The following is a 1153433-nucleotide window of genomic DNA, read 5'->3' on the forward strand; positions in this document are numbered from 1 at the left end:
GTTGCCAAACCCTTTTGTTCTAGAGTCATGCTTTATCTCCCACACTGTGTGACTTATTTGACAGTTGTGGTTCTGCTGTTTCCATTTATTTTCATTCAGGAGTCTGCAACCTGCCCTTACCCCACCCTTCCATTTTCTGCTCCACCTGTCATTTTCCCATAGGACTTACAAACTCCCAGTATACTAGATAATTCACTTAATAATGATAATTGCTAGTATTATTTTATGATTTTGTTATGATTTCTCCTTTCCCCCCACATTCAAATGTAAGCCTCATGGAGCAGAGGTTTTGTTCCTTGGACTCTGGCAGCATCTGAAGGCAGGACTAAGAAAGTTGGGCTTGATTCTGGGGTCACGGTGTCAACTCAGTTGAGCAGCATGAAGGACTGTGGAGACGGTCAGTCTCCCTGCCATCCTGTTGTAGTTATTAATCACACCCATTTTCATTCATTAAAGTGTCCCAGCTTAGAGGGTCGGGTGATTGGAGGGGAGGAGGGGAGGCTGGGGAGTTAGAGCACAAGTACTCCAGGCCAGAGGGAATGGCCAGCTACAGGGGAGGCAGCCCCTCTACTTTCAGGAACTAGCTCAATGTCCGGTGCATGGCTGGGCTTCGATAAGTGATTCTGGGGACATGGGGCGACACTAGAATAACTGAGAGAAATTCCTATATACCTGTAAATGCCTGCAAGGTGGCTAAGCAGTGAGACTACCTGTGAGAGGGACGCAAGCAGAGGGAAGTCAGGGGTCATTTCTGGGTTCTGGGCCTAGACAGGTGACAGGGGAGAGGGAGGAGAGGGTTGGTGACGGGTGAACTAGTATCCTCTTTATTTCTGCAAACTAAAAACATGTTTCCAGTTTAGGCCAAAGGTAAAATGAACACATACTCTTCATACAAGAGTCAGACAACACAGAGGCATACCAAATGGTACAGAGGAGATGATCTTCAGTGGTCTCATCTTAAAGAGAGCCCAACCTCTGGCTCCTCGAAACCCCACCAGATGGAGAGAGGGCTGTGGGCCTCTATCTTGTAGGGGAAACACCTGGCTGAAGCAGTTAGACTGTCTCAACCTCTGGCCTGGCTGGAAGGGGCCCAGGAAGTGGGGGTGGAGACAAACCAGTTCAGAGGCTCCAGAAATGGGAGGGCTGGGGTCTACAAGGGAGGCACAGGCCTTGCCCAGCAATCGTTTCAGCCTTCAAGAAACTTCCCCCTCCATCCCTTCTCTGACCCTGACTCTTCCTCACCTGGTGGGGGAGAGGGTCAGGAAGACGCTTCAGTCGCGTGCCCCAGATGAACATGCTAGGAGAGTTAAGGACACCCGAGGAGATGTCTTAAGGAAAAGAGGTCCCCAAGGGATTTCCTGTATCACGAGGCCTCCAGGAAGACGCAGGAGCATCCTGGCCGGATGAGGCTTTGGCCAGCTGCTTCAGTCACGTTTCCCATGCAGCCAGACGCTGCCCCTCGCTGGTTCCCTGCCCCATCCCCTACCTGGGGCTACTCCCACATCTCCTGACCAAAGGTGGTCTTCAGGTGACCTGCACTCAAGGTTGATGATATAACTGGAACCCTAAAGACCACTTTTTTGGAAGAAACCACAATGATTACCCAAGGTGACACCTTTTTATTTTTCATTCAGTTCTCTAACAGCTCTACAGGAAAAAGGAACACGGCAAACATCACACTTATGATCGACATCCTTCTGCGGTCTCATCTCATCATGCACATGCATTTTAGCTGCTGTCCTCAGTGTGCACACACTATTTACCCTGTACAGCATTTCACGCGTCTGCAGCATCTGTGCACAGCCCATTTTCAGGGGGCTGTGGCCTCCCTCCGGGTCATGGTTTGGAGAGCTGCCTGAGCCACTCAGTCACCTCTGCGCAGGCATCTGGCTTGAAGTGAAATCAACCCCATTGCACACACCCTTCCTTTCCTCTTCAAGGTTCCTCTAGCAAAGCAGGATCTCCAAGCCAGCAGGTGTATAGAGCCTGGGGTTATTCTTGTTACACGTGTATCTACTGCTCTTCAGAAAAGCGGAACCAATCCCAATGCACAGGGTTGCCAATTTCCCTACAGCTCTGCAAGTGGTGGAGAGATGATATGGATATATATACATATGGTTTAATGGTTGGGTACTTAATCCCCTCATTGTATAGTTGAGAAAACTGAGAGGAGGCACTTTCCACAGGGTCAACCCCCTAGAGGACAGCAGAGAGATCCAGTGCTGGAGGTCGCATCCCCTGACCCCCTCTCGGTGCTCCGCCGGCCACACCACTCTACCTCTGACAGTTGCTTCTAACACAGACACAGCAGGCTCTTCTTCTCTTGTCCTTTGTCCTTGGAGGAAAGCCGAAGCACGGCCCTTCCCCTCGCCCTCCCGCGTCCTGCAGACCAGGTTTCTAGACTTCATCTGCTAGATCCAGGCCTTGAGGAACTCATCAGAAGACAGCCCGGCCGCCACACAGGCTTCTACCTCTTCCCTTCTGCAGCTGATTAGCTTCTGAGGTGAATTGGTTATTTTCTGAAAAACAATTTTCATTCATATTCATCAGGTGAATAGTCATAGTAATAGTAATCGTGGAGAATACCACCGAAAACCTCAACTGTCTGATTCATTAACTTTCCAGCAGCAGAAAAGCCCAAAGACAATTCTAACCCCTAGAGCAAGGGCTTCCCACCTTCACTGAGATCATCTCCCAGGTCACCGACCAGCAGATGTCTTGGGGTCCTGCCTCCTCGGCACTCCTCCCTCGGGCACCCTGCCCCACAGAAGTCCAGAATGTAGTTCTGGTCCAAAAAATCTAACCTTCTTCCACCAGAGAGCTCTGAAAACAGTGACCTGGTCTGAGGTGTTCCACGTACAGCACTAGCAGGGTGTCTGGTCCAGGGATGGTGCTCCATAAATAGGAGTCCCTTCCTACTCATACTTCACATTCCTGCTATCTTCTCCCAGCGACCCCAATACATCATCATAACTGGTTGTAAAAATGCAGGTATCAACCTTTCAGGCCGACTTTCCCCAGTGTCACCACTAGCCCACTCGCCTCCAACAAACTCACTTGGGTCTTGCACAGCTTCTCCCACAGCCCTTCCCATCATCACTTTTTTTTTTTTTCTTTTTCCTTTTTCTTTTTTGGCTGTGCCACAGGGCATGTGGTATCTTAGTTCCCCGACCAGGGATCAAACCCATGTCCCCTGTAGTGGAAGCGCAGAGTCTTAACCACTGGACCGCCAGGGAAGTCCCTCCCTGTCATCACTTTAAAGAGTGGCATGTGGGCACAGACAGGTGGGCACAATGGTTTCCTCCACCCCCATGCCCAGAGACATTAGCTTCATCTAGTCGGTTGCCCTTGATCTTGTTTGTAAAGAGATGGCTACAGGGCTCACTTCTGGTGTCCACAGGCAAATAATGGGAAAGCAAGGTTCACTGAATGGGATGTCAGTGTGGAGCCCACCACCAATTCCCTGATGCTGGTCTGGTCAGATTCTCAGGACGCTGGCTACCTACATCTGCAGTGCTTATACCTGATTGCTTTTTAAACTCTAGAGGAGTGCCGTGTAATGGAAATGTAATGTGAGCTACATATGCCATTAAAAATTCTCCAGTAGCACATTTTATAAAGTAAAAAGAAATAGGTAAAGTTAATTTTAATAATATATTTTATTTTTAAAATAAATATTATTTCAACATGTAATCAACATAAAAATATTAATAAACTATTTTACACTCTTCTTGTACTGTCTTCAAAATCTGTCATGTATTTCATAGTTACAGCACATCTCAATTTGGACTAGTCACATTTCAAGTGCTTAATCATCTCATATGGCTAGAGGCTACCATACTGGATGGTGTCATTCTAGAACATTAAAGTGAAACAGCATAATCTCAGAATTTCAGAAGGTACAAAACTGTTGTCCTATAGTTTAGAACAAACTTTCAAGCAAGGTTCAGCTGATTTTTTTTTAAGTTGAATTTGTTCTTAACATTTGAAAATCAGGAGATTTATTATAAAGTCTGGATTTCTGGTTTCTCATTTCAAATTTAGGAAGCACTGGCTCACATCCCCTCTTGGCAGCAATCGGCATGAACTGAGAAGAAGCTGCGTTCTTTAGCTGGGCCATGTTTGCCATGGTCCTCATATCTATCTCTCCCTATTAAATCACATTTATTGCACTGTACACTTTTCTTTTTTAATCTGTCTGGGCCCCAGAGGCATCTGGGCTCACAAACTCCACTTTCTAGGAAGCACACAAAGTCAGACTTGGGATGGTCCATTGGAGCACATCTCAATTTAGAGATGACTAACTTGAGGCCATCTTGATGTTTGCTACCCACATTACAGTGGAATGTGACAGCAAGAAGAGAAAGAATAAAGTGAGTCACAGAAAGGAAACAAAGAACCTTTAGCATCAAAGCCTCCATCCCCATGAAGCAATTATGGATAAAAGACAAGGAAAATACATTATATTTTAAAATAGGGAACACACACCGAGCAGTCTTAATATAATTTTCCTTGCATACATATTTTTGCCGTAGACTGTTACTTAGTGATAAAAACTTGAATGGAAAGACATTCTTAATGGAATATTTCAGAGTGCCACCATCACCAATTGTAAAATTATAGATGAAGACATGAAATGTTTAATCCAAACAGACAAATTAAACATTTACAAACTCAATAGGACTTTTTGAAGCCTTGTCGAGAATTTCCACTTGGTAATTTTCCATGGTTTAATTGGAAAGATGCATGGACTTTGCAAGGTTGGCTGGAAGTTGCCTTTTAATAGTTTGGAGGATTATCTATGACCAGTGCAAATGCTGAAGTGCAGCTAGGCTGTACTAAAGTAAAGGCTGAGAGGGGGTAGATGGTGGTGGTGATGTGCAGCTCCAGAACTTATTCGGGGTTTGATGGACACTAGCTATCTATTTCTCACACAGCACTGTGGGAAATGCATACACTCAGAGAAACTGTCCATGTTAAAATCTGGGGAGAAACAGAATAGGAATTAAAAGCCTTATGGAAAAGAATGCATGTAGGAACAGACACTAGAACAAAGTAGGAAGGATGGTAAGGGGAACAGAGAAGCAAAAAGTGGCCAAGGGTCGTGGCATTTATCTTCCATGGACAAAAGTGGTCACTCTCTCATAGAATCTCCTTGTCTCAGGACTTCCCTGGTGGTCCAGTGGGTAAGACTCTGTACTCCCAATGCAGGGGGACCAGGTTTGATCCCTGATCAGGGAACTAGATCCTGCATGCATGCCGCAGCTAAGAGTCCCATGCCACAACTAAGAAGCCCACATTCTGCAACGAAGATCCTGCATACCACAACTAAGACCCAGTGCAGCCTAAAAAAGTGAATAAATAAATAAATAAATAAATAATTTTTTAAAAAATAATTATTTTTTTAAATTAAATTATTTTTTTAAATTAAAAATAATTATTTTTTTAAAAATAATTCTTTTTTAAAAAGAATTCTTTTTTAAAAAAAGAACTTAGTAGGGAATCCAGATAATACTTTAAAAAAAAAAGAATTTCCTTGTCTCTGGTCTCATCTCAGTTGCTTGGTTTTCTCCAAAAGCTATTTTTAGGGTATGGCTCATAATGCATTAGGATTCCTAGGAGGTCTTGCCACTGAGGGCTTTCCTTGTGCACCCGAAATTCTATAGGGAACGGACCCTTTACATTGTTCTTTCCCTGGCCCTTTACTCTGTGGCTCCCTAACAACACACTGGGTCCTGGGAGGGAACTATGCTAGGTCACTGAACATAGGACCAGAAGAGGGAAATTGAAGGAGCGTATTAGGAATGGCGTGAGTAGTGGGTAAGCATGGGAACAGAGTTGAGAGGAAAGCCATAAAGGGTGACTTCTCAGTGGAGTCCAGCCGAGGAGGCTGAGCTTTTCACGTGTGTGGAAAAGAAGAGCTAATGACCTGCTGAGCCAGGAATGCTCCCCTCCCATCATCATTGTATTGGGTTCATTCAGGGGTTCTTCCTTTACTGCAGGGTTCCACTTCTACTAACGGGCAGAGGAGCCCCAATCAGACCAATCCTCCTGCAGATAGCAACTTCAAAAACGGATCAAAAAAAAAAAGGATCAAAATATGAAACCAACTTCCTTAAGTCACAGAAGAGCAACCAAAAGTTGACACTTGGAAGAAGGGAATGTCTCTGGGTGAATTTCCCATTTTTTTACAGTTCCCTGAGGAACTGAGGGCAGGTCTCTCTTGGTGCCATGAACAGAAGAACCAGAAAACAGATATGGGTGCAAACAGAAAAGTTAGGAAGTGAGAGGACTAGAGTTAAGTGTTAATGGATTAAACATTCCAATTAAATGGCAGAGATTGTTGGAACAGATTCACTTAAAAAACAAAACAAAACAAAAAACGTCTGTGCTGCTTCAAGAGACACCATTTAAATTTGAGAACACGCATAAGTTTAAAATTAAAATATGGAGGATGATACACCCTACAAACAGTAAACAAAAAAGGGCTATATTGATATCAGGATAAGAATACTGCCAGAAATAAAGAGGGACATTTCATGATGATAAAAGACTCAATTATTCAGGAAGGTGCATACATAAATATGTATGCACCTAAAACAGAGTTCAAAACACATGAAGGAAAAATTGACATGAAAGGAGAAACAGACACATCTACACTCATAGTTAGAGATTTTGTTGTCTCTCTCTCAATAACTAATAGAACTATACCAACAAAATCAGTGAGGACAAAGATGATCTGAACAGTATTAAACATTTCGGTCCAATTGATATTTATAAAACACCATGCAAGAACAGCAGAATACACATCCTTTTGTGCTTCAGGGAACTCTGAGCCCCTCAAGTTCTTGCTAAAGGGGATGCAGGCCAGCTCTGTCCCCTGTGTTTGATACATCCCACTGACGTTATGTTTAGCAGTAAACCCTTTAGTCACCCAGAGTGGCTGGAGGGGGAACCAATGTAAAGAACACTGGTTGGTAAGCATTATGAAAAGGGGCGAATGAGTAATTTGTAAATCGGTAAAGCCTTAGAACGGTGCCTGGTGCTTAATTCTGGACCAGTGTCCCCTGGAGTCATGACTCCCTAAACTCCTGGAAAGAAAGAGAGCTGACACTAGGATCATATGGTGGGGCGTGCGGGGTGTCCTGAGGACTGGACTGCAGGGAGGGTTAGTCCTACTGTGAAGGGGGAGCATGGCCTGTGCTCTCAGGGCCCTCTGATGTCACAAGAGGGACTCATTCCACGGTGACTCCTGGCTGATAAGGAACTACAGGAATGTATAGCTTGCAGGCAGTTCTGGCTCTAGTTGCTTCTGAGAAGCTGACCGCTAACCCCATCCTCCCAGGACAGAAGGGTGAGCTATCCCTGAGGGGACAGGGATGGGTTTGCTTTTGTTTGTTATTATTTTGTTGTGTTCTGTTGCACTGCTCGGTAGGTTGAGGTCTGGGGCGGAGGTGGGGGCTAGGGTGCCCAGGAAGCAGACAGATGCAACATGTGGGGAGCTCTGGAGGCCTGCTTTTGCTTTTCCCCGACCCTGGCACAGCACACAGGGCCTGTCCCCACTGGAGACACTCAGATCTATGGCCCAGTGACCTCAGGAGTAAGATAAGAACCCTGGCTTGTGAGGAGTTGGGATCCCTCACCTTGGGTAGTCACAGGTCCAGGTGACTGCCCTGCCCCCAGCCAAAGGCAAAGCAGACTTCACGCGCCCTGCTTTCACACACATGCGCTTCACCCTGAGGACCCATGAGGCTCTTGGCATATGAACTGACTATGTTGTGCCGGAACATATTTCTGGATGCAGCTGCTGTTACAATGATGGGAGGGAGGTAAGAAGGCTTGGCAGGCCAGTCCTCAGGGTAAGACTATGCATGACACCTGGAATGCAGCGCCTCCTGGGCTGGGCTATACACCTGCTGCCTTGGCAGTGCCAGGACCTGGGGGCAAGGAGCAGAGGCCTGATGGGAGCCTGGGGAAGGCCACCACCCCCTGGTGAAGGGAGGTCTCGCAGCCCTCTGACTAGTAGGGAAGTCCTATAAGTACTCTTCTCCCCTCTTTGTGCAAATGCTTGTAAACCCACGAAATGTGTGTCCCTGCCCCACTACGGCCCAGACTACATCGGGTCAGCGTCGTGCTGAAAGGAAAAAGAACAGTTACCAGGGTGTCGGGGAGCATCACCACGGGGCAACAGGAGTTCTGGAGCAGCCGGCCCGTTTTCCAGATGGACAGCGGCACAGCCACAAGGGTCAGCATGAAGCCCACAAATGAGAACAGAGCCAGTGCCAGCGGCAGGGTCTCTCCTGGAAACGGAAAGACAGGAATCAGTTTAGGAGACAGTCCTGGGCCTCCCTCACTTTCCTGGATCTGGCTCTGCACACTGGCCAAGAGAGCAGATGCCAACACCCTGACGTCTGACGTGTGCCCTAGTGACCAAAATGACCACCATTAAAACCATTTTTCTAGAATCCAGACTGGTTTCCAGAAAGCCAGGAAGATTACGATCTTTCTCTGGGGAAGGGAAAGGGAGGAGCATCATCTGTTAAGCCACTCGCTGTGTTTGCACGTACCTCTGAGCCACTGCCAGGAAGAAGGCAGAGGGCCAGGCCCCGGGCAGGACGAGGGGGAAGCACCGAAAGAGAACAGCCCAGAAGGGAGCTGGGCAGTAACTGAAAACAAAGTGTATTTCACAATTTACTCTTGGCATTCATTCGTATGATGGAGGAAAATGCTGAATTCAGAACATAGTCACATAATAACTCATGTATCAAGCCCCTGCAAGGGTTAAGTGACTTACCACAGGTCACACAGGTAGGGCTGGCTCCAAATTCTACTAAGTGATGTATCAGAAAGTGCCAAGTCTGAACGTCTGGAGATGCGGAAGGGGGGACAGGTTACTTTCCCATCTCTCTGTCCTATTCGTTTAGCCCCTCTGGGCTGGACTGCTCACCCAGGATGTGAAGGGTGCCACAGCCGACACAGCTGCAGAGAATCTGGTGGGCTCTTCCCCACAGTTTGTATCAATGATTTTGGAAAATATGGTGGCAGTACACATCAAGAGATACACAGACATTCATACTCTTTCATCCACTCCTGTGAGTGGATTCCAAAGAATAATTCCAAGGAAGGAAACATATGCAGAAAGCAGTTCACAGCAACATCTTTATTAGAGCAACAGCCTCGCATAACCAGCCCCCCTCTCTGCCCAAAGCAGCACCCCTGCACCTTCCGCCACCCCAGCACGCTCTGGTGTGCTTTCTCATAGCACGTACAACCAAGGGAAATCATCTCATTTGTTTACTGCCTTGTAGCCTGTCTCCCCAACTAGAAGGTAAGCTCGGTGAGGGCAGGGACTTCCCTGCTGTATCCCAGTGACGGGGCCAGCAGGTGGCACCTAGTCAGTGCTCAATAATTATTCACTGAAGGAATGAATGAATCAGTGAGTGAACATCATCGTCAAAAGCAGAAGGCAGTGATCTAAATACCCCAAATGGAGGATGATTTAATACATCATGGGATATCATCATGGCAGGTCAGGAGTTCAGCTATTAAAATGAGAATTAGGATATATACAAACTTGTTCGCTGCATCATGGGTTGTAGTGGCAAAAGACTGGAAAGCACAGAATACACCTATTTATGGGGGATGGTTACATATACTTTGGCACACCCATATATTGGCTTGTTATGCATGTTCTTTAACAATGAGGTAGATCCATATGTACTGACATGAACAGGTGTTCACAATAGCAATACCCAGTGAAGGTGAGCAAGGTACAAAGCAGTAAGCACAGTACAGTCCCGGTTATGCCTCTGTGTACTGGCATCACAAGATGACTGGAGGATGAAATGCCAGACTTGCCAAAGGAAACCTCCTGAGTGGTGTGGGGAGAATGGAGAACATGTACTTCTTACTTTATGTACTTCTGTGTTGTTCAAATTTTTTAACAAGCTTGACTTACATGGTTTTAAAAAGTAGTATAAAATGAGGGTCTGGGGGAGGGATAAATTAGGAGTTTGGGAGTAACATATACACACTACTATATATAAAACAGATAACCAACAAGGACCTGCTGTATAGCACAGGGAACTATATCCAGTATCTTGTAATAACCTATAATGGAAAAGAATCTGAAAAAGAATAGATTTATATACATATATATATATGTATAACTGAATCACTTTGCTGAACACCTGAAACTAACACAACATTGTAAAGCAACTATACTTCAATTAAAAAATAAATAAAGACCCCAAAAAAGTAGTATAAAATGGTAATCAGAAAATCTACATGGAAAATGTTATGGATGTGATATTTGTGAAAAAGCAGACTCAAAGTGTATATATAATTCAATGACAACATCTGTCTACACAAAGCCTAACAGCCCTTTAGAGGGCAATTTGGAAACAGCAGTCAAAATTCAAGTGTGTATGCCTTTGACCCAGCAACTCTACTTCCAGGAATTTATCCTTCAAATATACCAGCAAATGATCTATGCCCAAGGTAATTAATGGAAGCATTGCCTGTAATAGCAAAATATTGGGAGAAAAAACTAAATACCCATCAATAGGGAGCTCATTGAATTAGTTATATATACATACAGTGGAATACTATGTAGCTACAAAGAAGGATGAAAAAGTTCTTTTTAGATATGGAAAAATCTACAAGATATGTAAAGTGAAAAAGACAAGATCCGGAACAGTGCATGGAGTGTGCTAACATTTGTGCTAAAAGGAAGGGAAATATATAAAAGTATATTCCCATTTACTTGTAAATGTATTGAGAAGTCTTTAGAAGGATATACAAAAAGCTAATACCTCTGGGGGAAGGGTGGGAATTACATGGATGAGGAAGAGGAGGAGGAAGGCGGTTCCACATGTACCTTCTCATATTTTTTGAACTATATAAATGTACCAAATATTCAAAATGATAATTTTTTAAAAACTAAAAAGTTATACACAAATGTCACTCGTGGTGTTTGTGTGGCAGAATCATGGGATATGGGGTTTTGTTTTATTTCTTTTCACTGCAGGCTTTTAAACCATAAAAAATTCAAGGGAAAAAATTAAGTCAAACAAGAGGATTATCCAGACTTTCCATTAGGCCCCTCCCAGCTGAGAGCGGCCATGCTACACGGTGGGCTACGTCCACAAGAGGTCCGACGCTCAGTCCCCGGCTGCCTCATCTGCACCCCCCTTTGATACACAGGCAGTTGCCACTGGGTCAACCAGCCTTGCAACGTCTGGCCTCAGGCCTCGGGATCTTTCAGGGAAAAGTGTTCTAGTCAGCTGCCCAGTGACCCCTGCCCATCCCCAGGGTGGACTCTCCTTGGGGGGGATTAGAACGCAGAACAATTTCACCACAGGATCTACCCATCCTGGGCGAGCAGGTCAGGGAAACCGAGGGGATACTCAGAACCAGAGGAAGCAGCAAGCAACGAGCATCCCCCAGGAGGGGCAGACAGGCGGCCTTACCTTGCACCTTGACACATTCTGTCTGGCTGAAGGCACTGTGCCTCCTGATGGCCTTCACGAACGTCCGGACCTTCACGCAGTGCGCAGCCCCTGGCTCCATGGTTTCCAGGTGCACCGGAATGCCCCCGCGCCTCACCATCTTGACGTGTTCCTTTAGGAAAACAGAAAACAGTTACACTCTGGGGGGAGCAGGATGCAAAAGAGGGAGAAGGAGGGAAGGGAAGCTGTAAATATTTCCTTTCCAGGATGCATACAGAATGCTCCTCTCATTCATTCATTTATTCATTCATTCATTCTTAAATATTTATTTATTTAGCACCTACTGTGTGCCAGGCACTGGGGTAAGCACTGAACAAAACAGGGACACAGCATTGAACAAAACAAAGTTCCTGCTCTCGTGGAGCTTATGTGGCGTAAGACAGACCACATATAATACACATCAGGTGGGGATGAGGGTTATGAAGAAAAATGAAGCAGGGCAAAGAGGTAGAGAGTGATGAGGAGGCACCAGAATAGTGATTCGGGAAGAGCTCTCTGATAGGGTAATATCTGGACAGAGACCTGAAGGTCAGAAATCTGACTGGGAGCTTGGCCTGGCCACTGCTGCCAGGGGGATCAGTGCACAGCAACACTGGAGCCTGTGGGCAGTGCCTCCTCACACTTGCATCCGTGCACTGTCTGTCCATCCATCTGCACGCCCCTCCACCCCCACTCACCCCCTGAGGGCTGTGCTCCGCATCTGAACCTGTGGAGACTTGTCTGGGCCCAGGTGGCTCAGGGCACGTGCTCCTCTCCCAGCACCGGCTCTGCACCTCCCGAAGAATCCTAGGGATCTGCGTGCTCCTGGCCAGCCCAGGCCCTGATCAGTCCCCCACACGACTCCCTCCACCTGGCAATGCCACCTCCTGCCACTGGGCCCTGACCCAGCAGGAATAAATGCTGGAAACCATGGCTGTTGCCTGTTCCACCTACACATACCACCTTTCGGGGGAAGCTACCCAGCCCACGGTCCCCGTTGAGTGGGTGGTAGGGCACATGACCTGTCGTCCCTCAGACACTGGCATTAGGTCAGGGGTACGTACCCTTGGCCTGAAAAGGGTCTATCAGAGGCCAGCCAGCAACCGGTGACCCCTAAGCTTGGCCTGATAAGACAAGAAGTACCAGTCAGATTTCCTCTGCTAGGAACTGATCTTGGGGAACTGATATCTGCAGCTAGAAGCAGAGACCAAGGGGAGAGGACATGGCAAGGAGGAGTCAGGCCTGGTAAGGCACAGCCATAGGCATCTGCAAGAGGGAGTGGTGAGGGATCAGGGCCTGCGAGCAAGCTGGGGAGAGGGCTACAGAAAGAGCATAATAGAGAGGACCCACTGGAGGGGATCACAGATGGGGGCCCCAGGGCAAGTGAGACTGTGCTGCAGCCTGGCTCTGGGCCTGCTCTGATCATGGAGTCTGTGAGAGCCCCTTATAGCACCATATTAATCCCTGTGACAGAGCCTGTTTTTCCTTGTGCTGACTCGAGTGGGCCTTGTCACCATTTCAGCTTGGACAAGGTCTCCACAGGTCTGCCCAAGCTCCATTCTTTCTGCTGCTGTGGCTGCAGGATGCTTGGCCACGCCCTCTGGGAGAGCTGACCTCCCACTCAGCCTAGCCCGCAGCACCCATCCCACAGGGTAGGGCAGCGCCCCATCTAGGCATTCCGGGTGGCCCATCGGCTCAGAATTAGGGTTATCAGCCAGCTCCTGACTCTCTGCCCCGACTTCTGCACCCTGCCCAGATACACACCCTCGAGAGCCTTGTGCCAGCCTCATATGCTTTTGAAATCATCCAGTTGATCTGGAACACCCTGGTCTGCCGCCTGTAAACAGCAGGGAGAATGGCTAAGAAGACATGCTGATGAGGGAGAAGAAATGCATTGAAAAGGTATCATGGATCCAACTATAGCAGAGTTTAGGGCAAAGAGGCAGCCCTCATCAGCCACGGTCTGGGTTGGACCAAGGCAGTCCTTTGAGGAAGAGGCTGCCGGGATTGTCAACCTACGCCCATCTTTCCTTTCCCACACTTCACCTAGGCCCACTCATCCTCAGGCCACCCCAGACAGCAAGCACTGCAGGGGCTGGCTTTCCTCATCCAGTTCTCGGAGGTCTGTGACTGCTTCTCCAAAGTCTAACTCAAAGGCCAAGGGTGGAAGTCTCACCTTGGCACCAGGCTCTCTCTTCCAGTAGGCCACAAAGAACTCAAACTGTGGCCCCAGGTCTTCCAGCTTAATAATCAGGTGGAAGCCATCCTTGGTGATCTCCATCCCAGGTGGGGTAAGGACGGCTGTTGGCAAGACAAGGAGAGAATCAAAGCCAGCCCCAGACAGGACTGAGTTTTGTCCAGGGAGACCATGACCAAGCCATCAGTAGAAACATGTCAGGCTCATGGGAGGGGAGGGGTTTGGATATGGCTTCGCAGTGTGCAGAGGCGTGTACACTGATCCTCTCCTGTACTCAGCAGGTGCTCAGTAGACACTTTTTGAATGATGAGCGAATGAAGAAAAACAATCGACAACAACTTATTACAATTCGCATAGATCAGTTATATATACCGGCTGCTGCTAACTCTCAAACATCAGCAAATCAGCAGCCTGTGGATGGGTTGGCCTCTCTATTCTCAGTCCAAGGATTCTTCAATCTCATATCCTTAATGGGAGATGCTGGAAAATCAGAGGGTTTTACAAATTCCAATAATCAGCTCTAGAAATTTACAGCATAAGCACAAGCACCATCTTTCATATTACTGGACCCCAAACAGAGAAGGCAGCAGCCCCCATGGATACTTTCCTATCAGGAGACCAAGAACAGAAGGGCCCACACAGGCAGTCTTTAGTCCCTGGTTACTGATGATGGATCCAGACTTGTCTCTCAGATCCAGATGCTGCAGGACCAGAGGGGTCACCGCAATTGCTGGCCTTGGCTTGGCAAGTTTAGCAGAGTGTGTTCTGGGCTACATCCTCCTGCACTGGGGTCAGTGGACACTCAAAAGAAAGGCAGTTCCTGCAGGGAGTTTTCAGAGAACAAAGTATTTCCTGGCATTTGAAGAGCTGCCTGGAAAAGGAACATGAGGACTTGGAAAGTCAGGGACCAACTGTACAAAACATACCCAGTTCAGAGGCTTCATATGAGCACAAAGCACCACTAGAACCGCGCCTGAAACACCTCCAGTAGGGAAAGAGATGTTTGACTCCTCCAGTTTTAAGTCAAACATGATTAGATTTGGACCCCCTGATCTCCATCTATGTTGAGAAAAGAATTAGACAAAATGACCTAATGTCATTTCAGTTCAGAGAATTTTTTGACAAAGTTGGGACAGGAACTTCTGTCCTATGTTTTCTACAAACTTATCTCATTTAATCCATTCAGCAAGCTTAAGAAGGTAAATACTGTTCCTATCGTACAGATAATGTAACAGCCTCAGAGAGGTTGAGTGACTTTCCCCAGAATCACACAATTAATGGCCAGAATTTGAGTCCATGTCTTTCCACGTCTCTAGACTCTGCCGTGGGGTGTTTTTTAACTCCCAATGAACAGGATGCACATAGATCATTTAAATCAGACTCTAGGCTTGGGCCCTGGAGATAAGTGTTTCTAAAGCTCCCCTGTGACATGAATTCATATAATTGAGGTTAAGAACCTCTGCTCTCAACAGGCTTCCCTTTAAGAGTAGGAGATCCTTTTCAAGATAGCCTGAAAATAAGATTTTTCACATGTCTGGGGAGAAGTCAGCATGGCCTTTTTCAAAGGGCAAAGAACAGACGTAATGCCCTTGAGAGTCTCGATTCCATCCCACCTCTGCAGCTAACTTCACCTGCACAGGGACCACACAGGAGCAGCTTCTGGGGCAGATACAGAGACTCCCTTCCTCAGCTCCTCCTGCAGTGGCCCTTTTCCTGTTTATATTGGCCTTCTCAAGCACAAGCTGCTACTGCACACACCCGCCCTCATAGCAATCTCCGAATGCCCCATGCCTTCCTTTCCAACAGCTGCCAGCCCCCAGCAATGACCTTGGCTGGAGCCCGTGCTTCCAGGAGCAAAAGGGAGGTGGTGCTGGGTGCTGCCCAAGCACGGCAGGCAGAGGCAAAGCTGCACCACCCTCCGGCGCCCCTCAGGCTTCCCCAGGGCCTGCAATGGGATCCCACTGACTCCACCGTATCCTCCCAGTGCCTAGAGAAAGAGACTGGGAAGAGGAGCCCACATTTGGCACCAAAATTCCTATTGGTGTCCGTTCCAATGGTCCCACTACTGCCCCAGCTCTTCCCTCCTTCCTCTGCTCTCTGGATCTCAACTCTGGGCATCCCTAGGGTAATTAATATTAATATTAATATTAATATTAATATTTACTAATAGCTATGATAAGACAGCACCGCCCTGAGCCTTTGCACTTTTCGTCTTGTCCACAGCTACCCAGTGAGGCAAACTGTTGCCCTTCTTACAGACGGGGACTCAAGGGGCTGAGCTGGGATTTCAACCCCACCTGCCTGACTCTAGAGGGCCAACTCCCCCTTCCAATTCACCTTCCTCAGCCCTTTCTAGCGTGGGTTCCCTCACCTTCTAACCGTCCTAATTTCTACCCAATCTCATATACTCCTCAGTAACCTTTGACTCATTCCATTACTGTAGATGCTGTCCCAAACCTTCCTTTGTCCTCACTCCCAGCAGAGGGTCACCTGCCACACCAAGAAAACAGGTCACCGAAGGCCTTTCCCTTGCCTTTCCTGCATGTCCCAACAGGTCACGTTATCATCCACACCTGCCCTACCCTTTCCCGCCTCCATTCAACCCTCCAGCTGGCAGCCTGTCCGCCATCACCACGGCTCCATGAAGCCACTTTCTCAAGGACCCATTTAGGGGCCTCCTTCAGGCCCAGCAGCAGCTCATCTGCTCTCCCCTCCACGACCCTCTCCCCACCTAGCACCTACTAGTGCCTTTCCCTCCATTCTCTTTTTAAACCTAAGCTTTCCCAGGAGCCTATCCTGGGTTCTCTTTGTCCTCATGTCTTGTCCCTGGACATCTCACCTGCTCTCAAGCCACTAGCTATTAATTTTGTGTTGTGTGTCTGACCTTGACCTGTCTGAGACCCAGGGCCTGATTTCCAACTGCCAATCAGACATCTGTGGCATGACATCCTATAGGAATCTCAATCTCAAAGAGCCCAAAGCCAGCAGCAACTCTCACTCCTCAGACCCGTTGCTCCTCCTGGGTTCTCTTCCTTGGGTGACACTCCCACTAACCCCATCTGGAAGACGGACGCCATCATTATCTCCCCCTACTCTGTCTCCCAGTAACTGGCCCCCAAGCATTGCCCTTTCTAACTGAGCAATGTCTCTAGAATTTGTCCTCTTCTTCCCATCCCTTCCCCACTTCTGGGATCAGGACCCACCTTGGCTCAGCTGGAGTGTTACAACCCCGTCCTCACTGTTCACCTGCCCTGAAGGCTTGTCCTACTCCAGTTCACTTTTCACACCACAGCCAGACTGATTGTTCTGTAAGACAGACCTGCCCTGGACCCTCTCTTCTTCTGTGACCCTCCTCTACCGATTTGATCCAGATTTATGTCAAAGCCCTTCACCATGTGACCAGCTGCTTCCTCAGCCCCAGCATCCAGACCCCGCTCCTGCTGTTCCCCTCACACACCCTTCTACACACTGGTCATTATTTGCACTCTTCCATATTTGGCCACCAACCTGGATTCCTCCCTTACTTCTTTCTCAATTATTTGCCAGGTTCTATTGCTATAGAAAAGTTACTTATTTCCAAAGGACTGTTTCTAATCATGTATAGACCCGATTGCACAAAGAAGATGTTCACACAGCAACAAAGATGGGGTTAGTGGAGCCCCAGATGGGAGGCAGTGTAAGATTTATGAGGCACTACTAGGGTAGGGAGAGGCCGTCCTAGGCCCATCTCCCCACTTCCAGAGCAGTTTTCCTTCCAGAGACAGGACTGACTTCCAAAGTCTCTTTCAAAACGAGAGGGAGGGCCTGTGGGAAGCAGCTGGCTTTTTAAAGTGGACCAGTTAGGGTTATTAATGTTCACAGTACTCTGGCTTTGCAAGACTAATTTGATGCTGAAAAGAATCCTGACAGTCTCAGTGAGCATGGTTCCTGAAGGGGAGGCTGCTGGGGGCGGGGGAGTGAGGAGAGAAGAGCCTTACTTGAGTTTCGATTAAAGGGGTGCTTCAGGGTGCTCCAGGCTGAGGTCAGTGAGCCCAGGGTGGCCCTGACCCGGAGGCTGTACGGTACAGTGGCAGTGATGTCATCAGTGATGTCACACTCGGGTCCTTGGGTGGACGAGCACCAGCTGCTGGGGATCCAGATGTGGCTCATGTACAGGCTCTCGTACTCTCTGGCCAAAGAGAGGAGGGGACAGCGTCACACCAGCCCCTTCTACCCAGGCTCAATGATGGTTTCAAGTAACTGTCGCATCCACTGACTTTTTATGGGTCAGGAAAACAAGCATTTGCTCCATACTCCAGTTTCTCCCCTCTCCTCCCTCACCGACCATCCTTTCTTCCTTACTCCTTCTCACCAGACAAGGGAGACCCAAGCATAAACCCCACTCTGTCCCAGTCTCTCCATCTGCATGCTCACCACCCCAGTCTCAGCCACTGTCATCCCTTGCCTTGCTGTGTGTCTCCTGACTGATTTTCCTGCTTCCTTTCTTGCCAGTCTTCAAACCATTCATCACTCAGCAGAGCATAACATTTGTCTCCTTAGTGGCTTCCAAAGAGTCTAGAATGGAATCCAAACTCTCTCCCATGGCCTACAAGACTCTCTGGCCTTCTCACTACACCCCTAAACGTGATGCTCCCTCCACACAGGACTCCTCGCCCTCCCTCCGACAGGCTGTCACGTTCGCTGTGTCTCAAATGCTCTGCCCCTGCATTCCCATTGGCTGCCTGCTCCTGTCCTTCAGATATTGGCTTAAATATCACATCCTCAGACAGACCTTCCCCAACCAGCTGATAAAAAGCTGCCACAGGATCAACTTTCTATTGCATCTGCCTTTTAGCTTCCTCCTAGAGCTGATTTCTATCTGAACTTACCTACAGCAATGCTGCCTGATAGAACTTTTTCCTTGTTGGTGGAAATGTTCTGTATCCATGTTGTTCTATATGGTAGCTACTAGCCACATGTGGCTATTAAGAACTTGAAATGTGGCTCGTATGACTGGGAAACAGACATTTTAATTTAATTTAATTTAACTTTGATTAATTTAAATTTAAAAATCTGTCTGTGTCTAGTGGCTACCACACTGGACAGTGCAGACCTCGTGTACTTATTTCTTTACCTTTTTACTGTCTCCTCCTCTAAATGTAAGCCCCCTCTCTGTCCAGAAGCTTTGTCAACTGTACCAGTGAGCCTAAGAGAATGTCTGCACATGTAGTTGTTCAGTTTGTATAAATTGTTAATGAAATGTATTGAGCACCTTCTGTGTCCCTGTCACTCCTTGACAGCTCCGAGGGCCTGGACACCTGGAGAAGGGCAGCTGACCTATAGGATCACAATTTGTTTTGGCTTCTAGGGGCAAGCACACAGTCAGGAAAACTGAGGTCTCCCCCACCCCCAAAGGGTCTGAGTCCCCAGTGATTTCTCCATCTCAAGTCAGAGGCAAACTCGTTTCTTCTTAAAATTTTCTTCAGCATTAGACAATTGACTCACTGTTGGAAAGAAGCTTCACCAAAAAGTGTTTATACATGTTTGTGTTCCCAGGGAGTTCACTGTCAAAAGCATGGGACAATTTCCCTTGTTGCTTCAACTCTCTCAGTGCCCATGCAGACAGAGGATGCAGATCATGGGAAATAACCTCTCCCTGGGCTCACAAAGCCTCCTTGAGCTCTGGAATGAAGGTTGTGATTCCTGGAGAGGAATCAACTAATGTCGAAAAGAGAAAAACTAAAAAAAAAAAAAAAAAAATACCAAAAAAACAAAACTCACCCTTGGTACTCAACAGAATAGTGTATTATTTCTTCAGGCACAACCACTGGGCTCCATGTCAAGACATGCTTCATGTTGGTTGATTGTACAGAGAGGTTCTGAGGGGCAGGCAGAACAGCCACTCCATCTGGGACCAAGGCAGATAGACAGGCTGACAGGTGAGCTCAGGGGGCTGGCATCGGGGGAAATGCCACAGCTTCAAGTTAGTTTCTAATGAAAAGCAAAACATGCTTAGGAACTAGAAACAACTCTAATGTCACCATACTTGTGTTCATGCTAAATTTTTGCTATCATCATTGTAATTCTGCCTTTGGGGACTGAATGGCATGTTAATATTAATCATAATAATGGCTAATTTTATTGAGCACTTACCATGCTCTATGTAGGCTGTGTGCTAGGTTATCACATGTTTATCTCATTTAATCCTCATGACCATACTGGGAGGTAAGGACCTTAGTTTCTATGTTGTACAAATGAGAAAACTGAAGCACATTATGTACAACCCTTATGTCACGTTGATCTAGATGCAGGCCTTGACTCTGCCACTTACTATGTGACCTAAAGCAAGTTGCTTAAACCTGAGCCCCCCACCCCTACATGGCAAACCCATACCAGCTCCTGCCAGCTTCTCATCACCATCCTCTCCTGCTATTGCCATCCTCAGGTACCAAAGCAATTCGTTTGTGTCCCCATGAAGGCCAAACAGGGTGCAGCTGCCATCTGGGAAGTGCAGGCTCAGGTCTGCCATGGAAGGAGTCCAGTGCAGAAAGGCACCAAGCCAGCTCGGAGACTCTGCCCCAGGCAGCCTGCAGCCCTCTGAGCCAGCCGGGATTCAAGCACCTGCTCACATAGCTGTGTGCTCAGAGTGTGCACACAGTGGGTCTACAGTTTGCACACAGAATCAAAGAGGCCTGTGAAGCTGAACCTGCCCTCATAAGGACTTTGCAGCCCCAGGGCTCATCCTTGCGTGTAACCCAGGGTACAGTTTAGATCTTCCGCTATGGTCTTCCCCTCCAACTTTCACACACTCTTCTTTTAATGCCCAACACCTGCCTCCCTTTGCTGTTACAGTTGCAGTGATAATATCGACAGCATGGTGTGTATGAGGCTGGGACCCTCGCCTGGGACTTTTCATCTGTGTGCCTGTCGCCAGATTGGCACCTGCTGTTCATTATCCAGAGCTGTAACCACGAGAGGATGGGTGCTGCCAGGGACACCCCACCTGGTGCCGTTGCTTCTTCTCTAATGTAGGACCCTCGTGATGCATCCTGATCTCACTCTCAGCATCCACGGCCTGCCCTGTGAGGAAACACCTAGGGTACCCACATGAGAGGCTTCCTGCCCTCCCCACCTTTAAAGTTGTAATCACCCAAGGGATGAAAAGGAAAAGAGCCAGCTGCAGTGAGGTCACATGGGAGGGTGGAGCGTGGTCCTCTCTGACATCCTTCCTCTGGTAAAGTAGACAAAACATTTCCCTAGTCAGATATGTGAAGATTATAAAGCTAGGTAAATATAAAGCTCTAATTCATAATTCTAAAACTCTCAAAAATGAAATCTCCTGGCCCAGATGGTTACACTGGAGAACACTATGAAATAGTTAAAGAGAAATTAACACCAATTTTATACAATCTCTTCAAAAAAATAGAAAAGGGAAAGCACTTTCCAGCTAATTTATGAGGCCAGTATTACCCTGATATCAAAATCAGGTAAAGGTAGTATGTATTTAAAAAAAAAAGACTACAGATCAATATACCTCATGCACTTAAATGCCAAAATCTTCAACAAAATACTAGCAATCCAAATTCAATAATGTATAAAAAGGATTATGCGCCATGATCAAGTGGAATTTATTCCAGGTATGCAAGGCTGGTTCAATATTTGAAAATCAATTAATGTAATCCACTGCATCAACAAACTAAAGAAGAAAAATCATACAATCATATCAGTTGACACTGAAAAAGCATTTACAAAATTCAACATCCATTCATGATTTAAAAACAGAAAACAACAACAAAAAAACCTCTCTTCAAGTCAACAACATTAGGGAGTTATCTCAATTTGATAATGACCATCTATAAAAAAACCTACAGTTAACATCTTATTCAATGGTGAAAGACTGAATTCTTTCCCCCTAAAATCAAGAACAAGGCAAGGGTGCTCACCCTCATCACTTTTACTCGACATTGTACTAGAAGTTCTAGCAGCTGTAATAAGGCAAACAAAGGAAGTAAAAGGCATTACAGATTGCAAAAGAAGTAATTAATCTCCCCCTATTTGCACGCTATGTAGGAAATCCCACAAAATCTACAAAAAAGCCTCCTAAAACTAATAGTGAGTTCAGCAAGTTCATAGGATACAAGATAAACATTAAAAATTAGTTGTACTTTTAAATACTAGCAATGAACACTTATACACAGAAATTTAAAATATTATTTACAATCATTCCCTCCCCCAAAAGAAAAACCCAGGTGTAAATCTAACGAAACATATCTAGGATTTGTATGGGGAAAACTCCACAATGCTGGTGAAAGATTTCAAAGAAAATATAAATAGATGGAGAGATATACTGTGCTCATGAATCGAACAATTTGACATAGTTAAAATGGTAATTCTCCCCAAATCGATATACAGGTTTAATGTGATTCCTATCAAAATCCCAGCAAGGTTTTTTGTAGATATATACCAGCTTTCTCTAAAATTTATAAGCAAAGGCAAAGGAACGAGAATAACTGAAACAACTCTGAAAAAGAAAAAAGTGAGAGAAATCAATCTACCCAATTTTAAGACTTACAGTAATGAAGATTGTGTGGTATTGACAAAGAAATAGACATATAGATTGATGAAACAATATAGACACCACAGAAATAGACCCACACAAATATGCTCAACTGATTTTTGGCAAAGGTGCAAAAGCAATTCAATGAAGGAAGGATAGCGTTTTCAACAAATATTAGAGCAATTGGATATTTGCAGGTAAATAAAAAACCTCAACCTAAATCTCACACCTTATGCAAAAATTAACTCAAAGTGGACCATAGACTTAATGCAAAATATGAAACTCTAAACTTTTAGGAAAAAACATAGGAGAAAATCTTCAGACCTAGACAAAGTTTTCTTAGACTTGACACCAAAAGCAAGATCCATAAAAGGAAACATTTATAAATGGGCATCATCAAACTTAACATACCTTGCTCTGCAAAAGACCCTGTTAAGAGGATGAAAATACAAGATACAGACTGGGAGAAAGTATTTGCAAACGATATATTGCACAAAGGATTCATATCTAGAATATATATACAAAGAATACTCAAAACCCTACAGTAGAAAAGCAAACAATTCAATTAGAAAATGGGCAAAAGACATGAAGAGTCATTTCACCAAAAAAGCACATACAGATGGCAAATGAGCACATGAAAAGATGTTCAACATCATTAGCTATTAGGGAAATGCAAATTAAAACTTCCGTGAGATAGCACCACACAGCCATCAGAATGTCTAAAAATTTTTAAAGTAACAATACCAGACCCTGGTGAGGATGCAGGGAAAGTCACTCATACATTGCTGGTGGGAATATAAAGCGGTACAGCCACTCTGGAAGATAGTTCAGCAGTTTCTTGTGAAACTAAACTTGTAATTACTATACAATCCACCAATTACACTCTTGGGCATTTATCCCAAAGTGGTAAAAATTTATGTCACACAAGATCTGCACAACAATGTCTATAAACGAACTGGAATTAGCCCAGATGCCCACAGGTGAACGGTTAAACAAATTATGGTACATCCAATAAAAAGGAACAAACTACCACTACATAAAACAATCTGGATGAATCTCTAGGAAATTATACCAAGTGAAAAAACCCAACCCCTCAAAAGTTACATACTGTATGATTCCATTTTTATAACATTTTGAAATGGCAAAATTTTAGAAATGGAGAACAGATTAATGGTTGCCAGTGGTTAGGAACAGTGGGGAAAGGCACAGTAGGGGGAGGTTCTAAAAAGGCAACAGGAGCATCGTTGTGATACTGGAACTGTTCAGTATCTCGACTGTGGCGATAAATACACAAACCTATTACACACACACACTCGAACGAGTGCAAGTAAAGCTGGGGAAATCTGAATAAGACGGGTGGATTGTATCAATTATGTCAATATCCTGGTTGTTATATTATACTATTGTTTTGCAAAATACCATTGGGGAAACTGGGCTTTCTGTATTATTTCTTATAACTGCATATAAATCTAGAATTACCTCAACAAAATTTCAGTTAAAAAATACAAGCATAGTGTCATCACACCTAAAAAATTAGCATTAATTCTGATTATCTGCATGACAGGATACATTTTAAAAAACCATGATAGGGGTTTTCCCTGGTGGCGCAGTGGTTGAGAGTCCGCCTGCCGATTCAGGGGACACGGGTTCGTGCCCCGGTCCGGGAAGATCCCACATGCCACGGAGCGGCTGGGCCCGTGAGCCATGGCCGCTGCGGCTGCGCGTCTGGAGCCTGTGCTCTGCAACGGGAGAGGCCACAACAGTGAGAGGCCCGCGTACCGCAAAAAAAAAAAAAAAAAAAAAAAAAAGACCATGACAGGATAAATTCAAACAGGATGAAATGCACCTAGGAGAAAAATAAAGTTGTAGAATTAGGTGCAGTCAATTAAATCAGTGAGGGACACCTGTTTAGGGTGGGAGACCTAAAGATTAGGTGTCCTAATGACCAGGGCACTCATCAAGGCTTAAGCAACTACTCTGAGGTTGAGTTTCTGGGTATATCTTTCTTCATGAGGGGCACACAGGCAGGACAACAGCAAGAGATGTCCCAAAATTTAGGTGGCTCCATTATGTTATGCAGCAGTTTGTACTTGTGTAACTGTCTTCTCCTACCTGTGAAGTTCCAAATCTAACTCCACTATGGGCAAAATACTCAGTCTCATTCCTGTCTTAAAATGAAAACTACTGCTTCTTTCTGAGCCCTGTAGGCAACATCTTCAATAACTTTATGCCATTTGTACCGTATATTCCAAATTCCATGTTTGTTTTGCTGTTGTTTATGTAGTAGCATACATACATATCGGGAATGAGATGGAAAATCAGTAATGCCCATGAACTACTGATGCCAGGGGATGTTTAATTGGGTTACATAGAAAGCATGGTGGCCCCACATGAGGAAAGATCCATTTTATGCTAGGACACTAAATAGGGAAGTCTAATTTCAGCTCAGACTCCAAGCTGAAAGTGACTCCTTTCACCTATGAAGGGTTTCATGGGTGAATCCCCTCCAGTCGTTAGACAAGGCTCACTGTGGTCCTGAGAACACAATTCAGTGGAGAAAAAGAAAACTTTGTTATCCACCCACCATTCTCATTAACAAGAAATGTCATCTACCAGCCAGGAGTAATGTGTATTGAAGTCAAGTCTCTGAAGAAACCAGTTAATAGAGACTCTTCCTGATGTGAATGAGCAAATGCAAAAACAAAGAATGCACTCAAGGAGGAAGGGGAGAGTAAGCTTACAGTGTGAACAGGAAAGACATATTGGCCACAGCGAGAAGGGTGCAAAATTGGGAATAATTATTTCCTCAGCCACACTGGATGAGAATTCTCAACGGAGCTAGACCAAGATATTGGAATATCTTCTGTATAATCATTTGGTTCCTTGTGAATAGTTATGCTCCTGTTACTGTAGAGAATTGTTCTTGTTCTAGCAGTCTGACTCAGTATCTCAAGAAGGCCCACTGGGTGGAGCCTCTTGGGTGTTTCCAATAGAGACTTGAGCCAGGTGACTGTGACTATTTAAGATTCTGGTGCTCAGTGTGGCAGAAAGTAGCTACGCAACACTTTTTGCATAGAGCTGCATTCACAAAACTGATCCCTCTTTCTTGCGGCCTATTAGTATTCTATTGCTGCTGTAACAAATTCCCGCAAATGTAGTATCTTAAAACAACACAGATTTATTATTTTCCAGTTCCACAGATCAGAAATCTTACACAGGTCTAACTGGGCTAAAATCAAGGTGTTGGCAGGACTGCAAGCTCCAGGGGAGACTGTTTTCTTGCCATTCCCAGCTGCTGGTGGCCACCCACCTTCTTGCGCATGGCTCCTCCTTCCTCCATCTTTAAAGCCAACAATGGCTGTCTTTTCTCCACTGTGTTGCTGGGAAAACTGGACAGCTACCTGTAGAAGTATGAAATTAGAACACTCCCTAACACCATACACAAAAATAAACTCAAAATGGGTTAAAGACCTAAATGTAAGGCCAGACACTATCAAACTCTTAGAGGAAAACATAGGCAGAACACTCTATGACATAAATCACAGCAAGATCCTGTTTGACCCACCTCCTAGAGAAATGGAAATAAAAACAAAAATAAACAAATGGGATCTAATGAAACCTAAAAGCTTTTGCACAGCAAAGGATACCATAAACAAGACCAAAAGACAACCCTCAGAATGGGAGAAAATATTTGCAAATGAAGCAACTGACAAAGGATTAATATCCAAAATTTATAAGCAATTCAGGCAGCTCAATAACAAAAAAACAAACAACCCAATCCAAAAATGGGCAGAACTAAATAGACATTTCTCCAAAGAAGATATACAGATTGCCAACAAACACATGAAAGAATGCTCAACATCATTAATCATTAGAGAAATGCAAATCAAAACTACAATGAGATATCATCTCACACCGGTCAGATTGGCCATCATCAAAAACTCTAGAAACAATAAATGCTGGAGAGGGTGTGGAGAAAGGGGAACACTCTAGCACTGTTGGTGGGAATGTAAAATGATACAGCCACTATGGAGAACATTATGGAGGTTCCTTAAAAAACTACAAATAGAACTACCATATGACCCAGCAATCCCACTACTAGGCATATACCCTGAGAAAACCATAATTCAAAAAGAGTCATGTACCAAAATGTTCATTGCAGCTCTATTTACAATAGCCAGGACATGGAAGCAACCTAAGTGTCCATCAACAGATGAATGGATAAGGAAGATGTGGCACATATATACAATGGAATATTACTCAGCCATAAAAAGAAATGAAACTGAGTTATTTGTAATGAGGTGGATAGACCTGGAGTCTGTCATACAGAGTGAAGTAAGTCAGAAGGAGAAAAACGAATACCGTATGCTAACACATATATATGGAATCTAAAAAAAAAAAAAAATGTCATGAAGAGATTAGTGGTAGGATGGGAATAAAACACAGACCTACTAGAGCATGGACTTGAGGATATGGGGAGGGGGAAGGGTAAGTGGTGACGATGTGAGAGAGTGGCAGGGACATATACACACTACCAAATGTAAATTAGATAGCTAGTGGGAAGCTGCAGCATAGCACAGGGAGTTCATCTCTGTTCTTTGTGACCACCTAGAGGGGTGGGATAAAGAGGGTGGGAGGGAGGGTGACACAAGAGGGAAGAGTTATGGGAACATATGTATATGTATAACTGATTCACTTTGTTGTAAAGGAGAAACTAACACACTATTGTAAAACAGTTATACTCAAATAAAGATGTTAAAAAAAAAAAAAAAGCCAACAATGGCTGGTTGAGTCCCTTTCATTCTTCAAATTTCTCCTGCCTCTTCTTCTGTCCTCCCATCTCTCTCTCACTGCATCTAGGAAAGGTTCTCAGCTTTGAAGGACTCATGTGATTAGATTGGGCCCACCCTGATAATCCAGGATAATCTCCTAATCTCAAAATCCCATAACATTAATCACATCTTTAAAATCCATTTTTCCATAAGAGGTTACATATCCACAGGTTCCAGGAATTAGAACGTGGATGTCTTTGGCAGACCATCATTCTGACTACCCCATGGGGCTTGCACTTCAGGGGATATTGATACCATGAACTGACACAATACCCTAAAATGTCTCCCTCGAATACAGTAAATTATTTCAAGAGAATCCCCTTGTATGTGACCAGAAGAAGAAAAGAGCAAGGCTGAGCTAGGACATGGCTGCTAAGCAGGTTTCTGGCATCACTCACTGCTTAAGTAACTAGTGCCCACACCCCAGCTTCAAAAGGTATGCAAACCAATTCATGCCTCAGGAAAGTGATCTACTGCTTCAGGATCTTAAAGTATGATCTTTGGATCAGCAGCATCACAATACCCAGGAGCTTATTAGAAATGCAGACTCTCAGGCTGTAACCTGTGCCCTACAGAACCAGAACGTGCATTTTAACAAGATCCCCCAGGTAATTGATAAGCATATTAAAGTTTGAGAAGCACTGGTATATAGAGTTCTAATGGTTCTCAACCTTGGCTGCCCATGAGAAACACTGGGGAGGTGGCTTTTTGTGGGTTTTTTTTTTTTTAAGTTTTATTTTGAAATAATTTCAGAATACAGAAGAGTTGCAAAAATAGTACAGAGAGCTCCCATATACCCTTCATTCAGCCTTCCAGATGTACATGACCATAGTACAAATATGAAAAGGAAGATATTAACATTGGCTCAATATCAATAATGAAGCCTCAGTATTTATTCGAATTTCACCGATTTTTTCCCCTAAAGCCTTCCTTCCTTTCTGCCTGCCTTCCTTCCTTCTTTCCTTCCTTTTTTTCAGGAACCAATCCAGGATCCCACATTTAGTTTTCATATCTATACTTAGTCTTCTTCAATCTGTCCTCAATCTTTCCTTGACATTTTTGACGGGTACTGGTCAGTTGTCTTCTAGACTATTTCTCAGTTTGGGTTTGTCTGATGTTTTTTCATGATTTGATTAATGTTGTGCATTTTTGGCACATACTCACAGGGAATACATGATGTTACTATGTCTTATTACTGGTGGTGTTAACCTTGACCACTTGGTTAAGGTGGTGTCTTCACTATAAAATGACCATTTTCCCTTTTATAATTAATAAATAACTTAGGGGAGATACTGTGACACTATGCAAATATTCTTTCTCCCCCAACTTTCATCCATTAATTTTTGTGTTTATTGGTGGATATTACTTGCAACAATCATTGCTGTGATGTTTTAATTGTGATTTTTCTATGTGTTAACTGGAATTCTGTAAGAAATAGCTCTTCCTTCTCCACCATTCGTAATGGAAATTTAGTTTATTCTATCGTTATTTATTTTGTTACTCAAACTGTTTCAGCTTTGGCCATTGGGAGCTTTTTGGGGTTTTGTGTCCTTTTGACTTACTCCCATCTCTCACTCTCTTTTTTCATGTTATTTTTATTAATAGACTTTTAATTTTGAGAATAATTTTAGATTTATAGGGAAAAAATGCAGACAGTAAGTACACAGAGTTCATGTACACCCTTCACTCAGCTTCCCCTAATGCTAACATCTTATATAGTCACGATATATTTGTCAAAACTAAGAAACTAACATTGTACATTACTATAACTAAACTCCAAACTTTATTTGGATTTTGCCAAATTTTCCACTAATGTCCTTTTCTCATTCCAAGATCTTATCCAGGATACTTGTTGCATTTTGGCCCCCATCCTTTTTTGAGCACTTCCTTCCTTACCACAAGATGCTCCAAACTTCTATTTTCTCTTCCCAGTTATGGAATAAACCACTTCTCTAAGGAGCTCCACCCAGGAAGTTTTGAAAAATCCCAAAGACCAGGCAGCACCCTAGATTAGTTAAATCAGACCTCTGGCTGTGAAATCCTGGCGTTTGTACTTTTAAAAGCTCTCCAGTTAATTCCAATGTGCACTTGAGATTGAGAATCACTGATCTAGACCTTACTTCAGGTACCTGAAAGATAGTTAAAACTATGAACGATATATGATATCACTTATATGTGGAATCTAAAATACGACACAAATGAACCTATCTATGAAACAGAAATGGAATCATGCACATAGAGAACAGACTGATGGTTGCCAAGGGGGAGGGGGTTGGGAGAAGGGATGGAGTGGGAGGCTGGGGTTAGCAGATGTAAGCTTTTATATATAGAATGGATAAACAGGTCCTACTGTGTAGAACAGAGAACTACATTCAATATCCTGGGATAAACCAAAATGGAAAAGAAAAAAAAAAGAATATATATATATATATATATATATATAACTGAATCACTCTGCCATGCAGCAGTAATTAACACATTATAAATCAACTATACTTCAATTAAAAAAAATATGAGTGATAAATCCCTAAAGACTTAGGTGTATTTCCCAGCAGGTTCTTATGTTCCCTGAAGACAGGAAACACTGTTTTGTTCATATCTAACCACCTAGAACGCGGCACACAGCAGGCGCTCAGAAATACAGAACGAATGAAAACGAAACAGGTGAACCAAGTCTTGGCTCCTTAGTGAAATTAGCCTCAGCCTGATTTTTTCCCCCGAATTCCTATCTCACATTAGACCTTTGTGTCATTCTGAGGTTTATGCCCACCACAAAGCCCCTGGGCACATTTCCCAGGCAGAACCCCTTGTATCTCCTCCCTGGAATCACCATGCTGGCTTCCCGTCACTGGGTCTGCTGTCAGCTCCCCTCATTTGGGTTCTGTTCTGCCACCTTTACCTCCAATAGCCCTTATGGCAAATGTGTCAGAAAACATAGCAACATCTTCTTTATTCCTTTTGCTTTGTCCCTCCAAACTTTTTCTGGCCTGCTTCAACGTCTCAGCTTCTTCTGCAGAGAAGTACAAAGGGCACAGGCTCTGTAGCCAGCAGAACCAGAGTCAAATCCCAGTTCTCCCACTTATTAGATGTATACGCTTGGGCAAATAGCTGAACCTCTCTGAGACTCTCTTTCCTAGTGTATAAAATGGGGGTTATATCACCTACCTTGCAGGATTGATGTGAGATGTCAAGAGAATATTTTTGCTAATCCAGAGCACAGTGTGTGGTCATAAATGGCAGTTGCGATGGTCATTGTTGCTGTTATTATTGCTGTTATTATTATTACTATTATTGGTAGTGGGAATCAGTTTCCTGAATTACACACTATTATTTGAAAGGGACAGGGCAAGGCAAATAAATTCTGTAAAAGAGAGCAAGACCTCTACCCATCTGTCCTAAGGATCTAGAGTAAGTAGTAGAAGTTCATTTAGACATTGCAGAAATCATTGCAGGCTCCTACACAGTCCAGAGTAAATGGTCAAAATTGCATAAAGGCAACCTCAGCTCAAGCAAATAACTGCTGACACCACCATTGGTTTGCATAACCAACAGATGAAAAGTAACATCTTCAGAGTGCCTTTGTTTGCATAATCTCGTTTGACACCTCCCAACCGAAAGGTAGCTATTTTGACCATTTTGCAGATGAGGAAACTGAAGTGATAGAGATATATTCACTGAACGAGCAAGTGATAAAAGTCAAAACTCACACACAGGTCTTTCTCACTCTGACATCCTTGTGGCTTCTACCACTGGTGGGTGTTTTTGGTTGTTTTTTTTTGGGGGGGATGGGTTGTAGAGGGGGACAGGGATGGTGGTTGTAGTTTTTTGTTTGTTTTTGTTTTTATTTCTGTGTAAGTTTACAGGTGTCAGAAGAGTACTCACCTCCAGGTCTACTTGAAATAGGAGTTTTCAGGAAAAGGCTTAAAAGACTGGATTACCTCAATGAAGAAAATGTCAAATTAAAAAATGGGTGAAGGGGATCAAAAAGTGTAAATTTCCAGTTATAAAATAAATAAATCATGGGGATGTAATATATAGCATGGTGACTATAGTTACTATACTGCATATTTGAAAGTTGCTAAGAAAGTGGATCTTAAAAGTCTTCATCACAGAAGAAAAAATTTGTATGGTGACAGCTGTTAACTAGATTTATTACAGTGACCATTTCACAATACATACAAATATCAAATCATTATGTTGTACACCTGAAACTAATATAATGTCATATGTCAGTTATACCTCAATTTAAAAAAAAATCATGAAAAATATACTGGCCTTTCCCCTTCTCATTTGGCCACCCCGTCTTCTCCCTTTAGCTTAGTGGAGGAGTGTTTTCCTAGCAACTTGTTTGTGCCACCAACTAATCAATCCATCAAGTAACTACCCAATCAACTAACATGCTGAGCCTATGCTAGGGGCTGTGGGGACACCAGGAAAGATGCCTAGGCCCTGCCTTCAGGCCAGTGCAGGAAACCAGAAATAACCCACTGAAACAGAGTACATGGGGTCAAGGGTCAAAGGAGAGAGGTCTGGGAAGTGTCTGCAGGAGCAGGGACCCATCTGGAATGATGATGGAAGGACGGGTTTGGGATGGGGTAAGGACTGGAGAGGGAGCTTCCGAGGGAAAGAACAACAATAAAGACCAGGAGTACGAAATGAGGGGGTGATGTGCCAGCTGTGAAGACAGCAGCCGCCTGTGGCCCATACTTGTTTTCAAGGAGTCGTGAGAAGTAGGATTGGGGCCTAAATATGGTGTCATGAAACAAACAGCTAATTTGCTCATCATGTGCTGAGACATAGAGTTGTGAAGGGTTTTGAGCTACACAGGCATAAATTTGATGTTTAAATCAGCTCTAACATTTGCTAATCACCTCGGCACTGATTTGTTACCTGATTTAAACTAACTAGAATAATTAGTTCTCAGTGTTAAAAATAAAGAAAGTACTCAAGACACCCACAGACACTGCAAAGTGCCTAGTACCTTGGTGTATTCAAACACGAAATTTCTCTTAAATGTTATTTGACAGGAAGAAACATCAAAAGCGAAAGCTGCGATTTCAGAACAATAACATGTAGGTGCAAGCAGCCAGAAATGGAGCAGAGAAAATTATGTAATCTTACTGGCAGGCAAAATGCCCCAAACCAAATACTTTTAAACATGGTATGGAGTACCTGACTTCTACCTTTTCTGAAGTGACCAGGAGAGAATTCCAATTTTCATAAATCTTGTACCCAATATTAAGGTTGCATATTATGTCTTTTTATTCACGTGTATTTTGTTAGAGTCTTTACTTAAACCTGTCCTTACAGTGAACATCTCTGAGGCACACACAGAAAGACTGAGATAATAACTATGTTGTGGCTTTTAAAACTAAATAATAAGATAAATAACAAAATGCATTGCTTTATCTCCCTAGATTGTTCTGGGGACATTAAGAGATTTCTAAACAGAATGCAGGCCTTTTCTCTGTGGGGATGGAGGATTAGGAGGTGAGAAACCTTTTCAAAAACAGCCATAAGATGTTCTATGCATATATTGCAACCCCAAACCCTGGCAAAGTATTTTTCACCTGCTTAACCTATATTTGAGTCCCAGACTATAGGCGATATTCTGATTCATACTTACCAACGAGCAAACAAGGAATCAAGGCGTAGGAAAACCACATGATAAGACTTGTCTCGATTTCTTCTAGAACCATTGTGAGGGTCTCTGGCAGGCTCAGTTTGACCTGGAACATTGTTTCCTTCCAGAATGAAGCACTCTTTCCATATCAGCCATCCTTGCTTCGGAACGCAGAAGATGGAGCTGAGTCTGAGTCGCTGTAAAGCCTGAATTGTTCTGGAAAGAGGAGCCAGCCCAGACAGCTCAGAAGAGGCAGGCTGGGCAGCACCCTCCTTTCTGCCCAAACCCAGATGTTGCATCAGGGGGTGTGGCCTAGGAGAATTCCAGAGACAGGATAACTCTGGGAAGCTTAAGAATCTGCATGGGGGAGATACCTAGATCATAGCCTCTGCCCTGGGGGACCCTGGTGGTCTCCAGAGGCACCCCTGGCAGTAGCAGGCAAGATTATCTGAACTTCTCATCAAATAGCTGTTCTCTTCCAAGTGTCTCTCCTGTGAGTTCATGTAAGATAGGTACCGATTAGCTCTTTTTGTACATCTCCACTTCAAAAAAAGTAGAGAAGTTTAAAAAATTTTTTCTAAATATCTTTTATAGACTCAGGAGGTGAAGAATATATAGCTTCATATTTGCTTGCATCTGCAAAACGAAAACCTGCAAGGAGATAGAGAAACTACCAAGATTATCTACCTTGGGGCAAAGGGAGGGGGAATTGGGAAGACAGAGGAGAATAATGGGAACGAGACTCTTTTCACTACCTTTTGTTTGTTTGGGGATTTAAAAAAATTGTTTTTATTGTGGTAAAATACACATAACATAAATTTACCATCTTAACCATTTTTAAGCATACAGTTCCGTGGTATCAAATACATCCAAATTGTTGTACAACCATTACCACCATCTGTCCACGTAACTATTTTCATCTTGTAAAACTGAAACTCTATATCCATTAAACAATAACTCTGCCTTCTCCCCTCTCCTGGAAACCACCATTATACTTCTGTCTTTATGATTTTCACTATTCTAAGTACCCCATATAAGTGGAATCATGCAGTACTTGTCTTTCTGTGACTTATTTCACTTAGCATAATGTCCTCAAGTTTTGCCCATTTAGTAGTATATGGCAGAACTCCCTTTAAGGCTGAAAAATAGTCCATATACCACATTTTACTTATCCATTCATCCATTGATGGACACGATTTGCTTCTACGTTTTAGCTATTGTGAATATAATGCTGCTCTGAACACAGATGTACTAATATCTCAAGACCCTGCTTTCAATTCTTGTGGGTGCTATTATCTTTTTATATCATTTGATTACTGAGCCATGTGAATATAATTGAAAACTTTATTTAAATTTTTTTAATTGGAAGGAAAATCTTATGATAGGATTTGGCCCCTTAAAAGGTCAGTTTTTTAAAGACTCTAAACACTACACATGTGCAAACACTTCAGTGGAAAGAACATGAATTTTAGAATGCAACACATTTTGGTTCCAGTGTCAGAATTTATTTGCAACATAACCTTGGGAATGTTACTTATTTATTCATTCAACAGACATTCACTAAGGGCTTATTATGTACTAGATCCTGGGAATTTGATAGTTCCTGCCCTCAACCAAAACCTAGTGGAGAAAATGGACATGAGAATAATCACAAATCAATACTGAAAATGAAGTGACAGAAATATTCACAAGGGAATAAAGGAGCATTAAAGAGAAACACCTAACCCAGCCTGGGGGATCAGAGACTTCTTGGAGGTGACTTTGGGCTGAGTATTAAATGCTGAAAAAAATCAGCCAGCCACGGCGTGTTTAGGAAACCACGAGAAGTCTGATGCAACTGGAGAGCAAGTTTGGAGTGGCAAGAAACGGGGCTCAAAGGCAGACAAAAACAGGATTCAAGAGGGAGCTTTGAATGCCTTGTTGAGGAGCTCAGAGTTTATCCTGAGGCAATGAGGGTCAAAGGAAGGATTAAAAGCTCAAATCTAATGTCATCCCCTGTATTTGAGCTTTAAAAAATTTATGACTAGGATAGAGAAAATCGTGGAAGCGGCCAGACTGGAAGCAGGTGGGCCAGGAGGGAGGGATGTGGGTCAGCCTGTTGAGAGATGTTGGCTTCCACTAGGTTTTCCCATGTCTGTAGAGAGAAGTGACTAAATTCAAATGATGGAGGTAGAATTGACAGCTCCTAGTTGTTGAGTGGATTGGAGGAGGAGGAGGCAAACATGACTTTCAGGTTCTAGGTTTGAATAACTAGGTGGATGACAGCACCTCAACCTAAATAATGTTAAGGAGGGTGGGGTGGGAGCAGGGCAGGCAGGGTTGGGGATGGTACAGAAAAAGGCTGCATGTGTTCAGCTTGATACACTCGACTTTGAGGTGCTCATATGGGCAGGGGGAGTCTCCAATATTCAAATGATCTTTGTCTCAGTTTATGAGTGTCAGGGTATTGCACCACTTCCCCTACATTCAGCATTTCAGTGGTAGCTGAGACCAGGAAGTGGTTGAGAACATTCAGGAAGAGTATGTAGATTAAAGAGATGTGTGGATACGCTCCAGAAGACGGGCATTTAAAGGACCAGCACGAGCAAAATGACATAGGAAGATATACGGGGAATAAATAGGTCAGAGACGTGGTCCTGGAACAAACTATGGTCCTGGAAATGATGAGGGATGGAGTGATCACCAAGGCGGGTGCAGAAGAGAGTCACTGAGTAAATTATCAAAAAATGTCTCCTGGATTTACGTCACCTAGGTCATTTGTAATCTCAGTAAGAGGAGTTTCAGCGGAAAACTTGGATCAGAAGCTAGATAGTTGTAGGCTGAGGACTGGATGGGAAAAGTAGTGCTCTTTTGATGTGAAGGAGAAGAAAGCAACTCTATGATCATTGTTTTTATAAAACAATGGTGTCTTGTATAATATCTGTGGGAATTAAAGAACGTAGACAAAGCACATTAGCACAGTGCCAGGAACACAGTAGGTCTTCACAAATGCTGTATTAACCATTTGTTATATTAATAATATTAATAATAAATACATTAGGGTTTATTTGCTCTGACTGGCTGGCCCTTTGTGGGTTGCCCATCTTTCACTTTGATCCCTGGATCAGCAAATCTTCCAGTTGGTGACACCTATTAGAGGGTGGTCGTTAAAAGCATGGGCTCTGGAGCCAGACTGTCTGGGTTGGCATTGGGGCTCTGCCACTTACTGTGTTTTTTTCACCAAGTCTTTTAAACAATGTTTTAATGTCCTCCTCTGTAAATTGGAGACAATTATAATAGTACCTAATTCATAGGGCTGTTGTGAGGATTATGAGATGGTACACTTAGAACAGAATCTGGCAAAGTAAGTATACAATAAGTATTCGCTGTGTATCTTTTAACTACATCAAGGTCAAGGACACTTGCTGCATCCTCTCCTTGACCCCTGCACTCTATACACATTTCCATACATTATACAACAGACTTGCAAGGTATTGATAAAATGTGATTCCCAACTTTTCAGATGAGGACACACCTGAAGTTTATTTACTGTAGATCCCAGAGCCAGTCAGGGATGGAGACAGGAATTCCAACAGAGATCTGCCTAACTCCAAGTTCTTTTCACTCACCTTACTGCCACCCAATTAGTATCAAAGGAGGGCTCACACTGTGTCTGAGGGACGAAAAAGAGTTAGTGATCTAGGAGATTAGCAAAGGCTTTAGAGGACGGACAATCCTCAGTATGGAATTCCAAGGATGTACCCATTTAGATTTGGAAAGATGTGCTTGCAGTTAAGCATTCCAACTGGGAGAATGGCATGGGAAGGCCCAAGGATGGAAAAGTTGAGGGGAAAACAGACTGAGGATGAAAAGGAAAAGGAAAGTAAACAGAAAATGGGAGAAAGAACAAGACTCATTCAGTTATGCGATGGGGGAGGAAGGAGAGTTGTTCACCAAACCTTGAGTTCTTAAGATAGCTCAACCTGGGCATGGGTCCCTGTCAAGATGCCCCTGCCCAGCACTGCCATGTTGACAAGGCAGTACTGCCTGCCAGTCCTTCACAAGCCACTGCAAAGAGAGTGTCTGACCTGGGCTCAGCACACCTCTAGGGGCACTGAGGGGTAATGCTACCTGCCTGCCACAAGCTTTTGAATGGCAGTTCCTCTCAGGACTGATCCATGAATCAACAAGGAACTCAGACCATCCACCTCTGCATGGGCCATGCCACTGGGTGAGAACCTCTGGAGGGCTGTGCCTCACTTGCTAGCCCCTACCCTTGCCTGGATACCCGACTCTGGTCTTGCCTTTCTCTCTGGCTTTGAGGAACTTCTCTTTCTACACTTTCTCATCAGCTGGTTGTGATATTTTGTCAATGCAACATGCCCAAACCAAACTATCCTCTAACCTGTTGCTGCACTTCTCAGATTAATTTCCACTGCACTTCTCAGATTAATTTCCACGGCCTTCCAGAGTTGAAGATGATCAGTCACCTATGCCTAAAGATGAACCGCTGGAAGAACAAAGCTATTTCCTATCATAAGCAAGTACAGTCTAGAAATAGGAATTTTTTTTCCTATTACACTATTTGCCGCTTGAATATTTAATTACAGAAGGAAAAGTAAGGAGTTAAAAGGTTTTTGTGGAAAAGTAAAGAGTGGGGAAGGAAAAGGAGATTGATGGTCAAGGAAGAGAATCCTAAGCCCTCTGAGCCCTATAGGGCTGGGACTAGAATGAAGCAAGGGAGGCACCAGGGTGCAAAATTTCAGGCACTCACTCTTAGGGTTGTGCAAAGGCAGGGTAGGTCCTGGTGCCCTGGCACAGACCACGTGGTCAATTAATTGCAATAACCCTTCCGTGCTCTACTTAGCACAAAATAGTTCTCTTCCCTTTACTAACATTCCTAAATATCAATGTCCTGTGTTTTAGCACATCTGACGTTTAATTGTAACCCACCGTCTCAATTATTACTATTATTTTTTCTGGAAGTAACACAGTGTATTTAAACAGTGGAATTCTCCTTGTCATAGATCTTTCTAACTCCCGCTTCCACTGAGTCTGCTCCAGATGTAACTTTCACACACTTTCAAGCTCTGGTTTTCAGGGTTCTTACAGCCCTTTTTCAACCTCCTCTGAACATATTTTCTTCTTCAATTTCCTGCCTCATTTATTGTCTGGCACCAGTGCAAGTACATCAGGAATTTAACCTCCCTTAACCTCAATTCTTTCCTTAGGGGGTGATGAATTAAAACCCTTAAGTCTGTCAAACTGCCCTCCTTCCTGTAGTTATAACTGATTCTTTTCTATGTGACATTTCCCAACAACTCCTCTTAAGATGCAGAATCAGGCCTTATTCAGAATAGTCCTTTGTAGTTAAAAGGTCCATGTTTAAATAAAACAAATACCATTTTATTCAATTCTAAAATTTGAAAACCAGAAACAATGCTCTGTAATAGTGCTCTGTAATAGTAATAATAATTTTCAAATGATTTTGATTGCTGTATTTTCATTCACTGGTTTAATCCTAGTCATCAGTGATTCTACTGAGTGAAGCACACAATATGCTCAAAGTCCGTTTTATGAGGCCTCCTTTGACCATCCTATATAAATTAACACCTCACTCTCATTCTCCGACCTCCTCATCTTGCTCTGATTTTTCTTCATAGTACTTCTCCATTAGGCATTACATCACTAGAAATGAAAGTTTTAGGTCAGCTTTTGGACAAATTTGTCCATTTTCTTCACTATCATTTTGCTAGGTTAGAACAGTCTGGAACCTACGCAATCAAACATTTGACATGAGGTGGTTGGATGAAGGATAAGTATCTCCAAAAACAAAACAAAGACACAAAATCATACACATAGATATAACTGTTCAAAAAGTATTTTTCTCATCTTGACTCCAAGTGATTAGCATATGTGCTGATGAAATCAGTACTTGTTTTCTACAACATCCCCCTTATCTATAGTCTAGAAACCATATCAAAACAAGTAAATGTTTGGCATTACTTGTTCCAAAAGACATGCTTATTCAGGGATCACTAATTTCTTCTACAAATGCTCAAAAAACCCGTAAATTTAATAACCATTCCGGTATTTAACCTAAAACAGACAACACTTTAGTCTCATTCTGGACTCCACATGTCTCTATAATTTCCCGAAAGCTATCTGCAAATGTTCTACATAGTTTCTGAGCCTAGAGATTTAAAGCAACTAAATACCTTAACTACCTTAGATGTCTATTCTTAATTGTCTATTTATGCTTGTTTTCCTGTCCGGGAGTCATTATCATTCCATGAGGTACAAGAAAACATGGAAAGGAAATTGAGTACTCTTTGTCTTGTCTTCTTTGTAGTTATAACTACAAACAAAATTTGCAACATTATTTCAAAATACTGAGACCAGCTTTCCCTGGAGCTTTAAAAATAGCTTAAAAAAGTAATTTGAGGGGCTTCCCTAGTGGCGCAGTGGTTGGGAGTCCGCCTACCAATGCAAAGGACGCGGGTTCGTGCCCCGGCCCGGGAGGATCCCACATGCCGCGGAGAGGCTGGATCCGTGAGCCTTGGCCGCTGAGCCTGCGCGTCCAAAGCCTGTGCTCCGCAACGGGAGAGGCCACAGCAGTGAGAGGCCCGCATACCCCCCACCAAAAAAAAAAAGGTAACTTGAGTGGAAACATTTAGAAAATCAGCCAGTCCAATAGGTAAATTAAATGTTTGTGTGAATCCTTTGTAGGCATCAGGCCAATTCTGAAGTATTTGAGATAATGAAAGTGCTCCTGGCCAACAAACATACCCTCAAAAAGACACTGTGGTTTAAAACATTTACCTTCGTGAACACCGCCAATAATAACAAAAACTCCTCCTCCTGCTCTTCAAAACCTCACCAAGCCCAGTTTATGTTCTACTCATAAAACAAACAAGTCTCAGCAAACTGTATACTTTCAAATCAAAAGAACCCCTCATTAGTAAACAAGAAAAATATATTTCTTTGGTCATTTGGTTTTAGGTCAACAGCAAAAAACTAGGGTGTGCAGTATGCACAGTATGCTGGTAAAAGTTTAGAAGATGACAGAGTTGAGTCATAAAAACTTGCTAAACCAATAGAACCAGTTTATCAGAAGAGAGGAGTTTCCTACCTTGCCTTGCAATGGAATAAAATACAGGTTTTCCCCAGAAGCAGTAATATGGCATTTTCAAAAAGTTCATTGGATGCTGTTCAAAACATAAAACTAGGATGTAATCTATCCAAATCAGATGTACTTTAAGTTAGAAGCAACCTCAGTTGTGAAGCCATTCGAAAACAGTTAAAGGATGTATATAAATACAGGATTATAAACGATCTCCTTTTCTTCTCGCAAAATATTAAAGTGGAAAAGTTAAAGCATGCTGTAATGCTACATTCCTAATTTACTGATTTGGACATTGCACCTGGAGCATTTCTGCAAAATGGTAAGTTTCCAGATAACTCCAAGTTAAAGGAAAAACAGGGCTTAACAGTAACTGCATTTGGAGACTTGAACTAGGGGGATAAAGGCTGGGAAAGAGCCTTTTTTACAGTTTTGTTTTTAACTGTATGTATTGGTAAAAATAAGGGAAGCATCCATACCATCTAATGCCTTCTGGGAATTCAAATTTAGTATTATCAGCTTCTCATTTTTCAGGGGAAACCAGAACTCTGGATTTTATGTGAAATCCCCCAATTTTAAAATGTTAACAATTACTTTTTTAAGCATTGTGGGTTGAACTGTATTGGTTGTATCCTGAACAGGGCACCTTGCAAGATGGCAGAAGGGTAGTGGTGGTGAGTTTCAGACTTCTCAACAGCAGAAAAAGTGGCTGGGCTTGCCCAGAGAAGAGGTGCCCTTTTCCTAATTCTCACGATGTACCTACACAGACAGTAGTGGCCCCGCTTCTTGCAATCTCTGGATTACATGATAGAATTAAAGCATTAAAGCTGGAGATAACTTATGTGCCACTGATCTATCCACATATCTATGAAGCTAACATCATTCTAACAACCCAAGTTGCTCATCTGCTAGGCTTTTTATTCTTCCAGCAATGGCAGTTGATTGCACTTAGGCCTTCTGATTTTAAGTGATATGTCTGTGACACACCATCTTTAATAGTGCCAGGTGCCTGTGTTACTGTGTATAGTCAAAGATGTGTAATATATGTTTGTGAATATGTATTCAGCTGAACTTAAGGACTTACGACCAAATAACAGATACAGCAGCAATAGCTTTTTGTCATTGAGTTTATATAAAGTTCCAAAAAACCTTCTTCCAAGATTTTGGAGAAGTTATTTGTAGAAGTGGGTTGGGCAGGGTTATGCGTGTTATGAATATTTAAATTGATAGCTAAGCATCCCCTCACAGGTGGAAGAAAACTACTGTAATACTGCTCTTCCCAGGACTTTCCTCCTTGTCTAAAAACAAGCACACAGAAGCCAATGTGTCACAATATAGAGTGTATCAGGCTGGGAATAAAGAAACCTGGTTTCTAATACAAGTCCTGCTACTAGCTAGCTATGTATGTTTTTTAAGATGGTTCTAGTTCTTAAGAAAATTAATTCATACTTTTAAAAAAGAGCCATTGATGTAAAGATTGGTTTTAAGACTTTTTAAAAATTGATAAAATGTTGAAGTAGAAAATTAAGTAGCTCCCAGTGATGTTTCATCACATAATACGAGGAGCACACAATAGCTATTATTGGCACACATGGACTATCTAGGAATTCCCTAGTTACTATACATCTAATTATGGCATGCTTCCAGTGCTACTCCATTCCTAGCTACTTTCTCAAAATCCTTAACATCAGCTCTGCAGGGTTTGCTATAAATAGCTCATGTCTGTGATACAAAGTAGTAATTGAATTGCTCCCCTCTTTTTAAAACAAATATCCATTTTTTAAATAAGGAAGACTGGGGGTGGGGATCACAAAGAGGTGGAGAATAAAAAGAAAGCATTATCAAATGTTTGTTTAAAATTAAAAAGATGTTTGCTACCTAGTCATTTTACAACTACTTTAAAACTATTTTCCTCAATTTATATTCAAGTGATTTTACAGCAAAAAAGGTAAGAATACATGACATTTGTTTCCATTAAACTTGCCTACTAATAATCATCTTAATAAACAAAGAGGGGCTGAGGAAGACAATGAAATATGAACTAAAAGGCTTTAAAAGCAGATGTAATGAAGATAGAAAATTGTACAATGTCTATATTTGCTAACTCCTATTGCTTAGTGGGAGAAGTCAGGGCTGCCACCCAGTGGCAATGTAAGTCTTTGAATGATCTGAAGATTTAGAGAATTAAAAAAACATTTAAAATAAAACAAATTTTAAAAAACCAAAATCAAAAACCTCATGAATTAGACAACTTCAATTTTAGAATCAGTAATTCTGGTGTCTTAAATGTCTGTTCATAACATATTAAAGAATGGAAACATTCATTTGCTTAGGCAGCATTGGGGAAATTTTTAAAAATCTCATGACTTTCTACTATTTACTAAGTTATGTGGTTTTAGTAAGTATTTTCTATTAAAATATTGAAAGTACTTTGCTTAAATTAAATCTCCAGAATTTATAGTGGGGGAAAAAGCTGTGACCATAAAATATAACTGGTTTTCTTCTGTGATGTACAGAAATAGATTAAATATACTACAGTAGCCTCTCATCCATACACCCAAACTTCTGCTTGATAAACAAAAACTTAATAGAAGCATCTGCAAAAATAAGATTCTAAAAATAATTTTCCCTTACCATTAATTAGCACATCACATCTTTTCCTCAGGAATACATCAATTTTAGTGTCCCAGTCAATAAAATTCAAAGCTGAAAGAAGAAAATGAGAATAGTAGAAATACTATGCCTGATAATTACTGATTTTTTTTTTTTGGTGGGGTTGAGGAGAACCAAGTATCTCATTGCCTCTTACTTGTTCAAAATTTGGCCATAGCTTTTTTCACACTGACACAGATATAACATATTCAAAAATAAGATGCTTTGGTAAAATAACAATAGGGGAAAAAAATAACACTAGAGCATCCATTTACAGTTTGAAAAGCGAAATATCTCAGAGACTGTTTTGTTCTCTTGAATAACCAGATGAGAGAGAAGCACCAAAAAAAAAAAGAAAAAAAAAACTTAGGAATTTAGAGATTTTTGTTTCCAACAGTTGTAAATTTAAATTGTACAAGATGTTTTCTAACCTATGTCCCGTATGTTTTGCTTTACACTGAAGACAACAAATGAATTTTGAAAAATAATGACACACAACATACTTGATATTTACAATGGCTTGTGACAAATATAATACCTGAAAATAATTTCTAATTTTCCATTTATTATTGCTATTTAGTCACAGAAAAGATTAACAACTCTCCAAGAAATTTATTTTAGTATATGCCATATATTGATATAATTGATATAATAATTTTATATGAAGAGAACCATTGCAGAAGTAACTAAGGTGGTTGGTGCCCTTACAAGGAAATAAAGGACAGGCAATAAAGAAATTCTTCCATATAAAGACTTTCGACCTGCATCATTTTTTCAAAATATAAAACCTTAATATTAGAAGCGAAGAGAAAAAGAGCAAAAAAACCAATAAAACAGAAGACCAAGGATAAGGAATTGCTCTATGCAGATGTTTGGCATATGTAGTATATATGTATGGACTGAGTTATAATAAAAATACTTATGTATTATAGTCAATTTTCATATAGAGTTAGAAACAGCAATTTCCAATCAAGCATGACTGGACTGATTTTCTCAGTCTTCAATTACATGACGAATTACAACTGTATAGCAGTCACTTCTGGTCAGCAGTATCATGATAAATGCTTGATAAGATACAATTTTTCTCCTTGTTCACTTGTAAAAATTGGTGCCTTTTTGTAATGTTCTACAAGTTCTTCCATGGTGCTGAATTTACGCTGCCCAATGCAGTAGACAGTCTCTTTTAGTTGGACTTTAAAATGCTTGTTTTTGCCTTGTGCTTTTAGTGATACTGAAAAATCATTTGGCTAAAAGAGAAAAAAATTTTGAAAGACATCTATTAGCATTTTTATATTAAACTAGTAACAGCTAAAATGTGAGCACTTTAAGTACTAGGCACAATACTAAATTATTTACATGAATGATCTCCTTTATGCCTCAAAACAAACCCATTTCACAGATGAAAAAGATATCAAAGCTGAAGAGAAGCTAAGTTGCCTAAGATCATCCATCTAGTTAACAAAAGAGCCAGGATTCAAATCAAAGCAGCCAGACTCTGAAGTCTCTTAACTAATATGCTCTACCTAACACCGGGGCAAATCCTTTAGTTTAACAACTGAAGCATAAAAACTATCTTCTCTCCATTCAAACTACTGGAGAAACACAGGAGAAAATCCAAGACATCCACCCCTTTCCAATTAGTAGCTAACAGGAGCTGTCTTACAGAGTAGCTGATGTAATACTCTGAAATCTCAAAGATGAAGGACACAAAAATGAGAACTAATTTAAACTCTAATAAGAGGTCATAAACTCAAATGCCTATAAGGGGCAAAAAAGAAATGTAAACAATGGCCAGGGTGGCTATATAGGGGGAACAACAGTACATGGCCAATCTAAAGGAGGTGGCCACTTAACTGCAATTGCTGCCTTGTAGGAATATGGCTAAACACCGACAGGCCTTCCAATTTTAAAAGGGAAATCTGATGTCTAAATTCTTATACTATATCTCCCAATATTTAAAAACTGACAATGAATTCAAATGTTTAAAAACACTGTGCAGGTCAAATGAAATCTGCCTATTTGAGACCTCTACTTTAAAAATTCTACTACTAAAAGTAATGGTATATTTTGGATAATATCTATGCTCAATTACCCACAAGAAAATACACAGTATTTTGCAATCAAGCTACTTTTTTGGTTTTGTTTTTTTTTTTAACCTAACACTCTTTTGAATAGTCTATATCAACCTCTTATACAGTTACTGCCAAAGTTTCAAACAGTGGGTTTCTTGGAAACATCTTATGGTTATTTACCACCCACTCCAGGGTCACTCCCTTCTAATCCTTCTGCCCACTGCTTGTCCTAGAAAGTACGGCCAGGTCAGGCGTCTAACAGAAAACAAATCCCACCACTCTTGCTATCATCAATCACCTTCTCTTTCCGCGGGGTTACGTGCAGGTCCCCATTTCCTGAACTTCACATCAGGAAGTTCAATTATAATTTCAATCTCGCCCTCTCATCTTTCCCACCCCTCACCCCTTAAACACACACACACACACATACCCCACTCACACAGATAGGTTTTCTTTCTTTCTTTCAACCTTCTGTACAATCATACATTAACTTTTGTACAAATACATATACACAAAAAAAGCCAATACTAGTCATGGAAAAGTAGTGATATCCTTTATCAAGGAAAAATAAAGGCCATTTTTAAGGGAAATGAGTATTGTCAAATTCTAAAATCCTAGATAGTACCCAAAAGAGCCCACATAACTATTTTCTTACTCAACTTTTATGGTTTTACAGTTTTATTGTTTTACTAGTCTTGGAACAGAATTTATCTTTTATTGCAAATGCACTTCAAATACAGTGCATGTTCAAATGGGTTTCTGAGGTACATAAGACTGTATTCCAACTTCCAAACAAGCAATTTATAAAAGAAGCAAATATCAGTTTTTTAAATTCAGGGATTTCCTTTATTGTAAGGATGACAGTGTATCCATTATGCAATTTAAGAAATGTTTTCCCAGTTTAGTCTACTGTATTGTTCTACTCTCAGTGAAGTAACCAGTGTTCAATTTTCTCCATTTTTGTTTAATGCAAAAGAAAATATATCAGGAAGGCAAAACCAACAGAACTAGACAAGGCTAAATAATCCAGTGTAGGGCTATATATTACTAAAAATAAATACACTTGGAAAGAACACTGACTTTCACTAAGAAACTTTACATATTTTAACAAATATACTACCTGGTTAATTTTAGGGAAGCCACTTAACTTCTCTAATCTTCTATTTATTTTTTTAATACTCCGAGTTCTATTTCCATTTACCTTTGAAAACCAACTTACCGAAGATTCACTATCACGAATGAGGAAATCACCTTCATGCCCTCTTTCATTTAATGCCATTTCTGCTTGGTGCCTGGTGACTTTCCCATAATACCATGGATTGCCAGCAAACTTTCCAGTGAGTGAAGGCCTAATGTAATCACACTGTGGAGGCGATGGTTCCAAACCTGAGGTTAATGGATTATTCTGCATAATGGTAACATAGTTTTTCGGCACCAGACCAACCATTCCATTGATCTTCCTGCATTTCCACCACTCAGGGTCATTTTCAGGTTTTTCAATAACATCCATTACATCGCCTTTCTCAAAATTAAGTTCTTCATCATTGGACGAGCTGAATGGGTAAAGAGCCTGTACCACATGTAACACTTGCCCAGTATTTAGGTTACTGACGACTGCTGCTAATTTCTCTGACAAAGAACCCACATGGTCACCCAAAGGACTGTCGCCTTCCTCAGTCACATAGTTTGAAGGGAACCATCCAACATGTCCATTGTAGCTACCCCGCCACCACCCATCACTGCATTTCTCCATGACGATCACCTTTGTCCCTTTTATCAATGACAATTCATCCTCTCTCTCTGCCATGTAGTTAAATTTTACATAAGCAGGCATGTTGAGGTCATACAGACGTTCCCCTGGGTCAACAAAGCTATCATCAGCAGGAGATGCAGAATCTGGCACACTAGGTTTTCTTTTCACTTTTCCAATGCCTGTTTAAATAAAAAAGGGTAATGAGAATATAAAACAATGATAATCAAAAACACCAATTTATTCATTATAAAGAAAGGATCTTTAATTCTGTAATTCTTTCAAGCCTTTTAACTAAGGTAACAAATTCCGTCCTTCCTTCCTTCCTCCCTCCCTCTCACTCTTTCTCTTTCTTTCTTTACATCCTCACGACTTATACATAAAGGCTCCAGCCAACCCGTATTCTTCTTGTCTTACTTTATTAACTGAGATTCTATTAACTTGCTGTATAGAAATAAAACAGTAACTTAAATTACAATTTGATATGCAATATAAAATTGTAGTTATGTCTAGGTAATCCTCCCATTTGCTTTCTTAGTTCCCGAGACCAAGGTTGCTCTATTTAATGTATGCTAGAGCAACTTTAGTCAGGCATTTTCACCACTGTTCACTTCTTAGCACATGATTTTGTGTTCTACTTTTACTGAGAAAACGAAGGCATTTCCTAGGTAAAATTTCTCAAATACTTTCTCACTATCTCAAAATTATTTCTCATTACCCTTATTCTTTTTCTTCTCCCAAGTTCCCAACCTCTGATCCTTCTGGGTTCTTAATACCTACCATCTTTCCTGCCTCTTTTTGGGACTCTTGGCCATCCTCCAGCACTCCTCCTCCCCATCCTTGTTTCCCTCCCACTTATTCACTTCTATTGGCTAAAAACACATTTAGATTGCTTTTACTCCAAAATAAGTTACTTCAACTCTGCTATTGTTTTTTAACTACATCATTCTTTATAAAACTGTCTTCCCTTTTTCCTTCAACTTTTTCACCACTCACTCACTCCTAACACCTTATAATCTGGTTCTCTATTTCCACCAAAACTACTCAATTAAAACCGTAACCTTTTCATTGCCAAATTAGTCCCTTTTAGAGCCCTCGGTCTTTTCAAACTCTATATAGCAACCAAGATCACAGATAACTCTGTACAACATTTTCTCCTTCTTTCATTTCCCTGAGAGTCTCCTGTTTTCCCTACTGACCTGTTTAAATATTCTTGTGTTCCTCTGTCTGTGCTCCTCTAAACCTTGTTATAAAATTGCATTGTACTTGCTTACTTGTCCATCTAATAAAAGAGTGAGTTTCCTGGGGGCAGTAAACTGGATCTTATTACCTTGTATCTCCAGCACTTAGCAGTAACTATACTAGTAGCAGGAACAAAGTGAATGTTTGCTGAAAGAACAAGTGAATGATTCCTTTGTTGAAAGTGTTTCCCAAGATGCCATGCTTGGACTTAGCCTCTGCTTCAAGAAAATCATACACTTTCACTTTCTATAACTTCTGTATAGAAGGTTCCAAGGTCTCTTTGTAGCTCTAAGCTGGAATTCAAGCATTACAATTCCAACTGTCACTAGACATCTACAGAATGAATGTACCATCAACACCTCAAATACAACCTCCATGTCCAAATAAAAATAACCTCTCCAAGATCCATAAATTAACTAACTCCCTCCCTCCCTCCCAATTTCCTTCCTTCTGGTTAATGATGTATCATCATCATGAAAAATTCATACATCAGGGATTTCTGGCACAGCGGGGAACTCTAGGGTTCCATCCCTCCAAAAGAGTAATTAATGAGCTGGCAAATACTGTCAAAATCAACTTTTGCAGAACTCCAGAATCTAGTAAAAAACTTATAAAAACTAGCTAGGCTTAGTGAATAAAGAAGCTGCTGCTTTGTAATAAGAGAGCACTGTAGCATTTTAAGCTGCCTGCCTAATATCTCTTAAGTCCCAAATCAGTGGTGGCTGTGAAGACAGCAAACTGAACTCTTAATGCCAGACAGAACAATACAGATCTTATTCACAAAGAACTGTAATTGTGCGTTTCAACCTATCTGGAAGCTACCTCAAGGACCGGCACAATGGCTTGCCTCGGTTCCACCTGACTTGGAGCATTCCCAGGGCTGGGATGTTTTTTGCTGAAGTCATTTAATTGATGCAGCAGACTGGTATAAGAAACAACAACTAGGATAAGAAACAGATAAAAAATCCTAGGAAGGAAAAGTTTGAGTAAGGATACACAAGGGGTAATAAGGGCTTTGAAAAGCCCCTGTGTATACCAGAAAATCAAGAAAGCCACACATATAGCCAGAATCAGCACTTGTTCAGCAAAGGCCTGAGAAGACCCTGAGCTTTCACCTATTGCTGACCTTCAAGCTCTGAAGAAGCAGTAAGTAAAGGCTAAGGAAGGGTTGCAAATGGCCTGGCTACGTGTTGAAAGAGGTTTTTTTCTTTTTCTTTTGGTTTCACGTGTTTAAGAAAACTCTTTCAAAACACTGGCTGACAACTAAGCAAAGGAACACAGATTTCAGTGGTCACACAATAACACAGACTTTATAAAAATAGTTTAGAAAAGTCACTAAACAAGCAAACAAAACAACCACAATAAGAAGCAACAACAAACCCTAGAGACAAGGTAGAATCTGATGCTGAAAGAAAAAAGTATCAATAAAGAATTCCAAGTCCATATATACACTATCAAATGTAAAATAGATAACTAGTGGGAAGCAGCCACATAGCAGAGGGAGATTAGCTTGGTGTTTTGTGACCACCTAGAGGGGTGGGATAGGGAGGGTGGGAGGGAGGGAGGGAGATGCAAGAGGGAAGAGATATGGGGACATATGTGTATGTATAACTGATTCACTTTGTTATAAAGCAGAAACTAACACACCATTGTAAAGCAATTATACTCTAATAAAGTTTAAAAAATAAAAAAGAATTCCATGTCCAGCAAAAGTGTCCTTTGAAAGTGAAGAAGATACTCCCAAGGTAAACAAAAACTGAAGGAGTATGTCACACTACACGTGTGCTACAACAAACACTAAAAAGAGTCCTCCAGGCTGAGATGAAAGGACACTGAAGTCATATGAAGAACAGTGGTAAAGGTAGTTAAACTGTAAATATAAAAACCAGTTACCATTCTGAGGGTTGTCTTTTGGTCTTCATTATAGTATCCTTTGCTGCACAAAAGCTTTTAAGTTTCATTAGGTCCCATTTGTTTATTTTTGTTTTTATTTCCATGTCTCTAGGAGGTGGGTCAAAAAGGATCTTGCTGTGATTTATGTCATAGAGTGTTCTGCCTATGTTTTCCTCTAAGAGTTTGATAGTGTCTGGCCTTACATTTAGGTCTTTAACCCATTTTGAGTTTATTTTTATGTATGGTGTTAGGGAGTGTTCTAATTTCATACTTTTATATGTACATGTCCAGTTTTCCCAGCAACACTTATTGAAGAGGCTGTCTTTTCTCCACTGTATATTCCTGCCTCCTTTATCAAAGATAAGGTGACCATATGTGTGTGGGTTTATCTCTGGGCTTTCTATCCTGTTCTATTGATCTATATTTCTGTTCTTGTGTCAGTAGCATACTGTCTTGATTACTGTAGCTTTGTAGTAATCTCCAAAATTTATAAGCAACTCATGCAGCTCAATAACAAAAAAACAAACAAACCAATACAAAAATGGGCAGAAGACCTAAATAGACATTTCTCCAAAGAAGATACACAGATTGCCAACAAACACATGAAAGAATGCTCAACATCATTAATCATTAGAGAAATACAAATCAAAACTACAATGAGATACCATCTCACACCGATCAGAATGGCCATCATCAAAAAATCTAGAAACAATAAATGCTGGAGAGGGTATGGAGAAAAGGGAACACTCTTGCACTGTTGGTGGGAATGTAAATTGATACAGCCACTATGGAGAACAGTATAGAAGTTCCTTAAAAAACTACAGATAGAACTACCATACGACCCAGCAATCCAACTACTGGGCATATACCCTGAGAAAATGATAATTCAAGAGTCATGTACCAAAATGTTCATTGCAGCTCTATTTACAATAGCCAGGACATGGAAGCAACCCAAGTGTCCATTGACAGATGAATGGATAAAGATGATGTCGCTCATAGATACAATGGAATATTACTCAGCCACAAAAAGAAACGAAATTGAGTTATTTGTAGTGAGGTGGATGGATCTAGAGTCTGTCATACAGAATGAAGTAAGTCAGAAAGAGAAAAAAAATACCGTATGCTAACACATATATATGCAATCTAAAAAAAATGGTACTGATGAACCTAGTGGCAGGCAGGGCAGCAATAAAGATGCAGATGTAGAGAATGGACTTGAGGACACAGTAGGGGAAGGGGAAGCTGGGATAAAGTGAGAGTAGCACTGACATATATACACTACCAAATGTAAAATGGATGGTTAGTGGGAAGCTGCTGCATAGCAGAGGGAGATCAGCTTGATGCTTTGTGATGACCTAAGGGGTGGGATAGGGAGAGTGGGATAGGGAGGGTGGGAGGGAGGCTCAAGACGGAGGGGATATGAGGATATATGTATACATACAGCTGATTCACTTTGTTGTACAGCAGAAACTAACAAAACATTGTAAAGCAGTTATACTCCAATTAAGATATGAAAAAAATCAATTATAAAAGGCAGTAATAAAAGAATTGAGGGGAAAAAAGCTATAAGACATATAAAAGAACAAACAGCAAAGTATCAGAAGGCCTTCCCTACCAGTCTTTTTTTTTTTTTTTTTTTTTTTTGCAATACACGGGCCTCTCACTGTTGTGGCCTCTCCCGTTGCAGAGCACAGGCTCCAGACGTGCAGGCTCACTAGCCATGGCTCACGGGCCTAGCCGCTCCACGGCATGTGGGATCTTCCCGGACCAGGGCACGATCCCGTGTCCCCTGCATCAGCAGGCGGACTCTCAACGACTGCGCCAGAAGGGAAGCCCCCTACCAGTAATTTCTTGAAATGTTGGATTAAAAGGTAAAGATTGGCAGAATGGATTAAAAAAATATGATCCAACACTATGCTATCTATAAGACACTAACTTCAGATCCAAAGATGCAAACAGGCTTGAAAGTGAAAGGATGCAAAAAGACATTCCATGAAAATGGTAACAAAAGAGAGCACAGACTTTAAGACAAAAATTGTTACAGGAGACAAAGGACATTATATGTTGATAAGAAGTCAATCCATGAAGAAGATTTAACAATTATAGATATATACACACCTAACAACAGAGCCGCAAGACATATAATAAAGGAAAACTAACAGAATTAAAGGGAGAAATTGACATTTCTACAATATAGTTGGAGATTTCAATACCTCACCTTCAATAAGGATAGAACAAAAGACCACAAAACTGAAATCATATAAAATATCTTCTCTGACCACAGTGGAATGAAATTCAGAATCAATGACAGAAAGGAAAACTGGAAAATGTACAAATATATGGAAATTAATCAACACACCCAAACAACTAGTAGGTCAAAGGAAAAATTACAGGTGAGATTAGAAAATACATTGAGATAAATGAAAATGAAAACACAACATACTAAAACCTACAGGCTACAGCAAAAGCACTGCTCAGGGAAATTTATAACCCTACCAGCTTACATTAAAAAAGAAAATCAATCTCAAATCAATAACCTAACTTTACTCCTTAAAGAACTAAAAAAAGATCAAGCAGAAGCTAGCAGAAGGAAGGAAATAATAAAGATTAGAGCAGAGGTAAACACAAAGAGTACAGAAAAGCAACAAAGAAACAATGAAACCTTTGAAAATATCAAAACTGACAAATCTTTAGCAAGACTGACCAAGAAAAAAAAGAGAAAAGACTTAAATTACTAAAATCAGAACTGAAGTGGGGACATTACTAGAAACCTTACAGAAATAAAAGAATACTATAAACAACTATATGCCAATAAATCAGAAAACCTACATGAAAAGAAAAAATTGCTAGAAACACACAAACTACCAAAAATGACTCAAGAAGAAACAGAAAATGTGGATAGACTTATAAGAAGTAAAAGACTGAATCAGTAATCAACACTTCTGAACAAGAAAAAGCCCAGAACCAGATAACTTGACTTGTGAATTCTACCAAACATTTCTCTCTCAAACTTCTACCCAAAGAGAAGGAAACATTTCATAACTCACTCCATGAGTCCAGCATTACCTAGATACCAAAGACATAAAGATATCACAAGAAAACTACTGACCAATACCCTTTCCTTTATGAATACAGATATAAATATATTCAACTAACAGTCAATTTTTGTTATTCATGGTGGTTCTGTTCTATACAGTGACCATGAATACTTAATTAGCATACTGAACCACTGCTCCTAGGGGATACTCTGTTCACAACATTTTTGTTATGTGTGTTTCTCTTTAAAGACACTTTATTTAATATAAATTCTTGACTCACTGACACTGAACTCATGGCCAACAATGCTATAAACTCATGCCTGAATGAAGCTTACCTAGCACACATACTTTTTCCATAAAGCAAATCAAAGCTTTCTTACACTTAGGAACACTAAACAATACTTTAGCACTATGCTTGGGCACTATTTTAAACAGTAAAATCACACACACACACACACACACACACGTGGCATTAAACTGCAAAAAGGACAGTTACTTGCAGTATGAGAGCTGAAATGAGAGGTCACCTTGTTTGATCTCTGCTAGCAACTCAAATTTTTTGCCCTTGGCAAATGTTCTCAAAAGTACTGCAAGTACCAATTTGGGATTTTCATGATAAAAGTAATAAAACACCCCTTCATGATAAAAATGGTCAGCAAACTAGGAATAGAAGGGAATTTCCTCAACACAATAAAGGGTATTTATGAAAAAAACATGGTTACCATCACACTCAGTAGTGAAAGACAGAAAGCTTTTACTCTAAGATCAAAAACAAGACATAAATGCCCTCTTTCACCACTTCTATTCAACACTGTACCAGAGGTGCTTGCCAGAGCAATTAAGCAAGATAAAGAAATAAGACATAGCCAAACTGGAAAGGAAGAAGTAAAATAATCTTTATTCACAGATGACATGATCTTATATAGAAAATCCTAAAGAATTAATACACAAGAAATCTGGAACCAATAACTTAGCAAAGTTGAAAGATACAAAAACACACACACAAAAAAAAAAAACCACAAAAAATCAGTGAATTTCAATATACTAGCAATGAACAATCTGAATAGGAAATTTTTTTTCCTGTGCTCTTAAACCCCCCAAACCTTATTGGGCTCCTTCCTTTTTTTATATATATTTTATTATTATTATTTATTTTATTTTATTTTATTTTGGCAGGCTGCATTGGGTCTTCATTGCTGCACACAGGCTTTCTCTAGTTGTGGCGAGTGGGGCTACCCTTTGTTGTGCATGGGCTTCTCATTGCGGTGGCTCCTCTTTGTTGTGGGGCACAAGCTCTAGGCACACAGGCTTCAGTAGTCGTGGCACGCAAGCTCAGGAGTTGTGGTTCGCGGGCTCTAGAGCGTAGGCTCAGTAGCCATGACACACAGGCTTAGTTGCTCCACAGCATGTGGGATCTTAGTTGCTCCACAGCATGTGGGATCTTCCTGGACCAGGGCTCAAACCCGTGTCCCCCACATTAGCAGGCGGATTCTTAACCACTGTGCCACCAGGGAAGTCCCAGGAAATTTTTAAAATTCAATTTTTAATAGCATTAAGAATAAAATACACAGAAATAAATTTAATCAAGGAGGTACAAGACTTGTACACTAAACACTACAAAATATTGCTGAAAGAAATTAAAGAAGACCTAAATAAATGGAAAGACATTCTATGTTTATGCATTTGAAAACTTAGTAGATGACATTAGATGGACAATACAATTGGCCCTCGGTATCCATGGGTTCCGTATTTGTGGATTCGAACAACCTCAGATCAAAAATATTTGGGAAAAAAACTCCAGAAAGTTCCAAAAAGGAAAATGTAAATGTGCCATGCACCAGAAACTATTTACATAGAATTTACATTGGATTAGGTATTACAAGTAATTGAGAGATGATTTAAAGTACATAGGAGAATGTGTGTAGGTTAATGCAAATACTATGCCATTTTATACAAGAAACTTGAGCATCCTTGAGTTTTGGTTATCTGCAGGGGGTACTGGAACCACACCCCTGCAGATACCAAGGGACGACTATACTATCCAAAGTGATCCACAAATTCAATGTAATCCTTATCAAAGTATCAACACCCTTTTTTTGGCAGAAATGGAAAAAACTGATCCTAAAATTCATATGGAATCTTAAGTTATCCCAAATAGCCACAACAAACTTGAAAATGGAAAAAACAAAGTTAACGGACTCACACTTCCCAATTTCAAAACTTACTACAAAGCCACAGTACTCAAAACAGTGTAGTACTGGCATAAAAGGAATGATGAACAGACCAATGGAAAAGAATTGAGAGTTCTGAAATAACTCTCAATTCTATTCCAGTTGCTCCATATTTTTTGACTTTGACCTTGAGAAGGGTGCCAAGACCATTTAATGAAAGAAAGAATAGTCTCTTCAACAAATGATGCTGGGACACCTGCATATCCACAGGCAAAAGAACGAAGTTGTATTCCTACTTCATACCACATAAAAATATGAACTCAAAATGGATAGATGACCCAAATATAAGGGTTAAAACTTTAAAATGCTGGGTCTTCGCTGCTGTGTGAGGGCTTTCTCTAGTTGCGGCAAGCAGGGGCTACTCTTCATTGCGGTGCATAGGCTTCTCATGCTTTGGCTTCTCGTTGTGGAGCACGAGCTCTAGGCGCACGGGCTTCGGTAGTTGTGGCACACAGGCTCAGTAGTTGTGGCTCATGGGCTCTAGAGCACAGGCTTAGTAGTTGTGGCACACAGGCTTAGTTGCTCCATGGCATGTGGGATCTTCCCGGACCACAGCTCAAACCCATGTCCCCTGCATTGGCAGGCAGATTCTTAACCACTGTGGCACCAGGGAACTCCAACAATGAAATACTGATACCACTTCACATCCTACTAGGATGGCTATAATAAAACCAAATTAAACCGAACGAAAAAAAAAAGGAAAGTAAGTATTGATGAGGATATGGAGAAACTGGAACCCCTCCAGTCAAAATGTAAAATGGTGCTACTGCTGTGGGAAACAGCTGGGTTCCTCAAAATGTTGAACACAAAACTACCATAATTCCACCCCTAGGTATACACCCAAAAGAACTGAAAACAGGTATACAAATAAATACTTGTACACAAGTGTTCATAGCTTCACTATTCGCAATAACCAAAAGATGGAAATGACCCAAATGTCCATCCACAGATGAATGGATAAACAAAATGTGGTATATCCATATAATTCAATATTATTCAGCCATAAAAGGGATGAAGTAGTGATACATGCTACAACATGAATGAACCTCAAAAACAGTATGCTGAGTGAAAGAAACTAGACACAAAAGGTTACATATTGTATGATTCCATTTATATGACATAGCCAGAACAGGTAAATCCATATAGACAGAAAGTAGATTAGTGGTTGCCAGGAGCTAAAGGGAAGGGGTAATGGGAGCAACTGCTTAATGGGAATGGGGTTTCCTTTTGGGTGATGAAAATAGTTTGGAATTAGACAGATGTGATGGTTGCACAACATTGTTAATGTACTAAATACCACTGAACTGTACACTTTAAAACAGTTAACTTCATGAATTTTACATCATAAAAATTATTTTCTTAAAAGATTCACACATCAAATCCTTAAAGTCACCATATGTCCTTTCTGCCAACACTTTACATTTCCACTATTCATGTGCTAGTTCAGGCTTATGTTGTTGTGCTTGAGCCTTCACTACCCACTAACTAGTTTTTTGGGTTTTTTTTACTAACCCAATCTATCCCACTTCAACCCATCATACACATCATCCAGTCTAATCTTATATTACAGCTACCATCACATTACCCTATTGCTCAAAAGCCAACAATGGCTCTCCTGCCTAACAAATTAAGAGAAATACTCTGCCTGGAATCTACAGCCCTCTCTAGAATGTCCTCAAGCCTTCCTTTCCAGGATTATGGTATAGACCAGTGGCCCCCAACCTTTTTGGCACCAGGGACCAGTTTCGTGGAAGACAATTTTATTTTTCCAAGGACAGGGTGGGGCGTGGATGGGATGATGATGATTCAGGCAATGGGGAGCAGCAGATGAAGCTTTGCTCACTGGCTCGCCACTCATCTCCTGTTGTGCTGCCCGGTTCCTAACAGGCCGCGGACCGGTATCAGTCCGCAGCCCAAGGGTTGGGCCCCACAGTGTAGACCTTGAAACAGCCTTTGAGTTCAAATCCCAGGTATGCTTCTTACTAACTGTGGAAACTTGAGCAAGCTATTTCACTTTTCTGAGCTCATAAATGGAGGAAACAGCACTTAACATGAGTGCTGTGAGAACTGAATAAAATAATGTAAAGTAATAGTACAGTACACAGAGTAAATGTTAAACAAAAGCATCTTTCTATAACGCCTTGCACTAAAACTACGCTAAATTTTAAGAATGGGCCAACTTAAATCCCCTGAATTAAATGTTTCTACCTTCATGACTTAGTTTACCTTGCAGTTTCTGAGCAAAACCTTATTAAAACTTCTGCCTTTCAAAAATCTACCCATTCAAGAAGTATCATTTCAAATAACAACTTTATTATTTTATTTATCTTTCTGCTTCATGTTTTTCAACATCCTTCATTCCCCATCGTCACCCTCAATGATATGTAAGCTCTCCTTTTTCAAGTACCCCAGCACCTTGTACTTCTGAGGTACTTGTATGCTAGCATTTCCTGTGTTTGTCTTTTAAGCCCATCTACTAGAGCATAAGCTTCCAGAGAGGAGCATTTTTAATGTCTCACTGATCTTTTGCATTTCCTTTACTATTTAGAACTGTATATACAGCAGATGATCAATGTGTTTATTAGACTGATTAAACTGAATACTGATATAAGCAAATATAAAATTCTAAACCTGAAAATAAAGGCTAGTTCTAAAATATTTTTCTTTTGATTCTGAAAAAGATAATGTCTAAGACTAATTAACCTTGTCCAAAAAAACTGTGAAGAATTTTTGGACAGACCCAACAATTAAAGCCCTAAGTGGGAAAACACCAAAACAACCGATTTTAATCTTAGAGGCCAGAAATAGTTCAAAGAAAGAATATAAGAGCTTAGAATATTTGTTTTCTGTGCAATACAAAGTCCTGTTTATCATGTGAATGACTGACAAATGCATGCATAATCAATAGCTTGCTTTTTCCCCAGCTTACAAATCTTCCAGAAGGGCCTGTTTATTGCCCTTTGTTTCCACTGCTTAAAAATAGTCCTTCCAGGGCTTCCCTGGTGGCGCAGTGGTTGAGAATCCGCCTGCCGATGCAGGGGACACGGGTTCGTGCCCCGGTCTGGGAAGATCCCACATGCCGCGGAGCGGCTGGGCCCGTGAGCCATGGCCACTGAGCCTACGCGTCCGGAGCCTGTGCTCCGCAACGGGAGAGGCCATAACAGTGAGAGGCCCGCGTACCACAAAAAAAAAAAAATAGTCCTTCCAATCTCATGCTATCAATGAGAGAGTAGATACAAAAGTAACTTACAAAATTATACAAATGTAAAGTATCAGTATCTCTTAATTTCTCAAGTATATTATAATCAGCAACAATTAGATCATTCCACAACAAGCAGGCTCCCGCAGATCAATGTATTATCTTTTCTAAATTTTTTCCAGCTTCAGTTAGTTCACCACAATCCTCCGAATTTTAATCAGTCCCTTTTACATCAAATCTTTTCAATCCATTACTTATTTGACTCTAATCTTTTCTGTACTCTATAGTCATAATGTGTGCACTAGGGAAACTCTTAACATAAGAGACCCTAAGTTTAAACTTTAGTGCTGTTACTTACTGGTTAATCTGATCTTGGTCAAGTTATTTAATCTTCTTTAAACTCCAGTTTCCTTGTTTGTGAAATGGTGGTGTGTAGTAAGTACCTATCTCAGAAAATTTTTGTAAAGAATTTTTAAAAGTTTATATGTAAAGCACTCAGCACAGCACATAGCACCTAGCAGGCACTCAATCAATGGTGGTTATTACTTTCCTACCTCCTAGTGCTTCTGGCATTATACTTTTTCAGAGTTTGTAGGGAAATACTCAGGTACATGCACTGAGGATGTGCATAACTCTGAGGCAGTTATTTTTATCATTAGCTTTGTTTAAAAAACCAAGCATTTAGTATAGCTTTCAATCTTCCCCTCACTCCAATCCACTAGTCTTACTTCTTTCTTCCTACAGCACTGTTTCTTGACCAAAACAATGTACTATTAACTCCTCAAAAGTTTTTAAGAATCTGGTTAAGCACTGTAAATATTCCATCTTCACACAATAGTTGTCTTCTCCCTAAGGCAAGTCTTTGTACCCATAACTATTCTTTATGTAACCTGGTTTCCAAATCTTTTGATACACTTGATGCTAGTATTTGGAAGCATCTGAGTTTCTCAATATCACTGTTAAAGTATATTTATCCAAAGTGAACAGACGATGTCATGTTTTGTTTGGCCAGCACACACACAAGGGAACTACTGCATCCCTTCACCTGAGTGCCTCTAGATTTGAATCAATGCCATCATACAGTGTGTTGAGATTTTTTTTTTAGCACCTACATTATCACAGCAGCTCCTACTCAGTCTGCAATTTACTCATGTAAATTGCAGCCAGGACAGATTCTCAGCAACTTTTTCAATTCCTTTTAAAAACTTAATGTAGAATTTCACATTAATGTCTGTTTCTATTCATCTTATTTCTCAGTTTTTAGCTTCCAAATAAATTTCTGAACTCAATGTACTAGTTATACTTCCATCATTAGGTCTTTACCTTAAGCATGTCATTTCCCTTCCATCTAAATCACAAAGTAAACTAGTGATCAGTAGAATGAGGCCTAAGAAAGTATTACTGATTCTTGCTAATTCTTTAGGGAACTATAATTCTGTTATGTTCCTCCTTCTCAAAACCAGTTTCTCCCTTATGGACTTTCCCCTGATTTCTATACCACATGTAAGACTGATCAGTTTGTTTACCAGGACAAAATACTTTCAGAGTCAGAAGGGACTTTCCAAGATCATCTGGTCTTGCCCAACTCTTGCCTTTACAAATAAGGAACAGGAAATTAGGAAAGTTATATACCCTTGGCCACATGGCCAATAAGTGATATATCTGGGAGCAGAACAAAGGAATTCTAAATACATATAAATGATGTTCTTTCTAGTACAGGTTGTATTTAATTTTTTTGTATTTTTATCTGTTCACTTGATTTATATGAAGTAAGATAAACTACTGCTTTTTATTATTCTCTGCTTTCTCTAAAACAATGTGCCCTTTTTGTTCTCAAGGGTATTCTGAGTACCACACAAGGAGCACATATACTGTTTCCTCTTACTTTTCAAGGCCATACAGGGAAAAGGTGGGTGAACAGCTACAAAGCTAAATAAATATAAATTTTGGCTTACTGCAGACAGTGAGGAAAGGAATATTTTGGTTAGAAACCTCAAATCCTGACTCTCAGTCTACACATCTATTTAATAACTATCAACTTTCTAAGACTCTACAGAGAGAAAGATAATTTTATACTGTATTGATGATATATATTAAATCACTGTATCAATGATACAATATATTCTTTTTATACCACTTCTAGTTGATTTATGGTCAATATCACTTAGATATCAAACTCAGATATGAAATATTAATAATAAATAACAACCACCACCTACCTCCTCACCAGAATGTAAGTTCTGTGAGTTAGTGTTAGTTTTTCATTCTATAATTTTTTGTGGCTTGCAGTGTGTAGGCTCTCAAAAATGTTGATAAACGAATGAATAAATAAGCTCTTTAAAAGGAAAACTAACCCCCAAAAATGTATCTAAAATTTTAACAACTCCCCAAAAAGTAAACAAAAGAGATATATTCTAAAAGGATTTACTTGGCCACCAAAGTTAATTAAATAAATGAAAGAGCCTTAATATTACAATTACAACTTTTTTTTCAACAAAGTGCTTTTACTCCCTTTCCATTTTGCCCTTTGCCCCGAAATCTTGACAGGTTACTCTTTGTTTCCTTAGACTCCTTACACATAAGAGACTTCTACAACAATCCCTCTGTTCATTTTCCTAGAACCACCAAGCAATTGTTCAAAGAGACCAAATCAAGTTCACTATCATAAGAGTATAAAAAGGCTATCAGCAGATACACGGATGAGGTTCTTGTTAGTATTAGAATTACTTTATGATCTGAACTCAAAAACAATCTAAGAATTCACTATTTTCTGTCAGTGTTTTCATATTCTTTGTATGCAGCTGCTCTCACAATTCATTTCAAAATATCAAGTCTCACATTAACCAAAATAGCAATTTCTAGCAATCCGACATTAAGTCAAAACATTCTCTTTACTGATGCTTTTATTAAACATTATCTTCTACATCGGTCCTCTGAAATCTAAGTAAAAAGCACCAGAACAACATCATGTTACTTCAAATGTTGAGGATGAAGGAACTTGCTCACTTAAAGCCTTTTTCTCCTCCTGTTTTTAATGTTTACAACTTATTTAATTCACTGCAAATGTCTATGCTAAGTTCAAAGAACTGCATCAAATTCAAATCATTTATATCCTTTTCCTGTCTGTTATTTAAACATTGACATTAAAAAATTTTTAATTACTTATCGAGTCAAAGCTATTAATATTTGATGTATCGCCAATCACTTAGCTTATGTTTCATAAACAATACAAAGCACCAGCCTATATAAACCCACCATTTTCTCTCCATAGTTTTCCTTTAAATTCACAAAGTGAAAACTCTATTTCAAAAACTACAAGAAAACTACATTTAATAAACATATTAACTTACTGAAAAAATCTTTAAAGACCTTTAACCAATCCATTCTGAAAAAAAAAATCCCGTCTGCTCTTTCCTCAGTTTGTTAACACAGCTTAGGATAATTCTCCATGAACTTCCTGGTTCTGCAACATTGAAACTCCCCACACCCAATCCATGTGACTTGGCCCACACCCAGGCAATAGAAAGGTTTCCTGAGGCTTCTCTCTTTCCAAAACATTTTTCCCCTGAACTCTAACAGAACCTATAAAACAAGTATATCGTGATGGCCACAAATATGACCTTACCATTCACATTTATTTTGGAAGAAGCTTTAAAGCGTGTATTTTTTTTCAACAGTTGAAAATATATTCATGTATTCATTCTTTCCTTTGTTTTCTTTTCTTTTTTAACCTTCAAACAATGTCTCCATCAGCACAGTCAATCATTGTGAAAAAAACCCATTAGCTATATGGGACATTTAAGTTACCAAAAAGGGATTCAGAAATTCTGAGGAAGGAAAGAAGGCTGTCCCATGCAAAAGCTGGATTTACATCATTATACAGGCTAACTACAGATCACTAGTCCTCTGGAATATACAGCAATAACTGTAATATACTAATAAAATCAACAGCGATAGCCTAGAACTTAAATAGATACAGTCTTGCTAAAACTGTCTCAATAATATCAGAAAATAGTATGGAAGGTTTCCCAGGAGTATTAATAATAAAAACTGTATCTAATAAGGCTTTTAAAATTCTTATGCAGTCATATCTAAAACTGGGGGTGTTTTTCCTCTTTGCTCTATATTAGTTTTTTCACTATCTTTTGTTAATTACTGTCACATCTGCTATACTTCTCAGGATACCACTATCCTTTTTAAAAGGAACATAAAAGTTTATCTAGGTGTGGCCCTAGTCCTTTCTGTGCCTTCATCACTATGAGGCATACTTTCTTGATAAGAAGTTACCTTAATCTTCCCTAATACACCTAATCAACATGCTTTAAATAAATGTCCAGTATTTACAAAATCACAAGTATTCCTGGTTCTAACTTTGGTCTCTTCAGCTATTCAAGGACAATCTCTTTCCAACTGTCTTTCATTCATATGTGAATTGTCTTCTATTTAAAAACTACTATTAAAAACTAATAAAAATGGCCTTATTTGCAAAACCTTAAAATCTCAAAAAAAGGTAAATCTAGTTAAAGTAGTTAAGTATCATGGTGAAAATTCAGATTAGGTAACTCCATTTATTAAATGACCTTTAGAATAGAATAACAATAATGCTGAATACGAAATAAAAACTAATATAAAGCAGTTAGTCAATAATATTCCATATTCATCAATCATGCCACATTACTCTCAAACTACCTTTTTCAAGGAGAAATTTTACTTCTTCCCCTACATATATACCAAAAACTATTAAGTAACAACATGCTTGCCTGAATACCTGAGGGAAATTCTGTCCCTCCCAATTCCTTCCTGTCAGCCAAGGAGAATTCAAGAGAGAGAGAGAGAGAGAGAGACAGCCTAGGCCTCATTTGCACGTATTTCCTTCCTATCACAGCTTGGCCAAGCCCAATGTGAAGTAGGTTCCCCTATCTCTGGCCCTAATGGAAGGCCAGTAAAAACAAACAAACTTTACAGTTAGGGGAAGAAAGAAGAGGAAAAAAGAGAAACAAAATAAGAAAGAGATAAGCTTTCTAGAGGCTAATATACAGTAATGCACAATTTAGAACTCTTTTATCAAATATAAGAATAAAATGGTGTTTTTAAAAGCACAGTTCAAAATATAAGCCATTAGATGTAAAATGAAGCAATGAAGCAATCCTGTAAAATAAGTTGCCTTGATGACAAGGAGGATATTCTGCATCTCACTCATTTTATCCCTATCTCAATTAGATGTAGAATCTGTCTAAACTCCAACAGGCACTCATGGTTCAAGGAGCCCCTAACAGAAGATCAGAGTTAAGTTCTACTGTCAGCATCACTCTGGCTTGACTCTTGAAGTCTGGCCAGATCCACCAGCTAGATTTACAGAAACAGACCTTCACTGGTCTCCTTGAACACACCTGACTTGAATACCCCTGCTATGAGCCAAATTTACCTTGCCTAGATGAAATCCCAGCCCTGGGATGTTCTAGTCAATTCTGCCCACTGCTGCCAATATTCAGTACAAAGAACCAACCTTTAGCATTCATTTAAAAGAAAGTATTGTCATTCTTGTTTTAATACAAAAATAACTTACCTAACGTATCCTTTAGGTTTTTTACAATCGATGCTTTCCGAGCACTGTTTTTCCTTTCCACGTAGTTAGAAGGCACAAAACCTGTTTTATTCATGGAATTTCGAACTCGCCACCAGGACTTAGAATCATCCAGAAGCCACAATCTCTCATTCTTCTTGATGTCTAGCTCTTGTTCTTGTTGGGCCACATAATCAAATTTGGCTACTACCACCACTTCTTCTGCCATTTTTCAGCAGCTTCTGCACTGTAACCACACAAAATATTTTACATAAGGTTTAACTAGTAGTAGTCTACATGCTTTTCCAAAGAAGCACACCTAAGAACCAAAGAGCACTGAATGATTGAAAATAAAAATATGAAAAAAATTAAAATACCAGACATATACTAATCAATACAAAACTGGTGTAGCTACATTAATAACTTTAAGGCAAAACTATTACTAGTGATAAGGAAATTAACTACATCATGGTAAAAGGTTTTATTCAATATATATAACAGCTAAACTTATATGTACCTATTAATATAGCTCCAAAATAGAACCACAAGGAAAAATTGACAAATCCATTGTCATAGAGGACAACTTTTAACATGTTTATCTCAGTAATAAATTAAGGAGACAAAAAATTAGTAAGGCTAAACAAGAACTGACATCATAACCGCTAAGTCTGATGTAATAAACATATACAAATATAACTTCCAAACAGAAGAATATAAACAGAACATATATAAAAACTGATCAAATGCTAGGCCATAAAAAAGTCTCTACATTTTTCATGTACTTGGCACCCTACAACCATAATTCTCTTACAATTACAATAAAAAGATAGCTTTTCAAAAACCTTATATATTAATACTTAGAAACTTCTAAAAACTCATGAGTCAAAGAAGAAATCATAATAGAATTTGGAAAATACTTAGAAGTAAAATGAAAGAATATAGCTAACTTTGTGGGATGCAGCAAAAGGAATATATAAAAAAGAGATTCGTAGTTGTACATAGTTACAACAGAAAAACAAGTTAAAAAATAAATTAATGAACTGATCACCTGTCTTCAGTTAGAAAAGAACATAAAGAAAAGTAGATAAAAGGAAATAATACAAGTAAAAGCAGAATTTAATGAAACAGAATACAAAGATATAGAAGAAAGGCTCAACAAAACAAAAGGTAGTTCTTTGTCATTACTAAAAAATGGACAGAGTCTGGCAAGACTAATCAATGAAAAAAGGAAAAGAGAGCCCAGAAATAAACCCACATACCTATGGTCAATTAATCTTCAACAAAAGAGGCAAGAAAATACAATAGAGAAAAGACAGTCTCTTCAGCAAGTGGTGTTGGGAAAGTTGGACAGCCACATGTAAATCAATGAAGTTAGAAAACACCCTCACACCATACACAAAAATAAACTTAAAATGGCTAAAGACTTAAATATAAAACATGACACCATAAAACTGAGAAGAGAATATACGCAAGACATCTTCTGACATAAACTGTACCAAGGCAACAGAAATAAAACCAAATATAAACAAACAGGGCCTAAACAAACTTAAAAGCTTTTGTACAGCAAAGGAAACCACAAACAAAACGAAAAGACAAACTATGGACTAGGAGAAAATATTTGCAAATGATGTGACCGACAAGGGCTTAATTTTCAAAATATACAATCAGCTCATACAACTCAGTAACAAAAAAACAAACAACTCAATCAAAAAATGGGCAGAAGACCTAAATAGACATTTCTCCAAAGAAGACATATAGATGGCCAACATGCACATGAAAAGTTGCTCAACACTGCTAACTATTAAAGATATGCAAATCAAAGCTACAATGAGGTACCACCACCTCACACTGGTCAGAATGGCAATCATTAAAATGTCTACAAATAACAAATGCTAGAAAGAGTGTGGAGAAAAGGAAACCCTCTTATACTGTTGGTGGGGATGTAAACTGCTGCAGCCACTATGAAAACTAGTATGGAGGTCCCTCAAAAAAACTAAAAATAGAGTTGCCATATGATCCTGCAATTCCACTCCTGGGCATATATCCAGACAAAACTATAATTTGAAAAGATACATGTACCCCCACTGTTCATTGCAGCACTATTTACCATAGCCAAGACATGGAACAACCTAAATGTCCATCAACAGAGGAATGGATAAAGAAGATGTGGTATATATATATACAATGGAATACTACTCAGCCATAAAAAAGAATGAAATAATGCCATTTGCAGCAACATGGATGGACCTAGAGATTATCATAGGAAGTGAAGTAAGTCAGAAAGAGAAAGACAAATACAATATATATGACAAAAATGAACTTATCTATAAAACAGACTCACAGACATAGAGGACAGAATTTTGGTTGCCATGGGCAGGGGGTGTGGGAGGGATGGACTGGAGTTTGGGATTAGCAGGTGCAAACTATTATATATAGCATGGATAAACAAGGTCCTACTGTATAGCCCAGGGAACTGTATTCAATATCCTGTGATAAACCATAATGGACAAGAATATGAAAAAGAACATATATATATATGTATAACTGAATCACTTTGCTGTACAGTAGAAATTAACACATTGTAAGTCAACTATACTTCAATAAAATTTTTTTTAATGAAAAGGCACACCAAATTACCAGGAATAAAAAGGGAATCATAATTATAGATGCTACAGACATTCAAAAGACATGGCAATATTAAAAACTTTATCAATAAATCTGAGAAAAAGTTAAATGTACAAATTTATAGAAAAATTAAAATAACAAAAGTAATAAAATTGAATTAGTCATTAACAAGTCTTCCCATAATGAAAACACCAGGGCCAGAAGGTTTCACAGGCAAGTTCTATTAAAATTCAAATAACAAATAATTCCAATTTATGCAAACTCTTTTAGAACAAAGAAAGGAAATGTTACAAAACCTAAGTCACTCTTGAACCTAGAATAACTCTCTGCTTTCTTCAGAGAGACTATTTTACATAAAGAGCCATCCCAGTTTAGCAAGCAAATAAAATCAGCTTCTGATTTTGGATGTTGAATATCCAAAATACTGATTCTGTTTTCTCAAGGATGAAGCAAGTTCTTCAATGTACTCAGGGAAATGCATTTTAATATAGAATTCAACAAGCCCTAGCATTCAAGTGTAGATACTTTTACATCTACAAGGTAGATACTTTTGGGGGGGTTATTGCAAGGTCTCAAAACCTACCACACAGTCTTCTAAAATAATGACTCAAGTATATACAGCAGCAAAATTAAGAAGGTTAAAAAAAAGAGGATGATGTGGTATTCAAGAAATGACAAACACGGAGAAACCAGAAAAATTAATTTGTATTCTTTAATTTGTATTCTTGCAATTTTTCTGTTTGAAATTACTTGCAAATAAAAACTTACAACCGGGACTTCCCTGGTGCTCCAGTGGCTAAGACTCTGCACTCCCAATGCAGGGGGCCCAGGTTCCATCCCTGGTCAGGGAACTAGATTCCACATGCCTCAACTAAAAGTTCACATGCCACAACTAAAGATCACGCATGCCGCAACAAAAAACCTGCGTGCTACAACTAAGACCAGGCGCAGCCAAATTGAAAAAGAAAAACAACGTTACAACCAAGTCTAAATAATAACTGGTGCATGATGTAAAAAATCACAAGTGATAGACTTTTTGAGACACTGAAAAGCAGAGAGACTTTGTCAGGGATACTTGGGCACCAACTGTGATTCCTTCCTGTGGGAACCTGTCCCCCCACCCCCATATTAATCTATACATTTAATAAAATTTAATTCTAGGTCCCAGTGGAATTTATTCTGAAACTTGACAAACTGATTTTTAAATTTATCTAGAAAAGAAAACTTTATAAAACTGGCAAATATTTTGGTTAAAAAAAAAGGGTATAATGATAAGAGTTGGTTTAAAAAAAAAAACAACAGGAGTGGATATAATAGTTGGTAGGTTGTATATCCACCATTCATTTTCTCTTTTCCTAACAATATCCCAATTATCCTTATAGTTGCCACCTCATTATTATTATTTTAGCCATGCAACTTGGGGGAATGACTCTAGCTTCAAAGGTGTATTTGGGTTAATGAAACCTTCCCCTCCATATTAGAATCACCTTCGGAGCTTTTAAAAAACTACAGGAGCTTGGGCCCCTACTTCAGAGATTCTAATCAGTGTGGATTGTCACTCAGGCATTACTATTTTTAAAAGCCATCCAAGTGATTCTAATGTATATGCAGGACTGAGAACTAATCTAAGCCAATCATGACAATCTCTCCCTTGCTAGTTTTGTCCACATTAACCCACTTAAGGCCAATGGGATGCAAGGAAAACTACGCTAGCAGCTTCAGGGTAATGATGACTAGCTCTTGAGAAACATAGTAAAAGACTGTCTCTGTATTTTGTCATGGACAGACGTGAGGCCTGCAGCCATCTTGTCACCAGCTGGAGAATGAAACTGACAAACAAGTGAAAGGAGAGCTTCTGGGAAATAGAGCCAGAGCTGATAAAACAGGTACTAAAAACTGCCCCATAAACCTCCAGTTCCTTGAGCTAATGTATTTCTTTATTATGTTAAGACAGTTTTAGTTGGGTTTTGTTCTTTTCAGCTGAAATTCCCACTATAGGCAAACATAACCTATCAGATATCAAAATGCACTAAAATATTAAGGCAATTTAAAAGAATATGATATTGGTATAGAATACCAAATACATCAGTAGAATACAGATTAATGTCCAGAAACAGATACACCTACATACAGGTGGCTTTAGAAGCCCTTTTCTCTAATATACTAGCTATGAGTTCTTCTAATTTAGGTCTTTTTGAAATAGATGGAGTACTTCAAACCACTTAATACAAAATGAATTTTTATATATATTTTCCCCCTAAACATTTACAGTGGTCTCACCCAGGCTTAATTCACAAGCAAGTAATTTTTTAAAGTGACTTCTTTGATAAGTCTTTCCAAAGCAATCAACTTCGTTTTCACAAAAGCAATTTTCTTTCAGCACTATTTTTGTTAATTTATATAATATACAAGATTATAGTAAGAAGCACACCTGAAAGATACAACACCTCTAATTCTTGGTAAGCAGATTCAACTCAATTGGTGAGAGTAGAAATATGTCAAGGGTATCAGGTTATATGTTTCATAATGGAAATAAAGGGGTTTAGTCAGTTAATTAGGCAAGTCAGCTAACTTCTACTATGTGTCTTTAAATATGCAAATATATGAGAATTTCATATATAGCAGGGGTGACATTTCAAATCATTGGAGAAGAATGAGTTATTCAATAACTGATACTAGGACTACTAACTATCTATTTGGGAAAAAACAGTGTCCTACCTCACACTATATACAAAAGTAAATTAGACAGACGACCTTGACTTCCAGGAAGACAGAGTAGTTGTACTTTTCTCTATTTCTCCAGCTAAGTAGAACTAAAAACCCTGGATATTACATATGAAGCAAACAAAAGAAAACTCTGAAAGGTAAAGAGAAGGCAAATCAGCTAGGAAACTCAGGACTCAAGTAACAACGAGTGGTGAATCCCCTAGGTTTTCTTTTTGCCTGGTATATCCTAGACTTGAAGATGAAGATTGGCAAGCTAAACACATCAACAGGCACAGAAAAAACAACAAAACCCAGTGTTCTCCAGACAATTGATCAAAAAAGGGACAGCTTAGCAACAAAGAAAACTTTTAGAGGATAAAAACTCTACACCAGTCAAACACTGCAGAAAAAACGGGCCCCACCCATACCAGCGAAGACCAAGAAGGAAACCTAGATTTTCTACCCTTGAGAGGCTATAACAGGGCACCGAAACATCTCTGCCTGGTGGTGTAAGTAAAGACCAACTATGGAGTCAGGACTTTTATTACCCATCAGCCAGACAACTTTTATTACCCATCAGCCAGACAATCGGCAAATGTAAAAGAAACCAATAACACATTCAACCAACAGGATCTAACCAACATTTATATAATATTCCAATGAACTACAACAAAATATACATGCTTTTCAAGTGCCCCTAAACAAATACCAAGATAGACCATATCCTGGGCCATAAAATAAACCTCAACAAATTTTAAATAACTGAAATTATAAAGTGTATTCTCTGACTACAGCAGGATCAAACTAGAAATCAATAATAGAAAGATAACAGAAAAACCTCCAAATATTTGGAACATACTTCTAAATAATCCATGGGTCAAAGAAGTCTCAAGGAAAGTTCATTTACACTGAAGTGAAAATGAAAATAAAATCTATCCAAATTTGTGTGACACAAGATCAACCTGCAAAAAGCAACTGTATTTCTATATACTAGAAATGAACACATGGACACCAAAATTAAAAGCAATACCATTTATAATAAAAGGAAAAAAAATGAAAGAAGTGCTACTCTAACAAAACATCAAGAGGACTATATGTTGAAAACTACAAATGCAGATGAAAGAAATCAAAGATCTAAATAAAAGTGTTTATGGACTGGAAGATTCAACACAGTAAAGGTGTCAATTTTTTTCCAAACTGACATACAGGTGATGTAATTTGTATTAAAATCCCAGCAAAAACTTTTGCATATATAGATTATTCTATAACTTTTATGGAAAGGCAAAATAACTAGAATAGCAAAAACAATTTTTAAAAGTTAGAATAAAGTGGGGAAATACTTACTATGTAGCTACAGTAAGCCAAGACTTACTGTATTTGCAAAGTGATAGACACATATATCAATGGAACAGAACAGAAAACCCAGGGACAGAGCCACACAAATATGCCCAACTGAATTTTGACAAAGTTGTAAAACATAATTCAATGGAGGAAAAATAGCTTTCTCAACAAATGGTGCAAGAGTTAATGGACACCAAAACAGGCAAACAAAAAAAATATACACTAACCTAAACTCACACCTTATACAAACACTAACTCAAACTGGATGACAATCTTAAATATAAAACTTGAAACTTTTAGAAAAATATACAGAATAAAATCTTCAGACTACAGAGCTAGGCAAAGAGTTCTTAAACTTGACACTGAAAGTAAGATCCATAAAAGGAAAAACTCAACAGTAGAAAAACAACTCCAATTAGAAAACAAGCAAAAGACATAGAGACATTAACTGAAGATGTATAGATGGCAAACATGCACATGAAAAGATGCTCATCATCATTAGCTACTGAGAAAATGCAAATTAAAACCACACTCAGACATCACTACACACCTATCAGAATGGCTAAAACAGAAGAGTAACAATACCAAATATTGACAAGAATATGTCGAAACTGAATCACTTGTACTTTGCTGATGAGAATTTTAAATGGTACAGACCCCTAGAAAAGTTTGGCAGTTTCTTGTAAAACTTAACATGCAACCACCATACAAGTGAGCAGTTGTATTCCTGGGCTTTTATCCCAGAGACATGAAGATTTATATTCATGCAAAAACTTTTACATGAATGTTTATAGCAACTTTATTTGAGAAGTCAAAAAATGTAAACCACCAAGAAGTCCTTCAACAGGCAAATGGTTAAACAAACTGTGGTATATCCATACCATGGAATACTACTTAGCAATAAAAAGGAAAAAATGATCGATACATGCAATAACCTGAATGTATCTCCAGGGAATTATGCTGAATTGGGGGGCAGGGGGAGCCAATCCCAAAGGTTACACACTATATAAATCCATTTATCTGACATTCTTAAAATGACAAAATTATAGGGCTTCCCTGGTGGCGCAGTGGTTGAGAATCCGCCTGCCGATGCAGGAGACATGGGTTCGTGCCCTGGTCCGGGAGGATCCCACATGCCGCGGAGCAACTAAGCCCGTGAGCCATGGCCGCTGAGCCTGTGCGTCCGGAGCCTGTGCTCCGCAACGGGAGAGGCCACAACAGTGAGAGGCCCGCGTACCGCAAAAAAAAAAAAAAAAAAAATGACAAAATTATAGAAATGGTGAGCAGATTAATGGCTTCCTGGGGTTATGGACAGGGTGGGAGTGGGAAGGAAATGAGTAGTTATAAAAGGGCAGCAAGAGGGATTCTTGTGGTAATGGAAATGTTCTGTATCTTGACTATCAACATTAATACCCTGTTTGTTATACTGTACTATACTTCTGCCCTATGTTACCATAGTACTTCATCGTTATACAAGTATCACAGTTTCCTCAACTATACCTTACTGATGGACAATGGGTTGTTTCCTGTCTTCTGGTATTAAATAGTGCTGCAATGAACAGTCTCATATACATGTCACTTTTGTTTTCCTGTTTCCTGTGCCTCTGGGTTCGAGTCACACAGAAGAATGCTGAGATGAAGCTTAAGGCTTATACAATTTTGTGAATACTGCCAAATTTCCTATCTATTGGTTCTTTACCTTTTTGTATTCTCAACAATATATGAGAGTGATTATTTCCTCACAGCCTTGCCAAGAAACTATGTTGTCAATTTTTTGGATTTTTGCCAATAGTACAGATAAGAAATGCTACTTCAGAGCAGTTTTTGTGTTTCTCTATTACAGTGAGATTGAGTACCTTTCCCAAAATTTAAAGGACATTTGCATTTGTTTTTCTGTGTGGACTACTTGTTCCTATCTTTTGACCATTTTCCTATGGTGTGGCTTCTTTCAGTTTTTAGAAGCTCTTTGTATAGTAGGAATATATGCCCTTTGTCTTTGGTATAAATTTTTCCATTTTGTCATTATCTTTTTAACTTGGTTATCGTACTTTCTAAGAAAATTTCTGAAGAACAGCTCAAAATTGTAAATGCACATTTCTTTGAACCAGCAATCTACATACTATGGGCAAAAATGATTCAAGTACCCAAAGTCATTTATGTAAAAATGTTTGCTGCAGCACTGCTTATGTGAAAAATCAGGAGTGAAACGGACACCAAGAGTGCCTAAATTATAAATACTGATATGGTAAAATGTCCAAGAAATATTAAGCAAAAAATACAAATTCAAAACAATATGCTTATTATGATTGTATTTTGAAAACATCCTACTACATATGCTTGTATATGCATTAAAAAGTTCATGGAGGATACACAGCAAATTGCAGTGGTAGCCTCAGTGAGTGGTAAGACTGGTAAGACTTTCATTCCCTACTCCATAGATATGTGTGGTTTGAATATTTTTCAATAGGTACGTATTACTTGATTTTTAAAAATGTACTATAAAAAGAGAAAAACAACTGAAAGCTAGCTAATAGGAATTGGCATCCAGAACACAAAGTATGGGTGAGGAAACATGGGGTATGTAAGAGAAAAAAAGAAATGTAAGAGTAGTAAGTTGTCATAGAACTAAATCTGCTTTACAGTAGAATTACACAGAATTTAAACAATTGGAATCTAAAATGAAAACAAAAAAACAAACAAACAAAAAACCCCACTTATAATTCAGCTTTCCTTTGATGACCATTTCCTCAGTTAAGTACCAGATAAAAGAGCTAACCTTAGAGTTCAGATAGTAGGGAAAACTATGCATCTTTAAAAACAAGTAACCAAGTAAAATAACATGTTAACACTACAAGAGGGACAGCAATTGAGGCCAACTGAGAAAACAAAGTAAATGCTTCCCATTTCATGCTTACCCTGGAACAGATGCTCAGAGTAGAATTATGGATAGTAACATTTGCACTATTTTAATAGCCATTTCTCTCTTGCTCTCTTTTGGTTAGAGACTAAAAGCTTAGTTCAAAGAACAGAAATTAAATATGAAGTGACTCCATTCATTGCACTTTGATTCAGCCCAGAGGCCTGGCTGTAAAGGTTGTCAATTAATATTCCATACTCTCCTACAAAAGCTTCAGCTCCATGTTTCCAACTACACTAACAGTATTTGCACTGGGATGCTCTTAGCCCCACTCTTCTTCCAGGAATTAGATTCCTATCCTTTTGTCTCTCTGTCCTTGTACCTAGCACCTGAACCCAGGAGCCTCATCAACCAGTGTCGATTTCCTCCCTGACATCAAGTGTTGGATTTCCTTTATGAAATCTGAACTACCTATTTTGATCCTCACTGACTACCTGCCCTCCTCTGATACTATGAACATCATGGACCTGCTTGCCTTTTTCTCCTGGGCTTATTTCCTGATCTCAGTTTGTTTTTCAAATTCACTTCCAATCTCATTCCCAAACTGGACCTAACATACACTCGCTGATCATACTTCTGGCCTTTTCTGATCTGGTTACCACAAGAACAGAACCAAGTTGGAATTAAAGAACTCAATCATTTCAACATGTCACTAAAGACAGACAACATGAAATTTACTGTTCTAGGGATCTTCATAAATTACACCATTCTTTCTTATTGGAAAGGGATCAACAGACTAAGTTGGAGAATACCTACTGGCTTAAGATGAGAGGTTTTTACACCGTCACAAAGGCTGACAGTTGCTAAAAATATGTAACTCTATACCAAGGAACATTTACTAAATGTCTGTAATTCAGGTATATCCTAGCATTTCCCTCACAACAATCATTTAAAGTATTATCCTCACTTTATAAGTATAATACAGATACTAAGAAGTTAAATGGCTCTTCAACCTTGGAAAATAAGTGGTTGAAACTGGAAGTCAAATGCATGTTCTTTTCACTCCCCCCAGAGTTCATATTTTTGATTACTGCTGACTCTTAAGGAACAGAAGAGGAGTACACAAGTTATAAATACATGGAAACCAATTACCTAGTAAATCAGCAATTCTCAAACTATTTGGTTTCAAAACCCCTTTATATACTTAAAAACTGAAAAGCATTTTTGTTTATGTTGGGTCTATCTATCAATATTTACCACATTAGGAATTAAAAGTGAGAAAATGTTAGGATACTTTCAATTCAATTAAATGTAATTACATTTAATCCAATACATTTTAACACATTTTTATGAAAATTATATTTTCTAAAACAAAACATTAATGAAAACAATAGAACTATTTTACATTTTTGCAAATCTTTTAAACGTCTGACTTAATAGAAGACAGGTGGATTCGCATATCTGTTTTTGCATTTAATGTATTACAACATCATTTTGGCTGAAAAGAAAACCTGGTCTCATACAAATGTATGGTTGGAAAAGGGGAAGAGTATTTTAAGTCTTTTCAGATAACTGTGGATTCTTTTTTGGTACTACACCAAAACTTGACAAGCAGTACAGTTTCTTAAATACTAGTTTCTAATGTGGAATCTAAAACTTTATCAATGAACTTTTCCATACTGTTTTAAATATTAAAACTCATTGGCCTAAGTACTTTATTTTTTTTTATTTATCCACTCACCTTTTGTTTTTATTTATTTTTTTATAAATTTATTTATTTACTCATTTATTTTTGGCTGCGTTGGGTCTTCATTGCTGCATGCAGGCTTTCTCTAGTTGCAGTGTGCGGGCTCCTCATTGCGGTGGCCTCTCTTGTTGTGCGGCACAAGCTCTAGACATGCAGGCTTCAGTAGTTGTGGCACGCGGGCTCAGCAGCTGTGGCTTGTGGGCTCTAGAGCGCAGGCTCAGTAATTGTGGTGCACAGACTAAGTTGCTCCATTGCATGAGGGATCTTCCCAGACCAAGGCTCAAACCCGTGTCCCCTGCATTGGCAGGTGGATTCTTAACCACTGCACCACCAGGGAAGTCCTGGCCTAAGTATTTTAAATTCCAGAAATGATGAGTGTAAGCCTGCTGCAAACTTTCTTTCCAACTGATTACAACTAAAATCTCCAGAAAAAAAATGCAAAGCATCAGCTACCTAAGGACCCTGAAAAGTATACAATAGGTAGATTGGAGTGGGAAATCAGCTTGAAAACAGACCAATACATAAATATCCTGTTGAATACATAAATTTCCTTTGAAATTTGACCAAACAATAAATTTCCTTTTGGTCACCCCACCACACACACACTTTATTTCCTAGCTATGACCCAAAGCCAAGAAGAATGGGAAACTGTGCAGAAGGTGCAGTAAGGAAGAACCTCATTTGGAAGAGAAGTTCATTTGGCCAAAAGACAGGGGGGAAAGGCTCCAGAAAGCCAGAGTGGGTGGGTTAAGTCCCTGAGGTTTTTTCCTTCTTTTCCCCCTCTCCCAGCCCTGTCCCAAGGCCAGCCTCAGTGCAGATCTGCACTGCTACCACAATGATGGAGATAGCATATACATTAAGACCCCAACAGGGGACTTCCCTGATGGTCCAAGGGTTAAGACTCCATGCTTCCAATGCAGGGGACGCGGGTTTGACCCCTGGATGGGGAACTAGGATCTCACATGCCGTGCGGCACGGCCAAAAAATTAAAAAATAATAATTTTAAAAAAAAAGACCCCAAGAGGACACCTATGCTTTCTCTATAACCTCTTCACCCTGAAGTCAGGCACAGTCAAGCCCAGAACTGAGCAACAACATGGAAGACTGAAACTCTAATAAGAGAACCCAATTTTTCTGGCCAAAGGAAGCAAGGGGTCACTGGGAGCTGGAGAATATTGGAAAACTCCCATGAAAGAAGAGCAGAAGAACGTAATCTATGACAAAGACTCTCTCCTTGACCAAACTCCAGCCAGGCTCCTCTGAACCCTCTTCTTAACTAGGCCTCAATCCTGTCCTATAAAAACTGCAGACTCTCAGCATAAACGACTTGTCATAAATGAATACTCACACAAACAGACTTGAACAAACACCAGGATAGTTTCTAATCGCTTAAGGCTCTATCCCTAAGATGACCCCTCCAGCCCCCTTAAGTTCCTGCCTGAGAAAGCTCAATGCTGCCAGAATTTACTGTTTGTTCCAGCTAAATCTTGGTGATAGACAGATAGGCCCCTGAACTCCCTCTTAGAGCAGTTACTTTAGAAAGCTTGCAATTATAAATACTTCCTCTGCTCCCTTGAGATATAAACTGTCTACCACCTAAAACTGTCTTCTCAAGGACCCAAGAGCCATCTGTTTAAAATACAAACATTCAAGGAGATAACTCTCACTCTTGTTCCCAGACCCTGTAGGAAGATAAGGGCCCAACTTTGGTGGGCGCCTTGCTCTAACTTGCACCACTGCCTCTGTTATAAAGAGAAGTTTACTTCTCCTCTGGAAAAGTACCAATTACAAACCCTGTTGCCCTAGCCATATGGATCAATCCCCTTCTACACCGCTCTGTGCCTTTCCCTTAGCACATTCCAACTTCTTAAAAGTCTGCTGCCTTTTGTTTTGGCAAAGTTGAATTCAATTCACACTGGACTCTCTTCCTTAATCATAATATTTATTGAATAAAATCTATCTTTACCACTTCAATTAGTATCGAGCTTGTGAATCTTTTATATCTATAATTCTAGTTATGAACCAACTTAAGTACTAAACTCCCCTCCCCCAAGTTGGACATTCATGGAATTTCCAAAGAAGTATGACAAAGGCAATGAGAACTGAAATACAAAATAAACACTGCCCAAGCCCAGACTATCCCTGACTGGTCCATATAGCAAACAGACTCAAATAGTACAGCAAAGGTTTAGAAAATGAAACTGATATTAAACTGCTGCCCATAAAAACCAAGTAAAAACTGGTTTGAATCTAATCAGATTGATGCCTACTAAAACAACAGCAAATTCTCCAAAGGATTTTAACAGGATCCCAATTCTCACAACTTAATACTAGAAATGTCCAGTATATAACTCAAACTTACCCAACATACCAAGAAGTAGGAAAATGTGGGCAAGAATTGGAAGAAAAAAACAACCAACAGATAGATGCCAACCAATAAATAACCCAGATATTGGAATTATCAAAAATCTTAAAGCGGCTAATATGACCATGCTCCATGACGTAAAGGTGAACACTCTTAAACAAATGGAAAGATAAATCTCATCTGAGAAGGAGAAGCTATTAAATAGGATCAAATGGAAATTTTAAAGTTGAAAATCATAATATTTGAAATAAAAACTTCACTGGAGAGACTGAATAGCAGAATCAAGACGGCAGATGTATTAATTTTCTATGGCTGCTATAACAAATTACCACAAACTGGGTGGTTTAAAATAACAGAAATTTATTCTGTCAGAGATCTGAAGGTCTCAATCAAGGATACAATCAAGAAGTCTGAAATCAAGGTATTGACAGGGCTGTACTACCTCTGAAGGCTCTAGGGAACAACCTGTACTTTGCCCCTTCCAGCTTTTCGTGGCTGTCAGCATTCCTTGTGACTGCATCACTCTAACTCTGCCCCTGTGTTTACACTGCCTCCTCCTCTTCTGTCTAGCAAATCTCCCTCTGCCTCACTCTTATAAGGATACTTGCCATTGGAATTAGAGCTTACCAGATAATCTAAGAATTTATCCTCCTCTCAAAATCCTCAAACTAATTAATCACACCTTTTGTCACATAAGGTAATATTCACAAATTGCAGGGATTAGGAAATGGACATATCTTTTTAAAGTGTGCCATTCAACAAACTACAACAGAGGAAACACTGTGTAAACCTGAAGACAATCAATAAAAATTATCCAATCTGAAGAACAGAGAGAGGAAAATATTTTTGAAAAAGAACAGGGCTTCAGGGACCAGTGAGACAATATCAAAAGAGCTACTATTCATGTCTTTGGAATCCCTAAAGAAAAGATACCGGTGTAGAAAAAATACTTGGAAGAAACAGTGGTTGAAACTTTCCAAAAGTTTGCAAAAGGCATAAATTTACAGATTCAAGAAACTAAGCAAACCCCAAATAGGATAAATTCAAATCATGTCCAAGCACATCATAATCTAACTGCTAAAAAACATACGTAAAAGAAAAGTCTTGAAAGCAGCCAGAGAAAAACAACATGTTACATACAGGCCAGTGGTTCTCAACTGGGGGTTATTTCACATCCACGGGGATATGTGACAATGTCTGGAGTCATTTTTTATTGTCACTGCTAGGGAGGAGGGAGTTACTAATGGGGATACTGCTAAACATCCTATAATGAATAGGATAGCCCTCCACAACAAAAAATTATCCAGTCCAAAGTGCTAAGGTTGAGAAATCCTGATATAGGGGGCAATCTGAATGACAGAACTTTTCATCAGAAACCATGAACCATATCTTTAAAATGCTGGAAGAAAACAACTGACAACCTAGAGTTCTATATTCAGTGAAAATATCCTTCAGGAATGGAATGAAATGAAATAAAGACATTCTCAGATGAATCAAAACTAAGTCATTTTGTTACCAACAAGCTGGCTCTAATAGAAATGTAAAGAAGTTTTAAGGCTAAAAGAAAAATGGTATCAGAGGGAAACTTGAAACTTCAGGAATGAAGGAGGAGCAACAAAAATGGGAAATATCTGGGTAAACATTAAGATTAATTTTCATCTCTTAAGTTCTTTAAAATATACATAGCTCTTGAAACGGAATATTATAATATTTTCATGGGGGGGCTTTCAACCTATATGTATAATTCATATGGCAATTATCATATAAGTGGGGAGGGCAATGGGACCTATGTACAATTGTAATGCTTTATGTTCTATTTGAGGTGGTAAAATATAAACTCTAGATATACTAGGAAATTTAAGTATATATAGTATATAGTATATTGTAATCTTTAGAGCAATTACTAAAAAGAAAGAGATTCAGCCATGAAAACCAATATATACATTAAAATGGATACTAAAAAACACTCAATCGAAAAGAAGGAAAAGGGAAAACAGGGACAAAAACCAAAAGAAACAAACAGTAACAAATAATAAAACTCAAACATAACAATAATTACATAAAATAAATGACCTAAACATACTAATTAAAAGATATACTATCAGGGGACTTCCCCAGCAGTGCTATGGTTAAGAATCCGCCTGCCAATGCAGGGGACACAGGTTCGAGCCCTGGTCTGGGAAGATCCCACATGCCGCGGAGCAACTAAGCCTGTGCGCCACAACTACTGAGTCTGCGCTCTAGAGCCCACAAGCCACAACTACTGAGCCAGCATGCCGACTACTGAAGCCCGTGCCTAGAGCCCATGCTCCACAACAAGAGAAGCCACCACAATGAGAACCCGACACACCGCAATGAAGAATAGCCCCTGCTCACCACTAGAGAAAGCGCGCATGCAGTGAAGACCCAACACAGCCTAAAATAAATGAATAAATAATTTTTAAAAAGACTATCACATTAAATTAACAAATAAGACCCAATTGTTATCAAAAATCCATTTAAAATATAATGCTACATAGATTAAAAGTAAAAGGATCATGCACACACTAGTCAAAAGAAAGCAGGAGTGGCTATATTAATATGTGAGAAAGTATATTTCAGAACAAGGAAAATTACCAGGTATAAAGACCTGAGTTAATGAGAGAAAGGTAAATTCATCAAGACAACCCAACAATCCTAAATATGTATGTAATTAACAAGAGTTCCAAAATACATGAAGCAAAAACTACTAGAACTGAAAGAAGTAAAGAAATCCACAATTATTCTGAACTGTAACCACTCTCAGTAACACATAGAACAAGTAGACAGAAAAGCAGGAAAGATACAGAAGATCTAAACATCAGCCAACTGAATCTAATTGAACATTATACTCAACAACAGCAACATATGTACACATCTTTGCTAGTACACACAGAATATTCACCAAGATAGACCATATTCTGGACCATAAAACCAACCTTAATAAGTGTAAAAGAACCGAAATTACACAGCATATGTTCTCTGACCATGAAGAATTAAACTAGATGTCAATAGGAAAATCTCTAAATATTTGGAAATTAAACAACACACTTCTAAACAATTCATGTGCCAAAGAGTCTTCTCAAGGGAAATTTGAAAATATTTTGAACTGAATGAAAACACAACATATGAAAATTTGCTGGATGAAGCTAAAGCACTGCTTAGAAGGAAATATGTAGCATTAAAATGCTACTAACAAAATGTTAGAAAAGAAAAAAGATCTCAAATCAATAACGTAAGCATCCACCTTAAGAAACTAGAAAAGGGGGCCTCCCTGGTGGTGCAGTGGTTGAGAATCTGCCTGCTAATGCAGGGGACACGGGTTCGAGTCCTGGTCTGGGAGGATTCCACATGCCGTGGAGCAACTAGGCCCGTGAGCCACAACTACTGAGCCTGCGCATTTGGAGCCTGTGCTCCACAACAAGAGAGGCCGCGATAGTGAGAAGCCCGTGCACCGCAATGAAGAATGGTCCCCGCTTGCCAAAACCAGAGATAGCCCTCGCACAGAAACAAAGACCCAACACAGCAAAAGTAAATAAATTTAAAAAACAAAAAAAACTAGAAAAGGAAGAGCACACTAAACCCAAAGGAAACAGAAGGACTTAATAAAGATCAGAAATCAATGAGATTGACACAGAACATAAAAGAAAAATTACTGAAACCAAAAGGATGTCTTTTTTCCCTAAATATATATATTTTTAGTATTTATTTATTTATTGGGCTGTGCCAGGTCTTAGTTGCAGCACACCAGATCTTTTAGTTGTGGCATGCAGGAACTTTAGCTGCAGCATGCGAACTCTTAGTCGCAGCATGTGGGATCTAGTTCCCTGACCAGGGATTGAACCCAGGCCCCCCTGCATTGGGAGCATGGAGCCTTAGCCACTGGACCACCAGGGAAGTCCCCTAAAGGATGTTCTTTGAAAAGATCAAGAAAATTGATAACTCTCTAGTAAGAATGACCAAGAAGACAAATTGTTCATGTCTTAGTGTTCAGTGGAAGGTAAAACCTTTGAGGATGAAATTGGACTATCTGCTTGAAGCTATTTCTAAACAAAGTGCAGAAGGTGAAGTTTAGCTTCTCTTGAATGCTTATACTAAAACACAAGTAGAGAAATAAAGATGGAATTGTTAATCAAGAGGAAAGCAGAAATTTAAATATTAAGTTGGAAAATTCTCTGCCTACCCATATTTTTTAAAATGAGAAGAGTTTTAAGATGGCGGAAGAGTAAGACCCTCCCCACAAATACATAGGAAATACATCTACATGTGGAACAACTCCTACAGAACACCTATTGAATGCTGACAGAAGACCTCAGACCTCCCAAAAGGCAAGAAACTCCCAACGTACATGGGTAGGGTAAAAGAAAAAAACAAAAGACAAAGAATAGGGACGGGACCTGCACCAGTGTGAAGGAGCTGTGAAGGAGGAAAGGTCTCCACATGCTAGGAAGCCCCTTCGTGGGCAGAGACTGTGGGTGGCGGAGGGGGGAGCTTCGGAGCCACGGAGGAGAGCACAGCAACAGGGCAAAACGCAGAGATTCCTGCACAGAGAATCAGTGCCAACCAGCTCACCAGCCCAAGAGGTTTGTCTGCTCACACACTGCGACGGGTGGCGGCTGGGAGCTGAGGCTTGGGCTTCAGTCGGATCCCAGGCAGAGGACTGGGGCTGGCTGTGTGAACACAGCCTGAAGGGGCTAGTGCACCACAGCTAGCCGGGAGGGAGTCCAGGAAGAAGTCTGGAGCTGCCGAAGAGGCAAGAGACTTTTTCTTGCCTCTTTTGTTTCCTGGTGTGCGAGGAGAGGTGATTAAGAGCGCCACTTGAAGGAGCTCCAGAGGCAGCGTGAGCCGCAGCTATCAGCGTGGACCCCAGAGATGGGCATGAGACGCTAAGGCTCCTGCTGCTACCACCAAGAAGCCTGTGTGCAAGCACAAGTCACTCTCCACACATCCCCTCCTGGGAGCCGGTGCAGTCCGCCACTGCCAGGGTCCCGTGATCCAGGGACAACTTCCCCGGGAGAACACATGGCGTGCCTTAGGCTGATGCAACATCCCGACGGCCTCTGCCTCCCAGCCTCACCCCGCAATCATACTCCTCCCTACCCCCGACCTGAGCCAGAGCTTCCGAATCAGCTGCTCCTTTAACCCCATCCTGTCTGAGCAAAGAAGAGACGCCCTCAGGCGACCTACACACAGAGGCGGGTCCAAATCCAAAGCTGAACCCCAGGAGCTGTGCGAACAAAGAAGAGAAAGGTAAATCTCTACCAGCAGCCTCAGGAGCAGCGGATTTAATTTCCACAGTCAACTTGATGTACCCTGCATCTGTGGAATACCTGAAGAGATAATTAATCATCCCAAATTGAGGAGGTGGACTTTGGGAGCAACGATATATATTTTTTTCTTCCTTCTCTTTTTGTGAGTGTGTATGTGTATGCTTCTGTGTATGATTTTGTCTGTATAGCTTTGCTTTTACCATTTGTCATAGGGTTCTGTCTGTCCACTTCTTTTTTTATTACTTAAATTTTTTTCTTAATAATTATTTTTTATTTTAATAACTATTTCATTTTATTTTGCTTTATTTAATCTTCTTTCTTTTTTTCTTCCCTTTTATTCTGAGCCATGTGGAGGACAGGTTCTTATTGCTCCAGCCAGGCATCAGGGCTGTGCCACTGAGGTGGGAGAGCCAAGTTCAGGACACTGGTCCACAAGAGACCTCCCAGCTCCACGCAATATCAAACAGTGAAAATCTCCCAGAGATCTCCATCTCAATGCCAAGACCCAGCTCCACTCAATGACCAGCAAGCTACAGTGCAGGACACCCTATGCCAAACAACTAGCAAGATAGGAACACAACCCCACCCATTAGCACAGAGGCTGCCTAAAATCATAATAAGGCCACAGACACCCCAAAACACACCACCATACGTGGACCTGCCCACCAGAAAGACAAGATCCAGCCTCATCCACCAGAACACAGGCACTAGGTCCCCTCCACCAGGAAGCCTACATAACCCACTGAACCAACCTTAGCCACTGGGGACAGCCACCAAAAACAATGGGAACTAAGAACCTGCAGCCTGCAAAAAGGAGACCCCAAACACAGTAAGTTAAGCAAAATGAGAAGACAGAGAAACACACAGCTCATGTAGGAGCAAGGCAAAAACCCACCAGACCTAACAAATGAAGAGGAATAAGGCAGTCTACTGGAAAAAGAATTCAGAATAATGATAGTAAAGATGACCTAAAACCTTGGAAACAGAATGGAGAAAATACAAGAAACGTTTAACAAAGACCTAGAAGAACTAAACAGCAAAGAAACAGAGATGAACACAATAAATGAAATTTAAAATTCTCTAGAAGGGATCAACAGCAGAAAAATTGAGGCAGAAAACTGATAAGTGACCTGGAAGATAAAACAGTGTAGATAACTACTGCAGAGCAGAATAAAGAAAAAAGAATGAAAAGAACTGAGGACAGTATCAGAGACCTCTGGGACAATAGTAAATGCACCAACATTCGAATTATAGCGGTCCCAGAAGAAGAAGAGAAAAAGAAAGGGACTGAGAAAATATTTGAAGATTGTAGTTGAAAACTTCCCTAATATGGGAAAGGAAACAGTTAATCAACTCCAGGAAGCACAGAGAGTGCCATACAGGATAAATCCAAGGGGAAACACGCCAAGACACATATTAATCAAACTATCAAAAATTAAATACAAAGAAGAAATCTTACAAGCAGCAAGGGGAAAACACCAAAAAAAACACATAAGGGAATCCACATAAGGTTAACAGCTGATATTTAAGTAGAAACTCTGCAAGCCAGAAGCGAGTGCCGGGACATATTTAAAGTAATGAAAGAGAAAAACCTACAACCAAGATTACTCTATCAGCAAGGATCTCATTCAGATTTGATGGAGAAATTAAAAGCTTTACAGACAAGCAAAAGCTAAGAGAATTCAGCACCACCAAACCAGCTTTACAACAAATGCTAAAAGAACGTCTCTAGGCAGGAAACACAAGAGAAGGGAAAGACCTACAATAATAAACCCAAAACAATTAAGAAAATGGTAACAGGCACATACATATCGATAATTACCTTAAATGTAAATGGATTAAATGCTCCAACCAAAAGACACAGACTGGCTGAATGGATACAAAAACAAGACCTGTATATATGCTGTCTATAATACACCCACTTCAGACATAGGGACACATACAGACTGAAAGAAAGGGGATGGAAAAACATATTCCATGCAAATGGAAATCAAAAGAAAGCTGGAATAGCAAGCCTCATATCAGACAAAATAGACTTTAAAACAAAGACTATTACAAGAGACAAAGAAGGGCACTACATAATGATCAAGGGATAAATTCAAGAAGAAGATATAACAATTGTAAATATTTATGGACCCAACATAGGAGCACCTCAATACATAAGGCAAATACTAACAGCCATAAAAGGGGAAATCGACAGTAATACAGTCATAGTACGGGACTTTAACTCCCCACTTTCACCAATGGACAGATCATCCAAAATGAAAATAAATAAGGAAACACAAGCTTTAAATGACACATTAAACAAGATGGATTTAATTGATATTTATAGGACATTCCATGCAAAAACAACAGAATACACTTTCTTCTCAAGTGCTCATGGAACTTTCTCCAGGATAGATCATATCTTGGCTCACAAATCAAGCCTTGTTAAATTTAAGAAAATTGAAATCTCATCAAGTATCTTTTCTGACCACAACGCTATGAGGCTAGATATCAATTACAGGAAAAAATCTATAAGAAATACAAATACATGGAGGCTAAACAACACACTACTTAATAACCAAGAGATCACTGAAGAAATCAGAGAGGAAATCAAAAAATACCTAGAAACAAACGAGAATGAAAACACAATGACCCAAAACCTATGGAATGCAGCAAAAGCAGTTCAAAGAGGGAAGTTTATAGCTACACAGTCCTACCTTAAAAAACAAGGAACAAATAAACAACCTAACCTTACACCTAAAGCAATTAGAAAAAGAAGAACAAAAAAAACCCAAAAGTTAGCAGAAGGAAAGAAATCATAAAGGTCAGATCAAAAATAAATGAAAAAGAAATGAAGGAAGCGATAGCAAAGATCAATAAAAGTAAAAGCTGATTCTTTGAGAAGATAAGCAAAATTGATAAACCATTAGCCAGACTTATCAAGAGAAAAAGAGAGAAGACTCAAATCAATAGAATTAGAAATGAAAAAGGACAAGTAACAACTGACACTGCAGAAATACAAAGGATCATGAGAGATTACTACAAGCAACTATATGCAAATAAAATGGACAACCTGGAAGAAATGGACAAATTCTTAGAAATGCACAAGCTGCCGAGATTGAACCAGGAAGAAATAGAAAATATGAACAGACCAATCACAAGCACTGAAATTGAAATTGTGATTAAAAATCGTCCAACAAACAAAAGCCCAGGACCAGATGGATTCACAGGTGAATTCTATCAAACATTTAGGGAAGAGCTAACACCTATCCTTCTCAAACTCTTCCAAAATATAGCACAGGGAGAAACACTCCCAAACTCATTCTACGAGGTCACCATCACTCTGATACCAAAACCAGACAAAGATGTCACAAAGAAAGAAAACTACAGGCCAATATCACTGATGAACAGATACAAAAGTTCTCAACAAAATCTAGCAAACAGAATCCAACAGCATATTAAAAGGATCATACACTATGAATAAGTGCGGTTTATCCCAGGAATGCAAGGATTCTTCAATATACGCAAATCAATCTACGTGATACACCATATTAACAAATTGAAGGAGAAAAACCATATGATCATCTCAACAGATGCAGAGAAAGCTTTAGACAAAATTCAACACCCATTTATGGGTGATAAAAAAAAAGCCCTGCAGAAAGTAGGCAAGGAGGAAACTTTCCTCAACATAATAAAGGCCATATATGACAAACCCACAGCCAACATCGTCCTCAATGGTGAAAAACTGAAACCATTTCCACTAAGATCAGGAACAAAACAAAGTTGCCCACTCTCACCACTCTTATTCAACATAGTTTTGGAAGTTTCAGACACAGCAGAGAAGAAAAAGAAATAAAAGGAATTCAAATCAGAAAAGAAGAAGTAAAGCTGTCACTGTTTGCAGATGGCATGATACTATACATAGCGAATCCTAAAGAGGCTACCAGAAAACTAGTAGAGCTAATCAATGAATTTGGTAAAGTAGCAGGATACAAAATTAATGCACAGAAATCTCTGGCATTCCTATACAGTAATGATGAAAAATCTGTAAGTGAAATTAAGAAAACACTCCCGTTAACTATTGCAACCAAAAGAATAAAATATCTAGGAATAAACCTACCTAAGGAGACAAAAGACTTGTATGCAGGAAATTATAAGACACTGATGAAAGAAATTAAAGATGCTACAAATAGATGGAGAGATATACCATGTTCTTGGACTGGAAGAATCAACATTGTGAAAATGACTCTATTACACAAAGCAATCTACAGATTCAATGCAATCCCTATCAAACTACCACTGGCATTTTTCACAGAACTAGAACAAAAAATTTCACAATTTGTATGGAAACACAAAAGACCCCGAACAGCCAAAGCAATCTTGAGAAAGAAAATCGGAGCTGGAGGAATCAGGTTCCCTGACTTCAGACTCTACTGCAAAGCTACAGTTATCAAGACAGTATGGTACTGGCACAAAAACAGAAATACAGATCAATGGAAAAGGATAGAAAGCCCAGATAAACCCACGCACATATGGTCACCTTATCTTTTATAAAGGAGGCAAGAATATACAATGGAGAAAAGACAGCCTCGTCAATAAGTGGTGCTGAGAAAACTGGACAGCTACATGTAAAAGAATGAAATTAGAACACTCCCTAACACCATACACAAAAATGGATTCAAGACTTAAATGTAAGGCCAGACACTATAAAACTCTCAGAGGAAAACATAGGCAGAACACTATGACATAAATCAGAGCAAGATCCTTTTTGACTCACTGCTAGAGAAAGGGAAATAAAAACAAAGACAAACAAATGGGACCTAATGAAACTTAAAAGCTTTTGCACAGCAAAGGAAACCATAAACAAGATGAAAAGACAACCTACAGAATGGGGGAAAATATTTGCAAATGAAGCAACTGACAAAGGATTAATCTCCAAAACATATAAGCAACTCATACAGCTCAACATCAAAAAAACAAACAATCTAATCCAAAAATGGTCAGAAGACCTAAACAGACATCTCTCCAGAGAAGATATACAGATTGCCAACAAACACATGAAAGAATGCTCAACATCATTAATCATTAGAGAAATGCAAATCAAAACTACAATGAGATATCATCTCACACCCGTCAGAATGGCCAACATCAAAAAAATCTACAAACAATAAATGCTGTAGAGGGTATGGAGAAAAGGGAACCCTCTTGCACTGTTGTTGAGAATGTAAATTGATATAGCCACTATGGAGAACAGTGTGGAGGTTCCTTAGAAAACTAAAACTAGAACTACCATACAACCCAGCAATCCCACTACTGGGAATATACCCAGAGAAAACCAAAATTTAAAGTCATGTACCAACATGTTCATTGCAGCTGTATTTACAATAGCCAGGACATGGAAGCAACCTAAGTGTCCATCAACAGATGAATGGATAAAGGAGGTTTGGCAGATATATACAATGGAATATTACTCGGTCATAAAAAGGAATGAAACTGAGTTATTTGTAGTGAGGTGGGTGGACCTAGAGACTGTCATACAGAGTGAAGTAAGTCAGAAAACGAAAAATAAAATACCGTATGCTAACACATATATATGGAATGTAAAAAAAAAATAGAAAGAAAAAAAATGATCAGAAGAACCTAGGGGCAAGACAGGAATAAAGATGCAGACCTACTAGAGAATGGACTTGAGGATATGGGGAGGGGGAAGGGTAAGCTGGGACAAAGTGAGACAGTGGCATGGACATATATACACTACCAAACGTAAAATAGCTAGCTAGTGGGAAGCAGCTGCATAGCACAGGGAGATCAGCTTGGTGCTTTGTGACCACCTAGAGGGGTGGGACAGGGAGGGTGGGAGGGAGGGAGATGCAAGAGGGAAGAGATATGGGGATGTATGCATATGTACAGTTGATTCACTCTGTTATAAAGCAGAAACTAACAGCATTGTAAAGCAATTATACTCCAATAAAGATGTTAAAAAAAAAAAGAGAAAGCACTATGTTCAGAACAGAACACTAAGGTTGTGGCCAAGGACCCCTTGATAAAGAGATTAGTATGGGTGTGAACATCAGACTTTATCAGCCATCCCAGGAGGAAACAGCCAATCAGAACTGAAAGGAGACAGGAAGGAATGAAGGAAGATTGTCAGCCTTCTTAGGTTTTACAGGATGGGACCACAAAGTTATTCAGTTGGGAACTCGGGATATTCTTCACGACAAGAGAAGAAGGACCCCAAAGGCTATTCTGAAATCACGAAGGCTGCCTCCCCAGTGTCCAAAGAGGAGGCTATCACCTGTGTTTCAACAGGCCAAACAAAGACTCCCAGTCCAAAGCCATGGGGGTCAGGCCAGTAGAGCCACTACTATGTGAGATTCCACACACTAAATTATTATTTAATAATAAGTAATAATTTATTATTAATTAATAAATTGTTTAAATATTAAAATATTTAATATTTTTAAGTGAACAAAATATTGAACAGATACTTCACTAAAGAAGATATATGGATGGCATATAAGCATATGAAAAAGATCTTCAATATCCTTAGTCATTACAGAAATGCAAATTAAACCCACAAAATGTTATCACTACACAGCTATTAAATGGATTAAAAAGAGAAGGGAGGTGAAGAAAGAAAGGGGAGGGAGGGGTGAAGAAAGCAACAAGCGAGTGAGTGAAATAGGAAGAGAGAAAGAAGGAAACACATAAACAAACTGACAATATTAGGTGTGATTGAGGCTGCAGAGCAGCTGTAATCCATATACTACTTGTTGGAATGCAAAACAGTACAGCCACTAAGGAAAACAGTCTGGCAGCTTCTTATAAACATAACTTACCATGCGACCCAGCAATCTCACTGAGCCAGATTCAAAAGGCTACATATGACATTCTGGAAAAGGCAAAATTATAGGGAAAGAGAATAGATCAGTGGTTTTCACAGGTTAATGGTGGGAAGAGAGTCTGACTATAAAGCAAGAGGAAATTTTTTTTTGAGAGCAAGGTGAAGGAACTGTTCTGTACTTATATTGTGGTAGTGATTACATAACTCCAAGAATGTGTCAAATTCCATTCATACTCCAAAAAGTGTGAATCCTGTTGTATGTAAACTAAAATAAATATATAGCAGAAAACATTCATTGTTCGGCCTTAAATGTAACTAATTTTACTCATATATGGTTTTGTATCATCACGCAATACAGAGTCACTGAGTTTTTGCATATCTTCCGTATGTTGACATCTTTATGTCATTGTGTTTTATACAGTATCTGGAAACACCAGAGTAGAAATGAAAACTGAACATCCCTGTCTAATGAAAACAGTTTGGGTCTTATAAACTCCCTAAAAGGTCCACTTTAGGAACCTTTAGAGAATTACGAATCTAAATATGGGAATAACATCAGGCCAAACAGCTAAAAACATGTTCTTCCCAGTCTACTTTTACAAATTCATTTGGTGTATCCATATATTAATGACACTAAGTCACTTTATCAATCATCTTATCAAATCATTTTACCATATTGTGTATGATATGTAAACAATGAGGAAGGGCACTGTTCACTAGGTAAATATATAGATCATGATAAATATGACCATTCTGGGGAAGCCAGTTATTATATTCTGAGGAAAAAGTAAAGAACCAGCTAGTGATAGAAAATAATTCTAAAGGGAAATCTACCATGCTAATACAAATGCAATTTTAGAATCTGCTGTACTTTAACACATAACTTGACAACTTCCTGTTTCTGATAAAAATCAGCAGAGTGACAATACCCAAGTGAGAAGCTCCCGAAGTTTGGCTGGGCTACAGATCTCTCAGTAAACAATGAAGGGGTGAAAATCCCCAAATAACTAACTTCAATATGCTGTAATGCAAAAAGACAAGGCAATTCATAAGATTATTTTATTCTATCAGTGTTTTAAAACCTACTATCTCATCAAGTAATTTTAATTGCTAGACACTCTTACTAATAAAACAACATGGATAAGAATCCCACCACGAGGAAAACAAAAAATTACAGGCTAGTCTGAAATAAAGACTACTTTCCTGGTTTTTTTTTTTAAAGGACAGGTCAAATAAAATGCCATCTTATCCTATCCACTTTTGAAAATATCACTTTGAAAACATCCCCAATATGAGAAAGCACAAGATAATGACAAGAGCTAAAGTCCTGTGCATATCAAAATTCATTCACTTATTCATTCAACAAAAGTTTATAGAGTAGTTATTACAGAGTAGGAGGACACTAAGCTAAAGCCTGAGAGTAAAGGCATATCAAGCAAAAATCCTGCTCTCAAAAAATAGACTATAACTCTATCTCTTCAACAAATTGTTTAATTAATGCCTTTTATATACAAGGCATTATTCCCTATATGATTATTTTGTCAGATATCACAAAATTTTACTTATTACTCTCTGAATTACAATAAGCTGTACCAAGTTCACAATAAGAATGTATTGCCATTTTATAATCTGAATACTGCATTTTATATAAATCAAAGAAGTTATTACATGTTACTACTAAAGTAAAAGCAATATGATCATCTTGCTAAGATTGCTAAATGATGAGCAATTATGGTATAAACCACTATCTATAACAAAAGTGTAATATAACGAATAATTTAATGTCATAATTAATACAACAAATATAAACATATTAACTGATCTAATCCTTATTGTGCTTCACAACTAAACATAAATGGGTAAAAAACTGACTGTAATCATATTTTTATATGTATTTTTAAAGTTGTGGTAAAATACATGTTTTGGGTTGAACTCTCACCCCTCCTCCAAATTCAGATGCTGAAGTCCTAACCTCTAGTACCTCAGAATGTAACTACATTTGGAGATAGGGTCTTTAACAAAGTAATTAAGATAAAATGAGGTCATTAGGGTAGGCTCTAATCCAGTATGATCAGTGTCATTTTAAGAGCTGATTAGTACACAAACACACTCAGTGGGAAAACTATATGAAGACAGTGGGAGAAGACAACCATCAACCAAGCCAGAAACCAACCCTGCTGACAACTGATCTCATCAGATCAGACTCTACCTCCAGAATTTTTTTGAAACAGTAAATTTCTGTTTAAGTCACCCAGTTTGTGATACTTTGTATTGGCAGCCCTAGCAAACTAATACAACACACATAAAATTTATCATCTGAACCATTTTTAAGTCTACAGTTCCATGGCATTAAGTATTCAGTGTTAGGCAAGCAACACCACCATCCATCTCCAGAACAATTTTCATCTTGCAAAACTGAAACTCTATACCCATTAAATGATGACTCTCCTATATACAGCCAAACTACCAATTAAGTATGAGAGAAGAATAAAATAATTTTCAGACATGCATTCTCAAAATATTTAATTCCAATGTACCCTTATTCAGGAAAGCACTGGAAAACATGCTACAGCAAAACAAAGGAATAAAGCAAGAAAACAGAAGACACTGGACCTAGGAAACAGGGGGACCAATGAAGAAAGGCAAAGAGACTTCCAGAATGCCAACAAAAGCAAATTAAGCTCTGAAACAGGTTTAGAATAAATAGTCCAAATTGGAGTAGGATTACAGGAAAAAGAGAAAAAAAATGATAGATTATCTGACGGGTATGACTATTTGAAAAATTATGCAAGTATGAATTTTACAGAACTGTTGTAGGGTGTGGGAAGGTTTAGCTACAAATTCAAAGAAAACAAAGAAAACTTTAAATGAGAATCTTACAAATTTCAAGAAAAAAATATGAAGTTACACTTCATATTTTTATTATGAAGTTACAATATGAAGAAATTTAAACATAGGAGGTGGGTCAGCTGTAAGCAATACATACATGGTTTATGTGGTCACAATAATGAAAACACTGAATCTGATTATATTTTATCAAGACAATGGAGCCAAGAAAGACAGGTTAAGAAAATGAATATCCTCATTTATCTTAACAGAAAATGAGTAGATGTCTAAATTTAATGAATAAGAGATAATACAGGCATTATATAGTTTTTACTCATCAAAGAAATATATGAACATGGTTTAAAACGTTATATAGTGCTAAGACACCTATAGCAAAAGTAACAGCTGTTTGCTCTCCTGCTTTTTCCTCCCCCTTGCCTCAAGAGGTAATCACTTTCAACTTTTTTAGCTGTTTCTTCTTGCTTCATCTGGTATCATCAGAAACAGCTACGAAAGTTGGAAGTGATTACTTCTTGAGTAAAAGGGATGGGAAAAGTAAAGGGAGAGCAAAGGACTGCTATTTTTGTTACAGGCCTCTTAGCACTATTTGACATTTTAAACTATGTTCATATACTTTTTTTTCTAAATTTATTTTTGGCTGCACTGGGTCTTTGTTGCTGTGCACGGGCTTTCTCTAGCTGCGGCGAGCAGGGGCTACTCTTCATTGCAGTGTGTGGGCTTCTCATTGTGATGGCTTCTCGTCGTGGAGTACGGGCTCTAAGCACGCAGGAATCAGTAGTTGTGGCTCGTGGGCTCAGTAGTTGTGGCTCGTGGACTCTAGAGCACAGGCTCAGTAGTTGTGGCGCACAGGCTTAGTTGCTCCGTGGAATGCAGGATCTTCCCAGACCAGAGCTTGAACCCGTGTCCCCTGCATTGGCAGGCAGATTCTTAACCACTGTGCCACCAAGGAAGCCCTCATATACTATTCTGATGATTTAAAAATTTAGAAAACCTCTTTGATCCCTTAAAAATCAAAAATTAAGTCAATCAAAATATTGAGGGCTTCCCTGGTGGCACAGTGGTTGGGAGTCCACCTGCTGATGCAGGGGACACGGGTTCGTCCCCCAGTCTGGGAAGATCCCACATGCCGCGGAGCGGCTGGGACCGTGAGCCATGGCCGCTGAGCCTGTGTGTCCGGAGCCTGTGCTCCGCGACGGGAGAGGCCACAACAGTGAGAGGCCCACGTACTGCAAAAAAAAAAAAAAAAAAAAAAAATTTGAATAGCTAACTTTTAAGCTGTACCAGCATCCATTCCCTCTTCTTTTTGTGATAGTATCTCAACTTCTTTCTGAGAAACTACCCTCTCCATCCCCACCCCCACCCCCCAATTCTATTTCACCATTTTTTAGGTGGAGTTCCATCAACTGTGATGTAGTATTTACAATTCTTGCACGGCCAATCAGAATATTAAATTCCCTTAATTCTTGTGACTAGTTGGAGAATGGGCCTAAAACTCAAGTTGTTCATTCAGAAAGACTCCTGGGATATCTACAGGGGTTACTGGGATGACACCCTTTTCCCAACAGACTTAAACCTGAGAACATGTACACTCAGAGTAAACATCACCATGTAGAACCTGGCAATGAAGCTGAGAGGCAAATAAAGATTAGATTTCATTTTTTGAGCCCCTAAACCTAATCATTCCTCAATCTAGAACCTACCTCTGAATTTTTCATTTCAGAGATAGCAAAAAATTACCTTTCTGTTAAAAATAAACTAATAGGGCCAACGTGTGTACGATGGTAATAGGGAACCGAACTGACTGAAAAAAAGTATGAAATTTAAAGGAGAAAAGAACAGTCTAAGAAAGAAGACTTCAGACGGAAGAAAAATGAACAAAAACAAGAATATAAAAAGCTAGATGGGGATTAAGGAAACTCTAACACCAGCAAGTACAGATACTTCCAAATTTAATAACTCTGTGTGTGTGTGCATGTACATGTACACTTTGGAAAGGGTTTAATGAAAGCTAACACTGAACACTATGTGAGTCTTATAAAATCACTGATTTTACCAAGATTTCCCTTGTAAACATTTACCAGGTGTTTTTTGAGGTCCTTCTACGTTCCAGGCACAGTGTGAGTGAACCAGCTTACAAAGTTAATGCTGTCCTGGAAGAGCTTACAGGTTAGTGGGAAGAGTTCTATTTCTTGTTAATATTATTTTACCTGTAATGCTGACTTATTTTAAACATATTTTGCTCCCAATTAGCATCACAAACTATGCCAGCTGCATCTGTAAATTAGGTCCAGTGTGTTGCTGTTTATACATTTAGCTACCTCTGACTGGACCAATAAAACTACTTGTCTTTTCACTTTATAAACTCTTAGCTGCCAGAACACACCTATTTTAAAATGTAATATAAAAACATATGGCCTGCCTCGAATTCCAAAGGCCTAAAGAACAAAAAATATTAATGGTCCTAAGAAGGCAAGCTTGGTATCAGGTTAAAACAGCACAGATCCAGAGGAGCAGCATAACAAGTTTATACTCACTAGTTCTAAGACAGAGGCTGTACATTCTGGTTTCATTCTCCTCACAAAGGGTAATGCCAAAAAGGAAATTACTAATAGTTGGAGAAGAGCTTTTCTACTCAATGTGTCATCCATCCTGGAGTTTCTGGGAAATACAAATTATCTTCCTAAGACACGGAAGGAGCGATTTTATTCAGCCTAGACTGCCTCTAACCCCTAAGCACTGGGGAAAAGGACCCTCATAAAGAAAAATGTCCTTTTCCTAAGGAGAATGGAACTAAACTAGGTGACTCCACCCTCAAAAACAAAACAGGAGTCAGAAACTAGAAACCAGTTTTACTGGACTATGACAGTAAAACACCTGGGTTATCTCGTGTCTTTATTACTGTTATCTCTACATTGCCTCCATATTTGGGTATGTGGCCTGTTAAGGTAGAGGAAATGAGAGGACTGTCTACATTCTCTAACTTTTCAGCCAAGCTCGAGAGAACCCCCAGGTGGTTGTGTAGGTGAACACAGCTTTAAAAGCACAAAGGGGGGACTTCCCTGGTGGCACAGTGGTTAAGAATGCACCTGTCAATGCATGGGACACAGGCGCAGCAACAAAGACCCAATGCAGCCAAACATAAATAAATAAAATTTTTTTTTAAAAAGGCACAAAGGAAAATCTATATTCTCTGAAATCTGAGTCAAGGGAAAAAGGAGAATAGGAAACAGTCCAGGCCTGAAGACAATACACCCTACTTTGTTCTCACATAAAGTGAAGCAATGCTCCACAGGTGTTTGCATACTGTTAGAGAGCACACAGAGGGCTAGGTCTTAGGGGATAATTCTCTTCTACCATCACCCCATCTACCTTCCTCAGGCTATCCCTAATCTGTAGGGCTAGGAGGTATCTCTTACCCTATTTGACATTCAAAGCATGTTCATATATTACACTGATAAATAAGGATCTCACAAGTGCAGGATCTGCACCTAAGAGTGAGTACCTCCTTCAGTTCTGTACCCTAGGCAACTTAGATGCTTGTCTCACCCTAGTCCCAGCCCTGCTTCATTGCCCCTGTGAATAAAATATGCTTATGATACATTCAATTTCCTTTTTAACCACATCCCTGGGTTCTAGACACTGCTCTGTCATTTGCTATGACTCAGAGAACGTCATATCAACCTCCCTGAAACTCCATTTTCTTATAAGGGAACTGAATAAGATAATATCAAAAAATCTTTTTTTTGAGCACCAAAACTATGATCAAAGTTTCCCCTTAAATTTTCTGGGCTAAACAAGACCAGATTTGTATTGTGTTTTTTTGTTTATTGTTTAGAAATTTACTTATTTATTTTTTGGCTGCTTTGGGTCTTCGTTGATGCGTGCGGGCTTTCTCTAGTTGCGGCGAGTAGGGCTATTCTTCATTGCAGTGCACGGGCTTCTCACTGCAGTGGCTTCTCTTGTTGCGGAGCACAGGCTCTAGGCACACAGCTTCAGTAGTTGCAGCATGCAGGCTCAGTAGTTGTGGCTCAAGGGCTCTAGAGTGCAGGCTCAGTAGTTGTGGCACATGGGCTTAGTTGCTCCACGGCATGTGGGATCCTCCTGGACCAGGGCTCGAACCAATGTCCCCTGCACTGGCAGGCGGATTCCTAACCACTGAGCCACCAGGGAAGTCCCTGTATTGTGTTTTTAAATTTTTTCATTATATTAATTGCTCACTATTCCACTCCTTACTCTTTAGTACACTCTAATTACTGTATGCCCTAAAAGTGTCACTCCAAGTTGTACATATTTCCAAAAGAGTACACACAGCACAGCAGAGAGCAGAACTATCATTTCCCCATGATGTAGAGTATAAATAAGGTTTAGGTTGCATCATCACTTTTTACAAACCAAATTTTCCTGACATACACCAAACTTGTGGTCACCTGAAATCCCAGACTTATTTAACATGCAATTAATCATAACATTTGAGCATCTTTTCACATTAACTGCTGCACTTAATTCTACTTCTCCCACATGCCTCCTCCATGTGTAATTTTTATTCAAACATAGATTCAGGACTTTACTCAGAAATCACCTCACAGCTATCAGAATGGCTATTATCAAAAAGACAACAAGTAAGTATTGGTGAGGATGTGGAGAAAAGGGAACCTTCATGTACTGTTGGGATAAATGTAAATTGGTGCAGCCACTATGGAAAACAGTATGGAGGTTCCTCAAAAATCTACAAATAGAACTACTATATGACACATCATTTCGACTTCTGGGTATTTATCCGGAGAAGATCAAAACACTAATTCAAAAAGACATATGCACCGCTATGTTCACTGTAGCATTATTTATTTACAAGAGCCAAGATATGGAAGCAAACTAAGTGACCACCCACAGGTGAATGGATAAAGAAGATGTGGTATTTATAAATGTACACACACACACACAGGAATACTACTCAGCCATATAAAAAATAAAATCTTGCATTTGCAATAACATGGATGGACCTAGAGGGTACTATGCTAAGTGAAATAAGTCAGACAGAGAAAAAGAAATACTGTATGATTTCACTTATATGTGGAATCTAAGAAACAAATGAACAAACATAACTAAACAGAAACAGAGTCATAGATACAGAGAGCAAACAGGTGGTTGCCAGAGGGGAGGGGTGGGGGGAAGAGAAGTAGGTGAGGGAGATTAAGAGGTACAAACTCTCCGTGACAAAATAAATGAGTCACAGGTATGAAATATGCAGTGTGGGGTATATGTCAATAATTATGTAATATCTTTGTATGGTGACAGAGGACCAGACTTACCATGATCGTTTTGAAATGTATAGAAATATGAATCACTATGCTATATACCAGGAACATAGTGTTATAGGTCAATTATACTTCAAAAACAAACAACAAACAAACTCAGAAAAAAAGAGATCAGATTTGTAGCTACCAGAGGGGTCAGGGGAGGGGGAATTGGATAAAGGTAGTCAAAAGGTACAAACTTTCAGTTATAAGATAAGTAATAGGGTTGTAATGTACAACATGATAAATATTATTAGCACTGCTGTATGCTATATATGAATGTTGTTAAGAGAGTAAATCTAAGAATTCTCATCACAAGGAAAAACATTTTTTTTTCTATTTCTTTAATGTTGTACCCATATGAGATGATGGATGTTCACTAAACCTACTGGTGCTAATCATTTCACGATGTATGTAAGTCAAATCATTATCCTGTACGTATTAAACTTACATAGTGCTGGATGTCAATTATATCTCAATAAAATTGAGGGAACAGTTTAGGATGGTAAATTTTGTAATATATGTATTTTACCACAATTTTAAAAATCAGGGGGAAATGTTATATACATTTAAACTTTCTAGGTCTAATGTTTCCCTTTTTATCATTTTCTGTTTAATTATTAAATTCTAAACAACCTAGTCTCCACAGTACAGCCAGAGTAATCTGAGCTTTTAACTCCCCTATTCAAAATCCCTCAATGGTTCCTACTAGCCCTCAGGATAAAAACACCTTCATACAGTCATATCTTTCCATATTCTCCACCTGTGCTCTACCCATACATAAAGATCCATTTTCTGCTCCCTAAATTTGGCATCCTTTAAGGATGTTTACCTCTGTATTGCTCCTTCTTTGGAACCTAAATTCAAGAGTCATTTCTCTTATCATCAGATAAGGCCGACTTAGGTGCCTCTCCACTGTGCTCTTATACAACCTTTTATTTATTTTATTAAAGAACTCAGTGTCCTGTCACTGAAACAGGCTGCTTAAATAATGTCTCCCTACACAGCAAGTTCTTAGATGAACTAGACAAAGTCTCATTTCATTTTGTATCCTTGGCACCTTAATACATGCATGTGATAATTAAATTTACAGAATCAACATCATAACTTTCAGCTCCCTTCACATGGTGTTCCAGTCCTCAATATAGCATGCCCTTCCTCACTCAGCAAACTCCGGAATATCCTTTATGATCTCATTCATGTTTGTTATTTTTTTCATGTTTGTTTTCTTTGCATCACTTACCCAGACACCTCTGAGCAGAGTTAGTCAATCCCTTCTCTACACATCTACCTCTTGTACAGTTCTTATAATTATAATTTCCGTACCTCCATATGGCAGAATCCATTAGTTGTCTACCTATTTATTTGTCCTCTTCTTCCTAAGTAACAGAACTCCCCAACTGGGCTCACCACATGGCAACCAAAATAAAAAATTATATTTTAAGCCTCCTTTGGAGTTAGATGTGATCATTTAAGTCTTATTCTCAAGTAGTAGTCAGTTGCAGCTTGTCTCCTATAACAAGTAAGGCAACCCACCCCTACATCTGGTTTTTACCCAGTGTCCTTAACTCTGGTCTCCAGTATCACGTGTGAATCTGTCAGCCTCTATGATCTTAACAAGACATGAATTAAGGATCACCTCAACTATTTCCATACCTAAACCTGGCATAGCCAAGGCTTCAACCCCACTTTGCAAGCTGTACTCCTAGTCCACTACTTCCACAGATAAATTTATCTCATTTTTTAACAAGGCTTTCTTTTTTAAAAATTCTTTCTATTTTATCTTATCATTGCTTTTATACAGCAGGCACATATTACCCATTCTAATATTTTTTAAAATTAGTTAAAAAATTTGTTAATTCAACTAATTATTAAAATTATATGGGTCCCTGAAGATATTGGTAAAGAAAGGTTATTATGACAAAGCCAAAAGATTGTACAGGATATATATGCACTTATTTTGCTATGAAAAAGAAACATGCTTTTTCCCCCATGAAAATCGTACTTATCATCTCAACTTTTTTCTTTTCTTTTCCCTTCCTTCCTTCCTTCCTTTCTTCCTCCCTCCCTCTCTCTCCACCCCCCCTCCTTCCCTCCCTTCCTTTCATACTTTTGCAGTGTAAAAGTTTCCAAATCTACTTTCAGAATACCATCACTACTACTAAGATAGAAACAATATTTATCACTGTATCACCAGTTCCTAGCATATTAGACACACAAGGATCTAGTGACTGAGGCTGATGCCACATAAGTTACCTGTGGCAATGAGGTCAATAGGTAAGATTCTACATTCCCCCTTTGTTACAACCTGAGTTACAGGCAGTACTCTATTATCAATTCATCAAAAGACAGAAAGAGAAGTAAAAAAAAAAAAGTGGTAAACAAAACAAGGAAAAATAAGTCTACTTATAAACTAGATGTAAATGAGTTTAGTTCATTTTTAAGAGGTTATATCAGATTTGATATAAAAATAAAATACAAAATTCAACTAAAGCTGCTTATAGGAGAGAAAGGCTGAAAATAAATGAAAAAATATTTTGGCGAACACCAACACACAAAAAAGATGATGGAGCAATCTTAATATCAGACAAAACAATATTATGGCAACATTAATAGGTATGGAGAAGTATTTCAAGTACACATGGAACATTTTTAAAAACTAATCGTGGAGTCACAAAGAAAGACAAAAATTTCAAAGAACTTATATCCAAGACCACCTTCTCTGACCACAATATAATGTTGAAATCATCAATAAAACATCTTTTAAATGTTTGGAAACTTTAAAATGGACTCCTAGGCAAAAAATTTTAAAGAAAATCATAATAGAAATGATAAAATAAGAACCAAGCAACAATAAAAGTATTATGCTATCAAAATGTGGATCTCAGCTTATACTTTTAATGCATTTTTAACAAAAATATGGACGAAATATGCTTAACTAATATTTTTTCAATCAAAAACTGAAAAAAGATGAGAGTAAACATAAAGAAAGCATAAGTGTATTAATCATGTTTTTAAACTTTCTATATTTTGTAATGCTCTGATATGGCAGGGCCTTTCAGACCCAGGGAAGGACTGTCCCTCCCAGTATTACCTAATACCTAGAGAAAGCAAACAGTAAGCCCAAGAGCACATCTTTGATGTACAACCAATGAATCCAGCGCCCATATCCCCAACCATCTCCATCAAAAAAACTCACGGGCTTCCCTGGTAGCGCAGTGGTTGAGAATCCGCCTGCTGATGATGCAGGGGACACGGGTTCGTGCCCCAATCCGGGAAGATCCCACATGCCGCTGAGCGGCTGGGCCCGTGAGCCATGGCCGCTGAGCCTGCACGTCCGGAGCCTGTGCTCCACAACGGAAGAGCCCACAACAGTGAGAGGCCCGCGTACCACACACACACACACACAAAAAAAAAACCTCTCACATACCAAGCCAATATTCTCCCTGCCCTAAATCATGCCAGGGCCACTACCAGAAACAACTAAAGACCACCCCTATCACCCAGAGCTATAAATTATTCAAACTATCCAACCCCAGACTTGCTCAAGCTTGCCTACCCTGACTCATCCTTCTCACAGAAACCACAATAAAGGCTCCATACTTTCCCCTTGACGCCTTTTGCCTCCTTGGTGTGGCATGGCTTGTTTCTAAGGAACTGTGAGTAAAAACTTCTTTCATGACAGTCATTTCCATGTCTGTGTGCCTTATTCTACCTGATTAAATCAAATCCTGTGTACATTTCAAGACATTAAAGGAAATAAAGAGAAATTAAGAAAATGGAAAATCAGAAAAAATATCCCAGAGAAGGGAAGAGTTTCTCAAACTTAATCAAAAAGCATAATCCATAAAGGAAAAAAAATAAATAAATATGGAAAAGATTGACGAGTGAGTACATTAAATCCTCTGCTTTCCTTAAAATTAGTTGTGAGATAGAATTCACATACAAAATTCACTGATTTTAAGTGTAGAGTTTAATGAGTCTTGACATATGTATAAAATTGTGAAACCCGCACCACAATCAAGATCTAAAACATTTTCATCACCACTTTCTGGTTCCCTTGTGCCCCTCTACAGTCAATCCTCTCCCCTTTAGCAACTACTAATGCTCTGTCACTATAGTTTGCCTTTTCTTAAATTCCTCATAAATGAATCATACAGTTGATTACATAAAACTTAGAAGTTCTGTTCATCAGATTCCCTATTATAAAAAAATCATTAACATACTTTTAGAAAATGTTATAAAAAAGCCTTACTTATAAAAGACGAAATTCTAGCAAGATTAGGATCACTGCAGAATGCAAACAGCAACTTATCAGACATAGAGCTAAACAGGTGGCATAATGGGGTTGGGACCCTTGCATTCTGGGAGGGAGCAGAACTGACACTCTAGAAATGGAATTGCCTTCCCTGCCCAAAGTGTCCCTCAACATTTACAGTATAATATCTCTGCCCAGCACCACCATCCAATGGTTTCAAAATGTTTGCTTTACCAAAATGAGACCCATCTTAACCTCACCTCAAACCAAAGGACCCGTCTAATGGGGAAGGGGAAATAATAATAAGCATCGGACCATGGCATACTCTGGTCCTACCACATATCACATTACCAGGAAACTGTCAGACTAACAAAATAATGGAATGGCATATTAAAGGCTCAGCTGCACAGTCACCCTGCTGGTCTTCCAGGATGACCCAACAACTATGGTGTTATAATCCTATTATCTAGAGTGCACGAGTCCAGAAACCAAGAAGTAAAAGCTGGACTAACTAACTCTTTTCACCATCAATCCCAGTTAACTCACTTGTGGAATCTGGATTTCCCATACCCACAATTTAAAAGCTCTCCCGTATTAGAGGTCCTGAGGGTAACACTTCTACCAGAAGATACAATAAGGGTTCTACTAAAAGCTACAACCATGGAAGTTAATGGAAGAAAGGGTTCCAGAGGAGGAAGGCATCAAGCACCTCCTTGATGCAGAATGTGCTCTTTGCTGGAATGTTCTTCCCCACTTCTTTATCTGCTTAATTTCAACTCATCCATCCAGTCTCTAAGTAAGTAGAATTCCCTCAGAGAAACCTTTCTCAATATCTGAATGCTAGGCCTAGTCTAGTCTCTCTCCTACATTTTCTCATGGTCCAGAAAGTTTCCTACATAATGGTTATTACAAATGTGTTGGTTGAAATGTAACTAATGCAAACCTAATTGTACTAACTGAAATGTAATTAAATGAATGGGCACTAAAAAAAGCTACAACCACTACCTGGGCACTTTGGCCTCCTCATGCTGATAGACCAGCAGGCCAAGAATGAAAAAAATATACTAGGAATGATGACTGACTCTCATTATAATTAGGAGTTGTTGTACACAATGTTGGTAGGAAGCAGTCTGTCTCAGACTCAGGTTGTTTTCCAAGCTTGGTACTAATAAAGGAAACAGGAAATTGTAGCAACCATGCCCCAAAAAGGGCAAGACAACTAAGGGCTCAAGTCCCTCCCATTTGGAAGTCTAGAGGTCACAAGCAACCTAGAGCAGCTGAACTGCTGGCCCAGCATAAGAGAAATCTAGAATGGGTGGTGAAAGAGGAAAATGATTAATATGAATCCCTGCTTCAAGACCAGTTGCAGCAGCAGGTAGCACCAGCTTGTACCAACAATGCTTTTTAAATTTCTGTTGCGGCTGCAGTGACTCGGTGAAGGATTAGAATCAATGCAGGGTCCAAACAGATCTGAGCAGAGCAAGAGGTACATTTGTGGTAACTTGTTACAAAGCAAAAACCTAAAACAGCTAGAATCAAAGGAGAGGCTGGCAGCAAGACACAGATTCTATCAGAAGAATCTTCATCTTCATGCAGTCCAACTCTCCTTTGATTCTAGCTGTATTAGTTTCCTAATGCTATGTAACAAACTGCCATAAATTTACTGACTTAAAACAATACAAATTTGTTATCTTAAAGTTCTGGAGATTAGTTCAAAACGGGTTATACAGAGCTAAAATCAAAGCCTGCATTCCTTCAGGAGGCTCTAGAGGAAAATCCAGTCCAGCTTTTAAAAGCTGCCCACATTCCCTGGCTCCTAGCCAGGTCATCATGACCTCTACTTCCACTGTCACATCTCTTTCTTCCTTTCTTTTCTTAAATGAAACAGAGCAAATTTTACTCAAATTCTCCAAAATTTATACTCAACATACTGTTTCTAAAATGTTTCACCTTTATATAATAGTTTTATTATTTCACCTTTCTTTTATATTTTATAGTTTTTCCATTTTTTCTCTAAAACTGACACTCCTGCCCCTTCCTCTTATAAGGCTCCTTGTGATTACACTGGGCGCACCCAGATAATTCAGAAAAATCAACCTATCTCCAGAGTTCCTTCTGCTATGCAAGGTAACATAGTCACAGGTTTAGAAGATTAGGATGTATATATCTTTGGGAGACCATTATTCTGCCTACCGCACTAGTCATAAGCCAAGGCTAATAGTTAAAGGTAGGTTCTGACTTATTTCCTCCACAGTGTTCACTGTGATTCATTTTCTTTCTGCCCTAAGGCTTCTTTAAAGCCATGAAGTGAAAGCCATGAAGTGAGACACCACTTGGCAGGCTCTGGTGTGCAGCCCTAAAATGCGGGAGGGAAGGAGAAAAAATTTACCCTGCACTGAGGCAACCGTCAACTGATGAAGAACAACAAATGATACAGTTTACTCCTGTGCATCCCTGAACAGACACACTGAGAAGCATCTAGATCCTCAAAAGCTCCCACTGGGATTGAGCCCTGATTGCCACAGCACTGAATAACTCAATAACACACTCTTGTATTGGCTTTTCTTCTTTTATTTCATTCACACTGGCCCCTTGCTCTTGTTCCCTAGGATCATCTGCCAAATAAATTACCTGCACGCAACTCCTTGCTTTTAGATTGTTCTTTAGGGGAGAGGATGAGGAGGACACCTGGTTAAGACAGTCAAGTAAAGAGTTTTAGACACAGAAAAAGGAAACATGATTTAATAAAATGAAAGCTATGCACATAGGAGGTTGTCTAGTGTTGACACTATCACTGTATAACTTTGAGTCAAACCTCTTAATTCTGTTTTAGCAACTGCAAATGAATGGTGTGACTTCCATGATTCTCTATAGTTCCTTTCAGCTCTAAACTTTTATGATACAACAAACAGTGTTATGGATTGGTGAAAGGGGACAGCAGAAAGGCAGAGTTGTGAGATTATCACCAAAGAGGTCAGCCAAGGAAATTGTTGAAATCAGCCAGTCAGAAGGTAATAAATATAGTGTGGAGAAATTAGAACCAAAAGGCCATGGAGAAATTAGAACCCTCATACACTGCTGGTGGAAATGTAAAATGGTATAGCCACTTTGGAAAATAGTTTGGCAGTTCCTCAAAAGGCCAAACATAGTTACCATATAACCCAGGAATTCCACTCCTAGTTATACACCCAAAAGAAATATATATGTTCACATAAAAATTTATAAAATGAAGTTGAACCCTTACCTTACACCATATACTGAAATAACTCAAAATGGATCAAAGACATAAATGGAAGAACTAAAACCATAAAATCCCTAGAAGAAAACACGGCAAAAGTTTCACAACATTAGACTTGGCAATAATTTCTTAGTTCTAACACCAAAAGTACAGGCAACAAAAGAAAAAATAGATAAACTGGACTTCATCAAAATTAAACTCTTTCCTGCGTCTCTTTTGTGCGTCAAAGGATACTATCACAGAATGGGAGATAATATTTGCAAGTCACATATCTGATAAGGAATTGATATCCAGAATATACAAAGAACTCTTACAACTCAACAACAAAAAACCAACCGAATTAAAAAATGGGCAAAGAATTTGAATAGACATTTCTCCAAAGAAGATATACAAATGCCCAACAAGCACAAGATGCTCAACATCACTAATCATTAGGAAAATGCAAATCAAAGCCATAATGAAATACCACCTAAATCATTAGGATGGCTAATCCTATCAAAAAACAGAAAATAAGTATTGGTGAAGACATGGATAAATTAGAACCCTTGTGTATTACTGGTAGAAATATGAAATGGTACAGCCACTGTGGAAAAGTTTGGGGTTCCTCAAAAATGAAAAATATAATCAAGCAATTTGACTTCTGCGTATGTACCCAAAAGAAATGAAAGTAGAGTCTTCAATAGATATTTGCACACCCATATTCACTGCAGCATTATTCACAATAACCAAAAAGCAGAGGCAACCAGTGTCCATCAACAGATGAATGGGTAAATAAAATGATATATACAATCAATGGAATATTACCAGCCTTGAAAAGGACGTGCTACAATGTGAAGACATTATGCTAAGTGAAATAAGCCAATCACAAAAGGACAAATATTGTATGATTCTACTTAAATAAGGTTCCTCGAGAGGTCAACTACATAGAGACTGAAAGTATGGTGGTTACCAGGGGCAGAGGGATGGGAGAATGAGAATTTAGTATTTAATTGATACAGAGTTTCAGTTGAGGAAGATGAAAAAGTTCTGGAAATAGGTGGTGGTGATGGTTACACAACAATGTGAATACACTTAAAGCCACAGAACTATACACTTAAAAACAGTTAAGATGATACATTGTTATGTATATTTTACCAAAATAAAAAAATTTATACATGAATGTTCATAACAGTATTATTCATAATAGTCAAAAGGGATAAACAACCCAAATGTCCATCAACTGATGAAAGGATAAATTTGTTATGTCCATACAACGGAATATTATTCAGCAATAATAATAAAGTACTAATGAGTTATAAAGTACTAATACATGCAATAATAAGGTACTAATACATGCTATAACATGGATGAACCTTAAAAACATTACGCTAAGTGGAAGAAGCCAGCCACAAAGGACCACATATTATATGATTCCATTTATATGAAATGCCCAGAATGAACAAATCTAGAGACAGGAAGTAGATTAATGGTTGTCTAGAAGGACTAGGGGTAGGGGAGGTCAGAGGGTGACAACTAACAGGAGTGGGGTTTCTTTTGAGGGGTGGTGTAAATGTTGTATGTGGTGATGGTTGCAAAACTCTGCAAGTACTAAAAGCTACTGAATTGTATACTTTTATACTTTATTTCAAGGTATTTTTTAATTTCCTCTTTGATTTCATTGTTGACCCACTGGTTTTTTAGTAGCAGGTTAAGTCTCCATGTAATCCTTGTTTCCTCGTTTCTCTTTCTGTGGTTGATTTCAGAATTGTACACTTTAAATAGGTGAACTGTATGTGAATTATATCTCAATAAAGCTTTTTTTTTTTTTTTTTAAAGCCAACAGGACCCAGTGACTGAATGGAACTGTAAATGAAGCAAACGGATGAATAAAAGATTAACTACAAGAGAACAGAAACATCATAGTTTGAATTCTTGCTCTGACATTTATTATGTGTGTGACCTTGAGCAAGTTACTTAACCTCTCTGTGCTTTGGTAACATCTACTTACAGGGTTGTTGTGAAGATTAAACAAAGTCATACATAAAACACTTAGGACAGTACCTGCTACATAATCCTCTTTCCCTGCCCTATCCTCCCACCTAATGCTAAAAATTCCATGACCAATCGTAAGAAAGTATAAATTTAAAGATAGTTGTATCTGAATTTTAAGAAATTATGTCCTTCCAGGTAGCAAATAACCTTAAAGTCACCAATTATATGCTACTGGCAAAGCAATTTTCAACTGCTAATTCACTGCAAGCTGAAACCCCGAGGCAAAGGGAAAGATAAACTTTAAAAGCTCTATTCACCAATTATCTCTCAGCTTCTTTTTCCCTTCCCCTCCCTCATTTAAAAATACTTCTTTCCTTGCCTACCCGCCTTTTTACCTTACCCTTTATTCCAAACTACTACTCTTACTTATAGACTGCTATTGATCATGAAAAGGCAACAATAAGTTACTTTTTTCCATAATAAAACATGTTAAGATGGGAGGAAAAAAAAAAAAAAAAGGACTGGTCATGCAAGCTATGGAACAACCAAACTCTGCCCAGCTAACCTGTCAAAGTTCCCTAAACAAAAAGAAAATGAAAAGGAATGAAGGAAAGCTCCCACTTCCCCTTGTGTAAATGGCTCTCTTTTTTGATTATCTGGAGACAGAATCCTGTGGCAGCTGCAAAAAGGAACTGGAATTTCTCCACACTACCTATGACCAAGTTCCACTACCAAAAGTCAAATGCTCTAAGCAGTTAGTACAATTTGACATATAAAACTATATTTCCATTTTACATATACCTTCATTTCATTTCAATGTTAAATAAGAATTTAATCTCAACCCATTTTAAAGGACAATGCCTTTCAAAGGAGCACCTGCATTATAAATGCTTCCGGAATAAGATTCAGTAAAAGGATGTGGTTAAGAAGCATAAACAGATGCACCGCCATTGTACTGCTATGATTCTGTATATTTTCAGATCAGAAAATTCCTACTAAAAACTCTTCAAAATAAATTCATAAATGTTAACTCTATATAGGCTTTTAGTACAGTTCTAACTTACTGGAACATTTAAAAAGAATATATCTCTAAAGAAAAGATGCTACAGCAAGCCCAGAAGGCTTTTCTTCCTCTACAAACTCCTTAATGCCTTCTTGATGCTTAACGGTATTGTCTTGTTGTATTGTATTTCACTTCAAAACGTTTAATGGACACATACTAAAAAGAGCAACTACACTAACTGCTTTTAGTATAGTATGTTAATAATCCTCACAGCGACCTTATGAAGCAGATATTAATATCACCATTTTATGACCTTCAGGAAAGGTAACATTTCAGAAGCTTCAAGTGCATATCACAAAGAACAGCCACACTAGCAGCAGTCAAGCTAAAACCTTCTTCTTTCTGAAACTTCCTGGTTTCCTTAACCCTGTATTAAATTGGTTCTCCTCCCTCTCTACCTACTCCTGGTTTCCATATCTGGCTTCTTTTTTTTTTCCCCTTGCTCTTATCAATATATACCCTCTCTCTCAGTAAATCATCCATTTTTATGGCTTCATCTTATCACCTGGGCCAACTGATTCCCAAATCCCTAATTTCAATTGTGTGCTCTAACCCAAGCTACTGTTCCTCAATATTTCTACATGAAAGTCTTGCTATCGCCACAAACTCAACACACATCAATGCCAACTCATCATTATCTCCAAAACACCAACTCTTCTATCCTCTTTACTCATCTGTTAATTACAAACCACTATCATCCCATTCACCAAGACTCCCCACTTTAGTCACACAGCAATTTGTGTTGGCTTTTCCTTTGATTCCTGTTCATCTTTTTCTGTTCCATTGACACTGCCACCACTAAAACCCAAGCCCTCAGCAATTCACCTAAATTACCATTAGAAATCTTGGTTATAATTGACTCCAGTCTCTCCAGTTCAGTCTGTTCTGTATAACAGTCATTCATTCATGCAACACATTTACTGAATAACTAGAGTGTGCTAAGCATTGGCTGGGTGCTGCAGGGATACAACAGTGAGAAAGAAATATCTTTCTAGCAGAGGACACAAGTAAAGCAAACAAGTTGTTTTTCCAAATAAAATAGTTATACATTGTGATAAATGCTGTGGTAGATGTAAACACAGTGCTATCATAAAGGACAGAGAATAGGAGAGCTATTTTTGTTTGGGATTTTAGTTAGAGATGGATTTTAAGCTGATATTGAAGATGAAAAGGAGGGAGTCATCTAAATATTTAGAGTGCTCCAAGCAAAGGAAACTACAAAACACACAGGTTCTAGGAGGAAAAAATGTTTGGCATGTCATGGGAAATGACCTAGTCTAATGTAACTTGAGAATAATAAGGGGGAAATGGTACAAAATAAGGTTGGAACAGACATAGGCTAATTTTATTCTATGGGTAACAAGAAGTCATTAAAAGGTTTTAAGTAAGGGAGTTCTAATCTAATATACACTGTGACAGAGACTGCTAGTGCTCATTAATATCTGTGTTCTCTCTTTCATTAGCACACTGCTATACTACCTTTCCCAGCCGCCTCTGTAGTTAGGTGGAGTCATGGGACTCAATTCTGACCTATGGAATGTGGGTGAAAGTGATATATGCCACTTTTTAGTGGGCCCTAAAATCTTCTTCCATACTTGCTTCCCTTTTCAAGACAGCCTCAAAAGTCATATTGTGATGACAGTGATAATTTTAAAAGACAGAGTAGCCTGTGCCCCTGAATTACTGCATGGAGCAGAGGTATCCCCACTCCTACTCCATCACACATATACTAGACTGACATGAAAACGTAATTTAAACTTCCACTGTGTTAAGCCACTAAGATTTGTGCTTATTAAACCTGTTAGCATATCACGATTAATACAGAAATCTTAATCTTTCTTTGACTACCGTGTAAAGAATTAGTTAAAAGGAAAAAATCCAGTAGAAATACAAAGACTAGTTAAGACTCAAAAACAATAACAACAAAAAAAGTTTTAAATACAGGACTTCAATAGACATTTCTCTAAAGATATACAAGTGACCAACAAGCATATGAAAGGATAGCTACTATCAAGAAAGGAGGGAAGGAAGGAAGGAAGGAAGGAGGGAGGGAGGGAGGGATGGTAGTTCCTCGAAAGAAAGTATTGCAGTTCCTCAAAAAATTAGAGAATTACCGTATGGTCCAGCAATTTCTGCAAAGAGACTTGAACAGATATTTGTACATTCATGTTCACAGCAGCATTATTCGTAATAGCTGAAAGTGGAAGCAACCTAAATATCCATCAATAGATGAATGGATAAACAAAATGTGATATATATATTCGATGGAATATTACCAGCCTTAAAAAGGAAGGAAATTTTGCACACATGACAACATGGATGAACCTTGAAGACATGCTAAGTGAAATAAAGCAGTCATAAAAAGACAAATGCCAATGATTCCACTTAAATGAGATAACTAGAGCAAACAAACACATAGAAACAGAAAGTAGAATGGTGGTTGCCAGGGGTTGGGGGAATGGGAAGTTGTTTAATGAATGCAAAGTTTCGTTTTTGCAAGATGAAAACGTTCTGGAGACTGGTTGTACAACAAAGTGAATATACTTAACAATACTGAACTACATACAGTTAAAAATGGTTAGAACTGTAAATTTTATGTTATGTGGATTTTACCACAATTTTTTTAGAAGAGCAGTTAATACAAATGTGAATCATTACACTGTATACCAGAAACTAATAAAATGTCAATTATATCTGAAATAAATAACGACACGAGTCCAAGTAAAAAGATGATGGTAGCTTGGTAGCCTGGACTTGAGTGGTATGGTGACTATGTAGACAGAGAACAGAAGAATTCAAGATGTATTTGGAGTTTGAAGAGACAAGATGGATTAGAAGTGTGGGAAGTAAGGGAATCAGGTATGACACCCGGGTTTTAGCTACTGGGTGAGTGGCAATACCATTGAATGAAATGAGAAAGATTGAGGAATGAACTAATGGAGGCAGCAGGAAAAGGGTACAGTTTAAGAGTAAGGAAATCGGGCTTCCCTGGTGGCGCAGTGGTTGAGAGTCCGCCTGCTAATGCAGGGGACACGGGTTCGTGCCCCGGCCCGCGAAGATGCCACATGCCGCGGAGCGGCTGGGCCCGTGAGCCATGGCCGCTGAGCCTGCGCGTCCGGAGCCTGTGCCCCACAGTGGGAGAGGCCACAGCAGTGAGAGGCCCGTATACCGCAAAAAAAAAAAAAAGAAAATGTATAAGGAAATCAAGAATTTGTTTTGATTGTTTTAAGTTCAAAATACCTATGGGATATATATACAAGTGGCAAAACCAAGGAAACAGCTTGATATATTCGGCATATTGTATTTTCCAAAGATGGCTGAGACAATATCTTCAATGCTTCTCTTACTATGTAATTTAGATACCACCTCTTAATGCGGGGGACAACTTCCCTCCCCTTGAATATTGGTAGGCTTATTACTATGCAGAAGTGAAGCTATGCAACTTCCAAGGCTGTCATAAAAGTGTTACAGCTTCTACTGGATACCCTCAAGATGCTTGTTCTTGGAGCCTAGCCATCAAGCTATGATGAAGCCCAAGCAGCCTATGTAGAGATTTACATGGAGAGGAACCGAGGCCCCTAACCCAAGGGTCCCCAACCCCTGGGCCACGGACCAGTACCAGTCCACAGCCTGTTAGGAACCGGGCCACACAGCAGGAGGTGAGTGGCGAGCAAGCAAAGCTTCATCTGCTGCTCTCCATCACTCGCATTACCGCCTAAACCATCCCCGCCACCCCTACCCCAGTCCATGGAAAAATTGTCTTACACAAAACCACTCCTTGGTGCCAAAAAGGTTGGGGACAGCTGGCCTAGCCCATAGCCAGCCAAGGAGCTCACAGTCAACTGTTAACAACAATTTGTCAGCAGTATGAGCAAGCAACCCTAGATGATACCACTTGAAACAGAGACAAGCCATCTCCACCCAAGTCCTGCCTAAATGTAGATCTATGAGCAGAAGAAAAATGATTATTGTTTTAAACCACTCAGTTTTGGAGTGGTTTTTACACAGTGGTAGATAATGGATACAATAAATGACTCAAGCTCAGAGCAGAGGTCTCGCCTGAGCAAGAGGTCAGCCACACATATCAATACTATTTAAAATCATAGGCTTAAATGAGATCACCTAAGGGAGAGTACAAGAGAGAAGTAATTCCAGAATGAAGCTCTAAACTCCAATATAAACAGCTAAGCAAACAAAAGACATCACTATTCAACTTCAAACTCTCTGCCAATTGCCTAATTAAGAGATACAGACATAAGGCATTTTATTAGTTTCATTGTCCTAAAACTACCAGGGCCTTCTCACCTGTTCAAATCCAGACTATTGCTCTTCCATCTGATAATCAGTTAGCATTAAGGGAATTCTCTTTATCACTTTAGGAATCCCCTTTGTCCCTACAGAATTTGATTTCCTGTCTCCTATATTGCTCACCTTCCTCTTTCACTGAAGTTTACTCCTTCCTTTTGGTGGGTGGAGTAAATCACACAATAGCTTTCTGAGAAAGAAGTGAGGAAGAGAAATTTTTGGAGACCTTGCTCGTCTTAAAAGGCCTACATTCTATACCTGTACTTAATAATTTGGCTGGGTAAAGAAATCTAGCTTGGAATTCATTTTCCCTCAGAATTTGAGGGCCTTACTCACTGTCTTCTTGTGAGGTTTCAGTTGAGAATACTCAATCTCTGCAGTTGAGGGACCCATTTCTCCCCCTCCAGAAGCTTATAGATCTTTCTCCCCCTCCAGAAGCTTAGAGTCCCATGTATTCCAAAATTTCACAATGAAATACCTCAGTGTCTGTGTGTACTGGTTATTAAGCTATTGTCCTAGACTTCAAACCTACTCTTCTCTACTCTGCTTTGTAATGCTAAGGTGCTGGAACCCTGCAAATCACACTTCTTTGCTAGCTGGCTTCCTGTTAGACTCTGCCTAAAAGGGACACTAGAAAGACACTGGAAGATTGAAGGAAGGAACAGGGAGATACTCCTTCAGCTCCATATCAACTGTCAACCTTCAGTGTGCAAACAGCAATGGTTCCAGTATCAGCAATTGGTTTCAGTTAGCAACTTTTTGCTTTTGTGTTTTTCCTGCCACTCCCAGACCAGCCTTATCAAGTCTCCTAAAATACTTATACTTCCTGAGCAGGCAGCAACTCCTCAGAAGTTTGAGTTCCAGTTCCTCAGGGCCACTCTTCAAGCTTCTAAATTCCAATAATTCCAATCTCTTCTCTTTGTTCTCCAAACCCTAGGGGCTAATTACTTCCTACAGTTAATTATCTTTGTGATACCTGAGAGTTCCCTTATTGCCTTTTCAGTTCTCCAATTACCTAGTCTATTACAGTTTCTGAGGGCTGCTATAACAAAGTAACACAAACTGGGTTGGCTTAAAACAGAAATCTATCTCACAGTTCTAGAGGCCACAAGACCGAAATCAAAGTATTGGCCATGCTCTGTCTGAAGGTATTAGTTAGGATCTGTTCCAGGCCTCTCTCCTAGCTTCTGGTAGTCTCAGGCATTCCTTGGCTTGTAGATGGTCATCTTCCCTCTGTGCATGCCTGTGTCCAAATTTATGTCTAAATTTCCCCAGTTTTTAAAGAACACCAGTCACAATGGCTTAAGGGACACTCTTATGACCTTACTTTAACTTGACTACCTCTGAAAAGACTATTTCCAAACAAGGTCACATTCTGAGGTACCGCAAGTTAGGGCTTTAACATATCTTTTTGCAGGGACACAACTCAACCCATAACATCTGGCTAAACAATTCTTTATATTATACAATTCTGTTATAAGTAGTATGGTCTCCATTTTCCTGACTAGACCCTAACTCAAAGTACATTTATCTGTTTTCATCCATTTTCCCTGAGAACCCAGAAGGCTTCTCAATATGCAAAATGATATTCCTCAACTTTGGGTATTTTTCTTGAACATTTCACTGTTATTTCTTTTCCACTCTTTTCTCTGTTCTCTCTTACCAGCACTTCTGTTGCTTAGAAGTTGATCTCCTGGACTGACCTTTGAATTACATATTTTTTTAACCTGTTTTCCATCTTTTCCTCTACTTTATGCAAGGTCTCCTCTACTTTAACTTCCATTCTTTTATTTTCTTCTTACTATTACCCTCTAATTTTCAAGACCTCTTTTTTTAGCTTATTGCTCCAAATTCTTTTTTTCTATTTGTTTTGGTCTCATATTAAAAGCTTTCCTCATGAACCTGGTGATCCTTGATTGTCTTGTTCATATTTAAAACTAGGGCCCTAAAAACTGATTGTGAATAACTTCAGAGTTTTTCTCCTTGGTTCTACTAAGAGAATCATCCTCTAAGTTCCTACTTGATTGTCAGGATCCTGGGACCTCAAGAGGAGAAGGGACGCCAATAAGGGTTCTAACACTAAGCACATTCACTTAATCCAGGTGTTTACTGTAGGATAACTGGTCTTCACCCCTCTGTTAGAGACACTGTATTTTATCCACTGCAGAGGATAAATCTTCAGTCTTCTGCTGCCCCAGTAAAGAGGGCAGTCACTGAGCTATACAAATTGACAGAGATCTAGGCTCATGCTGCCTTTTTGTTGTTGTTGTTTTTATAATAGCTTACTGAGATATAACTCAAATTCTACACAAGTGATCAATTTAAAGCATACGAGTCAATGATTTTTAGTATATTCAGCCGTGCAACCATCATCACAATCAATTTTAGAACATTTTCATCACACCAAAAAAGAAACCCGTACCCTTGAACAGTCATTTCCCATTTCCCTCTAATCTCCCCTATTCCCAGCCCTAGGCAACCACTAATTTACTCCCTATCTCTATAGATTTGTATTTTCTGGACATTTCATACAAATAAAATCATACAACATGTGGTCTTTTGTGACTGGCTTCTTTCACATAAGCATATTGTCAAGGTTCATTCATGTTATAACACGTATGAGTATTTCATTGCTGTTTATTGCAATATGCATTTTATTTACCCATTATCAGTTGATGGACATCTGGGCCATTTCTACTTTTTGGCTATTATGATTAACTGAGCTGGCTTCTTAAACAGACTTTCAAACATTCCTTCTATTTTGAGCACCACTCTCAGCCCCTCTTCCACAAGAATACCTGATGCTGCCAATTCCTGAGCCTGAGGATCTTTTCCATTTTTCCTACTGCCAGTTTAGGATTGAACATTTTTAAATCTACTAAAGTGTTTCTATCAGGATGTTGCTTTCCAGTTTCCAAATTTCATCGCTTCTTCCATTCTCTTTACCTATGTAGTTCCAATCTTTAAAAAATATCCTATATGATCAATCGCCTTGGTAGGCTTTGGAGGGGAGTAAAAGTAAATTCATCTTTCACTCATCCATCTTTACACAATAACATTTTCAATTATTTTTAGCCTTTATTCTAACATATGCATTATAAGGCTATAAACGTTCCTTTAAGCATGGATTACCTGTATCCCTTAAGTTATGTCATATTTTCATCATTCAGTTCAGAAGAGTTTAATGTCATTTCTTCTTTAATCCCTGGGTTACTTAGGAGTATACTATTTAATTTCTGAACAGCTGGCATGTCATTTTCTAGTTATTTTTGTAATGATTTCTGGCTTAATTCCAGCATGTCAGAGCACATATTCTAGAACTGATTATTTCCATCTTTTTTATGGTCCAGCATATGTCAATTTGGGGGGAAATTTCCATAGGCACTAGAAAAAAATCTGTATTCTTCAGGTGCAGGGTGAAATGTTCTATGTATGTAATTAGGCTCATTTGTTAATTGTGTTGTTCAAATCTTTTGACTTTTTTCTTATTGTTGTTCTACTAATTACTCAGAATTATACTAAAATATTCCAAACTATACTTATGAATTTGTCTAATTCTCCTTTTAGTTCTGCCAGTTTTTTACCTACCAGGTTGTCAAAAATTAGAATAATTATGCAAAGTAAAGGAACACTATTTGTTGGTGAAGATATAAATTCGTATGTTTTTTCTGAATAGCAGTTTGGCAACAGTTACCAACATTTACAACATCTATACTTTTGAACCCTGTTATTTTACATCTAAAATTGATTCTAAAGCTCTTAATGTACACCAAACACTGCTTAGCAGTTAAGTGGAGACATGAATTCTCACGTAAATCTTATAATAATCCTTTGATTAAGTATCATCCCCATATTACAGATGAGAAGAATGAATCTTGTAGATGCCTAAGCCCAAACAGTGATGAAGCCTATACTGGAATTCAAGTTGTCTGACTCTAGAATCTTTAAACTTATATATACTGATTTGAAAGAATGTTTATAAAAGCCAAATTAGAAAACAAAATGTAGCATGTGATCCTATTTTAAAGTGAGCATGAGTTTGTATACTCATAGAAACAAGTCTGGAATATACATATTAAAAAATAACAGAGAGGACTTCCCTGGTGGTGCAATGGTTACGAATCCGCCTGCCAATGTAGGGGACACGGGTTCGAGCCCTGGTCCAGGAAGATCCCACATGCCACAGACGACTAAGCCTGTGGGCGACAACTACTGAGCCTGCGCTCTAGAGCCCGCGAGCCACAACTACTGAAGCCCATTTGCCTAGAGGCCGTGCTCCACAACAAGAGAAGCCCCCACTCACTGAACTAGAGAAAGCCCGCGCACAGCAACGAAGACCCAACGCAGCCAAAAATTAATTAATTAAATTTGTAAAAAAAAATAATAATAACAGAGATACAGAGATAGGGACTTCTCTGCTGGTCCAGTGGTTAAGAGTCTGCACTCTCAATGCAGGGGGCACAGGTTAGATCCCTGGTCAGGGAACTACGATCCCACATGCAGCCAAAAAAAAAACACCCGGAGATAAATACTAAAGACAAGACACCATTTAAAGGAAAGAAAGTATTATACAAGAAACCTGTGATGAGACTGCTCACACAATTAAGACTAAACATAACAGTTTTTCAGCATCTAGGACTTAAAAGGAAAAGACATTTTACTTTATTTCCTATAACAATGCAATTCCTGTTTCTCCCACCCTGCCACGTGGCTTACATTAATTCTCTCTCTCATTTCTGACTGATATCAGGTGGACAAATACAACCACACACACACATATACACACAAACTTACACATATATGTGTATATATATATTATTGCCTGGAACAGCTTCTTGTCTGGAGCCAATTTATTCTGCCAGTTATGATTTACCAACTACAGAGAGAACTGATGAAAACTGCTTATTTAAAACATGACTTGGGCCTGTTCTCAATGCCCCTTTCCCCATTCTTCAAAGTATATGCACTTATGTTCTGCACTTAGATGACAAGAAAAAGAACAATGCACAGGTACACTCATTATGCGTTGTGATTTACTTCTTCAGTATTTTGCTTTTCCTACATCTTGAGATTTTACATTAAAAAATCTCATATCTCTGATAATAGAGTATATCTTACCAATTCTTAGTCATAACTTCCATGATATGCACTAGACTAAATTAAAACAAATAGCTTCAGGAAGTTCCAAGATTGTAAACTGAAGCCTGAGTGGGAGTAAAAGTAGTAGTAGTCTAGAAGCTGTATTAAAGGAAATCAGAACCATTACAACCAGAAAAAGGTAGGCAAACCTTTTCTGTAAAGGGCCAGATAGTAAATGTTTTAGTCTTTACGGGCCACACAGTCTCTGCCACATATTATTTTTTTACAACCCTTTAAAAATGTAAAATCATTCTGATTGGTTGGTTACTCCACTCTGAACTAGGGCTCACCAGATGTAATTAAAGATCTGCATACCCTACCAAAAGTAGGGGAATGAGAAATCCAATCCCTCAAACCAAAAAAATTGGTGGCCAGACTTTCAGACCTCAAGCAGATTTGAGTTTTCCTTCATGAACCTGACCCAAGTGGAAAACACCTCCTGCACATCAATCAGGGTTTTCTCAAAAATAGGCTCACTTGGGCCACCATGCAATGAAGTTCAAAGTCTTCAAGTCCCCATCAATTCAGACTTTCACTCACTAGATAACATCCAAGGATTGATTACTGACACCTGAAGTAAGACTCCAACATAAAAGCTGAAGACCAATTTACAAGGAACAGAGGCTGCAAAAAAAAAAAAAATTTTTTTTAAAAAGCTCTTTATAGGGGTGGATAGGAGAAGATGGCGGAAGAGTAATACGCGGGGATCACCTCCTCACAGATACATCAGAAATACATCTACACGTGGAACTTCTCCTATAGAACACCCACCGAACGCTGGCAGAAGACCTCAGACCTCCCAAAAGGCAAGAAACTCCCCACGTACCTGGGTAGGGCAAAAGAAAAAAGAATAAACAGAGACAAAAGAATAGGGACGGGACCTGCACCAGTGGGAGGGAGCTGTGAAGGAGGAAAGGTTCCCACACACTAGAAACCCCTTCGCGGGCGGAGACTGTGGGTGGCGGAGGCGGGAAGCTTCGGAGCCGCGGAGGAAAGCACAGCAACAGGGCAGGGAGGGCAAAGGGTAGAGATTCCAGCAGAGGATCGGTGCGGACCAGCACTCACCAGCCCGAGAGGCTTCTCTGCTTACCAGAGAGGCTTGTCTGCTTACCCGCCGGGGCGGGCGGGGCTGGGAGCTGAGCCTCGGGCTTCAGTCGGATCCCAGGGAAAGGTCTGGAGTTGGCAGAGTGAAAACAGCCTGAAGGGGTTAATGCACCACGGCTAGCCGGGAGGGAGTCCAGTTGAAGTCTGGAGCTGCTGAAGAGGCAAGAGACCTTTTCTTCCCTCTTTGCCTCCTGGTGCACGAGGAGAGGGGTTTAAGCGCGACGCTTAAAGGAGCTCCAGAAACGGGCGCGGAGCTACCGAAGAGACAAGAGACTTTTTCTTGCCTCTTCGCTTCCTGAGGTGTGAGGAGAGGAGATTAAGGGTACCATGTAAAGGAGCTCCAGAAACGGGCGCGAGCCGCGGCTGTCAGAACGGACAACAGAGATGGGTGTGGGACGCTAGGGTTGCTACTGCCGCCACCAAGAGGCCTGTGTGCGAGCACAGGTCACTCTCCACACCGCCCCTCCCGGCAGCCTGTGCAGCCCGCCACTGCCGGGGTCCCGGGATCCAGGGACAGCTTCCCCGGGAAAACGCACGGTGCGCCTCGGGCCGGTGCAGCGTCACGCAGGTCTCTGACGTCACAGGCTCACCCCACATCCGTGCACCTCCCACCCACCACCCTGGCCTGTGCCAGAGCCCCCGAATCAGCTGCTCCTTTAAACCCGTCCTATCTGAGCGAAGGGCAGATGCCCTCGTACGACCTACGCGCAGAGGCGGGGCCAAGTCCAAAGCTGAACCCCAGGAGCTGTGCGAACAAAGAGGAGAGGGGGAGGTTTCTCCCAGCAACCCCAGAAGCAGCGGATTAAAGCTCCACAGTCAACTTGAAGTGCCCTGAATAGACAGCGAAATATCCCAAATTGAGGAGATGGACTTTGGGAGCAAGATATACTATTATTTTCCCCTTTTTTCTTTTTGTGAGTGTGTATGTGTGTGCTGCTGTGTGAGATTTTGTCTGTATAGCTTTGTTTTCACCATTTGTCCTAGAGTTAGACCGACCTGTTTTTATTTTTTTCTGGTTTTATTTTTTTAATAGAAATTTTTCTTAATAATTATTTTTTATTTTAATAACTATATTTTATCCTACTTTATTGTGTCTTCTCCCTTTCTTTCTTCCTTTCTTCCCTCCTTTCTTTCGTACTTCCCTCCTTGCTTCCTTCCTCCCCTCCTTCCTCCCTTCCTTCCTTCCTCCCTTCCTTTCTTCCTCCCTCTCTTCCTTTCTTCCTTCCTTCCTTCCCTCACTTCCTCCTTCTTTCCTTCCTTCCTTTCTTTCCTTTCTATTTTTTTCTCCCTTTTATCTTGAGCCGTGTGGATTAAAGGCTCCTGGCACTCCAGCCAGCTGTCAAGGCTGTGTCTCTGAGGTGGGAAAACCAACCTCAGGACACTGGTCCACAAGAGACCTCCCAGCTCCACATAATATCAAATGGCGAAAATCTCCCAGAGATCTCCATCTCAACACCAAGATCCAGCTTCACTCAAGGACCAGCAACGAACAGTGCTGGACACCCTATGCCCAACAAAGAGCAAGACAGGTCTACAGCCCCATCCATTAGCAGAGAGGCTGCCTAAAATCATAATAAGGCTACCAACATCCCCATACACACCACCAGACGTGGACCTGCCCACCAGAAAGACAAGATCCAGCCTCATCCACCAGAACAGAGGCACTAGTCCCCCCAAACAGGAAACCTGCTCAACTCACTGAACCAACCTCAGCCACTGGGGACAGCCACCAAAAACAGAGGGAACTACGAACCTGCAGCCTGCAAAAAGGAAACCCCAAACACAGTAAGATAAGCAAAATGAGAAGACAGAAAAACACAGCAGATGAAGGAGCAAGATAAACACACACCAGACCTAACAAATGAAGACTTACTAGCCAGTCTACCTGAAAAAGAATTCAGAATAATGATAGTAAAGATGATTCAAAATCTTGGAAATAGAATAGACAAATTGCAAGAAACAGTTAACGAGGACCTAGAAGAAATAAAGAGGAAGCAATAACGATGAGCAACACAATAAATGAAAAATACTCTAGATGGGATCAATAGCAGAAAAACTGAGGCAGAAGGACGGATAAGTGACCTGGAAGGTAAAATAGTGGAAATAACTACTGCAGAGCAGAAGAAAGAAAAAAGAATGAAAAGAACTGAGGACAGTCTCAGAGACCTCTGGGACAACATTAAACGCACCAACATTCGAATCATAGGGGTCGCAGAAGAAGAAGAGAAAAAGAAAGGGACTGAGAAAATATTTGAAGAGATTATAGTTGAAAACTTCCCTAATATAGGAAAGGAAATAGTCAATCAAGTCCAGGAAGCACAGAGAGTCCCATACAGGATAAACCCAAGGATAAACACGCCGAGACACATAATAATCAAACTGTCAAAAATTAAATACAAAGAAAACATATTAAAAGCAGCAAGGGAAAAACAACAAATAACACACAAGGGAATCCCCATAAGGTTAACATCTGATCTTTCAGCAGAAACTCTACAAGCCAGAAGGGAGTGGCAGGACATATTTAAAGTGATGAAGGAAAAAAACCTACAACCAAGATTACTCTACCCAGCAAGGATCTCATTCAGATTTGATGGAGAAATTAAAACCTTTACAGACAAGCAAAAGCTGAGAGAGTTCAGCACCACCAAACCAGCTTTACAACAAATGCTAAAGGAACTTCTCTAAGCAAGAAACACAAGAGAAGGAAAAGACCTACAAGAACAACCTGAAACAAGTAAGTAAATGGTAATAGGAACACACATATCAATAATTACCTTAAATGTAAATGGATTAAATGCTCCCACCAAAAGACACAGACTGGCTGAATGGATACAAAAACAGGACCCATATATATGCTGTCTACAAGAGACCCACTTCAGACCTAGGGACACTTACAGACTGAAAGTGAGGGGATGGAAAAAGATATTCCATACAAATGGAAATCAGAAGAAAGCTGGAGTAGCAATTCTCCTATCAGACAAAATAGGCTTTAAAATAAAAACTATTACAAGAGACAAAGAAGGACACTACATAATGATCAAGGGATCAATCCATGAAGAAGATATAACAATTGTAAATATTTATGCACCCAACATAGGGTGCATAATACATAAGGCAAATACTAACAGCCATAAAAGGGGAAATCGACAGTAACACAATCATAGTAGGGGACTTTAACACCCCACTGTCACCAATGGACAGATCGTCCAAAATGAAAATAAATAAGGAAACACAAGCTTTAAATGATACATTCATTACACAAGATGGATTTACTTGATATTTATAGGACATTCCATCCAAAAACAACAGAATACACATTTTTCTCAAGTGCTCATGGAACATTCTCCAGGATCGATCATATCTTGGGTCACAAATCTAGCCTTGGCAAATTTAAGAAAATTGAAATCATATCAAGTATCTTTTCTGACCACAACGCTATGAGATTAGATATCAATTACAGGAAAGGTCTGTAAAAAATACGAACACATGGAGGATAAACAATACACTAGTTAATAACGAAGTGATCACTGAAGAAATCAAAGAGGAATCAAAAAGTACTTAAAAACAAATGACAACCCAAAACCTATGGGATACAGCAAAAGCAGTTCTAAGAGGGAAGTTTATAGCAATACAATCATACCTTAAGAAACAGAAAACACCTCGAATAAACAACCTAACTTTGCACCTAAAGCAATTAGAGAAGGAAGAACAAAAAAACCCCAAATTTAGCAGAAGGAAAGAAATCATAAAGATCAGATCAGAAATAAATGAAAAAGAAATGAAGGAAACAATAGCAAAGATCAATAAAAGTAAAAGTGGGTTCTTTGAGAAGATAAGTAAAATTGATAAACCATTAGCCAGACTCATCAAGAAAAAAAGGGCGAAGACTCAAATCAATGGAAGTAGAAATGAAAAAGGACAAGTAACAACTGACACTGCAGAAATACAAAAGATTATTAGAGATTACTACAAACAACTCTATGCCAATAAAATGGACAACCTGGAAGAAATGGACAAATTCTTAGAAATGCACAAGCTGCCGAGACTGAGCCAGGAAGAAATAGAAAATATGAACAGCCCAATCACAAGCACTGAAATTGAAACTGTGATTAAAAATCTTCCAACAAACAAAAGCCCAGGACCCGATGGCTTCACAGGCGAATTCTATCAAACATTTAGAGAAGAGCTAACACCTATCCTTCTCAAACTCTTCCAAAAGATAGCAGAGAGAGGAACACTCCCAAACTCGTTCTATGAGGCCACCATCACCCTGATACCAAAACCAGACAAAGATGTCACAAAGAAAGAAAACTACAGGCCAATATCACTGATGAACATAGATGCAAAAATCCTCAACAAAATACTAGCAAACAGAATCCAACAGCACATTAAAAGGATCATACACCATGATCAAGTGGGGTTTATTCCAGGAATGCAAGGATTATTCAATATACGCAAATCAATCAACGTGATACACCATATCAACAAACTGAAGGAGGAAAACCATATGATCATCTCAATAGATGCAGAGAAAGCTTTTGACAAAATTCAACACCCATTTATGATAAAAAACCCTGCAGAAAGTAGGCATAGAGGGAACCTTCCTCAACATAATAAAGGCCATATATGACAAACCCACAGCCAGCATTGTTCTCAATGGTAAAAAACTGAAACCATTTCCACTAAGATCAGGAACAAGACAAGGTTGCCCACTCTCACCACTATTATTCAACTTAGTTTTGGAAGTTCTAGCCACAGCAATCAGACAAAAAAAAGAAATAAAAGGAATCCAAATAGGAAAAGAAGAAGTAAAGCTGTCACTGTTTGCAGATGACATGATACTATACATACAGAATACTAAGGATGCTACCAGAAAACTACTAGAACTAATCAATGAATTTGGTAAAGTAGCAGGATACAAAATGAATGCACAGAAATCTCTGGCATTCTTATACACTAATGATGAAAAATCTGAGAGTGAAATCAAGAAAACACTCCCATTTACCATTGCAACAAAAGGAATAAAATATCTAGGAATAAACCTACCTAAGGAGACAAAAGACTTGTATGCAGAAAACTATAAGACACTGATGAAAGAAATTAAAGATGATACAAATAGGTGCAGAAATATACCATGTTCTTGGATTGGAAGAATCAACATTGTGAAAATGACTCTACTACCCAAAGCAATCTACAGATTCAATGCAATCCCTATCAAACTACCACTGGCATTTTTTACAGAACTAGAACAAAAAATTTCACAATCTGTATGGAAACACAAAAGACCCCGAATAGCCAAAGCAATCTTGAGAACAAAAAATGGAGCTGGAGGAATCAGGCTCCCTGACTTCAGACTGTACTACAAGGCCACAGTAATCAAGACAGTATGGTACTGGCACAAAAACAGAAATACAGATCAATGGAACAGGATAGAAAGCCCAGAGATAAACCCACACACATATGGTCACCTTATCTTTGATAAAGGAGGGAAGGATATACAGTGGAGAAAAGACAGCCTCTTCAATAAGTGGTGCTCGGAAAACTGGACAGCTACGTGTAAAAGTATGAAATTAGAACACTCCCTAACACCACACACAAAAATAAACTCAAAATGGGTTAAAGACCTAAATGTAAGGCCAGACACTATCAAACTCTTAGAGGCAAACATAGGCAGAACACTTTATGACATAAATCACAGCAAGATCCTTTTTGACCCATCTCCTAGAGAAATGGAAATAAAAACAAAAATAAACAAATGGGATCTAATCAAACTTAAAAGCTTTTACACAGCAAAGGAAACCATAAACAAGACCAAAAGACAACCCTCAGAATGGGAGAAAATATTTGCAAATGAAGCAACTGACAAAGGATTAATATCCAAAATTTATAAGCAACTCAGGCAGCTCAATAACAAAAAAACGAACAACCCAATCCAAAAATGGGCAGAAGAACTAAATAGACATTTCTCCAAAGAAGATATACAGATTGCCAACAAACACATGAAAGAATGCTCAACCTCATTAATCATTAGAGAAATGCAAATCGAAACTACAATGAGATATCATCTCACACCGGTCAGATTGGCCATCATCAAAAACTCTAGAAACAATAAATGCTGGAGAGGGTGTGGAGAAAAGGGAACACTCTTGCACTGCTGGTGGGAATGTAAATTGATACAGCCACTATGGAGAACAGTATGGAGGTTCCTTAAAAAACTACAAATAGAACTACCATATGACCCCGCAATCCCACTACTAGGCATATACCCTGAGAAAACCATAATTCAAAAAGAGTCATGTACCAAAGTGTTTATTGCAGCTCTATTTATGATAGCCAGGACATGGAAGCAACCTAAGTGTCCATCAACAGATGAATGGATAAAGAAGATGTGGCACATATATACAATGGAATATTACTCAGCCATAAAAAGAAATGAAACTGAGTTATTTGTAATGAGGTGGATAGACCTGGAGTCTGTCATACAGAGTGAAGTCAGTCAGAAGGAGAAAAACAAATACCATATGCTAACACATATATATGGAATCTAAGAAAAAAAAATGTCATGAAGAGATTAGTGGTAGGACGGGAATAAAACACAGACCTACTAGAGCATGGACTTGAGGATATGGGGAGGGGGAAGGGTAAGCTGTGATGATGTGAGAGAGTGGCAGGGACATATACACACTACCAAATGTAAGTTAGATAGCTGGTGGGAAGCTGCCACATAGCACACGGAGTTCACCTCTGTGTTTTGTGACCACCTAGAGGGGTGGGATAGGGAGGGTGGGAGGGAGGGTGATGCAAGAGGGAAGAGATATGGGAACATATGTATATGTATAACTGATTCACTTTGTTGTAAAGGAGAAACTAACACACTATTGTAAAACAGTTATACTCAAAGATGTTAAAAATAAATAAATAAAATAAAATAAAAGTATAGGGATGAATGTAAAAAAAAAAAAAGCTCTTTATAGCCTCAGAAATTACAGAAAAGAATGCATCCATGACAGAAGCACAAGATGCTCTCTATAAAAGAGAATCCTTAAGAAAACAAAAAGAACTCTTGGGAAATCAAAATCTTCACAGCAAAACATGAAACATTTAACAGAAGGCTTAGGAAATAAAGTTAAGAAAGCCTCCCATATAAAATAGAGCCAAAAGACTAGGAGGTGAAAAGTAAGAGAAAAAGGGAGTATCAGAGGACTAGTCTAAAAGATCCGAACAAAGAACAGAAGTTTCACAGAGAGAGATACAAAAGGGAGGAGAGTAAACCACTGTAATGGACTGAACTGTGTCCCCTCAAAATTTATATGTTGAAGCCCTAGCCCCCAGTGTGACAGTATTTGGAGATAAGGCCTTCAGGAGGTAGTTATGGTTAAATGAGGTCATAAGGGTGGGGCCCTAATCCAACTGGATTGGTATCCTCAAAATAAGAGGAGGAATGATACAGTTCTCTCCATGGAAGGCCTTGTAAGGACACACTGAGAAGACAGCTGTCCAGAAGCCAAGAAGAGAACTCATCAGAAACCAACCCTGACGGTACCTTGATCTTGGACTTCTAGCCTCCAAAACTGTGAGAAAATTAGTATCTGTTCTTTAAACCACACAGTCTACAGTATTTTGTTAGGGCAGCCCTAGCAGATTAATCCAACCATCAATGAAAAAATTCAAGAAAATTTCCCAGAACTGATGAACATAATTTGGCAAATTTAGAGGGCACAACGAATAATATCTAAGGAAACACACTAAAGTAGATGTATGCCAAGTCACACCCTCATGAAATTTACAAAATTCCAGAAAGGCAAGAAACAGGATCAGGAATCAGAATGTCTTCAGAATTCTTAAATGGACCTCAAGCTAGAAAACAATGGAGAGATGCCTTCAGAATTCAGAAGGGAAATTATTTCCAACCTACAACTCCTTACCCAACCAACCAAATCAATGTGAAGACCAAAAATAAATAAATAAATAAATAAAGGTGGGGTTTTTTTTTTAACATCTTTATTGGAGTATAATTGCTTTACAGTGGTGTTAGTTTCTGCTTTATAACAAAGTGAATCAGTTATTCATATACACATGTTCCCATATCTCTTCCCTCTTGCGTCTCCCTCCCTCCCACCCTCCCTATCCCACACCTCTAGGTGGTCACAAAGCACGGAGCTGATCTCCCTGTGCTATGCGGCTGCTTCCCACTAGCTATCTATTCTACGTTTGGTAGTGTATATATGTCCATGCCACTCTCTCACTTTGTCACAGCTTACCCTTCCCCCTCCCCACATCCTCAAGTCCATTCTCTAGTAGGTCTAGGTCTACGTCTCCATTCCCATCTTACCCCTAGGTTCTTCATGACCTTTTTTTCCCCATTAGATTCCATATATATGTGTTAGCATACGGTATTTGTTTTTCTCTTTCTGACTTACTTCACTCTGCATGACAGACTCTAGGTCCATCCACCTCACTACAAATAACTCAATTTCATTTCTTTTTATGGCTGAGTAATATTCCATTGTATATATGAAGGGGGTTTTATTAACACAGATATCAACTTTTCTCAGTAATCTACTGTGGGATATACCCCATCAAAAGAAGGGGTCAAAATAATTTTTAAAAAAGAATTACATGATTCACAGGAAATAAGAGATTTAAGGCAATGGGAATCACTAGATTTTTGGTAAAGGGAGAAATCCCAGGAAACTACTATGGACCAGCCAGAGAACTAGTTCAATCAGGTTCAAAAACTGGTAGAAAGGGACTTCCCTGGTAGTACAGTGGTTAAGAATCCACCTGCCAATGCAGGGGACACGGGTTCGAGCCCTGGTCCAGGAAGATCCCACATGCCGCAGAGCAACTAAGCCCATGCACCACAACTACTGAGCCTGCACTCTAGAGCCCACATGCCACGACTACTGAGTCCACATGCTGCAACTACTGAAGCCCACGTACCTAGAGCCAGTGGTCTGCAAAAAGAGAAGCCACCACAATAAGCCCACGCACCACAATGGAGAGTAGCCTCCACTTGCTGCAACTAGAGAAAGCCAGCACGCAGCAATGAAGACCCAATACAGCCAAAAAATTGAAAAAATTTTTAAAAATTGGTAGACAAAAACAGAGCAATTCTACTCCCACGTATATATACTCAAAAGAAATGAGGGTGTATGTCCACTAAAAGACTTGTAAGTAAATGTTCATAGCTGCTTTATTCACAACAGCTAAAAAAAAACAAAGTATATCAAACATCCATTAACGGTGAATTTTTTTTTTTTTCTGCTACGCGAGCCTCTCACTGTTGTGGCCTCTCCCGTTGCGGAGCACAGGCTCCAGACATGCAGGCTCAGCGGCCATGGCTCACAGGCCTAGCCGCTCCGCAGCATGTGGGATCTTCCCGGACCAGGGCACGAACCCGTGTCCCCTGCATCAGCAGGCGGACTCTCAACCACTGAGCCACCAGGGAAGCCCGTGAATTTTTTTTTTTAATGTATATATTCATCCAAGAAAATACTGCCATCAGCGAAAAAGACCAACTACTGCTGTACCCAACCATCATGGGTGAGTCTCACAAACACAATGTTAAGTAAAAGCAGCCATTCACAAAAGTATATACTGTATGGTTCCATTTATATTAAGTTCAAGAACAGGCAAAAATAACCTATGGTGTATAGGTCAAAATGGTGATTACTTTGCGGGAGGCGGGGGGGGGGGGGGGAGGACCCATGAGAGAGCCTTCCGGAGCACTAGGAACGTTCCATACCTTGATCTGGGTAATGGGCCTATGTCTACAATTGGAAAAATTCATTAGGGATACACTGAAATTTGGGCACTTTGCAATTTTAAAAAACATAATGATACTTTCTCTAAACAAGTTTTTAAAGAAATTAATGGAACTTTCAATTGGATCTCACAACAGGAATTAATCAAAAGGAAAATTTTCTAAGGTCTTACGCACAAAGATCTTTATTTCAAAGTTATTTACAATAGGAAAAAACTGGAAATAACTTAATAAATGAATGTCATGTAAATTCTGGATTTCTCTGGTGTGGGACAGAAATTATTATTCTGTGTCTTTCTGCTACTAGCAGCCAAACTTAATACTCATTAACCCAAAGAAGCCACCTGCCAAAGGGAAGAGCATGTTCACAGGCTCCAAGGCAAAAAAGAGCTTGGCTGTTCAAAAGAGCAGCCTAAAGGAAAAAGATAATGGCAAGAAATGCAGCTTGAAGCTGGCAAAAGCCAAATCATGGAATACTTTCTAGGGCTTTCTAAGAATACGTAAAAGAAATGTAAAAAAACATAGAAAAACTAAAGTATTGGGGTTGGCCACAAAGTTCATTCGGTTTTTCCAAACTTTTTGGCCAACCCAAAATCTGACTTCCTAGGGTAGCAAAAATTCGGGGTTGGGGGGTGGGGGTGGGGAGGTTGTACAGGAAGTATTCTAAATGTTTCTAAAAATAAAAATGTTGCTTAAAAATATATAGTATCTGGAAGTGATCAAGCATTTCCAAAAACCTTTCCAGTGCCTTGTTTAATTAATAAAATGTTTCTACAACATAGCTGGAATACTCAAAAAATACAAGGAACATTAAATTCTTTGTTATATTTATTATTTGAATTGATCTAAATGCAACATGATTTTGAAGCATGCATGTACTGAAAGTTTGGGAATGCTGATTCATTAAAACAACTTTTTCAATGTACCCGTTTTTTAAAAGATCTCTCCAAGCCATACTCTCACTGCTTTATTCAACTGGTCTGTTTGAACAAAAGCAGAAATTATTCATACTTATCCAATTCAGCGCTCCTTAGGTACAATTTCAGGAAAAAAGAACAAGAGAATCAGTGTTTCCACAGTTTATTTTAGCAGATAATTTATTTAAACAAATAAGAATAAGTCATTATAAACAACCAAACAATAAAAGAAAAACAGCTTCTAATTTGTTTCAGGCCAAAAAAGTAAAGCATACCATCCAGTGATATCTCTCCTGACAGTTTTCTGTGCAGTCTTATACCATCCAACTCTTGCTACATCAATGTAACAAAAATACCAAGGAAACCCTATGCTGCTGGTATTAACAGAAACTTTAAAGTTAAGAGGGAAAAAAAAAACGTGAAGAACAAATATATAAAAGCTCTCTAACTCCCCAAATGGAACAAATGGTTTACAGAATGTTTTGCTCAATCAGCAGATTGCTCAATAATCTGGTTCTTGACAGATGAACAAAATGACAAAATAGCAAAATGTAAAAGTGTTACTGTTCTATCAAAAAGAGAAAAAGAACATTTAGTTAGGTCAATAAACTTAGTCACCTAATAAGTCATTGTTCACATCTACTTCCAAGGCTCCCAAAGATTCAGTCTCTTTTATCAAGAGAATCAAACAAACTAAAATCCAACAGTGAAACTTCTAAGAGATTCATTTTTAGTGAATCATGGGACTCAACAGTGGACAAGACAGTATTATTTTTGTTAAAGCTGTTAATACATCCAACAAGCTAGAAGTCTCTATGTAGACTTTAAATCACTGTTTCAATGATTCAAACAATGCAAGTCATGAAGGTTCCCCTGCCCTCATACAGAAGTTCTGAATCTATATGAGAAAGCATTAATACACAAAATGCAAAGTAATGTGAAGCAAACAATACAAAATGACATTGAAAGACATGAAAAGAAGTATCGTTTCATATAGAATACACAATATATATATATTTTTTAATATACACAACTTGAGTTAGGAAGTCAAGCAGGAAATCAAGGTTTGAGTCTCAGCTCTGCCACCATCACTAGGTGAATTTTAGTGCAGTTAGTCTGTATGGATTACGTTTTCCCTATCTATAAAACAGAAGGTTGGATTCCAACGTTCCCACAATTTGTTCCATTGTGTTATGATACAAGTCCACATAAGATTAAAAACGAAAGGAATGATAAAACAGTAAGGGCAGTGCGTTCAAAGGAAAGCAACAACACAGAGAACAGAAAGATCTGGAAGGTTGCACTAAAGGACCAAAAATGAAACTTCAACAAAATTTGCCTTCATTTGTCACTTAATTTAAGGAGGAAAATTCCTTTTAAAGAATGCAGGCTATACATAGGCAAAGTCTCAACAGATACCAGAAAAATACAAAGTCTAAATGAGAACAAGAGATTGGGTTGGTTAGGGTGGACAGCTCCTGTAGAGAATTAGTGCCATCATTAGAAAAAACAGGTTTTGAGCAGATTGTTAGAAGGCTGGCAATTCTGAACTATACTCTGTAAATAACAGGGAACTATTGCTGGTTTAACAGTGAGGGCGTTGGAAGCATTATTTTAAGAACAGGCAGAAGGCAAGACATACTGAGTAGGGAAAAAGACAGGCACAAAACCCAGTTAAAAGCTAGTGGGAAGGAACAGATATCTGAAAGAAATTTCGGAAAATGGTCGACAAAAATTGGTCAATGTTAAGTTATGTGGATAGAGGAAGTCAAAGTTGTCTGGGTAATCTAAGGCATGATAAAATCACCAAAACAAAGTCAGCAAATGGAATCAGTTTTGAAGGGAAGACTATAAATTCTATCTTTCAAATAAAGTGAGCATCCAAATAGAATTGCTGCCTTATTAAATAATCTTTAAATGTCATTTGTGGCCCTGTCAGCTGTCTTCCTAAAACAGCACAGCAAAGTATTCACGGAGAATTTGTTAAATGCTTAGTAATTTCAAGAGTGCCCTCCAATTCTACTTATTGACTAAATAACTAAACAATAATTTAGTCTCCTGGTGTAGGTAGACAACATTTGGTATTTTTCCATATTATAAAGGTGAGTAAATTGTAAAAACTATTAATTAAACTATAAGAGAAAAAAATGGACTGAAACTATTTATCAATTCTTCCTGACATGTGATTTATAACATTAATCACATCAAATCTACCTTGAGTTTTGGCAGGAAAGTTCTCAAAGGTTCAAAAGAAAAATGAACCCAGTGGCATAAAGCATCATTCAATATCTAACAAAATGTTCGAAGCTTTATTTACATGGACCTGAAAGCACTGGTAAAATCTGGACTAAAGATAATGCTTAGAAAAATAGAGCAAACAATTTAAAATTTAATACATGAACAAGCACAGCTGAGAAATCTTGACCATTCTGCAAACTGTTCACAGATCACAATTTTCCAAAGAAGAAAATCCCAAAGTTTGTGATCAATATGAAATAAAACTAATATTAATCAACCAATGCATAGTTCTTGAGTTTCTATCAAACTTTGAATGGGATGCCTGTTTAAGAGCCGAACCTTATTGACAAATACCAAACAAAACCTTCTTGGATTATTTCCCCATTGACTCTGTGAACTCGCTGAAGGTTGAGACTTTAGGCACAGTGCTTTCCAAGTGCTTAATAAGTTGTATAGTTGGTCTTCCATAAATCTACCAAAGTAAGATTTTTAACAATGAATACCTCTTGCAACACTTACCCGTTCGGACCGGACATTGAGTGAGCTGCTTTGCTCACCACCCAAGATGGGGTTAGAAATTTCTCTTATTCTTTCATAACTCCCATGGTTTCTCACCAAATCTAACGGGTAGAATTATTTTTAGGTGACTAGTTCATTCGTTCGACACTAATTGGGCGTCTATGATGTCAGAGTTCTCAGCTCCGAACAAAATCCAGCTTCCCGAGCTTCTTACGGAAAATTTAACTTTCATGGACACACATAAGAAAGGTTACAAAACAACTATCGAGATACATTTTCTTTTTTTTACCGGATATATTGCAACTCAAGTCAAAAGCTCACAGCCCACGCAACTCGCATACGAATCTACAGCAGGTCCATAAGATTAAAATAACCCAGCTTTCCCGAGGAGGAGGTAAACGGCTAGGGGTGGGAGGAGGGGCGGGAGGCGCATCCCGAGGACGTCCACCCTCCACACAGGGAACGGCTCCCTCCCCCTCCTCTCGGGCTGGAGGTGAGCGCGCCCCTTCCCTTCACTACCACATCCCTACCTTCGCGGCCTCGCATTGCGCCACAACAGCTGACAGGACTTTGGGGGAGGAAAAGAAACGGGGAAGGGCGCGCGCCTCACACTGGACCGCCCAGCCTCGCGGGGGCGGCCGGCCGCGGCGCTCACCCCGACCCGACGTTCCGGGGATGGACCGAGAGGCCGCGGGGCCGCGCCGCCCGCGGCAGTGGCCGGAGGGTCGCGCGGAGCTCCTAGGCAAACGCCCAGGCCCTACCGAGTGGCCTCCCCGCCCCCTCCGGCTCAGCTCCGGGCCGGCAGACGGCGCCCCGGGGGCTAACTTCGGGGAAGAGGAAGCACCGCGGAAAGTAACAGGCTGTGTGGATTCCCGGGGCAAGGAAAGACTGTTCTGTGCGTCTGCCTGCCGGCACGACCGTCTCACCTCCCTTCTGCCGAGCCCGGGTGGCCCCAGCTCACCTGAGGAGGGTACCGGGACGCCGCCGCGGCCGCCGCGATGGCCGTTACGGCACGAGGCCTCCGCTCAGCCGCCGCGTAGCTCTGAAGAGAGGGGCGGGGCGCGCGGGGCGGGAGGGCGGGGCTGCAGCGCCGACTGGTCGCGAGGCCGTGGGCGGATCCGCGCGGGCAGGAAACCCCCTCCCTGCCCAATCTGATAGGCTCAGTCTCCCTTTCCACAGCCGCGAAAGCCGTCTGCGCCGTGCTGGGGTTGGGCAGGCTCCCTTGTCAATCAAGCGCTGTGCTGGGTGTGGAGCGAGCTGAGGCGGCTCCGCGGAGAGGGAGTGAGAACGCAAGAAGCTCCCTGCTTGACCCTGAGTCTTGTTGCTTTTGTCTCCCCGGCTGTTCTGGCTTATTACTCTGGGCCTTCCTCCTCAGCGCCACAGGAGACTCTACAGCAGAAACGACTGCTTCCCGAGTTCAGCCCCGACTGCCCTGGGAGCTTCCTTATGGTTTCTGCACCAGAAGGTCTTGCCAGCGGAAGGTTCTTAGGGGCGGGGAGCGAAAGAAAACAAACAAAAAGGCCTGGAAATGGGGACCTGAGAGAAAAATGTAAGACATATGCTTAATTTGAGCCGCAAACCGAAATAAGCTGAGTCTGAGGGCCTTCAAAGTACCCTGGTGCGTGGGTAGCTTCCCGGCTTGGCTGCGGTAGCCTTGCTGTGAGGGGGGACAGTGACCTTGGGTGCCGGGTCTGCCCGTTCTTAGCAGCCCAGCCCCAGCCACCAGCCGTCAGTAAGTTTGTTCTCCTCAGACCCGCGCTGCGGCCCCCCATGACCTGCCTCGTTCCTTCCCAGACATCTCTGGGGCTCTGCTTAGGCGATGCCCTCTCAGGGAAGCCTGCTGGGGTACACAGGTATTTTCCCCATCCTGCTGTTTAAAGGGCCTGTCCATACCCCTACCTGATTGTAAACTCAATTAAGTCAGGATCCATATCAGTATTCAGTTTTTCCCCAGTGCCTAGCACATGGTAGATCGTCAGTAAATATTGTTTAAAGCATTAATACATCTTCCATTCCCATTTTAAATCCTGGTCCTGACGGTAAATTCCAAGAGTTTACTCTTTTCTGTATTTAACTTCAAAATTATTCGTTTGGGTCCTGATGAGAGGAATGTGTTTCTCTTGCCGTATATAGGATTACAAGGTCAAGCACAAATCACCCATGGTCCCTTCCTGGCCTCAAGTTGACTGGGGCAAATGGACCACAAAATTCTAGGCAGCTACTCTGTGTATATCTCATAATTAACATCCAAAGTCAATAATGTTAAGTGAATTTTGGATTTATTCTGAGGGTCTAAATACCTGTGTATGTTTTATCATGGCTGATGTGGACTGAATTGTGTTCCCTCTCAAAATTCATATGTTAAAGCCCTAACCACCCAATGTGATTGTACTTGGAGACAGGGCCTTTGAAATGTAATTAAGGTTAACTGAGGTGATTAGAGTGGGGCCCTAATCCTGTAGGATTAGTGTCTCTATAAGAAGAAACAGTAAGAAGAGACAGCAGAGAGATTGCTTTCTGTCTTCACAACTAGAAGACACAGTGAGAAGACAGCCATGTGCAAACAAGGAAGAGAGCTCTCACGAGAAACTAACCATACTGGCACCCAGATGTCGGACTTCTAGTCTCCAAAACCGTGAGAAATTAAATTGTTGTTTAAGCCACAGTCTGTGGCATTTTGTTATAGAGGCCCAAGCTGTCTAATACAATAGTTTTCTTTGTTGATACATTTTATAAAGTTTATGGATTGAGATATTATTACATTCACTTTTGAAGCTATATAAACCATTGTCCAGAGGTTGAAACTTTTTCTCCAAAATCACATGGCAAACTGTTAGCTACACCTGGCTCAATTCAATTCTAGTTACATGTGATGGGATTAGGGAGTGTGAATACAAATATAACAGGTAAAATAGTCCTTGCCATCACGTAGCTTATATCACTGCCTTAAGTGGGGAAATTAAACCCAGAAAAAATATGCTGAAGTCATAAGTTTAGATTTTATTTTGTATGGGAATATGTATTTTGAATGGGCCAATGATCTGAACAGACCCTTTGTGAGATTTTGATCCAGATCTGTTGACTACTGTGTGCCATCTATTTAAGCAATAGAAGTAAGGGAGAGAGCATTTTCACAAAAGGATTTTAGTTCTCTGTAAATATGTGTTTTTCTTTTAATCTTCCTTTAAAAAGTTCCCTCATCACCCATTCTTACCAGGAACTCTTAAAAAAAAAAAGAAAGAAAGAAAGAGAAACTAAAAAGATATAAGAAAAAGAGAAGGAATTGAAGAAGAAAAATAAGGAAACAGCAATGAGAGAGGAAAGCATTGGGTGGAAGGATAGACAGACAGAAAGTCATATATTGCAGTATGGTGTACTTAGAAGGAATGGAGTCCATGTTCCTAAGGGGTGGGAGTTGTCCCAGAGACCTCCTTTCACACAGTCTGTCTCCCCAACTTCCAAATATAAACACGCGCTTGGCTTCTTCTTCCTCTCTTTTAGCAGAACTCAAGCCAAAAATGGGAATCAACCCTGCTAATTAGTTATGAGTGGACTAGGAACTAGCCAGGATCAGGCAACAACATTTAGGTCAAAACTTATGACCTATGGACTAGAAATGGGGCCTCAGATACGGGCCTCAGATACGGGTAGCTAATCTGTCTAGGATAAAAACATGTAGACAGTTCACTTCATTCATCCCAAAGGAAAGAATTTGGGAAGACAAGGAAAGGAAAAATGAGCCTCCATGTATTAAGACCTTTTCCAGGAAACTATGGAGGGCTTATAGTTAGAAATGCTTAGAACTTCCCTGGTGGCGCAGTGGTTAAGAATCTGCCTGCCAATGCAGGGGACACAGGTTCAAGCCCTGGTCCAGGAAGATCCCACATGCTGCGGAGCAACTAAGCCCACGCACCACAACTACTGAGCCTGCGCTCTAGAGCCCGCAAGCCACAACTACTGAAGCCCACGTGTCTAGAGCCTGTGCTCCGCAACAGGAGAAGCCACCTCAACGAGAAGCCCACACACCGCAAGGAAGAGTAGCCCCCACTCGCGGCAACTAGAGAAAGCCTGTGCGCAGCAACGAAGGCCCAACGCAGCCAAAAATAAAATTTAAAAAAGAGAATGATCTGGTTTAGCATCACTGTAAGGACTATTTAGGACAAAAAAAAAAAAAAAAAAAAAACCAACCTATCTACTAATCAGTAAAAAGAAACTAATCACAGGCTTGACTGTGAAGCATAGAAATTAGTGGACCCTGGTAACTAAATTCAATTTCTATACTGAGTATTGTTAGTCTTTTATGGGAATTAATTCAACAAAAATTGAGTCCGCTCTGTGGTAAGCAGTACAATAGATACCAGATCTATCAAATCAGTCGTCAACTTAAAGGAGCTCCATTCAATGTCAGAGAATTAGATTTAAACATACTTATTTGTATAGTAAATACAGCAATAGATATGTACAGGGGGACATTAGGCCACAGGGGGAGGGGTGTGTGTGGTCGAGCTAGTCAGGCAAGTAAGTAGGCAAAGAAGAGAGGGTCTTTCCACATAGAGGGGCCTGTGTTAAAAAAAAAAAAGTATTACACAATAGTAGAATATTGCTAGAGCAGAAGATGACTAAAAGTGTAAACAAGAGTGGATTATGCAAGTTAAGGGCCTTAGACTTTATCCTATAGGCAATGAGAAGCCATCAAAGGGTTTTCTTACAGCACTTTAAACTGTCATTCTGTTGTTTTCTGGTCTCTACTCTTTCTGATGAGAAGCCAGCTGTAATTCTTATCATTGTTTTCCTGTGGGTCATATATCTTTTCCTCTGGCTGCTTTTAAGATTTTGTTTCCTTATCTTTGTTTATCAATAGTTACACTATGTTTCCAGGTGTGATTTTCTTTGTATTTATGATGCTGGGGGTTCACTTATTTCCCTGGATCTGCGGATTGCTGGTTGTTGTATATTTTTACCAAATTTGGAAGACTTTTGGCCAGTATTTCTTCAAATCTTTTTTTATGCCCCATTCTCTCTCTTCTTCTGTGACTACACTTACACTTAGACTTCTTACTCCTTAGTACAGGTCATTCCAGGCTCTGTTCATTTTTTTTTCAAATCTTTTTGTTTCTGTGCTTCAGTTTGGGTAATTTCTATTGAGAGCCAGTAATTCGTGAAAAATCTGAATGTTAACATTTTCCAAAAGCACAAACACCCTACAAATGACTTTGGGTTTCTTTGGGGTATGTTTGAAGGCATATTAGGAGAACAGAAATCACAAGATATTACAACAGAGAACATAGTATTGGGTGTTGATGGCCTGGAAAAGCAAAAAGGGAACACTGAAGAAGCCCAGATATAATAACTATAAAGAGCAGCTACCACCCCTAGGAGTAGTGAAAAAAGTGGAATCAAGGTTGGATCATCAGGTCTCAGGAGCTCAGAGGAATGACTTGCTGACCTGTAGCTTATACCCCTGGGAGGATGCTGTGCAACTGGTCCTGCTGCTACTGAGAGGGAGATGATGAGGCTGGGTAGGGGGTGGAGGAGTGACAAAAGAAGCTTAAGGCTGAGATCAGTTGCTGCTTCTGGACCAAAGGGCTCTTGCTTATTGTGAGGGTAAAAATGACAGAAACTGCAAGCAAACAGAAAGGAGGAAGTCCTTTATCCCCTCAGTTTTACAGTCTCCCTCTAATGCCCTTTCCTTTATTGGTGGAACCTAGTGAGACACCAGCTGGCATAGGAAAAATGTAGTTTGCAGGGTCTGAGCCATAGCATCACAGAGGAAAAATAGATGGGTGTATTTGAAGTTAAGATAGCTCAATAACAATAGCTTAATAAGCAGTACCATATCAACATTTGTTTGTGCTAAATTAGTAAAAATTTCCCAAATTAGACCCAAATTACTGTTACTCTGTGGTTTTACAGACTTTCAAGTTCTTCTGAAAAGAATCTCAGTACACAAAGTTTTCAGTTTTCTGCTGTACTATGATTACTGTTAGTGTCTTTTTCAGGGGTAAGGAGTACCTTTACTGCAGCTCACACATATACTTACTACATAAACAAGGGAAGGTTTGGAAGAGATCTGCATAACTGAGGATGAGTAGACCTTCCTCCAATATTCTATCTCCCACCATAAGTCACAAAATGGCATAGACTAAGTAGAGCTGGCAGAAATCCAATCTTTTCCCTACCTCCATTTACTTGCATTGCCTAATGTGGCCTTAGCAAGAGGAAGACCAATTTCTTCTTCTAAGGTAGGACAACCACCACTGCCAGTGAAAAACCAGCTCCTTTCCTTCGTTCCCTCTTTCTTGCCTCAACTCACTCAAGCTACTTTACCAAGCCCAATCACCTCTAGTTTTCTAATGCAAATAGATGACAAACAGGGCTTGGTATTCAGCATTTCACCTTATAGATTTTTGAATATTGAAGGATTTTTGTTGACCATTTATAGAACATTGGGCATGAACATTTTACTAATTTTTGAACTTCAGGACCACAGAATTTCCATCTGAAAGGAGTCATTTCTTCAAGTCCTTTGTTCTTTAGTGATAAAAGTTAACATTCTCTACCCTTTTATTATTTATAATAAATCATTATTTTTACAATAAAAATTGCCTGTTATTAACAGCAGAGACCAGCTTCATGATATTCCACATAATTTAGTATATGTTTTTAATATATTAGACTAGAATAAATTTTTCCACATCTGCATATATTAATTATATATTATATAGCACTGTCAGTTATACAACAACATTTACAGGTGAACATTAAAATGTCTGTACCTATTAATAACTGAACATTAACAAGATAATAATCAGGTATTCATTTAATGGGAGAGTCTAGTATTTCCTGATAATCTTGCCTTCTTAAATTCCTCCAGTAAAGTTTATAGCCAGCAAGGACAAAAACACTAATCATAATAATTACCCCTCCAAAGACATCATAGACACTAGGAAATATATGTAACACTAGAAGCTGCAACACCATGGCCACCACAATCTCCAGATGTTGCACGGTGCTGACCAAAGCTGGATGGAATTTGTCCAAGGCATAATAAACTCCTAAGAAGGCTGCAGTAGAACAAATGCATATAGCAATGAGATAACTCCAGGTTTCTCCATCTAATGGGATGATGGGTTCTTGAAGAACGAACATAGTAGATACTCCCCAGACTGTCCCAGTCCAACCAAAGGTAAACAGTGCAGTCCACATGCTGATCTTCTCCTTAATGGATCTGTATACTATCATGGAAAGAGCAGTGGTCAGTCCAGCCATCACGGTCATAGTGTACCCAAAGGCTTCTTTCCAGGCATTTAACAAAGAATTATCTTCATCAACAATGTTGGGGATCATGACAAGACAAACACCTAAGATGCTGCAAACAACAGTAGCCGTGTCAACATAAGCCATTTTCTCATCTACAAGTAAAAAAGCCAAAATGGCACTGAAGACTGTGGTTGTGGCTCTCCACATAGTGGTCCCATTGCTGGGAGGAACTATTGAAAATGATGTATAAGCACAGGTGATAGAGATGACATTGCATACACCATAAAAGAAGAGTCGCAGTCTGTATCCACTGGGTCCAAAGGGGGCTTCCTGGTAGTAACACACAACTAACACAGATAAGACCTGCAAAACAGAACGGATAAAAATCAGTTCTAGAGATGGAACTTTGGAACGATCAGAAACAAGCCTAGTGATAAGAGCTACACATCCATGAGCCAAAGCAGATCCAAACAGCACTATCCACATTTTTCTGGATTGAAAAATATTTTTTTCTGCAAAGCTTTGGAATTGTCCAGTCTCATTGGTCATTGGGTCTTCTGTTGGTGGATGTTGATTATCCATGGTTCCAAAGAAAGTTCTTCCTTTTCTTTTCATTTCACTCAGCAGGCCTTTCTTTGGATTTTCTTCCATAAAATTTCCATAGTCTTCATTGATTTCTTCATATCCATCATCCCCAGGCTGAGGATAATGAGAAGTATATTTCACCATCACCGTGTTTGGGTGTATTTTCACCCGTTTTTTAACTGGATATTTTTTGGAGGGAGAAGTATCCATTTCTTCAGGCAATCAACTCTATTTAAGAAGGGGAAAAAAAGACATGTACATATTCATCACTTGAAATATAGTTTTAATTTTTATTATAATCATACGTACCAATTCAATAATAGATAGTAGAGGTTGTAATAGGAGATTTTTTTTTTAAGTAATAGGAAGAGCTGATCTGGCAATATGCCTTATCTACCCTTTTTTCACTCTCATCTTAAGTCCGCCCCTGTCTCATTCTGATTTTTCTTTGTCTCGTTAAGCTCTATTTTCTTTACATCACAACTGATATTTTTCCATTTGTTCATTCCTCCCTCTCTACGCATCCAATAAGATAAACACAGAAAAATAAATGACAACATAGATCAAACTTTTCCTTCTCATTGTGTCCATTTGTCTGTTATAAATTATAATGATTAAGTCCAAATTCTTTTGTATAATCACTTCTGTATGATACCCAAACTAGTCTTATATTACAAATTATAGTGATTTTTTAAAATGTTTATTCTGGCTTCCCATACATTTTCAGATATATGGGATGCACTGAAATTAGAAAATAAATAAAATGGATTTCGTGACATTCATGCATTGTTGCTATATACAGCTTTTCTGATGAGCAACTGGGCAATATGTTTAAGATTTTAACTGAAACTACCCTTTAATTCAGCAATATCACATCTAAGATTTTACCCTAAAGAGATGATCACAAGATGCTTTTTACCTTATTTTTTTTAAAAAAAAGGAAAAAAAATAAGAGTACATATTTATATTTGTTTATATAATTAAAAAGTATAACAAAGGAATTATGGAAAGAGACGAAGGAAGCTAATAATCATTGGGGTGGGACAGGAAACAAGAATGGAAGGAAACATTTTTAATGTATATTTTTGTTTGTTTGGTTTTGGTTTTTTTGCGGCACACAGGCCTCTCACTGCTGTGGCCTCTCCCGTCGCGGAGCACAGGCACCGGACGCACAGGCTCAGCGGCCCTGGCTCACGGGCCCAGCCGCTCCGCGGCATGTGGGATCTTCCCGGACCCGGCGCACGAACCCGTATCCCCTGCATCGGCAGGCAGACTCTCAACCACTGCGCCACCAGGGAAGCCCTACTGTATACTTTTTAATATATTTTTAAAATCATGATAATTGTTTAAAATTAAATTACAAACTAAAAAGAAAAGTTAATCTGTTATTGAGAAAAAGAGAGCATACAAAAAGGTGGGGAAAATGTATAAATAAGAGAGTTCATTGTAGCTTACCAGAATGACCCTGGATACTATGCTATGCAGCCATTAAAAATGACAATGCGGATCTTTACTGACATAGAAAGATGTCCATGACATATAAAGGATTTGCCATAGTGCTGGCATATAGTAAACTCTCAATGAATATTAATAAATTCAGCTTCCTTTCACCTATAATTAACTCTTTTGAAACACTGGGTGTCTTTTACAATGTTATTCTTTCTTTGAGACCTGTATTTGTTCACTTAGTTCTCTTTAGTTCTTTCCCCTCTCCCCAAGAACAATTTCCTATTTCCTTCCCAATGATTTCCCCCCTCCCCTCTAAAACATAAAAATTTTAAAAAAGGAAACCTTTTTATTTTTTGTCTTCATGACGTATTCCCTGTTCCTTGCCCAAAACTCACCAGTTCTAGGATCTTAAACCATGGTCCAGAAATCAAATCCTATTTTGTTCTTTAACACCATCTGGGTAAACCAACTGTTCCTATTTACTCCTTTCTCTTCTAAATGACACCACCTTCAGTTGGAAGAGTCATTTTACAAAACACCACCTGTGCCTCCAAGCCCTTCAGTTCCTAGCATGGACCTCCCACTTGCAGTCCTTCATGCATATTGCTATCAGGCTAATCTGGATGTTCTCTTTTTTCAACTTTTATTAGGGTATTTCCACTTCAGATCATGACTTTAGTAGCTTCAATAATCACAAACTGAATTAACAGTCTTGGTCTCCCAAATAGATTTTCCTTCCCTAAATTCCTCACTTATGTTTGAAATATCACTATCTTTCTAGTTCCCCAAGCTAGAAACCAAGGAATACTCAATTATCCTTTCTGCCATCACACTCCATTTGGTCATCAATCTTATTGTTTTTGTCTTTGAAATATTTCTCAGATTTTTCCTTTCTCCTCCAATTCCATTTTACCTTTGTGATTCTGGATCAGGTTTTTATGAATTCCCATCTAGAATATTGCAACAGCATCCTGACTAGCCCTCTTGAATCCCAGTCCTTCTCCCCTAAAATCCAACTATATTACATCACTCTCACATTAATGCCTTTAACAGATTCAAAACAAAACAAAAAACTTCCCTCAAGCTTTCCATTCAAGAACCTACAAGCTTTCCTACCAACTATGTCATTGGTCTCAACTCCTCTGCCTAACTCTCAAGACCCTGCCTAGTCTAGCCCCTATCGATACTTAGCTCCTTAACAAACATACTTTGCTCTGATCAGTCCAGTGCTCTCTCTGTCCTGACTCCCCACATGTACATGTTTCTCTAAGCTTATATTCTCACTCGCTTCCCCTCTGTCCCACTTTCTAAATACTGCTCATCTTTTAAGGAGGCCCAGTCCAAATCCTGCCTTTTAGAAACAAGCCTTACCTGACCACTCTAGCCACTTATTTTTTTTTCTTTGTTTAACATCTGCAGTAGTTCTTCTAATTTTTGTAATCTCATCATTTTGTTATTTAGTTGTCTCAATCAGTGGAATTTTGTCTCCAGTCATTGTACCCAAATTTGCTGTTAAATCTCTTTTCCTTGCTAGTCAGCAAATATCTTAATGATACCTCAGTTAGATCCCATAAGTTCCCACTTGCTTAAAATTGTTAAAATTGTGTCTTATATCCTTTCAAAGCCTTCCCCTCCCCACTGCAGGCCAGATTTGTAGCCCCAGGAGCACAAATAGGGGAAGGACACATTCTGTTGTTTTACTCCTTCTCCCATTCCCTCCTTTTGGAGTCCTTGGGAGAGCAGAGTATGGTCTACCTATGAGACACCTCCTCCATCTCTCTAGGCTCCAGCTCCCCTGGTGTATTGGCACAGGGAGGAAGGAAAAGGAAAGGACACATATCTCATACACTGGCTGCTGTTGTACGATGGCTTTTTGATATATAAACTTGGCTAGGCTGAACTACATTCTCTAGTTATTTAATCAAACACTAACATAAGTGCTGCTATGAAGGTTTTTGCAGATGTGATAGAAGTCCCTAATCAGTTGACTTTAAGTTAATAAAAGAAAGACTATCCTGGGTGGGCCTGACCTAATCAAGTAAGCCCTTCCAAAAACGGATTAGGCTTTCCATGAGTTCAGAGATTCCAAACAATTCATGCCATTTGAGTTCTAGCCTGCTCATGACCTTCCTTTCCTTACTACCTGTGGACAAGAAGCTTTGGCCTTTGCTCATGGGTTCCAATATGCTCCTGATCTTTTCTTTCTGACTGCCTGCCCTACAGACTACAAACTTCCTTATCCAGCCACCACAGTTACATTAGCTGATTCCTTGTAATAAATCTCCTATTGGTTCTGTGTCTCAGGTTGAACCCTGACTCTAATACATGGTGAAATTCTCTCTTTGATTATTGTCTTTGTTTCTGTGCTAACTCTGATAGGCCATTGATACTCTCTAGGTTGCAGGCATCCAAATGCAGGCTATCTTACGTAAATTCTATAGAGCCTCCCCATTGCACAAATTCCTGATGTGGGAGAGTCTCCTGCCCTGGGGCTATGGCCCACAAGTTTTTTTGTTTTATTTTTAAATTTTTATTTATTTATTTATTTTTGGCTGTGTTGGGTCTTCGTTTCTGTGCATGGGCTTTCTCTAGTTGCACCAAGCAGGGGCCACTCTTCATTGCAGTGCGTGGGCCTCTCACTGTCGCGGCCTCTCGTTGCGGAGCACAAGCTCCAGACGCACAGGCTCAGTAGTTGTGGCTCACGGGCCTAGTTGCTCCGCGGCATGTGGGATCTTCCCAGACCAGGGCTCGAACCCATGTCCCCTGCATTGGCAGGCAGATTCTCAACCACTGCGCCACCAGGGAAGCCCGGCCCACAGGTTTTTGCTGTTTGGGTCCTCTTGCCAGGTGGGCAGTTCTCTTGGTTAGGCACCAAAAGTATTCACTTGACCCCAGGAAAGTCACATATCCTTACCACTCCAGTGATATATAGGCCACTCACCACTGCCCCCTTCTCTCCAATTTTATTTCTCTTTCCTCGAGCAAGCAAAGAGCAGATTAAAAATGTGCTGTCTAAGCAGACTTCCAATTGGAGAATGAGAAAGCACACCCAATCATTTAAAATAATGATCTGGTAACTTTCAACCTCAGTTGGCTTTAAGGAGGAACATCCCTCTCTCCTCCCCTTTAGGAAAAAGCACAACATTCTTCTTAGACCAAGGACCCACAATAGATAATATGATCCCTTTGACAGACTACATTTTCCAAAGTCACTAATCTAGTGTCTCCCATACTACATGTCTGGTTTTTTAAAATGTGAGTTTGACATTATTAAATAGAGAGGTAGGGTCTATATTCCTTCCCATTAAAAGTAGCCCTGCTTTTGTGACTGTTTCAACGAATAGAGTATGGTAAAAGTGACTTATTATGACTTCTGAAGCTAGGACATAAAAGGAAATATAGCTCTTCCTTCCTAGCTGCAATACTTGTGCTTGGAGCTCTGAGCCACCAAGTAAGCAGTCTGACTGCTCTGAAATCACCATGCTGTGAGGAAGCTCAAACTAGCCCATGTAGAGAAACCACATGGAGAGGTCCTGAGACCACCTGAAGAGAGAGAAATTCCTGGTAAGCCCCCAGCTGCTCCAGCCCCGTGCTGTTCGAACTCCAGCCACCCATCTGTCTTCAAGTATATAAGATACCCTGAGTCAGGATTCCCCTGCCAAGTCCTTTCCAAATTCCTGATCTATAAAAAACCATGACAGATAATAAAATGATTGTTTTAAATCGTTTTAAGCCACTAAGCTTTGGAGTGATTTGTTACCTGCAATAGATAACTGGAGCACCCTATTTCCCTCCCCAGTATTTTAAGGAATCGGAAGGAGGAGTGGTCTTAGTGATAGTTAAAGTAAAAGGCCTCTTATATTTGGACCAAAATGATTGGCTTTTGAAACTGGGATATTTTGTCCCCCATTGTGAGATCCTGGATTCTAATTCTGAGGTAAGAGGAAACTTTTTTTTTTTTCATTGAAGTATAGTTGATTTAGAATGTTCTGTTAGTTTCTGGTGTACAGCAAAGTGGTTCTGTTATATATATGTGTATACATATACATACACACACATATATATAACTGAATCACTTTGATTGTTATATATATGTGTGTGTGGTGGTGTGTATACATATATATATATATATATATATATACACATGAAGAGGAAAGTTTTAGTCAACATCCTGTTAGGTATAAATTAATGTATTTAATCCTAGTCCAACTGTATACTTTAAACTGTTATTTGAACTGTGTCATCTTTGTTCATTTCTCTCAGTGGATTAGTCTATAACAGATATATTCCAGGTATTTCTCAACACCATTAATATTATATTGTACAGGGATTCCCTGGCGGCACAGTGGTTAAGAGTCTGCCTGCCCATGTAGGGGACACAGGTTCGAGCCCTGGTCTGGGAAGATTCGACACGCCATGGGGCAACTAAGCCCATGCTCCACAACTGCTGAGCCTGTGCTCTAGAGCCTGCAGGCTGCAACTACTGAGCCCACGTGCCACATCTATTGAAGCCCACGCACCTAGAGCCCGTGCTCCGCAACAAGAGAGGCCACTGCAATGAGGAGCCCACGCACCGCAACAAAGAGTAGTCCCTGCTCACTGCAACTAGAAATAGCCCACGCGCAGCAACGAAGACCCAACACAGCCAAAAATAAAAATAAATAAATATATTTTAAAAAATATTATATTGTATCCCACTGATGCAAAAGCCATCTTATACTAAAGGGATACATAAAGATTTTTGGGGGGGGGCCACACCATGTGGCATGTGGGATCTTCCCATGCCCCCTGCATTGGGAGCATGGAGTCTTAACCGCTGGGCCCCAGGGAAGTCCCAAGATCTTATTCATTCTCCCTAGTTTTCATTTAATTTCAGCCTTTGAAATATAATTATTGAAGAGAATCTGTAATCCTGACTAGTAATTACATTTTTGCACATTTAAGTCTTTCAACCTGTGAACATTTCAATAAATACTAACTGAGGTACCATGTGTCCAGCACCATTCTAGGCTCTACAAATATGAAGATAAATAAAACAGGCATGGCCCCAGCACTCATAGAGCTTATAGACTAGTGGAAGAGACAACAAGTAATTCAAATTTAATATTTTAATAAGTTAATAATGCAAGTAACTACATGAAGTACAAGAAACTATTGGAGCACATACAAAGGGCATCTAACCCAAATATGGGGGATCTTCGCAGGTTTCCAGGTGGAAAGGATGCCTGAATTGGGACTTTAAACATATGTAACATATAGACAAGTAAAGAGGAGAAGGAGAAAAATAAAACTTTTTTTCTGGAGATAAAAAATTTGAGTCAGAAATGTTGGTTTTGAGTTCTAGCTCTGCCACCGACTAGAGCAATAATTACGTCTATTTTAAGAGAAAGAGTTTTAGATGATAATTGTTGGGGTCTTTTAACTCAACTCTTAGTTTGTTTAATGATTTCACACTTCTAGTGTTTTGATATCTCTCCCATGCGAGAACACCATGCAATTCAGTGATCACAAATTTCTACCACCTGCTCAAGTTGTTCTAACCAACGTGCCAACTCAGTTTCTCCCCCTTCCTTACAGAGAGGAGGAATCTGAAGTAATTTCATGGCTCCAGTTCCTCTGACATTTATGTGGGGCTGTCTCCTCCCAGGCAGAGGTGTCCATTTCAGCTGCATAGAGTAACTCAGCTGAGAAGAGGAAATGTCAAACAATAAGACCAGAAGACTAGCCTATCCAGCTACAAATGTATCAACCTGAAATGTTAGACAAATGGATTAAAAGGATACATAGTTTGGTGTCTGCTTGAACAATGGGTGCAATTCAGTATTGCAAGCCTGAAAAAGCAGTATTTGTATCTAAAAGAGGTACTGTTCCCTAAGCTACATCCCACAACCTAAGACCCAAGATCACCTCTCTCCTAAGGCTGAGAAAACTAACACAGCCATCCCTACTGTCTTGGTGGGAATCCTTAGAAAATCTCCTTATGGTGCCTATAGCAAATGCCACTTGGTAATCAGAGCTTCTTTCTTTAGTTACCAGGCTGATCCCTAAAATGGTAAACAGTCTTAGATATAAAGCTGGCTAGTACAACTTGATTATAATACAGTGGTTTAAATGTAGGCGTTGATGTGGTATTCGACACTCATGAATCAGACTGGCTTTGAACTAAATATTTATCATAAACTGATAGGTTACTACATTACACCTGAGCAGCCCAGTCCTGAGATACCTTATTCCCCCAGTGCGCTTGGACAGTCTTGCCCCTGAATGAAAATGAAAAGACCACACCTAACTGGTCACCTGAAAGGGAAGACCCAACAACCACCTTTCCAGGATATTGTGAGACATCAGGACATGCATAGGAACATATCTCCTGAGAACTATTGAGAGAAGCCATTCATCCCTCCAAACTGATGAAAAGGGGCCCATATTCTGAGGCCTCAAGGCTATAAGCATGAGTCTAACAATCCTTATGATGAACCCAGCTTAGCATAACCTTTAACACCCCTCTATGAATAGGGATTCACTCTTTTCCCCACTGCAACTCATGAGGATCAGGAAAACTAGAGGCAGCATTTAAGTCTGCTTGTACTTTATTAATACTCTTTGAGACTGTATCTTTGTGTAAAGGCCCACTGCTTTAGAAGGGAAAGAACCTCCTTCTAAGCTCCAACCTCTGGAACTAGAAAATCAGTTCTTAAATAAACTAATAAAGTAGAATTTGAAAGATAAGAATAATGATAATAAGTGAGAAATAGCAGAGTAGAAGGTAAAGAGCATGCCTTTCTCAAATCAGTTACACTCAGAAAGTGAGGGATTTATCATGAAGAAGTAGATGTTTGCCCTTCTTAGAAGGTGTAATAATATTCACATTGTGTGTTAAGTGGCAAATGATCAAAATGAAATAAGTCTATAATCAAATCATGAAATGGAACAGTTTTATGAAGATGTAAAAGAGGGGCTCCAAGAAAAGTTAATTGTATAATACCTCAAATACTCAGATTGTAAAGGAACTACCCTAAGCAAATTCAACCAAAGTGGGAAAAAAAGAGGAGACATACAATCTAGTAGTCTTCTATGGTAAACCAACTTAATGTCTGTAAAAATATAAAAGGAAATTTCAGAGCAACCTGGACAGAATCATTCTTACTCAGATGTATTACTTAGGACAGATATACCATATATAATGGCAGAAATTGCAATTAGAATAGCATTCATATTGCATCAGATTATTGCCTGACAAACAACAGTCCATCTACCTCTCTCTTAGAAAAGCAAAAAATAAGGGACATTATCAATTTCTCCTTTGTAACACTTAGATTAAAGCATCCTTGCAATAATAGCTCTCAGAAAATGACTAAGACAAGATCTTCTTGATTTAGCCAGAGATCATGAAAACATTTTCATCTCTAATGGAAACAATCAGAATTAGCATAAAAGCAAGAATGGGAAAACAAACAATAAAGAAAGGCACAACTCATCGCTCTAAAATCCAGTGAAGGCAGAAGGAAATATGGAAGAAGTAAATAATAACAATACTATCAATAGCCAGATGTATTGATATTTACATTTGTACAGATGACGTGCTAAACTCTAAACATGGGTTAACTCAGTTTTGAGAGGAAGTGAAATCTTAGGAGGTTTTGGAGCATTAGGGAAGGGTGGAAAACAAAAAATTTGGAGAAAACTAATGGCCTACCTCACTTTGAACTGCAATAACTTAAAAGGAAGTTAGGAAACTAACTTTAGGAAACTTTAGGAAACTAACTCGGTACATATTGAACACACTCTGTGTGAAGGGCACCAGGTAGGCCACGTGGAGGAGGTCAGTAGGTCTTATTGTTGAAGACAGTTTGTCCCAAAGTTTTGTCGAGAACTTTGTCACCTAGTGCCCCAAATTAGTCTCTCCTCCCTGCTCTTCTGTCACTCTTTCTTCTCCCCAACTCCCTCCCTCTTTCTCCATCTTACCTTCTCAACGTTACTCCTGTCTCTCCTGTGTCAGACACAGCCCTGTCTGACATCCTAGCCCAGAAGTAACTGCCACTTATTCATGCAAATGATTTCAGGAAAAATGATATTTATTTTATTCCCTTAAAGGACAAAGCATTATCACTGTCAGAGTCACATTCCACTTTCACAACAGAATAAACTATTTTCATCTTCCTGAAATCAAAATTTCTCTGACAGGAAGCAAGAGGGATGATGACAAAATATCTGTGCAGAAAGTAGGAGAAAAGCCTCAATCATGTGAGCACCCCTGCCACTGGACCCCACCCTAAGAACTAGCCTCCTGTCATCCAGACCAAAATGTATACATATCACTCCTCTGGGCCTTTTACCAGTGCCATCTTGTACTTAGCCCCTGCCTCCTTTTGTCATTTTAAAAAATTTTATTTTATTTAATCATTTTTTTTTTGGCTGTGTTGGGTCTTCGTTTGCTGTGCGTGGGCTTTCTCCAGTTGAGGCGAGTGGGAGCTACTCTTCATTGCGGTGCCCAAGCTTCTCACTGCAGTGGCTTCTCTTGTTGCGGAGCATGGGCTCTAGGCGCGTGGGCTTCAGTAGTTGTGGCACGTGGGCTCAGTAGTTGTGGCTCACAGGCTCTAGAGTGCAGGCTCAGTAGTTGTGGCACACGGGTTTAGTTGCTCCACGGCATGTGGGATCTCCCCAGACCAGGGCTTGAACCCGTGTCCCCTCCATTGGCAGGCAGATTCTTAATCACTGCGCCACCAGGGAAGCCCTCCTTCTGTCATTTTATTCTCTTTGTGTATGACGTTAAGTTTTAAAAAGCAATGGTTCCTCAGTGTGTGTTTGTGGAAAGAGGGACAACCTAGTGCCCCAACCGATGAATGGATAAAGAAAATATGGTATATCCATACAGTTGAATATTACTCATCCATAAAAAGGAATGAAGTTCCAATACGTGCTACAACATGGATGAACCTTGAAGACATTATGCTAACTGAAATACGCCAGACACAAAAGGACAAATACTGTATGATTCCACTTATATGTGGCATTTAGAATAGGCAAATTCATAAAAAGAGAAAATAGATTAGAGATTACCAGGGGCTGGGAGAAAAGGGAATGGGGAGTTACAGCTACAAGGTTTCTATTTGGGGTAATGAAAAAGTTTTGGAAATAGATAGTGGTGATGGTTGCACAATATTGTGAACGTAATTAATGCTATTGAATTGAACATTTAAAAAAATGTGTTAAGGGACTTCCCTGGTCTCCAGTGGTAAAGAATCACGTTCCAATGTAGGGGACGCAGATTCGATCCCTGGTCAGGGAGCTAAGATCCCACATGCTGCAGGGCAGCTAAGCCCGAGTGCCGCAAACTACAATGCCCATGCTCTCTGGAGCCCGCACGCCACAACTCCAGAGCCCATGTACTCTGGAGCCCGCGTGCCACAGCTAGAGGGAAGCACTAGCACCGCAAGGGAAGATCCCACATGCTACAACTAAGACTTGATGCAGCCAAAAATAAAAATAAATAAATATTTTTAAAATGTGTTAAAATGGTAAGTTTTGTATTATTTATATTTTGCCACAATTTTATTTAAATAGGAAAAAAAAGAAAAGAAAAGAAAAGAAAGGGGGAAAATATAGTGCTTCCTCCAGTGTGGGGCGGGGGAGAAAAGAAGGCATTGGTATTTTCAAAAACCTCCCCAGTAATCCTAGTGTATAATTTTCTTGTGGGAAAACCACTCAACTAGATTATCTAAGGACCTTCTGGCTTTAAGATTTAATGAATCTGTACAGGTATACATATAGCTGATTCACTTCATTGTACAACAGAAACAAACACAACATTGTAAAGCAGTTATACTCCAATTAAAAAAAAAGATTTAATGACTCTGTGGCTCCTACATGATTAAGGAAGACAGAGAGTGGCACAGGGATGGAAATTTTAAAAAGGGGGGGGGGGTGTACTGAAGCCAGACTGTCTGGATTTGAATCTTAGCTACAGAACTTATTAAATATGTGACCTTGGGTAACTTACTGAATGTCTTTACCTATTTCCTCTTCTGTAAAATTTTGATAATAATAGGGTTCTACTTTTAGGGTAGAATTAAAACATTAAATCAGTTAATACATACAAAACACTAAGTATCTGGCACCTAGCAAGTGTTCAATAACTTTTAAATCTTTTTTTACATGATTCTGTCTGCCTGGAATGACGTGGGCCTCCCCCTTTCTTCCCTTGTCTACCTGTAGAGCTCACATTTGTGCTTCAGTGATTTGCTCAAGTGTTACTTCCTCCTTTGCAAAGTCTTCCCTGTTCTCTCCAATTTTTGTGCCCCATTGCCCCTGCATTCAGTTGTTTATATCCTGTCTTTCTCACCAGACCATACACTTCTTGATAGCAGACTTTCTCACCATTATATCCTCAGCCCCTAGCACAGTGTCTGGCACATACTGGCACTCAATAAATGTTTGTTGGATGGAATGGAATGGATTTGAAAACCAAGAAGAGGAAGACATGGAAAAGAATGGGGAATGATGTTGACTACTGACATCTCTGTAGGACCTTATAGGCCCACATACCCACTTCTGGTGTCTTAGCATCACTGCTCAATCAATGGTAGGCAGCTGAAAACCTGCAGTTTCCTGTGATCATTCAAACTGCAGAACTGTTCAGAAGAACTCTCCCTATCCTCTGCCTTTACCCTCTTTACTAGTCAGAGTTCTCCAGAGAAACAAAATTATTAGGATGTGTATATATACACCTATATAGAGAGAATAATTTTAAGGAATTGGCTCACGCAATTATGCAGGCTGGCAAGTCTAAAACCTTCAGAGTATGCCATCAGGCTGTAGACCCAGGGAACAGTTGTAGTTCAAGTACAAAGGCAGTCTGCTGGCAGAATTCCTTTCTCCTTGGGGGATGTCAGGTTTTTTTCTTCAGACCTTCAGCTGATTAGATGAGGCCCACCCTCCATTATGGAGAGCAATCTGCTTTACTCAAATCCACTGATTTAAATGTAAATCTCATCCAAAAACACCTTCACAGAAACATCAGCATAATCTTTGACCAGCCAAGTTGACACATAAAATTAACTATCACAGCCTCATCCTTTACTTGTCCTCCATAAGCACAAAAGTTCTGGCTATTCCAAACTGCAGGAAATTCTCTGTCATGCTCTTTCATGGCTCTGGGTTTTTACATATGATGTTCCTTCTTTATGGAATTCTCTTTTCCTGCTTTTTCACCTGGTAAATTACTGCTCATTTTTCAAGGCCCAGATTAAATGTTATCATCTCTGGAAAACTTCCCTAGGCCCATTTCCCACCCCAGTCTGAGTTAGATGCCCACCTCAGTGCTTCAATCATAGAATGTATTGAATTCATTGAATTACAACTGTGTTTTTGTCTTTCTCTTATGCTAGATCTGTGAGGGTTTTAACCCCACAGGTATTAAAATTAGATATTATTAATTTTTATATTTGCAGCATCTAGCTCAGTGCTTGGCATGAGATAGGTGCTTAATAACTTTGTTGAATGAATGGACTATTTTTTAATGAAGCAAATTTTGTTAAGAACAAAATATAAGTAATATAAATAAATGGATTTAAATGGCTAGTAACCAAAATAGGGAGCTTTATCCATTAAAATACTTTAAAATCCTTAATAACATTTCAAGAATAATAAAACATTAGGGTGAGCAGTTTGGCTATTAAGAGAATGTGTGTATTTAGCTTCTCTGCCTCTGGCTCTATTTATGCTGCTAGGTCTCCCATATTTTCTTTAATATTAAATCCCTCAGGCATAACTGGAGCTGTTCTTTAAATAAAGTTTATCTACTTTTCTTAATTAAACTATTATCAACCAGTTAAGAAGGGTGTGGAGATACATGTCTTTTAGCATCACCAGGCTGAACTTCAGTTTCTATTTCCCTGCTTTCCAGAGCATGTCTCATAGCTCGGCCCAGTCAAGCGAGTCCCACCAACAAGACCACAGCAGTTCCTCATTAGGGTTCCCTGGGCTTGCTCAGGACAAGCTTGACTGAAGAAGCTGTTTACCACCATCAGCCCTTTAAAAAAAACACATTTTGTTTATTCCTATTACAAAAGCAATATATGTTTATTGTAGAAAATTGAGAAATGTGAGAAAGCAAAGAAAATAAAAACAACTCATAATCCTACCCAGAGATAACTACTGGCCCTTCCAGGTCTTTTTCTATTTGTGAACATTGTTTTCCCCAAAAACGGTATCAAACACTACATCCTATTTTATAACTTCCCCTTTACTTATCAATGCATTGTACACATTTTTCATGTCATTAAATATTCTACAACATCATTTTTAATGGCTAGTTAATATGGATCCAATATTGGGTTCTGAACACAAGTCAATCATTAACTTCAGCTTTCTGAGAGTTGAAAGGCAAATGGGATGACCAGCTGCCACTGATCCTTTACACAGGGGTAGATCTATAACCATCACAGGAAAAGTCACATATGTGAAAAGGTACAGATAACAATGTTGATGTTTTCCCTGAATGTAAATGAGGAAACTGTTTTTGATGGCCAGGGGAAGATTGTGAAAGAATAAATGAGATAAGTCAAGAGGATTCATGTTTCCTCTTTGCTCTCTGTTCAGATGTCATCTACAGAGAGAAACTAGCTGAGACCAATAGTGAGATAAAGTGTGTCTTCATTCATTTTTTTGTGTTTATTTTGGATCAATACACTGTTTGGTTTTGAAAGGATTTGAGGCAACCATTCAACTAGAGTTAAAGGAAAAATGAAACCACAGGAAATATCAAGCACAGATGCCTCAAAGCACCTGGGAAGTACTGTTTTGGATTGTTTTGTCCTGAATATGGCTCTAGATTCTCTAATTATAAGGATGGCGGCTATGATTATTTAGCCTCTATTCTGTGACAGGCACATATTAAGAACTTTATTTTATCATTTAAAGGTCAAAACAACTTTATGAAGTAGGTATTATAATCTCCATTTTAGATATGAGGAAATAGGTTCTGAGGTTAGGTAATTTGCCAGTTACTAGGTGACATAACTAATTACTGGTAGAGACAAGATTCAGGTCCTGGTCTGCCTTCCCAAGCCCTTTCTTCCATACTATTCTGCAAAGTAACCATCCATGGTAGGCAGAATAATGCCCCCCAAGCCCCACCAAGATGTCCACATCCTAATTCCCAGAACATTACCTTATATGACAAAGGGGAATTAATACTGCCGATGGAGTTAAGGCTGTTAATCAACTGACCTTAAAATACGGAGACCATCCTGGATTATCTGGTTGGGCCCAATGTAATCACAAGGACCCTTAAAAGTGGAAAACATGGGCTTCCCTGGTGGCGCAGTGGTTGAGAGTCCGCCTACCGACTCAGGGGATACAGGATCGTGCCCCGGTCCAGGAAGATCCCACATGCCGTGGAGCGGCTGGGCCCGTGAGCCATGGCCACTGAGCCTGCGCGTCCAGAGCCTGTGCTCTGCAACGGGAGAGGCCACAACAGTGAGAGGCCCGCGTACCGCAAAAAAAAAAGAAAATAGTGGGAGACAGAGAAGATGTGACAACAGAAGCAAAGCCACAGTGATGCAATGTAAGGACTCAGCCTGATGTTGCTGGCATTGAAGGTAGAAGGGAATCATGAGTCGAGGGATGTGGGCAGCCTCTAGAAGCTGGAAAAGGCAAGGAAGTGGATCTTTCCCTAGAATGTCCAGAAAGGAATACACCCTGCCGACACCTTGGTTTTAGCCCACTGATACCCTGAACTGGACCTCTGACTTACAGAACTGCAAGATAATAAATTCATGATGTTTTAAGCCACCAAGTTTGTGGTAATTTGTTACAGCAGCAAACAGAAAACTCAGACACCATCATTTTGAGAATGTCTAAAGATCAGATTTGTATTCTTAGAGAAAAGATCCAAACACTTAGTACTGGTGTGGAAAAGAACTGCCTGCATGTAATCCATGATTTTCCCCAGAAAAGAACTGTTGATCTTCTTAAGATCTAGAAAAGTGTTGGATGAGACTACAAAGTTCTGGGTCAAGTGACATGGACAAGATTATTTTAGCCAGACATAGAAAATATTTGCTGGCTGCTTACCCCTGTGATACTGTTTGAAACATCTGCTTTTTAAGAACCACATCCTCATGGATCATCTAGAAAAAAAGTGAATTATAAAACACCTCTCAAGGGCTGAGTAAACTGCCCTGTTGGATGTAGCCTTTAAATACTGAATCAGAACTTTGGTTGGATACCACCAGATAGGACTTTGGATTAATAACCAATGCTGGGGGACTTCCCTGGTGGCGCAGTGATTAAGAATCCACCTGCCGATGCAGGGGACTCGGGTTCGTGCCCCAGTCTGGGAAGATCCCACATGCCGCGGAGCGGCTAGGCCCGTGAGCCATGGCCGCTGAGCCTGCGTGTCTGGAGCCTGTGCTCTGCAACGGGAGAGACCACAACAGTGAGGCCCGCATACCACAAAAAAAAAAAAAAAAAAAAAAAAAGAATCCACCTGCCAACGCAGGGGACATGGGTTCAATCCCTAGTCTGGGAAGATCCCACAGGCCGCAGGACAACTAAGCCCACGTGCCACAACTACTGAGCCTGCGCTGTAGAGCCCGCGAGCCACAACTACTGAGCCTGTGTGCCACAACTACTGAATCCCATGTACCTAGCGCCCGTGCTCTGCAACAAGAGAAGCCCACGCACTGCAATGAAGAGTAGCCACCACTTGCCACAACTAGCAAAAGCCCATGCGCAGCAACGAAGACACAACACAGCCAAAAATAAAATAAATAAATAAATTTATATATTTAAAAAAATAACCAATGCTGGACAACAGGTCTAACCAATGCTGGACAACAGGTCTAACCAATGCTTGAGGCAGCAGATCTGAACTTGAATTCTACCTCTATCACTTTCTGCCTGTGCATATATCGTGTAACCTTTCTAAACATCAGTTTCTTCATTTGTAAGATGGGCTGATATTACTAACTTGGAAAGGTTATTACTAAGGACTTAATGAAACGATGGATCAAAAGCATCTAGAACAATACCTGGCACATAGCAGGTGCTCAGTAACTACTAGCTTGCTTCCTTCATGTTAGTCAAGTACTGTGAAGATTTTGTTACTAGTATAGAAGAAATGCTTATTTTCCTCTCTGATCTCTTTCTATAGCAAGAAGGCTTACTTATAGTTTATAAATTGCTAAATTTGGAACTTTTTTAAAGGATAAAACAATGCACTCTAAGAAATGTGCCTGGAGGCCCAGATTAAAATCTGCTTCTCCAGCCCTTCCAATGATTTGAGAGACTTCTGATTCCTTGTATTATCTCTTCCTGATTGAAAGAGCCAGAGTGATTTTTGTTATCTGTAACTAAACCTTGCCAGATACACAGATGCACTGTGTATTACACCATGTGGTATGTAAAATTGAATCCCACCAGTCAAGGAACCTCTCCTGCTTATTCTGCTTTTAACAATATTATTTTAATACAGATGCCAATAAAGCATTAATATTTTAAAATTTATGGAAGAGTATTCATTCACACATAATGCCAGTCTAATGAACCAAAGACTGAAGATATTGCTGGTGATCCCTTCCAATAGTCTTAAATTGCTATTAATTCTTTTCTTGATGATACAGGGTGGTGAACAACAGTAATTCACAGTAGACAATTTGCTTACATTTTGTTCCTCATGTGGTTATTGTTTCAGAAAAATAGCCTAAATTTATCAAGAATGTTAGAATAGATTTTTGAAAGAATCAACTAGGATTGGTTGGTAGGCTGGAGTAATAATAACATAAGATTTTCATAAAGATGGGTAGACAGCACTTTGAGCTCTTACTGAAGGAATACATGTCAATTGTAAATAACTTAGGACTGCTAATTAAGACAGAATCCGAATAATTCCTTCAAGCCATCTTCTACTAGAAACCTTTTAAATTTTATGTGATTACTTAGATAGTTCTCTGGAAATGCAACTATCAAGGCAAGTTTATTATAACTTCCTTACACATTCTGTCTACTCAAATCTTCATCTAGGCCCAGCTAGCAAACCAGGCCAAGGGACAAGTATTAAAAGTCACTCAGACCTCTGATTTTTTTAAGGTGCTATTTCTGAGAAAACTCAGAGCCACAGAGAAGTCAGGAGCCATCACAGTATGACTCCATCTCCTCCCATATCCATGCTGGGCAGGACTTTTCAGCACATCTCAAGTTTTCGGGGTTTTGCAACAGCCCAGGGTAGCTCCTTAAACGTGCCATGCCTACTCTCTCAACAGATCTAGGCACTACCTAAAGGGCGTTTGCCAAGTCACAATCTCCTTTGTGGTCTGTGAGTTCCACGAAGGCAAGAGGGTTCTCATTCATATTTGTATTCTTAGCACACAGAGGACACTTAACAAATACTGAACAAAAATAAAGACTCAGTCCTGAAGTGCATTCTACCACTGCTCCTTGAACTCTGCCCCATCTTGCTATCAGTTATCACAAGCTCTGCTGTTCATTCTCCCATTTCTGTCCTGGTTTCACCTTTGAGATTGTCCTCACACTGTAATCTTTGCTGCTTGGCTGCAATTCTAAGTCTCTGTGCTAGAGATATTGGTTCCAGAACCCTGAGGAAGCCTTCTCCTGGCTTGGCCTGCCACTGGACTCTACGCTGGCCCCATGCTGGCCCAAGATTGTCACAGCAGCCCAGCCAAGATATATCTGGGAGAGGGGTCAGCATCCCTGCAAACTTCTTGGATTGAGACAACTTTCATTTGAGCTACATTATTGAACAATTTTCAATCTAAAAATAGGAAAGCCCTTCACCCCCATTCCTCATGCCTCCTTGTCTTGTGAAAGAGATCCTGAACCACCCACCAAGAAAGAAAGAAGGAAATGGCAATGAAATCAGACTGAATGAACAAAGGGAGTCAGGGTATTCACTGAAAGGTTGGCATTGAGCACTTGGAATTTAAAAGACCAAAAAAAGTCTCGGTTTTACCTTTTTTTTTTTTCCATTTTCAAAATGTTTTGGTGGCTAAAATAAGTTATACTTTGAATTCACTTAAGAGCAATGAATGTTAATATATTAGAAGTTACTTCATGAAATAAGGACAATGTCTTTACTTCAAAATACTTCAAAGTAGTCATCTGAATATTTGACAGAAATATTATATTTTATTAATCCTGTGTTTAAATGATTGCTTAACTACTTAGTATTTTCATTTACACTGGCCAGAAGTGATTACTTTCCACATTTTAGATTTTTCAGAGTAAAAATGATGCAGTCTTAGACTGGACTTTAAATTGGCTATAAACTGGGTTTTTTCACACAAAATTTGTGAATATAACTGATGGTAGCTACTCTTAGGTATTTATTTATCCCAAAAATGTTCTTGGGGGTTGAATTGGGGGGTCCTTGGGGTCGAATTCTGATCTTTATATTCACATTGTTGGCCAGTAATAAACTGAAATTTGGCCTAAAAATTAGTAGGGTATGTAATCCTTCACTCTATCCATGCACTTCTTGCTCTTGAGAAAAAATAATTTACTCTGAGAGTCTGAGGGATAGCTAGCTTCCTGCATTGTGGCATTTGATTTTGGTGCTCTGACCCTGATAGTCCAGCTCTTCACTAGGGCTCACTTTTGTATTACTGTAGCAACAGCTAGCTTTTGTTTCCAGGTCAATGACTGCATCTCCTGACCCTGCCAACCGTCTCTCAAATTCATCTTCTTACTTAGAAGAAACAGGGGAGGAATGTGGATGAACCAGTCTAAATCCATCATCACTGCTGTATTTTGCTGGTGACAGGTCCGTGGTGACATCCTGTGTGAGGATCACTCCCTGTGCTAACAGATGCACAGCAACATCAGAACGGTATGACAGCTCACTCACTCCAGGTGAGAAGAGGTTCGGGGCACACTAGGCCGAATGATAAACTCCTCAGCATGCCGGCTAATATCGCTTAGAAGAGGGATACTTAGGTGAGAAAGAATCCTTATTCTGGGCTGAATAGCAGAAGCTGCCCAAGTGGATGTGGGTCAAGGCTCCTTAGATGGGGCTGAGATAGGCTGAAGTTGGGGTCCTAGCTGGCTGAGCTGGGGATAAAGGCTGCTTAGCTGAACTAAGAAGGGCAATGGATACCGGATTCCAGAGTAGGCCAGGCTGGGAGGAACAAGGTAGAATGCGGTCTAAGTGAGCTAAGAAGAATTGTGCTACGCTGGGCTATGGGAGAATGAGAGCAAGGCCTCAGGATGTTGCTGGGCTGTGTCAGTCTGGGTTATAGGAGAGGAGAGAATTACAGCTAAAGGACTTGGAGATGAGGTGAGGTAAGGAGAGAGATCAGATGGGATGGGTATGGGGTCGGGGAGAGGCAGGAAGGAGTAGCGGAGAGATGCACCAAACAGGAGGCCTAACGCAAGTTTGAGCTGGAGACTCAGCTGACAGTTCTAGGGCAGAAGGTTAGGAAAGGGATAGCCAGGGACTATCAGCTGTGCAGGAGCTGCTAGGAGTCAACAGCTGGCTCTGGGAAGGACAAAGAATGAGAAAAAAGAAATCATTAAATATGTAGGAGCAGAAGGTGGGAAAGGGGGGTAGGGATGAGAGTTATTCTGGTTAGAGCTGGCCTAAATATTCTATGTTACTCACCTTGGAAGTTCTGGACATGTTAGTTGCTGTGTAGGCAAAATTGGAGAAGGCTGTCTCCTCTGTACTCAATTGTGGCTAATGACTTTAGTAGACTCTAATGAACCGTGCATACCAGGAAAGGAAAAGGTTAACTGAGATTGAAAAAAAGTCTTATGTGGCAGTTTTCAGATAAGCAGGTTGACTTGGCTTGTGTGAAGGTGATGATGCCTGATTTGGAAAAGAGCAATTTATGTTGTACCATTTTAAAATCCATTCTGGCACACTGTGATGAATGTGTTGGCTGGCAGCTAAGAACTTGCTGAAATGCAAGAGTCTTTCACCGTTTATAATCGACACTTCCCCTTCCAGGAAAGAGCCTTTCTCATCTCTGAAGCAGTGGACTTATCAATTTGCATAAAATATGCCATTCTCAGTGAACATATACTTATCATCTACCACTTACTTTCCTACTGTCTTTTTCTAAAAAAAGCAGAATTAGTTTACAGTGAATCAGCATCTTTAAATTCATCTGTGCTGGGTGAATCTGTCAAGAGTGGCAGGAAGTCATCGCTAGAAGGGGGAGGGGAAGGAATAAAATGATCCTTTTCTGTTTCCATGAGCTTTTTAGTATGTATCTAAGTGGTTAAATCACCAATTAGGTTAGATGCTAATTAAATATAAAACAGATTACAGCGCTGTTCTGATATCTTGTTAAAGTTGTACTTATTGGTTGTTTATTCTTTACCTAATTCTCACTAGAGAGGATCAAATAGCCCAGCTAAGTTCAAAGAAGGCTGCCAACCCCCGCAGGTCTTACACCAGTCCCTGAACAAAATAGGAACACCCAGGATCAAGAGCCTACTCTCAAATCCCTCAAACACTTCATATACCACCTGCTCACATTTGCCCTGTTCTTGCTGCTGTTTATCCATGAAAAAGCCAAGCCTGAATTTTCTCGAGGCCAAGATTTACAAAAATGCCAAATGAATCAGTTCAAAATTTTACACATTTGGTTTCATTTAATCATAACTGATTCTTCACACTGTAGACACCACTCACATCTCAAATTTTATTAAACTCAAATAACGTAAATCAATTGAAAAATGGTAAACAGATGGCATCTTGCTTCAGACCAAACCATAAGTCAGATTTTGAATGAAACTTGACAACATCTGGTTGCTTAAGTGGCATACTTAGATTTATTAAAGTCGTTCCACTCCTTTAATGCCATTTAGAGAATACACACAAATATATAATGCTACTGCAAAGCTGAAAAGAGACTTTATAAAGTCCCATCACTGGCAGGGACATTGTATATGAAGGAAAAGCACAGTAAAATCCATCCCATCAAGAGTTAATTTTACCAGCAACACGTACCAAAATTTAAAATGTGTGAACTCTTTGACCCAGCAATGCCATTTCCAGGAATATATCCTAAGGAGATCACTAGTAAAGTACATAAAGATGGCAAGCAATGATATTCATCATGGCTTTCTTTACACAATGAAAAACTAGAAATAACCTAATTGTCCTTTAATGAGGGTCCTGTTAAATAAAAACATCAATGCAATATTATGCAGTCATCAAAAAAGATACTATATATGTATATATATTGACATTAAAAAACCTTCATGTCACATTGCTAAGAAAAAGAAGAGTATAAAAGAGTATTCATGGTATGACTTTATATAAAACAATTTATATCTATACTTACAGATGGTGAAATTTCAATTATTCAGCATTCTTCTTTTTACTTTTTTTTTTTTTTTTTTTTTTTTGCGGTACACGGGCCTCTCACTGTTGTGGCCTCTCCCATTGCGGACCACAGGCTCCGGACGCGCAGGCTCAGCAGCCATGGCTCACGGGCCCAGCCGCTCCGCGGCATGTGGGATCTTCCTGGACCGGGGCACGAACCTGTATCCCCTGCGTCGGCAGGCGGAGTCTCAACCACTGCGCCACCAGGGAAGCCCTGCTTTTTACTTTTTAGTTTAATTTTCCGCATAAGCATGCATTTACTTTAAAATCCAGGAAAAAATCAAGCTATTTTCATTAGAGGAAAAAAAGTCATTACTCGGTATTTCAGTTAGGCAAAAAGTCACCCAGGAAGCCAAATGTAGCTCTTACATTTCTGCGCCTTCTGTTACAAAGAAAATTGTGGATAAACAGACCATATTACAGAGAGAAACTGGATGGATGGTGTGAAATACTACATAAACTAAGGAGGATGCCTTTATTATACATAGTGTTTGAAAGAATTAATTCATTGCGCATGTGTGCGTGCATTACTATATTTTCAGGACTAACAAAAAAATAGTATGGATTCTAAATGACAGCAAAGAATATACTCATCATTGTTTTTTCTTACATAAGTTACCACTCTATAAATCTCTGTGTTAATGTGGAAGAATCTGACCTGAACAGATGGACCTCATGCTGTTTTCTAAAACATGAACAGATTTCTGATCTTCTGGACCAGGAAACGGAGTCAGCACTAAAACAGCGGACACCATCATCCATCTCCTAGAATTTCAATTTAAGGAGCTGCTAATAAAAGCAATATTCCCTCTTTAGAAATAATAGCACAGTGATATGTTTCTGTCCTAACGGAATGTGCTCTCGACATAGTAACAGAACATAGTGGAGATTTGTCGCAGTGGAGGTGCTGGCTGACTGATCACTGAACTGCACCAATTTTGGAGAATCCCCTCACTGTCGTTCTTGGCAGGTAGCATCATTTGGCAGCTTCCATCTTTCATTCTCCAAGTTTCTCATGGAAGGCACAGTCCTGAGGGCTGCCACTCTGCCTGGTTAAATCTGCATCTCCTTAGCCCAAAGGCCCCCTTTCCTTGAGCATCTTCACAGGAGCAGTTTCGTAATAGATACCCTTGGGCTTGAAGTCCCAATAAACGGCTCTCAGTCAAGTAATTAGCAACTTTGCATTCCCCCCCACTCCGCCCCGCCCCGGCTCCACCACTTTCTAGCTGTGTAACTTAAGGCTGTGAGGAGGCTGGTGGAAGCAGCAAGACTGGGTCTGAGGAGGAACTGGAGCCAAGGGGATGGCCCACGAGGTCAGGACATTGGTTATATAAAGGGAGAGTGAGGAAATAGTTAAATACCCTGAAGATAATGGGAACCAGATTTCTTACTCTCAGAGAAGGAAGATACAAACAGAAAAAGGGTGAAGACTACAATGAGCACTGTGGTGTTGGAGTGCAGTTGAAGATGTCAGAGTTAAACACATTTTAATATAAATAGATGAATAGATATAGAAATAAATATAGATGTGCTTAAGAGTTTCCCGGTTCTGTCTGCTAAGATGGCCCTAAAGTAACAATACTCCAGTAGCAATGACCATACCTAGCACCCAGATCTTGCATTCTCTACTAAAAGGAAGCTGGGATCTTTGGAAAAATAGCTTTTGAAATGACTGAAATGGTTGGGGCAGGAAAAGTACAAGATGAGCCTGGAACATCTTACACTAGAAAGTACTCTGATAATAGAGATGTCAAAACAACACAAGAAGCAGCTTGAATGGGATTCGAATGGCCAAACCTGTAACAATTTCAGCATCAAAGTCAATAATCATTAGTCATAGTAATGGGTTACAATCCACCTAATAGAATAGAAATCCACAATCCAAACTAATGTAAATAAATGAATAAACAAATAAATAAATAAAAGAGAAAACTCTCCCTTACAACAGAATACCAACTAGTAAAGGTCAAATGCATGTTGGAATTGGAAAAATTGCCATTTGGCAATCATCATAGTAATAATTTATCTGAGCAAGAGCCATCATAAAGTAAGTGACCGAAAGTTTGTTGAAGAATAGGATGTTTACATAGTCTCAGAGTGTCTCCACACAAAATGCTTATAATTACAAAGGGAAAAATAACAACTTTACAGTGGAGAAGTTATCACCTTAACCAAGTCATCAAAGTTAACATCACCAGCAAAAAGACAAATCAATATTGTATCCCTTAATAAGATCCACTGAAAAAAACACAGTATTGCTTCTATCATTTTCCTGACAAAAATGTATAACTATGCCAAAACTGCATAACATGCATCAGACAAACCTAAATGAGGCACATTCTACAAAATTAATGGCCTGAACTTTCAAAAATGTCAAGGTCACTAAAGACAAGGAAGAAATGAGGAACTGTCACAAATTAAAGATAAAAGAGACAGGACAACTAAATGCAATTCATAACCCTGGATTTAACGCTAGACGAGAAATAAGAAACATTTTTCCGAAGAGGAAATTATTGGGGGAAATGGCATATATTGAATGAGGTCTGTAGATTCAATGGCAGAATTATATCAATCTTAAGTTCCTCATGTTGGTGATAATTCTGCGGTTATGCAGAAGGGTGTCTTGTCTTTAAGGAAGACTACTTAAGTGTAGTCTTCTTCCTACTTAAGTACTTAGGGGTAATTAGGCATCACATCTACAGCTTATTATCAACTGGTTCAGAAAAAAAGAGAAAGTATATGAATGACAAAGCAAGCATTGTAAAATGTTTATAACTGGAGAACTTGGGATGAAGTATATATGAGAATTACCCTTCACCCCAAGAGTTCATTGGACTATGCGTGCAAGTTTTCTGTAAGTTTGAAATTATTTCTAAATAAAATATGAAAAAATATACTAGGGATAACAGAATCTACCTAGATTGTTTGGGAGAAGTACACGAGTTAGTATGTGTGAGGTGCTTAAAGCAGAGCTAGGTATACACAGTAAAAAAAAAAGTCATTACTCGGTATTTCAGTTAGGCAAAAAGTCACCCAGGAAGCCAAATGTAGCTCTTACATTTCTGCGCCTTCTGTTACAAAGAAAATTGTGGATAAACAGACCATATTACAGAGAGAAACTGGATGGATGGTGTGAAATACTACATAAACTAAGGAGGATGCCTTTATTATACATAGTGTTTGAAAGAATTAATTCATTGCGCATGTGTGCGTGCATTACTATATTTTCAGGACTAACAAAAAAATAGTATGGATTCTAAATGACAGCAAAGAATATAATCATCATTGTTTTTTCTTACATAAGTTACCACTCTATAAATCTCTGTGTTAATGTGGAATGTGGATGTTAGTGATGATGGTGAGAGTGGTAATGAAGTCCTGAACTTTACACCACAATTCATCTGAATCAGGACAAGTTGACTCTGGTTCACTTGTTTTCTCTTTTTAGATTCAATTTAGAAATTGAAAAAAATATTTATTTACATTTGAGATGCTAACAACATTATTAAACTTGTTTACTATAGTTTAAGCACACAGTGTTCATGTAGAACAATATTTTATAAACTGTTGTCCTCAAGAAAAAAGGATGTTAGTAGTATGTTTTAAATAATCAAGATCAAATTTTCAAAATTTTCATCCTTCATTAGTTTAGGCAATATGATAATAATCAGATTATGTGATAAGTACATACATATATATATATGTCTTTATCCAAATACAGTATATACATTAACATGTATATATTTACTATAGGGCAACTATATACAATATTATAATAATATGCATAGAATTAAAGACCATAAGAGTTGAAAAAGGCTGTGGAGTTCATCTACTCCAATTTCTTTGAAAGTAACTCTAGCCTCTACAGCAACCCCAACAAATAGTACAGTTTCCGTTTGAACCTACAGTCACAGAAAACTTATTCCTTCTCAAGGCAGCCACCTGGGAGTCATTCTGATTGTTAGAAAATTCTTTTTAAACATTGAGTCAAAAATCTCTCTATATGTAACCTCCAGAGTCTGTTCCTACATATTTGCTCTGGGGTCACTAATTAATTCCCTCTTCCACATGACATTTCAGTATCAGGAACTACTATTTCCTACCCTCCCCATCCCAGGTCTCCTATCATGAGTTTTTCTCTTCTCCAAACTGAAAATCTTCTCTTTCTCAATTATTCCACGTATAATCGTGGTTTTCATCTTACCACCTTAACCATTCTTCTCTGAACATATACCAGTTTCTATGATCTCTCCTAGTCAGGAGATCCTGTTTCTATGAGGGCAGCCTGAGATCACACCAGCTATTCTGGCAGCCTCATGAATTTATGCTTATTCCTTCATTTGGTCAATATTTACTAGGTGCCTATGATGTGGAAGGCACTGTGCTAAGAGAGTATGAGAGATAAAATTAAGAAAACAGGGACTTCCCTGGTGGCACAGTGGTTAAGAATCCGCCTGCCAATGCAGGGGACACGAGTTCCAGCCCTGGTCCCGGAAGATCCCACAAGCCGCAGAGCAACTAAGCCCTTGTGCCACAACTACTGAGCCTGAGCTCTAGAGACCATGAGCCACAAGTACTGAGCGCATGTGCCACAACTACTGAAGCCCGTGCTCCGCAACAAGAGAAGCCACCACAATGAGAAGCCCACACACTGCAGTGAAAAGTAGCCCCCGTTCACCACAACTAGAGAAAGCCCGTGCGCAGCAATGAAGACCCAATGCAGCCAAAAATAATTAATTAATTTTTAAATTTTTAAAAAAACAGACAATGATAATAAAAGATAACTTTATTATTATTTTCTTTTAAACATCTTTATTTGAGTATAACTGTTTTACAATAGTGTGTTAGTTTCTCCTTTGCAACAAAGTGAATCAGTTATACATATACATATGTTCCCATATCTCTTCCCTCTTGCGTCACCCTCCCTCCCACCCTCCCTATCCCACCCCTCTAGGTGGTCACAAAGCACAGAGGTGAACTCCCTGTGCTACGAGGCAGCTTCCCACTAGCTCTCTAATTTACTTTTGGTAGTGTGTATATGTCCCTGCCACTCTCTAACATCGTCACAGCTTACCCTTCCCCCTCCCCATAAAAAGATAACTTTAAAAAAAATTAAGAAAACATACGCTTTCTCTTAAAGAACTTACATGTTCATTTTGGAGAAAAGAAATATGCTAACAAGTACCACAAAACAGACACAACAAGTGCTATGCATGTTAAAGGAAGTTATACAATTAAATATGTATTTGCTTGAACATCAGAGTACTAGAGAACAAAAGAAAAAGTAATGACAATTTCAGACTAGACCTATTTTGGTTTGGGATAGCATGAGAACCAGTAAAAAGCAGCAGCTTGGGATTTAAGCAACATTAAGAGAGAAATTTCCAGATTAGGAGAATTATTCACAGATTCAGAAGACACAAAGGGTTCATAGTTTTACCCTTAAGAGTTCTGACAATGGGTTCAATAATCACTTGTCCAGAGTGATTTACATGCAACTTTATAGAAAAGCAAGAAAATAAATAGACTAGACTACTATGCACCAGGCTTATACCAAGGGCTCAATGTGTATTATTTTACTTAATCCCACAACAACCCCAACAAGGCAGGCACTAATATCAGTCCCTCTTTAAAAAGAAAAAAGGGCTTCCCTGGTGGCGCAGTGGTTGAGAGTCCACCTGCCGATTCAGGACACACGGGTTCGTGCCCCGGTCGGGAAGATCCCACATGCCGCAGAGCGGCTAGGCCCGTGAGCCATGGCCGCTGAGCCTGCGCGTCCAGAGCCTGTGCTCCGCAACGGGAGAGGCCACAACAGTGAGAGGCCCGCGTACCAAAACCAAAAAAAAAAAAAAAAAAAAAAAAATTTAAGTGAAGATGAGCAAGCTTCAGTAACATGCCCAAGCTTACAAGGAGCTTACTATGGCAGTCAGCCTTCAAATCCAGACTGTCAGCTTCCAGTGCAACTTGAGGCCATCAACTACTTACTACCCAACAAAGCAATATCTGGTAAATTCCCACCCATGTCCCCACAAACTTCCAGGTGAACTACTTGGAGAAGGCTCTCACTAAACAATCTGTTCCTCCTCTCGGCTCAAGAACAGTTTATACAGGACTCTTACAGTCCTTGATACAAGGTATCAATGTGAATTATGTATATAACACAAACCCCTGATAAAGTGTTACTGCTCCAAGAACAGAGATTGTGTCCTTATCTTCTTGCCAGACTCAACAAATGCTAGGAGAATGGCATAGCTGGCCCGCTTTGAAGAAAGTCACTCTTTTAACCAGAGACCTCTGATTCTGGGTCTAATTAGTTGTGGTGCAGAGCTTTGGTTGTCACAATGCTGCAACCTAACTCTATCTTCTATCTCTTAACTCTAACTAAATTAAGGGAATCTGGGAGTTCCCTGGCAGTCCAGTGGTTAGGACTCCCCGTTTCCACTGCAGTGGGCACGGGTTTGATCCCTGGTCAGGGAACTAAGATAATGCAAGCCTCATGGCGCAGCCAATAAAATCAAATGATTTTTTTTATAAAAGGGAAAGGGAAAGATATATTTGACTACATAAAAACTGAAATTTTCTATACAGCAGAAAATATCATAAAGTTTAAAAATAAAAAAATCAAGAAAAAATTGCAACATGTAACAGAGTCTTTAGTATACAAAGAGTTTTTACAAATAAGAAAAAGAATACAAGCACACCAACAGAAAAATAAGGATATGAGTTGGAAACTCACAAAACAAAAATAAGTGTGACCAATAAATATATAAAAAGATGCTCTTTACTGCCTATCCAATTGGAAGAAAACCCTGATTTTGGTGATAGTGTGGGGATACTGACACTAATTCTAATTCAGTGTTTATGTTGGTATACATTGGTACATCTTTTCTGTAGCACAATCTAGAAATAGTGTTCTTCCAACAAATATTTCTTGAATACACATATATCTGACACTGTGTAGATACTGAGAACATAGTAAAGAATAAAGCACACAAGGGTAGAGACAGGAAATAATTGAACAAATAAATAAAGAAATCAATGTATCAAAAAATAAAATGTACATATCCATTGAACCATCAATTTCACTTCTAGGATTATTTTTTCTAAGAAAATAAATAAGTACACAGATGTTTGTTCAAAGATATTATTTGCAGAACTGTCTAATAACAGCAAAAATTGGAAATAAATAAATGTTCATTATTATAAGATTGCTTAAACAAATTATGTACTGCCCACATAGTGCAATATTATACAACACTTAATGATGATGACCTAGTTTTATATGTGTTGGTTTGAAAGACATTAATGATAAATTATATAGTGAAAATGCAACCAACAGAAGATTGGTCCATTTAAAATGCATGTGTGTCCATCTAAGAGAAAATCTGTTAAAGTATGGAGGTTCCATAAAAAACTAAAAATAGAGTTACCATATGATCCAGCAATCCCACTCCTGGGCATATATCCAGAAAAAATGAAAGCTCTAATTCAAAAAGATACATGTACCTCAGTGTTCATAGAGGCACTATTTACAATAGGCAAGACATTGACGCAACCTAACTGTCCATCAACAAATGAATGGATAAAGAAGATGTGAGATATATAGATATAGGTATAGATATAGATAGATAGATAGATAGATAGATACACAAGGGAATATTACTCAGCCATAAAAAAGAATGAAACAATGTTATCTGTAGCACTATGGATGGACCTCGAGATTATCATACTAAGTGAAGTAAGTCAGACAAAGACAAATATTATATGATATCATTTACAAGTGGAATCTAAAAAAAGAATACAAATGAACTTAATTACAAAACAGAAACAGATGCACAGACCTAGAAAACAAACTTATGGTTACCAAAGGGGAAGGGGGGGATAAATTGGAGTACGGTATTAACAAATGCACACTACCATATATAAAATAGATAAATACCAAGGATTTACTGTAGAGCACAGGGAACTATATTCAATATCTTGTAATAAACTATAATGGAAAAGAATCAGAAAAAAAGAATATAATGCATATATGTATAACTGAATCACTCTGCTGCACTCCTGAAACTAACACAATATGGTAAATCAACTATGCTTCAATTTTTTTTTTTTTGCGGTACGCGGGCCTCTCACTACTGTGGCCCCTCCCGCTGCGGAGCACAGGCTCCGGACGTGCAGGCCCAGCGGCCATGGCTCACGGGCCCAGCCGCTCCGCGGCATGTGGGATCTTCCCAGACCGGGTCACGAACCCGCATCCCCCGCATCGGCAGGCGGACTCTCAACCACTGCGCCACCAGGGAAGCCCTGCTTCAATTTTTTAAAAATCTATTTACAACAGTTTTCTCTGGTTTTATGTATTTCTCTGTCACCTAAATTTCTTACAGTGAGCATACATTTTGTGAGAGAAAAACCACAGATATTCAATGTTTTGAAAAGTATATATGTAATCTTTACAGAGTTCACAAACCATATCCCACCAGTATATTTGAAATTGTCAGCATTATGATACATCTTAGTCATATTTTCTTCAGATTATAACTTTCCATAAGATCTTTAGCTAGCTATTGTTCCGTATTAAATTTTTCATTAATTCTTTTTGTTTAAACTTCCTTTAGCAACATCTTTTTTGTATCAATAGCAATTTTACATCTTTCTAGACGATCTTTGTTCTGGAATTTTAAAATGTGTAAATACTTCGTTGCTCACCAAAATACCAAACACTTTAATTCACCTGTTTCCAAGGTTCTGTGACTTGGGAACAGATGACTATGGAAGTTAATGGTTCTGTGGAGTTCAGAAACACTAAAGGTGTCAAAAAATAAAGATGGATTACACAAGAAGCTCTGGGGAAAATGTGTGACTTGTAGTGTGTGATGGCACTGAAAACCCATGAGTGTATTTACATGTGCGTAATGTTTGTACGCATATACACATACATGCATCCTGCCTATGCTATGCATATGCATACGTGAGAGTTCATGTTTATGCTCACCCTGTGTCCTCCCATGTAGGTAAATCAAACCTGTTATGCATATGCTTTATCTGCACCCCCGGGCGAGCCACATTTGCCTTCATGTTATCTGCGGGAAACCAGCATCAACCCACACGCAAAGGGTTTCAGTGTCGAGCCAGGGAGCAGGCGCCACTCTGGCCACCTGCCTTGGAGAGCGGCTACTCAAAGGTGCGGAGTAGACCCGCAAGGCAGGCCGCCGCCCGGGAAGTAAGCCTACGAAGGAGCTTGAAGCACTTCAGCACCACGGACACGGGCAACCCCAATCGAGTCCTTTCGAGCCGTAAAGCCGGCGGAGACCGCCCCTTCCTCAGGCGCCCCCAGCCCTCTCCGCCTAGTGCGTCACTGTCTCCGGCCCGCAATCGTCACTGAGACGCCAGCTTTCCATCCCGCTCCTCGCCAAGCCCGGCAAAAGCCTGGCGGGAGATGCAGGTCCGCGCAGCGCTCCCACTCGCCCTTCCAGCAGGCCCGCGCCACCCTGCCATTCTCTTCTCTCTATAAAGAGGCCAAAGGGCGCACGAGGCGTAGAAACTCTACAGCCCAGGGCCGGGTCAGGGAGGGGTCCTGTTTTCCTCCCCGGAGGTGGGGAAGGCTGAGCAGACTTGCTCTGCGCCTCTACCCGCTACATTCGGCCGCGGCTGGCCCTTCCTCCTTGCCCTTGCCTTTCGTTGGGGAAAGATTTCTCCAAACCGTTTAATCTCCGCGAAAATCTCAACCCATATAGACTGGCGTCCAAGAGTCAGAGACAGACAACAGAGTAAAGGCTAATACTCATTCTCGGCCCTATTTCTAAAACCATCCAGCATTCTTAAAAGTTTGTATTTGAAATTAATCCCATGGCGCCATAGGGACTCTCCCTTGTTTGGGTGGGCTCCTGGGTGAAAGGAAAGCAGTAGCTCCTGGCCTTTATCAGAGAGGCTGGGGAAGGACCCATACATGCGACGGTGGCAGGAAACGGGGGCGCACAGCTGATACTGACCCTACCGAACCCGTGTCCAGGTTTTCCAAGAGAGCAGTGCCGGGAAGTGGGGACCCCGCAGCCGCTCGGGCGTCGAGCAGAGCCTCCGCAAAGGCTTGTACAGGGGGCGGGGCGCTTCGCCCAGGGCCCGGCCCAACCCCAAAAGAGACACTCGGCCTCTTAGGTGCCTCGGCTAAAAGCGAGCGTGTGGGGTTCGGGGTACGCTCCCACTCCTTACGGGTGGGGCGGCCCGGCAGGCAGAGTCAAGGTCCCAGTCCGCTGCTGCCGACCGGCTGCCGGGGCCCGGTTACCTGTGTGTCGCGGCGAGAAAGGCGCGCCCAGTGCTCCGGCCGGGGCTGCCCGCTACCGCGCGCCTGGTCCAGGCTCTGAGCCCACTGAGGCCGCCGCGCGCTTCGCCAGGAAAACCGCGGCGGGGGCGGCTGAGGCCGCCTGGCTGGTCAGGGAGCGGCGCCGCAGGCACTAACCCTGCGCCTGCGCTCTCCGCTTTTCCCCCCTCGCTCCCCACCGGCAGATACCCAAGTGGGAGACCAAAGGGGAGCGCCGGGGATTTGTGCCCCTTACTCGCGCGGTGGGAGGGCCCAGGCGCCGCGAAAGTGCCTTCCGGGATCGCTTTAGCCTGTGCCCTTCAAGAGACCCGGTCTGCCGGAGTGACATCGTTTTCTGGAAGGGGGCAGGGAGGCAGCCTCAATACATTTCCACCTGTCCCTTTGCGTTTAAAAGTCGCAAGTCGATTCCTTGATATTTAAAATATGTCTAGCATCAGTAAATCGTGGTCCGGGAAGGTCTTAGGGCATCCCCGACTCCACCTTGCGTTTTACCGATGAGGTCTCTGGGGCAAGGGTCTTGACGCTGCAGATCTGGTTCCTGGACTGAGGTCTATATACCCCAGTCCCGTGCTGAATGAATACAGCTTCTTGGAAACAGGGTCACGAGGACAGGCAGGAAGGCCATCAGCATAGGCCAGGCAAGAAAGGGTGAGGCCTGAACCAATGTGCTAGATGTAGGAAAAGATAGGAAGTTACTGCTGGTTTTTCCTCTGTCCTTCCAGATCCACTCACCATCCTGTTCTGTGACTCAGGGCTGACTTTTATGGACGACATCAACTGTCCTCTGGCTTTTGCCTGGTTTTGGCTAATGGGAGGCATGTGCAGGAGGTCCATCACAGGGCAGAATGTTGATCACAGGGCAGGATGTTATTCAGGACCTCTCCCCTACATTCTCAGAGGGCCATTCTATTGGCAGTGGCTGCATTCTTTATCTGCACGCCATTACTCCAATCCTGTGGCCCTCTCCTACAGTTCATTCTTAGTTCTGTTTACCACTTGCTGCCCTTGCCCCTGCAGGCCTGGCTCCCAGATGTTTCCTTTAACCCTGCCCACACCTTTTTAAATAGTCTCTTCCTTAAATCCTCAACTATCCCCTGGATGTGCCATGCCATCTTTATCCTACCACATTTTTCCTACCGTTCCAGGACACTATAATACTTCACTGCGGTTGGGAAGATTCATGAGAAAAAAAATGTGTCAAAGAAAGATGGGACTTCCCTGGTGGTCCAGTGGTTAAGACTCCATGCTCCCAGTGCAGGGGCCCCTGGTCAGGGAACTAGATCCCGCATGCTGCAACTAAGAGTCCGCATGGCGCAATTAAAATATCCTGCATGCTGCAACTAAAGATCCCTCATGCCCCAACTAAAGATCCTGCATGCTGCTACAAAGATCCCACGTGCCACATCTAAGACCTGGTGCAGCCAAATCAATAAATAAATGTTGGAAGGAAGCAAGAAAGAAAGAAAGAAGGGATTTTTAAAAGATGAGATGTCTCCCAGAGTCATCTTGATAGCTCCCAGGCTCCAGGCAGCCATCATGCTAGGTGATCTCCCCACCAAGTCCCCCAGCCTGAGGGTATCAAAGACAGTTTGAATAGACCCAAGAATGCGATTCAGACTACTCAGAATCAATGTGTTCCGCAAAAGGGCTGGGGGTCATCTGAGTGTCCAGCACAATAGAACTTTGGGGTGCCTCTTGATGGGAAGAGACAATCTAGATCTTTATGGAGCAAGCGCTGGTGCTCTCCCAACTGCAGCTGTGCTGCTTTTGAATGAGTTGGTATCCTTAGGACACTTAAAAGAGTCTTGGGCACAGTGTCTGAAAAATGTGTTTATGAAGGAGCTGCTGAGTGATGCAGTTGTTGCTGAGAGTCTCCGGCTGTTTCAATAGAAAACCCAAAGAATGTTCCCAAAGAGGGAGGAAATAAAAGGCAGTAGAGTGAGTAACGCTTGCGCCTAGCACTCCATGTCAGCTGGGTCTGAATCCAAGGCCTGACCATCTCTCTGGCTTGTAAAAAACGATCAAACTGGTTTAACTAGTTTAATTCTTTCCCCATCCCACCCCTTCAAAAAGCACAAAGACAGAAACAAAACAAAACACAGAGGCACTATCTTAGCAAGACATACCCAAAGGTAACCCCAGGAGTAGCTGCTTGCAAACAGAATTAATATCTCCCCTATTTATACTGAATACAAATGAGACCAGAACAGAAAATTAATAAGTGTCTGGCCTTTCATCGTTTTGAAGAGGAAGGATCCTTTGTTGTTCAGAAAGCAACCTGGGCATTAATTGTGCTGATCTAGATAAGGAGTAGAGGAACAGAAGCAAAAGGAGCCTCAGAAGGCTAGACTCATCCACAAAGCTCAGCAAGATTTTATGTTTCTCCTGGAGGAAGTGGGGGAGGAAGAGAGCCAAAAAAGTTTTGAGGATGGGCATGAGAAAAATGAAGATGTAGAGTGATCTGAGTTTGAGAGGTTTGAGACTAGGAATTTAGCACAGCTGCCATTCTGAATGATACTGAGAGACACTGAGAAACAGGAAGAAGAATTTTTAGATGTTTTGTTATGTGTAATAAGTGGAATTCTTCTTTTGTGCTATAACATTGAGGACTTTTTCTGAAAATTGTCAAAAACGCAAACTGATTTAACTGAAAAAAAATCTATAAATAGATAGCTTCAGGAATGGCTGGATCCAGGGTGCAAACAATGTCATCAGGATATGGTCACTCCTTCTCTCTCTGTGGACTTCAAAGAGTTTATTCTCATGTAGTGATTTTTCGCCACCTCCGTACCTTTCCCCAGTGTTGAAACTATGTCATCCTTATAGCTAATCATTCCAGTAGAAACAAAGCACATATTTCCAAGTAGTTCCAATAAAATCTTATCATGTCTCATTAGCAAATTCTGGATCATATACCCAACTGTATGCTTTACGCTGGGGACCAAGAATGGGGGAGGAGTCATTCTCCAAAGAAAACTCAAAGTTCTATTATCAGAAAAAAACCCATAAAGTGATGGGCAAATTTGGGTGTCACAAACTGTGATAACAATATGAAACAATTTCTAAGAATATACTGTTAAGATAGGAAATACACAAACAAACAACAACAAAAAAAACCAAGTACAGACCAGTGTGGAATGTAAGTTGCTGTTTGTGTAAGAGGGGGACTAGAGAGTGAGAAATGGACAAACAGACAGACCAATAGGCAGGTAGAAACATAGAAATGTATAGGGACATACAAATATACATGTCTAGACAGAATATCTCCAAAAGGATACACAAGAAAAAAAAAAAGTGATGGGAAGATGAAAAAAGAACATGTCCATTATAGGTACCTCTCAACGACACTTCAGTTAAGATTTATACTGCTTTTCAATTGTTTAATACTAGACTAGTGTTTCTTTTGAAAATGACATCACGTTGACATGGAGAGAAAGGCAGCTGAAAATCTTTCAACCTAAAAAATAAAGTGAAATATTTTGCTGTTCCTACCGAAAGAGGTGCCAGAAAAGATTTTTTAAATATATTTTGTTTTGAGTTTCCATATACATACAGCCTTTATTTAAGAGGCCTGTTTTCTGATCCCCAAAAATGATTCAAATTCCTCAAAGCCTGAAGAAGTTACTAGAGTTCCTGATTACCATTGTGAAAATACGTGTTTCCCCCATCAGCACCACCACCACTTCACTCTTGCAGTTAGACACAAAGCTCAGTTCTTGTAGCACTCTGGGCCAAACAACTAAGAACTGGTTTGTATATCCACACAGCGAGGCACACAGTAACACCCCATTTTAGTAACATTCAGACTTTTATCAACCTCAAATACCTGGCACACCACAAATCTTGAAATGAGTGTGGCAACTTGCTGTCTCAAAATTCAAGCACTTGCCTTAGTCTTCAAATTGTGTACAAAACAAAGGGCACCAACAATAAGCACAGTTATCTATTTTCCCCTAGTCAATTCTTTCTTCATTATCATTTACTACTCTATTACCACATTTGCTCACTTCACCAATTACTAGTTCTGAGCTACAGATTCCTTATCAGAAAATAGGACAATAATAGCCTACCATACAGGGCTGTTATGAGGATTAAATTAACTAATACATGTAAAGGGCTTAGGACAGTGTTGGGCACCCAGTAAGCACTAAATTAATGTTTTCTATTATGATTACAGGGGTCCAAAAGTAAATCCCTCTAGATAAGTAAAACGAGTAAAAACTCTGTATGGAGATCATGTCTGAAGAGAATGCTGTATAAGGAGAGTAGCTATTCATTCAGCTTCAGAGACCATAAGGAAATGTGAATGCGGTGTTGAAAGATCTTCTATTTTTTAAATATTGGGTAGAAATCTTGATTTTTTAAAAAATTCTTTCTGGTATGGATTGATTGATTGATTGATTGATTGATTTTTGGCTGCACTGGGTCCTTGTTGCTGTGCAGGCTTTCTTTAGTTTCGGTGAGTCGGGGCTACTCTTCGTTGCGGTGTGCAGGCTTCTCATTGGGGTGACTTCTCTTGTTGTGGAGCACAGGCTCTAGGCACACGGGCTTCAGTAGTTGTGGCATGCAGGCTCAATAGTTGTGGCTCATGGACTCTAGAGCACAGCTCAGTAGCTGTGGCGCACGGGCTTAGTTGCTCCGCAGCACGTGGGATCTTCCCAGACCAGGGCTCAAACCCATGTCCCCTGATGGCAGGCAGATTCTTAATCACTGCACCACCAGGGAAACCCTGGCTTGTGGGATCTTAGTTCCTGGACCGAGGATCAAACCTGGGCCCACAGCACTGAAAGCACTGAGTTCTACCACTGGACTGCCAGGGAATTCCCAGAAATCTTGATTTTTAAATGAAATTTTCTGGTTATTAAAAATGCAAATGCATTCATGATTTTTAAAAACTCAACAAACTAAGAATAGAAGAAACTAACTCACCATAATAAAGGCTATATATAAAATACCCACAGTTAACATTACACGCAATGGTGAAAGACTAAAAGCTTTTCCTCAGGAATAAGACAAGGATGCCCACTCTCACCACTTCTATTCAACATAGTACTACAGGTTCTAGCCAGAGCAAATAGGCAAGAAAAAGAAATAAGTGACATTGAAATAGGAAAGGAAGAAGTAAAATGATTTCTGTTCACAGATGACATGAGTTTATATGTAGAAAACCCTGAATACTCAAAAAAGACTGTTAATAAATTAATTCAGCAAAATTGAAGGATACAAAACCAATGCTCAAAAATCAGTTGCATTTCTATACACTAACAACAAACACTCTTAAAAGAGAATTAAGAAAAAAAAAATCCATTTACAATAGCATCCAAAAAAATAAATTACTTAGGAATAAACTTAACCAAGCGGATGAAAGACTTGTACAATGAAAACTAAAAAACTTGGCTGAAAGAAATTAAGACAAAAATAAACGGAAAGATACCTTGTGTTCATGGACTGTATGACTTTAAATTACTAAGATGTCAGTACAGCCCAAAGTGATCTACAGATTCAATGTAATCCCTGTCAAACCTCCGATGAGGTTTTTTGCAGAAATGGAAAAATCCATCCCAAAACTCATACAGAACCTTAAAGCCCCAAAATCTTGAAAATAAAGAACAAGTTTGGAGGTCTCACACTTCCTGTTTTCAAAACTTACTGTAAAGCTACAGTAATCAAAATAGTGTGGTATTAGCACAAGGACAGCCATATAGACCTAAAGAATAGAACAGAGAGCCCAGAAACAAACACATATATGGTCAAATGATTTTTGACAAGGGTGCCAAGACCATGCAGTAGGTAAAGGACAGTCTTTTCAACATTTAATGTTGGGAAAACAGAATATCCACATGCAAAAGAATGAAGTTGGATTCTGCCCTTACACCATATACAAAAATTAACTCAAAATTGATCAAAGACATAAATGTAAGAGATAAAACTATAAAACTCTTAGAAGAAAACATATGGCAAAACTCCATGACAATGGATCTGGCAATAATTTCTTGGATGTAGCACCAGAGGAACAAGCAAAAAGAGAAAAGATAGCTAAGTTGGACTTTATCAAAATTAAGTGTCTTTTGTGTGTCAAAAGACACTATCAACTGAGTGAAAAGGCAACCCATAGAATGGGAGAAAATATTAGCAAATCATGTATCTGATAAGGGATTGATATCCAGAATATGTAAAGAATGCCTACAACTCAACAACAACAACAAAAGCAACCGATTTAAAAGTTATCAGGACTTCCCCAGCAGTCCAGTGATTAAGACTCCCCACTTCCACTGCAGGGGGTGTGAGTTCGAACCCTGGTCGGGGAACTAAGATCCCACATGTTGTGCAGTGTGGCCAAAAAAAAAAAGTTATCAAAAGCCTTGAATAGACATTTCTCCAAAGAAAACATACAAATGGCCAATAAGCACATGAAAAGATGTTCAGTATCACTAACCATTAAGGTAATGCTAATCAAAACCACAATGAGATACCACTTCACACCTATTAGGGAGATTATTATCAAAAACAAAAACAAAATAATAAATGTTGGTGAGGATGTGGAGAAACTGGAACACTTGTGCATTCCTAGTAGGAATGTAAAATGGAATACTCACTATGCAAAACAGTATGGCAATTCTTCAAAAAATTAAAAATAGAATTACCATATGATCTAGCAATTCTACTTCTGGGTATTAAATGTAGTGACAGCAGGGACTTGAACAAACATTTGTAAACTCATGTTTGTAGCAGCCTTATTCACAATAGCCAAAAGGCTATGATACAGCATGGATGAACCCTAAGGACATTAGGCTGAGAGAAGTAAGCCAGTAACAAAACAATTAATGTCGTATGACTTATATAAGGCACCTAGAGTAGTCAAATTCATAGAGACTTAAAGTAGAATAGTTGTACCTGGGACTGGGGGTGGGTGGGGGCTGAGGAAGAGAGGATGGGGACTTAGTGTTTAATAATAGGTACAGAGGGCTTCCCTGGTGGCGCAGTGGTTGAGAATCCGCCTGCCGATGCAGGGGACACGGGTTCGTGCCCTGGTCCGGGAAGATCCCACATGCCGCGGAGCAACTAAGCCCGTGAGCCATGGCCGCTGAGCCTGTGCGTCCGGAGCCTGTGCTCCGCAACGGGAGAGGCCACAACAGTGAGAGGCCCGCATACCGCAAAAAAAAAAAAAAAAAAAAAAAAAAAAAAAAAAATAGGTACAGAGTTTCAGTTGGAGAAGATGAAAAAATTCTGGAAATGGATGGTAGTGATGGTTGCACAACAATGTGAATATACTTTAGAACTGTATACTTTAAAATAGTTAAAATGGTAAAAGTATGCTATGTATATTTGCCATAATTTTTAAAAAGTTAACTTAAAAAATGCAAATACATAAACACTGTCAAGCACATCCACAACCACAAGTCATAGTACTCACAGAGGAAAATATGGGCTTACAAACAAAAAAATAAAAAAATCACATGAGGAGTCACCAATAGAGAAAGTCAAGGAGATGCAGCAGGGAAGATTAACTCTGGTCCTGGTTGCTTCTTACTGGCACTGTGGATCCCCCAATGTCTGGCTGTGACTCCCAGAGGATTCCCAGCCCAAGTAATTTGCAAGCGTCTTTTGGCTGCGAAGTCACTTTGCTGCCACCATGGTGACAGACCAACTAGCACCATCAGCTACTTTCTATATCCCTCACAGTGCAGGCAGGAGCCTCTGGATCCCTTCCATACTACACAAGAGTATGAGTAGAATGAGGAGAGTCACCTCGACTCCTCTTTGTCTATGCCACACTGCACCTTTCCTCTGGTTTAGTCATCCTGTGTTGGTGCAGAGGCACCTTGGCGGGCTTCCTCCTCCCACATTCCCGACAGGGAGTAAACAGAAGCCCCTTCTACTCTCAGCTTCCTCCACAGTCTATTCAATAGCCTTGGAATTTCTGCCTGGAAGGTTAAAGTCACATTACAAGGGTCCACCTCTTTACTCCCAATCTCTCTCACTTTCTTCTCCTTTCTGCACTCAAATAGCAAAATGAACTTTGACTCTTTTTATTCTCATTAAACTCCATTTTTAGGAGTCCTAGTCCTCCCCACCCTCATGGTTAGTAGGTACCTTTGCCTGACTAGAGAGAAAGTCATATACATGGAAATGCAAAAGAGATGAACATGTTGTATATTATTTTAAATTAAGTAAAATGGACAATGGCAATAAAGGGATATAATTGCTCGTATAACTGAACAGTCCAGAGTTTTAGGCCAGGCTTTAAGCAAATGCTGAAATGATGGGATTAGGACTCAGTTTCTCTCTGTTTCTCAAATCCACTTCTTCATTGTTGGCTCCATTCTTGGCAGGCTTCTCCCCTCATGGTTTCAAAATGACTCTCAGAGGCTCCAGGACCCACATGTTTTCTTGTTCACATAAAAGGAAGAAGAACACTTTCCCTCTTCCACTTTTTGAACCAAAATCCTGGCCTTAGCCTGGTTGGATTTGTCCTTCCCTGATCCAATCATTGTGGTGACTGAGATGATGCCTGTTAGCTTAAGTTAAACACCACATCCCATGTGACATATTCCATTCCTAAAGCAGAAGAGGGGTATCAAGTTCCCCTGAAGCCCATGGATCTTGAGAATAAACATTAGATACCATTACCAGGAAAAAGGCAAATGTGTGTTGGGTGACCAAAGACAGCAATGTCTTACCACCTCCAATGTCTACCAGATCTGATCTGACTTACTGCTCAACAAGATTTTATTAAACTAAACACTGAAAAATAAATGCAAAACAGAATCAAGTTAATCTTAGCAACTCTTCCCCACAGTACACATCCTTTCTGACTCCTGATTCCTGTTCTGGGAAATTTCTTTAAAAATAATATCCTACTGTCTGCACTTGACACACCAAAATTTGCCTATCTCCTGGGTGTCCTGGACCACTTCTCTCATCAGTGTCTGTCCTTGCCCTAGGACTTGGTTTGAACCCTAGGGGCTTTACGAGGAACAGGAGCCTGCCCATGTGGGCAGGCTGCCAGTCTATGTGTCCACACCTCCTTAAAGATCATTAAAGTGGTTCATGAACCACCTAACAGCCGAAGTAGAGTTTGCTCTAATTTTTATCACATTTATTATTATTATTATTTATTTATTTATTTAATAATATATGTAATATATGGATCTTTCTGCTTCAATCTGACTGTGAAAATACAAAGAAAAAGAAGGGGGTCTGCTGGGAGGTGGGGGGTCACCAGAACCAGGTCCAACAGAAGTACTAGGGGTAGAGGGAGGCTCATCCCGGCTTCCTACCTTTGCACCTCTGCCATTTCATTTTTTTCTCCCCTCTGCACCCTCTCTAAACATAGGTGAAGAACAATAACCAGTCTGCCACCAAATTTTCTATATGCAAAATATCCTTTCTCTTCTCGCTCCATTAATCCTCAAAGACTTTTCCACTTTAGAACTTGAGATGTGATTGCTCACACTGGGTATTTAATATAATTTGTAATAACCTGTGTGATAAAAATTAGAGCAAACTCTGCTTCCCTTGTGAGGTGGTTTATGAACCACTTTTGCTTTGGCTGTGAGGTAGTTTATGAACCACTTTAGTGATCTTTAAGGAGACATGGTTGTGCAGATGGGCAGCCTGCCCACGCGGCAGGTGGCGTTGGGCACGGGCTCCTGACTGCAGGGTGGGGGAGCGGAGGGGAGGTCTGAGGGTGGAGGCCTGAGCTCTATTGTTAGCTCTGCTGCTCTGCAACTGTGTGACCTTGAGCAAATCAATTAACCCCTCTGGACCTACCAGTTCCTCGGCTCTAAATAGCAGGATTAAACTTGATGTTCTCTAAGCTCTTTTCACCTGCAGTATTCTAAAATGTTCAAAGAAATTTATTTTGTTTTGTTTTGTCTTTGGCTGTGTTGGGTCTTCGTTGCTGCGTGTGGGCATTTTCTAGTTGCTCTGAGCGGGGGTTACTCTTCATTGCGGTGTGCAGGCTTCTCATTGCGGTGGCTTCTCTTGTTACAGAGCAGACTTATAGGTACACAGGCTTCAGTAGTTGTGGCACACAGGCTCAGTAGTTGTAGCTCACGGGCTCTATTGAGTGCAGGTTCAGTCGTTACGGCACACGGACTTAGCTGCTCCATGGCATGTGGGATCTTCCCGGACCAGGGCTCGAACCCGTGTCCCCTGTACTTGCAGGCGGATTCTTAGCCACTGTGCCACCAGGGAAGTCCCTGATTTTGTTTTTAACAGTTCACAAATGAGAAGTTACCAGTAAAGAGTTCTTATCTTTTCTAGAACTGGAAAGATTGCCAAGAGACACTCATTCAGGCTGAAAGGGGTTAAGGAGGAGGTAGAGTGTAAACAGTGAACTACGGGGTGATCAGATGGTGGAGGACAAGCTCCCGTGTGGGTCCTGACCCTCCTCTGAGTCTCCAGTGAGCCTCAGAGAGCACCGGCACAGGCTCAGAGGCTGTGTGCACTTAACCGCAAGAATCCCCATGCTCTTTGGCCTGGGGAGAGGTTGAATATTCTAGATTCATAGAATTCCCTTCTTCTGAAGCTCTTCCAAGGACCCAGTCCTCTCTCCCACTACCTATTTCCCAGAGGAGGGCCCTAACTAGGGGGAACATCCAAGGTATTGTCCCATGACACCTACATTAGGGTGACAATTGGAAAGCTTGAAGTAACCTCTGCTCTCGCTCAAAAATCTCACTAAAACAACTAAGAAGGGATTTTTTTAAAAGACATATATCTACAAGGACCAAGAGAAAAGGAGACAACAACAACAGAATTTTGGAATTTAGAAAACACTTGAACAAGCAGTAACTGGCTTAGCAGACTCCAGTAAATGGAATCCACAGTCAGTGATGATGGAAGGTAAGAAACAGCCCAACTTACACTGCAAAACCCAAAAGGTCATGAATTGGCAGTACCAGATTCCACCGGAAGTGAGGTTGAAGTAAGGGATAGAGATAAAAGGGATGGATTGAAGGTTCTTTTAAGAAGCTGTCAGTTCCCCAGATATCCCTCCCAATCCACACAGCAAGGAAACGACCTCACCCCCACTCTCGTGGGAGACTGGAGGCCTTCCCTCTGAGAGCAAAGAGGACTGCTCTCTCGAGAAGGAAAATCTGAGGGTCTCTGCACTGGCGGACATCAGGCCCAACTGGGGATAGGAAGATCCACATGGAAAACAGGAGAGTGTGAATGTTCACATACTGAATGTTAAAACCACTAGTTCTCTTCCACCTCTTACCTCCCAGAATAATGGCAGCCAGGCATGTACTCTCCAAGAGCCTGGAGGATCCTTCTCTGAGTAGCCTAACAAGCTCAAGAGAGAGACTTCAAAATTCTGACATAGGGATTCGCTAACCACTGGCTCTGCTAGACCAGTGTACAGTGAAATCCACAACTGACAACCCCCAACCCATGCTCTCAGAGCTCCCAATCAGCTTTTTATGCCCTATCTTTAAATATTAGCAGAAGCCAAAAATCACCACACATCTGAGGAAAGCCTCAGAGAGACCAAAACAAACAAAGATAATTTTGAGGAAACAGAGCCTAACCTGGGAGAAAAAAAATTTTTTGTAATAACCAAAATTCTCAGAGAGAGTGATATTACATCAGTGAAAGAGGAAAAATGTATATTTATAAAAAGAAATATTCAGAGAACACAAAGGGAGACTTGAAAATTTAAAACATGATAGTAGAAAGATTTTTAGTTAGCAAAAAGATGGAAAGGGACAGTTTCCCATGATGTGAAACAAAAGGACAAAAAGATGGAACACTGGACAGAGAAAGTAAGACAATTAGAATACCTACTCAGGAAATCCAAATAAAGAGTCCAGAAAGATAGAATAGAGAAAACAGAAGGGAGGAAATAATCATTGAAATAATTCAGGACAATAGCTTCAAGTTTGCAGATCGAAAGGGGCTATAACCCCACATGGTTCTCAAAAACAGGCCCACTTTAAGGTATATCTTAGTGAAATTTCAGAATACTAGGGACAAGCACAACATCTTCAAGCTTCTAGAAAGAAAATAAACAAAAACAACATTTTTTTTTTTTTTTTTTTTTTTTGTGGTACACGGGCCTCTCACTATTGTGGCCTCCCCCATTGCGTAGCACAGGCTCCGGATGCTCAGGCTCAGCGGCCATGGCTCACGGGCCTAGCCACTCCGCGGCATGTGGGATCCTCCCGGACCAGGGCACGAACCCGTGTCCCCTGCATCGGCAGGCGGACTCTCAACCACTGCGCCACCAGGGAAGCCCCTGTCATTAATTTTTTATATGTCCTACAGGGGACACGGGTTCGTGCCCCGGTCTGGGAAGATCCCACATGCCATGGAGTGGCTAGGCCTGTGAGCCATGGCCGCTGAGCCTGAGCATCCGGAGCCTGTGCTACGCAACGGGGGAGGCCACAACAGTGAGAGGCCCGCGTACCACAAAAAATAAAATAAAATAAAATAAAATAAAGACAGCACAAACAGATGGAAAAATACACCATGTTCTTGGACTGGAAGGATTAATATTGTTAAAATGACCATAGTACCCAAGGCAATCTACAGATTCAATGCAATCCCTATGAAAATATGAATGACATTTTTCACAAAAGTAGAACAAAAAATTTTTAAAATTTGTATGGAAACATGAAAGACCCCAAATAGCCAAAGCAATCTTGAGAAAGAAAAACAGAGCTGGAGGATCATGCTCCCTGACTTCAGACTATACTACAAAGCTACAGTAATCAAAACAGTATGGTACTGGTACAGAAACAGATCAATAGAACAGAATAGAGAGCACAGAAATAAACCCATACACTTATGGTCACCTAATCTATGGCAGAGGAGGCAAGAATATACAATAGAGAAAAGACAGTCTCTTTAATAAGTGGTGCTGGGAAAACTGGACAGCCACATGTAAAAGAATGAAATTAGAACACTAACACCACATACAAAAAGAAACTCAAAGTGGATTAAAGACCTAAATGTAAGACCAGAAACCATGTTTCCTAGAGGAAAACATAGGCAGAACACTTGTTGACATAAATCATAGCAACATTTTTTGGATCCATCTCCTAAAGCAAAGGAAATAAAAGCAAAAATAATTAAAGGGCACCTAATTAAACTTAAAAGCTTTTGCACAGCAAAGGAAACCATTAACAAAATGAAAAGACAACCTACTGAATGGGAGAAACTATTTGCCACTGATATGACCGGTAGGGGCTAATATCCAACATACATAAATAGCTCATACAATGCAACATCAGAAAAACAACCTGATTTTTAAAATAGGTAGAAGAACTGAATAGACATTTTTCCAAAGAGGAAATGCAGATGGCCAACAGGCACATGAAAAGATGCTCAAGATCACTAAGCATCAGCGAAATGCAAATCAAAACTACAATGAGATGTCACACCTGTCAGAATGGCTATCATCAAAAAGAACACAAATAACAAAGGCTGGTGAGGCTGTGGAGAAAAGGGAACACTATTGTACACTGTTTGTGGGAATGTAAATTGGTGCAGCCACTGTGAAGAACCTTCATACTGTTTTTCACAGTGGCTGCACCAATTTACATTCCCACCAATAGAACTACCACATGACTCAGCAATTCCACTCCCGGGTATATATCTGAAAAAACCAAAAACACTAATTTGAAAAGATACATGCACCCCAGTGTTCAGAGCAGAATTATTTACAATCGCCAATATATGGAAGAAACTCAAGTGTCATCAACAGATGAATGGATAAAGAAGATATCGTACACACACACACACACACACACACACACACACACACACACACACACACACTGGAATACTACTCAGCCATAAACAAGAATGAAAATTTGACATTTGCAGCAACGTGGATGGACTTGGAGGGAATTATGCTAAGTGAAATAAGTCAGATAGAGAAAGACAAATGTTGTATGATATCACTTATGTGTGAAATCTAAAAAATACAGCAAACTAGTGAAAAAAAAAAAGAAGCATGATCAAGTGGGGTTTATTCCAGGAATGCAAGGATTCTTCAATATATGCAAATCAATCAATGTGATACACCATATCAACAAACTGAAGGAGAAAAACCATATGATCATCTCAATAGATGCAGAGAAAGCTTTCAACAAAATTCAACACCCATTTATGATAAAAACCCTGCAGAAAGTAGGCATAGAAGGAACCTTCCTCAACATAATAAAGGACATATATGACAAACCCACAGCCAACATCGTCCTCAATGGTGAAAAACTGAAACCATTTCCACTAAGATCAGGAACAAGACAAGGTTGCCCACTCTCACCAATCTTATTCAACATAGTTTTGGAAGTTCTAGCCACAGCAATCAGAGAAGAAAAGGAAATAAAAGGAATCCAAATCGGAAAAGAAGAAGTAAAGCTGTCACTGTTTGCAGATGACATGATACTATACATAGAGAATCCTAAAGATGCTACCAGAAGACTACTAGAGCTAATCAATGAATTTGGTAAAGTAGCAGGATACAAAATTTATGCACAGAAATCTCTGGCATTCTTATACACGAATGATGAAAAATCTGAGAGTGAAATTAAGAAAACACTCCCATTTACCATTGCAACAAAAAGAGTAAAATATCTAGGAATAAACCTACCTAAGGAGACAAAAGACCTGTATGCAGAAAATTATAAGACACTGATGAAAGAAATTAAAGATGATACAAATAGATGGAGAGATATACCATGTTCTTGGATTGGAAGAATCAACATTGTGAAAATGACTCTACTGCCTAAAGCAATCTACAGATTCAATGCAATCCCTATCAAACTACCACAGGCATTTTTCACAGAACTAGAACAAAAAATTCCACAATTTGTATGGAAACACAAATGACCCCGAGGGCTTCCCTGGTGGCGCAGTGGTTGAGAATCCGCCTGCCAATGCAGGGGACACGGGTTCGTGCCCCGGTCTGGGAAGATCCCACATGCCGCAGAGCGGCTAGGCCCATGAGCCATGGCCATTGAGCCTGCACGTCCAGAGCCTGTGCTCCGCAACGGGAGAGGCCACAACAGTCAGAGGCCCGCGTACTGCAAAAAACAAAAAACAAAAACAAAACCAAAAGACCCCGAATAGCCAAAGCAATCTTGAGAATGAAAAATGGAGCTGGAGGAATAAGGCTCCCTGTCTTCAGGCTATACTACAAAGCTACAGTAATCAAGGCAGTATGGTACTGGCACAAAAACAGAAATATAGATCAAGGGAACAGGATAGAAAGCCCAGAGATAAACACACGCACATATGGTCACCTTATCTTTGATAAAGGAGGCAAGAATGTACAGTGGGGAAAAGACAGCCTATTCAATAAGTGGTGCTGGGATAACTGGACAGGTACATGTAAAAGTATGAAATTAGAGCACTCCCTAACACCACACACAAAAATAAACTCAAAATGGGTTAAAGACCTACATGTAAGGCCAGACACTATCAAACTCTTAGAGGAAAACATAGGCAGAACACTCTATGACATAAATCACAGCAAGATCCTTTTTGACCCATCTCCTAAAGAAATGGAAATAAAAACAAAAATAAACAAATGGGATCTAATGAAACTTAAAAGCTTTTGCACAGCAAAGGATACCATAAACAAGTGGAAAACACAACCCTCAGAATGGGAGAAAATATTTGCAAACAAAACAACTGACAAAGGATTAATCTCCAAACTTTACAAGCAGGTCATGCAGCTCAATATCAAAAAAACAACCCAATCCAAAAATGGGCAGAAGACCTAAACAGACATTTCTCCAAAGAAGATATACAGATTGCCAACAAACACATGAAAGAATGCTCAACATCATTAATCAGCATAGAAATGCAAATCAAAACAACAATGAGATATCATCTCACACCGGTCAGAATGGCCATCATCAAAAACTCTAGAAACAATAAATGCTGGAGAGGGTGTGGAGAAAAGGGAACACTCTTGCACTGTTGGTGGGAATGTAAATTGATACAGCCACTATGGAGAACAGTATGGAGGTTCCTTAAAAAACTACAGATAGAACTACCATACAACCCAGCAATCCCACTACTAGGCCTATACCCCGAGAAAACCATAATTCAAAAAGAGTCATGTACCAAAATGTTCCTTGCAGCTCTATTTACAATAGCCAGGACATGGAAGCAACCTAAGTGTCCATCAACAGTTGAATGGATAAAGAAGATGTGGCACATATATACGATGGAATATTACTCAGCCATAAAAAGAAAGGAAACTGAGTTATTTGTAGTGAGGTGGATAGACCTGTAGTCTGTCATACAGAGTGAAGTAAGTCAGAAGGAGAAAAGCAAATACCATATGCTAACACATATATATGGAATGTAAGGGGAAAAAAATGTCATGAAGAGCCTAGGGGTAGGATGGGAATAAAACACAGACCTACTAGAGCTTGGACTTGAGGATATGGGGAGGAGGAAGGGTAAGCTGTGACGAAGTGAGAGAGTGGCATGGACATATATACACTACCTAACATAAAATAGATAGCTAGTGGGAAGCAGCTGCATAGCACAGGGAGATCAGCTAGGTGGTTTGTGACCACCTTGAGGTGTGGTATAGGGAGGGTGGGAGGGAGGGAGACGCAAGAGGGAAAAAATATAGGAACATATGTATATGTATAACTGATTCACTTTGTTGTAAAGCAGAAACTAACACACCATTGTAAAGCAATTATACTCCAATAAAGGTGTTTAAAAAAAAAAGAAGCAGACTCACAGGTATAGAGAACAAATTAGTGGCTACCAGTGGGGAGAGGGAAGGGGGTGAGGGGAAATATAGGGGTAGGGGAGTAAGAGGTTCAAACTATTATGTATAAAATAGCTACAAGGATATACTGTACAACATGGGGAATATAAGCCAATATTTTATAATAACTATTAATGGAGTGTAACCTTTAAAAATTGTGAATCACTCTTTTGTACACCTGTAACTTATGTAATATTGCACATGCACTATACTTTAATAATCAATCAATCAGTCAGGAATTAGAATTCTTAAGGCTTCTTGACAAAGCCCCTGCCATGTGCTCCAGGCAAATTTTCATGGTTCTACTTGTCTCTCTCTCTCTCTTTTTCTTTCTTTTTTTTTTTTTCTGGCCATGCACAGCTTGTAGGATTTCAGTTCCCTGACCAGGGATTGAACTCACGCCATGGCAGTGAAAAGGCAGAATCCTAACCATTAGGCCACCAGGGAACTCCCTTCATTGCTCTACTCAAATATGAGTCAAAGACAGAGGCCAAAGGAAAATTATAAGTGATGGTGGTAGAAGACTAAGTCCTGTTTAAAAGTTTAAAACTCCCTTCTCTCTCCACTACTCCCTGAGCAGCCAGTGGGATGGATACAGCCAGAGCCAAGGACCTGCCTGCAAGCCATCTGTTTACTTTTCCCTCAGATTTCATCCAACCCTTCACTATTCACTGCCTCCACCTCTCTCTCTCTCTCTCTCTCTCTCTCTCTCTCTCTCTCTCTCTCTCTCTCTCTCACGCACACGCACACACACACACACGTGCACGCGTGCTGGCTTGATTTGAGAATATGCATCATGCTGCTTTTCTTGATAGCAAACATTGTTAATTATGGCTCTGCCTAGGGAATAGGCAAAGATCCCAAGAGCTCAGGCCTTGACAATAGGGAGCTGCACTTCTTTCTGGACAAAGAGTCAGACTAGATTTAGTGACAAATTCTAAATTGCTATGAGACTTTCCCATTTCCTTGAAGCATAATGCTCCATCGATTGATTGCAAGCTGAGTCATATACTGAGTCTGCTTCTCACACTGTCAGCGGGAAGTGTAATTCCTGAATGACTCCCGGCAGACATTTATAGATTTTTCAGTCTGTTGAGTTATAAAAGATACCCAAAGCCTTTTTTTTTTTTTCCTGAAGACCTTTAAATAAATCTTGATCTCAACAGCTAAGTCATTGAACATAATTACATTCAACACACTGGGAGTAATCTGCATAGAAGCAAGAGTTAAGTTAATGAGGATAGAAAAACAATTAAGTGAGTGTGTAAAGAAACAAAGAACAGAGGACTGAAGACTGGAGTTCTGCCTTGCAGTTTGCTCTTGTTTAAGAGGTAGAAGAAATAAAAATAACTATTTAAGGAGATAGGGCAAAGATGGGAATAAGGACTTGGTTAGGGTACCAGAAAAGAAATCAAAGAAAAAGAATACTTCAAGAAAGTGCTGGGGAATTAGTGCTTCCCCATCCTCATTACAATGCAACAGCCCTTAATCAATGACTAACTGAAGTTGGTGTATAAATATCCCGGATCCCACACTCCTTAGGATAACTCTGAGCCCATGTTCTACACTGACTCCAAGAGTTCCCCAGAAGCATTAAGTTCTAGTCACTCACATTGGTAATTGACTTCATAGGGTGCCATTTATTGGCTTTCTTCCTTTTTCTTTCTCACTCTCCTATACCCCTACTGTTGCTTCCTGGCATCATCTCCAAAAGACTGGGATGAGAAAAGGCCACTGATAAGGTAGCCTAAAGATTCTTGAGAGATCAAGATCTGTAGAATGGAAAAGGCAGAAGCCATAGTGCTGGATTCTAAGAGGAGAGTTGGAGATGAGGAATAAGAGACAGGAATGGAAAACTCTTTCCAGAAGTTTAGCATTTAGAGGAAGGAAAGAAATGCGGGGGTGGGGGGGATATTAATGAGGCAATGGAACTGGGCAAAATTTTTTTGTTTACATCTATCTAGGAGAGATCCAATGCACATTTTTAGACATTTGACTCTAGGACTGTTTATGTCTTTCTGGAAGCTCCCCTCCCTCTTTAGGTTCACCTTCTACCTCTCTCCTGTTTTTATCACCTTTTTGACTAGCTTTTCTTCTTTGCCCAGACTTGAGTGTTTGTTTTTCTGAGGATGCTGCACTTGGCCCTCTCCTCATCTTTTTCTATACCCTCTTTCTGGGTAATCTAACCTTCTCCCATGACTTGAACTTCCACCTATACACTACTGATTTCTAAATTTGTATCTTCAACTAAGACTCCTTTCCTGGACTCTACACCCAACTGCCTACTTTATCTTTCCAGCAAACAGCTCAAAATAATCATGCAAAAATTGCACTTCCCATCTCCTCAAATTCATTTTTTCTTTGTATTTGATTGGTGAATGGTACTAACATTCATCCAGTTACCCATATTGGAAAAGTGGAACTCATCCTGAACCCCACCCTCTCTTTCATCACCTTCATTCAGTCAGTAATTAAGTTGAATAAGTCCTTTCCTTTTCTTTAACATTTCCCAAGTCCACCCATTCCTTCCATCTCTACTGTTCCTGCCTGAGTTCAGGCCATTAGCATCTCTTCCATGAACCATAAAGTTCTCTTAAGTGGTCTCACTGCTTTTAGTCTTAACCCATTCAATATATTTTTCACACTCCTGTCAGATAGATTGCCTGCTGTTTAAAACATCTCCAGTCTTTGTCACATGCAAGTGTTGGGAGGATGCGGTGGGGCAGGGGGCATTGTATGAGAGAGAGAAAGACTCTACAAGAATGTTTATGGTCAGAGTTGGGGAAAATTGTGTCAAGGACCCCAGAATTCTGGGTCCATTCCCATCTCCCTTTCTGTAGGTTCAAAGCAAGATAACAACTCTGCCAAAGGTAATTACTCCATTGGAATCTTTTTCTGGGTTTAGCCCCTGTGAATCAGGATAAAGATAGGAAAGACATCCCCTGGTATTTTTTATCTATGGATGATAGTCATCAGTGGAGGACCCAAGGTTAAGAAGCAGAGCTGAAGGAAGGTCATGATACAGAGGCAGAAAGCTCAAGGTACAGGAGTCTTCCTAACACAAGCATCTTCAAGGCAAAGGCCAACATGTCAAGACACAAGAAGGGGATTTCTTTTTTCTTAAAAAACTCTTGTTTAGAAAGTTGGTTGTGGACTGGAGAGGGAGACAATCCCATCCTAGATCCCACATGGATCGGCAACAGCATCTCCTAAGACAGTGGTCTTCAACCTGAAGCCTGTGCAGCGCTAGAGGCACATGAAGACTTTATTTCTCTTTTTCTAAATGATTGACTTGGGTTTGTATCCTGCAGGTTCTCCTATCCTACCTACTATTTTACAGTTATCCTTCTCTCTCTTTACAAAAGAAAGTCAGACCTGAATCTTACTGTGGTGCACCAAACAAGGGTGTGCATGTATTGGGGGTAAAGGGGGTGCATGTTTGTGCTGAGAAAGTAAATCACTGGATAACAAAACTTTTTGTAAGCCAGGTATTTCCTATTCTTTCTTCAATAAAATTGAAGGAGGATCTAAGCAAGTTATCAGCTGACAGCTCAAAGAAAATAAATTTTTATAATATATCATTCTGTTATTTTGTGGTGCATAACTTAAGAGGAGTTTGAAGCACTGAATGCATTTGTTTATAACAAAATGCCTTCCATTTCCATCATCTTATTTATATAAATAAGATTGTCAGGGCTCACACATATATAAACAAATAAAAAAGGAATATGATTGATACTGGATGCTGTCTCATTCCAGCAATAAATAATTTTCATCTATGCATTCATGAACCAATTTTTAAAATAGCCCTCCACCTCATTAATAAACTTACTTCAATAAATTTTAATTTTGATATTTAGTATTACTTATCAAAGTTTGTGATATATTTATATTGTTTTAATCAAATATGTACTTATATTAATTGTAATGATAACTCAATCCAGAAGAAATATTTAAATAAAGTGTAATGGTCATCGCAAATGTTTTAAAATTCCATTTCAATTTATATACATAATTTTGTCACAAAGTAGTATGATAGTGTGATCAATAAAAGATTTTCAAGCATAAAAATATTATTTTGTGAAGGAAGTGCAATGGAAGGATAAGTTCAGGAAAGAAAAAAAGATGCAATGAAATTTTGCAGTGCAAAATTTTCTACTGAAAAAGAAGCTGCTCGTGTATGTTTTAAATGGATATTGGTTGGAGGATGGTATTGCATTGCTTGGATATTTAGATTCCACAGGATTCATTTAAAAGAATGATATAACAGTTTACTTTTTTTAAAAAATTAATTAATTTATTTATTTTTGGCTGCGTTGGGTCTTCGTTGCTGTGCCTGGGCTTCTCATTGCGGTGGCTTCTCTTGTTACAGAGCACAGGCTCTAGGCAGGCGGGCTTCAGTAGTTGTGGCTCACAGGCTCTAGAACGCAGGCGGCATGTGGGATCTTCCCGGAGCAGGGCTCGAACCCGTGTCCCCTGCATTGGCAGGCGGATTCTTAACCATCGTGCCACCAGGGAAGCCCATAACAATTTATTTTAAAATGCCAATATTTATAAAGTGCCAGAAATTATATCCTTTGCCATGATTAAACTTATGATAAACATGTTAAAGGTCAATTTAAAAATATGAAAAATATGCACAGTATATACAGTTTTCAAATAATTTTAGGGAATTTAAGAGCAAAACTGTTTGAAGCCCACTGAGTTAAGATTCTGTTTTGTTTTAAGTTAACCAAGACCAAAAAAGACCACCATCACCATAAAAGTGTTCCTGGTCCTGATAATGCTCCTTACCACTGGGGATAAACTTCTTGGCATTGAGCCAGGATCATAAAGTTCTGCCCATTTCAGATTCCATCAGCTTCCTATTTGGCTAGCCACCTCTCTTCGCCTCACTTTCCACTCGGCATCCCCTGCCAACTCCAGAGTAGAGCCACATGAGATCCTTACAGCTCCCCCACAGACCACCATCACATTCCATACCTCAGGCCTTTGCTCAAACTGCTCCTTCTGTCTGGGATGCCCCTCACCTCTCTCCTCAGTTCCCCTTCTCCATCCAACAGGGAATTTCTCCCTCAAATTGTCATTCATAACTGGCCCTTAATTTAGCATGACCAACCATGCCAGTTTTCCCAGGACTGAAAGGCTTCCTCGGGGGACTTCCCTGGAAGTCTAGTAGTTAAGACTTCGCCTTCCAGTACAGGGGGTGTGGGTTCGATGCCTATTTGGGGAGATAAGATCCCACATGCCTCTCGGCCAAAAAACCAAAATATACAACAGAAGCAATACTGTAACAAATGCAATAAAGACTTTAAAAATGGTCCACATCCAAAAAAAAAAAATCTTAAAAAAAAAGAGAAAGATTTCCCTGGGATGAGGGACTTGCAGTGCTAAAACCAAAATACTCCCAGGCCAGCCAGGATGGTCGGTCACCTCACTGTTCTACGTTCAAGGGACTCACAATTTGGCTTGGGAAAAGTGACCCCAACTTTAGGGTGTTAACTTCTGTCTTCTTCCTACTGACCACCTTTCACCTGTGGAAGACATTCAGTCTTCCATGCTCTGAGAGCACATTCTTAGGATAATACAATTCAAATGCTTTAGGCATTTAAGTCACTCTATTCCCAACTACCAGCTCACACTTCAAAGAGCAGTTACTCCCTGATGTTAAAAGAAACACTCTCTTCTAATTAATTAAAGTCATTAAGCTTGCATATTCAACTCCTGCCAGTGCATGCCTTAGATTGTCACTCCAAAGTAATTTATCTACAAAGATTGGGGCTCTTAATCTCCTAAAAATAATTTTGAGAGAGGCATTATAAATTTCCTGTGACTGTATGAATGTGTGTTTGGGGACGTGGAAGATGGAAGGTTGATTCTAAACCACTGAAGAGTTTCCAGAATTTCATAAGTTAGAATGTGGTCAGAAGGGAAGAAGGCATAGAGACATGTTACCTGACTGAACCTCAGTATCCAATAATCCAGTAAGACTAATAACACCTATTTTATTAAATTATTGGAAGGGCGAAAAGAGGCAGTGTAGCAACTTAGTTAGGAGCACAGATTCTGGAGTCAGGCAGCCTGGGTTTGAATGTTGTCTCTGTAGCTTACTAGCTGTGTGACCTTGGGCAAGTCACTTAACATTTCTGTACCTCAATTTCATCATCTGTAAAGTGGGTATAACAATAGAAGATGCCTCGTAAGCTTGTTATGAGAATTAAATGAATTAATATGTGCAAAGTGCTTAGAGCAGTGCGAGGCACATAGTAAGTGATATATGTGTTTGTCAACTAAGTGCACGGAAAGTGCCTGGAACATTAATAGGAGCCCAGGAAATGGAAGCTATTATTGTTTTTATAGACATTCTTTCTTAGTGGCATCTCTAAACTTTCAGAGAATAACTGGATTCAACAGAAGTTCAACAAATTACTGAACCGTGAGAATAGATTTTCTAACTCTGCACTGAGAGTGCTTTGTTCAAATTATTTAGGGCTCACTGAGAAAAGACTTTGAGAGAAGAGGTTTTTTTACATTGATAAGAAAGTCTGACAATTGACAACAGAATTATTTTAAATAAATTGTTTTATATTAGCAAGGGTATTGCTGAGGTTTTCATTCCAAGTATTTTATTTCCATCATTGTTCTGCCTGTCTGGGAAGGGAAGCCAGCATTTGCAGCATGGTTCAGAGTCCAGGTCAGCAGGCAGCCTTCCTCAGCAGGGCTCCCCTTGGTACACAGGACTGTGAAACCAATTTTGGGTTACCATGGTGACTAAGGGAGCTTCTGGAAATTTTTCCAAATGAAACATTCATTCAGGACATCAACAGTCATGGCCTGGAGGGAGGAACAAAAATGCGCTGTCCAGGACCCCACCAAGTTCACAAGTCTATTGGAGAGCAAGGGTATTTTTTCAAAAATCATGATCTTAAAAGATGATTTTAAAACATTTTAAAGCTCCTGAAATCAGATGTGTCAATGGATGAGTTCATTTAACGTTATGAGTTCCCCTGACCCAGATATCTATTGCTAAGTTAATAGGTTAAAAGATGTCATACAATCTGTAACTTTTTGGAACTGAAGAAATTTGGTATACTAGTGTGCCCTTTGCTATGACTGAAGCACATACAAAGGACAGAAGGGGCCAAGCATTAGAGGGAGGAAGAAGCAGCATGAGTGTAGTTGAGCTCCCCAGAAAGCTTTCTGCAAACTTCTACCTTGGTTCTTTTTTTTTTTAATAAATTTTTTAAATTTATTTTTGGCTGCCTTGGGTCTTCGTTGCATGGGCTTTTTCTAGTTGCAGCAAGCGGGGGCTACTCTTCATTGCAGTGCGCGGGCTTCTTATTGCAGTGGCTTCTCTTGTTGTGGAGCACGGGCTCTAGGCGCACGGGCTTCAGTAGTTGTGGCACACATGCTCAGTAGTTGTGGCTCCCGGGCTCTAGAGCACAGGCTCAGTACTTGTGGCTCACAGGCTTAGCTGCTCCGCAGCATGTGGGATCTCCCCGGACCAGGGCTCGAACCCGTGTCCCCTGCATTGGCAGGCGGAGTCTTAACCACTGTGCCACCAGGGAAGTCCTACTGCCTTGGTTCTGAATTATATGGATACAGAAAAAGATAAAAGACTCTACCAGCAGGACGCAAATCAAATTGCCATCTCTCTCTCTCCCTCTCTCTCTCTCAACATGGCATACCAGTCTTACCTTAGGACAGAAAGATGAGAGGAATAGGACTTGGTGGTGGCATGGCTTGTGCCCACAGATGTAGCCTGTGAGCACTCATCCCTGGCTCTTGCAGCCCAGGCAACAAGGAGCAGACCTCCTTGAGGAGACTCTGTAACATCAGCTTTTAGCATGCTGATCAGGGACACCTCCAATCACACTAATAAGGAGCTCTACAATTAAGGCCCTACATATACCACAAAGAGCCAGCGCTGTACTCTTTCTTGTGGACTGGAGGGATAGTACTGTCCAAAACCAAGAATAGCAAACACTTATATAGCCCTTCCTATGTAAAAACTGTGACACTATTCTAAGAGCCTTACATAGCTAATTCATCTAATCTACACAACAACTTTATAGGTAGATACTATTACTATCCCCATTTTACCGATGAGAAGATAAAGGCATAGAGGTGAAGTAACCTGCTGGCAGCCCCACATTCTACAAGGTGCTAAGATTTGAACTTGGTCTAACTTTAGAGTCCAAGTTCTCTACTTTCTGCTGCCTCTCAGCCTTGCTGTGAGTTAGACAAGCACACATGGGGAGTCCAGGACCACGCACAGACAACTCTTTACTTTGACTTTCATGGTATATTCCCACCCTTAGAGAGTAGAGAGCAGGGAGAAGGAGTAAAGGTGGGAAAGGCTTCTATTGAACTTCAATGTTTAGTAACTCCCACAGGTGTGGGATGCGGTGGGGTGAGGGTTCCTGACTCTCAGACCACCCCGTGTGACCAACTCCTCATAGCTGAAAAAGGAACTTCTCCCCTTTGCATCATTTCCAGCCCTCCATCCACAGCCCTTTCATTCATTTACCCAGAGGCCTTCAGGGGCCAGGAATGTTAACATAAATAGAGAACTAAAGAACAAATTCTCAAATTTAAAAACATTAAAACCTATGCCTGACAAAGAAAACACTTCTGGAGATAGAATGTAGACTGGGGAAGTTGCCACGTTGCAATTGCTGGTCTATTTCTTTGTTTCCTACTCATAGCCAGAGCCTCACCCCTTTCTGGTGCTCAGCCTCCAAGGAACTGTCACCTAGTCATCCTGCCCCATCCTAATCCCTTGCAGGATAGGCCAGATGAGGCTTCACTGATCTGGGTCTTAAAGGGTGGGTAGGAGTTTGCCAGGGAGGAGTCTGACAATGAATAAAAATGTAGAAAGAAATAGCAAGAGTGAAGGCTGAAAGGTAGAAAACTTAAGAGACTGCTTGAGGGTCTGTGGATATTTTATGTGACTGGAGAGAGTGGGCATCACATGTGGCTGGAGAGGGAGGCAGGGCCAGGTGTCAGCAGGATTCCAGCATCTACTGAAGAAACTTAGCTTTTACCCTGGAGTCGGTGAGAAGCCCTCAGAGAGGTTTAGTTGAAAAGTAAGATGCTCTGATTTCTGTTTAGAACCTTCAGCCTGACAGCTGGGAGCTGCAAGCAGGCCAGGCTGTTTGAACCAAAGCAGAGGCTCTCTGGATAGAGTGCAGAGGTGCCAGAGATATTTAGCTTGTAGGAATGATAGTGTTCAGTGATAGGGGAGGAGAAGGGGAGAGAAAATTGCAGTGTGAATAATGTTAGAGCTGGCTCAGGAAGACAATCTGGAACATGATACTTGAATGTCTTCATACAATCTGTACCATTTTGACTTACTCTTACCCTTGAATTGTCTTAACCTACTATGAGTAAATCCCTGTAGAACTGCTTAAAAAGCTCATGCTTTTTCAGTCCAGTTGTAATTGAGATGTCTAGTAGAGGAAATAAACACAGAACCAGTTCGTGAGGAAATGTGGAGGTAACACAGGCAGTAACATGGCAGCAGCAGGTGGGCATGTAGCCTGTGTGACCTCCATGATTCCTGGTGGCTCCCATGCTCTCTTGGTTTCTCTCTCTCTCTTTCAGAGCTTCCAACTGGCATTACCCCTCTTTAGTCCTCCAGGCTTTAATTAACTGGATCCTCAGTGGCAGGCACCTCTGGACTATTTAGTCAATGCCCTGAAAGGGCAGAACAACACCTAGTCAGGGGGACTCCAATATCTCCAGATTCAGTACCATCATCACAAGAGAGAAGGGCCAGATGGGTAACAGGGAAAACTGCTCTTTGAATCGAGGTCCCCCTGGGGAGATGAGCTGTGGGTGACTCAGGACTCAAAGGTTTTGTTCAAAATGAACCATAAGGATTGGGAGGCATGACGGTCAGCTTTAAGCCACTGCACAAGGGACAGTGCCTAGGCACCAGAGAGATGAAATTCAGCAAATAAGAAAAGGCTGTGGCCTTTTCTTATTTATGTGGGTAGCTGCAGGGGTAGCGAGTCCAACTGCCTACAAGGACCATGCAAGAGTGGAATGGGCTAGGGAAGACTGTGGCACCCTGCAGCAGGGGTGCTTCATCTAGAAGGGCCAACTCCTACTCAGATCCAGCCAAGACCATGTGGAAATGTGGGCCCAAGGAAGGGAGAGCTGCCAACTTCTCAAGAGGAGGGAGAACTTCAGAGATTTATGAGCCATCTCCTGATTTGGGGATGCTGGCAATTAATTCAAAGTTTAAAAACATTGAGCAGGCCAAACAAAGCTCACTTGTGGGACAGATTTGGCCCAGCAGCTACCAAGTTGCAACCTCTGCTCAAAAACTTGGACATTAAGCTCTGAATTCCAACAATCTGGAGCTAGAGCAGGAAAGACGGTGGAGCTATTAGGAAGTTGGAATGAGGCAAATGGTTCATCAGACCTTAGGAGTCATTAGACCAATTCCTAATCACATAGATGGGGAAACTGAGGCTTGAGAAGACAAGTACTGAAGGGCACACAGTTTCAGGCAACCTATGGCATTTGCAGTAAGAACAAGGAGACTGGGCTTCCCTGGTGGTACAGTGGTTGAGAGTCCGCCTGCCGATGAAGGGGACACGGGTTCGTGCCCCGGTCTGGGAAGATCCCACATGCTGACGAGCGGCTGGGCCCATGAGCCATAGCCGCTGAGCCTGCGCGTCCGGAGCCTGTGGTCCGCAATGGGAGAGGCCACAACAGTGAGAGGCCCGCGTACCGCAAAAAAAAAAAAAAAAAAAAAAAAAAAAAAAAAAAAAAAAAAAAAAGAACAAGGAGATTCAGATCAGATTCCAGAGAAGCAGCACTGAGCCAGCCTGATTGGCATTTGCTCCTCTCCCCTCAGTCTCCTGTTTGCTTATTTGTTTCTGTTGCCTACTTTGCAGCTGTGACTGATACATATGTCCTCTCCTGAACTCTGCATTCTCCCCCATTGGATTCCCGGAGACTGTCTTTTGAGCTTCATCTGGAGCCCTGCCCAGACCTCTCGGCCTGGAGCTGGTGCTATTTCTGAGTCTGTTGGCACCGTGGGTGCCGTCCTCCACTGTCCCTGGGCTCCCCCCTGGGCCTGCGTGAGCCCCACCTGTGCTGGCTGTGACACACAGCTAGAAAGGGGCAAAAATATGGCTTGATCTCAGTCTGCCTGAGTCCTATGTCCTGTCCACTCAGACACACTGCTTCCCAGGCTTACTATCTCCCTGCAGAATGGAAAGGCAGGTTTGACTATCACTTTTGTGTGTGAACTATAAAGTGAGTTTGAGTACATTTCAGTTTTGCTCTTTCTTGGCCATTTTGCCCTCTCATAGTCAGGGACAACTTACCCGTTAGGCACAGCAAGCACAGCATTGAGGGTCCATGGTACTCTAAAGGCACCACAAAATGTTTTCATCTTAATTTCTTTAAAACTCATAATAAAAATAAATACAATGAATATATAAAACCGAATCCAGTGTACTTAATGCCAGTGAACTGTACACTTCAAATGGTAAATTTTCTGTTATGTGTATTTTAACACAATAAAAAAAAGAAGTGAATGCAGCCTGGATTGTATTCATCTTTATACCAACACAGTCATAAAATACAATTTTTAATATTTTTTATGGAAAAAGTATCCACAAATTCAAAATTCCAGGGCCCATGAAAGTCATAATTCAGCCCTTGCTAATAATGAGTATTTGGCTAATTCATATCAAAGATAAGTTTCATACTTTTGGACCAAACCATATGGACTGACACTTGTCCATGGCCTTGAGAGCCTAAGGTTACATGTGTGAAGGTTACACACCATGATCCAGGCTCCTAGCACCTGTCACCTGGTGGCAACTACAGAGATTGTTCAGGTGAGATGCTGAGGACAGTGGCTATGAGAACTTTGTTAGTTCCAGTCTCCATAGTACAGGTTCCCCTTTCACACAGTGAAGCCAGATCCTTGGAGGTGATCAGTTTTATTCCAAAGGTGTTTTTTTTTTGTTTGTTTGTTTTTTGTTTTTTTTTTTGCAGCATGTGGGATCTTAGTTCCCAGACCAGGGATCGAGCCCGTGCCCCCTGCGGTGGAAGCACAGAGTCCTAACCACTGCACCACCAGGGAAGTCCCCCAAACTGCATTTTTGACGCTTTTTTAAAATTAGCAAATCTTTCTCTTGGTTTACCAAAACAGCCTTCTGGTGGCTCTCCCTGACTTGACTTTTGCTCCCATCCAACCCAGTATGACCTTTGTAAACTTTTATCTCCCTAAAATAAGATTATTCAGTGATTCCCAATATTTTCATTATTTCAAAAGCTTGATGGAAACCCCACTTTTACTCATGGCAAGTAAAATGAACTAACTCAAAGTTGCTTGAGTTTGAGCTAGAATTGTACCAGCACACTTGGTATAATTAATAAATGTTGAGAAAACAAATGGATTTTTTTCTTTCACACATGCACCCTTGGGGAAAAGTTCATGAATGGGTCCTGGGAAGTGCAAAGGCCTGGGGTTCCCTGGAAATGTCTAAACAGAGCTGGCCTGACCCTTCTGGGAGGCCAGCTGCTACTCCAGCCACAGAGAAATTACTGACTAGCTGACTACAGGAGCGGGGGAGGGGACGATGAGGAAACATTACATTAAAATTCAATGCAAAGTGAAAGCTTGTCTTGAGCAAGAGTGAATGACTCAGCAAGAAACCTTTTTCCAGGATTTGGTTACTGCTCTCTGCAAGTCCTATATTAAATAACAAGCACATATTTATTATTTACTTGAAGTAATTTCATTACTCACCAGATGGCAAATAAGCAACAAACACATTTCCTAGAATGTTTTTAAATCCTAAAGTGAAAGGACTGCTTAGAGTCACAAATAGTTGGTGCATCTGGTCATTGAGGGGAACTTGGCCTTTGGCACCGTGAAAGAGGGTTTGGTTTTTAAGTCTAGTTCTTCTTTTTTTTTTTTTTGTGGTACACGGGCCTCTCACTGTTGTGGCCCCTCCCATTGCGGACCACAGGCTCAGAGGCCACGGCTCACGGGCCCAGCCGCTCCGCGGTATGTTGTGGCACGTGGGCTCAGTAGTTGTGGCTCACGGGCTCTGGAGTGCAGGCTCAGTAGTTGTGTCACACGGGCTTAGTTGCTCCATGGCATGTGGGATCTTCCTGGACCGGGGCACGAACCCGCGTCCCCTGCGTCATCAGGCGGACTCTCAACCACTGCACCACCAGGGAAGCCCTTAAGTCTAGTTCTGCTTGTTTGTCTCTATAGTACATAGTTATCATCTCTCCCTCCCAATTTTGGGGGGAAATAATAAATACATACATACTCAGTTCATTCTTTTCTTTATTTAAGTAATACTTATTAGATATCTTCATTGTGCTATTCTGGACCTAGGGGCTGCAGCAATGAACAAAATCAAGGTCCTTGATGAAACAAATTCAGGAATTCAGGTTTATGCGGTATAGGTGGGCATATGACCTTGGTTATTCCTTAGCATAATCTCTCTCCTTAACCATCATTCAGTAACGGACTCAGAAATGTGCACGTGTCTCAGATGAGGGTCCCTAGAAGCAGAGCCTGAGGCAAGGATTCAGATGTAAGGAAGACAGGTGTGCTCTTAGGAGAAACATGTAAGGGAGTGAGGGAAGCAAGATAGAGAAGAGGAAGGAGACAAGAAGAAAGCCGGTGTCAGGTAAAATCCAGATTTGACCTGATTTTGTATCTGGAAGGAGAAGCTTGCCTCTGGAACACAAATTGTACTACAGAGTTGTTTCTGCCTGGAGGCAAGGGGCTGCCCTTTTGTACCTCCTTGTCTGTCAGTCACTGGTCTAGAGATAGAGACAGTGTAACCTCCCAGGCATCCTTGGGTTAGGAGGCTCTTATTAACCAAGGGCAACTCCCGTAAGTCAAGGTCACAGGTTTAAGCTGCTAGCCACAGCCTCAGAACAACTGTGGGTGGAGGGAAGAAGGATAAGGATGGGAAGGGTGTAACAGCTGATACAGGGGATCTGGATGGAGCCCCCAAAACGTCTACTACTGCGTGTGTCTCAACTAGGCTAATCTTAGACTGTGAGATTCACTTCTGGAACTTCTGTGGGAACCACTGGGAAAACAACCACTCCTTTTGCTCATTGTGCAATTAGTAGGATGCACGCTGGCAGCTGCTTAAGCCCAGGAAGAGTCAACTGAAAGGAAATAAGTATAGAGAAATGTAGAGAGACAGAGTCCTGATGATGCTGAGTCTCATGACCAGCTGTACAAACAGGCATGTGGCCTTGGCCATGAGCGATGTCCAGCCGGGCAGAATGTAAAAGCTGAGTCCCAGGGGCACAAATATTTAAAGAGAGAACCAAAGAAGAAGCACTCATGGAGGATACTAGGGTGTCGGAGAAATGGGAACCTAAACTGAAGAAGACGTTTTGAGCCTGTGTCAGTAAGGTTTTGCATAAATTCCTTTAGGGAATTAGTTTAGCAGAATATTTCTGGGTGGCACATTCCCCCTTTTTCTAGATCTCCTGCGACTGTGAAATGAACATGTTAATTTTTTCCTCAACACCCCCTCTTGGAAATGATCTCTTGCATAGCTCCTGCTCAGCCTGGGATCCTGCCTCCTCTGGCCACATTTTATTAGAACCTATGGAAACCAATCCAAAGGGAACCAAATTCCCTGATTAAGTTAAGCTGAAAAGCCCAGTGATTGTCTCTGATGGATATTTTAATTTAAAAAATATACAGTGTGAGCCTAAATCACCACAGGGACAAGCCAGCACCACAGCTAGTAGGAAGCTAAAATAATGAGAGAAGAGTCACCTTGGGAAGAAAAAAGAAACTGGTCCTCACAGAGAAACAGATTAATAAAGCAAATGCAAAAGAAGTGGAAACCAAGAGCCATGCAACTTTGTGAGAACTGGAGGGGTAGCATCACAAACTGACTTTCAATTTTGAGGTCATTTCCTGACCTCAGATGCTTAAGACACTGTCCATTGACCTCTTATAATAATGTACGCTTCACATAAGCTAACTCAAGTGACCTTCTGTTCTGTGACCAGTCCTCTCTGAATTATGAGACAAAATGCCTATCACATCTATGTGGCCCATTAAACAGACGTGTATTACATTTAGACAGTATGGTGGATGGATTTATTGGCACCAGTTCTTCACCTTTGTCTGCATCCACACCCTTTGCCATGTGATTTTACAGGTCCTCTCTTTAGAGGCAGGATATATTTCTCCTTACTGTGTGCAAAGTTTTGTGATTCTCTTTGGTCAAAAGGATATTATCGGACACTGTGCAAGGGAAAACTTGAAATCTGCTTGTGAAGTTGGGCTTGCCCTCTTGCATCTCTGCTATCACCATGAGAAGAACTGTCCCCAGGTAGCTACTGCCTGATCAGCCCGAGCTTTAGAATGAACACATATGGAACATATCTGAGCCATACTCTTAATCAAGACCCAAACACAGGTGAACCCACAGCTTGAAGCAGAGCCATCCAACCAAATCCAGTCTAGATCAGCCAACTCTCAGATACACAAGCAAGAATAAATGAGTTTGGGATTATTGTTACACAGAATTATTGCAACTATAGCTCACTGACACATACACTAACAATTCCTGGAATATTACAGCCAAGTAATGCTATTACCACCTTTCTACACTTACTGAAATTTCCTTGTCCTTACCCTCAGTTCATAAGGGGACGGTGTGGTGGGCTCAGCTTTGTGCATCAGGCCTCATAGTATCCCAGCTCTCATGAGGCTCCACTGGACACAAGAACTTTCATTCTTTTCAGGGTCCACACTAAAATCATCTTCTTCAAGCTCATGGCTCAATCCTAGCAAGGCTGGTGGATCTTACCTATAGCGGGTGCTGGGTTTTGGAGCCTAACAGCAAAGCAGTGCCGACTATCTTCTTTCTGCCACACCCAGACCACGAGATAGTTAAATAAGAAGGCCACCAGACACTGGTAGGTAATTTACATAAATTCTTTTGTTTAATCCTCATAGTAAATCTTGACTTTTTTTTTTTTGCGGTACGCGGGCCTCTCACCGTTGTGGCCTCTCCCGTTGCGGAGCACAGGCTCCGGACACGCAGGCCCAGCGGCCATGGCTCACGGGCCTAGCCGCTCCGCGGCATGTGGGATCTTCCCAGACCGGGGCACGAACCCGTATCCCCTGCATCGGCAGGCGGACTCTCAACCACTGCGCCACCAGGGAAGCCCCTGACGTATTATTATAAAATGTTATGTTATCTCCACTTTCCTTTGGAGATTGAGAGAGTTTGAGTGATGTGCCCAAGGTCACCAACTGGTTAATGGAAGAATGAATCAGGTCTCTGGTCTCCTAAATCCTAGTTGGTGTTTTTCCCTCTGCATACCAAGGTGTCCTCCACCCCGATGTGTCCAGTTCCCTTCAGCCCACATCAGCTTAACCCAGCTGGGAGGGGACTCAGTAGTCATGGAGTCAAATTCTCTTACTTCAGAGGAGAGATTAAGTTAGATTAAGATGGCAGAGATTGGGGATTAGAATTCAACCTCGTGACTGAAATTGAGGGCATGTTCAGGGCACTAAGCTGTCCCAGTTCTTGGAAGGGACTAAAATTCTTTTGCCAAGGAAAGAGTATTTACTTTACAAGGTCAAACTGTAAGAGAAACACAAGCACAAACTCTGCCTGGTGATTGTCCAGTGTATTCCAGTTTATGGAGCATTTTCACATCTAAGATATCCCTTGAGACTCCCACCAGCCCTGGAGGTCACCAAGTCCTATGCCCTCTGCCATGTCTCCCTAGAAACTCAGAGTGATCGAGTGTTCCACTCAAAACAGAACTGGGACAGGATGAGGGCCAGCTTCTGTCCTTCCTCCTGGCTACATGCAAGCTAAGAGAGGCCCTTCCTGGAAGCTGCAGCTGCACACTATGAATGCAGGCTGGCTGCACTCACCCTCAGCCTCTGTTGGCTCTGCATTTCTTGCATTGAAAGGTGCCAGCAGGCTCAGCGCCAGAAGAAGATCTCATTAAGGAGTATAAAACATATGCTTCACTGCTCCTTTGTTGCTGTCAGACAAGAAGACTGAAGAATTAAGCATGGATGAATTTCTGGAAGTGAACAACGATAGTGCCAGAATCAAGAGTACAAGAGAAAACACCAAGTTTTTAAAAATTACAAAATCCAAACTTGAAGAGACTGTAAGGTTTCAAGCTGCTGGCTAGTTGTCTACCTTGGAGCAATTCCTCTGCCCTTCTCCATACTCCAAAGCTATGTTATTTCTGAAAAATATCCTCCAAGGATTAGCAGTGCTTTTGTGGGACTAGTTAGTAATGCATCAGAAATTAGAATAGAACTTTTAAAACTTGAAGTTAGGATTCTCCAACTGTATTTGTACTTTTCTGAACTACAATGTCGAAGGCTACCTCCTTCCATCTGGACAGCTGGGCCATTCGGCTCTGGTGAGTTTCTCCTTGGTGAATGTTACGGACATGGTAATCTGCCACTCAGATCCCCTTAATTGCAGGATTGCTGCCCCAACTACTAGGAGTGCTGTTAGCAGACAACCTTTGGCCATCAGTTCCTTCAGGGGTTGTCTCATCTGCAGAGATTAGCTTAGCCTAAGGTTAGTCTTTCAGGTCTGGCCATTCACCCAAGGTCAGTCTCAGGACAGGCCATATCCAATGAAGAAAGATGCAGGAAATAAAGACCTAGCCACCTCAACCCAACTTGGGAAAACTTTGAAGGGCCAGTCTCACTCTGAAACTCCATTTGAGGGAGCCAAGCCTACCGTTGGGCTTGCATCACAGTTTGATTTCTTGCTCTGTCAACTCCTGCTTCCTTCCCCTTCATTCAGCAAGAGTCGATCCGGAGGGCACTTCCCCATAAATATCCAGCACACTAAACTTCATCTCAGATCTGCTTCCTGGAAAACATAATTTGAGATAAGTTGTTTCAATATTTTTTTCAACTTTTAGATGATTTTTAGAACAGGTTTCGGGTCACAGCAAAACTGAGCAGAAGGTACAGAGATTTCTCATGTAACTCCCTGCCCACCACACGCACAGCCTCCCACAGTATCAAAATCCCACGCCAGAGTGATTCATTTGTTACAATTGATAAACCTACTCTGACACATCATTATCACCCAAAGTTCATATTTTATATTAGGGTTTTATAGGTTTTGACAAATGCGTTATGATATATGTCAACTATTATGGTGTCATACAGAGTAGTGTCATTGCTGTAAAAACCCTCTGTGCTCTGCCTGTTCATCCCTCCCTCCTTCCTTTATTCCTGGCAACTGGTGATCTTTTACTGCTTCTATAGTTTTGCCTTTTCTAGACTGTCATATGGTTGGAATCATACAGTAGGTAGCCTTTTCAGACTGGCTTCTCTCATTTAGTAATATGCATTTAAGCCTCTTCCATGTCTTTTCATGGCTTGATGGCTCATTTCTTTACAGTGAATAATAATTCATTGTCCAGATGGACCACAGTTTATTTAACCATTCACCTACTGAGGGACATGTTGGTTGCTTCCAAGTTTTGGCAATTATGAATAAAGCTGCTGTAAACATTCCTATGCAGGTCTTTGTGTGGACATAAGTTTTCATCTCCTTTGGGTAAATACCAAGAAGTGTGATTGCTGGATTATATAGTAAAAGTATTTTTAGTTTTGTAAAACACTGCCAAATTGTCTTCCAAAGTGGCTGTACTCTTTTGCATTCCCACCAGCAATGTAAGAGAGTTCCTGTTGCTCCACATCCTCATCAGCATTTGGTGTTGTCAGTGTTCCAGATTCTGGCCATCCTAATAGGTATATAGTGGTATCTCATTGTCGTTTTAATTTGCACTTCTCTGATAGCTTGTGCAGTAGAGCATCTTTTCATATGCATATTTGCTATTGTATATCTTCTTTGGTGAGATGTCTGTTAAGGTCTTTGGTCCATTTATTTGGGTTGTTTATTTTCTTATGCTTCGGTTTTAAAAGTTCTTTGTATATTTTGGATAACTGCTCATTATCAGATGTTCCTTTTGCAAATATTTTCTCCCAGTCTGTGGCTTGTCTTCTAATTCTCTTGACATTGTCTTTTGCAGAGCAGAAGATTTTAATTTTACTGAAATCTGGCTTATCAATTATTTCTTTCATGGATTGTATCTTTGTTGTAGCTAAAAAGGTATCACCTTACCCAAGGGCATCTAGGTTTTCTCTTATATTATCACCTAGGAGTTTTTTTTTTTTTTTTTTTTTTTTTTTTTTGCGGTACGCGGGCCTCTCACTGTTGTGGCCTCTCCCGTTGCGGAGCACAGGCTCCGGACACGCAGGCCTAGCGGCCATGGCTCACGGGCCCAGCCGCTCCGCGGCATGTGGGATCTTCCCGGACCAGGGCACGAACCCGTGTCTCCTGCATCGGCAGGCGGATTCTCAACCACTGCGCCACCAGGGAAGCCCATCACCTAGGAGTTTTATAATAAGTTTTGCATTTTACATTTAGGTCTATGATCCATTTTGAGTTAATTTTTTTGTGAAGAATGTAAGATCTGTGTCTAGATTATTTTTTTTTTCTGCATGTGGATGTCCAGTTGTTCCAGCACCATTTGTTGAAAATATATTTTTTCCATTGTATCATCTTTGCTCCTTTGTCAAAGATTAGTTGATTATATTTATTAGGGTCTATTTCTGTGCTCTCAGTTCTGTGTCATTAATCTATTTGCCTATTCTTTTGCCAATATTGCACCATCTTGATTACTGTGGCTTTATAGTAAGTCTTGAATCTGAGTTATGTCAATCTTCTAACTTTGTTCTGCTCCTTCAAAATTATATTTATCACTCTGGATTTTTTGCCTTTCTACATAAACTTTGTTTATTGTTTAAAATTCTTAACTTTATTTTTTCCCAGCTTTATTGTGATATAATTGATATATAAGGTTGTGTAAGTGTAAGGTGTACAGTGACAATTTGATATATGTATATATTGTGAAATGTTTGCCACAATAAGGTTAGTTAACACATCCTTCACCTCATATAATTACCACTTTTGTTGTTCTTCTTCGTATGGTGAGAGCATTTAAGATCTACTCTCATAGCAGCTTTCAAGTATACAATAAGGTATTGTTATCAATAGTCACTAGGCTGTGCATTAGATTCCTGAAACTTATTCACATTATAATTGAAAGTTTGTAAACTTTGGTCAACATTTTCCCTTTTTCCCTACCCCTTATTCCCTGGTAACCATCAATCTGCTCTCTATTCCTATGACGTTAATGTTTTTAGATTCCACATATAAGTGAGATCATATGCTCTTAGTCTTTCTCTGTCTCATTTTACTTAGCATAATGTCCTCCAGATTCAGCCATGTTGTTGCAAACGGCAAGATTTTTTGTGACTGAATAATATACCATGCATATATATATATATATATATATATACAATCACATTTATATATAAACAATCACATTTTCTTTACCCATTCATCCATGGATGGACACTTTGTTTTCTTGTCTTGGCTACTGTGAATAATGCTGCAATGAACACAGAAGAGCAGATATCTCTTCAAAATAGTGATATCAGTTCCACTGGATATATACCCAGAAGTGGGAATGCTGCATCATATGTAGTTCTATTTTCAATTTTTTAAGGAACCTCCATACTGTTTTCCATAGTGGCTGCACCAATTTACATTCTCAACAACAGTGCACAGAGGGTTACTTTTTCTCCACATCCTTGCCAGCCTTTGTTATTCATCGCTTTTCTTTTTGATAATAGCCTTTCTAACAGGTGTGAGGTGATATCACGTTGTGGTTTTGATTTTCATTTCCTTGAAGGTTAGTGATTTTAATCACCTTTTCAAGTACTTGTTGACCATATGTATGTTTCCTTTGGGAAAATATGTATTCAGGTCCTTTACCCAAAACCAAATTAGATTATTTGGTTTTTTGCTATTGAGTTTGTATGAATTATTATATATTTTGGATGTTAACCCTTTATCAGATATATGGTTTGTAAATATTTTCTCCCATTCCTAGGTTACCTTTTCATTTTGTTTCGTTGATTGATTTTTTGGATGTGTCTTTTTGTTTAATGTAGTCCAATTTACTTACTTTTGCTTTTTTTTTTCTTTTCTTATCTCCTTTAACACCTTTATTGGAGTATAATTGCTTTACAATGCTGTGTTAGTTTCTGCTGTATAACAAAGTGAATCAGCTATATGCATACACATATCCCCATATCCCCTCCCTCTTGCATCTCCCTCCCACCCTCCTTATCTCACTGCTCTAGGTGGTCACAAAACACCGAGCTGATCTCCCTGTGCTATGCAGCTCCTTCCCACTAGCTATCTATTTTACATTTGGTAGTGTATATATGTCAATGTCACTCTCTCAATTCGTTCCAGCTTAACCTTCCCCCTCCCTGTGTCTTTAAGTCCATTCTCTGTGTCTACCTCTTTATTCCTGTCCTGCCCCTAAGTTCATCAGAACCATCTTTTTTAGATTCCATATATACGTGTTAGCATACGGTATTTGTTTTTCTCTTTCTGACTTACTTCACTCTGTATGACCCATGCTAGGTCCATCCACCTCACTACAAAGAACTCAATTTTGTTTCTTTTTACAGCAAAGTAATATTCCTTTGTATGTATGTGCCACATCTTCTTTATCCATTCACCTGTCGATGGACTCTTAGGTTGCTTCCATGTCCTGGCTGTTATAAATAGTGCTGCAATGAACATTGTGGTACATGACTCTTTCTGAATTATGGTTTTCTCAGGGTATATGCCCAGTAGTGGGATTGCTGGGTCATATGGTAGTTCTATCTGTAGGTTTTTAAGGAACCTCCATACTGTTCTCCATAGTGGCTGTATCAATTTACATTCCCACCAACAGTGCAAGAGTGTTCCCTTTTCTCCCCACACTCTCCAGCATTTATTGTTTGTAGATTTTTTGATCATGGCCATTCTGACCTCTGCATTACAGGTCTTTTGTTTTCTTAGGTAGGTTTATTCCTAGGTATTTTATTCTTTTTGTTGCAGTGGTAAATGGGAGTGTTTCCTTAATTTTTCTTTCACATTTTTCATCATTAATGTATAGGAATGCAATAGATTTCTGTGCATTAATTTTGTATCCTGCTACTCTACTAAATTCATTGATTAGCTCTAGTAGTTTTCTGGTAGCATCTTTAGGATTCTCCATGTATAGTATCATGTCATCTGCAACAGTGACACTTTTACTTCTTCTTTTCCGATTTGTATTCCTTTTATTTCTTTTCCTTCTCTGATTGCCATGGCTAAAACTTCCAAAACTGTTGAATAATACTGGTAAGAGTGGGCAACCTTGTCTTGTTCCTGATCTTAGAGGAAATGGTTTCAGTTTGTCACTATTGAGAATGATGTTGGCTGTGGGTTTGTCATATATGGCCTTTATTATGTTAAGATAAGTTCCCTCTATGCCTGATTTCTGGAGTTTTTATCATGAATGGGTGTCGAATTTTGTCAAAAGCTTTTTCTGCATCTATTGAGATTATCATTTGGTTTTTATCCTTCATTTTGTTAATATGGTGTATCACATTGATTGATTTGCATATATTGAAGAATCCTTGCATTCCTGGGTAAACCCCACTTGATCATGGTGTATGATCCTTTTAATGTGCTGTTGGATTCTGTTTGCTGGTATTTTGTTGAGGGTTTTTGCATCTATGTTCATCAGTGATTTTGCCTGTATTTTTCTTTTTTTGTGACATCTTTGTCTGGTTTTGGTATCAGGGTGATGGTGGCCTTGTAGAAAGAGTTTGGGAGTGTTCCTCCTTCTCCTATATTTTGGAAGAGTTTGAGAAGGATACATATCAGCTCTTCTCTAAAAGTTCGATAGAATTTGACCATGAAGACATCTGGTCCTGGGCTTTTGTTTGTTGGAAGATTTTTAATCACAGTTTCAATTTCAGTGCTTGTGATTGGTCTCTTTAAATTTTCTATTTCTTCCTGGTTCACTCACGGAAGGTTGTGCTTTTCTAAGACTGTGTTCATTTCTTCCAGGTTGTCCATTTTCTTGGCGTATACTTGCTTGTAGTAATCTCTCATGATCCTTTGTGTTTGTGCAGTGTCAGTTGTTACTTCTCCTTTTTCATTTCTAATTCTGCTGTTTTGAGTCTTCTCCCTTTTTTTATTGATGAGTCTGGCTAATGGTTTATCAATTTCGTTTATCTTCTCATAGAACCAGCTTTCAGTTTTATTGATCTTTGCTATTGTTTCCTTCATTTCTTTTTCATTTATTTCTGATCTGATCTTTATGATTTCTTTCCTTCTGCTAACTTTGGGGTTTTTTTGTTCTTCTTTTTCTAATTGCTTTAGGTGTAAGGTTAGGTTGTTTATTTGAGATGTTTCTTGTTTTGTGAGGTAGGATTTTATTACTATAAACTTCCCTCTTAGAACTGCTTTTGATGCATCCCATAGTTTTTGGTTTGTTATGTTTTCATTATCATTTGTTACTAGGTATATTTTTATTTCCATTTCCTCTTTGATTTTTTCAGTGATCTCTTGGTTATTTAGTAGTGTATTGTTTAGCCTCCATGTGTTTGTATTTTTTACAGTTTTTTTCCTGTAATTGATATCTAGTCTCATAGTGTTGTGGTCAGAAAGGATACTTGATATGATTTCAATTTTCTTAAATTTGCCAGGGCTTGATTTGTAACCCAAAATATGGTCTATCCTGGAGAACGTTCCATGAGCACTTGATAAGAAAGTGTTTTCTGTTGTTTTTGGATGGAATGTCCTATAAATATCAATTAAGTCCATCTTGTTTACTGTGTCATTTACAGCTTGTGTTTCCTTATTTATTTTCATTTTGGATGATCTGTCCATTGGTGACATTGGGGTGTTAAAGTCTCCTACTATTATTGTGTTACTGTCGATTTCCCCTTTTATGGCTGTTAGTATTTGCCTTATGTACTGAGGTGCTCCTATATTGGGTGCATAAATATTTACAATTATTATATCTTCTTCTTGGATTGATCCCTTGATCATTATGTAGTGTCCTTCTTTGTCTCTTGTAATAGTCTTTATTTTAAAGTCTGTTTTGTCTGATATGAGGATTGCTACTCCAGCTTTATTTGATTTCTATTTGCATGAAATATCTTTTTCCATCCCTTCACTTTCAGTCTGTATGTGTCCCTAGGTCTGAAGTGGGTCTCTTGTTTGCAGTATATGTATGGGTTTTGTGTTTGGGTTTTTTTGTGGGTTTTTTTTGCAGTACGCAGACCTCTCACTGCTGTGGCCTCTTCCATTGCAGAGCACAGGCTCCAGACATGCAGGCTTAGCGGCCATGGCTCACGGGCCCAGCCGCTCTGCGGCATGTAGGATCTTCCTGGACCGGGGCACAAACCTGTGTCCCCTGCATTGGCAGGTGGACTCTCAACCACTGCGCCACCAGGGAAGTCCTGGGTCTTGTTTTTGTATCCATTCAGCCAGTCTATGTCTTTTGGTGGGAGCATTTATTACATTTAAGGTAATTATCAATATGTATGTTCCTATTACCATTTTCTTAATTGTTTTGGGTTTGTTATTGTAGGTATTTTCTTTCTCTTGTGTTTGCTGCCTAGAGAAGTTCTTTTAGCATTTGTTGTAAAGCTGGTTTGATGATGCTGAATTCTCTTAACTTTTGCTTATCTGAAAAGGTTTTAATTTCTCCATCAAATCTGAATGAGATCCTTGCTGGGTAGAGTTATCTTGGTTGGAGGTGTTTCCCTTTCATCTCTTTAAATATACTGCCACTACCTTCTGGCTTGCAGATTTTCTGCTGAAAATCAGCTGTTCACCTTATGGCAATTCCCTTGTATGTTATTTGTTGCTTTTCCCTTGCTGCTTTTAATATTTTTTCTCTGTATTTACTTTTTGATAGTTTCATTAATATGTGTCTTGGAGTGCTTCTCTTTGGTTTTATCCTGTATGGGACTGTCCATGCTTCCTGGACTTGATTGACTATTTTCTTTCCCATGTTAGGGAAGTTTTTGACTACAATCTCTTCAAATATTTTCTCAGACTCTTTCTATTTCTCTTCTTCTTCTGAGACCCCTATAATTCAAATGTTGGTGTGTTTAATGTTGTCCCAGAGGTCTCTGAGACTGTCCTCAATTTTTTTCATTCTTTTTTCTTTATTCTGCTCCCTGGCAGTTACTTCCACCATTTTATCTTCCAGCTTGCTTATCTGTTCTTTTGCCTCAGTTATTCTGCTATTGATTCCTTCTAGAGTATTTTTAATTTCAGTTTTAGTGTTCATTTTCATTTGTTTGCTCTTTAGTTCTTCTAGATCCTTGTTAAATGTTTCTTGTATTTTCTCCATTCTGTTTCCGAGATTTTGGATCATCTTAACTATCATTATTCTTAATTCTTTTTCAGGTAGGTTGCCTATTTCATCTTCATTTATTAGGTCTTGTAGGTTTTTACTTTGTTCCCTCATCTGTAACATTTTTTTTGTCATTTCTTTTTTTTTTTTTTTTTCTTTTTGATGGGTGGTGCTGTATTCCTGTCTTACTGGTTGTTTGGCCTGAGACGTCCAGCACTGGAGTGTGCAGGCAGTTGGATAGAGTCGGGTCTTGGTGCTGAGATGAGGACCTCTGGGAGGCCTCACTCCGATTTGTATTCCCTGGCGTCTGAGGTTCTCTGTTAGTCCAGCAGTTTGGACTCAGAGGTCCCACCACAGGAGCTCGGGCCCAACCTCCAGCCTGGGATCCAAGATCTCGCAAGCTTAGTGGCATGGTAAGGAAAAGAAAGAAAAGAAAAAAAAGGAAAAAAATGAGCAGTAGAATATCAAAGCATAAAAAACAAAATAAAATTTAAAAGATACAAAATATATTAGGAAAACTAAAACTATAATTGAAACAACTGCAACAAGGTAAAATAAAACCACAACAAAAAATAGAAAAAAAAAAAAGAGGGGTGGGATGGGGAACAAGCCAAAAGGAAAGAACAATAACAAAGTACAAAGAATAAAATAAAATTAGAAAAATAAAAGATTTATTAGGAAAAATCAAAATATAAAAGTATCAACAACAATGAATCAACAAGGTAAAACAGAACCCCAGTCTAAAAGAGGAAAAAAAAAAAAAGCCTATGGGGGTGTGGCTATGGGGGTGGAGTTTAGGTGAGCATGGAACTTAGGCAGAGGTGGAGTTTAGGGTAAGGCAGGACCTAGGCTGGTGGAGGGGTGAAGTTTGAGCATGGGGCAGGACCTAAGCGGGTGATGTTCAAGCATGGGGCGAGGCCTTTGCTTGCTGCATGCTGAAGGAGAGAGGCAGCACATGGAAAGGAGGGCCTCTGGAGTGTGGAGTTCCGGAGTTTGGAGATAGGGCCCTGAGTGAGGTTGTGTGGGTGGGGTTTAGGCCCAGCTCTTTGGAGGGGGTCTCCAACTGTACAGGTAGGGCCCTGGGTGGAGTGTAGGGGCGGGACTTGGGTTCTTCGCGGCAGGAGGGAGGCTCTGAGGGCAGAGGATTAGACCCAGGATCCCAACAGACTCCCCAGTCTGTTGGACAGGGAAAGCACTGGCCACATTCCCTTCCATTCCTTCACGCCCCTCCCCCACCATCTCCCCCAGGGTCTCCCCCATGACCACTGGACCCCTAACTGTGGGTGGGACCCCTAACTGTGGGTGGGTCCCTCTGTGGGTTACCCTAACCATGGGTAAGAACTCCTCCCCTCCCCCAGCCATCCATCAGGGGTGCCGGTCCTGGAGGTCCAGTCTTTACTTCTGCACCCCCTTCCCTCCCTCCCACTCCCTCAGGACCCACGTGGCTCAAGGGGGCCTCTGTGGGCAAAGGATCAGGCCTGGGATCTCAGCAGGTTCCTGGGGGACCAAATGGTCAGGGGAAACCTGGCCATGCTCCCTTTTGATCCTCTGCCCTCCCAGTGGTTCCCCAATTTCCCCCTTCTGGCGTGGAATCCCATCCCCTTCCCCAGCCACCTCTCAGGGGTGCCAGCCCCGTCCTGTCTCCACATCTCCTCCCCCTTCACTCCCCCCACACCCCACATCCTACCCAGTTGCTGGGGGTTCCTCCCATCCTCTTAGGTGTCCGTGGTCCCCCCATCGGTGCTTGGTAGGTGCCCTAGTTGTGAGAAGATGCGAATTCCATGTCCTCCTAGTATGCCATCTTGACTCCACCCCCACTTTTGCTTTTGTTGCTTGTGCTTTTAGTGTCATATCTAAAAAATCTTTGCCAAGACACGGTAAGGTGTTTTTTCCCTGTTTTCTTCTAGAAATTTTATAGTTTTGGGTCTTAATGTTAAGTCTTTAATCCATTATAGGTTAGTTTTTGTGAATGGTGTAAGATAAGGGTCTAAATTCATTCTTTTTAATGTGAATATCCTGTTTTCCAACACTATTTTTTGAAGAGAGTATATTATCCCCATTACACATTAGTTGACCACATATGTGTGGGTTTATTTCTGTGATCTCAAGTCTCTTCCATTGGTCTATGTGTATGTTTCTGTGGCAATACCATGTTGTTTTGATTACTATAGCTTTGTAATAAAAGTGTAAAATCACGAAGCGTGATGCCTCAAGCTCTGTTCTTTCTCAGAATTGCTTTGGCTATTTAGGGTCTTTTGGGGTGATTGTAAATGAATTTTAGGATTGTGTTTTCTATTTCTGTGAAAAAATGATATTGGAATTTTAATAGGAACTGCTTTGAATCTATAGATGACTTTTTTTTTAACATCTTTATTTGAGTATAACTGTTTTACAATAGTGTGTTACTTTCTCCTTTACAACAAAGTGAATCAGTTATACATATACATATGTTCCCATATCTCTTCCCTCTTGAATCACCCTCCCTCCCACCCTCCCTATCCCACCCCTCAAGGTGGTCACAAAGCACAGAGGTGATCTCCCTGTGCTATGCGGCAGCTTCCCACTAGCTATCTAATTTACATATGGTAGTGTGTATATGTCCCTGCCACTCTCTCACTTCGTCACAGCTTACCCTTCCCCCTCTCTATATCCTCAAGTCCATGCTCTAGTAGGTCTGTGTTTTATTCCCATCCTACCACTAATCTCTTCATGACTTTTTTTTTTCTTAGATTCCATATATATGTGTTAGCATACGGTATTTGTTTTTCTCCTTCTGACTTACTTTACTCTGTATGACAGTCTCCAGGTCTATACACCTCATTACAAATAACTCAGTTTCATTTCTTTTTATGGCTGAGTAATATTCCATTGTATATATGTGCCACATCTTCTTTATCCATTCATCTGCTGATGGACACTTAGGTTGCTTCCATGTCCTGGCTATCGTAAATAGAGCTGCAATAAACATTTTGGTACATGACTCTTTTTGAATTATGGTTTTCTCAGGGTATATGCCTAGTAGTGGGATTGTCAGGTCGTATGGTAGTTCTATTTGTAATGTTTTAAGGAACCTCCATACTGTTCTGCATAGTGGCTGTATCAATTTACATTCCCACCAGCAGTGCAAGAGTGTTCCCTTTTCTCCACACCATCTCCAGCATTTATTGTTTCTAGAGTTTTTGATGATGGCCAATATGACCGGTGTGAGATGATATCTCATTGTAGTTTTGATTTGCATTTCTCTAATGATTAATGATGTTGAGCATTCTTTCATGTGTTTGTTGGCAATCTGTATATCTTCTTTGGAGAAATGTCTATTTAGTTCTTCTGCCCATTTTTGGATTGGGTTGTTTGTTTTTTTGATATTGAGCTGCCTGAGTTGCTTATAAATTTTGGATATTAATCCTTTGTCAGTTGCTTCATTTGCAACTATTTTCTCCCATTCTGAGGGTTGTCTTTTGGTCTTGTTTATGGTATCCTTTGCTGTGCAAAAGCTTTTAAGTTTCATTAGATCCCATTTGTTTATTTTTGTTTTTATTTCCATTTCTCTAGGAGATGGGTCAAGAAGGATCTTGCTGTGATTTATGTCATAGAGTGCTCTGCCTATGTTTTCCTCTAAGAGTTTGATAGTGTCTGGCCTTACATTTAAGTCTTTAACCCATTTTGAGTTTATTTTTGTGTATGGTGTTAGGGAGTGTTCTAATTTCATACTTTTACATGTAGCTGTCCAGTTATCCCAGCACCACTTATTGAAGAGGCTGTCTTTTCTCCACTGTATATCCTTCCCTCCTTTATCAAAGATAAGGTGACCATATGTGTGTGGGTTTATCTCTGGGCTTTTTATCCTGTTCCATTGATCTATATTTCTGTTTTTGTGCCAGTACCATACTGTCTTGATTACTGTAGCCTTGTAGTAGAGTCTGAAGTCAGGGAGCCTGATTCCTCCAGCTCCATTTTTCGTTCCCAATATTGCTTTGGCTATTCGGGGTCTTTTGTGTTTCCATACAAATTGTGAAATTTTTTGTTCTAGTTCTGTAAAAAAATGCCAGTGGTAATTTGATAGGGATTGCATTGAATCTGTAGATTGCTTTGGATAATAGAGTCATTTTCACAATGTTGATTCTTCCAATCCAAGAACATGGTATATTTCTCCACCTATTTGTATCATCTTTAATTTCTTTCATCAGTGTCTTATAGTTTTCTGCATACAAGTCTTTTGTCTCCTTAGGTAGGTTTATTCCTAGATATTTTATTCTTTTTTTTGCAATGGTAAATGGGAGTGTTTTCTTGATTTCACTCTCAGATTTTTCATCATTAGTGTATAAGAATGACAGAGATTTCTGTGCATTCATTTTGTATCCAGCTACTTTACCAAATTCATTGATTAGTTCTAGTAGTTTTCTGGTAGCATCCTTAGTATTCTGTATGTATAGTATCATGTCATCTGAAAACAGTGACAGCTTTACTTCTTCTTTTCCTATTTGGATTCATTTTATTTCTTTTTTTTCTCTGATTGCTGTGGCTAGAACTTCCAAAACTAAGTTGAATAATAGTGGTGAGAGTGGGCAACCTTGTCTTGTTCCTGATCTTAGTGGAAATGGTTTCAGTTTTTTACCATTGAGAACAATGCTGGCTGTGGGTTTGTCATATATGGCCTTTATTATGTTGAGGAAAGTTCCCTCTATGCCTACTTTCTGCAGGGTTTTTATCATAAATGGGTGTTGAATTTTGTCAAAAGCTTTCTCTGCATCTATTGAGATGATCATATGGTTTTTCTCCTTCAGTTTGTTGATATGGTGTATCACGTTGATTGATTTGCATATATTGAAGAATCCTTGCATTCCTGGAATAAACCCCACTTGATCATGGTGTATGATCATTTTAATGTGCTGTTGGATTCTGTTTGCTAGTATTTTGTTGAGGATTTTTGCATCTATGTTCATCAGTGATATTGGCCTGTAGTTTTCTTTCTTTGTGACGTCTTTCTCTGGTTTTGGTATCAGGGGGATGGTGGCCTCATAGAATGAGTTTGGAAGTGTTCCTCCCTCTGCTATCTTTTGGAAGAGTTTGAGAAGGATAGGTGTTAGCTCTTCTCTAAATGTTTGATAGAATTCGCCTGTGAAACCATCTGGTCCTGGGCTTTTGTTTGTTGGAAGATTTTTAATCACAGTTTCAATTTCAGTGCTTGTGATTGGTCTGTTCATATTTTCTATTTCTTCCTGGCTCAGTCTCGGCAGCTTGTGCATTTCTAAGAATTTGTCCATTTCTTCCAGGTTGTCCATTTTATTGGCATAGAGTTGTTTGTAGTAATCTCTAATAATCTTTTGTATTTCTGCAGTGTCAGTTGTTACTTGTCCTTTTTCATTTCTAATTCTATTGATTTGAGTCTTTTCCCTTTTTTTCTTGATGAGTCTGGCTAATGGTTTATCAATTTTATTTATCTTCTCAAAGAACCCGCTTTTACTTTTATTGATCTTCGCTATTGTTTCCTTCATTTCTTTTTCATTTATTTCTGATCTGATCTTTATGATTTCTTTCCTTCTGCTCAATTTGGGGTTTTTTTGTTCTTCCTTCTCTAATTGCTTTAGGTGCAAAGTTAGGTTGTTTATTCGAGATGTTTCCTGTTTCTTAAGGTGTGATTGTATTGCTATAAACTTCCCTCTTAGAACTGCTTTTGCTGTATCCCATAGGTTTTGGGTTGTCGTGTCTCCATTGTCATTTGTTTCTAAGTACTTTTTGATTTCCTCTTTGATTTCTTCAGTGATCACTTCGTTATTAACTAGTGTATTGTTTAGCCTCCAATGTGTTTGGATTTTTTACAGATCTTTTCCTGTAATTGATATCTAATCTCATAGCGTTGTGGTCAGAAAAGATACTTGATATGATTTCAATTTTCTTAAATTTGCCAAGGCTAGATTTGTGACCCAATATATGATCGATCCTGGAGAATGTTCCATGAGCACTTGAGAAAAATGTGTATTCTGTTTTTTTGGATGGAATGTCCTATAAATATCAAGTAAATCCATCTTGTGTAATGAATGTATCATTTAAAGCTTGTGTTTCCTTATTTATTTTCATTTTGGATGATCTGTCCATTGGTGACAGTGGGGTGTTAAAGTCCCCTACTATGATTGTGTTACTGTCGATTTCCCCTTTTATGGCTGTTACTATTTGCCTTATGTATTGAGGTGCTCCTATGTTGGGTGCATAAATATTTACAATTGTTATATCTTCTTCATGGATCGATCCCTTGATCATTATGTAGTGTCCTTCTTTGTCTCTTGTAATAGTTTTTATTTTAAAGCCTATTTTGTCTGATATGAGAATTGCTACTCCAGCTTTCTTCTGATTTCCATTTGTATGGAATATCTTTTTCCATCCCCTCACTTTCAGTCTGTAAATGTCCCTAGGTCTGAAGTGGGTCTCTTGTAGACAGCATATATATGGGTCCTGTTTTTGTATCCATTCAGCCAGTCTGTGTCTTTTGGTGGGAGCATTTAATCCATTTACATTTAAGGTAATTATTGATATGTGTGTTCCTATTACCATTTACTTACTTGTTTCGGGTTGTTCTTGTAGGTCTTTTCCTTCTCTTGTGTTTCTTGCTTAGAGAAGTTCCTTTAGCATTTGTTGTAAAGCTGGTTTGGTGGTGCTGAACTCTCTCAGCTTTTGCTTGTCTGTAAAGGTTTTAATTTCTCCATCAAATCTGAATGAGATCCTTGCTGGGTAGAGTAATCTTGGTTGTAGGTTTTTTTCCTTCATCACTTTAAATATGTCCTGCCACTCCCTTCTGGCTTGTAGAGTTTCTGCTGAAAGATCAGATGTTAACCTTATGGGGATTCCCTTGTGTGTTATTTGTTGTTTTTCCCTTGCTGCTTTTAATATGTTTACTTTGTATTTAATTTTTGACAGTTTGATTATTATACGTCTTGGCGTGTTTATCCTTGGGTTTATCCTGTATGGGACTCTCTGTGCTTCCTGGACTTGATTGACTATTTCCTTTCCTATATTAGGGAAGTTTTCAACTATAATCTCTTCAAATATTTTCTCAGTCCCTTTCTTTTTCTCTTCTTCTTCTGGGACCCCTATGATTCGAATGTTGGTGCGTTTGATGTTGTCCCAGAGGTCTCTGAGACTGTCCTCAGTTCTTTTCATTCTTTTTTCTTTCTTCTGCTCTGCAGTAGTTATTTCCAGTATTTTACCTTCCAGGTGACTTATCCGTCCTTCTGCCTCAGTTATTCTGCTATTGATCCCATCTAGAGTATTTTTCATTTCATTTATTGTGTTGCTCATCGTTACTTGCTTCCTCTTTATTTCTTCTAGGTCCTTGTTAACTGTTCCTTGCAATTTATCTATTCTATTTCCAAGGTTTTGAATCATCTTTACTATCATTATTCTGAATTCTTTTTCAGGTAGACTAGCTATTACGTCTTCATTTGTTAGGTCTAGTGTGTTTTTATCTTGCTCCTTCATCTGCTGTGTTTTTCTGTCTTCTCATTTTGCTTATCTTACTGTGTTTGGGGTCTCCTTTTTGCAGGCTGCAGGTTCATAGTTCCCTCTGTTTTTGGTGGCTGTCCCCAGTGGCTGAGGTTGGTTCAGTGAGTTGAGCAGGTTTCCTGGTTGGGGGGACTAGTGCCTCTGTTCTGGTGGATGAGGCTGCATCTTGTCTTTCTGGTGGGCAGGTCCACGTCTGGTGGTGTGTTTGGGGATGTTGGTAGCCTTATTATGATTTTAGGCAGCCTCTCTGCTAATGGATGGGGCTGTAGACCTGTCTTGCTCTTTGTTGGGCATAGGGTGCCCAGCACTGTTCGTTGCTGGTCCTTGAGTGAAGCTGGATCTTGGTGTTGAGATGGAGATCTCTGGGAGATTTTCGCCGTTTGATATTACGTGGAGGTGGGAGGTCTCTTGTGGACCAGTGTCCTGAGGTTGGTTTTCCCACCTCAGAGACACAGCCTTGACACCTGGCTGGAGTTCCAAGAGCCTTTAATCCACACGGCTCAAAATAAAAGGAGAAAAAAATAGAAAGGAAAGAAAGGAAGGAAGGAGGAAGGGAGGGAAGGAAGGAAGGAAGGGAGGGAGGAAGAAAGGAAGGAAGGAAGAAAGGAAGGAAGGGAGGGAGGAAGGAAGGGAAGTAGGAAAGAAAGGAGGGAAGAAAGGAAGAAAGAAACGGAGAAGACAAAATAAAGTAGGGTAAAATATTATTTAAATAAAAATTAATTATTAAGAAGAAAAATTTCTATTAAAGAAAAAAAAAACCAAAAAAAAAAAAAAAAAAAAAGGGTCGGTCTAACCCAGGACAAATGGTGGAAACAAAGCTATACAGACAAAATCTCACACAGCAGCACCCACATACACACTCACAAAAAGAAAAAAGGGGAAAATAATAGTATATCTTGCTCCCAAAGTCCAACTCCTCAACTTGGGATATTTCGCTGTCTATTCAGGTTTTCCATAGATGCAGGGCACTTCAAGTTGACTGTGGATCTTTAACCCGCTGCTTCTGAGGCTGCTGGGAGAGACCTCCCCCTCTCTTTGTTCGCACAGCTCCTGGGGTTCAGCTTTGGACTTGGCCCCGCCTCTGCACGTAGGTCGTCCGAGGATGTCTGCCCTTCGATCAGACAGGACGGGGTTAAAGGAGCAGCTGATTCGGGGGCTCTGGCTCACTCAGGCGGGGGCATGGATGCGGGGCGCGCCTGCGACGTCAGAGGCCGGCATCGGCGCACCGTGCGTTTTCCCGGGGAAGCTGTCCCTGGATCCCGGGACCCCGGCAGTGGTGGGCTGCACAGGCTCCCGGGAGGGGAGGTGTGGAGAGTGACCTGTGCTCGCACACAGGCCTCTTGGTGGCGGCAGTAGCAACCCTAGCGTCCCACACCCGTCTCTGTTGTCCGTGCCGACAGCCGCGGCTCGCGCCCGTTTCTGGAGCTCCTTTACGCGGTGCCCTTAATCCCCTCTCCTCGCGCCTCAGGAAGCGAAGAGGCAAGAAAAAGTCACTTGTCTCTTCGGTAGCTCCGCGCCCGTTTCTGGAGCTTCTCGAGCACCAGGAGTCAAAGAGGGAAGAAAAGGTCTCTTGCCTCTTTGGCAGCTCCAGACTTCAACTGGACTCCCTCCCGGCTAGCCGTGGTGCACTAACCCCTTCAGGCTGTCTTCACTCTGCCAACTCCAGACCTTTCCCTGGGATCCGACTGAAGCCCGAGGCTCAGCTCCCAGCCCTGCCCACCCCGGCGGGTGAGCAGACAAGCGTCTTTGGCTGGTGAGTGCGGGTCGGCACCGATCCTCTGAGGGAATCTTTCCACTTTGCCCTCCACACCCTGTTGCTGCGCTCTCCTCCACGGCTCCGAAGCTTCCCCCTCCACCACCCGCAGTCTCCGCCCGTGAAGGAGATCCTAGTATGCGGGAACCTTTCCTCCTTCACGGCTCCCTCCCGCTGGTGCAGGTCCCATCCCTGTTCTTTTGTCTCTGTTTATTCTTTTTTCTTTTGCCCTACCCAGGTACGTGGGGAGTTTCTTGCCTTTTGGGAGGTATGAGGTCTTCTGCCAGCATTTGGTGGGTGTTCTATAGGAGAAGTTCCACGTGTAGATGTATTTCTGATGTATCTGTGAGGAGGAAGGTGATCCCCGCGTCTTACTCTTCCGCCATCTTCTCGCTCCCCTCTATAGATGACTTTGAATAGTGTCGACACTTTAGCAATATTAACTCTTCCAGTCCATGAACATGAGAGATCTTTCCTTTTTTGTGTGTCTTCCTCAATTTCTTTCACCAATATCTAACATTTTTTGGTGTATAGACCTTTTACTTCCTTGGTTAAATTGATTCCTAAGTAGCTTATTGTTTTTGGTGTTATTCTAAGTAGAATTATTTTCTTTATTTCTTTTTCAGATAGTTCATTTTTCATGTAGTGCATCTATATTCATCGGGTATATTGGCTTGTAGTTTTCTTTTCTTGTAGTATCCTTATCTGGCTGCGGTAAAAAGGTAATGTTGGCCTTGTAAAATGAGTTTGAGAGTGTTCATTCCTCTTCAATTTTTTGGAAAAGTTTAAGAAGGAATGGCATTAGTTTTTGTGTTTTTTTTTTTTTTTTTTTCAGTATTCTGGCCTCTCACTATTGTGGCCTCTCCCGTTGAGGAGCACAGGCTCTGGACGCGCAGGCTCAGCAGCCATGGCTCACTGGCCCAGCCGCTCCATGGCATGTGGGATCTTCCCGGACCGGGGCACGAACCCGCGTTCCCTGAATCGGCAGGCGGGCTCTCAACCACTGCGCCACCAGGGAAGCCCTTGGCATTAGTTTTTAAGAAGTTTTGTTGTATTCACCCATGAAGCCACCTGGACTTTTCCTTTTAGGAGGATTTGATTACTGATCAATCTCCTTACTTGTTGTTGGTTTGATTTTTCTATTTCTTCATGATTCAGTCTTGGTAGGTCTTATCCATTTGTTCTAGGTTGTCCATTTTGTTGACATATAATTGTTCACAGTAGTCTCTCATGATCCTTTGTATTTCTGTGATATCAGTTATAACGTGTCCTCTTTCGTTTATAATTTTATTCATTTGAGTTATGTCTTTTTTTCTTGGTAAATCTAGCTAAGTTTTGTCTATTGGTTATCTTTCAAAGCAAACTTTTAGCTTCATTGATTCTTTCTATTGTTTTTCTATTCTTTATTTCATTTATTTTTGCTCTGATTTTTCTTATCTCCTTCTTTCTGCTAACTTTGCGATTAGTTTGTTTTTTCTTTTTCTAGTTCCTTGAGGTGTAAAATTAGGTTGTTTGTTTTATATATTTCTTTTTTTCTTAATGCAGATATTTATCACTCTACACTTTCCTCTTATTGCGGGTTTTGCTGCATACCATAAGTTTTGGTATGTTGTATTTCCAATTTTCATTTGTCTCAAGATATTTTGACTTCATCTTTGACTTATTAGTTGTTCAGGAGTGTGTTGTTTAATTTCCACATATTTGTGAATTTTCCAGTTTTCCTCCTGTTATTGATTTCTAGTTTCATAGCACTGTGGTCAGAAATGAGAGCTGGTATGATTTCAGTCATTTAAAACTCATTAAGATTTATTTTGTGACCTAACATATGACCTGTCCTGGAAAATGTCCCATGGGCTTTTGATAATAATATGTATTCTTCTGCTGTTGGATGGAACGTTCTCTTTATGTCTGTTAGCTCCATTTGGTCTAAAGTATAGTTCAAGTCCAATATTTTCTTTATTAATTTTCTGTCTGGAAGATCTTTCCATTGCTGAAAATGAGGTATTGAATTTTCTTACAACCATTGTGTTGCTACCTATTTCTGTCTTCAGATCTGTTAGCATTTACTTGATATATTTAGGTGCTCTGATGCTGGGTGCATATGTATTTATAATTGTTATATCCTCTTGGTTAATTGACCCCTTTCTTTGCCTCTTATAGCTTGTGACTTAAAGTCTATTTTTTCTTTTGGTATTCAATTAGCATGGAGTATTTTTATCTATTCCTCCACTTTGAGCCTACATATGACCTTGAACCTAAACTGGATTTCTTGCAGCAGCGTATAGTCTGGTTTTTAAAAAAATTTGTTCATCCATTTGATGGCTTTTTATTGTAGAATTTAATCTATTTAAATTTAAAGTAATTGTTGATAGATAAGGACTTACTGTTCCCATCTTGTTAATTGTTTTCTAGCTGTTTGGTACTTCCTTTGTGTTTTTTTTTTTTTTGCAGTACGCAGGCCTCTCACTGTTGTGGCCTCTCCCATTGTGGAGCACAAGCTCCGGAGGCGCAGGCTCAGTGGCCATGGCTCACGGGCCCAGCCGCTCCGCCGCATGTGGGATCTTCCTGGACCGGGACATGAACCCGTGTCCCCCGCATTGGCAGGCAGACTCTCAACCACTGCGCCACCAGGGAAGCCCTACTATAGGTTTTTGTTTTCTGGTTACCCTGTGGCTTACTTGAAACATCTATAATAATATGTTTTAAGCTAATAACAACTTAATTTCAGTCACATACCTACCCTTTTACTACTCCTCTCCTTCTTTTGTTTTCAATGTCTCTATATTGTGTATCCATTAAGAAATTATTGTAGCTATAGTAATTTTTAATACTTTTGTTCTTTCACCTTTATTCTAGGGTTAAGTGGTTTAATACACCTCCATATTACAGTATTAGAGTTTTGGTTTTTTTTTTCTGGATGTGCCACATGGCTTGTGGGGTCTTAGTTCCCTGACCAGGGATTGAACCTGGGTCCATGGCAGTGAAAGCACCGCCTCCTAAACACTGGACCCCAGGGAATTCCCTAGAGTGTTCTTTTCTTCTCTTTTTTAAAAAAAATTAATTTATTTTATTTATTTATTTTTGGCTGCGTTGGGTCTTCTTTGCTGCACAGAGGCTTTCTCTAGTTGCAGTGGGCTACTCTTCGTTGCGGAGCACAGGTTTATCATTGCGGTGGCTTCTCTTGTTGTGGAGCACGGCCTCTAGGCATGCAGGCCCAATAGTTGTGGTGCACAGGCTTAGTTGCTCCCAGACCAGGGCTTGAACCAGTGTCCACTGCATTGGCAGGTGGATTCTTAATCACTGTGCCATCAGGGAAGCCCATTAGAGTATTATTTTCTGATGTGTTGTATTTTCATATGTTTTCATGTTACTAATTAGCATTCTTTTGTTTCAGTTTGAAGAATTCCTTTCATCATTTCCTGTATGGCCGGACTAATGGTGATGAACTCTGAGTTTTTGTTTGTTTGGAACAGGCTTTATCTTGCTTTCATTTCTGCCAGGTCAAGTATTTTTGATGCAGTTTTTTTTCTTTCAGCACTTTGAATATGCCATGCCCCTTCTCCAGGCCTGCAAGATTTCTGTTGAAAAACTCACTGGTAGCAATATGGGGGTTCTCCTGTGTGAAATAAAGTTTTTTCTCTTGCTGCTTTAAAAATTCTCTTTGTCTTTGATTTTAGACTGTTTTATTATAATTTGTCTAGGGGAAGATCATTTTGGATTGAAAGATGAAATTAGCTTCATGAACTTGGATTTCCAAATTTCTCCCCAGGTTTGGGAAGTTTTCAGCCATTGTTTCTTTAAATAAGCTTTCTACTTATTTCTCCCTCTCTTCTCCTTCTGGGACTCCAATGATGCATAGATTGTTTATCTTAATGGAGTCCCATAGGTCCCACAGGCTTTCTTCTTTTCTTTTCATTCTTTCTGCTCCTCTAACTGAATATTTTCAAATGATCTGTCTTCAATCACATTCACTGATTCTTTCTTCTGCTTGGTCCAGTCTAGTGTGGAAGCTCTCTATTGAATTCTTCAGTTTAATTCTTTAATTTAATGCTTCAATTTAATTCTTCAACTCCAAAATTTCTGCTTGGTTCTTTATTGTTATATATCTCTTTGTTAAACTTCCCGTTTTGTTCTTATATTGTTTGCCTGATCTCATTAAATTGTTTGTCTCCTCTTATAGCTGTTGGGCATCTTTAGACCAATTATTTTGAAAATTCATGTATTTCCACTTCTTTGTGGTCAGTTACTAGAAGTTTACTGTGTTCCTTTAGTGGTGTCATGTTTCCCTGATTCTTTGTCATCTTTGTAGCCTTTCATAGGAGTCTACATATTTGAGAAAGTCACCTCTTCCAGAGTTTATGAACCAACTTTGGTAAGGAAAGACATTTACCTGTGAGTGGGGTACACAGGAGAATGCTCTGACCCGGGGTCTAGTGGTGTAGGTGTCATGTGCAGGGACATGTGGCAGCTCCAGGTCTATGGTGTGTGTGTTGACAATGGCTCAGGCTGATGGGGCCCACGACATTGACAAGTGTGTGGTCTTTTGTTTTTGGGAGTCTACAATGGTTGCAGTGGCTTTTGGGTCTAGCAGCTGGAGATCAGGGCAGGCACTGGTGGTGGCTGGAGCCAGTTGTGTGCACACACTTGGCTGTGGGAGCCAGCTGCAGGTGTCTGTTTAGTGGCAGGGGATGTTGCAGACACACTCACAGTGGTGTGTGGGAAAAGCTGCTGGGGTCCCCTGAAAATCTGGTCACTGGAAAATGCAGGGTCTCCCACCACATGGTTGATATTGCGAGCGCCTGTTCCTAGCTGTCTCTATATCTCTATATGTCTACATAGCTCTATATATCTCAGCTTTGCCAGTCTCCGGGTGGGGTAAAACTGAACTAGGTCCTTTGTGTATTGCCCCCAAAGGCTGGTTGTTCATCCTGCTCTCCCTTTACTGATGAGGAGAATTCTTTCTAGCTGGGGAATTCCCTCTTGGAGCTGAGCAGTGCTGACCTGGGGGATAGGATGATACAGGCAAAATGAAGCTGTTCTTTCTTCCCTTTTTGTGAGTTAGTCTCAGGTTGAAAAAAATTTTTTTTCCTACTGTGTTGCTGAAGTTTCTTAAGGGGAATCCTGAGGTTTCCCAGGCTGTTTTTATTTATGGATACCCATCTAATTGTTGATTTTTGTGGGAGGACAGAGACTGGGGTCTCCTACACTGCCATCTTGGTGACATCACCCCATATACAATTTAGAATCAGTTTGTAAATATCCACAAAATAACTTGCTGGAATTTTATTGGGATTGTGTTGAACGCATAGATGAAGTTGGGAAGAACTGACATCTTGACAATATTGAGTTTTTATCATGAATGGGTGTGGATTTTGTCGAATGCTTTTCCTCCATCTATAGCCATCTACAAACCAAGCTGAGAGGCTTCAGAAGAAAAAAACTTTGCTGACACCTTGATCTCAGACTCTTAGCCACCAGCACTGTGAGAAAATAAATTTCTGTTGTTTAAGCCACCCACTCTGTGGTACTTTGTTATGGCAATCTTAGTAAACTAACACAAGGACTAATTTTAAACATGTTTTGAACTGATGATGCTCACTCAGTGAGTGGTATGTTGTTAATGTTCCAGTTGTAGTGGCACATTTTGAGTTTTATATTTCTTTGTCCATATCAATATGTGGCATCAAATCAGCCAGAAATTTAAACACAGAAATCCTGACAAATTCTAGTTCATGGAAATCCCATCAAAAAAAGTTTAAGAATGTATTAAGTATTTATAGTTATAAATGTTTTGTCACTAAGTATATTCCCAAAGGCATGAATAAGAATAGAATTACCTGCTTATAATTGTTCATGTGTAATGATTGCTAAAATATTCCACAAATTAACATCTGAATCTGTATATTTCAAACCATATTTCCACTCCTCATATACTTCCATTGCCAGGTTCTATGGACAACTTCATAAGGCAATCCATCCTCTAACTTCGTACTTTCACGTCATGATCCCAAGTAAATCAGTATATTGGACAATAGGAGTTCTCCTGGAAGGCATTTCTAACCCAGGACAGCAAGAAATAAATTACTATATATAGAATTGACTGATGAGTACATAAATACCCTTCACTAAATCCAAACTAAATGTTTCTCCTACCTGAGTTCCCCTTAATCAGATTCCCAAAATGTTCATGGCCATTCCAATGCTACACAACTCAAGAGGTGTGACACAGGAGAATTATAAGTGGAAATCAATTTCTTATTTTTGCAAAGTTTACAAAAATATATCACTATTAGAAAATTCTTCTAGTGTCCTCCCTGAAGCTCTGGAAGAGATGTGTACATGTCAGATCCCTGAAGCTTAAGTTCTAATGATTTCACTCTAAATCTGCCTCTGCCACTGTGAGACCCTTCACCCTAATACCAATCGGGAACTACTACATGGTCCTCTGACCTGCCCACTCCTAGTGCTTAACTAATTTGCTGGTCTCATCCCTATCAGTGTAAAATTCTGCCATAACAATATCAAAGTCAATGGCTCCTTCAAGAATTTCTGCTCTATGTTCCTGTCCATAGCTCCATCCAGTTTAGGTTTATCATGGTCTTCTTCCTGAATCTCTCTATTTTGTATTCTAATTATCTCTCAGTATTGTCACAATAGAAAGTGACACCATTGCTTATCACCTCAGACACTTGAATAGACCCTGAAAGAGGGAGGATCAAGGAGGAGGCAGAGTATGGGTGAGCAGGGATGGGGAACCATCACCAGAAACACAATGGCTTAAGTCAGGAGGAAGAGCTGTTTATTTTATTTTTATATTAAACGTGTTCCTTGTGAAAAGTAAAAATAGCATGGACAAGTTTAACATGAAAAGTAAGAACCCCCCCACTGTTAAGCCCTAGTCCCTTACCCCATAGTTAATCAGTAACTGTGGTTAATGATTTCCTCTGGATATGTATCTGAAGGATTAATTCTAAGAGAGAGATGATAACTCTGGCTTGAGACACGTTAAGTTGAGGATTATGATGTTACATCTTGGTGGCAACGTTCCAAGAAACAGCTGGATATTTTAAATAGGCAGCTGGAGAAGTGAGAATTAATGAGGTAGATCTGGAAATTTTTTTTCCGCATTGTTAATGATATGAGAGTGAAGGAACTATGAAGGAGAAAAATGAGAGGTAGAGGAAAAAAGAGCACAATTCCCAACCCTAGGCAACATCCACATTTCAGAGGTAGCCAAGGAAAGCTAGCCCTTGAAGGAGACAAATGCAGTAGTCAGTGAGGTAAAAAAAAGTTGAGAAATGCTTCTGTATTTTAATGATATATAAACCCTGCTTCCCCGTGAAAAATGCAATATAAATATACCTGGCAGCCAATATTTCTACTGACAAGAAAACCTTTAGCAAACATAAATACATTTTGTGCTGTATTCAACTGCAGAACTTTCTGTTGCTTGCTCTTATTCACCAGTCTCCTACTCTGAGTTTCTGTATGCTGGAGTTTGGGCCTCAAGTCCAATATAGACATGTGGGGACCACAAGCTCTCCCCGTGCCTCAGCTTTCTTTTCAGTTCTGCCCTCTAGCCATTGTGGAAACCTTCTCCTGTTTCACTGTGGTAAGCAGACTTCTGAGGTGGCCCCTAATGATCCCCCAACTCCTAGTATTCATGCCCTTGCATAATTCCCTCTCCTTGAGTGTGGGCTAGACCTAGTGAGTTGATTCTATGGAATAGGTGATGGGACACCATTTCCATGATTAAGTTATAAAATATTGTAACTTCTACGTTGCTAGCAGATATTCTCTATTGCCTCTGGGTTTGAACATTTTAAGGAGGTAAGCAGTCATGTAGTAGAGGACCATGTGACAAAGAACCGAGGGCAGCTTCTAGCTCATAGCCAGCAAGGAACTAAAGCCCTCCATCTAACAGGCAATGAGTTGTTGCCTTGGAAGCCTATTCTTCTCCAGTTGAACCTTCAGATGAGATCACAGACCCTGGGCTAAAATCATGATTCCAGCCTTGTGAGAGACTGTAGAGGACCCAGCTCAGCTGTGCCCAGATCCGTGACCCACAGAAACTGTAACATGATATATGTGTATGGTTTAAAGACACTAAATTTTGGAGAAATTTTTACACAACAATAGGTAACTAATAAACATACCAAACCCCTAATGCTGGTTGTCTCAGAGTGTCCCAAATCTCAAGTGTTGGGCTCCAGACATGCAGAAGGGCCAATCCAGAAGAGTGATGCAGAAGCCTGAACCAGGACAGTGACAAGGGGAATAGAGAGGAGTAGTGCATAGGAAGAGTAGGAAGAAGGACCAGCTAGATTTTATCAACTGGATGGTGGGGGATTCAAAGGAGGAGGTGACCTGGGCTTACAGGGGGAGAATGGGGCTATTCACTAAGGAGTGGTATACAAAAGATGAAGTGATGGGGAGATGGTTTTGCATATTATGATCTGTTCTCAAACTACAAAAAAAAAGTTAGTTTGATCTGTTTTGATCAAACTAAAAAAAGTTTCTTTGATCTGCTTAAAAGCAAATCTGTTGGGAAAATTTGTAGGGGTATATACACTGTATTTTTGAAGCTGGGTCATGGATATATGAAGGTATACTCTTCATTTTACAGTTTCCTCAAAATTTGTACATGTTTGAAATTTTCCATAGTAAAAGAAATTTAATGAAAAAGGTTAATAGCTAGATGGATCACCTAAGTCTATCTAAAGGAAAAATGAAGAGAGAGAATGTATATTAAAGATAACAGGCAGAAGAAGAAAAATCAAATAAAAACAAGACAAGCAGCCTGGTGGGAATTCCCTGGTGGTTCAGTGGTTAGGACTCCCCACTTTCACTGCTGAGGGAACAGGTTCAATCCCTGATCAAGAAACTAAGATCCCGTAAGGTGCATGGCACAGCCAAATTTAAAAAAATAAAGCAGCCTGAGAAGTTCACTCAGCTGAAGAGGACAGTAGCTAGAGCCTTTAAGGGGACCTTATACCCTTGGCCACTGAAGGCCCTGAGTCAGCCTGACTCTGAGCTGCAAAAACAGTCCCACCCTTGGGCTTCCCTGGTGGTGCAGTGGTTACGAATCCGCCTGCCAATGCAGGGGACATGGATTTGAGCCCTGATCTGGGAAGATCCCACATGCCGTGGAGCAACTAAGCCCATGCACCACAACTACTGAGCCTGCGCTCTAGAGCCTACAAGCCACAACTACTGAAACCCGCGTGCCTAGAGCCCGTGCTCCGCAACAAGAGAAGCCACCACAATGAGGAGCCCATGTACCACAACGAAGAGTAGCCCCCACTTTCCGCAGCTAGAGAAAGCCCGCGGGCAGCTACAAAGACCCAAACATAGCCAAAAGTAAACAAAATTTTAAAAGTTTTTAAAACGTATATAAAAAATGAATGTTTAAACAGTAAATAACTAAAAATAACCTAAATGTCCACATGGTACATTGAAATGCTATTCAGCCATTAGAAAGAAAGTAGATGTATATAGATAAATAATCCCCAAACTCAGTTGTTAGAGAAAAAGGATGATGTAGGACAATGTTAATATTGATAGTATGCTCTCATCTGTGTAAAAAATTTAAAAATGTAAAAAGGGCAATATGGACATAAAATATTTCTTATGTCTGGATGCAGACATAAGAGATCTGTGTAAATGTTTCCTCTGGGGAGGGATCTGGGGGATCTGGAATGTGAAGAAAGTTTAGTTTCCCTTGCATATACCTTTTTGCAATGTAGTTTTCTATTTTAATAATCATGTGCATGTATATTACTTTTTTAATTAGAAAAGATAAAAGATTTTTAAAAGAACCAGCAATTCCAATATTCAGAAATATTTATTGTTAATATTTTGATATATTTTCTCCCAGTCTTTTCCTTTGTGAGAGCACATGTATGTGTGTGTAGATATATATACATTCATGTGTATATATGCTGATAAGAAACAATCCCCAAGATAATGTCAAAATGATCAAACTGTACATATAATCTTATATATTAATTTCTACCATTTATTAGCATTATTTTGCAATATTTTTCATGTCAATAAATATTCTTTGAAAATAAACAGCATTTTGAATGGCTATAAAATTTATACACACAAACATATAACATGTACATGTGTGAATGATTTATGCTGTTTATTTTTTTTAACATCTTTATTGGATATAATTGCCCTACAATGTTGTGTTAGTTTCTGTTGTATAACAAAGTGAATCAGCTGCATGTGTACATATATCCCCATATCCCCTCCCTCTTGTGCCTCTCTCCCACCCTCCCTATGCCTCCCCTCTAGGTGGTCACAAAGCACCGAGCTGATCTCCCTGTGCAATGCAGTTGCTTCCCACTAGCTACCTATTTTACATTTGGTAGTGTATATTTGTAAATGCTACTCTTTCACTTCATCCCACTTTACCCTTCCCCCTCCCCATGTCCTCAAGTCCATTCTCTACGTCTGCGTCTTTATTCCTGTCCTGCCCCTAGGTTCTTCAGAACCATTTTCTTTTTCTTTTATTAGATTCCATATATATGTGTTAGCATACGGTATTTGTTTTTCTCTTTCTGACTTACTTCACTCTGTATGACAGTCTCTAGATCCATCCACCTCACTACAAATAACTAAATTTCATTTCTTTTTATGTCTAATATTCCATTATATATATCTTCTTTATTCATTCTTCTGTTGAGGGACACTTAAGTTGCTTCCATGTCCTAGCTATTGTAAATAGAGCTGCAATGAACATTTTGGTACATGACTCTTTTTTTTTTTTTTTTTTTTTTTTTTTGCGGTACGTGGGCCTCTCACTGTTGTGCCCTCTCCAGTCGCAGAGCACAGGCTCCGGACGCGCAGGCTCAGCAGCCATATCTCATGGGCCCAGCCACTCTGCGGCATGTGGGATCTTCCCGGACCAGGGCACGAACCCGTGTCCCCTGCATCAGCAGGCGGATTCTCAACCACTGCACCACCAGGGAAGCCCCTACATGACTCTTTTTGAATTATGGTTTTTCTCAGGGTATATGCCCAGTAGTGAGATTGCTGGGTCATATGGTAGCTCTATTTTTATTTTTTTAAGGAACCTCCATACTGTTCTCCATAGTGGCTGTATGAATTAACATTCCCACAAACAGTGCAAGAGGGCTCCCTTTTCTCCACACCCTCTCCAGCATTTATTGTTTGTAGATTTTTTTGATGATGGCCATTCTGACAGGTGTGAGGTGATACCTCATTGTGGTTTGAGTTACATTTCTCTAATGATTAGTGATGCTGAGCATCCTTTCATCTGTTTGTTGGCAATCTGTATATCTTCTTTGGAGAATTGTCTATTTAGGTCTTCTGCCCATTTTTGGATTGTGTTGTTTGTTTTTTGGATATTGAGCTGCATGAGCTGCTTGTATATTTTGGAGATTAATCCTTTGTCAGTTGCTTTGTTTGCAAATATTTTCTCCCATTTTGAGGGTTGTCTTTTCGTCTTGTTTATGGTTTCCTTTGCTGTGAAAAATCTTTTAAGTTTCATTAGGTCCCATTTGTTTATTTTTGTTTTTACTTCCATTTCTCTAGGAGATGGGTCAAAAAGGATCTTGCTGTGATTTATGTCATAGAGTGTTCTGCCTATGTTTTCCTCTAAGAGTTTGATAGTGTCTGGCCTTACATTTAGGTCTTTAACCCATTTTGAGTTTATTTTTGTGTGTGGTGTTAGGGAGTGCTCTAATTTCATACTTTTACATGTACCTGTCCAGTTATCCCAGCACCACTTATTGAAGAGGCTGTCTTTTCCCCACTGTACATTCTTGCCTCCTTTATCAAAGATAAGGTGACCATATGCGCGTGTGTTTATCTCTGGGCTTTCTATCCTGTTCCATTGATCTATATTTCTGTTTTTGTGCCAGTACCATACTGCCTTGATTACTGTAGCTTTGTCAGGGAGACTGATTCCTCCAGCTCTGTTTTTTTCCTCAAGATTGTTTTGCCTATTTGGGCTCTTTTGTGTTTCCATACAAGTTGTGAAATTTTTTTGTTCTAGTTCTGTGAAGAATGCCATTGGTAGTTTGATAGGGATTGCTTTGAATCTGTAGATTGCTCTGAGTAGTATAGTCATTTTCACAATATTGATTCTTCCAATCCAGGAACATGGTATATCTTTCCATCTGTCTGTGTCATCTTTGATTTCTTTCAACAGCATCTTACAGTTTTCTGAGTACAGGTTTTTTACCTCTTTAGGGAGGTTTATTCCTAGGTATTTGATTCTTTTTGTTGCAGTGGTAAATGGGAGTGTTTCCTTAATTTTTCTTTCAGATTTTTCATCATTAGTGTATAGGAATGCAAGAGATTTCTGTGAATTAATTTTGTATCCTGTTACTTTACCAAATTCATTGATTAGCTCTAGTAGCTTTCTGGTAGCATCTTTAGGATTCTCCATGTATAGTATCATGCCATCTGCAAATAGTGAGTTTTACTTCTTCTTTTCCGATTTGGATTCCTTTTTCTTCTCTGATTGCCATGGCTAAAACTTCCAAAACTATGTTGAATAATAGTGGTGAGAATGGGCAACCTTGTCTTGTTCCTGATCTTAGAGGAAATTGTTTCACTTTTTCACCATTGAGAATGATGTTGGCTGTTGGTTTGTCATATATGGCCTTTATTATGTTGAGGTAGGTTACCTCTATGCCCACTTTCTGGAGAGTTTTTTTTTTTTTATCATAAATGGGTGTTGAATTTTGTCAAAAGCTTTTTCTGCATCTATTGAAATTATCATGGTTTTTATCCCTCAATTTGTTAATATGGTATATCACATTGATTGATCTGTGTATATTGAAGAATCCTTGGATTCCTGGGATAAACCTCACTTGATCATGGTGTATGATCTTTTAAAGTGTTGTTGGATTCTATTTGCTAGTATGTTGTTGAGGATTTTTTATCTATGTTCATCGCTGATTTTGCCTGTAGTTTTCTTTTTCTGTGACATCTTTGTCTGGTTTTGTTATCAGGGTGATGGTGGCCTTGTAGAATGAGTTTGGGAGTGTTCTTCCCTCTGCTACATTTTTGCAAGAGTTTGAGAAGGATAGGTATTAGCTCTTCTCTAAATGTTTGATAGAATTCACCTGTGAATCCATCTGGTCCTGGGCTTTTGTTTGTTGGAAGATTTTTAATCACAGTTTCAATTTCAGTGCTTGTGATTGGTCTGTTCATATTTTCTATTTCTTCCTGGTTCAGTCTTGGAAGTTTGTGCTTTTCTAAGAATTTGTCCATTTCTTCCAGGTTGTCCATTTTATTGGAATATAGTTGCTTGTAGTAGTCTCTCATGATCCTTTGAATTTCCTTTCCTTAAAAAATAAAATTATTTATTTATTTTTGGCTGTGTTGGGTCTTTGTTGTTGCACGTGAGCTTTCTCATGTTGTGGCAAGAGGGGGCTACTCTTTGTTGTGGTGCATGGGCTTCTTATTGCATTGGCTTCTCTTGTTGTGGAGCATGGGCTTTAGGTGCACAGGCTTCAGTAGTTGTGGCATGTGTGCTTAGTAGTTGTGGCTTGTGGGCTCTAGAGCACAGGCTCAGTAGTTGTGGCACACAGGCTTAGTTGCTCTGCAGCATGTGGGATCTTCCCAGACCAGGTATTGAATCCATATCCCCTGCATTGGCAGGCGGATTCTTAACCACTGCACCACCAGGGAAGTCCCCAATCCTTTGTATTTCTGCAGTGTCAGTTGTTATTTCTCCTTTTTCATTTCTCATTCTGTTGATTTGAGTCTTCTCCCTTTTTTCCTTGATGAGTCTGGCTAAAGGTTTATCAATTTTGTTTATCTTCTCAAAGAATCAACTTTTAGTTTTATTGATGTTTGCTACTGTGTCCTTCATTTCTTTTTCATTTATTTCTGATCTGATCTTTATGATTTCTTTCCTTCTGCTAATTTTAGGTTTATTTGTTCTTCTTTCTCTAATTGCTTTAGGTGTAAGGTTAGCTTGTTTACTAGAGATTTTTCTTGTTTCCTGAGTTAGGATTTTATTGCGATAAACTTCCATCTTAGAACTGCTTTTGCTGCATCCCATGGCTTTTGGGTCATCATGTTTTCATTGTCATTTGTTTCTAGGTATTTTTTGTTTCTTCTTTGATTTCTTCAGCGATCTCTTGGTTATTAAGTAGCGTATTGTTTAGCCTTCCTGTGTTTGTATTTTTTACATTTTTTTCCTGTAATTGATATCTAGTCTCATAGCACTGCGGTTGGAAAAGACACTTGGTACGATTTCTGTTTTCTTAAATTTACCAAGGCTTGGTTTGTGACCGAAGATATGATCTGTCCTGGAGAATGTTCCATGAGCACTTAAGAAGAAAGTGTATTCTGTTGTTTTTGCATGGAATGTCCTATAAATATCAATTAAGTCCATCTGCTCTATTGTGTCATTTAAAGCTTGTGTTTCCTTTTTAATTTTCATTTTGGATGATCTGTCCATTGGTGAACCTGGGGATGTTAAAGCCCCCTACTATTATTGTGTTACTGTCAATTTTCCCTCTTATGGCTGTCAACACTTGCCTTATGTATTGACATGCTCCTATGTTGGGTACATAAATATTTACAATTGTTATATCTTCTTGGATTGATCCCTTGATCATTATGTAGTGTCCTTCTTTGTTTCTTGTAATAGTCTTTACTTTAAAGTCTATTTTGTCTTATATGAGGATTGCTATTCCAGCTTTCTTTTGATTTCCATTTTCATGGAATATCTTTTTCCATCCCCTCACTTTCAGTCTGTATGTGTCCCTAGGACTGAAGTGGGTCTGTTTTAGACAGCATATATATGGGTTTTGTTTTTGTATCCATTCAACCAGTCTATGTCTTTTGATTGGAGCATTTAGTCCATTTACACTTAAGGTAATTATTGATATTCCTATTACCATTTTCTTAATTGTTTTGTGTTTGTTTTTGTAGGTCTTTTCCTTCTCTTGTGTTTCCTGCCTACAGAAGTTCCTTTAGCATTTGTTGTGAAGCTGGTTTGGTGATGCTGAATTCTCTTAACTTTTGCTCGTCTGTAAAGGTTTTAATTTCTCTGTCAAATCTGAATGAGATCCTTGCTGGGTAAAGTAATCTTGGTTGTAGTTTTTTCCCTTTCATCACTTTAAACATGTCCTGCCAATCCCCTCTGACTTGCAGAGTTTCTGCTGGAAGATCAGCTGTTAAACTTATGGGAATTCCCTTGTATGTTACTTGTTGCTTTTCCCTTGCTGCTTTTAATATTTTTTCTCTGTATTTACTTTTTGATAGTTTCATTAATATGTGTCTTGACATGTTTCTCCTTGAATTTATCCTGTATTGGACTCTCTGCACTTCCTGGACTTGATTGACTATTTCCTTTCCCATGTTAGGGAAGTTTTTGACTATAATCTCTTCAAATATTTTCTCACACCTTTTCTTTTTCTCTTCTTCTTCTGGGACCCCTATAATGTGAATGTTGGTGCATTTAATGTCCTAGCAGCCTCTGAGACTGTTCTCAATTCTTTTTTTTTTTTCTTTGTTCTGCTCCCTGGCAGTTATTTCCACTATTTTATCTTCCAGGTCACTTAGCCATTCTTCTGCCTCAGTTATTCTGCTATTGATTCCTTCTAGTGTATTTTTAACTTCAGTTATTGTGTTGTTCATCATTTTTTGCTTGCTCTTTAGTTCTTCTAGGTCCTTGTTAAACGTTTCTTGTATTTTCTCCATTCTATTTCTGATATTTTGTATCATCTTTACTATCATTACTTTTAATTCTTTTTCAGGTAGACTGCCTATTTAATCTTCATTTGTTTGGGTGTGGTGTGTTTTTTCCTTGCTCCTTCATCTGCTGCATATTTCTCTATCTTCTCATTTTGTTTAATTTTCTGTGTTTGGGGTCTCCTTTTCACAGGCTGAAGGTTCGCAGTTCCCATTATTTTTGTGTCTGCTCCCAGTGGGTGAAGTTTGTTCAGTGGCTTGTGCAGGCTTCCTCATGGAGGGGACTTGTGCCTGTGTTCTGGTGGGTGGAGCTGGATCTTGTCCTTCTCGTGGGCAGGGCCACATCCGGTGGTGTGTTTTGGGGTGTCTGTGAACTTAGTATGACTTTAAGCAGCCTCTCTGCTGTGTTCCTGTCTTGCTTGTTGTTTGGTATGGGGCGTCCAGCACTGGAGCTTGCTGGCCATTGGGCGGAGCTGGGTCTTAGTGTTGACACAGAGGTCTCTGGGAGATCTCTTGCCTATTGGTGTCACATGGGGCTGGGAGGCCTCTGGTGGTCCAATGTCCTGGACTTGGCTCTCCCACCTTGGAGGCTCAGGCCCGATGCCTGGCTGGAGCACCAAGACCCTGCCAGCCAGACAACTTGGAAGAAAAGCAAGGAAAAAAAAAAACACGAACAGATAAAACCACAAACCAAATGGTAAAAGCAAAACTAAACAGATAAAATCACACAAAGAAACATACACACACATTCATAAAAAGAAAACAAACAACAACAAACAAAAGAAAACAAAACAGGCAGACCAGTAGGACAAATGGTAAAAGCAAACTTAGACAAAATCACACAAAGAAACATACACATACATACTCACAAAAAGAGAAAAAAGGAAAAATATTTAAAAATTAAAATAAATAATAAAAAAATAAAAAATTTTAAAATAGAAGAGAGCAACCAAACCAATAAACAAATCCACCAGTTATAAAAAGCACTAAAAACTAAACTAAGATAAACATAAAACCAGAAACAAATCAGATGCAGAAAGCAAACCCCAAATCTACAGTTGCTCCCAAAGTCCACCACCTCAATTTTGGGAACATTCATTGTCTATTCAGGTATTCCACAGTTGCAGCATTTATCAAGTTGATTGTGGGGATTTAATCTGCTGCTCCTGAGGCAGCACAGAGAAATTTCCCTTTGTCTTCTTTGCTTACACAGCTTCTGGGGTTCAGATTTGGTTTTGGCCTCCTCTCTGTGTGTACACCACCCTCAGGAGTCTGTTCCCCACCCAGACAGGAGGGATTTCAGCAACAGCTAATTAGGGGCTCCCTTGCTCACTCAGTCCAGGGAGAGTGATTGGTATGGTAGTCATAATTGGAATGTGGGGTGAACCTGTGGTGGTAGAGGCCGGCTTGACATCGCCACAGCCTGATGTGTGCAGTGTGTTCTCTCAGGGAAGTTGTCCCTGGATCACGGGACCCTGGAGATGGTGGGCTGCTCAGGTTCCTGGTGACGGGTGGTGGTATGGGTAGTGACCCACGCTTGCACACAGGATTCTTGGTGGCAGCATCAGCAGCATTATCAGTTCATGCCCATCTCTGGAGTGCGAGAGGATAGCCACGGCTCACGCCAGTCTCTGGAGCTCGCTTAGGTGGTGCTCTGCCTTCTGTGGGTACACAGAGCAGTAATCCCCTCTCCTCGCATACCCCAGAACAATGGTCTCTTGCCTCTTAGGCAGGTCCAGACTTTTCCCCACACTCCCTCCTGGCCAGCTGTGGCACACTAGCCCATTTCAGGTTGTGTTCAGGCAGCCAACCCCAGTCCTCTCCCTGGGATCTGACCTCCAAAGCCCGAGCCTCAGCTCCCAGGCCCCACCCACCCCGGTGGGTAAGCAGGCAAGCCTCTCAGGTTGGTGAGTGCTGGTTGGCACTGATCCTCTGTGCGGCAATCTCTCTGCTTTGCCCTCTGCACCCCTATTGCTGCACTCTCCTCTGTGGTTCTGAAGTGTCCCCCCTGCCCACCCCATCCCACCCACTGAAGAGGCTTCCTAGTGTGTGGAAACTTTTCCTCCTTCACAGCTCCCTCCCAGAGGTGCAGGTCTCGTCCCTATTCTTTTCTCTCTGTTTTTTCTTTCTTCTTTTGCCCTACCCATGTATGTGGGGATTTTCTTGCCTTTTGGGAAGTCTGAGGTCTTCTGCCAGCATTCAGTAGGTGTTCTGTAGGAGCTGTTCCACATGTAGATGTATTTTTGGTATATTTGTGGGGAGGGAGGTGATCTCCATGTCTTACTCCTCTGCCATCTTGAAGGTCCCTCTCTATTTTTTTTTTTTGGACTAATATAAGTAAAGCTGTGATAAATATCTTTGTATACATTCAATTCCATTAATTTATTTAATTCTATTTTAAATTAGTTTCTAAGAATAAATTCCTCAAAGTAGAATTATTGGGTCTTAAGGGCCTTTATACATATGGTTAAATTAATTTCCAGAATGTTTACACCAGTTTACTGCCCCATCTGTGGAAGAGATTGTCTATTTACGACAAAGTTGATTTTCCAAAATGAAAATAGCTTTGTTGCACTTTCTGATTATAAAATCAACATATAATAAATAGAGAAATTCAGAAAATACAGGCAAGTAATAAAAAGGAAAATAAAAATCATTATCCAGAGATATTCACCATTATTAATACTAAGGCATACATCCAGATTTTTTCTTATTATATATTAACTTGATTTTGTTTAACTTAATGTTTCTTTCCAAGCTAATTGATCATATGGAGGTACAGTATCTTTTTAATAGGTACACAGTAATCTATTAGGAGGATATACTATAAATGGCTGTGTCAAATGTGTCCCCTGGGAAGCAGACTCTGAGATGAATTTTAATAGGCAGGATATTTATTACGGAGTGCCCTTGGTATCAAAATCTGTGGAAGGAAGGGGAAAGAAGCAGAATTGAACAGACGGAAAAGTTAAAATGGGATGCAAACCAATGAGAGCCTCAGCTGACCTCACAAGGAATTCTGGTGCAGAGCTATCCCAGATTAGACTGAGATGACCAGGACCCTGGCACTAACTAGTCATTGGATATGGGCCATCCTGGGAAGGGACATGCCTCTCCACAACATAGGCAATCCCCAAAGGAGCTAATAGAATTCCTGGATGTCAGGGTAACAAATCCTTCACTGAACATGGATCTGGGCAGCATATTACATTGCCCACTGCAGTTGAAACCAAGCAGGACCCTGCAGGGCCTTACTGGAGATGGGCCCCCATATCCCCCACCTCTTATTCATAGAAAAGCTTTAGCCTCCTAGGCCTTCCCCAAGTTCCAAAGAGCAAGTTTAATCAGAAAAGGAAGAAAATGCAGAAAGGAAGGAAAAAGTCAAGCAAGACAAAATAATAATAGTTTAGCCATAAAGCAAAGTTAAGGACGTTTAGTTCCTCCCCAAGGGCTATAGATATTATCCTGACCCATATCCTTGAGTTGTTTTGTTGATTGTGGGTATAAATTGGTACTTTTTTTTGAAGGCCAATTAAAATTAATGATACAATTTAAAATCCATATACCCATTGACCCAGCAATTCTGCTTATCTTCCAGATGGAAGAAGTTAACTGTATAGTGACTGCTAGTACATAGACCCTAGAGCAGTCAGAACCAAACCAGAAGGTTGATGATTGAGATTCCCAAAATACCACCCAGTCACCTCACCAGCAACAATCAGAAGAATGTCCCCTGGCTTATCAGGCACCATGGGACTCTCTCCCTCACCTTGCCTTTAAAAAACTTTCCCCCCAAACCACCAGAGAGTTCAAGTCTTTTGAGCATGAGCTACCCATTCTCCTTGCATGGTCCCATGTTGGACATCTTGCAATAAATGCTATACTTTCCCTCACTACAACTCAGTGTCAGTAGATTGGCTTTGCTGTGCATTGGGCAACTGAACCCGAGTTTGGTTAGGTAACACAGTCTACCCGTTGTTCTATTCAGATATACTTATTTATTTATGTTCTTGGAGCAGAAACACCATAATTAGGATGGGCCTCTTTTTCTGTGGGAAATACTAAAAACGAAGGTTAATGGCACAAACTAAAACCCCTAACTGAAGCCAGTTAGTCTCTGGCTTCAACTGATACTCATTGTCTCCTTTTTTCTCCATCCATCCTGGGTTCCCCTTACCCTAAACTATCATACCTGCTGGGCTGGTGGCATGACCTAGACCCTCAACCTTGAATGTTATGAACCCTGTCACTATGTCCTTCTTGCTCTGAGATTGCTACACTAGTCCACTTACGGTCAAAATTGGGCAAGAGTTCACCAAGAGAAGTGCAATTGGATCACCTGAATGCCAAATATGTTCCTCTCTACCTCCATAAGTAATCCTCTGATACCAGAATGGTGACTCTTCTTTTTACCCAATGATCCCTGGAGTCAAAGAACACAAAGAAGTTGGGTTAGCAGCCATAGCTTGTAGCTCACTGGGAGTCTTGCTGTGTTCCCTGTTGAAACTATGTTGCCTTTGGAGACCTATATCTCCAATTCTGCAGAAATGGGAGACAGTTTTCCATGGATCTCTTGTGTTTCTGCTCATCTTACATGCAGGCACCAACAGCTTTTGTTCTGAACTATTTTTTCAAGGATGTTTGTATAGGAACAACCTTATAAGATAGAGATAGTATCTCTCTTCAGAACAAAAGACAACTCTTTTTTTAAAAAAATTGAAATATAGCAGGGACTTCCATAGCAGTCCAGTGGTTAAGACTCCACACTTCCACTGCAGAGGGTGCAGGTTCGATTCCTAGTCAGGGAACTAAGATCCTGCATACTGCACAGCACAGTGGAAAAAATAATTAAAAATAAAATTAAGTAAAAAATCGAAATATAGTTGATTTACAATATTGTTTCTAGTGTACAGCAAACTGATTCAGTTACATATATTTTATTTCAGATTATTTTCCATTATAGGCTATTACAAGATATTGAATATAGTTCCCTGTGCTATACAGTAGATCCTTGTTGTTTATCACTTTTACATCTAGTAGTGTGTGTCTGTTAATCCCAAACTCCTAATTTATCCCTCCCCCACTCTCCCCCTTGGTAACCATAAGTTTATTTTCTATATTTGTGAGTCTGGTTTTATTTTGTAAATAAGTTCATTGGTGTCATTTTTCTGATTCCACTTATAAGTGATATCTTATGATTTTGCAAAAGACAGCTTTGTTTGGTGTTTGATATAATAAAGATAATACCTCCGTCTGGGGAAAAGTTTGGGCAGGTTGTTTGATAAAAGTTTCTCTAAACTCAGAGTATCTCAGCCATGAAGCAAACCCACTGCATGTACAGCTCTATCTAGACCACCCCACATCTTCCTCATGGTTCTTGGGGAACAAGGGAAACTAGTGCAAATGTAAGCTTCCTGCTGCTTGCTGTGCTGTGAACAATAAAATCTACTGACTGACCCAGGAGTCTCATGTCTTCTGCCAGCATCCACAATAGTGGCAGGTTAACTTGTCAGCTTGCAAGCTGGGTAAAATCCCAGACCCTTCACAGTTCTTGACAACTATGTTATTACTAAGGGTGGGAAAATTAACAGCCCTGGGGCAGAAATGTTATCCATTACATGTATATGAGAACTGTTTCTGATTCTCTTTTCTGAGATAGATGGAAAAGAACATACTTGTCAGTTTAATGGTCGCATACCATGTACCTGCATCTATGTTATTCTGCTTCAGCAAAGAATTGTATCTTGTATTTTTCTCCAGAATCAGTCTGGTTTTTGTAGGGACCAGACTGGTGAATAAAATGGAGGTATGGGGAATTCCTTGGCAGTCCAGTGGTTAGGACTCCATGCTGCCACCGTCGAGGCCCTGGTTTGATCCCTGGTCAGGGAATGGCAAGCCTTGTGGAGTGATCTAAATAAATAAGTAAATAAATAAAATTCATCTTAAAAAATAGAGGTATGATGGGGATCACCAACTTTGCATCCTGTAGATCTTTAGAAGTGGCAATAATTTCCATCATTCTCCCCAGCAATACTTTTTAAAATTTATGTCTACTAAGGGAGGGGGAAGTTTCAGAGGCTTCCAGTTGGCTTTCTCCATTATGATAGTTGTTACTTCATAGAGCAAGGACCCAATGTGGGAGTTGTGCCAACTGTGAAGTATATCTATTCTGCTTGTATATGTGACGACTGAAGAAATGATTAACATGTGAATCTATAGGCCATTTGGGCTCACTGTGACCTGGACCTTGGATAGGACTTCATTTTACCTGGTCCCCATGTGCACCTACTCTGAAAACGAGACCATGATGATTCTCTGGATCTCCAAGTATCAATGTCAATTCAGACTCTATGATCAACAGTCCTTGAAGTGTTTATGTATTCTCATTTTCCCAGTGCACAGTTATCTGAGTAAATGGCCTTAGGTCCAAGGGCTCTGGAACAACCTTTTTTTTTTTTTTTTTTGCGGTACGCGGGCTTCACTGTTGTGGCCTCTCCCGTTGCGGAGCACAGGCTCCGGACGCGCAGGCTCAGTGGCCATGGCTCACAGGCCCAGCCTCTCTGCGGCATGTGGGATCTTCCCGGACCGGGGCACGAACCTGTGTCCCCTGCATCGGCAGGCGGACTCTCAACCACTGCGCCACTAGGGAAGCCCTGGAACAACCTTTGGTGAAAAACTGAGGAAATCGTTACTGAGTACATTTACAATGGTGTTACAGGTTTCCTTCCTCCTGGGGACCTGATCTCCTCTTAAATTAATGAGCTCCAGGTCTAAACACAGATTCATGTTTGGAAACTTGGCAAGGAATCATGATTTTAACTGGGGCGATTACCTCAGTCTCCTGACTATGCAATTTTGAATTCAACTGATGATACAAACTGAGTGGTACCCTTACTGACTGTCCATTTATTTTTCCGCTAGGGACATCATATTCTATTAATTGTCTGCATAATTCTGTGTAGGTCACTTCCCACTGGCTGCTCCTCTGAATTTATATTACAATAATTGTCCAACTTGGCTTCTGACTATTAAACAACACAACCTGACCTCTATCATTTGGGGGTCCTATTATCCCTGTTGCTATCAATACACCTAGTTCCTTAATGGCTTCCTTTACCATCAGCTCTGGCTTATAGAAAGTCACCATGGAGCCTCTTAATGAGACTGGTGCCCCTCACAACAGTACATTTCTTATGTCCTTACATATAGTGTAGTCTCCTGGCCTTCAGTAATTTGATCATCTGGTGGGTTTTCTTTACATAGTGTGTGGTCTGTAGCATGACCAATTGTCTGATTCTTTGAATTCTTTCTTCCACTGTCTGTCATGGCAATTATGGCATTTTAACCCAACTTCCTATGAGCCATCACTTTTTCCATGCTTCTAGAAATCATCCTAGTAGCAAATTCACACTGCCTCCTGGGTTATTTATTTATTTATTTTGGTGGTACGCGGGCCTCTCACTGTTGTGGCCTCTCCCTTTGAGGAGCACAGGCTCCAGACGCGCAGGCTCAGCGACCATGGCTCACGGGCCCAGCCACTCCGCAGCATGTGGGATCTTCCTGGACCGGGGCACGAACCCGTGTCCCCTGCATCCACAGGAGGATTCTCAACCACTGCGCCACCAGGGAAGCCCTGCCTCCTGGGTTTTTTACAATATGTTTCTTATTCTTCAATTTGTTAATATGGTGCATCACACTGATTGATTTGCATATATTTAAGAGTCCTTGCATGCCTGGGATAAATCCCACTTGATCATGGTGTATGATCCTTTTAATGTGTTGTTGGATTCTGTTTGCTAGTATTTTGTTGAGGATTTTTGCATCTATATTCATCAGTGATATCAGTCTGTAATTTTCTTTTTTTGTAGTATCTTTGTCTGGTTTTGGCATCAGGGAGATGGTGGCCTTGTAGAATGAGTTTGGGAGTATTCCTTCCTCTGCAATTTTTTGGAAGAGTTTGAGAAGTATGGGTGTTAGCTCTTCTCTAAATGGTAGAATTCACCTGTGAAGCTATCTGGTCCTGGACTTTTGTCTGTTGGAAGATTTTTAATCACAGTTTCAATTTCATTACTTGTGATTTGTTTGTTCATATTTTCTATTTCTTCCTGGTTCAGTCTTGGAAGGTTATACCTTTCTAAGAATTTGTCCATTTCCTCCAGGTTGTCCATTTTATTGGCATAGAGTTGCTTATAGTAGTCTCTTATGATGTTTTGAATTTCTGTGGTGTCCATTGTAACTTCTCCTTTTTCATTTCTAATTTTATTGATTTGAGCCCTCTCCCTGTTTTTCTTGAAGAGTCTGGCTAAAGGTTTATCAATTTTACTTATCTTCTCAAAGAACGAGCTTTCAGTTTTATTGATCTTTGTTACTGTTTTCTTTGTATCTATTTCAAATTTTTCTGCTCTGATCTTTATGATTTGTTTCCTTTTACTAACTTTGGGTTTTGTTTGTTCTTCTTTCTCTAGTTCCTTTAGGTGTAAGTTTAGATTGTTTATTTGAGATTTTCTTGGTTACTTGAGGTAGGATTGTATTGCTATAAACGTCCCTCTTAGAACTGCTTTTGCTGCATCCCATAGGTTTTGGATCGTCATATTTTCATTGTAATTTGTCTCTAGGTATTTTTTTATTTCCTCTTTGATTTCTTTAGTTATTTCTTGGTTATGTAGTCATGTATTGTTTAGCCTCCATGTGTTTGTGTTTTTTACGTGTTTTTCCCTGTAATTGACTCCTAATATCATAGCTTTGTGGTTGGAAAAAATGCTTGATATGATGAATTTTCTTAAATTTACTGAGGCTTGATTTGTGACCCAAGATGTGATCTACCCTGGAGAATGTTCTGTGTGCCCTTGAGAAGAAAGTGTAATCTGCTGTTTTCAGATGGAATGTCCTATAAATAGCAATTAAATCTATCTGGTCTATTGTGCCATGTAAAGCTTGTGTTTCCCTATTAATTTTCTGTCTGGATGATCTATATGTCCATTGGTTTAAGTGAGGTGTTAAAGTCCCCCACTATTATTGTGTTACTGTTGATTTCTTCTTTATAGCTGTTAGCAGTTTCCTTATGTATTGAGGTGCTTGGGTGCATATATACTTATAATTGTTATATCTTCTTCTTGGATTGATCCCTTGATCATTATATAGTGTCCTTCCTTGTCTCTTGTAACATTCTTTATTTTAAAATCTATTTTATGTGATATGAGTATTGCTGCTCCAGCTTACTTTTTATTTCCATTTGTATGGAATATCTTCTTCCATCCCCTCACTTTCAGTCTGTATGTGTCTCTAGGTCTGAAGTGGGTCTCTTGTAGACAGCATATATATGGGTCTTGTTTTTGTATCCATTCAGCAAGCCTGTGTCTTTTGGTTGGAGCATTTAATCCATTCACATTTAAGGTAATTATCGATATGTATGTTTCTATGACCATTTTCTTAATTGTTTTGGGTTTGTTTTTGTAGGTCCTTTTCTTCTCTTGTGTTTCCCACTTAGAGAAGTTCCTTTAGCATTTGTTGTAGAGCTGGTTTGGTGGTGCTGAATTCTCTTAGCTTTGGCTTGTCTGTAAAACTTTTGATTCCTCTGCCAAATCTGAATGAGATCCTTGCCGGGTAGAGTAATCTTTGTTGTAGGTTCTTCCTTTTCATCACTTTAAATATATCATGCCACTCCCTTCTGGCTTGTAGAGTTTTTGCTGAGAAATCAGCTGTTAACCTTATGGGAGTTGCTTTTATGTTATTTGTCATTTTTCCCTTGTTGCTTTTAATAATTTGTCTTTAATTTTTGTCAATTTGATTACTATGTGTCTTAGTGTGTTTCTCCTTGGGTTTATCCTGCCTGGGACTCTCTGTGCTTCCTGGTCTTGGGTGGCTATTTCCTTCTCCATGTTAGGGAAATTTTTGACTATAATCTCTTCAAATATTTTCTCAGGTCATTCTCTCTCATCTCCTTCTGGGACCACTATGATGCGAATGTTGGTGAGTTTAATGTTGCCCCAGAGGTCTTTTAGGTTGTCTTCATTTCTTTTCATTCTTTTTTCTTTATTCTATTCCATGGCAGTGAATTCCACCATTCTGTCTTCCAGGTCACTTATCCGTTCTTCTGCCTCAGTCATTCTGCTACTGATTCCTTCTAGTGTATTTTTCATTTCAGTTATTGTATTGTTCACCTCTGTTTGTTTGTTCTTTAATTCTTCTAGGTCTTTGTTAAACATTTCTTGCATCTTCTTGATCTTTGCCTCCATTCTTTTTCCGAGGTCCTGGATTATCTTCACTCTCATTATTCTGAATTCCTTTTCTGGAAGGTTACCTATCTCCCTTCATTTAGTTGTTTTTCTGGGGTTTTATCTTGTTCCTCCAGCTGGTACATAGTCCTCTGCCTTTTCATTTTGTCTATCTTTCTGTGAATATGGTTTTCATTCCAGAAGCTGCAGGATTGTAGTTCTTCTTGCTCTGCTGTCTGCCCTTTTGTGGATGAGACTATCTAAGAGGCTAGTGCAAGCTTTCTGATGGGAGGGACTCTTGGGGTTTTTGTTAATGATGTTAAATCCTTAGTACTAGGAGAGTGCTCCCAAATCTAATTTCTCCCTTATGCAACTTTATATTCCCTTCCTGTTCATCAAGCACCCTCAAAATTCAATCTTACATATAGTCTCTCAATTTATGCTGACTGGGTATTAAATCTCCTTTCAGGTATAGTCCCTTTCTTATATTATTATATCCAGCACATTGAGGCCTATGGGACAGGAGGCAACCTGAAAACAAATCTTGAGAGGGAGAGCTCTTGTTGTCTTGATGTGAAGAGGTCTTTTCACCATCTCTGAACAATGGAGGGAAGTGATACATCTTAGTAGAGGAGGACAGGCTTCTTCTGGGAATATCCTCATATACTGTGTCAAGCCCCATTCTTTTCCAACCAGAGCCCTGATCTTGGTTTAGTATATCTGTCTTGGCTAAAAGTTTAATCTTTGGAGCTTAGCCACCCTGAGTTTATTCTGGTCTCCCACTGCAGGAGATGAGAGCCACTTTATACACTACCAAAGAGACCCTGTAGTCTTCATTTTAGCTTTCAATTGGTGGTTAATCACTCAGCTTTTCATTATCTTTTTACATTGCATTAATCTGGCTAAGGAATAGTCACCTGTTTTAGTCAGCTTTGACTGCCATAACAATATACCATAGATTGGGTGACTTAAACACCAGAAATCTATTTTTCAGATTTCTGGGAAGAGATCAAGGTGCCAGCCAATTCAGTTCCCAATAAAAACTCCCTTCCTGGTGTGCAGACAGCAGCCTTCTGGCTATATCTTCACAGGACCTTTCCTTCCCTGTGAGTGGTGGGGAGAGAGAAGAAGAGGAGGGGGAGAGGAGAGTAAAAGGAAGGAGAGAGGGAGGGGGAGAGAGAGAGAGAGAGAGAGAGAGAGAGAGAGAGAGAGAGAGGTGTTTTCCTCTTCTTATAGGACCACCAATCCTATCAAATCAGGATCCTACTCATAAGACTTCATTTAACCTTAATTACCTCCTAAAAGCCCTATCTTTTTTTTTTTTTTTTTTTTTTTTGCGGTACACGGGCCTCTCACTGCCATGGCCTCTCCCGTTGTGGAGCACAGGCTCTGGACACACAGGCTCAGCGGCCATGGTTCATGGGCCCAGCCACTCTGCAATATGTGGGATCTTCCCGGACTGGGACATGAACCCGTGTCCGCTGCATCGGCAGGCAGACTCTCAACCACTGCGCCACCAGGGAAGCCCAAGCCCCATCTTTACATGCAATCTTATAGGGGGTTAGGACTTCAACATATGAAGTTGAGGGGAGGGGGACACAATTCAGTCTACAGGACCAGTTAATTTCATTGTCCTTATAGTTACTATTTTCCCCATATGTCTCAAGTACCTGATACATCATATCAGTTAATACATAACCTTCCACTAATGTACCAACCTGCTTCACCATCCATGCAAGTTTTAACAATTGGACTGTAATCGTGTGATGGGGTCCTTATTGTCAGGTGGGCAGCTAATGATCAAACTCCAAGACCTCATCTTAGGGCCTACTTTCTCAGATCTCACTCCTGACACTAACCATCACAGGTTGGTTCCTGGGAAGCAGACTATGAGATAGAGTTTAACAGGCAGGATATTTATTAAGGAGTGCCCTGGGAACTAACACTTGTGAACCAGAGAAGAAGGAAGCAGGATTGGGCAGAGGGAGAACTGAGCTGTATGCAGGTCACATAGTGAGGTCAGGAGATTAGAATTGACCTTCAGTGTTGACCCAAGTTGGCTAAGATGGTCAGGCTCTTATACCTCAACTTTGTTCAGTAATTGAATGTGGGTCACCCTGGGAAGGGGCCTAACCTCGAGCGATGTAGCTTTCTGCAAATGTAGCAATCCTGAAGGTTCCAAAGACTCTGCCAACAGCACCCAGTACCTGGGACAAGTCCTTATAGTAGGGGGATCTGGGCAGTGCATCAAAATGCCCACCACAGGGGTGAAGCATTTAAATTTCTCACTCCTTTTGTTTTCATAGAGGGAAGAAATTTTCTACTCTCCAGGAGGAAAAAGAATGAGAAGAATTCAGCATCTTTCTCTTCCCAGAGAAGTAGGAATGACTTCTCTGATAGATGAGATTAGAAAGAATCAAGCTTAAAAGACTAAACCTTTTCTGGGCTTCCTCTGTTTCTGATTCTGTCTAACTACCTTTCGGTTTCTCTTTATCCCTGGCTTGTCAGTAGGATTCAGCAAATTCTCTGCTCCTCAATGTTATAAGCTTATGGGGAAGGCCTGAATCTCACGGGAAAGCCTGAGGTTATCCAGTTTTGCTTATGACTGGGTGATGAATGTATTCCGTTGCATGAGGGGACCATTAGCAAGCCCATTAGCCAACCCAAAGGTCTTTCTCTAATTAGCTTTATCCAAGCTAATTTTTATAAATTGTATTTATTATGAAAATTTCAAACATGAACAAAAAAGAGAGAATAATACAATGAATAATCATATATTCAGTATCCAATTGAATAAATAGCAGGATTTTTATTCAAGTCAATATTTTGATTCCCTTCTGTCTTGATTCCTGAATTTTATTTTTCATTTGTTTCCATACTTAAAAAAAAAAATTAAGAAACTTCACATACAATCTGGATTTGTGACTGCCCTTTGGGAAAAGAAAAAGAAAAAAGAAAGGAAACTCTGGCAACACTGGACAGCCTGGCAACAACCAGCTGATTTTGAGAAGCTACCTGCTTTAAACTGTTCAAGCCCTCCCGTTTGTCATAATCTCCACCCATCCCAACATGGATACCAAGTGTCAGTTTGCCACTCACCATAAAGCTTAAACTGTTGCTTTTATTATGTCAAAATTTCCCCCCCTCTCTACTTATTTATATTATCTGTCCGGCTCCTGTAGGCATTTGAATTTTTGGTCCTTGCTCTACAGATGGCCTTTTTAGTCTACCTACAAAATATCAAATCCAGTAAAACATAATCACAGTGTTTGAGTGTTCATAACACCTTTACTATAAGAAGAAAAAATTATGTACAAAATGTTCATCAGCATGTAAATGGACATATTGTAGTCTAATCATATGGTGGAATACTACAGCAGCACTAAAAAGGAATGAGTGATTGCTATACACAACCATATGGATGAATCTCAAAATAATTGTACTAAGTAAAGAAATAAAACAAAAAAGAAAGTATCATATATAATGTATTATTCCATTTATATAAAATTCTAGAAAATGCAGCTAACCTTTAGTGACATAAAGCAGATCAGTGGTTGCCTGAATGGATGAATAAAGGCAGGGAGGGATGGATTACAAAGGGTTATGAGGTGGCCTTCCCTGGTGGCGCAGTGGTTACGAATCTGCCTGCCAATGCAGGGGACACAGGTTCGAGCCCTGGTCTGGGAAGATCCCACATGCTGCGGAGCAACTAAGCCCGTGCGCCACAACTACTGAGCCTGCGTGCCACAACTACTGAAGCCTGTGCGCCTAGAACTCGTGCTCCACAATAAGAGAAGCCACTGCAATGAGAAGTCTGCGCACCGCAATGAAGAGTAGCCCCCGCTCACCACAACTAGAGAAAGCCCGTGCGCAGCAACGAAGACCCAACACAGTCAAAAATAAAATAAAATAATAAAATAAATTTTTTGAAAAAAGGGCTATGAGGCAACTTTTGGAGTTGATGGATATATTTATTATCTTGATTATGGTGATGGCTCCATAGGTTTATATAGGTTACAGACCATTAAATCATACACTTTAAATATGTGTAGTTTATTATATGTCTATCACACCTCAATACAACTGTAGTAAAATAAAACTAAACCCTCAAAACAAAACAAACAAACAAAACACCAAGTATCTGCCATATATACTAGTAAGTGCTCAATGCATGTCTCCCTAAATACCATTGACAGAAGATGCTTATATTCACTAATTGTTTACATGGGTTCACAAAAAAATTGCAGTTCTGGTCCTGGTAACTTGTTATTAAATTTTGATCCATAGAAGTGTCACAACACTAAGATTAAAGAGAAAGTCCAAAGGCTTCTGGAAATGGATAACAGTGGCTGCTTCTTGAGAGGAGAACTAAGAAGGTAGGGGAAAACGATAGGTAAGTAATTTTTTAAACTGGTCACATGCATGAAATATTTATATTTAAAAAGTTCTTTTTCTCAGTAATAACAAGGGTTCTTATAAGGGGCAAGTCAGAGAGGAGAGAGGATGTGACCACAGAAGCAGAAGCTGGAGTGATCTGAGGAAGCAGCCATGAGCCAAGGAATGCGAGCAGCCTCTAGAAGCTGAAAAAGGCAAGGAAGTGGATTCTCACATAGAGCCTCCAAAAGAACTCAGTCCTGTGGACACTATTTAGAGCTTCTGACCTCCAGAACTGTAAGATAATAAACTTGTGTTGCTGTAAAGCCACTAAGTTTGTGGCAGTGTGTTACAACAGCAATAGGAAACTAATATTAGACCCCAGTTCATCTCACAGTCCAGATATCACTTATGTAAGTCTGATTAAATTAGTATGAAACATGCAAAAAAGAAAGTTCTTTTTAAGAAATAATGATTTTCTTTAGGGCTTCCTTGGTGGTGCAGTGGTTAAGAATCCGCCTGCCAGTGCAGGGGACATGGGTTCGAGCCCTGGTCTGGGAAGATCCCACATGCTGCACAGCAGCTAAGCCTGAGTGCCACAACTACCAGAGCCCACACGCCTAGAGACCGTGTTCTGCAACGGCAATTTGAAACTCTACGAGAAACAAAGCCAAACAAAGCAGCTTACTGCCCAAGTGTGAAGCACAAATATTTGGGCAGGGGATAATAAGGGAAGATAATCCATTTGATCCTGATACTCTGCACATTTTCCTTTGAGTTGCTTTCTAGTAGATGTGACAGATGTCTTGAAGAGAAGAAAATGTAATGCTGTCACTCTCCATAGCCTGGAAGTTGGCTGTTAATTTTGAGTCAACTAATAGACAAAACACAAAAGATATTGACTGTGTTTAAGGAATGTGAGTAGAAGGTGGGAAGGAAGAATGGTGGTATTAATATTAGAGAGTTGAAATACTATCTACGGTTGAAATATTGTCTAGTTTCACAGTGTTCTACTAAAAGTTACAAAGATAACCAACAAAAGAGCTAAAATTAATGTAACTCTTAAATATCGGAAGACTGGATGTTAACATAATCCTATCTTTTGTACGAGGGAGTTGTTAGATATTGTCTAAAGCTGATATAAGCATATTTAGAAATACTGAAGTAATCACAAAACAAAAACGTGCAAAAGAGGTTGTCCCTGGGGACTGGTCCTAGAGGTAGAGAGGATTAGCATGAGATTTGTTGCTATTCATCATGAATTCTTTTGTGCTGATTTATTACAATTTAATTTGTTTCCTTTTATTTGTTGCCATATGTGCATTTCTTTGACTGAAAAAAGAAATTAGAGGCTGGTTGCTCTGTTTATATGGAAACAATATTTCAGACATCTACCTTTATCAAGGTTGACTCCCTAAAATATGTCAGGCATTATTCCAGATCTTTAAATATGAAATTCCAAGGACACCAAGACACTTGGACTAAGCAAATGGTTGTTCTACTGATATTTTATTCTCTACCCTAAATGATATTTAAGAGCTCTTAACTCTACCTTCACTAGTTCCAGCCCTCTGCTTATGAGATTCTTTTTTAAAGTCTCTGAGTAGTCCTGTTTCTCCATTTTTGGGGGATAGCATTTTGCCAGAACTCAGGTTACTGATTCTGAAAGGGGAGGTCTTTTGGCTCTGTCTTATTACCAATCTTGGGACAGAATTAACTGCTCATGTTTAGAAGGAATTGAAAAAAAATGGTATGGAAAAATCATGGTTTAATCTGATAGGTAGGACACTATGGCACATTACTGCCACCAGTTGGCAGCACACCTTAATTGCAAGAGTAGAAAAGAAGGGAAAACCATTTCTGATTTTTGCGAAAGTCTGGCTGATAAACAACAGTAAATATTCTGTAGCCAAGTGAAAAATGCAAAGGAAGAATACTTGATTTTGGAGAGTAAAATGGGACAGTGGTCATGATCCCCAAAATACTATGTTTTAGACATTCATGTGGTATGTGGAAGTAGTCAAAGTGAAGTGTGAGAAACCATAGTCAGAAGACTTTTCTGTAGTCTAAATATCCAGTAGCTGTGTCTAGAACTCTGTAAAAGGCATGGAAAAGGGAAGAATCATGAATCAAATGTTACTTTGAAAAGTTTTTCTTACAAGATCTATATGAGGAAAACTACAAAACTCTGATGAGTGCAAACAGAAAAGAACTAAATAAATGAGGAGATGGATAGGAAGACTCAATGTCATCAAGATGTCAGTTCTTCCTAACTTGATCAATAGATTCAATGCAACCCAAATCAAAATCCCAGCAAGTTATTTTATGGATATCAACAAACTGATTCTTAAGTTTATATAGAGAGGCAAATGACCCAGAATAGCCCTCATAATACTGATGGAGAAGAAAAAAGGTGGAGGACTAATCAAGACTTACTATTAAGCTACAGTAATCAAGACAGTTGTGATATTGGCAAAAGAATTGACAAATAGATCAATGGAAGAGAATAGAGAGCCCAGAAGTAGATGGCCATAAATATAATCAATTGATCTTTGACAAAGGAGCAAAGGCAATACAGTGGAAAAGATAGTATTTTCAATAAATGTTGCTGGAAGAACTGGACATCCACATCCAAAAAACAAAAAACAAAAAAGGAGAATCTAGACATAGATCTTACATCCTTCACAAAAATTAACTCAAAATGGATCATAGATCTAAATGTAAAGTGCAAAACTATGAAACTCCTAGATGATAACTTAGGAGAAAACCTAGATGACCTTGGGTAGGGTGATACCTTTTTAGGTATCACCCAACACCAAAGACATAATCCATGAAGGAAATAATTGATAAGCTGTACTTCAGTAAAATTAAAAACTTTGCTCAGCAAAAGACAATGTTAAGAGAATCAGAAGACAAGCCACAGACTGGGAGAAAATATTTGCAAAAGACACATCTGATAAAGGACTGTTATCCAAGATAGATAAAGAGCACTTAAAGCTCAATGGTAAGAAAACAAACAACCCAATTTAAAAATGGGCCAAAGACATTAACAGACATCTCACCAAAGAAGATATACAATGGCAAATATGCATATGTAAAGATGCTCTACAGCACAAGCCATCAGAGAAGTGCAGATTAAAACAACAATGAGATACCACTATACACCTATAAGAATGGCCAGAAACTGGAATACTTTCAACACCAAATGCTGATGAGATGTGGAGCAACAGAAACTCTCTTAATTGTCGGTGGGAATGCAAAATGGTACAGCCACTTTGGAAGACAATTTGGCAATGTCTTAGAAAACTAAAGATACTCTTATCATATGATCCAGCAATCACACTCTTTGGTATTTACTCAAAGGGGTTGAAAACTTATGTCTGCACAAAAACATGTATAGGAATGGTTATAGCATCTTTATTTCTAATTGCCAAAACTTGGAAGCAACCAACATGTCCCTCAGTAGGTGAATGGATAAATAAACGGTGGTACATCTGGACAATGCATTATTATTCACTATAAAGAAATGAGCCATCAAGCCATGAAAAGACATGAAAGAGGCTTAAATGCATATTACTAAATGAGAGAAGCCAGTCTGAAAAGCCTACCTACCATATGACAATTAAAAAAATCAGTGGTTGCCAGGGATGAGGGAGGAGGAGGGAAGAATACACAGAGCACGGAGGATTTTTAGGGCAATGAAAAAACTATTATGATATTATAATGATGGATGTATGTCATTATACATTTGTTCAAACCCATAGAATGTACAATATTAAGAGTGAACCCTAAGGAATCACCTATGGACTTTGGGTGATTATGATGCGTTAATATAGGTTCTTCCTCAGTAACAACTGTATCATTTTGGTGAGTGATGCTGATTACAGTGGAGGAGGCTATAATGTGTGTAGGTAGAGGGTATATGGGAAATCTCGGTTCCTTCCTCTCAATTTTGCTGTGAACCTAAAACTGCTCTAAAAAAATAAAGTCATTAAAAAAAAAAGGTTCTGTGAAAGGAATGTCATCATTATTGTCATGAAACAAGTTGGCTGATCGTCTTTTACTTTAAGCAGGACTCTAAGGTCAATGGAATAACTTTGAAATCTTCTTCATGCTAAAATTATCCAGAAAGGAAAAAGACATAAGTTCAGCCAAATTTTAAAAGTTCTGCCATCTAAATAGTCACAAACTAGCTTTTTATGTTATAAGGCAAAGATCTTCACGTTATTGGTTAATAAATGTTAGCCATTTAGTTGGTAAAGCATTTATATTATATTTACATTAATGTGTAATTCTGTAAATGCAATTTTAAGTTTATAATATTAAGTTTAATATTATATTTTTGGACCAGGTTGGCTAAAAGATTGAGTTGAAATAAAAGTTCAATGGGCATGTGATTTTTTAGACATCTGACCTATCAACCTGAATCTTCAAAGTGGGCCAGGTCTCATTTCAGATCATTTGAAACGAACAATGAGGTAGAAATTCCAAAGGGCACCAAGAAACTTGGACTAAGCAAATGTTTGTTCTATTGATACTTTATTCCCTATCCCAAATAATACTTAAGAACCCTTATCACCTACCTACACTAGTTCCAGATATTCTTTCTGACATTTTGTTCATACCCCTGGCTTGAAGCTGTTAATGAAAACTGTGGTGTTTGAAAATCTTTGCCAAGAACTTTGGAATCTTGATTAAGAATTTCATGAAAGCAGAGGCTCCTGGGAAATGTGTGATTCTGCAACAAAGTTAACTTGTTATAGGACCTATTACTTTATCTTACCAAATAGCTAAAGCTTGAATATATCTGAAATTACAATGCTATTAAGAGAAATCAGGAAACTTGAATAAGAAAGATACATTATTTTAAATGTTGAATTTTAGGCTGGAGCTGAATTTTGGGCAAGAAAGCTGAATATGAGGAATGTTAGTTAAGAGAAAATCAGGAACAGATAGTAATTTAAAGAGACTTTTGAAGAGAAAGGATAGTAGAGGAGAACAGAGAGCTAGGAGTTGAACTCTTTATTGGAAAAAAGAGGAGGCGCTAGCCAAGGAATCAGAAGACCAGGAAACCAGGTAGGTTGTAGGTCCCAGGAATTGTTTTAAAAAAGGAGGAAATAGGGTTTCAAGGAGGGTATAAGGATTGGGTGTGCCAAGAAAAAGAGGATGAGAAAATGGTTGTGACCTGAAAGTGTAAATTCAGTTTGTTGTTATCGGTTAGATTGATAAAAGCTAAGGAACAAGGTGGAAATGAAGGTGGGAGATTGCTTCTTTTGAGAAATGTTACAGTGAAAAGAAGGTTGATAGTATTGTAACTGGAGGGAGTAGTAGTACTGAAATTTTTAAAATGACCATGGACCGCTGAAAAACAGAAGCCAATGGCAAGATGTTGAGGATATAAGACCCTAGGAAAGTGGTGGAAAGAGGAAATGGGAAGGGACGGCACACGTAGTCCAGAAAGACTAGCTTTGGAGAGAAGGGGAGAATGGGTTAATTTGGTGAGAATTTGAGAGGTCATGAACAGGGTTCGGTTACAGATATTTTAATACGGAGAGAATATCAAACCGGAATTGGAATTCCATAGCTTTGATCCCTGGAAACTAGATGATTTTATCTATTAGTATGGATTGGGACTGGCACCTTAACAAGGAAAGCTTCAATAGTCCTTGGGGAGAATACGATAGAAAGTCAACCAAAGATGAGTGCAAAAACTTGTAAGTGGGAGTGCAGTCACAAATTCATACCAACCAGGTAGAATTGTGACTTCCTCCAGTGAAAACCCACACACCTGTGACCCTTGGGAAAGAAATCAGAAATAGGGGTAATCTACTGGAGACTGGCCGTTAAGACTATTAAAAAAGAGTTGAGCGATTCTAAGGCAAGACAGAAATAGAGCTGGGTATAGTAACAGATTTAGTCATAAATGGGGCTGATGACCTGAGAGACTAAGGATTCACTTTTGTATTGAAAGTTGTGAGTAGGTGAAAGGTAGAAGCCACGGCCACAGAGAGGCGGGTGGAGAGTAGGGAAAGGCGACATTCAGCGGCATATTTTGGTCATCATCTCACGTTAGTCAACTTTCCCTTTTGGCACCTAAAAGGCTAGGATTTTCACGTCCTTTTCACAGCTACAGACAGTAGTCCTAGGCTGTGGAAGGTGAAATCTGATTCCAAAGCAGAGGCTATATTTTCCCAGTCTACCTACATTCTTTATTCACTAACTAGCCAATGCTGCCGCCTTATGCAAAGCCGGCACCACGGAGAGGATCTGCTTTACAGAGGCAGGGACGACGCCAATCGGCCTGCGGCAAGCAGTGTGGGGTCTAGATTGGCGGCGAGGGAGGTCCCAAACAGTTCTCGAAACCTTTTCACCCGCGCCGGGGGAAGCGCCTCGTCAACAGTAAATCGATAGTACAATGCTAAACTCTGAGGCCCTCGTCAAACCCAAGAGAGGCGGGAGCACTGTTCTGTGCCGCCACCCCCTAGCGTTTCCGCAGAGCTCGTCGCGGGCGGGGGATGGGGGTAGCAGGAGCCGGGCGGGGCTGCGGGGAAGCGCCAGTCCCGCGACCCGGGGAGGGGCCTCGGTGAAGGGGCCGGGGGCGGGTTTCCCTCCCAGGTCTCGGAAAAGCTCCAAAAATGGCGGGCAGCAGCTCAGCTAGCGGGGCGCGCAAGCGCCGCCGCGGCCATCCTTCCGCCCGCCTCGGGCGGCCACGAACCGTCCACAGGGCCCTCACGGAGAGGTATCCGCCGCTCGCGATTGGCTGAGCTGGGCCAGCGCTCCGTGAGGGGGCCGGGCCGCCACGCAGCGGCCACGTTTCCCGCCCCGCTGGCGCGCGTGCGCGTAATCCCCACAGGAAAGCGTTTGCGCGCGTCCCCGCCGCGGGCGCCTGCTCGCGCCTCAGCTCCCTCCCCTTTCCGGGCAGGTCCGTCCTGTCAGCGAGGCAGTAAGCACGGCGGCCAGCAGAGGGCGGTCCGGACCCAAGTCTGCAGCGGCGCCATTGGCGTGTGGAAAATGCCACCAGATGGCGGGTTAGGATTGCAGCTCCGTTGAAGGCGCGGCCCCCGCTCCCGAACCCCCGGCGACCACCCCGTAACAACCCCCCCACATCGGGAATAACACACCGGAGACTTTTGGGGGGAAACTAGGTCGACGGCCGGCTGCGCCCGGATGGGCAGCTGAGGTGAGTGCGGGCGGCGGCGACGGCGGCGGGGGGCGGGAAAGAGGGGGAATGCGGCGGCAGCGGCGCGGGGGCTGGAAGCGCCGATCCAAGATGGAGGCCGGGAGAGAGCGAGAGAGCGCGAGCGGGGAGCGGGCGGGCCGGGCGCGGGCCCCGCGCGGGGGAGGGAGGCCGCGCGGGCCTGTGCGGGGCGCGGCGGTCGCCGGCCGTCCGGGAGCCGGGGGGAACGACTGTGGGCGCGGCGGGCGCCCCGGAGCCCTGGTCGCTTCGCACCCCTCTCGCGGGCCCCGAAAATTGTGCCCCCGCCCGTTCAGGCGCTACGGCGACGGGCGCGGAAGCCTTTGTGGCGCGCTTGGGCCCGCCGCCAAGCCCGCCCTCCGCCCCCCCGCCTGGACTCTCGGGACTCGCCCGCGCCCGGCGGGGCCGGGCCGAGGAGGGCTGGTGCGAACGCTGCCCGCCGCCTTGCGTTTCTGCGGTGTTTTAGCGGCGGTGGTGGCGTCACATGACAACGAGCTCGCCTCGGCTGAGGGGCCGGGGGGTCGCTCGGCGTGGCGGCCGGCCCAGGCCTCTTCCCGGTGGGGTGGAGCGGGAGGCTGGTGCTTGGGGCAGAGGGGACGTCGATGCCGGGCTTTCCCGCTATCTGCCCTCCCCGCTCCCGAGGGAGGCCTCCTTGTGAAACGTGTCCAGGCCGGAGCACTGCCCCGCTAGTTTGTCAGCCCCCCGGGAGACGAGGCCAATAAAAGTTGTTTTCCCTCCTTTCTCGGGGTGGGGTGGTGGTGGTGAAGAGCTGGGAAACTGGAGTACCTGGAGTTGGACCTGGGCCTCGATTGGAGAGTCCAGACTGGGTGCTTCTTGTGTGCTGTAGAGACTAAGAAATTTTCAGGTTTTAGGATTGTCACGTCATCCCTTCCACCAACATTTGAAATTTTATCGATTTTCTTCACATTGCAGAGAATCGTGCCCCGGGCGTATAAATCATGGGATGCTTATAGACTCAAAACGATGCTGTTTGTATGTGACGACAGCGAATTATTTGCTGTTAAAGTCAATGTTAAGATGATGAATATATCGTTTATTCCTTCTCGTGGTTGTGACTAGAAAGGACTTTATTTTGCATCTCTTAGCAAACATAGTGTTTATGAAAGTATTTGACTTGGCATAAAGAAAGTTGGGTGATTTGTAACTTATGTGGAATTTGACTACACCTTCTAGATTTTCCTGTATCTTTTTAAGAAAATTGCAAATTCTGTTGGTGAAGCACTTAGAAAAATACATATAACAGTGAAAATAAAAACAACCTGTGTATTGTATGATACATTGTACCACGTTCTCATATTTATAACGTATGAAATATTCAGGCTAAAAAATTTGCCCAAGGGGGTAATGGTGAAAGATTCGGAAAGGTTGTTTACTTGCTTTGGATTTTTGAGAATAGTTATAACACAGATTGTTTGCTATCTAAATAAAGTACTAGAAAACTGATAAGCGTTTTGCTAAAGTTTTTTCATTACATTTCAAAATGTACATTAAGTTTATTCATATGGTCTACCCATGGTCATTTTTACAACCAAACTACTTTTGATTGGAAATTTTTCAGTATCCACTTTAGTTTTGACATTCTGACAAAGCTAAGGGGTATTTAAATAGATGTGAAATACGGGAAATTGTTGTTACTAGGAATGCTTCCCTTGAAGACAGTATACAGGTACTGTTGATTTGAATGGCTCTTTTAAAGCCTTAAGGGGGCTGTGGTAGGGGAGAGAGAGCCCTGGACTGAAGTTACTTTAAACATACCCTAGGTTTGTGATCTTTGGGGTGTCACTCTTCCAGCCTTTCTTTCTTCATCACTAAAATGAAGGTAATAAGTTATATGGTAGTTGTATAGCAAGCTGTGTGTGGAAAAGCCCTTCTTAATTATTAAAACTGTAAAAATTTATGTAATTTTATAGTTTTAATCTTTTTCCTTGATTCTGCATCTGTATATCTTCATAATCAGTGCTGTGAGGAGATACAGTGCACTCTGGAGAAAAAGATGTCTCTTCCCCCTTTTTATCCTTTTCTGCTTTGTCCTATGTTGATGGAGTGTATTAGTTTTCTTTTTATGTATAGCTAAGTACCACAAATTTACTAGCTTAAACAGCACTCATTTATTAGCTCACAGTTTCTGTAGGTGAGAGTACTTTGGGCTCTCTTTTCAGCATCTCACCAGGCTAAAATCAAGGTGTTAGCTGTGGCTGCAGTTCTCATCTGAGGCTCATGACCTTCTTCAATGCTCACTACTTGTTGGCAGAATTTCCTTGTGGCTGTATGACTGATGTTTCCATCTTCTTTCTAGCTGTTGGCCAAGGACCTTTCTCAGTTCCTTACCACATGTTCACGTAGGCATTTCACATCATGGCTGTTTGCTTTCATCCAGGCAAGCAGAAGTCAGTTGCTCTGGCTTACTCTGTCTCTGTCATTTGGACTCCGTTTTAAGAAAGCTGATCTGATTTGGTCAGACCCAGTCAGGAAGATCTCCTTTTTGGTGAACTCAACTGATTAGGGAACTTAAATACATATGCAAAAATCTACTTGCCATGTAACAATCAGAGGAGTGATGTTATATTATATTTACAAGTCTTTCCCACACTCAAGGGGAGGGTTATATACTGGGGTGTGGGTCATTGTGGGTTGTTAGAATTTTGCTTGCCGTGGGGAAAGAAGTATCTTTACAGTTGCTTCTTTAGAATTCGGATGAACAAGAAGAGCACATAGGCAGAGCAGTATAACCCCACCTGGTAAGTTTACTCGTACTGGTTTTGTTTTCATGCTTTTTCCTTTTTGTATTTCATGGTACCTCAGTTGAAGTGCATCCCTCTGTAAAAGCATTTTATTGCATTTAGAGGAAATTAAAAATAAAAGTTAAAAAGTTAAGTAAAAAGAAAAAAGGCAATAGAGATTATCTAATTCTCATTACTGCTTCATACCTATTGTTTTACTCATTTTAGGGATGAGATTGAATCTCAGGGAAGTTAAGAAATTTAAATGCCTAGATCACACTCTTATTAAGTGACAGGTAGATTCATAAACTCATTACACCAGACATTTGCTGTGGTGTGATTGGTCCAGCAACTTTTGAAGAGGGAATTATGAAAAAGAATAGTTATTTAAAATAGAGTGGGGATATTATTGGTGGACAAAGAGGGTAGCAGAAATTGGTCATGGTGTGCAGGAGGTTTAACAGTTGAAGAAGCAAAATACCTTCAAGAGGAGGCAATTAGGACAGTTTTAGTTAAGAATAACAAGATTTAGAGACTATAACTAGGAGTTAAAATTGTTCAGGAGATACAGCTTAATTTCTTAATAGAGAGGTGATATAGTAAGTGTTTGGAAAATCTTTGTTAGCTGAATTAAAATATGAATCTCTAATTTAGATGATTCTTGGTACTGTGATGCTCTGTAGGGAAAAGTAGGAAGCAGAGACCTAAGAGGATGCTCTTGCATAAGCCCAAGAAAGAGATGATTCTTGAGGTGGGAATTAGGATGTGTCTACAGAGAAGGAGGGATCAGTTTTCTGTCATTATGGTAGTCAAGAGGATAGGATCCCGACTTCCTATGTTTTAGTGCTGAGGGAAACCTTGTCTTATTGACAAATGTGATTCTTTTTAAGTGAGCCTTAAGTAGGTCATAGACCAGTTCGTTTTATAGAATCCTTTTTCTGTTTCACTCCTATTTCTTCTTTCAGGTTTCTTCTCCCTCTTCTAATTCTTTAAGGCAGTTAGTGCTTAAAGGACATCTCAATCCCACCTTCTTTATAAGATACATCCTTAGTACTATGGGCCTAAATGATGTACCAGTTAGTTGCCCAAATATCTCTAAGGAGTTTTGTTGTAATTAAACAGCTCTAGAGATGGCTTTTAACTTGCTAGAAGCTCAAAGTTACAAAAACATTTTATGTTGTGACCCAGTACAGACACACACACCATGGAAATAATGTCTAACCTCTATGTGGTACATGCTGATTTTTTTAAGTTTTTCTTTTTTTAAAATTAAGAATGCTTGTTGCAACTCATGACTTACAGCAACACAGCTGAATTATAATCTCACTGGTAATTGGGAGAGTGCAAAGTAGAACCATAAGAAGAAATCATTTCACTTCTATCAGATTGGCAAACATTAAAAATTCTGATAATATCAAGTGTTAATGAGAATGTGGGGAAATTCGACTCCCACTTTTGCAGGGACATAGTCATTTTACAAAAGAAAATGACTTGTAGTAAGTTGAAGAATACATGTACCATAAACCCAGCACTTATACTTATGTCTTTATATTTCTGATGAGAGATATTCTTGTATGTTGGGGTAGGTGAACAAAAATATTTGCAGTAGCCAAATTTAGCAACAAAGTGCTCATCATTCTACCACAGGTTTTCAAACACCAGTGGTGGTTTTCAAATGTTAATCTTGATACCTAGGATAACCTCACCTGATCACAGTGTATTATCCTTTTTATGTTTAATATTTTGTTAGGGCTTGAGGATATTTCTTCATCAGGGATATTATTTTGTAGTTTTCTTTGGTTGTAATTTTTTTTTCAGTCTTCAGTATTAGGATTATGATGGCCTCATAAGATAAGCCAGGGAGGTGTTTCCTCTACTGACTGAAAGACTTTGTGCAATATTCCTTGACTGTTTGATAGAATTAATCAGTGATACCATTTGAACTTAAATGTGGGAAGACTTTTGGTAAATTCAAATTCAATTTTTTACTAGACATAGGGCTATTCAGATTTTGTTTCATCTTATGTTAGTTTTGTTGTATTTTTAAAGGAATTGGTTGACATTAGTTGTTTATATGATTCCCTTGTTATCCTTTGATTGCTTATAGGATTTGTAGTGATATCTCTTTAATTTCTGGTGTTAATGTGTTCTTTTTTTCCTTGACCAGTCTAATTCTTGGTTTATCTATTTGTATCTCTTTTCAAAAATAACATTGCTAATTTTCTCCATTTGTCTTTTCTCTCTCATTTGTTTCTGTTCTTTATAATTTTCTTTCCCCCATGTATTTTGCTTTTCTTTTTCTAGCTTCTTAAAGTGGTCATAGATTTCAGACATTTCTTATTTTCTAATGTAAGCATTCAAAGCTATAGATTTTCCTTCAAGCACTGCAATATCCCACAGATTTTGATATTTTTATTATCTTTTAGTTTGAAATAGCTTCTGATTTGCTTTGTGATTTCTTTGTTGACCCACGGATTATTTAAAAGTGTGTTGTTTAATTTTCATGTATTTGGGATTATTTTAGATATCTTACTATTGATTTCCAACTTAATTTTATTTTGAGGTCATGAGATATATTCTGTATGATTTTGATCTTTTTAAATGTACTGAACCTTGTTTTATGGTTCATCATATGGTTTATCTTGGTATATGTACCTTTCACACTAGAAAGAATATTCTGCAGTTGTTGGGTGTACTATTCTGTAAATATCAATTAGATTAAGGTGCTTTGGTAGCATTTTTCAAATCATTTAAGTCTTGGGTTTTGTTTTATTTGTTTTCTTTTTTTAGTCTAGTTCTATTCAGTTGCTGAGAGGGATGTTAAAATATCCAACTGTGACTGTGGAATTATCTGTTCCTCCCTTAATTCTGTTAATTTTTGCCTCATGTATTTTGAAGCTCTGTTATTAGGCGCATACAATTTATGATTATTAGGTCTTTCTGATGAATTGGGCTTTATGAAATGTCCCTCCTTATCCCTGGTAATAGTCTTTGTCTTAAAATCTGCTTTTTCTGATATTAATGTAGCCACTCCAACTTTCTTGAGCTTACTGTTTCTGTAGTGTATTTTCTTCCATCCATTTGCTTAAAACTCTTTTCCTTTATATTTACAGTGTGCCTCTTGAAGGCAGCATATAGTTGATTTTTGCATTTTTTATCCTTTCTAACAGTATGGAAGTGGAATCTATCAGTTATAATAAACATTGATTATGTGCTAATGCCTGTCAAGAATTGTGAAAGTTCTGAGATTTTACCCTACTTGCAGGCTAAGTTAACCTGTTACAGTTTAATGGAGTCATGAGACTCCTTGGTCAGAGATGAAGAACAGTGCATTACAGCAATAGCAGTAGCCACAGCTATTAGTGTCAGATCTTGGAGCCCCAGTTTGTACATGGTAGAGTGAAGATGTGACACTCACACATGCATTGGGTTGTGTTAGAGGAGGGGAATCCCAAGCTTAGAGAAACTGGAATCTTTATAATGGGTTGTAAACATAACCTGTCCTTTTCTCTGAGGGAGATGCTATTTCTTTTTTCCAAGATTCTACAAATATACTTGAAAAGATTGGATCAAAGGCAGTTGGTGCCTCTGTTTTCAAGACAGGCAGAAAAACAAGAGACCCATGGAGAATTGTCTTTCAAAACTGCGCAGTGAATTTTCTCAATTTCCTCTTTGTTATTAGCTTAGATTTTTCTTTTATTTCTTACACGGCCCCAACCTAGCTTTCCAGCTTTGTCTCTGCACTGTACTTCTCTGTAGGTTTTATGCTCTCACCAATTTGATTACATGCTTATAGTCCCCCCACCGCACCCCATGTCTTTGTTCTGGGGTATAATGTGTGTATAAGAAACACTCATTGAGTGTTTACTGTGTACCAGTAAATATTTTACAGTTACCATGTGAGGAACTTATTATTATGTTGCTGTTATCTGTTTTACAGGTGAGATTAAACTTATTTAATCTTTTTTTTTTTTTTTTTTTTTGCGGTACACGGGCCTCTCACTGTTGTGGCCTCTCCCGTTGCGGAGCACAGGCTCTGGACGCGCAGACTCAGTGGCCATGGCTCATGGGCCCAGCTCCTCCGTGGCATGTGGGATGTTCCTGGACCGGGGCATGAACCTGTGTCCCCTGCATCGGCAGGCGGACTCTCAACCACTGCGCCACCAGGGAAGCCCAACTTATTTAATCTTTTTTTTTTTTTTTTTTTTTTTTTTTGCGGTATGTGGGCCTCTCACTGCCGTGGCCTCTCCCATCGCGGAGCACAGGCCCCAGACGCGCAGGCTCAGCGGCCACGGGTCACAAGCCCAGCCGCTCCGCGGCATGTGGGATCCTCCCGGACCGGGGCACGAACCCGTGTCCCCTGCATCGGCAGGCGGACTCTCAACCATTGTGCCACCAGGGAAGACCTTTAATCTTAAATTAACTAAATTAAGTTTATTAGATTTGCTTAAACCTCTCAAGTTTGTGATGAGGGAGGGACACATTGTAGAGAAGTTTTTGGTGTACTGTATTTCTTGATGTTTGTAGTAGTTACATGGAGTGTTCACTTGATAATTCTTTAAACTGTTATCTAGATTTTATATATTATGCTGTATAATTGATACAGCTCACAAAGAAAGGAAAAACAGAATAAACAAACACTGAGCTGTAGAATCTGTAAAATCTTTCCTGATAACTTCAGCCAACAGTTATCACCGTCTTTGTATTTTCATTTACTGCAAATGCATTACTGCATTTATTGTTGGCACCATAAGATTTGGTAAGTGGTGGTGTTCATAAGGCACGTTATTTTGTAGACTAATTGTTGCAAGGCTAGACAACTAATAAATGAGAGAGCCAGGATTTAAACCCAGACTTAAACCCACACTCTAAATCTGTTAAAAGGGCATTTAAATCTCAGCCTTATTTATTCTTTTTGTAATCTTTTGAAGTTTATTTTACAGAGATTTGGTTTTCTTTCTTTTTCTATCATATAACAGTCATGCGGTCTTGAGTAGAACATTTAATTTCTAGAGGCCTCAGTTGTCTTTATCTCTGTGATGGGAATCCAGTTAAGATTCTTTCAGCAAATATTAATATGAGTGCTTGCTCCTTGACTAGTAGTGAGTATACAAAGTTGTTAAATACATAAACTTTGCTTTTAAACAGCTTCTGTTTTATGGGGGAGAGATTAAAAACCGAAACCAAACCCCAAAGCAACAAAACAAATAGGGATACTACCTGAAATGTTGTGAGGGCGTTAGGTTCAGGATACTTCAGAAGCGTAAAGTTCAGAGGTAAGAGGACAAGCCCTTCTCCTTGTCCGGTCCCCCCAAATGATAGATTATTTTTAATGGGTCAGGAAGAGTTGGAAGAGTTTTTCAGGGTAGTCCCTTTATTTTCTAATTGAGATAACAATACTTAAGCATTACCTGTATTGTTTTTAGGCTCTCTGACAAGATTTCTCTTCATAATTGTTGAGTTGGTTTAAAGGTTCAGGTAGAGGTTTGAGACACCACTGCTTGTCTCCTCAGGCAGAAAAAATGTTTTATACATAGTCGAGCATGAACATGACCTGATTGTCTCTTTTGGGGTACCTGATTCCCTCTGTTATTCTAAAGCTCTGTCGATTCTATTATGTCATGTTGTTATTTTTTCATATCTCATTTAGAGTACTGAGAGGTAGGCTTTCTCTGTTCTCTAGTAGAGATAGTACAAGGTAGCATATGTGCAGAAATTCTTATGACAGAATGCAAGATACAAAAGCTAAAGAATGTCTTACGCTGTGTTCTGCTTTATTTTTAAAGCCTGAATTAACTTTCAGGAAGAAAATGCCTTACTTATCTTGTACTGTTAGGGATAGTTAAAAAGTTTGTATGTTCACAGATGAAGGAAGCATTATCACATGATTAAGGGCTAAGAAAGCCATTATATATTGTCCAAGAGTGTTCCTGACACCTGAGTTACACAGCCAGTGTCAAATTCTAACTCATCTCCTTCCTAGGCATGTAAACTTGGGCAAATTCTTTAATCTCTCTAAATCTCAGTTTTCTTACTTGTATAATGGAAGTAATAAAAGCATGTCTCGTGGATTGCTGTGTCAGTTAAAAAGTTAACTCTTAACTATTAGACTATGTTGCATTGTATATAAGTCCAATAGACATTAATCTTAAATTTAAAAGGTGAATAAAATTGTAATCCAGATAAGTCACACGATTACTTTCCAGAAGCAAAGAATTTTAATTAATTGGTTCTTATTAGCACATAAAGCTAGTTTAATAAACTCTATTAATGAGAGAGGTCCGAGGATGAGGTACTCAGGTTAATAGAGAGGTGAGAGTTATAGCCAGAGTTTTCTGCTTATTAAACGTATTTAAAAAATCAGGATCTTTCTTTCTTTAGAAAGTACTGTATCTTGGAAAGCCATTGTAATGCTTCCTTGGTAATTGAGAAAATTTGAAGACTGTATCAGGATTTTTATTTATGAATATTAGCTTTGCATGTATAATTTTGCAAACAAAGAGACTTAGGAATGAATCTTTACCAAAAGCAAAACATAATCTTGAAAGTTACCTCTTTAAGTTCCTAGACAAAGTAAGATGGTTAGATGGCTGCTTTTCCTCTCATAAAAATGGGGTAGAGGGAACAAAACGTGGGTTAATCTGAGTTTTTAAAAAAAGTTTTGGATATTTAACATTTTATTTTATAAATGCAAAGGGAGTGTGATATAGGAGAGAGAAAACTAGTATAGGGCCAGTGACTGGAGTTTTAATTACAGCTTTACCACTAACTAGCTGTGTGTCTTTGACTCACTACTTCTCTGAGCCTCAATTTCTTCGTTGTAAAATTAGTTTCCAAGATTCCTGTAAATTTTTTAGTCTGTGTTGAAATAATCAGGAAATCAATTCTGAATCAGGTAATGCAAAGTTTTTGATTTTGAAGACTTAATTTTGAAAAACCTAAGTGTGTTATCAGTAGGCCCTTTTGTCTCATCTTCCAACAGGTTATTAGAATAATTCATGCTTTCCCCTAGCTGATTAGTGTACAGACCAAATACGTTAATATTTAGATAGTATTTATGGTTTTTGGTTCCAGCTATGGGTGTGTGTTTGCTTCTTTATTTGGTGAGAGATACATTAGCAAGTGTCTTCATATAATTTTAGTCATTGTGAGTCATTCAAACATTTATTGAACATCTACAGTGAGCCATACACTGTGGGTATAAAAACATTAAAGCACAGTTCTTGTCTTCCTGATGTACGGAGAAGGTGATTGAAGACTCAGAACTTAGGTGTGATATAACCTTCTCCAAAAATCCTTTCCAGACAGCCTTATTGCCCCTTCCTCCCATCGTCTCTCCGTTTCTCAAATCCAGGATTGATCTAAGGGCTCTTGCTTTGTGTTTTAGTGGTAGGCTGTGCTATGGCTGCCATTACTGGTTGGGAATTGGTGGTGCTCTGCATAAAGGTGCCACGGCCAAGGGGCTAGGTGGGGGCTGAAATCCAGGTTTCATTCTGCTTGACCAACTGTCCATTTGCTTTTTCAGCATTTTCTAATTTGCCTGTCCGAAGGCGGCTTTTCCCCCCAATTCTTGCAAAACAGCCTGTATATGGTAGCAAATAACTAACTTTTGCGTTAGTATACCATTAAGAATATTCTGTAATGTGCTTTTTTTGGCAGATAAGTTTTATAGTAGGTAATAAATGCCTTGAGGTGGTTTGTTGAAGTGAGCAAATGCTTCCTGAAGGCAAATTCTTATATAAGTTTTGAAAGAAAAGTGAAAGTTAGCCAAGCAAGAGTGGGATGATGGAGATGGGAATGGCATTCCAGGTGAATATACAGGGACAATGTAGTGATGTAGTCTAGAACCCAGTGGTTCTTAAATTGTGCTCCCTGCCTCAACAGTATTAACATTACCTGAGAACTTGTTAGAAATACAAGTTCTTGGTCCTCACCCCAGTCCAGTTGAATCAGAAATTCTTGAGATAGAGACCAGCAATTTGTGTTTTAACAGTGATTCTAATGCATGCTGAAGTTTGAGAGCCACTACTGTAGCCCACTTCTTGAGGAAGCATTATTTGAGTGTGTGTGAAGAGCTTGGGGTTACCTATAGAGGAGTGATTAAAATATAGAGCTGTAAGCAGTGACCAGAGTGCCTAGTGTGCCAAACTAGAGTTTGAACTTTGTCCTTAGGCCAGTGGCTGCACATTAGAATCACCTGAGAGCTTTAAAAATGTACTAAAGAATGGGTGGGATCTACCCCAGACCAACTGACATCAAATCTCTGATTTTCTGATGCACAGAGGGTTCTGAAGTACATAACTGTCAGAACTTGGTTACAGATTATAATAGTACACATGTTTATAGAGAATGTGGCAAATACTATGTCGAGTAGCATGATAATAAACACAGCTATCTTATATAGGTATTACATTTCACAGAGGAGGTAAAGTACCTTTTCCCAGTATTACCTAGCTAGGAAGCGGTGGGTTTGAGTCCAGGTTTTTATAACTCTGAAGTCTAACCTTTTTTTTTTTTTTTAAACGGTACGTGAGCCTCTCACTGTTGTGGCCTCTCCCGTCGCGGAGCACAGGCTCCGGATGCGCAGGCTAAGCGGCCATGGCTCATGGGCCCAGCCACTCCGTGGCATGTGGGATCTTCCCGGACCGGGGCACGAACCCAAGTCCCCTGCATTGGCAGGCGGACTCTCAACCACTGCGCCACCAGGGAAGCCCTGAAATCTAATTTCTTAAGCAACTTTTTTTTTTAAAACTTGGATTTCATAAACTTAGATGGGAAAATAACATTTTCATTTTCCCTAACCTCTAAGTGAGATTTAGCATTTTCTTCAACTTTGAATGTAGGCAACAAATCACAGTTGTATGAGCAATGCTGTAACTTTGTTACCAATAGAAATCAGAAATATTTTCATATTAAATTACAGATGTTGCAGACATCTCAAAATATCTTTTATCCTAATCAGTGCTTTAAAATTGGGCTGTTAGACCCACCTCTAGATCTTTTATTTACTGTGTTAAAGAAGCACATACAATACTGTATCACAGGTTTTTTTTGATATGTTGATAATTATATTTGAATATAATTAATAACAAGTTCCCTTTCTAAGTATGGTAGCCTTTCCAGAGAGTGTTTAGTAGGGTAAGGTTGACAGGAAATAAAAAATTCATTTGTTATCTTGTTGAATAGAGATCCTTAAAAAAGCCTCTCTTTCCTTCACCACTTCTCTTTTATTTGACTTGTTAAATAGACCAAAACCCAAGTTCTTTGTTACCTGTCAAAGTTATTAGATTAAAAACTACTTTGGGTTTAGAGTGCTTTTTTCCTAAGCACTTCTTAAAAAATTAGAGAAGATAAGCATTATCTCATCAGGCATTCTAACTATCCTGTAGTCTGTTACAGTGCTGTTTAATAGAACTTTCTGCAGTGATGGAAATGTTTTGTATATGTGCTATCCAGTATGGCAGCTGTTAACCATAATGATGCAAAGAAACAAAATAACAATAACATTAATAGTTAACATTAATAGTTAACAGTATTGGTAACATTAATAGTTAACAGTATTTCCTGTATACCAGGCACTGTTAAAGCATTTTACATACATTAACTTATGTGATCCGTACAACAACCCCATGAGGTGGGCAGTATTGTTAAGTCTTAGTTTACAGATGAGGAAACTGAGGCATGGAGAAGTTAAGTGATTTTCCAGAGTTCACATAGCTAGTAATTAGCAGAACTGGGATTCAGACCCTGGCAGTCTGGCTGCCTTTATGTTTCCTTTATAATATATTACTTTGCCACTTTCCTCAGACCCCCTCCCCCAAATGCATATACAGAATGCTGTCAGAAACAGTATATTAAAAAGGAATTTAAGGGCTTCCCTGGTGGCGCAGTGGTTGGGAGTCCGCCTGCCGATGCAGGGGACACGGGTTCGTGCCCCGGTCCGGGAAGATCCCACGTGCCGCGGAGCGGCTGGGCCCGTGAGCCATGGCTGCTGAGCCTGTGCATCCGGAGCCTGTGCTCCGCAGTGGGAGAGGCCACAACAGTGAGGGGCCCGCGTACCACAAAAAAAAAAAAAAAAAAAAAAAAAAAAGGAATTTAAGATAAATCATTTTGTACTAATTATTAGCTAAAAGTTGTGCAGTTTTCTATAAGTAGACTTGTATTAGATGTATTAAGTATTTTTAGTAACCAACACTGATATTGTTAAACAGTAGTTTATATTTTTCCTGAATTTAATTTAAAGCTGGGTTCAGAAATTGAATATTCATATGGTTATTTTGTTTACTGAAGCTAGTTGAAGTATAATTCTGAAGTCATTTTATGATAAATTGGCTTTGGTTAACGGATATTTTGCTTTCCTTAGTCAACATACATATATGAATGACTAACCTGTGTTATACCTAGTATGTATGGTATGTTATGTTCCTGGAGGCCTGGAAGGGGAGAGGTATCTCCTAGGTACAAAATTACATTCTTACTGTATTCAGGGCGAGCTGGTGGTAGAGTGATATTAAAAGGGGCAAGACGGGGCTTCCCTGGTGGCGCAGCGGTTGAGAGTCCGCCTGCCAATGCAGGGGACACGGGTTCGTGCCCCGGTCCAGGAAGATCCCACATGCCGCGGAGCGGCTGGGCCCGTGAGCCATGGCCACTGAGCCTGCGCGTCCGGAGCCTGTGCTCTGCGTTGGGAAAGGCCACAACAGTGAGAGGCCTGTGTACGGTAGAAAAAAAAGAGGGGGGCAAGAGAACTGTCATTTTTCAGTTATCTGTACAGCTGTTGTGCTTGGTGCTTTACATACAAAGCCATCAGTTATTGAATACAGGTTGTTTATCACACCCATCCAAGTGCTTTAGATTCATTACATATGTTGTTTAATATGCACCCAGTGCTTCAGAGAACATGATGATGACAAAGATACTTTATGGATCAGGGCTTTGTTAGTCTCTTCCTCTCCCCTCCACTCTCCTCCCTCCACTCTCCTCCCTTCACTTCAAGGGAATGATCATAAATATAGGTGGGGAATGAGAGAGGAGTGGAGTTGAAGTTATTGATACCAACTTATCTAGTACTTTAGGTTCTCGAGTTAATAAATTTGTTCATTTCATTTTGCCTAGATGCTGGGAATAAGGCAGACAAGGTATTTGTCCTCATGTGAGAGACAGTCAATAATCAGGTAAACAAAATAACTGTACACTGTGTTAAAATCTGTAAAGGGAATAAGTAAGGTACTCTGATGGGTAATAATGAGATGCATAAACAGAGTCAGGAAAGGCATCTTCGAGGATGTTAAATTTAAGCTGAGCTTACACATAACCTGGCAAGAATGGTTCAGGCACAAGGAAGAGCAAAGGGAAAATCTCTATAGCAGAAATGGCTGTGGTGTTTTAGGAACTGAAAGGTCGTTATGGAGGGAGCATAATGCAGGAAGAATATAGTGGCTTCACCTGAGGTTAGAGGGGTAGGCCAGAATCTGGATTACGTAAGATACATTTGGGTGAGCAAGGCTCTAAGGAGCACAGATTTTATTATAAGTAAAATGAGAAACCACTGGAGAGTTTTAAGCAGAGAAATGTTTGAAAAACATCCCTCTAGCTCGGTGATTCTCAACTGTGGGTTATATTTTGCTTCCAGGGGGACATTTGGCAATCTGCAGACATTTTCAGTTGCCACAGCTGGGGGTGATGCTGTATGCTACTGGCATTAGTGGGTAGAGACCAGGGATATGGCTAAATATTCTGCAATAGTACAGGACAAGCTCTCTCCAGCAAAGTATTGTTGGCCCAAAATGTCAACGGTGCCAAGGTTGAGACACCTCTAGCTGAGGTGTGAATGTTGGATTGTGCTGGGGGTGGAATGGAAGAGGGGAGGGTTAGGTTGTTGCAGTGTTCAGGTGATGGTGACTGGGCTATGGTTGCAATTGAGGTAATAATGAGGAGTGTTGTGATCCTTTATGTGTTTTGGAAATGACGAGTCAAGAATGATCTCCAGGTGTCTAACTTTAATAACTGAGTGAATGGTGGTGTCATCCTAAGATGGTAAAGAGCAAGAATGAAGGGTTCTAATTTTTAAAATCTTTTTTCATGGAACCTGAGTTGCCGTTAAGAGATGACACAGCACTATTTTATGTACAGTAAGAAGGAACATGCCGAATGCCTGTGCAGTCTATAATTGGTCATACCAGCCACTCATTGCTTTGAAATCTTCTATCCCCAGAGACTTGACAGTTTCTTCTGTCTTCATTTGCATTGCTTGGCATGTGATAGGCTGTCCTTTGGCATGTATCTCAGTAACAAAGCATAATACAGCTTCATCTACTTGTGGCTGTTCTCATTGCCCATAAATCACTTTATCGTTGCTTTGTGAGAAAACATGGAATTGGGATTATTACTAGCAATAATGAAATTTGATTTGCTAATCTCAATTTTTGTACCTTTGTACACAGTAGGTTTTCAATGTCAAGACATTTTAAAGGTAGTTAAACGCAACATGCATGAAACTAACAATGCAGATAACACAGTTTATGACAAGGTGAACAGCTGTGTCTGAGTTATGGATGAACAATGACAGCTAAGTTTAATTACTCTGTCCAGCACAATTATAAAATGCAATTGATTGTGAGATGCATCTTTACCTCAGAAATGTTAAAATAGGGGAAAATGTATATATCAGAATGGGTAAAATACAGTAGATGGTGAGAAGCATCCCATACCAGCCCATTAAACGTATGATATGGGTTGAAATGGATTGATAGCACTACTGATGGACCTAGTGTTAATAGTATAAATGGTTTCTGTGTGTGGAAGCTCACCTTTTAAAGATCACTGGCAGGTGAAAGTTTGCATTTGCAATGAGCTGTTTAGACAGTGGTAGAATTTGTTGAAAGAATGGATACAGAGGGTGACAAGTAAGAAATAGTTCTTAGGCAATATTGTAGAAGCTAAGTGATGAAATTAAAGCAGTGAAACTCCATGTGTATGTGTATTTTGAGGCTGTATGCCAGTACTAGCAGCACAGTTTTACAGAGTAGAGGTATAGGCAAATACGTCTTAATTTTGGCTAGAGAACCTAGCTGCCGTTTTTTCCACATTGCACTATAATTTCTAGTTTAATTTACATAGCTTTGAAAAACAGTTTGCTAACAGTTTTGCTGCATCATATTAAGAGGACAGTAACCATCACCTAAAACAGATACTGAAAGTTTATTAACCAAAACAAAGTTCCTGTCTGTATAAATGATGTGTGCATATGTATGTTAGTAATGTTTCTTTGACATGCAAAAACCAAATCTCTTACTACCACCACACTTCGCGAAAACAGCTGTGGCTCTTTAGTCCAAACCTTAGCCAGGCATCTCAGAAACATCAGGTATTCCTGTGAGGTCTGATAGTGATTCCCACCCCCCCCCCCCAACCATATTGGTTAAGTTGCAAATACCCTACTATGACTTTATCTTACTTGTTTGGCACTTAATTAAATACTGTTTGTATTGTGATAAACTGTGATAATTCACATGTGGGTTTCTTTTTTTATACTATGAACAGGGTAGGAACATGTTGCTTTTGTGTGCTCCATAGCAGCAGAGCAAGCACATTGCTGGGCAAAATAATAGACACTTAATAAATGGTACTTAAATTCAACCAAATTAAATAATTTAGATTCATATCATATACTAAGCTTGATTGTTATACTTTAAACCTTTTTATTAGAGATTATTTCATTACAGCTTCAGATGTGCTGAAAACATCATTCTTTGCTGAGATTAATGCCTTTACTATGCTGTTCGTTCCTAAATCTTTCCAGCCACCTTTTTCCTGACCAGTTTCACTTTAAGGTCAAGCTAGACAGAGCTTGGAAATAGAAAATAATTCTTTTGTCATATGACCTCACTTTAAACAGATACATACACACACACTATTAAAGGGTGGTATACTGATGTATGGGGTGAGCGATTTGCTTACAGTAAGATTTTTGGTAAAGGTTCATTGATTCACTAAGAAATTTGGAAACTTCGTTAGTTAAATCAAAATATCATTGGAGGGCTTCCCTGGTGGCGCAATGGTTGGGAGTCCGCCTGCTGATGCTGGGGACGCGGGTTCATGCCCCGGTCCAGGAAGATCCCACATGCCACAGGGCGGCTGGGCCCATGGGCCATGGCTGCTGGGCCTGCGCGTCTGGAGCCTGTGCTCCGCGATGGGAGAGGCCGCGGCAGTGAGAGGCCCGTGTACCACAAAAAAAAAAAAAAAAAAAAATCATTGGAAAAAAATCTTTGGATTTACATAGAAATGTTGAGGAACATATAAATTTGCAATTATAATACTTTAAGCATTTGACCTTTTCCATTTGGAACCTTTCTAGTTCCTCTAAAAAAGGAAATTTGAATTGTTAGTCAGGAGCATTCTGTTTTCTAAAATAATAAGAAAAAATGGTACTTTGTTTTAAAAGACCTATTCATGAATTTCTGCATATGTTGTTGAATTTTTTGAACATAGACATTGACAGTTTCTTTTCAGTCTTATAGAGCCTTCTAGTCCTTTGACACCTCTTGTCCTCTTCCTGCCTTAATTTTCTTAGGTAGCTTGGAACCTTATGTAACTTTTGGAGTATGCTGAGCTGCTTTGCACTTTTGTCTCTTCATTGCATCTGTCTAACCGATCCTCAGCCACAGATCAGTTAATCTTTTTCATTTCTATGTACCTGGCTCTGACCTGCTGGGCACATCTGGAGAAAACCTTAACTTTGCATACTGGAGCCATTAAATATTGATGCTCACCAATCTTAATTGGACCCTCAACATTACCCAGTAATTCTTCTTTTTTCCTAGTTAGTTCTTTTTCATTTCTCATAGCAGTTATTTAAAAATTTCTCCTCTCTTGTAGCTCCCTTACTTAACCACTTACCCTCTCTTTCTCAGTAGACGACCTTATCTATTCATTGATAAACTTGGATTTAATTACTATTTTATTTTTGGAAGATGTTGAAATGATTGAAATGAGCCTACGATAGAGATTACTCTGACATTTGGTATGCCCAACCCTTGAAGGCATACAGCAAACTAAGAAATTTTAGAACAAAATTTGAAATACGTATCTCTGTAATAATTTTGGTTGAATCTACTGTGGGCTAATTTTAGTATAAAATCACTTTTCCAGTTATACTTACATTCTTGGAGTAGTCTTATGCTTTGAAATTTAAGGTTAAAAGATGTTCTTCTGTGTTGTGTTAAAGGTTCCAAATAAATATGCCAGCTTTTAAAATTGCCATATAACATGTTAATACATAAAGTACACTGCTCATAAGTTTGATGAATTTTTACCATGTAACCACCTCCCAGATCAAGATCTAAAACATTTCTAGCACCCCAAAAAGGTTCTCTTCTCAGTTATTTCTCCCTCCCCTCCCCCAACCTATTCCAGCTTTTGTAGCCATCAGTTAATTGTACTTTGGCTTCTTTTGCTCAATGTGATGTTTGTGAGATTCATCCATATTGTGGCATGTACCCACAGTTCCTTTTTTATTGCTATGTAGTATTCCGGTCTATGAATATACCAAAACGTATATCCTTTTTTTTTTTTTTGGTGCATGGACAGTTGGGTTCTTTTCAGTTTTGGGCTGTTATGATAAAGCTACTATGAACAATCTTGTACAAGTCTCTTGGTGAATATAGGCCCTTATTTTTTTTGGATACATATACCTAGAGTGGAATTGCTGGGTCACAGTATACTTCTCAATACCTCTTTTGTAATGGAACCAAATCATTAACTTCACCCTCATCTATCTATAAGCGATTTCATTTCTTTTGGTAAAGAATACAAAAAGAGCATTAGGTTTTCTAACAAGATTCTAATAGAAGGTACTTCCTTGTTTTTATTTACATATAAAATTAAAATTCTTCATTTGGTTCCAAATGGAATTGTTTTTATTTCTGTTAGTACTTGCTTCAATATTGTTTATAAGTCTTTAATTTATTTAATTTATTTATTTTTGGCTTCATTGGGTCTTCATTGCTGCGCGTGGGCTTTCTCTAGTTGCAGCAAGCGGGGGCTACTCATTGCTCTGTGCGTGCTTCTCATTGCAGTGGCTTCTCTTTCTGCAGAGCATGGGCTCTTGGCACGCAGGCTTCTGTAGTTGTGGCACTTGGGCTCAGTAGTTGTGGCTCATGGGCTCTAGAGTGCAGGCTCAGTAGTTGTGGCACATGGGCTTAGTTGCTCCACGGCATGTGAGATCTTCCTGGATCAGGGCTCGAACCCATGTACCCTGCATTGGCAGGCAGATTCTTAACCAATGCACCACAAGGGAAGTCCCTGTTTATAAGCCTTTGTTTATAAATTTCCTTCCTTTATTCAAATTTGAGCATTTCTCTCTACTATAGTTTATCTTGATCTCTGTAAGATTATGTATCTTATTTATTAAAGGATTTCTGACTGCTTTTAAGACTGTAGAAAATAATCATTGATTTTTCTGGTAGAAGCACAGGCTTTCTTGGTTTTATTGGGTTGGCCTTTTAGACACTTGCAGTGTTTAAAGTGGAAGGAACAACTGGATTTGGAGACTGGAGACCTGGATTCTAATCCAGGTTAGTCTGTTTATTAGCAGCATGTCTTTTTGTGAATGACTTTTAAACTCATGGACTCATTAGTATTGGGAATAAGCATGTATGTCCTGGTCATCTCAGAGGATGCTGGATTAGTAAATGGGCTACTGTAACAGTGCTCTATAAACTATGAAATATGAATATAAGCAGTTGTCTTTTGGGGGGGACATTTTGTATGTTTGCAGATTTCTGAGCAGCATTCTAGTTTGTAAAACAAACAAAATACAAATTGCAGTTTTCAGAGGCATGCAGCAGGGCAGAAGAGTGTCTCTAGGGAAGGCTGACTGCCTGATGAGTCAGTTCTTAAGTGTGGCAGGAACTGATGAACTATGTAGCAGATTCTGTTCTCAGAATTGATATGGTTAGAAGTTCAATTTATTATTTAAATGTAGGGGTGATTTAGGTTTCAGGTGAAGTCTGAGGTATGAATCAGGGTGTCAGGTTATTGATACACATTGAGAAATGTAATTTTCAAATGAAATGGACTGTCCGTGCTCATCAGTCATTTTGTTTTCCTCCTGTCGGAAGACCTATATCAGACACAGATTATAATCTGAAGATTGACCAGTAAACCTGGAATTAACCCAAAGTGAGTTGGATCATCTTAGTTGTCAGTATTAATGAGCTGTGATAGCCTGATATATATGTCTGAACCACAGCAGATCTGGGTCAGAACACTATCCAGAGACAGTGTTGGAGACAAACTGCAAGATTTAATTTGTTTCAACACTCTTCACTATTCAGTTAATTTGGTTTCAGCTTTCATACAGTCATGGACAAGAGCTAGGTCCTGATTCCTATGCCACCTTGTTTGTATTTTATGTATTTACTTTTTCATCCTGCAGATGATTTATCTCTTGATGTTTGTTTCTCTAATTTAATTCTCACTGTGACTTTACCTCAGGTTTTTTTTTTTTTTTTTTTTTTTCGGTACGCGGGCCTCTCACTGCTGTGGCTTCTCCCGTTGTGGGGCATAGGCTCCGGACGCGCAGGCTCAGCGGCCATGGCTCACGGGCCCAGCCGCTCCGCGGCATGTGGGATCTTCCCGGACCGGGGCACGAACCCGTGTCCCCTGCATCGGCATGCGGACTCTCAACCACTGCACCACCAGGGAAGCCCTACCTCAGTTTTAAAGGAGTCTTTTCTGTGTCTCCCATATACTGCTTCACTAGTGGATTTAATCTATCCTTGCAAAGTTGAGTAAGACATACGTTGCTTCTAGTGCCCCCTTACTTCTGGATGTAGGAAGAATAAGGATTTTGTAGTCAAGCCTGGATTTCAGTATTGGCTCTGACATCTGTTTAGCTGAGATTTTGGTCAGGTTACTTCTTAAAGATCAATCTTTCCATTCATTCATCATCTCAGAGGCACTGTAGTCCCCCTGCTTCTCCTTCCCGTCTTTTCCCTTCTCCTTTACAGTTATATTGAGGTATAATTTACATAACATAAAATACTCTTGTTAAGTATATAATTCAGTGATTTTTAGTTAATTTCCAAAGCTGTGCAACCATCACCACAGTCTTAATTTTAGAATATTTCTTTTTTTTTAAACATCTTTATTGGAGTATAATTGCTTTACAATGATGTGTTAGTTTCTGCTTTATAACAAAGTGAATCAGCTATACATATACATTTATCCCCATATCTCCTCCCTCTTGCATCTCCCTCCCACCCTTCCTATCCCACGCCTCTAGGTGGTCACAAAGCACTGAGCTGATCTCCCTGTGCTATGTGGCTGCTATCAGTTTTACGTTTGGTAGTATATATAAGTCCATGCCACTCTCTCACTTAGTCCCAGCTTACGCTTCCCCCCCCATGTCCTCACGTCCATTCTCTACGCCTGCGTCCTTATTTCTGTCCTGCCCCTAGGTTCTTCAGAACCTTTTTTTTTTTTTTTTGTAGATTCCATGTATATGTGTTAGCATACGGTATTTGTTTTTCTCTTTCTTTCTTTCTTTTTTTTTTTTTTTTTGTGGTACGCGGGCCTCTCACTACTGTGGCCTTTCCCATTGCGGAGCACAGGCTCCGGACGCGCAGGCTCAGCGGCCATGGCTCACGGGCCCAGCCGCTCCGCGGCATGTGGGATCTTCCCAGATTGGGGCACGAACCTGTGTCCCCTGCATTGGCAGGCGGACTCACAACCACTGCGCCACCAGGGAAGCCTTGTTTTTCTCTTTCTGACTTACTTCTCTGTGTATGACAGACTCTAGGTCCATCCATCTCACTACAAATAACTCAATTTCGTTTCTTTTTGTGGCTGAGTAATATTCCATTGTATATATTGCCACATCTTTATCCATTCATCTGTCAATGGACACTTAGGTTAAATTAGAATATTTCTATAATCCCCAAAAGAAACTCCATAACCGTTTGTAGTCACTTTCCATTTTCATCCCTAAACCTAGGAAACTGCTAATCTATTTTCTGTATCTATAAATTTACCCTTTTTGGATAATTCATATAAGTGGAATCTTAAAATATGTGGTCTTCTGTGTTCGGCTTTTTACATTTAAGTGGTTTTGAAGGATGATCCATATTATAGCACATATCAGTACTTGCCTTTTTATTGTTGAAGAGTATTCTTTCCATTTCGTTTATCCATTCACCAATTGACGGTCATTTGGGTTGTTTCCACTTTTTGGCTGTTGTGACAAATGCTGTTGTGAAATTTGTGTACAAGTGTTGTGTACAAGTCTTGGTAGACATTTTCATTTCTCTTCCACTGATACCTTGGAGTAGAATTGTTGGGTCATATAGTAAATTTATATTTAACATTTAAAGAGATTGGCAAGCTGTTTACCAAAATGGCTATATCATTTTCCATTTCTGCTTATCAATGTATGAGGGTTTCTGAATATTTTGGATGTCTTTTTGATTAGATTTTAATGTCACATATGATATTAGCTGCCATCAACAAACAAGAATCAGAGCATCACAGATTTTACTACTCTAGCTAGAAAAAAAATATTAAAATTACACTTATGTTAAATGCAAAAATATAGTGCCGAATGTTTAAAAACCTAGACTTTTACTAGGTGAATGTAATTGCTTGAAAAATATGAACACAGCAAGACAAAGCATTCTGTAGAACTGTGGCCAAAATTTATCACTTTCTTAAAGTAACTTTTTTTTTTTTTTTTTTTGGCGGTACGTGGGCCTCTCGCTGTTGTGGCCTCTCCTGTTGCGGAGCACAGGCTCCGGATGCGCAGGCCCAGCGGCCATGGCTCACGGGCCCAGCTGCTCTGCGGCATGTGGGATCTTCCAGGACCGGGGCACGAACCCATGTTCCACCCATGTTCTGTGCATCGGCAGGCGGACTCTCAATCACTGTGCCACCAGGGAAGCCCCAAAATAACTTTTAATTATGGAAAAACCTAAAACATGCAGATGAAGACAGAGTGGTTCAGTGAATCCTCACATACTCATCACCCAGCTTCAAAATTGTTTTCTTGTCCAGTCTTTTTTCATCTATACCCATATCTGTTCCCCTCTCCCCCATATTATTTTGAAGAAAACCCTAGGCATCTTAAAGATAAAGCCATTGTCATATCTAAAACCATTAGTAATAACTCTTTACCACGAATTTATTGCTTTAAAGGAGTGAGATGCAGAAAGAAAAATTTAAATATGTCTACATTTAAAAATGGAAATACTTAAAAATAGATTTCCAACTCAGGAATTGGAGTGAGTGAGAGAGAGAGAGAGAGAGAGAGAGTGAGAGTGTGTGTGTGTGTGTGTGTGTGTGTGTTTTAAAGAAATCTCTCCCTTTTTAGGGATTTTTCGGTCCTATGTTTTCCTCTCCTCCCCCCTAGAAAAAAGTCATAACAAAGTTTTGAGAGTGTAGAGACTGGGGTTATGTTTTCATTTGGTCCATTTACATGAGGATAAGTATCTTTAGGACATAGGATTAGGTTAGAAGGAATTTGCCACTTCTCATTGGATTCAGTTTATTGCAGCTTTAGGGAAATTGCTGTTGTCATTTACATTCAAAATTGAATTCCTAAGTTTTAACTTTCTGTATTATGATTTCTGAGTAGGATTCTAGATCCAGGGTACTCCCAGATTCATAGTCTGTTTTTTGTTTTGTTTTCTGAAAAGACTAAAGTTTTTCTTTTCCTGGTACATAGAATTTTTTTCTTATTAGTACTGAAATACCTGTAACATCAAAGCCAGTGGTAACTTTATGATAAATGTGGGCTTTAAGATTTTCTAAGGGATAAAATGAGGTTAATAAGTAAGTGCATGTGGATTTTTTGGGGGGTGTGGGTGTTGGGTAGGGTTAACAAGACTGTGTGGCATTATACTCCAGGCATTTACAAAGGAGAGCAATGAGACAAGGGAAAAACAGAGGGCAACTATTTTATTAAGTGCCTGTTATATACAATTCATTGTGATAATCCATTTACATAAATTCCTGCTTAATCCTTACCACAATGCTGGAAGGCTTGTATGTATTATTATCTTCATTCCAAACCAAGGCTCAGAAATGTGAAATGTTTTGCAAAAGATACAGATTGTTATCCTTACTTTTAAGTGAGGCAACTAAGGCTTGCAGAAGTGTAGTAATTTGCAGAAAGTCTTACAACTAGTTAGTGTTAGAATTTGAGTCTAGGGCAGTCTTAATTTGAAAGTTTATGCTTCTTTCTACTATGGGCAGTTGTATACCAGGGAGAGAATGCACAGACGTTTTTACTCTTTCTTTGTCTTAAGCATTATAATGTTAAGAGATGCTTTGGCCAGTTAGTTAATTAGAATATTGTTGTAATATAGCCATGTTTGTGGGTTTGGTTAATAATTTATTTAGGCTTTACAAAAAAGTAGAACTTGAGTTTTTTTTTTTTTTTATCCGCATGGCTAAATTGGGTTTGTGGAATAAGCATCCCAGAAGCACATGGTCAAAGCAATTGGTCATCGAGGAGTTTTCAGAACTTCACTTATTCAGGTACAAATGTCAGCAGTTTTGCCATTTGCCAGGTTTAGATTAAAAACCTTTGCTTAGTGTTGCACCTGGAACTATTCCTTAGCCACTGGTGGTTTGCATATCACTCATTGGAAAACGCAGATTTGGAAGATAACCCTAAGGGTTTTATCTTTTTTCAAGATAAAATAAGCTGATAGAGAAAGATTGAGCTAAGGAAGGTGCAGGAATTCATACTAAGCAAGAGCAAGACCAGAGCAGAAACCATGAGACCAGGCCCAAAGTGACTTCTTTATGTAAGCGATACGATTCATATCAATTTATGTATACCTTTTATACCTTTTTAAGCTACAGTAATTGTCCATGATTTCTAGTAGATTTTTGCCATTTATTTGCCTTTTGAAAAGAGCTTTCAATTGTGAAATAAAACACATAAAGTGCATCAAACATAAATGTACTGCCTAGTTATTATAAAGCAAACATTGTGAAACTGATTTGGTCAAGACCCAGAACATTGTCCACACTGGAGAAGCTCCTCCACTGCATGCCCATTTGCATTACAGCTCCATCCCTTTATCCTAAATGAACAATTACCCTGATTTTTTTCTTATAATTTTCTTGTTTTTAAAAATATTTCTACCTCCTAAGTCTTTATCCTTAAATGTTATAGCTTGGCTTTGTCTGTTTTATAGAGGTTCACATGGACGGAATCACACTATTTTTGTGTGTCTTGCTTCTTTCAGTCGATGGTGCATTTGTGAAATTCCTCCAGGTCGTGCGGACCTATAGTTCATTAAAAAATATATATATATTTATTTAATTTTGGCTGCGTTGGGTTTCGTTGCTGCACGCAGTCTTTCTCTAGTTGCAGTGAGCGGGGGCTACTCTGCATTGCGGTGCGTAGGCTTCTCACTGCAGTGGCTTCTGTTGTTGTGGAGCACGGCTCTAGGCACGCAGGCTTCAGTAGTGTGGCACGCGGGCTCTAGAGTGCAAGCTCAGTAGTTGTGGCTCATGGGCTTAGTTGCTCTGTGGCATGTGGGACCTTCTCTGGACCAGGGATTGAACCCATGTCCCCTGCATTGGCAGGTGGATTCTTAACCACTGCGCCACCAGGGAAGCTCTGTAGTTCATTTTTATTCAGTATTCAGTTGTGTGATTATGCCACAATTTATCCATTCTGTTGATGTACATTAGATTATTTTCAGTTTGGGGCCATTACAAATAACCAATAACGCTTCTAAGAACACTCCTGTATATATTTTTAATGCACGCGTGTTACCATTTCTGTTGTATCTGTATCTAGGAGTGAAATCTCCTGGTCCTAATGTATGTCATCAGAAAATGTCAAGTTGTTTTCCAGAGTGGTTTTACCATACTTTATTTCTGCCAGCAGTATATGGGAATTCCCTTTCCTTTATTTTTCTCCCCAGCGCTTACTGCAGTCTTTTAAAGTTTTATCCATTTTTGAGGGTTTTAATTTGTATTTTCACTGGGTACTAATTCTGTTAAGCACCTCAGTTTTGGCTCTTTTTACAAGCTATTTTGTGAAGTGATTGTTCTTGTCACTTGTCCATTTTTCTATTGGATTGTCTCTGTTTTGATTCAGAGGGGCTCTTTATATATTCTCAATATTGAGTCCTTTGTCAGTTTAAATAGATCCCTAGTATCTTCCATTCTGTAGTTGCCTAAGGTGCCATTTAAAATGGTATCTTTTGGTGCCAAGAAGTTCTTATATAGTTACATTTATCAGTCTTTTCCTCTATGCTTAGTGCTTTTTGTGTCCTGTCTAGAAAAACCTTTCCTTGCTTGGAGGTTATGAAGTTACTTTTCTAAATCATCTAGAAGCTTTATTTACTTTTCTTATTTAGGCATATACTTTAACTGGAAATGATTTTTGTGTGTGTATTAGGTCAAGTTTTTTTTTTTTGTTTTTTTTTTTATGGGTACGCGGGCCTCTCTGTTGTGACCTCTCCCGTTGCGGAGTACAGGCTCCGGACGCGCAGGCTCAGTGGCCATGGCTCATGGGCCCAGCCGCTCCGCGGCACAAACCCGTGTCCCCTGCATCAGCAGGTGGACCCCCAACCACTGCGCCACCAGGGAAGCCCCCTAGGTCAAGTTTTAATGTTTTTTAATATGGATATTCAGTTGTCCTGTCACCACTTAGGAACAATCAAACAAAAAATCAGAAACCTTTCCTATTGCTCTGCAGTCATCTTTTTATAATTCATGTTCGTATATGCATGCTTTGTCTCTGGGCCTCCATCCTGAATCTGTTTGTCTGTCATTGCCCTAATATCATTGTCTTATTTATTGAGTTTAATGTTGATTCAGAATATTCTACAAAGCAAGTCTTCCCACGTTTCCCCCCCCCCCCCAAGACTTCTTAGTCTGTTTCTTTGCATTTCATGTGTATTTTGGAACGATCCTGTCAGTTTCTGGCCCCCCTCCCAAATAACAACAAAAATAAAACCCCCAGCCAAACCATAAAACCTGTTGGAATTTTGATTGGGATTGCATTGTTGCTTTAGATAAGTTTTGGGGTGGGGAGAAATGACATCCTTTATAACTTTCTGGACAGAAGTTATGCATATCTTTTGTTACATTTATTATTAGGTATTTGAATTTTTTAATGCTATTATAAGTATTGTCTGTAATTTTGTTTTCTTTTAGGTGGACTCACAGATATTGGGATACTTTAATCAGGAGTTTTTTTTTACAACTTTATTGGAGCATAATTGCTTTACAGTGGTATGTTAGTTTCTAATTTACAGCAAAGTTAATCAGTTATACATATACATATGTTCCCATATTTCTTCCCTCTTGCGTCTCCCTCCCTCCCACCTTCCCTATCCCACCCCTCTAGGTGGTCACAAAGCACTGAGCTGATCGCCCTGTGCTATGCGGCTGCTTCCCACTAGCTATCTATTTTACGTTTGGTAGTGTATATATGTCAACGTCACTCTCTCAATTCGTCCCAGCTTACCTTTCCCCCTCCCTGTGTCCTCAAGTACATTCTCTACGTCTGCATCTGTATTCCTGCCCTGCTCCTAGGTTCTTCAGAACCATTTTTTTTTAAATGTGCTAGCATATGGTATTTGTTTTTCTCTTTCTGACTTACTTCACTCTATAGGACAGACTCTAGGTCCATCCACCTCACTACAAATAACTCAATTTCGTTTCTTTTTATGGCTGAGTAATATTCCATTATATATATATATGCCACATCTTTATCCATTCATTTATTGATGGACACTTAGGTTGCTTCCATGTCCTGGCTATTGTAAATAGAGCTGCAATGAGCATTTTGGTACATGACTCTTTTTGAATTGTGGTGTTCTCAGGGTATATGCCCAGTAGTGGGATAGCTGGGTCGTATGTTAGTTCTAGTTTTCGTTTTTTAAAGAACCTCCGTACTGTTCTCCATAGTGGCTGTATCAGTTTACATTCCCACCAACAGTGCAAGAGGGTTCCCTTTTCTCCACACTGTGTCCAGCATTTATTGTTTGTAGATTTTTTGATGATGGCCATTCTAACCGGTGTGAGATGATATCTCATTGTAGTTTTGATTTGCCTTTCTCTGCTGATTAATGATGTTGAGCATTCTTTCATGTGTTTGTGGGCAATCTGTATATCTTCTTTGGAGAAATGCCTATTTAGGTCTTCTGCCCATTTTTGGATTGGGTTGTTTGTTTTTTTCTTATTGAGCTGCATGAGCTGCTTGTAAATTTTGGATATTAAACCTTTGTCAGTTGCTTCATTTGCAAATATTTTTTCCCATTCTGAGGGTTGTCTTCTCCTCTTGTTTATGGTTTCCTTTGCTGTTCAAAAGCTTTTAAGTTTCACTAGGTCCCATTTGTTTAGTTTTGTTTTTACTTCCATTTCTCTAGGAAGTGGGTCAAAAAGGATCTTGCTGGGCTTCCCTGGTGGCGCAGTGGTTGAGAGTCCGCCTGCCAATGCAGGGGACACGGGTTCGTGCCCGGGTCCGGGAAGATCCCACGTGCCGCGGAGTGGCTGGGCCCGTGAGCCATGGCCACTGAGCCTGCGCGTCCAGAGCCTGTGCTCCGCAACGGGAGAGGCCTCAACAGTGAGAGGCCCGCATACCACACACACACAAAACACACACACACACACACACAAAAAAAAAACACACAAAAAAAGGATCTTGCTGATTTATGTCATAGAGTGTTCTGCCTATGTTTTCCTCTAAGAGTTTGATAGTGTCTGGCCTTATATTTAGATCTTTAATCCATTTTGAGTTTATTTTTGTGTATGGTGTTAGGGAGTGTTCTCATTTATTTCTTTTACATGTACCTGTCCAGTTTTCCCAGCACCACTTACTGAAGAGGCTGTCTTCTCTCCATTGTATATTCTTGCCTCCTTTATCAAAGATAAGGTGACCATATGTGCGTGGGTTTACCTCTGGGCTTTCTATCCTGTTCCAATGATCTGTATTTCTGTTTTTGTGCCAGTACCATACTGTCTTGATTACTGTAGTTTTGTAGGATAGTCTGAAGTCAGGAGGCCTGATTCCTCCAGCTCCGTTTTTCATTCTCAAGATTGCTTTGGCTGTTCGGGGTCTTTTGTGTTTCCATACAAATTGTGAAACTTTTTGTTCTAGTTCTGTGAAAAATGCCATTGGTAGTTTGATAGGGATTGCATTGAATCTGTAGATTGCTTTGGGTAGCATAGTCATTTTCACAAAGTTGATTCTTCCAATCCAAGAACATCGTATGGCTTTCTATCTATTTGTGTCATCTTTAATTTCGTTCATCAGTGTCTTATAATTTTCTGCATACAGGATTTTTGTCTCCTTAGGTAGGTTTATTTCTAGATATCTTATTCTTTTTGTTGCAGTGGTAAATGGGAGTGTTTTCTTAATTCCACTTTCATATTTTTCATCATTACTGTATAGGAATGCAAGAGATTTCTGTGCATTAAGTTTGTATCCTGCTACTTTACCAGATTGATTGATTAGCTCTAGTAGTTTTCTGGTAGCATTTTTAGGATTCTCTATGTATAGTATCATGTCACCTGAAAACAGTGATAGCTTTACTTCTTCTCTTCCAATTTGTATTCTTTTTATTTCTTTTTCTTCTCTGTTGTGGCTAAAACTTCCAAAACTATGTTGAATAATAGTGGTGAGAGTCGGGAACTTTGTCTTGTTTCTGATCTTAGTGGAAATGGTTTCAGTTTTTCACCATTGAGGATGATGTTGACTGTGGGTTTGTCATATATGGCCTTTATTATGTTGAGAAAGATTTCCTCTGTGCCTCCTTTCTGGAGGGTTTTAATCATAAATGGATGTTGAATTTTGTCAGAAGCTCTCTCTGCTTCTATTAAAATGATCATATGGTTTTTCTCCTTCAGCTTGTTAATATGGTGTATCACATTGATTGATTTGCATATACTGAAGAATCCTTGCATTCCTGGGATAAACTCCACTTGATCATGGTGTATGATCGTTTTAATGTGCTGTTGGATTTTGTTTGCTATTATTTTGTTGAGGATTTTTGCATCTATGTTCATCAGTGATATTGGCCTGTAGTTTTCTTTCTTTGTAACATCTTTGTCTGGTTTTGGTATCAGGGTGATGGTGGCCTTGTAGAATGAGTTTGGGAGTGTTCCTCCCTCTGCTATCTTTTGGAAAGAGTTTGAGAAGGATAGGTGTTAGCTCTTCTCTAAATGTTTGATAGAATTTGCCTGTGAAGCCATCTGGTCTTGGGCTTTTGTTTGTTGGACGATTTTTAATCACAGTTTCAATTTCAGTGCTTGTGATTGGTCTGTTCATATTTTCTATTTCTTCTTGGTTCAGTCTCAGAAGGTATGCATTTCGAAGAATTTGTTCATTTTTTCCAGGTTGTCCAGTTTATTGGTGTAGAGTTGCTTGTAGTAATTTCTCATGATCCTTTGTATTTCTGCAGTGTCAGTTGTTACTTCTCCTTTTTCATTTCTAATTCTATTGAAAGGAGTCTTTTCCCTTTTTTTCTTGATGAGTCTGGCTAATGGTTTATCAATTTTGTTTATCTTCTCAAAGAACTAGCTTTTAGTTTTATTGATCTTTGCTATCGTTTCCTTCATTTCTTTTCCACTTATTTCTGATCTGATCTTTATGATTTTTTTTCCTCAGCTAACTTTGGGGTTTATTTATTTTTTTCTTTCTCTAATTGCTTTCGGTGTAAGGTTAGGTTGTTTATTTGAGATGTTTTTTGTTACTTAAGGTAGGATTGTATTGCTATAAACTTCCCTCTTGGAACTGCTTTTGCTGCACCCCGTAGGTTTTGGGTTGTAATCAGGAGTTTTATAGTAAATTTTTTTTTTTTTTTTTTTTTTTCAGTATGAGGGCCTCATTGTTGTGGCTTCTCCCATTGCGGAGCACAGGCTCTGGATGCGCAGGCTCAGCAGCCATGGCTCACGGGCCCAGCTGCTCTGCGGCATGTGGGATCTTCCCAGACCAGGGCACGAACCCATGTCCCCTGCATTGGCAGGCGGACTCTCAACCACTGCACCACCAGGGAAACCTGTAAAAATTTTTTTTTTTTTTAAGTGCACTTTTTAAAAAAAAGTTATTTTTTTAGTTTTGGCTGCATTGGGTCTTCATTGCTGTGTGTGAGCTTTCTCTAGTTGTGATGCGCAGGGGCTGCTGTTCGTGGCGGCTTCTCATTGCAGTGGCTTCTCGTTGTTGAGCACGGGCTCTAGGCATGGCATGAGGGCTTTAGTAGTTCTGGCTTATGGGTTTAGTTGCTCCATGTCATGTGGTATCTTCCCGGACCAGGGCTCGAACCTTTGTACCTGCATTGGCAGGTGGATTCTGAACCACTGCACCACCAGGGAATTCCCTAGTACAATTTTTTGTGAACAGAATTTAATTCTAGTTTTAAGTCAAAATTTCTAAAGAATCTCTAGCATTTTTAGAGCCTGAGAGAGTTCCAGATGCTACCCAGAATAATTGCTTCTGATAATGACATTTTTCCTTTTGTTTTCAAAGAAGCTGGACAAACTGATTATTGTGTGTTGTGATAAAAACCTACTTCACATGACCATTTCACTTAACTCAGTTTGGTTGAGTAGATTGTGTTCTTTTTTGTATTTGGCTTGTAGTTGAGTTTACACTTTTAAGCTACTCGTAGAAATAGTTGCTTAAATGAAATGGTTTATTTACTTAAAAAAAATACAATTATTTATTTATTTATTTATTTATTTATTTATTTATTTATTTATTTATGGCTGCGTTGGGTCTGTGTTATTGTTCGTGGGATTTTTCTAGTTGCGGTGTGCAGGGGCTACTCTTCATTGTGGTGCGCGGGCTTCTCATTGTGGTGGCTTCTCTTGTTGTGGAGCATGGGCTGTAGGCACGACGGCTTCAGTAGTTGTGGCTCGCAAGCTCTAGAGCACAGGCTTAGGTAGTTGTGGCACGTGGGCTTAGTTGCTTTGCGGCATGTGGGATCTCACCGGACCAGGGCTCAAACCCGTGTCCCCTGCATTGGCAGGCAGTTCTTAAGCACTGCACCACCAGGGAAGCCCTTTACCATTTTTTGTTTTAGGTTTGTCTTCTTGACAAACTTTACTTTGCATTAAATAGTTTCTTCTGGTCTCTGGTTATAATGGGGTAGGGGCTGTGACCTAAATAAACATTAAAGTGAAGTCATTATGCAAATAGCAACCTTGTTGCAATGAATATGAAGTATAGAAAGACTTTTTGAAATTTTTGTACTGTGGAAAGTAAACAAAACACAGTGTAGGTGTAATTTTGCATTGTGGTGTGTGTGTGTGAGAGAGAGAAAAAATTAGACAGGAACCCTGGAATTGGAGCACTGGAATAGAGTGTAAGAGAGAAAAGTATCTGAGAATAAAGGTGTAAAATAAAATATCTTGCAGAAGGGAATGGTAAAATAATATTTTTACAGTTTATGCGTTTTTGGAAAGCCATTATGAATTCAGACTTCAATAGTGTGGGAAAACTGATTTTCAGAAATAAACATTTTAATGAAAACTTATACTTTGGAATTTTGTGTGGGTGAACTTTCCTAAACCCAGCATATTTCTAGGGGTAAATAGGCCAAAAAATGTTGTATTACATTTTATGAATATATTCTGTGATACTGTGATACTTATATGGAATTCTCAAACTCTTCCTTAATTAGGGCAAAGTTCATTTAAGCTGGCAGAAATAACCATAGATGGTTTATGTAAATCATACTGTAATCTGACTTTCCCAGATCATAAATTCTCCATCAGGGTTGGTTATAAAGTAGGTTCTTGTAAACATACACATACCTAGAATAATTGTAAGAATTTAAAAGATTCTGTGACTCTTTACTACATATTATTTTTTGGGGGGTTGGAGGATTGAACTAGGCACCTAACAATAGTATAAATACCAATATAGTAAGCAGTGAAATTGTTTATTTCAAGTTATAAATTGAAGAGAAATTCATATAGTATACAATTAACTTTTTTTTTTTTTTTTTTTTTATGCCGTACGCGGGCCTCTCACTGTTGTGGCCTCTCCTGTTGTGGAGCACAGGCTCCAGACGCGCAGTCTCAGCGGCCATGGCTCATGGGCCCAGTCATTCTGCGGCATGTGGGATCTTCCTGGACCAGGGTACAAACCAGTGTCCCCTGCATCGGCAGGCGGATTCTCAACCACTGCGCCACCAGGGAAGCCCTACGATTATCTATTTTAAAGTGTGCAATCCAGTGACATTTAGTGCAGTCATACTGTTGTACAGCTACACCTCTCTAGTTTCAAAACAGTTTCATAACACCAGAACACTCCCCATATCCATTAAGTAATCACTCCCCACTCCCCCCGACACCTGTTAAAAATCAGTCCCCCTGGTAAGCCCTTATCTGCTTTCTTTCTCTATGGATTTGTTTATTCATGGTATTTCATACAAATGGAATCATTTAGTATATGTTTGGTTTTAACCTAGCATAATGTTTCCAAGTTCATTCATGTTGTAGCTTATCAGTACTTATTCCTTTTTGTGGTTGAATGATAATTCCATTTTATGTGTGCCATTTTATATAAGGGACTTTATCCTTGGATTTTGGTGTCCGTTGTGGGGTCCTGGAACCAATCCCCTGAGGATACCAAGGGACAGCTGTACTGCAATTTGTTCATCTGATGCACATTTTGGCTAATTTGTCAATAATGCTGCTATAAATATTTGTGTACAAATTTCTGTGTGAACCTATGTTTTCATTTCTCTTGGGTATATACCTAGGAGTGAAATTGCTGGATCATGTGGTTAATTCTCTGTTCAGCTTTCTGAGGAACTGCCAAACTGTTCTTGATTGTGGCTGCACCATTTTATATTTTGACCAGCAAGGTAGACTTCCTATTAGTCCACATACTTGTCAACACCTGTTTTTTTAATTCTTATTGTTTTGATTAAAAACAGTTTTGATTACTGTAGCTTTGTAGAAGTTTTGAAATTGAGGTTTGGGAGCCCTCCTACTTGTTTTTCCTTTTCAATATTGTTTGACTGTTTGGGGCCCCTGCAATTCCATATGAATCGGAGGACTGGCTTTTCCATTTCCATATCCTACTAGGTGCAAAGTAGTATCTCATTGTAGCTTTGGCTTGAATTTTCTGAATGACCAGTGAAGTTTTTTTGTTTTTTCCATTATGCTTGTTGGCCAGTTGTGTATTATCTTTGGACAAATGTCTTTTCAAGTCCATTGTTGATTTTACAAAATTAGGTTGTCTTTTTGTTGTTATAAGAACTTTTAATATATTCTGAATACTAGACCTTTATCAGATGTATGACTTGCACATATTTTCTTTCAGTCTGTGAACTGTCTTTTAACTCACTTGGTAGTGTCCAGTTTTTTGTTTTTTTGTTTTTTTTTTGTGGGAGGTGGTATGCGGGCCTCTCGCTGTTGTGGCCTCTCCCATTGCGGAGCACAGGCTCCGGACGCGCTGGCTCAGCAGCCATGGTTCACAGGCGCAGCCGCTCCATGGTGTATGGGATCTTCCCGGACCAGGGCATGAACCCGTGTCCCCTTTATTGGCAAGCGGACTCTCAACCACTGTGCCACCAGGGAAGCCCGTGTCCAGAGTTTTTAAGTTCGGTGAGGTACAGTTTATTTTTTCCTTGAAGTACTTGTGCTTTTGGTGTTACCTCTAAGAAACCATTGCCAACTGCAAGGTCATAGGTTACCTCTATGTTTTCCTCTGAGAGTTTTATAGTTTTAGCCTTTATATTTAGGTCTTTGAACCATTTTTAGTTAACTTTTGTATGGTGTTAGTTAAGAGTGCAACTTCATTCTGTTTCATGTGGCTATCAAATTATCCCAGTATCTTTTGTTGAAGAGACTGTTTCTCCTTTACTGAATTGTTTTGCATCCTTGTCAGAAATCATTTGACCATAGAAGAAGTTTATTTATTTCTAGATTCTCATTTTTTTTCTTAGTTTATATATCTATCCTGGTAGCAGTACCACACTGCTTTGATTACAGTAGCTTTGTGGGAAGTTTTGAAATTAGGAGGTGTGAGCTGTCCAACTTTGTTTTTCTTTTTCAGTATTGTTTTGACTATTCAGGGCCCCTTGCAATTTCATATTAATTTGGGGGTTGACTTTTCCATTTCTGCAAAAAAGGCTGTGGGAATTTTGAAAGGGATTACACTGAGTCTGTAGATCACTTTGGACAGTAGTGCCACTTCAGCAATTTTAAACAGTCTTTCATTCTATGAATATGGGATGCCTTTCCATTTAATTAGGTCTTCTTAATTTTTTTCAGCAGTGTTTAGTAGTTTTTAGTTTACAGGTCTTTAACCCCCTTGGTTAAATTTACTTTGGGATGTTTTATTTTTTGGATGTTATTGTAAATGGAATTGTTTCTTATTTTTCTTTTTGGATTGTTCTTTGTGAGTAGAAACATGGTTGATTTTTTTATGTTGATCTTGCACCCTGCCCTTGGCTCAGTTTGTTTATTAGCTTAGTAATTTTTTTGTGGATTCTTTGGTATAGTCTATCTATTTATATCTGTCTGATGATGTTATGTAGAACTAGAGGTGGTTATACTTCTTCCTTTCTAATATGGATGCCTTTCAATTCTTTTTCTTGCCTAATTGCTCTAGTTAAGACTTACAGTACAATGTTGAATAGTAGTGGGCTTCCTTGTCTTGTTTCTGATCTTAAGGGGAAAGCTTTGATGTTAACTTTGGGTTTTTCATAAATTTCTTTTATCATGTTAGGGAAGCTCCGTTCTATTCCTAGTTTTCTGAGTGTTGTTTTTAGCATGAAAGGGTGTTGAACTTTGTCAAATGCTTTTTGTGTGTGTCTGTTGAAATGATTGTGTGTCTTTTCCCTCCTAAGTTCTATTAATATGATTTATTACGTTGATGAAATTATGTGAGCCACCCTTGCGCATTCCTGGGATAATTCTCATGTGGTCATGATGTACAGTCCTTTTAATATGCTGTTGTATTTGGTTTGCTGATATCTTGTGATGGTTTTTGCATGTATATTCGTAAAGAATATTGGCGTGTAGTTTTTTTTCCTTGTGGTATCTTTGTCTAGCTTTGGTGTTAGGGTAATATTGCGCTTATAGAATGTGTTAGGAAGTATTACTTCTTGTAATTTTTGGAAGAGTTTGATAGTATTGGTGTTAACTTTTAAACAATGTTTGGTAGAATTCACCAGTGAAGCTATCTGGATTAGGCTTTTCTTTGGAGGTTTTTGGTGATGGATTCTCTTGTTATAAATATATTGATTTTCTTCTTGAGTTAGTTTTGGTTTGTTCCATTTACATTATCTGATTTGTTGGCCTACAATTGTTCATAGTGTTCTCTTATAGTCCTTTTATTTTCTGTGAGATTGGTAGTACTGTCATTTTAATTTCTGATTTTAGTTATTTGCATTTTGTTTCTTGTATTTAATCTAGGTAAAGATTTGTCAGGTTTGTTGATTTTAATTGTTTTTCTATTCTCTGTTTCATTTATCTCTGTTCTAATCTTCATTATTTCCTTTCTGCTGGCTTTGGGTTTTGTTTTGCTCTTCTTTTTCTAGTTCCTTAAGGTATAAAGTTAGGTTACTGATTTGAAATATTGCTTTTTAATGTAGGTGTTTCTAGGTGCTATAAATTACCTTCTGAGCATGGCTTTTGCTGTATACAAGGTTTTGGTAACTTGTATATTCATTTTCATTAGCCTCAAGTTATTTTCTAACTTTCCTTGTGACCTATTCTTTGACTTGTTTCTTGTTTAAGGGTGGGTTTTTATTGCTGATTTTCCAGTTTTCCTTCTGTTATGGATTTGTAGTTTCATTCCATTGTGGTCCAGGAAAATATGTTGTAGATTTCAGTCTGTTTAAATTTACTGAGGATTGTTTGGGTACCTAATGTGTGGCCTATCCCAGAGAATATTCCATGTGTATTTGAGAACAGTGTATGTTTTTCTGTTAAGTGGAGTGTTCTGTATATGTCTGTTACATCTAGTTGATTTATAGTGTTACTCAGATCTTCTATTTTCTTATTGATCTTCTGTCTAGATGTTCCCACCGTTGTTAAAGTAGGATTTTTAGAGTCTCCAACTATTATTATTCAACTGCCTGTTTCTCCTTTCAGTTCTCAGTGTTTGCATGTGTATTTGGGGGCTTTTTTGCTTGCTTATAATCATTTTCAATTTTTTGACCTAAAATCAGTAACAACCTGGAATAAATGAAGTGAATTATAAGTGAATTTGTAGTTGAATTTATGAGTTATACCTGCTGATTTAATTTAATAATTTAATTTAATGTTGGTCATTATTGGTTGTAAATAATTTTAACAATTAGTGATTTTCTTTTAAAAAGATGTAAAAGAGTAGTTAAATTAGGTTTGAATCACTAATTAAAATCTAATTAATTTGTATAGTGAAACTGGGGGCAAAGAAATAGCTCTTCATATTTTACGATGTTAATTAGCAGACTTCATTTGAAGTTTCAGTGGGTAGAAAGAATGGATTTGTTGAATGATTCTCACAAAAGTAATAGCTACCTTTTATTGAGTGATTGCTATATTCCTAGGACACTGAAAGATGCATTATATGATCTGTTTTAATTCTCAGAGCATCCCCACAAGATAGGTATTTTCTTTATCTTTTCAGTTGGGAAAATTGATGCTCAGAGAGGCTAGGTATATTTACACAGTGAGGTGGCTAGTACCAGTTATTAAGTGGCAGAGGTAGGAAGCAAGTTCAGGTCCTTCTGGGTCTGTTTCACTGAGCTGCTTTTGATTATGGGATACGGTGACTTCTAGGACTTCTCTGAAAAAGTAGAAAGGACACTACTTATTCTGGAGAGGTAATTTTCCTATAATGAGGTATTGGGTACTGATGTTTTCATTGAAGAAGAGGTTCTTTTTTAATAAGATTTTTTTATAATTCTATACACATGTAGATATTTGAGGATAGAATGGTGGTGGTGGTGTGTCAGCTAGGGGTTAAGTTTTAATCAGGAGCCAAAATATTCAAGGTTAAAAGTCAGGTTTTTTTTAAAGTCCATTTTAATATATTGTAGGTGAATTGGATATATTAAAAATAAAGTATATTTAAAGGTTTTTGAAGTTTCAGTAATTCAAGATAGGGATTGTTAAATCTACTTAAAATAGTTGAGAAAGCACATAAAATAAAATGTCCTTTTAAATTGTTCTTGAGAGACCTTGTGTTAATTTCTTTCTAGCAATCCTATTATAAGTAACAGAATCATTGAATCATACATCCTGTAACTGGAAGGGACTTTTGAAATAATCTACTTCTGTATGTCCATTTAGTAGATGAGAAAACTAAGTTGGAAAGTTTCTAAGGTTACAAACCCAGCTTAGTGATCCTTTTTCTTTAAGTCCCCTTGGTGCTTAGTTGCTCAGGATTAGGAATGAGACTAGCATGAGCATCCAGAAATCATTTTCTGCAATTACTAGTTCTAGGCAAAGCTTTCTAGACAGGGAGGAAGAAATAATTTGGGAGGTATGGCAAAAAGGAGAGAAGCTGGAAGGACATTGTCACATTTTAGGAGTGTAGAAGAACGTAGCACATCAAAGAAAGGGAAGAATAAACTTCCTTTTCAACAATTGGGCAGTTTTGAATATTCTAAAGTAAATTTATAGGCATTAGCAGGCAAAAGGAAAAATTGGGGGCATGTAACATGGTAACAAGCTTAGAATTTTGAAGGTGGTAATATGTAGACATGATGTGGCTACTTGGTAGGGCCCTCTTTATTTCTTAGGATTAATCAAATCTATTGGTACATTTGTTAATTAGCTATTAACTTTTTTTTTTTTTTGCGGTACGCGGGCCTCTCACTGTTGTGGCCTCTCCCGTTGCAGAGCACAGGCTCAGCGGCCATGACTCACGGGCCTAGCCGCTCCGCAGCATGTGGGATCTTCCCAGACCGGGGCATGAACCCGTGCCCCCTGCATCAGCAGGCGGACTCTCAACCACTGTGCCATCAGGGAAGCCCAACTATTAACTTCTTGTTCCTCTGAAAGTATTTTTCTTTTAGAGAAACATGGATGTGAAAACTTAAATATTATGAATCACAACCTGTAGTATTTATTTTTTATATTTTAATTCATTGGTTGTCAATATAGTGATTGGGGTTATATAACATCAGAAGTGTCTAGGGAGGTTTTTTGGAAAGCATATATCTATTTATGACTTCCCCTGATAAATCAGAATGTACAAATGTAGGGTCAGAGTAGAGAGGAAGATACTATTGATATTTTGGAAAAAACTACCCAAGTGATTATTCTGCATCAGCCTCCTACCTCCTCTCTCAAAAGAGGGTTTGAAAAGTCAAACTAGGGCTTCCCTGGTGGCACAGTGGTTAAGAATCTGCCTGCCAACGCAGGGGACACAGGTTTGTGCCCTGGTCCGGGAAGATCCCACATGCCGTGGAGCAACTAAGCCGGTGTGCCACAACTACTGAGCCTGTGCTCTAGAGCCCGTGAGCCACAACTACTGAGCCCGTGCGCTACAACTACTGAAGCCTGTGCACTTAGAGCCCGTGCTTGGCAACAAGAGAAGCCACTGCAATGAGAAGCCAGCGCACCACAACGAAGAGTAGCCCCCACTCACCGCAACTAGAGAAAGCTCACGTGTGGCAACAAAGACCCAATGCAACCAAAAATAAATTAAAAAAAAAAAAAGTCAAACTAAAATCTTGTGTCAAAGACAGGAATTTGGAGGAGTCTGAATTTGGAGTTGATCAAGAGAACTTTAAAATAAGGATGAGTTTTAAAATATGTTTATTTAACTGAGAATGTTAAAACTGAAACTGAATTGATGTTTTGGATAGGAGATATGACACAATGATTTGTCACAGAGGAGGACTTGTTCAGTTATCTTTAGAAATAAAACCAGAAGAGGTCAGAGGTAGATCATAGGTAGACAGAAGTGAAATTTCCTTAGCAAATGAACTACACATGTGAGTAGAACGAGGAATGGCTTTCTTATTTAAAAATTTTTTAAGTTAAAAAATCAGTGTAGCAAATATGTGAGTGTTCACCATGTGACAGGCTGTATTCTATATAAATCAGTGAACAAAGAAGGCAAAGATCCCTATCCTAATGGAAGTTACATTTCAATTTGAGGAGGAGGGAACAGTATAAACAATACCTAAACGTAAGTAAATAAAGTGGTAAGTACTCTTGTAAAAGAAAAAAGTAGAGCAAAGTAAGAGCATTGAGAGTGTTGAGAGGTAGAAGGTTGCAGTTTTTATTAGAATGGTAAGAATAAAGCTATTGAGAACCAAAGACCTGCAGAAGTAAATATCTGCTGTAGGTATTTGATGGTAGGGAAAGTTAGCTTCACAGATACCTGGTGGTGATGTCAGTGTAGGGAGTCGCATAATACAAACCAAGAGCTTGGGAAAGATTTTTAGACTAAAGATAAAAAAATTGAGATTATTAGTTTAGATGACCTTTAAAGCTGTAAGATTACATGTTGTCATCTGCAGGGACTGGGTATAGATAGAGAAGAGCCCATTTGGTTGTTTTGCACTGGGGTATGTACTCAAATCTTAAATGGTTGGGGAGGAGAGGAGGATCCAGTGAAGTTGTTATCAGCAAAAGAGGACAGGTAGAAGAGTAAGGTATTCTGGAAGACAACAAATGTTTTTAATTTTGATTGTGCTGCTGATGGGTCAAGTTGAGGACTGAGTATTGACCATTAGGTTTACCAAAAGGAGTTAATGGTGACCTTGACTAGCTGTTTTGGTGGCATAGTGGGGAAAAAGTCTTATAGGAGTGAGTTTAAGAAAGAATGGGATGAGAGATGTTGGAAATATCAAGTATAGACAGTTAAAATGGGTTCCAGAGAAGATTTTTAAAAGAAATTGAGGGGGACTTCCCTGGTGGCGCAGTGGTTAAGAATCCGCCTGCCAGTGCAGGGAACACGGGTTCAAGCCCTGGTCCGGAAAAGTCCCAGATGCTGCAGAGCAACTAAGCCTGGGAGCCACAGCTACTGAGTGTGCCACAACTGCTGAAGCCCACGTGCCTAGAGCCCATGCTCCACAACAAGAGAAGCCACTGCAGCGGGAAGCCTGTACATGGCAAGGAAGAGTAGCCCTCACTTGCGCAACTAGAGAAAGCCCGTGCGCAGCATCGACTATCCAACGCAGACAAAAATTAAATAAATAAATAAGTAAATACATTTATAATAAAAGTTATTTAAAAAATTGAAAATGTTTTTCTCTGCTGAGGTGAATGATCAGTTTGTGTGTGAAAAACTGATGTAGGAAAAAAATTGAGGAATTGTGGGAATATAACCTTGACAAGTTCACTGAAGGGAGGCAAAGTATGTGGGTGCAGGTGCTGATGAGTGGGTAAATGTAGGGTTTTTAGTTTGTGGAAGTTTTGTGACAGTTTGTCTTTTCAGTGAAGGGGGAAGCTGAGCAAAGATGGGAAAAGATTTGTTGTAGGATTGAAGAGAGACTTAATGTGGGTGTGTGTGAAATGGTTGTCTAGGGCAGTGGGAAAGTAAAGTGCTCATTATTTAATTTTTTTTCAGAACTATATAAGATAGAATATGAGAATTCCCAGTCACTTTATTATCTGCCTCCCCCCTTCCTGAGAGGTAATTACTGTTAATGGTTTTCTCTGTATCCTTTCATTACCCCTTTTTTTTCTAGCTACTTAAAAATGTATGCTCATACATGTATACAATTAACAAAATGTAAACTGGGCTGGATAACGTTGAATAGACCCCTGTAAATGTCCATGTCCTAACATCTGGAACCTGTGAATGTGACTTTTGGAGAAAGGGTCTTTGCAGATATAATTAAGGATCTTGAGGTAAGGTCATCTTGGATTAGGGTGGGATTTAAATCCAATAACAGATCTCCTTAGAAGAGAAGACAAGACACAGAGAAGCAGACCCTGTGAAGTCAACAGATATGGGGAGAAGGTGATGGTGGAAGCAGAGATTTGAATCCACAAGCCAAGAAACACTTGGAGCCAACAAAAACTGGAAGAGGCAAGGAAGAATTTTTCTCTAGAGCCTTTGTGGGGAGTAGGGCCCTGCCTATACCTTGAGGACTTCTGGCCTCTAGAACTGTGAAGAATAAATTTCTGTTGCTTTAAGCGATCAAATTTCTGATAATTTGTTATGGCAGCCCAAGGAAACAAATATAATTCATATTATACATTTTTTATAGCTTTTAACTTTTTATTGTGAGCATCTTTCATATTACTGCATAAGGATAGATTTTGTTCTTTTATAGCAACTGCATTGTATTTCCATAGGATGAATCTACTATGCGTAGCATGTCCATGCATGGTATAGTTTGGACATTTAGCTTATTTCTAATTTATAGTCCTTTAATAAACAAATTTGTTTTTAGATCTTTGTTGTTTAAGTATATTTCTGTCAAATTCCTACAAGATCTGCCAAATATGCCCTCCTAAAAGATTGTTTTAATTTATATTCCCATCTTCAGTTTGAGTATTGCTAACACTGACTATGATGAATCTTTAATTTCTCTTATTCGATGGGTAAAAAATAGTATATTATTGTTTTGTTTTGCTTTCCTCTAATTGCTAGTGAAATTAAATATTTTGTCATGCTTGACCATTTGTAAAGCTGCCTAAAAATGATACTCGTTTAAAAGAAAATATCAAAGTATAATAAACTTTAACTATTTTTAAGAGACAAATGTATAATTTTCTTTTCTTTGCAGTTGACAGTTATCTTCCTTTATTAGTTTTAATAAAATTTAAGAATAAGCCTACCCTAACATAAATTGTTAAAAAAGGAGGGGAGGGCAGGGGGGCTTTGTAACCTTTGAAACCAAAAGTAGAATCTTGTGAATGTAGTTTGACGTGTTGAACTTGTATAACATACAGGTAATCCTGCATAATATGAAATAGTCCAACTCACAGAAAACTAGTATTTTGTAACTATTAGAAAACTATTTTTGTTATGAACTTTAACTCTTACCACTTAAAATCATGAGTTCTAGGTATAACTTCTCACACCATTCTTCTTTAAACCCTATGCCTAGATTTTTTTTCTCTTCTCCCCTCCCCTCCCCTCTTCTTTTTTTTTCATGTAAACCATGACATAGACCTTTCATAGTAAAAAATTTTGGTTTCTTGTGAAAATCAAAGAAATCATCATAATCTTTTTTTTTTTTTTTTTTTTGCAGGCCTTTCACTGTTGTGGCCTCTCCCGTTGTGGAGCGCAGGCTCCAGATGCGTAGGCTAAGCGGCCATGGCTCACGGGCCCAGCCGCTCCACGGCATGTGGGATCTTCCTGGACCGGGTCTCGAATTCGTGTGCCCTGCATTGGCAGGCGGTCTCTCAACCACTGCACCACCAGGGAAGCCCATCATCATAATCTTAATTACTGAAATTAAATATATTCAGAGCATCTTAGGTTATTTTAAATGAGGATAAATAATCAAAGAAGAAAGATTTATTGCTCCTATTGTCATAAACAGAAAATATGGCTAGTGAATTAAATTGCAACTTGATCCCCAGTCTGAAGTTAAAAAATGAATTACTTAATCAAGAAACTCCTATATAAACTACCTCTTCCAACACTGAGGATTTGATTCATCCCTTGGCTCTTCCTTTAACTAAGTCTCCTAGTGTTTTGATAGACTGGTGTCTTTTGATTCATAGGTCTGGGAAAGATGGCCCAGATTCAGTATACTCTGTCTTAAGTTACTGTTCTAATATATTCATTTAATTCAGAATACTCTATAAATTTTGTGAATTTTGTTCAAATTTTGAAAAAATTTTAATCTTTTTCTTTACCTTTTGCATTTGGCCAGAGGAGATAGGGTGAAAAATGACAAATTGTCATAAAGTTGAGAAAGGCTAAACAATTTGGGAATGGTGCATGATGAGGCAAGTCAGCAGCATTTAGGAATGAAAGTGAATGAAAGAGTTCTTTTCTTTTTGCTGTGAACATAGTTATGAAGGACACTGAAAAACATTGAAGGCAGTGAGGAACACCAGGCCAGTGTGGTCAAGTGATGATGAGAAAAGGCAGTTGACTGATTCTCTAGTTTGGAAAAATTTTTGGTTATGTGGATGAGTAAGAAAAACACTCCTGTATTTCTCTTCTTTACTACAATACTGAACACTCTGACCAAATGTGTTGGTTATCTGCACGTCAAGCAATTCCATGTCATCAGCTGGGTATCCTAAAATTTTAATCAATTCTGACAGTGTTTACCTGGAGTTAGCATCAGATCACACAAGTAAAGACTTAATCCCACAAGACCAAAGCACCTGAATCCCCCCCGCCCCTCAGCTGATGGACACACATACACATATCTTCAGACACCAGTATCTAGCCCAGGTTGTTACTTAACCTTCTGACCAACTGGCTGTAAGTGGAGGTTCCAACAACTTCCTCCTTGGATTCAGTTAATTTGCTAGAGTGGCTCATGGAATTCAGGAAAACAGTTTATTTGCTAGACTATAGGTTTATTATAAAAAGGATAGAACTCGGGAACAGTCAGATGGAAAAGAGGCATAGAGCCAGGTGTGGGGGAAGGGTTATGGCACCCCCACCTCCACGAGTTCATCAACCCCGAAGGTCTCAGAACTTCTTCCTTTTGGGTTTTTATGGAGACTTCATTGCACAGGCATGATTGATTAAATCATTGATCATTGGTGATTAATTCAATCTTCATCCCTTCTCTCCCCTCCCTGGAGGTCAGGGGATGGGGGGTTGAAAGGTCTGATCCTCTAACTACGTGGTTGGTTCCCTGGCAACCAGCCCCCATCCTTAGAGGCTTTCTAAAAATCCTCTCATTAACATAAACTCAGGTGTGTGAAGGGGGCTTGTTACGAATAACAAAAGACATTATCGCTCTGATCCCATGGGAAATTACACAGGTTTTAGGAGCTCTGTGCCAGGAGGACCAAATATATACTTCTTATAAATTATAATACAACAATGGATAAATAGTCAAACACAGAATCCTTAAGTATATGAATAAAGCAGTTATCTCAGCAGAGGCATTGTCTCCCTATAAAATTAAGTAGGCTGGTGGGACCTTAAAGGGAGATATTTTTAGTAGGAGCAAAAAGATGGTTTGATCTCTCCAGTAAGACAGCTGGCTAGCAAATAGAACTCGTATCAAAGTATTTTCTAATGTGAGCAAAATAGGAAACTGTTTTGATTCTTGACTGTAAAGCAAGTGTGGTTGAACTGTTACATACAGAAACTCAGGAATGAAGATTTTTGCTTAAGACTCTATGGGAACAGCATTCTGCCCTCATTTATTATTCTCATACCTTCTAAAATGATTTCTCATCACAGGAGATTTTTAGAAAGAGGAACCCCAGTTTTATAGGAAATTCTACATTCCTGAAGCAGTGATTTCCTGTGCTTTTAAATATATAGATTAAAATAATAAGAAAACAAGAAAGTGTGTTCTCCACAAACTTGTTTACTATTTTATGATGTGAAATAGGATTCTAAGGAGAGAAAATGATACATTCAGGAAGTAAGGGATCATCTAAAGGAGAATTACTTTACACCTGTTGTTTCAGGAATTAGTGGGTCTTAAGGTGGGGGTCAGTCACTGGTCTTTAGCAATTAATCTAATAAAATAGCATTGAGAAGCAGAAGAATATAGGTTTATGTCTTGGCTTCTTATTTGATTTTTTTGGGTAAGTCATATACCTCCTTTAGTCACAGTTTCCTGTTCTGTAAATTGATAATGGTGCTTGTTAATGGGGCTGAGAGAATGTATCTGAAAGTAATTTGTAAACTGTCAGGTGATATATATATATCTATATAGATATATATATGTTTTGTTATATATATTCTGCTTTTAAAGATTGTAAATGGAAAGCCAGGGGAAGATGGAAAAAAGGAAAAGAAATGTCAGAAGTGGAGTCTTATAATATTAAAACTCAAATAAAATTTTATCATAGTTTTTAAGTTTTACAGAGAGTATTTAATACTAAAATGAGTTTTTAATAGCAAAAGTGGACAGTTGGGGCTTCCCTAGTGGCACAGTGGTTGAGAGTCCGCCTGCCAATGCAGGGGACACGGGTTCGTGCCCCGGTCCGGGAAGATCCCACATGCCGCAGAGCGGCCGGGCCCGTGAGCCATGGCCGCTGAGCCTGCGCGTCCGGAGCCTGCGCTCAGCAAAGGGAGAGGCCATAACAGTGAGAGGTCCGCGTACCGCAAAAAAAAAAAAAAGAAGTAGACAGTTGGCTCACCTATCATTTACTTTTCTTCAACAAATGTTTAAAAATAATCCAAAACAAACAGAACCTGTGTTAGTGCTAAAGTTTGATAATCATCGGATTTTCTGTAGTTGTAATGTGTATTTCAATTAAAAAAATGATTGTGGCTATCTCACTTGTACCAAATATACCTCATGTTTATTTATTTAAATATTTTCTGTGTAGTCCAGTTTCTATAAATATATGCTCTAATTTCTCTATTAAACAAGGTACAGATCTAGGGAATGTAGTCAGGCTGAGGAAATTTTGGTTTCTTCATTTTCTATTCTTCTTAGTTGCATAACTCCAGATTTTAAAATGTCTGGGTTGTGTCTAACTTCAAAATGTTCAAGTGGATGAGTTTTACCAGTAATAAAAAAGTACAGTACATTGTGGTAGTAGGTTGTAGTCATTATTTGTGATTGCATGATTTTTTTTTTTTTTAAATCAGAGATCCTTGGGCTACTGACATTAGAAATGACTGGAGTGCTTGTTAAAAATCTGACCTCTGATTCCAACCCAAGACTTACTGAATCAAAATAAACCTTGGTTACAAATTAGAATTATCTGGGGAATTAAAAAAATACTGATGGCTGGACCCCATCCCAGAAAATCTGATTTAATTGATCTGGGGTTGTGGCTAGGGGTTCTTAAAATGGTGTTAGAATTACCTGTAAGGCTCTTCTGGGATTGTTGGGCCCCAAACTGAGAGTTTGTGATTCATTTGGTCATGTTTGGGGCCTGATACTTTGCAGTTCTAATAAGTTCCCAGGCAATACTGATGTCAGTCCAGGGACCACATTTTGAGAACTGTACTCTGATTTGAGGTTATGAACCACCTATTTTGGAGGATATGTAATATTAAATGAGGAAACTTAGTCCATAAGGAGCATAGGAGTTATAATAGATTTCAAAATAAAAAGTGTTGCGTGGTAAGCTCTAAGTTTTAATTTGTAAAGCAGAAAGGTTATTACTATATTCATTATATTTATAAGTCTAAAACCTTTAAAGTTTATTTACAATGAAAAAATCTCAAACATTTAAAATAATAACTTATCAAAAAGAATATCCTTAGAGATGTTGAAGAAAACAAAGTTTTCTCTCTCATGTCAGGTTTATTGAGGTGTAGTTTACATATAGTAGAAATTACTCTTTCATGAGTTTTGACAAATGCATCGGTTGTGAAACTATCAACAGAATCAAAATATAGAAGAGTTCTAACAGTTCTCTCATGCCCCTACGTGGTCAGCTCTTCCTCCACCCCATATAGTTCTGCCTCTTTCAGAATGTCATATAAATGAAATCATCTAGCATGCAACCTTTCGATTCTGGTTTCTTTCACTAAGCAGAATACATTTGAGATTCATCCATGTTGTTGCGTTTATCAATACTTCATTTCTTTCTTTCCTTTTTTTTTTTTTGTAAGAGCATTTTAGGTTTACAGCAAAATTAAGCTGAAAGTGTAGAGAGTTCTTGTATAGCCCTACCCTGCGCCCACCCCCCCCCCCCCCGCCACCATTCCCAGCCTCCCTCACTAGCATCAGAGTTGTTCAGTACTTATAATTAGTGAATCTGCGTTGACACGTCATTATCATCCAAAGTCCATAGTTTACATTAGGGTTCATTTTATGGTATATTTTTTGAGTTTGACAAAAGTATAATGACATGTATAGTATTATACAAAATAGTTTAACTGCCCTAAAAAAACCCTGTGCTTTGCCTGTTTATCTTTCCCATCTTCTTAACCCCTGGCAACCACTTTTTACTCCATAGCTTAGCCTTTTAAAGAATGCCATTTAGTTGAAATCATACAGTATGTAATGTTTTCAGATTGGCTACATCACTTAAAAATATGCATTTGCTGTCATTTCCTGACTTGATAGCTCATTTCTTTTTATTGCTGAATAATACCACAGTTTATTCATTTACATGCTGAAGGACATCTTGGTTGCTTCTAAGTTTTAGCAATTATGAATAATGCTGCTATAAACATCTGTGTGTATGTTTTTATGTGAACACAGGTTTTCAGTTCATTTGGATAACTTTTAAGGAGTGCAGTTGCTGGATTGTATGGTAAGGGTATGTTAGTTTTGTAAGAAACCCCCCAGCTGTCTTCCAGGTGGCTATACCATTTTGTATTCCTGCCAGCAATATAAGAGAGTTCTTGATGCTCTACATCCTCATCAGAATCTGATATTGTCAGTGTTCCAGACTTTGGCCATTTTGATAGATGTGTTTTCTTGAGTATCTTTTCATATGCTAATATGCCATCTGAATATCTTCTTTGGCGAGGTGTTCAAATCTTTTGCCCATTTTTAGATTGGATTGTTTATTTTACTGTTGAGTTTTAAGAGTACTTTGTATATTTTAGATAACAGTCCTTTATCAGATACATTATTTACATATATTTTTTTCCCAATCTGTGACTTTGCTTATTCTCTTGAGAGTGTCTTTTGCAGAGTAGTTTTTAATTTATCAAAGTCCAACTTATCAATTTTTTCCTTTTATGAATTGTGCCTTTGGTGTGGTATCTAAAAAGTTCTCTCCAAATGCAAGATCATCTAGATTTTCTCCTGTGTTATCTTCCAAGAGCTTTATACTTTGGCATTTTAGATATAGGCCTGTGATCTATTTTGAGTTAATTTTTGTGAAGAACGTAAGATCTGTGTCTAGATTTATTTTTTATTTATTTTTAATTTTTTATTTGGCATGTGGAAGTCCATTTTTTCCAGTACCATTTGTTGAAAAGATTTACTTTTTTCTCCATTGTGTCAGCCTTGCTCCTTTGTCAAAGATCAGTTGTGACTATATTGGTGTGGGTCTATTATTGGGCTCTCTGTAATATTTTCTTAATCTAGCTGTCTCTTCTTTTGCCAGTATCACACTATCTTGATTACTGTAGATTTAAAGCAGATCTTAAAGTTGGGTGGTGTCAGTCACCCTGACTTTGTTCTTCTCCTTTAATACTGTGTTGGTTCTTCTGGGTCTTTTGCCTTCCTGTTTAGAATGAGTTTGTGATATACATAGAGTAACTTGTTGATTCTTATTGGGGTTGTGTTGAATCTATAGCTCAAGTTGGGAAGAACTGACATCTTGACAGTATTGAGTCTTCCTATCCACGAACATGGAATAGCTCTCCATTTATTTAGTTCTTGGATTTCTTTCATCAGTTTCATCATGATTAGTTTTCCTCATATAGATCTTGTGTATAGCTTTTTAGATTTGTGCCTAAGTGTTTCATTTTTTGGTGCTGATACGAATGGCATTATGTTTTTAACTTAAAATTCCACTTGTTCAGTGCTGGAATATAGGAAAGCAATTGACTTTTATATTAACCTTGTATCCTGCAACCTTGCTATAATTGCTTATTATACAGGAGTTTTTTGTCTATTCTTTTAGATTTTCTACATAGAAAATCATTTCATTTGTGAATAAAGGCAGTTCTTCTTTCCCAATCCATATACCTTTTATTTCCTTTGCAAGTTTTATTGCATTAGCCAGGGTTTCTAGAACAGTGTTAAAAAAGAGTGATGACAGGACAGGACATCTTTGCCTTGTTCCTGATCTTAGTGGGAAAGCTTCTGCTTTCACAACATTAAGTATGAGATTAGCTGTAAGTTTTTTAAAAAAAATTGTGTTAAAGTACACATAATGTAAAATTTACCATCTTAACTTTTAAGTGCACATTTCAGTAGTGTTTGGTACTTCCATATTGTTGTACAACCGATCTCAGAATTCTTTCCATCTTGCAAAACTGAAACTCCATATTGGTTAAAGAACAGCCTCGTATTTCTCACTCTCCACAACCCTGGCAGCCACTGTTTTACTTTCTGTCTCTATGAATTTGACTACTCTAGGTATCTCATATAAGTGGAATCATATGCTATTTGTCTTTTTGTGACTAGTATGTTTCACTTGGCATAATGTCCTCAGGGTTCATCCATGTTATAACGTGTCAGAATTTTCTTCTGACATGTTATAACATGTGTCAGAATTTTCTTCCTTTTTAAGGCTGAATAATATTCCATTACATGTATATATATTATCATTATCCATTCACCCATCAATGGACACTTGGATTGCCTCCAAGTGCTATTGTGAGCAATGCTGCTCTGAATGTGGGTATACATGTATCTCTTTGATAGCCTGCTTTTGTTTTTGGTGTATACTCAGAAGTAGAATTGCTGGATCGTTCATTTCTTCTTTAATGTCTTTCAACAACTTTTTGTAGTTTTTAGTATATAAGGCTTTTGCTTTCTTTGTTACATTTGTTCTTAAGTATTTATTTTTCAGTTTGCCTATTTTATTTCTTATTTAAAAAAATTTTTATTGAAGGACTTCCCTAGTGGTGCAGTGGTTAAGAATCCTCCTACCAACGCAGGGGACACAGGTTCGAGCCCTGGTCCAGGAAGATCCCACATGCCATGGAGCACCTAAGCCCGTGTGCCACAACTACTGAGCCTGCGCTCTAGAGCCCACAAGGCACAACTACTAAAGCCTGCATGTCTAGAGCCTGTGCTCTGCGACAAGAAAAGCCACCTCAGTGAGAAGCCCACACACCGCAACAAAGAATAGCCCCCACTCACCACAACTAGAGAAAGCCTGCATGCAGCAATGAAGACCCAATGCAGCCAAAAATAAATAAATTAATTTAAAAAATTTAAAATTGTAATATGGTTGATTTACAATGTTGTGTTAATTTCTGGTGTACAGCAAAGTGATTCAGCTATACATATATAAATATATATATTCATTTTTTACATTCTCTTCCATTATAGGTTATTACAAGATATTGAGTATAGTTCCCTGTGCAATACAGTAGGTCCTTGTTGGTTATCTACTTTATTTATAGAAGTGTGTATATTTTAATCCCAAACTCCTAATTTATGCCTCCCCCCTTCCCCTTTGGTAACCGTAAGTTTGTTTTCTATGTCTGTGAGTCTATTTCTGTTTTGTAAATTAGTTCATTTGTATCGTTATTTTTAGATTCCACACGTAAGTGATATCACATGACATTTGCCTTTCTCTGTCTGGCTTACTTCACTTAGTATGATAATCTCTAGGTTCATCCATGTTGCTGCAAATGGCATTATTTCATTCTTTTTTATGGTTGAGTAATATTCCTGTGTGTGTGTGTGTGTATGTGTGTGTGTGTGTGTACACACACATACACCACATCTTCTTTATGTATTCATCTGTCAGTGGACACTTAGGTTGCTTCCTGTCTTGACTATTATAAGTAGTGCTGCAGTGGACATTGGGGTGCATGTATCTCTTCAAATTATGTTTTTATCCAGATATATGCCCAGGAGTGGGATTGCAGGTAGCTCTGATATTAGTTTTTTAAGGATTATTTTATTTTTGATGATATTGTAAATGGAATTGTTCATTTTCAAATTGTTCATACTCAGTATATGGAAATACAGCTTATATTTGTATGTATATTTTATATCATGTAAGTTTGCTAAATCTTTAAAATTAGTACTGAAAGCTTTTTTTGTGTGTGGAATCTTTAGGATTTTCTACATATAATATTATGTGATGTACAGACAGTTTTACCTCTTTTCCTATTTGGGTGCCATTTATTTCTTTTTCTTGCCTAATTGCTATGGTTTCTAGTACTGTGTTGAATAGAAGTGGTGAAAGTAGGCATCCTTAACTCCTTCCAGATTTTAGAGAAAAGCTTTCAGCCTTTCACTGTTAAGTATATTAGCTGTGGGTTTTTCATATATGGCCTTTATTATATTAAGATATTTCCATCTATTCCTAGTTTGTTGAGTGTTTCTAATCTGAAATGGTGTTGAATTTTGTTAAGTGTTTTTTCTATATCATTTGAGATCATCATGTAATTTTTCCCTTTCATTTGTTAATGTGGTGTATTACATTGATTTTTTAAAATAGAATTTTAAATTTATATTTATTTTTAGCTGCGTTGGGTCTTCATTGCTGTGCATGGGCTTTCTCTAGTTGCAGCAAGCTGGGGCTACTCTTTGTTGCAGTACGCAGGCTTCTTATTGCGGTGGCTTCTCTTGTGGAGCATGGGCTCTAGGCATGCTGGCTGCAGTAGCTGTGGCACGTGGGCTCAGCAGTTGTGGCTCATGGGCTCTAGGGCTCAGGCTCAGTAGTTGTGGTGCATGGGCTTAGTTGCTCTGTGTCATCTTCCCGGACCAGGGTTTGAACCCATCTCCCCTTCATTGGCAGGCAGATTCTTAACCACTGTGCTACCAGGGAAGTTCCACATTGATTGATTTTAATATGTTGATCCATCCTTGCTTTCTAGGAATAAATCCCATTTGGTTAAGGTGTATAATTCTTTCAGTATGCCATTGTTTAGCTGAGTCTTGAAACATTTTAAAAGGTGAAGTTATCTCTGTTTATATACTGCCAGTGTTAGCAAATGACAGAGGCTATATTCATTTTATAGAAAGTTTGTATAACCTGGTATTTCAGTTCATATTTATGACCTCATGCCTATATACTGCCTTGCTTGGATTATGCCTGATTTAAGGGAGTATACTGTTCCCCTAAGTCTGTAGGCAGATCCATAGTATAACTGAATGGCTTAATTTCACATATGAAAGCTGCTCATTTAAATCATAACAATTAAATATTGGTGAGTTTGATACACTTTTCAGTTCTAGCATAAAAGAGGCATATTTTGCAAGTAGGGCATGGGTAAAGTTGTCATTTTGTAGCATTTTGAACTATAATTCCCAGATTAATATATTTTTAGTCAGAGAGATTACAACTTTAAATGATTTTATTTTCCTCTATATAATTCAGTTGATAGTTCTTATTCATATATTTTTACCATGTATAAATTAAATTATTGTGTGTGTTATAACAAGCAATGCCTAATTTCCTTTATTATATGTAAGTGTAATTCTTTAATCCTTATATTGGACACAATTTGTATCTGACATATATGCTTAAAATAAAAAATACTTACTTTATAATTTTTACATAAAGACAAATGAGATTTATCCTCCTGTGCCATTCTTTTTGGCTTAGCTCTAAACTTTCCCTTCTCATTGCATCAGAACTACTTCCATTCTGTGTATATAGCACAGTATAATATATTGCTCTATATTTATGTCTCTCTTCGTATAGCTTATACAGATATTTGTATTCCCAATTACATATATAGTCTTGCTGTGATGATGAGTTTAAAAAGGTGGGATCATTATGTATACTTTTCTGCATCTTTCTGTTTTCACTAATAGTACCTTAGAGAAATCCCGCATCTAAGGAATAACTCTGCTGTCTGTCCGTAACTTTTATTCATTATTTTTATGATGCCAAAAGACTGCTTCATGGTGTGTTATATAAAATTTATTTAGCCATTCCCACATTTATCCAATATTGTCTTTCTAGTTTTTTGCCACTTTAAACAGTGTTGCATCTTTGAATATATGTCCTTAACTTCCAGATGCTTTTATTTGTGTGGGATAGATTTCCAGAAGTAGAATTGCTGGGTTTAAGGGTTTTTATATTTTTTATTTAAGTAGATGTTGCCAAATTGCTTTCTACCCAAATTTTCCACTAGCAGTGTGTGAGAATACTTTCTCCTACTTCACTGCCAGGAATTGGGCTATAGCTTTTTAAACATTTGCCAGCCCAATAGGTGTAATGTTTATCTCATTGTTATTTTTAATTTGAATTTTCCTGAGTACTAATGAGATTGGGCATCTTTTTTTACACATGTGGACATGTAATTTTCCTCTTTTGTGAATTGTTTTGATATCCTTTGCCCAAATTCTATTTGGGTTGTTTGTCTTTTACATATGGTAAGAGCTCACTGTGTGTTAAAACATTAAGAGTTCATTACCTCTGTTGCAAATGTTTTTATTTCTCCCCAGGTACAAAAACTTTTTTATGCGAACCCCTTTATACTTTTTAGTTTTGAATTGTGAATAAGATGTTTCCCAGCTTTTTTTCCTGCAAGATTTTTATTTTTTACACTTCACATTTGTCTTGAGTTTATTTTTGTATGTCTTATAACATTAGGGCACCCAGTTTTTCTTCAATATTACCAGCACTGTAAAATAATTTAATTAAGCCATCCATTTCCCACTGACTTGATTGGTTGCCCTTATTTTATTCAAAATTTTCATTTTTATGGCACTCTTTCTCAGTTTATTATTTTATTGATATTGTTCTGTTTCTATATTAATACTTTATTGAGTTGTTTTCTGTGACAATAATTTTTCATATTTGAAGAACGTTCCAAGTTACCCTTGTTTTTCATCTTTGTCTGGTTTGCAGCATTAGTTCTTATATATAAATGTGGTCATTTCTTCCTTAAAAATATAATAATATAAAAACCATTTGTATTCTAATTTGAATTACATGAAATGCATTACTTAGTATAGGGGACAACTGACATGTCTATGATAGTGCTTTCCAAATATATGGTAGTGCTTATGATTTTGATAGAATGTATAGTTTCCTTAAATTTATATTTAGTGCCGAATTATTTAATTCATTCAAAAGTATTGTATAGGTCTTGCTGCTGTTGTAATGAGAACATTTTAATACCATTTTCATTTCTTTCTCCAGCACAAAAACTATTGATTTTTGTATATTGCTTTTGTCTCCAACTGTCAGATGGTAAATGGATAAACAAAATGTGGTATACAACAAAACATTATTTAGCCATAAAAAGGAATGAAGTACTGATTCATGCTTTAGCTAATATAGATTTACCTTGAAAACATGCTAAGTAAAAAGAGCCAAACCCAGAAGTTCACATAGTGTATGATTCCATTTATATGAAAATGTTCAGAATAGGCAAATCCAGAGAGGCAGAAAGTAGATTAATGATTGTCAGGGGCTATGGATAGGAGAAGTTACTGCTAATGGGTGTAGGGTATCTTTTGCACATGATGAAAATGTTCTGGAATTAGATAGTGGTGATGATTATACAACCTGGTGAATAAACTAAAAACTAGTGAATTGTGTATTTAAAGTATACAAGGGTGAATTTTATGATGTGTGAATTATATCTCAGTGTTTAAAAAGAAATGGTGACTGTATTTGTATCAGTTATCATTGAATTTGGTATTAGGTAACAGAAAACCAGACTACCCTGGCTTGATAAAATAAAGCTTTCTTTTTCTTACATAATTGGCTTGTATTGCTTCACTGGTACACTGATATCAGAACAGGTATCTCCATGATTAATTTTTGGCTTCTTTTTCATGTTTGCATGGTTAATATGGCTCTAAGCACTGGAAGATAGAGGAAGGGGAAGCAACAGTGATTGTATCAGTAACTCCAAAGTAGTCTTCAGATCTCAAGGCTGGACCTTGTTAAATGGTCACTCTTGGCTGGAAGTTGGTTGGGGAAAAGAAAGTGGTGGGGAGTGAGATTTGGGTCAGTAAGTTCCTGGCACATGAGCTTTACCATCTAGATCCTTATTTAAACTAATATCATTTAGCGTTTCACAGTTCAAAAAGACATTTGTTGTTGCTTTCATAGTCTCAATTATATTCAAGTTGTTTTCCCAGTTCACTTAGTTTTTTTCTTTTAAAGTAGTCTACATTTTCAGGGGTTGTTTGTAGCATTTGTTTATTATGGAAAGGGGAAGAAGGAACTAATTATTCAAGACTCCATTTAGCTTTGTTTTTAACAGCTTTATTGAATTAGAATTGACATACAATAAAGTGTACATATTAAATTGTACAATTTATTAAATTTTGACCTAAGTGTACACCTGTGAAAACATCAATCACTGCAATTAAGAAAGTATTTTTTATTAGTGCTCCCTTTATTGAGATGTAATTGATGTGTAACATTATATTAGTTTCAGATATACAACATAATGATTTGATATTTGTATATATTGCACAGTGATCACCAAAATAAGTCTAGTAAACATCCATCAACACAAATAGTTTTTTTTCTTGTGATAAGAACTTTTAAAACTTTCAGTTACTTTCAAATATATAATACAACATTATTAACTGTAGTCACTATGCTGTATATTAAACCCCCTGGACTTAATTTATAACTGGAAGTTTGTACCTTTTGGTCACCTTCATCCATTTGCCCACCCTGACCCCCTGCCTCTGACAACCACCAATCCCCTCTCTGTATTTATGAGTTCGGTGTTCTGTTTTGTTTTGATTTTAATTTTTTAGATTGCACATTTAAGAGATCGTGTAGTATTTGTCTCTCTCTGTCTGATTTATAATACCCCCACGGTCCATCCATTTTTCACAAATGACAAGATTTTCTTCTTTTTTATAGGTGAATAATATTTAATTGCATGTATATAGATATAGATAGATACGTGTGTGCACATATATACATGTACACTGATATCTATCTGTATATAATATATCATGTTTTCTTTATGTAACGTGCAACCTAAGTTGCTTCCTCCCAAATCTTGGCTATTCTAAATAATGCTGCAATGAACATGGGAATGCAGATCTCTTTGAGACAGTGTTTTCATTTCCTTTGGACAGATACCCAGCAGTGGAAGTGCTGGATCATGTGGTAGTTCTATTTTTAATGTTTTGAGGAACCTTCATACTGTTTTCCATAGTGTTTGCACCAATTTATATACCTACCAACAGTATACAGGAGTTCCCTTTTCTCTACATTCCCACCAAGACTTATTTTTTCTCTTTTTGATAATAGCGGTTCTAACATATGTGAAGTGATATCTCATTTTGGTTTGATTTGCATTTCCCTGATGGTTAGTTATGTGAGTGTCTTTTCATGTACCTGTTGGCCATGTGTATGTCTTTGGAAAAATATCTATTCAGATCTTCTGCCCATTTTTAAATTGAATTTTTTTTTTTTTTTTGCTATTGAGTGGTATGAATTCTTTACATATTTTGGATATTAACCCCCTTATCAAGTATATGGTTTAAAAATATTTTCTCCCATACAGTACGTTGCCTTTTTATTTTGTTGATGGTTTCATTTTCTGTATAGAAGGTTTTTAGTTTGATATTGTCCCACTTGTTTGTTTTTGCCTTTGTTGTCTTTGCCTGTGGTATCAAATCCAAAAAATCATTGCCAAGACTAATGTCAAGGATCTTACCACGTTTATTTTCTTCTAGGAGTTTTACAGTTGCAGGTCTTACATTCAATTCTTTAATCATTTTGAGCTAATTTTTGTGAATGATGTAAGATGGTGGTCCAGTTTCATCCTTTTGCATGTGACTGTCCAGTTTTCTCAACACTTTATTGCGATTGTTCTTTCCTCATTGCATATTTTTGACTCCTTTGTCATAAATTAATTGACGTATATTCCTGAGTTTATTTCTGGGCTGTGTGTTCTGTTTCGTTGATTTGTGTGTCTGTTTTGATGCCAGTGTCATACTGTTCTGAAATTAGGGAGTGTGATGCCTCCAGCTTTGTTATACTTTCTCAAGATTACTCTGGCTATTCATGGTGTCCTATGATTCCATACAAATTTTAGGATTGTTTGTTCTATTTCTGTGAAAAATGCCATTGGAATTTTGATAGGGATTGCACTGAGTCTGTAGATTGCGTTGAGTAGTTAGGGACATTTTAACAGTATTAATCCTTTTAATTCATGAGCATGGTGTATCTTGCCATTTATTTGTGTCATCTTCCATTTCTCTCATCAGTGTCTTGTAGTTTAAAATGTACAAGTCTTTTTCCTCTGTTAAATTTATTTCTAGGTATTTTATTCTTTTTGTTGCAATTGTGAATAGGATTTTTTTTGTTGTTACTTATTTCTTAAAATCAACTTTATTGTGGATAGTGTTTATAAATGTTTGAATTTTAAGTGCATGGTTTTAGTGCTGACAAATGTGTAGGTTTTTGTAACCACCACTACCGCAGTCAAGATGAAAACCATTTTTAGCCCTCCAGAAAGTTTTGTCATGTTCCCTCCCAATCATTTATGCCACCACTCTTACCTCAGGCATCTGCAGTTCAGCTTTCTGTCAGTATATGTGACGGAATTTTTAAATAGAATATATAGAATCATAAGTGTATATACTTTTGCTTCTGGTTTCTTCTGGTGAGGCATTGTCTTTTAAAAGTCATGTGTTGTTGCATGTATCACTAGTTCTCTCTTTTTTATTGGTGCATAGCATTCTGTTGTATGGATATATTCAGTACATCTGTTCACCTGTTGTTGGACACTTAGGTTGTTACCGATTTTTGGCTGTTAGAAATAAACTTCTTGAAAATTTGTCTAGAAGTCTTTGTGTGGACATAAATTTTCATTGCCAATAAATATGTCAGTCTACATTGCCTAAAAATGTCATTTTTGTAAATGACTATACCATTATCATGTCTAAGAAAAATAAGAGTGATATTTTACTATGATACTTACTTCATGTTCAGATTTACCCAGTTGATTCCAAAAGTCTTTCGTAGTGTCTTTTCCTCCCCTTGTATGTGTGGGTAATGGACCACATCAAGGCCCATGGTTTGTTCTCTTGTAATCTAGAATACCTCATGCTCTTTTCCCTCTAAGATATTGACTTCTTTACCAGACAAGGCTGCTTAACTTTAAAATATCCCAACCTTTTTTTTCTTTCATTGTTTCAGAGATGTTCTTTAACTTGATCCTCTCTTTTCTGTATTCCTTGTGAACTGAAAACATTGAATGACTGTGTTTGCTGAAAATCTTTAGTTATAATTAGTTTATACCGTAAAATCTCTTCATCCTCTGATAATGTCGAGTATATTCTGAGTCCAGGATGAGTAGACATTTCATTTCTTATTTCATTTTTGGGAGGAAAAATGGTGCTAATTATAATACATTATAATTATATAATTATTAGATAATACATTTTATAATACATTAGAACACATGTGGTGAGATCTAAAAGGAGTAGAAGGTTAAACAAAGATGAATTTAGGTCATCAGAAATGACTGCTTGATGTAGGATTTAGAAAATTGTAATGTAATTGGGTCCCACAGCCCCTATTATTAGTTGTATGTATATGCTACAATGTCACTACCTCAATATTTTAATCTCTTTTCATAACTAATATCTGAGAAAGGGAGAAATTTTCCACTTCAAAGCCTGCCCATTAGATGACACAGTTCTTGGTCTTCAATTTTGTTTTCCCTCTGCATGAAAAAAACCCACTGGGTAAATTTGGAACAATTTTAACATCAAAAAGAATAACTGTAATTGATTATAGAAAATCTGTGGATCCACAGGGCTACTTGAAAAGACAGAGAGAGAAACTGACTTGCTACTCTAGGAATGTACATAGGAGAAACTCCTTATTCTGAAAAAACGGTTAAGTAAAGGTAAAGAATTAAGCATTTCTGCTGCATTTTTAGTCAGAGCTATAGTTTATCCTTGTTTGTAAGTGGAAGTTTTTTTTTTTAATAGAAAAATGTCAGTGAATAAAGGGGGAAGAAATAAAAGAATTAGAAAATTACCATTTTGCAATCACTAATGAAATAACTGATTCAGATAAGGATCATCAATGGATTCTAACACCGTTACATGAAAGATATTTTGGGCAACAGTATCATTCCACAAATTGTAAAGGAAAAGATCTGGTAAATCTTACCATCTTATTAACTAAATGATCAGATTCATCATCACTAACAGTGGAAAAAAAATTGAATTTATGTTCCCACTTTAGTGGGAACATATAAAGTATACAACATTGCTTATAAACTATCTGTGCAAAAAATGTTTAACCATAAATTAATGAAGCATTTCAGACAATTTTCATTTCACAAGACCTGAATATTCCATGTTGGTATGCTCTGTGTAGTCTGTTTTTCCTTTTATCAGAATTACTAGTTTAGGCAGCCACTTCACTGTGGCCTTTGTCTAACAATGCTCTTGTATTCAAAATCTGAAGTTTATCTCCTTTGTCTACCAGTGCTCTTGTATTCAAAATCTGAAGTTTATCTGCTATACTAATTCTCTTTGTTTCTTCTTTTGACTGGGCTGGTGTGTATGTATGTTTTGGAGTGGAGTGGTTGGTACACTTGCTCAGTGCTCACCTTGTTCCAAGTTCTCCAGTTGTTGATTTTTACATCTTGGTGATAATACTTTGTTAATGTCTATGTTTTGTGGTAAAGTTTTAACAGAAGTATGTGGATGTCAAAAATACAAAATAGCAAAATTTTGTCATAATTTTTTTCTTTCTCTAAATTGCTGTGCTTAAAAAAAAGTACACCTAATATATACATATATGTCTGTTTAGGCATATAATGCATCTGAAAAGATACTGACACAATTGGTTACAATTGTGGGTCTATTTGCCAGTGGGATAAGGGGTTGTAGGAGTCTTACTTTTTATTATGTATCCTTATTTACTTTTTAACCCCACTCCCCAAATTTAAGATCTTCTTTTGTATTGAAACACACATATCTGTGTGTGTATATACATCCATTAAAAATGCTGTTTCCATCTTAACTGATACATTTAGCAGGAGCAATAATTTTCAGTTTGTGGGCTTCCTTTTTTTGGGCTAATCTGAATTCTCATGACATTTCTATTATTCTAGTTAGGCTCATGTATGTTGGCTAGAATGCCAGCTCCAGGTCAGGGAAATCTTTGCTTTGGTAAGCAGTAACCAAAAAAAAAAAAAAAGTGTTTCTGCATATTTATTTGAGTGAAATTATAGAAATGTATTTTATTTGAATGGGTTATGTGAGTCAGCTCTTGTTTCAGCAGCTCAACTTCCTACCACCTCATTAAGCACTGGAGATGAGAATATTAATTTATTCCTTTATCTCGTTTGTTCTGCACTTAACATCATTTGTATCTGTTCGTTGTTTCAGTATGTTACTTTCTCATTAAAATCCTTCTGCAATAGCCCTTCTATTTTTCAAGTATTTCTTAGTTTATCTTTACATTTTTCTTAGTGCTGTAAAAGGAGTTATCTAGAGATATGTTGTGTCCAGACATTAGCTTCGTCCCTTACTTCCTATCCATCTGCATCAGTGAAGATAATAGTAGGCTGTATTGAGAACCACAGAGAGTATGAGATAGTACCTGTCACAGATATATAAAGCATCTGGAAGAGAAAAAACATGAGCTATAAGGTATATACACATTTTTGGTAATTTATTTTAAAGAGAAAAAAAATCCCATTAAAAACTTGAGCCTCTTTGTTTTTATGCTGTTTCTGGCATAGTCTTTATAAATGCAAAATGAAAATAAACAGTTCACCAAGAGAAGGAAAATCCATCCATTATTGAAACTCTTTGTGGTGTCAGTTAACATTTATCCCAACATGTATTGGGATACATGATTTTTCTTCAAAGAACAAGTTGATTAAAAAAAAAAAAAGAAAGGAAAATCTAGAGTTCTAGCTCTTTTCTTTAAAGTGAATGTATTCTTATTTGGGTAAATTAGAGTACTGGAGGAATGTGTGAATTTTGCAAGAGCCTTACCAGTGTAGTCTAAAAATCAATTATGAATCAGTGTTTTCCCCTGGCATTGCCACTTAATTGCTTGGTGACCTTGGCCTCATACACCAAATTCTGCATTTATTAAATGGGAATACTAGAATCATTTTTGGCTACAGGGGTGGAAAAACCAAGAGAGTAATGTGAAATTATGTGCTTTTTACTACATACATTGCTGCTAATGTTGAATGAATCTGTAAAATTGAAATGATTAGTGAATAATTTTACTGTAAATTGTTGCTGACACATATTCAAATCATTGAAAATTTCCTGAAAATTATGTAGTATGTCGTAGTTATTTGTGTGCTACCAGTAAGTGCTATGATTTCACTAGTTGAATGTAAAGATGTTATTTGGAATAATTAAATGAATGTGTTGTTTCTTAATGGGTAGAGTGCTCTTTGAAGTGAATGTTATAATTTGTAAATGTGATTTTTTTGGGGGGATAAGCATATTGCTTTTTTAAAAAAAAATTGAAGTGTAGTTGATTTACAATATTGTGTTAGTTTTAGCTGTACAGAAGAGTGATTCAGTTATACATAGATATATATTTGTTTTTTCAGATTCTTTTTCCATATTGGTTAAATATTGGGAAATATTTAAAATATTGAGTGTAGTTCCCTGTGCTATACAGTAGGTCCTTGTTGGTTATCTTTTTTTTTTTTTTTTTGTGCGGTACGCAGGCCTCTCACTGCTGTGGCCTCTCCTGCTGTGGAGAATAGGCTCCAGACACGCAGACTCAGCGGCCATGGCCCATGGACCCAGCCGCTCCGCGGCATGTGGGATCCTCCCGGACCGGGGCACGAAGCCATGTCCCCCACAAGGGCAGACGCACTCTGAACCACTGCGCCACCAGGGAAGCCCGGTTATCTATTTTATATATAGTATTGAGTTGGCCAAAAAGTTTGTTTGATTTTTTTCCGTAAGATGGCTCTAGTAGAGCTTAGTTGTTTTTAACTTCATTTGAAACAATTTCGTTAGATTGTATGTGACAGCTCTCATATCAGTGTGCATTTACAAAAAGACTTATCAAAATCGGTGAATTTTTGTGTAGCCATTTTAATATTGAAGATGGAAGAAAAAACAGCATTTGCAGCATATTATGCTGTATTATTTCAAGAAAGGTAAAAAAACACAACTGAAACAAAGGTTTGTTTATGGAGAAGGTGCTGTGACTGATCGAACATGTCAAAAGTGGTTTGTGAAGTTTCGTGCTGGAGATTTCTTGCTGGACAATGCTCCAAGGTCGGGTAGACCAGTTGAAGTTGATAGCGATCAAATCAAGACATTAATTGAGAGCAGTCAATGTTATACCACATGGGAGATAGCCGACATACTCAAAACATCCAAGTCAAGCGTTGAAAATCACTTGTACCAGCTTGGTTTTGTGAATCACTTTGATGTTTGGGTTCCACATAAGTGAAAAAAATCTTCTTGACTGTATTTCCCCATGCAATTCTCTACTGACATGTGAACATTCCGTTTTTGAAACAAATAGTGATGGGCGATGAAAAGTGGATACTGTGCAATAATGTGGAATGGGACAGATTGAGGGGCAAGCAAAGTGAACCACCACCAGCCACACCAAAGGCCGGTCTTCATCCAAAGAAGGTGATGTTTTGTATATGGTGGGATTGGAAAGGAGTCCTCTATTATGAGCTCCTTCCAGAAAACCAAACAATTAATTCCAACAAGTACTGCTCCCAATTAGACCAGCTGAAAGCAGCACTTGATGAAAAGCATCCAGAATTAATCAACAGAAAATAATAATAATCTTCCATCAGGATAATGCAAGACCCTGTGTTTCTTTGATGACCGGGCAAAATCTGTTACAGCTGGGCTGGGAAGTTCTGATTCATGTGCCATATTCACCAGATGTTGCACCTTTGGATTTCCACTTATTTCGGTCTTTACAAAATTCTCTTAATGGAAAAAATTTCAGCTACCTGGAAGACTGTAAAAGGCATCTTGAACAGTTCTTTGCTCAAAAAGTTAAAAAGTTCTGGGAAGATGGAATTACAAAGTTGCCTGAAAAATGGTAGAAGGTAGTAGAACAAAACCATGAATATATTGTTCAATAAAATTCTTGGTGAAAACGAAAAATGTGTCCTTTATTTTTACTTAAAAGCCGAAGGAACTTTTTGGCCAGCCCAATATCGTGTATATGTTAATCCCAAACTCCTACTTTATCTACCCCCCCTCACCCCCTGCCCTTTCTCTTTGCTAACCATAAGTTTGTTTTCTAAGTCTGTGGGTCTATTTCTTTTTTTGTTTAGAGGTTCATTTGTTTTTTGTTTCTTGTTTTTTTTCCAGATTCCACATATAAGCAATTTTGTCTTTCTGTCTGCCTTGTAAATGTGATTTTTTTGGTTATTAGTTAGTCAGAGGCCAAATAATTTTTTTGTAGTAATATAGATCTGAAGTTGTGGGAAGAGACAAGTTTTCAGTTCAGGGCTTTTTTTTTAAACAAATTTTTAAGAGAGCTTACTTTTCCTGATTACCAAGATCTTGTAATGGGAATTGTAAAAAGTATAGAAAATACAAGTAAGCAAAAAAGGAAAACGTTATAATCTCACTATCCAGTAGGTAACTTCTATTATAACATTTTGATGTTTATCCTTCTAGTCTCTTTTGTTTGTGTTGCAGATTTACACACAAGCACAAGAGTTAATTCTAAACACACATTGGTTACTTTTTTCAATTAAAAGTTACTTTTTGTGACAGAGGCTTTTTTTTTTTTTTTTTTGGCTGCTTTGGGTCTTTGTTGCTGTGTGCTGGCTTTCTAGTTGTGGCTACTCTTCATTGTGGCGCATGGGCTTCTCATTGGCTTCTTTTGTTGCGAAGCACAGGCTCCAGGCATGTGGGCTTCAGTAGTCGCAGCACACGGGCTCTAGGGTGCATGGGCTTCAGTAGTTGTGGCGCACAGGCTCAGTAGTTGGGGCTCGCAGGCTCAGTAGTTGTGGTGCATGGGCTTTGTTGCTCTGCAGCATGTGGGATATTCCCGGACCAGGTATTGAACCTGTGTCCCCTACACTGGCAGGCAGATTCTTAACCACTGCACCACCAGGGAAGTCCGAGAGATGTTTTTTGAATTTTTTGAATACGTTTTAGCATTGCAGTCATTTGTTCAAACTGATTTTAGGGAGAAATGTAGTAAATAAAACAGATAAAAGTGGAGCTGCTTTGTTGAAAGTGGGATGGAAATACAAAACTTCAGTATTTGGCTTTCTTCACTAGCCTGAACAATCTGCCTTTGAGATACCTCTGAAGAACTCTAGGGCTTCTTATAGGAAGTGTAATTGAAAATTATTGCTTGCTAACATTTTTAATGGCTGCAGAGTATTCCCTTATATGGCATCTGTGACATCCCTATAGCTGTTCTGCTTAGATCTCCCTTGGAAGAAACCTACCTTTAAGTAATGTTGTTAACCGACAGCCTCCAGGCCACAGAGCCTTTGGGATATGCTGCAGCCTTGAGCCATGGCCACATTCTTCCTGGGCAGCTCCCTGCCAGTAACTGAGCACAGCAGGATACTAGGGTCTAGCTGTTTCTTCCCAACGTGGGACTTCTCTAAGGCAGTCTTTGTGACTAAGCTCCCTGTTGGGCTGGCAGACTGGAGCTGCACTGGTCTGAGGCTCAAACACTATAGTCAGACCTGCATTGCAGCCTGAAGGCTTTCTCTGGCTATTCAGCTCCTGCTCATTCTCCCCTTAATTCTTCTTCTTTTTTTTTTTTTTTTTTTTGACTGCACAGCATGTGGGATCTTACTTCCCGGACCAGGGATCCAACCCGAGCCCCCTGCATTGGAAGTGCAGAGTCTTAACCACTGGACTGCCAGGGAAGTCCCTCCCCTTCATACTTAATAGGCATTTTTCATGATGAATTTCTTCACCTTCTAACTCACTCTTGCGTCTGATTCCCAGAGAGCCTGACCTGACGCACATCCAGGCGTGTGTTTACTAAATATATTTAAGAGTTATAGACGTAATACATGTCCATGGTTTTAAAAAAAGCAGAAAAATGCACAAAATGAAAAGTAAAATATCTACCCCTATCCAAAACCCTCAGAAAACCATCTTTACAAGTTAATTTTTATACCAATATCATTTTCTTACTATATCATTATTTCTTGATTTATCAACTTTAGGTAGTATCTGTTATCTTAACTGTTTTCAAAGATCAGGAAATTAGTGTATCTAACATTCCTTTTATCTTTTCTCCTCCATCTTTTAATTTTTGTTAACTCATTATTTTTACCTCATCAAAGCTTTGTTTATACTTAGTTATATATCTATAATTTAGATTGTTTTGACTGTAAATTGATTTTAAAAGTGATTTTAAACAATAGCATCTGCTGTATTATAATTATATAAGTATAATTTAGTTGTGAACCAAGTGATTTTTTGAAACTATAAAGGAGGAATGTTGTTCTGTGTATTTTAGCTTCTGCCAAAGAAAGTCTTCAAGTTTCATTCTAGATGCTCAGCTATCTCAGTTCCTTCTTGATCATGTTGTCTTCTTTATGGTTAAGAACACAAGCCACACTACTTGGGGTTGAATCTCAGCATCAGTAGTTACTGGTATTGTGATCTTGAGCAAGTTACTTAAGCTCTCTGTGCTTAAGATTTCTGATCTGCAAAATTGGTGTAGCAGTTCTTATGTTGGCTTTTGGTTGCCAGTTAAGAAATTACCACGGGCTTGGCATCTTACAGTTTCCATAGGTCAGAAATTCAGTGGGCTAGGCCGAGTCTGTGCAGAGTCTCACAAAGCCAAAATCTATTGGCAGTGCTGGTTCCTTTCTGGAAGCTTTAGGAGAGAAACCATTTCCTTGATCATGCATATTGTTGGCAGAATTGATTTCCAAGTGGTTGTAAGGACTGAGGTCCCTTTTCCTCCTAGCTCTTGACTTGGGAGAGGGGAGTCATTCTCAGCTTTTAGAGGCCGCTCACATTCTTTTGGTTATGGTCCACTTCATATCAGAAACAGCAATGGAAGGTCGAGTCCCTCTCAAGCTTTAAACCTCTCCTGCCTCTTCTGCTGATCCTTGATCTTCTGCCTTCCTCTTTTTTAAGGGCCTGTGTGATTTGCATTTGTGCCTACCCGTATAATCTATGATAATCTCCCTGTTTTAAAGTTCCTAACTCGTTTCCCATGTAGTGAGATGTGTACAGGAGTAACTGCAGGGAATAGAGATGATGGGGGCCAAAATCTTGCCTACTATAGTCCTCGCTCTGGCCTCTGATCCATATCCATCTCACATGTAAAATACATTAACCCCACCTCAAGGTCCCCACAGGTCTCATCCTTCTTAGAGTATCAATTCAGAGTTCAGAGTCTTTTCTAAATCTTATCAGCTCAGAAGTCCCATATTTCATATCTATTGATAAATTATATACATCGAGTATGGATGAAGCTCTCTTATTGTGGACCTATGAAACCAAAAAAATAGTTATCTATTCCAAAAATATAGTGGTGGGACAGCCTTAGGATGACAGTTATTAGTCATTTCAGTTCAAAAGGGAGAAAATAGAAAGAAAAGAAAGCAGTCACAAGTCCCAAGTAACTTTAAAAACCAGCTGGGGAAATACCACTAGATTTTAAGACCTGGGAATAATCCTCTGTGGTTGGGACCTTTACCCTCTGGGCTTGCATCTCTACCTTCTCTTTGGTTATTTTTGTTGTTTGTTTTTTCATCTTTTGTTTTCCCTTAGATTTGTTGATTTTTGGCTGTCTATCCATACTCATGAAAGAAAGATTAAGTTGGTCAGTGAGGTTCTCTCCTGTACGTTTGTTTCATTGATAGGTTCCTTCCTTAGACTGTGGCATGCGGTAGGCTTCTTTATTTACTCTAAGGCATGAATTCTCAAAGGGGTAAAAATAGATTATGGGGGTGAAAAAAAGTGGCCCCTTTAAAGTATATATCACAGATATACATACAGTATACAAACAGATAGATACACAGTATATCTGTGAAACTAAAATTTCATAGAGGTGGTGATCGGGGAAAATGTTTAAAAAGCTCGTTAGTGGGTTGATAATGGAAAGAAAAGTGGGAAAAGTGCTTTAAGGTATATATGGTTGAGGAGGAGGCAGACTGTTAGGTAGCCACAATTGCCAAACTCATTGTAGCTTATGTGGGGAGTAGAATGCTTTAGTGTTTCAACTGCTTCTCTGCTTTTTTTTTTTCAGACTTCATCACCCACCCTAGGAGCCCTCCACAGACCTGCACACTTAATTTCGAGTAACAGCCTTCTGATTTTAAAAACTGTGATTCATAGTATAATTTACATTGAAACTTAGTACACACACACACACACACACACACACATACACACATATAAATTTTATAAATGTATAACTGAGTAAAAGTTCCATGAAATCGTATATACCCTCGCCTTGTATTTTCTGTTCATTATTGACTGTTAAAAATTGCTAGTTGTAACTCAACAAAATTATTTCAAACCTATTTGAAGAGCACTTTAGTGCCTGGGCTTAATCCTGAGGCTAACAGCCATTGCTTTCAGCTTTTTCTTTAAGCAGGGAGAGTTGACTAAATCATTTGGAATGCAGTTCTGTAATTACTGATATACTGATTTATATTCTGGATGATATCCCACCTTCACCTCCTGCTCTTTGTGTTTTAAGCTTGGAACCTCTCTTTGACTTTGTTGGAAAGATGCAAACTGCTATCTTGGTTGTGGTTCCCTTTGCTCACTTTTTATTAATCTGATTTTGTTATTTTCCAGGTATCACCCAAAATTTCTGATATGATGATGGAATACTTCCATATGTTTGTGATTTGATTTATATTCTTAAGGCACATTTGTGTGCTCAGTCTGCCATCTTGAATTGGAAGTCCTTTAGTTTATTCACCAGGCCTCAAATGTTATATTTTGGTGTTTTCTAATTTTTCTAAAAGTTTATGATTGTTAAATCTGCATGCATAGCCATGATTATTTTTAAGAATGTTTATAACATGTTGACTGCCTGTGTGACAGATCTACTTACCTGTAAAATCTTTAATTCCCCCTTTCACTGATGCTAACGGGTTGAATCATGGATAAGATACGTTGTCACTGGTGAAGCTGCCAGAGGTTTTTGAATTCCAGTTCTGTCACTTATTAGCTCTCTACCTTTGGCAAATTACCTCACTTCTCTTTACCTGTTTGCTTATTCTAAAGCAATGTTAGTAATATGTACCTCTTAGGGTGTTGTGATAATTAAATGTTAGGGCATATTTTAAAAAAACCTTTTAAGACAGTGCTTGGCATGTAGTAAGCAGTTAATAATTGTTACTTGTCTATATCATCATCATAACCATACTCATCTATACATATGTGTCTTTTGTGTAAGAAGAAAGAAACGGCATTTTATTTTGTCCTCTTGAACAGTTTTTATGTAGGTTTCATAGATGAACAAGTTCCTCCTTTTTTGCGGGGGTTGTTTTCAACTTACTTCATTTTTATTTAAAAAAATCTTAATTCTTTTTTGCCTTGCTTGAATTATTAAGCTGGGAAATTGACATAGCTAAGAATGAGTTAACTAAACTAAGGAGAGAAAGGGTGAGAGGTGACTAGAGAAACATCAGTTAGGATGAAGGGTTGGAGACTGTAAACCATATTCACTTACTTGGGCATTGTGGATAATAGATAAAGGTAGGGGATATAGAGTTGGTTTGTCTGGGTAAGAACATTGATTCCACAACTTACTGGCTACGTGACTTGGGGTGAATTGCTTAACTGTTTGGTGCCTCAGTTTCATCATCTGTGAAGTGGAGATAATAAGGGATACTGTGAAGATCCTATGAATTAACACATATAAATTGCTTAGAAGAGTTAAGTTGTTAGTAGTTTTAATATGTTGCTGGGATTTTGAATTGTGTTTGGTGTTCAGGGTTTGTGTAAGTGTAAGAAATACAAGGTTGAAATAAGGGTGAGATGTTTAAATTGAAAGGAGAAATGTACTATGTTTTATATGCTTTTAGAGATGGAATAGCATTTGGAACAAAGGACTTATTTAAGTTAATGAATATTTCATTAATACAATAATACTTCAATCATTGGGCCTTCTAGGGTTGTTCTTAGGTGTCTGGGGCCACACCTGGTCACTGCTTTGGTGACTTGTTGCTAGTTGTCTCATTTAATAGCTATTAAAACATTTCTTTTTCATTTTTGTTATGCCTTATTTTTTGAATTTCTGCTTTAGTAATTAACAGTAATTAGCCCATTTATTTATTTATTTAGATTTTATTGATGTATAATTGATTTACAATGTGTTAATTTCTTCTGTACAGCAGAGGGACTCAGTTATACACACGCATATATATATTTATTGGAGTATAATTGCTTTACAATGTTGTGTTAGTTTCTTCTGTACAGCGAAGTGAATCAGCTATATGTATACATATATCCCCTCTCTCTTGAGCCTCCCTCCCATTCCCCCTCCCAATCCCATTCATCTAGGTCAGCACAGAGCATGGAGCTGAGCTCCCTGTGCTATATCCAGGTTCCCACTAGCCATCTGTTTTACACACAGTCGTGTATTTATGTCAAGCCTAATCTCCCAATTCATTCCGCCCTTCCCTTCCCACCCTGTGTCCATACCTTCGTTCTCTACACCTGCGTTTCTATTCCTGCCCTGGAAGTAGGTTCATCTGTACTATTTTTCTAGGTTCCACATATATGTGTTAATACACGATATTTGTTTTTCTCTTTCTGACTTATTTCATTCTATATGACAAACTCTAGGTCCATCCACATCTCTACAAATGACCCAATTTCGTTCCTCTTAATGGCTGAGTAATATTCCATTGTATATGTGTACCACATCTTCTTTGTCCATTCATCTGTCAATGGGCATTTAGGTTGTTTCCATGACCTGGCTATTGTAAATAGTGCTGCAGCAAACATTGGGGTACATGAACATGGGGTACATAAGCCAAAAGATTTTGGATTATGGTTTTCTCCGGCTATGGCTATATGCCTAGTAGTGGCATTGCTGGGTCATATGGTGGTTCTATTTTCAATTTTTTAAGGAACTATTCTCCCTAGTGGCTGCATCAATTTACATTCCCACCAACAGCGCAAGAGGGTTCCCTTTTCTCCACAGCCTCTCCAGCATTTATTGTTTGTAGATGATGACCATTCTGACTGGTGTGAGATGATACCTCATTGTAGTTTTGATTTGCATTTCTCAGTAATTAGTGATATTGAGTATCCTTTCATGTGCTTCTTGGCCATTTGTATGTCATCTTTGGAGAAATGTCTATTTAGGTCTTCCACCATTTTTTGATTGGGTTGTTGGATTTTTTTGATATTGAGCTGCATGAGCTGTTTTTATATTTTGGAGATTAATCCTTCATCTGTTGCTTTGTTTGCAAATATTTTTCCCATTCTGAGGGTTGTCTTTCATCTTGTTTATGGTTTCCTTTGCTATGCAAAAACTTTTAAGTTTCATTAGGTCCCATTTGTTTATTTTTGTTTTTATTTTCATTACTCTTGGAGGTGGGTCAAAAAAGATTTTGCTGTGATTTATGTCAAAGAGCATTCTTGCTGTGTTTTCCTCTAAGTTTTATAGTGTCCGGTCTTACATTTAGGTGTTTAATCCATTTTGAGTTTATTTTTGTGTATGATGTTAGATAGTGTTCTAATTTCATTCTTTTACATGTAGCTGTCCAGTTTTCCTAGCACCACTTATTGAAGAGGCTGTCTTTTCTCTGTTGTATATTCTTTTTCATATTCTCTTCCATTATGGTTTGTCACAGGATATTGATTATAGTTCCCTGTGCTATACAGTAGGACCTTGTTTATCCATCCTATACTTAATAGTTTGCCTCTGCTAATGCCAGACTCCCATTCCTTCCCTCCCCTAGTCCCTAGATTTTTAGTAATTTCAGTATGTTTTACCTAGTTATCCTATTTGTAGCAACTTTTTCCTGATTGAAAATGCTTTGGGGCTCCCCTGGTGGCGCAGTGGTTGAGGGTCCGTCTGCTGATGCAGGGGGCGCGGGTTCGTGCCCCAGTCTGGGAGGATCCCACGTGCCTCAGAGCGGCTGGGCCCGTGGGCCATGGCTGCTGGGCCTGCACGTCCGGAGCCTGTGCTCCGCAATGGGAGAGGCCACGACAGTGAGAGGCCCGTGTACCACACACACAAAAAAAAAGAAAAGAAAACGCTGTGGGTAATAAATACTTTTTATGCATTCTGTTTATTTATGTGAATTAGGTGTTTGAGTATAGTTTTAGAAATAGATTTTTCAAGACTGCTAAGTTTTGCATCCTATTTTTTCCTTTAGTCATGTACATTCATTAAATATCAATTTTGAAGTTACTTTGCAGATACAAGTTTGTTTTTGAAAGATTTTTATTGCAGAATTGCACACTATTCCATGCCTTCGCTGGTTAACCCTGGCTAGCTGTGTATCTCTTCATGAGAATGAATTTCCCCAGTATAGTCTTTGAAGAAAAGATGTCTATCTCTGATGAATTGCCAAAAGAATGATTTTTCTTAAAAACAGTAGAATGTCTTTTGTATTTACTGTGCCTGCACATCTTTATGTAGTGTGTGTGAGACACATACACACATGCATGTGCCATATGTGCATTGAAAAATGTTTTAATCTACCACATTTAGGGTCAATTTTTTTGTTAGTAAAATTGTGTGAAAATTTGGCAGTTTTTATTATAGCATATTATGTTCATTCATTACCCTTTATGGCCCATTGCTAAATGTAGTTCTGATTATTCTTATTTCCTTTCCTATATCAGTTTTGTGCATTAATAAACAAGCTGTGCGTCTATTCTTTGTATTCTGTGTGTCTATTCTTTGTATTCTGTGTTATTAATTATAAGCTTGATTTTGACATTTATAGAACACAATAACATTTTGATTCAAGAATATCAAATATTCCTTTTGTTACGGAGTAGTTACCCTGTTAAAGGTAGGTGAGTTTTTCATTTCATTTGGGTCATGTGTTCTGTTGAGCTTAGGTTGTTAATTGATAGATGTGGTATCCTCTCTGTGAGAGCTTTTAAAATGCATAACACGTATTTCGGAAAGCAGCTGTTGCTATGGCAACTCTCGGGTCACTTGCAGCTCAGCTTACATGATTGGCTGTTAATGGAGTCTAATATGCTTGAGAAGAGAATTGAGCAAATGAAAGAGGGTTTTGAAGGAATCCTCTTAAACCTCTTGAAGTTTAACAGACTAGCACACAAAAATTTAACACTTATATTACTGTTAAACAATTTACTGGAAGTAGTTTTATGAATAATGAAAATGAGACAGGAAAAATATTTGAAAAGATAATTTTCCAAACCCTTTTAAAAAGCATATTGGAAGCTTTTGTTGTCACTTTTCCTAGTTTTACTATTGTTTAAAGAAACACTCTCAAAGCTATCAGTTACATTCTGTATTCTACCCTCTGTAGCACCTATCTCAGAGGAGTTAATTAGATTGAGACATGGAAAGGTTGTTAATGGTGCAGGGTCAGAAAGGATGGTAAAACCATGAATAAGACTAAATTGACTCTGGTTAGATTACAGGCTGCTCTCACTTGGATTCTTAAGGTAGTCCCATGAACCTGCCTCTCTTAGGGTTATAGGAATGGTGTGAAAAGGGAGGTGGTGGTGTGTACTTTGGATTTTGAGGCCTGTAAAGTAAGTAAAATCAAGTCTAATTAAGCACTACCATAATAAAAATTAATAGAGCCATGCAAATTGGCACAATAATATCTGTCTTGTTACATTATGGAATTTTCATCAGTATCTACTTACCACCTCTTTTGTAACTGTGGTGTTAGAATGAGGGCTGTTTTACTAATTTAAGTATCTGCTGTTTCTACTTTATGTTAGGGTTTTAAAAAATTTTGATTATGGTGGTAGTGCTGAAATTGATACACTAAAGTTACAGCTATGTTGGTTTGTATAGTTATATTAGATTTTCTAATTTTACTAGCAAAAAATAACGTGATAAAAATTAATTAGCACTTAATAAATCATAGGTAATTTAGGGTATTACTGTTTCCTTTATTAAGGAAATACTTTGGGATATTAAAGAAAAACTTTTCATAATAGATTACATAGAAATATAGGGTACCCCCATTCATTTTTTGACAAAACACTTTGGAAGTTCAATAAATGAATTCTAAATACTAAAATCTGTATGGCCATCATCAGTATGACCTTTGGAAATATTTTTAAAAATCATTTGTTTTTAAATGATAGTGACCATGTGACCTGATGACCATAGGTCCTGGTCTGCTTCGGGCTGTTATGGTAGTACTGAATTATCCTGTTACCTAATGAAAATATTAATAGCACTCCTATTTTATATTTAATACAAGGAAGTATAAAGAAAAGTACTGGAAATCACATATAAATCCGTAGCTCATAGATAGCCATTATTAACATTCTAGTGCATTTCGTTTTCAGTCTTTTTCTGGGTACATGACTGTATATAAAACATGCATAGTAGAGATCATCCTTCATATATTGTCCTTCCATATAATATCATTAACATTTCATGTTTAATATTTTATAATCATTGTTTTAGTGGTATATAAAATATTTCATGAGTAACAGCTCTCCATCTATAGGGCATTGTTTCTAGTTTTATTTTTATTTTATTATATTATAAATGGTTCAGGACAAGTGAACAGCTTTACGTGTAAAAATAGTTACATTTATTTTTATTTTAGGATAGATTCAGAGAATAAGACATACTAAATCAAAGATTATTGATATTTTAAAGGTCTGAATATATGTTAGTTGCTTTCTAGAAGAATTTTAAAGTTTTTTGTCTTTTGAAGTTATTTTAAATATACTTGTGGAACCCCAAGTGCAGAGTATTGAATTAATCCTGTCCTCAGTTCATGGCACATGATAATTGTTGACTTATTCATTTAAGGTCTTGCTGTCATTTATTTATTTCCTTTTATCTGCATTATCCATTCTTTCCCCTCTCTTCTCATGGGCATGTATTTAACATGACTGATATATATACATCTATTTGTGTGCATTCTTTTTTTAAAAAATTAATTTATTTTTGGCTGCGTTGGGTCTTCGTTGCTGCACGTGCGCTTTCTCTAGTTGTGTCGAGCCGGGGCTACTCTTCGTTGTGTGTGTGGGCTTCTCATTGCGGTGGCTTCTCTTGTCGTGGAGCACGGGCTCTAGGCCTGCGGGCTTCAGTAGTTGTGGCACGCAGGCTCAGTAGTTGTGGTGCTCGGGCTTAGTTGCTCCGCGTCATGTGGTATCTTCCTAGACCAAGGCTTGAACCTGTGTCCCCTGCATTGTCAGGTGGATTCTTAACCACTACGCCACCAGGGAAGTCCCTTGTGTGCATTCTTGTGAAACATACATTGCTATCTTGTGTGGATTTTTTCCAAGTCAGACATAGAGCAGAATTGGCATCATTTTATTCTTTGCTATTTTTCCCACCACTCAGCATTGTGTGTTTTAAAGATCTATTCATGTTGCTCTATGCCTGTCTTGTCCATTGAATCTAATGGCTTCTTAGAATTCCATAGTGTTCATCTGCCATGTTTCACTTAGCCATTACCTCAGTGCAGTGATAGATACTATAATTCCTCCAGCTCTCTGCTAGCACAAACAGTGCTGAAAAAGAGCATCCTTATACATGTCCACTTATGGATATATATTCAAGACCTGGATTCCTGGGTTATGTGTGCATATACTCAGTTTCACTAAACAGTGCCGGATTACTCTTCCGAATAATTGCACCAGCCTGTACTCCCACCAGGAGTACATGAGGATTTCTGTTTTTCCATTGCAGATAAATTTCTGGTGTGGTCAGTTCTATCAAAATTAGTAGGAAAGAGCCAACTACTTCCAGGTTCCAGGAGTGTAATTGTTTTCCAGGCACTTCACTTCAGTCTTTCCAGGGTTGTCTTTGCATTGTTTTGCCAGGTAAGGTAGTGAAGTGGTTAAGAGTGTGCATTCTGGACCCAGTTAGCTGAGGATGAATCCTGGCTGTGTCAGCTAGTAATTGTGTGACCCTGGGCTTGCTTAACCACTGGATGCTTAAGTTTTGTAGTTTGTAAAATGAAGTTAAGAGAAATTTCCTGCCCTTGTGAGGATTAAATTTGTGAATATATGTGTAGTGTTAGAATAGTGGCTGGCACAGACTAGATGCTACATTAAGTGGGTTACTGTTAGTTACCAAAGTAAAAAAAAAATCCAGCTGGAATTTAGAAGGGAATTGCATCAAATTGATACATTTGAGGGAGAAATCACATGGTAAGTTGCCTCATCCAAGAGCATGGAGTGTCTCTCCATTGAACAAAACTTTTAATCTATTTTAATAACATTAGATTTTCTTTTGTTTCTCCATAGTATTCATTATTCTTGATCACTAATTTTTAATCAGGGTCATTTTGTGTCCCCCAGGGACCATTTGCATTGTCTGGAGACATTTTTGGTTGTCTTGGAGACAACTTGGGAGTTGGTACTGCATCTCGTGGGTAGAAGACAGAGATGCTGCCGAACATTGTACAATGCACAGACTAGCCCCCACAACAAAGTATCTAGCTCATTATGTCAGTAAATGCTGAGGTTGAGGAACCCTGTTTAGATGTAATGTTTTTTGTTGTTGTTGCCATTGTGAATTGTGTATTTTATTTTCTAATTGGAAATGTTATAAATTTTCTGTTACCTTGTATCTGGCAATACTGCTGGACTCTAGTTCTGTAGATTCTGGTTATTTGTTGGTGTAGATGATCTGGTCTCTTCCTTTGTCTTTCTCTTTCCCCACTCCTCCCTCTCCCCCTTTTCTTCTTTTCTTTCTTCTTGTAGCATTGGCCAGGACCTTTTACTATGGTTAAATGCTGTCAGTGATAGTGGGCATCTTTGTAGTGTTCCCAACTTTGTAGAATGAGTTTAAAATTTCTTAACATTAAGTAACACCAGAAATATAAGAGGGTGTCAGTCTCATTTTACGATGCCATTATTGAGTAATACCACTTAAAATATGTTTTTGAGGGGAGAATGCTTAACTTCACTATTGATCAAAGAAATATAATTTAAAGCAATAATGAAATGATGTTTTGTATTTCACTAGTGATGTCAAGAATTTTTCTACAAGTGCATTAGCCAGTTTTCCTCTGTATCTTTGTCCTTTACCAGTTTGCTTGCTTATTACTGGTTTCACTGTTTCTGTAAGTTGCCACTTTTTCAGATGTTAATATTAACACTTGTCTTTTTGTGGTTAGTTTTGTAGCTTGCTTGTTTGTTTTGATGTGCAGAGTTTTCATTTTTATTAAGTCAAATCTACTTATCTTTCTTTATTAAGATCTTTTACTGCTTTGATGCACAAGATGACCCTTAATTTCCTGAAACTTTCTTCTGAGACCTTCTTGTGATCTTTCCACTTACATCTGTGATATTTTCCTGGTTAAACAGGGGTATTCTTATCAATCCTTTCCCTTTTGTTCTGAATCACTCACCTGACTTCAGGTGTTACTTCTGAAGTGCCAGAGTTGAAGGTGATTGTAAATATTCACTGTCCCCCTCACATGCTCTTCCCCCTCCTCATTGGTTTCCATAGAGGTCAGAATTTTATGGAGGTATCTCAGGGGCCATTGGAACTTTGCACTGAGATGTGAGCTTGATAAATGGGCAGAGTTCAAGGCTTCCTACCTTCCTACTTCAGATGTATACGTATATGTGTATATCTGAAGCACTTTGCTGTACACTTGAAGCTAACACAACGTTGTAAATTAACTATATTATAATTTAAAAAAATCTTAGAGCTATCTTTTATTGCATGTGTAACAATTGTTCATAGTAAGTACAGAGAAGCAAAAACGGAATAAACATTGTTCATAACTTCACTATTCAGAGATATTCATTAGTCACATCTTTTAAAATGAACTTCATAAGAATCAACTATTTATTTTCATGTTTATCCTGTGTATGTTTTGGTAAGTTTATACATAACTTTTAATTTTTGTGTTGTTATTATGAACTTTGGAATCTTTATTTTCTGTTATTTTTATTCAGTTTTTTTTTGTATAAAAACATGTTCATTTTTCTCTGTTTTATTGGCTTCCTTACTGAAGTCTTTATTAACTCAAACTAGAGTCTTTCAATAACACACAAAATGAATAGAATGTTTGAGGGAGGAAATAGCATGAGCAAAGTCATGAAAGTGTAAAACAGAAAGGTGTTTGCAGTGAATGACATGTAGTTTGGTATTACCAGAGACATAAATTAAAATGTCAGAGAGAGATTGGAAGTGAATCTAGGGAGGAGCCAGATCATTAAGATTTTTGTTTGCTATGCTTAGGAACTTGAGTTCCATCCTAGAAACAATAGGGAGTTATTTGAAACTGATCTGGTGTGATTAAATTAATATTTTAAACAAACCAGTCTGGCTCTCGGATGGTGTATTGAATTGAGGGAAACACAAAGAGTTTCCCTCTTCGAAGGAGACTATTGAGATATTCATGGGGACAGTGGGGGGCCTTTATTAGGGCAGTGTGAGAAGGATTAGAGAGGAAGAGGTGGATTTAAGATACATTTTGCTGGTAAAATGGGCAAGATTTTAAGGAGCCGTCAAGACTGATTTCAGGGTTTCTGATATTCCAGCTTGGGTGACAAAATGATTCCATTAGATGAGATGAATAATTTGGAGGAAAAGTAGAATTTCAAAATTTGATTTTATTAAGTTAATTTCTTTTTTTGAAAGACTGAGAGGTGGGGGTACTCTTGAGAAGAGAAGCTCAGTTTATGGACTGTTGTGACAAAAGTCACAATTTTGCAGCTAAGAAAATGTATACAGGAAGAAGTAGTAAAATCAAATCTGAAATAAGATTTTGGAGGCATCATGTACTTTAAAATTAGGTACTTTAAAATTAGCATAAACAACATTTAAACCTGTCCAACGTGTCTAAAGGATGCATCACATCCCATAGGTTATTTTATTTGTTGTTGCATGAGGTCAAGGATTGGGGAATTTTGGGGAGGTTGTGGGAGGGGAATACTCCCCCAACCCAGGTGACTCAGTGACTTCTGTGGTAGTTAAAAATTATGCTCTAGTTGAAAAGGATACTATAATGTAGACCTGTGTTCTTTATTATTATGAACCTTTTATTAAGGAAGATTTCAAGCATATACAAAAGTAAATGGAATTGTATAGTGAACCCATATGTAACTGTTACCCAGCCTCAGCAGTTATAAACTCAAGGCTAATAGTGTTTCATCTGTGTATCTGCAATCCTATATTCATTTGAAGCAAATCCCTGACATATTTCATCTGTAAATATTTTAGGATGTATTTATAAAAGATAATAACCTGAAGAAACATTTAAAATATTGATAACTTCATAATATCCTAGTGATTTTTTTGAAAGAGTAATTCAGCAGAGAATTAGGGCTAAAATAAGATTTAAAAAAAAACAAAACAAGAGAGGGGAATGAAAAGTAAGGAGATGGGAGCAGTGAATATAAGCTGCTTTTCTAGGAAGGAAAACAGACTGTGGTACCTACCAAGGATAGGGAGCTGCAGTCTTTCTGTTTTAAGTGATAAGGGGACACTTTGAATGGTTTGTAGGCTCAGGGAAAGAGATAGTAGAGAATGAAATAATGATATGAGGGGGTAGAGCAAGAACAAGAAGAAGGATACCTTATTTTCTGAGATAATATTAAAGAAGAGACAATGAGTAAGGGAGAGGCAAAAAGTTGAGCAGTTCATTACTAATGACTGATTTTTTTTTTTTTTTTAATGAATTTCAGGGAGGGTGCAGATTGGCCATGGGAAAGGGTCTAAAGATTAAAATTTGGAGTAGTTGTTGAAGAGAATAAGAGAGGGAGTCTATCATTTACAAATAAAAACATTACTTTAGTGGAATTAAGATTCCACCTGAAACTGTAGACCACAGTTTAGAGTGGTGTTAATTTTCATGTCTCTGATCCTTTTTCCAACACTGCTCAATAGCTTGGATGTTTAAGAGAAGATAGTTTGTGGGATTGTTTTAGGCTTAGATTTTTACATGACAGGTCCTACAGAAGGACCAGTGGTAAAAGGTGTTGGTAAGGAATTGGTTTAGGAGATCATTCACATGTAGGCTTATCAAGGAAAGATGACAGAGGGACCAGGTAGACAATGGTTGGTACTAGGCTGTGTGTGTGAAGTTGAGGAGCAGATATAAGGAAAATGTGGGCATGAAAGCTCTGTGAATATTGGAAGATTGGGTCAGATTAATTGTTTGGCTGTGAAAATTGGTAGATAAAGTCCGAAGGCTGTGTGTGAAGGTCTTTGGAATTGAAAAGGTTCAGGAATCTTGAGACTTGGGTTTTAGATAGATGTTGCCCATGCTGGTAGGACATGTAAGGGCAGAATTCTGACCAAGATGTAAACATCTTCAGTGAATGTGAAGAGCAGTGGTAGGTGATCAGGAAGTAAGTAGGTGACACTGGTGAGGAAGATTAGAGCCTTTACACACTTTGGAGGGCAGGAGTGGTAATGGTTTAGGAGAGACAGTGGGTAACTAAGAGAATTCAGATTGTGGGAGAATATTTGTCCTAGTTTTCAGCTGAGTTCTAGATAGCTAAGGCATCTCTATACGAAGATATCCAAGATCTTGGCCTTACCATAAATTTCAAAATAGTCATGTATAAATATAAAACAAGGCAGTTTTATAAATAGGTGCCATGAATGGCATGGGCAATAATATTCTAGGAAACTTTTGAAAAAAATATTTATCGCTTCATTCTGTGAATGCAACATTTGAGATGTTAAGAGATACAGAAATATGGAAAGGGGGGTGGGGTGGTGGTGGTGGTGGTGGTGGTGTAGGTGAAATGGAGGTGGAGAGTGGTATGATCACAGGCAATTGGGGCTGAAGACAACAAAACTTAACATTTTACCTGTAATAGATCACGGGGGTAGGGGTAGTTGGAGAGGAAAGGTAGTAGGTTTAGCACCAAAAAAATCCCACCTCCATATGTTTAGCCTTTTCACCAGATTCTCACAACTAAAACCTAGTTCTTTTGTAAGAATATTCCTTATAGTCCTTTTGGGTGTGGGGAGAATAAAAGATACAGCTCTGAGCAACGATATCAAGGGAGTGTTCAGTATAATTTATGTTTGCCATTCAACATGCTCAATAATTTTGGGATTTAATGCAAAACATTATTTGTCCAGATATGTGTCCCAGACATGAAATCATTCATACTGTACAGGTTCTAGTTAGTAGAGATTTTGCTGTAGTCTCTTTAGTACCCAGTGTAATAAGAGCATATGACAGAAATACTGCATGTTTGTGAGAACTGAGACATAAGAAATGAGTCTAGTAAACTGTTAATTAAATGTAACAGTCTGCATTAAACCTGATCATTGTATTAAACTGTATTAAGCTACCACAATGATAATACCTTAGAATTTTGTACTTAGTACAGTAGTTTTTGCCTCTTCACTAATTCCCTGAATCACTACCATTGAAGATAGTGAGCTTGGCAGTGGGGAACACTAGAGAAATAAAGAGGAGAAACCTGATCAGAGGCATTCCTGGAGTATATTTAATCCAGGTGATTGCCTGGGGTAGCTGGCAGGCTTGGTCCTCCAGTGAGCAGTGATGAAAGGGTATGGTTATGATTATTCTGGGACTTTTATACATATACTTCATGCTCCATCCCTAGTTTCAGTGGAATACCAAGAAGCCTTCTATTGGGGGGAGTACTGTAGTCTGTTCTTCAATCTCTGCTGAAGTTTTTTCCTTCTTAAGTTAATCTTCTCCTAATTGTGGAGCGTAGTATTTATTAACAGTAAATATACAACTGTATAGGGCTTCCCTGGTGGTGCAATGGTTAAGAATCCGCCTGAGAGTGCAGGGGACACGGGTTCGAGCCCTGATCCGGGAAGATCCCACATGCCGCTGAGCAGCTAAGCCCCTGTGCCACAACTACTGAGCCTGAGTTCTAGAGCCCGCGAGCCACAACTACTGAGGCCCTTGCGACTAGAGCCCATGCTCCACAACAAGAGAAGCCACCACAAAGAGAAGCCCATGCACTGCAACGAAGAGTAGTCCCCTCTCACCGCAACTAGAGAAGGCCCGCACACAGCAATGAAGACCCAACGCAGCCAAAAATAATTAATTAAAAAGAATACAACTGTATAACCTATAATTTTGCATTAAAACAACACGGCATCTTGACTTAACCTGCAATTATTAAGTTAAATGTCCTTTGAAATCACTATTTGTGATCATCAAACTCTCATGGTATGGTTGCGGTCTATGCAAATTTAAATTATCCAAAATAGAAATAGCATAATCTAAAAAATTAAGTGTGTGACATTTTGATGTACAGAATTTGATAGAAGATTCTATTAAAGTAAGAATCATAATTTCAAAGTTGGTATGCCTAATAAATTGTAAACTGTCCGCACCATTGCCATATGGCCGTAACACTTAAGTAAAGAAATAACTTCCCTCCGTTGTGAAGAATAGTCACTGCTCCAACCTTTTACATTGGCTGTTACAGTTTCTCATCCTTCAAGTCTTTGCTCAAATGTTATCCCCTCAGAAAGTCTAAAACCATCCTCTTAAAGTACTTCATCACCTTCTGTCACTTTGCACAATCTAAAGTTATGTTAATCTCTTTTATTGTCTGCTTCTATGAACTGGAAATACCAGCTTCTTAAAGAAAGGGATTTCATCTAATTTATTTACCCCTCTATGTTCAGCCCTTATTTGGAGCATAAGGAGTTTGCATAGAATATAGGAGTTGCTCAGTAAACATTTATTAAAACGGTGTTGCATGAGTAACTTCGAAACGATACTTTTATGGAATAGAGGGGTGTTGTGGGCTGATTTGTGTCCCCCCCTCAAAAGATACGTTGAGGTCCTAACCCCTACCTGAGAATGTGACCTTAGTATTTAGAAATAGGGTCTTTGTAGATTTAATTCAGTTAACATGAGGTCATACTCAATTAGGATGAGTCCTAATCCAGTTTGACTGGTGTCCTTATTAGAAGAGAGAACAGAGACAGAGGAAGGAGAATGCCATATGAAGGCACAAAGACTCATGGACACAGTGAAGAGAACCATGTGAAGATGGAGGCAGAGATTGGAGTTATACTGTAATAAGCCAAGGAATGCCTGGGGCTCCCAGAAGCTGGAAGAGGCAAGGAAGGATCCTCACCTAGAGGCTTTGGAAGGGAGCATGGCCCTGTCAACATCTTGATTGTGGACTTCTTGCCTCAAGAACAGTGAGATAATAAATTTCTGTTGCTTATAGCCACCCAGTTTATGGCACTTTGTTATAGCAGCCCTAGCTGTATTAGGGCTGCTATATTAGGAAACTAATACAAGGGAAGAGCCTTGGAAGTGCAAAATATAAGCATAAAAGATAAAAGAACTTACTACCATTGTTGTAACCTCTGGCTTTTAGCATTCTTTGGTTAGTAATTTTCTTAATGGGATCGAACATTTATGGCATTTTGAGGCATGTAAAAATATCATTGGTTTTATCAGAAAGATTTTTTTTTTCCCCTTTAAGGATTTATTGAAATTCCATTTGTTGCACAGTACAGTCCCATGGAACTCTATGGGATATGCAAATAGTTTAAGTGCAATTCGATTATAATGAGTTAGAATAGTTAACCATTGTCTCAGTCTTCAAGAGACATAGATTATGTTGAGTAGGGGGAGGGGAGGGAGAACCTACGTAGCATTCATGCTCAGCTTTTGTAAGTGAAGTACTAAGAATGAAGGAATGTTTTGAACCCTTGGGAGAAAGTGGGAAGATTGAGAAAATACCTCACCGGTTTTTTCCTTCATGTTCTTAGATCTTTTAATGAGGGTGTATTTTAGTGTACAGTTTGGGAGTTATTTTGGAGTTTTCTCCTTCCCTCCTGAAATAATTTCAGTTAAGTTCCAAAAGTAATACAGAGGTTTATTCTCTGTATCCTTCACCTAGCTTCTCCAAATGCCAATATCTTACATAATCACAGCACAATTACCAGAATTGGAAAATTAACTGATACCGTATTATTAACTAATATGCAGACCTTATTCATATCTCATTAGTTGTCCCGCTAATGTCCATTTTCTGATCTAGGATCCAATCTAGGATCACACGTTGCATTAAGTCGTCATGCCTCTTCTCGACTGTGGCAGTTTCTCAGCCTTTTAAAGTCTTTCATGACTTTGACACTTTTGAAGAATACTGGCCATTTATTTTGTAGGATGTCCTTCAGTTTGGGTTTATGTGATTATCCTTATGATTAAATTCAAGTTTTTCTTTTTAGGCAAGAATATGGCGGAACTGAAATTGTACTCTTTGTTCCTCATATCAGGAGACTCCTGTTGAAATGTCTCATTATTAGCGGTGATAACTATGATCCCCTGGTTAAGGAGGGGCTTGCCTGGTTTCTCCACTATAATATTACTGTTTTCCTCTTTGTAATTAATTAGTATCTGTATCTTGTGGGGAGATACTTTGAGACTATACGTAAGTTTCTCACTATACTTTTGCCTACCAGTTTTGGTATCCATTAATGATTCTTGCCTGAAAAAATAATTATGTTTATTAAGTGGTGATTTTATTCCTTTTATCATTCCTTATACATTTATTTATTCTACTGTAAGGAAAAGCTTTCCCTTTCCCCTTATTTACTTTTTCATTCAATTTTTATTTATATCATTATGGACTCTTAGATGATTGTCTTATTTTTGGGGTTGTAATCCATTATAGTTCAGGTTTTTCTAATTAAACCGGTGTTCAAGATGTAAAGAAGTTTTCAGGATTTAAGAAAATGTTACTTGCTGGTAGAGTAGTAGATTTGAGGAGAACTCACACATAGCTCTCTCTGGATTTAAAGTAACAACACAAAATTAGATACTTTAATTATTGTTCAATAAACAATGTTCAGATTTTCCAGTTATAAAAGAACTTTTCCTAAACCAACCCACAAAGCAATGAACCACTACAGTTTTATATCTTTTATCTGGTTTGGACCTCATTCTTCTTCTTTTTTTAAAATTGAAGTATAGTTGATTTAAAATACTGTGTTAGTTTCAGGTGTACAGCATAGTGATTCAGTATTTTTGCAGATTATATTCCATTATAGGTTATTACAAGATGATGGGTATAATTCACTGTGCTATACAATATATCCTTGTTGCTTATCTCTTTTATATACATAGTAGTTTGTATCTGTTAATCCTAAACCCCTAATGACTCTCCCCGCTTTCGTCTCCCTTGTGGTAACCACAAGTTTTCTGTATTTGTGAGACTGTTTTGCATATACATTCATTTGTATTCGTTTTTAGATTCCACATATAAGTGATGTATAGTATTTATCTTTCTCTTACTTAATTCACTGAGCATAATATTCTCTAGGTCCATCTGTGTTGCTGCAGATGTAAGTATTTCATTCTTTTTTTTGTGGCTGAGTAATATGCCATTGTACATTTATACCACATCTTCTTAACCCAGTGTCTGTTGATAGGCACTTGGGTTGCTTCCATGTCTTGGCTATTATAAATAGTGCTGCTATGACCACTGGGGTGCCTGCATCTTTTCAAGTTCAAGTTTTCCTTTATTTCCAGATGTATACCCAGGAGTGGAATTGTTGGATCATATGGTAGTTATTGTTTTTAGTTTTTTAAGGAACCGCCATACTGGTTTCATAGTGGTTGCACTGATTTACATTCCCCCCAGCAATGTACGAGGGTTCCCTTTTCTCTACATCTTCTCCAACTTTTGTTATTTATAGACTTTTTGATGACAGCCATTCTGACAGGTGGAAGGTGATACCACATTGTGGTTTTGATTTGCATTTCTCTAATAATTAGCAGTGTTGAACATCTTTTCATGTGCCTGTTTGCCATCTGCATGTTGTCTTTGGAAAAATTGGACTCATTCTTTAAAGTTTATTTAGTCATAAGGATTTATTAAGAACCCATTTCTTCCTGATCATGGTCCCATAGAATCTTATTTTTCACTGCTTCATCAAACTTAATAGGCACATATTCTTCCCTCAAAAAACTAAGAACCTGTCATGGAGTGTATTTTTTCTGTCTGACTGAATTTTAAGTTCCTTAAGAGAAGGCACCATAATTTAAACATTTTTGGATACCAACATTGTCTCACATTGCCTTGCATTTAGTAGATTTTAAATACCAGTGGGAGTATGGAATGGAAGACGATGGTCTTGGCTTTTTAAGTTTTGGGGTTTTTTTCCCCTGTGAAACTAAGCATATAGAAAGCTATTCTAGAATGCCTCCTGGAGACTACAGATTCATCCCTAACCCAGAGAACAGAAGTGTGCATGCTGCAGTGAGAAAAGTTGACTATGTTGTTCTTGATTTGAAAATTAGAATTAGTATTAGAAAGCCAGTTTTGCAAATTAATATTGTATAAGCTGAGTTAGTGAAAGTTGGAACAGTGATTAATGAGGAAAGAGAGTTGATTAAATAAGACTTTAAACTTGAGCTATAAATTATGTGTAAATTTAAAATTTTTGTTTATGAAAAGCTTTAATAATGGAGTAATACACATATTTTAAGGGGAATTGAAAAAAAGGTTGCCCTATAGTGATGTTTTCTTAACCAGGCTAAAAAAAATTACCCTATATGTTTTTGTTAAATTCCATAAATTTTTTCTTAGGATTGTGGTAAGGTGTGGTTGTTGTTTCCACTTTTGAAATAAGTTTTATATGAAAATCATAGGACTGTATTCCCATAAGTATTTTTATTTTTTCAGAAACTCTTTTAACAGTAGATGTTTATTTACTTTAGCCAAAGGACATATTTGGAATGTTTTTATTAATCCTAATGTGCAGTTACTAAACTGGTGATCTATTTTTCTTAATGAAGCTGTTAGTTGCCAGACGATTCTTTGTGAGTGAGTATATCCATTAGGAAAATATTTAAAAGAATGTAACGTTTAGCTGGGGAGAAGTTAAATGGTGGTAGTATTTGAATTTTGGGAAAATTTTAATTTTTAAAAATCACAATGTAGTTTTCATATAAAGCACATGGGAACATAAATTCCTGTAATTTTGATAGGTCAGTTATCTATTTGTAAGCATATTCTCTATTGTATATTTAGTACAGGACAATTCAGTGTAAGGAATTTAATTTCCTTGGGGTTCATTTTTACTTGTTGGCTATCTTAAAGGCTGATGGCATTTTTTTTTAAACTTGATCTATTTTTTAAATTTTATTTTTAAAAATTTATTTATTTTTGGCTGCGTTGGGTCTTCATTGCTGTACACAGGCTTTCTCTAGTTGTGGCGAGTGGGGGCTACTCTTCGTTGTGGTGCGCGGGCTTCTCATTACAGTGGCTTGTCTTGTGGAGCACGGGCTCTAGGCGCACAGGCTTCAGTAGTTGTGGCACACGGGCTCAGTAGTTATGGCTCAGGGGCTCTAGAGCGCAGGCTCAGTAGTTGTGGCGCATGGGCTTAATTGTTCCATGGTATGTGGGATCTTCCCAGACCAGAGATCGAACCCGTGTCCCCTGTGTTGGCAGGCAGATTCTTAACCACTGCCACCAGGGAAGTCCCTGCTGGCAGTTTTAATGCTATTTAAATTTAGAGCAGGCCAATCAATAACATATTTATTTGTAGTCATTTAGTTGTATAATTTAATATGGTTTAAGATCGTTTTGGAGGGCTTTATATTTAACTAAATTTATTTGAATTTAATTTTTTCTTAAAAATGATAGTGGATACATATCATGTAATGATAGTGGATACATACACTTAATGCTTTCTTAAATTTTGATTAAGTTAGATTAATAATAAAGATGAGTGAATGTCTTGATTCTGCCACAAATCCACATATTATATCCCTGCAGTCTTTGAAGTTTATTGTTTGTTTCTAATCTGCTTTGGTCTTAATATAGTACTTTATATAAGATTCTTTTCTCTTGGTTCCACTTTGTGTGTATAATTTTACTCCTGTTTCTTAGATTTGTTATTTTGCATCTGACTTTGGATTCTGATCCCTTATCAAAGCTCTAGTTTGGATCTGTTCAACTGATGCTTTTAGATTTTTCTACATTTTTCACATAGTACACCTGCCTGCTGAACTCTTGAAACCTAACTTAGGAGGCCTCATTCTTCTCTAGAGAGGAACCAGGGGTGGAGCTTGCTGTAATCTTCCTTTCATAGCTCCAGTGCTGTACAGATTTCCAGAAATGAGAAATTTCAGTTAAACTAAAAGGTAATTTATATGTTAACCAGTTCTATGTAACTGGTTAGAAATTATAATGAGAAAAAGATCCCCTGCACAATAGCATTAAAAACAAACTTACTAATGAATTAGCTATTTATTTACCAGTTTATTAGTGTTACGATGGTATATATTTTTTACGCATGCTATATTTATGTTTTATACCCTTTCTGGGTGCCAGGTACAGACATTTCCTTAGGAACAGAAAGAGAAGACAGTTAGTTCTTCCTGAAAGATGATAAAATCTCCTAAAGAGCTAGAAATGCAAATGAATCACTTAAATTATTTGGCAAATTGCTGTGAACTTAAAACTGCCCTAAGAAATGAAGTTTATTAATTTAAAAAAAAGACCAACATAGAGCGGGGTGACAAAAATAAGGAGCTGAAAGAAATTTGTGACACTTATTATTTACAAAATAATACATGAACACACACACACAATACAAGGCAAAAGGTACTCTCAGCGGTATGTACAAGGTGGTGTGAAGCTTATTACATCAGTAAGTGTGAGACCTAACCCTGCCTAGATTTCAAGAAGGTTAGAGCTTTCCAGTTTGCTCCAGGAAGAGTGGGGTATTGGTCATGAGGTAGCATTTGCACATACACAGAAACAGAAGTTTCATAAAAGAAATAACAAGCACTTTGGAATTAGGAGTAGAGTAATGGGAGAGGAGCAGTGGAAGTTGCGATTGTAGGAGAGTGTTAAGATTCTTGGTGTTATTTCTTGGTTTTGGAATATAAGAACATAAAGTAATGGGAATACTAAAAGTAAAGGGAAAGTGTAGCTAGATGTGAAGAAGATATGGAGGCAGCGTTTTGGGAAATAGTTTGAGGAGGTTTATTATGGGATTGCATTTTCAGAGGTTAACATGTAAAGCTTTGGCAGAGATTGGTAAAAACAGAAAAAGTTCAAAGTTTTCTGGATGTGACAAGAGACTTATTTAGGCTTGTCATTTTCCTTTAGTTTAAGGACATTCATCTGTGTTGTAGGGTTCTATGTGTGTATAAGATCATTTGTGGGGTTTTTTTCAAACAACTTTCTTCCATTCCTCATATACTCTATTCCTCCATCTTATCCCTTAACTCCTTGCTTGGCCTCCCACCTTCCCCCTCCAGTCATCTTAATGTTTAATGTCACTGCTGAATAAGTCACAGTTACTGAGAATGCAGCCCTCAACTATTTTTGTGTTTTCTTTTAAAGAAAAAGCTGCTGATTTGGGTGTGTTAGCTCGGAGAATTCTCCTCATGTTCAGTTTTGCATCATCTGCTTTCAATTATATTTACATAATGTATATGCATACACACATACATTGTTAATTCAACAAATGTTTACTAGGTTTCAGGCATTAAGAATATAGCAGTCAGCAAAAAGAACAAATACTTGCCCTCGCAGAGCTGACATTCCTTTATATTTTTATCTGCTCCTTCTTTTCGTAGCTAGGTGTTAATATTTATTAAAGAGTTACAGACATTCTTCCAGTTACTCTTCTCAGCAACCATATGAAGTATGCTTTTTAAAAATGTTATTCCTGGGCTTCCCTGGTGGCGCAGTGGTTAAGAATCCACCTGCCAATGCAGGGGACACGGGTTCGAGCCAGGAAGATCCCACATGCCACGGAGCAACTAAGCCCGTGCGCCACAACTACTGAGCCTGCGCTCTAGAGCCCACGAGCCACAACTACTGAAGCCCGCGTGCCACAACTACTGAAGCCCGCGCGCCTAGAGCCCGTGCTCCGCAACAAGAGAAGCCACCGTAGTGAGAAGCCTGCACACCGCAACGAAGAGTAGCCCCCGCTCGCCGCAACTAGAGAAAGCCTGTGTGCAGCAACAAAGACCCAATGCAGCCAAAAATAAAATAAATAAATAAAATAAAAATAAATTAAAAAAAAATAAAAACAAAAATGTTATTCCTGTTTGAGAGGTGGGAATACTGAGGCATAGTAAGCTGCAGAGTCAGAAAGCATATCATTCTAAAGGCCCCAACTGACAGTCTGGCTCCAGAGCCCAAACTCATAAAGCCCTCTCCTATATTTCCTTTTGATTTTAAGGTTCTGTTACCTAGTGATAGTAAAAGAAGGGGATAGTTTTTTAGAATACTTTATTAGAAGAGAAAAGAGGAATAATGAGCCACTTTGCTGATACCAATGAACTTTTTATCTCTGTCCCATTGAGCATGTAATTCAGTTTTGGTGTAAATTACCTTGTCTCTTTAATATTTGAGATTTTCAAGATTAATGTTTTCTGAAGTTTATTGCTTCCCCATTTCTTGCATCATAATGTTGCGTATTTCCTATTTGGGTCATCTTGTAGTAGGAATTGCTATGTAACTTGGAGGCTTGAATTCTGTTTGGCATTCTTTTTATTCACTGAAAGAACTAGAAAATCTTTCTCATTTGTAGGCTAAATTTTACTGGGAAGAGAGATTGGTACTTTGTTTTCTTGATTGAAATCTACTTAAATTCTCTGTATTATGAAGTATACATTTATGTATGTTGTATTGGACAAAAATTTTTCTCTTAATATCTTTTATTTGCTATTATAAACATAGGTAACAAACATAATTCTGGTAAAAAGAGTAAATGAATGTAATACTTGTATGCAGTTACAGAGTAGTACTTATCAAAATTGTTAAAAAGCAGTTTTAGAAATATCATTTTAATCATTGTTTTGCTTTGCAAATCATGTTGCGCCCTACTACGACTACCCATGTGTGTATGTGTGTACACATTCACTGCCAAGAGATGCTTTAAGACAATTCAGGTAAAATTTTAGGAATGATAAAAGAGGGGCCGGAATTAATTAGATTGTATTGTATAACTCTATACCTAGAGAATGAATTCCTTTGATTAAAGAATAGGACGTTGTACTCCACAGGTGATGCTGCATGTAATTAGAAATTATGCATTAGATATTGCTCTTTAACCCTTGTTCTTGTTTCAGTTAATGAGAATTTATAAAACAGGGTGTTATTTGGGAAAGGTACAGGCTGGGAGTTATGGTCTGCATTTTATTTTTCTTCCTCTCATCATTTGTGGCACAGTGCATGGCAAAAAGATAGGGGTACTGCATGTTTAAGTAGATAGGGCATTGTGCCTGTATCTGTTTTCTACACATGCACTCTTGCACAGATATGCTTAAATCCATATGGGATCATAAAATTGACCAAGGATATGAATTAACATCTGTGGAAAACTTTAATCTGCTAATAACTTATTTACTGTTTCTTTAAAAAAGACTTTATTTTTAAGAGCAGTTTTAGGATCACAGCAAAATTGAGCAGAAGATACGGAGACTTCCCGTATATTCCTTGTCACCATGTACATACATTCTCTCCCACTATCAACATCTTGCACCATAGAGGTACATACATGTGTTTAATTGATGAACCTACACTGACATGTTCTTATCACCCAAAGTCCATAGTTGTATGTTACTGCTCGGTTTTGGTGTTATATATTCTATGGGTTTTGATAAATGTATAATGATATGTGTCCATCATTATAGTATCATACAGAAAAGTTTTACTACCCTAAAAACCCTCTGTGCTCCACCTGTTCTCTTTCCTGGCCCCTAACCCCTGGCCACCACTGATATTTTTCATGTCTCATAGTCTTGCCTTTTCCAGAATGCTGTGTAGTTGAAATCATATAGTATGTAGCAGTTTCAGATTGGCTTCTTTCAGTTAGTAATATGCATTTGAGTTTCTTCTATGTCTCTTATTTTTAACATCTTTACTGGAGTATAATTGCTTTACAATGGTGTGTTAGTTTCTGCTTTATAACAAAGTGAATCTGTTATACATACACATGTTCTCATATCTCGTCCCTCTTGTGTCTCCCTCCCTCCCACCCTCCCTATCCCACCCCTCTAGGTGGTCACAAAACACCAAGCTGATCTCCCTGTGCTATGTGGCTGCTTCCCACTAGCTGTCTATTTTACGTTTGGTAGTGTATATATGTCCATGCCACTCTCTCACTTTATCCCAGCTTACCCTTCCACCTCCCCATATCCTCAAGTCCATTCTCTAGTAGGTCTGTGTCTTTCTTCCCATCTTACCCCTAGATTCTTTATGACATTTTTTTTCTTAGACTCCATATATATGTGTTAGCATATGGTATTTGTCTTTCTCTTTCTGACTTACTTCACTCTATATGACAGACTCTAGGTCCATCCACCTCACTACAAATAACTCAATTTCGTTTCTTTTTATGGCTGACTAATATTCCATTGTATATATGTGCCACATCTTCTTTATCCATTCATCTGTTGATGGACACTTAGGTTGCTTCCATGTCCTGGCTATTGTAAATAGAGCTGCAATGAACATTTTGATACATGACTCTTTTTGAATTATGGTTTTCTCAGGGTATATGCCCAGTAGTGGGATTACTGGGTCATATGGTAGTTCTATTTGTAGTTTTTTAAGGAACCTCCATACTGTTCTCCATAGTGGCTGTTATCAATTTACATTCCCACCAACAGTGCAAGAGTGTTCCCTTTTCTCCACACCCTCTCCAGCATTTATTGTTTCTAGATTTTTTGATGATGGTCATTCTGACCGGTGTGAGATGATATCTCATTGTAATTTTGATTTACATTTCTCTAATGATTAATGATGTTGAGCATTCTTTTGTGGTTTGTTGGCAATCTGTATATCTTCTTTGGAGAAATGTCTATTTAGGTCTTCTGCCCATTTTTGGATTGGGTTGTTTTTTTCTTATTGAGCTGCATGAGTTGCTTGTAAATTTTGGAGTTTAATCCTTTGTCAGTTACTTCATTTGCAACTATTTTCTCCCATTCTGAGGGTTGTCTTTTGGTCTTCTTCATGGTATCCTTTGCAGTGCAAAAGGTTTTAAGTTTCATTAGGTGCCATTTCTTTATTTTTGTTTTTATTTCCATTTCTCTAGGAGGTGGATCAAAAAGGATCTTGCTGTGATTTATGTCATAGAGTGTTCTGCCTATGTTTTCCTCTAAGAGTTTGATAGTGTCTGGCCTTACATTTAGGTCTTTAACCCATTTTGAGTTTATTTTTGTGTGTGGTGTTAGGGAGTGTTCTAATTTCATACTTTTACATGTACTTGTCCAGTTTTCCCAGCACCACTTATTGAAGAGGCTGTCTTTTCTCCACTGTACATTCTTGCCTCCTTTATCAAAGATAAGGTGACCATATGTGCGTGTGTTTATCTCTGGGCTTTCTATCCTGTTCCCTTGATCTATTTTTCTGTTTTTGTGCCAGTACCATACTGTCTTGATTACTGTAGCTTTGTAGTATAGTCTGAAGTCAGGGAGCCTGATTCCTCCAGCTCCATTTTTCGTTCTCAAGATTGCTTTGGCTATTCTGGGTCTTTGGTGTTTCCATACAAATTGTGAAGTTTTTTGTTCTAGTTTTGTGAAAAATGCCATTGGTAGTTTGATAGGGATTGCATTGAATCTGTAGATTGCTTTGGGTAGTGTAGTCATTTTGACAATATTGATTCTTCCAATCCAAGAACATGGCATATCTCTCCACCTATTTGATTCATCTTTAATTTCTTTCATCATTGTCTTATAATTTTCTGCATACAGGTCTTTTGTCTCCTTAGGTAGGTTTATTCCTAGATATTTAATTCTTTTTATTGCAGTGGTAAATGGGAGTGTTTTCTTGATTTCACTCTCAGATTTTTCATCATTAGTGTATAAGAATGCCAGAGATTTCTGTGCATTCATTTTGTATCCTGCTACTTTACCAAATTCATTGATTAGCTCTAGTAGTTTTCTGGTAGCATCTTTAGGATTCTCTATGTATAGTATCATGTCATCTGCAAACAGTGACAGCTTTACTTCTTCTTTTCCTGTTTGGATTTCTTTTATTTATTTTTCTTCTCTGATTGCTGTGGCTAGAACTTCCATAACTCTTTTGAATAAGAGTGGTGAGAGTGGGCAACCTTGTCTTGTTCCTGATCTTAGTGGAAATGGTTTCAGTTTTTCACCATTGAGAACAATGCTGGCTGTGGGTTTGTCATATATGGCCTTTATTATGTTGAGGAAGGTTCCCTCTATGCCTACTTTCTGCAGGGTTTTTATCATAAATGGGTGTTTAATTTTGTCGAACGCTTTCTCTGCATCTATTGAAATGATCATATGGTTTTTCTCCTTTGGGTTGTTGATATGGTGTATCACGTTGATTGATTTGCATATATTGAAGAATCCTTGCATTCCTGGAATAAACCCCACTTGATCATGGTGTATGATCCTTTTAATGTGCTGTTGGATTCTGTTTGCTAGTGTTTTGTTGAGGTTTTTTTGCATCTTTATTCATCAGTGATATTGGCCTGTAGTTTTCTTTCTTTGGGACATCTTTTTCTGGTTTGGTATCAGGATGATGGTGGCCTCGTAGAGTGAGTTTGGGAGTGTTCCTCCCCCTGCTATCTTTTGGAAGAGTTTGAGAAGGATAGGTGTTAGCTCTTTTCTAAATGGTTGATAGAATTCGCCTGTGAAGCCATCTGGTCCTGGGCTTTTGTTTGTTGAAAGATTTTTAATCACAGTTTCAATTTCAATGCTTCTGATTGGTGTGTTCATATTTTCTGTTTCTTCCTGATTCATTGTTGGCAGTTGGTGCATTTCTAAGAATTTGTCCATTTCTTCTAGGTTGTCCATTTTATTGGCAAAGAGTTGCTTGTAGTAATCTCTCATGATCTGTTGTATTTGTGCAGTGTCAGTTGTTATTTCCCCTTTTTCATTTCTAATTCTGTTGATTTGAGTCTTCCCCGTTTTTTTCTTGATGAGTCTAGCTAATGGTTTATCAATTTTGCTTATCTTCCCAAAGAAACAGCTTTTAGTTTTATTGATCTTTGCTGTCTTTTCCTTCATTTCTTTTTCATTTATTTCTGATCTGATCTTTATGATTTCTTTCCTTCTGCTAACTTTGCAGTTTTTTGTTGTTTCTCTAATTGCTTTAGGTGGAAGGTTAGGTTGTTTATGTGAGATGTTTCCTGTTTCTTAATGTAGGATTGTATTGTTATAGACTTCCCTCTTAGAACTGCTTTAGCTGCATCCCATAGGTTTTGGGTCGTTGTGTCTCCGTTGTTATTTGTTTCTAGGTATTTTTTGATTTCCTCTTTGATTTCTTCAGTGATCACTTCGTTATTAAGTAGTGTATTGTTTAGCCTCCATGTGTCTGTATATTTTACAGAGCTTTTCCTGTAATTGATATCTAGTCTCATAGCATTGTGGTCGGAAAAGATACATGATACAATTTTAGTTTTCTTAAATTTACGAAGGCTTGATTTGTGATCCAAGGTATTATCTATCCTGGAGAATGTTTTATGAGCACTTGACAAAAATGTGTATTCTCTTGTTTGTGGATGGAATGTCCTATAAATATCAATTAAGTCCATCTTATTTAATATATGATTTAAAGGTTGTGTTTCCTTATTTATTTTCATTTTGGATGATCTGTCCATTGGTGACAGTGGGGTGTTAAAGTCCCCTACTATGATTGTGTTACTGTCGATTTCCCCTTTTATGGCTGTTAGTATTTGCCTTATGTATTGAGGTGCTCCTATGTTGGGTGCATAAATATTTACAATTGTTATATCTTCTTCCTGGATCGATCCCTTGATCATTATGTAGTGTTCTTCTTTGTCTCTTGTAATAGTCTTTATTTAATAATGTCTATTTTTTCTGATATGATAATTGCTATGCCAGCTTTCTTTTGATTTCGATTTGCATGGAATATGTTTTTCCACCCCCTCACTTTCAGTCTGTATGTGTCCCTAGCTCTGAAGTGGCTCTCTTGTAGACAGCATATATATGCGTCCTGTTTTTGAATCCATTCAGCCAGTCTGTCTTTTGGTGGGAGCATTTAATCCATTTACATTTAAGGTCATTATCAATATGTATGTTCCTATTCCCATTTTCTTAATTGTTTTGGGTTTGTTATTGTAGGTGTTTTCCTTCTCTTGTGTTTCTTGCCTAGAGAAGTTCCTTTAGCATTTGTTATAAAGCTGGTTTGGTGGAGCTGAACTCTCACCTTTTGCTTGTTTGTAAAGGTTTTAATTTCTACATCAAATCTGAACGAGATCCTTGCTGGGTAGAGTAATTTTGATTGTAGGTTTTTCTCCTTCAACACTTTAAATATGTCCTGCCACTCCCTTCTGGCTTGCAGAGGTTCTGCTGAAAGATCGGTGTTAACCTTATGGGGATTCCCTTGTGTGTTATTTGTTGTTTTTCCCTTGCTGCTTTTAATATGTTTTCTTTGTATTTAATTTTTGATAGTTTGATTAATATGTGTCTTGGTGTGTTTTTCCTTGGATATATCCTGTATGGGACTCTCTGTGCTTCCTGGACTTGATTAACTATTTCCTTTTCCATATTTGGGAAGTTTTCAACTATAATCTCTTCAAATATTTTCTCAGTCCCTTTCTTCTCTTCTTCTTCTGGGACTCCTAATATTTCAAATGTTGGTATGTTTAATGTTGTCCCAGAGTTTTCTGAGACTGTCTTCAGTTCTTTTCATTCTTTTTTCTTTCTTCTGCTCTGCAGTAGTTATTTCCACTATTTTATCTTCCAGGTCACTTATCCATTCTTCTGCTTCAGTTATTCTGCTATTGATCCCTTCTAGAGTATTTTAAATTTCATTTATTGGGTTGTTCATCATTGCTTGCTTCCTCTTTAGTTCTTCTAGGTCTTTGTTATATATTTCTTGCATTTTCTCTATTCCTTTTACAAGATTTTGGATCATCTTTACTATCATTATTCTGAATTCTTTTTCAGGTAGACTGCTTATTTCCTCTTCATTTGTTAGGCCTGGTAGGTTTTTATCTTGCTCCTTCATCTGCCGTGTGTTTTTCTGTCTTTTCATTTTGCTTATCTTACTGTGTTTGGGGTCTTCTTTTTGCAGGCTGCAAGTTCGTAGTTTCCGTTGCTTTTGGTGTATGTCCCCCACTGAAGCTAAAGTTGCTTCAGTGGGTTGTGTAGGCTTCCTGGTAGAGGGGACTAGTGCCTGTGTTCTGGTGGATGAGGCTGGATCTTGTCTTTCTGGTGAGCAGGTCCACGTCTGGTGGTGTGTTTGGGATGTCTGTGGCCTTATGATTTTAGGCAGCCTCTCTGCTAATGGATGGGGTTGTGTTCCTGTCTTGTTAGTTGTTTGCCATAGGGTGTACAGCAATGTAGCTTGCTGGTCTTTGAGTGAAGCTGGGTGTTGGTGCTGAGATGGAGATCTCTGGGAGATTTTCGCCATTTGATAGTATTTGGACCTGGGAGGTGTCTTGTGGGCCAGTGTCCTGAAGATGGCTCTCCCACGTCAGAGGCACAGCACTGACTCCTGGCTGTAGCACCAGCACTGACTCCTGGCTGTAGCACCAAGAACCTTTCATCCACAGGGATCAGAGTAACAGGGAGAAAAAGGAGAAAGAGAGGAAGGGAGGAAGGGAGTAAGAGAGGAAGGAAGGGGATAAAATAAAATAAAGTAAGATAAAATAAAATAAAGTTATTAAAATAAAAATTATTAAGAAAAAATTTTTTTTTAAAAAAACCAAACTGACCAAAAAAAAGAGACAGAACCCTAGGACAAATGGTGACGGTAAAGCTATACAGACAGATTGTCACACAAAAGCATACACATACACACTCACAAAAAGAGGAAAAGGGGAAAAAATAATTTATCTTGCTCTCAAAATCCACCTCCTCAATTTGGGATGTTTAGTTGTCTATTCAGGCATTCCACAGATGCAGGGTACATCACGTTGATTGTGGAGATTTAATCCGCTGCTCCTGAGGCTGCTGGGAGAGGTTTCCATTTCTCTTGTTTGTTCGCACAGCTCCTGGGGTTCAGCTTTGGATTTGGCCCCGCCTCTGTGTGTTGGTCGCTGCAGGGCGTCTGTTCTTCGCTCAGACAGGACGGTGTAAAGGAGCAGCTGATTCAGGGGCTCTGGCTCACTCAGGCTGGGGGGAGGGAGGGGTACAGATGCGTGGTGAGCCTGTGGCGGCAGAGGCTGACGTGATGTTGCAGCAGCCTGAGGCCGCCATGTGTTCTCCCGGGGAAGTTGTCCCTGGATTACGGGACCCTGGCCATGGCGGCCTGCACAGGCTCCTGGTAGGGGAGGTGTGTATAGTGATTTGTGTTTGCACACAGGCTTCTTGGTGCCGGCAGCAGCAGCCTTAACGTCTCATGCCCGTCTCTAGGGTCTGTGGTTAGCCGTGGCTCGCACCTGCCTCTGGAGCTCCTTTAAGCAGCGCTGTTAATTCCTTCTCCTTGTGCACCAAGAAACAAAGAGGGAAGAAAACGTCTCATGTCTCTTCTGCAGCTCCAGACTTTTTCCCGGAGTCCCTCCCGCCTAGCTGTGGTGCACCTACCCCTTTAGGCTGTGTTCACGCTGCCAGTCCTCTCCCTGTGATCCTACCGATGCCCGAGCCTCCGCTCCCAGCCCTCACCCGCCCTGACGGGTGAGCAGAGAAGCCTCTCGGGCTGGTGAGTGCCGGTACCAATCCTCTGTGTGGGAATCTCTCTGCTTTGCCCTCCACACCTCTGTGGCTGCGCTCTCCTCCGAGGCTCCAAAGCTTCTCCCCTCCGCCACCCGCAGTCTCCGCCCGCAAAGGGGCTTCCTAGTGTGTGGAAACCTTTCCTCCTTCACAGCTCCCTCCCACTGGTGCAGGTCCCGTCCCTATTCTTTTGTCTCTGTTTATTCTTTTTTCTTTTGCCCTACCCAGGTATGTGGGGAGTTTCTTGCCTTTTGGGAGGTCTGAGGTCTTCTGCCAGCATTCAGTGCGTGTTCTATAGGAGCAGTTCCACGTGTAGATGTATTTCTGATGTATCTGTGGGGTGGAAAGTGATCTCCGCATCCTCCTCTTCTGCCATCTTCCGCAACCCCTCTCTTCTATGTCTTTTCATGGTTTTTTTTTTTGGGGGGGAATAGTATTATACTATATTTTTTTCTACTCTTTTACTTTTTAATTTTTAATTTCTTTTTATATTTTAATTATTTATTTTTAAGTTTTTATTTTTTTCACACACACACACAGTATTTTATTTTTACAAGAGATAAACGGACACCAAGCATTGTAAATGGATTACCACAACAAAAGCAGCAGTGATTGCAATTACCAATCACGAAACACACTCATACTATGTCATAATATTGACATTCAGTCGAGTAATCCTCCCCTGTAACAGCTCCTTTACTTTGCAGTGAAAATTGATTTGTATATTTTTTGCCTCTGAGTCCTTGTGGGATTTATTTTTATTCAAACAAAGTCACAAAAATTATAATCATCCTCATCAGTTCACTCAGTCCCATGTAATTCATTTTTTGTTTCATCTTGATGTTTTGTTAGCACTTTTATGAATTCATCAGTTTTCCATTAGAGTTCTGAAAATGCTTATTAATTCAGTTCAGTAGTCTAGTCAGTTACCAGAAACCTGTACTTGTCCTAGTCTTTTCCATGAATTCCCTGAAGATAAAACCCTTTTATAGGAACATTTTTGCAAAAGCAACAGAGTACACCCAGAACTCTGTAAATGACAAAAGACTTAAAAATGACCATGGTTAAAGATTTGATGAAAGTTCATAGTAATGCAATTGACAAGAAAATTTAGTTACTTCTGAGATATACATTTTAAAGTAATAACTAGAACTTTGGCTTATAGCATTATACCAGAACATATAAGATTTTTAGAAATTTCATGTAATGTCTGAAACATTTCTATTAACATATTTCCGTACAAATAACCCAAAAAAGTTTACTATTAGTTGTTTTTTTGTTTGTTTTGTACTGTAGGTTATTAGTCATCAGTTTTATACACATTAGTGTATACATGTCAATTGCAATCGCCCAATTCAGCTCACCACCATCTCCACCCCACCATAGTTTCCCCCCCTTGGTGTCCATACATTTGTTCTCTACATCAGTGTCTCAACTTCTGCCCTGCAAACCGATTCATCTGTACCATTGTTCTAGGCTCCACATACATGCTTTAGTATACGATATTTGTTTTTCTGACTTACTTTACTCTGTATGACAGTCTCTAGATCCATCCATGTCTCACAAATGACTCAGTTGCATTCCTTTTTATGGCTGAGTGATAATCCATTGTATATATGTACCACAACTTCTTTATCCATTCGTCTGTCAATGGTCATTTAGGTTGCTTCCATGACCGGGCTATTGTAAATAATTCTGCAGTGAGCATTGGGGGTGCATGTGTCTTTTTGAATTATGGTTTTCTCTGGGTATATGCCCAGTAGTGGGATTGCTGGATCATATGGTAATTCTATTTTTAGTTTTTTAAGGAACCTCCATACTGTTCTCCATAGTGGCTGTATCAATTTACAATCCCACCAACAGTGCATGAGGGTTCCCTTTTCTCCACCCCCTCTGCGGCATTTGTTGTTTGTGGATTTCCTGATGATGCCCATTCTAACTGGTGTGAGGTGATACTTCATTGTAGTTTTGATTTGCATTTCTCTAATAATTAGTGATGTTGAGCAGCTTTTCATGTACTTCTTGGCAATCTGTATGTCTTTGGAGAAATGTCTATTTAGGTCTCCTGTCCCTTTTTGGATTGGGTTGTTTGTTTTTTTAATATTGAGCTGCATGAGCTGTTTATATATTTTGGAGATTAATCCCTTGTCCACTGATTCATTTGCATATATTTTCTCCCATTCTGAGGGTTGTGTCTTTTCGTCCTCTTTATGGTTTCCTTTGCTGTCCAAAGGCTTTGAAGTTTCTTTAGGTCCCATTTGTTTATTTTTGTTTTTATTTCTATTATTCTAGCAGGTGGATCAAAAAAGATCTTGCTGTGATTTATGTCAAAGAGTGTTCTTCCTATGTTTTCCTCTAAGAGTTTTATAGTATCCAGTCTTACATTTAGGTCTCGAATCCACTTTGAGTTAATTTTGAGTATGGTATTAGGGAGTGTTCTAATTTCATTCTTTTACATGTAGTTGTCCAGTTTTCCCAGCACCACTTATTGAAGAGACTGTCTTTTCTCCACTGTATATCGTTGCTTCCTTTTTCATAGATTAGTTGACCATAGGTGTGTGGGGTTATCGCTGGGCTTTCTATCCTGTTTCATTGATCTGTGTTTCTGTTTTTTTGCCAGTACCATATTGTCTTGATTACTGTAGCTTTGTAGTATAGTCTGAAGTCATGGAGTCTGATTCCTCCAGCTCCGTTTTTTTCCATCCAGACTGCTTTGGCTATTCGGGGTCTTTGGTATCTTAATACAAATTTTAAGATGATTTGTTCTAGTTCCCTAAAAAATGCCTTTGTAATTTGATAGGGATTGCATTGAATCTGTAGATTGCTTTGGGTAGTGTAGTCATTTTGACAATATTGATTCTTCCAGTCCAAGTATATGGTACATCTCTTCATCTGTTGGTATCATCTTTAATTTCTTTCATCAGTGTCTTATAGTTTTCTGCATGCAGGTCTTTTACCTTCTTAGGTAGGTTTATTCATAGGTATTTTATTCTTTTTGTTGCAGTGGTAGATGGGAGTGTTTCCGTAATTTGTTTTTCCGATTTTTCATCATTAGTGTATAGGAATGCAAGAGATTTCTGTGCATTAATTTTGTATCCTGCAACTTTCCCAAATTCATTGATTAGCTGTAGTAGTTTTCTGGTGGCATTTTTAGGATTTTCTATGTATAGTATCATGTCATCTGCCAACAGTGACAGTTTTACTTTTTCTTTTCCAGTTTCATTCCTTTTATTTTTTTCTTCTCTGATTGCCGTGGTTAGGACTTCCAAAACTGTGTTGAATAATCATGGTGAGAGTGGACATCCTTGTCTCATTCCTGATATTAGAGGAAATGCTTTCAGTTTTTCACCATTGAGAATGATACTTGCTGTGGGTTTGTCATATATGGCCTTTATTATGTTGAGGTAGTTTCCCTCTATGCCCACTTTGTGGAGAGTTTTTATCATAAATGGGTGTTGAATTTTGTCAAAAGATTTTTCTGCATCTATTGAGACCATCATATGGTTTTTATTCTTCTATTTGTTAATATGGTGTATCACATTGATTGATTTGCATATGTTGAAGAATCCTTGCATCCCTGGGATAAATCCCACTTGATTGTATGTTCCTTTTAATGTGTTGTTGGATTCTGTTTGCTAGTATTTTGTTGCGGATTTTTGCATCTATATTCATCAGTGATAATGGTCTGTAATTTTTTGTTTTTTGGTAGTATCTTTGTGTGGTTTTGGTGTCAGGGTGATGGTGGCCTCATAGAATGAGTTTGGGAGTGTTCCTTTCTCTGCAGTTTCTTGGAAGAATTTGAGAAGGATGGGTGTTAGCTCTTCTCTAAATGTTTGATAAAATTCACCTTTGAAGCCATCTGGTCCTGGACTTTTGTTTGTTGGAAGATTTTTAATCACAGTTTCAATTTCATTACTTCTGATTGGTCTGTTCATATTTTCCGTTTCTTCCTGGTTCAGTCTTGGAAGATTATACCTTTCTAAGAATTTGTCCATTTCTTCTAGGTTGTCCATTTTATTGGCATAGAGTTGCTTGTAGTAGTCTCTTAGGATGGTTTGTATTTCTGCAGTGTCTGTTGTAAGTTCTCCTTTTTCACTTCATTTCCAATTTTATTGATTTGAATTCTCTCCCTCTTTTTCTTGATAAGTCTGGCTAATGGTTTATCAATTTTGTTTTATTGATCTTTGCTATTGTCTTCTTTTTTTCTTTTTTATTTATTTCTGCTCTGATCTTTATGATTTCTTTCCTTTTGCTAGCTTTGGGTTTTGTTTGTTTCTCTTTTTCTATTTCCTTTAGGTGTAAGATTAGATTGTTTACTTGAGATTTTTCTTGAGGTAGGCTTGTATAGCTATAAAATTCCCTCTTAGAACTGCTTTTGCTGCTTCGTGTAGGTTTTGGATCGTCATATTTTCATTGTCATTTGTCTCTAGGCATTTTTTGTTTTCCTCTTTGATTTCTTCAGTTATCTCTTGTTTATTTATTAACGTATTGTTTAACCTCCATGTGTTTGTGATTTTTACGTTGTTTTTCCTGTAATTTATTTCTAATCTCATAGCGTTGTGGTCAGAAAAGATGTTTGATATGATTTCATTTTCTTAAATTTGCTGAGGCTTGATTTGTGAGCCAAGATGTCATCTATCCTGGAGAATGTTCTGTGCGCAGTTGAGAAGAAAATGTAATCTGCTGTTTTTGGATGGAATGTGTTATAAATATCAACGAAATCTATCTGGTCTGTTGTGTCATTTAAAGCTTCTATTTCCTTATTTATTTTTATTTTGGGTGATCTGTCCATTGGTGTATGTGAGGTGTTAAAAGTTCCGTACTATTATTGTGTTACTGTCGATTTCCTCTTTTATAGCTGTTAGCATTTGCCTTATGTAATGAGGTGCTCCTGTGTTGGGTGCATAAATATTTACAATTGTTATATCTTCTTGGATCGATCTCTTGATCATTATGTAGTGTCCTTCTTTGTCTCTTGTAATAGTCTTTATTTTAAAGTCTTTTTTATCTGATACGAGTATAGCTACTCCAGGTTTCTTTTGACTTCCATTTGCATGGAATATCTTTTTCCATCCCCTGTCTTTCGATTTGTATGTTTCCCTAGGTCTGAAGTGGGTGCCTTGTAGACAGCATATATATGGGTCTTGTTTTTGTATCCATTCAGCGAGCCTGTGTCTTTTGGTTGGAGCATTTAATCCATTCACACTTAAGGTAATTATCGATATGTATGTTTCTATGACCATTTTCTTAATTGTTTACGGTTTGTTTTTGTAGGTCCTTCTGTGTTTCCAACTTAGAGAAGTTTCTCTAGCATTTGTTGTAGAGCTCGTTCGGTGCTGCTGAATTCTCTTAGCGTTTGTTTGTCTGTAAAGCTTTTGATTTCTTCATGGAATCTGAATGAGATCCTTGCTGGGTACAGTAATCTTGGTTTTATGCTCTTCCCTTTCATCACTTTAAGTATATCATGCCACTCCCTTCTGGCTTGTAGAGTTTCTGCTGAGAAATCAGCTGTTAATCTTATGGGAGTTCCCTTGTATGTTATTTGTTGATTTTTCCTTGCTGCTTTCAGTAATTTTTCTTTGTCTTTAATTTTTGACAGTTTGATTACTATGTGTCTCTACGTGTTGGGTTTATCCTGTATGGACTTGCTGCGCTTCCTGGACTTGGGTGGGTATTTCGTTTCCCATGTGAGGGAAATTTTCGACTAATCTCTTCAGATATTTTCTCTGGTCCTTTCTCTCTCTTTTCCTTTTGGGACCCTATAATGCGAATATTCATTTAATGTTGTCCCAGAGGTCTTTTAGGCTGTCTTCATTTCCTTTCATTCTTTTTTCTTTAGTCTGTTCCACAACAGTGAATTCCACCATTCTCTCTTCCAGGTCACTTATCCGTTCTTCTGCCTCAGTTATTCTGCTATTGATTCCTTCTAGCGTAGTTTTCATTTCAGTTATTTTTCATCTGTTTGTTGTTTAATTCTTCTAGGTCTTTGTTAAACATTTCTTGCATCTTCTCGATCTTTGCCTCCATTCTTTTTCCGAGGTCATGGATCTTCACTATCATTATTCTGATTTCTTTTTCTGGAAGGTTGCCTATCTCCACTTCATTTAGTTGTTTTTCTGGTGTCTTATCTTGTTCCCTCATCTGGTATATAGCCCTCTGCCTTTTCATCTTGTCTATCTTTCTGTGAATGTGGTTTTTGTTCCAAACGCTGCAAGATTGTAGTTCTTCTTGCTTCTGCTCTCTGCCCTCTGGTGGGTGAGGCTATCTAAGAGCCTTGATGGGAGGTACTGCTGGTGGGTAGAGCTGACTGTTGCTCTGGTGGGCAGAGTTTCGTAAAACTTTAATCCACTTGAGTGTTGATGTGGGGGTGGGGCTGGGTTCCCTCGTGTTGGTTGTTTGGCCTGAGGCAACCCAGCACTGGAGCCGACCTGGGCTCTTTGGTGGGGCTAATGACAGACTCTGGGAGGGCTCATGCCAAGGAGTACTTCCCAGAACTTTTGCTGCCGTTGTCCTTGTCCCCACGGTGAAACAGAGCCACCCCCCGCCTCTGCAGGAGACCTTGCAACACTACCAGTTAGGTCTGGTTTCATCTCCCCCGGGGTCACTGCCCCTTCCCCTGGGTCCCCATGCGCACACTACTTTGTGTGTGCCTTCCAAGAGTGGAGTGTCTGTTACCCCTAGTCCTGTTGAAGTTCTGCAATCAATTTTCACTAGGCTTCAAAGTCTGATTCTCTAGGAATTCCTCCTCCCATTGCCATATCCCCAGGTTGGGAAGCCTGACGTGGGGCTCAGAACATTCACTCAAGTGGGTGGACTTCTGTGGTATAAGTGTTCACCAGTCTGTGAGTCACCCACCCACCAGTTATGGGATTTGATTTTACTGTGATTGCACCCCTCTTACCATCTCATTGTGGCTTCTCCTTTGTTTTTTGATGTGGGGTGCCTTTTTTGGTGAGTTCAAGTGTCTTCCTGTCGATAATTGTCCAGCAGCTAGTTGTGATTCTGGTGTTCTTGCAAGAGGGAGTGAGAGCATGTCCTTCTACTCTGCCACCTTGGTTCCTCCTCCGTCTTTTCATGTTTTGGTAACTCATTCTTTTTAGTTTTGAGTAATATTACATTGTCTGCATGTAACACAGTTTATTTACCCATTCACTTCCTGAAGAATATCTTGGTTCCTTCCAGGTTTTAGCAATTTTGAATAAAGGTACTATAAACATTTATATGCAGGTTTTTGTGTGGAGATGAGTTTTCACCTCCTTTGGTTATATACTTAGGAACATGATTGCTGGATTATATGGTAAGAGTATGTTGAGTTTGTAGGAAACTGCCAAACTCATTCAAAGATGCTGTACCATTTTACCTTCCCGCCAGCAGTGAGTGAGAGTTCTTGTTGCTCCACATCCTCGTCAGCATTTGGTTTTGTCAGTCTTTTGGATTTTTACCATTCTAATGGGTGTGCAGAGGTATCTTACTGTTTTTTAAATTTGCAATTCCCTAATGACATATGATGTTAGGTATCTTTTCATATGCTTATATGCCAGCTGTGTATCTTTTTTTGTGAGGTGTTGGTTCACGTCTTATGCCCACATTTTATTTGTTTTTTTTTTTGTGGTATGCGGGCCTCTCACTGTTGTGGCCTTTCCCTTTGCGGAGCACAGGCTCCAGACGCACAGGCTCAGCGGCCATGGCTCACGGGCCCAGCCGCTCCGCGGCATGTGGGATCTTCCCGGACCAGGGCACAAACCCGTGGTCCCCTGCATCAGCAGGCGGATTCTCAACCACTGCGCCACCAGGGAAGCCCCTTATGCCCACATTTTAAGCAGGTTGTTTTTCTTACTGAGTTTTAAGAATTCTTTGTGTATTTTGGATACTTCAAATATTAGAAAGACAAAAATATCTTGAAAATATTAGAAAGACAGTAATGTCTGGAAAGATATTATTTCCCAGTCTGTGACTTGTCTTTCTATTCTCTAGACAGTCTTTTGCTGAGCAGAAATTTTTAATTCTAATAAGTCCAGTTTATCAATCATTTTTTCCCCATAGCTTGTGCCTTTGAGGTTGTATCTAAAAAGCCATCACCATACCCAAGGTCATCTAGATTTTCTCCTGTGTTATCTTTAAAGTTTTACTTCTGAGTGTACGTTTTGGTCTTTGATCCATATTGAGTTAATTTTGTGAAGAGTGTAAGATCTGTGTTTAGATTCTCCTCCTTTTTTTTTCCCCCACATGGATATCCAGTTTCAGCACCATATTTTGAAGACTGTTTCCTCCATTGTATCACCTTTTCTCCTTTGTCAAAGATCAGTTGACTGTATTTGTGTGGGTCTGCTTCTGGTCTTTCTGTATTATTTTATTAATCTAGTTGTCTGTTGTTTTGCTGCTATCACAGTGTTGTTTACTATAGACTTAAATCGAGTCTTATATTCAGATAATGCCAGTCATCCAACTTTGTTCTTGTTTATCAATAGTGTTTTGGCTATTCTGGGTCTTTTCTCTTCCATATCAACTTTAGCATCAGTTTTTGATATACAGAAAATAACTTGTTAGGAAATTGATAGGGATTGTGTTGAATCTGTAGACCAAGTTGGGAAGGACTGACATCTTGACAATATTGAGTCTTCCTATCTGTGTACATGAAATAGCTATCCACTTATTTAGTTCTTGGATTTCTCTCATTGGAGTTTTGGAGTTTTCCTTGTCTAGATCTTGTCCATATTTTGTTGGATTTGTATCCAAATATTTCTCTTTTTTGTGGTGCTAATGTAAATGGTGTTGTATTAATTTCAAGTTTCACTTGTTCATTGTTTGTATATATGAAAGTTCAAGACTTTTCTATTCTTTCAGTTTTTCTTATAGACAGTCATGTAATTTGCATACAGAGAAAGTTTGATTTCTTCCTTCTCAGTCTGTATACCTTTTATTTCCTTTTTAGCTTGGATTTCTAGTACAGTGTTGAAAAGCAGTGGCAAGAAGAGACATCCTTGCTTTGTTCTTGTTCTTAGAGAGCTAGTTTCTCACCATTATTTATGTTGTTAGGTGTAGGAATTTTGTAGATGTTCTTTATCAAATTGAGGAAGTTCCCCTTTGTTTTAGTTTGCTGAGAGTTCTTTTAAAAATTATGAATGGGTGTTGGATTTTAAAAAATGTTTTTCCTGAATTTATTGATATGACCATGTGGTTTTACTTTGTCTCTTGATGTGATGAGTTCCATTATTTGATTTTCAATTTTTAAGTAGCCTTGCATACCTGGGATAAATCCCACTTGCTTGTGCTGCATAATTCTTTTAATACATTTTAAAACTTTGATTTCCTAGTATTTTGTTGAGCATTTTTACATCTGGGTTGGTGTGAGATATTGGTCTGCAATTTTCTTGCAATGTCTTTATCTAATTTTAGTGTTAGGGTAATACTGTTCTCCTAGAATGAGGTAGGAAGTATTCCCTCTACTTCTTTCCATCTTCTGGAAGACATTGTAGCAAATTGGTATAACTTCTTCCTTAAATGTTTGGTACAATTTACTAGTAAACCCATTTGGGTCTGATGCTCTCTGTCTTAGAAGGTTTTAAAATATTGATTTAATTTATTTTGTAGATATAGGCCTGTTTAGATTGTCTGTTTCTTCTTGTGAGTTTTGGCACATTGTATCTTTCAAAGAATTGGTTCATTTCATCTAGGTTATTGAATTTGTGAGTATATTCATAGTATTCTTTTATTATCCTTTTAATGTCATGGTATATTCTGTACTGATATTCTCTTTTTCATTTCTGATATCAGTAATTTGTGTCCTTTTTCCTTAGTTTGCCTGGCTAGAGGGTTTATTGATTTTATTGATCTTTTCAAAAAACCATCTTTTGGTTTTAGTCATTCCAATCGTGTTGTTGATTTACAGTTTTTCAGCTTCTCTAATTTTTATTATTTGTTTTCTAATACTTAATTTTTATTTAATTTGCTTTTTTTTCCCAGTTTCATAAGATGAAAGCTTAGATGATTGATTTTAGATTTTTTTCTTTTCTAAGAAAAGAATGCAGTCAATGCTATAAATTTCTCTCAGTGTTACTTTTGCTGCATCCTATAAAGTCTGATAAGTCGTATTTTCATATTTAGTTGAAAATGTTTTTAAATTTCTATTGAGATTTCTTCTTTGATTTGTGTTATTTAGAAATGTGTTGTTTAATCTCCAGGTGTTTTGGGATTTTCCAGCTATCTTTCTATTAATGATTTCTAGTTTAATTCCGTTGTAGTTTGAGAGCTTACACTGTATGATTTCTGCTTTTTCAGATTTGTTAAGGAATGTACTATGGTCCAGAATGTGATCTGTCCTGATGAATGTTCCATGTGAGCTTGAGAGGAATGTGAATTCTGCTATTGTTGGATGAAGTAGTTTATACATGTCAGTTATGTGCAGTTGATTGATGGTGTTATTGAGTTCACCTGTGTCTTTATTGATTTTCTGCTTGCTTTTTACTAGTTTTGTTGCCATTTTTTACCCCTCAGAAGTTTGACAAAATGAGGGAAACAGCTCTTTTGCATTTTATTTTGAGTGTGAGAACTGATGGGAGAAGTGGAAGAGTCAGGAGCCCTGAGAAGTAATCAGGTCAGCTTAGAAGACAACATTGGTGATGATTAGAGGTGTACCTTAGGTATTAGAAAAACTTTCAAAGTGAGTGAGAGACATATATGTTCTTTTAGGTAGAGTATCTTCAAAACCAACATAACTCAAAGAATGGGGAGTTTTCATTCTTGAAAATGAAAATTAGCACAATGTCTAGAATGTAGGCAGTACTTGGTAGGTACTTATTTAATGAATATTGGATGTTTTCAATAAGGAAAAAAAAAGCAAAAGCAAGTTGGTTACAGAGTGATACCAATTTATGGAAGACTGCTTATAAAAATGGAACAGATGGATGTATGACCAATGATGAATTAATTCCAAGATTGCTAGAACTATATGAACAATGTTTAGGATGGCTTATGAAAAATATACTAAGTACAAACAAGAGTTTTAAAGCTTTGATTAAGAACAAAAATAAAGGCTGAGGGATGGTAAAATGTTAAGTGAAAGATTGGTACTCATCATTTATTTATACCTTCTCCACCAAGGGAAATATTTTTAAAGCTGTAGAGAGTAAGTACCCAGAACAAAATGTACAGGTTTCTAGGACAAAGTTGGATGTGCTTAATAAAATGAGACTCAATTAAAAGGAGAAAAAGCGAATAAGAAGGCACCAGATTATTTTATTTAAGTAAAATATTCATGAACTGAGATTCTCAAAATTTTGCAAGTGTCCTGAAACCATCACTAGACATCTTGGTATATGATCCAAAAATCTGGCAGTGGACTTTATTTTTAAAGCAAGAGGGTTAGAGGCAGGAAGGGTAAGCTGATGTGTTCTGCCTTTTAAAGTTGTACTGGTATAAAACTAAAACTGTACTAGTTTAAATAAGTTTAAATACATAATAAGTATGTTTTTATATTTAATACAACATATATTAGTAAAAGGAGTATAATTAGTATAGTAGTTTTAGAGGGTAATTTGTCAGTAAAAGATTGCGTGAATGTGTTAGAAGTGTTCATTACAAGAAATCCGTCCTACAAATATATTTGTCTGATTGAGGAAGAATACGTGACGGCATTGTTTACAACAGTCAAAAATTAGAGACAGGCTAAATTTAACCCAAGGAATGGGTTAAATATACTTATGACACAAATATTAAGAGATGATATAGAATGTCCATAGTGCTTTTCCAAGTGAAACATGTAAATTGCTTATGAATATGTAAAACATTTTATATTTGTGTTTCTTATTAAACTTGTGTAAGTTTGTATATAGGAACTAGGTATTATGAGTCTTCTGACTTTTTTCTTTTTCAAAATTGTTTTGGCTATTCTAGTTCCTTTTTGTTTCCATATTTATTTGAGAATTATCTCAATTTCTGAAAAAGATCCTGGTTGGATTTAAAAGAAGAGTTTTAATTTGCATATGTAGTTCACCTGCCAGATTCTATTATGCTGCCTCTTTGTGGTCAATTCTTTTTTCCCCCAACCTCTAACAGCCACTGATCTGTTCTTTGTCTCTGTGGTTTTCCACAATTACCTCATAAATGGAATTCTACAGTAAGTACGTAGTTTGTGTACTTGAGACTCATCAGTATTGTGGCATATATCAGTAGTCCATTCCTTTTTTTTTTTTTTTTTTTGCGGTAAGCGGGCCTCTCGTTGTGGCCTCTCCCATTGCGGAGCACCGGCTCTGGACGCGCAGGCTCAGCAGCCATAGCTCATGGGCCTAGCCGCTCCGCGGCATGTGGAATCTTCCCGGACCGGGGCACAAACCCGTGTCCCCTGCATCGGCAGGTGGAGTCTCAACCACTGCGCCACCAGGGAAGCCCCAATCTATTCCTTTTAATTGTTGAATAGTATTCCATTTTGTGGATATGCCAATTGTATATGTATACAGTCATTCAATTAAGGATGGTTTTGGGCATGTTTCCAGTTTTTGGCAATTATGAATAAGGCTGCTGTGAACATTTGAGTACATGTTTTTTGTAAGAACATAAGCTTCTTTGTACCTGGTAAATAACTAGGAGTGGCATTACTCAGTCATGTGGTTAACTTTTAAAAGGATTGCCAAAATGTTTTCCAAAGGGATTGTGCTATTTTTGTATTCCCTCCAGCTATGTATGAGGTTTCCAGTTGTTCTGACTCTTCACCAACACTTGAAATGGTCTTTTTAATTTTAGTCATTCTAATATGTATGTAGCAGTATCTCATTGTGGTTCTAATTTCCATTTCCCTAATGGTAAAGAGCATCCATTGGAATATTTGTCACCGTTTTATCTTCTTTGGTGAAGTGTCTGTTCAAATCTTTCACCCATTAAAAAAAAAAAGGAACTGTTTTCTTTCTTAGACTTGAGTTTTGAGAGGTCTTTAAATATTCTTCCTACAAGTTCTTCGTCAGATATGTGATTTGGAATATTTTCTCTCAGTGTATGACTTGTGTTTTCAGTCTCTTAACAGTGTCTTTTGAAGAGAAAAAAGATGTCCAGTTAACTGTTTTTTGTTTGTGTTTTTATGGATAATGCTTTTGGTGTAATATTTAAGAACTCATTACCTAACCCAAGATGCCAGATTTTCTTAGATTTGTTATTTTCCATTTTGTGATTATAGCCATCCTAATGAGTGCAAAATGGTATCATATTGTGATTTTCATTTGCATTTCTCTAATGATGTTGAGCCTCAACCTTTTTTATGGGCTTCTTGGCCAATGATATATCTTCTTTGGAGAAGTGTCTGAGTCCTTTAACCATTTTTTAAATTGGAAAAATTTGTCTTGTTGGATCTTAAGAAATTACAGTTGACCCTTGAACAGCATGGGTTTGAACTGTGTGAGTCCACTTAAACACGGAATTTTTTCAGTAAATACATACTACAGTACTACACAATCTACAGTTGATTGAATCTGTGGCTGCAGAACTGTGGATATGGACGGCCATCTGTAAAGTTATACGTGGATTTTCAGCTGTGTGGGGGGTTGGCGCTCCTAACCCCTGTGTTGTTCAAGGGTCAGCTGTGTATCCTGGATACTAGATTCTTGTCATATATATGATATGCAGATTTTATTTTTTCCCATTCCTTGGTTGCCTTTTGACTCCATTGATAATGCTGTTTGATGCAGAAAAGTTTTCAATTTTGATGAAGTCCAACTTATTTTTTCTTTTGTTCCCTGTGCTTTTCATGTTATATCCAAGAAATCATTGCCAAATCTAGTGTCATGAAGCTTTTGCCCTAGTTTTTCTTTAAAGAGTTTTATAGTTTTAGCTCTTAAACTTAGGTGTTTGATGCATTTTCAGTTGATTTTTGTGTATGGTGTAAGGTCAGGGTTTAACTTCATTCTTTTATATGTGAATATCCACTTTTCCCAGCACCATTTTTTTGAAAAGACAGTCTTTCCCCTATTGCATGATCTTGGCTCCCCTGCCAAAATTCATTTGACCAAATATGTGAGGATTTATTTCTGGGCTCTCTATTCTTGTGGTCTGTATGTTTGTCTTTATGCTAGTATCACACTGTTCTGATTACTTCTACTTTGTGATAAATTTTGAGCTCAGGAAGTATGAGATACCCAATTTGGGCCCTTTTTTCAAGATTGTTCATGTTTTTAAGGGTTCTTTTCTTGCGATTCCATAAGAATTTCAGATGGAATTTTCTGTTTCTTCAAAAAACTAATTGAGATTTTGATGATGATTGTATTGAGTCTGTAGATTGTTTTGGATAGTATTGACATCCTAATAATATTAAGTCTTCCCATCCATGAACAAATCTTTTACCTTAGTTAAGTTTCTTTTTAAGTATTTTGTTTATTCTGATGCAATTGTAAATGTGATTTTTTTCCCCTTTTCGGTTTCTTTATTGTCACTGTACAAAAATAGAGCCGATTTTTGTGTGTTGATTTTGTATCCTGTAACATTGTAAACTTATTCTGAAAAAGAAACAATTGATTTTTGTATGTTATGTTGTTATCTTGCACTTGCAACTTTTTTCTACTAGTATTTGGTTGTTGTTGATTCTTTGATATTTTTAAAATATAAAGTATTATGTTGTCTGTGAATAGTTTTCTTTCTTTATCTATTTGGATGCAGTTTATGTCTCTTTATTGCCTAATTCTGCTTGAACATACAGTAATTTGTTGAAAGCTGTGGTGAAAATGGACATTGTTGACTTCTTGATTTTAGGGGGGAAGCTTTTATTTTAGTCATTCAACATTGAGTGTAGAGTTACTTATGTGTTTTTCATAAATGCCCTTTATTATACAAAGAAAGTTCCCTTATATTCATAGCTTTTTGCATGTTTTTATCAGGAAAGAGTGTTTTGGCTCTTTGCTATCCCTTGAGATTTTGTGAAATGCTATTTGTCATAATTTGAGATGATTATTAGAAAGAAGGAAAAAAGAACCATGTAATGTATTTTATTACATTGATTGATTTTCTAATGTTGAACCACTGTCATGGTATACATATTACATTTAATATGTAGTTGATTCTGTTTGCTTTTCTATATATATATACTTGAGGATTTTTGCATTTATATTTATAGGGAAAATTGGTTTCTGGTTTGTTTTTTTTCTTTTGATGTGGTGTCTTTGGCTTTTGTATAAAAGAAATGCCTCATAGATTGAGTTACAAAGTCTTTCTTCCTCAAAAATTTTTAGGAAGACTTTTAAAAGGGTCAGTGTTATTTCTGCTTTAAATTGCTTGTAGAATTCACCAGTGAAGCCGTCTGGTTTTGGACTTTTTTGTTGGGAGATTTTTAATAACTGATTCAATCTCTTTGAATGTTATAGGTTTGTTCTGATTTTTTTATTTTTGCTTGAGCCATTTAATACAGGTTACGCAATTTATTGGCATGCAATTTTCTGTCCTATTCTTCCACAATCTTTTTATTTCTGTAAGGTTGATAGTAATATTCCTGCTTTCATATGTGATTATAGTTATGTGCATTTTCTACCTGTTTTACTTACTGGGTCTATCTAAAAGTTTGTCAATACTGTTGATACATTAAAAAAAAACCATTTTTGGTCTTACTAATTCTGTTGTTTCTTTAGTCTCTCTTGTTTATTTCTTTTATTTTTATTATTTCTTAAATTTTCCTACCTTGATATTTAGTTTGCTCTTCTTTTTCCAATTAAGGTATAGAGTTAGGTTATTGAATTCATTAAAAAAATTTTTTTAACATCTTTATTGGTGTATAATTGCTTCACAGTGGTGTGTCAGCCTGTGCTCTACAACAAAGTGAATCAGCTATACATATACATACATCCCCATATCTCCTCCCTCTTATGTCTCCCTCCCACCCTCCCCATTCCTCCTCTCTAGGTGGTCACAAAGCACTGAGCTGATCTTCCTGTGATATGTGGCTGCTTCCCACTAGTTATCTGTTTTATATTTGGTAGTGTATATAAGTCCATGCCAGTCTCTCACTTCGTCCCAGCTTACCGTTCCCCATCCCTGTGTCCTCAACTCCATTCTTTATGTCTGCGTCTTTATTCCTGTCTTGCCCCTAGGTTCTTCAGAACCTTTTTTAAAAAAATGTTTCATATATATGTGTTAGCATATGGCATTTGTTTTTCTCTTTCTGACTTGATTCACTCTGTATGACAAACTCTAGGTCCATCTGCCTCACTACAAATAACTCAATTTCGTTTCTTTATATGGCTGAGTAATATTCCATTGTATATATATGCCACATCTTCTTTATCCATTTCTCTGTCAATGGACACTTAGGTTGCTTTCATGTCCTGGCTATTATAAATAGAGCTGCAGTGAACATTGTGGTACATGATTCTATTTGGTTTCATCAGGGTATATGCTCAGTAGTGGGATTGCTGGGTCATATGGTAGTTCTTTTTTTAGATTTTTTTTTTTGTGGTATGCGGACCTCTCACTGTGTGGCCTCTCCCGTTGCAGAGCACAGGCTCTGGACACGCAGGCTCAGCGGCCATGGCTCACAGGCCTAGCTGCTCCGCAGCATGTGGGATCTTCCTGGACCGGGGCATGAACCTGCGTCCCCTGCATCGGCAGGTGGACTCTCAATCACTGCACCACCAGGGAAGCCCTATTTTTAGTTTTTTAAGGAACCTCCATACTGTTCTCCATAGTGGCTGTATCAATTTACATTCCAACCAACAATGCAAGAGGGTTGCTTTTTCTCCACACCCTCTTCAGCATTTATTGTTTCTAGAGTTTTTGATGATGGCCATTCTGACTGGTGTGGGGTGATACCTCATTGTAGTTTTGAATTGCATTTCTCTACTTATTAATGATGTTGAGCATTCTTTCATGTGTTTGTTGGCAAACTGTATATCTTCTTTGGAGAAAGGTCTGTTTAGATCTTCTGCCCATTTTTGGATTGGGTTGTTTGTTTTTTTGATATTGAGCTGCATGACCTGCTTGTAAAGTTTGGAGATTAATCCTTTGTCAGTTGCTTCGTTTGCAACTATTTTCTCCCATTCTGAGGGTTGTCTTTTTCTCTTGTTTATGGTTTATTTTGCTGTGCAAAAGCTTTGAAGTTTCATTAGGTCCCTTGTGTTTGTTTTTATTTCCATTTCTCTAGGAGGTGGGTCAAAAAGGAACTCTCTGTGATTTAAGTCATAAAGTCATTTCATTCTTTTACATGTGCCTGTCCAGTTTTCCCAGCACCACTTACTGAAGAGTCCGCCTTTTCTCCAATGTATATTCTTGATTTATCAAAAATAAGGTATATGGGCTTCCCTGGTGGCGCAGTGGTTGGGAGTCCGCCTGCCGATGCGGGAGACGCGGGTTCGTGCCCTGGTCCGGGAAGATCCCACATGCCGCGGAGCAACTGAGCCCGTGAGCCATGGCCGCTAGGCCTGCGCGTCCGGAGCCTGTGCTCCGCAACGGGAGAGGCCACAACAGTGAGAGGCCCGCATACCGCAAAAAAAAAAAAAAAAAAAAAAAAGGTATATGTGCGTGGGTTTATCTCTGGGCTCTCTCTCCTGTTCCACTGATCTATATTTCTGTTTTTGTGCCAGTACCATACTGTCTTGATTGCTGCAGCTTTGTAGTATAATCTGAAGTCCGGGAGCCTGATTCCTCCAGCTCCGTTTTTTTTTCTCAAGATTGCTTTCACTGTTTGGGGTTCTTTGTATTTCCATACAAATTGTGAAATTTTTTATTCTAGTTTTGTGAAAAACGCCATTGGTAGTTTGATAGGGATTACACTGAATCTGTAGATTGCTTTGGGTAGTATAGTCACTTTCACAATGCTGATTCTTCCAATCCAAGAACATGGTATATCTCTCCATCTGTTGGTATCATCTTTAATTTCTTTCATCAGTGTCTTAGAGTTTTCTGCATACAGGTCTTTTGTCTCCTTTAGTTTTATTCCGAGGTGTTTTATTCTTTTTGTTTCAGTGGTAAATGGGATTGTTTCCTTAGTTTCTCTTTCAGCTTTTTCATTATTAGTGTATAGGAATGCAAGAGATTTCTGTACATTAATTATGTATTCTGCTACTTTACCAAATTCATTGATTAGCTCTAGTAGTTTTCTGGTAGCATCTTTATGATTCTCTATGTATAGTATCATGTAATCTGCAAACAGTGATAGCTTTACTTCTTCTTTTCTGATTTGGATTCCTTTTATTTCTTTTTCTTCTCTGATTGTTGTGGCTAAAACTTCCAAAACAATGTTGAATAATAGTGGTGAGAGTGGGCACCCTTGTCTTGTTCCAGATCTTAGATGAAATGGTTCAGTTTTTCACCATTCAGAATGATGTTGGCTGTGGGTTTGTCATATATGGCATTTATTATGTTGAAGTAGGCTTCCTCTGGGCCCACTTTTCTGGAGAGTTTTTATCACAAATGGGTGTTGAATTTTGTTAGAAGCTTTTTCTGAGTCTTTTGAGATGAACATACAGTTTTTAGCCTTCAATTTGTTAATATAGTGTATCACATTGATTGATATGCGTATATTGAAGAATCCTTGCATTCCTGGGATAAACTCCATTTGATGATGGTGTATGATCCTTTTAATGTGCTGTTGGATTCTGTTTGCTAGTATTTTGTTGAGGATTTTTGCATCTATGTTCATCAGTGATATTGCCCTGTAGTTTTTTTTTTTTTTTTTTGTCTGTGATATCTTTATCTGCTTTTGGTATCAGGGTGAAGGTGGCCTCTTGGAATGTGTTTAGGAGTGTTCCTGCCTCTACTGTATTTTGGAAGAGTTTGCGAAGGACAGATGCTAGCTCTTCTCTAAATGTTTGATAGAATTTGCCTGTGAAGCCATCTGGTTTGGGGCTTTTGTTTGTTGGACGATTTTTAATCACAGTCTCAATTTCAGTGCTTGTGATTGGCCTGTTTATGTTTTCTGTTTCTTCCTGGTTCAGTCTCGGGAGATTGTGCTTTTCTAAGAATGTGTTCATTTCTTCCAGGTTGTCCATTGTATTGATATGTAGTTGCTTTTAGTAATCTCTCATGATCCTTTTTATTTCTGCAGTGTCAATTGTTACTTCTCCTTTTTCATTTCTAATTCTGTTGATTTGAGTTTTCTCCTTTTTTTTTTCTTGATGAGTCTGGTTAGTGGTTTATCAGTTTTGTTTATCTTCTCAAAGAGCCAGCTTTTAGTTTTATTGATCTTTGCTATTGTTTCATTTCTTTTTCATTTATTTCTGATCTGATCTTTATGATTTCTTTTGCTAAATTTGTGCTTTTTTTGTTCTTATTTTTCTAGTTGCATTAGGTGTAAGGTTAGTTTGTTTATTTGGGATGTTTCTTGTTTCTTAAGGTATGGTTGTATTGCTATAAACTTCCCTCTTAGAATTGCTTTTGTTGCATCCCATAGGTTTTGCGTGGTCATGTTTTCATTGTCATTTGTTTCTAGGTATGTTTTGCTTTCCTCTGATTTCTTCAGTGGTTTCTTGGTTAGTAAGTAGTGTATTGTTTTGCCTCCATGTGTTTGTATTTTTTACTGATTTTTTCCTGTAACTGATAATCTAGACTGATAATGTTGTGGTCAGAAAAGATATGTGATACGATTTCAATTTTCTTAAATTTACCAAGGCTAGATTTGTGACGCAAGATATGATCTATCCTGGAGAATGTTCCATGTGCACTTGTGAAGAAAGTGTATTTTGTTGTTTTTGGATGTGATGTTCTATAAATATCAATTAAGTCCACCTTGTTTAATGTATCACTTAAAGCTTGTGTATCCTTATTTATTTTCGTTTTGGATGGTGGGTCCATTGGTAAAAGTGGGGTGTTAAAGTCCCCTACTATGATTGTGTTATTGTTGATTTCCCCTTCTACGGCTGTTAGCATTTGTCTTATGGACTGAGGTGCTCCTGTGTTTGGTGCATAAATATTTTCAGTTGTTACCTCTTCTTGGATTGATCCTATTATCATAATGTAATGTTGTTCTTTGTCTCTTGTATTAGTCTTTATTTTAAAGTCCATTTTGTCTCATACAAGAATTACTACTCCAGCTTTCTTTTGATTTCCATTTGTATGGAATATCTTTTTCCATCCCCTCACTTTCAGTCTGTATGTGTGCCTAGTTCTGAAGTGTGTCTCTTGTAGACAGAGTATATACAGGTCTTGTTTTTGTATCCATTCAGCCAGTCTTTGTCTTTTGGTGGCAGCACTTAATCCATTTACATTTAAGGTAATTATCCATATGTATGTTCCTATTACCATTTTCTTAAACGTTTTGGGTTTGTTGTTGTAAGTCTCTTCCTTCTCTTGTGTTTCCTGCCTAGAGAAGTTCCTTTAGCATTTGTTGTAAAGCTGGTTTGGTGGTGTTGAATTCTCTTAGCCTTTACTTGTCTGTAAAGGTTTTAATTTCTCCGTCGAATCTGAATGAGATCCTTGCTGGGTACAGTAATCTTAGTTGTAGGTTTTTCCCTTTCATCACTTTAAATATGTCCTGCCACTCCCTTCTGGCTTTCATTGTTTCTGCTGAAAGATCAACTGTTAACCTTATGTGGATTCCGTTATTTGTTGTTTTTCTTTTGCTGCTTTTAATATTTTATCTTTGTATTTAATTTTTGATAGTTTGATTAATATATCTTGACGTTGTTCCCCTTGGATTTATCCTGTGTGGGGCTTTCTGCACTTCCTGGACTTAACTGTTTCTTTTCCCATATTAGGGAAGTTTTCAACTATAATCTCTTCAAATATTATCTCAGACCCTTTTTCTCTCCTGGGACCCCTATAATTCGAATGTTCATGCATTTAAAGTTGTCCCAGAGGTCTCTGAGACTGTCCTCAATTCTTTTCGTTCTTTATTCTGCTCTGCAGTAGTTATTTCCATTATTTTATCTTCCAGTACACCTATCCATTCTTCTGTCTCAGTTATTCTGCTATTGATTCCTTCCAGAGAATTTTAAATTTCATTTATTGTGTTTTTCATCACTGTTTCTTTGCTCTTTAGTTCTTCTAGGTCCTTTTAAAATGTTTCTTGTATTTTTCATTCTGTTTCCAAGATTTTGGATCATCTCTACTATCATTATTCTGAATTCTTTTTCATGTAGACTGCCTGTTTTCTCTTCATTTGGCCTGGTGTGTTTTTACCTTGCTCCTTCATCTGTGTGTGTTTCTCTGTCTTTTCATGTGGCTTAACTTACTGTGTTTGTTGTCTCTTTTTCGCAGGATGCAGATTCGTAGTTCCTGTTGTTTTTGGTGTCTGCCCCCAGTGGCTAAGGTTTGTTCAGTGGGTGTGTATGCTTCCTGGTGGAGGGGACTGGTGCCTGGGTTCTGGTGGATGAAGCTGCATCTTCTCTTTCTTGTGGGCAGGTCCGTGTCCGGTGGGGTGTTTTGGGGTGTCTGTGACCTTATTATGATTTTAGCAGCCTCTCTCCTAATGCGTGGGATTGTGTTCCTGTCTTGCAAGTTGTTTGACCTAAGGTGTCCAGCACTGTAGCTTGCTGGTCATTTAGTGGAGCTGGGTCCTAGCGTTGAGAATGAGATATCTGGGAGAGTTTTCTCTATTTGATATTATGTGGAGGTGGCAGGTCTCTGGTGGACCAATGTCCTGAACTTGGCTCTCCCGTCTCAGAGGCACAGGCCTGACACCTGGCCGGAGCACCAAGACCTTGTCTGCCACACAGCTCAGAAGGAAAGGGACAAAAAAAACGACAGAAGAAAATAGTTATTTTAAAAAATGAAGAATAATTATTTAAAAGTGACCAAAAATATGAGGAAGAGAGCAACCAAACCAAAAAACAAATCCACCAATGGTAACAAGCTCTAAAAACTATACAAAAAAATACGGATAGATAGAACCCGTAGGGCAAATGGTAAAAGCAAAGGTATACAGACAAAATCATGCACAGAAGCATACACATAGAAACACACAAAAGGAGAAAAAGAAAAAAAAATATTGCTCCCAAAGTCGACTGCCTCAGTTTTGGGATGATTTGTTGTCTATTCAGGTGTTCCAGAGATGCAGATTACATCAAGTTTGTTGCGGATATTTAATTCATTGCTCCTGAGACTGCTAGGGGAGATCCCTTTCTCTTCTTTGTCCGCAGAGGTCCTGGGATTCAGGTTTGGATTTGTCCCCATCTGTGCATGTTTGTTGCCTGGGGGCGTCTGTTCTTTGCTCAGACAGGACGAGGTTAAAGTAGCAGCTCATTAGTGGACTCTGGCTCACTAAGGCCGGTGGGAGGGAGGGGAGGGAGGGGTACGGAATGTGGGGCAAGCCTGCGGCAGCAGAGGCCAACATGATGTTGCAACACCCTGAGGTGCACCGTGTGTTCCCCCCGGGAAGTTTTCCCTGGATCACGGGACCCTGGTGGTGGTGTGCTGCAGAGGTTCCTGGGAAGGGGGTATGGGTAGTGACCTGAGCTTGCACACAGGAATCTTGGTAGCAGTGGCTGCAGCATTAGCGGTTTATGCCCATCTCTGGGGTGCGAGTTGATAGCTGCAGTTTGTGCCTATTTCTGGAGCTCGCTTAGGTGGTGCTCTACCTTCTGTGGGTACATGGAGCGGGAGTCGCCTTTCCTTTCGCCTTCCTCAAAACAATGGTCTCTTGCCTCTTCGGCAGGTCCAGACTTTTTCTCGGACTCCCTCCTGGCCAACTGTGGTGCACTAGCCCCCTTCAGGCTGTGTTCTCGCAGCCAACTCCAGTCCTCTCCTTGGGATTTGACCTCCGAAGCCCGAGCCTCGGCTCCCAGCCCCCACCCACCCCGGCAGGTGAGCAGACAAGCTTCTCGGGCTGATGAGTGCTGGTTGGCACCGATCCTCTGTGTGGGAATCTCTCCACTTTGCCTTCTGCACCCCTATTGCCGCACTCTCCTCAGTGGCTCCGATGCTCCCCCCTGCCCCTGCCTCTGCCAGTGAAGAGGCTTCCTAGTGTGTAGAAACTTTTCCTCTTTCACAGCTCCCTCCATTGGTGCAGGTTCCGTCCCTATTCTTTTTTCTCTGTTTTTTCCTTTTTCTTTTGCCCTACACAGGTACGTGAGGAGTTTCTTGCTTTTTGGGAGATCTGAGGTCTTCTGCCAGCGTTTAGTAGGTGTTCTGTAGGAGTTGTTCCACATGTAGATGTATTTCTGATGTATTTGTGGGGAGGAAGTTGATGTTCACATCTTACTCTTCCGCCATCTTGAAGGGCTCCCTCATTTTTTTTTAATGTAAACATTTACAGCTGTATTTCCCTTTGAGCACTGCTTTTGTTGCATCTCATCAATTTTGGTATGTGGTGGTGTTGTTTTCACTGGTCTCAAAGTATTCTAATTTGTCTTGTAATTTTTTCTTTAACTCATTAGTAATTTAAGAGTGTGTTGTTTAATTTCCATGTATTTGTAGATTTTCCAGTTTTCCCTCATGTTATTCATTTCTACTTCCTTTCCATTGTTCTCAAAGAAGACAGTTTCTGTGACTCCAGTCTTTTAAAAAAATTAGTGAGACTTTTTTGTGGCCTAGTCAGCTGTCCTGGAGAATGTCATATGTGCACTTGAGAATAATGTGTATACTGTTGTTGGGTGTAGTGTTCCATATATGTCTATTACATCTGTTTGGTTTATGGTATTGTTCAAGTCCTCTGTTTCCTTATTGATCTTCTGTCTGGATCTTCTGTGTTTTTTTGAAAGTGGTATATTGAAATCACCAACTAGTTACTATTGTGATTATCTATCTCTGTCGTTGATTCTGTTAGTGTCTGTGTCATATATTTCGGGTCTCTGCTGTCTGGTGTATATATCTTTTTGATTGTTATATTTTCCTGATGAATTGATCATTTTTACTCAGTGTATTATCACTCACATAATAAATGTGACAAGGGCTTCCCTGGTGGCACAGTGGTTGAGAATCCGCCTGCCAATGCAGGGGACACGGATTCATGCCCTGGTCCGGGAAGATCCCACGTGCCGCGGAGTGGCTGGGCCCATGAGCCATGGCGGCTGAGCCTGCGTGTCTGGAGCCTGTGCTCCGCAACGGGAGAGGCCACAACAGTGAGAGGCCCACGTACCACACACACACACAAAAAAAAACAATAAAAAAAATAAATGTGACAAAATTTATTTTGTCTGATATTAGCATAGCCACTCCAGCTTTCTTTTGGTTACCCTTTGTAGAGAATACCTTTTTGTATTTTCTTGTTTTCAATCTCTTTTGTGTATTTAAATTTAAAATGAATTTCTTGTAGATAGCGTGTCATTGGATCATTTTATTTTTTTCAAAATTTATTTATTTATTTTTGGCTGCGTTGGGTCTTCTTTGCTGCACGCGGGCTATCTCCAGTTGCAGCAAGAGGTGCAGAGTTGCGGTGCACGGTCCTCTCATTGCAGTGACTTTTCTCTTGTTGTGGAGCACGGGCGCTAGGCCCGCGGGCATCAGTAGTTGTGGCTCATGGGCTCTAGAGGGCAAGCTCAGTAGTTGTGGCGCACGGACTTAGTTGCTCCATGGCATGTGGGATCTTCCTGGACCAGGGCTTGAACCCATGCCCCTGCATTGGCAGGCAAATTCTTAACCACTGCACCACCAGGGAAGTCCCTGGATCATTTTAAAACATTCCATTGTGCCAGTCTGTTTCTTAACTGATTAGCTTAATACATTTATATTTAAGGAGATTGTTGATAAGGAAGGGCTTTTGCCATTTGGTATTTTTCTTCTACTTGTCTTATATCTTTTTTGTTGCTCAGTTCTTCCAGCACTGCTTTCGTTTGTGTTTCATTTTTTTCTAGTGTACTATTTTCATATTTTAAATATTATTTTCTTAGTAATCGTCCTGGTGATCAGAATTAATATCTTACGTTTATACCAATTTAATTTGAAATGATAGTAATTTGGCTTTTTATTCATATATTCAGGCATATCTCAAATGCATTGAGGGTTTGATTCTAGACGACCGCAGTAAAGCAAACATCACAGCAAAGTGAGTCACTTGAGTTACTGTAGTCTGTTAAATATTCATTAGCATTATGTCTTAAAAAACTATGTACATACCTTTATGTACATACATAAAAAACACTTTATTGCTAAAACGTGCTAACCATCATCTGAGCCTTCATCGACTTGTAGTCTTTTTGCTGGAGGAGGGTCATGCCTCATTGTTGATGGCTGCTGAATGTTGTTGATTGCTGAAGGCTGGAGTGACTGTGACAATTTCTTAAAATAAGACAACAGTGAAGTTTGCCACTGGACTCTTTGGGTGGACTCTTCCAGTCATGAATGAATTTCCTGTAGCGTACAGTGCTGTTTGAGATCATTTTACCCATAATAGAACTGTTTTCAAAATTGGAGTCAGTCCTCTTAAACCCTGCCACTGCTTTATCAATTAGGTTTGCATAATATTCTAAACTGTTTGTTGTCATTTCAGCAGTCTTGTCAGCATCTTCACCAGGAGTAGATTTCATTTCAAGAATCTACTCTTTTTGCTCATACATACGAAGCAATTCTCATTTGTAAAAGTTTTTATCATGAGAATTGTAGTAATGCTGTCACGTATTCAGACTGCACTTTTAATTCTAGTTTGTTGCTATTTCACTACACCCACAGTTCTTTCCCCCACTGAAGACTTGAACCCCTCAAAGTCATCCATGAGGGTTGGAATCAGCTTCTTGCAAACTCCTGTTTATGTTCATGTTTTGACCTCTTTCCGTGAATCACAGACACTACTAATGGCATCTAGAATGCTGAATCTTTTCCATGTTTTCAGTTGACCTTGTCCAGGTTCATCAGAGGAATCACTAACTATGGCAGCTACAGCCTTATGAAATGTATTTCTTAACTAATGAAAGTTGAATAGTGAAATGACTCCTTGTGGGTTGCAGGATGGATGCTGTGTCCAGAGGTGTGAAAACAACGTAACTCTCACTGTTTTTAGCAGAGCTCTTGGGTGATCAGGTGCATATTCAGTGAGCAGTAATATTTTAAAAGGAATCTTCTGAGCAGTAGATCTCAAGAGTAGGCTTAAAATATTCACTAAACCATGTTATAAAGAAATGTGTTGTCATCCAGGCTTTGTTTTTCCATTTCTAGAGCACAGGCAGAATAGATATAGTGTAATTCTTAAGGACCCTGGGATTTTTGGAATAATAAATGAGCACTGGCTTCAGTTTAAAGTCACTAGCTACCTTAGACCCTATAAAGAAAGTATGCTTGTTTTTTGAAGCTTTGAAGCCAGGCACTGACTTCTCCTCTCTACCTATGAAAGTCCTAGATGGCATCATCTTCCAAAATAACGCTGTTTTGTCTACATTGAAAATCTTCTGTTTAGTGTAGGCACCTTAATTACTTATTTTAGTTAGATCTTCTGCATAATTTGTTTCAGTTTCTACATCACCATTTGCTGCTTTACCTTGCACTTTTATATTATGGAGACAGCTTCTTTCCTTAAGCCTCATGAACTAGATTCTGCTAGTTTCATACTTTTTTTCTGCAGCTTCCTCACTTGTCTTAGCCTTTGTAGGGTCTTGCTGTGGATTAGACTTGGACTTAAGGGAATGTTGTAACTGATTTGATCTTCTGTCTAGATTCCTAAGACTTTCTCATATCAGCAACAGGCTATTTTGCTTTCTTATTCACATGTTCACTGGAGTAGCATTCTCAATTTTCTTTAAGAACTTTTTCTTTGCAGTTACAACTTGGCGAACTGCTTGGTGCAAGAGACCTTGCTTTTTTAAAATCTGTCTCAGCTTTTGACATGTCTTCTTCGCTAAGGTTAATCATGTCTAGTTTTTGATTGAAAGTGAGAGACATACAATTCTTCCTTTGACTTGAACACCTAGTGGCCATTGTGGGTTTATTAATAGGCCTAATTTCAATATTGTTATGTATCCAGGAATAGGGAGGGCCACGGAGAGGGAGAGAGACAGAGGGATGGCCAATCAGTGGAGCAGTCATAACACACACAACTTTATCAATTATGTTTGCTGGCTTATGTGGGTGTCATTCATGGCACCCTAAAACAATTATGATAGTAACATTGCTGACCACAGATTACCATAGGACACATAATAATAATAATGAAAAGTTTGAAATAATGAAAAGTTTGAAATGTTGGGAGAATTACCAAAATGTGACAAAGAGACATGAAATGAGCAAGTGCTCTTGGAAGAATGACAGTGATGGACTAGCAGGGTTGCCACAAAACCTTAAATTTGTAAAAAATGCAGTATATTTGAAGCTCATAAAGCAAAGTGCAATAAAATGAGGTGTACCTGTAATAACTTATAAAATTTTGCTCCCATCCCCATCCCTCACTTATATTATTGTTATAAATTACATCTTTTGATTGAAAGAAATGGAAAGATGTCCCATACTCTTGGATTGGAAGAATTAATATTGTTAAAATGCCCATACATTTTGGACAAAGAAATCTATAGATTTAATGCAATTCACATCAAAATATCCATGACATTTTTCATAGAACTAGAACAAATAGTCCTAAAATTTATATGGAACTGCAAAAGACCCAGAATTGCCAAAGCAATCCTGAGGAAAAAGAACAAAGCATAACCCTTCCAGACTTAAGACTATACTACAGAGCTACAATATCTTACAATAACGTATAATGGAAAATAATCTGAAAAAATGGTATAACTGAGTCACTTTGCTGTATACCTGAAACAAACACAATATTGTAAATCAATTATACTTCAATTAAAAACTAAACTATATTTTTATACATTGTGTGTTCATTAACATAGGTATATAAATACTATTTTATTATTTTTCTTTTAAATCATAAAGGAAACAAGTACAGGAATTACAAACGAAAAATAAAATAATACTGATTTCTATGTTTACCTGTGTAGTTAATGATTCCAATGTTCTCCTTTTTTTCTGTGGCTTCAAGTTATTTATTCTTTATTTCTGCATGAAGGAGTTCCTTTAGCGTTTCTCGTAGGGCAGGGCAGGTCTAGCAACCAACTTCCTCAGTTTTTATTTTTCTAGGAATGTTTTAATTTCTCTGACATTTTTGAGTGATAGTTGCTGGGTATAGAATTCTTATTTGACAGTTTTCTTTCAGCATTTTAGATATGTCATCCTACTGTCTTCTGACTTCCATGATATTTAATGAGAAATTGGCTGTTAGTCTTACTGTGGATTGTGTGGATTACTTGTATATGATGAGGTGGATTGTTAGTCTTACTGTGGATTCTGTGGATTACTTGTATATGATGAGGTGGGTTGTTTTTGTTTTTGTTCTTCCTTCAAGATTCTTTCATCTCTGGCTTTTACAGTTTAACTATACAGTTGACTTTTGAATCACACAGGTTTGAACTGCACCTGTCCACTCTTACACAGGTGTTTTTCAAAAGAAACTAAAATACTACACAGTCTGTGGTTAGTTGAGCACTGATGTGGAACTACGAATATGGAGGGCTGACTATAAAGTTATATGTGGAGTTTTGACTGTGCAGGGAGTCAGTGCCCCTAACCCTGCTGTTGTTCAAGGGTAAACTGTAGTTTGTATCTGTGTGACTCTTTAAAAATTTTTATACAATTTTTAAAGATTACTTTCCATTTATAGTATTACAAAATGTTAGCTATATTCCTCATGTTGTATGATACATCCTTGAGCCTATTTTACAGCCAGTAGTTTGTACCTCCCACCACCCCACCTCTATATTACTGACCCAAACCCCATCCCCATCCCCCCCACCCCCACTTACTGGTAACCACTAGCTTGTTCTCTATATCTCTGTGTGTGACTCACTTTTGAGTTTCTCCTACTTGGAGTTCATTTACCTTCTTGATTGTGTAGATTTCTGTATTTAAATTGGTAAGGTTTTTGCCATTGTGTCTTCAGATATTCTTTCTACCCCTTTCTGTTGATATACTTTTGGAAGTCTGTCTTCTCTGGAAGTCTGACTTTAATATCTGGGCTTACATGGAGATGATTTGTGTGAAATTCTTTTTTTGTTGTTGTTAAAGGGTCATCTTTTTACATTTCTTTGTATGCCTTTTGATTTTTTTTGTTGTTTTTTAAAAACTAGACAGTTTGAATATTACAGTTTTGTAACACTAGATTCTCCTCTCCTCCCCGTGCTTTACTGTTGTTGTATTTTCAAGGGCTGCAGTCATTTTTTTATTTACTTTTTTCTAAACTTTCTTCAAGGACTGTATTCCTTGTCATGTGTGGTTACTGAAATTTTGTTGTCTGGGTGTTTAGCAGTGATCTTCGAGATTTCCTTAGTTAATGGGAGTTGGAAAAATGTAATTTCTTGTTTTTTGCAGATTGTCTATTAGCCGAGGTACTTCTTCAGAGGTTAGGCAGGCTCCCTACAGCTTTGCCTTAGTATTCACCTTGTGCTTGCACAGAGAGCAAAGATCAGCTAGAGTTGCAAGCCTGTGCTCCTCAGGTCTTCTCTAAGAATTCATCCAGCCCTGGGCATTCAAGTAGCAGTCTACATTTCCTAGTATGTGCGATATCCCTTTGAAGTACTTATTCCTCAAATATCTTACTCCTCTGCCTTTTTATTTTGAGGCCTTTTAGATTATCTGATATTTATGTAATCCACTGTCTTGACCGTGGCAGCTACTTTTATTGTATGTGTTTAAATCTTTTTGAAAGATGATACTCTTTCAAAAAAAAAGGTAAGCCCTTCAAAACACTCTGCCACAGTTTTTGAGAATGGGTACATGGTGTTCTCTTTGGAACCAGCAAGCCATACTAGTAACTCTGTCTGCTGCCCCTGTGGGCACCATAGAGTTGGGGGAGGGGAGATGGCATACAGGTAAGCAAAAATACTACTGTGTTCTCTTATCAAATAAAATAGACTGTTAGGCACTTCTCTCTTTGTCATAAGTTTTTATTAGATTACAGATGTCCATAAAAGATGTCTTGTCACTTTTTTTTTTTTTTTTTGCCAAGCTAAGAGTTGCTTCATTGGAGGGCCTAATTCTTGAGGTTTCTTACTCCTCCATTTTCCATAACATCATTTGTGTTTTCCATTTTTGAAAGATTGATAATTCAGTGTTTATGGATTTCTTCCTCTCCACTCTTCAGTTTTATTCCATTGTCTTTCACCTTACATAGTTTCTACTGAAAGGTCTGATAAAATTTTTTGTATTTCTGTGTGTGAGGAATTATGTTTTTTTAGCTTCCTTTTGAATTTTCTTTCATTTTTAGCAATATTATATTTTAGAGTATTCTTCTTGGGAATTCTCTGATCTTCCATCTGTGTTTTAATGTCTTAAATTATTTTTGGAAAGTTCTCCTCTGTTATCTCTTCAAATATTTATCTTGCTTTGATCTTTCTCTCTCCTGGAATTCTAGTTATACCTATGTTGTTCTATTAGGTATTGTGTCATGGCCTGTCTTGGATGCTCTCTTTTGTCCCACTTCTTCTGCTACTTTTTTTAAAAATAAACTTTATTTTTTAGAGAAGTTTTATGTTCATAGTAGAATTGAACAGAAGGTAGAGAGATTCCCCCTTTAACCCCTGTTCTCACATACATATAGCCTCTCACACTATTAACATCCCACATTACAGTGGTATGTCTGTTACAATCAATGAACCTATGTTGACATGTCATTATCACCCAGTGTCTGTAATTTACATTAGGGTTCACTCTTTGTGTTATACATTCTATGGGTTTTGATAAATGTACAGTTAGATGTACCCACCATTCTTGTATCATACAAAATATTTTCTCTGCCCTAAAAATCTTCTGTGCCCACTTAGTCATCTCTCCTACCGCATAGCTTCTGGCAGTCACTGATATTTTTACTGTCTCCATAGTTTTGCCTTTTCCAGAATGCCATATTGTTCAAATCATATAGTATGTAGTGGTTTCAGATTGGCTTCTTTCAGTTAGTAATATGCATTTGAGCTTTCTCTGTGTCTTTTCCTGGCTTGATAGCTCATTGCTTTTAAGTGTTAAATAGTATTCCACTGTCTGCATGTACCACAGTTTATTTATCCATTCACCTCTTAAAGGACACCTTTCTTTCCTGTTTTGGCAATTTTGAATAAAACCTCTATAAACGTCTTTGTGCAGGCTTTTATATAGACATAAATTTTCAATTCATTTGGGTAAATACCAAGGAGTGTGCTTATTGGTAGTACTGGTTGACTGTAGTCTGTGTATTCTGGCGTATTCATTTTATTCTAAAGTAATTTTCAAAAGACCTAAGTAGACATTTTTCTGAAGAAGGTATATAAATGACCAAAAGCTACATGAAAAGGTATCCAACATCACTAGTCTTCAGGGAAATGAAAATCAGAGCCATGATGTATCACTTCACACCTCTGTTAGGGTGGCTCTTATCAAAAAGATAAGAGATATATTCTGGTTGAGGATGTGGACAAAATAGAACCCCTTCACTGTTCGTGCAAATGTAAACTGGTAAAGCCTCTGGAAAACAGTATGGAACTTCCTCAGATAATTAAAAACTACCATATTACACAGCAATCCCACTGCTGGGTGTATATATATCCAAAAGAAATGAAATCATTATCCCAAAGAGATAGATGTACTCCCATGCTTATAGCACCATTATTCACCATAACCAAAATATGGAAACAACCTTATGTTATGTGTCCATGGACGTAAGAGTAAAGAAAAGTTGTGTGTATGTGTGTGGAATCACTTATATGTGGAATCTTGAAGCGGGGGTGGGGAATTTGTAGAAAAGTGGTTGCCAGGGGCCAAGTGGTAAGGGAAATAGGGAGAGGTTGGTGAAAGGGTACAAACTTAGTTATAAATGAATACAGTCTGAGGATCTAATGTATAATATAGTGACGATGGTTGATAACACTGTTTTGTGTAATTGAAATTTGCTAAGAGTAGAACTTACTGAATGTTGGGACCAAAAAAAAAAGAAGGAAAAGTAAATATGTGAGGTGGTGGATTTGTTAATTAACTCAATGGGGGAAAGCCCTTCACAATGTATACATATATCAAATCATCCCGCTGTAAGTATCTAACAATTTTATTTGTCAACTGTACCTCAGTAAAGCTGGAAAAAATAATTTCTTTCTTTCTTTTTTTTTAATTAACAGGATTACCTTTGAGGTTATTTTGAAAGTTTTGAGTTGTACAGCACTTGATTCTTTGCTCCATTGTGGAAAGATCTTTACAGCAATGATTACTTCAGAGTTACCAGTGTTACAGTAAGTATTATAGCTTTTTTTTAATTTTGTTTAAATGCATGTAACACTTTTCTGTATCAAAATGTTCTCATTAATAAGACACATCAAATATGTTCTTTGATAGTTAAGTAATATGTTTGAAGTAAAAGACCTATTAGAGGGTGTAATTACTATATCCATCTATAGCCCTTGCATCATAATGTCAGCATGTTCTGTGTTACTGAACAAAAAACATGTTACACCGTCTTACATCAGGAGTAAGCAAACTATGAACATGGGCCAATCTGGCATGCTCACTGTTTTTGTAAATAAAGTTACTGGAATAGAGTCACACTGATTCCTTTGCAGACTGTTTATGACTATAAGTTGTAATAGAGAATGGATTAATCTGCAGAACATAAATATTTTGTTTGGCTATTTACAGAGAAAGTTTGTAGACCTCTATCCTGTATCACACTGTGTGTCTAACCCTCTCACCCCCATGCCAGAGCTTCTTTTTCCTGAGATTGAGATTGTGATTAGTGAGTCCTTGGCATTTCTGGCAGCATCTCATTATTAGATTTTGTTAGGGTTATAGGACAGATCTAGAATTTGATCTTATGAATTCTCTGGGAGATGTGATCAGGGTAATGGCAGATACTTTTCTTTTTATAGGTGTCATTAAGCTACAAATTAGGAATCTGCATACTGTGATCCTATATGATAACAGTGCTTTAGATATAATGAAAGTGACCAACAGTTTATGTAATTATTTATATGTTTTTATAGTCCCAGATCATTTATATGTGTCTTCTCCGAGGGACTGTAGTCACCTTCCAGTTGATCTCCTGGCCTACTGTTTTTCCTCTGGAGCTCTAAGACAAAAACCTATCCAAATTACTTTACGTGCTGAAAACCCATCAATACCTACCCTCCTTTGTTTGTCCAAATATAGGAGATACAAGCCCTTTCTATTTACTTAACCTCAAGCCGCTTTATTAGCCTTAACTTGAACATAATACTTAGTTTGGAGGTCTCCATATAGTATTTGTACTTTTGTTTTTCTTAATTCTGCCTGCAATGCCTATGTGTATCTTTCCTTACCTGGCCATCTTGGTAGTCCTGTGGGTCTTGGCTAAAGTATGCCTCCAGCAAAGCTCCTCTGACTCCTCAAAGTTGGGTAGGTTCCCTCCTGTGCTCCTGTCATACTCTACCCTTTTTTTTAATAGCATCATACTTAACATAATGTTTTATAACACTTTTTTATTGTTTTTGCCTGAACTTTGTGCCTTTGTGCTTTCTTTTTGTATGGCCAGCTCCTAGCACACTACTGGGTGTTAGGCACACCCTTTGTAAAATATCTCGTTGATTAACTATGAAACATAGGTTGTATTTAAATAGATTATATTTAACAAGCGATTGCATGGGCATGATATTATTTAACATGTTTTGTGGATAACTGTTTTTCATAAAAATGTAAACTTTTAATAGGATAATGGATAGTAGTGATCTGCGAGATGGGTAAATGAAATTTGCTTTTAATCTGTCAGCTGGAGATGTACTCTTGGTCAAGTTGAGATCTAAGAAGCATTTATTGAGCACATAAAGCAATTTTCTGAGGATATTATCTTCATCCATCCATCTAACTATACCATGTCTACATTGTAGAGGAAAGGAAACATGATATGTCTCTTAGTATTGGTACTTCAGTTTCTGTTATTTATAAAGTGAAGATAATATATTGGAAATTAATTTCTAAAGTCTCTTCAAAAACAGACAAATCTTTTGATCCCATGATTGTTAATGTTCAATTCAGTAGTGATTTTTCTCATGGAGACACTAGAAAGGTCACTCTAGTGAATGACCTTATTATTTCTTGGCTTGCTTAGTCATTATAATGACAAATGAATTTGTTACCTTAGTGTGTTCACTGTTGGGTTGGCCAAAAAGTTCATTCACGTTTTTCCATTACATTGTTGGAAAAACCCGAATGAACATTTTGGCCAGCCCAATATTAAGCATCATCAAATATTGTCAATTACCACATATTATATATTCCACCAAATGTTGTAGTACAAGGAACTGTGTTAAGTTCTGGGGAGAAAGAGCAAGTGGAAAAGACTCAGTCCTTGTTGCCATGAAGCTTATATAGATAGATATTAATCAAATAATCACAAATATATAGATTTAAACTGCCATTGGTGCTATGAAGGTAAGCTAGAGGATTTTATTAGAATTTTAACACATGCCTTGATTTAGTCTACTTTTCTAAGGAAGAGACATGATTCTTAAACCTGAAGTGGAGGGAATTTGGGGGAATAAGAGGGGATCAGGGCATTAATTCCAGACTGAAGGAATGGCATGTATAAAGACCCTGAGGTAGGAGGAATCATGGTATGTTTGAGGGACTGAAATAAAGCTGTTATTTTTCTTTTTTCAGGATTGAGGATGGAGAGTGGTGTGAAATAAGGATTGCAAGTAGGGTAGGGCTGTATCATACAGGGACCTGCCAGGTCTTATATTAAGAATTTTGAGGTTTTTATCCCCTAGAAGCAGAAGGAAACCACTGTAGGGTTTTAAGCATGGGATATACATTATAAGATATATACTATGAAAATCACTCTTCGTACAGTATAGTGATTAGATTGGAAGTGGCAACAGAAGAAGCAAGGAGTCCTATTAGGAGAAAGGTGTTGCAGTGTCCAGGTCAGGGATGATAACTTGAACTAAAATGATTACAGAGGAAATGGAGAGAGGAAGACAGAATTTAGAGAGTTTTAGGGAGCAAAAACAATCATTTATAAGGTTTGATCTGATTCTTCCATTCTCTTCATTTATGTCCGATAGTCTTATAAATGTGCTTTTTGTAGAGCAGTTGGTTGACGTTTGAATTTGCGTACTCCTTGATCCAGCATTCTCTATTCTAGAGAGATATTTGTCGATGTGTAATAAGAGTTAATGTGCAAGGACAGTTGTTACAGCTCTGTTTGTAATAGCTTAAAAGTAGAGACAATCTAAGTGCTCATAGATACGGAACGTATTATGGAGTACCATTCAGGAATCCTATGTATTTGTATGGAAAATTCCTATTAATTTAAATTTAAAAAATTAAAATATATTGTTTTGTATTTATGCATATATATACCAGAACATAAATATTTATGACAGGATTGATGAAACTGTTAATAATCTTGTTCTGCAGATTGAGGTTCAGCGTTAGGGTATGGTGAAGTTAAACTCTTCCTTGTGTTCTTATATCTTCTTTTGCTTGAAATTAAAAAAATAAAAATTTATGGATTACATTCTAATAAACAAATAAATGTACATATATACTAATTGGAGTATGTTAATTATCTGTTGGTAATAGCTGTCACCTTCTAAGCTGGCTGAAGTTTGTGGAATTAGAAAACAATTGTACTTTTTTCTTTTGTCAGTAAACTATATTGCTCAAGGTTAAATTAATTTCACTCATGGGTCACATATTATATGATGGAACCAACCTGCTTTTGTAGTTGCCTGGAGATTTCAGTAAGCATCAAAAGCACTAGTGTATTCTGTCCACGTAAGAGAAATACAAAACGTATTCTTTACATTCTAGTATCCTGCTGTGGAGAAGAGAATTCACGTTTACCTTGAGATATAAGTGGACCCTGCCACTTGCTAGTTGTGTAAATATGGACAAGATGATCAGGTTTCCAGATCTTTTGTTTCCTCATCTGTAAAATTGAGACAGCAGTATGTTTTCTTACAAGGTTTTGTGCATATTTATTCTAGATAACGTATATAAACTGGCACACAGTATATGCTAAACAGGCTATTTGGACTGTAGTGAGGAGAAAAAGCAGAATGATTTATTGTTCTTTAGTAGAAATGAATAAGATCAACTAGATCAGTGATTGAAAAACTACTGATACTGGCTCAGAAGCCTGTTTTTATAAGTATTATTGGACCACAGCAACATCCATTCATTTACGTATTATCTATGGCTGCATTCATGCTGTCGTCCCAGAGTTGAGTAGTAGATACGAGACCTTAAGACCCCTAAGCCTAAAATATTTATTATATAGCCCTTTAAGAAAATGTTTGGTGACCCTTGGACTAGATCAATATTACTTACAGTTTTAAATACCAGATTACTTTTGAAGATTTGCAAGCAGAGAAGGAACATGATATGAGAATATTAGTGACAGTAGTGTGTAGAGTGGCTTGGACAAGGGGAATAGTAGAAGCAGGGAGATAAGTTGTGATTAATTTCAGGAAGTTGTAATTATGCTAATAATCATGAAAAGAATGAGAGACAGTATACAGAGGACAACTCAGGAGGACTTTAACTGATGGCGCAAAAGGAAGACTGATGTGATTATAGGAATTTGAGTAAGACAATAACAAATTTATTTGTTATAAATAAATTTATAATTTATAAATTATAAATATCATTGATATTATAAATATCAATATCATTGGTATTGCCATGAGCAGAGAGCTAGAAATAGTCAGAATTGGACTTAATTTTATATATGTGTTATTTGGTGAATTTGAGGTGGCATGCAAAGAAGCATGTTACACATGCAGTTGAAAATGTTGAATTACAGATAGTCAGGTCTGTGATAATAACTGAAGTCATTTGCATAAAAGTTACACATCAAGTGGATGAGCTCTCCAAGAGAGGGTAGTTTAAAGGGAGAAGAGCAAACAGTAATGAAATGAGCTTTGAGGAATCAGCACAAGGAGGGAATGGAACTAAGAGCCTTCAGTGGCACAGTTTCAGTAAGTTATGAGTTGAGCTTACCCTTCCTTCCATTTGCTTTGTACCCTTCCTGCTATTTGCAGTTTTATGCATATCCTTTATACAGTTAGTAATGTAGAATTCAGTGAGGATGTTTTTGTTAATACTATCTGTACCTTTTTAGTGCCATGCTGGGGCCAGCCTGTACTGGCCTGGAGAGCTGAATATTAAATTTCCAGGAATTTTGTGACCTCGTTCAATATAACATAGCCATTATAAAAAGTTAAATTATGCAAACTTAAAATTAATTAAATCATGTTTAAAACAAAAGTAATAAATACTCAAAACTCATCATTTCCTAATTATGTTACATCCTACTATTTTCTGGGCTCTTGAGGTTTTTATTTACACCTATTATTGTATGTATGGTGGAAATACTTTTTAGTAGTGCACTGCTACTGTTAATTACTTCTCAACTCTGTATTTGGTGATGTCACTTTGGTAGTTTGTATTTGACTGCGGTGGGGAACATTCACATTATGAAAATCAGCAAACACTACACATCAGGGCTCAGTGTATTGTTTTGTTGTTTGTGGACTCAATAAAGTGATGGAGAAATTGTTAATAACAGATTAAACTTAAAGGTGTATCAAGTCTATAGTCATTACATTATGATACCACAAAAAATTGAGGACGTATTCTTCTAGTGTTCGAGAATTATTATGTACTCCGTTCAGTAAAAAAGTTGCTCCCAACATTGACCAATTAGTGAAGTACCCACAAATGTCTTTGTCATTTCATTTGCATTATATTCATTAAAGTGAACAAAGATATCAAGTGTCTTTCATGTCAAAACCCTATTTGTTCATCAGTTGCAACCATAGCTTAGCTAGGGATACAAGAGTTTGGCAAAATTATCAAAATCATTTTATGTGAATCAATTAGCTGGATAGAATTTACAATAGAGAATATTGTGCATTTTATTATTGTTTGTAAGCTGCATGCTATGCATCCTTTATATTGTTAACATTTCTAATAATTTATGCATATATGTTTTGAAGAGCCAGTTGTTAAACATTTACCAGCACACTTTTATTATTTTATAAAAGTAGGGGCTTCCCTGGTGGCGCAGTGGTTGAGAGTCCACCTGCTGATGCAGGGGACGCGGGTTTGTGCCCCGGTCTGGGAAGATCCCACATGCCGTGGAGCAGCTGGGCCCATGAGCCATGGCCGCTGAGTGTGTGCATCCAGAGGCTGTGCTCCGCCATGGGAGAGGCCACAGCAGTGAGAGGCCTGCGTAGTGAAAAAAAAAAAAAAAAAAAAAAAAAAGAATAAAATTTCTCCCAAACCTTTATCTTTTTTATATTGAAGAATTAGTCTTCTGCAATTGTTATTTTGCATTTATATGTTGTATAGCTGTTGCCATTTCCACAGTCATTTCCTTGTCTGTATTTCTCTGTTTGGGGAATCATTTTATTCAATGTTATGTGGTATTAGCAGGGAGGGTAACATTTTCAATTTGCTAAAGAGTTTTTCTGAAAGTGGAAGTATAAACCACTTCTAATCAACCATGTATGTACATATAGCAGGAGGTAAGGAAACCAGTGGAACAGCTGCATTGTATTATAAATAGGTATGTATTATTAATTTGTTTACTAAAATAATATATCATATTTTCTAGGGATTCAACTAATGAAACTACTGCCCATTCTGATGCTGGCAGTGAACTTGAAGAAACAGAGGTCAAAGGAAAAAGAAAAAGGGGTCGACCTGGCCGGCCTCCAGTATGTATATATACTTTTCTTCGTTCCTTTAACGGATACCAAGTAAAAGAGCTTGATATGAGCTATTTGTTAATTCTAGTATTGTTAACACTTTTTCAAATCTCACTGACACATCAGAAATTCTTGGAAACTTTGCTTCATAAATTGGCTTAGTAGTGGTTAGAAAAAGGAAATTAATTATAGTATCCTTTTTGCTTTCCATGCTTTTCTTGTAAATAAATGGTGATCCATGTGAAGGCATTGAGAAGATTATCAACATGGAATGAGGTGTAGTTAGTTATGATTTCTTTGTCTTATATTTTGAGATGCAACTCTGATTTCCTGTGAGCTCCTAAGTATGCATTTTGGTAGTATTTGGGTCCCGTCTCAGAATATATTCGCATTTATACATGATTGAGAAGTTTAGAAAAGCTCTAGGTATCCTTACTTTGAGGTATATCTTGTAATTTGAGTACACAAGTCGTCATTTAATTGAAGGTGGTATAAACTGTCAGAGACAGTAGTATCAATGTGTCATTGGGTTAAGGCTTATACTATTTTACACTCACCTTTATGATGGGATTTGCTATACATAGTTTTAAAATTTATTTTATAGAATTTATTATGGAAAATTTTAGCCTCCTTCTCTAGGAGGCATAATAGTGTAATAAACCCTCCATATAACTATTACCTAGCAGTTACCAAGTCATGGCCAGTCTTTCTTTCCCATGTTATTTTGAAGGTCATTCTAGACATAATTCCATCTTTAAATATTTCAGAATGTATTTCTAAAAGATAAGGGCTTGCTTTCTCTCTCTCTTTTTTTAACATCACCCTAATATCATTATCATAATGCAAGATAACAGTATTTTAGTAGCATCACTGATTAACACATTTAAAATTTATAATCATTTCATAAATATTTTTTATTTTCTAATTATTTTTTTAACATCTTTATTGGAGTATAATTGCTTTACAATGGTATGTTAGTTTCTGCTTTACAATAAAGTGAATCAGTTATACATATACATATGTTCCCATATCTCTTCCCTCTTGCATCTCCCTTCCTCCCACCCTCCCTATCCCACCCCTCTAGGTGGTCACAAAGCACAGAGGTGAACTCCCTGTGCTATGCGGCAGCTTCCCACCAGCTATCTAACTTACATTTGGTAGTGTGTATATGTCCCTGCCACTCTCTCACATCATCACAGCTTACCCTTCCCCCTCCCCATATCCTCAAGTCCATGCTCTAGTAGGTCTGTGTTTTATTCCCGTCCTACCACTAATCTCTTCATGACATTTTTCTTTCTTAGATTCCATATATATGTGTTAGCATATGGTATTTGTTTTTCTCCTTCTGACTCTGTATGACAGACTCCAGGTCTATCCACCTCATTACAAATAACTCAGTTTCATTTCTTTTTATGGCTGAGTAATATTCCATTGTATATATCTGCCACATCTTTATCCATTCATCTGTTGATGGACACTTAGGTTGCTTCCATGTCCTGGCTATCGTAAATAGAGCTGCAATAAACATTTTGGTACATGACTCTTTTTGAATTATGGTTTTCTCAGGGTATATGCCTAGTAGTGGGATTGCGGGGTCATATGGTAGTTCTGTTTGTAGTTTTTTAAGGAACCTCCATACTGTTCTCCATAGTGGCTGTATCAATTTACATTCCCACCAGCAGTGCAAGAGGGTTCCCTTTTCTCCACACCCTCTCCAGCATTTATTGTTTCTAGAGTTTTTGATGATGGCCAATCTGACCGGTGTGAGATGATATCTCATTGTAGTTTTGATTTGCATTTCTCTAATGATTAATGATGTTGAGCATTCTTTTGTGGTTTGTTGGCAATCTGTATATCTTCTTTGGAGAAATGTCTATTTAGTTCTTCTGCCCATTTTTGGATTGGGTTGTTTGTTTTTTTCTTATTGAGCTGCATGAGTTGCTTGTAAATTTTGGATATTAATCCTTTGTCAGTTACTTCATTTGCAACTATTTTCTCCCATTCTGAGGGTTGTCTTTTGGTCTTCTTCATGGTATCCTTTGCAGTGCAAAAGGTTTTAAGTTTCATTTGGTCCCATTTCTTTATTTTTGTTTTTATTTCCATTTCTCTAGGAGGTGGATCAAAAAGGATCTTGCTGTGATTTATGTCATAGAGTTTTCTGCTTATGTTTTCCTCTAAGAGTTTGATAGTGTCTGGCCTTACATTTAGGTCTTTAACCCATTTTAAGTTTATTTTTGTGTGTGGTGTTAGGGAGTGTTCTAATTTCATACTTTTACATGTACTTGTCCAGTTTTCCCAGCACCACTTACTGAAGAGGCTGTCTTTTCTCCACTGTATATTCTTGCCTCCTTTATCAAAGATAAGGTGACCATATGTGCGTGGGTTTATCTCTGGGCTTTCTATCCTGTTCCCTTGATCTATTTTTCTGTTTTTGTGCCAGTACCATACTGTCTTGATTACTGTAGCTTTGTAGTATAGTCTGAAGTCAGGGAGCCTGATTCCTCCAGCTCCATTTTTCGTTCTCAAGATTGCTTTGGCTATTCTGGGTCTTTGGTGTTTCCATACAAATTGTGAAGTTTTTTGTTCTAGTTTTGTGAAAAATGCCATTGGTAGTTTGATAGGGATTGCATTGAATCTGTAGGTTGCTTTGGGTAGTAGAGTCATTTTCACAATGTTGATTCTTCCAATCCAAGAACATGGTATATCTCTCCACCTATTTGATTCATCTTTAATTTCTTTCATCATTGTCTTATAATTTTCTGCATACAGGTCTTTTGTCTCCTTAAGTAGGTTTATTCCTAGATATTTTATTCTTTTTATTGCAGTGGTAAATGGGAGTGTTTTCTTCATTTCACTATCAGATTTTTCATCATTAGTGTATAAGAATGCCAGAGATTTCTGTGCATTCATTTTGTATCCTGCTACTTTACCAAATTCATTGATTAGCTCTAGTAGTTTTCTTGTAGCATCTTTAGGATTCTCCATGTATAGTGTCATGTCATCTGAAAACAGTGACAGCTTTACTTCTTCTTTTCTGATTTGGATTCCTTTTATTTCTGTTTCTTCTCTGATTGCTATGGCTAGAACTTCCAAAACTATGTAAGAATGGTGAGAGTGGGCAACCTTGTCTTGTTCCTGATATTAGTGGAAATGATTTCAGTTTTTCACCATTGAGGATGATGTTGACTGTAGGCTTGTCATATATGGCCTTTATTATGTTTAGGAAAGTTCCCTCTATGCCTACTTTCTGTAGGGTTTTAATCATAAATGGGTGTTGAATTTTGTCAAAACCTTTCTCTGCATCTATTGAGATGATCATATCATTTTTCTCCTTTGGTTTGTTGATATGGTTGGTGTATCACGTTGATTTTCATATATTGAAGAATCCTTGCATTCCTGGAGTAAACCCCACTTGATCACGGTGTATGATCATTTTAATGTGCTGTTGGATTCTGTTTGCTGGTATTTTGTTGAGGATTTTTGCATCTATGTTCATCAGTGATATTGGCCTGTAGTTTTCTTTCTTTGTGACATCTTTGTCTGGTTTTGGTATCAGGGTGATGGTGGCCTCATAGAATGAGTTTGGGAGTGTTCCTCCCTCTGCTATCTTTTGGAAGAGTTTGAGAAGGATAGGTGTTACCTCTTCTCTAAATGTTAGATAGAATTCGCCTGTGAAGCCTTCTGGTCCTGGGCTTTTGTTTGTTGGAAGATTTTTAATCACAGTTTCAAGTTCAGTGCTTGTGATTTGTCTGTTCATATTTTCTATTTCTTCCTGGTTCAGTCTCAGCAGGTTGTGTATTTCTAAGTATTTGTCCATTTCTTCCAGGTTGTCCATTTTATTGGCATAGAGTTGCTTGTTGTAATCTCTCATATTTCTGCAGTGTCAGTTGTTACTTCTCCTTTTTCATTTCTGATTCTGTTGATTTGAGTCTTTCCCCTTTTTTCCTTGATGAGTCTGGCTAATGGTTTAGCAATTTTGCTTATCTTCTCAAAGAACCAGCTTTTAGTTTTATAGCTCTTTGCTATCATTTCCTTCATTTCTTTTTCATTTATTTCTGATCTGATCTTTATGATTTCTTTCCTTCTGCGAAATTTGGGGTTTTTTTGTTCTTCTTTCTCTAATTGCTTTAGGTGCAAAGTTAGGTTGTTTATTCGAGAAGTTTCCTGTTTCTTAAGGTATGATTGTATTGCTATAAACTTCCCTCTTCGAACTGCTTTTGCTGTATCCCATAGGTTTTGGGTTGTTGTGTCTCCATTGTCATTTGTCATTTGTTTCTAAGTATTTTTTGATTTCCTCTTTGATTTCTTCAGTGACCACTTCGTTATTAAGTAGTGTATTGTTTAGTCTCCATGTGTTTGTATTTTTTACAGATCTTTTCCTGTAATTGATATCTAGTCTTATAGCATTGTGGTCGGAAAAGATGCTTGATATGATTTCAATTTTCTTAAATTTGCCAAGGCTAGATTTGTGACTCAATATATGATCTATCCTGGAGAATGTTCCATGAGCACTTGAGAAAAATGTGTATTTTGTTGTTTTGGGATGGAATGTCCCATAAATATCAAGTAAATCCATCTTGTATAATGTATCATTTAAAGCTTGTGTTTCTTATTTATTTTCATTTTGGATGATCTGTCCATTGGTGACAGTGGGGTGTTAAAGTCCCCTACTATGATTGTGTTACTGTCGATTTCCCCTTTTATGGCTGTTAGTATTTGCCTGATGTATTGAGGTGCGCCTATGTTGGGTGCATAAATATTTACAATTGTTATATCTTCTTTCTGGATCAATCCCTTGATCATTATGTAGTGTCCTTCGTTATCTCTTGTAAAAGTTTTTATTTTAAAGTCTATTTTGTCTGATATGAGAATCGCTACTCCAGCTTTCTTCTGATTTCCATTTGCATGGAATATCTTTTTCCATTCCCTCACTTTCAGTCTGTAAGTGTCCCTAGGTCTAAAGTGGGTCTCTTGCAGACAGCATATATATGGGTCTTGTTTTTGTATCCATTCAGCCAGTCTGTGTCTTTTGGTGGGAGCATTTAATCCATTTACATTTAAGGTAATTATCATTATGTATGTTCCTATTACCGTTTGCCTAATTGTTTTGAGTTTGTTCTTGTAGGTCTTTTCCTTCTCTTGTGTTTCGTACCTAGAGAAGTTCCTTTAGCATTTGTTGTAAAGCTGGTTTGGTGGTGCTGCACTCTCTCAGCTTTTGCTTGTCTGTAAAGGTTTTACTTTCTCCATCAAATCTGAATGAGATCCTTGCTGGGTAGAGTAATCTTGGTTGTAGGTTTTTTTCCTTTATCACTTTAAATATGTCCTGCCATGCCCTGGCTGGTAGAGTTTCTGCTGAAAGATCAGATGTTAACCTTATGGGGATTCCCTTGTGTGTTATTTGTTGTTTTTCCCTTGCTGCTTTTAATATGTTTTCTTTGTATTTAATTTTTGATAGCTCTATTAGTATGTGTCCTGGCATGTTTCTCCTTGGATTTATCTTGTATGGGACTCTCTGTGCTTCCTGGATTTGATTGACTATTTACTTTCCCATAATTAGGGAAGTTTTCAACTGTAATTTCTTCAAATATTTTCTGTCCCTTTCTTTTTCTCTTCTTCTGGGACCCCTATAATTCGAATGTTGGTGTGTTTAATGTTGTCCCATAGGTCTGTGAGACTGTCCTCAGTTCTTTTCATTCTTTTTTATTTATTCTGCTCTGCAGTAGTTATTTCCACTATTTCATTTTCCAGGTCACTTATCTGTTTTTCTGCTTCAGTTATTCTGCTATTGATCCCATCTAGAGTATGTTTCATTTCATTTATTGTGTTGTTCATCATTGCTTGCTTCCTCTTTAGTTCTAAGTCCTTGTTAAATGTTGCTTGCATTTTGTCTATTCTACTTCCAAGATTTTGGATCATCTTTACTATCATTATTCTGAATTCTTTGTCAGGTAGACTGCCTATTTCCTCTTCATTTGTTAGGTCTCGTTGGTTTTTACTTTTGACCTTCATCTGCTGTGTGTTTTTCTGTCTTTTCAGTTTGCTTATCTTACTGTGTTTGGGGTCTTCTTTTCGCAGGCCGCACGTTCGTAGTTCCCATTGTTTTTGGTGTGTGTCCCCAGTGGCTAAGCTTGGTTCAGTGGGTTGAGTAGGTTTCCTGGTTGAGGGGACTAGTGCCTGTGTTCTGGTGGATGAGGCTGGATCTTGTCTTTCTGGTAGGCGGGTCCACGTCTGGTGGTGTGTTTTGGCGTGTCTGTAGCCTTATTATGATTTTAGGCAGCCTCTCTGCTAATGGATGGGGCTGTAGTCGTGTCTTGCTATTTGTTGGGCATAGGGTGTCCAGCACTGTAGCTTGCTGGTCGTTGAGTGAAGCTGTGTCTTGGTGTTGAGATGGAGATCTCTGGGAGATTTTTGCCGTTTGATAATGTTGAGCTGGGAGGTCTCTTGTCAACCAGTGTCCTGAAGTTGGTTCTCCCACCTCAGAGGCACAGCCCTGTTGCCTGGCTGGAGCACCACAAGCCTTTAATCCACACGCTCAGAAGAAAAGGGAGAAAAAATAGGATAGAAAGAAAGAGGATAAAATAAAAAAGTTATTAAAATAAAAAATAATTATTAAGAAGAAAAATTTTTTAAAGTAATAAATAAAACAAAAAATGGGATGGTCAGAACCCTAGTACAGATGTTGAAAGCAGAGCTATACAGACACATCTCGCACAGAAGCATACACATACACACTCACAAAAAGAGAAAAAGGGGAAAAATTAATATATCTTGCTCCCAAAGTCCACCTCCTCAATTTGGGATGATTCATTGTCTATTCAGGTATCCCACAGATGCAGAGTACTTCGAGTTGATTGTGGAGCTTTAATCCACTGCTTCTGAGGCTGCTGGGAGAGATTTCCCTTTTTCTTCTTTGTCCACACAGCTCCCGGGGTTCAGCTTTGGATTTGGCCCTGCTTTTGCATGTAGGTTGCTGGAAGGCATCTGTTCTTCGCTCAGACAGGACGGGGTTAAAGGAGCAGCTGATTCGGGGTCTCTGGCTCACTCAGGCCAAGGGGAGGGAGGGGCACGGAGTGTGGGGCGAGCCTGTGGCAGCAGAGGCCAGCATGACTTTCCACCAGCCTGCGGCATGCCGTGCGTTCTCCCGTGGAAGTTTTCCCTGGATCCCAGGACCCTGGCAGTGGCGAGTTGTACAGGCTCCCGGAAGGGGAGGTGTGGAGAGTGACCTGTGCTTGCACACAGGCTTCTTGGTGGTGGCAGCAGCAGCCTTAGTGTCTCATGCCGGTCTCTGTTGTCCGTGCTGATAGCCGCGGCTCGAGCCCATCTCTGGAGCTCCTTTAAGTGGCGTACTTAATCCCCTATCCTCGAGCACCAGGAAACAAAGAGGCAAGAAAATGTCTCTTGTCTCTTTGGCAGCTCAGCACTTGTCTCTGGAGCTCCTTTAAGTGGCTTGCTTAATCCCCTCTTCTCGCACACCAGGAAACAAAGCAGCAAGAAAAAGTCTCTTGTCTGTTCGCCAGCTCCGCGCCCATGTCTCAGTATTATGTTTTTAAAAAGTTTGTTGTTTGAATCATGATCTATTTATTGCAATTGATGGTTATGTTATTTAACAAGTTATTATATATGTATGTCCTTTCTAGTGACTTAAAAATTTTTTTTGATGTTATTGCTGTTCTATCAGTATTTATGTGTTTGCCACAGTTTTTAATTAGCTTTGGTGAAAGTCCATAACTTTTACTTTTCCAGGACAATCTAGCAACAACAAAAAAACGGATAGAAGGATGACTTCTGCAGTTTTCTCTACACTTGCTTTTATCCTCCTCCTTTATTTAAAGGGAGAAAAATATTGGAGGAAAAGACATATATTATAGTCACTCTTTATAATCATTCTTAATTTTTAGAAGTATTTGTTGGTACTGTGTTCCTTAAAAAAACGTTTTGGGAAAAATGAAAAAGTCTTGTACTTAGAAGCTGGAGACTATTTTAGTTCCCCTTACTAGTATATGATTTTTCTAAGACTATAGGTGAGTTGCATTGCTTTCTCTAGGATTCATAGGTTATAGGTACCAAATTCGAAATAAGACTAAAGTTGCTTGAAGGTTGTAGAATAAACTGCCTACATGATTGCTTACTTGAATTTGTTCCACTCCAATTAAAATTCTTTACTTGAAGATTCAGATTAAGTGCTGTCTTCTTGAAGAAAACCTTTTAGTTTTTTTCCCTTAAAGAGAATTTATCACCCCTTCAGCAGGCTATTGTATTATTTTTTATAACCTATTTAATTTTGACTTGTCTACAGCTGTATCCCTGAAATATTTTGCTTTCCTGATGAAAAGGAGTCTGTGTATCCAAATGCTTAGCTCTTTTGTGGTTAGAAATTAGATTTTATTTTTAGTGAAATTGCTACTATGTAATCTAGCAGGTAAATAGTACATGTTCATCCCATGTTTATACAATTGAAAAAATGTCAGCCAGCATAGGATAGTAACATTCTAGAGAATTGTGTTAGACTTTAATCCGTATTTTCACACTCATTAGTTCACATGGCTAGCTATACTTCCACCTGACTCAGACCCATTTCTTGATCTTGGAAACAGCAGAACTTCCTGAGTTTCTGCTCTGGGGTTTGTACTGAGCTGAAGCTTTTTATATCATTTAATCTTCACACCAATACTAGGAAATAGGTCTTATATGCAGTTTACATAGTAGAAAACAAAAATAGAAGGTGGTATTTTGCATAAGGTCACAACATTGCATAAGTAGCAAAGCTAGGATTTCAATTCATAACCTACCTCCCAAACTCTTTTCCTCAAGAATGCCAAAATGGCACGCTGTTAATTAAAATTGAGAGGTATAATTGTCAGAATGATCATATTTGAGTTATTCCACAGTCCCTGTTCTGAAGATTGCTTGGACATTTTCTATCGACTGGCTCCATTTTGAACAATTTTAAGTTTTGACAAATACACTCTTTGTTTAGCTATTTTAATACTGTTCATACTTGTTAAGAGGACTTCATGGATCTCTGGTTTTATTAATTTACTCAGTCAAATGGAAAAAAATAATATAAGGACCTCTGTTTTGGACATTATTGTTTTCTTTATTTCTAAATTCTTAGGAGACATCTCAACTTTGGTATTTCTTTTCAGTATACTGTTACTTCAGAGATGTTTGTTTCTTATTAAACCACTCTTATTTTGTAGATGTCCTAATTCATATTTGTTATTATTGTGGCTCTCTATCCAAATGATTATTGATCTCTAAACAAACAGTATATAGTATCATGTTTATTTTACCCCTGTGATTGTATTAACAAATAATGGACATTATTTGCTCTGTCTACCACAGTACTCCCTTGGTGATGTCCAATCTCATGACTTTAAATACCATCTCTAAGCTTATGTCACCCAGATTTTGTCTCCAGCTTAGACTTTACCGCTGGTCTCCAGACTCATATTCAGTGCCCATTGAGAATCTTCATTTAGATATTTAATGGGCCCAGGATGTTAAAAAAAAAACCAAACTTTCAAGCTTCCAATCTCCTGCTCACCCCTTTTCCGTAATGGCAGCTTCATGCTTCTGGCTGCTCAGCTATAAATCTTGTAGTCAACTTTGAGTCTTTCTTTCTCAGCCTATATCTAGACTATCAATACATCCTGTCTAATTGATTTGCAAATTGCATCAGTCATTTTTTACTACAACACTGGATTCAGCCACCATCATGTGCCTTTGCTGAAACTTATGAGGTGTGCTCCTTGTCTCAGGGCCCTGTGTTATCTTCTCACTGGGGCCTCCCTATGGATGGTATCTAGAATTGTGTATCTTCCCTCCTGCCCAAAGGGACTTACTGTCCCCTTCTTCCGTGTGTGTGTGTGTGTGTGTGTGTGTGTGTGTGTGTGTGTGTCCTTTCTCTATAGTACTTAACTAACGTAGTATACCCTTTACTTATTTGCTTTTTGTCTGTCTCCCCCTGCTAGAAGGTAAGCTACATGAAGGCAGGGATTTTTATCTGGTTTGTTTACTGCTGTATAGTAGTGTTCGACTTTCAGTAAGCGTTTATTGAATGAATGAATGGTGTTTAATTTTGTTAAATCATCACTCTTTTTTCCCTCAAGTGTTTAAAATTCTTTGTATTTTGAAATAATTTCAGACACAGAAGAATTCCAAGAATTCTGCAAAGAATTCCTATGCAGATTCTCATGCAGATTGTTCAAATGTTAGCATGTTACTACATTTTCTTTATCATGTTTTTTTCTGTCTTTGTATACACAGACACATAAATGTAAATATATATTTATATATAAAAATTTATATTTGATACCAATTATTTTTGAAAGTTGCAGACATGAAGCCACTTTACTCTTAATGCTTTAGTATGCATTTTCATAAAATCAAAGATATTCGACACAACAACCATACATGTTTGAAAATCAGGAAAATAATATTGATATAATACTGATCTTATGTACATACACTTAATTCAGATTTTGCCTGATGTCCTAATAATGCCCTAAGCAAAAGAAAAAATACTTTTTTCCTTGGTTTAGGATCCAGTCCAGGATTTCATGTTGCATTTAGTTGCCATGCAAATCAGCACATCTGTAAGCTAACCCATCTTTAGTCTCTGGTTTAATGTTTTATTAAGGGTTTTGTTCTCTGTATTCTATTTAAGTGAGAACCAGCACTTATATTCTCAGCATTATTTAACTTTCATATTTACATAGGCTGAGTAGGAAAGGTAAATAAAAAGAGATACAATTTTTACTTTTATGTCTATATATTCATACACATAGAAGATGGAGCATAGCATACACAACAGAATATTAACAATAGTATCAGAAGGAGAGGTTAATAGGTGAATTTATTTATAAATATTGGATATTCTAAAATACTTGGTAATTTTGTTTATAATCTTATGAACTTCATGATATCATTTATATATTTTACATAATTTTAATGTCTACATAGTATTCTGTGTGAAATTATTTATTTAAATAGTCCCCATTGTTGAACATTTATGTTAAAAATTCTTCACTGATTTAAACCATGCTGACATAAATTTATATCTCAAAAATAAATTTTGCTCTAGAGCCATAGATACCTTTTATCTTAAATTCTTCAAAGTAGAATTGATTACTCAAAAGATATGCCATATGTTTTGAAAGTTTTTGATGTGTATTATTGGGTTGCCTTTCATGCAGCAAAATATATGGCATTACCTGTCTTATAGTAAGTTGAATTGAGTATACTGATTGTTAAATATTTTCTAATTTTTAAGTACTGTAACATTTCATCAGTATGTTCTGAAATATTGGTCATATGTGTTTCCGAATTGTGTGTTGGTCATTTTCCATACCACTTTTTCTAAGAAATAGATATCTCTTTTTAAAATAATTTTTGTGGCTTAAGCCTATGTACTTTTATGATTCTTTTTGGAAATGTATTTATCAGTTGGACTTGTATCTCTTCTTCTCTGTCAAATCAGCTTTGTTGTTTTATTTTGAAAATTTTTCACTTAACTAGAGTTTAGTTCTGACTTCCTTAATTTTGCTAAAAGATAACATAATTTTTCCAGGAATCTGGAATTAAAATGTGAGTCACCACTTAATTTCCTCATCCCAAGTCCCTTCCCCTCTCTCCTGTATGTAATGAGATTCCGAATCTCATGAATTTTTATTTCACAGTGTCTTGTACATCTGTCCCTTCTTTTACATTTTCCAAGTTCCTTTCTTTAGGCCTCACTTTATAGGAGTCTGTATTATTATGTTCCTACTTTTTAGTCTTTTCCTTTTTCCATCCTATCCTTTTTAATACTGCCAGGTTGACCCTTTTTTTAACTTATTCAAATAACAAGAAACCTTTTTGTTTTGTGGCATGTTCTTCTAACTGTTTTTTAATTTTGTTTCTGAACTCATAACCTTTTATTCAGTCAGATACATCTCTTTTGTCCTTCTGTATGTGGCTTGTGCTTTTCCACTTCTATACTTTAGCTCATGGTGTTTTTTTTCTTTCTGGAATCCTTGTTTCCTAAATTCTATTTATGCTCATCTTACTAATTTTACTAATCTTACTTAATTCACTAAGTCCCAACTTGCAGTTCATCTCTTTTGTGAAACTTTTCATGGTTACCAGTCACGGGAAGTTATTTTTCCTTTCATAGAACCCTTCCAGCACTTATCTTAAACCAAATTTTCATGAAAAGTCTTTTTTTTTTTTTTTTTTTTTGCGCTAAGCGGGCCTCTCACTGCTGTGGCCTCTTCCGTTGTGGAGCACAGGCTCCGGACGCACAGGCTCAGCGGCCATGGTTCATGGGCCCAGCCGCTTGGCGGCACGTGGGATCTTCCCGGACCGGGGCACGAACCCGTGTCCCCTGTATCGGCAGGCGGACTCTCAACCACTGCACCACCAGGGAAGCCCGAAAAGTCTTTTTTTTAATGTAATTTAGTTCACTGTAGTTATCTGTGTTTCTGTGTTGATTGTATGTTTCTAAAGATTTTACATTAAACTAGCCCAAATATGTTGATGTACATTATTTGTGAAAGGATAGAGGTTACTTTACATTCATAGCTTATGAATAAATTCAGGTAAAGCACAAAAGATTAAAAAAAAGTTGGTATATCTCTGTCTCTTAAAGTTTGTAGAAAAGTTATTGCACATTTAGACTGCAGCTTATCCTATATAGAAGTTTAGGGATAGAGTAATTTTGGATAATCTTCCTGTAAAGCTATCCCAATTTTTACTTTAAAAAGTTTACCAGAAGTATAGATACACACTTAAATTTAGTATATAGTTGTAGTAAAGCATTTGTCCTAAAGATTGTTCTGAACTCTGACATTAAATTGCATCATTTTCACATAGTGAAGGTTGTATAGCTTTTTGAAACTCTGAGCGTATTTTCCATAAAATTCATAACTTGATACGTTGAGGCAGGGTTTGTTTCAGGTAGTTTGTTTGTTTTTTTCCCTGCAGAGACTTGTGCGCATCTTTTTTTCTTTCCCCCTACTATGTCCCTTTAATTAGCTGCAGCAATGAATGCCTGAACACTAGTTTCTTTCTTACAACCCTATGGACCATAGATATCTCACTTACACTGTGGTTTACAGGATTTGAAGCATGAGTGTTCGTCCTCCACCACCAGTTGACAAAATTGTATTAGGATGTTGAAAAATAACATCTGTCTTAAACACTATGAGTTCTTTGAAAGGTATGTGTGGTACTATATAGAAGGATCAACTTTTTAATATTTTTGGTATGTAGTAACTGCATGATGAATGTAGAAATAAAAGAAAAGTTGTGTTGAATGAGTGAAAAAATTGTTTCCTAATATCTTATATTCTGTAGACTGAATCAACTTGATTTTGTTTGCTAATGATTAGATTAAGGTTATGCATACCACATATTGTCACTTGGGCTGTTAAGCATGAATTCTTAAAGGTGGAATAAATGAGACTCCATGAGATAAGACATTAGAAGCTAAACATGCACCTAGGTTGAGGCACATATTAGGGAAGAGATCCACTTTCTATTAGTGGAAGAAAGATTTCCTAGGCAGGTAGTAGTTGGGGTAGATGGAGTAAGCTGATCATGTTCTACCAGGGAGACTGTATCTCTAGGATGAGTGAGCATGTAAAGATCTGGGCTAGAGCTAGCATCTGTGTGGTCTGGCAGCCTGTTGTGGGGGGTCCCACCTAATGGCCTGGGATTCAAGGATAGGACTTCTGTCCCTGAGACAAACTGATAATGGACAGAACTTTAGCTCCAGAGGAACTGGGTTACTGGCTAGGTTACTAAGGCATTAGTAACCTACCAATTAAGGCAAAGGCTCAAGATATTAAATGCAGTTCCTTGTGCTGTGCAGTAAATCCTTGTTGTTTATCTGTTTTAGTAGTTTGTATCTGTTAATTCCATACTCCTAATTTATCCTTTTCCCCCCTCCCTTTCCCCTTTGGTAACCATGTTTGTTTTCTATGTCTGTGAGTCTGTTTCTGTTTTGTATATTGATGCATTTATATTATTTTTTAGATTCCACATAGAAGTGATATCATATAATATTTGTCTTTGACTTATTTCACTAAATTTAGTATTCTCTGGGTCCATCCATGTTGCTGCAAATGACAATATTTCATTCTTTATATGGCTGAGTAATATTCTATTGTATATGTATACTACATCTTCTTAAGCTAGTCTGACTGTTGATGGATACTTGAGTTGTTTGCATGTCTTGGCTGTTGAAAATAGTGTTGCTGTGAACATTGGGGTGCATGTATCTTTTCAAATTGGAGTTTCTATTTTTTCCGAATATATACCCAGGAGGGATTGCTAGATCATATGATAGCTGTATTTTTAATTTTCTTAAGGAACCTTCATACTGTTTTCCATGGTGGCTGTACTGATTTATATTCCCATCAACAGTGTAGGAGCATTCTCTTTTCTCTAGACCCTCTACAGCATTTATTATTTCTAGACTTTTTGATGATAGCCATTCTGACCCGTGTGAGGTGTTGTGTTGCATTTCTTTACACTAAGAATGAAATGTCAGAAAGAGAAAGTAAAAAAACAATCCCACTTAAAATTGCGTCAAAAAATACCCAGGAATAAACTTAACCAAGGAGTTGAAAGACCTATATGCTGAAAGTGATAAGACATTGATGAAGGAAATTGAAGATGATTCAAAGAAATTGAAAGATATACATGCTTTTAGATTGGAAGAATTAATACTGTTAAAATGTCCATACTACCCAAAGCAATCTACAGATTTAATGTAATCCATATCAAAATGCCCATAACATTTTCATACAACTAGAACAAATAGTCCTGAAATTTATATGGAACCACAGAAGGCCCAGAATCGCCAGAGCAGTCCTGAGGAAAAAGAACAAAGCTGGAGGCATAATGCTTTCATACTTCAGACTATACCACAAAGCTACAGTAACCAAAACAGTGTGGTATTGGCACAAAACCAGCATTATAGATCAGTGGAACAGAATAGAGACCCCAAAAATAAATCCACATGCTTATGGTCAAGGAATCTGTGACAAAGGAGGCAAGAATATACAACGGAAAAAAAATAAACACCACCTCTTCAGCAAGTGGTGTTGGGAAAGCTGGACAGCTATGTAAATCAATGAAATTAGAACACTCTCTTACACTGTGTGCAAGAATAAACTAAAAACTGTTTTAAAGACCTAAATATAAGATGTGACACCATAAATCTCCTAGAAGAGAACACAGGCAAGACATTCTCTGACATAAATTGTAACAATGTTTTCTTAGATCAGTCCCCCAAGGCAAAAGAAATAAAAGGAAAGATAAATGAATGGGGCCTAATCAAACTTAAAAGCTTTTTGCACGGTGAAGGAAACCATCAACAAAATTAAAAGACAACCTAGGGACAGGAGAAAATATTTGCAAATGATGTGACCAACAAGGGGTTAATATCCAAAATATACAAACAGCTCATACAACTCAATATTGTAAAAACAAACAGCTCAATCTGAAAAATGGACAGAAGACTTGAATAGATATTTTTCCAAAGAAGACATACAGATGGCCAACAGGCACATGAAAAGATGCTCAACATTGCTAATTCTTAGAGAAATGCAAATCAAAACCACAAATGAGTTATTACTTCACACAGGTCACTATGACTCAGTTCTTAAGATGGCACAAACTCAAAACTGGTCTAACAAGCAAGTTTGATACAGAACATCACCCATTTCTTTCATTTGAGAGCACCATGGTACCTTTGTCCAGGAAGGAGACTACATCTACAGGTGTCCTGACCTTTGTAGCACAAAAAGTGTAGTGAAGGGAGCCTGGAAAGTCACAGGTAACTAAAGGGTAATGTATATATTTTTACCCTTTGAAATAACTGTCACAGTTCTTAGTTTTCAAATCCCCCTTACAGCACTGCCCCCAATTTCTATACAAATGTGTTATTTTATTTAGTGGAATAAGTATACCTGTGTTCTGAGAGAATTATTCTCAGGACTGCAAAATTGTGCCCCTTGGGTATAAGCTAAAGATTGCATGTATCCTGTTATGCTGTGATCTTTCCTCTTCCTTACTGTTTTTATTGGGCACAGTTTTTCTGAACATCAGCTTTTTGGTTTACCTTTCAACATCTTTACTGTATATTACTGTATGGGTCTGTAATAGGAAAGATCATTCTTGGATAATGGGATAAAATACAGATAGACCCTAGATAATATCAAGTGGATTTTTTTTACCTTCTTATTTACCCTTTATAACCAGTGCTAATAGGCTCACAGGTTTGAGAATCATGGTTTATTTTCTCTTTATTCATGGAGTTTAGTTCCTGCTATATATGTACTAAATGTGTATAATGATGTATGTGTCTGTGACACATGCAAACATTCTTACATGTGCACAAGCTTATTTGTTGCAGCATTATTTGTACTAGTAAATAATCCAAAACAAAATAAATGTTCATCAATTGGTTAATGGCTAAATAAGTTAATGTATATCTATGTAATGGAACACTGCAGCTTTTGGAAGAGTCAAGACATTTTCTAGGTCTTCGCTATAGATTAAGTATAAAATATGTTGATAGTGAAAATAAAATGGTGCAGAACTGTACATACATAACATATAATAGATACATTGAAATATATATGCATTATTTTTCAAAAAATTTTTTTAATTCAGTGAAATACACGTGTGATTTACCAAGTTACATTTTCAAGTGTACAGTTCAATGGTGTTAAATATATTCATATGCAGTCCTCACCACCACCCATCTCCATAACTTTCTTCATCTTTTGAAACTGAAACTGTACACACATTAAACAGTAACTATTCATTCTCCACTCCCTGCAGCCCCTGGCAATCACCGTTCTAGTTTCTGTCTCTTATGATTTTGACTAAGTACTTCATGTAAGTGGAATCATACAGTATTTGTTTTTTTTGTGACTGGCTTATTTCACTTAGTATAATGTTCTCGAGACCCATTCACATTGCAGCATTTGTCAGAATTTCCTTCCTTTTTAAGGCTAAATGATATTCCATTGTATCTATATTCCACATTTGCTTATCCATTCATCCACCGATGGACACTTGGGTTGCTACCAAGTTTTAGCTATTGTGAACAGTGTTGCTGTGAATAAGGGTGTACAAATATCTTTGAGATCCTGCTTTCAGTTTTTTTTTTTTGTGTGTGTGGTACGCGGGCCTCTCACTGTTGTGCGGCCATGGCTCACGGGCCCAGCCACTCCGTGGCATGTGGGATCTTCCTGGACCAGGGCACGAACCCATGTCCCCTGCATCGGCAGGAGGACTCCCAACCACTGCGCCACCAGGGAAGCCCCTGCTTTCAGTTCTTTTGGGTACATAACTAGATGTGTTATTGGTGGTCGGTCATATGGTTAATTCTATTTTTAATTTTTGAGGAACTGCCATACTGTTTTATACAACAGGTGTACCATTTTACATTCCTATCAACAGTGCATAAGAGTTCCAGTTTCTCCACAACCTTACCTAGACTTTCCTCTTTCTTTTTGATAGTAGTCATCCTAATAGGTGTGAGATGGCATCTCGTAGTTTTGATTTGCATTTCTCCTAATTATTAGATGTTTAGCATCTTTTCACATGCTTATTGGCCATTTGCATATCTTCTTTGTAGAAACGTCTATTCAAGTCCTTTGCCCATTTTTTTAAAAAAAGTTTATTTATTTTTGGCTGTGTTGGGTCTTCGTTGCTGTGTGTGGGCTTTCTCTAGTTGCGGTGAGTGGGGGCTACTCTCTATTGTGGTGTGTGGGCTTCTCACTGCGGTGGTTTCTCTTGTTGTAGAGCATGGGCTCTAGGCACGCGGGCTTCAGTAGTTGCAGCGTGTGAGCTTTAAGGTGCATGAGATTCAGTAGTTGTGGCGCATGGTATCAGTAGATGTGGCGCACAGGCTTAGTTGCCTCGCAGCATGTGGGTTCTTCCCGGGCCAGGGATCGAACCCATGTCCCCTGCGTTGGCAGGCGGATTCTTAACCACTGCACCACCAGGGAAGTCCTCTTTGCCCATTTTTGAATCGGGTTGTTTTGTTGTAGTGTTTTAGTTCTCTATATATTCTGGATATTAATATCAGATATATGATTTACAAATTTTTCCTCTCATTCTGTGGGTTGCATTTTTTACTCTTTCCCCATTGAATGGTCTTGGTACCCTTGTCAAAAATTACTTAATCATATATGTGAGGGTTTATTTCTGGGCTCTCTATTCTGTTCCATTGGTCTGTGTATCTTTATTCCAGCACCACACTGTTTTGATTACTGTAGCTTTGTAGTAAGATTTGGAATCAGGAAGTGTGAGTCCTCCAACGTTGTTCTTTTTTCAAGATTATTTTGGCTATTTGGAGTCCTTCGAGATTCCCTGTGAATTACAGAATGGATTTTTCTGTTTCTGCAGAAATGGTCATATGCATTTTGATAGAGACTGCATTGAATCTGTAGAAAGATCACTTTAGGTAGTATTAACATTTTAATGATATTAAGTCTTCCAACCCATGAACACTGGATGGGTTTCTCTTTATTTACATCTTCTTTAATTTCTTTCATGTGTATTTTTAAAATACGTTTAAATGTCTCTGGAATGACATATAGGAATGAATAATTTTGGTTGAAAGAACCAATCTTCTTTCCTAAGGCTTGAGGGTAAGAGTGGGCAAGTTTTCATTGTGTAAGTTTAATCACCTTTTGAATTTTTAGCCATGGGAAGGTGTTACTCAATAAAGAAAAATAACATTCCCCCCTCCCCTCTTCATATGCACACACAAGTGCTCATGCACATACCTGCCATAGGGAAGACACCTATTTTTCCAAAGAGTGAGCACAGAAACAAGACTTGTTAGGAGGAGCCAGGATCTATCAGCTAAACAGAATGAATGCATGAAATAATGATATTTTAAAGCAACTTTAAATTGGTCAGTATGGGAAGATAGTAGCCTATAAATAAGGATCTGGTGTGGTAGATGACCGAAGAGGTAGTAATTAATAGCATTACTTGCTGTGCTGAGGACTTTGGACTTTAACTTGATGGTTATGAGAGTCATTGGAGATTAGAGATCAAATAAAGAAGAAAATAAGTGTTGGAGTAAATTTGTAATACAAGGATTACTGTGGTTATAGTATTAGAATAGAATGGCATTGTCTAACAAATGTGATTTGAGCTACATCTGTAATTTTATATTTTCTAGTAAGTTATAAGAAGTGGGTGAAATTAACTTTAATAATATAATTTATTTAACCTACTATACCTAAAATATTATAATTTCATCATGTAATCAATATATGAATGACATATTTTATATGCTGTTTTTCATACTAAATCTTCACAACTTTGTGGATAGTCAAAACATTGCTCATCTAAGTTTTGAGTAGCCATATTTCAAGTGCTCAGCTATGTGAGGCTAGAGGCTATGATATTGGATAATGCATGTATGGAGATTTTAATCAGGAGACAAATTCTCACCAGTAATTCAAACAAAAATTTACTGTGAGGAATTATTATTTATTGAAAAGTCTTTAATCATTTATCACTCAGGAATTGCAAATTGATACAACAAGGAGATATCACTATATGCCTGTTAGAGTGGCTGAAATCTAAAAACCTGACAGTACCAATTTCCTGGCAAGAATGCAAAGCACCAGAAGCTCTCATTCATTGCTGGTCAGAATGCAAAATGGTATTGCCACTTTGGAAGACAGTTTGGCAGGTTTGTACAAAACTAAACATAGTTTTACCATATGATCCAGTAATCCTAGGTGTTTACACAACTGATTTAGAAGTTGTGTCCACACAAAACCCTGCATGTGAATGCCTATGCAGCTTTATTCCTAACTGCCAAAAATGGTGGCCAAGATGTCCATCATTAGGTAAATGGATGACAAAACATGGTACATCCATACAATGGAATATTGTTTAGAGATGAACAGAAATGAGCCATTCAACCACTAAAAGACATGGATCCATCTTAAATGCATTTTGTTAAAATGGAAGATACCAGTATGAAAACACTATATGCTGTGCAATTCCAATTATATGACTCTCTGTAAAAGACAAAACTGTAGTGGTGATTAAAAAAAAATTTGGTGTTTGCCAAGGCGAAGTGGGAGGGTTGAATGGATGTGAAGCACAAGCATTTTTTAAGGTAGTGAAACTTTTCTCTGTGATACCATAGTTGTGCATACATGAGAGTATGCGTTTGTCAAAGCCCACCAAACTTTTCAGAAAAAGAGTGAATTTTATTAATACAGATGTTTAAAAAATCATTTATAAGGTAGGGGGAGTACCAGAATGGAATGTAGAGTGTAACAACATAATCTCTTTTGCAGTGAAGGGAGTGGGGAGAGAGTTGCTGACTTAGGTAACTTTGGAAATGAGTCTGTAAGGCTAACGTTAGAGAAATTGTACACAGTGTATATAAGAACTGCAGTCTAATTCATAAATTTGTTTCCTATGGGGTAGGGCTTAAAATACTGCTCTACGTGTATACTGAGGAGAGCCAGATTTCTCATTGTTGGAGTAGGAGTTTGTCGATGAGCAAGGGGAAGAAGCATCCATGTGGTAATGGATTAGAGTTGGAGATACCACTTCCAACTTATGTTTAGCTTAATATAGATAACAGATCATTGCATACAGAAACATCTGTAGTTATGTGTATATATATGGAACATACATTTTTTTGTTTTGTCTGCTTAAGGGCCTAGAAGCAAGGGCACTTAGTATCAAGGAGCCAAACCTAGTGCCCAGATCTTCATTTCTAGTAAAATTCTCTAATAAAAGGAACCAGGGCTCCTTGGAGTATTACCTGATTCTAAAACTGAAAAAGAGAATATACAGTACGAGCCTGGAGAATGATGTGTTGCCAGAAAGTAACCAAGTGCTAAAAAAAATAAAAAACAAAACACACAGAATGATGGGAATATGTCAAATGGACACAGGAACCAACTGAAAAATCTCTTAATGGCCAAAGCTGAAGCAAGTTGAACAACAAAATAAAGTAGTATTGAATTATAATCCAAAAATATAGAATAAATGTCGGTGAGTCTACATTAGTACAAATGATTGAGTGAATGAGTGAGAATAGACAAATCTCTCATACTGAAGAATTTCAAATGGTGTGTGTAAATGCTCTACCTTCAAGGAGGTAGATCAAGGAGGTGGAGTATAACTCCCCACCCCTTAAATGTGGGATACACATAGTGACTTTCTTCCAAAGGGTACAGTATGGAAAGGAGAGGAAAAGTAACTTTACAGTGGAGAAACCTGACAAATACCACCTCAGCCAACTGATTAACAGGTCAACATTAAGAGTGATAAATCATATTTTTACCCTGATATGAGGTGACAAAAATGATACTTTGTCTCTCATATCTTCCTCTCCAAACCCATAATCCCAGTCTAGACATTAGAAAAACATCAGACAAACCCCAGTTGAGGAACATTGTATAAAATATCTGTACAGTATAAAATCCCTGTACAAAATTCTTCAAAATTGTCAAGGTCACCAAAACCCAGGAAAGTATAAAAACTTGCAGCCAAGAAGAGCATAAGGAGACATGATGTGAGTATATCTAGGTGCCCTGGATGGGCTCCTAGAATAGAAGAGGTCATTAGACAAAAACTAAGAAAATCTGAATTAAGTATGGACTTTTGTTAATGTATCAATTTTGGTTCATTAATTATAACAAGTGTACCATACAAATAGTAAGGTGTTAAATAACAGGTGTAATTAGACATGATATATGTGGGAATTCCTTGTACTATCTTTACATTTTTTTTGTAAATCTGACATTGTTCTAAAAATAATTTATTTAAAAATAAGCAGTAAATTCATTATATATTAATCCACACACACAAATGGTTGTCAGGCTGTTAACTATTAAGAGGAGTGAAAAAGTACTGTGAAGAATACAGGAATAGAGAATGAAGGGAGCAGGTCCTGTGAGCAGGGAGAAAAGCCCCCTCCACGTTATGCTTTTTGGTGTTCCTCCAGGGCCCTCTAGTTATAAGTCTCCCAGTGCAGCATATGACAAAAGAGAAATGTTTACAGAGTGGGGCAAATTAGAATACATTTGGAGATGAGGAACAGTAAGTTGATAACTGAAACAGGCTATTATGAGAGTGAAGTAAATCACTCAAGAGAGACTATAAAGATTGAAAAGATGCTCAGGAGAGACCTAAGGTAACACTGACAGGTAAGGAGTATAGGGAGGGAAAAGATATCTGAAAGACAAGGGGGATAACATGGCCTGTTGAGAGACTTTCAAAAAATGTCTATTACGTTTAGCAACATTACTTTTACTGGTGGGCTTGGTGAAGCAGCAACCTTGATGGGTTTATATATGAACGAAATTTATGGGAATAATAGCGACAGCAAGCAATTCTATCTTGACTCTAAAGGTGAGACACAGATAAGGTGATAACTAGTGTTGACTTTTTAAAAAAAATTGGGGGCATGGGATGGGTTGTTAATTGAAGAATGTAAACTCTGTCAAGGCAGAAATGTTTGCTGTATTTTTAGTATCTACAGTGGTTCCAAATATGTTCAATATATATTTGTTGCATGACTGGATAAGAAATATTTGAGCACTTAAGTCGAGGGAGAAGTTGAATATGCAGCTTTTTCCAAGTAATGTTTTATTGAACAAGGTTTCTGAGGAAATAGAATATTGAGGAAGACAGGAAGAAGAAAATGTCAAGAAGGGGGCATGGTTGGGGTATGGTTAAAATGTTCAGCATTGGCATTATTGTACAAAATATTAAATCTTTTTCTTTTAACTTTATTTTCATGCCTTGTATAAATTAACTTGTACTTTGCTGTTTGCACTTTGTTTTTATCAATGAAAACATTGTAAAGCTTCCTTTGGGATTATGTCTCTTATCAATAACAGAGCTAACTTCCCTTTCACAAGATCAAACATAATTTGAGATCATTCTGCATAAAGCAAAGTATGCCTGCATTTAATTTAACTTTTCCTCATCTTTTTATTCAGTCTACAAATAAGAAACCTCGAAAATCTCCAGGAGAGAAGAGTAGAATTGAAGCTGGAGTTAGAGGAACAGGCCGTGGAAGAGCTAATGGGCATCCTCAACAGAATGGTGAAGGGGAGCCTGTCACATTATTTGAAGTGGTGAAACTGGGGAAAAGTGCAATGCAGGTAAATTTTAAGTGTTTTTATCTTATTAATAAAGCAATACAGTCAATAACGTTGAACCTATTTATGTATATATTGACATTTTATATACTCTTGTTGATTGTGTAATCAAGAAGTTTATTAACTTAAAGGTTTTTCTTTGCTTGTTTTGTAAAAAGTGTCAGGAAAGGCATTTTGTTTAATAGTGAGTTTAAGATTAAAACTTTAGATTACATTGTACTGAGTAAAGTAACTTGCATGTAACAGGAGCTGCCTAAGAATTTTTATTGCCTTCATAATATGTATTTTTTTAAAAATTTGAGTTAATATAAGTAACATATGTGTATTGAAGAATATTTGAAAGAAGGAAGGGTATAAAAAACATTCCTAAGAGTGAATTAGGAATAACCACAGTTAATATTTTATGGTTATTTGTGTGTGTGTGTGTGTGTGTGTGTGTGTGTGTGTGTGAGTGAGTGAGTGAGTGAGAGAGAGAGAGAGAGATCTTTTATAACCTTCTTACTCTCTTTTCTCTCTCCTCATTGACTCAACAAATATCATTAAATAGTTTAGAAGAGCATATCTTGATTGGCTTCTTACTAATTCATTACAAGGATAAGCCACGATTATGTCTGTCTTTACATTTTTTTCCACTATTTTAAAACTTATCATTTGTATTTACTTCGCCACATCTTTTTTTAATTTTAAAGTACTAGAGGTAAAATTATTTCATTAAAGAATATTTCTTGGGCTTCCCTGGTGGCACAGTGGTTGAGAGTCCGCCTGCTGATGCAGGGGACACGGGTTTGTACCCCGGTCCGGGAAGATCCCACGTGCTGCGGAGCGGCTGGGTCCGTGAGCCATGGCCGCTGAGCCTGCGCGTCCGGAGCCTGTGCTCCGCAACGGGAGAGGCTCCAGCAGTGAGAGGCCCGTGTACTGCAAAAAAAAAAAAAAAAAAAAAAAGAATATTTCTTAACTGTGTGGTAATAAATACCATTTTACTCTCCAAAAAGTTGTACTAGTTTATCTTTCACCAGAAGTGTAGCTAGCAATTGGATATTTTATATTTAAGAATTATTTGACAACATAGGCAAAGATGGTAAATCATTATTTTAATTTGCATTTTTTGATTACTGATGATTATATGTTAAATCTTTTAATTTGATATCTGTTCATTTTTGATACTTCATTTTCAATTTAAGTTTGAAATTTAGGTAATTGATGAAAGATTTATTTTTATTTTATTTTTAGATTTATTTTTAGACCTAAAAGCAGGCAAGTTTTCATTAGTATACCTTCTATTTTTTAACCTGTATTTCCCTTTGAATTCCTTAAGGGAGTTTAGTGTTTATTGCTTTTTATGTATGTTACCGGATTGCTGTGTTCAAGAATCCTGGAATTTGTATGGGAAGGGAGGGAGGTGGAGTGGTGGGATGATGCTAAATAGTAAAAGAAATGCTGAATTCCCAGTTACCCAAAGCAATGGACAACCTTAGATTACATAAGTATAATTTTTAAATATATTAAGTGACTTTTAGCCATTAAGCTTGACATTTCTTTATTATACTGTTATAGAAAAATTGTTAACAAGCTACAGAAATACTATTTTTGATTTCTGTTTATTGCCTCCCACCCTTACATGGAAACACAAGCAGAAAGATGAAGGAAATTAAATTTAAAAATTGCATTTCAGTATTTTGCTTTTCTTTTTTCATGCAAAACTTAATTTTTCCAACTTTTACTTAATATGAACAAAATCTTCAATATTTAATATGAACAAAATCTAGTTATCTGTATTTGATACACACTAATGAGTAGTGTATGTTTTTTTTTTTTCCCAGTATCTTCTATATTCTTCATCCACATTACTCTTCCCTGTTGCTGTTTCCATACTTCACTCTCTGTTTAAATTCTTTTGGATTCATGTTTTATGAAAGGTAAAGATTAGTAGTCAGAGCCTACTGCTACTTGCTAATTTAGTTTTAACTCACTTTTTCAACTTTTTCTCACTATTCTTCTATTGAAGTTGACCCTAAGCATTTTCTACTTTGCTGTAATTTTTTATTACTCTTTTATGTTTTTCTTTCCTAGCTATATTCAAATTAATCTACAAACTTCTGTAGTTTTTTTTTACTCAGCATTCTATTGTGGGCATTTTTTCCCATGAATTAACCTTATAATTTTTCATAGTTATATACTATTCCCTAACATGGCTGGGCCGTGATTTATTTAACCAGTTTTCATTTGGGCTGCTTTATTGTTAAAGAAGAATAAGTATATTTAAGATAACTATTTAAGAGTAGTTTTATTCTATTAAACATAGTACTTCTTTGAATACCCTTATATATCCCTCTGAAATGTGCACGTGGGAATCCTTTGTAACATAAATTCCTGAAAGTGGTTGCTGAGCAAAAGGAATGCATGTTTAAAAAACTCTGATGCATGGACTTCCCTGGTGGCGCAGTGGTTGAGGGTCCACCTGCTGATGCAGGGGACACAGGTTCGTGCCCCGGTCTGGAAGGATCCCACATGCTGCGGAGTGGCTGGGCCCGTGGGCCATGGCTGCTGAGCCTGCGCGTCCGGGGCCTGTGCTCCTCAACGAGAGAGGCTACAGCAGTGAGAGGCCCGCGTACTGCAAAAAAAAAAAAAAAACAACCAGAAAACTCTGATGCAGATCTTTTATTGAAACTGGCACACTAATTTAAGTGTTTATTACCCCTTCACTTCAAACATAAAGTAATGAAAGATAAAATATTTTAAAAAGGGTAGACATTAATGAGTTTAGAAACTAAATGTTTCTGTGGTTTATACAGAAGAAAAACTACATGGTGATCAGGATTGGGCTTAAGGTAGCAGAAGCAGGCACTTGTAGCCAAGAGTTTGGCTCTTGTGTGTTAAAAAGATGAAAGATGCTTCATGAAGGGTAGAGGAATAGAGTTAGGCTTAAAATACATGAATCCAGGGCCTATCATGAGACTGCATACTTGTAAAGGAGACTGAAGAAAGCTGCTGAGAACTGCTACATAGGCTAAGGCTTATGTTTAGGGGGATTGTATATCTCAGGTTACCCTTGAGACTCCAGTTAATGCTTATCATTCATGTAGTTATTAGCAGAGACTCCTTTAATACTCAAGAGGGTCCTAGTTTGGGTAATAACTTATACTAAAACCCCACTTTTAGGAAAGCATGGGCTGAAGGAAGGGAGAGGACAGACATAGTTCTTATAACCAGGTCCTGAATTAAAATGACTACTTTCTTGGTTAGAGGCTGGGTCTGTAAAAATCCCCTGTATCATCTTAGACCAGGAAGTTCTTTCTAAGCCCACTGTATGATCTAGTTTTGCAGTGGAGTGAGTAGAATGAGCAGAGATAATCACAAAAACATTGGCTAGGGAGGGATGAATAATAAAAGAAGTATATTTAAGATTCTAGAGAGATCAAAGAAGAAATTCTATCTAATACCAAAAAGGAAATAAACTTAGTAAATTGGTTTTACTGAGGATAAAAAGGTACATTAGATGCCATCAAAGGGAGAATTGAGGAATTGGCATTCATTAGGCATTCATTTAGAAATTAGCCCAGAGAAATAAAAAAGTAAATATGAAAGAGCAGTTGAGTGACTTTGGTGTGGATTGAAAGGGTTCCAAACTGTGCAGGGGAGGAATCCTGAGGGAATAGAAGAGACATAGTTTGTTTTTTTTTTTTTTAGAGGAAGGTGATTTTATTTCTTTAATTTGCAAATTAACAATTTTTTTAAAAGAAACATAAATTAGTACAATAATAGGTAGAGTCATACACATATTTCTGGCTCCATTAGGTCAAAAGAAAAGAAGGACAAGAACACAAAGGAGACAAGCCTTCTAACAAACTTGCTGTTTAGTCTATAGTCAATATGAAAAGGTAGCCTTTGGAGCCACAAAAAAGATGAAATCGTAGATGATTATGCTTGATTCTGAAGGAGTCAATCTCTCTGAGCAGCAGTAAGCAACAACTCAAATGTCCAAGTAGAGCATCAGGGTCCCTGAACAAAGAGCCTTCTTCTGGTTCCTCGGGCTCCCCCCACCAAGGATATGGGCTCCCCAAGCAGTAGCAATATCATTCATAGTAAATGTCCCTCCTGTTTCAGGATGAGAACATCCACTCACTATAAGACCACAGAAGGACTCCTGGAGAGAAATGGGTAATGTTCCCCACCAAAGGAGCTGAGAGGCTGGAGAAAGATAGTTTTCTCATGTTTCTGTCTTGGAAGCAGACCAATGCTGAAGTCAGCTGGGCTATACCAATTCTGGTGTGAACATGGAGCAGCCACTGGGGGTAACAAGGTACCTGGCTGTGCATGGGTTGATGAGGTAGGAGAAGCCAGGCCAGCACAAAGTCAGAGGCCCACTCTTCTCGTGTTGGGTCCACTTGATGCTCTTGAGGTCATTGCCATCCTGCACCATCTCCCAGAGAGGGCTCATTTCTTGAAGACGCTTCACATGGTAAATGTACTTCTCCACTGTGTAGTCTACTTCCTCCTCTGTAGTGAAACGGCCGATGCCAAGCCTGATAGAAGAGTGATCTAAATCCTCATCAGTGCCAATTGCTCGAAGGATGTAAGAGGGCTCCAGGGATGCAGAGGTGCAGGCACTCCCCGAGGATAAGGCAACATCCTTGAGTGCCATCAGCAGACTCTCCCCTTCCACATATACAAAGGAGAGGTTGATACAGCCTGGGTAATGGTGCTCAGAGTCCCCATTCATCACCATGTCTGGAAGGCTTTTCATTATCTTCCGTGTCAGTCGTTCTGCTAACTTGGAGATCCGCTTGTGGTCATACTCCATCTCTTGCTGTGCCACCTCATGCGCAGCCCCCAGCCCCACCACCAAGGGTGTGGGGACTGTCCCAGACCGCATGCCCCACTCCTGCCCCCCTCCACTCTGCAGGGCCTCCACACGCACACAGGGCCAGCAGCGAATGTAGATGGCACCAGCCCCTTTCGGACCATAGATTTTGTGACCACTGATGCTCGTGAGATGAATTTTCATGTTGTTGACGTCGAGTGGGATTTTTCCAACAGCCTGGGCTGCATCAGTATGGAAATACACCTTTCTGGAACTGCAGATGTGCCCTATGCTTCACTCCAATCTCATTGTTCACAGTCATGACTGAGACCAGACTGGTATCTGGCTGTATGGCAGCCTCTAGTTCTTTCAGGTCGATGATCCCACTCTTCTTCACTGGGAGGTTGGTGACCTGAAAGCCCTCAGCTTCCAGTGAACGGCAGGAGTCCAAGACACATTTGTGTTCTTTCTGCGTGGTGATCAAGTGCTTTTTCCGTGATCTATAGAACCTGGCCACCCCCTTAATTGCTATGTTGTTGGATTCAGTAGTGCCACTAGTGAAGATAATCTCACGAGGGTCAGCCCCAGTCAGAGATGCTACTTGCTGGCGAGCATGTTCCATGGCTGCCTCACTCTCCTAGCCATAAGCATGTGTCCGGGAATGTGGGTTCCCATAGTAGTTGACCAGGTGAGGAAGCATGGCATCAAGCACCTGAGGGTCCAGAGGAGTTGTAGCTTGCACATCCATATACAGAGGTTGCAGCACTGATTCTGCCTCTGGAGCAGTGGCTGCATCTGAGGGAACAGCACACTGGGGAGCATGGTCTACAACGTGCAGGCGCAGCCTCTGAGTGGGTGCCTTCTCCCTCGGCCACAGAGCAGCGGGGGCGGCCACGGCCACCAGCCTCCAAGAGGTTCTCAGTAGCATCATCTCGGTGGCAGCCCTGCGCCCAAAGCGGCTGCTATCCCCAGCTACAGGCTCCCGGAAGTACTCGAGACATAGTTTTTGAAGAAGTAGTTTTGTAGAAATTTACAGTCACATTTCCTTGGATGTAGAGTTTGTTCTCAGGAGTCAACAAGATAAGTGAAAATCATTACACAGCCAGTAATAGTACAGGCATTCCTTGTGTTTTTTTGTTTTTTGTTTTTTCCTGCACCTCACAGATACTGCATTGTTTACAAATTGATGGTTTGTGGCAACCCTTCGACAAACAAGTCTATCAGCACCATTTTTCCAACAGCATTATTTTTAAATTAAGGTATGTACAGTTTTTTTAGGCATAATGTTGCACACTTAATAGACTATAGTATAGTGTAAACATAACTTTTATATACACTCGGAAACCAAAAATTCATGTGACTCTCTATTGCAATGTTTGCTCTATTGCAGTGGTCTGAAACCAAACCTGCAATATGTCTAAGGTATGCCTGTATAGTATAATCATAAAATATTGAGGATTGAAAGAAAGTCTTGAAATATTTCATTAAAGAATGCTTGACCCTTTTCTCTGACTACAATGCAATAAGGTTGAAATACACAAAATAAATTCCCCTTCTACATTACATTATACTCACAAATCTAGAAAGGCACTTTTAAATAATTCATGTGGTAAAGAGGAAATAAATAGAGTTGAAATGTGAATGTTAGTGAAAGTAATATTAGTGAAAAATTGAGGCCAGCTAAAGCACTACTTGAATAAATATACAGTCTTAAATGTATTACTATTAGCAAAAGTAGTACAAACTTAGAGAAAGAAAAATAGGAAAACTAAAGTAATTAGAAAGGAATAATAAAAGTAGAAATGGAAATTAAATAGAAAAAGAAGTGGTAGAAAAGGTCAACTAATTCAAAATATTGGCAATTTCAGTTCAGTACATTTTTAAGACTTAGAGGTTTTATCTTAAGAATGCAAAAGTGGCTTAATGTTAGAAAATATTTTACTGTTATATAGCAGATAATCCTGGGGGGAAATTGATATAGAATGTTTAGAAAAATCATTTGATAAAATATAGCTGATATTCATAATGAACCATAACTCTTCATGAATAAATGAACAAGAGGGAAGTTCCTTAGCTTGGTAAATTTATCACACAAAAACCTTATAGCTCACATCACGGCACTTAAAAAAAAAAATTTTTGGCTGCATTGGGTCTTCGTTGCTACATGTGGGGTTTCTCTAGTTGCGGCAAGCGAGGGCTACTCTTGGTTGCAGTGCATGGGCTTCTCATTGCGGTGACTTCTCTTTGTTGTGGAGCATGGGCTCTAGGCACATGAGCTTCAGTAGTTGTGGCACTTGGGCTCCATAGTTGTGGCTTGCGGGCTCTAGAGTGCAGGCTCAGTAGTTGTGGCGCACAGGCTTAGTTGCTCTGCGGCATGTGGGATCCTCCCAGACTGTCCCCTGCATTGGCAGGTGGATTCTTAACCACTGCGCCACCAGGGAAGTCCCTCATATCACGGCATTTTAAAAAGGAAAATTTAGATGAATTCCCAGGAATAAGCACTAGAGTATAACAATTGAAAAGGAAAATACAAAATTTTCCATATTTGCAGAATATACAATTGTCTATGTAGGAATTTCAACATAAACTAGGGTATTAGAACTAATGAGTGATCAGCAAAACTCCTAGAGAGAAAATTAACACTAAAAAAAAAAAATCAGCATTCTGAACATGTTAGAGGAAACAATAGCCCATGTAAGAAGACAGTAAGGAAAAATGAATAAAATTTTGAGTGGAATAGAATAAAATTCTGTTTCATACTCTTCATGTTGAGTGACATGAAAATGTCTGGAAGATAGTGAGAATCAGTAAGGATGTAGAATAACAACTAGTGGGAGTACAAATCTGTGTAACTCCTTTGGAGAAAAATTTGACAGTATTAAGAAAAGTTGAATGACCTATTCATTTTTCATTCATTTAGCAAATATTTAATGAGTGCCTACACTGTGGGCAGCACCTTTTTCTCTTTTTTATGTCTTTCTTTTTTTAACTGAGATACTTTGAAGAAAGGGAATTCAATTCCTAGATGTAACCTTTAGAGAAAGTGTATTTTTATAAATGAGGCAAATACAGGAATTTTTCTTGCTACTTTGTAATAGCAAAAAGAAAGAAAAAGGAAGTAAAAAAGTCTATGAACAGGACAATTGATAAATGGTATATATTCAAACACTTCAAATGAGTGAGCTAGAGCTCTAGGTACCATTATAGATAAAATTTCAGAAATGCATTTTAAGGGACAAAGCAAGCTACAGAATGATACATAATATATTGTACTGCTTATATAAACACATATCTAGGTTTATTTAACATCAAGTTTATGTTATTGGTTACTTACTGAGGAGATAGGAGAAGGAGAATGGGATCAGATGGGTGTATGTGGGGTACTACAGCAGTTACTGAAAAAGAAGCAGAAAGAAACAAATATGGCTGTAAAGTATTAAATGTTGTTGAAGCTGGATACCTTCTTGTCTATCTTGTTAATTTTATTATTTGAAATAAAAATGGATAGCATTTCTGAAATGCCCCCCAAAAGGAAGGCTTATAATGTCCATATATTTGGAAAATGACTGTATCCCTTCCCCTTTGGAGAGGTATGAAATGTGAAGGCTTTGATAAGATTTGTGTTAAAGAACCTGGCTTCTTTTATTTATCAAGCATTCCAGAAGCCTTTGATTCCTACAACTATTTAAAGTCTTTTCTCCTTATCAGAATTATAAAGAATCAGTTTTACTAGCTTAATAGATAATTGTTACACACCTCCTGTAATCAGATGCTGTGCTAGATAGTTCCTGAATGTACAGAAAAACAACCACAGTTTTGCCCTCATGGAAAACAGGTGTTACAGAATACATTAAACAGATATACTGAGTGGGTTGAAAACTCTGAAAATTCACTTGGGCACGTCTAGAGGACAGGGTTGTGGAAGGTTTGCCTGTATAGCTAAAACTTGACCTGAGACTTGAAAGATGAGTAGGAGTTAGGTAGGCAGTAGCAGAGGGCACTTCTTATAGCAGAAACAGGGCATGCAAAAATGAAATCTCTGCCCCTTCAAAGAGGGCATAGATGTCCAGTAAAAATAGAGCTGAGAGAAGCTAGATTCTGAACATTGAACATTTTGACTTTTTGTGTAATTGATGGCATTTTAGAAAGAAAATAACATCATATTTAGCATTTTTAGAAATACCTTTCTGGAAGAGTACAGGTGGTGATTTAGGGTGTGTATGGCTGGAAGAAAGACCAATTAGGAGGCTTTTTTTTCCCCTCCCCCTCCAGTGATGCAATTGGGAAGTAATGAGAGTTTGCATTTATAGTGTCAGTGAGGGTGAAAAGGAAGAGGAAGTGACCGATTCTATAAATATTAAGGCTGTAGGATGCTTCTGAAGGATGAGAAAGAGGACAATCTAAGGTAATTCCTAGTTGTTTGACTTGGGGATATTCACTGAAAGGAAATTTTTAAGAGTGTAGGTGTTAGTAGATGGGTATGGGAATAGTTTGGTTTGGACATTTTGACTTTTAGGTGCATGACACTGACTATATGTTGAATTTTGGAACATTCAAGATATTAACCTGGTATTTGTTGCTTTAGCAGTTATGAGTTAGCATTTAAGTGAATTTCTATAATCTATTGGCATTTGCATTTTGTACCTCCAGATTTCAGCTAAAAATGTTGGACTACGGTTGCTTCATTCAACAAAAATTCTTTGAGAGCTCTTGTTTCAGGCATTGGGTTAGGTACAGGAGATACAATATGAGCTAAACTTGCCTGACCCTTCCCTTCATAGCCTTGCTAATCATAGAAGGGAAAGGAAATTCTCCATATTAATCAAATGATTTGTTAATATACTATTACAAACTGTTGATAAATGCTAAGAAAACTCCATTTGGTCTTAGTGTACTGATAATAATAACTTATGTGAATGAGGAATTGGATTCAGCCTATAAATGAAGTATAAATAATAGCATAGTTTGGTCTCCTGTTTGCTTTTGACAGGTGACTATGGGTAAAATTGATTTTGTCCATTGAAGCTATGATTGGGAAAGACATAGGTATCTTAGCGGGATAGTCTGTGATTAGTCATTCTCTCTCTTTTAGGGAGGAAACTTTGTTCTGATGTTAAAGAAAGTATGAACTTTTATAGGACATTCATTTCTTCTAGTTCCCAACTTACAAATGGGTTAGATGCCAAATCTCAAGGTATCAAATGCAGAGGAGTTCTCCCCTAAGATTTGTGTAGGTGAGTTTTAATTACTCTATGTCGACACCAAGGAAAGTGAAAAAGCACCGGTGAGTTTATTAAAATCTCACCTGTTAACTTGTGTTTGAACTGACAGTTTATTTAGTGACTGTATGAGAATTGAATGCTTTTCTGAGGTATTAATAGAATGTATAATGTGTTTATAATAAGTTTTGAATTTCTGAATGTTCATTGAAAAGCTTAAAAGTTTCAAGAAGTATTAAAATGGCTGAAGAATGTCTTAAGTTTAATTATAGAAGAAATGGTAATGAAACGTTAGAGGGGAGAACAAATGTACTATTGACTGAAATGAAACTTTATAACAAAGATGGTCAAGAAATATTGAAGGAAGGAAATACTACAATAAAGATGAGGAGTAAAACCTTATAGAACTAAGCAAATATAAGTACTTGAATAGAATCAGTATATGAGTGTAATAAAAGAAATATGTGCTTATAGCTGCAACCACTACAGTGCAGGATATTGGGTACAGGACTTAAAATCATGAAAAAAAATAATAAAACATTTATTCTGATTTTTAACAACATCATAATAAAAATTTTAAATTTAACATAACATTTAGATTAAGTTTAGCTGAAGGTAAATGTGGAAGACTGAAAATAACAGTAGTTTAAACAAGATAGTTTATTTCTTTCATACGTAAAAGATCTTAGATAGATGATCTTTTCCATGGCAGCAGGTAGACTGTCAAAGGATTGACATTGTTAATACTTTAATACTTTAATAATCATTAAGGTATACATAATCATAACTTTAGCAACTGTACATTTTGATGTTTATCAGAAACGAATTTTACATAATAAAAAGGAAGAAGCTGCCAAGGCAGCACAATTGCGGTCTCTACCCCAGGCAGCAGACATTGGGTTCTGTTTTAAGCCCTTTGAATATCTTTCTATCCTGTCTATTTCTTATTCCTCTGTCTTGATCCTTGTGGGAATTCTGGGCCTAATGTTCCTACTAATGATAACAGCCAGCCACATTGCACTTCACATGTCCCATGAATAAGTTGATGTTTTAAGGGTGGGAGTGCTGCTGGTGCCAGGCACTGGGCTCTTGAGGCGAACTGCTTCATTTTAGACTTCTTAGTTCCTGCAAGCTATGCACGAATGGCCACAAAAGTAGTCAAAGCATGGTGAAGCTAGCAAGCATACCTTTGTGGATGTTGATTGCCTACAGAGCCCCAAATGTGATACAAATGGTGTTTGAAGGCCCACCAGTGCAGCATAGATGTCATAGTGCTGGTGGGTGAACCTCATGGGCATCTATCATGGCATCCATGATTTGGATAAAGAAGACCTGAGTCTTCAACACAACACCCTTGTTGCAAAAGCATCACTGCCAGGATGCCTGTGCCTTTTAAACTCAGATTGGGAAGCCGAGCTGCAGTGCCTCTTTTGTGACTGCTGCTGGCTCCATTCCAGGTACATGCCAGCACTATAAGCAGCCCACCATCTATATTAAGCAGTAACAGAACACCTCTTAGAAGACCCTAGATGAGATGGACATTGCTAGCTCTACCTATATTGAGAGGAGGATAGGGTTGAATTACTCTTCTGTGACCATAGCAGTCTCAGAATGCTCTTCTGTGGAAGTCTCCTGCTGGTAATCTCTACATGGATAAGAAATCCACCTCAACCCCCATGAAGCTTTGGCAGCTAGTTCCAGTATTGTCATTGTGGTGGTCCTGGTGGCCATTGTTGTTGCCATTGCAATCCTGGTGATCACCATCAAGTTGAAGTTGGAGAAGTACAAGAAGGCAGGAATGAAGGACTGGGGGAATTGAATATACAACCCAGCATAGGTCTATAGTGGGGAGGGTCAGAGGACAGTGTCCCAGGACCACTTCAGCGTGAAACAATTCTTGACTTAAGACAGATACTTTCTCCACCACCATCCCCCTCTGCTCTCCCTTCTCCCTCCATCCTAACAATTCTTGTCCTAGGGCTACCTTTCTTTCTGACGTTATCTCCCAACCTCTCTTGAAGAGCTGTTTCTATTATTATTCCTTCTTTCTCTTGGTCCATGGACAAGAAATCTCATTCTGTAAATGCAGACACAAGAATGTCATCTTTGATTATGTTTAAAATAAAAGGTTAAAATGACATCCTGGAATCATTTAAAAGTGGTAGAATACCTTTTGAAGGCTTAAGACTTTAGGTGAGGAACAGTTCTATCTCATTATAAAGGAAAGAGTAGCATCTTCCATCCTGAACTACCTACTAGTTTATCTACTGCTTATCAATGAGAAGAAAATTTGCCTTTATTTGGGCTTGCATAATGGCCATATCACTGTCTGTTACACCATGAACACATACGCTTCTTACTTAAAAGCTAATCTTATTTTGGTTGCCTAAAGACATTTTTATTTTTTTGAGAAGAGACTGTCCAGATACTTTGGGGGTTTGTTCTTCAGCTCACCTCTATTATAGCTGATATTAGTAATATTTTATTATGTAAAAATGTTTGTATATACTTTGTCATTGGTAATTTTTGTGACTTTCTTAATATTACAAACAGTGAAATTTAATAAAATATGAGGGAGACATAAAGCAAGAGAGAGTTTGAATTTGTCAGAATTATGCCAATTTAAAAAAAAACCTTAACTTTTTTTTGGGGGATCCTGTGGGAGGTTATACATAAGATGAAGGTGAAATAAATAGAACTTTACAAACACTAGGGCCCTGCATCTTAGAATCACAGTATTTTTTTTTCTTGAACATCTTTATTGGGGTATAATTGCTTTACAATGTTGTGTTAGTTTCTGCTGTATAACAAAGTGAATCAGCTATACATATACATATATCCCATATCTCCTCCCTCTTGCATCTCCCTCCCACCCTCCCTACCCCACCCTCTAGGTGGTTGCAAAGCATGGAGCTGATCTCCCTGTGCTATGAAGCTGCTTCCCACTAGCTAGCTATTTTACATTTGGTAGTGTATGTCAATGCCACTCTCTCACTTCATCCCAGCTTACCCTTCCCCATCCCCGAGAATCACAGTATCTTAATTTGAACTTCAGAAATGTTCAGATTTTATAGCCCAAGGTTTTCCCCACAAATGATTATATTTTTATAAAATAATCATTGTTGATCCCTTTTAGAGATTCTGCTGGATTAGCTTTGAACACCTTCATTGTTTAAGCTTCATGGTTACATCTCATCATCTTTTGCATCTCTCTTTTTTTCTTTTTTTTTTTTTTTTTTTTTTTCTTTTTTTTTTTTGCGATACGCGGGCCTCTCACTGTTGTGGCCTCTCCCATTGTGGGGCACAGGCTCCGGACGCGCAGGCTCAGCGACCATGGCTCACGGGCCCAGCCGCTCCGTGGCATGTGGGATCTTCCCGGACCGGGGCACGAACCCGTGTCCCCTGCATCGGCAGGCAGATTCTCAACCACTGCGCCACCAGGGAAGCCCCCATCTTTTGCATCTCTTAAACTGACATGTGGAACTGGTCCAGACTATTTCATAATCAGTTTAGTGCCTTAAAATTCTTAGGTTTTTGAGAACAGTTGTAAGAAAGTTCTAAACATAAACTGTATTTCTTGCAGTTTTTGTGTTTAGTTACGTAGTATTTGAATTATTAAGTTGTTTACTGTTTCTCAAAGATATATGTACATTTACATTTATCTACTGTTTACCAACCCCAGTAGAAAAATGAGCAAGTGAAGAGAGTCTTGTTTTACTATTTGTTGAGCAATGTCAGTATTTTTGTGAGAAAAGACGTTAACATTAAAATGTGAAGTTTCTGATTCTTCCCTGAGTCTATCTTTAACTCTTGCTTTAACGTAATAACAACCTAATAACTGTAACTGTGTGATTAACTGTAAGGTAATTTTTTTAAGTGCTTTAGTCCTGATATCCCCCATTTTCCTAGAATGAAAAGTAATATGTAAAATATACAGAATGTTTTAGGGCAGAAGATATAAATTCCTTTTTCATTTCATAGGTATTTGAAAATACTCAAATGATAGCTTAATATTTACTTAAGAGTGAGTTTTTGATTTTTTGTTTAGTTAGAATGACTCTCTGAAATTTGTGGATATTTTAACCTGTCCCCAACAATTCTAGCATCTACATAGTTAGAGTAATATACATACTGTAAAAAATAAACCTCATATATTGGTGGCATATCATGATAGACATTAATTTCTCATATATGTAACCATTCTTATATATGTAATATAAGAATTAGTGGTATGTGTCTTTCCTTCATATGGTGACTTAGGATCCATGCTCCTTCCATTTTCTGGCTCCTCTTTCCCTTAGAGCCTCAATGTTGTTTGCATTCAGTGGCTGGAAGGGGAGAGAGAATGGAGCACTACCTACTTCTTAGATGCTTTTTGTCCCCCTGTTTACATTCCATTGATGGAAACTTAACCAGTACTACAGTGAGCCAGGTAATGGAGTCAATGGCTGGGTAGTTGTTACTCAGTTTGGTATACACTGAAAGGGAGAACACATAATTGTCGTACTCTGGCTACTTTTAGATAATTAAAGGGAAGGTATACAGTAAATATTTTGATTTTGTTTAATTTCTTCAATACAGAGTTTATAAAAGCTGCTGATTAGTGCTAAGATAAGAGCATTAACTCCTTATAAGTTATTTAAAACTAAAGTCCTAAGTTGAAGTTAGGGACTCTAGGAATTTTCACAGCCTCTATTCAGTTACATCCAAAGATACCTACTATTTTTCATGTATTTAGCTTCAGTAAACACATTGCTGTTGTTATTTTTTGTGTTGTTGCTGATGTCAAGCTTGTGGCTTTAACTTAGGTGTTTCAGATATTATTAGTCTTCTTCATGATATCCCCTAACCTTCCAAAGGTATCATCCACAGGTATATCACATTTTATATAGATGGTCTAGGATATATCAAGTAAATAGAGATATGACTGTTGCTGCATTTGTGTTATAATGGTGAAGTATTTATAAAAGATTATGTATATAATGGGTTTACTTTATGAAGTCATTTTAAGGAAAAATAGCCTTTATTTTACATATTTATTTGTATTTATAAATTGTTTATAGATATTTGAATATATGGAATATGGTGCTTTCTACTAGCTTTATTTTCACATAGAGGACCTAACTTATTTTAATGCTTCTGGTCAAAATTCCTTACTTATAGCTTCAGTAAGAATTGAAATACAGAAAACATTATATGAATAAAGACATATTGAAGTCTGAAACTTTTTTAGAATTTCTTCTTTTGTCCACCTTAGTAAATGTGGATTGAGTGTGCTTGTGCAGTTTGTTACCCTGTACACTAACTTTAATCATGTATAAAGCAGAACCCTTCAAAAATTTTTTTTCATGATTTGTGTCCAAACTGCTGAAGAAAACTATATATATGTTGATATAATTCCTTATCATTTCCTGGGCTTTGGTCCTAAGCCTTTGAGATGGGAAGACAAAAAGGATTTTCCTCCCGGTGAGGACTTTTGATCTAGTACAGGATTTCTTAACCTGGAGTCAAATGCTAGAATTTTTGATAAGCATGAACAGAAATGAGGAGAGTGGTAAAAAAAATTTGGAATTGATTTAAAAAAATAAGTGCAGAGAGAAAACTGATCTGGGACATTTAAAAGGATTGTTAATGGCATTGAAGACTAAATTTGTAGCAGTATGACTTCATATAATTGTTTGATTTTCCTCCTGCAGCCCGGTAACCAGATATTAGAAATGTGAATTACTGTTTACTAGAAGGAACAAAAATGTAGGTTTTGATCTGTTCCAGGAACTCCTTTTCAGTAGTTAATAGTCCTTTGAGGGTTCTGAATTGCTTGAAACAAGACAGACTAATCTGACATGCACAGTCTTAGAAAGTGTATATAGATGTTGTGTTGTTTGCAGCATCATTGGGCTAGGATATGAATGTTTCCTAACTGGCTGTGGAAATTCTGGACTATGTGAACACATATTTTCAAGAAAGTTAAAAACTACATATCCTCTATTAAAACTCCAACTTTCACTCTTCACTCAGAGATATGTGCCTTGGTGTGTTTCTTTCTAGCTTGTCCTTGTGAACTCCGTTGTTTTATGACATTAAACTTGATTGTGCTTAGGTCTTTTCTTCCTGTCCGTTTTAAGTAGGTCTGACAAATATTAATCTGTATTTTTACTAAGATCCTGTATTTTAACTGAGAAGAGTGTGATTAACCGGACTAGACAGGGTTATTCTGGGCGATATGATGGGAAATCATTTACCTATAATATCCACAAGCCTAACTTTGTTTATGAAACACCATTATTTAATAATTTAGGTATCTTGATTTTAGAAGACACATTAGAGACAAATATTCTGTACTTTGAAAGAGTTGTTGCCAACTTTATGACAACTCACACATTAGCAGCAAAACAGGTATATTTTCACTACAGTTATCTGTCTTAATAATCCATGTCATCATATCCACCCATGTATCTTCGATTTGTATGCTATGATATCACTTCCTGGTCATTCAGAACCAGCCATTTCACACCTTTTCCCCACACTGCATACAATAGCAGATTATTCTTCAGTTATATTAAGCACTGACAAGGTTTTTTTAAAAAAAGATGCTATTTTAGAAATCCTTTTAGAACTATTTGGTTTATAAAATGTTTCTGATATTTAGTCATTTCATAAATTACAGAAGGAATTGATGAATCCCAGAGTAAAATGGAAGAGAGAAAAACTAGGATGACTTTAACTCCACTTTTCCGCTGCTTGTGCAGAAATTCCAGAATAACCTTCTATTAGTAGTTGAAGCCATCATCAACACAAAGCAGCTGAGAGTCATGGCAAGAGATTGAAAGGATGTATAATAGGATTTAGGACAGACTTTTCTAGCATAATTATTAATAGCACCCTCTTTCACCCTGTAAGTGTTCTAGTTTGTATGATAAATTGTAATGACACTGTAAGAATTGGTAAAGAAATGAATGCAAGATAAAGACGTTAGAGGACTAAAGTTCTTGATGAGGCTCAAAAGGCAAAGTGTGAGTGTAAGACGTTCTGTACTAAATGGACAGAGACCATACCAGGTAGTATGGAAATTTAATGATTTCAAAGATGGAGTAGTTCTTAGATGTCTAGGATGTGAATGGAGAGTTTGAAGTAAAAACATTGATGGTTTTTTAGACCAACAGAAGTAAAAAATGTGTATCTTAAGATATCAGATATATCTTTATTAACATTGTTGAAATGGCTCTGGATGGCTTGATTGGGGTAGAGGGTAAGACTTTGAACCAAGAAATAAAGGTTCAGTGACTGGGGATGGAGAGAGGGGTGACTCTAGAGGCTACTTAATATATCACAAAAAGAAAGGTGGTGGTAGGACGGTAAGCCACCTGGCATGGGTCTTAAAGGCTGATACGTTTCAAATGCTGATAGATATAAGGTGGCTCGGATATGACAGTAGCTAGGAGAGGCAGTTATCATAAAGTACAAAAAAGGAAGTACTGTAGTATTCTGAGGCCATAGGGAAAACAGCCAAGTTTCAGATAGGGCCAAGGAGGTAGAGACAGATTTTGTGAATTGGTTGAATGTGTAGAGGAATTTTACAGTGAATTGCTAGTTCCGGATGTTTTCAGAGGAAATAGTTGGGAAGGAAAATCAGTGGAAGAGTGAATTAAGAGAAAGAAACCAAGAACTGTGTAGTATTCTAGAGCAGGAAAAAAATGGGATAACTGTTTTTAATGGTTGTAGATGATACAGATTACATAGTCATTTTAAGAGATTTACTGACTTCAGGGTTCAGAATAAACTTGGCTTAAAATGGTTTGAAAATTCAGTGTATGCTGTCCAGGTGTTTTTAGCTTTGATTGACCTAAACTGGACCCCTATTATTCAATAGTGGGGAAAATACTGCACTGTTAGAAGACAAAGTTGTCATTATTTAGCTGGGGTGGTCTTGGGAAAGTCACCAAACATCTTTCACCTGTAGTTTCCTTATCAGTAATTGATGTTCTGCCCATGAGGCTTCTTGTGAGAATCAAATGAGGCTGATTTATGTCAGTGTATTGTGATACAAAGTATTTTAGTCATGCTTGGTTTATGATAAAATTCAAAGCTCACATTTCAGTGAGGCTTAATGTGGTTTTGAATCTGTATTTTGTGTTTGTATTTGTAGATATTGTATGGAATTCTAGAATACATCATGTTAAAATTTAGGTTAAGGCTGGAGAAAGTTATAAGGAGGAGGATTCTGAGAGGTCACATTTTGAGCCAAGAAAGACCTTGCCAAGCATACATAATGTCCCTTGCCACAAATTAATCATGTTCTTTTAAAATGTGTGTTAGAGAACTTACCATAAGAAAATGCTGCTTAGAATAAAATGCTGAGGTTAATAAAAATAACTCATTTGGACATTTTTAGTTGATTTCTTTTGATACCAGTATCTCTTCTAGCTAGGGAGTGGTATAACCATACAAAGAAGCCTAGCAGTTCAGAATAGTTTCACATATTCTCTGACACTAATTCATGCAAAAGAGAAAAAGGCAGTGTCTCTTTCTCATTTTTTGTTTCTTTTTTTACTGTTAAATTGTTGGCAACTCTTTGCTTATCTCTCAAATTATATATTTATATTTGCTGGCTCATGAAATACAAACTTCTTGAATCACTAATTTAACTTAAAGTCTGACATCATTAGGAGTAACAGACCACATTTGCTCTTCATTTTTTCTTTTTTTAATGGGATCTTCCCGGACCAGGGCACGAACCCATGTCCCCTGCATTGGCAGGCGGACCCTCAACCACTGCGCCACCAGGGAAGCCCCACATTTGCTCTTCAGTTTTCCATTATCAGCTCCTGCTGATGGCTTACTGAAAAATAGGTGGTCAAAGTTAACTATTATTTGAAAAATATCTGTTCAGTGTAAGGCAAACTCCCTTAGCTTTCCTTAAAGTATGTACAGCTTCTTCCGATCATGTTTAATGCAGGAACTTCTCACATACAAGACACTAGCTAGATACTTATGATAGGCTTGTGTCCCTCCCTGTCCCATTCCCCCACCACCAAAAAACCCCCTAGGATTAAATGTTTTTGGATATCAGAAACTATGGCAAGCACTTTTTGTATCCACTATACCACTGTCCACAGTAAAATGCATATATTCAACATTTAGTAAATAGTTGACAAATAATCACCTCACACCAGTCAGAATATCTATCCTTGGAAAGTCTACAAATAACAAGTCTTGGAGAGGATGTGGAGAAAAAGGAACCCTTGTACACTGTTGGTGGGAATGTAAATTGGTGCAGCCACTATGAGGAACAGTATGGAGTTCCTTAAAAAACTAAAAATAGAACTATCATAAGATCCAGCAATTCCACTTCCGGGTATATATGTGGAAAAAATGGAAACAGTAATTTGAAAAGATACTTGCCCCCCAGTGTTCTTAGCAGCAGTGTTTGCAATAGCCAAGATATGAAAGCAACCCAGATGCCCAGTGGACGAATGGATAAAGAAGATGTGGTGGGGCTTCCCTGGTGGCGCAGTGGTTGAGAATCCGCCTGCCGATGCAGGGGACACGGGTTCGTGCCCCGATCCGGGAAGATCCCACATGCCACGGAGCGGCTGGGCCCGTAAGCCATGGCCGCTGGGCCTGTGCATCCGGAGCCTGTGCTCTGCAACGGGAGAGGCCACAACAGTGAGAGGCCCGCGTACCGCAAAAAAAAAAAAAAAAAAAAAAAAAAAAAAGAAGATGTGGTGTATATACACAATGGAATATTACTCGGCCACAAAAAAGTGAAATCCTGCCATTTGCAGTAAAGTGGATGGACCTAGAGAATATTATGCTTAGTGAAATAAGTCAGACAAAGAAAGACAATACTTTATTATATTACTTGTAATGTGGAATCTAAACAATAATACAAATGAATGTATATGCAAAACAGAAACAGACTCACATATAGAAAACAAACTAGTGCTTTCCAAGGGGGGAGGCGCAAGGTAGGGCTGTGGGATTAAGAGATACAAACTACTATGTCTAAAATAGATAAGAAAGAGGGATATATTGTATAGCATAGGGAATTATAGCTATTATCTTGTAATAACTTTTAATGGAGACTTATCTGTAAAAATACTGAATCACTATGCTGTACACCTGAAACTAATGTAATACTGTAAATCAACTATATTTCACTAAAAATTTTTAAATAATACAAATGAATCTATATACAAAACAGAAACATTCACAGACAGAAAACATAGTTACCAAAGGAGAGAAGGAGTGGGGGAGGGACAGATTAGGAGTGTGTGACTAACAGATGAAAACCATTATACTGTATATAAAATAGATAAGCAACAAGGATTTACTGTATAGCACAAGGAATTATATCAAATATCTTGTAGTAACCTATAATGGAATATAATCTGAAAAAGAAAAACTGAATCATGCTGGATATGCTGTATACGTGAAACTAATACAATATTGTAAATCAAATATACCTCAATTTAAAAATTTTTTTTTAATGGTGGAATTTTGAATCCCCAGGATTTTGTTTCTTTGATTAGAAGTAAATGAGTATTTTTCTGAAATATTTATTGTTCATTAGTATTTCCTTTAAAAGTCTTAAAATTCATTTATGTATATAATGCAACACCATTCAAAATCTTAGGGATTGATTTTGAAATTGCTGAAGTGATTAAGGAGAACAAATAACACTTAGAAAATTCTGAAAATGAAAAGTAACAAGGGACTCACTCCACCAATTAATAGACTGTACATAAAGCTACAGAAAATATTAATGCACGTGATTGGCTCAACAACTGGCAAATGGATCAGTTGAACATAGACAGACCTAAGTATATATGATAATTTAATTTGTTAAAAAACATGTCATGCCTATTTCTTTCTCTTCATAATTGTCACTTGATTAACAACTTGAAAAAAATGCAGAACTTTAACTCATATCATGCACCAAAGTCTAAATGTAGTAGAAAATTAAATATAAACAATGATGTCATAAAACTATTAGAAAAAAATTATATGAAAAATTATGGGATTTGGGAATTATAAAAGTTAAAAAGCAGACTTAAAGCAAATATTTCACTTATTTAAAAGCCTTTAGTATTTAGCCTTTTACCATTATATAGTATCTATTTTCTGTTTATTGCTTTTAATCTTAAATGCCAATTTTATGTTAATATTGCCACTTCAGCATTTCTGGCTGCGGACGCACAGGCTCAGCGGCCATGGGTCACGGGCCTAGCTGCTCTGCAGCATGTGGGATCTTCCCGGACCAGGGCACAAACCCGTGTCCCCTGCGTCGGCAGGCGGACTCTCAACCACTGTGCTACCCGGGAAGCCCATACCTAGTATTTTCTTGATCCATATCTTTATTTTCTTCTTAAAGCCAAATTTTATTTAAGTAATGTATGTACATGATTTTTTAGAAAAATCAAAGAGTACAGTGACCAAAATTACAGTCTGTCATTTCTTTCCCTAATTCCCAGTCCTGCTCCTCAGAGTAATGTTTTTATTTCTTTTAGCTTTTCCTTCTGATATTTATTCTACCTAAGTATTTAGTGCCATTTTTGACAGCATTGTGCTAATTGAATATGATGGACAAGCAAACCTTAGAAAAGTACAAGCAAACCTTAGAAAGACATATACAAAATAGAGGGCAGTAACTGGCTAAAAACTTTAGGGGCCCCATGGCCACCTCAGTTAAGTATTTGGGCATTCAGTGGTTGGGGCATGTCATCAAAATAGTGAACTAGTGTGATGTTTCATGGAATGTGTAAAGATGATCCAAGATATCTGTGCACTGTTTTGGTGGTCAGACTCAAGTGTTGCCTCTGGTGGCCCCCACCTCCTGCTATTCATGTTCTTGACCCATCCCATTGAGTGTGTTGAGACCTGTGACTTTCTTCTAACCACCAATTAGAGCAAAGGTGATGGGAGGGCAATTCTGTGATTACGCTATGTTATGCAAGACACTATCTTGCTAGCAGGTTTCCTATCAGGATTCTCCTTGTTGGCTTGACAGGTAATTGATCATGTTGGCGAAGCCCATGTAGCAAGGAACTTCTTGGCCCTGAGAGTTGTTTCCAGCCAGTAGCCAGCAGGAGGTCAAGGCTGTCAGTCGACAGCCAACGGCAAGGAAAGAAATTCTCCCAACAACATAAGTGAGCTTAGAAGTAGATTCTTTCCCATTTGAGCCTCCAAATGAGAATGTAGCATAGTGAATATCTTGATTACAGCCCTGTGAGATCCTAAGCAGAAGATTCAGCTGAGTTATATCTAGATTCCTGACTCTCACAGATTGTGAGATGTAGATAACCAAGACAACTGTTTATGACAGAAAGCAGGAAAATTAACATAGTGCTGAACCAACACTGTGAAAGTTATACTTTTGTCCATTCCAGGTAAAAACAACTTACTTTGAGTGGTCCTTGTTAATTGGAGAAAAAGGCATTAGCCAGGTTAGTAGCTGCTTATCAAGTGCCAGGGTCTGCAACTGCCGTGAAGGTCACCACCTGATTAAGCTTATGATGATCCATAGTTGTTCTCCGGGATCCATCTGACTTCTCTGTTGGCCAAACTGGTGAGTTTAATAGGGGTATGATAGGTTTCACCGCCTTTGCCTCTTTGAGGTCTTTGATTAAATTCTGTAATTCCCCTGGGGATATAGTATTGCTTCTAGTTTATTATCTTGGTAAGGAGAGGAAGTTCCATGAACTTTGCTTTAGACATTGCTACCATAATGCCTCTTATCCCACGGGTCAGAAAGTTAATGTGGGGTCCTTTCAGTTGCCAGGTATGTCTCTTCCAAGTATATATTCAGGAACCAGGGAAATAACCACAAGGTGAATCCCTGGACCATTTGGGCTCACTTTCAGTCAGACTGGAGTTAAAACCCCGTTATCATCTGACTGATGTATCATGTATCACCATAAGCCTGTAATTTAACTTGTGGACCACAGTGCCAGGAAATAAGGGCGATTCAGAGACAGTGTCTATTAATGAGAGTGAGTATTTCCTTTTTACAGTACATAGTACCTCTGATTAATGGCTTCAAGTCTCTGGGGAAGGATTAGAGGAGGGTGTATGGTGGGACTTGCAATAGCTGTGCAGGGTCCATTTTCAAGGGACCTGGTTTCCACTTTGTTCAGCTGACTCTGGATCTGTGAGCTAACCCAGGTTTAGTAACTGGTAAGAAGGCTATATCTCTCCAATGTGTTGGAGACAAAGGTAGACTTCTGGCTACCAGACCTAGAGTTTTTCCTATTATATAAATTAAACAGTATTCTACTAGGTTGCCCATCTATTTTGTTCCTAGGGGCACTGTAATCAGTTAGCTGCTGCCAAAAATTTCTGTGGGCCAAATCATTCTGGTGACAAGTACATCCCTGCCTCCCTTTACAGGTAATGCACCCATCTTGTCTTTGATGATTAAGTAGAGCCACTTGGGCTGTATTAGCTTGGCTCTCATCATCTCCATTGATGATCTTCTTAATGACCACAACCCCTACACTCACACCAGGCTCACTAAAGGAGAGTAACCACAGACCTTAGTAAGAATGGGAGATGTAGCTCCTCCCTTCACTAATTGCTTTCTGGGCCCTCTTGTGTAACATAGTTGAGGAATAGTAGTATGAAATTCTCACGTGATAAATCCAGTCCAACTCCCTAAATCATTAGATTCTTTCCTCCCTCCATCCATATCAGTGCCAGGAAAGCTCTGGCATCTCAACCTTTAAATCCAACTTTTAGTGCACCAACTAGATAATTAATAATTAGAGCCATTTTCAGGTACATGGACTAATGTAGTAAATCTGTTACCTCTACTGAGTGCACCCATGTCAATTAATTTGCCCTGATGTAGCATTATATTTCATCCTCTTTGGTCAAATACTTCAGGAATCTACTCCACACATGGTTCTCCAACTTCTGTTGGGTATGTAAGCTATTTCCTCTTGGGTCATAGTGTGTACCTGTCCCCCTGGAGCATGCTGAGATTTGACCCTAGTTATGGATCTAATGGCAAAAGGAGTTGGTTGTGGTGGGTCTTCAGGAGAATGAGCATCCCCCTTCAAGGCATCTGCCCATGTGAGATCATCAGAAGGTTTTCAAGCCATGGAAGGCTAGTGTTCTTAGACGCTGGAAAGCAAGCTACTTCCACTGGTATGGGAGGCTCCCAATTAGTGGTGAGGGGCTGAGGGAGTGGGAAAGAGGTAAAAATTGTTAGTTTCATCTAAGACCAACTAGGTATCTCCATTCTAATTTCAGGATCTCATTCTTTCCCGATCAAGGTTTTAATTTTCAAATGAGAAACTTGATGAGATTGAATTCAGCTGTTTTTGTAATTCAGCAACCTACACAATTAAATTTTTAGCTTGACTTTTGGCAATATCAGCCCCATACGTATAAGAAAGAAGAGATTCTTCCAGGGGAATCATGGAAGCTCTCTGGTTCTCACACTGTGACTTAAGCTGAGAGTTAATGGACTTGAGCTTGTCATTTTCTAAGTGCTCAATTGTACACAAAATATCTATCTCATACTGCTGTCCTCACAGTTACCACTACTGCTATAATAGCAAACATAGCAGCCACTGAAATTCCCAAGGCATGTGCTTGAGTTGACACTTCATCACAGTGTACCACAGGTGTTAGCTTCACTGATTTTCTGAAACTACTGTATGCCATAGATTACTAGCATCCCATTGGCGACCAGCTCAGCCCTGTGCTTAATCCCAAGGGCATGACCAAACCAGTCCCCAAATCTTATCTTTACTGGTTTATCATTTGGAACCACTCCTGGGACTAATTCTATACCAGTCTGGATTCAATCAGGAGTCAAAACTACAGAGTAATTTGAATTGGTAAAATGCATTATGCATAATTGCTAAACTATGATGGAAGAGTTAACTATAAAGATGTAAATAAAAATAACACTAAGTCTCCTAGGGCTGAAGGAGATTTCTCAAGGAAAGACAGCCTTGGAAGAGAGGGGTTCCCTTCCCCAGGCGGGGGTTCAGACCTTGTTGGAGAAAGTAGAGATACAGCCTGTTGAATGACAGAGAAGTTCACTGGATTGCCTTAATCAGAGTTGGTTCACAGTTTCTGGACAGCAGGAAACAGTATTCTGAGGTACAGTCATGTTCAGCATGGAAGACAGTTGTACAGTGAAAGATGTGGCACTGCTGCCAGCATGAGACTTGAAGCATGCCAGTGTCTGTGTCAGTAGGGCTGCATTAGGAGGGTAATCACTAATCCCAGGCTGGAGTACAAGGTTGCCAAAGGACTGCATACTCTTGGCATGAGCCTGGGACAAACACCACTGGATTTCCTTTTATGCTCTTGCTGCTATTGGACTATGTAGCAAGAGCAAGAAAAGCTAGACTCTGACATATCGAAACCAGGAAGAGAAAACCCCTTTCCTTCTGCAGTGTCCTTCCAGAGCTCTAGGCTAATAAAGCTTAAATAGTGCTTACTGTGAAAGAGAAATGCTTATAAAGTCCTGTTCATTATTATAGAGCAGATACTGAAGGGTAGCTTTGGAGCCGAGGCACAGTAAATTGATAACCGATGAAGAGGCTTTCCTTAAATGTCTGGTGTTGGCAGCTATTTGCTTTCTTAAGAGAGAGACATTGAAAAAAACAAAACAAAACAAAACAAAAAATAAATAAAAATTTTTTAAAAAAAGAGAGACATTGAATGCAGATTGGATGCTCTGTATGTAGAGGTGGAGTTTGTATAGATTATCTGACTTTAACTGTTGGTCTTGACATTTATGAGATTTTCTCTTTTTCCTTGGAATTATGAATTTTATCTTGACTTGCTTATATGTGTCATTTTCCCATTAATTCTGGCAACAGCTAGATAAGCTATGTTAATGTTCAGATGTAAATCACTGATCAGGTCGTTTTTCCTCTTAAAATGAACAGTTTAATTGTATTCTCTTTTTTCCCCTTCTCAAACACCTGTACTTGTCTTAGATATATCTACCAAATCTTTTACCCCTTACCTCATGAATTCTATTTCTGTATTTTTATTTTGTGTTGAGATTTTTTTTCCCCATTCAACTTCCAGGACGTTAAATCCATTCTCTATAGTGATTATTCTTAGGTTGATCCAATGAATATTTAAATTTGATAGTCTTTTTTTTTTTTTTTAGACTTCTAGAAAGTCTTTTTATGTTTTAAATCTCCCATCTGTTTCATATATACCCAATTTACTTTTTCTTTTCTCCTCTTGATTGCTGAGTCTTTTAGGCATATTATTATTTTTTAATTTTTATTTTCTAAAGGGCTTCAAATGCTTGGCTTATTTATTTGTTTGTTTATTTATTTATTTATTTTTGGCTGTGTTGGGTCTTCGTTTCTGTGCGAGGGCTTTCTCTAGTTGTGGCAAGTGGCGGCCACTCTTCATCGCGGTGCGTGGGCCTCTCACTATCGCGGCCTCTCTTGTTGCGGAGCACAGGCTCCAGACGCGCAGGCTCAGTAGTTGTGGCTCACAGGCCTAGTTGCTCCGCGGCATGTGGGATATTCCCAGACCAGTGCTCAAACCCACGTCCCCTGCATCAGCAGGCAGATTCTCAACCACTGCACCACCAGGGAAGCCCTAGGCATATTATTTTGCTTTGTCTTCTTAAGGCTCTTTTCAATTTGGGTGGTCAAATCCAAATTATTAGGATCCCTCCACTGGCACAAATTCATATATAATAGGTGTTGCCATGGTCTCCATTCCTGTGAGTATCACAGTAACCAACAGTTCTGTTAATTGGATAATGTTTTCCCAGGCTTAGGAGTAGGAGGCAACTCAGCTTATTGTAATAGTCTCCTGCAATTCCTTTGAGACCAAGAATATAAAAACTTTACATTAAGAGAATGGGTATTTAAAATGTCATTTTAATTTATCTGTACCATTTTATTTAGACATCACTATTACAGTACTCAGCTTCAGACCTAGTTATGTTATCAGATTAAACTGAAAAGTATACTTGTTGACAGAAGCTTTCTATTTCACAGCCTGAATAATACAAAACAAAAGAAAAACAAAACTAAGATTAGCATCAAGTAAAAGTATGAAATGGGAGTTATTTTTCTGAAAATGGCATTGAAATGATATTACAATCTGTGATTCCATTCATAACTCTGGAATAAAATCTGGCCTGTCATGTGATGTCACACCATTTATCTGAGCTTAAGAACAAATTTCTCTAAGTTTAGGCGATAATATAGTTGTGTAAAAGGACAGTGATATGATCAGATTGGCCAGAAACTGCAGTTAGTTAAAACACAAAAATCACAAGAAGAAAAAGCAGCCTTTAGAGAACTCTGAAAACCAAGAACATTTTAGCTCATATCTGAGGGTAAAATAACAGTCTAGTTTCATGGAGTAATAAAGAACTCTTAGTCTACCTATGTAGTAGTTATTTTTTTATTTGCATTCACAGAAAGCATGTATATGATATTACTAAGGGCTATGGTGAAAAAGTCATCTAAATATTAATTTATTATATAGTGATTCTTGGTTGGGAAGAGGGAGGGCCCTTTATTCATTTAAGATTCCTAGTTAGGGTCTTTAGTTTATGAAGTAACTATATTGCCATCTGCTTGTATTTCTCCAAAGCAAATGAATCTACTCTTAAGCAACAATATAGAATACTAATTCTCTATGACCTTGTCTGTTTAACCAAGGTCCTATCAAATGGTCTGCTGAAAGAAGTATATTTTATCTAATAGAGTTTGAAGAATGTGCACTCAGTGTACTGTGTAGATATCCATATTGAATTGATTATCTTTTTTTAAGGTTTAGTTTATAAGAAGCTTAGAGGCAGATTTAAAACTCATTTTTAACCATGACATTGACTGTTCTGTTTCACATATTGCTATTTCCTCTTCTTATCCTTGACATTTTCTTTTGTTTTCTCTTTAGTTTTTCTTTCTCAGTTTTTAAAATATTATACTTCTAACTACTACAAATTTCTTCTTATACTGTAATATGATAAAATCATACAGCAAATGTCATGATATTTATCATTTGACTGTTATCTGTGATTCAGATGCTGGCTTATGGTTTCCCTTTAAGGATCTGTGGCTAAGTTCTCCGAGATTTTCATTTTAGTAAAGTTTTAGATTTAAACTTCTTGGAATGAATCAAGGGCAAGCCTGTCGGTGTCACAGTTTGAATTTTTGCATATCTGTTTGTATGCTACTATAAATGCATGTGTGTGATACCATTTACTTTAAAAGTAGAATCATACATTTCTCTTTTTACTTAATATGTCACAAATAACTTATTGTATCATTAGTGCTAACATATCAGTACATCTCATTTGTATATAGTTACATTTTATTCTAGTTTGGTGAAACCTTCTTTTATAGACATTTAAATTGATAATATTTTTACCTCAGTAAACAGTACTTACAGTATCCATGCAGGTGAGTATTATTTCTGTGTAGGAAGAAGGCTGCATATAAATATTTATAGCCAGAGGGGCAGATTTTGGCAGAAATGACTGGCCACTTACCAAAAATGTATTTTTCTTTCTTCATCGTGGAGAAAGTTCCAGGAGGGTACTGGCCAAAACAGACTTCATGTTTCTGCTCCCCTTTTATCTAGATGTGGCTAGTTTACAAGTTCTTGCCAAAGAAGTATTAGAGAGAGTGATATGTACTGCTTCCAAAGCTGAATTACAAAAATCTGCCATGCTTTTCTGTGTTTACTTCTTCCACCAGCTGGATATTGACTTTTCAGGATCAACCTTAGAAACCTCTTAGGATAATAGAGCCTCTGTCAGCTTAGGTTCTAGAATGATTGTGTGACTGTACCTCGTATTTTAGATGTTCTAAGGCTATGACCTTCTCTTTGAGAGGCTGTGGGTATGTTATTAGAAATGTTTCTTCTTGTAATCTTGGAGTAATATCTTTCCCTGCTCCCTAATTGAGGACAACCAACATTTAAATGTAATGTGTGTTTCTTAAGGTGGAAGCTTAAATCATTGATTTAGAACTTCTTTTATTATAAAGTATGTGAAACTATAAATTTCCCTCTAAGCACTGTTTTACCTGCATTCTACAAATTTTGATATGTTGTATTTTCATTATCATTCACTTCAAAATACTCCCTAATTACCAAAACATTTGGGGATATTTTAGGTAACGTTTTTGTTACTGATGTCTAATTTAAATCTATAATGGTCTGAGAATGTGCCATGTTTTTTTTCCATCCTTAAAAACTCATAAAGACTTGCTTTTTGGTCTTTTGGTGAATGTTCAATGTGTACCTAAAATGAATGTGTATTCTCTAATTGTTGATGTTGTAATTATACATGTTGATTAGGTCATGTTTATTAGCAGTGCTGTTCAAATCTTCTATTTGTTTGCATGTTTGCTTCTTTGATCAGTTACCAATAGACATACAGTAAAAATCTCAACTGTGGTTATCGATTTGCATATTTTCCCTTTCAGTTCAGTTTTTACTTTATGTATTTTGGGACTCTTGTTATTAGGTATATAAAAAATTGTAATTGTTTTATCTTCCTGATGAATTTAGCACTTTATTTTTATAACGTATATTTTTAAATAATGTAAACACTGACATTTATTTATTATTTAATTAAATTAATTTATTTATCTATGGCTGCATTGGGTCTTTGTTGCTACCCACGGACTTTCTCTAGTTGCAGTGAGCGGGGGCTACTCTTCCTTGTGATGCGTGGGCTTCTCACTGAGGTAGCTTCTCTTGTTGTGGAGCATGGGCTCTAGGCGCGGCCTTCAATAGTTGTGGCTCGTGGGCCCTAGAGCACAGGCTCAGAAGTTGTGACGCACGGGCTTAGTTGCTCTGTGGCATGTGGGATCTTCCCAGATCAGGGCTCAAACCCGTGTCCCCTGCATTGGCAGGCAGATTCTTAACCACTGCACCACCAGGGAGGTCCCATAAAGTATGTTTTTTTTTTAATGTTTGTAATTCCTTGTTTTGATTTCTTTGTCTGCTGTAAACATAGTCATAACAGCTTTTTTTATAGTTAATGTTTGCATGGTATACATATTTTCTCCCTTTTAGTGCAACCTATCTGTGCTATTATATTTAAAGTGTGTCTCTTGTAAATATCATGTGATTGATTTTTAATCAGTCTGGGTAGTTTTCTTTCAAGAGTGTTTATTAGTCTATCTGCTTGGTTTTGTTTTAGTTTTCTTTGATAAGTTTTTATGTTGCTTTTATTTGAAAGATACCTTTTGGCCAGATACAAAATTCTAGATGGGCAGTTTTTTCTTTTTTATTTCCTCTACCTTTATTGAGATAAAATTGACTATAAGATTGTGTAAGTTTGGGCTTCCCTGGTGGCACAGTGGTTGAGAATCCGCCTGCCGATGCAGGAGACACGGGTTCGTGCCCTGGTCCGGGAAGATCCCACATGCCGCGGAGCAACTAAGCCCGTGAGCCATGGCCGCTGGGCCTGTGCGTCCGGAGCCTGTGCTCTGCAACGGGAGAAGCCACAACAGTGAGAGGCCCGCATACCGCAAAAAAAAAAAAAAAAAAAAAAGATTGTGTAAGTTTAAGGTGTACAGTGTGTTGATTTGATATATTTGTATGTTGCAAAATAATTACTACCATAGCTTTAACTGACGTCTCCATCCCTTCACATTATTACCATTTGTTTTTTCTGGTGAGAACATTTAAGAAGTACTCTTAGCAACATTCAAGTATATAATACAGTATTATTAGCTATAGTCACTGTTCTGTACGTTATATCCCCAGAATTTGTTAATCTTTCAACTGGAAGTTTGTACCCTTTGACCAATTCTCACCATTTCCCTTACCCCCAAGCCCTGATAAATACTACTCTGTGTCTGTTTCTCTGAGTTTGGCTTTTTTTTTAGATTCCACATATAAGTGTTATCATATAGTATTTGTCTTTCTCTGACTTACTTCACCTAGTACAGTGCCTTCAAGGTTCATCCAAGTTGTTGCAAATGGCAGGATTTCCTTCTTTCTCATGGACGAATTAGTATTCCATTGTGTATATACATATACCACATTTTCCTTATCCATTCATCTTTTAACAGACACTGAGGTGGTTTCCATATTTTGGCTATTGTGAATGCAGTGAACATGGAAGTGCAGAAATTTTAATAAAATCCTGACTTTAATTCCTCTGCATATATACCCAGAAGTGGGATTTCTGGATCATATGGTAGTTCTATTTTTTACTTTTTTGAGGAACATCTGTACTGTGTTATGTAGTGGCTGTACCAGTTGGCATTCCCACCAACAGTGCACACCCTCACCAACACTTGTTATCTCTTATCTTTTTAATAGCTGTTCCAAACAGGTGTGACATTAATATCTCATTGTGGTTTTGATTTGCATTTTCCTGATGATTAGTGATGTTGAGTGTCTTTTCACGTATTTCTTGGCCATTTGTATTCCTTCTGTGGAAAACTATTCAGTTTCTCTGCCAACTTTTAAATTGGATTTTTGCTATTAAATTTAGTGATTTGTTAAATTTGATTTAACATAGAAATGCAATTTTATGTAGTATAGAAATGCAACTGTTTTCTGTATGTTGATTTTGTATCCTGCAACTTAATAAGTTTATTTGTTCAAACAGTTTTTTGATGGGGTCTTTAAGATTTTCTGTATGGAAGGTCACAGCATCTGAAAAAAAAAGTTTTACTTCTTCCTTTTCTATTTGGATACCTTTTATTTTTCTTGACTGATTGCTCTGACTAGGACTTCTAGTATTATGTTGAATAGGAGTGATGAGAGTGTTTGTTCACTCTGGTCTTTCCTGATGTCAGAGAAAATCTTTTCATCCTTACACTATTGAGTAATGTTGGCTGTGGGTGTTATATATGGCCTTCATTGTGTTGAGGTTTGTTCCTTCTATACCCAGTTTGTTTTAGAGTTTTTATCATAAAAACTGTATTGTATCAGAAGCTTTTCTTGCACTTATTGATATGATCATGCAGTTTTTATCTTTTATTCTATTAATGTGGTATATCACATTTATTTTTGCATCTTGAACCATCCTTGTATCACTGCACTAAATCCTGCTCAGTCATGGTATGTGATCCTATTAATGCATTGTCAAATTTGATTTGCTAATATTTGTTGAGGATTTTTGCATCTATGTTCATCAGGAATATTGGCCTTTTCTTGTGGCATTTTTTATCTGGTTTGGTATCAGGGTAGTACTGGCCTCATAAAATATGTTTGGAAGACTTCCACTCTCTTCTGTTTTTTGAAAGAGTTTGAGAAGGACTGGCATTAATTCTTAGAATGTTTGTTAGAAGTCATCAGTGAAGCCTTCTGGTCCTGGACTTTTGTTTGTTGGGAGGTTTTTAATTACTGATTCAAAATCCTTGCTAGTAATTGGTCAGTTTAGATTTTCCATTTCATCATGATATAGTATTACTAGGTTGTATGTTTCTAGGAATTTACTCATTTTTTTCCTAGGTTGTCCAATTTGTTGGCATATGATTGTTCATAGTAATCTCTTATGACCCTTCACATTTTTGTGGAATCAATTGTAACATCTCTTCCATTTCTGATTTTATTTTTTTGAGTTCTCTTTTTTTCTTGGTGAGTCTAGGTAAAGGTTTGTCAATTTTGTTTATTTTTTCAGAGAACCAGCTTTTAGTTTCATTGATCTTTTCTGTTGGCTTTTTAGTCTCTATTTCATTTATTTCTGTTCTAATCTTGTATTATTTCCTTCCTGCCACTAACTTTGGGCTTCATTTGTTCTTTTTTTTTTTTTTCCCCAAATTCCTTGAGGTGTAAAGTTAGGTTGTTTATTTGAGATTTTTCTTGTTTCTTGAGGTAGGTATTTATCACAGTGAACTTCTGTCTTAGAACTGCTTTTGCTGCATCCCATAAATTTGGTATGTTACATTGCCATTTTCATTTGTTGCAAGAGAAGAAGAAAAGAATAGAGAGGAACTACAAAAACAGCTTGAAAACAATTAACAAAATGGCAATAAGCACATACCTATCAATAGTTACTTTAAATGTAAATTCACGAAGTTCTCTAATCAAAAGATACAGAATGGTCGAATGGGTAAATAAATAATAAATACATTCTGCATTGAATTCTTCACTATGGTCATGGTATTCTTGTTTCACATTTTCTATTTGGTTCTTTCTTTTGTTTTCTGTCTCTTTGTTGAACTTCTCATTTTGTTCTTGTATTTTTTTCCCTGATACATTAATCTTTTATATGTGTTCTCTTACAGCTCTCTGACCATCTGCAGAACAATTATTTTGAATTCTTTGTCAGGCAATTCCTGGATCTTCGTTTCTTTGGGCCAGTTACTATAGGCTTACTGTGTTCTTTGGTAGAGATATATTTCCCAAATTCTTCGTAATCCCTGTTGCTTTGTTCTCTTGTTCATGCATCTGAAGAAGCTGTTACCTCTTCCAGACTTTATAGACTGAATTTGATAAGGGGAGGCCTTTCACCTGTGGGTGAGAGGACACTGGATCATGCTGTGACACTGGGTATAGTGATGCAGGGTGACAGATGTGGGGGCATATGGCAGCTTGGGTCCGTGTGGGCATGATGTGTCTTGAGCTCAGGCCACTGGGGTCCACACCATTGACAACTGTGTGGTTCTTGATAAGCACTGTGGGGGATCTGTAGTAGTTCTAAGCAGTGCCTCTAGATTTGTCAGCTAGGGACCAAGGCAGGCTGTGGTAGAGGCCAGTCACAGGCACCCTTGTAGTGATGAGGGCCACTGCAGAGAGCAAGGATTGGGGCCAACTGTGGTCTCATTGGCTGAAGTGGAGTCCCTAGCCATCAGCTTCCTCTCCTATGGTTTTTTACAGTCTCCCCACAGGTGTGCACACTGCATTGGAGGCTGGTGGTGGGCATTGGGCAGGGGTAGGCAATGCACAGCTTGGAGTGGCTAAGTATAGGTGGGCATGCTGGTGCTGGCCAGTGACAGGAGGCAGGACCTGATCTGGGCCCACAAGAAGCTGTGGGATACCTTGGTTTTAGGTGGCGCTCACCGGTGGCTGCATATCCCTCCCTTCTGCCACATGCATGCTCATTGCAATGAAGGCCAGTGATGGATGTCAGGCTAGTAGTGCACAGTTGGAGGGGCAATCCCTGAGCATGGGCAGAGTGGTGGGGTTCAGTGTGGGTGGGTGGTGTTAGGCTGGTAGCTTGCGTTTGTGCAGCTGCATCAACCCTAGTTGGCTGCACGTGTGGCTCCCTGGCTCGGCTGTGGGTGGGTAGGGATTCAGATGGCTGGTGTCTTATACTCTCACGGCTGTAGAGAGCTATAATGTATATATTCTCTCTCTTTCTCTTTCTGTATTTATTTATTTATTTATAAAAGAGCATATAGTGGCTAATAGTGTAGGTCTTGGTATTGGTGGGGGAAGGGTGCAGAGAGGGACTCAGGAAGTCGGTATCAGTGAACACAAACACAAATACCTGTGGGGGAAAAGCTGGCAACATCTGTGGGGGTCTACAGTGGCCTTTGGCTTCCTCGTTGGTGAAATTTGCTAAGTATGTCTGAAGAGCAGGTCTCTGTGAACTGTGATCCCTCTGGCAGCTTGTCTGCTAATAATAGCTTCTGCTTTTATTCCTTGTTCCTAGCCAGCTCAGTACATCTCAGGTTTGCTGGTCTAGGTGGGGTGAAACCAAAACAGGACCACTGGACATTGCACTGTGAAGCTGGAGAAGCTGGTCAGTCACCCCACACTTCTTTTCTTGGCAAGAGGAACTCTTTCTAACTGGAAAGTTCCTTCTGAGCACTGAACAGTGCCAGTTTGGGGAACGGGCAGGCAAAATGGAGTTACCTTCCTTTTCTTCTAATGTGATTATTCTCAGTTTTGTTGTTCTTAAAACTTCGTAAGTGGACTATAGAGGTCTCCTGGATCTGGTTTTGTTCTTGGATAGCTGTTCAGACGTTGATTTTTTATGGGACAGTGGAAAAGCTGGGTTTTATCCCCAACTGATGGACAGTTTTTTCTTTCTTTCTTTAAATATGTCATCCCATTATCCACTGGCTTTTATTATTTTTAATGAGAAGTGTGCCATATATCTTATCCTTTTGTCTCCTGTATGTACCCTATGGATGCTTTAAATTATTTTCTTTATTGAAGATTCCCAGCTATGTAGTTTTTTGTTTTATCCTCTTCTTTTCCCCATCAGCCAAGGCCCTATATATTATGATAGGTTGTATCATCCATCCACTTATGCCCATACTTGGCAGTGCCTCTAACACTCATCAGTCTCTGCCAGTCTAAGAAGGGCTTATCTCTCTGGAGTTAGTTGTTTAGATTCCTTTGCCCCTACACGTCTCTGATAGCTTTTAAAAGGTATAAGTTTGTTTCCTTCCAGGTGAATAACCAATTATATCAGTATTATTTATTAAATAAACCACCCTTTTCCATCTAAAATTGAAATATCTCCTCTGTTATAGCTTGTTTTAAATATACCTGGATCTGTTTCTGTGCTCTACTGTCTTGTATTACTTTTCTAGGCCTACATTACTTTCAACCTATATTGTTTTCAGTATTTTTGTATTGTTTTAATATTTCTAATGCAAGTCCCTCCTCATTAGTCTCATTTATTCAGAATGTTTTGTGCTCTTCATATATAACTGGTGGGATTGATTATAAATTAATATTTGTGCTTTGGGAGCTAAAGAAAAATTTGGTCACTGTGTTCAGAGTGTGTTCACAATTCTGGGCCCCATATGGAAGTGGGGAAATGGCTTCCTTCTCTGCTTTGTGCCATACTTCATTACCTGGGTCACAAAGCATTTCTGCTTTGCTCCTGAGTCTCAAAGTCACTGTTAACCTGCTCTATCCATTCTTAGGCCTCACCACCATTTTTAGCCAAGAGGGCCTGAACACATTATGCAACGGAGGTGAACCCTGAACAGATACCATGCAGTTCTTTCTTTTTCTTTTTCGCCTCTCCTACCACCATTGTATTTTCTTTGTACTTTTAAAACAAAATCTTCCAGATACTAATGTGATGAGACAGAGAAACAGTGTTATATACATCAGCAGTTAATAATAAAGTCCTCCCTTTCATATTAGAGAAGGAAATATGATTGCTTCTCAGTAGAAGAGATCATTAAAGAAGGGAAAGGGGTACGCTCCAGCAGAATGGGTTAAAATAAAAGGGCTGACAACACCTGGTATTGGTGAGGATGTGGAGCACTTAATATCATACATTGCTGGAGGATGTATAATTTAATATATCTCTTTTGGAAAATTGGATGACGTTGTGTACTGGCCCTCAGTATATATGTATTCTGTTTGTTAATAAGTCTGCTACTAGGTATATATACAGCAGAAAAAATGTTTATGTCAAACAGTGTGTACAGGTATGTTCATAACAATTTTATTTGTGATAGCCCTAAAATGGAAATGACTCTCATGTACATCAGTAGTAAAATGGGTTATAAAATATGCTATATTAGTACAATGAAATACTATCCAGCAGTACAAACAAGGAATTACTGATAACACATACTGACACTAACTAACACATGATTGAATCTCACTGATAAAACATTGACTGGAAGAAATCAAACACAAAGCACAGTATTATATGAATTTCAAAAAACATATCTACTGTAAAGGAATAATAGTTAAACTATTGACATTTGTGATGGTTACTGCCTGGAAGGGAACATGAGGCAGCCTGTTTCAGTTCTGGAAATTTTTTTGTATTTTCATTTTGGTTATGGTTATACAGGTGTATGTATATGTAAACTTTCCTCAAGGAGTAACTGAAGATTTATGCATTTACTGTATATAATTATACCTAAGTACAAAACTAAAAATTTATTTTAAATTTTTTAAAAAATTATTTTTATTGGTTTCCTGTGCTTTCCCCACCACCCACCCCCAGAAAGACCCGCAACAATTCTGCCTGTTAGTATGCTAAGTTAGCAATTTGGAAAGACTTTATTGATACAGCACTAAACCTTTTTTAAAAAAATTCAGTATATGAAACTTATTTAGGTCATTTTCTATATCCTGTACGTTTTTTAATAATTTTCATCATTAAAATTTATACAGTGTTTGAGTTTGTTTTTAGATGATTTTCATTGTGAACAGCCTTCTCAGTCTATTTATATTTCTTATATATTGTCAATATTAAAATTTTATTTTGTACATTTATCTTTTGTCAGTTGTCTTGTCAAATTTTTTTATTAATCTTTCAAGTCAGTTTGGTAGAGACTCAAATTTTCTTATTATAGGAAAGGAGAATTGTGTTTACTGATATTTTACTAATTTTTGCACAAACTAAAAACTTTTAAAATCTGTGTTGAATGCTGAGGGATGCATCCTTGCCTCATTCTTTTTTAGAGCTGAAAAATGTTAAGGATTTCAACAACAAATATGTAGTAGTCTTTGTCTTTATGTTGTTTAGCAACATATCACATAACACTAGTTTTTCTAGACATTTTTTATTAAGCTTGGCTGCAGGATTTTTATCAGATACCTTTTTGAGATCTAGTATTAAAATCATTTATTTTTCTTCTTTACATTGTTGATAAATTGAATTGTTTGAGTTCCTAATATTGAGTCATCCTTGTATTCCTGGGGAAAAATGCATTTTATTATATATGGTGTGTATTCTTTTTATTCTCTGCTGGGTTTTCTGATACTCAGAAAGCTTATATCTATGTATAAGTGAAGTTACTTTTTGTGTTATTTTCACAATATGGTTTGAACATTAGTATCTATAGTTGTTTAATAGTTATTGGACTTAATGTGACTGGTAAAGTCAGGCTTATATTGTGCTCTATTTTGCACAAATTTCTGAAACCTAGTAATTTACCTTTGAATCGCCTTTCAACATGAGGGAATCTCTACTTTTATTTGGCTACAGAGAGATAATTTTAGGTAAGTAGTTTTCTTGTTTAAATAGATACACATGGAAAAACAGGAATTTTTTGAAAATTTATTTGCTATAATATAAATTTTTTAACTTTTAATTTTATGGTTTTTTTCCCCCACAGTCTGTGGTCGATGACTGGATTGAATCATATAAACAAGACAGGGACATCGCACTTCTGGATTTAATCAACTTTTTTATCCAGTGTTCAGGATGTCGAGGTACAGAATGTTGGAATAAATAATGTACATTAAGACTGTCAGTCCAGCAGTGTCAAATTTACTTTACCTTGTGTTAGTAATTTTATAATTCATCCTGGAATTATGTGCTCATCTTTTTCTGATAAAATTATTTTAATTTAAGTATATTTCTCTTTTTTTTCTGGTTCAGTTTTACTCAACAGACTTCTGAATTTTTTAATATTTTGAAGGAAATCTCAAATTAATGAATTTATGAATTGGCTTTTTGGATCATAAGATTTTATAATTAATATTTACTGATATTATTTGTATCTGTGCTCCATATTGTAAACTGTGCTAGTTGCTAAAATTCATTATTTTGAGTCCTCATGTTATAGATGAAATGCTTGAACCTTAAAAAATTCAAGGTAACATTAAGTATGAAAATCAGTTTTCTTAAGTTTACAGTCATTTGGAATCCATAGACAATTTGTTAAAAGTAAAGTTTTGGGCTTCCCTGGTGGCGCAGTGGTTGAGAGTCCGCCTGCCGATGCAGGGGACTTGGGTTCGTGCCCCGGTCCGGGAAGATCCCACATGCCGCGGAGCGGCTGGGCCCGTGAGCCATGGCCGCTGAGCCTGCGCGTCCGGAGCCTGTGCTCCGCGACGGGAGAGGCCCGCGTACCGCAAAAAAAAAAAAAAAAAAAAAAGTAAAATTTTATTTTTATCATATTAATAGATAACTGATAGATACTTTTCTTCTCTAGAATAAACAGGTTAAATGTACTACATGGGGAAAGTCAGTTGGTAAACACCGTTCTTTACTTATTAATACAGAAAGAATGGTTGTCTTTTACTGAGATCACTGATCAAATTGATTTCTTGAAGGTTTTCTTATTTCTGACCAAGTTATCGCTCACCATATTGACATAAGAAGTTTATCAAATATTTACAGAGTACCTAAGTTATACTAAGCACTGTTCCAAAGTATACAGATATTATTAAGACAGTCTCTGCCCCAGTATTAAGAGTAAATTTAATCTTTAAAGAAGGCTTTATCGCAAAGAAAAAGAGGGAAATACACCAATAGTTTACTGAAGTGCTCAGTGCCATGAAAGTAATAATAATCAAACTGGTTACAGTTTAATGACTAGTATATACCAAGCTGTGTGCTTTACATACATTAGCTCATTTAATATTGGTTTGACACTTCTATCAGTCAGGTGTGATTTTTATTCTGTAGTTCAGGAAACTGAGAATACAGGGCTTAGGTTAGTTTTTGGACATAATACAGTTTGTAAGTGCCAAATTCACAATTTAGATTCAGCTTGTCTCAATCTGAAGTCTATATGTCTAACCAGAGGGTAATGTGGGAATAATAAGGAGGGGCTTCTGATCCAACCTAGGCTGTGTGTTTCTGTGTATGTGTGAATGTGGGGCTATTTGTAAGAAAATGCATCTCAGAGGAAGAAACTCTACCCTGGGACTGAGGTTGAGTAAGAGAAAATTAAGGAGGAGGAGAAAGGCCAAAGTTAACAGATTGTGTAAAAATTCCAGAAGACAAGAAAATACAGCACACTCTAGAGCATAAAGAGAGTTTATGGCTGAATCCTAGAGCATAGAGACAGGTGAGGATTGGCAAGAGATTAGTTTATTCGAAGGAAAGTGAGTTTGTTAATTTTACAGTCTTAAAATGGGAAAGGCAAGCACTGAGTGATGTGCTTTACATATGTTATCTTGTCTAAACTGTGTAATTGTCCTGTTAGATTGAGTTTTGATTTTAAAACAACTGGTAGTCTTAAAAATTTTTCCTTTTGTAATTCATTCCCATGGTTCAAAAAACAAAAAAAAAAAAAAAGAGAGAGAGAGAGAGAGATGTAAAGCAAAAAGCCTTTACCACTTCTCGCCTTCCCATCTATGTCCACAGATTTGATTGCTCTTAACTGCTTTGTTGTATATTCGTCTGTCTATCTATATAAATAGGAAATATATGCTCTTTACACCGCCCCCCCCCCCGAAAAAGATACTGGTCTATAGAGAGCTTTCTTGGTTTCCTTCCTTCCCTCCTTTCTCCCCTCCCCTCCCCTCCCCTCCCTTCTTTTCCAGCATCATAGCATTCATTTCTTTGTATGTATGTACAGCAATTTATTTAACTAGTCTTCTGTTAACAGACCATTGCATTATCTGTAGTCTTTTGCTGTTAACAGTGAGTAATTTTGTGTGTACCTTACTTGCTCCTGGTGGAAGAATGTCTGTAGGTTAATATATTTGTAATTATATTAGATATTGCCAAATTTCCTGATATGGGAATTGTACCCATTTTTACTCCTATCAGTAATATATGAAAATGTCTGTTTCTTCTTGGTCTTTTCAACAAAACGTTTTTGTCAAATTTTTGTATTGCTCTTAGGAATGATTTTTTTAAATGTCAGTATGATTTTTTTTAATTGAGGTGAAATTCACTTAAACAATTAACCATTTTAAAGTGGGCAGTTCAGTAGTTTTTAGCACATTAACAGTGTTGTGCAACCACCTCTCTCTAGTATCAAAACTTTTCTTTTTATCACCCCAGAAGAATACCTAATACTTATTACATAGTCATTCCTCATTCCCTTCTTCCCTGCAACCCTTGGCAACCACTAATCTGCTTTCTACTCCTATGGATTTGCCTGTTTTAGTCATTTTATGTAAAAGGAATTGTCCGATATGTGACCTTTTGTTTCTGATGTCTTTCATTTAGCATAATGTCTTTGAGGTTTATCCAAGTAGTAGCATGTATCGATAATTTATTTCATTTTATGTATATGTTACAATTTGTTTATCCATTCATCTGTCGATGGACATTAGGTTGTTTTCACTTTTTGGTTGCTGTGAATATTGCTGCGAACATTCATGGACAGATATCTGCTTGAGTACTTATTTTTTAATTCTTTGGTGTAAATACCTAGGAGTGAAATTGCTGGATCATATGGTAATTCTATTTTAACTTTTTGAGGAACTGCCAACTTTTTGAGGAGCTGCTGTTTTCATAGCAGCTGCACCATTTTAAATTCCAGAAATGTATGAAGATTCATATTTCTCCACGTCCTCTAAAACACTTTTATTTTCTGATTTTTAAATTTTACTGACCTAGGGGGTATGAAGTGATTTCTTATTATGGTTTTGATTTGCATTTTCTTAATCACCAGTGATCTTGAGCATCTTTTCATGTACTTTTGGCAATTTGTATATCTTTTTTGAACAAATGTGTATTTGATCCCGTGCTTATTTTAAAATTAGATGGTTTTTATTTTTTTGTGAGTTATTAGAGTTCTTTATGTATTCTGGATATTAAACCATTATCAGATATACAACATGCAACTGTTCATAACTTGCAACTGTTGGCTTCCTGCTCTGTAGGTTGTCTCTTCACTTTCTTAAAGATATTCTTTGATGAACAGAAGTTTTAAATTTTTATGAAGTCCAACTTACCTATTTTTTCATTTTTTTGCTCATGCTGTGGTGTCAAATCTAAGAATCCATTGCAAATTCTAAGAGCCTGAATATTTATCTCTATGTTTTCTTCTAATAGTTTTATCATTTTAGATCTTATATGTAGGTCATTGATCCATGATTAATTTTTGTATTTGGATGATTTAATTTTATTTCTCTTACGAGTGTGGCTTAAGAGCCATTTCTATTTCTTTTTCTTGAATTCTGTTTTCTTATCCTTGTCACTTCCTTTCAGCTATTTTCATAGTTCCTGAAAAAAAAAATTGACAAAATGGATTTTAAAACATTCTAATAAAACAGACATAGATGCATATTTTCTTAATATGTTTAAGAGAGAAAACTTACTGTCTCTCACATCAGTGCAGTATAGTAAAAATCTAAAATAGACCCAAGTACCTGTGAAACTGTAGTAAGCAGATATTAAAACATATGAAAGAAGAGAACTACAAAATATAGCTACACCAAGATAGTATTTTCTCCTATCAGATTGATAAAAATTAAAAGTTATAACAACACTGTTTTTTAGGCTGTGAAGAAACAGACACTATTACATTGTTTGTTGGAACACAAACTGATACAATTCTCATGGAAAGAAATTTGACATTATCTACCAAAATTACATATGTTTTTATCTTTTGACCTAGCCATCCTGTTTCTGGAATTTTGCCATGAAGATATACCTCCAGTTTTATGAAAACAAATTCACAGGGTTACTCAATACCATATTGTTTGTACTTGTAAAATATTGGAAACAACCTAAATGCTGAAATATAGGACAGTGATTGAATAAACTGTGGTACAACTTATACAGTGGATTTTTTTGTCATTGCAAAAAATTATGAGGAAGATCTCTGTGGACTAATGCAGGGAGATTTTCAGGATACATTTTTTAAGTGCAAAGTACAAAAGAGTGTCTAAAAGTATTCGAGGTTTTTTTTTTAGAAGAAAGAAAGGGAAATAATAGAATATACACATGTATCTGGTCACTTGACCAAAAAGAAACAAAAAAAGATAAGATAGAATGATTGGCTACCCATTGGTTGTGTGTGTATGTAAATGAAGTGGAAAGCTTAGAGGGAATTGAGGTAAAGGGATGATACTTACTGGAATATACTTTTTTGAATAGTCTTGACTTTGGAGTTATCTTCATGTTTCACATACTCAGAAAGAAAAAAAAAAAGAAAAATCAATAAAGATGGAGGGAAAATCCTAAAACTGCATGCTATCAGAACAGATGAACCATGCCATGCTGTAGCATATAACATAACCACTAAAGTAAAATTTGAACTCAGTGCTGCACTGTAAAACTAGTTGGGGGAAAGTAAAGAACACAGTATTTACCTCCTCAAATTGTCTCCTTACAAGATATCTATTATGGGTAAAATGGTATTGATACTTTACCTGTACAGACTTGGTAGACACCACCATAAACAAATGATGAAAGCAAACACTGCCAGTTATAGAACCAGTTAATAGCATGTACTTCGTGTTATGCACCTAGAAGAAGAACTCAACCTCACTTTTGTAGTATTCTTGCCAAAAGTTCAGAGTCTAAATCTACTCATGAGGAAACGTTGGATGAGCTCAAATTGAGATGTATTTTTCACAGTAACTCTCCTGTACTCTTTAGAAGTGTCAGTATCATGAAATACAAAGAAATGACTCAGAGAACTGTTCCAGATTCAATACTAAAGGAACTGAATGCAGTGCACAATCTTAGATTTTTTTTGGAAAAAAAACATTATTGAGACAAATACTGAAATCCGAAATCAGTTCTGTGGGTTAGAACATAAATTGTTAATTTCATCCTTCTGATCATTGTACTGTAGTTGTGTAAGAGTTTTGTTTTTGGGGGGAAATATACACAGGAGTATTGATGAATAAAGGGATATGTAAAGAGTGAAAGAAGGATAAAACAAATGTTTACATCTGAGAATTTGGTGGTGGATATTCAGAAATCCCTTGTACTTTTCTTAACAACTTTTCTGTAAAGTCTGGAAAGTAGAAAATGGAAGGGAAAAAAAAAAAAACCTTTTAACCCCAAAGCCAACGTAATGCTCAAGGGAAACTAGTAGAGTCATTTTCACTGAAGTCAAACAAGGCAGGGATGTCCACTCTCACAACTCCTATTTAATATTGGCAATATAAGCTGATGCATTTGGATAATAAAATGAAGTATGATTACTATTTGGGAGTAATATTGAAAGTTTAGAAATTTCAAGAAAACAGTTTGCAAAACTAATAAAGGCAATATAATAATTCTGAAAGAGGGAGATCAAAATGGCAGAATATTAGGACGCTGAGCTCCCTTCCCCCCATGAACACCTCAGAAATACAGTACATGTGTACCTACTGTCATTGAAACAAAGTGTAGGCTGGGAGAAAGGCTTTTCTATAACCGAGACTGTAAAGAAAGATCCACATGGAGTTGGATAGGAAGGGAGGAGAAATGATCAGGTCTGGACTTATACCCTAGTGAGGAGAGGATGTCAGAAGCTTGGGGATCCTCCTTGGGGAATGAGAGGTTTGAACCACATACTGGTCTAGAGCTGGCTCTGACCTGGCCTTACTTCTGAACAGGGCAAGTGTGGTCCAAGACTTGATGGCTTCACAGGGGAATTCTACCAAACATGAAGAATAGCTACTACCTATCCTTCTCAAACTTTTCCAAAAAATTGAAGAGGAGGGAACATTCCCAAATTCATTCTACGAGGCCACTATCACACAGATACCAAAACCAGACAAAGACTACAAAAAAAAAAAAAGAAATTACAGACCAATGTCTCTTGATGAATATAGCTGCAGAAAACCTCAAGAAAATATTAGTAAACCAAGAAATATTTGCAAACAATATATTTGACAAGGGGTTAATATCCAAAATACATAAAGAACTCATAAAACTCAACATCGAAGAAACAAACAATCCAATTAAAATTGGACAGAGGACCTGAGTAGGCATGTTTGCAAAGAAGACTTACAGATGGCCAACAGCCACATGAAAAGGACCATACACCATGATCAAGTTGGGTTTAATATAGGGACACAAGGATGGTTCAATATTTGTAAATCAATCAGTGTGATACGCCACATTCACAAAAAGAAGAATAAAAATCACACAATCATTGACAAAATTGACATTGACAAAATTCAACATTCATTCGTGATAAAAACTCTCATCAAAGTTGGTATAGAGGAAACATGGCAACATAATAAAGTCTGTTTATGACAAACTCACAGCTAACATCATACTCAATAGTGGAAACCTGAAAGCTTTTCTTCTAAAATCAGGAATAAGACAAGTATACCCACTCTCACCACTTCCATTTAACATAGTATTGGAAGTCTTAGCTACAGCAATCAGAGAAGAAAAAGAAATAAGGGAATCTAGATTTGAAGGGAAAAAATAAAACTGTCACTATTTGCAGATGATATATGATACTATATATGGAAAACCCTGAAGTCTCCACCAAAATATTGTTAGAACTAATAAATGAATTTGGTAACATTACAGGATACAAGATTAATATACAGAAATTTGATGCTTTTTTAAACACTAGTAATGAACTGTCAGAGAAGATTAGAAAACAATTCCATTTAAAATCTCATTGAAAAGAATAAAATACCTAGGAATAAACTTAACCAAGGAGATGTAAAATCTATACTCATAAAACATTGTTGAAGGAAACTAAAGATGATACAAAAAAACAGATATCCCATGTTTATAGATTGAAAGAATAAATATTGTTAAAATGTCCATAATACTCAAAGCTATCTACAGATTTACTAGAATCTATATGAAAATACCCATGATGATTTTTACAGAACAAGAATAATTCTAAAAAGTATATGGAACCACAGAAGACCTTTAATGGCCAAAGCAATCTTGATTAAAAAGATTAAAGCCAGAGGAATCATGCTCCCTGATTTCAGACTATGTTACAAAGCTATGGTAATCAAAACAGTATGGTACTGGCACGAAAACAGACAGATAGATCACTGGAACAGAATAGAGACCAGAAAGAAACCGACCCACATATGGTCAATTAATCTACAACAAAGGAAGCAAGAATATATAATAGGAAAAAGACAGTCTCTTCAAAAAGTAGTGCTGGGAAAACTGGACAAATACATGCAAAAGAATCAAACTGACTGCTTTCTCACACCATATACAGAAACAAACTCAAAATAGATTAAACACTTAAATGTTAAGACCTGAAACCATAAAACTTCTGGAAGAAATCACAGTCCTCTCTTTGACATCAGTCTTAGTAATATTTTTTTGGATGTTCCTCTTCAGACAAGGGAAACAAAAGCAAAAATAAACAAATGGGACTATATCAAATTTAAAAGCTTTTGCACAGCAAAGGAAACTGTCAACAAAATGAAAGGGTAGCCTACTGAATGGGAGAAATATTTGCAAACAATATATTTGACAAGGGGTTAATATCCAAAATACATAAAAAACTCATAAAACTCAACATCAAAGAAACAAACAATCCAGTTAAAATTGGACAGAGGACCTGAGTAGGTATGTTTGCAAAGAAGACTTACAGATGGCCAACAGCCACATGAAAATATGCTCCGCATCTCTAATCATCATGGAAATGCCAATCAAAAGCACAGTGAGATATCACTGAACACCTGTCAGAATGGCTATCATTAAAAAGACCCACATCCGTGGGAATGTACTTTGGTGTAGCCATTATGGAAAACTGTATACAGGTTCTTCAAAAAAGTGAAAATAGAACTACCATATGACTTAGCAATTCTACTCCTGGGTATATGTCCAAAGAAAATGAAAACAATATTTTGAAAAGATATGTGTACCCCAGTGTTCACAGCAGCATTATTTACATTGGCCAAGATATGGAAGTAACGTAAGTGTCCAATAATAGAGGAATGGATAAAGAAGATGTGGTAAATATGTACAGTGGAATATTACTGAGTCACAAAAAAAGAATGAAATTTTGCCATTTGCAAGAACATGGATGGAACCAGGATTTATTTTTAGTGAAATTATTCAGATGGAGACAGAAAACTATTCTATGTTATTAATGATATATGGCCTCTAAAAAATAAATGAATAAATATAATAAAACAAACTGACTCATAGAGAACAAACTCAAGTTTACTAGTTGGAAGAGGGATGGGGGAGGGGCAAAATAGGGGTAGGAGGTTAGATACACAAACTACTATGTATAAAATAGATAAGATGCAACAATATATTGTACAGCACAGGGAGTATAGCTAGTATTTTATAACTTTAAATCCATAAAAATATTAAACACGATGTTGTACACTTGAAAGTAATATAATATTGTAAACTACTATACTTTAATAAAAGTGTCACAAAACAGTAATTTGGTAAGTTACTGAGGTGGAGACACTATAGATGAGTTAGTATGTTTGTTTTGTATTAGAATAGGCAGTTAGAAGAGATAGAATAAAAGATTTTCTTTTTAAGGGGCTTCCCTGTGGCACAGTGGTTAAGAATCTGCCTGCCAATGCAGGGGACACGGGTTCGAGCCCTGGTCCAGGAAGGTCCCACGTGCCATGGAGCGACTAAGCCCGTGCACCACAACTGCTGAGCCTGCGCTCTAGAGCATGTGAGCCACAATGATTCAAGCCCGTGTGCCTAGAGCCCGTGCTCCACATGAAGAGCAGCCACCTCTCGCCGCAACTAGAGAAAGCCTGCACACAGCAATGAAAACCCAACACAGCCAAAAATAAATAAAATTAAATCTTTTTTTAAAAAAATATCTTTTTAAGATAGAAATATGGAAAATGTTGGAAATTATTTCAGATGTACACCTTACTTGATAATGTGCACCAAGATAAATTCCCAGTGCATCAGGAGTTTAAATATAAAAACAACAGTAAATAGCAGAAACAAACTATTTTTTTTAAAAAAAAAGAACAAATAAATACCAGAGAGAAAAATAATAAAAGCACTAGAAGAAAACATGGAATAAATGTTTTATTACCTTGGAGTGGTAATAAAATGTGACTCAAAATTAAGTGTAAGTCAAAATCTGTAAGTTATAAAAGAAATGATGGATGGATTAAACTACAGTTCAAACAATATTGGAAACATTTGCATGGTGGCACATTACAGGGAAGGTTCAGAAGGTGAAGGACACATGGGGAAATTTTTAAATATTATTTATTGAGATAAGATTTGCATTTTATAAGGACTCCTTGTGTTGCAAAGTAATTTCTAATATCCACATTGGTGTTCTTTCATATCAGCCCATTTTCCTCTAACACTACATAAGAATCAAGAACAAAAAGATGTTAAAAATTGTGGCTAAAGTGAGATGAGAACCAAGTAAGGGAGGAAAAAGTTACAAAACTTATTTTCCTACTTTTTGACTAGAAGGGACATCCCTCAAATGACACGACAAATTGGAACACCATGTTGTGAGTAGAGTTTCAGCAGCCCCTCTTCTGTTTTGCTCTTATTACTATTTTCTCATCTCCATCCTTGAGTCTAGGGTATGGTATTGGTTTCCTGCGTTAGCTATTTTAAGTTGTATCAGCAGCCCTAGCTGTTTCCTTAATCTTGCTCAGACATCTGTGTTCTCTTCATTAAAATCTCTTTATTTAAACCATCTGGAATGAATTCTTTTTACTTCTGGAACCCTTAGTTAAAATATACTACTGACTAAATCAATGTGTGATAATAGGGTATATTCAGTATCAAGTAGGAAAGATCACAAAGGAGAAGTTAATTCAAACACTGTTCACTTACAGTTATGCATTTTAAAAGCTATGTAACTTTATAAATTTTCATAGAAATAAATTCTGAGGAAACTAAGAACACAATGATAATCTTTATGATGTCATGTATAACAAAATAAAGATATGTTATCTCTATATTCAAAGTATTATCATTGTTTAAAACACCACTGGTAAAGGCATATATATTTGGGTATGTTCTAGCACCAGTATATAACAGATTTAAGAAATATATATCAGAGGTATTGATAAATGGTTTTCAGTGACAATGTGATTTTTTTAGTTATTAAGGTTGTGTTTCTTAAGCTTGTTTATTATGGATTAGAAATACCTTCTTAGTTGGTTATAGCAAGTAATGGTGTTCTTTGTTGCAGTGCTTGTTCCTAACAGTGGATTTCCAAATGTATGAGGGCTTTCTAGGAGGTTAGAATTGCTACAGAATTGATCTTACCCAGGAACAGTGACGTCAAGAGTTTCCTAAATTTCGCATCTCATGGGCTGATTACCATCTCAGTAATTTTTTCATGGTATCAGTAGGCCAAAAAAAGCACCTAAAAGTTTCTTTTCGAAGTAGTTAATTCCAAACAATTTAATTACGTCCTAACAACTTAGTAACTGTTAGTCAAAATGATAAACATAATTTTGGAAGAAAAACTAAAATTTCATTCTATTCTTAAATAATCACAATTACTTACTAATGGATATAGGTACCTGTTGGGCACTGTCCAACCACCCCAACCTTCATTTTTCATATCTGGGTGGGGGTGGGGCAGAAGTTGAGAACCATTGCTGTACATCAGTGGGGGATGAATTTACATCTTTATAAAATCCACTCTTCCAGTTCATGGTCACTGTATATATTGCTCCCTTTATTTAGGTCTTTATTTTCATTCAACATTTTAGAGGGTAGTTTTGTGTGTGAGTGAAAAGGTGTTATATATGTGTTACCAAAATTTTTATTTCTGGACCTCAGGCATTAAAAAAATTCCTTTTTTTTCTTAAGTAGACTTAATTTTTTTTGTAAACTGCAAACTCCTATAAAAAATACAGCAAAAATTACAGAGTTCCCATATACCCTTCTTTCCTCCCTACAGTTTCCCCTATTAACATCTTGTACATTTGTTAAAATTGATGAACCAATATTGATACGTTATTAACTAAAGTTCATAGTTTACATTAGGGTTTGTCAACTGAAAAAAAATGCACAGCCTCAAAGTTGAGAATTATGTTTTATTTTGTGGACTTTCTGAGGACTTAAGCCCGGGAGATAGCCTCTCAGATAGCTCTGAGGGACTGCTTCAAAGAGGTAAGGGAGGAACCAGGGTATATAGGAGTTTTTTGCAACAAAAACCAAGTAGTCAGAACATCAAAATATTACTGTTAATTAAAGAAAAACTAGACATCTCAAGTTAATGAATTTAGCACTTTTTTATCTATGGGAAGATGCAAGAGTCTAGGCTCCTTGAAATCATTCCTTTGATATGCACCTTAACTGTCTTAGGCCAGTATCCTGTTTTTTTAATATCTTGATTCCCCTCAGGGTGCACACTGGGTAGCCATGGCAGCACCTCATGGCTTGATGGCCATAACATCTTTGTTTACTAATATTGCAGAAGAATTTCTTAGTCTGCAGGTGCACTGTAAATTTATGTGGGTTTGGACAAATGCATGAGGTATATACTACTATGGTATTAATAGTTTCACTGTCCTAAAAATCCCTTCTATGCTCATATTTATCCCTTTCCCAACTCTCCACCCCTCATCCCTGGCTACCATTGATACTTTAAAAAAAAATTATTTACTTATTTATTTGCACCAGGACTTAGTTGCGCAGGTGGGCTCCTTATTTGCGACTCGCAGGCTCCTTAGTTGCAGCAGGTGAGCTCCTTAGTTGCAGCTCCAGGGCTCCTTTAGCTGCAGCTCATCAGCTCCTTAGATGCAGCATGTGGGATCCTTAGTTGCGGCAGACAGGCTTCTTAGTTGCAGCTCACCCACTCCTTAGTTGTGGCACGTGGGCTTTTTAGTTGTGGAATGCGAACTCTTAGTTATGGCATGCATGTGGGATCTAGTTCCCTGACCAGGGATCGAACCCAGACCCACTGCATGGGGAGCGTGGAGTCTTAGCCACTGCGGCAGTGAAGTCCCTGATCTTTTAATGTTATATCTAATATGCATAATTGTAAGGAATTTAACTTGATCATGGTGTATTGTGTATATATTTTTTACATCTTTATTGGAGTAAAATTGCTTTATAATGTTGTGTTAGTTTCTTTGTACAACAAAGTGAATCAGTTGTATGTATACATATATCCCCATATCCCCTCCCTCTGGAGCCTCCTTCCCACCCTCCCTATCCCACCCCTCTAGGTCATCACAAAGCATCGAGCTGATCTTCCTGTGCTATGCACCAGCTTCCCACTAGCCATCTGTTTTACATTTGGTAGTGTATATATGTCAGTGCTACTCTCTCATTTCATCCCAGCTTCCCATTCCCCATTCGTGTTCTCAGGTCCGTTCTCTACGTCTGTGTCTTTATTCCTGCCCTGCCACTAGGTTCATCAGTACTATTTTTTAAGATTCCATACATACGCGTTAGCATACAGTATTTGTTTTTGTCTTTCTGATTTACTTCCCTCTGTGTGACAGCCTCTAGATACACCACCTCACTACAAAATAACTCAATTTCATTCATTTTTATAGCTGAGTAATATTCCATTGTATATATGTGCCACATCTTCTTTATCCATTCATCTATTGTTGGACTTTTAGGTTGCTTCCATGACCTGGCTATTGTAAATAGTGCTGCAGTGAACATTGGGGTACATGTCTCTTTGAATTATGGTTTTCTCAGGGTATCTTCCCAGTAGTGGGATTGCTGGGTCATATTGTAGTTCTATTTTTAGTTTTTTAAGGAACCTCTGTACTGTTCTCCATAGTGGCTATATCAGTTTATATTCCCACCAACAGTGCAAAAGGGTTCCCTTTTCTCCACACCCTCTCCAGCATTGTAAGTTTGTAGATTTTTTGATGATGGACATTCTGACAGGTGTGACGTGATAACCTCATTGTGGTTTTGATTTGCATTTCTCTGATGATTAGTGATGTTGAGCATCTTCTCATGTGGTTTTTGGAAATCTGTATGTCTTCTTTGGCAAAATGGCTATTTAGGTCTTCCACCCATTTTTGGATTGGGTTGTTTGCTTTTTTAAATATTGAGTTCCATGAGCTGCTTGTATATTTTGGAGACTAATCCTTTTGTCAGTTGCTTCGTTTGTAAATTTTTTCTCCTATATTGAGGGTTGTCTTTTCGTCTTGCTAATGGTTTCCTTTGCTGTGCAAAAGCTTTAAGTTTCATTAGGTCCCATTTGTTTATTTTTGTTTTTATTCCCATTACTCTAGGAGGTGGGGCAAACTGGATCTTGGCTGTGAGTTATGTCATTGAGTGTTCTGCCTATGTTTTCCTCTAAGCATTTTATAGTGTCTGGCCTTACATTTAGGTTTTTAATACATTTTGAGTTTATTTTTGTGTATGGTGTTAGGGAGTGTTCTAATTTCATTCTTTTACATGTAGCTGTCCAGTTTTCTCAGCACTGCTTATTGAAGGGACTGTTTTTTCTCCACTGTATATTCTTGCTTCTTTTGTCAAAGATAAGGTGACCATAGGTACGTGTTTATCTCTGGGCTTTCTATCCTGTTCCATTGATCTGTATTTCTGTTTTTGTGCCAGTACCATGCTGTCTTGATTACTGTAGCTTTGTACTGTTGTTCTAAGTCAAGGAGCATGATTCCTCCAACTCCGTTTTTCTTTTCAAGATTGCTTTGGCTCTTCGAGGTCTTTTGTGTTTCCATACAAATTGTAAAGTTTTTTTGTTCTAGTTCTGTGAAAAATGCCATTGGCAATTTGATAGGGATTGCATTGAATCAGTAGATTGCTTTGGGTAGTATAGTCATTTTCACAATGTTGATTCTTCCAATCCAAGAACATGGTGTATCTCTCCATCTGTTTGTATTCTTTTTGATTTCTTTTATGAATGTCTTACAGTTTTCTGCATATAGGTCTTTTGTCTCCTTAGGTAGTTTTATTCCTAGGTATTTTTTTCTGTTTGTTGCAGTGGTAAATGGGAATGTTTCCTTAATTTCTCCTTCTGATTTTTTGTTGTTAGTGTATAGGAATGCAAGAGATTTCTGTGCATTAATTTTATATCCTGCTACTTTACAAATTCATTGATTAGCTCTAGTAGTTTTCTGGTGCCATCTGTAGTATTTTCTATGTATAGTATCATGTCATCTGCAAACAGTGACAGTTTTACGTCTTCTTTTCCAATTTGGATTCCTTTTATTTCTTTTTCTTCCCTGATCGCCATGGCTAAAACTTCCAGAACTATGTTGAATAATAATGGTTGAGAGTTGGCACCCTTGTTTTGTTCCTGATCTTAGAGGAAATGCTTTCAGTTTTTCACCATTGGGAATGATGTTGGCTGTGGGTTTGTCATATACGGCTTTTATTATGTTGAGGTAGGCTTCCTCTGGGCCCACTTTTCTGGAGAGTTTTTATCACAAATGGGTGTTGAATTTTGTTAGAGGCTTTTTCTGCATCTATTAAGATGATCATACAGTTTTTAGCCTTCAATTTGTTAATATAGTGTATCACATTGATTGATATGCGTATATTGAAGAATCCTTGCATTCCTGGGATAAACCCCATTTGATGATGGTGTATGATCCTTTTAATATGTTGTTGGATTCTGTTTGCTAGTATTTTGTTGAGGATTTTTACATCTATGTTCGTCAGTGATATTGATCTGTAATTTTCTCTTTTTTTGTGACATCTTTGTCTGGTTTTGGTATCAGGGTGATGGTGGCCTTGTAGAATGAGTTTGGGAATGTTCCTCCCTCTCTGTATTTTGGAAGAGTTTGAGAAGGATGGGTGTTAGCTCTTCTCTAAATGTTTGGTAGAATTCACCTGTGAAGTCATCTGGCCCTGGGCTTTTGTTTGTTGGAAGATTTTTAATCACAGTTTCAATTTCATTATTTGTCATTGGTATGTTCATATTTTCTATTTCTTTCTAGTTCAGTCTTCGAAAGTTATACTTTTCTAAGAATTTGTTTCTTCCAGGTTGTCCATTTTTTGTCATATAGTTGCTTGTCGTAGTCTCTCATGATCCTTTGTATCTGTGTGGTGTCAGTTGTTACTTCTCCTTTTTCATTTTGAATTATGTTGATTTGAGTCTTCCTTTTTTCCTGATGAGTCTGGCTAATGGTTTATCAATTCTGTTTATCTTGTCAGAGAACCAGCTTTTAGTTTTATTGATCTTTGCTGTTGTTTCCCTTGTTTGTTTTTCATTTATTTCAGACTGAGCTTTATGATTTCTTTCCTTCTACTAACTTTGGTTTTTTTTTTATTCATCTTTTTCTAATTGCTTTATGTGTAAGGTTAGGTTGTTTATTTGAGGTTTTTCTTGTTTCTTGAGATAGGATTGTATTGCTATAAACTTCCTTCTTAGAACTGTTTTTGCTGCATCCCATAGGTTTTGGGTGGTCATGTTTTCATTGCCATTTGTTTTTAGGTAACTTTTTGATTTCCTCTTTGATTTCTTTAGTGATCTCTTGGTTATTTAGTAGCATATTGTTTAGTCTTCAATCATGGCGTATTATATTTTTGAAATTATTTCTAGCCTTGGTTTGCTAATACCTTGTTCAGAATCTTTTACATTTGTATTCATCAATTAGATTGGCCTGCTATTTTCCCTTTTTATTCATTCCATTTCAGGTTATATTATCAAGGCTTTGCTAACTACAAAAAATGAATTATATGGGGCTTCCCTGGTGGCGCAGTGGTTGAGAATCCGCCTGCCGATGCAGGGGACACGGGTTCGTGCCCCGGTCCGGGAAGATCCCACATGCCGCGGAGCGGCTGGGCCCGTGAGCCATGGCCGCTGGGCCTGCGCGTCTGGAGCCTGTGCTCCGCAACGGGAGAGGCCACAACAGTGAGAGGCCCGCGTACCACAAAAAAAAAAAAAAAAAAAAAAAAAAAAAATGAATTATATGGAATATTTTCTTTTTCTGTTTTCTGGAAAACTAAATGAAATTGGAATTGTTTACAGAACATTTGATAGAATTCACTGTTGAAACTATATGGGCCTGAAATTTTTTTGTTGGAGGACTTTATTGATTCAATTTCTTTAACTGATTTAGCACTCTTCAGGTGTTTTATTATTTTGACAAGTTATTTTTTTCTAGAAAATTGCCCATTTCATCTAAATTTTCAAATTTATTTAATAAAGTTGTTTGCAATATTCTCTTATATTTTTATTGTTTATATCTTCTTGTGATGTTTACTTTCACTAGTTTAATTCCAAATGCATTTTAGTTTTCCTTTTCTTTGACTCATGGATTACTTAAAAGCAGATTTCTTAATTTTCAAATATGAAATCTTCTGGTTAACTTTTGTTATTGGTTGCTTCTTGGCTTAATTGACTTGAGACCAGAGAAAGTGTTTTCTGTATGATTTCAGTCCTTTCTTATTTGTGTAGTGTTGTTTTAAAGTGTTATGGTCAGGTTTTGCAAATATTCCATGTGTACTTGAAATTAATGTGTATTATGTATTTTCTAGGTACAGTTGTATCCATTAGGTCAAGGTTGTTCAATAATAGTGTTAAAGTATTTTATACTTATTGTTTGCTTTTCTCGAAATCCCTGAGAGAGATATTAAAATCCCTCATCATGATTGTAGATTTATATATTTCTCCTTGAAGGCCTCCCCACTCCCTCACTCTCCCCTCCAGATCCTCTCCTTCACTCATCCTCATTATGTTTTTAGGCTCATACAAATATTGAAATAATTCTTATTACTCAAATATTTTATATTTATTTAGTGCTCTTCTTTATCTCTGGCAGTGCTTTTTTCTAAAAGTCTATTTATTTAAATTTTAATGAAGCCTTCCACCTGTTATGGTTTTCTGGTCCAACTTTTTCTGCCTTTTTGATTTCATTATTTAATTGTGTCTTTACCTCTTAGATACCTTTTGTAAACAACATAAACCTGAATTGTATGTTTTTATTCAGTCTAAAAACTGTTTTTTTTTAATGGTATCAGTTAATCCTTTTTTACATTTAATATAATCACTGGATATTTGGTTTATTTCTTTATTTTTCTCTTCTTTGTTGCCTTTAGGTCTTTCAATATAAAAGAATTCCTTTTTTATCCTCTACTACATTGGACAATTTTTTATATTCTTCACATTTACTTAATGGTTACCCTAGAAATTAAAGAAGTAATACTTAACGTATGCAAATCTAAAGGTAATTACCACCTTTATCCTTTTCCCAGACAGTAGAAGCACCTAGAATATCATAATTCTTTGATAAGAAAGAATTACTTTCTTGTGTTGTAATTTAAATCTTAGTTTTCCCATTGTAATTATTTTTTTAAATAAAATTATTATTTATTTACTTTTACCCATGTTCATGCCACTTCATATGTTTAAAATTTTTTCTTCATTTCATATGTATCTGGGATCACTTCTTCCTGATGGGCACCCTTTGAAGTTCTGTTGGAGATTTTGTAGACTCTGTTGAACTTTGTCTGATATGTGTTTAAGCTGTCTTTATTTTTTAAAATATATTTTGATGGGTATATAATTTAATATTAACAATTATTTCCTTTCAGCACATTGAAGACTTTCACTGTTTCCTGGCTTGTATTGTTGTTGAGAACTTGGAATAATCATTTTTCTCTTTTTCAATATTTGTTTTTCCCAGAGTTTATGATTTCTTTTTGTTTTTGGTATTCTGCAGTTTTAACTATATTATGTTCTAGGTATAGGATGTGTTTCTTTTGTTTGGTGATTTTCATCAGTTATCTCTTTAAATATTGCTTCTTCTCATTTTATTTCACTTCCCTAGTAACTTTGTTTGAACTTTGCATACTGTCTTCTATTTACATTTCTGTATTTTAAAATTTCTAGGCTGATTTCTGTGTAATTTTTCCTATCTTCCACTTCAGTTTACTCTTTTTTCATCTTTGCCAATCTATTTTAGTTATTCTGTTGCCCATTTCTAGAAATTATAGCTGCTTCATTCTTTTTAAGGAAAAAGAAGTTCATGGAATTGTTCTCCATATATATTCAGTCTTGTGTTTTCCTTTTTTAACAAGTAAATTTATTTCTTTTATAATTTGTATCTGATAATTCTAATACTTAAGTATAATTCTAATTTATAATCTGTATTTGATAATGTTACCGAACCCAGGTTTGGCTGCTCACTGCTCATAAGCGAATAATTCAAGAGACAGGTGTCAATAGAAAGGAAAGGTGCTTTAATCCGAAAATCTGGGGTGATAGTGGACTCGTCTCCAGAGACCAGCTCCAAAGATTCTGCTCAGCCATGACAGTTTTTAAAGGGATAAATGGAGGCAGAAGAATCTCAGCAAATCATTGAGGCAGGAGGTTGGGTTCTGTATCATTCTCCATTGAGTGCAGGCTGGCTGACTCTTTCTTCAGATGTTATCTTGCCTGTTTATCTGCCTGCAGTATTCCTTAGGGGGCTATTTGGGATAGAGAGCTAATCATTCTTTAACTACTTCTTTATTCTTACTACATTTTATCTAGGAAAAGAATCATCAGGTTAGAAAAGGCATGATGTGCATTCAGGAGAACTTAAGTCAGGAGTTTGTTTCAATTGCTTAGTGATCTCATTCCTATAATTAGGTTATTAAGGTTAGAGGGGGCAGAAATGGTTAAACAGGAAAGGGGCAAAACAGCTGCTTTCAATAATTCTAATATTTAAGTGTTAATTCTAATATTTCAGTCTATTTCTGTGGTGTTTTTTTGCTTGTCATTTTATGTATTGCTTTTCTTCTTGATATGTTTAGTTTTTATTTCAAGCTCCATATTTTCTCTCAAATTTATTTAAGGCCTAGGGTAAAGGTACAGTCCACTAGTGAGGATTTATCATTTACTTGACAGATGCCCAGGAATACTACCAGTCTAGGACCATTTGCAACTAAGTACACTTTGCAGTTTCCTGATTCAGATTATGTGAATTCAGGATATTTCTGAGAGCACCAGTTTTTGATTACTACCTCCCAGGTGCATTTACCTCCTTGTACTTAGTATGAAGAAAACAACCAACACAAGAAAAACCTTTCTTTGTACTCCCCAGAGTGTTAGATTTACTGCTAATTTAACCTTAATCTAGAGGTGAAATTCTTTGAGCCCCCACTTCATGAAAGAGTTGTTTCTTCTAACCCTTCACCCCAGAATTCCCAGTCTGTGCTTTGTAGGCTCAGTGTTATCAGAGAAAAGTGATTTCAGTGCTCCTGTATGTCGGGTTTCTACTTTTAGTTTTTTATCCTAGTAATTTCATACAACTTCATAAGGTTTCAGATGCTTTTCAGATGTTTTACATGTTTTAGTTAGCATTTCAGAAAGAGGGTTTATATTATTAATATTGTTTACAGTATCACATAATCAGAACCTTTATATATCAATTTAAAGTGATTTCTTTCCTTGGATAATGACAAGTGCATATGTGTATGCGTGTATGTATAAATGTAACATGTAATTTTGATACTTTCACACTTGCATTTCACATTTTGCATATTTATCTTTTATGTTGTTGTAAAGTAATTTCTACTTTTGTGGATTTTGAAATCTCTAAGGACTAATGAAAAATCTTAATTTCTTATTACTCATGTTTTTGGAAGAGCTTTTGAATATAGATGTATACAGGTACTATTTTGGGTAGAGTGCATTGAAAACCACAGATAATTCTGAAAGGTTTATCATTTATGAGAAACTGTTAGATGTCCAGAGCACAGGATAAAAATTATTAAAATGTGGAGAGAATGGAAAATGAAATATTTTGGTATATATTTATCTTTCTTTTTCCAATGGGTTCCTGGAGATAGGTATCAAATTTGTATACCAGAAATTATTCTTTTAAAATATTACAGAAATCACACAAATATAGTCAGCTGATTTCTTTACAATACATATAACAATGCAAAAGCAATTAATTGAAGAAATATCTTTTCAACAAATGGTGCTGGAACAATTGGATGTTTATATGGAAAAAAATGAACTTAAACACAGAGTCCTTTACACTAAAAGTGACTCAAAATAAATCCTGTAAAATACAAAACTGTAAACTTCTAAAAGAAAACATAGAAGAAAGTCCATACGATCTTGGGTTTAGTGATGAGGATTTTAGATATAACCACCAAGAACATGATCCGTGAAAGAAAAATTTGGCGGGTTGGACTTTATTAAAAGTAAAATTTTTTTCTGATGCAAAAGATAATGGGAAGAAACTCAAAAGACTAGTCACAGAGTGGGAGGAAATATTTGCAAAACACATATATGATAAATGATTTGTATCCAGAATAAACAGAGACCTCTTAAAAAAAATCAACAATAACAAAATAAACAGTTCTTTTAAAAAGTAGGTAAAAGATCTGAACAGACATCTCACCAAAGAAAATATACAGATGGCAAATGAACATAAGAAAAGACATTCAACATCAGTTGTCATTAGGGCAAAGCAAATTAAAGTATCACTATTATAAGAAAGGCTAAATTAAAAAAAAACGGATAAAACCAATTACTGCCAAGAATGTGAAGCAACAGGAATTCATTACTGGTGGGAATACAAAATGGTATAGGTATAGCCACTGTGGAAGACAGTCTAAGATTTTCTTAAAAAACTAAACACAACCTTCCAACAATCATGCTCTTAGGTATTTTCCCAGCTGATTTGAAACTTATGTCTATACAAACACCTGAATGTCAGTGTTTATAGTAATTATAATTGCTAAAAGACTGGAAGCGACCAGGATGTCCTTCAGTAGATGAAATGGATAAACTGTAGTACATCCATACAAGGAATACTACTTGACGATAAGAAGGAAATGAGTTCTCAAGCCATGCAGAAACATAATGAAATCTTAATGGGCATTGCTGAGTGAAAGAAGCCAGTCTGAAAAGCCTACATACTGTATAATTCCAGTTTATGTGACATTTCGGAAAAGGCAAACTATAGAGATGGTAAACAGATCAGTGCCAGGGTTTTGGGGAAGAGTGCATGTTGAATAGGGGAATTAGGTTGATGAAACTATTCTGTATGGTACTGTAATGGTGGATACATGATATACATTTTTCAAAACCCGTAGAACTTTATAGCACAAATAATAAAAATCAGTGCCTGCAAATTTTTAAAAATTACTTATTAGGTCATCCCAGGATGAATGTAGACTATGACAAAAGGATCTAACTGTATTAAAAATACACGAAATAACCTCACTTGAAGGAGTTTGGGAAAAAGTTGTTGTCCTAAGTAACTAAAGAAGTGAATGGAGATTCATGACTAATGACAAAAGGAACTGTATATGATAAACAAGAAGGACTTACTGTATAGCACAGGGAACTATAGTCACTGTCTTGCAATAAACTATAATGGAAAAGAATTGAGAAAAAAGAATATAGACATATACATACATATGTATAACTGAAATCACTTCATTGTACACCTGAAAGTATCACAGTATTGTAAATCAGCTATACTTCAATTTTAAAAAAAAGGAACCGTATGTAAGCACTGTACTCTAAATGGCAAAGTTGTTTCCCATGCGGGTATGGGTTACCAATTCTGAGGTCACTATACATGTATACTCAGGTTGGAAAATGAAGGTAAATAGATGGTTAATGGTGGGAACCGGATTTTTCACTGTTGGAGGAGGAGATTTTATGGATAAGCAAGGGGAGGACACTAGAATAATCCATTTGGTAATGCTGTTGAAGGCATTAGTATAACTCATATATAGCTTAGTGTATATATGTTCTTTCAGCTAAGAGGGCCTAAGGGAAATGACATCCCACTAGTAATGAGTCGGTACCAACGAATACACCTAGAGTCAAATCTTGGTTTTTAATTCCATTCTCCATTAAAATAAACCAAGGCTGCTTAAAGAAATGTTAAATTCTAGGACTGGAACAGGGAATATGTAAGATAAGCCTGGAACATTTCATAGTGTCAGAAAGTAAACAAGTGCTCAAAGAAAACAAAATAATGGTGAGGGTATGTCAGAAGGACATGTTAGCCAACTGTGAAGGAGCCCTCAACACCAAACCTGGAACAGTTTGAGCAATAAAATAAATATCATAGAATTGGATTATAACTCAAACTGTAAAATGTTCATGAGTCCATGCTGATAATGATTGACTAATGAAACAAACAGGTGTGAATAAACAAATATTCTTCATAGAAGAATTTAAAATAATGTACTTACTTACATAAACCTCAAGGAAATGGAGCATAATTCCCCACCCCTTAATGTGAGCTGTACACAGTGACTTTCTCCCAAAGAGTACGGTATGAAAAAAGGAAAAATGTGTAACTTTTACAGTAGAAAAACCTGACAGTTACTACCTCAGCTAGATGATCATGATTTGTTAATCAGTATTGTTTGGTCATGTTGATAGCATGTACACTAGTTTTTTTTTTTTTTTTTTTTTTTTTTTTTTGTGGTATGCGGGCCTCTCACTGTTGTGGCCTCTCCCGTTGCGGAGCACAGGCTCCGGACGCGCAGGCCTAGCGGCCATGGCTCACGGGCTTAGTTGCTCCGCGGCATGTGGGATCTTCCCGGACCAGGGCACGAACCCGTGTCTCCTGCATCGGCAGGCGGATTCTCAACCACTGTGCCACCAGGGAAGCCCTGTACACTAGTTTTGATGTGATAAGTATGACACATTATTTCTTTGTTCTTCCTCTCAAAAACCCATAAACCAAATCTAACCATGAGGAAAACATCAGACAAACCCAAAGTAAAAAATACTTCATAAAATATCTGGCCATTGCTCCTTAAAACCATCAAAATCTCAAAAGTCTGAGAAAGTGTCACGGTGTAGAAGAGCCTAAGTAGATATGACAGCTAGCGTCTTTTGTGGTATTCTGGATAAGATCCTGGAACACAAAAAGGATATTAGGTAAAAACTAAAAAAATCTGAATAAAGTATGAGTTTAGTTAATAATAATGTTATCATGGTAGGTGGAGGGGGAATCTGAGAAAGCTGATGAAAAGGAACAAATTTTGAGTTATAAGATAAATAAGTACTAGCAATGTAGTATACAACATGATCAATATACTTAACACTGCTGTATGATACATAGGAAAGTTGTTAAGAGAGTAGATAGATCCTAAGAGTTCTCATCATAAGGAGAATTTTTTTTTCTTTTTTTTGTATCTATATGAGATGATGGATGTTAACTAAACCTATTGTGGTAATTATTTCACAATATATATATGTGAAACCATCATGCTCTATACCTTAAACTTATATACAATGATGTATGTCAATTATTTCTCAATAAAATAATCTTATTAATGGGAAAATAATAATATTATCAATATTTGTTCATTAGTTGTTTCAGATATACCATACTAATGTCAGATATTAGCAATAGTAGAAACTGGTTGAGGTGTATATGGGAACCTCTGTACTATGTTTGTAACTTTACTGTCAGCCTAAAACTATTCTGAAATAAAAAGTATATTTTAAAAAAATACTGGGGAATTTAGTTTAAGAAAAATTCTTTGAGACTCTTTTATTAAGACCAGTTAGGTTTTATTTCCTCTTTGATCACATACATAAAAGTTAGATAAAATAGAAAAAAAGACATTTGAGACAAAGATGGGTTGAGAAAGTCTTAGTGGCACATAATAAAATTATAAGAGGATTTCACAAAACTAAGCTTGAGATTATTTAGGACCTTCTGTTGACACAGCTTTGCAAAACAGGTGAAAGAAACAGGACTTGGTCATTTACATGCAGTTTGATAAGAAACTGCCAAATAATCCTAAATAATCTCAAATATTTAAATCCTAAATTATCTTACATATATTATGTAACTGGAGTGAAATGTATAATGTTGTCTGTAAACAGGATGCTTGATAAATAAAAATTTTCGCCAAGTAATTTATAGGTTCCTGTAACATTATGGGTAAGTTCCCTTGTGCTTTTTTCTTTGCCATTTAGGGATGAAACCTGGTTCTCCTTTAACGATACCATTTCACTCATGGCCTGATTTATTAGGATGGGAAAGAGTTCAGCCTTTTCTTCTCACCATTTCCAAGTCCAGTCTTTGCTTTTCCATATCATGCTCTGAAGGATGAATCTTCTTTAGAGCTATAATTTACTGTCGCAATTTTATTTCTCCCCTTATTTCCCTAAGATGAAAAATCTTTGGTTGCTATTTTTCCTACAATGTGTAATTTTTACCTTTTGGAGTTCTCAAATTCCTTTAATAATGTCCTGAAAATTTGGGGCCTTTCTCCACAAAGTACATAAACCCACATTTTCATACAGTTCAGAAAGTTCATAGATACTTAGGAATCCATGTGCCACAGATTAAGAAGCCCTGAATTATATTAACAACAGTAAGAGAGCCTGAGGTAGCAGGCAGGCATTTTAAAAAACAAGTTTATTTTCCTTACTATCCTTTCCTCTAATTCTTATCTGTGTGAACAGCATTAGCACTGAAGATGAGGTTTTTATAATATTGATGAAGATTTGGTGAAAATAGTTTGAAAGGTTATATCTCTAGGACATTGCTTGCTTTGGCCCTGGTTGGCCTTTGGCCTAGAATTTGAAATTCTAGTATTTAGTAAACAAACTCTATGCAGTTTTGAAAGACTTGGTACTCAAAAATCAAATGTGTGATTTTTCTTTTTGAGCATTTAGTTTGATGTTTCACTTACCTTTTATATTTACAGAGGAAGAAGTATATTAGCTTTTTTATTTAAACAAGGAATGTTACAAAGTACAGTCTGCCATCTAGAGACTTGTTACTGGAGATATAATCACAACAATTTTTATTTTTAAGGAATTCTAAAGGATTTATAAGTTTCTGAAACTATATGTTTATAGTAACGTGTAAGGTAATTTTTTTCCAATTTTTGCATGTATTTGCAGAACAAATACATCCCAAGATATTTATAATTAAGCTTGAAATGCTCATTAAAAGGCAAGCAAAGTGTCTGTCTCTCTTTACCTTTTTCCCACTCCCTCTCCTTAAATCTTGAGAAAGACTTTACATATGGTCACTGGAATCCTAGGTAACTGGTGAGTCCTACATTTCTGATATGCAGATGTTTCTTTAGTGCATCTTTCTTCATTTTAGTAGCCTCAGCATTACTTCCCCTCTTTTGACTCAGATTTTCTCTACTAATTTGTCCATATTTATGTTCAGTCTTTCTCCATTTCATTTTGATTTACAACCTGCTGTCTCTTACATACAGTAAAAATGAAACAAAAAATAAAAGACAGCCAAATCATCCTGTTATGTGCCTGGATTCTTTCTGGTCCATCACCAGATTAGATTTTATTTATTTAGGCTCTATAATTCACTCTTTAAAAGAAAAGTGTTAAAATTAAAGGTTTTTCAATACATGGAAGTTACTTAGAAAACATCTACTGTTTGGAAGGTGTCTGTTAAGTGCTGTCAGGCAGTGTTAGTGTCCTACTCCCAGGAAATCCCAACACCCAGGTTTAATTTTGATTGAGCCAGAAAGTTACTATGTCATAAAAGCTATAAATCTTTAGTTATATTTAGGTAAATTGTTTTTCTCCTAAGTAAAGTTCTTGTCTGCCTTCAGTCTTCTCTTCCACCTGCTTCTGTACCTTGTTGGAAGGATACAGAGAAGGCTAGGGTTCCTGCTGTGGCTGGCATTATAGAAAATAGGAGGGGTAGAATTGAAAAGGACTGAAGAATATACGGTGAGACAGTTCTCTAAGCCATGGGTTCATATATGTGAAAATAAGACAGTTAGTTTGCTGGTTCCTGCTTGACTTCTCTAAGAATGACTTCTTTATTGCCTTAACTCATCCCTGTCGTGGGTTCTAGGCTTTTGGGGCCCAGATCTAGTGCTGTTGTATCTGAGCAGTTCCACTCTGGAGGTGGAGGCTATAAGTCTGGGTGATGGGAAAATTGCTAGAATCACTTTCCTTGGTTCTGGAATGAAAGAGGTGACTGATCTCATTCTCCAAAGAGCATTAACCTGGCAACATGCACAAGTAGGAATCTGGTGTCCAGTAGTGCTCAAATAAGGAATTAGAGCTTTTGACTTACCTCCAAAATGGGCAGAATAATCTATCCAAAAATGAATGCTGTAAGTAGGAGAGTTTAATGTTGGGGTGGCCAAAAAGTTCCTTCGGTTTTAAAGTAAAAAGACACATTTTTCATTTTCACCAACAACTCAGTTGAACAACGGATTCACCATTTTGTTCCACTACTTTCTGCCATTTTTCAGGCAAATTCATAATTCCATCTTACCAAACCTTTTTATCTTTGTGACCAAAGAACTGTTCCAGGTGCCTTTTACAGTCATCCAGGGGATTAAAATTTTTTCCATTAAGAGAATTTTGTAAAGACCAAAATAAATGGAAATCCAAAGGTGCAATGTCTGGTGAATACTGCGGGAGAATCAGAACTTCCCAGCCAAGCTGTAACAGTTTTTGCCTGGTCATCAAAGAAACGTGCAGTCTTGTGGAAGATTATGCGTTTTCTGTTGACTGATTCTGGACGCTTTTCATCGAGTGCTGCTTTCAGTTGGTCTAACTGGGAGTAGTACTTGTTGGAATTAATTGTTTGGTTTTCTGGAAGGAGCTCATAATAGAGGCCTCCTTTCCAATCCCACCATATACAAAACATCACCTTCTTTGGATGAAGACCAGCCTTTGGTGTGGTTGGTGATGGTTTATTTAGCTTCCCCTACCATCTCTTCCACTCCACATTGTTGTCCAGTATCCACTTTTCATCGCCTGTCAAAAATAGTTTTAAAAACGAAACGTTTTCATTACGTTTCAGTAGGGAAGCGCATGGGGAAATATGGTCAAGAAGGTTTTTATCCCTTATGTGGAACCCAAACATCAAAGCAATTCACATAACCAAGCTGGTGCAAATGATTTTCACCGCTTGATTTGGATATTTTGAGTATGTTGGCGATCTCCTGCATGGTATACCATTGATTGTTCTCACTTAATGTCTCAGTTTGATCGCTATCAACTTCAACTGAGCATCATCCAGCGAGAAATCTCCAGCAAGAAACTTCGCAAACTGTTTTTGACATTTTCAATCAGTCACAGTACCGTCTCCATACACTGCAGAAATCTTTATGTTTCAGTTGCATTTTTACCTTTCTTGAAATAATGAAGCATAATATGCCAGAAATGTTGCTTTTTCCCTTCCATCTTCAGTATTAAAAGGACTACACAAAAATTCACCAGTTTTGATAAGTTTTTTTTAAGATGCACACTGATATGACAGCTGTCATCTACAATCTAACAAAATTGTTTCGAATGAAGTTAAAGACATCTAAGCGCTACTAGAGCCACCGAATGGAAGAAAAGTGAACAAACCTTTTGGCCAATCCAGTACTAACTGAATATCTTATATGCTACAGGTACTATACTAAGTACTTTATATTTAATATCTCATTTCATCCTTAGTTGTTTGTTCAACATTTTTTGAATTTGTTTAGTAGTTCTAACAGTTTTTTTGGGTAGGGGGAGTCTAAGGTTTTCTGTATATCAGATCATGTCATCTGCAAACAGTGACAGTTTTACTTCTCCCTTTTGAGTTTGAATACATTTTAATTTGTTTATGTATTTATTTTTGATTAATTGATCCTGCTAGGACTTTCAGTACTATGTTCAAGTGGCAATAGTAGGCCTTCTTGTCTTGTTCCTGATCGTAGAGAAAAGCTTTCAGCTGTGCACTGTTGAGTACAATGGTAGCGCTAGTGTTGTTATATATGGCGTTTATTATGTTAAGTTCCCTCTATGCCTACTAAGTTGAGAGTTTTTATCATAAATGAATGTTGAATTTCGTCAAATGCTTTTTCTGCATCTATTGAGATCATCATGTGATTTTTATCCTTCATTTTGTTAATGTGGTGTATCACATTGACTGATTTAACTATGTTGAACCATTCTTGCATCCCTAGAATAATTCCCACTTGATTATGGTGTATGATCCTTTTAATGTATTGTTGCATTTGTTTTGCTATTGTTTGACCATTTTGCACATGTGTTCATCAGGGGTATTGGTCTGTAATTTTCTCTTTTTGTGGCATCCTTGTCTGCTTTTGGTATGAGGGTAATGTTGGTCTTGTAAAATGTGTTTGGAATAGTTCCATGCTCCCCTCACCCCAGTTCTGTTTTTTGAAAGAGTTTGAGGAGGTTTGGCATTAATTCTTCTTTGAATGGTTGGTAGAATTCACCAGTGAAGCATTTGGTTCTGGATTTTGTTTGTTGAGAGGTCTTTGATTACTTTTATCTCTTTACTCTAGTAATCTATCTATTCAGATTTTCTGTTTTGTCATGATTGACTCTAATTAGATACTATATTTCTAGGAGTTTATCGATTTCTTCTAGGTCACCAGTCCCCCAACCTTTTTGGCACAAGGGAACGGTTTCGTGGAAGACAATTTTTCCATTGATGGGGGGTGGCGAGGATGGTTCGGTTGGTAATGTGAGTGATGGGGAGCGATGGCTAGCAGCAGAAGCTTTGCTCCCTCGCAGCTGCTCACCTCCTACTGTGTGGGCCGTTCCTAACAGGCCAAGGATTGGTACCGGTCTGCAACCTGGGGGTTAGGGACCCCTGTTCTAGGTTGTCCAATTTGTTGGCGTATCTTTGGCCATAGTAGTTTCTTATGATCCTTTGTATTTTTGTAGAATCAGATGTAACATCTCCTCTTTTGTTTCTTTTTTTAAAATATGAGTTCTGTGTCTTTTTTATTTTGGTGAGTCTAGCTGAAGGCTTGTCAATTTTGTTTATTTTTTCAAAGAATCAGCTCTTAGTTTCATTAATCTTTCCTTTTGTCTTTTTAGTATCTGTTTCATTAATTTCTGCCCCAATCTTTATTATTTCCTTCCTTCTACTAACTTTTGGCTTCACTTGTTTCTACTCTTTCTATTTCATTGAGGTGTAAAGTTAGGTTGTTTGAGATTTTTCTTGTTTCTTGAGGTAGGCATTTATAACAATGAACTTCCCTCTTAAAACTGCTTTTGCTGTATCCCATGAATTTTGGTATGTTACATTTCCATATTCACTTGCCTCAGGTATTTTTAATTTCTTTTTAAATTTCTTCTTTGACCCATTGGTTGTTCAGGAGCATATGTTATTTAATCTGCATATTTGTGAATTGTCCAGTTTTCTTCATGTAACTAATTAATACTTTTATACCATTGTGGTCACAAAATATGCTTAATATGATTTCTGTTCTCTTAAATTTTTTTTAATTTTTATTTTATATTGGAGCATAGTTGTTAACAATGTTGTATTAGTTTCAGTTGTACAGCAAAGTGATTCAGTTATGTGTGTGTATGCATATTTATATGCATACACACACGTATCTATTCTTTTTCAAATTCTTTTCCATTTAGATTATTACAGAATATTGAGCAGCATTTCCTGTGCTATACAGTAGATCCTTGTTAGTTATCTATTTTAAATGTAGCAGTGTGTGTATGTCAGTCTCAAACTCCTGATCTGTCCCTCCCCTGACCCTTCCCCCAGGGAAGCAGAAGTTCGTTCTCGAAGTCTGTGAGTCTGTTCTCTTTTGTAAATAAGTTCATTTGTATCATTTTTTTAAGATTCGAGTTATAAGTGATATCGTATATTCTCTTTCTCTGTCTGACTTCCTTCACTCATATGGTAATCTCCACGTCTATCCATGTTGCTGCAGGCAGCATTATTTCATTCTTTTTAATGGTTGAATAATGTTCCATGGTATGTATGTACCACATTTTCTGTATCCATTCCTCTTTCGATGGACATTTAGGTTGCTTCCATGTCTTGAATATTGTAAACAATGCTGCAGTGAACATTCGGATGCATGTACCCTTTGAACCATGTTTTTCTCCACATATATTCCCAGGAGTGAGATTGCTGGATCATATGGTAATTCTATTTTTAGTTTCTTAAAGAACCTCCATACTGTTCTCCATAGTGGCTGTATCAATTTAACTTCCCACCAACAGTGCAGGAGGGTTCCCTTTTCTCCACACCGTCTCCAGCATTTATTGTTTGTAGATTTTTTGATGATGGCCATTCTGACCGGTGTGAGGTGATATCTCCTTGTAGTTTTTATATGCATTTCTCTAATAATTAGCAATGTTGAGCATCTTTTCATGAGCCTGTTGGCCATCTGTATGTCTTCTTTGGAGAAAGAAATGTCTATTTAGGTCTGCCCAGTTTTTGATTGGTTGTTTTTTTGTTGTTGTTTGTTTGTTCATTTGTTGTTTTTGATGTTGAGCCTCATGAGCTATTTGTTAATTTTGGAGACTAATCCCTTGTCAGTCACATCATTTGTAAATATTTTCTCCCATTCTGTGGGTTTTTTCACTTTGTTTATGGTTTCCTTTGCTGTGCAAAAGCTTTTGAGTTTAATTAGGTCCCATTTGTTTATTTTTGTTTTATGGAAGAAAAGATGTTACTGTGATTTATGTCAGATAGTGTTCTGCCTTTCTTTTTTCTCTAGAAGTTTTATACTATCTGGTCTTAAATTTAGGTCTGTAGTCCTTTTTTTTCTTCCACGGCTTGGTATTTTTATTATTTATTTATTTTTGTAACTTTAAATACTGAAACAATTTATTTTTCTTTCTGTGTAGGCAAAACTTAATCAATTTTCATGGCCTAAATTTTTTTTTTTTTCATCTGCTAACTCCAAACTCCCCATGCATCCCTCCCCTACCTGCCCTCCCCTTTGGCAACCACAAGTCTGTTCTCTATTTCCGTGAGTCTGTTTCTGTTTTGTAGATAGGTTCATTTGTGTCATATTTTAGATTGTACATATAAACAAGAAGGTCCTACTGTATACCATAGGGAACTATATTCAGTATTCTGTGATAAACATAATGGAAAAGAGTATTTAAAAAAGTATATGTATGTATAACTGAATTACTTTGCTGCACAGCAGAAATCAACACAACACTGTAAGTCAATTATACTTCAACAAAAACTTAATGAAAAATTTTTTTCTGATATGGGTAGAAAAATTAAAATATTTCTGTAACCCCTATTTTTTTTGCCTTGTGATTATAAAGGATTTTTTTTTTTCATCTCCAGAATTCTTTTTCTTTTCCCCCATTGGACTAAAACTGCTTCACAATGTTCTGTTAGTCTCTGATGCATAACAAAATAAATCAGCCATATGTATACCTATATACCCTCCCTCTTGGAAATCCCTACCACCATCCCCACCCACCTACCCATCTAGGTCGTCACAGAGCACTGAGCTGTGTTCCCTGTGCTATACAGCAGGTTCCCACTAGCTATCTGTTTTACATATGGTACTGTATTTATGTTAAACCTAATCTCCCAATTCGTCCCACCCTCCCGTTCCGCCCCGTGTCCGCATATCCATTCTCTACATCTACATCTCTGTTCCTGCCCTGGAAGTAGGTTCATCTCTGTCATTTTTGTAGATTCCACATATATGTGTTAATATACGGTATTTTTTTCTCTTTCTGGCTTACTTCACTCTGTATGACAGACTTTAGGTTCATCCACATCTCTACAAATGACCCAATTTCGTTCTTTTTTATTGCTGAGTAATATTCCATTTTGTGTGTGTGTGTGTGTGTGTGTGTGTGTGTGTGTGTGTGTGTGTTTACACACACACACCCCACATCTTCTCTATCCATTCATCTGTGTCAACAGTTAGGTTGTTTCCATGACCTGGCTATTGTAAATAGTGCTGCAGTGAACATTGGGGTATGTGTGTCTTTTTGGATTATGGTTTCCTCCAGGTATGTGCCCAGTAGTGGCATTGTTGGGTCATATGGTAGTTCTACTTTTATTTTTTTAAGGAACCTCCATGCTGTTCTCCATAGTGGCTGTATCAATTTACATTCCCACCAATAGTACAAAAGGGTTCCCTTTTCTCCACACTCTCTCCAGCATTTGTTTTTGTAGATTTTTTGATTATGCTGTTCTGACCATGTGAGGCGACACCTCATTGTAGTTTTCATTTGCATTTCTCTAATAATTAATGATGTCGAGCATCTTTTCATGTGCCTGTTGACCATCTGTATGTCTTCTTTGGTGAAATGTCTGTTTTGTCTTCTGCCCATTTTTTAATTGGGTTGTTTGGGGTTTTTTTGATATTGAGCTCCATGAGCTGATTGTATATTTTAGAGATTAATCCTTTGTCCGTTGTTTCATTTGCAAATATTTTCTCCCATTCTGAGGATTGTCTTTTCGTTTTGTTTATCTTTTCCTTTGCTGTGCAAAAGTTTTCAAGCTTAATTAGTTCCCATTTGTTTAGTTTTGTTTTTATTTCCATTACTCCAGGAGGTGGGTCAAACAGGATCTTGGCTGTGGTTTATGTCAAAGAGTGTTTTTCCTGTGTTTTCCTCTAAGAGTTTTATGGTGTTCTGGTCTTACATTTAGGGATTTAATCCATTTTGAGTTTATTTTTGTGTATGGTGTTAGGTAGCATTCTAATTTCATTCTTTGACATGTAGCTGTCCAGTTTCCCCAGCACCACTTATTGAAGACACTGTCTTTTCTCCATTGTATATTCTTGACTCCTTTGTCAGAGATAAGGTGACCATATGTATGTGGGTTTATCTGTGGGCTTTCTATCCTGTTGCATTGATTTGTATTTCTGTTTTTGTGCCAGTACCATACTGTCTTTATTACTGTGGCTTGATAGTATAGTTTGTAGTTGGGGAGCCTGATTTCTCCAGCTCCATTTTTCTTTCTCAAGATTGCTTTGGCTATGTGGGGTCTTTCGTGTTTCCATACAAACTGTAAAATTGGTTCTAATTCTGTGAAGAATGCCATTAGTAGTTTGATAGGGATTGCATTGAATCTGTGAATTGCTTTGGGTAGTATAGTTATTTTCACAATATTGATTCTTCCAGTCCAAGAACAAGGTATATTTTTCCATCTGTTTATGTCATCTTTGATTTCTTTCATCAGTGTTTTATAGTTTTCTGAGTACAAATCTTTTTCCTCCTTTGGTTATGTTTATTCCTAGGCATTTTACTTTTTATTGTGGTGGTAAATGGGATTGTTCCCTTAATTTCTCTTTCTCATTTTTCATTGTTACTATATAGGAATGTTAGAGATTTCTGTGCATTGCTTTTGTATCCTGTAACGTTACCAGATTTGTTGATTAACTTTAGTAGTTTTCTGTTGGCATCTTTACTATTTTCTCTGTATATTATCATGTTATCTGCAGACAGTGACAGTTTTACTTCTTTTCCAATTTGTATTTCTTTTATTTCTTCTTATTCTCTGATTGCTTTGGCTAGAACTTCCAAAAGTATGTTGAACAAGAGTCGCGAGAGTGGACATCCTTGTCTTGTTCCTGATCTTAGTGGAAATACTTTCATTTTTTTCACCAATCAGTATTATGTTTGCTGTGGGTTTGTCATATATGGCCTTTATTATGTTAAGGTAGGTTCCCTCTATTCCCACTTTCTGGAGAGTTTTTATCACAAATGTGGTCCCTCCCCACTCCACCAGCTGCCTCACCTCCTCTTCCCCTCTCCTCCTTCCTTCCCACGACCCTAGGACCCATGAGGCTGGAGGGGCCCCCAGAGAACGGGGACCAGGCCGGGGAGCCCAGCAGCCTTCCGAGTGGGCGGGGGAAATGCCCTTCTCACCTCCCATGATCCTCCATTCCCAGAGGGCCCTTTCCACCTGCTTCTTCTCTTCTCCCCCCACCCCCTATCTCCCTCCTGTGCCCCTGGGACCAATGGGATCCAGAAGAGGCTTTGGAGGGCAAAGGACCCAGCCCAGGAGCCCCACAGCCTTCCTGAGTCCCAGTTGGGCAGGTGAGACAGTAGGCGCTCTTCGCCCTGATCCATCGAGCCCCCAAGGGTCCTCCAGGCATGGGAACCCCTCCTCCCTCCCAGCTGCCCCTCAGGGGCACCAGTCTTGTTCAGCCTCTCCACTTCTCTTCCCCCCAAATTCCTCCCTCGTCCTACTCAGTCACTCGGTGATTCCTCCTGTCTCCTTAGGTGTCGAGGTCCCCCCACCAGCGTCCTGCAGGTGCCCTAGTTGTGGGGAGATGCGAACGCCATGTCCGCCCCTAATGCCATCTTGACTCCGCCCCCTGGCTTGGTATTTTTAAAAAGCAGAAAGATGTGAGACTGAAGTCAAAAATAACTTTGCTGTGGGCCTCTGATGCAAAACCACTGGCTGCCTGCCAGGCCCAGGACCCTCTCTAATCCATTTTGAGTTTATTTTTGTGTATGGTTAAAGAATGTTGTAATTTCATTTATTTACATTTAGCTGTCCAGTTTTCCCAGCACCATTTATTGAAGATACTGTGTTTTCTCCATTGTTTAGTCTTGCCCCCTTTGTTGTAGGTTAATTGGCCATAGGTGTGTAATTTTATTTCTGGGTTTTCTATCCTGTTATCATTGATCTATATGTCTGTTTTTCTGCCAGTACTATACTGTTTGCATGACTGTAGCTTTCTAATATAGTCTTAAGTCAGAGCACCTGATTTCTCCTGGTCCGTTTTTCTTTCTCAAGATTGCTTTGACTATCCAGGGTCTTTTGTGTCTCCATACAAATTTTAAGATTTTTTTGTTGTAGTTTATGTGAAAAATACCATGGGTAATTTGATAGGAATTGCACTGAATCTGTAGATTGCCTTGGGTCGTTTTAACAATATTGATTCTTCCAACCCAAGAACATGGTATATCTTTCCGTCTGTTTGTGTCATTGTCAATTCTATCATCAGTGTCTTATAAGTTTCAGAATACAGGTCTTTTGTGTCCTTAGGTAGTTTTATTCCTAGGTATTTTATTCTTTTTGATGCTATGGTAAATAGGATTGTTTCTTTAATTTCTTTTTCTAGTCTTTCATTGTTAATGTATAGAAGTGTAACAGATTTCTGCATATTAATTTTGTATACTACAACTTTACTGAGTTCATTGATGACCTCTAATAGATTTCTGGTAGCATATTTAGGATATTCCATGTATAGGATCATGTCATCTGCAGATAGTTACATTTTAAGTCTTCTTTTCTAATATGGATTCCTTTTATTTATTTTTTCTTGTCCGATTGCCATGCCTAGGACTTCCAAAACTGTTGAATAAAAGTTACAAGAGTGGACATCATTGTTTTATTCCTGATCTTAGAGGAAATGCTTTTAGCTTTTCACCATTGAGTATGATGTTAGCTGTAGATTTGTCATATATGGCCTTTATTATGTTGAGGTGTGTTTCCTCTATGCCCCTTTCTGGAGAGTTGGTGTTGAATTTTGTCAAAAGCTTTTTCTGCATCTATGGAGATGATCATATGGTTTTTATTCTTTAGTTTGTTGATGTAGCGTATCACGTTGATTGATTTGCAGAGATAATGAGAAATCCTTGCATTCCAGCTTTTAGTTTCATTGATCTTGTCTGTTGTTGTCTTCATTTTTATTTCATTTATTTCTGCTCTGATCTTTATGATTTCTTTCCTTCTACTAAGTCTGGATTTTGTTTGTTCTTTCTCTAGTTCTGTTAGGTATAAGATTAGGTTGTTTACCTGTGATTTTTCTTATTTCATGAGGTAAGATTGTATTCCCTCTTAGAACTGCTTTTATGGCGTCCCATAGGTTTTGGATCATCGTGCTTTCATTTCATTTGTCTTTATGTATCTTTTTATTTCCTGTTTGATTCTTCACTAATCCAATGGTTCTTTAGTAGCATATTGTTTAGCCTCCATGTGTTTGTGTTTTTTATAGTTTTTTTCTTATAAATGATTTCTAATCTCATAATCGTAGTCAGAAAAGGTGCTTGATACGATATAAATTTTCTTAAATTTACCAAGGCTCGCTTTGTGACCTATCATGTGATCAGTCCTTGAGAATGTTCCATGTGCACTTGAGAAGAATGTATATCTTGCTGCTTTTCGATGGAATACTCTATAAATATCAATTTGGTCTAATGTGAAATTTAAGGCCTGTGTTTCCTTGTTGATCTTCTGTGTGGATGATCTGTCCATTCATGAAAGTGGGGTCTTATAGTCCACCATTATTGTTGTGTTACTGTCGATTTCTCCTTTTATGGCTGTTAGTATTTGCTTTATATATTGTGGTGCTGCTGTGCTGGGTGCATATATATTTGCAATTGTTACATCTTCTTGAACTGATCCTCTGATTATTACGTAGTATCCTTGTTTGTCTCTTGTAATAGTCTTTATTTTAAAGTCTATTTTGTCTGATATGAGTATTGCTACTCCAGCTTTCTTTTGATTTTCATTTGCATGGAATACCTTTTTCCATCCCCTTACTTTTAGTCTGTATGTGTCCCTAGATTTGAAGTGGGTCTCTTGTAGACAGCATGTGTACAGGTCTTATTTTTGTATCCATTCAGCTTGTCTGTGTCTTTTGTTTGCTTAGAGAATTTAATCCATTTACATTTAAGGTAATTATTGGTATGTATGTTCCTATTGCCATTTTCTTAAATATTCTGGATTTCTTTTTGTGGGTCTTTTTTTTCCCCTTCCTCTTTTGTTGTCTTCTGTTCTGATTTGATGACTAACTTCAGTGTTGTGTTTTGGTTCTTTTTTCTTTTTTGTATGTGTATCTATTGTAGAGTTGCAGTTTGTGGTTACAGTGAGATTTTGATATAACAGCCTATATATAAACAAGATTGTTTTAAGTTGCTGGTCTTTTAATTTTAAATGCATTTCCAGTATCCTGCATTTGTGTTCTCGTCTCACAGTTGCTGGTTTTGATACCATATTTGTGTGCAGATGATTTCCTACCTTTATTTTATGTTTGCTTTTACTAGTGAGCTTTTCTATTAGTAGTTTTGTTTGTAGGAGTGGCCTTTTCTTTTTCACTTTGAAAAGTTCCTTTAGCATTTGTTGTAAAGGTGGTCTTGTGGTGCTGAATTCTCTTAGCTTTTGATTTCTCCATGGAATCTGAATGAGACTTGCAGGGTAGCATATTCTTGGTTGTAGGTTTTCCCCATTCATCACTTTAAATATTGGGTTGGCCAAAAGGTTTGTTCAGTTTTTTCTGTAAGATGGCTCTAGTAGCACTTAGTTGGCTTTAACTTCATTCAAAACAGTTTTGTTCAATTGTATTTGACAGCTGTCATATCAGCGTGCATTTTAAAAAAGACTTATAAAAATTGGTGAATTTTTGTGTAGCATTTTAATATTGAAGATGGAAGAAAAAAAGCAACATTTTCTGCATATTATGATTTATTATTTCAAGAAAGGTAAAAATGCAACAGAAACACTAAAAAAATTTGTGCAGTGTATGGAGAAGATGCTGTGTCTGATTGAACATGTCAAAGGTGGTTTGCGAAGTTTTGTGCTGGAAATTTCAACGGTATACCATGCGGGAGGTCGCCGACATAGTCACAATATCCAAATCAAGTGTTGAAAATCATTTGCACCAGCTTGGTTATGTGAATCGCTGTGATGTTTGGGTTCCACATAAGTTAAATGAAAAAAACTTTCTTAACCCTATTTCCACATGTGATTCTCTACTGCAATTTAATGAAAACGTTTCATTTTTAAAACTAATTTTGACGGGCAATGAAAATTGGTTACTGGATAATAATGTGGAGTGGAAGAGATTGTCGGGCAAGCGAAATAAACCACCAACAACCACACCAAAGGCTGATCTTCATGCAAAGAAGGTGATGTTGTGTATGTGGTGGGATTGGAAAGGAGTCCTCTATTATGAGCTCCTTCCAGAAAACCAAACAATTAATTCCAACAAGTACTACTCCCAATTAAACCAACTGAAAGCAGCACTTGATGAAAAGTGTTCAGAATTAGTCAACAGAAAACGCATAATCTTCCATCAGGATAACGCAAGACCGTGCATGTCTTTGATGACCAGGCAAAAACTATTACAGCTTGTATGGGAAGTTCTGATTCACCCACTGTATTCACCAGACATTGCACCTTTGGATTACTGCAAAATTCTCTTGATGGAAAAAAATTCAATTCCCTGGAAGACTGTAAAAGGCACCTGGAACAGTTCTTTGCTCAAAAAGATAAAAAGTTTTGGGAAGATGGAATTAAGTTGCCTGAGAAATGGCAGAAGGTAGTGGAACAAAGGGATGAATCTGTTGTTCAATAGAATTATTGGTGAAAATGAAAAATGTGTCTTTTATTTTTACTTAAAAACCAAAGGCACTTTTTGGCCAACCCAATATATCATGCCACTCTCTTCTTGCCTGCAGAGTTTCTGCTGAGAAATCAGCTGATAACCTTATGGGAGTTCTTTTTCTTTTGTATGTTGTTTGTTGCTTTTCACATTTTACTTTTAATATATATATTTTTTGTCTTTAACTTTTGTCAACTTGGTTACTGTGTTTCTCAGCGTATTCCTCCTTGGGTTTATCTTGCCTGGCACTCTCTGTGTTTCCTGGACTTGGGTGACTGTTTCCTTTCCCTTGTTAGGGAAGTTTTCAGCTATTATCTCTTCAAATAGTTTCTCATGTCCTTACTCTCTCTCTCCTCCTTCTGGGACTCCTATAATATAATACCAATGTTTGTGCGTTTAATGTTATCCCAGAGGTCTCTGAGACTGTCCTCGTTTCTTTTCTTTTTTTTTTTTTATTCTGTTCCACGGCACTGATTTCCACCATTCTGTCTTTCAGCTCACTCTGCCTCACTCTCCTATTGATTTTTTCTATTGTATTTTTCATTTCACTTATTGTATAGTTCATCTGTTTGTTCTGTGCTTATTCTAGGTTTTTGTTAAATATTTCTTGTGTCTTCTCAATCTGTGCCTCCATTCTTTTTTGGAGATCTTGGAGCATTTTCCGTCTCATTACTCTGAATTCTTTTTCTGGTAGATAGCGTATCTCCACTTCACTTAATTGTTCTTCTGGGGTTTTATCTTGTTCCTTTATCTGGGACATATCCCTCTACCATCTCACTTTGTCTAACTTTCTGTGATTGCCGTTTCTGTTTCGCATGCTGCAGGATTGTAGTTGATTTTGCTTCTCCTGTCTGCGCCTGTGGTGGATGAGGCTAAGACGCTTGTGTACGCATCCTTGTGGGCCTCCTGCCCACTGATGGGTGGAGCTGGGTATGGTTCCTCTGGTGGGAAGGGCTGAACTCAGGAAGACTTTATGCAGACTGTCTGTGGATGGGTGGGGCTGTGTTCTTGCCCTGTTGGTTGTTTGGCCTGAGGCCTCCCAGCAATGGAGCCTATGGGCTTTTGGGTGGGGCTAGATCTTCAGGAGGAAATGGTGGCCTCCAGGAGGGCTTATACCAATGAGTACTTGCCAAAACCGCCACTCCCAGTGTCTTTGTCCCAGCAATGAGCCACAGCCTCACTCTCGACTCCACAGGAGATCATCTAATACTAACAGTTAGGTCTGGCCCAGTCTCTTTTGAGGTCACTGCTTTTTTCCCTGGGTCCTGTTGCACACGGGACCTTGTGTGCACCCTCTTAAAGGAGTTTCTGTTTTCCCAGTATTATGGAATTTCTATGATCAAACCCTGCTGGCCTTCAAAGCCAGATTCTCTGGGGGCTCCTCCTGTTTTTGCCAGACACCAATGCTGGGAGTCTGACATGGGCTCAGGACTTTTACTCCTGTGAGAGAACTTCTGTGATATAATTATTTTCCAGTTTGTGGGTCACCCACACGGCAGGTATGAGATTTGATTTTATCACGATTGTGCCCTTTCTCCTGTCCCGTCACTTCTTCTTTGTCTTTGGATGTAGGGTACCTTTTTTGGCAGCTTCCTTCCAGTGTTCTAGGTTTTTGTTTTGTTTTGTTTTGTTTTCTGGTTTTTGTCAATGGTTATTCAGCATTTAGTTGTTATCTTGGTGTTTTTGTCAGAAGGGGTGAGCTCATGTCCTTCTACTCTGCCATCTTTTCAGCCAAAACTTGAGTCCTCTTAAATTTATTAAGACTGTTTTGTGGGCAAACATATGATCTATCTTAGAAAATGTTCCCTGTGTGTTTTGTTGATTTTGGATGGAATGTTTTATAAATATGTGTTACGTCCATTTGGTCTAATGTCATTTAAGGCAGTTTTCTTATTGATTTTCTGTCTGGATGATCTGTCTGTTGGTTTAAGTAGGGTATGAAAGTCTTCTATAATTGTATTGCTTTCTCTTTCTCCCTTTGGTTCTTTTAATATTTGCTTTATATGTTTGGTTCATAAATATTTTCAAATGTTATATCCTTTTGTTGGACAACTCCTTTACTATTATTTTTTATTATATCTATACCATTAATTTTCTCTTAAGTTTGTTACGTGTGGTATATATATAGATATATATATAGATATATATATGTATATGTATATATATATCTACTGCAGCTTTCTTTTAGTTTCCGTTTGCATGGAATATCTTTTTTCCATCCCTTTACGTCAGTCTGTGTGTGTCCTTACATCTAAAGTGTGCCTCATGTTGGCAGCATATAGATGGGACTTGTGTTTTTATTCACTTATATCTACTCCATGTCTTTTGATTGGAGAATTTAGTCCTTTTACATTTAAAGTAGTTACTGATAGGTGTGTGTTTATTACTATTTTGTTAATTGTTTCCTAGTTGTTTTTATAGTTACTCTTTGTTCCTTTTTTCTTTTCTGCCTCTCCTACTTTGTATTTGGTTGGCCGAAAAGTTCATTCAGGTTTTTCTGTAACATGTTAACATCTTCCGTAACATTTTTCCATAATGAACTTTTTGGCCAACCGAGTAGTTTGATGACTTTCTTCAGCGATATGTGTATATTTCTTTCTTTTTATCTTCTGTGTATTTATACTATAGGTTTTTGCTTTGGGTTGTCATGACACTTACAACAGCATTTTAAGTTGGTAACAACTTAAGTTTCATTCATCCTGTTTTAAAGCTTAACATTTTTACTCTCTTTGCACTGTGCACATTTTATATTTTTCATGTTACATTTTAAAAATTCTATGTATCCCTTAACTAATTATTGTTGTGCTTATTTTTATTACTTTTGTCTTTTAGCCTTAATATTAGCTTCATAAGTCATTAATCCACTACTTTACTATATATTTACTTTTAAGTGAGATTTATTCTTTCATATGTGTTGTGATAACTAAGTAGTGCCCTTTCCTTTCAGCTTAAAGACATCCATTTAACATTTCTTATAGGCTGGTTTAGTAGTGATGGACTCCTTAGCTTTTGAATCTCTGAAAAACGCTCCCTCCTTGAATTCTGAATGAGAACTCTGCCAGGTATAGTATTCTTGGTTGGAAGTTTTATTTCAGCACTTTGAATATATCATGCATTCCTTTCTGGCCTGCAGAGTTTTTGCTAAAAAGTGTGCTTATAGTGTCATGGGAGTTCCTTGTATATAGCTAGTTGTTTTTCTCATTGTTTTAAATATTATCTTCTTGTCTTTAACTTTTGACATTTTATTTATAATGTGCCTTACTGTGAGCCATTTTCAGTTCATCTTTTTTGGAGCTCTCTAGGCTTCTTGGACTTGAATGTCTGTTTTCTGCCCCTTTCTCTCCTTCTTCTTCTTCTAGGAGACCTAAAATGTGAATGTTAGTACGTTTAGTATCATCCCGTGCGTCACTTAAGCTGCCTTTGACCTTTTTCTTTTTGTTGCTGTGATTTGGTAAGTTCTAGTGCCTTGTCTTCAAGTTGATTGATTTTTTTCTTTTGTTTCATTTAGTCTTGAACCCATCTAGTGTACTTTTCAATTCAGTTATTGTGTTCTTCATCTCTGTGAATTGTATTGGTGCTTTTTTATGTTTTCCGTCTCTTTGTTGAAGTTCTCACTGTATTTATCCATTTCTCCCCCATTTGGTGTATATCAAATGATCATTACTTTATCAGGTAAAATATTTATCTCTATTTCATTAAAGTTTTTTTTTTTCCTGAAGTTTTGTTGTTCTTTCATTTGGAACATACTCCTCTGTTTCTTCATTTTGCTTGACTCTCTCTATTGGTTTATATACAGTGGATAAAACAACCACCCCCTCCCAGTCTTGAAGGAGTAGCCTTGTGTAGGGAGATGAACCTTTTTGTTCAGCCTTGCCCCAACTATTGGTCATGTCTCAAACCTTTGCTTGTGCAAGCATCCTAATATATTTTTAATAGCTCCCAGTAGTTGAGGATGTGCCAAGGCCTGTCACTGTCCCAAAGTGGAAGATTTCAGCACCTAGATTCAGACTGACTAGAAGCCAAGCCACCAGCTAGCCGTTTTGGGGTGTTTTGTTTGTTTGTTTGTTTTTTGCGGTACATGGGCCTCTCACTGCTGTGGCCTCTCCTGTTGCAGAGCACAGGCTCCGGACGCGCAGGCTCAGCGGCTATGGCTCAAGGGCCTAGCCGCTCTGCGGCATGTGGGATCTTCCCAGACAGGGGCACAAACCCGTGTCGCCTGCATCGGCAGGCAGACTCCCAACCACTGCACCACCAGGGAAACCCAAGCTAGACGTTTTTAAAAGTATGTAGATATAATATATGTAGTCCTGAAAGGCTGCAAGCATAAGCCCCACTGATTACCAGAGCCAGGCAATCTGGAAGTATACCTTGGGCAGCAGTCAGAAAAATCAGAGCTTCAGATGAGTGTATAACTTCTTTGTAGGAGATAACAGTGAGCTGGAGCAAGGCAAAAGGAGAGTGCCAAAGTGACATACACAGTCTGTGTTCCTTTAGAGCCGCTCCATATGCCACTGCATGTGTGTCAAACCTGAATCCTGTTGACGTATATACACTACCAAATGTAAAATAGATAGCTAGTGGAAAGCAGCCGCATAGCACAGGGAGATCAGCTTAGTGCTTTGTGACTGCCTAGAGGGGTGGGAGAGGGAGGGAGGGAGGGAGAAGCAAGAGGGAAGGGATATGGGGATATATGTATACATATAGCTGATTCACTTTGTTATACAGCAGCAACTAACACAACAATGTAAAGCAATTATACTCCAATAAAGATGTTAAAAAGAACCCTGAAACCTCCTTCTCAATCCAAAGCTGCAGGAGAAGCAAAGTGGCCTCTTTCATAGACTGGGAAATGTGCTTCAGCCAGCTGTCTGTGCAGTGAGCTACGTGTGGTAACCTGCCCAGAACCATCCCCCTAATTGCCACAGTCCCATGGAACCCAGGTACCCAAGCCCCTTTTGCAACCAGATCCCGGTGATCAGGGAGCCCTGGGCTCCAGTTGCAAAATGTCCCAGGTATTAGGCACAAAAACCTGGGTACCAGATGCATGTAAAGCTTCTCACCAGGAGACACTGGTGCTCTGGAACACTGCAGAGAGTGAGTGTGAAGATAGTGCCCACCCTCTGAAATCGTTGAAAAGGATTTCAGTCAACCCCTAGATGCGTGTTTAAAGAGAACCCTGCCCCTCAAGCCACAGTCATAATGTTTAGCTAATAGGTCTCTTTCACAGAAAGACAGTTCTTGGATCTGTTGCCTCTTGCTGTGCCCTGGAGGTGGTAGCTGGTTTAGAACTCTTTCTTCATTGGTTACAGTGTTGCAGTACCTACAAATGTCAGCCCCACTGGCCACCAAAGCCAGGTGAAGTAAAGGTGATCCCTGGTAGCAGTCACAAAAATCAGGGCACCAGATGGGTATGAGCTCCATTCTGGGTGACACTGATTATTACAGTTGCATGTGATCAGGAATGCAAGCTCCCCTGGCCTTTAGAGCCAGGCGATCAAGAATCATATCCTGGGCAGCAGCTGGAAAAATTAGGGCACCAGGCACATGTAGTATCTCCCTTTCGGGAAATATTGGTGCTCTGGAGCACAGCGAAGGGAAAGTGTGAGATGGTGCCTGCCATTCTCCATCCCCAGAGAGTGTTTCAGCAGGCTCCTAGATGTGTGTGTTAAATTGGATGCCTGCCCCTTAGGCCATGGTTTTAATGTAAGCAGTTGATCTGTATTCAGTTCAAGTTGAGTTGCCTTAGGCTGCCTCTGAGCTGGGCCCTGGGTGGATGAGTCCAAGTTTTGCAGGCCGTTTAAGAGCTTTCTACCAGATTGGTGTTGTCCAATATGGTGGGTCTCAGGATGTGAGGCTCTGTTGGTTTTCAAAATTAAATGTTTTGGCTGGGGTGCGGGGGGTTGGCTTATCTCTCAAGTGCATGTCTTTAAAATTTTTGGTTCCTGATGTGGAGTTTGAGCCCATCAGTCCTCAGGGAGAAGCTCTGATTTTGAGTTCCCTCCCACTTGTGGTTCCCTGTGCTGTACGTCAGGTTTATTTTGTGCCATATTTGGTAAAATTTTGTGCCAGCCTCTCTTACCTGCTTTGATGTGGTTTTCTTCTCGTTTGCCTGATGTATAATTGTCATTCAGCCAGCCTTTATGTTTTTTTAAGAGGAAAATTTTCCATGTAACTAGACTAATTCTGTTCATGGGAGAAGATGAGTTCAGAGTCTTCCTACATCACCACCTTGAACTGGAACCTATCCCTTCTTTTTTCAGGTGTAAATGTATCCTACAGGTCTTTTCGTGTCAGTCATAGACAGCTTTATTGTTTTTTATGTCTCCGTGGCTTCCATTGATTTTAAGAGCCAATTAAAAGTGGTGGTTTTCATGGACCTATAGCCAGATTGCCTTCATGCAGGCCATGGATGTGGTGCTGGAAAACCTTCTTTACAAGTTGCTAAATCTCTAGGTGCCTCAATTTTCTCATCTGTAAAATGGGAGAAAAATTGTATTCTGAATAAGGTTGTTGGGAAGTTTAAGCACTTATTTAGCACAATGCCTGACAGATGGTGAGCACCCAGATATAGGCTGCCACCACCATTGTCGTTGTCATCATCATTTTTACTTATTTAATCAGATTCTTATTTAAGGGCATATGGGTTTTTTTCCTATTTTACTGTTATAGACAGTGCTTCAGGGAATAACCTTGTATATTCATTATTTTGCACATGTGTGATTTTATGCATACTTTGCAACAAGTTCAATATCAAGACAAAAGAGGATGTAAATTTGTAATTTTGGTAGACATTTGCCGAATTGCATACCATAGGGATTGTATCAATATCTGCTGTTACCAGCATTTGACATAGTTTAAATGATTAAGAACTTGATGGTAATTTTCTGATGTTACTTCCATGTCTAAAATTATTCATAGTTTAAAGTGACAATTTTGAAAGTTCTTCCTTTTGCTTTATTAAAAGTACAATCTTGTGAGGAGGGCCTGCTCAAGCGAACTTTTACTTTTTAATATGAAATATGTATGTTGGTGGCTTATTCTTTTAGGATTCTCATAGATAACTGTTTAGTATTTAAGAGAGTGGAAGGTGATCTTTTTCTCTTTTATTCTTTGTTTTCAGATATTTTTTTTCCATGAATCTGAATCATTTCAGATTTTTTATTTACCTTTACTATCCATAATCTTAGGATAATCTTCTATTAGAAATATGCACCCTTAAGAAACAAGAATCCAAAGATGAACTGAGATTAGCTTTTTAATTTATTTTGAACATTAGTGTTGAATTAGAGCAGGATTATTTTCTTTGTCAAGGAAAGCTTAATAGGACAGAGGAGCTTAACATGTCAGGCATTTTTCAAGGTTCATGGGGGATACAAAGATCAGTAAGTAGTGGTCTCTGCCATACTTTATTCTAGTGGGTGAGCTAGATAGGTAGGGACAATCTCCGGGTTAGAAAATGTAAAAAAAAGGGCAAAGAAGAATGCTTGGATGGAGCTTTAGAAATTACATGTACTCAGGTTTAATGACTAAAAATAAGTGAAAGAAATAAAAATAAGTCATCAGAGCATATAGTGTAAATATATACTGCTGTGGGAACCAATAAAATAAGCAAATTCTTTAAATACATTAGATAGATTATTACTAAGGAAAAACTGTTTGATGTAGCAGTTCGGAGACAGCTGGTGTGAGGAAGCAGTTTCCGTAGAGTTATGGTACCCAATTGGAGAAGAGTGAACAGTTGGAAAATGAGTAAATAGGCTAATCTTTGGAATAGTCATTGTGGCAGGATAAGGAATTTCTTCCTTAAAAGAAAAATTAATAACAAGCTTCTGTTCATTTTCAAAATTATGGCTTTTAAACATCTGATTTTATTTTATTAGTAATTGATATTTGTATATTGTAGTCATCTTTAAAGATGCTAAGCATGAGTTTGTTTTTTTCATATTGCTTTTAATGCTAGTTACTGTTTTGTTGCCCTTCACTTTACCACGTTAAATTGATGCAGTGAAATAGTCCTCTCTTTATGAACTAATATAGCTATTTTATTGAAAGTATAGTTAAGACTCCACTGAATATGAAAACTGCCATGTCAATCATGGATATAGAGTAGTTGAACATTATTTACACTGGGAGTATTTTAAGAGTGATATTAATGAAGTAGTAGAATTAGTGTTGTCCCTTTTCTTGAATTTTTAAAAAATCAACTTTACCAAGATCTAATTTCCGTACATTAAAATTCACACACAGTATATACAGGTAGATGGGCTTTTGACAAATACGTACAACCATGTAATGACATTCCATTCAAAATATAAAATATTTCCATCTCCCTAAGAAGAGCAGTTAATTCTTCCCATGTTCGAAAATTTTAACATCTAATTTTACTTTTGCTTTTTTATTAGTACTTATGAATGTAATTTTACTTATCAAGAGTACCATGAATTAACCCCTGAAATTACATGCTTTTTATCTATGGGAATCTTTTTTTTGTTTTGTTTCATGTTTATTGGCCTTTTTATTTACTTATTTTAACATATATGTGTGAAACTGTCCTGTTTGAAGCCTATTTATGGGAATCTTATTTCAGATTGACAGACTATTTTATGACCCAAGCAAGGTTAAATAGAAACAATTTTGTTTTGAGTGATTTTAAGAATGTCTAACAGAAAGTTACTTTTATTTGAGATTAGTTACAATTATCAGTTTAGCACATTTCTTGTTTTTTTAATTTTTAAAAATCCTCTGAAAATAAAGGCTGTATTGTAGTACATAAACAACCTGTCTTCAACACTGTTGAATACTCTCTACATTACTGTTTTTCACATAAAAAAATAAAATCAGGATAAAAAGTTTCTCATTTTGTTTCAAAAATTGCATGTTGGGGAAGAACTCTTTAAAAATATTTTTCCTTTTCATCCACATTCCAACCTAGACCGTCATCTCTAAGAATGAATATTAGGTATATCTGTTGGTGGTACTTAATTCATCATCCAGAAAATGAATGAGAGCTATCTATGTATCAGTAAATAAACTGTGCTTTTAAATGATTCTGATTAAAAGATAGGGCATTTTTCTCATTTTATAGATTTTAATTCAGTTAAATTGAGTTTAGTAAGTGCCAAATGTTCCATTGTAGTTTTTGTTGGGACTCTGAATTAAGATCATACTTTGACTTTTAGTGGCTATCCTACTGCTCCATGGTCTTTCCTGTAAGAGTACAGTACATTTCAGAGACTCTTCCCACCTACATTCCTAATTGTGATTTGAGTTGGAGCTGGTAATCACTGGCAAGGAACCTGTTAGAGGTTATACAGTAATTATTTTCTTACTGATTCATTGACTGTTATTCTTGTGATTTTTAACTTGAGTATTTTACACTTATACAGTTGAAACTGAACCTCATTTAATTATTAGGCCGGAATTCTTTGTACCTAAGTTGATTTTGAACCTTATTTCAGTTTCTTTAAATGTTATTTTTAACACAGGTTTTCAGTATAAATCACTCATTCTCATAAGAGTGATAATATTTACATAACCATATTTGAGATAAAAATAAAGTAAAAGTATTATGAAAGAATGAGATATTGAAAGAGGTTAACGTTTTCTTTAATTGTTTGATCCTTATGTAGAAGTTATTGAGCAACTATTCATATTCAGAAAAACAGATTTAACTGAAACGTGTTGTTAGATTATGGGACATTTAGTTTTAATTTATCAAAGAATATTCTGATGATTAAAAAATATCAGAGGGAGCCTTGAAGGGAGATAACACGCTCTATACTTGGAAGTTTTTCAGACTAAGGCAGCCAACTATATGTCTGGTTAGCACCAGTATATATTTAAGTCAATCTTTAGGGGCTTCCGTGCTGTATAAATTCATTGTTTTATGTCTTTGTCTTTTCCTTCTTCAACACTTCTCTCAGTATTTTTCCTTATACTTATCTAATTCATGAGATATTCAGGGTTTTTTTAATGTCTAAAGAACTTTTAAATTCTTAAACAAGGAATTCCTTTAGAAAGATAGGAGTTTGGGGGAAGTAAGAAAAACCCAAACACTTCCATATAAAACTTTTCAAACAGTGCTCAGGTTAAATTTAATTTTTAGCATGGGATAGAAAAAGATTAACTATAAAATCTGTTGTTCCACAGGTACTGTGAGAATAGAGATGTTTCGAAATATGCAGAATGCAGAAATCATCAGAAAAATGACTGAAGAATTTGATGAGGTATAGCATTTCAATATTTATACGAACTGCCTGCTTACACTTGTAAATGGTGAATGTTATTTTAAGTTTTGTTTTGACTTGGTGTTTAGTATAAGAGAAGATATACTGTTTTCTCATTTATATGATAATCCATGCTATTAATTCCAAAATTAATCTCATTCATTTGGGAATTTTATTACATTGCATGGAGGTAGTAGCACTGAATAGTGACTGATAGCTGATAAGGATAAGAAAATTTATGGTGTGAAGTAGGAGTTGACTCTTGACATTCATTCTTGAAGACCATCTAAAATTCCTGAATTTATAAATACATCTCCAGCAATTTCATGTTCTGTAGAATACTAGTCTTGTTAAATGCTTTAAAGAAAAAAGGGTTTGGAGGTCAAGGAAGTGTGAGCAGGCTGCCTATTATACCTACCTTAGAGATTGTGAAAGCATATTAACTTATTTAAGGTTCTTAGAAATCCTAATGGAGAAAAATCTCCTTAACTTAATTCAATCCAGAATTCCCAAAATTATTTTACATGGATCCCCACCACTGACATACACACACACACACACACCCCTCCCCCCCCCCCCGCCCTTTCCCATTTTCTCTCTGTGTGTGTGTGTGTGTGTGTGTGTGTGTGTGTGTAAAACTTGAACTTCTATTTGGGACACTCGAGATAATCTGATTTCCATTAAGAATACAAGTTTTCTTTACTAGTCTTCACAAATTAATCATGCAGAAACCATTTTTTTTTCTGCATGATTTTCCATTTTCACTAAAATATTCACTCAAGCATTTTTACACTGTAAATGTTGAAATACTTTTACAGTTTTATTTATTTTATGTATGGTGAACTCAATTCATGTCACGCTTTAGGCCACCATCAATTCCAATTTTAACGTTCTGCCTTTTGATTTAATTAAGATTTCTATTTTTCTGAATTAGGTGTTCTTTTTTTCTTGACTTTCAACCCTAACAACAAAGATTGGTTTTCTTCTAGGTCCACTCTTCTAGTAAGATGGAGTTAGGCTTTTTATTAGTAGTAGCAGTAATGTTTATTTTTAATTTAAAAAGTACTACAAACACATGTCAAAGCAAACATTCAAGCACAGGCTGTTAATATATGTCTTTCTCATCAGGTGTTCACGTTTACTCTAGCAGCAGTATGAAAACGTTTTACAGAAACATTCTGTCAGTGGCTGTCAGACTATTTATTCACATTTTATGGGAGGTAGGGGAGACCTTAAATTGTCACCTATGAAGATATACTCCATAATCACTTGTCTTCATTTCTGTAATCCAAAAAGCTCTGAAATTCCAAAACCTGGCCTAAAATAACATGAGGCTACTTACAATTTTTATTTATCATAGTCAGTGTGAATATCTGTATGCATTGCTGTTAAATGTTAATGTTCTTGATTACAGGGGGCTGCCCCAGATTCTTTTGGGGTATGATGAAATATAAGGTATATGCACTGTATTAACTTCTAAAATGCAAAAACTCCTAGATTCTGAAACATCTCTGTGGGACTACTGTTCACTAAAAAATAATTTTGGTGTTGTTACTACATGTGTTTTTATATGTTGCAAATAGAAGTTAAAGCCAGATAAGATATAAGTTAAGGTGCAAGTAGTAGTTTTACCCACCAGCTACTATACTAACTACTATTTCAGTCTTGAAATACAGGTGATTCAGATTATAGATTTTAAAGTAGTATATATCTTGGACGTTCACAGCACTAACACGTGATGGAATGATTATTAAGAGTTTAAGATAGTAGTTTCCAAACATTGCTGCACATTAACATCTCATGGGGATACTGATGCCTGGCTCCCTTCCACATCCCACAGACATTTTGATTTACTTTGTAAGGCATGTGACCTGGATATAGAGATCTTTTTAAAGCTCACCAGGTGATATTCTAATGTATAAGAACTATTGTTCTAAGGCAAATGAAAAGAGGAAGCCAAGATTTGTTATAAAAACACTTCATGTATGAAAACAGAATGAGGGGGAAACAACAGTGAATAAAATGTAGCAAATGAAATTATTCAGAAGGAATTCATTTCATATTCCTAAACATTTTGTCCCAATATTTGAGATTATTGACCTAATCAAAGAAGATCTTTAAAATCATCATTCTGTTATTTTTTTAAACCGTATATCTAATACAGTTTGGATTATTAGAATGTATTAATTTAAATCAGAATTTGATATCTTGTAAGGCTACTTAGAAATAAATAAATATAATTGTGATGATTAGAAGTTTTAATAAATATTGTCAGTTTCAATTTTAAATATATATATATAATGCTTTTAATTAGGTGGCTTAAAACAGTGTCATAAATAGGATGCTTACTCACTTTGCTTGAGACTTTATTGCATAAACAATTTGAAAAGTAAAAATTTTAACTCTAAATAAATAAATAAACATACAAACAAACAAATAAATAAAAATTCCAGAGATGATGTAAGTGAGCAGGATGTGCCAGACCTGTTTGACACTGATAATTTAATTGTCTGCAAGTATGACAAGATTCATCGAAGCAAGAACAAATGGAAATTCTATTTGTAAGATGGTATTACGTGTTTTGGAGGGACAGACTGTGTATTTGCAAAAGCCATTGTTGTTACAGAGTGGTAAAACTTATGAGCTGAATACATCATAAACATATACTGGGACTGTGTCACATATTGCTCACTGTATTGAATTTAATGAAATTATAATTCAGATGCAGGTACAAAAAAATTTATCTTAAACTCTTTGGCAAGATATTGATCTTTTGCTACTCTGTATATACTTACGAATGCATTTAAATGCTTTCATATTGTTAAATGTACAGTATTTTAGGGTTTTTTTTCTTTAAAATACTGTATAGGTTATTTAGTTCCTTGGGAGTGGGAGGAGGTTAGTTTTGGTGAATTATATTTTGTGATAAAATTCTGAAATATTAAAGAACCATTAGATCCCAAGATCCTAGAAAAATGCCTAGTTAACAGGGAATAGCCATTAAAATTCTTTTGAATGAATGAATATATTATATTATAGCAAACTAAAGTAAAGGTGAGATGAGTTAGAAGGCATTTCAGTTGAAAGTGTTTGAATTGAATAAGGTAGTCCAAGAGTATGTTATTGCCTGAAAAAGTAGTATACTGTAGCTTCTATTCCTTATTACAAATTGGTTATAACTACAAATCTGCACCTGGCCACATATCCTTTGTAATTGTAATATCAGCCTAATTTAGAAATATAATATGTTAATTCCCAGAGCAGCCTATAGCTTTTCAAAGTCAATAGATATACTTGGTTCCTGTTGGAACCAGTTGCCAGGAGGTAAAGCACACTGTAATTGCATTTCTTCCCCAGATTATTACAATCAGATCTCCATGTATCAATGCTTAGATATGTTTCCCAAAGGTCAATTTGTGTAGTTTTCATATATTTCAGTATGACATCTATGTAGGGAAACCTTTGCAACACAACACATTTAATATTCAGCTGACCCTTGAACAACACAGGTGTTAGGTACTCTCAGCCCCCTGTAGCTGAAAATCCTCATATAATTTTTGACTCCCCCAAAACTTAACTATTAATACCCTACTGTTGACTGGAAGCCTTACCAATAACATTAACAGTCGATTAACACACATTTTGTATTTTATATTATTATATACTGTGTTCTTACAATAAAGTAAACTAGAGAAAAAATGTTATTAAGAAAAGCATAAAAAGGGGAAAGTACATTTACAGTACTGTACTGTATCATTACTATAAGTTTATGTCATCTGTTTATAAATGAAATCATCTGTCTGTTAGTACCTATATCAATATGGTCTTATATGATGCAAAACACCATAGATCTTATATGTATTATTAACACTGGACATCAAAAGTGAAAAGATAATGTGAATAATTCATATTTTCTTACAGTTATGATGATTTATGCATTGATAACGAAGAAGCCAGCAATCTGTTTGCTCTTTGGTAGCCTAGTGTAACTGATATAATTGTTTCATGGTAGCCTAGCCTTTATACTAGTGAATGAATTGTTATAAAATTTTTATGGCATACAGTATTACTGTCATATTCATAATACAATATTGGAAACACTTACTTTTTTTTAAGAAAAATCACTTACCTGTGGTGATAAGCTGATATGCAGTTTCTCCAACTATGAGAGTGAGAGTGTGTCATACTGTACAGTAATGTAATTCTTTGAAAGCAAAGTTATAGAACAGTATATATTAAATATCACTCACCTTATGCCTATGTATGGGTAGGCTATCCACGTCAATACAGGTCTTGCACACGAAGCTCTACACAAAGAATAGTTAGGCAATGACGATGATGATACGAGTGTCTCATACAGTTCTTGCCATACAGTTAACTATATTTTCACATGGAGACACTCACACACATATACAACAGATATGTTTATTAAGTGGCATGGTGATTATTTACTGTTCATTAAGTGGAAGTGGATCGTCACAAAGGTCTTCATCCTCATCGTCTTCACATTGAGTAGGCTGAGGAAGAGGAGGGGTTTGTCTTGCTGTCTCGGGGATGGCAGAGGTGGAGGAGGTGGAAGGGTAGGCAGGATAGGCAGGCATATTTGGTGTAATTTTATGGAAATACATCATAATTTCTGTTTGAATTTAGCTTTTTCATTTCTCTAACATAGTACCAGTCCTTCTTCCACCATTTGCTACAGTTTCAATGCCCATATCACAGAAGGGTTCATGTTGTAAAAGAAGTTAAAAGCAGTGTTGAATAAGCAGAACCCTTCTACCAGATTATCTAATGTCATTTGTTTTCTTGCATTGCTTCTTCTATGTCTTCTTCCTCATTGTACGGCACTGGTTAGGAAGCACTCATCTCCATCAAGTCATCTTCTCTTAATTCCTTTGGTGTAGTGTCTGTTAGCTCTTGAACTTCTTCAAGATTCATATTCTAAAACTCTTCACTGCCCCTCACCCCGCCCCGACCTTTTTTGCCATATCCACAGTCTCTTTCATGATTTCTTTGATCAGCTCTGTCCTTATTCCTGTGAAGTCATGCACAACATCTGGGCAAAATTAATCTCCAGCAGGAATTCATTATTCTGGGCCTGGTAGCTTTCATGTCTTTTTCTCTAACAACAATGGGATCTTCAGCTTCAGTGGTGTAGTCCTTGCAGACTTTCACGATGTTCTCTCTATGGGGTTCTCTTCCATAGCCCTGACAATCCTTTCCATAGAGTACTGTGTGTAATGAGCCTTAAAGGCCCTTATGACTCCCTGATCTTGAGACTGAATTAGAAATATTGTGTTTGGGAGCAAGTTGATCACTTTGACACTTTTGGTGTTGAAATAGGGTTCTGGGTGGCCAGGGGCATTGTTCATTATAAAAAGAATTTTAGAAGTCAGTTCCTTACTGGCAAGGTACTTCCCAACTTCAAGGACAAAGCATCGATGGAACCAATCCAGAAAAGGGTTCTCATTGTCCATGCATTCTTGTTCTACAACCAGGAGACTGGTAGCTGGTGTTATATTTTTCCTTCAAGGCCTGGGAGTTTGTAGCTTTATAGATAAGAGCAGTCCTGATCATAAACCTGACTTGCATGTGCACAAAAAGTAGAGTTAGCCTGTGACTTCTTACCTAAGTCCTGGTGCTCGCTTATCTTCCTTACTAATGTTGTTTGTGATGATTTTTTTTCCCGAGTAGGGCACTTTCATCTGCATTAAAAACCTGTTGAGGTAGACTTACCTATCACTGAGCAACTCCCACGTGCACGTGTAAATGTCTCTTCTCCAGTAAGTTTGTCAGTTGTCAGTTAATTTGTAGACTCTCTCTGCAGGACCCAAGCTGGAAGAGAAAAAAGTTTTTCTTTTCAGTAGTTTTGTTGACTAAGGTGGGATGTTTGGGACTCCAGGCTCACACCAGAGACTGAGGCTGCAGCTGAGATCACCAGTCCAGCAAAGCTGAGCTCCTCGCCTGCTACCAGGATTTGTGTAAAAACACCTGGCTACAGGCAGTGAGGGATCTGCCATGCTCCTGGAGAGCCGCTGCTGGCACTGCTGATGCCAAGCTGGGTATTGCAGCTCTGCCTAGTCCCAGCCAGCACCCCATTCTGATCGGGCCAGGAGAGAAAACAAGATGGCAGAGTAGAAGACCTTGAGCTCACGTCCTCCCATGAGAACACCAAAATCACAACTAACTGCTATACACTGGAACCTACGAAAAAGATATTCTACATTGAAAGAGAAGACAAGATGGTAGGAAGGGTGTACTCATGATATAATCAAATCCCATACATCCTGGGTGGATGACCCAGAAGCTGTAGAATAATTATGTCACAGAAGTTCTCCCACAAGAGTGAGAATTCTGAGCCCCACATTAGGCTCCCTAGCCAGGGGGTCTGGCATCAGGAGGAGGAGCCGCCAGAGCATTTGGATTTAAAAGCTAGCATCTCTTGACCACAGGAGCTCCACAGAACTTGGGGAACCAGGCTCCACTCTTGGATGATGCACACAAGGTCTTTTGATCACCAAGACGCAGGGAAAAAGCAGTGACTTCAAAGGAACCTGGGCCAGACCTGCGCTGGTCTTGGAAGGCCTCTTGGGGAGACGGGGTGGCTGTGGCTCTCTCTTGGGCTATAAAAGTTGGTGGTGAGGGCTTCCCTGGTGGCGCAGTGGTTGAGAATCTGCCTGCTGATGCAGGGGACACGGGTTCATGCCCCAGTCCGGGAAGATCCCACATGCCGCGGAGCGGCTGGGCCCGTGAGCCATGGCCGCTGAGCCTGCGCGTCCGGAGCCTGTGCTCCGCAACAGGAGAGGCCACACAGTGAGAGGCCTGCCTAGCACAAAAAAAAAAAAAAAAGTTGGTGGCAAACATATCCGGGAGAAATCATCTGAAGGCTGACATCTTGCTTGGGACATTAGTGCCAAGACCTGGCCCCACCCAACAACCTGTAGGCTCTAGTGCTGGGACACGTCAGGCCATATAACCAACAGGGCTGGAACATGGTCCCACCCATCAACAGAGCTTCCTGAAGAGTTCCTGAGCCCATAGTCACCACTAGGCATGCCATTTGATGTGGCCCTACCCACCAGAGGGCCAAGACCCAATACTACCCACCAGGGGGCAGGCACCGGCCCCTCCCACCAGGAAGCCCCCACAAGCCTCTAGATTAGCCTCACCCACCAGGGGGCAGACAGTAGAAGCAAGAAATGCACAGTCCCCAAACCTGTGGAACTGAGTCCACAAACACAGGTCAGAACCTACCATGGAACCAGCTGATAACTGGCCATTGAGTTACGAGAGGAGCTGTACTACTGGGACACATAGGACATCCCCTACAGAGGGCTACTTCTTCAAGGTCAGGACACATAACTAACCTTCCACATACATAAAAATACAAACAGAAGTTTAGACAAAGTGAGACAGCAAAGGAATATGTTCCAGATGAAGGAATAAGGTAAAACCCCAAAACAATGAAATGATATGGAGATAGGCAATCTACCTGAGAAAGAGTTCAGAGTAATGATTAGAAAGATGATCCAGAAATTTGGGGAAAGAATGGAAGCACAGAGTGAAAAGTTACAAGAAGTAAAGGATTAGAAAAAATAAAGAACAACCAAACACAGTTAAAGAATACAATAACTGGGGCTTCCCTGGCGGCGCAGTGGTTAAGAAGCCACCTGACAATGCAGGAGACACTGGTTCAAGCCCTGGTCTGAGAAGATCCCACCTGCCGCAGAGCAACTGAGCCCATGCGCCACAGCTGCTGTGCCTGTGCTCTAGAGCCCATGAGCTGCAACTACTGAAGCCTGCACACCTGTAACCCGTGCTCCCAACAAGACAAGTCACCACAATGAGAAGCTTGCGCACTGCGGCAAAGAGTGGTCCCCACTTGCCGCAACTAGAGAAAGCCCATGCACAGCAACGAAGACCCAACACAGCCAAAAATAAAAATAAATTAAAAAAAAATACAATAACTGAAATGAAGAATACTCTAGAAGTAATCAATAGAATAAATGAAGCCAAAGAACAAATAAGTGAACTGGTAGACAGAGTGGTGGAAATCACTGCTGTGAAACAGAATAAAGAAAAAAAAAAGGAAAGAAAAATGGATAGTTTGAGACCTCTGGGACAATGTCAAATGTACCAACATTTGCCTTATAGGAGTCCCAGAAGGAGAAAAAAGAGTGAAAGGACCTGAGAAGATATTTGAAGAGATAATAGCTGAAAACTCCCCTAACATGGGAAAGGAAGCAGTAACCCAAGTCTAGGAAGCAGAGAGTACCATACAGGATCTACCCAAGGAGGAACACAACCAAGATACATTGTATCAAATTGACAAAAAATAAAGATAAAGAGAAAATATTAAAAAACAATGAGGGGAGAGCAACAAGGGGAACCCCCCCATAAGGTTATCAGCTGATTTTTCTCCAGAAACTCTGCAGACCAGAAGGGAGTGGCATAATATATTTAAAGTGATGAACAGGAAAAACCTACAACCAAGAATATGCTACCCAGAAAGGCTCTTGTTCAGATTCAATGAAGAAATCAAAAGCTTTACAGACAAGCAAAAGCTAAGAGAATTGAGCACCACCAAACCAGATTTAGAACAAATGCTAACCAACTTCTCTAGGCAGAAAAGAACAGTCCACAAGTAGAAGAAAGAAAATTATGAAATGGGAAAGCTCACCAGTAAAGGCATACAGTAAAGGTAGGAAATCATACATACACACAAATATGACATCTAAACCAATAATTGTGAAAGGAGGAGAGTGTAAATGCAGGATATTTCAAATGCATTAGAAATTAAGAGATCAACAACTTAAAACAATCATTATATGTATAGATTGCTACATCAAAGTCTCATGGTAAACCAAAAATCTATAGTAGATATACGGAGAAATAAGAAAAAGGAATCCAAACACAACACTGAAGAAAGTCATCTAATCACAAGAGAAGAGAACAAAAGACAAAAGGAGAAAAAAAACCTACCAAAACAAATCCAAAACAATTAACAAAATGGCAATAAGAACATACATATGGGTATTTGCCTTAAAGGTAAATGGATTAAATGCTCCAACCAAAAGACATAGGTGGGCTGAATGGATACAAAAACAAGGCCCATATATATGCTGCCATCAAGACACCACATCAGATCTATAGGCACATAAAGATTGAAAGTGAGGGGATGGAAAAAGGTATTCCATGGAAATGGAAATCAAAAGAAAGCTGGAGTAGCAATACTCCTATCAGACAAAATAGATCTTAAAATAAAGACTGTTACAAGAGACAAACAAGGATACCACATAATGATCAGAGGATCAATCCAAGATGATGTAACAATTGTAAATATATGCACCCAAAATAAGAGCACCTCAATGTATAAGGCAAATGTTAACAGACATAAAAGGAAAAATTGAGAGTAACACAATAATAGTGGGATCCTCTAATACCCCACTAACGTCAGTGGACAGATTATCCAGACAGAAAATCAGTAAGAAACACAGGCCTTAAATGACACCTTAGACTTCGTGGATTTAATTGAAATTCATAAAACATTCCATCCAAAAGCAGCAGAATACACATTTTTTTCAAGTGTACATGGAACATTCACCAGGGTAGGTCACATGCTGGGCCACAAAGCAAGCCTCAGTAAATTTAAGAAAATTGTAATTTTATCAAGCATCTTTTCTGGCCATAACGCTATGAGGCTAGAAACCAGCTACAAGAAAAAGAACTGCAAAAAACACAAACACGTGGAGGTTAAACATATTGTAGTAAGCAACCAATGGATCACTGAAGAAGTCAAAGAGGAAATCAGAAAATATACCTAAAGACAAATGAAAACAAAAACAGGACAATGCAAAACTTATGGGACACAGCAAAGCAGTTCTAAGAGGGAAGTTTATAGCTATACAAGCTTACCTCAGGAAACTAGAACAATCTCAAATAAACAACCTGACTTTACACCTAAAGCAACCGGAGGAAGAAGAACAAACAAAACCCAAAGTTAGTAGAAGGAAAGTAAGTATAAAGGTCAGAGGAGAAATAAATGAAATAGGACTATAAAAACAGTAGAAAGGATCAACAAAACTAAAAGCTGATTCCTTGAAAATATTTTTAAAAATTGATAAAACTTTAGCCAAACTCATCAAGAAAAAAAGGGAGACGACCCAGATCAATAAAATTAGAAATTAAAAAGGAGAAGTTACAACTGACACCATAGAAATAAAGGACCATAAGAGACTACTACAAGCAACTATATGCCAAAGAACTGGATGACCTAGAAGAAATGGGAAAATCCTTCGAAAGGTACAATCTCCTAAGCCTGAACCAGGAAGAAGCAGAAAATAAGAACAGACCAATTACAAGTACTGAAATTGAATCTGTGATTTTAAAATTCCCAATAAACAAAAGTCTAGGACCAGATAACTTCACAGGCGTATTCTGTCAGACACTTAAAGGAGAGTTAACACATATCCTTTTGAAACTATTTCAAAAAATGGCAGAGGAAGGAATATTTACAAGCTCATTCTATGAGGCCACCATCAGCTCGATGCCAGACAAAGATGCCACAAAAAAAGACATTTGCAAGCCTATATCACCGATGAACACAGACACAAAATTTCTCAAGAAAATACAAGCAAACTGAATCCAACAATACGTGAAAAAGATCATACACCATGATCAAGTGGGATTTATCCCAGAGATGCAAGGATTTTCCTATATCTGCAAGTCAATCAGTGTGGTGTACCACATTAACAAATTGAACAATAAAAACTATATGATCATCTCAATAGATGCAGAAAAAGCTTTTGATAAAATTCAACATCCATTTATGATAAAAACTCCAAAAAGTGGGCAGAGAAGGAACATATCTCAACATAATAAACTCCATATATGACAAACACATAGCTACTGTCATACTCTGTGGTGAAAAGCTGAAAGCATTTCCACTAAGATCAGGAACAGGAGAAGGATGTCCACTCTTGCCACTTCTATTCAACATAGTTTTGAAGTCCTAGCCAAGGTAATCAGAGAAGGAAAAGAAATAAAAGTAATCCAACTTGGAAAAGAAGATGTAAAACTGTAACTGTTTGCAGATGACATGATACTATACATAGAAAATCTTAAAGACATAACCAGAAATCTATTAGAGCTCATCAATGAACTTGGTAAAGTTGCAGTATACAAAATTAATGCACAGAAATCTGTTGTATTTCTGTACATTAACAATGAAAATTTAGAAAGAGAAAGCACAATCCCATTTACCATTGCATCAAAAAAAACCCAAGAAACAAAAAAACTAGGAATAAACCTAGAAAAGGAGGCAAATGACCTGTACTCCAAAAACTATGAAATGCTGATGGAAGAAATCGAATATGGCACAAACAGATAGAAAGCTATATCATGTTTTTGGATCGGAGGAATCAACATTGTCAAAATGACTATTTGCCCAAGGCAATCTGCAGATTCAGTGCAATTCCTATTAAGTTACCAATGGCATTTTTTCACAGAACTAGAATAAAAAAATTTTTAATTTGTATGGAAACACAGAAGACCCCAAATAGCCAAAGCAATCTTGAGAAAGAACACCAGAGCTGGAGGAATCAGGTTCTCTATCTTCATACTATACTACAAAGCTACAGTTACCAAAACAGTATGGTACCTGCACAAAAAGAGACATACAGATCAACGGAACACGATAGAAAGACCAAAAATAAAACCACGCACCTATGGTCAATTAATCTACGACAAAGGATGCAAGAATATACAGTGGAGAAAGGACAGTCTCTTCAGTAAGTGGTGCTGTGAAAACTGGACAACTATATGTAAGTAAATAAAATTATATCATTCTTTAACATCATACACAAAAATAAACAAAATGGATTAAATACCAAAATGTAGGACCTCCCTGGTGGTTAAGAATCCTCCTGCCAATGCAGGGGACATGGGTTGGAGCCCTGGTCTGGGAAGATCCCACATGCCTTAGAGCAAGGAAGCCTGTGCGCCACAACTACTGAGCCTGCACTTTAGAGCCTGCAAGCCACAACTACTGAAGCCCACGCGCCTACAGCCCGTGCTCCGCAATGAGAGGCCACCACAATGAGAAGCCCGTGCACCGCAGCGAAGAGTAGCCTCCACTCACTGCAACTAGAGAAAGCCCACGTGCAGCCATGAAGACCCAATGCAGCCAAAAATAAAATTTTTTTTAAAAGACCAAAATGTAAGACTGGATACTGTAAAACTCCTAGATGAAAACATAGGCGGAACACTCTTTGACATAAATCATAGCAATATCTTTTTGGATCCATCTCCTAGAGTCATGGAAATAAAAACAAAAATTAAAAAATGGGACCTAATTAAACTTAAAAGCTTTTACACAGCAAGGGAAACCATAAACAAAACAAAAAGACAACCTACAGAATGGTAGGAAATTGCAAATGATGCAACTGACAAGGGATTAATCTTCAAAATATACAAAGATCTCATACAGCTCAAGTTCAAAAAAAATAAAACAACCAAATCAAAAAATGAGCAGAAGATGTCAGAAGCCACGTCTGCAAAGAAGACATACACATGGCACATGACAAGATGCTCAACGTTGCTAATTATTAGAAAAATGCAAATCAGAACTATAAGAAGGTTTCAGCTCATACCAGTCAGAATGGCCAATATCAAAAAGTCTATAAATAATAAATGCTGGAGAAGGTATGGAGAAAAGGGAATCCTCCTACACTTTTGGTGGTAATGTAAATTGGTACAGCCACTATGGAGAGCAGTATGGAGGTTCCTTAAAAAACTAAAAATAGAGCTAACCATATGATCCTGCAATCCCACTCCTGGGATTATATCCAGAGGAAAACATAATTTGAAAAGATACGTGCACCCCAATGTTCACAGCAGCACTATTTATAATAGCCAAGACATGGAAGCTGTGTACGTATACATTGACAGATGAATGGATCAAGAATAGTGGGGGGGGTGTGTGATGGAATATTACTCAGCCATAAAAAAGAATGAAATGATGCCATTTGCAGCAACATGGATGGACCTAGAGATTATCATACTAAGTGAAGTAAGCCAAAGACAAATATCATATATCACTTATATGTGAAACCTAAAAAAATGATACAAATGAACTTATGTACAAAACAAATAGACTCACAGACATAGAAAACAAACTTATGGTTACCGAAGGGAAAGGGGGGATGGATAAATTAGGGGTTTGGTATTAAAGTATACACACTACTATATATAAAATAGATAACCAAGAAGGACCTTGTGTATAGCAAAGGGAACCACACTCAGTATCTTGTAATAACCTGTAATGGAAGAGAATGTAAAAAAAGAAGCATATATAAAAATAATAAATGCAAGTATATTTACATATATAAATATATATAAATATATATACTGGAATCATTTTGCTGTACACCTGAAACTAACACAACATTGGAAATCAAGTATATTTCAATAAAAAATATAAAAAATAAAAACCTTTTTAGGCAGATATCCTTTCTACTCAATGATTTTCTTAATGGCAACTTGGAAGTTGTCTGCTGCCTCTTGGTCAGCAGAATTTTCTTTGCCCGTTATCTTGACATTTTTTAAAGCAAACCCTTTTTCTAAAATTATCAAACCATCACTTGCAGGCATTAAATTCTCCAGCTTTAGACCCTTTACCTTGCATTTGCTTTGAGTTTTCATATAATGACTGCGTTTCCTCCACTCATATTAGAGTCTATAGGTATTCCTTTCTTCAAGCAGTCCAGCACCAACATAAGAACTGGATTTAATATGAAATAAAAAGATATATCAGAAAAGTGCAAGGTTTTCATGCCTGCTGGTGTAGCTAGTGATGACTTCACGAATTTTCTTTTCTTTTTAAAATGGTCATTATGCTGGATTCATTTATTTTGAAATGGTGGACAGCCACAGCTGCAGACCTTAATCTATGGCACATATCAAGCAACTCGACTTTTTCTTGTAATGTTATGACTTTTCTCTGCTTTGGGGGAGCATTTTCATCATCATTAGTAGCACTTCATGTGGGTCCCATGGTATTATTTAAGGTTTACAGTATTGCACTAAATATGTTAAATATGCAAGAACCTCAAGAGATCACTTTTTACTGCAATTATGCAATTTACTGAAGAAATAAACTGCTTACGTGGAGATGATTAGTGTCAAATAGCATTGTAAGCCGGTGCTCACTAAAAATAGGAACGGGAAGTGGCTACAAAATTATAACAGCAATACAGTATGTACTGTAGTTAATTTTACACAGTTATGTTTTAATATTGCATTTTTACGTTTGTTTACATTTCTCCCAACTGCAAATGGCGCCATGTGACAGTCTGTAAGTGTTTGTGTGGGTAAGTTTTGATACATTTTAACTTTTTATAATTTATGTATATTTTATGGTTGTGATAAAATAAATGGTATTCATGACATTCCTGTTTTTCTTAATCTTTTTTTATTAGGCAGGCTATGTGGTTTGCGAGTTTTTTCAAATCTTCGCAAATCTACAAAATTTTCCCAGTATATTGATTGAAAAAATTTGTGTGGATTTGCAGAGTTCAAGCCTGTATTGTTCACGAGTCAACTGTATTCACTTAGTGCCTTTCATTCTTGTCTGTTATTTTGTTTTGCTCTGCTCACAATTATAAATAGAAATTTTCTTTATTGTGCTCTTTTATAATGATATGACTTAATCTTGTAGCTTTTTTCTCTTCTCATTTCTAATCATACGTGCTTCTGTGAATTCGTTTATTTAACCTTAAGTATAGAACTTTTCATTTGCTTATCCATTTGAACAGTTGTTAAAGGATTAAAAATATTATGAAATGTAAAAATGGTTAAATAGTATAAACTGAGAAAATTTAAAGAGATGCCAAAATGTGGTAGAGTAAAGCTGAATTTACTTCTAGTCCCAAATTAAAGTCTCTAAATATTTTTGATTGTACATTCCATCAGTAAAGCATTTTTAGCCTAAATTCCTAATAGTGAAAACTTATGGAAAGACTAAATTATTCTGTCCATGTCTCCCTCTTCCCCATACTTTTTCTCAAAAGGCTTAAGTTCTTGTAAGGAAAGTGCTTAAGAAGTTGCTGCTTGGCGATTGTTGCACTTTCTTAGTTCTGAACTTAGTTTATTTCCTAAATACCTAGTAAATAAAAATAAAGTTTTATTTTCTTTTCATCCTTTTATCAGTAGACTGAGTGTGTAGTCCTTGTATATTAACGTTTAGTGTCTATTGAAGCGTATATATATATTTATAGAATTAATTGCACGTATGAGTAAGTCAGTTTCTAATGACGAATGTCTTTAGCTCGTCATCAGTGGTCTAAGAAAAGCTTGTGCAAGAAGTGTCAGTGCCTCCTCATTTCTGTTATTCACTTGTGATTACATATTCAGATATTTGTTTTTGTGTCTGTTTTCTCTAGAAATCTGTGCATTTCCATTTTGTGAAGAGTTAAAAATAAATAGTATAAATCATAAATCTGTTTCAGTGGTCATAAGTAACTTACAAAATGAACAAACCAGTCAAGAGTTCCATTTCTAATGTCAATCCTTTAGAGCACTGATCTATTCTTATTCTCCTGGGATACCCCAAATACCATCTGTGACAAAGAACAATCTGAAACATGAACCTAGCGAGGGCATACCAATCTCTATATTTAAATATCTTGTTTCTGATTTTTAGATAAAAATAGAAGTTCTAATATTTTTTGCAGTGCACCTCTCAGTTTGTGTTGTCTGTATCACTTTGGAGACTACTCCAAGTTGAGGAAGATAAACAGAATATTAAAGAAAGGAAGCAAAGTTGGATATGAAAAATGCCAAGACAAAGGAGTAATCATGTAGAAAACTAATGAAAACTCAAGAAATTATAACCAGTTTGTAATGTGAAAAGGTGTAAGACAGGAAATAGTTATTACAGCTGTGAAGCTTGCAGTGTAATGTATTGGAGCTAGGAGGAAATATGTTGAACAGTAATAGTAGCAAATACAGATATCATATTTACTATGTGCCAGGCACCATTGTAAGTACTTTACATATGTGTAATTCTCAACATTTTTATGAGGTCTGTCTTCTATATTATTGTTACCACCTTTTCACAGATGAGAAAATTGAGGCAAAAAGGGTTAAGAAACTTTCCTGAGGTCACACAACTAGTAAATGGCAAAGCCAGGAATTGTACGCAGATAATCTAGCTACTAAGTTCATACTGATAGCCACTACTGTATTCTGCCTGGTATATAACTCTTAAGTGTATAATCTGAAGTAGCTGGGGAAGGGTACTCAAGTAATAGTTGTGCTCTTTCCACTCACACCTTCAGTCATATAATAAATTTCTGGTGGTTTTTATTACCAGTAGTATCTTAGGACTGACTGAATGAGTTATGGAATTAAACTAGTATTTTTTAAAGGACTGGTTATATTCTGTTGATTAATATTAAATCTTTTTAGATTGAGTTTTCTGAGGCATTACTCTTATTATGAGAAATGCTTAAATGAGATAGTCATAAACCCAAGTATAACTCAACAATAACATTTGTATCAGTGGGGAGTAGATTAACTCCCCATCTGGATTAGTCATAATCAACTGTATATTGAGGTTATAATTACCTCATGGTAATTTCAAGCATTGTGTCCTTCAGTTTTAAAACATACCTACAAAAACATTATTTTACTGTGACATAAATGATACACATTTATTGCATTTTCTATTTTAACAAGTGTTAAATAAATGAACTGTTTGATCTTTCAAACTTATTTATATGGGATTCATTTTTTAAATTATTTGTTCAGTATACATTTATTGAATACTTAATGTATGTCCAGTTTTTAGTTAGGAACTATATATTTAGAGATCAACAGAGTTATAGCTCTAGACAGTGAGTTCATGTTCTAAATGAGGAAAGAACTTTGTAAACTAATAGCAGTAATACCTTGACAAGTTCAATAGTTAAGGAATATAAGACCCATTGAGAACCCAAAGGATGAGTTTGTTATCTGAGGTGTGAGTGCTTCACAGATTATTTAGGTGTGAAATTAGATTTTCAAAGATAAATCGAAGTTCAGCAGTAAAACCAGGAAGGAGCTTATAGAGAAGATGGAGTTTGGGATGTATAGAAGGAACAGCGAGATACAAAGCTGGAGAGAGTAAATAATAACCTTGTAGACTAGACTAAGGAGATTGGATTTAATACTAATAAATGAGCCATGTCCAAAAACATTGTTTTCCTCCTAAGCACATGAGACAGTGTCCTAGATAAATGCTAGAGATAGAGGTAAGATTATAGTGACATTTTTGTTGAATTGATTTGTAAAATTGTTCTTTCCAAATGTATTTTTATATTGTTTCTTAATTGGTGTACATATGTCTCTGTGGGCCAAGTGAATTTCCTGATACTTTAAAAAAATCTGAGGTTTTGCCAAAATTGGAAATTAGTTTGGGCTTAATTCACAGAGGTCTGATAGTAAAGAGCAATTTTTCTTTAAATGCATCATGGCAGTCAGCCAAAATAATCTATCTAAATAATTAATCTTTATAGTTATTTTTTGGTTGTTTTTAAATGTACAATAGGACTTATTTTAGAAGTTCAAAGGATATATTTAATGATAAAATTTATGTAAGCCACTCAGTTTTGTTTCATAAAAATGTTTTCTACTGTATCTTTCCAAAGATAAGAAGTATATCCTTTTCTTTGTTCCCCTGACACACAGTTATTATGCATTCTGACTTTCTGAGGAAAAATTAAAATGAAAAACTCTACTAATCACTGTGATATGTAAATTAACAGATGTTAAACAAGGCCTGTAACATTGTGATAATTCAGGTAATTGTACCCCAGAATTTGGGATTTCTTCTAGTGGTTTTAGGAGCTCGAAGATGTTAATGTGGATAATTTCAAATACTTTAATGCACCCACTTAAAAATTACATGTCATTTGCTACATATGAAAGAATGTATGTAACATGTAATATATGTAAATCTCCCACCCCCCTGCTTAAGAACTGAAATATTACTAATACTACTAAGATGCTTCACCTCAGAGGTAATCAATGTCTTGAATTTTGTAAACATTTTTTTCTTATAAACCCATTAATCATTTACCACTCTTCATGAAATGTTTGTGAAGATGCATGGTTGAGAGTAGAGGCCAGACATTTGGTTGCACTTCATGTAAATAATTGATGTCAATTAGGACTAGGATATATTTAAAAGGAGTGATATTGGTAGTCCCATTGCTGGTTTGACTTTACCTATTTTCCTCATTTCCGTCTGTGCCTAAAGAAACACAGATTGTCAACGTCTATGATTAAGGAAAAAAATATCTGTAGGGATCATGTAGATATGCTTTTACCGTTATTTTAGGCCCATTTTGACAGTATTGTTTTTGTGGTGATTCATTCATTTGACCAAGAAATACTTGACTGTCTGTTAACCATTCCAAGCATGGAGGCTATAGCACTGAATAAACCAAGCGAAAATCCCAGCCCTCCTGGGATTTACATTTTAGTTTGGGGGAAAAACTAATGAATAACATACATAGGCAAACTATTATTGTATGACAAATAATAAATTCTATGCAAAATAATAAAACAGAGAAAAATGAAGAAATTGGGAAGAGAAGGATTTTTTTTTTTTGCGATACGCGGGCCTCTCACTGTTGTGGCCTCTCCCATTGCGGAGCACAGGCTCCGGACGCGCAGGCTCAGCGGCCATGGCTCACGGGCCCAGCCGCTGCACGGCATGTGGGATCTTCCCGGACCGGGGCACGAACCCGTGTCCCCTGCATCGGCAGGCGGATTCTCAACCACTGCGCCACCAGGGAAGGCCGAGAAGGATTATTTTAAATAGGATGGTCAGGAAAACCCTGTAAGAGTGTGACCTTAAATAAAGACTTGAAGGAGGTGATGGAGCATCTATGCATATATCCGGGGGAAGAGAAAACAACAAAGGCAAATGGTCCCTTGGTAGAAGCATACCTAGGATATTAGAGAGACAACAGAGAAGTAAAGCACACCAATTTACATATTGCATTTTTAAAAATTAATTAATTTATTTTTTGGCTGCTTTGGGTTTTTGTTGCTGCACCTGCGCTTTCTCTAGTTGCAGTGAGCGGGGACTGCTCTTCATTGCTGTGCACAGACTTCTCATTGCAGTGGCTTCTCTTGTTGCAGAGCACAGGCTCTAGAGCACAGGGTCAGTAGTTGTGGCCCACGGGCTTAGTTGCTCTGCAGCATGTGGGATCGTCCCAGCCCAGGGATCTAACCCGTTTCCCCTGCATTGGCAGGAGGATCCTTAACCACTGCACCACCAGGGAAGTCCCTACATATCACCTTTGATTGTTGTATTTTCAGGACTTTTTTGAAATACGAAGCAGTTCTCCCACTTTTTTTCGTTGTTTATTTGTATCACATTAACTTTTGATGACAGCCTCACATTTTTATTTATCTTTTTTTTTTTTCCCCTCATTGTATCATTTAACTTACCCCTATATCTCCTGTATTTTGTACTTGAAAGTTAGGTCTAATGACTTCATTAGGTTACATTTACATTTTTTGGCAAGATAATTTCATAGGTGATGCTGTGTACTTTATATTTTGTCACAGTAGCTAGCTCCATAATGTCAGGTTGTCCACTTATTAGTGATGCTAATACTGATCAGTAGTTTAAGGTGATAACTATTGAATTTTTGTAAAACTACTTTTCCCTTTTCAAGTCTCCAGTTATTTGGCATTTTATTAACATTCTGCTTATGTCAACTTGCCACTTAAAGGTTTTGGTATCTGTTGACGATGTGTTCCTGAAATTTTGTGTTTATTTTGAATGTAGATACCACTGTGGCCTGAGGTCTGGAAATAGGATATTCTGCATCAATCATTTATGAATTAAAGGACGCCAGTCTCTTCTATTGGGACATACTAATTAGGCATTCTTTTTTTAAAAAATTTATTTTTGGCTGCATTGGGTCTGCGTTGCTGCGCAGGCTTTCTCGTTTCAGCAGGTGGGGGCTACTCTTCATTGCAGTGCGCGGGCTTCTCATTGTGGTGACTTCTCTTGTTGTGGAGCACGGACTCTAGGCACGTGGGCTTCAGTAGTTGCAGCGCATGGGCTCAGTACTTGTGGCTCTTGGGCTCTAGGGCACAGGCTCAGTAGTTGTGTTACATGGGCTTAGTTGCTCTGCGGTATGTGGGATCTTCCCAGACCAGTCTCGAACCCGTGTCCCCTGCATTGGCAGGCAGATTCTTAATCACTGCGCCACCAGGGAAGTCCTAATTAGGCATTCTTAAACAAAGAGTTATGCCTCCTACAGGAGTCGGGGGGAAAAGAATTCTTTGCTTCCTGTTGTGAATAAACCCACCCAGATGACCACACCAGAAACAGAAGTCATTTTTGTCCATCAGTCACTTACTTCAGTAGATTTCATTTCTTTAACATTTGAATATTTATCATGTCCCTGCCATTTCGTCTATCATTATTGTTATTATCTTAAACTGTCTCTGCCCTCACCCTTCTGTTTTTGGATTGACTGCAGTGGTAAGTCACCTTTGCTCCATTTCTTTCACCTTTTCTTCTATTTTCCATATTGGAACCAGAAATATTTTTTTATAACTCATAGCTGTTGATGAAAATCCTTCAGTGACCATCTACTGTCTCTAGAATAAAGTTTGACTTACTAAGCCTTTTTTGATCCAGCCCCATCTTTCTTCTTGGTTACAAAATCTGTTTTAGATTCCAAACTTAAAGTAGCTCTGTGCTCCCATTGTTGTACCTTTGTTTATAGGCCTTCACTAATGCTACTGCCTAGAATGCTGTTGACCCTGTTTCCCCTTCCCAGTTGGTTCTGCAGAGAATTGACACTCCTTTCTAAGTACTACGTACACTTGTCAAGTTCCTGTCATTTTATTTAATTCACTTAACTATTTTTTTACGTGTTCATCTTCTCAATTAAAATAGAGTTTCTTTAGGGGATGGGAGAAATGGGGAGAAGTTGGTCAAAGAGTATAAATTTCCATTTATAAGATGAATAAGTTCTGGTGATCTAAGGTACAGCAGTAGTACGTATTACATACTAAGACTTGCTAAGAGAGTAGACCTTAAATGTTCTCACCAAAAAAAGAAAAAAAAAAAAAAGCAATGTGATGGGATGGAGGTGTTAGCTAATGCAGTGATGGTAATCAGTTTGCAATACATGTGTATTAAATTGACATGTTGTATACCTTAAGATTATACGATGTCATATATCAATTATATCTCAAAAAAGCTGGAAAAAAAATAGAGATTCTTAGAAGAAGACCCTTGTTCTGCTCATCTTTATGTGCCCAAGGACCTGGTGTAGTGCCGGAGCATATTTGTTGCTTAACGAATGTATGAATAGATAAATGGGCAGGTAGATGTTTGGGTGGATGTTTAGTTTCTTCAAAGAAGTGTTTGCAAGCAATAGTGGTATATATTTTTGGGTAAGTCTATTGAAATTAGGGAACCAAAAGCCATGTTTCACCAAAAATAGGTAACTTTTTTTGTGACATTGCCCATCAGGTGGGTTAAAAATCAAGCCTCTTGGATTTATTCCTAGAGAGTGTTTTATCTCTTTAGATATCTATGGTTTGTGACCACATTGGGTTCCCAAATATCAACTGCTTAGGAATTAGGCAGTTAGCCTTCTACCTCTGTTAGCTGCATGAGCTCTACCTTGCAGTGGACCTCTTATAAGATGGTTATTCTAATCCCAGTCAGAGGCTCTCAGTCTTCTAGTTTTTGTTGTTGGCTCTTGTCTCTGAAGCTTGACACCCTTTATCCCACCCCTCATCAGTGTTCCCAAAACTTCCAAAATAGACTTCTTCATTAATTTCTTGTCTCTCCGTTTGGAAGCAGAAACAAAGTGTTCCTCCCATGGAAGAATATTCACTAGATAACCTTTCTGTCCTCCAAGGTTACTGGAGTAAACCAGGTGAAGCTCCATTGTAGAGAATACATGGATTTTACAATCCCAGAACCAGAACCCTGTAGCTCTATGATGTAGGACAGGTTCTTTAGAACTTATTTTTCTCATATTTATACATACTGAGTCACCACAGTGTATAGATAGTATAACATCATATATGTGAAAGCACATACCATATGAATACTAGCTATATTATGTTATATTTTGCTGTAGATTTCTACCCTTCTATTCTTCTGAACATACTTAGAGGAATTGCTTTCTTACTGGACCTTTTTGGTTTGCTCTATGTTATCCTTCTTGCATATTTCTGCCTGATATTCTTCCTACCCTAAGTTTCTTTCTGCTTTTCTATACCTGTGACTTATTTGATATGGTTTACCTTTTCATTAGTTTATCAATACATTTCTTATGCAAAGCATTATAATAAGACTGTCCTCAAAGAACCTAAATATTAGTGTGGATAAGCCATTTAGGCTACTGGCTTATTGTCTTCATTTTTTATTTCATTTTCTTAGCTATATTGAGAAAAGAAATTACTGCTTTGTGAAGGATGCTAGTTTTCATTACCCTACTGTCCATCATTAACTAGACTGTTCTTTTTACATGGCATGTATAAGTGTATATAACAGGAAGAAATTTATAACTAGTATCAGAGTAAGGCAAGAAACTGCCTTTTGAGGTAGATACGGGAGATTTTCCTTTTCCCAAAATGTTTTTCCTTTTAATCACAATATTTGCACATGATATAAAAATTAAAAGGGACAAAACAGTATACATTTTCAGTGTGGTTAGGAATTGAGCTAGGTGTGTGTTCTATTATTGCTATCATTATCTTTAGTATACCACAGGCTTCAGATTTTTCTAGTTGTAGGCTGCTGTTGCCTTGTGCTTAGGATACCAGAGGTTTTTTTTCTCAGTGTTTATGCTGCACCCTTAGCTTTCAGCTCTCTCTGCACTCCTGTGCCACAGAGTACTCCTGCTGTACACTCTTGAGTGGTGTGGCTTGTTGCCTGGTGCTATGATGAGGGCATGGGGATTCTCTTTTGTCCTAGTCCTGCCTAAATCTTAAGCAAGTCTTCTGTAGCTGGAGCTACTTAAGGACCTTCTCAGCTTTCCTGACCCTCCTTCCTATGGCACTTAAACTTTGCCTATGTCTGTGGTTGGCCTTGGGTGGGAATTTCCTATCCATCTCCCAATGCCAGCAGACCTCTGTTTGGTATTGGTATAAGATTCAGAGTCCAGGACAGTGTTTTGTCTCCCTCTCTCCCATAGTTAAAGGAGTTTTTCTTCTACCCTTCTCCTAGCTGTGGTGTGACTCAGTGTACTGATCCTCCCCCATCAGATTAAGGTTTCTGACTTTTAGGAAAGGTCTGGAGAAGTGAGCTGACTTTTTTACCTTTCTTCCAGCAATTGAGGATCATCCCCTGTAGGCCTGCATTAATACAGGTTTTGTCTTTGCTTCTGTCTCAGGCTTTAATTACCTGGTTGAAACCTGTGGTCACCTCAAAAAAGAGCTTTGGAGCGTGTGCAAATTCCTTTTTATTCCACACTGACACTTGATCTTTGACAATTTGTTAACATTTTGCCCGATTTCTCCTTACCTTCTGCTTCCTTGGTTCTGCCACAGATGACAAAGTTTGTATGTCTCATCTTTTCTTGTAAGACTTACCATTCTTTGGAATTCAGGTTACTTCAGTTCAAGATGGGCTTAAGAAAAGCTATGATTTTTTAATGTTGATTCAGCTTATTTTCATTGTTTGTAGCCTTCTATATTCTAACTGGAAGCCAAACTCTGTTGTTACTCCTTTGACTTTGTTTTTAGTGTTGTGTTTTTTTATATTAAAAAATTACTTTTATGTTGATTGAATTTGTTCATGCTTTATGATGTCTGACTTTTTAATTTTATTTAGAAAAAAACTTCCCCACTCTGAGACTATTCTTCCTTTTTCTTTTTTTTTATTTATTTCTGAGATATACATTTTAAAGTAATAACTAGAATTATGACATAACATTACACAACAACATATAAGATTTTTAGGAATTTCGTGTAAGGTCTGAAACATTTATGTTAACATATTTCCATACAAATAACCCAAAGAAAGTTTAGTATTAGTTGTTTTTTTGTTTGTTTTTTTATACTACAGATTCTAATTAGTCATCAGTTTTATACACATCAGTGTATACATGTCAATCCCAATCACCCAATTCAGCACACCACCATCCCCACCCCACCATGGTTTTCCCCCCTTGGTGTCCATACGTTTGTTCTCTACATCTGTGTCTCAACTTCTGCCCTGCAAACCGGTTCATCTGTACCATTTTTCTAGGTTACACATACATGCATTAATATACGATATTTGTTTTTCTCTTTCTGACTTACTTCACTTTGTATGACAGTCTCTAGATCCATCCACGTCTCAACAAATGACTCAGTTTCGTTCCTTTTTATGGCTGAGTGATATTCCATTGTATATATGTACCACAACTTCTTTATCCATTCGTCTGCCAATGGTCATTTAGGTTGCTTCCATGACCTGGCTATTGTAAATAGTGCTGCAATGAGCATTGGGGTGCATGTGTCTTTTTGAATTATGATTTTCTCTGGGTATATGCCCAGTAGTGGGATTACTGGATCATATGGTAATTCTATTTTTAGTTTTATAAGGAACCTCCATACTGTTCTCCATAGTGGCTGTATCAATTTACATTCCCACCAACAGTGCACGAGGGTTCCCTTTTCTCCACACCCTCTCCAGCATTTGTTGTTTGTGGATTTCCTGATGATGCCCATTCTAACTGGTGTGAGGTGATACCTCATTGTAGCTTTGATTTGCATTTCTCTAATAATTGGTGATGTTGAGCAGCTTTTCATGTGCTTCTTGGCCATCTGTATGTCTTCTTTGGAGAAATGTGTACTTAGGTCTCCTGTCCATTTTTGGATTGGGTTGTTTGTTTCTTTAATATTGACTGCATGAGCTGTTTATATATTTTGGAGATTAATCCTTTGTCCATTGATTCGTTTGCAAATATTTTCTCCCATTCTGAGGGTTGTGTCTTTTTGTCTTTTTATGGTTTCCTTTGCTGTGCAAAAGCTTTGAAGTTTCTTTAGGTCCCATTTGTTTATTTTTGTTTTTATTTCCATTACTCTAGGAGGTGGATCAAAAAAGATCTTGCTGTGATTTATGTCAAAGAGTGTTCTTCCTATGTTTTCCTCTAAGAGTTTTATAGTGTCTGGTCTTACATTTAGGTCTCGAATCCATTTTGAGTTTATTTTTGTGTATGGTGTTAGGGAGTGTTCTAATTTCATTGTTTTACATGTAGCTGTCCAGTTTTCCCAGCACCACTTATTGAAGAGGCTGTCTTTTCTCCATTGTATATCTTTGCCTCCTTTGTCATAGATTAGTTGACCATAGGTGCGTGGGTTTATCTCTGGGCTTTCTCTGTTGTTCCATTGATCTATGTTTCTGGTTTTTTGCCAGTACCATATTGTCTTGATTACTGTAGCTTTGTAGTATAGTCTGAAGTCAGGGAGTCTGATTCCTCCAGCTCCATTTTTTTTCCCTCAAGACTGCTTTGGCTATTCGGGGTCTTTTGTGTCTCCATACAAATTTTAAGATGATTTGTTCTAGTTCCGTAAAAAATGCCAGTGGCAGTTTGATAGGGATTGCATTGAATCTGTAGATTGCTTTGGGTAGTATAGTCACTTTCACAATGTTGATTCTTCCAATCCAAGAACATGGTATATCTCTCCATCTGTTGGTATCATCTTTAATTTCTTTCATCAGTGTCTTATAGTTTTCTGCATACAGGTCTTTTGTCTCCCTACGTAGGTTTATTCCTAGGTATTTTATTCTTTTTGTTGCATTGGTAAATGGGAGTGTTTCCATAATTTCTTTTTCAGATTTTTCATCATGAGTGTATAGGAATGCAAGAGATTTCTGTGCATTAATTTTGTATCCTGCAACTTTCCCAAATTCATTGATTAGCTGTAGTAATTTTCTGGTGGCATTTTTAGGATTTTCTATGTATAGTATCATGTCATCTGCCAACAGTGACAGTTTTACTTCTTCTTTGCAATTTGTATTCCTTTTATTTCTTTTTCTTCTCTGATTTCCGTGGCTAGGACTTCCAAAACTATGTTGAATAATAGTGGTGAGAGTGGACAGCCTTGTCTAATTCCTGATCTTAGAGGAAATGCTTTCAGTTTTTCACCATTGAGAATGATGTTTGCTGTGAGTTTGCATATATGGCCTTTATTATGTTGAGGTGGAATCCCTCTATGCCCACTTTATGGAGAGTTTTTATCATAAATGGATGTTGAATTTTGTCAAAAGCTTTTTCTCCATTTATTGAGATGATCATATGGTTTTGATTCTTCAGTTTGTTAATATGGTGTATCACATTGGTTGATTTGTGTATATTGAAGAATCCTTGCATCCCTGGGATAAATCCCACTTGATCATGGTGTATGATCCTTTTAATGTATTCTTGGATTCTGTTTGCTAGTATTTTGTTGAGGATTTTTGCATCTATATTCATGAGTGATATTGGTCTGTAATTTTCTTTTTTTGTAGTATCTTTGTCTGGTTTTGGTATCACAGTGATGGTGGCCTCATAGAATGAGTTTGGGAGTGTTCCTTCCTCTGCAGTTTTTTGGAAGAGTTTAAGAAGGATGGGTGTTAACTCTTCTCTAAATGTTTGGTAGAATTCACCTGTGAAGCTATCTGTTCCTGGACTTTTGTTTGTTGGAAGATTTTTAATCACAGTTTCAATTTCATTACTTGTGATGGGTATGTTCATGTTTTCTGTTTCTTCCTGGTTCAGTCTTGGAAGGTTATACCTTTCTAAGAATTTGTCCATTTCTTCCAGGTTGTCCATTTTATTGGCATAGAGTTGCTTGTAGTAGTCTCTTAGGATGCTTTGTATTTCTGTGGTGTCTGTTGTAACTTCTTCTTTTTCATTTCTAATTTTATTGATTTGAGTCCTCTCCCTCTTTTCTTTGATGAGACTGGCTAATGGTTTATCCATTTTGTTTATCTTTTCACAGAACCAGCTTTTAGTTTTATTGATCTTTGCTATTGTTTTCTTTGTTTCTATTTCATTTATTTATGTTCTGATCTTTATGAATTCTTTCCTTCTGCTAACTTTGAGTTTTGTTTGTTCTTCTTTCTCTAGTTCCTTTAGGTGTAAGTTTAGATTGTTTATTTGAGATTTTTCTTGTTTCTTGAGGTAGGATTGTATTGCTATAGACATCCCTCTTAGAACTGCTTTTGCTGCATCCCATAGGTTTTGGATCATCGTGTTTTCATTGTCATTTGTCTCTAGGTAGTTTTTGATTTCCTCTGATTTCTTCAGTGATCCCTTGGTTATTTAGTAATGTATTGTGTAGCCTCCATGTTTTTGTGTTTTTTACGTTTTTTTCCCTATAATTCATTTCTAATCTCATAGCGTTGTGGTCAGAAAAGATGCTTGATATGATTTCAATTTTCTTAAATTTACTGAGGCTTGATATGTGATCCAAGATGTGATCTATCCTGGATAATGTTCCGTGCGCACTTGAGAAGAAAGTGTAATCTGCTGTTTTTGGTTGGAATGTCCTATAAATATCAGTGAAATCCGTCTGGTCTGTTGTGTCATTTAAAGCTTCTGTTTCCTTATATATTTTCATTTTGGATGATCTGTCCATTGGTGTAAGTGAGATGTTAAAGTCCCCCACTGTTATTGTGTTACTGTCAATGTCTTCTTTTATAGCTGTTAGCAGTTGACTTATGTATTGAGGTGCTCCTATGTTGGGTGCATATATATTTATAATTGTTATATCTTCTTCTTGGATTGATCCCTTGATCATTATGTAGTGTCCTTCCTTGTCTCTTGTACCATTCTTTAAAGTCTGTTTTATCTGATATGAGTATAGCTACTCCAGCTTTCTTCTGATTTCCATTTTCATGGAATGTCTTTTTCCATCCCCTCACTTTCAGTCTGTATGTGTCCCTAGGTCTGAAGTGGGTCTCCTGTAGACAGCATATATATGGGTCTTGTTTTTGTATCCATTCAGTGAGCCTGTGTCTTTTGGTTAGAACATTTAATCCATTCATGTTTAAGGTAATTATCGATATGTATGTTCCTATGACCATTTTCTTAATTGTTTTGGGTTTGCTTTTGTAGGTCCTTTTCTTCTCTTCTGTTCCCACTTAGAGAAGTTCCTTTAGCATTTGTTGTAGAGCTGGTTTGGTGGTGCTGAATTCTCTTAGCTTTTGCTTGTCTGTAAAGCTTTTGATTTCTACATCGAATCTGAATGAGATCCTTGCTGCATAGAGTAATCTTGGTTGTAAGTTCTTCCCTTTAATCACTTTAAGTATATCATGCCACTCCCTTCTGGCTTGTAGAGTTTCTGCTGAGAAATCAGCTGTTAACCTTATGGGAGTTCTCTTTTATGTTATTTGTCATTTTTCCCTTGCTGCTTTCAATACTTTTTCTTTGTCTTTAATTTTTGCCAATTTGATTACTATGTGTCTCAGTGTGTTTCTTCTTGGGTTTATCTCATATGGGATTCACTGCGCTTTCTGACTTGGGTGGCTGTTGCCTTTCCCATGTTAGGGAAGTTTTCGACTATAATCTCTTCAAATATTTTCACGGGTCCTCTCTTTCTCTCTTCTCCTTCTGGGACCCCTATAATGAGAATGTTGTTGCGTGTAATGTCGTCCTAGAGGTCTCTTAGGCTCTCTTCATTTCTTTTCATTCTTTTTTTTTTATTCTGTTCCGCAGCAGTGAATCCACCATCCTGTCTTTCAGGTCACTTATCCGTACTTCTGCCTCAGTTATTCTGCTATTGATTCCTTCTAGTGTAGTTTTCATTTCAGTTATTGTATTGTTCATCTCTGTTTGTTTGTTCTTTAATTCTTCTAGGTCTTTGTTAAACATTTCTTGCATCTTCTTACTCTTTGCCTCCATTCGATCTTTGCCTCCATTCTTTTTCCGAGGTCCTGGATCATCTTCACTGTCATTATTCTGAATTCTTTTTCTGGAAGGTTGCTTGTCTCCACTTCATTTAGTTGTTTTTATGGGGTTTTATCTTGTTCCTTTATCTGGTACATAGCCCTCTGCCTTTTCATCTTGTCTGTCTTTCTGCGAATGTGGTTTTTGTTCTACAGACTGCAGGATTGTAATTCTTCTTGCTTCTGCTGCCTGCCCTCTGGTGGATGAGGCTAAGAGGCTTGATGGGAGGGGCTCTCTTCCATGTTTTTTTTTTTTTCTCCACACACACGTACACACACACACTGTATGTTATTTTTACAAGAGATAAACTGTCACCAAGCATTGTAAATGGATGACCACAACAAAAGCAACAATGATTGTAACTACCAAACACGAAACACTCATACTGTGTCATAATATTGACATTCAGTCCAGTAATCCTCCACTGTAAGAGCTCCTTTACTTTGCAGTGAAAATTGATTTGTATATTTTTGCCTCTGAGTCCTTGTGGATTTTTTTTTTTTTTTTTTTTTTTTTTTTTTTTATGGTACACGGGCCTGTCACTGTTGTGGCCTCTCCCATTGCGGAGCACAGGCTCAGCAGCCATGGCTCACGGGCCGAGCCGCTCCGCGGCATGTTGGATCTTCCCGGACCAGGGCACAAACCTGTGTCCCCTGCATCAGCAGGCGGACTCTCAACCACTGCGCCACCAGGGAAGCCCGAATTTTTTTTTTTATTCAAACAGAAAGTCACAAAAATTATAATCATCCTCATCAGTTCACTCAGTCCCATGTAATTAATATTTTTTTCATCTTGATCTTTTTTTAGCACTTTTATGAATTCATCAGTTTTCCATTAGAGTTCTGAAAATGCTTATTCATTCAGTTCAGCAGTATAGTCAGTTACCAGAAACCTGTACTTGTCAGAGTCTTTTCCATGAATTCCTTGAAGATGAAACCCTTTTATAGGAACATCTTTCAAAAGTGTCAGAGTATACCCAGAACTGTCTATAAATGACAAAAGACTTAAAAATGACTACAGTTAAAGATTCTTCCATGTTTTCTGCTATTTTTTTGGTTGAGTATTTTTAAGTTTTGATTTCAGTAGGAATTTATTTTAGTGTATGGTGCAATACATATCTGATTTTTTTCTAATGAAAGACCAGTTGTATTGTACCAAAGTCATTTACTGAATAATTCGTCTTTTCCCACTGCTTGTAATTCTACTATAACAGGAATGGATTTGTTTGTTAGTAACAGAAAATCTGACCAACAGTGGCTTGAATTCACAGGAGTTTGTCTCACACAAAATTAATCTGGGAGTAGACAGAACATGGTTGGTATTGATACTACACCTCAACAGAGCAAAGACCTACATTTTTTCCATCTCTCTCTGTACCATTCTTTATCTTCATACTGTCCCCTCATGGTTGCAAAATGGCTGTTGAGCATCAGCACCACATATGAGTTCCAAATCAGTGAAAAAAGAAAGGACAGGGCTTCCCTGGTGGCGCAGTGATTGAGAATCTGCCTGCCGATGCAGGGGATGCGGGTTCGTGCCCTGGTCCAGGAGGATCCCACATGCCGCGGAGCGGCTGGGCCTGTGAGCCATGGCCGCTGAGCCTGCGTGTCCGGAGCCTTTGCTCTGCAACGGGAGAGACCACAACACAGAGAGGACTGCGTACTGCAAAAAAAAAAAAAAAGAAAGGACAGAAGGTTTAAAAGGTAGTACTAACCTACTTTGTCCATTTTAAAAGGTTTTTTCCACAGGCCTCATCTAGCATTTACATGTTTTTTTTTTCTGATATGTGTTATGCAATGTTTTCTATGCTACTAATGTATCTCCTATCAGTAACCATCCTTTACTTCAGTTCATCAACTGAATTTTTTAAGAAATAAAGTATTTTAGATATATGCAACCTCATGTTAATAGCAGCATTATTTACAATAGCCAAACATGGAAATAACCTAAGTGTCCGTCAGTGGATGAATGGGTGAAGAAAATGTGGTATGTACGCGTGCGCGCGCGCGCACACACACACACAGAGGAATAGTATTCAGTTGTTAAAAAGAAAGTCTTGCCATTTGTGACAACATGGGTGGACCTTGAGGGCATTACACTAAGTGAAATAAGTCAGAGAAAGACAAATACCATATGATCTCACTTATATGTGAAATGAAAATAACAACAACAAAAGAACACTGAGTGAGTGCATAGGTACAGGGAACAGAGTGGTTGCCAGGGGTTAGGGGGAATAGGCAAAATGGGTGAAGTGGGACAAAGGTAGAAACTTCCACTTGTAATATAAATAAGTCCTGGGGATGTAAAATATGGTGACTATAGTTATGAATACTGTATTGCATATTGAAAAGTTGCTAAAAGTGTAGATTTTAATAGCTCTCATCCCAAGAAAAGCAAAATAATTTGTAACTGTTTATGGTGACATGTCAACTACACTTATTGTGGTGATTATTTTGTAATATATGCAAATATTGAATCATTATATTTTGTACCTGGAACTAATGTTATATATGTGAATTATACCTCAAAAAAAGTGTCTTTTTCAGTTCCCTAGAGTTTTGTTTTGTTTTATGCTACATTTGAATCTTTGAAGTATACTTATTTTTTAGTTAGGTTTTCCTAAATGCTGATTTTTCTGGCTTCCTTTCCTCTTGTTGTTGGGGCTGTTTAGTTAGATTCTTTTCTTTGTACTTTCCTTGGGGCCAAGATCTGGTTGTGAGCACTAAATGGCTGAATTTCACAGTTGGTACAAAGCAAAAGAGGCTCTACCCTGGTGGGCTTTTGTGAAGTGGAAGCAGCAGGCAGCCTTCAGAGATACCTTTGAGAAGCATCTCACCTCTCCATCCTGCTACCCTCTCCAGTCTGTGCTCCCACACCCCCAGTCTAAAGAGCAGGGAGGATTCAGCCAGCCCCTTCAGTTCCTTTTTGATGTCCTATAGAGCTTAGTAACCCACATAATACTCATGTAGTGCCAAAATTAACTTTCTTTGGGGGTATTTGACTGACTGCCAAGCTCTTCCCTATCTCTGCTTTCTGTTCCTTGCTCTTGGGATTTCTTGCTGTTCTATGTATCACACTAGTTCTCTTTCCTGGGACACCAACAGAGCTCAAGACCTCATTTATAACCAATTTTCCTAATAGCAGTTTGGCCTAGAAAAGACAAATAGCCACAAATTGAGAGTATACAGATAACTATGTTCACAGAATTTCTCACTCTCTGCCTTGTGAATTTCCATTCCTCCACCAAAATGTTTTAGGCTAGAGTGGGAAACCTCTGCTGGGTTTAACTGTCAGTTTCATGTTTTAAACAAGATAACACAATCTGGTGTTAGATTTTTTTCTAACTAGATATTTTTCTTTGAAAAGTTAATAAATTCACTCCATAAAATAGAGCTAATTGAAAGTTCATAGTAAAATTGGAAGAAATAGGTTTGCAGTTTCAGATATGAAAAGTTGTTTTTGGACTTCTTAGTGAAGTGCTTATACTCTTGAAACTGTCAATTCTTTAAAGTGTCTTTAAAATAATTGAAAGATATGCTATATGTCACAGGTATCATGATTAGTTTGATCTGAATTGAGTAGCAAGTATCCTTTCTAGTCTAAACATCAATTCTTTTTTTGTTTTCTACTTTAAATTATCTCAGCTAGGACGCAGGTACAGCAAAACTGGAACTATTATTTTAAATGAATGGCTTAGAATAATGGATTAAATACTGGTTGTAAATAATAATTTTGAGCACATTAACAATTATTTAGTTGTCGAAGATCAAAACAGGCAAAAAAGAGAAAGCCATCTTGTGCCCCTTGATTTCTGTCCATATCTACTTTGAGAAAAATGTTCCTTTTCCAGTAGGAGGAAAAAAAACTGATCAAACTTGATGTCATATTTAATATGTTTTTTTTTATTCCTTTTAGGACAGTGGTGATTACCCCCTTACCATGCCTGGACCTCAGTGGAAAAAATTTCGTTCAAACTTTTGTGAATTTATTGGAGTCCTGATTCGACAGTGTCAGTATAGCATAATTTATGATGAGTATATGATGGACACAGTAATCTCCCTTTTGACTGGTTTGTCAGACTCCCAGGTCAGAGCTTTTAGACATACAAGTACCCTTGCTGGTAAGTAACCAACATTTTATTTCCTTTTCAATTTAGTTTTGTTATATATGTTCTATTCTAGTTAAGCTTTATTTAGATTAAATATTAAATTCATTACTTTGCTCTTGAAATATACAGTTTTTCTCCAAAATTCACATGAATAGTTTGTATTCCCTAAGTAACTGGCAGTTGATAGTCTTGAGAATGAAAGTTGAAATTTTCTGGTGAATGTTAACAAATCTCTTTCTGAACATGTATTTTCCTGCATTTTTGTTTTATAACCAAATAAATTTTAGGAGTCCACCAGGCCATGTTCTTTGGTAAACCCGAATAATAGTTGAAATTCCAAATTCATAGTATTTTTTCTACTTAATTACATTGCTTCATAGTTCATTGTTATTATACATAAATGTGTAAATTTTGTTTATATATATGTATTTTTAAACAATTCCATCCAATTGTAATAGGTAATAGTGACCTAGCTGGCATTCTTTCTATTCCTAGTGCTGTAATAACCTAAATGTAATGTCTCTAAAATCAGTTCAGGTAGGTAGGCTGAGTCCTGAAGAACTGACAGATTATAGTTTTCACTTTTGCTTTTATTTTAGAATTATCTAGACAAATTCTGAGTCAAGTATGTTCTTTTTCCCCTCGGTTTTTCTGTAACAAGGTAATTTTGTTAATTTAGCCATCATTCTCAATTCCTCAACGATTTTAACTGTGCTTACCTAAAATGACTAAATGATTGTTCTTTTTCTCCTGTAATACAGAGAGAGACAAAGTGTGTGTGTGTGTGTGTATGTACACACACATATATTTAAATACTCCCAAATTACATCCTTTTTAATAGCAATAACTCTGGCTATATTCATGTTGCACATTACCATGACAAAAAATGAGATTTAATTTAATTAATTGCATTTCATCTTGAATTTAAATTTCTCATTTATCTAATTTATTGAATGCATTGATTCTTAAGCTTTAGCATGCATCAGAATCACCTCCAGGCCTTACTGAAACAGATTGTGTGGCCTTGCCCCCGAGTTTAACAGGTTTCTAGCTGATGCTGACACTGGTACTTTGGGGACTACACATTGCAAACTCTGGATTTAAAATTTTATCATTTTCTGGTTTAACCTGTTGCCTAAAGCCAATGTGATAATTTTATATAGAGTTATCCATATTTTTTTCCACTCCTTTTTCCTTCCTTAATGTGGTTAATCCATATTATTAGTGTCCATTATTCCCTTAGTTGCAGTTCTATATGGAGGAGCAAACATGACACACAGTTATTCTTTTGAGGGTGTCCTTTTTCTCACTGGGAAAAGAGGAAGATCTTTTACTTAATTTTATCTTTTTTAAAAAGGTAAAATCACACAATTTATTGTTGAAAAAATTTTCTATATAGAAAAAACATCAAACACATTTTATTCTGTGTTTTGAGAGTATCCCCTTCCTCATTATTAGGAATAAAAAGAGATCTTGTACCCAGTTGTAACTTTTTGAAAAGGTACTGTAAATATACTATTCATTACTTAAAAGTTATCTGATACTATACAATTTTTCTTTCTAATTTCATCACTTTTAGAATCTTCTGCCCTTTATGTTTGCTTTTTTCTTTTCTTTATATTTTGTTTACATTTCATCTTACTTTTATCTATGTACAGTAATTCCTGTTTAGCTGGTTTTCAGATGCATAGTAAATGCAGTGATTTGAAGTCAACAAAACTTAAACATAAGATAGAAGTTACTTATGAATAGCCAAAATTACTGCCATAAACAGTTATTATCTAGTTTCCCAATGCCAAGAGAGAAAGAGAAGCAAGTGTTAGATTAGAGGGCAAGTGTTAGATTCTGTCCTCCTGACAGAATTGTGAAACGATAATTTATAACAAAAAAGAAGTCAAAAATTTGCTTACAGATATCAAGATACAGCAATCTGGGGCTTCTCTGTAGGGGCCAGCTACCTCTCTTTAATCCAGAAACCTGTGTGCATTTTATATAAAAGACTAAATATATGCCACATACTCTACTTAAGAACACAAGAGAAGGAATAGTATATTATAGAAATATACAGAATATTTTGAGTTTTAAAATGTTTCAATTTCCTGAAAAATGCAGTTTAATTCATTTGCATTTGTCCTTCACTGCCATGTAAATGAAATATTACTGGATTTTACTGACTTCATGATGGTCCATTTCAGCTCTTCTTTCCATTGGCCCATTTTCAGTGACTTTTATTATTACCTTGTTATTCGTATATTTATCCCTTTGGTAATCTATACATGCTAATTTTATGTGTGCTTAAACATACTTTAATTATGGCTTTCCTTCTGTTTCTTTTGAGTTGAGTTGCTCCCTTCTCCTTCCAGTGCCTTTCTGTCTTTCTTTTCTCACAATTTACCTGTGATCGTGATAGCTTTTAAAAGTGCCTGATAGGGCTTCCCTGGTGGCTCAGTGGTTGAGAATCCACCTGCCGATGCAGGGGACACGGGTTCATGCCCCAGTCCGGGAAGATCCCACGTGCCGTGGAGCGGCTAGGCCCATGAGCCATGGCCGCTGAGCCTGTGCGTCCGGGGCCTGTGTTCTGCAACGGGAAAGGCCACAATGGTGAGAGGCCTGCATACCACAAAAAAACCCAAAAACAAACAACTGCCTGATAAATGCCATTTGGTTTTCTCCTCAGCTTTTTTTTATATCATCTAGCCTATTTGTATTTGTTAATTACTTTTAAAAATCAGAAATCAAGAAAAAATAGGAGATCAATGTTATGTTTATACTTATTTTTTAAAAGCTAACCTATTTTTCAACTTATTCTCAAATTTATTTCAAAATATTACTGTAATTTCTCTGTATACATTAATGATCATGTCTTCCAAACCTCAGTTGCATAAAAAGTGAGACATCAGTCACCTACCCTTCAACAAAGCACAGAGATCTTGCTGAGAACTTAATTCCAGGCTGGATAATAATTATCCATCTTTTCAAGGATTATTTTCTTTTCGTCTTTGCCCTCTTCTCTGGTACCCCCTCCCTTTTTTTCTTTTATGGTATGTGTATGAGGGGTAGATTAAAAGATAATCATTTTTATTCACTTTGCAGGACAAATCTTGGGGACTAGATAAAATGGGCAGGAACATTTAATCCTCTGCTTCAAAGACTATGTGCATGGACAGTTACAAGGCAGTTATGGCCAGATATGATTATCGGCTTTGGAATAAAATGCTCCTTGACATTGCTTATATCTTAGCTGAGAAGAGAGACAATCAGGTTAGTTGTTTTGTAGGGTACAGACAAGATAAGTTTTAGAGCTTCATAAATCATCAGAGTGGTCTTATCAATAGTACTTTTAATCTATTTTCCAAATATCCCATTTTCTTGTTATTAGTTAATAATATGTCCCAGTTGTCAGTGTTTATGCATTGCATTTAATTGTATACTTTTGCCACATTTTTACTAAAATTTTCATCATTTTGTAGTTCTTCAGGTTTGTTTATTCTCCAGGTAGAAGTAGTCTCATTTTTCCAGTAAACTGTGCTTTCTCCCTTCTTTTTGGAATTCTTTTTACCATTAAATTGAACAGAGTGTTAGCAATTACATTTTGTATTATATTTTCCTTATTTTTTTCTATTTTTTTAATTGGAATTGTAAAGCATACTCTCCTATATGTCTGAGTCATCTTAATAAAGAAGCTTTACACTGTAGTAAAGTTTTCATTACTGATGTGTCTTCAGAATTAAGTGCCTTTGTTGCTTTTCTAAGTAGCTATCTCAGACATATTAGAATAGAACATAGTTTGTGGATTTAATTTATATAAGTAGTATTTTGTCATTATTATTTTGGTGGATTTACGATCTGAGGCTGGCCATATTTTCTTTCCCCAGTTTCATAGAATTTTCATGAAAAAATATTTTCCTCCTCCAGCTCAAAAACAAGTAGGTTTTCCTTTGTTTTACCACTGTGTTGTTTGGTATTATAAAGATAATTCTACTCTCAAAGGATCTATTTTTTACATTTACAGTTATATTATACTTAGGCATTTGTTTTTAAAATGTATGCCAATAGGTTAGAAGTTGGTGACTTCAAATTTTTGTTACATGGCGAGATAAGTAATGTTGGTTTACCTTTTTTATTTTTTGCTATTTTCTCACCTGCATAATTTTCTGTGTTACAAATAGATTGATACTGGCTACCTCTCACTTCTATAGTGAAAATGCTAATTTGAACAAAGGGGGATTAAGACTACAAAATTTTATTAATAATAGCATGGTGATTGATTCTGTTCTTTTTTTTTCTAAAATGAATTATGAAAAAATTAGAAAATGTGGTTAAGATCATCATATGACAGTCAGGTGGCCTCATTATGCTGGGAGACCAGTCTTTACCACTAGTTAACAATAATATTGCAGCTCTATTTATGATAGCCAGGACATGGAAGCAACCTAAGTGTCCATCAGCAGATGAATGGATAAAGAAGATGTGGCACATATATACAATGGAATATTACTCAGCCATAAAAAGAAATGAAACTGAGTTATTTGTAATGAGGTGGATAGACCTGGAGTCTGTCATACAGAGTGAAGTAAGTCAGAAGGAGAAAAACAAATACCATATGCTAACATATATATGGAATCTAAGAAAAAAAAATGTCATGAAGAGATTAGTGGTACGACGGGAATAAAACACAGACCTACTAGAGCATGGACTTGAGGATATGGTGAGGGGGAAGGGTAAGCGGTGACAATGTGAGAGAGTGGCAGGGACATATATACAGTACGAAATGTAAATTAGATAGCTAGTGGGAAGCTGCCGCATAGCACAGGGAGGTCACCTCTGTGCTTTGTGACCACCTTGAGGGGTGGGATAGGGAGGGTGGGAGGGAGGGTGATGCAAGAGGGAAGAGATATGGGAACATATGTATATGTATAACTGATTCACTTTGTTGTAAAGGAGAAACTAACACACTATTGTAAAACAGTTATACTCAAATAAAGATGTTAAAAAAATAAAATAAAATATCATTGTGGATAATACAGAAAAAAAAACAATAATAGGTCACTCTCAGATTCTTGGGGAAGTAAACATTTCTTTGTATCTCATTGTTTAACATTATTATATTGGTATATGGTTGATTTTGTATTGACATATGATTTGTTGTTGATTAACATTTTTTTACCAAGTCAGCATCTCTGGACTTTTACTCTGAGAAAAGATAAGCTGTAAGAAATTTCTTTGTTCTCCCATCACAGACTGAAAATAATCTTGTCTCAGTAAATTGATGTCTTTTCTTTGGCTTTCGGTTGCTGAAACCATATAATATAGGGTTCATAGAATGGGTTCTGGACCAGACTCTCTGAATACATACCCTTTTCTTCCTTTTACTAATTGGGTAATTTGGACAAGTCCTTTTGGCCTCACTTTCTTCATATGCAAAGTGGGAAAGATAATGATGGCTACCTCATTAAAAGAAATTTAGTAGGCGTGAACTAGTGCCTGACATTTAGTAAACTGCTGCTGTTATTCTGTAATGACAGTAAGAGCCAGTAGTGTGTGCAGTGTTTCCCTTCACTCGTGTTTTTTTTTCTCAGAATTTATGGATCACCTACTATTTTTGTAATAGAAGACATTGCAAATGGGGAAATCAGAACAAACAAGTAAATAAACAGATCTTTCAAAAACTGCTATTAAGAAAACTAACAGCATGCACTTTCATTTTTACATATCTTTTGGCTCTCACATGCCAAATTCTATTTATTAAATTCAATAGGTATTTTATAACTCTTAACCAGAGTGAATATTTCTGGTTGCTGTGGTTAGAACCTCAAAATTTTAGGTCAATCTGGCGTCATCAAAGAGCAGACTATAGAGTATAAATAATCTCTCTTCCCTAATTTCTTTATATTTTATTTTCCTTTTATTCATTAAAGAAATTTTTACTTTCTCATTGCTTTGTATTTTCACCAGTGCATTTTTTTTTTAACTTTAATACCTTTGTGTTTCTCGTTGCTCCTCTAGATATAACAGGTTTTTTTCACCTTTCTAGAATTTGTATGTAGTAGACTTTTGGTGTTCTCCTGAGATTAATGCCCAATAATTGACCAAAATTGTGAGTGCCACTATATCATATAACTGTACACATAAAATACAGTAAACTTTTAAAATGTAATTACTCTTTCAAATGTAAATATAGGTATCTAGAGTAATGTTTTACTTTTCCAGTTACAGAAGTATCATTTTCTTAGATTTATCTCCTTTACTTTCTGTCATCAGGTATGAAAATTAGTTTTCTTTGGGGAACTAGTTTTTGTAAAGAAATTATGATTTTTAAAATCATTTTATAATCATATCTTTTATGTATCAACTTGGTGACCTGGGACAAGTTACTTAACTTTGGTGCCTCACTTTCCTCATCTGTATAGTATTGCTACTAATAGTTCCATTTTATAGGAGTGTTGTGAAGCTTAAATGAAATAATTCGTGTTAAATATTTCACATATACAAGTCATTCAGTAAGTGTCCGATGTTACTTGCTTGGTTTGGCTCTAAAGAGAACAGAGAAATTGAGAAAATTTCTTGTAGATTTTTCATTAATACTTCCATGTTGTATGTTTAAACATTTTCTGTACATATAAAATTACATATACAACTTACAAAGAATTCAGAAAAGGAGAAAAGTACAAAAATAAAAATTAGCCATAATCATACCACTTCTTAATTTTGTCATGACATGTTCGTGTTTCCTTTTATGTGAGGATTTTTTATTTTATTTTTAAACAAATAATAGGATGTTATAATCAATTTTGTGGGGTACATTTTCTGTACCTTTAATATTTTATAATTATGTTTGATAAGGCTGCATTGTTTTCTAAAATCTTTATGTCCTTTAAGTTATTTAACTTTTCTGCCATTATTTGGATCCTTTGTCTTTTGTTGAATCCCCTGTCTTTGGCTTGCCTTTTTTTTTTTTTTTTTTTAAATTCTCTCCTTTTTGGGTAGCATGTTTTTTTATAGCTTTTTGAGAAAAAGAGTAATGGAAAAGTATATATTTGAGATTTTACATGCCTGAAAAATTATTATATTCTTACATTTAATTGAACCAGTGTAGTACTTATTGAAAATTTTCTTCAGAATTTTTCCTCTTGTTTCCAGTATTGCTGTTGAGAAGTCCAATCCTGTTTCACAGTTCTGATTCTGATCCTGTTTCTTGTCTTTGGAAGCTTTATGTTCTTTTTGTTCCTGATTTTCTGAAATATGGTGATATACCCTAATGTGTGTATGTAATTTCCCATTCATTATGCTGGCACTCTCTATAGAATATATATTACTTGGATGTTAATCTGTTGAATCAATCTGAGTTTCTTGTTATTTCTCTTTTAGTTTCCATTCCTTAGTCTTTTTGTTCACTTTTCTTGTATTTCTTCAACTTTATTGAGCTTAATTTTCATTATCATTTTAAATATTCTAAGAGTTCTTTTGCATTCTCCAAGTCTTTTTTTTTTTAACATTGTTTCATGGATGTAACATTTTCTTTTATCTCTCTTTTACAGCGTTAATTATTACTCTGAAGTTTTTTTAGACACCCTACTCTGACCTCTTTTCCGATTCTCTGCTTTTATCAGTGTCTTTCATGTTGGAAACGTTCCTTAAGTATCTGTTCATTGGCTTTCTAGTCATTGCTGACAATGAGACACTAAAGAGCTGATTGCCAGAGACGGTTGGGGTGTGGGGTGGCATGGGTGTGTGTGTGTGTGTGTGTGTGTGTGTATGTGTTGTGTTTGACAGGGAGGGGCAATGGCTCTGCCCTCTTTGGCGAGCATCACTGTAGGGTGGTCCTGTGGTCACATACCATTTTCACTGTGGACCCTAAACTCTTGGTATTGATAATTATTTTTCCTTGGGGAAGTTTAGCTTCTTTGCAGAAGGATCTTTCAATCTCCTTAAATCTGTTTGCTGTCCGCCATTTGGGAGTTATACAGGGTGAAGGAGCACCCAGGGCACTCTGCACTTCACCTATATCCCTCCTCTGTGTCTGATGAGTCCAAATCTCTGGTTTATATTTCTGAGGGAATAAACTTTCTGGACTTCCAAGATGAGTGTATGTTGGGGGAATTGCCTGACTGCCTAGGTTTGAGTGGAGATTTAATTACTTACTATACAAACTTTGAAATAATGCTCCTATTTTCAGACCTTATTTCACTGCATCTTCTGTGGACACCAATACTTCTCCAATTCCTTAATGCTTTTGGGTTCTACAGAGCAAAATTGTTTTTCTTTTTGTATTTCTTTAGATATAGTTGTCAAGCTTTTTCAACCATTTGGTTTGATTTGCATGCTTCATCCATCTGCTTTCCATATACCTCTATTGATACATTGTGGTTTGGGGTTGCAAGTAATTTTCTGGATTTATTGAAGAAGAAAATGGTTTTCTCGTTATTTTGGTTGGGTTTTTAAGAGACAGGGATTGATTAAATGTTTATTTGGCAAGTGGAAGTTTGTTGTAAGCCTTTTTGTTTTTTTAAATAAGTTTTTTAAAACTAAAGAAGGAACATAATTGCAATGGAATACTACTCAGCCATAAAATAATGAAGTAATGCCATTTGCAGCAACATGGGTAGACCTAGAGATTATCATACTAAGTGAAGTAAGTCAGAAAGACAAAGGCCATATGATATCACTTATATGTGGAATCTAAAATACGATACAAATGAACTTATTTACAAAACAGAAGTAGACTCAGACATAGAAAACAAACTTATGATTACCAAAGGGGAAAGGGGGTGGCGGGGATAAATTAAGAGTTTGGGATTTACAGATACCAACTACTATATATCAAACAGGTAACAGTGTCGAACTGTATAGCACGGGGAACTATATTCAATGTCCTGTAATAAACCATTTTGGAAAAACATATGTATAACTGAATCACTTTGCTGTACACCAGAAACTCACACAACATTGTAAGTCAACTATACTTCAATTTTAAAAAAAAAAAAAGAGGGAATATAATCATACCTCTCTTTAAAATTTAGTTTTGTCCCATTATCAAATATATTTCCAGGGTTTATAGTAATAGTTTTCAAAAGTATAGTAGGTATCACTAAATATAAAGGCAGCTTTTTAGTTTTCATTTTTATGTTGAAGAACACATAAATGCAAATTGTTGAATACTAAATAAAAGGGCCAGTGTCCATAATCTTAATTTTAACCATCCCATTTGCCAATAATCTCTTTTGTTCCAGTTTTTGTTTTATATATTCCCAGCTCCAACATTGTTTTTCTTCTATTGGGGCTTTAAATTCTTTGATACTCTGTTTTTTAGTGTTCTTGATGTCCTCATGCCTCCACTTTCCGAGCTTAGATTCTGTTATCCAGATTTATTATAATCATGTCCTTCTCATGAAGGACCCTCAACATCCTTGCTCTCCATTATACCTCCTAGGAAAACCTCATATTACTACCTGTTCCATACCTACACAAGTGGAGCTGAAAGTGGCTATAGAACAACACATAGTTATAATGGCTGGGCATTTTACATTTTTCTCTCATGTAGACCTTTAGTGCTGCCTAGCAATCCTGTTACAGTATTCTATGCTATGGATATATTCCTACTTTCTTAAAAGATTATTTTGCACCTTCTCCTCAAACCTGTAGCATCTGCTATTCTCTTTTCTTCATAATTAGCTGATTATCTTGTTAGCTTTATAGAGACAGAAGAGAATCCTTCAGTGATTAAACCTACTTATCTAGGTGTACCAGTACACATATACTCTGCTTTTTCTCTTATTACAGTACTATCTATCTAAGGTTAGTCCTTGCCCTTGTGTGGTGGATCCAATTCCTGTTCACTGCCTCAAGAACTTTACTCTTCAGTGTGTTTTTTCTCTCTGTCCTGCTTCAGTTCCCCCATCCCCTTTATCATTATATTAATATGCTATAACAGCCTTTATCATTTAGAAACACTCTGTATCAGTTAGGGCTCTTCAGAAACACAGAACCATCAGGAGATATACTTAGTTACTTGCTTTCTTATTTGCATACATACATACACACACAAAGATATATATATTTGGGGAGAGGAAGATTTATTTTAGTGAATGGCTCACACAATTTGGGAGCTGGCAATTTTAAAATCTGTAGGGCGGGCCAGCAGGCTAGAAACTTAGGCAGGAGTTGTACAGTCTTGAGGCAGAAACTGCTTTTCTAGGAAAACTCAGTTTTTGCTCTTAAGGCATTCAGCTGATTGGATGAAGCCACCACATTATTGAAGGTAGTCTCCTTTACTTACAGATGTTAATCTTATCTACAAAATACCTTCACAGTAATACCTGGAGTAGTGCTTGATTAAATAACTGGGTACTGTAGCCTAGCCAAGTTGACACATAAGACTGACCATCACACCCTCCCTTGTTTCCACATGCTCCTTAGCTACAGTCCTATTTTTCTCATTTTCTTTATAGCAAATCTCAAAGAATTATTTCTATTTACTGTCTCTACTCACTCTCTTCTTATTCTCTTTAAACCCACTCCAGTCAGGTTTCTATCTACCTGTTCACTGTCTTTGCTCTTGTTGAGGTCAGCAGTTACCTTCTTAGCGTCAAAAAGCACTGGGCAGCTCCATTGTCATCTGTCTCTCTTGAAGGACATAACTACTTCTTCCTTCTTGAAGCACTGTTTTGGTGGATTGTAGAAAGCTAAACTGTAAATATTGAATTATCTCAGACTCAATAGAAAGACCTTTTTATCTTTTCTATCTTTATTCACTCCTCAGTGAATAAAGTGAAAACCAATTCCATGTTTTAATTATTTCTATTAAAAAATAATGGTGGTGAAATCACAGCAAGATCTTTTTTGACCCACCTCCTAGAGTAATGGAAATAAAAACAAAAATAAACAAATGGGACCTCATGAAACTTGAAAGCCTTTGTACAGCAAAGGAAACTATAAACAAAACGAAAAGACAACCCTCAGAATGGGAGTAAGTATTTGCAAACGAATCAACAGACAAAGGATTAATCTCCAAAATATATAAACAGCTCATGCAGCGTAGTATTAAAAAACAGACAACCTGGGACTTCCCTGGTGGCGCAGTGTTTTAAGAATCCACCTGCCAATGCAGGGAACACGGGTTCAAGCCCTGGTCCAGGAAGATCCCACATGCCTTTGAGGAACTAAGCCCGTGTGCTACAACTACCGAGCCTGTGAGCCACAACTACTGAGCCCATGTGCCACAAATACTGAAGCCTGCACGCCTAGAGCTCATGCTCCGCAACAAGAGAAGCCACTGCAATAAGAAGCCCATGCGCCACAACTAGAGAAAGCCCCCGTGCAACAAGGAAGACCCAACACTGCCAAAAAAAAAAAAAAAATACCCAATCAGAAAATAGGCTGAAGACCTAAATAGATATCTCTCCACAGAAAACATAACACATGGCCAAGAGGCACATGAAAAGCTGCTCAGCATCACTAATTATTAGAGAAATGCACATCAAAACTACAATGAGGTATCACCTCACACCAGTTAGAATGGGCATCATCAGAAAATCTGTAAACAGCAAATGCTGGAGAGGGTGTGAAGAAAAGGGAATGTAAATTGATACAGCCACTATGGAGAACAGTATGGAGGTTCCTTAAAAAACTAAAAATAGAATTACCATATGACCTAGCAATCCCACTACTGGGCATATACCCAAAGAAAACCATAATTCAAAAAGACACGTGCACTCCAGTGTTCATTGCAGCACTATTTACAATAGCCAGGTCGTGGAAGTAACCTAAATGCCCATCAACAGACGAATGGTTAAAGAAGTTATGGTACATGTATACAATGGAATATTACTCAGCCATAAAAATGAACGAAATTGGGTCATTTGTAGAGACATGGATGGACCTAGAGTCAGTCATACAGAGTGAAGTGAGTCAGAAAGAGCAAAACAAATATCGTATATTAACGCATATATGTGGAATCTAGAAAAATGGTACGGCTGAACCGGTTTGCAAGGCAGAAATAGAGACACAGATGTAGAGAACAAACAAATGGACACCAAGGGGGGAAAGTGGGGGGGCAGTGGGATGAATTGGGAGATTAGGATTGACATATATACACTAATATGTATAAAATAGATAACTGATAAGAACCTGCTGCATAAAAAATAAATAAAATAAATTTTTTAAAAAATGATGGTGAGAGAGTAATGCTGTCATATGATTTAAAATTCCAGATTTAAAAATGTTATATGGTGAAATGTCAGTGTTCTACCCATGGCTCTCAGCCATCAAATTCCCTTCTCTGAATGCAACCAAAGTTGCCTGTTTCTTATATATCTTTCCAAAGATTTTATGAATATGATAGCACATACATATTCAGTGAGAGGCAGTATGGTATAGTGGTTAAGAACTTAGACTATGGAGCATGACAGCTGTAATCAAATTCTATCTCTGCCAGTTACTGGCTGTGTAATTGCCAAGTCTCTTAGCCAATCTATACCTCAGTTTTCTCTTATGTATAAAAGAGATAATTATAGTACTTGATAAGAGTTGTGAGGTATAAATGAATAAGTGTGTGTAAAGAGCTCAGAAGAGTGACTGGCACATAATAATAAATAATGCATTCCTTCTTCATGTGTAAATGATATTATAATATACACAGTGACAGGCATCTTGCCTTTTTTTTCCACCAAGAAGTTTATTGGCAGACCTTTCTTTACAGCATATAAATTTTGCCTCATTTTTTTCTAGTGGCTGAATAGTTGTCCATTGAATCGATATGCTATCCAGTTTAATGGCTCTGTAAACCAATATTTTTATGATGATGTATATCAACCATCTCCACTTAGATAACTAATAAGCACAAGACATTCTAATTACCCTTGGCTTTCCTATTTCTCTCATTTCCTATATTATCATATTCTTTTAGCTCTACCTTGAAAATATATTTCACATCTAACTTTCTCTCCACCTACGGCTACCACTTCAATCCAAGCTAGCATTGGTTTACTGAGTTGCTCAAGGCCAAAAACTCGAGAATCATTATTGTAAGCTTTTGGCAAAATATGTTCAGTTCTCTTTCAGTGTTCTTCTATTTGGTCTCCCTTCTTCCACTTTTACTCTTCTATAGTCTGTTCACATAGCATTTAAAAGTATAAATCAGACTATTTCTCACCCACACCAAAATTTCCAGTGGGTCTTATCTCATTTAGATTTAATTCTTGAGTCCTAACTAGATCCTAGTAAGACTCTTAGAACCTGGCCTTTTGATTTCCTCCTCAGCCTTGTCTCCTGCTTCTGCCTATTTCTGTGCTTCAGCCACACTGAGTACCTTGCTCTTTATGAGTCCTCTCTCATAACAGTTTACCTCATAACCTTCGCACTTTTTATTCCCTCTCCTTGGGACACTTTCTGTCATATAATCATGCTCATTGCCTCATGCATGCTTAAATATGAGCTTTTCAGAGAGGCCTAGCCACCCTGTTTGCTCTCTGTCCTTTTTACCATACTTTACATTTTTAACCATATTTTCTTTTCTTTAACTGATATATTTTTTCATTTGTATATTATCTATTGATATATTATTTTCTCCTCACTAGAAGATAAAAATCATGGAAGCAGATACTCGATCTCATTCACTTTTGTGCTTCTAGTACACAAAACAATACTCAGTACTTATGGATTGGTAAAAGAATGGGGAAGCACTAAATAAGTGTTTTTTGAACTCTGTGGTGAAAGACTAGTTTTTTAATTATGATCTTAGTGTCCTTTTATTACTAGATTCAGTAGACATAAGATTATTCTGTCAGATTGTTATAAACATTTCTAAAAACTTACTTTCAAATTTATACTTTTAATGAACTGGTAACAAGACATTTGTGGTCAACACATATTTGCAGAACACATTCTTAGTAGCACAGCAGTAGAACAAGTTTGCCATTCTGTAGCCAACAGTTAAAATGTGAAGGCTAAATTAAGTATTCTCCTTGGTAGACAAAGAGAAGGCACTTCAAAGCCCACATCACAGAAACCAGGCTGAATTACTGGATTTATAAAATTCTGTTAGTAATACCAGTAAAACTTAATTAGTGCTCACTCTATGCAGAAATGAGTCTTTTTTCAGTGGACTCAATAATCCCTATCACAATCCCCATGTTGTATCTATATTGTTAAGTTAGAAGTCTCTCCTCAATAGCTGTTTATTTGCTTATGTGTTAGTATGTAAAGTGAAAATTTCAGTGAAGTTGAAATTTTACAGGTCCATAAACATCTCAGTAAATACTGCTCTATCATATCTAATATGTTTCTGAAAATGTATTGATCATTTTGCATTTTTTTTGTTTTAGTATGTTGATATATTTTGTTGTTTATATATACCCAGGAAGGGAGGAGGGTCATTACACGATGACAGTTGGAGTTTGGGATCTGGGTTCCCAAGGAGATATATAGCTGAAGACAAAAAACGATTAAGTTCAAGAAAATTTGTATTTCAGCTTCCGCTGGTGAATTCCAGCCAGGGTTGGTGTTAATTTTAATGCTTTCCAACTCCTTGATATTTGAGTCATTTTATTTTAGAGATCTAGAAGTATAAACTGAATTAAGGTCTATTTGGGTATGACTTTGTATGATTAGGACAAGCTCTGTTAAACTGTTATCTGTTATCCCTGACTTGTGCAATTTGAATGCAGCAGATCCCTTCTGCCTTTGAGCTATTCTTTTTTATACAAATTAATTTTAAGAGTACTTTTAACCTTCAGAGGTATTCTACTGACAATGTGTAAAATGCTGTAAAATCACTAGTCTATATTTTGAAACACAAGAAGATTTCTCAATTTATTATATTTAAATGCTGTATCTCAGGAAAAGGGAAACATTTTCATTTAAATGCATTTCTGACTACTCACTAACTTAAATACATTTTGGTTTTAGGATTTTTGTCTTATATTTTGGTTTGAGGGCTGTAGCAATCACTAGTAACATGGATTTGACCAAAACGTAGATAGAGTTTCCAAATAACGAATTGTGTGTGTGTGTGTGTGTGTGTGTGTGTGTGTGTGTGTGTAGATAGATATAGTTACACCATTATGTATGCATGTTTATATATGTAATTAAAGGGAAATTGTAGAAGTTTTAAAAGAAATGCATGCTCATCTTTAGTTATGTATATGTTTGCAGATGTTTAGATTGGTTCTTCCAAAATACTCATTAGTAACTGAACATTCGTATTTGCAGATAAATAAACTAAATGAAAAAAAAGGGAGATCATTTTACCATCACAAACTCTTGTATTCCTTTACCAGAATTCCCTACACTCTTATCATCTCAATGATGAAAGTAAATATGAATAGACAAAAGGTTAAGGTTTGTGTCATACGTGTTCCTCAGAGGACTTGAAAGAGAAGTTTGATAATATTTCATTAGATTTACAAATACAAGTGAGTGTTCAAAAATACATTAACACTGTGACTGGGGAAACAGATCAGAAATTCACAGAATATGTTTTTTATGAATTTTATGACTTTGGTAGGTTCAGTCTATTTTTCAGGGATCAGAGGTTATGCCATTCATTGAGGTGAGGAACACAGGGAAAGGACCATCTTTGGGAGTAAAAGTCATGAATTGATTGTAAGCAAATAAGACACCTTTGACGCATCTAAGTAAAGATATTAAGGAAGCAATTGTATACACAGAATTGGTGGTGGCCAGAAGAAAGGTCTAAAAGGTTTGGTTAGTATGCTCTCACTTAGGTTGTGTATGTTTGAAGGTGAGGAAAAGGGGTTGTTGAAGAGACTACATAAATCCTTCCTGCTGATAAGTAGGATGGGTCGGTCCGTTTTGGTTTTTTTGGAGGTTTTTTTTTTTTTTTTTTTGGCTGCACCGAGCAGCTTTTGGGATCTTACTTCCCCGACCTGGGATTGAATTCCAGGGCCATGGCAGTGAAAGCACCAAGTCTTAATCACTAGACCACCAGGGAACTCCCAGGATGAGTCTGTCTTTAAGTGGGAATGTTAATGAGCCAAGCTTATAGGGACACTGAGGCAGAGAAAATTGTCACAGACTAAAATGGTGAGTTTATTTCTATAAAATAATTTTCGTCTTTCTTATTTAAATTATGCCTAGATTGTAAAACATAGAAATTGACTAGTTTCCTTCCATCATCCATTTCTGTTATAAATTTGTAATCTTACGGATGAAATTCTGATTCACAGGTGAATACTATAATCTTACTTTATTTCATAGCCATGAAGCTCATGACTGCTCTGGTGAATGTTGCCTTAAACCTCAGTATTCATCAGGATAATACACAGAGACAGTACGAAGCTGAGAGAAATAAAATGATTGGGAAGAGAGCCAACGAAAGGTTGGAGTTACTACTTCAAAAACGCAAAGAGGTAAGGTTCACAGTAACTGTGATTCTTATGTTCTGTAAACGTGTAGTAAATATATGTGTTTTTATTCTCTCTAAAAAGGATTGTGTGTATTTTTAAAAGTTGGTTTTTTTAAAGTTTGATTATTTGATCTCAGAGTTTTCAAATGAAACTGGAATTTGCTTCCAGCCAGTGATTGATTATCTGAGTGCTATCTGAGGGCAGAAGAGAAACACAGAACAACCCAACTTTAGAAAGAAGGTGGTCTGGGTATTAGATAACTCAAAAAGATTATCAAACTATGGGCCCAGAAAGCACAGTAAATACTAACATCAGAACTAGGGGCCAGCAAAGATGCATTGTAGGAGAAAGCCAAAGACTATATATTAGTAGATGTATGAGACATTTCTGTGAATAATAAGATTGGTTCCAATTTTACAGTGAAATTTTCATATAAATGTGTTGAAAGAGATTTTAAACTGGATTTTTAGTAGGCAACATTTTTATTCATCCAATCAAAAATAAAATTTTAGATGTACAGTGTTAGTCTGTATTTTAACTTGAAAAAAGAATAATATCTCAGTGCTATAAATATATTGCTGTCAACAAATAATGGGTTATAACAGGCAGCAGGAAGCAACAAACTTATGATTAAATTATGGTCTGTGTCGTATTGGAGTGCTAGGACTACTGTAGCATTTACCACAAACTGATTTTTCTTTTTAAAAAATTATTATTTTTAAATTTTATTTATTTTTGGCTGCATTGGGTCTTCATTGCTGCACGCGGGCTTTATCTAGTTGCGGAGAGCGGGGGCTTCTCATTGTAGTGGCTTTTCTTGTTGCGGAACATGTGCTCTAGGCGCATCGGCTTTAGTAGTTGTGGCACGTGGGCTTAGTTGCTCCGCGGCATGTGGGATCTTCCCAGACCAGGGGCTCGAGTCCGTGTCCCTTGCATTGGCAGGTGGATTCTTAACCACTGCGCCCCCAGGGAAGTCCCTGATTTTTCTTTAGAACAGAAATTTATTGTCTCACAGTTGTATAGGCTAGATAGAACTGGCAGGTATAGGCTAGAACTGGCAGATAACTCTAATCTTCACATGGCCTTCTCACTGTGTGTGTGTCTCTAAATTTCTCCATTATAAAAAGGAGACAAGGGCTTCCCTGCTGGCGCAGTGGATGAGAGTCCGCCTGCCGATGCAGGGGACGCGGGTTCGTGTCCCGGTCTGGGAAGATCCCACATGCCGCGGAGCGGCTGGGCCCGTGAGCCATGGCCGCCGAACCTGCGCGTCCGGAGCCTGTGCTCTGCGACGGGAGAGGCCACGACAGTGAGAGGCCCGCATACTGTAAAAAATAAATAAATAAATAAAAAGGAGACAGTCATATTTGATTTGGGCCCATCCTACTCCAGTATGAACCCATCTTAACTAATTACATCTGCTACAACCCTATTTCCAAATGAGGTTTGAGGTTCTGGGAGTTAAGACTTCAGCATATGAAGTTTTGAGGCACACAGTACAACTCATAGCACATTCTATACTAGAAATAATTGTAAGTAAGTTTTGGAACTGTACTTTAGTAAGAACTGCTAACCAAACTGTATCTCTTATAAATTATTTAATTTTTTATATAATAAATGCAGCAAAAGTAGAACTTATAGTAAGTTTTAGTAATTTGAATGATTTTCTATAAAGGTATTCCCAAAGTTATTTCAGTAAAACCCAAAACAAAGCATATAGCAAAAGAGAAAGTCTGAAGGAATTTTATTGTCACATTTGTATATGCAGTAAAAGCAAATGTTTCACTGCAGAACAAATTAAAATTAAAAACTATCATCTTGAATGTGATTTTGTATCAGTGCTTTTGTTCCTTTTGAGTAGTAAACTCAAACTTTAACTCCAATGTTAGTATTACCTGAAATTTATTTATATCTTTTCTATAGTATTTTATTTTGTTGCTGCATTTCGCCACTAATGACTAGTGTCCTTGCTATCTGCTACTGTTCCTCCTATATTGGGAATTTGACCAGTGCTCAGTTTGGTGGTAATCAGACGCAGAGTAATATTTGGATACTTTAGGTGGAATAGGAACTTTCTTACACAGTGGCAAATATGATAATCAAGGATGATCTGTTACCAAGAAATGTAAAACCAAGCAGGGAACCTGGTTTGGACAGGAGAGGTAAAGAAATTGAGGCCTATTCCCAAAGCAGATGATATTTTGTGGTAGTAATCTGGTCACACTTAGCCACACCACTCCTTTTTAGTCATTGTGTAATACATGTTGAGAGAGACAGAAAGCAGTTTTAAGCCAATGTAGAAAAGCTATAGAAATAATGAAAGAATACTGGTAATTTTGGTATTGCTGCACAATACATGAGAAAAAAGACTGAAAATTACCCAGAATGAGAATAATCAGGAATTAAAAACAATTGGAACTCTTTATTGCAAATAAAATGATCAATATTTTAATTTATATTTTAATTTATTTTTCATTTCAGCTACAAGAAAATCAGGATGAAATCGAAAATATGATGAACTCTATTTTTAAGGGTATATTTGTTCATAGATACCGGTAAGGGATTTAAAAAATCATTTAGAACATTTTTAACTTAAATAATTTATTGCTTCTTTGTAGTCCTAGGCAATAAAAATATAAACTTTCTAATTATTTGTTTTGTTAGCTGGAAAACAGCTTTGGGTATAAAGCTAAATAAATGTACTGTTAACTGTGGTCAAAATTGTACCACCACCATCATTGCCACACTCTTCCAGATTCAGAACATATACTGTTAGAGACATCCTATGTACTTAGATTTGTACTGATGTAACATTAATAAGATATCATTAAGTTAATGTGGCCTTAATAAGATTTGATTGTATTCATATTTGAAAAAATTAAATTCCCTGCTTCCTGCCCTTTTTTACTCATCTTGTTATATGATCAAATTAACCAACAGTGTTTTTTTTGTTGTTTTTTGTTTTTTCTTGGTGGTACGCGGGCCTCTCACTGCTGTGGCCTCTCCCGTTGCGGAGCACAGGCTCCGGACGCACAGGCCCAGCGGCCATGGCTCACGGGCCCAGCCGCTCCGTGGCATGTGGGATCTTCCCGGACCGGGGCACGAACCCATGTCCCCTGCATCTGCAGGCGGATTCTCAACCACTGCGCTACCAGGGAAGCCCAACCAACAGTGTTTTAAAAATGTGTCAGTGAAGATGGGAGAAATGAGTACGGTAGAGGGCATCTTTGCAGATAATACAGCATCTTTATAACATCACTCTTCTTTACCTTCAACTATACACAAGAAAGTAGGATCAAAGTATTTCTGAAGTATTTTTGTCATGCTCCATTGCAAGTTTAATTTGTCTTTCTGTGAAACATGTGACCTATTAAAATACTACATGAGCATATTTCATGGAGAATTAATGAATCATATACATATGCTTGTTGCCTTCTATTAATTAGGCGTGATTTGATATGTTTAGGCAGATAGACACAGATAATAGATGCACTGTTTTTAGACACATTTAAGACTTTAATTGGCCAGTTAGTTTTAAAAGTTAATTAAAACAGGGAAATTATTTTTTTAAAAAAGGAAAAATTTGTAACTTTGATAATTTACCTTAAAACATTTTATTTTAACTGAAAATGTAAAACTCTTTTGAAATAGAACCAAGGCTTTTACTTTGAGTATGAATTCTCTGAATGGAGTAGTATCATATCCTCTTTCTTATATAAACCATGCGTGTAATGAATTATTGACAAATTTATTTTCAAAAAAGCAAAATTTTCCATATAACTGCCATGCAGTCTTTTAAATTACAGCTTTATAGACGTATAATTAACATAAAATAAACAGCACATTTAAGTGCATGATTTGATGACTTTTCACACAACACACACACCCCTACCTGTAAAACTACCCCAGGCAAGATAATGAATATATCCATTATCCTCAAAAGTTTTCTCCTACCACTTTGTAATTCCTCCTTTGCTGCCACTCTCCCTCTTCCCCATCCTTAAGCAATCAGTGATCTCCTTCCTAACTGATTTGTTTACATTTTCTAGAATTTTATAGAAATGGAATTTACACTTTGTACTCCTAATTTTTGTTCGTGTCTTGGTCTGGCTTCTTTCACTAATAAAATTAAGGTCTTTCATCCTTAAGACTTAGCTGTAAGTTTTTTGTAGATTAACTTTATCTGGTTGAGGAAGTTTCCTATCCCTAGTTTTCTGAGACTTTGTTAGGAATGGATATTGAATTTTGTCAAATACTCCATCTTTTGAGATCATTATGTAGTTTTTCTTTTTTAAGAGTGTTAATGTGGTGAATTAAATTGGTTGATTTTTTAAATGTTAACCTGAACTTCTTGGGATAAAACCCACACACATAATCATGATGTATTATTTTTCTTCATTTAAATCTTTTTATTGCTATAAAGTCATTTTTTTTGAAGTATAGATGATTTACAATGTCCTGTTAGTTTCGAATATACAGCAAAGTGATTCATATATATAGATAGATAGATATAGATATATGTATAGATATATATACAGTAAGTCCCCTACATAGAAATGAGTTCCGTTCCAAGAGTGTGTTCATAAGTCCAATTTGTTAAGTCCAACAAAGTTAGCCTAGGTACCCAGCTAACACAATTGGTTATGCAGTACAGTACTGTACTGCAATAGGTTTTTAATACTTTTCATGCAAATAATTCATAAAAATCAAGCACACACAGACAATAAAACATTTTTCATCTTACAGTACAGTACCTTGAAAAGTACAGTAGTACAGTACCATAGCTGGCATACAGAGGCTGGCATCAAGTGAACAGGGAAGAAGAGTTACTGACTGGAGGAGGGAGAGGAGGTGGGAGATGGTAGAGCTGAAGGATCGTCCGCAACAGGAGATGGAGGGCAAGCTGCAGTTTCACTCACGCCCGGCATTGTTGGCACAGGTTCTGGTTCCTTGCTGGATTCAGTTCCGTCTACCCTCTTGAAAAAATGATCCAGTGATGTCTGGGTAGTAGCTTTTTTTTCTCATCATAAATGATACGTTAGCACTGGATTGCATCCTGAATGGCTGCTATAACCTTTGTGTACTGTTCCACATTCAGGTCCTGTGCCTCAAAAACTAACAGTGCCTCCTCAACTAAAGAAAATCCCCTTGCCATTTCCTGCAGCGTAAATCTCTTCAGTTCTTCAGTTACTTGTTCTTCCTCTTGTACTCTGTCTTTGCTCTGGACCTCCAATTCTTGGTGCCTCTTGTCAGTATCAGCTACATCACTGCTGCTTTTACACTTGCTTCCGGACATCCTGGGCTTGAAATAAAGATACTTTACTACTATATACATTACTGTTCAGTAAAGTACACAAAAGCACAACCACTTGAAGATGATGCACACACATCACAGCGTACGCCAGACACGTGAACTAACTTACATGATTAGACATGCAAACGCACGTTCGCATCTTTGAAAGTTGTCAACTTGAAGGTTCGTATGAAAGGGACTTACTGTATATGAATGTATATCAATTTTTTTCAGATTCTTTACCCTTGTAAGTTATTACAAAATATTGAGTATACTTCCCTGTGCTATACATTAGGTCCTTCTTGGTTATCTGTTACATTTTAAACACAGTAATGTGTATATGTTAATCCCATCCTCCTAATTTATCTTCTCCCTGCCCATCCCTTTTGGTAACCAAAACTTTGTTTTCTGTGTCGGTCACTCTTTCTGTTTTGTAAGTAAGTTCATTTATATATCTTTTTTATTGATTCTTCCAATATTGTTAAAATGACTCTACTACACAAGGCAATCTACAGATTCAAAGCAATCCCTATCAAATTACCAATGGCATTTCTCACAGAACTAGAACAAAAAGAAATTGAATTTGTGTGGAAACACAAAAGACCCCAAATAGGCAAAGCAATCCTGAGAAAGAAAACGGACCTCGAGGAATAAGGCTCCCTGGTTTCAAACTATACTACAAAGCTACAGTCGTCAAAACAGCATGGTATTGTACAAAAACAAAGATCAATGGAACAGGATAGAAAGCCCAGAAATAAACCCATGAACCTATAGTCAATTAATCTACAACAAAGGATGCAAGAATATACAATGAAGAAAAGGTAGTCTCTTCAAGAAGTGGTGCCGGAGGCTTCCCTGGTGACGCAGTGGTTAAGACTCCATGCTCCCAATGCAGGGGGCCCAGGTTTGATCCCTGGTCAGGGAACTAGATCCCACATGCATGCCACAACTAAGAGTTTGCATGCCACAACTAAGGAGCCCACGAACTGTGACTAAGACCTGGCACAACCAAATGAATAAACAAAAAAAAATTATATAAAAAAATGAATCATTTTAAAAAAACGAAGTGGTGCTGGATAAACTGGACAGCTACATGTAAAAGAATGAAATTAGAATATTCTCTAACACCATATACAAAACTAAACCCGAATGGATTAAAGACCTAAATGTAAGACCATTTACTATAAAACTCCAGGAGGAAAACATAGGCACAACACTCTATGACATAATTCGCAGCAAGATTGTTTTAGATCTGTCTCCTAGAATCATGGAAATAAAAACAAATTCTTTTTATTATTTTTTTTTTATTTATTTATTTATTTTGCGGTACGCGGGCCTCTCACTGTTGTGGCCTCTCCCGTTGCGGAGCACAGGCTCTGGACGCGCAGGCTCAGCGGCCATGGCTCACGGGCCCAGCCGCTCTGCGGCATGTGGGATCTTCCCGGACCGGGGCACGAACCCGCGTCCCTTGCATCGGCAGGCGTACTCCCAACCACTGCGCCACCAGGGAAGCCCACAAATTCTTTTTAAACGGGACCTAATTAAACTTAAAAGCTTTTGCACAGCAAAGGAAATAATGAAAAGACAACCCACAGAATGAGAGAATATATTTACAAATAGTGCACCACCAAGGGATTAATCTCCAAAATATACAAACAGGTCATACAGCTCAATAAAACAAACAAACAAAAAACCCAATCAAAAAAATAGGTAGAAGACCTACATAGACTATTTTCCAAAGAATACATACAGATGGCAACAGGCACAAGAAAAGATGCTCAACATCATAATTATTAGAGAAATGCAAATCAAAACTACAATGAGGTATCACCACACTCCAGTCAGAATGGCCATCATCAAAATGTCTAAAAATAATAAATGCTGGAGAGGGTGTGGATAAAAAGGAACCCTCCTACACTGTTGGTGAGAATGTAAATTGGTGCAGCCACTATGGAGAACACCATGGAGGTTCCTTAAAAAACTAAACATAAAGTTACCATATGATCCTAGAATCCCACTCCTGGGCATATATTCAGAGGAAACTATGATTTTAAAAGATACATACACCCCAGTATTCATAGCAGCACTATTTACAATAGCCAAGACATGGAAGCAGCCTAAATGTCCATCGACAGATAAATGGAAAATATAAATGAAGTTAATTATAAAACAAATAGACCCACAGATATAGAAAACAAACTTATGGTTACCAAAGGGGGATGGAGGGGGAGAGGAATTAGGAGGTTGACATTAACATATAAACACTACTATATATAAAATAGATAACCAATGAGGACCTACTGCATAGCACAGGGACCTATACTCAATATTTTGTAATAACTTACAAGGGTAAAGAATCTGAAAAAATGCATATATGTGTGTGTGTGTGTTTATAGCTGAATTATTGTGCTGTACACCTGAAACTAACACAACATTGTAAACAAACCATACTTCAGTTTTTAAAAGATAAATTAAATTTTTTTTTTAATTTAAAAAAATACTCTTCCAATCCAAGAACACTATTCCATCTGTGTTGTCTTCAATTTGTTTTTGCCAGTGTCTTATAGTTTTCAGAGTACAAGTGTTTTGCCTCCTTTTGTAGGTTTATTCCTAGGTATTTTATTCTTTTTGATGTGATAAAAAACGGGATTGTTTCTTTAATTTCTCTTTCTGATGTTTTGTTGTTAGTGTATAGAAATGCAACAGATTTCTGTATGTTTTGTATCCAGGAACTTTACCAAATTCATCGGTGAGGACTAATAGTTTTCTGGTAGCATCTTTAGGATTTTCTATTTATAGCATCATGTCATGTGCAAACAGTTATAGTTGTACATCTTCTTTTCCAATTTGGATTACTTTTATTTCTTTTTCTTCTCTGATTACCTTGGCTAGGACTTCTAAAGCTATGTTGAATAAAAGTGGCAAGAGTGGCATTCTTGTCTTCTTTTTGAACTTTGAGGAAATGCTTTCAGTTTTTCACCATTGAGTATGATGTTAGCTGTCTGTTTGTCATATATGGCCTTTATTATGTAGAGGTGTGTTGCCTCTGTGCCCACATTCTAAAGAGTTTTTATCATAAATGGATGTTGAATTTTATCGAAAGCTTTTCTGCATCTGTTGAGATTATCATATAGTTTTTGTTTTTCAATTTGTTAATGTGGTGTCTCACATTGATTGATTTGAGGATATTGAAAAATCCTTGCATCTCTGGGATAAATCCCACTTGATCATGGTGTATGATCCTTTTAATGTATTGTTGGATTCAGATCACTAGTATTTTGTTGAGGATTTTTGCATCTATGTTCTTCAGTGATATTGGCCTGTATTTTTCTTTTCATGTGATATTTTTGTTTGGTTTTGGTATCAGGGTGATGCAGCCTCAAAGAATGATCTCAGAAGTGTTCCTTCTCTGCAATTTTTTGAAATAGTTTCAGAGGGATAGGTGTTAACTCCTATCTAAATATTTGATAGAATTAGCCTGTGAAGCTTTCTGGCCTGGACTTTTGTTTGATGGGGGTTTTTAAATCACAGATTCATTTCAGTGTTTGTAATTGGTCTGTTCCTATTTTCTATTCCTGGTTCAGGCTTGGGAGATTGTACCTTTCTAAGAATTTGTCCCTTTCTTCTAGGTTATCCATTTTTTTGGCATAGAGTTGCTTGTAGTAGTCTCTTACAGTTCTGTGTATTTTTTTGGTGTCAGTTGTCCCTTCTCCTTTTTAATTTCTAATTTTGTTGATTTGGGCCCTTTCTTTTTTTTCTTCATGAGTCTGGCTAAAGGTTTATCAATTTTGTTTATATTTTAAGAGAACCAACTTTTAGTTTCATTGATCTTGTCTATTTTCTTCATTTCTATTTCATTTAATTTCTGCTCTAATCTTTATGATTTTTTTCCTTCTACTAACTTTGGGTTTTGTTAGTTCTTCATGCTCTAGTTGCTTTAGGTGTAAATTTAGGTTGTCTCTTTGAGATTATTCTTCTTTCCTGAGGTAAGTTTGTATTGCTATAAACTTCTCTCTTAGAACTGCTTTTCCTGTATCCCATAAGTTTTGGATCATTGTGTTTTTGTTTTCATTTGTCTCTGGGTAATTTTTGATTTCCTATTTGATGTCTTCAGTGAACCATTGGTTGTTCAGTAGGATATTGTTTAGCCTCCACATGTTTGTGTTTTTTTAGTTTTTTTCTTGAAGTTGGTTTCTAGCCTCATAGCGTTGTGGTCAGAAATGATGCTTGATCTGATTTCAGTTTTCTTAAATTTATCAAAGCTTGCTTTGTGACCCAGCATGTGATCTGTCCTGGAGTATGTTCCACGTACACTTGAAAATAATGTGTATTCTGCTGCTTTCAGATGGAATGCTCTCTGAATATCAATTAAGTCCATCTGAGGTGTCATTTAAGGCCTGTGTTTCTTCATTGATTTTCTCTCTGGATGATCTGTCCTTTGGTGTAAGTCGGGTGTTAAAGTCCCCAAATATTATTTTGTTACAGTCAGTTTCTCCTTTTGCATCTGTTATCATTTGCCTTATATATTTAGGTGCTCCAGTGTTGGGTGCATACATATTTACAATTGTTATATCTTCTTCTGGGATTGATCCTTTGATCATCATGTAGTGTCCCTCTTCATATCTTGTTACAGTCTTTATTTTAAAGTCTATTTTGTCTGATATGAGTATTGCTACTCCACTTTGCTTCTGATTTCCATTTGAGTGGAATAACTTTTTCCATCCCCTTACTTTCAGTCTGTGTTTGTCTCTAGATCTGAAGTGAGTCTCTTTGAAAGCAGCATACATAGGGTCCTATATTTTGCATCCATTCAGCCAGTCTGTGTCTTTTGGTTAGAACATTTAATCCATTTACATTTAAGGTAATTATCAGTGTGTATGTTCTTATTGCCATTTTGTTAATTGTTTTGGATTTGTTTTTGGAGGTCTTTTTTTTCTCCTTTCTTTTTTTGTTCTCTTCCCTTGTGACTTGATGACTGTCTTTAGTGTTATGTTTGGATTCCTTTTTCTTTTTTTGTGTGTATATCTATTACATGTTTTGGTTCATGGTTACCATGAGGTTTTTGTATAGCAGTCTATATATATGTTTTTGTTTTAAGTTTTTGATATCTTAATTTCAAATGCATTTTAGATACCTTGCATTTGTACTCCCCTCCTCTCACAATAACTGTTTTTGATCTTATATTTTATATCTAGTTTTTTTATGTATCCCTTAACTGTTGTTGTTTTTTGGGGATACAAATGATTTTATTACTTTTGTCTTTTAACCTCCCTACCAGCTTTGTATATGGATGATTTCCTACCACTACTACCTCTATTATATGTTTCCCTTTACCAATGAGCTTTTCAATTGTGTCCTTTTCTTGTTTCTAGTTGTGCCCTTTTTTTTCAGCCTAGTTCCTTTAGCATTTGTTGTAAAGCTAGTTTGGTGGTGCTAAATTCTTTTAACATTTGAATGTCTGTAAAACTTTTGATTTGTCCATCAGATCTGAAAAACAGCCTTGCTGGTAGACTATTCTTTTTTTTTTTTTTTTTTTGAATTTTTAAATCTTATTTATTTATTTTCTTAGCATCTTTATTGGACTATAACTGTTTTACAATAGTGTGTTAGTTTCTCCTTTACATCAAAGTGAATCAGTTATACATATACATATGTTCCCATAACTCTTCCCTCTTGTGTCACCCTCCCTCCCACCCTCCCTATCCCACCCCTCTAGGTGGTCACAAAGCACAGAGGTGATCACCCTGTGCTATGCGGCAGCTTCCCACTAGCTATCTAATTTACATTTCGTAGTGTGTCTATGTCCCTGCCCCTCTCTCACTTCATCACAGCTTACCCTTCCCTGTCCCCATATACTCAAGTCCATGCTCTAGTAGGACTGTGTTTTATTCCCATCCTACCACTAATCTCTTCATGACATTTTTTTTTCTTAGAGTCCATATATATGTGTTAACATACGGTATTTGCTTTTCTCCTTCTGACTTAACGTTGTATGACACACTCCAGATCTATCCACCTCATTACAAATAACTCAGTTTCATTTCTTTTTATGGCTGAGTAATATTCCATTGTATATATGTGCCACATCTTCTTTATCCATTCATCTGTTGAAGGACACTTAGCTTGCTTCCATGTCCTGGCTCTTGTAAATAGAGCTGCAATGAACATATTGCTACATGACTCTTTTTGAATTATGGTTTTCTCAGGGTATATACCCAGTAGTGGGATTGCTGGGTCATATGGTAGTTCTATTTGTAGTTTTTTAAGGAACCTCCATACTGTTCTCCATAGTGGCTGTATCAATTTACATTCCCACCAGCAGTGCAAGAGTGTTCCCTTTTCTCCACACCCTCTCCAGCATTTATTGTTTCTAGAGTTTTTGATGATGGCCAATCTGACCAGTGTGAGATGCTATCTCATTGTAGGTTTGATTTGCATTTCTCTAATGATTAATGATGTTGAGCATTCTTTCATGCGTGTGTTGGCAATCTGTATATCTTCTTTGGAGAAATGTCTGTTTAGTTCTTTTGACCAATTTTGGATTGGGTTGTTTGTTTTTTTGTTATTGAGCTGTATGAGTTGCTTATAAATTTTGGAGATTAATCCTTTGTCAGTAGCTTCATTTGCAAATATTTTCTCCCATTCTGAGGGTTGTCTTCTGGTCTTGGTTATGGTATCCTTTGCTGTTTAAAAGCTTTTAGGTTTCATTAGGTCCCATTTGTCTATTTTTGTTTTTATATCCATTTCTCTAGGAGATGCGTCAAAAAGGATCTTGCTGTGATTTATGTCATAGAGTGTTCTTCCTATGTTTTCCTCTAAGAGTTTGATAGTGTCTGGCCTTACATTTAGGTCTTTAACCCATTTTGAGTTTACTTTTGTGTGTGGTGTTAGGGAGTGTTCTAATTTCATACTTTTACACGTAGCTGTCCAGTTTTCCCAGCACCACTTATTGAAGAGGCTGTCTTTTCTCCACTGTATATCCTTCCCTCTTTTATCAAAGATAAGGTGACCATATATGTGTGGGTTTATCTCTGGGCGTTCTATCCTGTTCCATTGATCTATATTTCTGTTTTTGTGCCAGTACCATACTGTCTTGATTACTGTAGCTTTGTAGTGTAGTCAGAAGTCAGGGAGCCTGATTCCCCCAGCTCCATTTTTCATTCTCAAGATTGCTTTGGCTATTTGGAGTCTTTTGTGTTTCCATACAAATTGTGAAATTTTTTGTTCTAGTTCTGTAAAAAATGCCAGTGGCAGTTTGATAGGGATTGCATTGAATCTGTAGATTGCTTTGGGTAATAGAGTCATTTTCACAATGTTGATTCTTCCAATCCAAGAACATGGTATATTTCTCCATCTATTTGATTCATCTTTAATTTCTTTCATCAGTGTCTTATAGTTTTCTGCATACAAGTCTTTTGTCTCCTTAGGTAGGTTTATTCCTAGATATTTTATTCTTTTTGTTGCAATGGTAAATGGGAGTGTTTTCTTCATTTCACTCTCAGATTTTTCATCATTAGTGTATAAGAATGCCAGAGATTTCTGTGCATTCATTTTGTATCCTGCTACTTTACCAAATTCATTGATTAGCTCTAGTAGTTTTCTGGTAGCATCCCTAGGATTCTCTATGTATAGTGTCATGTCATCTGAAAACAGTGACAGCTTTACTTCTTTTCCGATTTAGTTTCCTTTTATTTCTTTTTTTTCTCTGATTGCTGTGGCTAGAACTTCCAAAACTATGTTGAATAAGAGTGGTGAGAGTGGGCAACCTTGTCTTGTTCCTGGTCTTATTGGAAATGGTTTCAGTTTTTCACCATTGAGGACAGTGTTGGTTGTGGGTTTGTCATATATGGCCTTTATTATGTTGAGGAAAGTTCCCTCTTTGCCTACTTTCTGCAGAGTTTTTATCATAAATGAGTGTTGAATTTTGTCAAAAGCTTTCTCTGAATCTACTGAGATGATCATATCGTTTTCCTCCTTCAGTTTGTTGATATGGTGTATCATGTTGATTGATTTGCGTATATTGAAGAATCCTTGCATTCCTGGAATAAACCCCACTTGATCATGGTGTATGATCCTTTTAATGTGCTGTTGGATTCTGTTTGCTAGTATTTTGTTGAGGATTTTTGCATCTATGTTCATCAGTGATACTGGCCTGTAGTTTTCTTTCTTTATGAGGTCTTTGTCTGGTTTTGGTATCAGGGTGATGGTGGCCTCATAGAATGAGTTTGGGAGTGTTCCTCCCTCTGCTATCTTTTGGAAGAGTTTGAGAAGCATAGGTGTTAGCTCTTCTCTAAATGTTTGATAGAATTCGCCTGTGAAGCCATCTGGTCCTGGGCTTTTGTTTGTTGGAAGATTTTTAATCACAGTTTCAATTTCAGTGCTTGTGATTGGTCTGTTCATGTTTTCTATTTCTTCCTGGTTCAGTCTAGGCAGCTTGTGCATTTCTAAGAATTTGTCCATTTCTTCCAGGTTGTCCATTTTATTGGCATACAGTTGCTTCTAGTAATCTCTAGCAATCTTTTGTATTTCTGCAGTGTCAGTTGTTACATCTCCTTTTTCATTTCTAATACTGTTGATTTTAGTCTTCTCCCTTTTATTCTTGATGAGTCTGGCTAATGGTTTATGAATTTTATTTATCTTCTCAAAGAACCAGCTTTTAGTTTTATTGATCTTTGCTATTGTTTCCTTCATTTCTTTTTCATTTATTTCTGATCTGATCTTTATGATTTCTTTCCTTCTGCGAAATTTGGGGTTTTTTTGTTCTTCTTTCTCTAATTGCTTTAGGTGCAAAGTTAGGTTGTTTATTCGAGAAGTTTCCTGTTTCTTAAGGTATGATTGTATTGCTATAAACTTCCCTCTTCAAACTGCTTTTGCTGTATCCAATAGGTTTTGGTTTGTTGTGTCTCCATTGTCATTTGTCATTTGTTTCTAAGTATTTTTTGATTTCCTCTTTGATTTCTTCAGTGACCACTTCGTTATTAAGTAGTGTATTGTTTAGTCTCCATGTGTTTGTATTTTTTACAGATCTTTTCCTGTAATTGATATCTAGTCTCATAGCATTGTGGTCGGAAAAGATGCTTGATATGATTTCAATTTTCTTAAATTTGCCAAGGCTAGATTTGTGACTCAATATATGATCTATCCTGGAGAATGTTCCATGAGCACTTGAGAAAAATGTGTATTTTGTTGTTTTGGGATGGAATGTCCCATAAATATCAAGTAAATCCATCTTGTATAATGTATCATTTAAAGCTTGTGTTTCTTATTTATTTTCATTTTGGATGATCTGTCCATTGGTGACAGTGGGGTGTTAAAGTCCCCTACTATGATTGTGTTACTGTCGATTTCCCCTTTTATGGCTGTTAGTATTTGCCTTATGTATTGAGGTGCGCCTATGTTGGGTGCATAAATATATACAATTGTTATATCTTCTTTCTGGATCAATCCCTTGATCATTATGTAGTGTCCTTCGTTATCTCTTGTAATAGTTTTTATTTTAAAGTCTATTTTGTCTGATATGAGAATCGCTACTCCAGCTTTCTTCTGATTTCCATTTGCATGGAATATCTTTTTCCATTCCCTCACTTTCAGTCTGTAAGTGTCCCTAGGTCTAAAGTGGGTCTCTTGCAGACAGCATATATATGGGTCTTGTTTTTGTATCCATTCAGCCAGTCTGTGTCTTTTGGTGGGAGCATTTAATCCATTTACATTTAAGGTAATTATCGATATGTATGTTCCTATTACCATTTATTTAATTGTTTTGGGTTGTTTTTATAGGTCTTTTCCTTCTCTTGTGTTTCTTGCATAGAGAAGTTCCATTAGCATTTGTTGTAAAGCTGGTTTGGTGGTGCTGAACTCTCAGCTTTTGCTTGTCTGTAAAGGTTTTAATTTCTCCATCAAATCTGAATGAGATCCTTGCTGGGTAGAGTAATCTTGGTTGTAGGTTTTTTTCCTTCATCACTTTAAATATGTCCTGCCACTCCCTTCTGGCTTATAGAGTTTCTGCTGAAAGATCAGATGTTAACTTATGGGGATTCCCTTGTGTGTTATTTGTTGTTTTTCCCTTGCTGCTTTTAATATGTTTTCTTTGTATTTAATTTTTGACAGTTTGATTATTATGTGTCTTGGCGTGTTTATCCTTGGGTTTATCCTGTATGGGACTCTCTGTGCTTCCTGGACTTGATTGACTATTTCCTTTCCTATATTAGGGAAGTTTTCAACTATAATCTCTTCAAATATTTTTTCAGTCCCTTTCTTTTTCTCTTCTTCTTCTGGGACCCCTATGATTCGAATGTTGGTGCGTTTAATCTTGTCCCAGAGGTCTCTGAGACTGTCCTCAGTTCTTTTCATTCTTTTTTCTTTCTTCTGCTCTGCAGTAGTTATTTCCACTATTTTATCTTCCAGGTCACTTTTCCGTCCTTCTGCCTCAATTATTCTGCTGTTGATCCCATCTAGAGTATTTTTCATTTCATTTGTTGTGTTGCTCATCGTTACTTGCTTCCTCTTTATTTCTTCTAGGTCCTTGTTAAGTGTTTCTTGCAATTTGTCAATTCTATCTCCAAGATTTTGAATCATCTTTACTATCATTATTCTGAATTCTTTTTCAGGTAGACTGGCTATTACCTCTTCATTTGTTAGGTCTGGTGTGTTTTTATCTTGCTACTTCATCTGCTGTGTGTTTTTCTGTCTTCTCATTTTGCTTATCTTCCTGTGTTTGGGGTTTCCTTTTTGCAGGTTGCAGGTTCGTACTTCCCGTTGTTTTTGGTGGCTGTCCCCAGTGGCTAAGATTGGTTCAGTGGGTTGAGTAGGTTTCCTGGCTGGGGGGACTAGTGCCTCTGTTCTGGTGGATGAGGCTGGATCTTGTCTTTCTGGTGGGCAGGTCCACGTCTGGTGGTGTGGTTGGGGATGTTGGTACCCTTATTATGATTTTAGGCAGCCTCTCTGCTAGTGGATGGGGCTGTAGACCTCTCTTGCTCTTTGTTGGGCATATGGTGTCTAGCACTGTTCATTTCTGGTCATTGAGTGAAGCTGGGTCTTGGTGTTGAGATGGATATCTCTGGGAGATTTTCGCCATTTGATATTGTATGTAGCTGGGAGGTCTCTTATGGGCCAGTGTCCTGAGGTTCTTTCTACCACCTCAGAGACACAGCCCTGACGCCTGGCTGGAGCGCCAAGAGCCTTTTGTCCACAGGGCTCAAAATAAAAGGGAGAAAAAATAGAAAGGAAAGAAAAGGAAGGAAAGAGGGAGGGTGGGATGGTAGGAGGGGAGGAAGGAAGGAAGGAAGGAAGGAAGGAAAGAAGAAAGGAGGGAAGAAAGGAAGAAAGAAAGGGAGAAGACAAAATAAAGTAGGATAAAGTATAGTTATTAAAATACAAGATAATTATTAAGAAGAAAAATTTCTATTAAAAAAAAAAAAAAACAAAAAAAAACCGGGTCTGTCTAACCCTAGGACAAATGGTGAAAGCAGAGCTATACAGACAAAATCTCACATAGCAGCACACACATACACACTCACAAAAAGAAAAAAGGGGAAAATAATAGTATATCTTGCTCCCAAAGTCCACCTCCTTAACTTGGGATATTTCGCTGTCTATTCCCTTTTTCCACAGATGCAGGGCACTTTAAGTTGATTGTGGAGCTTTAATCCGCTGCTTCTGAGGCTGCTGGGAGAGAACTCCCCCTCTCCTCTTTGTTCGCACAGCTCCTGGGTTTCAGCCTTGGACTTGGCCCCGCCTCTGCATGCAGGTCCTCTGAGGGCGTCTGCCCTTCGCTCAGACAGGACAGGGTTAAAGGAGCAGCTGATTCGGGGGCTCTGGCACAGGCCGGGGGGAGGGATGGGCATGGATGTGGGGCAAGGCTGCGGCGGCAGAGGCCAGTATGACGCTGCACTGCCCCGAGGCATGCTGCGCGTTCTCCCGGGGAGGCTATCCCTGGATCCCGGGACCCTGGCAGTGGCAGACTGCACGAGCTCCCGGGAGGGGCGGTGTGGAGAGTGACCTGTGATCGCACACAGGCGTCTTGGTGGCGGCAGCAGCAACCCTAGCATCCCACACACATCTCTGCTGTCCGCGCCGACAGTCGCCGCTCGCGCCCGTTTCTGGAGCTCCTTTACGCAGTGCCCCTAATCCCCTCTCCTCACGCCCCAGGAGACAAAGAGGCAAGAAAAAGTCTCTTGTCTCTTCGGTAGCTCCACGCCTGTTTCTGGAGCTCCTTTAAGTGGCGTGCTTAAAGCCCTCTCCTCGCGCACCAGGAAGCAAAGAGGGAAGAAAAGGTCTCTTGCCTCTTCAGCAGCTCCAGACTTCAACTGGACTCCCTCCCGGCTAGCCGTGGTGCATTAACCCCTTCAGGCTGTTTTCACTCTGCCAACTCCAGACCTTTCCCTGGGATCCAACTGAAGCCCGAGGCTCAGCTCCCAGCCCCTCCCGCCCCGGCGGGTGAGCACACAAGCCTCTCAGGCTGGTGAGTGCCATTTGGCATTGATCCTCTGTGCGGGAATGTCTCCGCTTTGCCCTCCGCACCCTGTTGCTGCGGTCTCCTCCGCGGCTCCCGAGCTTCCCCCTCCACCACCCGCAGTCTCCGCCCGTGAAGGGGCTACTAGTGTGTGGGAACCTTTCTTCCTTCACGGCTCCCTCCCACTGGTGCAGGTCCCATCCCTATTCTTTTTATCTGTTTATTCTTTCTTCTTCTGCCCTCCCCAGGTATGTGGGGAGTTTCTTGCCTTTTGGGATGTCTGAGGTCTTCTGCCAGTGTTTGGTGGGTGTTCTATAGGAGAAGTTCCACGTGTAGATGTATTTCTGATGTATCTGTGAGGAGGAAGGTGATCTCCGCATCTTACTCTTCTGCCATCTTCTCGCCTCCCAGCGAGTATTCTTGGTTATAGTTTTTTCTCTTTTCTCACTGTAAGTAATATTGTGCCCCTCCCCTCTGGCCTGCAGAGTTTCTGCTGGAAAATCAGCTGGTAGCCTTATTGTAATTCCCTTGTATTGAATTTGTTGCTTTTCCCTTGTTGCTTAAAATACTCTCTCTTTATCTTTAACTTGTTAACTGAGTACAATGTGTCTAGGTGTGTTTATCTGTGGGTTAATCCTGTATGGGACTGTCTACTTCGTGGACTTGGGTGACTGTTTTCTTTCCTAGGTTAGGGGAGTTTCCAGCTATTATCTCTTCAAATATTTTCTCAGGTTCTTTCTCTCTCGTTTCCTTCTGGGACCCCTATAATGTGAATATTAGCATGCTTAAGTTGTCTTAAATTTCCTCATTTCATTTCATTCTTTTTTCTTTTTTCTGTTCTGTGGCAGTGATTTTCACTACTCTGTCTTCCAGCTCACTGATACATTCTTCTGCCTCATTTAGTCTGCTATTGATTCCTTCTATTGTGTTTTTCATTTCATTTATTGTATTCTTCAATTCTGTTTGGTTCTTCCTTGTATTTTCTAATTCTTTGTTAAAAACTCCTAATTTCTTGCTCCATGCATCCATTCTCATCCCAGTATCTTTTATCATCTTTACAGACATTATTCTGAACTCTTTCTCAGGTAGATTGCCTGACTCCACGTCACTTAGTTGTTAATTCTGTAGTTTTGTCTTGTTCCTTCATCTGAAACATATTCCTCTGTCACCTCATTTTGTCTAAATTGCTATTTGTATTTTTATGTGTTTGGTAAGCTGATTACATTTCTCTTGAGATTGTTCTTATTTCCCGATTTAAGTTTGTATTGCTATAAACTTCCCTCTTAGAACTGCTTTTCCTGTGTCCCACAAGTTTTGGATCGTTGTTTTTTGTTTTCATTTGTCTCTGGGTAATTTTTGATTTCCAGTTTGATGTCTTCAGTGATGTCTTGACCTTGTAGAAGTGCCCCTCTGTAGGTTACATCCTATGCTTCCCAGCAGTGCACTCCCCTCTCATAATCCAAGGACCAGAGCCTAGCTGGTCCCAGGGTAGTGTCTTGCCTGCATTTCCACATTCAGTCTGCAAGCCGCATGACTGTAGTTTTCTTGTTTCTCGTGTCTGCCCCCTGGTGGGTGAGACTGGTCTAGAAGCTTGTGCAGGCTTCCTAGTGGGAGGGGTAGAGCTGGGTTTTGGCCCTCTGATGATCAGGGCCTTGTCTAGAGGCCTGTCTTTAGGTGGATGTTGGCTCAGGAAGTCTTAGGAATTCTGTCTGGTGATGGGTCGGGATGTATCCCCATACAGTTAGTTTTTTGGCCTGAGGCATCCCAGCACTGGAGCCTATAGTCTATTAGATGGGGCCAAGTCTTGTACTGATGCCCCAAGACAGATGTTAGCCTCCCCAAGCATTCATGCAATTGAATACTCCCTGATATGTCTATCACCAGTGTCTATGTCCCCAGGGTGAGCCACAGCTGCCCCCCCACCTCCACAGGAGACCCTCCAAGACCAGCAGTTAGGTCTGGCCCAGGCTCCTATCAAATTACTGCTTTTTCCCTTTGCCCCAGTGCACGTGAGATTTTGTATGCACCCTTTAAGAGTGAATTCTTTATTTTCCCCAATCCTGTGGACCTCCTGTAATCAAGCCCTCCTGGCCTTCAAAGCCAAATGCTCTGGGGGCTTCTCTTCCCAGTGCTGGACCCCCAACCTAGACAGCCTGATATGGGGCTCATAACTCTCATTCCTGTGGGAGAACCTTTACAATACAATTATTCTCTAGTATGTAGGTTGCCCACCCAGGTATGGGATTTGATTATATTACAAGTCTTCCCCTCCTGCTGGTCTTGTTGTGGTTCCTTCTTTATGTCTTTTGTTGTACAGAATCTTTTCTGGTCAGTTACAGTCTTCAGTGATGTAAGTTACATCTTACAACAGTCGATTGTTCTGAAAATTATTGTGATTTTGGTGTGCTCCTGAGAGAAGGTGAGTTTAGCATCTTTCTACTCCTCCATCTTGGCCACTCCTCTATTATTCTTTTTTTATCTTGTTGGATGTCATTTGCTGAAATTTCCCTAAGAATTTTTGTATCTCTGTTTAAGAGGGAAATATATCTATAACTCTTTTATTTTACTGAGTGTCTCTGACTGCTTTTGGTACCAGCGTGACGCTGGCTTTGTAGAATGAGTTGTGATGTATTCTCTCCTTTTTAATTTTCTGGAACAGTTGAATAAAATTGGTATTATTTCTTCCTCTGATAGGAATTAAACCATTGGGTCCTAGAGTTTTCTTTGTAAGGATGTTTTAAACTACAAATTAAATTTCTTTAGTAGATATAAGATTGTTCAGTTTGTCTTACAAAAAAATGATAGATTCATCTAAGTTGTTGAAGTATATTCAAAAAATATCAGCATAAAGTTGTTCATAGTATTGGTTTCATCTCTCACATATCAGTCTGTCTATAGCTAATCAATTATATTTATTTTTTCTTAGAAAATGAGGTTTTGGTTAATTGTACTTCTCTATTTTTCTGTTTTCTGTTTCACTTGATTACTGTTCTTTTCCTTATTATTTTCCTTCTGCTTTCCTTGGGTTTCTTTCCTCTGCCCTTTAGTTTCTCAAGAGGGAAACGGAGATCACTGATATAAGGCCTTACTTTTTCTTCTCCTATTAATTTTTACTACTATAAATTTCTTTCTTAGTCGTGCTATAGCTGTATCCCCTAAATTTGGATATGTTGTGTTTCCATTTTCGTTTAGTTCAGAATACTTTCTAATTTCCATCTGGACTTGTTTCTTTGGGTCATGGATTATTTAGAAGGTTGGTATATATTTGCAAATATCTCAAAACTTTCTGTTATTGTCTCCTAACTTAAGTTCATTCTAGTCAGAGAACATACTTTATGTGACTTGAATGCTTTTAAGTTTATTGATATTTGTTTTATGGCCCACAGTATGTTCTATCTTGATAAATTTTTTATTTGCATAGGAAAAGAGTATGTATCATGGTTTTGCTTTTATGTCAGTTAGGTTTGACTTGGTTGATGGTTGTTGTTGAAGTCTTTTCTATCCGTACTGATTGTCTGTCTTTTTATTCTAACAATTATCAAGAGGGATTTTATAGGAGTACTTTTTGTATTCTTGATACAGGTGCATTATCACATAAATGATTTTCAAATTTTTCCTCAGCCTTTGGCTTTCTTTCATTTTTTTAATGATACCTTTTGAAGAACAAAAGTTTTCAATTTGAATATAGTCATTTATCAATTTTTCTTCTATGGTCGTGCTTTTGATGTCATATCTGTGAACATTTTTCCTAACCCAAACTGTTCTTCTGTGTTTTATTCTAGAGGTTTAATCATTTAAGTTAATTTATATGAATGATTTTTTAAGTTAATTTTTGATTATAGTGCAATATAAGGATACTTTTTGCATATAAATATTCGTTTTTACAAGCACTATTGGTGAAAGGCTGTTCTTCAGCTGAATTGCTTTGGCTCTTTTCTTGGAAATCAGATGACCGTGAATGCAAAGTTTTATTTCTGGATTTTCTAATTTGTCCTTAAACCCTTACCAGCTGTATTGATTACAGTACTTTTAAGGTGTTTTTTAAAAGCTTTGTTGAGATGTAATTGACATATAACATATGTAAGTTTAAGGTGTACAACAAGATCCTTTGAAACACATAATATATTGTGAAATGATTATCACAATAAGGTTAGTTAATACCTCCGTCATCTCAAGTAATTACCTTTTTTTATTTAGGTGGTGATAACATTTAAGAATTACTCCCTTAGCAACTTTCAACTGTGTACTACAGTATTGTTAACTGTAGTGACCATGGTGTACATTAGGTCCCGAGAACCTATTTATCTTATAACTAGAAATTTGTACTCTTTGACCAACATCTCCCCAGTTTCCCCCCACCCCAGCATCTGGTGACCACCTTTTTACTCTCTATTTCTATTAGTTTAGCTTTTATACAGTCTATGTATAAGTGAGAGCATACAGTATTTTTCTTTTAGAGTAAGTTTTTAAAATTAGGTAGTGTTATGTCCTTTTACTTTGTTTTTCAAAATTGTTATGACTATTATAGATTCTTTACATTTCTATGTAAATTCTGTAATCATATTGTCAATTTTTACATGAAATCTTGCTGGAAGTTTGATAGAGAATATAATGAATCAGTACACCAATTTGGAGAGAATTTCCTTCCTCATTATATTGAATTTTCCATTCTGTGAATATAGGTTGTATCTCCATTTATTTGGATATTCTTTAGTTTCTCTTAGCAATTTTTATTATTTTCAGTGTACGTCTTATACTACTTTTGTTAAATTTATTTTTGTTTTCATTTTTATTTTGTTATAATGGGAATTGTGTCCTTAATTTTTGTTCTAGACTCTTCCTTATTAATATGTAAAATATAATTCTTTTATTACTACAAAATCATAAAATACTTCATTAGTTCTGTAGTTTGGGGGTTTTGTTTTTGTAGCTTCTTTAGAATTTTCTACATAAAGGATCATGCCATTTGTGAACAAAGGCACTTGTATTTTTTTTTATTGGCCTATTGTACTGAATAGAATCTCCAGTACAATATTGAGTAAAAGTGGTGAGAGAGGACAGCTTTACTTTTATTCCTGACCTTAATGGGAAAATAATTAGTTTTTAAAATTAAGTATAATGTCATTAGCTATAAGTTTTTTATGTTGATACCCTTTAGTAGAATGAGATTCCCTTCTAAACTGGTTTTGTTAGGTGTTTTTATTGTGATTGATTGATTGATTTCATTTTTTCTGCTTCAATTGAGATAAAAATACAGGCTTTTTTATTGATATAAGGTATTATATTCATTCATTTTCAGATATTAGACCAATCTTGCAATCTGGGAAAATTCCACTTGGTCATGGTATATAATGTTTTTTCTATGCTGCTGGATTTAGTTTGCTAATATTTTGTTAGGGATTTTTGTGTCCACTTTCATAAGGGGTATTAAAATGCTTACTAGCCTCAGAGAACTGGAAAATGTTCCCTCCTGCTCTGTTTTCTGAAAGAGTTTATGGAAGATTGTTTTATTTGGTTTTGTTTTGTTTTATTAATTTGATAGAATTCACCATGGAAGTCCTTTAAGCCTAGGTTTTCCTTTGTGTGAAGATTTTCATTTACTAATTAAACTTCTTATAGATCTATCCAAATTTTCTATTCCTTGTTGATTCTCTATGGTAATCTGTCTCTTTCAGACAATACTTTATTTCATGCATATTGCACATTTGATTGTATAATGTTATTTATGATGTTTCTTTCTTTTCTTTCTTTTTTTTTTTTGTGGTACGTGGGCCTCTCACTGTTGTGGCCTCTCCCATTGCGGAGCACAGGCTCCGGACGTGCAGGCTCAGCGGCCATGGCTCACAGGCCTAGCCACTCTGCGGCATGTGGGGTCTTCCTGGACTGGGGCACAAACCCGTGTCCCGTGCATTGGCAGGCAGACTCTCAACCACTGTGCCACCAAGGAAGCCCCTCCTTACTCATTCTTGATTTTGTAATTTGTATCTTTTCTCTTTTTTGTGTTGGTCAGTCAGCCTAGCTAAAGGTTTATCAGTTATATTGATCTTGTCAAAGGATAAACTTTTGCTTTCATTGACTTTATTTATATATTTTTTTATTTCATTGATTTTTACTTTAACCTTAATATTTCCTTCCATGTGATTGCTTTAGTTTTAATTTACTTGTTTTCTTTTAGTTTCCTAAGGTAGATTGTTGATTTGTATAGCCTTCTTCCTTTCTTATCTGTCATGCTAAGCTATAAATTGCCCTCAAAGTACCGCTTTAGTGACATACCATGACTTTTTATACAACAAATATATTGTATTTAAATTTTATTCAGAACTAAATATTTCCTTATTTTACTTGTGATTTCTTCTTTGACTCATGGGTTGTTTTCTTGTTTAATTTTGAAATATTTGGAGGTTTTCCAAATTAATTTCTCTTAATTTCTAGTTTAATTGCATTGTTGTTATTAGACACACTTTCAGGTATTGATATTTGAATCATTTTATACTTTATGGGCCTTGTTTTTTTCTTAATCAGTTGGATTATCCAAAAAAATATATTGCATGTGCATATAAAAAGAATATATTCTGTTGTTTTGTTACATCTTCCTGTAAACCTTTTTGTCATTATGAAATGTCCTTTTTTAGTATGACTTTTTTGTCTCAAAGATTTCTTTGCCTGATAATAATATATCTCTAGTTTTTTTATGGTTACTTTTTGTATGATGTATCTTTTATCATCCTTTCACTGTTTTTGTCTTTGAATATGAAATATATCTCTTATAGACAGCCTAGAGTTGGATCTTGTGTTTTTATCCATTGCACAATCTCTGTTCTTTTCCTTATGGTTGCTACAGAAAGTACACCCCATTTGCATGACTAATTTCACATCAATGTAGCATCTTTGCTCCAGTATAGCCCCATTTTCTTGTTTTTCCTTTGTACTATTATTGTCAAATATCTTTTATCTCTATTTGGCATTATCCCAACATTACCATTTTAACTATTATCAGTATATACAATCTTATGATTTTCAATGAAATTAAACAAAGAAGTATTCATGCTATCTTCTCTTTTTACCCTGTTGTTAACATTTCCAGCATTCATTTTCTTCTATGAATTTGAGTTATTGTGTAGTTATTTCCTTTCAGTTTGAAGGACTTTCTTTACAGTTTCTTATAAGGCAAGTGTCCTAGCAGTCTTTGTTTATCTGGAAATGTCATTATTTCATCTTCCATATTTGAAAGATAGTTTTGCTGGATTTAGAATTCTTGATGGACAGTTTTATTTTCCTTTAACACTTTTAGTGCCTTTCTACCACCTACTGGACTTCATTGTCTCTGAGTAAAAAATTAGTTGTTAATCTTGCTGTTCCCTTGTACATTATGAGTCACTTTTTTTGTAGCTTTTCTTTTCTTCTCTTTTCCCCCATTTTTCTTTGGCTTTCAACAGTTTGCTTATGTGTTTAGATATGGACCTCTTTGTGTTTATCCTACTAAGGTTTTGTTGACCTTCTTGGATCTGTAGATTCATGTTTTTCATCAAATTTCATAAGCTTTTAACCATTGATTCTTCAAATATTTTTTACCCATTTCTCTTTGTTTGGACTCCTTTCACACATATACTGGTATACATGATATTGTTCCCTAGGCTTTTGGAGCTTACATGCATATGCATGCTCTCACGCGCTCTCTCTTTCTCTCACTTTTCCTTCCTCAATGTTTTTCATCTCTATTCTTTGGGTAATTTCTGTTTACCTATCTTCAGGTTCAGTGTTTTTTTTCTGTCAACTCAAATATGCTGCTGAAACCATATGGTGAGTTTTTTATTTCTGTTATTGTACTTTTCAGTTGGTCCTATTTTATAGCTGCTGTTTCTTTAGCATATCCACTATTGGTTGAGGCCTTGTCATGTTCTCATCTAGTTCTTTGAATATAGCATCTTTCAATATAATCTGATTATATTTATTGGATCTGCTTTAAGATTGTTGCTAAATTTAATGGCTGGGCCCACTCGGAGACAGTTTCTTTAGACTGTTTCAATTTCCAAGTATAGTTATTACTTCCCTTTTTCTTTGTACATCATATAATCTTTTGTTAAAAACTGCGTTTTACAAAATATATCTTAGCAAATTTGGATTCTGATTTTTTTTTTTCCCCTGAAGTTTGTCATATTGTTGGGGATTTTGTTTTTGAATAATTTACTTGGGCTTAATCTGAGGAATTTACCTCTCCTGGACTGTAGCTTCAGGCTAGCAGAACTCTGCTGTTTCCCCATTCATTTCTTACAGAGTTTGCTCTTTTCATGGATGTTGGTATTTAGCATGTTGCTACCAATCAGGTCAGCTTCCTCAGCTTAAAACTGTGGTTTTCATGGGCATTCCCAATCCTGCTACCTCCACCACACCTGCTGCTCTGAGTTTTAGGGTGTTTGAAGGGGTTATGTCCATTCAAGAATGCCATAGATTTTTGCTGTTTTTGGCCCAAATTTCATTAGCTTTTTATGAGTAAATGCTTCTCAACTTTTTTGAATCTATTTCCAGAAAACTAAAAAGATTGTTTTTGTATTTTGAGTTATTTGAGGGGATGGGAAGAAAGGTGTTTTCTCTTAGTGTAGAATTGTAGGTTGACCTTTTTTTTTTTTTTTCAGTCTTTTAAAGGAATTGATCCATTATCTCTGGCTTGGCTTGTTTCCAACTAGAACTGCTGTCATTCTTTTCTGTGTGTGTGTGGTACGCGGGCCTCTTACTGCTGTGGCCTCTCCCATTGTGGAGCACAAGCTCCGGACGTGCAGGCTCAGCGGCCATGGCCCAAGGGCCCAGCCGCTCCGCGGCATGTGGGATCTTCCCGGACCAGGGCATGAACCCGTGTCCCCTGCATCGGCAGGTGGATTCTCAACCACTGCGCCACCAGGGAAGCCCTATGCAGTTTTTTTAGTTTTTTCAAGTTGAAGAAGCATAAAACCTGTCCATCTTGGCTCAGCCACACAATTTTGAATGCAGAATCCATATCATTTTTTATGATTTTACCTCAATCTTCAACACCAAAATAACATAGCCTTTATTTCATTTTAATGACCTACCCTTTCTGAGTCTTACCAAAATTTTCAACCTATTATTCTCATAAAAGCAACAATTCTTTAATTTCCTACTGTTACCTTATTGATTTTCTTATTTAATCAGACCTTGCATACTAGTATTAAATCTGTCATAGCTCACTTTTGTTACATTAAAATTTCAATTCCTCTGGGCTTCCTTGGTGGCGCAGTGATTAAGAATCTGCCTGCCAATGCAGGGGACACGGGTTCGAGCCCTGGGCCGGGAAGATCCCACATGCCGTGGAGCAACTAAGCCCTTGTGCCACAACTACTGAGCCTGTGCTCTAGAGCCAAGGAGGCACAATTACTGAAGCCCACGTGTTTAGAGCCTGTGCTCCACAACAAGAAAAGCCACCACAATGAGAATCCTGCACACTGCAATGAAGAGTAGCCCCTGCTCTCTGCAACTAGAGAAAGCCCATGTGCAGCAATGAAGACCCAACACAGCCAAAATAAACGAAATAAATAAATCAATTTATTTTTTAAAAAATTTCAATTCCTCAAAAAAGTGTTGAAAATATAGGTGAGAGTATGACCTGCCTGCCCAAGTGATCAGCATGTCATGGATACCAGTCATTGGTTTTTCCAGAAGTATCACTTAGTCCACTTTATTGATTAAGGGAAAATGTTACTGCATGTACACACTAGAAATAGAAGTGCTGTGGAGAGATGACACTTTCAGTTAATGCTTTTTCTATCCTGCTGCTGCAACTTCAAAAATTAAATATTAATTAAAATTAAATTAAGATTAAATTAATTGTCAGATTTAACTACTAGTCCATAGGAAATATAGAAAATAGAAGAGCATTTTGTCTGACTGAATTCTTATGGTATCATTTTAGTACAAAATGTGGGAAGTTGCATAGATCAAATGACCCAGTTTATTCAACAATTAAATGGCATGTAATATCAACAAGTGGACTTAAAAACACAATTTTAAAATACCAGACATGAAAAATATGTTAATGGATATATATTTAGTGAAGAAAATATACTTTAGACTGTTGAAGGGACACTTAGTGAATTGGAATATAATATTAAGGAATTTACCTAGGCATAGAAGATAATAGAATGACATTTCTGAAAAACGGGGGATCATTTGAGAGGCTTCTTAAGTCCTTTACATAGGATTTCAAACAAAGAGAGAAGTATTGGAAAGAAGTAGTGAAATGAGAGAACTGAAATATTACAAAATTGATTTAAAAATGGAATGTTCAAATTAAAAAAAACTAAAGTGTTGAGTAGGTTAAGAAAAATGTTTCACGTATAGACCTACTGTAGTCAAAGTACAAAACATCAAAGACCATGAGAAAGTCTTAAAATCAAAAAAGAAAGACTGTTATTTTAGTGATAGTAAAAGAATTTAAAAGTTTGGTTCTTATTATTAACAAATTTAATGAAAGAAGTGATAACAGAGGAAAGATTTCAACAATTCTGAGAAGATGAAACATGGATATTTTTTATATTCTCGTTGAGTCTTTCATCTTTTTATACAATAGTGAAACATTTCAGAATCATGTTTTCAGAGCTATTCTTATATGATACCATGATATGATTTATTCTGAGTAAACTGTCATTCTATTATTTTAATCTTCTTACTTCCTAACATTTCACCCTTTACTTAACCTGTGGGTTAAGTTCATAGTTAGAATGTAAATATAAATTAAAGGTATTTTTCTTTGAAAGTTAATGTATCCTTGATATTCAGTTTTTAATGTTATGCCTAAATTTCTGTTAATAGTAGAATATTAAGTAGTAATGCAGGATAGCAGATAGCTATGTCACCTGCTCTGTGGTAGACTCTTAGTGATAAAATGCCTTGTTGTATATATTGTCAGTATTTTCTCTAGTGTATAATGCAACAAAAGAGATGAAAAGTATTTTTAATTTCATAAACTTATTATGTTTATGATGCACTTTAAATAATGCTGGTAATCCTGAAATAATTCAATGGAAGAGTTGGATTTAATAAGAAAACCAGGAGAGTTTCAGTTCTTTGGGTCTACACAAACATTATTGCCTCTCAGAAGCCTTCTTGACCCCTTCTGTTTCCCTCCATCATTTTACATGCTTCTGTGTTCCTTGTACTGCCCTTTGCTAACATATAATACTCTATAAGGTAATATTTATTTTAATCATCTTTCTGCAAGCTGTCATCTCTGTTCTCAAGTTCTTGTTCACAGTCTAATAAAGGATATAGTATGACTTTTCAGTAACTCCTTCATCTGTTCCTTTCTCCCTTAGGCTTTTATTTCCCCAATCTCTAGGAGTTGTTTTATTTTGGAAAATGTAAATTTTTTTTAGCCAAACCTTAGTGATAAAATTGGTTGAGTCATGAATTTATTGTGTTGTACAATTTAGATAGTGGACCTTCTTAGCATTCGTAATTATTTCTTACTCTAGAGCTCTCATGAGATTTCTTGTGTAAGAGAGATAACTGTGTCAAAACATATATATTAACCAAGAATTAGTCTTTGAAATTTGTTTATCAGTCATTTTAATTTAGTCTTCTTTCTTATTAGGAACGCATCTATAAGGGTAGTACACAAAACATTTAATTAAAATTCAGTAGCAGAAAACAATTTGAATTTCATTTGACAAGAAAGTAATTCAAAACAAAAACTTAAGTCCAGATATTAAAGTAAAGGCATACTAACTGAGGATCAGTAAATTAGGTACGTTTTCCATAGAAATGAAGATAATTATTCTTTTATGCTTTGAAAAAGAGCTACAGCAAAGGATTAATTGCCCCAGAATTATTCTTTCCTAGTTTTTTTCTTTCTTTGAGTTTGCAAGTAAAGTGTATTCTGACTTCATGTTTAGTTGTTCATTTCAAGGCCCCAGTACTAGAACTATGAAAACTAGTTCATCGTGTGATTGTCTTTATACATTTCCTCGTGTCTTACTAACTTTTTTGCCCCCTACTTAATCTTTGCTTTGGAAACCTTCAAGCACCTGCAGCTAAACGTTATCTTTCTAAATGGAGTGAGACCTTTGGAAATAGTGATTAAGGTGTTAAAAATAAATGTAATATAAAAATCAAAGACTGAAGGTCTCTAAAATATGAGAAAAATATCTGTATATCAAAAAATATTTTGTAATCAAGCCAGGGAATATTTAGAAATATACTGCATTTTCATTTTGTACTTCATTTACTTAAATAGAATGTTAGTTCCTAGAAGGCAAGAAGAAAGCTATCTATGGTAATAAGAGGGTGTGCCATGAATCATGGAAGACCTGAAAGTTTACTAGAGCTTGAAAGAATAATCATTGTAGGTAATCAGAGTGGAATGAGGGCACTGTGAGTGTAGGAATCACCACAGACATGTAATTTGTGCAGTTGAGCTATTTGGACTAAAGAACTCATTCATAGACCAAACTAAAAGAAGATTGGTTATGGCTCAATTGGTAAAGGCCTTTAATAACAATAAAACTAAGAATATTGGTTATCTTTTGCCATATAACAACTTACCCCAAAACTTGGTACAGTATACATTATCTCATTGTTACTATGGGTCAAGAATTTGGGAGTGGCATAGCTAAGGGGTTCTGGCTTAAGTTCTCTCATCAGATTGCAATCAAGACTTTGGTTGAGGCTGCAGTCATTTGAAGGCTTGACTGTGATTGTAGCGTCTGCTTCTCGTATGGCTTACTCACATGGCTGGTGGAAGAAGACCTAGTTACTCACCACATTGAGTACTCTATAAGGCAGCTAGAATGTCCTTAAGACACGGCAGTTGGCTATCCTGAGAGAGATTGATCCAAGAGAGAACAAAGGAGAAGTCACTATGTCTTTTTTGACCTAGCTTCAGATGCCAAAATTCATCATTTCCACTGAATTATATTTATTAGAAACAAGTTAATAAGTACACACATATTCAAGAAAAGAAGCATGTGTCTCCACCAAAGGGAATAGTAACAGAAAATTTGTGGACATTTTAAGACCACCACAAAGAAATTCTAATTTTACTGTATAGTCTGTAATTACATAATATAATTACATGTAGAGAATGATTAATAGGGTGGTATCAGCAAGCAAAGTAGATTAGAGCTCCAAAACCCAAATAGGAGAAAAATCACCTAGGGACTTTTAATAGTAGTAGAATGGGCTGTCTTACATACATAGTCAAATTGTAAGTCTAGAAAGGATATTTTAAAAATTTTAAGTTAAAGTGGGAGGCGTCAGACTAGCATCTGAAATAGACAAGGACTGGGATTCCAAGAAGATAAGCTGTATCAAAATGTTGGCAGTGCTTACAGAGAAAAGCCGTGTTCCAAGAACATGAGCTTTTGGCAGTCTAATAAGTATGAGAACAAGGTATTAGAGGTTAGGCTTAGACATAGAAATGGTTATTTAAAAAGATTTTAAGCAATATTTTCCTACTGAAATAAAGCTAAGCCTTTATATTCTCTAGCTTGGGAATCAGCCACCCATAATCTCAATACCAGAGGTAATGGTAATACCAATGATAATGAATGGAAGAATGATTGAGCTATGTATTGAGTTACTGTACTTAGTAGTCACTATAGTTTTAATCAAAGTACCATACCTATTCAGTGTGTCCTTAGCCTACTTCCCTGAGCTTGTGTAATAAAAAACTCAGCCTGGTTTTGTTTGTTTTAATTTTTTTGATTGGTTTGTACAAGCGTATTTCAGCAGGGAATAAGTGTAATTGATCTTTGGGATTTGGGTATTTTGTGGTTATGTTTTGGTTTTGGAGGGGAGGTATTTTATTGTTTTATTTTTGCTGTTGTTTTTTTTTTTTTTTAATTGGACAGCCCAGTAGAAGACAAAATATATGAACTTGTAGTTCTTAGAAGCGGAAATTTATATAAAATAGTGGAACAATACCAAGTGACAGGCAGGGATGAAAGCACTATATGGAGAAATTTGTTAATATCTAATTCAGGTGAAGATGTATATTCCTTCTCACCCAGTAAATTTCACTTCTAAGTATAACAACAGTGTCTCACAGACTTGACTGACCATGTCCTACATCAAGTTCACAGATGTTCCAAGAAAAAATACTTACTTGCCTTACCCCATGTGAAGCATTTAGTGTTTTCTATCCCAAATACTCTTTTTTTCCCACTCACTAAATTTATTTCATAATGTGCTGGTAGATAGTAATGCACTGTTTGAAAAACACTGCCCTAGGGGAAATGCTTACACAAGCAGACATGTATGAGAATGCTTATGCCATTCATTGTTAATAAAAGCAAAAACTTGGAAACAACCTAAATGTCTGCCACTGAGAGAATGTATAAGTAATTTGTAATTTATTTATAGAAAGGAACACTGAAGATCAGTTAAAGTTAATTTATTGGAGTTGGAGCTATATGAATCAGTGTGTATAAATTGCAAAACCTGGTTTGTGAAAAAATCTAATTGGAGAGGATACCTATAACATATAATGTATGTAAAGTTTCAAAATATGTAAAACAATATATATGAAGTTAAAAGCATAATAACTTGGTAATGTCTGATATTTTTCATATTTAGAAAAAGAGAAATACCCTTGAACCATTCACATTCATTGTTTTAAAGGTCAAGGAACATTCTTTCACAGTTTTTAAGCTACTTTTTATATTGTATCATCTATGAATGTCTAGATTGATGACAATTAAAAGATTATAATAATGAACATTGATGGAAGGTTTTAGTAGATACCAGGCACAGTTCTAAGTATTTTATTGATAACTTTTATTAAGTGAGTTCATTCTCACAGTCACTGTGAGGTCTAGGTTCAGTTATTATCCCTGTTTTACAGATGAGGAAATCTAAGAAAGAGGGAAATAACTTGCAGCTAGTAAATAGCAGAGTCAGGATTTGAACTCAGGATGTGTTGCTCCAAAGTCTGTAACATTAGCCTCTGTACTATAGAATCTCTCCATGAGAAAAAGGTATAAACAACAACAAAAATGTAGGAAAACTAAAGACTGTAATTGGTAGTATGGTTTTGAAAGAGAAAGTTTCTCACATTTTTATTCTTTAAGCAATGACATGGACTTAGAAGGAACTAAGATTTAATAGAGCAGAGAATTAAATATTAGAATACTAGCACTCATTTTATCACAAAAGAGAAACTAAGGAAAGCTCCTTGACAGATGATTGCCTTGTATAAACTGGAGAATTAAAAATTATTCATGTATGGTAACTCAGAAACCTTTAAGATTGATCTACAAAAGAAAGTTAGGATTTATCTTAATTATATAATATGGGGTTTTTTTAGCCAGAGTTATTAACCTGTTGAAAGATAAGGTAAAAATATTAACACTGTATTTGTTCATGGTTCACAGATTTTAGAGTAGAAGTAATTCCAGGAGGGTTGTAGTAGATGCTTATGGTGAGGTGAAAAGCTGTCTGGGCACAGAGCCAGAGACCTGACTTTTGGGGTTCATTCTGCTACCACTTCATAATGTGGTCACCAGGATTGGTCTGTTGTGGCTAAATGTGAATTATTATTCTTCCCTGTGCTAACTTACTTCAAGGTCTTGGTTTTGTAAACTACTGTACATTTTCACATAATACAGGCTGCTACAATTTTGCCTCATAGATACTAATTTTTTGTTCATGTAAATTATTTTCCTTTAATTCTTTAGATGTGTACTAGCTTAGAAAGAGTCACAGTTATTTAGAGAAACACGTTTTGAGTTCTCCATTATTCTGTATTTGGATGTTGATACTCTGGTTCCTCAGAAGTTTTAACATGTTTATTGATTCCATAATAATTGTGAGGCTTTCAGAAAGCTCCAAATGTCATTTCCTAGTCCACTGAAAATAGAGCAGTTGAGTCAAAATAAGATGATTTCTAGAAGCATTTTTTTTTTGGTTTGGTATTGGTGGTTTTTATTTTATAGAAGCCATATAAAAATAGAAGATATTCAAGTTGGAGACCTTTGAGAGGGCAGATATAAAAACAGTATTTGGGTAATATTGGTATCTATTGCTTGCTGAAAATGAGTATGAAGTACTTTCTAGCTTTGGATATTAATCAGAGGTTTGTCTCTTTTTTTCCTTCTCTAGTGATGCTATTGCTGAGATTAGAGCCATTTGTATTGAAGAAATTGGAGTATGGATGAAAATGTATAGTGATGCCTTCCTAAATGACAGTTACCTAAAGTATGTTGGCTGGACTCTTCATGACAGGGTAAGTTACTCTGTTCTCAGCTTTCATAGAAGATGTACTTGTCCTAATATTAATACTAGAAAGCTAGGAATTAAGGTGGCATTGGTTGGTTTTTCTCAAGAGTTATAATAATATGGAAATTTAAGGTGATACAGCTGAATACTATTTACTTGTTGCCATGATGAAACTTGAGACATCAGCATATGTGTGAAAACCGTGTCTTACTTAGTTGTAATGCCATCTTAAACCAAGGTTGACAACCTGATACATCTAAATTTTAAGAGAATGTAGTATCTCAAGAAGCTAATTATAATCTTTTTCTAGTTTGGAATCAAAAGAGATTCTTTGTTTCTCTTAATATATAGAAACTAAGTAAGCTTTCTTATTTTGAATTCTCTAAGGTCATATCATAGTAGAATGTTTTAGCAGAGTTGAATAGATTTGTTGGATTCTAGAATATCTGGTCTTAAAATCTGTCTCTACTTCCACTCTCTTAGAAAAGGCTCTGACTTAAAAGGAATCTCACATTATTAAGTCCTGAGTATGTAATTCTTAAATAACCAAGGACAGGAATGATAAATTGCTGGAATTTTTATATTGAATGACCTGACATTCTATAACTTGAATTGCCAGATTTTCACACACAATAAAAGAAATCTTAACAATGATTTCTTTTAAAAGATGTTATATTCCATTATTTGAATTGTTAAAAGTATCATAACTATTAGAAGACATTTTATCTTTTTTTTTTCATTTTATCTTTTTAAATGCAATTATATTCTTAGACTTTTACAGTAATTTTGGTAATAGTCTAAGACTTAGTTTCTATATATTACCCTTATTAGCCTGTGGAGCATTTTTTACTTATTGATTGATTGATTTTTTAGACAGCTCAGAGCAATTTTTTTTATAGGTTTGGCTTTTTTTTTTAATTCTTTTTTAAATTGAAGTATAGTTGATTTACAGTGCTGTGCCAATCTGCTGTACAGTAAAGTGACTCAGTTATACACATATATACATTCTTTTTTTATATTTTCTATTATGGTTTATCACAAGATATTCAATATAGTTCCCTGTGTTATACATTAGAACCTTGTTATTTATCCATTCTAAATGTAATAGTTTGCATCTACCAATCCCAAACTCCCAGTCCATCCTTTTCCTTGCCCAACATGAGTCTGTTTCTGTTTTGTATATAGGTTCATTTGTGCCATATTTTAAATTCCACATATAAGTGGTGTCATATATTTGTCTTTCTCTTTCTGACTTCACTTAGTATGACAATCTCTAGTTGCATCCATGTTGCTGCAAATGGTATTATTTTGTTCTTTTTGTGGCTGAGTAGTATTCCATTGTATATATTTACTACATCCTCTTTATCCATTCCTCTGTCAATGGACATTTAAGTTGTTTCCATGTTTTGGCTATTGTGAACAGTGCTGCTATGAACATAGGGGTGTATGTATCTTTTGAATTATAGTTTTGTACAGGTATATTCCCAGGATGGGGATTGCTGGATCATGTGGTAATTCTGTTTTTAGTTTTCTGAGTAACCTGCATACTGTTCTCCATAGTGGTTGTACCAGCTTACAGTTCGCACCAACAGTGTAGGAGTTCCCTTTTCTCCACATCCTCTCCAGCATTTGTTATTTGTAGACATTTTTTATTTTATTTTATTTTTTTTTTGGCAGTACGTGGGCCTCTCACTGTTGTGGCCTGTCCTGTTGAGGAGCACAGGCTCCGGACACGCAGGCTCAGCGGCCATGGTTCACGAGCCTACCTGCTCTGCGGCATGTGGGATCTTCCCAGACCAGGGCACAAACCCGTGTCCCCTGCAACGGCAGGCGGACTCTCAACCACTGGGCCACCAGGGAAACCCTATTTGTAGACTCTTTAATGATGGCCATTCTGACTGGTGTGAGGTGGCACCTCAGTGTAGTTTTGGTTTGCATTTCTCTAATAATTAGCAATGATGAGCATCTTTTCATGTGCCTATTGGCCATCTGTATGTCTTCTTTGGAGAAATGTGTATTAAGGTCTTCTGCCCATTTTTCAATTGGGTTATTTTGTTGTTGTTGATGAGTTGCATGAGTTTTTTGTATATTTTGGAGATTAAGCCTTGTCTGTTGCATCATTTGCAAATATTTTCTCCCATTCCGTAGGTTGTCTTTCGTTTGTTTTTTTTTTTTAAGGTTTCCTGTACTGTGCAAAAGCTTGCAAGTTTGATTAGGTCCCATTTGTTGAGTTTTGTTTTTATTTCTGTTGCCTTGGGAGTCTGACCTAAGAAAACATTAGTACAATTTATGTCAGGATATTTTGCCTATGCTCTCTTCTAGGAGTTTTATGGTATGTTGTCTTATGTTTAAGTCTGTAAGCCATTTTGAGTTTATTTTTGTGCATGGTGTGAGGGTGTATTCTAACTTCATTGATTTGCATGCAGCTGTTCAACTTTCCCAGCACAACTTGCTGAAGAAACTGTCTTTTTCCCCTTGTATATTCTTACCTCCTTTGTTGAAGATTAATTGACCATAGGTGTGTGGTTTATTTCTGGGCTCTCTATTCTGTTCCATTGATGCGTATGCCTGTTTTTGTATCAATACCACACTGATGTGATTACTGTAGCTTTGTAGCATTGTCTGAAGTCTGGGGAGTTTTGCCTTTGTTTTTTTTCCTCAGGATGGCTCTAGCACTTCTGGGTCTTTTATGGTTCCATATAAATTTTTGGATTATTCTAGTTTTGTGAAAAATGTCATGGGTAATTTGATAGGGATCACATTAAATCTGCAGAGTGCATTGGGTAGTATTGCCATTTTAACAATGTTAATTCTTCCAATTCAAGAGCATGAGACATCTTTCCATTTCTTTGAATCCTCTTTTATTTCCTTTATTAATGTTTTATAGTTCTCAGCATATAAGTCTTTCACCTCCTTGGTCAGGTTTATTCCTCAATTTTTTTTGGGGGGGTGCAATTTTAAAATGTGTTTACATTCCCTTTCTGATATTTCGTTGTTAGTGTAAAGGAATGTAACCGATTTCTGAATGTTAATCTTCTATCCTGCTACTTTGCTGAATTTATTTGTTAGATCTAGTAGTTTTTGTGTGGAGTCCTTAGGGTTTTCTATATATAGTATCATGTCATCTGCATATAGTGACAATTTTATCTCTTCCCTTCCAATTTGGATACATTTTATTTATTTTTCTTGTCTGATTGCTGTGGCTAAGAATTCCAATACTGTGTTGAAAAGAAATGGTGAGAGTGGGCATCCTTGTCTTGTTCCAGATTTTAGTGGGAAGGCTTTCAGCTTTTCATCATTGATTATTATATTGGCTGTGGGTTTCTCATAAATGGCTTTAATTATGTTGAGATATGTTGTCTGTATTCCCACTTTGGTAAGAGTTTTCATCATGAATGAATGTTGAATTCTGTCAAATGTTTTTTCTGCATCTATCTGTTGAGATGATCATGTGGTTTGTGACTTTTCTTTTGTCAATCTGGTGTATTGCACTGATTGATTTGCATATGTTGAACCAACCTTGTGAACCTGGGATGAATCCCACTTGGTCATAGTGTTTGATCTTTTTTATGTGTTGTTGGATTCTTTTTGCTGATATTTTGCTGAGGATTTTTGCATCTATATTCATCAAAGATATTAGCCTATAATTTTCTTTTTTGGTGTTGTCTGTCTACTTTTGGTATCAGGGTGATGGTGGCTTCATAGAATGTCTTTGGGAGTGTTCCTTCCTCTTCAGTCTTTTGGAAGAGTTTGAGAAGAATCGGTGTAAGTTCTTTGTACGTTTGGTAGAATTCACCTGTGAAGCCATCTGGTCCTGGACTTCTGTTTGTAGGAAGTATTTTTATTACAGATTCTATTTCACTTCTAGTGATTGATCTGTTCAAATTATCTATTTCTTATTGATTCAATTTTGGTGGTCTGTATGTTTCTAGAAAGTTATCCATTTCTTCTAAGTTGTCAAATTTGTTCGCATATAATGGTTCATAGTATTCTCTTTATTTTTTTGTATTTCTGTGGTATCAGTTGAGATTTCTTCTTTTTCGTTTCTCATTTTATTTGGGATCTCTCTCTTTTCTTCTTGGTGAGCCTGGCTAGAGGTTTGTCAATTTTGTTTACCTTTTCAAAGAACCAGCTCTTGGTTTTGTTGGTTTTTTTCTTTTTTTTTTTAAATCTCTATTTTATTTTTTTCCTCCCAAATCTTTATTATTTCTTTCCTTCTGATGACTTTAGGTTTTGTTTGTTCTTCTTTTTCTAATCTTTTTAGGTGATAGGTTAGGTTGTTTACTTGAGATTTTTCTTGTTTTTTGATGAAGGCCTATATCACTATAAACTTCCCTCTAAGAACTGCTTTTGCTGTGTCCCATAGATTTTGTATGGTTGTGTTTTCATTGTTGTTTGTCTCAAGGTATATTTTAATTTCCTTATTGACCCATTGGTTTTTTTAGTAGCATGTTATTCAGTCTCCAGCTAATTGTTCTTTTCTCATTTCTTTTCCTTTGGTTGATATCTAATTTCATGCCATTGTGGTCAGCGAAGATGCTTGAAATAATTTCTGTATTCTTAAATTTGTTGAGGTTAGTTTTGTGCCCTAGGGTAGAGAATGTTCTGTGTGCACTGAAAAAGAGTGTATATTCTGTTTTTTGTGGGGTGTTTTTTGTTGTTGTTGTTGTTGTTGTAGTATTGTGAAACTATCAATTAAGTCTAACTGTTGTATCATTTAGGACCTCTGTTACCTTGTTGATTCTCTTTCTGGAAGATTTGTCCATTGATGTGAGTGGGGTGTTAAAGTCTCCTACTACTGTATTCCCATCAATTTCTCCCTTTATGTCTGTTAGTATTTGTTTTATGTATCGGGGGTTCTCCTATATTAGGTGCATATATGTTGATAAGTATAAAATCATCTTGTATTGATTCTTTTATCATTATGTAGTGTCCTTCTTTATCTTTCTTTATAGCCTTTGCTTTAAAGTCTATTTTGTCTGATATGGGTATTGCAATTCCTACTTTCTTGACATTTCCGTTTGCATGAAATATCTTTTACCATCCCCTCTTTCTCAGTCAATGTGTATCCTTTGCCCTAAGGTAGGTCTCTTGTAGGCAGCATATTGTATACTCTTGTTTTTTATATCCAGTCTGCCACTTTATATCTTTTGATTGGAGCATTCAGTCCATTGACAGTTAAGGTAATTATTGATATACATGTATTTATTGCCATATAAAACCTTGTTTTCCAGTTGATTCTTTGTTGATTCTTTGTTCCTTTCTTTTTCTGTTTTTCTTTTTGTGGTTTCATGATTTCCTTTTATTTTATGCTTGTGTTCTTTTTTAGGTTTTTGTGAATCTATTGTATGTTTTTCATTTGTGGCTGCCCTGTTTTTCAAGTATGTTAACCCCTTACCATATATACTTGCTTTAGACTGGTAGTCATATAGGCTCAAACACATTTTAAAAACAGAAAAAGAATCTGCATTTTCTTACTCTCCTTCCCCACATTTTATGATTTTGATGTCCCTTTTTACATCTTCATGTTTATCCCTTTGTTGTTCCTTGTGTGTTTATCATTGCTTTCACAAATCAGGTTGTTTTTTTTTTTTTTTCTTTCTGATCTGTATATTGGCTAATTTAAGTGATTTACTTTCCAGTTGTGATTTCCTCCTTCCTATTTCATCTTGCTGCTTCTTTTCTATTTAGAGATGACCTTTCAATATTTCTTTCAGGATAGGTTTAGTATTGCTGTTTTCTTTCAATTTTTGCTTGTCTGATAAATTCTTTATTTCTCCTCCTATTCTATATGATAATCTTGCTGAGTAGAGTATTCTAGGTTGCAGAGTTTTCTCTTTAAAGACTTTGAATGTATTTTGTATGCCCTTCTGGCCTGCAGTGTTTCTGTAGAGAAATCAGCTCATAGTCTTATGGGGGTTCCCTTGTAAAGAACTCTTGGTTTTTCTCTTGCTGCCTTTAGAATCCTCTCTTTATCTTTAACTTCTGCCATTTTTATTATAATATGTCTTGGTGTAGGTCTGTTTGGCTTCATCTTCTTTGGGACCCTCTGTGCTTCCTATATCTGGATATCTGTTTCCTTCTTTTAGTTTGGGAAATTTTCAGCCATAATTTCTTCAAATACATCTTCAATCCCCTTTTCTCTTTCTTCTCCTTCTGGAATCCCTATTATGTATAGATTAGCCTGCTTTATATTATCCCATAGGTCTCTTATATTGCTTTCATTTTTTTTTTCATTTGGCTTTCTGTCTTCTGTTTTGATTGGGTAATTTCCATTAGTCTATCTTCCAGGTCACTTATTCTTTCTTCTGCATTATTCATTCTGCTGTTCATTACCTTGAGCTCAGCTTTCGTCTCAGCAAATGAATTTTCTAATTTTTCTTGGCTCCTCCTTGTAGTTTCAAGTTCCTTTTTACAGTAATCTGCCTTTCTGTTGATAGCCTTTCTTAATTCCTTCAGTATTTTCATTACCTCCTTTTTTAACTCGGTGTCTGTTAGACTGAGGAGGTCTTTTTCATTGTTCCTGCAGGAGAGTTTTTTTGGTCTTTTAACTGAGAGTGGTTCCTCTGCTTTTCATTTTGCTTATATTTCTCTTACTCTGTGAGTTCAGGAGAAACAATTATCTACTGTGGTCTTGGAGGGCTATTTATAAGCAGGAGAATCCCTGTATAGCTTCTGTGGGTTCAATATCTTTTTGACATGAGTGCTGTTTTTGGTTTGGATGCTTGCTGCCTCTTTCTTAGTTGTTATCCCCTTGATCGGGGTGCGCAGGTACACGGTCCCAGGGAGGCGGGGGCAACAGCTGGCTTCCAGTCACAGGTTTCTCCACAATGGCGGCAGCAGGTCATGTGTCCCTGGGGAAGTTGGCCCTAGATCTTGGGACCCTAGGCGACAGTGGTGTGTTGTGCACTCCATGGAGGTAGGAGCAGTGGTTGGCATCGGGTTGCAGGGCCCTCATCAGCAGTGGTTGGCTATGCGCACTCCCAGGGAAGTTGGTCCCAGTTCATGGGACCCTCTGCAGTGGCGGGCCATGCCGGCTCCTGGGAAGGTAAGGGCAGTGATCTGCACCCCTGCTCACAGGACCCTTGACAGTGGCAGCAGCAACAGCAGCGTTCGCACCTGCCTCTGGAGCCCAAGATGTCAGCCATAGCTCACGCCCGCCCCTAGAGCTCATATAAGGAGTGCCCTGCTGCCTGTGAGCGTGCAGAGAAAGAAGCTCTTATGGCAGGCCCACCGCTCTCCTCTCATGCCCCCCAACAATGGTCCCTTGCCTCTGGTGGGCCCAGGCTTCTTCCCAGACTCCCTCAGTTGTGGCACCCTGCACCCTACCCCCGTCAGGCTGTGTTCACACAGCCAACCCCAGTCCTCTCCCTGGAGTCTGACCTCCAAAGCCCGAGCCTCAGTACCCAGCTCTCACCAGCACCACGGGCAAGCGGACAAGCGTCTCAGGCTGGGGAGTGCCGGTCAGCATCGACCTGTGCAGGTCTGTCTCTGCTTTGCCCTCCACACACCTGTTGCTGTGCTCTCCTCCAAGGCTCTGAAGCTACCCCTCTGTCCCCACCTGTGGACAGAGGGACTGAGGGGACTTCCCCGTGTGCAGAAACCTTTCCTTTTTCACAGCTCCCTCCCAGAGGTGCAGGTCCATTCCCGATTCCTTTCTCTCTCTTTTTCTTTTGCCCTGCCCAGTTACATGGAAATTCTCTTGCCCTTTTGGAAGTCTGAAGTCTTCTGCCAGCATTCACTAGATGTTCTATGAGAGTCATTCCACACGTAGATGTATTTTTGATGTATCTGTGGGGAGAAGGTGAGCTCCACGTCCTGCTCCTCCGCCATGTTGATCTGGTTCCCCGAGCATTTATTTTTTAAATAGTAGTGTGCTAAGTATTATCAAAGAAAACCACAAAATTACATAAATTATAATGAAAGTTCCCAAGGGAATTTTATAGGCCATTTTTGCTATAAAAGAGCATTCAGAGTGTAGGGAGATCATCATAAGTTGGTTGGTCAGTTTCAGTGACTAATTTTTAATTGAGGATTAAAAGGGATTCTTATTTCCCACCTCATTTGAAGGAAAGTCCAGTTAGTATGTACATAGTGAATTTTTTCCTGAATATTTATTTTCCCTAGCAGTTCAGATTCTTTTGTCTAGAGTAACAAATCCCAAACTCGATTTTGTTTTCTTTTTCCAATCCTCATGTGGTACTGGGGACCTTTACATCTAAGCCTCATCTCAGATGCATCCAATTAAATTTTACTGGTGTGAGAGATATTAGAATTACGCCCTGTGCCCTCATGCAGGCATATCCACACTACTAAATCCAAGCAGACAAGCTTTTTAGTAGGAATAAGTTTAAAGTCTTTCATTTTTATTCCCTATTAACTACCATACCAGTTTCCTCCTCTCCTCACCTCCCTAATAGAGTATACTACTGAATTTCAATAACAGTAACAATTACCAGTTTTAACAGAACTTATGTATGTCCAAAAATTCTGGGAAAACACTGATTTGATGTGGCTTATCAAAAAATAAACATCATTTAAAACAAATCACTAAACTGTGTGTGTCTGTAGAAATCCTCTGTCCAGATAAAGGAAGAGGTAGGTTTCTCTTGTACATTGTTGATAAAATGATTTAAGGAGAAAGTAGTGTTTTCAATAGGATAATTTTATAAATCTCTCCTGTGATCTCCAATTGCTTTACTTAGAAAAAAGTGTAAGTATTAAATATTTATTTCTAAATATTTATTTCTAAACTTTCCTTTTTGTCATTCCCTTTCTGATCACCTTGTACTTTTTTTCTCTGAAGACTAAAGTAATTTCCTTTCTCTCCTTTTAATCATCTGGTTGAAAGTGTTCATTGTATAGGCTGTAGCCTCTCTCTTCAGACTCCTCCTGTGCATTTTAAAATGAGCTGATGGGCTTCCCTGGTGGCGCAGTGGTTGAGAATCCGCCTGCCGGTGCAGGGGTCACGGGTTCGTGCCCTGGTCCGGGAAGATCCCACATGCCACGGAGCAACTAAGCCCGTGAGCCATGGCCGCTAGGCCTGCGCGTCCGGAGCCTGTGCTCCGCAACGGGAGAGGCCACAGCAGTGAGAGGCCCGCATACCACAAAAAAATAAAAATTAAAAATTAAAAAATAATAATAATAATAATAAAAATAAAATGAGCTGATAAAATTTCTTCTCATTTTTTAAAAAATTACATTTTAATTATCAATTGCATTTTTCCATTTTTGTTGAGATATAATCAACATTTAACATTGTGTTAGTTTAAGGTATGCAACATAATGATTTGATATTCTTTCTGTCTTGATTTTAGAATATTAGAGGTTATAACCTAGTCTACCCTCCTATAAATAAGACAAACTTTTTTCATACTGCCAATTTGTAAAAGTTCTACAGTATTAAATTTTGGTCATTAGAAAGACAGACAATCTCTAACAGCTAAAGGAGTTATTAGAAATTCAGTTCATCTTTCTGTTGACCAAAACTTATTTCTAAATTCCTACCCATTGGTTTTAGTTCTGACATTGAGGGTGACACAGAATAGGTCTAATTTAAATACAGCTTTAGTAATCTCTGTGCTCTGCACTAAGTATCTTACTCTCTTTTTGTATTTATGCTCATAACACTAGATTACCTTTCTTTGTCCTTTCCAGTTTGTAAATATGACTGTACTGTTTTTTGCTTTTAGCTTATGTGTACAGTTCTTCTACTTTCTTGCAAATGCTTGATTGCTTATATCAAAATCTCAGTGCTTGGGTGGGATTTATTTTCAGTTAGTCCATTTCATTTCCTCATCTTTGTGTTCACTCATCCCATATTCTGTTTCTCTTAAGTTTACTAAAAACCTTTTAGCTCTGTATATGTCAAGCAAATGATATCTGCTGCCAATCACTAGAAGTAGAAGTTATAATTCTTTGCCCAGTGCATACTGATCACCAAGGAAAACACAACATAGTCAAGCATTGGATGGAACAATGCTTTACTCACATGGAGAAAGGACAGAGCAAGATTAGCTTCAGTAGTGTCAGTCCCCCATGGTCCAGCAGTCAACACAGAGCAGTTGCCCTGCATGCACCCCTCTTGTGCCACAGAACTAAGGACCCTATTCTGTCCTCTCAGGGGACAGACTTAATAGTGGGGTTGGCCAGGTGCCATATGAAGCACACACTTAAGCAGAACAAAAGAAGACACATTGAGTCTAAAACGGGAATGATATTCCCACACAAGGTGATAAACCCAGCACAATCCATGAAGACTCTTATCACTTGATAAGGAAGTATTCCAGACCCAAGGCCTCTTCCTGTGCAGCCAAGTGTGGGTCAAAACACTGTACAGGAGATTGCCTTTCCCAACAGTCTACCCCTCACCCCTGCTCGATCACTGACATGGCAGATAAAGCATGTCAAATTACCCACCCCAAACTTGAAGGCAGAATTGGGTTCACCAGGGTCCCGGAACAGTCTGTTTGGATGTGGAGTGCTCATAGAGCCTCCCTGTCATTAGGAAACAGCACTTTACCAGGCCCGTTAGGAGAGCCAGACCCAGGAAGACAGTCAAGCCTCCCTAGGGGGTGGTCTTCAACGTGGATTAAGCCAGCTAAAGAGGTCAAATTGTGAGTTTGGGGAGACTGCGCGTGTACAGCTGATAACCATCTTCCTGAGCATGGATGTTCATCAGCTCAGTTTTCAACTTCCCCAAATTGTTGATGTATACACAGTAATAAATGCTGACAATAACACAAACACCACCTTGTTCTGCCAGCAGGTAATTGAGGGCTATTTAGTTATCCATCACCACCTTGACTAGTGAGTTCAGTGAGTCTCATTGGCTTGGATGGCTTGGGCAGTAGTGTTAGCTATTTCTGCCATGGTTGAGGACAGGTTGTACACCATTTTTTTCTAGGGCCTACATACCTATTCCCAGTATTAGAATATGGATAGCAGAATGAAACCAGTGGTTAGTTTGTCTTCCCAGGAGGATACTGTGAGCCACTTTGTAGTGCATCAGCAGAAGCGGTCCTTTTCAGCTCTCTCTGCAGTTGCTGACATGGACAGTCAGCCTTAGAACTCTGAGGCAACAGTCCTTCCCCTGGAGGCAGACATTCTATTGCCCATTGGGGTCCACAGAGAAATACATAACCCAGAGGGGTACAGGGGATACATGTCAGGGATTTTGTTCTGGTAATGCTGACTAGTCCAGTTATATACAGCCTTGGCTTGCTTTTACCGTGTGGTTTCAGGGAGAGAAAAGTTACATACTGGGCATCCAAGTCTAAAATGTCAGTATAGATCAGTAATAAATATTCTTATACAGGGTTTTTTTTCTGTCACATCATAGGAAATATTAAAGTAAGGGACTCCAGAGCATGCCTGCATCTGGGCCTGTATCAAAGGAGTGGCCCAGCTATTTGACCCATTGACAACTTGAGGAAGTTCTGAGCAGTTTTGTGTCAGCCAGGCCATTACAGTGGGAATGCGGAACAAAAAAGAATTCATTCTGTGGTGACAAATCCCAGCATTGTTTAAGTTTGCCTCCTCTGACTATGGCTGTTGTTGTAACAGACACAGCAGATGATTCTGTAGGAATGAGAAGAGGAAAGATTAACGTTTTACTCCTCTCCCACTTCATGTATCTTCTCAGGCCAGAGCTATTCTGGTCTACTGCTTGTGATACTAACTGCCCTGGTATTGCAACCCAAGCCTGATGTTACCTCCTCTGTGGGCAACTAGTGCCTTTGTGGCTTGACACAAACTTTTTGGCCTCAGTTGGCCAGTCTAGTGAAGGACTGCACAAACTTGACATGTCTGTTAACGTCACCCACCTGATTGAAAGGGTCATTATGCCCAGTACTACTAGAAGGACCCTAGCTAGCACCCTGATACTCCTTGATTTCATCTCCTACCTTTGTGGTATCCCATAGGAGGGAGGTTCCCCAAGGTAAGTATCACATCCAGACTAGAGTCAAGGGGCCCTGTCTGGGGTACAATGGTAGGCAGGACTGCAGATCACCCCAAAGACATACACTCCTACAGGAAAAAAGAAGAATGAATGACATGTTGAGATTGTGATTTTGCACAGCCTAAGCACATGGCTACCTAGTCCACTTCCACCACAACCAAACTCAGTATTTCCCAGCGTGTGTTGCAGTGCCTGTTTTCCTTGCACTTGAGTGTTCAGTCGCCATAGTCCCTGAGAGTATGCCCATTGTTGTCTTGCTTGGGCAGTGAAGGATGTTCCTTGGTCAGAGTGAAGTCCCATGGGATATCCAAAAATATGACATAAGTTTTATTCAAGGACAGCTATGGTAGTTTCAGCATCCACATGCCAGACTGGAGTAGCCATACAATAGCCTGACTAGGTGTTATGGTAGTGAGGCATCATCTTTGCCTGTGGCTGGTGGTCAGGGGTTTGATGTGAACAATCTGCCAGATCCAGGCAAGTCCCAGTCCTTGGTTAATGTGTCCCAGTTCTTCTCTCTGGATGATTTGAGTATATTGACAAGAATCACAAGATTGTACTACATCCTTAGACTTCTGGGTTATCTCTTGGGCTCTGGCCCATTTTTGCATCTGAAGTGGACTCCTTTTCCATAGATGTACCCACCAGGCAATTGTTGCAGCCCACTGGGCACAAACTTGATTGACACGAGTTCCATTTATGTTTTTATTTTAAAAGTTCCTTTGCAAACACAAGCATGTGGTCCTTCACAAAAACATGCTACTAAAAAAAGAACAAAAGAAGTCAATGAAGAAATTAAAGAGGAAATCAGAAAACACCTCAAGACAAATGAAAATAAAAATACAACTTGTCAAAATCTATGGGATGCAGAAATGCAGCTCTCAGAGGGAAGTTTATAGTGATACAGGCCTACAAGAAACAAGAAAAATCTCAAATAAACAACCCTACTGTCTGAAGGAGTTAGAACAAAGTCCAAAGTCAGCAGGAGGAAGGAAATAATAAAGATCAGAGAGGAATATAAATATAGAGACCCCCCAAAAAAGATGATAGAAAAGATAAATGAAATCAAGAGCTAGTTTTTTGCAAGCATAAACAAAATTGATAAGCCTTTAGGTAGGCTTGTTAAGACAAAAAAGAGAACCCAAATAAACAAGAAAAGATAGAGGAGAAATTACAACTGATATTACAGAGATACAGAAAACTCATAAGACAATATTATGAATGGTTATATGCCAACAAATTGGAAACCTAGAAAAAATGAGTAAATTTCTAGAAACGTACACTTTTCCAAGACTGAATCTGGAAGAAATAATCTGAGCAGACCAGTCACTAGTAGTGAAATTGAATTAGTAATCAAAAAGCTCCCGGCAGATAAAAGTCCAAGACCGATGGCTTCACAGGGGAATTCTACCAGACATGTAAAAAAGAGCTACTATCTATCCTCAAACTATTCCAAAACATTGAGGAACACTTCCAAATTCATTCCACAAGGCCACCATTACCCTGATACCAAAACCAGATGAAGATATTACCAAAAAAAAAAAGAAAATTACAGACCAGTATCTCTGATGAATATAGATGCAGAAATTCTCAACAAAATATTAGCAAACCTAATTCAACAATATATAAACAGGATCATACACCATGATCAACTGGGATTTACTATAGGGATGCCAGGATGGTTTAATATCCACAGATCAGTCAGTGTAATACACCACATTAACAAAATGGAGACTACAACCACATCATCTGATTTCAATAGACATAGAAAAGGCATTCGACAGATTTCAACACCTATTCATGATAAACACTCTAATCAAAGTTGATATCAAGGAAGCATATGTAAACATAATAAAGGCCATTTATGACAAACCCACAGCTGACATCATACTCAATGGTGAAAAGCTGAAAGCTTTTCTTTTAAAATCAGAAACAAGACAAGAATGCTCACTCTTGCCACTTCCATTTAACATAGTGTTGGAAGTCGTAGCCATGGCAGTCAGAGAAGAAAAAGAAATAAAAGACATCTAAATTGGAAAGGAAGAAGTAAAACTGTCACTCTTTGCAGATAACATGATACTATATATAGAAAACCCTAAAATGCCCACCAATATACTATTAGAACTAATAAATGAATTAAGTAAAGTTGCAGGACACAAGATTAATATACAGGAATCTGTTGCTTTTCTGTATACTAGTAATGAACTATCAGAGAAAACAAGAAAACAACCCCATTTAAAATTGCATCAAATGGAACAGAATAGAAAGTCCAGAGATAAACCCATGCACCTGTGGTCACCTAATCTATGACAAAGGAGGCAAGAATATACAATGGAGAAAATACAATCTCTTCAATAAGTGGTGCTGGGAAAACCGGACAGCTACATGTAAACAAATGAAATTAGATACTATAAATCTCTTAGAGGAAAACATAGGCAGAACACTCTTTGACATAAATCACAGCAACAACTTTTTTGATCTGTCTCCTAGAGTAATGAAAATAAAAACAAAAATAAACAAATGGGACCTAATTAAAAGCTTTTGCACAGCAAAGGCTGTGCAAAACCATAAACAAGATGAAAAGACAACCCTCAGAATGGGAGAAAATATTTGCAAACAAAACGACTGACAAGGGATTAATCTCCAAAATATACAAACAGCTCATACAGCTCAATATCCAAAAAACAAGCAACCCAGTCACAAAATGGGTAGAAGATGTAAATAGACATTTCTCCAAAGAAAACATACAGATGACTAAAAAGCACATGAAAAGATACTCAAAATCACTAATAGAGAAATGCAAATCAAAACTACAGTGAGGTATCACCTCACACTGGTCAGAATGGCCATCATCAAAAAATCTACAAACAATAAATGCTGGAGAGGGAGAAAAGGGAACCCTCCTACACTGTTGGTGGGAATGTAAACTGGTACATCCACTGTGGAGAACAGTATGGAGGTTCCTTAAAAAACTAAAAATAGAGCTACCATATGACCCAGCAATCCCACTCCTGGGCATATATCCAGAGAAAAGCATAATTTGAAAAGGTACATGCACTCCAGTGTTCATTGCAGCACTATTTACAGTAACCAGGACATGCAAGCAACCTAAATGTCCATCGACAGAGGAATGGATAAAGAAGATGTGGTATATATATACATACATACAATGGAATGGAATATTACTCAGCCATAAAAATGAACAAAATAATGCCATCTGCAGCAACATGGATGGACCTAGAGATTTCCATACTGAGTGAAGTAAGTCAGACAGAGAAAGACAAGTATCATATGATATCATTTATATGTGGACTCTAGAAAAGGGTACAAATGAACTTATCTACAAAATAGAAATAAAGTTACAGATGTAGAAAATAAACTTATGGTTACCAGGGGGTAAGGGGGGGAGGGATAAATTGGAAGACTGGGATTGATATATACACACTACTATATTATAAAATAGATAACTAATAATGACCTACTGTATAGCACAGGGAACTACACTCAATACTCTATAACAGACTATGGAAAAAGAATCTAAAAAAAGGGTGGATATATGTTTATGTATAACTGATTCACTTTGTTCTACACCTGAAACTAACACGACATTGTAAATCAACTGTACTCGAATAAAAACTTTTTAAAATTGCATCAAAAAGAATAAGATATCTAGGAATAAGCTTAAGCAAGATGAAAGACCTGTACTCTGAAAACTATAAAACGTTGATGACGATAACTGAAATGATACAAAAAAATGAAAAGATATCCCTTGTTCTTGGATTGGAAGAATTAATATTGTTTAAATCGCTGTACTACCCAAAACAGTCTTCAGATTGCAATCCCTATCAAAATACCCATGACATTTATCACATAACTAGGACAAATAATCCTAAAACATATATGGAATCACAGAAGACCCTGAATAGCCAAAGCAATCTTTAGAAAAAAGAACAAAGCTGGAGGTGTCATGCTTCCTGACTTGAGACTACACTACAAAGCTACAGTAATCAAAACAGTATGGTACTAGCACAGAACCAGACACATAGATCAATGGAACAGAATAAAGAGCCCAAAAATAAGCCCATGCACATATAGTCAATCTACAACAAAGGAGGCAAGACTATACAGTGGAGAAGATACAGTCTCTTCAATAAGTGGTTTGGGAAAACTGGACAGCTACATGTAAAAGAATGAAATTAGAACTTTTTTTCACACCATATACAAAAATAAACTCAAAATGGATTAAAGACCCAAATGTAATACCTGAAACCATAAAACTCCTAGACGAAAACACAGGCAGGACACTCTTTGACATAAATTGTAGCAGTATTTTTTTGGATCTGTCTCCTAAGGCAAAGGAAACAAAAGCAAAAATAAACAAATGGGACCTAATTAAACTTAAAAGCTTTTGCAAATCTTCTAAGCAAAGAAAACCATCAACAAAATGAAAAGACAACCTACTGAATGGGAGAAAATATTTGCAAATGATATGGCAGATATGGGGTTAATATCCAAAATACATAAACAGCTCATACAACTCAATATCAAAAAACCAAACAACCTGATTTTAAAATGGGCAGAAGACCTGAATATACATTTTTCCAAAGAAGACTTACAGATGGCAAACAAGCACATGAGAGGATGCTCAACATTGCTAATCACCATAGAAATGCAAATCAAAACCACAGTGAGATATCACCTCACGCCTGTCAAAATGGATGTCATCAAAAATACCACAAGTAACAAATGTTGTCAAGGATGTGGAGAATTCCCACCATACTGTTGGTGGGAATGTAAATTGGTATAGCCACTATGAAAAATGGTATGGAGGTTTCTCAGAAAACCAAATATAGAACTACCATGTGATGTAGCAATTCTACTCCTAGTTTTATGTCCAAAGAAAATGAAAACACTAATTTGAAAAGATATGTGCATTCCAATGTTCATAACAGCATTATCTACAATAGCCAGGATATGGAAGAAACCTAAGTGTTCATCAACAGCTGAATGGATAAAGAAGATTTGGTACATATACATTGTGTGTGTGTGTGTGTGTGTGTGTGTGTGTGTATACACACACACACACATACATACATACAATGGAAGATTACTCAACCATATAATAGAATGAAATTTTGCCATTTGCAACAACATGGATGGACCTGGAGGGTATTATGCTTAGTGAAATAAGTCAGAGAAAGACAAATTCTGCATTTTCACCTTATATGTTATATCTAAAAAATGAAATGAATGAATATAACAAACAGATTTACAGATATAAGGAACAAACTAGTGGCTACCTGTGGGAGGGCCAGGATAGGGGTAGGTATTAAGAGGTACAAACCACTATGTATAAAATAAATAAGCTATAAGGATGTACTGTACAACATAGGAAATATAGCCAATATTTTATAACTTTAAATGATGGATGAATCTATAAAATACTGAATCAGTATGTTGTACCACCTGAAAGTAATAATTATAACCAACTTAACTTCAATAAAAATTTAAAAATAAAGAAAAGGTCCATTGCCATGAGTATCTACTTAAGTGACATATGTTTTTTTCTTCCCAGGGAGCAAGCTGCTGCCATAGTTCTTTTCCACATATGGGGGATCCCTTAATAGTCCAGTCTTTTAGTTGCCATTTGCCTGACCAGATGGCTAAGTCATTGGCAACAGCCCATTTGTTGGTGAAAAATGTGTCAAGGAATGGTAGTGGAGGTGGCCTGCACTGCCATTACCACAGTGCAGAGCTTGACCTATTGGAATGCAGTCCTCCTCGGCCTTTAGTTTCACAGAGCTGTCAGTAAACCATGCCATAATGTCATCTTTGAATCTTGGGCCTTAGGAATTGCACCTGCTGTGCCTAGGGCCTGGACTTTATCTGGATTTATAGTCAAATTGGTACTAATCATTCTGTCAGTGACTTAAGTGCAGCACTGTAGCCACCATGACATTAGCATTGTAGCGGTGTCGTTAATATAAGGGATGACTAAAATTTCTGTAGTACTTGAGCTTATTGAAGATCAAGCCCTGCCCTTTGGTAGCATATTACAGAAGAATTTAGGTATCCCTGCAGGAGTACAGTAAAAGTATATTGTAGGCTGTTCAGTGAGAACAAAAATTGGTCGTGACCTCATTCTGCAGAGGGATCGAGTAAAAGGCATTAGCCAGATCAGTCAACAGCATACTTGTTTTCCATATAGGTTGCACTGTCTCAGTGAGGGTGATAATATCAGAGACTGCTAGGGCAAAAGCTGAAACTTCTACATTTATCCTTTGGTAATCTGTCAACCTCGAAACGCTGGAGGCCTTCCTTACTGGCCTGATCGGGCTGCTTGTATTGTCTCGAATTAACAGAACGATGTCCTTTTCCCCACTGTAGATATAGGTTTTTGGGGGGTTTTTTTTTGGTTTTTTTTGTGGTACGCGGGCCTCTCACTGTTTTGGCCTCTCCCGTTGCGGAGCACGGGCTCCGGATGCGCAGGCTCAGCGGCCATGGCTCATGGGCCCAGCCACTCCGTGGCATGTGGGATCTTCCCGGACTGGAGCACAAACCCATGTCCCCTGCATCGGCAGGCGGATTCTCAACCACTGTGCCACCAGGGAAGCCCAATATAATATTTTTGTTGAACAACGCACCATGATTTGGCCAGCTCTGGAGCAGGCTAGGAATGCAGCTGGCCCATTATTCTTGAATTTGTCCTTATTGTGGTACATACCGCTTGAGGCAATGGTGGTTTTCAGTACCGTACACAGCCAAAATGTTAATGCCTATTACGTATTCAGTGGTAGGAACCAGGATCATCAGTACCTGAAATGGTCCAAAGAGTCTCATCCACAAATACATGTGGGCTTGTCTTCCATGATTAACTACATTCTTCCCAGACCTACTATTTTAATTCTACCTCTATGGGGACCTGTCATTTGCGCACCAGTATCCAAAGGCCCCATAAAAGTTTGGCTCCCCTCTCCCCTTTTCCCTTCTATCTTGACAGGGGCATAGGGCCTCTGGTCCCCAACAGGGACCCAGAGACCTTGGCCCTATCCCTAACTGTGTTATTCAGCCCTAGACAGTTAAAGTCTGCAGTGCCCCTTCATCAAACAGATGCACCAACCAGGCTGCATGAGACTCCCCTGGCTCCTGTTCATTTCCGTCCTTCAGTTTCCATATTTCACTTTCAAAGAAGGACTTCATTTCAACACAGTCAGTTCATCACCACCACCCCACCCCCAGAGCCAGCTGCCTAGCCCTCTCATTCTACCATGCCATGGTGTTTTTTGTTGGCAACTGTATCTCTTGGTAAGGGAGTGTTCCAAGGCTAAGGCCTATTCTTATGGAGCCAAGTGGAGGTCTAAAGACTACATGAACAAGACTCTCTTTCCTAATAGTACATAACAATGTCCCTCCTAAGACTTCTCTTCTTACCAAATGAAAAAGGGGGGAGGTGTTAAAAGGAAACTTTTGGAGGTGATGAGTGTGTTTATTGCCTTGATTATAATAGTACCATGCATGTATGCATATGTCCAAATGTATCAAACAAACCTGAAGTTTTTTGCATGTCAAATATGTCTCAATAAAATTGTCAAAAAATAACAACAAAGACTATCTTCTCTGTACTCCCTTCACCCCACCACATACAAACACATCTACTCCTTGACAGGCCACCTGAATTTGGTTCATTTATTCCCATTGTGGTGTTAACATTATACATAGACATTTTAATAACAATCAGCATTTTCTCCTAGAAGCATGAAAATTGTCCCTTTAGAATACAACTCATTATGAAATGATGCCATTATGCTACCCAATACTTTTTATAGCTCTTAACATTTTTTTCAAAAATAATTTTGCAAAAATGCTGATAGGTTAGTGTCTCTAACAAACAAATATGCCCAGCTCCCTCCCTCAATAAATTATTTTATTTTTCTGTGTTTGTTTTTTGTTTTCTTATTTTTATATTATATAGTTATTTATTCAAAAAATATTCATTGAGCAGCAGCTATGGATTAGGCACTGTGTTAAATAGCATTCAGATCTGAATAAGATTTTGTGTAATAGGAAAACAACAAAACATTTAGGTTTTGTAATAGAAATACCTTCAGAGTATAGTAGAGCCCCCAAATAGAGAAATTAACAAAAATACAAGTGGCTTTTTCATCTGAGTTATTGTTAGACATTATTATTTATTTAATTAAGTCGCTGTAATGTACCAAGATTTGGTACATTAAAGAACCAAGATTTGGAAGGAGAAGTAGTTGATTGGGAGGCATTATTGGACAAGGTGTAGATAAAACTCGACTGATGTCTTTGTTCTACCTATAATTTGCTCTGTGAACTTGAATGGATAGAGTAATTTCATCTTTTCTGGCCTTGTTTTTAAATTTAGAGTTACAAGTAAGGAAACTTCTTGCATGCTGTCTTACATCTGGGGTTATGATTTTACTTTGGGTCAGCTGTCTTTAGTCTTTTGCTTATCTGTTGTTGATCTCTTGTGATTATAGATACATATTACATAATACTTTTGTTGGCTTTCCACATCTTGCCTCCAGGAAAACCATATCCTGTGAGGCATCTCCATAGATCCCCATGGGCTGCTCTTCAACATTACTGCCCATTATAATTATTATGCCCACCTTGCATCTACTAGTTAGGTGATGCTACCTTCTTTCTGCTATTCTGTGATCTCATCATCTTCATTGTACTGGAAGCCAAATTCTGTTTATCTCCTATTGCCAGCTCTAGCCTACAGAATACAGCTGTTATGGAATTTCTCAGCAATGCCTGTGCCCCCATCACCAGTCTTTTCTTTATTGCCTTGGTAAACAATATTCTCTGGGCCCTCCTGAGGAACATATTCAACTAGTAGGTCTTCTGAGTATACACAACAGATCCTTTATGGCATGCTTACTTCACTGTGTTTTAAATGCCTTTCTTCACAGTCTGCCACAAGGATTCTCGGATCTCTTATTTCATTAATATGCACCGTTGCTTTTTCCAGGAGTCATCCAGCAATGCGTTAGGCCATTTCCATGGGCCTTAAATCCTGAGGCAAGGGAGAGTGCCCTGTATCCAAAAACTCTCTCGTATCCTGTTTGATATTCCCATTCCCCAGTCCAGTACCCTCAGCAGACACTCTCTTGGTTCTTACTGGTTCAAGTTGGCCCATTCCTGCAGCACCTATAGCATATAATCCTTCTCCTCCTTTAGCAGACCCAGTACTTCCCCATTTGGGCTATGCTGAAATTTGACCTTAGCTTGGAGCTACAAGGGAAGGTTAGTATAGAGCATGAGGAGGGCTACTAGCATTGTCCTTAAGGTACTTGCTTCGCTTGAGGTTTCCATATATTTGAGGGGAGGGGTGGGTGGAGGAGGCATGCTACCCTCTAACATGAGACTTATTTGCAGTTCATGGGAAACTTGGAGTTGAAGGTTCTCAGCTACATCCACCAGTTATTCTTTGAACTTGCACTTCTTTCCTATATGGCCCTGATTTTGGCATAGACTTGCCTGGGATGCAAAGTCCCTTAAATTCTGCCACCCTTAAAATTGAGTTCTGGGTCTGGTCTTCAATATGTTCAGCTCTTTATCTGCAGGAGATAAGGATCTCTTTAAATGTTGCCAGTTGTTGATTTAAACTGGTGATTAGTTAGCCTGTCATTTTCTCTGTTTAGCATCTCAGTGACAGCCATAGTCCTTAGTCCATAGTCCTTATAGTTATTAATTACCCTCATCCCTCAAATGCTTGGCATGTTGTACAAGCTAAGTGCACATCTCCATTCCACCCACAAGTGAATTAGCAAATGGCTGCTATTCTGTGTCAGAGACTATCATTAATTTCACTTACAACCAGAAATTGAGTCCTTCTTCATAGTAGTCCTTACTTCAAGTGATCCAACCTCAGAATCCCATCATTGAGGTCTGCTTCTTAGGACTACTCTTGGTACCAACTGTTCAGGTCACATTCCTTAGAAGCCCAGCCTTAGTCAGAGATTTTTGTGCTAGTGATACATTGAAGTTTGTATTCTCCTGAGAAGCCTCTAAGAAAGTGAGGAATATAGGATTAAGCAGGAGACACACTAACAGAAATGTGGTTTCAGAAGAAGTTTTGTCTGAGCATCATCTCAGAAGGAACTTTGAAAAATAAATTGCACCTCAGAGGTTGTACTGTCCTGAGGCAAGGAGGTTGGGCTCTTTTACCCTCCTGTTTCATTCCCCACTAGCTATGAGCCTCATCCTGAAGGAGGGAAAGGGTGTGGACAGGAGAGGCAAGGTAGAGCATAGGAATCTTTGTACCAGGTGGTTCTTTTCAGCCATGGTCAATTCTCCAGAGAAAGATGCAACTAAGAGCCGCTAGCTGTCAATACAGGAAAAAGCAGGAAGATTAGCCTTGTATATTAGGATTTGGACATCTGGGCGGGGCATCAACAGCATCTACCACAGGTACCTCCTATGTGCTAGAGACTTTACCAGCAAGCATTATCTCATTCAGTGCTGTGCTCGAGCTACCTTGAATCAGCTTTCAAGAGAGTGATTATGCACATCCATTCACTTGTATGAGTTCAGTATCATTGGTAGCTTGAAATTGGCCATGGGGGGAGTAATCACATCACAGATATCTGCAAATGCAACAATTCAGGGCCCCATCCCCCAGAGCTAGTTGTTAAAACTTTTACCAGCATTCAAATTTTATAACAGCCTTATGAAGTCGGTATCATATTCTATAAATGAGAAAACAGTATCAGAATGATTAATATACTTGCCATCTCTCATGTAGCTACTAAGCTATAGAATTGGAAATCTAGCTTTATCTGATTCCAAAACTTGGACTCCTACTGTTACAGCATATTGCTTTTTTTTTTTTGGCTGCCCTGGGTCTTTGTTGGGGCATGCAGGAATCTTCAGCTGTGGCATGCAGACTCTTAGCTGGGGCATGTGGACTCTTCGTTGAGGCATGCAGGCTTCTTAGTTGCGGCATACGGACTCCTAATTGCAGCATGGGGCCTTCTCAGTTGCAGCACGTGGACTCAGTCCCAGCATGCGAACTCTTAGTTGCGGCATGTGGGATATAGTTCCCCGACCAAGGATCGAACCCAGGCCCCCTGCATTGGGAGCGTGGAGTCTTACCCACTGGACCACACGGAAGTCCCCAGCATGTTGCTTTTTGAACACAGAAACTTCGTTCTCTTTTTAATCATTTGAGAGTTGGCTAAATTTCTAGATGTCCCAGAATGCACTTTGATCACCAACACCTTCTACTCCAAGTTAATGATTTTATTATATTTCCCTAGTAAATAGCAGCCCCAGGACACATCACTCTATCATTTTGCCTCTGTTTTTAAACATTCTTCCCTTTATCATGTTTTCTTAACTGCTCTTTCTGGAAAGTAAAAGGTATCCAGTAAATATTTGTGAAATGAATAAATGATGACCCTTTAATATGAAATTAGATTTTTCTACAGGAAGGACAAATTAACACACCCTTCTTTAATTAAAATCATAGGTCAAAAATTCTCTCTAAGTGCCACAGTATAATGTGGGAAGTATTTCATGTTGAACCAGAGTTGATACACATTTGAAATAGGTGTAGCTTACTCTCAAGTAACTAAGGGATTTTTAATGCATTTTTAATTAAATGTAAGTGCAAATAGAATTGCTTGGTTCCACCTTACGTTGAATTACAATATGAAGTAAATCGAATGATTAAGCTGAAAATTACTTTAGTCTTCATATAGACTTGAAAATCTTTTCAACTTTTGTGGCATGGAATTGACTGCTTCTTTTGTGTTTTTGTTTGTATTTCTGAAGCAAGGAGAAGTCAGGCTGAAGTGTTTGAAAGCTCTACAAAGTCTGTATACCAATAGAGAATTATTCCCCAAATTGGAGCTATTCACTAACCGATTCAAGGTAAGAATGCTTGGCTTATTTTCTTTTTCACTTTAAAAATGCTCGTTTTAGCTAGTTTAGCAAATGACATTACCATAACAAGTGTTTAGGTCATATTCTTTACTGCATATTCTTTAAATGAACCTGTATTAAATAGATGAATCTCTGCTTTACAAAAGATATTACCAACATGAGTTCTTATTCATTACCTTCAATTGAAGGCTCACCTGCTTAAAATAAGACTTTTTTCATAGACAAACTTTTTTATAGTTATATTAATTTGCAAGGTAAGGTTTGTCTCTGTTAGAGAATGCCAGTTGATGAAAAAGATTTTATATTATAAACATTTATAACACCTCCTGTGTGTGCGTAGGACTATGATAATATGGTTTCAATGGTAAAACTTTCCATTTAATCTAATCATCATTAGATTAATCTATCATTAGTCTTCCATGAACTCCCCAAAAGACATTACCTCAGATCTGTCTCCACTTCTGTTCATGGTTGGTTTGATTTATAACTTTTCTTCAGGATCGCATTGTATCAATGACACTTGATAAGGAATATGATGTTGCTGTGGAAGCTATTCGATTGGTTACTCTGATACTTCAGTAAGTATAATATTTTAATTTAATCTGCTAATATATTAATGTTTTTTCCCAGCATTATTGATGTACTTCACATATATAACCCTAATATATATTCTTATCACTTTAGGTTTTACTTTCACATTTTAAGGTTAGGTTTGAAACAAAATGTTTTGTTTTCTCTTTGTTTTTTATTTTGAATATTGTCTATTTCCATTTTATTTTGAGTATTGTCTATTTCCTTTACATAAAAGTTCTTTTATGCAGTATCAGTGAAGTAACATACTTCTTTTTAAAAAGAAGGCTTCAAAGGGATAGGTTTTTCAAATAGGCTTCTTTGGAATGATATAGAAGTAGGAGAAAGGAAATAAGGCATTTAAATTGTGTCATTAATATGATAGAGATTTTAAAATAGGAGTAGTTTCATCTATAGAGCTTTGACTAAAAAGTAGGAAGAATCTACGTGAGAGAATGCAAGTCCCGGCAAAGTCATTACAAATCCTCACCTCCCTGCTTTGTGACGCTATATCTGTCATACACCAAACATCATGTATGCCAGGGTCTGTTGTTTTGATCTCTTTTTACCTCTTTCTGCTCTACTACCATATTCTTTGTTGTTGTGGCTTTATACCCTAGTATATGTTGTATGTTATAAGTATGGCCTCTTAGTGGTTTGTTCCTTCTTCTTTGCCTTTCTTTTTAAAATCCACTTAGCTACTTGTGGATTTTTTTTTTTGTTCTTTATGAATTTTAAAGTACTTTTGTCTAATTCCTCAGAAACTTTGGTTGGGAGTTTAAATATTAGAACTCCATTTAGGGACTTCCCTGGCAGTCCAGTGGTTAAGACTCCACGCTTCCACTGACGGGGGGCACGGATTCAATCCCTGGTTGGGGCAACTAAGATCCCATAGGCTGCACAGCATGGCCAAAACAAAGAACTGCATTTAATTTTATGAAAAATTTAGGAGAGAATGGAATTTTTTACAATTATGTATTGTTTATACATAAAAATGATGTATTGCTTTATTCAGATCTCATTAGGTCTTTTATATACGGTTTAAATATTTTCGTAGAGGTATTGTACATTATTTCTAACCTTAAAACTTTTGTTTCATTCTCTTGTCTAGTTCCATTACAGGACTTTGAACACTATGAAAATATCACTGATAGTGGATTTTTTTGTTCTTGTTCTAGGAAGGCATCTAAAGTTATTTCTGAGATAGGTTTTTGATATGATAAAAGTTCTTTTGTATTCTCAGTTTTCTGGGATTTTCCTTTCATACATTGTTGAGCCTGAATAAAATTGGTAGATTTGTCTAATGGTAAAACACCCATGCATTTCTAGAATAAATCCTGTTTGAACATATTTGTTTTCATTGTATTTTGCTTAAATGCAATGTTATATTTAATATCCTATTTAGGATTTTCACATCTGTGTAGTCTGTAAATTTGACATATTTTTTTCTGCTCCTTACCCAACTTTGAAATCAAGATATATACTGTTTGTAAAATATCTTCAGTAGTTTCTCACCCTTTTTCTGTTTTGAAATAAATTTTCTATGACAGATTAATTCTTCCTTGAAATTTTGAGAGAATTCTTTTGTTAAAGCCATGTCAGTTTTAAGTTTCTTTTGAGAGAAAGGTCTTTGATTACCATTTCTACTTCTTCAGTGGTTATCTATCTAAGTTAGCCTTTATTTCCTCTTGTATTAATTTTGGCTTTTCATATGATTTTTATAGTATATCAGTTTCATCACAGTTTTCAACTTTATTATTTTATAGCTTATGATATTTTTATTCATAAAACTTTATTTCTTTTGTTATTTCTCGTTTACATCGTTCATTTTATTTGTATCCTCTTCTTGATAAGTCATGGCAGAGGTTTGTCCATCCTACTGTTCTTTTCAAAGAACTAGCTTCTTTTAGCTATTTCTTTCTTATTTTTGAACAATCATATTTAAAGTAACAAATACACCTTTAAGTACTACTTTACTAGTCTCCTAAAAATTTGGACATAGACTATTTTCTTAGACAATCAATGATAAGTATTTTGATTACCTTTATGATTTTCAGTTTAATCAAAATTATTCAGTAGTAATTTTTGTTCTCCCTAGATCAGATGGTTTAAAGCTGTTCTTCCTATTTTACTGTATTATTGAGACTGTGTTCTGAGTATTTTGGTCAATTTTCTGAATTTTCTAAGTATGTTTAAAAACAGTACATATCTATGTTGTGTATGTAGTTATTTATATTCATTACTTTGAATTTATTTAGTATCATTTATCTATACCTTTGCTTATTTTTGTCTACTTTTTCAGAAGGATGTGTTAAAGTCTTCAGCTACTATTGTTCACTTATCTTTCCTTTTAGGTCATTGCTTGGTATACTTCAGAGTATATAGATCAGTACCTCTCTATTCATGATTTGTACATCTTCTGATAATATTCACTTTATCCTTACATCTCATTCTTCCTTGTCATTTATGAAGAATTTTTTCCTTTTCAATTCTATTTTAAATTATTATTCCCCCTAGTTATAGTATACTTGTAAATTTCACAAGCTTATCAATGTCTTTCCCTTGAACAAAAAATACCCACATTCCAACCACTTGTCTTTTTCATCAGAATTGTCTAGAGTTTAAAATTTATTGTTAAGGATTACTTTTTTACCCTTTTTTAGGTTTTTTTGCTTCCTTTTTTAGTTTCAGTAATTGCTCATTTAGACAAGAGTAAACTTTGCTTTGATATTACTTCTTCCCTTACTTCCAAGGAAGAGTAATTCTCTCATAGACTCCTCCTGTATTGTCTTTTCAGGCTAGTTTACTTCCTTAAAGAGTATTTTCAAACCATCTAAGACCTTGTTTGGCTAAAAAAAAAATCATACTTTCATCATGAATTTAGAAAATGGTTTGGCTAGTTTCAAAAGTATTTTTAAGGTTTTTTTCTATGTTTTCATTGGAGGAAATAAGGGCAAAACATGTCTTATATAAAAGTATAGTTATGAAAAAAAAAAAGTATAGTTATGGCCCTCCAGCTGTGTCAGATGACCTAATTCATTAGGTACATTGGTCCTTTTATGGATTCCTCAGAGAGCTCTCCCTTTTGCAGGAGAGGGAGATGTCATCCTGGAACCCGCAGAAGTCCTTAGGATGGACCTCCAAGTGAGGGTCCTTGGCTTCCCACAGGAAAGAATTCTGGAGCGAACCATAGTAAAGGGAGAGCAAGTTTATTTAGAGAGATACACATTCCATAGGCAGAATGAGGTCTGTCTCAGAAGGCAAGAGTGGCTCCAGGGCACAGGGTCTTCTGGGAAAGTGAGATCTGCCCAGGGGCATGGGGTCATAGGTTTTTATGGGTTAAGTAATTTCATAGGCTGAGTGGGAGGAATATTCTTGCTATTTTGGTGAAGGGTGGAGATTTCCCAAGAATTGGACCACTGCCTACTTTTTGACCTTTTATGGTCCTCCTCAGAACTGTCATGGTGTAACAGGGAGTGATTTTTAGTATTTCAGTGAAGGTATAATGAACTAAAGGTCAATGACCCAGCTATTCTCAAAGCCACCTTGGTTTGAGCTGGTTCTAGCCTATCTTAGCATCCCAACAGCTGCTCCCCTTCTTCATTATCTAGCATTTTGTGTCCTGTCCCTTTCCCTCCTGTCTCATCCCCACTCTAGGTATTTGTGACAATGGGAAGTTCCCCAGAGTGGACAGTGCCTCCTCTGGATATTTACTGTGTGACTCAGTGCCTGACTTTCAGGTTTCCTCTGTTTGAGTTGCTTGCCCTTTAGGTGGTCTTGTTGGGCAAAATGTCTTTTAAAACTATCCAGGCTGGCTCCCTTTAAGTATTCCATATCTGGCATAAAGGAAACATGGAAGAAGTACGGATTTCTACTCATTATATTGCTCAATCTCCTAATGTCTACTTATATATTATTTTGATGAGAAATGAGCTAAGGTTCACAAAACTAACTCTCCAGTCTCTTACAGCATTGCATGAAATGAGCTGGCCTTATTTTTCTTGGCTTGTGGGCTCTCTACCAAAACTTCCCCAAATAACAAGTTAAGTCACCTTTAACATCCTGTTATACCATCTTTAAATTCTTTTTCTCTGCATCTGTTAATTCTTCTTCCTTTGGTATAGATTACTTTCCTTTCACTTATGAGCTTAGATTACTGAGATATCTTGTTAAATTTTTTTTCCTATGAGTTTAACTTTATCCTGAGGGTATTAGCTAATTGAGTTGATGATATACATCTAATTAAGCGAAGAGGTTAAAACTTAGGCCTTGGGCTTCCCTGGTGGCGCAGTGGCTGAGAATCCACCTGTCGATGCGCAGGGGACACGGGTTCGTGCCCTGGTCCGGGAAGATCCCACATGCCGCGGAGCGGCTGGGCCCGTGAGCCATGGCCGCTGAGCCTGCGCGTCCGGAGCCTGTGCTCCGCAATGGGAGAGGCCACAACAGTGAGAGGCCCGCGTACCACACACACACAAAAAAAACAACAACACTTAGGCCTTGTTGAGAAGGGGAAAAAAGTGTACTTTAAAAAATGCTTCTGTCTCCCATCCTTGATATTCAGCTCTTTTTCTTTCAGAACTAAAGTTTCTCCCTTATACTATGATGCAGCTACCTTATTCTGCTGCAAAGGTCATTCTAATTTATATTTGTCAGATCCCTCAATCTCCTCCTAGCCTCTAGGCATCTCCAGGATTGAATTCTAGAGAATGAGTTTATACCCCTACATCTTGTCAAGAGCCTGTACAGCCCAAGAATTCTATAGTCATCTAGTCATTAATCTCTAATCCTGTCAGACATTTTAAATCATGTTAATAATCAGGAAATAGATGTTCCCTCTTTGGGAAAAAAATACTTAAAGATACATTCCAGCAAACCAAGAAAAGGTTAAAACTTTAAGAATACATGAATAGAAAGGTGGGAAACTTGTATTAGTAGAGGAGTGGTTATGACCAGTGAATCCATTTTATATAGAAAGAAGACTAAGTAGTATTGTAAATATTGTGATAAACTATAATTTAAAATAGACAATTCTGGAAAGAGTTGCATAGTACAATAGTAATTTAACTCTGTAAAACAGGGGCAAATATATGACCAGTGCCTATTAACAAAAAACTTATGAACATTTAAAGAAATTGAGCTAAACTGGGCTAATATATATCCCAAGGTGTTAATACTCATTGTCCATAGGTGTGTATGGGAAGAAATGTGGACATTTTATTTTCTTGTGTTATCTGTATTTTCTGAATTTTATATAACAATTAAGTGTCTTTTATAGTTAAAGAGAAATATTATATTCAAAGTCAGACTAAAAAGAGAGGAAAATAAAGTCAGCATGTTTGAACTTTTATAAAGAACCTTACAAAATTTTAATCAAGGTAGTAAATATTTTTGGCTCAGTGTTACTTTCTGAATTTTTCAGTGGAAGTGAAGAAGCTCTTTCCAATGAAGACTGTGAAAATGTTTACCACTTGGTATACTCAGCACATCGCCCTGTTGCTGTGGCAGCTGGAGAATTCCTTCACAAAAAGTGAGTTAATTCTCTTTGAAACCAGGTTCCACTTTCATACGTTGTTTTGTCGTTGTTTTACAGTTAATGAAAGAAAGTAGTAGTAACTGAAAACAGTGCTAGAAGTGGCCATTGCCCCAATTTCTGGGGGCTGTCATATTCTCACAGCCTACATGCACATCATGAATCACATCCCTGAGAATGATGTCCCTTGTGATATATTCCTCTGACCTGAAATCTAAAAGGATGGTTCTCAGCTAGTCAGCTTAGTCATGTGAGTGGAGAAAGGAGAAGTGCTTGAAGTTTATAAAGACTCCCCTAAGTAACTGATATTTTATTTCACCAAATTTTTTTCCCTTTTAAAATTCTGAGTTCTCATCTTATCTTGTCAACATTGGTAATCTAAAATTATCCTCAAAACGCCTCCCAAATTTTCATTTTTTTCCATTCTGTCAGGATGAGGATTATTTTAATCAGTAATCCATAATGATGCTAAAAATTATATATGCAGTTACAGTTTAAAAGCAAAATCTCATCTATTTTTTTGACAAAGCGTAGAGCTAGTGAGAGCTTATGAATGTAATTAAACATTCTTATGAAATATATTTTTGATCATGGTCTACTGTATATGTTATATAATTTATTAGTAGATTAATTCATTCTTAAAATGTAAACATATTCTTGGGCAAGGGGATGTTTTGCTTTGTTTTTGTTTTTGTTCATAGATTTAACTTAGTGACTTTGACAGGTGAACCCCAGAAGTGCATTACATGTTGTGATTTGTAATTATGCTAAGCACAGATATAGATCATGCACTGGGCAACTGTTATACATGAATGATTAACTTTGATAATGAGCAGGCCTGGCCCTCCGTCCAGCATCAGCAACTCAGTGCTGCAGCCACAAACTGCTCTTTACTCAGTGGTATCTCTCAAAGTGAGAAAAAGTTGTTTCTATGTGAAAAAATCTGAGGAAGCTGGCTAGTAGGGCATGCTGGTAATGAAAGTGAGGAAGAAAGTCAGAAGTTTTAGGCATGACTTTTAAAATAAGGTATTGACTTTGCCAGTGACTCTGACATCATTGGCTAATAAAGAATAATGCTATTTCCATATTTATCTTGAGGTGTTGTCTATCACAAATATCAAGGGTATACTGTAGTCTTCACTTCCCTTCCTTTTTTATTGTATTCTAGTAATAAATTCTCCTCTGTTCTCTACTTAACTTTTCAAAAAGCTGTGTGTTTTTTTAGAAAGAATTATTGCTTCTATAGTTTCAAAGAAAAGATAAGACTAAAAAGGCTGGTTAGCTACAGAATAGAGGCCATAAACTGGCAGCACTATAATCAGAAAGAGCCTTTGGATATATTTAATTTTATTTGTATTGTGTTTTTGTAAGTTTGAAACACTTGCTAAAGATTTTTAAATTGTAATATTTTACATAAAAATCGACAGATGTAAGCTGCCACTATTTTTTATTTCTTTGTGAAAAGGAAGTCAATTCCTGTGCAAATGAAAGCTTTACTTCATAAGCTTTATGCCCCTGCCCTGGAGATACTCAGTTTGAGAACTTTTGATTCTTAATGATATCTTTCAGCATTTTCCCACCATTTAATATTGTGATCTGTTAAAATCTTAACAAGTAAACTAGCTCCACAATTCCATGATAAAGTTTAACAAAAAAAATGTGTGCGTGCACATAGACTTAGTCTGTTTTTTAGTCTAGTGTATTAAGCTATACCAAGCATCCAAAAAATGGTAAAATGTATCTAAATGAATATTTTAATGTCATTGAAAATTCTACATTTTAATATTAGAAAAATTAATTACTAATTACTCAGTGCCTTATATATAGTGAATGCAATTATTTAAATTTGTACATTTTAGTGTAAAGGACCCTCATACTTTCCATTTGCGCCCCACCTCTGAAAGCCACCCAAATAAACTTTCTCTTAAACCAGTCTGATAGCTGTGTAGATATAGCTTCAAGATAATACTCTAGTCTTCTGTACCCGCTGCCATATACTTTCTTTCCCCTTCCCTCCAAAGCTACTGTTTCTCAGTACTCATTTTCTGCTTGAAATTGGTTTATATTTTATGTCACATGAAGTTTTTCTTATTTTATTCAATTATTTAGCCTCTCATCTGAGAGGCCTACTATGACTTCCATGTCTAAACTAGCACTCTATATCCCTATTCCTAGACCGTTGTATTTCCTTGTAACACCTGAGGTGGTATATATTGATCTACTGTTTATCTCCAACCACTAGAGTGAGAGCTCAATGAGAATAGGGGTTTTGTCTTTGTTCAGTATTATATCCCTTTTACCTGGAGCAATACCTGGGAGTAAGGCACCTGAGTAGTCCTTAAGTTTTGTTAGAATAAGTCTTCTTAGCAAATTAAAATTGTCAAGTCATTTCTTTGCCATATTTTAGAAGTTTTGCCACTAAGTAGTATTTTTATAAATTTAATGTTTCATTTTACTCAATACTGTTGGGTTGGTGAACACTGTTTCTAGGCAATAGGTTAGTAAACAGAAGATAGTGGAAGAACTAAATCATGATTAAAAGTCTGAATTTTTACCATTATTGCTGGAGCCTTTGGTTAAGTTCTGTAATTACATGACTGTAAAATGGATATTTAAGAAAATAGAACTGTATTTAAAATTACATACTTTAGTATCTATCATAGAAAATAAAAAGTTTGTTTTTCATAAAGATTTGAACATTGATTAGTCATCAGTAAAAAAAAGCTTTCTTTTACACTTTATGTATAGTTGAACTGTATGAAATTGTTTGGATCTAACCACTTTTTTGACCTATAAAAACATCAGTTACATACTTGTGTTGAAACAAATCAGTAACCTGATCTCTGATACTATTTCCTTTTTTTAACACTGAAATAATTTATACGTTGAAGGAAAAGACTAAAATTCATATCCATGTAAATTTGTAAAGTTCTTGTTTTGTTACTTATTTCCAGGCTATTTAGCAGACATGACCCACAAGCAGAAGAAGCATTAGCAAAGAGGAGGGGGAGGAACAGTCCAAATGGGAACCTTATTAGGATGCTGGTTCTTTTCTTTCTTGAAAGTGAGGTAAATTTTTAACATACTTCTTTATTTTGTTTTTGTTTTAACGTTAGATTACATTTTAAATAAAATTGTTGTTTAATTCATTGTAATTAACAATATTTTTTAATCAAATGAAGACAAGCCTGTTTCTTACAAAACTGACTCCATGGATATTTTCTTTGGGTATTTTTTTGTCTTTGTTTTTGTTTGGGTTTTTTTTGGCTTTGCCATGTGGCTTGTGGGACCTTAGTTCCCCGAATGGGGATTGAACCAGGGTCCACGGCAGTGAAAGCCTGCATCCTAACCACTGGGACCACCAGGGAATTCCCTGCCTCCATGGATTTGATTTTATGATTATGGAATCAGTACTCTACCTTTTGTGGGAATATATATGCAGGTGTGGATTAACACTGAATATAGACTAGAAATTTTTAAAGTTTTATAGTATTGCATTGTAATACTGCATACGTTTTATTGTTGCTTTTTTTTTTCTTGAATTTTTGCCCATGACTTTTAAATTATATTATTTAGGGAATTCCCTGGCATTTCTGTGGTTAGGACTCTGTGGTTTCACTGCCGAAGGCCCAGGTTCAATCCCTGGTCAGGGAACTAAGATCCTGCAAGCTACGTAGCATGGCCAAAAAAACCCCCCACATTATATTATTTAAACAGTTCATGAACATTGTCAAACTATTAAAACCATTAGTTCTATCTTGTTTGAAAATTATGTTATTTAAGGAGAAAGAAAAACATGAATTTAGATGTAAATTAGTAGTTGTGCAAGTCCATAGCAGTAATTCCATGCGACATTTCCATGTCAGTTTATCAAGTAAACAGTTAACATCCATAACATATTATCTATCTAAATCTGTTTGCGCAAGTGAACTTTGGTTTGCCCACTTAAATGTTCTTTGTTATTAGAACTGTATTTCCTACTGCTGGTTTGACATTGGGGGAATGGCAAACTAAACCTAAAGACCCCCTGAATGAACAAACTTGTTGGCTTATAAGTGAGTGGGAACAGAGTTGCAAAAAATGGTGGTGAAAATCTGGAAATCTAGGACCCTGAACTTTACTTGGGGAAAGAGTATTTTTGGTTTGTATTGGAATGTCCAGAAAGAAGAAAAACTTGAGACTGTATGCTCAAGTTTGAAAGTGCTGGAGAAACCCTGTAGGAATGAGGAATAGAGAGACAAACAGGCAGTCTATAAGAAAATTGAGAGATGTAAGAACTTACTCAGTGGAAAGAGTGGCATTAGGGCAAAGCAGAGCCAGAAAAGTGGTAAAGTGGTGAAGGAATTCCTGTTATCTTTCAAGTGAATTGGGAACAGATAGAGAAAGAATAAAGTCAGAAACAAAACCAGTTGGAGAGTTGCGTTTGAGTAAATGACTTGTTTAAGAATTTAAGAACAGTGTTTTAAATGTGTATACAAATTACGTGGGATCTTGTTAAAATGCCAGTTCTGATTCAGTAGCTCTGGGTTGAGGTATGAGATGCTACCTTTCTAACAAGCTCCTAGTTGATGTTTATTTTTCTGGACCAAAAGTCCAGGGACCACACTTTGCATAGGTTTAAAGGGTTTAAAGCATTATTTTCTTAACAAAGCAAGTGTGGATATATTATGGAGTAAAATACAGATGTTTGTGAATGTGTAAGGTAAAACACTAAGTACTTATAAATATCACACTTGTGGTAGACGATTCAAATTAAATCCTTAGCCCTTTAGGTTTTAAAGAAATGGGATTAAAAGTATTTTGCAACAATCAAGTCATATTTAAAAATTTGACTTTAACAGCAACAGTAATTTCAAAATTTGATAGGGATGAGACACGCATATACTATTTAAACTGCTGAAAAGCTTAGGGAATATGATGATCAGGCTACTTTAACTTGATTATTAATTGAAAGAAAATGTTTTGGATCTCTGAAAGCCCAAGGACTTTACTTCTTGATATATTAAAATCCATAAGTACTTAGTTTTATGCAGTTTCATCTTCTATATAAAGCAATGTGTATTACTGCTCTATATTTCAAATGGTACTGCTGTTTCATGTGTTTGCTGCTGTTTACTAAAGTGTTACACGAACATTAAAATATATTTCCCAGTTCTCCTCTGTGGCATTCTTGTCAGCTGCAAAAGCAACTGCAAATCATACTTAAGGGTTTCTTGTGTACACCTGGAGATGAATGCTTATTAAAGCCATAATCTTATAATATGGTGGGATTCTGATTGTCTTATTCTGAATTCCTCTTGTTTCACTGTAATGTGTGTTTCAGTAATATTTTAAACTCATAAAAAGTTGAATTGAAAGAGACCTTAGAAATCAGAAAGTAGAATAAGTCCAGCTCATAGATGATTACTGATCAGTTAACTAGAATTAACTGAATTGAAAATCATTCCCATTCCTTTGTTTTACTTGGATGTTAAATAGTAACATTTTAGTAATAGAATTCTAAAATGTTGAATTGAGAGGTTTGTAGTCCATGGAGTAGTAGTCCTCTTTTATATGGGAATTATAAGTGAAATGATGGAGATTAAGAGATCTGCCTAAACTGGTTTTTCTTTCCTTTTTAGTAGTCATTGGTTTCAAGTGAAAAAATACCTTGTGTATTTGAGATACATGCCATATAGTAGGATAAATGGTACTTGCATGTGATGAGTCCATATTTCCCTATATGTAGTGTGACCATAATACTTACTGTACAAACTGTGATGCTTTTCAGAGTGACAAGGATGCTATTAATAATTATTCCAAAGCACTAATCATAACCAAGAACATTTCTGGACAATCTAGAAGTATGGTAACTGTCCTTCTAGGCATATGGAATGATGAGGTGCATTATGACAGTAATTTAAAACAGAAAGTTAACAGATATATTATTTATATAACCAGGAAATCTCCCCAGAGTGATAACTTTTGGGGGTTCTTTTTTAATATGTTCTTCAAGCTTCACCAATAACTGGCTCTGCTTCTGCAGAGAATAAAAGCCAATATAAGAGTATTTAGAAATTTTAGGCTTAATAATTTGGAATGGTTATTTGCACTGTAAATGATTTTCCATAAAAGGAATAAGTGTAAGATTCCATTATACAGTGAACTCCTTTAGTGTGTTTAACTATTCAACAGAGAAGTGAGCAGGGCAGGAAAAACATGAGGTAAAATATTTATGAGTAACCTTGAAGACAATTAAAGATAAATGGGAACACACCCAGAAAATTGTAATTAAAGTCACCAGGAAAATGAGATTAGTTTGTTATATACTGGATTAGAGGACACCCTATAAAATAAAATAGATATAGAAAGGTAAAGTTCACCTAGACAATAAATATAATTTTAATTTATGTTATATAATTATACATAAATTTTAATATAATTCTGATCATCTATTTGCTGTACAATAACTCTTTGTCCATTAATGAGCTACCTTTTTTGTTCATCTAATTCCCAAGGAGTACAAAGAATGCTTGCAAATGTCTGATTTTCATTCTGCTTTTATAAAATTATGTTACAAAAAACTGCATTTAGAAAGTGAACTTCTGTGTCATTGTTAGGGTTCCAGATCCTTTTTTTTTAAAAAATAAATTTATTTTATTTATTTGTTTGTTTTTGGCTGCATTGTGTCTTCGTTGCTGCCACAGGCTTTCTCTAGTTGCGTTGAGCAGGGGCTTCTCTTGTCGCAGAGCACGGGCTCCAGGCACAAGGTCTTCAGTAGTTGTGGAGCACAGGCTTAGTTGCGCCGTGACATGTGGGGTCTTCCCAGACCAGGTCTCGAACCTTTGTCGCCTGCATTGGAAGGCAGATTCTTTTTTTTTTTTTAACCATCTTTATTGGGGTATCATTGCTTTACAGTGTTGTGTTCGTTTCTGCTGTATAAAAAAGTGAATCAGCTATACATATACATATATACCCATATCCCATGCCTCTTGCATCTCCCTCCCACCTTCCTATCCCACCCCTCTAGGTGGTCAAAAAGCATGGAGCTGATCTCCCTGTGCTACGCGGCTGCTTCCCACTATCTGTTTTACATTTGGTATTGTATATATGTCCATGCCACTCTCTCACTTCGTCCTAGCTTACCATTTCCCCTCCCCGTGTCCTCAAGTCCATTCTCTACGTCTGCGTCTTTATTCCTATCCTGCCCCTAGGTTCTTCAGAACATGTTTTTTTTTTTATTCCATATATATATATGTGTTAGCATACGGTATTTGTTTTTCTCTTTCTGACTTACTTCACTCTGTATGACAGACTCTAAGTGCATCCACTTCACTACAAATAACTCAATTTCATTCCTTTTTTATGGCTGAGTAATATTTGATTGTATATATGTGCCACATCTTCTTTTTCCATTCATCTGTCCGTGGATACTTAGGTTGCTTCCTTTTCCTGGCTATTGTAAATAGTGCTGCAGTGAACAATGTGGTACATGACTTTTTTTGAGTTATGATTTTCTCAGGGTATATACCCAGTAGTGGCATTCCAGGGTCATATGGTAGTTCTATTTTTATTTTTTTAAGGAACCTCCATACTGTTCTCCATAGTGGCTATATCAATTTACATTCCCACAAACCATGCAAGAGCGTTCCCTTTTCTACACACCATCTCCAGCATTTATTGTTTGTAGATTTTCTACTGATGGCCATTCTGACCAGTGTGAGGTGATACCTCATTGTAGTTTTGATTTGCATTTCTCTAATGGTTAGTGATGCTGAACATCCTTTCGTGTGTTTGTTGGCAATCTGTATATCTTTTTAGGAGAGAAGTCTATTAGATTTTCTGCCCATTTTTGGATTGGGTTGTTTGTTTTGTTGTTGTTGAGCTGCTGGTTTATTTTGGAGATTAATCCTTTGTCAGTTGCTTCATTTGCAAATATTTTCTCCCATTCGGAGGGTTGTCTTTTCATCTTGTTTATGGTTTCCTTTGCTGTGCAATGGCTTTTAAGTTTCATTAGGTCCCATTTGTTTATTTTTGTTTTTATTTCCATTTCTCTAGGTGATGGGTCAAAAAGGATCTTGCTGTGATTTATGTCATAGAGTGTTCTGCCTATGTTTTCCTCTAAGAGTTTTATAGTGTCTGGCCTTATATTTAGGTCTTTAACCACTTTGAGCTTATTTTTGCGTTTGGTGTTAGGGAGTGTTCTAATTTCATTCTTTGACATGTAGCTGTCCAGTTTTCCCAGCACCACTTATTGAAGAGGCTGTCTTTTCTCCACTGTATATTGTTGCCTCCTTTATCAAAGAGAAGATGACCATATGTGCATGGGTTTATCTCTGGGTGTTCTATCCTGTTCCATTGATCTGTATTTCCGTTTTTGTGCCAATACCATACTGTCTTGATTACTGTAGCTTTGTAGTATAGTCTGAAGTCAGGGAGCCTGATTCCTCTAGCTCCATTTTTCTTTCTCAAGAGTGCTTTGGCTATTTGGGGTCTTTTGTGTTTCCACATAAATTGTGAAATTTTTTATCCAGTTCTGTCAAAAATGCCATTGATAGTTTGATAGGAATTGCATTGAATCTGTAGATTGCTTTGGGTAGTATAGTCATTTTCAAAATGTTGATTCTTCCAATCCAAGACCATGGTGTATCTCTCCATCTGTTTGTATCATCTTTAATTTCTTCCATCAGTGTCTTATAGTTTTCTACAAACAGGTCCTTTGTCTCCTTAGGTATGTTTATTCCTAGGTATTTTATTCTTTTTGTTGAACTGGTAGATGGAGGTGTTTCCTTAATTTCTCTTTCAGATTTTTAATCATTAGTGTATAGGAATGCAAGAGATTTCTGTGCATTAATTTTGTCTCCTGCTACTTTACCAGATTCATTGATTAGCTCTAGTAGTTTTCTGGTAGCATCTTTAGGATTCTCTCTGTGTAATATCATGTCATCTGCAAACAGTGACAGTTTTACGTTTCTTTTCTGATTTGGATTCCTTTTATTTCTTTTTCTTCTCTGATTACTGTGGTTAAAACTTCCAAAACTGTGTTGAATAATAGTGGTGAGAGTGGGCAGCCTTGTCTTGTTCCTGATCTTAGTGGAAATGGTTTCAGTTTTTCACCATTGAGAACGATGTTGGCTGTAGGTTTGTCATATATGGCCTTTATTATGTGGAGATAAATTCCCTCTCTGCCTACTTTCTGGAGGGTTTTTATCATAAATGGGTGTTGAATTTTATCGAAAGCTTTTTCTGCATCTATTGAGGTGATATGGTTTTTATCCTTCACTTTGTTAATATGGTGTATCACATTGATTGATTTGCATATATTGAAGAATCCTTGCATTCCTGGGATAAACCCCACTTGATGATGGTGTGTGATCCTTTTAATGTGCTGTTGGATTCTGTTTGCTAGTATTTTGTTGAGGATTTTTGCATCTATGTTTATATTGGCCTGTAGTTTTCTTTTTTTGTGCCATCTTTGTCTCATTTTGGTATCAGGGTGACAGTGGCTTCTTAGAATGAGTTTGGGAGTATTCCTCCCCCTGCTATATTTTGGAAGAGTTTGAGAAGGATAGGTGTTAGCTCTTCTCTAAATGTTTGACAGAATTTGCCTGTGAATCCATCTGGTCCTGGGCTTTTGTTTGTTGGAAGATTTTTAATCACAGTTTCAATTTCAGTGCCTGTGATTGGTCTGTTTATATTTTCTATTTCTTCCTGGTTCAGTCTTGGAAGGTTGTACTTTTCTAAGAATTTTTCCATTTCTTCCACATTGTCCATTGTATTGGCATATAGGTGCTTGTAGTAATCTCTCATGATCCTTTGTACTTCTGCAGTGTCATTTTGTTACTTCTCCTTTTCCATTTCTAATTCTGTTGATTTGAGTCTTCTCTGATTTTTTCTTCATGAGTGTGGCTAATGGTTTATCAATTTTGTTTATCTTCTCAAAGAACCAGCTTTTAGTTTTATTGATCTTTGCTATTGTTTCCTTCATTTCTTTTTCATTTATTTCTGATCTGATCTTTATTTCTTTCCTTCTGCAAACTTTGGGGGGTTTTTTGTTCTTCTTTCTCTAATTGTTTTAGGTGTAAAGTTAGGTTGTTTACTTGAGCTTCTTCTTGTTTCTTGAAGTAAGATTGTATTGCTATACACTTCCCTCTTAGAACTGCTTTTGCTGCATTTGTTTATAGGTATTTTTTTATTTGTTCAGTGATCTCTTGGTTATTTAGTAGCATATTGTTTAGCCTTCCTTTGTTTGTACTTTTTACTGTTTTTTTCCTGTAATTGGTATTTGGTCTTATAGCAAAGTTGTTGGAAAAGATACTTGATTCGATTTCAGTTTTCTTAAATTTACCAAAGCTTGATTTGTGACCCCAAATATGGTATATCCTGGAGAATGTTTCGTAAGCACTTGAGAAGAAAGTGCATTAGGTTGTTTTTGGATGGAATGTCCTGTAAATAACAATTAAGTCCATCTTGTTTAATGTATCATTTAAAGCTTCTGTTTCCTTATTTATTTTCATTTTGGATGATCTGTCCATTGGTGAAAGTGCGGTGTTAATGTCCCCTACTATTATTGTGTTACTGTCGATTTCCCCTTTTACGGCTGTTAGCATTTGCCTTATGTATTGAAGTACTCCTATGTTAGGTGCATAAATATTTATAATTGTTATATCTTCTTCTTGGATTGATCCCTTGATCTTTATGTACTGTCCTTCTTTGTCTCTTGTAATAGTCTTTATTTTAAAGCCTATTTTGTCTGATATGAGAATTGCTACTCCAGCTTTCTTTTGATTTCCATTTGCATGGAATATCTTTTTCCATGCCCTCACTTTTAGTTTGTGTGTCCCTAGGTCTGAACTACATCTCTTGTAGACAGCATATATACAGGTCTTGTTTTTATATCCATTCAGCCAGTCTGTTTCTTTTGGTGGGAGCATTTAATCCATTTACATTTAAGGTAACTATTGATATGTGTGTTCCTATTACCATTTTCTTAATTATTTTGGGTTTGTTATTGTAGGCCTTTTCCTTCTCTTGTGTTTCCTGCCTAGAGAAGTTCCTTTAGCATTTGTTGGAAAGCTGGTTTTGTGGTGCTGAATTCTCATAGTGTTTGATTGTCTATAAAGGTGTTAATTTCTCAGTCGAATGTGAATGAGATCCTTGCTAGGTAGAATAATCTCAGTTATAGGTTTTTCCCTTTCATCATTTTAAATATGTCCTCCCACTCCCTCCTGGCTTGCAGAGTTTCTGCTGAAAGACCAGCTGTTAACCTTATGGGGATTCCCTTGTATGTTATTTGTTGCTTTTCCCTTGCTGCTTTTAATATTTTTTATTTGTATTTAATTTTTGACAGTTTGATTAACATGTGTCTTGGCGTGTTCCTCTTTGGATTTATCCTGTATGGGACTCTCCGTGCTTCCTGGACTTGATTGACTATTTCCTTTCCCATGTTATTGAAGTTTTCCAGTATAATGTTTTCAAATATTTTCTCAGTCCCATTTTGTCTTCTTCTTCTGGGACCCCTATAATTCGAATATTAGTGCGTTTAATGTTGTCCCAGAGGTCTCTGAGACTGTCCTCAATTCTTTTCATTCTTTTTTCTTTTTTCTGCTCTGCAATAGTTATTTCCACTATTTTATCTTCTAGGTTACTTATCCGTTCTTCTACTTCCGTTATCCTGCTATTTATTTCCTTCTAGAGAATTTTTAATTTCATTTATTATGTTGTTCATCATTGTTTGTTCGCTCTTTAGTTCTTCTAGGTCCTTGTTAAATGTTTCTTTTATTTTCTCCATTCTATTTCCAAGATTTTGGATCATCTTTACTGTCATTACTCTGAATTCTTTTTCAGGTAGCCTTACTATTTCCTCTTCATTTGTTTGGTGTGGTGGGTTTTTACTTTGCTCCTTCATCTGCTGCATATTTCTCTTTCTTCTCATTTTACTTAACTTGCTGTGTTTCAGGTCTCCTTTTCACAGGCTGCATGTTCATAGTTCCTGTTGTTTTTGGTGTCTGCCCCCAGTGGGTAAGGTTGGTTCACTGGGTTGTGTAGGTTTCCTGGTGGAGGGGAGTAGTGCCTGTGTTCTAGTGGATGAGGCTGGATTTTGTCTTTCTGGTGGTCAAGACCATGTCCCTTGGTGTGTTTTGGGGTATCTGAACTTATTATGACTTTAGGCGGCCTCTCTGCTAATGGGTGGTGTTGTGTTCCTGTCTTGCTAGTTGTTTGGCATGGGGTATCCAGCACTGGAGCTTGCTGGTTCTTGAGTGGAGCTGGGTCTTCATGTTGATACAGAAATCTCTTGGAGAGCTCTTGCCGATTGATATTACATGGGGCCGGGAGGTCTCTGTTGGTCCAGTGTCCTGAACTTGGCTTTCCCACCTCAGAGGCTTAGGCCTGACACCCGGCCGAAGCACCAAGACCCTGTCAGCCACATGTACCTGTGGCAGGATGGTTTTCCCTATTTCCACTACACACACCTAGTCTGATAGTGAGCCCACCTCCTACAGAGCGAAGTGCTGACCAATGGCACAGACCCCCAGGGGGATGTGGCAGGAGGTCAGGCTGAGTGAGTCCACTGACCTGCATATATCTGGACACTGGGTTGCTAGTGTTGGAGCATCTCCTGCAGAGGCAGGGGCAGGGGGCAGCTGTGGCTCACCAGGTGGACAATGACACTGGCAGCAGAAATTCTGGGAAGTACTCCTTGGCATGAACCCTCCCAAGGTCCACCATTAGCCCCACCAAAGAGCTTGGCAGGTGGATTCTTAGCCACTGTGCCACCAGGGAAACCCTCCAGATCCTTTTGAATACCAGGGGTTTTTTTATAGCCATTGAGAATGCTTCAAAGCCTTCCTTATAGCTTCATCTTTTGCTACCGATAGAAGGTCCTTGGTAAGAAATGTCTGAAAGGTGATTGTAACCTTTTACCCTATTGGCCACGATAAAAATTTTTTTTTCTCAGACATGGATCTTTTCTTGTAGAGATTTGAGAGTAGCAAGTTATGTGGCCATCACACATGCCCCAAGACAGGAAGACTGTATCATAAATATTATATCAAGCCAGTTCCTGACAGACCATGTTATACTGATTGTTGTCGCTAATACTGGTGAATTTGAAACTCTTAATCAGAAAATGGACCAACACATTATCATGTCCTGCTGGTATACACATTGAGTTTGAAACAAGTGGTTATTGGTGTTAACAGAAAGCAGTCTACTAAGCCACCACCTTACAGTCAGAAAGAGGAAATGCTCAAAGAAGTTAGCATGTATATTGAGAGTATACACACAAAAAATTTCTATAACAATGACAACATTCTTGAGTTAAATTTTAATATGCCTTGATTTAAGGCATAGAAAGGCATCCTTTAAAATGCCAATGCTAGTGAAATTATACTATTGAAAGCCTTGAATTGTGCCAGCAACTCATACAACTGAAAACCTCATGATAAAAAAGTCAGGATGAATGAGATATCACCAGTTGACCAGGACAGTGAAGAATTTGTGGAAACTGTAAAGTAAATGACTGTGAATTCCAGTTGCGTTAAGTAACCCATACCTCCACAGGAGACAAAAAGAGGGAAAATTTTTTCGAGATTTTCTGATAGAAATCTGAAATACATTAAAGATCAGAGCAACAAAGGCTGGTGAAGGAGTAAGCTATCAGTAGTAATTAAGTGTCTTCTCTTTAGAGGAGCTTATTCCTCACTTCAGAAATGCTGGTCCAGGCATTTGGGATGTGGACAGTGATCTGAGAAGCAAAGTAGTGAATACATACCCCAGATATGTATGGCCATCAGTAGGGAGAGGGAACTTCTGCACTCAAAATGCAAAGTGCATACCTACAATTAGAGGGAAAGCCTACCTGATTATAGATCCCCCTTTTCCACTTTCCTACACAACCAAGGAAGCCAGGCCCTTGCAACCAGATTCAAGAAAAGGATTCTAGCTACCAGTATTCTTGAGTGTGGACTCATTAATATATATATACTGGCAACCAAGAAACACTGAAACTTGAAAAAAATCAATATCATGAAAAAGAAGCACAAGGCCCAACATACTGATGATTTTTTTTTAAATTTTAGGTATTTTAGGTATCTATTTTTTATCTATTTACTATTTTTGGCTGAGTTGGGTCTTCATTGCTGCATGCGGGCTTTCTCTAGTTGAAGCAAGCAGGGCCTACTCTTCATTGCGGTGCATGGGTTTCTCACTGTGGAACACAGGCTCTAGGCGCACAGGCTTCAGTAGTTGTGTCGCTCAGACTAAGTAGTTGTGTCTCGCTGTTCTAGAGCGCAAGTTCAGTAGTTGTGGTGCGTGGGCTTAGTTGCTCTGTGGCATGTGGGATCTTCCTGGACCAGGGCTTGAACCCGTGTCCCCTGCATTGGCAGGTGGATTCTTAACTACTGCGCCACCAGGGAAGCCCGTGATGAAAATTTTTGATTAATGCCCCAAATATAAGAAGAAGCAATTATGAAAGAGGAAGAGGCTTCTTAGAAATTAAAAACATGAATTCCAAAATGTAGGTGAGAGGTGTATTATTAAATGACCTGAATAGACATAACCAAACATTGGGATTTTTGCAGGAAGTAGTGCAAAAGAGGAAAGAAATGAAAAGTATGAGAGAAAAATTAAGAGACAGGGAGTACAGATTAAGAAAGTTTATTATATTATCTAGTAGAAACTCTGTGAAGAAAACAGAGAGAATGGAGGGGAGGAACTAATCAAAGGATAGGCAATTAAAATGTTTACTACCTATGTATCCTATATGCAGGGTATTACTTGAGGGTGTTTTCTAGCAAAATGAAAAATGGATGCAATAAAAGGAAAATAAGGAATATAAGAAATATTGATGAGCAAATAAATCTGAAAAAAATTAGAACTAAGCCTAAATAATATAGTTGTGAAGCTTAAGGCAGGTGTCTGAAAATTATTTTTGGTGATCTTGGTGATGGAAAAAATATGTTAGAAAATAAAACTCTGCAGGAAGCACAGCTTTAAAAAAAAAGAAAATATCATCAGGAAAACACAGGGAAGTAGATGCCAACATCTGTAATCTCAATAAATGTAAATAGACTAACATGCTTTATTAAAAATGCAGATTGTCATTTAGGGTTGAAATAAAGAAATTAAAATGTTTACAAACACACCTTAATTAAAAATTTAACACAGGAAGTAAACAAACTGGATAAATGCTGGTTGTAGTTAACAAAGGCTTACAAAAAGCTGAAAGGACAATATTATATAAGATAAACCAGAATTGAGGACCAAAAACATTAAGAGGGACAGAGAGGACATTTATAGAAGGTATAATCCACCAAAAATATAATTGTGAACTTTTTTATACCTATTCTACAGGCATGTTTAAGTATGTCAGGCATAAAAACAAAGTTTATTCAGCATAGGGGTTTTTTTAAAAATTTTGGTGACATAACAGAATTTACCATTTTAACTATTATTAAGTGTACTCTTCATAGGTATTAAGTACATTCACATGGATGTGCAGCTGTCACTGCCATCGATCTCCAGAACTTTTTCAAAATTTTCCTACATTGAAACTCTGTACCCACTAAATAATAACTCAATTTCAGCATAGGCTTAATAGCCTATTTTTTGAAACTATTGGTTTTTCTGTTTTCTGCTGTTAATTTTCATTTTTGACACCAGATTGTGTACTACTTGTGCTTGTCACTGTTGGAATGATGTTACTTATGGTGTAGGGATATTTTCCTAGGATATGTGATTTAGAAAGTTTGAATAGACCTGGCTGCAAACCTTTGTCCATCTTCTTCCTTAAGCAGAGATGCTAATCAATATTATCTACTCTGGCTTTGACAAAAAACATTGGGAAACTGTGGAGTGTTGTGTGTGTATACATGTGTACGTAGTTTTCCTGAGGCATTTCAGAAGACAGAATGTGAGATTTGAAATGCAGTGGAAATGAAGTATAGAATTCAAGAGGTCAAATGAGGCAGAGCTTTAAATAGATCATCAAAATTTTCATAGAAGTTAAGAATAATGGTAGAATTAGGAATGAGGAAGAAAAGCAACTCACGTGCCAAATATGCTAAGATATCAGTAGATAATCAATAGGTCTACCAAGGTGACTTTCACACATTTTCAGGCCACTCCTCATGATGCAAAAACCATTTTCTCTCACAAATACAAGAACATATAACCGAAATATGAAATAGTACTTAACATTCTGTGTGCTATACACTCATTTTTAGAATAGGTATAAAAAAGTTCACAATTATATTTTTGGTGGATTATACCTTTTATACTTATCCTCGCTGTTTCATTTCTTTGAAACTTTGGTCTCAATACATTAAATTATTTTAACAGCCAGTGAATGGGTTGCAATGTAAAGTTTGAATGTGGTTTAGCTGGTTGTCATTAGACTCAGAGGTGGTAGAACTTTTATGCAAGAGTAGAGAAGTTAATTGTAAGTAGCAGAAACCAGAACATGGCCAACACTTCTACTTACCTTTTCTAAAGAACTTTACTAAAGTAATTAATGTTCTTCACAGTTCAGTGACTGACAGGTGGTAAAGCATTCCATGTGAAATGTTTGTTGAGGAACTTGAGAGTGTTGTTTACTGTGGGAACATAGGTTCCAAAGAAAATTGTCAAGAGTAATGAGCAGCAAAAAGTGGAGGTGAGGTGAGATGGGGAATTCATTGAGTTAAGTGGAAATGAGAGTGGAAAAACAAAGAGGTGGAGTAACTTACATTTTGACCTTAACCAAATAACAAAGATTAAAAGTAAGGCTGGTACCAAAGTGTCAAATGGACTTCTGAGAGAAAGTAATTCATTTTCTTAAAAAAAAAAAAAAAAAAAGATCATTGTAGAGAAAGACAAAGAGTAATGAAAAGTACCCTAAATCCAGCTTATAACTTCAGGAAAATTGTTTACTAGTTGTACTCTCAGTTTCTTCATCAATATATGATGTCATTGAACTAGGAGATTTTTAACCTTACTACTATTTTAAAATGATTAAGTCTATATATTGCATCCCCATTATCAACAGTGGAATGCAAATGTGTTTGTATGCATGTATGTATGTATGTATGTATGTATATATATACATAGTTCTCTAAGTGGCTCTTGGAAACATTCTGACCAAGCAGCTTTAGTTATGAAGAAAATGGCTTAATAACTCAATATATTATTACTGGTTTCTTCATTAAATGTTCTTCAATCATATTTGATTTGTTGTTTTTAGTTACACGAACATGCTGCCTACTTGGTGGACAGTTTGTGGGAGAGCTCTCAAGAACTGTTGAAAGACTGGGAATGTATGACAGAATTGTTATTAGAAGAACCTGTTCAAGGAGAGGAAGGTATAGTATTTCGATAAGTTGATTTACATATTGTTTTGGGTTTGCATTAATTATCATACCACCCTGTATAGATCACTCTTACAAATGAGTAGATACAAGCGTACTGTGTGTCTTTTTTTGCAAAGAGAACAGTTTGTTTCCTATAACAAGCAAGGATATCTCAATAGTGTATAACATCTTTCTGTATTAGGACTACTACCATTCATGCCACACAAGTTTTTTAAATCCTATAAATGTCATGTACCATTCAAAAAAGTTTTCTTTATGCTGATTTGAGACACAAAGTACTGACATACTTAATGTAAAAAGAAAAGCACATGCAGAATCTTTTTGCTATGTATTTGTACTTAACCTTTCACATACAATGATTTAATTAGACCACAATCATCCCCTTTTGTTATATCTTTTTAAAAATTAAAATAAAGTCACTTACCTAGCTATTCAAGAAATAGGGAGAAATAATTGCTGTATTGATAATTTCTGAAGTATGCATCTTATATTACACTTTGTGTAATAACATGAACAGCAAAATGGATATGTATACTTAATAAAGCGTTTATATTCTAAAAGATTATATGAATATTAGCTCCTTAAAACTAGCAGTGCTTTTTCCTCTGTATAGCTTGTTTTTCAATCTAGCCCACAACAGTAGTTTAAAGAAATACTATTTCATTTAATCCATACAGAGTCCTAAAATGTAGATGATACCTTGATGTAAGTGAGGCTTGTAATGAACTAAACATGGACTTCAGAATCAAAAGAAACAGATTCAGATTTCTAACTCTGTCCTTTGTGACTTATGTCCTCATTTTTTCTGCTCCTTAGCTTCCTTTTCTTTATAACATAGGGATTCTTTTTCTTATTTACCTTATTGTTGTTGTGAGGATTAAATGAAATAGTATACTATTGATTCCCTATTCTGTTTCCCCTGCTTTTCTGTGTCATTCAACCCTGTGGGTTATAAGAGCGGAATGAGCCATCACCTACAGTAGATTACCTAAACAGTATAGTGACCATCCCCCAGTGTTCTTTCCAAGCAGTGATGCTAATTGGTATTATCTGCTCTGGCTTTGACCAAATTCAGTGAGAGAACCAATAGCTATGCATCATACCCAAATACACTCCAGTAAACTGGCTGAAATCGCTTCTTTTAAATTCAAGATATTTGCCTCACAACCTCATTCTCCCCCCCCCCATTCTTAATCTGTAACACAAATCCTTCCCCAAAATTTCCCAGACCTTCTTTCAAGGTAGAATTTATTATAGTATATTTGACCCCACCTCTGATTATTGTTTACTATATTTGCATGTGCTTTTTTTCCCTCCATACCTTTGGTAAGAAACAGGTCTATTATGAAGTTGACAGGACCTTCTGCCCAGTAGGTCAAACTCTCACCTGTACTCTGGATTCCTTTCACTTTTGAAGTAATCAGAGGAACATGAACATACATTCTACATTGTCTTTATTTTGCTCATACATGTTCCTGCTAAGTTCACTGACCTCATAAATCTGTTTCTAACTAATCTTAATATTTTCTCTAGTAAAATCAATTTCCTTTCTAATCACTACAGCCCAGTCAACACTTGAGCAAAATGCTTGACTTAATATTTAATAGTACATTTCATCCATTTTCCTTCCTTGCTTGTGGCCATAGAATCAGCAAATTATCAGAGTAGGCTAGAGCTTCTTATTTATGATTCCAGGCCATTTTTCTTTTTGTCAAGTATGCTCTATAAGGTTATTTCCAAGGAGAAGGGAAGCAGTGGACATAATAAATTAAGGGAAGAAGAGCCAAGGTGCTATGATTTGGTATTATTAACTTTTTACTCTCATTTAAATAAGATGTGTCAGTTAGAAAATAGTAATTACTCTGTCCATTAGTCATCAAGGTGTTCTAGATGGATCTACCTTCTTAAAATAACTATGTATTATTAGGTTTTCTTTGTGGTTTACGTTTAGTTGACATTGGGTTTAACTTTCAGTCAAGAGATTGGTTAGGTTTGGTTTCATTTGGTTTAGCTTGGTTTGGTTGGTTTGATTTTAGCTAGAAAAGTTGGTTGTAAAACGGGGAAAAAAATTTAAGTCAGCCACAGTTTTAGGGTATGATTGAATCTGGGAAGGCAAGGCTGGAGAATTTATGTGTAACAAGTCCAGGACCGTTTTGAAATTATGATTCAACTTTTTTTCATACATTTGGCCATATGTTTGCTGTGCCACATATAAGCTCTGGTATGGAATGGTATCCAAGTCAATATTCTGAGCTACTATTTTGCTATATTTTATGATAACAAAATGCCATTAGTGATTTACTTATTTCCTTAAGACTAATTAGAAATTAAGTTATACTTTACATAAGTGAAGTATAATAGATATTCCAGGGGATGAAAGTCTAGTTAGCAGTTGCAAATATAGGACTAAAATTTGGGAAAACAGACACATTGTCAAAGACTACCAATAGCAATTTAAATCAAAACTGCTATATATCAGAACAAAATTATCACTCGAAAAGATACATGCACCCCTGTGTTCACAGCAGCACTATTTGCAGTAGCCAAGACATGGAAATAACCTAAATGTCCATCAACAGATGAATGGATAAAAAAGATGTGGTACATATGTACAGTGTACTATTCAGCCATAAAAAAGAATGACTTAATGCCATTCGCAGCTACATGGATGGACCTAAAGATTAATATACTAAGTGAAGTACGTCAGAAAAAAAAAACAAATACCATATGATATTATATATGGAGTCTAAAATATGACACACATGAACTTATCTACGAAACAGAAATGGACTCATAGACGTAGAGAATAGACTTGTGGTTGCTGGTCGGGGGAGGGGGTTGGATTGGGAGTTTGGGACTAGCAGATGCAAACTATTATATGTAGAATGGATAAACAACAATGTCCTATTGTATAGCACAGGGAACTATATTCAATATCCTGTAATAAACCATGATGGAAAAGAAAAATAATAACAAATCACAGCTGCTGTAAGACTGCCTTGCAGTGTTTTTAAGGGACAGGGTTTTTCCGGTGTGTATGTGTATTCTACAGCAAAATCAAATTGCTGGATAAATTTTTAGTGTAATGTGAAGGTCTGGGTAACAAGTAATCAGGCAAAAACAGGGCCATAACTAAGTCATTTAACTTCTCTGGATCTTAGCTTCTTCATTTATTAAGAAAAGGCTCTTTGATTAGATAAATGTATGTGATCATTTCTTTTTGTTTTTTTAAACAGTTTTTGAAACATTTGATAGCTTGCAGAGAAAGCTAATGATTTCTTTTTAAAAAATATATTTATTTTTATTTATCTTTGGCTTTGTTGCGCACCGGCTTTCTCTAGTTGTGGCGAGTGGGGGCTACTCATCATTGCAGTGCACAGGCTTCTCATTGCAGTGGCTTCTCTTGTTGCGAAGCACGGGCTCTAGGAACGTGGGCTTTGGTAGTTGTGGCACGTGGGCTCTAAAGCACAGGCTCAGTAGTTGTGGCACATGGGCTTAGTTGCTTTGTGGCATGTGGGATCTTCCCGGACCAGGGTTTGAACCGTGTCCCCTGCATTGGCAGGCAGATTCTTAACCACTGCGCCACCAGGGAAGCCCTGTGATCATTTCTAATGCTAGAATTCTGTGATCCAGTTGATGGGTGAAGTAATGTTTATAAGTGGAATTCTTCAAGTAGGGAATCATTAATTCACTTATAATTTTAAAATATTTATTGACCACCTTCTATGTGCTGTTATACTAAGCACTGAGGGTGTAGTCTTAAACAAGGTCAGCTCACTGCCCATATGGAACTTAACATTCAAGTGGGGAAGGCAGACCAAAACTAAATGGTCAGAATAATTTCAAAAGTTAATAAGTATCTGTGATGGATAATAACAGTAAGAAGGGGTCCATCTTTAGACTGAATCCCAAAAGGAAGATCTCTCTAAGGAGGCCACCCATGAGCCAAGAATCTAAAGGATATGGGGGCTAGCCATGGGAAGTGTCAAAAAAGAGCTGCCTAGATAGAGGAAATAGCAATTGCAGAGTATCTGAAGCATGAATGATATTGTTATATTCCAGGAGCTGCAGTAGCTTGAGCACAGTGGGCCAGTGGCACTACATGAGATAGAGGCAGAGGCCTGATGATGTAGAACATTTAAGTCCGTAAGTGGATTTATTTAGTTCATTCTAAGTGTAATAGGGAGCCACTGAATGATTTTAAACAGGGGAGGGATGTGATCAAATTCGTATTAAAAAAAATGCTTTTTCTCACCATGGTTTGGAGTGGTCTCTATGGGATATGATAAAAATATAAAAGATGAAAATAGATTATAGAAAGAAAAAGCACATGGTGAGTTTTAAAGATTGTGGATAGGAAGGGGACAAAAGCAGGAACAGCAAGAAAGAGTGAGAGCAAGCTATATAAAAAGGATAGTAAGAGTTCATTGTACGCTATAGAAGGCCCAGTAAAGAGGGTGTTCAAGAGAGCTATGGTTAATAATATCACATATTGCAGAGGAGAAAAAGGACTATGCAGAGACCATCAGCTTTAAGTGAAGATTTACGTTGTTGGTGACTTTTTAGTGTTTCTTTTCAGTGATATTAAGGAGAAAATTCAGAGTTCAGGGTGATAAGACTGAAATCAATAATGAGAAAATGGAGATGATGTGTAAAGAGGTTTCTGAAGACTTAGAAAGTTGTGTAGGTATTTGGTAATTCATAGTGCGAACAGCCACCCTTTCCTTTCTATCATTGTGGCTGTTTGGCTCTTGTCTGTGGCTTAGAGCTTGCTTTGTTTTCAGTTTTATTATTTGGTTTTGCTGTTTTATCCCCAAAGAGATTTCAGTTAAATTTCAAAAGTTTTGAGTTTACCATATCTGAATTGATGGTTTCAAATTGTAAACTAATAAAATTGATGGCATTGGACACTGTATAAGGTTGAGTTTTTCTTCAACACTACTGTATGGATTTTAGTGTATAACAGTGGAATGTTTCTATACTAGATAAGTTTTTCTCTCCTCACTTTCCATAGAACTAGATTTTTTTCATAAATAATAGAAAATGCATTTAGTTCATAGACAATCTTGTCATTCCTCTGTCCCCAGCCAAATTGAAAAAAATATGAAATTCTAGAATTATAAAATAGAAACTTGATTGTTTTATTGGATCAGGGAGTATAAATAGAAAGCTAAAACTGTTTCTTGTGGTTTTCCTAAGACAAGCTAAAGTTCATGTGCTTTTTCCTATCACAATTAAGATGTGAAACAAAAAATGATTGAATTAAGATGTACATACATATTTCTGTTCAGGATGATTTTGGTACAGAATAAGAGATAAAATGTTATGTCTTTGTTTGCCTTTTCATTGCTATTGTCCCAGTTTATTTTGAAATAATCAGTATAAACTTCTCAATTTCTAAAGCTTAACATTTTTTTTCTTTTAATTTATGCATAGTTCTGTCTCTATAATCCCCACATCTTTTGGTCTTTTTTTTAAAAATTGGTCTTTAACATAAATAAGTATACAGAGAAAAGAACAGAGAAGGAGAGAGGGAGACAGAAAGATAAAATTAAACTATTCAAATTAGTCTCAAAAATATATCTTTAAAAATACATAGGAATAAATTCAACAAGAAAAGTACAGAATCAGTGTGAAGAAAATCATAATGTTTCATTAAATAATGTCAAATAAGATATCATAAATGAAGAGCTATATCATGTTCCTGGCCGAAAAGATTATTAGAATGTCAGTTCTTCCCAGTGTAATGTATAATTTTCTTAAAAATACCAGTTCAAATTCCAGTAGGTTTGAGAGAGTTCTGGGAGGTGAGAGAAGGAACTAAGCAAAATGATTTTAAAGTTTATATAGACTGGGACTTCCCTGGTGGCACAGTGTTTAAGAATCTGCCTGCCAACGCAGGGGACACAGATTCGAGCCCTGGTTCAGGAAGATCCCACATGCCTTGGAGCAACTAAGCCCGTGCGCCACGACTACTAAGCCTGCTTTCTAGAGCCTGTGAGCCACAACTACTGAGCCTGCGTGCCACAGCTACTGAAGCCTGTGCTCCCAGAGCCTATGCTCCTCAACGAGAAGCCCACGCACCGCAACAAAAAGTAGCCCCCTCTCGCTGCAACTAGAGAAAGCCTGCGCACAGCAACTAAGACCTGATGCAGCCAAAAAGAAAAAAAATACATAAATTTATTTTCTTAAAAAGTTTATTACATAGACTGAGTGAAGTAAGTCAGATAGAGAAAGACAAATATCATATGATATTGCTTATATGTGGAATCTAAAAAAAAGGGTACAAATGAACTTATCTACAAAACAGAAAAAGAGTCACAGACATAGAAAACAAATTTATGGTTACCAGGGGGGTAGGTGGGGGAGGGATAAATTGGAAGATTGGGATTGACATATACACTCTACTATATATAAAATAGATAACTAATAAGGACCTACTGTATAGCACAGGGAACTCTACTCAGTACTCTGTAATGGCCTATATGGGAAAAGAATCTAAAAAAGAGTGCATATATGTATAACAGATTCACTTTGCTGTACACCTGAAACTAACACAGCATTGCAAATCAACTATACTCTAATAAAAATTAAAAAATAAAAGTATATGTAGAATTTTAAGCTTATTTTTAAAAGGTGGTATAGCATAGTGCTTAAGAACATAGACCTTGGAGTCAGACTACCTGGGTTCATATCTTGGCTCTACTACTGAGTGCTTTGAAAAGTTATTTAACCTCTCTGTGGCTCATTTTCCCGATCTGCAAAGTGTGAGGACATTAATTCCTATCTCTTGGAATTGTTTTGGGGATAAAACAAGTAAATACATATAAATTACTTATAACTGTGCCTTACACATAGAATATACTTAATTGTTTGCTACTAGCTTTATAGAAATTAGAAATTTTTTAGGAAAAGGACTAGATAAGGGAAATTTGTTCAACTAAATATTCAAATTAGTTGAATTAAATTACACATTAAGGTATATTATAACATTATAAAGCTGTTATAATCAAAACAGTGTGTCCTTGTAATAGAAAAATAGATTAGTGAAACTAAATAAAGAATCCAGAAATAGATCTAAGTATATATAAGCACCTAAAACATGTTTAAAGGTGACATTTCAAATAAACCAGGGAAAGCTGGTTTTATTTAATAATGGTAGAGGCATAATTGGCTGCTCATCTGGTGGGAATAAACAGACTCATACTTGATACTATCAGCAGAAATAAATTTCAGACAGATTAAAGATGTAAAAGCAAGCAACAGATGGAGACAGAGAGAGAAAAAATATATTTCTATCATCTCTAGGAGAAAGGAGATCTTTGAAAGCAATACAAGAAACCCAGAAGCCTTTTTTTTTTTTTATCATCAGTATGAGATGATAGATGTGTTAACTAAGCTTACTGGGATAATCATGTCACAATATATATAAGTTAAATCATTATGCTGTACAACTTAAACCTATATTGTATGTCAGTTATCTCTCAAAAAAACTGGAAAGAAAAGAGAAATCTGAAAGCCATAAAAAAATTAGTACAGATATGACTTTGTAAAAGTTAATAATTTCTGACAAAAGATACCATGAGGAGTCTAAAAACAAAAGAACAAACTGGGAGAAAATATTTGCATCATTTAAGACAAAAGTTAGGGACTTCCCTGGTGATGCAGTGGTTAAGAATCCACCTGCCAGTGCAGGAGACATGGGTTCAATCCCTGGTCTATTAAGATCCCACATGCCATGGAGCAACTAAGGCCATGCGCCACAACTACTGAGCCTGCGCTCTAGAGCCCGTGCACCAAAACTGCTGAGCCTGTGCTCTAGAGCCCGTGCACCACAACTACTGAGCCTGCACTCTAGAGCCCATGAGCCACAACTACTGAGCCTGCATGCCACAACTATTGAAGCCTGTGTGCCTAGAGCCCGTGCTCCACAATAAGAGAAGCCACTGCAATGAGAAGCCCGTGCATTGCAACGAAGAGTAGCCCCCACTTGCCACAACTAGAGAAAGCCCACGCACAGCAACAAAGACGCAACACAATCAAAAATAAATAAATAAATTTTTTTAAAAAAAAGGAATCCAAGAAAGGTGAATAACAATAGAAAAATTAGCAGAGAATAAACATTAAAAATCTCCAAAAAAAATTTTAAACTAATAAACAAGAAAATACACTCCACTAATTAGTAGTTAGGCAGGAGCAAAATAACATACCATTTTCAATCATTGGATTGGTAAACATTAAAGGGACTTAAAACATCAAATGCTGGCAGGGATATGAGGAACCAAACATTCTCATCATTGCAGTTGGAGGTGTGGATTGCAGTAAGTAACCTTTTTTTTTCCTTTTTTTGCGGTATGCGGGCCTCTCACTGTTGTGGCCTCTCCCTTTGCGGAGCACAGGCTCTGGATGCGCAGGCTCAGAGGCCATGGCTCACGGGCCCAGCCGCTCCGCGGCATGTGGGATCTTCCCGGACCGGGGCACAAACCCATGTCCCCTGCATCGGCAGGCCGACTCTCAACCACTGCTCCCCCAGGGAAGCCCAAGTAACCTTTCTGATTTGTCAGTACTAAGATTTTAACCTTTGAGTCATTACTTCCTCTCTTGAAATTTATTCTACAGAAATAAAAGTATCAGTTACATAAATATATGTGTACTTATGATATTTATTACTGCATTGTTTATAAACATGACAAAAATTTTGGGAAAATTTTCATGTTAATAAGAGAAGGATGAATAAATTGTGGAACACAAATTATGTAATAACTTGTAATTATTTAACATAATTGTACATGTCGTGACTTGAAAGATATTCAAAATCTCTTGTTAATTTTTTGAAAAGATATAGCATGTTCTTTTTTTTGCTAAAAATAAAAGAAAGATATATGAGCTTTGAAGTGATATAGAAGGAAAATTTTGGCATTGCCTAATTCAGAAGTATATTACAAGAGACCAAGTATTAGAAGAAACCGGAGTTTATTGTCTTTTTTACTTTGTGTATCTCTTTCTTGTTTGACTTACAACAAGCACATATTATTCTTAAAACAAGAAAAAAAAACAAAGAATAGAACTTTAGTCTTTAAGTAATAGACTACAGTTTTTTATAACTGTGCTCATTTTTGATACATTGCTATTGTAAAACTGTCTACTTATACTAATGTGTTTTGTTTCACTTTAGCAATGTCTGACCGTCAGGAGAGTGCTCTTATAGAGCTAATGGTTTGTACGATTCGTCAAGCTGCTGAGGCACATCCTCCAGTGGGAAGGGGTACCGGCAAGAGAGTAAGTTATATTAGAAATCTACAAAAAAAAAGAAAAAGGAAAAGAAAGATTTTAATGCAATTAACTGTCTTAAATATTTGAATATTTTTTGTAAATGATATATGCTGTGGTAGTTCATCTTATATTCTTTTTTTTTTTTTTTAACATCTTTATTGGAGTATAATTGTTTTACAATAGTGTGTTAGTTTTCCCTCTACAACAAACTAAATCAGTTATACATACACACATGCTCCCACATCTCCTCCCTCTTGCATCATCTTATATTCTGTCTACCTAGGTTCCAAAATAGATTCTTTGCATCCATGCTTCTATAGCACCTGTGCCTGCTTCTAGTCTAGTATCTTAATGAATTTTCACATTCATATTTGTTAAAGGTACAGAAAGGCTCTGAAGGCAAACTGCCTAGTTTTGGAAGCTCTTTCACTTAACATCTATGTAATCTTTGAACAGTTGATTATTTTCTTTGTTAATTTCCTTACCTGTAGTATGGGGCTAATAATGCAGGTGTTATTGCTATTCAAGATGAATTGAGATAATCACTATGGAAAGACTGGCTCCAGTAGTGTGAAGAGGTAGGCAATTCCTCTCTGCCAAAAAAAAAAAAAGTGTAAAACTGGAAAAATTATCAAAACCCATATCAGGGCTCTGGAAATTAACTAAAGATAAAACAACAAATTGAGAAGCATTTATGGGCATATCTTGGAGATATTGTAGGTTCAGTTCCAGACCATTATAATAAAGCAAATATCACAGTAAAGCTAGTCACATGAATTTTTTGGTTTTTCGATGCATAAAAAGTTGTGTTTACACTAATGCAATAGTCTATTAAGTGCACAATGCCTTATGCCTAGAAAAACAATGTACATACCTTAATTTAAAACTAGTTTATTGCTAAAAAAAAGAGCCTTCAGTGAGTTGCAATCTTTTTGCTGGTGGCAGTTTCTTAAAATAAGACAAAAATGAGGTTTGCCTCATTGATGGACTTTTCCTTTCACAATTTCTATGTAGCATGCCATGCTGTTTGATAGCATTTGACCCACAGTAGAACTTCTTTCAGAATTGGAGTCAGACCTCTCAAACCCTGCCACTGCTTTATCAACTAAGTTCATGTAATATTCTAAATCCTTTGTTGTCATTTCAACAATCATCACAGCATTTTCACCATGAGTAGATTACATCTCTAGAAACCACTTTCTTTGCTCATCCATAAGAAGCAACTCCTCATCTGTTAAAGTTTTTGTCATGAGATTTATCACATATTCAGTCTCTGCTTTGAATTCTAGTTCTCTTGCTATTTTCACATCTGCAGTTCCTTCCTCCGCTGAAATCTTGAACCCCCCAAGGTCATTCATGAGGATTGGAATCAACTTCTTCCAAATTCCTGTTAGTGTTGACATTTTGACCTTTTCCCCTTGAATCATGAATATTCTTAGTGTCATCTAGGACGCTGAATCCTTTTCAGAAAGTTTTCAATGGACTTTGCACAGATCCATCAGAGGAATCACTATCCATGGCAGCTATAGCCTTACAAAATCTCTTTCTTTACTAATGAAGCTTGAAAGTCAGAATTACTCCTTGATCCATGGGCTGCAAAATGGATATTGTGTTAGGAGGCATGAAAACATTCTCATGGTGCATCTCCATCAGAGCTCTTGGGTGACCAGATGCCTTGTCAGTGAGCAGTCATATTTTGAAAGGAATCTTTTCTTTGAGCAGTAGGTCTCAACAGTGGGCTTAAAATATTCACTAAACCATGTTGTAAACAGATGTGCTGTCACCCAGACTTTGTTGTTCCACTGATAGAGAACAGGCAGAGTAGACTGAGCATATTTCTAAGGGCCCTAGGACTTTCAGAATAGCGAATGAGCATTGGCTTCAACTTAAAGTCACCAACTGTATAGCTATGAAAATCCTACATGGCATCTTCTTTTAATATAATGCTGTTTTGTGTAAACTGCAAATCTTTTGTTTAGTGTAGGCACCTTCATTAATTATCTTAGCTAGATCTTCTGGTTAACTTGCTGCAACTTCTACATCAGCAGTTGCTGCCTCACCTTGAACTCATGTTATAGAGATGGCTTCTTTTCTTAAATCTCATGAACTAGATTCAGCCTTTTCTTCTGCAGCTTCCTCACTTCTCTCAGCTTTCATAGAATTTAAGAGAGTGAGGGCCTTGCTGTGGATTAGGCTTTGGCTTAATGGAAAGTTGTGGCTGGTTCAATCTTCTATCCAGATCACTAAAGCTTCTTCCATATCAGCAATAAGGCTGTTTCACTTTCTTATCATTCATGTATTCACTGGAGTAGCACTTTTAATTTCTTTCATGAACTTTTCCTTTGCATTCACAAGTTGGCTAACTGTTTGACTCAAGAGGCCTAGCTTTTGGCCTGTCTCAGCTTTCAACATGCCTTCCCCACTGAGCTTAATCATGTCTAGCTTTTGATTTAAAGCAAGAGATGTGTGGCTCTTCTTTTCACCTGAACACTTAGAGGCTTATTAGGGGTTAGTAAGGTTGTTTATTGACCTGATTTTGAATACTGTTGAATCTCAGGAAATAGGGAAGCCTGAGGAGGGGGAAAAAGATGGGAGAACAGCTAGTTGGTGGAGCAGTGGGACACAACATTTATCAAGTAAGTTCTCCATTTTATATGGGTGCAGTTTCTGGCACCCCAAAACAATTAAATGGTAACATCAAAGATCATTGATCACATGGGCTTCCCTGGTGGCACAGTGGTTGAGAATCCGCCTGCTGATGTAGGGGACACGAGTTCGTGCCCTGGTCTGGGAAGATCCCGCATGCCGCGGAGCGGCTGAGCCCGTGAGCCATGGCTGCTGAGTCTGTGCGTCTGGAGCCTGTGCTCTGCAATGGGAGAGGCCACAACAGTGAGAGGCCCACGTACCACCAAAAAAAAAAAAAAAAAAAAAAAGTTCATTGATCACAGATCACCATAACAGGTATAATAACAATGATGAAAAAGTTTGAAATATTGCAAGAATTACCAAAATGTGGCACAGACACACAAACACAAAATGAGCAAATGCTGTTGGGAAAATGGTACCAATAGACTTGCTCTACACAGGGTTGTCACAAAGTTCCAATTTGTTTTCTTCAAAAAAGCAATATCTGCAAAACATAATAATGAGGTGTGCTTATATTCTTGGAAAACTGCTGAAGCTTCAGGTTAAAGCTGTAGGAGTCTGTAGCCTTCCTGCCTAGGGTTACAGTATACACAGAACCCACAAGCTTGATTGGTGACATCTGTAATTTTACCAGAGTAGCACTGTATGTAAAAACCAGCAACTTTGCTGTCAAGGGAGCAGACTCAATATGGGACAAATGGGAAAAGTCCACAGCTTTGTCAGCTAGAAATGGCAGAAACAAATAAGGAAAACCTGTACCTGTGATATTCAGAGATTGTGTCTGCAAGTTGGTAAGAATAGTGAACCAGTCAAGAATCTAACAAAAAAGTGCTAGCCATTAAGAAACTCTTATACATCCCTGGCTGACTGGGAAACCTGAGAGAGAGAACCCAATGGAAAATAAAAGTCAAGCAAACTTACACAGTGGCTGAAGTTTGAATGTGCTCTCTATCCCATGAACAGATCAGGTCTCATAGGCTAGGAGCCTTATAAATTTGGAGCATTTGAGCACCACCTCTACCCCAGTCATTGGCTGACTAGTGATCTATTGAAACACAGAGGAGACCCCCAGGAAAACAGGCTAAAAAACAAAAATAAGGATAAAAATTCCCAACAGAAGCCACACGTCATGGGAGAGACAAATTACACAGTTTAAGATTAATTTGTTAAAATGACACTTAGAAAAATAATTTTTAAATACTTAGTTACTACAGGATATTATCAAAAAATGTCCACTTTTCCAGAAAAATTGGAACCATGCAAAAAAACAAAACACAGTAAAGTGTGGCCATACTCAGGGGAAAAAAGTAGACAGTAGAAATGGTTTCTCAGTAGGCGCAGTTGTTGGGTTTAGCAAATACTTCAGAGCCCTTTTTTATAAATATGTTCAAAGAATTATAGGAAAATATGTTCAGAGTATTATAGGAAAAGATGATAACAACAAAGAAGGAATCTCAGTAATTCCAATTTTTCAAATGGAAATTCATGAGTTGAAAAAGTACAGTAACAGAAATTTAAAATTTATTAGATAAGCTCAACAGATTTGAGATGACAGGAGAAACAGTGGACATGAAAGATTAATAGAAATTATTCATTCTGAAAAAAAAACAGGAAAAAAGATGAAGAGAAATGAACAGAGCCTAAGAAATGTGTGAAACATCAGGTCACCAAATTTGTGTAATGGAGTCCTACAAAGAAAGGAGTGAGAGAAAGAAAAGGAAGGAAAAACATTTTAAGAATTGCCAAAAACTTCCCAAATTTGATGAGAAATGTTAATCCATAGGTCCAAGAAATTTAACAAAACCCAAATAGTATAAACACAAAATATCTACCTCTAGACACAGGGTAGTCACACTGTTAAAAGCTAAAGAGAAAAAATCTTGAAAGCTGCAAGAAAAAAAATAACTCAAGTGGAGGACAACAGCAATAGGATTAGCAGTTGACTTATCAGAAGTAGTTAAGGCCAGAAGACAGTAGAATGACAATCACTGAAAGACAACAAAATTGCCAGCCAAGAGTTCTAAATGCAGTAAAATTATCTTTCAAGTATGAAAGTGAAATAAAAACTTTCCCATATAAACAAAGATTGAGAGACATGTTAGAAGACCTGCCTTAGAAGAAATACTAAAAGAAGTCCTTCCAGCTGTAAAGAATGGAACCTCTAATCCACAGGAGGAAATAGAGAGTACCAGAAATGGTAAATATGTGGGTGGATATAAAAGGCTGTGTATACTATATTTTTTTTAATTTTTAAAGAGACATGAGATTATTTAAAGCAACAATTATAGTACTATAGTATTAAGATTATAATATATATAGATATGTGAGAATAGCACAAAGAAGGGTACAGGAAATAGAACTCGCGGAGTAAAATTGCTGTATTTTGCTATAGTTAATTCATTATTAATCTAAAGTTAGTTGTAATAAGTTGAAGAAGTATATTGTAATCCCTAGAGTAACTACTCATACCTAAAAAAGGAAAATGAAACCAACAGAGAAATTGTAATAGCACAGTAAAAAATGTTTAACTGCAAAGAAGGCAGTAAAGGACGAAGAGAGGGGAGAAAAAATGACATAAGATATATAGATAACAAATAGCCCAATGGCTGACATAAATTTAACCATATTAAACATTACATTAAATGCGAATATAGGAGAGACTCCAAAAAGTAGAGACTGAGAAAACTAAGGACTGGGTATGAAATGATAATAAGGAATTATTGTTTAATTTTGTTGGAGATGTAAAGCTTAATTATTCTTGCATCTTCATCTGTTAGAGACATAATTAAATATTAGGGGTGAAATAATATACAAAGAACTTGCTTTAAAATGCTGCAGAAGACCATTTTTTTGGGGTGCACAAGGAGAGGGGATTCACAGCACCTCCTAAACCAGCTCCAGAGATGGGCGCAAGCCACGGCTATCAGCGCGAACACCAGAGACACGCATGAAATGCTAAGGCTGCTGCTGCAGCCACCAAGAAGCCTGTGTGCAAGCACAGGTCACTGTCCACACCTCTGCTCCCAGGAGCCTGTGCAGCCCGCCACTGCCAGGGTCCTGTGATCCAAGGACAACTTCCCTGGGAGAAAAAACTGCACGCCTCAGGCTGTTGCAACATCACGGTGGCCTCTGTTGCCACAGGCTTACCCCACATTCCATACCGACCCCCTCCAACTGGCCTGAGTGAGCCAGAGTCCCCTATCAGCTGCTACTTTAACCCCATCCTGTCTGAGTGAAGAACAGACACCCTCAGGAGACCTACACGCAGAAGCCGGGCCAAATCCAAAGCTAAGCCCCAGGAGCTGTGCAAACAAAGAAGAGAAAGGGAAATCTCTCCCAGCAGCCTCAGGAGCAGTGTATTAAATCTCCACAGTCAACTTGATGTACCCTGCATCTGTGGAATACCTGAACAGACAATGGTTCAGCCCAAAATTCAGGCGGTGGACTTTGGGAGCAATGATATATATATATTTTTCCTTTTTCTCTTTTTCCATGTGGCTCACAGGGTCTTGTGCTCCAGCCGGGTGTCAGACCTGTGCCTCTAAGGTTGGAGAGCCGAGTACAGGACATTGGTCCACCAGAGACCTCCCAGCTCCACGTAATATCAAACGGCGACAGCTCTCCCAAAGATCTACATCTCAACGCTAAGACCCAGCTCCACTCAATGACCAGCAAGCTACAGTGCTGGACACCCTAGCCAAACAACTAGCAAGACAGAAACACAACCCCACCCATTAGCAGAGAGGCTGCCTAAAATCATGATAAGGTCACAGACACCCCAAAACATACCACCAGACGTGGTCCTGCCCACCAAAAAGACAAGATCCAACCTCATCCACCAGAACACAAGCACTAGTCCCCTCCACCAGGAAGCCTACACAACCCACTGAACCAACCTTAGCCACTGGGGGCAGACACCAAAAACAACGAACCTGCAGCCTGCGAAAAGGAGACCACAAACAGTAAGTTAAGCAAAATGCAAAGACAGAGAAACACACAGCAGATGAAGGAGCAAGGTAAAAACCCACCACACCAAACAAATGAAGAGGAGATAGTTAGCCTACCTGAAAAAGAATTCAGAGAAATGATAGTAAAGATGATCCAAAATCTTGGAAATAGAATGGAAAAATAAAAGAAACATTTAACAAGGACCTAGAAGAACTAAAGAGCATATGAACAGTGATGAATAACACAATAAATGAAATTTAAAATTCTCTACAAGGGATCAATAGCAGAATAACTGAAGCAAAAGAACGGATATGTGACCTGGAAGATAAAACAGTGGAAATAACTACTGCAGAGCAGAACAAAAAAAAAAAAGAATGAAAAGAATTGAGGACAGTCTCAGAGACCTGTGGGGCAACATTAAATGTACCAACATTCAAATTATAGGAGTCCCAGAAGAAGAAGAGAAAAAGAAAGGGACTGAGAAAAATTTTAAAGGGATTATAGTTGAAAACTTCCCTAAGGGAAAGGAAATAGTTAATCAAGTCCAGGAAGCACAGAGAGTCCCATACTGGATAAATCCAAGGAGAAACATGCCAAGACACATATTAATCAAACTGTCAAAAAGTAAATACAAATAAAAAATATTAAAAGCAGCAAGGGGAAAGCAACAAATAACATACAAGGGAATCCCCATAAGGTTAACAGCTGGTCTTTCAGCCGAAACTCTGCAAGCCAGAAGGGAGTGGCAGGACATATTTAAAGTGATGAAAGGGAAGAACCTACAACCAAAATTACAAAATTACTCTACCCAGCAAGGATCTTATTCAGATTCGAGGGAGAAATTAACACCTTTACAGACAAACAAAAGCTAAGAGAATTCAGCACCACCAAACTAGCTCTACAACAAATGCTAAAGGAACTCCTCTAGGCAGGAAACACAAGAGAAGGAAAAGACCTACAATAAGAAACCCAAAACAATTAAGAAAATGGTAATAGGAACATACATATCGATAATTACCTTAAATGTAAATGGATTAAATGCTCCAAACTAGAAACATAGACTGGTTGAACGGATACAAAACAAGACCTGTATATTTGCTGTCTACAAGAGACCCACTTCAGACCTAGGGACAAATACAAACTAAAAGTGAGGGCATGGAAAAAGATATTCCATGCAAATGGAAAACAGAAGAAAGCTGGAGTAGCAGTTCTCATATCAGACAAAATAGACTTAAAATAAAGACTATTACAAGAGACAGAGAAGGACACTACATAATGATCAAGGGATCAATCCAAGGAGAAGATACAACAATTGTAAATATTTATTCACCTAACATGGGAGCACCTCAATACATAAGGCAAATGCTCACAGCCATAAAAGGGGAAATCGACAGCAACACAAGCATAGCAGGGGACTTTAACACCCCACTTTCACCAATGGACAGATCATCCAAAATGAAAATAAGTTAGGAAACAAAAGCTTTAAATGATACGTTAAACAAGATGGACTTAATTGATGTTTATAAGACATTCCACCCAAAAACAGCAGAATACACTATCTGCTCAAGTGCTCATGGAACATTCTCCAGGATAGATCATATATTGGGTCACAAATCTAGCCTTGGTAAATTTAAGAAAGTTGAAATCGTATCAAGTATCATTTCCAACCACAATGCTATGAGACTAGATATCAATTACTGGAAAAAATCTGTAAAAAATACAAATACATGGAGGCTACACAACACACTACTTAATAATGAAGAGATCACTGAAGAAATCCAAAAGGAAATCAAAAAATACCTAGAAACAAATGACAATGAAAACACAATGACCCAAAACCTATGGGTTGCAGCAAAAGCAGTTCAAAGAGGGAAGTTTATAGCAATACAATCCTACCTCAGGAAACAAGGAACATCTCAAATAAACAACCTAACCTTACATCTAAAGCAATTAAAGGAATAACAAAAAAAAACCCCAAATTTAGCAGAAGGAAAGAAATCATAAAGATCAGATCAGAAATAAATGAAAAAGAAATGAAGGAAGCAATAGCAAAGATCAATAAAACTAAAAGCTGGTTCTTTGAGAAGATAAATGAAATTGATAAACTATTAGCTAGACTCATCAAGAAAAAAAGGGAGAAGACTCAAAGCAATTAATTAGAAATGAAAAAGAAGTAACAACTGACACTGCAGAAATACAAAGGATCATGAGAGATTACTACAAGCAACTCTATGCCAAACATGGACAACCTGGAAGAAATGGACAGAGTCTTAGAAAAGCACAACCTTCTGAGACTGAACCAGGAAGAAATAGAAAATATAAACAGACCAATCACAAGCACTGAAATTGAAACTCTGATTAAAACTCTTCCAACAAACAAAAGCCCAGGATCAGATGGATTCACAGGCAAATTCTGTCAAACATTTAGAGAAGAGCTAACACCTATCCTTCTCAAACTCTTCCAAAATATAGCAGAGGGAGGACCACTCCCAAACTCATTCAATGAAGCCACCGTCACCCTGATAACAAAACCAAACAAAGATGGTACAAAAAGGAAAACTACAGGCCAATATGACTGATAAACATAGATGCAAAAATCCTCAACAAAATACTAGCAAACAGAATCCAACAGCACATTAAAAGGATCATACACCATGGTCAAGTGGGGTTTATTCCAGGAATGCAAGGATTCTTCAATATATGCAAATCAATCAGTGTCATACACCATATTAACAAAGTGAAGGATAAAAATCATATGATCATCTCAATAGAGGCAGAAAAAGCTTTGGACAAAATTCAACACCCATTTAGGATTTTTAAAAACCCAGAAAGTAGGCATAGAGGGAACTTACCTCAACATAATAAAGGCCATATATGACAAACCTACAGCCAACATCATTCTCAATGGTGAAACACTGAAACCATTTCCACTAAGATCAGGAACAAGACAAAGTTGCCCACTCTCACCACTATTATTCAACATAGTTTTGGAAGTTTTAACCACAGCAATCAGAGAAGAAAAAGAAATAAAATGAATCCAAATCGGAAAAGAAAAAATAAAGCTGTCTCTTTTTGCAGATGACATGATACTATACATAGAGAATCCTAAAGACACTACCAGAAAACTGCTAGAACTAATCAGTGAATTTGGTAAAGTAGCAGAATACAAAATTAATGCACAGAAATCCCTTGCATTCCTATACAGCAATGATGAGAAATCTGAAAGAGAAATTAAGGAAACACTCCCATTTACCACTGCAACAAAAAGAATAAAATACCTAGGAATAAACCTACCTAAGGAGGCAAAAGACCTGTATGCAGAAAACTATAAGACACTGATGATAGAAATTTAAGGTGATACAAACAGATGGAGAGATATACCATGTTCTTGGATTGGAAGAATCAACATTGTGAAAATGACTGTATTACCCAAAGCAATCTACAGATTCAGTGCAATTCCTATCAAACTACCAATGGCATTTTTCACAGAATTAGAACCAAAAATTTCACAATTTGTATGGGAAACACAGAAGACCCCAAATAGCCAAAGCAATCTTCAGAAAGAAAAACGGAGCTGGAGTAACCAGGCTCCCTTACTTCAGACTATACTACAGAGTTACAGTAATCAAGGCAGTATGGTGCTGGCACAAAAACAAATATAGATCAATGGAACAGGATAGAAAGCCTAGATATAAACCCACGCACATATGGTCACCTTATTTTTGGTAAAGGAGGCAAGAGTATACAGTGGAGAAAAGACAGCCTCTTCAATAAGTGGTGTTGGAAAAACTGGACAGCTACATGTAAAAGAATGAAATGAGAACACTCCCTAACACCATACACAAAAATAAACTCAAAATGGATTAAAGACCTAAATGTAAGGCCAGACATTATCAAACTCTTAGAGGAAAACATAGGCAGAACACTGTATAACATAAATCACAGCAAGATCCTTTTTGAGCCACTTCCTAGAGAAATAGAAGTAAAAACAAAAATAAACAAATGAGGCTTCCCTGGTGGCGCAGTGGTTGAGAATCCGCCTGCCGATGCAGGAGACACGGGTTCGTGCCCTGGTCCGGGAAGATCCCACATGCCGCGGAGCAACTAAGCCCGTGAGCCATGGCCGCCAGGCCTGTGCGTCCGGAGCCTGTGCTCCGCAACGGGAGAGGCCACAACTGTGAGAGGCCCGTATACCGCAAAAAAAAAAAAAAAAAAAAAAAAAAAAACAAATGAGACCTAATGAAACTTAAAAGATTTTGCACAGCAAAGGAAACCATAAACAAGACGAAAAGACAACCCTCAAAAGGGGAGAAAATATTTGCAAACAAAGCAACTGACAAAGGATTAATCTCCAAAATATACAAGCAGCTCATGCAGCTCAATATCAAAAAAATAAACAACCCAATCCAAAAATGGGCAGAAGACCTAAATAGACATTTCTCTAAAGAAGATATACAGATTGCCAACAAACACATGAAAGGATGCTCAACATCACTAATCATTAGAGAAATGCAACTCAGAACTGCAATGAGGTATCACCTCACACCTGTCAGAATGGCAATTATCAAAAAATCTACAAACAATAAATGCTGGAGAGGTGGTGCAGAAAAGAGAACCCTCTTACACTGTTGGTGGGAATGTAAATTGATACAGCCACTATGGAGAACAGTATGGAGGTTCCTTAAAAAACTACAAATAGAACTACCATACTACCCAGCAATCCCACTACTGGGCATATACCCTGAGAAAACCATAATTCAAAAATAGACATGTACCACAATGTTCAATACAGCTCTGTTTACAATATCCAGGACATGGAAGCAACCTAAGTGTCCATCAACAGATGAATGGATAAAGAAGATGTAGCACATATATACAGTGGAATAATACTCAGCCATAGAAAGAAACGAAATTGAGTTATTTGTAGTGAGGTGGATGGACCTAGAGTCTGTCATACAGAGTGAAGTAAGTCAGAAAGAGAAAAACAAAAACCGTATGCTGACACATATATATGGAATCTAAAAAAAAAAGTTATGAAGAACCTAGGGACAGGACAGGAATAAAGATGCAGACATAGAGAGTGGAGTTGAGGACACGGGGAGGAGGAAAGGTAAGCTGGGAGGAAGTGAGAGGGTGGCATTGACATATATACACTACCAAGTGTAAAATAGATAGCTAGTGGGAAGCAGCCACATAGCACAGGGAGATCAGCTCGGTTCTTTGTGACCACCTATAGGGGTGGGATAGGGAGGGTGGGAGGGAGGAGATACGGGGATATAGGTATATGTATAGCTGACTCACTTTGTTATAAAGCAGAAACTATCACAATATAAAGCAATTATACTCCAATAAAGACGTTTAAAATTTTAAAATGCTACGGAAGAAAAAAGAAACTTTAGGGAAGTTGATGAAACAATAATGACAAAATAAGTGTTTTTGAAATTTTCCAAAATAAGAGTTTTAAGAATATGTCATGTCCTAATTTTGAATGACAGCCCCTTCAGGCTAATCTCTTAATGTTTTGACATGTCATCATTTTTTGAATGCTTTCTTTCAGAGCAAAATGTCCCAGGCTCGCTTTCTACCTTTATTGCTATATTAGTTATCTATTCCTACGTAAAAGAAGTTACAGTAGTTGCCCCTTACCCATGGTTTCTCTTCCCACAGTTTCAGTTAACCAGTCAGCTATGATCCAAAAATACTAAATGGAAAATTCCAAAAGTAATCTATTGATAAGTTTGAAGTTGCATGCTGTTATGAGAAGCATGATGGAATCTCGTGCCATCCAGCTTTGTCCTTCTCCATCCTGCCTGGGATGTTGAATCATACCATTGTCCAGTGTATCCCACCAGTTAGTCACTTAGTGGTTGTTGTAGGTCATCAGATTGACTGTCACAGTATTGCAGTGTTGGTGTTCAAGTAACCCTTATTTTACTTAATAATCGCCTGAATGCCCAAGAGTAGTGATGATGGCAATTCGGATATATCAAAGAGAAGCCGTAAGTGCTTCCTTTAAGTGAATAGGTGAAAGTTCTAGACTTAACAAGGAAAGAAAAAAATCATATGCTGAGTTTGCTAAGATCTTCATTAAGAATAGATTTCTATCTGAAATTGTGAGGAAGGAAAAAGAAATTCCTATTCATTTTGCTGTCACACCTCAAACTGCAAAAGTGATAGCCACAGTACTTGATGAGTTCTTAGTTAAGATGGAAAAGGTGTTAAATTTATACAGGATATTTTGAGAGAGAGAGACCACATTCACATAACTTTTATTATGGTATATTGTTATAATTGTCACATTTTATTAGTTATTTTAATCTCTTACTGTGCCTAATTTATCAATTAAACTTTATCATAAGCATGTTTGTATTGGCAAAAAACATAATATATAGAGGGTTCGGAATGATCCACAGTTTCAGACATCTGCTGGGGGTCTTGGAAATGTATCCCACATGGATAGAGGGGGACTACCATACTTCAAAACTTAGAGGCTTAAAGCAATAAATATTCATGGTCTTGTATAGTTTCTGTGGGTCAGAAATTAGTGAGTGGCTTAGCTCTTCATTTGGTTTAGATTCTCTCATAGGGTTGCAGTTAAGAGGTTAGCCAGGGCTTTAATGTCCGAAGTCTTGATAGTAAATTTTCTTCCATAACGGTTCATTCACATGGTTGGCAAGTTAGTGTTGATTGTTGGTAGGAGACCTTAGATCCTTACCATGTTGACCTCTCAGTAGGACTGTTTCAAGGCTGCCAGCCTCCCCCAGTATGAATGGTCCAAAAGAGAGTAAGGTGGACACTTGTGTGTGTTTTATGACCTCAAGAGTCATACAATATAATTCCCACAATATTCCTTAGATTACACGTCAGCCTTATTCATTTTCAGAAGAGATTCTATTAAGGGCATGAATACCAGGAGACAGTGGTCAATTGGGAGTCACCTTGTAGGCTGATACTACATTACCCTAGCACAGGAATCTCCCACGAGCCCTTGTTCCTTTTGATATAGAGTAATATGTAAAGATCAAAATCTTGTTACTAGGGATACTCATTGTCAATTGGTTATCATTTCTGCTAGGCACCATTCATACACAGAGCTAAGAAATATATATATTTCTCTGTATATACACATGTTTAAATCATGCATTCATATTGATATTTCTGACTTAAATTTAGCATAACAGGGTTTTTACCTCTTTGCTTTTATGTTTTCCATTTTTATGTTTTGGAAATATGTAAAAAAATTACATAGTTAAAAAGTCAAAAGCATGTAAAAAAATATATATGTATATTTAGAGAAGTCTTTCTTATATGCCTCCCTCTACACCCCTTTGCTACCAGTAATCATTTTTATTTGTTTTTGGTCTATCCTTCCAGTGTTTCATTCTGCAAATATAGATAAATGCATGCACACATACAAATATGTGTCTTCTTATTCTCCATTCTCCTCCCTCTCAATCTCCTGTCTCCTACAAAGGATAGCATACTTTATATGGTGTTCTGTGCCTTACATTTTAATTTAACAGTATATCCTGGGTATTCCTCCATAACTTTATTTGGAGATCTTCATTTTCTTATGGCTATATATGATCTATTATGTGGATATAGTATTGAGAGTCTTTTGGATCAGTCTTTTGCTGGAAATAATGTGCAGCAAATAATATTGTGTCATTTCATACTTGTACCAGGTGTGTTGGTGGGGTAGATTGCTAAAGTGGGACTTCTGGGGCAAAGGAAAAATATGTATACAATTTTGTTGGATATTGGCAAATTCCCCTTCATAGGTATTATGCCATTTTTGCTGTCCCATCAGAGATATTGTGAAGATTAAATGAGTTCATGTGTGTAGAGTGCCTGACACGATGACCGTTTAATCAAAATAGCTGTTACCCTAAAGTCAACATCCTTAGACCTTTCCTACATTGTCAAATGAATTTCAAGACTTTTCAATATCCTGCATACATTTCTAGATGTATATTTCACTTTACATGTAGCCCCTTTAATTGCTTTGTGCAGAACTAAACATGACACTTGGTGGTAGATCATTACAAAATGTTTATTTTATATGTTTAAGAGGTTGAAAAACAACCTGAAAGAAGAATCAGATAGGAGGCCTTATTCTTTCATACATTCTCAAACATTGGGGTTTACATTTATAAAGTGGCAATTTACATTGGAATGTTTCTGTCCCATAAAACCATTCAACATTATGATGGTAAATTCCTTCAAGATAATAAACTGCAGAATACTTTGGGGAAATAATTATCCTAACTGAGCCTGCATTTTAATATTTTATTTTGGGAACTACCTATAGTTTAGCTAGTTGAATACAGGCTAAGGTGAAGGGCTCTAATCTGTTCAGTGATCACAGGCTGTACCCCTCTGTCTTGATTATTGCCTAACAGATTTATGGCTTAATTACAAGAACAATCAAATATAAATGAGTCCAGAGACATTGTTAGTATATGCTTCAAAAATAAGTGAAAATTTACTAGCTGCTGATGGTATTAAAAAAGGATTACTTGCTAAAGTACTTTTAGAATTGTTTATTTAACCTAGGGGAGATAACTTAACATATTGAGATTAAAACTCTAGAAAAATTATTTCTCCATTGGTTCCAGTATTTTTATGTTCATAACTGGCTTTTTAGAAATGTTTTTGTTTTTATTCAAACAAGTAGTAACTTATCTAAAATAAGTAGCTATTTAATTAAGTAATAGTAATAAAGTAATTTGAATAAAACTAGATGCATTTATTTTAGTAGTTTATTAATAAGCTTTTCTGAAAATTCTGTTATATTATCTGCCAGTGCTTCATCATCTTTGTAACATTCTAGATTTATAAATTAGTACATGACATTCTTATTCTTTGCCCATTTAAATTTATTTCTAGGTGCTAACTGCCAAAGAAAGGAAAACTCAGATTGATGATAGAAACAAATTGACTGAGCATTTTATCATCACACTGCCTATGTTGCTATCAAAGGTACAGTTTCATGTACAGTTTTGTGATAATATGCCACTGAGTTTGCTTATTACACTGTACTATTAAAGTAGTTACTTCGTTTTCTTTGCTTCTCCTTCTAGTATTCTGCAGATGCAGAGAAGGTAGCAAACTTGCTACAAATCCCACAGTATTTTGATCTAGAAATTTATAGCACAGGTAGAATGGAAAAGGTAAGACACTATAAAATTGAAATTCTGCTATTATAGTCAGTTTTATTAACTGGATTATTTTATTTACATGTGATATATAGGCTTATTTGTTATTTGACAGATGCTTTTTAAAATTTTTGTTATTAATCTGAAAATCATAGTTTTTCTTTTTTTCCTCCTCAGCATCTAGATGCTTTACTAAAACAGATTAAATTTGTTGTGGAGAAACACGTAGAATCAGATGTTCTAGAAGCCTGCAGTAAAACCTATAGCATCTTATGCAGTGAAGAGTATACCATCCAGAACAGAGTTGACATAGCTCGAAGCCAACTGATTGATGAGTTTGTAGATCGATTCAATCATTCTGTGGAAGATCTGTTGCAAGAGGTCTGTTTTAAAGTTAATGTGTACATATAATGATTTTGGCTAATTTTTCAAGGTAGCTGAGTTTTAACTTGTTTCTATTTTAAAATAAAATTTAGTAGAATTCTCTACTGCTTTCAAAACTTAGCAGCATTATTGCAGTTGTTCATTTTATGAAGATCAGCCTTAGTTGCACTTCATTTTTATTTTAAAAACCTGTTTCATAAAAGACAGACTTTTTTTTTTCTCTCTTTTAAGAAAGGTCTGACTTTTCTTAAGTCATTTTTTCATTTTCTATTCCTGGGACCTAATTTGCATTTTAATATTACTGAACTATTATGTGCTAATGAATAGAACATAAAAATTGTGTGCTTATAAAGGATGGCTGCTTACCAGGGGTGTGCCCAAGATAGCAGCAAGCATCTCCAACTGGTTATTTTTATAATTATTTCTGTGATTTCTGCCTCTTGCCCTCTCATTTCAATCTATGTAAGGCAGTCTGGAATTCCCACAGCTTTGTATGGCCGGACGGCCAGGCTGGTAGGATTTACTTTTAATCCATGTAATCGGTTTTCCCCTACTTTTAATTTTTAATTTTAACTATTAAGTTTTTTCAATCTTTTTTTGTTTGTTTGTTTTACACGGGCCTCTCACTGTTGTGACCTCTCCATTTGCGGAGCACAGGCCCCGGACGCACAGGCTCAGCGGCCATGGCTCACGGGCCCAGCTGCTCTGCGGCATGTGGGATCTTCCCGGACCGGGGCACGAACCCATGTCCCCTACATCAGCAGGTGGACTCTCAACCACTGCACCACCAGGGAAGCCCTCAACCATTTTTTGATTTTCATTGTGATTTTGAAGTTACAGATGTAACTGACAGTTAGTAAAGTCTTTGAAATAACCAAGAAAATCTTTAAAGTACCTATCCTTTCACCTATCCTTTCACTCAGCAGTTTCAGGGAATTTATCCAAAAGTATTCATCAGAAAATTGTACAATGTCACGTTTATGACATTGTTTAAAATGCAAAAGTGGTTATTTCTGGATGTTGGGCTTATGGGTGTTTTTTACTTTTTGGTTTTTTGCTTATTTGTATTTTCTCATTTATCAACAGTGAATATATACTATTTATATAATAAAAAAGAATTTTTCTTTAGGCAGTAAGTATTAATAGACTTCCGTGTGAATTTGAGGATGAGTAAATTTATGGTATTAAGGTACTGTCTGCTCTTTTTTTATAGGGAGAAGAAGCTGATGATGATGATATTTACAATGTTCTTTCTACATTAAAGCGGTTAACCTCTTTCCACAAGTATGTCATTTTATTTAAAGTAGATTTAATGAATAACCTATATTAATCAACATAAAACAAACTGATTGTAATGTTTAACATCCATGTAACAATGGGAAATTTTAGAGAAATATTGAGATGTTGTGATGTTTTCTTTTTTTATTCAGATTTCCTCCAGATAAATTATGAGTTTTTATTATAATTTGATTACTTAAGGAGTAAGATTTATCATTCTGTGTAATGAATGTACACTGTAAAAGTTTAAGATAATCAGTATAATTAACAAATTAGATGGGCTTATTCTGCAAGCTAGAGTTTTTATAGGTATAATTTTCAGTTGATAGCTCTTAGAAATCTTACTAAATAAAAATCACAGCTTTGGAGAAAGGCACAAAATTATTTCTATAAGCTTTTTCTCCTGAATTGTTCTTGTTTGTCTAGTTTGTTTATTATTGTGTTCTTACTATGTAGACAGAACTGTTGGATTTGAATAAGGAAAAAAAGGCTCAGATCAATGAAATAGGTGTCATTTTCAAATTGTAATTTGCATATTCCTTGTAATGAAACATGCTTATCTTCTCCATAAAGAAAGGAAAATAAAGAACTTTGTTGTGAAAAAGAATGTTTAGATGTAGCCCTTACTTTGATTAATACTTCAGATTTCAAAAGCAGTGTCTAAAATCTAAGACTTTTCTGCATACACAAGTACATTTTTGGAATTCTATGGAGAAACAAACTCTTATTTAAGAAAATATATTGACGTTTGAAAAGAAAAGTTGACAGCCAGTAATCGTGCTATTTTTAGTAGCAGAGCTCATGAGAATTTACACTGTCGGTGTTATCTCATTCAGAAGTCCTCAGCACATGTGTAAATAGCTACACTAAAGTTTTTGAACTGTGCCATATTTCCTTTACCCTGACTTTGTCTTTATTTATCTCCATCTCGTGAATACAAATCTCTTTTTCAAAAATACACATGTATTAATATACTTTGAAATTCTGAATGAATTTGTTTAAATGTGCTTTAAAACGTACTAGAAAGAAAGAAATGGTAACCTTCACTTTAACATATGAAGTTTTATTGTTATTGATTTCTTTTAATGAATTCCTAATAACAGCTTCCACTCTGTCTTTCTCTACCCGTCTCCCTCTTCTCTTCTCCCCCTCTCATTCCCCCCTTCCTTCTTTTTTTCTTTCTCTCTTTCTTTTAGTCTCCCTCCCTCTTTCTCTTTTTCTTTCTGAGTTTGGGGACTTGAACATTTCCTTATGGAACTTTTACAGTTCTACTAGAAAATGAAGTTACTTTATTCTTCCCCCATTGAAGCTGAGCTCAGCAAATTTAAACCTTCCTCCACTCTAGAATAAAGTTAATGCATTTTTGTTTATTTTAGCGCTCATGATCTCACAAAATGGGATCTGTTTGGTAATTGCTACAGATTATTGAAGACTGGAATTGAACATGGAGCTATGCCAGAACAGGTAGGAGTTTATTGATATTCTTTCTGTGTCATTTTAGAAAGCCTTTCTGATGTCGTGTAGGATTATCAAAAGCCTTTCATGGAACATAGTTGATAATTCTTAAACGCAGCCACTTCCTGTGAGAATTATTGCCATAGTGATTCAGTGTTACAGATAGATATATCTTCAGATTTGAACAGAAAAGAATAGAAAAAGTTTGCTATAATGTAGCAAAGTTTAATATTAATATTTAATTTTGACATAAACATTATTACTCTTTTAGGGAAAATACCATTACTTACTATAGTAGCAATTTCAAAACTTCATCAGTTTCGGGCACTGTTCTAGGTAATGATAATAGTAAGCCTTAGATATGGCTTAGTTTTTGTGGTGAATCATATTTACATAAGTTTGGAGACCTTTAGCAGATTTTAGACTTTTTTGCATTCATATGTAAATTGGAGTGAAAAGGGCAGGAATTCAACAAACTTTCTCCAGTCTGGAAGAGACTTTGAATAGTCAACTTAATTATCATACAGAGAATTAAGAATTTAATACTTCTATATGAGAATTAACTTGTTACTTACTAATTAACAATTATAATTATTGCTAATTAACAGTAACAATCTGTTATTAAGAATTAAGAGTTATTTTATACATTGCAGACACTCATTCATGTAGACCAAAACACCAACCTCATAAGTTAGGTATAAGGTGGTGTTTAGGTGTGAGCTCATCCATTCCTGTTTTGGTAATATGGGATACTTAGATGACACTTCATTATGCTAAAGTAATCAATAGATATAACAAAATTATAATTTCATGTTAAAAGTTCATCATAGAAACAGTGCTTTATTATTGCTATGATTAACTCTTAAATTGCCTTAATTCATGACTTTGATCTCTACTTTGTAGCCATTCTTAATAACAAATGTCCCTGATTGTGTTAGGTGCTTTATTATAGTTTGTGTAAAAATGCTGAAAATTTGACCCCTTGTTTTTCTTCATTTATTGTTGACTCTTCAGCTTTGATCATCTTTTCATCTCAAACTTTTCAGTAGCCTAAATGCAATTCACCGATATTCTAAGCTGTGCTTCAGAGTTGAAAGGGAATGATAGGGTTAAGATAATCTTTTTTTTTTTTTTTTTTTGGTTTTCACATTTTCCTCAAGAAGAGAATAAGAATAGCACTCCTCTGTTTTATCTGGAGATTATAACTATATCTAAATTTATGTTTTAATTCTCCACACCATCATTTATTGTCTTAGACTTGACTTGTTAGTCTCACAATGATTTTCTGTGATTATGTTGGTTTTCTATTATTTATTTTTACTGCATATGCATTATCTACCCAATTTTATTTTAATTTCTTTGAGTAAGAGAGCATTTATGCGAGATTTGCTTTAACTTTGTCAACTTCTTAGACACATATTCTTTATTACTTTAAACATGTGTATGAAGTTTGAGTACCTCATTACTAGATTGTACTCTTATTCATTTTAGCAATCAGAAATTATTTAGCATTTAGCACCTCTTAGAAACAACTCTTTAGATACCCAGTACTGAGAATCCAAAACCCGTATTCAGCCGTTTCTTCATAGGACCATGCAAGGTTACTTTTTTAGCTTCCAACTCTGTTCCTTTTAATTAGAATCCAAGAAAATACTCTTTTAGAGCAAGGATATCAAAGAACTGCCAAAATGTTTGCTGTTTGTTAACCCTCAGTTATGCTTAACATTTTGAAGATACCTTAAAACTTTCTAGCTATTTTGGGGGGACTGTATTGTTCTTATATGCTTGACTGTTTGTTTTCCATGGTAACCATTTCAACTAGAAGTTTCACAGTCCCACTCTTCAGGATTAACTGAATTCTTTTTTCCTTCCTCTTTCTGTGATCTACCTTTTCTCATGTCAGTGATATTTTAACTATTATAGTAGAATAGATAAAACCAAAGTTTAAAAAATTTAGCTATTCTTAAAATACTTTTTTTTAAGTTGAATTATAAAAAAGTTATAATCGAAAAATCAACTCTTATTTCCTTCAGTTCATCAATTGTCAAAAATTGTTCCCAGTTGTACTCTTACATGCTTGCGTGCCTCTCTCTCGCTCGCTCTCCCTCTCGCTCTTCCTCCCCATATAATATTAATATGAATGTGTACAATAAATATTAATAATATTTTTATAGCAGTTTTTCTCCAGTCCAGGATCCAAGCTATAATAGCACATTGTATTTCTTTTTCTGTAGAAAATTTTTTTAAATAAATTTATTTATTTATTTTTGGCTGTGTTTGGTCTTCGTTGCTGCACATGGGCTTTCTCAAGTTGGCAGCGAGCGGGACCTGCTCTGCGTTGAGGTGCACGGGCTTCTTGCTGTGGTAGCTTCTCGTTGCGGAGCACAGGCTCTAGGCGTGTGGGCTTCAGTAGTTGTGGTGCATGGGCTCCAGTAGTTGTGGTGTGTAGGCTCAGTAGTTGTGGCTCATGGGCTCTAGAGCACAGGCTCAGTAGTTGTCACACATGGGCTTAGTTGCTCCATGGCATATGGGATCTTCCCAACCAGGGCTCGAACCCATGTCCCCTGCATTGGCAGGTGGATTCTTAACCACTACTCCACCAGGGAAGTCCCACATTGCATTTTTGTAATGTCTTTTTTTTGTTCTCCTTTAATCTGAATGGTTTTTCAGGCTTTGCCTTTCATGACATTGACATTTGGAAGAGTACAGACCAGTTATTTTATAGAATGTTCTCCATTTACTTTTGTCTGATCTACACGTTTAGATTGAGATTATGCATTCATGGCAGGAATGCTACATAAATGATATTCTATTTTCAGTGAATCACATCAGGAAGCACATGATGGCAGTTTGTTCAGTATTGGTGATAATTAATTTTGATCACTTTAGTAAGTGAGGTCTGCTAAGTATCTCCCGTGTAGACGTACCATTTTCTTTTTTAATGAATAAGTATTCTGTGGGAATATTCTTTAAGACTGTGTAAATAATCCTGTTTCTTATCAAACTTTGACATAATAATTTGAGCATTCTTTTGTGATTTTGCCTGACTCGTTTATTATTATGATAGTCACAAAATGGTAACTTAAGTGGTGATTTTCTAACTCTGTCATTTATTTTATATTTATTTGTTGGCCCTCTGCTATAAGGAAGAACTTTCCCTTCTCCCTTTGGTTATTTATGTATTTATTCATTCATTTACCTTTTTAAATTTTAAATTTATTTTTTTCAAATTTAGTATCAGTATGGACTCATGGATTTCTGTTTTATTCCTATTCTGTTCATCTGGTTAAAACAGTACTATTGTTATTCATTTTCTTGCTGAAATTGTTGCAGATTTAGCCAGAGGGAATTTCTTTCCAGCCTGTTCCTATGTGCTTTAAATATTTTTTTGAGCACTTCCATACTTCTGGCACAAGAATATGTTCCAGGGTCTGTTTATGCCTACCCCTATGCTAATGAATTCTTAACCTATGGAAAATATAAAACTTAACTGCAGTTCCTTAACACAATAGTCATTAGTTTGTAAAGAACCCACATTTCAGAATTTATTGTAGTATTTCTTCATACATTTTTTTGTAAAATGAAGGCAAAAAATATTAAAATTCTCCTTATCCTGTTTTGTGGCCTTTGTGCCAATTTCCTGTTGGTATATCTGTATATCTGTAAGTTTAAACCTTCTTTTAGGCAACATCTAAGAAAAATTAAATATTAAAATCCTGCTTCAATACATAGTTCTAGGAATGTCTTTCCAGATTCTAAAAATTGAAAGCCAATAAAAAACAATTCATAAATTATTTTGGTAAATATATGCTGTATAATAAAATAGTGTGATTAAATCCATAAAGAAGGAAATGTAATCATATCAGTAACTTTGGGCCTATCAAGCCATCAATAATAGAAAATTGAAGTTTTGTACTTATTATGTACCAGGTACTATTTTAAGTCTTTATGTGCATACATTTCTTGAAGCCTCATGACAACCCTATAGAATATACATCGTTATTCTCATTTTATTGATTATGAAACTGAAACATAGAGATAATAAATAACTTGCCTAAAGTCTGATAACTGTTGCATACCCACTTTAACCAAGCTTTTAAATTCTTTTCATTGTCTCTTCAAATTTTCTACTGCTAATTTGCTACTACTGTTTATAGTATCCCATGCCTTCTGATGTTTGCCCCATGTCAAACTCTTAGTATTTTGTATTTTTATTTTTTCTAAACTTCTTTTGTATTGTATTGTTTCAGTGGGAATTGTGGGGAGAGATTAGATGCTGGTACTTAACCTATCATTGTGAACTGGAAATAAACACATTTCTTTAGACAGAACATAATACAGGAGTTATTTAATTTTAGTCCAGTTTTTGCTTCTGATTATATTAAGGCTTATTTGTTACTAGCGTCAATGTGCTTTTCTTCGCATTTACTCAAAACTATTACTGCAAACTCTGCTCTTTGCCACATTGATTCTTATATTTTAATTATTATACAGTAAAACTGACTTGTCTTCCTTCCTGTGTAAAGTTATGAATTTTAACATATGTATAGATTTATGTAATCACCACCACAATCAGGATACAAAACAGTTTCATCATCCCCAAAACTTCTTCATATTATCCCTTTATAGTCATATGATTGAGCTACTTACAACTCTTGAAAACCACCCATCTGTTTTCCATCACTTTGGTTTTGTCTTTTTTACAATAAATGGAAATGTACAGTATGTAAACCCTGAGCATAATGCCTTTGAGATTAATCCAAGTTGTTATGTGAGTCGGTAGTTGGTTTGTTTTTACTGCTCAGTTGTATTCCATTGTGTAGATACACCACAGTTTGTTTTATTCATTCAACTGTTGAAAGATATTTGGGTTGTTTCCAACTTTTGGCTATCACAATAAAAAGTGCTATGAATATTTGTATACAGTCTTTCGTTTGAACATAGCTTTTCATTTCTCTGAAGTAAATGCCCAGGAGTATAATTGCTGGGTCTTATGATAAGTATATGTTTAACTTTATTAGAAACTGCCAAACCATTTTCCAGAGTGGCTGTACCATTCTGCATTTCTGCCAGCAACATATGAGAGTTCCAGTTGTTCTGCATCCTCATCAGCACTTGATATTGTCAGTATTTTTTACTCTAGCCATCCGAGTAGATATGTAGTGGTGTTTCAGTGTGCTTTTTAATATATATTTTCTTAATGCTAATGATGTTGAACATCTTTTCATGTACTTATTTACCAGGCTTATGCCCTTTTTGGTGAAACCATGTTGATTATTAATTTGTACCTAAAGGCTCTTTTTAAAAGGGAATATTAATGTCACTCATGTTAACCAAGTCTGAATATGATAAAAAGATCAGTTTTGGATATTAGAAGCAGACTAGTATTGTTTAGTTCACTCTTTTGTCATGTACTTGTCCACTAAAAAATTTGAGCCTCCTTCCCCGTAAAGTCTCTTGCAAACAGAAAAGTAAAAGAGCCTAAATTTATCCCAGTCATTATGTGGATTTTCAGAATTTTAAACATCTCCTATATGTGTAAATAACATATATCTACACATGCATTTATTAGTTTCCTGTCAGGTTTTATTTTCAGGCAAATTCAGTTTTTCTGAAGTTTAAACATTCTAAGAGTTTATCTCTTGGTCTTAGATGTAGTAATACAGTTCATCTTCATTTTCAAGATATATCATTAGCTGTAGGTTGAATGATTCTCATTGATTCAATCTGCTAATCAAAGGTAGAGCTACCTCCTTTAAATAGATAAAAGTAATTATTAAGATAAAAGGCTAATAAAAAATAATTTTTATGTTGGTTAAGGTAATGCTAACTTCTATAATAGATTAATCTCAATATCTCAGAGGCTTAACACAATAGAAATTTATTTCTCACTTACATAACTATAAGGCACAATTAAAGGAAGCGGCGTGTCACTGCACTGCCAAGTCATTCAGGGACCCATGGTCTCTTGGGTTATTGATATCCTGCTGGCAGATAGGAAAGGAGAAGATGGAGAAGGCAGTCCTGCTTCTTAACTAATTTTTGCCCAGAAGTGTGCAATACATTACTATGTCCTTCCAGGTACATCATTACCTTGTGGAAAAATGAGGTCAGAAGAGTAGGGTTGGAAGAAATTCTTAGTCATCAAACTAATAATTGAAATTATTTGAAGATCCTTTCCAGGGTCAGAGCAGTGTTAGTCAAGAAAAGGCAGAAGGACTGTGGTGCTAATAGGTTAGCACCTATTTGGCTTTTTCAGTTTTTTATTGCTTGTCCTTCTTGTTTTTCCTGTACTACAGAAAGATGAAGTTGCTAAATAAACAACTTTTGACGAGTTAGGATAACATTGCTAGTATGGGGGATAAAATCAATATGACTGATGTAAAGCCTGGAAGGAAGAATTCTGAATTTTCTTTTGAAGTGTTATCAACTGTATTGTTATATAATTATACCTGTGAGAAAGCAAAATGTTTCCCAGTCAATGAGAGTGAGCTTTTTATTTTAAAATAATACAGTGGAGCCCTTTTAAAGTAAATGTATAATGAATACCAATATATTGAAAATTAAAATGGAGATGGTCTATTGGAAATAGGTATTGAAGTGACCAGTCTCTCTCTTCTCTTATAACCACATCTAAGAAACTTGTGCACAACTTTGGAACACACTTTGAATAATTCCTAGTATATAGGTCATAGAAATGTAGAAGGAAAGGAAATGATATTTGTAATGATTAGGATAGATATAACCAAAATCAGGCAGTTCTTCAACATTACTTTTTTCCATATCTTAATTTCCCATTGGTTAATGTTCATTTGTATATCACTCTTCTAGTAATTTAACAATGCAAATTGTTTCAAATTCAAGAAAAAGTTTTAAATCACACAAACCACTTCTTATTATAAGTACTTATTATAAGTACTTCTTATTATAAAGTAAAGGTTATCAAAAGGTGTCTCAGAACCAGAGGTGTACCATATTGAGTATCCCCTAAGTATAGTAAGATGATTTCTTTAGCATTAATGTTCATAAATTGACAGTGTTTCAGTAGTCTTTGTTTCTGGCATTCTGACATGAATCAATCATTTAATTATCATGTTTAATAAAACCCTGACATCTCATTAGTTTTGTATGAAAGCAGCACCACTCATCCCTCTAATTCTGATGAGTTATTTTCAGTGCTGAGTAGGTGCATTGGAGATATCTTTTACTTACGTGATCTGAAACCTGAAATTTTTAAAGTAAAACCAGCCAAAATTGTACTTCCTGAAGCATTCCACTTACTGATTTCTTTTTTGATTTATTCTCTACATCCTCTTAGGGTTTTTAGTTTATCAAGATGAGAAAATAATAGAGACACTATAATAATGGAATATCATATTATCAGACATGCTTTATTGCAATAAAGATGTACCATGTATTCAAACAAAAATGTAGTAAAAGACCTATCCAAAATGAAATTTTCTTTTTTATTATGATTCTTAACCAGTTTTTATTTTCCTAAATTCTTCTATTTGTCTCTCTGAAAAATAAGGATAAACATTTCACAGAACAGGAATTCAGGCCCAATAAAAAATGAAAAGGTGCTCATCTCCATTGGTAATTAGAAAAATGTAAATTAATACCACATTAAGATACTACTCATACATAATAAAATCACCAGATTTAAAACATCTGATGATATCAAATGTTGGTAAAACATGGAGCCACAGGAACTGTCAAAGACTATTAGATACAGCCACTGTGGACAAAAATTTGGTCCTATCTACTGTAAAGTTAAATATACACATACTATATGACCCAGCAATCCTGTTCCCAGAGCAGTGATTCTCAAAAGTGTGGTCCAGGGAGCCTGGGGGAATTTCCAGGGCAGGCTCATAAGGTCAAACTATTTTCATAATAAGAGGAAGATGTCTTTTGCTTTCTCTCACAAATGTAAATTGGAGTATTGGTGTCATATGAAAGAATATGCACATTTTTCTACAAAGACTAATCTGTGACACAGTATTTTCTTCATATACTTCAATCATTGTTTTGTATATGTTTTATGCACATATCTGTATGTGTTGTATTTTATATTAAAAATTCTTTAAAACAAAATAATCATTTAGGTATAAAATTTGGATTAAACACAATTTCTTCAGTCTCCCCTTAAAACTCTGAGTGAGCAAAGTATTCTGACAGTGCAGTTTTGTTTAAAGCATAGTATCATTTGGGTCCATATTTATCGAGATACATTATATCTTTATTCTCTAGACTGATATGTTGGTTTTGTCTTTTTTTAACTAAATATTATTTTATACATTCTCATTAATTCTACAAATATTTGGACTTGAAACCTTATTGTAAGATAAAAACTATGATATTGTTCTCTTAATATTGTACAAACGTAAATTATGTCTCATTTGTTTGAATTTTTTATTTGATACAGATAGTCGTACAGGCACTGCAGTGTTCCCATTACTCGATTCTTTGGCAGTTGGTGAAAATTACTGATGGTTCTCCTTCCAAAGTAAGTAAGAGTTTCTGTAGGCAGAAGGGGTACTACTAAAGCAAAATAACTGCTTAACTCATTATTTAATAATTTATTTTTATCAGTTATTGTAACAAATTATAATTTTAATAAAATATATAATTATTGTTATCAATTCTTGCTTTATATATATATTTTTTACCTCTTTGGAAGATAAACAGTTTTTAGAGCAATAGACACAGAGTTATATGTGTATACAAAGTTTAAATTCTTATAAGAGATAACTGTTGTAGAAACCACAAGAGCTCTGATAGGTGACATGCTATAAAAAAGAGAATAATATTGAAAGACAGAAAGAAGTATGTAGCTTTCAGTTCTGGCATTATGGTACCTTGGGGCCCAAACTAAAACAACACTTTTTTTTTTTAAGTTTACATCGTTAGATAAGAATTTTTTTTTTAATTTTTAATCTACATGTGACCATGCAAAACAAAAGGGAAAATACAAACCAGTAGTTAAGTGAAACTAGGATCCAAGAGAGTCAAGCATAGTACTAAAGCCTACTTAACCTTGAGGATATTTTCTAATCTAGGCGAATCCCAAGGCCCTCGCGAGGAGGAAAGTCTAATAGGTATCATGGTAGCATGTCTCCTTGATAAATTTGGGATCCTAAAGAGCTACACCCAGCATGAGGGTAAATTAGAAATCCATACCAGTTCCATTCATGGGGGAATATAAGGAAAACAGCCTGTCTTAAAATTTGTCATAATTAAAGGGGGGAAAATAGGTCACCCATGAAAGTTTATAACCATGAGCTAACTGTCACATAGGTTTGCACCCTAAATTTATACTATTTCTGTGGTCCATTAGGGAAAAAACAAAAAACAAACAGAAAAAATAAGATTTTGATTTAAAATGTTCTGTAGTGGTAGTATCCCCAAGTAACCTAAGACAATCAAATATAAATCCTTTCTGAAGGAACTTGCCTCAAAGAGTTTTCCACAAAGTTTTAAGAAAAATGAGCTCATGGTAAAAAAAAAAAAAAACTACTAAAAAAATTAGAAACCATGAATAGAATCAGACTAAAAATGTATTTTATACATTGGAATTATCTGACTTAAATATAAAACAAATATGTTTCAATTGTTTTATGAAATCAGAGTCTTGAATAAACAAATATGTTTCAATTGTTTTATAAAATCAGAGTCTTGAATATATGAGTAAAGAGCAAACACTTGATAAAGAACCAAATAAAAATACTATGATGTTTACATATCCTCAGCTTAACAAAACACAAGCTATTCAACTAGTAAAGAACGTAAATAATACATTTCCATATAGAAACAACTGCTTGATATGGAGTGGTCTTTTCTCTGAGAAAGAATTTCTTTTCTTTTTGTCCTTTCCTATGAATAATTTGAGGATTTCTTTGCCTTTGGAAGTAATTGGGTTTTTTTTTCTATTTTACTAACAGTTTCAGTCTTGAAAAGCAAAAATCAAAGTTAACCTTTTATTGGAAACAAAAACCACTTTAAAACTATATTACATTTTCATGGTTTTTAAAATGTTCTTTTATATGGTAAGATTAAAGGAGATTGAATATATGTAAGTTAAAATTTGAAAGCAAGAGTTTATATATTATACACAATTACTTTTATTCTGATTTTTTCACCTGGTTGACTTTTATATTGTTTTTTTCCACTGACATCATTTTGGTTATCTGAGTTATTTCTCTTTTAACTAAATGTTGATAACTACATTTTAGTAAATTTGGAATATACACTAGCCTAAGACTTTAGCATAATTAGTGGTTATTTCCTCCATTTAATTTAAATTTTGTCATTTTACAACTATGTTCCATAATTAGAGTGAGAATCTCTATTCTTGGACCTACTTCTTTGAATATTTTCTATTTTTTTAATCCTGTTACAGCAGAATTATTTTGAGATTCCTTGCCTTTCTGTTTAATTTTCATCTGATACATTCTCCTAATAAAAATAACTTCCTTTTTGTCATTAATCATTCTACAGATTTTGTTGTTGTCATTGCCACAGTGGCAATGAAGATTTTGCAGGCAACACTGATTTTCTTCATTCCAGAAAGAATGCCATAGCATCTTTTAGGTGCTTTATTGTTCAATTGATTTTCATTTGTAGTTTTGTGTGCATTTATATCACATGTGAACTTCTCCTTACTTAGGTGTCTCTCAAGTTGTTTCTTCTCACTTTGAAGTTGTTGATAATTTTTGTAAACCAAAGTATATTTAGTAATCGTGTTATTGGTTGCATCTATAGTTTAAAAGTGGTTCTCTCAAAGAGATAATCTTGAAAAACATGAATCTTCAGGACACATGCAAACTTGAAAAGTTAATCTTTCGTTGCTAATATTCCTCCTTTTAAAATAATTATTTTAATGATTCTTACTTATAATAATCACAAGATCAGGAATTGCCAAACTTTATAATCCCCTATATGATATAGGATATCTCTGAAAATGTAAGAGCCACATACATCAGCTTTGTACACATGTAATCTATATTATTAACATCCCACTTGATAAGATATCAACTTCTAAGTGTAGTCTCAGCCACATCATTAACTTGTGTAAATAACCTTTAGGCAAGTCACTTAAATAATTTTAAAATAGATAATTTATATCAAAGCATTTTATCAGTTGTAAAGGGCTTTCCAGGTACTAATAAAAGGGGAAAATCACTTATCTGTGTCTCAGGTTACATTTTATGAAATTTAAAGTTGTATTGAGCCAATTCTTTCTAGCTCTAGAATTCTGCAATCTATGCTAAGGTTAATAACTACTACACTGAAGATGTCTGGATAAATATACAAGAATCTTAACAGTGGTTACCTCTGGGAAATAGAAATTCTTTGGGGGCAAGCATACAAAGGAAAGAAATTTACTTTTCCCTTTATACCTTTGGATACTTTTTGAGGGATTGTTTTTATTGTTGATATTTAAAGTGAATATAAATATCACAAAAATTAATTTTTAAAAACTACTACTATGAAAACTTCTTGATTCTCCATCTTCTAATCATAGGTTTTGGTTTATCACATATAACTCACTGAGTTGTTGGACCTGAATGAATACTAGAAAAGTGCTTAGTATGTTCTGTATCTTATATGGTGTAGCAGCATTCTTCTGTTGTTTGTAAATATAATATTAGAGCTATAAAGGAATTTAGAAATAACTTGATGAAACCTGTTTGTTTTAGGTAAGGCCTAAAAGGGGATGTTGTTATTTTTACCTTGTTGATATTTTACATTTTGTTAATCACTTTAATATAAATGCTGTAATTTAATTAAATCTGCTTAATAATCCTATAAAGTGGATGTTATAATCCCATTTTACAGATAAGGAACCTAATACTTAACAAAAATTGAGACTTGTCTAAAATCACAGACTTAACAGCAAATCTTTTGAATCTCAATCCTAGTGTCTTTCTGTTAGTACTCTTTAAAATCTTGTATTATGAAGCTTTTAATACAACTACGTTTATAGAGTTCTGTTGGTGGTGGTTTTTTTTTTTTTTTTTTTTTTTTTTTTGGTACGCGGGCTTCTCACTGTTGTGGCCTCTCCCATTGCGGAGCATAGGCTCCGTGACAATGGCTCACGGGCCCAGCCGCTCCGCGGCATGTGGGATCTTCCCAGACTGGGGCACGAACCCGTGTCCCCTGCATTGGCAGGCAGACTCTCAACCACTGCGCCACCAGGGAAGCCCGTGGTGGTGGTTTTTTAAAAACAGATTTTCTAAGGACACACTGGTTGACTCCTTACTAAACACAAACTAGCAGTATCAGTTATCAGTTAGTTAGGTATTGAAAAATTATGTCACATGGCAGTTTTCTTTCATCATTTTGTATCCCTAAAGGTATTTAAATGAGAAGTTACTGTGATTTTAAATGGCTGAGTTTGTAATGTCAGTGGCTTAAAGTATATGGAAGACTTTGCTAATGATGCACCTGAAATTCTCTATCCTTTTTTTCCCTTTGTTTCCTGAAATTTAAATGAAATACAGCAGACCCTTGTGGTCTATATATTTAACATTTGTAATATTGATTTTGTAGAGACAACTTGAAAGTCTTATTACGTACGTGAATTAATTTTGTTTTTTTGTTGTGGAACAATTATGTTAATATAGAATGAGCCATTTATCTAGTGAGGGAGCTGGCCACCTGACTGCTCTGTTTTTCTCTACTCATTGTTACATTTATAGAAATTCATTTAAATCTCTGAAGAGGTCACATTTTTAATTAATAAATTATGCTTATTTGTTTTTGGTGTAAAATATAAGGTAGAATGGTTTTCTCTTACTTGAGTATGTGTTCATTGTAAAGACTATATACATAAAATAAAACTTCCAAATCTTACCACCTGTGGATAACCACTGTTAATATTTTGGTGTATTTCCTTTTAGTACTTTTTCTTATGTAATTTTCAGTCTTACTGAGATCATGATGTATTTATAATTTTGTCTCCTCTTCAATTAGCATTTCATTTTCTTCATTTATTAAATGTTTATAGATAATATTTTTAATGTATGCATGGTAGTCCCTAGTGTAGCTATACCATAATTTATTTTACCACTCTCCTCTCTTGTATATTTAGGTTGTTTAAACATTTTAACTAATAAGATTAATTCTGTGGTGGACATTCTGGTGCAAAAGCTTGTTCTGTGTTTTGCATTGTTACATCTTATATTCTGAGAAATGGAATTGCTTGATCAAAGACTGTACATGCTTTTAAGGCTTAATACATATTGCCAAATTGCTCTTTAGAGAGTACTTTCTAAAACTTATTTTTCTTCCCTATTGTCATGACCACTGTCATTCGGGAGATTATGAATGGTAGTTATATTTGAAGTTTAAATTCAAATTATAATTTAACTCAACAGTAAACAGTATTCTATAAATTGAAGTATATGAGACGACTGTATCAAGAACAGGATCAGATCTTTATTTGAAATGGAAGTGCACTGGGTTTCACCAATGGGTATTTCCTCTGTTCCCCTAATTTCCAGAGTTGAAGCTCTTTGGCAGTCTCACAGGTCATGCTCAGTATACTTTGCTCCGGTGCCCCCTAGTGCTGGTCCTGTAGAAGCAGCCTTCAGTTTCTCTTCTCTGTAGCAGAAAACATCCTTCTTCCTTCAGCTCCTTCTGGACATATACAAAGACATTTAAAGAGCCAGGTAAATAAGAGTTAGGGATAAACTAATGCCCCTATTGCCTATTTTTGGCCTGGGGATCTAGAATTTATCTCAATTTTTTTTCCTCCTGGGAGGAGCTGTCCTGCTCTCTGTAGTCTTAAATTTGTAGTGCTGTCTGCCCTACCCTGCATGTTTCTATTGTAGACAGCAGTAGGAATGGCCTGGGGCAAACATCCCTGCATTCTGGACCCAGGCCTTATCCCTAAATCTTTAAAGAAAATCTACATCCCCCAGAGAGCTACAAGTCAAATTATTATTGAGGAGTATAGCATGTTTACTGTGAAATTTGGTCCTCCGTTACCCTCTTGACTGAAGGTTCTCCTCTGCAAATTTCAACTTGTTTACCTCCAAACAAACTGGGGAAAGGAGAAGTTTAGGGTGAACATGGGACTAGTGGTGGCCAAGCCCTATGAAGAGACATGTTTAACCTTGCTGTGTATAAAAATCTACAGGCTGCTTTCTAGACCTCTTCCTCTCCCCTTCCCAGTCCTTTAGAATAGCAATGAATAAGAAAAGAGATAGCTCACTCAGGTCCTTCACCCAAATTCCTATAGTAACAAAATACAGATAGTAGCTCTCCATCTGCAGAGTTAACTGCTTTGAAGGGGAAGGGAATGGGGCCAAGAGTTGGAAATAATAGCTATCCCTCTAGGAATGAATTTTTAGTAGTTTATAATCATTTTACTTCATTCTTTTCTAGATCTTTTCCCCCCTACCTTTTATTTCTTGAGAAGACTATCCTCAGTAACTATCGAGTTAATTTTAAGCCTTTCTTTCTGATTGGTCCATGACTTCAGAGTCATTCTTTGATAGCTTTGCTTCTATTAATATATCCTGTCTCAAGTGCCTGATTGGCTGGTCTAGGAAAGTTAGGAGAGAAAGATCCAGGACTTGTTTTATATTCATTTCTTGTTCAGCTCTCAGAATGTTCTTTTTTTAAAATCTGGAATACATAAGTAGATGGCTGTTTATATTGAACTCTGAACTTGTCCAAAGTTTTATCCAACCCTTAACATTCTAAAAACCTGTGGGAATCAGAAGTAAATATGTTCAACTTAGAAGAGAACTTACAAGTCATGATTCCAACATTCTATTAAGAATTCTATGCTGTGTTTGCAACCCTATTCCTGGGCCTCTACTTTTGGAGCTTTCTATCTGGTAAGGAATACCTTCCCACCCCTTGAAGGACAGTATAAGGCTTCCTCAGCTTCCCTAGCCTGTCCAGTTAGATGCTGTTTTTACTTACACAGGGACAGTGGTCTTTAAAGTACCACTTTTTAAATACTCTTAATTCCTAAGATATTTAATACCTCAGAATCTAAGTAATGAGCCAGAACTGAGAAGATCTATTCTAAATAACAATTATTATAATGTAAAAATGTGTTTTAACTGAGTTTATTAGAGGCCTAAAGCAACATTAATAATATTTAAATGAAACATTAACACTTCCCACTTTTCAGTACAGAGATTAGAGATCTTTCTCCACCAAAATTAATGATAAAAGTTTACTTTCCTGTCAGGCCTTTTATTTGAGTAAAAGGAAATAAGTGTTTTAACCTATTTAATATTCCCTGATAAAGTAATGCCTTTTCCTTTCCACAGTAGGTTTTTTATTTTGAAAATTTTTTTTTCCAATGGTCATTCCGTAATTACTAGGTATTTGTTTAAACGACTTATTGTTGCTCACCTAATTTATATATATAAGAAGCTCCCAGTTTATAAATAGGATATATTTCCAGCATTTTTTGTGTTGGACCATGGTCTTTGGAGTTAAATCCGAGTTTGAATTTTGACTCCATTTCTTACCACCTATGACAGAGGTATGCAAGTTACTTCACATTTGAACTTCAGTTTCTGGTTGTTGGGAAGATTAAAAGAAATGTTTCAGTCAACAATAATTGTTATTTTGATGGCATTAAACTGCAGTCCTAGTCTGTGCTTTCCTAATCTTCTCCCCTGCCAAAACCAAAAATTAATACTAAATGAACTATTATATAAGGTTATGGGAGCATGTAAACATGCTCAGTATCTACTGTAGGTTTGGAATATAGCATGGTAGATTTTGTCCTCCATCTGTATTTTGAAAATCGGGAATTCAAATCTCTTGCTTTGGTCCTAACAGTCACTACTTTTCCCCTGTTCCTCTGACTCCTCCTTTAGCTTCTTCATCTTTGTACACCACAGAAAAGAGAAATCAGAAGATGTTTTGGAACTACAGTAGGCAGCTTAAGGGTTCCTGGATCATAAGTGGATTAGCCTTTGAGGCAATGGCAGGAGTCAAGCAGGTGGGGATTCAGATCGCCAAGAACAGCAACAACATTGAAAACTAGGTATTACATTTGGGGTTTAAAAATCCAGTAGTTATTTTACTGTGTATTAACAAGAGTGGCACACTCACTCCTTAGCCTCAAAAGAGAAGCTAGTGGCAGTTATTCATATAAGAAAGCAATTTCAAAGATATTCCATAGGGTTTACCCTACCACAATGGTGACACCGATGTATTCCAAGTGAATGAATTTAGTTACATGTGTTTCTATCATATTTACTATGATAGAATGATTTAGTTGAGCTGAAAAATAATTAAATGAGCCTCATTATATGTTAGTAATGATGCTAAGTACAGATAAGCATAACACAGTTTATACCTCCAAAGAGCTTTATAGCCCAATACAGACTGGACAAACTAATATAGCCCATTGGCCAAATCTGGCCAGACAGATTATTTTTGTAAATAAAGTTCTAATGGAACACAGTAATGCTCATTCATTTATGTACTGACTAGGGCTGCTTTCTTGCTCCAGTGGCAGAGTTAAGTAGTTCAAACAGAGACATTCTATGACCTGCAAAGCCTAAAATATTTACTATCTGACCCTTTACACAAAAAGTTTGCCAGTCCCTGGCCTAGTAAGGTAACCCCTTGGTCTTGCTTGTAACTAGTTTAGTTTTGTGCCCCATTTTTATCATGAAAACTGATCACTAAATTCTTAACAGGCTTTATTTTCATATTCTAAGATCTTTGGCCTGATCTAGGTCCTTATTTCACACCTTTATCCTGTTTTATTTCTGCCCATTCTAAAAATGTATATTTGTCAGATAATGTTGAACTAGTTTTATGTATTTACTGCTAGTTTTTCCATGATGTTAGGGTATTTTGAGCCTTTGTACCTTTGAGAAAACTTCTAATATAGCTTATATGATAAATTCACCATCTTAATTGTGCCATCCTTATTTGGGAGTCTTCATTGTTGAGATTTTGCTGGTCTGGGTGTATTTTTAAAACATCATCTTAACTCATTAAGAGATATATTTCTCTTATTTTTGTCAGTAGATCACTGAAATACAAACTATTTTAGCCCTTTCACATCAGAGCGTACTGGGTTTCAGTCGTCTAATTCTTGGTTTCACTAGATCTACAGGGAAGCAAAAAAAATTTACGCAGGCTAGTGATGCAAAAGGCATACAAAAGAATATAGCCAAGATATTATAATTTAAATGTCAGTGTAATCTTCTCACCTGACCCATTTGAATTCCTTTCCATAGCTACTTTAGGAAAAAGTGCTCTTAACGCCCAGCTGCTTTCTGAAAATAAGAGAAAATATTGGTTTCATCTAGGAAAACACATTTGAAAGGAAGCACCATATACTTAGTCTACATTCTCTTACATGGACTGAGAGAGGAGATTACTTTTCTACTCTTTGCCTTCAGTTTCATCCCTATAATTCAAGTACTCTGGCTAGAAAGAGTAAGTAGAATTTATTTAAGTAGAATTCCATTGTGTTCAAAGCATTAGAGGCACTCCCTGAACATTCTAGTTGCTTAAGATTGCAATCTAGATAATTAGCACACCTTGTTCTTGGGCTGTTCTTTTCAGCGTCTTTTGGGTTGACTGGCATTTTTGTTTATATATAAATATATTTGACTAACTGGAGTTTCAAATTTCTTACCTCCATAATGCTGCCTGTTTCTTCAGTATGTTAATTTTCCCGCATTATAAAAAGAGTCATTATAGCAAAATGGTTAAGAGCACAGAGTCTGGAAGCAGACTGCTCTGGTTAATTTACTATTCCACTTACTAACTGTGTCTTTGGGCCTGCATTTAACATTTCTGTGCCTGTTTCTTCATATGTAGAATGGAAGTGATAATAGCAATACCCATCACAGTTGAGAGGATTAGTTGAGTTAATATGTGAAAAGCTTAGATTAGTGCCTGGTACACAGTTAAGTGCCAAGTAAATGTTAACTTTATGTAGTGTAAGATGCCAGCATAATGAAGTTTGTAGGAAAATTGTGTTCTGACATCCAAAAAAACCTAAATTCTGTTCCCAGTTGTTCAAAGGAATCTACTATATGCGATTAGCTAACTCTGTTAAATATACACTGTCTGTGCCTATTTAGCTAACCTGTTGATTGGTACTTACATTTCTCTCAGTGAATTCTAACTGATTACAATTTAGTTAACTTTCTTGAGCATTCAGTATTTAGGTTGCATCCAAATCTATGCTAAACTTATTGCTAAAGAAGGCCTTTAGCTTCTCTCAGTATTTCCTTGGTTACTTCCCATTTCCACTTTCTTCTTAAAATGCTACAATCAGTAGGTTGCTTACTTACTTGTGATGTTAAACTTACAACTCCTCAGATGAGTTGGCAAGTTATCATTTTACATAAGACACATTTGCTTTATGATTGACCTTTAAAGGAATCTTTTGCCTCCAACTCCAAAGATAGCTGATTCCCTAGACTGCTTCAAACTGCACACTAACCATGAAATTTAAGGGAATAAAGGAGCATTAATACCTCCTAGCATCATTTTTAATTATATTGTGGATAAAATGAACATATTACATATTTCTCCCTAGGATTGTGGTATCATCTGTATTATGTGTACTTGGATTTCATTCAGCAAATATTTACTAAACATCTGCCCATGTGCCAAGCACTATTCTAGGTACTAGCAGGAACTGAACATTCATCCTTTGCATACTAGGTTTACCAGTTAGCACCTGTATGTTCTCGTTTGAGTGCCTAAATTAATTCAGCAGAATCACAGAATGCGATAGAACCTCAGAGAATACATAGTTCAACCCTCTTGTTTATAGATTTTTAAAATCTGTAATCCTGGGATATAAGATAATTTCTCTAAGGTCACATAGCTAGTTTGTAGCATTGTCTGCATTTTGTTTTCCTTTCAGTTATTTATTCAACAAATATTCTCAAATCTTTTACATTGAAAAGGTCAACAAAGACACCAAAAGACCTCTAGCAGCCATCCTATTTTTCTCATTATTGTTTTTGGGTTTTGTTATTGTTGTTTTTAATAGATCTTTATTGGAGTATAATTGCTTCACAATACTGTGTTAGTTTCTGTTGTACACCAAAGTGAATCAGCCATATGCGTCCTCCCTCTTGCGTCTCCCTCCCACCCCTCTAGGTTATCGCAAAGCACTGAGCTGATCTCCCTGTGCTATGGTGCTGCTTCCCACTAGCTAATTATTTTACATTCAGTCGTGTATATATGTCGATGCTACTCTCACTTCGCCCCAGCTTCCCCCTCCCACCCTGTGTCCTCAAGTCCATTCTCTATGTCTACATCTTTATTCCTGCCCTGCAACTAGGTTCCTCGGTACCATTTTAAAAATTTTTTTTTAGATTCTATATATATGTATTCACATACAGTATTTGTTTTTCTCTTTCTGACTTACTTCACTCTGTATGACAGACTCTAGGTCCATCCACCTCACTACAAATAACTCAATTTCGTCTCTTTTTATGGCTGAGTAATATTCCATTGTATATATGTGCCACATCTTCTTTATCCATTCATCTGTCAGTGGACATTTAGGTTGGTTCCATGTCCTGGCTATTGTAAATAGTGCTGCAGTGAACATTGTGGTACATGACTCTTTTTGAATTATGGTTTTCTCAGGGTATATGCCCAGTAGTGGGGTTGCTGGATCATATGGTAGTTCTGTTTTTAGTTTTTACAGTCCAACTGTTTTGAAAGAGTTGCCTTCTTTCTCATCTCCTTTCTACCCATTGCGGTTTGACTTTAGCCCTTTTAATTACTTTGAGAGTGTTCGACCCAAGGTTACTCACAACCTTGAGTTGCTTTATCCTTGCAATACTTTCTAATCCTTATCTTGTCTTTTGGTAACATTTGTCATCATTAAACTGTTCCATTCTTTCTTCTTTTTTTTTTTTTTTTTTTTTTTGGCTACATTGGGTCTTCGTTGCTCCATGCAGGGTTTCTCTAGTTGCAGGGAGTGAGGGCTACTCTTCATTGCGGTGGCTTCTCTTGCTGCACAGCATGGGCTCTAGGCACGCAGGCTTCAGTAGTGGTGGCTCACAGGCTTAGTTGCTCCGCAGCATGTGGGATCTTCCCGGACCAGGGCTTGAACCTGTGTCCCCTGCATTGGCATGTGGATTCTTAACCACTGCACCACCAGGGAAGTCCTTACATTCTTTTTTTTTTTTTTTTTTTTTTTTTTTTTTTTTTTGGTATGCGGGCCTCTCACTGTTGTGGCCTCTCCCGTTGCGGGGCGCAGTCTCCAGATGCGCAGGCTCAGCAGCCATGGCTCACGGGCCCAGCCACTCTGCAGCATGTGGGATCTTTCCGAACCAGGGCACGAACCCACGTCCCCTGCATTGGCAGGAGGATTCTCCACCACTGCGCCACCAGGGAAGCCCCTTCCATTCATTTTAAAATGTTTTCTTTCCTTACCTCTGGGATACCATGTTCTGGCTTTGTTCTTACTTCTCAGACCATTTCTTAGATTTCTTCATATGCTCTTCTTTCTCATCCATCTGTTAAATATCAGTGTTTGCCAGGATACTTTTGTCAGCCCTCTTTATTTACATATTCTCCTTTAACAGTCTCATCTACTTCCATTGCTTCTGCTGCCAGATAAATACAGAGGACTCCCAAGTCTCTACTCTTGCTCAGATTCTTTACCATGGACTTTGAATTCATCCAACTGCCTACTAGACGTCTCTAGTAGCATATCTCTCAGGGATCACAGATCATCATCTCTAAAGCCAAACTTGTTACCTTAGCACTTGTTCCTGTGTTAACTATTTTGATGCCTTATACCTTAAGCCATTTAGTAGGCAACTGCCTAGAAATTTAGGCGTAACATCAACATCCCCTGTTCTGATTAGTTCCTAAATTCTATCAATCCTGCTGCTTTAACTTCTCTTCACTCTATTTATATCTTTTCTGCCAACATTTCACTTTCAGGCCCTCGTTTTAGATTATTCCCATGGCCTTTGTTAATATGTGATGAATTGTGAATAATGATTAGAAGAAGCATGGGCTTTAGAGTCAGATAACCCTAGGTATGGATCCTTACTCTGTCACTTAGAATCTATATGTGCTCTGAACTTCAGTTTCCTCATCTGTAAAATAGGCGTATTAACCACTTACTTCATAGAGTGATTGTGAGACTTAAATTTATGCCCCTTAGGGAGAACACAGTATTTGGCACATAATAAGCCCTCAACAGAAGATTGTATTTACTCTTAACTAGCCTCCCTATTTTTTTTTTTTTTTTTTTTTTTTTTTTTTTTTTTTGCAGTACGTGGTCCTCCCACTGTTGTGGCCTCTCCCGTTGCGGAGCACAGGCTCCGGACGCACAGGCTCAGCGGCCATGGCTCACGTGCTTAGCCGCCCCGCAGCATGTGGGATCTTCCCGGACCGGGGCATGAACCCGTGTCCTCTGCATCAGCAGGCGGACTCTCAACCACTGCACCACCAGGGAAGCCCTAGCCTCCCTATTGTATATCATTCTCCCTTCTGCTTAGAGTATGATTCTTTAACATAAATTATTAGCAACTCATGATAAAAATCCTATTCATTAGTTCCTTAATTGCCGACATGATAATAGCCAAATAACTTAGCATGGCATTTTAAGTACCTTCCATTTAAATGGAAAATGGGTCCTCTTTTTCTCTTCCGTTTTCTCTCACCACTCTCCTCCCTGTTTGTGCCTCAACTGCAATAAATTAGCAGTCTCTCCAAAGCACGTCCGGGCTTTTGAACATTCTGTGCCCTCTGGAACACCTTTCCATATAGGTAGATAATTTTTAGTTTTTCAGAACTCAGCTTACATGTAGTCTTCTTTGGGAACCCTTCTGTGACTACTTTTGACTCTGGGTTAGGCTTTCCAACATAGCACTCCTTACATTCCGTTGCAGTTTCCTGTTCTCTTGTCTATTTCCCCTAATGCTTTGTGAGTCTTTGAAATTAAAGGTCAAGGAATGTTGAGGTTTGGTTGTTGGATGTTCATCTGCAGGAACATTAAAGGTACTGGAGGCAGTGTCCTTTTTACTACTCTGCACAAGATGATCTTATTCCTTCTTCTGAATATTGCACTCATTTTAGCAACAGGAAGTATGTATAATTTTTAAAGTATCATTATTTGGGATGTGAAGATCCCAAAAAGGAATAAGTATGGTCATCTGTACAAAATAGAGTAGTTTAAAGAATTTTAGTTTCACAGAGTACTTTTTAAAAGTGATTTCTACATCAGCCTATGCTCACTTAATTACTCTTCATTACTATTTTAAATATTGATATCATACTGAGTCATCTGCATGTGTCTTGCTCATTAGTCAGTGAAAAGAATGTGAACTCTGATATCAGACAGTCCTGGTTTCAAACACTTGCTAATAATAACTACTTCTTCTAATCAATATAAATATGAAATTATGTAACAGCCCTCATACCAGTGCCTGGCACATTATAGGTACTTGATAAATTTAAATTTCCTTTTATACTTTTCAAATGTTTCATTTTGAATATTATATGGCCATCTGATTAAATCCTATTCACCCATCCAATCTTAGATTAAAGGCCATCTTTCTATGAAGCTGCCTCCAACTCAGCTCTTTCTGCTACAGAATTAACACCAAAAAATTAAACACTTAATTACTCTCTAATTGGTCTAACTCCCTGCTAAGATGTTAACTCTTTGAGAACATTGACACTATCTTAAAGTTATGTTTTCCCCTTGACATTTTGCAGAGTCCTGAGAATATGGGAGTACGTGTTTATTGCTTAATTGATTTTTTTTCAGTATGCTGCTGCACTCTCTCACTTTACTACCAGCTAGTATTTGCTATAGGAATGACTAAAAATTTTAATATCAGCTTGAGTAAACCATATTGATAAAGGAAAATATGTTGGAGGAAATCATACTGAGCATTCCAAAGCTAAACAGAACTGAGTATTCAGGATTATCAGTTTCGCTGACCCTTCCATTAAGATAACTAGGAAATAACTATATGATTTGGTTCCCAACAATATATTTGGTTTTATGAATTTCCTTAACAGAAAACTAGTTTGGCTATTTTCCACTTATTATTTCTTCTGGATCAGTTTTCTAGGATATTGTAATTCATGCTTGTAAATTTGAATGTGTCTTACAGGAGGATTTGTTGGTATTGAGGAAAACAGTGAAATCCTTTTTGGCTGTTTGCCAACAGTGCCTATCTAATGTTAATACTCCAGTGAAGGAACAGGTAAGAAATTGTCAGTTAAGAGCTCTCAATAAAAATAACTCAAATGAGTTACTGAAGAACAGTAAGAAGATGTAAATTTTTTTCAAGAAGATGTAATTTTTTATGACAGTTCTTAGCATGCATGATTAACCCTAACATTTGTGGCACCTGGGACAAGAATATAGATGTCTGAATATTTAAGTTATAAAGTAAGCTAACCTGTTACACATCTTTGTACCTTGACAAGTATACTGTCATAATGGCCTGGAAGGCCAGGTTCAAATTTAGAATTCTTGATACCAGAACTTGGAGGGTTGGGGAGCTGGCATAGGGTCCACCTTCTCTTCTCAACTTCAGCTCTTTCCCACACCAGGTAGAACTCCTCACACATGCATATGAACAATTCAGCCCACATATCCAGACTATCAACATCACTTCTTCAAACAGCTGCTCCCTGATTACCCTGAGGCCTAGGAGTACACACTGGGAATGCAGTGTGTCTAGGAAAGATGCCTGTGCACCCCCTGGTAACAGAATCAGGTCTGTGAGGGCAAGGAATTCCTGAATCCCTGTACCCTGGGCAGTGATGTAAAGTAGGGGTGCAGGTGGGCATATCCCATTGGTCCAACAGACTCCTCACCCCTTGGGAAGGGTGGTAGACCAAAGAGGGTCAAAGTGGAGCCCAAGGCAATACCATTTCCACAAAGTGATTTTGTAATCTATTTAATTATACTGTTCTACTAGGAAATACTTTTATATAAAACAGATATACCTTTTCCATATTGTTTTTTATTATGATGTTGGGCTAGAAAACGAGTCTATATCTAAAAGAGTACAGCAGTACTTACCCTTTGCTATCTCTTCTTACAAATAGGTTATCCAGGTCTCTTCTTTATTGAGTTATCAGCATCTAACGTAAATGGGAACAGAAATGGTCTTTCCTAAACCTTATTCTCTAAACCTTTTGAACTCAACCATTGCTGTCTAAAAAGTACCTAGCTCAGGACATTTAAGCCAGAAATTCAGTGTTTCTGCATCCTCACTGTTTGGTGACATGCAAAAGTATGGCCTCAGTTAAAAATATATATTTTCCTGGATTCCTTTCATGTTCTCCTCTTTTCAGATGACTCAAATAATGTATTTCATGGTTGTGTACTTAGAGCATGAACTGCCATGAGTCTTGCTGGAGGTAAACAGCCAAATATACAGCCATCTCCAGATACCTTCCAAAATTATGTTTTCCCATAGAAGTCAATTTTTAGAAGGGGGTGAGTGGATTGTTTTGAGGTATCAGAGCCCTCAGTTTCAGTTATTCCATAACAAAATCTTTCATTTTCAATAAACTGATGATACAAGTTTATTTTGTACCATCCATTAAATAGGATAAATTTGGCAACATAACTATAATACTTTCTCTATGGGGAAATATATTGAAAGTTTCTTTATGTGATTACATTTGTTGGGAAGCTTTCCGTCACTGGTTTTTATGTGAATGATCTTGAATTCAATTTTAACCTACTGTTAAAAATTTTGTTTTACAACAGATTTTTTTAAAGAAGAATCCAAAATAGGAGCTTACAGATTTAGAGTACTACATTGTAATTTGTTGAATTATACAGTTTGTCTTAAGATTTATGCTTATTATTTGATTATGCAGTATAAGATTGATTTTTAACATCTGTCATTAATTTATTATATCAATTTTGTATTTGCAGAGTTGAGTTTAACTCATTTTTTATAAGTTCAAGTCAAAAATCTCTTAATCAACTGTTTTGAGTTAATACAGCCAAGTAAAAGAAATAGGTTATATTTAGAGGGGTGGAGAGTCTCAAGTATGACTAGTATGTAATGAGACAAAATAATTTTATTCAGTTTGGAAATTAAGTAGCTGCAATTTGAATACTCAGAATTTCTATTATGGTACTGTTATTGAGCTGTATTTAATTTAGTATATTTTCATTAACATTGATTTGTAGTTACAGCTACATTTGTACAATATTTTATTGATGAATTTCCTTTGCATTCCAGGCTTTCATGTTACTCTGTGATCTATTGATGATTTTCAGCCACCAGTTAATGACAGGTGGCAGGGAGGGCCTTCAGCCTTTGGTGTTTAATCCAGATACTGGACTTCAGTCTGAACTCCTCAGTTTTGTGATGGATCATGTTTTCATTGACCAAGATGAGGAGAACCAGAGCATGGGTATTTGTAGCTATCATTTTGTCAATATTGATCTTGTTTTACCAACCTCAAAAGATATGAGAAAAAATTTCAAATTCAATCCTAAAAAATACTACAATTTCTCTCTTTAAAAAAAAAGTTAATACATTTATGTAGTTCAGAAACCAACAAGAATAAAAATATACACAGTGAGGTGTCCCTGCTTTAACTTTAACATATTACCTTAAAGATCTTTCCCCATCACTACATACAGAGCTTCCTTATTCTAATAGCTACATAGTATTTTATTGTTTAAATATAGCATAATTTATATTATTCATCTCATATTGATTGACATTTGGCTAGTTTCCAATCTTCTGCTATTATAATCTATGCTATAATGAATAATTGTGTACATTTGTCATTTCCCACATATGTAAAATGTATATTTAGGATAGATTTTTTTTCCTAATTGAACTGCTTCCAGGTTCACAATTTTTCTAAAGGAAAGCACCTGAGTTCCTTTCTGCTTCTGAGTAGTGATCATATATTACTTAAATTAACAAAATGTGACTCTAAGATACTAAGTGCTAAAAGAATGTTGTCAAACCTCACCAGTCAAAATTGTGCTGAGCCTGCAGAATGAAAAGTTAGTAAAATTAGACTGAATATAAATAATTATAAATAAATATTATATAGGTTATTTGTGAAATAGATCATCTGTAAGATCTGTGGCATATCAGATCCACAGATCTACCTGGTGCTATTAAAATGTTCTTTATTTAATAGAACATTTTAGAAAATACTGAGCTGTGAACAAAGGATCTTTGTTTTGAGCTCATATTACTCTCAGGAGATAAAATTTACCTTCTACTTATCTTAAGCAAAAAGATTTCCAACTTCTCAAAGCATTGATGCTTCACAGCAGGACCAGTTAATAGAAAGGGAAGAGAGAAGTTGAGAGTAAGTTTTTTTATGAATATATACATGCAAAAAAGGGAAGGAAGAACACTGTCCCTAACTAAGGTCACGCCAAAACATGAGAAGGGTCAGTACAGAGTCTGAAACAAATGTGTTAACTTTTATTGTCTATGGCCTTATGGAGAAATTTTTCTTGGGATTAGAAATAGATAAGCCAATAGGGCCTGAGAAACTAAAAATTGAGGAATAAAGACTACTTGTTTGAAAGCATTTGGTAAGGTTTTGTTTTAAAAAATGCATATGTACATTTACATGGTTTGCAAAATATAATTTCTCAGCTTACAGTGTAACCATGTTTAGGACAAGAACTGAAAACTAACTCCTCCATATAATTTTCATTACTCCCCATATATTTTTCTAAAAGAAAACTTTTTCCCTGTGTCTTAAATTTCTAGAAATTTCTTCTCTGTAGAAATACATTAGCACATAAGGAATATTCAGATAAGAGAAGACAGCATTTTAAAGGTAAACAGAACAACAGTATTATTATGACAAAGTAACAGAAAAAAAATCTATATGGTTCGTTTACCTTACTCAGTCTTTGCTATGACAGTCTCCTAGAAGACAGAAACCTTAGTGCCTACTAAGTGTTTAATAAATGTTTAACTAAATATAGCACCCTAAAATAATCAGTATAACTAACAGTTTTTATCCCATCTAAAACTGAATTGTACCTATTTGTAAAGTTATAAGCTGGTTTTTTATTATGCAGATTGTCTACATTGTTTTACCTTGGCTAAAGGTCCAAAGTTCATAAGTAATTTATTTTCTGTGGTTAGAGGGTGATGAAGAAGATGAAGCTAATAAAATTGAGGCCTTACATAAGAGAAGGAATCTACTTGCTGCCTTCAGCAAACTTATCATCTACGATATTGTTGACATGCATGCAGCTGCAGACATCTTTAAACACTACATGAAGGTATAAGTTTTACAGTCTTTTTTTAATGGGTAAAAGCATATTTATTTATTAAGATAGTAGTTTCATATTCTTATTTTTCTCCTTCCACTTAAGTGGCAGAGAAGTTTACAATTAAGAATGATAGGGCTTCCCTGGTGCAGTGGTTGAGAGTCCACCTGCCGATGCGGGGGACATGGGTTCATGCCCCAGTCCGGGAGGATCCCACATGCTGCAGAGCGGCTACGCCCATGAGCCATGGCCGCTGAGCCTGCGCGTCCGGAGCCTGCGCTCCGCAACAGGAGAGGCCACCACAGTGAGAGGCCCGTGTACCGGAAAAATAAATAAATAAATAAAAAATAAAAATTAAAGAATGATGAATAAGCTAAAATTGACAGCTCTTACCTAAATATTATTGATGATTTTCTGACATATTTAAAATTCCTCTCTTTTTTATATATGAGCTTTTTATCACTCTGTACTATTATATCAGTTCCATAAAGTAGGAGTTGCTTACATTTATATGAAAGAATGCCTTTTTATTTTCATGAGGCTATGGACTCTTACGGAAGAAAGCTAACTCTGTTCCCTATGAAATCTCTTCAGATATATTTATAAGTATGCCCTACTACTGTGTTGCTAGGCACTCAAGTTACAAAGACTTTTAAATTCCTGCTCCAGAGTGGTCTAAAGCTGGAAATAGTCAAGTAATTAGACAATTGCATTTATACAGTATAATGGAGGTACGTATAGGGGTTTCTGGAAATAAATAAAACAGATACCCCACTCTTAAAAAATATGAGGGTTAATGAAAACTGCTTAGAAGTGCCTTCTGAACTAAGTCTGAGATGATAAGCATAAATTAGCCAGTCAAGCAAAAAGGTAGTGGGAGGACTTTTAGGCAGATTGGACTTCGTGTACAAAGCAAAGGAAATGAATTGTTTGGGGGAAATGGAAGTAATTTGATATAGCAACATAGATTGCTTATGAGAATGGAGCCAGAGGTAAGATTTAAAGAAACTGACAGGGTAGACCTTATATGCTGTGTGAGAACTTGGGATTTTTTTCCTGAGGGAGGTAAAGAGATGTCGAACGGATTTATACCATTCTTTATATGACAGGATTTTGATAGGTAGTCACCTTCCTGGCTGCTCTCCTTTCTAGAAGCTGCATTTTGTTTCTGAACCACAAAAAAAGCAGTGCTCAAAAATCTTTGATATAGCCTAAGAGACACACTTCTCAGTTTATGTATTTTGGCTTTGTTCTTATGTCAGAGACAGTATTTTACTTTGCCCATGTTCAGAATATTGTGTATTCCATTGATTCACATGTTTTATGTCCAATTCTAGTTATGACATAGTAACTAAGTCATCATATTTTGCTAAACAACTGCAATGTGATGAGCACTGTGTTAGTAGCCAGGGATTTAAATAAGACATGATTTCTGCACTAAGGAGGTTACAGATTAACCGAGAAACAAATGTAAACATAATATAACATACTAATAATGAATAGCTGCCTGTGTTCTATGCCATTTTATATTTGAGACACTGTTCTAAAGCTTTTACATTATCTTTGTTGATTACAGTAACTCTGTGAGTTAGGAAATAATATCATTTACAGATGAGGAAATTAAGGCTCAGAGAGGTTAAATAACTTTTGAAGATCCACACAACTTTTTAAATTATTTATTTACTTACTTACAGACTGCGTCGGGTCTTAGTTGCAGCATGCAGGATCTTTCGTTGCAGCACGTGGGTTCTTCAATGCAGTGCACGGGCTTCTCTCTAGTTGTGGCACGCGGGCTCCAGAGTGCACTGGCTCAGTGGTTGGGGTGCAAGGGCTCCAGAGCGCATGGGCTCTGCAGTTGCAGCACACGGGCTCTCTAGTTGTGGTGCGTGGGCTCAGTAGTTGCAGTGCTTGGGCTTAGTTGTCCCGCGGCATGTGGGATCTTAGTTCCCTGACCAGGGATCGAACTGGTGTCCCTTGCATTGCAAGACCAATTTTAACCACTGGACCACCAGGAAGTCCCCACACAACTATTTAAGTAGCAAAAACTGGCATTCGATTTTAGGTTCGCCTAGCTTCAAAACTTAGCTCTTTCCACTAAACCGTAAAGCCTCATCATGATTACTGTAGTGATAGATGTATAAATTACAAAGCAAGCACAAATAGAGACTTAAGTGAGCAACCAGAGAAGGCTTCCAAAAGTAATGTCGAAACGGTGTTTGGTTAGATGAATATGAGCTTAATATGGTCTTCCTTGTCATCCCTTAGCAACGCTGTCTTGGTTTCAAGAAATAAGCTTTATAATCCTTAGCAGTTTTTACACTCCTCTGTTCTTTCTAGGCTTTAATCTTTTTGTGAATATTCTAATAGTTGTTTGCTGTTCTTTATTATACATCCTTGTCTATTTGGCTTTTTGCCTCATTTCTCTATGTGATCATTAAAAATCTGAATTTATTGTTGATCTACCTGTCGAACCACTTTAGTGTTCTCATATATCTTTCTCTTTTTATCTGCATTGAGATTTTTTTTTTTTTTTTTTTTTTTTTGCTGTATGCGGACCTCTCACCGCTGCAGGCTCTCCCGTTGCGGAACGCAGGCTCCGGACACGCAGGCCCAGTGGCCATGGCTCACGGGCCCAGCCGCTCGGCGGCATGCGGGATCCTCCCGGACCGGGCCACGAACCCGTGTCCCCTGCATCGGCAGGCAGACTCCCAACCACTGCGCCACCAGGGAAGCCCCAATATAATTTTTAATTGCACTGAAAGGAAGATTCTTTCGAGACATTTCCCCTTTTTTTGCTTTCCTTTTTTTTTGCACCTCACATCATGGAAGTATAACCATCTTCTTGAAGATTATAAAAATCCAGTTGTCAAGCTAATATACTCATTTTTTACATAGGTTATAGGTTTTATGCTCTAGCTTGGAAGTAACATCCAGATTTAATGGTCTCAAAGTTTTTCCTAATTATTTACTCACAAGGAAAACTCTTTAAATCCTGTGTCCAAAAATTGAATTATAAAGAAATTAGTTGAATTTTTCCTAATCACTGTTGAAGAAGTCAGTGTTTTTATTTTTTATAATGGTAAAATGTAGACATGTTATGAGGGATAATGAATGTACAAAAGTATTCAGTGAAAACTTAAATCTATTACTGTAATCTGCCCTTCCCCTTATTTAGGCCTACTCCCCAGAAGTAAGCAAGCGATTTTAACTGTTTTGATTTTAGCTCTTTACGATGTTTCTTTCAGAGTCCTATTTCTTTTTTTTTTTTTTTTTTTTAGCTCATTTTATTTTTTTAAATTTTTTTTAACATCTTTATTGGAGTATAACTGTTTTACAATGGTGTGTCAGAGTTCTATTTCTTGATTTGTCACCTTTTAAATCTATTGAATCCATGTTGTAAAGAGTGAGGAATTTTGCTCACCGATGTCACTTCTCCTCTTGGAATTACCAATTTTTTAGTTTTATTATTATTAGTTATTTCATAATTTTAAATATCAAATGTGTATTCCTTTAACTTTAGACAATATCTTTTAACTCTCATTAGGTTTTTAAGATGAAAAATTAAACACCTCTGTACTCACCTTTCCATTTCTTTCATCAGCCTATTCTTTATCTCATTAAATATCAACAGTTTTAAAAATATGTTTTTTTTCTTTTTCTTACAGTATTACAATGACTATGGTGATATTATTAAGGAAACACTGAGTAAAACCAGGCAGATTGATAAAATTCAGTGTGCCAAGACCCTCATTCTCAGTTTACAGCAGGTAAGAAATTTGAAGGGAAAGAGATGAAGAGTAGAATTAATATTATTGAGCACTTCCATGTGCTTATTATTATGTGCTAGGTATCTTACCTCATTTAAATTAGGTCATTACATTAATACATTACTATGGATACTTTCTGGTACAAAGATGTGTTAATGTGTATTTTCTTTAGGAAGACAGTCCTATAGTTCACATTTCAAATAGATGAAATCCTAAGGTGATCTATTCTTAGACCAGATGAAATGCCAAACTGGATATTTTAAAAGTAATCATTTTTAAAGAAAAAATTTAAAAATATATTTTTAAAGTATTTAATAAGGGAAGGGGCAACAATAGTATCCAAAGAAGAAAATATGTCACGTGTATTGCCTAAATAAGATTTCTAGAAAATGCCTAGTATTAACGTAGAGATGGGAGAGTTGGGGATGGCTGTAGGTATGTATGTATATATTTAGCCTATGATAAAGGTCAGTGGGGGAAGGATCGGGCCTATTCAATAGGTAATAGCCCTACATAACATGTACCCAAAATAACTACTAGGTGGATTACATACAAATGTTAAAAATTAAAAGTTTATAAGAAAATAAAAGGATATTTTTATGTCCTGGAGTAGGGAAGTCCTCAAGGAAAGAAGCCACAATGTAAAAACTTATATATATATATATATGTATATATATACTTACACAGATTTATACATCAACCAGCACTCTGAACAAAATTTTAAAAATGTGACAGATTGTGGGAAAATATTTTTAATCATACATAACAAATCCTACAAATCAGTAAGAAAGGTAAATAAATCCCATAGAAAAGTGAGCAAATGAAAAGCTACTTTTCAGAAGAGGAAACTTTAAAAAGCAGTAAACACATGAAAAGAGGCATAACTTAATAATATAATACAGATTGAAACAAGGAGACATTTATCACTGCCAAATAGACTGGCATGAATTAAAATGATAGATAATACCAATGATTGTTAAAGATGTGGCAAGAAAAGGTCCCTTGTGAAAGCAATTGCTCTTACCTTCTTGGAATATAATTTTGCAGTATATTTCAAAATTTAACGTATACATTCCTTTTAAACCAATATTTTTGCTACTTAGGTATCTACGTAGATACATGCAGGTGTGCACAAAACGTATATGTGAAAGATGTTGTACTGCAACAGTCTGTGTAATATTGCAAAATTGGAAATAGTCTAAATGTCCATCAACAGAGGAATGGTTAAATAAACTGATACTCTGAAGTAGCCAAACGATTTTTAAGACAAAATATTAAGTGAAAAATAGCAAGTTTCAGGATAAAATATATAGTACAGTACCATTTATGTAAAAGTTAAAACTTTATATATGTAATATATTAATGTGTCTAAATTAGTCTAGAAAACTTTCAAACCTTAACATTGATTATCTTTGGAGAGAAGAATGATATATAATGGGAAAGAGAAAAGAGAACTTTTACTTTGATATTCGTACAGTGAAATATATTCTTTGTAATTTATTTTAAATGTAAAGTTTAAAAAGAATTTATAAACAATTATCTATGCATAAATTTGAAAATCTCTGGAAGAACTGCTGTTTCTAGTCATGGCAGAGTAACTAGTTTAAGCTGGTCTATTGCTAAAGAAACCTAAAATAGTAGACAACATAATTAATAGAAGATAAGAGCTATTTCAGTGAAATGGTATGATTAAAGTGTATTGAGAGATTGGGAGATGAGGAAGTGAAGAAAACAAATGTAAACAATACTCAGGATCTTTGTGTAAAGAGAATGAGAAAAACGTGTTGGTAGCTGGCAGAGGAGATGGAATTAAGAAGTTAGGGTTGTTTGTTTGATTTTTAAGATGCATGCATCTAACAGAGAGGAAATAGTTAATGGATTCAGGAGAAAGCAGTAGCTCAGGACCAAACCACTAAGTAGGTAAAGGACAGGGAGATTCAGTACACAAGCAGGGAGTGACTTTAGATGAAAGCTTGGGCAATCTGTCTCTCATAATAGAAGGGAAGGCAGATAATCTAAGTGTCTGACTTTGATGACAGGATGATGATTGCTTTTATATTCTTTAGTACTCCAGAGTTTTGTTTCTGTTATTTTGATACAATATATGTAATGTCTATGTAATTATAAAACCTCTTCATTCAGTTTAAGAATTTTTTTGTATATTTTGTTATTGGGTGGGAAAAATCACCCCATATATCTTAATGGTCTTCTTTTACATAATGTTCTTGTCTAAAATGCAATAAGTGAAAAAACAAAGTTCTGAACCCAGTATTTCATATATTACCATTCCTGTGAAAACAACAAAAAGAATACATAGATGTTTATGAATACATAGTATATTTTTGTAAACACATTTCCTTTTCCCAACCCAAAATGTGTTCCTTTTTGGTAAAAAAGAAATTCCGGTTTGTATTTAATCACACAACCAGCATGAAAATGAGCTCAAGAAATAGTAGATGACTTGGAGAATGGGAACAGTGTGGCTACCGTTAGTACAAGGAGGGGAATATGTATTTTACCATATGGCTTTTAAATATTTTTAAATTATATTTCTTATTCTAACAATAAATAAATATTTCCTAACTATAGGTTTTTCCTCTTTTTTTTTCTTTCTACCAGTTGTTTAATGAACTTGTTCAAGAGCAAGGTCCCAACCTAGATAGGACATCTGCCCATGTAAGTGGCATTAAAGAATTGGCACGTCGCTTTGCCCTTACGTTCGGATTGGATCAGATCAAGACACGAGAAGCAGTTGCCACGCTTCACAAGTGAGTGAGCTAAATAAACACTCTGTTATATACAGTCTGATTTACTGGAATTTACCAGAAACAACTATTATATGACCAATTTTTAAAGTGACAAATGTTAGAATTTTCAAGTTATGAGAACTTTAGAGCTTGTCTCATCTAGTGATTCTCAACCAGGAGGGTATTTTTAATTTGAAAATTAGTTACTTACTTCACAAATTTTTTCATTTTATAAAGTATAGAAAGGAAAGTTTAACAAGATGTTCTTATCTGGTCTATTGGTGAGAAAATGTTGTGGGAGACATAGGTTTAAAAGCACTGTGCAACTTCATTTCATAATGGAAACCTCATTTCATAATGGAAAACTGAATGACAAAAAATTTTAAGTATCTTACAAAAACTCAGACACCTGCTTGGTACCATGACCAACTCTAAGAACCAAATTTTCTAACAATCTCAGTATCTTTCCAGGGTATTCTGTCATCTCTAAAAGCTACACAGGAATTTAGCTTTGTGGGTGTTTAGCTATTATTATTTTTCCCAATATAAGTTGTGAAATATATGTTCACAATATAAATTGTTTTCCACTGTAAATAATAAAATTAAATATTATTATACAACTATGTCATACAAATTAACATTATTTTACAATTTGAATTTGTCAGATTTTACTACCTTCAGTGATGATTTTGCTGCCTTCCCAACTATTTTTGAAATTCTAGCCCATTGAAGAACTATACTAGCTATTTGGAAAAATAAGACAATATTTTCTTTTATTTCAGGGATGGCATAGAATTTGCCTTTAAATACCAAAATCAGAAAGGACAAGAATATCCGCCTCCTAATCTGGCTTTCCTAGAAGTACTAAGTGAATTTTCATCTAAGCTTCTTCGACAAGACAAAAAGACTGTGTAAGTTGCACATTGCAGGACAAGTGGCTTTTATCATGATAGCATTATAATTTTAAATGTTTAATTTTTGAAAAAAATCATCTAGATGTAATTACTCTTGGTAACTTAGGCTCTGATAGGTTGTTTTAGGGCAGCGGTCCCCAACCTTTTTGGCACCAGGGACCGGTTACGTGGAAGACAGTTTTTCTGTGGATGGGGGGTGGGGGTGGGAAACGGTTCAGGTGGTAATGTGAGCTATGGGGAGCAGCAGATGAAGCTTCACTTGCTCACCTGCCATGCACCTCCTGCTGTGCGGCCTGGTTCCTAACAGACCCAGGGGTTGGGGACCCCTATTTTAAGGGACTATAATTTTCTTTCAAACTTTTATATAGTTTTTCTTTGATTGCTTACCTTTCAGTACCCTAGAATTTGCAAGTGGAAATGATTTCTTATTCTCTAATTCAAAGATCTATGAACACTGCCTTAACTATTGTGGAACACTATCTTCTTTCCTTTTATATTGATTATATTTTAGTTTTATTTTGTTTCAAGAAGATTGAAGGTCCATTTCTCTTATAGTTTTCTTTAGTATGCTGTTCAAGTCTTCTATTTTCTTTTGTTCAGTTGTTCTATCCATTACTGTAAGTGGGGTATTAAAGTCTCCAACTATTTTTATTGAATTGTTATTTCTCCTTTCAGTTCTCAGTTTTTGCTTCATGTGTATTTTGGGGCTCTGTTGTTAGGTGTATATATGTTTATAATTGTTATGTCTTCCTGGTGGATTGACTCTTACTTATCACTATAAAATGTCCTCCTCTGTCCCTAGTAATTTTTCTCTTAAAGTCTATTTTGTCTGATACTAGTGTAACCACTCCAGCTCTACTTTAGTTACTATTTGCATGGTATAGCTTTCTTCCCATCCTCTCACTTTCTGCCTTTTTGCCTTTGAATCGAAAGTGTGTTTCTTGTAGACAGCATATACAGGCATACCTCAGAGATATTGCAGGTTCACTTCCAGACCACCACAAGAAAGCAAATATTGTAATAGATAAAGCAAGTCACCTGAATTTTTTGGTGTCTCAGTGCATAAAAAAGTTACATTTACACTCCACTGTAGTCTGTTAAGTGTGCAATGGCATGATGTCTTAGAAACAGTATCCATACCTTAATTTAAAAATACTTTATAGGTTTCCCTGGTGGCACAGTGGTTGAGAGTCCACCTGCCGATGCAGGGGACACGGGTTCGTGCCTCAGTCCGGGAAGACCCACATGCTGCAGAGCGGCTAGGCCCATGAGCCATGGCTGCTGAGCCTGTATGTCCGGAGCCTCTGCTCCACAACGGGAGAGACCACAACAGTGAGAGGCCCGCATACTGCAAAAAAAAAAAAAAAAAAAAAAAACTTTATTGCTTAAAAATGCTAACCATTATCTGACAATGCAGAGTTACTGCAGACCTTCAATTTGTATAAAATGTAGTATCTGCAAAGCACAGTAAAGCAAAGCACAATAAAATGAGGCATGCCTGTAGTTAGATCATGTTTTTTCTTTTGAAACAATCTCTGCCATAATAATTTCTATTTTTTATATGTCTGTGCCTTTATTTTTTCCCTCATTTATTGCCTTCTTTTATATTAAATGGCTATTTTCTAGTGTAACATTTTAATTCCTTCAGAGACCTTTAATTATATTTTTTAGTTATTTTCATAGTTGTGGGTATGAAATACCATCTGCTATCATTTCCTTACTCTAATACCTCTTTGCTGTCACAACACTTTTTTTGTGTACATTGTCAAATACACATTTCTATGTTATTGTCCCAGTGACAGAGCAATGCATAGTTTTATACAATTGCTTTTTAAAATCAGTGAAAAGGACAAAAGATAAGTATATACGCAATTATATTGTCCTTTATGACTACCTGGTAATTACCCTTCAGCACTCTGTTTTTTCTTGTAAATTCAGATTACTCTCTGATTTGTTTTTAGCCTGCAGAACTTCCTTTGGTATTTCTTGTAAAAAGCAAGTAAGCCAGCAACAAATTCTCTAAGCTTTTGTTCATCTGAGAGTGTTTTTATTTCATCTTTAGCTTTGAAATATAGTTTTCTAGATAAAAGATTTGGGGTTGATAGCGTTTTACTTTCAGCACATTGACTATGTCATCCTGCTGCCTCTGGCCTTTACTGTGTCTGATGAGAAGTCAGCTTTTAAACTTATTGGGAGTTCCCTTGTGTGTAATGAGTTACTTTTGTCTTACTATTGATACTTTTCAAGGTTTTTTTAAATCTTTGGCATTCAACCTTTTCACTGTGATACATCTAGTTGTAGATGTCTTTGCATCTATCCTGCTTGAACTTTGTTGAGCTTTGAAAATGTGTAGATTCATGTTTTTCATCAAATTTGGAAGTGATTAGCCATATTTCTTCAAATTTATTTCTACACCTTTCTTCTCCTGGTACTCCCATTATACATGTCAGTGTACTTAATGAATCCCACATTTCTCTCAGGCACTGTTCATTTTTCTTCATTTTTTTTTTCTCTCTGCTCTTCAGATTACATAATCTCTATGGATACGTGTTCAAGATTACTGATTTCTCTTCTGCCAGCTCAGATCTGTTGAGCACCTTTAGTGACTTTTAAATTTCCATTGTTGTACTGCAGAATTTCCATTTGATTCTTTTTTTTATATTTCTGTCTTCTTATTCATGTTCTCTATTTAATGAGAGATATTATACTTTTAATTCTTTAGACATGGTTTTCTTTAGTTCTTTGAACATATGTATAATAATTGCTTTGCAGTTGTTGGTAGGCCAAGTTTCTATTGCTTGGGGTTTTTTTCCTACATATGGATTACATTTCCCTGTTTCTTTGTCTCTTAATTTTTTGTTGCAAACTGACCATTTTAGATAATACATTGTATATGTGATACATTGTAAAATAATAATTTAGCTACTCTTGATATTCATTCTTTATCCTCCTAGAGATAGATGTTGTTGGTTGCTTGGTCATTTATTTGGAGTAACAAACTCTGTGAGGTCTGTTCTCTTGCAGTATGCAGCCTCTGCTGTCCCTACTCAGATCTTTTTTTCCCTTGTTTTTTATTATTTAGCCTGTGTCAGCCCTTTATTAATCAAAGGTTGTGCTTAAACCTCCTTAGCAAGTTAGATTTTTACTGTTGGATGTGGGTGTGGCTTTTGAAAGCTGCTATCACAGTTCAGGGTGTTTACTTTGCCCCGTGGTTAGCCAGGGGACTGGCAGCTTAGAAGGTCCCTTTCTGATTGCTCCTGAGAAGGGCAGTCTTGGGCCATTTACAGTCTTCCAGACTAACAGGAAAACATGTGATTTAATTTATTTATGTTATTTATTTTAACTTTAATTTTTTTTTTTTTTTTTTTTTTTTGTGGTACGCGGGCCTCTCACTGTTGTGGCCTCTCCCGTTGCGGGGCACAGGCTCCGGACGCGCAGGCTCAGCGGCCATGGCTCACGGGCCCAGCCGCTCCGCGGCATGTGGGATCTTCCCGGACCGGGGCACGAACCCGTATCCCCTGCATCGGCAGGCGGATTCTCAACCACTGCGCCACCAGGGAAGCCCTTAACTTTAATTTTTTAGAGCAGTTTTAGGTTCATAGCAAACATGAGAAGGTCCAGAGAGTTGCCATCCCATAGACCCCCTGCCTCTACACGTGCATAGCCTCCCCACTACCAACAACCAACACCAAAAAGGTTGTTTTGCTGAGGAGAGGGTATACCAAGCTCCTCACACCACCATTCTAGAAATCCTGCCCTGGTTTGAACACTTTAAAAGAAAATTCAATAACCTTTTTGAGCCAGACTTCTGATTTTTTTTTTAACATTGGTATTTAAAAACAAAGAAAGGAGTAAAGGAAGAAATACACATACACCCTTTGTAATACATTTGCTTGTTTAAAAGTATTCCAGGAATTTGTGAAGCAAAACCTTAAATTCTCAATCCCTCTTTCTAAAGGTAACCACTGTTAATAGCTTAATGTGTGTCTTTAAGGATTCTTCAGAACCTTCAGAGAGAGAGAGCCTCAGGTTATGAAAAAAAATTAAATAAGTGATGCATAAACTGCTTCCATAAAAATGACTGCTTCTTTTGTGTTTCTAGTCACTCATACCTAGAAAAATTCCTAACGGAACAGATGATGGAAAGGAGGGAGGATGTATGGCTTCCACTCATCTCCTATAGAAATTCGTTAGTCACTGGAGGTGAAGATGATAGAATGTCCGTGAACAGTGGAAGTAGCAGCAGCAAAACCTCCTCAGTAAGGAATAAGAAAGGACGACCTCCACTTCACAAAAAACGAGTAGAAGGTAAGTGTGCCTTTATACTATGAGGCAAATACTGTGCCTGATAGTATCAAAGTAAATAAAGTGGTAAATAATCCATTGAAGCAAGATAATACTGTTAAGCACATTATTTCCTTGTATGTTTCATATACACTGAGAGGCTCAGCCACAAAGGTTGTAACAGACAAAGTGGGACAAGAAACAGGTCAAAGAAAAAGAGCTTGAAAAAGCATTGAACACAGAGGAAGATAGGCACAGAGAAAAAGAGGAGACAGGAAGGTTTATAAAACTGATCCCCTTACTATAGATCTCTAATACGTTAAAATTTTAAATAAGACAGTCATCATGTTACTCTATCAAAATGCATCCTAATATAGGAGAGATTTTGGTAAGTTGAGGATGGAACTCCTGCAGCACAATGAATATACCAGAACAACTTTCCATTTCCACCACTTGGTTAGATAATTTGTTTTTGTATATTAAATTAGTGATGGCCAGATCTGGGGGGTGTTTTTGTTTTTTTGTTTGTTTTTGCAGTATGCGGGCCTCTCACTGTTGTGGCCTCTCCCATTGCGGAGCACAGGCTCCGGACGGGCAGGCTTAGCAGCCATGGCTCATGGGCCTAGCCGCTCCGCGGCATGTGGGATCTTCCCAGACCGGGGCACGAACCCGTGTCCCCTGCATCGGCAGGCAGACTCTCAACCACTGCGCCACCAGGGAAGCCCCAGATCTGGTTTTGGGGGTTTTTTTGCGGTACGCGGGCCTCTTACTGTTGTGGTCTCTCCTGCTGCGGAGCACAGGCTCCGCGGCCATGGCTCATGGGACCAGCCGCTCCGCGGCATGTGGGATCTTCCCGAACCGGGGCACGAACCCGCGTCCCCTGCATCGGGGAGGGTTGAGGCGGACTCTCAACCACTGCGCCACCAGGGAAGCGCCCCAGATCTGGTTTTTTAACCCTCATAGGCTATGGGGAACAGGGAGTTGAACTGTCATGAAAATGCGATCAATAATAGATATTCCTATATCCAAAAAGACTAAAGATTACTTTATTAAAACAAAGCATTAGTCTTAAACTAAGAAAACTCAAAGTAAAAATGCTTATCTCCTCAAATAATCTTGCTCCATCTCCATGCTTCTCCTAATAAAATCTCTCCAAAGCAAGAAAGGACAGTGATCTGAATCATGTTCTGTTGCCCCTTTTCACAAACTTCTGTTTTACCTCTGCTGCCTAAAAAATAGTGACTCATCAAAGACTTTGCTGAAATCTGTAGCAAAATTAATTAGAATTTAAGTCTAATGTTTCTTTTATCATTGGGGAGGCAGTATTAACTATTGATGAAGAGCACAAACTCTAAATTCAGAGTTCTAGAATTCAGACCTGGTTTTCTCATTTTTCAGCTGTGTAACCTTTGAGCATGTTACTGAACCTCTCTAAGCCTCAGTCACTGATCAGATGAAGGATGATCTGAGTATCTATCCTGTTAGCTATTGTGAATATTAAATTAGATACCTCCCCCAAAAAGCTTAGCACACACACAGTGATTACTTAGCACAGTGCTTGGCACATAGGCAGCATTTGATAAATGTTAGCTGCTGTTGTCAGAATGTTGTCATCATATAGTAATGCCTCTTTTCTTGCATCAGTCAGTAGATTAGGCTGAATGTATATTTAGAAGAGAATAAAAGATTTGAAAATATTTACAGACTTGATGGTAAAGTTTAAGATTACCTTTCATGTTTCAGCTTTGGGGCTTAAAATCTTTTTGGTCCAGAAAATGAAAATACAAAACCCTATCTTTACAGTATAGGATCCTGAACTGTTCTCTAAAGAATGATGCCAGTCATTTCCTTTTGGAAATGTCTTCTAGAGCAGCCTTTTTATCAGGGCACCCCACATCTATTCCTCTATCTGTATTTTTTTTTCTGCTCACAGCTTTTCTTAAATGTAATGGTCATCTTAGCCAGCGTTCATCAAATCCTTGCTATACCAAGAATGTGTTTAATGTGCATTACATCACTTAATCATTTATTTGACTAATATTTGTAAAGCACTTAGGTCAGTCCCTGGCACATAATAAATGCTATATAGATGTTTTATAAATCAATTCTGAGTTCAACAGTATTATCCAGGTTTTACACAGAAGAAACCAAAGGCGTAGAGAATTTAGATAACCATTTATCTATACATTAATGGAGCAGTTAGTATTATCGTCCTCAGGACAGAGAAGCATATATGGACCAGATAACATAATTTGGTAATAATTAAATTGCAAAAAAGAAAACTTGCTCCGTATCAGTTTCAAATTTACCAAGTAACTAAGGTAAGTTACATGTCCAGAATCCTTAAGCAACAGAGTTTCATCTGTTTGGAATGAAGATGAGAGAGCTTTGCAAGAAGTGTTTTCATTGAGGAATCTTGAGGGTTAGGAGGATCTCTTCAAGAAGAGTGAGTTCCTCCTGAAGTTACTCTTTTATTCAGTAAGTCTTTACCAAGCACCTTCCTAAGAACTGTACTAGATGCTGGAGATTGGGTATTAATTCCCAGTGAAGAAAGGGAGACAGAGAAGCAGGCAATTTCAGTTCAGCATGGTGAGTACTCTGATGGGCCAAAAAGGTTCTCTGGAAACATACAGGGAGTGACCAAACTCATAATGAATCAGGGAAAATTTTTCTGGAAAAAATGAAATGTAGTAGAAAGCTGAAAGATAGATGGTTTACCAGGTTAAGAACCTAAATGAAACCACTCCTATGATCATAAAATTTTAAGTGCAGGGGCTTCCCTGGTGGCGCAGTGGTTGAGAGTCCGCCTGCCAATGCAGGGGACGCAGGTTCGTGCCCCGGTCCAGGAAGATCCCACATGCCGCAGAGCGGCTGGGCCCATGAGCCGTGGCCGCTGGGCCTGCGCGTCCGGAGCCTGTGCTCCACAATGGGAGGGGCCACAACAGTGAGAGGCCCGCGTACCGAAAAAAAAAAAAAAAATTAAGTGCAGCAGAGAATAAAATTTTTGAATTAAATGTTGAATGAAAAGTGGTATGAATAAAAGAAGATGTTACATATCTTTGCTGAAGAGATTCAGTAGTGAGCTTCAGATCAGTGGGATGACCTTAACCTGACAATAGGTAGGTATTTTCAGGAACAGGAAAGCCTGTCCTGAACATACATGCATCGGACAAAATTTTAGAAACCGGAGAATACACTGGGAGAGAGAGAATGCTTGATAGCAAAGGAGGAGCCTCACATGCACATGTCTCTGAGACTTATTGGGGGAGGAAAAACAATGGGATTCATACTACATTTTATGATTAAAATTCTTCAGAAGGAAACACATAGCAGTAATACTATTTTTTAAGTCTTCCCACATCAAGAAAATGCAGTTGACCTAGAACAGTGGGGTGAGGGGGAGCATTAGGGGCACCATCCACCTACGGAGTTGAAAATCCGTATCTAACTTTACAGTCCAGGTACTTGGTTCCGCATCCGTGGATTCAGCCAACTGTGGATCGTGTAGTACTGGAGTACATACTTATTTTTTAAAATATGCGTTTAAGTGGACCCATGCTGTTCAAACAGTATTGTTCAAAGGTCAACTGTAATTTAGAATTTTGTAGGTAGAACTTTATGTAATATTTTATCAGGATTTAGATATGCAAATAATGCTATAAATAGTAATTTAATCTGTTCAAATCTTTATAAATGATCTTTAGAAGAAGGAAAAAATAGTTCCTGGTCTCTTGAAGAAACTTAAATCTAATTACAGAGATAACATACACACAACAGATCACCTGCCAATGCAGGACAGTGTATAATTAAGCCCTAAGTGAGCAAGAATGATTTTGTTTCCTCTAGAAGCTAAAAAAGAATGGTTAAGTGGGGGCTGAGTGGGGTGATCAGAGAAGACTTCCCTAAAGAGGTAGAAGTTAAAGGCATGAAATCAGTGAGTCCCTCAATCCAGCCCCACAAGTATAACCTGGCCAGAGTTACTTCTCTGGTGACCAGTGCCTAATTGTGTAACAGGATTTGCTGATTTCTCAGTAAAGGCCAGCCAGATTTTAAGTGCTGCTGCCTGGGGCCCCTTGACGACCCAGTAAATAGGCCTTTTATTGCTTGAGCAAAAGGAAGGTTAGAGGGGTCTCTCTGGCTGGCCACATTCTTCCCCTTCTATAGGGATGGAGGGACTTGGAAGAGATGGTACTGTAGGATAGCTAACATTTGATGTTTACATGCATTACCTTATTTAAGCCTTACAACTCAATGAGGTCAGTTACCGATATCCCCTTTTGTATATGAGCAGACTGAATTTTGGACATTTAATAGCTTATACAAAGTCACACAAGTGAGTGGTGTAACTGGAATTCAAACCTAGGCAGTCTACTCCAGAGCCATGCTCTTTAAATCTATGCTATAACTTCTATCAGAGTTCATTCCACCCATGACATTCTGTGACACTCATTAACTGGAATTTTACAGATGAAAGTCTGGATAATACGTGGTTGAACAGGACTGACACCATGATACAGACTCCTGGCCCCCTGCCAGCACCACAGCTCACTTCCACTGTACTGCGAGAGAATAGCCGGCCCATGGGAGAGCAGATTCAGGAGCCTGAGTCTGAACATGGTTCTGAACCTGACTTTTTACACAAGTAAGTAGTAAAAAAATTGTTTTCTTGGCATAAAACCTGCAACTGTTAAAGTAAGAAAAATTATTTCTTCTGAGCATATTGTTTTCTCAGTTAATGAAAAAAACAAAACCACAAATAGAGTTTAAATAACTTATATTAGAAGATGTATAATAAGTCTGCAAACACTTGTGGATTTCAGTTCCTCAAAGTCCGGAGACCTGTAAATGCATGGTGTCTAACTAAGTGCTGATTTCATTTGGAGTTTGCAGATTCATTGGGCAGGTCTGTTTCTTCTCAGAGATTTGCCAAGAACACATGCAGGTTTACTTCCTTGGCAAGAGAGCCTAGAAGAGTCTCTGCTAAGGTTGTTCGTAGTCTGAACACCAAATAGACTATTACTTTTATCAGTCATTTAATTAATAGTACTTTGTCTTGGTTAAGTTTATATTTTAAACTTGAACTGCTCATAGACTAAGAATTGTTAAAGCAGTGATAAATTCTGAGAATAGTGGTCCTTTCTGTAGGAGAATCAAGCTCTCTTACCTTTTACCTCAGTAGCGATTAAACTGTTTTCTAGTACCACGGCTCTGAAAATCTTGGAAAAGGTAGGGTGATGGCATGACTTTTGCTTTGAAAACCTTAACTTTTTCTTTATTTTCCATTCAACTTTGAAAGTCTCTAAGCTCCTCACTTGTGCTTCTGTTCATATTAGAGTAATGCTGTGAATTACTCTGATGGATAAGAGAGAATTCTCACTAGAACTCAACAAATTTAGCAGGTTGAAAATAGAAAGGGGCAGTGTTATAATTCAGATTCTGGGTTTTCATAAGGAATCTTTGCTCTGAGGATCTGCCTTTTTCAAAGCTGAAAGGATCATCTTTGTCAGCCACTGCATAACTGGGCCATCTTAGAGGGTAGTTTGCCTTATGACCAGCACTCCCACTCCATTTCCTACTGGGGGAGGGGGGGTATCCTCCTTATTGGAGACTTGCTTCCCTGACCTTACCATGTCAGTCCCTCCTGGCTGTGGTCTGTCATCTTTTTCCTGCTATAGATTTATAGGTTGAATCAAGGTGGTAGCCTAACATGATATAGACAGCTGCTTCCAGAGAACTTTATGTGGCAGATTTTAGCTACCAAAAATCGTTCAAGTTTCCATCCTATAAAATTCCCAAGAGTCATGTTGATTTTATGCAAGTGTCCATGTGCCAGTAAGGATAGAGTACAGGTGAAGATTTGGCTCAGCATGTACCTGACTCCAAACTTCTTCAGAAGGGCTGAGAAAAAATGTGATCTACCCTCCCTTGTTCAACTCTGGAGAGCTCTGAGCCACGAAGCCAGCATCATTCCTGTCCCTTTGGGGACTGAGTGTGCAGCTAGGAACACTTGTAAGTAGGGCAGCAGCTGGATACAGAAGTGTGAGAAGCGCTCTTGTTTAGCAGGGATTTGGGGAAATTTAAGCACCTGTGTGTGAAGAAAAAGTTTTCCTCAACCTTCTTAGGGCTCCTGGCTGAGTCTAAAGATTTAACTGACAAAGACAGATTAACAGGAGAAAAGCATAGAAAGTTTATTAAATTTTTACATGTACATGGGAGCCTTCACAAGAGAATGAAGACCTAAAGAAGTGACCAGAGCAGGAAGCTTTTAAGCCTTTTAGACAAAGAAACAATGAATTGTGAAGAAATGACAAGACAAACGAGTTTGGACTGGGGTAGTCCACCTAGGGCTAGGTAGTCCTCATCTTAACTAGGAAGATAAGCATTAGTTTAACAGGGTTTGTTTGCACGTTCCTCTGCTGCCATCTCTGGGCTGATAAGAGTCTGTCTCCAGTAAAAGGAGAATTTATTTCCTGCCTTTAGGCAGAAAAGGGGGAACTTTTTCTGTGTTTTACTACTTCTTAATTGCTTTCAGCTCAAAACAATTTTTATCTCAAAGAAGCATATTTTGGGGTGACATATTCTGATTGCCTTCACACCTAACAACTAGCTTCCACAGCCAGCTTCTCTTGGAGACTTAGGGATCTCCAGTTTACTGCCATTTCTGCAAAGACAGGTCTTTTGATAATGATCTCAACCTTGACCCTGGAATAAATCCCTCTAACTCCCCTTACATGGGGATTAGGTCAACCAACTATGGCCTTTTTAGCATGGGACTGATTACCTAAATTCCTCATCTGCTGCCACAAAATGAATAATAGTACCCTCTCTTAGTCCTCAGATGCAGATCTCTTGGTTAGGCCAGCCGAAATTAGAAGACTTAAATCGGAAGGACAGAACAGGAATGAACTACATGAAAGTGAGAGCTGGAGTAAGGCATGCCGTGTAAGTGTTACATCAAGTGTCACAAGAACATGATCGCTGTGTGATGGTCATTTTGTGTAACAACTTGGGTTTCTCTGATGTTTGGTCTTAGGAGTTAAAATCATAATTCAGGATATGCTATGCAGTGTAGGACAGGAATGGAGGACATGGGTGCTCGAGGCTTTCAGCATTTAAATCCTAGTGTGACACTTGCCAGCCATGTGGCCTTGGACAAGCTCTAAAACCTCTGTGCCTCTGGTTCCTCATTTGTAAATTTGGGATAATAATGGCACCACTTAGAGTTCTGTGGGAATTGACACATAGCTAGCTAGTAATATTGTTACTGCATTTAAATTATACTTCCTTCTGATGAGTTGAGATGAAATCTTGAGTTAACCAAATGAATGATTCTTAATTACCTTAGAGTTCAGTATCATAATTTGTGCAGTCTACTGGTTGTAACTGGAAGGTGTGCTTTTACTGGTTAGAAGACCCAGTGTAAGAGCCAGAACTCCAGGTTCTATCAGTCTGAACTGTGCTTTTCCTGTATCAGTCGGGGTCTAATGGAGGAAGATGCCGAGCCCATCTTTGAAGATGTAATGATGTCATCCCGGAGCCAGTTAGAAGATATGAATGAAGAATTTGAAGATACTATGGTTATTGACCTGGTAAGGAAGTTCAATACATTTTTCTTCTGTTAAAATATGTGAAGGTATTGGTGTAAGATGATGCTCTTGTTTTCAGAACCCTGTGAAAGGAAGAGGAGGAGGAGGTAACATTGACCGACAGTGGGCAGGGCCCGTGTAGTGCTTGTAGCACTTGTGGGCATTTGGATGAGCTTATGTTTTTCAAGCCTGTTTTCAAAGCAGTCAGATTTTCAATTCTGGCAATAACAGGAACTGGCTCCTTCTTATTTACCTTCATGAAAAACAGCTTACACTAGATCTTTCAGTATAGCATGTTCATCTGGCCTCTTGTACTTTAAATTGGAGTCTATGTACACTGCACTCCAACATAGCAACCAAATGCAGAATATGGACCTTATTTGTTCAATGTGAAGAGACATGTTTAAAATAAGGAAATCTGAATATGGACTAAGTGTAGGTGATATTAAGAAATTTTCTTTGTCAGAAATAGTAATACATGTTGGTTATGTTTTTTTAAAAGTTTCCATCTGTTAAGAGATACATACTGAAGTAGTCATAGGTGAAATGACATGGAGAAGAAAAAAACAGGAATTCAATGGAACAAGATTGGCCAAATGTTTGAAAATTGTTTAAGCTGGGCGCTGGGTGTATGGGAGTTCATCATACTGCTTTCCCTATGTATTAATTTGCTAGACTGCCATAACAAATACCATTGACTGGGTGGCTTCAACAGAAATGTATTTTCTCACAGTTCTGGAGGCTAGACGTCAGAGAGCAAGGTGTCAGCAAGATTGATTTCATTCTGAGGCCTCTCTCCTTGACTTGTAAATGGCCATCTTCTCCCTTTGTCTTCACTCCTCTGTGCGTGTCTCCTCTTCTTATAAGAACATGGATCACATTGGATTAGAACCCACCCATACGATCTCCTTTTACTTACCTCTTTAAATGCCCTGTCTCCAAATATGGTCACATTCTGTGGTCTAGGGGTTAGGAGTTCAACATATTAATTTGGGGGGACATAATTTACCCCATAGCATTCTGCTTTGTATGTTCTGAATTTTCCATGATGAAAAGGTTTAGTAAGAAATGTAAATGAGACCACATCCAATCTGTAACCTCCCTCAACCTACCCACCAGTAGCTCTCCATCTACCTGCTTTGGGGAATTTAGTGAAGTTTTGTCACCTAGTGTTTGATCAGTCTTATAATTATTCCACGATTGAGAGGTATGTTCTTTGTTTATAGGCCCAAAAATTATTTCTATGCATTTACACATTCATTGTAATTTGAAAGCCTTTTTCTATCTAAGTGATAATTAAAAGCCAAATACTGTTACATTTTTCTTTAATGTATGCTCCTGTAAAAGCCAGATTCTTTTCCTTTCAAACTGACCCTTAACAGTTCTTTATATTTATGATACTATTAGAAATATTAGCTGCTTATCACAGTTCATTGTCTTAATGTATCTCAGGAAAAAATTAAGTATCTGGCTTCTCTTTCCAGCCCCCATCAAGAAATCGGCGAGAGAGAGCTGAGCTGAGGCCAGATTTCTTTGATTCTGCAGCTATCATAGAAGATGATTCAGTAAATGTTAAATTATTACTGTTCTGTATTATGGTTTCTGGGTCTTGTTTATGCATGAATTTAATAATTGTGTTTCACTTTTTCTAGGGATTTGGAATGCCTATGTTCTGAAGTCTGAAGAAAATTTACAAATCTGGAACTCTATTATTTAGAGCTAGAGGCCTATATACTGTGATAGCTTGTATGGGGAAAAAAACACTTTTGATGTGATCTGATTTGTTTTTTAATCAAATGATTGAGGTCAATCCCTTTTTGCAGTGACAGAAGAAGAGCATGTAAATTACCCAAGCGAATGCTGGTGAATGTCACCTCAGAAAGACTGACCTGAAAAATCATTTGTGTCCTATTATTGGACTTATCCCAATACAGATGTGTGTGTTTTTCTGGAGGGAGGAAGAAATTTTAAATTTTTAAAACAGCTGTCAAGATAAACACTGTAATACACCTGTTTTATGAAAACTCAGCATTGAGTAAAAAAAAATATTTTTAACTTTATTTTCCTGTTGTACAATTTAAAAACCGTTTTAACATTTTGCCTTTTTATGTTTTAAAAGCTAACCATTTTTATTAAACCTATGAGTAAAGCAGCTCATCCTAATTGCCGAAGAGTGTTTTGGAGCTCACTGGATTTTGGTTGGACCTTGTGGAATACAGAAATATGGAGGAGCAGAATACTGACAAGCTAAGATGAAACTCTGACAGTGCATCTCTGCCAAAAACCATACACCCTCTGTGGACATGGCTATGAATTCCCCGATTTTATATACTCTTGAATAAAAAGGTTTATTTTTATTTATAAGGGGGCATAAAATAAGACATGTCCAAGCAGCCGTTTTTCCAACAGATGCTGTACACCATTCATTTTATATAGATTAGGGAGATTCAAATACAGTACATTTTCTATTGGTATTTGTTCTGTGCGTTTTTAGCAACTTCTACCAGCAAATAAAGTATTCTCAGTAAAACAAAAATGGTTCTCAAGTTATCAGTTTGCTGTTTTTGCCACTTATTTCATGCCCTGCCAAATTCAAGTTACATGGACTTCCATTTTCTTAAAAAGATAATCATGAAGAACTCCTTCGTCATTCAAACGTAATTTTAAGTGTAACATAACCGTGTCTACTTCCCATGCACTTAATACCCTTATGCACTAATTTTGTGAATTAAGTTTACCGATTATAGAAGTATGTGCTGCATAGAAGTCTGTGCTTAGAGGGTGAAGTTCTTAAGCTTACCTTGAAATACAGCAACATTTCAGTGTTAAATGTGCATATTAAGGATAATTCTTTGGGGGAAAGAAATTACGAATCTTCAGGACAGCCTTTAACGGTTTAGAGTTACATTCTGCTTAGACTTTTATGACTTGCTGCTACTGTTGTTTTAAAAAGCCCACTTACTTTCTTCCTTTCTGATTTTTCAAGTAAGCCTCAGAACCTCCAAACCAATCCATCCACAGCTGTTTCTGGGCTGGTTTTTAAAGTAAAGTAGCTGCAACAGAGTGATGAGGCTTTTCCCTTTTTACCAAAAAACAAAAGCATTTAAAAAAAAAAAAATCTGTGCACCCAGTGACTATGTGGGAAAGCAAAATGGATTATTTTATTCATCCTTTTAGTAAACAGACAAGCTTTTCTCAACATTTGTACAGTTCTGAAAAAAACTTGGTCACCAAAAATGTTTTATCTGATAATTGAGCAATTCCTGGGCTCTAGTTGGGGCTGGGGGTCTCACTTTCCTCCAGAAATGTGGGTTTCACTGGAAGTGAAGGGGCGGGGATGATTGGACTGTCCACCACGCCAGCCCTGCCCGCCTGTGGTTCTGGCCAGGGAGCAGGCTAGGAAGTGCCCTGGCACCTGCACAGATTGATCCTTGGCTTGACAGTTTCACGTGGAAAACAAAACAGATGCTGACTTAGAATTGTGGACTACTGTGAAACAGAAAAGGCGTAACATCGACTCCAATGGGTTTCCAGTTCAGTTTGAAGTCAATTGAATTTTTGTATTTTCAGTGTCTCCTTGATTGGTTTTGCTAGTAATTCTGTAAATTGTACATTTGCAATATGAGGTTTTTTTCCTTTTGTACAATTTGAAACTGATGCTTCACCTTTCCTTTAATAAACTATTCAAAATCAGGCTTGTGGTAGTCATCCTATTGTTCCTACTAGGTAAAGCTTTAAAGAAAGAGGTGATTTCTTGTCCTGTCGACAGAATGATGAAGCTTTCCTTTTTTACCAAACACTGAGAGTTTGCTCTTTCAGATCATTTGTTAAATGATGGCAAAATTCCTGTATCAATGAGGCTTTACTTTTTTAAGCAAGCAGAATCTTAGGACTAGCTCATCAGTTTTCTTTCATTCTTTGTATTTCCTTGGAGAGAGTGAGAGACGAGCTAGGCCAAGTGGCCTCTGGTTCAAGAGGAAGCCTCTCGTGGGCTGCATTTTGGAGGAGGTATTCAGGGATTATCAACTGGTCTGAAGCCTGGGTCCTTCCGCCACCTGAGATCCAGACCCAGCACTTCTGCACGGTCGCCCCCTAGCAGTGCCCTGTAAAGATCACTTGTGTTCTACATGGCTGCTGAAGTGACGGTTTCTCTTGACATTGCTGCCAGGTGTCACTCTGAACAAAATTGTATCCTATACTTCATGGGCCTGACCGTGTTCTTTGGGCTGTGTTCATTAGATGGCCTAAGATGGCTGTGCAGAAGAGGCAGGAATGCAGGGAATAAATCAGCAGGTGAGCTCTCCAGGCAGCCCAGGAGGGAAGGTGATGAGGACGGGTCTCTGTAGCAGGTCATCTTGAAGGTTATGTGCTTATGAGATTAGACCAGGGCTTTGCCCATGTGTGACTCTACCTTCGGACAAGTTGCAGACCTCCCAGATGTGACTTGACTGTGACTCTCTATTGGACCTGCTCTCAGAAAAGAATATCAAACAAGGAGCAGTGTCTTCATGGGAAACAAAGGCTTAGTGCCTGCTCAGGCTCCACATCAGACCAAACTCAGGTAAGGTTCCATCCATGCTCTCCTAAGTGCCTAGCTCTGTAGGGGCCTACACTGGGCATCACATCTTGAAGGATAGCTTTCTGCTCCCAAGGACACAAATGAGGCATTTCTCATCACCAGGACAGTAGGGATATGGTCAGTACCTACCTACTAAGGCTGCCACATCTGCCCAGATGTGCTGGCTGGATTCCACACAGGCCCCAGACTGAGGCTCCGCCCACTGAGTAGCCACAGCTTCTGCTTGGAATGGTGGAGATCCCATGCTGACAGGGAAGCAAGAGCATGAGGACCTGTAGTTTCACTAAAATATATATAATAAAGCCACAGCTCTCCAGAAATCCTTTGAAACCAGAAGGACTTAAAGTTCACATCTGTCAAACAGGTGGATCAAGGGTGTTAAGTCAGTGTACTGGGTGAGTGTCCTTCACAGGCTTCTCTGACTCTGGGCAAACCACATCTCAAGTGCCAGCAAAAAGCATCAGTGCATCCAGAAGCAGAGAATTGGGCTGGGAAGACCAAGACATGGTCAGAAGAGAAGCTGGAAAGACTACAGAAACAGAAGGACTGGAAGGCTGCTCGTGGATGTGCGTGCTCCCATTATTCCAGCAACTCCAAAAGATGCCATCATGTATAAGGTAGGAAAGTTTTCCAAATTTAGTAGCTCTTTGGGTTGATACAATCCCAAGTGGAGCAGACCACCACCTTTCTCACTCCAACCCTTTGGGATTCAGACAGTACTGTCTGGGTTCAAATCCCAGCTTCACCACTCATTAGCTGTGTGGTTCAGGACAAATTAGTTTACATATTTAGGGCAGGGACACTTACAGCAGGACACACAGAGCCTCCTACCTCCACCACAACTCGCTGTATTATCTGCTTTCAGTCTAAACACTTATTTGCCAGCACTCCACTCAGTACACCCAAGTCCTGTCTGGTTACAAGATTCAGCATTTTTCTCTGTCCCTTTAAGACGAGACCACAGTTGGGAAAGGCATCCCTAAGAGCAGCTGATGAGAAAACTGACTGCTGCTCTGCAATACAGAGGCTGGTCTACTTGACAGAGCTTCCAAGATCTTGCAGCTCCGTGTCTCCACCACCAGCTTGGTTTTCAGATAGGCCAAATCCTAGTTTGGCAGACCCCAGAAATTGGATTGGCCAGGCAACTTTAAGCTACTGATCCACATGCTAACCAACTAGTATGGTTCTTCCTTAGCCAGGAGGCCTCTAAAAGACCAGGAGTCTGCCACCACCCCTTTCCCAGCTCCAATGGCTTACAGTCTTACTGCTGGTGCCAAAGAGAAGTACAAGGAGCCTCTGGCCAAACATCTCTGCCCCCTAGGAACTAACCACCTAGTTAGGAAGACAAAAATATGTTTCAGGCCACATGTTTGCTTCTAAATTTCATCTACTAAAAGAAACCACGGCTCTTAGAGAAATCACTGAATCCGGAGCTGGGTGAGGAAAATATAAGATGAACCTGGTACATTACCCTGTGTCAAAAAATAAGGAAGTGCACAAAAAATTATTGTGACATCAAAAGGACTGAGGAACCAGCTTGAAAGAGCGCCCCTCTGGCCATATCAGGAAATTCTGAGCATCAAAATGAGTAACATTAAATTTTTAAAGAACCCATGAGTCTCTATTTTTTCTTGATTGAATGACTGAATATATTCATTCACTAAAACATTTATGAAACACCTACTATATACTATGCCCATTTCAGTTATGAATAATAATATATGATTCTCAATAAACTAGTATAATGTGCATTAGAAAATTTGATAGGGTGATAGCATAGTAAGAAAAATATATTATTTCAGAAAAAAATGTTTAAAAATGAAAAAATAATTTATGCATCTAAATTGATACTAAAAACTTAAGAAAAAGCTCTTTCTTCCTTCCTTGTGGATATAATGACAGGGTTAGAAATACAGTATTTTACCACCAACATAGAACAGCTGATTGAGGCAAGAATCATAATGGATACTAAAAAGTAGTGGACGAAAGTGTGCTGACAGGCTTAAAGAATGCCGATCAGACTCAATTTCATCAATAATGGAAAAACCTAACGTGTTTCCTAATGTAATACAAGGAAAGAACACTCTTGTGTATTACTCCGATCTGGATCTAAATGTCTGTAAACAATCAGACAAACCCAAACTGAGGGACATTCTACAAAATAATTGGCGAACATGCTTCAAAAATGTCAGTGTCATTAAAGACTATGTAAGACAATGAGCCTTGTTTCATATGAAATAAGCATTGACATTTGGGGGGACAAAGGGTCATGATTCTGCAACTTACTCTCAAATAGGTCAGTAAAAATAGTAATTATATATTTATATAAAAGATGAAGCAAATGTAGAAAATGTTAAGAACTGGATAATCTAGGTGAAGGGTATACAACTCTTGCAACATTTCCACAGGTTAGAAATTTTCCAAAATAAGTTTTTTAAAATGTGAGAACACGTTTCTGGAAAGAAGTTAATATAAGGTAAGAAATTAATATAGGGTATATGCCTTACTGAGCATCTATTCTGGTAGACAGACACACACACACACAATTACAAACATCTCCTTTAATCCTTAACAATTCCTGAAGGAATTGAAAGGATAGGACATATCATTTAACTGTTATATTATTTAAAAGTAAGAAAACTAAAAGCCTAAGCAGACAAGTACTTCACCCTAAAAGATTATCTCACCTTTAGAGAAAAAAATTAATTCTTGGGAAAAGAAAGGAAAACAATACACAGAGGTGTCAAATAAGGGTCAGCTCTAAGTGATAATACTATAGTGTTTTCTTTAGTTTTCTTGATTTTTCAGATTTTTACCACAAAAAAGTAAGATTTATGCTCAAAAACTGTTAGGATTTTTAATAAAATAATTTTATAGCAAGGCACAAATGAAATCTCTCTAGAATGTAATAAACTTAGCCAAGTTATTATTGGTATTTATATTCCCAGGTTTCATGACTGCAAAAGGCAGGGATGGGTGCAAATGGCCAGGTAGTCATTACCCTCGGTACATTTACAATGGAATATTTGCATGTTTCCTCCATGGGCGCTGTACCTTCTTGCTGGCCAAGACATCCAGGTCACAGCAGATTCGGGCACGTGTAGAGGCAGGCTGGATGATGTCGTCCACAAACCCTGGGGAAGCACAGAAAAGGAAGCAGATCATCTGCAGCCCCAGATGCTGCCACCCATCCAACACCCACATGGTGCTCAGCCAGGGCACTATCTTCTGCGGCCAACAGTGTGAGCAGGGCCCAAGCTGACACAAGAGGAGCTGGGTCCTGTGAACCTTCCCCTGATCCCAGGAGCCCCCTGTTCCTCTGGCAGGTCCCAAACTTCTGGCCTAGAAACACTCGGCAAAAAAAGGAAAATGTGACCCCCTCCCCACCACGATGGGAATCCAATTAAGAAAGTGTACTTTCATTTTTTTTTTTAATCACTACAACAATTCCTCCCATCCTGTACATAAACCCCTCTGCAATGTTACTATGCAACTCCTCCCATCAGGAAGTGGATTGTATTTCTCCACCTGGCTTTGTAACTTGCCTTGGCCAACAGAATGTGGCAAAAGTAACACTGCAACTTCCAAACCTAGGCCTCAAGGAACCTTGCAGCTTCCCTGCTCTCCCTCTTGCCCTCAGGACACCATGTAAAGCAGTGTGGACTAGCCTCCCTAAGAATAAGAGACCACGTGGAGAGAGTCTACCTGACAGCCGGCACCAGCCATGTGAGTGAGGCCATTGTAGACTAGCCCCAGTCAGACTGCCAGCTGCATGACTGATCCCAGGCCCAGCCAGCAGAAGAGCCAGCCAGCTCAGCCCAGACCAAACTGCTGACCCTAAGAACTATGAGGGAAAACAAAACAAAACAAAAGGTGGTGGTTTTAAGTCACTGTTTTGGGTAGATTTTTCACAGCACTGGGGTGACTGGGATTCAGCCATTTCAGCAATGTTGTTTTGATTCTGGTGACAAAGCAGTGTCCTTAAGTGATGACTGCTCAGGGACAAGCCAGCCCTCACTGGTCTCCAGATTAGACAAAGGCAGACGTTCTGGAGTAAAATAAGAAGCAAGTGACCCAAGAAACGAACAGAGCTGCCCTCCCCACCACAGGCCCTACCTCTCACGGCTGCAGGAAAAGGGTTGGCAAACTTCTCGACGTACTCTGCCTGCGCAGCCTCCACATTCTCGTGCCCTTTGAAGATGATCTCCACAGCGCCCTGTCACGAGAGGAGTTAGTGAACGCCCCTGGAGGCCCCTGGAGACCTGGGCAGGCCTCCCTCAGCTCATCATCATGGGCATGGTTGCCAGTGTCCTGGTAAATCAAAGTGTACCAGAGACAAGGGCCAGCTCCAGGTGCCTGGAGTTGACCTCCGTGACTCCAGGGGCTGTGATGGCTGCTCAGCTGTGGCCCCGATGACGAGCAGCCCAGGCTAAGCCAGGTGTTTGCCTCCCCAGATTCTGTCCTGCTCTCTCCAACTGCATTTATCCTTCTCTGAGGCCAAGATATTTGGCCCAGTTTCCACCGTTAAATCCACAGTTCCCTCACTGAGGGAAGCAGAGTGCTGTTTTCCTTTTTCATGATTCTGAGCCCTGAGCACACAATTCAATGGCCAGAGGTGGAAAGGCTGAAATGCAAATGTAGAAAAATGAAGACTGAAAGATGAGCCTTCACATCAGAACCCTTGAAAGTCAGCTTGGAGAGGCAAGGGCATGGGAATTACCTGGTTCAACTGCAACAGCTGTTTTGAAGCAGAAAAGGAGTGGGGAGCAGGCTCAGCAACAGGAAGCACCTGCCCTAAGGCAGCAGCTTGGGGCTGGGGGAAATGTCCAGTCCTCCAAAGGCCAGTCCAGCTGACTGAGCCCTCTCCCCTTTACTGACGTCTCAAAACCCACTCTAGGCTCCTCCCACCCGGGCACACGGAGATGGCAGCACACGCCTCAAGTAAAAGGGTAGGAGGCAAGCTTGCCAGGGTCTAGACCCCAACCCCCTGAAGCCCTGGCCCCTCTCCAACATTTCCCAGACGCAGAAGGGAAAGCCAGAGGGCCTCACCTTTGCTCCCATGACTGCAATCTCTGCTGTGGGCCAGGCGTAGTTGGTGTCACCACAAAGGTGCTTGGAGCTCATGACATCGTAAGCGCCACCATAGGCCTAGAACAGACCCAAATGCTGAATATTAGTGCCTGAGTCACCCATGTCACATCCCTGCAAGACCCCAGGAAGTCAAGGAGAATGAGGACAAAAGGCAAGAAGAGCCCTCCTGGGCTGCTAAAGGCCCAGTGCCTGTGAGGCCAGGGAGCCGGAACACAAGGGCACAGCCCACAGGCCTTTCACGGTTCATGGTCACGGTCTTTCCCGGCTGCTTTTTCCCACTGCTGCTTTCAGTTCCCAGATGACCAGGGACACCTCTGCAGGGCGTGCCTGCAGGGCTGTCCACGCTGTGCTGTCCTCCAGAACTTTTTAAGGGGAGCGAGGCGTAGTCTCCCTCCAGCACTGCTGAACCTCTCCCCCAGACTTCCAGCCATGGCCCTGCCGTGGGAGTGAGTGAGCTCACAGCCTCCAGCGTGAGTTCCTCACCTTCCTGGTGATGACTGTCACTTTGGGCACAGTTGCCTCGGCAAACGCGTAGAGAAGCTTGGCGCCGTGCCGGATGATGCCTCCGTACTCCTGCGCGGTGCCTGGGTCATGAGGAAGAGTTACTAGATACCCACAGAATCCTCAGGAGGTCAGCCTCTGCTCTCAGCTGGGAGGCCTTCCCCCTCCCCAAAGGGCCACCCCTCACACAGCCACACATCCAGACACCCAGAATATGGAGACATCACAAATCCTGAGGGAATTTTGCAAGAAGATCTCCAAATAAAGTGGGTGCCTCGCTGGGCAAAACTGCCTCTCCTGGCCCCCACCTCTGCCAATGACTCACCAGGGAGAAAGCCAGGGACATCCACAAACGTGATGAGTGGAATATTGAACGCATCACAGAATCGGACAAAACGAGCCCCTTTCACAGATGAATTAATGTCCAAGCATCCTAGAAAAAGACAGATCATCCAGGCTGAGCTTCTGGGCAATTCCCAGTCCCACCCACACTGGGAATGTGCCCTCAGCAACAATTCAGAGCTGGTTACTAAGGAGGCACCAAAGTTACCTCCTCAGAAAACGGCTAAGGGGATCCTCACACTCCAGTAAAAACTGGGAAGACAGGAGAACCCATCTGTCACTGGCCAGAGGGCCAAGGAGTGGCGCCACCCCTGAGGGTCTGGCAGCAAAGCCCAGGGCAGGCAGCCAGTCTCAGCCTCATAAACTGAAGGGCTGCTTGCTGCCACCTGACGCACAGCCTGCCTCGCCCCTGCAGCCAGTCGTGGGAGGTGACACTCAGGGACTGGTCTTAGAGAATCCCTGTACCCTGGAATCGGATTCTGGCTTCACCAGCTATAGCCATGTGTCAGGTTAATTACTTCACTTTCTGAGCCTGAGATTCGCCACCTGAAAGGCAGGGGTGTTTTCCCCCTCCTACCACAGCTATAAGGATTACAGGAGATGGTATTTGTGAAAGGGCACAGAATGAGAGCTCAGTTACTAGTAAACCCTCTCCTACCACACTCTGCAAAGTATTTTATGAAGCCAGCATTGCCCCGATACCAAAACAAGAAAAGGACATTACAAGAAAATGCAGACCAAAATCCCTCATGAACATAGATATAAACAGTCCTAAGATATTACCAAATCAAATCCAGCATTAGATAAAAACACTGATGCATCATGACCATGACCAAGTGCAGTTCTACCCAGGAATTTGGACTTGATTTAATGTGTGAAAAGCAATGAAATTATTAAAGGAGAACAAACATATGGTAATTTCAATAGATATAAACATCTGAGAAAATCCAACATTCGTAATTAAAAACTAGCAGTAAGGGCTTCCCTGGTGGCGCAGTGGTTGAGAGTCCGCCTGCCGATGCAGGGGACACAGGTTCATGCCCTGGTCCGGGAAGATCCCACATGCCGCGGAGCGGCTGGGCCCGTGAGCCATGGCCGCTGGGCCTGCGTGTCCAGAGCCTGTGCTCCGCAACGGGAGAGGCCACAACAGTGAGAGGCCCGCGTACCACAAAAAAAAAAGAAAAAAAAAAACTAGCAGTAAACTACGAGTACAATTGAACTTCCATTATCTGATAAAGAATATCTACAAAAAAACGTATATATTCATGGATTAGAAGAATAAATAAATCCCCAAACTGATCTATACCAGTGCTTCCCGAAAGAGCTTTCTATGATGATGAAAATGTTCTCTGGCTCTGCTATTTGTCGACATAGTAGACACTAGCCACATGTGGCTACCAAATACTTGAAACATGACTAGTAAAAGTGAGAGACTAAGTTCCTAATTGTATTTAATTTTAATTACTTATACTATTTTAATTATTTTAGATTTAAAGTTTAGTAACAAGTATAGTGGAGAAATCTGTATTTTTCAAGCAATTCCTATCAAATTCATAGGAATTTCTGATAAGCGGACTCTAAGATTCACATGGTTAATACAAAGGAGACAGAATGGTCAAAACGGTATTTTTTTTTTTTAATATCAGTATAGGAAGACTTATACTAACTGACTTGAAGACTCACAAAAACAGGGTTTCTCAGTCTTGGTATTATCAACAATTTGGACAGGATAATTCTTTGCTGTGGGTGTTTGACTTCTGCACGTAGGATGTAGAGCAGCATCTCTGGCCTGCACCCACTAGATGCCAGTAGCACACCCCTCCACCCCTCATCCCCACTATGACAACCAAAAGTGTTTCCAACACTGCCACATGTTCCCAGGATATTGAAACTGTCCCTGGTGAGAACCACCAAGAACTACAAAGCTACAGTCATCAAGACAGTATGGCAGAGGCATAGAGGTAGGCAAAAACAGCAATGAAACACGATAGATTGTGAAGAAACAGGCCCACACAACTGATTTTAGACCAGGTACCAAAACAATTCAGTGTGGAAAGTAAGTCTTGTTAACTAATGGTGATGGAACAATTAAATATCTGTATGGAAAAAAACAGAAGTAGACTCCTGTTTCACTCTATACCCTACACACAAAAATTAGCCCAAAATAGATTGTAGATCTTAACATAACCCACAACTACAAAGCTCCTAGAAGATGATGTGGACTATCTTTGAAACCTTGTAGTAGGCAAAGATTTCCTGGACAGGACACAAAAAGTTCTAATCAGAAGTAATAACACTGATAAATGGGATTTTACCAAGTTTTTTAAATAATGTGAATCAAAAGACACCATTAATTAAATGAATAAACAAGTCACAGACCAGGAAAAAAATATTTAAAATACACATATCTGACAAAGGATTCACATCCAGAATATATAAAGAACACTACAAATCAACAATAAAAAGACAACTCAAAAAATAATAGCAATAGGCAAAACTTCCCTTTTGCCTAATGCATTTTCTGAGATGATAGAAATGTTCCATATCTTGTTTTGAATGATGAATACAAAGTTGGATAAGCTGCCAAAACCCATCCCAATGAACATGTAATTTACTGTGCCTAAATTGTAACTCAATAAAAGAAAAATCTATGTCAATGACTTGAAATAAAGAATGTGAGTGATGAGTCCTGGGATGAAGGCAATTCTAAATTAAGAAACCACAAGTACAAAGAGGCCAGAATAAAAATCAAAATGAAGAAAAATACCAGCAATGACAACCAAACAAGATAAAATCACTGGGGAAATGAAAACAGTCAGAAATGGAAAACCTGTGGCCCTGAGCTGCCAAGAGTGGGCCCCAGGTCCACTAAGATGATGGCCTCATCATCTTAGGCCCTAGTCCAGGCCTGACAGAGCACCTGGCACCCAGAGAGCCCAATGAGCCCTGGCTAATTCCTACAAGGAAGAAATGAGAACCAGTGTCAAGGGGGAGGAGGAGTGGGGGAGGGAAGGATAAGGAGTTTGGGATTAGCAGATGCAAACTAGTATTATAGGTTGGATAAACAACAAGGTCATAGGGTACAGCACAGGGAACTGTATTCAGTATCCAGTGATAAACCATAATGGAAAAGAATATATATACGTATAACTGAGTGACTTTGCTGTACAGCAGAAATTAACACAACACTGTAAATCAACTATACTTCAATAAAAAAGAAAAAGAAATGAGAACCAGAAAAGAGGCCTCCTCTGTGAGCCTCTAAAGCTGTCTTTTTTGACACCCCATAAACATCACAAAGAATTACTGAGTCAAGAAGGAGGGAAGCTGAGGAACCACAATGGAACCAAGTATTCAGACTCCAGCCAGGGCTAGGGCAGGCCCCTGGGATAGACATTCTAAGTATTTGTAGATAAAGTTTCCACAATGAGCCAAGCAGTTTCTTAAAAAGTGAGCTTGTGAAAGTGCACCTGTACTGGAGGGCATCAGAACCTGCAGACATAGTCACGGGACAAGTATCTTTGGGCAGACACAGAAAATCACATGAAGTCCACACCAGGGACAGAGACAGTGAAGAGGAGGAACTAAAGAGATATGTGAACAGCCAAGAACTTACTGTAGGAACAAAATGCATTTTCAGTATGTGTAAATTCCTGACTTTAAACACTATTTCTAGACAACAAAATGGTGGAATAGGCAGCTCCAAGCTCCTGTCTGCAAACAGAAACATCAAAACACATGCAGAAACTGTCAGAACCAACTTTGTCAAAACTCTGGAACAGGCAAAAGTTTACAACTAAGTAAAAGCTGAATCAGGAAAAAGGCAACTTAGAAACTGTAGGAAAGCTCTGTGGCGTTTTGAATTACACTTGCCCCACACTCTTCCTGGTTCTAGAGGAAGCAAAGAAGACCTGAGGCACAAATCACTATGTAGGTCTGTTCTAACTTGTCTGGGGGCTACCTGAAAGATGGATGCAAGCCTTTCATCACTTCACCTAACTCAGAACTCACTCAGGCCAGAAAAGTGGCAGGCATTGCTCACTGTAAGACAAAAGAACCACCTATAGACATCTGGGGTGAAAGATTACGGTTGAGATTCCCTAAGGGCTGGGAGGGAAAAAACAGGGAGAGAGAGGGCTTGGTGGGGGTAGGAATTAGGGTATTCAAGATCTCCTGGGTATACAAGGGACTTCAGAAAGACGCAGATATGCCTAGAGCCAGATGCGTGTTCAGAAAAGACCTAAGAAGGGAAATTAGAAAATACCTTGAACGGATCAGTGGAACGGAATAGAGAGCCCAGAAATAAACCCACATACCTAGGGACAATTAATCTTTGACAAAGAAGGCAAGAATATACAATGGGAAAAGACAGTCCTTCAGGAAGTGGCATTAAGAAAGTTGTACAGCCACATATAAATCAATGAAGTTAGAACACATCCTCACACCATACACAAAAGTAAACTCAAAATGGCTTAAAGACTTAAATATACGACAAGACACCATAAATGTCCTAGAAGAGAACATAGGCAAAACATTCTCTGACATAAATTGTACCAATGTTTTCTTAGGTCAGTCTCCCAGGGCAACAGAAATAAAAGCAAAAATAAAAAATGGGACCTAATCAAGTTTATAAGCTTTCACACAGCAAAGGAAACCATAAACAAAATGAAAAGACAACCTACAGACTGGGAGAAAATATTTGCGAATGATGCAACCAACAAGGGCTTAATTTCCAAAATATACAAAGAGCTACAATTCAATAAAAACAACAACAAAAAACCAATTGAAAAATGGGCAGAAGACCTAAATAGACATTTCTCCAAAGAAGACATACAGATGGCCAATAGGCACATGAATAGATGCTCATCATTGCTAATTACTAGAGAAATGCAAATCAAAACAATAATGAGGCACCACCTCACACCAGTCAGAATGGATATCATTGAAAAGTCTACAAGTAATAAATGCTGGAGAGGGTTTGGAGAAAAGGAAATCCTCCTACACAGGTGGTTGCCATATGATCCAGCAATCCCACTCCTGGGCATATACCCAGACAAAATTATAATTCAAAAAGATGCATGCACCCCTATGTTCACAGAAGCACTATTTACAATAGCCAAGACATGGAAACAACCTAAATGTCCAGTGACAGACGAATGGATAAAGATGATGTGGTATATATATAATGGAATATTATTCAGTCACTAAAAAGAATGAAATAATGCCATTTGCAGCAACATGGATGGACCCAGAGATGATCATACCAAGTGAATTAAGTCAGGCAGAGAAAGACAAATACCATATGATATCACTTATATGTGGAATCTAAAATATGACACAAATGAACTTGTCTAAAAACAGAAACAGACTCATAGACATAGAAAACACACTTGTGATTGCCAAGGGTGGGGGAGGATTGGGAGTTTGGGATTCGCAAACTATTATATATAGAATGGATAAACAACAAGGTCCTGCCGTACAGCACAGGGAACTAACAATATATTCAATATCCTGTGATAAACCAGAATGGAAAAGAATATGAAAAAGAATATATGTGTATAACTGAGTCACTCTGCTGTACAGCAGAAATTAACACAACACTGTAAATCAACTATACTTCAATAAAAAAATTTTTAGGGCTTCCCTGGTGGCGCAGTGGTTGAGAGTCCACCTGCCGATGCAGGGGACACGGGTTTGTTCCCCGGTCCGCGAAGATCCCACGTGCCGCGGAGCGGCTGGGCCCGTGAGCCATGGCTGCTGAGCCTGTGCATCCGGAGCCTGTGCTCCGCAGCGGGAGAGGCCACAACAGCGATAGGCCCGCGTACCACAAAAAAAAAAAAAAAAAAATTTAAAGAAAATACCTTGAGATGAATTAAAATGAAAACATAACATTACAAAAGACCTGAGAAGACCTTAGGCTTTAACCTTGGGCTGATACCTAAACTCAGCTTAAGTCTGGCTACGTGTTGAAGGACAGCCTCAGTACAGAGCCAATTTGTAAAGACTAGGAGAGATGTTTTCTTATTTGTCTGTTTTGGCACCTGTTGTTCAAGGTAATCTCTGTTAGAACAATAGCTGGACACAAGCTAAGGAAAACAACAAGGAATATAGCCTCTGCAAAAACAGTTGGGAAAAGTCACTAGATAATGGACTACTAAAGCGTTCAACAATCAAAAAAACAACAAACTCTGGAAAAAGGGGAGAATATGATTTCCAGAGTTACCGCATTATAATATTCAAATGTTCAGTTTCCAACAAAAAATAGCAAAGCATACAAAGAAACGGGAAAGTACAGCCATTCAATGAGCAAAATAAATTAAAAGACTCCATCCCGCAGAAGCCCAGACAATAAACTTACTAACCAAAGATTTTAAATCAACTGTCTTAAATATGCTCAAGGAGGTAAAGGAAAACATGAAGAACTAAAAAAATCAGGGAAAAAAAGTATGAACAAAATGAGAATATCAATAAAGAGAAATTATAAAAAGGAACCAAACAGAAATTCTATGGCTGAAAAGTACAATAACTGAAATGAAAAGCTCACTACAGGGGTTCAACAACAGACCTGAGTAAACAAGAAGGATAAGGAAACTTGAAGAAAACTTAAATAATCCTGTCTGAGGAGCAAAAAGAAAAGAAAAAAAATGAAGTGAATAGAGACTAAGGGACCTATGGAATATCATCAAGTGAACTGACATATATACCGCATGGCAGTACCAGAAGGAAGAGAGAGAAAGGGGCAGAGAGATTATTTGAAGAAATAATGTCCAAAAACTTCTCAATTTTGGCACAAGACGTGAAGCTACAAATTCAAGAAACTCGAAGTAGGACAAAAGTCATACACACACATACTGAGACACATTATAGTCAAATTATTAAAAGACAAAGACAGAATCTTGAAAGTAGCAAGAGAGAAGTGACTCATCATACACAAAGAATCTTCAATAAGATTACCAAATGGGATACATATTTAAAGTGCTGAAAGTTCTATTTTTTATGGTAGTTCTATTTTTAGTTTTATGAGAAACCTCCATACCGTTTTGCATAGTGGCTGCACCAATCTACATTCCCACCAACAGTGTACAGGGTTCCCTTTTCTCCACATCCTTGCCAACATTTGTTATTTGTGTTCTTTTTGATGATAGCCATTCTGACAGGTGTGATGTGATATCTCATTGTGGTTTTGATTTGTATTGCCCTGATGATCAGCAAGGTTGAACATCTTTTCATGTGCCTATTGGTTATATGCATTTCCTGTTTGGAAAAATGCCTATTCAGTTCTTCTGCCACAGTAATTCCACTCCTAGGAATACATCCAAAACACCCAAAAACACTAATTTGAAAAAATACATGCACCCCAATGTTCATAGCAGCATTATTTATAATTGCCAAGATATGTAAGCAACCTAAGTGTCCATCAACAGATGAATGGATACAGAAGATGTGGTGTATACATACAATGGAATACTACTCAGACATAAAAAGAACAAAATTTTGCCATTTGCAGCAATATGGATGGACTTGGAAGGCATTATGCTAATTGAAATACAGTAAGTCCCCTACATACAAACGAGTTCCGTTCAAGTGCGGTCATAAGTCCAGTTTGTTCGTTAAGTCCAGAAAAGTTAGCCTAGGTACCCAACTAACACTATCAGCTATATAGTAATTGTGGTAATAAGTTTATAATACTTTTCACACAAATAATACATAAAAAACAAACACGAAAACATCTTTAATCTTACAGTACAGTACCTTGAAAAGCACAGTAGTACAGTATAACAGCTGGCATATGGGACTGGCATCAAGTGAACAGGCAAGGAGAGTTGCTGACCGGAGGAGGGAAAGGAGGTGGGAGATGGTAGAGCTGAAGGACTGTCAGCAACAGGAGATGGAAGGCAAGCTGCAATTTCACTCATGTCTGACGCTGATGGCACAGATTCTGGTTCCTTGCTGGATTCAATTCCATCTACCCTTTTGAAAAAATGATCCAGTGATGTCTGGGTAGTAGCTCTTTTTTTCTCGTGATAGATGACACAGTAGCACTGGATTGCATTCTGTACGGCTGCTGCAACCTTCGTGTACCATTCTACATTCGGGTCCTGTGCCTCAAAAACTAACAGTGCCTTCTCAAATAAAGAAAATCCCCTTGCTATTTCCAGCATCATGAATCTCTTAGGTTCTTCAATTACTTGTTCTTCTTCTTTTCTCTCTTCATCGTTTCTCTGGGCCTCCAATTCCATCAGGTCTTTATCAGTAAACTCCCATGTTGCACAGCAAGGAGTTCAATGAAGTCGTCCTCTTGCAGATCTAGCTCCAGCTTCTTGCTGAGGATCACTAAGTTGCTGAAGACCTCTTTGGACTCCTCATCCACCTTCTCAAATCCATGAAAATTGTGAACAAACTGCGGGCAAACGTTCTTCCAAACCCCATTCACAGTGATGGCCGTAACCTCATGCCAAGCAAAGTCAATGATTTTTATGGCCTTGTAGATGTTATAGTCCTTCCAAAATTGTTGCAAGTTTGCTCCTGATTCGTCACTCATCTTTACTGCCTGATGAAAAGTGTGACATAAATAATACTTCTTGAAAGTCGCTATAACCCCTGGTCCATAGGTTGGATGAGCAACATAGTACTTGGTGGCAGATGCACTACAGGACATTGGAATGAAAGTTGTCCATGAATGGGGGATGGCCCAGAGCATTGTCGAGCAGCAAAAGAATGTTGAATGGGACATCCTTCTCCAAGCAATATTTCTCCACATCCGGGATAAAGTGGTGGAAAAAACAGTCCTGGAAAATGGCCTGTGTAACCAGGCTTTGGGGTTACTCTTCCACACAACAGGAAGAGAGCCCTTGGCTATGTTTTTAAGGGCTCCTGGGTTCTCTGAATGATAAACTAAGAGAGACTTCAGCTTTATATCACTGGAAGCATTGCCACCAGACAACAGAGTTAGCTGATCCTTTGCTGCCTTATAGGCTGGCATCAACTTTTCCTCCTTACTGATGTAACTTCAGTCTGGCATCCTCTTCCAGTACAGTCCTGTCTCGTCCACATTAAAAACATGCTTGGGTGAATACACGCCTTCATCAATAATTTCTCAAAGCATTTCAGGAAATTCCTGGGCAGCTACCATATTGTGAAGGTTGGCTCTAGTCTTGAAGCAATGAAACCAGCCATGGCTGGCATTAAAAGATGCACCCTCTGATTCTACGCCATGTTTCTTCGTCAAGTCTTCATAAAGGCTTTTAGCTTTCTCTTGAATCAGCATTAAGCTGAACAGGACATGACACTGGTGCTGATCCTGCATCCACACACTGAGAAGTTTCTCATCTCCTCCATCACTTTTCCACGCTTCTTCAATAGTACTGTTGACATCATTAGCATAGCAGACTTCATGTTCCATGATCGTCTCCTTGTTCTTTAGAATTGTGCCGGCGGTTGAACAATTCATGTTATAAGAATGAGTGATGGGGCTTCCCTGGTGGCGCAGTGGTTGAGAGTCCGCCTGCTGATGCAGGGGACACGGGTTCGTGCCCCGGTCCGGGAAGATCGCACATGCCGCGGAGCGGCTGGGCCCGTGAGCCATGGCCGCTGAGCCTGCGCGTCCGGAGCCTGTGCTCCGCAATGGGAGAGGCCACAACAGTGAGAGGCCCGCAAACCACAAAAAAAAAAAAAAAAAAAAAAAAGAATGAGTGATGTCTACCATCTTTTTGCCTTGCTCCACTTTCTCAATTATTTTCATTTTTCTTTCCACCGTTATCGCTTGGCACTTCTTAGCAGTACCCACTGAATCACCGCTGCTTTTACACTTACTTCCGGACATCCTGGGCTTGAAATAAAGATACTGTACTACTGTACTCTATACCGTACTGTAAAGTATACAAAAGCACAATCACTTGTAGATGATGCACGCATGTGACAATGTACGCCAGGCACGTGAACTAACTTACGTGATTAGACAGGCGAACACAAGTTCGCATCTTTGAAAGTTCACAACTTGAAGATTTGTATGTAGCGGACTTACTGTAAGTCAGAGAAAGACAAATACTGTATGGTATTACTTATATATGGAATTTTAAAAATACAACAAATGAGTATATATAACAAAAAAGAAGTAGACTCACAGATATAGAGAATAAACTACAGATTACCAGTGAGGAGCAATAAGGGGGGAGAGGCAATATAGGGGTAGAGGAGTAAAGGACACAAACTACTAGGCATAAAATAAGATACAAAGATATATGTAAAACATGAGGAATACAGCCAATATTTTATAATAACTATAAATAGAGTATAACCTTTAAAAATTCTGAATCATTATTTTGTACACCTGTAACATATAATACTATACAGCAACTATACTTCAATTAAAAATTAAAAAACAAGATGCTGAAATAATAAAACTCAACCAACAACTCTATACTTGGCAAACTGTCCTTCAAAAATAAGGGACAGGGCTTCCCTGGTGGCGCAGTGGTTGAGAATCCGCCTGCCGATGCAGGGGACATGGGTTCGTGCCCAGGTCTGGGAAGATCCCACATGCCACGGAGCGGCTGGGCCCGTGAGCCATGGCCGCTGAGCCTGCATGTCCGGAGCCTGTGCTCTGCAATGGGAGAGGCCACAACAGTGAGAGGCCCACATACCGCAAAAAAAAAAAAAAAAAAGAGGGATTTCTAGATTAACAAAAGCTGAGGAGTTCGTTACCACTAGGGCTGCCCTACAAGAAATGGTAAAGGGAGCCCATCATGTTGAAATAAAAGGGTAGTAGATGGTATCACAGAACTGTATGAAGAAGTAAAGATCTCCAGTAAAGATGGGGAAATATAAAAAAGCCAGTATTATTGTATTTTTGGTTTGTAACACCACTTTTTATTTCTTACATGATTTAAAAAACAAATGCAGGGAATTCCCTGGTGGTCCAGTGGTTAGGACTCCACACTGTCACTGACAGGGCCTGGGTTCAGTCCCTGGTTGGGAAACTAAGATCCTGCAAGCTGAGTGGCATGGCCAAACAAAAAACAAAAAAAAAAACAAAAAAAAATGAAGCCCACAAAGGTTCACTGGTGGAACACTACAAAACCTTTAAAAATGAAATTACACCAATTCTCTACAATCTCTTCTAGAAGATAGAATCAGAGGGAATACTTCCTAACTCATTCTATGAGGCCATCATCACCCTAATACCCAAACCAGGCAAAAACATCACAAGAAAACTACAGACTAGTGTCTCTCACAAACATAAATGCAATAATCCTCAACAAAACATTTAACAAATCAAACCCAGTAACATACAAAAATAATTATACACCACCTCCAAGTGGGATTTATCCCAGGTATGCAAGGCTGATTCAACATTTGAAAAACAATTCATGTACTCCATTACAACAACAGGCTAAAGAAAAAAAAATCACACGAACATATCAACAGATGCAGAAAAGCATTCACAAAATCCAACACCTACTCATGATGAAAACTCTCAGCAGGACTTCCCTGGTGGCGCAGTGGCTGAGAGTCCACCTGCCAATGCGGCAGACACAGGTTTGTGCCCCGGTCCGGTAGGATCCCACATGCCGCAGAGCGGCTGGGCCCGTGAGCCGTGGCTGCTGAGCCTGCGCATCCGGAGCCTGTGCTCCACAACAGGAGAGCACAGCAGTGAGAGGCCTGCGTACCACAAAAAAAAAAAAAAAAAAAAAAAAAAAACTCTCAGCAAACTAGAAATACAGGGGAACTTCCTCAGCTTCATAAAGAACATCTGCAAAAACCTATAGCTAACACCATATGTAATGGTGAAAAACTAGAAGCTTTCCCACTAAGATCAGGTATAATGCAAGAAAGTGGCCTCTCACAACTCCTTTTCAAAAATATACTGGAAGTCCTAGCTAATATAATGAAACAAGGAAAGGAAATATATAAAAGGCATACAGATTGGGAAGGAAGAAATCAAACTTTCTTTGTTTACAGATAACATGACTATCTATGTAGAAAATCCTAAAGAACAAAAGTACTGCTGAAACTAATAATTATAGCAAAGCTGCAGGACACAACGTGAATTTATTAAAGTCAACCGCTTTCCTGTATACCAGCAATGAATTTGAAACTAACAACAGAATACTGTTTACATTAGCACACCCCCACACTCCCCAAAAAATACGTAGGCATAAATCTAACAAAACAAGATCTATATGAGGAAAATTACAAAACTCTGATGAACAAAATGAAAAAGCTAAATAAGTAGAGAGATATTCCATGTTCATGGATAGAAAGACTCAATATCATCAAGAGGTATAGTATTGGTGAAATAAATCAATGGAACAGAATAAAGAGCCCAGAAATAGACCTACATAAATATAATCAACTGATCTTTGACAAAGGACCAAAAGTAATACAATGGAAGAAAAACAGTCTTTTTAACAAATGATGCTGGAACTACTGGACATCCACATCCAAAAAACTGATGTAGACAAACCTTATACCTTTAACAAAAATTAACTCAAAATGGATCCACAGACCTAAATGTAAAACACAAAACTATAAAACTCACAGAAGATAACATGGGAGAATACCTAGATGACCTTGGATATGGGAGTAAGTTTTTAGATACACTACTTTCAAAGGCATGATCTATGAAAGAAATAATTGGTAAGCTGGACTTCACTAAAATTAAAAACTTCTCCTCTGTGAAAGACACTATCTAGAGAATGAGAAGACAACCACCGACTGGGAGAAAATATCTGCAAAACACACAATCTGATAAAGGACTGCTATCTAACATAAACAAAGAACTCTCAAAACTTGTGAAAGAATTTCAATCTAAAATAGAACTGGAGGATGTAATTGGAAAATCTCACACATGTGCCCTCAGGAAGACAAAACTTAAGGACTAAGAAACTGATTTCCGCTAAAGGCCTGATTTACAGAACACTGATAGTGCCAAAATTTTCTCAGATGACAGGGGGTTGATCAGGGGTTATCTCATATCAAAGATTCATGAATGGGAGATGACCCAGGTCAAGATGGACTCACAAAGTGGGCTGAATTGAGTTTTGTTTCTGTGACTGGACTGATTTTATCTGCTCAGGAAGTTTTCAAGGCTGGTCTCCATTTGTTGTTTATTTTAACTGACTCTAACTGGACTCTCCCCTCTTTACATTTCCTGTCCATAAATACAACCTGCCCCAAACCCTCAATGGACTCACCTGTAGCTTGCTACAGTTTGCTTGTCCTGAATTACAGTTCCTCTGCTATTCCTGAATAAACTCATCTTTTTGAGTTTACCTCTTTGTTTAGGTCAAACAAACACAACAATAAGAAAACGACCCAATTAAAAACTGGCCAAAGACCTGAACAGATACCTCACCAAAGAAAACACAGACAGGGCAAATAAGCATATGAAAAGATGCTCCACATCATACGTCATCAGGGAAATGCAAATTAAAGTAAGATACCACTACACACTTAACAGAATAGCCAAAATGCAGAACACTGAGAACACCAAAAGCTGACAAGGATGTGGAGCAATAGGATGTCTCCTTCATTGCTGGTGGGGATGCAAATTAGTACAGCCACTCTGGAAGACAGTTTGGCAGTTTCTTACAAACTAAACATACTCTTACCATTTGAGCCAGCAATCATGCTCCTCCATATTTACCCAAATGAGTTGAAAACTTACATCCACATAAAAACCTGCACATGAATGTTTTTAGCAGCTTTATTAATAACTGCCAAAACTTAAAAGTAGCCAGGACGTCTTTCAGTAGGTGAATGGATAAATGAACTGTGATATATCCAGACAATGTAATATTAACATTAAAAAGAAATCAGCTATCAAGCTGTGAAAAGACACAGAGGAAACGTGAATCATAGAGTATGTGGCCTTATCAGACCAGCTTCCTCCATATAACTAACTGGAAGAGGCTAATCTGAAAAAGCTACATACTGTATGATTCCACCTATATGACATTTTGGAAAAGGAAAACTATGGAAACAGTAGAAGGATGAGTGGTTGCCAGGGGTTTATCCGGCTATCAGGGTTAGGGGGAAGGAGTGATGAATAGGTGGACCACAGAGGATTTTTAGGGCAAGTAAAACTATTTTATATGATGCTGCAAATGGTGGATACATATCATTACACATTTATCCAAACCTACAGAATTTCCAACGCCAAGAGTCAACCCTACAGTAAACCATGGACTTGTAATGATGTGTCAATGTACATTCCATAATTGTAACAGACATACTGCTCTGGTTCAGAATACTGATAGTGGGGTAGGCTGTACATGTGTGAAAACAGAGTATATATGGGAATGCTCTGTTGTTTCCACTCAATTTTACTGTGAACCTAAAAGAAGCTCTAAAAAATAAAGTTTCTTTAAAAAAAAAAAAAAAAAAAAGATTAGACACCATGACCAACTGGGATATATCCCAGGAATGCAAAAGTGGTTCAATATACCAAAAAAATCAATCTGTATAATACACCACATTAATAGAACAAAGGACAAAAGCTAAATGATCAACTCAATCGACATAGAAAAGGCATTTGGCAAAATCTATCACCTTTCATGATCAAACACTCAGAAAAGTACAAATAGAAGGAAATTTCCCCAACATGATATAGACCATATATGAAAAACCCACAGCTAACATCATATTCTATAGTGAAACATAAAGTTCTCTCCCTAAGATCAGGAACAAGACAAGGATGCCCACTGGCACCATTGCTATTCAACACTGTGCTGGAAGTTCCAGCCAGAGCAATTAGACAAGAAAAAATAATAATAAAAGACATCTAAATTGGAGAAGAAGAAGTAAAACTATCTTTACATGCATTAAATATTATCTTATATGTAGAAAATTCCAGAGACTCTACAAGAAAGGTACTAAAGCTAATAAATTCAGAAAAGTTGCAGGTTACAAGATCAGCAAACAAACAGCAGTTGCATAGTTGTCTTTCTATATACCTATAATGAACAATTCAAAAAAGAAATTGAGAAAGGTATTCCATTTACAATAGCAACTAAAAGAATAAAACAGGAGTAAATTTAACCAAGACGTTAAAGACCTGTGCAGTAAAAACTACAAAACACTGCAGAAGAAATAAAAGAAGACCAAAATAAATGGAAAGGGGACTTCCCTTTTGGCGCAGTGGTTAAGAATCCACCTAACAATGCAGGGGACGTGAGTTAGATCCCTGGGCTGGGAAGATCTCACATGCCACGGAGCAACTAAGCCTGTGCACCACAACTACTGAGTCTGTGCTCTAAAGCCTGAGAGCCACAACTACTGAGCCCACACACCGCAACTACTGAAGCCCGCACACTCTGGGACCTGCATGTCGTAACTACTGAGCCCATGTGCTGCAACTACTGAAGTCCGTGCACCTACAGCCCACGCTCAGCAACAAGAGAAGCCACTGCAATAAGAAGACCATGCACTGCAGCAAAGAGTAGCCCCCGCTCATCACAACTAGAGAAAACCCGTGTGTAGCAATGAAGACCCAACACAGCCAAAAATTTAAAATAAGTAAATAAATAAATAATAAATGGAAAGATATCCTGTGTTCACGAGTTAGAAAACTTTACATTGTTAAACTGTCAATACTTCATAAAGTCATCAGCAGATGCAATGCAATCACTACCAAAATTCCAACAACCTTTTTTGCAGAAATGGAAAGGCCAATGTCAAATTCATATGGAATTGCAAGGGGCCCGAAAAAGCAAAAATAATCTGAAAAGGAAGAACATGAGAAGACTCACACTTCCCAATATTAAAACTTACTACAGGAGAAGATGGCAGAAGAGTAAGACGCGGGGATCACCTTCCTCCTCACAGATACATCAGAAATACATCTACACGTGGAAATTCTCCTATAGAACACCCACCGAACACTGGCAGAAGACCTCAGACCTCCCCAAAGGCAAGAAACTCCCCACGTACCTGGGTAGGGCAAAAGAAAAAAGAATAAACAGAGACAAAAGAATAGGGACGAGACCTGGACCAGTGGGAGGGAGCCGTAAAGGAGGAAAGGTTCCCACACACTAAGAGCCCCTTCACAGGCAAAGACTGCGGGTGGCGGAGGGGAAAGTTTCGGAGCCGCGGAGGAGAGCGCAGCAACAGGGTGCGGAGGGCAAAGCGGAGAGATTCCCAAAGAGGATCGGTGCGGACCAGCACTCACCAGCCCGAGAGGCTTGTCTGCTCACCCACCACCGGGGCGGGCGGGGCTGGGAACTGAGCCTCGGGCGGATCCCAGGGAAGGGTCTGGAGTTGGCAGGGCTTAGTGCACCACGGCTAGCCTGGAGGGAGTCCAGTTGAAGTCTGGAGCTGCCGAAGAGGCAAGAGACCTTTTCTTCCCTATTTGCCTCTTGGTGAGCGAGGAGAGGGGTTTAAGCGCGCCGCTTAAAGGAGCTCCAAAAACGGGCGCGGAGCTGCCGAAGAGACAAGAGACTTTTTCTTGCCTCTTCGCTTCCTGGGGCGCGAAGAGAGGGGATTAAGGGCACCGCGTAAAGGAACTCCAGAAACGGGCGCAAGCCGCGGCTGTCCGCACGGACAACAGAGACAGGTGTGGGACGCTAGGGTTGCTACTGCCGCCACCAAGAAGCCTGTGTTGGAGCACAGGTCACTCTCCACACCGCCCCTCCCGGGAGCCTGTCCAGCCCGCCACTGCCGGGGTCCTGGGATCCAGGGACAGCTTCCCCGGGACAATGCACGGTGCGCCTCGGGCCGGTGCAGCGTCACGCAGGCCTCTGACATCGCAGGCTCGACCCGCATCCGTGCCCCTCCCTCCCCCTGGCCTGAGTGAGCCAGAGCCCCCGAATCAGCTGATCTTTTAACCCCGTCCTGTCTGAGCGAAGGGCAGACGCCCTCGGACGACCTACGCGCAGAGGCGGGTCCAAGTCCAAAGCTGAACCCCAGGAGCTGTGCGAACAAAGAGAGGGGGAGGTCTCTCCCAGCAACTTCAGAAGCAGCGGGTTAAAGCTCCACAGTCAACCTGAAGTGCCCTGCAGCTGTGGAAAACCTGAATAGACAGCGAAATATCCCAAGTTGAGGAGGTGGACTTTGGGAGCAAGATATACTATTATTTTCCCCTTTTTTCTTTTTGTGAGTGTGTATGTGTGCGCTGCTGCGTGAGATTTTGTCTGTATAGCTTTGTTTTCACCATTTGTCCTAGAGTTAGACCGACCCGTGTTTTTTTTTGCTTTTTTTTTGCTTTTTTCTTTAATAGAAATTTTTCTTCTTAATAATTATTTTTTATTTTGATAACTGTATTTTATCCTACTTTATTTACTCTTCTCCCTTTCTTTCTTCCTTGCTTTCCTCCTTTCTTTCCTACTTCCTTCCTTCTTTCCTTCCTCCCTCCCTTCCTTCCTTTATTCCATCCTTCCTTCCTTTCTTTCTCCCTCCCTTCCTTTCTTCCTTCCTTCCCTCCCTTCCTCCTTCCTTCCTTCCTTCCTTTCTTGCCTTTCTATTTTTTTTCTCCCTTTTATTTTGAGCCTTGTGGATTAAAGGTTCTTGGCACTCCAGCCAGGTGTCAAGGCTGTGTCTCTGAGGTGGGAGAACCAACCTCAGGACACTGGTCCACAAGAGACCTCCCACCTCCATGTAATATCAAACGACGAAAATCTCCCAGAGATCTCCATCTCAACACCAAGACCCAGCTTCACTCAAGGACCAGCAACAAACAGTGCTGGACACCCTATACCCAACAAAGAGCAAGACAGGTCTACAGCCTCATACATTAGCAGAGAGGCGGCCTAAAATCATAATAAGGCTACCAACATCCCCATACACACCACCAGACGTGGACCTGCCCACCAGAAAGACAAGATCCAGCCTCATCCACCAGAACAGAGGCACTAGTCCCCCCAACCAGGAAACCTACTCAACCCACTGAACCAACCTCAGCCACTGGGGACAGCCACCAAAAACAGAGGGAACTACGAACCTGCAGCCTGCAAAAAGGAGACCCCAAACACAGTAAGATAAGCAAAACGAGAAGACAGAAAAACACAGCAGATGAAGGAGCAAGATAAAAACACACCAGACCTAACAAATGAAGAGGTATTTTTAGCCAGTCTACCTGAAAGAGAATTCAGAATAATGATGGTGAAGATGATTCAAAATCTTAGAAATAGAATAGACAAATTGCAAGAAACACTTAACAAGGACCTAGAAGAAATAAAGACGAAGCAAGTAACGATGAGCAACACAATAAATGAAATGAAAATACTCTAGATGGGATCAATAGCAGAATAACTGAGGCAGAAGGACGGATAAGTGACCTGGAAGATAAAATAGTGGAAATAACTACTGCAGAGCAGAAGAAAGAAAAAAGAATGAAAAGAACTGAGGACAGTCTCAGAGACCTCTGGGACAACATTAAACGCACCAACATTCGAATCATAGGAGTCCCAGAAGAAGAGACAAAGAAAGGGACAGAGAAAATATTTGAAGAGATTATAGTTGAAAACTTCCCTAATATAGGAAAGGAAATAGTCAATCAAGTCCAGGAAGCACAGAGTCCCATACAGGATAAACCTAAGGATAAACACACCAAAACACATAATAATCAAACTGTCAAAAATTAAATACAAAGAAAACATATTAAAGCAGCAAGGGAAAAACAACAAATAACACACAAGGGAATCCCCATAAGGTTAACAGCTGATCTTTCAGTAGAAACTCTACAAGCCAGAAGGGAGTGGCAGGACATATTTAAAGTGATGAAGGAAAAAAACCTACAACCAAGATTACTCTACCCAGCAAGGATCTCATTCAGATTTGATGGAGAAATTAAAACCTTTACAGACAAGCAAAAGCTGAGAGAGTTCAGCACCACCAAACCAGCTCTACAACAAATGCTAAAGGAACTTCTCTAAGCAAGAAACACAAGAGAAGGAAAAGACCTACAAGAACAACTTGAAACAATTAAGTAAATGGTAATAGGAACACACATATCAATAATTTCCTTGAATGTAAATGGATTAAATGCTCCCACCAAAAGACACAGACTGGCTGAATGGATACAAAAACAAGACCCATATATATGCTGTCTACAAGAGACCCACTTCAGACCTAGGGACACTTACAGACTGAAAGTGAGGGGATGGAAAAAGATATTCCATGCAAATGGAAATCAGAAGAAAGCTGGAGTAGCAATTCTCATATCAGACAAAATAGACTTTAAAATAAAAACTATTACAAGAGACAACGAAGGACACTACATAATGATCAAGGGATCGATCCATGAAGAAGATATAACAATTGTAAATATTTATGCACCCAACATAGGAGCACCTCAATACATAAGGCAAATACTAACAGCCATAAAAGGGGAAATCGACAGTAACACAATCATAGTAGGGGACTTTTAACACCCCACTGTCACCAATGGACAGATCATCCAAAATGAAAATAAATAAGGAAACACAAGCTTTAAATGATACATTCATTACACAAGATGGATTTACTTGATATTTATAGGACATTCCATCCAAAAACAACAGAATACACATTTTTCGCAAGTGCCCATGGAACATTCTCCAGGATAGGGCATATCTTGGGTCACAAATCTAGCCTTGGCAAATTTAAGAAAATTGAAATCGTATCAAGTATCTTTTCTGACCACAACGTTATGAGACTAGATATCAACTACAGGAAAAGATCTGTAAAAAATACAAACACATGGAGGCTAAACAATACACTACTTAATAACGAAGTGATCACTGAAGAAATCAAAGAGGAAATCAAAAAGTACTTAGAAACAAATGACAATGGAGACACGACGACCCAAAACCTATGGGATACAGCAAAAGCAGTTCGAAGAGGGAAGTTTATAGCAATACAATCATACCTTAAGAAACAGGAAACATCTCGAATAAACAACCTAACTTTGCATCTAAAGCAATTAGAGAAGGAAGAACAAAAAAACCCCAAATTTAGCAGAAGGAAAGAAATCATAAAGATCAGATCAGAAATAAATGAAACAGAAATGAAGGAAACAATAGCAAAGATCAATAAAAGTAAAAGCGGGTTCTTTGAGAAAATAAATAAAATAAAATTGATAAATAAATAAATAAAATTGATAAACCATTAGCCAGACTCATCAAGAAAAAAAGGAAGAAGACTCAAATCAATAGAATTAGAAATGAAAAAGGAGATGTAACAACTGACTCTGCAGAACTACAAAAGATTATCAGAGATTACTACAAGCAACTCTATGCCAACAAAATGGACAACCTGGAAGAAATGGACAAATTCTTAGAAATGCACACCCTGCCAAGACAGAACCAGGAAGAAATAGAAAATATGAACAGACCAATCACAAGCACTGAAATTGAAACTGTGATTAAAAATCTTCCAACAAACAAAAGCCCAGGACCAGATGGCTTCACAGGCGAATTCTATCAAACATTGAGAGAAGAGCTAACACCTATCCTTCTCAAACTCTTCCAAAAGATAGCAGAGGAGGAACACTCCCAAACTCATTCTATGAGGCCACCATCACCCTGATACCAAAACCAGACAAAGACCTCATAAAGAAAGAAAACTACAGGCCAGTATCACTGATGAACATAGATGCAAAAATCCTCAACAAAATACTAGCAAACAGAATCCAACAGCACATTAAAAGGATCATACACCATGATCAAGTGGGGTTTATTCCAGGAATGCAAGGATTCTTCAATATATGCAAATCAATCAACGTGATACACCATATTAACAAATTGAAGGAGGAAAACCATATGATCATCTCAATAGATGCAGAGAAAGCTTTGGACAAAATTCAACACCCATTTATGATAAAAACCCTGCAGAAAGTAGGCATAGAGGGAACTTTCCTCAACATAATAAAGGCCATATATGACAAACCCACAGCCAGCATTGTTCTCAATGGTGAAAAACTGAAACCATTTCCACTAAGATCAGGAACAAGACAAGGTTGCCCACTCTCACCACTCTTATTCAACCTAGTTTTGGAAGTTCTAGCCACAGCAATCAGAGAAAATAAAGAAAAAAAAGGAAGCCAAATAGGAAAAGAAGAAGTAAAGCTGTCACTGTTTGCAGATGACATGATACTATACATAGAGAATACTAAGAATGCTACCAGAAAACCACTAGAACTAATTAATGAATTTGGTAAAGTAGCAGGATACAAAATTAATGCACAGAAATCTCTGGCATTCTTATACACTAATGATGAAAAATCTGAGAGTGAAATGAAGAAAACACTCCCATTTACCACTGCAACCAAAAGAATAAAATATCTAGGAATAAACCTACCTAAGGAGACAAAAGACTTGTATGCAGAAAACTATAAGACACTGATGAAAGAAATTAAAGATGATACAAATAGGTGGAGAGATATACCATGTTCTTGGATTGGAAGAATCAACATTGTGAAAATGACTCTACTACCCAAAGCAATCTACAGATTCAATGAAATCCCTATCAAACTACCACTGGCATTTTTTACAGAACTAGAACAAAGAATTTCACAATTTGTATGGAAACACAAAAGACCCCGAATAGCCAAAGCAATATTGAGAACGAAAAATGGAGCTGGAGGAATCAGGCTCCCTGACTTCAGATTATACTACAAGGCTACAGTAATCAAGACAGTATGGTACTGGCACAAAAACAGAAATATAGATCAATGGAACAGGATAGAAAGCCCAGAAGATAAACCCACACACATATGGTCACCTTATCTTTGATAAAGGAGGGAAGGATATACAGTGGAGAAAAGACAGCCTCTTCAATAAGTGGTGCTGGGAAAACTGGACAGCTACCTGTAAAAGTATGAAATTAGAACACTCTCTAACACCACACACAAAAATAAACTCAAAATGGGTTAAAGACCTAAATGTAAGGCCAGACACTATCAAACTCTTAGAGGAAAACACAGGCAGAACACTCTATGACATAAATCACAGCAAGATCCTTTTTGACCCATCTCCTAGAGAATGGAAATAAAAACAAAAATAAACAAATGGGATCTAATGAAACTTAAAAGCTTTTGCACAGCAAAGGATACCATAAACAAGACCAAAAGACAACCCTCAGAATGGGAGAAAATAGTTGCAAATGAAGCAACTGACAAAGGATTAATCTCCAAAATTCATAAGCAACTCAGGCAGCTCAATAACAAAAAAAACAAACAACCCAATCCAAAAATGGGCAGAAGAACTAGATAGACACATCTCCAAAGAAGATATACAGAATGCCAACAAACGCATGAAAGAATGCTCAACATCATTAATCATTAGAGAAATGCAAATCAAAACTACAATGAGATATCATCTCACACTGGTCAGATTGGCCATCATCAAAAACTCTAGAAACAATAAATGCTGGAGAAGGTGTGGAGAAAAGGGAACCCTCTTGCACTGCTGGTGGGAATGTAAATTGATACAGCCACTATGGCGAACAGTATGGAGGTTCCTTAAAAAACTACAAATAGAACTACCATATGACCCCACAATCCCACTACTAGGCATATACCCTGAGAAAACCATAATTCAAAAAGATTCATGTACCAAAATGTTTATTGCAGCTCTATTTACGATAGCCAGGACATGGAAGCAACCTAAGTGTCCATCAACAGATGAATGGATAAAGAAGATGTGGCACATATATACAATGGAATATTACTCAGCCATAAAAAGAAATGAAACTGAGTTATTTGTAATGAGGTGGATAGACCTGGAGTCTGTCATACAGAGTGAAGTCAGTCAGAAGGAGAAAAACAAATACCGTATGCTAACACATATATATGGAATCTAAGAAAAAAAAATGTCATGAAGAGATTAGTGGTAGGACGGGAATAAAACACAGACCTACTAGAGCATGGACTTGAGGATATGGGGAGGGGGAAGGGTAAGCGGTGACGATGTGAGAGAGTGGCAGGGACACATACACACTACCAAACGTAAATTAGATAGCTAGTGGGAAGCTGCTGCATAGCACAGGGCGTTCACCTCTGTGCTTTGTGACCACCTAGAGGGGTGGGATAGGGAGGGTGGGAGGGAGGGTGATGCAAGAGGGAAGAGATATGGGAACATATGTATATGTATAACTGATTCACTCTGTTGTAAAGGAGAAACTAACACACTATTGTAAAACAGTTATACTCAAATAAAGATGTTAAAAAAATAAATAAATAAAATAAAATAAATAAATAAAACTTACTACAAACCTACAGTAATCAAAACAGTGCGATACTAGAACATGGATAGACTTGCAGACCAAAGGAATAGTATTGAGACCCCAGAAATAAACTCATACATCTACAGTCCACTGATGTTTGACAAAAATGCCAAGTCCATTCAAAAGGGAAAGAATAGTTTATTCAACAAATGGTGCTGGGATAACTGAATTTCTACATGCAAAAGAATGAAGCTCACTACAAATGCTAATGCATATATATGGAATATTTTTTTTTAATGGTACTAATGAACCTAATTGCAGGGCAGGAATAAAGATGTAGACATAGAGAATGGACTTGAAGACATGGGGTGGGAGGGGGAAGCTGGGGTGAAGTGAGAGTAGCATCAACATATATACACTACCAAATGTAAAATAATTAGCTAGTGGGAAGCAGCAGCATAGCACAGGGAGATCAGCTCTGTGCTTTGTGATGATCTAGAGGGGTGGGATAGGGAGGATAGGGGGGAGGCTCAAGAGGAAAGGCATATGGGGACATACGTATGCAAATGGCTGACTCACTTTGGTGTACAACAGAAACTAACACAGTATTGTGAATCAATTATACTCCAATAAAGATCTATTTTTAAAAAAGACGAAGCTTTACTCCTAACTTACACTATATGTAAAAATTAACTCAAAACTGATCAAACCTAAATGTGAAAACTAAAAGCATAAAACTCCTAAAAGAAAACATAGAGGAAAAGCTCTATGACATTGGATTTGCAAATAAGTTCTTATATATGACTCCAAAAGCACAAGCAACCAAAAACAAAGAGAGAGAGAAAGAGAATTAGACTTCATCAAACTTTATAACTTTTGTATATCAAATGACGTTATCTAGAAAGTGTAAAGACAACCTACAGAATGGAAGAAAATATTTACAAATCATTTATCTGATATGGGTTTAATATCCAGAATATACAAAGAATGCTTGTAATCAACAACAAAAAAACTCTAAGTAATTAAAAATAGGCAAAGGACTTGAATAGACATTTCTCCAAAGATATGCAAATAGCCAATAAGCCTAAGAAAAGATGTTCAACACCCCTAATCATTAGGGAAATAAAAATGAAAACCACAATGGGATAATACATCACACCCATTAGGACTGGCTATTATCAAAATATACCAGAAAATAACAAGTGTTGACGAGTATGAAGAAATTGGAACCCTGTCCATTGCTAATGAGAATGTAAAACAGTGCAGCCACTGTGGAAAACAGTGTGATGTTTCCCCAAAAAAGTAATCCTAAAATTACCATATTACTCTGTAATTCCACAACTAGGTGTATACCCAAAAGAATTGAAAACAGGGTTTCAAACAAATACTTGTACACCAACGTTCACTGTGACATTATTCACAATAGCAAAAACATGGAAACAACCCAAGTGTCCATCAACAGATAAATGATTAAACAAAATGCAGTTATACACATGCAATGGAATATTATATAGACATGAAAAGTTAAAATGAAGTTCTGATACATGCAACAATATGAATGAACCTTGAAAACATTATGCTAAGTAAAACAAGCCAGACGCAAAGGAACAAATATTGTATGATTCCACTTATATGGCATATCTAGAATAGGTAAATTCACAGAGAGTAGATTAAGATTACCAAGGGTGGGAGGTAGGATGAAGTGTCTATTTGCGATGATTTGAAATTTTGGGGGGAAAGTTAGTGGTAATGGGCTCACACATTGTGAATGCAATTGACACCACTGCACTGTACCCTTAAAAATGTTAAAATAATATCAAAAAAGCAAACAACCCAATCAAAAAATAGGCAGAAGACCTAAATACACATTTCTCCAAAGAAGACATATAGATGGCCAACAGGAACATGAAAAGATGCTCAACATCACTAATTATTAGAGAAATGCAAATCAAAACTACAATGAGGCAACATTTCACACCAGTCAGAATGGCCATCATCAAAAAGTCTACAAATAATAAATGCTGAAGAGGGTGTGGAGAAAAGGGAACCCTCTTGCACTGTTGGTGGGAATGTAAGTTGGTGCAGCCACTGCAGAAAACACTATGGAGGTTCCTAAGAAAACTAAAAATACAGCTACCATATGATCCAGCAACCCCACTTCTGGGTATACATACAGAAAAGACAAAAACTCTAATTCGAAAAGATACATGCATACCAATATTCATAACAGGACCATTTAAAATAGCCAAGATATGGAAGCAACCTAAGTGTCCATCGACAGATGAATGGACAAAGAAGATATGGTATATATATATACAATATATACGGTGGAATATTACTCACCCATAAGAAAGAATGAAATATTGCCATCTGAAGCAACATAGATGGACCTAGAGATTATCATACTGAGTGAAGTCAAACAGAGAAAGACTAATATTATATGTTATCACTTATATGTAGAATCTAAAAACTAATACAACTGAACTTATTTACGAAACAGATTCACAGACATAAAAAACAAACTTATGGTTACCAAAGAGGAAAGGGGAGGGGGTAAGGGATAAATTAGGAGTATGGGAATAACAGATACACACTACTATATATAAAATGAACAATAAGGATTTACTGTATAGCACAGGGAACTATATTCAATATCTTGTAATAACCTATAATGGAAAAGAATCCGAAGAAGTTATACGTGTGTGTGTGTGTGTATATATACACACACACACACACACACACATACATATGGCTGAATCACTTTGCTATACACCTGAAACTAATACTATACAGCAAATCGACCATAGTTTAGTAACAAAAAACAGGTTAAAATGGCAAATTTTATGTTATATATTTTACCACAATAAAAAACATTTTTACAAACCTTTTTCTAAAGACAAGGAGAAACTGCCACAGCAGAAATAAAAGATGAGGCTAGGTCAAAAAGGGAGGGTGTATGCGTCCCACATAGGGATTCAAAGGAAACCTAAGAAGGAAAATAGTAAGGAGGGAAGCAGTATCCAGAGTCCCCAACCCCACCCAGAGCACAACCATGGAAGAGTCCCCACACCCTGGCTGTGACTCAAGTCTGACCATCTCACCAGAAAGCTGTGGAGTACAGACACAGCAAGATGCTGTGAATTTGTCATGGATCAGGGATTTCCCTGGTGGCACAGAGGTTAAGAATCTGCCTGCCAATGCAGGTGACACGGGTTCGAGCCCTGGTCTGGGAAGATCCCACATGCCATGGAGCAACTAAGCCCGTGCACCACAACTACTGAGCCTGTATGCCACAACTACTGAAGCCCATGCGCCTAGAGCCCGTGCTCCACAACAAGAGAAGCCACCAAAATGAGAAGCCCATGCACCTCAACAAAGAATAGCCCCTGCTCGCTGCAACTAGAGAAAGCCTGTGTGCAGCAACGAAGACCCAACGCAGCCAAATTAATTAATTCATTTTTTAAAAAAGAGTATATAACTTGTCACGGACCAACTGTTCTCCTGGCACCATCAAAGGCACTAAAGAGAAAACTGTGAATAAGACACTAACACCCCTGGCCTCATGGGGCTCATAGTTTAGTGGGTGAGTCATAATGTAACTAGGGGGAGAGAAAGCAGGCCTCTGAAAAAGTAAAGACCTTAAAAGTTGAGGAGGAAAGTTATCTATAAACCCTTAAAAAATTAGAGAAGCATGAAAGAAGCATTTTCAGATGCTTATGTTAATTTTGAGAAATTAAGAGACAAAGGAGCTTTTGCAACTTCAGCTATTGATATTTGAGTGTTTTTCTCTGGCCACTGAAGGCCGTGTCTGAGGAAAAGGCAGAAGATGGGCACCTTGGGCCCAGGCAGCCCTGGCTCCCAACCACCCCCCAAGGTCTCTGAGAGTGTCTCCCTCCTACCTGAAGCCACTTTAGGTTGGTTGCCAACAATTCCAACAGTCCTCCCATTCATTCTTGCAAAACCAACAATGATGTTCTTGGCATAACTGGGCATGATCTCAAAAAATTCTCGCTCATCAACAACCTGCAGGGATAAATTTATTCCTGAGCTCAAAATGATAAACAAGATCCAACTCCATTATAGAATGACAGACATTTACAGAATTACAGGCTGGATAGCTACTCCCTACCACAGGTTCTCCCAGGAAGCAGGACAATAGGCAGAGGCAGTACCTCCTCTCTGCTGGAAGGGAAAACACTCTCGCACACAACTGGAAGAGGATAAACCAGTACGGTCTTTTTTAAAGATTCTATCTGAACTTGGCATATTTAATACACTTTTTTTTTTTTACCTTACCTTGAAATCATTTCAAACTTGCATAACAATTTCCAGAATACAAAAAAATTTAAATATCCTTCACCCAGATTCCCCATTTATTAACATTTTACCATGTAAGCGTCATAGTTCCCTCTCCCAACCTGCCTACCCTGCTTTTTCTCTCTGTCTCTTAAGTATGTGTCTGTATATATATTCTCTAACTATATATATGTCCATACACACATCTTTTTTCCTGAACTGTTTGAGAATAAGTTACAGACACAACGCCTCTTCACCTGTAAGTACCTATCTAAGTGTCTATCTCCTAAGAACAGGACATTCTCTTCTATAACTTCAGTGATATTATCAAAATCAGGAAATTAACATTAATATATTATCTATTATAAAACCTTATTCAAATTTCACCAGTTATTCCAATAACATCCCTTATAGCAACAAAAATCTGGTTCTAGAACCTGACCCAAGATCACCTGGTACTCTGAGTGGAGATGTGGTCTCTTTAGCCTGCCTTGATTCTTTCCCCTCAATCTTTGTCTTTCATGTTCATAACATCTTTGAAGACTACAGATCAGTTGCTTGGTTATTTGGGTTTCATGTTTGTTCATGTTTAATTTCAGGTAAAGCGTTTTTGGCAGAATATCACAGAAGTGACCCTCTCAAGTGCATCACATCAAAAGGCACATGATGTTAAGTTGTCCATTAATGGTGGTGATATATGTCAGGTTTCTCCCCTGTAAAGGGAGAGAAGCTTAAAGAAGTTTGCTTCATCAAGATTTTACCTAGTAGGTTTAGTTAGCATTCATGGATGATCCTTGCTTATTAACCCAATTACTGCCATGATAATTGCCAAACAATTTTTCTAACTCTATTTTTCCTTCTCCATTTATTACTTGGTATTCTATTGTCAAAAATGCCTTTCCCATTTACTTATGGGAAATCCACAGTATGAAGGTATAGATTTTTGTTTCATTATGTGGATTGTAATTTTTACTACCAACATTATCTATTTTATGTTCAAAGTGCTCCATATTTGACAGTGAGAGCTCATTCAAGGTGGATCCTATGCCCTTTTGATGCTTCTCCATCATTCTTTGAGCATTACCTTACATTCTGGAATTACCTTACTTTCAGGTTCATCTTGTATTTTTTTTCCTGCCCCAAGCCCTAGAATCAGCCATTTCTCCAAGGGACCCAGGTCCCAAGGGTGGGGGGTAGAATAAATGGCTGCTCCTACGAAGCTAGCCCAGAGCACAGAGCTAGGAGATCTACACACACACACACACACACACACACACACTTATTTCTATAAGTAATATGAAAACCAGGAGTTCATACTGATAACTCCAATTCCAACTTCCAATTCAACTACAGGGTTCATTCTAGTATCCCCCTTCCCATACTATAACTCCTCTCTCCTATAGTGGACATCTAACTCCCTGTATCCTCAAAACGTACTTATTATTCAATCCTCAAATGTAAATGAAATGGTTTCAGAATTGCTAACCCATATGACAGCAAAAAAAAAAAAAAAACCAACGTAATATTCAGTATTTCTATATAACTATTTATGTCATTAGACTAAAGGTATAGTCAAAATACTGCATTCAAAAGTTATTCATTTGAGACACAGTTTCATTTGTTTTTATTTCAAAGGTTTACCCCCACCCCGTCTTGATTTTATTTTCAGTATGTAAACATTAATATAGGTTAACAGTGTCACTCCCCATCCCTTCCACTCACCCTGTTTTTGTTTTCGGGGTTTTTTTGCAGTGCTGCACAGCTTTCGGGATCTTAGTTCCCTGACCAGGAATCGAACCCAGGCCCACAGCAGTGAAGGTGCTGAGTCCTAACCACTGGACTGCCAGGGAACTCCCTCACCCTATTATTAATGTCATCACTTTCTGATTTATCCTTTGTGTGTGCACTGCAAAAATGAGTAGATACATTTATAGCTTTTTAATTCCCCTTCCACCTTAGAAGGAAAGTAACAAACTATAGATACTTTCTCACACTCTGAGTTTCTCTCTTGCACTCTGAGTTTCTTCACTTAACAATATATACTGGAAATCACTCCATATCAGTCCATAGAGCTTTTCCTTACTCTTTTTCACTCCTGCATAGTACTCCATTTTGTGGACGTACCAAAGTTTATTCAACCAATCTCCTATGTGTTGTGTACATTATTTTGACACTTACATTCAGGTTGTTTAGAATATTTTGCAATTATAAATAACACTGTTAACAGTAGGAACCTTGTGCATCTATAATTGTGTAAAGTGGGAAGTGTATCTTCAGGGTAAATTCCTAGAAGTGGGACTGCCAGGGCAAACTCTCAGATATTACCATAGCTCTTACATGCAACACATGACAGTGTCTGCTTCCCCATAGACTTACCATGGAAAGTATTTTCAAGTTTTGAATCACTGGCCAATCTGACAAAGGAGGAATAGCTCAGTATAATTTTAAGTTGCATTTCTAGCATTATGAGTAAAGCTGAACATCTTTCCAATGTTTAAGGTCCATTTTATATTTTCTTTTGTGAGCTATCTATTCATGATTTTTGCCTGCTTTTCTACCAGTTTTAGTCTCTATGCCTTCAATTTTTTAAAAAGTTATTTACGCATTAGGGATATTGGTCCTTTACTTGTGATATATGTTGCAAATATTTTCTCCCAGTTTGTTGGTTGTCTTTTTTGTTGTTGTTGTTGTTTGGGGGGAGGCCACACCACGGGGCATGCAGGATCTTAGTTCCCCAACAAGGGATTGAACCTGTGCCCTCTGCACTAGAAGTATGGAGCCCTAACCACTGGACCACCAGGGAATTCCTGGTTGTCATTCATTCATTCATTTATGGCTGCGCTGGGTCTTCGTTGCTGTGCGCGGGCTTTCTCTAGTTGTGGCGAGCAGGGGCTACTCTTTGTTGCGGTGCATGGGCTTCTCGCTGTGGTGGCTTCTCTTTGTTGCAGAGCATGGGCTCTAGGTGCTCAGGCTTCAGTAGTTGTGGCATGCAGGCTTCAGCAGTTGTGCCACACAGGCTCAGTAGTTGTGGCTCACAGGCTCTAGAGTGCAAGCTCAGTCGTGACGCATGGGCTTAGCTGCTCAACGGCATGTGGGATCTTCCCGGACCAGGGCTCAAACCTGTGTGCCTTGCAATGGCAGGTGGATTCTTAACCAGAGTGCCACCAGGGAAGTCCCCCTGGTTGTCTTTTAACTTCATGTATTTTTTTGCTATGCATAGTGCAATTTTTAAATGTTTATATAGTCATATTTATCAATTTTTTAACTGAAACTGAATTTTAAATCATAGTTCAAAATCCTTTACCTTCTCTTAAAATTAGAGAAATTCATCTACGCCTTCTTTAAATATTTAACTTATTATGTTTAGTTCTCTGATCTATTTGTAGTTTATTTTTGTATATGGTATAAACTACAAATAAAATTTTACATTTTCCTAGCCAGCTATCCAGGTGTCTAGCACCATTTTTTTTGTTTGTTTTTGTTGGGGGTTTTTTTGTGGGTTTTTTTGCGGTACGCGGGCCTCTCACTGTTGTGGCCTCTCCCGTGGCGGAGCACAGGCTCCGGGTGTGCGGCTCAGCAGCCACGGCTCACGGGCCCAGCCGCTCCGCGGCACGTGGGATCCTCCCAGACCGGGGCACGAACCCGCGTCCCCTGCACCGGCAGGCGGACTCTCAACCACTGCGCCACCAGGGAAGCCCTAGCACCATTTTTTAATTTATTTTTTTTGCATTGCAGGGAGCCACACTGCACGGCTTGTGGGATCTTAGTACCCTAACCAGGGATTGAACCCGGGCCCTCGTCAGTGAGAGTGCAGAGTCCTAACCGCTGGACTGCCAGGCAATTCCCTAGCACCATTTATTAAAAAGCTAATTTTTGCCCCTGGAATTTGACATAATACCTTTATCATATGTACCAGAATTCTATATGTACTTGAATCAACTTCCAGCTTTTCTATTCTATTCCATTGATCTATTTATGTGCCAGGACTACACTATTTTAACTATAGCATGCTTTAATAAAGGATATGACCATAGCTTTTCTTTTGATGTTCTTATATTAACTCAATATTCAGGAACAAGGGATGTCTCTGCATCTGTTCAAGTCTATTTTCATGTTTTTCAGAAGTTTTAAAATTTGCCCCCTAAGTTCATTACTAAATATTTTATGTTTATTGCTATGCATAAAGAGTTTTTACATTACCACAATATAATTGGTTACTGTTTGTATACATGAAGACTATTCATATACACAAACAGCAACCAATTATATTGGTTAGGTTAATTTTATATCCTGTTCCCTATTTATTGTTTCAGTTCTATCACGTATTCCCTAGGATTTTTAGCATATTATGTCATACACAAGCATAGGTCAACTTTTGCAAAGCTTTTTGCCTCTAATTGATCTTCTTCTTTATCTAATTGCATTGGCTAATACCTCCAGTACAATGTTAAATAATAGTGGAGATAGAGAGCACCCTTGCCTTGTCCCAGATCTTAGTGTAAGCATTTCCATATTAAGTAAGATGCTTGGTTTTGAAAAAGTGTATATTAAACTCTATCATGTTAAGTATTCATCAATTCCTACTTTCTTGAGTGTTCCTATTAGAAATGGGTGTTGACCTTTCTTAAAGCCTTTTCTCAGCATGTATGAAAACAACCATATAATCTTTCTCCTATCTATTAATGCAGTACATTATAGATTTTCTGCAACCAACCTTGCATTCCTACAATAAATCTCACTTGCTTATGGTATATAATTTTAACATGGTATTGGAGTCTGTTAGCTAACATTTATTTGGTATTGTTGCATCAATATTGGTAAGTGATGCCAATCTGAAATCTTTTTCAGTTCTATATCAGGTTCAGGGATATCAATATCATACTTGTTTCATAAAAATAATTTGTAAAGGGTGTGTGTGTGTGTGTGTGTGTGTGTGTGTGTGTGTGTGTGTGTGTTTACTGTCTATGATCTGAAATAATTTATGTAGCACTGTGATTCTTCGGTCTTTGAAGGTTTCATAGAATTCCCACATGAAACTATCTGGGCCTAGTGCTATTTTTGTGAAATAACTACTATGTAATTTGGCCCACTTAGGCTTTCTACCTCTAATGGGGTCAATTTCGGGTAAAACATTATTTTCCAAATAAAATGTCCAGTTCATCTAACCTCTTATGATTTTTATATTTCTTCTACCTCTATCATTTCTCCTTTCCACTTTTTACTTGTGCCTTTTTTTAAGTTAGCTAGTAGTTACTCTATTCCATTAGTTACAGCTCTTTTTCTATTTCCCAAGTCATAAAATTTCTGCTTTTATCCTTATTAAATCCTGTCTTGTTATTCTTTAGAATATTTTTCCCCAGATTTTTGAGTGGAGAATTTAGTTTCTTTTCCTTCTTTCATTTTTTTACTAAGCAATTAAGGCTATAAATTTTCCTCCTCTCATAGATAGTATTCCATAGATTTTGATATGTAGTGCTTTCATTATCTTTATTCTCTTAGAATTCTGTCATTTGGCTTATATTTTCTCCTTTTATTCAAGAATTAACAGAAGATTTATTGTTAAACGAGACAGTGCTTTTATTGTTGTAGCTATAAATTTCTAGTCTTAATCATTGTTTTTTTGTAATATTTTTGCTTTATGGACTGCTAGGATGCTTTCTTTCTGACCAAATATGTGATCAACTTTTGTGAATGTTCCATGTGCACTTGAGAATAAGATTCATTGCCTATTACCAGCCTGTAAAGTCTGAAATAGATCTTTAATATCTATCTGTGATGTTACTGAGATCTTCTATATCTTACTTATTTTTGTCCATTTGACCTACTTTGTACTAATTATGGTGCATTTAAATCTATTATTATTTGTTTCTACCTATGTCTCCTTGGACATCCTATAGTTTCTCCTTTTTAAAGATGGTAGTTGTATCATTTAGGGCATAGATCTTTTACATCATCACTGTGAATTATGGCTTTTAGCATTTGAAAATGTCTTTCCTTGTCACAGTAAATACTTGAATTTCACATCACCCAATATTAGGCTCACACACACTGCATTGTTTCTGTTCTCCTGACATACCTATCCCCATCCCTTACGTTTAACTTTTCAGAATCACTTTGTCTCTTGTACACCACATATAGGTGATCTTGCTTTATGAGGGAACTTGAACATCCTTTTCTTTTAATAAATGAGATAAATAAGTTTAATAAGTAAGTTAGGCCATTCATATATATTGGTATTTCAGCGGTTTCCTTTGTAATTATACTTTTTTAATGCCCTTAGTCTGTTTCCTCATTTAATGTCTTATAAACTGGATTGTCTACTATTAATATCTGTTGAGTCACAACAATCAGTATACTTATTCTGTTATACTCTTTCATTCTTCCTTCCCTCCCATCTTTCAGTGGCATTTTTTCTGCAACTGAAACATAGCATTTATACATTGTTCTCTACCCTCATTCCCAACCTTATTTAGTCTTATAATTAAATAAGCACCATCGATCCTTTTCTGAAAATTTGTCCAGTAACCTCTTGGTTGGATGAAACCCATCCTCTAGTAGCTTCCTCAAGAAGAGCCTGGGAACACATAATTCCCTCGGTTTTAGCTGGTTTTCTTTAGTCTTAATACATGAACATCAGCTTGGCCAGATATAAAATCCTTAGTCCTTCCTAGAGTCTCCAAGAAGTGCTTCTCTATTGTTACCTTGCTTTGTTGATACTTTTGAAACGTTTGATGCTACTCTAATTCTCCCATCCTTGTAAGTTATTTGATTTTTCTTGCCTCAAAGTCTTGAGGATTTTTCTTTTCAAAATCTAATAGTGGGAGGGGAGCGAGAAGATGGCGGAAGAGTAAGACGCGGGGATCACCTTCCTCCTCACAGATACATCAGAAATACATCTACACATGGAACTTCTCCTATACAACACCCACCGAACGCTGGCAGAAGACCTCAGACCTCCCCAAATGCAAGAAACTCCCCACGTATCTGGGTAGGGCCAAAGAAAAAAGAATAAACAGAGAAAAAAGAATAGGGACAGGACCTGCACCAGTGGGAGGGAGCCGTGAAGGAGGAAAGGTTCCCACACACGAGGAGCCCCTTCACGGGCAGAGACTGCGGGTGGCGGAGGGGGAAGCTTCGGAGCCGGAGCCGCGGAGGAGAGCGCAGCAACAGGGTGCGGAGGGCAAAGCGGAGAGATTCCGCAGAGGATCCGTGCTGATCAGCACTCACCAGCCCGAGAGGCTTGTCTGCTCACCCACCGCCTGGGGCGGGCAGGGCTGAGAGCTGAGCCTCAGGCTTCAGTTGGATCCCAGGGAAAGGTCTGGAGTTGGCAGAGTGAAAACAGCCTGAGGGCTTAGTGCACCACAGCTGGCCGGGAGGGAGTCCGGTTGAAGACTGGAGCTGCCAAACAGGCAAGAGACCTTTTGTTCCCTATTTGCCTCCTGGTGCCCGAGGAAAGGGGTTTAAGCGTGTCACGTAAAGGAGCTCCAGAAACGGGCGTGGCTACCGAAAGAGACAAGAGACTTTTTCTTGCCTTTTCGCTTCCTGGCGTGCGAGGAGAGGGGATTAAGGGCACCACCTAAAGGAGCTCCAGAAACAGGCGCAAGCCACGGCTGTCGGCACGGACAACAGAGACGGGTGTGGGACGCTAGGGTTGCTACTGCCGCCACCAAGAGGCCTGTGTGCGAGCAGAGGTCACTCTCCACACCGCCCCTCCCGGGAGCCTGTGCAGCCCGCCACTGCCGGGGTCCCAGGATCCAGGGACAGCTTCCCTGGGAAAACGCACAGTGCGCCTCGAGCCGGTGCAGCATCACATCACGCTGGCCTCTGACCTTGCAGGCTCGCCCTGCATCCGAGCCCCTCCCTGCCCCGCCCCCCGCCTGAGTGAGCCAGAGACCACGAATCAGCTGCTCCTTTAACCTTGTCCTGTCTGAACGAAGGGCAGACAACCTCGGACAACCTACGCGCAGAGGCGGGTCCAAGTCCAAAGCTGAACCCCAGGAGCTGTGCGAACAAAGAGAGGGGGAGGTCTCTCGCAGCAACTTCAGAAGCAGCGGGTTAAAGCTCCACAGTCAACCTGAAGTGCCCTGCAGCTGTGGAAAACCTGAATAGACAGCGAAATATCCCAAGTTGAGGAGGTGGACTTTGGGAGCAAGAAATACTATTATTTTCCCCCTTTTTCTTTTTGTGAGTGTGTATGTGTGTGCTGCTGCATGAGATTTTGTCTGTATAGCTTTGTTTTCACCATTTGTCATAGGGTAAGACCGACCCATGGTTTTTTTTGCTTTTTTTTTGCTCTTTTCTTTAATAGAAATTTTTCTTCTTAATAATTTTTTTATTTTAATAACTGTATTTTACCCTACTTTATTTTGTCTTCTCCCCTTTCTTTCTTCCTTTCTTCCCTCCTTTCTTTCCTATTTCCCTCCTTCTTTCCTTCCTCCCTTCCTATCTTTATTCCCTCCTTCCTTCCTCCCTTCCTTTCTTCCTCCCTCCCTACCATTCTTTATTCCCTCCTTCCTTCCTCCCTTCCTTTCTTCCTCCCTCCCTTCCTTTCTTCCACCCTCCCTTCCTTTCTTCCTTCCTTCCCTCCCTTCCTCCTTCCTTCCTTGCCTTTCTATTTTTTTCTCCCTTTTATTTTGAGCCGTGTGGATTAAAGGTTCTTGGCACTCCAGCCAGGTGTCAAGGCTGTGTCTCTGAGGTGGGAGAACCAACCTCAGGACACTGGTCCACAAGAGACCTCTCGGCTCCATGTAACATCAAACGACGAAAATCTCCCAGAGATCTCCATCTCAACACCAAGACCCAGCTTCACTCAAGGACCAGCAACGAACAGTGCTGGACACCCTATACCCAACAAAGAGCAAGACAGGTCCTACAGCCTCATCCATTAGCAGAGAGGCGGCCTAAAATCATAATAAGGCTACCAACATCCCCATACACACCACCAGACGTGGACCTGCCCACCAGAAAGACAAGATCCAGCCTCATCCACCAGAACAGAAGCACTGGTCCCCCCAACCAGGAAACCTGCTCAACCCACTGAACCAACCTCAGCCACTGGGGACAGCCACCAAAAACAGAGAGAACTACGAACCAGCAGCCTGCAAAAAGGAGACCCCAAACACAGTAAGATAAGCAAAATGAGAAGACAGAAAAACACACAGCAGATGAAAGAGCAAGATAAAAACACACCAGACCTAACAAATGAAGAGGTAATAGCCAGTCTACCTGAAAAAGAATTCAGAATAATGATAGTAAAGATGATTCAAAATCTTGGAAATAGAATAGACAAATTGCAAGAAACAGTTAACAAGGACCTAGAAGAAATAAAGAGGAAGCAAGTAATGATGAGCAACACAATAAATGAAATGAAAATACTCTAGATGGGATCAATAACAGAGTAACTGAGGCAGAAGGACGGATAAGTGACCTGGAAGATAAAATAGTGGAAATAACTACTGCAGAGCAGAAGAAAGAAAAAAGAATGAAAAGAACTGAGGACAGTCTCAGAGACCTCTGGGACAACATTAAACGCACCAACATTCGAATCATAGGGGTCCCAGAAGAAGAAGAGAAAAAGAAAGGGACTGAGAAAATATTTGAAGAGATTATAGTTGAAAACTTCCCTAATATAGGAAAGGAAATAGTCAATCAAGCCCAGGAAGCACAGAGAGTCCCATACAGGATAAACCCAAGGATAAACAAGCCAAGACACATAATAATCAAACTGTCAAAAATTAAATACAAAGAAAACATATTAAAAGCAGCAAAGGAAAAACAACAAATAACACACAAGAGAATCCCCATAAGTTTAACATCTGATGTTTCAGCAGAAACTCTACCAGCCAGAAGGGAGTGGCAGGACATATTTAAAGTGATGAAGGAAAAAAACTTACAACCAAGATTACTCTACCCAGCAAGGATCTCATTCAGATTTGATGGAGAAATTAAAACCTTTACAGACAAGCAAAAGCTGAGAGAGTTCAGCACCACCAAATCAGCTTTATAGCAAATGCTAAAGGAACTTCTCTAAGCAAGAAACACAAGAGAAGGAAAAGACCTACAAGAACAACCCGAAACAAGTAAGTAAATAGTAATAGGAACACACATATCAATAATTACCTTAAATGTAAATGGATTAAATGCTCCCACCAAAAGACACAGACTGGCTGAATGGATACAAAAACAGGACCCATATATATGCTGTCTACAAGAGACCCACTTCAGGGGAGCGAGAAGATGGCGGAAGAGTAAGGCGCGGGGATCACCTTCCTCCTCACAGATACATCAGAAATACATCTACACGTGGAACTTCTCCTATAGAACACCCACCGAATGATGGCAGAAGACCTCAGACCTCCCCAAAGGCAAGAAACTCCCCACGTACCTGGGTAGGGCAAAAGAAAAAAGAATAAACAGAGACAAAAGAATAGGGACGGGACCCGCACCAGTGGTAGGGAGCTGTGAAGGAGGAAAGGTTCCCACACACTAGAAGTCCCTTCGCGGGAGGAGACTGCAGGTGGCAGAGGGGGAAGCTTCAGAGCCACGGAGGAGAGCGCAGCAACAGGGTGCGGAGGGCAAAGCAGAGAGATTCCCAAAGAGGATCCGTGCTGAGCAGCACTCACCAGCCCGAGAGGCTTGTCTGCTCACCTGCAGGGGTGGGCGGGGCTGGGAACTGAGCCTCGGGCAGATCCCAGGGAAAGGTCTGGAGTTGGCAGAGTGAAAACAGCCTGAAGGGGTTAGTGCACCGCGGCTGGCCGGGAGGGAGTTCGGGAGAAGTCTGGAGCTGCCGAAGAGGCAAGAGACCTTTTCTTCCCTCTTTACCTCCTGCTGCGCGAGGAGAGGGGTTTAAGCGCGCCGCTTGGAGGAGCTCCAGGGACGGGCAGGCGCAGAGCTGCCGAAGAGACAAGAGACTTTTTCTTGCCTCTTCGCTTCCTGGGGCGCGAGGAAAGGGAATTAAGGGCACCACATAAAGGAGCTCCAGAAACGGACGCGAGCTGCGGCTGTCGGCACGGACCACAGAGATGGGTGGGGGACGCTAGGGTTGCTACTGCTGCCACCAAGAGGCCTGTGTGCAAGCACAGGTCACTCTCCACACCGGCCCTCACGGGAGCCCGTCCAGCCCGCCACCGCCAGGGTCCCGGGATCCAGGGACAGCTTCCCCGGGAAAACGCGCGGTGCGCCTCAGGCTGGTACAGCGTCACGCGGGCCTCTGCCGCCACGGACTCGCCCCACATCCGTGCCCCCCACCTCCACCTGAGTGAGCCAGAGACCACGAATCAGCTGCTCCGTTCACGCTGCTCCTTTGACCCTGCCCTCTCTGAGCGAAGGGCAGACACCCTCGGACAACCTGCGCACAGAGGCGGGGCCAGGTCCAGGGCTGAGCCCCAGGAGCTGTGCGAACAAAGAGAGGGGGAGGTCCCTCCCAGCAGCCTCAGAAACAGCGGGTTAAAGCTCCACAGTCAGCTTGAAGTGCCCTGCATCTGTGGAAAACCTGAATAGACAGCGAAATATCCCAGGTTGAGGAGCTGGAATTTGGGAGCAAGATATACTATTATTATCCACTTTTTTCTTTTTGTGAGTGTGTATGTGGGTGCTGCTATGTGAGATTTTGTCAGTGTAGCTTTGTTTTCACCATTTGTCCTGGGGTTAGACCGACCCCCTTTTTTTTTTCTTTAATAGAAATTTTTCTTCTTAATAGTTATTTTTTTATTTTAATAACTGTATTTTACCCTACTTTATTTTGTCTTCTCCCCTTTCTTTCTTCCTTTCTTCCCTCCTTTCTTTCCTATTTCCCTCCTTCTTTCCTTCCTCCCTTCCTTCCTTTATTCCCTCCTTCTTTCCTCCCTTCCTTTCTTCCGCCCTCCCTTCCTTTCTTCCTTCCTTCCCTCCCTTCCTCCTTCCTTCCTTGCCTTTCTATTTTTTTATCCCTTTTGTTTTGAGCCGTGTGGATTAAAGGCTCTTGGCACTCCAGCCAGGTGTCAAGGCTGTGTCTCTGAGGTGGGAGAACCAACCTCAGGACACTGGTCCACAAGAGACCTCTCGGCTCCACGTAATATCAAACGGCGAAAACCTCCCAGAGATCTCCATCTCAACACCAAGACCCAGCTTCACTCAAGGACCAGCAACGAACACTGCTGGACACACTATACCAAACAAAGAGTGAGACAGGTCTACAGCCCCATCCATTAGCAGAGAGGCTGCCTAGAATCATAGTAAGGCTACCATCATCCCCATACACACCACCAGATGTGGACCTGCCCACCAGAAAGACAAGATCCAGCCTCATCCACCAGAAGAGAAGCACTGGTCCCCCCAACCAGGAAACCTGCTCAACCCACTGAACCAACCTCAGCCACTGGGGACAGCCACCAAAAATAGATAAAACTACGAACTGCAGCCTGCAAAAGGGAGACCCCAAACACAGTAAGATAAGCAAAATGAGAAGACAGAAAAACACACAGCAGATGAAGGAACAAGATAAAAACACACCAGACCTAACAAATGAAGAGGTAATAGCCAGTTTACCTGAAAGAGAATTCAGAATAATGATGGTGAAGATGATTCAAAATCTTAGAAATAGAATAGACAAATTGCAAGAAACAGTTAACAAGGACCTAAAAGAAATAAAGAGGAAGCAAGTAACAATGAGCAACACAATAAATGAAATGAAAAATACTCTAGACGGGATCAGTAGCAGAATAACTGAGGCAGAAGGACGGATAAGTGACCTGGAAGATAAAATAGTGGAAATAACTACTGCAGAGCAGAAGAAAGAAAAAAGAATGAAAAGAACTGAGGACAGTCTCAGAGACCTCTGGGACAACATCAAACGCACCAACATTCGAATCATAGGGGTCCCAGAAGAAGAAGAGAAAAAGAAAGGGACTGAGAAAATATTTGAAGAGATTATAGTTGAAAACTTCCCTAATATAGGAAAGGAAATAGTCAATCAAGCCCAGGAAGCACAGAGAGTCCCATACAGGATAAACCCAAAGAGAAACACGCCAAGACACATAATAATCAAACTGTCAAAAATTAAATACAAAGAAAACATATTAAAAGCAGCAAGGGAAAAACAACAAATAACACACAAGGGAATCCCCATAAGGCTAACATCTGATCTTTCAGCAGAAACTCTACAAGCCAGAAGGGAGTGGCAGGACATATTTAAAGTGATGAAGGAAAAAAACCTACAACCAAGATTACTCTACCCAGCAAGGATCTCATTCAGATTTGATGGAGAAATTAAAACCTTTACAGACAAGCAAAAGCTGAGAGAGTTCAGCACCACCAAACCAGCTCTACAACAAATACTAAAGGAACTTCTCTAGGCAAGAAACATAAGAGAAGGAAAAGACCTACAAGAACAACCCGAAACAAGTAAGTAAATGGTAATAGGAACGCACATATCAATAATTACCTTAAATGTAAATGGATTAAATGCTCCCACCAAAAGACACAGACTGGCTGAATGGATACAAAAACAGGACCCATATATATGCTGTCTACAAGAGACCCACTTCAGACCTAGGGACACTTACAGACTGAAAGTGAGGGGATGGAAAAAGATATTCCATGCAAATCGAAATCAGAAGAAAGCTGGAGTAGCAATTCTCATATCAGACAAAATAGACTTTAAAATAAAAACTATTACAAGAGACAAAGAAGGACACTACATAATGATCAAGGGATCGATCCATGAAGAAGATATAACAATTGTAAATATTTATGCACCCAACATAGGAGCACCTCAATACATAAGGCAAATACTAACAGCCATAAAAGGGGAAATCGACAGTAACACAATCATAGTAAGGGACTTTAACACCCCAGTGTCACCAATGGACAGATCATCCAAAATGAAAATAAATAAGGAAACACAAGCTTTAAATGATACATTATACAAGATGGATTTACTTGATATTTATAGGACATTCCATCCAAAAACAACAGAATACACATTTTTCTCAAGTGCCCATGGAACATTCTCCAGGATTGATCATATCTTGGGTCACAAATCTAGCCTTGGCAAATTTAAGAAAATTGAAATCGTATCAAGTATCTTTTCTGACCACAACGCTATGAGACTAGATATCAATTACAGGAAAGGATCTGTAAAAAATACATACACATGGAGGCTAAACAATACACTACTTAATAACGAAGTGATCACTGAAGAAATCAAAGAGGAAATCAAAAAGTACTTAGAAACAAATGACAATGGAGACACGACGACCCAAAACCTATGGGATACAGCAAAAGCAGTTCGAAGAGGGAAGTTTATAGCAATACAATCATACCTTAAGAAACAGGAAGCATCTCGAATAAACAACCTAACTTTGCACCTAAAGCAATTAGAGAAGGAAGAACAAAAAAAACACAAATTTAGCAGAAGGAAAGAAATCATAAAGATCAGATCAGAAATAAATGAAAAAGAAATGAAGGAAACAATAGCAAAGATCAATAAAAGTAAAAGCGGGTTCTTTGAGAAGATAAATAAAATTGATAAACCATTAGCCAGACTCATCAAGAAAAAAAGGGAGAAGACTCAAATCAATAGAATTAGAAATGAAAAAGGAGATGTAACAACTGACACTGCAGAAATACAAAAGATTATTAGAGATTACTACAAGCAACTCTATGCCAATAAAATGGACAACCTGGAAGAAATGGACAAATTCTTAGAAATGCACACCCTGCCAAGACAGAACCAGGAAGAAATAGAAAATATGAACAGACCAATCACAAGCACTGAAATTGAAACTGTGATTAAAAATCTTCCAACAAACAAAAGCCCAGGACCAGATGGCTTCACACAGGCGAATTCTATCAAACATTTAGAGAAGAGCTAACACCTATCCTTCTCAAACTCTTCCAAAAGATAGCAGAGGGAGGAACACTCCCAAACTCATTCTATGAGGCCACCATCACCCTGATACCAAAACCAGACAAAGATGTCACAAAGAAAGAAAACTATAGGCCAATATCACTGATGAACATAGATGCAAAAATCCTCAACAAAATACTAGCAAACAGAATCCAACAGCACATTAAAAGGATCATACACCATGATCAAGTGGGGTTTATTCCAGGAATGCAAGGATTCTTCAATATATGCAAATCAATCAACGTGATACACCATATCAACAAACTGAAGGAGAAAAACCATAGGATCATCTCAATAGATGCAGAGAAAGCTTTTGACAAAATTCAACACCCATTTATGATAAAAACCCTGCAGAAAGTAGGCATAGAGGGAACTTTCCTCAACATAATAAAGGCCATATATGACAAACCTACAGCCAGCATTGTTCTCAATGGTGAAAAACTGAAACCATTTCCACTAAGATCAGGAACAAGGCAAGGTTGCCCACTCTCACCACTCTTATTCAACATAGTTTTGGAAGTTCTAGCCACAGCAATCAGAGAATAAAAAGAAATAAAAGGAATCCAAATAGGAAAAGAAGAAGTAAAGCTGTCACTGTTTGCAGATGACATGATACTATACATAGAGAATACTAAGGATGCTACCAGAAAACTACTAGAACTAATCAATGAATTTGGTAAAGTAGCAGGATACAAAATTAATGCACTGAAATCTCTGGCATTCTTATACACTAATGATGAAAAATCTGAGAATGAAATTAAGAAAACACTCCCATTTACCATTGCAACAAAAAGAATAAAATATCTAGGAATAAACCTACCTAAGGAGACAAAAGACTTGTATGCAGAAAACTATAAGACACTGACGAAAGAAATTAAAGATGATACAAATAGGTGGACAAATATACCATGTTCTTGGATTGGAAGAATCAACATTGTGAAAATAACTCTACTACCCAAAGCAATCCACAGATTCAATGCAATCCCTATCAAATTACCACTGGCATTTTTTACAGAACTAGAACAAAGAATTTCACAATTTGTATGGAAACACAAAAGACCCCGAATAGCCAAAGCAATATTGAGAACGAAAAATGGAGCTGGAGGAATCAGGCTCCCTGACTTCAGACTCTACTACAAGGCCACAGTAATCAAGACAGTATGGTACTGGCACAAAAACAGAAATATAGATCAATGGAACAGGATAGAAAGCCCAGAGATAAACCCACATGTGGTCACCTTATCTTTGATAAAGGAGGGAAGGATATACAGTGGAGAAAAGACAGCCTCTTCAATAAGTGGTGCTGGGAAAACTGGACAGCTACCTGTAAAAGTATGAAATTAGAACACTCCTTAACACCATTCACAAAAATAAACTCAAAACGGGTTAGAAACCTACATGTAAGGCCAGACACTATCAAACTCTTAGAGGAAAACATAGGCAGAACACTCTATGACATAAATCACAGCAAGATCCTTTTTGACCCATCTCCTAGAGAAATGGAAATAAAAACAAAAATAAACAAATGGGATCTAATGAAACTTAAAAGCTTTTGCACAGCAAAGGATACCATAAACAAGACCAAAAGACAACCCTCAGAATGGGAGAAAATATTTGCAAATGAAGCAACTGACAAAGGATTAATATCTAAAATTTATAAGCAACTCAGGCAGCTCAATAACAAAAAAACAAACAACCCAATCCAAAAATGGGCAGAAGAACTAAATAGACATTTCTCCAAAGAAGATATACAGATTGCCAACAAACACATGAAAGAATGCTCAACATCATTAATCATTAGAGAAATGCAAATCAAAACTACAATGAGATATCACCTCATACCGGTCAGATTGGCCATCATCAAAAACTCTAGAAACAATAAATGCTGGAGAAGGTGTGGAGAAAAGGGAACCCTCTTGCACTGCCGGTGGGAATGTAAATTGATACAGCCACTATGGAGAACAGTATGGAGGTTCCTTAAAAAACTACAAATAGAACTACCATATGACCCTGCAATCCCACTACTAGGCATATGCCCTGAGAAAACCATAATTCAAAAAGATTCATGTACCAAAATGTTTATTGCAGCTCTATTTACGATAGCCAGGACATGGAAGCAACCTAAGTGTCCATCAACAGATGAATGGATAAAGAAGGTGTGGCACATATATACAATGGAATATTACTCAGCCATAAAAAGAAATGAAACTGAGTTATTTGTAATGAGGTGGATAGACCTGGAATCTGTCATACAGAGTGAAGTCAGTCAGAAGGAGAAAAACAAATATCGTATACTAACACATATATATGAAATCTAAGATAAAAAATGTCAAGAAGAGATTAGTGGTAGGACGGGAATAAAACACAGACCTACTAGAGCATGGACTTGAGGATATGGGGAGGGGGAAGGGTAAGCTGTGACGACGTGAGAGAGTGGCAGGGACATATACACACTACCAAATGTAAATTAGATAGCTAGTGGGAAGCTGCAGCATAGCACAGGGAGTTCACCTCTGTGCTTTGTGACCACCTAGAGGGGTGGGATAGGGAGTGTGGAAGGGAGGGTGACGCAAGAGGGGAGAGATATGGGAACATATGTATATGTATAACTGATTCACTTTGTTGTAAAGGAGAAACTAACACACTATTGTAAAACAGTTATACTCAAATAAAGATGTTAAAAAAAAAAAAAATCTAATAGTGGGACTTCCCTGGTGGTCCAGTGGGTACGACTCCCCGCTCCCAATGCAGGGGGCCTGGGTTCAATCCCTGGTCGGAGAACAAGATCCCGCATGCATGCTGCAACTAACAGTCCACATGCCACAACTAAGAAGTCTGCATGCCGCGACTAAAGGTCTCACATGCCACAACAAAGATCCCACATGCCACAACAAAGATCCCACATGCCACAATGAAAACCCGGTGCAGCCAAAAAAAAAAAAAAAACTAATAGTTATAAGTGGATATTTACTCGCGTTTGATCATTCTTGGTTAATTTTCCCATACACTCAGTGAGCTCTTTCATTATGTAGCTCTGGGTCTTTTTCTGTGATGTCTTCTTAGATTACAGTTTTAACCATTACTTCTCTTCCTGTTTGTCCTTCATCAGACACTCCAGTTATATGTATGTTCAGTCTTCTTTGTCTATCTTCCATTTTAGTCACTTTTTTCTGATTTTTTTACACTTTTCTTTATGCTTTTGGTTGTTTTCCCACTTTTCTTCAACATTCCTTATTAAATGTCATTCAAATACACTCTCCCTAGAGCACTTTAAAATTCTGTCTCCATTTCTCATATATGATTTTGTCCCCTCCCATTTTAATTCAGTCACCTCTAACTTTACTTCTTCCTATTTTATGTCCATTCTGTCATTAGTTTCTTTTTTTTTTTTAAAGCAACCCTAGGGGTTGAGCTATTATGGATTGATTGATTGATTGCTTGGTTGTGTTGGGTCTTCCGTTGCTGCGTGTGGGCTTTCTCTAGTTGCAGCGAGCGGTGGCTACTCTTCATTGCGGTGCGAGGGCTTCTCATTGCGGTGGCTTCTCTTGTTGCGGAAAACAGGCTCTAGGCATGCAGGCTTCAGTAGTTGTGGCACATGGGCTTCAGTAGTTATGGCTCACGGGCTCAAGAGCACAGGCTCAGTAGTTGTGGCACACGGGCTTAGTTGCTCCACGGCATGTGGGATCTTCCTGGACCAGGGTTCGAACCCATGTCCCCTGCATGGGCAGGCAGATTCTTAACCACTGCACCACCAGGGAAGCCCTGTAATTAGTTTCTGAATTTGATTTTCATAACTCAGGTGATGAGTTGAGGCTACTGAACTCAACTGCAGTGTGATCATCTGCTGAATGACTAACTTTTACAATGAAGGGAGTCTTGTCAAGTGAAGTTTTTTGTTCTCATTTTTGGTTTTCTTATCTTAGTAGCTCTGTATAGATAAACTACTTGTATCTGCATTTTGTGGACAGGGTTGACAGTTTGGGATGGTGAACAAGATTCCCAGTTCAAGAGCGCCCTCTTCTGTCAGTATAACGAATTGCCACTTAGTTAATGGGTGTCTTGATATTAGAGAGGATGGTAGGGAAAGGGGTAGTATGACCTTAATTTTTTTTTTACTCTTGCAGACACATAAATTTACCTCTTTCTTCATTTTTCCTTCACTTCACAATTTCGAAAGGTGCCTCTCTCTTCCTTTTTAATCTTATCTTCCCTACAAGGAATGCCCTTCCATGCTTTCTTGATTCTTGTGCATGTTTAAGTCCCTCCCCTTAAGTCACTCTTCTGACCTAACAGAACTCTTTCCCAGTATTTTCACTCTTATAGTGAAAAGAGTGAACTTTCTCTCCCTGAGTGATTTCTTCTAAATTCCTTTCTCTTTCTTCTGAGCAGTGTCTCAACACTTCTTCCAGCTCTCCACAGAGACTCGTTGCCAAAATTCAAGAAACAGTCCTACTAGAAAGTGGTGTTCAGGGACTTCTAGGGTGGTCCAGTGGTTAAGACTCTGAGCTTCCAATGCATGGGGCCTGAGTTCGATCCCTGGTCAGGAAACTAGATCCCCCATGCATGCGACAACTAAGAAGTCTGCATGCTGCAACTAAGAGTTCACATGCCGCGACTAAAGATCCCGCGTGCCACAACTAAGACTCAGCACAGCCAAAAATAACAATTTTTTTAAAGTGGTATTTATTGTTCTACTTATTGTTATACGAAGTTTGTAGTTTCCTATCTTACAATTATGATAAAGGAATGGAAATGGTAGTTTTATTTTTTCTTCTTATTGGCCTACATACAGTTTTTCAAGTATGTGTAGAGTTTCAGATTCAGGAGACTTTGACTACCCAGAAATACCACCTTCCCCCTCTTTTTTTTTTTTTAAAACAATTTTAAGAATTCATGCTCACTGACAAAATTCCATTACTGAGTTCTGATCCAACAGATATAGTCACAAAAACATACTAATACACACAGATGTTTACTGCAGCACTGCTATAACAAAAACTGTAAAAGATCTAAACGTCCATCAGTACGGTAATGTTTAAATAACGTTCCATCCATACAGTGGAGTACTATACAGTCATTATAATGAATAAGGTAGACCTGTATGCCATAATAGGGAAAGAAAGTGAAAAAAGAGTAAGGTGTGAAAGTGTCTATAATATAATCTTTTTTCAGTTAAAAGTAAATATATTGATATATATTTGACATATAAATTTTTTTCTGGAAAGATACACAAGAAACTTAATAGTGCTTAACTCTGGGAAAGACAGATAAAAAGGAAAAAGAAAATATTTGCATTTCATTTTACATGTTTCTATACTTAAGTTTTTTTGTTTGTACATACTATTTGTTTCTATTTAAAAAGGATTTAGAGAGTGTAGCAGAGACTCCTAAGTATCCACCAACAATCCAGCTTCTGTTTCTACCACTGTAAAGAAACGATGGGCAAATGGCTATCATATTTCCTAACCTCCCCTACAGTTAGATGTGGCTATTTGACTATGTTTTCTACAGTGGACTTAAATACAGTATTAAAAATGAAACAATATATTTATTACACTTCTAGCTCAAAAGTTCGAGAAGGAAAAAAGATGATTAACTGAAAGAAAGCACAAAAGGAATTAATCAATAAAAATGCAGAAAAGACATAGCTTTAAAAAGAAACAAAAATTAAACAAAAAGTTGATTCTCTGAAACACATCAATAAAATATTTCAACTACTAGGTAACTATCAAGAAAATATAAAACAAGAAATGTCAGAGAAAACCACTGAAACAGATTTTGCTAATCTTCTAAGACTATATAACCCTGCATAATCCTATGCAGGTAAAATTTAAAATCTGGAATAGGTAATTCATAGAAAAAATACATATAGTTTACCAAAACTGGCTCAGTAGTTGTGGCACACGGGCTTAGCTGCTCCACGGCATGTGGGATCTTCCTGGACCAGGGTTCGAACACATGTCGCCTGCATTGGCAGGTGGACTCTTAACCACTGTGCCACCAGGAAAATCCCAACAGATCTTTAAAGAGCAGATAATCCCAATACTATTTCAATTGTTCCAAAGCATAGAAAACTTGCAAATTCTCATTATGGCACTTTATGAACTGAACTATGTACCCCCACCCCCAAAATTCATACATTGAAGCCTAACCCCCAATGTGATTATGTTTGGAGACAGAGCCTTTAAGGAGATAAAGTAAACGAGGTCATAAAGGTTGGGGTCCTAATTTGAAAGGACTGGTGTCCTTTTAAGAGGAAAAGACACCAGAGATCTCTCTTTCTTGTGCACAGAGAAGAAAGGCCACATTGGGACAGTGAGAAGGCAGCTATCTGCAAACCAGAAGAGAGGGCTCACCAGAAACCAACTCTGCTGGCACCTCAATCCTGGACTTCTAGCCTTCAGAACCGTGAGAAAATTAATTTTTGTTTAAGCAATTCAGTCTGCGGTATTTTGTTATGGCAGCCCTAGCAAACTAATAAATGATGCAAGAGCACTGACACCAAAACCTGATTTTAAAATACACCACCTCCCCATAGAAGAGATAGTCAGGGAGTTTAGGATTGACATGTAAATACTGCTATACTTAAAATGGATAACCAACAAGGCCCTACTGTATAGCACAGGGAACTCTGCTCAATGTTATGTGGCAGCCTGGATGGGAGGGGAGTTTGGGGGAGAATGAATACATGCATATGTATGGCTGAGTCATATGTATACACATACGTATGCTGAGTCACAGCATATGTATTGCTGTGCACCTGAAACTATCAAAACATTGTTAATCGGCTGTACTCCAATATAAAATTAAAAGTTTAAAATAAATAAAATACCCCCATAATCAGCTAACATTCCATGATATTGATGTAAACATTCAAAATAAAACATTTATAAAATATAACAAGTATTAAGATATATTTACAAATAGAACTAAGAAAAATCATGTGATTATCTCTATAAATGCTGAAAGGGCACTTAACAATATTCAATACCCACCCATGATTTAAAAATAAAACAAGTAGGCAACAACAAAAATTAAAATAGGAACCAGTGTGGGATAGGGAGGGTGGGAGGGAGACGCAAGAGGGAGGGGATATATGTAGACATATAGCTGATTCACTTTGTTATACAGCAGACACCAACACAACACTGTAAAGCAATTATACTCCAGTAAAGATGTTAAAAAAAATAGGAAGAAGTGGTAGCTTTCTTAACATGAGAAAAATATATAAAATTAGGAAACACTAGTGACAGTCTCTCTAAAGTTAGGAACAAAACAAAGATGCCCACTATGACAACCACTGCTTATCACTGCATTTGATAAAATATGGAGATACATCAATGCAACTGAACAAGAGAAAGAAATGATATAACATAACTGGGAAAGAAAAAACTATTTGTATTAGGCAATATACTAATATACTTGAAAAAGTCAAAAGAATTAACAATGAAAACCTATAACAAATAATAAGAGAACTTAATAGGTAATTGGATATAAAATTGATAAACAGAATCAAAAGCTTTCATATATACCTAAAAAACAACAGAAGATAGAAAAGACCCCATCTACAATAAAAAGATACTTAGGAATAAACAAGGAAATCTTTAAAACAGTCAAGGAGAACAAAGTACACTTTAACAAATAAAAATGCAAACTGTGTTTTTAGATTGTTTCAGATTCATAAGGATGTCAATTTTCCCTAGTTAGTGCATAAATTTAATGGGATCCCAAAAAAAACAACAAAAGGATGCCCTACTTCCACCCCCGGCTTTCACTCTAAAACAAGACGAACTGATTTCTAAATTTCATATGGAAAAAGAAACAAGACTAGGCAAGAAAACTCCAAGAAAAGAATAATCAAGAGGAGCTATCTCTACCAGATGTGAATGCATACTATCAACTGAATAATTAAGGCAGTATGGTATTGTTCAAGAGTTGGTGATAAGGTTAAGGCACCAGAACTCTCAAATGCTGCTGGTGGGAGTGAAAACTGACACAGCCTTTGAAGAACGCTTGGTCAGGGTCCACTAAGGCTCTATGTATGCCTGGCTATGAGGCGGTACTTCCACTCCTCACTACAGATTCAACAGAAACGTGGAAGTTTGTTTATTTGTTTATTTACCAAAATCACATAACAGAATGATTATATCAGAACTATCTGTAATAATCCCAAACTAGAAATTACCCAAATGCCCACCAACAGTAGATAAACTGTGGTCTGTTCATACAAAAGACTAAGGAGAGCAGAGGGCAGACAGCAGAAGCAAGAAGAACTACAATCCTGCAGCCTGCGGAATAAGAACCACATTCACAGAAAGACACACAAGATTAAAAGGCAGAGGGCTATGTACCAGATGAAGGAACAAGATAAAACCCCAGAAACACAATAAATGAAGTGGAGATAGGCAACCTTCCAGAAAAAGAATTCAGAATGATGATAGTGAAGATGATCCAGGACCTTGGAAACAGAACGGAGGCAAAGATCGAGAAGATGCAAGAAATGTTTAACAAAGACCTAGATGAATTAAAGAACAAACAAACAGAGGTGAACAACACAATAACTGAAATGAAAAATACACTAGAAGGAATCAATACAAGAATAACTAAGGAAGAAGAACAGATAAGACACCTGGAAGACAGAATTGGTGGAATTCACTGCCATGGAAGAAAATAAAGAAAAAAGAATGAAAATATATGAAGACAGGGCTTCCCTGGTGGTGCAGTGGTTGAGAATCTGCCTGCTAATGCAGGGGACATGGGTTCCATCCCTGGTCTGGGAAGATCCCACCTGCCATGGAGCAACTAGGCCCGTGAGCCACAACTACTGAGCCTGCACGTCGGAGCCTGTGCTCCACAACAAGAGAGGCCGCGATAGTGAGAGGCCCGAGCACCTAGATGAAGAGTGGCCCCCGCTTGCCACAACTAGAGAAAGCCCTCGCACAGAAATGAAGACCCAACACAGCAAAAATTAATTAATTAATTAATTAACTCCTACCCCCAACATCTAAAAAAAAAAGATAGGAAGACAGCCTAAGAGACCCCTGGGACAACAATAAACGCAAAAACATTCGCATTATAGGGGTCCCAGAAGGAGAAGACAAAGAGAAAATACCCAAGAAAATATTTGAAAAGATTAAGTCAAAAACTTCCCTAACATGGGAAAGGAAATAGCCACCCAAGTCCATGAAGCACAGAGAGTCCCAGGCAAGATAAACCCAAGGAGAATCACACCGAAACACATAGTAATCAAAGTGACAAAAATTAAAGACAAAAAAAAATTATTGAAAGCAACAAGGGAAAAACAACAAATAACATACATGGGACTCCCATAATGTTAACAGCTGTTTCTCAGCAGAAACTCTACAAGCCAGAAAGGAGTGGCATGATATATTTAAAGTGATGAAAGGGAAGAACCTACAACCAAGATTACTCTACCCAGCAAGGAACTCATTCAGATTCGACGGAGAAATCAAAAGCTTTACAGACGAGCAAAAGCTAAGAGAATTCAGCACCATCAAACCTGACCTACAACAAATGCTGAAGGAACTTCTATCAGCAGGAAACACAAGAGAAAAAAAAGACCTACAAAAACAAACTCATAGGGCTTCCCTGGTGGCGCAGTGGTTAAGAACCCGCCTGCCACTTCAGGGGACACAGGTTCAAGCCCTGGCCCGGGAAGATCCCACATGCCGTGGAGCAACTAGGCCCATGTGCCACAACTACTGAGTCTGTGCTCTAGAGCCTGCAAGCCACAACTACTGAGCCCATATGCCACAACCACTGAAGCCCGTGCGCCTAGAGCCCGTGCTCCACAACAAGAGAAGCCACGACAATGAGAAGCCCGTGCACCGCAACAAAGAGTAGCGCCCGCTCACAACTAGAGAAAGCCTGCACACAGCAACAAAGACCCAACACAGCCCAAAATAAATAAATAGATAAATTTATTTTAAAAGAAAAAACAAACTCATGACAATTAAGAAAATGGTAATAGGAACATACATATCAATAGTTACCTTAAACGTGAATGGATTAAATACGCCAACCAAAAGACACAGGCTTGCTGAATGGATACAAAAACAAGACCCATAAATATGCTGTCTACAAGAGACCCACTTCAGACCTAGGGACACATACCAACTGAAAGTGAGGGCATGGCAAAAGATATTACATGCAAATGGAAATCAAAAGAAACCTGGAGTAGCAATACTCATATCAGATAAAATAGACTTTAAAATAAAGAATGTTACAAGAGACAAAGAAGGACACTACATAATGATCAAGGGATCAATCCAAGAAGAAGATATAACAATTATAAATATATATGCACCCAACATACGAGCATCTCAATACATAAAGCAACTGCTAACAGCTATAAAAGAGGAAATCGGCAGTAACACAATAATAGTGAAGAACTTTAACACCTCACTTACACCAATGGACAGATCATCCAAACAGAAAATTAGGAAACACAAGCTTTAAATGACACAAAAGACCAGATAGATTTAATTGATATTTATAGGACATTCCAACCAAAAAGAGCAGATTACACTTTCTTCTCAAGTGTACATGGAACATTCTCCAGGATAGATCACACCTTGGGGCACAAATCATGCCTCAGTATATTTAAGGAAATTGAAATCATATCAAGCATCTTTTCTGACCACAATGCTATGAGATTAGAAATCAATTACACAGAAAAAAATGTAAAAAACACAAATACATGAAGGCTAAACAATACGTTACTAAATAACCAAGAGATCACCCATTTATGATAAAAACTCTCCAGAAAGTGGGCAGAGAGGGAACCTACCTCAACATAATAAAGGCCATATACAACACACCCACAGCAAACATCATTTTCAATGGTGAAAAACTGAAAGCATTTCCTCTAAGATAAGGAACAAAACAACGATGTCCACTCTCACCACTACTATTCAACATAGTTTTCGAAGTCCTAGCCACAGCAATCAGAGAAGTAAAAGAAATAAAAGGAATACAAATTGGGAAAGAAGAAGTAAAACTGTCACTGTTTGCAGATGACATGATACTATACATAGAGAATCCTAAAGATGCTACCAGAAAACTACTAGAGCTAATCAATGAATCTGGTAAAGTAGCAGGATACAAAATTAATGCACGAAATCTCTTGCATTCGTATACACTAATGATGAAAAATCTGAAAGAGAAATTAAGGAAACACTCCCATGTACCACTGAAACAAAAAGAATAAAATACCTAGGAATAAACCTACTTAGGGAAACAAAAGACCTGTATGCAGAAAACTATAAGACACTGTTGAAATTAAAGATGATACAAACAGATGGAGAGATATACCATACTCCTGGACTGCAAGAATCAATATTGTGAAAATGACTATACTATCCAAAGCAATCTGCAGATTCAATGCAATCCCTATCAAATTACCAACGGTGGGCTTCCCTGATGGCACAGTGGTTGAGAGTCCACCTGCTGATGCAGGGGACACGGGTTCGTGCCCCGGTCCGGGAAGATCCCACATGCCGTGGAGCAGCTAGGCCTGTGAGCCATGGCCGCTGAGCCTGCGCATCCAGAGCCTGTGCTCCTCAACGGGAGAGGCCACAACAGTGAGAGGCCCGCGTACCGCAAAAAAAAAAAAAAAAAAAAAAAAAAAAAAAAAATTACCAATGGCATTTTTTTCCAGAACTAGAAAAATCTTAAAATCTAGACACAAAACACCCCGAATAGCCAAAGCAGTCTTAAGGGAAAAAACGGAGCTGAAGGACTTCAGACTATACTACAAAGCTACAGTAATCAAGACAGTATGGTACTGGCACAAAAACAGAAATATAGATCAATGGAACAGGACAGAAAGCCCAGAGATAAAACCACATAGCTACGGTCAACTAATCTATGACAAAGGAAGCAAGGATATAAAATGGAGAAAAGACAGTCTCTTCAGTAAGTGGTGCTGGGAAAACTGGACAGCTACATGTAAAAGAATGAAATTAGAACAGTTTCTAACACCATACACAAAAATAAACTCAAAATGGATTAAAGACCTAAATGTAAGGCCAGAAACTATAAAACTCTTAGAGGAAAACATAGGCAGAACACTCTATGACGTAAGTCACAGCATGATCCTTTTTGCCCTACCTCCTAGAGAAATGGAAATAAAAACAAAAATAAACAAATGGGACCTAATGAAACTTAAAAGCTTTTGCACAGCAAAGGAAACCATAAACAAGACAAAAAGACAACCCTCAGAATGAGAGAAAATATTTGCAAATGAATCAACGGACAAAGGATAAATCTCCAAAATATATAAACAGCTCATGCAGGTCAATATTTAAAAAACAAACAACCCAATCAAAAAATGGTCAGAAGACCTAAATAGACATTTCTCCAAAGAAGACATACAGATGGCAAGAAGCACATGAAAAGCTGCTCAATGTCACTAATTATTAGAGAAATGCAAATCAAAACTACAATGAGGTATCACCTCACACCAGTTAGAATGGTCATCATCACAAAATCTACAAACAACAAATGCTGGAGAGGGTGTGGAGAAAAGGGAACCCTCTTGTACTGTTGGTGAGAATGTAAATTGATACAGCCACTATGGAGAACAGTATGGAGATTCCTTAAAAAACTAAAAACAGAATTACCATATGACCCAGCAATCCCACTACTGGGCATATACCCAGAGAAAACCATAATTCGAAAAAACACATGCACCCCAATGTTCACTGCAGCCCTATTTATAATAGCTAGGTCATGGAAGCAACCTAAATGCCCATCGACAGGCAAATGGATAAAGAAGTTGTGGTACATATACACAATGGAATATTACTCAGCCATAAAAAGGAATGAAATTGGGTCATTTGTAGAGACGTGGATGAATGTGGAGACTGTCATAAAGAGTGAAGTAAGTCAGAAAGAGAAAAACAAATATCGTATATTAGCACATATATGTGGAACCTAGAAAAATGGTACAGATGAACCAGTTTGCAGGGTAGAAATAGAGACACAGACGTAGAGAACAAACGTATGGACACCAAGAGGGGGGAAAGTGGTGGTGGGGAGTGTTGCTGGTGGGATGAACTGGGAGATTGGGATTGACATGTATACACCAATATGTATAAAATGGATAACTAATAAGAACCTGCTGTGTAAAAAAATAAAATTCTAAAATTTAAAAAAAAAAGCATCAAAAAAAAAAAAAGCCTAAGGAGAACCACGAGAATAACACACATTGCAACAATATGGAAAAATTTCAGTAGTCTCGTTGAATGAAAGCAGCCAGACAGAAAAGACCACACGCTATATGATTCCATTTATATAGTATACAAAACCAAGAAAAACTAATTTATGCTGTTAAAGGTCAAGATGGTGGTTTCCCTCAGGGGCTTGGTGGGAAAACAGTGCCTGGCAGAGAACATTGGGGAGGCTTGTCTGTTTCTCTATGTGATGCGTTTATTTGATCTATTCTATGTAAATGTTTCTGTTATTTAGGCGGATTTATATTTATTTTAATAATGGTTATCTCTGTTACTATACCTCTTTAATGCCCTTAATTCCCTGGATTTAGCAATTTGGAGAGGTCATTAGGAGAGCTGTCATTCAACAGAGGGAGAAAAGCAGAAGCCAGATTCCAGAGAGGAATAAAGGAAGAAGAGACAAGAGGAGTTTAAGGGAAAAGGTAGAAAAGACTGTGGACATCAGTTAAACAGAGATTCAGGTTAAGAAAGGTTTGGTTTAGCAGACAAGAAGTCCATACATGTTCAAACAGTTACTGCCCAGAGGAAGGACTTAAGAGAGGGAGAAGTTAAACCAGTCAAGAAAGCAAGATGCCAGATAGGAAGCAATGGAGTGAGGAGCCCAGGTGAAGCACCTCATTCTTTGAGCCTGGGGAGACACGGAGAGACGGTGGGGAGGGAGAAACAGGCACCTATGGAGAGAGATGAACCTGATGCTCTCAATTTTCTCCACGAAGAAAATGCTGATGTCATCTGATCAGAGTGGGGACTAGAGAAGTAAGTTAAGGTTTCGATCAGGGAAAGTGAAGAAGATAAAAACAGGAGCTGAGGGGAGGTTCACAGCATATATTCAAGCCAGAGACCAGAGGTGAACTGAGGGCCCAGCTCAGGCTGGAGCAAGGCTCCAGGGCTTTCCTCTAGCAGGCTCAGGCCCCACTGGCAACATGGGTGGGTGGATGAATAAGTGACTCGATGGATGAGTGGATGGATGGATGGATGGATGGACAGATGGATGGATGGATGGATGGATGGATGGATGGACGGATGGACGGATGGGTGTGTGGATGGATGGATGGATGGATGGATGGATGGATGGATGGATGGATGGACGGACGGACGGATGGACGGCTGCAGCCTTGAACCAGGGATGGGACTCCCCAGGGCAAAAGGAGAATTGGAGCAAGGATGACACAGACCCCATTTTGCCTTCTTCACACTACTTTTGGACCTAAAACTACCCATGCCGTGTATGCTTTTGTTCTCTGAATCTCTCACCCAAATGTGAGGTCGCCAAGGCAGGGTTTTTGTCCATCACAGTGTCATACAGCACCAACACTGAGAACAGTGCCTGGCTGTTAACATCTGGCATAATGGCAAAGTCCAAGCTGGGACAGGAAGGCAGAGGCCAGTGGGGGGAGAGGGCTCCAGAGGAATGGGATGATTGAGGGCTGGAGAGTCCAGGAGCAGAGGTGGTGAGAGACGGACAGGACAACTGTGAGGGTGTACAGAGTACTGAAGGCTAAGGCCAGAGAAGGGCATGCTGGTAGAATCGGGCTCAAATGGTGCTCAGTAGGCTAAGAACCCAGCAATGAGGAGGGGCAGAGCCCGGCCACGGCTGCTGACTCACGCTGACTCCCCACAGTACAGGAACGAGGAACAGGGCACTGAGAGAGCCAGGGCCCCGGGAGAGGCTGTGCCCACAGAGCCGTCTGGGTTCAGTTAAGCGAGAAGAGCTAAGAGCACAGTGCACGTAGGAAAGTGTGAGGGAGACAATGGCCATCGACAGATGCCCCCAGTTCACCCCAACACTGTCCTCTTCACTTAATGACCCACGAACCTGCTACAGCAAGAAAAAGGTACAAACGACTCCCGTCCTCCTCCGACCTACACACACACACACCCCTCAACCCTGTCACAGGACACCTTGTGTACTCTCCTTTCTCTAGAGAAAAAAAAAAATGCCCTCTGAACATGAGGCTCCAAACAGAGGTACATGAAGAGTCATCCTACCTCAACTCCAGGCTCTGGAGACACGGCCCTTTCTCTATGGGCCTTAGAGTGCCAGCTCAAGAGCCCTGAGCTCTGCGGACCCAACTGCCACACCCCCAAGCCCATCCAAGCCAGTAGGGCGGCCACAGCCACTAGCTCTTCCCACACTACTCAGTGCCCTTGTTCTGTGCCACCCCGTGCCCTGCCTGTGTTGCCCGGTGGTAAGGGCCTGTGCGCAAAGCACTTCCTCACTGAGCCAAAGCACAATGACATGCATGTGGCTGAGCCAGCGCAGACAAGACAGACAGACGTGGCACTTACAGAGTGTATGATGTCCACCATGTTGTAGGCTTTGGTAGATTCCAAAGGGACAATTGTATCAAGCTCAGGAACCGGACGGTCACTTTGGATAGAAAAAGAAGCAGATATAATCAACATGGAAGAGCCCGTTGCTTTCTGTGGGTGGGGAATGGGAGAGGAAATGGGGGAGACACAGCATGGGGGCTGGACTGATTCTGCCCCTGCTGGGCTTGCAAAGCAGTCCCCAAAGATACATTCCTTTGTTACCACCATACTAAACTGAACCTGAGCTTGTTATTAACCCAGAAGATCTTTCTGTTTTCATTTAGAGGAAAAAAAAAATGAGCTCATTCCCCAGAGTGTGGAGATTTCTTTATTTATCCTCTCTGAACACCTCCTACATTCTAGGTATCGTATGGAGCACCAAAGGACATTGTAGTGAACAAGCCACTGTACCATCAAGCCCAGCTTCCCAGAGAGCTTGGCACCAGCATCTTGGGTACAGCCTCACCCAGTAACAAGGTCCTCCCTTAATTTTCATGTGCTGTTTACACATATGTATACAGCTTCCCTGGGACCGAATAAAGAGGAGGTGTGGCTGGGCCAAAGCAGGCTGTTCAGACATGCCTGGGCCCTCGGACCATAACACCTTCAAATGATGTCCTAAACCTTTCAAGAACCCCAAACAGTACAGCAGCTCAGAAAAGGAGGCTGTGCCCATCGCTTCTGGGCCTTGTGACCACCCTCCCTCTCATGACTACACAGAGTGGGCCACTGACTGTATCCCCTGAGGAGTCAGGCAGAGGCAGGGACATGACTCTTCAGAGCATCCCTGGCCCAGACACGGCCCCATAGGTAGAAGCCCAGGGCAGTGTCTGCAAATGGCTTCTCCCCAAGGGACGGCTTCTTCCCGAGGGACACAATTTCAAGTCCTTCTGCAGAAGTATTGCAGGCCAAGTGAGTGCTTCAAAATCAGAGAGGAAACAAAATGGAGAAGACAGCAGCCAGTGGTCTGGAGTTATAGCTCCCCAGCTGGGCTTCTGGCTTATTCTGTGGTGCTCCCCACATCAGGCAGTGGCCGGAATAGCAAAAAGGAAAAAGGGTCTTCACTAGGTGGGTCAGCAACACACCCTTCCCCAGGAATGCCCCAGCTTCTGGCCACAAGCAGGTGTGCATAAGCACATTTCCTAAAGGGCATGCTGCCTGAATCATTTCACACTGATTTATTTCATGTTAAGACAAAAAAAGAAAACCTCTCTCAGTTCTGGACAAAGACTCAGAAATAATATTTTTTTTTTTTGGCCACTTTTTACTCCCAAGCTACTTGTCAGATATTACAGAGAGGAAAAAACATGAATAAAAATAAAATCTCTTGGGATTTCCCTGGCAGTCCAGTGGTTAAAACTGTCTGAGCTTCCACTGCAGGGGCCACGGATTTGATCCCTGGTGGGGGAACTAAGATCCCGCATGCCACATAGCGTGGCCAGAAATATTTTTTTAAATTTCTTTTTAAATAAGTAAATAAAATCCTTCGTGGCTCCTATACCCAGACATGCCACCACCATGCCTCCACCTGACTCCACTGCACAATCTACTCCAAGCTTCCCACCAGGGCACACCCTGGAGGTCCCACCAGGGCACAGGGGCCAGAGAAGGACAAGCCAACCTGAAAAATGAGAGAAGGAGCTCCGGCCTGCAACTCACCTGGGATCATGGCACTCACGGACGGGGGCCGGGTCCTGATTGCTGAGAGGCAAGTAGTTGAAGAACTCCCGGAGATTACACAAGGCGTCAACGTCGTTTTCAAAAGCTCTGTGGGCCACGCCTGAGAAAACAGGGAGTATATAATGGGCCAGGGTGCCTGTCAGCCTGGAGACGCAGCTCCATGCCCACCTGCGCCCTCTAGGGCGGGTCTGCAGCAGACTGTGCCGACAGCCCTGTCGCCGCCCCCTCCACTGAGGATGGTACCACACCACACACCTTCAGGCTGACCCTCAGTCCATGCAGCCTGTTCCCTCTGCAAGGGTCACTCCTTTCATTATCCAGGTCTTTGACCTAGTGTCGCCTTCTTGCTGAGGCTTTCCCTGCCCCTCTCCAGAGCACAACTTTCCCCACACCCCTCACTCTCCATCCCTGGACCAGGTGGGAATTCTGTCACACTTTTCCCTGCAGCACCTATTTCCCTGTTTACTGCCTGACATCTCCCAGAGAGTATGAGCTCCAACGGGGTAGAGGCCAGGCCTGTCTTATCACTGCAGCCCAGCAACTGGAATAATGCCTGGTTATATGTCCATTAACACTCAAGAAAGCTGGGCAATAAAAAATAAAAGGAAAACGGCTGGCACATGTCATGGTACTCAGCAATGGCAGAACAAAGGAGGAAAGAAGGGGAATCACGTGGCCCTGGTAAGGAATCAAGCCACCATTCCTCAAGAATACTCTGAAATCACAGAAGAGCCAAACAGGACCATAGACATGACAGAGAAAGTGGGGCAGGAAACTCCCTCTCAGGTTCACCCCACCAGACTCCCTGCTTCTACCGCTGCCCCCAGAGTCTCTTCTCTACCAGGTAGCCCAACTGAGCTGTTAAAGTCAGATCATGTCATGTCTCTAATCCAACCACCCTCCTTGCCACTCACCAAGCACACCAGCCCCTCTCCTTCCTCAGAAGCCTCTGCCTGCGATGCTTCTCCCCTAGGTATGCACGCAGTCCACTCCTTCAAATCTGCTGAACTACTGCCCAGTGAGGCCTGTCCTTAGCACCCTCATTAAAACTGCAACAATCCCAACCCCCTTTACCCTGTGCTACTTTTCCCATAGCACACATACTTTTATGAATCATAATTCTTCTAACCATCATTCTAGTTAGCTCAAAAATTTCAAAGACTATGAAAGCATTAGTAGTAGCCTGTAATTTAATTTCACGAGTTTGAGATATAAATCCACCTTTATTACTATATCTGTAGACAATACATGACCCTACAGTCCATTCAAAGAAATTCTGTCGGTGAAGTGGTATCTGTAACAGACTGTCCCTTCTAGCAATTCCTCTTCTCAGTGTCTGACAACAGCAAGGTGAGCCTCGAGGCCTCTAACCTGACATGCTGGTGTGGGTCCTGGCGCCCCCAAGCTCCTCCTGGGTAACCTCCTCATTGGTGACAGACTTCACAACATCAGGGCCAGTGATGAACAAGTAGGAGGTGTCCTGAAACCAGAGAATTCCAGGAAGTTCAATCTCAGAGCACCAGAACTCAATGGAGCCACAGAGTTCACACAGCCAAGATGACAAACGCAGAGAAGACAGTGACGTGGTGGCAAAAACAGGTTAGGACGCAGCTCACAGACGCGTATCCAAACTAAAGACCCACGTTTTCCCTGCCTCGCTGTCTATCAAAAAATCTTCATTGCCTGGTTCTCTCTCAGCAAAATGGCCTGCAGGGTGGCTACCAGTCACTCATCTGTAGAACACCCTAACAGGTGACCCTTATTCAGAGCTTGCTGCACACCAAGAATTTTTCTAAGCATTTCATGGGATTGTGTCCTTAAAGCCTAGGTACTATTATCACCCCATTTATAGATCAGGAAACTGAGGCACTGTGATAGTGTGCAGCTTGCCTAAAATTAATCAGTCACTTTAAGTGAAGCCATCTGGAGACAATGATAATCCATGTTTGGTGTTTTGAGAGAGTGACAGGCTTTAATTTTTAGTTTCTAACTTAAAGATAATAAAGACATATTGTAAAAAATTTAATCAGAATAGGAGATACAGTAGAAGGTAAGTCTACATGCAGCCCTTATTTCCAGCCCTCTAATCTCCATCCCCAAAGGTGACCACTGTCAGTTTCTCTGACATCCATGCATATGAGCATTTATATACTTTTTCCCTCTTATTTTCCCTCTAGCACATTGTCCTACACACACTGTTCTCAAACTTCTTGAAGATTATTCCGTATCTGTGCAGTAGGACATGTATCACAACTTACTTGTCACCTGCTGATGGTCCTTTAGACTGCTGCCCGTGTTTTACTTATAACAAGCAATGCTGCAATAAGTATCTGACTACAATCATTTCTGTCAGCTCGCTGTTCATGTTCTTTGCCCATTCTCCTACTAGATAGTTGTTTTTATATACTAAGGACATTAGTCCCTAGACTATTATCTGTGTTTTATCAGTCTTTATTTTATGGCTCCTTGGTTTGGAATCTTGCTAGAATGGCCTAGCTAGAGAGGTCTACCTTCCCCACTCCACACAAAGACTCAAACAAATGTTCATAAGAGCATTACTTGTAACAATCAAAACCTAGAAACAGAGACTTCCCTGGTGGCGCAGTGGTTAAGAATCTGCCTGCCAATGCGGGGGACGTGGGTTCAATCCCTGGTCTGGGAAGATCCCACATAAGCCCATGCACCACAACTACTGAGCCTATGCTCTACAGCCTGCATGCCACAACTACTGAGCCCGAGTGCTGCAACTACTGAAGCCCACGTGCCTAGAGCCTGTGCTCTGCAGCAAGAGAAGCTACCACAATAAGAAGACCACGCGCTACAACAAAGAGTAGCCCCCGCTCACTGCAACTAGAGAAAGCATGCACGCAGCAACAAAGATCTAACACAGCCCAAAACAAAAAAACTAGAAACAGCCCAATTCCATCAACAAGTGAATCTCAAAATAATTATCCTAAGTGAAAGAAACCGGCCCCATCAAAAAAATTAAAAAAGAATACATATTTTTTGTATATATTTTGTACATACAAAATGTCATTTTGTATGGTTCCGTTTATATAACATTCTAGAAAATGCAAATTAATCCTGTGTGATAAAAGCAGATGAGGGCTTCCCTGGTGGCACAGTGGTTAAGAATCCGCCTGCCAATGCAGGAGACATGGGTTCAATCCCTGGTCCAGGAAGATCCCACATGCCGCGGAGCAACTAAGCCCGTGCACCACAACTAGTGAGCCCATGTGCTGCAACTACTGAAGCCCATGCACCTAGAGCCCATGCTCCGCAGCAAGAAAAGCCACTGCAATGAGAAGCCCACGCACCGCAATGAAGAGTAGCCTCCACTCGCCACAGCAAGAGAAAGCCCACATGCAGCAACGAACACCCAGCAAGCCAAAAATAAAAAAATAAAATTTTTTAAAAAATTTTTAATTAAAAAAAAAAAAGCAGATGAAGAGTTACCGAAAGACAGGGCTGGGAGGTAGGAAAGAATGAATTACAACAATACATGAGGAAGCTTTGGGAAGTGATGGTTATGTTCATTATCTTAATTGTGGTCATGGCTTCATGGTTGTATACACGCATCAAAGCTCTAATTGCACAACTTAAAGTGTGTGCAGTTCACTGTACATCAGTTATATCTCAAAGTTGTAAAAATTGTGGAAATGCAAAGGGTCAAGAATATCCCATATCCATACCACTTAAAGAAAATACCAGGGCTTCCCTGGTGGCGCAGTGGTTGAGAGTCCGCCTGTCGATGCAGGGGACACGGGTTCGTGCCCCAGTCCGGGAAGATCTCACGTGCCGCGGAGCGGCTGGGCCCATGGGCCATGGCTGCTGAGCCTGCGCGTCCGGAGCCTGTGCTCCACAATGGGAGAGGCCACAACAGTGAGAGGCCCGCGTACCACAAAAAAAAAAAAAAGAAAAAAGAAAATACAGAAGGACAACTTGCTGTACCAGGTATCAGCATTTGTCATAAAGCCATTGTAATTGATAGTATGGTACTGACTGGCACAGACACAAGCAAACAGACCAAGAAAGCTCAGCAAAACACTAGATATATGGACACTTGATTCACAATATAGATGACATCACAGAGCAGGAAAGATTGTTCTTTTCAATAAAAGGCTCTAGGTCAATTAGGTGTCTATACTGGAAAAAAAAATTTTTTTTAATCAAACTAGCCTATATTTCATACCATGTGTAAAAATCAACTCCAACTTTAGATGCAAACATAAAAGGCAAAATAATAAAACTTTTAGAAAATAGAAAGTATCTTCATGACTTCAGGGTAGGAAAAAGTTCAAGACCTAAAACACACTACCTATAAAGTATACATTTGACATTGGTTCTCCTATCAAAAGAGCACAGAAGCCAGCTTACAGGGACTCCCATTGGCTAAAGGAAGGACAATTTGAGCGTCAAAATAATGATAGTACTGTAATGGAATATAAACCACTGAATAAAATAGGAAATCCATGAACCCATATTAAGTCAATGAAATAAACAAATGCCCAAGAAAAGCAGGGCTCTTCCTTAGAGTAGATCACCAACTAATATGAAGCAAGCAGTGAAGCTGGAAAATAACCATCTTGTAAAGATTGGTTTGGATAAGAATCATCAATAGATACTAAATCAAGGAAAAAAAGTATAATGTAGAACAGCATACTTGTATGGTCTCAAAGCAACTCCCCAGTGAGTATCAGTTACAAAGAAAGAACGGTAACTACACAGTGGAGAAACCAGACAACACCTCAACAATGATCAAATTAATGTCACCAATGAAGGGCAGATGGCCATCACTTGCCTCCAGATGTGATCATTTGAGCAGGATACAACATCACTAATGTAGAGGACAGGCTGGGATACCTAAACTGATTCTGATCATGAGGAAATACCAGATAAACCCAAATTGAGCAACAATCTATGAAATAATTCATTCTGTAGCCTTCAAAATGTCATGACAAAGAGTCTGAGGAATTGTCGCAGAGTAAAGGAAATTAATGCAACATGACAACTAAATGCAATATGTGATCCTGAAATGGATCCTGTACTGGAGAAAGAAAATGCCATTAAGGACATTTTGGGGACAAGTGACCAAACTGGAATCTAGATGGTGGAGTAGACAACAGTATTATATCAGATAGACTACGTTAGGCATATGTGAAACAAGTCATAATAAATTTTAAAAGACTGAAATCATACAAACTATCTTGTTTGATTGCAATGGAATGAAACTAGAAACAAGAAAAGCTGGAAACTTACAAATATGTGGAAATTAAACATCACACATTTTTAAAATAAATTTATTTATTTTTGGCTGCGTTGGGTCTTCCTTGCTGCGCACAGGCTTTCTCTACCTGTGGTGAGTGGGGGCTACTCTTCGTTGTGGTGCACGGGCTCCTCATTTCGGTGGCTTCTCTTACTGCAGAGCATGGGCTCTAGGCGTGCAGGCTTCAGTTGCTGTGGCACACAGGCTCAGCAGTTGTGGCTTGCAGGCTCTAGAGCCCAGGCTCAGTAGTTGCGGTGCACGGGCTTAGTTGCTCCGCAGCATGTGGGATCTTCCTGGACCAGGGCTCAAACACGTGTCCCCCGCACTGGCAGGTGGATTCTTAACCACTGCACCACCAGGGAAGTCCCAAACACCACACTCTTAAAACAGCCAATGGACCAAAGATAAATCAAGGGAAATTAGAAAATATTGAGAAATGAAAACGTACAAAAACAGTGCTAAGAGGGGAATTTAAAGCTGTTAAACACACTAAGAAAGTAAGTTCTCAGGGCTTCCCTCATGGCTCAGTGGTTAAGAATCCGCCTGCCAATGCAGGGGACACAGGCTTGAGCCCTGGTCTGGGAAGACCCACATGCCGCCGAGCAACTAAGCCCGTGCAACAGCAACTACTGAGCCTGCGCTCTAGAGCCTGTAAGCCACAACTACTGAGCCTATGTGCCACAACTTCTGAACCCCATGCGCCTAAAGCCCATGTTCTACAATGAGAGAAGCCACCAAAATGAGAAGTCCATGCACCGCAACGAAGAGCAACCCACGCTCACCGCAACTAGAGAAAGCCTGTGTGTAGCAAGAAAGACCCAATGCAGCCAAAAAATTCAAATAAGCAAAAAAAAATACCAGAAAGTTCTCAACCTAACTTTACACCTAAGGAACTAAAAAAAAAAAAAAAAAAAAAGGAAAAGAAAAGAAAAGAAAAAGAACTAAACCCAAAGTTAGCAAAAGAAAGAAAATAAAGATTAGAGCCAAGATAAGTGAAAAATAGAAAAAATAGAGGGAGGAAAAAAAAAATCAGCAAAACCAGAACTTGGTACCTCAAAAAGATCAATAAAATTGACAAATATTTAGCTAGATGGACTAAGAAAAAATAGACTCAAATTACTAAGATCAGAAATGAAAGTGGGGACATCACTACCAATTCCACAGAAATAAAAAGATTATAGGAGTACTATGAACAATTCTATACAACAAATTGGATAACCTGGATGATACGGACAAATTCCTAGAAACACACAACCTACCACCAAGACTGAATCATGAAAAAATAGAAAATCTGAATAGACCTGTAACTAGTAAGGAGACTGAATCAGTAATCAAAAACCTCCCAAAGAAAAGCCCAAGACCAAATGGCTTCACCAGTGAATTCTACCAAACATTTTAAGAAAGATTAAACACCAATCTTTCTCAAGCTCTTCCCAAAAAATTAAAGAGAAGGAAATACCTCCTAATTCATTCTGAGACCCAGCATTACCTTAATACCAAAGCCAGACAAAGACACTACAAGAAAAGTACACATCAATATCCCATATAAATATTGATGCAAAAATGCTCAACAAAATACTAGCGGATCTAATTCAACATTTTATAAGGAATTATACACCAAGACCAAGAGGAATTCTTTCCTGAAATGCAAGGATGGTTGAACACACCTATATCAATACACCACATTAAAAGAACAAAGGGAAGAAAATACATGATCATCTCAATGCAGAAAAAGCATGACAAAATTCAATACTCTTTCATGATAAACATACTCAGAAAACTAGAAAGAAACTACTTCAACATGATTAAGGCCACATATGAAAAACCCACAGCTAACATTATACTCAATGGTTAAAGACTGGAAGCTTTTCCTCTAAGATCAGGGACAAGGCAAGGATGCCCGCTTTCTCCACTTCCATTCAACACAGTATTGGAAATCCTAGCCACAGCAATTAGTCAAGAAAAAGAAAAAGGCACCCAAATCAGAAAGGAAGAAGTAAAATATCTGTTTGCAGATGACATGGATTTTACATGTAGGTAATCCCAAAGATTCCACACATGCACAAACTTAGAATAAACAAATTAAGTTGCAGGATACAAAATTAACACATCAAAATCAGTTGCATTTCTGTATGCTAACAATGACCAATCTGAAAAGGAAGTTACAAAAACAATTTCATTTACAATAGTTTCTAAAAGGATAAAGTACTTAGGTATAACTTAGCCAAAAAGGCAAAAAAAAAACTTGTACAGTGAAAATTATAAAACATTTCTGAAAGAAATAAAATAAGACATAATGGAAAAGATATCTTCTATTTATGGATTGAAAGACTCAATACTGTTAAGATGTAAAAACTACCAGGAAGATCCCACATGCCACGGAGCGGCTGGGCCCATGAGCCATAGCCGCTGAGCCTGCGCGTCCAGAGCCTGTGCTCCACAACAGGACAGGCCACAACAGTAAGAGGCCCGCGTACTGCAAAAAAAAAAAAAAAACTACTGAAAGCAATGTACAGATTCAACATTATCCCTATCAAAATCTCAATGACATTTTTACAGAAATAGAAAAATCCATCCTAAAGTTGATGTGGAATCTCAAGGGACTCTGGGTACAGCCAAAACAATTCTGAAACAGAACAAGGTTGGAGGTCTCACACTTCCTGACTTTAAAACCTACTAAAAAGCTACAGAAATCAAAACAGTGTGGTACTGGCATAAAGAAAGACATATAGACCAATGGAACAGAATAGAGAACCCAGAAATAAACCCTTCCATGCCTGGTCAAATGGTTTTCAACAATAATACTTAGACCATTGAATGGAGAAAGAACAGTCTTTTCAACAAATGGTGCCGGATCCCACTCCTGGGCATATATGCACAGAAAACTCTAATTCAAAAAAAACAGGTGCACCTCAGTATTCATATTTATAGCACTATTTACAATAGCCAAGACATGGAACCAACCTAAATGTCCATCAACAGATGAATGAATAAAGAGTGGTATATATATACACAATGGAATACTACTCAGCCATAAAAAAGAATGAAATAATGCCATTTGCAGCAACATGGATGGACCTAGAGATTATCATACTAACTGAACCAAGTCAGAAAGAGAAAGACAAATATCATATGATACCACTTATATATGGAATCTAAAATATGATACAAATGAACTTATTTACAAAAGAGAAACAGACTCCCAGACACAGAAAACTTATGGTTATCAAAGAGGAAGGGGTGGAGACAGGAATAAATTAGGAGTTTGGGATTGACAGATACACACTACTATATATAAAATAGGAAAACAAGGACCTACTGTATAGCACAGGGAACTATATTCAATACCCTGTAATAAACTATAATGGAAAAGAAAAAAAATAGTGCTAGGAAAACTGGATATCCATGTGCAAAAACATGAAGTTGGACCTTATGTTACATCATATACAAAAATTAACTCAAAATGGATCAAAGGACTAAACATAAGAGCTAAAACTACAAAACTTAGAAGGAAACATACAGGGAAAGTATGTGACACTGGATTTGGCAAGATTTCTTGGGTATGATAACAATAGCAGAGATTACAAAAATAGACAAACTGGACTTCATCAGAATTAAAATCTTCTGTGCAAAGAACACTAACAGAATGGGAGAAAATATTTTCAAATCATGATCTGTTAAGGGATTAATATCAGAATATATGAAGAACCTACAACTCAACAACAATAAAATGATCCAATCAAAAAATGAACGGGGGGGGTGGGATAGGGAGGGTGGGAGAGAGGGTGATGCAAGAGGGAGGAGATGTGGGAGCATGTGTGTATGTATAACTGATTTAGTTTGTTGTAGAGGGAAAACTAACACACTATTGTAAAACAATTATACTCCAATAAAGATGTTAAAAAAAAAAAAAAAAAAAAAAAAAAAAATGAACAGAAGACTTGCACAGACATGTCTCCAAAAAAGATATACCAGTGGCAAATAATATGAAAAGAGGCTCAACATCACTAATCATTTGGGAAATATAAATGAAAACCACAGTGAGATACCACTTCACACACATTAGGATAGTTATTATCAAAACAGAAAACAAACACTGGCAAGGATGTAGAGAAATTGGAACCCTTTGTGCAATGCTGGTGGGAATGTTAAATGGTGAAGCCACTATGGAAAACAGTATGATGTTTCTTCAAAATATTAAACAGAATTACCATAATACCCAGTAACTCCACTCCTAGGTGTATGCCCAAAAGAACTGAAAACAGGGATTCAAACAGATACATGTACACCAACGTTTATTACAGCATTAATCACAGTAGCCAAAAGGTGGAAACAACTCAAGTGTTCATTGGCAGATGAATGAATAAACAAAATGTAGTATTACATACAAAGGTATATTAATCAGTCTAAAAAAGGAAGGCAATTCTGACACATGGTACCATATGGATGAACCTTGAAGACATTATGCTAAGTGAAATAAGCCAGTCACAAATGTACAAATATTGTATGAGTCCACAACTTCTGCAACAGGAAGGGCCTGGGAGTAGGGAATGGAGAACTCATGTTTAATGAGTACAGAGTTTCAACTGGGGTAGATGAAAAAGTTCTGGAGATGACTGGTGATGATGGTTGCACAAAAAATGCAAAGGTACCTAAGGCCACAGAACTGTAACTTACATCTTACCACTTAACCACTTATGTATATTCTACAATTTTTTTTTAAATGTACTGTATCAGTGTTAAACTTCTGGAATTTAACAACTGGTTATGTAAGAAAACATCCTAGTTCTTAATTATATACTGGGGACTTCCCTAGCGGCCCAGTGGCTAAGACTCCACACTCATAATGGAGGGGGCCCAGGTTCAATCCCTGGTCAGGGAACTAGATCCCACATGCTGCAACTAAGAGTTCGCATGCCACAACTAAAGATCCAGCATGCCACAGCAAAGATCCCACAAGCGGCAATGAAGATCCTGCGTGCCGCAACTAAGACCCGGCACAGCCTAATTAATTAATTTTTTTTAAAAAATTATATACTGAAGCATTAAAAGGTAAAGGGACATGATATATATAACCCACTCTCAAACAGTTAAGAATTCTGTAAATTAGAAATTTCAAGATAAAAAGATTTTTTAAAAATTCTGCTCAAAGGATAGCATTGAGAAGAAAAAACTGAAGTCACAGAGTGGGAGAAGACAGGTGCCATATATATAATTGATAAAGAACTTACATCCAGAATATACAAAGAACTGCTAAAGATCAGTAAGAAGAAAACAAAAGCCTCAATTTTTAAAAAGGGGTAAAATAGATGAACAGCCATGCCATGAAAGAAACAAGAGGGAATTCCCTGGCGATCCAATGGTTAGGACTCAGCGCTTTCACTGCTGAGGCCCAGGTTCAATCCCTGGTCAGGCAGTTAAGAGCCTGCAAGCTGCGCAGCACAACCGAAAAAAAAAGAAAAAAGAAACATATGAAAAGGTGTTCAACCTCATTAGTCATGGAAATGCAGATTAAAACAATGAGAGGGCTTCCCTGGTGGTGCAGTGGTTAAGAATCCACCTGCCAATGCAGGAGACATGGGTTCGAGCCCTGGTCCGGGTAGATCCCACATGCCACGGAGCGGCTGGGCCCATGACCCATGGATAAATCTTATAAACATGCATCACAGTCATGCACAAAAGAATGCATATTGTGTTTCACTTTACATTAAAGGTAAAATAGGCAGCATTAACCCCATTGTTTAGTGAGACATAATTAAAATTTTAAACTGTAGAGCAAAACAAATTTTAAAATTACCATAAAAGTTGAGACCAATACTTCTAGACAGGATGGATGGAGACAATACTGATTACGAGGGTAATGGGGGCAGGCTCCTGGAGGGCCATTTCTTGATCTGGGTGTCATTTACATGGATCTGTACTTTATAATAATTGTTAAACTTCACATATTTTATGTACTTCCCCAAGTATGTATTACATTAGAAATTTTAAATTGTTTAAAATTTTTTAATTAACTGGGAGAGGAGGCAGAGACAGAAGCAGGAAGACCAGTTAGAAGGATTATGCAATAATCCAGGTGAGGTGCTTGAATCAAAGTAATAGCAGTGTAAGTAATAATAAGTACATAGGAATTTTATTATATTTTAGATTATATCCTAAAATAGAGCAAATATTATTTTAGACTGATTGAACTCGGAATGTAACAGAAAAATGAGTCAATGTTTTTGACCTGAGCCACTGGAAGGCTGGTCTTGCCATTTATTGAGATGGGGAAGGCTATAAAAGAGCACTCTGGGAGGGGCTCATTAGAGATCAAAACCTATCAATTTTGTGAAACCCATTAAAGTCCAAATGGAAATGTTGATAGGCAACTGAATGTTTAATCCTGGAGTTCAGGAGACAGTTCCATACTGAAGAAATAGGATTGAGAGTTGTCAGCATATACAAGATGGATATTTAAAGTCTTGAGGTAGGATAAGATCACCAAGGGAATGAGAGAATTGCTAGAAGAAAACCAAGGGAGTATAGTGCCCTGATGTTTCAAAGAGGAAGAAGTGATGACATAGGTCAAATGCTGCTGGAAGGTCAAGTAAGATAGGACTGAGAAATGTCAATTGGATTTAATGATATAGAAATCATTGGTGTCTTTGATACAAGAAACTGCCATTATCAGTGACCCTGAATAGAACAATATCCTTTCCATCATAAATTAAATGTCTAAATACATTTAGATCTATCTGTCAATTCTGTTTCTCAATTCTGTTCTGTTCCCTGGTCTATTTATTTACAAATTGAACAAATAGTTTTAGTTATTTTAGCTTTATAACATTTTCTCACCTGGCAAGGCTAGCCCTTCATTGCACTTCCTTCATGGAATGTCTACTCTTACATTGTAGTTTTCTTGTTAATATGAACTTGTCTAGACCTTTAAGAAAGAATCTGTTAGAATTTTATTGTACTCTCATTAAACACATGGAATAGTTAGGATGTAGAATGGTTAAGGCTTAATGATTAGTTGCAGAGGACAAGAAAGAGGAGGTGGTGCCAATATGCAGATATTAATTAAAATTCTGCAAGTGGAGGATGGGACTGCTTAGAATGAAAACACAGGATTAAAAGATACAGTGTACAAAAAGTCAACAGACAGAAATCAGTTGTATTTCTATACACTATGTACAAAATATACACTATATAGAAAATATCTGAAAAAGAAATAAAACCTGCCCATTCATGATAGCATCAAACATTACAAAATACCTATGTATAAATTTAACCAAGGAGGTGAAAGATCTAAACACTGAAAATTATAGGACTGATGAAAAACACCAAAGATGACAGAAGTGGGAAAAAAATCCCATGTTTATAAAAATATTGTTAAAATGTCTGTACTACCCAAAGCCATCTATAGATTCAATGCAACTCCTATCAAAATTCCAATATCATTTTTCTACAGAAATATGGCGTCACATAAAAAGAAACACAGACCAATGGAACAGAATCAAGAGCCCAGAAACAAACTCTCATGTATACAATCAACAAATACTTGACAAGGGAGTCAAGAACACTAAATGGGGAAAAGACAGTCTCTTCAATAAATGATGGTGGAAAAACTGGATAACTACATGCAGAAGATGAAACTGGACACATATCTATACCACTCACAAAAATTAACTCAAAATAGATTAAAGACTTAAAGACCCGACTCTGTAAAACTCCTAGAAAAAAACATAGGAGAAACACTCCCTGACACTGCTCTTGGCAATAATTTTATGGATGACACCAAAAGCAAATGCAATAGAAACAAAAATTAGTAAGTGGGACTACTGCAAACTAAAAAGTTTCTACACAGCAAAAGCAACAATCAACAAAATGAAAAGGCAACCTACTGAATAGGAGAAAATATTTGCAAATCATATATCTGATAAGGGATTAATATCCAAAATATATAGAGAACTCATAAAACTTAACAGCAAAAAAAAATTTTTTGATTAAAAAATGGGTAGAGGATCTGAATAGACATTTTCCAAAGAAAACATACAAATGGCTAATGAAAAGATGCTCAACATCACTCATCAGAGAAATGCAAATCAAAACCACAATGAGGTTTTAGCCTCACACCTCTTAGAATGGCTATTATCAAAAAGACAAGAAATAACAAGTGCTAGTAAAGTTCTGGAGAAAAGGGAACACTTGTGCACTCTCGGTAGGAATGTAAATTGACACAGCCACTATGGAAAACAGTATGGAGGTTCCTCAAAAAACTAAAAGTAGAACTACTAAATAATCCAGCAATGCCACTTCTGGGTATATATCCAAAGGAAATAAAATCAGGACCTCAAACAGATGACTGCATTCCCATTTCATTGCAGCATTATTCACAGTAGCCAAGATATGGAAACAACCTAAGTGTCCATCAATGGATGAATGGATTTTAAAAAATGTGACATGCAAATACACATATACACACAGAATTATCCACTGGATATCCATATCAATTAAAAAAATGACACATACATACACACAGACAAACACAGAGAAATATTATTCAGCCATGAGAAAGAAGGAAATCCTGCCATTCGTGACATGAATGGATCTTTAGGGCATTTCATTTAGCATATGCTAAGTAAAATAAGTCAGACAGAGGAAGAGAAATACCGTATGATCTCACTTATACGTGGAACCTAAAACAGCTGAACTCACAGAAAAAGAATAGTGGTTACTAAGAGCGGGGCTGGTGTTGGAGTGAGGGGAGATGTTGGTCAAAATATACAAACTTCCAGGTATAAGATGAAGTTCTGGGGATCTAATGTACAACATGGAGATTATAGTTAACAGTACTGTACCAAATACTTGAAAACTGCTAAGAGAGTAGATCTTAAACGTTAATCACCACAAAAAAGAAATGGTAATTATGAGAGCACTATGGGGGTAATCATTTTACAATATGTAAGTATCAAATCAACACGTACACCTTAAGGGGGTTTCCCTGGTGGCACAGTGGTTAAGAATCGCCTGCCAATGCAGGAGACACGGGTTCAAGCCCTGATCCGGGAAGATCCCACATGCAGCAGAGCAACTAATACAGTGTGCCACAACTACTGAGCCTGCGCTCTAGAGCCTTCAACCCACAGCTACTGAAGCCTGTGCGCCTAGAGCCTGTGCTCCGCAACAAGAGAAGCCACCGCAATGAGAAGCCCGTGCACTGCAACGAAGAGTAGCCCCCGCTGACCGCAACTAGAGAAAGCCTGCGCACAGCAATGAAGACCCAACGCAGCCAAAAATAAATTAATTAATGAATTTTTTTTAATGTACACCTTAAACTTAAACAATGTTATATGTCAATTATATCTCAATAAAACTGGGAAAAAGTGTTTTTAAAATAAGACAAAGCAGGGCTTTCCTGGTGGTGCAGTGGTTAAGAATCCTCCTGCCAATGCAGGGAACATGGGTTCGAGCCCTGGTCTGGGTAGATCCCACATGCCGCGGAGCAACTAAGCCCATGCACCACAACTACTGACGCTGTGCTCTAGAGTCTGCAAGCCACAACTACTGAAGCCCACGAGCCTAGAGCCCGTGCTCCACAACGAGAAGCCACCGCAGTGAGAACCCAGTGCACTGCAATGAAGAGTAGCCCCCACTCGCCTCAACTAAAGAAAGCCCACGTGCAGCAGTGAAGACCCGACACAGCTAAAAAAAAAAAAAAAAAAAAAAGAATAAATTAATTTTTTAAAAAAATAAGAGAAAGCAGTTTAGATTTTCCAGCATGTATGTAGGGAGAGGAGGAAGGAATGGCCTTAGCCAGAGGAATTGATCCCATACCTCCATTCCTGCCAGGTAGGAAGACAGCTGGGGTAGCACCACATAGGTATGGCATATACAGATTTAGTGGGCAAAGTTCAAGGAATCCTGCTTTGCTCAGGAAATAAGAGATGTGGTCATCTTAATTGTTAAAGTCCACCCTAAACTGAACACTGAACATTTAGGTTGCTTTTAATCTGTCACCAAGAAAGAATAGTTGAATCAAGGAGTAAGCACTTCGCTAAACTTTAATTCCTACCGCCAAAGAGAAAAGTGTTTCCTATCTACGTTCCCTCTATTTACACTGTTTTCATACTGAATGACTCTCTTTCCTTTTTGCCCCCTCATTTTTTTTTTTTTTTTTTTTTTTTTTTTTTTTTTTTTTTTTTTTTTTTGCGGTATGCGGGCCTCTCACTGCTGTGGCCTCTCCCGTTGCGGAGCACAGGCCCAGCGGCCATGGCTCACGGGCTTAGTTGCTCCGCGGCACGTGGGATCCTCCCGGACCAGGGCACGAACCCGTGTCCCCTGCATCGGCGGGCGGACTCCCAACCACTGCGCCACCAGGGAAGCCCTTGTCCCCTCATTTGTCTTGACATTTATTGCTCATTATGGTTAAAAATATTTAAGAGGAAAAGACTGATTTTTTTTTTAAGTATCATGTTAAAGGTAATTACCCATGTATGATATCAAATAGGCTTCTTTTAAAAATCATTTTAAAATATCATTTCATATAAATCATGTAATAAAGATATGTACCTCTTTACAATGAAGTTGGAGATCAGATTTACCATGACCATCATAGACAAAATGTAATAAAATGGCAAACAGCTGAAGAAATAAAGGTGGGACATAAGAAACAACCTCCTAGTGAAGCAGTTTACAGAAAAGCTTTCCATGAGAAACTTTCTGAATAGGATTCAGTAAACGATCATCTGTCTGGGCAGAGGATAGGACCTTTGATTACCTGAAAATCATTTGCAATTCAGATCAACAAGTAAAATCACCCACCAATGAAGCAGACAAGCACATTCTGCCACCGAACCCACACAAGCTACAGTTTTCATGCCAAAACCTTCTCTCCACCAAGACCTTATCAGCACTGCATTGAAATCCAATAAGCGTGCAGATAACAACCCAGATCTGGGTCAGGAATTATTGTTATTGCAGGTGAGGTACTGCACAACTTTCAAAGGGCAGGAGAACCAGGTCCTTCTTTCTTACCTTTACCATGAACGTGAAGTCTGTTAGGGCCGGGGAGTAGACAGCCCCACCGGCACATGGGCCCATGATCAGAGAAATCTGAGGGATGACTCCGGATGCCGTGACATTCCTCTGCCAAAAGAGAAAGGCAAAGGCATCTGGTTACAGAGGTGTTCAAGGCATTACCTGCAGAAAGACAGAGGCAACAATAAAAGTACATTTGGCTTTTATTCACAGAAATTCTGTCCTAGAGACAAGAGGCCTAATCTGTACAGTTTCTTCCAGAATTGTATATGCAACTTTTCCCCATAACTGGTGGGATGGTTGGCATATTACTTTCTGGGCCAAGTAACCTCTTCTCTCCTTGGCAGGGCAGTAGTTCCCCAAAAGCTCCATCAGGACATGAGCTCAGAGAGAATCCTACCACTCTCACCCCAGCTCTAAACACACTTCAGGCCAGGACCCCTGTCTGTACAAAGCTGGCTGGAAGAATGAATGAAAATCTTAGGTGGAATATACAGGGCCAACACTCACCCTGGATCCATGACCTGTACTTGGAGCCCCTTCACACCCTCCACAGAGGATGCCCAACAGTTACAAGGCAAGGCTAAGAGGCAGGTGCTACTTTATTCAGTCTTCAATGTCTGCCCACCCCTACACAGGGCAGATGGGCAATACGGAGGTGGCAGAAGGCAAAAAGGTTCCATAGGGACAAAGGTGTTGTGAAGAGCCAAGCCTCAGGCCACCTTCTAGGAAAAACAAGATTTCCCAGGGGGCTAGAAGACCCTGGAAAGATAAGAGCCCAATGACTCCTTGCCCATCCCCCAGCTTCTATCCTTTCCTGAGCCCCATCAGCTTAAGAGAAGTATGTCTACTTTTAGCCCTGCCCTGGGTCTGAGACTAATTTCTATAATTCACAGGAGATAGCTCAGGACAGCACAAAAAGGCATCCACAGAGAGGATTCTGAGAAGATAGTAGAACGGTAAGCACCAGGAATCTGTCTCCCCACCTGGACAAAAATTACACTGGCAGAATCTGTCTGATGTAACTTTTTGAAACTCTGTTAAGCCTACTGAAGGCTTAACATCCATAGGAAGATTTGGAGGGCAAATTGCGGTTAATTTCAGTCAATTTCAACTGGTGGCACAGTAGCGGCTACCCTTACCCACCCGCTACCCCCAGCCATGAGGCATGCAGCTGTGCATGTGTTCCTGGAGTGGCTTACACAGAGGCAGACAAAAAGGACCCTGCCCTCCAAATATCACAGATCTATGCTCCAACAGCTGATTGTTGATTCTGATCAGAGGTGAAGTTAGGCAGCCATTGTTGTTGCACCTCACCTCATTGTTGCAAGCTCCTCCCCCTCCAGCTCAAAATCACTTGCATTAGGGAAATGCAAATCAAAACTAGAATGAGATACCACATCACACACATTAGGATGACTACTATCAAAAAAACAGAAAACAAGTGGTGTTGGTAAGGATGTAGAGAAAGTAGAACCCTTGTGCACTGTTGGTAAGAATATAAAATGGTACAGCCGCTATGAAAAACAGCATGGTGGTTCCTCAAAAAATTTTAAATAAAATTACCAAATGATCCAGAAATTCTACTTCTGGGGATATACCAAAAAGAATGGAAAACAGGGTCTCAAGGAGATAACCTGTACACCCACATTCATAGCAGCATTACTGACAATAGGTGAAATGTGGAATCAACCCAAATGCCCATCAACGGAAAAATGAATAAACAAAATGTGGTATATCTATACAATGGAATATTATTCATCCTTAAAAAGGAAGGAAATCCTGTCACATGTTACAACATAGATGAAACTTGAGGACATTGTGCTAAGTGAAATAATAAGGCAGTCACAAAAAGACAAACACTGTACAATTTTACTTAAGTTATTTAGTCAAAACAATAGAGACAAAGTAGAATGGTGGTTACCAGGTGCAGGGTGAGGGGATAATGGGGGAGTGACTGTTTAATGGGTACAGAGTTTCAGTTTTGCAAGACAAAAAGTTATGGAGATGGCCCCTGTCCACCTCCCTGCGGCTGCCCCACTGGCTGAAAAGTTTCTCCAGGTGTGTAATTCCAGGCTACCACCAGCACAGAGTGTGCACGCCAGCCAGGAACCAGCCCACCTGATGGCCCGGGGGCAACAGATATGTCAGAAACTGAAGCAAGAAAGTACTCAGCAGAGGGAAGAGTCAAGATGGCAGACTAGGAGGACACAGAATTCATGTCTCTGCACACCTAGGGCACCTACTAGGCACCGGTGGGGGACCACAGACACCTAAGGGGATGGGAGGAACCTCCAGCGACAGGGTCCTAAGCAAAGGCCCTGTCCCCTGCTCAGACATCACCCCCCCCACCGGCCTAGGTTCCACCCCACTCTAAACCCCGCCCCTGCCTAAGTTCCACCCCTCCTAAACTCCGCCCCCAGAGCCAAGGCTTTTTTTTTTTTCTTTTTCTTTTTTCCTCTTTTAGATTGGGGTTCTGTTTTACCTTGTTGATTCACCATTGTTGATTCATTTATATTTTTATTTTTCCTAATAAATTTTTTATTTTCCAATTTTATTTTATTCTTCATACATTGTTACTGTTCTCTCCTTTTGGCTTGTCCCCCCCACCGCCCCACTTTTTTTCTCTTTTTTCTGTTGTGGTTTTATTTTACCTTGTTGCAATTGTTTCAATTATATTTTTATTTTTCCTAATATATTTTTTATCTTTCTAATTTTATTTTGTTTTTTATTCTTTGATATTGTACTGCTCCTTTTCTTTTTTTTTTTTTCTTTTTTTTTTTGCCACAACACACAGCTTGTGGATATTGGTTCCCAGACCAGAGGCTGGACCCAAGCTCCTGTGGTGGGATCTCTAAGTCCAAACTGCTAGACTAACAGAGAACCTCAGACCCCAGGGAGTACTAATCAGAGTGAGGTCTCCTGGAGGTATTAATCTCAGCACCAAGACCCAGATCTATCCAACTGCCTGCAAACTCCAATGCTGGATGCCTCAAGCCAAACAACCAGTAAGACAGGAATACCGCCCCACCTATCCAAAAAGAAAAAACAAAAATGAAACAACAAAAAAATACGTTACAGACGAAGGAGCAAGGTAAAAACCTAAAAAATCTAATAAATGAAGACAAAATAGGCAACCTATCTGAAAAAGAATTGAATATAATGACAGTAAAGATGTTCAAAAACCTCAGGAACAGAATGAAGGAAATACAAGAAACACTTAACAAGGATCTAGAAGAACTAAAGAGCAAACAGTGATGAACAAAATAACTGAAATTAATAATACTCTAGAAGAAATCAATAGCAAAATAACTGAGGCAGAAGAATGGATAAGTGACCTGCAAGATACAATAGTGGAAAGAACTGCCAAGGAGCAGAATAAAGAAAAAATAATGAAAAGAATTGAGGACAGTCTAAGAGACCTGTGGGACAACATTAAACACACCAACATTCGAATTATAACAGTCTCAGAAGAATAGAAAAAGAAAGGGTCTGAGAAAATACTTGAAGAGATTATAATCGAAAACTCCCTAACATGGGAAAGGAAACAGTCAATCAAGTCCAGAAGCAGAGTCCCATACAGGATAAACCCAAAGAGAAACACACTGAGACACATATTAAGGAAACTATCAAAAACTGAATACAAAGAAAAAATATTAAAAGCAGAAATGGAAAAGCAACAAGTAATATACAAGGAAATACCCATAAGGTTAACAGCTGATTTTTCAGCAGAAACTCCACAAGGAAGAAGGGAGTGGCAGGACATATTTAAAGTGATAGAAGGGAAAAACCTACAAGCAAGATTACTCCACCCAGCAAGGATCTCATTCAGATTCAACGGAGAAGTTAAAACTTTTACAGACAAGCAAAAGGTAAGAGAATTCAGCACCACCAAACCAGCATTACAAAAAATGCTAAAGGAACTTTTCTAGGCAGGAAACACAAGAGAAGGAAAAGACCTACAATAACAAACCCAAAACAATTAAGAAAATGATAACAGAAACATACATCTCGATAACTACCTTAAATATAAATGGATTAAATGCTGCAACCAAAAGACATAGACTGGCTGAATGGATACAAAAACAAGACCCATATATATGCTGCCTACAAGAGACCCACTTCAGACCTAGGGACACAGACAGACTGAAAGTGAGGGCATGGAAAAACACACCCCATGCAAATGGAAATCAAAAGAAAGCTGGAGCAGCAATTCTCATGTCAGATAAAATAGACTTTAAAATAAAGACTATTACAAGAGACAAAGAAAGACACTACATAATGATCAACAGATCAATCCAAGAAGAAGATATAACAATTGTAAATATTTATGCACTCGACATAGGAGCACCTCAATTATAGGGCAAATGCTAACAGCCATAAAAGGGGAAACTGACAGTAACACAGTCATAGTAGGGGACTTTAACATCACACTTTCACCAATGGACAGATCACCCAAAATGAAAATAAATAAGGAAACACAAGCTTTAAATGATACATTAAACAAGAGAGACTTGATTGATATCTATAGGACATTCCATCCAAAAACAACAGAATACACTTTCTTCTCAAGTGCTCATGGAACATTCTCCAGGATAGACCTATCTTTGGTCACAAATCAAGCCTTGGTAAATTTAAGAAAAGTGAAATTGTATCAAGTATCTTTTCCAACCACAACACTATGAGACTAGATATCAATTCCAGGAAAAAAACCTAAAAACAAAAAATACCTAGAAACAAATGACAATGGGAACACGACAAACAAAAACCTATGGGATGCAGCAAAAGCAGTTCTAAGAGGGAAGTTCATAACAATACAATCCTACCTCAAGAAACCTCTCAAGGACTTCCCTGGTGGCGCAGTGGTTGAGAGTCCGCCTGCCGATGCAGGGGATACGGGTTCATACCCTGGTCCGGGAAGATCCCACATGCCGCGGAGCAACTAAGCCTGTGTGCCACAACTACTGAGCCTGCACTCTAGAGCCTGCAAGTCACAACTACTGAGCCCACACACCACAACTATCGAAGCCCCTGCGCCTAGAGCTCGAGCTCTGCAACGAAGAGTAGCCTCCACTCGCCGCAACTAGAGAGAAAGCCCATGTGCAGCAACGAAGACCCAACACAGCCAAATATAAATAAATAAATTTAAAAAAAAAAAAGAAAGAAACATCTCAAATAAACAAACTAACCTTACATCTAAAGCAATTAGAGAAACAACAACAAAAAAAACCCAAAGTTAGCAGAAGGAAAGAAACCAAAAAGATCAGATCAGAAGTAAATGACAAAGAAATGAAGGAAACAATAGTAAAGATCAATAAAACTGAAAGCTGGTTCTTTAAGAAGATAAACAAAATTCATAAACCATTAGTCAGACTCATCAAGAAAAAAAGGGAGAAGACTCAAGTCAACAGAATTAGAAATGAAAAAGGTAAAGTAACAAATGACACTGCAGAAATACGAAGGATCATAAGAGATTACTACAAGCAACTATATGCCAATAAAATAGACAACCTGGAAGAAATGGACAAATTCTTAGAAAAGTACAACCTTCTGAGACTGAACCAGGAAGAAATAGAAAATATAAACAGACCAATCACAGGCACTGGAATTGAAACTGTGATTAAAAATCTTCCAACAAACAAAAGCTCAGGACCAGATGGCTTCACAGGCAAATTCTGTCACACATTTAGAGAAGAGCTAACACCTACACTTCTCAAACTCCTCCAAAATATAGTAGAGGAACACTCCCAAACTCATTCAACGAGGCCACCATCACCCTGATACCAAAACCAGACAAAGACCTCATAAAGAAAGAAAACTACAGGCCAGTATCACTGATGAACATAGATGCAAAAATCCTCAACAAAATACTAGCAAACAGAATCCAACAGCACATTAAAAGGATCATACACCATGATCAAGTGGGGTTTATTCCAGGAATGCAAGGATTCTTCAATATACGCAAATCAATCAACGTGATACACCATATTAACAAATTGAAGGAGAAAAAACATATGATCATCTCAATAGATGCAGAGAAAGCTTTGGACAAAATTCAACACCCATTTATGATAAAAACCCTGCAGAAAGTAGGCATAGAGGGAACTTTCCTCAACATAATAAAGGCCATATATGACAAACCCACAGCCAGCATTGTTCTCAATGGTGAAAAACTGAAACCATTTCCACTAAGATCAGGAACAAGGCAAGGTTACCCACTCTCACCACTCTTATTCAACCTAGTTTTGGAAGTTCTAGCCACAGCAATCAGAGAAAATAAAGAAATAAAAGGAAACCAAATAGGAAAAGAAGAAGTAAAGCTGTCACTGTTTGCAGATGACATGATACTATACATAGAGAATCCTAAAGATGCTACCAGAAAACTACTAGAGCTGATCAATGAATTTGGTAAAGTAGCAAGATACAAAATTAATGCACAGAAATCTCTTGCATTCCTATACACTAATGATGAAAAATCTGAAAGAGAAATTAAGGAAACAATCCCATTTACCATTGCAACAAAAAGAATAAAATACCCAGGAATAAACCTACCTAAGGAGACAAAAAACCTGTATGCAGAAAACTATAAGACACTGATCAAAGAAATTAAAGATGATACAAACAGATGGAGCGATATACCATGTTCTTGGATTGGAAGAATCAACATTGTGAAAATGACTCTATTACCCAAAGCAATCTACAGATTCAATGCAATCCCTCTCAAACTACCAATGGCATTTTTTTACAGAACTAGAACAAAAAATTTCACAATTTGTATGGAAACACAAAAGATCCCGAATAGCCAAAGCAATCTTGAGAAAGAAAAACAGAGCTGGAGGAATCAGGACTTCAGACTATACTGCAATGCTACAGTAATCAAGACAGTATGGTACTGGCACAAAAACAGAAATATAGATCAATGGAACAGGATAGAACGCCCAGAGATAAACCCACACACATACAGTCACCTTATCTTTGATAAAGGAGGCAAGAATATACAGTGGAGAAAAGACAGCCTCTTCAGTAAGTGGTGCTGGGAAAACTGGACAAGTACATGTAAAAGTATGAAGTTAGAACACTCCCTAACACCATACACAAAAATAAACTCAAAATGGATTAAAGACCTAAGTGTAAGGCCAGACACTATCAAACTCTTAGAGGAAAACATAGGCAGAACACTCTATGACATAAATCACAGCAAGATCCTTTTTGACCCACCTTCTAGAGAAATGGAAATAAAAACAAAAATAAACAAATGGGATGTAAAGAAACTTAAAAGCTTTTGCCCAGCAAAGGAAACCATAAACAAGACGAAAAGACAACCCTCAGAATGGGAGAAAATAGTTGCAAATGAAGCAACTGACCACGGATTAATCTCCAAAATTTATAAGCAGCTCAGGCAGCTCAATATCAAAAAAAAAAAAAAAAAAAAAACGAAAAACCCAATCCAAAAATGCACAGAAGTCCTAAATAGACATTTCTCCAAAGAAGATTGCCAACAAACACATGAAAGGATGCTCAACATCACTAATCATTAGAGAAATGCAAATCAAAACTACAATGAGATATCACCTCACACCAGTCAGAATGGCCATCATCAAAAAATCTATAAACAATAAATGCTGGAGAGGGTGTGCAGAAAAGGGAACCCTCCTGCACTGGTGGTGGGAATGTAAATTGATACAGCCACTATGGAGAACAGTGTGGGGTTCCTTAAAAAATAAAAATAGAACTACCATATGACCCAGCAATCCCACTATTGGGCATATACCCTGAGAAAACCATTATTCAAAAAGAGTCATGTACCACAATGTTCACTGCAGCACTATTTACAATTGCCAGAACATGGAAGCAACCTAAGTGTCCATCAACAGATGAACGGATAAAGAAGATGTGGCACATATATACAATGGAATATTACTCAGCCATAAAAAGAAACGAAACTGAGTTATTTGTAGTGAGGTGGATGGACCTAGAATTTGTCATACAGAGTGAAGTAAGTCAGAAAGAGAAAAACAAATACCATATGCTAACACATATATATGGAATCTAAAAAAAATGGTTCTGAAGAGCCTAGGGGCAGAACAGGAATAGAGATGCAGATGTAGAGAATGGACTTGAGGACACGGGGAGGGGGAAGGGTAAGCTGGGACGAAATGAGAGAATAGCATCGACATATACACACTACCAAATGTAAACTAGATAGCTTGTGGGAAGCAGTCGCATAGCACAGGGAGATCAGCTCGGTGCTTTTTGACCACCTAGAGGGGTGGGATAGGGAGGGTGGGAGGGAATGCAAGAGGGAGGGGATATGGGAACATATGTATGCATATGGCTAATTCACTTTGCTGTGCAGTGCAAACTAGCACAACACTGTGAAGCAATTATACTCCAATAAAGATGTTAAAAAACATTAAAAAAAAGAATTGACACTTTAAAAAAAGTTATGGAGATGGACAATGGTGATAGGTGCATAAAATTATGAATGTATTCAATACCACTGAACTGTACATTTTAGAATGTCTAAGTTTAGGGACTTCCCTGGTGGCACAGTGGATAAGACTCTGTGCTCCCAATGCAGGGGGCCTGGGTTCAGTCCCTGGGCAGGGAACTAGGTCCCACATGTATGCTGCAACTAAGAGGTCGCATGCCACAACTAAGGAGCCTGCATGCCACCACTAAGACCTGGTGCAACCAAAATAAACAAATTTTTTTTTTAATGTCAACTACAATTGGCACTTGCCATCTACCTCTACAAGGATTAAATCTTGTGCATTTGCAGCTGCTGACTTTGAACACCCCCCACCCCCCGAAAGGAGTTCAGGGTGGAGAGCTGAAATTAGGAACTCTCGTGCTCTGGGAAAAACTGGCAGAACAGGTCTTCAGAAAGTTAGATATTTTCAGGAGCCAATTTTATGAGCCCAATTCTTGTATCTCCTCATATCTAGAAAAACACTAAAATACTTCATGGTGACATCTGCTCCTCGTGACTAGCAGTAACTTTCATGAGACTAGCAGAAACCTTCTACAAAAAATATGTGCTTGATTACATGTTTTCCCCCTTCACCAAAATCACATATATACAGACCTTCCCTCCTAGCTCTTTGGAGCAGTTTCTCAGAGCTATCTGGGATATTGTCCCCCAAACTGCAGTCCTCATTTTGCCCCAAATAAAACTTAACTCACAACTCTCACATTGTGCATTTTTTTTTAAGTTGACACAACTTTTAGTTTGTGAACAGTCTTTAAAGTCCACAACTCTGAGGAACAGCAAAAAAAAAAAAAAAAAAAAAAAGGAAAAAAACAGAGGCTGAGGGACCTGTGGGAAATCAAATGTACCAACATACACACTATAAGACTATCAGAGAAGAAAGTGTGCTTCTGATGTAAGGATAAGCATATACATCAATGGAAAAAAACTGAGTCCAGAAATAAACCCTTATATTTATGGTCAATTGATTTTCTTTCCACCAAATTGCCAGGACCATTCAGTAGGGAAAGAATGGTCATGTGAATTAATGGTGGTGGGACAAGGATGAATTTGGACCCTGACCTCACACCATACTCAAAAATTAACTCAAGAGGGATCACAGACCTAATATGAAGGCCAAAAACCTATAAAACCCCCATGAAAAAAAACTGAGACAGGCAGGGAGCTGGGACCCTTTGCTGCAGTGCTGCAGTGCTTGCACCTGGACACACCTCTCCTCCAGCAACAAAATACAAGGAAACTACATGGGACTAAAAATAACTGCATGCAGGTGCAATCAGGGCAATTTCTGGACAAAAGATACAAAGAGACCAAAAAACGCAACTGCCACTTTTGAAGAGCCCAGAGCTAAAGCAGGCCACTGCACATGCCCCCTGCACACCACACCACCTAAGGGGTGGGCAGACCACCTAAGCCACCCCTCCAGCCCGACTGCTGGACACACCCCTACCCTCACTCCATGTAATGAAAAAGCTCACCTGCACCCCCCTCAGTCAGCAAGCAAGCAAGGGAAACTGTTGTTTGTTCTCGCTCCCTCCTGCTGCAGCAGGTGCCCCAATAAAGCCTTGCCTGAATTTCCTGTCTGGTGTCTGACCGATTTCTATTGATTAAGGAGGCCAAGAACCCTGGTTGGTAACAAAACCACTAGACAAAATCTTCATGACTTTGTATTGGGCACAGCTCTTATATGAGAATAAAAGCATGATCTACAAAAGAAAAAAAACTGATAAACTGGACTTTAAGATTTAAAACTTTTGCACTTAAAACGCCACCATTAAGAAATAAAAAGCCACAGGGACTTCCCTGGTGGCGCAGTGGTTAAGAATCTGCCTGCCAATGCAGAGGACACGGGTTCAAGCCCTGGTCCGGGAAGATCCCACATACCGTGTAGCAACTAAGCCCGTGTGCCACAACTACTAAGCCTACGCCTAGAGCCCACGAGCTACAACCACTGAGCACACATGCCACAACTACTGAAGCCCGCATGCCTAGAGCCCATGCTCCACAACAAGAGAAGGCACCATAATGAGAAGCCTGCACACCACAACGAAGAGTAGCCCCCGCTCCCTGAAACTAGAGAAAGGCCACACGTATCAATGAAGACCCAACACAGCCAAACATAAATGATAAATTAATTTTTTTAAAAAAAGGTAAGAGGGCTTCCCTGGTGGCGCAGTGGTTGAGAATCCGCCTGCTGATGCAGGGGACGCGGGTTCGTGCCCCAGTCCGAGAAGATCCTACGTGCCGTGGAGCGGCTGGGCCCGTGAGCCATGGCCGCTGAGCCTGCGCATCCGGAGCCTGTGCTCCTCAACGGGTGAGGCCACAACAGTGAGAGGCCTGCGTACCGCAAAAAAAAAAAAAAAAAAAGATAAGAAATAAAAAGCCACAGACTAGTAAAAAAAATGTTTGAAAATCATATATCTGATAGAGGACTTGTATCCTGAATATATAAAGAACTCTTACCCAAAATCCAATTATAAAATGAGCAAAAGATCTGAACAAACATTTCAGCAAAGAAGATACACAAATGACTACCATGTACATAAAAAGATACTCAACAGGATTAGTCAGATGGGAAATGCAAATTAAAACCACAGAGAGATACCACTACTTACCACTGAAATGGCTACAATGGCAAAGACTGACAATGCCACGTGTCAACAAGGATGCCGAGAACCTGAAACCCTCAATTACACTGCCTGTGGTACTACAAAAGGGTACAGTCATTTTGGAAAAAATTTGTCAGTTATATAAAAAGTTATACATAAACTTATAATGAAACCGAGCAGGACCCTGTGAGGCCCTCCCAAGTACAAAAGCCTTTCTGTGACCCCCATTTCTTGTTTGTAGGAAAAAGGTTTTAGCCTCCTAGACCTTCCCTGAGTTCCAAAGGGCAGACTCAAATAGTTACTAATTAGGGGATTGAAGGAATGCAGCAAGAAATAATAGTGCAGCATGGGGCCTGGGCCGGGTTCCTCCTCAGAGGATGTGTGTAACAATTTGATACATATCTCTGAGTTCTTCTATAGGAACTCAGGCCCCCTAAGCACAAGCATGTGGACCCCAGACTGGTTGGAACCCGAAAGCTGAGGACTGAGATTCCTGAAACACCACCCTGCTACCTCACCACCAACCAATCAGACATACACACCCTCCTACTCCCTTCCCTCACCTTCCCCTTAAAAACTCTTCCCTGAAACCCATGGAAGAGTTCAGGTCTTTGCTTGGCCCTAAAATAAACTTTTCTCCACTCCAATCTCTGACATTTCCATTTGTTTGGCTTCACTGTGCATTGGGCACGAGAACTTGGGTTCAATAATTTGATCCAACAATTTCACTCTTAGGAATCTACTCAAGGGTTATGAAAACATATGTCCACACAATGAGTTATAAACAAATGTCCATAACAGCATTATTTATGATATTCAAAATGTAAAAACTACCCAAATGTCCATCAACTAGTGGATGGATAAAATATGGTATATCTATATAATATTGTTCAGCAATAAAAACAAACCACTGATACACAGTACAATATGAATGAACCTCAAAAACATTATGTTAAGTGAAGAGAGATGAAAAAACTGTAGAGGCAGAAAACTGATCAGTGGCTACCTAGGGCTGGGTAGGAATTGACTGAAAACAGGCAGGAAGGATCTTTCTGGAGGGAAAGATTCTCAATTGTAGACTGTGGTGATGGCTGCACAAGTTTCTTAAAAATCGTTGAAATGTATGCTTACAATGGATGGATTTTATGCTTCGTAAATTATACCTCAATAAAGCTGTTTTAAAAAATATCAAATTCATAGAAGACAAAGAGAAATTGAGGAAATGCTCCAGATTGAAGGAGATTAAAGATATATGACAACTAAAGGCAGTACTTAATCCTGGATTGGGGGACGGGGGGATAACTATAAAGGCCGTTACTGGGATCATTTGATGAAATATGAATAAGAATAATACTGATGAATCAATATTAAGTTTCCCAATTACTGTACTCTGTTTATATAAGAATGTCCTTATTCTTAGAAAACATACAATGAAGGATTTAAGAGATACAGGAGGCACAATCTCCACTTTACTCTCAAATGTTTCAGAAAAATATAATATGTGCAAATATGTGTATACAGAGAGAAAATGATAGAGCAAACAGGCACAATGTAAACAACTGGTGAATGTGGGTAAAAGACATACAGGAATGCCTTTACTCCCCAGTGCGCTAGCCCTAGAGCTCAAGTTTAAAGATTAAAAAGTAGGTTTAAGATCTACAAAGTGGCTTCTCAACAAACACAAGTGCTGCCACGACCACCAGAGTATCGTACACAAAGTAAACACACATTTTTCTGACTGATCACAAAGGGCAGTGGCAGGGAATAAAAACCCTCGTAAGCCTGCAGGCCAGGGGCTGACAAGAACAGCTGGCCTGATTAGAAACAATGTCTGCCTGTCTCTGTCCTTTCTTTCCTCCCCTCCCTGGAAATGCTGATCTGTCCCTTCTCTCAAGTTTACATCTGGCAGTTATCTCTCCCTCACCCCAACCTCCCTTACTATACTCTCACAATGCACTTCCTACTTCAAATAATGCATCTAATGTTTGTGTTTCTTTTCATTTCTTTCTCTTTTAGTCTGTAAGAAAGCAGATAGCTGAAATGATGTTCACCAAATGCTTCTGAATGGTGGGATCTCGGCTGATGGTGGGATTTCTTTCTTCTCTCTACTACAGCTTGAACTTTGTATAATGATCTTGTAATGTCTTAACCAAAAAACAAAAAACACTGCTTTTTTTAAAACTGTTAATTCTATAGATACATGTTTATGTATAACTGAATCACTTTGCTGTGCATCTGAAACTAACATAACATTGTTCATCAACTATACTCTGATATAAAATAAAGTTAAAATAATGATAAAATTCCTAATTTTGAGCAAGTCAGTTCATTTTAATCTTTTACATTCCCTCCTCCTTGCTTTTGAAAAAAAAAATATTTAAGTGACTTTCCCTTCTGAATAATCCTTAATTTTGTTTTCCCCTATAAGTATCAGTGGCCTCCATGAAAGAAAAAGAAAGATAACACTGCCCACCTTATCAGTTCCCCCGACCAGGGATTGAACTGGGGCCACAGCAGAGTCCTAACCACTAGGCCACCAGGAACCCCCATTTCTCTTGCTTTTCATCCACCCTTCATGCCACCCCAATGACACAGGAAGGAGCTACAGGACACAATGAGGTAAGATGGGGAAGCTCTGACCAGGACACAGCTTAGAGAACTCCCTGTACTCTTCCATTCTCTATTAACGGTTTCTCACCAGAAAGATGTCTGCGTAGCCAGCCAAAGACTCTACTCCCTCTTGGATCCGTGCTCCCCCAGAGTCATTCAGTCCAATCACTGGAGCCCCCACTGTCATGGCTTGGTCCATGATCTGAGATAGCAGAAAAATCTTTTGTGAGACAACTGATCCTGCTATGAAAAACAGCATTTACAAAGCACCATGGTGGTTTTCTGGAAAATGTTCTGAGTGTACTTTTCAAAACAGGAGTCCATAACACTGGCTCCATTCCACATGATGATTGGGTACCTTGTGGAAGACAGAAAATCAGATATTTAAACCACTGACTAAAGCCCCCCAAGCAGCCAAGAGCCAAAGCACTTCCCATTTGCAGGGGTGAAGACTGTTCATGGCAACCATTTCTAGAGTCTCAGGCCCAGGCTGTAATATTTTTTCAGCCTGGGCCTGAACAAAATAATATTTTGAACTGATAGACAGAATGGCAAAGCAGTATTTTTGTGAAAGTAAATGTGGACCCATCTATTACCTGGAGGCCAGGCCCAGGCCTTTTACTTCTAAGACAGATTTTCCTCATGGGTCAGTAGTTGACAGCCTAATGAGCAACATTTCTAATAGTCCTCAAGAATTTACAAAGCACTTTCACTTCCATTATCTCATTTAGCAATCACAACAGAGGCAATAAGAGGAAATTAGGAAGGTTTAAAAGTTTAGTGATTGGCCCAAGGTCTCAGGAGTAACACATGACAGGACCACACCGAGAAGCCAGGTATTCCATTACACAGGGAGGCCCTGCCCAGCTACTAAAAGGCAACTCTACCTTTATTCCAAAACTCCCCAAATATGATCTACACTTTTATTCACCACCAGAGCATCTCATTTGTAGCAGCATTTTTTAAATACCATCACATAATCCTTGCACTGCTTTTTAAGTACCTGGATTCTCCACCTAGACCATGGGTTCTTTACTTGGGGTCCTCCGAACCATAAGAAGCCTGTGAGTAGATTTCAGGGAGTCCATGAACTTGGAAAAATTTACATTTTATTAACTACAGCAGTATTAGAAATACCTGTGACTTTGTCATTAATAGAAGCCACAGACTTTTTATGCCACATTAGAGTTGCTTGCAAATATCTTTTTTTTTCTTGGCCACACCGCACGGCATATGGGATCTTAGTTCCCCAACCAGGGATCGAACCCGTGTCCCCTGCAGTGGAAGTGTGGAATCTTAACCTCCGGACCACCAGGAAAGTCCCACTTTCTGGTGGGTCCCACTTTCTGGCAGATATCTTGAAATATCATTTTCAACTCATGCCAACTTTGAAATTACAGCAGTTTATCCACTGCTAAATCTCATTATTTAATTCATTAATAAGGAAGCATATATATTACAAATGTGATTTTTAAATTTTCAATCTCTTGTAATCCTACATTTTACTTTATGCATGTGTAAAAATGCGGGTCCAGGGACTTCCCTAGCAGTCCAGTGGTTAAGACTTCACCTTCCAGTGCAAGGGGTGCAGGTTCAATCCCTGGTCTGGGAGCTAATATCCCACATGCCTTGTGCCAAAAAACCAAAACATAAAACAGAAGCAATATTGTAACAAATTCCATAAAGACTTTAAATTTTTAAAAAGTATAAAAAATGTGGGTCCGGCTTCACCAGCCTGCCAAAGGGATCCATGCTACAAAAAATGTTAAGACCTCCTGCCCTGGACTGAAGGCACCTTCAGGTCAGCACCACATCCTGCACACCTCTGCCCCACCCCATGTGACTGATGAAAGTATTGAGTTTGTTTTCAATATTACATACTTACTTTGGGGGCTTCCCTGGTGGTGCAGTGGTTAAGAATCCGCCTGCCAATGCAGGGAACACAGGTTTGAGCCCTGGTCCAGGAAGATCCCACATGCCGCGGAACAACTAAGCCTGTGCGCCACAGCTACTGAGCCTGCGCTCTAGAGACCGTGAGCCACAACTACTGAGCCCGTGTGCCACAACTACTGAAGCCCATGCGCATAGAGCCCGTGCTCCACAACAAGAGAAGCCACCACAATGAGAAGCCCGCGCACCACAATGAAGAGTAGTCCCTGCTCACCATAGTTAGAGAAAGCCCACATGCAGCAATGGAGACCCAACGCAGCCAAAACTAAAATAAAAAAAAAATTTTTTTAAGAAAATTTATAAAAAATAAATACTTACTTTGCAGATCTTTTGGGCATGTGCTCCCGACAGGCTGCCTCCAAAAACTGTAAAATCCTAAAAAGAAAACAAATCAAAAAATAATATGGAGCGACTAGCCAGAGATGAAGACCCAATAGGAGGAGGAAATGGAAAATTCATAGATAAAAGGATTTTAAAGGATTTTCAGAAGTGAAAAGTGTGACATAAAGTATTCCATAGAATGAATAGTGAATGTCTTAAAAGGAGTTCATGTAATGTGAAGAGCAAAAGACCTAGTCTTTGTATACAAAAATGACTTGTAGCTCAAGTCACAATTGTTAACAATTGTTAAGGCACAATTAACCCAAAAAAATCAGATTCTATGGAGGTCAAACAGACATTTCTATTACTAGGAAATATCTGCTGTTTTGATAAAGGAGGTGAAAGAAGTGAATCAGAGTCCTCACTGATTCTTCTTGCTTCTGGATTTTCATTACCTTCTGATATAAAAAGCTTCTTGTAGGAATGACCTCCTTCCTAAACCCCCATCAAAAAGATAGTAGGGAATTAAAAACACATTCAGCCCATGAGGACAAAAAAGGAAGAGGAAACAACAGCAGAAGAGAGAGTGAACAAATGAGGGAAGTGAAAGCACAAGAATATCCGACTTGGAGCAAATGGAAGCCTTTACACCTGCAGAGGGAGTAACCACAGGAGGGGACAGCCCAGGAACCACGGAAAGTGCGGTGGAAAGCAGACGGACAGGAAGTCTGTGTTGGGAGCCGTTAGACCCCACAGGGCCTCTTCTTCACCTGAAGAGGAGAAAGGAGGTTTACTCTCTAAAGAAACTTAACCAGAGGCCTTCTGGAGTCATAATCCCCAGCCACAAAAGGCAGCAAAGGCAAGGCTGAAAACAGGTGAGATGCCTAATCTGTATAGTGAATGATGAGTCACTGTTGGCCCCTCCTTCCCCCCACCGCCCTCCCCCAGAACACACCTAAAGCCAATTATCACGCAAAAGACTGCGACCGCTTCTCTGGAAAAACAGAAGCTCCCACAGAAAAAAAATGTCTGCAGATATTAACATTTGGGGAATCACTACAAAAAAGGTGACCCATCACTCCTCCCCCTCACTATCCCTCAGGGCCTACTTCACATGCCCCATTTTCCCTAAAGCTTTCCTGGATCCGGATGTGATCTTCCCTTGTCCTGAGCCCATGGCACTTGCCCAGAACCTGTCACCGGCTATTGGTAACTGTAGCCACTCCTGTTCTGCCCCATTCTACCCACAAAATGATTAGCTTCTCCAGGGCAAGAACTGTCTTGGTCATCTCCACCTCCCCCCTCACTCCCACCCAAACCCACAGGCATAAGAGGTGCTCCAAAGCATCAATTCAATGAATTTGTGTTATCTCCTTAATAGTTAAGGGAACATTGTGCCCAGAAACACAATAGCCTTCTTTGTTCTAGCTATCTTACTAATGGTTCCTTCTATACAATTCTTTGCCTAGCTCTCATAAATTACAAAACAAGAGAGATGATCCCTTCTAGTTAGGCATTCGGCAGACCCATTTATAACACAGTTTTAAAATATTTTAAAAGTAATTCTATTAGCAAATGAGTACTGTCTAAATAACTCTTAAAATAATCAAGTATAATTATTTTACTCTCAAACCCGGAAAACATTCTAGGTTCCTAAATAAGCTCTATGCCTTTAAGATCTGTAAAAGAAAGTAAATATTTAGAATTATATACATATTTCCTTCTCTTAGTGGAGGAAAAAAATAATCAAACAAAAAATAGTATACAACATGTTCTTTGTGTTAGCTTTCTACTGCTGCTGTAACAAATTACCACAAATTCAGTGGCTTGAAACAACACACATTCATTATCTTACAGTTCTGTAATTCAGAAGTCCTACATGGGTCTCAGTGAGCTAAAATCAAGGTTAGCAGGGCTATGCTCCTTTCTGGAGGCTCCAGAGGAGAATCTTTGTCTTATCTTTTCCAGCTTCTAGAGACCATCTATTTACATTACTCACCTCATGACCTCCTTCCTCCCTCTTCTAAGCCAGCAATGGCAGTCTCACATAGAATTACTCTGACCTCCCCTTCGCCCTCTCTCCCACTTTTAAGGGCCCTTGTGATTACACTGGGCCCACCTGGATAACCCAAGCTATTCTATTTTAAGGTCAACTGATTAGTAACATTAATTCCATCTGCAAGCTTAATTCCCCTTTGTCAGGTAAAATTACATATTCACGGGTTTCAGGGATTAGGATTTGGATATATTTGCAGGCCATTATTCTGCCTACTACATTCTCCTATGGTGTCCGTGTGAAGAAACTGTATGTCTTGATGCAGCCTAACAAAAATTGTTTGAACTCTTTCATGAAAGCCTAAAACTCAAGGGGCCTGTGGCTCTGAGAGTCAAATCCCCTCTGCCCAAGCTGCATCCATTGCACTCCCTCAGGTCCACACAATCTGCCCAGGACACAGCTGCCCTCCCGGCACACACCCAACCTGCCAAGAGGAATCTCACTCACTTGGATAAACTCCTGGTTCCTGCGACTTCTTAGATGACTACTGTCCTGTGATCCTCCCCCAAACCGACTAAGGAGTCTTCCTCCCTAATTAAAAACACCCTATTACATTATAATAGTGTAATACTCTGGACATATGCACTAAGAAACAAAGTAGGGCTTCCCTGGTGGCGCAGTGGTTGAGAATCCGCCTGCCAATGCAGGAGACACGGGTTCGTGCCCGGGTCCGGGAAGATCCCACATGCCGCGGAGCGGCTGGGCCCGTGAGCCATGGCCGCTGAGCCTGCGCGTCCGGAGCCTGTGCTCCGCAACGGGAGAGGCCACAACAGTGAGAGGCCCACGTACCGCAAAAAAAAAGAAACAAAGTAATTCCCTCACTTGCCCCAATTACAGGCAAGTTTTCATTCCCCAGGACTGTTATCTTCTCACATATTTTGTTCCTGGCTCTGCCTCGAGGAAACCTCAGCCAATTAGAGTATGAAATACCTGACTGAAGACATAAACCAATCTTCCATTGATTCGGCCCCGTCCAGTGACCACACTGTCTCCAGGAAACTAGCAGAAAAATAGAAAAATAAAAGTTAAGAAAACCCAATACTTCTCTTAATTAATTTTGCAGTTATGCCCCAAGGAAAGACTCCCCCCTAAAAAAAAAAAAAAAAAAACCACACCCAAATTCCTTAAAATTCAATATGAATAAAGAACATGAAGGAATCCCCGCTTCCCCCCTCAGCTCTGCAACAGCAAGCTCTGGGCTACTGCTTCATCAACAGAACACTGTAGTCTTGGGCCTCACCCTCCTTCCTAAAAGCAGAATAATCAGGGGACCCCCTAGGGATGCCACTACCGAATGCTCACAGGAGGAAGGAGAATATATAACAAAACATGGCAACTTCTACAGAGCCACACATCCCACCCCCAAACCTTAAAAAGGCAAACCTATCATTTTGTTTGGAATTCTGACAGTCACTGTGTGGCCCATAATGGCTCAAATGGAGCCAGCTAGTGCCAAGGTTACAAATCTTTGATCATAGTCTTGAAAATAAATGGACCAAAAGAGTCCAAAGAACTCTGTGCACCATGGAGAACACCCAACTGAAGGAACAAGTGTTGTTAACTCTGACCTCCAAAACTCCAAGGCATAAACTTAAAGAGGCGACTGGTTAGCCTTTAGGGGTCCCTGGTGCCTAGGCAGACCAGAACACAATCAAAAAAATTCTCAACTCTCCTTCTAAGTTTGTCATTCTATACCAGTGAGAACTGTGAACCCACACCGGAGCCCTGGGAGTTGGGCCAGAGTCACCCTGCCCGAGGTATGAGTAGTGCACCCACATTCCTTCATCTGTAGACAAAGGTGAGTGGGGAACCTGGAGGCCCCAGCAGTGCTTCTCAAGAGGCACTTCTGCAATTCCAGGGCCCCACACTTGGAAATGTTTCAATGCATCCTGAATCCTGAAAGGACTTCATTAATCTAGTGTGTCGAACAGCAGGGCCACAGCTGATAAGTGAAACCTGGGGCTTGCACCACCACTGTGAACAGATACCTTATTCTTATCAGCAGCCATTCCAAAATCTGCACATCTGTGTTCCACAAACATGTCGCTCTCAACAAAACTGCCAGGGTCCAGCAAGAGACTGATCCGCTCTCTGGCTGTTAGCTTTCCCTAAAATGCAAAAAAATCGCTCAGTGATGTCATCATAGGCAAAAGTCAGTAAGCAAGGAGTGCTCATGGGAGGGCCAGGAGGACTAGTTTCTGCCATCACCCCATGTGAAAGCCTCTATTCCATAAACCTGCCCAAGAGAAAGGTGTTATCAGTAGAATTCAGCCAGTAAGGAAATCAGGGCAGACCGGCTGTTCCAGGAGCCACTAACTGTGGAAGCAAATTAAGGGAGTAGGAGGAAAAAGCAGAGAGGAGAAGTGGGGGTAAGGACAGCCTGACCCTGGAACAAGACAACGAGTTCTACAAACATTTACTGAAGACCCAAGGAGGAGTAAAAAGGAGAATGGAGAAGCAGGAGATAGAAAACTAAAGCAGGCTTCACGAAGGGTCTAAGGCTACACCCCCAGGTTCACAAGCTTCTTCTAAGGAACCCCACAGAAGCTCACCTCACTAGGGTCCAGCCCCAAGGACACTTCCTGGTTCTTCTCTTGCCTCCTCCAGGGTCTTCTCCTACATTGGGGGCCCTGCTTAGGGACCCTACCCCGACAGTGACTCTGTGATACACAGACAACCCCACAGCAGAGAGTGGCTTAGTAGAAAAAGAGTTGGACAGAGAGTGCTAAAGAGCTCACTTGAGGGGGGGTGAGGTTGGAGACCTCAACCTGTCAAGAGCCTCCATTGCTTGGGCTCCCAAGCCCTTAGACCAAGACCAATAAGCGGGCCCATTGTCCATCCCCGAACCCCGTTAAAAAAAACAAACAAACAAAAAAAAACCTCTAACTAGCTTTATTTTCCCCTTAAGAAGGAAGCCAAAGCCAGTGGGGTGGTATTAAAACAAAAAGGTAATCCTCTACACTACTGTGTAAAATAAAATAAGTTTTCAAGAAAGCAATTTGGCAATATATATCAGTGTTAAAAATATTCGTATCTTTTGACCCAGTAATTCAATTTCTGGGAATCTATCCTATGGAAGTAGTCCAAATATTGTGTAAAAGGGTATGGAATAGGAGATTTAAACCAAGTAAGCCTCCTGACCAAGTCAGCCTTGGCTAGAGAAAAACAGTTTCTGGAGGCTGCATCTAAATCCAGTAAGATCTGCCTGGAAATGGGTGGGATGATGTTCCAGGGAGGGATATTGAGCCATGGGCCCCAACAGGAAGAGCGCAGGGAGCACTGACAGGCCTTTCCAGAGGATAATCTAAAGTTCCCTCCCAGAACTTCCCTGGAGGTCCAGTGGTTAAGAATCCCCGCTTCCACTGCAGGGGGCACCCATTCGATCCCTGGTTGGGAAACTAACATCCCGCATGCTGCTCAATGCAGCCAAAAACTAATAATAATAAAGTTCCCTCACCCCAGACACTGCCACCCAGAGACACTGCCACCCCAGGGACCTCAGAGGAGGGAGGAAAAGCACTCTGGGCACCACACACTGTCAACCAAATTTACATCTCACTCCCAAATGGCAAAAAAGAACTGTCACCTTCAGGCTCTTGTCAAATGGGCATTTACAACATTTAAATTAACACTCAAATTAGGGTTAATAAAGGGCCAGTGCAAATGTCCTCACTAAAGACCCCACTACCCCCACGCCTGTAAATTTATGCCTCAGTGTCCTTCGCCTCTAAAAATTTCACTTTTGCATCTTCCAGGTTGGTTATTTAACCCATCCAGCACATCAGGCCAGACTCACACGTGTCCGGGACGCACTGAGCGAGCCTCGTTTCAAGTCCCAAGTCACCGATCTGGGCCTCGCAGTACCCCGGGCAGTGGGTGGCAGTGCCTCAGCTGCTCACTCCAGCCAAACTCTCAGAGTAACCTGAGCACCCCCAGGAAAAAACAACTGCTTCCGAAGGTGTCTTTCCTACCCAGCAAGCACGCTGATCCCTAAAGGAGGTTCGGCTGGCATTCGGGGGGCAGAGTTTCCACAAGTTCCCTGCGCACACCACACAGCCACCCCAGGTGAATGTGAGTTTGCCCATGTAACTTCCCCTTCCAAACGCCTTAATTTTTCTGCTTCCGTAATGGAGCAAGAACCTATCACCACTCTTTCATGCGGCATGAGAAGAACAAGGTTTTTTTTTTTTAATTAAGTGCCTATCATTGCTTCACTATCTTATTCCAGTAAGATTACAAGGGGAGAATTATTACCATCTTCTATTTAGAATAAATTGACTCCAAAGGAGTAACTTGTCCAAAAGTTCATAGTTGTTAACTGGTAAGCCGCTGGAGCCCAGCCAGACCCGTCTAAAATTCCAAAGTGAAAGCAGACAGTCACAAAGCACAACGGTGCTTGTCCTGATTTTACCTGCCCCAGTGAAAGGCAACAAGCTCACAAGGTGAACGTCCTCGGCTCCGCCCCTCCCCTCGCGGCATCGCGCGGATTGGCTGGGAGGCCCCGTACGCCGCGAGCCACGCACGCTGTGATAGGTCGCGACCGCCGGAAGCGGGCTGGTCTGGGCCCCTTTAGGACTCACTCGCTTATGCTGCGCGTCGATGCGGCGCTGCCCTCCTCCCAGTAGTGCGGCTTGACGCTTGTTCTCGATGCGCTCATTAACGGACACAGGCTGAGTGCACACGCTGCGCACCGCGGCCCGGAGACTTCTCACCACAGCACTGAGCCTGATTGCAGGTGCCGCCACGCGTATCGCCGCCGCCGCCATTTTTGCTTTACCAGCGCACCTGAGTGCGCATGTGCGTTTTGTGCGCATCGCGGGGTCTGCGCCTGCGCAGCGTCGGCGGGAGGTAGGGAGCCTGTGGGCTGGAATGCGGAGCGCGTTTAGCAGAAAGGCCGGAGAGCTCGAGACCCGGGGCAGCGCTAGGGCGTCACCCTGAGATGTGTGGGACTGGTCAACCGATGTTGTGCCCGCCGGGCTGCACAGAGGAGCGACTTAGCCCTTGCTTTTCTCTGGCTACCTAGACCCCTAGTTTTGTCCTCCCAGTTTCTTTAGAAAATAAAGTTAACCAACGTTTGTTGAACACTGTACCAAGTGTTGTTTAAGCATTTACCTGCATTAGCTTACTATCCTGATTTCACAGATGTAGCAAATGAAGCCCAGAGAGGTAGAGTGATTTGATCAGCCAAGACTAGAGATGCAGTGAAACCAGGATTCAAACACAGACGTATTATGTACCACTTAGCACCAGGCTTCAGCATCACCTGAAAGCGAGTTGGAAATGCAAACTTTCAAATTCTCAGGCTCCATCTAAGACCTACTGAATCAGAAATTCTGGGGGTGTTGCCAGCAATCTGTTTCAACAGATGGCCTGTAGGTGATTTTGATGCTTGCTCGAGTTTGAGAACCACTGCTCTAGGGATTTAGAACTGAACTGTTGGGAGCTTGTCCATCTGTTTCCCCAGCTAACAGCTCTTCAAAGCAAAGAACAAGGTGTATATTTCACATCCTTAGCCACAGAAAACTGATAAAGTTGATCATTAACCCCGCCGAGCTCCAGCTCACAGCGAGAGCCTTCGTAAAGTCCAAACTCTGGCCTGAGACTTTAACGTTAATAGAACTCAATTTAGCAAACATTTTTGAGCAGCTGCTATGTGCCAAGAATTAACCACTAGTACTTAATTACTTTCCTGGAGTAGGAATTGTTCACCTACATATGCAGTGAAGCTGAGGGTCTAAGGCTTGAAGGCATGTGGCTGGACAAAGCCCACCTGCATCTCTCTGACTCCGTAGTAGATGCTCTTGGCCCTGCATCTGGGTCCCTGCTGTAAGGACCTTTCCAATCTAGAGAGGTAGACAAAGGAGCAGCCTGGTAGCACAGGGGAGAATTTAGGCAAGGCTGGGCGTGTAAAGGAGAGTTATCTCTGAGAAGGTAGCTGCATGCCAGGAATAATGGCCTGTTCAGATTCACACACATGGTTGAGGCCCCAGCTTTGGGGAGAATGGTGGTACATGAGCCTGAAAAGCAAGGATGTAGTTACAGTGTGAAGAATTTTGCCATATTCAGACATTGGGACTTGATCCGGTTTGGGGCATTGGAACTCCTTTGTCCTAAGATGCTCTGCAGATCCCTCTCCTGTGGCACATCTCACATGGTGTTAACATTGTTTAGAACTCTTCCCAATTAAATTCCCAAGCCAGAGGGCAGGGACTGTGGCAGCTTGCTCACCACTGTGGCCCTTGCACCTGGAACAAGGCGCAACACACAGGAAGCCTTCAGAATGTATTTGTGGAATTGAACTGGGTTAGCAAATAGACAATAGCATGTTTTCTCCTATGCCTATTCATCCTTCCAGGCTCTACTCAGGTTATTTCCTCAAGGCAGTCTACACTGATCCTCCGTCTGCCTGGGTTAGGGAAACTATCAGTCCCTCAGGAAGCAAGGAAGATTTTGTTCTTATTTAACTTTGAGTAACCAGCATTTAGCAGAAAGCCCAGCACAGAAGGGATCCAGAAACAACTCTTAGACCGAACCTAAGTGCTCCCTCCAGGTAGTTCTCTTTCCCTCCCCTTCTTTCTCCTCCCAGTCTTCTTTTTTGCTGTACTAGTGCCCCACCCATGGTTGCTCAATACAGAATTCTAAAGATCTATCATGTTATTTCTCCTACTTCAGATGCAAGACCCAGCCTAGGGTAGGTGGGAGGAGGAGGAGGAGGATTTATTTACCCAACAATTGCCCTTTGGAATCCTTACATGCTCTGGCCTATTTTCCTGTCCCTAGTGCCCCTTCACTGAATTACTATGTCTGAGTTATTTCTACACTTCAAGACAGGAGTCACCCTGATCTGGCCATCCTATTCTTGTCAGTGACCACTGTCAGCAAAAATGGGTGAAATAGAAGGAAGGAGTAAAATTTGGAAGAGATGCCATATTTAGGAGAGTGTGTTAGTCTGAATCTTCAGAGAAGTAGCTGCCAAGAAGGGAATTAAACATGTAAGAAATCAGTTAGGGGACCACCTGTGAGAGAAAACAGAGCAAAACCTGGGAGAGGCTGGGAGAACTATCAGTCAGGTTGCAATCCAACTCTGAACCCCAATCAAGGAGAAAGAGAAGGAAGAAGGGTGACTAGGAGCTTTTTAGACTACTATGCAGTTTTAAGGAAAGTTCAACAAGGCTGTTAAGTCCTGGAGCCAAAATATTTCTGCCCCTGATTGGATGGGAGCAGCCTGTGAGAGTCGTGGCCTCAGTGCAAATTCAGCAGTTAATTTCAGAATAAAGGCCAGAGCTCTCCGTCAATTAGGTGTAGTGCAGTACTGGTGTCTTCTCACCTTAGTGAGGTTTGCGTGGTAGGAATAAAGAGTGTTAGAGGAAATTTTGGAGAGCAGCTACCATCCACGTGGGGAGAGAGGATTTTTTAAACGTTTCTTGTGCGTTATGAATGCACTTCTCCTTCTGAAGGAAAAAAAAAGAAGTATTTTAAATTCACATTTTTTTCCCCTGAACTGTGTTTCTTTGGCTACTAAGATTGGGTTACAAGAGACCTGGCTTAAATTCCAGTTAAAATTGTTATCGAGATGTGGAACCTGGTTTTCCCCAGACCACACACATTTTTCACACCATCTTGGAAAATCTTTGTCTTTTCTGGCTCCTTGGGCTCTGTGGGAAATGAACAGAACTGCCCTATCCTTTTTTCCAGAGGCAATTCCAGACATCCCTTCCACCCTTGCTGAGCTGCTCTTGCTTTGAAGTTTTTTTTTTGGGGGGGGGGCTGCATCAGGTCTTAGTTGCAGCATGCGGGCTTCTCTAGTTGCGGCGTGCAGGTTTCTCTAGTTGTGGCTCAAGGACTTCTCTCTAGTTGCGGCACATGGGCTTCTCTCTAGTTGTGGCGCATGGGCTCCAGAGTACATGGGCTCTGTAGTTGTGGCACGTGGGTTCTCTAGTTGTGTGTCGGCTCAGTAGTTGTGGTGTGTGGGCTTAGTTGCCCTGTGGCATGTGGGATCTTAGTTCCCTGACCAGGGATCAAACCCACGTCCCCTGCATTGGAAGGTGGATTCTTAACCACTGGACCACCAGGGAAGTCCCCCTTTGAAGTTTTTGCCATCTGTTGGTACCAGCTTCAGCATTCCCTGACCTCCACAACACACCCTCCTCTCCCTTCTCTCATGATGTCTATGTCGGGCTCACTTTTTCCCTCTTTCCTGCTGTATTAGTCAGGGTTAGGGTTCTCCAAAGAAACAGAACTTTTAGGTGATAAATGATAGATGATAGATAGATAGATAGATAGAGAGGTTTATTATAAGAATGGCTCAAAACAGCAATGAGGTACCACCTCACACCAGTCAGAATGGCCATCATTAAAAGTCTACAAATAACAAATGCTGGAAAGGGTGTGGAGAAAAAGGAACCCTCTTACACTGTTGATGGGAATGTGAGTTAGTACAGCCACTATGGAGAACAATTTGGAGGTTCCTCAAAAAACTAAAAATAAAGTTGCCATGTGATCCAACAATCCCACTCCTGGGCATATACCCAGACAAAACTATAATCTGAAAAGATACATACACCCCTATGTTCATAGAAGCACTATTTACAATAGCCAAGACATGGAAACAACCTAAATGTTTCGTGACAGATGAATGGATAAAGAAGATGTGGGGCTTCCCTGGTGGTGCAGTGGTTGAGAGTCCACCTGCCGATGCAGGGGACACGGGTTTGTGCCCCTGTCTGGGAAGATCCCACATACCACGGAGTGGCTGGGCCCGTGAGCCATGGCCGCTGAGCCTGCGCGTTCGGAGCCTGTGCTCCACAAGGGGAGAGGCCACAACAATAAGAGGCCCACATACCGAAAACAAACAAAAAAAAGATGTGGTGTATATATACACAATGGAATATTACTCAGCCATTAAAAAGAATGGAATAAAAAAATAAATAAATAAAATAAAAAGAATGAAATAATGTCATTTGCAGCAACAAGGATGGACCTAGAGATTATCATATTAAGTGATGTAAGTCAGAAAGAGAAAGACAAATACCATATGATATCACTTATATGTGGAATCTAAAATATGACACAAATGAACATATCTATGAAACAAAAACAGACTCACAAATATAGAGAACAGACTTGTGGTTGCCAAGGGTATGGGTGGCAGAGGGAAGGATTGGTAGTTTGAGATTAGCAAATGCAAACTATTATATTTAGAATGGATAAACAACAAGGTCCTGCTGTATAGCACAGGGAACTATCAATATATTCAATATCCTGTGATAAACCATAATGGAAAAGAATATGAAAAAGAATACATGTATGCATAACTGAGTCACTTTAGTGTACAGCAGAAATTAAACATGACATTGTAAATGTACTACAATAAAATTAATTTTTAAAAAAAGAATTGGCTCATGTGGTTATGGAGGAGAAGTCCCACTATCTACTGTCTGCAAGATGGACCAGAGCAATTAGGCAAGAAAAAAAAAAGGCATCCAAATTAGAAAGGAAGTAAAGCTGTCACTATTTGCAAATAAAATATTATATATGGAAAACACTAAAGACTCAACCAGAAAAACGTTAGAGCTAATAAATGAATTCAGCAAAGTTGAAAGGTACAAAATCAATGTGCAAAAATGTGTTGCATTTCTTTAAACTAATAAGTTATCAGAAAGAAAAATTAAGATAACAACCCATTTACAATTGCATCAAAAAGAATAAAATACCTGGAAATAGGATTTCCCTGGTGGTCCAGTGTTTAAGACTCTGCACTTCTACTGCAGGGGGCACGAGTTCGATCCCGGGTCAGGGAAAATCCCACATGCTGTGTGCTGCAGCCAATAAATAAATAAATAAATACGTACATATATACATACATACATACATAGATACCTGGGAATAAATTTAACCAAGGAGGTAAAAGACCTGTACATTGAAAAAGATAAGATATTAATGAAAGAAACTGAAAAAGACACAAATTAATGGAAAGATATTCCACACTCATAGATTGAAAGAATTAATGTTGTTAAAATATTCATACTACCCAAAGCAATCTATAGATTCAACACAATCCCTATCAAAATTCCAATTACATTTTTCACAGAAATAGAACAAACAATCCTAAAATTTGCATGGAACCACAAAAGACCCCAGTAGCCAAAGCAATCTTGAGAAAGAAGAGCAAAGCTGGAGTCATTGTGCTCCTGACTTCAAACTTTATTAAAAAGCTATAGTAATCAAAACAGTATAGTATTGACTTAAAAACAAACGTGTAGGGCTTCCCTGGTGGCACAGTGGTTGAGAATCCGCCTGCCGATGCAGGGGACACTGGTTCTTGCCCCGGTCTGGGAAGATCCCACATGCCGCGGAGCGGCTGGGCCCGTGAGCCATGGCCGCTGAGCCTGCGCCTCCGGAGCCTGTGCTCCGCAACGGGAGAGGCCACAACAGTGAGAGGGCCGCGTATCGCAAAAAAAAAAAAAAAAAAAAAAAAAAAAGTGTAGATAAATGGAACAGAATCAACAGCCAACAAATAAACCCCACATATGTGATCAATTAATTTATAATAAAGGAACCAAGAATATGCAATGGGGAAAGAACAGTCTCTTCAATAAACAGTGTTGGGAAAACTGGATACCCACATGCAAAAGAATGAAACTAGACCACTACCTTACACCATACACAAAAATTAACTCTAAATGGATTCAAGACTTCACTGTAAGAACTGAAACCACAATACTTCTAAAAGAAAACATAGGCAGTAAGCTCCTTGACATTGATCTTGGCAATGATTTTTTGGATTTGACACAAAATACAAAGGCAACTAAAGCAAAAATAAACAGGTGGGGCTACGTCAGACTAAAAAGCTTCTGCACTGAAAAAGAAATCAACAAAATGAAAAGGCAACCAACTGAATGAGAGAAAATATTTGCAAAACATATATCTGATAAGGGGTTAACATCCAAAATATATAGAGAGGGACTTCCCTGGTGGCACAGTGGTTAAGAATCCGCCTGCCATGGGCTTCCCTGGTGGCGCAGTGGTTGAGAGTCCGCCTGCCGATGCAGGGGACGCGGGTTCGTGCCCCGATCCGGGAGGATCCCACATGCCGCGGAGCGGCTGGGCCCGTGAGCCATGGCCGCTGGGCCTGCGCCTCCGGAGCCTGCGCTCCGCAGCGGGAGAGGCCCGCGTACCAAAAAAAAAAAAAAAAAGAATCCGCCTGCCAATGCAGGGAAGACAGGTTTGATCCCTGTTCCGGGAAGATCCCACATGCTGCAGAGTAACTAAGCCCCTGAGCCACAATTACTGAGCCTGCGCTCTAGAGCCCGTGAGCCAGAACTGCTAAAGCCCATGCACCTAGAGCCTGTGCTTCGCAACAAGAGAAGCCACTGCAATGAGAAGCCCACGCACCGCAACAAAGAGTAGCCCCCACTCGCCACAACTAGAAAAAGCCCGCGCACAACAACAAAGACCCAATGCAGCCAAAAATAAATAAATAAAATAAATAATTTTTTTTTAAAAAATGGAGGAGTCGGGCTTCCCTGGTGGCGCAGTGTTTGAGAGTCCGCCTGCCGATGCAGCGGATTCGGGTTCGTGCCCCGGTCCGGGATGATCCCATGTGCCGTGGAGCGGCTAGGCCCGTGAACCTTGGCCGCTAAGCCTGCGCGTCCGGAGCCTGTGCTCCGCAACACGAGAGGCCACACCAGTGAGGGGCCCGTGTACAGCAAAAAAAAAAAAAAAAAAATGGAGGAGTCAGTATTTGCAATGAATATTAAAGGATGGATGGAATTTTTAAACAATAAAATAACATGAATATTAAAAAAATAGAGAGCAAGAACTCATAACTCAACAGCAAAATAATAATAATCTGATTAAAAAATGGACAGAGGATCTGAATAGACATTTTTTCAAAGAAAACATACAAATGATTAATGGGTACATGGAAGGATGCTCAACGTCACTAATCATCAGGGAAATGCAAATCAAAGCCACAATGAGGTTTTAGCCTCACACCTGTTAGAACGGCTATTACCAAAAAGTTAAGAAATAACAAGTGTTAGTGAGGATGTGGAGAAAAGGGAACACTTGTGCACTCTTGGTAGGAATGTAAATTGATACAGCCACTATGGAAAACAGTATGGAGATTCCTCAAAAAACTAAAAATAGAACTGCCACGTGATCTAGCAATTCCACTTCTGGGTATTTATCCAGAGAAAATGAAAACACTAATTTGAAAAGGTATATGTACCACCATGTTCAATGAAGCATCATTTACAATAGCCAAACTACCTTAGGCAGATGGAAACTGCCTAAGTGTCTACCAATTGATAAATGGATAAATAAAATATTATATTATATATGTATATTATATATATATGTGAATATTATTCAGGCATGAGGAAGAACGAAATCTTGCAATGGGTGGACCTTAAGGGTTTTATGCTAAGTGAAATAAGTCAGTCAGAGAAAGACAAATACTGTTTGATCTCATTTATATGTGGAATCTTAAAAAAAAAAAAAGTTCAGATAGGTGGTTGCCAGAGACAGAAGGGGGGGCAAAATTGGTGAAGGCTGTCAAAAGGTACAAATTTCCAGGAATAAAATAAATAAGTCATGGGAATGTAATGTCCAGTATGGTGATTATAGTTAATAATACTGTATTTCATATTTGAAAGTTGCTAAGAGAGTAGATCTTAAAAGTTCTCATCATAAGAAAAAAAAATTGTGACTATGTATGGTGATGTATGTTAACTAGATTTGTTGTGGTGACCATTCTACAATATATACAAATATAGAATCATTATGTTGTACACCTGAAAATAATATAATGTTATATGTCAATTATATCTCAATTGAAAAAGAAAACACTCTATAATATTCATAGTTTATAGCATGTTTACACGTGTATCAATGAATATTAAAGATTATATGGTCTTATTTTTAAAAAAAGAAAGAAAGATGGAGAACCATGAAAGCCTGTTGTGCAATTCAGTTTGAGTCCAAAAGTCTGAGAAAAGGAGGCTGGAGTGTGAATGATGTAAGTCTCCATCTGAGTCCAAAAGCCCTAGAATCAGGAACGCAGATGTCCTAGGGCAGGAGAAAATGGATGTCTCAGCTCAAACAGAGACAGGGAATTTGGCCTTCCTCTGCCTTTTTGACCTACTCAGGCCCCCAATGGATTGGACTATCCTCACCCACATTGGTGAAGATGGTCCTTTTTTACCCAGTATACTCAATCAAATACAAACCTCTTCTAGAGACACCCTCACAGACACACCCAGAAATCATGTTTAGCAGCTCTCTGGGCATCCCTTAGCCTAAACATAATTAGGTTCACGCATCAAATTAACCATCACACCTGCCTTCCACCACTATTCTCAGAGAGTTCATTCAGCCTTTATACCAATATCTTCTGGCTACCTGGCCTGAGAATGCCTCAGCTTCCTCAACAAGAAGGGCCTTCAGCTCTGTCCCACTTCAGCCACCCACAAGCTGGGCCTTGTAATCACCAAGAATTGCTCCACTTCCAGAACCTGGAACCCGGAGGTTCTCTCTACCACCCCTTTCCTCCTACCTTCCCCCAACACCCATTCTTCATACTGAATCTGGTCCATTCCCTCAATAGAACCTTTTAATTCCCACAGTATAACTATTTAAACTCTACCTACTCTAGCCTCCCTCAACTCCTTTCCATCACGATCACCATGTCAGGACCTCCCTGGTGGTCCAGTGGCTAAGACTCTGCACTGCCAATGCAGGGCACCAGGGTTCCATCCCTGATCAGGGAAATAGATCCCACATGCCGCAAGATCCTGCATGCCACAGTGAAGATCCCACGTGTTGCAACTAAGATTCGGCACAGCAAAATAAATAAATATTTATTTTAAAATTTAGAAAAAGATCACCATGCCAAGGCCCAACCCTGGGTCACTGCTTCCTTTGGGTCACTCTGATTCTGCCCACAGACTGCCCACAGTTGCCGGAAGAAGTCAGAAAAATCATACCAGGTACATTAGTTTCCTAGAGCTGCCGCAACCTATTGCCACAAAATTGGTGCCTTAAAACAACAGAAATTTGTTTTCTCACAGTTCTGGAGGACAAGAGACCAAAATTATGGTGTCAGCAGGGACAATCTGCCTTCAAAGGCTCTAGAGGAGAATCTTTTCTTGTCTCTCCCAGCTTCTGGTGGTTCCTGGTTGTTCCACTTCCAGGACCTGGAACCCGGAGGTTCTCTCTACCACCCCTTTCCTCCTACATTTCCCATACCCTTTCTTCATAATGAATCTGGTCCATGCCCTGGTGTTCCTAAGGTTGTGGTAGCATCACTCCAATCTCCATCTTCACATGGGCTTCTTCCCTGTGTCTCCTTGTCTGTGATCTCCCTCTTCCTTTTCTTGTTAGGGTACCAGTCATTGGATTTAGGGCCCACCCTAAATCCAGGATGACTTCATCTCCAGATCAATAACAAGATTACATATGCAAAGATCTATTTCCAAGTAAGGTCACATTCACAAAGGTGCCAGGAGTTAGGGCTTGGACATACCTTTTGGGGGGACATCATTCCCAACACTACACTAGGTCACTGAAGATTCTTGCCTTGCTGTTCTCAATGCTATCTCTGCATGTCCAAATCTAATGCCTCCAGTTTCAAACACCATTTCTTCCACAAAACATTTCCACAATTTCCCATTATAAGCAACCTCTTCTTTCTCTAAACTCCCATCTGCTTTTTGTTCCTAATTTATAGCTTTTATCAATTTCTACCTTTTATTGGTGATATCTGTGTAAGAGAGCCTTACACTTTCTCTGGTTACCTGGGTTGCAGAAAGTGTCCCATTAGCAGACTTCAGTTTGGAATCTTAGCTCTGGCTTGAATCATTTATGTTGTTCCTGCCGCCATTGAACATGCTGCCCTGGTCCCTCTATCCTAAAGGTCCTTGTCTTTCTCAACAAAAAGAGGCTTATGATTCTTAGTGATTCTTATTCCCTAACCAGTTCTCTGTCTTCTTACCTCTTTGCTTCTGCTTTCCCTCAGTGCTCCGCTCAGCAACCTGTCCCTTTTGTACTTCCACCTCTCAATCTCCCACCTTGTTCAGCCCTGTGAAGCAAAAATCTGCCACTTAGGCTGCTGATGGCTTTCCCTTTTCTCTCCTCTACCAGTTCAGTCTTTTGCTTGGGGCTTTCTCCTACCCCCTCCACCTGGCCCACTAGATAGCCTTAACTTTCTCTAAGAACACTCCCTTCCCCTTCTTGCTTTTCCTGATGGCCTTAGTTCCCTTCCTTCTAATATCCAACATGATTTCCATCCCACAAAATTACTACATTTTTCTTTTGTGTTCCCATGGTTTGTCCCTACTTCTATGACAGTACCTTCTTGATCAGTTGCATTAAAATTATTTATTCAGGTTTCGCTAACTTCGCCCTTCCCACCCACATTACACTCCAATTCTATCTGCATTTATACCTGGCAATGGGTTTGGGATGTATGTGTTCAGAGCTATGGTATACTGGGTACAGACATCCAACTGGAATGGTAGAAGATAAGAAAAATGATGTAGATTCGAAGAAAGAGTCCTTGAGCTCACAAGAACAGTTCCAGTATTGCTTTCTGAGTATACTGATTCTACTACCCTTGAGGATGGCCTTTTCCATTTCAAACAAAAGAGTCTTAATGATTCTCCCCATTTCTGGATACTGGGTTGCATTTAAATTAAAATGTAGCCATGATACAAGAAATATTCTTTCATTTCCCCTCATCCTCCTCCTTTCTAGCCCTCTTCCAACTGTTCAGAAAATTCTAAGACAAGAGTCATGGTACTGGAGTAAGAAATATTTCTTTTAATTAGTGGCTTCTCCTCACTTCTTTTTCTTTTATAATTCCTGCTATAATTCTAACAGGTTATATGATTTATGCTAATTTCACAATTATTTCTATTATAATGGATGGTTTAAAGCATTTGGTATGAATTATGCTGTTCTAAAGCAATTAAAGTTAACATCTAGAAACTGGAAAAGATAACTATTAATATATGACTCTCCACTGGACTATAAGGTTGTTTAGGGTAAGGATTCTATAATTTTTATTTCTATGTTTCTAGGACCAATAGTGCCTAATACAGGGGAGGTAGTCAATCACTGAAAGACTTCATCTCTCCCTACTCCATTTTCTCTGGGAAAATGGAACTATCTGACCCTCAGCTCCATCATTAGAGGCAGGTTCTTTCTCGTGGGGCACAGGAAACCTATACAGTTTCCCAAGGGTGGTGTTGATATTTGAGACATACTTAGTGAAGAATATCAAAAGTAATAAAGACAATCACTTTCCATTAGGGTATGGTGCACCCAACCTTATGATTGATGCAAGTGTGAGTGACCCTAAGTGAATGAGAGAAACAAGGAAGGAAGGTTGGGAAGAAGCATCTTAGATTGCAGTGCATTCTAAGGAAAATCAGCTCCCCTGGAGCTGACTGAAGTGATGCCACCATGTACTATCTGCTATCCCACATGATTTGTTGTTTTGTCAAGGAGGAAGGAAGGAAGGAAGGAAGGAAGGAAGGAAGGAAGGAAGGAAGGAAGGAAGGAAGGAAGGAAGGAAGGAAGGAAAGGAAGGGAGGGAGGGTAAGAGAAAGAGAAAATAAGGAAGGATGAAAGGGAAGGGAAGGAAAAGGAAGAAAAGAGAAGGGAAGGAAAAGAAAGGAAAAGAAGAACACATACTCTTTGAAGCCTTAGAAAACAGCTGCAACAAGAAAATTTTCTTTACAATTGCTTCTATGTATAGGAAAGGATTAAGTAAATATTGATATTATTCCATACTTCCAGAATCAGATGATCATAGGCTATAAGAGGCCCTAGAAAGAAGCACTGCAATAATTAGGAGTTGGTGAAGGATTTCTGGTGCAATGGAAAAACATGCTCTGATGCCATCAAAATTGAATTCCAAGTAACACTCACAAGCACTGAAAAAATCAGTTAATCTCTTTGAGCTGCAATTTTCCCATTTATTAACAGCAATAATAATATTGACCCTATAGAAGAAATGGAAGGATTAAATTGTGAGACAGCATATTTAGAGTGCCTTTCACAGTGCTGGGTGCTTAATAAATGGTCATCCTGTTGACTCTAGCTTGGGAGGAGAGGCCAGTGTAGATAGGAAAGATAGTGTAGATGAAACAAATTCTGGAGCTTTGAAAAAGATAATTAATTATTGCAAGGAAGGAATTGTCAAGAAGGACGAAGAAAAGTGAAAAAGCAAGTGACTCTAGAAGCAGGAAAACACAGCGAAGGTCATGCCACATGAACAGTCTTGTTAGGACTTTGACCTAAAAAACATTGTTGCCAGGCCTTGCTGCCACTGCCCCTGGATTCTCAAGGCCATACCACCACTGTGAACGGTTTCTATATTGTCATGTATCTTTGCATTACTCCCACACTCAGAGTCTTGAGTGGGAATGTGTCAGCTTGTCAGAGACTAAGTAACATGCCCACACCCTAGCATGAGAAGAATCTAATCCATTTGTCCTCAAGAGTCCCATAAAAAGACACTCCCTCTAAATAAAAGGGAGTTAAGATGGTGAGTGGCCAAGAAAAGGACAAATGATTTCTAAATTGTTTAGAATAATGCTAGCAACTGTGAAAAACCAACCCCCAAATTTCAGTGACCTAACATAATAGAAGCTTATTGTTCACTCATCCAACATTCCAGTGTAGGTGTTCCTCCACATGGTGGGCAGCTTTCCTCCACATGGTGATTCAGGGACCCAGGCCTCTTCCATTTTGTGGCCTTACCATCCCTACCCGTATTCTACTGGAGAATGGGGAAGGAGACAAGTGGAAGAGGAGTCCTGCCTCTTAAAGATCCCAGCTACCCCTGGATACAGGAGCAAGTTTGGCAGTGTGGTCCCTGCCTGGCCAGCCTCTTTTTAGCAACAGCTCCACACTACAGAAAGGGGGTCACAAAAATTTGGTTGCCAGGTAGCTGTCTATGCCACATCCTCTACTGAGTCTGCTGGTAAAATGTATGGGGGTTTGGGACAGGAAACTAAAGATGAAACCACCCTGAAAAGATGGGGAACTCTTTGAGTAGGGGATTTGGAGAGTGGAGAAAGATATAGTACACCAGGAACTTGAAGTAAGTGTGGAACATCAATCCTGGGGTGCAAGATAGTCTGAACAACTCAGCACCCCTGACAACCTCTTTCCTATGACCATTGCACTGAGTTCTTTCTAGGTATAGGGCACTTGGTGCAGTGCAGAGGTTGACAAGTGTGACATAATGGTAGCTATCTCCAAGAGACTTCTAAACTAATTGGGAAGATGTGGGCATGGAAAGATAAATTTTGTTTTCTAGGTAGCATTTGGGAAGTGTCAGGTGAGCAGTGGGGGCAAGTGCTATAAAAGTTCAAATAGGAAGTTATCACTGACTGCTGAGGGCTTAGGGCAGGGGTTTAGTCCAGGTCCTCCAACAAATTTACACCCAGACAGGATTGAATATGTAAGAAATGTATTAAGGTGATGCCTGTGAGAGAAAAGGGGAGGGAGCCAGGGGAGTCTGGGAGAGACTCTAGATAGTGAGCATAAGGTAAATCTGACCCTGAGTGCAGGAGAGAGGAAAGGAACAGAGGTGGGCTGGGTGGAAGCATCTTAAACTACAGAGTAGGTTAAGGAAAGTGAAGCAAGATCATCAGGGAGTCCTTAAGCAAAGTCACCCTCCAGATGAGTCCCACATCTCCCAGGAACTTCAGTTTCTCTGCCACACTCAGTCATTGGCTGGGAGCAGCCTGCAAGATGTGTGGCCTCAGAGTGAATCCAGCCATGGTTTCAGAGAGCAGTAGCTGGGGCCCTTGGTCGGTTATACTCCTTGCAGTTGGAGATCTGAAAGGTACATTCTCACAGCCACCACAGTCTACCCTTAGCCTCACATGGATCTGCCTCTTCCCACAGATTTGGGAAGCAGTTCCTCTCTGTTCCTGTGGGCCTTTCTTCCTGAGAGGAAACTCAGAAGAGGGCATTTAGTAGCACAAGCTATAGTCTCTGTTGCTAGAGTTGATCTCAGAGCCACAACTGGTATTCATCCTCTCCCTCCTTTACCATCCATTCACAAATCCCCTCATCCTCAGCAATCACCTCGGCTGGTCTTGTTGACTTACCTGGTGATGTGACCCAAACTTTCATTCTGGAAGGGTCTGAACCATTGGTAATCATACGTTTCCCAGGCCGTGTTGCATTGTATGTCCATACATGGCTACAACAGAGAGCACCAGGAGGCACCCAAGTGGATCGCTGGCTTCCACATGTGTTCCTCCTTGTCCCTATCGTGTAAAAGCAGCCCCCCTGCTGATCAAGGTCAACTACTCTTGATGGATAGTGATTCTTCTCACTTGCTGGTGCCTGGACACACCGAACTCAGTGCCCTGGCAGCAGCTGCAGCTTGTAATTCAATGGGGTCCTTGTTATATCCTCTGGCACAAGTGTGCCCTCTTTGGGGACTTGGACGTCTAACCTGCAGAGTCAAGAGTTGTGGGTACAGGAAGCACAAAATTCCTCGGTGGGGCATTGGGTGTCATAGTAAGTGGGGTCACTTCTGCTTGGTTCCCAGACCCATCTATTCTTCCTAATGAGGACACAGCACCATATAGAGGTCTCTGATTTAATACATACACTGTGTCTTGAAGGCAGGCGCCCCATCCACCCAAACCCTGTACTGTACTTGCTGCCTCTATCCAGTACTTCAGTGCCCTTGGAAGGCTATTGCAGACCTGCCTTAGCTGAGCATTTTAATGTCTCTGGAGCTCTGCTACTCTAACAATTAGGTCTTCATCCTGCCACTCAGCTGTGTATTCCCTTCCCCTGATGGAGATAAAGGTCTCTTTGTAAGCTATCCCAAAGGCCTATGGCTCTCTCACTTAACCAAAAATTGCTTGTTGTTAATGGCCTTCAGTCTCTCATGATTTCTCTGCAGGCATCAATACAACTTGGTAGTAACTATCCAATTTTACTATCTTTGTAGGCATTGTTCCTTCCCATGTTTTTCAAATGCCTGTGTCATCACATCTGCCACAGCATTCCCCTCCACTGGGCCATTTTCCCAGGTTAACACTGGTGGAATCTTTAGCAACTGAGCTACCATCTTGCGCCAGGAACTACCTATGCCCCACCTACAAACCAGGTTGGCATTTTCTTTGGATGGCAGTAGATGAGTCAGTCCAAGTTTCTATCTTAGCACCTGTTTTCTTGGACCACTTCTGGTACCACTTGTGTAAGTCCAGGTCCCTGAGAAGTGATGCAAAACAAGATTAATCATGCAAGAAATGTTCTAGAGTAAATGACTATTGGAGAAAACGGGGAGGCAAAAAAGGGAGACCAGGAGAGCCATCAGATTACAATGCAAGTCTGATTCTGAGTGAAAGAATGAGGGAAGGAAGATTGGATGTAAGCATCTTACACCCCAGTGCAATTCTAAGGACAGCTTGGATGGTTGTTTTAGTATTTCTCAGAGTCATCTGTCAGAGGAGTCTGGCATCTCCCAGGAATGGGCCTGCCTTAGTATCTGTGCCATGCTCAGTCACTGTCTGGGAGCAGTCCATGGGAAGCAAAACCTTGGTGCAAACAGTGATGAATTGCAGAGGGCAATAGCTGGTGCCCTCATTCAATTATGCTCACTGCAATCAGAGATCTGAGAGGTACATTCTAGTGGCCTCCACGGCAATCTTCGTAGAGGAGGTGAAATAGGGTCAGGGCCTAGAAAATAGGTAGTAATTAGATAAGTAACAGTGGGCAGAAGATACATCCAATGGTGATTGGTAGTCAGAGTGTTCTAGATAAAATAAATGGAGCACTTTACCTGAAGAGCACCATGTCTAAAAGGCTCATTTTAGCGATGTCATGGGAAAAATGATGGAAGTGTACGTAAAAATAAAATTGTTGTGGGCCTTGAATACCGAGGTAAGAAATTCAGACTCTATCTTATTGGCATTGGGAAGTGATGGACATATTAAATTTACATTTTACCCACCTTCTCAGTAGCCTTGAATACTAATGATCACTCTCTCCTTTTTCACTTCCTCCTTCATGAAAAATTCTCTTGGCTTCTTTGACATCATATACTCCTAGTTTTTCTCCTGTATCATTGGCCACTCATTCTCAGTCTCCCTTGTGCAGTTACTCATGACTTGAAATTGGGTGGTTTGCCCAGAGGAGAATATAAATGGGGAAGAGCAAAAGTCTAAGGGTAGAATTAGCTAGTTAGTTAGTTAGTTAATCCATCTAAGCAACTATTTCATGATTATGCCATTCTTAAACCTAAACTCTTCAATGGATTCTCAATGTTCATATGATAAAGACAAACATTCTTTTTTACAATATTTATTTATGGCTGCATTGGGTCTTAGTTGTGGCACGTGGGATTTTTCGTTGCAGTGTGCGGGCTTCTCTCTAGCTGTGGTGCGTGGGCTCCAGAGTGCATGGACTCTGTAGTTGCGGCACGCGGCTCTCTAGTTGTGGTGTGTGGGCTCAGTAGTTGTGGCACACGGGCTTAGTTGCCCCACGGCATGTGGGATCTTAGTTCCCCGACCAGGGATCGAACCCATGTCTCCTGCATTGGAAGGCATATTCTTAACCACTGGACCACCAGGGAAGTCCGGACAAACATTCTTAACTTTGTCTCTAAGACCCTGCATGGCCTAGATCCTACCAATCTCTATGACTCATCTAGTACCATCCCCCCATCTCTCTGCTCCAGCCAAACTGGTCTTCTGTCAACTCCTCAAAATCACCATGCTTCTCTTCTGCAGGGTCTTTGCCTTCACTGGGTAGAAGGTTCATCTCTTCCCTTTTCAATACTTAAGGTCTACTCATCCTTAAATTTCAGTTTGACACTTCCTTAGAGAAGCCTTCCCTGACTTCTTTAAATCAAATGTTTCTGTTATATGTCTCTTATATCCTCTCCTCTTATTTGTAATTATCAAAGTTGTCATTTTATATTTATTTGTGTGAATGTTTGATTAATGTCCGTTTTGTCAAAGTCTCCAACAATACTATAAAGGTACATGAGGGTAAGGACTGTGTCCATGTTATTTTTCTAATATCACTTAGGACAGTGACTGAAATATATTTAACACAGTACCTTAAATAATGAATGCATGAATGAATAAACAGTAGTAGTTCTTGAGCAGAGGTGGGTGGTGAGATTTGTGCAAATTAGAGACTTAAATAGCTTAATAAGTCAATACTGAGTAAGATAAATTATCGGTCTAGGAGGCTTACATTAAAGGGTCTGGCTAGAAGTCAACTGTAAGTTTGAGGTAAAGAAGGTACACTGGGGCAAAGGCTAAGATGCTGTATAAAAGGACCCCTAGATACAATGACCTAAATAAAATAGCAGTTTATTTCCCTCCCAGGGATGTCTCCAAAGTTTACTTGCAGCAACATTCACTGAGTGTTATTTAAATAGTGGAAAATTAATAACCTCAATGTCCAACAATAGCAGGATACTTAAGTAGATTGCAGTATTACTATTCAATGGAATATCATGAGCTGTTAAAAAGTCATATTGTAGAACAGTGACTCTCACACTTCTGTGTACATTAGAATTACCTGGAGGGCTTGTCAAAATACAGCCTGCTGGGCTCACCCTCAGAGTTACTGATTCAGTAAGCATGGGGTAGTGTGTGAGAATTTGCACCTACAAGTCCTTAGGTGATGCTGATGCTGCCAGGGACCATAATTTGAGAAAATTATGGTTGTTGTAGAAGAAAATTTCACAAAACGAGAAAAAGCTTATGGCATATTGTTAAGTGAAAAAAATAGATTCCAAAAACAGTTTCCAAAATAGAATTGCATTCATGATCTCATTTTGGTGGAAAATATATATGTATTTGTGTACATATAGAGACTGTAAAGACATGCAAATTGTTAACAGGTGGATTTACAGGTGATCTTTTTTGTTTGCATTTATAAATTGTTTGCAAGACTTCCCTGGTGGTGCAGTGGTTAAGAATCCATCTACCAGGGCTCCCCTGGTGGCGCAGTGGTTGGGGGTCCGCCTGCTGATGCGGGGGACGCAGGTTCATGTCCCGGTCCGGGAGGATCCCACATGCCGCGGAGCGGCTGGGCCCGTGAGCCATGGCCGCTGAGCCTGCGCTTCCGGAGCCTGTGCTCCGCAACGGGAGAGGCCACAGTAGTGAGAAGCCCGTGTACCGCAAAAAAAAAAAAAAAAAAAAAAAAGAATCTGTCTACCAATGCGGAGGACACGGGTTTGATCCCTGGTTGGGGAAGATTCCGCATGCCACGGAGCAACTAAGCCCATGCGCCACCACTACTGAGCCTGCACTCTAGAGCCTGTGAGCCACAACTACTGAGTCCACATGCTGCAACTACTGAAGCCGGCATGCCTAGAGCCTGTGTTCCACAACAAGAGAAGCTACCACAATGAGAAGCCCACGCACTGCAACAAAGAGTAGCCCTCACTCGCTGCAACTAGAGAAACCCCACACACAGCAGTGAAGACCCAACACAACCAAATAAAATAAAAATTTTTAACATTTAAAAAAATAATAGTTTGCAGATGTATAACATCTGTAATAAGGGAGTTTGTTCTCATTGCTTTTAATTTTTTTATCGTGGTAAATAAAACACATAACATTTACCAGCTTAACCATTTTTAAGTGTACAGTTCAGTGGTATTAAATATATTCACATTGTTGTGCAACCATCACCACCATCCATCTTCATAACTCTTTTCATCTTGTAAAACTGAAACTCTATGCCCATTAAATATAATAATGCTCCATTATCCCCTCCCTCAGTCCCTGGCAACCACCATTATATTTTTGGTTTTTATGAGTTTGGCTATTCTAAGTACCCCATAAAAATAGAATCATAATAATCGTAATAAGCTGGTTTGTTATTGTTTTTAAGAAAAAGAGTTGATAAGACTTGTTGGGGGAAGTGGTAACCCCAAGGTTATAAGCTTTAGAGAAAGAGAAAACAATGGCATAATGAAAGAATAAAGAAGAGCAACGCGAGACCTGAATATTGGGGAAATGATGTATTCAGTTTTGGATATATACATTTTAAGGTGACTACAGCACATCTACGTGAAGAAGAAAGCAAGAAGCTAGAGATGTGAAACTGAAGCTCGAAGAGATGTCAAAGTAGAGATACAGATACAACAATTACTCAAGAAGAAGGGGTCGCTTAATCCATTAGAGAGAATGAGTTGCCAGAGCGGGGATATGAAATAAGAAGAGCTAACAACTGTGCCCTGAATTCATTCATTCAACCACTCATGTGTCCATTCAAAAATAAATGAATACTTCAGGCCCTCAAAAAACTTATGGTCTGATAAGTGAGAGATGTAAATAGCTGATTTCAATTTAAGAGTATCTTAAATGTCAAACTGAAATAGGAGGAAATAATCCACTAGTGAAAAAGAGAATACACAGATATAGGAACGCTCAGACAGTGCAAAATCACGGAACAATGGAGAAAGAATGTTTTCAGAAGAAAGATGTAATAAATGATAAAAAAAAATTTTCAGAGCGGTCAAGGAAAAGAAGGGTTAAGATTTAGTAAAGTAGGTTGATATTGTTGAATTGTACCTTTCCTTTGTTCCAGAAGTGGGACTGAGGGCCCATAGCTGAGGAAAATGAAGCACAGGACCTCAAATGTTGCAGCCATTTTCCTCAGGACTGAGGCAACAAAACCAGTCCTGCTACTACCAGACACCACCCCAACCTTCTCTCTCTTCCCAGTTCATAGGAAAAGAGAGAAGAAATAAGAGATCAGAGTCTAGTCTTGTGGTTGTGTGTTTATGGCAAGAGGCTTTTTGTTCCCCTCCCAGCAAAACATGCTTTTCCTCTATTCTCACCACCAGGTGAGATTGGAGTCGGGGTATGTGGGAAAGGGAAGCTGATTTCCTGGTTGAATGTATTCTTGAGTAGGAGATGATGTAAGCAAAGGGAAAGGAACAGAAGAGAGATGTCAAATGGGCATTGGAGGTAGGCTATGGAGTAGTCTGAACTCCCACCATTTTTCATAGCAAGAATGAGTAATTCCTGTTAGATGGGCCCTGAGGAAAGTAGCCACGACTGAACCATTTTGGCTGTACCCCACTTCAGGAAGCTATCGCCAGGCCAGGGGGTGCTGGCAGTAGGAGACTATGGGATAGAATGCTGGGAGTGTGAACCAAAGAGGTCCTGGAAGTGGCCAACCCAGAGATATTCTCCCATGAATATCTGGGCGCATGTGAGTGGACACCCAGAAGTAGTCCTAGAAAAATACAAACACATACCCAAGAGAGACCTTGAACTTGGATGCCTGCCACTCAGAACGTCAGTTGCCAGTTAATGTTAGCCAGAGAAGTAGTGGCAACCGTCAGGGTAAGAACTTCGATCCTTCCCAGTTGGGAAGACCCTCGTCCAGACCCACCCCAACCATTAGCAGGGCCCAGGACAAGAGTACAAATGGCAGCTTACATACCACATGTCTAAATATTTATAAGTTATAAATCAAACTAACAAAAAACTTTTAAATAAAATATGTTTCATCTTCCTACTTTGACGACTATATTTTCAAAACAGCATGGAAGGCCAGGTTACAATTTAGAATTTTTGAAGTCCTTGACATTTCACACCAGAATGTGGCATCACAGGTAGAGTTGGTCTCCCAAATATGGCTCCTGGCCCACCTCCCTTCTCTTTTTACTTTGGCTCTTCCTCATTCTTCAAGGTTCCTAACATGCTCACCTCAATCCAAACATCCAATTTCTATTACCAACTGCTGTCCCTTGGCCATTTCTTAGACTCTTGGGCAAATCTCCTTGGCTCTGTGGACCCCTCTACCTGACAGAAGGAGAGGTTTCCCTAGAGTTGCCCTTGCTAGTCTGGGTTTAAGGGTGCTACTGCCCTGTCCCTCTTTCTCTCCTATTTGTACCTACACACCAAGAGAAACTAGACCTTAAAGACTGAAGGGAGAGGAAGAGATAAGATTTTAAAACATTTTGAGGTTCTAGTTTGTGGCAGAAACTTCTAGTTGCCATCCAAAGTCTATTCTCTCCTTCTTCCCTGATAGTAGAACTTCCATTTTACTTGGCAAGTTCATGCCCCTACTAAAAGACTATTTCCAGACTCCCTTCCAAATGGGCATGGCAAAGTGACTAAGTTATGGCCAAAGAAACATAAGAGAAATGTTATGCAGGCTGCTTAAAATTGGAGACTGCTTAAAAGGCTCTGACTCAGCTGGGAAGTGGGCCCTTTTGTTTTCTGAAATGCTGAAGCTTCAGTAGCCATCTTGGACTATAAGATAATCTTGAAGGTAGATGTATTTGCATGGTAGGGTATAAAGACAGAGGCTGAGTCTCGGATGACAGTGGAACTACCATGTCAACTGTGAGTGGCCTACCTCTGGACTGTTTCTAAACATGAAAGACATAAAATTTCTATGTTGTTTAACCATAGTTATTTCAGGTTTTCTGTGATTTCAGTCAAACCCACTCTTGATTCAAAGTTTTAAACTAGACTGGACTTTATTAACCAGAAAGTTATGGGCTCTACTTAAGATGTAATACAAGGACAAGAAAGGACAATTTAATATAGCATTGTTGAAAGTAGTGATTGGACAATAAATAAGTCAAACAGTAGGGGCCCTCTGTGAATAAAGCTTCATTAGAATGGTGGGGGCATAAATCTGATTTCAAGAGATGAAAAAATTAATGGTTAATGAAAAATTGAAATAAGGTTGAATTCTACCAAAAGTTTGACAGATTAAAGGAAGAGAGAGAAGATGAGAGGTCTGAAAGAAGCATATGGCATAGCTAGATAGAACTGAGAAATATAGCAATGAGGGACAGAGGGCTGAAGAAGTAAAACTTGGTAAAACCATGGAGCAAAGTCCTGGAGGAAGCCAGAAAGAGAAGGGAAGAATGAAGGCTGGGGAATTATGGAATATTTTGATGTAGAGAAGAAGGAGATCTTGATTTTCTCCTTAAAGTAGATGTAAGGTCTGCTGCTAAGAATTGGAAGGCAAGGAGGGATGGGAGCTCAACGACATGAGAATGTGGAAAAGGTTTGGAACTGCCCCGTACTGTGGCTAAGAAAGAGCTAGAACTTTCAAATGAGACTTCAATAGTAAAAGGAGCTACCATTTGTGATGCCTACTGTATGCTGGTTGTTACGCTAGTACTTACATAGACCACCCGACTAAAAATGAAAAATCTTTCCAGTTTGCTGCTTATCTCTATAACTACTCCTTCTCAGTCATTTTTTGTGGGATGCTCTTCTCTACTCTTTGTTTAAATATTGGTGGTCCTCAGGGTTTCATTCTTAGCCCTTCTCTCTTCTTATTTCCCCTGGGTAATCTCTATCTCTTCCATGCTTGCTCTTGCCATCTGACTCCCAAGTCTATATCTGCAACCAAGATCCTTCCCTCCTACACCCAGAACACCAGATTCATTTATCCAACTGCCTATAGGACATTTAATTTGGAAGTTCCACAGCCACTTTAAACTGCATATGTCTAAAACCTGCATTCATCATTTCCCTTCAAACCCATTTTTCCTGCTGAGCCCCCTATTCTGAACTTATAGAATAATCTTAAGAGTAGAGACTGGGGAACTAGACAGCCTGGATTCAATTCTCACCTCACATTAACTGTGTGACCTTGAACAAATTACTGGACCTCTGTGCCTCAGCTTCCTCATATGTGAAATGGGGGGGATAAAAATAATACTCCATAGTGTTGTTGAACAGATTAATGAGTTAATATACTTAAATGACTTAGATCAGTACCCGGCACATGGTAAGGCCATGTAAGTGTTTGTTATTATGGTTGGCAAAATAAGAGAACTTGGACATCACCTGTGATTCTCATTCTCACATTCCACCATTCATCAACTCCTATTGATTCAGTCTCCTAATATCTCTCATCCCTCACTGACACGACCCTAGCTTAATGCCCAAGATCAAGGGTCAGTAAATTTTTAAAGTAAGAGGCCAGCTAGGAACTTCCCTGGTGGCCCAGTGGGTAGGACTCCACGCTCCCAATGCAGGGGGCCCGTGTTCAATCCCTGGTCGGGAAACTGGATCCCACATGCATGCTGCAACTAAGAGTTCACACGCCGCAACAAAGTCCACATGCTGCAACGAAAAGATCCTGTATGCCGCAATTAAGACCCAGTGCAGCCGCCCCTCCCCCCCAAAAAAAAGAGGCCAGCTAGTAAATATTTCAGGCTTTGCAGGTCACAACTACTCAAATCTCCTGTAGCAGTGCAAAAGAAACTCTAGACAATTCATAAATGATTGAGTGTGGCTGTGTTCCAACAAGAATGTATTTATGGACACTGAAATTTGAATTTCATATAAATTTCATGTGTCATAAAATATTATTATTATTTTTAAAAATTTAAAAGAGTAAAAAAATTCTTAACTTGTAGGCCATACAAAAATAGGCCTTTGGCCTTCAGACTGTAATTGACGACCCCTGGGCAAGATCCTTTTTTGGTGAAATACTGCAGTGGCTTCTTAATTGGTCTCTCAGCTTCTAATCTTGCACCTCCACCCGAAATCTATTTTCTATTTTCTATGATGTCCCATTACTCTTAGGATGACCCTTATAATGTCCATAAAATCCTTCATATCTCATCACTTTTCCTCTTATAATATATATGCTTTAGCCCTACTCAACTACATGAAATTTCCCAAATATGCAAGCTTCTTCCTCTAGGCCTTACTACATTCTCTTCCTGCCCTTCCCCTGTTTCTCCTACTTGTCCTTCAGGTAACATTTTATATATCACTTCCTCTATATTTTCCTGAGCTTTGATGTCTGGTTAGGTGTCCCTTCTCATGTTTTTACAGCACCATATTGAAATACTTGTCTCATTGTGTTATAACTATGTTCATTTCTGTCTTAGCTGGTAGACTGGAACTCCTTGAGGCTGTTTTTTTCACCTGTGTACCCATAGTGCCTGTGTTAGAAACACATTTGATGAATATATGACTCTCCATGGTAACCCTTCAAGGAAAGTATTTTTATCCCCACTCTACAGTTGAGAAAACTAAGGCTCAGAAAGCTTGAATATTTTCCTGAAATCTACATAGTATGTATTGGAATAAAGATTTGTTCATACTAATTCCACTACTCCATGTTACCTCCCAAAGCTCAGGAATAACAAGAAGGACAACGTGGCCCACAAAGTCTAGTTTGTTCAACTTCAGGTTAGAAATATTTTTTTAACCATTTTTAAAAGTTGAAATATAGTTAATTTACAATGTTGTGTTAGTTTCAGGTGTACAGCAAATATATATATATATATATATACACACATATATATGTCAGGTTAGAAATCTTCATTCTTAGCTTGTAGTCTGTCTCTGAGTTGCAAATACCATGCTTTTCCGGTTTTATAGAGAAATAATTGACCCATATGACTGTATAAGTTTAAAGCATACATCATGATGGTTTGATGTACATATATTACAAAATGATTACAATAGGTTCAGCTATCATTCATCTTCTCATACAGGTACAATAAGAAGAAAATAAAGAAAAGAAAAAAGGAAAATATTTTCTCCTTGTGATGAAAAATCTTAGGGTTTACTCTCTTCGTAACTTTCCTGTTTATCACATATCAGCGTTAGTTATAGTCATCATGTTGTACATTATATACCTAGTACTTATTTATCTTATAACTGAAAGTTTGTACCTTTTGACCACCTTTCTCCAATATTTCCTTCCATCACCCATCGCCTCTAGTACCACAAGTCTGATCTCTTTTTCTATGAGTTCGTTTGTTTTTATTTTCAGAAATTCCACATATAAATGAGATCATATAGTATTTGTCTCTCTCTGACTTATTTCACTTAGCATAATGCTTTCAGGGTCTATCCATGTTGTCACAAATGGTAGGACTTCCTTGTTTATTTTTTTAAATGGCTGAATAATATTGCATTGTATACATGTGCCACAACTTCTTTATCCATTTATCCATGGATGGACACTTAGATTGTTTCCACGTCTTGGCTATTGTAATTAAAGCTGCAGTGAACATGTGGGTGCAGTTATCTTTTTGAGCTAGTGTTTTCATTCCCTTTGGATATATTCCCAGAAGTGAGATTGCTGGATCATATGGTAGTTCTAATTTTAATTTTTTAAGGATCCTCCATATTGTTTTCCACAGGGGCTGTACAAATTTAGAATCCCACCAACAGTGCATCAGGGTTTCCTTTCCCCCCCCGCCATCCACACCAGCATTTGTTATCTCTCATCTTTTTGTTGATGGCCATTCTAACAGATGTGAGGTGATATCTCATTGTGGTTTCAATTTGCATTTCTCTGACTAGTGATGTTGAGCATCTTTTCATGTACCTCTTGGCTTTCTGTATATCTTCTTTGGAGAAATATCTATTCAGGTCCTTTGATCATTTTTAAATTGGATTTTTTTTCTATTGTGTTATGAGAGTTCTTTTTATATTTTGGATATTAACCCCTTATCAGATATATGGTTTGCAAATACTTTTTCCCATTCCACAGGTTGTCTTTTCACTTTATGATGGTTTTCTTCTTCTGTGCAGAGCTTTTTAGTTTGGTATAGTCCCACTTGTTTATTTATTTTTATTATTATTATTTTAAATATTTATTTATTTATTTATTTTTGGCTTAGTTGGGTCGTCCTAGTTGTGTTAGGCGGGATCTTTCATTGCGGCACACAGGCTCTTCGTTGCAGTGTGCGGGCTTCTCTCTAGTTGTGGCACGTGGGCTCCAGAGCACATGGGCTCCAGAGGGCATGGTCTCTGTAGCTGTGGCCCATGGGCTTAGTTACCCTGTGGCATCTGGGATCTTATTTCCCTGACCAGGGATCGAACCTGCATCCCCTGTATTGGAAGGTGGATCCTTAACCACTGGATCACCGAGGAAGTCCTCCCACTGTTTATTTTTGATTTTGTTGCTTGTGACTTAAATGTTATATCCAAAAAAATCATTGCTAAGACTCATGTCAAGGAGTTTTATTCCTATATTTTCTTCTAGGAGCTTCATGATTTCTGGTGTTACATTTAAGTCTTTAATCCATTTTGAGTTAATTTTTGTTAAGTGTTGTAAGATATGGGTTCAATTTCATTTTTCACATGTGAATATCCAGTTATCTCAGCACCATTTGTTGAAGAGACTTGTCTTTTCTCTACTGAGTATTCTTGGCTCCCTTGTCAAATATTAGTTGACCATATATGCTTAGGTTTATTTCTTGGCCCTCAATTCTGTTCCATTCATCTATTTGTCTGTTTTTATGCCAGTGCCATACTGTTTTGATGACTATAGCTTTATAGTACAGCTTGAAATCAGGAAGTGTGATGCCTCCTGCTTTGTTCTTCTTCCTCAAGAGTTCTTTGGCTCATTGGGGTCTTTCGTGGTTCAAAGATCATTTTTTTAAGCCTTTATTGTCCAGGAGTGTCTATTAAGATATCTTTACAGATCCTATTTTATCCAAGAGGTATACCCTTTTGGAAACCATTTTTGCAATCCCTTTTTCTGTCCCTAAGCAGTTCCTGCTCTCATTTCACATAGCAGTGATTCCAAACTCTCATCACTCTCTTGATGAACTTTTCTCACTACCTTCCCTAATAGAAAAATTTTGAACAGTCAAATTTAGGACTGAGACTCTTTTAGTCCTACCTTGACTCAACTTGCTTGACCAGAGAACTGTCTCAGTCATGTAGTGCTGAACCCTGTAGAGTAAGTTGGTGGCCCTGAGACTAGCAACCTTCAGGTAGTACCATAGGCCATATGGAACAGGTGGGGATTGTAAAGAGATACAAATTGTCCTAAGACAAATAGGGAATCTTAGATAATGGCCACATAGACAGCCCCCAGGGACAAACAGGCTGTGTTCCAAAAATTCAATTTTAAATTGACTGTTTGGAATGCAGAACACATTTTCTCTTAGAAACAATGCTGTGAATAATTGCAGTTATTTTCCCAGGAAAGTCTACACAAGCTGTTTAACCCTTAGTGTAACAGAAATATCTACTAAGATACTTTAGATTTGCATCAAGTGCATCCTTAAATCCTTACCACTCTGAATTATAAATTAGCTGTTTACATAGCTGCCACTGCAACTAGACTGTGAACTCTTTGAGGGCTGGAAACTGTTGAATTATTCATTTTTGTATTCTGAATGCCTGGCATATAAATGGCAATAAATGTTGGTTGCATAAATGAATGGACAAATTTAATAGGCATTTGAATAGTGTTGAAAGTGTCTAATGGAATAAAAACAGTAACATTTAGTAGGTACCTTAGTATGTGTCTGGCACTCTGCTAGGCGGATGACCAACAAAGCAGCTGCTTTATCTAGGCTGGAGTTAGGGATGAAAAAGCTGAAGGCAATTTTAATATTTGAGATATAAAATAAATAGGTGCTAGATTTGCTAAATAAATGTTCTGGATGAAATGAATGGATATATGTATGGATTTAGAAAAGAATTCATTGAAAAAATATCAACAGGAATTGATAGGCAAAGGGATATGGTTCTTTTGAGGGGCATCTTTTGTGGAGGAGATAGGTATGACCACAGCTAAAGAGCAGAAGATGGAAAATGAAGTTTGGTAACATTCAGAAGGGAGTGGTTGGAAAGAACAGGATTGGTTTGGATTAGGCCCTCATTTAAGTTCATCTGGTTTGCTGTTCCCCAAAAAGAGGTATTTGCTCTGGCCAGTCTTCAGAGATTTGTTGTAAGTTAGATTAAGCTATTATCACTCTCCATAGATTGAGGTTGATTGGATTGATTTCTTTCCAGATGACAGTAGATTAAGCACTTGTTAAAATTTGGTAGGGTAGTGAGCCTGGGCAGCTATAACACAATACCATAAACTGAAACTGAGCTGCTTAGACAATAAATATTTATTTCTGCAATTCTGGATGCTGAAAGTGTGAGTCAAGGTGCCAGCATGATCACCTGGTGAGGGCCCACTTTTGGGTTGAAGATGGCTGACTTCTTGTTGTATCCTCAGATGGCAGAGAGAGTAAGAGCTCTCTGGGGTCCTTTTTATAAGGGCACTAATCCCATTCTTAAGGGTTCCACCCATGACCTAATTATCTCCCAAAGCTCCACCTTGTAATACTATCATATTGGAGGTTAAGATTTCTATATACATATAGGGACTTCCCTGGCGGTCCAGGGTTGAAGACTGTACTTTCTTTCACTGCAGGGGGCATAGGTTCGATCCCTGGTGGGGGAACTAAGATCCCATATGCCAAGGGGCACAGACACACACAAAAAAGATTTCTACATATAAATTTGGGTTTGTGGGGACACAGACAACAGATGGTTATAATGGCAAAGGCACTGGAGTGGAAACCCTAGGTAGTGAGGGAGAATGCAACCTGGGAAGAGGGAACATTATTTCTAGGTAGATTTTGGTGTAGAAAGAAGAAGGAGGGGGCAGAGGAAGGAGTGTGAAAGAGGAGGAGAAAAGAAGGCAAACTATTTCACAATTTTGTAAAGGGCTTAACCCCTCAGAAAATCCCTTTGAGTTGCTGCCAGCCTGATCTTTGTTCTTTGAAAGTATAACTACAACTACTTCTGCATTTATTTTATTATTCCCAAAGTGGTAGAGTACAATCAATAAATACTTATTGATTGATTATTCTGAGTGTTTCAAATCAATCCACACTTCTTGTTTTATTAAGGATCTTAGAATTGACGTTGATCTAGCTGATGTAAGAACCGTCTTTAAATTTGTAAGACATTTTATGTCTTTCCCCAAGGAGAAGCCAATATGTGTCCATGCCTATTATTCACCACACACTGTACTGGGGTGTTTACTTACATTATTGCGTTTCTAGTAATTCACCATTATTTTAACTTAAAAAATCTTTACTATTTTTAAAATCTTTTGGCCACCCCACAGTATGTGGGATCTTAGTTCCCTGACCAGGGATCGAACCCGTGCCCCCTGCATTGGAAGCACAGTCTTAACCACTGGACTGCCAGGGAAGTCCCTGTCATTATTTTAACAATTACCGAGTACTTGTTATATGTCAAACCCTATGCTAGGCAATGACGATAAAAGGCAAAGAGGGAGGGCTTCCCTCGTGGCGCGGTGGTTGAGAGTCCACCTGCCCATGCAGGGAACACGGGTTCGTGCCCCGGTCCGGGAAGATCCCACATGCCTTGGAGCAGCTGGGCCCGTGAGCCACGACCGCTGAGCCTGCGTGTCCAGAGCCTGTGCTCCGCAACGGGAGAGGCCACAACAGTGAGAGGCCCGCGTACCGCAAAAATAAAAAAAAAGAAATAAAAAAAAGAAATAGAACTGTATATTATAACAGTTTTATTTGAAAGTGAGCTTAGAAAAGATCCATTTAAAAAAAAAAAGATGAGACTTTGAAAAAAGTGAATTTTATAGACTGTCATTTTCTAAATAGAAGACGACCAAATATATTTTGCACAGCTTTGTTCGTTTTACAAAATTAGGAAAATAGATTATTTTTGCTTAATACTTACATACTGATTATATGCTAGAACTTGTAAAGAAAATACACCTGTTCTCAAATGGTAATAGAAATTATATATCAGAGGTTACATGGGTTCCCTTAACTCTTCATTTCTACTCTAAGTGGCAAGCCTCTAAAACTAACAGGTATTTGTGCCGCTAAAGATTTACATACGTCATAAATCTTACTTTGCAAACATGTGTAGAGCATTTGCTATGGGCAAAAAATTATGCTGAAGAGCTCTGGTGTATCCAGAGATAATGATTCCTACGCTGTTTCTATTTTTAAAGAAAGTTTTGTCCTTTTGGAGGGGAGGGGAATCGGACGTTAATTTAGGCTTTGTTTATTTATATCTCAGTATCCTTGGTCTCCTGCAAAAACACAAGGCCAAAACTTGTTTAAAAAAAAGATAATACTTTAAAGGACTTGGGTTCTAAAGCAGGACCATGGGTTCTTTAAGAGATCTGTTCACAGAGAGGGGCTAGGTCTCTTAAAGAGCTAAAATAGAGGTTCGTTTTGTTTTTAAATTGTACTCTGTTCTCGTGGAGAGCTCTGTGTGGTCCCAGCCGGTGCCCTAGGAAGGCCGGGCTGCCCGCGTCAGTCGGACTCCAAGGACCAGAGACCGCAGGAAGAGCCCGCTCGGACGGGCAGGAGAGGCAGGTGGGTCCGGGCACCGCCGCTTCAGAGGGCCTTCCTGGGCCTCAGAGGCCTCAGGCCGCCGTCGACGCGGGCAGCGGCCCCAACCAAGAAACTGAAGCTCGAACGCCGGCTGGGCGCACAGCCGCGTCGCTCGTCGCCTCTCTTCTGGGTTGGGCGAGGGGCGGCAGCGCCCTTTCGGCGGCCGGGAAGCGCGGTTCCAGGAGAAAGGCCGCGAGGGCGGGGCTTGGGGCGGTGCGGGGCTTTCTCCTCACTTCGCGGTCAGCCAGGGCGAGGAGAGGCCGCGTTGCGCCAGCGAAGAGAGCCACATGGCGCGACCCAGCGGGGCCTCCGCGTTGGCGGACACCGAGGAAGCAGTGTAGTGCGAGAAGCCTACAGCCCACACTGGGGAAAGATGGGTCAACTAACGAATGTTTCACCACAACCCACACGCCTAAGAGGGAATTTGAGAGCGCATGGGGGAGGGGCAGAAAGAGCAGACGGCTCGCCGGGAGCATGCTCTGTACAGAGAGCCGTAAGTGGAGAGCCAGGCATGCGCAGTGAGCTCAGGGTGGGTTGGCAGCGGGGAGGGGCTGGCGTGAGCGGGCTGATGTGTTTATCCGGTTTTCTGGGTGGGCGGTCAAAGCGCACGCGTAAGGGCGAAAGGCGGTGGAGCTGGGTAGTGGAATGCGCATGCGCAGAGCGAGCCGGTAGCTCTGGGAGGGCGCGGAGGGGGCTCTTAGAGGAGAAGCAGAGGAAAAGGGAAGCGAAGGGAAAGCAAAGGGCGGGGGGGAGGGGTGAGAGTGTGGTCTGCGCATGCGTGCGACCGCTAGCGACGACGGCGGCGGGGGAGTCTCGGGGATGACAGTGGCTTTGCCCGTTGGGGTAACGGTCGTCGTCGCCGGCAGGGCCTGAGGCGTCGCACAGCCCGCGGGATCCATTAAGGCCGCAGCAGCCCGGGCCCTACCGAGCTAGAGTGGCGCGTGGAGTCGGGGTGAGGGCGGCGAGGCACGGGGGGAGGGGCCTGCGGCTGGGCCTTGCTGTGTGCGCTGGGCGGCGGCGGGGCCTGGCGGTGTGAGCGCTCGCCGCAGCCTCTGCCGCGGCCGGGTGGGCGCCGTGGGCGGCGGCGACCGTGGTGCTTGGCGGAGGAGGCGGCCGTGTGTGCCGCGCGGAGAAGATGGCCGGGCAGTGAGGGGGCGGCGCTTGCGCCTGGTGACCTCGGAGTAAGCGACTGAGGAGCGAGGGCCGCCGCCGCGGCCCGGCCAGGCCTGCTCCCCGCCCTCTCCCGCCGCCGCCGGCCCGCGCACTTCCTCCCCAGCCCTCCCCTCTCGGGCGGGGGCCTCTCCTGTCCGCTTCGCCACCTCAGGGAACTGCCGGGCTGTAATCGCCGGGGCGGAGAGCCAGGCGTGTCCGATATGGAGAGAGCGGCGGCGGCCTCCGCCAGCCGCAGCAGCCACGTTCGTCGCCGCCGCGGCTCGGTGCACTAGATCGAGGAATCCGACGACCGCACCGCAGTCCTTGCCGTCGCCGCTGCCTCCGCGCCGGGCGCTGTGATGGAGTAAGGGCCTTGCAGCCCGTGAGAAGCGTGGCCGCCCCTGGACCGGGCCGGGGCCTGCTCCCGCGACCGCCCAGCTCGACCACAGGAGGTGCCTTCGCGTCCCGAGATGCAGCTCGAGCGCAGGCCGCCCGCCGAGCCGCGGGGCTAGACTGAGCGCCGAAGCCGCCGCGTTCTGCGCCCCGCGGCCGCTCGGGACAAACTCGAACGCTGGTTTCTCTCTCTCTTTTTTTTTTCCCCTTGGTCTGAAAATCTCAGGGACGGAGGAGGGGCGCCAAGGCCCCATGTGTGGGAGGACTGCTACAGCTCTACAAACTTGTACGGATTTTGGTTACAACTTTGGCCAGTGGTTCTCCCCCGATTTCCTCCGAATTGTTGCAAATTCGCCATTGTTCCCTGGCTGCTTACAAAGTTGGATCCGGAATTTCTCTTCAACCGAGAGCCAACAGTGTCGAAGTGTCTGCAATGAACCCCGTGAATGCTACTGCTCTCTACATTTCCGCGAGCCGCCTAGTGCTCAACTACGACCCCGGAGACCCCAAGGCGTTTACAGAGATTAACAGGCTCTTGCCTTACTTCCGACAGTCCCTCTCGTGCTGCGTTTGCGGTGAGACGCTTTTTATTGTTCCCCTTTTAGTGCTTGTTTTAAAAAAACTCTGGGCGATGGTAGCAGAAACGGTTTGACGGCGGGTAGTTTGTATTAAACTTTTATTATTTGTGCGGTAGTGTTCGGTCTTTAGTTTTGAAACTCGGCAGAGGACTTTCCCCCGGCATTTCAGAAAGACAGAACCCTTCCAAACCGCTCTGTACAGCGGCCTCAATGTTCAAAGCTGTTAAATTCGCCTTGGGTCATTTCTGGTGTGTGTGTGTGTGTGTGTGTGTGTGTTTTTTAAGAGGTGAAATATGCATCTATGTTGCTGCTCCCCTCTTTTTTTTTTTTTTTTTTTTAAAGCTTTTGATACCAGAGCTGACTTAATACCTACCTTGGTTAAACGTGGTTAAACCTGTTAAAACACCTACATGTGGCGTGTTTGCATTTCCCCAAACGTGTTGTGTGGGTGGTGGTATGGCGGGTGAAGTCGGTGCGGAACTTTTTCCCCCGGATTCTTCTAATGCTTTGACAGTTTGACGATAAACAGTGAGCCAGGGCAGACTGATGGTACTCAGTGCTTTTTAGCTGGTGGGATTTTTTACAGGATTACGTTTCTTTGTGGTTTTACTATATTGTGGCCTGGTAGAGGGTTATTTTGGGTGTTTTTGTTCAAGAAGTATTACTTTGTGCTGTGTAGGATATTTTCAAGTTATTTTTGAGAGATGAAGATATGCTAAATTGTCTAATAAATCCGTGTCTCAGAAGTGATAATTTGTGATTATTATCTCTGATTAATTGTATGCGTTTAATAATAATTTATTTTTGAAAATACTTAGACTGAAAAAGTTAACATAAAGGAAAGGGTAACTGGCAAAACCAAAACTAATACTCCACTTCATATTCTTACTTCGCCAAAACTTTTGAGGTTTTGTTGACCACTTACTTGTTTAGTCAGAATTTGAGAAATTCAGGCATTTCAGTCTTTCACTTTATCTTAAGAGAAATTTTGCGACTGTAGTGGCTGAAGGGAGAAATGATATTCATTTGAGGTTCATTCAGCATTTTCCGTATAGCTCTGGGGCAAAGCCCTGAGGGGGTAAAGAAGAGGTGGAGAGTGGTTTTTTTTTTTTGCACATCGGGTTCTTAATCTCATAAACATTTAAGTAACTCTTACAAGCGATTAAGTGCTACTCTGACTGGTAACCGACACTTAACACCTTTATAGAGAAGCAGTTGGCCCTGGTAAATCACTTAATTGCCCTGGGCCTCAGTTTCTTAGCATGTAAAATGAGAGCTTTGGGCTAGATTCAAAGTTTTTTTCCCGCTTATATTTTACAAATATAGTATAAGAATTTGCTTAGTTTCATCGTACTCCGCCACCCCACTCTCACTTTTTTTTTAAATGGAGTGCTTTTTTTTTTTTTTTTTTTTTTTTTTAATGTCTTCATAGCTTTTGATAGTTTGTGGAATGAGGAGATGGGGCTACTATAACTTCTTTCAACACAAACCTTTATTTTTGTGGGGGAATTGCTACTGTGGTGATGTAGAGGGCATAGACCAGCCCATTCTGGCCTGCTACAACTGCAGTAGAGAGTGATGTCATTATCCAGGTAACACTTGAAGATCTGGAAGGTCTGCTTTTCACATGGTGGACTTAGCTCTCAAAGAGGGAAATGGTAGTTTTGCAGATGCTTGGAATTTTAAGTTCTTATCAGTAGCTTCAGGACAGTTGTGGTCTAATTGAACATTTTCCCAGAATCTAACCTGGATTTTAAAAACTGGTGTTAAAGATAAAGCTACATTAAAAAGTCCTACTGTAGCTTTTTAAAAAAAAAAATCAGTCTTGACAACTCAAAGGAATTTTTCTGACATTGGGGCTTTTAATTATTCCTTCTTGTTCAAGCTTCTCTTCCCTGCCATCGTATGCAAAATACTTGTGGGTTCTACTTCTCCCTTATAATTGAGTAACTGGCATAAAATTTCAGCAATATGGATGTAGGTTCAGTTTTTTCCCCTCATCTCTTTGGACATAAGTCTGTGGTTATGAAGAGATGGGGGAAAAAAACCCAGATATTTGAATTCAGATCCAACTTTTTTCATCTTTGTGTCAGATACTGTCCTGGACTCTTTTTCCTAGCTGGAAAGCATAAACTCCTTCCAGTTAACAGGGCATGTGCAGTCTTATTTCATTAGGATAATAGATGCTGTAAATAGGGAGTTTGTTTCAACAGATCCTTCAGGGTCTGACCCAAACCTCCCCTTTTAGCTTTGTATTTAACTGCCCTCTTAATTTCTAATAATTTCTCAGCTTCAGTCAGTTTGATAGTTTTGTCTTTTCGAACATACATGCCTTATGTCTTCCTTCTCTTTTCCCCACCTTTGCTCTTTGAAGTTCCTTCTGCCTAAAATATATTCTTTTTGTGTATTGTCTAACTCATCAACTCTCTCCCTCCTCAGTGAATTCTTTGTTCTGTCACAGGTGTTTTTTAACTCTTTCAAATTATTCTATCTTAGGGAAAATACTATTTTTTGGGTACATTTCTGTGTTCCTTCTGCCACATTCTCTCCTGTTCAGTGAATAGCATGTAGGTGTTTATGACAGACTCAGAGAAAGAAAGAGGAGGTGAGGGAGGGGAAAAAAGGTCTATGAACTTTGCAGTTAGGTACAAATCTTAACTTCTACTTTCTGTCTAGGGCAGTTATTTTAACTTTTTGCCTAAATTTCTTGTATCTACAAAAGGGGGTAATATCTTCTTTAGGTTTTTCCAAATTTGTGTTATATGTGAGTTTATTTTTAAGTGGGAAAAACCTTTTGAACCCATGAGAACAAGTCTGTGGACTTTGTGCCACCCTTGCGCAGAGGTGGACAAAGGTAGGGGGTAAGTGAGAGAAGAGATTGAACTGTCTGGTCAAATATTGTCAAACCTAGATTATTCACTGGAACTACTGGTTTTGTTATCATTGTTCTTTGAAATGTTAATTAGTTGATTATCACTGCTTGTTTTTCAGTTGCTTTGTATGTTTAAACTTTCTGGTGAATGGGATAGCAATGCTCCAGAGAGTTATTGTACTTTTTAGGCCACAGAAACAGTGACCAAGACAGTATTACTGTGGGTACTATTTCTGTGTCAGTTCGTTCCCCTTGTTCTTAACGTTGGACTTGCTTTATCATTTATCACGAAGTATGTAGAATTAATTTTCTTTTGATGGCATGAAATTCAATAAATTCTGCCCTAGGGATTTTAAGTTTTTTTATTAAGCTTTTATATCCTCAAATGACATAACAAATTTGATATGTAGAATCAAATACTGCTAAAACTGGAAGGACATGTTAAGTGGAAAAATAGTATTCTCTGAGATATTTGGAGTCCTGTAAATTAATCATGGTCAAATCTCAGGGACTTGAATATTTCCCTGATGTTTTAAATTCTAGAAACAAAGTGGTTTTGGCTTTTACTGAAGAGTTGTGGAACTTTTGGATATCCAGTTTCTTATTTATAAAATAGGAAGGAGCTGGAGAATAGTGTTTCCCACTGACCTAAGCTGACCAAGTTTTTGTTTTGTATGTTAAGGACTTAAAAAAGCAAATCCTGTCATCTTTTTTTACTACTGCTACTCTCACATGCCACTACAAGGTACGTGGTTCCCCGAGGGTGAGAGTCTTGCTAGTCTTGTTCACTGTTGTAGCCCTGCACCTGACAGTTTCTGGCTGAACAAGCATTGTTGAATGGGTGAAACTGCTGATAAAAAGAGCAAGGTTCAAAGTAGGAAGGATGTGCTCTCAGAATAAAGTATATGCCTTAAAATTAAATAGATTTAGCTTTATGAAAGACTACTTCATTTTCCTTATTTTTCTCATTTTGGCATTGTTTGTGGGCCCACTTAAGAATTAGTGCAGTAGATTATCTCAAGAATCTCTTCCAGTTCTGGAGTTCTGATTCTTTTAGCAGAAATACTTTGTTTTTGACTGAGCAAACAATTTATAAATAGCAAGAATCTTCTAAAATGAAATTTGAGCATTTAGCATGATTTATTTTAAACTACATATCTTTTAGAGGTTAAATTAAAAGGCCATTTGTTTAATCGTATGTTAAGCATTATACTAATGTTTTATATTTATATTTTTCTCAATTGTGAGTTCATTTGCTACTTAAGATTTTATTTTTCTTGTACTTAAAATCACTATAATTAAATTTTTTATTGTAGTAGCAGATAATGTAAAATTTACCATCTTAATCATTTTTAAGTGTACAATTCAGTAGTGTTGAGTATATTTACATTATTGTGAAACAGGTTACCAGAACTTTTTGATCTTGTAAATCTGAAACTCTGTACCCAACAAGCAACTACCATTTTCTTCCTTCCCCCCCAACCCCTTGTAACCACCATTCTGTTTTTCTGTCTCTCTGAATCTGACTACTGTAGATTCCTCATATAAGTAGAATCATGCAATACTTGTCTTTGTTGACTGGCTTATTTCACTTAGCATAATGTCTTAAAGGTTCATCCGTGTTGTAGCATGAGACAGGATTTCTTTCCTATTTAAGGCTGAATAATATTCTATTGTATGTATACACTATGCTTAGTTTATTCATTCATCCAACGTTGGACATTTGAGTTGCTTCCACCTCTTGGCTGTTGTGAATAGTGTTAAGAACATGGGTGTGTAAACACTATTTGAGACTCTGCTTTTAGTTCTTTTGAATATATACCCAGAAGTAGGATTGCAGGGTTGTGTGGTATTTCTATTTTTATTGTTTGAGGAACTCCATACTGTTTTCCATAGTGGTTGCACCGTTTTACAATCCTACCAGCAGAACAAGGTTTCCAGTTAGTTTTTCCATATCTTTGCCAACACTTGTGTTTCCTGTTTTGGTTTTTGTTATTGGTGTGTGTGTGTTTGTTTTTTGGATAGTAGCCATCCTAATGGGTGTGAGATGATATCGCATTGTGGTTTTGATTTTCATTTCTCTTATGATTAGTGATGTTGGTGATCTTTGCATATGCTTCTTGGCTGTTTGTATATCATCTTTGGAGAATCACTATCATTTTTTTTATCTTGAAAATTTTTTTTTTTTTTGCTCACAAAATCTTTATTAATCACCGTGATGTTCTCAGTGCTGGAATAAAAAGATGAATTAAGACACATGGCCCCTACCCATATGTTGCTCAGTGTTATGGGGAAGACATAAGTAAACCAGCAGTTATTGTGTGTTAGAGGCACTTATGTTATTACCAATATTGATGTAATATTAACTTACTTGTAAGTTAATTTTGTCACATGTGTAAAAATTTCAGAAATTAACAGTAAGTGAGATTTTCCCCCCACGTAACTCATTTTTGAATAACTGTTTGGGTCAAAGTTTGGGCAACCCTCACTGGGGTTAAAGCAGAGTTTAGTTTACTAGTTTTTTCTTGGGACTTAAGTTTACCTGTTCTCTCTGATCTGGGAAGAATTCTTTAGGGAACATTTATCTAGTAGGCTGGTTAAGGAAGAACAATATTTAGTACTGTGTTCTGGCAGATACTCTTCTTTTATGTCAGATATATTAATTTAACTGTTGGTTTCTTTAGTTCTAAAATATTAGTTCCTACTTGGTTATGTTTATGTACAGTGAAATTGCCTTAGGGAAAGGGCTCTAAATGCATTGTTCTGGATACTGAGAGAGAAGAAAAGAGCTTTGATCCGTCAGCCTTTGTTATATGATAAAACCAACTGAAAAGTTAATAATACCAGTTTAAATAATGATTTGGGGCAGACAGTATGGTACTGTAGAATTAGGCAGCAGAAATTGTTGCAATCTAGTGAGAACTAGGAAGTATGGTGCTTGAGCTAGGTCAGGAGGAATGGTGAAAAGTGAACATTTTCAGCAAGGCTTGAGGGAGAGAACATTGGCTTGTTTAGGCTGCAGAAAATCAAGTTTATCTCTAATGAAGAGTCCTTGTAGGAGAGTCCATCCATGCCCTATAGTGGTAACTCAGGGGCCTTTTTGTAGGGAACCTTGATTCAAGGCTAAGGACTTTAACATTTACTTCCTAGACCTGTTCTTTTTCAAAGTGTGCTCTGTAGCCCACCTAAATCAAACCTAAAGGGATTGTTAAAATTCAGATTTCCAATTATCATATTAGGCTGATTGAATTGGAATCTCTGGGCAGGGCCTTGTAATGTGCATTTTATGCCCCCACCCCCCGCCCCTCGTCTTGATATGTGTAGGGGAATTTGCAAATCCCTGTTGTGTTTGAGAAATATTTTAAGTAGGAGAGTGATGTTATATAGATTTTGCTTTAAAAAAGGTTAGTTTAGGAATAGACTGTAGGATTGATTATTGGAGTGTGGTGAAACCCAGTTAGGAAGGATATCAGATGTATCCATATTATAGAAGCTGGAATAGTGGTGGTAGTGAAAAGGAAACAACGTAAGGTAACGCAAAGGGAAAATTTTGTCCTCTTTATGGTTATCGTAACCGTAATTTTTTGGTATACTGTATTACAATTTGTCTTTGGTTAGGCATATTTCACTGTGAATAGATTAAGTATTTTCTATCCTTAAATTTATAAACATGTCTAGTACAGTGCTTTCACAGGGTATATATACTTGATAGAAAGTACTGAGTTGTATGGAAGATCCGATAAAACCTGCTGTGACGATGTGAGAGAGTGGCAGGGACATATACACACTACCAAATGTAAATTAGATAGCTAGTGGGAAGCTACAGCATAGCACAGGGAGTTCACCTCTGTACTTAGTGACCACCTAGAGGGGTGGGATAGGGAGGGTGGGAGGGAGGGTGACAAAAGAGGGAAGAGTTATGGGAACATATGTATATGTATAACTGATTCACTTTGTTGTAAAGGAGAAACTAACCCACTATTGTAAAACAGTTATACCCAAATAAAGATGTTAAAAAAAAAAAAAAAAAAAAAAACCTGGCTTATCAGGTGCTTGGGAGAGGATTCAGTTACGATAGCAAATAGACGGGATCTAGTGTGGGCCTGAGGAGAATGAAGAGAAGGATGAGACAGTGTTTAGTAATTTGATGGTGCCTGGGAGTTGGGATTAGTGAGGAAATGTTATTGGAAATATGTTTAGGAAAGGCTAAAATCTAAAAACTTTAATTTTGTGCGCCTTCCTGGAAACCTTGATTTTAAAATCATAGGATATACTGTTTGATATAGTAAAACAAACAACATATTTTTTGAGTCTTGGGGTTGTGGTTTTCATTCTTTCAAATTAATTTGAACATTTAGTCCTCTTCCTGTGTTTGCACTCCTTGTTTTCATTGCATTGATAGCATTCTATCACTAATTGGTTAATGCCTTATTGTATTAGCTTCTCAGTTGACACCTTCCCTCAGAGTCCACCTGGCTACATTTTAATGTATGGTTTAATCTGTTTTTGTGAGGTCTGATTAAATTTTATCGTTTAATTCAAAAGGTGGTATTTCAGAATCTTTATTTTAATTTATATTTTTCTCTTTGTCTATCATCTTTGACTTTTTTTCTTATCCGTTTAGTTTCTGTTATTGGCTTTCCTCTTTTAAAGATTTCTTTTTGTTATTCCCATGTCAGGAAATTAACTCAGATAATTTTTTTCACCTTAAATAGTGTATGTCTGGCCATTTTCCTCATCTTTTCCTTGTTTTGACCCTGTAATATTTTAACAGAATTATTCTAGTTCATTGCCTTTCTGTTCAGAAATCTTGAATCTTTGCAGATTTGGAATATCTGCTTATCTCACCCTGTTTTTAATCTAGTTTTATAGCCGGCATATTTTTTTGTGTTTTGAATTTAGTTTGTCTTATCAATTAGCATTTGTCCATTTTTATTGTTACAATCCACAGAAAATGCGTGCTTAAAATGTTGCCTGGCGTCAAATTTGGAAATAACTTAGGTTTTCTGGCAAAGTCAAGTAGTTTTAAAATTCTTTTTGCAACAATTAAAGGCATACCTAGGGACTTCCCTGGTTGTCCAGTGGTTAAGACTCCCGCACTTCCATTGCAGGGCGTGTGGGTTCTATCCCTGGTTGGGAAACTAAGATCCTGCATGCCCTGCGGCCAAAAAAAAAAAAAAAAAAAAAAGGCATACCTAAAGTGGAGGGTGGGTGTCAGGGTATAGCTTTTGACCTCCTCTCAATCCTACTAAATGCCATTCCCTTGAAGTTTAAATCTCTGCTGTTCTGAAATTTGGGACTGGCTATATATAATATGGGATTCTAGGGTTAGAAGAGAGCATTCCAATTCAGGTATCTTTGTGTTGGATTTCTGAATCCCCTCTACAGTTTATCAGTTGGTTGTCCAGCTTGTGAGTGAATTTATTCAAGATGTGACATAGGATATGACTAGCATATTCTATCCACCAGAAGCTGTGAGCTGTTTCAGGGATCCTTTTATAGTGTCATTGAGCTTGCCAGCTCAATTTTTACATATGTTTTACAAGGAAGGTATTACTAGGTTATTCTTCATGATGAGAATTTATAAAGCTTTAGACAGAAAGCACCATAAATCATACAGTCATTTCTTCACATCAGATAACTCTTTCTGTGATATTCTTGAAAGTTCACCTAAGCCTTTTCCTTAATACCTCTGGGGTAGGGAGCTAAATTTTACTCTGCAAAATAGCCCTATCTGTTTTTAACCATAGAATTCTAATGTCGTTGGGATCTTGAATTATTTTGTGAAACCTTACCTGGATAAGAATCAGCGTTGCTTTAACTTGTTTGCATTCAGAGTAGTTATTGGTTCACAGTGTGTATGGTCAGTTAAAGCATTTTCATAAGTTGGTGGATGGTGTTGTTTAGATCTTCTGTGTCATTACTGATTTTCTATTGTCAATTTTTGAGAGTTGTTGAAATCTCTAACTGTAATTATGGATTTATTAGTTTCTCTTTGGAATTTCTATCAGTTTTTGCTTCATGTATTTTGAAGTTCTGTTTTTAGGTGTATAAAATAATTCTGAACATATGGAATATAGTGAAAATGTATAATGTAATAGTCACATAGTTAATTTTTACTGTTCTGCTGTAATCCTGTAGAAGTTTTGTTGCCCTTTGGTTTTTCTTCTCTGCATGTGTCATATTTTCCTACTTTTTTGCATACCTAGTTAATTTTGATTGGATGCTAGATATTGTGAATTGTACCTTGTTGGTAAAATTTTACCTTGTGGGTGGGTATTTTTGTACTATAAATATTATTGAGCTTTATTCTTGGAATTTGGTTAAGTTACATGCAGATAGTTTGATCCTTGATCCTTTCAAGGCTTGTTTTTAAGCTTTTTTTTTAGGTGGAACCAGAGCAGCCTTTAGGGGCTATTTTTTTGCGGTACGCGGGCCTCTCACTGTTGTGGCCTCTCCCGTTGTGGAGCACAGGCTCCAGACGCGCAGGCTCAGCGGCCATAGCTCATGGGCCCAGCTGCTTCGCTGCATGTGGGATCTTCCTGGATTGGAGCACGAACCCATGTACTCTGCATGGGCAGGCGGACTCTCAACCACTGTGCCACCAGGGAAGCCTGAGGCAAGAACCTTTTGACTACTTTATCTGATGCCACGTGAATTATGAGGTTTCTCACACTAGGTGGTGGGAATAGGAATTGTTCTGCTGCCTCTGAGTTATAGGGATTGTTTTTTTTTTTCTGTTCCTTTCTGGGGATTCTTTCTCCATCCTGGGGTAATTTCCTCATAAACATGTACTGATCATTCAGTACTCAGCTGAGGATTTGAAAGAGACCATCTAGAAATACCGCGTTCTTTCTCTGTGCAGCTCTGTCATCTCTAGTACTCTGCCCTGAGAAGTCCAGCGGCCTTGTCTTCACTACTTTGTCTTCTCAGCTCAGGGAGACTACTGGGCTTTGTCTTGGTTCTCCCTCCTTGTGCTGTGGCCTGAAGATTATCTCCAGACAGCAAGCTGGGGCAGTTGTAGGGCTTAGCTCATTTGTTCCTCCATGCTGGGATCACTGTGTCTGTTGCCCAGTATATCTGAAAACCATTGTTTTGTCCAGTTTTTGTTTCAGTTGGGAGAGTAAGTCTCCCAACTGAAACAAAAATGAAACAAAATGTAATTATTCCATTTTGTTTGGAAGCAGAATCAGATTATATTCTAAACCTACACTGTCCTATCTAGCAGCCACTTAGTTGTTGTGACAATTTTAAAAACAGTTCTTTAGTTATACTGAGCTACATCTTAAGTGCTCAGTAGCCACATGTGGGTAATAGCTACCTTACTGTAGATATAAAAGATTTCCATCGTTGCATAAAGAAGTTCTACTGGACAGTGCTATAACAACTAAAGAACTTAGATTTGTTCCTGAAAGCTGTGGGAGCATTGAAAGATGCCTTCAGTATTTTCATCTGAGGTTTTGATTTTCAAACATTGAGCTGGATAGGGTTATGAACAGATCACTGGAGCTCACCACTATAGACTTAAAAAACAACTCCCCCAAATCAGTGTTAGTGAATTGGGTTCAAGAAGGTGTTCCATAGTGTTCATGTAGTAAAAGGTTTCCATTATTTAAAAAAGAGAAGATAATTTAACTGTTTTTCTTCCTCTAAAGTGAGGCAATTTGAGATGTCAAATGACTGCTGGACCAAATCACGTGCCATACCAGTTAATAATTCTGCCAAATCCTTTCTGCCATGAGGGTTTTAAATTGTTTTAATAGTATGGCCTTTTATTTTTAGAGAATAAAGACTAACTACACTTGCTGTGTGTTATTTGAAGTGTTTGCAAACACCAGTCTAAAGCCACCCTTAGTTTATCATTTAGTAACAGAACACTAAGAATTTTTTTTTGTAAAAGATACAAGAATTACACATACCAAGTCACATTTACAGCTTTGTCCTTGCATAATATATTCAACTTTAGCCTATATTTTTAACATTCATGAGTTTATAAACAAGAGAGGTCCTTTAAAAATAGATATATTGCCAAAATGCGTTTATTACATTATTTAAGTAAAGCAAGATGTAGCCCTTGTTAGTGGGAAGTCAAAATTTCTCTTTGTATGTTTTATTAAAATGAACTTTATAGTATAATCTTTGATAATATGTTTATTTAAAAAATTTCTTGAAATCTTTTAATCACATTTCTTACTTAACTGATTAGAAAAAAGTCCCAGTTCATCAATGCAAAAAAGGTTAAAGTATCTTTAATCCCAGTTGTGGATGAGAATTTGTTGGGAAGCTTTTTAAAAATACACATTCCTGGGCAGTATCTTCAGTTATTGAGTCAGTCTGAAGCGGGCCATCTAGGTGATTCTAATACTAATCCATGGATGAGAGTAGTGCTGTCTTTGAATACTCCTTATGTGAGGTTTATAGGTGTACTTAAATGAAAATACATGTGCCAATAAATTTAAGTAATGCTGTGTTAAGCGAGTTTCTTGACATTGGTAGTTTTCAATTTTAAGACACTAATGTAAATTTGGGGATGACTCTCCAGGAGGGTATTAAAGCAAACCTGTTAATGTATTCTGGTACAGTGGAACACCAGTTTGGGAAATTTAGATCTAGCTTCATATTGATTTATTCAATTAACGTTTGCTGTTCAGCTGTGAATCGATTTAATTGTGCCTAATTGACTAGCCTGTTTTATCGTGTTGGTAATAATTTAATGAGAGACCGTCATGGCTTTGCTAAAATATGAAAATAACAATATTACAGAAGTGCTCTGTAACCACAAAACACTCTACAAAATCTACCCTGCATAATTATTAAGATAAATGGTGTCTGACATTCTCTTTTAATTCTGACTAGAATGTGAAATGAGGCATGACTTGAGTTTATGAATGTGTTGTGGTTTATATATCATCCATTTAATAATGTATGGTCAGTGTTTGGCTTTTTAGTTATAATAGTACTTGACTGGTGAAGCTTACTTACTTGGTATAAACTGTTGATACATCCAAGAGTATCAGGAAGTAGTTTTCATAGTTGTAGGTTGACCAAAGACATAAAAGTTAAAGAAACTCTGAAATTTAACCATTCAGATGTTCAGTAAACAGCTTGGCTTGAGTAACGTTCATACTTTTAAAATTGCAATATTTAACAGTTGATTTCCACTTTTCTGCAGACTGGTTGTAATCCTTTTCCCAAACTGGAAACACAGATTTTGTCTTTTTTTTTCACCGCCCACTCCCCTGGTGTACTTGTTTAGCTGTCACTGGTCTCTCAGTATAGTAGTGCTTAGTTATTTAAAGTGATGCAATGAACTTTACAATAATTACTGGGTCACGTGGTCAAAATACCTCTATCTGTATCACCATTTTTAGTGACTAATGCACATCTATTATAATATTTCTTTATTTTAAATTAAAATTCACATTTTCTTGTCATACTGCGAAATTATTTGTGCTAGATATTTTAAAGAAAAGTTTATAGGTTTGTGGAATCCAGATGATCAGGGGCTATAGGTGGTTTAGGACATACCTGCCTGAATATTTAATTAGAGAACTAATAATTTCCTTGAAACTTTAGTTGTTGTTTGGACTTGATTTTTTTTTTTTTTTTTGCCGTACGCGGGCCTCTCACTGTTGTGGCCTATCCTGTTGCGGAGCACACGCTCCGGACGCACAGCCTCAGCGGCCGTGGCTCACGGGCCCAGCCACTCCGCGGCATGTGGGATCTTCCCAGACCAGGGCACAAACCTGCGTCCCCTGCATCGGCAGGCGGACCCTCAACCACTGTGCCACCAGAGAAGCCCAGGACTTGTTGATTTTTTTGAGGCATGTATTTGCTTTTTGGTTTACTAAAATAAATTGTGTTAAAGTTTAAAGAAACATATTCTAAGTGCTGCTTAGTCAAAAATTTAAAAAGAACGGACCTGGGTTAGGAAGCTCTGCCAAAAGGAAAATGGTGCTGTCTTCTTAAGAGGGTTCTCTAATTTCAAATTCATTTCTCTTTGATTTGAGCTTATTCTTTTTTAAAAAAAAAAATTTATTTTTTATACAGCAGTTTTTTATTAGTTATATATTTTATACACATTAGTGTATATTTGTCAGACCCAATGAGTAGCATTCATACTCATGAATTTCACCTAATGAAAAGATTTTTAAGAAGTTTAGACTTCAACATATGTCTGCAAAAAAGTATATTGGGACAGGTTTTGTAAAACTAAAAACAAGCTTTAAAAAGGACAGTTTAAATTGTCTAAAACACTTAATTCATCTATGCCCATTTGCTAAGTGATACATAAGATCTTTTTATGGTATTGTCATTTTTGTTCTTAGCTGAATCCAGATTATTATTCCCATGTGTTTCTGTATCTAGGAGATTTCTTACTATTGTTTCAAGACATACTTTACATCTTTAATTTTGGGATGTAATTTTGGTGTTGTAATTCAGTGATGTAAAAAAGGTCCAAGTATCCTTTGTTAAATGCATAGTGCTTGGTATATAGCAGGGCCTCAGAAGTTACTTGCTGAAGTGATTGAGGCAAGAGGAATATTTTCTTAAATGAAGATAGCCTAAACAATTCTTCATTTGGAAAAGTTGGAGTATGGGGATATTTAGATCAGTGGATTGGATTATGGAAGGATTATTGTTCAGGCCCTATGTCAGACTTTGACATCAGTAGAAGTATATTCTCCCAGTCTTTATATGTGCCTTGATAATGCTATTGGAGATTGACTGAATCTAAGCTGAATGGCTATGACTCAGAGTCAGCATAGTTACTCTCACAACACAGGAAGAATAAGGTGTATGTATATATTGGGGTTGATCAGCGTCAGTTTAATGCTGCTACTATTAATAATGCTTTCTAAAGTGATATCACTTATGAAAACCAACTGTACATATTTTACACTTAATATTATATGTTTAACATCCATTTAATATATATGTACATATATGTGTGCATATATACATATATGTACATATATATACACACACAGTTTTTAGTTAAGATTTCTCATGCTGTAAATTCATAGACTGATATGCGGGCTGAGGTTTTTTTTGTTGGGCTGTCTTTACAGAGGAGGTAGTACAATGCTTTATAGCATATATGTTCACTTAAAACATTTAAGATTAACTTTAAAAATTGAGCTTGGTGTGTAGAGAATCCAGGCAGGACACTTGTAGCTCCAATTTCTATGCAGTAAAGATTTCCTGACCCTCACAAAACTATTATTGGTCATCCATTCTTCCCTTCGTTTCACTCTTCCTGACCCACTCACTATTCGTTACTGCCAGTACCTGTTCTTCTGTCTCGTTCCCCCAAAAGGTTTTACATCTTGTGGTTAATATGTTGATTTCTGTTATGGCCCAATTTCAGTGATTATTCTTTTTGGTAAGTGAAAAGAAGCTAAAATTGTTTCAGTGGATGCCATGGACTTAGTAGCGGAAGTAGGGATGCTGCTGGTTAAGTAGAAAGAATACTAGATTGGGAATCAATAGACTAAGCTTCTATTTCTCATTGCTAGTAACTAGCTATGTAATCTTATGAAAGGCCATCTTGGTTAAAATGAGGTCATGGGACAAGTTTATTTCCAAGGTTACTCCCAACTCTAGTGTGCTGTTTATGATTCATTCATTGTACATTTATTAGGTGCTGGCTTATGTGCCAACACTGGTTTAAAGATACAGAGATAAATAAGTTTCTGGCCTTGAGTGAGACCCAGTGAATGGTGACAGTATAATGTGATAGGTGCTATAATAGGAGAATGTGCAAAGTGCTTTTTGAACAAACTGAGGGCTAGGAATTAAGGAAGGCTTCCTCTCCGAGGTCATATTTGAGTCAATTCTTAAAGAGTAAATAGTTTAGTGAATTCCCTGGTGACACTGGTTAAGAATCTGCCTGCCAATGCAGGGGACACGGGTTCAAGCCCTGGTCTGGGAAGATCCTACATGCAGCGGAGCCACTAAGCCCGTGCACAACAACTACTGAGCCTGTGCTCTAGAGCCCAGGAGCCACAACTACTGAGCTGCATGCCACAACTACTAAAGCCCGCGAGCCTAGAGCCCGTGATCCGCAACAAGAGAAGCCACTGCAATGAGAAGCCTGCACACCGCAATGAAGAGTAGCCCCTGTGCACCGCAACTAAAGCCCACTTGCAGCAACGAAGATCCAACGCAGGAAAATAAAAAAAAAAAAGTAAATAGTTTACCATGCAAGGAAGGAAGAAGGACATTCTAGGAAGAGCAAATCACAGAGGAATGAGTAAGCAAGCATTGCTTGTTTTGGAATGGCCAGGTGAGAATGTAGTATGGAGTTTGTAGAGAAAGCTTAATGTTACAAAATTTTGGGGGGAGGGTGGCTGTGGGCTAGATTATGAAAGGCCACATATGTCATTCCAAAGACTTTGTGTTTTAGGGACTTCCTTGGTGGTCCAGCAGTTAATACTCTGTGCTCCAGTGCAGGGGGCCTGGGTTCCATCCCTGGTCAGGGAACTAGATCCTGCATATGCCACAACTTAAAAAAAAAAAAAAAAAAAAAAAAAAAGATCCCACACGCTGCAATGAAGATCCTGCAGCAGCAACTAAGACCTGGCGCAGCCAAACGAATAACTAAATAACTAAATAAATATTTAAAACAAAAATCAAATGAAAGAATTTGGGTTTTAAAGGCTGCTTGAAGGTATTTTTTGTTTTTTGGTTTGTTTGGACAGTTTTTAGTTGTACCTTTAGGAAGGGTTTTGAAAAGAAGAAAGATCATCAGACTTGAGAATATTTAAATATGTTGTCGGTAAGTTTGAAATTATGAAAATATACGGGGAAGTGGAAATATGCAAGCTTTCATTGGATTTTATTTTGAAACTTTTATAGAAAATTTCAGTATACAAGATAGAACTCTAATATATTGATAATACCTATCACCTAAACAATTAATGGTATTCAAATACAAGACTTCTGATACACTGTAGATCTTGCCATAAAATCTTAGCATCATCAAATTTTAGAGTTAGAAAGAACTTAGATATTTAGTCACTTTATAGCTTTAAGGAATGGAGGGCTAGTCATTTTTTTTTCTTTTATTGTGTTTCCCTGATTTTTTTTTAACATCTTTATTGGAGTATAATTGCTTTACAATGGTGTGTTAGTTTCTGCTTTATAACAAAGTGAATCAGTTATACATATACACATGTTCCCATATCTCTTCCCTCTTGCATCTTCCTCCCTCTCACCCTCCCTATCCCACCACTCTAGGTGGTCACAAAGCACCGACCTGATCTCCCTGTGCTATGCGGCTGCTTCCCACTAGCTATCTGTTCTATGTTTGATAGTGTATATATGTCCATGCCACTCTCTCACTTTGTCACAGCCTACCCTTCCCCCTCCCCACATCCTCAAGTCCATTCTCTAGTAGGTCTGCGTCTCCATTCCCATCTTACCCCTAGGTTCTCCATGACCTTTTTTTTTTTTTCTTAGATTCCATATATATGTGTTAGCATACGGTATTAGTTTTTCTCTTTCTGACTTACTTCAGTCTGTATGACAGACTCTGGGTCCATCCACCTCACTACAAATAATTTAATTTTTGTTTTTTATGGCTGAGTAATATTCCATTGTATATATGTGCCACATCTTCTTTATTCATTCATCCGATGATGGACACTTAGGTGGCTTCCATCTCCTGGCTATTGTAAATAGAGCTGCAATAAACATTTTGGTATGGGACTCTTTTTGAATTATGGATTTCTCAGGGTATATGCCCAGTAGTGGGATTGCTGGGTCATATGGTAGTTCTATTTGTAGTTTTTTTAAGGAACCTCCACACTGTTCTCCATAGTGGCTGTATCAATTTACATTCCCACAGGCAGTGCAAGAGTGTTCCCTTTTCTCCACACCCTCTCCAGCATTCATTGTTTCTAGATTGTTTGATGATGGCCATTCTGACCAGTGTGAGATGATACCTCATTGTAATTTTGATTTGCATTTCTCTAATGATTAATGATGTTGATCATTCTTTCATGTGTTTGTTGGCAATCTGTATACCTTCTTTGGAGAAATGTCTATTTAGGTCTTCTGCCCATTTTTGGATTGGGTTGTTTGTTTTTTTTTGATACTGAGCTGCATGAGCTGTTTGTAAATTTTGGAGATAAGTCCTCTGTCAGTTGCTTCATTTGCAACTATTTTCTCCCATTCTGAGGGTTGTCTTTTGGTCTTGTTTCTGGTTTCCTTTGCTGTGCAAAAGCTTTTAAGTTTCATTAGGTCCCATTTGTTTATTTTTGTTTTCATTTCCATTTCTTTAGGAGGTGGGTCAAAAAGGGTCTTGCTGTGATTTATGTCATAGAGTGTCTGCCTATGTTTTCCTCTAAGAGTTTGATAGTGTCTGGCCTTACATTTAGGTCTTTAATCCATTTTGAGTTTATTTTTGTGTGTGGTGTTAGAGAATGTTCTAGTTTCATACTTTTACAGGTAGCTGTCCAGTTTTCCCAGCACCACTTATTGAAGAGGCTGTCTTTTCTCCACTGTATATTCTTGCCTCCTTTATCAAAGAGAAGGTGACCATATGTTTGTGGGTTTATCTCTGGGCTTTCTATCCCGTTCCATTGATCTATATTTCTGTTTTTGTGCCAGTACCATACTGTCTTGATTACTGTAACTTTGTAGTATAGTCTGAAGCCAGGGAGCCTGATTCCTCCAGCTCTGTTTTTTGTTCTCAAGATTGCTTTGGCTATTTGGGGTCTTTTGTGTTTCCATACAAATTGTGAAATTTTTGTTCTAGTTCTGTGAAAAATGCCAGGGGTAGTTTGATAGGAAATGCATTGAATCTGTAGATTGCTTTGGGTAGTAGAGTCATTTTTACAATGTTGATTCTTCCAATCCAAGAACATGGTGTATCTTTCCCATCTATTTGTATCATCTTTAATACCTTTCATCAATGTCTTATAATTTTCTGCATACAGGTCTTTTGTCTCCTTAGTAGGTAGGTTTATTCCTAGATATTTTATTCTTTTGGTTGCAGTGGTAAATGGGAGTGTTTTCTTAATTTCACTATCAGATTTTTCATCATTAGTGTATAGGGCCAGAAATTTCCATGCATTAATTTTGTATCCTGCTACTTTACCAAATTCATTGATTAGTTCTGGTAGTTTTCTGGTAGCATCTTTAAGATTCTCTATGTATAGTATTATGTCACCTACAAACAGTGACAGCTTTACTTCTTCTTTTCCATTTGGATTCCTTTTATTTATTTTTCTTCTCTGATTGCTGTGGCTAAAACTTCCAAAACTACATTGAATAAGAGTAGTGAGAGTGGGCAACCTTGTCTTGTTCCTGATCTTAGTGGAAATGGTTTCAGTTTTTCACCATTGAGAACTATGCTAGCTGTGGGTTTGTCATATATGGCCTTTATTATGTTGAGAGTTTCCTCTATGCCTACTTTCTGCAGTGTTTTTATCATAAATGGGTGTTGAATTTTGTCGAAAGCTTTTTCTGCATCTATTGAGATTATCATATGGTTTTTCTCCTTCAGTTTGTTAATATGGTGTATCACATTGATTGATTTGCGTATATTGAAGAACCCTTGCATTCCTGGAATAAACCCCACTTGATCATGGTGTATGATCCTTTTAATGTGCTGTTGGATTCTGTTTGGTAGTATTTTGTTGAGGATTTTTGCATCTATGTTCATCAGTGATACTGGCCTGTAGTTTTCTTTCTTTGTGACATTTTTGTCTGGTTTTGGTATCAGGATGATGGTGGCCTCGTAGAATGAGTTTGGGAGTGTTCCTCCCTCTGCTATCTTTTGGAAGAGTTTGAGAAGGATAGGTGTTAGCTCTTCTCTAAATGTTTGATAGAATTCGCCTGTGAAGCCATCGGGTCCTGGGCTTTTGTTTGTTGGAAGATTTTTAATCACAGTTTCAATTTCAGTGCTTGTGGGGCTAGTCATTTATAAGGTACATCATCATTATTACATTTTTTTTTTACTCATATTCATCCGATTTGGACAGTTAAAATTACTAATTGTAGTGGATGCTATGTATATACTACCCAAATCCCCATTTCAGGACTGAAGAACTTCATTTTCTTAGTTACTGGGAGTGTTGCTGGGGTTGTCAGACTTCCCTGGGAATTGCTGTTGGCTGAAGAGAGCCACTCAACCAAGCTCACATCCCCTTCCTTGGAGTAGCCTGCATTCAAAGACTAGTCCATTAAAGACCTGGCTCCCGTGTCCCACCATAGGACAACCTTGAAGAGCCATTCCAGCTTCAGAGCTCCCTGTGGGGTCATCTGAGGCCTTTAATGTGATACAACCCAGCCTGATTTGTTCTTCTTCCCCTTCCTTCCTCACCTGATAAACTTTCAGTACGCTAACCTCTCTCCCAAGAGTTTTACTGCCTAGGAACCTGACTTCCAACAGTGATGAACTTTAAAACTTCTTTGATATGTAACAGATTTATAAAGTTTAAAGCAGCGGTCCCCAACACTTTTGGCACCAGGGACTGGCTTCATGGAGGACAGTTTTTCCACGGTTAGGGCCCGGGGGGAATGGTTCAGATGGTAATGCGAGTAATGGGGAGCAGCAGATGAAGCTTCGCTCGCTTGCTGATCACCTTTTGCTGTGTGGCCAGGTTCCTAGCAGGCTGCGAACCCCTGCTTTAAAGGATTTAACATCTACCAGTTTTTCATGTTTATGAGAAATATTCAGGTAAATATTGAAAGAGTCACATAATAATATAATGAAAGAAAATGATCAATTTGTATAGTGCCAAACATACAGAAAAGAATTCTTATTAGAAAGAACAAGTTTTGTTACGGAACAAAAAGGAACCTTCTCAAACATGTTGAACAAAGATCTTGGCATTTAATTGACCCCCCCAATCATTCATTACTAGTGTTTCTGCAGTCTCATTTTTATCACCTTTTGTAAATTAAAGGCCACCCGCTGCCCTCCCCCTTTTGAGATCAGGCTCACACGTTTTCATTGATTTTTTTTTGTTTGTTTTTTGGCCTTGCTGTGCGGCATCTTAGTTCCCTGGCCAGGAATTGAACCCATGCCCCCTGCAGTGGAAGCGTGGAGTCTTAACCACTGGACCACCAGGGAGGTCCCTTTATTGACTTTTCTTGAGAAAATTTAAAATCTGGACAAAGATTTTTTTTTCTTTTTTGGTCATACTGTAGAAAATGGAAACATACGACGTATATTTGAAACAAATTGAGTCAGATTGAGTCTATAAAAAAAAAGTCTTGCCTTTATGGTGCAGGAGAGATTTGCGTAGCAGAAGAATCCAAGACTGCGTTTTTGAACAAAATATTTGAAGTTTTTATGTCTGCAACATTTGAGAGTGCCTTTCCAAGACCAAGTGTACCACTTGTCATCGTTCAGTGAAATGTTTTGTCATTGCTTAAGTTACTGTCCTCTCTTGGATTCAGGTGTTTCACAGCAATGTGATTTGGCTGGCAACAAAATTCTTTTTGCTGCTAATAAAGCTTTTTTTTCCCCCTCCCTCTTCTTTTTCTGTATTTCTTTCTGTCTGTGTGACTGTCTGTATTTAGGTGGTCAGTACAGTTATTTAGGCCATTTGGAAAGGAATGGCTGATGAAAAGTACATTATCTTATTCAGTAGTGATTGCTGAGGAAATCGGCTTTAGAATCAGTAACATAAGTGAACCTAGAAAACTTCTTATTTAAGAATTCTACTTTTTTGAGTATTTTAAGGTAACCAGTTAGTATTATTTTTTTAAAGTTCCTTTACTTTAGTAATGATTTTAAGAAAATCTCATTGAATATAATTATTCTATTTTAGCAAGTGAAATTTTTCATTTTTATTCTTTTCCTCCTTTTTGCCTTAGAGCTTTAATATAAGTATCTGGTAACCTTCAATTTTGCTAATCAGTTTTGATGTGGGTTCATTTGTTGGGAAGCAAATTTAAGCTCTGATGGAAAGCATATTTTATTGAGTTAGTATGTAGAAACGTATCTTTTATGATATCCCTTCTGTTTCATGTTGCTTACATTATCAGTAAAAGCAGAAAAACTGCTTTCTCTCTTTTGTAGGATACCACATATTTTACAGCTGTGGAGTTCTATACTGATTTTTTTTCTCTTTCCAGATACATTTCCATATATACCATATATCTAAGTATCATAAGATTTATTTCTTTTTGTGAATTCCTTGACTGTTTAATACTCTAGTTTCCAAGAATGCTGCTTGGAGAAATGGTATGATGGTTTTAATTATTAACTGACCTGCCTGTGTGCATTTTTTGCTTTCTGATAGTGGTGTCAGGATTTGTTTATGTGAGACTTGGCTAATTTTCCTTGATCCTGAAGTGTCATCTCATCAACAACAAATAAGCCTTATATAAAATTACTTGCATTATCTGAGGTTTTTGATTAGGCATTCCTTGTTGCTGTAATAGAAGCATTACCAGGAGAAGGAATTCTAGACAAGGAGTGGTGGTAAATACAGAATGTTTTGATTCTGATAAATGCTCTTTTTGTGCCTGTTAGAATTATATAATGCTTTTTTTGGTCAAATGACAAAATTAAGCCATTGAGATAGTTTAATTCCTTAAACCATTTTCCACTTTTTTCAGTTTTCATTTTACTGAAATTATTTTCATTGGAATCATTTCTTTTCCATGTAAGCTTTAGAATGAGGAATTGATTTGTAGTCTCTCTCTTGTTGTTCACATCTAATTTGTCCCTGTCAGATTTTAACCTATTGTAGATTTTGTAGATTTTATTTTATGATCATTATTATTGCCAGGTCCAGCAGTGTTCACAAGATCGTTTTTTAGTCATTCACTAAGTTTTGCTAAGCATTTTAGCCATTATTGGTTTTATGTTTTTCTTGTGTCCTCTCTCTGCACCTCTTAAACTTAATTTCCCCCAGTCATCTGGTCAGAATATTAGTGTGGTTAAACACCATCACTGTAAAAAGGAGAATAAAAGATCTTGTTTCAGAAGCAGTTAAGGCATAATTTACTTGGTAGTCTGCGTGTCAGCATAATGGTCCACTTTTACCAATGGTATTCTGAAATGAATGAATTACCAGTGGCTTTGTTTGAAGTTGGAATCAGTTATGCATTTAGAAGAGTTTGCCAAGACTAATCGTATCTTTCTTTGCTTATACTAAGGAGTTGTGCCTATCCCTTGTATGGAGAAAGGGGCAAGCTGATTTGAGACCTACTTACATAGTTTGCTTATTTATTTTGGTGCTGTGGGTCTCTCTTTCAAACTTAGGCTGCTTTGTAATTCTTGATGCTGTCAGTGATTCTTCTCAGGGGTAAGGGTAAAGTGCGTGGCAACCAGTCCAAGTGCTACCTTTGGTGTATTACTACTGTAAAGTAGTGATTTGAATGTCTATGTTAAATCTGTTTAATAGAAGGAACGTTTTATGGCTAAAAAGTATGTTTACTGAGAAGAATATAACTTTTGAAATGTTTTTTTTGATGCCAGAATTAAAGCCCTTTTATAGGGCTTTAAGATTTTTTTCCCTTAAATTAAACCTAAATTTGGTTTAAAATTTATTTAAATAATTGATTTTGTTAGGTGTGATAATGGCATTGCGATTACGTAAGAAAATGTACTTTGTAGTGATATATACTGATGAATTTAGAGGTTTGCTGGGATTTGCTTTGAAATACTTAAGAACAAAAGATGGGTAGATGAAGCAAATGTGGCATAATCTAGATAATTATTGAATCTGGTATATGTAGGTATATGAAGATTAATTATACTACTTTCTGACTTCGTGAAACTACTATAATAAAAAGTTTCACCAAGTTAAGAGTATTAAAAAAATCTGATATTAAATATCTTAGCAAATTTCTTGCCAATAGTTATGTATTCCCAGAAATTCCCAGAATGACTGTTGTGGTAATCTAAAACGAAATTTTAGTCTCAAATTATAATTGGGGGATTTGGGGATGGGAAAAGTGAAGGAGAGTGAGAATAAAAAAGGAATTAGTAACTTCTGTTAAAGTGAAGAGTAAAAATAAAATTTAGTCCTTAGTATTTTTAGGGTCAGTATAGCATCATTTAGTATTATTTAAACAGGGCACATGATATCAAATTCATTTAGTTACAAGACAACTTGTATTAATATTATGTAAAGGAAGATAATTCCTGTGATATATTGCAGATTAAGGATTCAAGGCAGTGCAGTGAGAAAACTTCTTGTCATGAACTATAAATTTTTAAGGTCTGAATATAATGTTCAAAATGTTCACATCTCTAGAGTTCATTTTAAAAAAGGAAAAAAAATCAGATGATAGTGAACCAGCTCATTAGTTTGAAAAGTGGTAAATAAAGAGCAAGAAGTATTTATTCTGATTTACCTTACCTATATATAAGCTAAACCACCATGTGTTTTGAGCAAGTCTTTTCGTACTTGAGTGTGAAACTATAGGGAACATGATGTAAGCTAAAGCAAATTAAACCTTTCCCCAAATACTACCCAGTTTTTATAGTACAGTCTGCCAGTAAGTGATGCACTTTCGCTTGACTAAGGTTGCCCGTCCATTTTACTTTCTAGTATAAGATGTATATTTACAATTTTAAAAGTGTTATCTGACATTTCTTAATTTTGCAGGGAGGAGTTTCCTTAGGGACATGTAGTAAGTATATGGCTAACACTTATCCCAGCTCTAAGAAGCCTCTGAACTTTTTCTTTGTTCCTGTATCACTGGAGCTGCCTTTGTTGTGAGGTGTAAAGAGAACCCTCTGGGAAGCTTTTGAGGGTTAAGATACTTCGCTGAGTGCGTAAAACAAGTTTGCCTATAGGCATCTTTAATGATAGTTTCAAATATTTGTGTTGAGGAATGGGTAGGTAATATGAGGCCACATGGTGGAAGTTCTTAGGAACTCAGTGGTGGTGGAATTATGAATTAAGAATCAATAAGTGATAGTTTTTGTGTTTTCTAGCCTGTTTTCAGTTCTTAGTATTAGGCATAGTCTCCTAAAATCTCATAGAAGAATACAAAGATGTGGAGGTTGTAAGTCCTTCAAAGGTGTTTGGTACCTCCTGGGAGGTTTTGATTGACATGACTGGTGAAAAGAAAATCAGTGATGGAATGAAGGCCAGAAGAGGTAATCCTTACTTATCATTTAGCTTTTACAGTTTGCAGAGCATTAGGGCTTATAAAATGATGACATTCAAATTATGTCATTCTTCATTTATTAGTTACATTATTCCCATAAAGAGAAACTTCTCATCTGTGATTTGGTTATTCGGTGGTTTAGCTTATATATAGGTAAGGTAAATCAGAATAAATACTTCTTGCTTTTTATTTACCAGTTTTCAAACTAATGAGCTGGTTCACTAGCATCTGATTTTTTTTTTTTTTAATGAACTCTAGAGATTTGAACATTTTAGATGTACTTTATATTCCATTGCATTTATGCATGCTCAGATTTTCTCATCTTTGGTTACTGGAAACGGCATAGGTTTGCTCCTCAGTCCCTTTAATGTTATCTGGATCTTTGATAGTTTCTTTGCTTTCCGGCATAGGAAGGTAATCAAAACTCATGTGAGTGCTAGGAAATATGTACTTTTAAGATGAAAACATGAGTTGATACTGATAAATCCAACTGAAATTCAGGACTACAGGATTTTTTGCATTTTACATCTTATGACTTCTTTCCTCCTACCAAAAAAAATATCTAGATTCTCAAGGACATCGGCATTTACTTTATCCTACAATTAGACACTAACACTTTATAATGACTGTCAACACTACCACCAAAAAATGTAATTTCTGAAAACAAAACAGGGATGTAAGGTTAGAGTCAATTTTCTGTTTTAAAGTCATTTGAAGTAGTTAACTGAATAGTTATACCATCAGTTTGATAAGAAATTACAGTTTTGGTACATTTTATTTTTGATTTGTAGGAATTTCCTTTAAATATTTTAGTTTTGTTATATAATTATGTAAAATATTTACATGGTTTAAAAGTTAGCATTACAGATTAAACGCAGAATAGTGTAGTGCTGTCCCTTTTCACTTTGTTCAGTCTCTCCTTCCCAGTAGATAACGTATTTCTTTTTAACCTTACGGTTTATCCTTTTAAGCATGTACACATCTCTCTGCATGTATTAATATCCCCTATAGCCTTCCTTAGATTAAGTCAAGGGTACTTTAAGGGATTCCTGTATTGGGTAGAAAGAAGGTTGGACTCTGTAACTACTGGGGCTTTGTCTTAAGGCGTTTTTATTTATTTTTTTTAAGAGTTGTACAAGCATCACCACAATATGATGTTAGAACATTTTAATCACGCCCAAAAGTTCCATTGTGCCCATTTACAATTAACCCCTGCTCCTGCCCCCAGACCTAGGCAATCACTATTTCTGCTTTTCTGTCATTTTTAGACATTTTATGTAAATGGGATAAAACAATAATGTACTCTTTTGCATCTGGCTTTTCACTTAACACAGTGTTTCATGCACTTCATCATGATTTGGCATGTACCAATAGTTCTTTTAATTGCTGAGCAGTATTCTTTTGTATGAATATACTACATTTTGTTTATTCACTAGTTGATGGACATTTGGATTATTTTTGTCTATTATGAATAATGCTGTTATGCATATTCACAAACATCTCTTTATATGGATGTATATTTTCATTTGTCTTCGAGTAGGCTCCTAGGAGTAGAGTTGCTGGTTTGTGTGGTAAATGTATGTTTAACTTCTTAAAACAATAAATTTTTATTTTATTTATTTATTTTTGGCTGCATTGGGTCTTCGTTGCTGTGCGTGGGCTTTCTCTGGTTGTGGCGAGTGGGGGCTTCTCTTTGTTGTGATGCATGGGCTTCTCATTGCGGTGGCTTCTCTTGTCGTGGAGCATGGGCTCTAGGCGCGCAGGCTTCAGTAGTTGTGGCACCCGGGCTTAGTTGCTCTGTGGCATGTGGGATCTTCCCGGACCAGGGCTTGAACCAGTGTCCCCTGCATTGGTAGGCGGATTCTTAACCACTGCGCCACCAGGGAAAGCCCTGATTAACTTTTAAAGAAACTACCAAACTGTTTCCCAGTGTGATTTTCCATTTTCCATTCTCACCAGTAATATAGAAGGGTTCTGATTTCTCCACATTTTTGCCAACTCCTGGTATTATTCCTCATTTTGAGTTTATCCGTACTAGTAGGTGTGTAGCAGTATGCCATAGTTTCACTTTCCTTAATAACTAATTATACTGGCATATTTTCATGTGCTTATTATATATTTTCTTTGGTGGAATGTTTATTCAAATCTTTTGTTCAATTTTTAAATTGAGTTGTCTTTTTATTGATTTGCATAAAGTGTTTTTTTGTTTGTTTGTTTTTTGTTTTTGCGGTATTCGGGCCTCTCACTGTTGTGGCCTCTCCCTTTGCGGAGCACAGGCTCCGGACGCGCAGGCTCAGTGGCCATGGCTCACGGGCCCAGCCGCTCCGCGGCATGTGGGATCCTCCCGGACCTGGGCACGAATCCGTGTCCCCTGCATCGGCAGGCGGACTACCAACCACTGTGCCACCAGGGAAGCCCGCATAAAGTGTTTTTAATGTATCATGTTGTAAGCCCTTTATCAGATATACAGTTTGCAAATATTTTTTCTCAGCCTACGGATTATCTTGTCATTTTCTTAATGGTGACTTTTGAAGCACAAGTTTTTTATTTTGTGAATATCCATTTTACAATTTTCTTTCCCTTTTGTGCATTTGATGATGCATCTAATACTGCCCAGCCCAAAGTCATGGTTTTTTCCTGCATTTTGCTTTGCTTCTGAATTTTAGCTCTTAGATTTATGTGTGTATGATATACTTTAATATTTTTGTATATTGTATATGTTTATTTTTTGGCATTGGGATACCAAAGTGTCTCACAGTGTGTTGAAAATACTCTCTTTTCCCCTATTGAATTATTTGGACAATCTTGTCAAATAGATCAGTTGACCATAAATGTAATAAATTTCTTTCTGGACTCTGTTCTGTTCCATTGATTTATGTACCTATCCTTTTGTCATTACCATACTGTCTTGATTACTATGGTTATGGAAGATTGTAAAGTTAGTAGTGTAAGTCCTCCAACTTTTTTGTTCTTTTTCAAAATTGTTTTGGCTGTCCCAGGTCCTCCGTGATTCCATATGAATTTTGGAATCATTCTGTTAATTTCTTAAAAAAGAAAAAGCCACCTAGGATTCTCAAAGGGATTACATTGAATTTATAGAACAACTTAGGGGAAAATTGCCATCTTGTGTGAGGCCTCTCTGTCTAACCTGAGCTTGTGTAACCTCCGGCTAGTAAGAGCTGAGCCATTTGTCCTCCCTAACTGGCCAGCTTCTGACAAGTCACTTCCAGTGATAATGCCTCCATGTTTATGCATTGTCTTCTGTACTAAGTGGAATGAGTCCCCTTCCATCACAGCAGCTTCTGGTTCTCACAGGGTAACACTGGATAGAGCTGGGTGGTAGGGGAGAACCTGGGTAGCCCCAGAGCAGAACATCACAGATTCCCACTGTCCTTACCTGAAATCCAGCAATTTTTCAAACATAAATGCTTCTCAGATGGTTTTATGTCTTTGGTTATGAAAATGACTCTCTTTGTCAAAAATTTTCAGGTTAATATTTGCTTTTAAGGGAGAGGGTTTGCTGATTTCACTAACTATAACCAGAAGTACTTTCTGTCCCAGTCTTAAATTATGTAATGTATATGAGAAAACAGGTGCTGCTTTGAGTTAATTACTATTTGTCCTGAATTGGGAACCAATGAGCAGTTGCTTCTTTGGGGAGCTAGTTGTTTCCCCCTTTTTGATTCATATGTATAGATCATTTATAGTTTAGGAGTTACATCAAGTTGGGGGAATCACTTTCACTTTTATACTATATTGCTATACTTTGGATAGTTGTGGTTCATGACCATGGTCATTGTGTATTCTGTCAGAATAATTTGAGCCCAGTATTACACTGTTTGGTTTTTTTTTTTTAAACTACATTTAAACATTTTTTTTCCATTGTCATTGTATTTTGATTTTCTATAAAAGAATTTAGTAATATTTCCTTTTTAAATAAATGAATATAGTTCTTTTCCATCATAACTATATTTTGGTCTTCTCTTAGTTTATGATTGGTATATACAATGAAATGGTTTGAAATTATACTTTTTTCTGTGAAGACGCCATTGTACTGAATGCCCTCAAACGATGTTTAATGGGGGCAGGGACTAACTCTCTCTTGCTCTTATCTTTTTCCAAGTCTAACACAAAATAAACAGTATGATTGTGCTCAATATGTTGTGGCATTATCAACAGTTGGGTTAGGTTGAGGTCCCAAGGGTTTTAAGCCTAGTTTGTGCTTTTAGTGACTGATCACCACCTCTTTGTAGCCTTTGGATAAGAGAATAGAAAGTGGACCAGAACATACTGATTTGGGGGAGAAACGCAGACTGAGGAAGATTCTGTTTGAGATAAAAGAATGGGGAATATGGCATGAAAGTGAAATGAGCTATTGAGTATTTTTCTGTTTCCTGTAAGATACATGTTTTGTTATCTGGTCTGGTGAGTTTAATCCATCTTAACTTTAATAGATTACTTATAATCTCAACTTCAGTATATGAAATTATAAATTTATCTTACTAAAATCTTTGCTTTCCTCCTTTTTCCCTCTTAGGACATTTGCTACAAGATCCTATTGCACCCACCAACTCCACCTGCCAACACTATGTCTGCAAAAGTTGTAAAGGCAAGAAAATGATGATGAAACCTTCATGTAGCTGGTGCAAAGACTATGAGCAGTTTGAGGAAAACAAGCAGTTAAGCATCCTAGTGAACTGCTACAAAAAACTATGTGAATATATAACACAGACTACATTGGCACGGGATATAATAGAAGCAGTCGACTGTTCTTCTGATATTTTGGCTTTGCTTAATGATGGATCATTGTTTTGTGAGGAGACGGAAAAACCCTCAGATTCATCCTTTACTTTGTGTTTGACACATTCCCCTTTACCTTCGACCTCAGAACCCACAACTGATCCTCAAGCTAGTTTATCTCCAGTATCTGAAAGCACCCTCAGCATTGCTATTGGCAGTTCTGTTATCAATGGTTTGCCTACTTATAATGGGCTTTCAATAGATAGATTTGGTATAAATATTCCTTCACCTGAACATTCAAATACAATTGATGTATGTAACACTGTTGACATAAAAACTGAGGATCTGTCTGACAGTTTGCCACCTGTCTGTGACACGGTAGCCACTGACTTATGCTCCACAGGCATTGATATTTGCAGTTTCAGTGAAGATATAAAACCTGGTGACTCTCTGTTACTGAGTGTTGAGGAAGTACTCCGCAGCTTAGAAACTGTTTCAAACACAGAAGTCTGTTGCCCTAATTTGCAGCCCAACTTGGAAGCCACTGTATCCAATGGACCTTTTCTGCAGCTTTCTTCCCAGTCTCTTAGCCATAATGTTTTTATGTCCACCAGTCCTGCACTTCATGGGTTATCATGTACAGCAGCAACTCCGAGGGTAGCAAAATTGAATAGAAAACGATCCAGATCAGAAAGCGACAGTGAGAAAGTTCAGCCACTTCCAATTTCTACCATTATCCGAGGCCCAACACTGGGGGCATCTGCTCCTGTGACAGTGAAACGGGAGAGCAAAATTTCTCTTCAACCTATAGCAACTGTTCCCAATGGAGGCACAACACCCAAAATCAGCAAAACTGTACTTTTATCTGCTAAAAGCATGAAAAAGAGTCATGAACATGGATCCAAGAAATCTCACTCTAAAACCAAGCCAGGTATTCTTAAAAAAGACAAAACAGTAAAGGAAAAGATTCCTAGTCATCATTTTATGCCAGGAAGTCCTACCAAGACTGTGTATAAAAAACCCCAGGAAAAGAAAGGGTGTAAATGTGGGCGTGCTACTCAAAATCCAAGTGTTCTTACATGCCGCGGCCAACGCTGCCCTTGCTACTCTAACCGCAAAGCCTGCTTAGATTGTATCTGTCGTGGCTGCCAAAACTCCTATATGGCCAATGGGGAGAAGAAGCTGGAGGCATTTGCTGTGCCAGAAAAGGCCTTGGAGCAGACCAGGCTCACTTTGGGCATTAACGTGACTAGCATTGCTGTGCGCAATGCTAGTACCAGCACCAGTGTAATTAATGTCACAGGGTCCCCAGTAACAACGTTTTTAGCTGCCAGTACACATGATGATAAAAGTTTGGATGAAGCTATAGACATGAGATTCGACTGTTAAATCAGTGGGTCTTTAAACCTACCTCTGGTAGGGAAATAGCTACAGTTTTACGGCAGCTATGGTTTTGTTGGTTTAACTTGCCGGAGCTCCTGCATATAGATCACTTGTATCAAGTGTTTTCATTGCTAAGTTATATGTGTTAGTGTCGGGGAAATAGTTTGCAGATAATGGAGGAGTAACCCTACAACTATATGTCTTTAGTTCTTACAGAACCTCATAGTTTGAGAACAAATGCTGATGCAACTGATTTATACAAAATGAACTTTGGCAAGGAAAATAACATTAACCTCACTGTTTATGGTCATGCTTTGTGCATAATCAAAGTTTATGATTAAACGTAAGGAAGTGGTATCTAGTCAGTCCATAAAGATTGTGCTCATATTTTGTGAAAAAGTAGCCATTAGTTTGTTCAGGAGACTCAGTGCTGCCTTCAGATGCCATTGATGTTTCTCCTGTTGAAAAGCTGATTTGTCCAGCTCAACCTTTGTGCTGACATAATACCATTTCTGATCATGAAAATTGGCTACTGGTGTATGTAGCAGTTCTTAAATCAGCAGTATTATGAAAGAAAATTTGCCCCTCATTAGAATGTTGAAGAAATCTGTCTTTTAAAAGTAAAACTGAAATTCTGTCAGACTACAGATGTTTAGCTGTTTATGCCACAAAACTCAGAAGAGTTGATCCCCATTTTTAGTTAAGTTTGACTCATTTCTAGGGAAAAAACCAGATCCTTCCTTCACTTTGAGCAATGTTCTAATTAGATAAATGAAGTGGAGAAGAACAATTCTATTCTGAAGGTAATTGAATTTAGACTATGGTATGTGACAGAATTTTTTAAAAAATTATTTAAATGTTTTATTTAGAAATTGGGATTTATTTAAAATAATTTTGGAATAATGCTCCAAAAGTTACTCAGATTTATGCATTATACCTATTGCCATTGGCCACTTCAAAGTGATTTTTGTTTCCTCTGTTTGCCACAGACTTTATTTTGAATATGCTTTTTTTCTTTCTTTCCTGTTTTTTTTTTTTTTTTAGGGTGCTATTCATTGTGGAGACTTCTTTATAGAGGCCTAATAAAAATGCCTTTTTATGAAGCCTGTGCATTTAGGTGGGTTTGAAGCTAGGAGGATATTCTTTAGAATACTCTTTTGCATTTAAAGCACAAACTGTTTCAGTTTAAATGCACTTCTTCCCTGTAATTTTTGTGGGGGAGATAAATGAGTCACAACATTCTGTTGAAGGGAAATCTAGTCAGTTGCTTGAAAGAGCACAGCCCAAATAAAACAAGGACTGACTAGGTTGTAAAGAAATGACCTTATGATTTAAAAGAAGAGTTGCTGCTTTGACAGTGCTTATTTAAAGAAAAATACTGCTGGAAAATTTTCAGTTTCTACTACATTCACCATCTCTCCTGAGATCTGACATATGTTGAAGTTATGTTTTGATTTGGCACACAGCATGTTCAATGATGGTTACTCACCTAGTACAAGACATGGAGAAGAAACCTTTGGACACAGAGCAGATGACACCTTCTGTTTTGTAGTGTATCCTGGTGTCATTTTCTGTGAATGTGGTCAGGTAGAGTTGTTTTTGTTGTTGTTGTTGGGTTTTTTTTTTTTTGTTTTTTTTTTTTTGTTTTTTTTTTTTGTCTCTTTTGGTGGGTGGGGGTGGGCTAAAGCCATAGGAAGAAAAAAATGTGATGTATGTGTCCAGTATGTACTATTTTGTTTTTGTTTTGCGAGAAGAGTTGAACTATTTTTGATAACAAGAGTAAATGGTGGAAAATGCTTCTTAGTTGTCTTGTCTTTATTTGCTTTCCAAGTTTCGGAATTTTATTTAATTCCTCTAAGTGTTAGCAGTGTCTTATGAAACATGTATTTGCCTAAAGTTTGTAACAATTTTGTGTTGGACGCAGATGCCCTGCTATATAAACTTGTAAATCTGTTCTTTATTCACTAATGATCACTGCAAAAATGACTAGAAATGAGACTGTACACATGGATGATTAGGATAAATTTTGCAAATCTCCCAAACTTTCCTAATATTATGATTTTAAAATTCCTTGAGTACTTTATTCCTTCCCAAGTTTGATGATCTTAGTTTTGTGTTTTTTGATGCATGGGAGGTTGGCAATATAGACAAAGTGAAAATCATTAGTATGTGAGGGCCTTGATTGTTATGTGTAATATTGCCAGTGATGAATTTAGTTTTTTTTTTTAGCACAAGTTTCTCTTTTTTATGCTGGTATTCTCACTGCCACACTTTTGGAAACCTGTATTACACCTTAAATCTATCAATAAATGTTAGTTTTCTAATTCTATGTTGTAGAATACTGAGGAGTTTGGGATAGCACGCTCTGAATGGCCTGTATTATATGCAATTGGGGAAGAGGATTAATTACAGTGCCTTGATTTTTGCGTTTTTCTTTATACCGTGAGTTATTTTAGGAATGCTGGACCAATGGCTAACAAGGGATGATTGAGAAATTATTACTGAAGTAACTGGATTTACTTCAATAGGATTTGAAACCACCAAAACAATAACAGCATTTAATATGACTCATCTTCACTTGTTCTTTTGAGTCCTTGTAATTACCATAAATGATCCAGTGATCTTTCACCTTAGGTGACAGAAGTTTTAGAGCTGACAGTTTTAGAGCTAATCTTTTTGATTAGTTTCCATAGGTCTACATCTCTAAGCAGAGGTGTAATACAATTCTAGGATAAAGAATTCCTTCACTGTGTTCTTAGTTTTCTTAAAATAACTCGTTGGTGACCTTGCTGAAGAAAAGTAAAAGTTTAACAACCGATGAAAATTTCTCTTCCCATATCATAGGCAACAAATATAAAATGCTTTAGAAAATACTAAGTTCAAAGTATAGAATGGGAACCTAATGTGTGGATGGTATTTTAATTTTTCTCTCTCATTTTTAAAAAATTAAGTTTTAGGTATCCAAGTAACAATTACACACTCTTTTAAAAGAATATACTATATATAAGGCTAAAGTCTCCTTTGATCCCTGTGAACTTCTCACTTCCAAACCCAAATTCCTATCCCCAGAGGCAATCACTTTTCATTATGAGGTGTTATCCTTCCAGATCTTTTTTTATAAAGTTTTCCCAGGGGTTCGAAGAGTTATTCTCTTTGAAACTCAAGTTTGTTTATAATGCTACTCTTTCAAACATAAAAATGAATTGCAAGTGTGATTAAAACCAAAAGTGTGTAGTGATTATCTTAGTTCATATATATATATATATTTTTTTCCGATACGCGGGCCTCTCACTGTTGTGGCCTCTCCCGTTGCGGAGCACAGGCTCCGGACGCGCAGGCTCAGTGGCCATGGTTCACTGGCCTAGCTGCTCCGCGGCATGTGGGATCTTCCCGTACCGGGGCACAAACCCGTGTCCCCTGCATTGGCAGGCGGATTCTCAACCACTGCGCCACCAGGGAAGCCCATCTTAGTTCATATTTGACAACTTTATTTAGTTTTGCAAAAAGGGAAAAACAAAAACAAAAGTTAAATCATGCAGGCTTCTCCACCCAAACACACCGTAACATTTCCAAAAGTTGAGCAAATGACTTATCTCATTTGATCAATCTAGAGTTTTATAAACACTTTGAACAGTACACAATGACACAGATAAGATGCAGGGAAAATACACAGAATTTCATTAGTTTGATTACCTTGGCAATTAATGTTATGCTATGAAACTCATTTTTCATTGACTAGCATTAAGATCATACCCTCAATTTAACTTTTATCAAGAGTCTTGGATATTGTAATAACTTGAAATTTCCAGTTGGGCAGTAATGATTATATTCTGCATGATCTTTACCAGAAAGTCAAATATATACTATCTTAGTTCCTCAGAATTCACATTTCTTACATTCAATACTAAGGAAGAACAAAGAAACACATTCTTACGTCTGAAAATGTGATACTTTGGGTAACCTAAATTAAAAGCACTATCTTAAGTGGAATGATATTGTTAGCTGTACTTTTATAATAACTGTAGACTTCTGAAACCAATTATTGACTAAAGTGAAAGCAAGAGGACTTCAGTAAGTAGAAACAAGGTCAGGTACAGCCATGTAAAAAAACCAAAATCAAATGTATATTGGAAAATGAATTTTTGCTGAGTCTTAGAAATAGTTTAGATCATTATGGCTAATAAAACCTTTAAACCATATCTGGCTTCTAAAAAAATTTACCTTTTTAGTATTTTTATCTGAAAATTTAAAGATGCTTTTGTTCCCTGGTAAAGGTTGGATGGGATAGATGGTAAATTTCATGTACCACATAAACACTTTTAATCCTGATAATTTACCAGTGTGTTTAGATTATTGTATGTAGTGTTTCCTAAAAATTCAGTCACTTTTAAGCTTTTATTTCTTCTTTGTGAACTATTAGAAACTAAGTTTTAATACTTTCTGTAATAGTTAAATGGAAGGTCAGTTCTGATCATGAAGGTAAAATAACAGGAAGCTGGGAGGATACTGACAGGAAGGATTACTAACTCTATTAATAACTATACTAGTTGATGGTGCATTTCCTAAATTCTCCTTTTCTCCACTTTTTGCCTACCACAGCCCAAGGTTTGATTATTTCAAAGTCTGGCTGTCACACCAGCAAGGGAACCAATGTGGGGTGGAAAGGAAGCTATTCTGACATTTAGGACTTGAGGTTAAAACAAAAAATCCAGGAGAAAACTTGATGACTTTGACAGAAGTGGATATTAAAAAGTTTCTTGGGGGTTTCTTTTATAGTGTCAGAAATTTCCATCCTTTTTAACAGTTTATTTTCAATTTTATCTTCAACAGTATTGCGGGGCTTGGCTGCATTGTGGCTTGCTGAAAAATGTATTCTGTGATGACCACGTCTACCACTATAGTAAACATGAAGTTACTTTCCTTTATGGGTGGCATCACTGTTTTCTTCCATTTTTGTGATAAATACTGAAGTGGATGCAATATTTGAAATAGTTTCTTTTAAACATGAAGTTAAGGAATAATGTTTAGATTGAGGCCTTTACTGTTGGCCTAGTCTAATATTTAGTGATAATGTCTAGTAAGAATTTTCATATATAATTATTTAAGTCTTCAAGTAGGTCTTCTGATATGAAGTATAGATGGGACATCAACTAAGTTTTAGGTTAATCACTCAATGATTCTCTACAAATGTTAGATGAGTTAAAAGGAAACTACTTTTCCCCCCAAGTATGAGTCATATTCTGTACTTGTCTTCAGTTAACAAATTTTTCTTCAGATTTTATATAAGATCCACAGTCAGGATGGGGAGGGATTATTTAGAGCTTGCCAGCAAGGTTGGAAGGCCCAGTGGTTACAATACCTGAGGATGTAAAGTGACTAGCAGTTTGGCAGGTCATTGTGAAATTAGATTAAACTAAGTTCAATATCTTTGAACTCCAGTACACATACAATTAAAAGAAGTCTCTGAGATGTTTTGGCAGTGCTTTTATTACCAGGGCTAATTCAGTTCTGGAGGCCCTGACTGCTTTTTCAAGTTCCAGAATGTTTTGACTCAAGTTTTCTGCAAGTGAAGGTTTCTTCTGGGCTCCATAGGAGTCCTGATGGGCCTCAGGGATGCTGGACAACAGAGGCAACTCCTGCTTTTGTGCAGAGAACTGTGCTTGGCACTGTCCCCAAGAGATCCTTGGTACATTCAGGGGTGAAGAGTGCTGATTCACAGACGTTGGAAGGTGATGTATATCTTACTTGCTTCTGAGGAAAAGCTCTGTAAGAGGTTTGAGGCAAATTGGAGGAGTCTCCCAAACTGGGTGTGTGTATCCAGAGCTATTGCTCAAAAACGTTAGAAAATTCGTAGTGCTGCAGATAACGCACTTGCAGAAATCAAAGCCTTTAAAAAGCAATATGCAAACTACAGCATCTCTTCACAAGAAAAAAACATTTAAAATACATATCTCTCTTTCATGTAGACATTGGCAGCTATTCTTCATCCACTGACTGAAGCTTTCCACATTTCTCTGAAAGGCTTGAGGTCACTATTTTATTGCCTTTGTTTCCAATTTCAGAGGGAGAGGCAGGTTCCTCTGTTTCATAATCTTCAAAGGAGCTGAAAGAACAGCAAAAGTGAGTTACTGATTTTTTTTAAAAGAAAGTTTTAATGTTTGGGTAGAAGTATAGCAAACTAGAGACAAGACCAGCTAGCGGAAATACCCCGAGTTGCTAAATGGTAGCTGTGAACAACTGAGCCACCCTGGAGGGGACAGTGCTCTGGAACAGAAAACACATTCTCCCTGTTACTTATGTTGAAAATGGGCTGAGTCAAGCTTTCCCCTAGAGACTTTGATGGGAATGAGAGCATTATGGATGAAGCTAGGTTAGGGAGGGTATGAGGTCTGGAAAGTATGAGTTTTACATGAATGCTTTCATTGAAGTGGCTTTCATGCAGAGTGGGGAACTTTCAAATAGCTTTATAGCTTCCATGGCTTCCAAGAAGTATGTTGAAGATGTAGATCATCTATGTGTACATAGAGCAGACTAAAGTCCGCTCATGGGTTTCCTTCCATTCTTTGCAGAACTCCACAGCATATTCCCTCTTTAGAGGTTACTTGTATTTCCTGAGTTCCATATCCTCCAGGCCACCCCTCCTGGCTATTCCAGGCAGGGATGACAAAATAGTTTATCTCGGAATGATGGCTGCTTCATCTGTGCAGAAATTTCTGGATATATAGTCCTTTTATTAAAAAAGGTACCAAGACTGCCTGATGATGAAAAATATGCTGAGGCAGGAATACCTAGTAGGTGGCACCTATTCATAGAGAGTAGAGAATATTACATTTTTATTAAAAAGCTTATCTGATGTTTGGAAAACGTTGCCCTGAGTACCATTTATGATCCTGTCAGAAATTACTTACAACTGTCATTTTGCAAAAATATTCCATACTTAATTTGTTTCCACTCCTCCCCCACCTCCTTGAGGCCTCAATAGTTATACGCCAGTTATGGCGTATGTTGAATAAGGAGGCAATAAGGAGAGTAAGTTTGCTTTAATGGAACTGAAGCAGGGTTGATGGTAGAGGCTCCATTTCTGGGGGGAAAATCTCTCAAAGAAAAGTTAATTCTAGAAATGCAGTGTCAAGACACTGGCTGCTTATTTCCTGTCAGAATGGAAGGCATTTTCTTCCTCTTGGTAACCTAACTTGCTGTCTGTGAGCTCTCAGTGCAGATCTGGGAATGAGTTAAAGAGTTAAGTCTGAACTGAGACTCATTCACAGTAACTATTTGAGCTCCTGTTGCTAAGCATGAGCCAAATGCTAGGGATACAATGGTGAAAAAGACCGACCAGCTCCTTCCTCACAAAGCTTGTAGCCTAATGGAGGCCATCTGGAATAGTGGCTAAGTGGTTTAGCCTTAGAGCATGGACTTTGGAAGTTGAGTTCTAATCTCAGGTCACTTAATGTGACTTTGGGCATGTAACTTACCCCCCCTGCATCAGCCTCCTCGACTAATAGCAGTTCCTACCCCTTATAAGGGTTGAATAGAGATTAGGTGAGAGGGCCTACACATCATAAACTCTTGGAAAGTACCACATATTATTCTCGTGATGGAGAAGTGCTGGGGCTTACTGAAGCAGGATGGTGACACCTCATCCTATACTAGGGGGCAGGGTCACAATCTTTTGTGTAATTTGTGAATAAAAAATCTTTTACAAAAGAGTATGTATTTTTCCCCACTGTAGCCTCATACAGAAATGGGATTTCCAGCAATGGATTTGATCCAATCTAGTACCTAGAAGTATTCCAATGCTTTGTGGGTTGGATGTAGTAGAATGTCACCTGCATTTCTTTTGTACTTTCAAGGCACCAAGAGCAGTAATATACACAGAGACTTTGGAGGAATCTTAAGTTTGAGGGAGCTCCTTCAGAACCTCTTGTCAGTGTCCTTTTGTCAGCGTCCTGGTGAGTCCTTTTACCCTAACTCAGTAGTTCTCAGCTGGCGGTGCTCCCCCCAACTCCGGGGGACTTTTGACAGTGTCTGGAGCCGTATTTGTTTGTCCCAACTGGGTAGGTCCTATTGGCATCTAGTGGGTAGAGTCCAGGGGTTTTGCTAGACATCTTACAATGTGCCAGAAAGTGCCTCACAACAGAATTACGCAGCTTAAAATATCAGCGCTGTTGTTAAGAAACCCTGCGCTAACTCTTGCCCCATTAGGGTTAGCGCATCCCAGCGTTCTGGACTAAGCTCTTCTCATTTTGTACTTCGCTGAGCAATCAGTCTTTCTCATGGCTTTATCCACCACTTGTTCACCTGTGGTTTCTAAATGTACATGTCTAGCCTCAGCCTCTTTCTAAGTTGGAGACTGCCACGTATCCAACTGTCTTGTTATGTGGCTCTTCCCATATGGCAGCGTGTACAAACCTGGACTCGTCCTTCCCATACTCCTGGTTCTCCCTATTTTAGCAAATAGCACCATAATCTACCTACTCAAAGCCATAAACCTTGTTATTCCAAGCTCCTCTTCCCTCCTTTCCCCTCCCCTCTTCAAATCCAGCCACTCTCTCCTACCACTTTCAATACCACATGGATGCAGCCCTGCTTCCTCCCTGTTGCCGCTGATTTAGTGCAGGATGCTATACTTTCTCGCTTGGATTATTGCAATAGTTTCCTAACAGTTGGTCTTCCTGCCTTCGCTCCTATCACATACCCTTGGCTTTTGCCATGCCAGACTGTTTACAGTGTCAGAATAGATCTTGGGACCTAATGCCACGGTACAATACATGTTTTTCAGTGGCCTGCAGTGCCCTTCCCCCTTTGGTTAACTTGTGCTCATCTTTTAATCTGAGATGTCATTTAAAAGGTTCTTGATTCCCAGTGCCTGAGCTTCCACCATCTCTTATTTAGATGTCTGTAATGGCTTCCTTATTTGTCTTCCTGCCTCTATTCTTGCCCCTCTACCAATCTAGCAGAGTAATCTTCAAAAAACGCAAGTGGGGTTACATTACTATCTTGTTTAACTTTTTTCAGTATCTCCCCTAGGCCCTGCATGATCTGGCCCCTGCGAATCTTTCCAGTCACATTTCCCTCTGTTGCTCACTATACTCCAGCTACACTGGCCTTTTAATTTTTTTTTTTTTTTTTTTTTCTGCGGTATGCGGGCCTCTCACTGCTGTGGCCTCTCCCGTTGCGGAGCACAGGCTCCGGACGCACAGGCCTAGTGGCCATGGCTCACGGGCTTAGTTGCTCCGCGGCATGTGGGATCTTCCCGGACCGGGGCACGAACCCGTGACCCCTGCATCGGCAGGCGGACTCTCAACCACTGCGCCACCAGGGAAGCCCTACACTGGCCTTTTAAAATGTCCTCAACACAGTTTCCTGCCTCAGAGCCATTGCTTATATTTTTCCCTCTGCCTAGAACATTTTTGCTCCCTGCTTTTTGCATAACTTTCCTTCTCAAATTTTAGGTTCTCATCACCTCCCCAGGAGATTCTTCTTCCCTCAGCATCCTAAGTTGCAAGCCTCTCTCCATTATCGGTTTACCCTGTTTATTTCTTTCATAACTATATAATTAAATAAATGTCATCCCTACTCAACTGTAAAGTGTCCATTTTATAACTCACTCATTTTCTTGGGCTATATAGTCTAGTGCCTGGTGCTAGGTGCTTAAAATGTACTGTTGAATGAAAAATAATGTCCTAATGCTTTTGTAAAACGATGTGTTGAGTTGTTGGGGAAGGTGGAGTCAGTAAAATGGTGAGGGTGCAGAAGTCACCTTGAAGTCACTAAAGTCAGAACTGCAAGAGCCTTAATCTTTACCTTGCTCTCCAGGAATTCCTGAGGGAGAGAGAATGTTTACAGATTCCTTCTAAATGACCACTTCCAGGTTTACTCGTAGGTCCCTGGGATTCCTCTGGGCTCAAATGAAATTATTTTATGAGGTATTCTCTGTTAATTGGCCATTTTTAAATGAGTAGAGTAGTCAGAGCATTAAAGCAGAACTCATAGAGTTCACAAACAGTTCACTAAGAAACCCTAGATATCAAATTGAGAACAAATTCTTTAGTAGTAACATAGTAGTAACTACTAGTAACTTCATAGTTAGCATGAGGGAAAATGATGGTTCATATACTTTTGCAATTTGCAAAATATCAAATATCATATTTTTGCTAGCACTATGATAGCCTTTAGAAACCTGTTTCCCTAAGTAAGTTTCCCCTTTCAGATGAGCAATTTCTGGGCAAAAGTATTAAGGCTAGTTCTGCAGATTCCTGCGATGGAAGTATAATAGCTGGAATTAGCAGAAATAATGACTGGCATATATGTGGTCTGACAAAGAATTTGTATGCAGTTTCAGGGTGTTGTCTGGGAGTTGTGGTTTGATTCCACTTCTGGGATTCTGACTACAGGGGCAAAGGGATAGAATATTTGATTCAGGGCTTGTCTGAGGAAATCTAAGATGATATGCTGGCTATAAGTATAATATAAACTGTTAAATAGTTCTCTAATTTGGAGTCTATAACACTTTAGAAATAGGAGTGGATGAATTTTACCTTTATACTTTTAAGAACAGACAACCTAAGCCATTTATATAGAATGGATTACCTGAAATGTCAATACTTTAGAAGTTGGGTGTTTGGTTCAGAGAATTTCCTTATTGACCCATTCAGTAACTATTATAGAAAATCTTTTGCTTCAACTTTTGTTAAAATTTCCTAATATGTACCACCTCCTTTCCTGCCTCAGGAAGTTGATCCTACTTCATTTTTTTTTTCTTTATTTCTTTGGCTGCGTCAGGTCTTAGTTGCAGCACATGGGGTCTTCATGCGGGATCTTTCATTGAGGTGTGGGCTCTTCGTTGTGGCACCTGGGTTCTCCCTCTAGTTGTGGCATGTGGGCTGCAGCACGTGTGGGCTCTGTAGTTTGCAGCATGCGGGCTCTCTCGTTGAGGTGCACGAGCTCAGTAGTTGTGGTGTGTGGGATTAGTTGCCCCGCAGCATGTGGGATCTTAGTTCCCCGACCAGGGATCAAACCCGCATCCCCTGCATTGGAAAGCGGATTCTTTACCACTGGACCACCAGGTAAGTCCTGATACTACTTCATTTTGGATGGCTGAGGATCTCTTGCAGTTCTAGGGTCATGAGTCATCAATTATTCTTATTTATTTTGGATGTAGATAGTATAAAACTTTTAGATTAAATTTTAGATTAAAATTTAAACAGATTAAAATTTTTTTTTGCTTTATAAATTTATTTATTTATCTTTGGCTGGCTGCTTTGGGTCTTTGTTGCTGTGCGTGGGCTTTTTCTAGTTGCAGCGATTGGGGGCTACTCTTCGTTGTGATGCGCAGGCTTCTCATTGCAGTGGTTTATCTTGTTGCGGAGCATGGGCTCTGGGCACTCGGGCTTCAGTAGTTGTGGCTCGTGGGCTCTAGAGCGCAGGCTCAGTAGTTGTGGCCCATGGGCTTAGTTGCTCCGCAGCATGTGGGATCTTCCTGGACCAGGGCTCAAACCCGTGTCCCCCGCATTGGCAGGTGGATTCTTAACCACTGCACCACCAGGGAAGTCCCTAGATTTAAAATTTAATCTAAAATTTAGATTTGAGATTTAAATTTTAGATTTAAAGTTAAATTATATTCTAATCATGAAGGGAGGGACAGGGTTTAACTCATTTTTTATTACCAACTACAGTGCATGGCATAAATTAGCTAGGTACCGGTGAATATTCAAATAAATTAAAATTGGGCTTTGTTTTGCTGAATGCAGAAAAAAATGAACACATTAACTTCAGACTCATATAAAGGCTCTGTTTATTGAGCACTATTAAAATAATGACTCAGAACTATTGGACTTACAAGATTATAACTCATGCCCCAATGTATACACACATGTACCCCACCCGCCACGATCCCTGCTCTTCTGCTAAATTCTCCCACCTCACTCAGGACAGTCAGGTTCCATACAGCCCCTTACCTCAGACTTGACTCTCACTAGCTTACATTCCTGTAAGACTGCTTCAGTGGGTTTCTGACTGGCTTTCTTTGCCTATAGTGTCTTATTTTCCAGTGCTGAATGAAGTAAATGTGGATCTCATACAAAGTGTAAGTCAGTACATGTTTATATTTAATATAAAGGAGAAATCCACCTTTAAAAACATTCAGTAGAAAACAGTTCTTCTAAATTATCTAAATGTCCGATGATAGGGAAAATGGATGTGTTATTGCTTGAGAGAATACTCTGAAGCATTAAAAGTCATGTTTTTGAATACACTAGTAACATTAAGCATCAAAAAGAAATATACCAAAGTATAAATAATGGTTATCTCTGGATGACTGAACCGAGGATGATTTTAATCTCTTTATATTTTGCAATTTTTCTGCAGTAAGCCTATCTTTCTCTACTAATCAGATAAAGACTCTCAGAATGAAAAAGAAAATTGTGTTTAATCTAAGTTAATCAAATGTAAAGCTGTTGGTGAAACACCAGAATATCCTGTGAGAAAGTATTTTTGAGATAATGTAAAAGACTTAACTAAAACTCTGAAGTAATCAAGTATTTGTCAGATTGGCAGAGAATCTTGTTTCTAATTATTACAGGCTGCAGTTTCTTAAGATAGCGACATAGAGGACCCTTTAGCCTGCTTTTCACAGTTTCTGTGGAGATTTAAACTTTATTGCAGAAACCATAAGAATGTTAACTATAAGTTTGGTGTCATAACCTATTATCTTCATATAGGTGACACATAGTCATAGTCATTTAGTTGACTAGATATATGTAACTGGTACCCTGTCTTTCTGGCTTCCCCTATGACCGTTCATTACTTTGATGCTAGATGGGATAATTCACAATGTTTGCAAACTGATACTTAGGGAGACCCTTTACCCTCTTTCACCTCACTAAAATATGGAGTCATTACCAGATTACTTATTATTTTTTAATTACTAGGTTGCTTATTGAAGGCATTACATAAGTACGAGCCTTGAATCAGGAGGTACAGGCACTTGGCCCAGAGGTGACCTATGATGTTAGATGGTAAGGTAGATAGAGAATTTCAAGTTGATTTTGGAGGGTCAAGTTGTCTGGGCTCCTGCGTTATCCTTGTAGTGAGGGTGGCTGCCAGATCACTGCTGCCTTCTGTGCCACTCAGTAAACATTTGCTGAGGATCTCCTACATCCCTAACAGTTTGCCTTGCCAGGTGCTGGTATTACAAGATGAATAAAACAAGGTGCTCTGCCCTGAAGGAGCCCATATTCCAGTGGAAACACAAATAGGTCCATTTTTCCCAGCATTTATATGCCAGACACCGTTAGATACGTTATATACATTATCTTTAACTCTCAGTACAGTCCTGTTATTCATGCAACAGATATTTACTGTTGCCAACTGTGTGCCATGTACTGTGCCCTCGGAATGAAGGGAACAAGGTAGGCAGTGGAATGCTAATGTAATACCTGACTAAATTATAATTCAGAGAGGTTATGTAATGTGGCCAAGATCACAGAAGTGGTAGTAATAATAACCAGTTTATTGATTACATAGGCACTATGCCTAAGGGCATAATACATTATGTACATTGTCTTATTTAATCTGGAAACAGCTTGGTGTGGCAGGTGGTATCCTCATTGTATAGGGGATGCTGAGGCTTGCTCTAGTGATTGGTACAGCAAAGCTTTGAACTTAACTAAATTTGTTTAAATCCAAATTCTGTGGTTTTAACCATGATGTTATATTGTATCGCTTCTCCTTCAGGGAGTAGTAATAGCTGTTATTTGTCAGGTATCTACGATGTGCCAGGTGTTTTTTGTTTTTTTTTTTTTTTTGCGGTACGCGGGCCTCTCACCGCTGTGGCCTCTCCCGTTGCGGAGCACAGGCTCCGGACGCGCAGGCTCAGCGGCCATGGGTCACGGGCCCAGCCGCTCCGCGGCATGTGGGATGTTCCCAGACCGGGGCACGAACCTGCGTCCCCTGCATCGGCAGGCGGACTCGCAACCACTGCGCCACCAGGGAAGCCCCGTGCCAGGTGTTTATATGTATTATCTTTGATTCTCACACCCCCCTTGGAAGGTGGTTGCTGGTATCTTCTGAAACTGAGCCTCAGGAGTCAGATAACCTGCCCAGCTGGTGAGTGGGAGGTAGAACCAGATCTGTCTGGCTCCTAAGCTTATGCTCTTTCCATGGCACTACCATGCTTCCTCCCTTTCTAATATTTGATTCTGGTAATTTCTGTTTGGCAAATTCACCCTGATTTATTTGTAATTCCTCTTGAGATGTAGCCCTAGGTGATGTAGCCTTGGAATTCTGGGTCTGGCCTTGCTTTTGAACCATTGTCAGTCAGTTATTAACAACTGTAATAAAGAGGCCTTTCTTTTCCTTTGTTGACATTCTAGTGCTCACCCTACAGGCCATGGCTGTTGTCAAGGGTTCTCCTCTCCCCTTGAGATCTCATCACCCACATGTGCTCTGTGTAGGCCTTATCTTATCTCCCACAACATGAGAAGATGGGTGTCCAGCAGAAGCCTCTCATATGCACTGGTCAAATTTCACTACAGCTGGTCTCCGCATCTCCTCTCGTGACCCCTCACCTGTATTTCTGTCTGTATCCCTTTGCTTCCCCTCTCTGCCCTCCACACACACTGGCACCTTCTCTGAGCACTACCACAACTTGAGAAAAACTTTTGCTTGAGCCAGTTACCTTTTCTCTGTAGTTGCCATCTATTTTCTCTTCTTTTTAGACTAATAAACTTCTAAGTGTTTAGACCTGCTATCTCTATTTTCTCCTTCCTCTAAAGCAGATTACAAAACAATATGTAGTATAAAATTCCATTTCTGTAAAACAAATTACTTATCTATTTGCAAAGAAATGTCTAGAAGGATATACTCCTAAATGATAAGTGAGGCTATCTCTGGGTGGTAGATTTTAGGTGAAGATTTTTATCTTCATTTCTAACTTCTGCAGTGACTACATATCACCTATGTGAACACATAAAGGAGAAAAATAACTTCTTCCTGTTTATTATAGTAGTACATGTTCATTATACAAACATTATAAATTATAGAACAGTATAACAAACCAAAGTACTTGAAATCCCACAGCCCAGAGTTAACCACTGTTAATATTTTGGAGCCTTATCATTTAGCATGTTTATATAGATACACACTTTTAATATTGAGATGATATCACAATTTTGTAACCCTGATTTCTCCATGTTACATTTTTGTGCAACACATAATTTAAATGTCTGCAAAATATGACACATAGATACCATGACTTGCTTAACCATTCTGTTATTGTGCATTTGTGTTGCTTTGAAATTTTAAATTTTATAATTACCTGTGACCAGTGCCAACTGTTTGGATAGAACAGTTCTATCTAAATTTCTGATTACTTACAATAGATACCCAGAATTAGAACTGGGAGTCAAAGGGTATGAATTCAGGCTTTTGCAGCATATTGTCAAATTAATTTCCAGGGAGGTTGGGTCAATTTGCTTCTACCAGCAATATCTGTTACTACAATGTGCTGCTTCTATGAAAGAGCAGTTAAGACACTTTAATTGTACCTGCCTGTTTTTCCCTGCTAAGGCAGGGATCCTGTCTGTGTTCACCAATATCCAATAATGCTTAGTATACAGCAAGAATGCAAACATGTACTGAATTCATACCGTCTCTTAAAAAATTCCTGCCAATTTAATAAACTAAACTTTTTTGGGCTCTTTTTACAAATGTTTTATTTAAGTGTAATTTACATATCATAGAATTCACTGATCTTAAGTGTTTAATGTGTTTTAGTAATTGTGCATCGTCACCACAATTCAATTGTAGAATACTTTCATCTCTCCATCTGCCTTTCCTCTCCCTGTGCTTGTTTGCATTCACTTTGTACTCTCAATCCTGGAACTAGGCAACCACTGATCTGTTTTCTGGCTCTATAATTTTGCCTTTTCTAGAAATTTCATATAAATGGAATCATATAATATGTAGTCTTTAGTGTCCGGCTTCTTTCATGTAGAATGGTATTTTTTAGATTCATCCGTGTTGTTGCATGTATTAGTAGTTCTTTCCTTTTATTTATTGAGGTATATTTGACATAGAATAAATTGCTCATATTTAAAGTGTGTAATTAATAGGTTTTGACTTTTGTATACACCTGTAAAAGCAACACCTCAAGATCATGTAAATATCCACCCCCCCAACGAAAGTTTCCTTATGCCCCTTTAGAATCACTTTTGCCCTCCCCAGCTAACCACTGATTTGGTTTCTGTCATTCTAGAATTTTTTAGAAAAATTTAAAAAATTGTGATATTTTATTTTTTATTGAAATATAGTTGATTTGCAATACTGAGTACTTCAGGTTTACAGCAAAGTGATTCAGTTATACATATATATTCTTTTTCAGATTCTTGTTCACTATAGGTCACCAGAAGATACTGAATGGAGTTCCCTATGCCACACAGCAAATCCTTGTTGGTCATCTACCCTACATATGGTAGTGTGTATCTGCTTATCCCAAACCCCCAATCCATCCTCCCCGCCCCTTTCCCTTTGGCAAGCCTGCCTTTTTTAAAAAAAATTTTGGCTGTTCTGTGTGGCATGCGGGATCTTAGTTCCCCAACCAGGGACCCAGGCCATGGCAGTGAAAGCACCAAATCCTAACCACTAGACCACCAGGGAACTCGAGATAATTATCTTTGTATATGGTGTGAGATACGGATTGAGGTTCTTGTTTTTGCATATGGACATCCAATTATTTCAGTGTCATTTCTGAAAAGACTACCCTCTCTGCTTTGGTTGAAAATTAATTGGCTGTATATATGAGGGTCTATTTCTAGAGTGTTTCATTGATTGTGTATACTTACCAATTCTACAATGCCGTGATGGTTGTTTGCTTTGTCGTAAGTTTTGAAATCAGGTAGCCTAAGTCCTTCAGCTTTGTTCTTTTAAAAAAGTGTTCGGCTATTCTAGGTATTTTGCATTTCTATATAAATTTTAGGATCAGTTTTCCAATTTCTATAACAGAAGCCTGCAGGGATTTTGATAGGGAGTGGGTTAAATCTGTAGATCAATTTGGGGAGAACTGACATTTTAACAATACTGAGCTTTCTAATTCTATTTATTTGGGTCTTTAATTTCTCTCAGCACTGTTTTGCAGTTTTCAGATTGCAAGTATTATAGTTCTTTTGTTATATTTATTGTATTTTTTTTTTGATGCTGTTGTGAATAGAATTCTTTATTTGAATTTCACTATTTGTTCATTGCTAGTACATGGAAATACAACTGATTTTTGTATACTGAGCTTGTATTCTGAGACCTTGCTAACTCATTTATTAGTTCTGGTAGATTTTACACAGATTTCTTTGTATTTTCTACTTAAAGGATATATAATCTAGGAATAGATTTACTTTTTTCTTTCCAATCTGAACACTTAAAATTTTTTTTTTCTTGTCTTACTGCACAGGATAGGACACTCAGTTAGTGTTGAGTAGAAATGGGGAGGGACAGAAACATCCTTGCCTTGTTCCTGATCTTAGTGGAAAGGCATTCATTTTTTCACTATACATATGATGTTAATTATAGATGCCTTTTATCAGGTTAAGGAAGTTCCTTTTTATCCTTACTGGGGTAAGAGTTACTGTGAATGGATGTTGGATTTTGTCAAATTCTTTTTTGTGTCTATGGAAATGATTATGTGGTTTTTGTCCTTTATTATATGAATATGGTGTATTACATTAATAGATTTTAAGATGTTAAGACAGCCTTCCATTCCAGGGGTAAACCCCACTTAGAGTGTATAATCTTTTTTTATATGTTGCTGGATTTGATATTTTAAATATTTTGTGAAAAGTTTTATATTGATGTTCATGAGGGATTTCTTGTGATCTCTTTGTCTGGCTTTGGTATAAGGGTAATATTGGCTTTCTAAAATAAATTTAGAAGTGTTCCCTCCTGTTATTTTCTGAAAGTATTAATGAAAGATTGGTATTATTTTTTCCCTTAAATATTTGACAGAACTTGCCATTGGAACTATCTGGACCTGGACTTTTCTTTTGGGGAAAACTTAACTTATTTAGTATCTTGATATAGTCTATCCTGATTTTCCATTTCTTCTTGAGCCAGTTTTGGTAATTTGAGTTTTTTGAGGATTTTGTCCCATGTCATCTAAGATGTCAAATTTATTGGGATAAAGTTGTTCATAATATTCCTTTATAATTAAGTTCTATAGTGTCCATAGTGATACAACCTCTTTCATCCTGATTTTATTCCTTTCTCTCTCTCTCTCTCTTTTGTTTTTTCTAAAGCTTTATCTGTTTTAAAAATCTTTCCAAAGAACCAACTTTTGGTTTCATCAGTTCTTTCATATTGTTTTCCTATTTTCTATTTGGTGGATTTCTACTCTGATCTTCATTATTTCCTTCTTTCTACTTATTTTGGGTCTATTTGGCTCTTCCCTCTTCTAGCTTCTTAAGATGGAAGCTTATATTATTGATGTTCAACCTTTCTGGGCCATAAATATTTCTCTAAGCACTGCTTTAATTGCACCTCATACATTTTCATATGTTCTTTTATTTTTATTCATTTCAAGATAATATTAAATTTCCCTGCAGTGTCTTCTTTGACCCATGCGTCTTTAAAAGTGTGTTATTTAATTTCCAAACATTTTGGGGTTCCCAGATTTCCTTCTGTTATTGATTTGTAATTTTATTCTATAATGGTCAGAAAACATACTTGATTTGAATTTACTGAATCTTGTTTTATTCACCTAACAGATGGTCTTTCCTGAAGAAGTTCCATGTGCATTTGAGAAAAATGTGTATTTTGCTACTGTTTTGTGGAGTGTATATATTGATTAGATCAAATACATTGACTGTGTTTATCAAGTCTTCTGTATCCTTAGTGATTGTCTCTAGTTCTATCAGTTACTGTAAGAGGAGTGTTGAAATCTCCAGCTGTAATTGTTGAATTGTTTGGCAATTTTTGTTTCATGTATTTTGGGGCTTTGTAGTTAGGTACAGATAACACTTAAAATGGTTATATCGGGCTACTACGTTTTAACTGTTGGTGAAGTGGGAATTTTCATTGTTATTTCCTGGGTGAAATTTCTATCTTTTGATGTAGAATTGGTTAATATTCATGTTCTTAACTATTGATTTTGAAGAATCCAATTTATGAAAGTATTCAGCCCTATGTGTTTGCCTTTTGATTATGATATAGAATTTGTCACTTTTAAAATATACTCAAATCTATAAATAATTTCCCTATAAATTTCTCCCATCACTTTTTTGCTTTTAAACTCTATTTGTATGCAGATATTAGCTTAATATGTACTTTTTTCACTCTACCACAGAGAGCCAACATTTTACTGACTAGACTTTTCTTGACACACTATCTTTATCATATACTGTACTGCTTTGCATAAATCTTCTGTTTTGGCATGGATTCTAAAATGAGTTTAATTACTATGGCTTTATAGTACACGTCCCCTGTGCCCCACCATACCTTTGTTTCTTTTCAGAACTCACTGCAATTCTTTTGTATTTATTGTTCAGTATGAGTTTTAGAATTAGCTGATCAAGTTCTACAACATATTTAGGGGGATTATATCAAATTAATAAATTAATTTTAACATGGGGAATGATCTTTATAACTTTTAGTGAAATTTTATATTTTCTTCACATATATTTTCAAGTCACTTTTTTTGTTGATATCACAAATAGGATTTTTTTCTATTATATTTTTAGCTGGTTGTTTCTGGGGCATGGGATTAATACCCTTTACCCATTAAGGAGGTGCTCTTAAGTTTGCTTAGTTTTATGATTTTTTTCCAAACCAGAAAATATATTTTATCACATGCCTTCAAAGAATCAGTTTATATTTTGTTTCCTTTTTACTCCTTTCATCTGTTAATGACAGATTTTGTAAAGTTGAACCACTGTTGCAATCTTGGGATAAAACCCCCTTACTTATGATGTATTCTTTTATATATGTTGGTAGATTTGACAAATTAATCTTCTGTAGTTCAGTTTTAATATCTGTAAACTAGGTATAACAGCACCTACAAAATAGAGGTTTTATGAATTAAAATATTTAGAATAGTGCTTGGCACAGAATATGGGTATGTATGGAAAAGTTAATAGATTTATTTTTGTTTGAAATACAGTTGTTGAACTTCTTCCTTTTATGTACTTTATTTGGGTCTATTTTGTCATTCTTTTTTATGCATCGCCTAATTCATATATTTCTGTCTACAGGTTACAAATTTTCCCCTGTCCATATCCCACAGATTTTAATAAATATAATGCTTTCATTGCCTGATTCTAAAAGAAACTGTAATTGGTATTTTGATCTCTTTAGCTTAACAATCATTTTAAGATATATTTAATTTTTCAAAATTTTATTTTTAACTCTCCAGATATGTGCATTTTTGTTGTTAATTTCAGGTTACATTTTAAGTAACAAATGTGGCCTATATGCTAGTAATTTTAAAAAAATGTTGCAGTTTCCTTCATGCCTTAATAAATAGGTACTTTATTTTGATGGTCCCATGTGTATTTGTTGGGTACCAAGTATACTTTTGAGTACTTCTATGAAAGTTTACTAATTCTACATTCTTTTTTTTTTTTTTTTTTTTGCGGTACGTGGGCCTCTCACTGTTGTGGCCTCTCCTGTTGCAGAGCACAGGCTCCGGGTGCGCAGGCTCAGCAGCCATGGCTTACGGGCCCAGTTGCTCCATGGCATGTGGGATCTTCCTGGACCGGGGCACGAACCCGTGTCCCCTGCCTCGGCAGGTGGACTCTCAACCACTGTGCCACCAGGGAAGCCCTAATTCTATATTCTTTATGAATTTTTTAGCCTGTTTGATTTGTTGGTTTTTATATGACTATCGGATTGTCAGTTTTCCTTGTATTTCTATCAGATTTGTTTTATGTATTGCATAAAGTTTGTAACTTATTTTCATGGCCAGCTGCTGAAATACTGGTAAGTTTCTTTTAAAGGTTTCAATTCTCTTTGTCTCATTAACATTGCTATACCTGATTTTCTCTTGTTTACTATTTATTTGACTGTTACCTCTGTGTTAGGTAGGTATGAATCTAAAAGAATAGTGTACAGTTGGATTTTTAATCCATTCTGAGTTTTGTGATTCATACTATATCTGGACTTACTTTGTCCATTTATTTTGTCCGTCTTTGTCTTTTTGTCTCCTTTCTTACTGTAGTGGACATCTGCTGTTCCTTTTTTGGGGCCATATTTTCAAAACTCCCAACTTTTCCTTGGGAATACACATGGTTTGGATGAACTTGACTCCTGTCCAAGCTAAGTTCTAGGCCTAACTCCTTCAGGAGCTGGTTCAGGGACTAGACCCAAACCAAGCCAATCAGAGCCAACACAAGTCCTGGGCTTTTGTTGGATCTTGTGGGAAAGGGATTTTCTCTTTTATTTGAACTTGAAGGTATCATCTTGCCACCACATATAAAAAACTTGCTGAAGAGTGAAAGAATGAAAGGAAAGCATTATCTAAGAGATGAAAGAGATAAAGTCTCTAAAGTCAGTACTATCCCTAGACTTTTCAGTTCTATAAGCCAATAATTTCCTTTTTGCTAATGCTTTTCCCCCCTTATGCCAATTTGAGTTAAAGTCACTTCTCACTAAAAGAATACTGATAAACACATTGTCTTTTAGTAGATTGAGTTTTCTTTATACAACTATTTTTCCAGTTAATAGTCTACTGTCTTTTTCTAAAAATGATTAGAAAGTTTTCCATTTAATATTTATTCTTTTAGTGATTTTCCTTAAACTTCTTTTTATGTTTTGGCTGCGTTGGGTCTTAGTTGCTGTGTGCGGTCTTTCTTTAGTTGTGGTGAGCAGGGGCTACTCTTCGTTGCGGTGCGTGGGCTTCTTGTTGCGGTGGCTTCTCTTGTTGCGGAGCACAGGCTCTAGAGTGCGGGCTCAGTAGTTGTGGTGCATGGGCTTAATTGCTCCGTGGCATGTGGGCTCTTCCTGGACTAGGGCTCGAACCCGTGTCTCCTGCATTGGCAGGCAGATTCTTAACCACTGCACCACCAGGGAAGCCCTGTCCTTAAAACTTTTAACAGACATATATAAATAAATTTTAATTTATTTGCTTTATGTATTTTTGGCTGCGTTGGGTCTCTTGCTATGCACGGGCTTTTCTCCAGTTGCAGAGAGCAGGGGCTACTCGTTGCAGTGCGCAGGCTTCTCATTGCGCTGGCTTCTCTTGTTACAGCGGAGCACGGGCTCTAGGCACGCAGGCTTCAATAGCTGTGGCTCACGGGCTCTAGAGCACAGGCTCAGTAGTTGTGGCGCACGGACTTTGTTGCTCTGCAGCATGTGGGATCTCCCTGAACCAGGGCTCGAACCTGTGTCCCCTGCATTGGCAGGCGGATTCTTAACCACTGCGTCACCGGGGAAGCCCAACAGACATACTTTAACTCTAGGCATTGTTAAATATAAATTTATCAGTGTCTATATTCTTCACTGTAAAAAAGATTCATAGCATATTACCCTGACCTTTTTTTTTTTTTTTTTTTTTTTTTTTTTTTGCGGTATGCGGGCCTCTCACTGTTGTGGCCTCTCTTGTTGTGGAGCACAGGCTCCGGACGTGCAGGCTCAGCGGCCATGGCTCACGGGCCCAGCTGCTCCACGGCACATAGGATCCTCCTGGACCGGGGCACAAACGCGTGTCCCCTGCATCGGCAGGCAGACTCTCAACCACTGCGCCACCAGGGAAGCCCTACCCTGACCTTCTTTTACTCTCTCTGTTAACAGTATCTATAATCAATACTTCCGTAATTCTAAGGATAAGTTTTACTAATTTTGTTGTTTCTTGTATCCCACTATTCCTTTAGGATATATTTACCTTCTTGCTGAAGAAATACCCTTTAATATTTCTTTCAGAGATCATCTGTGGGTTGCAACCATTTTGCATCTTTGAATGTCTAAAAATGTCTTTATCTGGGCCTCACATTTAAATAGGAACAGAATTCAAGGTTCAAAGTTCTTTTCTTTTCAGTATTTCAGTGAAACGCTCTATTTCTTTCTTTCTTTTTCTTTTTTTTAAAATTGGGGTATAGTTGTTTTACAATGTTGTGTTAGTTTCTACTGTATAGTGAAGTGGAGTTCCCTGTGCTATATAGCAGGTTCTTGTTATCTATTTTATACATATTAGTTAGTGTATCTGTTTCTTTTTGTGTTTAATTTGTGGGTAATCTTTTCTTTTCCCTCTCCGGTAGCTTTTCAGTTCTTCTTTATCTTTTATGTTCTGAAATTTCACTCTACTATAGGGATTGGGAAACTACAATCAGTGGGCCAGATCTGTCTCACCATGTGTTTTGGTACAGCCCATGAGCTAAGAATGGTTTTACCTTTTTAAATTTGAAAACAAAATCAAAAGAAGAATATTTCATGATGTGAAAATGATCTGAAGTTAATATCTCAGTGTCTATTATTAAAATTTTATTGGAACACAGCCACATTCATTTGCTTACATATTATGGCTACTTTCACACCACTGTGGCAGAGCTAAGTAATTGTGACAGAGACCTGCAAAGCCTAAAATATTTACTACCTGGCCAGAAAAAATTTGCTGATTCCTGTTTCTGTGTATATTTTTATTTGTTTAAACAGCTAAAATTCTTGGAATTATTTGGCTATTATTTCTACTGGTTTCTACAAGGATTTCTTACTCCTGTATCACAATCAATATTCCAAATCAAAAACTTTTCAGATGTCTCCATTTTATTATTTAGCCCAATGATTGTGTTTTTTCATTAAGATTTTTTTTCTTTTCATTTCCAGATACTGGAAAGATACAGGCCGGTCTTGCTTGAAGAGTGTAATATTCTCTCTTCTCTCTCTAAAAATAGTCAGACTTCCCTGGCGGTCCAGTGATTAAGACTCTGCGCTTCCACTGCAGGGGGCACGGGTTCGATCCCTGGTTGAGGAACTAAGATCCCACGTGCTGTGCGGTGCAGGAAAAAAAAAAAAGTAAATATACCCATTTTGATGTCCTGATTGTTGTAGTGAGTCTCCTTCCAGGGTTGAAATTTCTTCCATTTGTTGAGTATTTTATTGGTTGATATTTGTCCGCTTTACTACGTAGTAGAGAACAGACTGTTGCCTCTGCACTGGCTGCTTAGGAGAGAGCAATGTGGGGTTGCTAGTGTTTTAAATGGGAATAGGGGGATGGATGGGCCATGCTGCCCCAAGATCCCATACTCACTGCTTTTGTCTTTCCTTTATGGGTAGGATGGGATGTACAGGGTTCAACCTCCCTGGATGCTTCTTCTTTTGGTCTCCCTCTTGCTCTTGGTTTCAGTCAAATTAAGGTATGAATCATCTGTAACTGCTGCTCCCTTTATCTGAGGCAATTATCTTCCTCATCTTCCTGCACAGAACCTAAGCTCTGGCTCCCTCTTCAGTCCGATTCCATCTGCTTTCCTTCTTTTAGTCCCCTGAAAGTTTCTCCTATTACTTCAAGTGGTGCTCTGTATTTCTTATTTTTATATCGTATGAGAGACTGAAAACTACAGGATGCTTTGTTTACCTCCTTGAAATGAGAAGCTAGTCTGTATTACTGTTACTTTTTAGAAGTCCACTGAAGTTTTGTTTGTGGCCTAATATGTATTTTGTAAATGGTCTCTGGACAATAAACCACAAAGGTATCCATTTTCAGGGAATATGTTATTATGGCTGCAAATAACAGGTTTCAATTTCTCCTTTTTTTTTCCTTTTGGAGTTTCTGCTTCAAGAATCTGATGTTATCAGGACGGCTTTTTTGGGGTGTTTAGTCTTTTTTAATTCAACTTTTGTTGTCATTCTATAATTGAATACTTTTCTTTTAATTAGTGAGTTTGTTCCATTTATATTCACTGACTTAAAAGTATTTGTTTTAGTTCTGTCATATTTATGCTGCGTAGTCTGTGTTTTTCTTTTTTGTGTGTGTACATGTTTTCTGATTGAATTAGAATATTTAGAGTCTGGCTTTGGTTTTTCAAGTGTTTATTTTAATTGATAGCCTTAAACCCTCAACTTGACTTACCAGCTTTAGAGGGTAGCTGTTGAGGCCCTGCTAATGAAACTTACACATATATTTCTTCCACCTCTCTGCATCCCACTTTTAGTTATATTATTTTGTCCGGAATATTATGTTCTGCCTCTATCCTTTTATATTTAACTGGATTGAACACTCACCATTATTTCTTTTCCACCATGGCCACTCCACTTCTGGGCTCTCTATTTTGGTTCATCTCTTGGTTTTATGATTATGTCCTTTTTAAAGAAGAGCTCATGGGTGCTTTATTCCTTTAATTTTTTGTATGTTTGAAAATATCCATTTGTGTTTTCATGTTTGAATGCCATCTTGGGTTATTATAAAATTTTAGGATATAGAATTTCTTTCTCTGAGAAAGTTATAAATATTATTTTATGATCTTCTAGTATTCATTTTTACTGTGGAGGCACCTAAGGCAAGGCTGATTTTTTTTTTTTCCCCTCTTGTCTGGTGACTAGCATTTTTTAAAAAATGGAAAAAGCCCCTAAAGTAAACTTTTATTTATCTTTGAATTCTGTTAAATTCACCACACATCTATGGGGCCAGTCATCATCAGTATTTCCTGGATATGGTGTGACTTCTGACCTTTCAGATTCAGGTCTTCTTTTATTTCAGAAAAGCTCTTCTGTTATCTTTGAGTATGTTTTTCTTTTTCATTTGCTCCACTGTCTAGTATGTTTAAGTTAGATCCCTATTGTTTTCCTTATATATACCTAATTTTCTGATAACTTTATTTTGTTCCTTTCTGTTCAGTTTTACTTGATCTTTCAAAGCCTTCTTTCACATCTCTGTTTTTTCTTTGCTAGTTAAGAATTATACACCCACAAAATGATTTTTAGTGGTTACATGGGATTGCACTGTGTATATGTAGGATAATTTTATTAATCTTCTTATTAAATACTTAGATTGTCTCCAGTTTTCACTATTATAAACATCTACACATCTTCTTAACAGTAGTGCTATTGCTTCATAAGATCAGTACACTTACCCCAATTCCTACTAATGAAGCTCCCTGCCAAAAAACTAAATCATGCCTGTGAATCAACTTGCCTGTCTTTTCTGATGCACTCAGACTTAAGATAATCAATGAATGATGAATGATTTTAAGGGTTTCCTCTGGGTCTTTGACATAAAAATGAGGTCCCAGTTTTGTGGCTAAGCATATTAAGGAAATCTCTAGATTAAAGAAGGTGGTTTGGTGATGGCTTCTTCAGTACTCTCAAAAAAGATATTCAAGACTTAATGGTAGGGGTAAAAGGGTACAATCTCTATGGAGGACTATTTGACATGATCTACTGAGCTGGGTATTTTCTGTTTATCCCTCTAGATCTACTCTTCCCCTAGTTCTGTGCCCCAGGAGGCTGACCCAAATGGACGCTCTCTTGTCTTCTGGCTTCTGGTTGGAAGTGCCTGCAGGATACTGAAGGATATGAGAATGAAGCGGGATATTCTAGCAGCTGTCTCTCAGCTGGGTTGCCACAGGTTGGCTAAATCCCATTACTGAAAGTCACAAGTTCTGTCAGGTGACCCTCTCCATATAGCTTTTCTCTTTGGGTTCTGACGATGGTTTCACCTCGTCTTTTTAGGCCTAGGGATGAAATGCTCCCACCATAGCTAGTTCTGGGTGTCTGCATTTCTTGTTGGTTTCTCTAAAATCCTCCTATGTCTTTGCAAGTTTGCTATCTGTTTGCTACACACTAGAAATTTATCCCGCATATGTATAAAATGACACATGTAAGATTATTCACTGCAACATTATCTCTAATATTTCACTATTTTCACTATAATGTTTGTGAACAGAGGAATGTAAAATAATGGTATAACCATATAGTGGAATATTATGCAGTTATAAAAAACTTAGCACATTCATTAAATATATTTATGGAATAATCTCCAATTTATTGATTTTTTTTTCTCCAACCTTCAGTTATTCTTTTATTAATTTTTTCATACACCTCAGGGCCCCCCAAATATTTGTGATGCCTCATTTATACCTCAATGATCATAAAATACAAGTATCTGGTTCACCATGCTGCTTTCCCAATCTTTGTTGTTATCGTTTTTAGCTTTATTGAAGTTTGATACAAAAAACTGTACACATTTAGTGAATACATCTTGATGATTTTTGGATATATGCATATATCTGTGATATCATCACCACAACCAAGGCACTAAACATATCCATTACCTCCAAACATTTCCTTGTGTTCTTTTTTTTTTCTTTTGTAGGAACACTTAACATGAGATCTATCTTAACATATTTTAAAGTGTACAATACCATATCTTAACTATAGATACTATGTTGTACAGCAGATCTCCAGAACTTATTCATCTTGTATAACAGAAACTTTATAAAAGTGTGGAAAAATCAGGGAACTAAATAATGAGTACGCTACCATATGTGTAAGAGGAAGAAAGAAATAAAAGAATGTATATGTGTATTTGCTTTTATACATATACACATATGTATGTATATATGTGTGTGTGTGTGTGTGTGTGTGTGTGTGTGTGTGTGTGTGTGTATGAGAGAAAGAGTGTGAGAACGTGTGGGAGGGAGTGGGGACGGAGTGTCTTTGGAAGGGTACACAGAAAATGATAACAGTGGTTACTTCTGGGGACAACTGGGTAGCAGGAAAGTTACTATTTATTCTTTTATTTGAATATTAACTCAAATTAATATACTGCCTATTCAAAATGCATTACATTAGTAATAAGGATTGAGAGGCTTAGAGAAATAATGACTAAGGAAGAATCATAAGAACTGCTAAAGGAATCACTAGAAGATGAAAAGAGCCAGCAAATTATAGTTACTGAAATGTTCTAAGCAGTAAAAGTCTTGGATAGTTTAATTTCTTACCACAGTCCCTTTATGGAATTATACCCTTATTATAAATCTTTTGTAGAAGTTACTTCCTTTTCAGAGTTGAAAGCACAAAACCATGTCTGATAAAGATTTGTTTTAAACATGATGATCTTTACTACTAAAAAGAGCTTCAGTTCTAGCCGCCTCCTGTATTTACAGGGTGTACTAACATCCCTAGCAAAGTAGTATGACTGCACAATGATCTCAGTTTTCAGTGAAAGGTACAACTCCATTAAAGGAAATGGCACATGAGAAGACTTTTCAGGAAATTAGTGAAGAAGGAAAGAGAAGGCTGCTGGGGAAATACTCATTTAACTGAAGTTGGTTAAAATCACTCATTTTTATGATATTCAAAAATGGTAGAAATAGGAAAGGATTACTAGCTTGATTTTTTTAAGGTGGTCCTAATGTGGTTACCCCTGTTAAAAAAAAGTTCTACAAGACCAAGGGAGACTCACTTACCCTTCCTGGAACTGTGCTTGGGCAGACTCCTCTGCTACAAGGGTCTCATATTCCTCAGCAGCAAACCTGTCCCAGTCAGAGGGCTCAGGACTGTCATTCTCAACATCCTGATTGGGAAGAGGACAGCCACAGGAAACAAAATCAAAGACAAAGAATTGGAAATAGGTCATTACAAATGTTTTACATCACTGAAAAAAACCTATCTGAAAAAATGTTTCATTTAAACATGTTAAAAGTGGTGCTAAAGTAACATTCCTAAAGTGATTTTCTACACCTTGAATTACAAAATTATAAGGCTGTTCAGCAGCTAGACTGTTTTGCGCAGCAGCTATCTGGAGTGACTTGTGGTTTGCTTATGCCCACCTGAAATGTACCATCCCTTCCTCTGACAAATTTTTATTGCTTCTTTCAAAGCCAGCTCAGATAGCGTGTTATCTGTGTTATCTTTTAGAAACAGCCCTTCTCCCCCCAGTCATTTCCTTCTCTATACTGTGCTTGGTTGCCACCTTTTGCTCTTCTGTCTTTTTTCATCTGTGTGTACCCATTCTTTATATACTGAGTCATCTCTATATAACCAGTGTCTTTTCAACACAGTGCTTGGAATTTACTGAGCACTTTCTGCACTTTCAGAATATTGATAATTACCACCTCTCAGAAAAAAAAGAACATTTAAAGTAAAGTTTATAACACAAATAAAAGAAAGGAAGGGGGGAAAAGGGCATATATTTTCTTTTCCTTCTACAATACAGGCAGCATCTTGGATTATATGTTCTTGGTAAAATGATGTTTTTCCATGATGAAATTGAGTTAGTATTGCCCTAGGGTGTAAGGTTAGTTATGCCTAGAAGAATGCAAGTACCTAAATATTGACTACACAATGTCTTAATTTACTATATTTAATCCACTTTAAGAACTTCACCCCACCCTTTTAACATCTCTGAAATTGGCATGCATCTCAGACTTACAATCGGCAATGATTTTTCTTGCTTAAAGGTATATAAAATAATGGGGCATCTTAAACTCAATGAAATATAATACTGACTTCACGCTAGTGATAATGCATCTTGATATGCCCCAAGTTCCGGTGCAGAGTATGTGTTTTTAGAAGCTGATCTTTGTATTCTTACAAGTACAGTTATGCAACATATGGAAGACAAAAGACTGAGAAAGTTTCCTGTACTTGTACTCCTATAGGACTCAACTGAAACAGTTCTTTTCCATCAATATAATTTTTACTGTTTAAACGGGATTAGAAGAAGTGGTGATATTCTGCTTATTGTTTGTTTGGTGTTTTTCTGGACATGGGTTTTCTGAGAGTCCACAGGCTTTTGTGTATGGGGAAGGCAGCTCACCCCTTTTCAGCTGTAGAATGTCTTCAAACTGATAGTCATGTACAGTGATCATTACCACTTGAAAAAGTGTTACATTATCTGAAGGTTGTTTTATTTTGGAGAGCATCTAGTTTTTATTACCTTGTCATCCCAAAATTGAATGGTATAGTTAAATCAAGCCCAGTATACCTTCTAATACTATGGGAAGAGATGTGCTCTAGGTCCTTTATGCTCTCATTTCAGTATGTGATGAAATGTTTTAAATGTTACCTCTTTAAATACCAGAATCCTGCAGACAGAGACCATTTTTATCTGTAGCACACAATCCCTGATACTGCAGCCCTCAAATAGAAGTTAAAACTATACTGGTACCTTCTGGACCGCAAAGGGATCTCTCTGTTCATGGTCTAAGTATTTCTCCAGATTAAAGAAAGTGTCATAAAAGATGTGAGCCATTCTGCATCTCTTCAGATCTCGTAGAGTTATTTTGCCTGTGTAAGAACAAATCTGGTAAATTTCAAGAGCTGTTTTGGCAAGGTGAAAAAAACTTTTACTGAAGTTTAAAAGTATATGCATATGCTTATATGATTATAAAAACTGATTTTTTTGAGGTAAAGTTCACCATTTTAACCATTTTAAAGGGTACAACTTAGTGGCTTTTCATGCATTCACAATGTTGCACAACTATCACCACTATCACATTCCATAGCATTTTCTTCACCCCCAAAGGAAACTGTACCCATTAAGTAGTCCAACTCCATCTCCCCTCCCAAATCCTCAGCCCCTGGCAATCACTAATCTGCCTTCTGTTTCTATGGAAAAAGCCTATTTCTTTTTTTTTCTTTAAACAATTTTTTAAATTTATATTTTTTAATATTTTAATTTTATTGAAGTATAGTTGATTTACAATGTTGTGTTAGTTTCTGGTGTACAGCAAAGTGATTCAGTTAAACATACACACGTATTCATTATTTTTAGATTCTTTTCTCATATAGGCTATCACAGAATATTGGGTAGAGTTCCCCGTGCTATACAGTAGGTCCCTGTTGGTCATCTAGCTTAAATATAGTAGTGTGCATGTGTTCATCCCAAGCTCCTGATTTATCCCTCCCCACCGTCCCCTTTGGTAACCATACGTTTGTTTTTGATATCTGTAAGTCTGCTTCTGTTTTATAAATAAGTTCATTTGTATCTTTTAAAAAAAAAATTAGATTCCACATATAGGTGATATCATATATTTGCCTTTCTCTGTCTGACTTACTTCACTTAGTATGATAATCTCTAGGTTCATCCATGTTGCTGCAAATGGCATTATTTCATTCTTTTTTATGGCTGAGTAATATTCCATTGTATACACGTACCACAACTTCTTTATTTATTCCTCTGTTGATGGGCATTTAGGATGCTTCCATGTCCTGGGTATTATAAATAGTGCTGCAATGAATACTGGGGTGCCTGTATCCTTTCAACTTACGGTTTTATATGCCCAGGAGTGGGATTGCTGGATCATATGGTAGTTCTATTTTAAGGTGAAAAGGCCTATTTCTTAAACAGAATTTGCCATCAATTGTTGGTTCTATGCTAACAATAAAGGAGAAACTTAAATACTTCTGTATTTGGAAAGCCTGTATGGAAGACTCTGGGAAGTTAAATAATTTAGGACCATCCAGGATTATATCCCACACTCCATTACAGTGCAACGGAGGTTGCATGGTACACCTAGGTGGCTAATAAGTGGCTCTTTATTCAATCTTACCATCGTTGGCTGGCTTCACCAGGTCAAGCATCTGGCACAGCAAATCATGGAATGGCAAGGGCTCAATGCCCATGGCTTCCATCCGTTCACACTGCTCCTCATAGAAATATTCCAGCTCGTACATGGAGAGCACACCATCCCCATCCACATCCATGCAGCGGAACCAGTACTCAATGCTAGGAGATAAGGATACTCATTAGCAATGGCCCGTTAAAGGTCCTTTATTCACTCAGATTTATTATTGTTCATGTTTCTTTTATAAGTTACATATGTGTATACTTTAGACTTAGACATAGTTTTACAAAATTTATTAGAAAAAATGGCAGACCTTTATTTTCCCTTCCCCAGATCCAACCATTTTCAACACCTGATTATTTTGGTTTTTATCTTTACACTTCAGTTAAGATGCCTATATCACTCCTTTCTCATATTTCTGTTTTAAGGAGTGGATTAATTTTGCACTATGAAAGATGAGGTTTCAGCTCTTTTGCCACTCATTCCACCTTAGCCACATGCCCTCCCCAGCCTCTTGATATATAGATAAATTACTCAACTTTCAGAGTTTATAACTACACTTTCCTTTTCTCTTTTATTTGCTTAGTTTTTGGGGTACAGTACATGTTACTAATTCAACCCTAAAACCTCTACCAGTTTTCTACATCCATAATCAGTCCCATTAGGTATTCTATCAATTGCATTTCCTTGAAGTCTTTCCTGGTTCCTTCTGACTTAACTCTCATCTAGACTGGTTGATCTCTAGGCCTGGTTCACAGTTTCACCCTAGGGATTCCCTTCACCTTTCTCCTGTTTCTTATATATCACATTTTCCTCATTCTTGGTTTACTTCCTTGTTTGGTGTAACACATCCTTCAGTAGCTTCCTAAAAGCTACACTTTTAGATCCTGGATCATTGAAAATACCTTTTATCTACTCCCAATGTAGTTGGTATTTATAGAATTATAGGTTGGTGGTTCTTTTCCTTCAGAATTTTAAAGGCACTGATCCATTGTCTTCCATTTATCCATTGTTGTTGAGAAGTCTAAAGCCACTGATTCTTTGACTGTAACCTGTTTTTTTTTTCTTTTCTTTGAAGCCTATAGAGGTTTCTGAGTCCCTGGTGTTTTGAAATAATATGATGAGGTGCCTTGGTCTGTATCTAATTCACTTACTTTGCTGGGCTCAGAGCCTGCTCAATTTGGAAACTAGTATTCTTTAGTTCTCGGACATTTTCTCAAATTATTTTGTTTCTTCCCTGCCTCTGTTTCCCCTTATCCATTCTCTTTTTCTGGCATTCTTGTAATTCAAATCTGCATGGTCCAATATGGTAGCCACTAGCTATATGTGGCTAGTCCAATTTGAGATGTCTTTGAGTGCAAATACACAACAGATTTTGAAGACTTAGGAAGAAAAAAACAGTAAAACATCAATACTTTTATATTGATTACATGCTGAAATAACATTTTAGATATATTGGGTTAAACAAGATACATAATTAATTTAAATCTTACGTTTCTTTTTACTTTTTTACTGTGGCTAATTTCATTAAAAAATTTAAAAACATTTTAACTAAAAATTGTATGTATTTAAGATATGTAACAAAATAATGTGATATACAGAGTGAAACGATTACTACAGTAAAGTCACTTAACATATCATCTCCTCACAATGTTACCATTTTTTTTGGGGGGGTAGGGATAAGAGGACCTGAACTCTACCCTCTTTAAGTAAATTTCCAGTATTTAACACAATATTTTATTAAATGTGTAGTCATTATATTGTACATTAGATCTCTAGATTTACTCATTCTATATAACTGCAACTTTGTACCCTTTGACCAGCATCACCCCATTTCCCTCATACCCCCAGCCCCTGGTAACCACCATTCTACTCTCTGCTTCCTGTAAGTTTGACTTGTTTTTGATTCCCATATAAGTGAGATCACGCACTATTTGTCTTTCTGTGCCTGGCTTATTCCACTTAGCATAATGTCCTCCAGGTTCATCCGTGTTGCAAATGATAGGATTTCCTTCTTTTTAAAGGCTGAGTAATATTCCACTGTGTGTGTATACACATACCACATTTTCTTTATCCATTTATTCTTTGAGGAACATTTAGGTTGATTCCATATTTTGGCTATTGTGATAATGTTGTAATGAACAAGGGAGTACAGATATCTCTTCAAGAGACTGACCTCAGAGTTCTGGTTCAAGATGGTCAAGTAGAAAGATCCTGAAGTCACCTCCTCCCAAGACATGCCAAATCTATAGCTACATATGGACCAGTTTCCTCTGAAAAAAACTAAAAACTAGCTGAGTGACTCCTACATATTGGGCAAATGAGAAAAAACTCACACCTAAGCGGGTAGGAGATGCTGAAACACAATCTTGCTGTAAACCCCAACCCGGCACAGTGACCCACAACCAGGTAGAAACTCAAAATCCAGAGCTTCTGGGCTTCCTTGGTGGCGCAGTGGTTGAGAATCTGCCTGCCAATGCAGGGGACATGGGTTCGTGCCCCAGGTCCAGGAAGATCCCACATGCCACAGAGTGGCTGAGCCCGTGAGCCATGGCCACTGAGCCTGCACGTCCGGAGCCTGTGCTCCGCAATGGGAGAGGCCACAACAGTGAGAGGCCCGCGTACCACAAAAAAAAAAAAAAAAAAAAAAAATCCAGAGCTTCTACCTGAGGAGCAAAGAGTTTGAACCCCACATTGTGCACCCAAACTTTTAAGACCTACAACCGAGACAACTCCTCCCAAGTCTAGCTTTTTTCCCGTCTTTTTAAAAAAATTGAAGTATAGTTGACATGTAATATTATATTAGTTTCAGGTGTACAACATAGTGATTTGACATTTATACATACTATGAACTGATCACAACAACAAATCTAGTAACCATCTGTCACCAAAGTTATTACCATATTATTGACTATATTCCCTATGCAATACAGTACATCCACATGCCTTATTTTATATCTGCCTCTGGTGACCACCACTCTGTTCTCTGTATTGGTATGTTTCTGTCTTATTTTGTTTGGTTTTTAAATTCCACATATAAATGAAATCATATGGTATTTGTCTTTCTCTGTCAGATGTATTTCACTTAGCATAATACTCTTAAAGCCCATCCATGTTGTTTCAAATGGCAAGATTTCATTCATTTTTTATGACTCAGTAAAATTCCATTGTGTGTGTGTGTGTATCACAGCATCTTTAGCCACTTATCTATCGATGGACATTTAGGTTACTTCCATATGTTGGTTATTGTGAATAATGCTTCAGTGAATGTTGGAGTGCACATATCTTTTCAAATTAGTGTTTTTGTTTTCTTTGGGTAAATACCTGGAAGTAAAATTGCTGGATCATATAGCAGTTCTATTTTTAATTTTTTGATGGACTTCTACACTTTTCTGTAGTGGCTGCACCAATTTACAGTCTCACCAACAGTGCATAAGGGTTCCCTTTTCTCCATATCCTCACCAACACTTGTTATTGGTTGTCTCTTTGATTAACAGCCATTCTGAAAGATGTGAGGATCTCATTGTGGTTTAGATTTGCATTCCCCTGATGATTAGTGATATTGAAGATCATGTCATGTGTCTGTTGGCCATCTGTATGCCTTCCTTGGAAAAATGTTTATTCATGCCCTCTGCTCATTTTTTAATCAGACTTTTTTTTTGATATTGTGAGTTTTAAAATATATTTTAGATATTAACCCCTTATCAGATATATCATCTACAAGTATTTCTACTCAGTAAGTTCCCTTTATGTTTTGTTGATGTTTTCCTTTGCTGCACAAAACCTTTTTAGATTGATGTCTCATTTGTTTATTTTTGTTTGTTGACCTTGCCTAAAGAGACAGATCCAAAAAAATATATATTGCTAAGACCAATGTAAAAGAGTATACAGCCTATGTTTTCTTCTAGGAGTTTTATGGTTTCAGGTCTCACATTTAAGTCTTCAATCCATTTTAAGTTTATATTTTGTATATGGCATAGAAAGTGATCCAGTTTCATTCTTTTGCATGTAGCTGTCAAGTTGCCCAACATCATTTATTGAAGAGACTGTCCTTCCCCAATTGTATATTCTTGGCTCCACTATTGTACATTAATTGACCATGTAAGAGTGGGCGGGCTTCTTTCTGGGCTCTCTATTCTCTTCCATTGATCTATGTGTCTATTTTTGTGCCAAGACCATACAGTTTTTTTTGTTTTTGGTGGTACGTGGGCCTCTCACTGTTGTGGCCTCTCCTGTTGCGGAGCACAGGCTCCGGATGTGCAGGCTCAGCAGCCATGGCTCACGGGCCTAGCTGCTCCGCAGCATGTGGGATCTTCCCGGACCGGGGCACGAACCTGTGTCCCCTGCATCAGCAGGCGGACTCTCAACCACTGCACCACCGGGGAAGCCTGACCACACAGTTTTGATGACTGTAGCTTTGTAGCATAGTTTGAAATCAGGGTGTATGATACCTCCAGCTTTGTTCTTTCTTAAAATTGCTTTGGTTTTCACAGTCTTTCGTGGTTCCAATACACATTTTAGGATTATTTGTCCCAACTCTGTGAAAAATGCCATTGATACTCTGATAGGGATTGCACTGAATCTGTAGATTGCTTTGGATAGTATGGACATTTTAACAATATTAATTCTTATATCTTTTCATTCATTTATATTGTCTTCAATTTTCATTCATCAGTGTTTGATAGTTTTCAGAGTATAGGTCTTTTACTATTCTTGGCAAAATATGTTCCTGGGTATTTTGTTCTTTTGGTTGCAATTGTAAATATAATTGTTATGTTCATTTCTTTCTGATAATTCATTATTTGTGTATAGAAATGCAATAGATTTCTGTATATTGATTTTGTATTCTGAAGTTTTACTGAATTCATTTATTAGTTCCAAGAGTGTTTTGGTGGAGTCTTTAAGGTTTTCTATATATATTATCATGTCATCTGCAAATAGTGACAGTTTTACTACTTCCTTTCCAATGTGGATACCTTTTATCTTTTTTTGTGTGATTGCTGTGGCTAGCACTTCCAATACTATGTTGAATAAAAGTGTCAATGGTGGACATCTTTTTCGTGTTCCTGATGTTAGAGGAAAAGCGTTCAGCTTTTCACCATTGAGTACTTTCTTAGCTGCTGGTTTGTCATATATGGCCTTTATTATGTTGATACATGTTCCTTCTATATCCATTTTGTTGAGAGTTTTTATCAAAAATGGATACTGAATTTTGTCAAATGCTTTTTCTGCATCTAGTCACATGATCATGTGATTTTTATCCTTCACTTTGTTAATGTAGTATATCATGTTGATTGATTTGTGCATACAGAACCATCCTTGCATCTGTGGAATACACTTGATAATGGTGTATGGTTCTTTTACTATATGACTGAAATCAATTTGCTAATATTTTGTTGAGGATTTTTGTATTTTATGTTCATCAGACATATTGGCCTGTAGTTTTTTTTGTAGTGTCTTTATCTGGTTTTAATACCAGTATAATGAATTTAGAATTGTTCCTTCCTTTTCAATTTTTTGGAATAGCTTGAGAAGGACAGGTGTTAACTCTTCCTTAAGTTTATTTGAATTTACTGTTAAGTTGTCTGGTCCTGGGCTTGTTTGTTGGGATTTTTTGAAAAAAATTACTAATTCAGTTTCATTATTGGTAATCTGTTGAGATTTTCTATTTCTTCCTGATTCACTCTTGGAAGGTTGCATGTTTCTGGGAATTTATCCATTTCTTCTAGGCTGTTCAATTTGTTGGCAAATAACTGTAGTAATCTTTTATGATCCTTTGTATTTCTGTTGTGTCAGTTGTTTAATGTTGTCCCAGAGGTCTCTGAGACTGTCCTCAGTTCTTTTCATTCTTTTTTCTTTCTTCTGCTCTGCAGTAGTTATTTCCACTATTTTATCTTCCAGGTCACTTATCCGTCCTTCTGCCTCAGTTATTCTGCTATTGATCCCATCTAGAGTATTTTTAACTTCATTTATTGTATTGCTCATCGTTGCTTGCTTCCTCTTTATTTCTTCTATGTCCTTGTTAACTGTTTCTTGCAATTTGTCTATTCTATTTGCAAGACTTTGAATCATCTTTACTATCATTATTCTGAATTCTTTTTCAGGTAGACTGGCTATTACCTCTTCATTTGTTAGGTCTGGTGTGTTTTTATCTTGCTCCTTCATCTGCTGTGTTTTTCTGTCTTCTCATTTTGCTTATCTTACTGTGTTTGGGGTCTCCTTTTTGCACGCTGCAGGTTCGTAGTTCCCGTTGTTTTTGGTGGCTGTCCCCAGTGGCTAAGGTTGGTTCAGTGGGTTGAGTAGGTTCCCTGGTTGGGGGGACTAGTGCCTCTGTTCTGGTGGATGAGGCTGGATCTTGTCTTTCTGGTGGGCAGGTCCACGTCTGGTGGTGTGTTTGGAGATGTTGGTAGCCTTATTATGATTTTAGGCAGCCTCTCTGCTAATGGATGGGGCTGTAGACCTGTATGGCTCTTTGTTGGGGATAGGGTGTCCAGCACTGTTAGTTGCTGGTCGTTGAGTGAAGCTGGGTCTTGGTGTTGAGATGGAGATCTCTGGGAGATTTTCGCTGTCTGATATTACATGGAGCTGGGAGGTCTCTTGTGGACTAGTGTCTTGAGGTTGGTTCTCCCACCTCAGGGACACCGCCCTGGTGCCTGGCTGGGGCGCCAAGAGCCTTTAATCCACACGGCTCAAAATCAAAGGGAGAAAAAATAGAAAGGAAAGAAAAGGAAGGAAGGAAGGAAGGAAGGAGGAAGGGAGGGAAGGAAGGAAGAAAGGAAGGAAGAAATGAAGGAAGGAAGAAAGAAAGGAAGGAAGGAAGGTGGAGAGGAAGAAAGGGAGGAAGGAAGAGGAAGGGAGGAAGGAAGGGAGGAAAGAAGGGGGAAGGAAGGAAGAAAGGAAGGAAGGAGGGCAGAAAGGGAGAAGACAAAGTAGGATAAAGTATAGTTATTAAAATAAAAAATAATTATTAAGAAAAATTTCTATTAAAAAAAAAACAGAAAAACGGGTCGGTCTAACCCTAGGACAAATGGTGAAAGCAAAGCTCTACAGACAAAATCTCACACAGCAGCACACACATACACACTCACATAAGGACAAAAAAGGGGAAAATAATAGTATATCTTGCTCCCAAAGTCCACCTCCTCAACTTGGGATGATTTGTTGTCTATTCAGGTTTTCCACAGCTGCAGGGCACTTCAAGTTGATTGTGGAGCTTTAATCCGCCGCTTCTGAGGCTGCTGGGAGAGACCTCCCCCTCTCTTTGTTCACACAGCTCCTGGGGTTCAGCTTTGGACTTGGCCCCGCCTCTGCGCGTAGGTCGTCCGAGGGCGTCTGCCCTTTGCTCAGACAGGACGGGGTTAAAGGAGCAGCTGATTTGGGGGCTCTGGCTCACTCAGGCCAGGGGGAGGGAGGGGCACGGATGCGGGTCGAGCCTGTGACGTCAGAGGCCTGCGTGAGGCTGCACCGGCCCGAGGCACACCGTGCATTCTCCCGGGGAAGCTGTCCCTGGATCCCAGGACTCCGGCAGTGGCGGGCTGGACAGGCTCCCGGGAGGGGCGGTGTGGAGAGTGACCTGTGCTCCAACACAGGCCTCTGGGTGGTGGCAGCAGCAACCTTAGCGTCCCACACCCGTCTCTGTTGTCCGTGCCGACAGCCGCGGCTCGCGCCCGTTTCTGGAGCTCCTCTACTCAGTGCTCTTAATCCCCTCACCTCACGCTGGAGGAAGCAAAGAGGCAAGAAAAAGTCTCTTGTCTCTTTGGCAGCTCCGCGCCCGTTTCTGGGGCTCCTTTAGGCGGCGCGCTTAATCCCCTCTACTCGCGCCCAGGAAGCAAAGAGGGAAGAAAAGGTCTCTTGCCTCTTCGGCAGCTCCGGACTTCAACCGGACTTCCTCCCGGCCAGCCGTGGCGCACTACACCTTCAGGCTGTTTTCACTCTGCCAACTCCAGACCTTTCCCTGGGATCCGACTGAAGCCTGAGCCTCAGCTCCCGGCCCCGCCCGCCCCGGCGGGTGAGCAGACAAGCCTCTCGGGCTGGTGAGTGCGGGTCGGCACGGATCCTCTGCGGGAATCTCTCCACTTTGCCCTCCGCACCCTGTGGCTGAGCTGTCCTCCGTGGCTCCGGAGCTTCCCCCTCCGCCACCCGCAGTCTCCACCCGCGAAGGGGCTTCTAGTGTGTGGGAGTCTTTCCTCCTTCACGGCTCCCTCCTACTGGTGTAGGTCCCGTCCCTATTCTTTGTCTCTGTTTATTCTTTTTTCTTTTGCCCTACCCAGGTATGTGGGGAGTTTCTTGCCTTTTGGGAGGTCTGAGGTCTTCTGCCAGTGTTCGGTGGGTGTTCTATAGGAGAAGTTCCACGTGTAGATGTATTTCTGATGTCTCTGTGAGGAGGAAGGAGATCTCCACGTCTTACTCTTCTGCCATCTTTAAGCCGTCTCCTCTGTTGTGTCAGTTGTAACTTCTCTTTCATTTAGTTTTTCTCACTGATCTTTCTTTTTCCCCCCAGTCTTTATTTCATTTATTTCCATTCCGATCTCTATTATTTCCTTCTACTAACTTTGGGTGTTGTTTGTTCTTTTTCTAGTTTCTTTAGGTATAATGTTAAATTGTTTATTTGAGGTTTTCCTTGTTTACTAAGATAGGCCTGTAGTGCTATAAACTTCCCTCTTAGAACTGCTTTGCTGTGCTCCAGTTTTTGGAACATTGTGTTTCCATTTTCATTTGTCTCAAGGTATTTTAAAATTTCCTCTGATTTCTACATTGACTCATTGGTTGTTTAGAAGCCAGTTGTTTAGCTTCTATGTGTCTGTGTTTTTCCAAGTTTTCTTCTTGTAATTGATTTCTACTTTCAGAAAAGGTGCTTGATATGATTTCAGTCTTTCTAAATTTATTGAGACTTGTTTTGTGGCCTAACATGTGATCTACCCAAAGTATACTACATGTGCACTCGAAAAGAATGTGTATTATGCTATTTTTGGATGGAATGTTCTGTTAAGTGCACCTGTGTCATTTAAGGGCAATATTTCCGTATTGATTTTTCTGTCTGAATGATCTATCCATTGATGTAAGTGGGGTATTAAAGCCTCCTAATATTATTGTATTGCTATCAGTTTCTCTATGTATGTTAATATTTGCTTTATGTATTTAGATGCTCCTCTGTTGAATGCAGAGATATTTGGAAGTGTTATATCCTCTTGTTTGATTGACCCCAACGATCATTATGTAATGATCTTCTTTGTCTCGTTACAGTCTTTGCTTTCAAGTTTGTTTTGCCTGATATTAGTATTCTAATACTAGTATCATTAGTATTAGATTTCTATTTTCATCTAATACTAATATCATTAGTATTCATTTCCATTTGCATGAAATATTTTTCTATCCCTTCACTTCCATTTAAAAAAATTATTTATTTATTTTTGGCTGTGTTGGGTCTTCATTGCTGCACGTGGGCTTTCTCTAGTTGCATCGAGCAGGGGCTACTCTTCATTACGGTGCATGGGCTTCTCATTGCAGTGGCTTCTCTTGTTGTGAAGCATGGGCTCTAGGTGTGAGGGCTTCAGTAGTTGTGGCACGCAGGCTTAGTAGTTGTGGCTCATGGGCTTAGCTGCTCCGCAACATGTGGGATCTTCCCAGATCAGGGTTTGAACCTGTGTCCCCTACATTGGCAGGTGGATTCTTAACCACTGTGCCACCAGGGAGGTCCCTATCCTTTTACTTTCATTCTGAAGTGAGTCTTGTGTGAACCATATAAATGGGTCTTGTTTTTTTAATCCATTCAGCCATGCTTTGTCTTTTGATTGGAGCATTTAGTCCATTTACATTTAATGTAATTATTTAAAAAATATTTATTTTATTATTATTATTAATTTTTGGCTGTGTTGCGTCTTCATTGCCACGTGCGGGCCTTCTCTAGTTGCGGCAAGTGGGGGCTACTCTTGTTGTGGTGTGCAGGCTTCTCATTGCTGTGGCTTCTCTTGTGGAGCATGGGCCGTAGGTATGCGGGCTTCAGTAGTTGTGGCATGTTCACTCAGTAGTTGTGGCTCGCAGGCTCTAGAGTGCAGTCTCAGTAGTTGTGGTGCACGGGCTTAATTGCTCTGCAGCATGTGGGATCTTCCTGCACCAGGGCTCGAACCTGTGTCCCCTGTGGCAGCAGATTCTTAACCACTGCGCCACCAGGGAAGCCCCTAATGTAATTATTGACAGGTATGTACTTATTGCCATTTCATTGTTTTGTTGTTTTTGTAGTTCTTCTCTGTTCCTTCTTTCTTTTTTTGTTCTCTTTCTTTCTGATTTGATGACTTTCTTCCATGTTATGTGTGTATTCCTTTCTCTTTATTTTTTGTGTATCTGTTATACGTTTTTGGTTTGTGGTTACCATGAGGTTCATATACAACAATCTATGTATACAGCAGTCTATTTAAATTGATGGTCATTTAAGTTTGAGTGCACTCTAAAAGCACTACATTCGCTGTCCCCGATATTTTGTTTCTGACATATTTTGCATCTTTTTGTGTATTGCCCAACTGTTTTATATATAGGTGCTTTTACTACTTTTGTCTTTTAACCTTCATACTAGCTTTGTAGGTGATTGACCTTTACTATATGTTTGCCTTTACCAATGAGATTTTTTCTTACATGATTTTCTTGTTTCTAGTTATGGCCTTCACTTTTCTGTTTAAAGAAGTCCCTTTAACATTTCTTATTTTTATTATTATTATTTTTTTTGTGGTACGCAAGCCTCTCACTGTTGTGGCCTCTCCTGTTGTGGAGCACAGGCTCTGGACGCACAGGCTCAGCGGCCATGGCTTACGGGCCCAGCCACTCCGCGGCATGTGGGATCTTCCTGGACTGGGGCATGAATGCGTGTCCCCTGCATCGGCAGGCGGACTCTCAACCACTGCGCCACCAGGGAAGCCCCCTTTAACATTTCTTAATAAGGCTTATTTAGTGGTGATGAACTCCTTTAGCTTTTACTTGTCTGGGAAGCTCTTTATCTTTACTTCAATTCTGAACAGTAACCTTGCCAGGTAGAGTATTCTTGTTTGTAAGCTTTTTTTCTTTTAGTACTTTAAATATCATGTCAGTCCCTTCTGGCCTGTAAAGTTTCTGCTGACAAATAAGCTGATAATGTGGGAGTCCCTTGTTGCTTTTCTCTTGTTGCCTTAAAGATTCTCTCTTTGTCTTTAACTTTTGAGATTTTAATAATAATGTATCTTGGTATGGGTGTCTTGGGTTCATCTTATATAGGACTCTATGCTTTCTGGACTTGGATGTCTGTTTTGTTAGCCAGGTTAGGAAAGTTTTCAGTCATTTTTCTTCAAATAGGCTTTGAAGAAAACTTTTGCTCTCTCTTCTCCTTCTGAGACCCTTGTAATGTGAATGTTAGTACACTTGATGTTGTCTCACAGGTCCCTTAAACTATCCTTATTTTTTAAAAATTTAATTTAATTTAATTTATTATTATTATCTTTTGGCCACACCATGTGGCGTGGGGAACTTCCCTGACCAGGTATCAAACCCGGGCCCCCTGCAGTGGAAGTGTGGAGTTTTAACCACTGGACTACCAGGGAAGTCCCAAACTATCCTCATTTTACAAATTATTATTATTTGCTGTTTTGATTGGGTGACTTCCACTACCCTGTCTCAGATCTATTCTTCTGCATCCTCTAGTCTGCTGATTCCCTCTGGTGTATTTTTCATTTCTGTTATTGTATTCTTCAGTTCTGATTGGTTCTTTTCTGTGTTTTCTATCTTGTTACTGTTCTCACTGAGTTCATCTATTCTTCTCCAGAGTCTAGTGAACAACTTTAAGACTATTGATTTGAACCGTTTATCTGGTTAATTGCTTATCTCCATTTTGTTTAATTTTTTTCTTTTGGTTTTGTCTTGTTTTCTCATTTGTCTCCTCATTTTGCCTAACTGTCTGTGTTTGTTTCTACATAATATGTGTATCAGTTACATCTCCCAGTCTTGAAAGACTGGTCTTATGTGTCCTGTGGGGCCCAGTGGCAACATCACCCCTCGTCACCAGAGCGAGGTGCTCCTGGTTATCCCCTGTATGTGCTGTGTATGTTCTCTTGTTGTGGTTGGGCTGCAAGTGCTGTGGGTGTACTGGTAGATGGAGCTGGTCCCTGGCCTGGCTAGCTGAGTGCCTTGGCCACAACTGCTGTTGACACCCTGGTGGGCAGGGCTAGTCCCCAGCCTGGCCATTCATGAGGCCTGGCTGCAATTGCTGTGGGTACATTAGTGTGCAAGGATGGTCCCCTCTAGCAGGAGCCACTTTTGAGGGGCACTGGTGCTGGTTGGGGCCACCTGCCATGTGGGGCAGGGTGGGAGTTGCTTTGGAGGGGATGGCTGAGGTTGGTGGGTTGGGTGGGGTGAGTTCTCAGAGGAATGCTGGGGATGGATGCCAGGTGTTAGGTAGGTTGATGGAGAATGACAGAAATGCTGCCTGCCAGAGCCAGGCCAGCTAGGTAGAAGGAGAGCAAAAACAAAAAGGGAGCCCACCAGCACTTCTATCCCTGGAGAAAGTTTCACCAGCAACCTGTCCCTCTGGCACATGCCCTAAAATTAGTCAATGAATCTCCCTCTTGTATGATTCAGATTCTTTCCAAGCTGCTATCTGTGTGCTGGGACTCAGAGTGAGTTTGTGCAAGCTCTTCAAGAGTGGAGTCTCACAGGACAGCTACATGTAAAAGAATGGAATTAGAACACTCCCTAACAACACACACACACACACACACACACACACACACACACACACACACACCACACACACGCCTTACTTTTCCCCCAGCTCACAGCCCGACATGAGGCGGGGGCCCCTTGCTCCTCAGGGGAAACCTCCTTGGTTATGATATCCCTCCTGCTTGTGGGATTGCCACGCCAGGGGTATGGGTTCTGCTGGACTGCATCTCTGCCTCTCCTACCTCTCTTGATGTGGCCTTTTATTTATATCTATGGTTGTGGAAAATCTGTCCTGCTAGTCTTCAGGCTGTTCTCAGAGACAGTTGTTCCATATGAAGTAGTTTTAGTGGCTCTGTGGGAGGAGATAAGCTTAGATTTTCTTTCTCTGCCATCTTGATGTGGACTCTCTCCAAAACACTTAGCTTTGAAAACCAATGAGGCTTGAGTCCATGAGATCTACAATGCTCTGGTGAAGTGAGAAAAGGCTTTTAAAGGGCTTGCATGCTTGGACTCACCTGTCCCAGGGCCCAGTAAAGAAGCAGCCGCTATAGAGGTGCCCAGATTTTCTGTTAAGGAGGCTAATTTCCTTATCTTAAAGCCTCAGCCTAAGGGGCAAACGTCTAATTTAACACACATCTGGGGGCCTGCTGGGCTACTGTCAAAGGACAGAGATGAGCAGGCACCATCTTTACACTCTCCCTCTGCTCCTCACTCCAGCCAGAGGGCACCAGTTTCCCACTCTCCCTCTGCCTTACAAAGCACCAGTATCTCTCAGAGGAGGGCTTTTATGTAAGTCTGGTGCTCCAGTTTTTGTTGCTGCCACCCTCGAGATGCCACTTGATTGCCTGGCTCTGGAGGCCAGCAGAGCCTGTGTTTCTGGGTTTCATGGGACCATAGCAATTGGAGACAGTTCTTAGCAGGCCACCATATCAGGGCACAGCACACATAGCAGACTGAAACACACTCCTAGTCTTTCAGTGAGAGGCCTATTTGCTTATCCAGGAACTTGGGCCTGAGGGGCAGGCCGCTGGTTTGGCACACGTCTAGAGGCCTATGGAGGAGCTCTCAGGGGATGAAGGCTGATGCATGCAGCCTTTGAGCTTCCCCTCTGCCATACTCTAGCTGGCCAGTATCTCCCAGGAAAGAGCTTATAAACTTGTCTGACTCCTTGGTTATTGTGGCTGCCTTCAGGGACATCTCTAGATTGTCTGGCTCTGGTGGCCACCTGGGCTTATACTCACGGGTTCCACGGGACTGTAACCAATGGAGAAAGAATTCTTAAAGAGCTACCAATCCCAGGGCACAGCAAGAGGCAACACATGCAGGAGCCCAGTCTCTCTGTTAAAGAAGCCTATTAGCTTACCATCAAAGCTGCAGTCAGAGAGGTAGAATTCTTAATTAAACACAGATCTAAGGGTAATCCCTTCCAGAGACCTCAAAGTCCCTTCATACTCTCCCTCTGCTGCACTCCAGCGTGCCAGTATCTCCCAGACGGGAGTTTTTATATATGTCTGGTGCCCTGGTCTTTATATCTGGAGCCCTGGTTTTTGTGGCTGCCACCTAGGGGACACCTTCTGATCACCTGGCTCTGGTGGCCAGGGAGGCTTGCATTCCCAGGTACCATGAGACTGTAATGACTGGAGAGACAGTTCATAGTAAGCTACCATGCTCAGAGCACTACACAAACAGCAGAGTGAAATATAACCCCACCCAGTCTTTCTGTGAAAGAGGCCTAGTTGTGTGTGCTGGATCACTGGCCTTAGTCACAGGCCTCAGGTTTGGCTCACATCTAGAGCCCTATGGAGGTGCTTTCAGGGAACACAGGCTGATGGATGCCATCTCTGCACTCTGACTTTGCCTTGCTTCAGCTTGCTGGTATCTCCTGGAAAGGAGTTTATATAGTCATCTGGCACCCCTGATTTTTTTTGATTGCTGCCCAGGAATACCTCCCAATTACTTAGATCTGATGGCCAGTGGGGCTTATACTTGTGGTTCCACAGGACTGTATATATTTGCATAATTTAAGAGCTGCTGATGAGTCTGGCTTGTAATCAGCCTGAATCTAGGTGCTGACTGAGATCCTTCCTTTTGGGACACTGACCGGTCTTTGCATACCCTCAGCTACAGGGAACCATCAAACTTGAAATAGGATGCTTGGATAAGTACAGAGGTTTGACAGACAACCATGAGCTAGGGCAGGGTTGAACCATAAGTTTCTTCTCCTATGTGAGGCCACTACTTCAAGATTGGGAGAGGTGTTTGTTTTATCTAATGCATAGAAACCAACACAGAGAGTCAAGCAAAGTGAAGAAAGAGGGGAATATGTTCCAAACTAAAGAACAAGAAAAAAAACTCAGAAAAAATCCTTAATGAAATGGAGATAATTGACTTGCCTGATAAAGAGTTCAAAATAAGGGTCATAAAAATGCTCACCAAACTCAGAAGAAAAAAGAATGAATACAGTGAGAACTTCAACGAAGACAGAAAATATGAGAAAGTACTAAATAGAAGTCACAGAACTGAAGAATACAATAACTGAACTGAAATACACTAGAGGGGTTCAACAGCAGACTAGATGAAGCAAAGAAAAGATCAGTGAACTCAAAGACAGTGTAGTGGAACTCACACAATCAGAGGAGCAAAAACAAAACAAAAATATTGAAAGAAAGTGAAGACTGCTTAAAAGACTTATGGGACAGCAAACAGACCAACATTCTAATTACAGGGGTCTGAAAAGAAGAGAAAGGAGCAGAAAACTTAATTGAAGAAGTAATGGCTGAAGATATCCCTAACATGGGGAAAGAAACAGACATCTGGATCCAGGCAGCCCAGAGAGTTCCAAAAGAGAGTAACCCAAAGAGATCCACAAGAACACATATTATAGTTGAAATGTCAAAAGTTAAAGACAAGGAGAGAATCTTAAAAGCAGCAAGAGGAAAACAACTAGCTACATACAAGGAAACCCCTATAAGGCTATGAGTTGATTTTTCAGCAGAAAAATTGTAGGCTGGAAGGGAGCAGCATGGTATAGTCAAAGTATTGAAAGAAAAAACTTCTAGCCAGGAGTACTCTACCAGGCATCATTTTCATCAAGAATTATAGAAGAGATAAAGAGTTTTCCAGACAAGCAAAGCTAAGGGAGTTTATCACCACTAAACTTGCCTTACAAGAAATAAAAGAAAGATACTTTGTTTTGAATTGAAAAAACAAAACGGTGCTGGACTTCCCTGGTGGCACAGTGGATAAGAATCTGCCTGTCAATGCAGGTAACATGGGTTCTATCCCTGGTCCGAGAAGATCCCACATGCCACGGAGCAACTAAGCCCGTGCACCACAACTAATGAGCCTGCACTGTAGGGCCCATGAGCCACAACTACTGAAGCCCATGTGTCTAGAGCCTGTGCTCTGCAACAAGAGAAGCCACCACAAGGAGAAGCCCATGCACCACAATGAAGAGTAGCCCCCGCTCACCACAACTAGAGAAAGCCCGCACACAGCAACGAAGACCCAACACAGCCAAAAATTTAAAAAAATTTTAAAAATTTAAAAAATGGTGCTAATTAGTAACAAGAAAACATATGAAAGTATAAATCTCATTGGTAGTGGCAAATATATAGTAAAGATGGTGAATTAATCACTTATAAAGCTAGTATGAAAGGCTAAAAGATGAAAGTGGTAAAACTATAACTATAATAATTAGTTAAGATATATAAAAGATAAAAGATGTAAAATGTGACATCAAAAGCAAAACATGGCAGGAGAGAGCAAAAATGTAGAGCTTTAGAATGCATTCAAGCTTAAGTTCTTATCAAGTTAAAATTGACTCAGGATAATTTGTTATATGTAAGCCTCATGGTACTCACAAAGCAATAACCCATAAAAGATAGACCAAAGATAAACAGAAAGGAATCTAAGCATACCATGAAAGAAAGTCATCACACCATAAAGAGAACATGAGAAGTAGAAACAGAGAACTACAGCAACAATCAGAAAACAGTTAACAAAATGGCAATAAGTACATACCTATCAACAATTTAAATGTAAATGGATGAAATTCTCCAATCAAAAGACACAGAGTGGCTAAGTGGATAAGAAAACAAGACCTATCTATATGTTGCATACAAAAAACTCATCGTAAAGACATGACCAGACTAAAAGTCAAGGGATGGAAAAAGATTTCATGCAAATGGAAACAAAAGGAAAGCTGGGTTAGTTATACTTGTGTCAGACAAAAGACTTTATAATAAAGACTGTAATAAGAGAGAAAGAGGGGCATCACAGAATGATATAGAGATCAATCCAACAGGAGGACATATCATTTGTAAATATTTATGTACATAAATATATAAAGCAAATATTACCAGACTTAAATGTATAAATAGGCAGCAATACAATAATACTAAGATACTTAGGTACCACACTTTCATCAATGAATAGATCATCCAGACAGAAAATCATCAATAAGGAAACATCAGCCTTAAATGACATGTTAGATCAGATGAACTTAACAGATACATATAAAACATTCTATCCAAAAGTAACAAAATACACATTCTTCACAAGTGCATGCGAAACTTTCCCCAAGATAGATCATATGTTAGGCTATAAAACAAGTCAATATACTTAAGAAAGTTGAAATCATATCAAGCATCTCTTCTGAGCACAACTGTATGAAACTATAAATTGATTACAAGAAGAAAACTGGAAAATTCTCAAATATATAGTGATTAAACAACATGCTACTGAACAACTGTGTCAAAGGAGAAATAAAAGAAAGTAAAAAAATACCTTGAGACAAAATGGAAATACAACATACCAAAACTTAGAGGATACAGTGAAAACTGTTCTAAGGGGAAAATTCATAGCAATAAATGTCTATATCAAAAACCCAAGAAAAACCTCAAATAAACAACCTAACTTTACTCCACCAGCAATGAGAGAAAGCAGAACAAAAGAAACCCAAAAGTAGTAGAAGGAAGGAAACAACAAAGATCAGAGTGGAAATAAATGAAAGAGACTAAAAAGACAATAAAAAGTCAATGAAACTAAGAACTGGTTCTTTGAAAAGATGAACAAAATTGACAAACCTGTAGCTATACTCCCAAACAGGAGAGAGGAGAGAGGGAGACAGAACTCAAATAAAATCAGAAGTGAAAGAAAAAACAGTAATAGTGATACTACAGAAACACGAAGGATTATAGGAGACTACTATAAACAATTATATACCAACAAACTTGACAACCTAGAAAAAAATGGATAAATTCCTAGAAACATACAACCTACCAAGACTTGAATTATGAAAAAAAGAAAATCTGAACAATCTAATTACTAGTAAGGAGATTGAAATCAGTAATGAAAAACCTCCCAACAAACAAAAGTTTGGACTAGACAGGTTTACTGGTGAATTCTGTCAAGCATCTGAAAAGAATTAATAATAATCCTTCTCAAGCTCTTCTAAAAAATAGCAGAGGAAGAAACATCCAAACTAATTTTGATGTCAGCATTACCCCCAAATAACAAAACCAGACAAGGATGCCACAAGAAAAGAAAATTACAGGCCAATATTCCTGATGACTATAGATGAAAAAATCCTCAACAAAATAATAACAAACTGAATTCAACAATAAAGTGAAAGGATCACAAACCAAGATCAGGTGGGATTTATTCCAGGGATGCAAGAATGGTTCAACATCTGCAAATCAATCTATATGATACACCAAATTAACAAAAGGAAGGGTAAAAATTATATGATCATTTGACTAGATATGGAAAAATCATTTGACAAAATCCAACATCCATTTATTATAAAAACTCTCAACAAAGTGGGTATAGAGGGAACATACCTCAACATAGTAAGGGCCATATATAACATGTCTACAGTTAACATCATACTCAATGGTGAAAAGCTGAAAGCTTTTCCTCTGAGACCAAGAACAAGAAAAGGGTACCCACTCTTCTTACTTTTATTCAATGTAGCACTGGAAGTCATAGCCAGAGCAGTTAGGCAAGAGAAAAAAATAAAAGCCATCCAAATTTGAAATGAAGAAGTAAAACTGTCACTATGTGCAGATGATATAATATTATATATAGAATACCCTAAAGAATCCACCAAAGAACTGTAAGAAAACTAATAAATAAACTCAGTAAAAATGCAAGATACAAAATCAGTACACAAAAATCTGTTGCATTTCTGTACAGTAACAGTGAACTAACAGAAAGAGAAATTAACAACCCCATTTACAACTGCATCAAGAATGAAATAAAATACTTGGGAATAAATTTAAACAAAGAGGTGAAAGATCTGTGCACTGAAAACCACAGGACACTGATGAATGAAATTGAAGATACATATAAATGGAGATATTTCATTCTCATGGACTGGAATAATTAATGTTGTTAAAATGTCCATACTACCCAAAGCAATCTACAGATTAAATGAAATTCCTATCAAAATTCCAATGGCATTTTCCACATAAATAAAACAAATAATCCTAAAATTTGTATGGAATTATAAAAGATCCCAAATAAAGCAAACTTGAGCAAGAAGAACAAAACAGGAGCATCACACTACCTCATTTCAAAATATACTACTAAACTATAATAATCAAAACAGTATGATTGTCATAAAAACAGACACACAGATCAGTGGAACAGAATAGGGCCCAGAAATAAACCCACACATATATGGTCAATTGATTTATAACAAAGGAACCAAGAATATACAATGGAGAAAGGACAGTCTCTTCGATAAAGGGTGTTGTGAAGAATGGACAGCTTCATGCAAAAAAATGACCACTGTCTTAACATCACACACAAAAACCAACTCAAAATGGGTTAAAGACTTGAATGTAAGACCTGCAATTGTAAAACTTCTAGCTTCTAGGCTGTGAGCTCCTTGACATTGGTCTTGGCAATGAATTTTTTTGGCTCTGATACCAAAACCAAACCAACAAAATAAACAAGTAAGCTACATTAAACTGAAAAGTTTCTGCACAGCAAAGGAAACCATGAACAAAATAAAAAGGCAACCTACTGAATAAGAGAAAATATTTTAAAATTATATAGCTGATAAGGGTTTAATATTAAAAATATATAAAGAACTCATAAAACTCAACAGCAAGAAAACAAACTGAAAAAATGGCAGAGGATCTTAATAGACATTTTTCCAAGAAGACATACAAATGGCCAACAGGTACATGAAAAGATGCTGAACATCACTAATTATCAGGGAAATGAAAATCAAAACCACAGTGAGACACCTCACACCTTTCAGAGTGACTGTTATCAAAAAGACAAGAAATAACAAATGTTGGCAAGGATGTGAAGAAAAGGGAACCCTTGTGTGCTGTGAAATGTAAATTAGTGCAGCACTATGGAACACAGCAGCGAGTTCCTTAAAAAATTGCAAATAGAACTACCATATGATCTAGCAGTTCCACTTCTGGGTATTTATCAAAAGAAAAAGCAACATCTCAAAAAGATGTATGCACCCCCATGTTCACTGTGCATTAATTATAATAGCCAAGATACGCAAACAACCTAAATTTTCATCAGTGGGTGAACAGGTAAAGAAAATGTGGTATATACACATGGAATATTATTCAGCTATAAAAAAGAATGAAACCTTGCCATTTGTGACAACATGGATGGACCCTGAGGGCATTATGTAGGTGAGTAAGTCAGAGAAAGGCAAATCCTGTATGATCTCACTTACACATGGAATTTAAAAACTACCACCACCACCACCAAACCCCAAAACTGAGAGATCACGGATACAGAGAATGGATGGGTATTTGCCAGAGGAGGGTAGGGGGTGGGTAAAATGGGTTAAGGGGGTCAAATACTACAAACTTCCAATTATAAAATAAAAGTCCTGGGATGTAATGTATGGCATGGTAACTATAGTTTATAATACTGTACTGCATATTGGAAAGTTGCTAAGAGAGTAGATCTTAGAAGTTCTCATCACAAGAAAAAAAAGTGTAACCATATATGGTGACAGATGTTAAGCAGACTTATTGTGGTGATCATTTTGCAATACATATGAACAGCAAATCATGAAGTACACCTGAAACTAATATAATGTTAGTATAATGTTATATGTCAATTATACCTAAAAAAGAGGAAAAAAGGGAAAAAAGAGGTGGAAAAGGAAAAAGAAAGAAAAGACACAAGTTGGAACTGTAGTAATTTGAGAAGAGGCCAGTCTTTTTTCTTTGGGGGAGGTGGGCAAAGCAAATATTTTATTTATTTATCTATCTATTTAAATGGAAGTATAGTTGATTTACAATATTGTGTTAGTTTAAAGTGATTCAGAAATATACATTTTTTCAGATTATATTCCTTTACTGGTTATTACAAATAACCTGTGAGTCTGTTTCTATGTCTGTGAGTCTCTCTCTTTTTTTTTTTTTTTGCGGTATGCGGGCCTCTCACTGTTGTGGCCTCTCCCATTGTGGAGCACAGGCTCCCGACGTGCTGGCTCAGTGGCCATGGCTCATGGGCCTAGCCACTCCGTGGCATGTGGGATCTTTCCCAGACCGGGGCACGAACCTGTGTCCCCTGCATTGGCAGGCGGACTCTCAGCCACTGCACCACCAGGGAAGCCCCCGTTTCTCTTTTGTATACAGATTCATTTGTATTATTTTCAGGTTCCACATATACAGTATTTGTGTTTTTCTGTCTGACTTACTTCACTTTTAGTATGATCATCTCTAGGTCCATCCATGTTGCTGCAAATGGCAATATTTCATTCTTTCTTTATGGCTAAGTCATATATATATGTATGTCACATCTCCTTAAACTAATTGTCTGTTCATGGGCACTTGGGTTGTTTCCATGTCTTGGCTAGTATAAACAGTGCTGCTATGAATATTGAGGTGCATGTATCTTTTTGAACTAGAGTTTTCATCATTTCTGGATATATGCCCAGGAGTGGGATTGCAGGATCATATCACACGGTAGCTCTATTTTCAGTTTTTTAAGGAACCTCCAGACTGTTCTCTGTAGTGGCTGTACCAATTTACATTCCCACCACCAGTGTAGGAGGGTTCCTTTTTCTCCACACCCTCTCCAGCATTTATTGTTTGCAGACTTTTTGATGATAGCCAATCTGACCAGAGTGATGTGATATCTCACTGGAATTTTGATTTGCATTTCTCTAATAATTACGATGCTGAGCATCTTTTCATGTGCTTGCTGGCCATCTCTATGTCTTCTTTGGAGAAATGTCTATTTAGGTCTTCTGCCCGTTTTTGATTGGGTTTATTTATTTTTCTAATATTGAGCTGTATGAGCTGTTGATATTGCTGCTATTTCTGTCAAACAGAGATCTGCCCATGTTTTCCTCTGAGTTTTATGGTATATGGTCTTACATTTAGGTCTTTAATCCATTTTGAGTTTATTTTTGTTTATGGTGTTAGAGAATGTTCTAATTTCATTCTTTTACATGTAGCTGTCTTGTTTTCCCAGCACCACTTATTGAAGAGACTGTCTTTTCTCCATTGTATATTTTTGCCTCCTTTGTCATAGATTGATCATAGATGTGTGGGTTTATTTCTGGATCTACTCTTTTTTTCACTGGGTTGTTTGTTTTTTTGATTTTGAGTTGTATGAGCTGTTGGTAAAATATATTTTGGAAATTAACCCCTTGTTAGTCCCATCTTTTCAAATATTTTCTCCCATTCCATAAGTTTTTTCATTTTGTTAATGTTTTCTTTTGCTGTGCAAAAACTTTTAAGTTTGATTAAGTCCCATTTGATTATTTTTGCTTTTCTTTCTTTTGCCTTGGGAGACTATCTAAGAAAATATTGCTATGATTTATGTCAGAGAATATTTTGCTTAAGTTAAGGGGCTAGTCTTTAAAGGCTGTACTTTTAAGGGCTTGGAGTTAGAAACAAAAATTATCTTAATAATTTACTGTGGTTAAAAAGACCGTTACATTTGCTTCTAAATCAGTCATCATTTGAGAAAGGAGAGTTTCTTTAGAGCCCAGAAAATGTCACATGCTACTAGCATATTTCCATTTTTGCTCAGAAATAAAACAGTATTCAGTAAATAAAAGAAAGAAAAAGACACTGATTTCATTTCCTTTGGATATATACCTAGAAGTAGATTTGCTGGATCATAAGTTAGTTTTATTTTTAATTTTTTGAGGAACCTTCCGTACTCTTTACTATAATGGCTGTACCAATTTACATTCCCATCAACAGTGTACCAGGGATCCCTTTTCTCTACATCCTCATTTGTTAACCTTTTGTCTTCTTGATAAAATCCATTCTCACAGGTCTGAGGTGAAATCTTCTTGTGGTTCCGATTTGTATTTCCCTGATGATTAGCAATATTCAGCATCTTTTCATTTATCTGTTGGCCATTTGTATGTCTCCTTTTGAGAAATGTCTATTCATGTCCTTTGTCTATTTTTATTATTTATTTATTTATATTATTTTGGCTGTGCTGGGTCTTAGTTGTGGCATGCAGGATCTTTAGTTACAGCATGCAGACTTCTTAGTTGCACGTGCGGGCTTCTTAGTTGTGGCAGGCATGTGGGATCTAGTTCCCCAACCAGGGATTGAACCTGGACCCCCTGCATTGGGGGCATGGAATCTTACCCACTGGACCACCAGGGAGGTCCCCTGTTTGTCTATTTTTAAAATGAGTTGTTTTCTTGGTATTGTGTTGTTAGAGTTCCTTATAATATTTTCAATATCAGATGTATGGTTTGCAAATACTTTCTCCCATTCCATAGGTTCTCTCTTCACTCTGTTGATTGTTTCCTACTAGGAACTTTTTAGTTTGATTCAATTCTATTTGTCTGTTTTTGTTTTTGTTGCTTGTGCTTTTGGGATATATTCCCCCACCCCCACAAATCAGTGTCAAGAAGCTTGTCCCCTATGTTTTCTTCTAGTAGTTTTATAGTTTCAGGTCTTACATTTAATTCTTCAGTCCATGTTGAGTTGATTTTTTATATGGAGTGAGATAATGGTTCCATTTCATTCTTCTACATATGGATAACCAGTTTTTCCAACACCTTTTATTATTTTTTTCCAACACCCTTTATTGAAGAGACTGTCCTTTCCTCATGTGTGTTCTTGGCACCTTTGAAAAAGACCAATTGACTAGGGACTTCACTGGTGGCATAGTGGTTAAGAATCTGCCTGCCAATGCAGCGGACATGGGTTTGAGCCCTGGTCCGGGAATATCCCACATGCTGCACAGCAACTAAGCCCGTGCGCCATAACTACTGAGCCTGTGCTCTAGAGCCTGCGTGCCACAACTACTGAGCCCGCATGCCACAACTACTGGAGCCTGCATTCCTAGAGCCTGTGTTCCACAACAAAAGAAGCCACCACAATGAGAAGCCTGCACACAACAGAGTAGCCCCTGCATGCAACAACAAAGACCCACACAGCCAAAAAAAAAAGATTGACCATAAATATATGGATTTATTTCTGGGTTCTCTACTCAGTTCCATTAGTATATATGTCTGTTTTTATGCCAGTACTATGCTATTTTATTAAAACTTTGTAGTATATTTTGAAATCAGGTAGTGTGATGCCTCCAGCTCTGTTTTTGTTCATTAACATTGCTTCATGTTCTTTTCTAGTATCATATGAATTTTAGAATTGTTCTTCTATTTTTGTAAAAATGTCATTGGAATTTTGATAGTTATTGCACTGACTCTGTAGATCACTTTGAGTAGCATGGATATTTTAACAATAGTCTTCCAACTGATGAAGATGGGATACGTTTCCATTTTCTTCTGTCCTCTTCATATTCTTTAAGATTTTATATATTTCAGTGTACTAATCTTCTTGGTTAAATGTATTCATATGTGCTTTATTTCATTTGATGCTTTTGTACATGGGATGATTTCCTTAATTCCCTTTTCAGATACTTTGTTGTCAGTGTATAGGAATGCAACTAATTTTTGTAGGTTCATTTTGTATCCTGCAACTTTCTGAAATTCATTTATTTTTTCTAACAGTTTTTTGTGGTCTTTAAGGGTTTTCTATATATAATATGCCATTTGCAAAGAAAAAAATATACTTCTTCCTCTCTGGTTTGGATACTTCTTTTTTACTTTTCTTGCCTAATTATTCTGGCTAAGACTTCCACTTGAATAAAAGTGGCAAGAGTGGGGTATCCTTGTCTTGTTCCTGATCTTAGAGGAAAAGCTTTCACCTTTTTACCATTGAGTATTATGTTAGCTGTGGACTTGTCATACATAGCCTTTATTATGTTGAGGTACATTCCTTCTACACCTAACTTGATAAGAGGTTTTTTTTTTTTTTTTAATCATGAAAGGGTGTTCAATTTTGTCAAATGCTTTTCTGTACCTACTGAGTTGATCATATAACTTTTATCCTTTATTCTTTTAATGTGGTATATGACATTTATAGATTTGCATGTCAAACCATCCTTGCATCCTAGGCATAAACCCCACTTGATCATGGTGTATGATCATTTTAATGTGTTGTTGAATTCAGTTTGCCAGTGTTTTGTTGAGGATTTCTGTATCTATGTTTATCAGAGATCTTGGCTTATAGTTTTCTTCTCTTATAGTGTCCTTATCTGACTTTGGTACAAGAGTAATGCTGGTCTCATAAAATGAATTTGGGAGTATTCTCTCCTCTTCACTTTTTGGGAAGAGTTTGAGAATAATTTGAATTCATTCTTTCACTGGTAGAATTCAACTGTGAAATCATTAGGTCTCGGACTTTTCTTTTTTGGGAGGTTTCTGATTACTGATTCTATCTCCTTACTTGTTATTGGTCTATTCAGGTTTCCTGTTCAGTCTTGGTAGGTTGTATGTTTCTAGGAATTTATCCATTCTTCTAGGTTATCCAATTTGTTGGCATATAAGTATTTACAGTAGTCTTACATGATCTTTTGTGTTTCTGTATCAGTTGTAATGCTTCCTCTTCAATTATAATTTTATTTGAGTCTTCTCTTTTTCTTAGTCCAGCTAAATGTTTGTCAACTTTGTTTATCCTTTCAAAAAAACATCTCTTAGTTTCACTGATCTTTTCTAGTCTCTATTTCATTTATTTCTGCTCTGATCTTTATCACTTCCTTCCTTCTAACTTCAGGTTTAGTCTGCTTTTTTACTTTTTTGAGGTGTAAAGTTAGGTTATTTGAGATCTTTCTTTTTTTCTTAATGTAGGCATTTATTGCTATAAACTTCCTTCTTAGAACTGATTTTCCTTCATTGTATAAGTTTTGGCATGTTTCCATTCTTATTTGTCTCAAGATACTTTCTGGTTTCCCTTTTGATTTCTTCTTTGACTAACTGGTTATTCAGGAATGTTTTTTACTTCCCACACATTTGTGAATTTTCCTTCTGTTATTGATTTCTATTTTCACACCACTGTGGTCAGAAAAGATACTTGATACAACGCAATCTTTTAAAATTTAGTAAGACTTTTTTGTAGCCTAAAATATGATCTTAGGGGAAGTTCCATGTGCACTTGAAAATAATGTGTATCCTGTTGCTATTGGATGGAATGATCTGCATGATCTGTATAGGTCTGTTAGTTCCACTTGGTCTACATGTCATTTAAGGCCAGTATTTCCTTTATTGACTTTCTGTCTGTATGATCTATGCATTGATGAAAGTGGGGTAGTAAAGAAACCTACTGTTATTGTAGTACTGTTTATTTCTCCATTTAAGTCTGATAATATTTGCTTTATATATTTAGGTGCTCTTACATGTTGGGGTGGATAAATACTTACAACTGTTATATCTTCTGTTGGATTGATCTCTGTCATTCTGCAATGTCCCTCTTTCTCTTTTATTAGTCTTTATTTTAAAGTCTTTTGTCTGACATAGGATAGCTAACCCAGCTTTCTTTTTGTTGCCATTTGCATGGAATATCTTTTTCCATCCCTTCACTTTTAGGCTATGTGTGTCCTTAAAGCTAAAATGAGTCTCCTGTAGGCAGTATACTGTACAATCTTGTTTGTAGTCATTTAGCCACTCTGTGTCTTTTGGTTGGTGATTTTGATCCATTTACATTTAAAGTAATTATTTATAGGTAAGGACTTACTATTGCCATTTTGTTAATTTGTTTCTGACTGTTTTGTAGTTCTGTTGTCTCTTTCTTCCTTTCATGCTATCTTCCTTTTTCAGTGGATGATTTTTTTGAAGTGATGTACTTTGATTCCTTTCTCTTTCTCTTTTGTGTATCTACTACAGGTTTCTTATTTTTGGTTATCATGAGGCTTATATGAAACATCTTATAGTTATAAAAGTTGTTATGTTTTAACTTCTCCTCCTGTCACATTTTATGTTGTTGATGTCAGAATTTATAACTCATGGATTGTGTATTCACTATAAAGTTATTGTAGTTAGTTCAATTCTTTTGCCCTTTAACTTTTATAGCAGGGTTAAAAGTGATTTATGCACCATCCTTATAGTATCAAAATATTCTGAACTTGACTATATTCTTACTTTTACAGTGAGTTTTATAATTCCTATGTTTTTATGTTAGTTGGCATCCTTTAAGGAAAGGTTGAAGAACTCTCTTTAGCATTTCTTGTAAGGCAGGTCTAGTGATGATGAACTCCCACAGATTTTGTCAGGGAAAGTTTTTATCTCTCCTTTATTTCTGAACTATAGCCTTGCCAAGCATAGCATTTTTGGTTGACAGTTTTTTCTTTCAGCAGTTTGAATATATCATGCTACTCTTGCCTGGTCTGCAAAGTATATGCTAAGAAATACAGTGCTGGTCTTATAAGAGTTCCCTTGTATGTGATGAGTTGGTTTTCTCTTGCTGATTTCAAAATTGTCTTTGACTTGAGAATTTGATTGTAATGTGCTATGGTGAAGATCTCTTAATATTTTTATCTATGTGAGGTTCCTTGGGCTACATGGATCTGGATGTTCATTTCCTTCTCCAGATTAGGGAAGTTTTCTGTCATTATTTCTTTCAATAAGTTTTCTGCCCTTTTCTCTTTCTTTGTTCCCTCTGGGACTCCCATAATGCATATAGTTTATTTTCATGGTCTTGTGTAAAGTCCTGGAGGCTTTTCATTCTTTTTTCTCTGATTGGGTAATTTCAACTGACCTGTTTTCATGCTGATTCTTTCTTTTGTTTAATTGCTCTGTTGAAGCTTTCTATAGAATTTTTCAGTGCAGTAATTGTGTTCTTTTGTTTTTGAATTTGTTTGGTTCATTTTTATGATTTCTCTTTGTTGAACTTCTCATTTTCTTCATGTATTGTTTCCCTGATTTTGCTTAGTTGTCTGTGTTCTTTTGTACTCACTGAGATCCTTTAAAATGATTATTTTGAATTCTCTGTCAGGCAATTCACAGATCTCAATTTCTTTAGGGTAAGTTATTGGTGTTTTATTTTGTTCCTTTGACTGTGTCATGCTTCCCTGATTATTTGTGATTCTTGTCACATTGCATTGGTGTTTCTGCCTCTGAAGAAGTAGGCATTTCAGTCTTTACAGACTGGCTTCGGCAGGGAAATCCTTTCAGCAGTCTCCTTATTCAGAGATTTTGGACAGGTTGTCTAGTGTGGGTCTGTGAGCAGGTTTACTGCTGGAGTACTTGAGTAGGCTGCTCACGTACCTGGGTCAGCAGGTGAGTGGGGCCTGTGCCTGGGTCCATGGGCGCTGATGGTAATAGGTGGGTCTTCAGCCTGATCCTGCAGGGACTGGCCTAATGCTGGGATGGGCCTGTGGTACCTAACACCTGAATCTGCAAGGGTGAGTCTGGATCCTGGGTCTCTGGGGGTTGGCCAGTATTGAGGTCTACTGGGGTTTGTTGGAACCTGAGTATCTAGGGTTGGTTTGGCACTGGGATGAGTCTGAGGCCACAGGGGTTGGCTTGGTGCTGGGTGAGTCTGGAGGATGGGTCAGCAATATCCTACCTGGAGTCTGGGGTTGCAGGGGCTGGCCTGGTGCTGGGGTGAGCCTGGAACTCAAATACAGGGGTGAGTCTGGAGCCTGGGGACACGGGGGCTGAACTGGTGCTGAGGTGGGCCCAAAGGTTGGGTCTTTTGGTGCTGCCCTGGAATCCTTAGCTCTTGTGAAGGTATTTTTGTTCATGGATAGTTGTTCGATTGGTATTTCTGTTAGGGGATGAGCAATGGAAACTTATATCTTACCATCTTGTGGCCATCACTCTCTTATGGCTGAATTTTAAAATTACCATGTAAATCTTATATTTCAGTTTCTAGTTATGTTGGACTTTTTGGATTGGCTTTCTAATTTTCATATATTGTCTCTATATTATATTACTTCAATTTGGGGGTTCTTTTGGGGAGGTCTACCTAGCTTTATCTTCTGAACATTTTTTTTCCTGCTATCATAATTTTGATTTTCCAGAGTTCTTTTTTTGGTTCCATGCATGTTTCTTTTATAAAAAATACCATTCTGTTCATGTTCTATGAATTTCATTTCTTCTCTTATCTCTGAGGCTACTAGTAACAGTGTATTTGTTGTTTTTGCTGAAGGTTTCTTCTCCCTGAATTCTGTTTCATCCAAGTTACTTTCCCCCCACTTCTATCTGTTTGGTCTCTATCTTTTATGTAAGAAGGTTTACTTAGGTATTTAGTGATCCTTTGTTCTCTGCTCATATTTAAGAGTTGATGCTAAAAAGCTGACTGGAAGTTCTGGCTTATGGGTTTGTTGACTCTGAGCTTTACTGTAAAATGATCTGCCTGGGTTCTTTCCTTGGGGCTGAGCCAATGTCAAATTTTCAGGTCTTTATTCTTGGGCTGGCCAGATTTTCCAGAAAAGCATCTTTTTGTCTCCTGCCTAGAGGTTCAGGACAGGTTACCAAGATTCTGAAAGTTGAGTAAGGGATAAAGACTGGGCATCTTAGCTTTCAGTAAGCATACACTCATTTCATCTGTTTTCAATATGGTAGCCCTACCTTCAATTGTGCCCAGTGCTCCCCAGTCCAGAGGCCCTCTATTTTATACTCTTGAAGGAATAAAGCACCAGTCTCCTGCCTGGGTAGAGGAGATGATCTGGAGATCAGCTGTTTCCTTAAAGAAACTTTCTATAAACTCTCCTCATTTTTAGTTCTATCTTTATCCCACCCCTACTTCCAATGTTCCAGGTACCCCAAAGTCCTGAATGTTTGGAGGTTTTTGCGATATATCCAGTTGCTTCTTTGTCTTTTCCTATGGTGGCTTAGGTTTCAGGTAGTGTGCTAAATTTATTTAGTTTCTGGTTTCCAAATCCTTATTTTTTTTCTCCTTTTTTCCTTTGTTATTATGCATTTATTCCTTAAAAAAATCTTTGTACTGTCATTTTAGTGGAATTTCAAGAGGGACTAAAAGTACTATATGTGGGTAAGTTGCTATCTTCATTCAGAAGCTTACCCACACTCTACTATGGCCACTTTATCATTGAGCAATGTCACTTATAGTAGAAAGTACAGACAGCCATGTCACTAATTCATCATAGAATATGAAGCTATAATAGCATTAATTGGTAACAGGGAACAATATTTTTCTATAAAGAGCCACTGATTCACGGTAATTTAAAACTTCTCAAGAGAAAGTTCCAAGAGACTCTTGGTTAAATTACCATTTGTAGGCCTTAAGCTATACTGAGAAACTCTATACACTTAATGGTTTTAAACAATCTCTTTTAAGGAGAAAAAGGTGAAAATAACTAAGTTATAACTATTAATTGTTTTCAAGTAAGTCACACTAAGATCTGTAATGCACCTGTATTCCAAAAGATAAAGTTTATATTACTGTAATAAATTAAACTGTAATACTTGCAAAATTCTTTTGAGAAATCTATTTTTAAAATTGTACTAGCTTGATGTTTAACATTACCATCAAAGAACAGAGGAGACATTCACTGGAGCCAATGAACATGAGGTAATAGAGTTTGGCTGTCATATCACATCTACTCTCAGGGTTTTAATACTGCCCCACTTTGAAACATGATTTCATGATTTGTGATTGTGAGAAAAACCTTGAGGAGACAGACCTGATTTCTTGATTGTGAGAAAAACCTTGAGGACACAGACTTCATGAGCAGAGGGCTGCAGTAAATTTGGTAATATGTGGCTCTTTTACCACTGTATCATTACTTTTTAAGTAATAATGTTTTAGTACAAAAAGAAGCAGTAGACTGTCCTCTGGTCTTTAAGGCCTCTTGGTGTCTTGAAATTCCTTCTTACTTATCTTAGGATAATAGAAATTAGGACAGTAGGAAGGAAGTACCTCTTGATTTTGGCAATTATCTAATAGGACTTTAGTGAAAGGCAACTTATTTTACTGAGAAATATAAACTAAAGTCAGTTGCATTTTCAATTAAGAACTAAGATAAAAGAGTCTATAAAATAAATAAAGCTAAAGCATATACTTCAGTTCTTTGTAATAGCTCATAAAAGAGAATCAAAGCTAGAACACAAAGAAAGAGACAAATAAACTGCCTCAATATTTGCCAAAGTCACATAAGAGCTGCCTTTAAATATAATGTTTGAAAGAATATCGTGTGGTAGATGAATCTGATGTAATTCTGTGAGTATTAGCATAAAAAGGATCAATGCACAAAGAAGGGAAAACGTTTTAAGGCTCAGAGCTGGAAAAATAAAATAATATACCTCAGTAGATAGCTATTTGTCCCCGGAAGTTTAGAAGCAGGGGCTACTGGATGGTTAAATACTTATAGGACATGTTCAGAGGGAATTTTCTTATTGAAAATAATAGATACTCTCTAAAGTTTTAAAGGTAATATTTTCTTAGGTCTAGAAGTAATGACTATTCATTGCAAGAAAACTGGAAAACAGAAAAGCACAAAAAAGGAGTAACTACCCAGAGAGAACCAGTGTTAAATTTTTGCTATATTTCACCAATTTTTGGTTTTAAAGCATATTCATTACAGATTGTATTTGTACAATTATAGCCATAAACAAGATTACCTTTTGGCCTTGTTCTCAGGCTGAATGAAATTAACTTCTGGACCAGAAATGTCTTAGCCCTGACATAAACTCCTATAAGCTACTGAAGAAACAAGTTACAGGGAACTTCGTTATTACTTAGGGATTAACTAAATATATATTCCTTTGTATATTCAGTATACATATTTCAGCACCTACTACCTTCAAGGGCACTGGCCTAGTGTCCTCAGACATAAAGGTGAATGAATAGTTGCTGGAAAGGACACCTAGTCAGAAGACCAAGGCAGAAGCAGAACGTGATAAACAGCCAGATCAGAGGGGTGGTTAAAGGACATACCAAAAGAGGGTTGGCTGCAAGAGCCTGTCCACAAAAAATAATCTATCCAAAGACACTTTCCATATCTAACCCTGACAGGACCAGGCATAGGAAAGACTCAAGATCACAATTTTTTACGTCGTATTTTACACAGCACTTATCACACTTCAGTGAGTATATTACTTCTTTCATGAAATACATTTTTTTCTACCCATGTCATTTGTAAGCCACAAATCTGATTTCTACTAGGTTTTAAATAAGTGTTTGATTTTGATGTATAGATATTTTCTTCATTACTTTACAACAGTGAGGTTTAACTGTCTTCTGATCACATTCTGCTTTTGTAAGATAATGTAAAGCACTGAGAACAAATACTCTGGGTGCCTCGTAAGTGCCAGTAGAAGCCAAGGAGACAAATTAGGCCAATGCCTAATTTTGAGTCTCTTAAGCAATAAGGAATTTCAGGACACCAAGAGAATGCTCTTTTAGGGATTCCATAGCCTAGCTGGTAAGAAGACAGACATGCAAACATGCTGTCTCACATGACAGGCCATACCTTATAGTGATAAACAGTCCAGAATTTGGAGTGATACAGACCTGGACTTGAATCCAAGCTAGGTCACTTTGTAGGTGTGCAATCTCTCAGAGCGTCTGTTTCCTCAACTGTAAAATGGGAACACTGACACCTAAACTCATAGTGATATGAAGATTAAACAAGCCATCACATATGAAACAGTTGTTACCTGGCAAAGAATAAGGCCTCAACAACATGTTAGCTGTTAGGTAGGAGAAAGGCAACATGCAAGGCAGAAAAGGGGCACAAAAGAAAGCTTCTGACTTAAAAACCTCTTTTGGCAATATTTCTATAAGTTAAAGATCGAGTTATGTATCTCAAGATATGAAAAGTTGATCTGAAGGGTTCTGCTTCTGGTAATGATGAACTAATTGTTTTGGATTAACCCTCCCACTGAGAAAATATGCAGTAAAAATCCTTTTTAAAGGCACTGGACTATTAACAGGGCAGTGAAGAACTATGGTTTCCAGATGTAGAAGGAAATCCAGAAAGGAGGAGCTTAGCATTTGTGACCATCTTTCCCTTGGGGCATCTGCTGATTTTGGAAGAGGGGCCTGAGAGGTTGAGAAGTTGAGCTTTCACTTGCTAGTATTCTATTAATGATTTTTGGGTCTATCTTCATGAGGGATGTTGGTCTGTAGTTTTATTTTCTTGTATGTGTCTGTCTGGTTTTGGTATCAAGGTAATGCTGGTTTCATAAAATAACCTGGAAATTGTTCCCTCCTTTTCTGTTTTCTGGAAGAAGTAGTACAGAATTTGATATTTCTTCTTCAGATGTTTGGAAGAATACAGTAGTGAAATTATCCGGGCTGAGAGATTTCTTTTTCAGAAAGTTTTAAACTATGAATTCAATTTTCTTTAATAGATACAAGACTATTAAGGTTATGTATTTCTCCTTGGACAACTTTTGTTAACTTGTGACTTTAATGGAATTGGTCCATTTCATTTAAGTCACCACATTTACATGTGTGTGTATGTCATTTGTAGTATTCCTTTATCTTTTGAATATCTAATTTCTCTTGATACATTCTTTTGGACCCAAGGATTATTTAGAATTGTGTTGTTTAATTTCCAGTCATCCTTCTCTTATTGATTTTTACATTAATTCCATTATGGTCAGAGAGTATACTTTGTATTATCTCAACTCTTCTTTTTAAACAGCTTTATTGAGATATATTTCACATATCATACAATTCATCCATCTAAAATGTATGATCAAATGCTTTTTAGTATATCCACAGAGTTGTATAATCATCACCACAGTTAACTTTTATCACATCCAAAAAAGAAACTCCATACCTAGTAGCACTTATACGTCATTCCCTGCCCCACCCCTGTCTCTCCAGGTCCCTCATGGCCTAGGCAACTACTAATGTACCTTCTGTATCTATAGATTCATCTGTTTTGGACAACTCATATAAATGTATTCATACAATATGTAGTCTTTTGTGATTGATGTCTTTTAATCTATATAATGTTTTCAAGATTCAACTATATTATAGTATGTAGTACTTCATATTTTTTATTGCTAGATTAGATTATATGGATATATCACATTTGTTTTTCCATTCATTAATTGATAGACATTTGGGTGTTCCATATTTTGGCCACTGAAAATAGTGATGCTATGAAACTTGTATGGGTGTACAAGTTTTTGTGTGGATATGTTTTCATTTCTCTTGGGTATATTCCTAGCAGTGGAATTTCTGGGTCATATGGTAACACTGTAACCATTTGAGGAACTTTCAGTGTTTTCCATAGCAGCTGCTGCATTTTACATTCCCAATAGCTCCCAATAGCAGTGTATGAGGGTTCCCATTTCTCCACATCTTTGCCAACACTTGTTTATTATCTGACTTTTTATTCATAGCTATCCCAGTGGGTGTAAAGTGGTATCTCACTGTGGTTTTGATTTGCATTTCTTTGATAGTGATATCAAGAATCTTGTTATGTGCTTATTGGCTGTATAGATATCTTCTTTGGAGAAATGTCTATTCAGATCCTTTGCTCATTTTAAAATTGAGTAATCTGTCTTTTTATTATTGAGTTGTGTTATTTATGTTATTTATATATTCTAGATACAAGTTATGTATCAGATATATCATCTAAAAATATTTTCTCACATGCTGTGAGTTATCCTTCATGTCCTTGATGTTGTTTTTTGAAGCATAAATTTTAAAAATTTTGATGAAGTCCAATTCATTCATTGTTTTCTTTTGTTGTTTGTGGTTCTGGTGTCATCTAAGAAACTGCATCTAACCAAGGTCGTGAAAATTTACTCCTATACTTTCTTCTGCAACTTTTTATAGTTTTAGCTTTTACATTTAGGTCTGTGATCCATTTGAGCTAATTTTTTTGTATAACATGAGGTAGGAGTCCAAATTCATTCTTTTGCATGTAGATATCCAGTGTCCAGCACCACTTGTTACAAGACATTTTTTCCCCCATTGAATTGTGTCTTAAGATCCTTGTTGAAAATCAGTTACCATAAATCTGAGGATTTACTTCTGGACTCCTAATTCAATTCCATTTATCTGTATGTCTGTCTTTATGCTAGTATTATATGGTCTTTACCTCAGCTTTGTATATTTTGAAATCAGAAAGTATAAGTCCTATAATCTTATTCTTTTTCAAGATTGTTTTGCTTACCCTGATCCTTTTATTTTTTCATATGAATTCAAGATTCAGTTTTTCCATTACTGCAAAAACAACAACAAAAAAGTAGCTGAGATTTTGTTAGGAATTGCTTTGAATCTACAGATCAGTTTGGGGAGTATTGCCATGCTGACAATATTAAGCCTTCTGATCCATGAACATGGGATATCTTTGTTTCATTTAGATCTTCCTTAGTTTCTTTCAACAATATTTTATAGTTCTCACAGTATAACTTTTATGCTTCTTTTGTTAAATTTATTCCTAGGTATTTTATTCTTTTTGCTGCTATTATAAATGGAATTATTTTCTTAATTTCATTTTTGGATTTTTCATTGTTCATGCACAGAAACAATTGATTTTTGTAAATTGATATTATGTATTATATCAATCTTGTAAACTGATTTTGTAAATTGAAATTAACCTTTATTAAGTTCTAACAGTTTGTTGGTTGATTTCTTAGGATTTCCTGTATATACTATCATATTTTAATTGATAGTTTTTGGGACTTCACTGGTGGCGCAGTGGTTAAGAATCCAGCTGCCAACACAGGGGACACAGGTTTGAGCCCTGGTCCAGGAAGATCCTACATGCTGCGGAGCAACTAAGCCCGTGTGTCACAACTACTGAGTCTGCGCTCTAGAGCCCGCAAGCCACGACTACTGAGCCTGTGTGCCACAACTACTGAAGCTCACAAGCCTACAGCCCATGCTCCACAACGAGAAGCCCATACACTGCAACAAAGAGTAGCCCCCGCTCGCTGCAACTAGAGAAAGCCTGCACACAGCAATGAAGACCCAACACAGCCAAAAATAAATAAATTAATAAATTTAAAAAGTTACATAAAAAAATAATTTTCCTTCTTCCTTTCCAATTTGTATGCTTTTTATTTCATTTTCTTGCCTGATAATCCTGTCTAGGATCCAGTGTTGAATAGAGCTGATATCCTTGTCTTTTTCCCGATCTTTGAAAAATAGCATTCAAACTTTCACATTAACTAGTTGTTAGCTGTAGGTTTTTCATAGATATGCTTTATCTGGTCAAGGAAATTCCTGTCCATGTTTAATCTGGTTTTTTTTTTTTTTAAATCATGAAGCAATGTTGAACTTTTTCAACTGCTTTTGCTGAGACTACTGGGCTGATCATGTGTTTTTTATCCTTTGTTCTATTAATATGATGTGTTACATTGCTTGGTTTTTAGATGGTAAACCTTGCATTTTTGGGATAAGTCTCACTTTGTCATGGTATATAATCTTTTTCATATTTTGATAGATTGTTTCCTAATTTTGTTGAGTATTTTTGTATCTATATTCATAAAGGATAGCGGTTTACAGTTTTCTTGTAATGTTTTGTCTGGTTTTGGTATCTGGGTAATACTGGCCTTATAAAATGAATTTGGAAGTGTTCCTTCCTCTTTTGTTTTTTCTTAGAGTTTTTTTTTTTTTTCTTTTGTGGTACGCGGGCCTCTCACTGTTGTGGCCTCTCCCATTGAGGAGCGCAGGCTCCGGACGCGTAGGCTCAGCGGCCATGGCTCACAGGCCCAGCTGCTCTGCGGCATGTGGGATCTTCCCGGACCGGGGCACGAACCCGTGTCCCCTGCATCGGCAGGCGGACTCTCAACCACTGTGCCACCAGGGAAGCCCAAAACTGTTATTTTTTAAAAGTGTTTGGTAGCATCCTTTAGTGAAGCCACCTCAGCCCGGGACTGTTTTTCTTATTCAGATTTTTAATTTCTTCTTGAACCAATTCAGTAGTTTGGCTCTCTCTAGGAATTTGTTCATTTTGTCTGTTACCTAATTTGTTAGCATAAAGTTGTTATATATAATATATATATATACTATAATCCTTTTCATTCCTTTATGGTCAGTAGTCATGTTCCCTCTTAATTCTGACCTTAATAATTTGTACGTTCTCTTTTTTTTCTTGATCAGTATAGCTAAAGCCTTATCAACATTACTGATGTTTTCAAAAGAACTGACTTTTGGCTCCATTGACTTTCTCCGTTTTCCTATTCTCTAATTTATCAATTTTAATCTTTATTTTTTTTTCTGTTTGCTATACTTCATTTGCTCTTGTTTCCCAGTGTCTAAAAGTGGAAGGTTAGGTTATTGATTTAAGACATTTCTTCTTTTTCAATAGATGGATTTACAGCTTCATCCCATAAGTCTTGTTATACTATGTTTTCCTTTTTGTTCATCTTAAAGTTTGGTATGTTCCTTCATTTTCATTCATTTCAAATTATTTCCTAATTTCCTTTAGGTATGCTTCTTTGATCCATTGGTTATTTAAGCAGTGCATTGTTTCTGCATATTTGTGAATCCTCAAATTTCTTTCTGTTAATTTTATTCCATTGTGGTCAGAGAACATAATTTGTGTAATTTCACTTTTTATATTTTTTGAGGCTATTATATGGCCTAATACATACTCTATCCTGGAGAATGTTCCATGTGCACTTGAGAAGAATATATTGATATATTCGGCTGTTCTTAGGTGGGGAGTTCTATAGATATGTGTTAGGTCCAGCTGATTTATAGTTTTGTTTATAGTATTGTTCATGACTTTTATTTCCTTGTTGAACTTCTTCCTGACTGTCCATCACTGAAAGTGGGGTACTGAAGTCTCCAAATATTGAATTATTTACTTCTCCTTGCAATTCTGTCAGTTTTTGTTTCATGTATTTTTAGGGTTCTGTGTTGTTACGTGCATATATGTTTATAATTGTAATGTCTTTCTGTTGGATTGACCTTTTCAGGAAATAGAATGTCCTTGTCTCTAGTTAACAATTTTTGTTTTGAAGTCTATGTCCTCTGATATTTATATAGCCACTCCAGGTTTCTTATGATTGTTGTTTGCATGGCATATCTTGATCCTTCCTTTTCCTTTTCCCCCCCTTGTATCTTTAAATCTAATCTGTCTCATATAGACAGCACAGAATTGTATCCAGAAAATGTTTTTTATTTTGATCCAGTCTGAAAATCTCTGCATTTTTTTGATGAAACGATTAATCCATTCACGTTTAATGTTATTATTGTTAGAGTTGGACTTACGTCTGCCATTTTACTTTTTGTTTTTTATGTGTCTTAGAGTTTTTCCTCTATTTTTCCTTTATTGCTTTCTTTTACATTTATGTGAATATTTTCTAAGTGGGACACTTTAACTCTTTTTTTTTTTTTTTTTTGCTGTACGCGGACCTCTCACTGTTGTGGCCTCTCCCGTTGTGGAGCACAGGCTCCGGATGCGCAGGCTCAGTGGCCATGGCTCACGGGCCCAGCTGCTCTGCAGCATGTGGGATCTTCCCAGACCAGGGCATGAACCTGTATCCCCTGCATCAGTAGGCAGACTCTCAACCACTGCACCAGCAGGAAAGCCCCACATACCAATTTTTAAGTGTCTTTTTCTGAGTGTTCAGTATTAAAATTTATTTTCTTCTGCTTTAGCCATGTTTTCTAAGTTGTCTACATGAACAACAAATTACTATCTTTGAAATAGACAACATGCTGCCCAGGAAATAAATTAAATTTATTTCCATTTCAATGATTTCCAAACCATATATCCAACATTTAGATAACATTTTGAACTAACATGCAGACAGCTGAGTCAGTAATACCAGCAAGCAGCATCAGGGACTGCAGACTCTCCCTCCCTTGGTACTGAGCAGAAGCTATGTGCAGGACACTGTGTTACACAAGCTAGGAATAAAAAGAAGAGAGGGACACAAAAATCTATGTCCCTCTCTTCTTTTTATTCCTAACTTGTGTAACACAGTGTTATAGAGGTGTAAGAAACAGATGGATAAACTCATAGCAACAAATCAAGGTATGCCAAGGAAAGGGAGAGATGATTCTAACCCGGAGAATGAGGGCGTGTTCTCATATACTAGTCATCCACAGTTTGCTCTTCTTTCCTCTCCAATTTACTACTGAACAAGGAAGATCATGAAACAACTAAAATCCACAGTATCTATTCCCATATTCCATATAAATGCTTAATATCCTTCAGGGCCAGCTCACATGCCACTTCACCTTTGTTTCCAGGGGTAAGAGCACTTCTCTTGATACATCGTGGCTGTACATTCAGTCTGAGGGCAGAGACTAAGTCAAACCCATCTTGGCACCCCTAGTTGAGCTGGCATTCACTAGGTATAAATCATGAATTTTTCAAGCTTTGCTCATGTGTTTAACATCTTGGCAAAGGAAACTCAAAAGTCATACCTGGTGGGGTTCCTTTTGTCTTCCTCAGAAATCAAAAACCAAACAAAATCTGCATAGCTCATTCTTCCCTCTTTCTGTACTGTTTTTCCCCTGAAGAAAACACACAATTATAAAGTTTCCTGAGCAATTACTCAGATAAATTTAGTACTATGAGAGACTAAGAAATAAAGTAACATTTCTTTGGAAATTAAGTTAAAAAAAAAATAGAATGCTGGAAACCTCACAAAGGGCAACCCCTTCCACTGCCTATCTTATTTTCAAATGCCTAGAGGATGAAATCAGAAAGCATTTGCAGATATGAAAAAAGAAATCTGGTTTCTAATTTGAATACAAATAATCAGCAGGTTAAATACTGTGATCTGTATTTTGATAAAGGACTAATGCCCATATATTAAAGAATTACCGCCATCTTGTATGAAGCCACAACTGCATGTTTTGTAGGGTATTATCTGACCTACAGCACTGACAAATTATGCAGGAAGCCTTACTAAAATGACATTGTTAAAGTATTACTTGTAGTTCACTTTAAAACTCAGATGCTTTTGCTTACCTTGTTACTGCCCCAGAGAATATCCTTTCAATAATCCTGTTTGATGAAGCTAAATGTAAATAAAAAGTACAAAGCTAGTTAAAACATGCTCCAAAAGGCAGTATTTTTGGCAAATTTATTTTCAAGTAGCCACAAGCTAAAACTTAATAATCTTCCATGATGAGAATATGAGTAGTTTTTTTTTTTTTTTTTTTTTTTTTTTGTGGTTTGCGGGCCTCTCACTGTTGTGGCCTCTCCCATTGCGGAGCACAGGCTCCGGACGCGCAGGCTCAGCGGCCATGGCTCACGGGCCCAGCCGCTCCGCGGCATGTGGGATCTTCCCGGACCGGGGCATGAACCCGTGTCCCCTGCATCGGCAGGCGGATTCTCAACCACTGCACCACGAGGGAAGCCCGAGTAGTTAAATTTTTACTTATGTATAACTGATACTTTTTGAACGCAGGAATTTGAGATGGCTTACTCTATCAATCAATCAATCATTTAAAAAAGAACAGGCAAATGGATGTGCCTTGATAGCTGGGATGTATTAATATAGTTGAGCATCGAATTGGTTCTGAATATCCTGACAACTAAGACAAAAATGTACAAAATTTGTATTGATCTTGTTATCTAATGAGACAAGACAACTTTCCCCCTAAAACAAGACAGATTTTATCCTAGCATTAAATTCAAGGGGGGGAAACTGATTGTTGGGGAATTTGAGTAAAACAATGGAGAACTGATTTTCAGGTAGAGTTTTATAAAAGATACTAAAACATACCACAAATACTTTTCTTATACTCTCATCCTATAAAAATCCAGGATATAACATGATATAACATACCGTTTTAAAATAAATTCCATCAGTAAGTTTTATTCAGAGGGACGATTATATCTTAAGATAGTATGTTGCTTTTGATGATAGATCCTAGGTAATCTTATCAGTGTACCTCATTGTGAGTTCAAAGTAACCAAAAGCATTAGTTAAAAAAAGGAGATAACAGTGGATCTCAGACCTAGGGATGTAGTGAGGATAGGAATCTGTTCTTTTAACAAGTGCCCCAGCCAATGGCATGTACACTAAAACTTCAGAATTAGTGATGATATCATTAACACTAAAACTTCAGAACTAGTGATGATATCATTAGAGTTAGCAGCTACCAGCTGTAACTCTTCTGCACAGTGTTAGGTACGCTCAACATAAAGGTTAATTGATTTGGTTGAAGAATATTGAGAATATGAGTGTCAGCACTGCCATTCCTGGCCACATACCAAATGTTGAATAAGGGCCCCCTAGAGTTTGTTGAGCACTGGTTTATGGGGTTAATAATTTGGTAATAAGAGGAAATAGAACAGAAGAGGGCTATATAGGAAAGGCAATGGTATTTAATTCTGAAGCTAAAGTCTTTTTGAAAGTCTTTCTTTAGAGTTAGAAGGATTAAGCTCCTGAAACTTAAGATCATGTTGTCCCATTAAGGACAGATTAGTGGGTGGGCAATTACACAGAGTTTCAGTGGCTCCTGCATTATGCAGGCCTAGATGCCTGCTTTTCTGGACTTCATTCCTTTAACATGCCTCTAATGAGTTACTCTATGTGTATATACAATATTTTAGGGCTTAATGAGAACTATGGTTATGCCAGCCAGAGAAGGCGCTTTAGAGCCAACATTTTGTATGACCTCTGGAGACTAGCTCATGTTATACAGATGATCTGGCCACTGGTAATTAGAAGGTGCATAGCTAACAAGGTTGGCCTGATACCCCTATAAATATCTCCATCTTTATGCTATTCTTGTAACAGGAATGTATGACTATAGGCATACCTCAGAGATATTGTGGGTTCAGTTCCAGGCCACCTCAATAAAGTGAATATCACAATAAAGTGAGTCACATTAATTTTTTGGTTTCCCACTGCACATGAGTTATGTTTATTCTATACTATAGTCTATTAAGTGTGCAACAGCATTATGTCTTTAAAAATCAATACATATAACTTAATTAAAAATACTTTACTGCTAAAAAATGCTAACCATCTGAGCCTTCAGCAAATTGTAATCTCTTTGCTGGCGGAGGGTCTTGCCTCAATGTCGATGGCTGCTGACTGATCAGGTGCTGGCTGCTGAAGGCTGGGGTGACTGTGGCAATTTCTTAAAATAAGACGACAATGAAATCTGCCACATAGATCGACTCTTCCTTTCGCAAATGATTTCTCTGTTACGTGCAGTGCTGTTTGATAGCATTTTACCCACAGAAGTTCCTTCAAAATTGAAGACAATCCTCTCAAACCTTGCTGCTGCTTTATCAACTAAGTTTATGTAATATTCTAAATCCTTTGTTGTCATTTCAACAATCTTCACAGCATCTTTACCAGGAGTAGATTCCATCTCCAGAAACTGCTCTCTTCGCTCATCCATGTGCAGCAACTCCTCATCTGTTAGTTTTATCATGAGATTTGCAGCAAGTCAGTCACATCTTCAGGCTCCTCTTCTAATTCTAGTTCTCTGTTTCTACCACATCTGCAGTTACTTCCTCCACTGAAGTCTTGAACCCCTCAAAGACATCCATGAGGATTGGAATCAACTTCTTCCAAACTCCTGTTCATGTTTATATTCTGACCTCTTCCCATGAATCATGAATGTCCTTAACAGCATCTAGAATGGTGATCCTTTACAGTAGGTTTTCAATGGACTTTGCCCAGATCCATCAAAGGAATCATTACCTATGGTAGCTATAGTTTTATGAAACGTATTTCTTGAGTAAGACTTGAAAGTTGAAACTACTCTTTGATCCATGGGCTGCAGAATGGATGTTGTGTCAGCAGGCATGTAAACAACATTAATCTCATTGTACATCTCCATCAGAGCTCTTGGGTGACCAGATGCATTGTCAAGCAGGGTCATATTTTGAAAGGAATCTTTTTTTCCTGAGCAGTAGGTCTCAACAGTGGGCTTAAAATATTTAGAAAACCATGTTGTAATCAGATGTGCTGTCATCCAGGGTTTGTTGTTCCATTTGTAAAGTGCAGGCAGAAGAGATTTAGCATAATTCTTAAGGGCTCTAGGATTTTTGGAATGGTAAATGAGCGCTGGCTTCAACTTAAAGTCACCACCTGCACTGCATTAGCCCCTAACAAGAGAGTCAGCCTGTCCTTTGACACTTTAAAGCCAGGCACTGACTTCTCCTCTCTAGCTATGAAAGTCCTAGATGGCTTTTTCTTCCAATAGAAAGCTGTTTCATCTACATTGAAAATCTGATGTTTAGTGTAGCCACCTTCATTATCTTAGCTAGATCTTCTGGATAACTTGCTGCTTCACCTTGTACTTTCATATTATAGAGACGGCTTCTTTCCTTAAACCTCATGAACCAACCTCTGCTAGTTTCAAACTTTTCTCCTGAAGCTCCCTTACCTCTCTCAGCCTTCACAGAATTGAAGAGAGTTAGGGCCTTGCTCTGGATTAGGCTCTGGCTTAAGGGAATGTTGTAGCTGGTGTGATCTTCTATCCAGACTACTAAAACTTTCTACGTATCAGCAAACAAGGCTGTTTCACTTTTTTTTTTTTTTTCTTAACCACATCATGCAGCTTGTGGGATCTTAGTTCCCCAACCAGGGATTGAACCTGGGCAGTGAAAGCACCAAGTCCTAACCACTAGACAGCCAGGGAATTCCCAGTTTCACTTTCTTATTCATGTGTTCACTGGAATAGCACTTTTAATTTCCTTCAAGAACTTTTCCTTCACATTCATTCACTACTTGGCTAACTGTTGGCACAAGAGGTCTAGCTTTCAGCCTGTCCTGGCTTTCAACGTGCCTTCCCCTCTAAGCTTTCTAGCTTTTGATTTAAAGTGAGAGATGTGCCACTCTCCCTTTAACTTGGACATTTAGAGGCCATTGTAGGGCTATTAATTTGCCTAATTTCAATATTGTTGTGTCTCAGGGAATATGGAGGCCCGAGGAGAGGGAGGGAGATGGGGAAACACTTGGTTGGTAGAGTACTTAGAACACAAACAAGTTATCAATTAAGCTTGCTGTCATACAGGTGTGGTTCATGGTCCCCCCAAACTATTACAATAGTAACATCAAAGATCACTGACCACAGATCACCATAAAAATATAACAGTAATGAAAACGTTTTGAAATATTGTGAGAATTAGCAAAATGTGACACAGAGACATGAAGTGAACAAATACTGCTGGAAAAATGGCACCGACAGACTTGCTCAATGCAGGGCTGCCCCAAACATTCAAATTGTCAAAAATGCTCTATCTGCAAAGTGCAATGAAGCAAAGTATAATAAAACGAGGTACATCTGTACTTGAAGAAGGAAGGATACAATACTAAAATGCTTGTTTATCAAATAAGTACAATTTAGTATTTCTTCTTGATAACTGGTTGGCACCTGAGTTTTGTGAGCTAGAACTCTGTTTCTTAAAATGGAAAGTTCTATGAAAACTGACATATAGAATGAACCTTTTCTTAAGATGTATACTACTAGTCACAGATATACCAAATATCAGAAGCAAAATTCAAAGTATTTATTTAAGATTTGTACTTTGCTACATATAAAAGGCTAAGGGCTTATTAAAAAAAATCCACAGTATCTGAGAAGACATTTAAGAACAGAACAGGGACAATCTTATGAGAGAAGAATGAATCAATGTATCTTGGTGCTTGGTTAGAATATTAAATTAGCAGGAAACAGGTTCTAAGTTTACTACTGGTCAAAATGAAGTAAGAAGGGTTATATCATGTAATATGTAATTTTTTGTTTTCTGACAAAAGAAAGCACACAAAATTCACCTGCAGAGAAAATATCTTTTCTAGAACTAAATTCCAGAAAAGGTTTTATGAATCCTTGAAAACACTGGCAAGTTACAAACATCATTTTCATCCTTGGTTATTTATAAATACTGTAAAATGAGAATTTATAAAGGTGTATATACATTCTCTTTCAAATAAACTTTACATAGATGTGGTTCTTATTCAGTTCATCATCAGAAAATAAGCATCACTATAAAGACTCATCCATTCATCCAAACTAAGACTCTAATTTCTTACCTCCAAACCCCTTCTCCTAAACCTGGTTTCTAAATAAAAAATTAGTACCTTCACTCATTTCTACGTAAAAATTCTTGGCCCTTTCAAGAGGACTTGATTAAATACAAATTTAAGAAATGGGAATTCCCCAGCATGAATGAGCACAATTTAACTCTTGCCTTCTTCAAAATAGTAAAGTCAACATCCTTAGAAACACTCACCCTGGTCATTGTATCGAGACAGATCGGCCTGGCTGACGTAGAGGTCATGATCACTATCTAGTTCCCAGAATTTACAATAAATAACATAGAAGTGTTCATAGGAGAAATAATCTGTGATTTGGTTTATATCTTCCTCTTCTTCCAAAAGCGCTAGAGTCTGAAATGGTATGAATAGAAGGATTAATTTATTTTAAAACTATGAAGACCCAGCTTTGGCCATTATATAGATTCTAGTTAATTTTTACTCTAAATGGAATTAAAAATTTTGGTTTTGGTACTAAATCAGGAAATTTAGTAGGCAACCTCATCCTACCTTTTAAGAGTAGGCATCCACATGCAGGGTTTGGTTTTGTAATGGCATCAAGTTTACCATAAAGGTGACTTATTTATACCATTGTGACAGTGTGGGGTAGCCTGGCATAGAAGGCACGGAGGGTAGAGCTGCAGAGCCCTGAGCTGGAAATAAGCCTGGGTCTCCCCTGACTCACTGTGTGCCCCTAGGGAAAACACCAGAAACAGTGATTTTTGAGCCCAGAATTCTTATAATAAGCCAAATTATCATATAAGTGAGTAGATAAATGAAGATGTTTCTAGAAAGAGTCAGAAAAAAGATAAACCATAAGGAAACTTAGGAAATAGAAAAAACAAAGTGAGATGACAGAAATAAGACCAGATGTATCAACAGTAACAAAGGCAAATGAGTTAAATCTCCCTATTAAAAGATTTTCAGATTGAGAATAAAACCCAAACCCAAAAAGCAGATCTAGGTATATGCTGTCCATAAGAGAGAAGTCTGAAGTAAAATTTAAAAGGAAGGTTAAAACATGTACTAGCTAAATATTAAAAAGAAAATAAAATGGAATTTTGGATTTCCAGTATTTACATTTTAGAAAATAATTTTTATCAAAGTAATACACTTGTATTATGAAATAGTCATCTTTCTTATAATGTTTTTCACCTTGAATTCCAAATTATGGTAAAAGCCACTCAATGAAAGATTTTGCAGCTAGTAAAAATTATAAAGTCTATATAGAAACAAAGGAAAATCATGAGATGGTAAGTGCAAAATACAGGATATAAGATTGTACACATTAAGAACTATATTAAATTCTAAAATCCAAATATGCATATGAATGAGACTAGATGAACACATACAAGAATATTAGTTTTATTAGGGTGGTAAAATATGCTTTTTATTCTGTTTTCCAAACTTGCTTGTAATGTTTTTTTAAATAAAATGCTCTTTAATGTGTATAAAGCAGAATATGTACAATAAAACAAATACCTTGAGAAGCAGGGAGCTCTCATTTTCATCTACCGGACTCATAAAATGAAAAAAATGATAACTTCTGCTGTTGGTGAATATGTGAATTTAAGTATAAACTAGTGCAGGCATTTAGTAGGGTAACTTGGCAGGATCTATCAAATTAAAAACGCACATGCCATCTGATCCAGGATTTTCTCTCCAGTACTCTATTTAAGAGAAATTATTACTCATACACACACAAGAGGAAAGTATAAGGGTGTTCACTGCATTATTGTAATAGGGAGATAATGAAAGTGACTTGAACATCTTCAGTAGAGAAGTATGTAATTACAGTACAGCCGTGTCACAGATTACACAATAGTTAAAAGAATGAGATAGATTTATATGAATGGAAATGAAAAAACATCAAGATATACTGTTAAGTTAAAAAAAGTTAACAGAATAGTAAGTGTGGTCTCACATATTAAAAATAATGCAGAAAAGCAGCCACACAGAACAAAACTATATACTCCACACATACAATATATACCCACCCCCCCACACACATAGGAATAAAACTACAAATATGGGTTCCCTCTGGTAAAGGGAGTGAAATGGCAGAGTGAAGAGATAGTGACTTCTGCTTATTATTCTATGTATGTTTATGTTATTTGAATATTTTATGAGTATACTTTCATGTACTAAGAGGAAGACTAAGGAGAGGGGTAGGGAAGAAATAGAGGGAAGCAGAACACTTGAGTTCTATTTCCAGTTCAGCCACTTATTTTGCTGTGTGATCTTATCCAAGTCATTCAACCATATGAATTTTATCATCAGTAAAAAAATATGGATTATAATAATGATCTAGAAATATAAACTCTAATGTGTTTCAGGAATGTGAGGAATTATCATTTTTTAAAAATTTATTTATTTATTTATTTATTTATTTTTGGCTGCATTGGGTCTTTGTTGCTGCACGTGGGCTTTCTCTAGTTGTGGGTAGTGGGGGCTACTCTTTGTTGCAGTGTGTGGGCTTCTCTTGCTGTGGAGCACAGGCTCTAGGCATGTAGGCTTCAGTAGTTGTGGCTCACGGGGCTCTAGAGAGCAGGCTCAGTAGTTGTGGCGCAAGGGCTTAGTTGCTCTGCGGCATGTGGGATTCTCCTGGACCAGGGCTTGAACCCATGTCCCCTGCATTGGCAGGCAGATTCTTAACCACTGTGCCACCAGGGAAGCCCCTATCATTCTTAAGGTATAAGGCCTTTTTAATGGAATTCTTGCCATCTCAACCCATACCACATTACCTCTTGAGAACCCAGGCAGACACCAGGTATTCAGTAAATATTAATAATGACTGTGATGATGACTTTTCATTTATTAGAATAAAAAGTATTTGCATATTTATTATGGATTTCTAATTTTGCCAAGTCTTCGTTACTTTGTTCCAGATGAAAAACAGAGTGTAAATAAGGTTGTATTATTTGCTTAAGCTTCATTTAGTATGATTTATTTAAAATAAAATATTTCATTTCCTTTCAAGAGTGACCAATTCTACTTTCTTTAGGTTAATAGAAGAGCTTGAACAAACAGGCATGAAGATTTCCTCAGTTAAAGGCTCCCACTAGTGGTCAATTTCTCATTTGGTAAAATAAATAAAATAATTGAATGAAATGCATTCTTTCTTAAAAGGAATTTTTAGTATTTTTCTCTAGCAGGAGATGGATAAAGAGTCACTGCTAAAAGGAACAAGTTGAAATTACTCCATTTCTTTTGCAAGGCCCTTCCCAACCTGGCCCTGTCTCACCCCTCAGGCCTCATCACTGGTCACTCTCCTTGGAGCCTGTGGCCACTTAAGACTGTTCTGCAGTTCCTGAACGGGACACTTTCATGCTTCTGGGCCTTTGTTTATGCTGCTTCCTCTATCTGGAATCCCCTTTTCTTTTGATTTCTTTATCTTGGTAAACTCCTGATCTCTCTAAGGTCAAGATCACATGCCAGTCCTACTGTGAAGGCTTCACTGCATGTTTATGATACATTTCTGTGGAATTTTTCAAGTCAGGTGTGGCTGTCTGTGCCCTTTTCTCTTTTGCTCCACAGTGCATGCCCTGATGCAAAAATCTCTTGTTATTCATCTTTGTTCCCCCAACACATTGCAGGTATCTGATAACGGCTTAATAATTGAAAGTAGTGACAGGGCTTTGCATATAATAAGCACTCAAATATTTGTTAAATGAAGTAAGATTATTATTTAAATTGCTCCTTATATATGAATTGCAATGAGAGGCATACTTGCAAAAAGTTGCTTTTTCTTATCTCTGTTGCAGTAATTTTTCCACTCCAAGATCTGTTGACTGTGTAGAATATTCTCTGAATAACCTGGTTCCAAAAGGAAAACAAAACCAAATAAAAACATTAAAGATATCTATTACTTTATCAAAGGCCCTCTTATGAACTTTCTTTGAACCAAGCTAAGTTTTGGCCTTTTGATTATATCAAGTGTAATTTCTAGTAAAAATTAATACTATATTAAAAAAAAGTCTACATCCATATAGTTTGCATCTGCCCTTATAATTCTAAGAATAAAAAAATTCTTTGCTCACAAGTCTGCATTTCCCAGGTGCCTACATGTCACTTTCATTTTTACCTCTCATATAGGGATTCAAGTAGTGCTTATTAGGCTAGATGTTTCTGGAAGGCATATGAGGTGGGAAATCTGCACTGGGGTGGCTTAATAATTACTGGATCAGAAGAATGGCCGCCAACATGGTATGATTCAAGAAGGCATATTCTGGTTATTATAGCCTTATCCATTGGAGTTTTGAAGACTTCTGAACTCTCTCTGGAAACTCAGATACATCTGGGATAGTTTATATCCCGAGTCCTATTTAGGCATGAACAGTTTTGTTACTAACTAGTGTTTTAATAAGTTTAACAAAGGTGAAACTCTGGAGAAGACCCTGGACAAGATGGGAGAGAAGGAGGATGGGTAGCAAAGGTGTCTGAAATTGAGGATGTATGTGCTGTTGTGTAGGGGAGGACTGGAGAAGGAAGACAGGCTGCAATCCTGGAGGTAGGAGGCCACAGTGCATTCTTAACAATTTTACCTGGGGTTATTCCCACCCATTTAATTTGCACTTGACCTATTAGGGTTTTTTTCTTTTTTTTCTTTTCTTCTTCGAAAGGAAGCAAGGGTGAGAAGAGCAATTAAGCAGCTTTCTTGGTACTTTGGCTTTAGTTTTGATTATCTAATGATATGGAAATCCTGTATCCTTGGTGGTTTTTATCATAGAAGAGGTTAGATTCCTTTTTTAGGCTATTTTAGTGCAAGAAGAACAAAAAAGAGAAGACATTTGGACATCTATCCTAAGAGTAGGCCTAATGAGGAACCAAACCACTACTCTGTTTTTGGATTCTTTATCAAAGAGAGTGATTCCCAAAAATAACAGGAAAAAACTAGCCTCAGGATGAAGGTCCAGACTTCTGCTGCCCGGCATTCCTCACCCCATCTCTGCTACCCGTGCTAACTCCTCCTGATCCTTCAGAATCTAGCTCAGTTACCAACTCCATAGGAAGCCCCAGCACAGGGACTTGGGTAGGGCTGTCTTCTGTGCTCCTGATGTCACCTGAGTCTCCTTCAGTCATCCTGTGGTTATATTCTAAACACAGGTACACCTGATTGTCATCACCTCCAAATTCTAAGGAACATGATCTCTTTTCACTTGCATCCCAGTGCCTGATATGTTGCTCTCCCTATATCATCAGGTGGTCAATAACTGCATGATAATTTAAAAAACTGAGGTATAGTTAACATACATATATTAGTTTTAGGTATACAACATAATGATTTGATATTTGTATATATTGTGAAATAATCGCCACAGTAAGTCTAGTGAACATCCATTTCCACAGTTACAGAATTTTTCTTTCTTGTGATGAGAACTTTTAAGATTTACTTTCTTAGTAACTTTCAAATATTCAGTACAGTATTATGAACTATAGTCACCATGCTGTAAATTACATCCCCATGACTAATTTATTTTACAACTGGAAGTTTATACCTTTTGATTCCCTTCACCCATTTTGCCCTTTCCCCACCCCCTGCCTCTGGCAGCTCCCAATCTGTTTTCTGTTTGTGAGCATTCTTTTTTTTAAAAAAGATTTATATCATTCAGTATTTGTCTTTCTCTGACTTATTTCACTTAGCATAATGCCCTCAAGGTCCATCCATGGTGTTGCAAATGGAAAGATTTCACTCTTTTTTTATGGCTGAGCAATATTCCATTGTATTCCACATCTTCTTTATCCATTCATCTGTGGATGAACAGTTAGGTTGTTTCCATTTACTGGCTATTGTAAATAATGACACAGTAACACAGGGGTGCATGTATCTTTTCAAGTTACTGTTTCCATTTCCTTTGGATAAATACCAAGGAGTGGAATTGCTGGATCATACAGTAATTCTATTTTAATTTTATTGAGGAACCTCCATTGGCTGCACCAATTTACATTCCCACCAAGAATGCACATGAGTTCCCTTTTTTCCACATCCTTGTTATTTCTTGTCTTTTTTTTTTTTTTTTTTTTTGCGGTACACGGGACTCTCACTGCTGTGGCCTCTCCCCTTGCGGAGCACAGGCTCCGGACGCGCAGGCCCAGCGGCCATGGCTCACGGGCCCAGCCGCTCCGCGGCATGTGGGATCTTCCCGGACCGGGGCACGAACCCTTGTCCCCTGCATCGGCAGGCGGACTCTCAACCACTGCGCCACGAGGGAAGCCCCTCTTGTCTTTTTGATGATAGCCATTCTAACAAGTGTGAGGTGATATCTCACTTTAGTTTTGATTTGAGTTTCCCTGATTAGTAATGTTGAACATCTTTTCATGTACCTGTTGGCCATCTGTATATCTTCTTTGGAAAACTGCTTGATAAATTAATGAGATTGGAAAGCTGTGTAACAAAGACTTTCATGTTATATTTGTGATAGAGACATATGGGTTGGATTCATAGCTAATTGAATAACTCTATCCAGAGTTTTGAACAGCAGATGAAGACTAACCTAGGAAAGTTCTCTAATTAATATTTTACATAAAATTAGTACTGTTGTCTATGATTTATAGATAGATTGCATATAAGATGTACAGAAAATATAAAACAGGGAACTGTATACGAAATTATTGTGAAAGATACTACTAATGTAGTTGTGTTACTCTTGAGGAAAAAATAAGACTATAGTATAGATGTGACCATGATCTGAATGGTTATCAGGTGGAAGAAGAAGTTGATTTGTTTTGAACTGCATCAGAGGGTAGAAATAGAACTGGAACTACTAGAATTACTGGATAGAAATGCCCTTACTGGTTAGAAATGCTTCAGTGTAAACAAGAGTTTCCTAACATTAGCCTTATGAAGCAATGGGTTGTATGAAGTAGTGAGGTTTCTTCTCACCACAATTATTTAAGCAGAAGTTCACAGGATTCCCATGTTAGGTGGGAGCTGGGACTAGCTGGTGTCTACAACTTCCCTACTGGCCCCAGTCACTCAGACTCTGAGTGAGGGCACAGAATGTGTTTTACTCAACACTGTAGTTTTAGCACTAGCTTCACAAAAGTTCCTATAAAAAAGATGGAGGATTTTAGGCCAGAAATTATATATATGAAAATAAAAATTAAGAATATCTTTTATCATAGTTCCATGTCTTCTCTCTCAAGTTAAAGTCAATTTCAATACATATTATTACACCAAACTTTTCTTTGTTGCACATTATTAGATTTTTGTCCTTATTTCTTGATTTTGAATGTAAATTTATCTTAAAGTCTAAGTTTCCTGTCTATCTAAATTTTGTATTTATATACCCCTCAAATATTTTATACTACTTATGGAGGTACTATATAACACTTAAAATTATAAAACTTTAATCTGTATTTATTTTTATTTTATTCTTTTCTTCATCTTTTGTTCTTTTGACAGAATTTTTAAAATCCATAAACATTCTGAATGTTAAGTAATTTCCTGTTTTTAGCCTCTGCTAACCTACTTGTCTGATACTGTAATAAAATGCACCTGTATTCCATTTTTCCATAGCCTAAATCTCCTTATTCAGTGGCCCCTTACATCAGCACATTTATTGGTTTCCACACAACTGATTCAGCATTTTAGCTTATCGAGGTAGGAGCACCATCTAGTGGTGAGAGCATGTAACTGCTGGTTCTACATTAATTAGTTTTTTTTCCCCCTAACTTTTTTGGTCTACCAGTTTGAGGTTTTTAAAAAGAAATTAATCAAAAATTAAAAAATATCAAACAAAATGTAAAAATTAATAATAGTAAGAATAAATGTTTACTATCAGTGAGAGAAATAAAATTTGATAGTTTTTCACCAAGGGATCTCTAGTCAACTTGACAATTTGAATCGTAAGTCAAGTTTCCTTTCTTTTTCTTTATATCTATTGAATTGGAAGCCTCTAATTCACAATTAGAGGTCACCAGGAATAGAAATATGTGTTTGGTGGTTCTGTCAGAGAGTTTTTGATAAGCAGATCAAATGCAGACACAGAAATTACAGAGAGATTGCTCTTTGTAGATGACTTTAATGCAGATGAACAACTCAATGCTGGAAGCCTGGCTCTTCTATTAGGCGGTGTGTGTGTGTGTGTGTGTGTGTGTGTGTGTGTGTGTGTGTGTGAATGGGTTCCTGATCCATTCTAGTTACTACGGCTCTGAAAAGTATTTCTTCATGGTCTCCTGTAGAACTTGGACTTAAACAAAACTATCTAATAAAAATGATTTCTTTCTCTGTCAAGAGGAAACGTTCTCAAGGGGAAAGAGTTAAGCTATTAGTGATGAGCAGTTTCCACCAGTTTAGCCATTTTAGGAAATATCACTACCTTGTCCTCAACAATGAAAATCCTGACATTTCAACCTGGAGTGACAGATTCAGGCCAATCAAGACACTGAATACACCACTAAGACACCATCTGAGCAAGCCACAGAAATATCTTTACTGCCAGCACCAATATCACAAAAAAGTATTTTCAATATTATCACTTATTTTAAAACCTCACGAGTACCTCTTTCCTCAAAAGTCAGCATATGCCAGTAAGGATAAGCAGAGCCTTATTCACTGGCAATTTCTTTATATGGTATGCAAACCTGCAAACTCAAGGGCTACAATTTGCTGGTATTTCCAATTCTCATTTTCATTCGATATCAAGAGGCTCATTTCTCGCTTGCCAACTCTTCTCTGGAAATAAAGGAGAACGTGGAGTGACTCTGGGTATAATCTCTTATTTAGGTAGTGATGTCCTTTTTTGCTATATGTAAATTTGGTGTTCTGCCTTTCCACTCTAAAACAGCTGACAAAATAATTAACTAAACAAACAAACAAAGTCTTTTCCTGTAGCATAGGTTTTCAGTGATAAATGGAAAATAAAAGTTGCCCAACCTTTCTTCATTGTGTATGTCACACATAAGCTAATACTTGAGTCATACACTGTGTGAGCAGTTTCTTCCAACTGTAAAGTGAAATAACTGAATAACTCTACCATGCAAACAAAATGTTAATTGTCCTATACTGTATGCCACTGAGATTATATATTCAATAGGGTCATATGATAAATTAATTTTGCTTTTTTTGAGATATCTGTCATTAATTCTGAGGCTGATCTTTCTAAGTTTCTTGGAAATACTGTTATCTTTGCCATGAACAGGGTAGAGAATGACACTTCTCTAATTTGGTTACTTCTATGCCATTAGCAACAAAATTAATTAATTTCATACTAGAAAGCTTATTTTGTATTTTTTAATAGAAAAATTCACTGTACTCCGAAATAACCTAAAACTTTCAATGACTTCATGTCATTATCTGACCAAATTTCATAATAGAAAAGGCACTGGGTAGAACAGATAACCAGTCCAATAAAATTCTTTCTAGGTATTCAGTGTGATGCTTTTTATTTGCATCTTTCTATTTTGGAGGGTAGTATGAGATTATCTCAACAGTAGGTACACTTATCTCAGTACATACAGATTCTCATTCTGTATTCTCAATTGGATCTTAATTACTATTTATGTTATGATGTTTTGAGTTGCCCCATTATCATTATTTCACAAGTATTTTACACTTTAATGACTACTACTGAGTAATGGATTCATTAAAAAAAAATTTTATTGGAGTATAGTTGATTTACAATGTATTAGTTTCTGCTGTACAACAAAGTGAATCAGTTATACTGGATTCATTTTTGTGAACTGGGGATAAAGCAGCATAACACTAACAATAAAGCGTAAATTTAAGAAATGTAAACAATAATATGCAAATGCCACGCAAATATGTCAGCAGCAATAATTAATTGGATCCTGTTAATTGACCGATGTAGTTCTTTTTGTTCAACAATTAACATACTAGCATTTCTCAGAAAATGTGAATTATATGCGAACAAAATGATTTCATGGCTTTTCACTCTTCCTAAAACTTCCTGGGGGCCACTTGCTAAATGACTACAGACCATCATAGGTCCAGCGATCATACTTCAATAAATACTAAACTAGAAAGTGTATAGAAGGAAAATGTACCTCTTTTATAATTTTGTTCTTTAATATCTTTTCTAAGAACAAATCCAATAAAAGGTTCCTCTGTAGACAGCATTTTCTGAATTGGTAGAAGGTTGGACTAGATTATCTTTAAGATCTTTTCTAATTCTTGAGATTCTAATATACTATTAATACGTCCTGAGCTTATAGAACAGTCAGCAATCAGAACCCAATAATTCCTATTGGAATTGAAACCAGGGTTATGTACAGAATTCTTAAGCATGAATAACTTCACTTATTCACTCAATAAATACTTACTGTGTATCTATCATGTGCCAGGCACTATTCCAGGTATTGGAGATACAGCAACATCTAAATATAGACAAAGTCCCTCCTCTCATGGAGTTCATATTATAGAGAAGGAGATGGACAATAAACAAAAAATTCACATATCAGTGATATAGGCGCTAAGAAGGAAAATAAAGCAGAACAAAGGAATAGAAGTGTAGAGGGAGGGGATAGGGAGAAGAAGGGTGAAGAAGGCAGAGGGTGATCAGGGAAGGTCTCACTCTGAAGGGAATATTTGAGCACACATCTGGATGAAGTGAGGGAGTGAGTCATTTGGAAATCTGTAGGAAGACAATTACAGGCAGAGGAAAGAGTAAGAACAAAGCACCTGAGGCAGAAGCAGGTTTGGTCTGTTCCAGGAACAGAGAGGAGGCAGGCCGTTGTTGCTGAAGCAGAGTGAGCCAGGGGCAAGCAGGGTGGAGGGAGGTAAGATCAGAGTGGGGGCTGTGAGGGTGTGTGTGTGTAGGAAGTGGTTACGGAGAGTCTTGGCAAGAACTTTGGCTTTTATTTATTTAGTTTTCTATTTTTAATTTTTTTTTTCGGTACGCGGGCCTCTCACTCTTGTGGCCTCTCCCGTTGCGGAGCACAGGCTCCGGATGTGCAGGCTCAGCGGCCATGGCTCACGGGCCCAGCCGCTCCGCGGCACGTAGGATCCTCCCGGACGGGGGCACCAACTCGTGTCCCCTGCATCGGCCGGCGGACTCTCAACCACTGCGCCACCAGGGAAGCCCTGACTTATATTTTCAAAGGATAACTCTGCTTTGTGGAGACTAGACTGTAGGGCAATGAGGGTGTAAGTAGGGAGACCAATTAGAAGGAATCCATGTGAAACACAAGGATGACTGGCTGGGCCAGGGTGATTGTAGTGGAGGTAGTTTAGTAGAGTGTTGTGGTTAACAGGCAAAAATAACTTCTGAGATAGTCTTGGATGACAGTGACACTTTATGGTTCAAATAAAGTCTTATAAAGTTTTATGACAAAAGAGAATCAATGTAAAAGCAAATAATGAAGTTCCTACAGTAGAAAAAGAATGGTAGTTTTTTGTAACTCAACAGAAACCAACAAATCCGTAGCCAACAAAAAGTGCCCTAAGAATGAGAGGGCCTTCCTCAGAGGAGACTGTCCTATTTACCAGGGGCTCGGAGCCAGAGGCAGGGATCATCTCCCCCAGGTATGGCTGTGAATGTGAGGTGTGCCCTGAGGTTGGTTCATCTATGGAGTTCTTCCAAAGATAATCTGGAAGCTAGGGCAGAGAATGCCTGGTGTGGCTGCAGTGTGAGCTGTAGGCCTGTGTGCTCTCACTCATACTGCATGCCCTGCCTGTGACTGACCAAATGAGGCTGTGCATGAGAAATATGGAATGAGAACACCCCACAAAACAGGAGATTGTGATGTTATTTTAAATTCTTACATGATTTGTTTTCTGATTACACACAATCTATCTTTCATTATCATTTCAGTTCTAACTTTGAGGTACTATAGATACATCTGTTTTTGGAAAAGGCTGTTGGAAATTCTTTTCAGTATTATTTGCAAATGCTAAAGATCAACTGGGTATCAATATTAATGATACAGCAAAAGGTATACCTCATAATACCAGACAGAATGAGCATATCACTTAAATTTTATATACAAGAGACCTCTTAAGTGCTGGACACATATAAGAAGGCAAATAGATAGAAATAATTAGAACTTCCTTCCACTTAAAATAATCATTATAGCCCATTTTGCGTAAAGATCTGAAAGCCTGGATACTAGATAATGACAAAAAGGAGACTTATAGAGTTATATTAAGACAAAAAGGGACTCGGCCTACCGTGGTGATGTAGCGGGAGTGGAATTCTGGAGCATCTTTCAGGAACGTGAGGCCAGGATGTGTATCTACCACATCCTGAAAAAGAACAAAACCAAACTAAATTAACAAACATACCAAAAAAAACCCCAAGACACCTACAGAATTTTTTTCCCTCTTGTAGAATACTTGCCAGTTGAGCAAACTCGCTGTTTCAGAATATTGAACAATGTACTTAAAATTTAATTAGTACTTTATTAAATTCAAATATTTCATAAGCATACTTATGTGTGTTTTTGATATGCACAGTATATGTCAATAAAAAGTTAAAATTTTAATTAAGCTATATTTGGTGATTTATGAATCAAATGTCTTACAGGAACATACTGTAATTCTAACATGCATGTCCGGGAAATTCATCCCACAGATCTTGGTAGGGATTGCTAAGTGAAATTTACACAGAAAGGATGATAGACACAAGCCCACTACAACGATTCTTTCTCAAACTACACACATGGGAAATTTTGGGAAAAAAAAATAGCCTTGTAGCCAAATAGCTTTAAATAAATCTATGTTAAGTTGTATGAACCAGCTAATGTTCATCAAAATAACTGTGTTGACAAATTTGTTTTCCAATTTAGGATTTTATTTATTTTAAAATCTGATATTTTGTTCTCATGGAAGACTATTAGAATATTAAATCCTTGAAATACTGTTTTTATTTTCTAATTAGGTTTTAAATGCACTTTGAATGAGCCTAGAGAACCTAATGGAGATAATTCTGTCAATTTAATAACCAGAGGCAACAGCAATGCAACATCGATATAATCTATTAATTGGCTAGTCATGAATGGACAGACATCACTTATATCTCTTTCCTCTGTTTCTTCAGAGCAGTTAGCTATTCATACCTACCAATAGAGTCTAAAACCAAGGGACCTTATTATTTCTTTAAATTTTATTTGGAAATAATTTTAGACTTACAGAAAATTACAAAAATTTTATAGAGAGATTTCCTACGTCTTTCTCCCAGCTTCCCATAATGGTAACAACTTACAAACCATAGTACAATTATCAAAACTAGGAAATGAACATTGATGTAATACTAAAACTACAGACCTTATTCAAAAATTTCCAGCTTTTCCCCTAATATGTTTTTTCTGTTCCAGGATCCTAACTGCATTAGTTCTTGTGTCTCATTGGTCTCTCCCAATCTGTGGCAGTTCTTCACTCTTTCCTTTTATTTCATGATTCTGACACTTTATGAGTTCTGGTTAGTTATTCTGTAGAATGTCTCTCAATGTGGCATTGTCTGGTATTTCCTCATCATTAAAGTTACACACTTTTAATGGGTATACCACAGAAGTGATGTTGTGTCCTTTTCAGTCTTACAAGGAGTATGTGATGCTGATATGTCTTACAAATTGTGTTAATTTTTGAACACACTTGTTTTAAAGTGGTATCTGCTGGGTTGCCACCATAAATTTATTATTACCTCTTAATAACTGATAAATATCATGGGGGAGATACTTTAAGACTCTGCTAATATCCTGTTTCTCTGAAAACTTGTACCCACAGATTTCAGCAGCCATTGACAGAAACTGACTGTGGCATTTATATAGTGGTGTTTACCTTATTTATTTATTAAACATCTTTACTGGAGTATAATTGCTTTACAATGGTGTGTTAGTTTCTGCTTGATAACAAAGTGAATCAGCTATACATAAACATATATCCCCATATCTCTTCCCTCTTGCATCTTCCTCCCACCCTCCCTATCCCACCCCTCTAGATGGTAACCAAGTACCGAGCTGATATCCCTGTGCTATGCGGCTGCTTCCCACAAGCTATCTAGTTTACATTTGGTAGTATATATAAGTCCATGCCAGTCTCTCATTTCGTCCCAGCTTACCCTTCCCCCTCCCTGTGTCCTCAAGTCCATTCTCTACGTCTGCGTCCTTATTCCTGTCCTGCCCCTAAGTTCTTCATAACCATTTTTTTTTAAAGATTCCATATATATGTGTTAGCATATGGTATTTGTTTTTCTCTTTCTGACTTACTTCAGCCTGTATGACAGACTCTAGGTCCATCCACCTCACTACAAATAACTCAATTTCATTACTTTTTAGGGCTGAGTAATATTCCATTGTATATATGTGTCACATCTTCTTTATCCATTCAGCTGTTGAGGGACACTTAGGGTGCTTCCATGTCCTGGCTATTGTTAGTGCTGCAATGAACACTGTGGTACATGTCTCTTATTGAATTATGCTTTTCTCAGGGTATATGGCCAGTAGTGGGATTGCTGGGTCATATGGTAGTTAGATTTTTAGTTTTCTAAGGAACCTCCATACTGTTCTCCATAGCGGCTGTATCAATTTACATTCCCAACAACAGTGCAAGAGGGTTCCCTTTTCACCACACCCTCTCCACCATTTACTGTTTGTAGATTTTTTGATGATGGCCATTCTGACCAGTGTGAGGTGATACCTCAGTGTAGTTTTGATTTGCATTTCTCTAATAATTAGTGATGCTGAGCATTCTTTCATGTGTTTGTTGGCAAGGTGTATATCTTCTTTGGAGAAATGTCTATTTAGGTCTTCTGCCCATTTTTGGATTGGTTGTTTGTTTTTTTGATATTAAGCTGCATGAGCTGCTTGTACATTTTGGAGATGAATCTTTTGTCAGTTGCTTCATTTGCAAATATTTTCTCCCATTCTGAGGGTTGTCTTTTCATCTTGTTTATGGTATCTTTGCTGTGCAAAAGCTTTTAACTTTCACTAGGTCCCATTTGTTTATTTTTGTTTTTATTTCCATTTCTCTAGGAGGTAGGTCAAAAAGGATCTTGCTGTGATTTATGTCATAGTGTTCTGCCTATGTTTTCCTCTAGGAGTTTTGTAGTGTCTGGCCTTACATTTATGTGTTTAATCCATTTTGAGTTTCTTTTTGTGTATGGTGTTAGGGAGTGTTCTAATTTCATTCTTTTACATGTAGCTGTCCAGTTTTCCCAGCACCACTTACTGAAGAAGCTATCTTTTCTCCATTGTGTATTCTTGCCTCCTTTACCAAAAATAAGGTGTTCATACGTGCGTGGGTTTGTCTCTGGGCTTTCTATCCTGTTCCAATGACCTGTATTTGTGTTTTTGTGCCAGTATCATACTGTCTTGATTACTGCAGCTTTGTAGTATAGTCTGAAGTCAGGGAGCCTGATACCTCTAGCTCTGTTTTTCTTTCTAAGGATTGATTTGGCTATTCGGGGTCTTTTGTGTTTCCATACAAATTGCAAAATTTTTTGTTCTAGTTCTGTGAAAAATGTCATTGGTAGTTTGATAGGGATTGCACTGAATCTGTAGATTGCTTTGGGTAGTATAGTCATTTTCACAATGTTGATTCTTCCAATCTGAGAACATGGTATATCTCTCCATCTGTTTTTATCATCTTTAATTTCTTTCATCAGTGTCTTATAGTTTTCTGCATACAGATTTTTTGTCTCCTTAGGTAGGTTTATTCCTGGGTATTTTATTCTTTTTGTTGCAGTGGGAAATGGGAGTGTTTACTTAATTTCTCTTTCAAATTTTTCATCATTAGTGTATAGGAATGCAAGACATTTCTGTGCATTAATTTTGCATCCTGCTACTTTACCAAATTCATTGATTAGCTCTAGTAGTTTTCTGGTAGCATTCTCTATGTATAGTATCATGTCATCTGCAAACAGTGACAGCTTTACTTCTTCTTTTCCGATTTGGATTCCTTTTATTTCTTTTGCTGTTCTGATTGCTGTGGCTAAAACATCCAAAAATATGTTGAATAACAGTGGTGAGAGTGGGCACCCTTGTCTTGTTCCTGATCTTAGAGGAAATACTTTCAGTTTTTCACCATTGAGGACGATGCTGGTTGTGGATTTGTCATATATGGCCTTCATTATGTTGAGATAAGTTCCCTCTATGCCTACTTTCTGGAGGGTTTTTATCATAAATGGGTGTTGAATTTTGTCTAAAGCTTTTTCTGCATCTATTGAGATGATCATATGTTTTTTTTCTTCAATTTATTAATATGGTGTGTCACACTGATTGATGTGCATATATTGAAGAATTCTTGCATTCCTGGGATAAACCCCACTTGACCATGGTGTATGATCATTTTAATGTGCTGTTGGTAGTATTTTGTTGAGGATTTTTGCATCTGTGTTCATCAGTGATATTGGCCTGTAGTTTTCTTTCTTTGTGACATCTCTGTCTGGTTTTGGTATCAGGGCGATGGTGGCCTTGTAGAATGAGTTGGGGAGTGTTCCTCCCTCTGCTATATTTTGGAAGAGTTTGAGAAGGATAGGTGTTAGTTCATCTCTAAATGTCTCATAGAATTTGCCTGAGAAGCCAATTGGTCCTGGGCTTTTGTTTGCTGGAAGATTTTTAATCACAGTCTCAATTTCAGTGCTTGTGATTGGTCTGTTTATATTTTCTATTTCTTCCTGGTTCAGTCTTGGAAGGTTGTGCTTTTCTAAGAATGTGTCCATTTCTTCCAGGTTGTCCATTCTATTGGCATACAGTTGCTTGTACTAATCTCTCATGATCTTTTGTATTTCTGCAGTGTCAGTTGTTACTTCTCCTTTTTCATTTCTATTTCTATTGATGTGAGTTTGCCCCTTTTTTCTTGATGAGTCTGGCTAATGGTTTATCAATTTTGTTTATCTTCTCAAAGAACCAGCTTTTAGTTTTATTGATCTTTGCTATTGTTTTCTTTGTTTCTATTTCATATATTTCTGCTCTGAACTTTATGTTTTCTTTCCTTCTACTAATTTTGGGTTTTGTCTGTTCTTCTTTCTCTAGTTACTTTAGCTGTAAGGTTAGTTTATTTGAGATTTTTATTGTTTCTTGAGGTAGGTTTGTATTGCTATAAACTTCCCCTCTTAGAACTGCTTTTGCTGCATCCCATAGGTTTTGGATCATGTTTTTCCTCTTTGATTTCTACAGTGATCTCTTGGTTATTTAGTAACATACTGTTTAGCCTCCATGTGTTCGTGATTTTTACGTTTGTTTTCCCTTTAACTGATTTCTAATCTCATGGCGTTGTGGTCAGAAAAGATGCTTGATATGATTTCAATTTTCTTAAATTTACTGAGGCTTGATTTGTGACCGAAGATGTGATCTATCCTGGAGAATCTTCCATGCGCACTTGAGAAGAAAGTGTAATATGCTGTTTTTGCATCGAATGTCCTATAAATATCAATTAAATCTATCGGGTCTGTTGTGTCATTTAAAGCTTGTGTTTCCTTATTAATTTTCTGTTTGGATGATCTGTCCATTGCTGTAAGTGAGTTGGTAAAGTCCCCCACTATTATTGTGTTACTGTCGATTTTCTCTTTTATAGCTGTTAGTACTTGCCTTATGTATCGAGGTGCTCCTATGTTGGGTGCATGTATATTTATAATTGTTGTATCTTCTTCTTGGGTTGATCCCTTGACCATTATGTAGTGTCCTTCCTTGTCTTTTGTAACATTCTTTATTTTAAAGTGTATTTCATCTGATATGAGTACTGCTACTCCAGCTTTCTTTTGATTTCCATTTGCATGGAATATCTTTTTCCATCTCCTCATTCTCAGTCTGTATGTGTCCCTAGGTCTGAAGTGGGTCTCTTAGACAGCATGTATATGGGTCTGGTTTTTGTATCCATTCAGCCAGTCTATGTCTTTTGCTGGGAACATTTAATCCATTTACATTTAAGGTAACTATCAATATGTATGTTTCTATTACCATTTTCTTAATTGTTTTGGGTTTGTTATTGTAGGTCTTTTCCTTCTCTTGTGTTTCCTGCCTAGAGAAGTTCCTTTAGCATTTGTTATAAAGCTGTTTGGTGCTGCTGAATTCTCTTAAGTTTTGTTTGTCTATAAAGGTTTTAATTGCTCCATCGAATCTGAATGAGATCCTTGTTGGGTAGAGTAATCTTGCTTTTAGGTTTTTCTCCTTCATCACTTTGACTATGTTCTGCCACTCCCTTCTGGCTTGCAGAGTTTCTGCTGAAAGATCAGCTGTTAACCTTATTGGGATTCCCTTATATATATTTGTTGTTTTTCTGTTGCTGCTTTTAATATTTTTTCTTTGTATTTAATTTTTGATAGTTTTATCAATATGTGTCTTGGCGTGTTTCTCCTTGTATTTATCTTGTATGGGACTCTCCATGCTTCCTGGACTTGATTAATTATTTCCTTTCCCATATTAGGGAAATTTTCAACTATAATCTCTCCTAATATTTTCTCAGTCCCTTTCTCTTTTTCTTCTTCTTCTGGGACCCCTATGATTCGAATATTGGTGTGTTTAATGTTGTCCCAGAGGTCTTTGAGACTGTCCTCAAGTCTTTTCATTATTTTTTCTTTATTCTGCTCTGCAGTAGTTATTTCCACTCTTTTATCTTCCAAGTCATGTATCCGTACTTCTGCCTCAGTTATTCTGCTACTGATTCATTCTCGAGAATTTTAACTTTCATTTATTGTATTGTTCATCATTGTTTCTTTACTCTTTAGTTCTTCTAGGTCCTTATCAAACATTTCTTGTATTTTCTCCATTCTATTTCCAAGATTTTGGATCATGTTTACTATCATTACTTTGAATTCTTTTTCAGGTAGACTGCCTATTCTTCATTTGTTTGGTCTGGTGGGTTTTTACCTTGCTCCTTCATCTGCTGTGTGTTTTGCTGCCTTCTCATTTTGCTTAACTCACTGTGTTTGGGGTCTCCTTTTTGCAGGCTGCAGGTTCGTAGTTCCTGTTTTTGGTGTCTGCCCCCAGTGGCTAAGGGTGGTTCAGTGGGCTGTGTAGGCTTCCTGGTGGAGGGGACTAGTGCCTGTTTTCTGCTGGATGAGGCTGGATCTTGTCTTTCTGGTGTGCAGGTCCGTGTCCGGTGGTGTGTTTTGGTGTGTCTGTAACCTTATTATGATTTTAGGCAGCCTCTGTGTTAATGGGTGGGGTTGTGTTCCTGTCTTGCTAGTGGTTTGGCATAGGGTGTCCAGCACTGTAGCTTGCTGGTCGTTGAGTGGAGCTGGGTCTTAGAGTTAAGATGGAGATCTCTGGGCGAGCTTTCGCCATTTGATATTATGTGGAGCTGGGAGGTCTCTGGTGGACCAATGTCCTGAACTTGGCTCTCCCACCTCAGAAGCACAGGCCTGACACCTTGCCAGAGCACCAAGACCCTGTCATACACACGGCTCAGAAGAAAAGGGAGAAAAAATGAAAGAAAGAAAGAGAAAAAAAAGAAATACAATAAAATTAAGTTATTAAAATAAAAAATTATTAAAAATTTAAAAATTAAAAATAAATAAAAAAGAAAAAGGAATAAAAGAAGGAAGAGAGCAACCAAACCAAAAAACAAATCCATCAATGATAACAAGCGCTAAAAACTATACTAAAAAAAATAAATAAAACGGACAGACAGAACCCTAGGACAAATGGTAAAAGCAAAGCTATACAGAGAAAATCACACGTGGAAGCATACACATACACACTCACAAAAAGAGAAAAAGGAGAAAAAAATATATATCATTGCTCCCAAAGTCCACCACCTCAATTTTGGGATTATTTGTTGTCTATTCACGTATTCCACAGATGCAGGGTACATCAAGTTGATTGTGGAGATTTAATCCGCTGTTCCTGAGGCTGCTGGGAGAAGTTTCCCTTTCTCTTCTTTGTTAGCACAGCTCCTGGGATTCAGCTTTGGATTTGCCTGACCTCTGTGTGTAGGTCGCCTGAGGGCATCTGTTCCTGCCCAGACAGGACAGGGTTAAAAGTAGCAGCTGATTAGGGGGCTCTGGCTCACTCAGGCCGGGGGGAGGACGGGGTACGGAAAGCAGGGCAAGCCTGTGGCAACAGAGGCCAAAATGATGTTGCAACAGCCTGAGGCGCGCCGTGTGTTCTCCCGGGGAAGTTGTCCCTCCATCACGGGACCCTGGCAGTGGCGGGCTGCACAGGCTCCTGGGAGGGGAGGGGTGGACAATGACCTGTGCTTGCACACAGGCTTCTTGGTGGCTGCAGCAGCAGCCCTAACGTCTCATGCCTGTCTCTGGTGTCCGTGCTGATGGCTGCAGCTTGCGCCTGTCTCTGGCACTTGTCTGGGCGGTGCTCTGAATCCCCTCTCCTCGTGCACCCCAAAACAATGGTCTCTTGCCTCTTAGGCAGTTCCAGACTTTTTCCCGGACCTCCTCCTGGCTAGTTGTGGCGCACTAGCCCTCTCAGGCTGTGTTCATGCAGGCAACTCCAGTCCTCTCCTTGGGATCTGACCTCCAAAGGCGGAGCCTCAGCTCCCAGCCCCAACCCGTCCCAGTGGGTGAGCAGACAAGCCTCTCTGGCTGGTGAGTGCTGGTCAGCAGCAATCTTTTGTGCAGGAATCTCTCTGCTTTGCCCTCTGCACCCCTGTTGCTGCGCTCTCCTCCGTAGCTCTGAAGCTCCCCCCCTACCTACCCCCTGTCTCCATGAGTGAAGGGGATTCCTAGCGCGTGGAAACCTTTCCTCCTTCACAGCTCCCTCCCACTGGTGCAGGTCCCGTCCCTATTCTTTTGTCTCTGTTTTTTCTTTTGCCCTACCCAGGTACGTGGGGAGTTTCTTGTCTTTTGGGAGCTCTGAGGTCTTCTGTCAGCATTCAGTAGGTGTTCTGTAGGAGTTGTTCCACATGTAGATGTATTTCTGATGTATCTGTGGGGAGGAAAGTGATCTCCATGTCTTATTCTTCCACCATCTTGAAGGTCTCCCTCTACCTAATTTATATAGTGGAGTTTGTTTTTTCCTTCATTCCCTCTACATTTATTAACTGAAATTCTTCTATAAGGAAGAGCTGTCCTTTCTCTCTGGTGTACTTATTTATTCAATTTATGAGCTAGCTTTGGTCACTGGGAACTCTTTTAAATTGGCTCCTGTGTCCTCTTGACATGCCCCATCCTTTTGTGAGCACTTCTGTATTTTTTGGTATCACAGGATGGTCCAGTCTCGTCTTCTATTTTCCACGCTCCAGCCCTAGAATCAACTTTTCTCCAAGCAGCCCTGATTCCTTTTACTGCAGAATGGTATTGAGAAACCAAATCTGGGGGCTGCTTGTTACTACTAGGGTGTCATTGCTAGTGGATCCTCTTGGCAGACAGAACTAGGATATATATATATGTATGTATATCAGTCCACGCACACACATATAGTTCTTTCTCTTTCTATCTGTGTATATTAAAAACTATGTAATCATACAGATAACTGATTTCAATTCAATACCGCAAGGTTCATTCTTGACTTCCCCCTTTCCTTTGTAACTTTAACAGACTTGCCAACACCTACCCCATTGATAAAGAAATTTACTAACTAGACTACAGTATTTGTGTACAGTACCTTTTGTCTTTAGTCTTAAAAGAGTATCCAGATAAAATATTGTTTCCAAGGTTACTTAGGTTAGCTCTTTCCTTATCTTCCTTTATACTCTTTAATGCGGTTGTGTTATCCATTTGTAATACAGTTCAGTTCATTTGTTACTGTTTATATTCTATTTTGGGTTTCTTGCCTACAGGTCTTGGTTGATTATACTTCATTATTTATTGCAGGGAGAGTATGCAAAACATTACTATGGTCCTAAGAGTCAAATCTAATGTAAAACTGACATCTTAATAATATCAAGTCTTCCCATCCATAAAGAAGACAATCTCTCCATTTATATAAATCTTAATTTCTCTCAGCAATGTTCTACTGTTTTCAGTACACATGTCTTGCACATCTATTGTCAGATCTGCCTCTAAGTATGTGATATTTTTGGGTAGTATTATAAATGGTATTTGAAAGATTTCAATTTCCAATTATTTGTTGCTAGTATATAGAAAGAAATTGAGTTTTGTACATTAATAATGTAACTGTAACCTTGCTAAACTCACTTATTAAATACAGCTTTAAAGTGATGGGCTCAAGATGGCGGAGTAGAAGGATGTGCACTCACTCCCTCTTGCAAGAGCGCCGGAATCACAACTAACTGCTGAACAATCATCCAGAGGAAGACACTGGAACTCACCAAAAAAGATATCCCACATCCGAAGACAAAGGAGAAGCCGAAGTGAGACAGTAGGAGGGGCACAATCACAATAAAATCAAATCCCATAACTGCTGGGTGGGTGACTCACAAACTGGAGAAAAATTATACCACAGAAGTCCACCCACTGGAGTTAAGGTTCTGAGCCCCACGTCAGGGTTCCCAACCTGGGGATCTGGCAACAGGAGGAGGAATTCCCAGAGAATCAGACTTCTCAGCCTAGAGGGATTTGATTCCAGGACTTCAACAGGACTGGGGGAAACAGACTCCACTCTTGGAGGGCACACACAAAGTAGTGTGCACATCAGGACCCAGGGGGAAGGAACAGTGACCCCATAGGAGACTGAATCAGACCTACCTGATAGTGTTGGAGGGTCTCTTGCAGAGGCGGGGGGTGGCTGTGGCTCACCACGGGGACAAGGACACTGGCAGCAGAAGTTCTGAGGAGTACTCCTTGGCATGAGCCCTCCTGGAGTCCTCCATTAGCCCCATCAAAGAGGCTGTAGCCTCCAGTGCTGGGTTTCCTCAGGCCAAACAACCAACAGGGAGGGAACTCAGCCCTACCCATCAGCAGACAAGCAGATTAAAGTTTTACTGAGCTCTGCCCACCAGAGCAATACCCAACTGTACCCATCACAATCCCTCCCATCAGGAAGCTTGCACAAACCTCTTAGATAGCCTCATCCACCAGAAGGCACACAGCAGAAGCAAGAAGAACTACAATCCTGCAGCCTGTGGAATGAAAACCACATTCACAGAAAGATAGACAAAATGAAAAGGCAGAGGACTACGTACCAGATAGAGGAACCAGATAAAACCCCAGAAAAACAACTAAAAGAAGTAGAGATACACAACCTTCCAGAAAAAGAATTCAGAGTAATGATAGTGAAGATGATCCAGGACATCAGAAAAATAATGGAGGCAAAGATTGAGAAGATGCAAGAAATGTTTAACAAACACCTAGAAGAATTGAAGAACAAACAAACAGAGATGAACAATACAATAACTGAAATGAAAAATACACTAGAAGGAATCAATAGCAGAATAACTGAGGCAGAAGAACAGATAAGTGACTTGGAAGACAGAATGGTGGAATTCACTGCTGTGGAACAGAATAAAGAAAAAAGAATGAAAAGAAATGAAGACAGCCTAAGAGACCTCTGGGACAACATTAAATGCAAAAACATTCGCATTATAGGGGTCCCAGAAGGAGAAGAGAGAGAGAAAGGACCAGAGAAAATATTTGAAGAGATTATAGTCGAAAACTTCTGTAACGTGGGAAAGGAAATAGCCACCCAAGTCCAGGGAGCACAGAGAGTCCCAGGCAGGATAAACCCAAAGAGAAACATGCCGAGACACACAGTAATCAAATTGACAAAAATTAAAGACAAACAAAAATTATTAAAAGCAACAAGGGAAAAATAACATACAAGGGAACTCCCATGAGGTTAACAGCTGATTTCTCAGCAGAAACTCTACAAGCCAGAAGGGAGTGGCACCATATATTTAAAGCGATGAAAGGGAAGAACCTACAACCAAGATTACTCTAGCTGGCAAGGATCTCATTCAGATTCGACAGAGAAATCGAAAGCTTTACAGACAAGCAAAAGCTAAGAGAATTCAGCACCACCAAACCAGCTCTACAAACAAATGCTAAAGGAACATCTCTACATGGGAAACACAAGAGAAGAAAAGGACCTACAGAAACAAACCCAAAACAATTAAGAAAATGGTAACAGGAACATACATATCGATAATTACCTTAAACGTGAATGGATTAAATGCTCCAACCAAAAGACACAGGCTCGCTGAATGGATACAAAAACAAGGTCCATATATATGCTGTCTACAAGAGACCCACTTCAGACCTAGGGACACATACAGACAGAAAGTGAAGGAATGGAAAAAGATATTCCATGCAAATGGAAATCAAAAGAAAGTGAGAGTAGCAATAGTCATATCAGATAAAATTGATTTCAAAATAAAGACTGTTACAAAAGACAAGGAAGGACACTACATAATGATCAAGGGATCAACCCAAGAAGAAGATACAACAATTATAAATATATATGCATCCAACAAAGAAGCACCTCAATACATAAGGCAAATGCTAACAGCTATAAAATAGGAAATCGACAGTAACACAATAATAGTGGGGAACTTTAACACCTCACTTACACCAATGGACAGATCATCGAGACAGAAAATTAATAAGGAAACACAAGTTTAAATGACAATATAGACCAGATAGATTTAATTGATATTTATAGGATATTCCATCAGAAAACAGCAGATTACACTTCTCAAGTGCACACAGAACATTATCCAGGATAGGTCACATCTTGGGTCACAAATCAAGCCTCAATTAATTTAAGGAAACTGAAATCATATCAAACATCTTTTCTGACCACAATGCCATGAGATTAGAAATCAATTACAGGGGAAAAAAAACGTAAAAAACACAAACACATGGAGCCTAAACAATACGTTACTAAATAACCAAGAGATCACTGAAGAAATCAAAGAGGAAATAAAAAAAAAACCTAGAGACAAATGATAAGAAAAACATGATGATCCAAAACCTATGGGATGTAGCGAAAGCAGTTCTAAGAGGGAAGTTTATAGCAATGCAATCCTACCTCAAGAAACAAGAAAAATCTCAAATAAACTAACCTTACACCTAAAGGAACTAGAGAAAGAAGAACAAACAAAACCCAAAATTAGAAGAAGGAGAGAAATCATAAAGTTCAGAGCAGAAATAAATGAAATAAAAACAAAGAAAACAACAGCAAAGATCAACAAAACTAAAAGCTGGTTCTTTGAGAAGATAAACAAAATTGATAAACCATTATCCAGACTCATCAAGAAAAAGAGGGAGAGGACTCAAATCAATAAAATTAGAAATGAAGTAGGAGAAGTTACAATGGACACTGCAGAAATACAAAGCATCATAAGAGACTACTACAAGCAACTCTATGCCAATAAAATGGACAACCTGGAAGAAATGGACAAATTCTTAGAAAGGTATAACCTTCCCAGACTGAACCAGGAAGAAATAGAAAATGTGAACAGACTAATCACAAGTAATGAAATTGAAACTGTGATTAAAAATCTTCCAACAAACAAAAGTCCAGGACCAGATGGCTTCACAGGTGAATTCTACTAAACATTTAGAGAAGAGCTAACACCCATCCTACTCAAACTCTTCCAAAAAACTGCAGAGGAAGCAACACTCCCAAACTCATTCTACGAGGCCAACATCACCCTGATACCAAAACCAGACAAAGATACTACAAAAAAAGAAAACTACAGACCAATATCACTGATGAATATAGATGCAAAAATCCTCAACAAAATACTAGCAAACAGAATCCAACAGCACATTAAAAGGATCATACACCATGATCAAGTGGGATTTATCCCAGGGATGCAAGCATTCTTCAATATATGCCAGTCAATCAATGTGATACACCATATTAACAAATTGAAGAATAAAAAGCATATGATCATCTCAATAGATCCAGAAAAAGCTTTTGACAAAATTCAACACCCATTTATGATAAAAACTCTCCAGAAAGAGGGCATAAGAGGGAACCTACCTCAACATAATAAAGGACATATATGACAAACTCACAGCAAACATCATTCTCAATGGTGAAAAACTGAAAGCATTTCCTCTAACATGAGGAGCAAGACAAGGCTGTCCACTCTCACCACTATTATTCAACATAGTTTTGGAAGTCCTAACCACGGCAATCAGAGACAAAAAAGAAATAAAAGGAATATAAATTGGAAAAGAAAAAGTAAAACTGTCACTATTTTGCATGATACTAAAACTATCATGCCGATGATATGATACAATACATAGATAACCTAAAGATGCCACCAGAAAACTACTAGAGCTAATGAATAAATCTGGTAAAGTTGCAGGATACAAAATGAATGCACAGAAATCTCTTGCATTCCTATACACTAACAATGAAAGATCAGAAAGAGAAATTAAGGAAACAATCCCATTCACTATTGCAACAAAAAGAATAAAATACCTAGGTATGAACCTCCCTAAGGAGATAAAAAACCTGTCCTCAGAAAACTATAAGACACTGATGAAAGAAATCAAAAATGACACAGACGGAGAGATATACCATGTTCCTGGATTGGAAGAATCAATACTGTGAAAATGATTATACTACCCAAAGCAATCTACAGATTCAATGCAATCTCTATCAAATTACCAATGACATTTTTTACAGAACTAGAACAAAAAATCTTAAAATTTGTATGGAGACACAAAAAACCCGAATAGCCAAAGCAATGTTGAGGGCAAAAAACAGAGCTGGAGGAATCAGACTCCCTGGCTTCAGACTACACTACAAAGCTACAGTAATCAAGACAATATGGTACTGGCACAATAACAGAAAAAGAGATCAATGGGACAGCATAGAAAGCTGAGAGATAAACCCATGCACCTATGGTCAACTAATGTATGACAAGGAGGCAAGGATACCTTGCCTTGGAGAAAAGACAGTCTCTTCAATAAGTGGTGCTGGGAAAACTGGATAGCTACATGTAAAAGAATGAAATTAGAACACTCCCTAACACCATATACAAAAAGAAACTCAAAATGGGTTAAAGACCTAAATGTAAGACTGGACACCATAAAACGCTTAGAGGAAAGCATAGGAAGAACACTCTGACATAAATCACAGCCAGATCTTTTTTGACCCACCTCATAGAGTAATGGAAATAAAAATAAAAATAAATAAATGGGACCTAATGAAACCTAAAAGCTTTTGCACAGCAAAGGAAACTGTAAACAAGATGAAAAGACAACCCTGAGAATGGGAGAAAATATTTGCAAACGAATCAACAGACAAAGGATCAATCTCCAAAATATATAAACAGCTCACGCAGCTCAATATTAAAAAAACGAACAACCCAATTCAAAAATGGGCAGAAGACCTAAATAGACATTTCTCCAAGGACATACAGATGGCCAAGAGGCACATGAAAAGCTGCTCAACATCACTAATTATTAGAGAAATGCAAATCAAAACTACACTGAGGTATCACCACACCAGTTAGAATGGGCATCATCAGAAAATCTACAAACAACAAATGCTGGAGAGGGTGTGGAGAAAAGGGAACCCTCCTGCACTGCTGGTGGAATGTAAATTGATACAGCCACTGTGGAACACAGTAGAGAGGTGCCTTAAAAAACTAAAAATAGAGCTACCATATGACCCAGCAATCCCACTACTGGGCATATACCCAGAGATAACCATAATTCAAAAAGACACATGCACCCCAGTGTTCACTGCAGCACTATTTACAATAGCCAGGTCATGGAAGCAACCCAAATGCCCATCGACAGAAGAAAGTATGAAGAAGATGTGGTACATATATACAATGGAATATTACTCAGCCATAAAAAGGAATGAAATTGGGTCATTTGTAGAGATGTAGATGAACCTAAAGACTGTCATACAGAGTAAAGTAAGTCAGAAAGAGAAAAACAAATATCGTATATTAATGCATATATGTGTAATCTAGAAAAATGGTACAGTTGAACTGGTTTGCAAGGCAGAAATAGAGACACAGATGTAGAGAACAGACGTATGGACACCAAGGGGGGAAAGCGTGGGGGTGGGTGAGTGGGATGAATTGGGAGATTGGGATTGACATATATACAGTATATGTATAAAATAGATAACTAATAAGAACCTGCTGTATAAAAAATTTTTTTAATTCAAAAAAATAAAATAGGAAGTAAAAAAATAAATAAATACAGCTTTAGCAGAATCCCATAAATTTTGATATGTTGTATTTTCATTTTCATTCATTTTGAAATACTTCCTAATTTTCCTTTTGATTTCTTCTTCTCTGACCCATAGGTTATTTAGTTATCAAATATTTAGGAATTTTTCACAGATCTGTTATTATTTCTAATTTAATTCCATTATAGTCAGAGAACATTTCTGTGAGCGGAATATTTAAAATTTGTTGAGATTTGTTCTATGGCCCAGAATGTGGTCTATTTTGGTAAATATTCTGTGTACATGTTAAAGGAATGTGTATGCTGTATGACAAAGCTATGTGTGAACCATACCTTCTTACTCAGATTTCTAATACCCTTTCTGGTTTTCAATATAAAGTAGAAAAGATAACATGTGGGAAAAAATATAATAAGATATATCAAGATTTCAGAGAAAAAAATAAAGGAATGTGTATTCTGCTGTTGTTGGGTGAAGTGTAATACAAATGTTTATTAGGTCAGGTTGGTTGATAGTCTTGTTTAAGTGTTCTATATCCTTATTGATTTTCTCTCTACTTGTTCTATTCATTATTCAGAGCAGCACGTGGAAATCTACCACTATAATTGTGGATTTATCCTTGCAGTTCTATCGGATATTGATTCATGGAGTTTGAAGGTCTGTTATTAGGTGTATAAACATTTAGAATGGTTATATCCTCTTGATAAATTGATCCCTTTATCATTCCCTAGCAACATTATTTTCTCTAAAAACTACTTTGTCTGACATTAATATAGCCACCCTGCCTTTTCTTTTCTTTTTGTGGCAAAAAAAAATACATGATTCATCCTCCCCACAATTTCCAAGCATATAGTACAGTATTGTCAACCACTTGCACATTGTTGGGCAACAGATCTCCAGATTCCCCCCACTCCCCACCCACTCAATCCCGGACAACTAAAACTCTATACTCATCACACAATGAATCCTTACCTCACCCTCCCTCAGCCACTGGCACCCACCATTCTTCTTTCTATCTGTATGAATTTCACCATTTTAGATATCTCATATAAGTGGAGTCATGCAGTATACGTCTTTTTGTGACTGGCTTATTTCCCTTAGCATAATGTTCTCAATGTTTATCTATGTTGCTGCATGTGACAGAATTTCCCTTTTAAAAAAAGGTGAACAATATTCCATTCCATGTATATACCACATTTTATTTATCCATTCATCCACTGATAGACATTTATGTTACTTCACCTCTTGGCTATTGTGAATAATGCTGCTATCAACGTGGGTGTACTAATATCTCTTTGAGACTCTGTTTCCAATTCTTTTGGATGTACACCCAGGAGTAGTATTGCTGATCATATGGGACTTCCATATTACTCTCCATAGTGGCTGTACCATTTTACATTCCTACCAGTATTCCAATTTCTCCACATCCTTACCAACACTTAAAAAAAAAAAAAAAGTAATCATCCTAATGGGTGTGAGGTGGTATCTCATTGTGGTTTTGCTTTGCATTCCCCTGCTTATTTAATGATGTTGAACATCTTTTCATATGCTTATTAGACGTTTTATCTTCTTTAGAGAAATATCTACTCAAGTCCTTTGCCCATTTTAAATTCAGGTTGTTTGTTGTTGTTATTGAGTCACAGGAGTTCTTTATATAGTCTGGATAGTAACCTCACCAGATATGTTTGCAAATATTTTTCTATTCTGTAGGTTGCCTTTCACTGTGCTGTTTCTTTGCTGTGAAGGCTTAAACTTTGATATAATCCCATTTGTCTATTTTTGCTTTTGTTGCCTGTGCTTTTGGTGTCATATCCATAAAATCATGGTCAAATCTAATATCATGAAGTTTTGTCTATGTCTTCTTCTAGGAGTTTTATAGTTTCAGGTCTTATGTTTAGGTCTTTAATCCATTTTGAGTTAATTTTTCTATATGGTGTAAGATACGTTCTAACTTCTTTCCTTTGCATGTGGATATCCAGTTTTCCCAGCTCCATTTGTTGGGGACTATTGTTTCCCCATTATTATTCTTGGCACCCATGTTGAAGATCATTTGACCATATAAGCAAGAATTTATTTCTGGGTTTTCTATTCTGTTCCATTGGTCTGTATATCTGTGTTTATGCCAGTACCATCCTGTTTTGAGTGCTATATCTTTGTAATATGTTTTGAAGTCATAAAGTGTGAGGCTTCCAGCTTTGTTCTCCTTTCTCAGCATTGTTTTGGCTATTCCAAGCCCTAAAAATTCCATATGAATTTTAGAATTGTTTTTTCTATTTCTGCAAAAAATACTATTGGTATTTTTAAACAACTTTATTGAGGTATAACTGATATACAGAAACTGCACCTATTTAATGTACACAATTTGATGAGTTTGGACACATGCATACACCTAGGAAACCATCAGTACAATCAAGGTAATAGACATATACTTCATCTCCAACACTTTCCCTGTGCTGCTTCTTGTTTTGTTTCTTTTGTTTGTTTTTTGGTAAGAATACTTAACATGAGATCTACCTTCTAACAAAATTTTAAGTGCACAATACAGTATTGTTAATGATAGGTGCTATGTTGTACAGCAGATCTCTAAAACTCATTTGTCTTGGATAACTGAAACTTTATACCCAATGAACAACATCTCCATGATTCCACTTATATGAGGTATCTAAAATAGTCAAACTCAGAGAAGCAGAGAACAGAAATGGTAGTTGCCAGGGAATGGGGGAATGGGACCATTGGCATTTTGATAGAGATTGCATCAATCTATAGATTGCTTTGGATAGTATGGGTATTTAAAAATAGTAAGTCTTTCAATCCATGAACATGGAATGTCTTTCCATTTATTTGTAAGAGTTTTTTTTTTTTTTTTTTTTTTTAAACGGGAAAAATTAAACAGAAGTTAAATGTGTATACATGGGAGAGACCCAGGAAAACTGAGTAACTAGCCAAAATGGCCAAAGCCCTTACCTTAAATACCATCTTCAGCTATAGACACAAGTGGATGTTGGGGGTAGTGGTTTGGGACTTCAAAGAGGAGGAAGGCAATTCACATGAAGATGAAAAAGCAAATGTTTGATAAACAAATGTTTGCGGGGCTACACAGAGACAATAGACACAGAATGGACTCTGATTTCCAGGCCCTGACCAGTTTCCCCCACCATACATAGCCCATATTCTTTGCAGAGATCTCTGCTGATAGCTCTGTTCCAGGAACAGGCCCTCTATCTAAATTCTTTTAGGCAATTAGGGAGAAGGTCAAAGTTTTTTCCTGAGTCTTTTGGGCTTTGTTTTCAGCCTGAAATAATCTACATGCCAAAGAGACATTTTGGGGTGGCAAATTTTGCTCTCCTACATGGGCTTCAGTGAGGAAGTCAAAATATGAATGGGCTACCTCACAAAAATAATTCTCACACACTTGGAGGCAGGGGTCAAGGGCAGCTGAGATCTGGTGCCTGCAGGAGAGCTAAGGGCTACTGCAATGAGGGAATTCCTGGGGACCTCATTCTTACTCCCCATCAGATAAAGCCTGGGACATTTGGTTATTAACAATGTAAGGGAGTAATATTATGAAGAAGCTTGCTTTAGGGGTCTCTCTGGCTCCTCCTGTCTTCACGGCCCCTTCTGACTGAGTTCAGAGCCCTTGAAGTGCCTAAAAAATCCCCCAAACCCCACCCCCAGGAAAATTTCTGCTGGGGTCTGCTTTCTTCCTGGAGATCCACGAGGAGAGAGGTCTGGGTATATAGGTGAGATCCTCCAAACAGTGCATGTGGATGGAAAACAGAAGGTGTTAAGGAGCTCAGCTGTGGGAGTTCCAACATTTAGAAGTCAGGAGGATGAGGAGGGACCTTTCTGCTTTTGCCAAATTGTTGTTTTCTTAAGTTCTTAGTGGTAACATTTCTGGCTAAAGGGTGGGAACAATATGGCTGTAAGAATATATGAGTCAATTTCTGGGCAACTTCACCATCACTGGATATAAACATTCAACTTTTTTGGGGGGTTCTTTTAGAATGTGTAAATTGTCATCTTCAGACTGCTTTCATTTACATTTCTTTGATATCTAGTGAGAATTAACATTTTCCCACTGTTTGTCTACTAACTGTATGTCCCTAATGGAATTAGTCCTGTATTTTACTTATTTATCGTTTGGAATATAGATATTTATTTTACAAATTTGAATCAGTTATTTTTTTGATTTAATTTTTTATTGAAGTATAGTTGATTTACAATATTATGTTAGTTTCAAGTGTACAGTATAGTGATTCAGTATTTTTGCAGATTATACTACACTATAGGTAGTATAAGATAATGGCTATAATTCTCTGTGCTATACAGTATATCCTTGCTACTTATTTTATACATATATACTTTTTCGGATTGTCTTCCATTATAGGTTATTAGAAGATACTGAATATAGTTCCCTGTGCTATACAGCAGGTCCTTGTTGTGCATCTATTTTATATAGAGTAGTGTACCTCTGTTAACCCCAAGGTCCTAATTTATTCTCCCCCCCACCCCCACCTCCTTTCCCCCTTTGGTAACCATAAGTTTGTTTTCTATGTCCATGAGTCTGTTTCTGTTTTGTAAATAAGTTCATTTGTATCATTTTTTTTAGACTCCACATATAAGTGATAGCATATGATATTTGTCTTTGTCTGACTTACTTCATTTACTGTGATAGTCTCTAGGTCTATCTATGTTGCTGCAAATGGCATTATTTCATTCTTTTTTATGGCTGAGTAATATTCCATTATATACATCTTCTTTATCCATTCATCTATTGATGGACATTTAGGTTGCTTCCATGTCTTGGCTATTGTAAATAGTGCTGCTACGAACACTGGGGTGCATGTATCTTTTCAAGTTAGGGTTTTGTCTTGTCTAGATATGTGCCCAGTAGTGGGATTGCTGGATCATATGGTAGCTCTATTTTTAGTTTCTTAAGGAACCTCTATACTGTGTTCCACAGTGGCTGCACCAATCTACATTCCCACCAACAGTGTAGGAGGGTTCCCTTTTCTCCACACCCTCTAGAGCATCTGTTATTTGTAGACTTTTTGATAATAGCCATTCTGACTGGTATGAGGTGATACCTCACTGTAGTTTTGATTTGCATTTCTGTAAGAGCTTTCTTTTGATTAACATTAGCATGGTATATATATTTCCCTCCTTTTACTTTTAACCTATTTGTGTCTTTATATTTCTTTCAGGAAACATACTATATTTGGGTCTTGGTTTTTTGTCTAATCTTTGCTTTTGGGGGTATTCACACCACTTATATGTAATGTGACTACTGATATGGTTAAGTTTAAATCTATCATCTTGCTATTTGTCCCATCCATTCTTCGTTCCTTTTTTTTCCTTCCTTTTCTGCCTCCTTTTGCGTTAACTGAGTGTTCTTTATAATTCTTTCATTTTATTTCCTTTTTTGGCTTATTAACTGTAACTCTTATTTTAGAGGTGCATCAGAGTTATAGCATACATCTTTAATTTACTACAATCTACTTTCAAGAGATGTTATACAACTTCATGGATATATATGCAAACCATAACAATATACTTCCACTTCTCTTCTCCCAGTCTTTATGCTATTGTTGTCAAATTGTACTTAAAAATGTTAGAAACACCATAATGCATTGTTGATAGTTTCATTTAAAGAGTTACTTTTCTTCTAAAGAGATGTGAATAATAAAAAATCACATACATGTAGTTACCACTTCTGGAGTTCATTCCTTTGTGTAGATTTGCATTTCCATCTGGTATTACTTTCTTCCTTGCCTAAACAACTTTTAAAACAAACAAACAAATAAAAAACAAACAAAACACATCTCTTGTAGTGTATTTCTGCTGGTGATGAATTCTTTGAGCTTTTCTATGTCCAAAATAATCTTTAATTCACCTTCATTTTTGAATGGTATTTTCACTGTGTATAGTATTCAAGGTTGATAGTTCTTTTCTTTCAGTACTTTAAAGATGTTGCTCCTCTGTCTTCTGGCTTGGACTTATCCAACACGAAATCCGCTGTCATCATTATCTTTGTTCCACTCTATGAAATGTGACTACCTTCTCTAGGTACTTTTCAAAGTTTCTTTTTATTACTGGTTTTGAGCCATTTTATTATGATGTGCCCTACTATAGATTTGTGTTTCTTGTGCTTTGGGCTTATTGAGCATCTTAGTTTCATGGGTTTATAGTTTTTACCAAGTACAGATAATTCTGGGCCATTATCTCTTCAAATAATTTTCTGTCCCCCTGGAATGCAATTTCAGCACTAACTATGCAGAGTTAGTGCAGATTTCACAGGTTAAGGGCACAGTCCCCCACAAGACTCTTCTCACTTCAGACACCAGCCATAACTCTGGGGTTCCCAGGCTGCCCATACTTCTGACTAACTGGCCATGAATTTGGGGGTTTCCATTATCCCCTGAGGTTCAACAACTTGCCCAAATGACCCACAGAACTGGGGACAGTAATATATTATGATTACTATTCTATTATAAAGGATACAAACAAGGACCAGCCAAATAAGAGATGCACAGGGCAAGGTCTGGGAAGGTCTAAAATGGAGCTTCTGTGTCCTCAAGATGTGTCACCCTCCTAGCAGGTTATTGTGTATCATTAACCAGGGGGAGCTCAATTGTGCTTCAGTGTCCAGACTTTTAAATTGGGTTTCATTATGTAGACATGATTGATTGAATCATTGGCCACACGACTGAATTCAATCTCCAGGCTCCCTGCCTCTTTGGAGGTCAGGCTGATATCACCCTGGCTGAAAGTCTCAACCTCTAATCACATGGTTGGCCTTTCTGGCATGGGAAGCCCTCATCCTGGAACTATATAGGGGCCCACGATGAGTCATCTCATTAGTATAAACTCAGGCATGGTCCCAGGAGCCCATCATGAAAAACAAAGACACTCATGATTCGGGAAATTCCGAGGCTTTAGAAGTTCTGTCCTAGGAACTTGCGACTAAGACCTGACAAATTCTTTATTTAACAATATCCTCTCTTCCATTTATAAGTATGTTAAGTTGCTTGAAGTTAGGCCCCACAGCTCATTGATGCTCTTTTCATTTTTCTTTCTTTTTTTATGTCTCCATGTCTCATTTTGGATAGTTTCTATTCTATGTCTTCAAGTTCATTAGTCATTTAATTTGCAATGTTTAATCTGCTGTTAATCTAATCTGGTATATTTTTCACCCCAGACACCTTAGTTTTCATCTCTACCAGTTCAATTTGGGTCTTTAAAAAAGTATTCAGTTTTTGATAACTGTTTTAATATACTTGTCTGCTAATTTTAACATCTGTGTCAGTTCTGAGTCAATTTCAATTGATCGATTTTTCTCCTAATCATCAATTGTATTCTTGTTTCTTTGTATGCCTGATGTTGCCAGCCATTTTGAATTTTACCTTTTTGAGTGCTGGATATTTTTATATTCTTATATTCTCAAGTTCTGAATAGAATAAATATTTTATGTTCTGGGATGCTGTTAAGTTACTTTGAAAAACCCTTTCATCCTTTTAGATCTTGCTTTTCAGATCTGTTAGACAGGACTGAATGCTATCTAATTTAGGGCTAATTATTCCCCACTACTGAGGCAAGACTCCTATGACTACTCTACCTAAAGTGCCATGTATTATGAGGTTTTCCAGTCTGGATGGTAGAGACAGATATTATTCTTGGTTGGCCCTGTGTGAGTTATGGGCACCATTCCCTCTAATTTGGGGTAGCTCTTTCTTCAGCTTTGGTTACTTTCCTCACATATATCTGCTGATCAGTACCTCTGATGAATACTCATGGAGGAGTTCTGAAGTTCTCTGGAGTTTCCTCTCTGTGCATTTCTTTCCTCTTTGGTGCTCTGTCCCAAGAATTCTAGCTACTTTGGTCCTTCTAGATTCTCAGCTCTGTCTCCTAAACTCAGGGAGTTTGCTGAACTCTGCCTAGGGTCCCCATCAACACACCGTGGCTTGGAAACTCCCTCAAGGCAATTATAAGGATCACTTTGTTTGTTTACTGTTTCTCAGGAATCACTATCTTTTGTTGCCAGATGTCTGGCACCTTGAAAACCATTATTTTGTATTACTTGCCTGACGTTTTTTGTTGTTTCGGGTGAGAAGGCAAATCCAGTCTCAGTTACTCCATTTTGGTCAGAAATGGAAGATCTGGTGATTGTATATGTTAATTTTATTTCTTACTATTTTACTGAATTATTTTATTGTTTTGAGTTTTATCACTGATTCTCTTGGGTTTCCAGGTTTACTGTCATGTCATCTATGAATACTTTACTTCTTCAACCATTCTTATGCCTCTAATTGTTTTCTCTTGTATAATATAATTACTCTAGTACAATGCTGAACAGTAATGGATATTGTGACATCCTTGCCCTGTCTCTGATCTTAATGGAAATGCCTCTAATGTTTTTCTATACTGGCTTTAGCACTAGGTATACATATATTATAATCATGTTAAGAAAGTATCTCAAATACCTACTTTCTTGAGCATTTTTTAATAAATGGGTGTTAAATTTTGTCCAAAGTTATTTAAGCATCTATTGAGACAATCATAATATTTTTCTTAGATACAACATGTGATATTAAAAAAGATCCTAATACTGGAGCAATCTTGACTTCCTGGAATAAATCCCACCAGGTTGTATGCATCTGTTTAATATTTTATTTATTATTTATTATTATTAATCATGAATTATATTCATTTGCAATTTTCTTTTTTGTACTGTCTGTATCTGGTTTATGTATCAGTTGTTTCATAGAAGGAGCTACAGAGTTTTCCTTCCTTTTCAATTATCTGGAATAATTTATTAAGCATTAGGACTATCTGGTCTTTGAGGGTTTTGTAGAATTCCCTTGTGAAACTACCTGGGCCTGGTGCTTTCTGTGGGGTAGTTCCTTAATAAAGATCTCTACTTCTTCTAAGGAAACTACTTTGTTAAGCTTTCTAAATAAAATGGGGTCGGGCTTCCCTGGTGGTGCAGTGGTTGAGAGTCTGCCTGCTAATGCAGGGGACATGGGTTCAAGCCCTGGTCTGGGAGGATCCTACATGCTGCGGAGTAGCTGGGCCCATGCGCCACAACTACTGAGCCTGCGCTCTACAGCCCATGAGCCACAACTGCTGAGCCAATGCACCACAACTACTGAAGCCCGTGCGCCTAGAGCCTGTGCTCCGTGACAGGAGAGGCCACCACAATGAGGAGCCCTAATGCTACAGCGAGCAGTGGCCCCCACTCGCTGCAATTGGAGAAGGCCCGTGCACAGCAACGAGGACCCAACACAGCCAAAAATAAATACATAAATAAATAAATAAAATGGGGTCAATTTTGGTCAGATGTATTTTCCTAGGAAATTTTCCATTTCAGCTAGGTTTTCAAATTTATTTCCAAATAAATTTGAGGCCTGCAAAATAGTCTTTTATGATTTTTGAAAAATTTCTTCTGTTCCTCCTTGTCATTTCTTATTTTGTCTATTAGTTCTTTCTCCTTTTTCTTGATGAAATTAGTTAATTGGTGGTCTATTTTGTTAATGTTTTCCCCATACCAAGATTTCAACTTACTGAAAGTGCTACTGTTTTTTAAATTCTCTATCTCTTTGGTTTCTGATAATTATTGGGGGTAGGTGATGGGTACATGGGGGTTCAGTAGATCACTCTGCCTGCATTTGTATGTGCTCAAAATTCTCCATAATAAAAATAAGAGAAATTACATATACACATGGTATAAAATCAAGGAGTATATAAGAACTTATAATGGAAGAACCATTCTACCAACCTACCCAATCCATGAACCTTTAGCCCCACTTCTTTTGAATCATTTATATTTTTATTTTTTTAGCTGCTTAACTCTATAGACATAAAATTTAATTATTATTTAAGTATAATTAAATACTATGTTACAATTGCTTTTTTAAAATAGGCATCACTTTTTAAAATTAATTTATTTTAGGCTGTGTTGGGTCTTCATTGCTGCACTCAGGCTTTCTCTAGTTGCAGAGAGTGGGGGTTACTCTTCATTGAAGCATGTGGGCTTCTCATTGCGGTAGCTTCTCTTGTTGCGGAGCACAGGCTCTAGGCATGTGGGCTTCAGTGGTTGTGGCATGTGGGCTCCGTAGTTGTGGCTCACGGGCTCTAGAGCACAGGCTCAGTAGTTGTGGCACATGGGCTTAGATGCTCCGCAGCATGTGGGATCTTCCCGGACCAGGGCTCAAGCCCATGTCCCCTGCGTTGGCAGGTGGGTTCTCAACCACTGCACCACCAGTGAAGTCCCTACAATTACTTCTCTTTATAGCTCTATCAACTTTAGACAATATCTATTATTCTTTGCTAGGGAAGATGAGGATTTAGTTCATTTAAACTGTCCCACTTTACTCACCTTACCCAATATTTGAGGTTATGATTTTTAGTTCTTGTATTGGTTATCTTTGTAAACTGCAAATAATCTATTTATACATTTAATTTTCACCCCATTCATCTTAGTGCCTTAATTTCCTTTTACATAGGATGATGATTATAGCACCCCTACCCTTATTTTCTCTTCTCCCTTTTTCTCCTTCACATTTTGTTGGCAATATTTTGACTTTTACATTGATCAGGTTGTTTAAATACTGTTCTGCAACCATAACAAAATTTTCTACAGTTAACCCATAGGGTGACTTTAGGTGCTATACATTAAAATATTTTACGACATTTTGACTATATAAATACTGTTGAATGCTACGTTAAGCAGCATATAAGGAATGCATTTCATTTCTTATTGGTCCAACATCATGTCCCTTGGGGTCATTCAAAGGAGAATGTTCCAGGCATTGAGGTTAGATGAACTTCCTTTTCTTACCCTCCATCAGTTGTTTATAATCATGTCACATCTCAGTTTGCTTCGTGTTTATACATGACTGTCTTACACAGTTTTTTCATTTTTCAAGTAGTTTCTAATTGCTTTTCTTTAGCTTGTTGATACACAATGCTGCATCTTCATCATACTCTCCAGTTTCCCTGTTCTCACATGTAATAACTATCCCCTTCTACCTCCCTTTCCAGAGAAATCCTCCACCTTCTCTACTCTGGACTGGCTGTTCTTCAGTTGCCAACCTTGGACTTTATTTCACTGCTTCTCTGGATCGAATCCACTGTTTCCTGGATCTCACGCATTTCTCCTTTTTGGTTTACTTAATTTGCTGTAGAATATATTCCCGTAACTCTCTTAAGAAAACAGGAGATAAACCTTCTGAATTTTTAAATGACTTTATTCTAACCTCATATCTGATTGATAGCTTGGCAGGATGTAGAAATCTGAATTCAAATCCATTTCCCCAGAGTTGCCAATGAGAATCTAATACCACCCCGATTCTTATTCTTATTAAGGTGACCTGGTTTTTCTCTCGGGGGGATTCCAGTGGTTTTCTAAAATTTCAAGAGGACTTGTTTATGTATGTCTTTTTTTTATTCATTGTGTTTGACACTCAGAGGCTCCTTTCAATCAGAAGATTTATATTCTGTATATTCTGGTTCTGAGGGCAGTGACTGGAGGGAACATGAGAGGCTGGGATGGGAGGGTCACATTCTGGTTTTGATCAGATGATGGTTACACAGGCATGTTGTATTTCCCCAAGAAAGGAAACAGGAATCCCACTGGGTTCCTGATCTCTGGACCCATCCTATCACTCCAGTCTTTCCAATTCTCTCCATCCTGTATTACTTCCTTGATGACTCTATATTATTTCTTTGATGATTTCCTTCTCTCCTTTTTTTCCCTTCTTTCTTCCTCAAGATTCCAGTTAGTTAGATGTTGAAATTCTTGAATTGGTCCTTTATGTCTTCTCTTCTGTCTCTTTCTCTCTCTCCCCCATCTGTGAGTTTGTGTGTGCCAGAGATATCCTTAACTTTAGTCTCCAGGCCTTATGTTGAAATTTAAAATTTTGGCACTTACATTTTAAAATTCAAACAGCTCTTTCTTGTGTCAGCATCTATTCTTGTTTTATATAATCTCCCTGAATATAGTAATTATTTTTTAAATGCCTTTTTAGAACAGTTTTAGCCTTACAGAAAAACTGAGAAGACAGTATAAAGTTCCCATATATCTGCACCCAGGTCCCTAATTATTAACATCTTACATTAGCATTTGCTATAATTAATAAGCCAATATTGATACATTATTATTACTATTATTCAAGGCCATACTTAATTCACATTTCCTTAGTTGTTACCTAATGTATTTTTTTCTGTTCCAGGATCTCATATTACATTTAGCTGTTGTGCCTCTTTACAATCCTTCTGGCTAAGACAGTTTTTCAGACTTCCCTGCTTTCTGACGATCTTGACAGTTTTGATGAGTACTGGCCTGACACTATCTAGGATGTTCCTCTACTGGAATTCGTCTTAACATGCTCTATTGTTTGTTTTGTTAATTTGTCAGGCTGCACTTTACATTTGGGAACCAGGTAAGGAGTCAACTGGTCAACTGCTCTGTATACCAGCCTTCAATGATTCCCTCCATTTCTAATACTTCTCATCAGCTCTGCCAACTCCAAGTTTACAGCCTCTCTGGGATCCTAAGGAGCAGAGTGGAACAGAGTAGCTCACTTCTCTCCGCAGCCCATACACAGCCCCTCGTTCCGGGCTGCAGTCTCCTTAGCCTGCTTCTGCTTTCTATCTTCAAGGAATACTATGTATCTTATATACTGATTTTTTTCCTCCTCTGTTCCTCTATGCCACTCCATTAACTTTCATGGGTTTATTCCTTTTAAATATCTATATTTTAACTGGAGGAGTTTGGAAAATAATGGGAGGAGAATATATCAGTCTGTCACCTTTTACCAGAAGACTCCATATGTCCACTTCTTATATGAAAATAAAACTTCTCCTTATATTTAAAGGAAAGAAGTAAAAATGTCCACTAACTCATAATTTTGTTGTTTGTTCATAATTCTCTTGGTACATCTTAATTTATATTCCTGTCAAAGCTTTTATTAAAGCTTCTGATAAAACTCAGTCAAGGTAGGTCCCCATAGGAAAAAGAATTCACCCATATGAACCTTTCATGAAGCAATTATGTGTAGAGTCGTGGGGAGGTTAAGGGAACAAACAAGGGATTGGGAGGCACCAGGGATGAGCAACAGAAAGATACTGTTACAATCCCTAGGGCCAAAGGGACAAGGGGAGGAACAGAGCTACAGGAGCCCAGTAGGCACTACAACTGTGGAGAAGCGGCCATCCAGCAGAAGCTCTATTATAGAGAAATATAGTTACTGTGCTGAAGCAAAGAGTTGGGAAGAAATGCCAATTTCTTTCTTTTCTGCCCTCCCACCTCCTGGCGGTGCTATCCATCTGCCAGACCCAACCAGAAGCTATTAGGGGAAGGGGGCCAAAAAGATGAAGTTTGTAGGAGACAGAGCACGGCTGAGAATGGATTGAGCTGGTGAGGGTGAGGGGTGGCTGGAGAACTTTCACAAAACATAAATAGGAACACATAATATTGGATATTATGTATGACGATCTTGATTAAATGTAAGAAACTATTAACAATCCTCATTCCCATGAACACTTTTTAAAGGGCAACAAAAACATGTAGCAGATGAGTCTAAGGATAATCAAGGCTATCATGCAAATTAAGACAAGCTCAAAAACCCTGCACACAAAATAAATTACAACCAAAATTCATTTTCTGAACATGTAAAACTGTTCCAACAACTAGAAATCTATGTCATACAGTGTTAGAAGTCAGGATAGTGGTTCCCCTAGGGCAGCAGTGACTGGGAGGGAGCATGAAGAGCTTTGGGGGTACTGGTAATTTTTGGTTATTCATCTGGGTGCTAGTTACACAGATGTGCTCACATTGTGAAAATTAATTGATGCACTGTGATTAGTGTGTCTTTTTGTGTATGTATGTTGCAATTCAACAAAAATCTATTAAAAAAATGATGATAGCCACGAATACAACTTAAAAAAAACTGCACTACATTAATACATCTTTCTGCCCTTCTTTAGGTATCCTAACTAACAGTAAACAAAGATTTACTAGAACACCTAAAAAAACAATGTGCATTCAACAGAAATGAAAGGAAGGTCTCAGCTTCAAGTAATTTGTGAACTACTTAGAAAAATGTAATATTTAAATATGAAATTAAGAATATTAACAAGCAATGTATCAGGCTACGAAGAATGCTATAATAAAAACAGATCCAGTATTGGCATGCAATTGATTCTCATCAGAAGGCCTGGATGTAAATATTCCCCAAGTGGGCTCTTTCTGTTGGAGATCTCTTTCTCTTTAACCCTAACAAAGGTCTACTCGACTAGGACAATTGCCTGGTTTCAGAAGGTGCTTCTATGATTGCTGTGGGTGGGCAAGAGGAGAGGCTGAATAAGGCCTCTCTCTTCTGCTTCAGTGGGAGTAGCCCTGTTTTATCTGTTTCATACTATTGTCTGTTTATACTATTATCTGGTGTTAATATTCTCTAAACAAAAGGATTTTGCTTCTAAAACAAGCTTGGAAACAACTCGTCTAGAAATCTGACCTCTAAATTTGTATATCTCAGTTGACATATCTCACAGTTGAAAAAATTTTAAAAGCCTCTGAAACTCAAATAAAACCCATTTTTAAAAGGAAATGAAAATTACCTGAAGTAAAGGAATAAAGTCATCCTGTTCTAGATAGCTGCAGCTGGGCTTTGCAAGAAGACAGATAAACTTAGAGGCATCATCATGATGGTTACTCAGCAACCTAGAAAAGAAACAATTGCTTAGGAAGACTGGCTACTATGAACAATGACTACAACATCAATAGTTGGTAATTTCAGTCTGATCTGAAGGCCATTTAGATCAAGAATCAAGCGCTCTCTTTTCAGTGATTAAAAAAAGGAAAATTTTCCATGCTCTTGATTTTGTCAAAGGGCCATCTTAATAAAAGCTCAACAACAAGACGGTACATTATTTTTGTAGAATGCTTATACCACGAAAGACATGAACTTCTGCTTGTCCAGGGTGGCAGACGTATTCAGGACTAACCTGATAGGGGGCTTTTGAAATTAGACTTTGAAGGACCAGGCTTAAGAAGAAAATGAAGGTCCTATTAAATCTTCAAGTTCTAAGAATTCCTCACATCCAACTAATTGCTGGACATTTCCATCTGGATGCTATACTCTGACAGCAAAGTCAAAATAGCGAAAACCAAATTTAAAATCTTCCTCTCAAAGTCATGGATGTCTATTTTTGTTAATGGTGGTACCACTCCAAGTTATCTGGGCTTGAAATTTGAAGTCATTTTAAACTTATTTCTCTTCCTTATTCTCCACATCCAATTAATTTCCAACCTTTCTTGCTTTTCTTCCTTAATCATTTATTGAATGCTAATTGTGTGCCAGATACTGTGTCTGGCCTTGTGAATACTCGAAATACAAAGAAAATAAGACATAGTTTTGTGCCCCGTAAGGAGCTTACAGTCTAGTGAAAGAGCTACACCAATAAGATTATATGCCTGTATAATCTTATTACAGAAGTAATAAACTCAGGGTGTCATGGAAAGACACAGGAGGACCAGTGAAATTCCCTGAAGAGTTGTGAAGTAGGAAAGCAGACTGTTGCAGATCAAGAGGGTTGCATGTACAAAGACCTGGTGTGAGACTGCACAGATTATTTGAGCAGCTTCAAGCACTGGGGTGGTAAGGGAAGGGAACATGAGCATGTAGGATTGGACCCTGGAGGCCCTTTTATGTTAGGTCAAGAAGCCTGGACTTTCGCCTACTCGCAGAAGAATTTTAACTTGGACTGTGACATGATCAGATGTGTTTTTCGTAAATATCAAGCAGAAATCTTTCCAAGGGCCTGAGCATGGATACTGGCAGTGGGAGACGAAGAGAAAGGGGCAAATATGGTTCAAGTGAAAGGAAATGGTGGTTGATAGGTGTGGAGGGGTACAAGGTGGGAAGTCCATGATGACTCCCAGGTTTCTATCTTAGACCACTAGGTGCTTGGAATTTGGGATAGGAATACTAGAGTCCTGAGGAATATTTCCTCAAAACATTTTAGACAACCATTCCTTCCTTCCTATTTCTGTTTTACCATCAAGTCCAGGGCCTTATTACTTCATGCTGAGACTTTTAGAAGGGAAGAGGGTCATAACAGGCTTCAGTGTCCATCCAACCTCATATCATGGACAATTCATCATTCTAAAACATTCTTTGATTATATAATTCCCTTTTCCAAAAATGTTCAACAGTTTTCTACCAGTTATATGAGTAAGTCTAGATGTCTAAGTTGGGCATTTAAGGCCCCCTTTAATTAGGCTAGAGTCTGCCTATCTCACCACTTTGCTAAATGAAACGTCCACTCCAGGCAGCTGGCCTGACCCACTCTTCTCTGAGCGTGCTGTGTGCATTCTTGCCTCGGTGCCATTTCTCATGCTGTTTTACTCTCCTAGAATACCACCTCTCCCAACTCTGCTATCTGTAATGCTGGCTATTCTTTAAGGTCCAGCTAATAAACTACCTCTTTCAAAAAGCCTTCTCTGACAACTAAATTCCTTACTGATCTTTGTACTATTTAATTTGTATGTATTACATACACCATTGTACCATGAACTTTCTTTTATTTCTCTAGCACCTAAAGGGCAGGCAAAGTTATAGCTCTTTTTTTCCCTTAACACATAGTGACTTTCACATTGAAGATTCTCAAAATGTTTGTGATCTAACAGATATACCCTTAACTGACTTCATTTGTGATTATTAAAGCCATAGAATGATCTTTATATTTATTTTCCTTATCATTCTTCAGCATGCTCAGGACCCCCACAGTTAAATAAATATACATTTCAGAAAAAGATTAGTGAAATAGATGTTGACGGGAATCACCTCTTAGGATAAGGAAATGGGTGGGATGATCACAACAGAAAGGCAGTGAGGTATATTAGCACCATTAAGTAAAAACTGCACAGACATTGACAGATGAGAGACTCTCTAAGAGGGAAACGTCAAATCAGGTATGGCCTTTTGCTATCAGAAGCATGAATCAAGAGAGAAAAGGTGAATTCTGATTCTCAGCCAATGCTAGTGGCTGGTGAACTCTATAAGGCAGGAGAGAAAGAGATTTTAAAAAGTCGTGAAAGCTGGAGAAAGAAGGTTAACATAGCTATTCTAAACTATCTTCCAGAGCTCTTAGGATGAAATATTGTTTTGTTAGTGGAAAACTGACACTTTGACATGAAAAGGTAAGAGGAAGTAAAGCATAAAATAGCTGGGACAATATTACTGACTCTGTGTAAGAGGAGCTCTGTCACAAAGCTGGTAAACTGGGAACTCAAAAAGAAAAGCTGTGGAGCAATGCCTTTCCCCTAAAAATGTCTTGACTGCAAGAGAAACAGATGTCAAAGTACAGATATGAAATGGGCAGCAGAGCAGGGAAGGGAAGGGGAGCAGAGGCAGGGGAACAAGAGCCTGTCAAGGTGTTCATGCTCAAACTACTCATAGGAGGGCTCAGAAGCCTCCACCCCATAAACACTGGGATAGGAGGCAAACTATTTCCCATTTTGCTGTTAACTTTTGTATTTGACTTTCCCCCCAAGATTATATAGAACCTATTATTGGAGCAAGTCAGCATGTGTATGTATATGTCAATATGTTTTAATTCTGTGTCATTATCTGCCAGTTATTTTAAAAAAAATTTTATAAAATTTATTTTTTGGCTGCACGCGGGATTTCTCTAGTTGCGGTGAGCGGGGGCTCTACTCTTCGTTGTGGTGCACAGGCTTCTCCTTGTGGTGGCTTTTCTTGTTGTGGAGTATGGGCTCTAGGCATGTGGGCCTCAGTAGTTGTGTCACGCAGTCCCTAGAGTGTACGGGCTTCAGTAGTTGCAGTGTGCAGGCTGTAGGGCACACGGACTTTCAGTAGTTGTGGTGTGTTGGCTCGGTAGTTGTGGCTCGCAGGCTCTAGAGCACAGGCTCAGTAGTTGTGGCGCATGGGCTTAGCTGCTCCGCGGCATGTGGGATTTTCTTGGGCCAGGGATCGAACCCATGTCCCCTGCACTGGCAGGCGGATTCTTAACCACTGTGCCACCAGGGAAGTCCTGCCAGTTATTTTTTTGTACTTCAAAGTTTTATATACTATACTTGAACCCAAGTCACTTTATGCAAAGGGTACAATTTGTAAAAAATTATAAAAATAAACATATGTCTTCTTTAAGGTCAGTGTGGTAATTCAAACCATTCTGCTTAGTTGCTTTGTCTCCCAAAACAGCCATACTTGCGCCTCCTTTAAAGCACCCTGGTTTTTAAAAGGCATTTTAAGTGCTGAGAAAGGAGCTCCCGCTAGAGGGCGCTCCAGTCGTTATAGTATCTGGCCAGAAAATAAGCTTTGATACAGAGACATCAGTTAGTTATTTGTTCACAGAATATTTTTTTTTAAATGTTTTTAATGAAAAAAGACAGGGACAGTTGCTCATGCTGTATAACTTCATAAGCAGTTTCCTGTAGTAACTGAAAATGAAGACTTGTGCTTCAAGTCTTTTTGCCTTTTGCCTTTGCAGAAATAATCTCTTTTCCTTAGAGATAAAATGAAAATGATTCATCTTCATAAAGGAATATAGCTGTTGCGGGTGCTGCTGCTCTGTCCACCAACAGAAATGTCCACCCTATCCCGGTGACATGAAGTCTAAGACAAAAAAACTGGCTGTTACTTTCCTTAATATTATGCAGTTAACTGCCGATAAACAAGTTGATTACTAGTTTTTCTTTGATAGTCAGCCTCAGGCTCACAAACACAGCGTCCTAGCATATTCAAAATAACTTAGAATGTACGTAGTTATAGTTCTTCTCTCTGGCTCTAATTTTTTATAGAATGAACTACTCCCCCCCCCCCTTTTTAATCTCCCAGCTTCTTCAACACTTTCTCTGAAATAATAACTCACTTCTTGCTGCTTTCCCAGATTGTTAGATGGCTTTTGCCAACAATGCTGAGCTCAATGGCTGAAGATACCCAGGACAAGAGCTGTGTAACATCCCTATTCTTTCTATCCCTTGTTCACACTCCACCTGAGGAATGTTTCAGGGCCTGGCACCTACCAGGGGGAGAGAAGCTAGCTGAATGAAAGCTAGAACATCTACACATTTCAAGATCTTCAATTCTGCTACTGTTATACACTGATTTCCAATAACAACAATAATAATTAATAATAGACAAGAAGACCACCCAGCTGAAGTCCTGGCTTTACTGATAGGGAGAGGGGAGGGAATCCAAGCTGACCCCCGCTATTGTTCAGGCCCTTGGCTCTATTTTCTTCCCTCAGGTTCTAGGGTGCCAGAGACAGCCAGAATGGCAAATGCCAATTCTTTTACTGGTTTACTCCTAATTAGTGCTTTTTTGCTAATTCTAGACTCCAAGGAATTCTTCTTTTACGACTACACACACAAATATTTTTTTTTAAGATTTTTATCTAGCTGTTTCCTATTTGCTATAGGAGAGGTGGAATGGTAACCATGGTCCTGACTTTGGAGGGTCATCCTGCTGGTGTATGAGGAGTGGTTCTAGTCCTAGGGCCATTCTAGTCCTTGGTATTTGAACAACTTAGAACTATTCCCTGTAACAAAATGACTAAAATTCACCTGGAAAACATGAAGCATTTATAACTTTTAGCTTTGATGTCGTTCTTTAAAAAAAGTCCTTTAACTGGTAGTCTTATATCCCCTGATCACTTTTAGTTCTATTGTAATGCAAGAAGAACTTGGTGAACTCAACTTGCTGCTAGATTTTTTAAAATAAGAATACAGTTATTAATCACCTATTATGTTCTCAAGCATTATACTACTAAGGGCTTTGAGGTGGCATGAAAGAATCAGAAGAATCTGTAAGCTGAATTTTGCTGCTATTATATGTTGATTTTAAATAATGATGATGATGATAGTGACATCACGTGAACAGCATTTCCTGATAGTTCATCAGGAAGGGTATCTAGCCCAGAAAAGATGAGAAGAGCATATTTACAGAAGGCTGATCAGTTAAAAGAGGTAGAAGGGGCATGCTATAACAGTCTCTTAAATTTATAAATATATCAAGAAATAACTTCTAAAGAAGAAAGAAGGGAGAAAAAAATAAAAGAGAGAAGAAAGGTGGATTTGAATTCAAGAAAACTAGTCAGGATGGTAAAATCCAGGAGTATCTTGATAGATGTACTATTCCTTTGTTCCTTAACTGGAGCTTTCAAAAAGCTTTTTGAAAAAAAGTTTTTCCTTTGTTCCTTAACTAAAATCTACTAGAATTCAGCTATCTTTAAGAAATCAACTACATACAATTCTAAATTTGATCACATGAGAATGGAAGCATGTGACATGTGTGGTTTGCTCCCCTTAAAGGAGCATTTATGTCACTGCTGCAAGAGTCAAATCCTAAGATTTAAACTGTTAACAAGTGAAACTAAGAAACTACCAAATAGTTATTAAAGAAGTATTTCTGAAGATCTGTTTTACTGATTAGAGACATGTAAGATAAAGGCTTAGGGAAAGAATTTGTGTGTGGGCATAAAAAGTTGTGAATAATTGAATTTTACTTGTTGAAACAAAGGATAAGGGGAAAATTAATAAATGAGTAAAATAAGTGACTTTTATGAAGCATGTCATGAGGGCCGGACAATTCCTTGCCCAGCCCCAGAGTAACTGCTCTCATACTTACTCTCTCCACATGGCAATGAATGACTGGGCTGACACAAATCCTGTCCTCTCTCCCCCTGCAGCCCTGAACATGGGGGTTTTCCAATAAAGAGGACAGCCACAGACCTGCAAATAAAGCACAAATACAGTGTAAGCCAAGGGGCAGTGAAGAGATGACATGGCCAAAGAAAGGGCCTTTGTGGCTTTTACCCTTCATGCCACAGTGGACAGAAGGGCCCTTGGAGGAGCAAAACTGGGGCAGAGGCAGATACATCAGCTGGGGTAGATTCAGCAAGACAGAGGGGAAACAAAATAAGAAGATGATAACGTGTTTAATGAAGAAAATGAAAATCCATTTGCCTTTTCTTCAGTGCATTTATAGTGATGTTTCTTACCCCTAACCTGAAAAAGCAACCAGTCTCACTCCCTTCCTACCACTCTTACATCATATATTTTCTACCTTTAGAAAAAAAAAAAGAAGTGACTGAACGTCATGGTTGTGTATGCCTTTCCCTCCTATGGCAGGAAAATACAGCCACCTTTATTGCTCACTCACTTGGTGTCAATACACTCTTGTCACCTCTCTCCCTCTCTCTCTCCTTTGCTTATTGTGTTATTAAGCCCCAGGTGCAAAAAGAACCAGAAAAGCCTGGACTGTTCAAGAAAACAGCTATAAATCTATTTAAATGGATACAATTCAGGTGAAAGCTGAAAGGCAAAAATTAAAATGCTATTATTTATTTAGAAGATACCACAAATGACTACATATTATAAAAGCCTTAGAAAGAACTAAAATACAATACCCTAAAAGATAATGATTTTTTTCTCCTCAATAAAAAAGCTCTTTCTTTCAATTAAGAAAAATTATTCTTATACTCTTATTTATAAGAGACAGTCTGTACCAAATTAACCTGCTCTTTTTCTAGAGGGAAAATTCTTCCAAGTAATAATATCTAAATATTAGCGGAGAAATAGTCTCTAAATGATCCCAATTTTGTATATACACATAAAATGTGTTCCCAAATCTGAAGCTCTTCAAAGAGTCACATCTGGTCATTGGATAAAGATATTCTTATTATTCATATTAGATATAGGATCTGTTGAGCCTTATTCTACAAAGGGAAGCTTCCCCTCTGACAGATGACTGGATGTGAACCCACATTAGGTTGAAGTGAAGCTGCTCCTGATGTGAGGCTTCAGTGCATGGGGGATCCCCACAGAAGCCTGCATAGTAACTCATCTGAGATCAGTTATGCTGAGAGAATGCCCAGGGCTGCTGGGTTCCTGTCAGATATGAGGATATGGATGGTGAGATTCAGGCCAAGGGAGGTAAGTACAGGGCAGAAATAAGAGATTGCTCTGCCAGGGCCACTAAAGCATGTTCTGCAAGCAGGATAGAATTTAGGATTTCTTAAGTCCAGAGGTCAAATACCTCCACTGAGGTCAAGAATGAGGGAAAGGTGTTGCTTAGCAAATAAATGGATTTTATTTATTGTATAAATTATGACTGAAAAGGTACAAAGCTTACAATTAACATACTTTGGGTGGTAACTGTCAAATCCACTTTCCCCATTCCCAATCCTTCCTTTCATGCAGAATGGTGGTTTGCCAAGAAAATGCTCTTAAATATGACAGGCTGTTGGTAACTGCTGGGAAAGTTGAAAGAATAGCCTGTATTATGGAGGTGGGGGGTGCAGAGCCACAAAAAGGGAGAAAATACAAGGAGAGACTGGAACTGGCTTGCCAAGGTGCTTGAAGCTCCCACCACTAGAGCCATTATGGATTTTTCAGAATTGGAAGGGATCAGGAATCTTCTAGTTCATCCTTGGGAAGTGGTCACCAGCTCAGCGAAACACTTCCAGGGACCGCGCACTTACTATCTCCTGTGGGGCTACTTCCACTATTAAAAACTTTCATTTCCTTGGATTATGGTCTTTTATTCAGAAGACTCCAGTTAAAATGTGTACACGTCAGCTCATAAAGAGTAGTAAATCACTAGGATTAACATTTACAAATTTTTTATGACACAAAGGCAGAATCCTAAGAAATAAGGTTCAGAATAGATATGTTTTGAAGTAGATGGCAAAGGGCTGACTTGTTTTTCTTGTAGTGGGTCACCCTGAGCAGCCAAAGGTTGGGCAACATGAGGGTATCGGGCCCTTGGAGAAAATGCCAAAAGAAAAAACTGGAAGGGCAGTGGATGGCAAGGGCTGCAGACATTACACTTTGACCATTTAAAAAAAATGTATGGCTGGCCTGCACCTGCTTAAAAACAAAAGATTAAGATAAAAGGAGTGAGCGAATAGCCAAAGCAATCTTGAGAAAGAAAAATGGAGCTGGAGGAATCAGACTCCTTCACTTCAGACTATACAACAAAGCTACAGTAATCAAGACAGTATACTGGCAACAAAAACAGGAACATAGATCAATAGAACAGGATAGAAAGCCCAGAGATAAACCCGCACACATATGGTCACCTTATTTTTGATAAAGGAGGCAAGAATCTATAACGGAGAAAAGACAGCCTCTTCAGTAAGTGGCTGGGAAAACTGGACAGCTACATGTAAAAGAATGAAATTAGAACACTCCCTAACACCATACACAAAAATAAACTCAAAATGGGTTAAAGACCTACATGTAAGGCCAGACACTATCAAACTCTTAGAGGAAAACATAGGCAGAACACTCTATGACATAAATCACAGCAAGATCCTTTTTGACCCACCTCCTAGAGAAATGGAAATAAAAACAAAAATAAACAAAGGGGACGTAATGAAACGTAAAAGCTTTTGCGCAGCAAAGGATACCATAAACAAGACCAAAAGACAACCCTCAGAAGGGGAGAAAATAATTGCAAATGAAGCAACTGACAAAGGATTAATCTCCAAAATTTACAAGCAACTCATGCAGCTTAATATCAAAAAACAAACCCAATCCCAAAATGGGCAGAAGACCTAAACAGACATTTCTCCAAAGATATACAGATTGCCAAAAAACACATGAGAAGATGCTCAACATCACTAATCATTAGAGAAATGCAAATCAAAACTACAATGAGGTATCACCTCACATTAGTCAGCATGGCCATCATCAAAAAATCTACAAACAGTAAATGCTGGATAGGGTGTGGAGAAAAGGGAACCCTCTTGCACTGTTGGTGGGAATGTATATTGATATAGGCACTAGGGAGAACAGTATGTAGGTTCCTTAGAAAACTAAAAATAGAACTACCATACCACCCAACAATCCCACTATTGGGCATATACTCTGAGGAAACCATAATTCAAAAACAGTCATGTACCACAATGTTCACTGCAGCTCTATTTACAATACCCAGGACATGGAAGCAACATAAGTGTCCATCAACAGATGAATGGATAAAGAAGATGTGGCACATATATACAATGGAATATTACTCAGCCATAAAAAGAAATGAAATTGAGTTATTTGTAGTGAGGTGGATGGACCTAGAGCCTGTCATACAGAGCGAAGTAAGTCAGAAAGAGAAAAACAAATACCGTATGTTAACATATATATGGAGTCTAAAAAAAAAAAGTGGTTCTGAAGAACCTAGGGACAGGACAGGAATAAAGATGCAGACATAGAGAATGGACTTGAGGACACGGGGAGGGGGAATGGTAAGCTGGGACAAAGTGAGAGAGTGGCACTGACATATATACACCACCAAATGTAAAATAGATAGCTAGTGGGAAGCAGCCGTATAGCACAGGGAGATCAGCTCGGTGCTTTGTGACCACCTAGAGGGGTGGGAAGGAGATGCAAAAGGGAGGGGATATGGGGATATAGGTATACATATAGCTAATTCACTTTGTTATACAGCAGAAACTAACACACCATTGTAAAGCAATTATATTCCAATAAAGATGTTAAAAAATTTTTTTTAATTAAGTGGGTTTCTTGCAGACAAAAAAAAAGATAAAGGGAGTCAGGAGATCAATAAGAACCTAAAAAAAAAGTAAATGTTATCAATCTGAGAGCAACAGAATAGAAACTTTTATAACAAAGGAGAGAACAAGCTCATGTCAAGGCTTTTTACAAAGGAAAAGACTGGATGACAAGTGAGGAGGTACAGGACATGCTGAAAATGGGTTTACGAAACTGAGGTTTAGAGGAGGAGGCAAGAGTCAGCGTTGCTGAAGCAAAGAAAACTTGACTGATACCTATAATTAGACCTAAAAATTGCCCAACAACATAAAGAACTGAAAGCAAGGTTGTCTAATGAAACATAGGAAGAGATGATCGCCCAATATTTGTAATGTTCTTTAACATTTTCAAATGTCTTACACCCGTTATTTCATTTGGCCCTGACATGATCCCATACAGAAGAGGGTGAGTATTTTTATCCAGTTCTGCAGATGAAGAAAAAAAGGTACAGAGAGGCTAGCTTACAGGCCACAGGCACGATGGGTCAAGATGGTACTGTATCAGCCAGTGAGAGGAGCTGGAGGGCTTTGTACGGTTCAGAAGACTTTCATTCTTTTCCCTCAACTTTCTGTTAGAGGCTAAAACTCAGTGGTGATAAATACTTCCCTTGCTGTTCCTCAGTTTCTGTTCCTATGATGCTTTTGTTCCTCTTAGATTCATTCTCTAGTCATTTCTTCTCCATCACTACTTAAAGCTGTGGAAAAAAGTACAAACTATACACTGAGAATTTAATCAGAAATGGACATGAATCTCTCCACGCTGTTTGAGGTTGAAGATGAATGAGCTAAACTTCACCAACAGATGCAGATTTCATAAACAGAGTTTTCTTTGCACTTAAAAAACAGACTCCACTCTCTACAGCTACACTTAAGCATCACAGAGAGTAGACTGTAAACTCAAGCTGGCCTTCCAAGTAGCTTTATAAGAGAGAGATTTTTCTTTTTTCTTTTGATGTGGACCATTTTTAAAGTCTTTATTGAATTTGTTACCATATTGCTTCTGATTTATGTTTTGGTTTTTTGGCCCTGAGGCATGTGTGATCTTAGCTCCCTGACCAGGGATGGAACCCGCACCCCCTGCGTTGGAAAGCAAAATCTCAACCACTGGACCACCAGGGAAGGTCCTCCAAGTAGCTTTATAAACTATAAGAATCCATAAAAATGTTCACTTATTGCTCTGACCACCTCCTCCTTTGTTGTCCCCCAGGGGTTGTCTTCTCCTTTCCTATAGCCAACCTGTCGAGAGAACACAAGCACACGAGGGTGAGTGATGCAGGCACTGCCAAAGGATGAGGACGGTCTGCAGAGCAAAGCATGGCGGAAAGTAAGACTGATTTAGTGAGTGCTAACAGACTGGCTGTAGCCAAGGAAAAGCTGGATCACATGAGCCTAGCTAACTGGAAGACATGATTAAATGAATTTTTTAAAAAATAAATGATTTTAAGAATAAAGAGGCAAAATCCAATAAAATGAGCTGATACAGTACTTCTGAGGTCATTATACACACATCCTCATCTTTATATGCAATGTTAGTTTTAACTTTTTAAAAGTATGAGCAGTTCACCTTGCTATCTGAGCTGACAATTAAGGTCTAAGAGCAGTGAACACAAATGCTTGGCACCCCTGAATGGAATTTAGGGCTATAATCAAGTACAATTCAGACAAGTTAATCAGACATGTATGTGTATACTGGCTATTGTGCCACATGATAATTTGGTATAAACAGTAAATTGTTACGTAAATGCCTGTTACTATGGCTACTAAACAAAATAGTTTTCTATCTTTTTAAACTTCTCTATGTTTTCAGCTTCGACACTGGCAGTTTTTCCTGATGCCACCTACCGATTGATCCTCACTGCCTGTAAATAGGAAAGTCCTCCCTCTGACTCCCCAACATGTAAACCCCTTCCCTGACTTGACTATGCTCTTTCCTACACTTCTTGTGACCATGTGGAGTCCTCAGGCTCTCTGCTCTCCTCTCACTGTGCATTCACTGTGGAGTGCTGGCGGCCACTGAGCCACAGGCAGGGCAGGGCTACCACCAGCCAGGTGGGAGAGCCAGAGCAGGAGGGTGGAGGCAGCACAGCAGGAAGGCTCCTCAGTCAGGCGCTGGGAATACTTAGAGGAGGAAGGTCGACCCAGAGACCTTCAAGACAGAGCAGGCTGCAGGTCTCTGGCAGTGAGGCACTAGTCACTGATTGGCTCTCCAGATGTGTGGAGCCCAGCAGACCACCGGGGAACTATCATGTCCTGCAATCTGCAGTTTCTCCTGTTTGCCTACCTGAAGTGGTCCATGGAACCTCATGTCTCTCTCACACAAATTGTTACCATGTTAGACATACCCTGTTTGGCATTTATGCAATTAACATGTCATCTCCAAATCAGACTTCATTCATCCTTGCTAAATTCTATCTTTTGCATTTAGATTCATCATTCTAGCCCACTCAGATAATTTACCACTTGATTCATAAAATAGCCATCTCTCAAAGCTTGGGGTAAGAAAATGCCAATGTCCTCAAAGAACTTAAACTTATTTGGGTGGATATAGCTTGGAAGTCAGCTGATGGTATGTTAGCATACATCCAGAGGAGATAGGGTAGAAACAGCATGATGCAGGAGTCAGAGGACATGTCTCCTGACATGGACAAACTCTGTGACTTCACATACATATTTGTAGGACTTCAGTTTCCTCATATGTACAATAGAGGAGAAGCAGGTGAGCTCTTACTCCTGGAATGAAAGAGGTTGTTTTTCACTAGAAACATTCTAAGGGGGTCAAAAAGCAAGTTCTAAGATTGTGGGGGGGTGACGAAAAAAGGAATAAAAAAAGAATTTTTCACTTCCCTTAAAATCACTCTTCTTACAAATTATTTAACAGTGGTAACAAATGTTCTGAGGTTAGAGGTAGGAGAGAGGATGGGACATGACAGGGCAGGGGTTCAGGGACGTCTCTCAGGACACAGTGGAAGCTAGGTCTTAGAGGATGGGTGACATGGGAGTGGCAGAGTGGAAGCCCATTTTGGACAGGAGAACTATGAGAGCCCAAATGCAAAGGCGAGCCTGTGGGAGGGCAGGTGGGTCAGGCCCATGCAGGGAACAGTAGTTTGGGTTTTATCCTCAAAAGCGGTAGTTTTCAAACTTTCAAATATTATTCCAGAAAAGAGAGGAAGCGTTCCCAGTGGAAGGGTGCATGGGGTCTTGGGAACTCCCACTTGGTATCTAGTTGTCCACATGCAGCCCTTAGCCTACTAAAACCCCTCTGGACTCTTGAAGCACAGCTTGAGACCACTGCTAAATCGTGAGGTATGATCCGACTCTTCAGTGTACGTGCGTCATAAAAGCAGAACCCAAACAAAACAAAGCACTCCTACAGATGGTAGGAATCCCTGAACACTGCTGAGCTGGGGAATGACATATGAAATATAAACTGATGATTATGCTCAGTATTAAATGTTCTAGGAGGAGGCTGGAGGTGCAGAATCTGTTACTAAAGATGTTACAGTAGTCTTAGCATTAGGGACTAAGACCTTAAATTAGAAGCAGTTGGATATATTGAAAAGTATCACAGACTTGCTTCCTAGTGGCAAATCCATTTATTTCTGAGAAGAATTACAGTGTTGAGCTGGCCTAATTGTTCCTTGTCTGGCTTCAGGGCAAGGAGTTATGATCAATGAATGAGAACAAAAAAGAGAGATTTGTATTCAACACAAGGGAAATTTTTCTAACAAGGAAGGCTATTTAATGATGGAACAGGCTGCTTGACAAGGTAGTGAGTTTCCTGTCACTGAAGGCATTCAAGCAGATAATGAATTTATGTGTTGGTGATGCCATGGATGGAATTCCTGTATTAAATGGGAGGATGGACTAGGAGACCACTAAGGCTTTTTTCAAACTTAAGAGTTCCATAAATTAGAACCATAGCTAATACATCAGTATCAAATACATTTTTTCAATATGGAAAAAAATATCTATGTATGCTTGCAAACAGAGAGCAAGGAGGCAATAAAGAGAGGGAGATTGGGATTGCTAGAGAAAGGGAGATTATACGTCATTTAGTAGTTATATTACCTTTGCAATTTTTCCCATTTCATAAATGTCTGCTTTCTGATCTTCAATATCCATGAAAGCAGTTTCAATTCTGCTTAGAGTCTGTTCATGATTATTGCAGGCATCGGGGAGTCCTTCAGGGAAGTAGAACCGTGGAATGTTTATGGATAATGTTGCATTCACAACATTATTCACATGAGGAACAGGGGAGAGAGGTTGGGGACTACTTGCAAAGGTGGCTGGAGGTGGAAGTGGTGTTCCTGGTTTCTTTTCTGGTTTATTTTGAATCTGGAAAGAAAATATGATTATGAGACACAAATATTCTAAACAGTATATATTACTGGAAAGTCCTCACCAGTAATAGGAAGTTGGGTATAAATACAAGAAACCACAATTAGAAGCAGTACAGATGAAGAGCTCACTCGACTATAGACAGGGGTAAGCATGCTCTGAGGGAATGCTTATCTACACTGAATCAATCAGTACATTACTTATCTGTCAATACTAGAGTCTACATAGATTTGTGCTTAAAAAATCCTACAGTACATTTTCCCACCAGTGATGAGCGAGACATTTAAGAGCAAGGTCAGTTGACATATTAAGGACCTAAAGGTGAATTCTCAGTCTGTTGGACCTGGATTAGTAAATTCTTCTTGAAGGCTGTTCCTGGTGTTTTTATGTATTTCTACCTGAGGCAAACAGAATGAGTTCTTTTTGTTTTGTTTTGTTTTGTTTTTGCGGTACGCGGGCCTCTCACTGTTGTGGCGTCTCCCGTTGCGGAGCACAGGCTCCGGACACAGAGGCTCAGCGGCCATGGCTCACGGGCCCAGCCGCTCCGCGGCACGTGGGATCTTCCCAGACCGGGGCACGAACCCGTGTCCCCTGCATCGGCAGGCGGACTCTCAACCACTGCGCCACCAGGGAAGCCCAGAATGAGTTCTTTTTAAATATGTAGATCTAAAATGTATTGTGGGGGCTGTCCTTCTACCTTCTTCCCTAGTTTGACTTTATCTAGGTAGAATCACTGCTAGTCCCTGATGCAAAGAAAGTCTTTGTTAGGAAAATTAAAGCATTTTAGTTTTAGAATGTCTTCTACCAGGCTGACTGACTCGCCACCTGGGGCATGTTATTTTTTCCGAGATACACAATTCTCTCATTTTTAGTATACTCTAATAGACAAGAATCATGGTCATTAATTTTACCACAGCCAAACTCTCTTTACAGTTTATTAATTCTTTAATAGTTTATATCATTCCTTTTTCCAAAAAGGATTTGATGTGGTGTACTATAAAGAGACATAGAAAGGACAGTATTAAAAAGTTGGGGGCAACAGGGAGACTAAGAGTAATAACCATGATTTAGGGAAAGTGGAGGGGAGGTACACTAATATTCAGGTAGAAGTTTATTTTAGCAATGAAGACTAAATTTAGTTCTGAGATTCCTAACAGAAAAAGCAAAAAAGATTCCATGAAGATTTTCAGAGTTTAATTTCTATTCTTAATTTTGACCAAATTATCTATCAAGGCTCATGAGCATGGCATTATTAAATGCTACGTAAGGTATGAAAGATGGACATGACTGTTGACTAGTTAAATTTATTTTAAATTCACTGTGAACACAAAATATTACTCGAGTGTTCTTCTTCCTTAAATTATATCCTAATGCCATTCCTAAAGTTTGAACAATGATTTATCAGTATGAAGTAGATCTGAATATCATATTCCCTTCTGACATATGGACTTATAACATGATTTTTAAATTCAGGGTAAAAATTTTAGCTACCTTTGGAAAGCATAAGTATTATAGGAAGACAGGCTTCATGCATATAAATATGTGATAAATATAATTTAATCTCTTACTTTTATTAAGCACGGCCCATTTCTCATGTTAATATCTGACATTAATACAGAGTGGAATCTGCTCATATATTAATACTATTGGGGATACGAAGGCCAGTTGGTCACACCAAGCCTTGCTGCAGTATTAGGATATCACCCATATAAAGCAATAGTCAAGGAAGACATGTCAGAGAGAAGTGATGCCAATGAAATATGAAAAACTTAACAAAAATCAGTGATGACTTACTAGCTCTGTGACCTCAGGAAAGTTACTTAACTTTTTAGAATTTCAGTAATAAAACAGATTATAACCCCTTCTTCTTGGAAGGTTGTTGTGAGGATTAAAGGAAATTACAGGATGCAACATAGGGAAGAAGCTCAAAACTGTACTGGGCAGAGATATGTCTTATTTATGAAAATGAGTCACAAGGCCAAAGGATGGGGTTCTCAAAAGATTAAACATAACTTGGCATGGTCCTTCAGATTCAATAATAAATAAAATAATCACTTACACTTGTAAGGCAATTTAAAGTTTACCAACTACTTTTGATTTAACAAACTGATAATCTCTTCTAAGTAAACAATTGTCTCTGCCTTAGTGCGGAATCTGCAATTACTATTACATAGTCCTATGAGTCAATAACAGTAGAAACTGTTCTTAAATTTCTAAAATAAGGCATATAATTCTTCAGGGGCTTTACTTAGGTCACTTGTATTAGTGTCATTTCCTTTCTGTTATTCTATGCTGAAAGAGATTTGTGAGGCTACAAATATACAGTTACCAAAATTCTTTTTTGTTTCTCAAAAATGTTTCCCATGGTGTGACATCCAGGGTAGTTATGGATAACTTCAGGGCAATTATAACCATAGGATTGAGACCACTGGTGCCACTGGGAATGAAACTCAATATTCTAGTGAACACACAATACTGGAGAAGGTTCAGAGCAAGCCCTTGAGTGTTAACTCTACACTTTTGCTTTGACAGAAATAAGTGACATTCAGAACAAAACCTGGCTATTTGTCAAAGTTCTAACTTGAAAGGGGAAATATTCAATTATATAATAGTCTACTTTGCTTTCCTCAGTGTACTTAACACAGAGCAGTTCACTAATAGGGAAGTATTTACTAATTCACTGTTTAAGTCCATATTTAATAAAACTGATGTTAATACTTAAAGGGAAGATAAAAAGAATGCATTTACTTTGAACTTTTCAGGTGTATTGATTTACTTTCCACTGAGTTCAATAGGAGACATATAAGTCTTAAAGTAGTTTAATAAAACTGATGCTTTACAACATTATAGAATAAAACAGTAATATAAAGTTCGTCAGATTTACCAAGTTTAGCATCTGCCCACTTTAAATAAAACTATTTCATTTAAATAGTTTAATGCTGAATTAAAACAGAATTAAACATTAAATTAAAATGTTTAATTTAAAATTAAACTAAATTTTAATTAAAATTAAAGCAGAATTAGCTGTGTAAAGTATCTGAATTCTCCATTACAGTCTTTCCCTATACAGTATCATTTAGATATTCATTCTGAACAGTACCCTTATGTTACTGTAGCATTTCCATATTTGACCATTTTTGAACTATTTTTAAAAATGCAATTTCAAATCATTCACTCAAATAATTTGAAATTACTCTAGGTCAGAATAACTACAAAACTATGGTTTCTTGCTGGATTCTGGATGTCCATCATTGATATGGCCCTTGATCTGTACTGTATTCAGTGGTAGGTAACTTGTTTGATCAGACACTGGCTCTACGGTTGTAAGCAAATAAGCACGATCTCTGCAAGCAGCCACTGCAGGCAGAAATGACAACCTCACAGCTGAGGGAAGACATTATTTCACAACCCAGGAGTAACTGCCATCCTTCGCTCCCTACACACAGTATATCACACACACACAACTGCCTATATGTGTAAAAATAGTTCTTTCAAAAAAAAAGAGACTATCAGGATCAATATTCTTTTTTTAAAAAGATTCATTACAGATATATGTACGTTAATACAAATTTAGTCTACTGAATCAAAGTGCAAACAAGGATTTTAACCTGGAAATTCTAACTTCTCAAAGATATTTCTATGAAAAATTCTAAATTGCAAAATATTTGTTAAGTTGTATTTAATTGTCTCTAAAACTGGATTCCCTCTCTACAAGAGAAAAATGTGAGTACTGCACTTCAGGTCCAGAAGGTCTATTTTTAAACCTGTTGGAATCTCTCTACAAATAGCTTTCTGGAAACAGCTGAATAGAGGACACAGCTTAATTCCTTGATCTAATATCAAGTGAGCTGTAAAATTATTTGTAAGTTAGTTCACTGGGTGGTTTTATTAGTAATAAAAATATTTTAAAAGAAACACCCAAGTTTCAAACCTGTGTCTGCTGAAATGACTTCAGCCGCTTCTTAAACCGTGACGGGAGAACAAAATCACAGCCCCTTGCCAGGAAAGCTAACTCTCCCCTTAAATCCGGGTCCCTTCGTAGAGATGTCTCCTTGATCATCATCTTTGAAAAGTGGATGTTTACTTATCAAACTGTCCAGCACACTTCTGAAGATAGTCACACTTAATAAGTTGTCAATCTCGTCAGGTAGAAAGGTATTTTTTTCTTCTTATCTCCCAAAGAAACTAAGTTCAAGCATTGTGCTCTCCCAGCCTCCAGGGACCACAATCCATGCTTGTACTGACATGCAGCTGGTTCCCAAATACAGCCTGTGGCTTCCAAGACCTGCTCATAATTTTCAAGTAAGAAACACGGGCTGCAATGGGCCTGTTGCTCCTCGTAGGTAGCTTTATGTCAAACTGACCTGCCCATGTGGAGAATACAGAGCCTTCTGGGAAAGGAAGCACCCACTACTCTGAGCACCAAAGTTAGAAACATTACAGCTGGACCTAAAAATAGTGACTTCTCAGATAATGCTAACTTCTTAAACTCAGAGTACATGAGGTGTCAATCCACATAAAACAGTTTCTCCTCAAGCTAGGAGAGAACATGTAGAGCATTTTTGATTTTGCTATTTAATATTTTATGAAAAAAGGAACATGCTGCACTTCAAATTTGAAACTATCATTTTAAGAATAATTTTTAAAAGTTTCTTATTTGAAGGGAAGCAAATGTCTAAAACCTTCTAGATATAACCAGTCAAAATATGGAGAAAAACACTATCATCCTCAAACAGGAATATACAAAGAGATTTGTTAGTCTCAGATTTTAAAATCAAATCTTTTTTTTTTTATTTGGTTAGTTTGCAGAAGACTATCTAGTGATCAAGCATACTTTTTAAAAGTGATTCTGAATCTGGATACATCTGAAAATTTATTGTCAAAGTATTGGTTAAGAAAGTGGAATGATGGAATGCCAAAAGAAAACAGATTTAGATACACAGAAGTGAATGAAATTTGGTTATAATAAAGGTACAAAAGATGATCAAATAACAATGACATAATTAAGACTCATTTTTCTTAAGCTTTCAATAAATCTCAGATTTAAAAAAAATTCTATTATTTTATCGTATATTGAATAGCTGCCTCAGTTATTTACAAGCGAATCTTCAAGTATTATCTCATGTTTAATATTTAGAATTCAATATTTATTTTCAGTCATCCATATTATTCAATCTATACTGATTTTCTACTTCTAGAAAATATAAACCAAATATTACCAAATAAACCCCCAAACCAAAACCAGCTTATGATTCTCTTCTGCTGAACCTTTGTCTAATTTACTGGGAATTAAATTCTTTGGTTTTCCATTGTTTCCTACAACTTAAGTTTTTTTCTTGATTTTAAGACATTCTGGTAACACTTTATAACATGTATATTGGGCTTATATGCCTAAACCTGTAGTTTTCAAATTTCTTTTTAAGCTGTAGAATTCTCCACTCATACAAAATCTTACCTGAAAGCTCTCAATATATGCTATGATTGAAAGAGGATTACATTGAAACCACTGGTCTAATGCTTCAACCTGGGCCTGGTCTCCCAATTTTTCTCCCAACTTACAACCTGGTCTCCCCAATTTTCTCTCACTCAGGTTAACTCTTTGAGCTATGAGGCTTTCCCTATACTCTTGCCTATAATGCTCTAATTCCTCCTTCATTATTTATCTCCAAATTAAAACATTAAAAAAGTTTGTTATGAATGCAACTGGGTTTTTAGACTTGTGATTTAATGCTTTTTCAATTTAGCCACACCTTTGTTGTAGTTCTCCCCTTCCTACAACAACCCGTGGCTTCAGGGGTGTGACTTTTCACCCCCTTCCTGAGAATACTCCTTCTCCTCAAATTATACACACTTTAACCATCCTTCGAAATTCAACTCAAATTTTACCTATTTCATGAAGGATTACCTATTTAAGCCCCCTTTATTGCAATTCCTGTAATAAAATATTGTAGAATCTTTCTTGAATGACTTCCACTTAACTTATTCTCTGGACTAACCAATGCTCTCCATTTTACCTATAAGAGAACCACCAATGCCCAGAACACACTGGTTCATGGCTAATAGTTTAGTTTCTGTTATGCTCTCATGTTTCTTATCTCAGTAGTTGAGTTCTATGCTTACTAAGAGTTGGTTGTATTTGTCCCCATCTGTTTATACTGGTTGTACTTTTTACAGTAATAATTTAATTCAATTACATAAACTAATGAAATATGAATGTGGAAAAAAAGTTGATATTTCTAAAACTGGGGAGAAAAACCCTAAGTTGAATATTTTATAAAGACTCAGTAAAGGCAAAAAACTACTAAATTTTTTCTGCTGTAAAATTAGTTATTGGTGAGATAAAGGAGAAAAATCATTAAAATCTAGAAGGTAACTACATTCAAATTGCTTCACTACTGACTTAAGTTCCTGGAAATCAGTTAACAAATATACTGAGTGTGATTTACTAAAAAAAGATGTCATGAAACTTCAATTTCCAATTATGACACTCATTTCCAAAGAAAAGCCTTGGCTCTACATTAAAAGATCTGAATAATTAATGTTCCAAGTTAAAATAAAATGTTTAACATACACATTTTACAGAATACATGGATAGAGTTTACAATTCCCTACTGAGTAAACTATCCATCCCAATCATGTTCAGGTAAAAGGGCTTTTACTGCAATACTTTATAATCTGGCAATATTTTCCAATAGTGTCTAAACTTTTCAGGGTAAGGTCAATTGTAAAGTCATTCACTCACGCAACAAATATATTTCTGACACTTATTATGTGCAGTTACCTTGCTGGGTGCTGAGGATATGAAGAAGGTAAGAAGTGATCCCTTTTTTTCTTAATTGCACGTAGCACAATGTTGGTTTGGAGCAAAGGACAGCAAATACTTTCATTTCATTTACTTCTTATAAATCTCTGGAGTTTCAAAGTCAGAACAGTGGTTAAGAGGCTGTCCTGCTACCCCTCTTAAGCAGGAAGAAAACATTTCTCCATGTCTTTTGATGGTGAAATAAGCTCTAAGTTTTTATTTATCCAACGGCTTTCCAAAAAATTCACAGGGAGAAAGGCCAGGTCCCCTAAAGGGGGTTAGGAAAGAACTGGTCTGTGGCAATGAGTTATTGATGGAGAAAGACTATTATGAAGTTTGTTTATTTGCTTTTTACACATTTACTTGTGTCTGTATGGAAGTATACCTGCTTGGTTCAAGAAAGAGTCTGAGAATGTGATTTAGTTTCAAGAAGTATATGATAACTGAAACATAGCAGTAAAGAACATGGTTTTTAGAGTAACCTCTTCTTTACTGGAAAAAGATCAAACAAGGAATTTCACTATTTATGCAAACATGGCCTATGATCTATTCTCTTCTCTCTTCACTTTAGTCACAGAGAAAGTGGTACAACCCTTGGGGCTGGGGGCTGGAAGGGAAAAGCTGTTTCTAGGTGAGAGGTTTTCCAGGGAGGAAATAAACAGAGTGAGGAAGAATAGAAAACTATAAACATATAGTTTATAAGTTCAATTTGCAAAGATGGAAAGTTTGTCAGTTATAATGGAAAGAGTAGATTGTAAGGGTCTTCCCAATGTCCTTCTGGAATAAACCATGCAATACTCTCTCCTGCCCTCTGCAGCATACCTGAAGTCCATCCTAACAAGACAGCTAGCCAATAGTAGGTGTTTCCTGCACAGCAACCTGCATCTTTTTTGGCCTGCAGATCATTCATGCACATATACTGCCTGCAGACAGAGGATGTCCTGTCTGGACCATGGGCCCAACCTGGTCTTCAGGGCAACTGTGTTAAGACAGCTTGACTAGAGGATGGAAAAGACTGGTGATCTCTTGCTGTGGGAATGACTGGGATATATCAGTTGCTACCTTAAGATCCAGCTGCCTTGACTGGGGTTCCTTTCCTGTGTTACCATTCTGTATATGTTCCTCCAGAGCAAACATGCTTAAGCAAAGAGGACAACCTTTTTCAAAGAGAAGCAGCTCAGCAGTGGATTCCTGGGTTACAGGGTTTTACAGGTTCCCTGGCAGGGGTACATACAAGAGAGACTGGCCTCTCTGAAATGACTAAAAACTATAGAACTGTTTTAAGGATAGCCTCCAATGTATCAAGCAAGAAAATATATTCCCTTATCATGTCCTGAAATGACCTACAGAACTGAGCCGTGAGTCCAGAAAGAGCCTGTACCCTAAAGGAAGGTGACAGTGGGAAGGAGATAGAAGGATAAAATTGTGTGTAACACCCAACATATTGTTTTTGTAGAATTCAGTCTTTAAAATTTAGTTTGGAACTCAGAATGGATTTTTGAGAGCTTTCTAAATCCTCTCATAACTCCCTGCCCTTCCCCCTCTGAAAATGAAGACAGTGGTGATATACAATATTAATTCACTCTCTTCGGAAAGCATCAGCTCTATGGGATGTTTTAAGGAAAAAAAATGGGTTGATTACACAGGATAGAGAAAATTTTGAACATTTGCTGAAGACATGAATCACTTATTTTGACTTGTATAAAACTGCTAAACAGTTAATGTTGTATCGATATATGCAGTGTGTTGTCCTAAAATAAGTCTAGCCTTTATTTTATAAATGAACATGTAAAGTCACACCAGCCTCAGGTGACAATGACTTTGGAGACTGAGATAATAGCACTGATCAAGACCACAGAGTTAAGAAGACCTGTTGGGATTAACAAGGCAGCAAAACTGCAAACATCTGAGTGAGTGACAGAAACACGTAGCATAGCAAGCCTGGGAAATCAGCTCAGCTGTGAGGACCTGTGTTGAGGTGAGAAGAATCAGGTCCAGAAGGACATGAGAGTCACTCTGAAGTGACATCAAAAGATTTTGCTCATAAGATGCTACAGGGAAAAAAACATTACGTATGAAAGAGGAAGTGCTACATCAAGAGGGTACTTCTGACTTTAAAAAGGAAGCTGGCTGGGGCTTCCCTGGTGGCGCAGTGGTTGAGAGTCTGCCTGCCGATGCATGGGACACGGGTTCGAGCCCTGGTCTGGAAAGATCCCACATGCCGTGGAGCAACTGGGCCCATGAGCCACAACTACTGAGCCTGCACGTCTGGAGCCTGTGCTCCGCAACAAGAGAGGCCGCGATAGTGAGAGGCCTGCGTGCCACGATGAAGAGTGGCCCCCGCTTGCTGTAACTAGAAAAAGCCCTCGCACAAAAACGAAGACCCAACACAGCCAAAAAAAAAAAAAAAAAAAGTGCTCGGTAAACTTAAAAAATAAAGAAATAAAAAGGAAGCTGGCTGTTCTGAAAAAAAAAAAAAAGTTAAATCAAAAGCCTTTTTCTGTCTACACAAAAACTTGTACATGAATGTTCACAGCAGTGTTATTCACAGTAGCCAAAAAGTGGAAACAACTGAAATGTCCATCAGTTGATAAATGGATAAACAAAATGTGGTATATTCATACAGTGGGATATTATTTAACCATAAAAAGGAATGAAGTACTGATACATGCTACATGATAAATCTTTAAAGCATTATGCTAAGTGAAAGAAGCCAGACACAAAAGACCACATATCGTATGGTTCTGTTTACATGAAATGTCCAGAACAGGCAAATCTATGGAGACAGAAAGATTAGTGATTGCCAGGGGCTGGAGGGAGGGGGGAATGGGGAGTGACTGCTAATGAATACAGATTTTTTTGTGGGATGATGAAAATGTCCTGGAATTGGTGCTGATGGTTACAAAATCTTGTTGAATATACTAAAACCTACTGAGTTATGCACTTTTTGTGTGAGTGATTATACTTTATTGCTGTAGAAACATAAAGTGATACAATGAACATTATAGGGCATATAGATTTTTTAACTGAGGTACAGTTGATATACAATATTATATAAGTAACGGGTATACAATATAGTGATTCTGAATTAGGCACTTTAAAAAGGGTGAATTTTATACTATTATATCTCAATTTTAAAAAGCCTTTCTCATCTTGGCTCTAACTGGCAGAGCAGTTAAAAAAGCTAATAATAACTTGGAATCATAAACTTTGTTTAAAATATCATTGTAAATAAGCTTTAATAGAGGAAATTGATTATAAGCTAATTACTCTTAATACTAAATTTTTATATCCTCCTTTATGCTCCAACTTGGTGTTTTCTCATTGTCTTATTAATAGCTTGCTTTGTGTTACGAATGTTATTCTACTTTTAGTAATGCAACACTGGAGTGGGGGAAGGAGGTTGGTGGTTGCTGTTGTTGGTGATCCATGGTTTCTTTGCTCCTCTAGCCTTAACTTCACTGCTTGTAGCAAAACAGGAGGACATCTAATTAAGCATTTTTGTGTCTTGCTTCAACTCCTCCAAATGACAGGAACACATGCCATGACCCATAGGAAAAAGAACCCGTACGTCTAATATTTTTACCTCTCAGTGTTCCTAATATTTAGGGGTAGATGCTCTTCTAGGATCTGGGGCAGGCAGAGATAATTAAGAACCTAAAATTATTACATATTATAATTCTTGGATCACTGGAATTTCTGGCTCATAGAGTTCTGTACTTCTTAGTCTGCCTTTCTTCTTCCTTCAGTAATTACTTCAAGTAGAGACTGCTCATTATAGAGCATAAGAATTCAATTATGGCCTATAAACATATTAGACAACTCAAGTTAGAAGGACTAGAGGGCTTCCAATCCAACGACAGTGCCATGTTGAATATCAATGAGTGCATGGTGGCACTACTATAAAATCAATTGCCCCAATGTCTTTGTTGGCAGTTTACATGTGTGTGATGTCTCAGGAATTTTGGGTGAGGGCTGAATTAAGAGATGTCAAAAGAGAAGGCTAATATATGACAAACCCACAGCCAACATCACTCTCAATGGTGAAAAATGGAAAGCATTTCCACTAAGATCAGCAACAAGACAAGGTTGCCCACTCGCCACTATTATTCAACAGAGTTTTGCAAGTATTAGCCACAGCAATCAGAGAAGAAATGGAAATAAAAGGAATACAAATCGGAAAAGAAGAGTAAAGCTGTCACTGTTTGCAGATGACATGATATACATAGAGAATCCTAAAGATGCTACCAGAAAACTACTAGAGCTAATCAATGAATTTTGGAAGTAGCAGGATACAAAATTAATGCACAGAAATCTCTTGCATTCCTATACACTAATGATGAAAAATCTGAAAGAGAAATTAAGGAAACACTCCCATTTACCACTGAAACAAAAAGAATAAAATACCTAGAAATAAACCTCTCTAAGGAGGTAAAAAACCTGTACTCAAAAAACTATAAGACACTGATGATAGAAATCAAAGATGACACAGACAGATGGAGAGATATACCATGTTCCTGGATTAGAAGAATCAATATTGTGAAAATGACTACACTAACCAAAGCAATCTACAGATTCGGTGCAATCCCTATCAAACTACCAATGGTATTTTCCACAGAACTAGAACAAAAAATTTCACAATTTGTATGGAAACACAAAAGACCCTGAATAGCCAAAGCAATCCTGAGAAAGTAAAATGGAGCTGGAGGAATCAGGCTCCCTGACTTCAGACTATACTACAAAGCTACAGTAATCAAGACAGTATGGTACTGGCAAAAAACCAAAAATATAGATCAATGGAACACGATAGAAAGCTCAGACATAAACCCACGCACATATGGTCACCTTATTTTTGATAAAGGAGGCAAGAATATACAGTGGAGAAAAGACAGCCTCTTCAATAAGTGGTGTTGGGAAAACTGGACAGCTACACGTAAAAGAATGAAATTAGAACACACCCTAACACCATACACAAAAATAAACTCAAAATGGGTTAAAGACCTAAATGTAAGGCCAGACACTATCAAACTCTTAGAGGAAAACATAGGCAGAACACTCTATGACATAAATCACAGCAAGACCCTTTCTAACCCACCTCCTAGAGAAATGGAAATAAAAAAATAAGCAAATGGGACCTAATGAAACGTAAAAGCTTCTGCACAGCAAAGGAAACCATAAGCAAGATGAAAAGACTACCCTCAGAAGGGGACAAAATAATTGCAAATGAAGCAACTGACAAAGGATTAATCTCCAAAATTTACAAGCAGCTCAGGCAGCTCAATATCAAAAAAACAAACAACCCAATCCAAAAATGGGCAGAGGACCTAAATAGACATTTCTCCAAAGAAGATATACAGATTGCCAACAAACACATGAAAGAATGCTCAACATCACTTGTCGTTACAGAAATGCAAATCAAAACTACAATGAGGTATCACCTCACACCAGTCAGAATAGCCATCATCAAAAAATCTACAAACAATAAATGGTGGAGAGGGTGTAGAGAAAAGGGAACCCTCTTGCACTGTTGGTGGGAATGTAAATTGATACATCCACTATGGAGAACAGTATGGAGGTTCCTTAAAAAACTAACAGTAGAACTACCTTATAACCCAGCAATCCCACTACTGTGCATATACCCTGAGAAAACCATAATTCAAAAACAGTCACGTGAGAAGCAAGAACTACAATCCTGCAGCCTGTGGAACAAAACCCACATTCACAGAAAGACAGACAAGATGAAAAGGCAGAGGGCTATGTACCAAATGAAGGAACAAGATAAAACCTCAGAAAAACAACTGAATAAAGTGGAGATAGGCAACCTTCCAGAAAAAGAATTCAGAATAATCATAGTGAAGATGATATGGGACCTCGGAAAAAGAATGGAGGCAAAGATCGAGAGGATGCAAGAAATGTTTAACAAAGACCTAGAAGAATTAAAGAACAAACACCTAGAAGAATTAAAGAACAAACAAACAGAGATGAACAATAGAGTAACTGAAATGAAAACTACACTAGAAGGAATCAATAGCATAATAACTGAGGCAGAAGAACGGATAAGTGACCTGGAAGACAGAATAGTGGAATTCACTGCCATGGGGCAGAATAAAGAAAAAAGAATGAAAAGAAATGAAGACAGCCTAAGAGACCTCTGGGACAACATTAAATGTACTAACATTCACATTATAGCGGTCCAGCAGGAGAAGAGAGAGAGAAAGAACCAGAGAAAATATTTGAAGAGATTATAGTCGAAAACTTCCCTAGCAGGGGAAAGGAAATAGCCACCCAAGTCCAGGGAGTGCAGAGAGTCCCAGGCAGGATAAACCCAAGAAGAAACAAGCCAAACACACAGTAATCAAACAGACAAAAATTAAAGACAAATAAAAATTATTAAAAGCAACAAGGGAAAAATAACATACAAGGGAACTCCTATAATGTTAACAGCTGATTTCTCAGTAGAAACTGTACAAGGCAGAAGGGAGTGGCACGATGTATTTAAAGCGATGAAAAGGAAAAACCTACAACCAAGATACTGTACCTGGCAAGGATCTCATTCAGATTTCATGGAGAAATCAAAAGCTTTAGACAAGCAAAAGCTAAGAGAATTCAGTACCACCAAACCAGCTCTACAACAAATGCTAAAGGAATTTCTCTAAGTGGGAAACACAAGAGAAGAAAAGGACCTACAGAAACAAACCCATAACAATTAAGAAAATGGTATATCGATAATTATCTTAAACAGGAATGGATTAAATGCTCTGACCAAAAGACACAGGCTCACTGAATGGATACAAAAACAAGACCCATATATATTCTGTCTACAAGAGACTCACTTCAGACCTAGGGACACATACAGACTGAAAGTGAGGGGATGGAAAAAGATATTCCATGCAAATGGAAATCAAAAGAAAGCTGGAGTAGCTGTACTCATATTAGATAAAATAGACTTTAAAATAAAGAATGTTACAAAAGACAAGGAAGGACACTACATAATGATCAAGGAATCAATCCAAGAAGAAGATATAACAATTATAAATATATATGCACCCAACATAGGAGCACCTCGATACATAAGGCAAGTACTAACAGCTATAAAAGAGAAATTGACAGTAACACAATAATAGTGGGGGACTTGAACACCTCACTTACACCAATGGACAGATCATCCAGACAGAAAATTAATAAGGAAACACAAGCTTTAAATGACACGACAGACCCGATAGATTTAATTGATATTTATAGGACATTCGATGCAAAAACAGCATATTACACTTTCTTCTCAAGTGCGCATGGAAGATTCTCCAGGATAGATCACATCTTGGGTCACAAATCAAGCCTCAGTAAATTTAAGAAAATTGAAATCATATCAAGCATCTTTTCTGACCATGACGCCATGAGATTAGAAATCAGTTACAGGGAAAAAAATGTAAAAAACACGAACACATGGAGGCTAAACAATACGTTACTAAATAACCAAGAGATCACTGAAGAAATCGAAGAGGAAATCAAAAAATACCTAGAGACAAATGACAATGAAAACACGATGATCCAAAACCTATGGGATGCAGCAAAAGCAGTTCTAAAAGGGAAGTTTATAGCAATGCAATCCTACCTCAAGAAACAAGAAAAATCTCAAATAAACAATCTAACGTCACACCTACAGGAACTAGAAAAAGAAGAACAAACAAAACCCAAAGTTAGCAGAAGGAAAGAACTCATAAAGATCAGAGCAAAAATAAATGAAATAGAAACAAAGAAAACAATAGCAAAGATCAATAAAACTAAAAGCTGGTTCTTTGAGAAGATAAACAAAATTGAGAAGCCATTAGCCAGACTCATCAAGAGGGAGAGGACTCAAATCAAGAAAATCAGAAATGAAAATGGAGAAGTTACAACAGACACCGCAGAAATACAAAGCATCCTAGGAGACTACTACAAGCAACTCTATGCCAATAAAATGGACAACCTGGAAGAAATGGACTAATTCTTAGAAATGTACAACTTTCCAAGACTGAACCAGGAAGAAATAGAAAATAGGAACCGACCAATCACAAGTAATGAAATTGAAACTGTGATTAAAAATCTTCCAACAAACAAAAGTCCAGGAACAGATGGCTTCACAGGTGAATTGTATCAAACATTTAGAGAAGAGCTAACACCCATCCTTCTCAAACTTCCAAAAAATTGCAGAGGAAGGAACACTCCCAAACTCATTCTACAAGGCCACCATCACCCTGATACCAAAACCAGACAAAGATACTACAGAAAAAGAAAATTACAGTCCAATATCACTGATGAATACAGATGCAAAAATTCTCAACAAAATACTAGCAAACAGAATCCAACAATGCATTAAAAGGATCATACACCATGATCAAGTGGGATTTACCCCAAGGATATAAGGATTCTTCAATATATGCAAAATCAATGTGATACACCATATTAACAAATTGAAGATAAAAACCATAAGACCATCTCAATAGATGCAGAAAAAGCTTCTCACAAAATTCAACACCCATTTATGATAAAAACTCTCCAGAAAGTGGGCACAGAGGGAACTCACCTGAACATAATAAAGGCCATATACGACAAACCCACAGCAAACATCATTCTCAATGGTGAAAAACGGAAAGCATTTCTTCTAAAATCAGGAACAAGACAAGGATGTCCACTCTAGCCAGTATTCTTCAACATAGTTTTGCAAGGCCTAGCCATGGCAATCAGAGAAGAAAAAGAAATAAAAGGAATACAAATTGGAAAAGAAGTAAAACTGTCACTGTTTGCAGATGACATGATACTATACATAGAGAAGCCTAAAGATGCTACCAGAAAACTACTAGAGCTAATCAATGAATTTGGTAAAGTTGCCAGATAAAAAATTAATGCATAGAAATCTCTTGCTTTCCTATACACTAATCATGAAAAATCTGAAAGAGAAATTAAGCATAGACTCCCATTTACCACTGCAACAAAAAGAATAAAATACCTAGGAATACACCTACCTAAGGAGACAAAAGACCTGTATGCAGAAAACTATAAGACACTGTTGAAAGAAATTAAAGATGATACAGATGGAGAGATATACCATGTTCTTGGATTGGAAGAATCAATATTGTGAAATGACTATACTACCCAAAGCAATGTACAGATTCAATGCAATCCCTATCAAATTACCAATGTCATTTTTTACAGAACTAGAACAAAAAAAATCTTAAAATTTGTATGGAGACACGAAAGACCCCGAATAGCCAAAGATGTCTTGAGGGAAAAAAAATGCAGCTGGAGGAATCAGACTCCCTGACTTCAGATTATACTACAAAGCTACAGTAATCAAGACAGTATGGTACTGGCACAAAAACAGAAATATAGGTCAATGGAACAGGATAGAAAGCCCAGAGATAAACCCACGCACCTGTGGTCTACTAATCTATGACAAAGAAGGCAAGGATATACAACGGAGGAAAGACAGTCTCTTCTATAACTGCTGCTGGGAAAACTGGACAGCTATGTGTAAGAGAATGAAATTAGAACACTCCCTAACACCACACACAAAAATAAACTCAAAATGGATTAGAGACCTAAATGTAAGACTGGACAGTATAAAACTGTTAGAGGAGAACATAGAAATAGAAAAAAAAAAAAAGAGTCACATACCACAGTGTTCACTGCAGCTCTATTTACAATAGCCCGGACATGGAAGCAACCTAAGTGTCCATCAACAGATGAATGGATAAAGATGATGTGGTACATATATACAATGGAATACTACTCAGCCATAAAAAGAAACGAAATTGAGTTATTTGTAGTGAGGCAGATGGACCTAGAGTCTGTCATACAGAGTGAAGTAAGTCAGAAAGAGAAAAACAAATACTGTATGCTGACACATATATATATGGAATCTAAAAGAAAAGGTTATGAAGAACCTAGGGGCAGGACAGGAATAAAGACACAGACATAGAGAATGGACTTGAGGACACAGGGAGGGGGAAGGGTAAGCTGGGACGAAGTGAGAGAGTGGCATGGACATATATACACTACCAAATGTAAAATAGATAGCTAGTGGGAAGCAGCCACATAGCACAGCTCAGTGCTTTGTGACCACCTAGAGGGGTGGGATAGGGAGGGTGGGAGGGAGACGCAAGAGGGAGGAGATATGGGGATGTATGTATATGTATAACTGATTCACTTTGTTATAAAGCAGAAACTAACACACCATTGTAAAGCAATTATACTCCAATAATGATGTAAAAAAAAACAAAAGAGAAGGCTAGAATTGATGGTCAAGGACCCTAGGGATGAGCATTATGTTGCAAATATAACAGCTGATGGAGCTTTGTCTCTTGGAGGCTTGGATGTCAAAGTGCCTTTCGGATGCCTGGTTTTAAAGAGGGCAGAATTGTTGCATGTTTATCTGCTGACAGAATGATCAAAGGGAAAAAATTGATGACTGCAGCGGAGAAAAGGGTCAATCACTGGAGGAGTGTCCCTGGGTTGATGGGAGAGGAGGGGATCTACAGCACAAGTATAGAGGATGGCCTTAGAAAGGTGCCCGGACTGTAGATGCACAGCAACAGAAGGGAAGGGAAAGTATACAGGTACTGATATGGCTAGGTGGGTGGCTACAGGTCTCCTCATATTGCTTCAGTTTTCTCAGTAAAATAGGAACCAAAGTAATTCGCTGAGGGCAAGGATGGAAGAGATGTTAGAGGACAGAGAAGAAACTACGAGAGTCATTTGCAGAGCGGGAAAGTGAGGGAGTAGGGAAACGTACTAGGACTGCCAGAGTGCTAAAGGCGCACTGTATGTTGGCAGTCATAAATTTAACACAAGACCACTCAGTATGGTTGTGTGATATTCTCCAGCCAAGGTCAGCTGCACAAATAAAAGCCCAGAGTAGACAGAGAACACATTTAACATGAGTTGGAGTTTTCTCAGATGAGTACCACAAAGTGAAGGCAAGGCATGGAAACAGAGTATATTCAGAGAGTGATTTTAATGATGAACTATGACAGTGGTTCTCAAACAAGATCATGTATCAGAATCATCTAAAGGGCTTGTTAAAGCACAGGTTGCTGGGCCTCACCCTCAGAGTTTTTATTTAGTAGGCCTGGGTCCGGGGCCTGAGAATATGCATTTCTATTCAGCTCCCAGGTGATGCTAATGCTGTTAGTAGGGAACCATACTTTCAAAGCCACTGACATAAACACAGGACCAGAGAATGAGTAGCTAAAGAAAGGCAGAGGACAAGCTCACTGGAGGAGAGATCAAAGAACTGAGAAGCCCATGTACTGAATGCCTCATCTACTGAACACTTACAAGAATGTTAGCAAGTAGTATTGGAAAGTGTCATACAGCCAGGAGTTAAAATCTTCAAGAAATAAGGGAAGGGACCTGGGGGTGGTAGATGACTAAAATCAAGGAGGGGTAGTGGGTGGCAAGTCTGATGACACTAGCTCAAATTTGGGGGAGGGTAGTTTCAGAGCAGTGGGAAAAAGAATAGTCTGGAAGCTGCAATGAAATGTAAGAACATTTACTGCTCCCTCTAGATCCAGTGAGATGGGGGTAGAGTGGGAACGAAAAGTGCAATCATTTCACATGGCTATAGTACTCTTAGAGAGAAATGGGTTTCAGTTAGAACAAGAAGGTAAAGGGAATGTTTAGAAAAGAGTTTGATGACCTAGGACATTTTGCCAGCAGATGACCAAGAGGGCATGGTGAAAGGATTTCAGGGCTGGACTCAGAAAAGGGGATGTACAAGAGTAGGGTGAGGAGGAGAGTGATGATCTGGATTCCTAGACTTCCATGGTGACTAATGTAAACAGGGATGAAGGGCATATCAGATTAGTCCTGATGGTCTTAAGGCAGAAATGGTGAGGGGAACCAAGGACTGCTTACCAGGAGCAATCTGAGCTCTGGGAGCTCCTTTTCACTCCTGTTCTGGAGGCTGTAGGGGGGGCTATACTTAGCAGAAGTACCTGGATATCTGGGTCTCGCATTTTACTTCTAGAGGAACATGCATAATTGGGAGCATATTTATCCCCCCATTTTTTTTGTACACACAGACATATTAATAACAAAAAGGGATCACATTGGTACATCAGTTTTGCAATTTATATTTTTATCTATTTATCTTGACCAGTTTTCTACATTAGTACATACATATCTACCATATTCTTTCGAATACAGGTGGGGACATATCTGAGATAAGTGATGTTGATTAATTAGAACGGATGGAGATGCAAAAGGACCTGATCTCAGAAGACATTAAAGGTGGAGGGGGAACACTGGTTGAACTCATTCTGCAAATTTATATTTGCCCCTGGCCAGATCCCTTTTTACTTTTATTAATCTACATGGTGGTTAATGAAGTAGAAGGGAGAATGGTTTCCTATATGAGTGTTTTGATTTCTAGTCAAACATTCCCAGCACTGAACTCAAGAAACCATCAGCACCTATAAAGCTGGGGGAGAAGAAACATTTTCCCTCAATGACATGGATGGTTCATCTTAATGAAGGCATGGATACAAACCTAGAAAGTAAAAAGAGAAATGCTCCAGAAGAAACTTTTAATAAGGTTCCAAAAGTGTGTTTGCTACAATTTTATTTATTTACATAATTATTCTGATTTAAATATATATATGAAATTATACAATATAATATCTAAACTTTGAAAAAACCCATAATGTTAGATCATTAACCTAGGAAGGCCCATTATTGCCCTGGAATGGTATCTCAGACACATATTCCTGATCAGGGTCAGAAAAAACAAAGTAAGTTCTAGTAATAAGTGTAAATCCTTCCCACCTTAAAAGATTTCTGACCCTCTTGGGCATCCAAAAACAAACAAACAAAAACAAACAATTGTACTGAAATTAAATGTCCAGAAAAGTTCTTTTCCAACCTAAATCCATGGGGATGAAGATGGGACTTCTGAGAATGGGGAAAAAGAATTTTCAGGATTTAAACAAACAGCTTGTATATGGAGGTACTAAAATAGGGCTTGAGGGTGCAATCATGAATAAGGGAGCACCCTCTCCTCAAAATGCCTACAGTTTATAATCAAGAAATTTCCATCTTGCGATAAGGTAAAATGATCTACACTTTTAATGGGGTTCTCCCCTCTTGCCAGGGAAGGTGATGGGATTTCCCCCAGAACACCATAGGTTTTTAGGTGTTAAAAGCTAGAGGAATAAAGAGGCCAGAGGTCTGGGTGAGATATTTGAGTCTTGCTGAGGCACCACCCTCAAGTCCTAGAAGGGAACCTTATGTCAGGTCCTTTTGCATGCACCCTTTAGAAGCCAAGGGCTGGGAAAGAGATGGCCTTCAGGCAAGAGGGCAGAGTTTCCATTTGAGAAGGGGGCAAAGCAGACAAGCAAAAATCCCTTCATTTGATTATTCATTCACTTTTTTGTTTAATCATTCAATAAATACTTATTTAATGCTACCATTTGCTAAATAAAGGCCAATAGAGGATAGTGGCCCAGGCAAAGAAACTTGAGAGGAATTCATAAATCTCTCTGCATGTGCTTATTTTAATGTTTCATTTTTAATAGGGGTATGTTTGGGAGCTGGAGATTACAATTTTGGAGCCTGAAGTGGTAAAAGAGAAGATAAGGTACAAATTAGGTTGTGAGATAGAATGTCTGCTTAAAGTCTGACTTAAAAACTGCAGAAAAATGATGGGAGATGGGTTCCACCCATTTAACCCTTTACTTTATTAGTGTGAATTCTACTAATTTGGAATTTGAAATAATATAAGCACAGCAGCCTATTTCCCTTTATACTCTCTTGGAAGGAGAGTTCTGTCAAGCCCATTTCATTTGCCCTTGATCATCAAGATTAGACTACCAGAGAGCCTGGGTTTGAGAGAAACAATGGATTTATGATCTATCCATCTAGCCTCCCTTACTGGATTCCCCTAGGACCAAAAGCTCATATTTGTAAGATAGATGGAGAAGATTAAGGTGCATTTTGATGTCTTGGAACAGTATGGAAATGGTCTAAGCCAATGTGAGAAATAAACCTCTACCCTTAGTATCATTAACACTGTAATAACACCAACATTTAGGACCTTAAGTAAATTAATTGGATAAGAGTAGGGTATCCAAATCCAAATGCTATTTCCTCCAGAGAAACTTCCTTGAATTCCACAAGCTGGGATCTCTCTCTCCATCCTCTGAACTCTGCAGCACTTCACTTATCTCTCTCATGGAATCCATTCTTTCTACTTTGCATCACAGTAAATAGCTCATCTCTCCTACTAGACTGTGAGCTCCACAAAGCTTATGATGTCTGATTTACCTTTATCTCCAACTGTGTGCTGTACACAGTACAAGCTTAAGCTATTTAGAAACTATCTTTTTAAAAGCATTTTAGCAACCTTTGTTTTGCATACCAATAATGTATTAACTATGTTGAAATAAACTTCTAGGCTCAAGATGGAGCTGCTCTTGCCATGTCACCAAACCAAAACTTGGATAACTTATGTGTCCCTGTAAATGGTTCACCTGACCAAAAATGTTGTATATTCAGTCAGCTAATCCCCAAATGCCAAGCCAACTGTGGGCCTTCTCAACCCAAACAAGGTTGACTGTGGGGCCCCAGCCAATCAGATATGTGCCTCTTCCTTTTTCTTTATTCTTTATCCTATAAAAGCTTCTTGCCTTGCACTCCATTTTGCCGTTCTCCAAAAGGAGATTCTACTTCATGAAGTGTTAAATAAAGTTTGTTTGATCACCTAAATTGTCTTCTTTAATCATTTTTTAACAACTATGAATGATCTTTACCACATTATTAAGACAGATCCAGCTAAAGTTCACACCTGGCAATACTCTGACAATAGTTTTACTCTTTAATCTTGAAATTAATAGTTTTTTTAAAAAAATTAAACATTAAAATTTTAATTTGTACTTTCTAGTAATTCAGACAGGTTTCCCCCTCAATTAGTGAAATTTGTAAGGTTTCACTAGACTTAAATATTATAGTATAGCTTTAAAAAACATCTTCCTCCTTCATTGAAGAATTCTTCCCCCTGCCCTCCACTCTTTCCATTGAGACAAGCAGTAATGGAAATTTTCCCCTGGCTTTGTTTTTACTAAAATTAAGTAAAAGTAAGTAATTTTCAGGGGAGGCTAGGGTTTATTATTTTAACCTGTGAATAACAGCCAATAGCTTATTGCCCCATAAGGCTAAAAACAGACCAGAAACGACTGTAATACCATCTGCTGGAGGTTATAAAACATGGAATTAAAATATCATTTATTATGTGAACTTCCAAAGCAGTACAATTTTTCTCAGTGTTTAAAATTTTTTTTTTTTTTTTCGGTACACGGGCCTCTCACTGTTGTGGCCTCTCCTGTTGCGGAGCACAAGCTCCGGACACGCAGGCTCAGCAGCCATGGCTTACGGGCCCAGCCGCTCTGCGGCTTGTGGGATCTTCCCGGACTGGGACACGAACCCACGTCCCCTGCATCGGCAGGCAGACTCTCAACCACTGCACCACCAGGGAAGCCCTAAAATTTTTTTTAAGGTCCCATGTCAAAACATGTCCTCAGTAATTCACCCATTTGTTATTATGAAATCCTTTGAAACCTCAGCCACACCTCCTTTCTCTCCTCCACAAGCTGTTCTTTTTATTTTTAAATTGAAGTATAGTTAATTTACAATATTATATTAGTTTCAGGTGTACAACATAGTGATTTGGTATTTTTATAGATTATACTCCATTTAGTTATTATAAAATATTGGCTACATTCCTGATGCTGTACAATATATCCTTGTAGCTTTTTTTTCTCCTTAGTAGTTTGTACCTCTTAACCCCCTTCCCCTATCTTGCTCTATCTCCCACCCCTCAACCCACTGGTAACCACTAGTTTGTTCTCTATATCTGTGAGTCTGTTTCTGTTTTGTTATATTCATTCATTTGCTTTAATTTTTTAGATTCTACATATAAGTGAAAACATACTGTTCTCTTTTGTTTAACTCATTTCAGACTCATCTGAATAACATCTCAGCTATTCTAGGACCTACAGGATTGTTTCCTGTCACTTAGAGTCTTTGTGAAAAAAGTATGTACACCGGCAAACACTCATTTGTTGACCAATGATACAGATAACTTGACACAGTGAGAGAGTTCATGAGCAAAGAAAGGAAAAAAGAACAGGCAATAAGACAGGGGATGAAAAGGAATCTGTTTTTCCACATAGCACAGGGAGATCAGCTCGGTGCTTTGTGACCACCTAGAGCCGTGTGATAGGGAGGGTGGGAGGGAGATGCAAGAGGGAGGAGATATGTGGGTATATGTGTATGTATAGCTGATTCACTTTGTTATACAGCAGAAACTAACACACCATTGTAAAGCAATTATACTCTAATAAAGATGTTAAAAAAAAAAAAGGAATCTATCTCAAGTGGAAAAGTCAGAGATAGGTAGTGACTGGAGAGGAAAGGGGAGAAAGCTGTGTAGATCAGAACCCATGATGAAGTATTCTGAAACTCTGGGCTTACTTACTTTTCTGTTTCTACTGGTACACTGTTTTACTGCCATCCATCATTGGTAATTTTTGCTATTGATATTTAATGATGTTTCCAAGATTTCCAATGTCTTTAACAAAATATCACACTGAACCTTATCTAAAGTCTGTTTTGCTGATCTACTATGAAATAATATCTAGACTAAGAATTAGCAAACTTTTTCTGTAAATGGCCAGATTGTAAATATATTAGGCTTTAAGGTCTCTGTTGTAACTACTCAACTTAGTAGGCAGAGCACAAGAGCAGTCATAGACCATATGTAAGTGAAGGACTGTAGCTGTGTTCCAATAAAACTATTTACCAACACAGGTGGCAGGTCCCATTTGGCCCATGGGCCACAGGTTGCTGACCCCTGATTTAGACCAATATCCTCTTTATCAATCTCTCAACATTCTCCTAGTATTTTCTATTTGACTCCCTCTCCCAATATAGGTTTGAATTGTATTTCTGGACAACAAATACTGTTCCTTGTGAGAAATTCTTTTGAAATACATATGTATTAAAATATTAATTATATGTAATATTGTCAAGTCAATCTTTCTTCTCAGGGATAATCATCAATGTCATATAAAAGCAATTCCTACATGCCCCTTACATAAGTTTTTTACATGAAATGTTTTGAACAACTGGAAAATTTTTGACTGTCCAAAATGTTGAGAAAAATAAAAGCCTTAATTTAAAATTTATTATTCTTTAAAAAATTATGATTCTTAAAAAACTGAACTTGTGGGATTCCTCTGCTTTAAAGTTTTCTTTAGCTCCCCACTCCCCTAGAACTCTTTTCTTTAAAACTGAAGTATAGTTGCTGTACAATATTATGTAAGTTACAGGTATATGATATAGTGATTCACAATTTTTAAAGGTTATGCTCCATTTATAGTTATTATAAAATATTGGCTAACAATATATCCTTGTAGCTTATTATTATTATTATTTTTTCACGGTATGTGGGCCGCTCACTGTTGTAGCCTCTCCTGTTGCGGAGCACAGGCTCCGGACGCGCAGGCTCAGAGGCCATGGCTCATGGGCCCAGCCGCTCCACGGCATGTGGGATCTTCCCGGACCGAGGCACGAACCCGTGTCCCCTGCGTTGGCAGGCGGACTCTCAACCACTGCGCCACCAGGGAAGCCCCCCTTGTAGCTTATTTTTTACCTAGTAGTTTATATCTCTTATTCCCCCAACCCTAAATTGCCCCTCCCCACTTCCGTCTCCCTGCTGGCAACCACTAGTTTGTTCTCTATATCTGTGAGTATGCTTCTTTTTTGTAGAACAAACTCTTTAGCATAGCATACAAGGAAGGTCATTCGTAAGCTGGCCCCAACCTACCTCTCTGATTTTATTTTCTGCTACTTTCTATTCATTTTTTTAATACAAGAATAAAAACATGACCAACAAAACTGTATAAAAACTTGCAGGATGGGACTTCCCTGGTGGCACAGTGGTTAAGAATCCACCTGCCAATGCAGGAGACACAGGTTTGAGCCCGGTCCAGGAAGATCCGACATGCCATGGAGCAACTAATCCTGTGCACCACAACTACTGAGCCCGCGCTCCACAACAAGAGAAGCCACCGCAATGAGAAGCCCGCGCACTGCAATGAAGAGTAGCCCCCATTCACTGCAACTAGAGAAAGCCCGCGTGCAGCAACGAAGACCCAATGCAGCCAAAACGAAATATAAATAAATAAATAAATTTTAAAAAACGTTTTTAAAAAAAAACTTGCAGGAGATAAATATTGATACTTCAGGAAGTGGTTACTTCTGGAAAGGGGAGAGAATACTGGGGAGGGGAGCCCTAGGGATTTCAACTATCTCTGAGATGACCTTTTTTAAAATGATGATGATAATATTAATGAAAATATTAAGTAAGACAAATATCTGAAACGAAGGTATGGCAAAACATTAAGATTTGACAAAGCTAAGTGGTGAGTAACAAGAATGCTTTTTCTATAATTCACAATACTTTTCTATTTGTTTAAAATAGGGGTTGAAAAACTACAGTCTGTGGGCCAAATCTGGCCCACTGCCCATTTTTTAAGACTTGGAGCTAAGAATGGTTTTACATTATTAAAAGGTTGTTTAAACAAACAAACAAACAACAAAGAAGACTATGTGACAGAGAACTTGTAACCTCCAAAGCCTAAGATATTTACTATTTGGCCCTTTATAGAAAACGTTTGCCATCTCCTGATTTAAAATATTTAATAAAAAGAAAAGAAAGATTAAAAAAATGAAAAGGTAGGAGGCAAGGAAGAATGGTTTTGTTTTCTTGCATTAAATACCTTTCTGAATTAAACATTTTATATTACCTGTTTCTTTAAATTAGTTTTTCATGAATTACTTTTTCAACTTTAAGAAGAAATCTCAACATCTCAACAAAGAAATAAAAATTGTAATGGTGATGGATGGTAATGAGACTTATTGTGGTGATTATTTCACAGTGTATACAAATATCAAGTCGTTATGTTGTACACCTGAAACTAATATAATGTTATATGTCAATTATACCTCAATTAAAAGAAATTATGTACCTCTGGGGGGAAAAAAAGAAGAAATCTCATCAAATTTTATTCTATGATATTGGAACTTATTTAAAAGACATTTCTCCAAAGAAGATATACAGATGCCAACAAACACATGAAAGAATGCTCAACATCATTAATCAGAGAAATGCAAATCAAAACTACAATGAGATATCATCACACACTGGTCAGACTGGCCATCATCAAAAACTCTAGAAACAATAAATGCTGGAGAGGGTGTGGAGAAAAGGGAACACTCTTGCACTGCTGGTGGGAATGTAAATTGATACAGCCACTATGCAGAACAGTATGGAGGTTCCTTAAAACACTACAAATAGAACTACCATACGACCTGACAATCCCACTACTAGGCATATACCCTGAGAAAACCATAATTCAAAAAGAGTCATGTACCAAAATGTTTATTGCAGCTCTATTTACGATAGCCAGGACATGGAAGCAACCTAAGTGTCCATCAGCAGATGAATGGATAAAGAAGATGTGGCACATATATACAATGGAATATTACTCAGCCATAAAAAGAAATGAAACTGAGCTATTTGTAATGAGGTGGATAGACCTGGAGTCTGTCATACAGAGTGAAGTAAGTCAGAAGGATAAAAACAAATACCGTATGCTAACACATATATATGGAATCTAAGAAAAAAAAATGTCATGAAGAGATTAGTGGTAGGATGGGAATAAAACACAGACCTACTAGAGCATGGACTTGAGGATATGGGGAGGGGGAAGGGTGGGCTGTGACGAAGTGAGAGAGTGGCAGGGACATATATACACTACCAAATGTAAATTAGATAGCTAGTGGGAAGCTGCTGCTTAGCACAGGGAGATCACCTCTGTGCTTTGTGACCACCTAGAGGGGTAGGATAGGGAGGGTGGGAGGGAGGGTGATGCAAGAGGGAAGAGATATGGGAACATATGTATATGTATAACTGATTCACTTTGTTGTAAAGGAGAAACTACACACTATTGTAAAGCAGTTATACTCAAATAAAGATGTTAAAAAAAAAAGACCTATGGGAGAGTCTTTTAATATGATTTTGACTTCAGTCCATACTTGTCAAAAAACTGGGGCGCTCATTAGAGGCCAGTGTGTCATTTTTAGGTAGCTGTACGTAGATTGGAGACCCACTTATGAGCTGTCAGCCAGGGACACAGGAGAGGTGCTGCACAGGACCTATTCTTGGCTTCAAGTTCACATTTTCTGCTTTCTGTAGCCCACCTCTCCTAGAAGAATTTTGTCTCCTTTTTTCACAGAAGATAATGGGGCAAGAAGGTTAAATAAAATGCAAAACACTATATTACAGTAAGAGTTTCTGGCTAGAGTGGTTTTGAGACATTGGAATATGTCATCAGAGAAAGTAGACTTTTTTTTTTTTTTTCGTTACGCAGGCCTCTCACTGTTGTGGCCTCTCCTGTTGTGGAGCACAGGCTCCAGATGCACAGGCTCAGCAGCCATGGCTCACGGGCCTAGCCACTCCGCGGCATGTGGGATCTTCCCGGGCCGGGGCACGAACCCGTGTCCCCTGCATCAGCAGGCGGACTCTCAACCACTGCGCCACCAGGGAAGCCCTAGCCTTTTTTTTTTTTTAATGGGGAAATAGTGAGATAATACATCTAAATATCTTGGCATGGCTCAGATCACAGAAACCATTAGATCTTCTGTTGTTACCATTTTGAGGTTGCTATGTAGGCATTTTCTTTTCTTTATAAAATATTAAGCACATAAGTATTGCCTGTGTACATGAAAGGATTTTTTTCTTATTTTTATAATTAATTTCCATAGTTCCTCTCCCCAGCATTGACCCACATTAACTAAAGATATTACCATCTGTGAATCAATGAATGAGGAGGCTCACACAGAGATTTCACAGAAATGCTCAGTGAACACTTGAGGATCTTTAGACCTAAATTATTTAATAACCTTAAGTAGGTATTGTTTTAAACTTTAGTGTCACTAGTAACTAAAAATGTGCACAGGAGAACAACAGCCACAAAACAAATATGAGGTAAAATTTATTCATCTGATCACAATATGCATTTTTTCCTGTTCCAAAGAATACATTAATGCTAAAATAATAAGTAACTTGTTTTTTAACTTGGTCATATTTATGCCATCTCTAATATCCATTTGTTTTTTAAATTTACTACATTAAAGATATAAAACATGGCATAAAACAATATGACAAAATACTTATGATCCATCATCAGATTATGAAATAGAACATTACTAATTTTACTGAGGCCCTGGGCACCCTTCCTCAGTTCCATCTCTCTTCCTTCCTCTAGGGATTAATCATTGTTCTGAATACTGTATTTGATGTATTCATGTATTTATTCATACTTTTTGGACAAATGTAAATACCTCTAAATAATTCATATCATTATTTTACAACTTGCTTTGTTGATTTGGCTTCATGTCTGAATTCATACACGTTGGCATGTATGGTATATTCATATGGTAGAGACAGTGCTCACCAAATATTCTATGTGCTCCCCTATAATTCTTAGACTTCAGGTTGTAATCACCGGATTGTGAGCAGATGGGAAGCGTGTCATGTGTGGGACAAGGCAGTTAAAAGCTCCATCTCTTTCTTTGCCTTCCTCAGTGAATTCACAGGCCACATATTCCAAATGGGGCAATGGGGCAGCTGTAGGAACATGGAGCATCCATCAGCCTGGGTCCCTGAGTGAAGTGGAGCAGAGCCTCTTACCAACTGTGCTGACATGTAAAATGAACAAAAATAATCCTGTTGTGCTAAGACACACACACATACCTACAAATGGGCAGATAACTCCCTTTCTGGGATTATTCAAAAACAATGCTATCAGTAGCAGGGTAGATTCAAAGCCTTTTGAAAATACTTCTACCCTATGACTGTAGATGGATATTTATTCCCACTTGCATGATGAAGGAAATCTCACATCCTCTAGTCTTTACCTTCTTTGAAGACCTACTGCACTAACAAAACTTTCAGAGACATGCTTACATGTTCACATACTGTTTCTGGTATGTTAGCTTTGTTTCCCCAACTAGATTTTAAGTTCTACACTGGCTTGCACTATACACAGCATTCAGTAATAAGTAGCCTACTGGTTGACTGAGGGTGAGAACTAATATTAAATGCCTACTTTGTGTGAGGCACCTTGCTTGTGCTTCACATAAGTTACCTTGATCGTTATTGTTTCCATTATATAGATGAGAATATTAAGGCTAAGTAACTTTCCTTTGGTCACAGAGCTAGGAAGATGATAAAGGATGTGGGGAAGGCAACTAGAACTAGTCTGATTGACTCTAAAGACTTTGCTTTTTGGCTTTCTCCACTGAACTTAGTGAGACCGTGCCTAGTACAGGGCAGGAGCTTTAGTAGAACATAAAATGAGTAATAAAAAAAGTTTGTGTTTATAAATTTTGCAAACATTAGAACATTTCTTTGGAGACATCTCAGAACTGAAGATTGTCGGGTCTTACCTTGATCACCTCTGGGGTCTGCTGAATCAAAACCACTGAGGTAGTGTCATTGGCGTTATCACCAACAGGACTTCTACAGACTGATAAACTGGCCTGCGAGGAAGTTGTCAAGGTTTCTTGTAGAATTTGCATCATCTCTTTTTCTTGTGATAGGTTCCCTCTGCCTGATTTGCATTCAACCAGTTCTTGAGCAAAGTCTTCAATGCTTTCTAGAATTCGCATTAAGAGGGCTCGATCCTCTTCCTCTATTTTGTGTCCATTGGTTTCAATAATCCTTGTTAGGCAGGAAGGCGAGACTTTTTCCGTGGGTGAAGAGACTTTAGATTTAGGCTCAAGATCTACAGGGAGGTGACCAGTCAACTGACTATGACTATTTAGAGAGACAGAGCTTTCACCTTTGGCAAGTGGCTCTCTTAGAGAGGTCTCCATTTTCTGTGAGAAAGATTCCAAATCCATTAACAATTTATCTATCTCTTCCTGACTGTTAGGATTCATAAAATCTCTGTGGTTTCCCTCTTCAACTTTAGGAACTTTTGATTTAAGATCTTCCTCAGGTAGATTAACAACTGGTTTCTCAAATATCTTACCAATTTCATTTTGCATTGAGGCAGGGCATTTTTTAAGATGAGTACCACGATCTGATAATTCTGCTCTATCTTCATTTACCTTTAACGACTCCTGACTGGGTCCATTTTCTGTCCTCTGTCCTTTATCTAATGCTTTCTTTCCATCTGACTCTTCCTCAATATAAAGGGTTTCCATTAGATTACCAGAAGAAACATTTTCTAAAGCGTTTATGGTTAATGACTGTGATTGAAGCTGGACATTTTTTAGAGGTCTGGGATCACTTATCTCTAAATTACACAAGGAATTTGTAGAGTTGTTTGGAATGGATTTTACAGTGTCTGTTTTCCTAGAACTGTGCTTGTCATCTTGCAATTCTATAGTTTGAAAGGGTCCAGAGTCAGGGGCTGAGAGCTGGACAACATCCTCATACTTAGGGGGCTGTTCAGTGCCAAATACTGGGGAGAAGGGAGTCAGCTGTAAACTAGGCATATTACTGACCAGTTCTGTTAAATCTATAGCCTCATTATTCCCAGACTGCATGAATTCAAATGGTAGCTTTTTCAGATAGGATGCTAACCTGGTCATTACATTCATATAGACAGTTTCAGAGCTAGAAATTGCATCATTACCATTTCCTTCATTGATGCTACTCCCTGACTTTTTCTTTATACATTGTTTTATGATGTCTGTGCATTTTTTCAAATCCTCAGAGCATTTTAGCAGGATGTCTAAGCACATCTTTATGTCTGTTCCAGAAGAAAAATTATCTATTTTATGTTTTTCCAAAATCTGAGTAACCAGGTCTTCTTCAGAGAAGTTGTGAAGAAGCAATGAAGTCAGGTTCATATCGAGTGAGTTTCTATGGGATAAAGATTTTTCCTCAACTGAGGAACTCCGGAGTAAACCAAAGGATGGGGAGTTCCCATCATGGTTATAATGGCCACAGAGCAAGTCAAAATCAACTGACCTCCTGTTAAATGAGTCAGACTTAACTTTCCTTCCCTTTCTGTAAGCTGCGTGGTTAGAGTTTTTGAGTTTTTCAAGGGAAAATTCTTTTATTTTCCCACTGGCAAAACTGATTGCTTCTCCTGCAATGTCCTTTAAGTTACAGGTGTTCTGAAATGTAGATCCTTTCCTGACCCTGGGTATGCCTGTGAGGGCCTGATGAGGATAGTCACCTTCAGCTGAGGAAAACCCATTTTCATGGGGTAGAAACAGACAGTCCAGATCTGCATCTCTGAACTGAGACACAGGGATGTGTAAGAGGTCTGCACAAACACTATGATGGACCACAATGCAGTCAACTCCATGCGTGAAGGTGTGGCAGGTTCCAGTGCAATAATGTACAGCTTGCTCAAAACGCCGGTCTATCACCACACTGCTGTAGTGGTTCACAGTACTAACCACAAGTCTGTAAGTTGCTGCCATAATATCAAATCCACTTAGTGGTGGGGCGTGGAATTTTCTAGAACTTGTTTCAAGTAAATTCTCCTAAATGACACTCAGCTGAAAATATATTTGATGACAATGTTCAGTGGTTTCTTGCAAATATAATGACCTTTCCCACAAAGGGAAATCATCAAAATTTGAGGTTTGGTAACTGTCAGGATACAGTAGCCGTTGCACATGTGTGCTCTTATTAACAAGTCTAATAATTTAATAATTGTGCCTTCTAGTTTAATTTAGTAATATCATGATACTATAGGCTTATTTTTAGGAATAAAGTTTAAGAAGATTAAAGAATATTCTCTTTTAGTTCTTCAGCAGTTCTATGATGCAGACATTTATGGTCATAAATTTACTGTCATGAATCTCATTTGGTAGTATAGAAGTATTGTGATAACTGAGTCCTCCAAAGGTTTAAATGATCCATTTTTCTGTGAATGACAGGAAAACCTATAATGAAAAAGAAAATAATTAAAAGGGAATATGATCTCAATACTGAGAGAAGCTTTTATTTCCTCTCCCTTTGCATCCCATATGCAGTTAATCACCTCATTCTTTGCCACATCATTGACGGCTTATCTTTGATTCATGCCTTTGCTTCATACACTCCTTACTAACCTAGAGTAGTAATACCTCAACTCTGCCTTGTTACAACTGCCTCTCAATTGATATTTCTTATCCTACCCTCCTTGCTATCTTATATGACACTAACTAGCTTGGATTTAGAGAGCTTTCTCACCTCTCATAGTTCAAGAATTCACATTACTGATCTCTATCATGCATCATGGCAGTCCTAGCTCCTCTGACTCATTTTCAACGCTTGTAACATCTATTCGTCACCTATAGCCTTATTTTCTGCTACTGACCTGCATCAAAAAATTTTTTCCATCAACGTAGTTTTCTTTTCTTTTTTTTCCTTTTAATTTTTATTGGAGTACAGTTGCTTTACAATGTTGTGTTAGTTTCTACTGTACAGCAAGGTGAATCAGCTGGACGTATATATATATCCCCTCTTTTTTGTATTTCCTTCCCATTTAGGTCACCACAGAGCACTGAGTTCCCTGAGCTATATAGTAGGTTCTCATTAGTTATCTGTTTTATACACAGTATCTACTGTGTATATATGTCAATCCCAATCTCCCAATTCATCCCACTCCCCTCCTTTCCCCCTTGGTATCCTTACATTGGTTCTCTATGTGTCTCTATTTCTGCTTTGCAAATAAGATCATTAATACCATTTTTCTAGATTCCACATATATGTGTTAATATACGATATTTGTTTTTCTCTTTCTGACTTACTTCACTCTGTATGACAGTCTCTAGGTCCATCCATGTCTCTACAAATAACCCAATTTTGTTCCTTTTTATGGCTGAGTAATATTCCATTATATACATGTACCACATTTTCTTTATCCATTCCTCTGCTGATGGACATTTAGGTTGCTTCCATGTCTTGGCTATTGTAAATAGTGCTGCAATAAACACTGGGGTGCATGTATCTTTTCGAATTATAGTTTTCTCTGGATATATGCCCAGGAGTGGGATTGCAGGATCATATGGTAGCTCTATTCTTAGTTTTTTTTTTTTTTTTTTTTTTTTTGCGGTATGCGGGCCTCTCACTGTTGTGGCCTCTCCCGTTGCGGAGCACAGGCTCCGGACACGCAGGCCTAGCGGCCATGGCTCACGGGCTTAGTTGCTCCGCGGCATGTGGGATCTTCCCGGACCAGGGCACGAACCCGTGTCTCCTGCATCGGCAGGCGGATTCTCAACCACTGCGCCACCAGGGAAGCCCTATTCTTAGTTTTTTAAGGAATCTCCATACTGTTATCCATAGTGGCTGTACCAATTTACATTCCCACCAACCGTGCCAAGTGGGTTCCCTTTTCTCCACACCCTCTCCAGCATTTACTGTTTGTAGATTTTTTGATGATGGCCATTCTGACTGGTGTGAGGTGACACCTCATTGCAGTTTTGATTTGCATTTCTCTAATAATTAGTGATGTTGAGCATTTCATCTGTTTGTTGGCCATCTGTATGTCTTCTTTGGTGAAATGTCTATTTAGGTCTTGTGTGATTGGGTTGTGTTTTTTTGATATTGAGCTGTATGAGCTGTTTGTATATTTTGGAGATTAATCCTTTGTCAGTTGCTTCGTTTCCAAATATTTTCTCCCATTCTGAGGGTTGCTTTTCGTCTTGTTTATGGTTTCCTTTGTTGTACAAAAGCTTTTAAGTTTAATTAGGTCCCATTTGTTTACTTTTGGTTTTATTTTTATTACTCTAGTAGGTGTGTCAAAAAAGATCTTGCTGCGATTTATGTCAAAGAGTGTTCTGCCTATGTTTTTCTCTAAGAGTTTTATAGTGTCCAGCCTTATGTTCAGGTCTTTGATCCATTTTGAGTTTATTAAAGATGGCCAACACAGTGGTTGTTCTTGATTGTACAACTTCCTCTATACTTGGAAATTATTACGCTACCATAATCTCTTTTCTTACTCTCTGAGAGAGAGAGAAAAACAACCTTTATTACTGCTCTTGATCTCATCCTCTCAGACCCTGCTACATGCAGACCTCTCTCTCTCATCATCAATGGATAGAATTTAACATTCTCTTACTTTAAAAAAAAGGCTTTTAAACCATGCTGTAAGTTGCTATCCAAAAAGGTTCAATCAACTTCTGCCTAGTAGTTCTATCCATTATTGAAAGTGGGGCTATTGAAGTCTCCAAATATTATTGTTGAGTTTTCTATTGCTCCCTTAATTTGTTTTGCTTTCTGTATTTTGATACTCTGTTGTTAGATGTGTATATGTTTCTAATTGTTATATCTGCCAGATGGAGGGACACAAACTATCATAAAATATGTATAACTTACTTTGCTGTACAGCAGAGACTAACACAACATTGTAAATCAACAATACTCCAATAAAAAAATTAAAAAAAGAAAAAAGAATAAAAGAATAAAAGAAAAAAATTTTAAAAACAAAACAGAAATGTTCAATCAATGTTCCTACTTGGGCTTCCCTGGTGGCGCAGTGGTTGAGAATCCGCCTGCCGATGCAGGGGTCACGGGTTCGTGCCCCGGTCCGGGAAGATCCCACATGCCGCGGAGCAACTAAGCCCGTGAGCCATGGCCGCTAGGCCTGCGCGTCCGGAGCCTGTGCTCCGCAACGGGAGAGGCCACAGCAGTGAGAGGCCCGCATACCACAAAAAAAAAAAAAAAAAAAAAAAAAAAATGTTCCTACTTAATCAATAAATAATGAGTGCCTACTATGTGCCAGGCACTTGCTAACTGCTAGGGATACAGCTGTGAATAAAGTCCCTGTCCCTACTGAACTGATAATCTAGCTGGAAAAAGAAAAACAATACATAAGTAAACATAACTTAGATGGTGATATGTGCAATAGAGAAAAATGAAGTGGAGCAAGGGCTTAGAAAGGATGAGAGGGTACTGTGTTACAAAGGGCAGTCAGGGAAGACCTCACTGACATCTGAACAGAGATCTGAAAGAAGAGAGGGAGCAGGTTGAGGAGGTATTTTGGGCTGAAACATCTCAGGCAGAATAACCATAAGTAAAAAGGCTCTGAGGTATGAGTATGCTTGACTTACTACAAGAATGACAAGGAGGCTAACATGAACAGAGTCGAGAAAGCAAGGGGGGCAGTGTGGGAGACGAGGTCAGAAAGGAAAGGTGGGAGACTAAACCATGCAGGGTCTGTAGACTAATATGATGAATTTGGCTTTACTCTGAGTGAGCTGGGATACAACTGATGTCTACTGAGCAGAGAAATGACATGATCAGACTTACATTTTTTTTTTTAGTTAGTTATGTAACATCTTTATTGGAGTATAATTGCTTTACAACGTTGTGTTAGTTTCTGCTGTATAACAACGGGAATCAGCTATACGTATACGTATATCCCCATATCCCATCCCCTCTTGCATCTCCCTCTCTATCCCACCCCTCTAGGTGGTCACAAAGCCCTGAGCTGATCTCCCTGTGCTATGCAGCTGCTTCCCACTGGCTAATTATTTTACACTCGGTAGTGTATATATGTTGATGCCACTCTCACACTTCGTCCCAGCTTACCCTTCCCCACCCCCGTGTCCTCAAGTCCATTCTCTACATCTGTGTCTTTATTCCTGTCCTGCCCCTAGGTTCATCAGAACCATTTTTTTTTTTAGATTCCATATGTATGTGTTAGCATACAGTACTTGTTTTTCTCTTTCTGACTTACTTCACTCTGTATGACAGACTCTAGGTTCATCCACCTCACTATAAATAACTCAATTTTGTTTCTTTTTATAGCTGAGTAATATTCCATTGTATATATGTGCCACATCATCTTTACCCATTCATCTGTCGATGGACACTTAGGTTGCCTCCATGTCCTGGCTATTGTAAATAGTGCTGCAATGAACACCGTGGTACATGACTCTTTTTGAATTATGGTTTTCTCAGGGTGTATGCCCAGTAGTGGGATTGCTGGCAGACTTACATTTTAAATTAGTAATTTTGGCTTCTGTGTTCAGAGGAGATTGCAGAGGAGCAAGATAAGAAGAAACAAGTCAGGGGCTATAGCAATAAATCAGGCAAGAAGGCTGTGGGCTTGAACCAGGAGAGGAACACTGGAGACATTTAAAGATGTAGGGGGTAGGAGTTTATTAACTTATTTATTTATTTTTGCTGTGTTGCGTCTTCGTTTCTGTGCGAGGGCTTTCTCTAGTTGTGGCAAGTGGGGGCCACTCTTCACCACGGTGTGCGGGCCTCTTACCATCGCGGCCTCTCCTGTTGAGGAGCACAGGCTCCAGACACGCACGCTCAGCAGTTGTGGCTCACGGGCCCAGCTGCTCCGCGGCATGCGGGATCCTCCCAGACCAGGGCTCGAACCCGTGTCCCCTGCATTAGCAGGCAGACTCTCAACAAACTGCGCCACCAGGGAAGCCCACTGGAGACATTTAAACGCTGTATATATTTCAAAGGTAGAGCTGATATGATTCGTTGAATGATAGAATGTGCAATACTACTGCACCAAGAAAGGTGCAGTAAGCCCACGATAGGACGGAGAGCATGAGTTTAACTGTACCATCAATTGCATCTGCATTTTAATGATAAAAAACTTTACCCATTTAATAATGAGAAACAGAACTTCATTGTTTTCATTTTTGTTTCTTCAATCCTAGAAAATTCTGTTTATTTTCCTTATTTGTTATATTTCTTCTTTGGTAAATTTTCTATTCATATCCTTTATTTATGTATTAGAGACAGTGAAATCAGATACAATTTATACAATTAATTCAAGAAGAACCCTTTCTTTTGTTGAATTCTTATACTGTTTAGGGTATATTACCTGGCTCTTCAGATTCAATGATTATTACTCTGTTTTTATTTCTAATTATGATTCTTTTTTACACTTCAAATATTCTTTGATGGTCTTCCAGCTGAGTTTCTGTATTGTCAAGTTTTAAGAAAAATCCTATAGGAATTTGATTATAATTGCAATAAACTTATGAATTATTTTGAAGGAACACTGACATCATTATAATATTCAGATTTTCCTTCCACAAATATATAAATCTTAATTTCAATATTCCTTTCTTTTTCTTTTTTTGTCGCTTTCTTCAGGTGAGTCACCCCTATTCTTTTTTTTCCTTCAGTGTCTCAACTTTGTTGCTATGTGAATGGATCCTGAGCTGTTGTTTCATTCTCTACTGCCTTGCCTTCAAATCCCAGATGGTGGCTCATATAAAACTATAAAGCTAAGTATCATGCAGGGTGGATGAAGCTCAAGTATAAAGTTCCATAGTAAAGTTCCACAATAAAGTGAGTACCCATTAATTTTAAAGTGAAAATACAAAGGTGCCAAAGAGGAATAAGTGTTATGGGACAAAAGACTAGAACATGGCAATCGAAGGAACTACATTTTCAAAAGATGTACATCCAGAAGACAGGGAAGAAACAGCACCAAACACGAAAAACTAAGCACCTTTTCAGAAATCCAAGATTTTGAAAAAGCTTTTGGGTAAGGATAAAAGAGAAGGAAAATACAATGGATACTGTCAAGAAAGTATATTAGAATAACTGTACGAGAGCTTCTTTTTTTTTAATCTTTTTTTTTTTTGGCTGCGCCGTGCAGCATGCGGGATCTTAGTTCCCTGACCAGGGACCAAACCCATGCCCCCCCGGCAGTGGAAGCACGGAGTCCTAACCACTGGACTGCCAGAGAAGTCCCAGGACTATATCTTAATACAGGTGATAAAACTGGTCCAGAAGCAAAATGTAGAACTGTTAGAAATTTTAATATCCAGATACCTATTAAAACCCATGTCAAATAAATTCCTAAATTGACATGAAATTTGAGAAAGTAAAGAGAAGTATTTCTCTAGGTTTGAAAATAAGCAAAACAACAAGTTGATAAAGTAACATGACAGAAAATACAAGAAAGTATTCATGTGATATTAGAATCTGAAATAGTCAAGGAGGAGAGAACACTGGTCAGAGTCAGACGTATGCTTTTAGACCAGTGCTATCTAATAAAACTTTCTGCATTGATGGCAACATTCCATATCTGCACTGATATGGCTGCCATTAGCCACATGGGACTGCTGAGTACTTAAAACGAGGTTGGTGTAACTGAAGCACTAAATTGTAACTTTATTTTAAAAATTTTAATTTTGAAATTGTTGTAGACTCACATAGAAGTTACAAAAATAATATAGAGAGTTCCTGTGTACCCTTCCCCCAGTTTCCTTGAATGGTAACATCCTATATCACCACAGCACAGTGACCAAAACTAGGAAATTGACTATTAACAGAGCTTATTTGGATATCACCAGTTTTACATGAATCATTTCTTCCTTTTCTTTCCTTCTTCCCTTCCTTTTATAGTAAGTACCACTACAATCAGGATACAGAACTACCCCATTGTCCCTCAAAACTCCTCATACTACCCTTTTGTAGTCATACACTCAACAGACCACTGATCTGTTCTCTATCATTATGATTTTGTCATTTCAAGAATGTTTTATGTGTGGCATCACACAGTGTGTAAGCTTTTGAGATTGGCTTCTCTCACTGAACACAATGATTTTGAGAGTCATTCACTTTACTGCATGTTATCAACAGTTCATTCCTTTTTATTGTTGAGTTTATTGTATGGATATACCACAGCTTGTCTGCCCATTCACCTATTAAAGGATATTTATGTTGTCTGCAGTTTTGGTTATTACAAATAAAGCTGCTGTGGTATTAGTGTGCAGGTTTTTGTGTGAACATGTTTTTCATTTCTCTATTGTAATTAACCACAGGTTATTTACAAGTCTGATTGTTGGGTTGAACGTTAAGTGTAGTTTTATAAGAAACCGCCAAACTGTTTACCAGAGCGGCTATACCATTTTACATTCCCACCAGTTATGTATGAGAGATATGGTGGATTCCACATCCTCTTCATCCTCTTCAACATTTGTGATTGTCAGTATTTTCTATTTTAGCCTTTCTAATAGTGTGTAGTGTTATCTCATTGGGGCTTTAACCTACATCTACATGGCTAATGATGTTGAACATCTTTTCCTGTGCTTACTGACCAGCCCCGTATCTCCCTGGAGAAGCACTGTTTAAATCTTTTGCCTATTCATATTAATTTTGATTAATTTTAACTTAGAAAGCCACATATGGCTAGTGGCCATCATATTATTCAGTACAGTTCCAGATAATAGGAATGCAGCTTTCAGAAATTCTGAGACTTTAAAAGAAAATATGAAGAAAAAAAGAGAAGATATGGCAAAAATGAAGATTGATAGGTTTTAAAAATAAAATTTGATGAACTTGTCATAAGTAATCTTACTGAGAAAGAGAAGTGGTGGGAAGAAGAGTTAAAGAACTAATAAAAAATTTAGGTCTTTAAGTTTTGAAGGGACATGAATAACAGAGAGAGGGAACATATAACAAAGCTAAATCCCAAGGGGTGATACCAATTTCAATGAGCAGTTTACAGTCTAAAATGATTTGAGTTTTTGTTTTTAAAAGGCCAAAGAAATGAAGATTACTTCCCTGGTATTTGGTTCAGATCTGTGGGTGTCAAATTCTGCCTTTCTATTTAGACCACAATTCAACTGATGCCCAATTGTCTGGCTGGAATCCTAGACATGGAATATAATCCAACTATTCTCAATCGGAGATACAATCTAACTCAGAACCACGATGCTATCTTGTGTCACTAGTAAAAGCCAGTCTGCATGGGTTTGAATCCCACCCCTGCCACTTACAGCTGTGTGGCCTTACAGAAGTTGGTTAACTTTTGTCAGCCTGTTTCACCTGCAAAACAGAGATAATAATAGTACCCATCTCATGAGAATGAGGTTAATATGTCAAATGCTTAGAACAATGCCCAAGACACAGGAAATACTCAATAACTGTTAGCTGTTACTGGTATAACTCACTCATCCAGCGTTTTCTACTCTGAGCCAGGTGCTGGTGGGATGATACTGAATACTTCATGGTGATAGCCCTCAGCACACTCACTGTTTAACGAGGGCAGCAAGGGAGGCAAGCACAACAGGGTATCAGGAGCACTAGGGTGGGGCTTCTGTTTCCCCCTGTTTTGCTCTCACAATTAATACATGTTCTTCTCAGAAAAGTTAGAAAAACACTTTAATTACTCATATTACCATTCAGAAATAACCATTGTTAATATTTTTATGAATGAACATCCTGAAATTTTTCTTGTGAAAATATGTTTTACCAAAAAAAGTTATTTTCTTAGGATATATTGCAAGGAGGAGAATGCTGAGTCAAAAGGGGTATGTGTGTATGCATATACTTTTTAATGGTTCTTAGATAAATAGATATATACATCCATTTTCTGCCCTGCAGAAAAATGGCAAATGTATACTTCCAGTGTCAGTGTAGGAGTGGGCCCATCTCCCCACATTCTCCTTGAGTGATACCACTCTTTAAATCTTTGCCAATTTGGTAGGTGAATAAATGAAGTACATTGTTTTAATCTGAGCCTGAACATCTTTTTATTTACCTAGTAGGCATTTTGTGTTGTTCATTCACAAAGCCCTTCTTCATGCCCTTTGTCCACTTTGAAAGAGAGTATTTAAATCAGATCTAAGAGTCAGGAAAGGCTTCCCCAAATAAGGGATGTATATACCTAGTTTTGATGGATTCATGAGAATTAGTTAGACAAAAAGGAAAGGAAGAATACTCTAGGCAGAGGGAGACATACATGTGAAGGCTCAGAGGCCTAGCATGGCACAGGGAGTACAGAACTATGATAGTTCCAGCTGATTTCACTGGAGGGAGTGTACAGACATGCAAGAGGGGAGGAAACCAGAGAGCAGCAGGAACTGGACCACAGACTGTCTCGTGTGCTAACCTAAGCAGTCTGAACTTTATTTGGAAAACTATGTGAAAAGAAACAAAGACATTTAGGCTGGGAAGTAACATGATGAGGTTTATGTTTGAGAAAGACCACTCTAGTAGCTGAGTGGAGGCATGGAAATCAATTAGAAGGCTGTAATAATCCATGCAAGAAGTGGTGAGGCCCTAAACCAGGAAGGTGGCAGTAATTAACAAAGAGAAGGGCACTGATTAGATAGTGAGAAAGAATTCACAGAAAAGGAGGAGGAGAGAGTAAGAGGGAGGAATCTTGGGTTTCTCGCTTGGGTATTGGGGGACTAATGTTGTCACTTCCAACACACTTTTTGTTTTCGTTTTATGGGAGGTGGCCATAGAAAAGATGAAGAGTTTTATTCTGAATGTGTTGTTTGAAGAGGTACCTGTGGAACCTCCAAGTGGTGATGACTGCATGAAATATGAATATATTGCTGCAGGTCAGCAGCAAGATCTGGGTTGGAGAGGCAGCCCTGAGAGGTCACTCAGGGTGAGTGCATAAAGTGAGAAGGGCTCTGGGCTGAGGATCACTGACATTTCTGGGTTAAAGAGAAGAACAGAATTCTTAGAGGGATCCTAAGAAGCAATTTCAAGGATGCTGAAGGAGAAACTTTCAAAACGGAGGTCACTAGTGTTGGATGCTGCTGAGAGGTCAAGGAAAAACAAAAATTACCCACTGGCTTTGCCAATGTGAAGGTCACTGGTAACCTTGGCAAGTGAGATTTCAAAAAAAAATCCCAAAGACTATGGCACAGTCCCAAAGACTATGTATGCACAAGAGTTATGTATAATTAAAAATATCTGTCTAAAAGATATCTGTGAAAAGAACTCTTCTAATAAGTAAAAAAGTTCTAAATGATAAGAAAGCATTGTATCATAGTTTGAGTTTTTTCTTTCTTAATGGCACATGCAATGAGTGTTTTACAATCTTCAATTTGATGAAATATCAGTCTAAACATGTATATCAGGGGTAGAAAGCAGAAAGGGAAATTAGAGTTTATATTGTGAGTGTTTATGGGACTTCCCTGGTGGTCCAGTGGTAAGGAATCGCCTTCCAATGCAGGGGATGCAGGTTTGATCCCTGGTCAGGAACTAAGATCCCACGTGCCATGGGGCAACTAAGCCCATGCACCACAACTACTGAGCCCGCATGCCTCAACTAGAGAGCCCGCGTGCTGCAAAATACAGAGCCCACGTGCTCTGGAGCCCACGCGCCACAACTAGAGAGAGAAAACCCACACGCCGCAACTAGAGAGAAGCCCATGCCGCAATGAAAGATCCTGCATGCCTCAATGAAGATTCCACGTGCTGCAACTAAGACCCAATGCAGCCAAAAAAATAAAATAAAATAAATATTGAATGTTTACATTTATTTCTCCTCTGGTCTTGTTGCACACTGCCTGCCCACCTCCCCTAAGGCTTTCATCTTCCCTGCTTCTTTCATCCCTGCAATGGGCCAGGGTCTGTTTTCCCAATTTCTATCTAAGTGGTTCATATGCAATTTCAGAGTTCATTCAACACTTCCTATCACTTCCACTTTAATCAGTGTATGATTACTCTAACAAGTACTTTCCAGTGGCTCCTGGTTTTCCTCCGGAGTAAACTTCCTGATGAAGTGGATTTCTTGTGAAATAAAGGTACAGAGGCAGCCAACAAGAAAAGTTAGGAGGGAGAACTGGATTTTGAAAGATAAAAGCCTTAGCAGGTGAAGAAGAAATTAAACGGGACCTTATAAGCAAAAAGGAATTCTACAAAGGTAGAGAGATATGAAAAAACCTTGTGTGTTTGGAGACTTAGCAGGAGTTTGGTATTGCTGAAGTTGAAAATGTACAGTATGGATTTTACAGTTCTAAGGTCCTCCTCCAAACAGTAAGAACAAAAATAGGAATGTAAACTCCATCTTCAAAGAACCTAAGTGACACCTATAACCCCAAATCACTGTATATGAAGATAGAAAACAGCAGCAGAATGGTCAATGACTTAGCAGAGTAGAGGAGGAAGGGATATTAATGGCAAACAAACCAATTCTCCCTGCACAACCTCCAAAGGCCCAGGTTAGGAGGTACCAAGTACCACAAAAAATGGGCTAGGGTAGAGGACTGAACACAGGGGAATGTTTGAAAGTCTGCAGAGGAATAGTTAGAGTTCTCCCCACCACTACTCCACAAACTCAGAAAATCATACCTCCTTCATCCTGCTAAGACAGGAATCTTATTTGCTGGTGAATAAAACTGAACCAGAGAAGCACCAACCCCAGGGCTGTATATGAAGGAGAGGATGGTAAAGGACTTAAAGTTGAGTAAAAGTCTACTTTCTGAGCAAGTCCACCAGCCCCCTTTCCCCTGCCCAAGTCCAGGTCACCAGAAACCAGGCTTATTACCTCCAGCTCCCAGCCCCCACTATGGATTAAAGAATCCTTTTCTGGAGATTGGAAATCCCATCTATCCACATGATCACCTTACATGAAGCCCACTAATTGACAAATGCTAAAACAGAGAGCTTCCTCTCAGCTCTTCAGCGCCTCACTTTTATTTTAAGTCAGCTTTACTGATGTATAATTTACATACAGTAAAAATGTTCATATTGTGTAGTAACCACTGTCCTAAAAAAGAAAGAACATTTACATCACCCTAAAACTATTCCTGTGCCCTTTCCCAATCAATTCTCCTATGCTGCAATATCTGACAACTGCTGATCTGAGTCCTATCACGATACATTCATTTTGCCAGTTCTAGATCTTCACATGAATGTGATCACATGAGATGTATACTTTTTAGTCTGGCTTCTCTCACTTCGAACAATGGTTCCGAGATTCATCCATGTTATTGCATGCAACAATTGTATATACCTTTTTACTGCTTAGTAGATATTATATTGATATATAATTAAATATACCCAAATTTGTCTTATCTATTCGGTTAATGGACATCTGGGTTGTTTCTAGTTTGGACTAGTATGAATTAAAACTGCTGTGAACCTTCAAGTAAAAGTCTTTTTGTGAATATGCGTTCATTTCTTTTGGGTAATTAACAATGGAAATACTGAGTCATGAGAAGTGTACTTTAATTTTATAAAAACCTGTAAAATAGTTTTCCAAAGTGGTTCTACCATTTTATGCTCTCATCAGCAACACCTGAGAGCTCTAGTGGCTCTACAACCTTTTGGATACTTGTCAGTTTCCTTAATTTTACCCATTTTAGCGGGTGTGAAGTGGTATCCCACTGTGGTTTTAATTTGCATTTCCCTGACGACTAATGATATTGAGCATTTTTCTTATGTTTATTATTAGCAATTCATATGTATCATTTTTTGTGAAGTTTCTATTCAAATCTTTTGGGTTGTCTCTGACTACTGAGTTCTAAAAGTTCATTTACATATTTTATATGTAGATATTATCTCTTGGTCTGTGGCTTCCGTTTCCATTTCCTGAGCAGTAGCTTTTGTTTTTAATTCTAATTTTATTAATCCAATTAATCCAATTCTCTTTTATAGTTAATACATTTGTATCCAGTCTTAAGATCTCTGCCTATCTTAAGGACACAGATGTTTTCTCTTAAGGTTTTACTGGGGGTCTCAAGTTTTATGTTTAGGTCTACAATCTATTTTGAATTAATTTTTATGTATGGTATGAGCTGAGTTTGAACATCACCCAGCACCACTTGTTCAAAAGACTAACCTGTCCCCACTGAATTATGTTGGAGCCTTTGCTGAAAAGCAAATTACCATATATATGGATTTATTTCTGGATTCTCTTTTCTTTTGTCTTTATAAACACCAATGCCACTCTGTCATAATTATTGTAGCTTTATAGTAAGCCTTAAAATAATAATGTAAATCCTCCATTTTTTTCTTTTTGTTTTAGCTATTCTAAGTCCTCTGCACTTCTATTATCGATACTAGAATCAGTGTGCCAATTTTCACAAAGAAAACCTGCTGGGGTTTTGATTGGAATTTCATTGAATCTAAATCTCCATTTGGCAACAATGGAGACCTTAACAATATCAAGTCTCCAGTCATCACAATCCATGAACATAGTGTATCTCTCCATTTATTTAGATGCTCTTTTATTTCTCTAAGCAATGTCTGTAGGCCTTTCATTAAATTTACTCCCAAGTATTTCATGTTTTTTGATGCTAATACAAATGGTACTGTTAGTTTTATTTCATTTTCCATTGTGTTTGTTGTTGGTATAGAGAGATACAGTTGACTTATGTATATTGATCTTGTCACTTGCCACCTGGCTAAATTCACTTATAGTATTTGAGGGGTAAACTCCTTGGGATTTTCTATATAGACAATCATATTGTCTGAGACTAGAGAGTTATCACTTTTTCCTTTCCAATATTTACTGCCTTACTGACTACTGCACTGGCTAGGATCTTCAGAACAATATTGAATAGAAGTGGTGAGTTCAGAAATCCTTGCCTTGTACCTGATCTTAGTGAAAATTCTTTCACCATTAAATATGATGATAGCTGCAAGTTTGGGTAGATACCCTTTATCAGATTGAGAAAGTTCTCTTCTATTTCTAGTTTGTTCAGTTTAAAAAAAATCTCATAAGCTTTTTTTTTTTAATATGTATCTTTACTGGAGTATAATTGCTTTACAACATTGTGTTAGTTTCTGTTGTACAACAAAGTGAATCATCTGTAAGTATACATATATCCCCATATCCCCTCCATCTTGAGCCTCCCTCCCATCCACCCTATCCCACCCGTCTAGGTCACAAAGCATTGAGCTGATCTCCCTGTGCTATGCAGCAGCTGCCCACTAGCCATCCATTTTACATTTGGTAGTGTATATATGTCAATGCTACTCCCTCACTTCATCCCAGCTTCCCCTCCCCGTGTCCTCAAGATCATCCTCTATGTCTGTGTCTTTATTCCTGCCCTACCTGCCACTAGGTTCATCAGGACCGTTCTTTTAGATTCCATATATGTGCGTTAGCATATGGTATTTGTTTCTCTCTTTCTGACTTACTTCACTCTGTGACAGAGTCTAGGTCCCTCCATGTCTCTACACATGACCCAATTTCATTCCTTTTTATGGCTGAGTAATATTCCATTGTATATATGTACCAAATCTTCTTTACCCATTCCTCTGCTGATGGACATTTAGCTTCCTTCCATGTCCTGGCTATTGTAAACAGTGCTGCAGTGAACATTGGGGTGTGTGTATCTTTTTGAATTATGGTTTTCTCAGGTATATGCCCAGTAGTGGGATTGCTGGGTCATACGGTAGTTTTAGTTTTGTAAGGAAACTCCATACTGTTCTCCATAGTGGCTTTATCAATTTACATTCCCAACAACAGTGCAAGTGGGTTCCCTTTTCTCCACAACCTCTCCAGCATTTATTGCTCACAGATTTTTTGATGATGGCCATTCTGACCAGTGTGGGGTGATACCTCATTGTGGTTTTGATTTGCATTTCTCTAATGATTAGTGATGTTGAACATCCTTTCATGTGTCTGTTGGCAATATGTATGTCTTCTTTGGAGAAATCTCTATTTAGGTCTTCCACCCATTTTGGGGTTGGGTTGTTTGTTTTTTCGATATTGAGCTGCATGAGCTGCTTGTGTACTTTGGAGATTAATCCTTTGTCAGTTGCTTCATTTGCAAATATTCTCTCCCATTCTGAGGTTGTCTTTTCATCTTGTTTATGGTCTCCTTTGCTGTGCAAGAGCTTTTAAGTTTCATTAGGTTCCATTTGTTTATTTTTGATTTTCTTTCCATTACCCTAGGAGGTGGGTCAAATAAGATCTTGCTGTGATTTAAGTCAAAGAGTGTTCTGCCTATGTTTTCCTCTAAGAGTTTTATAGTGTCTGGTCTTACATTTAGGTCTTTAATCCATTCATAAGGTGGTTTAATTCTGTTAAATATTTATTCTGTATCTGTTGAGATGCTCACATAATTTTTACCTTTTATTTTGTTAATGTGGTAGAACAGGGGTGAGAGAACTGAAATTCATATCAGGAAAGCAAGACATAAGGTTTAAAATTAATTAATGATGAAGTTGCAATATATATGCATTTATAAATATGAAGGTAAATAATGGAAGAAATAGCTAAGAAAATATTGGCAGTGGTTGTCTCTGAGGAGCAGGCCTAGTTGGGAGGAGAAACTGCTATTTTCAAAAGGTCTTTTGAGGATTGACACCTTAAATATGACAATATGTAATATTTGATAAATTTTTAAAAATGGGTTTTAGGAAATGTAAAAATGAGGCTATGGCTGATTATTGTGTGCTAAGGCTTGGGGGGCAAGGGTGTAGGGGAGACAGACTCAGCTGCAGGCATGTGTTATTTTGGTGGGGAATCCAGGAGACATATTTCCCATTCAGATGAATATACTGAATTCCCATTCAGTAGAGATAGTTGAAAATAAAGACTTGGGAGTAAGCACCAGATAATGGTTTTAAAGCCAAAAGAGTAGACAAGAATGAACCTGCATAGGTGAGAAAAGAGTCAAGGACAAAACTCTGAGGAAAAATAAAAATAAACAAATGGGATCTAATTAAACTTAAAAGCTTTTGCACAGCAAAGGAAACCAGAAACAAAACAAAAAGACAACCCTCAGAATGGGAGAAAATATTTGCAAATGAAACAACTGACAAGGGATTAATCTCCAAAATACACAAATAGCTCATGCAGTTCAATATAAAAAAAAAATCCCAAATAACCCAATCAAAAAATGGGCAGAAGAGCTAGGAGACAATGGCGGAAGAGAAGGATGTGGAGATCACCTTCCTCCACACAGATACATCAGAAATACATCTACACGTGGAACTGCTCCTATAGAACACCCACTGAACGCTGGCAGAAGTCCTCAGACCTCCCAAAAGGCAAGAAACTCCCCACATACCTGGGTAGGGCAAAAGAAAAAAGAAAAAACAGAGACAAAAGAATAGGGACGGGACCTGCACCAGTGGGAGGGAGCTGTGAAGGAGGAAAGGTTTCTACACACTAGGAAGCCCCTTTGCGGGTGGAGACTGCAGGTGGCGGAGGGGAGAAGCTTCAGAACCATGGAGGAGAGCGCAGCAACAGGGGTGCGGAGGGCACAGTGGAGAGATTCCCGCACAGAGGATCGGTGCCCACCAGCACTCACCAGCCCGAGAGGCTTGTCTGCTCACCCGCCAGGGTGGGCAGGGGCTGGGAACTGAGGCTCGGGCTTCGGTGGTCAGACCCCAGGGAGAGGACTGGGGTTGGCTGCGTGAACACGGCCTGAAGGGGTTAGTGTGCCACGGCTAGCCAGGAGGGAGTCCGGGAAAACTCTGGAGTTGCTGAAGAGACAAGAGACATTTTCTTGCCTCTGTTTCCTAGTGCCCAAGGAGAGGGGATTAAGAGAGCCGCTTAAAGGAGCTCCAGAGACAGCATGAGCCGCGGCTATCAACATGGATCCTAGAGATGGGCATGGGACGCTAAGACTGCTGCTGCAGCCACCAAGAAGCCTGTGTGAGAGCACAGGTCACTATCCCCACCTCCCTTCCCAGGAGCCTGTGCAGCCCGCCACTGCCAGGGTCCCGTGATCCAGGGACAACTTCCCTGGGAGAACGCAAGGCGCGCCTCAGGCTGGTGCAATGTCACGCTGGCCTCTACTGCCGCAGGCTCGCCCTGCATCCGTACCCCTCCCTACCCCTGGCCTCAGCGAGCCAGAGCCCCCGAATCAGCGGCTTCTTTAACCCTGTCCTGTCTGAGCGAAGAACAGATGCCCTCAGGTGACCTACATGCAGAGGCGGGGCCAAATCCAAAGCTGAACCCCGGGAGCTGTGCGAACAAAGAAGAGAAAAGGAAATTTCTCCCAGCAGCCTCACGAGCAGCAGAATAAACCTCCACAATCAACTTGCTGTACCCTGCAACTGTGTAATATCTGAATAGACAATGAATCACCCCAAATTGAGGAGGTGGACTTTGGGAGCAAGACTGATTATTTTTTCCCCTTTTCCTCTTTTTGTGAGTATGTATGTGTATGCTTCTGTGTGAGATTTTGTCTGTATAGCTTTGCTTTCACAATTTGTCCTAGGGTTCTGTCCGTACTTTTTTTTTTTTACTTTAAAAAATATTTTTCTTAATAATTATTTTTTATTTTAATTACTTTATCTTACTTTATTTTATTTTATCTCCTTTCTCTCTCTCTCTCTCTCTCTCTCCCTCCTCTCTCTCTCTCTCCCCCCTCCCTCCCTTTCTCTCTCTCTCTTTCTTTCTTTCTATTTTTTCTCCCTTTTATTCTGAGCCATGTGGAAGACAGTCTCCTGGTGCTCCAACCAGGCATCAGGGCTGTGCTACTAAGGTGGAGAGCCAAATTCAGGACACTGGTCCACAAGAGACCTCCCAGCTCCACATAATATCAAATGGCAAAAATCTCCCAGAGATCTCCATCTCAACACCAACACCCAGCTTCACTCAACGACCAGCAAGCTACAGCGCTGGATACCCTATGCCAAACAACTAGCAAGACAGGAACACAGCCTCATCCATTAGCAGAGAGGCCGCCTAAAATCATAATAAGGTTACAGACACAGCAAAACACACCACCGGACGCGGACATGCGCACCAGAAAGACAAGATCCATCCTCATCCAGCAGAACAAAGGCACTAGTACCCTCCACCAGGAAGCCTACACAACCCACTGAACCACCCTTAGCCACTGGGGACAGACACCAAAAACAATGGCAACTACGAACCTGCAGCCTGCGAAAAGGAGACCCCAAACACAGTAAGATAAGCAAAATGAAAAGACAGAAAAACACACAGCAGATGAAGGAGCAAGGTAAGAACCCACCAGACCTAACAAATGAAGAGGAAATAGGCAGTCTACCTGAAAAAGAATTCAGAATAATGATAGTAAAGATGATCCAAAATCTTGGAAATAGAAGAGAGAAAACGCAAGAAACATTTAACAAGGACCTAGAAGAACTAAAGATGAAACAAGTAATGATGAACAACACAATAAATGAAATTAAAAATACTCTAGAGGGGATCAATAGCAGAATAACTGAGGCAGAAGAACGGATAAGTGACCTGGAAGATAAAATAGTGGAAATAACTACTGCAGAGCAGAATAAAGAAAAAATAATGAAAAGAACTGAGGACAGTCTCAGAGACCTCTGGGACATCATTAAATGTACCAACATGAGAATTATAGGGGTTCCAGAAGAAGAAGAGAAAAAGAAAGGGACTGAGAAATATTTGAAGAGATTATAGTTGAAAATTTCCCTAATATGGGAAAGGAAATAGTTAATCAAGTACAGGAAGCACACAGAGTCCCATACAGGATAAATCCAAGGGGAAACATGCCAAGACACAGATTAATCAAACTATCAAAAATTAAATACAAAGAAAACATATTAAAAGCAGCAAGGGAAAACAACAAGTAACACACAAGGGAATCCCCATAAGGTTAACAGCTGATCTTTCAGCAGAAACTCTGAAAGCCAGAAGGGAGTGGCAGGACATATTTAAAGTGATGAAGGAGAAAAACCTACAATCAAGATTACTCTACCCAGCAAGGACCTTATGCAGATTTGATGGAGAAATTAAAACCTTTACAGACAAGCAAAATATGAGAGTGCTCAGCACCATCAAACCAGCTTTACAACAAATGCTAAAGGAACTTCTCTAGGCAAGAAACACAAGAGAAAGAAAAGACCTACAGGGGCTTCCCTGGTGCACAGTGGTTAAGAATCTGCCTGCCGATGCAGGGGACGCGGGTTCGTGTCCCGGTCCGGGAAGATCCCACATGCCACGGAGCGGCTGGGCCCGTGAGCCATGGCCAATGAGCCTGCGCGTCTGGAGCCTGTGCTCCGCAACGGGAGAGGCCACAACAGTGAGAGGCCCGCGTAACACACACACACACACACACACACACACACACAAAAGAAAAGACCTACAATAACAAACCCAAAACAATTAAGAAAATGGGAATAGGAACATACATATCGATAATTACCTTAAATGTAAATGGATTAAACGCTCCCACCAAAAGACACAGACTGGCTGAATGGATACAAAAACAAGACCCCTATATATGCTGTCTATAAGAGACCCACTTCAGACCTAGGGACACATACAGACTGAAAGTGAGGGGATGGAAAAAGATATTCCATGCAAATGGAAATCAGAAGAAAGCTGGAGTAGCAATTCTCATATCAGACCAAATAGACTTTAAAATTAAGACTATTACAAGAGATAAAGAAGGACACTACATAATGATCAAGGGATCGATCCAAGAAGAAGATATAACAATTGTAAATATTTATGCACCCAACATAGGAGCACCTCAATATATAAGGCAAATACAAAAAGCCATAAAAGGGGAAATTGACAGTAACACAATCACAATAGAGGACTTTAACACCCCACTTTTACCAATGGACAGATCATCCAAAATGAAAATAAATAAGGAAACACAAGCTTTAAATGATACCTTAAACAAGATGGACTTAATTGATATTTTTAGGACATTCCATCCAAAAACAACAGAATATACGTTTTTCTGAAGTGCTCATGGAACATTCTCCAGGATAGCTCATATCTTGGGTCACAAATGGAGCCTTGGAAAATTTAAGACACTTGAAATCGTATCAAGTATCTTTTCCGATCACAATGCTATGAGACTAGATATCAATTACAGGAAAAGATCTGTAAAAAATACAAACACATGGAAACTAAACAATACACTACTTAATAATGAAATGATCACTGAAGAAATCAAAGAGGAAATTAAAAAATACCTTGAAACAAATGACAATGGAGACACGATGACCCAAAACCTATGGGATGCAGCAAAAGTAGTTCTAAGATGGAAGTTTAGAGCAATACAATCCTACCTTTAGACACAGGAAAAATCTCAAACAAACAACCTAACCTTGCACCTAAAGCAATTAGAGAAAGAAGAACAAAAAGAACCCAAAGTTAGCAGAAGGAAAGAAATCATAAAGATCAGATCAGAAATAAATGAAAAAGAAATGAAGGAAATGATAGCAAATATCAATAAAACTAAAAGCTGGTTCTTTGAGAAGATAAACAAAATTGATAAACCATTAGCCAGACTCATCAAGAAAAAAAGGGAGAAGACTCAAATCAATAGAATTAGAAATGAAAAAGGAGAAGTAACAACTGACACTGCAGAAATACAAAGTATCATGAGAGATTACTATAAGCAACTCTATGCCAATAAAATGGACAACCTGGAAGAAATGGATAAATTCTTAGAAATGCACAACTTGCTGAGACTGAACCAGGAAGAAATAGAAAATATGAACAGACTAATCACAAGTAATGAAATTGAAACTGTGATTAAAAATCTTCCAACAAACAAAAGCCAAGAACCAGATGGCTTCACAGGCGAATTCTATCAAACATTTAGAGAAGAGCTAACACCTATCCTTCTCAAACTCTTCCAAAATATAGCAGAAGGAGGGACACTCCCAAACTCATTCTACAAGGCCACCATCACCCTGATACCAAAACCAGACAAAGATACTACAAAAAAAAGGAAACTACAGGCCAATATCACTGATGATCATAGATGCAAAAATCCTTAACAAAATACTAGCAAACAGAATCCTACAGCACATTAAAAGGATCATACACCATGATCAAGTGGGGTTTATTCCAGGAATGCAAAGATTCTTCAACATACGCAAATCAATCAACATAATACACCATATTAACAAACTGAAGGAGAAAAACCATATGATCATCTCAATAGATGCAAAGAAAGCTTTCGACAAAATTCAACACCCATTTATGATAAAAACCCTGCAGAAAGGAGGCACAGAGGGAACTTTCCTCAACATAATAAAGGCCATATATGACAAACCCACAGCCAACATCATCCTCAATGGTGAAAAACTGAAACCATTTCCGCTAAGATCAGGAACAAGACAAGGATGCCCACTCTCACCACTCTTATTCAACATAGTTTTGGAAGTTTTAGCCACAGCAATCAGATAAGAAAAATAAAAGGAATCCAAATCAGAAAAGAAGAAGTAAAACTGTCACTGTTTGCAAATGACATGATACTGTACATAGAGAATCCTACAGATGTTACCAGAAAACTACTAGAGCTGATCAATGAATTTGGTAAAGTAGCAGGATACAAAATGCACAGAAATCTCTGCATTCTTATACACTAATGATGAAAAATTTGAAAGTGAAATTAAGAAAACACTCCCATTAACCATTGCAACAAAAATAATAAAATGTCTAGGAATAAACCTATCTAAGGAGACAAAAGACGTGTATGCAGAAAATTATAAGACACTGATGAAAGAAATTAAAGATGATACAAATAGATGGAGAGATATAGCATGTTCTTGGATTGGAAGAATTAACATTGTGAAAATGACTCTACTACCCAAAGCAATCTACAGATTCAATGCAATCCCTATCAAACTACCACTGGCATTTTTCACAGAACTAAAACAAAAAATTTCACAATTTGTATGGAAACACAAAAGATCCTGAATAGTCAAAGCAATCTTGAGAACGAAAAATGGAGCTGGAGGAATCAGGCTCCCTGACTTCAGACTATACTACAAATCTACAGTAATCAAGACAGTATGGTACTGGCACAAAAACAGAAATATAGATTAATGGAACAGGATAGAAAGCCCAGAGATAAATCCACGCACATATGGTCACCTTATCTTTGATAAAGGAGGCAAGAATATACAGTGGAGAAAAGACAGCCTCTTCAATAAGTGGTGCTGGGAAAACTGGACAGCTACCTGTAAAAGTATGAAATTAGAACACTCCCTAACACCATACACAAAAAGAAACTCAAAACGGATTAAAGACCTAAGTATAAGGCCAGAGACTATCAAACTCTTAGAGGAAAACATAGGCAGAACACTCTATGACATAAATCACAGCAAGATCCTTTTTGACCCGTCTCCTAGAGAAATGAAAATGAAAACAAAAATAAACAAATGGGATCTAATGAAACTTAAAAGCTTTTGCACAGCAAAGGATACCATAAACAAGACCAAAAGACAACCCTCAGAATGGGAGAAAATAGTTGCAAATGAAGCAACTGACAAAGGATTAATCTCCAAAATTTACAAGCAGCTCATACAGCTCAATAACAAAAAAACAAACAACCCAATCCAAAAATGGGCAGAAGACCTAAACAGACATTTCTCCAAAGAAGATATACAGACCGCCAACATACACATGAAAGAATGCTCAACATCATTAATCATTAGAGAAATGCAAAGCAAAACTACAATGAGGTATCATCTCACATAGGTCAGAATGGCCATCATCAAACAATCTAGAAACAATAAATGCTGGAGAGGGTGTGGAGAAAAGGAACCCTCTTGCACTGTTGGTGGGAATGTAAATTGATAAAGCCACTATGGAGAACAGTATGGAGGTTCCTTAAAAAACTACAAATAGAACTACCATACAACCCAGCAATCCCACTACTGGGCATATACCCTGAGAAAACCATAATTCAAAGAGTCATGTTGGGCTTTTCCCTGGTGGCGCAGTGGTTGAGAGTCCGCCTGCCGATGCAGGGGACGTGGGTTTATGTCTTGGTCCAGGAAGATCCCACATGCCACGGAGTGGCTGGGCCTGTGAGCCATGGCCACTGAGCCTGCACGTCCAGAGCCTGTGCTCCACAACGGGAGAGGCCACAACAGTGAGAGGCCTGCGTACCACAAAAAAAAAAAAAAAAAGTCATGTACCAAAATGTTCATTGCAGCTCTATTTACAATAGCCAGCACATGGACGCAAGCTAAGTGTCCATCAACAGATGAATGGATAAAGAAGATGTGGCACATATATACAATGGAATATTACTCAGCCATAAAAAGAAACAAAATTGAGTTATTTGTAGTGAGGTGGATGGACCTAGAGTCTGTCATACAGAGTGAAGTAAATCAGAAAGAGAAAAACAAACACCGTATGCTAACACACATATATGGAATCTAAGGAAAAAAAAAAAGGTCATGCAGAACCTAGGGGTAAGATGGGAATAAAGACACAGACCTACTAGAGCATGGACCTGAGGATATGGGGAAGAGGAAGGGTAAGCTGTGACAAAGTGAGAGAGTGGCATGGACATATATACACTAGCATACGTAAAATAGACAGCTAGTGGGAAGGAGCCGCATAGCACAGGGAGATTGGCTAGGTGGTTTGTGACCACCTAGAGGGGTGGGATAGGGAGGGTGGAAGGGAGGGAGATGCAAGAGGGAAGAGATATGGGAACATATGTGTATGTATAACTTATTCTCTTTGTTATAAAGCAGAAACTAACACACCGTTGTAAAGCAATTATATTCCAATAAAGTTGTTAAAAAGAAAAAAAGGGCAGAAGATCTAAAGACACTTCTCCAAAGAAGACATACAGATGGCCAAAAAAAGCACATGAAAAGATGCACAACGTCACTAATAGAGAAATGAAAATCATAACTACAGTGAGGTATCACCTCACACTGTTCAGAATGGCCACCATCAAAAAAATGTACAAACAATAAATGCTGGAGAGGGTCTGGAGAGAAGGGAACCCACATGCATTGTTGGTGGGAATGTAAACTGATACAGCCACTATGGAGAATAGTATGGAGATTCCTTAAAAAACTAAAAATAGAACTACCATCTGACCCAGCAATCCGACTACTGGGCATATACACTGAGAAAACCATAATTCAAAAAGATACATGCACCCCAATGTTCACTGCAGCACTATTTACAATAGCCAGGACATGGAAGGAAGCTAAATGTCCATCAACAGAGGAACAGGTAAAGAAGATATGGTACATATATACAATGGAATATTATTCAGCCATAAAAAAGAACAAAATAATGCCATTTGCAGAACATGGATGGACCTAGAGATTGTCATACTGAGTGAAGTAAGTCAGATGCAGAAAGACAAATATTATATGATATCGCTTATATATAGAATCTAAAAAAAAAGGGTACAAGTGAACTTATTTACAAAACAGAAGTAGAGTCACATATGTAGAAAGCAAACTTATAGTTACCAGGGGATGGGGGGTGGGAGGGATAAATTGGGAGATTGGGACTGATATATGCACACTACTATATATAAAATAGATAACTAATAAGAACCTGCTATATAGCACAGGGAACTCTACTCAATACTCTGTAATGGCCTATATGGGAGAAAAATCTAAAAAAAAAAAAATAAATAAAGAGTAGATATATGTATTACTGATTCACATTGCTGTACATCTGAAACTAATACAACGTTGTAAATAGACTATACTCCAATAAAATTTTTAAAAAAAGAATATGAGAATAATGAGATTAAAAAAAACCAAAAGAAACTCTGAGGAAGGCTGGTATGTATAGGGTGAGAAGAAGGATTCAAGGAAGAAGACAGAGAATGAATTTCCAAAGGGCAGGAAGAGAACCAGCCAAATATGACATGGAAGTCAAGGGAGGAAAGTGCAACATTCTTCCAACATGCTGAATTCCAAAGATTTTGTGTACCAACAAACATTAAAGCTATACTTTTCTTTTACAGGTGTTTCTCCCTAAATTCATGTAGAAATTTGGGAAGTTAATAAAACCTTAAACAACATAAATATAATGATGGAAAACAGAGAATGATGTTACACATATTTTTATGTTGCTATTTACGTGTTCTATTTCAGGAAACATCTGGAGCAGAGGGTATGAGGTAAAGAACTTCCTCTGCTTATCTCAAATGATGAAAGGGTTCAAGAAGAAAATGATCCACATAAATCATAGATGCAAGGGAAAACTGGTTGAATAGCCATGTCATTTAGATGGGACATTTTCAAGTCTGGAAGAAGAAAAATTGCAGAAAAGTGCCTAAAACTTTTTATTTAACAGAATACATAAGGTGTGATGATTCAGAAGGAATGAGTCATTTAGAAATAATAAAACAGTTTGCCTGGAAAACACAGGTGCTCGGTGGTGGATGACTCAGTATGGAAACTGATCTCAAGAGTACAATTTGGAGGAATACAAAAACATATACTATATGTATTTGCAGGATAAAAAAGGAGACCTGGAATATTTTATTTGTTGTGTTCATTTCAAAAATAGTTGAGAAAATAAATTAAGAAATTTCTTAGAAATTTTTTCTGGTGCTCAAAGAAATTATACATATGAACATGAAAGAACAATTAATGCTCTAGGTTTAGGGCTAATGCGTTAATGAGACTAAAAGTAAAATAAGAACATCTCAGCAGCAGGTCTAATTTGAGCATACAGGAATTAGACAGTGCTTAAACACTTACTTTTATCTTTACTCCAGTGGAGAAAGAGGAAATGTGCCTGAGGGGCAAAGCACCAGGTGGGCGGTCAGGGGCTCCTCCTCCCAGCTTCTGCTTCTGCACTGACCAGCTCAGTAAGATGGTCAAGTCACTTCCCTCACTGGGATTCGCCTTCTCTTCTGGAAAAATAGGACAAAAGATGGCTCTGGGGTCTAGGGAACACGAGAAAAGCAAAAAATTCTTTCTTGTTTTGAATTACAAAAAAGCTATATATTTACCAGAAAACTATTTTGTATTTTTTGATGTGGGAAGCACAATGAACTGGCTATTAATTTTTAATGCATGTAATTTGCAAAGCTACTGATTTCTTGGAGTACTGGCTCCAAAGGAAAATCAGGAGGTTAAACTTTGACCATTTTACAATTAAATAAAATTCTCTGTAATATATTCCGAAAAATAGTAATCTTTGACTGCTAGTAGTATTTTAAGTTACTTTAATTCATATATTTTCCTTTTCTAAGCCTTCTTCTTATTTTGGAGATTATATAAAAATGAAATCACATTCTGTAAATAAAAACCATTTGGATGGTTTAGAAGAACATATACACAATACAGTTAAATAAACATTTGAATGCTGCCAGGTACTCTTCAAGACAAGGGAACTACAAATCCTATAATTTTGCCTCAAACAGCTTGCAGTGTGAGTGGGCAGAGAAACAGAATATCTTTTACATCAAGGAAGGCACCCCAGAGAGGAGAACTGCCAAGCCCAGTCTGGAGTTAAGCAGAAGCAGTGGCTGTAGAAAGAAAGGGAAGATGCCCTGTGGACAAACGGAGCAAGGCAGGAGGTGGCCACGGGAGGCCTGGGAGGTGTGAGGAGCTACTGGGAGTTTGGTGTTATTCCAGTGGCAAGTTTGAAGAGAGGCTTCTAGGTGCTACCGCTAAATGGTGGGGGTTGGGTGGGAGGCAATGTAGCATCAGAGAGTCCCTGAGAGATTTCAGCCGGGGGTGGTGGGGACCAGGTCAGATTTACACTGTGGGTGTAGCACTGTGTAGCACTGCAGAGGACAGAGTTGGGCAAGCAAGACCAAAGCCAAGCAGACCAGGCAGAAGGCCTCTGCAGAGAGAGTCCAGAAGAAAATCAGTGAGCCTATAAATGAAGGAAGCTCAGAGGCTTATGTGACTACCCACGATCACAAATCTATGAGTACGTTGAATGTAAGTTATCTTTAAATCCTGTCCTTTTCTGTATCCCTGTGCAAGCACAAATTCAGGTCAAAGTTGACAACAGATCCTACATTCACTTTTATTAGGTAAATTATGGATCTTTAAATAAAAAAGGACTATTCATTAATGTATATTAAGTACCCAAAATGTTTAGGGCATTATAGAAAACAAGCAAAGCTCCTGATTATAGGAACTTATAAAATAAATGAGACAAAAAAGAATAGATCAATTCATTCAACAGGTATATACTGGGGCACTTCTGGGCCTTGATCACATTCTAGTGACAGTTCCTTTTAGAACATAATTTTTGCATCCTCTTTTCCTTTTCTGACAAGTTTATTTGGGTACAAGTGAACAGAGAAACTCTCCAGAGCCAAGTGTGCAATCCTAGGAGAGGACCAGGAACCTGGAGTAAAATAATACAAGCCTGGGTCAGGGGAAAACTTGCTTGAATGAGACAATAAGAGAACAGGGAAAAATGCCAACAGATGGCTTGGATGGAGTAAGCAGAGAAGGAGCCTGGAATTGCCTTCAACATAGCTTGGATTTGACAGATCAAAGTTATTATTGCTTATTTTTTTAAAAAACAGTTTTCATCTTTATAAAAGTAATGACTGTAGAAATAAGACACGACTGCTGGAAATAAAAGAGAAATACAAAGAGGAAAATAAAGATCACACCCAGAGATAATATCAATATGAACATTTTTGCCTTTTTTGGCTTTCAACACACACATAAACATTCTGTGACGATGTGAGAGAGTGGCAGGGACACATACACAATACCAAATGTAAATTAGATAGCTAGTGGGAAGCTGCCACATAGCACAGGGAGTTCACCTCTGTGCTTTGTGACCACCTAGAGGGGTGGGATAGGGAGGGTGGGAGGGAGGGTGACGCAAGAGGGAGGAGATATGGGAACATATGTATATGTATAACTGATTCACTTTGTTGTAAAGGAGAAACTAACACACTATTGTAAAACAGTTATACCCAAATAAAGATGTTAAAAAAAAAAAAAAAACATTCACAGAAATAGACATGGGAATTTTTCTTTCTTTTTTTTTTATTTTTGGCGGAACACGGGCCTCTCACTTCTGTGGCCTCTCCCATTGCGGAGCACAGGCTCCGGAAACACAGGCTCAGCAGCCATGGCTCACGGGCCTAGCCGCTCTGCGGCATGTGGGATTCTCCTGAACTGGGGCACGAACCTGTGTCCCCTACATCAGCAGGAAGACTCTCAACCACTGCGCCACCAGGGAAGCCCCAGACATGGGGATTTTTGTGAATATTAATTTTTTTAACAAAAGTGAGACAATTATAGTTTATTATCTGCTTTTTCCACTTAATATAGGGAGACCTCTTTTCAAGAAAATAAAAATCTATACCATACATCTTAGATACATTCTGTGGATATACCAAATTTACTTGTTCAATTCTTTACAAAGGCACATTAAGGCTGTAGGATAAATAAGGTGCAGAAAGGAAGCAAGCAGCAAGGAAATGATAAAACTGACTTCAGTTGTGGCAGCATTTTCAATATTCTAAAGGTGGAAAGAGGTAAGACATATGGAAGCTCATGAGATTTTAGTGTTCCAGACATAAGATGAATAATGTCTGATTCTGGAATTCTTTGTGGATGAAGAATTTCCAAAAAGGAAACAAAAAAAGTCTGCAGCCCAACACACACTAAAAATGAAGTAATTTCAAATCTTCACATCTGCAGAACAGATAGAATGTCAAAGACAGCAGTCAGACAACTAAAAACAGTGGGTGGACTGCTAGGGAAAAACCAAGTGCCATTCTAGTGATCATCCATAACCATGGCTTTCCCAGGAAGTGACAGCTCCCCACACTGTGCTCTCACACAAAGCGCACTGAGCCTTTCTCATGAGATGCTAGGCCGCCTTAAGACTTCGTGGATCCTCTTTGGGCCTCCGTTTCCTCCAGCACTTGGCTGGGCTCTGTGAATTACAAACTGCACTCGTCACAGTTCCCTTGGAAGCTGCCAATACTGGCCATCTCCCACTGCAACTAGAATAGTTCTGCTGTTATCTGTTTTATATATTGGATGGATCTCTAAAAAATATTTTATTTGAAAAAACAAACTTATATAGCTAAAAAACATTCTTAAAAATCACATGATTAAAAAAATAACATTCACCCTTCAGACTGTTAATCACAAAGGTAGGGGCTTCCCTGGTGGCACAGTGGTTGAGAATCCGCCTGCCGATGCAGGGGACACGGGTTCGTGCCCTGGTCTGGGAAGATCCCACGTGCCGCGGAGCGGCTGGGCCCGTGAGCCATGGCCGCTGAGCCTGTGCGTCTGGAGCCTGTGTTCTGTAACGGGAGAGGCCACAGCAGTGAGAGGCCCGCGTACCGCAAAAAAAAAAAAAAAAAAAAAAAAAAAAAATCACAAAGGTAAAAATACAAATTTATAATGGAGGGATCTGAAAGTCACCACCTTAACACCTTGGTTAAACTTAGAATCACTAATGGTGGGATAATCAGATATGTACCTTCCAATTCGATGTAATGAGAAGACTGAATATCATGTATGGACTTTTCTTGCCAAGAATATTTAGCTTTAATCAAACTTTCAGATTTAATGTCCAATTATAGGAAATACAGGCAATAGAGAAATAAGCTACACACCACCATGAGTAAACAGAGAAATTCATTATATGGCTCACTATAAGACAACTGGCCTGGTCTCTTCAATAAGTCAGTATCATGAGGGAAAAAGCATATGTGTGGAGCTGCGTTGTGGGGGGTGGGGAAGTGGTGGAAAGAACACCAACTATAAAGGCTCTGAGGTGGGAGCATGTCTTGAATATTTTAGCAAGAGTGAGAATGCCAGTGTGACTAGACTTTGACTTTTATTGGGTGAGATAGGAAGCTACTAAAGAATTCTGAGCAGAGAAATTCATGATCTTACTTTTTTTTTTTTTTTTTTTTTTTTTGTGGTACGTGGGCCTCTCACTGTTGTGGCCTCTCCTGTTGCGGAGCACAGGCTCCGGACGCGCAGGCTCAGCGGCCATGGCTCACGGGCCCAGTCGCTCCGCGGCAGGTGGGATCTTCCCAGACTGGGGCACGAACCTGTGTCCCCTGAATCGGCAGGCGGACTTGCAACCACTGCACCACCAGGGAAGCCCCTAACTTACTTTTTAAACAAGACCATTCTAGTTGCTTTTATGAGAACAGACTACAGGGGACAAGAGTAGAAGCAGGGAGACCAAAGAGGGGGCCAAATTTGCCTGGAATAATCCAGGTAAAAGATGACGTTGGGTTGGACCAGGTGGAAGCAGGGGAAGGGTGAAAAAGTCAGATTCTGGATATATGTTGAAACAAGAGCCAATGGGACAGATGTGTCGGTTTTGTGGAAAAGAGGGAGGTCAAGGATGAATCAAAGAGTTGATTTTCTAAAAACTGTTGTTTGTTTGCTTGAACAACTAGAAGAAGAGAACTGACTTAATTCATACTGGGAAGACTGCAGGAAGACAGATTTGTTGGTGGGAGAGGGAGCAGCTGTGGCAAGAAGATCAGTAGTTCAGTTTTGGCTGTTACTTTTGAGGTGCCTACTAGACATTCAGGTAAAGGTGTGCAGAATGCTATTAAAGAATTAAATCTGGACTTCTGGGGAGAGATTTAGGATTATACAAATTTGAGAGTCATATTTAAAGCCTTGAGACTAGATGAGATCACCAAGGGGGGGAATATAGAAAGAAAAGAGAGAGAAATATATATAAATATTTATTCTATAATAAATCTTATTCTACAAGATTCTATAGAAATCTCTATTTCTATATAGGAATACAATACAGAAAGAAACATCCAAAGGCTGAGCTTAGGAGCACTCAAACATGCAAAGTAGTGCTGTCTAATATAACTTTCTGAGATGATGAAATATTTATATATCTGTGCCATTCATGTGGCTTTTTTTTTTTTTTGCAGTATGCGGGCCTCTCACTGTTGTGGCCTCTCCCGTTGCGGAGCACAGGCTCCGGACGCGCAGGCCTAGCGGCCATGGCTCACGGGCTTAGTTGCTCCGTGGCACGTGGGATCTTCCCGGACCAGGGCACGAACCTGTGTCTCCTGCATCGGCAGGCGGATTCTCAACCACTGCGCCACCAGGGAAGCCCTCATGTGGCTTTTGAGCACCTGTAATATGGTTAATGCAACTGAATAACTGAAAACTTTATTTAAATAGCTACATGAGCTAGTGGCTATAGTACTAGACAGCCCAGACCTAGAGTCTGGGTAAGTGAAGGAGAGGAGAGAGAAAAGAAGTGGTCAGAGAGGGAGGAATTGTGAGACAGTTCTCCATGGGTCTCTCGTGTTTCTGTACACATTGCAAGCAAGACACTGCCTGTCTTGATAGTCAGTGATATGCTATTTTATATGATATGATAGTTCTGTATGGTCTTTTTCAAGAATGTCTGTATAGCAAACAGCCTTGGAAAACTTGGTATTATCTCCCTCTGGAGCAAAGAGAAGGCATGCTTATTGACCATTATAAAATATTTGGGTTCTCTAAGATAAGGTTTCCTTTCTAATAACACAACTCACCATATGGGCAGGTGTAGTCTGGCCCCCTTCACATTGTCTCAGAGTAACTGGGCCTAAGGGAACCAGTACAAAAAGACTCCTACTCTGGCTACTGCTATTGCTGTAAGTAATAAACTGTCTTCCGTCTCTGATGTAGAAGTCTTGTGTCTTCTACCACCATTCAGAAAACTGGCAAGCTAACGTGTCAGCTTACAAATAGGGTAAAATCTTAGATCTGCATAGTTCTTGACAAGTACTTTAAAATAAAGTAAAGAAGGTATTACAAGGAGGAGACAGTGGTTAACTCTGCTCCAGAATGTTAAGTCAGATAACTACAGAGAAATGTTTTGATGGAATTTTGGGAGCAGAAATATGACTGGCTTGAGTACAAAAAAAGAATGGGAAGACAAAAACTAGCAATAGACTACAGACAAGTCTTCCAAGAAGTTTTGCTATGAAGTTTAACTGAAACAAGGCAATAGTAAGAGGGGAAAGTGGAGTCAAGGAGGATTATTTTTAAGATGGGGGAAATACAAGCATATTTTCATGTATAAGACAATGATTCAGAGAGGGTAAAACTGATATAAGAGAAAGAATTACGAAGCATTTATTAGGTTAGTTCTTTCACAGTAACAGGAAAGAAAGCAGAGTATACAGATACTACTACAAGTAGTAGGTAGGTATGGTTGTAAAAGCCTGTGAAAGCTCTTTTTCTTCTATTTCTTTTCTGTAACTAGGAAGCAAGGTCATCAGTTGAAAGTGAAGACTGGGGAGGAGATGGTGAACATATAAGGAGATTGAAGACATGCAATAATCATCTAGGAGGAAATGAAACAGAAAATGACTGGAGAAATCTAGTATGATTGCCAGGCAGCATTATGGGCCCACTTGAGTTTATGATCATTAATTTAATGCAAGCTCAGCAGCATGATTTTACAGGCATGGAATAGGCAAAGAATTGGATTTAACCAGTGTTGTGGTTTAGCCAGGCAAGGCTGCCGAAGTGACAGAGAGGCAAAGGAACTGAGGATGTATGCAGGGAGAGATGATGATGATGAAGAGGAAGAGGAGGAGGAGGAACTCCAAGTCTCTATACCATCTCCAGAAATCCTAACCCTTCCACTAAGCCCTGTGGACTCATGGGTAGACAACAGAAAAATCCCCAGATCCTGCATCTCTTCTCTGAAGCTTTCTTCAACTTCCTTTACCTTCTTATTTAACTTGAAACTGTACTTTCCCCTGAGGATGCTGATTTCCCTGTAGCCCTTAGATGACAACTCTCTTTCTCTTCCACACCCTTAAAACATGAGGCCTGGTAGGTGCCCTTCTGGTTCCTCATTGCTACTTTCACACCATTCTCCACCTGCCCTCTCCCCAAATCCCCTGCTCTGAGTCACATAACATTAGACTTTACCACCCACCACCTTCCTTATTGCAGGACTGAAGGCTCCCCAAGGTCACTCCCTTTCATTCCTTGATTTTACCTTTTGGTTCAGTCACCCCAACACCATTTCTAGTGTAATTCTTATTGACTTTGACATTCAAATAGATAGTCCATCTGATATCCTGGCCTCTTAGGTTCTTGACCTTTTCTCCACAGTGTTAAATATGTTGACCTTGTTTTCTACCCTGTCTCAGCCACTTTCTCCCATGATCCTACCCTACACCTTTAGAACATTTAAAAGTATATTTTAGGGCTTCCCTGGTGGCACAGTGGTTGAAAGTCTGCCTGCCGATGCAGAGGACACGGGTTCGTGCCCCAGTCTGGGAAGATCCCACATGCTGCCAAGCGGCTAGGCCCGTGAGCCATGGCCGCTGAGCCTGCGCATCTGGAGGCTGTGCTCCGCAACAGGAGAGGCCACAACAGTGAGAGGCCCGCGTACCGCACACACACACACACACAAGTATATTTTAATAACCACACATCTCAAGGCTTATCATTTACCAAAAATTTATTGGTGAGTCAGAGTAAGAATACCCTCTCTAGGCCTCCACTGGCAGAGTCAAGAAAATGGTCATACATCCGGCATAAGACCATACTCTGCAGGAATTCATGCCAGCATCATCAGCAGATATAGACAGCACAAGAAGGAGAACTAGACAGGTTTCCTCTTTGAGGACTCTTCTCTTGGGCTTGTATTCCTTAGATGCAGGGGAGAGGTGTGTGTCAAGGACTGCGGGAGAGGCAGAGGCATGCTGCTATGCTGACTGATCCTTCTTGTACTGGGCTTGCAGAGGGAAGACTAGCATTACTACACCATCATTTTAAAAGTACTGATATGCTAGGTATTGTGCTGAGCACTTAAACGCATTATCTCATTTAATTTTTATGCCAGCATTGAGCACAGTGTTATCTCCATTTCAAAGATGAGGAAACTGAGGCTAACGGAAGTTAAAAAATAACTTGCTCATATTACATACTTAGAAAGTGGAAAAACTGATTTGAGCACAATTTTCTCTAACATGGAAGCCCCTCTGTCCATATTAAAGCCAAAGGAACTGGGATAGTCAGTACCTGAGTCCCTGCAATAATTCCACATTTCTCAACATCTAGAGAAGGAATTGTCTCAAATCTCAGTAGGCACAAGAAAAAGAAAGGAAGGATGGAAGGACAGAAGGAAGGAAGGACGGATGGATATAAATCTATAGAACAGTGAAGTTCCTTGTAGTAACCTGGACAAAAAGAACACAATAGTTTTTTTTTAACCCTAATTTTATGTTTCAGAAACCCTGAAAACTTAATAAATTTATTAGTGAATGATTAAATTGTGACACATAAAATAGCCATATAAAATAAAATCATAACAGATAAGTTGAGTAAAATGTAGACCCTTAAAAACCAATGAATAATGTTAATGCTACTTATTTGAACGTCAGACTATAAGTATATTACCAAACTTTGTAAGCATAATTAAGACAATGAGCTTGTTCAATAATAAAACTGAGAAATAAGTGAAAGCATATTCACAAATGGCATCATATCCAGAAATACTACTATATACAAGACATGCCATAAAACCAAGCACAAAGCTTAACTTTGTTTTTTTAGAACAAGTGACCTATGAGATTAAATCAACAGGAGGGAAATAAAAAATGCAGAAGACTCTAAACATGGAAGAGCTGCAAACATCAGGGCAAGAAAAAAATTAATGTAAGTGTAAAATATGAGATTTGATTTGGAGGAAACATAAATACAAAGATTTAGTGCTAAGAGTCTCTGAACAAAAGGAACTTAGAAATAATTTCCATTTATTCATGAGGTATTTATTAAGCATTTATAGCACTGCTACAGTTCCTCAGGAGGGAAATGATGGGATTCAGGTGGCAGTGGGATGGATCAGGGAAGCAGAAGCAGAGGTGAGTCAGAAAGCCACTGCAATTTACTCATCCTTATATCCCCAATGTGGAGCCAGTGCACAGCATAAGATAGGAATTCAGTGTTATTTTCTTAATGTATGAACTGTCAGATACTGTGAAGCACCCCAAAATTCAACTGGGGTAGGGCAACAGGGCAAAAGCCCAATGGAAATATCTACAGGCAAGAAGGAAATGAAGACTATTTTGAGTTGACAACCTTCACAGTTTTCACATGCCTCAACAGAACGCACTGCTTCCCCATTTCTGTGTTTCTACCCTGGATACAGCTTTGGTATCTTACTTATTAAGCCAACTGATCCCTTCTATTTAATCAACCTTGACCTATCTTAGCTGAAGTTGTATCACAAATAAGATCATTGGTTCATTCACTTTTGCTCCAATCCACTGAATCTCTGAGCTTGCCCAATGGAAGAGCGTAGGAAGCACTTGTCTGTCTGTAAGACAATTTCAGGCAAAAGGTTGTGGTCCTGTGGGCTCAAGAGTAGTACCTAACTATATAAAACAACCCTTGGGGCACAAGTCTGAGTCACCACCTCTAGTGGGGCTCTGTGGCCACAATTTCAGCAGAAAATTTTTCATTCAATATCATAATAGGTGTGTTTGGGAGAGCAGGGAGCTGGGAAAAAGGATGTTGAGATCAGACAGGAAAGCAGAACTGAGAACAAGGTTCAAAAGGTGACATGATGGGCATCCGAACCAAAAGACTAGAAGCAGGTATGGAGGTTGAGCATAGAGTCAGAAATTTGAGAGCAGGAGAGCTGAGATTAAACAGAGAGTTATCTGCTATAATAGAACAAGTGAGGTTGTTCATGACTTGCTTTGTATTTGCTGGTCATACATGTGGTATGTCAGACTGAGCTAACAGGTCCAAGTCTAGGGTCAGGGCAGCCACCAAGCCTGCCTCACCAACCTGTCATTCAGCCTCAAGTACCCTGAGGGATATGATGAGAACCCTGAGACACTCCCAAAGTTCTTCATTCAGTTGACATTCTGCATGTGGGACTAAGGGACCTTTGTGTTCCTGTAGATGAGGTCTAGCAAGGGTTTACTTGTTATTAATTAGTTACTGTACAGACAGACAACCCAGTACAGCCTGGTATATACACAACCAGAGTACCTTATGGGGGCAATAGATCTTTTTACAAATATCTTGGTAGGTGTTTATAAGGCCCCAAAAGTGGAATGGCCACCTGACATATTTGTAGGCCATACCCAGGATATAAACTCACTAAGGGCTATCAACCCTATATCCAAAATCTCTCTCAATTTTGACCACTTCTCAGTAGAATCCTGCTACAGTCTTGGCCCAAATTATCCAGCTCTCTCACCTGCACTATGATCATGGCCTTTTAACTGGTCCCTCTGCTTCCACTCTAGCCTCTCCATACTCCAGTCATTTTCCAAACAGCACAACTAGAGGGAAAACAAATCAGAGTGAATCACTCTCCTATTTAAAATGCTCCAGTGGGCTTCCCTGGTGGCGCAGTGGTTGAGAATCCGCCTGCCGATGCAGGGGACACGGGTTCGTGCCCTGGTCCGGGAAGATCCCACATGCTGCGGAGCAACTAAGCCCGTGAGCCATGGCCGCTAGGCCTGCGCGTCCGGAGCCTGGGCTCCGCAACGGGAGAGGCCACAACAGTGAGAGGCCCGCATACCGGAAAAAAAAAAAAAATAAAATAAAATAAAATAAAATGCTCCAGTGCTTACCTACTCCATTTTGAACAAAATCTAAACTCCTCTACCATGGCCTAATATAGCTCCAGAATCTGCCTACCACTTCCCTCACCTCATCTTGTACTGCTCTTCCTTGGCCTTTGTTTTGGTTCCTCCAATAGACTCTTCTCCCTTGACCAAGGCCCTGTTTCATTACTCTCTACCCCATTACCCAGTTTACTGTCTGTATCAGCACTTATCCATACCTGTAATTGTTTTATTTATTGCTTACACATTTACTGTATTTTCCCTGCAATAGAATGTAGGCTCCACAAAGGTTCAGGATCTTGTTTGCTTGTTCATCACTGTATCCCAACACCAGTACAGTTCCTGGTATAAAGGAAGAACTTAATGAGGAAGGAAAGGGAAAAGGGAAGGAAGCAATTTGCTAATATACTACCATTTCTGATTCTTTAGATGAGACTAGACTAGGAAAAAAGTCACCTTTTAAAACTAGTTTCAGGACGGACTGACTGACACCATCTAGGATGAAGAGGCCCTCTTGGACATTTCTGATAACTGCTTAGCCTAACCTTCACTTTACTTAATGAGAAGGTTTAGCATATGCTTTGTACCTAAGACCAGCATCCCTGGCCCCTATCACAAATGCCCTAGCACTGAGAGGCAACATACAGAAGACAATCCACTAGAACTGCATGACTCCCTTCCAATACACACTGAGAAAGACTGCCTACCAAAGGAGGATTGATTATTTGTGTACTATGGCTAGGAAAGTTCTTTTATAAAAGTCTACTCATCAATGTATCTCTGGTTCACCAGTAAGGGGGCTCTGTACTACCCTGATCTCCAAACTTAGCTTACACATGTCCAAATCCCTAGAGAATGTATTCCTGTATAGGCATTTGGTTACCAAAGCATCTGAGAACATTTTGTCAACCAGGTCTTAGTCCTTTAAGAAAAGTGACACATCCACACTGATAAATGGAGACCATTAAGAGCTTCTGCTGGTAGTATTGTCACTCAGTACATCTACCCCTAGTGGTGCTCCTCCTTATGAATGCCCTTGCTACTACTCACCTGTGCTATGCATGAATGGCTCAAGACAAACCCAATCCCACCACTTTGCAGTGGGAGGACTAGGCCATTTGAATATTGGTGGTTACTAAGCTAGGTGAGCTGGATGGAACTTAATGGAGCTCCCCAGTCTGATTTGTCATCTGTAGCTGGGAAACAGACTTCAGACCAAGGTATCTATCTATACCTTGATAGACATTACAGTACAGGTCTTAGGAAAAATTTTGGTTAAATTCCTAAAGTTTTAATCATTTACTTTATCTCGTCTTCTAGGGCCCTCATTCCTGTTGGATGGGAATCAGCTGTAAAGATTATTGGGGCAACAAAGTTGCCTAAGGTTATAGAATGGACAGTGGGTGGTTCACTTTGTAAAGTGACCTGATATTTTAAATTAAAGGGTAGGTGATTTACAATGTTGTATTAGTTTCAAGTGATTCAGTTATACATACATATATATGTATATTCTTTTTCAGATTATTTTCCCTTATCCGTTATTACAAAATATTGAGTACAGTTCTCTGTGCTACACAGTAGGTGCTTCTTGGTTATCTATTTTATATATAGTAGTGTGTATATGTTAATTCCAAACTCCTAATTTATCCCTCCCCCAACCTTTCCCCTTTGGTAACAGTAAGTTTTCTATGTCTCTGGGTCTACTTCTATTTTGTATATAAGTTCATTTGTATCATTTGTTTTTATTTATTTTCTTTCTTTTAAAAATTTTTTAAAATTTAAGTATAGTTGATTTACAATGTTGTGTTAGTTTTAGGTGTACAGCAAAGTGATTCAGTTTTATATATATATTCATTTGTATCATTTTTCTTAGATTCCAACTATAAGTGCTATCATAGGATATTTGTCTTTCTCTGTCTGGCTTACTTCACTTAGGATAATCTCTAGATCCATCCATGTTGCTGCAAATGGCATTATTTCATTCTTTTTATGGCTGAGTAATATTCCATTGTATACATGTACATCTTCTTTATCCATTCCTCTGTTGGAGGACATTTAGGTTGCTTCCATGTGTTGGCTATTGTAAATAGTGCTGCAATGAACACTGGGGCATGTGTATCTTTTCGAATTATAGTTTTCTCTGGATATGTGCCCAGGAGTGAGATTGTCCCATCATATGGTAGCTCTATTTTTAGTTTTTTAAACAAGCTCCACACTGTTCTCCATAGTGGCTGCACCAATTTACATTCCCACCAACAGTGCAGGAGGGTTCCTTTCTCTCCACACTCTCTCCAGCATTTATTATTTGTAGACTTTTTGATGATGGCCATTCTGACTGGTGTGAGGGTGATACCTCGTAGTTTTGATTTGCATTTCTCTAATAATTAGCAATGTTGAGTATCTTTTCATGTGTCTTTTGGCCATCTGGATGTCTTCTTTGGAGAAACGTCTATTTAGATCTTCTGTCCATTTTTTGACTGGGTTGTTTTTTTGATATTGAGCTGTACAAGCTGTTTGTATATTTTGGAGATTAATCCCTTGTCAGTTGCATACTTTGCAAATATTTCCTCCCATTCTGTAGGTTGTCTTTTTGTTTTGTTTATGGTTTCCTTTGCTATGCAAAAGCTTTTAAGTTTAATTAGGCCCCATTTGTTTTTTTTTTTGTTCGATTGTTTTTTTCATTTCGTTTTTATTCCCATTAATCTAGGAGATGGATCCAAAAAGATACTGTTGCGATTTATGTAAACTGACCTAATCTTCCTAGGAAGATTATATTTAGGAGACTATTACACTCTTTTTTTGTGTGAGGGTATACATATTTTATAATCTCTTTTTTTTCAGAGCTCAGGGCACCAATCCATTCCTTCTTAAACAAGTCTTCTCTCCTATGTACTGAACAAGAGATGTCCCTACTTCTTAGGGACCTGCCTTGTTCACAGGCTAGGCGGGACAACTTTATGAGTCACAACTGCTTTCCAATTCCTGGTCAAGTTTAGTTGAGACACTGACTCAAGGTAGGCCAATCATGTTTTCTCTCCTGGGAACTTGGAATTGAAGCACTGGAACACTGTCAATTAGCTGAGAGCTCTGGGTCTTAAAGTCCTACAGAACTGATGGCTGAGACCACTGTTTTGGGGCATCCCACAATGAGCAACATGGCAGGAGAAGCTGGTGTTAAGAAAACAGAACACATATAACACAGAGAGAAAGAGAGAGAGGAATATGTTCAGTTTCTAAAATTGCAGTGAACTGATGTGCTCCCTGTGTATTTTTCCTATAAATAACCTTTTTACAAATATATCTTTAAGTGGATATTTATTCCTTACAACCAATCATCTTCTATGACATGAAAACATACATCTTCATTGATATTCTCTCTCCATTTTTCTTTCAGCTCTTGCTTTCACAATACTCTACTGCCTTCCCTCTCCTGGTCTTTCTTCATTTAATCTGTAACCAAAAAAACTTCACCATGTGTAATGGATACGTAATGTGTTTTTTGTTTTTTGTTTTAGCAGCCTAGACTCTTTTGGACATTTTAATCTCTGATTATAATGGGGCAGTTGAGCAATACATGTGTCCATCTGCCTACTTTTAAGACCAAAGCAACAACATATATTGAAAGGGGGAAATCATTACCCTTCTGAAAGTGAGTGGCAATGTTGTGCTCTTCAGTTAAAGGGCCTCATCCCATGACACATCCTGTCCCTACAGTCTGAGGATGGTACGTCTTTTCCAGGCTGGCCATTCTGGATCCAGGCCCAATTTGACATCAATCAGTACAATTTCAGTGATCAGGCCTACAATGCAGATCAGTGTTTCCCAACCTTTCTTGAATAATGAATGTTTTTTAAAAATAATACTGTGAACCTCCTTAGGAATTTAAAAAAGTATTTTAAAAGATTTCTTATGACACAGATAAAGGAGTTTTAAGTAAAAATATTTCATCTTAGTTCAGCATATTATTAAAGCTTTATTATAAAGCTCATGTGGCAAAGTCTTTAATTATACTTGTAATATTTAAGGACAAATTTTGACTTCTATTCACAGTAGATGAACTGTTTTATCATGTAAAGAAAACCACATGTTGTCAAATAAAATTGTTAAAAAAATTAAAAGATGGATTTACAACCAATATCCTGAGAAAACCATAGTTCGAAAAGGGACACGCACCCCAATGTTCATTGCAGCACTATTTATAACAGTCAAGACATGGATGCAACCTAAATGTCCATCAACAGAGGAATGGATAAAGGAGATGTGGTACATATATACAATGGAATATTACTCCGCCATAAAAAAAGAATGAAATGCCATTTGCAACAACATGGATGGACCTAGATATTATCATACTAAGTACAGTAAGTCAGACTGAGAAAGACAAATATCCTATGATATCACTTATATGTGGAATCTAAAAAAAAATACAAATGAATTTATTTACAAAACAGAAACAGACTCACAGACTTTGAAAACAAACTTATGGTTACCAAAGGGGAAAGGTGCAGGGAGGGATAAATTAGAGGAGTTTGGGATTAACATATACACACTACTATATATAAAATAGATAATCACCAAGGACCTACTGTATAGCACAAGGAACTCTACTCAATATTCTGTAATAACCTATATGAGAAAAGAATCTAAAAAAGAATGGATATACATATAATGGAATCACTTTGCTGTATACCTGAAACTAAAAGAACATTGTAAATCAACTGTATTCTTATATAAAACAAAAATTAAATTTAAAAAATGGACTTGGCACCAAATGTATATTGAAATGTAGGCTGAAATTTAATCTACATTATAGCATCCAAAACAAACAAACATTAAAAACCTGATACTTGGAATTCTTCCATTTTGAGCTTATAAAAATCAACTCTTATTTTGATAATTTGGAGGTTTAGTCTTTTTTGTTTGTTTTTTAAATAAATTTATTTATTTATTTATTTTTGGCTGAGTTGGGTCTTTGTTGCTGTGTACGGGCTTTCTCTAGTTGTGGCGAGCGGGGGCTACTCTGTGTTGTGGTGCGCGGGCTTCTCATTGCGGTGGCTTCTCTTGTTGCGGAGCACGGGCTCTAGGTGTGCGGGCTTCAGTAGTCGTGGTTCGTGGGCTCTAGAGTGCAGGCTCAGTGGTTGTGGTGCCCGGGCTTAGTTGCTCTACAGCATGTGGGATCTTCCCGGACCAGGGCTCAAACCTGTGTCCCCTGCATTGGCAGGTGGATTTTTTTTTTTTTTTTTTTTTCGGTACGCGGGCCTCTCACTGCTGTGGCCTCTCCCATTGTGGAGCACAGGCTCTGGACGCGCAGGCTCAGCGGCCATGGCTCACGGGCCCAGCCCCTCCGCGGCATGTGGGATCTTCCCGGACCGGGGTACGAACCCACGTCCCCTGCATCGACAGGCGGACTCTCAACCACCGTGCCACCAGGAAAGCCCTGGCAGGTGGATTCTTAACCACTGCACCATCAGGGAAGCCCTGGAGGTTTAGTTTAATCAAGGTAGAAGAAATAGTTTCATGCTGCTCTTTGAGAGAAGTTCTCAGCAAACATACACTTCAGATCTTTATCACCAATAAACAAAAAGCCAGTTGGACAGAATAACACTGCATATTTTTTCTTTTTCATATTTTCAAGTATTTAAATCTTTCCTTTTTAGAATCTGAAGTACCTAAACAGAGTATGATCAATTATAATAAAATAAACATCCAGCTACCTATAACACTAGTTGTATAGTAAGTTGAAAATGAATTCTTTTTAGAGTAAACCTCTTCCTTATTTCATACCACATGGAGTCTCTCAACTGACAATTCATTTTAGAAATGAAATCATCTGAATTTGATTAGACCCCTTCTATGTTTCCTGATATTCAATACAGTATCTTTACCTTGCTATTTGTATTTGGTTAACCAACCTGAAATTATTTTCTCTAGAGTAGCTTTAAGAATAGGAAATAGCAAATGCCAATTATATGCATGTATGAATACACATGACTTTAAACTAAGGCATGCCTGGCTAATGTTTTTATATTTAAAATGATTTTTAAAACCCTTTTAAGTTAATTATAGATTTCCAGAAGAACTGCAAAGAGAATACAGAGAATTCCCTTATACCCTTCACCCAGCTTCCTTTAATCATATAGTTTTTTAAGTATTAGAAACATCTTGATATTTCATAAAAATTTTGATCAGATGAATGCAAATTACGTATTTCATAAAGAGCATCTTGAAATAGTTTTGCAGAACTATCATTTTTCATGCTCCTCATTAATCTACAATATCTTGACATGTGTTTCACACATGTTCCATCTTTAACCAACAGTCCATTATGAGTACAAATTAAACTATACTTAAAACTAAGAACAACACTTAAAAACAGTATAATGGTCCTTCTTAAACTCTTCCAAACAGTAGAAGAGGAGGGAATACTTCCAAACTCATTTTATTTTATTATTTAAAAAAAAATTTTATTGGAGTATAGTTGATTTACAATGTTGTGTTAGTTTCAGGTGTACAGCAAAGTGAATTAGTTATAAATATACATATATCCACTCTTTTTTAGATTCTTTTCCCATATAGGCCATTACAGATTATTGAGTAGAGTTCCCTGTGCTATAGAATAGGTCGTATTTACTTATCTATTTTATATATGGTAGTGTATATATGTCAATCCCAATCTCCCAATTTATCCCTCCCAACCCCCACTCCCTGGTAACCATAAGTTTGTTTTCTACATCTGTGACTCTACTTGTTTTGTAAATAAGTTCATTTGTACCCATTTTTTTTTAGATTCCACATATAAGTGGTATCATATGATATTCGTCTTTCTCTGTCTGACTTGCTTCACTCATTGTGACAACTCTAGGTCTGTCTATGTTGCTGCAAATGGCATTATTTTGTTCTTTTTAATGACTGAGTAATATTCCATTGTATATATGTACCACATCTTTTTTACCCATTCCTCTGTTGATGGACATTTAGGTTGCTTCCATGACCTGGCTATTGTAAACAGTGCTGCAATGAACACCGGGGTGGGGTGCATGTATCTTTTTGAATTATGGTTTTCTCCGGGTATACGCCCAGTAGTGGGATTGCTGGGTCATATGGTAGTTCTAATTCTAGTTTTTTAAAACAACCTCCATACTGTTCTCCATAGTGGCTGTACCAATTTACATTCCCACCAACAGTGTAGGAGGGTTCTTTTCTCCACACCCTCTCCAGCATTTACCGTTTGTAGATTTTTTTGATGATAGCCATTCTGACCGGTGTGAGGTGATACCTCATTGTAGTTTTGACTTGCATTTCTCTAATAATTAGTGATGTTGAGCATCGTTTCATGTGCTTTTAGGCCATCTGTATGTCTTTGGAGAAATGTCTATTTAGATCTTCCACCCATTTTTTGATTGGGTTATTTCCTTTTTTTGATATTGAGCTGCATGAGCTGTTTGTATGTTTTAGAGATTAATCCCTTGTCAGTTGCATCGTTTGCAAATATTTTCTCCCATTCTGAGGGTTGTCTTTTTGTTTTGTTTATGGTTTCCTTTGCTGTGCAAAAGCTTTTAAGTTTAATTAGACCCCATTTATTTACTTTTGTTTTTATTTTCATTACTCTAGGAGGTGTGTCAAAAGGATCTTGCTGTGATTTATGTCAAAGAGTGTTCTGCCTATGATTTCCTCTAAGAGTTTTATAGTGTCCGGCCTTACATTTAGGTCTTTAATCCATTTTGAGTTTATTTTTGTGTCTGGTGTTAGGAAGTGTTCTAATTTCATTCTTTTATATGTAGCTATCCAGTTTTCCCAGCACCACTTGTTGAGGAGACTGTCTTTTCTCCATTGTATATTCTTGCCTCCTTTGTCATAGATTAGGGGACCACAGGTACGTGCGTCAAACTCATTTTATGAGGCCAGCATTACCCTTAATTCAACCAGACAACAACACTATAAGAAAAGAAAATTACATGCCAATATCCGTGATGAAAAAAGATGAGATGAAAATCCTTAACAAAATATTAGCAAATTGAAATCAACAATACAGTAAAAGAATCATATAACATGGTCAAGTGGAATCTATTCCAGGGGTGCAAGGATGGTTCAACACCCACAAATCAATCAACATGACACACTGCATTAACAAAATGAAGGATAAAAAGCATATGATCATCTCAATAAATGCAGAAAAAGCATTTGCCAAAAATCACAATCCATTCATGATAAAAACTCTCAACAAACTGGGAATAGAGGAAATATACCTCAACATAAGAGAGGCCATATATGACAAGCTCACAGCTAGCATGAGATTCAACAGTGAAAAGCTGAAAGCTTTTCCTCTAATATCGGGAACAAGACAAGGAGACCCACTCTTACCACATTTATTCAACATAGTATTTGAAGTCCTAGCCAGAGTAATTAGGAAGAAAAAGAAATAAAGGAACACAAATCAGAAAGGAAGAAATAAAACTATACAAACGACACAGTATTACATGTAGAAAACTCTAAAAACTCTACTAAAAAACTGTCAGGACTAATAAACAAATTCAGTAAACTTGCAGGATACAAAATCAATATACAAATATCAGCTGCACTTCTATATGCTAATAATGAGCCATCAGAATGAGAAATTAAGAAAACAATAGCATTTACACTTGCATTAAAAAGAATAAAATAACTAGGAATAAAAGAAGCTCAACATCACTCATCATCAGAGGAATATAAATCAAAACCACAGTGAGTTATCACTTCACACCTGTCAGAATGGCTATTATCAGGAAGACAACAAGTAATAAGAATTGGCCAGGATGTGGGGAAAGGGAAACCCTTGTGCAAGGTAAAGTAAATTGGTGCAGCCCCTAGGGAAAATAATATGGAGGTTCCTCAAAAGATTAAAAATAGAACTACCATATGATCCAGCAATTCCACTTCTGGGTATGTATCTGAAAGAAATGAAAACACTAACTTGAAAAGGTATCTGCACTCCCATGTTCACTGAAGCTTTATAATAGCTAAGACATGGAAACAACCCAAGTTGCTTTTAAATGGGAAAAACATTTAAATAATTGTTTTATTAATTTCCAAAAAGCAATTACTGATACAGAAACTATTACTGCCTTCAACTATATAAATTAATTCTAAGATCAATTTATAAGCTAATTCTAAAATTTCACATGAAGTGGAAATGTGAAAGAAGAGTCAAGAGAACCTTAGGGTGGGGGGGACAAAGACAAAGTAGCAGCAATATTTTTTCCTTAAACTGAGCAGTGGGTAACAAGTGTTCATTGTACTGCTATGCTTTACATCTTACATATGTTTTATAAATATTGTGCTGTAGATGTTTAATATTTTTAAAAAGAACAAAGAAATAAGACCTTGCCTACCAAAAATCACAATTTATTATCAAGCTATAGTAATTAAAAGTGTGTTAATAGCACAGAAGCAAAGATCAGTGGAACTAAATAGAGTCCTAAAACCAACCTATACATATATGAGAATCTATTAACTGATAATTTGACATGCCACTTATTAGAAAAATTATTATTCAAATGGATAGCCAACTGAACAAGAGTCCTCCCTTGCACTATTCACAAAAATAAATTCCAGATGAATTAAAGATTTAAATTGTATATAAAAGTATAAGAAAATGTAAGATACTATGTTTATATCTTAAGGCAGGAAAGACATCCATTAAAAAGTTAGTTAAAAAAAAAAAAGTAAAGTCAAAAGCCATGAAAGCAAAGATAGGTAAATCTGACATCAAAATTAAAAACCATTACTAACAAAGTGAGAGGACTACAACAGACTGGAGGAAAATGTACCATTTTCATAAATAAAGAATGAATATCTAGAAGCCAAAGAACTCCTATAAATAAATAAAAAGTATTTGCTATGCTGCATATAACAGGAAAAAACAAAAATAAGAGTGCTTAAACAAAACAAAAGTTAAATTTCTCTTATGCAAAAGAAGCTGATGGATGGTGCAGCAGCTTGACCAAACGTTCAGAGACCCAGACTTTCTGGCTCACTGAGCTACCACCATGGTCCTCATAGTCTAGGATGGCTGTTAGAGCTCCAGTCATTACATCTGTGTTCCAATATATAGAATGTGTGAAGGGATGAGGGAGTGCCTCCTCTCTTGAAGGAGACTTCAGAAAGTCATTTCAAACCCTTCTGCTTATGTATTGTTAGCTAAAACTTACATAGTTATACTTAGCTCCAAGGAAGCCAAAGAATATAGTCTTCTGGATGGGGAGCAATGGACCTGGCTAAAAACTGGGGTTCCTATTACTAAAGATGAAGGAAGAATGGATCACAGGAGGTAACCAGCATTCTTTGCTATGCAATACAAATAGAAAAGAAGAAAAGAAATACAAATGGTCAAAAATTAGAAAAGATGCTCAACCACATGGAAATATAAAAACAAGGAGAGAGGAGTTTAAAAAACTTTTGAGAGAGGCAAAAATTTGCAAGTTGGTAAAGGCATGAGGATTTTTGTCCTCTGTTAATTTTTTATTTTTAACAAAGAGAATGTATTCTATATTCCTAGTGTAACTAAAAGTAATAAAAAAGTAATACAATATTTTATTTATTAAAAAACATAAACACATTACTGCTTTTAATTATATTTCATATTATACAGTTACATAATATTAGTATAGATACCCTGGGGACCAATTTGGCATTATCTATTAAAATTTTGATTATATGACTATATGACCCAGTAATTCCATCTTTCAGTTGTTTATACAATATAAACATTCACACATTTGCATAAGTACAAGGATGTTCATTGCAGTAATGTTTAAAAGAGGAAAAACTGGAAACAACCCAAGTGTTCATCATCAGGGGAACAGCCCTACTTAATTTCCTTCATAGCACTATTACCACTATCTGAAATTACATTATTTATTTATCTACTTATTTGTCATCTAGGAAATTAGCTAATCTAGGAAAAGAGTAGAGGCAAGGAGAACATAATTATATAATACTTGTTTGGTTAAAAATTCGTTAGAAATAATGCATTGTCTTTTAAAATAATGAATCAAAACAGACACCATTCCAGCCTTTAATAACATGATCCCGCCAGAAGGCTCTCATGAAGGCCTGCAGGTTTACAGACAAGCTGAGAAACAATGACCTAGATGAAGCCTCTTAACCTGCTATCCAGAGAGACCGTCATTGGACATGACCTGTTGCCCTTTTCTTTAGAGTCTGAGGCATTTCACAGTAGAATCAACACACTCTCTTCACTACGTGGAACACTTAACTGCCTTTAATTCATGGATTCCAATACTGCTGCCAACACTGAGTGAACCTCCACTCACTGAGCAGGGCCTGCCATGTGAAACAGGTACCAACTAGAATGCCAGGAGAATGTCAAGATTGCTAAGACATACCATGCTGAGAGAAGACAAAATGCTGACACCTGAGTCACAGTGCTTGGGGCTTGGCGTTGGTAGGAGTGCTGTGTTCATCAGTACTCATAGCAGGAGCATTCCAGGGCTCCATCCTCAAGGCTGTGAAACAGGGACTATGCCTGTGATCATGAAATGAAAGGGCTCAGTGTGCCTTTGCTATGATTTCTAAGTCCTTAATGACATACCCATTCACAGACACTAAGCTCTGCTTTTTATTTCTAACCTCACAGACAAGCAGTTTTCAAACTGCTTAAAACAAAACAAAACAAAACAAAACTGGAGGGACTCAGTTCAGAAGAAAGCTTAAAGATGAATAAACATACGGGGGCACGGGAGAGAAACAGCCTCAGTGCTCAGTCTTGGGGTGATGGGAGGAACACCCAGATTCTTGAGAGATCTGGGAAGAAGAGTTTGAAAGGGAAGGGAGTGCTGCGGAAAATGAACTTTAACAAAGACCTGAGAGAAGAAGCTTTGTAGATATTAGGGGAAAGCAAAGGTCCTGAGGCAGGGATGTAGCTGCTTTGTTGAAGGAAGAACAAGAACCATTTGTGACTGGGACAAAGTAAGCACAGGGGAGAGTAGTAGGAGATGAGGTCAGAGAAATAAAAGGGGGTTTAGATTATGTAGGGCCTTGTAGGTAAGTGTAAAGCCTCTGATCAGAGAACTTACTTTTAACAGGGTCCCTCTAGCTGCTAGGAAAGCAAGGACAGTAGCAGGGAAAAAGAGTCTATGACAGTAATCCAGGTGAGATACAATGGTGGTTTGGACAAGGTAGAAGCAGTAGAGATATTGCGATGTGACCAATTCTAGATACATTCTAAATGTAGAGCCAAGAGGGTTTGCTGATAGACTGAATGTGGGGTGAAAGAGAAAGAAGAGAGTCAAAGATGTTGCCAAGGTTTTTGGCCTGGGTTCCTGGAAGAATGGAGCTGCTATTTACCGAGATGGGACGGGCTGTGGGAAGAGTGGGTTTTAGAGGGGAAGAGGAGGAGTTCAGTTTGAGATGTCTGTTAGATATCCAAATGGAGAGGTCAAGTAGGCACTTTGATACCAGAGTATGAGATTCAGAGAAGAGGTCTAACTTGGAGAAAAATTTGGTAGTCCCTGGTGGTAGCAGTTGGTATATATTTAAGGTCATGAGACTGGGTGAAATGACAAGGAAATATGGTTGATAAGGAAGAATAGAGGTTTGAGGAATAAACAGCTCTCCAATTTTCAGAGGTCAGGAAGATGATGAAAACAAAAAGACTGAAAAAGAATCACCAGTAAGGTAGGAAGAAATCCAGAGAATGTAGTACTCTGGAAGCTAAACGAAGAAAGCATTTCAAAGAAAGGAATAATCAACTGTGCAAAATGCTGTTGAAAGGTCAAGTAAGAAAAAGACTGAAAACTTACTCACTGGAGTTAGCAATGTGGAGGGTAAAGGCCTGACTCAAGAGAGAGGACTCAAGAGAGTCTGGTGGAAAGGAACTGGACTGAGTGAGTTAGACAACAGAGAGGAACAGATTTGGAGGAGGATGCAGGGTCAAGAGAGAGTTTGGGCTTGTATCATAAGGCACTGTATCTCTAGTATCTAGCAAAGTGCCAGGCACATAGTGGTAACTCAATAAATATTTGTTGATTGAGGTGAATGAGATCACTAACCACTGATCAGGAAATAGTCTTAGTTCTAGAAGTTTAAAAGCTGATATATTGAAATGTGAGAATTCTTGGTTCAATTAAAAAGAACTGCCTTTATTCTCCTTCAAAGCCTGAAAACTCTTTAGTTTTGAAAACTATGACGCTCACACCTAGAACAGCTATCCCTAAATTTGAGAAGAGGGACTTCCCTGGTGGCGTGGTGGTTAAGAATCCAAGCAATGGTCCAGGAAGATCCCACATGCCGCGAAGCCACTAAGCCCGTGTGCCACAACTCCTAAGCCTGTGCTCTAGAGCCCGAGAGCCACAACTACTGAGCCCATGTGCCACAACTACTGAAGCCTGTGCGCCTAGAGCCTGTGCTCCACAACAAGAGAAGCCACCACAATGAGAAGCCTGCGCACCACAACGAAGAGTAGCCCCCTCTCACTGCAACTAGAAAAAGCCCACATGCAGCAATGAAGACCCAACACAGCCAAAAAAAATAAATAATAATAAATAAATAAATTTATTTTAAAAATAAATAAATTTGAGAGGAATAGCAACAGAATTTGACAAATGCATGCTCTACAAGAAAATATACCTTTAATCCTGGATGGGTACAACATATCCAAATACCTTTTGTACCTGGGACTCTGTGACTCACTGGATCCCAGCCCTCTAGTTATGTCATGACTCACTATGCACTAGAATGGAAGACTCTTGGTGGTTGCTGAAGGATCATACCACTCTTGGCAGTATCTGACAAGGGTCTAGTAATCAGAATAAAGAACTCTTAACTACTCAACAACAAAAAAGACAAAGAGCCCAATTAAAAAACAGGCAAAGAACTTGAATAGACATCTCTCCAAAAAAGATATACAAATGGCCAACAAACACATTAAAAGACACACAACATCATTAGTCATTAGAGAAATGCAAATCAAAATCACAGTGAGATATCACTTCACATCCACGAGGATGGCCATAACCAAAACCAAAACAAAACCAGAAAATAACAAGTGTTGACGAGGACGTGGAGAAACTATAACTTTCAAACACTGATAGTGGAAATGTAAAATGGTGCAGTTGCTGTGGAAAACAGTTTGGTGGTTCCTCAAAGAGTTAAACATAGAATCACCATTATGATCCAGCAATTCCACTCCTAGGTATATATACAAAAGAACTGAAACAGGTATTCAAGTAAAAATTTGCACACAAAAGCTCTTGGCAACACTATCTACAGTAGCCAGAAGGTGTAAACAACTGAAATGTCCATCAACTGATAAACGGATAAACAAAAGGTGGCATATCCTTTCAGTGGAATTATCATTCAGTCAAAGACAGGAATGAATATTATTCAAAGAAAGGAACACATGCTATAACATGAATGAACCTTGTAAACATCATGCTAAATGAAAGAAGCCAGACACAGGAAGTCACATTTTGTGTGATTCCATTTATATGAAATGTCCAAAATAAACAACTCCATAAAGAAAGAAAACAAACTGGTGGTTTCCAGGAAATAGGGGGAGAAAGGGATGGGGAGTAACTGCTTAATGGGTACACAGCTTCCTTCTGGGGTGATAAAAAATGTTCTGGAATTAGATAATGGTTATGGTTGCACAACACTGTGAAAGTATCGAGATTCACTGATTGTACACTTTAAAATGATTCAAATGTTTAATTTTATGTTATGTGAATTTTAACTCAATAAAAACAGTAAGTCACACAGCTCACACTTGACAGATCAAGGTCATGCACTCACAAACTGACTCTAAATCCTATTACCATGCAACCACTGTTGTCATCCTATTACCATGCAACCACTGTCGTCTGCTTTACAAACCAAAGGAGCTCTGGACAACCTTGGCAGTGAACTTTTCCCTCCATCTATCACCATCAGGCATAGTACCTAACTATATTTGTGATAAAAGAATTCCTACAATTTCGTAAGCACATACAAGTTTCTAAACAAAATATTTTCTTATCATAAACTCCCAGTATAAACCTTAAACCAAAGTCTGCTATTCATGTCACAAAGTCATTCCTCATTTAGAAGTTAACCATCATGCACCTAACTGATGAACCAATGACAGCTATGAAGGACAATCCCTTACAAGATGATACTCCTGTTTGCAAAAAGAGTACAGCAATGGGGCTTATGCCTTCAACTAATAAATACCATTCTTCACTAATAATCCTTGGCATTTTCCAACCCCTGTGGTTTCTGTTCTGCTGATAGATCACAACTCTTAGAAACATGAAGTGTAAAACTGACCTTTAAACCTTCCTGTGTCAGATTAAGGTTGCCAGTGAGGCAGAAATGGATAAATGACAGATTGGTAGTGAACATCTGCATTACAACCCACTCCAGTCATTCTAATCCAAAGTCTTCAAGGTAACAGCATTCACACAACCTTTTGGAAACCAAAGTTTGTTTGGTGTTTTCTTCTCTCTGAGCTCAATGAGGGCCTACTTCTCCAACTTATATCCATACCCTTTAATCACCATCAATGATAAAGATTTCAAAGTATGAGAAATGTTACATACACGCAACTGGAAAACCAAACTGCAATATCAAGTTAATTAGAAAAAAACACAGCTGCAAAAACTATCCCTAGAAATGACAGCTAGATACATATTCCATGACATAGACAAGTATTCCATTTTCAACATGCCAACAATCTGGTCTTTGTTCATCAGTTCACTGAAAGGATGATGTCAGGGTCACTGGAGCCCTGCTGGTCTTTAGGAGTTCTATGGCTTTCCAGATAAGAAAGAGACTAAGGGCCTAATCACCAACATCTGAGTCTCAAGGGTCCTAGCAAAATATCTCCTCAGTGAAAAGCACAAAGTCTCCAAAACAAATATAAGCAAGACCCCTCTGAAATGGGGTAGACGGGTAATCAGGCACCACTGAGATACCTCCCTGAAGTCAGGAGAAGCGTTTGGGTAACCAACACAGACTAAGCACCTACCATAGAGACATGTAAGACACCTCCCCCTGCCTCATCACTCCCCTTTTGGTTAAACGTCTCAAAAGATTTTTCCAACATTCACCATTTCCATTTCCTTACTTTCTACCCACTTCAATCTGGCTTCTGCCTTTTTCAATCTAAAACGGTTGTTGCTAAGGTCAAAGACTCCATTTGCTAAATTCAGTACATCATTTTAGGTTTACATCTTTACTTGATGACTCCTCTTTTTAAAATACTCTCTTCCCTTGCCTTTCATGACACATCTTAAACTGGAATTAAATTTGAAAGTGAACTTCTAAGACAAAGATCGAATATAGTTTAAATTACTCTCGAAAATTCTTTAAATGGACTATTAAGTAAAGCCTAACTGATTTTTGTATGCATAACTCTATACAGTAATGAACAGCATATATGTATGCATGCAAAAAAACAACAGTAAGTATACCTGCAAAATAGAACACTTTCTTTCATCTAATTAGAAACGCCCTCAGGGTTTCCCTGGTGGCGCAGTGGTTGAGAGTCCGCCTGCTGATTCAGGGGACATGGGTTAGTGCCCCTGTCCGGGAAGATCCCACATGCCGCGGAGCGGCTGGGCCCGTGAGCCATGGCTGCTGGGCCTGCGCGTCCGGAGCCTTTGCTCCACAATGGGAGAGGCCACGACAGTGAGAGGCCCGCGGACCGCAAGAAAAAAAAAAAAAAAAAAAAAAACACCTTCAAATATATTCGGTTAAGTTTGCATACCTTAAGGGCAAGCAAGGTGTCATTCCACTGTATCTCTGGCCACTTCTCATCCCTCTCCTGGGGTTACCCTCCTTGACCCAACTTTGAAATGCTGGGCCTGAGCCCTCTTCTCTTCTTAATCTCTATCGATGGTTCTCAATTTCCACTGCTCAGTGGAATCACCTGAGGACCTTTTAAAAATCCCACGCTGCAATTCAGAGCAAGCAAACAGAAAGAGAAATTGCAGTAAGCCCCAGCATTAGTATTTGTTAACCATTCAATGTTTCCAATGTGTAGCCAAAATGAGAATCACTATTCTATACTCTCTGCCTACACAGTCAGAGAAGAAAATAAACAAAGCAGGCCAGGAATAAGTTTTAGGGAGTGGTAGGCTCTTTGGTGGACTAGAAAGCAGTTGAGATCAGCTGTGACAAAGCTCCAATCAACTGCTCTCATATGGGAAAGCCAGCTCAGTAGTGCTACAGCTTCTCACTTTTAAAGAAGAGCTCCAAAATCTGGATTTTCATCGGAAATCTTCAGATTTTAAATTACTGGCAACTAACTCAAAATTAAACAACAAAAACCACTGTATGTGAAAAACAACACACATCTGTAAACCAGATTCAGATCTGAGCTGTGGGTGTACAACCTCTGCGCTGGGTAATTCCATCTACACCCTTCAATTTACACCTAAATATTTACATCCCCAGTCCATCACACCCTTCTGGGCTCTGGATTTGAATTATCAAATGCTTATGTGACATCTCCACTTCTCACCAGTCCCAAAGTGATCTGTAATTTAAACCACCTCAACCATTTATCCTTCCAATGTTCTCTAGCTCAGGTAACACCATTCACCTGGCTGGGTAAGTGAGAACCCTGGGCTTTATCCTATACATGTATTTCTCCCTCTCACTGCTTGGACTGTATCAATCAACAAATCCTATCAATTATGCCTCCCAAATATATCCCCTGCATCCATTTACTTCTCTCCATCTCCTCTGCTACCAACTTGGTCCCAGCTATCAGTTTTTCTCTACCTTTCACAGTGTAGTTTTCCCTCTGTATCCATGGATGTAAACCTGCAGATATGGAGGGCTGACTGTACTATGCCATCTTATATAAGGGACTTGAGCATCCGTGGATTTGGATATCCAGGGGGGTCCTGGAACCAATCCCCAGCAGATACCAAAGGCTGACTGTATTAGCCAGCTCAGGTTGCCATAATAAAATACCATAGACTGGGTGGCTTAAACAACAGAAATTAACGTTCTTACAGTTCTGGAGGATAGAAGTCCCAGATCAAGGTCCAGCAAGGTTGGTTTCTGGTAAGGACTCTCTTCCTGGCTTGTAAATGGCTATGTTCTTACTGTGTGCACATGGCCTTCCCTTCTTCCTCTTCTTATAAGGCCACCAATTTTATTGGATTAGGGCCCCAACCCTTATGACCTCATTTAACTTTAATTACCTCCTAAAGACTATCTTCAAATACAGTCACATTAGGGATTAGGGCTTCAAAAAGCAATTTTAGGGGGACACAGTTCACTTTATAACACACTGTAATCTTAGTTAGAATCAGTTTTCTCCAACATCTATTCATTTCCTTCCAAGCCATTCTCTCCAATATGACCAGAGTAATCTTTTACAACCACATATATTTACAAATGTGTGTGTGTACATATCTGACCCAACAATTCCACTTCTAGGAATTGATCCTACAAATATATTCACACACATGTGAACTAGCATATGCATAGTATGATTTGTTATAGTAAATTACTGGAAACAATTTAAATGTCCCTCAATAGAGGAACACAGTTTAAATGTTCCTCAGTAGAGGAACACAGTTTAAATGTCCCTCAGTAGAGGAACACAGTTTAAATGTCCCTCAGTAGAGGATCCATTAAATAATCTGTGGTGTATCTATACAATGGAATACTATACAGTCATTCAAAAGAATAAGAAAACTATATATTAGAATGGAAAGATTTCCAGGACATTGTTAAGAGAACAAAACAAGGAACAGAACAGTGTGTACAGTATGCTACCATTTGTGTAAACAACAGGAGGAAAGAATATACATTTGCTTGAATGTCACAGAAAATGTCTAGAATGATACATAAAACTACTAACAGTGGTTATCCCGCTGGAAGGTATGAGGAAAGTGGTAGCTAGGGGAGGAAATAAGACCCACTGCAGACATTCTGATCTAATGGGCCTGGAGCATGGCCCAGGCACTAGTATTGTTTTAAGTTCCTCTAGTGATTCTGATAAACAGGCTGGACTGAGAACTGCTGCTCACCGTGCCTTCACCTACTTTCCCAGCTTCATTTTGTATCATCCGGCCCCTATCACTCTCCATCCTCCAGCCATACTGGCCTCTGAATTCCCAGGATAGGCCCCGCTCCTTCTGCCTGGAATATAGTCCCCCTAAGCTTTACCTTGTAACTTCTACTTATTCTTCAGTCTACCTCCCCTTACAGGTTACTTCCCAAAGAAACCTTCCCTAGTTTCCAAACTAGGTCAGTACCCCTTTTTTATGTACTCAGAGCACCCTGTACTTCTTCCAGAATCTATCACAATTGTAATGAGGAACTGTATAATTATACATGTATGTGTCTGTCACTCTCTTTAGACTGTAAGGTCCAGGAGTGCAGAGACCACATCCATGGCTTTTACCACTGTATTCCCACTAAATTAAGGTCTGGCTGGCAAGGTAGGCTCTCTCTCAGATGTTTGTTAAATGAATAACTGCTCTTACCTTCAAACCCAGCAGAGTAGAAAAAATGACACAGAAGCAAATGAGGACAATGCAGTGTCATTAGTGTTAAGAGAGCAGTCCCTTTAGAACAGTGGTTCTCAACTGGGGGTGATTTTGGCCCTCCCAGGGGACATCTGGCAACGTCTAGAGGCATTTTTGAGTGTGGGTGGTGTGGGTTGTGTGACTGTTTGACTGTCACAACTGTGTATGTATGCAGGCGGACTACTGGTAACTATTAACTAGAGGTCAGGAATGCTGCTAAACATCCTATAGTGCACCGGATAGCCTCCACGAGAAGAATTATCTGGTCCAAAATGTCAATGGTTACCTCTAATTTAGAGGACGATCATACTCAAAAGGGTGATCAATTCTATTCCAGCCAGTGGGTTTTTTTGGGGGGAAAGGTGCGGTGAGGAGGATGTCAAGAAAAACTTCAGAGAGGAAGTAAAGCTTTAAACTGTGTGTTGAAGGGTGGCATGGACCATATCAGTGTAGACTGTTTGCCAGAAGTAATGTGAAGCCTCTGAAGCATTTAACAGCAAAGTTATGGTTTGAACAGGTATCCCCCTCAAGTAGCCCATACCCCAATATTACTCATCTCCTTTATTCCCTTCTTGCTGAAACAAACCTTTCATTCTTCTAGGGCAGTGGTTTCAGCTAAACATTAAGGCCAAATTAAGTCAGACTAAGATAAAGTCGTATAGCCCTTTCAATCTCCAGAATGTTAGCTGCATTTTAAAATATGCAAATACTTATGAATACAAATAAATCTTTAACTGCTTAAAGTTCAGATTATTTGTAGATAAAGCTATTTTTTGAACTCAACAGCCAGGTTGGTCCTGGTAAAGACTTCTCTAAAGCTTTCCATTTTTAAAAAAACCTTCTTTCCTCTGTCCTCAATTTCTGAGCTCCCAGAATTAGAAAAGCTTCAAGTTTTTCCACAAGTATCTCATGCTATAAGTTCTTCTGCCAGAGAGGACAGGATGCAATAAGTGTGAATAAACTGTATGTATAAATTTGTCTATAGATTTTTTAAAAGGCTTTCACTAAAAGTCATGGATACTCCCGGAAGAAATGAAATTGAGGTAATTTAAAATAGTATGACCAAGAAAGAAAACCGTGTTTTACTATAACACAAGCCTGCTGCCTACTGAGCTGGAAACACACGCTCTGCTCTAGTATGGCTATTCTTAAGGTCTCAGACTGGGTGCTCTCTCTATGAGAAACTGAGGCCTGAGACTAACGAAGAACAAAGAAAAATGCTTGGCACGGAAGGTTTGGGCGACGTTTTGTACATAAAAGATTTGAAGAGGAAGACTTCCTCAGATTTTGGAAGGCACACTGATCACTCTTTTTTTGCTTACGTGTTAAAAATTTTTATTTCGTGTTTCCAGACCACTTCCTAATAAGAAAATACCTTATAATTTACAAAGAGCAATTTATCCTCCCTTACATTTGCTGACCACTAAAACTGGATACAGTTTCCTTAAGCTTTACCAGAGTCAGAGGATTGGGAATAATGTCAGCATAGCAGAGTTCAGATGCAACATCAACTCCAAGGCCGGCCAGCTGGTTTCCATCGAGAGGTCCCCCAGGAGAAAGCCCCTCCGAGGAGGAGGCCGGGGTCGGCGCGGGAGTGAGACCCACCGGGGCGGCCCAGCGGCGGGCGCGGAGCAAGGCCGGGGTCAGTCCAACCCCTGTTTTACCTTTGTTTCAGGTACTCCCGCTCCCAGCCAGGCCTGGGATCCCGCCCGAGGCCGCGAGCTGGTGACACATCCTTCTTTGGCTAAGTCAGGCCGAGGTTGGTCAGGGGGCGGGGAAGGAAAATAAAGGCTCAGCGCCTAACGACGTGACTCTCAGTTCTTCCAAAACGCTGGCATTTGTTTCTCTGCCAAGCTTTCCTATTAACAAGTTCCCGAGGGTTGTACGGGCGAACTGGCCCCCCAGTCCCCCGAAAGTGGGAGGGACCAAGCCGTCCCCCGCCTTCCCTCCTCCGTGGGCGCCCCCGGGGCAGGCCGTTTCCACACCTCCCGGGCTGACAAGGCCCGGGACCGAGCCGGGCGTGCGGCGGCGCCCGCACCGCCTCGAACCCCGACTTGCGCGGCTGAGCCAGCAGGGCCAGCGCCGCGCTGCCCCGCCGACCCCGCCGGCCGCTGGGGCCAGGCCGGTCCCCGCCCTCAGACCCCGGCCCCGCCCGCCCGGGCCTCCGCGCACCGCCCCCCGCCCTCGCCACAACCCGCGAGCCGAACGCGGGGCGCGAGGGCTCCGGGCCGAGCGGCGGGCGGCCCCACGCTTACCTCAGCGCCCGCGGTTCCTCCTCTGGCTGCTGCCTCCGCTCGCGCACAACGTTGGCCGCCAGGGCTCCCGGCGGCGCGGGATGTGGGCTGGGAAAGCGGCGCGTGAGGAGCTGAGGCCCAAGCGCGCCCCGCCCAGCCGCCCGTCCACCCCCGCCCATCCCTCAGCCCCACCCTCTGCTGCGGGCTCGGCACCCCGCCCCGCCCGCCAGGCTCCGCCCCTCCCAGCGGGTCCCGCCCACTCTGCCGGCCAGAGAGTGAAAGAAAGTGGGCAGTCAGGGGCGCCGCAAGAGCCGCCACCGCCGCTGTCCGTGCGGTCCCCTGTATGGCGGGCCTTCGGCGATGCGATTCGTAGTGCTTACTACGATTTGGCGGATGAGAGTTTCACTCTCTGATTTATTATTATTGTTATCGTTGTTGTTATCTTCATTATTTGTTTTGCCCTCCTGTAGCCGACTAGATGGTTCCATTGAGGCCAGAGGCGGTGGACAGGTAGCCCTCACTGCTGACCAGACACTCCCTGTCACTCCGATCCTACCTGTGGCCAGCACCTGCGCCACGTCATTATGATATAGTGAACAAGTTGTGTGAATTTTGAAAGAAGATATTTATTTTTAACAGTTATTGTTAAATATAACACAAATATAGAAAGCCGTATAAAACCAATGTACTTATGAATTATCCTGAGACATAACACCCTTATAACCACTCCTGAGATTTAACACCATGTGAAATGGTCTGGTTTAAAACATAAATCTCATCGCTAGCTGGGGTACTCAGCTTGGGAATGTCCTCCCAAAATTGCCTTCCTTGTAACTGACACAGGAACTCATAGGCCACCTGCCCACAATCATGTGCTAAGAGCACATATGAAAAATGTGAAAAAGTGAAATTCTTAATAAAAAAGATAAGTCAATAAATACATAAACATGTGAACAACTTAAAAAATAAGTCAATCAGGAGATTGAACAGCATGAGTAAGGAGCACCTAGGGGTGGGAGGTAGGTGGGTATGTGAAGACTTAAAAATAGCCAGGGATTAGGTGGCCTGCTAGGATAGGTCCTGGACACCTAGCTGTCCTCACTCTGTGTCACTGGCACCTAGCATAGCACCAGGCGTATAATAGGTACTGTGTGTGTATTATAGTTCAAGGAAAGAAAAATATTATATATATATATATATATATATATATATATATATATATATATATATATATATATATATATATATACAGTTGACCCTTGAACAAGGTTGGGCAGGTTAGGGGCGTCTACCACCCACCCACCTCCCTTGCAGTGGAAAGTCCTCTTTACTGCTATCTCGACCTCAAAAACAAAGGAATTGATAAATGACTCACCTAAGGGCACGAAGCTGAAAAAGTGGATAGAATCAGGACTCAAAACCCTAGTTGTTTTGACTCCACATACTGCAATCTCTAATCAAACAAAACTTTTCCCCACATTTACAGATCTGTAACATGAAAATCCAAGTACCATATTTATTGAAAAATATCTGCATATAAATGGACCTGCAAAGTCCAAACCCTTGTTGTTCAAGGGTCAACTGTATAATCACCCAAAACATGCTTTGCGCACTGAACAATTTCATCCAGGGTCAGATCTTCCAATAGCTAAAATGATGTGCTCTATAAGATGCCTTCATGCCTTTGAAAGAGGTCATTATACTTTAAACCTTATACTGCTTTCCAGTTTTAAAAAAGCCCTTTCGTGTGCATTAGGGTATCTAACTTGAGACTTAGAGCAGTCATGTGAGAAAAGCAGGGCAGGATGGAAGGACTTTGCAAAGGTCACAGTGTAATGCATACCTGTAAGGAAGGGAAGTACACAATGAACTATACAACAATTTTAGTACTGCTGACCCTGCCAATCTCTGCTGGATTACTGGTTTGCCTTGACAGTTTTATTACCTGAGTTTTTAACATTAGAGATTTTTGGGCTCCTTTGCCATACATTTATATGCAGTAAGACTTGAATTTATAAAGGACACAACATCTAACTTGAAATTTGATTCAGTGCGACAGAGTCGGCATGTCTGTCGTAAACACCTTGGTGAATTAGGGTGGAGAGCTGCCAATTCGCCATCGTTTATTGAGCATCCCAGCTCTGTGGTTTAGTGATGGAAATACAAAGAATAGAAAATGAGTAAGACATCATTTTTGCTCTCAAGGGGTTTATGACCGAATTAGGGAGAACGATTTGAAAATAAATGAGAGTTTAATTTATTTGGATGGTAGGGGAACATTCCTGAGCACAATTAATTCTATTAGGTGTAAGGAGACAGTATGGCAAGTCTTTTCAGAGAAGAGAACATCTGATTTTTTAAAATTATGGAAAAAGATCAAATATTGCAAAAGCAGAGAGAATAATATGTGAACTACTATGCTCTCATTACTCAGCTTTAACAGTTACCATCCCGTGGCCAATTTGTTCCATCTGTATCCTCACCTTCTCTTCCCCTCCCTGGATTATTTTGAAGCAAGTCACAGCAGCGTATTATTTCACCCATAAATATTTTACTGTGTATCTCTAAAAACTAAGGTCTATGTTTAAAAACAACAAAATCATTTATCTTTAAAAATTAATGATTTCTTAACATCTAGTCAGTATTCAAATTTCCCCAATTTTCTCATAAATGTTTTAAATAGTTTATTTCTTCAAGTCAGGATTCAGACAAGATCCTCATATCGTATTTTTTTAAAAATAATGCTCCTTTAAAATTTTTATTTATTTTAAAATTTAAATTTAATTTAATTTTATTTTTTGGCTGCACCAAGCAGCTTATGGGATCTTAGTTCCCCGACCAGGGTTCAAACCTGGGCCCTTGGCAGTAAAAGCAAGGAGTCCTAACCACTGCACCGCCAGGGAATTCCCATCACATTGTATTTAGTGAAAACTCTTAAACCATTTTCTTTCCGTGTACTTTATATACTGAAGAAATCAACAGTTGGTCCTGTGGATTTTTCCACATTCTGCACTTTACTGATTACACTCCTGAGGTGTTGTTTAACATGTTCCTCTAACTCTGTATTTCTCATAAACAGATAATAGAACTAGTGACTTGATCAGATTTAGGAAAATACAATCCATAATAAAGAGAAAAGTCAAGCAATCAAAAACAAACCCAGGACTGTCATAGATGTTAGTATTAGCAGATAAAGACATTAAAACAGTTACTCTAATTGTGTTTTAAATGTTCAAAAAGTTAAGCAGAGACATGAGGTGCATAAAAAGACCCAAATTCTACTTCTAGAGATGAAGATGACAATGTCTGAATAAAAATACACTGGACAGATTAGTGACAAATTAGATATTTCCAAAGAAAAGATTAGTGAACTTGAAGTCACACCAATAGAAATTTCCAAAATGAAGCATACATAGGAAAAAAATTTTTTTGAAAACATAAAGAGAATCAGTGAATTGTGGGACAATTTTAAGTGGCCTAACATATGTAAATGAAGTCTCCAAAGGAGAGAGATGGTGACAAAAAATTTTGGATAAATGATGGCCTAAAATTTTCAAAATTGATGAAAACTATATACTCACAGATCTAAGAATTTCAACACATCCAAACACAAAAAACCATAAAGAAAGCCACATGAAGGCACATCAAAATCAAATTACTCAAAATCAGTAATAAGGAGAAAAATCTTAAAAGTAGCAGGAGAAAAGAGACATGTTATATATAGAGGAACAAAGAAAGGATGACAGCAGATCTCTTGTTAGGAGCAATGCAAGCAAGAAGATAGTGAAATAACATCTTTAAAGTACTGAAAAGAACTATCAATCTAGAATTATATTCTCATCTGAAAAATGAAGGCAAAATAAAGACTTTTTCAGATGTACAAAGTCTAAAAAAATTAATCATAGCAGACCTGTACTACAATAAATGCTAAAGGAAGTCCTCCATTCATAAGTAAAAATGGCACCAAATGGAATTATGGATCTACAGAAAGGAAGGAAGAGCAAAAAATAGTAACTTCATTATAAATACATAAAATCTTAAAGTTATTATTAAAATCTCTTTAAAAGATGCTTTATTATTTAAACAAAAAATACAATGTATTTTGAGTATGATTGTCAGATAAAATATGGGGTGCCCAGTTAACTCTGAATTTCATATAATTGTTACCTTTTTAGTATTTCAAAATATTGCATACAACATACTTATTTAATGAAGTTATTTGTTATTTATCTGAAATTTAGATTTTACTTGGTGTCATTCATTTTTATTTGCTATATCTGGCAACCCAATTTTGAGATTTATAATGTATGACAAAAACAGCAAAAAGGCTAAGAGAGGAAATAAAAATATGCTGCTGTAAGTTTCTTATACTGTATGGATACACGAAGTGGTACGATTTCACTCAAATTTAAATTTTGATAAGCTAAAGATTCATACTATAAACCCTAAAGCAACTACTAAAATAACCAGACAATAAGAGCTAACAAAGCAACAAAGGAGTTAAAATGTAAACATAGAATTTTTAAATTAATCCAAAAGAACATACAAAAAGCGGAGAAAGCAATAAATAATCAATTGGAAAGGTAGAAAGCAATTAACAAGATGATAGACTTTAACCAAATCATATCAATAATCACATTAAATGTAAATGGATTGAACACCCCCAGTTTAAAGGAAGAGACTGGATTAAAAAGAAGACACAACGGTATGCTGCTTACAAGGAATGCACTTTAAATATATAGACACAAATAGGTTAAAAGTAAAAGTATGGAAAAAGGTTTACTATGAAAACAAAAGAAAAATTAATCAGAAGAAAAGATTTCAGAGCAAAGAATATTACCAGAAGTAAAGGAGGTCATTTCATAATGATAAAGGGGTCAATTCATCAAGAGGACATAACAATTCTAATGTTTATATACTTAATATAATAGAGCTTTGAAATACATGAAGCAAACATAGAAATAGACAAATTCACAATCATAGTTGTAGATTTCAAACCCTTCTCCTAGTAATTGGTAGAACATGTAGACAGAAAATTGGCAAAGATATATAAGACTTGGATAACACCATCAAGCAGCTTCACCTAATTGACTTTTGTAGGACACTCCATTCAATAAAATAATTCACATACTTTCTAGATACACATGGAATATTTACCAAGATAGACCAGATTTTGTACTGTAAAACAAAGCTCAATACATTTAAAAGTATTTCAAGTCATACAAAGTATGTTCTCTGACCACAGTGGAATTATACCAGAAACCAGTAACATATCTAGAATTTAGTGTCCTCCCTCCTCTTTTCCCTAACTCCCAAACCTGCTCTTCCACCCATGTTTCTTGCTCATCTCCATCAAGATCCCATTATCCACTCAGTTACATAAGCCAGAAATTTTTTTTTAACATAAGCCAGAAATTCTTAATTCCTCCTGCTTCCTCATCTCTCTTGTAGAACAAATCTCCAAATTCTGCTGACTTTTCTTTCAAACTGTTTCTCAAATCTGTTTGCTCCTCTCTGCCTCTATTACTGCTGCCTTAGCCATCAGCGGTTCAGATCATCTCCATCTCTCTTTGTGGGCCTGAACCAGCCACCTAACTGGTCCCTCTGTCTCCCACCTTGCCCTTCTTTAACTCACTTTCCACATGTGGCGGAGCATAGTGAACATTCTATCATATTCTTATAGTTTCTTAGCATCTGTGAATAGCTTTCCTTTATTTGGGGAATCTCCACCATTAGCAGTTCTGACTCCCAGGTTGAAACCAGGATTCACTTTCCCCACTTTCTTTGCAGCTATGGGAGGGTATGACTTAGGCTTAGTCAGATGTACCACACAAGATTTTAATTAGAAGAGCACAATATGGAGAAGCAGTACATCTACAACAGAATAAAGTCATTAGATATATGTGCAGAAGTTTCTTGAGACACTGTTTCCTTGCAGGGGGAATGAGATTACTTTGGGAAATCTGAAAAGTTTGAAGTTTGTGTTTGATCTTCTTTTCTGTTTTTCTTTTTGTTTGCTCCCTCCTTCCCACCCTCCTTCCCTCTCTTCCTTCCTGTGACAATTTTATTGAGACATAATTCACAGACCATATAATTCACCTAATTTAAGATGTGAAATTCAGTATTTTTTGTATACTCACAGAGCTGTGCAATCATCATCGAACTTAATTTTATATTTTTATTTATTTTAATATTTATTTATTTTGGCCACGCCGGGTCTGAATTGCGGCATGCGGGATCTTTTAGTTGCAGCATGTGGATTTCTTAGTTGCAGCATGCATGTGGGATCTAGTTCCCTGACCAGGGATCGAACCTGGGCCCTGCATTGGGAGCATGGAGTCTTACCCACTGGACCACCAGGGAAGTCCCCTGAGTTAGAATTGTTAGTTACATACAATAAAATCTACCCTTTTGAGTGTATAATCCTATGAGGTTTTTTTTTTTTTTCCTGTGGTACGCGGGCCTCCCACCGTTGTGGCCTCTCCCGTTGCGGAGCACAGGCTCTGGATGCGCAGGCTCAGCGGCCACGGCTCACGGGCCCAGCCGCTCCGCAGCACGTGGAAATCTCCCGGACCGGGGCACGAACCCGTATCCCCTGCATCGTCAGGCGGACTCCCAACCACTGCGCCACCAGGGAAGCCCAATCCTATGAGTTTTGACAAGTGTTTGCAGTTGTGTAACCACCGCTACAATGATCAAGGAATAGAATATTTCTACCAACCCTCCAAATGGCCCTGTGCCACTCCTTTATAGTCAATCCCTCTACCACTGCCCACTCCGTCACTCAGCTCCAACTCCCGGCACCCACTGACACCTGTGTAATTCTCTGGAGGGTCACCCAAATTGCTGTGTATGTCATTACTTTGTTCCTTTTTCTTGCTGAGTAGTATACCATAGTATGGATATATTCCAGTTTATTTGACTCTTCACCTGTTGAATGACATCTGAGTTGTTTCAGTTTGGGGTTATTATGCAAAAAGCTACTAGGAACATTCTGGTATAGGTTTTTGTGTGAGCATATGTTTTCATTTCTCTGTGTTGTGATATGTCTTTGTGATGTAACTTTTCGTTTCCCTAATGGCTGATGACATTGAGCATCTTTTCATATGCTTACTTACCATCTGTATATCCTTTTTGGTGAAATGTTTGTTCACGTCTTTTGCCCATTTTCTAATTAGATTGCTTATTTTTCCACTGTTGAGTTTGGGATTTTTTTGTATATTCTAAATAGTAGTCTTTTATTGGACATGAGGTTTGCAAATATTTTCTCCCAGTCTGTAGTGGTTTGTTTTTTCTTTCTCTTAACAGAGTTTTGCTTTTTTTTAGAGCAAAAGTTTCTAATTTTGATGAGGTCTAATTTATCAATTTTTCTTTTTTGGATCATACTTTTGGTTTTAAGTCTAAGAACTATTCACCTAGTCCTAGATCCCGAAGATTTTGTATTGTCTTTCAAAAGTTTTATGGTTTTATGTTTTCCATTACATCTATGATTCATTTTTAGTTAATTTTTACACAGAATGTGAATTTTAGATTAAGGTTATTCCTCCCTGCCCACCCCCACCCCCATGTATGTCCAATTGCTACAGCCCCATTTGTTGAAATGGCTATCCTTCCTACACTGACTACCTTTTACATGTTTGTAAACAATCAATTGGGCATTCCAGTGACAAGGAGTACACCTAGTGTCCAGAATGTGGTTTCTAATATCACTCTCCAATAAAAGGAATAGGGCTCCTTAGAGAAATTGTTGATTCTAGGGCTGTGGCAGGAAATATATAAGATGATACTGGAGAATCTTATAGTATCAGAGAGTAAGGAAGTGATTAAAAAACAAAACAAAACACATTGATGGGGGTACATCAAAGGTGCACAGGAACCAACTGGAAGAGTTCCCAGTGGCCAAAGTTGGAACAATTTGAGCAAGAAAATAAATAAAGTAGTATTGGATTAAAGCTCAAAGTACAAAATAAAATACCCATGATTCCATACTGAGGTAAATGACTGAATAATAAATAAACAGGAGAGAATAGACAAATCTCCCATACAGAAGAATTCCAAATAATTGATGCAGATATTTTGACCTCAAAGAGGGGAACATAACTCCTCACTCTTTGGCTGTGATCTGTGCATGGTGACTTCCTTTCAAAGAGTACAGTCTGGAAATAGGAGGAAAGCAACTTTACAGTGGAGAAATCTGACAAACACTAGCTCAGCCAGGTGATCAAACACAACATCAACAGTCATAAATCATGCTGATAATATACACTTTTGATATGAGGTGATAAAAATAACACTTTACTTCTGTTATCTTCCTCCTAATAACCATTACCACAGTCTTATCAGGAGAAAAACATCAGACAAATTCCAGTTTGGGGGCATCCTACAAAATATATGACCTGTACTCCTCAAAGCTGCCAGGGTTGTGAAAACAAGGAAAGTCTGCGAAACTGCCACAGCTAAGAACAGCCTAGGAAACGTGACAACCAAAAACTAAGAAAATCTGAATACACTATGACCATTAATTAATAATAATGTGTCAATATTGGTTTCCTCATTGTAACAAATGAACCATCCTAACGTAAGACATTAATTATAAGGGAAGCTGGGTGCAGAGTATATGGGAACTCTTTGGACTATCTGCTTAATTTTTCTGTAAATCAATGGAGAAGTGAAACTTGGTTGTAAAAGCTTCTATTCTATTTATTTCTACATTCATTCCCAGGGTTTTAAGGACACCCAACTGAATTAACATCAGTTTCTTGGAGAAGATGTGGGTCTATCATATATTCCAGATTGGGGTTATCAGGACACAGGACACTGGATCTAGGGTCACCTAGGTTATTCCTCCTGAACCATCTATTTGTTTGTTTGTTTGTTTGTTTTTAACCAAGAGACTCTCTAAGTCCATGCCTTTAACCTCTTTCATACCCTAGTGAATTGCATAGTCCCTAGGCATAGCTAAAGTTATATCTTTACCCCCTCCTCCTTTTTTTTCACCAAAGTCTTTTTCAAACGTTTTTGAATTTGGGTTGATGGGAAGGATCTGTACCCTCCAACTACTCTGCAACTGCCTTATGAAAGGATTCTGTACCTTTTTCCCCTTTGGCAGTTTATGAAGCCTATGGATCTCTTCTGAGAATAGTGTTCTAAAATCTATTTCATAAAATACATAGGATCACAAAGGAAACCAAGTATTGAAATATAGTTATCAAAATATTAAAACAGATGTGCAGTATATTTCTATACACTTCTTTATTAACACTTCTTTATCAACGGGTTAAATATTAAGATCTAGTGACAAATTTATTTGCCATCACAATTTCAAAGTAACGTTGAACAAAAATGATATTTCAAGATACTGGCAACAGCCATAAAGCTAATTGAAGATATCTGTGAATTCTATTGGTGACAAAGTCATTGGTGGTGTGAAACTGCTCTGGTATATTGCCTCCATTCATTTATTGAAGGAAATGCTAGATTTTCAGTTAGGGGTTGGTGAAAATAAAGATGCAATTATTTTTTCTTCCTCTGAGTTCATGCTTAATGGAATCCCATTTCTGTTCCGTGAGATTCTTCACCCTTTTCACATTTTACTTTATTTGTCTCATCTACCAGCATTTTCTGTTCATTTTTATTAACCCCTCTGGGATGAGTTTCAGAAGGAGATTGAAGGGAGCGAGGGATATCAGTGAGTACAGACTTGCCTCCTGGAATGGATGTCTCCCCCTCCTCCCCCCACCCCCAAGCCTAGCTGGCTGCTGCAAGCAACTCCTCAATCATAAATACCAGCCCTAGTCACAGAGGGCTTGAACTCTGTATTGGTTTCCCTCTGTGCTTTGTTGACTTATCCACAAGACCTACCCACAGCGAGTTGTTCTCTCCTTATCCTCCCGAAACTTGTCCTGTTGGAAAAGTGTTTTGACTCAGACATCCTGAATCTGGGCAGGCCCTTTGAAATGTGTGAGGATGTGTTTTCCAGTTGCGGCCTCTATAGATCCTAGAAGGCAAAATAGAACCACACATTTAAATACCACCAATACAGCAGAACACTGAATAATTTGCTACGGAAAATGAGCCCTAAAGGATATACGTAATATACTGCCAGCACTGTGAAGTTAAACAATGAAGGCAATTATTTTGTTAAAGTGGGGACAACTGTTTAGCCTCTGCAACATTCTTCTCTCTTCAGTTCCAGTGCCTGGAGACCAGCAGTACAGTGGGACGCTAAATGGTGAGAATGAGATGTGTTTTCTGCCTTTGGTGACACTGCTGTTTTTACAGTGCTTTTCTTGCTCTGGGATTCTTGTTGATTTCTGCCCTAGAGGTCGAGGGCAGACATGTTCCAGCTCTCCTGACGAGTACCCAGGGGACTGGGAGTGGACTGGATTCTGGCCATGGCCATTTATTCTTGAAGAAATTAGAAACCAGTGGGATATGGCTCTGCTTATTCAGAAGGAATAAGAAATAAACTAGCATGTGACAAGGGCAAGGAAGTTTATCTTCATCCAGACAAACTTTTATTTTTATAGGTCTATAGAGGGGATAAAAATGAAGACCAGGAGAGAAGATATGGCTGGTAGTAAAACAAGAGAGGAGGGGGAGAGATAGAGAGGTAAGGCAAGTTTCTATCCAGTAAAGGTTGTTTTCAGGTAGATTTAGTTTTCTTCCCCCTTATTCTCTCTCACAGTTCTTTCTTTCTTAAATTAAGAAATTTTAGAATATATAAAGCATACAGAAGGGCAGAGTTCATTACATAATAAACATCTATGGAGTCACCACCCAGATGGGACAAGTGTTACAGATACCTGAAAGGAGAGGGAAACTCTGATGAGCCAAGAAAGATGCCCAAAGAGAAAGAGTCCCCGTTAGCCGTCTTCCTGGCTCAGAGAGTGTGAGGCCACCCAGCCAGGTAAGAACTGCCCTATCACCTTCCTCTCCTTGCTGCTAACCCTCTACCACATGGGAGGAGAACAAAACAGCAGGTGTTTAGTGGGTGAAGAAGAAATCCAGGGAGAGCGGAGAGCAGAAGACCCTATTCTCCTTTCCTACTGCAGGCTGCCAGCCCCCGGGTCTGGTGGAGGGGAGAAGGTTTACCACTAAGTGAAGTTGTGAGTTTTGATTATTTCAGGGGATTATGTATTCTGATTGCTAAACTGAGATTGCGTTTGTGACTTAAAATGATTGTGGGATTGTTCATTATTTAAGAGGGAACAGAAAAGCCATGGGACTCACAGAGTTTTTGTTCAGGAACAGGTAAGGTGACTTCCGCTGGATAAATGTGTAAAGGAAACAGAGGGAAACAAAGCCAAGTTGAATTTCATTGCCAGGTGTCATGCTTATTCCACATACCACATGGAAAGCATTTTGCCTAATCTAAGATGCCATTGATACTAAGGCAAACTATAATTTTATATGCCACTAAGAATGAAAAAAAAATTGCTACACATGATACATCAAAATTAAGTCAAAAATCAATGATGAACAAAATACCAAGCTTTAAATAGACAGGATCAGGAGTACTGATCTTTCCTTTTGCCTCAGGCTTCAGTATGTCTTGGTATGGCATTGTCACTGATGTTTATCTAAAAATGTGATATTTTATTCATCCTTTTTTGGCATTAATTTTATTTTTGAAAATACTCATTAAAATATATTTATCTTATTTGGTTTTTTTGGCCGTGCCTTGCGGCTTGTGGGATCTTAGTTCCCCGACCAGGGATCAAACCTGCAACCCCTGCAGTAGAACTGTGGAGTCTTAACCACTGGACTGCCAGGGAAGTCCCTATGTTGATTTTTGAGGGTTTTTGCACTCAGTTAAAATTTTCATCTGATGAATGGATAAAAATGATGTGGTATATATATACAATAGAATATTACTCAGCGATAAAAAGGAATGAAATTGGGTCATTTGTAGAGATGTGGATGGATCTAGAGACTGTCATACAGAGTGAAGTAAGTCAGAAAGAGAAAAACAAATATCGTATATTAACGCATATATGCGGAACCTAGAAAAATGGTACAGAAGAACCGGTTTGCAGGGCAGATATAGAGACACAGATGTAGAGAACATACATATGGACACCAAGGGGGGAAAGTGGTGGTGGTGGTGTGATGAATTGGGAGATTGGGATTGACATATATACACTAATATGTATAAATTACTATATGTATATGTAATTAGTGTATTATGTATACACTAATATGATAACTAAGGAGAACCTGCTGTATAAACAATAAATAAAATAAAATTCAAAAAAAAATTTTCATCTGAGACAAGTGCCTCACTCATCTTACCTGCTTCGCTCGGTTCCTCTGGGGTAGAAAACAAAGAAGATGAAGGGAAGAAAGAAAAAGAAGAATGAAAGATCCTTTTGCTTATTTTCTTGCCCATGTAATTATAAATGGGAGAAATCGTTTCATAAATTTCTCAAACAGACATCTCATTAAAATTCTGGCTGGAAAATATCAAAGATGGTCTAACTGAGAGCCCCAGATAACACTGAGGAGAGGAGCTCTAATCTCTTTGAGAAGACTCCAATTTACTGCCTGGATGACAAAAGTCCACAATAACCCACTTCACTGGTGCTTTCTCTGCTGCTGATATTAAAGTAGGAAGCAAAGTTCTTGTTGTGTTTATTTCCTCATTCCTGCTATTTAAGGAAATTCCCTCTAGTTCCAATGAAAGTGTAAAAAGAGATTTATGACACCTGTGTGTAATGATAATACCTGGTTTACAGGTCTCTACCATTTCTATCATCTCACTTAATTCTCGTAATATTTCTTATTCAATTCTCAAAAACTACCACAGGGGGTAGGCAGGGAAGGTATTGACTTATTTTATGGACAAGGTATCAGTCTCATTTTTCAGGTGAGGCTGACCTAAATCACATGATGAACTGCTACCGAATGGGAACCAGTACGCTGATCTTTCTACTTCAAGGACAGTCCCTTTCTTTTAGTGTCGTATGCCCCTGAAGACACACGGAGAGACACTCTTAAGTGGCTGTGTTTGAGGGATTGCAGCTATAATCTGAGCCGGTTAGCAGCTGATCTCCCTGAGGCTGTCTCCAGTCTCCTAATGCTGTTTCATATTAAACAGGTTTGGGAGTGAGTCATTTGGCTGGCACAAAGCAGCAAAGTGATTGCTTCAGCCCTGCTTGGAAACTCCCTTTGCCCGGGGGAAGCAGACTCAATGCAAACCACAGCTATAATATTGCAGCTGCTCTGGGGCTGACTTTGTGTTTCACTTACATAATTTCAGGCTTCGTTGAGCATTCACCCATTTTCTCCTTCCATGTTTATGTGATTTGGTACAGTGTTCTCTTATGCTAACACCCCGGTTTACACACGTTTTCCTTTGTTTAGGTGATATTGGAGTAGAAATGAAGACACGCCCTGTCCACAGAGCTCTTAGTCAGAAAAGGAAAGGAAGCCCTCAATTAGCCCAAGTGGGCTGCTGGCTGCCTGACACCCAGGTAAGCCTTAGAGGTGACAGAATTTTGATCAGTCCGAGGAGGGAATTTGGATCTTCTGCTTCTTCTTGTCCAGGACTGAGGCATAGGTTGCTCTTGATAATCAATTTGGGAGCTAGAAAATATCCCCTCCTAAGCTTCATTGACCTTACTGATGAGACAGCACATACCTTTCTTGAGCTAGAGGTAAACTAGGTGACCCCTTCCTCAGTTGCCACCCCCATGCCCTACAGAGAGGTGTGATGCAGCACTCAGCAATGTTTTATTGTGTTATTTTATGTTAAATGACTGTTTTCCCTATTGGACTATGAGCATCTAGAGAGGAGGGGCCATGTCTTATACTGTAATCCCCTGAGAGCTGGGCCACCTTGCATCCAGTTTTATCATTGTGTGGCATCCAAGAGTAAAACACGATTCCAACTGCAAAGAAGTTCATAAAATCTCCAAGAGACCATGGGCAGAAATTACAATCTCACACACACACACACACACACACACACACACACACACACACACACACCCTGTGTTATTCTGGCCTTTGCAGGTCTGTCTCCCCAGGCCCATTCATTGACCCACCTGCTCCCAGTTTTCTCACCACCTCAACGCCAGCTTCATTCAGTTCCTTCTCTCTCTCTCTCTCTCTCTCTCCATCTCTCCTCTTACCCTTCCCTCTCCCTCCCTCCCTTCCTCAGCTCCTTTGGATCTCTGCTCTCCTCTCCTCTGATCATCTCTGTCTCAGTTCTTTATTATATCATCTCCCCTCAATTCTTTCAATCTTCTTTCTCACCCATTCTCCTGATCAGCATAGCACGGCTGCAGAAGTGGAGTATGTGAACAGAAGCCGCCATAAAGGAGCTGGGAGTGAAGGGGAGGCGGAGGCTGTGAATACACATATGTTAATCTTTTTGTCCCTGTCATAGATATCTTTGTTTCCTCAGCTCTTAGCTCTGCATTTAGCACATATTAGGTTTTCAGTAAATGATCCATGAACGAATGAAGGATTATTAGCCTTTACCCCAATGTACCATCAAAGCTGTTCATGAGTGCCACCCCTTTCAAGGAGAGACTGAGAGACCAGTCGTTTTTGTCCCATAAATCGGTGGGATTTGGCTATAACTTTTTGGCTGTTTTTAATCTTGCCGGCAGAGGTGCCAGGCTCCCTGTAGCCATCCTGCATCAGGAGGCAGCTAATTCCTCCCAAGCCCCCTTATGCTTGGATGCCCAGGTCACTGGCTTCTCAGGTGGTGTGTGGCAGTAGAAAGGCTTGTCCTGGTGGGGGGATGAATTGGGAGATTGGGACTGACATGTATACACTAATATGTATAAAATGGATGACTAATAAGAACCTGCTGTATAAAAAAAAAATAAAATTCTAAAATTCAAAAAAAAAAGTTAACAAAAAGAAGAGAAAAGAAAAATAAACCCTTGTCCTGACATGTCTGCCAGGTATATGGGGCCTGCTTCACACCTTGATCCTGCCAGCCCTGTTTCCTAAGACTGGGCCCATGCTCCTTATCTCCCCTGTGCCTCAGTGAACAGAATGCTTCAACACACCTCTTCTACCCGGTGCCCCTCACTCTTTGGACCCCAGTTCTTTGAGTGGGTTCTTCCTGTGGCCCCTCAACCCCTGTCTATACCTGGACTGAGTCTGTTGCATTAGGCTCAGATTTCTGTCTTTTATTGTTGGTCTCTGCCTGACCTACCTCTACATCCATCTCTGTTTTTTTTGCCCTGCAATTTCTTTTCCTTTTTACAATCTCCTGGCAACTATTTTCCTAACCCTTTGCTGGATGCAAACGTTGACAGTCTTCTTATAAGATTGTGGGTCTCAACTCTAGAGAGCCATGGCTTGAAGTGGAGAAGGAAGAAGAAAACAGTGCCTGCTCTCTGAACAGCAAGGCCCACCTGTTATGGCCAAGGCTTCCCGTAGAGACTTGATTTGAAGGTTAGTATTAATACATTTTGGCAAGCATATTGGATATAAGTGACTTTTCATAGTTTGACGTTAAGAAGTGTTTCTACATTATGATAAAAGAAGAAATGTGATATAAAACAGATGCAGAGTTAGGTTGAAATGGCAATAATTCCTTGAAGACATTATGACAGTTCTTTAAAAAGACAAGGCACCAGGGGCTTCCCTGGTGGCCCAGTGGTTGAGAGCCTGTGCTCCGCAACGGGAGAGGCCACAGCAGTGAGAGGCCCGCGTACCGCAAAAAAAAAAAAAAAAAAAAAAAAAAGTCAGAGGCCTGTAGGTAAACTCTACTTGGAAAAAAAAAAAAAAAAAAAAAAGTCAGAGGCCTGTAGGTAAACTCTACTTGGATTTTTTTATTTTTTTGCGGTATGCGGGCCTCTCACTGCTGTGGCCTCTCCCGTTGCGGAGCACAGGCTCCGGACGCGCAGGCCCAGCGGCCATGGCTCACGGGCTTAGTTGCTCCGCGGTATGTGGGATTTTCCCGGACCAGGGCACGAACCCGTGACCCCTGCATCGGCAGGCGGATTCTCAACCACTGCGCCACCAGGGAAGCCCATCTACTTGGATTTAAATAGAGCCAATTCACCTCCCAGTTGGATTTGGAGCAGTAGAACTCAGAGGATTCTATCCAGGAACAAATTAAAATTTTATTATGCAACAAACGTTTCTCCTCTCAGCACTATCCTGGTGCCTTGTCTTTTTTTTTTTTTTTTTTTTTTTAAATTTTGCGGTACGCGGGCCTTTCACTGTTGTGGCCTCTCCCGTTGCGGAGCACGGGCTCTGGATGCGCAGGCTCAGCGGCCATGGCTCACGGGCCCAGCCGCTCCGCGGCATGTGGGATCTTCCCGGACCGGGACACGAACCCGTGTCCTCTGCATCGGCAGGCGGACTCTCAACCACTGTGCCACCAGGGAAGCCCTAGGCCTCTGACTTTTGTTCAGACTTACTAGTCATTAAATATTAGCCAGAGCCCTGTGGAAAAGTTTAAGATTACCTGGATAATGTCAATACTAGTAGAAGTGTTATTTTATTAATATTTATTTTATGTAGAACACTGTTCATTGTTTTTAGTGTTTCATTTATAAATAAGCTTGCCGATTCTCAGGGGTTTCTATCTCTGAATGGACCGATAAAAGATAGTGGTAAAATATTGGTTTAATGAACAGCGCATAGGGCCCAAGTAGGTGAGACAGTGAACGCAGATGTGAGAGAGATTAGAATAAAATAGAGGAACCCATGGGTTAGCACGCTAAAGGAGGTCAAAGAGAAGTTGTCTTAAAAGAGGGAACTGGAAAATGGACTGGTAATGGTTTTTGGTGGGATATTGGACTTTAAGTTGGCAGAATTGAAATAGCTCTGGGTAATGATTACGTTCAGGGTGAAGCCACAGGAGTGGCTGGTGAAGAGAGAGGAGGTGAAAGTCACCTGTAACCTTGGCAAGACTTGGGGAAGAGAGTTAGACTGAGGTCCAGTGAATGTGGAGGGAGTGACCAAGAGAAGGATAGATGACGATGATGGCCACAGCAAAGGGTAGAGAGTTTTTCTAACTGATTGAAGAATAAGTGTTTGGATATGGTCATAGGGAGCCAGAAGATATAAATATGTTCCTTTTCCCAAATAGCCATGGGGTGTGTGAAGAATGGAAGAATATCCTCACTCCCAGGGGCCTGTGGGAAAGGCAGTATCCTTCAACAAGTGTTGTGTTTCAGTTCAGGAAGGAGGGAAAAGGAGCCCAAGGAAAGCCTTACATTGTAGAGAAGGGAGTTTGTCAATGAATGAGGGTTCCAGAGGGCCAGTGGAAAGGGTGGGGTTGTGGGGAGGGAAAAGTAAGATGATGAGCCAAGGGAGGTTGGAGGTAATAGTAACAGAAAAAGACAGGCCATCAGAGGGGCTAGTATTCAGGGTGGCAGCAAAGCTTGCCAGTAGTGGAGAGATAGGTAAAGCAGAATTAACTAGACTGGAGCGTCTGTTTGGGCCTCTGGCATAAGGGGTTCCTAAGCCCATGCAGAGAGGGTGCCAGGTGGTGTCTGAGGCTAGGTGCTGCCCAATCTCTCGGTCTTGTCAGCAACAAGAGGCCTCTGCCCAGGGCACCAAAGGGTTGCAATGCGGCTGTATGGTTGTTTGTGTTTCTGCATGAACCAGCCTCAAATAAAGAGGGTAGAATTGTTAGACCTGAATCAAAGGAATAGAACTATACATGCTCCCAGGCCTTTGAAGCTCATCTAATCATGGGTCCTGACAAATTAGCTAAGCCTCTCCTCATGTTGGTGACACACCCTCAACCCTGGTGTTCCCTCAGGAGCCTTGGGCCTCAGCCACAGAGTCTTCAGGTTTAGGAGAGAGAAGAAATCAGCACCTAAACTCCTTGGTCAACCCAACTTGACCAGGTGACCAGAAAATAAAGCTACTCCCAAGAGTTTTCGTCATGATAACAGTGGGTCTCCCTCCCCAACACTGCTTCCTTTTGCTAGGGTGACCACACCTCACCCAACCCTGTACTGGGTAGGGGGCCAGTTGCTGGGGATTTAGGTATGAAGCTGGGAATTTGGTCCAAGAGGGAAAAACTGTAAATTCAGGTTTTGGGAAAATTGATATTAAATGAAGACAGGAAAAGCAGCAAGATAAACGCAGTGCTGAATTGGTGAGTGGCTGATCTAATCTTTATGTAACTCAGACGTCAGCTGTAGTCACCCTGCCCCTTAGTATCTGTTAGGATTGGCTCAAACCCATCCTGGGGAAGTTCAGAGCCCTCCTCGGGTTTCTGTACAGCCCCCTCTGGCTGTGATTCCCAACTTTGGCTGAGTTCTCCACCCGCAAGTGGACCTAGTCACGGGATCTAGCTCCTTTTCCTTGGTTCCCCCCTAAAACACTACTCATAGAAGTTAGCAGCACGTTGGAGAGCTTCTGGTGGCCCTCCAGATCAGCACTAGACAGTGGGTGACACAGAGTTAACATCAGATAGGCCTGTTTGAAAAATTCCCTTTGCCTTTTCTCCCAACTCCCAGGTTCCAGACTTCCTACCGCATTGCCTAAGCCTCTTTTTCCTCCCCTCTCTCTCCCATCTCCTTCCTCTTTCACTTTCTCCCACTCCAAGTCCCCCCTTTTTTTTTAAGTACAGATGTTTATCTGCTTCCTTGTTAACTCCTGCCAGCCCCTGTCGCAGGGCTCACCCTTTACCACCACCTGGTTTTTCAAGGTATTTTCCTAAAAAAGATAGTTGCTTCTTTAAGAGGAATTCTGCAGAAAGCTGGCTAAAAGATTTTTTTTCCTTCTCTATTTTTATTGCCCCTATTGAAAGACACCTGGCTCCCAGAGTCTGCAATGGAGCTTAACGTACAGGTACATTTTAAGTGGTTCCTGATATGATGGGCAGAGGATGGGTTATTAGCGCTGGGCTGTTCCCATGACCTTCTCGACCAGGGCTTGGCTCTTACACGTTCTCAACTTTGTGGCCCCCTGAGCGACTTCTCTCATGGGAACTTCCAGACCACCTGTGTGCTTACTCTTGGAAAATGCATCAGCTTGTCTTTTATTCACTCTCTTTCAGGTAACAGACTGGTCCTCCCTGAGTTTTCTCTCTCTCTCTTTCTCTGAACACCTAGCTCAATGATATCTTCCTCCTTTCTCTCCAGGAGGACAGACACAAAGCAGCTCTTTGTTTAAGGCTTGAAAACTCAGTGTCTTTTTTCACCTAATTGGAAGGAAGTATTTTTCCGTTCACTTCATTTTCTCATTGGAAATTTTGCTAACTGGAGCTGAGGAGCTTAGTTTGCACACTGAGTTGTTCATTAATTAACAGCCTCCAGGCCAGGTTGTCCTTAACAGTACTTAATATCTAACTAAGATAAACCAGAAAGAGTGCTGGAAATTGCTGGTAGCTGCTGCTATGCTGGGAAAGGACCTCTAAGGTGGTAGCAGCTCTCTTTTCTGGGCTGGAAGCTATTCTGAAGACTAAGACTCTCCAAGGACTGGAACCTGAAATGTTTGGGGATCCTTAACAGAGATCAGGGATGGCCACCACTTTGCCAGTTTCTTGTAATGATGAAGTAAGACAAATACCTCAAGATTCTAAGAGACAGAAAATAGTCAAAAGAGGTTTTTAAAAATTATTTTTTCCAACAAGTCCTTTCTATTTCCTACTCAAGAAAGTACTAAGTAATTGCCAGCTATTGCCTCACTGGTTTCTCCATCCTCTGCTGTCTGGTTGTAATAGGCAGAATTTTGGCCCCCAGATTTTTGCTCCCTGATATTACTCCTGTGGTTATGCTATATTAATTGGTCACAGAGACTTTGCAGGTATAATTAAGGTTACTAGTCAATTGACCTTAAAACAGGGATATTATCTGAGTAGTTTCAGTGTAATTATGTGAGCCCTTAAAAGCTGAAGGCAGAAGGGCAAGGCAGAGAGATTCCAAGCATGAGAAGGATTTAATGTGCTGTTGCTGGCTCTGAGATAGAGGGGCCATGTGCAAGGACCAGGGAGAGGCCTTTCAGAGCTAAGGGTAGCTGACAGTCAACAGAGAAACCTTAGTCCTACAACAGCAAGAGACTGAATTTTGCCAACAACCTGAATGAGCTTGGAAGTGGATTCTTCCCCAGAGCCTCCAGAAGGGAATGCAGCCTGGCCGACACCTTAACTTAAGCTTTGTGAGACCCTAAGCAGAGAACTCAATTGACTTATGCCATATGCTGACTTCTGACCTACAGAAACTGTGAGGCAAATATGTTTTGGCTTAACCTTCAAAGTTTGTGGAAATTTGTTGCAGAAATAGAAAATGATTACATGGGGTTTCTGTGTTTTTGTTCAAAAGTTGTGAGCAGTGGGGACTCTAATTTCTTAGGAGGAGCTGCCTAAGCAAGGGTCTTCATGGCAAGGTTCTGTGAGCAGACTTGGTTACCATGCTCAAAGCGGCATGGTGGCTTGGCCTCTTATTTTATAATCTAGATCTGTGCAGTCCAATAAGCCATCCATAGATGGCTTAAACTGAAATTTAAATGAATTGAAATTAAATAAAATTTAAAATTCAGTTCCTCTGTTGTGTGTTTTAAGTGTTTGAGACCCCTATGTAGCTAATGGCTACTGAATTGGAAGGCACAAATAGAGAACATTTCCTTTATTGCAGAAAGTTCTATTGGACAATTCTGTTCTAGATGATTAACAGTGATGACATTCAACTGTAACTGTTCTTTTTCTCATTTGGGGCACTGAGAAGGAAGATTCCTCTCCTCTTTCGTAGAATTATCACAAAGTAGATACATGCAAATTTCTCCCAACTGCAGCAAGAAATGGATGAAGTTTGTGAAAACTTTCATGTCTCTACTTTCCTTATCACTTGCATAAATTATCTCCTGGAGATAAAAAGCCCTGGACTTTCAGTAGAACACTTTAAGTATACCGACGACAGGGTATTAGGCCTCACTTTTTTCTGGATGAAGGAGGGGTTACCATGAGACAGACGGCCAGAAGGCCTCTGGCTCCGACTGCTGGATTTTCTAAGGGTCTCCTGTATAGTAAGACAAGGTAGCTGCTGGGGCAGGCCAATAAGGTACCCCCTGAAACAAATAAACCCCAAAAGGCTATAGCTGTTAGACTGTCCTCCTTCTGTTGGTTTCCAACGCCCCAAAATGACACTAACCTAAAGGGGTAAAAGAGCCTTATTGTCTCAGGAGACTGAAGCATCTTCTGCCTTAGGCTCAGACAACGAAAGCTGAGCCGTAAGACTTCGTGGCCAAACTCCCTTGTAACTGGTGGTTGTGGACTAAAGCTTGCAGGTGATGCAGTTGGAGAGGTATGGTACAGACCAAGGGAAAGGACCTACCTTTGGGGTTAAACGACCTGAGTCTGAATCCTGTATCCATATTGCTTGTTACCCTGAGCTAGTTAATGAACCTTTGTGAACCTCACTTTTTTCATCTGGGACACAGATGAAACAATTGGAGGATAACAACTTCTGATTCTTGGGGTTGTTGTAGGGTTATTGTGAGGATTAAAGGAGAGAATTGTATAGATTGTATGGGACATGGGAGTTGCTCAGGGAATAGTAGCCAATGTGGTTACTCACACGTGTGTCAGCCCCAGGTTACATCAGGAAAGACCTTTCATCCAATACCCCGACCAGTTACATATGTGGTCTTGTCTCTGTTCCCACCTCAATCACTGCTCCTATGACCAGAGCCTCACATGAGGCAATTTGACAATTGTACTCCTCACTAAAAACCCTACAATTTCAAACACCCCACTCGCTTACCTCTACTCAATGCATTCTTCTGAACATCTGATTCCCTATGGTCCTCGCATATCACTAATACCTCCAGTCCATTATTTCGCTGGAAAAATAGAAGCAGCTAGAAAAGAACTTCCACAAGCTCCTACCACCACATCTTCCCACCTTCTGGCATCTGTGCACAATAGATTCTGCCTTTCCTCCTGTTGTGATGGGTGAACTGTGTGTGCTTCTATCTAATTCAGCCTCACCACCTCTGCACTGGATCCAGCCCCTCTTCCTTACTCTAGAATTTCACTCCTGCAATTATCCTTCTCTTCTATATCTTTAATTTTTTTTTCTTTTTCACTGGATCATTTCCATTGCATCAAATATACTTTAATATTTCTTATATTTAAAAAAATCCCTCCTAAGCAATCTAAATGTCCATCAACAGATGAATGGATAAAGAAGATGTATATATACACATCTCCATGATTACACATATATGTGGTATGTATACACTGAGACATGAAAAAGAAGGAAATAATGTCATTTGCAGTGACATAGATGGACCTAGAGATTATCAGACTAAGTGAAGTCAGACAGAGAAAGACAAATATCATGTGATATTGTTAATATGTGGAATCTGAAAAAAAAGACATAAATGAGGTTATTTACAAAACAGAAATAGATCCACAGACATAGAAAACAAACTTATGGTTACCAAAAGGGAAAGGATGGGAGGGATAAGTTAGAAGGTTGGGATTAACACATACACACCACTATACATAAAATAGATAACCAACAAGGACCTACTATATAGCACAGGGATCTATACTCAAAATTTTGTAATAAGCTATAAGGGAAAAGAATCTGAAGAAGAATCATCTATCTATCTATCCATCCATCCATACTGAATCACTGTGCTGTACACCTGAAACTAACACAACATTGTAAATCAACTATACTTCAAAAAAAAAAATCCTTCCTAGATCCCTATCCTTCTTCAGCTGCTACCTCTTTTCTCTGCTTGCTTTATAGTGTCCTTCACTGGTGTTTTCGCATCTCCCTGAATTCTAAATGTCAGTGTCACAGTGTTTGGTCCTCGGAACTCCACTCTTCTCTGCCTACACTCGTTGCCGGCGGATGGACACAGTTCCATGACTTTAAACACCTTCCATGTGCTGCTGGATTTGCATGTCCTGCCTGGACCTCTCCCCTGAACTACAGACTCTTATATCTAACTGCCTTCTTAACATCTCTATCGGATACCCATTAGGCATCTTAAATGTAATATGTTCAAAAATGAACTGTGGATTTTCATCCCTCAACTCCCAAATCTACTCCTTCCATAGTTGTCCGTGACTCAATAAATGGAACTCCATTCTTCCATTTGTGCATACTAAAAATCTCAGTTTCTCCTTGGTCCCTCTTTTTCTCTCTCATACCTCATCTAGTCCATTAGAAATCAAAGGGAGATCAAGAATCTGGAAAGGCTATTTCAACCAGGCCAGAGAAAAGTCCTGAGTCACCAGAGAATACTCCCCTCCAGTGATTAGAATTATTACGTACATAACTTAGGTGTATTCAGCCTTAATTCAGCAAATATATTTGGAACATTTACCACATTCCAGGCAATGTTCTAGGTGATAGGGATTTAACAATGAACACAAAATTTCATGGAGCTTAGCTTCTACTGCAGGGAGACAGAAAACTTGTCAGATGGTTAAGGAAAAATACTTCAGGGTAAGGGGACATAAAGTGAAGTCAGAGTGCTGTTTCAGGTAGGGTGGTCATCTATGACTTCTGCAATAAGATTCCAGTTAGGCATAGATATTTAGGCATTCAGCATAGTGAGCCTTGCAAATATCTGGGAATAGATTATTCAAGCAGGAGGGGAATGATGTGCAGAGGTCCTTAGGCAAAAGCACTCTTTGGGTGTTCCAGGAGCAGGATGAAAGAATCAGTGGAGTGAGCGAGGAGGTAGTGGTGGGACACGACAAGATCAGAGAGAGGGTGGGGGTGAGAGCATGCAGGCATAGCAGCCCAAGAAAGGCATCTGGTCTTTTATTCTAACAGGTAGGAAGCCAATGGAGTGTTTTGAGTGGAAACACATGAAGATCCTTTACATTTAAAAGGATCAGCCTGACAGCCTGATCTGTGACAGGGAGACAGTGGAAACCAGGAGACCAATTAGGGGGCCTAGCCCATTAATCCAGGGGCAGGAAGTTGGTACTTGAATTAAATGGTTACTGTGGAGGTAGCAGGAAGTACTGGATTTAAAATTCATTTGAAGGTAGAGCTGACAGGGTTTGCTGAACACATGGTAGGTGCACAATTTATATTTGTTGAGTGACGGATACACAGAGTGTATTCTGGGGAGAGGCAGGACTTTTCCCTGACCTGGATGAAATATCCTGGCCACTGACACCCACACCCTTTGCTCTCTCTCCATGATTATTTGCAGCCCTCTCATGACTACTTTGTTCCACATCCCCTGACTCTAGGGAGGGATGTCCTAAATGTTGGACACTGGGATATTGTCACTGGAAAATATCTACAACTTACTAAATTGGGATTCTGTATATTTGTAATTCTCTTGCCCATTTTCCTCAATTGGACCATCTCTCTTTATGCTGAAAGTCTGAAAACTTGAAGCCCAAACTCTGAAGCATGGTGGTCCCACATGGTCCTTTCACACTGTCGGCCCATTTTGACCCATTAATTGGAATCTTTGTTGAGAGGCTTCTCTCATTTTAGCAAAACATGCTTCTCACGACTCTTCGAATTCATATTGTTCGAATTCATATTATGTGGAATAATATTATTTGGTAGAAACCCAGTTATCATTATCAGAGATTTATAGAGTTCTTCTTTACTTCCAAGCCCTTTTCTTCAGTTCCAAGGGCAGCAACAATGCCTACTGGGGCCAGGACAAGGGTGAAGTAAGTGAGGAAACTAGGGTGCAACATTTAAGGAAGTGCTCACCCTCAAGGCCACATAAGTGCAGGTGGGCACATGGGAATGAGGGCCACCTGAGACGTTGTGATCTGGGCACCTCAATTGCCTCACTCCAGTCCTGGCCCTTCTGCCTACAGAGAAACATTTTGGTTTATTAACCAGGCAGCTGTAGCATCAAGAGCAAAACCAGTTCCCCACTGTTTGGCCATGACTGTGCAAAAGAAATCTGCTCTCAGAGAAAGCAAATGGCATGGAGAAAAGCCATGTTCTGGGAAGCTCTGCCAATTTAGACATTAAAACCAGTGGGAAAATGGTGACAAACGTTATGGAGTTTTGCTTTGTAATCCACTCAACAAGCCACTGGCATTCCATTTGTTGAGGGCTACCTAGATCTAGTCATTCTATCTATGGCATTTCTATCTTGTTTGCAATTCCTCAGATACAGCATTTAAAAAACGTTTATTCTCCACTATCTCTGTGCCTTCTAAAACTTGTTACAGAAATTAGCAGAACAAATAATGGCTGCAGTGTAAATGCTTTGGACAGTCAGGTAAGGGCTTGTTTTTAAGGTTGACTTAACAACTTCCATTTTCAAAACAAGCCCAAACTGATTGAGTGATTCTAAATTAGCTCCATAGTTTTTACCCTTAGCCACTGATAATGCCACTATTAATTTCAATTATTTAGAGGCAACATTAAAATGTGTGAAACAAGAACAGCAATAAAGACAGAAAGGAATAAATTACTCACTGCAAGACAGAATGACATTTTGACTGGCACAGAGATTTTTTTTCCTTCACACACTTTGTGCTTTGACATTTCACTTGGCGCAAACATTTCACAAATTCTTGACCTAATCTGATGTACTGTTGTTTAGCAATTGCTGACATGACATGTTCTAACCTCAAGCTCACTGGATTCCAAATGTTACCTTTTTCTGTCAATCAGGGTTGGATGACCTCCAAAAAAACAGTCCAGGCAAAAGTCTGTGTACCTAGGAGGTTAAGTGTATTTGCTCAGAATGGAGAAAGAGTAGCTTGAAGTAGGATTTGGAGGAAGGGCAGGAAAGGATGTGTCATTCAGGCAATTGTGGGGTGAAAAGAGGCAAAAGACTGATCCCTAGGGAACTTTAACCGCTTGAGAGACATGACAGCCCCAAACATAAAATACCTAGGAATAAACCTAACAAGAAATAGTTGGGGCACATATGACAAAAATATAAAACTTAGGGATAGAAGAGATTTAAATAATCGAGAGAAATACATTTTCTTCCAACAAAGGAAAACCGTATTGTAAAAAAATGTCACTTCTCCTCAAATTACATTTTAAGCATTACTTGACTGCCTCTAAGCCTCACTGCCTATAGGTACTGGAAAGAAGTCACATTCTTATTATTACTCAGATTTGCTAGCTCATTAGCTTCTGTTGACATCTTCTGCCTCCCAGGTCTTTACTGAAGAGTAAACCAACTTACAATGCTCTGCTTGATCTCCTTTTTCAAGGGCTCTATCATTTAGAAATGCTTTCAGTAGCAAGTAATAAAACAACCCCACCAACGGTGGCTTAAATAATAAAGATTTTCATCATCTCCATCATTAGACCAGAGACAGGCAGTTCCAGGTGTGATGCATTGGCTTACTGAACAACATCATCAGGGACCCAGGCTTTTTCTATGTTTCCACACTTGCCAACCTGTGAAAATTGCTTTTGTTGGAAGAACCACAGCTCCAAGAAAAATGTCCACACGTAACCATGTTCAAGGCAGGAAGAAGGGTCGGGGCCAAGGAATCTCTTTTTGCAAGCCTGTGTCTTTTTATCAGACATACAAAATTTTCTAGAACCACTCCCAGCAGACTTCCCCTTACATCTCATTGCCTAAAGCTGGGTCATGATGCTTGTCAGACAAGACCAATCACTGGCCAAGGTGGACTGCAATTGCTGTGATGGGCTTTGACCAAACATGATTCATTCATGGGTGCTGGGAGCATGGCTGCCAGAACAAAACTGTGGTTCCGTGAGCTATGAAGAAGGGGATGGGATGTGGCTGTTGGGTAGGCAGCCAACAGCATTTGCCCAAAGAAGCAATACCCACAGGCATTTAGAGAGGCCCCTCACAAGAGCACTGCTCTGCTAGCTTCTCCAGACTCTTCTTTGATCTGCAAGGCACACTCTCCCAAGTGGTTGCTCCTAGTTGGAGTGTCCAGGCTGCATGGCCGCCTGAAGCACGGAGGGGCAGGGTGGCCTTCTCAGCAGTGTTCAGTGTGTTGTTTGGATCCCACGGCGACACTCCAGGGACCAGTCTTGCACATGTGCTCCCAGAAACAGCTCCTGCCTCTAATCCCTCTTCCATGGTGACTTTGTGGGAGTCCCTGCAGGTGGGCTCCCTCCTTTCTCATCTTCCTTCTCCCATCTCCATTTTAGAGGCTGGAACGTAAACATCATTCTGTAGCCTTCTTTTCAGGGGAGCGTAGTCATGTGTGTGACAGTTTGGGGTAATGCTATGGAAGCAGACATTTGCTGGGGGTTTCTGGAAAAATTTTTGCTTTCCTGATAAAGGCCTCAGCTTCACCTTGGATCATAGGGCTACTTAAGTGTAACATGACCTCAGTCAGCATATTAATGGGATTTTTAATGTGTGGGCGGATGACAGCAAAATTATTCTAAAGTTTACCTGGAAGAAGGCACAAGTGAGAATAGCTGGAATATGAGCTTTATGAGGGCAGGGATTATACAAAAGTAATTTCCTTACTGTTTCTTCCAATGCTTTTATGATTGAAGACTTCCTAATTCTGACAGCCATGAAATATTATTCTCATTTTTTCTGGTTTCTTTTTTTTTTTTTTTTTTTTTTGCGGTACACGGGCCCCTCACTGCTGTGGCCTCTCCCGTTGCGGAGCACAGGCTCCGGATGCGCAGGCTCAGCGGCCACGGTTCACAGGCCCAGCCGCTCCAGGGCATGTGGGATCTTCCCGGACCAGGGCACGAACCCGTGTCTCCTGCATCGGCAGGTAGACTCTCAACCACTGCGCCACCAGGGAAGCCCTGGTTTCATTTTTTATATTAAAAAATTATGCATCAAAAATCACTATAAGCAAATTTGTGAGGCAATCGACAAACTGGGAAAAGTCTCGGTGTCTCAGCATGGTGACATAGGAGCATGATATCAGGGAGTGGGGTGCAGGCTAGTGTTACTGGGGTCTGGGGTCTCCTTTCTACCACAGACTGGTGGTAGTATCATCCCCCTATACTATTGTTGTCATTTATCTCCATTTTGTCAACGAGGAAATTAAGAAGTTAGGTAATTTGCCCAAGATTAAGTGGGAGGGACTGAAATCCAAATCCAGGTGTTGTTAATGATAAAAAGCCAAAGTCTGCGCTGTCTCTACTACACCTCACTGCCAACGAATACTTAACCGAGAAAAGTTAACTTTCCACTGAATTAGAAATAATCAGAGGAGTGGGGCAGAAGAGGGAGATCTGAGAAATATGGAGAACAGGAGGGATATATATTAACAGGGAAAGATGAAAATGGAATTTATCTGCACACATGGTCTAAATTGGGTCTAGGATCATTGGGAACAGTCAAAGTAGGAAGGATGGACCCCAGATCCGCGTTGCTTGTGACCTGGATTGAATTCTTGGTCAAACATAGCCAAGGTAGTGTATGATGGAAAGTCCAGACCTTTTATACCTAACAGATCTTTTTTGATCCACTTCCATCACTTACTAACCACAGGTCAAAGTGAGGATAAAACTGAATCCTTAAGTAATCCAACTACAGCCTCCACCAGATTGCAATTTTCTCTACTCCAAGGATCCTGAGGTTGGGGCTCTTGCTCCCAGTGTTCTGATTCCTGCTAGATTGTACTCCCAGACACCAGTGGTATATCCCAGAGCTACATTTAAAGCTGTAAGTATGGAAGCTTTTGTTGCCAACAAGAACCCAATAAGCCCAATTTAATTCTGGTTGCAAGTATCCATCAAAACTCCATGCATTTAATACTCCACACTGTTTTCCCTGGCTTGATATTACATAAAGATTGCACAATTGCATCCACCGCCCTCCAGAGAATAGTATTTTTTATAAGTATATTATATTTAAACAGGAGTGGCCATTGTGTATTGACGAAGGTAAAATGTAATTAAATAAAAACGATTATGCTCACCATGGATAATTTCTATCGGCTCTATTCATATGGGTGAATAGTAAAATCCACAATGGGATAGTTCCATTTAAAACTAATGTTGCTCAGTTGATGGCCAGCTTTTCAAAATCTTAACTTCAATCACTTTCTGACTCAACACAATTACAACTGTAAATAATTTGAATTGAATAAATTTGAAAATGAAAAATTCAATTTATGAAAGGTTAATAAAGCACAGTAAAATGTGGCAAATTTATGAGTACAGATCAGATAACACATGGAAATTGGTTTATATAGTTTGCAAGGAAATTTTTAATACAAGTAATATGATATAATACCAGCTTATCAAACTGATCAGTAGACAGAACTGAAGATTATCACAATAATTTTTTCATAAATAAAAGTGACTGATATGAGAATTTATATTATTTATCCTCTTCTTCTTCTTTTTTTAAAAAATATTTATTTATTTATTTGGATGCACCGGGTCTTAGCTGCCGCACACGGGATCTTTGCTGTGGCATGCGGGATCTTTTTTTTTTTCAATTGTGGCTCTCTTAGTTGCTGCGTGTGGGATCTAGCTCCCTGACCAGGGATCGAACCCAGGGCCCCTGCATTGGGAGCGCAGAGCCTTAGCCACTGGCAACCAGGGAAGTCCCTAACCTCTTCTTATATTTAATAATGAATAAGAACATGCAATTAAAAATGGCCATATTCTTTTCCTAGTTTAGTGTATTTGCTTATTATTTTACAATCTCTGTGTTATTGCTTTGATGTCTGTAAAAGCTTTAATTTTGCTACAAACCTTGAAATTAATTTAGAAACAATTTGATGTTCAATTTTTCAGTAAACAAAGAAACAAGATGGTAAAACTAATCACAATGCATCAGTATGAACATATTTAATGAGTGTGTATGGGTGGAAAAACATATTCTTGCTTCAGATGGTTCTTAAATATTTATAGTACCATATTTAAGTATGAGCACACATATCCTGGTACATAATAGGTACTTAGGAAATGTTTGCTGATAAGGGATTAATACACTTTATCAAGCAAATAAGTGCACATTATCATGTCATACCCATACTCTCTAAAAAACATGGAATTTTAAACATTAAAAAAGTATTCTAATGATGTATGGCATATTTACTCAAGGGAGTAGGGCACAAAGTTCTCAGACAAATGTGACCTCACACCTGTTTGTTGCACAGCATGTCAATTCTAACCACCTTTTCCAGACTCCCTCCCATTTCTGCACCTGTGAACTTAAACTCCAATATTATTAGAAAGGTTCCATCCTTCCCCTAGGGAAGCCACAGTTTTCACTTCTTATTTTAGAAAGATTCTCTGTTGGATTAGATGCACTTGTACAATTTTCTCTGGCTTTTCAAAACGTCTTATAAAACTTCTTCCATCATGGGCTCCCAGACCTGAAAAAACCCTCTAAACTCGATTATACTTTCATCTACCAGTTTGTCCTACTGCTTCTTAGTGGGTCATAACTTTTTCGTTTCCTACATTCATTTTAAGTCTCTCAAATCCATACAATTTTCACTCAGACTTCATTCCAAATGTTTAGTGACCATCCATCAATCCAACTGCATGTTGGTATTTTTAGAGTTAAAAAGGACTTCCTTTATTTAACTAACATATTGGCCTAACATATGTTCGAGCTTGAGGACACAGAAAGCATCACTCCTGCAGGGCATGTCACCAGGGACCACTACGGACCCAAAAGGGCTCCTTGTGGCTGGGGTAGGGATGGGGTACAATGAGCAGGGCTAGAGCATCTGAGGAGTCAGCCAGGAAGAGCTTACATCAATTTCTGAAATGTCAATAGAATTTACTCAAGATTCTTACTTTGTTGGGGGGAGGGAGGGTGGTCATGGGACGTGCCACATTATGGAGCACTTGGCTTCTGCTTCTCAGCTTCTCTCCTGAGGACCTTGGGAACACCCGCGTAAGTGCCAGACAGTGTAGCTCTGTCCTACTCACAGCCTATGTACTAGACGCTGAATTGTCCATCCATTTCTCCCTTCCTCCTTCCCCACAGGCCCACTTTCATTTAGGCACCCATCTCTCCTTCCCCACTCCCCCCACAGCTCACTGCCTCAAAGAAGCTGACCCTCCTTCGGTTCCAGGGCTGCACCTGATTGGCCCAATGGGACTCTCATCCCCTTTGTCAGGAAGTGGGTAGTGAGCCAATGAGGTTTACTGTGACTTCTGGGGAAGGACTTCTTCGATTTCAGGAAGAGCTCCTAGCAGCAGTTGGCTTTCTCTTCCTACAGCTGTTGTCACTCACAGTTGGGAGGCCTCCAGCCTGAGGAGGAGGTCAAAGCACAGAGGAGCACGCTGATGGAGGGCAGAGGAGGTGAAGGCATCCCTGCTTTTTCATCCATAATTTAGGAGGCAGTCTTTGTTCTTTTCCTACCTCCTTTCCTCCATGAAGAGTGACTTTAAAAACTACCGTAAAATATGCACAATGTAAAATTTTACCACGGTAACTATTTCTTTAAATTTATTTTTATTTATTTATTTTTTAACCTCTTTATTAGAGTATAATTGCTTTACAATGGTGTGTCAGTTTCTGCTTTATAACAAAGTGAATCAGCTATACGTATACATATATCCCCATATCCCCTCCCTCTTACGTCTCCCTCCCACCTTCCCTATCCCTCCCCTCTAGGTGGTCACAAAGCACGGAGCTGATCTCCCTGTGCTATGCGGCTGCTTCCCACTAGCTATCTATTTTACATTTGGTAGTGTATGTAATTCCATGCCACTCTCTCACTTTGTCCCAGCTTTCCCTACCCTTCCCCATCCCCGTATCCTCAAGTCCATTCTCTAGTAGGTCTGCATCTTTATTCCCATCTTGCTCCTAGGTTCTTCTGACCATTTTCTTTTTTTTTTTTTAGATTCCATATTTATATGTTAGCATATGGTGTTTGTTTTTCTCTTTCTGACTTACTTCACTCTGTATGACAGTCTCTAGGTCCATCCACCTCACTACAAATAACTCAGTTTCGTTCCTTTTTATGGCTAATATTCCATTGTATATATGTGCCACATCTTCTTTATCCATTCATCTGTCGACGGACACTTAGGTTGCTTCCATGTCCTGGCTATTGTAAATAGAGCCGCAATGAACATTGTGGTACATGACTCTTTTTGAATTATGGTTTTCTCAGGGTATATGCCCAGTAGTGGGATTGCTAGGTCATATGGTAGTTCTATTTTTATTTTTTTAAGGAACCTCCATACTGTTCTCCATAGTGGCTGTATCAATTTACATTCCCACCAAGAGTGCAAGAGGGTTCCCTTTTCTACCATGCTAACTATTTTAAGTGTACAATTCAATGCCATAAAGTTCATCTGCATTGTGGTGAACCTATCACCACTACTCATCTCCAGAACTTTTTCATCATTCCAAACTGAAACTCTATACCTATTAAACATGAAGGGGAACTTTTATATAGTATGTGTGTTTGTATTTATTTATTTATTTTTGTTGAAGTATAGTTGATTTACAATGTTGTGTTAGTTTCTGGTGTACAGCAGAGTGATTCAGTTTTATATCTATCTATCTATCTATCTACCTATATAGATAAATATATAGATATATATATATAGTCTTTCTCTTTTCCATTATGGTTTATTACAAGATATTGATATCTTGTTCCCTGTGCTATACAGTAGGACCTTGTTGTTTATCTATTTTGTATATAGTAGTGTGTATCTGCCAATCCCAAACTCCTAATTTACACCTCCTACCCTTTTTCTCCTTTGGTAACTATAAGTTTGTTTTCTATGTCTGTGTCTGTTTCTGGATTGTAAATAAATTCATTTGTATCATATTTTAGATTCTACATATATTTCTCTTTCTTTGTCTGACTTCACTTAGTATGATAATCTCTAGGTCCATCCATGTTGCTGCAAATGGCATTATTTCATTTTGTTATGAGTAATATTATATATATTATGAGTAATACTATGAGTAATATTCCATTGTATATATGTACCATATCATCTTTATCCATTCATCTGTCGATGGACATTTAGGTTGCTTCTGTGTCTTGGCTATTGTAAATAGTGCTGCTATGAACATTGGGGTGCATGTATCTTTTTGAATTAGAGTATTCTCTGGATATATGCCCAAGAGTGGGACTGCTGGATCATATGGTGACTCTATTTTTAGTTTTTTAAAGAACTTCCATACTGTTTTGCATAGTGGCTGTACCAATTTACATTCCCACCAACTATGTAGGAGGGTTCCTGAAAAGGGACTTTTAATCCCACTGGATTCCAGGGTATAGACTAGGCTCTTGCTTCCTGGAGGAGGAGGTCACAGTGTGTTTGAATGTTGTACACAAAGGAGTGTCTCTCTCTCTGGATTTTCCTTCCACCCACGTAGCAAGAGGATGAGCTGAGTCAAGGCCCCGTCCCTGGAGGAGGCCTGGACATCTTGGTCCCTCCACTTCTACTTCTATGAGAAAGTACTGAGAGAAGGCTGGTGGTTAGTTGGACCAAAAAAAAAAAAAAAAAAAAAAGAGAAAAAGAAAAAAAATCATTCATTGTTTACTTGAAATTCCACTTTAACTGGGCATCCTATATTTTTATTAGCTAAATCTGGCATCCCTAGGTAAGGAGAATGCAACCAACTGATTGTGGTGAGTGGAGGCCTTGAAGGACCCCTGGCGGCAGCAGTGGACCCAGTGCATGACAATAAGGATTGAGCAAGAAGCTGGCTATCTCGGCAGAGACCAGCACGGAGAGAGGATTGTGGGCCCAGATGACGCTCTATATCCTCATTCCTGTTGTCAGGATGGGACATAAACTACACCTCACATCCTACCTGAACTTAGATTGTGGGGGGTGGGGATGGGGGAGGAGAACAGAGAGAGAATCCTTAACTGGTGGGTATTAACCCAAAAAGAACTGAGGGGGGAAAAACATGAAAGTGACTGAGTTATTCTGCACTGGCAAGATTGAATAGACATGAGAACTTAAGAAATAAGTTCATTTATAATGTAATCAAGTCACATTTTCACATCTAAGTCTGGGAGTGAAAATTTGTTCCTGCTACAGAGTAAAAAATGGGACTGATGAGAATGTCTCCAAGGTCCCTTCTGCATTGACAATTCCATAGCTATAGAGATGAGGCTTGAGGCCCTGAAAGGAAAAGTAAGACACGAGTTAGACAAGGGTGAGAATATTTCAAAACCCCTATTGAGTGCCTGGTTACAGGAGACCCAGCAAATGAGCCTGGGTGGGAAGAGGCTTGAGGAAAATCATAATCATTGTGTGTTTAAGCTGTCCCTGTGTTTTGAGTTTGTTACTTCTTAAACATTTAAAGTTGAGAACTTTCTGGAGGCAGCTGATTTATGCTGATTAAGCTGATTTAAGAGCTGTTTTCTTAAGAGAACTATGAACGGGCTTTCTAGAGAACCAACTGGTGAACAAGCATGTTTTTACAGGGTGAGCCACTTAGGACTCTTGACCCAGGAAGTCTGAAAGCCGAGGGAATTGCTGCAGAGTGCACCATGTTCAGCTTCCTGCTTAAGCTAGCAGTATGTGCTGCAAGCACAGGGTGTTCCCCCTGCTTCCAGAGAAGGTGAAAGGCTTCATCTGGAGCTTCCCAATCCCTGCAGAGGAGAAAGTTTACCTAGACAGTGGGGAAGACACATACCAGGCAGGAAGTCAGAAGGCAAACCTTCCCAAGAGAGGCGGGGGTTTAGCCAGTTTCAGGAGGCTTGATAGAAAAATAGTAATCAGGGACTTCCTTGGTGGCACAGTGGTTGAGAATCTGCCTGCCAGTGCAGGTGACAGGGGTTCGATCCCTGGTCCGGGAAGATCCTACATGCTGCGGAACAACTAAGCCTGTGCACCACAACTACTGACCCTGTGCTCTAGAGCCCATGAACCACAACTACTGAACCCACATGCCACAACTACTGAAGCCTGCACACCCTAGAGCCTGCCTGCCGCAACTACTGAGCCCACATGCTGGAACTACTGAAGCCTGCATGTTCTAGAGCCTGTGTGCTGCAACTACTGAGCCCATGTGCTGCAACTACTGAAGTCCATGCACCTAGAGCCCGTGATCTGCAACAAGAGAAGCCACCACAATGAGAAACCCGTGTGCTGAAATGAAGAGTAGGCTCCAGTAGCCACAACTAGAGAAAGCCCGCGCACAGCAACAAAGACCTAATGCAGCCCCAAAAAACCAAAAAACAAAACAGTTATCCAGTGGAGGAGCTGGTGGAGGAGAAACATCTCTACCTGGGGCCAAGGAGGCAGTTTTTTGCTCCTGCCCAGCAGTGCTCCACACTTATCTGCAGTCAGGCAGCAGGCCATGCCCTGGCAGGAGCACGAGTGAGCAAGCCTGTTCCTACCCAGTAAGGAAGAGATGAGTCACAGATGTTGGTGAACAACTCCCTTTGGGGAAACCCTGTGGCCTGACACAGACAGCAGGGGTGAATTGTCATGTTGGAGCATGCAGGCAGGCAGGACATGGCTGACACCCACCAGTATATATCAGTCCTACTGATCAATACTCATACCTACAGAGTTATATATAAAGGAGTGAGTGAGGCAGAAGAACCTTGCCATGTATATCTTTATTGGCTTTGAAGGTCCTTATAAAATCCATGGAAGGCTAAAGTAGAGGCAGGCAGAGGTCATAATCATGTTACACTGCATTTTAAAGGGTGCCACTCGTGAAGAATAATGAGGAGTGAAAACTGAAGTATTGGCTACTCCTGGCATTAAGTAGCAGGCTTTAGTTTTCTAGATTGTGGTTTTTGATACCAGAACTTCTGGCAGAGATTTTGAGTGCTTTGCACTAAATCTGGGAAGACCTGTTTGACAGGAAACGCCTACTTAATTGAGAGATTCCACCCAAAATTGGAAAGAGTGGGGAGAAATTGGTCTAATAACACCATGGAACCAAGTATCATGGAAGTTAACCACTATAGCACAAAGGGAATATGAAATCAGAGGAATTTTCAGGTGGAAGTATCAAGTAAATGGGTTAGAAGCAGTGTCCATAGGCCTTGAGATCTAGTCCATAAGGTGCAGAATCAGGGAAACAAACAAAATGTAGTTAACATTTGTACACAGTGAGGTAAACATAATCCCATAGATATGAGGTGCAGTGGGAACCAATTGCTAGTCCAGGCCTGTTATACCCATGAGAAGAGCATCAGGAAGGCTAAAGCCAAGAAGGAGCCAAAACTTTTTGGAAAAAAAGACTAAAGACAAGAGAAATATTTTTTAAAAAACGATGTTTGAAACAAGAAGTACACAGAGGGTGTAGGCTTGCTATTTGGGAAATTTAGTGCAATATTTGCAGATGAGAAAGACTGAGGGAAAATATATAATAAAGGTAGTGGATCAATCACTTATAAAGCAAGCACGAAGGTTAAAAGATGAAAGTAGCAAAATTAACTAAAATTACAATAATTAGTTAAGGGATGCATGAAATAAAAAGATGTAAAATATGTCATCTAAAGTATAAAATGTGGAGGGGGTAAAATGATGGAATGTGTTCCATCACATTTTTGGAATGTGTTCAAATTTAAGTTGCTACCAGCTTAAAACAGATGACTATTTACACAGAATTATATATGTGAACCACACAGTAACCACAAGGAAAAAACTTATAGTAGGTACACAAAAAATGAGAAAGGAATCTAAACATAATGTTAAAGAACATCACAAAAACACAAGGGAAGAGAAAAAGAGAAGAATAAAGGAACAAAGAAGAACTACAAAACAGCCAGAAAACAATTAACAGAATGGCAATAAGCACATACCTATCAATAATTACTTTAAATGTAAATGGACTAAATTCACCAATCAAAATACATAGAGTAGCTAAATGGGTAAGGAACAAGACCAATCTATATGCTGCCTCCAAGAGACTCACTTCAGAAGAAAAGACACACACAGTCTGAAAGTGAAGGGGTGGAAAAGGATATTCCATGCAAATGGAAAGGTGGAGTAGCTATACTCATATCAGACAAAACAGACATTAAAAAACACTTAATGATAAAGGGGTTAATCCAGAAAGAAGATATAACATTTACAAATGTATATGCACCTAACAGAGGAGCACCAAGATATATAAAGCAAATATTAATGGATTTAAAGGGAGAAATTGAAAGCAATAAATAACAGTTGAGGACTTTAACACCCCACTTACACCAAATGGATAGATCATCCAGACAGAAAATCAACAATGAAACATGGAATTTAAATGACACATTAAATCAGATTGACTTTATACACATGCATGCACACACACATGCACACATACACACACACACGACATTCTATCCAAAAGCAGCAGAATGCACATTCTTCTCAATTGTACATGAAACATTCTCCAGGGTAAACCACATGTTAGGTCACAAAATGAGCCTCAATAAATTCAAGAAGATTTAAATCATATCAAGTATTTTCTCTGACTACAGTGGTATTAAACTAGAAATCAGTAGCAAGAAAAAACAAGAAAACCCCCCAAAATGTGGAGATTAAACAACATTTTACTGAATAACTAATGGGTCATTGAAGAAATCAAAGGAGAAATTAATCTCCTAAAAAAGTTAGAGATAAATGAAAAAAAACCTAGAGATAATTGAAAATAGAAATATAGAATACCAACATCTAAGTGATGCAGCAAAAGTGGTTCTAGGAGGGAAGTTCATAGCAATACAGGCCTACCTCAAGAAATAAGAAAAATCCCAAATAAACAATCTAACTTTACACCTAAAGGAACTAGAAAATGAAGAACAAATGAAGCCCCAAATTAGTAGAATTGACATATATGCACTACCAAATGTAAACTAGATAGCTAGTGGGAAGCAGCCACATAGAACAGGGAGATCAGCTTGGTGCTTTGTGACCACCTAGAGGGGTGGGATAGGGAGGGTGGGAGGGAGACATAAGAGGGAGGGCATATGGGGATATATGTATATGTATAGCTGATTCACTTTGTTATACAGCAGCAACTAACACAACAATGTAAAGCAATTATACCTCAATAAAGATGTTAAAAAAATCAAAGATCAGAGTGGAAATAAGTGAAATAGAGACTAAGAAAACAAGAGAAGATAATCAGTGAAAGTAAGAGCTGATTCTTTGAAAAGATAAACAAAATTTACAAACCTTTAGCTATATTGAGAGGGAGAGAGAGAAAGAGAGAGAGAGAGAGACAGAGACAGAGAGAGACAGAGAGAGAGAGAGAAAGAGAAGGGAAGGGAAGAGAAAAGGCGAGAGAAGACTCAAATAAATAAAATCAGAAATTAAAAAGAAGATACAACTGATACCACAGAAATGCAAAGGATCATAAGAGAGTACTATGAATTATATGTCAACAAATTGTACAACCCAGAAGTAGATAAATTCCTAGAAACATACACTCTTCAAAGACTGAATCATGAAGAAATAAAAAATCTGAATATACTGATTACTAGTAAGGATGTTGAAACAGTAATAAAAATCTCCCAACAAACAAAAGCCCAGGACCAGATGGATTTACTGGAGAATTCTACAAAACATTCAAAGAACATTTAATCCTTCTCAAACACTTCAAAAACTTTAAAAAGAGAGAAAGCTTGTGCACTGAAAACTATGACACTGATGAGAGAAACTGAAGAAGACACAAATAAATGGAAGGATAATCTGTGTCCATGGATTGGAAGAATTAATATTTTTAAAATGTCCATACTACCCAAAGCAATCTACAGACTCAATGCAATCCCTATCAAAATTCCAATGGCATATTTAACAGAAATAGAACAAATAATTCTAAAATTTGTATGGGACCTCAAAAGATCCTGAATAGTCGAAACATTCTTGAGAAAGAAGAACAAAGCTGGAGGCATCATGCTCCTGATTTCAAATTATATAACAAAGCTTTAGTAATCAAAACAGTATGCTACTGGCACAAAACCAGACACACAGACCAATTGAGAGCCCAGAAATAAACCTATGCACATATGGTCAATTAATTTACAAAAAAGGAGCAAAAGACATACAAATTATCTTCAATAAATGGAGTTGGGAACACTGTACAGCCACATGCAAAAGAATGAAAATAGACCACTATCTTTCAACACACACAAAAATTAACTCAAAATGGATTAAATACTTGAATGCAAGTCCTGAAACCATTAAACTTCTAGAAGAAAACATAGGTGGTAACCTCATTTACAATGGTCATAGTGATGTTTTTGTGGATATGACTCCAAAGGCAAGGGAAACAAAAGCAAAAATAAACAAGTGGGACTACATCAAACTAAAAAGCTTCTACACAGCAAAGGAAACCATCATCAAAGCAAAATGGCAACCTACAGAATGGGAGAAAACATTTGCAAACCGTATACCCTATAAGGGTTTAATATCCAAAATATAATGAACTCATACAACTCAGGAACAACAAAAAGCCAATTAAAAAATGGGCAGAGGATTTGAATAGACATTTTTCCAAAGAAGACACACAAATGGCCAACAGACACATGAAGATGTTCAACATCACTAATTATTAGTAAAATGCTAGTCAAAACCCAGTGAGTTATCACCACACACATATTAGAATGGTTATTATAAAAAGATAAGAAATAACAAACGTTGTAGAGGATGTGGAGAAAAGAGAACACTTGTACACTGTTGGTGAGGCTGTAAATTGTGCAGCCACTATGGGGAACAGTACAGAGATTCCTCAAAAACGTAAGAAAAAAAACCTATCATATGACCCAGCTATTCTACTTTTGGGTATTCAAAGGACATGAAAACACTAATTTGAAAAGATATACGCATCTCTGTGTTTATTGAAGCATTATTTATAATTGCCAAGATAGAGAAACAACCTAAGTGTCTGTTAATAAATGAATGGGTAAAGAAGATGTGGTATATATATAATGGAATACTACTTAGCCATAAAAAGAATGAACTTCTGCCATTTGTGACAATGTGGATGGACTTTGAAGGTATTAGTGGTTACCAGAGGGGAGGGGTTGGGTGGGTAAAACAGGTGAAAGGGTCAACTCTAAGGTGATTGATGGTAACTAGACTTGTGGTGGTGATCACTTTGTAGTATACGCAGATGTCGAATTTTAATGCTGCATACCTGAAACTAATATAATAAAAAAGAGGTTAATCCCAGGGAGACAAGTTGAATTGAAAGGTGAAGGGTATGGGAAGGTCTTCACCTTACATATTTCTGTATTCTTCAATTTTTTTTTTTACAAGAATGTTTTATATATTACTTAACTGAAAGAAACATTTAAAAATACATTTTAGGGACTTCCCTGGTGGCGCAGTGGTTAAGAATCCTCCTGCCAATGCAGGGGAGATGGGTTCAAGCCCTGGTCCAGGAAGATCCCACATGCCGTGGGGCAACTAAGCTCGTGCGCCACAACTACTGAGTCCGCGCACCTAGGGTCCGTGCTCCGCAACAAGAAAAGCCACCGCAATAAGCCCACGCAGCACAACAAAGAGCAGCTCTTACTCGTCACATCTAGAGAAAGCCCGCATGCAACGAAGAAGACCCAGAGCAGCCAAAAATAAATAAATAAATAATAAATAAATAAATAAATAATACACTTTAAAAATTGATCAGGCAAAGCAGAATGAGTTTAATGGTTCGATTTTTAAAATACTGAAATAAACTCATTCTTAGTTTAAAAAAACGACAAAGGAAGAATACACTGTCTGAGTGTTGCTTCTGTGTCTTCCAACAAGAGAATGCTTTTCAAGCTCCATAGAGCCCAACAATACACAGAGGAGAAGGAAAGATAAGAGAAATGATACAGGCTCCAAATACTTACGTGTCAGGGTTGTGCTTGCTGAAAAACTGTTGTTAATTAACTTGGTGCAAAAGATGAAGCATGGCGAGGAGATGAAAGAGACCTTTACACAAAGGGATTTGAGTACTTACTTTAGAAGATTCTCTTTATGTGGACTATCTTCTCCTAGCACTCTGGGGAGTATCTGCCAAACTTAATGGGTGTTCTTGCCCTCCCAACTGCAAACCCTCTTAATGCCAGATTACAGAGAAAGGACATAACAGAGTTAAAACTGCACATTACGATCAAGGTCAGAAGTCCTGACATCTTCCCATTCTCAAAGGTAGGAGCAGAAACAGTGGGAGAGTGATAGGAGGTCCTCTGGTTCTGGGGGCAGGGGAGGGGGCTACCATGTCATTCTCTGCTAAGCTGACACCTGTTCTCAGCAGGTGACTTAATCACTAATCCCTTAAAATAGCAGCTTGTTCCCAGTAAAAAAAAAGGCTCTTCAATGATTTGTTTTAAAGAGCCATACATAGTCATAGTATGAAATTTGGGAAAACATTTTGGAAAACACATAGAATTAAAAAACCAAACTTGACCTCATTTTCTAGAAATAGACTCTGTTAATACTTTCTTTTATAATGTTTATTATTTTTCTCTGTTAATAGTGGGGAATACATAGGATTCAAATTTGGAATATAGAGAAAAGCTTACAGAATAAAATAAAATTGCCTGTAATTCCACTACTACTGATATTTTGATCTTTTTCCTTCCAGTCTTTTTTCTTTACACACACACACGTAAATTTTAAATAAAATGTAAATCATATAGTATATGTAGTTTTGTATCCTATTTTTTGTACTTAATGTTATATCATGAACATTTTCTTTATCATTAAGTGCTATTCAAGAACATGATTATAATTGGTCATCTGCTATTTTACTAGATGAATTAGCCACAGTTCATCTAACCATTAGACTGGAGTGTTGGAATTTGGCTTCTTTTACTTCTTTACCATTTGAAAATAATGCCATTATAAACATCCTTACGTGGAAATCTTCACTTAAGATCAGTTTCTAAAGGTTGAATTTCTAGGTCAAAGACCATGGACGTTTTTAAGGCTTTCAATACATATCGCAGCCTTGTCCTTCAGGAAGGCTGTGTCCTTTCACACTCCCCAAATGGGCAAGCCAGTGCCCATTTCTTGTCAACTGCTATTAGATTTGTAGTTTCTGTCTGAGAGGTCTCCGTTCTTTGTGCAATCCCATTGCACCACTGCCATCTTGTGTTCTCCCTCTGTGGCTTTTCTAAGAGAGAGGAAACGTCTGGTCCCTGAACTATTTGAAACAGTCTCCCTATATTCCTCTGAAGATCTTCACTGCTCCGTAGTTATTTCTTTTTTTTTTTTTTTTTTTTTTTTTTTTTTGCGGTATGCGGGCCTCTCACTGTTGTGGCCTCTTCCACTGCGGAGCACAGGCTCCGGACGCGCAGGCTCAGCGGCCACGGCTCACGGGCCCAGCCGCTCCACGGCATGTGGGATCTTCCCGGACCGGGGCACGAACCCGTGTCCCCTGCATCGGCAGGCGGATTCTCAACCACTGTGCCACCAGGGAAGCCCTGTAGTTATTTCTAAGTTTGCTTTGAGGTGATATGGGTCCCCCTTGTTTGACCAGCTGAGTAACCTTGTCCTGCACTCAGCTCACACCTTGTCTCCTCTGCAAAGCTTCCTCTGACATTCCAGGCTGGTTTAAGAACCTCTCCTTGTTACTCCCCTCAGTCCTCTCCCTGTCAAAGTTCTTGTCACATTGTACTGTGTGCTCTGCTGTCTCCCCTCCAGATGTAAGCTCCCTGAGGGTACAGGCGTGTGCCTTTTTCCACTGTATCTTCAGTGCCTGATGCTGTACCTTGCAGATGTGGATATTCCATAGATGCTGAATACATGCTTACTTTATTTTAAAAATTCTTGAATGTTCACCTCTATTTCCATACCGTGTATTCTATCCTATTCCCCTTAAACATTTACTGAGAGTTTTTCTGATTACATAGCATCTTGTAGTTCTATTTATTTATTTAATCTTATTTTTCTAGCTTTATTGAGGTATAATTGACATGACATTGTGTAAGTTCAAGGTGTACAGCATGATGATTAGATACATTTATATATTGTAAAATGATTATCACAATAAGCTTAGTTAACACATCTAACAACTCACATAGATATTATGGTGGGATTTTTTTGTGATGAGAACTTTTAAGATTTATTGTGTTGGCCAAAAAGTTCATTTGGTTTCCATAAGCTCTTACACAAAAACCTGAACGAACTTTTTGGCCAACCCAATAAAAAGTGAAATCATACCGTATTTGTCTTTCTCTGTCTGACTTATTTCACTTAGCACTATGCTCTCAGTTTTCATCCATGTTGTTGCAAATGGCAGCATTTGTTTCTTCCTTATGACAATAATATTCCATTATATACATACCTGTATATACTGTTTTTTTTTAATCCATCCATTCATCAATGGGCCTTTAGGTTGCTTATTTGTCTTGGCTATTGTAAATAATGCTGCAATGAACATGGGAAAGTAGATATCTCTTTGAAATAGTGATTTCATTTCCTTCTGATATATACCCAGAAGTGGAATTGCTGGATAATATGGTAGTTCTATTTGTAATTTTTTTGAGGAAACACCATACTGTTTTCCATAGTGGCTGCACCAATTTACATTCTCACCAACAGTGCACAAGAGTTTCCATTTTGCCACATCTTTACCAACACTTGTTATTGTCTCCTGGATAATAGACATTCTGACAGGTGTAAGGTGTTATCTCATTGTGACTTTGATTTGCATTTCCCTGATTATTAGTGATGGTGAATACATTATAATGTGTCTGTTGACTATATATGTTCTTAGGAAAAATGTCTACTCAGGTCCTTTGCACGTTTGAAAATTGGATTATGTGAGGTTCTTTTTTTTGCTATCAAGTTGTATGTATTCCTTATATATTTTAGATATTAACCCCTTATCATACATATGATTTGCAAATGTTTCTTCCTATTCTGTAGATTACTTTTCATTTTGTCAGTTGACCATTTCTTTTGCTGTGTGGAAGCTTTTAGTTTGATGTGGTCCCACTTGTTCATTTTTGCTTTTATTGCTTGTGCTTTAGATGCCATATCCAAAAAATCCTTGCCAAAACCAATGTTGAGGAGTTTTTCCCCTATGTTTTCTTCTAGGAGTTTTATGGTTTCAGGTCTTACATTCAAGTCTTTAATCCATTTTGAGTTATTTTTTTGTTTATGGTGCAAGATAGTGGTATAGTTTCATTCTTTTGCATGTGGCTGTCTAGTTTTCCCAACTCTATTTATTGAAGAGACTGTCCTTTCTCCACTGTATGTTCTTTGCTCATTTTTTGTAAATTAATTAATCATATGTGCATGGTTTTATTTCTGGGCTCTCAATTATGTTCCATTGGTCTGTGTGTCTTTTTTTGTACTAGTACTATACTGCTTTGATTGCTGTAGCTTTGTAATATAGTTTGAATCAGGAGATGTGATACCTCCAGCTTTGTTCTTCTTTCTCAAAATTGTTTTGGCTACTTAGGGTTTTTTTGTGATTCTATAGGATTTTTAGGATTTTAGGATTGTTTTTTCTATTTCTGTAAAAGATGTCATTGGAATTTTGATAGAGATTGCATTGAATCTATAGGTGGGCTTGGGTATCTAGCAGTTCTTAATCATCTTTTGATAACTTAGAGTTGACCTCAGGGCACCAAAAAAGGAAGAAGGGAAGGAAAAAGAATGAGGAAAAGAAAGAGGGAGAGGAGATATATAATAGAATATAAAGTTTTTTGTGTGTGAATTGACAGTGGAGTCTTTATTATTTATTTTAATATTTATTTATTTATTTGGTTGCACCGGGTCTTGGTTGTGGCAGGTGGGCTCCTTAGTTGCAGCAGGTGGGCTCCTTAGTTGCAGCATGCAGGCTCTTTAGTTGTGGCTCACTGGCTCCTTAGTTGCAGGACATGGGCTCCTTAGTTGTGGCATGTGAACTCTTAGTTGCGGCTTGCATGTGGGGTCTATTTCCCTGACCAGGGGTTGAACCCTGGCCCCCTCCATCGGGAGCGTGGAGTCTTAACCCCTGCACCACCAGGGAAGTCCCAGAATATAAATTATTATACTTTACATTTCTGTATGATTTTACAGTTTACAGTGTTCTTTCATACACTTGTGGAAATTCTAAATCTCCTCCCAGAAAGGTTGGACCTTCATGCTGGATGCTGTGATAGTACACTGTATCTTCCATAACACCTCTTGCAATTGTTGGCATATCATTATTAGTGTTCACTGATGTAACCCCAATACCTACCAGAGTGCTTAATGCATTGTAACTATTTACTAAATATGAACTCTTAGAAAAAGCATTATTATCTCCATTCAAAGACATATCATTAGAGAACTGACATTTCAATCTAGGGAGTTGGATTCCAAGTTTGGTGTTCTTTCCACGTCTGCTAATGTAGTGGACATTTTTCGCCCATGGGAAAAAAATGGAAAGGGAGAATAATTGAGAGAAAGAAGAGAGGGAAGAGAGGAGGAGAAAATCATAGAGATGGAGAGAAGTGGTTTGAAGTTGACACCTGATGATGAAGGGAGGATAAATGCAGAGCTTTGATGCACATAGGATGTAGCATTTGTGGCTTCATCAAGCTTAGTTAACCAAGATTCCACTCAGAATTGAAGTATTTTTAAAATAAGTCAAACATGAAAATTCAGTAGTACTTTCCCCCACTACAGCTTTTTATACTCTCAGGTTAATCAGTGATTGAATTTCCACAGCTTTGAGACTGCACCAAGTGGTAGTGGGAGAAAGGGTTCTCCCAGTGATGTCCTCCAGAGACTACATGGACAGGATCAAGCTGCTTCCTCCTGGCTTCATACAGCTGAGTGTACAGGTTAGATGAAGCTTTTCTGTAGACAAGGAGATGTGACCTCTGGAGTGGTACAGGTGGAGACCAAAAAATTCTATGACATAGATGTCACTACTTTTCATCTGTAGCATTTTTGGAAGGCAGCAGAGCATGGAGGTTAAGAGCATGAGCTGTGGAGCCAGAGCTTGAGCTGGAATCTTGGTTCAATCACTTCCTTGCTGTGTAATCTTGGGCAAGTCCCTCAACCTGCCTATGATCTATTGATAGTTTCCTCATTTGTAAAGTGGGAATAATAAAAGTACCTAACCCATTGGAATGCTGTGAAGATATAATGGGATAATGCATGTAAAGGGCGTAGAACAGAGCCTGGCCCATGGCCAGCACTTAATCAATGTTGACTATCTTTTTTAAGATTACCTTCCAATTGCAGACATGGAGGAAAATGTCTGCAGTTATTTTCAGTAAGCAATGAGCTTTGGGCCATTTTCCATTGCCTGGGATCCTCTAAGAATTCCTAGGCACCTGAAAGCACACACAAGAACATACCTTATGGTATGTTCTAGGACTAGGGTAAGCTAGTCCTAGAAAATTCAGCAATTGGAGTTCAGTACTTTCTTAGACACACTAATTACAAATGATCTAAGCCAGAGCCAGTAGGTAGATTCTTTGGCCAGCATGTTATCCATTTGGTGGTATCTATCTATCTATCTATCTATCTGAATTTCTTTTAGTCAAGGCATGTACTTTGCAATCTATTGACACATTTTTTACTTGCTGGAGCAGACAGATGCCCCTATTCTAGATTCAACTCACCAACAATTTCACCTAATACTGGCATTTATTTGTCATTGGTAAATGTTTTTGTTACGGTGGGCTACATGCTCCTCTGCAACTCTTCTCTTACCCTAGGTCCCCATTGAATACTTAATAGTGTCTAAGCTTCTCACCAGTGCTTACCAGGTCCTCCATGACCTGGCCCATGATCACACTTCCATCTTCCCCTTTGCCCCTGCCCACTCTTCCATCTATTCTAGCCTCAAAACTTTAAGTTCCAGCCATATGAGCTAGGGTGGTTCATGGCACTCTTTATGCATATATTCACCTTCTTTGCTAATATTGTCTCTTCTCACA

The 1153433-nt window shown here is 38.4% G+C and overlaps 7 protein-coding genes, 2 long non-coding RNA genes and 1 pseudogene across 34 annotated transcripts; 4 read left to right on the forward strand and 6 right to left on the reverse strand.

Annotated features, from left to right (window-relative positions):
• Positions 1 to 1599: 1599 nt before the first annotated feature.
• IL20RB (interleukin 20 receptor subunit beta) lies at positions 1600 to 33172 on the reverse strand. 2 transcript variants are annotated; one of them, XM_059065098.2, is made up of 7 exons: positions 32681 to 33172; positions 19447 to 19573; positions 17664 to 17854; positions 13666 to 13790; positions 11472 to 11622; positions 8158 to 8300; positions 1600 to 2519 (listed from the first exon to the last, which is right to left on the reverse strand). In XM_059065098.2, the coding sequence occupies exons 1-7, from the start codon at positions 32790 to 32792 to the stop codon at positions 2412 to 2414; spliced, it is 957 nt and encodes a 318-aa protein (XP_058921081.1). In that variant the 5' UTR covers positions 32793 to 33172; the 3' UTR covers positions 1600 to 2411. The 2 variants fall into 2 exon arrangements, with proteins under 2 accessions (XP_058921081.1, XP_058921083.1); XM_059065100.2 differs by lacking the exon at positions 8158 to 8300.
• Positions 33173 to 33433: 261 nt separating this feature from the next.
• Positions 33434 to 132901, reverse strand: NCK1 (NCK adaptor protein 1). Of its 4 annotated transcripts, XM_067033739.1 has the most exons (5): positions 132798 to 132875; positions 129089 to 129142; positions 63423 to 63666; positions 45723 to 46435; positions 33434 to 43678 (listed from the first exon to the last, which is right to left on the reverse strand). In XM_067033739.1, exons 3-5 carry the CDS (start codon positions 63646 to 63648, stop codon positions 43484 to 43486), a joined length of 1134 nt encoding a protein of 377 aa, XP_066889840.1. In that variant the 5' UTR covers positions 63649 to 63666; positions 129089 to 129142; positions 132798 to 132875; the 3' UTR covers positions 33434 to 43483. The 4 variants fall into 4 exon arrangements, with proteins under 4 accessions (XP_066889840.1, XP_058921079.1, XP_066889841.1 ...); XM_059065096.2 differs by lacking the exon at positions 129089 to 129142 and having other exon boundaries at positions 132798 to 132901; XM_067033740.1 differs by lacking the exon at positions 129089 to 129142 and having other exon boundaries at positions 132763 to 132862.
• Positions 132902 to 132926: 25 nt separating this feature from the next.
• On the forward strand, positions 132927 to 162249 carry LOC136794225 (uncharacterized). Of its 2 annotated transcripts, none has more exons than XR_010840625.1 (3): positions 132927 to 133385; positions 158784 to 159001; positions 162184 to 162249. It is a non-coding gene; the product is annotated as an uncharacterized lncRNA (long non-coding RNA). The 2 variants fall into 2 exon arrangements; XR_010840626.1 differs by having other exon boundaries at positions 162099 to 162225.
• On the reverse strand, positions 137470 to 172105 carry SLC35G2 (solute carrier family 35 member G2). The gene is made up of 2 exons (XM_059065093.2): positions 171763 to 172105; positions 137470 to 139909 (listed from the first exon to the last, which is right to left on the reverse strand). Exon 2 carries the CDS (start codon positions 139889 to 139891, stop codon positions 138653 to 138655), a length of 1239 nt encoding a protein of 412 aa, XP_058921076.1. The 5' UTR covers positions 139892 to 139909; positions 171763 to 172105; the 3' UTR covers positions 137470 to 138652.
• Positions 172106 to 204397: 32292 nt separating this feature from the next.
• LOC136794226 (uncharacterized) lies at positions 204398 to 253758 on the forward strand. The gene is made up of 3 exons (XR_010840627.1): positions 204398 to 204502; positions 253298 to 253386; positions 253491 to 253758. It is a non-coding gene; the product is annotated as an uncharacterized lncRNA (long non-coding RNA).
• A 6485-nt stretch (positions 253759 to 260243) lies between these two features.
• STAG1 (STAG1 cohesin complex component) lies at positions 260244 to 715349 on the forward strand. 5 transcript variants are annotated; one of them, XM_067033728.1, is made up of 37 exons: positions 260341 to 260564; positions 379707 to 379758; positions 380489 to 380603; positions 381103 to 381251; positions 390512 to 390622; positions 396988 to 397090; positions 420082 to 420246; positions 458232 to 458328; positions 506807 to 506883; positions 539751 to 539955; positions 556159 to 556310; positions 558786 to 558859; positions 590156 to 590279; positions 614046 to 614144; positions 614655 to 614734; positions 620146 to 620253; positions 623211 to 623325; positions 637457 to 637574; positions 646759 to 646862; positions 662340 to 662432; positions 662534 to 662623; positions 662786 to 662989; positions 664206 to 664276; positions 665647 to 665734; positions 674154 to 674234; positions 688843 to 688935; positions 690943 to 691117; positions 692836 to 692975; positions 696629 to 696730; positions 699350 to 699498; positions 700260 to 700388; positions 704494 to 704699; positions 709143 to 709317; positions 711507 to 711617; positions 712150 to 712264; positions 713746 to 713826; positions 713914 to 714787. In XM_067033728.1, the coding sequence occupies exons 5-37, from the start codon at positions 390594 to 390596 to the stop codon at positions 713935 to 713937; spliced, it is 3777 nt and encodes a 1258-aa protein (XP_066889829.1). In that variant the 5' UTR covers positions 260341 to 260564; positions 379707 to 379758; positions 380489 to 380603; positions 381103 to 381251; positions 390512 to 390593; the 3' UTR covers positions 713938 to 714787. The 5 variants fall into 5 exon arrangements, with proteins under 5 accessions (XP_058921068.1, XP_066889829.1, XP_066889830.1 ...); XM_067033729.1 differs by lacking the exon at positions 379707 to 379758; XM_067033725.1 differs by lacking the exons at positions 379707 to 379758; positions 380489 to 380603; positions 381103 to 381251 and adding an exon at positions 274433 to 274491.
• On the reverse strand, positions 424496 to 425975 carry LOC131757527 (cysteine desulfurase pseudogene; annotated as a pseudogene).
• PCCB (propionyl-CoA carboxylase subunit beta) lies at positions 679149 to 821477 on the reverse strand. Of its 10 annotated transcripts, XM_067033734.1 has the most exons (18): positions 821254 to 821471; positions 818662 to 818781; positions 817604 to 817672; positions 814615 to 814671; positions 812435 to 812548; positions 798634 to 798744; positions 783720 to 783828; positions 782328 to 782448; positions 780645 to 780726; positions 749816 to 749939; positions 722758 to 722865; positions 722415 to 722515; positions 721890 to 721988; positions 720957 to 721056; positions 719895 to 719974; positions 716970 to 717085; positions 682933 to 682998; positions 679149 to 679369 (listed from the first exon to the last, which is right to left on the reverse strand). In XM_067033734.1, the coding sequence occupies exons 1-17, from the start codon at positions 821437 to 821439 to the stop codon at positions 682965 to 682967; spliced, it is 1731 nt and encodes a 576-aa protein (XP_066889835.1). In that variant the 5' UTR covers positions 821440 to 821471; the 3' UTR covers positions 679149 to 679369; positions 682933 to 682964. The 10 variants fall into 10 exon arrangements, with proteins under 10 accessions (XP_066889835.1, XP_066889839.1, XP_066889836.1 ...); XM_067033738.1 differs by lacking the exon at positions 716970 to 717085; XM_067033735.1 differs by lacking the exon at positions 682933 to 682998.
• Positions 821478 to 851737: 30260 nt separating this feature from the next.
• Positions 851738 to 885826, forward strand: MSL2 (MSL complex subunit 2). Of its 3 annotated transcripts, none has more exons than XM_067033750.1 (3): positions 851738 to 851801; positions 853591 to 853939; positions 882442 to 885826. In XM_067033750.1, exons 2-3 carry the CDS (start codon positions 853798 to 853800, stop codon positions 884031 to 884033), a joined length of 1734 nt encoding a protein of 577 aa, XP_066889851.1. In that variant the 5' UTR covers positions 851738 to 851801; positions 853591 to 853797; the 3' UTR covers positions 884034 to 885826. The 3 variants fall into 3 exon arrangements, with proteins under 3 accessions (XP_066889851.1, XP_066889849.1, XP_058921073.1); XM_067033748.1 differs by lacking the exon at positions 851738 to 851801 and adding an exon at positions 852048 to 852312; XM_059065090.2 differs by lacking the exon at positions 851738 to 851801 and adding an exon at positions 852583 to 852771.
• Positions 885827 to 887494: 1668 nt separating this feature from the next.
• Positions 887495 to 1106980, reverse strand: PPP2R3A (protein phosphatase 2 regulatory subunit B''alpha). 6 transcript variants are annotated; one of them, XM_067033744.1, is made up of 16 exons: positions 1106846 to 1106980; positions 1084692 to 1084776; positions 1074236 to 1074390; positions 1046590 to 1049052; positions 1016970 to 1017236; positions 1008980 to 1009083; positions 1002945 to 1003047; positions 972538 to 972612; positions 964137 to 964223; positions 960605 to 960761; positions 955370 to 955418; positions 954820 to 954909; positions 915494 to 915669; positions 914110 to 914228; positions 912407 to 912513; positions 887495 to 890130 (listed from the first exon to the last, which is right to left on the reverse strand). In XM_067033744.1, the coding sequence occupies exons 4-16, from the start codon at positions 1048582 to 1048584 to the stop codon at positions 890004 to 890006; spliced, it is 3456 nt and encodes a 1151-aa protein (XP_066889845.1). In that variant the 5' UTR covers positions 1048585 to 1049052; positions 1074236 to 1074390; positions 1084692 to 1084776; positions 1106846 to 1106980; the 3' UTR covers positions 887495 to 890003. The 6 variants fall into 6 exon arrangements, with proteins under 6 accessions (XP_066889845.1, XP_066889844.1, XP_066889847.1 ...); XM_067033743.1 differs by lacking the exon at positions 1084692 to 1084776; XM_067033746.1 differs by lacking the exons at positions 1084692 to 1084776; positions 1106846 to 1106980 and adding an exon at positions 1101809 to 1101892.
• Between the last annotated feature and the right edge of the window lie 46453 nt (positions 1106981 to 1153433).

Source organism: Kogia breviceps, chromosome 5 (genome assembly GCF_026419965.1).
Source record: "Kogia breviceps isolate mKogBre1 chromosome 5, mKogBre1 haplotype 1, whole genome shotgun sequence".
NCBI classification, from domain to species: domain Eukaryota; kingdom Metazoa; phylum Chordata; class Mammalia; order Artiodactyla; family Physeteridae; genus Kogia; species Kogia breviceps.

Bases quoted from the DNA above. Each gene is read 5' to 3' on its own strand.
- PPP2R3A (XM_059065088.2), bottom strand. From the start codon at position 1,048,584: ATGGCAGCAACTTACAGACTTGTGGTTAGTACTGTGAACCACTACAGC. The intron at 972,613-1,002,944 runs GTAATTTTCATT...GTTCTTTTTCAG, and splicing joins ACTTTATTCCTTTACTTCAG to GATGTGGTAGATACACATCC. The intron at 954,910-955,369 runs GTAAGCAAAAGC...TGTTTTCTTCAG, and splicing joins TTCTCTGGGGCAGTAACAAG to GGGAAAAACAGTACAGAAAG.
- NCK1 (XM_059065096.2), bottom strand. From the start codon at position 63,648: ATGGCAGAAGAAGTGGTGGTAGTAGCCAAATTTGATTATGTGGCCCAA. The intron at 46,436-63,422 runs GTAAGTTATTTT...TTATTTAAACAG, and splicing joins AAACCTAAAGGATACGTTAG to GCATTGGAAAAGTGAAAAGA. The intron at 43,679-45,722 runs GTAAGTTGGTTT...TTTCTCTTTTAG, and splicing joins TTCGTGATAGTGAATCTTCG to CCAAATGATTTTTCAGTATC.
- PCCB (XM_067033730.1), bottom strand. From the start codon at position 821,439: ATGGCGGCGGCGGCGATACGCGTGGCGGCACCTGCAATCAGGCTCAGT. The intron at 817,673-818,661 runs GTATCTGTTCAC...TTTTTCTGCTAG, and splicing joins TGGCTGCTGATAAGAATAAG to TTTCCTGGAGACAGTGTGGT. The intron at 812,549-814,614 runs GTAAGTATTTAT...CTGCTATCTCAG, and splicing joins ATGCCCAAAAGATCTGCAAA to ATCATGGACCAAGCCATGAC.
- SLC35G2 (XM_059065093.2), bottom strand. From the start codon at position 139,891: ATGGATACTTCTCCCTCCAAAAAATATCCAGTTAAAAAACGGGTGAAA.
- MSL2 (XM_067033748.1), top strand. From the start codon at position 852,193: ATGGGTCAACTAACGAATGTTTCACCACAACCCACACGCCTAAGAGGG. The intron at 852,313-853,590 runs GTAAGTGGAGAG...TGAAAATCTCAG, and splicing joins CATGCTCTGTACAGAGAGCC to GGACGGAGGAGGGGCGCCAA. The intron at 853,940-882,441 runs GTGAGACGCTTT...TTTCCCTCTTAG, and splicing joins CCTCTCGTGCTGCGTTTGCG to GACATTTGCTACAAGATCCT.
- STAG1 (XM_067033725.1), top strand. From the start codon at position 274,433: ATGCTGGGAATAAGGCAGACAAGGTATTTGTCCTCATGTGAGAGACAG. The intron at 614,735-620,145 runs GTAAGTATAATA...TGAATTTTTCAG, and splicing joins TTGGTTACTCTGATACTTCA to TGGAAGTGAAGAAGCTCTTT. The intron at 646,863-662,339 runs GTAAGTTATATT...ATTTATTTCTAG, and splicing joins GAAGGGGTACCGGCAAGAGA to GTGCTAACTGCCAAAGAAAG.
- IL20RB (XM_059065098.2), bottom strand. From the start codon at position 32,792: ATGTTCCAGGTCAAACTGAGCCTGCCAGAGACCCTCACAATGGTTCTA. The intron at 13,791-17,663 runs GTAAGGCTCTTC...TCTTGCCAACAG, and splicing joins CCCCTTTAATCGAAACTCAA to CCGTCCTTACCCCACCTGGG. The intron at 2,520-8,157 runs GTAACTGTTCTT...ATTGTTTTTCAG, and splicing joins TGATGCTCCCCGACACCCTG to AAAATAACCAATTCACCTCA.